A 1,114,182-nucleotide genomic window follows, 5' to 3' on the forward strand; every position below is an offset into this window, starting at 1 on the left:
TACAGTATTGATTTTGCTCATTTGACAAGCAAACAGCATTTCTCAGGTAATCAGTGTTCCTCCTTCATGTCATACTTAGGGTGACAGCCCACCTTTCCACATCTTCCCACTTAGCTGCCCTCCAAAGGTTCACATTAAGCAGCTGTGCAGCTGCTGCATGGCATGGTCAGTCCCCACTGTGGCTCCTACAGCCCAGTGCTGGAAGGCAGGGGTGACTAGTTCATCTTTCTGGCTGGTTTTATGGTCACATAGCTTAACAAATATAAAAAAGCTGTGCTGTTGCTCTTATCCAGCTGCATTTGATTCTGCATCATCTTTTAGCCTCTGCAGCATTGCAACTCTTATATTTTGAAAATGCATGGTGGAGGTGGACTGTAAAGTGGCCTGAACTTCCTGATGGTCATGGAAAGCAAGAAAGGACTGCTTTGTCATAATCAGAGTACCATATTATGGAAAACCTAGTGATGATATCAAGTACTAAGGTCTGAACAACAGGCCTGGAGGAAAAGCTGACCTCTAAGTGAACCTTCCAACCACACATTACATATATACATACATATTCACTCATTAACAAAGTATTGTTATATGTGTTCATTTATTGGCAAAATGTGTATTTACCACTCCATATCTAGAAACCAGATAAGGCTGGTTATTAGGACAGTACAGAATCAATGACAGCTCCCTTGGCTCCTCCTTGAGCCCTGGCCAGGGTTTGCAAGAATGCCAACAGAAGAATAAAATTAGAAATCATGTCAGCTTGTTTGTTTTACAGTATAAAAGCTGGGTTAGTGTCACAGCAAATGGAGGAGGCTTGTGCCCTGCCAGGTGGATGCACCATAGGATTTCCCAGTTACTGGGTTTGTTTCTCCAGTCCTTAGCTGTGACAGCTTCTCCCCCACAGCTGATGTGCAAATTTGGACGATCCTAAAGTATCAGGGCAACTGGTGATGAATCTTTCTTAATCATTACAGGCATTCTTTTGCAGCAGTTACTAAATGCATTGCTTATCTTATCCTTTTGTGATTCTTTGCAATTTTACATTATAGTAAATTATGCTATTCCTTAGGTTGGTGTCTGGGTCTGTGTTTCTGACCCTACCCACTGGCAAAACATGGTATCAGACTCCAGGTCTTAACTTATTAGACAGGGATACATGTTTATATAACCTAAAATTTCCAGAATATCCACAATAAAATAAAATAAAGACCAAAAGAACAACTGGGCTCAGAGAAGAGACTGGCAAGTTTCTGACTGAAAAAATCCACTAACCTTTTCCCTCAGTTTGCTCTCCTTGAGAAATGTTTTGTCTTTTTTTCAGGGACAAGGAGAGACAGACTATTCTGCAAATCCCCAGCAAAGTGCTCCATCAAACCTTCACCTTTGCTGCAGCTAATTATCTCGCTCCAGCAGAGAGTTCTTATCAGAGACTGTGCATTTCTCTGCAAACAGGGAAAATAACATGCTGCTATTCCTCTGTGTCTCCGACAGCTCCAGCTACGTGTATCTCACTGTATTCACAGAGAATATCAGTAGTGATGGAAGTAGGAAGAAAAACCTCCTCAGAGTAAAAAAAAAATCCAAAACGTTTCATCAGCATAACCATGTAGAACTTACACAATAAATATTTTTCACTTTTTTATTGTGCATATTAATTTCTCAGATTAATACTGTACTGTTATGCCATATAAATCTATTACACCATGCTCAGGAAAACCACACTACAGGGCTTCAATATTTCAACACAGCAGTCCCCGAGGAATGCTCAAGAGAAATCACTTCCTTGAAATGATTTTCTTCTTCCAGTATATCTTCAATAATCTTAGCACTCAAACATTTCCAAGCCCTTCCAAATAATATTGTTGAAGATTAATTTTTAATTAGCTTTCTAAAAGACTTCCCTATTACAACACATAAAGTGCTGTAACTTACAAAGAAGCCTTGTAGACAAGCTGTATTTCTTTTTGTGGGTTGCAACTTATGCAGTTAATTAAATACTGCTGAACTCATTCTCCTCATTGTACAGCTCTGTAACCTATTAAAACATTTTTCTCTGGTGCACACACGCTGCACTCAACTGTTCTGCACACCACCAGCTTTTGACTGAAGGATACAAGAACTATTTTTACACTCCTCAGGACTGGGAAGGTGAACAGCATCTGCACACTGAGAGCACAAAAAGGCCACCTCTGATTTCTCACTTCCCTTCCCACAGCGGCAGGGACAGCCCGAAGTGACCCGAAGGGCCGGGGCGGTGGGCAGGGGGCTGCAGGGAGGGGCTGCTGGGCTTGGCATCGCCAGGGGAGCTGCAGGAGGAGCAGGGAGTGACTGATCCCTGCCACAGGAGCATCCCTGCCCAGCCAGCAGGCTGCTGCCAGAGCACCACAGCTCCTGCAGAAACAAGCTTGGACATACTCCCTCCCAAAAGAAAAGGAATTGCTGCAAGTCCAGCGATGGGAAAGCTCTCTTGATGTTTCATTGCTTTGTGTTGGTGTCCAAGTTAAGTCAGATGTGACACATTCCTTAGCCAGGTATCACAGATTCACAGTGAGACCAGGTGGCTGAAGGGATAAGCTTTCCTATGGGATAGGTTTCAGGCTGCTGGCTCCTTCAGCAGAGAATGAAAACACTCAGTGAGAGGCACCTGTGCCAAAGGAAACTGAAAAACAGAGTTACCACACAGCAAAGAACTTCAGAAGATACCTCACAAAGCCAGTTTGGAATTGGGAAATAAAAATGCATGGAAGACATGGGAGAGTGACTGTCTCCAGCATTTGGAAAATCATGGAAGGAAATTAAAATTTTTCCACACTTTGGAGCCACGTGCAGTGAGGACCATCCAGCAAATGCTGTAATTCTGTACAGCAGGAGGCAGCACAGGAGGCAGGGCAGATATCTATGACAGGACCCTGTCTGCAAGAGCTGAAACATCCAAACTAACTCTTTCACAAGAAGCAAATTACATCCAAACATGCCCCTCTTCTAAGAAAAATAGAATTTAGAGACAAAATGAGAAAAAATGAGACTGGATATGAAGGATCCCACTTTCTTTTATGGGGATGATTTGACTTTGAATTCAGAAAACAAAACACAGCTAAAAGTCTGTAAAATCTGGGAGTGAAGAGCTAGATCATATCTATTTTTTAAGGGTGCTTGGTTCTGGATTTCATTTAGAGAATGCATGCAATAAAGGAATAAAAACTCCATACATAAAATTAATTCTCAGATATCTTTAATGGGACAGGCAGATTTTTAGTGTTCCACTGCCCAGCTACCAGAAATACCCATTGTTAATAACTGTACAAATGTTTTTATGGAGTAGTCTACTGATTGAATTAAAGAACAAACTGAATTTGTCAGCTGTAGCAGGGACAAGTGTAGTAAGCAATTAATGTAAATATTAAATTTAATTTCGTTAAATTAAATATTTGGTAATACAATTGCATCCCACTAGCAGGACATTCTAATCATTATGGTTGAAGTTCAATATTTTAAAGTAATTTTTAATGATTCTGGCCTATTTCCCTAAATAAGAAGAGTTCAGTATGCACTTCCAATATGCATCATGGGAGCAAATACTGCTACAGAGTACTCTGTGAGTTAAAATTTCTTCCTGGTACATTTTTTCTCCCTAGAATGTGGTACCACGGCTTCCTAAAACAGCTTCTTAAAGGAATACAGGGCAAAGTATCTTTTGACAGCATCCTGGGAGGACAAGAGCAGATCAGAATGAAAGGCTACAGAAAGGATTCCACAAAAGGGCTCAAGAAACAGAGCCGAAATTAAAGAGATAACTTGAAGGACATCTAAATGAAATCACTAGGAGAAAGACTGAAAACAATAAAACTAACACAGAGGCATCCTGGCACAGTGACCTCTGGAGGAACATCCACACTGGCGCTGTCTCTGCTCATCTCCATGCCCTTATACAGAGAGAAGGAGCTGGAATGTCACCCTAAGAAGGGACTTTCCTGCTTTAAAAGCCTTAAAATTAAGCTATTATCCTTGAATGATGCATTTACACCAAAAGACTGAGCAAGTTTTCTACAAACACCTCAGAAGGCAACGTAAGGCACAGTATGTGTGCAAGAAAATGAGGAACTTTGGGTGTGAGTAACATATGCCCCCAATTCTTGCTGAAATAGTGTTACTGCACACAGGCACATCCAGTGCAGACCAGATCTGGCAAAAACTGGCAGTGACAATTCTGCTGCATAGAGAAGGATTACACCTGGAGAAAACTGGTCTTTTTCAGCTTTAGCTGTATGGTTTGTCTGCTCTGTGCAAACTGCAACATTAGCTGCTGATGGCGGACGTGCTCCTAAGAGCACCTGATTAATCAGCTCTCAAGAACCATTGGAAAAAAACAACATAAGGCATGCAATGTCTGTGTATGAGAATTAACTCATGAGAAATGACATAGAATACATTTATAGAGGCAATAATAAAAGATGAGATAGTTGCAGAAATTAATTAAAACTTGTTTTATTGGGTAGCTGTAGAATATTGGCTATGTTACCAATTCAAATCACCATGGCTTTCTGTAATTACTGGCTTGAAATTTAAGGGTGAGAGAAAAGTGCTGCCAGAGGCACTACAGGCTGACCTGCTTCTAAAAACACAAGAAGGTCACAGAAGGCAAAGCACAAAGGAAAAAATAATATAGTCTACTGCACTAGCCAGTACACTGTTTTCTCTGTCAACCCATGGGAAACTTCAGCACTGAAAAAAATAAAAGGCTAGGATCATGATCTACCTGAAGTGCCTGTGTTGTCATCCTTCTAGAAACAAGGATGCAGAGGAAGAATATTTTTTCAAAAATCATTTCCATGATTTTTGTGGGTAAAGTGGAAAAGAAGTAAAGACCAGCACCTGTTGCTTCAAGAGAAGCTAAATATTAGAAGAAAAACCAGTGATCAAAACCAGTTATACCAGGAGATGAAAGCATTGAAAGAAAGTGAAGAGAGGGTCTGAGCACTGTCCTCCAACAGACCCTTGTTAAGTTTCTTCTCTCCTGTATACTCTATTTCAGTCTCCTCCTTGAACCTTGCTCACAAAGTCACTAAAAGAAGTTGAATTAAATGCACATCTCTTACATTCCAGATGGGGGTTTCAGTGAAATGATACCTTGCTCCTTGACTAAAGAGAAAAACTGTCACCAAAAGAAATTTAGGGAAATTATTTTTTTTTAAGAGGGTAATACTGCAATTTTCATCTCTCTTCTTGGTATTCCAGACAAAAATATTTTTTATTTAATATTCCTGTCCATATTTAAACTGCCTTTATTAAGCCTTAAGCCTAGGACTGCTTCTCTTTAAATCAAAGGGAAGCTAATTGAAAAACCAAGATCATTACATCTCATGGCATCTCCTCAAGTCATTGTTAATATCTGGATCTAAGGCTAAAGGAACTTGTTTAGGAGATGTGAAAAATGCATATTTTATGATTGGTTTTTCACAAATATTAAAATGAATATTATATGTGTTATGTTGGAAAGTTATGCTGTATTAATTTTATTAGGTAGTGTTTTAAATATAGTTTTGGGTTATAACATAATGTTAAAATAGAAACTATGCTATGTAAGATACTTTTTTTAAAGAGAGGATTTGCACCGAGATAGCAGCCACAGGACACCTAAATCTTTCAGAGAAAGAGAATCTATTGCTCCCTTATCAGAAGAAACTAACTTCTTCCCACCTTGCTCAGCCATGAAGACGCTGTTAGGATTCAGAGGAAGAAGCTGATGCTGACCAGACAGAATCCTGTGTTTGAATGGAATTTATGCATCATGTATGAGATGGATGAATACGCAACGGGCCATTGCTTTTAAGAGTTAATCCTCTGTTAACGTGTGTCCTTTTTCGGGCTTATTTTGCCCAGAAAGAGGTACCTGCACTGTCCGTAACTCTTTGTTTTTATTGTCTCACATTGTCCTCATCCTAATTGTCCGAATTTTAATTACTCTAATTATATTACTATTTTTATAACAATTTTATTTCTATTGAATTGTAAAATTTTAAAAACGAGTGATTTTTCCACAGAGGCCTCCCCTGTGTCACCCCCAGCTCTGCTGAGCTGTGACTCTTGCTCCCTGCCCTTGCTCTGTCACCATCAGTGCCCAGCGCACTGCAGCAGTAAAACGCAGCAGCAGCGAAGTGGGTGAACGCTTTACGAATCTGTGCAATCCAGGATGATCAGAAGCGTACAGGAAATCCCACTTTTAATTGGTGAATGTCCCGGGGAAGAATTAGGGGAGAGATACGGGTTGCCGAACCACGCGGCAGAGTCTGACCGGAGAGCACCGCGGGTTGCTTTCCCTCCGTGCAGTGCCACGGGTTTTATCCGCTACCTGCCCACTTGCGGGTGCACACCGAGCCCCCCTGGCGCACACGTTGTCCAGGCAGGTTTTCCAGCCCGGCCGAGTCCCGGTGTGCCCGGGCCGGCGCGCGCTGGGGACACCTGGTGGCACATCCAGGCCGCCGGGCTCCTGAGAGCGGCGTCTGACCGCCCGAATTCTTCAAAAAGAATTTGCCGTCCTTGTCCCGAGCCTGACGACACCAAACACCGCACACTGGAGCAAAACCTCGCAGCGTTAAGCTCCTCCAGAGAGCAAGAGATGCTCCAGCATCAGACTGCAATTCCTTGCTTTCTCGCCTTTTCCGTACCAGGACTCCCTGCTGACAATCTTATAAAAATACAAGCAATCGACTACCTCATAAGCATTCTTAAAATAGAGAAAAATAGTCTGCAACATCGTCAAAAAGTGTTGTTTTTCTGCATGAAGTCATGCTACTTGTAGATACTTCTACCGCTTGCCTACAGGAACAGATTTAAGTTAGCCAAACCTCTTTTGATGAGAAATAGTAAGTGTAAGCCATTGAACTCATCATTTGAATCTGTCCCAGGGGATGTTTTCTGGTTTGGCATTTTCTTTTTTTTTTCCTTTTCTTTTTTAAAATTTTGTTTTATTTTGGCAATTATTTTTACTTAACATCTGAGGAAGGAATCTACACGGTTTACTTGCTCCGCTAGTCCATTGCCTTCCAGTCTCTCCCCACTTGCTTTCTTTCAGAAAGAGAGGACTTCCCAACCAAACTGGCAGACTAAAACAGCCAGATGCTGCAAGGAAAACTGTTTCACTTAGCTTTGACAAGAGACATGGAAGGCTGGTAAATGGTTTGTAATCATTTCTCAGGATCTGAGTCCCAACTTTTTTTACATCTACACAGCTCCAGCAAAACTGCCAAGCTTTTCACCTTAATTATTTGTCTCATATTCCCAGAGCTCAAGCACAGGACTGGAGATTCAAGGAAACTAGAGATTTTTATGCAGCTACAAAAGCCACTAAAAGGTCCTTTAAAAACTTTTTTAGAGCTGTAAATGTAAGGCTACATTTGTAGCAATTCTATACTTATTTCATGAATTTTAATTTTTTTAAAGAAAAAAAATCTTTAATTCTTTGAGATAGAGTTTAAAGATATTTTAAATTAATAACTTCCACACCAGTTAATCCCCAGAAGCATTTATGCAACATGGATTTAGAGTCTGGTATCTTACATTTTGGTGAACTTCTCAAGAAAATTATTTATACAGAGGCAAAACTTAAAAAGGCAATTAAAGCAGTACATCAGGAAAACTGGACCTCTCCTCCTTCCTGGAGCCTTAGACATACTGCTCAAAAATAAGATTAGCAATAATATACATCCACCATGCTGACACAACACAGTTGCCTTAGTCATGATCCAGGGAAAGAGGCTGGATCATGAGCCTTCACCCAGGCTCATGTGCTCATGTGTGACCACTCTTTCCCTCTGCTCCAGAGAGACTCCCATGTCCCTTGAGGCAGCATCACCCCGTGAGCCATCCCTTTCTGTACAGTCAGCATGTGGCCTTCCAGCTTCTGGTCTGGATTGGTAGGGCTTTACCCCCTCATATGGGATCTCCATCCAGTCAACCTTCATTTCTTGCCCAAGCAATTTGTTTGCAGTATCTCCCCACCCTGTATCATTCCAGGGAAGAGACCTTGAATTAATGCTGCAGAACTCTTCTTTGGTCATCCTTCAATTCTCCCCCAAACCACAAGCTTACTAGTTCAGTCAGCTGTGATTGCAGTGAAGGAAGCTCAAACACAAAGCTCCCCAGGTAATCCTATCATACCATACTGAAGAAGCAGGTAGACACCATGGTGTGTTTTAAATGACAAATGAAAAAAACATTTTTTTTTCTCATAGAATTCCAACGAGTTCTCCTATGTTTGTAATGAAATTCTATCCTCCTTAATTATGCCACTTTCAAATGTGAGTTAATTAATAATTCTGCTAGATTGCTGCATACACATCATCATGCTACTAATCACGCTCCATGAAGGAACACTGATTTTCTTTATCTGCTTTTGGTTTTGCTACATCGTTGCATGCAATTCTGAATAGATTACTTTCTTGTCAGGATTTCTACCTGAGAGTCCAACGCTCCAGTTAATTAACTGAAGCATAAGGTTCAGTGTTCTACAGTTCTTACTTTTCCAAATGCTAAGACAACTTTTTTCCTCAGCTGATGTTGCTGTTCCCAACTTCATCACCATAAGCAGCAGAGGAATTTGTCATTGGGCAAATTCCATGGTTACTGGAGGAATAAGGAGTCTAACTGGCTTTGAGAATTGAATGGGTTAAAGTTCAATTTTCCTGTAATCAGCAGGGGCAAACAGGTCTTGAATATTTATATTTTAATAGAAAGCAAATTCTCTTGCTATACTCACTATTGGTATGGGACAGGGGGAAGGCAGAAATTGCTTCTGTTTGTTGCCTTGGGTACCAGAAGATGACTCTTGTTTTTCTTCCCCACAGCAAAACCCCAGCACTTCCTCATCCCAGCAACTGCAGTGTCATAATTTAGTCTCCAAGGTCCTCCAAGTAGAACAGATTAATCTTGATTTCCTTTTTAATCTCCCAGCAAGTTAATCTATTGTATGGAGTACCAGTGGGCAAACTTTGTATCTGTTAGATCTGTTAGTAGCTGGTTTTAAGTTCAAGGCTTTCTCAACCACTCATCACATGACTCAAATTACATCTGAAAGTTCATCACAGTAGGTCTTAAAAAACCCAGCATCTTCATCCACCAAAATGAGCCTATCTAGCATACCAAGGAATAACCAACTGAAACATTAAATACAGGAAATCTTAGGCTTCCAGAACTTCCTCCAAAGGCATTTATGACATTGTTAAAAATCCTATGACAAACACAATGGTGAGGGCACAGAGGAACAACATAACTTATTGCTGAAATGCAATTGGTTGTACCCTGCAGTACAATGGCTCAGCTATCAACTCTCTAAAGTAATTCAGAGAAAAAAGAAGTATCTCTTTCTGTAACCACTACAGAACTAAAAATATGTTGAAGTCTGGCCAGTATGTGAATGCTTGCTTCTAGCCTTAAGAAAAGGGTGAGGTTAAAAAATTGTTTTTCAGCATTCTACCCTAAATATATTTTCTTGAAATAGATTCCTCTTTGGAACTACACCATCCCAGGTGAAAAGACTCAGAGCTTTTGCCATCTATCCATTTTAAGTTTTTGTATGATGAACTTGACTTCAAAATACTCCAAAAATAGGAAAATCACTTTTAATGTAAAAACTCCAAGGAGATAAACAAAACACGGGTAAATACAAGGTGTACCTTTAAGACTTCCCTTCCTATATAAATAGGCTTATAATTTCTCAGTGACAGGAAATTGTTGGGATATCAGAGATGAACCAAGGATAAACTGGCTATCAAACACATACTTTGACAAAAATTTGGGCATTGGCAGTTTTGCTTTTCTTTTGTGAAAAAAGTATTGTGAAAAAGTCCCAACCAGCAATTTAGTCCCTTCTAAATGGAAACAATATATCAATGACACAAAAGGGACTGGCTGTGACTGCCCCACCATTTGTGTACAAACACAGCAGCAGCAGGTTACAGCCCCAGTAACACAGTAGGCTGCATGAACAAAAAACCAAAGGTAAACAAAAGGCTGACTATTAATCAGTATAAACTTTGTAGAAAACACCTCCTCAGCTCCTATAGGTGGGTAGCTTTAAGGGCAGAGAACTGCATGCCTGCTTGTTTAAAGAGCCGAAACTTGGCACAGCAGTGCTACCGCGCTGTTCTTCCTCTTCTGCTCACCTCTGGAATTTGAAGCTGGAGGCTTTAAACCATACATTCTTTCAAGCTCATTGACTTATCTCATATTTATACCCTTAAAGCACAGAGATACCGTGGTGGTGAATGCTGGCAGTAAAAGACTGTCTCCCTCTGCAGTGTAGTACTGCAGGATCTGTACTTTTGGGAGGATACAGCTGCAGGCATTTGACTTCCGCAGCTCAGTTATGAGCCAATGCTTTCTGTACCATTGCCCGAGCTGCCAGAGACTCATTTGGAGCTTGCTCTTCCAGTTCACAGCAGGTACTTATTTCTATATAGCCTAAATCTAGATGATGGAGTAACACTTCTACTCCCTCATCCTTATGCTTCACATTAATTTATTAAATCCCTTCTCCAAGGTAAAGGTGGAGCTGCTCCAAGAGATAATGCTTCAGTGAAAAAGATGAACTTATCCTAACATTTGAGGCAATAAGCTGTAACATCATGCTTCTTTAGAATGTATTTGCACATTTGCTGCCCACTCATAAATGGGGAGCAACCAATTAATACAGCTTGTAAGAGTAGTATTAATCAGCAGTGGTTGAAATAGGATCCCTTCATTCAGACTAGAAAATACCTAGTATCCTAACGAGTTCAGGGTGGGAGAGAACAATGAGACAAAATTTGTTTTATGAACCAGGAAATCAATCCTAAGCTGTAATAGCTTTGAGCAATCATGAGAATCTTGAAAAAAACCCAGCCAAGCCAACCAAAAACAAACACTAAACTTTGTGTAATTATTTCCCTAATGTGGCAGTTACTGGCTAAATCATTGCAACCAGTTGTGACTGGAATTGTTCCTTGCCAAAGTTAAACTTTAACTTGTGAGAAACCTGTGCTGTGAAATAAAAGTATGTACAGCTGTGGTGTATTCAGTTCCCAGGCTGAGTTAGAGCTCCCCTTTGTGCATGAAGTCAAGGCATTTACTGCTGCAGCTGTTGTTTACTGCTGAAATGTGGTGCCTTTGATCACAGCTCTGAAAGTGCTTTACAAAAAAGGACAAAGTCCTTGTGCTCATCTTACAGACCAGCACTACAGTGTAAGCAAAGAGAAATTCAGTGACTTGTCCAAGATCAAAAGCCAAACTTGCCCTGGAACCAGGGTGTGATCTCCAGTTTGTACTGCCTGCAGCTAAAACTTTCCTGCTGAACTCATTGCACTGAAAACTGCAGAAAAGTAAAGCCATTTTAGAAGATGCTGTTCAATGCTGCATTTTCAAGATGAAATACTAAAGCATCACAAAGTAATAAAATAGTATTTACTTCATTCAAGGGTAAGCAAAAGTTTTCCGAAGCTTACATCTAACCAGATTTTAAAGAGTTTGTAGAACTCCTAAAGTACTTGACTTTTACAACCTCAGACATGAACTAAACTGGCTGCATTGATTGAATGCAATTACATGGGCAACCTTTTTAAAATCTTCCTTGAAACACCACTGTTAATTATTGTTGAAAGTGGCATGGGAAAAGTCACTGAACTGATAACACTTAGATATAGTGTTTTTAACTCTTTGATATTGGACACCTCTGAGGACAAGCCAACATAGACAAGCTATTAGACAAAGATTCGATGTAGCAATTGATTTCTTGATCCTAGTGAGGATGATTTTATATAAGGATTGAATGGGGCAGTTGAAAAAGACACACAGGAAAATAATAAGACAACCTGGACATTGGCCTAAAATGAGGACAGATGTATTTACTTATAAATATGTTAATAATAAAGCAATGAGAGAAGAGTGAATTAGACTAGTTTTACATGGTTGTATAAAACCACAGTACAGATGAGGAAGAACCAAAAGTCTTAATACACTGAACAAAATTGTAAGCAAATTATTATAATATAGGAGAAGTACCATGATCAGAATAGAAATCATAAAGGCCAAGGCTTATTATATATGGGGAACTGATGGAAATGTTGCTTTACTTGTCAGAGATTCATATGCTCAGTAGTCCAAAATACAAGAACTACAGGTTTTGAAGAAAACCTGTGAACTTATCTGAAATGGTCACACTCCTCAATCTCCCTTCCCCAAACTAACAAAACGAGATTTCAGTACCTGAAGGACTTCAGTATGGGCTGAGAAATAAATGGGAAAAATAAATTAGAAACTTTGGATCAAAGGTATGACTTCAAACAAATCCAGTGTGAGAGAAATGTGATTCAAGGGCAGGACCCAGCACCTGGTGTTGTGGAACTTCATACAATTGGCCTTGGCCCATTTGTCCAGCCTGTCCAGATCCACCTACAGTCTTCCTACCCTCCCACGATCAACACTCACACCCAAACTGTTGCCATCTCTTACACCGTGCTGAACCAACACTCTTCAATTCAGATCCTTTGACCTCCTTTCCAGTGAGAAAAAGCTAACTGGCTTGCATTACAAGAATTAGATGCTTGTAGTACCTGTATCTCACTGCTTCACATGGTCAGGCCTGAACTGCTATTTTAAACTAGTTTATTTCACATGAAGGCTTTTGTGGACTATAGGATCTCTGGGATTCTTCACTGTTAACAGCAAGATAAACTTAAATTGGGACTACATGGAAAAGGATGAAATAAAGACAAAACTTCCATACTTGGGCTTGTTTCAACTGTAACCCAGCCTCATTCTTTTGTGACTTCCACGTGTATTCAAAAAAATTCATCAGGTACCACAAAAATTATTACTTTTCTAAACAAGTACTACAATCATTGTACACAAAACCTGGAGTAATTTTCTCTTTTTGAAAAGTACTCACTGTATGTATATTCATACTATACTTTTATCATAGAATTAGCTCCAGCAATATCTGTTGGAGCACATATAAGCCAGACCCCCTCTACTTGCCTGACACACAGCATGGCCATTCTTCTTCCTTGCAAACCCTCAAAGTGTTAAAAGGTTTTAAAGTAAAGGGAGAAAAATTGTTCTAGGAGCATATTTACAGCTCTAAGAGTATCTCTCTTTGCTTTCAATATCTACAAGCACATAATATGCAAACACTATGAGTGCCCCTGACTTTCTCTAAGGGATTCAGAACTCTGTTTAAAAATACAAATTGGTGATAGGCACACTTTTCTTCTAAATATACTGTACAGCTGTGGAAAAAGAACCTCATGGTAGTTCTGCAGGCCTGAAGAATATAATTGTTCATTCTGTAGTTTCCCTAACTTAGTAAAGTGATCAAGCTTACGATGTCATAGCATACTATGACACTCTTAATATGCTTTAGATAGTATCTGTTCTTTGCATCCTCTAGCTATAGATGGTGAGAGTACAGGTTTTCTTCATAATAGCCTGTTTCTATAAACCAATAGAATTCCTTACCCAGAGAACCACCACAGTAAAAACCACCCAAACCTGAAAAGGCACCTAAGAGATATGCTTTTGGTGGGTTAAATTTGATGTACAATAAATAAGACAAGGCTACTCCCTTGCTCACAAGTATCTGTCCAACAAGTATTTCTTGTGGGTAAACTCGGATGTTGGTATCTTAGCCCCAAAGCCAGCCATCAAGTAGCTACATCACAAATAATCATGACCTTGGTGATGAGAATTTTGACTATTAAGAGCGGAGCCACCAATGTCAATAACTTCTAGGGTTCTACAGTGAGAAAAATGAGTATTTTGATGAAAGGGTGATAAAGGAGTGATAGAATCACTGTTACTTCTACCTTAAACATTTCAGGTAGCACATGCACTGAAGGAGACATGCTTATGTCCCTAATGACAGAGTCAAAAAGGCATACAACCATGTGAAGGCCACTTCTGGAACAGCAGTGGATTCCCTTTGGGTGAATATCCTGACCCTGGAAATAGCCTGCAAGGCTCTCCAGCACTCCCAGGAGCCATCTGCTCAATACTACTTAAGTGACTGGACAATATGTGTCTAGTATGTGTCTTTCCCTTACCTAGACTGCTGGCAGACACACCTGATGGTTGATTCACTTGCTTCTTAGCACAACTACCTCTGTCAGGCTTGGAAATAAAATTTTGCATTCTCCCAACTACTGATAGCTTTTACCAAACAGAATAAATGGCATCTAGCACAAGGCCCAAATGTTACTTTTGGTCTGGAAGGCAGCAGAGAGTAAGAATGCTTTATAAAATATTGCCTAATTCCCTCTGCCATAAAAGTTTAGAAACTTTTGAATTATGCAAGTCATTTGCAAAACAGTGAGCAGAATGAACAGTCCTATTGTTTATTTTCTCCTTTACCCCAAATGTGCAGACTTCCACCTGCTTTCATAAGGACTGGCAAGCCCTCAGATGAGTAGACTGTTCATGGTGACTACTGCTACACCAAAGATCTTATCTAGGTGCATCTGAAGCTGGCAGGAAGACAACAGCACATGTGCAGATTCTCTGGCATGGGAAGAACTCAGCAGCCACAGCAGGAATGGCTGCCCTGGGCACCTTTCTTTAGAAACTGTTCTGCTTCTGAGGAGTTCACAGCTGTGGCCTCTCCGCCTCCCCTTCAGAGATCAGAGTACTCATCAATGTCTTCAGCAGCTGTAAGAGATTCAAGTTGTCAGATCCTGTAACCGCATACTTTATGTGGTGGGAGGGAAGACTGATGTTCTCAGATGTAACACAAATGTTTTTTAAAAGTCCACTTAGCACTGCTGCAGAGCATGAGACTTGATATTAATGACTGCTCAAAGAAGTAACACCTGACTGAAATTTGACTAGTTTGGTCATCTGGGGTGAATTGATGACTTTGCTTCTAAAGAAAATTGCAAAGATTTTGAACATATTTGAGCTGTTACATCAAGCAGCACTGAACTTAGGCCACCCTGATGCCAAATCTCAACTACTGAAGCAATTCAATAAAGCCTAGATCTGAGAATGGTTCTTAATGTCTTTATTTTTGAAATGGAAAGGAAAAAAAATCCGTTGAAGAATTGCAATTACCAAAATCACTTAGGAAAAATATTTTAGATTGTATGAATAAAATATAAGATGGTTTAAATTATAACTTGCTTAAATGTCAGTGGTGGAGTACCCTAGTGGTTGATACAAGAGCTGATAAGGTTTAACACATCCTTACCAATCCAGATGTTGGGACAGGGTGTATTCTCAGCAACACACAGACAATCTGAAACAGCAGGAGTGGCAGATGCACCAGATAGTTGTGCTGCCATTCAGAGAGACCTTGACAGGCTGGAAAACTGTGCTTAGAGGAATCTCATTAAGCAGAAATGCATTTGGGGAGGAACAAGCCCACATCCCAAACACACTGGGGACTAACCACTTGAGAATCCTGATGGACAGGAAGCTGAACAGAAGCCAGCAATGTGTCCTTACAGCAGCCAGCCAACACTTTTCTGCTTTAGTTATGGTGCCAGCAGACTGATGGAGGTCATCCTACTCAGCACTGTGGGCCACACCTGGAATGCTGGGTCCAGTTCTGGGCTCCCAGTACAATGAAGGTATTGATATATTTGGTAAAACAAATCCAGTGCAGCACCACAAAGACTGGCAAACGACTTGCATCTGTGGAAAGGCTGAGAGGCAGGTCTGGAGGAGAGTCCAGGAGTATCTTATTATCATTGTTTATAAATACCTGATAATGGAGTAAAGAGAGAGGTAAGCTCTTCTCAGCGGTGTCCAGCAATAGGATGACAGGCAATGAGCACAAACAAAAAAACAAAACAGAAAGCAAACAAGCAAAACCAAAAGCAAATAATGAACAAGGAAAAAAAAAAAAACCAAACCAAAACAACACAAAACCAATTAACAGGAAATTTCATCTGAGTATGAGCAAATGTTTTTACTGTTAGGATGGTCAAACACTGGAAGAGACTGCCCAGAGAAGCTGTCTCCATCCGTGGAGATACCCAGACCTTCATTGGACATGGTTTTAGGCAGCCTGCTTTATCAAAGGGACTTAGACTGTTTCATCTCCAGAGGTCTTTTCCAACCTAAATGACCCTGTGGTTCTGTGAAATAAAAAGGAAGTCATCCTACCTGCATAGATCTGTATCGTATTCTCCAACTTACTAGATGGAAAAGCACTTATTTTGGTTAAAGAAACTATTTTATCAGACTATCTATATCAAGCATGTTGGATTTCTGTTAGCATTGTGATAAATGACTCATATTTGGTTTGTTCAGGAAGAATTCCACTACGTCCTGGCAAGGACTCTGGACCTTATTTAGAATACCCAATACTGCAATCTTAAGCACCAACTGCATCAAAAATGTATTAGATAACAGAGTCTCCTTAGCTCCTCACAGTGCATACACCATAGTGATCTGAATAGTTACATTAAAAAAGAAGGTGGTTGGTAACACTGTGATCTTTTCCATTACCTCACACTTGTACACAAATCTCTGTATTACCACTGTAACTCTGTGTATAAAATAAACTGCCTCTGCAGCTTGGCTTCCAATCTGGGCTCCATACTGACACTCACAGGCCACATAAATATTTGTTATGCAGCCAGTCTCACTACAAGCTGAATGCAGGCATGTCTTTATAAGACTGGGCTTGCAAATTTATCCTTATAAATTCAATATACAAATTCAATATATTTCTATTTGAATTTCACTGTATCTTGCCTGTTGTCACTGTGTAAATGGATACTTCCCAAAAAATGCATCCATGACATGATCAAGGAAGAGAGAAGTTCAGTAAAGTTTAAAATAGAAGGAAAATACTGGCTTCATTTGCCTAAAAAACCCCCCACAAACGTAAACAAAAAACCTCAAGGTATACCAAAACCCCCAAAGAACCAATGGACACTCCCAACAAAAACCCCACAACAGAAGGATGTTATTACTTACCTGTATTCTTGATGCTGAGTTTATTTATATCCACTACTCTATCTCCTCTAAGAACTCAGCCAACATTGTAAAAAGCATCAAAAGAATATTATGGTCACATCAAAGGAAAAAACTAGCTTATGCCAAATGTTTCTGCCCACATCAAGTGTAAGATATTACAGGAATGCTCATGTTACTGTACTGGATTCTTAATCTTTGAGTAAGCATTACATTACAATCTTCCAAGAACAGGATGGCCATAGTCTATAGCTCCTGGTTATTCACCAGAGAACTCCTCTGTACATGTTAAGAAAATATTAAAATGCATTTTTCAAGTAAATTCAGGTCACTTTGCAATGCAGTAGCTACAAAACATTTATTTTTTTAAATAAAAACATTTAAATCATCAGGTTTTGTAAAACAGTATATCAAGTGTTTATCTCAATCTTTGTAATGTAAGCACCTTCAGTTTTATGCTAAAACAATCAACATAAATTATTATTTGGTCAGGCTATCAACCTACATTGAAATAAATATCCTTTTAACCAAGACAGGTCACTTAATGCATACCAGATTTCTGTACCTTGACAGAAAATTTCTCTGGTGACACATGAATTACAGACTGAAACCATGACTGAAAGAATTGTTTTTTCTTTTTAATTACAGTGAAGACTGGCCTATAATTTTAAACTATGAAGACAATTATAAAGCACTACAGACTATAGCTTAAAAAAAGCTGCATCACATCAGAGAAATATTTAAGATGGCTTGCCTAAACTGTCTCAGAATAAGAGCTGGACTACAAACTCCTAAATTACTTAGAATGCACTGGGCTGGCCGTATCATATGTCCCAATCTTACGGGAAATTGTTCATTGAACAGGAATAGAAATCTGTTTAATTACAAGAGAGATAAGTCACTAAAAAATGAAAACAATATAGCTCAAAGAGCTTTTTATGCTTATACTATTGATTACAAAACACAGGGTGCAAAATTCAATACTTGAAATTATATAAACCTTAAAAATACAGAACTTAACAGAAGTTTACAAGTCAAAATACTTCAGCACCTGAGATTTTCCTGTAGAAAGCCAAATGGAGATACTTTCTTCAGAAACATATAATACAATCAGTTCCTTTTCTCTCAGTATTACACACAGGAATAATTGATCAAGAAAGAGTTGAAATATACATAATGCTCAAAAATTCTAATTAAGCCTTGAAGGTAAATGTGCTGTTAATCTATACTTAATATTTGATTAATGACTTTATTTTACAAAAACATTTTGTATTAAAACTGGAACAGACAAGCTATTAAAGTGTTCTGATGAAATTAAAGTTGAAACAGAAGCCAAAGAACAGTATGTGACTTGAATCATGTTGACAGAAAACTAGGAACACAGCGACAGAAACAGGTTTGAAGAAAATGAAATAACAATGCTATGCAAGCATTTAGATTTACAGACAACTAGTGGTTCTGTCTTTACTTTTGGTAAACTAATACTTTAAGGAAATTATTTTCTATTTTCACTTTGAGAGGTGGGAAGTTACATTTTCTGGGTTCTGCTCTGTGTCATAAAGACTTCATGATTTCATTTGTATAATTGTATGTCATCTTCAAGGTGGACATTGTAGTGCACATAGTCTTAGAACAGAAACTTTATTTTTTTAATCCCTTGGACCTGAAGCTTTAAGCAACTATGTATTCTATCTGACTTCTCAGACCCCAAAGTAAAGAAGAAAAGATTTAAACACAAGTTTTGTTAAAACAGCATTTGGATGGGAACACAGTATTTTTACTCTAATATTATCTAATTTTATTTATGAAAACTATTTAAATGTCAAATGAGCTGCAAAATTAAGATTTCAAATACTGGAAAATGGGGGATGTTCCTTTAATTCTAAAAAATGCTTTCATCAAGCAAAGTATACTGTACATTTGGTTTTATTTAATCATTCACTTAGTGATACGGTAAAATATTAAACTACCAGTGTTATCAAAGCTAAATGTTCCTCCCCCCACAATTAACTACTTGGAATTTTCTGGAAACTTTCTATCACAGAAAACCAGTCAAGCACATCTGTTTCTGTCCTTTGATTCCTAAATATAAGTAAGCAGGCACTCAGTAGTACCTTAGGAAGAAAAGCTACAGAGATTATACTGAAAAATTTCATATTAAATTATAGAGTTTTAAAATTAAGTGCAACAAAATGCACCATTGGCTCACTTAAAACCAATTATCCTTAAAATCCACCCCAACTTTCTTCAATACAAGGTGCAGCAGAGTTTAAAAAACAAGAAGGGGGACAAACCCCTCCCCCACAAACAAAAAATTCAAGAATATTGCTTTCAGTGCAAACACTGTAGTCTTCAAAAGGTTAAGAGTACAAATATTTACGTTCCAGTGTATCCTTACCTACAAGGAATGTTGTTTCACATTACAAAGTATGTCAAATACCTTTACTCCAATCGCAATACTGAAGTTTACCCTCTCAAATCGATATGGTGGCTGAAACTGAAATGTTTATACAAAGAGTGTAACTTTCTGGAGAAACTAAGAAAGCTCTCACAGTAACCAAGGGCAAAACCTGCAAATTCAGCTCCTGGTTCTTAACCAATTTCAGTATCAAATGCCTGCAAGCAACCACTTCCTTACTGAGGAGAGAACAGAGCCTCCTGTACCTGCATCTTAAGCCCCTTGTCCTTCTCCCCGAATCTACAAGCCACAGAAGCAAGCTGCAGACCACCACTTCTTAGGTGAAACTCTTCTTGACAGAACACAACCTTGCTCTATATGTCATTCATTTTTTTAATGTGTGAAAGTTAAATTTCTAGCAAAACCTCTCAAACCTCAAGAAAACTTCTGTGACACGGCAGAGGGAGATGGGCATTTTATTTTAATCATTCAAAATATACTTATGAAGTTCACCTAGAATACGATTTTGCAGCATTGTGCTTTTAGAGTTACTAGCTGGGATTCCAAGGAACATTTTTAAAAGGCACCTACTACACTTAATTAGCTGCCCATTTTAATAATTTTGGTACTATTTGTCACAGTACATCAGAAAACAGCAGCACAAAGTGTTAGACAGATAAGAATTTTGTATTTGTTCCCCTTTATGAAGCAAACATTTTTAAAATGAAAGGCACTCAGGACAGAAACTCTCTCTCCAGTTCATATATAGATGGCCGACAAGTTTTGCTCTTCATTCTGCATAAAGGCACAGTACAGTCCCTGTTTTGACCTTCCACATCAATGTCAAGTAATGAGGGCATGTGGCAGTTAGTTCTTTCCTCAGTATCTGGCAAGAGGTTAACATCTGGATGTACATTGCCCTCTGAACATTCAGAGTCTTTAGAGTTTGGTTTAATAACACGTGGAATGATCTGCCATGGATCGATTTTACTTCTTAGAGAAGAAGGTCTAGGCCTTGAGATAGTATTGACAGCACTTTGCTTTTCATTTGAAACACCACCGTGATTGCTTCTTTGTTGAAAAGATGGGGAGGGCAGAGTTCCAGGAACTGACAGGTCCGGGAGTCTGGAGACATCATTGGTTGAAGCAACTCCATTAGCTAGGGGAAAGAAAGCCCAAACAAAACAAAAAAACAAAAAAACAAAAAAACAAAAAAAAAAAAAAAAACAAAAAAAAACCAAAAAACAAACAAAAAAAACCAACAAAAAAAAGCAAATTTAAACTATGTAACTTATTGAATTCTTTGCCATTTGTAAAACTGTTGCTATAAACACTAATGGCTTTTCTTCCACCAGAAAAATTAAGAGGTTTGTACATTGTGGGGAATCTCCTAAGACAAGACCAGTGGTGCTCAAATAATGTGTTTGCATCTAGACTCACCGCAGCTGGAAGTCACAATTTACTTTTTATTGCAACAAAAGAGATGTAGACAAAAAGCACTAACCCCTCAATAACTGGATGAATAGTCATACTGGAGTAAAGATCCATAAAGTCCCCATAAACTTCTCCAGTTATTCTGAAAAATCACACATGCATAAAGTATCATGAAGAACATCACATTTAAGCCACCCCAGAATATCAGTACTAAAATTTAGAACTTCTTTTCAAAAACTCATTGATCATGAGTTTATCCATTTAAATGTAAACCAGATTGAGAGACATTATTCTGCGCTTAAATTTTTACCATCAGCTTAACTTAAAGTTTCTTGGAAGTTCTTAATTACCTACCTGTGGTCTGAAAATGGCTCCCATCTGATAAGGTTCGTCTGTGACCCAACATACTTAATTTTGTGGAGGAATCTTTTGGCACATTTTGAGACTCTTGTTTCAGACCAAGACTAATAGGCTGATTTTTTAATTGTATTGAAAGTGTGTTAGGAGCCAGCTGTATCCTTTGTTCTCTCTTACTTTCAGAAGTTTGAGATGAAAAGTTGTCCGTGGAACTACATTGACCACAATCACCAAGCACAGTGCTTACATAAGCATCTTCACTGTCAGGTTGAAGCAGGCATTTTGTGGAAATGGAGGGCATAGAGAGAAGATTCACAGTATCTGAGGCTGGATTTAGGGATGGAATACTTGTTTCCTCTTTCTTGTACTGCAGTCGTGTAGGGCTGGCACTCCTGCGGAATTTTGAAGCTCGCTGAAATATTCCATCACGCTTCTTTCTCTCATCTTTAGGCAAGAGTTCATCTGGACCCTGCGATTTGTTCAGCTCTCTGATATCTAAGCCCAGGGCAACGGATGCAAGGAGGACAGCACACCCATACAGCACTGAATCAGTCTTCTTTTTGTGCAGGGTCCTGCTCAGACTGTTTGTAGGTGTCATTTGAGGAGTACTGTTTGTAGAACTAGCTGAGGTTCCTTCTTCAAAGCTCTCATGTTCTACTGTGTTCTCTCCCTGATCATCTTTCCAAAGAGGTAGATTAATATAGGCCTGATTGGGCAACTTAATTGGCTTTGGTCTTTTACTGTCCAAACCTTCAGGGATAAGTTTCTTATCAGTACAGGCACCTGTAAAACATCACAGTATTCTTTAAGACTGCAATTCAACTGTTTAGCTATTGCATGTCTACATATGTATATCATTATTTCCTTTAAAATGCACAAGTATTAACCTTGAAGGATACTGTACAATCCATTTATATGCTGTCAGAAGCTCAGACTCACATTTTGAGTTTCAGAAACACATCCCACGTCTAAACCTCTTACTACAACACTTTGATAATGCTTTTTAAATAACACAGAAAATATTTCAGTGAATGGATTACAGAGAAGTAATTTACTATATACAAACTGGTTGATAAGATCTAGAATATATTCTTTACAATACTTTAAACTCAACTGAGATCCAAAATCCAGTCAGTCATTAGAAATTTTTCCAATGAATTCATTAGGTCATGGTGGTCTGGAGTAAAAAGTAAATTTGACATCTTACACCTAATGACAAATAAAAAGGAGGCACTATTTGATTTGCATGTGTTACTCTACTATAAACTACTGAATGCTAGAGAATAAACACAGAAGCATTTGAAATTCAAGTATGGTAACTTTGTGTGCAGGGTTATAGTAGAAAGCTAATAAATCTATAAAATTGCTATTTCTGAAGCCTTGATTTATATCCCTACCACTACACATGAAGATTAAAATGCCTTTTTCCAGCAGTGTCGAAGCAGCTTACTATTTTCTCTTCCAGATGGCATGTATCTAGCTGCTGGTATGGACACCAAGTTATATCACAGGCTTTTTTCCTGACACTGGTAACTTAATTTTCCTCAGATAAGAGTATCCACAGTATAGAAAAAGGGTGTGCAAACTGTAAAATTTTTATGAATATTTTATTGTTATGGCCCATTATAGCAATGGTCATAAAAAGCAACATGCAGCTATTATGCTCCTGGATCCTAAAGGGATCAAGTATGTTTTTCCTTGTGATTTTACCTGTAACTGGCATCATGTTGCCAAAAACACTTTAAGATTTGAAATCTACATTTTTGTCTTGAAAATTTAGATAACAGGTCTCATTCAAAAAAACAGGGAACTAATATGTGGGAATATATCAGGGCTTACAGGTTTTTAAAAAAACTATGTATTTTTGCAACAACATCATCAATGATTATTTAAATGTCAAGACAATTACTGATTTAGGTTCTTTTTAAAAGAAACAAAAAAGTAGTGACTGCAGACCTCATATACAGAGTAGCCTGCAACTCAAAAACATGGAAAAAAACTCTATATTGTTCTGTTCACAGATGATGTGTATTTCTTAGTTGCTAATGATGTAAATACAGGATTTTTTTGCAGAGGAAAATGGTTGGCAGCATGATTTTTCCTGTAGCATTCTGTGTAATCCTTTAAGGAATTCAAGCAATACCATTTATAACATTGAATGTGATCTTAATACTATTATATGGCTACTTTCACTTTTTCCAAAACAGCTCTTACCTTGGTCCACAAATAGTGAAGCTAAGGGCACACCCTTCTGATTTTTCATTAAAACAGTTGACCAAGGGTTGCTGCCATCTGAAAGGGGTCTTATTCTGCAATAACAATAGTTACTTTGAGATTACAGATACCATGCTCACATAAACTTTGTGAGAAAATTACTTTCTTTTCAAACTATAAACCTGCAGTACATAACTGGAAAACCTTTCCAAAGGTAAAAAGAAGGTGGACTAGCATTGAATTATACGATTATAAATGTAAACACGCCTTAATGTCAGGCATTCTTTCTATGATAAAAATTTAATGTCTAAAAAGAAAGCAAATAGAAAAATGGGCCTTCACTACCTATTGAACAACCCTGTGTGAAACAATAATTTCATTGTCTCAAAGAAATTATGTGAATGGAAGTTTATTAAACATACTGACTTTTAAACAAGCAAAAATAATATAAAGCCAGTTCCAGCTGATCGTCTAGAACCAACTCCTGACACAGGAAACTGAGTGGATATCCCTACCAAGAAAAATAAAAAAGGCACTATAAATAATTGTATATACTAGAGAAATAAATAAAAGTATTCTTACTATCTCTTGTTTTGAACCACTGGAAAACATAATCTGTAAGTAAAGCTGTCCAGCTGATTTTCATAACCTTTTCACTCTCTGTTTGTCAGCATAAAGGATGCTGCTGGTGTGAACTGTGCCTCACATATGCCAAATCAGTCAGTCTTACTTAATCATGCTGGGAGTACCCAGTGAGGGCCATGCTTGCAATTCCTCAAAATAATGTGAGGAAGGGCAAAAAAGATGGGCCATGAATGTCTGGTATGCACTGGTAGCTCAGCACCCCAGTATGGTCCAAATCTCAAAAAGACAGAGATAAAGGGTAATAGATAAGAATCAATAAAACTTTAATATAAGTAGGTGTTTTTTCCTGAAGATTACGTGGGGGAGCTACTCATGAGTAATGTAATTTCTAAATTAATTAAAAGGCAGGAATTCTTGCTGTAACCAGACACAGCAGAACTTTTTTCACTCACTACCTATGCCATCAGGAATGCTTCAGGATCATCAAAAAACCAAAATGTAGTAGACATACTTGTCCTTACAATCTGCACGATCCTTTGTTTGAACTGAACTTGGTCCCCATGTACAACCTTTCTTTTTAAAATTTCTCTTCACATCTTCAAACTCTTCTTGGTGATATGTTGTACTCCTTCCCCAAGTTCTGTTGCTTTCATCTGAAGTTACTGGAGATTGGATGTAAAAACATAAAACCCACACACATAAATACTATTTCTAAACCCAAAATATTTTGACAGAAGAGAACATCTTCTGCACTGCAAAACTATTTTGACACCATAACACACAGGAGTGGAAAAAAATGACATTTTTTTTTCTTTTACTAAAAGCACCACGTAAACTTCACTGATCCAAAAGATGAGCAAGAAAGAAAAGTAATTTATGAGCTGATGAGAGACCCAGATTAAAGATAAAGCAGCAAAGCAATCACATTTTCCATGCTTCCCTTAACTGAGAACCTTATATTTAGGTAATTCAGACAAGTGAATTAGACTGAGCACTTAAGTTCAATGAATAAAATATATTCAGTGGACAACTGGTATCAAAAGAAACAAATGTTCCAGTTGTGACTATGATTAACATTTCCTTTCTCACTACACCAAAACAAATTATACTTTGAAGTGTCTAGCCTCCATTAAATGCTTAGTCTGTCACTGTCTCAGCTGATAAATTAAACAGAACCAGCACCTTGGAAACATAACAAAATCTTGCCTTTTTTCATAACCACACAGGGAAGTTCATATTCACTTGTGATATCTACATCTTGCTGGTACACATATATACTGTTTCTTCGGCCATTAGCTGTGTGTGTATCTGTTTTTGGAATCACTGAAGAAAAATTAAGAGAATGTAGTAGAGATCTTAGTACAATTGATTTCAGAAACAGAACTGTTTCCCTCATATTTTTATCTTTGGGTCATAAAGCCTGGATCTATAAAGTCATTAAGCATCTTCTAATGATGGGTTATCATGGTAGGGTTTAAAGGATCCTCTTTCTAGGACCTGACCTGGGAGGGTAGACTTTCACATGCCACTGACTAACTGAAGCATCAGCTTGGAATCATGATGGCATGCTAACAGATATGATGGAGAGACCTAGGAGAAAAACAACGTGGCCAGTTGCAACAGCATGATAAATGAGGGGGGTATTTATATGCCCACGGTTCTGCTGTTCCTTCACCGTAGAGATTCTGCTCCTTCCTCACCATACACCTAGCCAGCAAAGCTGTGAAATGGCACTACACTTGCCTACCTTACACTCCCATTTTCAACCACATTCCTATGGAATATGTACCTTAGAGATTTTCCTTCTCCCTCCAAGACTCCTTTCAAAATCAGCAGAATTTCTTTTAATAAGAAATTTACTAGATTTTTATTTTAATTTAACGTTCAGATTTGAAAGCGAGACTTGCTCAAGACAAAGTGAAGCAGTCAAGTAACCAGTTGTTACATATACCTGTTCAAATCACCTGTATTTGAGCAAGTCATCTTGAAACAAAGACACTTTGAAGTTAAATCAAGATAAAACGTTATTGTGGGAAAGGAAATTTATTTTGCACAGGTGCAGATGGGTGTGGAAGCTAAATTGTTTCAGCTAGATACTCCTGAGATATCTGATAAGCTTTTAGGTAAAAACCTAAGGATCCAAACCCAGAAGCAGACGTGTACTTCTTTTAAACGAAAGCCTTTATGTTGTCCTGCATGTCCAAGCCCTATGAATACAAATGCCTGCTCAAATAAAGAAAAAATCCTCAGTGGTACTTGGCGCACATGCAAGGAGTGGCACTGCAGTAGCTTACACAAGGCTGTGCAATTAAAAAAACAAACACAGAAAACTCAAGTTTTCAGAACCATGCCAGTACCTGACATTTGCTTCATTTCCAAGCATTTCCTCACAAAGCAAGAAGAATCAAAGATAAAATGAGATGGTTTATACATAATTACAACATTTTACTAAGAAAAGCCTTTCTTTACCATTCTGCAAAAACCAAAGCCATCCAACCACCCAGAAAAAAACCCAACCACATTTTGAGGACAGGAAACTATTAACAACACAAATACTCCGTCAGCTAACATCTGAAAAAGACTCCAGTTGATTTCCCTTCCATCTCAAATTTTCATTATAAAAAGAAAGACAAGGGTTGTCCACCTCTCTCCTTTATCCACAACATTGCCAACTGCATACACTGCAGCTCAAATACTGAACTGCCAGAGAAGTCATCACTGCTCCCTTTTGGACTTTAGCAATGAAAAGGATTTCATAAGGCACAGGTGTTACAAAGGAGATGAGAGATCTGATTTCTATCCAAACGTAAAGTGTCAGGCTGGTCTAAAATTCAATCAATCTTTACCGACTAGCTACAGAACAGTATGAAAAAAATCCTCATACATTCTGATTTCACCTTCTCCTCATTTATAGCTGGCAAACCCAAATTCTGAAGTCATCTCCCTCACAGATGACTGTGCTTGCAAAAGAAGATAGCCAACATCCATAAGCAATCAGCTGGAACAGGTTCCACTGATTTCATAGAGAGAGAAGCTTAAGGCATTCCTCTCTGAATATGGATAATTAGACAATCTACTTTGCACAATAGATCAGACAGTACAAATGCAAGCAGTGAATCCGGTAAGAACTGTTTCATCTGTATATATCATTCCCAAATATGCTTCTCTGCAATAACATGATTGTATTCCTGGTACCTCCACTACATGAGCATGAACATACCTTCCTTTCTGTCATCAGTATAGATAATAGTAGAACTAGAAATGTATCCACAAAATTTTTTTTGTCTCTTTTTCCTATCTTCAAAAACCTAAAGCAAGATTTCTTCTGGATTTATACCTGTTTAAAGCTTGATTTTCTTTTGACATAAGAAAGTTGAGTTATTGGCTCATTCTTTGATCTTTCCTTCTTACAAGACTTCCTTACTCTCCGAATCCTTCTTTTCCTTTATCAACTCCAATACCTAATAAAAACTTGTTTTCTATCTTACTTGGGTTCTAAATGTGATGCTTTGTCTTTTGTCATAATTTTTGATTTGTCATTGTTTTATCCCAGTTTACAAATTGGTTCCCAAACTAATTAAGTAAAGATACAATTTAAAGCATTCACAATCATTTTGAATTACTGAAAATTATTTAGCATTTTAGCAAGATTATCCCTCCTTTCAAAGAAGTTGCAACTGTTCGAACCAATCAAGGGATGTGGAAATCAGGCAGAATCTGCCAGGAATCTGATACTACTACCAACATTTCAGTATGTATTAGGAACACTCTCTCTTGATCAAATGAGTGGAGACTTACATTGTATAGCTCGAAGACGAGGAATTATTGTGGGGCTACTTGATGGACTAGAGCTGTTACTGTTTAAACTCCTCCTTTTATCCAGATTGGGGGATGCCTGCACTGTTATTTTGTGCTGGAAATCTGTAAGAGAGTGAAACAAATCAGTTTTAATGTTCTGAATAAACTACTTCTCAGAAGAACATGCTACTATACTTCTTAAAGTTATACAGAATTAGACTTCATTATATGTAATTTATTTATACAGGTAAGAGATATACATATTAAAAACATTGAAAAACTTTACACTGTAATATTGTTACAGAAACATTGTTACATTGCCAAATGTAACAATTTAGATTTTGAGTCAAAAAGGCAGGCCTTCACACCTTCATGTCATAGTCTTGCAAGAGCAGGAACACCAACAAGTAGGTCCAAGTGGACGTGATCTGAGACACACCCACACCATAAAGCTGTGATTCAATCTTTTTGGTTGTCACAGGAGGGGCATAAAAGACCCGTCAGTATTTAATCTCAAATTAATCAATATTCATTCCAATGAGATTAGCCTTATTCTTTTTTTAGCATGTAATTCATATACACCATACAAAAGCAGTAACAAAAAGTCACATTTATGTCAGAAAATCATGACAGTAAACAAAATAATTATAAATATTTATAGCAAAGTAGTAAAAAAAGAACAACAAATATTGAGAAGGAAAAAATTTATGAAATTAACCTTAATATGCCACTCTAATACTTATCATCATTGCAATTATATTGTACACTATTCTTAGAATAGAATTGTCTCAAGGACAAGTTCATCTGGATGTTCTTGGTAACAAGGAGCTAACTGCTATTCTGAATGAAAATAATTATCACTGTTTCAATTTCAATACAAGCAGAACTGGAAACAAAGGACCAAATATTCAATTGAAACTTGCAATCCAGCATAAACCTAACTAAAACCCATAAATGTACCATGTTTGTCTGGGTGGCTGTAGGGTGACTTTTATCTTATTTGCTCTTATTTTTAAAGTAAGAAAAAATATTTCACTAGTGCTGAAATAGTACTCTAAATATTCCTGCCCTCTTGGTGTCTTTCCAGCTACCAGATAGCTCCAATTTGGTCAGACTTGTGTTAACACAGGATCAAGTTCTTAATGCGTTTGTAATAAACTGTCAGACTTGACCTGGAAGCCACTGAAAGGAAGACCGCCATCCCAGGATGCTGGTAATGAATTTGAAATAATAATGAAGGCTTTCCAACCATTGGTGAAATCACGAGTTTGTGCAGTGCTATCTGGTGGCAAAATGAAAAAGGCACCTCTAAACCAGACCCTCAGAACAGAAAGACCCTCATTGTTTACAAACATGCCTCCTTTGCAAATGGGGCATTTTAATGTGTTCATAGGTGGAACAAAATGCTCTAACACACAAATTATATCATATTTGTATTCTGAAATCATCTGCTGCTGCTATTCATATGTTTCCTTGCGAAAAATAAGGCACTGAAGATTGTAACTGCTGTGTTGTACTTGCAACTGCAATAAGTGTGCAGTTTGGACCTACTGCACCAGTACATCCCCAGCCCTCTCAAAGCATGTTTTTTCTACTCAGTATTTGCAATTTTAAGGCAAACAGCATTACTATTTGATCATGTTAGAAAGTAGTAAAAAGTACCTGTCTGTACAGAAACAATGATAACAAAAATCTGAACTTTGAATGAGCATTAAATCAGGTGGCTCTCGTGCTAGTGACCTTTCCCTCCAAATGGGATGGACTTCTAGCTGAATCATTCTTTCAGATAAAATGAGGACTACTTCATGAGATTATGGGATGTGAAAGCTTTTCCTTACGGGAAGGGAGCTATACAATTCTTACCAAACCCTTCTGTGCATTACAGTGGAAGAACCTGACAACAAAATGAAATAGTAGCTAACACTGAAAACATGAACCATGGAATTGAAGAATCTGGCATAATTAATTGTTACATATACGGTGAACTTTAAAAAAATTGCTAACCTGAAGGCAAACTAATTCTGTGTCCATCTTTGAGTTTTAACCGGCTTCTTTTAAACTTCCCCTTCCTCTTCTTTACATTGGGTTTCTCTTGGTTTAACTGGAATATCATGATATTCAGCTCGCGCTCCAGTACATCGATCTCGCGTTCCGCTAACTGCTGCTCACGGCGCTTCAGTAATTCTTCTTGAGATTTTTGCTGAAGAGCTGCTCTTGTCAACTCCTCTTCTCGGGATCGAAGCTCCTGAAGACAAGATTCACAAAAATAAAATTTAGTAATAATGTGAAGGCAGTATTAAAGGACATATGAAGTGCACAGTAGGTTGTATTCCCTGATTTCTTTTTATGATGCACTATATACATGCAACAAGCCCAATCTTCTGCCAGTCCTCCATTCTGAAAAAAACAAGATTCTGTATTCAGAATCAAGCATTACACAAACTTCCTTTAAACTAATTAACTTGAGTCACTCCACTTAAAGCAGGTAAGCAGTAGCAATGGGGACAACACATGCAATTAAAGATTATCAGCTAACAGCCCAGCAGAAAATGCGCTTCAAGTATTTCACATGATGAGAAGCTCTTGCACAGCATGAGGGCTGCTATTGGACAGCTCCTACACTTTAACATAAGGCCAATGACCTGACGAATACACAAATTATTGCCTTTATCTTAAATTCTCTAACCTTTCCTGTTTTTCAGCCATGTATTAAGTAGCACTTTTCTATCTAGAAAAGCAATCAGTATTACACTGAACAGGGATTAGTGCAATAGGATAAACTAAGTCATAAGACAGCTGTTTCTTAATTAAATCTAGCAGGTATCTGTAACATCAAACAGCTACTAACCACTGAATTACAGCACACAAACTCCCCAGCCACCAATGTCAGAAGAGTTGTTCTTCTTTTCTTGTTTTTTAATTTTGCAAAAGGAAAAGCTTTAGTAAGGAAGCTAGGTAATTTTTCAGGGTAAATGAATACCCAGGGCTAAATAGCTGTAAACCTAGCATCTTAAAATTATCTTAATCTTCAGTTTCTAAAATCTGTAAAAAAATCTGAAATTTAAGGCCTCCCTAATTTTAGACTTTCCTTCATAGTATGGGGCATATTACACAGGAAACAGACTTAGACAGAACACTTACTGTCTACATTGCTAATAATACTGCACTGAAAGCATAGGAAAAGGAGAACTAGATGTGACTCATACTATATATGTTTCTCATGACTTTATTTCTTCCACATGATTGTGTAAATTCCACTTATTTCAACTCAGAAAACTATCATTTGAAACAATGCTAAAAGTTCAGGATATTTAAGAAATTTATTTCTATTTAAAATTAATTCATTTTTACACTATACAATTTTATAATTGGGGTGTTGCTTAGTTTTGTTTGTTTGTCTTTGTTTTATTTTAACTTCAGAACTAATTCTGCTCATTGGTATCCAGCAATGTTGTATGCCAGAAGAATTCTTTATTTCATTTCATTAAAGCAAAAAATTACTTCCTGAACTGTATTATTTCAGTGTTTTCAAATGAGGGCATGTTCAAATGTTCTTGCCAAAAAGACTATGGATGTCAAGAGACATGAAGGTTGGCACTGAAGCAAACTGGTTCAGTGAGAAGTGTCTGTTGTTCACAAAGATACTTTCTGGGTTTTTTTATATAGCACATATACACTGCTTATCACTTAAAATTTAAGTGCTATGACTGACAAATTTCATATGGTATACTAATTTTGAGTGAGCTTCTTTCAACACAATATTGGAAACCAGATTTTTTGAAGATATTTAATAACTTAATCTAGAGACTCCTGAAAATTCTCACTTTCCTCCTCCTCTGTCCACTCAAAACAGGGCAACCTAAAACAAGGGCTGAAAGCAGAAACTACATTAATCCAGATTTAGAAATGAGATACTTAAAAGTTTAAATAGAGAAGATCTTAATTACTGCATTAGTACAGTAATAAAGGTACATTAGGAGACACTGTTGATTTTCCACCTTTCACAGCCCTCAAATCCATGTTCTATAAAGCTCAGCAACCAGGCAGAAACTGAGGGCATGTACTGAAATGGTAGGCAGTCTATAGAGGAAGTAAAAGTGTTTCCTCAACGAGAAATTAAGTATTTACTCTTTTCCAAATAAACTAATTAAAACCAGACTTACTGCAATTAGTTAGGCAATGTTTCCACATCACTCTACAATTAAAACACCCATTGTAAGGAAGCTTGGAAAGAATTCTGTATTTCAGTTGCTCAAGAACATTTGTCAAAATAAGATTGTGATCTTCTCTTTGAGTAGGCGTTGCCATCACTCATTTGCAGTAAGCCCTTGAGGAAATTCCTCTAGCTACAGAAGTTCCTCTTTTACAGGAGGAATGAGACTCCATGCAGAGGATTTTTGTATTATTATTATTTAAATACTTTATAGACATTACTTTCACTCTAGTAGCACATAGCAAAAATGATAATATGACAAATTAAAAAACCCTGCATATATGAAAATATTGTCTAAGTCAAAGTTTTCAGTCTTAGCGAAGTACACCTCATTAGAGTAGATGCCTCTGGAGATGCACTTATTTAGCATATTAAAAGTAAATTTCATCTTATCTTTTCCCCTACCTAACTGAGCTTAACTCACTTTTGCACCCAAAATATGACTCTTCTTGAAAACCTTTTTACCTGCTTATTTAATCCTAGACTTGATTTAGTCAGATTTTTCTTGGATAGGAAATCTTATACTAGAGTAATGCCTCCAGAAGAACAAAAAATAAACAAAAAACCCGAACAAGAAGGCCTGTTACAATTGCTTCCAGAGTAAAAAGAGGAAAATGGTTGGTTAAGCAGTTGCTGGAGGGGCCAAAAACAGAGTTATGTTCTATGGCAGGTTGAGGCAAGTGAACACAGTAGCTGGTGACCCCACGGCAAGTAAAAAAGGAAGCCTCTACTCTCTGTAGAGGGACTATAACTCAACTGTAAAGGAAGAGACCTGACAGCTCCTGAGGCACACAGCTCAGCTCTAGCACTCTGTATGCCTACTGCAGGCAGAGCACACCACACCACACCACACACTTTACTTACCCACTTCTGGGAACCAAAATGAAGAGGGAAATGCAGAAAGTAGAAGAAACACTAGATAGGAAATAAGTAATAATACTGCAATCTTATGGGTGATCAGTAAATTCTAATACCACTATGCTGATATTACAGTACATATGTAATGTCACACCCAACGCTAGCCAGAAGTCCACACACTGCCATTTGTGACATTTGATGAGAACAAGCGAAGGACAAAGGCTACAAACAGTGACTTGGAAGACAAGAATTTAGTTCTTTCTTTCATCAAACTTGGTGACTACATCTTCTAGAAAGCTTTTTCACAAGTCATTGCACCTCAATTTATTGTCTTCCTTGTCTACTACCACTTCATGAAAAATAACAGCAAATATATACTGGGATATAATTATATCTGCAAAGAAATCTTCCAAAAGCATTTCTAACAGGGACTCGAACACACCTGGCCTACTCCAACTGTTATCTTTATTAAGTTGTCTAAAGGAAGATATAAATCTCAGGGTGGTTAAAACCAAGTTGAAGTGAGAAAAAGAGAAAACAAAGAGAATTGACAGTGAGTACTCATTTAGTACAAACACATTATGATGTGAGAGTATGGAAAGAAGATCAATGAGAGAAATCTGAGTAATAAGCAAAAGAAACTAGATTTGCTGATTCATTTGTGTGTGTTTGACCTTCTTAATATCTGGCAAGAATATGTCCCAAACTGCAACATTCAAAGGCATCCATATGATCAGTCTGTTCAGCAAGAAGCGAGATAAAAGTACAATTCTATTTTGGAAAAGAAGCCATGGGATACAGTCACATAACAGGATGAAAGGCTTTTCATTCTCACAGATGAGGAGAATGTTCAACAGCAGCTGAAAATTTGCAGTCATAAAAGATTAGCTTAAGGGATAAATTCAATTTAACTGATACATGCAAACATACAAGAAAAACATAACACGTTTTAAAAAAGAGCCTAGAGTGCCACATTTACAGATCTACAACCTCTTGTCTTTGGGGAGACAGGTGTGGATATCTTTCTTCTTCAGCTGTCTGTATATTTGTATGAGTACATTGGTAAGCAACAATTCAAAAGTTCAAAACTGCTGTCTCACATAAACATACATACACACATATCCTTCCTCCACTGCCATGCAATTGGAAAAATCAACTTACTTTTTCCTTGGTCCTCAATTCATTAAATATCTGCTGAATTTCCAATTTCCAGTCATCTTGCATGGAGTGGAAAGACTCTTGAGGCATTTCAGTCATAACTGCCCCTTCAATGGCAGTAAGCTGTTCAAGAATTAAGGCAAACGATGGTCGGATATGAGGGTCCTGCTCCCAGCATTCTAGAATTTATCAAAATCCCGTCAGTGTGTAATAGCACATAGAACTTTTTGAAGAACTACATGAATTTTAAGTTACTTGCAACTGCATTTCAACTTCTAATTTGTTCTCTTTAACTGCAAGACATCCCCAGTTCTGTCTCAATTTACAGAGGTGACATCTACCTACCTGTATTCAGAGTATTGTTTTTGTATAAATAGTATTTTTTTCTTTTTTTAGCAATTTAGCAATTTTCTAAATTGCTAATGAGTGAATAATAATTCAATTGCATAATTCAATGCAATAATAGTTTAATTGCTAATGAATGCCAATAATTAAATTAATTAGCAAAACTAGCAATATTGTACAGAATAAATAAATAAATAAAAAGGTAGAAAAATTCACTAAACACAAGGAAATAGCCATTAGCAGGCAATGTTTATTTCACTCTAAAATATTTCAGAAACATTTTTGACACTCATGAAGAAACAATGAAAGAAAAAAGGCATCTGCAATTCTTCCCCTTGGGATTTTAATTTTATTTTGTATTAATCCATAGTAGCATCCCATAATTTATGAAAATTTATGCTATTTCTGGGAAGAAAAAAATCTGTGAAATCAGAGCACAAACTGTACTGTTGTTACTGAAAAACTTCTATGCAACACTGTAACACTGTATGACTCCCTCAGAAACACCCAACTCTCTTTAACGCCAGATTGCTGTGTAAAGAAAAAGAAAATACTTGGTACATAGCACACTACCAAATGAGGTACTTATTTGGCAACCCATGATTATTTCATGCCCCCAAAACATAACTATTTAAAAACATAGGAAGAAACAACGTGGATACCTTTCATTAGTTTTGCAAACGGTTCAGGGCAGGTGGATGGAATGGGCAAAGTGAGTTTATTGACAGCCACTCCATAAGCCACAGCGAGGCCATCAATGCCACGGTAAGGAACTTCTCCTGTAAGCAGTTCCCACAGCAACACTCCGTAACTACAAAAGGTAATTTTTTAAACAGTTATTTTCTGAGAAAGAAACAACAAGAATGCAAGAAAACACAAACAAGCATCTGTCCAACCATGTACTTAAATTCACGAGGATTTCCCACTCAAAGGTGAATTCCTTTAAGTCAGCTCTACTTTTGTCATTGTGCACCTTTCCAGTTATAGTGATTAAGCAAATTGGGTGCAACTTTAAGACTGGCTCACACTCTTATTCAAAATGTAAGCCTGAAGCCACTTCTGTAGAAATGCCAGTTTCACATAAATCTAACTTACAATAGCAAGTCTGAATGACAGGAAAACAAGCAACCTTCTCCCCACAAAAAAAAAACAAAAACAAAAAGACATCCTCAGCAGAGCATTCAGGCCATTTCCCTTTCCAAATATTTCACAGTAATTTACCTAGAGGGACATATTTTTTTCTTTTTTAAATAATGGTAATAAAAATTATAGAAAATTCCCATCTTTATCTGGAAGTTTGAATTTCTAATCCCATTGTGTGTATATGAAGGCCAGTGAACTTGTCACTTCCCACTGAAGATGCAACAAGATTGAGAAATTATTTCATGCACACACACGGAATTTCTCCATACTAGAAAAAATCCCATCCACAAAATCCAAACAAAACAACATTGTTTTCAGTGAAAGGTGGTGGCATGAAGAGACCTTTTCTCAGTGTCAGGTACAGAAATCAAGAATCCTGGGAATTCCTATTACAGTGACAATAACCATAAGAACTTCTGCAATGCTCTCCACTCAAAGAAGAGCTGGGTGTTGCTATTACCTTCTTTGGGTCTGTATGCCCAATGTTCAGCTTGCTCAAATTACTTGAGCCCCTACAAAGGGCAGGGACACCACAATGGCTGCTGTGGCTCTAGAGGTCCTATTCTACCACCACTGAAATGGACAGCTTTCACAGTCATTTTTTTGGAAGTGAAAAATACTCCTTTCAGAATGTTAGCCTAAAGTGGATTTTATGATTGGATTTGGTTTTTGTTCCTCCCTTCATTGCCCATGCCCCCTCCATTTCTCTTCCTACCAAGGAACCAATACCTGTAGAACAAAGGACAACCTATTGCTATTTTTTGAATAGTAAAATGAGCAGGCAAAGAACTACTGCTCTTGCCCCTTCTCTCCAAGTGTGCAAAGAAACCACTTGCAAGTTTTGCAAGACTAGACTGAACTCTCCAACACGAGAAGAAAAGCATTATGCACTGGGGAAGTGAGGGCTATACACTCCTTAGGACTAGAAATGACACCTCAAGGGGAGGTGTCAGATGCGACAGGGACAAGAACACACACCAGTTAAAGTTTTCTATCACTGCCTGCTTAATGAGAAGTCAGTCAGCATTATACAACACCTTGCAAAATCACTTTAATAAATAATAAAACAGAAAACTACACAATATCAGTACAAATAGCAGCAGTACTTTGTTATCTATGGTCTATTTGTCTGAGAATTTTTGCACCTCATAAAATCTTTGCACCTCATAAAATCTTAAAACTAATGAATTTACAGTGCTAACACTTCATCAAAAGCTGAAGAAAACAGTCTGCACCTGCGGCCAGAAGAAAAAGGAATTTTAAAAGTCTTGAGCTTCTTAACAATTTCCTCCTGATTTTTCTGGTCTAATTTCTGCATTTGCTTGTATACTCAAAGAAGGTTAAAATAATGAATTCAACTTTGTTTTAAAGCAGTGGTATTCTGACCATAATGCAACACTTCCTGTGGTACATACACATTTTATGCCTGATGGTGGAATTCTCCTGAACTACAGTAATTTGTGTCTTTGGAGAAAGCATTAAAAAAAAATCTGTCAGCAAGTACAGACTGTTCTAAATTCAAGTAATTCCTTGTTCAGACTATTCCATACCTGTTTCAGTATGAACTCTGAAGATAAGCAAAACATTAAATTTAACTAAAAAGAAGTCACCCTTTATAAAAAGGTTGTCATACCATTAGCTTTAGTTATATCTACAATTCAAGCCTTTAATCTTAAAGGGCTCTCAATAGTGCCAAGAAGGTGGTTGCAAAGTTTTAAACAGACCAACACAGTAACAGCCTTTTAATGAAAAGGCAGTCTTAATGTCAAGTACCAAGAACCAGTGCTATGGAGGAAAAACTGCAAGGAGAAAGCCTAAAGACATTATGGTCTTGATACACTTGAGTTTTTAACTAATTCAGCATAGTAGTTTTTAACTAATACTAGGGAGGTACTAATCTGCTATTATCTAGGAAAACGACTACTTGTTAACTCTCTCAGCTACACAAGTAGCTACTTAGTGTATTAAATTTCACCAGCTCACATACAATTGTCTTATACACACAGCCTGAGCTTCTAAGAAACAGCTTTTTTTAAAAGAGCAAAAGCCATGTCCCTTTCCATCATCAGCAAAAGGCAAAGCCACAACCATGTAATTTTTAAACCACAAAAATGGATACACCTCCAAAAACATGTTAAGTATTTTCATTATTAAAATTATTTTCCTTCAATCAAATGTGATTTAAGCCTTACTACATCTCACTCCAGTGAAAACTTGCTGATTTTACATATTTTAGGAGGTGAAAATCTGAAGGTAAGGTTCTCGAAGTTTATTTTACAATCTACAATCCATGTTCTAGAGCAGAGGGTACTAAGCACTGCCACATAATCACTTCAAATTTATACAAATGTTCCAGGCAAAGGCAACTGCTAATTCTGCTGTACAGTAGATGCTTCCTGGCTTCGCCAAGGGCTTGTAGAACCAGGACACACGTCATTCTAAAGACCATTGCTGAAGCACACCATCAGCACTTGGAAATCTGTGGGCATATTTGCATTTTCAGGCTCCACACAAAACCTGACACACCGCTCAGAAATGCGTGATGATTCATGGAAGGGCAGGGTTGGAAGAGTAGAATTCTTGTTTGGGAATTTGGAAGCATGTGCCAGAGTAAAATAAATACAGTAGTTGAAGCTCTGGTCTGGAAAGCAAAAGGATACACGTGCAGAGCCTGGAAAGCACTAGTTTTGCTACCTAGGATGAAACCCGAGAACATACTGGAAGGCTCTGCATGAAAATACTCCCACAACATTTCCGAGCACTGGCAGATTCTGGAAGACAAGCTGGAAGTGTGAGTTGCCTCAACTTGAGCAGCCTCAATTGCTCTTTTTTTCCCTAATAAGAGGTCTGCAGATTTCATTCAGAGCCTCAGCACTCAGTATGTGCAACTGAGGTTTAGAAATTTGCTGAAACACACTGTGTTCTTGTCTTACAGAGACCCATATACTTAAATTGGTAACCTGAAGGCTTTTTAAAACAAAAACCACTCCCGTAACCAGGATATTCTTTATTTGCTTTTCTTTTAAAGAAAGAGTAAAGATAAGCAACAGAATAGATCAAGGTGCAGTGAGCAGAAAACGTTTAGAAGCTAAGAAGGTCTAAACTATACTGCAAAACACAGCCTTTTCTACTTAAAAACCTCTCCTGTTAGACTTCCATCATTGAACTAAATACTTACATTTTTACAAGAGAGGCGTGCAGAAGAGAAGGCGAAGAAGAGAAATACTGTAGGTTCCAAAAATGTAAACTAATGTTGCAGCAGAATATAAAATAATTGCACCAAAGCATACCCCCTCAGATACCTAAAATCACAGCAACAAGACTGGACAGGACCTGTAATTAAGCATGGAATACAGCTGATTAGGGAAACGCCTACACCCAACCTCCATCCCGCAAAAGAAAAAAAATTAAGAAAAAAGTAAGAAAGAATGGAAAAAAAAGAATGAGGCCACAGATGCTTCCCAACTGGGCATCAACTGAGACTAATGCAAATAGAATTGGTTCTAGAGACAAGACAAACGAGAGTCACAAAACAGCAGTGCAGATACAGAATCATTACGAGAATACCAAAAGTATTACTTCATGCTGTAGAATATCATGCATTTAAGCAAAATAGGACCGTATTTAAGAATTATACAATCCAGAACACGCATAAAGCAGCAGGAGAAAATAGATTCAAGTCCTTCCCTCCTTGGCCAAATAGCTATCTTGGACCCTTCAGAGCAAACATATAAAAAAGAAAGGAAATGCAGACTTTTCAAGGTGGGGCACAGCAGCTTTTAGAGCCTATTGTGCAATCACTGCTTTTCTGCACTCATAAACCAGAACTAAAGTTTAAATTACCTTTCTACACTACATGTATCCCATACTACACCACTCAAAAATAGCATCAGCAGTGAGAGCCATATTATTTCTATTATCCACAATAACATCTTAAATGGGAAATTCAAAAATTTAACACACGGCATTTCCCACCTTTAAAACTAGAGAGCAAGTTAAAACAAATTTGTGCTGAACACACTCTACTTAATCCAGCTACTGGAAGCAAAATCTCTGTAAGTGTAGAAGCTTCAACCTAGTATTAACTTTTACACACAGCCACATTCCAGATTCCTAAAACCAGCATTAATTCAAGTTAATACTTGGCAAAGTTCTGGTTTGCACCTTTTATTATTTATCAGTCATATAAGGCAATAATTGGTTGGTCCCATTTTAAAGCAGATTGAGAGTTTTCAGACATCTAATATAAAATAAACCTACCAAAATGAGATCAATCATACATTAATATATCAAGAGCATACAGTTATTGATATTAAGACTCCAGAGAAACACTTGGCTATATGCACTAACAAATATTTTAACGGCTTCTCTTCATGAGGGCTTGCTTTAAAAAAAACAAATTCTTTGTTTTCCATCTTCCTCCCCCAGTTTGTAAGTAAATGGATAATAAAAGGTATAACAACTGAAGCAAATACTTTAAAATGTGTTTGTTTCTTAGAAGAGCTAAACTAGCCATATGCTGAGGCAATAACCTAGCAAACCACAAAAAAAAAATTTGTCGCAACCTCAACACAGTTCCACTGAACATGGTTTCAGCAGAAAAACTTCTTACCTCCAAATATCACTTCCTTTAGAAAACATGGAGGACTTGATAACTTCTGGAGCCATCCATGCATAAGTTCCTGCTGCACTCATTTTGGTTGTTCTGTGCCACTCTCTAGCCAGGCCAAAGTCTGTAATCTTCAGAGTTTTATTACAAATGTCATCATGCTCCATCTTCTCTAGCAATAAAACTGCAAAAGATTGAGTTTGTAAGTTAATGCAATGGCAATAAAAAATACATTTCTGTTATTAATTTCACATACAACTTGTATGGCACAGATAACTGTATACTTTTAGTGTTGAGAAAATATTACTGCAATTTTTATCTGCATGAGAATGTTTTTTGATAATTTTAAGCTATTCAAGCTATAGAACCAAGAAATACCTACAGAGTCATGAGCTTTTCATGCAACTGTAGGAGCATATATTAAATTAGCACAAGAAATACACTGGAGATGGAAAGTAAATCAGATCATTTAAGAAAGCCCAGAATCCTAATATCCCAGATGATGACAGACTGTCAGAAAATTATCCACTTTCCAGTAAGATTCTGGAATAATAAAACCAGCAGCAGCAGTAAACCAAAAACAAATATTAAGAATTCTTAGAAAAGACTGATAAAACAAAGCAGCATTATGTCACAGTATAAAATGCATTCTTAATAGTGCACTCCATCCTGGTCCCTATTCATCTCTGAAAGACTGTAACAACTGAAAGAGGCGAGGGGAAGGACACAGGAAGGGTACTCAAAACAACATAACCACAGCTACAAGGAATGGTTAATAGACAAGAAGTCTTTTCCTAGCATTCCCCTAGGAAAAGAAACATTTACAAACAAAAATCTATATAACAATGCCTTGTTAATGAAGAAAACTAGAGGTAATAATTGTTCAAAGTTTCTCACTACAAGAAATGGACACCACTGGGTAAAACTAGCAGATGAAAATCAAACACGTGTCAGTTGTTCACATAACACATAGGTGAACTTTGCAACAAGATTCTGAACTTTGGAATTCTTGGCATGGTATGTGAATATTATAATTTAACATAGATTCAAAGAGCATCTCCACAAATTCACAGAATTCAACTTGATATAGGGAATTTATATCAAAAAAAGTTAGTTTATTTTCATTAAATCCCTGGGCCACAGATCAGAACAAAGTTCAGAAACTATATGCCAGGGAAATTAGTTTGCCTTAGGAGTCCCCAGCTGGCAACAGGCCACTGGACTTGGATCCAGTCCCTTTTATATTATACACACCACACCTTCATGAATGTTAAAGAGTAAGTTATCCTTTCTTTGCTGTTGCATCCTACAGTGTCTGACTCCTTCATGAGACAACATTATTGGCAGAGTTATAGCACCTCTTCAGGAAACAGTTACAAGAAGAGAACTGGGTAATTGTGTTAGAACTCACAAAGACTGAGACAATGGATGGAAAGGAATAATTTTAACACACCATAATTGAAATTCCATGTTCAGTTCCTCTGTCACTGTTTGAGAGAGCAACTGTCAGTTTTAACTTTCTGTTAAAATCATCTCCTGGGACAAAGACCAAAAATTAAATTACATGTAAGAAGCATAAATGTGTGGTTTCTATCTGTATGTAGAGTGAAACACAGTACAGGAAATCAATTAACAAAAAAGCAGAGGAAGACCTATCCTCCCTTACAGAAGAAAAACTGATGACCTCACACTTGCAATTGAAAGAAATTATTCTTACTGGTAGAGATTAACTCTTACAAATATTTCAAAAATTACATCAAATCCAGATAAAAGGAAAAGAACCCACATTCCATTTTCAGTAAGCTTCTTAACAGAGCAAAAGAAATGAAGGCCAAAATGGTAGAGACAAACCAAGAGTTCACCAATGAGAACCACCAGAACAGGTTAAATTCATGCAACTTTTTATACTTTTATACTTGAATCAAAGACCTATTGTTTGCTGTTCCATTTCAAACATGTTCAGCAGAATTCCTGACATTCCTTGTCAGTCAATGTGACCGAAACCAAAAACAGTCAGTCTTGCAAAAGGTAATAACTGGCATGTGACCAAGTTTCATCCTACAAAGGGACAACATTTCTTAGCAGTTCAAACTTCCCTTTCCGGCTGGTAGCCAGGCAAACAATACCACACACACATTGCTTAGCAGCTGGGCAGTAAAAATGCTCAGCATAGCTGAGTAGCACTCTGTAAGAGCTTACCTTGGAGTAGCCTAGCAACCTTTACTATAGCATCCTTCTGCTTCTTCCACAGCTTCCTGGCCCTTGCTGGCTGCTAACCTGGGAGAAGCTATTTTATGATCACCAGTTTGCCCTGTTAATTCAGCACCCTCCTTGTTTCTTTTTCCAAACCTTTGTCTTTTCTGGCTCCAATATACATGCTATGTTAAGTTGGGCAAGAGCCAGTTTAACACTTTTGGGTTTACTTCAGTATTTTTCAGCCTGTTCATTTTCCACAAAGAATGAAGTTCATACTTACATTCTAGCTTTGCTCCTGGCAAGCACAGCCCAAAATATTTAGATGTGCAAAGACTATTTGAAATCAAAACCCACCAACACCCACAGATTAGATTAGGTATGCAGAAATGCAGGAAAATCCTATGTGCTTACTTATTTACATGTAAGTAGGACATAGGATAAGGATATTTATGTAACACCTTATTCATTTTTACATAAGCAAAACCAAATACTATGTTTCTGAATGATTCAAAATCAAAGGAGATTAAGTTTGGTCCATATGCAAAACTCTATCTTGGATCCTCACCCAAACATTCCAGCCAGAAATAAAAAAATGACCAAGTAATCTAAGATTGCACATGATTTCTACCAGCAACACCATTTTCAACTAAATTCTGAGTTATTACATCCTTCTTTGTGACGCTACCTTTCAGCAATGAGATCAAGGGGAAAGGAAATTTATTAACATCACAGAGCAAAGGCTTGGGTGACATATAATAGGCACTCCTTGAATATATGAGACAGCACATGCCCAGAAATATTTACAGCAGGGTAACAAAGATATGTTGTTTTCAATAATTCCTGAAATATAAATCGACAAGTTAAAGATAATAGCCAGGTAAGTCAGAGAGAAAAATGAAATGCTATGCAGTTAAACTGGTATTAAAAGTGGTAGATAAGATACTTAGAATCATAAAGGTTGGAAAAAATCTCCAAGATCATCAAGTCCAACCTTTGACCAAACAGCACCATGTCAACTAAACCATAGCATTAAGTATCACATCCATTCATTTCTGGAACATTTGCATAGATGGTGACTCCACCATCCCCCTGGGCAGCAAAGTGAGAAGGTAGTGCCCACTCTAAGGAAAGAACAGACCATCATACTAAAAAAATATGCAAGATTGCATAAGATCAATTCTAACATCTATAGCTATAAGGAAGAGATGAAGGAAGAAGAAATGCCTGGCTGTTCTGGCTAACGGAAAACTAGCAAGCTACATGTAGCTGTGCAAGTAGTTAATTCAATTCTAAAAGTCACTAAAGAAGGTTAGTTCAGTAGAAACAGGGAGGTACCAATAGAATTTTACAAAGCATAATACCTCATATGAAATACTCAATGACTAAACCTGCACATGCATGACCAACAACAGGAACTGAAGCAGATATAGAAAATAAAATAGTTAGGATCTAGTAATGTCTTTTATATAGATAAAATCAGAAGAGCTTGTCCTTTTTGCTAGGCTAAACAAAGGTTTAGAGAAGTTATGAGAACAGAAGTTACCTAACAACAGAATGCAGACCTACAGCACCGGTGCTCTTAACACCAGTGAAAATATTTTCCTAGGTGCTCTGGCTGGTCCATCTTACAGGTACACTTTCTGATAAAACTCAGTTCTAGATGTGGAGTTACCAGGGTAGGGAATTTTATTGCCTCTTTTCTCCCATCCCCATTTTGGACCTCCTCTGCAGTGTAAAGCAGAGTTCACTCCTCAAAAAAGTTGCAAGATCCAACACACATTCCTGTTAAACCTAATGGCCCCTGAAATAGTACTGCCATTAATCTTTCTTGCTTTCTGTACTATCATTGTTACAACTGAAATATTTTTCTACTGATCTTAAGGCACAATGCAAGTATTTCATGGTGTATGCAGTTAAGATGTTTTGCACTTTCAGAAATCAATATCTAACACTTGCCATGGAACCAGCCAGTACTTCCCAAGTCTGTCCCGAGTCTCTAATCAGAACAGACCAAGCAACAATTCTTTGCCACACCACTACTGTTTCCATACAAGGTGTTCTTAGTCAAGAAAAGCACAGAAATTCTGCTTGAAAAGGAGGCATAGGTCCCAGGAAAATCCCCCCTCAAAAGCTCCCGGTTGCCACTCTTTCCTGTGCCATTCTCATTCCATCAGTCCCATCTGCAAACTCTCCACAGAAGCAGTAAAACTCTTTTTGAGGTGAGCAAAAGCTGAGATATACATAAAGTAGCAGACCAAGTCTAGCCAGAGTTGAACAAGTACTGCATTATCTGTTCTTTTGAGCTTGGGTTGAAATTTTACTGGGGAAAAGAAAAAAATAAGCAAGAGCCTACATACACACTCATAAGCCAGAAACAACAGAACAGAGCACATTTAGACAAACCAGATTCTGGGGGTGCACATCTGCCAAACTCAGGTACAGAATGACACCCCCAGTTCTACTTTCAAGACTAAGCTAAGACTAAGAACCAGAAGTATTAATTTAAATTGCAAACACTTTGTTTAAAGCATAATTCCAAATAAAAAGCTTACATTCCTGCCTCAGCTTCTCTCCTTTTTATTTGTTAAAATTAATATAATTTAGAAAACAGTATTTACAGAAAGCCTGAGGGAGGCCTGGACACACATTTTAGGCAGGACATCTAGGAAACCTATACCTAGACCTAAGCTCTTCAATGCTACAGTTTAAATGCAGGTTAGTTCCAACGGTGTTAGTTTTCTTTTTGTTTCTAAGTACATATAGATTGTATTTCTCCAACCTTATCTAGCCGAAGTTCCCATTTAAGACAACACTTCAGCTGAGGTTTTTTTTTTTAAATCTGAAGACTTCATACAGTTAAAGTCAGTTTTACTGCATGAACAATGCATTCTAGTGTTTTCAGGTGACTTTTTTCAGTTACCATACATATAAAATAGTTAAGTAAAAAAGGTATTCTGAGAGAAGCCAAGGCAAAGCATGGAACACCTTTTCAATAGTTTAAATGTACTGAATTCAAACTACCTTCTAATACTTAAGAAAGAATCATCCTGAAATACTGAAGACCATTCTACCCCTCCTATCATCTTGGTACTTTCTATTATACCCCCTTTATATTACCTATTTTGTTAATACTAAAAATAAAACATTAAGCAACCTTATTTTCCCAAGTTAGTCAATTGCTACCAACCATTTCTTGCTACTTTACCTGAAGTTTGCTAAACAGATGACTATCATGGGCTTTGCAAATATAAGCTATTTAATACCACAGGTATTTAAGTTACTATGATTATAGGTAAGAATCCTTCATATCCATTACATTTACCACTACTGATAAAGTTATTCTTAGAGAACACAAGAAAGGAAAAAAAGCTGTTATGCTGTAGAACTCTACTTGCACATAGAGATTGTCCAGACAATGCCGATACTGCCTCTGGTCCCCCTGCACCCAGTCAGTTCCCTCTCCAGCTGTTTGCAAGCAAATCTGGTTCCTACTAGTTCACTAAATCAACATGCAACAAAACCAGCAGGGTGACCCTGCATCTTTATCTGGGGACTAACAGGCAGAAAAAAAACCTTATTAAATGTTGCATATTCAATTAATGAAACACAATACCTTGTCCATATTAAGAGACCCACCTCCATCATTTGGAACTGTTATTTGGCTCCAATTGTAATTGGAAATTAAAATTTCAACATTGCTTATAGAAGCCATATCTAGGTTTTAAACTGTAGATTTACTACCACGGTGAAAAAAATTAGGTGTGCAAACCACAAATTAAATATTTCAGTGAAAACATTAACTGATCAGAAACTCTTCTCTTTATAAAAAAGATTATACTTTTGCCCATGCAGCACCACTCCTTAAATACCTTCCCTTTTCTCCCATGGGCTCACAGGATGGGTTCTGCTATCTCTGTAGCTAGTATCTGTCATATTGTGATTGTCTCACCGGATTAAGTTCAGAGGTCACCATCAGCAAGGGAATTTTATTCTTTAAAAACTGATTACATATGCAGGAGACTTTTTTATTCTATGGATATTTTATTCTGTGGTCCTCTATTATCTATGTCTCTTTACAGCAGGCATATAACCAGTTCTTAATTTTCACACTCAACTGAAAGGAGCAGTTTGTTCTTGAATGCATTTATCTAAAAATGTCCAGCTTAAAAAAGCCCCAAAACAACCAACAACCCAAAAAATGTACCTCAAAGGAGCCAACATATACTTAAAAAAAAACCTGAACAAAGTGTTCCCAATTGGAAAGCCAAAACAAGACAAGACTTGACACAAAAAGTCCTTGACATCATGAATTGACAAATACACATCAACCTCATAAGAAAAGCACAGCCCACAGTAGGATATGTGGCAAAAGAAAAGCAGCAAAGGATGAGAATGACTAGGAGTCACCTGCCTTCTGGAGAAAATGGAGGGAGAAGGAAAGAGAAGAAAAGGGACAAGAGATTTCAAGAGCTCCAACACACCTTGCATCACCATTTTTTGCTTCCCCTTCACTTATTTAATCACTATTATTAAAGCAACTTTGGGCAAATGGAAACTTGAGAGAAAGAAGCAGTTTTAACAAGTCATTGGCACAGACTACAGATGCTGCAAGTTACATTACTGCATGCCATTTGTGCTTCACTTGCTCTTCAGATAGGTCTGTAATGCAAAACAGAAATTTCTATTGTGCTGTAAGAGGAAGTACTAGAGGTAACAAGCATTTATAATTAGACATTCAAATAATCATACTTTAAACACTAGATCAGCGGTAAATTCTGAAAAATGTAGATTTGGATACTACATCAGCAAAAAGTCAAAAGCAGACTGGACACCAAACATTCTCAAGTTCTCTTTGATAAAATATTAAACAACTCTCCTATTTAAAAACTGAATTTAAGAAAAAACAACCACATTAAAGCAATTCCTCCACAATTTCACAATTACATGGAAATCAATCAACACTGAAACTTAGCTTTAAAACTCAAAACACTCAGTTGTGTTCTATCTACCAGAAACTTCCTCATTTATTTGAAACAGCAATTACTTTCTTTGCTTGCTACTTTTAAAAGGCAAATTTGAAGAAAAAACCCCCCCCAAAAATAGAAACAAGAAAACCCAGTGACCAAAACGGAGGCAGATGAGAAGGATACAGTAGGTGGTGAATTCCTGATTACGATAATGTTCTAGTTTCAAACTTGGCAGAATAAAATGGGTGTGAATCCATTCCTTAAAGTACACCACCTTTGTTATGGAAGTGATTTTTTTAAGGAACTTCATCCTAGTCTTACAAAAACCAAAATATAAGGCAAACTAAAGCTATTATGTTCAAACTGTATAAAAAAGTCTTTGTCAGTATATAATATATCAGGTACAGTTTCCTCCAGGAGAAACTTGGAGAAAACATTAATTTCCTGCCTAACCCAAATTTAAGACCTGGCCATTCCCTAAATCAACATATGTCATATAACATACAGAATTTAACAGGCAATGCAGATGAACTTTATAATCTCACAAATGCCATCCAGGGGCAAGAGCTGACAGATGTTACTTTCCTTCAGAACTAACAATTTAAGTTATCTATCATTAATCAAATCACCTTTTCAATATTTCATTTTGAAGCTATGAATATTTCATTCAAATTTGGCTTGGATTTCTAGTTATTTTTTTGAAGTCAGTAGAACATGACTCGATGCAGTTTGATATTTCAAGCTAATCAGAAGAATACACAGCTTCTGAGTACACGGAAGTATTTACATAGTTGGCATACTTTTCCTGATCATAACACATTACACTCTGCAGTTATGAACTTCCTTGTTGCTTTATTTTTTGTGACTTATCTCAAGGTGCATTTGATGTGTTGAAATTAGAATATTTAATAAAAAAAAGAGTCACATCAAAATAAAATAAAGTTTAATGGAAATACATAGATACATACCTAAAAAATTAAAAAGAGATTTTACTTTTAAAGGTAACTTACCAGCAAAGCTGAAGTAAAGAGGTGTAGTCTGATGTCACAACCAAGACAGTAAGAGCCTACTTCCACTGAAATACTTACCTTAACCTTCTCTTCATTTATAGCTCCTCTACAGCTTTTTCCCCCCAGACTAAGTCTAGCAGCTGGGTAGTCTTGGGAGATTCAACCAGCCAGATAGCTCAGCAGAAAATGAAGTCTGCAAATAAATCAGCTTGGAGTAATTTCCTGCTGAATCTCTCCAAAGTTTTAACCTGACCTACTAACCACACAGGCAGAGACTGAGATGTGTAGATTCTGCTGAGAGGTGGGAGCAGGGAGAAGCTGCCTGGAGGTGGGTGGGGAAGGCTCCTCATGCAGCTAGAGCTGCCTGAGAAAGCCATGTGGCACCTGTTGCAACAAGTGGGAAATCAAGCAACAGAAACAGGTCAACCCTTTTATATCCAGTTTTAGTCAGAGATTTAAAGATTGGATTCAGCTTTGCTACATTTTTTTCCATTGTAAAATCACCTTTAACAAAATCTACTATTGGAAAAAATCCATTAAATAAACGGAAAAAAACCCCATCTCCTGGGTCCCTTTGAAGATGCCAACTGCTATGACTACAAATTCTGGTTGTAGATACTTAGGTTTAGTCATTGAGTTCTGTTAGAATCTTATCAGTTAACATGAAACCCTGTTAACACAATTTCTATGAGGAATATCAATAGTTAACACTTTATAAAGAATTTTTAGGTTGTTAGTTTCTTTTATAAAGAGTATTTGAAAGAGTCTTGCTGTTTTAATGAAAAATAAAAAAGCCAAACAACCTGTTACCTACCAAAGCAGAAAAAAAACAGACAATTTTTTACTCCACTTTTTCCTTTTAATACATTTAAATGCATTTTCAAGAACAGCAAAGGGAAAACGCTTTGAAATGAGAACTCTGCAAATTTGACAATGCTGTCCTTCTCTTGAGAAGATGAAATGAAGGGAAAGCTGATTGTTTGCCTCAGTAGTGTAACATTCAGCAATGAGTTAAAAAGAACAATATTTTTCCTTTCTACATAATACAAGAGGAAATAAAAGCAATTAACTTCAGGAAGAACAGGGGCATCTAATCCTAATAGAAAAGAAAATCACAAAACTGCCTGAACATTTATATAACCAGTTCCAAGGGTTAACTTGCCCCATAATGATGCACAGCAATGAAGCATTTACTCCTACATTTCTGAAAGGGAGGGCTGACTTATCAGCTCTGAGTTAATAGTACACCTGCCAAAACACTGATTTTAGTCACTATGAAGAGAACAAAGAATGATTATGTAGCCAACATTGGCATGTCTAGGACTGATTTAACTGGAGTTATGACCCCCACCCCACACAAAAAAAGTTAAAGCTGGAAGCTCCAAGAAGGAAGAATACTTTTGTGGTGACATTATACAAATATGTAATATTTCCAATTTACCATATTTAATTCATGAATTTAACATGCTGTAAGAGGGCTAAAATTTAAACATCCACTTATTTTCAGTGACTGGATTGAGGTAGGCTCTTAGTAACATGGTCAAGCAAGGTAAACATAATGAAATGTAGTTTAAAGCTGTCAATCCAGGAATGTGAGTTACACCAGTTGTTATTTTTGTACTGTTATTTTGTACTGTAAATACAGACAGCCAAGTAATCTGGTATTTATCTGTTTGTATATAAGTATAATCTGTATTTGTGTTTACTTCAATGTCCTAATTCTGCTTCTAATAAACAAAGCAATCCCCCCAAAGCTAAAAAAAAAACCAAAAGAAAAGAAATATCTGCATTTTTAGAAGCATTATTACTGAAAGTCATTGAAACAAATTTCAATGTCTTAAATTTTAAGAAATACTCAGATATAAATTTCAAGGCCAGAAATTACCCTGTGCTGCAACCACTCCTTGCAAATGTTTATCATACAAGGTCAGCTTATTTCAGAACTTGAAACACTGAAGCAAGTTTAGAAGAAAGCTCACACTCAGTAACAAGAAAACTTACGGATTACAAACAAAAAGCCATTCTCTTCTAAGGTCAAAGAAACCACAAAACAGCATTCAACACCCAAATACAGTTCAGTGATGTGTTACTTCTCTATTCTTTTGAGGTTGCAGAACATTTTTGTGGAACTTTTAATATTTGCTAAGAGGGTCCAAAGACATGCCCTGTCCCTGCAGCTCCAATGGGGATGGGGGAATAATCTGTGACTGGAAACTCAGTTATAGCTCAATTCCTTCTAATGCTTGGATAACACCACCAACATCTAAATTTCAACCACACTTTGTAGTCTGTTTATTTAAGTACAATACCTCATTTAAGAAGTCTAATGGTCAGCAGTTAAAATTATTTTTCACAGTTTAGGGGAACGAACAAAATTGTGTAAGTATTTTAACAGCTAATTGGGAGGTGTTTAGCTGTCTGTTTTTCTATTGCCTTTGTTGAAATAGGTTGCTTGCTCAGTACAATTTTCAGAGGCAAACAGGCATATTAGCCTATCTTTAGGGTATCAGCTTAAAAAATAATAAAAATTAGCCAAATAATGCTTGAAGTCTTCTTTAATACACAAATACTAAAAGCATTGTAATCCAAAGTCCTACACTTCAATTTATAATGCTACCCCAAAATAGAACTCTTTATCATCAAAAACAGTGAGCAAACACAACATACAGACTAGAATGTGACTCCCACATTCTCCTTGAAGAGGTCACCAGAAACCCTGGTGCAAATGAAAGTCCTGAAGAAACCTGCTAGGAATGAATATAACACAAAGCAGCAAAAAAACCCCAAACAAACAAAAAAACAAAAAAAAACCCCAAAAACAAAAAACCCCAAAAAACCCCCAACCAAACAAACCAAAACAAAACAAACCACCAAAAAAACAAAACCAAACCAATCTTCCAAAAGTTGTAAACCAGATCACTTGGTGTTTTACAATGACAGAACAAAGACAAAGAGAAGAAAGACGTGAAAAACCAAGTTAGATCCAGAGAAAGATCAAAGTAATATTATTCTGGACTAAATAATCCAACCTGTTAAGAGATGCAGAAGAATAAGAAACAACTCTCTAAACTCTCTACAGCTGTCAGATGGACATAGTTGGGAAAACATTAAAATGAAAATCTGAATTAAAAATGAGTTATAAATAGGGGTATTAAAAGTCCATGAGCTTTTAATTAATCAAATTACATATAGCTAGTGTTTCAGCCTAGAGTCTTGTTTTCAGCATTAAGCACTACATGTAAATATACTTCAGCCTTGTTAAGTTTGAGGGACTTTGTTCTAAATTAGTGAGCAATTTTTTCCACCCGTTAATGTCCAGACTTGAGACACAGAAAAACATCAAACAGAAGCAAATTTTGAAGATGGTAATTGAGGTGAAATAAAAGGCTACTGCATTTAAGTCTTCATCTACAAATAAAATAACTGCTGGATATTATTCCTCCTCTGAAAGCTTAGACAGTACAAATATTGTGTTTCAGAGCAGCAGTTCATAAAATTTCATTTGATGGATATTGCCTTAAAATCATAATGTTTCTGAATATTATTTTTAAATGCTGAAACACACCCTTTAACTGGAAATTAGGCCTCTACAACATTTTAACACTATAGTTATTTCTATGGTGGATTGAGACAATCGCAGCAACCAGTTATTAAAATTGCTCTCTCTTGAATTCCAGTATCTTTCTGAACACAAATTATACAACATATTTATATGTGACAAGCATATATATCAAGTGAATATTAAAACAGGTGCAACACATAGCATTGCCTTTGATGAACTGGAAAAAGATAATACTCTAGCTCAAGGCTGCTAAGCATTTGATGCTCCCACAGAATCCAGCTAACCTTCAGGGCCTGTCAAAAAATAGAATCCCTATCTACATAGTCTGAGCACACATGAAATAATGAAAAAAAATTACTGGGAGCAATGTTTCACGAAACACAGAACTCTTTCATGTGACATAAGGACATTCAAATGAAAAACTTACTGGAATTCAATGCCATGCTAACTTTAAGTAGATCACAACCTTCAAAACAGGTGTTGTTTCCCAAATTAATGAAATTTTGCAATCCTACTGATATTTGCATGAAGGTGGTTTGATTTTCTGTGTTCTTTTTAAAGAATACTTAGCCAACAAGTGCAATAAAAACCAGTGCTCCTTCCTGCATATACACTTCCAGATGCTTCAGGATGTATGACCAGTTCTTAGTGTTGCAATGCAGCAGCATTATTTTTACAGCAAAGCACAAGGCAGGGCTACCGCCTCTCAGAGATGGGATAGGAACCTGGTACACCTGGCGAAACTTCTAACTTTATGTGATTTTTAAGTAATGAAGAACAGTGTAAAGCATTTAAGTACTATGACTTCCTATATGAAGACAGCATGGAAAACTACAGCATAGATTTTAAAATGCTGAATAACTTCTGGCCCACTATTCTACCTGACTGATATTTATCAAAGTGATATCACATTCTCAAAGATGTGGTTCCTTTGGGTTTTATGAAAATTGGTTGCCTTCCAGAGGCAGAGGAACTTCAGTTAGTTCTGCCAGGAAAAACATCCACTCCCCTCCAGACCTCAGAGACACCAGCCACCAGCAGCTTAGCAGCTAGCCAGGCAGTACAAGCAGTGTCAAACCAATTACAGCATATGCAGCCTGCTAGAGGAGGTGCCCAAGTCACCCAGTATTGGGCATAGGCACCTTGGGACAGCCAGGCTTAGCCCACCAGGGACACTGGAGACGTGAACACCAGTATGAGACTAAGTCCTACAAATGGGAGTGCCAACAGGAGACTGAGATGCAGAATACATCAGGCTTTTTAGTTTTGTTACCTCACAGTAGGTGAGCAGTAACTGGCACAGTGCTACTGACAGAAAAAACTCTGTTTCACTGCCATCAGTGGGCATCTTTGAACTTTATTTTCAAAGGAAGTTACATTGAAGCTAAAATCTACTGAAAAGACATTTCTTTCTCTCAAAACTACCAAAGACAATTGTAATAGAATGTAATTTTGAATTCTCTTGGTAACTGTATAAGATTCTGCATTTCAAACATTTAATAACAGCTGTACTTGTGATATGAACAAGTCTTAACCTCTTCAAAAGAGTTAAGACACAAATTATACACCCTAGTGATTTCGGAATAAATAAAATCAGTTCAGAAAATGGCAGATAGGCTTAACTCTAGTTTCTTACTCTTCCTCTCCCTGAACAGCTAGCCTAAAGCTGCTATACAGAGAAGTTTGAGAAAAAGCAGTTTTTATGAATTCTGGAAAACATTTCCATCTTATTTTAAAAGGTGTTTAATAACATAACTTGAGCAATTCTGCTGCAAATAACCTGTAAAAGCAAAGAACCAGAGATAATTTGTTCTTGCTTTTCTCTACCTCCAGGACACCTTGCCTCATCAAAAGCAACTGATCCAACAGTTCTGTCAAAACACAACACACTTCCTTTTAAGGTTTTAAAATCAAATGGTTTCTAGTCTCTAACTACTACTCATTATACTAGTTTGAAGAACATGACATTACAGTGAGTTGCCCTCTGATATGTTTGATTCCTTCAGATCCCAAGCAGTTCTCATTAGCACTGTCACTTCCATGGCCTTATTCAACAAACCTTGAAACTCAAGCTGACCTTGACAATTTGAAAAAGCAATATAAACTCAACGCCCTTCAGAGAGCTGAGGGTTGCAAAGGACCCTGGATTGCTGGAGGGGCTGGTGAAAGCCACAGCAAACCAAACCCCTCTGGCACATCTATCTATGACAAGTGAGTACAGAGCACTTTATCAGTACTGTGTTAGTACACTTAATCTGCACATAACCAACTCTATAATCATGGATATGCCATAAGCAAGACATTCTGAACTGATTGCAATGCTTCCTAAATGTACACAAGGCTGCTGCACTAGAGATAGAGTGCATTTTTGTTAAAGGCAGAAGCAGCACAAAGTCTGAAATCAACCCCAGAATCACAAACCTCTGTTTTCTCTACCCTTGACTTCAGAAAGTGAAAATGTGGCATTCTCTAGCTGAACATATTACTAGCTTTCTTCGGGATAGAATAATCAGGGAAGGCTGTGCTGAGCCCCTACACAACCACAGGTCTTATAACTAATAGAGTGTCCTTGCTCAGAAGCAAGAAATTTCATTCCCTCAGAGAAAAAAAGTTGCCCTTCCAAAGAGTCAGAAAAACAGCTGAAATGTGGTAAAAAGACACACATAAGTATTAGTGTCTAATCTTGTAGATGAATTCCTGTCTTCTATTTCCAGTAAAACCTAATTTTTTTTCATAATCAGCTGGCATGCTAAATCAAGAATAAGCTCCTACCCCGAAGACAAACTTAGGAATACTCAAGTATTTTTACAATTTTTAAGACATCTCCTTTTTGGTTAAAACATCAATGAATTCAGAATTCCTTGACTAACAATGATGGCTTGAAAAAATTAAAATTTTACTCCATTATTTTTATTCAGATTTTAGATTAGGCAAATTTCCCCTCTTAATCTTTTATTTTAGATTGTGTCTTTAATCTATAAAGTATATTGAGGAATGTAAGAACTGGTTATGAGAAGTTACCCTTAAAACAGGCCGTGATATTTGTCAAGTGAAACTTCTCACTCCTTCAGCCACACAAGGTTTTGTAAAGCACTCACAATTGGTAAGGCAACATTAGAGACCATGGTTACTATATTTAATTTAATCACACATATCTAAAGCTAAGTGTTCTTTACACCTTTGTTTTGTCTGCTTTTGAAAAGCCTGTAAATTTAAATTTATTTTATGTGGACTCCAGAACTGAAGAAACTCCTTCTGCTGCTAATAAAACTCATGAGTTGCACTTCAATTCCCTGTCAGCCCCCAAAACCAAGTTTGTTATTTTCCTTTCCAATACAGAAAACATTTGTTTACCTATTAATCTCCCTTACTCTGGCAGAAACACAAACATTTTCCCACCTCCCAAAAAGAGCGCATGAAACAAGAGCATTCAAATCCAGTCACTGCTGTCGATAAAAGCTGGCTGCTCTCACGGCTCTTCTGTTTGTGGTACTTTCTCTCCAGTCCTGTCAATTTGGCATCAGTGAAACCATACCAGATATGCTATAGAGATCCCAGCTCCATAAAATTGCACGGAGAGAAGTAGCATGCTTGCCTTTGAGATGCTTGCTATTGCCTGCCAACCACAAGCCCAGACACATACCTTTTCTGGATCAAATACACTGGAAGAAGGGGCTCCCTTTCCCTGGCTGGAAAAATTAGTTCTTTCCTATTGCTAGGGAAGTAGTTTGAGAAGCATTCCTTACCACACCGTAATAAGGACAGTCATTTTTCTAATTTATTGTCTGAGGAAGAAAAAACATCCTTCTTAACAAAAATAACTAAGTAAGCACAAAACTGATACATTTGGATACTACCTAGAGCTGCTTAAGGGCGAGCACTGAACCACCACCAGGAGCAGTGCCTGGAAAGCAGCAACAAGCAGGTGAGGAATGGGCGCTGCCAGACCCCTGTCTGGAGCTGCAGCCACTGCAGAACTGTTGCTATCCACGCCAAGCAAGTCACTCAGTCAACCCTGGCAGCATTCCACCCCCACTGTGCAAGCCTGCTAAAGACGACAGAAAAAGAATGAAGGGAAATCTTTGATGAATGGATGGGTTACCAGAACAGGGGATACTGCCATGACTTGCAGTCATTTTAAATTCATGTTGTTGAACAGTATATGGTACCACCAGTGCACCATTGTGTTCTAACACTATCATTTAGGTGGACGGTCAAGAGACATAATTCTATTTAGCATATTCAATACTTCTTCAAACTTAGAAGTTTGTTTGAAGTGTCTTGCTAAGATTAAGAAATACAGGTGAGAGATCTAACTAGTTCAAGTTAAGTGCATCTGCAACAGAAGTTAGTAATGGAAGCAGTGAACAGGCACCCAGGCTGAGGTTGTAATCAGAATTATATTTTTGAAATGCTCTGCCATTACCCCTATATGAAAAGATGACAATGGTAATCAGTTCTCAGCAGTGCTCCACTCAGCTCACAGTGTTATGCTAAACCACAGGGTTATGAATTTGTTTCAGACACAAACTTTGTCACGTCACTTAACATGCTGCTAGCATGCAGCAGCCCACTCTAAGGAGAGCCACTAAATACTCAAGGTGCAGCAGCTCATTCCCTACACAACAGCAAACTGAAAGGGCACAAGCTGGCTCAGACCACTTGCTAGAAATAAAGGTGTTGGCCATGACGCTAAACGTCCAAGAGTTCACCGCCTGCGCTACAAACAGAACCACAAACACAGCTGAGCTAGGTTCTTTCTTTATCAAACAAATAGTGAAAGTATTCTCAGAACAGTCAGTCCCATGACTGAGCCTTGTCTCAACAGGCCATGCATGGTGACCTTCACGACACACAGCCTCTTAAACAAACTGCTTCAAACTTGAATGAAGCTTTTTTATTTCTACTGGACTACTTAAGGACTCCTAACCGGAAAAAAAAAAAAAAAAAGACTAACACATTGCTGCACTTTTGAAAAATTCAGAACAAAAGGAAAGAGTTGAGATAGTTTCAGATATTTATGGAAACACACTGATTTCCACTTTCGGGTCATCATTTCTAAACACAACTACGACGGCAAGCCATAAACACTCTATTCTAGTAAGCCAGCTTTCCAAATGCACAGTGGCCAAAATCTTAGATGCTTCGGTTTTGTCAGATGGACCAAGGAGCCATTAAGCACGAATTGAGCAACTCCTTCATTCCTGCAGGTTCATTTGCCCATGCCAAGGGATGAAAGCAAATCTGGCATCTGAACAACAGTTTCTATTGGTTTTAAGGTACTTACCTTTTCCACCTCAATGTTGGCTAAGAGGGTAAATTTTAGCAATGTTAAATGTATGCAGCGAAAACCAGAAACACATATGATTGTTCGACAGTGAAACAGAAGTGATACCCTTATTAAATCTTTTCTTTACAAGGCACTTGGTTCCTCGGGTTAGTTTTAAAGGCCAGGACCACACAACGCATCAGAGTAAATATAGCCTCGTAGATTTGCAATTGTGGTTGCGCACAGAATTTTATCCCGTCCTGAGTGAGCTTCCCTCTGAGGGGGCAGGACTTTTTGTGCGCTGAAGGTACCCCCGGTTCCTCCCGACCTTTCCACGAGTTCGTAGCCAGCTCACAGCCCGGCAAACCAACCTGCCGCTTGCCCAAGCTCCTGGCACTGGGTGCCCGAGTTGCGACACCCATCCCCCTGTGGACACAGGGCTCTCGGACGGAGCCCGTCCAGGCCCGGCCACCCGCCCCCGCGCCGCCCCGCCGGGCTCACGCCGGGACGCCCCCGGGCCCCGCGGCCTAAGGCGGGGACATCCCCTCGCCACCTCCCCCCACGTCCCGCCCGGGACTCACTGTTGCTCGACTTGAGGTCCCGGTGCAGGATGGGGACGATGGCCTCGTCGTGCAGGTAGAGCATGCCGCGGGCGATCTGCACCGCCCAGTTCACCAAGATGTGCGGGGGGATGCGGCGGCCCCCGCGGGCGGTCGCGGCCCCGGGGGCGGCGGCCAGGGCCCTGTTGAGGGATCCGCCGCGGGCGAACTCCATGACGAGGCAGAGGTTGGGCTCCCGCAGGCAGACCCCGTGCAGGGCGATGATGTTGGGGTGCCGCAGCATGGAGAAGAGCTTGGCCTCCTGCCGCACGCTCTCCGCCGTGGCCGTGATGTCCTCGTCGGGGTCCTGCCGCGCCGCCTTCACGGCCACCTCGCGGCCCCGCCAGGTGGCTCGGTACACCTTCCCGAAGCCCCCCACGCCGATGATCTCCTGCAGCTCCAGGTGCTGGAAGTCGATCTCCGTTAGGCTCCCCGCGGGGTCCCCCCGCCCGCCGCCCCCCGCCGCCGCTCCGCCGCGGGGCTGGCGGGTCACGTAGTTGGCCGGGAAGATGCCGAGGCGGTGGCGGATCTTCCCCGCCCACCAGCCGTCGTCGCCGGACACCGCCGCGTCCTGCGACAGCACTTCCACCACGTCCCCTCGCCGCAGGCTCAGCTCGTCCTCGCCGCTCGCCTCGTAGTCGTACAGCGCCGTCCACAGCGGGCACGGACCCCCGCTGCCACCGGCGGCCGCCGCCGCCCCGGCGCCCGGCAGAGCCATGGCAGCGACCTCAGCCCCGGCGGCCACCGGCAGCAGCGCCGCGGAGGCGGGAGCGCCGGGCCAGCCGCATCCTCACCTGCCGCCGCCGCGAGCGGGAGCCGCGGGAGGGAGGGGAGGGAGGGAGGGCGGGGCGCGGCAGGGGCGGGGCCGCCCGGCCCGGTCGCCGCCGCCGCGGGGCTCCGGCGGGGAGAGCGCAGGCGCGCGCGGGAGAGGCGGGGAGGGCAGCGCCGGTGCCCCGCGCCCGCCCGCCCGGGCCCGCCCATTGGCCGCCCGCCGTCACGTGGCGCGGCGGCAGAGCGGTCGGTGCGGCCCCGCGGAGCGGCGGACGGAGCTGCGGCACCCGCGGGGCTGCGGGCCGCGCTGAGCGCTTGTGCCTCCGCCGCAGCTCGCCCTCTCCCTCCTTGTGCGGCACTGGGGCTCGTTTGGAACAAACCCCAGGCGGGTTCTGAAGAAACCGAGCTCCCGCGGTTCGTGCTTGCTCTGCCACTGCCTCCGCTGCTCGTGGGCTCTCGCAGAATAGGTCAGGTTGGAATCTGCTCCAAGCTCCCTGCTCAGGCAGCGTTATCCTAGAGCACATGGCGCAGGATTGAGGCCAAGTGGTTCCTGAACATCTCCAGTGAGGGAGATTCCACGACCTCTCTGGACAATCTGTTCCAGTGTTCAGTCAGCCTCACAGTAAAGCATTTCCTCCTCATATTCAGATGGAATTACCTGTTCATCAGTTTCTGCCTGTTGCCTCTTGTGCTATTGCTCAGCCCCACTGAGAAGAGCCTGGCTCTTGGCACCCTCCCTTGAGATACTGACAGACACTGATGAGGTCCATCTCAGTCGTCTCTTCTCGAGGCTGAACAGGCCCAGCTCCCTCAGCTCCTGGTGAGAGATCCTCCAGGCCCTTAATTATCTTTGTTGCCCTCCTCTGGACCCACTCCAACTGTCCCCTGCCCACCACCCTGTCCATGCACAGGCTGAGAGAGTCCCAGCCCTTTGTGGTGCCATCACACAATCCTTTCAATTAAAAGGTTGCCTGAAAATAGCAAATGCTGTGTATGTACTATTTATGGGTAAAGGTTCTCCTGGTTTTAAGTGGAAAAATCGTATCACTTTCTAAACTACAGTTGTAGTTTCCTTGGAAGTTGGAGGGAAGTGTGTGGGCTGGGGACGCCCTCCCGTCTTGCCAGCGTGGTGGGAAACAGTGGTTAAAAGTGGAAGGAAATGAGTTTTTGTGCCAGGAGCCAATCACTGTGCTGTGGGACCTGTGGTTATGGATGTGGCTGCTGCCAGTAGAGGCCCTGAGGAGGACAGTAAAGGCTCAGGGAAGGTGTAAAACTGCACTGCTGGGTTGAATAACCTGGTGCAATGAACACTCAATGTTTTGCACAAAACCCTACATTCAGAACACTGTACATCTCTATATAAACACAAAATTGGCAGCTGGATACTACAGAACTAAGGTTTGAACATAAAGACAGTAATTAAAAAAAAATTAAAATTACAGTATTCAAGAATCATAAATTTTTGTTTACTTCACTATATAACTATAGTTATACACAAGGCAAAAATACAATTATACTAAAGTGACTTACTGAACCACATTAACCAAAAGGAAAGAATGCAGAACCAGCATGTCTATCAAGTCTTCTCCCATTTCCTTTAATATAACATTGCCTTGCAGCTATTCAGAGAGGTAATTACAAGCCTTTCCCTTATCTGCATATTTGCCTTATTATAAAAGCCATAAAGTATGTTGTAATACAAGCGTTCTGCCACACAAATTCCACCTTGTACTTTGTTATCTAAAAGCATCTGCAGGAACTAATTAAGTGTGGAATGTTTTGGGTCAGACAAGGTATTGGTTGCAGTACAATGAAATGTTTAAATATTTATCTAGAGCTATTATTCCAAAATTTGCTTTCTGAAGTGCCACTATCCACTAGCAATCACGGCACTCAGGTTAGACTTTGCTCAGCGTTTCCTCAGCACCCAGCGCTCCAGGATCTCGGTGTATAGTTGCTGTTCTTAGGGGTTCAAATAATGGAAATATTGTGACCCAAAACAGTGTCAAGTGCCCTTAACTTTCCTGACGGCTCCACCTAGTGGAGTTACCGGTTAAAAGAGCAGCGTACAGACGGCGCAGACCCTCACTGGCATCTCTGTTGAGAAAAGAGGTCCCTTTTTTTCATCTTTGGCACTCCTGCAGCTGTGTAGCTACAATAGTGTGCATCTACGTTGTGTCCAGAACACATATCCTGACCTGGAAATACAGGAGCCCTTCATAACTGCAAGTATCCTTATACAAAAAAATACTTGTTGTCAGCATTATCCAAAGATGAGGAAGAGTTGAAAGATTTGAGTGATCTATGGACAAGTGTCATGGTTTAACCCCAGTCAGCAGCCAAGCCCCACGCAGGCACTCACTCACCCCCCCACCGGTAGGATGGAGGAGAGAATCAGAAGAGTAAAAATGAGAAAACTTGTGGGTTGAGATAAGACAGTTTAATAGGGAAAGGAAAGCCACGCTCACAAGCAAAGCGAAACAATGAATTAATTTACCACTTTCCATGGGCAGGCAGGTGTTCAGCCACCTCCAGGAGATCAGGGCCCCATCACATGTAGTAGTTACTTGGGAAGACAAGTAACTAAGACACCATCACTACAAATGTCCCTCCTCCTCCTTCTTCCCCCCACTTGATATACTGAGCAGGATGGTCTAGAATATCCCTTTGGGCAGTTTCAGTTACCTGCCCTGTCTATGCTCCCTCCCAGTTTTTCTTTTTTGTATCACCTCACTGGCAGGACACGAGACACAAAAAGATTTAAGACAAACATGACATAGCAGCAACTAAAATATCACTGTGTTACTAACAGTATTCTCATATGGAATCCAAAACACAGCACTGTACCAGCTACTGAGAAGAAAGTTGACGCTATCCCAGCCAAAACCAGGAGAAGTCAACCTAATATCAATTGCAGTCTGCATTATTAGGCCTTCCACATTTTAACCTACATGAGTTAGAGGTCTCAAAAAACAGAAGAGAGGAGGTTTTGAAGAAGCTTTCTATTTGTACCTTAGTTTACCCACCTTTCTATTTTGGAGCTGTGCATGTAAACAAAATTTTTTGCTAGTCTTCCTGTGGGAAAATGACTTCAGTAGTTTCTGAAACGTAACATTTTTAGTTATCATACATCAACAACATTATTCATAGCTGCATATTGCACTTGATTCAATCATTACATTTAGTTTAATAAACTGTGTAATCTTTGAAAAGAACCTGCAAAGGATAAAAAAAAAGTTTACAATAAAGCAGAGGTTTGGGCAAGATGTGTTTACAGGAGTAGCACATGAGGCACTGCCAGGACTGTGCCTCCTTCATACAGCTCAGGAAACTTCCCGAGGTCACACTGAGCAAGTATTCAAGCCCCAAGGCTGTAGATCCTCAGGCATCTAATGGTGGCAGTGCTGCTGAGGGAGACGATGCCATTCCTCCCCTGCTCCCGACCTCCTGTTCACAGTGCTGTATCATCCTTCCCACCAGGCCAAAACCAGCATCCAGCATGGCCACATTGCCTGCGACATCAGGAAGAAAGCTGAGATATGTGGTTCATGAGCTCACACTATAATAGCATCTGTGGTCTCTTACCTTTGTAAAAAAAAAAAAAAAAATCCATACAAAGCACAGCAGAATGGCATATTTGGTTTGTGAAACTATAGCCACGGTCAGGAACAACTGAAGTAGAGTAAATTTGGTGATGTGCAAGTTGACACATGCATCCTTCACAAAAATGACTGTAATAAAGGTCCATACACGTGGACAGTCCCTAGAAGGGGCCGGTGAGACATTAAAATTGAATTTCATCACTATTTTCTGATGGTCGGAGATGGGAGGTGGTGAGCACCGTGGGAAGTCAGTCCTGGTGTTCACAACCCACCCTTGTACCCCTTCCTTCGGAGGTGTCCCATAAGAATATACCTGGTATCCTTATGTCTCATTCTTCACCGACTTTAGTCTCCCCTGCCCAAGGCTTCCACTCATCTCCATCACCTTTTCAGCCCCCCTCTCCCCCACTTCACCTGTGCTTCCTCCAACCTGCCCCCACCTCCTCACTCCGCTAGTTTCAGGTCAGCTGCGTGAAACTCTTCAACTCGGGCAGACTGGGCTTTTTCCTAAACCCATTATTGAAAGAAACCGAATTTTTTTTTTTGAGGAATATCCCCACATCCCGCCCAAAACACATCTCAAGTCAACGCAAAACGGGTGTCACTAAAGTTGGGCAGAGCTCGCAGATCGGAAACTCGTGATGTATCGGGCAGGATCCGTGAGATCCCGGCGGTGGGGGAGTGGCCGGCGAGGCGCGCAGCCCAGCTGGCGGCCGCCGGGGCTGCCGCTGCGCCGCGCTTCTTTAGCACCTGTGAGCGCACCTCGCGGTGCCCGGGGCGGGACGCGGCCGTGACGGACACCCCCGCGCCAGAACCGCGCCCCCTCCGCCGCCGCTCGGCCCGGCCCCGCTCCGCCCCGCGGCCTCCGAGCGCCGCCGCCGCCGCTCCCGGCAGCCGGGCGCGGACCCCGGTGGGGCGGCGGCCCCGGCCCCGCGGCGGGGCAGGGCGGGCGCGGCGCCCGGCGGGGGCGGCCCGTGACGGCGCCCTCCCGGCGGCGGCGCCCGGGGTGGGGCGGGCGGGATGCTCGGCGTCGCGGGGCACCATGGGAGAATCCGCGGGCGCCCGGCATGGCGGCGGCGGCGGCGGGCGGCTGAGGGGCGGCGGTGGCGGCGGCGGGGGGCGGCCATGGTGTCGCCGGCGGCGCGGCTGGTGGGGCAGGGCGTGTGGGCGGCGCTGACCGGGGGCTGGTACCACGACCCGGAGCAGGGCGCCTTCACCAACAGCTGCCACCTCTATCTGTGGCTGTTCCTGCTGACGCTGCCCATGGCCCTGCACCTGGTGAGAGGGGCTGGGGGCGGGCGGCAGCGGGGGCCGGGGTGGGAGCTGCGGGCCCCGGCCCGCGGGCGGCAGCGGCCAGGGCGTGTGCGCTCAGCCGGCTGTGAACTGCCCTCCGGGGGGCTGGAATATTGGGCACTCTGGGCTTTACCTGAGGGTTTTGCCTCTAAAGGTTATCGGGGTGAGTCCGCCGGCTGCGCTAGGCGGGGGCCGGACCCTGAGCCCTGCCGGAGGAGTTGGGTAGGGGTGCAGCGCTGGCCTCTGCAAGTGCTGAATGACCGTGGGACGTTTGTTCAAAAATCTCTTTTGGAGACAGGTTGCTTTGGTTTTGTTTTTTTAAAGTTTGATCCAGTCTTACCTGCTGAGAAGGGTAAATAAATGGAAACATCCAGATACCATGTAATTAATACGCCTTGCTGAATGTCACTGGTGAATCACATGGCTTTTTGTGACATGCTTTTGCTTTGTGCTGAAATTCAAGTTTGCAAGTGAATAATGACTACAGTTTGTTTGCTGGACTTTAAAATTTATTTTCCTGAAAAACTTGAAACTTTTGCTCTTGTTTTTGTGTGCTTGCCTACTGTGTGAGAAAAGCTTAAAGCATGCTGGATCATCGAATCTATTTTGGTGTGTCCTTCAGTGATTACAGGGTAATATTGTTTCCGTTAGAAGCAGTTTCCATCCATTTGGTTCCTGGAGTGACTCAACTAAATTCTCAACTTCTAAATAGGTTTCTTCACCCTACGTGGTCAGATATGGGCCTGATTATCAAAAGCAAAGAGCATTTATGAATCCCCTTGCAATACCAGTGGAAAGCAAATCTTGTATTTTTAAGTGTGAATTGGTATTGGAATTTGTGGCATTGTGGATTGCAGTGAATTCCTGTAAGAGTGGTTTACAGGAGCCACTCTTACAGGAGTTAATGAACCAGAATAACAATATGCTTTCTTCTGATTGGTTGCATGTTTCCTATGCAAACCAGTAAGAGTCGTACATTGTAGGATTTGCTGTCCAAGTCATAAGTGTGATTAAAAAGGAAAAAAAAATTGAAGGCTACCTTTTTTATCCCAGTTGATATACATATGTATCTGGAAGGATTCCTTGTGGAAAACTTCTGAACTGAAGAAGGTGTGGGGGTTGACAAAAGAACACTAGATTGTAGGTCAGAGCTAAGGTAGAAGTCATTTTTGAAAGGGGAGAAAATGTAACTTACCTACTGAACTCTCTTGGGCATCATCTTTGCCTGTCTAGATGGACTTGCTTTTTCTGCAGACTGACTGACCTCCTGATGAATCATCTGGTTAAATGCAGGACTTGTGTTCTTGAGCTAACATATTCCTATGGGAACTCTTTGTCCTTGATAAGAATAAAGTGTTTATTATGATGGCTGCCTGACAGTAATTATGTTCTTACACATTTTCTTGTTTCCAAGTGGCTTGTTTCTAAGGCTTGGTAAACTTTATGCAAGACATTTATTCTTGCCACTTAGAAACTTGAACCTGCTTTTTAGAGAAAGGTTTTTTTCTGGTTTATAAGAAATTTTGTTTATATTATTCAGTAATGTTTGGGGTGATATTTATGTTACATACCTGACACCAATATTTTGGATTCAGCTAAAGCAGTCAGTGATGTTTCTTGAAATGGCAAAATGAAAACAGATCAGGGTACAACTTTTTAAATTTTTCATTTGCTTGAGATAATCTTTTGTTGAAGGAAGTCTTCCTGAAACAGTGTGATTTGAATCAAATGGCAAAACTCATCCATCTGTTTTTAGTTTTTTCACAGTGGCTCAGCAGAGGCGTGCTGACGGTAGCATTGAGAAGCTTAAAGTATCAAGTTGTTTCTGTTGTGTGGATCGAGAATTTCTTTCTCTAGCTTATTCAGCATAGCTTACTTTGGTACTAAGGATTCCTTTATTAGCTTTCCCTGCCCCTGAAAATGTAGCTCTGTGTTTCCATTACTTTATTTTCTTTATTATTTAAACATTAAAAATGTACATTGGCTATTTGGAGCATCATTGCTGTTCAAATCAACTTTCAAAATTATAATGAGATGTTCTAACTGTGCCATATCAACTTTCATAATAAGAATTCAAGTTGTCTTATTCCATCAAACAGTTGAGGATCCCTGGGTGTTTTGCACATGAAAATAGTGATAACTCTTTAGTATTCAGCCCCAGTAAAACACCAGAGACCTAGAGCTGCAACTTTGTGAAATACTTGTACTATAGTTTATTTTACAAGCTGCAAGAGAATGTGCATTGTGTTTGGGTGACTCCCCAGAACAATGCACTGAGTGTTTCTTCTGCCTTTTGTTGGACAGGGAACCCTTGAACTTACAGGGTTGTTACTTCTCACGCACTAGATCTTCAAATCATGCTGTGGTAGGAGAAGCGCAGCATGGCAGTATAAGGGTGTGGGCACATAAATTACTCAGAGGTAAATTGTGATAAAACTAGCAGTGTGTCAGCTGCTTCCAGTCCCACTTGGCCGCCTTTTACCCCACTCTATCACTCTGTCAAAGTTAAGGATACGCGTATCTCCGCAGCAGAGATAGGCTACCCTGTTACGTACTATATTTATTTTGTGGTAGGGCACACTTAGAACTCAATGTACACCCCTGGAATTTTATTTGCTACCTGCTTTCCCATATTTTATATTGTGTGATGGATATCTCTTAGTATTGATTCACCTTAATTAACAGATAAACAAGGATCTTTGGCCCCAGTGTCATATCTCCCACGCATATCTCTGATGGTAGTGGCTGACTGAAAATTTGTTTGGTAGTTCCCTCAGCTGTGTTAGAGACAGTGAGGCTCAGGTGCAGCACTGCCTTGCTCTGGATGCCTCAGGGGCTCAAGCAGTGGGTGGGATGCAGCAGGGTCTAAGCACCCTTTATCATTCAGCCCAGTGTACGGGGTGTGGTGTTTTGTTCAAAGGTTACACACCTTTACGTGCATATCTCAGTCACCTCCACCTTTGTGCTACTCAAATGATGCCAGCAGACACGTGATGGAGAATGTGGCTGTTCTTCTGAAAACAATCTCTTGGGGCAGGCAGAAGCCCCAAGCAAAGGTGCTCCTTACGTGGTGATGTCAACCCTGTTGCGTTTGCAGCAGTAAGTTGGGCCACATTTGGGGCACACCAGCCTGCATTTCTGGCTGTGACCCCACGCTGTTCTGGTGCAGGGTACAACAACAGAAGCTACTGGAGAACAAAAAGTACATTATGGTAGAGTTTTTAATGGGATGAAAGAATGAAGAAAACCAGGGCTACAGCTTCCATAGGAACCTGTGGGAAGTCATGAAGCCTACTTTCTAATGAATTTGTATTTGTGGGGTTTTTTTCCATAGCTTTTAATAAGATGTCAACTCAATTGAAGCTTTTCCTGTCACTGGGGTGGCATCAAAAGGTCAGAGAGCTGTGTGGGCTCCTCTCATTAATGGAGGAGGTGTGCTGCTGTGACCTTGCCCAGTGGGGTGTATTCTCTTAAAGTTTGCTGAATAACTTTTTAATCCTTTGGCTACCTTTCAGCTGAGGGGATGGAGGGAGATGATGAATACACAGACACATGGTGTGATTATAAAACCTCATTTTCATAGAAAACCAGGCTAATTATAACTATAGTGCATCAAAAGTGACTCTATCATCTAATTCCTCAGTGGTCTGTAGCTTAGTTCCTCCTTAGCATGGATTTTATAGCTTTCACCTGTCTGTCCCTGGGAACACCAACTGCAGTCATATGACACCAGTACCTTATGCAAGAGGCCTGATTCAGAGAATGGAGGGCTTTCCATTATCATCTTTCTCCTAATTCCTCATGTGGACAGAGAGCAACCTGCTGGTTTGTAGTACTCAGCCTGCCCCAAGATTCAGAGTATCAAAGATGCACCAGATGCCATTGGCCGTCTTGGTGTGGTGAGCGCACTAAAACACAGCGTGTCTTGGGCAGATGGGCACAGAGACCACGGGCTGGCTCAGGGCACAGCTCTGGTAGGTCTGGTCACAAGGCAGGGATGAGCACATGCTGCACTCAGCATTTGCTAAAACTGGCCCTGTTTTCCACTCAAAAATCTAGGAGCTTCCTTTGAGTCTCTCTTGTGGCATGCTCTCTGCATGCATAGGCTGTGCTACTGGAAATCTATTTTTGTTGTGTCCTCTTGACATTATTCATATAATATTTATTAAGCTTTATGAATGTCACCTATAAAGCACTTATTTTCTTAGTGGGCCATTCTGAGTTGTTATTTAATAATGAGTGGTTGATCTGTACCTTTTAGTATATACTTGAAGAGATTCCTTGGAAGGTGAACAAATCCCTCTTAAACAGTCATTACAGATAATTGGCTGTCGCTCTTTGTGAAACCAAGCAATTTCTTACTTGTTTTGTAAAAACATTAGTCATAAACCACAAATTCTTTAACCTCAAGTTCTTCAACCTCATCTACTAAGCCTTATACCCTGAGAACATGACCTTGCAAATGGATCCTACCTCTGGCCCGAGTTCACTAAATAACTGAAGGGTATGCAGGGAGTTGGTATTTACACAGTAAGTACCATGAAGTACTCTTACCAGACTTAAGCCTCAACTTGTAGAAAGTCATGTCTGTGTTATTAGGGATCATTGCTAGTATGTATGTCCTAAATAGCTCCTCCACTATTGTGCAACAGATTCTTTGTATCTGAATCAGAATAGTCATAAAAAAGGATTCGCCTGAAAATTTTCATCTTGATGGTATGAAGTCCCAGTGAGCCAAAAGCAGCATCAGAATTGCATCCCACTTCTTGTCACAACACAGAAATGATTCAACATATTAATTTCAACATCAAGATAAATGTGGTGACTTGTTCTAAAGATGAAATAAGCATGCCTTGTTCCGTCCCATTTATCTATGTGGTCGGTGTGATTTATTTATGAATTTGAAAAAATGATGGATTTAGTCCCAAAGTAAAGACTGTTCTTAAAAATTACCTTCAGCAGGCTTTTAGCAAGTCCTGAGTATTGGAAACCTTTTTTGTTTTTGTGTGTTGCTTGGGATTTTTTTGTTGTTGTTCTTGTGTGAGAATGTAGTAAATCTCTGTTTAAATAAAACCCCTGAAACTTTGATATTAGACTCACTGTGAGACTGCAGCTGTGTAATGAAAATACATAAGCATGTTCCATGACTATAATGGTAAAGACTTTGATACTTCAATTATAAGTACAATGTCCATTGCTATGATTTGACCTGTACTGTAAGGAAGTATTTGTATATAAAAAAGTTGTTAGTCTGTCATGTCTTTGAAAGAACTTTACAGACTATAGTTGAACTGTAATTAATTTTAATGACTAAGAGCTGCAGTGCTCATCACAGATCATCAAACAGATCACAGACAGCTGCAAATTAACAATTAAGTACTTTAGAAAAAGAATTCAAAGAGGTTGTGTCATAGTTTAACCCCAGCTGGCAACTAAGCACCATATAGCCAATCGCTCACTCCTTGAACATCAGCCTGGACAGGATGCCTCTCTAACTGTGTTTTTCTTCATTTGTTTTGACTAGTCCTGACTCATTATTTAAAATTCCTCAGTGGTTAAGGTATTTGGGAACATGTTGTGAGGCATTAGAAAATGGACATTAAATGACAGTGTTCTGCTACTGAGTCATAACTGACGTATAGCGTAAGATGACAGAATTTTTCTAAAGATTTTGTGTTTGTAGATAACTAATGTTTCATTTTGTGTCTGTATTTTTATGAATTCATAGTTAGGAAAGGCTGCAGCTGCATTAACATGGGACTGCAGTACTTTTAAAAGCTTTATAATGTTTGTCAATGGTGAGATTTTGCTGATTTTGATAATAGATAATATCCACAGGTAATAAAAAGAATAGATCTTGTGAAATGGTTTGAAACTTGAAGAAACCCTTAAACCTTTTCTATGAGCAGAACTCAATACATATATTGTATTAAACAGTTTTAGCAGCATTTTTTCAAAGCAAACTGTTATCATTGTGTCCTCATTATTTCTTTCTGTAGGCTTTTCCAGCAAATGCAGTGACAGTTTTTGTGTACTGCAGCTCGGTGACAGTTTTCTTCACGGTAATAAAGGTGATCAGCTACCGTTTACACCTTATGTTTGACAAAGGCGAAGTAATTCAACAAAAGCTTTCAAGAAAAAATGGAAGGCAATGTAAAGATACAGAGGTTCAAAAAGGAGAAGCGGCTGAGTCCTCAAATTGTAGGTAAGGTTTTCCTTGCATTTCTGGCACATTATGTAAAATGGGTGAGTTTGCACCATGGTCTTGCACAGCAGAAATGTCTGTTGAAAGCAAGATTACTCCTTACAGCTGTATAAAGAATGACCCTTTCAAAAACTTGCTTAGTGCCTTTCAGCTGGGTAGCTGAAATGTTCTTGTGGTGCAGCAGGCAGAGCTGCCCCTGGTTCAGAGGTCGGGCAGCAGCTGGGCACTGTGAAGATGGCAGAGATATCCACTGGAGGTGCTAACAGACCCTGAAGAAAATGTGGCAGAAGTTTTCTGGGGAAAACTGCTCCTTCCTCTTCCTACTCTGCTTATCTGCTGGGAAGAGGCAAGGAAGTGGCAGGCACCTGTTGGTAAAGAAAATGCTTTAATATCATGGCTTTGGATGTCAAGGCAACATCATGTTGCCTTTGTGTGCTTTCAGTAACTTCCCTCCCAGATCACACCTACGTGCAGAAGTTGCTTTTCCCCCTTATGTTTTATTGTGATAATTATGATGCTTCTGTGGTCCTGTTCATGAGGAAAGCTAGTACTGCTTTTATTTCTCAGGGGCATTTGGTAGGCAGTTGTAGCTTCTCTACCGAGGAGCCAAGTACAGTTAGTCTTTGCTGCGTGTAATCAATAAGGCTGCTTCTTAGCTGTGATGGTATTGAGGTAAAAACAGTAGTGAGATGAAGACTAGTACTGACATTTTCCAGATTTGTGTATTGGTAGAATGTTCCTGCTGGTTTTTCAAGCTTGAGTCATACAAACAAATGAAGCTGGCAAGTGGCTTTCAGTGATACCAAGTGTTATGACAGATGTGAAAAATGCTGAAATAAGGTACATCTAAAAGTGATAGTATAGAAATGTCCAAAGCAAGCTTAAATTGAGTAGCTTTGTTAAAACCACCAGTCAAGCTTCAACAGAGAGCTCTGTATAAAAGAACTTAGGGTATTTTTTTGGATGCATTTGCAGTTGCTACTGCTAGCTCTGTGCCAGCTAAGTAGCATCAAGATAGCTTGTGTTCCTCTGTGCTATTGCTCTTCTGTGTCTTTACACATGCACATCTGTGCTACACTCCTGGCAGTGATGTTGCTGGGACAGTCAAGGTCGAGACTCTTCCGAAAAATGCCTCTGTGTGTCGCTAACCATATGACATTTTTATTTTAGATGGGGTTATGCCTTTCAGACTATTTTGGCTGAGAAGTAAAGGTAGAATAAGAATAAGTTGCATATTAAGTCATGTAACTGTTCCTCCCAGGTTGATTTGTGTGTAATCCATTAATTAGTACTTGGTCAGAAAATAAAGATCTTAATATTATTTTGACTAGATGGATGACAGAATTTTTTAAACAGACCTTGATAGTTGGCAGGCTGGTTGAACAAGTTTTTGAAGCCAGTTAACTAAAAAAAATATTGTGGAAAGAGACCCCCCCAGATAAATAATTTTATTGCTTATGTAGAATTTTAGAACTTTAAATATAAGTTTTTAGTGAAAAAAAAACCCCATGAACAAATAGAAAAGCCCAACCTCATGCTTTTCAATATTTCACTGTGGTGTTTTTCTGGGTTTTTAAAAATTTTTTTGCTTTTTTTTTGTTAAACTGAATTTTTGTTGTGTTATAGCTGAGAAAGAGAGTATTTGTAGGTTATTGATCGTAAACCTTGTCCAAAAATACCTGCTTATATCCATGGAAAAGCTAGTAGAACATATTTGTAAAAGGATGTAGTGGACAGTTTAGTGTATCCACAAAGGAACTGATCAATAAATTGCCTTAGAATATGTGAAATTAGTAATGGCTGTATATCTGCTTTGCCTAGACCAGAGCAAAAGTTTTATTTTCTGGTCTAATGATTATATTAGTACTCTTTTGTGTTGCATTTCAACGAGGTGCTTTATGGGAGGTTTCCAGATAAACAGGCAGTTAGATAAGGCTTACATACTCAAGGATTTACAAAGCAAAAATTGTGAAAGGAGTAGCTTGTGATTGTCATATGTCTAAGGAAAAGCCCCAAATTGCCTTTTGTGCCAATAAATCTGTTTGTGGAAATAAATCTGTTTGTGTCAGGCAGGCTAAATGGCATTATATAGGCGTAGGGAGGTTGAAAAGATAACATTCTCTTTCTCGTAGTTCTACTTCTGAAGACACCATAATCATTTTATATTGAGAGGTTTTTATTCTTTTGGCTTTATCAAGTTGTCTTGGTGAGGAAGGAAGTACAGAAATGTGTTACAGTATTTTTACAGCCCTGTGCTTTTATCATTGGAGGGGAAAGAAGTCTTGTTACTTCATTGTGCTGTGCTACTTCTTCCCATTGTGTTCTTATTCGTGAGCTACTTCCCAAAGCTCACTGTGCTGCCCTGTGGTGAGAAGCATTGCTTTATCTTTTGTGTGCTTCCCCTTCAGCAATAACTCTGGGGATCACGTCGTCGGTGAGACCAGCCCCAATGGCTCCACGCAGACAATTCCTGACAGTTCCAGAGTGCAGGCCCCGCACTCGCAGGACTCACCTGGAGCCACGGTTAGTATGTGCACTCCTCCAGCAGCATCCTCACCTCCAGCAGTCCACACTCACCACACACTTTTGTGTTGCCAGGTACTCATTGCTTGTAACACAGGCCTGCTCCAAGAGGAAGGGTCATTCCCTTGGAATCCATCTACTGGGTATGCCACTGCTGCCTGTCAGCCTTGTCCTAAAGGTTTGGCTTTGCAGAGCTGAAGCTGTCATACATAATGCTGCACTTCTTAGGAGGGCTCTCTCTGCTCTACAGGCAGCAAGTGGTCTTTGTAAATCTTGCCAAGAGCAGCTAGTTTTTTGGGGCTGCTTTGAGAGGAGAGAGAGGCTAATGCAGTCAGCATTGTTTTGTTGCCTCTGAAGGGATCTGCTCTGATCTGGAGCATTAATAATTTGGTTTTGTGTAACTACATTTGTTCTTATAAAATGAACCAAACCCATCTCTTTAGTATTTAAAGGAAGCATAAAAGCCATTGAAATCTAGGAGATGTCTAGAGGAGGTTAAAATTACCATTATGTGCACTCAATGCCATTGGCTGTGCTTAATAAAACGAAGATATACAAAGTGATTAGGTGATGTATTTAAATGTTATTAAAGAGAAAAAATAGGAAACATTCATGATAAGTTGAAGAAATTTTCAAAAAATCAGGTAACCAAATAACACTGTGTTATCTTTAGCTACTCCCCTTGCATACTGTGATAACATTTTTAATTATGTGATACCATGCTATTTTTTTCTACAGGACTCCTGCCTCAGTCAGTGCAGAGGATGGTTAGTGATTTCTGAATAAGTGGCTATATGATACTTCATTCTGTCTTCATATTCCTCCACACCCACCTTTATCCCTATTTACTACAAAATATTCCAATCCTGATCTGAATCAGAATCGTTTCTTCATTTCCTGGAGTGTTTTTACCTTTTTGTAGCATCTGTGTGATTCAGAGACATTAATAGTTTTTTTTGTTTGGTTTTATTTTTTAATGAGGTAAAATATTTTTCACCTTGTTTCTGTCCTACTCTCCAGTATTCTGGTATTTGTCCATTCTGCAAACCTATGCCTTCCTGGGATCTCATCCTAGTCTTCTACTTCCAAACATGTAGGTTGGTTCTTGTCAAACCAAGTCTCCTGTTCTTGCTGCCAGGATACCACCATGAAATTTTAGAAAGTAATAATTTCCTCTTGGTTTTGGTGCCTGTCAGTCAGAAAAGAGCCAGACATTTTTTTCAATATCTTGTTCCTAATTATGCACTTAGGCTGTTGAATTTAAACTCCTGAAGTCTTCCTCTGGGGTGTTGTGTTTAGTTTTGAGCTCCCCAGTTAGTTCCCATGCACACTGACCCGCTGATGCGAATCCAGCAGAGGCCAGCAAGGTGTGTGAGGACAGGCAGATGCGATGTTTCAGCCTTGGTACAGCTAAACTCTTCTGTAACCATACAAGTAGAGTTTACTGCTGTCTTCAGTTTTTTAATAGTAAGTTACACAGCACCTTGAGCACACTCTTCTCAGATGTGCCCAGTGGCAGGATAAGAAACAGTTCCAGCCATGGAAAGATACAGTTAGATGAATTACGTTTAATGTCTTTTGTGTGAGGTTGTTTTGCTTTTTGGTGGTTTGTGTGTTGGTTTTTTGGTTTTTTGTTTTTTTTTTTCCTACCAAGTGAGTGGTCAAATACTGGAAGAGGTTTTCCAGAGAAGTTGTGAAATCTCCTTCTTTGGAGATTTTCAAAGCTCTATTGGAGATGACCCTGAGCAACCTGCTCAAAATGTATCTCCTTCCAGTGTGTGTGTGTGTGGCAGAGGGGATTTGGACTAAATGACCTTCAAAGCTTCCTTGGAATCTAAGTGATTCTATATTAATTTAATGTCTCTGTCCTCTAGTTTTCCATTGAGAAATACTTACCAGTGCTAGAGGCCAAACTTTTCATTCTAGTGCTTTGGAAACACATTGCTGGATAAGTGGAACAGATGAACACATTCTATTCCTTATTGATTAAAAAAAGGTGTACCTGGATTAGGCACTGCAAATTTTTTTTAAAGAACATTTTGCTTTTCTTTCCCCTCCCCAAACATCACACACAATTTCAGTGATGCAATTTGGAGCATGACTGTTCAATAACCATCTCCCTCACCCACCCCTTGCATTTTGTGCAAGGTACATGTTCAAATTTCAGTGATTTTAAGCAGCTTACCAATGCTGTAATTAACCTTTAATTAGATAGCTGTTGATAGCTACATTGATAGATTTTTTTTTTTTTCCCCAGCAGAATTTAATAAATGACCATGTTAACCTTGTGTGTTTCTTTTCTTTTTTTAGGACCTGCCAACACGGGAAACTATTGAAGATCTTAGAGGTATTTTTAAAGGCTTTATAAATCCCCTAAGCTGTTGTTTAATCATTGCTTGGCACAAAAAGTAATGGCACAGAGGACCCCATGGCAGGTTCTGTTGTGCCCCCATTAGGTTCTGAGTTGAAGGAGCAGAACTAAATTTCAAGGGTATTCTAACAGACTAAGCTTTCTTAACTATCAGCCAAGCTGTTTGGGATGCATCCTTTGAGGGATGTGCAAATAGCTCTCCCCGTTTTGATACAGGGAGATGAAAGAGCTTTGCTCCACCTTTTTGGCAGCTCTGAGCTTCTGTAATGCATTAAATAGGAAGTTGACACTTAGATTGCATCTTAGAGCCCTAGAACATGTGGCTGTTAACTTCTGCTGTGATTGTCAGCATTAGCTCTGTGTTGTATATTCCAGTACATTTACTTTGCCTACGCTTCCATCTCACTTGAGATGTCTTAATATTTTAAATCTTGTTTTGTTTTTGTCAAGGCTGATCACCATATCCTGTGTGACCATTTAGGAATTGCAGAAAGTGATGTAGCGAACCTGCAGCATTGGCTTATTCTTTCTTTCACCTCTCCCTAAGTGGGGATAGTTCTGTAAAACATTTTGATTTTGAAACTAGCTGTTTCTTCAGCTATTTTGACTATTTAAATAGACATGCTGCTACGCTTGTCCTAACTTGGAAGAGTTCTATCTTGCTTTTGTAGTATTTCATATGTAGCCACCAAAAAAAAGCCCTCCTCGCTTTAGAACTGTTTTAATAAGCTGCATCATCTGTGCTTCCTTTGCTCTGATCTGGATCAGGTTTTGTTGGTTAAAGATCATGCTTTAATAATGCTTAGTGTTCATGTGAGACCTAATGCCCAAATGTTTTTTCCTTAGGTGTTATGGTACTAGAAGATCAGGCTACACCACCAGTTTCATCTACCTCACCCTGTATCAAAGCAGATACATTGCCTGTTTCTACAACCTCCAGTTCAGGTGCCATCACATCAGCAATAGCAACAAAACCAGCTGGTATGGAACAATTTCCTGGTGATGGAGTAAAGGAAAAGGGATTGAATGGACAGCCTTGTGGCCACCATGGATCCCAAGATATTCTTGTGGAGAGAGACGTAGCTAAAAACTTCTCCAATATTTCTTCATCACAAGGTGATATTTTAAGGACTGGAGTTTCTTCAGAGCCATGGGACAGTGAAAATTCTGTTATTTCAGACCATTTAAGTAATCCTAGAAGCTACAAAAGAGAGAAATTGCCAGATGGATCACCACAGACAGGCTTTCCCAATTACTGCCCACAGTGCAATGCTATTGCAGCCAAAGAGCACGAGCAGATGGAAAGCTCTTGCAATGCTGATAATAGCCATGAGGACCTTGATTGCTCAGACAGTGAGACTGCTGTTGCAGTTGTGGACAATTCTCTTCCTGGAGACCAGCTGTGTGAGCCCATTAAAATTGTCATCACAATGAGTACTACACCAAACACCACCCTTAGTGACCTACCTGGCTCTGTCCACTTACAGGCCCTGGAAAGTGAGAGAACAAGCTCAGCCCTTGACTCTGGTGTAGTTAGAGCAGGCTGGTCAAGTCAGCAAACTAATGAACAGCTCAGAATTCCTGTTATCACATTTGACTTGTCTGATGACAGTAAAGCCAAGCCTTGCTCAGAAGTTAGTGAAAGTGACAGAACTCCAGAAATGTTGAGGGCAGAGCTGTCATCCAACCAATGCTCTGGCTATGAGTCAGGTGATGCAGTAAAGGAGCTCAGCAACCCAGCTAATACACCTCTAGAAACTAACACTTGTTCAGATCCAAATCAGGAAAATGCTTTGGAAAATGTCCAGACTGTGGATTTAAGTTCTAAGGAAGACTTGCATAACCTAGACCCGCAGTCCTGCAGAACTGCTCATGAAAAGAGGCACATGCGTGTGTTGAGTGTAGACAGTGGGACAGACGTGCTTTTAAGTAAGAATTTTGTGGAGGTATCTGACAAAGAAAAGACCTTACCAACCTCTAAATCAGATCTAGAAGCTAAAGAAGGTCAGATGCCCAACGAATCTAACTTTCTAGAATTTGTCTCCCTCTTGGAATCCATTAATACCTCAAAGATGAAGACATCTAATCAATCCACTGTCAAAATGGAGACAACAAAGGAAAATGGGCTTGTTGGAGGTATTATGCATGGATTACAATTCTTTTGGAATAAAGATGTTGTGAAGAGTTTGATTACTTAGAACAGCTTAGCTGGATATCTGCAGTAAGGCAAATTCCCAGATGAAGACTGGTTTTGCTAATAGGGCCAAGATAAGGCTGGACTTGGTGGGACAAAGTGATTTTACTGAAAGTGTGTGATAGTGTCAGCTGCAGTTTTAAAATATTTTTATGTTCTTGAAGAAAACTGTTTTTCTTCCTCTAGGAAGCTAGTGATAAGCTTAGCAGGTATCCATTATGTGTTTAGTATTCTGTACTAAAATAGTGTGCCTGGATTGTTGGAGCACCAGAAGTATGCAAAAGTGTCCATAGCTGTACATTACACCCGCCCTTGCACATCTTACCAGGTGCATGTTGAGGAGCTGTCTGTGTGCCTTTAAGTATGAAAGCTGGAATTGTCACTGGAGATGGTTGAACTTTCAGCTAACACATTTGTGCACATGTACATATATTTCTAAATTTCCTGAATGGTTGTGGGTTGGATTATAATTTAAAAAAAAAAGGTAAGAGTTCTCAACAGAGAAGAGTTTTGGTTTTCAGTCACTTAAAGTTAAAATATTTGCATTTTAAGGATGAAAGTTTGGTGGCTGTTTTCAGTGAAAGCCTCCAGTGTTTTAATGAAAAATAGCATATTCCCATGCAAGTTTCCATTTAATCAAGAGGGATTTTATTTAAAACAAAATCAGTCAGCTAATTAAAAAACCTAAATGCAGTAAAATTTATGGCTCTTGTATAGAAATTTCTAGTTTTGATCAGCATTGTCATTGCTGTCACTGGACTCTGTGACTGTTTTCTGTTGGGAAGGACTGTTGTTTGTAGTGTGTCTAGCAGCCCTCCAGCAAAATTAGTAGGGCCATGTAATGATGATGTGAGATACAGTGTTGTGAAGGCAGATACAGTCTCGGGGTACTTCCCCAGGTGATCAGTGCAATCAGTTTAGAAGATCTGAGTCAAAGTGAAATAAGGCAACCTGTATCTTTCCCTTCTCCCAAATGTTTGGTTTGCCTTAGATGCTATAACAAGCTCTTTTAAGAAAGCCTGAGAGGATACAGTCTCAATACTTAGTTTGCATGGAAGGTAAGAAACTTCATGGTACCCTGGAAGAACAGCTTGGCGCTGCTATTTGTCGGCTCCCTCCTCTTGTACCATCTTGCTCCTGGAAGAAACTTCCATTACATGGAAATGCCCAACTGACTTAAAAGGTTTCTAAAAACTATTGTGAAATGTGTGCTTTTACTTGTTAAAAAAAAATAGATTTGTCTTCTCAATGTGTCATTTTCTTTAGATTCCATTTATCTTTCACTCTGTCTTTCTCTAAGTCTGTCCTATCCAATGTATTACACCCCCATCTCCTTCCATCTTTCAACTGGGTCCATTTTTTCTTCCACTTTTTCTAGTTCTGTGCCTTTCCTTCCTCAGTCATCCCTTCTCAGTCTAGGCACTCCCCTCATGTGCCACCTCCCTATTTGTCTTCTTCTTCATATTGGTACACTCTCTTCTTTTCTTCTGTTCCTCCTAGCAATACAGACTGTTGCTGGTTTAGGCTTTTCCACTCTGTTGAGCCCACCTAAAGCTGTTGCCTCCCCACAGCTATACATTCACTTCTCCTGCACTTAGCCTCCTCTCAGTTCCTTCTGATGAATTCTGAGGAATTGAAAGAAGGGTAAGTGCAGGAGAAGTGAATTTTACTTTTCCTAGACCTGCCGCCTCTCTTCTGGTGTATCTTTCCCATCTCTCCTGCCTTCTCAGGCTGTTTATTCTTCATTGCAGTTTCTGTCCTTCTCTATCAAGTTTATCAGCCTGCCCTGCTGACTCCAGTCTTTGCTCTGGTTGCCCAAGACAAGTGCTGAGCAAGCCCTGCTTCTCACCTGAGCCTGCTGAGCCCTGCTGGATTCCTGGGGTGCAGAGTCACCTACCTGCACAACAGCACACAGCAGCGTGAGGGGTGCAGCAAGCAGATTGTGATTTTTTTTTTTTTTTCCTGATCCTCAGCCATAAAAAGGAGTGTTTGCCCAATAATTGTACTTCTGAGTGATGTGACTTTGCTTGAAAGGAGAATTTTAGAGGTAAATCTAAATGAAAATTAAAAAAGAGAAAGTGCAGTTAATCTAAAAAGGCCTTTCAGACAAGTGCCATCAGATAATATGAACAGGCAAAGTTGCTGCATGAAAGAAAGCAATGAATGATCAGAATAAATCAGATTCTGATTCCACAGTGAAAACAAAACCCAAACCCCAAAACTTATTATTATGTGTGTAGTTATTTTGCTTTAGATCCGGTGAACAAGATTGTTATACAAGGTAGTGAGGGAACAGAAGAATTCTGCTCTTCCCTCATACCAAGCTCTCATTTAGCAATTTGAACTGAATTTCAAAGAATTCCAGAATGGTTTTGTTTGGAAGAAACTTTAAACATCATCTAGTTCCAAACCCTTGCCATGGACAGTGACACCTTCCACTAGGCCAGGATGCTGAAAGCCCCATCCAACCTGGCCTTGAACACTTCTAGGTACAGGACATTCACAGCTGGTCTGGGCAACCTGTTTTGGTGTCTCACCACCCTCACAGTAAAGAATTTCTTCCTAATATGTATTCTAAATCTTTCTATTTTCTGAAGTCTGTACTTTTGTGAGATAGCGAGGTTGAGCTGCATACATGTGTAATTAAGTGTCTCTGTTTGCAGTGTGGGCTCAGCAGGAGCCATCCAGAAACAGAAGAGGGACTGGAAAGGGGGTGCCCTGCATGAGCAGGGGTGGCACCTGTGAATTCTGCACCTTGAACTGGTGCTGTGGGAAAAAGGAGATTCAATCTGAACTCTGAGCTTGGGAGAGGTAGTTCAAAGGCAGTTATTTTTAAGAGCAAGTAGGCTTTATTTTCCAGCCTAGTCAGAACGTGCTGTTTGTTAAAATAAATTACTGTCATTACTGGCAGCTTCCCCTTTGCAAGACTGAATTTTAGGAATGAGAAAGCCTTTAATTTGTTTACAGCCTTGCAATTGCAAATGTGCTTTAATAATATAGTATCTTGGAACAGATCTGAATAAACATTATTCCCACATTAGAGTGGTTGTTAAGAAAAGTTTGTGTGTGTGGAAATACAGAGTCAAGCTATGCACCAATTGTTTTGAGGGAGGAGGTTGGTTCTGTTTGGTTTTTGTTCTATTAACCTTGTACACTGTCTAATTGGCAAAAGGTAACAATTGGTGTCTGGTCCAAATGAGCATGAAATGCACCCAAAAAGATTTTTATTAGACAATGTGAAAAACTTGGCAAATTGCTGGAAAGCTGGATATTCAGAACTGTGTGAAAGAAAGCTGATATTTAGAATAATTTGTGGAAGGTGGGGAAATGTGCTCATCAGAGATGTCTGGGAAGTGAGTGAATGTCATGGAAGAATCTTTGTTATGGGTGGTCCGTCACAGAACTTGTGTGTTCTGTGAAAGTACAAGAGTTATCATCCTGACCACATAAGCCTATGCCAGTAGACAGCTTGGTACAATGCAGTATGAGAAAATTAAAGCCTTTCTTTACTCTTCTAAGGATGCCAGATTTAACCTGTTAAAATACAGGATATAAAATCTCTAAGAGCTGTTCTATAGCCACTCCACCTCTTCTAGATTGTGAGAAAATTCCACTGACACTGTTGCTAAAACTGACTTTCAGACCAGAGTCCTTTCAGTTTTGAATCACACTTATACCACCTACATGATGAAAGTGCAAGAGCAAATTTTTTCAGTCTTTGAGAAGTGTAAGAAAACCTGGGTTTATTGGCTGCTTTGGGTCCCTCTGACGTGTCTTGAACCAAGTAAGAGCAGTTGTGCATCAGAATTATGCAGGGCAAAACCTCCTGTAGGTCCCTTTGGCACCGCTGGCTTGTAATCTAGGACAGGCAGTATTATCACTGAGGGAGCAAAGCCTGCCATGGGAGTGGTGGGGACTGGCGCAGGAAAAACTAAACTAGGGCTGTATGGCCCCAATTTAGATGTTTTGCAGGCTCTTTTTAGAAAAGGTACTCATCATTCTGGGCAGTGCACACACCACAACCTCGAGTGAGTTGTTCTGGATCCCAAGCAATTACCCTTCTCCTATAAAAAAACCTAAAACATACTCCTGTGGGTATTTTTAGACTCTCTCTCTCTCTCTTTTTTTTTTTCCCCTTGCATGTGGGAAAGAGGACTATCATATGCCATGTAGTCAGGGGGAAGAGGGATCTTGTGCATTGAGTCACCGGTGCAGTTGACAGTCGTGGTGGGAAGTGACAGCAGGTGATCTTGTTGGCAGGTGGGTGGCACCTAGGAAATAAAGCCCTGCCTGGTGCTAGCTCATCTTTTTGGAGCAGCTGTGTATCACCCCTGATTCTCGTGCCAGAGAAGGGCCACATGGCATGTGGTGCACCTCTTTGGGTGTGGAGGAACTGGTGTGCAGAAGTCAATTCTCTGAATCTCACACACAGTGTGTAAGGCTTGACAGGCTAAAATTTTAAAATTTCACTCTTTGTGTTGAAGAGGTAGTAGTATGTATGATGACATGTATAAGAGATGCAAAAAAAAAAAAAAGGTTATTTCAGAGGTTTGTATTCTGATGTAATTAGTAGGTATTGTGATTAGGCTACTAATTCCTAGCTCTGCTGCTGACACAGGAGATTGTTTCAAGCAAGTCACTTCCTGTAGCAGATACAATGCCTATTGCTAGTTTTTCCTGTTGCTTCAGGATTAACATGGCAATCCTCGTTAATGGAAAATGCCATGTGCTGCTTCAGTGTCCATGCTGACCTCTTGTGGCAGTTATTGGACTGTGTGCTATTCCCTGGGCACTCCTGTTGTTTGGTGGATGACCAGCTTAAATGTCATTTTTTTCTTTTAATGTATTTGTGGCATAATAGGCAAATTTGGGTTGAGAAGAAAGTGCATAAGCTAGATGTTTCTGCTAAAGCAGTTGGTGAAGAAAGGATTAGGGATGTTCTTTATAATCCACATATATGAATGGCACAGTTCACAGCTTGTAGAACTTTGGTGTCAAGCTGGTACTAACAAAAGCGTAGAGCGATTTGGAATAATTTCTTTGTGGCTGAACAGGCAGCAAATATATTTTAAAGTGAAAATTTCTATTTTGGAGCATCATGTTGTTGAAGAAAGTGATTCTGTAGCAAAGCAATTAGTGAACAGAAGAGAGGCTTAATTAGCTTAATTTGGCTTGCCCAGTTTTCAAACCAGATGGTGTTTAAAATTATGACAGTAGTGGCATTTTGTTTTACAGGAGTCAGCTATGAAGGTTGGTGTAGGGATATGTAAGTAAAAGATGAGGAAGAAGGTTTGGAAGACTCCAGTAAGGGGCCACAAATAGTAAAAATGTTTTGGAGGAAAGTTAGGGAGTAATAAAATTTAATTCTAATTACCTAATAATAAGGCAACTTTAAGGTTGAGATACACTGATAGTTGTTTGTTGTGATTACAGAATTAAAGAATGGATTAGATTGGAAGGGACCTTAATAAATATCATCTAGTTCAAACACCCCCCCACCCCTCTCCTTGGGCAGGGATGCCTTTCACTAGACCAGGTTGCTCAGAGCCCCATCCTACCTGGCCTTGAACACTTCCAGGAATGAGGCATCTATAACTTCTCAGGGCAAGCTGTACCAGTTCCTCACCACCTTCACAGTGAATTCCTTTCAAATATCCAATCTAAACCTACCCTCTTCCAGTTGAAAGACATTCCTCCTTGTTCTATCATTACACACTCTTATAAAAAAAGTCCCTCTTCAGATTTCTGGTGGTCTCTCTTCAGGTACTGAAAGGCTGCAATTAGGTCTGCCTGGAACTTTGTCTAGGCTGAAATCTCAGCCAACTCTCCCACCCTTTCCTTGCAGGAGAGAGGTTCCATCCCTCTGATCATCTTGGTGGCTCTCCTTTGGACTCGCTGTATTAATATATGTACAAAGGCTGTTTCATTTCAGCTGTAAAATTGTTCACAGCCTCCTTCTAGAGTAGAACAAGGGTTTGTCTATAAAGATGATCTGGGATGCTTAAAATCTGTTCTGCAAGTGAAAAACTTACATGGCAAAAGAAAGTACAGTACTGTAACCATTTAATTTGTCAGCACTGGGATGGTATACTTGTAAGTAATGTTGATAGGCTGTTGAAAGTTGTTAGTGCAGAAAAAATGTTTACTGAAAATATCTTATGTATAGGACCTGTAAGAATTGTTCCTTTTCATAAGTATTTTACCACGGTAACTTAAGCTTGTATCTTGTGCTCTGTCAAAATATGAAAGTGGTGTACACACCAAAACTTGCCTGTTTATGCAGGACTTGTCTGAATCACCCTGCCCCAAGACTGATTTAGCTGTGAGTCCTGATAGCTACACCTCACATGTCTGACTCATGTGGCATATAATTTCCAGATAAATTATGTGGTTGTTGCAGAGCCTAGGTCTGATCTTGATACTACTGTGAGCCCAGCTGTGCATGAGCTGGAGACATGTGGAGCAGCGGATAAGGGTAAAAGGCACAGGGAAAAGTGCAAGTACACTGCCATGTTGTCCTCTTTAGTCTGCTCTTGCACTTGGGAAAGGTTTGTCCTGGTGTTTGAGCTTTGCCAGCACAATTTGCGTGCAGGGAGTGTTTGGTGACGTAGAGCCGATTGCGTACTCTGGCAGGACACTCCTAGTCTAGACACTTCTATCTTCATTTAAATACTGAAGGTGTAAGTCACCTGGAAGAAGAGCTGTAATCTTGAAAACCAGTCACAAAGCCATTGTGGCCCACTGTTGCAGTGCTGGAAGTACTCATCACCATGGTATTGTCTGATTGGCATATAAGGCCTATAAGAAGTAGTATGTTTAGGTTTTTATTATGACTCTTTGCCACAGCAGGAAAAAGAAGTCTGCAAGGCTTGTGGTTTGGAATGGAAAGGAGAGAAGCCTATTCTGAAACCACTAGATAATCAGATTTAAAAAAATCTTTTTAATTGTTCCAGCCCTAAAGCTGGTTTGGGGCACTATGGGACCAATTAGTTTATTTAAACTGCAGTTTCTGATCTCTATCAATTATTCTTACAGCTTGAACAGCCCAAGCCTTTAGGAAGGTCATTTTGATTAGGTATCTGTGGCTCCATCACCGCCCACAGGTATGGTTACATCATTAAGGGGGTGCTGCAATAATGACAGAGTTTCTGCTTAAACTGGAGTTTAAATCTTTAACTAGGAGAGGAAAAAATTGTCTCTTCCCTTAACTGCTTTTTTTTTTTTTCCCCTAGATAGAATAAAATAGATCTGGAAGACCTATTGAATTTTGCCTCCATGCACAAAAAAAGTGTCTTCTATACCAAACTTGTGCTTGCTTCATTGTATTTATAGAACAAGCTTTAGGGTGTGAAGGATGCCCTGTGAATTGAAACTGCTGTAGAGATGTTTTAGCTCAGGAAGGTACGTTTGTTTATAGAAATAATGTGTTGGTAGATCAGCTGATACAGTTCGAGGAAAATAACATAGATGATCTAAAAGGTCTGCATATGCAAAAGCTTTTTTCAGTTTTATCAGCTGACCTTATAGATGGAAAAACATCTCTTTATAAGCCTTCGTTGTCTTTAATCCTTACACCAATTTAGATATGATACCAGTGTTTCTTGACTGGTGATTCTTACAGGTTAGGATGGTAATTATATTGATGAGAAATATGGCTTAAGATGTGGAATTTTCAGTGGGGTGAAATTTCTGTGTTTTTTCCCTTGATCTGAGGTGTTCAAATAGCAGGTATTGCAAGAGGTCTGGGTAAGTATGTTTCAATACATTTTGCTTGGTGCAAAAAGCTACGGGATTTACTGAGGCACCTCCAATGAGCACCCGATTTTTCAATTTAAAACATTTAATTGCACAACTGCACAGGGTACTGATGAAATCATTGTCTTAGTTGCACTTTAAAACCCTAATAGGTAATTGTTTTGGTTTATAAACAAAGGACAGTTGAAAAATGTTTCATTTTTCACAATGTTGTGAATAATGTTGTACACATATATGTATGAAAAAAATTACATGCATGTGTAAAGAGGCAATATAAATAGTGTAGAGAGGCAATACAAATATAATTGTACTCAAAGTAGTAGAAATTGGACAAAAACTTCATGTGCATTTTTAAATCTATAGTTCTGTATTTTCCAAGCATAGGATAATCTGCTGTGAAATTGTTTTGCCAGTTTGTCCTTTGTCCTGCATCAGATGTGTAGCCAGTGGGGAAGAGAGATTAGGCAGCTATTTGCTTTCCTGTCCAAGAGCTCTATTTCCTTTGTAGGTGTTGCTTTCCCCTCTGTAAAAGGGGAATGGGCCAGTGCTTCTGCTTTTCCACTGCCACATACACAGTTTGGGAGCAAATTACAGCCTCCAGGGAACCAGCCTCTCACCAGTCCAGATTAGGAGCAAATTGCTTCCCTCTGAAACAATAGGAGAAGCAAAGCAGAAATTCTCTCTTGTTTGTTCTCTACTTCATACAGTGTTCTCTTGAAACAGCCCATTCATAAGGGTCAGAGTACCTCCTCATTCAGATTTGTGGTTGTATTGTTTTAATTAATGGTAGTGCTTTTCATAAACTAGAAAATACTGCAATGTTTTAGATTTTCATTTTTAGATGCTCTTGTTCAGTAGTTAACGAATGAAACTCTTGAAAGTCATCTGTGGAGAGTGGCTCCACTTCACTGCCCTGTTTTCCAGATAGCCAGACGACGGAGAGAAAAGAAGAATTGGTGGGAACAGAAAAGCACTGTGAGCAACTTCCTAAACAGGAAAGATCAGATGTACAAAGCCAAGATCGTGCTAGTACTAGTCCGGTGCTACCAGAGTCTGCCAAATTTGCAGCACTGTAAGGCCAGTTTACTTTACAATTTTGTACTTCAAAGATATGATGTAAGCTGTTTTGTTTCACTGAGTAGAAATGACATAAACTTTTAATTAACCTCTCTTTCTTTTTGTTTTATTGAGAACAAGAAAAAAGTTCCTCATAGTAGTTTTGAAACATTTTTGTGTCAAGTTACCAGGGCAGCAGGCAAAGGCAGATAATCTACCGGGTAACTTCTCAGCAAGACAGTTCTGTCTTGCAAGTAATAAGTGGACCTGAGGCGTCTGTGCAAGATGAGCTCTCCGTGGATGCCATGCATGTGTTCATAGATGAAAACGGTGAGTTTATCTAGTTGGGATAATTGTAATGCGTGAGGAAATTTCTGAACACTTAGGATGTCCTGGAAGGATATTTCTCTTGTCTGTTACCGGTTGCATGTTTTTCTGTGTGTGTGGAAGAAAAAAGGGCTTGGCAATTTCAAGTCAGATGAGCAATAAATAGAGTTTTCCAAATCCACCAATGACCATCACAGACCTGAGCATTACACAGTGCCTGAAGTTTATCTTCCAAACATCACCTTCAAAAGATGCTGGCTAGCCCAGAAGACAACTTCTGTCCCGTCAGAAGAACCCCTGGTGTTTTCTCCCTGACTAGAAGTTTTGCACTGACCTGGCTGGGCAAAATATGACTAATTTTTACAGTTTTGTTCTTCAGCTGGCTCAGACTGACCTCTTGGTGTGATGGTGGTTGTTGTATTTGGGGTGGTGATCTGCTACTCTTTTCAAGAAAATTAATGAGTGACCTGGTCTTGCCCCATGCATATAGTTGGGATGCCACTGCTCTGAAGCTATTCTTGGATTCTGAAGCTGTAGGATGGGTTTGAGCTCTGCATAGTGCCCTGTGAAGAACTGGCTCATACTTCTGAAAGACAGCTGTCCCAAAAGCCCTATTTCCTTTAAAGTGGTCTTCAAAACCAGCATGGAGTGAGTGCTAATGGTACTGGATCTGTGACCCTGGAGATAATTTGGTTTTCTGCCTGTTCCTCCTGGCCCTGCTGGCAGCCTGCAGGTGTGGTTGTGCTGTGGCCAGAAGGGCAGCAGTGCCAGGGGAGCAGGTGACGCAGCCTCTGGGTCAGCCAGCACCCACCCTTGGCTTTATGCTCCTCTGCAAACAGGGAGGAGCTGTGGCTGCACTTCTAGCAGAACTTTTTGCTGCTTTCTACCTCCTGATCTCACCTTTGTGAATGGAAAGAGGGCAATCTGATTTCACATTTTATGGTGAACTGACATTAATCAATGTGCTTTGTGTTTAATTTACGTGCCTTTGAAATTTTTACTGTGACTTCTGTGTTTTGATTTTTCTCAGGTTTTCAGTTGTTCAAATGAGATTTTGCTTTCTGAAATCTAAAATGAGCCTAATGCACAGACTGAAAAATATATGTTTATAAATATGCCTGATTTAGAATGTGTATTTTATAATTTTTTTGTGTACACAAATGATTGCATCACTGAACCGACATTTTTTCCATCTGTATTTTCTAAAGGGGAAATCAGGTCCTGCTACTTAAAAGCTGGCTGTCAGAAGGAAGGAAATTTTAGACATCAGCTATCAAATTGTGATTGTATGTCAAATGCTCAGTAAGTAAGCCCTTATTTTTAGAAACATTGAAAGTTTTCATTGGTGGAAACTGTGAAACCGTAGCTGTGAAAAATACACATGAAGTGGTGAAAAAATGTGCTAACCTTTTCTAGAGAAGTCAAAGCAGGAAATTTTTTTTGCTTTCTGCTGAAGTACTGATAGCTTTATAAGAATGTAGGAAAGAAAAAGTGAAAATGAAAATCAGAACTATGCACTTGGCTTTATTTATTTTTGGGAATAGCCAAAGTCAAATGTAGCTATTATAAATGAAATTGTAAACAAAGTGGGACTGTTCTATCAACCTCATCTTGTTTGCTTCCCATACCCATTGCATTCTTTACAAACTTTTAGTGCTATGTCTGTATCAGTGATTGAGCTGTGGGTTCTAGCAGCAGAGCCTTTTACCTTGCATTACATCTCTAATGATAATTTGCTCCTCCAATGAGGAGCTGATCAAAAAAATTTGCTTTTTTCAAAAGTTCTTTTTAGAGTGATCCATATAAATCCTGTATTTATTACTATGGTTTCCACACTCTTTCATGTGATCTGTTGTTTGTATATCTGAAAAAAGAATTGTAGCTATTCATAAGTATTTTAATTAAATAATTTTGATTTTCATACTGCTTTGCAGCATTTGCAGAAGTTGAGCGACGGAGTGAGAATGGTCTTTTTTTTAAATAGCAAATATTGTTCTTCAAGTGTTTGTCTCTTAGTGGAGGCTTTTGAAAAACTTGGGACCATGTTAAAAACAGCATTAGCATTTTAGATAGAATTCTATTATGAGAAACGTGAGAATAATGCTTTTATTTGTCAGTGAGCAAAGAGTAAAAAAATAAGAAAAAATGTAATAGTAGAAATGTTCTGTCTTTATCAAAATAGCCCACCCCCACACCCATTCTGATGGAGTTCAGTTTGACCTAAAAAATCAAACATTTTATTTGGGTTCCATTTATTTTTTGCAATTCTCTTTGTTTCACCTTGCACAGAGCACTCTTCCTCTCCCCCTTCCTCTAACTATGAATTTGAATCTGTCCTAAATTCAGAAATAGTTTTCTGGCCCCTGACTTTTTTTTAATCAAAGGAAGGACCATTTTCCGTCTCATGTAAGAAGTCATGCTGAATCTGCCTTTGCTAGATGCTTATGTGACACCTCTGTCTTGGGTTACAGACCTTAAGGGATGAAGTTTATTTTAAGGGGTCCACTCAACCATGTTAACAAAAGCAAGTTCAGGTATTCTTTGCAGGCATTTACAAGCATGTAATTTCTTAAGATGAGCATCTTTGCTGGAAATCTCAGAGTAAAGTGACAGTCCAGACCAGGGAATGGAACAGATCAGCAAAGAGGAGTGGGTTCCCAGGGCTTTCTTTGTGGGAGTCAATGGGAAGCCAGAACACAATTTTTTCCGAGAGCAGCATGAAGGAAAGGGCAAAGAAGGAGTTAATATGAAAAACAAGGAAAGGGGACAAGGAAGCTTGAAGTATGCTTAAGCTGGTTTTTGCAGGGGCACTTTGTAATGTCTAGGCCAGAGAGACTAGTGAGAGCTGTTTGTTCAGTGGGCAGTTTCTACCATCTGTGAGTAGTTTGAAGGGTAGCACAGGAAGGAAGGAGTTTTTGTTTTTTCTTCAGGTGTTCACCATCAGGTAGTTTGTATTTAGACAATATGGAGCACTTACAGCATATGAAAAATGGAAGAGCAAACCTGCTTTAAGTACAGTACAGGAATGATGCATCTTTCCATCTCTTCTGTCCCCACCTGCATGCTTGCTCATCAGTTGTGTCAGGTTACTTTCTTTTTTGATAAAGATAAACCAAATGATCAGTGAAGGAAAGATTATTAGTGAAGAAAAAGCCAAATAGGATAAAATGAAGCATGAGGTGTAATTAATGTGTGCTTCACTTAATCTGTTCTGTGTGTCTGTCTGGAGAGGGTCCTTTACAAAAACTATTCCCTTGGGGGTGGGCTCTCTCTGGTGGAGATGTTCATCGTAAGAGTAGTCCACACCAACAGGAGATGCTGCTGTTATGGAAAGATATTAGAAAAGAGACATGGAAAGCACCTCTGAGATGAACATGACTTATCTACCAGCCCATGAAAAAGTTAACTGAGGAGAAGACAGTGATAATGACATTACAGCTTCCTTGAGTGATTGAAATGGTTTAGAAATAACCAATACCTTTAGGCCTGGTGTCTGAATTCATTAATGAGCCATCCAAATATTTAACAAGTCAGGAGATGCAGGAGAGAATTAATGCCTAGCCAAAAGAGGTGTCCTCCTCCTTTCAGAGGCGAGGGTAGGTTTTTGGTCTTGTGGAGCCCAGATTTCAGAATTTAGAGTAAGCACAGAGAGCAATACAAAGGTTTGCAGTAGATGTGTATGAGCTCTGAAAACACTTATCACCAATCATGCTTGCTTTATGCTGTTAAGATTAAGCTGCTCCTAAGGGAAAAATGTCAAACTGAGTTAAGCAAGTAGAATAACTATGTGGATTTGAATGGACCGTGCCGTGATGTTCTTTATGAGGAGAATTGACCCAGGACAGAAGATGACAAGAGGCCTCTTGCTTTGTGGGTGTTGGGAGAGGCAGCAGACCAGTGGGTCTCTAGGAAAGAGATGTGATGCCTCCGGGATTTTGCAGTTGTGCAAGGGGAAGGAATTTTGACTGGAGAGAGTATGAACTGTGGCTGGTTTGTAAAGAGTAAAGTAATTTCCTTATGAATTTGCCATAGGTAACTGTTTTAACAGTGTTATGTAAAACTGAAGATGATGTTTAAATATTACTCAAAAAAAGTTCTTAAAGAAAATCTTGAGGCAAACTAATTAACGTTTCATGATCTTCAATTCAAATTCTAACTTTCTGTCTATTGAGTCCTAATATTGTCTTCTCCATTTGTAGGCTTAAGCATTTCACATCAGATTATTAGGAATTGAAATTAAAGTAGTTTCCTATAGCCCATTTGATCTTCCTGGCATAGCACCTGAAATGAATTTCTCACAAATAATTTACTGTCACAGAAGTGAGGATATGTTATGATTTTATTTTTCTTCTTTGTTTTTGAGTGCATCCTGCTTTTTATTTGGTTAGAAAGGGCTGGATGGACAACAGTGGATTGCAATGTGCCAGAGAAAGCAGATGTCCAAATCTGAAGTAGTCTGTGATTTCTTCCTTCAGACACTCTTGACATTGCAGGCAATACTGTTAAAGGGAATAGGCTTTGTCTTGTCATGTCTTTCTGGTTCTGCAGTGTTTTGAGATGATCTTGGAGTATTCTCCAGTTTATCAATATTAGTATATATATATCAGTTTCTACTTTTTGTCTTTGTGTGTTTTTGATTTTTTAGCTTAATTGTTGGCTTTTCAACTATAGTAGCTGCTCTTAATATTACCTGTACCTGCCGTCCTTGTCCTGGGAAATATACCATGCTTCTTAAATGTAATATAAACACTTTCTTATTAATAATTCCCAAAATTATATCTTAATTCTATTAAAGGTTACTGAGAATTAGAATTTTTTCAGATTGTTTTTGTACTTGGCTCTTGCCAAATTGTCTCTCACTTGTCTAGCAGTGCAGCTTTTAAAATATTTGAAGACCTAGCCAAGTTAAAACGTGAGGAGGTTTTTATGTTGTAATTATCACCAAAAGTAGGTAATTCCTTTTCCATCATAATCCCCACTTTGGTGGGTGATTCCTGTCACTGAGTTTGGTGAATTATTTAAACATTGGCAAGACTAATCAAGTCCCCACTTACTGTCAGTGTAATTACCCTGACCCCACTTTTGTCTGTTAGCTTGCCAGCAACACCTCTTGCCAGCAGTCCCAGTGGAATGGGTTCCCTGTTGAGCTAATTGCATCTAAATTTGATGCTCCCATTACTCAGCCTAGTTCACCTCTTGCCATAAATTGCTTTGTGACAGGCTTTGACAAAAGTATAAACTCTATTCTCAGCTCATGGATTATGGTAGAAATTAGTACAAAAGGACCATTTGAATCTATTCTGCAGTGAGTCGCCAAGACATGTGATGGAACTTGGCTTTCTTGGAAGTGGCTGAATAGAACACCTGCTTGTCCTGAGTCTTGGTGACATCGGGAGACAAAGACATTACTCTAAACATCCTCCTTTTTTCCTCCTTCACCTAGATTTATATGCTGAGTGCCATGTTGTAGGGAATGTCCCTCTGGTCAGTTGGGGTCAGCTGTCCTGGCTTTGTCTCCTCTCAGCTGCTTCTGCACCCCCAGCCTCCCCACTGATGGGGGCTGTGAGGAGCAAAAAAAAGCCTTTGGGGTTCTGTGCAAGGGCTGCTCAGAAATGGCTAAAACATACCTGTGTTATCAACACCATTTCCAACACAAATCCAAAACAGAGCTCCATACCAGCTACTATTAAGTAACACTGCTCCAACCAAAAGCAGTACAAACAGAAAGAAAGATTACCCAGCTCTTAGCAAAAAGCACCTTTATCTTAGATGCAGATTCTCCTTGCTGTGTGACACTTGAGCTTTCATTTGGAATAAATTATATATAAAATTCAACTTGCTCTATGCCTTTAAAAAATATTCCAGTTTGAGCCTTATCCTGCTTTCTTGGTCATGTATCTTTTAATTTACCTGTAAAATTATTAAAATATCACTTTTTGTAGGATAAAATTATATTCATGTATGTTTTATTACTAGATGTGGTTCAACCATACCAGCACAATCATGCATTTGTATTGCACTTTCCAGACATGTTCTGTCTGAGCAGTTGATCCTCTGAACTCCTCACTTTTTTTAGATTAGGCTCTGACACTGAAACCAGGCTTCTAAAAAGCTATATTATAGCTAAAATGTTTTGCAATACAAATAGACACCTCCATTTATAACAATTGCTTAGATTTTTTTGTTTGTTTGTTTGTTTTGAGAGTAATTTTATTTTTGGTATCATTGGGGCCAAAAGTTAAAAAAAGTATTCGCAGCAAACTAGTGGCTAACAAGTACTAAAAAAATAATTTAAGGTATCTGTCAGTACAGCTGCAGAGTGCCGGTGTTTCTGGCCCTGGACAAAAGAGAGAATGTCAGATCAGTGAGCTAACTTATTTGATTTACATTCTCATCTCAGAATAAACTGCTCAAGTATGTTATACTGTATGAAAGTCTATCTGAATGCCGTAGTGGTACTATACATCTCCTCCATAAATCTACTAATATTTAGTATGTTCACTGCTGGAAAATTCCCTGAACCTTTGAGGTTATTTCTCATAGGGGAAAGTAGATTTTTTTTTTTTTTTGATGTTTCAAAATGTTTTAGAACATGACCAAAAAGTGTGCCATTAAAGCATCTTTGTATTTCTCAGCAAGGTGACCCAAATAAAACAATCCCCCACTGCTCTTGTAATAGGCTGCTGAATCTTAAAGATTTTTTAATGCTGCTTGTCAGGTTGTGCAGTTCTGCAGCTGGGCATGTTTTGAAATGGATGCGACAAATATTACAGAGTCCTCTTTGGGATTCAGTGATTTCAGATAAGCTGCTCCCCTGGGCACAGAGCTGCTTGAACACAGAAATCAGCAGGGGGTGTGCACTGAAAATGGTCATGTTTGTGTTGTAAAGAAGCCATGGATTTTTATGAGAAGTACTCTTTACAAACTTGGTAGCATTTTCCTGATGGCTTGCAAGGGGCAGGAGGAAACCCTTGCGTTAAGCTTGGCCAGTTAAAATCCTTTCCTTTATTTGTGTAGGGGGTTGTTAGTCCTGCTTTCACTGAACACTGGGCAGGGACAAGAGTGTTTTCAACAGAATGAGACTCAGAGATGAGAGGGGACCATGCTGCCACATGATGGCAGCAAAATCCTGCTCAGGACTAGGAGCTTATAGAGTGCTGTAAGTGTTAGGACTGACTGGTTTCTCTGCCATCCCCTGCCCTCCCATAAGGAGAGCAAAAAGGAATGTTTTAAGTATTTTGGAGATAACACAACTTTGGAAGCTATTAATGCACTAATTCAAGTAGGGCTGCATCTTCTCAAAATGCATCCTCTAGTATATTAGCTAACACATACTATTTGTTTTTAAAGTTTTTGGTATATTTATCTTTGTTTTGAAATGTAATAGGCATGCAAATTATCAGTTTACATGCTTATTAGCAACATAAAAGTATCTGAATACTGGAAAGTAAGAGTGTACTGAATGGACCCCATTCTTAACATTTGAGTAAGAAGGCATTCATCACTTCCTGCCTCTATATTGACCACAGTGCCTTTGGGAACGTGCTTTACAAGGTCTTTCTGTCCATCTGCAGTAGCTGACTTAACATGTACTACTGCTTGTTTTGCCATCTATTGCCGCACTACAACAATGATCTGACATCTTTCCTGCCTATTATGTCAGTATATCACTACGTCCAGCTTTTACATTCTGTAAACTCAGATATTCTGCCTTATTGTTGTTAGGGGTGTTATTTTTGCTAGTTAAAACAAATGCTAAAAATTATCCCCAAATCCTGTAGTAAAATGGGTATAAATATACATTTGTACAGCTAGCAAAATATGAACAACATTTAAGAGAGATTTCATCTTTAACTTGAGCTGCCATCAGATGTAATCACTGAAAATAGTTAAGATGCACATTCTGAATTAATTTTAAACTTTATTAAACTGCTAAGTCTTACAAAAAAAAAAGTGAAGAGTGCTTCCTCTTTGAGTTTTTTTCTTTTTCCTTTGATTGGATTTGTGAAATAATCATCCACTGCTAATGCAGCTATCACTGGCGTATTTCAGTCTTCTTACATGCTCTGAGTTGCTTTTTAGTGTGAGTCTTGTTATTTGGGAACGGTAAGCCATCATTTTCTGAAAAGAAGCAACATCCACAACTTTAGTGGCTTTTAGTGTCAGTCTTGAACTGTGCAGTACTCTGGTCAGATTGGTGCTGGCAGCTCTCTAGTGGACACCTAATGAGCAACATCAGTTCAGACAGCTGGATTTGAGCCACAAACTGGCTGTTTTGAAAGAGCACAAGGGTATGGGTGTGTTGAGTTCCTGCTGTGTTGTGAGCACTGGCTGGGTCTTGTACAGCCATGTCACTCAGTTCTCAGTTCAGTGCCCCTCAGACCAGTACTCCAGAAGCAATTGCTTGTAGGATGTGCAGGAGGAGTAATTTCCAACTCTGAGCTGCCTTCTGGCTCTTCACAGCTGTAGTTGCTTACCATCACCTAAGGGCAGTATTTTAGGGAGTATTACATGCAGCTTTTGCCTGTATTATTTATTATCACTATGATATTTATTACATACTGTAAACTCTGTAGAAACCCGACAGCTGTCTTAGGCAGTCTAGTGTGATCTCTCTGGTTTTTAGCATGTGACCTGTCCTTTCTCCAATATGCAGGTTAAAATGAAATTTAACCGAGAGTTGCAAAACAGCTTTATTAACAGGGAATTCTTTGTGGTGTGCCTGTATAATGAACTTATGGGGGGGTGTCAGACCCAAGGCAAGCTAATCCTAAGAAAGGGGATGATTTAGGCTGGGTTATGTTTGAATGGCTCAGGCCAAGTTGTCGATGGTATAAGGCAACAGGCTAAACAGAGAGGGAAAAGGAAGATTTTTTCCAGCACTGCGTGGTTATACTGAAACATTCTATATGTTGTGTTATATGATTGCTCCACTACCTTTTGCTTGCTGAGTATTCTTACAAAACAGGATTATGAGCCAGAGAAGAAATTCCTGGTTTTATACTCAATTATCAGTAGAGGGTGCTATGTTGCTTTTGAATTTGATCTGCGTAGGTTATATGTTTATCAGAGATATTTTTAGTTAATAATTTATTACTCAAAATTTAGTTCAATTATACCTTTGCTTACATTAGCAGTGCAGTTTACTGTGATAGATCTTGATAATATTAATTTGATTCTGCAAATGAACAGATTTTCTATTTAGCAAGATTCCGTGTTATACTGCGATCAGCTCTGTTATAATGATTTTATGATTAGAGAGTGTTTGCTCCTATTTATATATGGTAATAAATTTATAGAATCTAGTTTATAGGCTTACAAAAACACAAACACTGTCATTGCATTTCTTACTGGTGTTTGCTGTCAGTGTGATAGCAATGTCATCAGATGAGATGTACAGTTTCTAAGTAGCTGTGCAAGCAATTCATCTTTGGGGGTAGCAAGTGAATGTCAGAAGGAGGTTGTGTGTAAAATAGGGATAAGGAAGACAAAAGCAGTAGACAGGAGCTGAAGGAAATGGAAGATGAGGAGAGAATAAGAAGGTACAGGGAAATGAGGCTGATGATTGCCAAATGACAGATTCTGATTTTGGAATTGTTGCTTTACTAGCTCTGTCTTCCCAACTTCTCTGCCCTAATTGCTTTTTCAGGCTTATAAAGTTTCTGACTCTTTCCCACAGTCAGTGTCTCCTCTGCCACTTGCTGAGAGGCGGAGCTATGGATTTTTAATGCAAACACAAAACAGACCATGGGCACTCTTAGTTTTTTTGTTAACTTCAAGTCTGATGGGAGATGATCTGATCTCCTAGGTTTATTCTTGGAAGAAACTTTATTGATAAAAGACTTTTTAATTTCTGAGAACTGATAGACTCCTCTGGTATTCTGTTCCATCCATCTGTCCTTCTGCCATTTCCATTTTTGGTGAATGTGGGATTAAAGATGTGGTCCAATTTCAAAATACTTTTGGCTTTTGTAGAAAGACAGCTAAAGATGCAGCAATTTAGTGAAGATTGACTCTTCATTTAGGAAGGCATGAGCAACAACTGTTTTATTCCCCTGCTCTTTTGTTGAGTCACCTTTTGGGCGGGAATTTCCAGGCTAGTGTTCCTGCATAGCCTGGGCTAAATTTGCTGCCTTCTTGCTGTGAACAGGGAGGCTCAGGGTTGCACCCATAATGACAAGGAATGGGACAGCTCATCCTGAGGAAACAAACAAAAAATCCCTTGCCTTCCTTCTGACTGGGCAAGGTTGCTCTGTAGTCCATAGCTGTGGTAATCTTACTTCTGGGAAACATTCCTCAAGGCTTCCTCCACTTTCCTCCTGCTTAAATCTTCTGGTTGTGATCCAGGATCTTGGATGAGTGCCATCCCTTCTGTACTGTTTTGTTAATAACTGCTGACAAAGGAGATGATTCTTACAGAGGGCTGCTTTGTGGCTGGGACATCAAGTGGGTTGTGGTGGACCACGTTCTCATTTGCTGGTACTGTCCAAAGGGAACATGACTGCTTTCCTGATTGTGGAGCAGATCATGCTGCTGTCTGTAGTAGCACGGAGCGTGGAGTGCAGAGGAAGCCGTGAGGGTCAGGAGCATGGGATGCTCTCATTTCTGCTCAGCTGGGAGTTCTGCTGGAATGGCAGATAGTGAATATCAGGTCTGGAATTCAAGCCTGATAGCGATCAAGGCTTTGAAAACATAAACTACCTGGCTCAGAAACCAGAGGCAGGATGGCTTTTCTGCTGACATCCCAAGGCTGATCGTGTTCCTGTCGGTTCAGGCAGAGCTATCAAATCCTGGAGGGAAGGAGAGAGTGTGTGCATTTCAACCTGCTGGTGTGATGCTTCAGCCCTTCTTTTAAGTAATCCAGACACTGAGCTGTGTTCCAGAGCAATGCAGAGCTCTGTAGCTGGAGTTAACAGCCAGTCATGTGCAGGACAGCCACAATTTTAGTGCTTTAACAAGGGCTACGTAGGAGCCTTTGGGAACTGGCAACCAAAATCAAGGCAAGTTGAGTTAACTAAAATTAATAAGGTGCCTTTGGGGCACATGTAGGGTATGCAAGAGGAAGGTTTTAATCTTTGCGCTGCCATAGGCTTCTTGGCTGACTGTAGGCAGATTGCTCTAGTTTCTCTAGTTTCTTCCTTCTTGTCTTTATGCAAGATAAGAACAGCTATTGACTACCTTGCATGAGCACTTAGGTGCTTTCACCTCATGTAGATGCAAAAGTAGTAAGAACCCAAGGCAGGTATCCAGAGCCAGTGGGGCAATGAGCTTGGAGCAGAGCACTTGATGTATAAATCCCATTTGGAAGAGAATTAGAAAGAAGTATTTAAAATAGATCTCTTCCCCAAGTAACAATTATTTCATTTCAATAAAGTTGTCTCTGAAACCCAGTCAGTCATGTCATGGTAACATGATTTCTGCAACCCAGCAGGCACTGCTGCTCTAAGTGCAGATTTTCACAAGTGTTTAGGTGCTGTGCTACAACACAAAACAGTATATGTAAGGAAAAACTATAAATAGTATCTTGCTCAGGGCCCTCCCAGGGTGAGTTTACACTCAGTACATGGGGGATATCTGAATTAGCCTTATGTGAATTAGCTCATGTGCTGTTATCTTGTTGGGGCAGAAGGAAATTCTCGTAGCCTGAATTTTCAGCAGGGTAAATCAGTACTCACTAAATTCAGTGCAGGTGAAACCAGACTAGCTTGGTACCTAAGTGAGCTCATTGGAAGCTATTCTGGGATCTCTGCAGTATCTACTTTGCAGTTTTGCTCTGTAGATGTGCATCCCTAAACTTAAACTGTCAATGGACAGAAAAAGGCGCTTCTGAAGTGTGATTCCTTGAGGGTGTTCATCTCAAAATGAGAAAAGCTGTGATACAGAAGTATCTGTTTCTCTGTGGTGGATGTAGTAAATCAAGTGTGTCTGAATTTGGGTGTTGACTGCTTTGTGGCTCTGTGCTAGATTTCAGATACGAAGGTGGAAGGTTCCCAAGTCCCATGAGCCAACTAGTAGTGTAATTGCAGGCCTTCTCCTGTAATATTTCAGAATTGTTGAGATAATATTGCTGCTTAAAACAGTCTATTTCCTATTCTCTGTGCACAGTGAAATACAGTTCAGCTCCTCCAGCACTACCACTTCAGAGAGCCAAGAGCCATCTTCTGGGGATCAAGCAGCCAGCGCTCTTCAGCAGCAGCTCCTGCTGATGGTGGCCAGAAGGACCCTTTCAGAAAACCCACGGGTACATTGTTATATCTGAGTTTCTAGCATCTTGATGAACTGCTCAATAAACAAATGCTGCAGGCTTGTTCCTGAGACAATTTTGTTGATTTTGCTATAATGTTTTTCCTGGTATTGCTCATGTGGGAGAAGATGTGTTTTATGTTGATGGATGCAACTCAGCTGTTTTCTACTGGCACTCAATAGTGTCCTAGGGGACTATTTAAAGACTCTGTCACTGAAAAAGTTCATCTTCTGTCTTCAACCATATTTCTTTTGGAAGAGGACACAGCTGTTAGGATTTTAGACACACCACCAGATTTTAATAGTATGAAGTGTTTATTCCAGACTCATTGCTGTCATAAAACCTTATGTCTGGTTTCACTTTTCTGAGTTGGGCAACCAGACCTCTGAATGTTTGCTGTGGAATGTTGAAGCCACCTCCTCAATGCAGATAGTAAAAGAAAAAGGCACTCAGACTTCAGTTTGCATGGTCTTATGTGGACATAAACTTCACTGTGTTTGGGGTCTGTGACTTAAGTCTATAATTTGTTTTTACAATTCCTTTTATAATACCTTTGACTTTCTGCCATGGCAAATTCTATTTTGGTGTTTATGAATAACAGTAAAATGACAATTAATTGCCTTTCATCTTAGATTTCACACTGGAATGTTAAGCTAGAAGCAACTTGTATAAAGGAACCATTTTAAACTAAAAATCAGTAAATTGTCCCAAATAATGTCTTTCATATTTGGACAGTGTCTTCCATCTAAAGGCTCTGATGTTTTCCAGACATTTATAGTCTTGTAAACTGCCTGTAAATTAGAGAACAATTGTCATTTCTTCTTTCTCTTTTAGGAAGGCTGCTCCTCAAGGTCACATTAGCAAATTTGTAGCCAGGCCAGGTAGTAATTTCAGAATGCCCTGGTTTCTGAATTTTTTTTCTTAAACATGAAATTCTGAGCCTACATAAGTGAGGAAAAGCATTGTCATTGATTTCTATGAAGCTAGGGCTTCAGGCTGTCACTGACACCATATAAATTTATGAAGTGAATTTTTATAAGCCCTTTTTTGATAGGAGAAGCAGTTAGACTTGAGTGGCTTGCTCAGGGCTAGTCAGAGAGTTTCTCAAAACCAGCTCAAAAATCTCCCACCTAAGCACTACAAGACTCAGAGAGAGGATTTCATCCAAAGGTTACAGCTCCTCTGGAGCCAAAATGTTCACTTATGCACTCAGCTAAAGGCACATTAGGCTGTTCTGGGGAATCAACAATCAGATCCTCAGGTGTTTTTAGTGAAGTCTCCGCCACTGTTTTGAATTTTTTTATCTAGTTATGGTGAGCAATCTACATTAGATTTGTGAAGTTAATGACTGCAGCGGACTGAGTTTTGCTTTAGTTTCTGTTGGGTAATAGGCCCCAAGAGAAACAAAACTGTGCCAGTATTAGCAACTGTAATATTTTAAAACATGTTTTTTTTCTTTAAAAATGCCCTGACCCCATGTTTAAGTTACTTTTTAAAGTAGTAACAAAAATATTAAAATTAAAATTTGGACTATATAAATTATTTTCAGATTTTAAAGTCAGCATAGTGGGAGGATTGCAATTGGTCTCATGGCTTTTAAGTTGCTCAGAATTGTTAATAAAGGAAAGAATGCCAAATAGCTCAGCATCTCCTTGCTCGTCTCAATGCTCAGAAATATGAGTGATTGTCCTGCACTACTAGCAGCTGAGCTCTCTGGCCCTGCGTGGCTGTACACTTTTAGTCAATTGGAGACATGAGATGAAATGCCTAAACTTGAATTTCTTTCTCCAGAGCTTATGCTAGCTTATTTCACCTCATGTTTTCCACGGACTGAGGATATCTGAGTTGTTTCCCAGCTGATGCACAGTAATACATTGTCATGTGTAAACTCTGTGTAAAATTCCTTTTCCTGGAAAGGAAAGATTAGAAATTATACCAGTATACTGAGAAAAAAAAAGTAACAATTCCTTTGTGCAGGTGGACAGATTGTTTCAAAAACTGTGCTTTGCTACAGTTATGATTCTAAAATCAGTTGCTTCACACAGAAATCCCCTGCCCTGACTAGGAATGTTGATCTAACATAGATAACTCTAATGCAGACATTGCCTAGAGTTCCATAATAAGTATATTTGTTGATTAATTATCTTTAAGGAGGGGTGGGTAAAAGGCTGCCTAAGAGGAGGTTGAAAACCACTGGACTTCACAGTAATTTGAAATCTCAAATTCTTCTTCTTGGAAGAAAAATGATTGATTATTCCCCCTCCATAACATCAGTAATGATATACCTTGGAAAAAAAAATCACTGCTTTGCAGAGATTTTCTTCATCTGTTGTCTAGCTTTGTAGGGTTGGCTGATGGCCTGAAGATAGTTGGAGGGGAGTTGTAGAGAAGAGTTGGAAAAAGCCTTAGAATCTGGCAAAAGCAATATTCAAAAGGGTGGATTTATGATTATGATGGTATGATTAGAGACTCTTAAATTAGAACTGTTTATGCCATTTGTGCTTGTTTGCAATTCTTTTTCCTCCTCTTGCTGTTCTTGAGGAGGCACACCTGATGTGGCATTCAAAGCATCTCTGGAGAGATAAACAAAGCTGTGTTCTGGAAGAAAAGTCGATAAGTCATACCTCTAGACTTTAAGGCCTACTTATTTATTTATTTATTTAAAAAGAAGGTTTTGTTCTGTCATGTTTTTGTGTTGTGCTGTAATTAGCGTGATACATGGGAAAAGCTCCTAAAAGAAACTTTATAGATGTACTGGATCTGGACTAAAAAATGATTACTTTTTAAATGAATATTTAGTATTACTTTTTAAAGCATATTATCACTATTGAGCTCCATAATTAATATAGCTTTTGTTCATCTGCAACAATTAAGCTGGTGTGATATTTTTATTTCTAATTTAAAATTAAGAAAATAAATATGCTAATATGCTATTGCTTTTAGTAAAAAATAATAAATTAAAAAAATCTGATACTTTATGTAAATTTGGCCTTTTGGACTCCTGTTTTGCTGGCAGCTGTGTGAGAGAGTTTGTGTATTTCTCATTTGTTTTTATAGCAGCCCAGCCAGGACCCTGAGGATTCTTCATGTTCTTCAGCACAGCGGAAGCTGAACAGGCAGTTTTACAGATTTGTTATATTCCCTGGCAAGTGGATTAAAGTCTGGTATGATCGTCTTACCTTGTTGGCATTGTTGGACAGGTAAGCTTTTTTTTTAATAGCTGCTCTAGGTAGTGTTAAGGTGGGTGGCTCCTCATGTCCAAAAGCAGTGCTGGTCACTAGAGAAGGAGAATTCCGGTTGAGTAAATGTGTTTTTGCTTCAAGTTGATGTTTAGGGTTGGTTTCAGTGGTTCTTGCTGTCCTTTGTCTTCAGGCAGAGACTTTGATTCATGTGAGTGCCAGGCTTGTAGACTAGTTTGTAATTTGACTCAAAGATGTTATAGATCCAGTGATTTCTGATGAGAAAATCAGTAGTAGAAGGGTCCCAGGGTATTGTAAACCAAGTACTCCAATGTTTAAAAAAATAAAATTATTTATAGAATGGTATATTTAATCTGATATTTATACAGTGGTATTCAGGTGAAGATTTTTGAGCTGCTGTATCTGTTCCAGTTCAAGTTTATTTGTGTCTGCTTCTGTTGGGGGTGCTGTGCCATATGGGTTAACATGCAGAAATTTCAGATGGCAGATTTTACCTGATGCAGAAATCAGGCTGCATGTCAGGGAGCTTTAAGTCTAGAGCAGATATTTACTTATCTGTGGTGTCTTATCTCTATGTTTCAATTGCATGGAAATCTTTTCTGCTGATAAACTCTTTTGTTATAGCCTGAATATTGACACTGTTCTTTATCTCAGCTTCCATGTTCTAACAGAATAGATAAAACAAATAAAACATCAGATGACAAATTTGGTCTTTCATCCAGTTCTTTGCTGTCAGATGTATATTTATCATTAATGGAATGCCTTATTTCCTCATTTAGAAGTGTTTGGGTATTTAATTTTGTTTGTAGTTGTTCATGTGTTGGGGTTTTTTTGTTTTGTTTGTTTTTGCTTTTATAAGCATACACTTTTCTACAATCAAATCATCTCCATGCTGGAATTCTAATTGTAAAGTGAGATGGGAAGGAATATTAGACTTCAGTGCATATGGCTTTTTTTCCTATGATGTTTTAGCTGTCATTTTGGGTAAGGTTTTTGGCGTGGGGATGAAATACTGTTGAACATGGAAATGTAGTTATGGGATCCAGTGAATTCTGATGGCTGCAGCACTGACAGCTCATACCAGCTACAAATGCACCTGCCTTGCCCTAGTGAATCTATAAATATTTGTACTTCTCCATCACTTTTATTCACATAGGACAGAAGATATAAAGGAAAATGTGTTTGCTGTCCTTCTAGTAGTTCTTGTTTCCCTTCTTGGGTTCCTGACTCTGAACCAGGGCTTCTGTAAAGACATTTGGGTTCTGCTGTTCTGTCTCGTAATGGCCAGCTGCCAGTATTCTCTCCTCAAGGTAGGACTCAAGTTCATAGCCAATTGCTGAATTCTCTTCTAGCTTCTACAAAGAAAAAATCCTGTGAGCAAACATCTTTTTTTCTGTTTTTTTAGAGTGTTCAGCCTGATCCTGCTTCGCCCATACATGTAAGTCTCAGTCAGTAAAACAAGTCTTTCTCCTCTATTATCACTTGTGTACTGTGAAACAGCTGTCTGTTCAGTGAAACACAGGTATTAGCTGTTTGCTGTTCTAGCTGATTTATGAAGAAGAAAAATACATCTGTGATTTCAAGACTTTGTACTAGGTTTAATTATTTTTAAGCTATTTGAATTTATCACAGCTATTAGAAAAGCTCTTTTTCTTTAAGTTAATATGTGCAGTAAAAAATTAATCTGGACTGTCTTGCTGATGTTTGAGCGTGTGCCATCACACAAACCTTTTCTTGGCTTTCTTTTAGAAACAGGTCGAAAAGAGCAGAAGTTCCAGACTAGCAGCTCAGTCGTTGCTCAATTGGGGTTTTTTTTCTTTGACACTGGGGATTGATCTTTTTATTTTTTAAATCTGCTACTGAGGATTTATTTATTAAAAGTATTATTAGCTCCTCAAATGGCACAGGTGTTTTCCCTTTGTTACAATATGGTCACAGTTTCTGTGCTTGTGTCCTGAAGAAATCACGACATCTTTGGGTGAGTGCAGGATGTAAGGATCCTTGCTGATTGATATGGGTTTTTTTATTGGATGTGTTTAAGAAATTGAACTCTGATGGTGCCAACCACCTTCCAGAGAACCAGTTCTTTACACAAGTCTGTCCTTGTTAAGTCTGACTGTTCTAGAGGCATCATCCTACAAGTTCAACCTTACCACTCCACCTATCATGGTGTCTCAGCATTTTTGATTTGTGGATCTTGGAAGACATTTCAGTGGCTATAATGCCTTTTCCTTTCTTTTACACTGGATGCTAGTTGCTTATGTTTCTTATTTAGCTCTTTGAATCTTCTAGAGGATATCCTCTCTTCCCTCAAGTTTCAAAAATGACATGTTGAAAACTTCAGGTCTGCTGGATCAGTTCCCTTTGGCAGGGAGCAATTATTTTTGTCAGTTTAGAGGCTAGAAGTACAGGCTGAACTTGAAATTGATGTTATTTGTATGTGTATACTGCACACTTCACTAGCTGGATTTCAGAAGATTCTCAGTTTCTTTTCCAAGCCAATTATTTAGGGGTGAAGTTATGGTGGTTTTGGTCATAATGCATTCATAGGAAATACCTGTCTGCATAAAAAGTAGAGAAAGGTAATAAACAGCAACTTACCCATTGTAGGGTAATATTTTCAATACATTAGAGAAATAGTCCAATCTCAGTGAAAAGTTGGAGGATCTTGTGAGTAAAATAATATAATTTGTCAGCTCAACTGGCATCTGTCTAGATATAATAATGTGAACTGTAATCAAGTAGTTTGCACTTAATCAGACATTAATAATGTGTACATTTGTTTAAAGTGGGTGGCCCATAGATTAATCAAAACTTCATTATGTACCTATCCAGCCCATATGTTTTTATAGTATTAAACACAAGGTAGTGTTTAAACAGAACTTTTTTTTGGTGCAGAATCCAGGTCTGAATTTCAGTTTCTTACAATACTATTACAAGCGTTATTTGCTGTATTGTATAAGTCATGCAGCAGTGGAACAAAGTAACAATAGGTGTATTCCGGTCTTCCTTTTCTTTCCTAAAACTTTATTAGGGATACTTTCTTGCAAACTTTTTGGTGCACTATACAAACTCCAATAGAAATAAAATTTAGAAATCTTTTCCACTAAGGGTTTTAAAGATGGAGTTGTTGTCATGCCAAAATAGAAGGTTAGCAATTTCTACATTATAACTTCTTAACACAGCAGGTATTTGTAAAGGCTTGCTTGAGCTAAGCACCTCAGAAATAGAAGAATGAGAAGGCAAGAAGAGAATACTCCATGTACTATTTCATAATTCATGTGATTGCATTAAATTTAAAGACAATAATGTCTCTTGATGTTAATGTAAGGATACAGAACAGCAGAGCGATTGAACAATGATCAGTATCACACCCATGAATGAAAATGCAGATGAGATTTTTTTGAGTGTGAAACAAACCATTATGAGCCTCAGATCTGCATAGTGAGTTAAGTTCTGTTCATGGATCTGTGAGGAGCCACTAATGCCTTATGTTATCCATGGCTACCAAGGAGGTTCCAAACTTCTTCCCTATATCATGTGCAGAGTTTGTTACTATTTAACGTGACTTTGTCATCTCCAGCCTGTAGCATTTTGAAAGACTGCTTTAAAATAGTATCCAGTGAATGCAGAAAACATGGTGCCTAGAGATGCCATAAGCTTTTGTTCCAAACTCCTTCTGAGTGTCAATATATTCACTTGCTGCTGTTGAGGAAAGGGCTGGCATTTATTGTTGCTGCAGGTTTAGTACTGGTGCCTGCTACAAGTTGGGAGTCTAATTTTCCTGTCAGCTGGAGCTTTAGCCTTTCCAGTTCTGGTCAACTGGGAGCTGGTGGTCTTTACGTGCTGTTTACAAAGGGGTACCTGGTTCTGGGATGGTGAAATTTGGGAGCAGCCTCCTCGCTGGAGAGAAGAAAATTGAGTCCATTCCAAAGTGTGTTATATTTTACTGTTAGTGACCTGATACAAGAAACCTGCTGGTGGCTGCAGGGTATTAAAATTCAGAGATCCTAGAGATACTTGTCATGTGCACTCAAAGATTTTAGAAAAACCTTAGGCAAGGTTTTACATTTAGTAAAAGGCTCTATAGAAGGATCAGGAGAGCTTGTCTCTAAGCACCTCATAAGACACCTGTAAAGCTCAGCATCTAGCTTGGGCTTACAAAGGCATTTGAGCTTGAAGGATTGCAGTTGTGCTCTTAACAAGATTTAGGGAATCTCTTGCATAAATTCCTTTTCTCAGTCCTGTTATGTCCCAAAGCAGATAGCTAACTCAGTTGTGTACCTACCATAGGCAGTTTCCTAAATCCCATAAGGCACTTAAAAAGTATTTGTAATTTGTCCCTGTAAGCTTTTCTGTAGAACTGAGCACATGCACATTTCTTTATATAAAAAAACCTTCTGTCTTTCTCCTTTAACATGTATGCACCCACAAACAAAAGAAAACCCATTAGATCTTTCTAAAATTTTCCTATCAAAATGCTTTGCAGTCAAAACTACTGTTATAGTAAATGGAAGTGTTTGTGAAATTATTCTTTGTTGAAAGTCTTAATATTGTTCTAGAAATATGAGATGCATCACTGCTGTGTTGGTAAGATATGAATATGTATCTGAAACATTAATGAGAAACATGGACATGAAAAAAGTGACTTTTTTAGCAGAGTACAGGAAAGGAAAAGCTTTCACTGACATTTTTATTAGTGAAGGAAAGAAAAGGATTGTTTAACAAATGAAGTGTAAAATATAAAAGGAATTTGGCTTCATTATTTAAATTTTTCTAAACAAGAAGGAAGAGTGGAGTAATTTCACCAAGACTAAATCAATTTTGTATGTCAAATTCTGGTGAGCTTGCCTAGTAAAACCAAATGAACCCTTAATATCTAAAATAGCTCTTTACACAAGTTGTGCTGCCACATGGCCATTTTGGTGAAGGGCTGTCTAGCTTTATCTGTCAGTGACAGGTACAGGAGGGCTTTGCTCCTATTTTTCTGTTTGTTTCTTTCTAAAACTTAAAAAAATTAAGTTTAATGTCTATTCCCTGGCTGTGACTTTTGAGAAGTGATCCTCTCTTTCCCAGAAGGTGTCCACTGTTGTCCTCAAACCAGTCCTGTCCCAAATAATACCACTCACATGAAACCTGTAAATGACAGTGAAATACCACATTAATACTTGCAGCAGTTCCTGTTTCTTGTGTTGTGTTGCATGTTCCCCAGATGTGGGGACTGGAGTATTTGCTGTGCTCTAGGAAGCTCATTCAGCTTGAGCACATCCCAAGTAGTGCAGGAGCTGTGCAGGCACTGCCCTTCTGAGTGCATTGCTTTGCTTCTCTTGATAAGATTCTAGAAAGATTTCAAGATTCTGTCTCATTAGGCACCACCACCACCTGAAAAACAGGGAAGGTAGTATTTGCTCTCATTTTGCAGCTTTCAGGAAACCTCTGGAATCTGCTTCCTCAATCTTAAGTGGCATTACTATAGTTAGCATGGTAAGAGTGATTGAATTAGTCTATTCCATTCTAACTGAGATAGAAGTGACCTACAGTGATCATCCAGTGCCACTGCCTGACCATTTCAGGGCTGACCAAAAGTCAAAAAAAGTTGTTAAGAGCATTGTCCAAATGCTTCTTCTAAACACTGACAGGCTTGGGGCATCAACCACCTCTCTAGGAAGCCTGTTCCTGTGTTTGACCACCTTTTCAAAAGAAATACTCGTGCCTGATGCAGCTTAGAGCCATTCCCACCTGTCCTGCCACTGGATGGGACAGGAGACCAGCACCACCTTCTCCACTTCCCCTCCTCAGGGACCCGTAGATTGCAATGAAGCTGCTCCTCAGCCTTGTCCTTTCCAAACTACACAAGCCCAAAATCCTTAACTGCTCCTTATAGGACATTCCTTCCAATGATTTCACCAGCTTTGTTGCTCTCCTCTGGATGCCTTTGGGGACCTTCACATCCTTTTAAATAGTGAGGCCCAAAGTACACAGTGCTCAAGGTGGGGCTGCACCAGTGCAGAGTACAGCAGGATAATCACCTCTTGACCAGCTCATGTTGCTGTGTTTGGTGCACCCCAGGAGCAGTTTTCCCTCTTGGCTGGTGGCACTCACAGCGGACTAACACTGAACCTGCTGGTGAGCAGCCCCCCCAGGTCCTTTTCTGCAGTGCTGCTTACCAGCCACTCATCTCACAATTTACACTCCTGCCCATCCTAGGAGCAGGATATAGCATTGCATCTCATCTCATTAATCACTGCCCAATGTTCCAGTCTATCTTGTTCCCTCTGCAGAGCTGCCTGACCCTTGCTAGAGTCAGCAGCACCTCTGGAGCTGGTGTCTTTGGCAGACTTGCTAAATGGTGCACTCAGTTCCTATGTGCAGATCACTGATAATCTGTTAATCTGTTAGGCTCTGGAACTCAGCCCTGAGGAACTTCACTGCTGATGGGTCCAGCCAGATGTAGCCCCTTTCAGTGCAGCTCTTTGAGCTCTGCCCGCCCTTCAGCCAGCTCTTCACCCAGCACACCATAAAATACTTTAGAAGTAAGAGTTAAATATGCACTGTAATTTTAATTGAGAATGTCATTGTTCTGCATGGAACTGCGAGGTGTGTGGAGTTAAACCTCTGGGCTTGTAGTCATCAACTCTGTCTTACCCAGCTTCCTTCAAATAATCACCATGCAAAGATAAAACTGCCTTCCACAGGTCAAGAGGTAAGACAAGAATGTAACAGAATGTAATCACCATAAATCAGCCTCAAGTGAATGTCAGGATATAAAGCATTAAGCAGTTGTTTAGTTGCATATTTATTGGTCTCTTTTCCTAAGGCACAGCTCACATTTTACATAAATGAACTGAAGTTTAAAAAAGGCCAGAAAGTAATAGTTTGAATTATTTTTCTTTTTTAAAATCATATTTTCATCTTTATAATTCTCCATGGATTGTTTGGTGGACATGTGTCCCATTAAAAAAAATACAGTAATAAAATTGAAATTGATTAAAGAGCAAGGATTTGTGTCCCTGACTTGATTCATATTCCATGGATGTGAGGCAAGATGTAAGCCCACCAGTTCCCTGTAATCTGCCACCTTGTTAACTGATTGATCCCAAAAGAGAGTACAGATCAGTTAATAGCAATCTAACATGCGAGCTTGGCTGGCAGCCAAACAAACTCAGCCACAGTTTCAAGTCAGTAAGTAGACTCAAAAAAAGACATGATCTTTTATTATACTCACTTAAATTACGTTTTTCAAATAAGAACAGTTGCACGGCAGCTTTAAGCAAGGCAAACTTGGATACTTGTCACTTTGCTTCTGGCTTTTCACACTCTAGGAGTCTTTTGACTCATCAGTGTTTAAAATGTCTTAGTTACCCTTAAGCTTGCTGCCAGGAGAGCTATTAAGGCTCTTCTTAAGTGTCTGTTAGGTTCCCTGGCCTGCAGCTCCACAACAGTGTTTTGTAGGATTAGTGGGAATCAATTGTTTGAGAGATTTGTATGAAAGACATCAGATGAGATTCTTTCCACATCCTAATTCCTTTGGATCATAATTTTAAAGTGCTTCATGAGAAGCAGACCAGAAGCTGCTGATGAGTGTCACCCCCTTCAGAAGGCATGCTGATTTGCTGCTAAGTGGTTCAAAGAAATACAAAAATTAAATTGGTGAAGAAAAATCCATCCCCATGCCTCACACTGTACCAGGAATATGCGCTATTATAGTTTTTCTTCCCAGGAGACAATTAAAAATTAAATTAATTTTATATTTCATAAAGTGAAAAAGAAGTCAAGCCCCCTGAAGCAAATGTTCATTGCTATAAAAGAAATATAGAGAAAAAATAATTTTCTATTGAAAAAAAGGATTCAGACAGATTGAGGGTTTTTTCTCCACAGAAAATGATGACTCCTAGAATTAGTAAGTTTTGAAAGGTCCAGAAGGGTAGATTTTCAAAACCATAAATGGTTGCTGGAGTCAGTCTTAACTGCTCACTGTGTCTTTTGAAAGTCTCCTCTGGAGAAGATTAAATGCCTTCTCACATTTTAATTGCTAATTATTATGTACAAGTCATTAAAATATTTTGTCTGACCCCTGACCCTCTCTCCAAGTTAATGCAGTGCATGCAGTAGAAGAATGTATATAAAAAAAATCTAACTTTTCTTGGTTTTTCTTCCAGGGACACAATAAAATCATAATCTACAGCAGACCTGTATATTTTTGTATATTGTGTGGCCTTATTTTGCTGCTAGATGCTGGATCTAAAGACACAAATCCTCCTGTTTATACAATGTATGGCCTGAAGCTCTTCTCACCCAGGTCTCTCCAGTCAGCCAGAGACCATGTAATAGGTGAGTCAATATTTTTCCTAGGACTGCACAAAGGAATTAAGTGTGAGTCTGTGTCTTCCCATGCTGACAATCAAATGCAAGTTATGAGGCACAACCTGAAGTCAAATTGATAGAAACATTTGGAATGACTTAAGATGGGGTGGGGGCAGCTGGCAACCTTCCCTCATGTAAGAGGAGCTCTTAATGAAATGAGGCTCATAGAAATGTCTCCATGGAAAACTAAAAGTCACTGATGTTATTAGCAAAAGTCATCATCTGTGAAATGCAGTTCATCTGTGTAACGGCTTGTCTGTGTGGAGCAGTTACTGCAGAATAGCTTGAGTTTTAAATTTAATGCCTGGAAACCAGTTCCTCAGATGGACATCAATCTTCTGGTCACAAAGAAAGTGCTTTATCTTGGTTTAGTTTAATCATACTGCTCATATGAGCAGTTAGTGTGGAGCAGCCACTCTGCAGTAGCTCTTTCAACCTGTTTCCTTCTAGAATCACATTCTGAGGTTGCTGAGGACATGCAGATATTGTCCCAACACAGGTGTGGTGATCCCTTGGCACTGATTTGGAGTGGCCACAGCTGACATTACCCTGTTCTGTTGGCACACTTCTTCCTGTTGCACACCACGCTTACAGTCTATAATTGTGATGTTGCACCAGCTGAGCCACAGATATCAGTGCTAGACTGGACTCCCATCAATAGTGCAGCACTGTTAAGGTACAAATTAGGAAATGTCAGGTTTACTGTAAAAGTTGTGAAAATTTCCCAGAAAGCTGTGTTGTAGTGTACCAAAGATGGCCTCATGGTTTTTGAATTTAGGACCAGGAGAACCTACTGTAGCAGAAGAAAACCATTTTTATGATATAGACCTTTGAGGTTTTTGTTCACCTGTGACTGTTGTCCTTGCTTTTTGCCATACTCAGGTCAGACTTACTGCCTGAAAGGCATACTAGTTTTAGGAAAGCCTCCTGATCCTTAACAAGGGTACTATGGCTCCCAGTTCTTCTCACCAGAAACAGGGGAATGTGAAGAGCTGCATGTCACTTATTTTGATTAGCTTATTTCATTCCTTTCCTTTGGACTCGTTTAAGTTTCTCCTTACATCTTATTTTCTCTGTCTGTCAAAGGTGAGCAGTATAAATGCTGATAAATAATTCAACAAGAATTCTAGATGACACTTGGGATAGAGATAAATGAAAAACTATAGCAACCAGCATAAGAAAACAAAGTGTGGTTATAAATGTGTTAATTTTGGCTAGTCTCAAAAGAGATGGCAGAGCATGTTCTTGAAGCAGGAGGGGGTGGGCTCATCAGGCTCATCTCCCCAGCTGGCATGTGTTAAATGAGAAGGAGAGAAGAAACTCTTTCCCTTTGCTTGTCCCTGTTCTTGTTTTGCCATGGTGTCTTGATTCAAGTGGTGTTTGGTGCTGTGCTTTGTCTATTCCTTGCTTTGTCTCTATAGGAACCCTAACTTCTGGCTGCTGTGAATCCTTGTGATTGTTCACAGCGCAGTGACCTCTGTAAGCCATGGCAGTCTGGCATCCTGTGGCATCTTGTTGCACTTTTAGTGTAGATTCTCTTAGGTAATGAAGGTATAAAAGCATTTTGTTTGGGCTATAAAATAATGAGGGAAGTTGGTGACTCCGAATACCAATAAAGTCTTAGTACTGTGTTGTAGTTCTGGCTATTTGCTATATTTTTTTAATATCTTTTTACTGGTCTGTCATGATATGGTCACTCTTTAGTTTATATTTTAATCAGAATTTATTATGGTATTCAGAGTTGATATGTTTGGAAATCAAAGAATTTTTGACTCCACATTGTAACTATCAAGGAAAGGAAAAGTCTTTTATTTCAGGTGCTTATTGTAGTAGAAAGCAAAAGCCACGTAAATCATAGAATGTACCAAAGAGCTAGTGTGATGCTGCACATCATACTCTGATAAAAGTCTTGAAGCAAGGTCATAAAAGAAATAATTACAAATTTGTTAGATGTGTGACCTAATTACTTATGAAACATGGTTTTTAACACATTCATTTATTTTCAATCCACTTAGGATCTGATTCTGTTTTATTTTAAATTGGTGATGATTGATTTATATTTCTATTAGTTGGAAGTTCATGACTTTAATTCTGACTGTGGTTTTCATCATTCTTGAATTCCTTATTTCAGTTAACATTTTTGCTAGATTAACATATGAAGTGCAAGTAAGGGTACAGACAACCAACCTCAGTCACTGGGACCTACAGGTGTAGTTAGTGACAAAAGTAGTTGTGCATTTTATATATGATAGTTCTTGTGATGAAACCATTTAAACATTCAACAGGTAAATGAAACTATTTTAGACATCTCAGAAGACTTATGAATCAGGAGGTGGCAAAATTTTTTGATAATGAGTCCTCTGCCTGCTCCTTTTAACAGTGACTGAGCTTCTGTCAAGGGAAGAAGGCCTGTGGATGTTTTGCCCTCCCATGTTCAAGAGTGGGAGAACAAAAAGACCATTTCTCACTGAAATAATGCCGTTTATTTTCCTTGTGAAAAAAACATGTTTTACTACTCAGATATATAATTTTTTTAAATAATCTTTTTTTCTAAATGTCTGAAATGTTTGCAATATGATGTTGCTGTTCTACATTGCTCAAAAGACACACATTTTCCAAAGTAATAATTTGTGTTTCCCTCTCACATTTTATGCGATATGTGCTTGTTTAGAGGAAAACTGCAGTGTTAAATGCAGCGGCTCTCATAATGATCCAGCTTTTAAAGGTGGTGTGGGTCTCTATGAAAATGTGTGATGCTTAAAGAAATTCTTTCTGGTATTCATAATGCAATTTCAAAGGATTTATTTAGTTCCTTTTATTGTCTGCTTTCCACAAGGGGAACTGCTTCTTCTAAGTTCAGTCCTTTTATAGGTGACAACTTTATTTTCCTGTCCGGTGTACTCCTTAGTGCAAGATGAGATAAGCTAAGCTGCCTTAGCTGAAAAAGTTGCTAGGGTTGTTCAAGGTATTAGAGAATGGGTGAGGTGAGGGCAATTTTATAGTCAATTAACTTTTCCCTCCTTGTTTACATTTGTCTCTATATATCTTGGTGTGCTGTCAACTCTTTAATCTCATCCTTCCTTCCATTGCTCTTATTCAACTTTTTTTGAGGTTGTTACAGCAAAGGCAATCATTTGGTCTGTAAGTCTGTAGTCTAAGATAAGTTCTGGCAGTTCTGCAAGTCCTTTGCTCAAGGAACAATATCTCCTGAGAGTTTCAGCAGTTGTTTTTTGGGATAGTTAAAACAGTTTCAGCAGTGGCTTGCTGAGCAGTTTTCTGTCGTGCCATTGCCTGTCTTCAAGAGTGGTCCTTGCTTGGCTTGGCATGACTTGGTGGAATATCTAAAAATGTGCAGAGCAATAGAGGAAGAAGAATTTAATATTGGCATTTTTATGTAAAAGACTGAGAAGAGAGCATTTCCTCATTTTCTTACATATGGATGATTTATGCCAGTAGTGGGAAGTAGTGTTGAAGGTGCATTGTGAATCCAAGCATACTTAAGTGAGTGCTGTCTGTGTTTAACACTTGAGCATGTCTTTTTATCTCCTGTGTTGGGCTTTCTCAGCAAGATTTACAGTATTAGGTAGCAGTATAATACAGTGAAGATAAAAGCTGTCAGATCAAACTTGGTGTGTTGTTTCCTTTTGGTGCAAGATGCCTTGGTAAGATGAGCTGGCAGATGTGAAATTAGCATTCAGCAAAGAACACAAATCCTTTTATTTCCTTCTCAAAAATCTGACCAGGGGAGTGGGGAATAAGTTGTACTAGTGACTTGTTTAATTTGCTTTTTATGAGAATGAATAGGGGGAAACTGCAGTCTTCCTTGGATCTAAAGTAACAAAGACATAATTGTTTACAAGGAAGAGTGGCTGACAGACTCTCTGCCATGCAGAACATTGTGGTACTAGTACAATGAAGCAGTAAGGATATGATTAACAACATGATAAATGTTGATTAATGTGATTCTTGAACTTTTACACTTGGGTCAAGTGTGTGTTTAGATGCTTTCCTAGACAGCCTTGCTTAGCATTTTCTATGGTGGAGCTAAGAGTGAGTTGATGGGGAGGAGGACTGCTGGAAGTAAACAGGACTTAAGACTAGCAGCATGAGTACCTGAATTATGACTCCTGCTTTTCCTTGTCTATGAGGCAGCCATTAAAAGTAGCATTAATATTAGCATTTCTATTCAGAAAGAGAGTATGAAAATCTGTAAGACTGGATTTTACACCTGAGTTTCTTTCCTGTTTTTAATGTTCTTTCACTACTGTGAAGTTAACATCCATTCTGCTGGAAGCAGGTGGAATATTCTGGAGAAGCTTCACTATAGGTTTCTCCCATTTTTAGAGGCTGCTATAAATGTCTGCTCTTGATTGCTGGGAGAGGCAGGATGTTGTGATAGCCAAGATATTTCAGATCTTTTTTTTTTTTGTTTATATTGAATTTTTGTAGCTGTTCTTGAACCATCTCAGATTCAAGGAAGATGTTCCAAAGTCCGCAAATTAAAATTTCTCTACTTTGAAAGGAACAAATATAAGCTTGAAAGTATTTCAGAAGCAGTAAGGATGCAGTGCTATTGCAGTGCAATGCAATGCTATTTTTTCTGCTACTGTTTTTATCCAAAATCAATCTTAAGGTTAACTCTGAGTTTTAGTTTCTTATGTGTAAAATTGTTATTATTTATTTGGAATACATGAGGAGGAAATTGTATTCATTGCTGGTAAGGTTAAGGCATGCTCACTTGAATAATCATCAGAATTTATTGCAACAATTTCTTATTCTGATGTCATGCATATTTCTTTATTTTCCATACATTGGATGTGTGGCTGTATTCTAAAATACTACTTTCTTTTTTTTTTCTTAGTGTTTTTGTATTGCTTTCCTGCAATTTCTCTTCTTGGACTTTTCCCTCAAATCAATACCTTCTGCATATATCTTTTGGAACAAATAGATATGTTGCTTTTTGGTGGTTCTGGTAAGTAGCCATCTTTCTGGGCTTGCAACCTCAAATCAGAATATATTATTGCATGTAACATAGTGCATTTTAAAGCTCAAATAGCTAATACTATTCATCTAACAGTGGGGTGAATACTTATAAGGCCTACTTGATTAGATTTCTTTTTGCTTTTGAAAAGTTGTATACAAGATTTGAATACTATAGGTTGCAAATTATGGTTGATATCAAAGAGCTCTTTCCTGGCATATGTGATGTGAATCTTCACTATATTTATTAAAAAAGAAAACCTCTAACTTTATTTTTCTGTTAACATCTAGGAAAAAAAGTTTGCATTTTTCCACAGAAAAGCATATTGACAAGCTATTTGATGTGTGATAAATTTTCTTGTGTTATTTCAGTCAGATATTAAAGAAGGCCCTTGAGAGATGAAGCATCGAGATTTTTTAGTTGATAGTGGTTTTTTTTTTTTTTTTTCATTATAGCTTAAGTAGCAGGGAAGATTGAGATGCATCTACACTGTCGTCTTAGTTTGGGTCAGAAATAAAGTTCTTCTTTCTTCCCACTTACCACATGTCTCTATTTCAGCTGCTGCTGGGTTTGTGTCTGCATTGTACAGCATTTCCCGAAGCTTTGTTGTTCTGATTGTCCTATATGCCTTCTGCTTCAGTGCAGTGAAGGTAAGCCAGAAACAGCACTGGAACAATTGAAGATTTCAAGCTGGAAATTGATGTAATCTAGGGAGACTAGCATTGTTTGGTCCTACATTGTCGTTGCTTACCAAAATAAGGTTTGCAAGTCATGCTTCAGTTTCTGCATGTTAGTTACACTGAAACAGACCGAAACTGTAGCAGAAGTCCTTAAGTAAATGCGTCTCTAATACCTGTGATTATTTGCCTCTTATATGTATCAGTGTGAAATGATCCACTGAATTTTCTCTGCAAATATAAACAGCAGTCTTGACTTATAAAGCTGCAGTCTCTGTTGACCTGCATAGCCAGGCCAAATTTGCTCATAATTCCTGGTAAGGTTTTTGCTGTTGCTTCATAACAATATGCCTAAGAACTTAAATGTTGAGCAACCAGTGGACCATCTAAGTAAGTAATGTGTCTGCATCCACAGGGAAATGCAATTTAGGAATTTAATGCTAGCCAGATGAGTGGATTTGCCACTTTTTCCCCTAATATCCCACAATTGTTACACTAGGGATGTTGGAGAGTGTGCTTATAATTTGGTGTGTGTGAATTTGTCAAGTCCCATCTGAATGTGCTGGTCCTCTCTGACTCCACAGTTTTGTGCTAGGAAATTCTAGGCCTTCATTGGCTCTGTGCAAAGCAATGCTGTCCTTCATTAATTCTAAGTTGATCTGCTAATTTCACCAGGTCTTCCTGATGCCTAGTATTGTAGGATTTGTGGAAATCCTGGTCTGAATTCTTTTAATCTTCTGCCTTTACAGTTTTGCAGGCATGAGATATATCCCTCTCAGCCAGCTCTTTAAACTGAAGAGTCCCAGCCTTTCTCATGTTCCCCTGTAAAGTAGCTGCTTTCTCAGAGGTGGCTAAGTTAGTCACCTTACTCTGTGCCTTCCCTTGCTCTGCCATTAACTTCACTTGTGGAGAGTCACTTGTGTATGGTGCTCAGGATGTAGATGTGCCTCAGCTTTCTCTGCTGGCATAGGACTGGTTCCCTTACCAGTGATGCCCAGTTTTGGGCAATATTCAATCCAAGATATTTTTAAAACTATTATTATTTTTTTATTTTAATGTGTAGTGCCTATGTCCTCTGCATGGGACACATTAAAAAGGGCAATGAAATTTTGTCTGCCTTCAAGTCAGCTGTAAAATTCCCAGTGAGCACAGCAAGACCAGAATTTTGTGTTAGACTTGTAAGAAAATGTATCCTATAAGTGGGACAGCCTTTTGGCAGCGTTTCATTGAGAGCTGGATGCTGTCAGTGTCCATGCAGGGGTGCAGCAGGATGTGCTGTGGTTGACAGGCTGCCCTTGACATCTTGTGGGCACATGTCAGAGGAAGCTTTGTGGTGGCACATGCACAGCACACACAGAGAGCCCAATATGAGGTTCTGCAGCTGCCAAGGCTGTATCATGTCAGCACCCAGGCTGGCGATTTACACAGATGGGAGGGGCAGTCAGGTGTTCCTTTAAGGGAATTCTTTTAGGAACATCAGATTTCTATAGTGGCTTTCAACACTTTTTCACTTGAAATTTTCAATAGGAGCCTTAAATCAAAGAAGGACAATTATAATGCCTTAATGGTTACCTGTAGATGATCAGAGCTGGCTGTGTGTTCTTAATGACTTCCAACACTAAGGTAAAATGTGTTAAACACATTTGGTAGCTTGAGTCCTTATAGAATAAATTACAGCAACTCAGCTGCTGTGTTAAAGACACTTGAAATTAAATGTCTTTGAACGTGTGGTGTTCTCCCAGGGAACCTCCTGTCACCTGGCTCACCCACTTTGTCAGTATTGGTTAGAGCTGACCCAGCTGTGTGATTGATGCTACAAAGTTTAACTGCTGCTTGTGCAGTTTCCAGCACAAAAGTAGCCAGTCCCCATACTGCTGTGTTCTGGCAGCATTAAGGATTCGGAAACTGGCAGCTGGGATGGAGAAGGAGGCTCTTCTTAAGGATGAACAGAAGGAGAAAAATGAATGGCTGGGATGAGAAACAATGATAAAAATGAAAAGAGCTACATGGAAGGCAGGAGTTAAACTACTATTAAACAGGCTAATACCTGGGGAATTATAATTTCTTTTTTTTTTTCTTTTTCTCTTTTCTTCCTGAGATTAGCAGATGGTGATTCACTAGTTGAGGGTAGGGAAGTTGTGTTATGGAGACTTCAGAAATGTTTTTTTGTAAACAGTAGGGGAAAAAAAGCCACTTAAAATAGTCTACATACTCTTTTTTCAGCATAATACTTTAAATTACAGCACTCAGGTGGCTTTGTAGATAAGCAATCTCCTTGTGGATTAGGCTTCAAACTGCTTAGAAATATGCTTTGAATGCTACCCTGAAGTTGAGTGCTGTGAAAGATTTACAAGATATCTGTTGTAAATTACTAATATTAAGTTCAGACTTTCTGTTCACACAGAAGTTAGAGTTAATTTGAATTTTAATGGCACTGTTCCAGTAAAGGCACTTCTGAGAAGGTTAATTTAAAGCATGTAAAGATGATTCCTCATGCTTCAGTTTATAATCTCAGTCTACTGGGGTGCTTGAAATTTCATACATTTTTTTCTTCTAGAAGTTATGAAATAAGCACTTTTGTTAACCTCCTTGTTCTTCAGTCAGGTCCAGAGATTTTTATTTTGAGCTGATTTCTGTACTGTTGCAAGAGAATGATTATTTGGTTGATGGAGGAAGAGTAGGAATGGGCTTAATCTGACCCTGAGTAGGGCTCACTGTGAAAGGTGCTCTAATACCCCTGTAAGTAACTCAAGCTGTTTTGATAACTAGTAAACAGAAATTTATGATCTTAATCAAGTGAAGAGTTTAACTTTTGGTGTGCTAGAAATTGTAGAGTTTCACTCAAAACTGAGCAAATGCTGTAGTATGTTTCACTGAGGTGTTTGCACAACAGTGCTAACATGGTTTTCTTTAAGCTAGAAGGAACATTTCTTCCATACTTGCACTTTATAGCTGTTATTTTTTATTCTTATTTTGCTCTGTTCATTTTGATCAGTTTGTCAAAACCAACAGAGCAAAATTTTTCAATATTTATGGAGGTCCAAAAAAAAATTAAAAATCACCATAATCAGGATTTTTCAGGGCAGGGAAACATGATAGATTCTATTTGGCAGAGGACTTCTGGGTTGCCAAGCGTGTTGTTTTGGCTGAAATGTAGCATCCTCAAATGTCAACTCTGTTTATTGGCAGAACATCTTATAGCTCAGCAGGTGTAACTACCAGAGTTCTATTTCCTGAAATAAATTGAAGAGGAGAATGGATCTCTAAGTGATTTTGTGCTATTTACTGGTGAACAATTGCTCACATCAAATGCCCAGCCTGAAGAACATTCCAGTGGTATCAGGCTTGGTTCTCTCCTTCCTTAAGTGGTTCTTATGTTCTAGTTATATTCTTGCAGGGTGAAATAGTCTAACCTGCTTTCTCTGTGTATTGAAGAAGTTAATTGGAAGAATAATTAATTTACCCTATTAGTTTCCTTTCTTATTAAAATAAAGCCAATTTTTATTTTATAATTAACCTGTGTTCTTCAGTGAGTTTTTCTTGTTCTTTTTAGAGCATAAGCTATATATACATACAATAGTTTGATTTAGTTGTGCTCAGATTTGAAATTAATTTTGAATAGCAAATTCACAGTGATTAATTGTTTGCTCTAGAACTTCAGTTTTAGAAAATTAGGAAGTAGGAATTGTTTTGGGGTATGTCCACAGAACAATGTAAGTATTCAAGGTACCTTTCAGTGTGTGAATATAAGCTCTGAAAACTGAGACTAACAGCCCTGTACTGAAGTCCTGTGCCTTGTCCAGACTGATTTTGCTGTTGAATTATGTTGTACAAGACCAATTGAGAGCCTGTGCGAAAAAGCAGCTGTGGTGTATATGTATAATTTAACATAAGTTTAAGTTACCAGTTTAACTTAATAATTCTTATGGATTTTCATTCAGATAAGTTACCTGAGGAAAATTTTTATACAGTATTCTCAGTTGAGAGCTCAGGAAATGTTTGGCACGTCCGACAGGTTCATCTGGCCCTGACACTCTTTCTGGGTGACCTTGCAGTGCCTTGGCCATCACATGACCAGAAATATTTCTTTCTCTTGGCTAAAATGCACATAGCACCTAAAAATGGATGGACAGATCTGTAGTCTTGTGTGAATGGTGAGGGTGTGGGTTGGGTCAGGTGTCAGGCTGCTGTCATGTCCCATCACAGGCCTTGATGTTCTAGGGAGCAGCTGCTCATCTGGCAGACCTGAGGTGTTTTTTATATGACCAAAAGCGCCCTTTCACACAACTAAAATAAGGGACAGACTGTCACCAGGGCAGGTACAAACTCTTTGCAAGATGATGATACCTGTGTGTGCGCTTGGACACATGGAGAAGAAAAAGGAACGTGTTCTTCAGAGGTGACTGGGAAACAAACAGGTCCTAGCTGCTGTGGCCAGGGAATGACTCCCTTCCTCACAGTGCTCCTGAGCAGCTTTGCCCTTGCTTGATATTGGTGTGTAGGAGCTGTGGGTCTGCAGCTTGTCAGGACCTCCTCTCGTGGTGCTACTGCTGGGATGATCCATTTTCATTTTCTGTAAAGCTGTCACATAAAAAAGAAGCCCAAAATTGTTCACAGTAGGAAGTACAGAGTAATGCATCTGAAATTAGATCAGATAATTTCTCCATAAAAACCATGAGCACAAAATAGCTGGTCTCTGTCTGTGTATTTGAGGCCTTGAGGACTGATGGGCAGGACACTATTTATCACTGCTGTCAGTGAAAGCAGCCTGTTGTGAGTGGAACAGGTTTACAAGTCTCTGTCTGCCCTGGCTGGTGCAGAATTTGTTCCCTGTGGTGATGATATGAAGTCACATGGATAGATGTCTGTTGTGCTATTCCAGTGATGCAAAGGTGATTTGGTTACAGGTTTGAGGTGCTGTAGAGCATCTCTTCGTAAACCTTACCCCATTACACATTTGTATCATGAGTGGTAGGACACCAGCCTCTTATCCATCCTTGCATGTAACAATACTGTAAACCTGGTTTCAGGTGACTACATAGGTAAATGCCTTAGATTCTGAAGTGCAAAAACCTGAGTTTCTCCTTGCTTTGAAATTTATCTCACAGACCTCTGTTTAGTGATATCATCACACCTTATCCAGTTCTTTCCAGTTGCTCTATGAACTTTCATTTGCTTCTGCTTAATACAGAGCTCTAAATCCTAAGCATGATTTTATCAGCTCTTTTGTTCATTCCTTGGATTCTTACATCCAATAGCAGCAAATTTTCAGCTCATTACTTTTTTTGAAGCTCTTGGGTAACTGAGCTTAGTTTAACATTACCTGAGTTCACTTCAGCCAGGCTTTATTTTTGATCTCCTCTTCAATCCTGTAATCTTGAACAGAAATTGGCAGCTCTAATAGCTACCTAAGCTTTGATATACGAAAGGGTTTTCTCTTTTTCCAGGAGGAGATGTTTTTATTTTTCAGATATTACATCTATCAGATTGGAGACATGGGAATTTCTGTGCCATCTTTTTCGCTTGACTAGAATTTTATGATGTACTGATTTTTGTCTCCTGCTCCATCTGTTTTGTGGTCTGTGCCCAAATATTTAAGATATGTTTTTAAAAAAGTCAGGTATGCCCTGTTACTTTTTTTACAAATATTTAGTCTGGAATTTAGCCATCCTGATATCAGTCTTTAGCATTCCAGTATTCCAGGGTTTTGCCATGGGGCAGAAGAGCACATCCCTGAATGTTTCTGGAATCAGTCAGTCCTTGTCTTCTGCCTTCTGTTCATATCAGTTAGTTTGGATTTGAAATGTATCCAGAACCAGTTAAGTACTTGTCATCCAGATTTTTTTTTTTTATGGAACTTGCAGTTTATCTTAATCAGCTTGGAAAAAACCCCACGGATCTTTGGACTTGGGTCAGAAAAATTAAACTGATGTGAATGTATTCATATGTGGCACACCAGCTTTTTCCAGATCTGTGTAAATGTATATTTTTTGAAATAAAAGTTGCATAGTTTCCATTACTTTATACCTGAGGAAAGTGCTTTCTGGTGGCTTATTTCTTGCTTCAGTGGACACTTAATAAAAATCCTGTGTGAATTTTAAGCTGTTCTCAGCTCACATTGGTGTAGTTTGGTTTGTTTGATGAGTTTGAAACTCATTAATCAGAATAACAGTTCTCCTTGCCTCCTGTCTTCAGTGATGCAGGCTTCATCTGTGTGAAGTTTGAAATATTTGTCTTACGAGTTTATGGTGGGAAAGAGTTGCAAGAATACATCTCCTTCAATCTGCTAATACAGCCCAAATAAATTTCTAGACAGCAGTGAATGGGCTCATGTGTATAGACAGAATTCCTGTATATGTAAGTGACCAAAAATGGAATTATAATAGTATTGGATAGCTTTATTTCTGCTGCTCAGAATACTCTCAGTGCTTTTGGAGGCTTTCTTTTTTTTTTTTTAATTTAGAAACCCCTGAGTTTCAAGCAAGAGCTGTTAGGGGTATTAATTTTGAAGAGTATTCCTAGATACCATGTCTTTCAGTAAGTTAAGTTTGCAGCCGTAGTCAAGTCTTGCACTGTAGACATAACTTCAATAGTTATGGTCTTAGTTTTCTGTGTATAATAACTTATTTTCCAGATAGAAAAAAGGAATTATGCCTGTAGAATCCAACATGGCCCAGGGTTACTCTCACTGTATGTCACTGTACAAGAATGTAGATATCTACATTATTTCTTTAGGATGAACTCGCCATTATGTGAAACATGAGTATCCATGCTTCCTGCCTGAAGCTGCTGCTCATCTTGCTTTTTAGCCAAGGCATTCCAGTCACAGACTGGGATCTGTTGTGTAAGGTGTTGTGCGTAGACACATATGGGCACCCCTGTATCAGTCCAGTCTTTATGGATTTTAAATTTCAGCAATGAAAATACAGTCCAAGATAGCAGCAATTGCAGAGAAAGAGGGCCAATGTTACTTGGAGTGGGCAGTGATACCTGTATTCTGGTAACTTATCACTTGTCATGTTTTTGGAGATCATTTGGGAAAGTAATGCTTTGTTTTCCATGGATGATGGAAAGATAAGGCTGGTGGGCATCTCTTCCTAGAACTTGTCTTAATTCTGTCTAACATGAAGTTCAGTAATTCACACATTTTGGTTGTTAGTGCCTACTGAAAAGGAGTATCCATGGAAATATGGTGTTAAGCTTATAGTTAGCCTTGTAGAGAACAAGTTCTTACTATTTTCTCATATTTTGGGGGTGAAGAAGAGGGTTCCCTTTTATGATCTCTTTCAGAAAGTCAGTGTTTTAGATCTTCAGAAATAGGATGATAGTATTTATTTCCATCTTTACCATCACACATGTGGATGATTGGCAGTCAGCCCTTCCTGCTTCTTGTTTGATGTGTGAGCAATGGCACAGATCCATGATGAAGTAACAGTGTGGGGGTAAGGAGAAAGAGCCAAGAAAGTTTGATTGAATTGCAGGAGGGGCTATGTGACTTTTAAAGGTCCATTCCAACCCAAGCCACTCTGTAAATATGAAAATTTATGAATTCATGAGAGTGGAAAACCGGGTGTGTGAAGACCAACTGGAGTTTGTCTCCAGTTTTAAAAATCCAGCCACTATGCCAGTGCCTTCAATGATGCTGCCACTGCAGCAATCTGCAAAGTCACCATTGAGAGGAGTACTCTGAAATTAAAAAAAAAAAAAAAAAAAAACACAACAGAAAAAGTAACGAGAACTTCTACTTAGCATACTTGATTCTCTGTTCAGAGCACTTTTTGTCTCTGGAGTAGAGCATATGATTTAATTTGAGCATATCTTTGAAAGATAAGTGTGTTACATGTGGGTTTTTTAGGAGAAGAAAGAAGTAAAAAGGATAAATGTGGGACAGAAAACTACTAACACTACTTTTAAAAAATACGTTTGCCTTCCCACATCTAGTACTGCTAAAAGGCTCATAAGTTCAAAGGCACCTTTATCTCCCCTTCTAGTGGATTGTTTTGGGATTAGGCAATTCTGTGGTTGGAATGGAACACCCCACTCCCACCACTGGTCTGTTGTAACTCATGGCTTTCATACCTAACCCTCTAAGTCTGTTTCACTTGTTTTAAAAATGACTACGTGAGTGTCTGCATCGAAGCCAAAACCATATATGAAAGCACTACATATCACCTCAACCCAATGAGGTAAACTGGGAAGTGAAAGTCCCTGTCTCATATGACAGATAATACCAGCTTCCAAGAGTAAAACCTGTCAGTCCTGTTTTCCCACTGAGAAGAATAATTGTTCAATTATCAACTATATTATTTTTTTTTAATTTTCTAAAATTTAAAGCTACCAGGCATCATTTGTGGGGGAGGAAAATGACAAAATGGAAGAGGGTACATCACACTGATACTGGAGAAATGACACCTTTGTTCATTCTCATATTTTCTACAACACTGTGTAGCATTTTTCTAGAGAATCCTGTTCTCTAGACACATAGTGAATATTGATGCCTGTCCTATCTGCTTTCCTGGCTCTGAGTCTGATGTCTGAGTTTTGAGGGAACAATGACAGTTTGGAAAAGGAGCACAGACCAGACAAATGCAGAAACTATGTGTAATATGCAGAAAATATGGAAATAGAGTTCCTGAGACATTAATGTGGCGATTCAGCTGTGTACAGCTTTATGGTAGAAAAAGGGTGGAATGATTTTTAAAACTGGCTTCTGATAAATTTCAGTATCAGGAATATTGTTCAACTCTTGATAGTATTTTGCTTTCAAAAGAAGTTGCAGCACAAAGGGGCAGTCATGCACTAGAAGCTGCTGGGGGGATCTGTACACAGTTGTGTTGCCCTGAAAATGCAGAGGATGTTTGGATAGGCTGTGATTCAGCCATTTTCTTCAGTGTTTTGAAGAATATTAATTGAATGTGACAGCAGACTAAGGATGGGAAAAGCTAACCAAAAATATATTTGGCCCCAAAACTGGGAACAGTGAAATGAAAAGTAGGATTGTATGGTAAAGTTTAAATTGTCAAATAAATGGTGCTGGATTCTTTCAGTAATAGCATGTGAATCTCTCTTTTGTTTGTAATTTTGGGTAGGATTGTTTGATAGAACCAGGCTCTTCTGTCTTTTATCTTTGTGATTTTCAGTAATATGATGAGGGAAAGATGAATCTTGGAATTAGAATTTTACTTTTTTGGTACTACACTTAGGATAACAACGAATTTCAGAGGTAAATTGCAGAATTCCATGCTGCAATGGGTTAGATGTTTGACACTTATAATTAGTTTGTCTTAGGTATTCATTGCACCTGAAAAAAATAGAGCATTTCCTAACATGCTAAGAAATCATGCATAAAACTGGGCAAAATAAGGCTAATAAACTTCATCCTCTGAAAACATTGGTGCTGTACTAGCTTTAAAGTTTTTAAAGCAAGAAATAAGCGTGCAGAACAAGTGTTGTGTGTACTAGACTGAAGTTTCACAGATCCTGCAAGCACTGCTTTTCAAAACCTGCTCAGAAAGTGCTCTGGTGCCAGGATCTGGTGAGTTCACATTTGGTTGATCAGGAAGAAGTTATATGGAGGCAAGGAATATAATTAGTAAGTGAAATGGATTTGTTCCAAGTTTCTTTGTCCTTCACAGACGAAATTTGTGTTCTTCACAAATAGGACTCACAAGTATATCTTAGGATCCCTAATTTGTACCTGAGGATGTCACAGATAATCTTGATAAGTGCTCCCTAAGCTTTATATTCTTTCTCTTACTCTTTCTAGCCAGTTTTAGCTGTTAGAGTCACCTGGAGAGAGTTTCTCATCTCGGTTGTATCCAGAGTGTGCTGGCGGGTGTGCCAATTGTCTCTTGCTTCCCTCCTCGGAGATGTCACACACGGTGGCAAGTGCTCTCCCTCTCTGCTGTGTTAGCACCCAGGCAGGGCCTGGATAGAATGCACAAGGCAGCAGAAAGATGTCTGAAAGAAACCCCAGTGCCTGATCTACCTGATATTGTCATTTGTTACGTGCAGCCTGGCTACAGGTCAAGTAACAGCATATCAATTTAGCATGTAGATAAATGCGCTGCAGTTGATTTCACTCTGATCTCATTTTAATGAGAATTTTCCTCTAATGTTTCATTGGAGAGGAAAGAAAACCTGTCTTTCATGTGGTTTCCTGGCTAATTGCTGATTATAGGGGAGTTGCACAATATGACCACAAAACATGCTTTTAATTGCAAGGTTTTTTCACAGTAATAATCTTTGATATGAAAAAGGATTTTCAGTCTGTGGTAGATGGAATACAAATGTAGATGTTGTGCATGTAACATTGCATGTATGATGTATGGCTTAACCTACTTATCTTGGCTTTTTAAGTTCTGCATTCCTAACTTTGCTTTCTGTCATCCTCTCAGGAACCCTGGGATGCACAGCACATTCCAGCACTGTTCTCTGCTTTCTGTGGTCTGCTAGTTGCACTTTCTTATCACCTCAGCAGACAAAGCAGCGACCCATCTGTGCTGATGTAAGTTGCCTGTAAATGTTTTTTTGCTGATCACTCTTTACAGCGTGCAGCCAGAGTGATGCCTGAGTTTCAGAACCACAGGGGTTGCTTCCTGAAAGTACTGTGGTGAGGTGGAATTCTTCACCATGTCTGCATGGCTGGTAACAGTCCTGTATATGAATGAAGTGCTGCAGTCAGATCACCAGTAGGGCTGGTGTTCTTTAAGCAGCACTATCCAAAATCTCTCAAGCAGATTTTTCCCCTCTGGGAGGTTGTATGCTTGCCAGGTTAGAGGACAGTGATTTAGTTGAGTGGGGTTCTGGCAACTGGAGTTGCAGAATGTGCATTGGTTAGCACTGGGACCAGTAAAAGGAACATTTAACATGCTGGGTAGATGGCTTTATTCCAGCTCTTGCTGAGGATTACTTCAGTAGGCTATGCCTCTCAGTTTGAGGTTCCATCCTTCCTTTTGTTCTCTGACACAGCTGCTAGAGGTAACTGAGGAGAGGAAGTGTATGGTAAGAGCTGACACTGCAAACAAGGGAGATTAAGGAGATAAGTCTCAATATTGTGATCTGCATGTTGAGGTGATGTATGACAGACAGACCCAATAGATTCATAGCTCAGGTGCAGCAAATGTGAATTTCCCAGTGAGGAAGCTGTGATGTATGGCTGTTAGAGGGGCTGTGGGGGTCAGCAAGCAGCTGGGCAATTACATCTATGGCTGTGGGGCTAAGCAAGCAAGTGGGTTTTGTGCCACCAGTATCACCATAGCATTTGGAATTCTGCTTCACAGACAGCTCAGTTTTATCCTAGGAGAGTGCAGAGGGCCTGTAAGAGGTTCTCTCACAGAGAAAAGTTCTCTCTTTTGATTCATGAGGTGAAGGTCAAGGCTCATGATACATGATTCTGCAATGCAGAAGAGAGAAGGGGAAAGTGGAGAGCTTTTTAGGCTGTTCAGAATTCTATTTTAGCAGAGAAAGTTGGAAAAAGCAGAGCAACACTGATGAGGAAGGAAAAGACACAGAGCACTCGTAAGAAATTGTCATCCCAGTAAATCTTACTGGAGAGTTGAGAAATTCTTTATGTCCAAAAAATTCAGGGAATCTGACATTTCTTCATTGCTAGGTTGTGATGTGGCAAAGCAGCAAGAACTGCTTGCATGTCTTGCCGTGAACTTTACCCACAGCCTACTGAGTGTGACACAGATGTCAGGTAGATCTTGATCAAGCTTTATGTGGATGGTGTGTAGTTTTTTGGCCATTGCAGTATGGAAATTATATATGTTAGGAAGTAAAGCTATGTATTAGGGCGAGTTCTTAGCCTTTGCATAAAATATACATAGGTTAATTGCAAATCAGGTGAAATTGTGAGTTCTTTCAATTTTGAAGTAATTTAAATGTATCCTTTTCTCTTACTTCCCAGAAAGGACACACCAGTTCATGAACCTCTTTAATAAAACAGAAACTTTTCTTCCTTGAAATTTTTGTTTTAAGGAAGTAATCTAAAACTATTAAATGCCTTTTAACTTATAAATCTACCTAGCAATTTCATAACATTTGAAATGAAATCTTCAGCAACTGAAATAGTTCCTAAAAATGTAAAAATTAAGAATATATGTACAACAACATCAAATGTTTATTGTGCAATTGTAAAAATTGCATCCTTAAAATCATCCTTAAAAAAAGAGATTTAAGATTTTTTTCTCTAAACAGCTCTGAACTTCTTTTAAATAAGTTAAGGAGATTGGAAAAAGTATTTAAGTCTGGCCTATGGCATAAAATTCAAGATAGATGAGGAGGTAGCACATAAATCTCAAAGAGAGAATTAATGTATAGGTTGTACAGAACTGGCTTCCTTAGCCATTTTAACATGGGTCTAAAGAGCTCTCATATTGGTTTCAGCTTAGCTGAAACAGAACTAAGAGTCATAAATCAACAGTACCCTCTCTGCTCATTCTCTAAATGACTGAGTCGCATTGACTGGGCTGCTGAGACTCCTCAGGATTCTGATGAGGAATTTCTGCTCTGATCACAGGTGGAGCTGGTTTGTGTCAATCTCCAGCTGAACAGAGATAAGAATGCCAATGTATACATGAAGAAGGAAATCCGAGGCTGTTGTTTCTCTTCTGTCCTTCAGGAATATTCATATCTGTTGCACATGTTCTGAAGTATATTAACTAGGAAATTTTTTTTTGAACAGGTCCCTTATTCAGTGTAAATACATCCCTCACTATCTACGCCAGCGATTTGAAGATTCATCAGAAGATCCACTCCCGGAAAAAATGAGAGAATCAGTGGTAAGGCTTTTCCTTTCCTTAATTTCTGTTCAAAGCTCTGTCATCCATTTTGCCCACTGAGGAACCTTGTAAATATTGTAATTGTCATTTAGTAATTTAAAAGATAATCTTTACGGTGAGGCCAGCAGTGAGAACGGGGATACACGCCATTTTCCTTTCTGAAGGACTCCTCTGAAGGGCTCTGCCACATTGATTCTTTAATATAGTCCATGGGAAGTGTACTCTTAGAGTCTGGGGAGTGGTGCATCTCTCATCCTAGTACACAGAGAACTAATGCAGGTTCTGAGCACAGAGTTGCAGTCTGGGAATCTGGTGTGTCCTAGGTAGGCTGGATTGTTCAACAAGCACTCAAAAAGGTGAGCAGTCCTGCCAGACTCTCTGTGTGTGCTGCAGAGGAGCAGGATTTGGTCCACAGAGTTACATGTGTTTAAAGTATCCCTTATTTTTTATTTTTCTATGGCTAGGGCTACCTGTTTTTCAGGAATGCCTTTTCTGTGCCAGGATATACTCTTGACTGTGTGCCGTCCACCCCAGCTGAGCCAAGTGGAGCACACTGCCAGACTTGGCACCTAGAGGTGGAAGAAGCACATGAAACTGGGATAGTATAGGAGAGGGAGGTACATGCCTGGTGCCAAGCATTGCCATCTCATCATCTCTTTTTTGCTTGGCAGGCTGTTTATTTACTACTGTCTGGCAGGAAGCTCTAAGTTTGTGTCAGCTTATTTCTCACTTCAGCATAAACATCATGAAGTGACCCATCTTCCTTTTTGTGTCTTTTTATATTAGAAAAATGTTACCCAGGGGAGGTTGATCTTCTAAGGCATTCATGTGGGAAGATCATCAAGTTTCCAGAAATGCTAAGGGGTGTTTGACATTTGTTAGTCATGTGAGCTGTCCTGTTTCCTGGCTGTTAGACAGCCCTTCCTCCTGACCACATCCCCAGTGCCTGCACATCCGAGCATTTGCAACCTAGGCAGCTGTTCCTAAACTTCTGAATGCTTTCTGAAATCCAGGAGCATTCAGAGTCTCTGGAAGATAGACTGTGTTTTTTGACCCTTAGACATGACCTGGGAGTCTGTAGTTCCTACTGGCCTCCAGATGTCCCTTCAAAGGAATGCATCTCTCATGTACATCTTGAATCATTTCTTAGGCATCTTATAAGGTGTTACACAGCCTACATTCAGCATAAGCATTGATCCCACACTAACAATGTTTTCTACTTTTCTAAGCTTCTGCTAAGATTGTCATTTTTACCATGTATTATATTATTTTAAACTACTTCCTCTAATAGGGTCTACATAAGATTAAGTGATATGGCTATTTCTTGTTGCTTGTATTGAGCTACAGTTTCTTGCAAACTAAACTGTTTGCAGCAGTTGATACTGGAATATATGCGTGCATCTAGAAACAGAGTAAAACAAAGTGAAGTATTTTTGCTAGAATTTTGCTGTATTCTGTGGTATTTGTGGTGTGCAGGTTATTGCTGTGGTTCATTGACATTCTGTTCTTGTACATGGGGACTGTATGGCAGATGTAATGGAAAGCTTCTCATGCTCCTGTAGTTCTCTTTTGCTGATAGTGCCTTTCTTGGAGGAATACAGATTCTGATGTCATCTGTTCTGCAGATGGAGCCTAGCCCGGGGACTGAAGCAGTTACTGCAGCTGTCCACTTAACTGGTTTCATTTCACAGTGCAGAGGGAAACCTTGAGCAAGGCTTTAAAATATTGAAAATAAAAACCAAAAATAGTGGAAAAATCTGCATCTAAGATCCTGGCTGTATTTTTAAAATGAAGCAATTCTGCAGACTCTGACAGTTTTTATATCAGTGACATGGACAGGGATCTGCTGTCTTACACTAATGCTTGGGCCCTTGAGCCAAGGTGGGGGAAGGTGCAGAAGTATAGGGATAACTGCGCTGGGATTTGCCAGACACAGGACTTCAGTTCTTCTCTTCACAATGTTTCATTCCTGTCACACTTTTTCATTTTGTCACACTTTTAGGATTAATTAAGTGGGCTTCCTGGCACCTTTGCTCTCCAGGAAATGCCTGGATTTGGGAATTGGCACTTTTCTGCTCTGTACATTTGATACTCCACGATGCTGCTGCTACGAGGCAGAGGCTGCTTTCCTTCAGTGTTGATGCAGCTTGCTAGTTCTTTGCATTAATTTTTCTTTCCACCTCTGTCTGGGCTTCCTTCCATCTGTATAAAAGTTGTAAGCCAAAGGGTTTGCTTAAAATGTCAATTAGCAGTGTTAATTTGGAAGAATTAGCTGGAGAAAGAGGGCAGTTTCTGATTAATGTGGACTCTTTGTCTAACCCCTGTGTTACCTGGTACCTCTGTCTCAGTTAAACACCAAGGAGACTCCCACTGGTATCTCACCAATGTAGTGCTAACAGGGCAAGTAGGGAAGAGCTGAGGCAGGAGAAAATGCACGTGCATCGAATTTAAGGAGCACAATCAAGACACAGTCCCTGCTGACTTGCTTCAGCAATAGCAGTCATGTTTAGGATGTAGGATTGGCTGACTCTTCAAAGCCAATTTAAAGTAATTTCCAGAAGTTTTGTAAGGGGATCTTCAAACTGTTCAGCAGCTGGGTGAAACAGTATATCAGTATTAGGAAGAGATTTCGTGATGGCAGCTCATTTTTTCTTGAAGTGTTTCCCTGCAAGTAGAGTATTCCTAACCCCTGTCAGAGGCAAGAGATGGCAGGGTGCAACAGAGGCCAACCTTGCCTTGGTGACACGTGGTCTACAAAACAGCATTTAAATAAGATCCATTTTAACCAGAAAGCCAGAGGCATACAGAACCACATCACCTTCTCAAGCAGCTAAAAGCAAACAAGGTTAATATTGAAACTTAATGTGCTGTTTTCTGGATGGTTTTGCATTGGTGTTAGGAGTAATAAATACAGCATCTCTAATGTTTGATTACATGACTTTTACCCTTGTGCTTTCCTTGAATAGCTGTGTAAGAATTGCCAGCTTTGAAAGCCTGAATTATGAAGCAGCTGTGATTGATAATTGACCATTCAACTTTGAGAGTGGAGCTTCCTACCATTATAATTAATTTCTGTAGGCATCCACATGGCTGATTACTAGATTAAGCAGTGGCCTGAGGCTGATAATGTGTTACATTCAAACTCAAGGTTCCTTCCTGGTCTTTAGTGCAAACATTTAGATAGCTAATAAAAAGATTTGTACAAAGCCCCAAAAATCTAATTGAAAATAATGGTTGGACTTGGTGATTTTAAAGATCTTTTCCACATAACTAATTCTATGATTCTGTGATAATAATTAAAACAAAAAAAGTGCCACTCTAATATATTCTGCTTGTGAAATCCCCAAGGCATCGAAGGTAGCAATGTTGGTTTGGGGTTACTTTTATTTTTCCCTTGTGTAAAATGGAGTGTAGAATGGCTTTCAGCCCAAACAGTGACCATCTCTCACTGGAGAGATTTGAACTGTGAATAGGGTTTTAATTTTTAATTTTTACATTTTTGGACCAATTGCAGTGAAGGGCTCAAGCGTCATGCTATAGAGCTATTCAGTACTCAGCTCATAAGTTCCTGGCCTTAGGAATGATATCCAAAATCCTGCTTTAGACAGTTGGGTCTAACGTAGGCACACGGTTTTCAGGAGCTAGCTGCCCTCCACAGGAAGGCCAGGAGCCACGGATCCACCCCCAGCAGGTAGATGCCCAAGGTTTTCTCCTGGAGTTGCCATTTCCTGGGGGACCCTGTTTAGTGACACAGAGCAGAAACAAGCACTACTCAGTTTTGTTTTAGAGGGAAAAAGTCTGAATTTTGTGAGAAGCTTGAAAGCATTGGCCACATCAAGAGGGACCTTCTGTGTGGACCATTGTGCCACACTCCGTGCAGTATATTTACATTTTGAAACAGTTCAGTGCAAGGACAGAAGGACAAGCCTGGGCATATATGGTACTTTAAACACGTTCTATATTGCCAGAAATGGAAAGCAATTGTCAAATTTGGGCTGGAATATCTGAATAATAATAATTTCCTTAAAAACATAGGCCTTTTTCTGTATAGGATTGTCAAAAGTTATGAGAGCACTGTTAAAAGGACAATTGCAAAAGGAAAGATGGGAAGTAAAAGTCCTATGCCATACAATTTGTGTAATATGTTCTCTTCTGAATGCAATGTTTGAAAATATTCTCTTTGGTGATCTGGTCTGGAATGGAAAGTTAGGATGCCACCTCTCCCCAGAATGTGAATTGTTATTATCTCTGCTGATTTTACAGCTAAATTCTTAATATTTTACACAGCTTTTAAAGTGTCAGCTTCTTCAGTCATCTGATTGTGAGAGAAATCAGCCATTTTAATAGTAAGCCTTTTGGGTTGTACAGAAGAGGTTGTGAATGTGATTGGAGTGTGTTTGTTGTTCTTAGAAGCTTATTTTAGATTACTGAGTAGCTGAATTCAGCTGTGCAGAAAATGATATTTGATCAAGACTTTTCATGCTGTGTATTCACAAAAGGGCTGAAATAGTGCCATCTAAATTTGACACTGCTTAATTTTTTCAGATTCTGCTGTTTTACGTAGATTTTGTATGCAACATCTTTAAAATATCTGGAAAGGTTAAAAAGTCATTCCCATTGCATAGATTGGCAATAATTCAGTTATTCATTTTTATTAGACTGTGTTTTTTCAGTACTGCTACTTGCTAGCGAGAGAAAGTTGTGAGAGAACTGAACAAGGACCTGTGGTGACAGGCAGGGAGCCAAGGTTTAGTCAGGGAAGAGAAAGCTTTTCCTGTGAGCTCCCTCATGTTGTGGTTCTTCTGTTGAATGCAGCAGCCAAGGAGCAAGGCTAGCAGGGCTGTGCTTTGAAAAGGTGTTCAGGAAGGGTTCCAAAGACCAAACTCTGCTCCCACACCTTCGCAGCACATGCAACCCATGCAGAGTGCAGGGCTGTCCAGAGAAGGATGGCTGTCAGATGAAGGGAGCACCACTCTTTTGGAGACACGTGCACACTCCTGAGCAGCCCTGCAGGGAGGGCAAAGACTCTGGTGGTTGCTTGAGATTTCAGCTAAGCCGAATTGGAGTTTCCTGGGACAAAGCAAAAGTACTTTCAGAGCCTGAAGGCTTTTTAGTCCTGCTGCATTTCAAAGGGCTGCTGCAGTAAGTGGAAGTGCTGATGCAGGTGACCTTTTACTGAGAAGCATATTTCATAACAGGGAGTGATAGGCAGCCTAAATATAGAGGTTGCTACCAGCTTCCCTGGTAATTCACAGCCCTTCTGTTCTTCACTTGTTCTGCTTGCTTTCTTTTTTATCTCCTTTATTTGTATAGTTTGCCATACTATCATTATTTTAGTTTTCTTTCTTTTTCTCTGATGAGATTCATTAAGCTTAGCTAGATAACCCCACCAGGAAGTCAGATGAACCTCTGGTTCTAACAAAAGTGTTCCTTTTCACATGTTGTTTCTAGCTATCTTTGAATTAAAGCATAAGTCAGCTTCTAAACCAAGAGCTACAAATAGTTTCTCATTTGGTAACTTAGCAGCAGAATTGAGCGCTGAACCTAAATGCCCTTCTCATAAATCTAAGACAAGATTTTCATTTACTCACAAAAGCATTTGGGTGATCTCTGAAGTACAATTCAGAAGACCGCACAGATCACAAGCTATCTTGTTTATTTGTTTACTGAGAATGACATTTTAATCTCAAGAAAAATGTGCTGTAAAGACAGTGATATTTCCAGTTTTTAGAAACAAAGTTAATCCTACCACGGTTACAGATCTTTACATAAAGGCAGATGTGTCCTTTCATTATCATTCAATGACACTGGAAAAAAGGCTTGTCTAAAATCCACAAAATCTTGCTGCAGTTTGACTTCCAATAAAGAAAATCAGGGAATGGGACATGTCACTTTAGAACATAATAAATGTATTAATGTTGTGACTTAGAAGATGTTATGGTAAAGCATGACTTTTTTCAGTAATCCAAGAGAAAGGGGATAAGAAAAACTAGTTCTTGAAAATAGGGAATGGAATCAGAATTTTGATTCCCAAAAATAAGAAGGTCTTAATGGAAAAGAATTATATTCCTCAAGCAGAATCAGATTCAGTATTAAAATGTATTGCTTTAATTTCTCCAATATTATAACTTTGTTATTTAATAATATAATTCAAAATTAGGCATGAAGAATTTAAATTGCATTACTTCAACAGACCTGGAGTGTGGAGAGAGAATTTCCCAAAGCAGAGTGGAGAAAATACTTTTGTAGTAGGGAATGTCGATTAACCTTATTGCAATGCAGAGTATAAGTAATTGAGAACAGGGTAATTACTTTGGTTAAAATAGTGCTGCCTTACTAATTGTGTGTAAAATAATAATTTTCACAGAAAGAAATCTTGAAATCGGATCTCATTGTCTGCACAGCAGCTGCTGTTCTGTCGTTTGCTGTCAGTGCCAGTACTGTGTTTCTGTCACTAAGGGTATGTATCTATCTTTTTTTCCCCCCACTAAGGTATTATGTCTCTTAGGCAAAACCACAGGGTGCTTTAACTGGAAAGAATAGATGCTGTGAGAAGAGAAGTTAGTGAAAATGCACTTGCTGGTCATGATAACACTGTTATATTTGCAAAGCAGTTTCTGGATATTTGTATTAATTTCAGTATTGCTTGTTTGACATCTCTTTCCTTAAACAGCTCTTATGATATGGAGCCCAGAGGACAGAATGAATAAGCCTGACATTTTGCCTTTTTTCCTCCAATCATGGAGTAAAAAATTGGCTAATTGTGTGTGCAAAACACATATGTCAAAATCCATATTCACCTAGCATCAAGAATTTGAACATAGGAATAAAAATCAATTGCAGAAAAATACAATTATGGAAACTGTTAAAAAAATGTTTAAAATAGCTATATATGTTGTATGTAAATTATAACTATGTTTCCTTTTTTTCTGCTTTGGCCCAGCCATTTCTCAGCATTGTGCTGTTTGCTTTAGCGTGGACAGTGGGATTTGTAACACATTACATCCTTCCTCAGCTCCGCAAGCATCACCCCTGGCTGTGGATCTCCCACCCCATACTCAAAAGCAAAGAGCACCAGCAGCGGGAAGTGAGAGGTTTGTAATACAGTCTTTTCTGAAGAGTGGATGCAATGACTTCCAGCTTGCCTTGGTTTGAACAACAAAAAAAATAAAAAAAATCCAGAAGTAACAGATCTGGGAGAATAAATGGCCCTTTTACTTTTGAATAGCACACATATCATTTTAATTTTTCCACTGCACCCGCCAGCAGATCTGTGAACCTGTAGGAAATGTCTTCTCAGGCCACTGCCCAGATGGGCTGAGGCTGGGCAGACACGTCTGGAGATTGTCTAGCCTGATGCCCCTGCTCAGAGCAGGGTCAGCTAGAGCAGGATGCCCAGAGCTGTGTCCAGTTTTTAATATTTTCAAGTGTAGAGACTCTAAAAAACTGGACATAGCATTCAGTCATCCTTACAGTAAGAAAGTTGCTTCAAACTGTGATATTTGGATGGATTTTGGTGGGGGGGTTTTTCTGGTTGTTTTTTGTTGTTGTTTTTTTGTTTTTGTTTTGTTTTGTTTGTTTTCTTTTGTTGTTTTTGGTGGTTTATTTGTTTTTGTACTACTTTTTTCTGGAAATGGGTTTTCAATTTGTGCCCATTTCTTTTGTCCTGTCTCTGGCCACTGCTGAGAGCAGAGTGGCTCCATCAACTTTACTTTCCCCCATCAGGTATTTTTACCCCAAAAATGCTGCCAATCAGGCATTCATAAGATGCCCCCAAGTCTTTTTCTTCTCATAGTTAAGCAATCCCAGCTCTCTGTTTTTCCTCATATGCTGAGTGTTCCCGTCCCTTAATCATTTCACAACCTCTATGTGATCTTTCATGAGCCACTGTCTGATCTGCCTTTTGTTTTACTTTACAGTACTGTTACTTGCTGTATTGCTTGACATGGTATAGTTCATGCCTAATAGATTGGTGTTCTACATAATTAAAAAACTTAAAAGATTGATGAGATTGAGGTATTATTTTTTCTACTTTCTGGCATATCAGCAAATATAGTGTTCTAATTTAAATTGTAACACTTGTAGAGAAACATTACAATTGAAAAGGACTTAAATTTTCTTTAAGATTTGTTCTTGCTGATGTCTGCTGGCTTCAGTGGGTAGTGCCTTGATGCATGTGAATATCAGTCAATATTTTAGTATGTCAAGATCTGATTTCCTTTTCTGGTAGAGTTATTTCTGAAGCAGGCAGTGTGCTTTGAGAAGTAAAGCTTCCCCCCTCCACCCCAGCTCTCTTCTTGGCTTTGCTACCAGCCAAAAGCTTGCTTGTCATTTCTTGATGGATCCCACGCCTTAATAATTCTCAGTATATGTTTCTGAAGTGTTTGAAGACAGTATTTGCAGAACAGTCTGTTGAGGGACTTTAGTCTGTTCTTCAGCTAGTCCACAAAAGTGTTCAGATCACTGTCTGGAACACCATACATTAAGGATTTAAGTATTTTTTACTTAAAAAAAATTATGTGTTTCAAAATTATTACTTTCCAAACAAGGTTGGGTATGAAAAAAGTACCCAAGAGACTTGATTGAAGGTTGCCTTTTAACTTTTACTGCAATATGCCAAGGAAGGTATAATAGAAATATAAATATTATTAACCACCATGCCCAGCTGAAAACAGTGTCCAGGACTTCCTGTCCCTGATAACCAGTAATTCTGATAAATACCCAACTGCATGGTTTGTTTCAGCACTTAATCATAAAAGACCACTGTAGGATTTCTTTGCCTTGTCCTAATTAAGTCTGTCTTCATTTTAAAAAAAAAAATTGTTTTCCTAAATGCAGTGACTCAGCATTTGAAAAGGTTGAAGGTAGAGACTTGCTGCACTGATTTCCACAGATGGGTTTCCTTCTGTTTTGAGATCCAGCTGCATTTCTCATGCTGCCTGCTGTGGGAACAGTCTTTTTTTGCTTCTTTTGCAGTCCTCATTTATATGTGGCATATTCCTGTACTTTGGGGTCTAAGTATTGTTGCAATGTCACTGGTGTTCTGTGTTAGAAAACAAGAGTAAAAAAAAATTGTACATATATATGTGTGGGTATATATATATTTATATATATATTATATATATATATATATATATATATATATATATATATTTCAGTCCCTTAGGCTGCTGCAGAGGTTTTTTATCACGTATGAGATGAGACAGACTGTGGAAAAGTTAATCCCTTTGATAGATATGTCTGATGGGCTGTCTTCTTTCTTTTGTCCTGTAATAAAAATGTAGGAACAAAACTTTAAAATGTTCTCTCTTTGTATAGAAAGAGAAACTTGGAAAAAGGACGGTAGTACCCCACAGCTGTCAGATGCACACAATGAAAGGACAAGTACACAAAATAAGATGTCTGTGAGGAGTTTTTATTGCATAGATTTTAATTTTAATCTATTTTTTTTCTTTGACAAGGGTAGTGCTATTGAAGGACAAATGACTGCTTGCCGTTAGACAAACAACTGGCAGTGACAATTCCACAAGTTTATTCCTGGCTTTGTTGCATAGACTTTGGATGAGCTCCTCAACCTTTAAGGTGTTCCATAGAATAGCAATTATCAGAGCAGTTCTTGTGCTGCCCCTGTGAGATAACTCCGTTTTTACTTGTCATTGTCTTGGCTGGTTGCAGGATGAAAGGCTTAGGTTAAGATGTATGAGCTTATGGTATATCGATGTGTAGAAATTAGTGAAGGAATAAATAAAAAAGAAATCCTGATATAATAGCCTATTTTTTCTTCTCCTTCCTCCCCACTACTGCTTTTAAACCCCACAGGTTTGTGTAAACCATTTTCAAATCATCCACGTCTTTCCCTGGGGCCCCTTCTGAATGTGAGCTCTTTATTCTGTCTCCATTGTCTGAACAGACCTCTCTCTGCCCCTGCACCTACCTTCTGTTTGGTTTGTGTGATGTGCTTATCTCTTGTTTGAAGCCTGAATTCTTGCACGGAGCTCAGCTTTGGGCATGGCTGAAGTTCTTGAGCTCAGGAGGAGGAAAGAGGAATGGGGAAAAACAACTAGGTTCCAAAATGGACATTTTGTTGTGTGTATGAACTTCTGGGTAATGAAGAGGAAATATTTTTATGTTATAGCAAGAAACAGAAGTTATTTATATTTTCTGAAGGGGGATTTTTCCAAGCGCATTACCTTAGCTTAAGGTACTGGCAAAGCATAACATCAACCTAATTTGGAAGGATTGTTTTAGATCTTTGTCTTAGCCTATGCAATATACAACTGTGCCTGTAGAACGTAGAAATCCATTGATTCAGCATGTCTTCTTTGTCTGTCATTGAAAAGGTGTGTTTGGAAGAAGGGGGTCTCTACATATAATTGTTTTCATTTTGCAGGGATAATTATTGGCAATTCAGTAGATGGCATTTTTATTTCTGAGTTGATACCAAGTTCTGCCTTTTTGTGTTCACTGTTTTCCCAATAACCTTGTGTAGCTGAAATTTGAGGAAAAAGGCATTGTTTTTGTCTGTGCACAAGTGTTTCTGCACTCAGTCCACCTAAGTTCTCATAGCAGCTGAATTGCATGGAGCATTCGGTCCTTGTTTAATACTCATATTAAGCACTGTGGTATTGTTAGAAAAGTCTACTGAAAAAAACCAAACCTGGTCCTTAGAGAGGAATGATGCGAGATGCCATCCTGGCAGATACTTCTTACAGTGTCTGTTTAAGTGATTTGGGAAACATCTATGACAGTTTCTATCTCCTGATATTTCTTCAGTCTTTAGATCTCAAAGGGTGTTTCATTTATGAGGTCAATGATAATTTACATTCTAAGGAACAGTGTTTGGCTACTATAAGATGGGAAAGTAGAGGCACAGAGTTCCAATGAGGTTTCCGAGGTGATTCAGCAGGTCAGTGCCAGAGCTGGAGAGGGCCTCTCTGGGTTCATTACATCCACTGAGAGTACTATTTAATACACCAACTAAATAATTGGATGATGTAAAAACCACCATCTAGCATATGCTATCTTTTATTGTTTCTGAATGTGTCTCAGGAGTGCAATTATAGCCAGAAAAACAGATAGTTTCTAAGCTCAGAGAACAAAATTATTTTTCCATTGCCAAAAATTATGAAATCCATTATTTCATAGATTATTTGGTTGACTATATTTATTAATGTGAGCTAATTCATGTCTTTGATGGTACTCCAGTGCAAAAAATGCTGATGATTTGACAACACAATCTGTTATCTGAATTTCCATTTCAGATGCTGCTCATTTGATGTGGTTTGAAAGGCTTTATGTGTGGCTACAGTGCTTTGAGAAATACATTTTATATCCAGCCATAATACTGAATGCACTCACCATTGATGCTTTCTCAATTAGTAAATACAAGAAGCTTGGTACACAGTAAGTAGATTATAACTCAAAGCATGTGATTAGTAGAATATTTGGTTTTAGACTGAAGACTGAGAAATGGAATTTGTTTTTAAATAAGCCTGTAATCTTGTCACAGTTTGCTTTCATGCATATTAGTTCAAAATACAATAATCATTGGCTTTGCTGCAAGAAAAATGCAAAATTACCTTAGCACACTAAAATGCGTCTCGAGTGAGAGAGAGTGAAATTAAAAGATTAAAGAGCTATATATAGATATATATGGAAGGTCTAAATGTCAATTAAAAGCAAGACACACTATATCAGGCTGCAGGTGTTTGATGGGCATAAACTCAGTGGGGTAACTGGAATTAATCAGATGAAAATGAGAAATCTAGGCTGGATATCAGGAAACATTTCCTAACTGAGGATTTTTAACACTATGCCTTAGTCTCCCAAAGGAGTTATCAGAAGCATCACCACACAAGTCTTTTAAGTCTGAATGAAATATTAAACAGTGTAGAAAGGTGGGTAGTCCTGCATTAAGAGTGGTTTGAAAAAGGTGGGGGTAGGGGTTTTGACAAAGTCTTAGATATTAAGCAGGACTGGTGATGCTGATCCGTGGTCTCACAGTGTGATCCTTGCAGACAGCCTTTTATGGTAAGTATTTTAGTCAGTGACTTGACTACTGCAGATATTCAGCAGGCTTAGTGACTGCAGTATCCCCAGCGAGCAGAGTTTCTGCAGTCTTTTTATCAGAATGACAGTGATGCAGATGATAAAACAAAGACACAGCCTTGGAATGCTCCAGTAGCAAGAAAAACTGCTGGGAGGTGGGGCAGAGTTCCTCAATATCCATAAGAATGCACAGTCTTAATTTCAAATATTAGATAAAAGAACTTTGATGTAAGTATTGCATGTTGATTTAATTATTTCTCTCTCTTAAGGAGCAACACAGCTTTAGGAACTACACAACTATAAGGAATAGGCAGCACCTGCTTTTAGGCAGCCCCTTTAGTTTGAAAGTTGAACTAGGCCATTAGTCAAATTATCTGCAGACATTAGTCGAATTATCTCCCAGACAACTACTTTTACAGAGAGACCCTCACCAGTCACTCACTGATAGCCTCTGTAGTTCCCCACTGACCTTTTCCCCTCCCCAGGCACCTGGAAAATGCTACAGCCAAGGTGCTTCAAGAGTTCAGGTGTATTGTCCAGGGTGACACTGAATCCACACTCATCCCTCTATGTAGCTCTGCAAGGCTGGGAGAATTAAAAGTAGTCAGAATGCCATTTGTTACTAGCTAGCAGACGTGACTGAATACATGCACGGAGCAAATATGTAGGGTTAGGAAGGTGCTATTTTTACATAGTCATTCCTCCAAGCTAGATTGCACTTTAAAGTATCACCTCCCTCAAGTGTTCAGAAGAAATGAGTCAGACCCCCAGAAGTCTTGAGATTAAATAAAGTAATTACATTTGTCTGCCTCTGATTGTTTGGCCTGTGGGGGAATACCACAGCAGTCCTTTCCTTCCCCATCCCCCTTGTGTCTGTGTGATCACCTGTGTAAAACCTGCTCTCTCCTTTTCCTTGTAACTGGTCTATCCATGAAATTCCCAGTATGCCTTTTCCTCTGGCTCTGTGCTTTAATAGATTCTCCCTACAGCTGCCATCCAAATGCCACATGCAAAGCATTCAGCTTCTGATTCCACCTCTTTCTGAACTCTGTAAACCCATGGGGCATCCTGGATTCTCCTTGCTGCTTCCCTATACAGTGTTACTGAGGGTTTTAATGCATAAATACCTGTTTTCTGTTGCTGGAACATTCCTTAGTTATTGACCACCCAAGGATCACACCGCATGATGCTGTAAGGAAGGGAAGACACACTCCCGCTCTGTGTCTGAAAGTGTCTGAGGTGGAATTTTGTGTGATTCGATGTCAGAGTTTTCCTCAAATTGAACTTATCTTTTAAAGAAGCTTCACCTTGCTTTGTGATTTAAAGGACTGCAGCAGTTTGCTTCTTGAGGAGGCAGAACAGCTCCTTTATATTCAGGAATTCACTTGAGCTTTCCAGACCCTGTGTGCTGGTTATTAACAGGACCCATGCTGACAGTGCCTGCCCCTGTTACCTGCTGAAGAGGCTCTGGAAATCAGCCCCCCTTCACACGTCCTCTTACATCTTTTCCTGGGAGTTAAGGTCCCAGGAAAAGCACCTTGTGTGGCAGTATTCTTAAAGAAGAAGGAATAATGAGCAAATTAATTTATGTTACCTCTGAATGTATTATTTTGTAAAGTGTCATTTTTTGGTGAAAGTTTCATCATGGTAACAGGCACATTGACTAAAAAGTCTTCCTTTTGCTCTATAATCTGTAAGTTTCCATGTGAACAGTTCTCCATGTTGCAAAAATTTTCTTCTTTCTGAAGAATGAGATATGCAACTGGTTCATATAGAATACACTAAGGATGGCTTCTGTTGGCTTCAGAATCTATTTAGCTTAGTCATTAGGTTTTCTGTTCAGAAATGTGAGGCAAATTGAAAATAACAGCTTTGACAAGGTGGGAAATAAGGTCAGTTTGGTGTTTCATTCCAACAGTAATGCCCTACTGATCCTTTAGAATGACCAGCACTTGAAATAAAGTTGAGCTGTATTATGGGAGATACACAAAAATGAATAAATGCCACATAAAATAAAATCAACTTGAAAAATAGGAATCCTGCTAGGATGGTGGGATCCTGTTGAGAATTTTCTAGCCTGCCAAGTGTCAGTTATGGCAGCAGGTATTCTCTTGCTTAGCAGCAGGATGATTGAGAACCTTCCATGCATTTTGCAAATACCTGGCCTACTTTCTCATTCGTTATGCATTGAAGTCCCCACATTTTGGAAGACATAGGTTCAACACAGGTTCTTTTGATCCGATGAACTACTAAATAGAATATTCAGCTTTCTGATCAAGAACTGTGGTAAGAATTTCATACACTTCACATCTATGTGTAATTCTATCCAGAATTTTGGCAGCACATAATGAAATTACAAGTAAAATTATAAAATCTGTCATCAGGTGAAATTTCTTGTAATACAAAAAAAAAAGAGTTCAAGGGTTTTTTTTTTTTTTTTTCAAATTACAGGAATGTATTAATGAAAGTGCCAAGGTATTTCCTGGGCTGAAATTTTTCTTTAAGAGGGATATAAAAATGTCTGGTCTAGATTCTTGGGTTTTAGTAGTCAGTGCTACTCTTTTTAGTACAGATTTTGTTCTTTTTTACAACTTACAAATATGTCATAATGATAAGGGAAAAATACAAAATTTCACATAAGTAAAATAACTGTGATGATTTCTGATATTACTTCTGTATCCTTTTAATAAATAAGATATGTAGATTTAGATATGCATAGTAATGGAAAATACAACTGGTACAGATATTTGTATTTAAGACCTTCTTAATTTAATGCTTTATGACTTGATTAGGTTTTTCTCTCTGCTTTTCTTACAGCTGTGACATTATCCTGATAACAGTTGCTGGGATGAAACTCCTCCGCTCCTCATTCTGTAATCCTATTAATCAGTTTGTTACTTTGAGCTTTACTGTGATCTTCTTCCGATTTGACTACAGAGATATTTCAGAAAATTTTTTGCTGGATTTTTTCATGATGTCCATTGTGTTTCATAAGGCAAGTTTTAGAGCTCCTATAATTTCTTTGGGAAAAAAATATTTTCAGTGTCACCTGGCTGATCAATATACATTAGCACTTTTTAGAAGTAATGAATGCATACATAGACTCAAATTATTGGTATTATAAAGGAAAAAATCTTTTAAATTGAAAAAAAAAGGCTTTGATTAAGTGGTTATTTTCTGGCTTTGTGCAATATATTTTTCATCTACTTTTTGTTCACGTGTTGCCATATAAAGTTCAGAATTGTTGTTTTCAAGAGAAGAATCCTCAATGAGTTTGAAAGAGCCTCTTGGGTCATTAGTGCAGGACTGCCCTCCAGATCAATCGCCTGGTGTTTTTATCTCAGTTTCCTTTGAATGCCTCTAGTGGTTGACTCAACAACTTCCTTTGGGAAATTATTCCATTATCTAATCACCCTCATGATAATAAATGTTTTCCTAATGTCAGCCTTAACATTTTTATTTTCCTATTTTCAGTCTGCTATCCTTGTGATGCTGCCCTTAACCTTAACCTCAGTGCTCCTTCCTCTCTATTACATTGTTAACTCTTGAAGTGTGCTCCAGTTGAGTTTATTTTAAAACTACCAAACCCTTTCTGCATCAGTCAGGTCAGACCCTGTCTTTATTTGGAATCTAAGCTGTTTCACTGAAATAATTAGGCTTAACTGATACATTGAGAAAACATGAGAAAGTACTGAAGATATGAAAGTATTCATCCAGGGGTAATTCTAGTGAAGTATTTGGTTTTGTTGTTCTTTGTTTTATTTGGTTTTTTTTTGCTTAGGCTCCTTTACTTGGTTTCTTTTTCTAAAATATTCCTACTATGTGTAGGAATATTTTAAAAAAAGAAAGTTAGCATCCCTTAGTTAGCATCCCAGTTAGCTTTTAGTTTGTGAGAGAAGAAAGACATGGTTCCATATTGATTGCTGCATGTGCTGTGGAGATATTTAGCCCTTCTACACAAGGAGCATCAGCTCGTACTGCTGTCTATGCCCACCTGGAAGTTTCAGGCTTCCTATGGAAAGGTGCAGTTAATCGGTGCTATGTTGGGAGTTCCCAGTCATTTAGGGAAAGAGTGAAGGAGAAATTAAATGCTTTTCCTGGTTTATTTCTGTGCTGCTGTAAGGGAAGATGAGAAAGGAGGAATCACAACTTGGTGAGGTAACTTGAGCTCACTTTTTGCTGAACTCTTGGGCCACACTCCAGCAGAAGCTTCACGTGCTTTGAGCCTTCACCCTCAGATCTGTTGTTCTGCTTTATCTCTGCTGGGGTGAGAAAGCAAGGGCTGGGGAGGAAGGGCAGAAGAGGAGGAGTAGAAGAGATGAGACAAAACTCTGCTTTAACAAGATCCCCCTCCACCATACTCTGATCCTAAAACAGGACTAGAGTAATTTTTTAAGCTGATTAAAGATAACCAGTGAAGGCGATGTGGAGTTTGCTCGCATTATGCCAGTTTTCACGATTTGTTTCGTTACCATGTTCCCTAGAGAAAGAGATAAATTTTTGTCTCCAGAGAAGTTTATCACTGCTAGGTCTCATGTCTGAATGATGACTTCCTTAGTCCTAAAGTTCCTTCTCTAAAAACCTCTTTACAGGATCAAAAAATTAGCATGCCAGAATTGGAAGTTCCACTGTTTGTTAATTCTTTTGAAAATGTTGACCTCATGAGCATATCACAAAATACTGCTGTGAATTATTGCGTGCTTTTGTAAGAAAGAGATAGAAAGTCTTTTCAGTAGGATTTTTGCAGAGTTACTTAGGTAGATTGAAGCTACTATTTACAGTAGAAAGACTAGTGTTAGCAATGAGAATGAGATAACAAAGGATGCTTAATAAATTGAGCAGAGATGTTTACTAGAATAACTACTGCTCTACTAGACTGAAGGCTGTACTGCAGACATGTTTTGAAAATGTGGTTTTAGCATTCATCTTCCATCCTCATATCTAATGATATCTGAAATTTTGCAGGTCATTAGTTCAGCAAGTGGAATTGTCCTTGTTCCATTTAAAAATTCTAAGTCAAACGGTTGAATTATTTATATTACAAAAACACATGCACAGTTTCACAATGATCATTAGATCCAATATGAAAAATAGCATTGCAGACGATAGCAATTAAATTCCTTTTAATTTCAAATCATGAAGGGCATAACTTTTCTTTACCCTAATTAAGACTTGAGCTTTAATTGGCTCAGCATTGTGGAACTTCAGTAAAGGATATGATCCTTTGAGGATAAAGATGATGTGTGTTTATTTCATACTATAGCCTCTAAGCAAGCTGCATCTACCTTTGTTCCTAAAAGCTTTATGGGTCTTCACAGATTCTGTCTGTATTTCAGTCATTTTTATGTTTGCACTTATTTTTTACAATGCAAACAAAATCTGAAATACTGTCTATTACTGTCACCTTTAGCTATGCTGAGTTTATTACACAGCCATGACTGATTTCTGTTTGCACGTTGAAAATGCCAGTGTGGCACTCTCTTAATTAAGGAACACTAGAAACACTGGCTTAGTCACAGTACTGGCAATTTTTAAGCAAGCTTATCCCACAAAAAGCTTTGCATGCTTTGAAAACATGGTGGTAATATTTTTTTCTTCTACCAGACACAGGGGAAGAAAGACTCTAAATTCAGCAGACATTCACAACTGCACAAGTCACTCTTGATGCAGATTATATGGAATAAAACTTTGCTAATAATGTTTGGTAGAGTATTTCTAAATAGCTCACTGATTGTGCTTCCCTTGTTTTCCCCATTGTGCTGTTAATTTAATGTAATTTAGTCAAATCAGAAACTCCAAATGAGCATACTGCGCCCTGAGCAAGCTGGGATACGGAAGTCCAAATTGCTGCTCACAGATATTCATCTCTCTTAGCCAAAACACCCACACTGAGGTAACACAAAGAACAAGAGAGTCTACTCAGTTCTATTCCTGAGATTTTTTTTTATTTTTGTCTTTTTAACATCATAAGACTTGCTAATGTGACACAGTTAATTCAATTCTTTTAAAAAAATGATTCGCTGTTTTCATTTTGACAATTCTCAGAATGTGAAAATACTAAATGTTGATTTATGCATATGCAGAGTGTGTTATTTTGTATTTCAAATTGCCTTGGGAAGGCAGCAAGATAAACAATTAGGAAATATTTTCTTTCTTGTTTTTGAGAATGATTGCATCTTTCAATTCAAGTGAAACAGGACTTCTCCATCTTTTTTAAATTAAGACTTTCCATGTAGTGAGACCAGGTTGTGTCCTTGACTACAGCCTGGGAATCTTCTGCCCAAAACTCCTGTTGTCTATAATCTTTCAATCAGAGCTGAATGGCCTTTTAAAAGTTTGTGGTTCCTCATTCAACATGTGTGGGTGTAATGCTCTGATGTATGTCCTGCAGGAAGTCAAACCAGATAATCGAGACACTCTTGGTTTACATGACTCCACATAAACTTTTCAAATGAGCCAGTTGTTCTCCCTGGATGTTTTAGGAGATAATGTCAGTGCAAAGTGTTAATAAGAATGTTCATATTAAGTGAAAATGGAAACCCACAAAAAACTGAGACTGTATTCTTCATAGGCATAGCAAAGATGGAATATATAATAGCACTTAGGAGATTTCTTCCTAGATTTTTAACACTAGGAAAAATTCTGAGACTCCTTCTTGTAACAGAGTAAACAAAAAAAAAAGTGAAAATATTAAATGGTTCAAATAGTTTATTTGGAACTGATGAAAAGATGGGCCTTTCTTCCATTCTTTTTCTGTCTACTGACATAATATTTAACTGAGGAAAAGTTCTAACATACGCAAAAGCTTTCAGAGGAAGAGCATATGGATGGTTAAGTGATATTATGGCTCATCCAGTCCATTTTTCTTCAGTTTGATAAAAACAAACAAAAAGTAAAACAGTAATGTGCCCAGCACTGCCTTCCATGGCAGATGTGTGAGATGCTTTTGAAGGGTGTCTGGAGTGGCTGGTCAGGAATGGACCAGTATTTAAGTGTGAAGTAGAAGTGAATGCAAATAATTCAAACAGCAGGGATATCAGTTTGGAGCTGGCTGAATGTTAACAAGGATGCTCAGGGCAGGACTTGTCCCCAGCTCTTTTGCTGTGCTCAGTTAAAAATGAGGTTTTCTGTTTCATCCAGTGCTACAGGCATCCTCTAAATTTTGCTCATGGAAAGGAGCCATAGTACCTCCCTGAACTGCTTTTGGAACCTGAAGGAGAGCCGATGTTGAGCTGAAGGAGCAAAGGCAGCAAAACCCTCTGTGCTGTGCTGTGGATGCTCCTGGCTGTAGTATGCTCTTGGCTACTACAAAAGCCTAAGTGGGAGGTTCTTGCCAGTCCCTTCACTACTGGGATCATGCTGCTAAACTGGCTCTTACCAGCAACTTTTTCATCTCTACAGCACAACTAAGAAATTTTAATTTTACTTTGGAATATGGACTTTTGACAAATCTGTGCAGCTTCCTTTAAGCCTTAAAGAGTGAGCCACCCCTAGCTTACACACTCATCTACCACACAGATCTGAATGGGAATGATAAGCCCAGGTGCCATTAACCTTCTAATGTACAATTTAGCTCTTTCACTGTCTTGCATGTTACTGTCAGGTAGTTTAATGGCCTCCTAATTTGTGTGTGTGTATGAACTAATTAGCAATACAAAAATATGAAATCACCTTATATTTTCTTATCATCAAGTCTTCTGAGGGTTCTGAATTTGTCTTCATGCATAAGGCAAAATAATCAAAGAAGCAGAGCTTGTTAAATTTGCCTTCATTAACACTGAATTTATTTGCCTAAGTACTCTTATTCCTGCTGAGCTCACTTAAATATACAATTTCCCTGTTTGATATTTTTTTCTTCTTTCCCAGAATACATTTTCCAGCTAAAAAGGAATCCACATTTTTATAAGAATTTTTTCTCTTTCTGTATACTTCTTTCTCATGTAGTATCCTAGACCACATGCTTATGAAAGATGATCTTTGTCAAAGTAGATCCAGCTAATGCAGCCAGTTTGTAGCAACCTGGCAGACCTTTGCTGATCAGGCTTAACTTTCAACATCTGCAACACAATCCCTTGGACAGGAAAGAAATTGTGTGTTAGCTTGTTTTCCTTCATTTTATGAGAAAGTGCTGCCAAGTGCATTGACCTTCCTGGTGCTTTGTTGAAGTCAAGTAATTAACCTATTGGATCTTTTTATTGCCTTTGTGGCAATAAAACTCTTGGTTAGTTGGCATGTCTCATTGATTTAGGAGTGACATATAATTCAAAAGCCTCACTCTTTTTCCTTTCCTATTCTGATTTTTAATCTTTCTCTAAATCTGATGGTTCACTTCAAAGCTTCTGGGTCTAAGTCACTAATTTATATTTGAATCCATTCCTTGCCATTTGTGCATACTGAAATCCAATGTCTTAATTATCTGTACCCTCTTGGCTCACAGCTGTTTCCTCAACTTTTGATATCTGGCATATAAATGCTTTTAAGACACTTTCTGCTGAGTAAAATACCCAAGGCTACATCTGATATTTGACAGGATAATCCCACTGGTATTTTCCATAGACTCCTTAACTCTCTTGGGCGCCTTACAGTTCATGTTTCCTCTTAATATTGGAGGAATGGTTTAATTGATTTTTCATTCAGCCTTCTGTCACTGACCTCTTTGTCAGACTTCATTCATTGCACTATTCCAAATTTACATTTTCTCTCTCTCTCTTTTTTTTTTTTTTGTGTTTTTTAAATTTTCTCTACAATGGGGCAAGTGCATTTGGGGGTTCAGGGAGATGCACACCTACTTCCTGGGTCAGTGTGGCTCAGTATGCACTGCGGTCTATGTTCACGTGCATTTGTGCTGGTGGTTTTTTTTTTTTTGTCTGTTCTGTCTGTGTTGATGCAGACACTGAAAGAAAAATCTGGAGTACTTCAGTGCAAACTTGAAGTATTTTTTCTTCTGTTCATTTTTACCACAGAATGCTAGAATGGCTTGGGATGGAAGGGACTTCAAATCATCGAGTTCCAACTCCCGTGCTATGGGCAGGGACACCTTCACTGGATCAGGTTGCTCGAAGCCCCATCTAACCTGGCCTTGAACATTTCCATGGATCAGCTTCCATCCACAGATTCTTTGGGCATTGTTCCAGTGCCTCACCACCCTCCCAGTGAAGAATTTCTTCTTAATACTTTATCTAAATCTCTTTTAGTTAAAAACCATTCCCCCTTGTCCTATCACTTCAGGCCCCTATTAAAAGCCCCTCTTTCCAGCTCTCTTGTAGGTCTCCTTTTGGTGCTGGAAGGCTGCTTTAATGTCTCCCTGGAGCCTTCTCTTTGCCAGACTGAACAGCCCAACTCTCTCTGCCTTTTCTTCATAGGAGAGGCACTCCATCCTCTGACCATCCTCTGGACCCACTCTAACGGGTTCATGTCTTTCTTGGGCTAGGCACCCCAGAGCTGGATGCGGGGCTCCAGGTGGGATCTCACCAAGCAGTGCAGAGGGGCAGAATCCCCTCCCTGGCCCTGCTGCCCACACTGCTTTGGATGCAGCCCAGGGCACGTTTGGTTTCTGGGCTGGGAGTGCCCATGGCTGGGTCACATCCAGCCTCTCATTCACCAGCCCCCCCAAGTCCTTCTCACAGGGCTGCTCTCTTATCCATTCTCTGAGCAGCCTGTATTTGTGCCTGGGATTGCACCAACACAGATGCAGGACCTTTAACTTGGCTTTGCTCAACTACATGAGGTTTGCCTGGGCCCAGTCCTTTCATAAAGGAAATTTCTGGGAAGATACAGTGTTGGCAGAGTCCATGCCTGTAAAGGCTTTCCTGAAAATGCTTGAATCAGTGTTGCCAATGAGTGCACTCCCAGCTGCACTGATTTATTTTGCTTGTCTGGCCCTCTCCATATTAAACTTATGAGCTCTGATCACCTTTTGCCCACCTTGGATATATGTGAGTCTGTTTTTTTACAATGCCACAGGTTCCTTCCCTGGGCTCTTGCTGTCAGCTGACAATGTATGAAGAATCAGCATCTGCCATGAGCAGATCCAGGGCTCTGTTAGGTTTTATCACCATCTTATTGTCATAATCCTTACCACAATTACATCTGGCTGATGTTTAACTTCAGTTGTAACGTTTTCAAGGCTTGCTGCTCAAACTGCTTAAAACATGCCTGTTTTGTACAGTGTCACTGTTAAGTGATGAATGTTGTGCTTGAGGAATATATTCTTTCCTCTGAGATTTGATGTCAGAGACTTGGCCTGATTATATTTTGATCCTCTTGTATGTATTGCATTAGACAACGATTTTGAAGCCCACAAAATAAAGGCTTCGAGTGTCTGTAAGCGTGTGCAGATAAAGACATCCTAGAAAGTATTTGTTGTAGGTTCAAGCACAGCTGTCCAAATACACCATAGAATGTCACAATGACTGAAGACATAAGCATTAAAAACCTTTAGTATTTCCAGTAAATCTTGTTTTACAGGATTTCATAGGTGAAGTTTGTTAAAATGGTATTAAATAAAAACTCAAAAGTCAATTATTTGCAAAGCAAAGCCATGAACAATCATAAAATTATTCCACCAAGTTTAATTTTATCTCCTTAAACACATACACACAGCTTTTCCCTCTTGATGTATATTCATTTTAATTGACATATCAAAAAAGAAAATAAAAGTACACCAGTAGGTATTAGAATTTAATTCTGAAAGATGACATTTCCACTTGATCAGAATTAGCTTAACATGAAGAAGTAAATACTCCTCTTAGTCTCAGTTCAAATCATCTCAAGGTCACAGAATCTAAAGAGAAATATAAAAAAATACCTGTTCAAACTAAATGATTTCTTTCTGCAATTAACTTTTTTATCTCAATTTGTGTTGCATGTAGAGCATACAGCTATATATATATATGACTATTATTTTTGTTTAAAACCTATGTGTGTATATATATATATGCAGTTTTTTAAAACAGAAAAATTTAAACTTAACAAGAAAATGTTAATGTTTATGCATTATTTAGTCCCAGAGTTGCCAAGAAGTCTGCCCACACAAAATCCCAACAGATGTCAAACACATAAAAGGGCCACCAAAAGCTGAGAGCATTGCATAGTCTCCATCTCACAATGAGTCATTTAAATTCAGGTGTTAACCTCTGCCTAGTTTATTCAAATCTACCAAACTGAGAAAAGGATACACAATTTTAGTGATGTTTTAGACTCCACAAATCTTTAACTTTTCATGTTAACTAATTTCCATTAAATTTGTTTGTAATGGTGCTTACATTTGTTTAAGTAAGAATAACCAGATTTAAAGAAAATCCTGGGAAGATGAGTCTTTGCCTTTGCTTTTTTTAATACTCACTGGTGCACCAGAAGTCTGTAGAGGCTTCAGAACTCATAGAAGACTTAAGGATAATTAAGGTAAAATATGTGTCCACATAAAATACACATGAAAGATGGATGCATACTCTGCACTTTTTCTTGGTGGCACTGGGAATGTGCTGTTTAAATTCACCAAACATGCTGATAATTTAAAGTCTTTATCAAAGACTTTAAAAACAGTTAACTGTGTAAAACTGTCACATGCATAAAGATATCTAGGAATATTAGAACTTTTATGCCCCCTTCATAATATATTATTTTATATTATAAATAATATATCAACATATAATGGTTTCTGCTTATTGTAACTGTAGAAAACACTGAAGGTCTAATAGGGCTTAATAAAAATTTTCTTTTATAAATCATCCTAAACTGGGATGCAGAAGGCTTAAATGAAAATTAATCTTTTATATATATGCTTAAGGAAATGTATAAAAAGAGGGTTAAAATTCACCAGAGACTATTTGTTTTTCCACCTTGACTTTAGATGGAAAGGTTCCTTCATTGTATCTAGCACTGCTACGCCTCTCCCTCCCTCATTCAAACAAAACACTACCGGGGGTAATTTGTGTTTCAAAGAACCACAGAAGGGCTGAGGTGTCCCATCAGGTCCCATGGAAGTGGGTTTTTTTCTAGTTTGGTTTATGTGCTTTTAACTAATCCTTTGCTATGTAGGATTTCTCAATTTCTCCATGCTTCCTCACAGCTCTCAGGGGCCTCTGACTTGAAGGGATACTAGTAAAGCCCAAGCCAAGGAAGGCCATCCCTGTGCCCTCTGTCACCAGGTCCCCTGCCCATCCATCAGCAGATCCATGTGATTTTTTTCCAGTGTGTGTTGCTGTCAATACACCTGTAGAAGTCCTTCCTGTGGCCTTTTACTTTCCTCAACAGATTCAGCTCCAGATGGGCTTTGCCTTTTCTCTCTCTTTCCAATTCGTTGTGTATTGTTTCTGACAATTTAAAAGAGATGAAGGTTTTCGTCTTTTGCTCATGTCTTCAGATTACTGAAGGTTGAAATGCAGCTAGTTGTACTTGAACTAAGAGAATAGCTCAGCCTCGCCTATTTATAAAAGCAGTTTTTAGCAGCTTCAGTTTCTTTCTGTGAGAAAAGATCTGTGAGTTCCCCTATCAGATATAGGAGCAAGCATATTGCAAACTGGTTGAAACTGGTAAGGAGAAACAGTTTCTCAGATTGTTTTAGCAAAATGAAAAAGAGAAAATGTAAAGCCAAGTCCTCCTTTCCTAAAGCGCAGTTGTAGTTGGTAGATGACATCACCTTTAGCAATTATAGTTAGAGATGTAAAATGCTAATGGCATATTACCCTGAAGGGATTTTGCAGAACATGCCCTGGAAGCAGGGATTTAAGAGGTAATAGAGGCACTTGACAACTCTTAATGAAAGCAGTAGCTTGAAAATCACACATTTCCAGGCTTTTAAGTGTAGTGTTGTAAGGATTTCAAAAACCAAGAGAGGTTCACTAAAGCATTCTTGCTTCATGTTCTCGAATGGAAATGAGCTCCTTTGCCTGTCTTGTGGAAGTGTTAGCTGAGAGGAAAGTGTTGGAAGAAACAACAGCAAGTTCCAGCAGTGGGGATGCAGAAGCAGTAGGACTTGTTAGATGCAACAGGGAACCTGGGCTCCACGGGCCAAGTTTTGCAAGGCGTAAATATTACAGAACAACTGAAAACTATATATTGGAACATGGAGCCAGAAGGGTGTCCTCCTGGATTTGGTTTGCTAGAAAATGCAAAACTTGAGTTTTATTTGAGATTTGAAAACCTTTTGATGAATTCTGTGCTTTGAGCACAGCTAGGGTGATTTATGACTCTGTGATGTCAATCTCTAACTGGCAGAGCTTTGCTGGGTTATGCTGCAGTTTTAAATTTTTGAAGTTTCAAATGCAAGTCATTAGCTTTTTCCAGCCCTTCACTTAAACCCTTTTCCAAATAAAATTTTTCTTCCAGCTGTTCATTGTGATTTTTCAGATAAATAAAACTGAAGTGAAACAAAGCAACCCCACAACCTGCTAAATAAGATTCAAATAAATAAATGTCCATTTGAGTTTCAATTCAGTTTTACTTGCCTACTCTAATGCTGCAGTCTGCAAGTCACATTTAGTATTTTTGACAGAAAATAAAGTTAGCAAGATACAAGTTTCTCAAACTAAGTAGGGGTAACCAGGCTTTGCATTGAAAGGATTGTAACAGCTTGATTTTTATCAGAGCTTTGGTGGTTTTAAATAGTATATCTGTGCAAAGTAAGTGTAATCTATACTTTGTGTATTGCTCCTAATTTGAGTCATGCCAAAGCAAAGAAAGTGGGTGAATCACTGCTTGTATCTCACCTGGAAGGTTTATTAGTTGTGACTGGAGCTAGGGTGACACTGGTTATACCAATTTAGCAGCTGCTCTTTGATGGGTTTGTAGCACAAAGACCAAAACAGGTCAATGCTACAAGTGCTTCTTGCTTCCCTCACACTTGATATGCAGTTATTTACTACAGTGGTGGAGAAGCTCAGTGAAACATCCTGTAAGTGTATTGCCACTGCGGATTCCGATGGCCAAGGGGGACTTTGGGAGTGGTGACTTAAGGAGGAGTGAAAGGAGCTGGCCAGAGAAGGTCAGCGCTGACTGCCAGCATGCTCATACACGAAGTGTGCCCAGAGCTGTGCTCTGTCCCGAGGCCAGCTGTCGTGGGGAGCTTGTGTCTGTGCTGATGAGCTCTCCCAGTCTGTGTGCAAGGTGCAGGTATGGAATTGCCACTTAAAATGAACCATTAAGGGTTTTCATTCAAAAGAATTCCTGGAGATTGTTTGGAAGAGTGTTAGCTGGGCCAGATCAGAACCTTCCCAGATACCTTTCTAACAGTTTAAAAATATGCAAAACATCAGTGCTTGAGAACATTCCCTGGAAGCATTTTAATGTACAAGTGTTGATACAGTCTCAATGTCTTTCAGGATGTTGGCAAAGTCTTGTTTTTCACTAACTCAAAGAAAAATTACTCTAAGAAATTCAACATATATTTGCTATATGAGCATGAAATATTGCATGTACTCCTGTTTCACTGTCAGCTTCCGTGTGTGTTGAGCACTAATGTCTATTGATGGCCAAATCTTTCCTGACAGTTTGTCAGAACCCACTTTGCAATAGATGAGACATAAGATCTGTTTTGGCCTGGTGCCAAGACAAATGACAGGGGGAAAAATGTATTCCAGGGAAAAAGTACACATCATTCTTGAATCAGAAACTGTTGAAGCACCAAGCATATTTTACAGGAAGCAAAAGTAAATTCATTGTGGTTTCCAGTTTGCACTGCGTAACAATAAAAGCTCATATTTATGCAATGTTTTTATGATACAGTGGTCTTGAAAATGCAGCTGCAATGCATGATTAATGCCGTGCATATGCTTACATCATAATAACTTCTCCCATCGAGTCAAAAAATGGAATGTTGTGTTCTTGAGAAGTCTGATTTCTATGTGAACAGCCGCATGTCAAACATCGTACTCTCTCTGTTCACTGTATCCAGTTTTGCCTGGATTCTCCTCTTCTGTAACCCTCTGACTTGTGGTCATATAAAGTCAGTGAATATCAGAACCTGTTCTCCCACTTTCTAATTAAAGCAGACATACTTTTGAAAGGTTATCAATGGGAACTACCTAAGTGTGGTGGTAAGGAATGTATCTCATTGCAAGTTTGAATTTTGAGTGAAGAATATACTTTAATGCCTTACTGAAGTAAGGCCTTAATACCTATGAAAGCAATAATACAATATAACTTAGCTCATGTTTATTCCAGGGCACAGTTTTTAAGTGTCTCTTTCAGATACTAGTTTTGAAATTATCTCAGTGCCTAAAAAGTGTCTTTTTCTTTTTTTTTTTTTCCTTTTTTTTCAGCTGTGGGACCTACTGCAGAAGTTGCAGTTCATCATGACATACATTGCTCCCTGGCAAATTGCCTGGGGGTCGTCGTTCCATGTTTTCGCTCAGCTCTTTGCAATACCTCATATCCTTTATAAATTTGTTTTTCTTTATTATTAAGTTCCTCTTCATATATGCAGTTTATTTACAGTGTTTGAATGAGATTTGAAATTCTTAGGTAATTTACTTTAAAATTTGAAGATCTTGGAACATTTTCTGAGAAACACAGTTTTCTGTTCTTTTTTTTCTTTTTTTGGCTGCATAGGATCTGAAACTGGGAAACTGAACTCTGACTCAGCCTGGTATGTTTATTCCCACCCAGCCACATTCTGCAGATTACTTACTTCTCCAGTCCTCAGCACTGAGTTTTGATGCATCCAGAAAGAAGTGTTGTGACAGACATATTGCAGGGCTTATGGCTGACTGAGCTCTGAAATATTAGTTTCTTTCTCACTTGTTTCTAGTTGGTATGTCAGATATAAATTAATTTCAGTGAGCCAATTTCTGCCGCAACTGTCCTGATTTTTTTTTTTCAATTTCAAAAGCAGCTATACTTTTACATTTTAATGTAAATTTTTTCTCATTAGGGTGCTGAGGGATATTTTCCTTTTTAACCTTTCCACTCTGTTTTATGAATAACAGTATGTGTTTGTCAGCACCAAAGCAGTCCTTCAGAAGCAGTCTGTTTGGTGCCTGTTCCAGGACTGTCTCCAGGTTTGTGGATATGGCAAGTAAAACACAGAGTTCAATGACCTCTAAATGACCTGTGTGTAGGGTTAAAAATTCTATATTGAATTTTTAGAACAAAAATTACCCAATTTAAATTGAAATTCAGTTAGAAATTTGATTGAATACAGTAAAAAGAAAAACCCAAAAAACATTTTAACTAAACAAATCTAACTATGTTGACACTTAAGGTGTTACCAGATAGTAACTTTTAATTTCTTTAATTTCTTCCTTCCCTGCTAACCAGTCATGTAAGAAGAGTTGACAAAGTGGTTCTAGTTCAGACCTACTGACGAGTTCACTTTGTACTCTTTTTTAGATAAATGCACTTAAGTATTTGTCCCTTCCATCCCACAGGGTTGGTTTTTTTTCCCTTGAGCGATTTCTTCTGCCTGCTCTTTGCTGTGAAACATAAGCAGTGTTGAGTAACAATGCTTATGTTAGATGGGAAGAATAAATGGAAGCCTCAGAGAGAGGGAAGTGCACACAGAATAACTCCCAGAGGGAAAGTTTTAGATTGTCTCCTTATAGAAGGAAAGCATTATAAAAGCAATGATTTGTCCTAAGAGTTTTAGGTTATCCATAGCAAATCCTTCCAGAATTTCACAATTAAAAAATATTTTTGTTTCTGTTGGGGAAGTGTATATGAATTTATTTAGCAAAACATTTAAGAACTAAGACTGCATTTTAACAAGTTTCCCTGTGGTCACAAATATTTTCTGCAGTGATAACTTTGCTCTTGGTAAAATTACCAATTAAATTTTGCAAAATGGAAAGTAGTTAAACCAGAATTTTGTTTGTTCACAGAGTTATTGCTAAAGTGATCTAGCCTAGCTTTTTGTTATTTATATTTATAGTATTCTTTGTAAATGCAAATCTGTCTTCTAAGGCAGTGCTGCAATTAAGATACTGGTTAAATGCTGAAGTTAATATTCCCTCAACAGCAATAACTCTGCCTCTTTGCACGGTAATTTTATTTGTTGTTATCATAACCCTGCAAACAGTAATGATGAATGCATGTTGCAGTTTACAGAGGTACTAAACCTGCCATTTCTTTTCAGAGTTAATTATTTGTGGCTTTTAATTGCTTCAATCAGTTCTGCAAACAGGATGTAAATTTTTAAATTTCAAAATGCCTGGGTGAACTTTTGCTGCAGAGCTCATTGATATGAGTAGTTCAACATACTTTAATGCCTTTGAGTGCAGCATGAAGGACAACATGTGTGGAGCTTTGCCTGGTGGAGGTTGTGGAGTCTCCACCATTAGAAATCTTCAGGATTTTAAGTGAATGTCTATCAGGAGTCATATAGGTTTAGCTGATTCTGCTTGTGGCTGCTAGATGGAATAGGTGACCCTTCAAAGTCCCTCTTAATCCTAAAAGACCAGGAACAGCAATGGGCTTCAGACTTGAGGATAGATCTGCAACTTCACTTCCTAGCATTTAGGCAAAATGAGGTTATGCATCTCTAAATATCAGCTTGCTGAGAAAGTCAGTGTAGTTTGTGGTTCAAAGGCAGATTTTATCTAAAAAGGGAACACTGAAATTTAAAGGGGCGGAAAAAAAGGAGTTTGTGGTTGAGATTGTCCTCTTTAGGAGAGCTTCTGTTCTGGTTGTTTCAGGGTTACAGCTCTAACATCAGAAAAGAGAGCCCTGTGACAGTCAGTTTTCCCATCCTCTAAGTGATTGTCTGCCTGGAAGGGACTTGTAGTAATTGCATGTAAAAATGTGGGTTTTGAGAAATAGAAGATTTGAGCTGGCCTTACTGCATAGTTTTTTGTTAAAAGAAGGGGATGGAAGATTTTCAAAATGTCAGGTATTCACTTACTTGTTTTGAAGCTGGTTTGAATTTAAACAGATTTTTAAACTGCAAGAATTAACCCTCAAAGGCAATGTTTTATAAGATTTTTTAGCTTTGGGGTTTTTGATCTCAAAATTTGATTTTGGCCATGTTAGAAAGAAAATCCATTATTCACAAAAAAACAAGTTCTGCTTCTAGACAATGTATCCTAACAAAGATGGTATACAGGAAACGTGTCTTGGGTCAGGTTAAAGGTCAGTGAAAGAAAGTATGCCTGTAAGTTTTTGACACTTCTTTTTTACTTTAAATACCAATGTTTTAATTATGTTTAAGTAAATAAATAATGACCTAATACAGGATGTCCTCAAATGAAAATAGCCCTGAGACAGATAATTGCCCACTGCACACGTTAGGCGTAAGAGTCAGATGCTGTCACTTGCTCTCATGACACACCTACAGATGTGAAACAGTTAAAATCACTTTTCACAAATCAAATGGGTCATGTCTTTTACTGTCTATTTAGTAGAGCATTATGTCTTCTGAGAAAAAAACTCCCCGTTGCTACTGATTATGTTTAAGTTCACAGTGAACAAACAGTTCACAGTGGTGTGCGAAATGTCTTAGCTCATGATGGTGGCAATTTTTAAATCAATCATTATATAGGTACTAACTGAAAAAAACTTGGTTTGCTGCCCATATCTGTCCTCTTTGTTCTCTCTTCCTCTCTTCAGCTCCCATGCCTCCTTCCCTTATCTGACACTTGTAAGTACTTGTTCATCTTTCACAGCCAGTGCTTAGTTATGACTAGACTGTAATGTGGCAGTTCAACTTTTTTGATGCACTTGCTTTTTGCTCTGTGCTCTGTGTCACTTTTTTAAACTTTAGACTCTCAGGGCAGCTCATTTTTCAATCTCTCTAATGCACAAAGACACCATTCCAGACCACTCTCTTTTAGTAAGGTTGAGAGATTTGAAACGCATCTTTTGGCAAATATTTTTGTCTAGATTTTGCAAATGGCTTTTAGAGCATGTCTAGCTAGCAGTTTTCTGGAAATTCTGTACCAATGATGATGCTACTTTTGTTAAAGTGGGCTTTTTGTGAAGTCTCAGGGTTTGTGGGACACACGTACAGTATATTGCTGTAAGAGGGTAAGCTAAAACACTGGTTATTGGGCGATTTTACCTTAAATTTAGATTGAGATGTGCTTGATCATTGTCCATTGGTAGTGGTTCCTTTAGTTCATGGCTTCTTTATTTTGCACCTCCCTCCCAAGAGAGGTGTAAGAATGACAGCTGGTCTCTTGTGCCAGTTTGAAATTATTTTCCTTAAATTTCACGGATGTGGTATCAATTAATGAAGAATTTAAGCATAACATTTTATTTGCTTGCATTTATTTATGCTCCTTTAAATTTGCATCTTTTTTAGTATCCTTATCCAATTCCTAACTTGCTTTCCAGCAGCCTGAAATATGACTTTACATTTGAAGTAAGCAATGGATTCAGGCATTCATTATGATGTTTATGTGTGATACTTACTATTTCCCTGTAATAGTAACCTTCTCATTTCTTATATGTTTCAAAAAGTATGAAATGCTGAACATTTTTTAGCTTTTGGCCAGCATGGACTTGTAAATTCTCAGTAAGAATCAATGTGAAAGCATGACATTGAACCAGCAGGTTGGAGTATAGAGGCATAGTTTCTCCACATACCAGGTCATTCCAAAACAAGCAGAAAACCACAAAATGGAACACTGGACACGGTGAAAGCCAGACTCCAGTGTGGAGAACAAATTATTTCCAAGAGATTAGTTTTTTCCTCATGTGTGTGTGTTTTAAACTCTGTGTCAGACTCTGGAAAGGCACTTTTATGTCACAGAAGGTAGCTGAGGTAGCTGGAAAAGGGTGTTTGCTGCACTGCCTGTGCCTAGCATCTCTCCTTGGGCAGAGATTAGACAGGGTCACCCCAATAATAAAACTGTAGCATTGAAGAGCCACTGACTATGTGCTGATAATGGCTGATTTGACACTGCTTGCCTTCCTCCCTTTCCGTGTTACCTTAACTTGCAGTTTTCAGACTCCGCTATGCTTTTTTTTCAAACTCTGGCTGCTTCAGTCTTTTCTACACCACTCAGTCCATTTCTGGGTAGTGTCATCTTCATCGCATCGTACGCACGGCCGATCAAGTTCTGGGAGAAAAACTACAAGTAAGACTATTCACAAATTTCTACCTTTGTTATTTGTAAAGGTTTTGCTTTCGTTAGTTTCATTTCTGGTGGTATTGTTTGTTTCCAAAGGTAATCCTTAAATTAGGGCATGAGAGGTTGATCTTTGAATCTTGTTTCTGGTGTTTCACTTTCCCATGGTATTTGGCTATTTCTGCAAGTGCATTTAAGCAATTATCAGTATGTTACAGATGAGGCGTCATGTTGCATTTGTTGTACAGACACATAGTAACGAAGCTGTGAAAAAGAAAAAAGCAGTAAAAACTCCCAGTTGTCAGCCTTTTTTGTCTTGCTAGCTAGTGCTAGCAAATAAATCTGTGAAGCCTTTGGCACTAGCAGTCAGACTGCATAAATACATTTTATACTAACTAGGCTGACTAAATGCTACCCTCTGGGATGCAGCAGGTAACTCTGCAGCTGCAGAACTGTGATAGAAAGGGAAAATTGCATTGGCCAAGTCTGGGCTTGGCCTCGCCAGGGAGAAGGGCCACACACTAACCACCTCTTGTGTTGGTGATGTTGGTGTACCTTAGTTTGAAGAGTTTTCTTTTGTTGCATTTTGACTTGTGTCAGTGAGTGAATATGTACTCATCTGTAAAGAAATTAGACAGACAAAGCCAAGTTATATAAGGAGGCTTTGCATTCCTTTCTGAATGTGATGAGATTTGTGGAAACCTTTCAAATGGAACTGAGTTTTCTACACTGGGACTAGATCTTAACAAAATTCTCTCTCACACTTTTTTTACTGGGTCAGCACTTTAATTCTTTCGAGGGAGTGAAGTGAAGGGCAGTTATGGACAGGCAGGAAGCTGCCACTAATCCCACAGGCAGCTATACATTTTTGGATGGAAACTGAACAATATTAAGTAGGAAGTGAGGATTTTAACATCTGCTACATTTTACTTCATCAGAGCATTTTGAAGGCATGCAGTTCCCTTTCTAGGTACCAGTTAAGAACCAGCCTCTGTTGAAGGCACATCACTGCCATATAGTTAGGTTAGTGTCAAGCCTTTAGGTTATTGTCAAGGGAAATAGAGGGAGTCATTTATATTTGCTTTTGGTTTGTCTAATATTTTGATTCAGAATGGACAGGAGATATGCACAGGAAGTATCTAAAAATGGTTGATACTCAATACTTTAACAAGGGTGTGTGTGTGACTTGTTTTCATCAGTAGTGACCATCTGTCATTCCCACTAAGGGAATTGAAGAATTTGATGCTAATAGTTTTGCAAAGTAAGGTAATTATTTTATCCATAAACTGTAAAATGTCAAGTGCAGAAAACCAAACCCTTTTAATACTTTAATCCACCACCACTTGTCCTTTCAAAATAAACAGCAACTACAACTTTGTCTTCAACCAGAAGGCCGACGTTATTCTTTGTAAAAAATTGTGCTTTGTTGCTTGTTAGAAATTCTGCTGTATCTTCTATGATCTTAAAGCAAAAACCACAACTTTGCCTCTTGAAAACCACTCAGAAGTAGAAAACAACCTTGTAGAAGGTTCAGATTTGATATTGAAGGGAAATAAGTCTTTGCCTGAACCTGTGGCATCTCAGAATATGTACATGGATTGAATCCTCCTAAATTTGTATTAATTTTGTCTCTAGTACTTCTGATTCTCCTTGTCTTTCTTCCATTTCACATGAGGAACTAACCAGAATGAATGAGAGTTGGACTGAAAAATTCCTGGTTTATTAAAAGGACACTGTGAAAAGACGGAAAAAGGCAATGAGGGGGAGTATTAAGAATAAGGAAATTTTCTATAAAATACTTCAAATAATTGCATGAACTGAATGGACCTTGCCTTATTGCTTTGAATTTTACCCCATCAATGTGTAAAAAATTCAAGGGGTAGCATAATTGCTTTCTTTTTGAGCTGTGGAGTTAGATAGGATCAGGAACTTGAGCTAGAATGGAAAGTTGTTCTGGCTCCTGCACATCTGCCTGTCTTTGGGCTGCAGTTCTTACAGCCAGATGTGCACTGCATTTTAAGGTTATATGAGACAGAACAAACAGATGGGGAAGTTGTTGTACAGATTTCTTTTGTGGAGTGCATTGATGGTTTCCCCAAGTTCATCTCAGGGTATTTGTGGAAAGTCACAGGTTCACTGCAGTGTGTCTGAGATGAGTGCATACAAAAGCAGAAGCTCTTGGAGATCTTTTTTTGGCTGTTTCCATACTCACTGCTTGTTGACAAGAACTTTGCCCAGGGGAAAGCCACCTTCAATGTACTTTATATAGCTTTTTTTACTGCCTGCTTCCCATACTCATTTTCAAACACTTCCTTGCTGTATTGATGACTATGTTAAATTATCACATATTAGCTACAAATAATTCATTTACACTTACGTGAAGTTAGGTATTGTCAGTTCCAAGGTTATTTTTTAAATATAACTTAATCTCTTAATTGGAATAACTGAAAACAACTTTGACAAGCAGTCTAAGTACCAAAATTGTTTTTCTTTCAAGTCATAAATTAGATTGCTTTCTTAGGTTGTCATTTCTGTACTGATTGTAATCAGTATTTGCACACTTCTCTGTTGTCAAGCAAACTTCTTTGCTGTTTCTCTTAAGGAAGAAATTTTTTGCATTTCTTTTGGGCCAACAGCCTGAAATTAGATGAGGAAAAAAAGATCCAGTTTATTTTTGGTAGAGTGAATCCAAAGTTGACACTTTGAACTTTAGCAAGTACAGAGTACCTTGTTTATTAACAGAACAGGGCTACTAGGCCAGTAGTCTGAGTGCTGAGCAACTGATCCATCTGTTCCTTGAAATGTTGGTTTGGTTATCCCTGCCTGGTGTTTTCTGAGTGCACACACATGTATCTTGTGTTTCCAGGTTTCTTTTAGTTCCACTTTTTCTGCTGGCTAAAGAGGAGTTGGAATCCTCAGGTTTGTCTGACTGAGCTTCTTCTCTTCTAGATGATTCAAGCTGGAGCTGAAAGTCTTGGAAATTTAAAATGTTGTTTGTTTTTTCAAGGAGCTGAAGGACTCAAGTGGTTAAAAAAAGAAAAAGGGATTCATTTTGATAGTAAGCAAACTGTGAAATTCCTAACACGCTCTTCAAAATTCAGGACTCATGCTGTGCCTGTTTGGGCTTTTGTGGTGTGTGTGCAGAGCATGGGTGTTCTTCCCTGCAGTCAGCAGATGCTGTTTGTTTTGAGTGTGCCCTTTGGTACTCACTGCAGGCAGAGTCTACTACACCAATACATCACTGAGGTCAGGGATCCTTCAGAGGGGAAAGAAGGATGACAAAGAAGAAGGAAAAATAAGGCATTAAGGAAAGTTAATGAGAAAGAAGATCTCTTGCAATCACAGTTTTGCAGGTTTGCTGCCTTTGTTGTTGAAAAGAGAGGGGTGACAAATGAGAAGCTGGGCCGCTGCTCATGAGCTAGCTACCTTGTGGGAGTTAAACTCTGAGAATTTTTCTTTTCCCTCTCTCTGTTATTTTTGGGTTTTGTTTTTTTACAAAGGGAAGTTTGCTGTGACACTGGTTTTGTCCAGCCATTGGCCTTGGTCCCACTTCCCAGTTTGTAGACGGCTCTTTTAGTCCCTATTTTCACAGCTGTTGGAATGATTAGGCTGTAGATGTCAGAGAGAGAAAAGGAAATAGCAGTAAATCTTGTTTAATGCATAGGTGCTTTAAAGCATAAAGTGTTTGTCCAAACACTATTGTTCCATTCCTCTGCTTTTGCTTTCTTTCTTGAATACTTTGTCATGCTGCAGCCTGACTCTGTCCTCTCCTCCCTTCCTCTTATCTTCCTTTGTATCTTGGATATGACAATGACAGAACAGAGTAGGAAGTTTACTTTTATTACCCAGTGGGTGTAACAGCTGGATCACGTGGACCAGCCTGTTTGTTCTCTGCAGCAGCTATGACTTATCCCCACAAACAGCAAACTGCCCTCAGGAATCTGGAGATTTCACTGTTTACAAGCTGCTTGTCTCTCCTGTACCTTCCTGTTTCTGTTCTTCTAGTTCAGTGCCTATTTTTGGGTAAGGCACAGCTTGCATTTGCTTTGAAGCGCCTTGAATGAATTACATTGCGGCGTAACTGAATTAATTAGGTGTCTCTAAAGAGGCTGTGATTAAATTGCCAGTTATCTCAGACTGGCATTACAGGATGCCTCTCTGTGTTTGGGACTATCTGAGCAAGTCTTTCTTTCCTCCATCTTTTTAAAAAGTGTATCACTGTGTTATTGTTCCAGTCATTGTGGTCTGGAAAAGAACCACCTGTAGGGTTAATACAGCTGGGAATGGAGGGTGAGGGAAACCTGTCCTGCTTCAGATGTAGTGCAGATGGCTTTTTCTTCTTTTTTTTTTCTGCCAGCTCACTTAACCTGCCCATTGCAGACAGCCTGCAGGTGGAATGGGAAGCGTTTTCCCAGTGTACACATAATTCTGGTTGACCCCACATTATGCACATGTGTGGGAAAAGGAGCTGTGAAAAGTACCTGTCTGCTCCCCTGCTTTTTCCCCATAAAATAACAGGCCTTCCACTTCCAAATGCTTATTTTTAACACATGCTGGTGCCTTTGGTTTCCCTGTGAGCCTGCTCATCTGTTACAGCTGTTAAAACCCCTGCTCCAAACACAAAATGCCATTCACCCGTAACTGTCCATGGGCCTTGTTTGGGATCTGCACACTCAGACCTTTCAAGCTGCTCTTTTTAAGACTGGATTTTTTTTTTCTTAGTCTTTTTCTTGCTGTCTTGTTTGATTTTCACATGCTTTTAGACCTCCATAGTAGTGATGTTTACAGAGGAACTACTGCAGCAGATGTTTGTAGCTCAGTAATGGTTTGGATTTTAATTTACAGTGAATACCATAACTTCAGCATTTTTCTCCTTTTTCCCCCCTAATTGACAGGAGATAGTATTTGCCTTATTTCACCAAATATCATCTCATATGTTATGTTCTAACTATGTCACTGCCCTACTTAGGGTTCAAATTTGCTTAGAGTTCAAACTTTCTTGAATATTTCCAGCTACCTGGTCTGAAAGCCACATTGTAGCCTTGAGTTTTACTGTTTTTTGGAATTAGTTTAGTTTCTTCCAAACTGATTTCTCTGCAAATTTTTGTGTTTCTCTCTGGCTGCCGCTATTTCTATCCTGTTTTTATGAACTGACCAGAAAGAAGCACTGTATTTCTGTTTGCTCTAAAATGAACTGAGGTTCTAGTGCCTTTGTTCACAGCTATTACTCACTGACGAGTGCTGGTCCCTTTGGTGACTGTGGTTCTTCTAAGAGAGGCCTTCACTGAGTTGCCTCAGGGCCCCTTCAGGCTTTTATTGAGAGTTAATTTAGAACTCTTCAAAATAGTATAAATAAGTATCAGCGTGCAGATAAACCTGAAATGGGTGCTTATTAGAGCACGGGACTTACAAGTCCAAACAAAAAGGACCAACAAATGAATGGTTTTTTGCCTTAATTTTTGGGTGTGGCCTCCAAATCAGAAGGGCTTACCAATCCTATTTACAAAGCATGTAGAATTTGGTGAATTTGTAGAATTTCCAGTCTTTCTGGAAATTTCAAAGATGCTTTGTTCTGTGAGAGCCCAGCCTGCACTGGTATACTACAGCCTATACTGAGGTTTGCTTAGGCCTGACTTGGTGTCCTTGAGTGTAGCATTGATGCAATTGTAAATGGCAATCCCTGGCTGGCAGCAGTGCAGAAGCTGAAATATTAGCAAGCTGCTGCCAATTTTCCCTCTTTTCTCTTCTCTTAAGGTTGGCAGATTTCCCAATAGAGGTGATTTTTTTTTAAACATGCTCCTCTCTTTAAACAATGAGTATAAACTGGTCTTTGGGAAGTTATGCCCTGTTCTCCAGGGGCATTTGTGGCCATGGTTCTGGCACTGGGGGAGAAAATAGAGAAAACCAAAATGTTTGAAGAACAAAGAACATCTTGGTGTGTACTTCAGGCTTAGTTCTTCATGAGCTCTCTGAAATTACATGTTACTCATTAGGATTATTCATCTGACTGTCTTCTCAAGACCCTTCCCTGTCTGCTCCCTCCTGTAGTGTGTAACCACTCTCTGTCTTGCACACCACCAGTACTGCCCACGGGCCTGTACCTGCAACACTTGCCTGGTTTGGGAGTCTTTAATTCCTTTCAGTGTGGAGCTTTGCAGAGTGACAAAGCCCACAGCACTCAGGTGTGAGGGGTATTGCTTCAGGTACAGCCCCAAGCTAAAAGAAGCCCTGCTAGAAACTCCCTTCCCTTCAGTGTCTTGAGCTGTGATCTCCCCTAGAGCAAGTGACCATGTGTGCCCCTTTGGCTGCCTGCTGTAGCACAGAGCTCTGCACACCTCCTCTCCAACCCAGCCCTCACCTCATCGCTTGACTCCATGTGTGGAGTCACACCGAGCTGGGAAAATGTAGGAAAGGATGGGCAAGGAAACCAGGCACCTTTAATCAAGAAGGTTTGATATTAAAAGAAGTGTTTTCTGACTTGCCGGGAGTTTCACACTCAAGGGAGGCTATACAAAATTCAAAGATGTAGTTTAACTGTTTGGCAGTCTCTCTTTAACTGGTAACATCTCTTTTTCTCAAATTTTTGCCCCTGGCAGTCAATAAAACAAATTGAGGCTAATTGAATAGGAGCCATATGTGTGATAATTAATTGGGAATGTATTCTGATTCAGTGCTCTGTAGTTCCCTGCTGAGTTAAAGATGCAGTCACAACTCCAGTTCACTGAATCATTCTAAGTGGACAAAGTAAAGACAGAAGGGAGACATCAGAAAGGGAATGCATGCTGAGATCAGGGGGAACACAAGTAGAGATCAAAACTGTAAGTGGCATAAATGAAAAGGGAAAAGAGTGGGTGGGCAGAAAGGAAAAGGCATGCAATGAAAAATCTGAGGGGATAACCCAACAGACAAGGGTAAGCAGGAACTCAGACCTACAAAGGAGAAGAAATCATGAACATGATAGAGGAGGGCTTTTAAATATATATTTAGAAAGGAAGGCAGCAACAGGATGTAATAGACAATAATGGACTCCCATCAGAAATAGGGCCCATGTAATGTTTTAAGGGCGTATGTGGATATACAGTGGCACTAAAGATTTATAATGCTGTTCATCTAATCATTAGCTTCCAAATTATGTAAATCTAATGAGATCAAGTTAACTCATGAAATTTCTGTCATGTAAAATATTGGAACCCTCCCTGAAATGGGTTGTCTGAATTTCCATAAGATTAAGTGTTCTCAGCAAGTGTTCATCCATTCATTTGGATAATGTAGATCATGTCCTGTGTTGGATTTAACTGAATCAAACATTTAGGGGCAAGCTGAGGTTCAGAGTACTAAACCTGAGCCTTACATTCAAGGAAATGCTTATTCAAGCCAGTTTTGTCAAAGTGTGAAAAGTGGTAAAGCTGAGATCCAGGTGTTCAGCAAGTGTAACCATTCTAACCGAGGTGAAATGTTGTGCACAGGCAGTGGCAGGGAGCAGTTCATTCTACAGCATGCTTGGGTCTTGGTTGTCTCCTGATACACAAAGGTATGCACTGGGCCCAGGTTGCCTTGGGGCTTATAAGAGCAAAATGTAAACCATCTCTTCTTTCTGAGATAGTGCAAAATGCAGAATTGTGTCACCATTGCCACTGAGAATTGCCTCTGAAACTTTGTGCTAGTTGGGACTAGGTAAATACTAGATGAAAGCTAGTGGGATTTTTTTTTTCTTTTAAAGTCCTTTGACTAGCAGTGTTTGCTCTCAAAATATCAGAGACGTTTTCAGTCTGAAGAGTACTGTGGAGGATACCAAGATGAATGCTGTAAATTATTAACATTCTCAACAGTTCTTGCAGTAAAAAAACCCAGAGGTATTGCAAGTTATTCCTCTTTTAGATTGGATTTTGTACAACTGCACAGTAGCACTAAGATTTTTGTTGTTCTTCAACCTAGTGTCACTGATGCTGCATCTGCACGTTTGTAGCACTGGAGTGGCTTGGTTAGCTTCTGTTTTGCCTCCTTTCATCTTTTGGTGAGAAATATGGATATGGACAACCCTGTAGTGAACTAAACTAGTATTTCTGATACAGGCTTTCTTTGGAAGACCAGTCTTTGTCTAAGTCTTGTATTTCCTCATACTTTCTTGCCATCTCTTCCTTCTAATTTTATTATTAAACAGTCACGTTGAGACTGAAATTGAGAATTAAAATATCTTAAATATATGCTATTTTAATATTGCACACTGAAAAAGCATGAAAACACTTCGTTATCAGCAGTGAAGAATATCAAGAATGAATTCTGAAATACCTTGTTATCCTTTCCTCCTTTTATGATGTTAAAACAATGTTTCTCTCTTTTTGTGAAGTAAAGGAGACAAACATCTTGGCCTCATTTGTGGAAGCAGCTTCCAACATTTGTTTTGGTTTTGTTTGTTTTTCCCCTTGGCTGTTCTCACTCTCTCTGGTGAAAATTTCACCAGGATATTTCTCATCACCTCCTTTCTACTCTCCAGCTCCTTGCAGTTTCTCAGGCTTTTGCTGCTTCACTCATAGGCCCATCAGTGCAAAGCCCAAGTGGATCAGTCCTGTGGAGCTCTTTGCCCAGGGCTGGGCTCAGTGTAGTACCTTTCCTATAATGTTTGTGCTGGCTCATGATGGGAACAACAGAAGAATAACAATCATATGTACTATTTCAGATACCTGTGTTTGTGTAATGTAATTAACACATTTGCTTTTAAATTAAAGGCACTTCTTTCAGCTGCAGACAGCCAGGTCCAGCTGTGGAGCAGAGTCCTGGGCTAAACCCCATCCTTAGAGGAATGTCAGGATCCTGACCTCTTTTACATCCTCAAGAGTGCACACAAAAAAACTCTGCACAGTTGTATAATCTATCCACTTATAAAGCTTCTTCTATTGGGTAGTAAAAAATCATCTGAAGATAGTAATTGAATGTCTTTTAAAAGAACAACCACACATAGACAAGGGGAAAGAAATTAAATAAGACAAAAGCAGGAATATTGATGACATTTTAGCAAAGAATTAGTGAGTATTTTAATGTACACAGATGCTTAAATCACCTGGCTTACAAATAAAAGGTGAATTCCCCAGCTAAACCTTTGAATGTCAGAGCACTAAGGTGGGCTTTTTAACCTATGTTTGGGCACTCAGCTTTTGATTTCAACTTCACACCTCACATTTTCATTCTCCTTGCTGTACAAGAGCAAAAGTACAGAGATTTCCAGACAGGTGTTGGAATATGCCAAATAAACATGTGGAGTCATCTCAACAGATTATTCTGGTTTTAACACCCACTTAAACAACAGCAGCAAAAACCCCAAACTGTCAAAAACATTTAAAAAGCAAACAAAAAACCCAAACAAACCCAAGAAGCCTCAAAATCAGTATAAAAACCTTTTAAAGAAAGTAAAGAAACTCTAAGAACAGAAAGTGTTATTGATAATAAGACCTTTCTATGTTTTAGAAGGGTGCTTCAACAGAGCTGTTTTTAATAACTGGGACTGTTTTATACCTTAGCCCTGCCCCAGTTTCCTAGTGTGCAATCAAAGCCACTTTTTATTGTGTTATATGAAACAATGGCCCACTCAGGGAAGGAGAGGAGGAAGAAAGCATAAAAACGAAAATCAGAGTAAGTGATCAGAAAGGAGAAATTGCTTTTATTTTTAAGAGATCCCTCTTTCTTAATGTGAGTTAAACCCAAGTTGTATCTTCCATGCAGCTGCCCAGAAAACCTGGGCAGGGTCAGACAGGAAGGGGCTGTCAACCTTTGCTGTTAAAACCACATTGAAATAATTCTGTCTATCAGATGAAATTGATTTAAAACTACTTCAGTATCCTTCCCCTTCCAGTTAATACCATTGTTTTTACCTCTGGTGTCCTTCAAATACTGATGGGTGCCTGCTTATTCTGCCATGCCATTCTCCTCCTGCCTCTCCTCCATTGTAGACAACTGCTACTGTGGTTTTAATGCTAAGCCTTTGTTTATAGAGCCAGCAGCACTAGGCATTCACATGAAAACACTGAAGATTTTTTTTCCAGATTCCCATGAATAGTCATAGGGCTGCAGCACATAAAGTTTCTCTCTTTTGAATTTGCCTGTTAGATGTCATCAAAGTGTGGATTAAAATTCATTGGACACAAACAAAGAAAAACTTTGGATCAACCCTAGAAAGGCATCTCTGCTTTTCTTTGTTTTGTTCTCTTTCAAAGTAGAGATCTTCTTTTACGCAGCAGGAATCCTGGAAATCTTGAATTTTTGTTTTGGAGGAAAACTCAGCAGCAGGAGGGCAGATAGAACAGCTGGAATTTCATTTTGATCTTCTGGAAATAATGATTTATTAAGCATCATTGAATCAGCAATGATTTATTTATTTTCCTCAATTTACCTGATTCTCAATATACTCTGTATTTTCCCCAGACTGCCTTGATCTCCCTCAGCCTTTTTTCTATCTTTATAAGGAAATTGGGAAACTAGGTGGGAGAAGAAAATCTTTCTGGGCAGCATGTTTGGGAAAGAGAATAGAGGAAGTGACCTAAATTTTTTGCAAAAGGAAGCAATCATTTTAAGACATGAACAGTTCTACACAAGCCAGTGGGTTATCTTGGTGTCCATGTAAATGGGGAATTGAAAGAGCATGAGATAGATATTTCAGGAACTAAGCAGGATGTTGACTTTGAAATTGCTGAAGACTCAGCTGAAGACAGTCCAACACAATCACTTTTTCTCTAGGGTAATTGCTGGAGGAACTCTGCTCGGTTTGAATAGAATAATGCAATTCAGGAAGAAATTCAATTACTGAGCTAATTATCACATTGGATGAGTGGTAACAACCAAATATAAAGTAAGAGGCCACTGGAGGAAAGCCCAAATCACCTACTAATCCCAAAAGTTCACAGTGAGAGGTCCTGGTTGAGAAGTAAATGTGTTGCTGGTTTGATTGTTAGGTGTAGTGGATTATAGTTTAATCCAATTCAAATTCCCATTGCTTTCAAGAAGATACAAACACAGCTTTGGTTACTAATAATTGTAGAATACTTTTAAAACCTAGAATTGATTATGGGACAGCATTTATTCAACTAAGCTGAATTTCAGCACTGAAGTTTGCTTTATAAACTGTCTATATTACCCTTGGTCTTAAAAAAACGAAATAAAATTATACCTCATAATAGCTGTATAAAGATTTGAGTTCTAGCTGTGTCTGAAAAGGTAAATTCTTGTCTCATGTCCCAGGGCTCATGTTTTAGCTGCTCAAACAAAGCCTTAATGGAGCCTGGTTCTGTTTTATTTTGTTTGGGTTTTTATGTTTGTGAGAGCTGTTCTACTTCCTTCCCTTTTTCCCTGTCAGGCTGCATCATCTGAATTGTAGTGTCCCAAAGCATTTGTGATTTTCCCTGATTGTTTCATGCATCTTTCTGTCAAAAGAAAAAATAAGTGGGGGTGGGGAAAGAAATAGACCCAGAGCTGCATGCTGGGCAAAAGGATTCCTGTTTTTTATGGTTTAGAATTTTCTGAAGTATTGGTCGATATTATGGGTCTCAATAAGCCTCCACAACAGAAATGGTATGAAACTGGGGTAAAGAATAGTATTAACTTTTACCTTAAACTACCACAATGATTTCAGAGGCACTGAAAGTTAATAAAGCATCTCATAATCTTAAAACATATGCATTTGGAATCAGCAGTGCTTCTCTGCTGAGAATAGAAAATTGATTGAATTCCACAACCTAATATTTATGCTTACTCTTGCATATGCAGGTGGATATATATCAGGATGAAAGAATTCTGACAACCTTTTTAAAGTAAAATGGTTCTTTATATTCTGAACTGCTTAGAAGGCACTTCCCCCCAGTGCCATGTTCTGTTGAATAGGAAATGATAATTGCAGTTGCAATGAGCTGAGCCAACCAGAAGCAGGAAGATAAATAATACCTCCAATAAAAAGTTAATCTATGTAGATAATATATTAATTACAAATAATTTTAATTAAGACTCTTATTTTCTTATTTTTGCAAGGTAGAGAATGTGCCTTTTTAAGGAAAACAAACCACTTGCTTTTGGTAGGAAGCAGAAATAAAGCAAATCTGTTCCTCTCTTGTCTCCTATGTGGAAACCCGTGTGTAATTTTTCTATTGGTCGGTTTTCCACAACTTTTTTGGGAAGGCTGTGGGGAGTGGATGAAAAGACTTTGTAACATGTCAGTGGCATCCTTCTCCCTGTTGGATTCAGCATGAACTTACACACAAAATCCTGGAAACCGCTACTGAGTCTCTGCTGTGTTTCAAAGACAACATTATCTTTATACCATCCTTTTCCAGTGTTATTTAAGCTGTTTGAAAACCTCCCTTAGAAGGGACCCCTCTTTGGTGCCATGTTCCTTGGGGCACGTCTGCAGTTTTCACAGTGAGTAGTTAAATTTGGGCTGTGGAGGTTGACTGGCCAATCCCCAGCCTGTTCAAAACCTCCTCTGGGCCCTGTGCTCCCCACACCATGAGCCAGACCCCGGCCAGTGCCACCCAGCCATGCCAGTGTCACTGCAGTTCCACCAAGGACACCATGTGAACTGCAGGGACACACCTGGGTGTCTCCCTTGGATCCCATGCCAGGAAATTGTAGCTCTTTTCCCCTGTGTTTGAAGGCGTTTGTACACAAGGTCCTTGTCACTGTCACACGTGACCTCATGCTGACTGTTGTTTGGGCCTTTTCCTGGTTTTGCTTTAATCTCATTTGCCAAGGAATCAGAGATCATATTTACATAGTTGATAGATAGCTCTTCTGTTAAGGCTAGTGATTGAGGGCAAAACTTTTGAGGCAATATTTTTAATGAAGTGTCCTGAAATCCTTATAATACTCATGCCAGAGCAGTATTTCAGGGAAATTGATGTTTACTATAACATTTTTATTAGCCAGAGTTCCACTTTTATCCCAAGGACCCTTGGGTGCTTGGGAGATGCTTTGGACTTGGTGTTGAATATCCCTACTCACCACAACAATCATTCTCTTCTGTTTAACACATGCTGGCCCACAGTGATTTACTCATTCCTTATTTTCTGACTTTAATAGTGTCTTTTGTTACAGTTAGTAATAAAAGTTCAATCCAATCTACCTTTTTAGTTGCTTTCTCTTTTGTAATCATTTTTCCTGTGTTGTTTATATTCCACTGCTACAGTGAAAATACTGAATAGGAAATGTGCCATTCATAAGGGTGACAGGGTTAGTGCCTGTATGAGCTAAGGCCCTCTAATTTATTCTTTTTCAAGCAATAAGAATGACCAGGGACTCTCCTGGTGCTCCCTAGCTAAATATGAAACTAAGTAAAGTATTTTTCTATTGTTTTTCTGTGGATGGTAAACACCCACAGAAATGTTTTCACCCAAAAAAAACTCCTTGAGTTTCCCTTAAGGCCTAGAAGGAAAGAAAGACTGATAAAATACTCTTTCTATTCACTGTTTTGGTGGCATCTGTCTCTTTCTGGAGCCAGTTCAATTATTGAAGTACATAGTTGTATCATATGCCAAATTATGAACAGACTGTTCCCCACAAGAAGGAAAATGGGCAGAAAGAGTGTGCTGATAAGCTATAATATCAATAGCAGTACTGACCTGAAATAACTATGTATGCCTGATGAATGGATTTGTGTGAACTGCCTAATTATATAAACACAAAATGGAGATGTGTTAAAGGAAAAAAATGTTTATTGTGAGAATAGTTTATTTAAAAAAAAGACTTGTCTGTAAACATGTCTTTATTTCCAGCACCAAAAGGTCAGACCATTCCAACACCAGACTGGCAATTCAGATCGAAAAGGATGCAGGTATGGCTTGGAAGTTTGGGTGTCTTGCTTGATATGCAAAATGTCATATATTTACACTGGTGAGGCTTTGCTGGGAAAGCTGAAGATATGCAAAGGGTTTGAATGGTGTGTGTATAAACCAAAGCACTTTAAATGTAGCAGAGCACCAGTTTGAGTCGTGTGACCTGATGAGTAAATTACTCCTCAGTTATGTGTAGTTGATCAGACAGAGAGCTGCTGGGCTGCCAATTAATTGCCTGGTTAATCATAACATGGTGTTTTTATGGAATATGCAGCAGGCACCCTAGCTAGACTCAGAGGTCAGCTGTGGGTAGCGAATGGTTTTGGGAAAAAAGCAGCAAGTTAGTGGTGCCTCTACCACTGAGCAGTTTGGGCTGACAGGTATCTCCTCTTCCCGGGAGAGAAACCTTTTTGAGAGGGGAAGAAGAGAAGTTGGAAAACTTGCAAGAGGAAGAAGTAGGAGAGCTGATGGGCTGCTCTGCTGAGTATCAGTGCATTAAATGAGCACCAATCCATGGCCATGCAAAGCAACTTCCCAGGCCACACTGAGTAGTTCTTCTGAGATTGGGAAGTGAGAGCAGTTTTGGCGCATCAGTGGACACAGAGGTGTGGTACATCAGCTGGCACTCTTCAGTGCCTGGTGGGACAGAGCACTTTTTGGGGGGAACTGATACCAGTGTCTCATGCCAAAATCTCATCCCAGTGAGAGAGACCAAGGTTTCATGGATGTGTTCTTCCACTTTAGTGTTGTGTGGCAGATTTTATCTTGCCACTGAGACAGCAGAGGTTGTATCGTGAAGTTAGACATTTACATTTTAATTATTGCTGGTTTACCCACCCCCCCCATCCTTTTTGTCCTTATCCATTACATCAGTAACATGAACAAATACATGGTTTTAAGCAGAAATTGAACCAAGGAGTCCATAGTTTGAAGCATGAATGGTGGTTTTTAATTATTTATCATTTAAGGCAGGGAGTTAAGATTTTTCCTAAGGCCATTTTTCCATCTGATAGCAGTGACCTTTAACATTATTACGTACGCTAATAAGTGAATTATATTTTATACCCTGTAGCACAAGAAAAGCATTCATTTTGTGTACTTGCTTAAAAGACTCATTTTATGACTTGCTTAAATTTTGACCAAATACACTCCAGAAGGTGCACAGGTGAGCGTGTCTGCGTGGACATGGGCACACATGGACAAACATACCAAGGCTGGGTGCGTAATGGCCACAGGCACAAAAAGCAGTGTAGTTGCAAGCCCTCTCCTCCTCTGGTGTCAAGGAACAATTTGTAGGAGAAGCTATAGCCTCTGCAAGCCTCATCTTCTGGGCTTTTTTCTCCTCCATGTTAGATCTCCTCCTAAATATGCACAAACATAAAAATGCATGAGTGCCTGTATGTCCATATCCACATACACTCACATGCATACAAATACACCTACAAGAGGTTGGTTTGTACATGTATTTGTGCACCAGCATTTTAAGAGTATTAAAGGTGGGACTCTGATACATTACAGAAGAGAGAAGCAGTTTTCATGTCAAGCATATATTGTGTAAAAGAGTACAAGCAGAGGGCAATACTGTGTTGGATTGTATGGCACCATGATAGCATTTGTGAAGAGTTCAGTCCCTTTCACAAATCACCATCATAAAGTGCTCCTTCTCATCCGGTTAAAGGCCACAGACCTTTAAGAGATTACACTTCTAGACTGTGATGGGGTGTTGTCCACCTGGGCATTTGGTCCAAGCCATGTGTAATTGAACTCCTTTTAAATTGGTAGCAATTCTGGTGATGCATGTTTCATGCTTACCAGGATATACTCAGTAAACTGTTTTAAAATGAGTATCCTCATCTTAAGTAACAACAGGTTCTTCATGGACAAAGCCTTGAAAAATTCCTGGAGGACTAGAAGAAAAAAATCCCAACAAAATTATTGGTATCTGTGTGACCAAAGTATTGAAAATCTCTTAAAAAACATTTAAATTTAACTACATGTACTGAAGTAATAATGATTTTTTGTTTATTTACATTAAGAATAGTATATAGACATTAACTTAGCATTGCAGAGACTTTTAGTGGAGCGAAGAACTTCTTACAGTTGTAAATCATGGAGGTTGTTTGATTGAGTCTGAAATATGTGTTATCACTAATGTGATCTTTTATTTACAATATTGCTCATATTAACCTGATTCTTTGAAGGGCTACCTAAAAAAGTAGATTGTGTAAAGTATCAGGAAGATATCGTCTAGCTAGAGGAAGCAGATTTAAGTAGGAATGAAAAAGAACATAAAATTTAATGCAGAATGGCTTTGTATAATTTTTTTTTAACAAATATGTGCTGCTCTGGTTGTAGGAAATGATGACAATAATCTCAACTCCATTTTTTATGAGCATTTGACAAGATCTCTGCAGGAGTCTCTTTGTGGAGATTTGATCCTGGGCCGCTGGGGAAACTACAACACAGGAGACTGTTTTATTCTGGCATCGGATTATTTAAATGCCTTTGTGCACTTGATCGAAATTGGAAATGGCCTTGTCACCTTTCAGCTCAGAGGGCTTGAATTTCGAGGTAAGGATCCACGATGATTTCAATAGCAACAAAACCAGCAATAAATCCTGTCTGTCTTTTTAATCTATCACAACTCTACAGTAGGACATAGGGTTTGAGGACCTTTCTCTTTCTACAGATGCTTGTCTGTCTGAAAGCTTGGTACTTCTTTGTATTGTTGTATAGATGTTGTTTTGAAATGTAGATGTTAATAAATTTGGAGCCATATTCTGCAGTATCATAAGATACTTTCTTTCAGCAAGAAGGCTTGTTGAGTGGTTTGCTTGGTTCACAGATCTTTTGAGTAATGCTTAGTTATGTTTTCATATTATTTATTTTCCTCCATAACTATGAAAATTGGAGTTGTTCTTAAAATTTTTCAAAATTTTAAGAAAAATTTCAAAAAACCTTGTCTTTGGGAAACAAACAAACAAAAGAACCAAAACCAAAATAAGACTCATTCCATGGAAAATATCCTGTGTCAAACCATATAAGAAGCCAGTGCTGAGATGGTCTCTGTCACACTAGAACAGCAGAGTATAATCAGAGTATAATCAAGGTGACTTTTCAACAAGGTTGAGTGTGAGAAAATAAGTGACAGCCGGGCTCTTTGAATGCTCTTAAGTGTGGGAGGATTAGACTAGGAAATAACATGTGTGGGCTCAAGTCTTGACTCTGTGACAGACTCCATGTAGGATATAGAACAGGTTGTGGTGAATGCTTTATGTTCACTTTCCTTCCTGTGCAGTGGGGATGAAGATAACACTCTTGTGTCCTCAGCAAACTTATGTGGAAAGGAAACAGTAATTGCCTGAAACAGCTTGGTATTGTAGTACCTCATGAGATGCCTATTCAGAACAAATGCAAGTTGTGAGGAAAAACAACTGTAAAGGAAGAAAAATAATTTATCAGCCTTATAATTTCTTGTTGTTTATGATGATTGTTGAGGAATACATGGTCTTGTACATGTGCTTCTTAGGCTTGCTTCAACTTCCAAGAGATCTGTGCAAGTATTCTTGTATTCATCTTCTCCTTCGGTGTCCCCAAGGTGAGCAGTGGTGTGGCTGTGTCAGGGATAGGTACTTGTAGTCTAACTTCCAAAATTTATCGTTGCTGAAAATCTTTTTGTGTTAAAATAGTTCAATGTGGGATTTGAAACAAACAGAAGAAAGGAATCTCCTTCCTACTTAAATTACAGGAGTCTTGTGAGGTGATTTTTCTTCTTGCTTGTGCAGTTGCCCCTTACTGGGGGTCCCTCTCTATCATCACCATCGCCAGGCAGTAGAAGTTAAGTAAATGTTGGAAGCAGATGAAACCATGTGAGAGGATGCTCAAGCCATGTGGGAGCTGGATAAAAAGATCAGGGCCTAGCAGACAGGCATAATGAACTGGATGTTGAATGGGGAACAACTGGATAGTTTTGTTGCAAAGTGGTTTAGGAAGACGTTCTTTGACATTGAGCCAGGATCATTCACAGCCAGCAAGGCGGTTTGGCATTTGCATCTGGGAGCAGAGCTCAAAAATTGCAGTGTGCCACCTGTCGAGGTATCTCTATGTTCCCTAAAATCACAGTTTAAGTAATTAAATGTGTCTGAAAATTGACCTTTCCATGCACTTTGCCTAATGCTGTTCAGTATTAATTAACTGCAGTTAATACTGTTTTACTTTGTGAATAGATCCAGACTGTCTGCCAGCTGCAACAGGTCTTTAAATTCAGCTGGGGCTGAGCCCCACAGCCTCACATGTCTTTCAAAGACTGCTATTGAGAGCCAGCTGAGCTCTCAAGAGGAATATCCTTTTTCCTAGTCTTTTTTCCACTCCTCAGGGAGAGACTGGCATCCTGCAAAGCAGCACCTCTTTCTTACCCGAATCTTGGATGGGCCTGGACCAAGAGAGCAGCAGCAAACTGAACTGGAAAGTAATGCCAGTTACTGGAGGTGGAGAGGGGTGGGGAAATGGTGGTTTCACCTAGATTATCTCATCCTCAGTACAAATCTAGTCCCCTATGCCTCCTCACCCTCAGATTATCACTAGGGGAAGAGACTGCTCAATACTAGAGGAGGAGGTAGTAGGAAGTAGGAGAAAAATGGACTATCTCTCTTCTCTGAACCTACTGGATAATCCTGTTTCAAGAATAAGACAAAATTTGTGGTTTTGTGTCCTCACAGACATGGTATGTAAGGAAGTTTTCTCTGGTCTTCAGAGTGAGTGGTAGAGGAGTTGTTATGGGAACAGAAACTGGGAGTGTGTGTGTTGCTATTCCGTTGTTTGTCCTGGAATAGAGAAGCTGTGTAGGGTTGAATAAAGGAAATTACCTGAGGTAAAACCAGCTCAAACATGTAGCATTTGCTGTGCCCTGTGAGTGCTAAACCCTAGTGGACTGTGTGGAATGAGGGCCGGACAAATCACACAAATTACAAGCCTGCTTAAGGATGGACTTGGAGAAGCAGAGGAGCCCACAGGGGAACCAAGCACAAGCCAGATAAGGATGCCTGGATCTGATGCAAACTACAACAAAAGCTTCATGGACATCAAAGTGAGCAGATAACCTGCTGTGTGCCCAGTGGAGAGTTCCTGGGGTGATGTGCTGCCCCCAGAGGGTTGTTTGTGTCTCCAGGTAACCCATGAGGGCTGGTGTGCTTTAGATAAACTATGCTGCAGAATTCTGCCCTTCCTGTACGTGGTTTGGTCCTTCTGCCAGCAAGGAGCTGGGCTGCTCTGGTGGGGTTGCAGGCCACAGCGGTGCCCAGGCACTCAGGCACTAGTCCGAGTAAAAGGAGCCAGAGGGGCTGACCTGAATGCAGAAGTTCATAAGGGGATGGACCAAGGCTGTTCCAAGGAGGTTGTGTAAAAGCTGAGACTGAAATTCTGCCTTGGAAGGCATTCTTTGCTCCTTCCCTTGAACAGATTGCTGCCTGCAGGGGCAGGAAGGTAGAGCAGGCTTCTGTCAAGCAGCACCAAGAGACATCTCCTGTGTGGACTGGGCACATTGTTCCCCATTTCAAATCTTGCAAAAGGCTGGTAAATACAGCCAGAATACTGAATACAGTAGGAATTTTTTTCTGTAGAAGTGAAAGAGTGTATGGAACGGCCCTGGAAGAAGCTGATGGTTTACAAAGTCAAGTGGCAGTTATTAAGCACCAGACACTGCTTTGGGCATCCTACATTCCTATTTTTAGTTGTCTGGTCATGCACTGTTTTTTTCAGGGGACCCTAATTCCTTTCATTGTACAGAATGGTTTCCCACAAGGGGGAGAAAAGGGCTAGAGGAGGAATTTGTAATCTGTAATTTCTGAGCTTTGGCTGCTTCATTTCAGTTTTAAACAAGTAATTTTAATTGAGGGCCCCAAAAATCTGCTGTTCCTTAAACAGGGAATCTGTGTTTGCTTTGGAAATGGGTGAATCACAACAGTGTTCTCTGTGACTGTTTTATGTTTGTGACTAAACCAAAAGCAATATTTGCATTGTGGAGCTCTGGATTTTCCTACGCGTGCTTCTTGGCTGAAAGGCTGCGCAGGCAGTGCTGGTAGTGCCCTAAGAAGGGGTCACAGAGCCTTCTGAATTTAAATGTAGCAGGAGGTACTTGCTGCCCGCTCAGTTTGCAGTCCATCCTGATTGAGGTTTGGCATTGTGAGTGACTGATCCAGATGCCTTTCTAACTATTTGTAATAGAAGCATTTGTCTCAGCTTTTAAATGAGAAAACAAACCCAACCTAATGCCTGCAGGCAGCCTAAGAAGGTACAGACTGAGCAGACTGAAAGAAGAGAGTCAGCAAATCTGGGATTCCTTTCATCTGTCTTTAGTCCTGTTTTCAATAAATACCTTGGATGAATTAGTTTTTCACTCTCCTATTCTATGGACAGAGAGGGGGTGTGCCTCCATTGTGTCATTCATCCTGAGTAAAAAGCAGAGGGGAGGCTCAAGACCTCCAGACATTGACAGGAAATGCCCAGCTCTTCCTTTGTGGACAGCAAAGAGAAGGTAGAAATGAGCTGAAACTAGGGGAACACTTCCAAAGAGCTGCACAGTGGTGTGGGGGAATTGAGCCCTTCAGTAACTTAACTCTGCTGGGTGTGTTAGACCACAGCAGAATGCTAAAAGCAGCCTGCCAGAAGAAATACATAACATATCATTTAATTTGAAATGAAGAGATGGGAAAAACCCACAGTCAGGGAACAAGCAGAAACAATGTCAAAATACTTCCCTCTCACAAGTTCCCTATAGAACAAGGGAGGTTTAAAATGTTTTCCTGTTTAGTCTGTGTGTCTACAGAGTGTCTTTTGGGGAATATTCATTTAGCATTACATATGTAGAAACTACATACTGATGGTGTTGCTGAAATCTTCAGGACCTGTTTTCTAACTCCTGCACTGTATTCTTCAGTCTTTTAATGAACTTCTAAATCTCTGCTGTGATTTTTTTTTGTTACTGTGTGTTGCACGTGCAATATTCATGCTTCACTTGGAACTTCATTAGATGGATCAAGGCACGAAGCATGGAGCAGACACAGATGTAGTTGTACACAGTGGCAGGCAGCTGTGGCAGCAGGATGGGGTTGCCCATGGGGTTCTCTGTGCTTATTTCCCACACAAAAATGGTGTAGGCAAGCAGCCAGTGCAGGCTGTGTGCTCTAGGCACAGTACTGATGTCTAATAAGGACAGTTGCTCATTTCTGCAGCATGTGTGCATAGTTTTATTACAGTAGCAAGTGCATTACCAGTGTAAAGTATATTTATTTGTGTTTGATTTTTGTTTCTGAATGCTCTGTAGCACTAGGAAGAATAATTCTTTATTTAAAGAGTGGTTGCAACTTTTATGTTTTTACAAATCACTTCTTGCTGTTGGAAAATAAAAGTGCCCATGTTCATGTTTTTTCTGAGACCACACTTGAGGTATATTCAATGTATGTACCAGTACATTAAAAGGTTTTGATAAATTACAGAATTCAGAGAAAAACACCATTTTTTGACGCATCCTTTGGGGGAGAAGGTTAAAAACTAAAAATGCAGTTTGTGGGAAAGAACAAAAACTGAGAGACACAATTCTTGGAAATACTAGGAACGTGGACAGAAAATATGCAAAGGGGTTTCTTTAATCTTGGTGATTTAGTTGGGAAGAATATCATGAAACAGGGAAGAGGATACTTTATGTTAAATGCACAAAATCTGTGATGTATAGGCCTTTCTATGTGTACAATGATGCTCCAACAATGGAAGCTGTCTATAAATTTCAAATAAGCTTAGAAGAGTTTCTGTAGCACATACTAGAATAAATATTTTATGTCTTTTTTCCCTTTTTCTTCCTTTCATAATTTTATGTGCATTTATGGGTGCACTGGAGAAGACTTCTGAAAAGAAGGAAAATGTTAAATATAGTGCAGCCTTTTCATTGGGAAAATATCTTTGCCAAAACCAAAATATTGCCTCTTGCATTGCAGTGCAGAAGATGTGACACAAGAAGTTTTTGTGGTATTTCATAGCTGCAAGTTTAACAACAAACATCTTTGGAGAATGCTACCTCCATGTGGCCTTTCTTAGTGTGCCTCTATGGGCCAAGAAAAGGAAAGGTTTCTGAGGAGAGGGGATGCCTGTAATCGTAGCAACTGATCTGGTTTGAAAACCAGATTGTTTTTCAGACATACAAGCACTTGAAGCAGCTGAAAGCCAAACCACAGTTTTATACCTAACAGCCTTGATGTTCCTTGAGGAATTGATACTGTCTTTTATGTCCTGAAATTTTTCTTTGAAACAAACTGAGACTATCAGAACCTATAAATTACTGTTCTTTATCCCAGTTCCACAAGCAAAAGAACAGGAAGGAGCCAAAAAAGTTGCAAGTTTCCAGAATGTGTCTAACTCTGAGGCTCATGACTTTCCATTTTTGAGCTCAGTTCACTCCTCTTTGAGGTATTTGGGTTTTTGTGTTTCTAGAACCACATCTGATGTGTGTTTCAGTAGAGGATGGCCTTCCAATGGCTGTAATTATGCTCACTGTGGGTTTTTTTGTGTGATAACTTACTGCTTGGTAAACTGCTATCCTGAGCAGAAAAAAAATGCTGGTTGAGAAGGAGCCTTATCCATCAGAATTTGGGAATACTTGGATTTGCAGCATAAGCTTGTTGAAGCAGAGCTACATAATTCTGCTGTAATGCATTTATTGGTAAGACATTCTTGTGCTTGGTTGTGCCAAACAAATGGTGGGCAACCAGCTGTTTTTCTGGAGTCGTCTGTGGGGAGACCTCTGCATGGCTTAGGAAAGGAGTTATTCTGGGCATGAGCCCTTTCTGTGTAGATTTGCACCCTGGTTGCTTCTTTGTCAGCAATCCTCAGTGGTCAAGCTGTTGCTACCTTCAGCCACAATGATTAGTTGCTGTTCTGGGTGTGTTGTAAAACTGAAGTGTTTTATGGAAATGAAAACTGATCCTAGAATACTTCTAGTATGTGGTTGTGTAATGTATTCTTCTTTCTGGCCTCTCAGATCTTGGAAAATGCTTTTCACACCCTGAGTTCTCAAAATTGAGTTCAAAAACATGCTGTGGTTTCAGCCTTTAATTCTAGAAGGCTGGGTGATCATTCAGTTAGGTGTATTTTATCCTTTTCAAGCGAGATTAGTCTTCAGTTTCAGTTTTCTCATTTCCATGTAGGTCAAATCATTCTGGCAGAGCACAAGTCTGTCCTCAAATCCTGATGTGTCAGGAAAATACAAAGAGCTCCATGTACTCACCCTGGCTTTCTCCTAAGCTCCCACAGGCTGATCTTGCTTTGTTCAGCTGGCACATTTTTTTTACCTTGATGGACTTTTGGCAACCCTCCAGTGTTAGATATCTTACAAATGAATTGGTCACATCTATACTAGCAAGGGTCAGAGTGAATGACTAAACTTGAATGAAGTGCATGAGATTATTTTCCTTCTACTGCACAAAAAAAAGTAAAAAAATATTTTTTCCTCAGATTTTGAAAGGACTAATTATTAGTGATAACATTTTCCTGTATTTTAATATTTAATCGTACTACACTTAATTATATTGCAGAAGTGAAGTGCATGTTCTCTTCCCTGTTCTTTGGTTTTATGAATAATTCTCTCAGAGTTGCTTGAACTTGCTAATTTTTTGAGAAGCAATATAAAAATTGTCATTTAAATCATCAGCTTATAGCACATACAAAAAAGTCCAGGGCCAGCCTTCTGTAAAAGACAGACACAAATGCTTGACTTCATTTACTATGTCCTCTCCCTTCTGGTTCGACTGCTGTAAAGCTGAGCACATGCACATAGTCTCTGTGGAACTGATGTCTGGAGTAAGGAACCAAAAAGGATTGATGTATGCACAGGTAAATGAAATTTTACAGTAAAATGCCAATCTGTCATTGAAGTCCAGCCAGTGCACTAAGGACTAAAGCAAGGCTCCATTAAAGATGAGAGGAAATTACTGGCAGGTGTTCTAGAACTGACTGCAAGAATTAGGAAGGAACCAACATGTATTTGAGCATCAAGCCTGAGCATTGTCTTTGTGGACTTGAGTCCTTTTACTAGATGTTTTTTGGAAATTCTAATCAGCAGGAATGAGGAGTTGGTCTTGTGTCAGAGCACTGGCCATGGCTCGGGTTACACCTTTAGACTGAAGAGGGACACTCCAGAGGCTCTGCAAGCAGTGAAGACACCAAATCCCCAAGGTGGTAGTGCCCAAGTCCATCAAGCATCTTTTGTTAATCAAGTGTATGTTTGCCAGATGTTGAAGAGCACACCCCTGATTTCATTCTTTGGAATAAATCCATAAAACGACCACATGAACTCCTTTGGTTGTTTCACATACCTTTTGTAGTAACACAGTTCCTCTTAGAATGACTCTTGCTCCTCGAGTTCAGCATTGATTGCACCCCCTGTAGTATAATTTTAACTCTGGCTGATTAAAATTGCCCAGCAAAGACAACTTGGAGGCATTTTAACCTGTAGAATTAGCTAAGCATGCAAATAATGTTCTGGCATCATCTTCTGTTTGTTATGCATGTGATGACAGTTTCCTTTAAACATTGAGGGTCTCTTGAATTCACCTTTTCTTTGCCTTACCAGCCTCCTTGGCCCTGTATTTTACAAAATATATCCCCTAAGAAAACTCGTAGTTACAGAAACTGCAGTAATAATATTCAGTATTTGTTGAAAGAGGTAGTAGAGAGAGTAAAGCCTTCCACAGAAATAAAATTTGATATTTCCATACCAAAAGATTAAAAAAAAAATACAAATAGTTACATAGACTGGAAAAAGGCATCTTTAAATCCTGTTTTTGTAGAGGGATCGGGAATAATTGTTCATTGTATTTTTCATTCTCCATCACTTGCAAACTTTTGGCAATACTTAATTTTGCACCTGGGATGAAGATGTATCTTCTCTTAAATTCAGTGTAGTACTGAAAGATCTTTAAACTTTTGGAAATAAATGTAACATTAATAGTAACAGCACCAGCATGGAGCATTTGTTTTACTCTTTTCAAGCAATATTTTCCCTCCTTCAGTTTGAGTACAATGTCTTCTGACTTGATTTCACAGAAGCATCTGCTGACCTAGAGCAGTTTTCGTTTTTTTGCTGTCGAGCAGTTAGTGTTAATTCATGTAGAAATCTGTGAAATATGAAGCAGAAGCAGTCCAGTTCATGTCCAGTCCAACTGGAAATGTCAGCCTAATAGGTCATGTTTTGTACTTGGCAGTGTTGAAAGGCAAGATGTTTATATTTGGATGACCTGAAGACTTTTAATTAATTTTCATATTGTATACCCCCAAAGTCTAAGGAGGAATGCATATCAGTGTGTGAGCAACACTGGGTTCACAGTGCAAATTTTCATACGTGGCAAACTGAACAGAAAACACTGGAATATACTGGATCTTTTCCCTCCATCTCTGAGGGCTCTGATCCTGTTTTTTCTCACACATTTTCTTTGGATTTTTCTATTCTTTTTTACTTGTATGTTTTGCTTGCTGCACACATTTTAGCAGATGCACAGGCAAAAAAAGACATGATCACCCATACTTTAGAATATTTTGCTGTGTCTTGAAAGGTTTTTCTTAGTGAGGAGAAAGGGATATTCTAGATGCTATTTCTGTTGATACAAACTGAAGGTCACAGAGAGTTGTGATGGGACTGGAACAGATATTTGAGGGCACAGAATTTGTCATCATGCTCCACAGAAAGGCCTTTGGGATGCTGCCCTGCTCCAGGCTCTCCTGCAGACTGCAGGGAATTGAAGCTGGCACTGTGTTCTTTCCTGGCTGAATGTTCAGGTGATGAACACAGCCAAATTCTTCTCCCATTTACAGTGACACAACAGGTCTGTTGGTCCTGGTGAGGAGGGAGATGTTGAACTGCAGTGCAGTCTCACATCTTCCTCTCCTGTCGAGTCTGTTTAGAAGTTGATGAAGTCAGCAGTCTGTGGGGTGATGCTGAACCTCTGGCAGAAGGCCTGTGCAAGATGTGTAACTTGCATCACAGGAGATGCCCTTGAAAGATGGTTTATGTACAAACTCAGTGGGGAGTAAGTTCTGCAACAGCCTAGGGAGAGTAAATTTTAAAAAGAAGCATAGATCAAGAAAAACTTACTTATTTTGAGAGTACTGGGGGGGGGGGGGGGGACATGGGCATCTGCCTCAGTTTTTATTAGTAGTGCCCTACATAGTATAGAAACTATATTCATGGATTTCAAATCCACAAGGGCTCAGCTTGACCATCTAGTGATCACAGCACAGGCTGAAAATGCAGAGACTGCATTACTGCATCTGCAGCTGCCTCATGACTTTTTTTTGAGGTAATATATCCTTTATAGAAAAATTTGCTCTACTTTGATCTAAAGCCTGTGTAATAGACTAATTAGAAAGCTGTTCTGTTCTTGTGATGTACTGCCACTAGTGCTGTTCATTAGAGATGTTTGATCCAGAGTAGCTTTTACTCCAGTGGGAGAGAGAACAACCCAGTAGATGTTATTTTTGGAACCTGCTTTCCAAGATAGTTTGCTAAAACCCAAATTTTACAAGTGCTCTGACACACTAAAATCTTTCTTTGGGTCCAGTATGTTAGTTGAGTTTGCAGACTGAGACTTGGATCAATTTGCTTAATGTGCCTTATGGAGCAAGACTCTTTAGAATTGCTTTTTGGTGAGTTTTTGTGGAGGCAGAAACTGTGGTCTCTAGTTTAGCTCAGCACAGAACCCATTAGAACTAGGACGCTAGATCAGGCCCTTTTGGCTTTATAGGTGATAGTAGTAAATGAGTAATGTACAGCCCTTTATTTGCTGCTGCACGTGGCTTACATCGAGTTTGTTGCTGTAGCTCATTCTTTCAGATTTTTCTAAGTGCATACAACCTTCAAACATACTTTGGATGTGAACTTGCAAGGCGTCCTTTGTTCCTCCTCTCCCAATAACTGGCAGCACACTCTCTCTTTCTCGCTGCCAAGGGACATACTGCCAGCAGAGAGAGGTGGAAGCTATAACAGAAGGAGATGAAGACAACGAAGGCTGCTGCTGTTGTAAGCCCGGGCACTTGCCTCACCTGCTGTCCTGCAATGCAGCCTTTAACCTGCGCTGGCTGACGTGGGAGATCACGCGCACCCAGTACATCCTGGAGGGATACAGCATCATTGACAACAACGCTGCCACCATGCTGCAAGTGTTCGACCTGCGCAGAATCCTTATCAGATACTATATCAAGGTAAACTCTTTGGTTGAGTGCACTTTGCTCCTAGGCGGGTTTGTCAAACACGATGCTGTTGGTCTATAGAAGAAAGAGCATTTGAAGTTTTTTGCTTTATGTTTATCCATCTGCTCTGTAGTCTGGTAGTCAGACTGACTTGATGTTAGATCACAGAACCATAGAATCATTTGGTTTGATCTTAGGATTATCCAGTTCCCACCCTTCTCCTATGGCAGGGACACCTTCCACTGGAATAGGGATAATTAATTAATGTCTTCCTTTGCTAAATTTAATTCTGATCACTTATACTTACAGTTAGTACAGAAAATGGCAGGCATGCTTCAGTGGACATCAAGAAGGTGAGTTACCATCGTGTAGGAATAAAATCAGACAAAGTATTCTTACTTATGTTCTTACGTTCTTACAACACTTCACTAACAGTTTGTTATTTTTTCTTGCCTTGGCCTTTCCACTGTTTCCTTTTTTTTTCCCCTGGAAAAGAAAAGAAAGGTATTAACAAGCATAAAGTTCTTTGGAAACTTCTGAACAGCTGTTTCTCAAATGTACTTTTTTGGTAGTGCAAACCCCCTTCTTACCTTCTGTTTTACACATATATCACAACACATTTGAAATTGGTTTATTACATTGATTACACATCAGTTCATTTACACCACTTTCATTATTGCATTTTTATTAAGATCACAATAACCACACATATACAAATTTGTCAAAATAATTGAACCTTACAGTCTGGCAAGACATCTTCATCCTCTGCCAAAACAATTCCCAATCCAGAAAATGAAGAATTTGTTGGGTTTTATAGTCTTCTACTGAAACAGCAGGAGCCAAGTGCTGCTTGCTGTGCCACTGGTACTGCCATGAAGCCAGTTGCTAAAGCTCCAAACCATCCCTGACATCTCCTTTTTACTTACATCTCTGCTATTGTAAAAATCTGTCAGCTTCAGAGAGATACCTGTTGTAAATAAGTTAATCACCATTTTTTGCAAATGAACCAATGTAATAAAAACAAGCTCATTGCCTTACAAAGCTGCTTTGATCATGCAGTTGATTACTTCTGAGATTTCGTAAATAATTTTGTAGGCAGTACAGCCTGGTAACCAACCTGCTTTGTTTAATAAACTAATTAGAAATAAAACTGCATGTGAGCATGATTTTTTTCATTTTAGAAGTGGTGTTTGTGGCTATAAATTGTTTTAAAGCAATGTAACTAAGCTAAAAAAACAAAACAAAAAAACAACTCTTCTTTAATGAGTATGTTGCTACAAATGGTTTGCTTTATTTTAAAAGGTAACTTGAATAACTGGAATATAAACTGGTGCAAGCTGGCAAATGACTCAGCTTTTGATGGAAAATGAGATTGAAAAAATCCTAGTCTAAGCTGCAATCAAATCAGCATCTTATTAGTTTAAAGCATTGAGTAATTTTGCTTTTTATACTGGAACTGGTTTTGTGCCTTAAAACGAATCAATATATGGAGGATTTGTGAGAAGTGTGATGTTCACCATATGGCATGTAAAAACTTAACTGAAAGGTAGTTTAGAGCTTCTGGTTCTGGACACACCTGAGAAGCAGCTGACCTAGGTAAGATGGCTTAGACAAACTTCCATCCCAGGTGGTAGAGGCGTGGTTAGCTGATCCTGTTTCGAGTAGAAGGGAGTGGGTTAAATGCTCTCCACGTCTCTGAGATGTGCAGTGGCTCCATCTCCACTCTACGCTGTTCATGTGCATTACTGATGGCTCTGAAAGCATGAAAATCAAGTCTCTTCTTGTTGGATTTAGCTGAGCCAGTATTATTATATTGCACTGACAGAGCTTCATTCTCAGAAGAGTCAGTCTTCATTGTCAGCCTGTCCATCTTTTTAATCTACTTCTCTTTTTAGGGAAGGACAAGCAGAAGATAATAATAACCTGTTGGCACCTTCAGTATTAGCCTGGGCTGGGGCTCCCTTTAGTGAAGGGAGGGTGCACTCAGGAAATCCCTTCTCTAGAATGTCACTTCCCAAAAGAAAGTTACCTTGATATTTTCTTCATGTATTTTTAAAATAATTAGTTTTTTTCCATGAACAGGGGCTTTAAAAAGATTTGGTAAAATCTTTAGTACAGCCTTGGAAAGTGAGAAGATTATAATATGTATTAGATCAGCTTTTGTCCTGTTTACTTAATGCTTGCTTCCAAATAAACAGTATCAGACAGAGAGGTGAGAATTGATTCCTTCCCCAGCTCTTTCTTCTGGGGGAATGTAAATCAAGACCCTGTGCAGTTTCACTGTGAAAATTCTAAAAGTCCTTCACTTTCTTTTTAACAGTATGAAAGTAATTGTAAGAAGAACTATAGGTAAGGCAGTATTCAGGTCACATAAAATACAAACTCAAAAATCACTTAGGCCGGACTTTCTGCAGGAGCTGCACTTCCATTGCATTGAGCATTTGGAGTGTTTCTGGTTTATTCTCTGTAGCTTACAATGTTGTAAATATTTACCATATTGTTTCAGAAATGCCATATAGCTGAGGATGCACTTGTGCATAAAACATATCTTGTAAGAATTACCAAGAGCAGAATTTAATTGGGTGACAGAAGATTTTGTTGTTTCTGTGTCTGATTTCAGGTCTGATTTTTTCCCCAGCTGAATCAGCTTCTTTGTAAACACAGATGAGGATAGTAAAAAAAGCAAACTCTATCTCAAAAATCAACAAAGAGAATGTATTGCTTTGTTTTAGTTCTTCTATCCTTCAAGAATAATTACTGTATTGGTCTTTTAAACAATGAGTTGCACTGAGGATCTTATTCCTAAATCATATTTATTTCATTTGCAGATTCATTGACAGCCTAGATATGCATACATTTCTTATTGTGGAAGGATTTTTATTCCCCACAAATAAAGTGGGTCAGCTCCTGTAGCCCTTCTGCATATATTTTGAAATAATTTCCTGCCCAACTACTGTGATATTTTTCCCTTGTGCCTCTTCCATCTCTTCTCAATATATTCTTATTTAAACATCTTTTAGTATTCAAGAAGTCTGTGTATTCGCTGAGTGCTGTGTTTTCAGCTCCTATTGTTTCTGCATGAATCTTTTTTAAGGAGTGTATTGTTCTCCACATGCCAAGAAATTAAGGGTTCATCCTGTCTATATCTGTCTGACTTGTCTTTTTCCTCTGAAGCTTGATTCTCCTCTTACTTGTGTACAATCTGAAAAATAAACTGTGGAGAACATCTGGGGTTTTTCAAAGGGCTGGTAGTGCTTCTGTCCTCTGTAATCCATCATATATTAATGATATAAATTTATTTGCTTAGTACTATTTCCATTGACTGGGTAAAGCAGAACTACATTATCTTCAGCCGTGTATACTTGCTCCTCGTTTGCTTTGGTATCCAACTCTAAATTAATATTATAAAACATTATAATGGGCCTTTCCTGCTGATAGAACACACTGGAACTTCTTAAGTTTCATATTCTTTTGAAAATATGCTCTAAGTTGTGTTTAGAATTTTTTTATTACTTTTTTTATTTAATTATTATTTTAATATGTCCAGACAGAGCAGTTAGAAAAACTGAGATACGTATGTTGCTATTTTCTAACATTTATATGTTTGGTTAAAGAGCTCCTGCTGTATGCTCCTCCCCCTTCAGTGCTTTAAAAGCAAACTCAGTTACATCAGTTATCAGCTTTTTAACCCAAAATGTAAGAAAATAATCTATTATTCTTTACCTGCTGCACTGACAGATAACAGACTTGTGTCATACACATCTGTCATGTCTCATCTTTGTGGCTAGTAAAGAATTAGGAAAGCATAATCGCCAGAAAGCAATAAGTCTGCTGAGGGAAAAAAGTGCCCTATTTTGAGGATGGGACCATCTACTACTGTTTTTTCAAAACATGCCTAAGCTATTATTGATATCACCTTCTCAGTGATAGACTCTAGAACCCCACTAGTACTGACATGTGTTTGAATGCTGGAACTCCCTATTCCTATCATTGTATGGATTTTCCTGGAAGGCAGAAGGATATTAAAAATATCTTTTTCTGTTGTCTGCTATTCAATATCAATTATTGCCATCTTTTTAACCTGAACACTTTGTGAAGCAATAATGATGCTAAGCAGTAAAATGTAAGAAATAGATATACTATTACAGCTCTTAACGTGGTCCTATTTAGCTTATTCTCTTCTGTGTAAAATATGTCTGTTTTAATCAGAATTCAGACTGACTAACATTTGCACATTTTGTCAACAGAGTATAATATACTTTACAGCAAGTTCTCCCAAAATCCTGGACTGGATAAAAGATGAATCCATCCAAAAGATACTGCAGCCTTATGCAAAGTGGCATTATATTGAGCGTGACCTTGCAATGTTTAACGTTAACATAGATGAAGATTATGTTCCGTGTCTCCAAGGGATAACAAGAGCTAGCTTCTGCAGTGTTTATCTGGACTGGATTCAGTTCTGTGCCAGGAAGAGGGTGGAGGTATGTGTCAGTTTTATTTTTTTTTAGTAGTCTCAGTTTTAGTTCTTGGCATATGAGTGAAATGGTGCATGGCTACTGTTCTACTTGCTCAGGATTCGTAGAATAAAATTTATTTCATATAAGCTTTTAGTTTTAATGTAAAAGGAAAACAGGTTTTGTGGAATGGAAAAATATTTTGGGAACTAACCTTGCGCAAAAACTGGAGTCTTAAGGAGCATCAGTCTTTGAATACATAACCAGTTCTTTACTGTGCAAATTTCCAACAATGTTAATTTTGTCAGCTCTAGAAAGCAGGGATGTATCAAGTGCTCACAGAAGTATTGCCAGAGCAGGCTCCATTCAGAGAATGTCATCAGTGCATTACAGTTCCTTCAGTGTTGACAGTGATTGGTACATTTGCCAAATGTCTGTGATGTCTGTGTATGCTTTTCAGAAATTTGCTTCTATTTGTGTACAGTTGCAGGATGGTAGGGGAGTGCATGGCACACTCCCTGCTGGCACAGGTCACCTCTGACAGCTCGTGACTCAAACATGAACCACACCACAGAAACGTGTGCAACCACTACAGCTCTGGAAGGTCAAGGGCAGATGTGCAGCTGTGCATTTGCATGCTCTGAGCCACTGAGATTACTGATGGTCAGCAGTTGTTTGTCAGAAATGCACTACTGTATTTCCATGGAACACTCAAAATAGCCCAGAGGGAGAGTACAGTTTCAAACAAGCATATTGCCTCCATCTAATTTTCTGATTATTGCTGATAGTAGCAAAAGTGGAGAAGCGTCTCTTTCCTGGCCACAATGTGCTGTATTTGTGCATTTTTCAATCAGGATCACAGAATGCACATCCCATTACTGACCTTAGCTGCTGTAACACCACTGACTCTTTCTTGAAACATCACCAAATATTTCTGCTGCACTTTGGTTCCTTCTCATGTCTCTGATGCTGAGTACCATTCCATCAGTTCCCCTGCATATCATTATATTGATAATGTTTTCACTGAATTGTCTTCTGAGGCATTTCCAAAACACCATCTCCTCCTACTGGGACTACTTCACTTCTTTTATTTCTCGTCTCCATGTCTCAGCTCCCAAGTTCTGACACACAAAGAATTGCACAGTGTGGGGAAAGCCACTGTTAATTGATGCCTTTCCACTTGTTCTCTGCCTTAGATTTTCAAATTCAATTATTGATTTAGGGATGTCAATAGACTTGAAACATGTAAGTTATACTTCAAAAGGCAAATTAATGCCTGCACTGATGCCATACACATTTATCTTTTTGTTACATGTTTTACCTTTGTTTTTTAATTCACTGACTGTAGAAAAGCACAGTTCATGTAGGAGGTGGGATAAAAAAAATGAAGTTCACTGTACACATAAGCCAGAAATCAATATATTTTCTAGAAGGAGCTACATTCTCCGTTATAATTGGCTTCAGTTTTAGAGTCAAAGCTCTAAGAAATCACTCATTGCATGGACTGAAATAATAATATGTATCCTCCTGAAGATTAACATGCATGAGGAACATGTTTGTTCCAGTTTTTTCCTCCTGCTTGGTAGCAAAGTTGTCTTTGTGAAAATTTCATTAGAAAACCTCTCCTGAGCTACTAAACATAAATGCAATATTCTGAGTGCTTGTTAAAATGGGTAGTCAGTGTCATCAACTATTTAGATAGTTATTGTTATTCACTGAAAGTGTGTGCCTCTGAACTTTTCCAAAGATATTGTACTTCTGAAATCTGTGGTAAGGTTTCATAGGACCTGTGGTCCATGAAGAGGGTTTTGGCTGTCTCCAATTGCAGTGTCTCCCAACAACAAGGAACCTCCTCCAGTTTAGAATGTCAGGTCTAGGAGGAGTGGAAACAAACAAAAACCCCACAATAAAACATCACCATCACCAAAGCTCATTTCCCTTGGGATCTCAGTACCTGAGAATGGAATGTTCTGTTTCCAGCCAATGGGCAAAACAAGCTTGCATTTTGCAAAAATCCTCTGATGGTGATAGTCTTCCTTCTTGGTCTGTTTAATTGCAAAGAATGTTTTGGTGTGCAGGTCCAGCTACATGCAAATGTTATGAATGTTACTATTTGTGGTGCTTTTAAATGTGATGTTTGCACTTAAGAGTAACATGCTAATCTTCAAACTTCGTAGCACCTGGACAGCGATGAGGATTCTCCTCTAGTGACACTTTCCTTTGCCTTGTGTATACTGGGTCGGAGAGCTTTGGGAACTGCATCTCACAATATGGCCATCAGGTAATCTTCAGGAATCCCTTTTTCCTCATGTTAAAACAAAGACCTTTGTATTTTTTCACACAATGTAGGATCTCAAGAGAAGATTAGATCAAGGTGAAATCTCATTCCTCCATAAAATGTTTTCTGTCATCCCTGGTCATCTTTTTCTTTGTGGTTGGCTAAATAGCTAATGCCACTCTTTATTTCTGTAGGGCAAAGCAGAATTTTTGATTGAAAGAATGGGTGCCAATGGTTATTGCTTGTGTTTACTCATGCCTGGCTACTGGAATGCTGTCCTTCCTCTGGCATTCCAGTAGAAGCAAGAAATCTACAGAAGAGGAAGAAACTGCTGTCATCTGAGTTGTAGTTAGCTAAATAATAATAAATGTGTAAGGGTTCTCCTCTGTATTCCTCAGGGCTGTATTCCTGTTCATTGTGCCACTTCATTCAGGCACCTAAGGAAGGGAGAACTTCTGATCTCCTGAGGCTGCAGCTTTGTCTGCTCTCAGTCTACCTTGCTCATTTGTTCATTCATTCTAAACACTTCTTCCTAGGAATCTGGTTAATTAAAATATGCTTCATTGAGATGGTTTCTAAATATGCTCTTCATCTTATATTTTCATTAGGGATTCTTCCATTTTCACTGGGAGTTCTGAGTTGTTTGGGTTTTATACAGTATAATTTACACTGTGCTATAGATGAGGCATTTTATTAATGAAATAATGATTATTTTAATTGAGTTTAACTTCCAACATAATTTTAGGCGTTTATTACATTTATTTGAACCCTCTGTGTGCACAGGAGTTTAGTAACAATGGAGAAGCTGAATAAATACAGCTTCTAAGTGACCTTGCTCTGTTGGCACAGAATGGTGAGCAAAGCTACCTAGACCTCTATCAACAGCTCCTTAGAGAGGATTTGTCTTACTAACAAGCAAACAGAGACAGCATATGTGATTTTGAATGCCTTTTGTTAAAACAGTCTTTTTAAATATTCATTCTAGCTTTGTTATCTGTTGGGACATTTATAACATTTTGCTTTATGTCTTCCATGCAAAATGTTTGTGGCTCACGTGGCTTATTTCTTGTTGTGCTGCTGATTTCTGCTTTCTAAAGTGGTTTTTGTCATCTCTTTTCTACCAGTCTTTGCACATTCCCTTCCTATAGTAGTTTTTTTCTAGGCTGCATTTCTTCTCCCTTCATTTCTATTCACTCAAATTAGTGTGATGTTAGGTGAATCATTGGTATTTTTTAAATAGTCCTGGTTTTTTGATGATCAAAATTTTAGAGTTGGGGAGCGTGATGGGAAAGTTTATGTGCATTTATGATATTTGTTTGAGAAAGGATTAAAGTGACTTTTGATCTGTGCCTGCAATAGATAGGTCACAGCGATATTAGGAATTCATCTGAAAATAACATAAAAGCTTCCTAAAACTGTCATCACATTGCATGTGCTTTCCATTGGGTCTTAAAATCATTACAATGCTTTGGCCCTAGTACAGATACAATAACAATGTCCCCTATTTGTACTGGCTTACATGGTTAGCAGCGAATACAAAGGGATAATATTATCAGAGACTTTCCGAAGTTTAACATGGAAAGTATGAATATTGAGGATAATTATTTGTATAGTGTTCTATAAAGATTTTAATAATAATTTCTGGAGTCAGCTATACCATGTCTTTTCAAAATCTGGCAAATAGCAATGAACTGAATTACTTCCTTTCTTTTGATAAGTGGACTCTCCATATTTAAAAATACTTTTCTTGGGGAGCGAAGGGCTGCAGAAAGGCAAAAACTGGGGTAGTCATCTGAGATGCACAGCTCTGTCCCCTTTTTTTATCTGTTCTATATAATCTTCAATTAAGCCCTGGTTTTCTTTTTAAGCCAGTGCTCCAGGGCAGTATCAAATCATTGTATTTTTAAAATGTATTTTGTGACATGAAAGGGACTAAGTGGAAGCTTCTGTTCGTATCTTTTCCAATGCTACTTCACAAAAGCTTTCCCTGGAAAAGTTTCACTGTGGAAAAACTATGTCACTTCCCCACCTGGCTAAATTACCTTTAGTGCATTTCCATTGTCAGACGAATCTGGAGAATTAGAAAGGAATCTGAGTAGCACAGTTGAAGTTATAAATTGCTGCAGCTACAAAACACAACTTTAGCTTGGTAAAATACATTTCCTGTCTTTCAGAACGTACATATCTTAACTGACAAAAACAATTTAGTAGAAATTATTAACTAAGGAGCAAGGTGGATACCCACCTCACATCGACACCTTTATCAACAGAAATATGCCAAAGACATTCACTTGAGCATGAAGGGCACCCTACTTAGAGTGTTTATTGCTTCAGACAGATCTGCACAACTTGTTTAAACACAAATGAGCAGCCAGTCAGTGAGACTCCAATAGGAATACAATTACACACCAAGCATGCCAGGGGAAGGAGACTTTGTCCAAGGTGTGCAATGCTGATGAGGCCAGAAGTAGATGCTCCCGAGAATTGTCTTTAGGCACTCCTCTCTCTGTGGTTGGCAGAGCACAGCAGCTCTCACCAAGGGTGATCTCGAGTGTTCTGCTGGTCCTTGCCTCCAGCTCTCACACTGCTGCAGGTCGGCATTCAGTCACGAGGCAGAGGTACTTGAGGTCGCCAGAAGTGGGAGGAACATTTCCTTGAGTGATGCTTCACAGTCCTTTTCTTTGAAAAGGTGACACGATATTTTGGGAACCTAATGGTGCTGAAGAGGGTTTTCGTTTTCTCAGGAATGGTCAGAGCAGGCAGTCCCTCCGCCAGATGTGTGCATGAGAGGAAGATGTACCACATGTATGAGGTTGGAACTAAATGATCTTTAAGGTCTCTTCTAACCTAGGCCATTCCATGACCCTGGCTGTTGGGGTGTGGCTCATTTTGTCAGAGCTCAGGGCTCCTAACACGTTTTATCACACTCAAACGCTGGATTACAAAAATAGAGATGTAGAGATTTAGATTACTCTGGTAAGCCCTGAGAATTTACCTTGAACATCATCTCAGGACTTTCTATTAACTTTCTCTGTGCAGCATCTTGTGTACAACATTGCTAGAGCAGTTGGGATGAGTTTGAGGTGTAAGGGTCAGGTAGGCATCGTGCTCTTCTCACTGTATGAAGCGTTTCAGGTGTTCAGTGGAAGCAAACCAGCCAGGAATCTGCTGTGCTCTGCAGTTCATGTTTCATTCTCGGAGGTGACTATGCAGATAGAAGGAAACTTCCTCTGGACTAAATCTAGTCCTTGCTGTGTCTTGGAGGAGTGACAGTCATCCAAATGCTGTGCAGTGGAGCAAAGGTAATGTTACCATGGGCTGTGCACTACAGAGTTAAGAGTCAAGTTTACATTGTGTATGCAAACTATCAATTTGCACTCATTTACACATGATTTTGTCTAATCTATTAATCAGCAAATGTCACTGTGTAAACCAAGATTTTAAATGCTTTTATATAATGTATGTAAATAATTATTCACTGTACCTGTTCATGTAAATGTCAGTAGAAACCTAACATTAACACTAGATTACATAATAAATGTGTTCATTAAGGAGGCAGAACATTGCAATGCAAATTACTTGCTCTTTTAAACTGTCATTAGCAGGCATCCTGCACAAAATGCAATTTGAAGAATGACATGACATTACCATTAATTTATTCAAATATGGGTGATATGTTTAGTTGTGTACTTGTTAAAAATTACAGAATAATTCTATTCAGCTACTAAAGCTACTAGTAAAGAAATATTAGGTAAAAATTTCAAATTTGGAAAAATACAAGTGTCTCAATAAAGCGTCTCTCATCAGATACTTCCAACACTACCAAGACTGGCTGCTCAGGTTCTCCAAGCTCAGTTTGGACAAAGGGTCATTCCAAGGAATGCCTTTGCCTGAGGAACTGCTGCTCACTTTGAAACCCAGGGAAGAAGCTGGCCCCACTTGTCTCTTCCCACCTGGTCACCCCACTGCACTGCCCAGCATCTGAGGGAAGGGTAGACACAGAGGGCATGGCCATGGCACCACAGGGTGCTGCACTGCTGGTGCTGCACTGCTGGTGGGTGTCCAAGCAGACAGTGCAACTTGATGTCTGCCAGAGCTGAGCAGGGCAGAAAAGTTTGACTCTTAGCTCACAACCACTGTCATCTAAAATATCCAATTAGAAGGGCTACCACTGAAAATATTTCAGGTGAACTGTGACATTCAGGTCATTACTAGCTCACAGACATGCCTATCCCTTTATTCCTTAAATAAACCTACAGTTAACATTGGAGAAGGTCTGCAAATACACACAGAGATATCCAGCTCATTAGTCTGCATCCATACTGTTTTCAGGCTGGCACTAAATGCTTTTAGTTTCAGCTGTCAGAGCAGCATAAGGATTGCAGTAGGAGGGAGTATTTGCTTTGGCACTGTTGCCCTCCCTCTGGTGTTTGTGGTACTACTTAATCCCCTCTTTTCTGCATCTTCAAGGGGCTGACGGTTCCCACGCACCTACCAGCCTTGTTCTAAAATAGCTTGCAGTTGTGACAGCAGCTTTTCAGGTTGTTAGCTCAGAGGGTTGGAAATGTTGCCAGATAGCGTAGTTATGTCTCTTACAGATTAATGTTGTTTTCTTTGACATGTAATTTTACCTTAACTTGTTTTTAAAATATTTTGAACCAGCCTGTAACTACAGCAGATTACTAATTGAGGTATGTTAAAAGTGGGCCAAGAAAACAGCAACAACCTTGAGTGAGGCCTGAGATCAAAGTGGTTGAGAGTCAGGCCTGAGATCAAAGTGGTTGACTTTTACAGCTTCGTAATAATCTCATTAGTGTCTTCAGGAGAGAGCATAACAATGGGAAGAATAACAAGAGCTGTATCTTATATGGATTAAGGAGGCTGCGTGTTACAGAAGTAATGGCTTGAGATAGTGTCACATTATAGGCAGAATGTACCCAAAAGCCTCATTACAATTGGCAGGAGAATAAAAGATGCCCATGGTTTTGTGAATACAGCAATCTCCTCCAGACCACTCTGGTGGAAAATACAATACATAAAATAATTGACTCTCAGCCTCTCACAACTACTGCCACCACTGATTTGCTCCTTGTAGCAGTCTTGTTTGCTCTTAAAAATCCCCTGAGTTAGAGAACTTATTATGCAGGGGGATGCCAAATGGATGAGCCTCCCCTAAGCCCAGGGAGAGCTGTACACGCTTCTCCTCGCTCCCTCTGCTGATGCTGGACTGCAGTTTGCATGGCTGTCCTAGTCCTGGCCATGCCTTCAGCACATCCTGCTGTTCACAGCAGCCTGTTTGGCTGGTGCTGATGCCTGTAAGGCACTTTGATGTGGATGCAAACTCTCTGTCTGCTCTGGTGTCCAGATTTGACTCAGAGAGCCTCCGTAGATGTAAAAACCCGTTCTCTCTCCTGCCTACTCCTCCCTTTGTCCCAGCCAACTTTTCAGAGCAAATACAGGGGGTGCTATGTGAGGAGAAACTATGCTACAGATCATCATTAGATGCAGCTTTTAACATTTCATCCTGGGAAGAATATTTAGGTAGAGAAGTTGTTTTGTTTGGTTTTTTTTTCCAGGCAAGGATTCAGCTGTGTATGCTGATGTTGTCTGGTGGGTGGGCAAGTGAGAGCAGTCTTCCTGACATGTAGCTTTTTCAAAGGGGGTGACAGTCACATATTTCACCATGCTGGCTGCACTCACCATTCTTCCCCCATCCTCGTTCTAGGGCTTTCCTAGCTATTAAGCAGGGTTTGAGTATATTATCATTCTGTGGAGATGATGGATTGAAGGTCAGTAGGGACCAGGACTCAGTCCTTAAGGACACATATGAACTCCCACTGAAATCAGTGCTTGCATATCCTGAACATCTGAGTGTCTGTCTCACATAGGCATGTTTTAATACATAACTTAGACACTAATAAATGCAAATCAGTTAAAAATTCATAAAAATTTCTCTGTACTCTTTATGTTCCCAGCATGACAGCAGCCCTGCCTTTCTGGCTAGTTTTGGTCCCACTGCTTAGTTGATTTGTATTACATGATGCTTTCATGGAGAAAATCAGTATCGAGTTGTTTCTCTGGTAACAACATATGTATTTCCACTTTAATTTCTAAGACATGCTACCCACCAAGAGCAAAATTAGAATGCCTTTCAGCTGAAGCTGGCCAGGCATTCTCCCAGTCTCTTCTTCATCTGTCTGAGAAGAGGATATATTGAAAAGATTTTTTTTTTCTTTTTTATAAGATAATTAAGAAAGCTCAATTATGTGGAAAAATTATGTGTCCTCTAGAGAAAGGCTGAGCAGTAATGAAAACTACTAACATCTTAATACAGCTTCTCCCCTGAGTCTTTACAATCCAAAAGATCAATTGTAAGAGTGAGTAAAATCTTAGCAGGTAGATGAAACTGTATCCTGTGGGTTTTCAAGATATGCCTGTTTTTAATAGATGGTTGTGTTTTCCTTAATTTTGATATCACTTCTTCAGAGCACCATTGGGATACCAGTCACCTACAAGCATTATACAAGTGACAGTGGCATAGGAGTTTTGTAATTCAGGGTGCAGATCAGAGCTAAAGGGTCATGGTTTCCTTTCACAAAGCTCTTGCACAACCATCTTCTAACAACTACCTGATTTTGTAGCTTTTACCTTGTGTTTATATCTCACAACCGGGTAAACCATCATGCAAGGCCAGGCAGAACTGCCTGCATCTAGTTCCTTATGTTAGAATAAAGAAACCCAGTGTGTATTTGCTTTAGGGCTCATTGTTTGACTAGGAAGCACCTGTTGGTTGATTCCTGCTCTCACCTGGTTTGCTGAACAGCTCTGAAATTTAGTATTCTCAGTATATCTGCTTTAATATTCACATTTAGGTTTGAATGTTGTGAGAAAGGTCTTAGATTTCCTAAAAGTATTTTTTTCTATTATTATTTTTCACCTACAAGGAGAAGTGAAGTGCTAACAGGACTGATCAATAAACTTTCAAATAAGGAGGCAGCTTCTGCTGGCTGCACAGGGAGTGCAGCTGGCACTCTGACCTGGTCTCTTTGGCACAGCTGCAGAGAAGCAGCAGTGCCCTAAGGCACCCTGTGACTTAGTCACCCATCCTGAGGGCATCCTTCATTCCATTCATCTCATAGCCAGTCATTTACAGAGCACACAGAAGGAAAATTGCCTCTCCCAAGGAATGTTTTTTTGTCAGAGAAATGTGATGTGACCCCTGCTTTACACCCACCGCAGGCACTCGCCGTGGGCTGGAGGGTCACCTGTCACTGCATGGGTCAGCACAGGGCTGGTGACTGACAGATCTGGCTTGGAGAGATGGGAATGGCTTCTGGGAGTGACTGCCGCCTTTCTCTTACAGCTTGGATTCCTTCCTTTATGGGCTCCATGCACTGTTTAAAGGAGACTTCCGCATAGCAGCGAAAGACGAGTGGGTCTTTGCAGACATGGATCTGTTGCATAAGGTTGTTGCCCCAGCAATCCGAATGTCTCTGAAGCTACACCAGGTGGGGCATTTATTTATGTATTTATTTTTAACATTTACTATTGTGTCTGTTTTCTTATGAAAATGTGGAATACTTTAGCAACTGTCCAAAGGAGGGGGAAAAAAATAAATGAGGTATTTGCCACCTTATTCTAAGAAACATCCTTCACCAAGATGGAAGAGTTTGGACTTATTTATTTTGCATCACTTGATGTTCTTTTCTGAAGCCTCTGCCTGCCCCGTTTGAAACCACTTTGCAGAGCTTGACCTTACATTTTTCATCAAAAGAAAGCAGAAAATCTTGTCATATTTTACTTGTGTGGATACTATAAAGGTGGTTTCTAAATTGAAGGGAAATCCATTGATTATGCTGATTTCAATGCTAATTTCAGGTCCGACTATGTATAGCTTGGAGTTGATTTTGTTCCTCCTGTGGCACATTATGATTTAGTATCATATACTTTTATCATTAATGATATTTATAATTGTTCTGGATGTTACTGAACTGCTGTGAATTTGTATCTGCTTCTTTGACACAATAATTTTATGATGTTATCGCTGGCCGTGGTGCTGCTGGATGAAATTTCAGTTTTGTGGTATTTGTTGATGGATTCCCAGTCTGTGCTATTGTTTGTGTTGTTTTGTGAATAAAAATCAAAATTTCCACAAGAACTGTGGACTGTCCTAGGTGATATCTGCCGGGGTCGGCTGTTACTTGTCTCTGCCCCAGCACGGGAAAAGGTGGTTCTGGGCAGGCCGCGCTCTCGAAGAAGGAGTCTGGACTCTTGCTTTTTGGTCTTCAGTTGAGTTTATTATTTCTTATCTACAAAGTTTTTCTGTCTGTCCAGCCGAGGTCTGATCAGCAAGACAGCCAAGGGCACTCTCTCCCGCCCACAGGGCGGTTGTCTCTTTTATAGTGAAAACTACGTATTAGATATTTACCTTTAATTCCCAATACTTTCTGCCCTTGTTGGCAAGTGCACTTTCTCTATGAACCAATCCACACGTGCCAACATCATCCTGAACATGGATGCCAAGGAGAAGAAAGAAGAAGGACAGGGCACGCCCAAATTCCTCCATCTTGGGACTCCTGATCCATGCACAGAATTCTAGACCCCCCTGTACAACACATAAAACCCCCCTGTACAGTGCATTATAACTCAAGTTCTAGCAAGTGAATGTCATCCCCTCGCCATTCAAGCCTGAAATTCTCTCATTTCCTCACATTCAAGTGTCATTTCTTTAGAAGGATCAAAGTGAAGCCACCAGGTACTTTTGGCAACATTCCAGGACCTCTGAGCCCCCCAAGGGTTGTCTCGGTAGCTCTGGACATCCAGAATGATGTACTGAGTTCCCACAATATCTCTCTCCAACTTACCCAAAAGCTCTGCCTCCCATAATTTCACACTCCATTAAAAAAAAAAAAAAGAATAAGCTGGTATTCTCCAAGTGTCTTTGTCCAGTGTAGTCATGAGACCAGAACAGGTTACAATAAAACTGAAATTGTACCTTTCTATATCACTGTTAAATGAACCTCCCAAAAGACACTCTTTATCAAGTGTCAAGTCACTTGGAGGGGGCCAGCTGTTTGGAAAGCCAGTATTTTGTTTACTCTCAATATTGTGTTTTCACTAATGTACCTGACCTGTTCAATACTTTTTCCTGTATGACCAGGACCAGTTCACGTGCCCAGATGAGTATGAGGACCCAGCAGTTTTGTACGAAGCCATCCAATCCTTTGAAGAAAAGGTTGTGATTTGTCATGAAGGGGACCCGGCCTGGCGCAGTGCAGTCCTGTCCAACAGGGAGGAGCTGCTGACTCTCAGACATGTGGTAGATGAAGGAGCAGATGAATATAAAGTTATCATGCTCCACAAAAGCTACCTGAGCTTCAAGGTGATCAAGGTACATATGCCATCTTTCTAATGCTGCAGTAATTTAGGGCTGTGGTAACTAATACTATGTCTGAGTAATGTGGCCGAAAGGAGAAGTTAATTGTAGTTTTTAAAGTAGGGACAGGAGGCCAAAAGAGCTCTCTTCAGCTGACCTCCATTTTGCTATCCATGTTTGTGTCTCTGAAATAACATTCCAGGCTTTACCAGGGAGTAGCTGCAAAAGTTCATAAAAAGCTGTTGGTGCAAAGACATCATGATGTGTTTGCACACTCAGCCACTGCCATCCTACTTAGATCCTGTAGTTCTGCATCTCTAGTAACAACTGTTTTTTGCACGATCTGCATGTTTTAACTCACCTGCAGGTCAACAAGGAGTGTGTCAGAGGGCTTTGGGCTGGCCAGCAGCAGGAGCTGATTTTCTTACGCAATCGTAACCCGGAGAGAGGAAGCATCCAGAACAATAAACAGGTGTTGCGGAACTTAATTAATTCTTCATGTGATCAGCCACTGGGATATCCAATGTATGTTTCCCCCTTAACCACCTCGTACCTTGGGACACACAGCCAACTGAGGAACATTTGGGGGGGACCTGTCAGTTTGGACAACATTAAAAAGTGGTTCAAATCCAAGTGGTTAAGGTAGGTGTTAAATTTTGGCTATGCTGATAAGAGACCCTGCAGTCTCAGTTTCCTGTATTTTCTGTTAAAAGAGAATAATTCTGTATTGTTATCTATGAGTAAAAAAATTAATTGCAAGTAACTCAGAATTTAACAAAATAGTGGTGCAAATAGAACAGAAAGAAAATCCATTAACTCATTCATGACAAAGTTTTCTACATGCTCAACAAGAGTCATTCAAGTCACACTGCACTACAGACACTTTCCCATTCCATGGAATTTCACTGTTTATGCCATCTAAATAAGGGTATCTTTTCTGTAACTCTGACCATGAGTAAATGTGCTGGTGGATTTTGGTGAGTTATGCTCCGAAGCTTTGGAAGTTAGATATTCACTCCCAAGTTAGTGTTCTTGACCAAAGCACACCTGAAAATGATCTTGCTGTTCACCAAAACTGCCTGACTTCCCCCAGCTGTGCATGATCAGTACCTGACACTGCATCTCCCAATCCTGCTTGCACTTTTCACACAGCAATTCACACACCCTTTCCCTGCCCTCATTCCCTGCCCTATTGCCACTGTAGCTGAGGAAAGGCAGGGCACCATGGAGACACAGTGGGAGCCAGCTCGCATACCAAGACCTGTGTTAAAATGTCAATATTATATCTAGTGGCTTAACATGCTAGATTCCCACCATGCTGCCCATCCCTCTCAGCTGTCTCCAGCCCATTCCTCTTTGCTACTTGGCAACCTCATGCAGAAGCTAATCTTGGGAGACCACTGTGACATTAGATAAAGAGCCCTAAGGTTATTTCAGGGTTCCAAAGCCAATAAACACAGCGAAGGGTCATATACAATTGGCTTGTGTCCTATACAATTTTGTTCCAAGAAAGCTTGTCACACCATCATCTTTGCCATCTCGTAAAATATCAGAAGACCTGCAGTGGTGTCAGAGAGAACACTCTTTGAGGGCACCTAACACTGGTGACACAAATTTTCATGTGCAACAACCGTCTGACCCTGTGTGTGTTTCTGCAAACAGAATGCGAAAGGACTGCCATGCAGCAGCTCACCATGAGAGAGGCAATGTTGAAGAGGTGGATAGTGCAGGGGGGTCTTCATCTAGCAACAATTCCACAGGGAATTCAAGCCAGAGCAGTAGCTCACAGCCCACCAGGGATGGAACCCCTCAGCTGCAAACTTCATCTCAAGAGGTCCACCAGCGGGCAGGTATTTGCACAATTTACTTGCCTTTCTCTGGAGTCTTCTCCTGGGGGGTCACATGGGCAGATGCCTTTGGGGTGTCCTCAAATGCAGTGGAAAACTAATTTTAGAAAGAGAGTGCAGATTTGTCTCTCCTAATGACCAAGAACGTGTAGGAGATTGCGGCCTGATATTGTTCCAGGTATTTACTGTGAGGGTGTAACACAAATGTGATTCACCAAAGGTTCCACTGTCAAAGTCCATTATGGGAAATTTTTGGCCTAGCAGGTGCCACTAAGAATGCCAGAATGAGAAATGCAGATGGGAGGGAGTGTACACATGCCATGCAGGGAGCCTGTACCACAGTGAACCTCTGTTTATTGTTGGCTGGTAACAGCAGAAAGAAAGCATGCAAAAATCTTAATTATCTTGGAAGGACCATGGCAATTTATTTGAGGAATTGGTTTGGCTGCTCATCAGTGCATGTGGAGAACAAACAAATAGAAAATAGCTTCTTATGTCTATATAGCAGTTACCAAGACAAAATTAAATGTTGCCAATCATTCTGTCAGCTAACAGCTGAGCCCTTCCCAAATTATGGATTCAAAAGTGCTTCAGACATATTTGCAAGGTGGAACTAGTGGCCTTTACACTGGAAATATATGCTAAGTAATAAGGATAAGCACTTGTTCGGACAGTCACATCCAGAGGGTAGTGGTCAATGGTCCAGAGTCCTGATGGACATCAGTGACAAGTGGTGTCCCTCGGGGGTCCATTCTGGGACCACTGTTATTTAATATCATCATTTAATGTCTTCATAGACAAAGGGATTGAGTGCACCCTCAGCAAATTTGCAGATGACACTGAGCTGACTGGTGCAGTTGACACAGCTGAAGGATGGGATGCCATCCAGGTGGACCTGCACAAGCTCAAGCAGTGGGCCCATGGGAATCTCATGCAGTTTAACAAGTGCAAGGCGCTACACTTGGGTCAGGGGAATCTCTGGTATCTGCACAGGCTGGGGATGAACATATGGAGAGCAGCCCTGTGAGAAGGACTTGGGCTTGCTGGTGAGTGAGAGGCTGGATGTGACCCAGCCATGGGCACTCCCAGCCCAGAAACCAAACGTGCCCTGGGCTGCATCCAAAGCAGTGTGGGCAGCAGGGCCAGGGAGGGGATTCTGTCCCTCTGCACTGCTTGGTGAGACCACACCTGCAGTGCTGCCTCCAGCTCTGGGGCACCCAGCACAGGAAGGACATCAACACATTGGAGCAGGTCCAGAGAAGGGGTACTAAGATAATTATGTATGAGGAAAGGCAAAGAGAATTGAGTTTGTACAACCTGGAGAAGAGAAGGCTTTGGGGTGACCTAATTGCAACTTTCCAGAACCTGAAGTGAGTTCATAAGATGGAAAGTGATTTTTTACAAGAACATGGAGTGAACAAGGGGAATGGCTTCAAACTGAAAGAGGGTTTAGGGGTTTAATTGGATATTAGGGGGAAAAAACCTGTACTGTGAGGGCAGTGAGGCACTGGATCATGTTGCCCAGAGAAGTTGTAGATGCCCCATTCCTGCAAGTATTCAAGGCTGGGTTGGATGTGGCTTTGAGCAACCTAATCTAGTAATAGGTATGCCTGTCCACAGCAGGGAGGTTGGAACTAGACAAGCTCTAAGGTCCCTTACAACCCAAACCATTCTAGGATTCTAAGTTTGCCAGTGGGTGACTGAGATCTATCACTGTGGGCTCAGCACTTGTAATGTAAAGCCAATCAATTCTACATTTCAACAAGCTTGTGACATTATTGTATAAAGCAGAGAACTTGAGGGGTTTGACACTTGTTTGCTTCCTGTTAGATCATTTTGACCTATCATTAAAGATAATAGGCAGAACTGGAATAAATCTTGCCCTGAATATAAATCACATTGCAAGAATAAAATAACTGCAGCTTTTAATTGTGTCTAGTGTTAGAAGAATCCCCATGTGCATACTCCTAACTTGACAAAACAGTAATCAGAGTAGCTAACTTAATTGTGATATAACGATCCTGAGCATACCATACAATAAAGTAAGTTAATTGTGAGTTGTTGAAAAGAACATATTGATTGGATGCCCAGAAAAACATAATCAAGAGAGAAAGTCACACTTAGATAAGAAAAGCAACCTGGCTTTTGTTAAGACATGCACAACAAATCCAAGGAAATGGTAGCAAATGGAAATCCATATTCACTCCTAATATATTGTAGAAAATGAAACAAGAAGAATTTTTTGGCTAGGGCCATTAGAGACAAAAAGATGAAAGTGGGGCTTGTGGCTGTTTAGTTTTAAGTAGTATTTAGAAGCAACAGAAGTCCTAGCAGTGGTCTTGATCTGTCACTGTATAGAAAGTCAGAGTTGCCAATATGCAGTATGCAGAAACAAGAAAATAAATGTCTGGTTTATTTTGGGAAAAAACACAGATAATGTATTTCTATGATCTGATCATGAAACAGTTCCTTCCATCCTAACAGCTACAAAGAACATGAAAGTGTGGCTATCAAAGCTATATGCTTAATTGAGCAAAACAAATGACTCATTCAGGAAGGGTTTTAAGAGAGCTGTTTAAAAAACAAGCTCTGTTCGATCTTCAGTAAGTATCAGGACATCAAGGCAATACCACAGCATTGGAAAAGAACTTATCTGTGCCTGTTAAAAATCATAACACTGTTGTCCTGCCACATACAGTCCTAGTGCCCTAATTTAAGGACATTTTTGGTTTGGAAGCACTTCAAAGAAGAGCCAAAAAATGATCAAAATTCTGGGAAATACGTCCTCTATTGAAAGAGAAAATGCTTTCCAGCAATTTGTTTTGTAAGAGATGCCTTGATTGTAGTCTGTAAGTGTTTACCTGGGCAACAAAAGGTGACCAAAGATCATTGGTGTCAGCAGACTTGGACGTAACAAAACTAAACAAATTCAGATTTGAAATCAAGAACACATTTTTAATATTAAGAGAGTAAATAAATAGTGAAAGAAGAGACTAAGGGTTAGTGTGGATTCTCTGTGACTGGAGATATGGGATGCATTTTTTAAAATGACAGTAGCAACTAATGAAACTGTACAGGAATTAATTCTGGGAAATCCTATGTCCCATGCTATACAGGGCAGCAGACTAGATAATCATAGCAATGCCTTCTAGATTCATAATCTGTGCATCAAGTGCATTTAACTTCTTAATATTTCATACTGTGTTTTGCAGCCTGGTACCATTGAGTGCAAAATGCAATGAAAGCCCTATATTAAAGTGCAACCAAAATCAGGAGCACTGGAAACATGTGGGGTTCTCCCCCAAAGTTTCCTTATTTCATTATGCAGTTTACAGAACAGCCTTTGTTTTTCTAAGTGTTTTCAGGGACAGAGTTTTTTAGGCATAGATGTGGGTGGTCTCCTGCCCAAAGCTCCAGCCACCGTGTTTGGGATGAATATAGAATACTTTTGGACAGGGGTCAGCTTCGCGATTTAAATCACAGATGTTTGGCCACGTTAGCCACGGTGCAAAATAACACACCACAGCCCCTCTGTTCTTAATTCCAGTCCTTTCTTTTTATTTAAGAAAGGCAACCTCTTGAAATAACCATCAGATGTAGAAAGCAAAGCACTTAAGCAGAACCCCAGGGTTTGTCGAACCCGAATCCCTGCGGAGGCCAAACGTGCGCACAGCTGTGGACATGGCAGGCAGGCCTGGCACCCCTCACAGCCCATGAAGGACAGAGGACACTGGCAGAGCAGCACACAGGGGCCATGGAATCACAGAATATCCTGAGTTGGAGGGGACCTACAAGGACCATCGAAGTCTAACTCCCGGCTCTGCAAGGACCACCCCAAGAATCACATCCTGTGTCTGAGAGCGTTGTCCAGGAGCTTCCAAGAGCCATGTGTGTCTGTCCCATCATTCTCCAGCAGAGATCTTGAGGCTCTTATTAGTTAGGAAAATTATTTTTTTATTGTTTGGAGTATAAAAGTGGAGCTAAAGATACATTGTAAATGAGGTGTGAAAGTGTCCAACACTTGCCAAACCAACTAGTTTTTAGTGAGCTCCAGTTAGGTAGTAGCCCAACTCTGCTCATCTGACTTTATGCCAAGTTACCTAAATTCTCTGCTTCAGCATTTGAAAAATGGGGATAATGATACCAGCCTCTGAAAAGCAAGTCTGTGGATGTAAAACATCATGTTTCAGCCATATGATGTAAATGGCTTGGATATGAAATTCTGCATTGCTGGAACCTGTATGAATTCAGCAGTCATGTTTTTAGAAGACAGTGTGAGATTTATATTCCTTTATGCCAGCAAAATTTCAGTATTTGGAGGAGTTCAGGTATTGGGGAAAACCAAAGCAAAAAGAGAAAAAATTACCAACAGCCTGGAAATGCCTGCCAGAAAAACTTGTTTCTGTGTTGATGGCTCTCAACAGATTTCCTGGCATCAACTCCCCACCCTACAGCTACAGCTAGGAAACCAAAATGCCAGCTTGTGTTAATGTTTGGAGTTTCCTGGAGAGCAAAAAAACCCAAGCAGGCACTTTTGTGACTGGTTATTTGCTGTGTATGCCTGGGTTATAGCCTGTCTACAGAAACAGTGAACTCTGCTGGGGCCTGTGGCACACACCGACCCATGGCAGAACGCCTGAGTACAAGCTGGCCTCTGGTGAGTTCACTGGCCAGGATTTCATGATTGATTTTTCATTCTATGGCTGTTCAAATACATAAGCATGAGAAATACAGAAATAGTTTGCTTGAATGACAGAAAGTATTGGTATAAATGTTAAATATGGGGATGTACTTGTACAGGAGGGGTATGTCTAGGTATATTTGTCTATGTCAGAATAGCTTATCTAATCTACTTCCTGTGTCCAGTGGTGGCTGCATTGAGATGCTTCCCAGAAAGGTACAAGAGTCTTATGTGGGTCTCATTCAGACCTCTAATAGTGTATCCTACATAAAAGCATTCACATTTTTTCAAGACTGTGGTGTACTGTAAATGTCTCTCCAGGAACTCAGAGTTTACTGTTAGTCTTAAAAACTGTCTTGTGGCTTGAATGCTGTATTCTTCCACTTGGCTGAATTTTCAAATTCTCTCTCCCCATATGCAGGAATAATTCTTTTAAATGTGCCATTGTTTTAGCATAGAGGTTTTTTGTTTTATTGTTGCCTTTAATTGTACCAAGTCATTTAAGGTGGATATTCAACATTCCATTAAGTGTGGTTGTCAAAGGGGAGCAGAGTTACAGCAACACTATGCTCAATCATTCACTGGGCTGATTAAACTGTATGTAGCAGAACAGCTGTGAGCCTGTGATTAGAGTCCTTTGCTTGGGGTCTCTTCTCATTTCTCTGTCTTTTGACTCAGTGCACAACCTCCAGAACTATTTTGACCAAAACTCAGAACACCTGTAGTGGAAAACAGAAAGATTCATAGGTTTAGGAGTTTGTTACTTTTGCTTTTCTTGGAGTTCTTATGCTAATAAAACCAGTGGTACTATGCCAACAGTAATATGTACACATGGGACACTGTCAATAGCATGGAGTTCATCAGAATGCCACCTGCTTTAATATATTAATCTTTCTTTTGAAGGCAGGAGAAAACCCAGGAGTCAGTCTGTCCAGGCACACACTGCTTTAAACCAAAGGCCCCCTGCTTCAAGTCACTCTGGACCAATTGTAGAAAGCCGGCAGCCTTTCATCCAAACGTCTACATCTGCCCACGAAATTGCCCAAAGGCTTTCTAGTAGTCAGCTATCATTCCACAACTCTGCAACATCTGTGTTTTCTCAGTCCCCTGCTGTTCCTGTTGCTGGCCAGCTGACTGTGCAGGACCGAGCTGCAGCAATGCTCAGGTCCAGCCTGGCCTCCTCCACCAGCTCAACTCTCAGCCTGCTGTTCGGCAAGAGAAGTTTCTCAAGTGCTTTAGTGATTTCTGGGCTCTCGGCTGCAGACGGAGGCAACACGAGTGACACACAGTCATCCAGCAGCATGAACATCGCCATGGGGCCGTCTGCCAGAGCAGCAAGCCAGGCAGCTCGGGTAAGGCTGAAGCTAAAACAGCACTACAGAGTGTGAGTCCCACTCTGCTTGCCTGTCTGGCTCTTAGCTGTTCTCAGCACCACTGGCTTTCTTCTTTCTCAGTGGTCAGAGACAGTTTTTTCCAAAACAGTGTTGGGATTTTGGTATTTTTGGTACATCATAATGAGACTCTTTAGTATTAGGGTGTCTGTGAGATAGTTTGTGAGTAACTGATAGGGGGACTGTTATGCACATGCCTGAAATTGCAAACTGGGGCAAAGTTGCTTTTCCTTTCACTCAAACCAGGGACTTCAGTTTCTGCAGCCCAGGTGATGAGTACAATCACTGCAGACTAAATAGCTCCTTCCTAGCCTGCTTTAAGTCCTATGCAGTGGTGCCTTGAGAGGCTGACCTAGAACAGACATTAGACAGCATTAAAAGAATAAAGTAGGTATTTATTAAAAAGCCTTAAAGGATACACCTTGGGCAGTACAAGACCCTGGCCAGGGCTACACCCAAGATGAACCCAAAATGGATGACCAGTCACAAGGTTTCATGCTTTTACAAGTTTTTGGTCCATCTGCATATTGAGGTTAATTGTCCAATTACAGCTTCAGGTTATGAAGTCCCAAGCACTTTTCTGTTACTGTGCTCCTGAACTGTGTATAACTTCCCTAGTTTCCAAAGAGTTCTCCAAACCTCAAGTGTGAAAACCTCCTTGGCCTCTGTGTATTTTGCTCTCAACCCAAAAATACCACGTGTGGTACAGTTCCCTAGAGTTTCACCACGAACTTCAACAGGAGTCAGCTAAATGTTACTCATCTTGGTCCCATCCTGCTTTGACACAGTAACAAGTATTAATATTTCTACACATACAGCTGAATATATCCAATGAGAAGGCACAATTCCAACTCTCAAGGGTTTATGACCTAATTTGCAAGAACTCAGCCACTATGTGGTACTGAGTACTAATGGTAGGATTCACCTGGTCAAGCTTTAAGCTATCTAAAATTTGGGCATGGTGTCTCAGTAGGTTGTTGTTGAGGCTTCTGTTTTCAGTGAAGAGACCTGCATCCACTTCATCCTTGGAGCTATTACGAGGAAATTCTCCCCTGGGAGACTTGTATCTCTGCCAACCATTGGTAGCCTAAATGACACAGCAAGACCACATGGTGAAGTTTAGATGAGGTGAATCCTGACCAAAGTGACTGCTCGGAGTCCAGGTGCCCATTTGATTGAAAGTGGTAAAGAGGAAGCGTTTCATTTCAATGTTCACACAGCAAAGTTCTGGAATGCTTTTATCCTAATGGACTCCTTGCAGTGGGGTGGCACTGTGCTTAACGTTTTCAGACTGATAATTGCATTCCAGTTTTGATGAAAAGGTTTCTTTGTAAGTTGGATTTAAAATCTGGTGTATAAAGCAAGCTCCAGAGCAACCCAATTTAACAACTTCGAAGTCAGCCCTGCTTGAAGCAGCAGTTTGGACTGGATGACCTCCAGAAGTCCTTTTCAATCCAAATTCTTTTACAGTTCTCTATACATGTACATCTGTGGTACTAAACCTCCAGCTCCTGGTTCAGCTTTTCCTTCCAAATTTATGCGTTACACAAAGTGTGACAAGTACCTCTTCAGAACTCCCTTGTGAATAATGCATGTTAAGAATCCCATGGAGTTTCACAGAATGACATCCCTACGTCAATTTTTAAGCTTTTTTCACCCGTCACTTCAAAAAATAGCTGAAGTGTTACTTAGAAATTTCCTAAACTAGTTGACTTTTTCTTTCTTACTTTCCAGCAAGTCACTGAGACCTGTGAGGCAACAGATACTACAGAAACAAGACCCCAGCGGGAGGCGGGTCCGGCCCATGCACTATTCATGAGTCGGAACCTGGAGTGCAGGAGGGCCAGCCAAGAAGACATGGCCCTGGAAGACACCGCTTCTCAGCAGAGCCTGTCTGAGGAGCAGTAAGGAGCATTCCTAGCACAAGGGCCACACGCTTCTTAGCATTAAATACAGAGTTAGGTCAGGAAGATGCACATGGGTTTAGGTTCTTTCCGATGTAATAAGCAACCTTCAAATGTTTATTTTTCTAACTTCCACACAAGAATATTACAGGACAGATGTTCTTCAGCTAATGGCCTTGGAATGGGTAGGGTTGGAAAATATCCTAAAAAACACACAGTGCCACTTCATCTCAGGTTCTTGTAAATCCTAGAACAATGAATACAACCTGTTTAACGTTCCTTCCCCTGGAATGGTTAGAATCACAAACAAATACAGTAGGAAATATTAATACAACTCAGTGAAAAGCACACAAAAAACATCTCTTTCCTGCCATAACTAAACAGCTGATTGCATGCAAACTAATTGAAATTTGGTATATAACATATAGCAAGAGGCAACTAAGAACAGAAGCAATGAATACATAAAAGGACAGTACAGTGTCCTGTAACATTAGAGCTAAATCTGATTTTTTTTTTTTCCAACAGCAAATCTCATTTTTCTTTGATGTATTATGCGGGTGCTAATGCTGAATAGCGACACAGCCTCTCAGACTGATATACTGCATGCAGCCATACTGAAATATTGTGTGAACGAGCCACACTACACCAATTAACAAAAGTGTAAGAAGAGAAAGTATCCAGTGCATGGAAAGTCTTCAGAGCATATGGTGCACCTTATCTGCAAAGCAGCTTTGCATAAATTAGGTATTATCTTGTGCTCCTGTTTGGTTTACAGCAGTGTTTCTCAAATTCTAAGCAACAGTACCCTTAGGAGTCGCAAAAGGGCCATGGGGAATCCTCCTCAAGGACAAAGCAGGCTGTAATTACTGTCTGGAAGTGTTTATGTTAGGAAGGGAACAGCTAAATACCTTTAATTGCTGGACACAGCTCACTGTCCATAAACACTTGTAGCCAGTAATTACAAAGCCTTCTGACTTCCCTCCCCCAGAGAAAACTGAGCTGCTGCCAATAAAGACAGATGATACAAAAAGGGAGGCTATGCCTTCACACGGTTTGAAAAACACCAATTTACAGGAATGCATGACTACTTTGAAACCCAAAAAGCTACAACAAATCCTTCCTCTACTACAGAGTCTAAACAAACACACATGTGGGTTTTTTTCAATTAAAAAAAATTTGCAGCTATCAGTGTCTTGCTGTTCCTCTTTACTGTAACTACCATAGATTGTTTCTAAATCTCAACACAATGATGTGCAGCCAGGCTGTCTTGTCCCAATTAACAAGATTTAACAAGAGATGCTGTAGCTAAGTCTCATTACTCTTAGGCAATACTCAGTTGCATTCTGAGCTTCCTACTGTGCCACACTTCAGATCTGAGTAGAACTAAGACTGAGTGAAAATAAAATGATCCAAGTATTTTGTGTGGCAGCTGTTTCTGGGTCTTCTGTTTGCAATTGTTTTCACTTGCTTTCTGCCTTACTAAATTAAGAAACCCATTCTTTTTTACTTCACTTCAGATCTTGATGAGTGGATTATTAATAAAGCTTAGCACAATCAAGGAAAAATCCTGCTCATGTTCACAAAGACAAAAGCAGAGTATGCACATACAGCCCTCTAGACACATGGTCATCAGTGCACTTCAGGCCCTACTAATGTCTCCTCTAGCATCCAGGTGATATGTGGAAGAGGAAACTGAATTCAGCTGCTCCCTTCTGACTGGCTGATGATAACTCCTATCCCACTGAAATAAATGGGCAGGAGATCTTTCTCCTTTTTAATGCCTTTATTAAGAAAAATCAACTCAGGTGGGGAGAAATCGACGGGTCGCGCCTACGCCGCCACTGCTCCCAGGCGTGGCACGGAGGAGGAGGATGATGCAGCTTTGTCCACTGGTCTGAAGGCAGAGCTGGGGATTCCGTCCTCACGAGAAATTAGGAGATTCCACCTTTTTGTCCAACACCTCGGGTCCTCTTTCTAGTCAACATCTTTCAGGTTAGGGTGAGAAGCAAAAAGGATCCAAGCAGGCACTGGACTACGCTCCCATCCTTAGACATCACCTACGTCTCCTAGTTCTATGTTGGCTTGTTGATTTTAGGGGTGTTCCTGGAAAACTGCAAAATTTAGTGCAATGCATTTCTCATCTGCATACTAGCTCTGATGCCACTCCCATTCTCCTGGTTCCTGCAGGGTCCCGGTGTCCCTCCCTGGCAAGCATCAGGGGGACAATGGTTAATCACCAACCATTAACAGGTAATTGAAGAAGAACTCTTTAACAATGAAGCTTACTTAACAGCAACTGGTCCAACTTGTTTTAACTCTACAACCTTAAAAAAAATAGATAACTTTTTATTCATAACACCACCACACTGTTCATGAAGTGCTTAATTACAAATGAAGGATGGGGGTTATTGAAGTAGGCTCCTACTAACAGCCACCAGCCCTATTTCCACTTTGGGGGCTTTTGCATGGCAGTCCACAGGATAAACCATCACTGCTTTGTCTTCCTGCATGGAGGTAGGGCAAACAGGTGTCTCAAAAGCACTGAAAACTTTCCCACATTCACCTAGCATCACTTAGGCCTGCAATTTTCACATCTTTGATTTTGAACCAATTTCCATCAAAAACAAGTAATTCTAGTAGTCCAAATCAACCTAAATTATTCTGTGTATCCAACTCAAGCATACTAAACCAGATTGGGGAATGACAGCTCAAATTCCTTCAGCACCAACCACTGCTGAAAGTAGTATTTACTTAGCGTGGATTGAGGCCCAGTGACACCACCTTCCTCAAGCACAGCATCTTCTGCAAGACTCCACAACCTCTGGTACTGCATCCTAAAAAAAAATGCAGCTGCCTCACAGTTCCTGACTTCCCACTGTCCCCTGGAGCATAAGTCCTTGGCGACAGCAGTTATGCCATAAAGTCCAGATTCTTGCTGCACAAGGTGGCTGCCAAAAAGGGCAGGTTCTAACACCTCTGTGGAGTCACAGCGAGCAAACACGGCAAAACAGGAGTCAAGGCAAGAGTTAAAAATCCGTTCCTTTTTTGTAGCCACATCTTACATAGTTTTTATTTTGCCTTAAAGTTGCTATTGTAGCATAGTGGGTTGAAAAAACCCAAGAGTGACCACTAACAAGCAAGTGTAACATAGGAATAAAAGAATCAAATTGAGTACAAACTCTCTCACATTATGTTTCTCTGTATTTTTGGAGATAGTCTGCTGTTATAGTAGTAAGATACTGCTATAAGCATCAGTTTTAAATATGAGACAATCCTACAGAATAATCTGACATAATGGTTAGGAATAAAACCTGCAACTAGGCATGAGGTTGTATTGATTAAACGCATCTTAGACTCCCCCATTTTTGCATGAGGTAGACATACACCCAGTGAACTCTGATTGGGACAGAAGGTGCATTCAAGGGCTCTGATGCACACCAAGCTAATAAATAGGAACCTAACCTTTACACAAAGCCTAATTTGAACAATAAACTGCTCCAAACAGCTCTGCATAATACCAAAAGGCACCTGAGTTCTCAATACCAGTGCCTACATACACATGAAGGCTTTGAGTGACACCTCTACTCCTGAAAAACAGCTTGATACCTAACCTTACACACAATGTGCCTCAGAGATGCAAGATGGAAATACACCATTTTTGGAGCAAGTTTCAGCCTTTAAAAGAAAAGCAAATGCAATTTTCATTGCTTTTATGTAATCTGTGATCCTGCTGATGGGTTTCACAATGCTGAACACTGTTAAAACTTGGCCCTAAAGTTGCTCAGGCTTAACAGTTTGCCTACATGTCTGATCTCTTGCTACAGCTGTGATGCAGGAAAGATGCTGCCACCAACATGTAAGGATCTTTTACCAAGAGTTCCACCAGGGTTTTTTGCATCAGGTGATATGCTTGATTTTTCCAGAGCTGCGGAGGCCACTTACCCCACTCAGCCAGTCCAGAATGTTTCTGTTTCTACAACAGGAAAATAGCGACATTCCCATCTTGTTAGCAAGCTGAATGCATCCTTCGAGGAAATCTAGTGCTCAGTCCACAAGACCATTTGTACATGCAGTTCTTTCATAGAAAAGTCAGAAGGGACGAAGAGATGGAGGCCTTTTCTGCCTCCCACCAGCGTAACCTCAGATAACATGACTGCTGAAAACAAACACTAAGAGTGATTTTATTTCACACTGCCTCAGCAACCAGAGAGGGACACGAACAATACAACAGGTTACGGGAGGGATAATGAGTATATGGTAAAACAAACATAAACACAGTACTTCAGCCTTTGCACTGAGCACGGGATACTTACCTTCCTCACATTTTGTTTCCCTAGAATTTCCTTTCCCAAATAGACTCTTGTTTACATCATATAGTAAAAGCCAGTTGCTACACTCATAATGGTGAAAGATGGCCTGAAGATCTGGCAAAAAGACTTTCATTAACTTTTTACTAAAGCTAAGCACAGGGTGATGAACTGCTCACATCCACCAGGAACACTGGCAAGCCCCAGCCTGACCTTCAGCCCAGCTGTTTCCCACCACAGCAAGCAAGTAGGAACCTGTAATGGACGTAGTCTGCCAAGCACATTTCGGTTCATCCAAAAATAAAAACCACAGGTGCTGGCTGTTCCCTCCATTTTGTAGTGTCATGCAACTTGTCTGTGAGGAACTGAAGTTCTTGAAAAGTCTCAACTCATTCCAAATCTTAGTACTCACTTGACTGAAAACAAATCTCAATGAAAGAGACTTACCAGTGTGAATCTTTTTCCCTTGACTTGATGACTAGATAATATCTATGAATGACATTCTGACACTATTAAGTTCTTAGGACACTCTGTGATGTCATTCACAGCTTTTTATAAAAACTGCTTATTAGAATAAGGCAAGAAATGCATTTGCCTCCAGCCCACCAACTGATGGCTCTTCTCTTACTGGAAAATTTAAGTTAAAGATTAGCTGAATTTTGTGCAGCTCATTATAGAAGATTAGAAATACCAGTGAGATTCTCCAGCATGTGATAATCATCTTCTCTTCAATGCATTTTTTAAAAATACCCAATTATTGCCATATTTAGATTACTACCAGGATTAGGAGCTGGTACTTAATTACCATGTTTCACTAGTGCTTGTACATCCTTAAATCTGCAACACAGACATATTACTTATAATTAACTTTGCAGTAGGTCCGGTATCAAAGATTCACCTCTCTCACTCAGTTTTACAAGTCAAAAATTGCCTAATGCATGATAAATAACGTAGGCCCTGTTTATTCCATGCTGTGTGCAATTTTATGCTGGAATTACAAGACTTGTGCCAAAAACATCCTTGATTCTCAGGCTTCAAGACAGTAATTGGTACCTCACATTCACCCCTTTTTTCCACCAATTAAAACCTGCAGGTGCACTAATGGTGTCATCTGGAATCTAGCTGGTACATCAGAGGTGCTTTTCACCAAATGTGTGCTATCAATAAAATCAGCCCATCAGGGGAATTGTGAATGCTTCGTTTGCTGTTACAGTGCTCTCAAGGCCTTCAAAGTATTTTACTAGTGCCAAGACCAGACAATAAAATTTTACCTTTAAAGTAAACACAGGTTGTCATAAAAACTTACATGCAGGTGGAAATACAATTTTCTCACTCACTCTATGTATATTTGAAACAGGAAAATTCTATCTTCAGGACCACCTGAGATTTAAAGGCCAGACATGACTGTTAAGGTCACCTACATTCTCCTGCTGAACACAGATCACAGAAACTCTCTTTATTTTCTCTTGAAAAGCACTATAGCTCAGAGAGAAAACTGGCTTTAAGAAATGACAACAAATTAATGACACTCACCAATCTTGATATAGGTAGCAGAAAATAAGATACACTGATGTCAGTAGCAAAAATATGCATTAGTTTAAAAGGGCTGCTATTTCACTCGGAGTTCCACAGAAGGAAAAATCCATGTGTATGTTCTAGTGACAAGCTAGCCTCAGTACAAAACCATGAGACAATGGACTAAAAGTACCATAGGCACTGGTCAAAAGTTTCCCAAACTTCTTGTTGTAATTGTTTGGGGTTTTTTTCCTTCCCACTGTACTAAATGACAGGACTACAGCAGGCATCATGGCGCTACATGCAGGGCAATATATCTACTTTTATGGGGAATAAACACCACTTTAAGTGATCTCTCAGCAATACTGACTGAACCGGAACTCAGAAGACTGACTCCTAACAGAACTCCCCTCTTCGGCCTCTGCCAGAGAAATGTCAAATCTCTCAATTTTTTATTTAGCTTTAAAGGTCACTCCTCATTTAAGACTCAACAGCAGTCCCACTAAAAATGTGCTAGATTTTGGGTAACTCTTTAATCATTGAAAGAACTATTCTTTTGTAGCATACTTTAAAGCTTAAGAGACTTAACATTGAAGCAGGAGGGCATCCGACACTTAGGTGAAGAGAGGTTTCTGTTCAAAAACCTATGGCACACAACCCTGACAAGGGTACTTTGGTCCCAAGTCCTCCACATCTGAAAAAGTATTTTGTCTGAGTACAATGCCTGAAGTAATTAAGGGATTAGTGTGTCTTTACAGCACAACCTGATTTTGCAAATAGCAGCCATAAACTGCACATTGCCAAGTGGAGACCCTAAGAGGAGTTTTATTTTTCCCCAAATATGGTGAAGACAGTACTACCATCTGAATGGATTTGGGCAGACAGGTAGTCCTAACAAGGCAGTGAGGGAGTGAGCCCACGCCATCATTTAACATGGCATGCACTTCCTACCACCTGTGGAGGTGCAGTGCTTGTACCAGACCCTTGTTCTGCATACAGGAAAGAAAAAGGACATTTTGCAGGGTGTGTATAAAAATACCTGTCCCCATCCAGCCCCATACAACTCTGGGTGTCAGTTTTACAGAAATAAATCAATAAAATTATACTTGAAGATGCCTTTAAATAGTTTGCTCAAATTAACAGTCATTAAACTGAACAGAAAAAGTTAAGAAACAACTGAATTTTTAACAACTTTCCTCAACTAGAGATGACCATAAATTTTACAATGAACAGTGTGTACCTGGGAGGGAATTCTGTTTTCAAACATGCAAAACTGATTAACTGGCAGCAGTTTTGCTGAACACATTTGCATTCCTTGCAGGGAAACACATTGTCTAATACTCTCAAATACTTCTTATTTCACCATTAAGCATGTACAGAATTGAATAAGGCAGAAAAACCCAAACAAACATAAGTATCAATAAACATAACAGATTGTAAAATTAATACAGACAAATGCAGTATTAAGTCAATCATGACTTCAACTCAGCATGAAAAACACAAGATTTTACTAACTTCATGGACTTGAAGATTTTTTTATATATTATTTGTAAGGGGGTGTGGGACAGAATTACCACCAGAAAACTGAAAATTAATACAAAATGCAGTCCTCTTATCAATTAGTAAGAGAGGGTAGATTTGGCTATTTTCCCTCCAAAACCAGAATTCTGTAAATGTCACTTGTGACTACAGGAAGTTTCCTTGAAACTCTGGATAACCCTGATTATACTGCAACTGCAGACAGGGCTGCCTGGGGGTAGGAGGAGAGAGCACAACTGCTTATTCCCTCTACCTGCTGATTTGTCAGCACCCGTGCTAAAACACACCTGAATACACCTAAGCTGGGTCACCAACAGCTACACTCCTGCATAAACCAGGCAGGACTCATCTACATTTTGGACAGGGTTCTGTTCTGTTGCACCAGGGCTACGTTGCAGATATTGAATTCATCTGTAGGCAGATATTGAATTGATCTGAACATGCTCAGAAAGACTAAGATATCAAGCAGATTTTACAGTTAGTTGTTTTCACATGAGGTAACTCGGATCAGAGTTGACCATCTAACTTCCAAACACCCAGATTAAAACTGGATGTTAGCTACACATCTGTTCATGTTTTTTCCAATTCAGTGAACTGAATAAATTACAATCCTGCCATCCCATTTTAGTATTACCAGCTTTACCCTGCTTACGCTGAAGGCACCAGTAAAGCTTTGAGGGGGCAAAAGCAGGAAGGACAGGCTCTAAACCATCCATGAAATGTTGTAATGTTTTGTTGAAATGAAAGCTTTAGTTTTTACAGGACAGAAGAGGTCTTCATTTTCTGCAGGATTCTACAGCTGCCAAGATGTCTTGCAAAATGCTGTTTCTGTTTTCCTTACTAACCTAGAGAAAGAGAAATTAAAACTGATGTAATTTCATGAATAGCTTCTATACAAATGTTTACTTCAAAAACAAATCAAAGCAGAAATTCCAATGCATTTCGTTTTCAGTGCAGGAATGTTGAGTGTCAAACACCTGCCACCGAGAACACAGTATGCTATACCCACAAAAGCCGCAATTGAATATTTAGTGATCTTTTGATTTAATTGCCAGTGGTATTTTGCAGTATTATTCAGGACTTGAGTAACTAACAAGAATCACTCAAATAACCAGCATGTACTTTTGTCATTACTAGAAATCCTTTTCAACTACCAAATTTAACTTTCCTAATATAAAGTGGAGTACTTATGCCTTCATTACTTGAAAGGGATGTATTTATTAAGATGACAGACCTAGTGAAAAACACTTGCAAAGGAAAAAAATTAAAACAGTCTTAGCAGCATAACTCTGTACTCTGAGAAACCTTATTGCTACACGAAAGAAACACCTTGGAAAAGGAATAAAACTATTTGAGAAAGCTGGGCTGTTCTGTAGCGCACTGAGATATGCCTTTGGCTGACCAGCCCATGGGAATGCTGGGCTTTAAGTCCAGCATATGTGAATACAGATGACTGTAAACTGCCAAGCAAGTGCTGGTGCTTGCTAGTCAGCTCAGCTGCCAGGGACACAGAGCTGGGGGCTGTGTGTGTGTAAATTATTCCTTCCTGACAGACTGGGTCCTGATCCAGAGCCCTGTGACCCATAGTGCCATGCATTACTCACTCAAACAAAACCTGGGGAAGTGACTGGGGTTGTAAAGGGGTAACAAGCAACCGTGAAGCATCAGCAAAAGCTTCATTTTAAAAAGTCTAAGAAAGTTTCCCCATTGTTCAGATCCCCGCAGAGAGGACAGGAAGAAATCAGACAAAGACACATGAGCAGAAAAAATAAGTAAGGACACTCATACAAAGTTGTACAGAAGCTGTTTCATGAGTAAAGAGACACAACACCATGCACAGCATAAAACTCTCTACCAGCAAGGTTCCACTACACTCCCTGTATCTGCATTTAGGATGTGAACCCAAGAGTTTGTATCCTTTCCAGTACTACAGTCAATAATGAACAGGAGAAAGTATTACTATTATTATTATTGTTGTTGTTAAATAGGTGACAGTTCTATCTGAGGAATTTGCCCCCAAGGAGCTACCACTATTTCCAGTCACCTGGAAATAGTCCTATCCAAGTACTGTAAACCAACACTATAAAACCTACAGCCAGTGGTTTCACCTACCAATGAATTCAAGACAGCAGATCAACATGGGACTAATGAAAAAGTGAAAAAAAAAAGGGCAAGGCAGGGAGTAACGAAAAGGAAGATCTGTCTGAAAATGTCACTGTTTTTACTGAGAATCAGTCCAAGCTTTATAAGATAAACAGAAAACCCCACAAAAACAAAGAGAGCAAGACAACAAAGAATGCTCTTCAGTAAGGCTATTGGGATCCCGAGGTAAACAATACACAGTATTGATGAGCCTCACTAAATCTCACAGCAAGTGTACTGTTATTCTGACTTTCAAAGGACCTTCTGCACATTTAATAGCTCTTCCCACTCCCTCACAGCCAACAGAAACAATACTACATTTTATCTATCCTTTTTTCCATACCTATATGCCAGAAGTCCAGTGAGAGCAGCAGAGAGAAAGCTCCAAGTGCTAGGAAATTTTCACAACTGTTTTATAAAGGCTGTTTGATAGATATAAGTCTCCTCTTAAGATCTGGAGACATTTAGTGCAGGCAGCTTTCCCGGAGTGAACAAATCTCCCAGTATCTGTACTGAATGTACAAACAGATGGGTATGTTTTTAGAAAGGAGTTGAAGATAACTGTAGATGCTGCTTATATTAAGCATTTATGTAATTTGGAGGAAATTGCCACCTAGACTCCAAGCAGGCAACTACAGAGGACAAAAGCTTTCTTCCTCTAACTGTTAAAAATACCATGAAGGAAACCACTTGCGTACAATCTGTTCAAATGGAACCTTTTCTTCTCCCTATCCATTTAACTACTTTCTTTCTTAATAGGCATATGCAACCATACTTCACTAATGGGTTTCATGCAAGCAAAATTAATAGATGGGAAAATGGGAGAAAATTAGTATCTGCCAGCTGCTAAGGATAACCTGATCCTATTCACGCTACTATTTCTGCAAAACTACACAGACACAGACAGTGCAAAAAGAGCCTCTGCAGTTTCACTGGAAAGTTTAGTTCTCAGCAAAATGGAACTGGGTAACAATACAAACAAATGTGTTAAACATCAGAGCTCCTATCACTAAGTGCCCTAAACATAATAAATTAAACATTTGGGACCAAACATTGAATTGCTTTTAGGGCATCTGGGCCCACTTACACCAACAAAATATGCTTTCAAAACAGAACGGACTGTAAAACACCAAACAGCTGTTCTCTCCCCAGAATTGTCCTTGTGACATTAGGAACAGGATGAAAAAACTGAGATGAGCTATTTGAATGCAGCCTAACTCCATATTAAGTGACAAAGCAGGCAGAATGTTTTTGGAAGTTAGCCACCTACCTCTATACACTTGCAGGCACCATACAAGTTAGTAAGAAATTACTGACTGTGCGCTATTTGGGCACTCCAGGTTTCCCCATGCCACAGCCCTTGAAGAAAACAGCTGGTGACCCACTATCCACTTCAGCTACTAACACCTCTGACTCCCCACGGGCAGGTTCTGGTCCTGCTCATGCACACATTTGAACCAGCTGGGAAAGAGCATGTAGTGTGACACTGGAGCAAGAAAGACAGATGCTCTCCTGTACAAGACTTCAGCTCAGCAGGTCTCTGACACCTGGGAATGACTGCAGTCTGTCACACATTTCACATCCATGCTTTTGTTTAATGGATTCACCAGAGATATCTATTTAACTAAAGAAACCTGCACACCTAATCTCAGCAGTGTGAACAGGATGGGTCATTGTTTCAGTAAAGATCTTTTAGCTAGAGAAAACACTGCTCCATTGAAATTTACAGAAAGACTTTTGCTGGCTGTAGTCAGTACTTGAGAGAAAGATTTATCAGCAGACTGATACAGCTGAAAACCCAGGGCTGAGTAGCCCATGTCCTCTGAATAGCACCTGATAAAAAGAGACAGTAGAAGCCTCAAATCTTCCTTGAAAAGCCAAATGCTGTCTTCTAGCCCTATTTCCTCTCATGAGAGGACCAAATGCATGCACTGTGTCCTGCTATGACTGCAGCCCAAGCATTGAATGGTGACTGGTACTTTCAGCAAGGCTTCTCCATCCCATCTTCCCCAACCCTACCCCTGTAAAGCTACTCATACAAAATTTACATTTATGTGCATTTCTGTTCAACAGCCTGACTACAAACACACATCAGCTCAGTAGCAGAAAAACCTGGGGGTTTATCTCTGAAAGAAGTGAAGAGAGTTGAATGCTTACGCAAAGAAAGGAATAATCTCTCATCTTTGCTCCTACAGTTGCTTTAGTATTTAAATAAATCAGCATTTAAGGTAAAAACAGAAACTGAAGATGACGATGGGACCCTCAATTAAAGTAAAGCTGAGGAACTTTGAACACTGCAAGTTTTTAAGCCAGCTTTGAATAGAAAACAACATAAATCAAAGGAGTGGGAGGTGCCTTTGTTTTTTGTGAAGCATCGAGGACACTTACTGATGCTAAGGAAACCTCACATATGCACTCCTAGAACAGGCTAAGTTTTGCTGTGGTAAGTTTTTGAGAACTGCCCTGTAACTGATCAGAAATCTACTCTGAGGCCCTAATATTATGAAAATTATGCCTGTAAAAGTAACATAATGAATTCCAAAACTGGTTCACTGACTCCAGAGAAAGTACACTCCATTTACAACTGTCTTTCTTCTATAAATCACTCCGCAAACTCCACTGCTGCTTTTTTCATTTTATTTTTTCCTTGAATATGACTACTGGTAATATTTCTGCAAGCCAGTCTGGAAAAAAACCAAAAAAGCTTAAAAATCTGACTGTACTTTAGAAGATTTAACTCTTAGGAATAATGAATACCTATACAGTAATAATACTACAGCAAGGAAACCTTTTAAAATAACTATAGCATTACTTCTGTAGCCCCGCACAAGCAAAGCCAGCTGTGTGAGATGACTACAGTTAGGGCCAAATGGAATTTTTTTTAATAAGGTGAACACCTGCCCATTAAGAATAAAATGGAAACTAAAAAACCTATTTCATGCAAGCTACCCACAGCTATCAATTGGCAGTAACAGTTTTTAAACAGAGCCAAATATAAACTAGTAACCTAGAACAGAAGGCTCTTTAAGGATATTAAATATTACTCACATTGAACACTTTAACATCTTTCCTACTTCTTATTTCTTCAACAAGATCCAGTGGCTTTCCCTTAGGTATTGGAATAGTTCCAAGCACCACGGTTCCTGAGCCAGCCAGCGTTTGACGAACAGCTTGAATAAAAGCCTGGCTGAAGAGCTCCATTTTACCAATCTCATCTATGACACAAATTCTTTTCTCTGTGTCACCACCATGGTTTACCTGTGGAAAAGCGCACCAAGAGACTGTAAACAGCAAAACTTAGAACAAGCAACAGACATAATCTCTATGCTGACAAAAGAAATACCTTCAAAAGAAACAAACTCAACTGTAATCCTGGGGAGAGCAGGAAGTCAAAGCTACTGCTGGTAAATGACAAACCTACAAATCTGTAATTTCTTTTTTAGGACAGATTTTTGGAAGGATGGAAACAACAATACAGTATAAATACAAAGTACAATAGGAAATATACTTAACATGAGATTTCTTTTAAAGCAGTATTCTCACACTAGTCCCATATGAGCTACTTGACAGTTAAGAATTACATTTTGCCTACAAGCAGCTCTCAATCATTCTGAGGGTCCACAATTTTTAAAAACTTTACTCTTCACATTAAATTATGCATGTAGTGATTACATTTAATTATGTGATCAGTAGTCACACAAAACAGGTATCTAAAAAGGAAGACTTCCATTAAATCTAGATTTTGGAGTTTCTCCTCTTGTAGTTGGGATGATGGAGCATTTCACTCAGAGGTACTGGCTGTCTTAAAAGCTGTCTGGATAATAACCAAGCCATTTGCAAACCTCTCTCACATTAGAGCAGATACGTATTGAGATATACCTTATTCTGTAGTCCTAGCCACCATGAGAGAAACAGTTAACCACATTTCAGGCTTCTGGTTTTCCCATAAAGGGAATGCTGTGCCAAGCAGTGCCATGCTGTAGGCGGCTGGAGCAGCAGGGAAGTCCAGGAGAAAACAAGGGTGATTGCTATTGAGGAAAAGGCAGCTCACAAAGCAGAGGAACTCTTCAGCTGCACTGCCTACTCTATTTTGGTAAAAGTGACTGAGAACCGTACTCCATTATTTGTAGAAGTGAGGAGAAAATCAACTCAATTCAAAACCATTACAGATCTATGAATATGTACCAATACAAGCCATATAATACAGAAAAAAAAAAAAAAAAAGAAAATAGATCGAAACATATCCCCTTGCGAAAGCAAAGTATTTGCTTCTGGGAAAGTGAAAGAACTGTATAACATGCATCCTAAAATCCTTTCAAGCTAAGTCCCTACTGAGTAGCTGTTTTATCTAGAAATCCTTTCATAGATCAGTGAGCCAAAAAGCCAATACTAGTCACTAGGTCACATATTGAGGAAGAGAGTTATTTTGCTTTGAAAAAAAAAAACCTGAAAAAACTATCTGCCCTGCCTGATAAAAGTTTGCAGAACTTCCACTGCAAGATCTAGCCCATTCTCACTGGCGTGAAACAAGCCTTAAGAGTTGAATCTGTCCTCAAGCCTAAATGGGCACGTGTCCATTCTGTGCTGCTCTCTCATCAAACCAGAACGTATCTATGATGCTGTTCTTCACTTGTCTCTCCTTGTTTCAGTTCTCTCATCTTCCTCACTCTCCTCTTCCATTTTGGGCCATCTTCATGTGTGACCACATTCCCACGAAACTGATAAACAGTACTTTCTATGAGCATGGGCACATGCTGTGTGACTCTGCTGGCCCCAGTTCTTCTCTTCACTTTCTTGTACTTGCAGAAAGCTATGTAAGTAATGGAAAAATTCAACACTGCTAACACTTTTCTAGGAAGATCTCTCCTGGATTGCAGTGGTAAAAGGATTCCAAGTACAGCACTGGCCTAATGAAGTATTTTTAAATAAACTATCTTCCTATTTACTAACTATCATAACTATTTACCTCCTATCATAAATATATGGTTACACTGAAATTTAACATATAAAAGTTGTCCCATTTTTTTATTACCTCCCTTCTCCCTTGTCCCAACATCCTTGCTTTCCTACTCTCAGACTTCAATGTTCTTTGACAAAAAGAAGAGTCAGATCCTCAATCTGATTTTTGCTCCTTGCACATCTTTGGGCTTTTTGTTTTAAGTTCACCAAAAAATCCCTTCTTCCTTGTCCCCTTGAGCTTTGGCAGTGTAGAAAAATCACAACAGGATTTTTTAGTAGTACAGTTCAGCAGCTGCTGCACACTGTTTATGGTATGTTATCACTGAAATCAAATATGTTCTTGTTTAATTTTGGAGAGGGGAAAGGTTGGAGTGAGAGAGAGGAAGGAGAAGAAAAAAGGTAGTAACAGAATATTAGCAAAAGGATAGCAAAAAGATTGTGTGGGAAGCCTTGTCACAGCCAGAACACTCCTTGTGCAGCAGGCTAAATCCCAAATAATCAGGCTGGTGTTATCAGTCTGCACGTATTTATACAATAGTAATCAAAAATACTCACTGCATTCAAGAAAAAAATGCTTCTACTATCAGAAGATGGGAATCAGAGGAAGAGGGGGGAAAAAAAGTCTGCAAAGAAGAGCAGCAGCAAAAGCCTTTTTCTTAGACCCACTGATTCCATCCAGTTCTCTGTGGTAAGCCACTTGTGCATTTTGTTTGCTTTCCAGCATGAGACAGTGACATAGGAAGAAATTTCCTACCTGCTGTCTCTTCAGGTCAAGGAGGTCCTGCTGACAGGACTGCAATCTCTCCAACACCACAATAATCACAAGAGAACAAGCCAGATTTGCCACTCAAGCTTCCTGACCGTGACTTACTTCAGAACTAGCAATACCCAAGAAACAGGCCATTAATTAGTATCAAAAACTAGCTGTGTAAAAGGGCCTTCCAATAACACTGACTATCACAAAGCATACATTTATCAGCAGCTTTCATAGAATACTCACATTTCTCAGCATAGGTAGAACCAACTGCTCAAATGAAACAAGATCTACAACATATTGTCCTACCCGGTATTCACGTCTTGAAGCAGAAGAATCAGAACTGGGAGAAAAAGAGATACACAATTCCTTCAAATTCTGAGTTTAGTGAGAATTCACTGCAGTCATTTCAAGCAAATTTATAAGAAGTTATCCAAATAAATCAAATCCCCTTAATTCTTCCTAAGAAGGATGGGAAAGAAATTCTAAACCGTGCAGTAAGTCATACTGCAGATAGCTTGCTGTCAGAAAATAAATATTCCATATGCATCCTTCACAACTTGAAGCTCAAATTTCAACAGTGTATAGAAGGAAAATGGCATTTAAAAGTCAGCAGGTATATTTACACTGAAATCAAAACTCATGTCTGCAGTTTAGATCTTTGAATTTTGTTATGTGACACTACAGACAGCATCATAGCAGTATCATCTCAGTATGGACTGCAAAACACTTAATCTGGGAAAAATGCTTTGCATGTGCTCTACCACACTGTGCTAAGTGCACCTCCATTATTAGCAGAGTGAATGAGGTGTAAGGTCACACTGGATATAGACCAAGTTTTGCACTAAGTATGAAAATTTAAGTCTAGTGAATCAGGAAAGAGTGTGAGGCACTCTGGGGCTCTGAAACCTTTTTTTTCCTTAAAATTCAGACGACTTTTGTGGATCAGTCAAATGTTCTTTAAAACAATGCTACATGCAATTTCCCTTTTCATTTTCCACTTCTGTCACCATAAATCAGCTAGTGGAAACATAAGAATCTTTCTCCCTGGCCACAATAAGCTACTTAACTGCATCCCAAAGGGACTTGGCCTCAGTAGTGTTTCCTCTATCTGGTGTAAAATAGCCAGTAAGGGAGAACCCCCCTGCCCAGCACATTTTCAATATTTCACTCTGCAACAGACACTGACTACACATACAATATAGGTATCAGCCAGGAAACAAAAGCCAAGCAAAGAACTTGATCCTGAAAGCCATGTGTGCTGGAAATCACCTTCTGGAGGAGCATTTAACATGCATCCAGTCCAAAGGACAGGAGCAGACACATAAAACAATAAGCTGCTTACAGTTATTAAAACTTCAGTACCTGACTCTAGATAAAGGTCCTCGGTTTCCAGACAGAGTGACAACATCAAATCCTGTTCTCCTTCCACCTTCTCTAACTTCCTGTGTGTAAAATCCATCAATGGGAATGCCAGAGGATTTCAGAGCTTCAGTGACTTTCTGGATCAAAGTAGTCTTTCCAACCCCTAAAAATAAAGAATGGAAAAAAGCACACAGCATTAATCTTCTTCTGCACTAAAAGCCCATTTTTTTAAATGCCACAGTAATGATTCAGTTCAGCAGGAACATTGATTACTTTTGAAGGTTGCAAATTACTTTTTCTACGTGGTAGAACAGAGGTATTTTTTAACATTCATCCTGTACTGATGCTGTAAAGTTTCACAACAGAATGGTACAAATATCCCAGGCTACCAATGAACTTGTTAGCTTAAATGATGCATGAGCAGGCCACAAAACTTACCACAAGGCAGGTGGCACAAAACTGATATCCAAGCTTGCTGGAAGACTGACTGAATTTCCCTTTCTACCACTGATATTCATTACTTTTAAGATCAGAGCTAAGTTCATCCCTTTTTAGATCAAAAGGTCAAAGCTGACTGCTATTATCAGATGCCTAACTGGCATGAAGGACACACTTCTTCCACTGATGTCCAAGAAATCAGAAGCACTCAATGTCCCTGAGATACCAAGTCCTTACAAAGCCCCAACAACAGAAAACTGTTCCTTCTGGTAACTGAATCAAGAGACATTTTGACTAGATACAGAGAAAAGCTTGTTTATAGCGAGGCCAATGAAGCCATGACTGAGATTGCCCAGGGAGGCTGTGCCACCTTCACATACTTTAATGTTTTCAAGAGATGACTGGATAAAACCTGAGGCAACATGGTCTGGCCTGATACCTGATACTCCTTTAAACTTCCTCAAGTCCCTTTTGACGTGAATTATCTTCTGGCCCTATAATTTCAGTTTTTTACCCTAAGACAGGTCCTTAAAACTCCTGCCACCTAATATCTCCTTCCACAGTCTGATGCACCTTTTACAATGTGAACACTGGCCATGTTCCAGAAATCTTTTCACTTTTTCTCCTCTGCCATTGTACAAGTACATCCCTCAATGATCTCCTTTTAAACTCACCTATATTGCCTCTCACAAAATGTAGTGCTATCACTTCATTTTTAACCACTGCTTTAAAAAATTCAGATGATAGAAAATAATCCTGCAGAATAAACCTTCAAATTCCTGGAGATAAGGAACACAGACCAAACATGAGATGCCTAAAGATGATAACAGAAATCATTTCAACATGCACACACAAAATTTCTAAATTAGACTTTGAGCAGATTTAGGAACTGCTTTCCTAACAGTCAATACCAATGACAAAATATTTTGTGGCTTCAAAGGCATGTAGTCAAATGCCTAAGCAAACTCTTCAAATTTGAAGAAGGCGTCTTCCTGACAGGTGAACAACAAAAAAAATGACAAATGTGGCACCCTCGGTTATCTAACATTTTTTCAAGGCCTTGTCTTTTGTAAGTGAATTTATACTAATTTTGCTAAGTGGATTTGCTAGCTCTAGTTTTTTTACATTCATTCAGTCAACTGCCAAACAAGCTAGAGTGATTCAAACTAAGTTTAAGGAAGCTTGAAGTTAGACATTTAGCTAATCAAAACAGTACATCCAGTTTCAAGTAAATGAAGAGAGATAAGACCCAAGCAGCCCTAACCTCTACATCTCCTGAAAGCCTCCTTTATTCAAGAGGTTGGAAAGCCAGTGTGAAATGTGTGGCATGTATTCCTACGTCAGCCCAACAGCAGCATTTTAAATTAATTCCAGTCAAGACAGTCATCTGCAAGATGTTCACAAAAAGAATTAGGCCCACTGCTTTACTCCCACAACACAAAGGAAAGCTCTGCAATCATAATAACTGGTTAATTTCTTCATCAACCGTAGAGATTGACCCTCATACTATGTCCCCACTCAGTCTCCACAATAATCATATTGCATTACCATGACAAACTACTTCACTGCTTCAGTCAAGGCCTGCCCATCCGGGACACCATTATTACCTGCACCTGCACTTCACTGAGGCTGCAAGTGCTAAATCACTACAATTAAGTTACAGGAAAGATGAGCTCTCAGAAATTATTAATCTCTGCAGTTTATATTGAAGCAGGATCAGTTGTGCAGGAGGTGTTTTTTCCCCCACCACTGAACTCCTGGCCAGAAGCCAGGGACAAAGCAGCACCGCCGGAGAATTTGCATGCCTTGGAGGACTGGATGGAGAGGTAAAGCGGCACTTCGTTAGGAACAAACTAATTAGTGCCACAGCTCGGACCTCGACAGGAGGGGGCGGGCGGGGCTCCGGGCCCGCAGCCGCGGAACCTCGGGCGGTGCCGGGCCCAGCTGCAGCTGGAGGCGCTCCCGGGGCATCCTCGGACCCTTGGGCCTGGCAGCAGCCGCCTTCCCCCGGCTCTAAGCGCCTCACAGCCCCGCCGGTGCCGCGGAGGGCCGGGCCAGGTCAGGCCAGGCCGAGCCGAGCCAGGCCAGGCCAGGCCAGTCCGTAGCCTAGGCCATCCCCTCGGCCGCGCCAGCGCCACCGCCACTGCCCGGCTCCTCGGTCTCCTCCCGCCCCATTACCTGGGGGTCCCGTGAGAAACACGTGCTTGGACATGACGCGCTCCCCCCTCCGCCCTCACCCCCGCCCGGCGCTCCGCTCCGCCCCCAGCCCGGCCCCGCTCCGCCCCCAGCCCGGCCCCGCTCCGCCCGGCCCCGCTCCGCCCCCAGCCCGGCCCCGCTCCGCCCGGCCCCGCTCCGCCCCCAGCCCGGCCTCGCTCCGCTCCGCCCCCATCTCGGCCCCGCTCCGTTCCGCTCCGCCCCAGGCGGGCGGTGCCCCCGAGGCCTCGGGCAGGACGGACCCTGCTCGGCCTGAGGCCACCTCAGAGGCGGGGGTTGGCAGAGGGTGCTGCTGGGGTGTTTCGCAGAGGATGGTCTCAATCTAGGGCTAGGGAGGAGGGGAAGAAAGGCAATTAGTTTCCTAGTTGAGGACTAGTGTCTTCTTTTTCCAGTTAGCTTAACCTGTCACATGTGTGAGTATTTTAATGCAACAATAGAATGTTAAGGTGTGGGAATAAACCTTAAAGATCAGTCCCAAGCCTCCCTGCCCACAACTCCCACTAGACCAGGTTGCTCAAGGCCTCATCCACGCCGGCCTTGAACACTGCCAGGGTTGGGGCATCCACAGCCATCCTGGGCAACCTATTGCAGTGCCTCACCACCCTCACAGTGAAAAAAAATCTTTTAAATATCTAACCTAACTTTTCCCTCTCAGTTTTTACTCATTACTCCTTGTCCTATCGCTACCTTCCTGCCAAAGAGTCTGTCTCTGGCATCACTGTTTGCCCCTTCAGATACTGGAAGGTTGCTGTAGGTCTCCACACAACCTTCTCCAAGCTGAACAGACACAACTTTTTCAGCCTGCCTTGACAGAGAAGGTGCTCCAGTCATTTTACCAACTTTGTGGCCTCTTCTGGACTTGCTCCAATAGTTCTATGTTCTTGTGGTGGGGACACCAGAACTGTACCAGTGGAGACCCCTCCAGACTGGGTCTCACAAATGCAGAGATGTAATAATAAACTCTCCCTAGAGTTTTTTACCCGTTTCCAGTAAGCAATGTGCTCCAGGGTGTAGCAAACCATCAAATTAAAAGATGAATGGTTTTGTCTGATACCTCGATGCAGACAGCAAATGTAACTGGGGGGGGGGTGATATACAGCCAGGGGATTGTTACAAAGCTAAGCAAATTGAGAAGGTCTGGCAGGTTTTACAAAGATGCTGATAGACATCTGCATCCCAAAATGCCATATGCATGTAGCCTCCTTATTTGTTTAGGCTTTCCTGGTGGGGAGCAGTAAGGGAGCAGGGAAAAGGATTTTTTGGGGGGAGGAGTGTGGTGCACAGGCTTCTGTCTGGGTGAAGTGATGCCTGGACACCAAGAAATATTGATTCCTGCCTGGCCATAAGCACCAAAGTGATTACCCAAAAATACTGAGCTGTGGAAGGGATACATTCCAATTTCTGTTCTCCTCACTAGAAAGGATCACTTCAGGTTCAGCCCATCATTGTCAGGCTTTCATTTTAAGTAATTTCTCAAGAAGTTAAAGGTTATTCATCATTTTCACCAAGATAATGAATATCCTTGTCAGCCAGATGAAATGTGCACATCAGCAGGTAGAGTGCACCTCACAGTAGATGGGTATTTCCATAAATTGAAAAAAATATTTTTGGCCACTCTTCCTTGTATTCTTTCATATTCTTAGGAGGAATAACTGCATGTGGAACATGTTTCATGCTTAAATAGTTAATTAGAAAAACTTGACAACTCTGGCATGACCCTTTTGAGGTCAGAGGGTCAAGAAGTAACAGAGAGACCTTCCCTTGTCATCAAAAATGAAAACTGCATTTTCATAGTTTACATTCCAGTACTTTGTTCTGGTGGCTTTTTAGAATCAGTGAAATTGTGATGTTAACTTACATCTTCTTGTCTGTCAGGCATCTTTCATCTAAAGAGAGAACTGCAGAGAAGAATTGCATATTTGAATGGACTGTTAGCACAAGAACAACACTTGACAACTGGCTACTTCACCCTTGCCCTGAACTTCCTGTGCAGAGCTTACCATGATTGATTTTACAGGTAGGTTTTCTGTATAATATTAAACTAAATCAGTCTGTTGGCTGGTCTCCCAGGCAGGCCACATGAAAGAGACCCAGACAATGTTGTTTTGTTCAGTGTTGAGTTTTACTAGGTTTTACAAATCAACCCTTTCTTTTTCAGAAGTGCATGTGGAGAATTTTAAGGCTATCACTACTGTTTGACAGAACCCATTTTTTCTGGTATTCTAATAACTCTTTCATCCCATTTTCTAAAACAGGACTCTCAGAGTTATTTCACTGTGTAGTTAAGACCTTTCTCTTGCAAACAGATGTGTAAGCAAAGTAGTTGCAGCACCAGGGCTTAAATTAGTTAGCATTTCACATTGGTTTCCATTGTAATTTCTACTATAAAATGTTTTCTCTTTCTGAATACTCTGTCTAGGTTGAAGTAATTTAAAAGCATGAAAGGCAAAAAGTAGTTATACCTTTTGTGCTTTTGTAGAGTTTTGCTGTTAAGAGGACCTTATGTTTGCTATATTAACTGGAATTTTTATGCATTTTCTGTCAAAGATTTATTGTTTAAGTTTATTCCTTTGATATATTTATTCTATAATCAGTGACTCCCAAGAAGATGCAGGTTGTTCAAGGAGTATGAGTTGCAGGGCACAAGTTATGTTCTCTGTAGCTGTATGCTGGAACCAATAGTGTTTGGAGTCAGCCTGTATGCTTTCCTGATCCTGGGATTTTTGCATTCTTGGATGGAGATGGTTAGCTTAAATAAGTAGAAAGATCACATACCCTAGCAGTATAGATTACTCTAAAAGAATGTAGGTAAGTGGGTTGTATTCCTTCCAGGATGAGAAGAACACAGCTTTTCCTTCTTAATTAGTAGTAATTTATTCCTAAAAAGTTTCCAGTTCATAATATTTTCCTGACCAAATACCAAGTACTCTTTCTTTGCTAGGTAAGGGTGAGTAAAATTCAACCGATGCTGAATTGAATTGTGTGATTGGGCAAGGCCATGAAAGAAATATTTACAAAAAGACCCCTCCGCAGTTCCAGGGGCAGGCTGTGCTTCTGGGTGATCTGTGGAGACCTTGGAAGGAGCTGTCAATCATTTTTATGAACTGTTAGCTAAGCATGGGGAAGCTTGCATTTATTGCTGGATGTTGACTAAAAAAAATTGGATAGAGTCCTAGACCTTTATGTTGAATGGGGTAAAATTAATTAACTGCAAATTTCCAGACCAGTGACTAAGAAAAGAGGCCATTTATGATATTTATGGTATTCCCTAGAGTAGAAGCTGGAAGGAATGAGAGTGTAATCTACCATCTCTGACCTGCCTTAGTAGGCAGGAGTTTACATTTCAGCACTCTGCCTTGGGGTAGGCACATTATCTTGTTCCAGTTTCAGCCCTTGGTTTATCTGGTATTAGGTTTTGGAGTTTTTCCCCTTATGGGAGAGAATGGTCAAGTTGGAACCCTTTTCTTTCTCTCCAATAGAACTTGTCTTCTTGATTCATAGTATCTCAAGTTGGTACAGCATTTTGCTTGCATCGGGATAGGAAAGTATGGTTTTTAAAAAAATAACACTTTATATTAGAGAGTTCCTTATTTTGTCCTTGCTCTCCCCTGGAGAGAATTCTCCTGCTCGCAGATAGTGGGTCTGGCTGTATACTACTGCCCATCTAATCATATTAGTGATTGTATTTCAGAGTTGACTGCCGTTTTTGGCCTGTGGAGCAATCATGGCATCAGCAGGTGTCTGAGAGAAAGCACTGAGCTTCTACAGCCTGACCATCTTTAATCTTAAACTTCCCAGGGAGATAAGCCATTAGCTACATACAGAGCTTCCTCTAGATGAAAACTGTGGTCCTCCTTCTATCAGAGATTTACCTATAGAGCTTTTTTGTGTGGGTCATGCAGTAGAAATCCTTTATGTTCTTTCCATAAATGGTTGTGTCCCCCAAAACAGAAAGAAATCCTGAAAGTATTTCCTGAAAATAGAAATAAATATTAGAAATACATATATCAAATGTTGTAAATAAATATATGGTAGTTGGTGAGTATTTGTGAAATTGAATTTACTATTGTAAGCAACAAAGAGCAACCCACATTCAAAGAACGTAGTCCTCAAATATATCAAATGTTGTAAATAAATATATGATAGTTGGTGAGTATTTGTGAAATTGAATTTACTATTGTAAGCAACAGAGAGCAACCCACACTCAAAGAATGTAGTCCTCTGTCCCTCCCAGTACAGCATGTTGCACCTCCTTGGCAATTGCAGACAGAGGGGAAAAAGTAAAAAAATCTAATAAGTTGCTGTACATTTTTTAAAACATACATGGCTGGATAAAAGAGGAAGACCCTTTTAATGAGTTATGCAGCATAAACAGAATCCTTTTTAGGCAGGAGAGAAGTCATGTAGAGCTCAATCCATAGCACAAATCCATAGGAAAACAGTTTTATTGTTTCCATTCTTAACGAAATATCTTGCTGGTTTGCTGGTCTAGATTCCCACCTCCTACTTCTTGAAAAAGATAAAGTCTCCCTGAAACTGCATGACATTTTGTATGGTATTCTTAACAGTTTTACTAGAAATAGCAAGATGCATTCTTTTTTTAAAAAAATGCAGACTAGTTTGTTATGGGATGATAAAACCAGATTTACTATGATAATCTGTTATTTTGACAGGGATACTGACCTGAAAATTTCAGATTTCAGCTGAATTCTGTCAGATGTCAATGGAATACTCTGTAGTTGAGGAAGAATATTGAAGAGAATAAATTTAATTGTATTGCTAAATTTTTCATTGCTGTTTTTTAAGGTGTTACAATTTTGTCAAGAAAATGTCATTCTTGTGGTTTTTGATTTAAATAGGCAGGAATATAAGTGAATTTCTGTACTACTTTGGGTGACACTTGGCGGAGTACAAACTGCTTTACTAAAAAGCATATTAGGCAGTAGACAGTTCAAGACTTCAAGACAGTTCAGAGAAACCATAGGATGAATTGAATTCAAAAATCACAAGAAAGTGAAGCAAATAATCTCCCATTGGGGCTGAGAGAATACAAGGAAAAGCTAAGCCAGTTTGACAAGCTGTAGACATAAATGTATTTAGAATAATATAATTTTCAGATTTCCACTCCTCAGTGATGCTCCTTTTTTGGGTAACAGCTTTTATACCTAAAGGCTGCAGTGGTGAGCCATGCAGTACATTGACAGACAAGTGTAAGGATGTTTCAGGAAGGCCTTCATGTCTTTGGCACCTACATGGAAGAGGGAATGTATGGAGTGATCATGTAGGCTGTCAGTAGTTCCTGAGTCTGGTAGCTTGTGAGAGGAAGTCTGCTCTAGCTCCATGCTTCCAGATTCAGCCAGCAGTGAGACTGAGCACATATTCCCAGCGCACCTATTAGATACACGAGTGTGCAGATCAGCACAACAGAAAACACAGCATAAACAATAGCAATGGATTCACCCTGTTGCCTCCCTGGCTGATCAGTGTTGAAGCCCTTTAATAGAAAATGTGCATACCTGTATGTATATTGTCGTGGTTTAGGAATGGTACTCCCCAATTCAGTGCTCCCACTGAGGCTCTCCAAACCACACTGCTGCTCTCTCATTCCCCTATGTCTCCCCCACCTTCTTGCTGCAGCAGCATTGGAGGCCAAAAGGTGATTGAGATAAGAACGCTTTACTGGAAACAGCAGTGAGATAAGAAAACAAACAGTAACAGCAACAGTAACAAAAGTATACAGAGAGAATGATTCATATGCAGAAATGTTCACCACAGATCTCGGGACAACCAACAGTACCAGAGAGCTTCTCTGCCACATTTTTCAACAGGAAAGAACCTCCTCTGCCCAGAAGAGCGGGAGAGATCCTTTCTTGTGGCCTGCAATGAGGTGTGGTGGTACAGAATAACATCAGGGTCCTGGCCATGCCATGGCAATTAACCCTGTCCTGCCCCAAACCAGCAATATATATGTATTTATACACACACATGTATATACACACAATATGGATTCATTTAGATCCATTTCATGCAATATGAACAAGACAGCCAGAGGATCAGGCCCATGGGTTATGAAAGGCAGGTCCTACTTGACCAACCTGATCTACTCCTGTGACCAGGTGACCCACTTATTGGATGAGGGAAAGGCTGGGGATGTTGTGTACCTAGACTTTAGTAAAGCCTTTGATACTGTCTTCCACGGCATTCTCATGGAGAAACTGGCTTCCCACTGTGTGCGTGGATGGGTGCACTCTTTGCTGGGTAGAAGATTTGCTGGAAGGCCAGGTGGGAGTGGGTCTCTTCTCCCAGGCAACAAGTGATACAACAGAGGAAATGGCCTCAAGTTGCACTAGGGGAAGTTTAGGTTGGATATTAGGAAAAATTTCTTCACAGAGAGAGTTGTCAAGCATTCAAAGAGACTGCCCAGGGAAGTGGTGGAGTCATCACGTTCGAAAAAAGTGGTTATGGCATTTGAGGAATGTTTTAATGGTGAACATGGTAATGCTAGGTCAGTAGTTGGACTTGATCTTAAAGGTCTGTTCCAACCTTAACAATTCTATGAATCTACAAATTTGCTCTACAGCTTTTCTTCTATTCTGAATAATTTAGCATCAGTTGTAATCTTTGTCACTTTGCTGTCTACTCTTCTCTATATAATTTGTGATGAAGTTGAATAAAATAGCCCTTAGTGTAGATGCAACTGGACATCTGGTGATGAACTTCATCATTATGAAAAATGTCCATTTGCCCCTACATTTTCTTTCTTGTATTTTATGTAATTATTTATCCATAGTAAGATTATTCTGTGGCAGTTTGGCACTTCAAAGGCCTTAGGTGAGTGGTCTTTCAAAGGCCTGGTGGAAACCCAAATGAACTTTTTCATTCAGATTATCTATTTCCATATGCTCTAATAAAATCAAGGAGATCTGTGAAACATGACTGGTTTCTTGCCAGGATCAGACACCACTTCTTGCAGTAAGTCTCCAGACATGTACATGTCAATAGATTAATTCTTGCAGACAATGAGGAAAAGTAAGTTACATGCCTGGTGCATCAACTTCAAGAATTTAATTTCTCAGACACTTAGTATCCCATTTGTTTTTTAAATCAGTTATTACTTGCAAAAGTTATTAAGTCTGAAGAAATAGAGAGACAGCATAACTACAAAATCTAATTTCTCTAAAATAGGAAATTTCCAATTTTTCCTGCCTTATTCACACTGGTGATACCTTGAAATTACTTCAAGTTAGATTTTATTATCCAGTAAAATATTAATCAGCATAAATGAAGCTGTCAGAAAGCTACATAAAAAACTGCCATAAATAGATCTCTTGTTTTTTTGTATATTCAGTTTGGATTAAAGCTTTTGATCATTCAGGGTCAGCAGAGACCATTATGGATATGTACTCATATCTGTGTTATATCAGATGCCAGGAAATAGTACCCATTTATTCTGTGTGAAATCTAATGCATTGTGGTCATTTGAGAGTTCAAGTGGCATGCTGAAGAATCTACCAACACATTTCAATAAAATAGCACAGTAGTTTATTACCTTCATTTAAAATTTGCATTTCTCTTTCTGGTCAGATTTTTCTAGCTTTGCATTTCAGCCAGTGAATCTTGTTATGTCTTTGTCTTTCTAGAAACTGAACACTGTTCTGCTAATCTGGTACTATGTGTACTTAGATTTGTGTCACTGTCAAAAAATGCTTGTACATTTCTTTTGTTGCTTCCTCTTCCTCACTGTGGTGTTAAAAGGGACATCTGTACTCCTACATTTATTACAACATTTTCACAAGAAAACTAACTCTGGTAGTTACTTTTCTGTTTCTTCTCTTTTTACTAAGAGAAGAACAAGGGAAAGAAGTTTGCCTGGTGAATAAATTCCTCCTAGTGCCACTTATGTTTTTCCGTGCCACAAAGAGGAAAGTCACAGAGAGTAAACAGTCTCTCCTGTGCTAAAATCTATACAATCTCTGGCATGGCTGCCAATCATGTATTGCTTGATGTGAAAAACAAAACCCTATTTCAGCATGAGCAGTTAATGGTATTGACATTGCTGAATAGCCAATTCAGCTCAATATTACTGGGAAAAAATGTAATTTGAGCAATCAGATGGATGAAATTAATTTTTTAAATTATAAAGCAATCTTCATGGTTAACATTTTCTTTAGTTACCATTTTTTAATCATGTGTTTTTTAGCGTAGCTGCATTTGTCATGTTGCTGGTAATGAAGTTAAGTTTAATTTCTCCTATAAACCTTTGTGAGGGCTGTGTATAATTCTGTTTGTGTCAGTACGAATTCTGATTCATCAGTTCAGATTGTTGTTCTGAAGTCTTGGTTGCTGGAAACAGTGATTTTCCTCCTTGCCAGGAACTGATTATTTGTTTTCTTCCCAGAAGAAAAGCTTGCTATTTACTTGTTCATAATATGTACTTTGTCTGCCTGACTGATATTTGGAGTCCATTTGTAGCTTAGGTGTTTTTCAAGTAAAAATCTTCCATGAGTGAAGCAAGTGGATCAACACCAAGTGGGTAGATTTAGCAAGGCAATGCATTTAACATTTAAAATGTAATTAAGGGTGGATCTCTGCCTCATGACCTTATTGGCCATCACTCTGCAAGCACTTAGGTTTGTATTCAGCTTTGCCACTGTACGTGTTCATGAACCAGAGATGTCATGGCCTGTTCCTAGGGGTGGTGGAAGCCTCCTTCCTTTTCATTTAATTTGAAAATACCTACTTTTATGCTAGGAAACTTCTCCCCATTTATTATTTTTCCTATTCGCTTGTGAGGGAAATCAGTGTTAACCTTGAATTAAGTCTAAAGTAGCATCTAAAGATCACTTCAGCATTCTGGTGTTGAAAGGAGAGCTGACTGCTCTGACTTGTTGAGTTAATGGGAGATTATGTGACAAAGTACCTTTCTTAATTTGGGAGACCATGAGAGGAAGAAAACATGGACGTGAGGCATCTTTGTAGGTAGGTAGGTAGGTAGGTTGGTTGATTCATTGGTGTGGTGGTGCATAATTTTCATATTACCTTTCTTTTTTTCTTCCTCCTTTTCAGGACTCAGCGGAAGTCCTGACTTTGCTCCTGTTATCTCTATAGGCAGTCCTGTTCTTTTCCACTTTTATGTGAAAAAACAGCTTATATAAGTAAAGATGAAGGGACCAAGACACAAACTGAATTAAAGAGGGTAGTTGAACCTAGTGAGAATTATCCAAATGCATTTAAAATACAAATGTTATTCTATAAATGTTTTTTGTTCATGTTATTTGATTTTAAATCCTTCTTGTTTTACATTAGGTAGCATTAAAAAGCTAGCAGTTACCAACTTTTTAATGTAACTTACCTGGAAACAGCACTGTCAAGTTCAGCTTAATGGTTGCTCATGTTTTAGAGAGCAGCCTGTATGAGTATACATTGAGAGAAACTAAGTTAGAGCCAAAAGGTCCAATGGGGATTTAAAAACAAATTGGAAGACTGATACCATGATACATGTTGGAAGTTACTCTGTTAGTCTCAGCATCCTGACTAGAACATGGTTTTGATTATTTATGTTCTGTTTCTTCAAGTTCCCTACTATGTTTTACTCTTAACTGTTGTAGCATGTGGCATGGCCTGTCCTAATCCATTTCCTTTGGGCTGCAGCAATTCGCATAGCACAACATTTTCCTCCAGAAGTGTAAACAGCTTTTCCCTGTGTAAGTTGGTAGAACAGAGGACACTTATTCCCATGGTATGCACAAAACCCATAAATGAATCTTTCTGGATGAAAGATTCTCCGTAAGTGTAAGATCATTATCACAACTGCTATAAAAACCTGAATGCTGCTTGGAGAGTCTTAAATATACTTCTGACACTCTTTCCTTGCTGTAGTGCTAGTTCTTCAGTGCTTTTCCTGCTCTTTAATCCTAATGTTCTGGAGTTTTATTTAAACTGAGAATCCTGGCTCCCACAACTAACCATTCTTCAGCACAAACCGGTCCCAGCACCTTTTACAGGAGGTGCTATTAGCTGTGAAATACCTGTATCAATCAAAGCAGAATACAAGGAATATATCACTATTTAAAGTAATTTACATCTTAAGTTTGGCATATAATTCCTCAAGGGATGGAATGATATTTAAGCATCATGCTTAGTGAGCAGTGATACTAAATGTTCTCTAAGAATACTAGTCACTAATGTCTCAAATTATCATGACCAATAGTAAGATAAGTTTTTTATCCTGTCCAGTCTCCAGTTACAGTAATTTTTGACCTTTCACAAGTAGAAAATTCAGAGGGGAAAAATGAAAGATAAGAAAAACAAATATAAAGTAAATAGCCTTCTTGTTCCTGCAGTCTATAAGCTGGTGATAGATGAACCTTCAGGGATTTAAAATTCAGTCCAAATGAGCATCTAGCACTTCAGATTGTTATCAGATGAACCAGTCAAGTCTAGAGAGCTCTTACGTAGGTTTACCATTCTGTGCTGTTACAATGAAATAACATGAGGATAAATTTCTTAATTACATCTCACCATTTGTTGTATCAGAACAGAAACTGGAAGCTGTCTGAATCTGGACTGCATGTCAGTTTAGAGAGACAGAGAAAAGCCAGAGATTTCCTGTTTGTTTGAATTATTTTGTTCTTTCCCACTAAATATGTTGGCTTGAACAAAACCCCAAAATTTAAATACCTGACTGTGTTTATATGTGCAGAGATGTGCGTGCTTCTGTCAAATATACATTATTTATCCACACATCTATGTTATAAGAGAACGCTCAGAGACACAACATTAACATTTTCAGTGTATTCTTATTTCCACTTGTGCATAATGATCAGCCAAAGGTTAACATTGCAATCATTTTGCAACTATTTGCAGAACATTAATTATTTCTTCTCACTTTAATGTGTCATTGTAATTAATTCACATTGCAGAATAACATTCAAATTTAATTTACCTAGTTCAATTTAATTCTGAGTCCTTGTTAGAATGTAGCTTAAACAATGACCGCATTTTGTGAAAATGTATAACAAGAAAATAACATCTGCTGCACTATGCTGGCAAACACCAAGGCTAATGAATGGTTGTCAGTATCAAAACAGATGTCTGTTAACAGTTTAAAAAATATTCTCTACCAGTCAAAATAAATCCCAAAATTAATTTAAGTCTTGTTTGCAGTGTGTGGCTCAAGTTGCTTTTCTATGGTGAGGCATGTTGAAAAATATTGGTAGATTGAAAGGTTTCCGTTCCCCTTAAGAAGTCTGCCTTTGGGGTGACATCAGATTTGGCTTGTGGAATCCATAAAAACAGTTTGATTTGATGAGGATTATCTTGTCAGTAGAAGAAGGCTTTCCTAATATGCTGAATATATTTATCTGCATAGGAGTATTACAGTTCAAAATTCTGAAGGGTTTTCCTTGGAGTGGGAAAGGAACATTTAAGGGAAATACAGATAGCTGTATCATGCAATCAAGGGAAATAAAATGGAAACAACTTCAGTGCTCTCCAATCCATATGTCATATTCTTAGCAGTTCTCTGCATGTATACCTTGGATCTTTTTAGATCTACCCCGTTTCCCAATGTAAGCAATGTAAACACCAATACTTAAGGAACAAACTGCACACAATATCCATAGGCCACTCTTCCATTTGTCTCTCCATACTCAAGTCATATTAAATTCAGTTCCTTCTTTTTCCTGGGATGGCAAGTTATTTTAAACCTTTCTTGGTTATCCAGGTCAGTATTAGGAAAGTTCATTTTCTAATGAGGAGTCTTATTTTTTCAGCGGAGACATTTCAGTGTACTGAGTCAGAGGTTTGCAGGTCAGGATGGAGCCACGAGTGCAGATTCTAAATTATTTCCTTGAATGTCTAAAATTTTTTAACCTTGTAACAGTGTCTCCAGCCTGTCAAGTTTCATAGTTCCAAGTACACTTTCATGGAGATGTGAACATTACGCAATATATTTTGATCATTTTTTTCCATAATGGTGACATTAATACTTGAATAACTTCATCATGATGTTATTCTTTTTCCTTGTTACTTTTTTCTCCAAAGCAAACAGCATTTAAGAAGATTAATTGATTTTGGAGGATGAGTCAACAAATTACATGTTGTGTTTTATCTTTATCATTCACAGAAAATTACTGCTACAGTGTGTCAGTAATTCACAATGGCATATAAATAGGACTGAATCCAGCAGAGATCATAGTGTGGCAAACACTGCTCATTATTCAATTTACTTCTATGGACATCAAGAGCAATTAAAAAGGAGTCTGTAGGTGTTACAGAGGCTTTTACTGTTTTGCCAGAGTAATCCCTAAGTATTGCACATACTTAAACAGTTACAGAGGTTATGAGTAGTGCACAAGTACAATGCCACTTAATGTAAGCAGTCTTTCACCACTTGCACTGTTAAAACTTGCTGGATTGCTGTATAATTCTTACTGAAAAGTGCAATATAGTTTTGTACCTGAAGTTTTAGATGTATCTTCCTCCTTGTTGTAGGTATTGACTTGCTCATCATAAAGGCTTCTCAGCAAGATGCAATAAAACCCATGGGAAGAAGTTTTTCCAAATGATTTTCTGTCTCCACAAAGCAACTTTTTATGAACTACTTACTACTTCAAAACTATAGATTTGGGGTTTTTTTTAATCCTCTCATCTTAGTTTCTTGCAAGTGTGAGGCACTGATTATCTTGTAGAAACCACTGAACTCTGACTTCTTACTCCTTTGATGCTTCTAATGTTGAATTGCTTCTCCCAACCAAGAGAAGAAGCAAGGCAAGGAGAGACCAGGGTACAAGGAGAGAGAATTTCCTGTGCTTAGAAATTAAAAAAGCCATGAATTATAGTTGATCCCACAATTACAGTTTATGGTGCACTAGATGTATGTGGAATTCTGGAATAATTATACTGTGTGAAAAGTTGGTTTCTTTGGTTTCTCTTTGTTCTTTTCTCACAGAATCAGTTTTAAAATTGCTTCCTTCTCTTATGCCTGGTAATAGACTATGCATTTACAGCATCACTAAAACCAAAACTAAGAGACAGAATGTGGCCTCTGAGCAGGAAGTTTGGCTGTATTCTGACAGGATGGCAGAAAATCCTCTTCTATTTTTATTTATTTATGTAGAATTGTAAGAACCTCTCTTCTGTATATTTTGTCCTGTGAGATGGAGGGGCAGATTTAAACTGACAGTGGACCTCCAAGATTGTATCCCAACTTCTGTCTCTCTTTTCCATTGCCAGTCTGACACATTTGGCACTTAGGGTCATACCGTAGAGATCATCTCAGCTGCTGTGCTGCTTCTTGCTCTGCATTAAAGCTGCACCAGTGGCGGAGTGTGTTGAACCTGAACATAGATTGGAGTGCCCAGGAAAACTGGAAAGCAGTGAGGAACTACGCCAGGAGCTACAGTGCTGGTGCAATTTTGGAGGATCTTGATGACAGACTGGCTGAGTTGCTAACAAAATGTCTAGAAAAGAGAGTGTTGTCCTTGAGTGTGTAGAAGAATTATTTAAGAGACATGTAAGGAAAATAATTATCTGAAGAAAAGCAGACTTTAGAAATATAATCTGCTTGAAACATGCAAATTGAGGGGAATGCAAATCAGTGAAACTTTTTGTTCAGGGTAATCAGTTTCTTTCATTCTACTCCCCCAGTCTTGTTCATGTGTTGGAAAAAGAGAACTGGTGGCAAGATACACTGAAAATAGTGGCAGACAGACAATAAATTCTATACATTTCTTTGTATTTTCCTATCATAAAAATACAGATGTGGTAGAATATAAATTCTGACTTTCCCGAGGAACTTTCTCTCAAAAGGATTTGCTAAATGGCACTAAAAGAAACAAGAAAAACCCAACCACAACAAAAGCTCATCAGAAATAGTAGCATTCCTCTTTTTGTAAAAGCTTATGTGTTTTTTGAAAAGTCTGTATTTATAAAAAAGCTGGTTTGGGACATAGTTCATAGTAAAGGTGATAGTAATTTTTCTCCTCTTACTTCTTTCCTCAATATCCTAGGGTCCAAGTAAATACCAGAGCATACATAGCTCCAAAATTAAGCTCTTTATAATCAAAATTAACTGTGAATTTTATATGCTTATTGCACATTGTAGCCACCAAATATCACTTTTGGCAGTGTCCTCAGTTAAAGACGAACTGTGAGGCTTGAGTTGTTCCTTTAAAACAAAATAAATTGAAATGAGCTATGAGGGCTAAATGGAGGAATAGCCTTTTGCCTGTGTTTGATATCTTGGTGGAACTATGGCACATCTGTCAATAGCAGCACTGGTGTCCTTTATGCTGCTGGCCATCTTTTGTACAGAAAATCTACCAAGCTTGCTTGCAGTTTTTTAAGATTAAGAAAGATTAAGTAATTCTCTCATCTATAGAATTAGTTTCCCTCTGTAGCATGAAGAAAATATAAGGCATTGCATGGAAGTTTGGAGACCATAAAATTGGTAGGATAAAACAAATGATGAAGGTACTGCATTATAAACTAGGAGCATTTGCACATAAAAAATGAAAGCCTGTGTGTTTCAGAAGCACAAAGATGTTCATCCCACTTGCACAGTGGGAGCTGCATCTTGAGAAAGAAAGCTTCAGAAATAGCAGGGAAGGGCCAGGGGTTGAGGGGTAGTTGGTTGAACACGTACTCCTAGTTTTTATGCTGAGACTGAGTAGCTATCACAGTCCTAGGCAGTGTAGCTGAAGGAATCCAGAGTAGGGATAGAAAACCACATTCTGCCATTACACAGCCTGTTACTGGGTTCCTTATCTGTGCTGGTGTTAATACACTTAGGAAGGAAGAGACGAGAGAAAAGTGGTATAGAAAACTCATTAAGTCCCCCAGAATAAAAGGTAAGCTCTCAAATTTACCCACTGAGGTGACTTGAGGTGACATATCAATCTTAATACACACAGGAAGATTTGTACTATGGCAGTTTTAATGAGCTGTAATAGGGGAATTGGACCAACTCATAGTAGAAATAGAGTGCCAGATTTTCTAATGGGATGGTAATTAGCTCCTGGGTCGTAGCAGTCATGATGGATTTTCCATCACTTCCAAGACCTTAAATCTGATTGTGCACTTCTCCATACAATTAGTTTTGACTGCAGCTTATTAAAGTGGCTTGGGTATTGTTGTGTGAGAGTGTCTGCTCTGGCTAGATGAGTGTTTTCTGTTTTAAACTTACTTGTAGTTGATGTGCATTCCTAGTAACAGAAAATTCCAAGGTTCAATTTTACTGAAAGTAAAAACCATCTTTAAAAGTGCAGATCCCTGGAATACTTCCACTGTGTTGGAAGGAATAGAAACACTCTCCCTCACTGTGGTTCATCTCTCAAGGCAGCATTACTTTTTTTTAGATTGGTCTCTGCTCATCCTGATCACCTATGTCCTCACTGGATCTCCGGTGAGACCTAGCAGATCACCAAGTTCTTGCTACTATTTTTTAGCAACACTAGGGAGTGATTCCCTGGACTGTGTCTTAGTCCTTGTGGAGAGTCCTGCAAATTCCAGTAGTCCATGCTACTTGTAATGTAACAGATTGGAGATTAAATCCAAACCTCTTAAACTGTGTGTATAGCTGTGAAAGAATTTGATGCTGCTAATTTGGGAAAGGTTGTTCAGCATTTCTGGACTACTCAGAGGTTGTTATGATTCTTCTAATTCTTCAGATCTTTGAAGCTGTAGTTTTCAAGCTGGTTTTGTTCAGTGTAAAAGTATATTACTTTCAAAGCTGGCTATAATAAACTGAAAACAAGTGCTGCAGTTGCTTCAGCAACATAACTTGGAGTGATAAGGGGAAGTAACCCCTCTCCTCCACAAGGAGATGGACATCTGTGGGACACATTCTGCTCTGTGATAATGTTGTTACTTACATGGGATTCTACCGGTGTGAGGGGACAATATGGTGTTCTTCCCACAGACAGGCTTGTATTTGATAAGAGTGGCATGTCTCACAGCCAGTATGGTTTCATGAGAGAGGGAAGTCCTGCTTGTCAAGCCTGATTTCCTTGTATGACAGGGTAACCCACCAAACTGATCAAGGGAAACCAATAGATGTAATCTTTTTTTATTTCAGTAAAAATTTTGATACTTTCTCTCACAGGATCCTTCTGGACAAAATGTTTGGCACACAGCTGGATAAACACATAATGAAATGGATGAGCAGCTCGTGCAAAGGGTCGGGCACAAAGGGTTACAGTGAATGGGGTGACATCAGACTGGGGACCTGTCACTGGTAGGATTCCAGAGGGCTCCGTCCTCAGCCTTGTGCTCTTCAACATCTACATAAATGACTTGGATGCAGGACTGGAAGGGATACTGAGCAAGTTAGCAAACAATGCGAAACTGGGAGGAGCTGTTGACTCCGTTGAAGGCTGGGAGGCCCTAAAGAGAGCTGGGTAATCACCAACCATAGGAAGTTCAGCCAGGGAAAGTGCTGGACTCTGCACCTGGGATGGGGCAACCCTGGATATATGGACAGTCTGGGGAATGAGATGTGGAAAGCAGCACCATGGAAAGGGACCTGGAGGTCAGTGACAAGTTGAACATGAGCCAGCTGTGTCCTGGCAGCCAGGAGGGCCAACCCTGGCCTGGGAGGCATCAGGCTCAGCATCATCAGCCAGGCAAGGGAGGGGATTGTCCTGCTCTGCTCTGCACCTGGGTGGCCTCACCTCAAGTACTGGGGGGCAGTTTTGGGTGCCACAATATAAGAAAGACAGTTAGGGAATGCCCAAAGGAGGGCAATGAAGATGGTGAAGAGCCTTGAGGGAAAGGAATTTGAGGAAACATTGAGGTTATTTGGTCTGTTCAGCCTGGAGGGGAGACCTCATTGCAGTCTACAGCTTCTTTGTGAGAGGAAGTGGAAGGGCAGGAACTGATCTCTTCTCTGTGGTGACAGACATCACTTTATCACTTCTCAGTGACAGGACATGAGGGAATGGCCTGAATCTGTTTTGGATATTAGAAAAATGTTCTTTACCAAGAGGGTGGTTGGGCACTGGAACAGGCTCTCCAAGGAAGTGGTTACAGTCCCAAGCCTGATAAAGTTCAGGAAGTGTTTGGAGAGTACTCGTGGTCACGTGGCGTTGCTCTTGGGGCTGTCCTGTGCAGGACCAGGAGGTGGACTCAATGATTCTTATGGGTCCCTTCTAACTCAGAATATTCTGTGATACTGCGTTCTCAGCAATGCACGAGGGAGCTCCAGGAGAACAAAAATCACGTTTAATTTTGCAAGATGGAATGTGTCTCATAGGGGCTACCGCTTTCTTCCCCACTTCTCCTTTCTTCTCTGCCCTCCCTTCTCTCCCACTGCCTTGTTTTGACTTGTACTCTCTGCTTCATTTCTGCCTGCTGTGCTGAAGAGATGCCATCCACAAGAAAGCCTCCAATCAATGCACTGGACATATAAAAAGTTCTGATAGGATCCAGAAGCAGCTTGAACCTGACCTAACAAACAGTCATCTAAAGATACCAAATCATCCATTATTGTAGCAGCTTTAGTTGCATTAATTCCATCTCGTAGAAAAAATACCTCTGAAGGGAATGATTTTATTATCTGTAATTTTAGCTAAACACTTTACTCCCTGTCAGTGTAATCTCTCCTACTTTTATGAGTCACTATTGTAGCATAAATCTTTTAATATTGTTGTTTCTGGACTAACTTGCTGATGGCTCATCACAGCAAGGTTTTTGTTTGTTTGGGTTGTAAAACCAGTGTTTTTTCAATCAGTTTGGTTTGGACAAAATTGATTCTAGTAAAGTCCCCAACATGGGAAAATGTATTAATTCTCAAAGCTGTGTGAGTAGCTTCCCCAGGCTGCCCAGAATTACACAAGGGAGGGGTGCAGTAAAAGTCACTTTTTCCCTTTGAACATTTTGAATGAGTGGGCTCAGAGAAAGAGTCTCAAAGAGACTCCTGTCCTTCTTTTTAATACAGTCTTGTTCAGTGTTGTGTTCAGTTCATATGTTAGTCATGTTTCAAGACTAAGGTGATCGTGCAGACCCCGAGATCACCTCAGTTGATTAGAGCATGGTGCTAATAACGCCAGGTTTGCAGGTTCAATCCCCCTGTGGACCATTCACTTAAGAGCTGGGCTTGATGTTCCTTGTGGGTCACTTCCAGCTCAGAATATTCTGTGATGCGAAGAGGAGAAAATCATCCATTCAGCTTCATGGATGTAGTGATTTATGTTGTAGTTTCTGAGTGACTTATGTCTCTGGCTTCCCTCAGTCCTAGCTGCAGTCGAAGGATGGTGTCTCCTGTACTTGATAGCCCTGCTCTTCTCTCCCCACTGTTCAGTCCTGGGCTGATCCTGTCTGAGAGCTGAGCAGTTCTCAGGGAATGCATCTCTACAATTGCAATAGAGATGCCAAAGCTATAAATGACCCGACTTGCTATTATCTGCTCTAGGTTTGTGTTCAATGTGCAAATTACAGTTCCAGAAGGGAGAAACAGTAGTCTTTGTATTGCAGCAAGGCTCCAAGCTACAGGAAGTGTAACTTATCTTGCAGTGCTGACCTTACTTGCACTGCATGTGGATACAGAGTAAGTGAGGCCTGCCCTTGGCTCCTAATGTGTGTTGTGGACATATGGCCTCACTACCTTGAGCAGTCTGGTTTTGTTATAGAAACCACAAGTTAAAGCAATGGTATTGCTTATGACCTGTCAGGGCTTGTAAACCAAAACATTAGCTCTTCAGAACTTTCCCTCCTCTGTTCTTTTAAGCATCCATAGCTAAATGTTTTGTCTCCAGCCTTTCATCGGTGTTCCACAAAGGCCAGCATCACAGAGTACTACACACAGCCAGCTCTGCTTGGCTGTGAGTTCACTCCCATTATCAGAGACTGACTGTCCTCAAACCAGTATGTGTTATCCACAGAGGCCTACAAAGCTAGTTAAAATAGTCCATGCTTTTTCTTGTGGGGTGAGGATGTGAAAAAAACCCCAACAACTTATCTTCCCTATTCTGGTACAGAGGATTTACATTAACTAGTTTTCACTGTCTTAAGTCTGTGAAGGAAGTGGAATTTTATCTTGCTTTTCTGGTTCTGTAGACAAAAAGTCCTAGCATGTGCAATCAGCTGTCAGAAAGTTCCAACAATACTTTCTGAGTTTTCCACAATTGTGGGGTCTCTGTCATGCAGTACATAATGATGTACTGTATTGGGCTTTAGAGACCTTCTGCAAATTCATTTAATACCAACCATTTAGGGTTCAGTGTTTATTGCAAGCTTTGGAAGAACAGGGTGATGTAGATTGTTAAGGAATATTTCCTGCCCCTTCATTTAGGAAAGATACTATTCAAGTAAAAGCAAAGATGAATGCTTGTACATAGCAGGGAAATGCAGACAGAGAATAGAAATTGCAAGTCCTGCTCCTAACTGAGAAATAACAATTCAGTCCTGCTGTAAAAGTCTATTTGGTTTAGGCTGGGGGTGACTCTGTGAGGTGGTTTGCTGGTTCTGGCTCCTTGCTATCTCACAGCAGCCACAAACACAGCCACAAATCCTGTGGAGGGTGCGGCTGTAGAAATATCTACAGGGGGGTTCTTTATCTGGTGACACAAGTGCTGTGTCATGCTGTTTTCTCAGACTGGATTTTGAAAGTGTTTCTGGCACTGGATTTTTTTTTTTTTTACATCTCTCTCAGTGCAGTGTGAAGGGGTGCAAGAGTATCTTCTACCTCTAGACAGCTGTCTTGTCTTCTTACAGCATTTTTTCCTAAGTCAAGCAGGTTTTTGGGATCATGTCTACTTGGTCCATGAACAACTTTTGAGCTGGACCAATATGTTTAGGCAGATTGGCAGGAAGACATTGATCTCAGGGGTATAATAATCCTACAAGCTTCAGGAAGAAGCCAAGGAGGAGGGAGAGAGACCCCTTGTTTGTGTCTCCACAAGAAAAATAAAAATTGTGGGACAGACTTGAGCCATTTTAGACAGCAGGAGTACACTTAGGAAAAAAACAACTGTATAATGCAACATCTTGGTGGTCTTCTTCACTTACCCAGTAGCATCTGGCATCATTATTTGCTAGCATCTGTGTCACATTTTATTTAAATTGTCCAAGGTTTTGAAAAGATATGTAGAGGAAACATGTAGGATACACATAGCCTGACTCAAATATAAACTAGATGCCTCTTGAAATTGGCAGTGGATAGTTCAAATTCACCATATGTTAACAATTAAAGAATAAAGAGCGAAAGTAGGCAAATAGTCATAAAATATTTCTTCAGAAGAGTGTGGTTTAGAGGGAGGCAGTACTCTCAGCACACAGCAGATGAGACCAGTATAATTTGGTGCCATGTTTTTCATCTTGCTGTTTGATGTGTTACCTCTCTGGGACAGCACTATACTACAATTTCAGCTTGTAGGTTCAACATGATAGAGCTCCTCCCAGAGGTGCTGCTCTCTAGAGCAGGTTGTGTGGTGCTGTGCAGTGTTTGTCTTCCTTGATTTTAACCAGCTTCATTGTATCTCTTCTCTGGGCGTTTTCCTGCAGCCATTTCAAATTGCTACAAAGATAATTCATGGGTATTTGAATAACGTGTATTTGGTGTGGCTTCTTGTAGGAAGTCATGTCTGCTTTCAGTATCTGAAGGGGTTTATTATAAACAGTTCAGACTACTGGAAGGACAATAGGTGTGGTTTGGATTCCAATTTATTATCCAAATAGTGCCATACAGTTCTAGATGGGAAAAAATTTGGAAATGTTAGTTTAAATGTCAGATCTACCAGAAGTTTCTCCACAGCCTGGCACCCTAGTAGGCAATTTCTTCATTCAGTCTCTCTGTTTAGAAGTACTTGTTGCCCTTAACCAGAGGTGTGGAAGCTGCTCATATTGCATCAAACCAACAGCATGTTTGGTATCTATAGAGAATTTTTGGTGACAATGCAGCAAATCAGAATTTTGTAAGAAGAACATTATTTATTACCTGATTAATATAACTGAGGAAGAAAAATGTGAATACTTCTTCTCTAGGAGCTGGCACAGGAAATAGTATTTTCTGATTGTGCATCTAAGGAAAACAAGCTTAGATATGACCTAAACAATTCTTTTTGCAGGTTATAGTTTTTTGGAAATACATTTCCTTTATTATCTGTAGCTCTTGTCTGCCAGCCCAACATACTATAAACTGCTGTTCTGATGACTGTCAGCACTATTGCAAATATAATACTCGATTTGTGGGAGTTCTTACTGAAAGTTTATTTGCAGTTTAATGCCAAAGGGTCAACTTGAAGCACTTTGTGTTGAAAATGCCATTTGTTTCTTAATGTCAGAACAAAATAAGCGCCGAGTATTTATTTTCTTCCAACATAACATTGATATAGGAATACAGTTTCCAAATGCCTCCCATCCAGAGGCATTTTCTGTTAGTTGTTTTTGGGTTTTCTGGATGTGAGGGCTGTGCTTTGGGCTGGGTGTGCTAAAAGGTTCCTTAAGGCTAGCAAGTTCCATTACTTCACACACACATTCCTAATCACTTTGAAAATATGCTAAATATCAGCTCATAAATTAGTTATTTGCACTTGCCTCCTAATATTGCAGTCAGTATGTAAGAAGCCACCTATAGAATATCTTTATTCTTGTCTTGTGTGTGACAAATCTGGACAGATAATCCAAGGTGCTCCAAAGAACTGGTCATGGAATTGCTTATTTTCCTAATGAAAATGCTTGATTTTTATGAAAAGCATACAACCATAAAAAGTCACAAGTCCCAAAACTATGTAGGATTTTTTTTTGAGGTGAAAACCAAAGCTTTTAATGAAAATTTCTGTATTTTTATCTTTTACAATGCAGGTTGGTTTTGTGGATTTTTTTGTTATTGTTGGTTTCTGTAGGTTGGTTGGTTTTTGTTTGCTTGTTTTGGGGTTGATTTTGTTTTTATGACAAGTTCCAGCAATTTCAGTTTCTGGTTTCCTTTTGTTTGAAAAAAAAGGTATCCACATAGATTAAAATTTGTTTATTGAGGTACATTTCATAAGATTATAGTACTGAAGCCTTTTTAACATTAACTGAAGCATTTTTAAACTTAAAAAAAAATCTGAATGCAATTTGAACAAGTCATGCAAGTAAAATACCCTGTCCCTTGATAGAAATGCAATGTGGATGGTTTTAGATCATGATAAAAACACTTTGGAAATGTGTGTTGCACTGTTGTACTTCACCATTTCTAAGGTAGCTAAAAAAGGTACTGTCCAATTTGTTGAGTGGAAATTTCCCAAACAGTACAATAAATTGGAAGGTTTTGTTATGCTATGTTGCGTTCTGTGAGAGTATTTTATTCCTACATGGAAAGAACCCAAGGTTTAAAAAAAACCCCCAAACACAAGAATATGATGTGTTTCGTGGGCACTACCCAAAAATATGCAAATATGTCTAAAAGGCCTGGAGGCAGATGGTGGAAAATATATGACATTAAGATGTTTCTCTACCTTTTACTGTAAAAGTTGGATTTCTTGGTCAAAGAGAAGAGTTAGAGGGAGAGTTCAACAAACTGTAAAATGGGATTAATAAATCCAGTATGTTAACAAAGTATGGAGGTTACTAGGCAGGATGGCTGCCAAGCACACGGGAATAAGTGAAAACCATTGAAGTGAATACATAAAAGGCTTCTGCTTTCCTTTTGCTAGAGGGAGATACCCTTCGAATAAAGGTGAAGGAGGTTCAGCAAAATGGAGAATACATTTGCCCAGGTACACATTAAACTTGTATTTCTCAAACTCAGGGGCTTATAGAAAGGCAGTCTTGAAGAGGTGAATCTATGTTTTAAAAACAATTTTTCACTGCTAGGAAATATTTCTGGAAGACAAGCATTTATTTGCTTTTACTGCCAGCAGCTGCTTACGCTCTAGAGCAGGTGAGTCAGTATTTAGACTTGTAGCCAATATTTGCAGATGCTTTTCACTCTCACAGTCTGGTGGGGCTTAATAGCTGCTCCCAGTGGAGAAGTGCTGGTCAATATGGCAGTGGCATCAAAGGGGGTATTGAGAGCTGATAGCTGTGTAGATGTGGTTTGTATGGTTTCAGACAAAATTTGTTTGAAAGAAAGGAAGGATAATCACATGTAGATGGTAGGCCAAATAGAGAGTCATGTCTGTAAAAAAATTGAGATATGTAACAAATTCAAAGAATACTTGTTTCTAGAGTCCTACCATGAGGCAGGGTTTACTCCATCTTTGTCCTACCCTGCAGGGCTACTCTGAAACGAAAACTTAAAAAATAAACACAGTGTAATGCATACACTCAATAAATGTAAACAGTTTGTTTAGTTCTTTCAGAATGGGGCTCAGTAGTGGGTGTGATAAACAGGAAAGAACGAAACAGTGGTTTTTTGGTGTCTTTTATCCTAGCTAAGTGAGATGGACGCATCAGGACAGCTTGACCTCTGAAGTCTTTCATTCTTTCCAGTCTGTTGATACTAATGAGGCTCTCAGGCAGAGTGATCTCCCCTCTTCTGTCATATCTTCACTTCATCCATTCCTGACACCCTCTCTCTTTGTTCTCCACACGAAAAACTCATTTACTTGTTGTCTTGCTGGCTGTAACTGCTGGGGTTCATTTCCTTTCTGTGCATTTTCTTCAAAAGGCTTGAAATGTCACATAGCTACATGTCCTGCTGAGATGCTCTTGTCTTATTAATGTACCAATGGGTGTTTTTTAATGAGAAAACATGAAAGTACCATGAGCCTCCTCTGCACCTCCCCAGACTGATCATGAGAAATTGATGAATTGTGTGAAGTCTGCAAAGACTTGGGAATTCATTTTAAGTCTGTTTGGCAAATATGCACAAATAAGAGTTTGTTCTTTAGGAAATGGTTTGAAATTGGCTTTTCCAAATAGCATATTTTTATGAGGGCTCAGAGCTCTGAGGCTGAACACAACCTGGCACAGTATCCCCAGAATGATATGACTAATGAATTCTCCTAATGCAATAAAGACAACTTACAAAACAGAGGCTTGCATTAGCTGTTTTTACTGACTTCTGTCTCTCGACTTAGTAATTTGGGGCTCATATATATTCTCTAGCAAGAGCCATTAGATGCTCATGGGGTGGGTTCTTGCTCTTACTGCTGATCTCCTGAGGAAGCAATACAGCACAGACCCCCTGACAGGGACCAGGTTCCTCATCTCAAGACTGGGTTTGTAACTCTGATAGTGAGTTGTAGGCTGAGGCAAAAGTCATCATCCCAACAGTGCTCTTGAAGAGAGCTCTGGTAGGTGTTTTCTTATGAATTTGAGAGCTTCGCTTTCAACTCTCTGACATCAAACTCTTGGTTTAAGTGATGTTTGCTTTGGCTGCACCTTTTGTTCCATGGTGTTCATTGTATAAGAGATAAGAGAAGGCAGGAGAGCAGAAAAAAAAAAAAAAAGATAAGCAGATGTTTAATCTCAGTACTGTGTTTTAAAGAGGCCTGGAGAGAACTGTCTCTCTGTCTACATTTATGCTGTGTGAGGCAGGCCCATTGCAGCTCATGAAGGAATGGTTTGGTGCTTTCCTTAGTGGAGACCTTCTTCTCTTGTTTTTTTCTACCCACCATGTATGGACTGTGCATGATTTTGAATTAAGGGATGTGGCTGGTATCAGTAGGAATGACAGTACATCTAGAACCAGGGCAAAATATCCAGGACCACAGATTTAAAAGCTTCAGCTTTGGGTTAACAATAGGGTAGTTGCTATGGCAAGGGGGTTTTTTTTGTTTGTTTTTTGAGTGTTTTTGAAAGTATGTCAAGCTCAAAATGTGATATCACAAGTTATTTATGCCTGTATTAGTTTCAGGAGAAACTGAGGCACAGGTTCTGGACCTAAGGGGTTTCCGAACAGTCACACTGCTGATCTGAAGAGGTGGTGTACTAGGCTGCAGCTGGGAGTGTGTCTTTGACTGCTGTATGCCTTTCCTGTGCAGCGTCCCATGCCAAGATACTTCCCATGCTGCAATCAATGCATGTCTTTGCTGCTCCAGGGTCTCCACATGCACAGTACTGCATAGTTCCAACCCCAAAGTGAGGACAGGAGGGTTGGAACTAGCTAAACTTTAAAGTCCATTCCAACCCAACCCCAAAGCTAAGGTTCTATGATTCTATGCCAGATGGAGCCACTCAGCACAGCCATGGCCCTTGAGGCTGGCTGGATGTGCTGTAGGGCACTCTGAGCCAGGTGTGTCTCTGCTGCAAGCATGTGAGAAGCTGCACTCTTGGCAAGGAGCAGGTCCTGTGCCCCATTCCTGAGATTTGCTGGGCCTGCACTATATTGTCCACTTTATAGCTGAGAGTAATGTGCTTGCATGAAACAGGAACAAATGGGGCAGAGTCCACCTTCTGTCACCTACAAGCAGTTCCATGTAAGAAAATGCAAAGAGCCACCCAAAGACAGAAGAAAGGTTCATCTGATCACTATCCTGTTACTGGTGATAGCCAGCTGGGGAAGCCTGTAGAGGAATATAAGAGCACAGCAAACCTGTAGTGATCTCTCCACAGAATACTCCCCCAAAATCCAGGGATATATGGCTCAGGTACTCCCTGAAGACAATGGTGGTAACTTTGTATTCAGGAGTCCTTGACAGATTTTCATTGTGAATTTTATAATTTTGTACACATACACACTTTTACACCTATTCCTGCTAAGATGTTTTGCAGCTCAGCCACGTATTGTATCATCAACAATCTCTCATTTGCTTTGAACTACTGGCCACCTGCTAATCTCATTTAATGCTCACAGTGGGAATTATACTTTGACACCAGAAGATCCCTTGCTGAGCATGTGATGTGTGCTGCATGGGCAAATGGGAGTCATAAAACAGGGATGCTTTTGGTCTGTGCTTTGTGAAGGCATATCAGACTACCACTAAAACTCCTTTTCCACTGCAAGAAGTGTTTCCAAAGAGTGACTCACTTTGCACTGTCAGGTAAAAAAAAAATTAAATCCTGAAATCTAGTGAAGCCTAGGGGAGGAGGTGTGGGAAAGGAACGATGAGGAAGTTTCAGATGAGACCTTGTCTTGATACGTGCATTGAATATTGTAACCTAAAATCCATTTATAGTGAGGTCAAAAGTTCAGAAGAAAATAAAGCACTACAGGAAAAGTATGGCAGGGATTTCCCTTACAAAAATACATCTCAAAATGTGAAACCGTCCTTGAGAATAAGAACAGTAAGATGTAACAATAGCGCACAAGACTGGATGGATAAGTTATTGATGGCAGCAGATCTTTAAATTACATAGAGCAGTGGGGAACACCCATTGCTAAAAGATAACACATGCATATCCACATATTAATACATGTTCTTTTTTAAAGTCTGGCCTCCTGTGTTGCTGATTTCATTGGCAGCAGCAAAATAAATTTTGCCTAATCTCTGATTTTCATTCCAGATAGCATCTTCCTTTTCCAGCAGCCAATAGTTCCAAGGATGTAATGCAAGAATAGTAGCTTACTGTTATGAACTGGTGCTTTGGCCTTGCAAATAGTCCTGACTCCTGTGTTGATGAGCTGTGCTGTTTTTTTGTGGGTTCTGCACCTTCAGGTTTCAGGGGATTACCTGCATGAATGATGCTTGTGGAACTGAGATCATTATAAGTGCATTCTGTGGGCTCAAATTAAGTTTTCGTATTATAAAAGCCTGTCATTAATTCTTTCTATTTCATATTTGTGTGTGTTTATCAAAACCTTATTGTGATCATAAAATCAAAAGGGAAACCACTCAGGAGCTTCTAGGATTTAGGTTTTCACAATGCCTAACATCCATACCTTCTTCCACTTACAGCCTCACACATTTTGAAACAAAAAAGCACTATTTTGGTGGGTTCACACCCTGAAGTTTGGGGAGTTTCAGTCATCACAGTAGTATGCAAGAAAATGTAGAAACATCCATTTTAAGGTGTTTTACCCATCACTTTTCTTGAATGTCATCCCTGCCAGCAGAAGTCTGAACCAGACAGTTGCCACTGAAACAACACACTTAACTGTTCTGACCAGATGATTGTCTAATCTCTTCTTAAAAACCTCCACTGATGGAGAGTCCACATTTTCCACACACAGTCTTTGAGTGCTAAACTAACCTTCCCGCTAGAAAACTTTCATTATGTCAAATTCACATCTCCCTTGTGCAATCAAAGCCATTAATTCTGTTCTATTGCAACAGGTGTTAGGAAGAGTTCCCTGCTTTACAGTACCATTTTATGTACAAAAAGCTTATAGTTTTCCCTCTGCCTTCTCTTTTCCAGATTAAATCTCCCCCATTCCTTTGATCCTAACCTGCTGTTCTCTAGATTTCCTCCTTGAAGTGGGCTACCAAAAATGGATGCAGTAATTCAGACCTTGCCTTAACAGCATTTCATGAAGTAGTAGTTTTAGAAATTTCTTTGAATGTATTTCTATAGTTTAGTATCACACTCAGCTTCATCCCTCTAAGGGTAACCTTTGGCTTCTTTGTGACAGAGTGGAACTGTAACAGGAATGGCAAACCTGTGTTGCTGAGTCACGTGTGGTCTGCAAGGGGAGCATATATTGGGCTGTGTAGGGTACTTGGAAGAATTCCCTGTGACTAGAGCCAGAGAAATGGCTCAGACACTAGAATTTCTTCCTCAGACTGAAGTGTGGGAGACTCATTTTCAATTTGGATTGAATCCTGCAGTTCTCCTTAAGAAACTGAGCTTGAAGAACTGGGATGAATGCTGCTGCCAATTGAAGACAGCCAAGTAGTCACTCAAGCTACCACTGTAAGACAGGGCAGTGGTTTTCCTGACCATCCCTACTACAAAGAGTAAAATCTAGCCAAACATTCCTCATTTGTAGTACTTGTATTTAACTACAAAGGCAGCACTATCCAGCCAGAAATGGTCTAAGCTGAAGATATCCAAAGGGACAATTTCTACTGAGTGAAGTGCATTGGTTATCACTGAGATGGAGAAACAGGACTGCTGAGCAAAGAGTCATTGGGATCCAGTTCTGTGATGCATAACACTAAATATAAAACACCTTCTACAGCTAGTGTTAGATACAAAGTACTGAGCTGGTGTGTTAACAATCAGCACCAGTGTTGCACAGCTCCGTGAGAAACCTGGAAGGATCACTTGTCTTCCCAAGCACAGACATGCATTTGCAGCTGTACACAAACCCTTCTCTACTATTCCAGCCTATGAATGAATAAACACTGATAAGAGATGCTTAAATGTTGGGCCTGAACTATGTTTTGACAGCTGTTGCTTGTACTGTCTCCCGCTAGTTCTATCTTTTAATTACATCAGGTTAACTAAATGTTGCATCTGTCACCCTTGGCTGATAGCAGAAAGGGACAAATTTACCCATAGAATGAACAGGTTTAGCTTTTATCACTGCCAGGATGCAGTGCTTGCTGCTCTTCTCTTGAATCACTCACTCCCACAGTCAGTTATCATGGTTAGAAAAAGAAATGGCCTGTCTGAGGGTTGACAGTGGCTCAGGGAATTGGCATGTGCTTAATATGACATTGTGGTCCAGCAGCTAAGGCATTTTTAGCTGAATCTGTGGCATGTGGTCCAATTGTAAATCCCACAGGTTAACTGTATTTTCATCACCTAGAGGTGTCTGAGAACTGACTAGAGAATGAAAAAAAGTAGCCTTAGCTCTTGATCAGTTACTTAAGCTGTGTCTACATCTTTCCATAGCCACTTTAGTGTTGCTGCAAATAGGAATTGCTCAAATATTCCCAGAGAATAAAATGGAGAGCATTCAAAGTTAGTGTTCCCTCTATATGCAGACTTCTAGATGGGGGATGTAGGTAATTACCTGTAATGGCATGTTTATGGGGGCAGGATCAGTCTGCTGGGGAAATTATTCCATATCACACATCTTCAGTGAGTTCTGTACTGTTGCTGGGATCTTGCATGTGAATAACAAGCCGTGGAAATATTCTTTGCAAGTAGGTTGGCTGCTGTAGAACAAAGATTGAAACCAGTTCAAAGAAAAGTATCCGCTAACAGCTTGGAATATATTTTTAAAATGACCCTGGAAAATGAATTTCCTTTGGAAAACTTGTAACTAGGAGGAACTCAGAATAGACTCTTTGCTGACTGCTGCAGAACTGTATTAAGATGGAGCAAAATATAGTAAGGTACAATAAATGTTACAACTTGCATATAGAAGTTCAGAGTATTGCAGTGTTTTCCAAATATAAGAATTCTAAATTTAAGGAAGACTGGTTAGGTTTTCCCTACCTTCTACCATGCAGTAATGTGCACTAACAGAAAGTAATGGGCACACTTAGTAGTTTCTTTGAGATGCATCATTAAGTAAATGAAATTATTCAATAAAACATTCATGATAGTGATAATTCACTGGAGCTGACAATTTGTTATCCTTGTGATCCAGACTTTATTTTACCTTTGTCTCTTCCCAGATTCAGAAAAGGGAAAGGGCTATTTTTTAAATGAAAAAGGAAGAGTAGTTCCACTTTCATGCATTCCACCATTCCATGCATTCAGCTCCAGCCAATTCTGCAAAGGCCACTACAGTGGAGGTCTTCTGTCCGGCTGTCAGCCTGACACCCTTCATGGTCAGCTGGTGACACAGGACAGACTGAGGGGCTGATGTCAAGCAGGGAAATTGCGAAGGACTGTCAGTACTTTGTGTTAGCACAAAATCCTGAGTTTCCAATTTCTCATACAAAATTTCACTATTTTGCTCTTACTTCTTTTCTTTTTTGCATTCTAAGGCTCCTTCTTTGCTTTTGAGAAAGTTCAGACATCACTGAGATAGCAGACAGAACACAGGTAGTTTTTCTCAGAGAAGTAATGACTCTCATGTTTGTCTGATCTGGCAGATTCTCTCTTTTTTGTTGTTGTTTTCTTTTTGTGGGGTTTTGGGTTTTTTTAAACCAATTGTTTCGGTAGCCTGAAATAACTTCCCCTATTCACCATCACTGCTATGACAGGTCTCCTGTTTCCATTCTGGACTGCAATCTCTGTCACAGCGAGGGAGGAAACTGTAGATGACTGAGCATTCTCTATACAGAGAAAAATCACAGTAGCACAGGATATTTGTGGTTGGGAGAGACCCACAAGGAACCTTGAATCCCACTCTTACAGGAATCGAACCCACAATCTTGGCATTATTAGCACCATGCTGACATCACTAAAGGAGATTTGCCCCCCACACCTCTTGCTGGAAGGAGTTGTCTGCAGGTCAGGTGGGTGAGTTGGAATGAATCACAGAGGAGAGTGTGAACAGTCAGTTTGGAGTAATTTCTATTCTACTTCCCTTGTCTCTTTTCTTCCATTTTCTAGTCTTATTGGAGTTTGCTCTTTCAAGATCTTTCCTGAGAGCAAAAGGGGGCAAAGAAAGCACACCTCTCTCATTTTTTCTCTAGCTGTCAGCCAAAAGCTAGTCAGACTTTAGCACCCGTGAAAGTGTGAGGAGTCATTTCTCTGCTTCTGTGCTAGTTCCTGCTCATCTTGGTGAAATGCCTCCTACCTTTCTACTTTTGTAGAAAGGAGAAGCTTTCTGAAATGCTCTGCATACTGACATAAACCCAAAGCACTTTCCTGGAGTGAGAAGAGGTTTGTGATAGCATGAGTGTTATGGAGCCTGTGCAAGCTGCAAACCTGAGACTTGCCAGTAGCAAGAAATGAAAGGCCGGGGCATGCAGAGTGTACTGTAGCTGCTCAGCTGACTTCAGCTTCACTCCCCACAGCCCTGGAGCCTCGCACAAGGGCTCGAGGGCCCTGTTCCAACCAGCAAGCTGTGGCAGTCCATCATGGCAGTGGCACTGGTTTGCTCTTGCTTACTGTTCCAAAGAGTGGTAGCCCTGCTCTTAAAAATCCTGCCTGCCAGAGGTGCTTTGCTACTGCTCTGTGCTGAAGTGGGCAATTGCAGCTACAACTACGTGCTGGTGACATTGCTGCAAGAAGCTTTAACTTTGACTAAAAAATGTTCTGGTTGTTAAAAGTAATTCTTTTTCCAGGGCTGGCTGGCTGCTGGCTGGCTTCTCTGAACAGATTTCAAACTGCAGTGTAAATATGGAAGAAATTCTGCAAACTTACCAGGAATATGGGGCAAAGCTCTTTCCTATCTCATCTGTGCTTTTGTCTTGTTCTTTCTTCCAGTTTGCAGAGCCCTTTGCTCCTTTTCTTGCTGTATAGTAGATAGGAACATTTGGCTTTTGCAATCAAAGCAGCTAGGGGGGTCTCAGTGGGATTATTTTTACATGTAAGCATTGTACAAGTTCAGCTCCAGGAAAAGAGGCCAATATTTTCTTTAACACATGCTGATATAAAATAGGAACAACTCTTCTAAAAACTGAGACACTGAGATGGCCTTGAATTAGATCCAACGGCCTCAAATTAATTACAAAACTAAATCAGAATGAATGTTCTTTTATGGTTCTGCTGCACAATGGTTCCTGGACTTAGTGAACCTGGATGTCAAATATATAGATAAGGATGATCTATATTGAAGCAGAATAAAGGGCACATTTATCTTACTGTGAATTAAGGGCCCATTCTTTGTGAAATTCTGCTGTTACTTTACTGTATTTTAATAAATCTAAGAGCAAAATCAGATCTCTGCTACCGAGGAGAGGATGTTGCAAGGCATATGCAGCTTGTTTCACTCAGTTGTGCTCCTTTGCCAGAAATTCATCTCTTTTCTCCCAAAAATGGTGCTGTAATGTTTCTTGTGCTACAGAAACCTAGAGCAGATGCCACAAAGGTCATCTGTCCTCCTTCTCATTTAAAGGCTGTCAGGGTAGAGCCTCTATTAACATTGTAAGTTTTAACTTGCAGAGCCAGAACCTGAATAAATTGTAAAGAACTCCCATTGCCTTTCACAAAGAGATGAACAGTCCTTTTATGCTTTACGTAACTGCAGCATGCTTTGGAAACAAGGTTACATCTATTTCAGTCCTTGTGACCAAGGCAGCTCAGGCAGCACTAACTGCAGGCAGGTTTCCAAGCAGAGAAAAGAGATGGGGCCTACAGCATTTTGGGAAAGACAGCATTTGGGAATGAAGGAGCCCCAGGATCTACACTTGCCAGGAGCCACACATTCACACAGATGCCTGCTACTCCTTGTAGGTTGATTGGCACTGTCACCTGCCAAAAAGGAAGCATCTCCTGCTGGCTTCCTACCAGCACACAGAGTCTCTAATTTAGGAAAGCAGAGTACAGTCTTGCATGCCAGTCCTGAAAAGCTACCAACCCTGATGTGGAAACAAGGACAGGCAAATCTGTAAATCTCTAGCCAAGAATAAAAGCACACTCATTTCTGAATGGAAACATTTTCAGTGCATGGTGAGATAAAGGGACTTCATTAAGCCTGGAGCAGACTCAGGGAGATCTGCTTGCAGCTAGAAGGGGTGAGGAGATGGAGCCAAGCTCTTCCCAGAGGTGCACAGTGGCAGGCACAGAGTGGCATCTGTCATACACTCCAATGAGAAACACTGGCTTGATACAGGGACAAAAGTATGACAGCTGGGAGGATGCAGCATGGGGACACATTGTCCAGGGAAGGTGAAGGGTCTCCATCCTTGGAGACCAGTCAACCTTGCTTGGCTGGACAAGCATCTGAGCAACATGCTGTCCCTGCAGGGAGTGGAATGCTGCATGAGACAAGCTCCATACCTCAAATTTTTATTTGATTCAGGGTTGCTCCTTATGTTATTTCTAACTGAAGTGACTGTGGAAAGTCACTTCACTCTGTTTCCCTCTGCTTCCTTACCTCCATATTGGAAATAGGGTTTTACTTACATGAAGCTTATGTCTTTCATTTTTATTGACTTTTTTTTGCTCTAGGCTATCCTTGAAGATATAAAAACCCTAAAAAAAATGCCAATCCCTAGGAAGGCAAATACTGAAAAAAAATGGCAGGCCAGTAGTTCAAATACCCTGCCGCTGCTGTAACACCTTAAAAAAAGGAGGTTTCTTGATGATAGGGATTGAAATTTTAAAGTATATTTGTCAATTTTTCCCCTTTTAGTCTCCAGAAACAGTTGTTTGCATCTAGATAAGCATGATTAAGTGGAGCAAAAATAGTGCATCTGGTTATTCTCAATCATGTCCACATGCTAATTTGCTTGAAGTGATGTAGAACTGGTCCAGTCTTAACTTACACAGAGCTTGTGGGCATTTGCAATGTGATGCTGAATTTAAACTATTGTAATAGCCATAGGTGGAAGGTACCACAGGACAGGATATTCTGGTTACAGACATTGAGACATAGTTCAACTTCCTAAAATGTCAGTGTTGTAAAAAAAGAAATTCTACTATGCAGCCACAACCTCCTCCTTTCCCCTTAGACATTCCACCTTTAGAAAAAACCCAAGCTTTTTCCAGTAGTAATGCTGGAAGTACTTCATTGGCCTTCCTGCAGGCCAAGTTTTCTCAATGTATGGATGCATGAGAATGGTCAGATAATGAATGAGCCAATTGGCTGAACATCTGCAGGTACTCTAATGACAACAATTAAGCTATTCACAAGTCATTACCATATTGCATTAACTTGCTACAATACTATTAATTAGAATTCATGTTCTAGAAAGGAAACAGAGCAGCAATTACACTGGTATTTAATGACCTGTAAAAGTAAAATATGGAAATGGTAAATTTCCTCATGTAATTAATTTAAAGCTGGAAGATGGTGGGTCAGACTGCTCCCCAGTGTAACTCCAGCCCCTTCTGTACTGTAGCAACAGGAATGATTCTACTTGTTACCTTTGTCTTGAAAGAAGGATTATTTGCATCTAAACAGAAAGCTCTTCTAAATAGGTGTTCAACAGATATGCCAAAAGCTAGGTATCAGGCAAAGTTCAGTTGTTCTCACTGAGAAATCTGAAATTTGATATGATTTTGGGAAAAGACTCAGTAAGGTTTGTGACCTCAGCAATGTATATTTTACAGACAAGATTTAGCAGGTTTAGATTACTGTGTTGAATAACGTTTAAAGGCTCTCTTTACTTATTTTCTAGCTCCCCAGCCTTTGACAGAAGTAAATATAAGTGGTTTTGAGTTATTATTTGATGTTGAAATTCTCAAATTCTATGACCTGGTGATTTTTTCAGGGTATGTCCTTGAAAAGTGAAACAGATATGTCCTGTCTTGCCCTCAGAGGGGTTACAAAATCAGGTCCTGTCTGTCCTGGGGTGCAGAAGCTTTTGGGAGTTTCATGAAGCAATGGAATTTTCTTTCCTTCTGTGCTTAGCACAGACCTGCTTGGAGCCCTGGAATAGAACTGTTTGACTGAGCCCAGCCAGTTCAGTCAGGAACCCCTGAAACAGCTCTTGCTCATTATTTTGGGCTCCCTTACAAGTGGGAACTCTGGATACCATCCAGTCATGAAACACAGAATTGTGAAACAGAGTAAAGAAAATAACCTGGAGCAAATGGAACACGTGTGGGTTGCTATCTCTAATAGCAATAGAAACTGGGTTAGACAGCTCCTGTCCCTGAGCTGTCATCCAGTATAGACTAAGTCCAGACCAACCCATGGGTGTTGCTTGAGGTCTGAGGGAACTCTGAGCCACAGCTTCTTCCAGCCCTCCTTGATGATGACTGATACAAAAAGGATAGTTGTGATGCACATTCTTCTTCTGTAATACATACATGGCCCTAGATCCTGGCTGCTTGTCCAAACATTTTCTACTGCATGGTTTTTGTGGAAAATGCAGAACCATGGCCCTGGCCATTTACAAAGAATTATCTGGGTGAGAAGCTACTATACTTACTCAGGGATCTTCCATAACAATGCCTATTTTCAAATTGATTTTCTTCCCCTGGTGAGAGAGGAGAAACTGTGGGATTTTAATGATTCATTTTACTGAGAGACCTGAATATTTATTGTTGTTTTAAATATAAAAACGTACGGAGGCTGGAATCTATCCAGAGAAAATAAGGCTATTTCTTTAATTTCCTTACACTGCATGGGGCAGTTGCAGGGGAATATCTCCATCCTTATTACAATAAGCATTTTCCTGAGCAACAGTGGGACACAGAAGTCTGCAAACTTGAAGAAAAACAGGATGACAGTCAAAAGTCAGAAATTAACATTGAGGTGTCTTTTCTTATTTGATATAAGTGTTTGGTTTTCTAATCTATTCTCTATCTATGCAATAACAGTCAAAGCCATTAAAAAGAATATCTTAGCAACTCAGAACTTCAGGTCTTCTTTACGTCTGCTTTTCTAAGGATTGATGCTAGGATTCACTGTATTTATTTTTCATTGCAGTAAGTTATTGTGTGTATGTGTCATGAGCTTATGTGAAACTACAGATGTAACTGACATAACCTGTATGAAATCCCAGGAAGGCAATTTCTTGAGGCATAGTTAAGTCTCAGTTGTTTTAAATCAGGCTTAATCCCTTTTGCCTCTTAACCAGGCTATAGTACCCCATAATTTAAAAAATAGTTTAATATACCTGAGCAGGGAAACATAACCTTGACATGCTGCCCTGGTTGTCCTCCTAAACTTTTGAGGCAAGCTTTCAAACCTTCAGAGCAGGCACAATGGAAAAAAGAAGTCAGAAGGCACGTGACTTTCTTCTTGAATATATATATAAAAGGGCGATGGGATGTTGCAAAAATGGATTTAAGGTTTGTACCCAAAGTTTTGTGATGCTTCAAATTAAACCATCATAAATGTTCTGGTTTGACTTTTTGCTCAGTCTCTCTTGGAACTTTTCCTGTAGACTCTGTTGCAGAAGAACTGTGAGACAGAAGTTCCTTGGTAAGACTGTCATATAGGACTCAATTTCCAAAAGAAATTGTGTTCTGTATTAGTATTATTTTAATTGTTATTTCATTAAAATGGCAATGTGCTTGAACAACTTTTCCTTTTAGTATGGATGCTAGAGGTTCAGAAAATAAAACTGGTTTTCTCACTTTGGGGGCTATTTGTCCAAAGCTCAATATATTTTGAAATGTACATTAATAATTGAATCAGATCTGAATTCCTTGCAAATTTGGCACTGACTACTGTGTCCCTAATTACAGGAAGTTCCTTGTGTTAGGGTGCTCAAGTTTACGGGTGGGGGAAAAGGTGTCTCAGATTCCACCATTTGTTCTGTGGATTTTCACAGGATGCAGACAAATCTCCCAGAACTCTGCATAACACAGTGGTCTCACTGTAAAATCTGCAATGGACTCTTCGTGAATGCATCTTGCCTTGGCAGAATTTTAAATTTGGAAATATTTGGTGATATATTCTCTGAAAGCTTAATATTATGTCCCAGGTGTCTGTCCACCTCTGGGAAAAGCCATGCTCTTTTGTTTTATTTGCTGCTTTTGATGATTAAACAGAGCCATCAATCCATGAGACACAAGTATGGGAAAAAAAATGCTTGAAATAATTTTTTCCTACCACACAAGTGAGAATTTGGTGTAAGGATCTGAGCCCACACAGCATTATGGGTAATAATTTTAGATAGTCACCTTTTTGACGCTTCTCCTAACCTAATTAAGTGTCTGTTTTACCCTTAGGGTTGGCACTTTTAGTAGATGAGATAACAGCTGCATCTCTGTGAGAAGCCTTGTGAAGGGCAAAATATTTGTTAGCAGTTGCTATTTTCAGCCTTGCCAGAATAAACAAAGAATGAGGCACCTGCAGTCATTTCTTTTGAAAAGTCAGCACAATTTGTACATGCTCAGGGGTCAGCAGAGGAAGGTGCAGGGAGGATGGGCAGGCTCGTGCATGAGGCTTTAGGAAGATCCTTCTGGAGGAACTGATGGGCTCTTCAGTTTAGACATATGGGACTTGTAGGTGATTAATAATACTCTTGTAGCAAGGGTGAGGAATACACAGAGGAACAGAGTGCTTTGAAACCATTAATGCATCTCAGGACAGCTCAGTGTGAGATCCACGCTGGCTATAAACAAGACAGCTAGTACAAACACAAATTGGGGGAGTTCAGTCAGAAAGCAAAGCAGAAAACAAGAGATTTTTTGTTTTCTTACTCCTTTTTATAATTAACCACAACAAGACTTTAGAACACATCATTTTAGACCCTGGTTGTCGAAACGATATATCTTCATCTTGAAAACAATTAGGCATTGGGCTTAACATGCCTCAGAGGGTTACATAAACTAGATCCAGGATAACTCCTTACCCAAGAAAAACATTCCTGACTGTGTGGGAGAGCAGATGGCATTTAGGTAAACTGTATTTGCAGGAAACCCCCCGTTCCATGAGATGGCAAATGGCGGCTACTGTCACTGCTGTTCCCTTGCTTAAGTTTGTGGGAAACTATGGAAAAAAAAGAAGAGCTTGATAAAGCATGCCAAATGCTGTGGGGATTAAGCAGAGTGTTAATCTGCAGACAGGTTATTACAAGGGTCAGACCTGTTGTACATTTAGAAGTGCCTGTAGCTGGTGTGCCACATCATCCTCTATCCTGGGGAATGGGGAGAAATTAAGAGGGATTTGAGGAGTCAATGCAGCCACAGGTAGGTTTGGATGGGGAAGAAGTATATACAGCTGTTCCCAGTGCATGACTGAGGGCATCTCTTACTGGGAAGAGCTGTGTGGATTGGGCTAAACACCTAAGACTCTTAAGCAATCTCATTTTGAAAGACAGTAGGAAATCTACACCAAAGTGTGGTTCTGAATTTTACACCAGCTGTTCCTTCAGTAGGAAGATCTATGTTGTACTAGATAAAGGTATGTGGAAGAAGAGTGACATAGCCCTGGACGCACCCACAGGTTTTAATGGCCCCGGTAAGTCTTATCTGGGACCACCCCTGCCCATGAACCACAGCCCCTTTTCAGTCCTTGGAGTTGTCAGTCCCTGCTCCAGTCATGTCGCAGCAGTGCTGGTCTCCATTACCCTGCTGAGGTAAGCCCATGTCCTAGCTTGTCCCCTGGTGACAGTCAGAGTCCAAGGAAGAAGTCACAGCTTTGAGTGAATGTAGAATGATGGAGTGGAGATCAGTGGATGTTTCTGTAGGTTTTAGGCTATTTATTTCTGCATACTGAGAGAACTAGAGGAGGGATTAGGGATTAAGGGAATTAGACTGGACCTGATCTCTCACAGCTACTTGGCTGGGTTGGATTTGGAAAAAAAGTTATTAGTGTCTGGTTTCTGCTGCTCTGCTTACCTGAAGACTAAATTATCTATAAAACTTTTTTCCCAGATATAAGTTAAGAATTAAGAATTAAACCCTGACTCAGCAACCACGTGGGTTGACCAAGAAGTTTATCTCATCAGCCTGGTTTTGGTCCCTCATAGTCTAATGCCTTACCCACAATAATCCTTCAGTCTTGCTTTCTTGCAATTATGCAAGGGTTTGGATTATTTTTGAGACCACTTTAGTGTTTTTACTATTGTTACCTGTAGTATTTTTAGAGGAGGATGGGTATTTGAGGGTGGAGAATATGCATATGAAAATACAGTATTTGATTGTGTTGACATGAGTAAAAAAGCCTGCAAAAAGTCAGATTTTCTAGGTCAATAAATTAATATTTATTCAAAAATCTATTGTGAAGATGAAGAAGTTCAAAACTTGACAGTGATTAATAACTTGTATTGTTTCTGAACTCAGAGATTTCTGAGGGGAAAATAAATGTCTTTTTATAGAAAGGGACTCTCAGGGGATTGAAAGAGACTGGTCGAAACTATATATGCTGCCTAGAATGGTTTAGAACCAGTGCTAAACTACAGAAGATTTTAAAGGGCTAGTCATCTCTTTTCCCCTTCACGTAGTTTTGCAGTGTTTCATAGCCTTTCAAAACTTAATAATAGGTTAGGGCATTGTGGGAAGGTAGGGATGGAGGTGTCTGATCACTGAGCCTTCATGTTGCCAGCAGCCATTCCAAAAGCAGAGCTCTTCCAGCACTCTGTCAGTAACTCCATCTCTTCATTTGCTCGGCTCATCCATATAAATGAGCCCCTCTTGCTTTAAAGAGAGCATGTTCAACTGAGCTTGTGGAGAAGCAACTTTTCCTTTGGCTTGTAGATCATTGCCATTGCCAGTGTAGAGACTTAGGAACAGAATCAGTCATTCAGAAGAATAACATTAACCGAGTACCCAATGCTTTTGGCACCCAAAAGATGGACAGAGTACCATTCTTGATTAGCCCAGAAAGCAGAAAAGGATGCTACTCACAGGCTCCCAATATCTTTGTGTTAATCCAACATTCATCTCAAGACCCAAAGTTCACCACAGTAGTGCTGGAAATAAAGACTGAGTAATGGTTTGTGTCAATTGCTGGGAACAATGACTATAATTTAAAGGAACCTAATTTAAAGTTACAATCCCTCTTAGTTTATCTGGGATATCTCAACCATCAGGTCAGCCTGAAAATATCTCCAGTGCCTCAAATGTAGTTAGCCTGATCTGATTTCTTTTCCAAAAGTAAAACTAAAGTGTGTGTTGTTAATTATCCTTTGCTTTTGCCATCTCTCTTGCAAGAAGGGCTGTGTTTCCACCACAGGCCCTTCAAAAATAAAGACAGTCAGAAGGATCTGAGAGAATCCCATGAGTTCTTTCCCACAGGATAAAAGGATGGAGCAAGGGTGTCTGGGGTGCAGCTGGCTGAAATGATTACTTTAGCTCTGCAGGGATCATCAGCATATTGCCAAGGTTGCGTCACTGGGCCACTGCATCCAGCAAAGGCTGCAAGTACACTGAGGAAGAGCTATTGGACATGTGACCTTTTCTTAGAGTTTTTACTGGACCTTTAGTTATACCCAGTACAGCCTACTTTATAGAGTCCTAGCTAAAACAGCTTCTAAAACTTGGCCTATCATTATTTGACTAAGTGGCAAGTTCCCCGTGGATAGGTCTTTGCAGCTTATCTTTGAAAGACAGGCTAAATTGTGCTCTGGCTCTGTGATAACTTCTCCAGTTTGTCCTCTGCTGAAGGGAAGTCTGTTCCATAATTTACAGTTTCTTACTCTTGAATTTGTCTACTCTGAGGGCTAACACCTTTAAATCTGGTGCATCCAAAGGAAATTAATGTAGGAATAGCTAACTCAAAAAATATGCCTATTAAACACATTAGTGAGATGGCAGATTCTCCATATTGTTGGCAATCTGCATCTCCCCACCTCCTTGCTTGCACTAAGGACGGACTTGCTCCTGGAATTCAAAGTTGCTTCTGTTGTTAAATCTGATAGATTCCAGCTAACAGTCGACATCAAATGAATGTATCTCCACTCTGTAAAAGCAGGCAACCCGTCTCTTTTTGCCTAAGGGAGAGTAACACAGAAGGCAAAGCTCTTGTTGTTGCCAAGAAGCCTCCAGTCCAAGAGATGGAGAAATCTGACTTAGTAAAGAATTTTTTTCTTTTGTTTACAAGTCAAAATTCACTTTTCCTATAGTAGATTCAAGCCTGAATAATTTAATAGGAACTGTATTATAAGCTCTATATCCATGCTTAAAGCAATAGTTACTGAAATCCCAAACCATCTGAGCAAATCTGCTTCAGATTTGGCTCATTGTACTTTACTCTTTTGAGAACAGAAACAAAGTTTAGAGTCAAAAGTTAATTTCTTATGATGTGCCATAGAAAAAAGAGCATATCACACAAATGTATTCTGTGTTAACCCACTCACTATGGAATAGCTTTCTATAGGGAAAGTATTAAGAAAAAACATAAGAAGCTCTTGTATCAGATCTAAGGATTATCCATGAACAGTAAACTCAAACTGAATCACAAAATGCAAACTACATTTACAGGTGGTGCTTTTTGCCTTGTGGAGTTGGAACAGGCTGAAATTGTTGTGGGGCAAATTTAAAGTTAAAAATCGCAGTTCCTATTCCAATCATTACATGTTTAAGTGTGTATTTAAAGGATACATTTTGGATGTTTAAAGCAAAATTAATTCTAAATACAGAAGTTAAGTATCTATTTGACAGATATTTAAAAAAAATCACTATGAATACAAGGCTCAGAATGATTTATTAAGCCCACTAAAACTAGAGTCATGCATAAGCAATGAAGGAAGGCATGCTGTAGCTTTGTTCTAGCTTTGCAAATTCTGCTGCTGGTTTTAAAGTTCCTAACTTTTAAAGCTCTCTTTCTTTACTGAAATGCAAATGTCAGTCCATCTGTTGTTTGCCATATGCTTTTCTTAACAGTATTATTGTTTGAGTGTTCATTTATTAAAAAACCCAAACTTGAAATACTCTCTTCTTGCACTCTAAAGAATCTTATTTTAGTTTTATAGATTACACCAGTGTTTGCTGAGACATAAACCATGATCGAGCTGTCATTCAGCTTTATTCACGCTGGTGCTTAATACATAGTCATTTTTCAGATAACAATAAATTGAAAATGTTCTTTTAAAGAATTATTTTCTAGGCATGAAAATGCCAGCTGAATGAATGGAAAACTCAAAAGTTCTGTAAAGCTATCTGTCTTTTGCATGAAGTGTGTGACATAGTGGTGTCTTGAATCCAAACAGTTTTAAAAATTTAAGAAGGATGTTGCAGCTTTTTATTTGGGGAAAATATAATCTGAGTTCAGATGTGAAAGAGCTTGTACAGTTTTGAAAAAAGAATGCTCAAATGTTGGTAAGAGGGTAAAAGGCAATCAAGGGATACACAGATGAAAATAAATAGCGGAGGGAGGTTCAATTCAATGATTAACTGAATTGGTTCTACTGGATTGAATGAAGAGGAATTCTGGAGGTCTCAGATCCAAAAGAGGTAAAGAGTGGAGACAGTGGGATCTGCAAGCATGAACATTTCTGCTTTGTTTTTGAAGTTCATGTGAAGAGCTGCAATGTCTGCCCTTCCAGCTACATTCAAGACTCTCTATTACGAAAGCTGAGATTTGGAGTGGCCCTGTCCTTTGGGGAGAAAAGATAAATTTGAGATTATGCCCTTCCATAGGGAAAACAGGTTTATACCAATCTCTCTTAGATTGTGGATTGGAACCTGCCATAACAGGAAAATGCAGTTCTTGGATGGAAAAAAAAGGGAGGTGTGCTGCTGTACACAGGCATGCATTAGGATCTGTGGGCAAGGCCTGTAGGGATTTGGGTCCTTTTCCCTGCCCTTTCTACAATGCAAACCATTGGATACCTAGCCTGGCCCTTTGATGTGGTGAGCAGACAGCAAGCTACTTCCAGCCTAAACCAAAAATACAGCATTGAGATGGCACTGAGGGACTGGGTAGATACATGCTCTGAGCTTGTCCCAAATCCTCAGTAGGGTGCTTTACATCACTTTGGGAAGCCTTTTCTGTTTCCAGTCTGGTCTCCAAGGCTACATATCTAATAGTAAACACAGCAGGCTGTATTTACCTTCCAGCCCATTGTCAAGTGGAAGAATTACAATCATTTCAACATCTTTACATTCTTTTTCTTCTAGACGGGGACAGTCTTCTGTGGTCTGTTTCCTGGGAGCTGGCCTCAGCCCATGCTGTCCCCCAGCCCAAGCCTGCACATTTGGGATAGAGCTGTTGGGTGCAACTAAAGTCCAGCTGGTGAGCTGCAAGCGTTAAACAGCATGGCTGCACATGTACCAGGGGACAGGTCTATGCTCTGGACCTGATTCGTTTCTTATTTTTGACATAGCCCAGGTACTATGTCACCATAAGCATTTGAATTCCTTTCTGATTTGAGTTCCTCTGTTGCCAGCAAGAGCTGGTGCTTGATGCTCTTCCTGATTACACCTGGAAGGAAATTTCTTCCTAAAGGTAAGAAATCTGTACTGTAAGTTATTTCCAATCTGCATGGAAATGCCTTTTCTATTTAGTGGAAATGCAACTTTATTTACTTCTCTTTAGAGCCTCTTGAGCTGCATATCTTGTTAGTGTGCAGTTTGATACCAGTTAAGTTATCCTGTCAAAGCAAAGTTTTTCAGGGACTTGAAGACATCTGATCATACTGCTATGGTTTAATATTATCATTATTAAGTTTTTGTGTGTTCTGGTGAGTCTACTTTAACAATGACTAAAAATCAGTAAGAAACATAAAGGATTTCTTTAGTCTCACTTAAAGGTTTTGGGTTAAAGGGTTTTTTTCCATTCAACTGCACTTAGTTCTATTAGCGTTTTGGTTGCTTATAGACATGAGCCACTGAGGTATGTTTTGTTCCCTTACTGATAATTTGTTTTTCTGGACAGTATGTCCTTAGTACCAATTACCTGCATGTTGCCTGTTTCTCTTTTGAAATCCGCGAGGGAAAATTCTGTAACATAAACATTGTATTAGTGCTTGAAAGTTGACAAGGAAACGAATAATAGTGAGCATGGATTTGTCAAGAAGAAATTATATCAGATTGATCTATTTTTTTCTATGACCATATTGACAGGCTGATTTGTTGGGGAGAATCAATAGATGTCACAAGCCCTGACATTAGAATGCACTCACATTCCTGCAGATAAGCTGGGGAAACATGCTGTGGATGTGAAATTTCTCATGTGGCTGGTTTTGTGTTCTTAGTGCATAGTTCTCCATAGGTCACTGATCAAATGGTGGTAAGCAGTAGTGAGGCATTGTAAGGGTCTACTATGACTGTGGGCACACTTGATCTTTTCATTAGAAATTAATTGATAGAAGAGGGAGCATGGCTATTATTCTAGCAGGTAATACTAAACAGGGAGACTGAAATATGTGAGAGGTCCTATGAGGTCCTAAAGAAACTTCCACTGGAGCGTCAGTGCATAGCTTAGGATACTGTATCCCAAGGAATATGTATATGGTGCTTATTGGAAAGCAACAAGAACAACCAGTTGCCTGTGAGGGAAGGCTGAAAGAACTGTGGTTGCTAGGTCCAGAATAAAAACAATAAGAAAGACAAGTCCTAAGTATGCAGAAAGCGCTCTTGGAGAGGAAGGGAAAAAATTGCTCTCTTTGTCTGTGGCATATAAGAGGGAAAATAATTGTATTTATGATCTTAAATTGTATCAGAGGACACTGAGAAAACCTTTTAACATTCAGGATAATTAAGCACAGGAACATGCTGCCTGGGGAAGATGCATAATCTCTCTTACTGATTTTCCTTTTTTTTTTTCCTAAAAAAGAGCCAGACAAAAATCTGTCAGGACTGATATAGTTACAAGCTGATTTTTGCCCTAGGGCAAGGGGATGGGTTAGATGAATTCTTGATTTCTTCAAGCACTATTGCCTATAATTCTATGTCACTGCTGAATTCAGCACTTCCATATTCAGGTCTGAAAGCTGGCTGAATATATACGGAGCCTGAGTTTTCACTCAGACCTCTCCCCCGTGCTTTCCTCTAATCCATAAAATAAAGCCCAGAAGGGGTAGATCTGATCATATTTTAGTTTAGAGGCACAAGTATCAGGGAGGTAAGAGATAAAGAATCTCAGGTGAGAAATGTCTTGCCTTTCCAGTGGTGTCCTGCCAAGTGTACCGAGTTCGGTGTTGTTATGCTCCCAAATGGCCCATCTATGATTGCATTAGCACAAAGTATCGCTGTCTGAGAAGAGTTCACATGCAGAATTCATTGAATTAAAATTTAAGGCAATAAATGAGGGCTTATAATGTATTGGCAACATTATCAGTAGCAAGATTGCCAGCATATTAGTGACTGTGATGGATTGACTACTGGGAAATTCATTAAATTTACGAGTCTCCTCAAATGAATCCACCGGCTAAAATACTAATTGCTGCCCTTGGGAGCACTTTGGCTATTTAGTTTCCAAGCAGAGCTTACTCTGAGAAAAGGATTATGCTACTGATGTTTGCTTGAATTTAGGAGTAGAGTCAATTTATGTTAGGGTTTTTCAACATTGACAGTAGTTTCTGTTTGTACGAAGCTTGCTGCCTTACTAAACATGGGGCCTAAAAGAAATAATTTTATGAGTGAAAAATAGATTATTTAACACAAAATTCCCCAAAAGCATAAATGTAAACACTAACCAATATTATATTTGTGCAATTAAGCTTAATCTAAAGGCTGTGATTGTTTGGTTGTGCAGAGGATGGCAGTGATTTCTGTCTGTGCAGTCACTTTTGCTAAAAGAGAATTGCTGAAGCTTTAAAAATGAATGTATAGAAATCTTCTACTTCTTGAGCTGATGGACACTTCAAGGTTAATGTTGCAAAGTCAAGTGTATCTGCATATTTAGGGAAGTGTACTGGAGAAATTCTCCAAAGAATAAAACTTCAACTCTTCAGCAGTGTGGATCTCTGGAATTTTCTTGGATTAGCCCAAAGTGCAAAGGGTCACAGTCTGGATTGAATTTTCTTATTTGCAAATTCTGATTATGGTTTAGACAACTGGAGATGGTAGAAGCAGATCAGACCTTCTCTGGGTGCTTGTGATTGAATCACAAATTGGTTTATTGCCTGCAAAATTGAGATCTTTTATAACTTTCATGGGTCAGTACCTGCAGAGCCAATGCCTTTAGTGGAACTAGAATTATAACTCAACTGTAATATAGAAAATATGAACCATTTTTGGATGAGGTGACTTTTTTTTGATAGACCCTTAGTGTTCTATACTAAATGTTAAAGATAGCAGTAATAGTTACCCATGGCTGAGAGAAGACAGAAAATTTAGGGCTTGTTCATCTGGTGCTGATGGGCTGCTATTTTGGGACCCTGAGGACCAACACCTGAATGAATCACTGTATGATAGTGAGTGCTGGGGCAGGAGAGAAGTTTTCTTACACTTCTGAGCTTTGTTTCACAGGTCCAGGTAAACCTGAATGCAGGTGCAGTAGTAGCTGGAATGGTCTTATTGTTACAATAGTCTTTCCTTTGGGCTTTTATCTTGCACAAGATGCAATCCTGGCACACCAAACCTGGGGAATGAGTGACTCATCTATTGTATTGCCTTGTTCTCAGTAAATTGCAGTGTGATTCCCAATTTACCTTCCATATGGTTGTTCTTCTTAAAATTCCAACTGCACAAGCAATTTATGCCCAAGAACAGAGGGAAGGAGCACATTACTTACAAAGTATGTAATCAAGCAGTGTGATCCAACCCATTAACTGGGTGACATCCTTCTCTTTATGTGGACAGTTTACTGGCTCTGAGGTTTCAAGTGGGAGCTGTCACTTACACTTTCTGATAATAAAACTTAATTAAAATTTCATTCCTGTACCAGCAAGTGCCAGGTCACCAGATGGTTCCTAATAGTTATGTCCACATATTTTGTGCTGGATTGCAGCAGATGATGTTTGTGCTAATGTTACTGGGACAATTCCTATAGGTACTTTGCAAATGTTTAATACGAATATCTTAGTGTTTAAATAATGTTAAAAGAATCACTTCAGTATTAATCCATGTAAAGTAATAAATTTCCATGAGACCCAAACAGCTTTTTAACTTGAATAAACTTATTAAAAAATCAGAATTTCAGAGATTGTAAAAACTAATCCAGTCAGGGTGGTAATTCAAGTCACACTGTCTCGTCATATCAGTATGTGTAATACAAGTAACAATTATCCTGAGGCAAATGCTTTCCACAATAGGGATAGGGATAGAATACCCAAACTGGGAAGTTAGAGTAGATGCTAACAGGACAAAAAAAAAAAAAAAAAAAGAAGGAAATTGCTGAGTATAGCAGGTTTATGAAAGGTAAGAAAGGATACACACTGAGAGGATGTACATCAATACACTTCACACTTCTGGAACTCTTGCTTAGGACCTGCTGGGCCCAGAAATACACTCACTGTGCTGGGCTTAGAAGTGTGTGTCATGAGCTCCAGGCCTATCCTTGGCTGAAAGGGAGGATGATCACTGGTGAAGTTGCAGGCATGGATTGGACCCTGCTTCCCTGCCTGCCTGTGTCCTTGGAGCTCTTTTCCCTTTTGGTTGTACACATGAAGTGGAAGGTTGGCTTTTTTGCTTGTAGCTGGTTCTATGACTATATGTGGAATAATGAAAGAGGAGAAGATAAAGTGGTTGCAGAAGATTCTTGTAAGAGCAGACATTTAGGCTGCTCTGAGTAAATGGCAAGAGGGAGCTGTCAAGCAGAAATGGACAAAATTATTTTGGTCTCTTCACAAGCAACAAGCATGATACTGAAAGACAGAACCAGCTGCTATTACACCGGAACAAGCTGCCCTCTTAGACATATGAACTGAGGACAATCACAAAGACAGCTTTTGAAAAATAAAGTGTAATAGATGATGTGGTGATTGATGGATTTCCTGACCACTTCCTTGAGTGGGGACAGGAGGTTTCCTAGGTGATACATTTGCTTAAAGAGACATTTTTTGCACTTAACCTCTAAATGTACCTGAAACTCTTGCTGATATTCCCCAATGCTGTCAGGAAAATGATGAAAAAAGAAAGAACAAGGAATCCCTGTCACCACTGGTGACTTTCTAGAAATTTCTAAACTTTGAGTGGCAGGGCTTTCCTTTTTGCTTCTTTGGTTGTTTTTGCTTTACTTTGTTGTCTTAAATTGGGGTATCAAAGGGTATGTGGTCATATGTGTGTTTCTGTGTGTTCTGCTTCTTGTTATGCAGAACAACTTCCAGACTGAAAAGAAAAAAAAAAAGATCAGCAAGTTGTGGTGTGTTGTGCAGGAACAGTCAAAATGGCATTTCTGATATATTAGCAATTTTTATTCCGATTGTCGCAAATGACAAATTTTTCCTTGGACAGTCAGGAAGCTGACTGAGACACCAGTTGAGATGCTTAGTTTAGCCAAGGGAGAAGCAAATGGCTCCATCCAAGAGGCACTCATCCCTATAAAACTTACTTCCTCCTTCCTTTTATTATTTGTCTTCATTTTAATGTTCCATGGGTCAAAATGCAAGGCCTGTGGAGCTGTTCCAGAAACACATAGTTTCTTTGACCTGGAGTGCAGGGATCAAACTCATATTACTATTGCATAAGTACAGCTTTAGTCTGCTTTCTACTGTACATCTGATCCATAACTTTGGTATTTACTCCAGTTGCAGAACTGTTGGCAGGCCTGTGTGAAATGGCTCCAGTAAAAGCAGGACTGCTGAGATCTACACTATTGCTAAACTCAAACCAAAACAAAATGTGTATCTTCACAGTTCTTCCTATTGAGATCAGAAGTACAAATAATAAGTATGGTGAAGGACGCTGTTCTCAAATTATTTGGGATGTTAAGTGGAATAGGAAAGTGGTTGGAAATATTTCTTGAGTGGTTTCTGTAAACATTCCTTGAATAACTTTCCCGTGTCTAGGGTTGATGTGTGTTCAAGAAGATAGGGTCACTTCCTCAAAAATTAGTTTTGTCTTCCCTTTTGTTTATTAGAAATCTCATAGAGGCTGGGGAAACAAAATTTCAGTTCCATGTTAAGACTTCAAAAAAGCAAAGGAAATTTCAGAGGAACATCTGGAACTTACCCCCCAACTTGACACACTTTTCTAAGTTTGGCCATGACACTGTTCTGGACATATATTCTGGACATATAAATGCAATGAGTAGCTGACAAGGGATGCTTCTTTGGCTGACTACTGTGCTGTTATAAGGTATCGGAAAAACAAAAAGCAAATTTCAGTTAAGACTCTGTTGCAATTAGTGTTTTCCTTGATGCAGATCTTGACTGTATCAAGCCATACTAAATTCACATGGCATGTGTGTAACTTAACAAAATTTAATCAAGAGCTGAAAATTTGAAAAAAGGATGCAATTAAAAAGTGGTGTTGTAACAGTGATTAATACCAGGGAAGCATCAGGTTAGCAAATCTGCTGCTGTCATTGAAAATGAACCAAATCCCCTGTTGATAAAAGGTTTTGATAATGGTGAATGTGCTCCAATATTTTGTTATTAAAAATGGGTATGCAGATAATATCCTGAAGTACCTTGAATTTGTGTTTTTGTCTTTTCATTGAGCCCTGTGAAGGCTGTTTTGAAGGTTGTTTTGAAGAAACCCTATACATGTATTCCACTTTACAAATAAAGCCACACGATGTTTGGAGGGCTGTAGAGTAACACCACAGAGGCAGCAGGAGATGAGAGACCTGCAACAATGAAAAGGCTGTTAACAAACAGATTTTCATACATACAGTAATTCTATAGCTGAATCTTATTATGAGTTATGGATAAGAAAATCAAAACTGCATGCCATGGTACATCAGAGCTTCCCTCATACTGTGTTTGATGTTAGCAAGGTTTGACAATACATCCTGAAGTTTCCTTCCCTACATATGCCATTAAATTTTGATCATTACCTTGGTCTCATCCTAGTGTTGACACCAGCTGTCAGGAGTAAGCATACAAAATGTTAAAGACTGCAATGTAGAGAAGATCAGACATGATCTGATGGTTTCTATCCAAACTTTTATGTCTGGCATGTTCCTGTGGACAAGAACTCTAGGCAGTACAGGTACCCACAGAGAGGATGATCAGGGTGATATGAAGGAAGGAACGAAATGCAGATGTACAGCAATTTCCATATTTTACTTTTTTAGATGGATGAAGGTAGAGTTACACAGAAATGGGTACAGAGAAGGAAACAGGTTCATAGAGGCAGGAAGGGGATAAACCATGCAGAGTCCAGCAGACAATGATCAGAACTTTAGTTTGATATCAAAGATGCGCACAAATCAGTGAAAGTGTCTGAGAAGTGTTAGGAGTTTATCTTAATGATAAGTAGGGCAAGATGAATTCTAAAGATGGCATAAAATATGTGATGAGAAACTGGAACAGGAAAGGCATCAAGATGAAAGGCATGATGGGAGAGCAGGGAAGATGTCTCTGAAATAAGGTTCTGGATATCGTGTTGGCATGGAAATTTAGGGAGGAGTCAAAGGTTAAGTACTCTCTACATAAGCATAAGGGACAGGAAACATACTGAATCTGCCAACAGAGACAAGAGAAAAAGGGCTGGAATATCTTTGACGCCGGGGGAGTTTCTTTCAATCATGATACCACTAAACTTTCCAAATGCCTCTGAAAATATTTGTTGAAGCATGACTTATCTTCTTTCAAAAACATTTTTGCATTCCAAGTGATAATACAGTTAGAGTCCTCTGCATGGGTTTCCATTCCACAACTATTTTTGAGGTGACTAATTCTCATGGAATTTTGGGGGATTTGACAATTTAAATACCTTTACTTCCTTTTAAAAAACTGCTACCTTCTGCTAATAGATACATAGAGAACATGAAGGCATGAAATTTTCAGGCTAGTAACCAAAATGTTTGTAAAATGTCTGTGATTAGAATAAAAATATATAATAGACGTGAAATTGTTTTAGTTAACATTTTAGTTTTATAGGGATTTCTTTATCGTTTCAGGAGGGAAGGTGGGTTTGTTTGGCTTTGAGGTTTTTTTATTCTCTGTTGCTATATCAATCTTTAAATGTTCATTAAGTTAGGAGTATTATATATCTCAGATGTTATTTAATCACTTCCTCTACCAAGCCATGTTATTTTAAACAATTGGTAAATGAATCACTTGCAGAGGTCTCTGCAGAACTGAAGATTAATACTGTTTTCTCCAGCATGAGACACTCAAATTTATCCTCTAGAAAACAATCGAGAACACAGAATACACTTCTGGGAATATGCAAGCAATTCTGTAAAGTCAGGGGAGGTTTACATTACGATTGCCATACAAAATTCAGACAAGTGAGGTCATAAAAGCCAAACAAAAGGAAAAACAGTTTAATGCAGGTGAATATCAATGCCAAACAAGAAAAAGACAGTGAAGTTGCAGCTTGTCTGGGTGACTTCAACATAACTGCATGCCTACAAGGGATTAAACATGAGGTATGAACCTCAATGTGAACAAAACTGAAATTAAAATTCAGCAGTATACTGACTGAAAGAGAGGATGGAAAATGCAAGCAGCTATCTGGTAGCAAACATCAGCTATAGCAGATGTGATTGCCATTAGCTCTAAATGCATGTTAAATTAAAGCCAACATCTGTTCTCAAAAAGATCTTGAAAGAAAAGTTAATTTGGAAATCAAAACTTTAGAAAAGGATTAAAAGGCAGGGTTTGGTAGAGGTAGAGAAGCCTGATGTCTGCCATGGCAAATTATAACTATGGGAAAATATTCACAGTCCTAAATGGTCATTCTGCAACTCTGAATGAGTGGAGTTACATAGCAGCTGGTGAAGGCCCTGCATGTAGAAGTCAACAAAACCTTTTAAAGGTCTAAATACAGGATTCAATTATTTGACTTCTTTTTAGACAAAGACAATCAAGTAGTAAATGCTGGTGACAAATGCTGAGAAAAGGAAAGCAAATTTATAAAGATTTCTAAATAATTACTAGCATCTAAATAATGACTGAGCAGCACTTATACAAAGAGAAACAAAATTATTACAATACCAGGCATCACAAAATACTGGGGCCTAGAAAAATTAAAGTAGTAAGAACAAGTCAAATGTTCAATCACGCTGTTACCAAGGCTGGATGGGATTTCAGAGAACTGAGGAAAAGGATTTCCAAAATGATGGAAGGATTACAAGTAGTAAAATACGTGGTAGGAAGTGTCATCAGAGAAATCACAGGGAAGAAACTGTGTCATCTAATCTGAGTGCTGAAGAATAAAAAAAATGAAGTGGAGGAGACCTACCTGGCTGAGATTGCTTAGCATTGTTCTTGCCCATCCAGTAGTATGACTTGTAAGAAGTACTTAGTTACAGGAAAATACTACAATGGAAGGGGAAGAGTGCCAGAAGCTATCAGTATTTGGTATCCTGCTCTTCCCATCGTATTATCAGTAGTGGCTATCTAGATTTACTTTAGTAAACAGTATGTCGAAATAACTGTTTTAAAAAAAACAGTTACAGCAACAATCATAAAATCTGGATTAGTGTGTAGATCTAAGTGTTTATTTCTTGTTTTGGGTCTTTTTGTAAAACATGAAATTCAATTTTATTTGGGCAGATTTAACCACCCTAAACTTAAGCAATGAAACTATGTTTCTGAACACCCATATAACTTGTTTCTAAAATATCATACAGATTTAAAACAATCTTGTTAAAATTACAAGTCTAAAGTAAAAAGTTAGGTGGCTTTGTTTAGTGAGGATCTGTAAATTTAGGTAATTACTTCTCACCTTTTAATTTCACTGTAGTAAAGTTTAACGTTTACAACAACAAAACTTGATGTAACCATAGTTTCCTGTTTAACAGTGTGCAGTGAGGAAATTTTTAGATGTAATGAGTCAATGAGACCATGTATTCTTAAGTATTTATGATACTTCTGGGACAACTGTGCAAGAATTGCAGTGTATGTGCTACTATTATTTGCTTCTCCCAGAATATTGTCATATCCCCTGCACAAACATCATCCATGCAATTCAGCCCTTACAGTTTAGAAATGATGAAGGAATGGTGTAATACCTCCATTAGAGACATCTCTTATTAAACCTCTGATCTTAACTACTTGATAACAGGGGTAGAGGCTGCAAGTTATAATAATAAAACTGGCTAGCTAGTATAATGTAGGTGTAGATTATTAAAGGAACTGTACAAAAGGGAGTATGCCACGGCCATTTTTAAAATATTTTATATTGGTAATAATATCTCTGTTTTGTTCTGTTGTGTTGACATAACATCCTCTTGTCATTAGCAGCTATTTCTTGCTAATATATTGGTTTATGAGTTTTCAATAATAAAGTTCTTCCCCATTTTTGTTGACTGAGAGTTGCTGTTTGAATGTTAAGTAAAAATGAATTTACTCTCACAAGAAGACAGACTATTATCCCTGGGGCCAGAAACTACCTGCTAACCTGCAATAATCACTACGTGGAGTATTTGAAAAGAAAAAAACAAGCTAAGCCATACAAGCATGATGCTGCAATTTTGTTCTAGTGTAATGTCTTCTATTGCCTTCCTAGGATGCATTTTTTGTCATTTTCATTCTTCTCTTACACAGTAAACATTAGAAATGTTATTCCAAATAAAATTAGTTGAAAAGAGGTTAGTTTCATTGTTTAAACAAAAGAAATATTGCTCCTACCATATTTGCTTCTGGAAATTGAAAAGTGAAGATGGAATAGGGGATAGAAAAAAGACTGGAAATTTGCCCTTGAGTTTCAACCTGCTTGGTGCTGAAAATAAACTTTTATTTTTTAAATAAAATTTTCATAAATAATGTTCTTCAAATTGTGGACTTGTAGCATTAGCAACTCATTTAAATAGCCACACTATAAAAATGGTTGGTCAGCATTGTATTTTAATGACAGTTTTGCTCATGAGAAGTGCAAGACATTAGTCCATCAATAAAATCAGAATAATTGCCATATATAAATGACAGCCTGAATCCATGTGTATCAAAGAAGTCCATGGCATTGGAATAAAAAGGGAAAAAAAAAAATTGGTCTAAAATTGTAGCTGATGAAAGACACCCTAAATAAGATTTAGGAATTGCTCTGGCCAGAGATTCCTTTGGTATATAGGTAATTTCAGATGCTTACCTTTAGATTAAAAATATTACTAGTGGTTTTTAGGAAGTCAACACTAGATACTCCAATACTCCTCACAGATGTTCATGCTTTAAATAGGAGAGGTGCTATCATTCCTACAAAATAAAACACATAGTAGGAGGGAAAGGAAAATGCTCCTCCAAGATGTTAAAGTGTAAACACAGGCTCTTGCAATAAAGTACATGGAAAATTAAGTGAGAAATGAAAAAGTTGTGGCAAAAAACAGATTGTAAATTATAAAGAGAAGGGGAGTGGATAAATCTGTCATTTAACACTGAGGATAACTCTCCTAATTAATGAGATAGTTAGCAAGGTAAAGCTGACATAGGAGATGGACTACTCAAAGAGGGGGAAAAGGGGGTACATGAGACTAAAAACTAAGGCAGGAATTCAAGTAAAAAAAAACCTCTAAAATTTAGGATCAGCACATGGACTCTAGAAAAACCTCTGTAGTTAAACAGAAGACATTAAGTTCAATGATCAAACTGGAAGCCATAAAAAGCAAACCTGAAAGCAAAGCAGACATCAGTTCAACTATTTTAATGGCAAAGGAGACATGGCAAATTTCTCATTACCTCACATCTTTACATCATGACATAATATGCTCATTTGTTCCAAGTTTCTGGACTGTGGGTGCTGACCCCACCTCTTTCCCTAGAGTCACAGCATGCAATCAGGGAGTTGTGAAGCATTGAAGATTTACTATGCTCTTCCCTACTCCTTGCATACCCCTAGTCTTCAAGGTCAAGTAACTTCCATCCACCTCTTAAAGCTTGCCCAGATTATACAGATTTACTATCACCAATAATTCTTACACTATTCAATAATAAATTGTGGAAATCTGACTTGAAACTTCAACCTATGAAACTCTAAAAGGGCTCACCCAGTTCTGGTCACTGTATTTAGTGATGGAAAAGGGAAACAAACACATCATTATACTGACTAGCTGACAAAATTCTGTGATGCTACTGGCTGTGACTATATGTTCTAAGTAACAATTTCTAATGAAAAGGAAGCTTGGAAATTTTCAGGAGGAAAAAACCCTTTTGTTTGGTTAGGAATGGATTCTGTACTTGGCTGTTCTGGTAGCATGTTATTACTTCTACCCTGGACTACTTTTGTGGGTACTGGCTGCTTTTGCTGCTTTTGTATTCATTTCTGCTTCTACAGTAAGTTATGTTTCATGTGCTGTTTGGATTACCTTTGTGTTAAGATACTGACACTGAAGTCAGGCTGTAGACACCATTTGTCAGAGATTCAAATAGTAATTTATTAAAAAAGTCTCATAACTAAATTCACTGATGTAATAAGTGTGCATGATAAAATTTAGTACAACCAAATGTAACAGGATTTACGAAGTTCAAATATGGTATCTTAATCCAGACAGTGAAAACTTATAATTACATTGTGTATCCTGGGAGTTTGTTGATTACAAGTTCACTGATGTCTTTGCACTGATTAGGGCCATGTAGTTTTTCCAGGAAATCATCTTCTTTGTCTGACCTACTGTTTTCCAGAACACTAAGTTCAAGATCAGACATGTTAGATGGCAAGTAAGAGCTAACTTGAGTTACTGACTGCTTTTGCCCTGTAGAGGTCTGCCCCTTTCCTGTATTCACATCAGTATCAGATTTAACTTGTTTGCTTCTCAGTGTAGATATTTCTTTAACATGTCGATCACCCCTGTTCTCTTCCTGACTCATCTGTTGGGCTTTCCGCTCTCCATCTAATAATGATGCCTCCATCTCAGCAAGGTTAAGTGAATCAGCAGATTCAGCACTAGTTCCCATGCTGGTTTTAAAGTCACAGCTGCTCCTCAAAGACTGGACTGGAGATGAAGCTGAAGGAACTGGCACAAGATCTGAAGTACTTTGAGCTCTTTGACTTGTCTTTGAAATTCTGGACCTGCTGGATTCTGGCTCTGTATCTGACCTATCTTGCTTTGGTCTTTCAAGCCACAGAGGTTCAGGACTGCTCTCACGAACTTGTGAGTCTCTGCCTGTACACTCAGCATTGGTGAAATCTTCTGAACAAATTGAGTTCTCTGGACTAGGGACAAAGTCATCAGAGTATATGAATTCAGAGTTGTTTTCAACACTCCTGCTGGGGCTTAGTTTATGACCACTTAAAACAGACACATCATCATGCTCCATGGTTTTCTCATGGATTAAGTGTATTGCATTGTTGTAACTTCCTTTTGCATTAGCATCTGATGGGAATGCTGCTGGGAGTTGAGCTTTTGCATACTTTTCCTCATGAGCAGATTTTAACAGAGTTTCCTCTGGTAAGGGGGCTGTAATTATTGAATCATTCCTGGATAGACTTGCAATAGGCTGTTTCTGCAGGCCACGGGATTTATCTCCTGTCACAGAAACTGACTCTGAGAGAGCACTGTTTTCTAATGAAGTCTGAACGATTTTATCCAACTGATTATTCCGCTTTGAACTGCCTCCTGTGCTACAATGCCTGCAAGACACCACATGCTGTTCTTCAGTATTTCTGACCAGTTTTCTCTTGGGTAAGGGGCTTCTCCCTTTCAGCATCTCCATTTGCTTTTTTCTGTACTGCTCCCTCCTTTCATGAATTATCAGCTTATCTGGGTTGGTCTGCTGCAGCCGTAGCCTCAGTGTATTTGTCAGCCCATACATCAATTTCTTTCTGGGAGGTCTGTTCTCCTTAGCTTTGCAGTTCCTTTCACAGGCTGGCTGTCCCTCAGGCTCAGCTTTCTTGGGTCTTCTCCCAACCCCAGAAGACTCTGGGGTGGTGGCCTTTTGACGGCCTTCTTTGAACGGAGGGCTGGTGACTTCACTGCTCCTGCCAGGCCCCACAGGTGTCTCTGCAGGCCTCAGGGCAGCAGAGTGACCGGGGGGCCGTGAGGCTGTGTCCTCCCCACTGCCTGGGGCCTGGTAGAGCCAGGCAAGATGGGGGTGGACAGCAGCAGCAGGCACAGCGCTGCGGGTGAGCACCGACAGCTCGGCCAGCAGGGCACTGAGCAGTGGCAGCTGCACCGGGGCGCTCTGGGGCTCTCGAGGACTGGCAGGGTGCAGCAGCGAGGGCCCAGCACTGCGACGTGGTGGGCTGCGGCCCTTGTCCTTCTGCGGTCTCTGGGGCTCGACATGCTCCCACCGCCCTCTCGTTGCTGGCGGCCGCTGAGGCTCAGCCGGCTCACGGCTGTAATAGAGCAGCGGAGGGCAATAGACGTTGCCTTCCAGCTGCTCACCCTCCTCCTCCTCCTCCTCTTTCTCCTTCTCCTCCTCGTCTGGCGGTTCCGGGGTGGTGGCAGGCGGTGTGGCAGCGCGGGGGCTGGCGGGACTCGCCTCGCCGGCCCCCAGGCTGGTGAGGCGGTAGCGCAGGACCAGCTCCCCGACGGGGCGGCCCGCGGTGTCCCGCAGCGCGAAGCGGCCGCGGCGGCCGCAGGAGGAGGGCGCCCCGGGCCGCTGCAGCAGCTCGGCGGCGGGGGCCAAGGACACGGCGCAGCTGCCCAGCAGGCGGGGAGGTCCCGGGGCGAGCCCGGCGGGCAGCGCCAGGAGCAGGGCGCGGAGCGGGCGGCGGCGGAGCGCGGCGAAAAGCGAGTCCGGGCGCCAGCGGAACAGGCAGCGCTTGCCGCGGCCGAATGGGAAGAGCTGCCCCGCTCGCAGGGGCGGCGCGGCGGCGGCGGGGCGCAGCACGAGGGTGGGGAAGTCCAGGAGGCGCAGCGCCACGGCCGGGTGTTCCGCGGGTGCCGGGTGTTCCGCGGGTGCCCGGAGCTCCGCGGGCCCCGGCTCCGCCACCCGCAGCGCCTCCACCAGCAGCTCCAGCGCGAAGAGCCGCTCCATGCCGGCCCGCGGGCGCCGCTCTCGCGAGAGGCCCGTGTGTGTGCGGGGGCAGGCGCCGCTTTCTCGCGAGAGTCGCGTCCCGCAGCCCGGGGCCCTCAGGGCTGCTCGGCCCCGCGTCCCACCGGCATGGGGTGTGCTCCAGCGGCTCCATGTGCCTCCAGCACCGTGTTGGCCGCCTGCCCTGGGGCTGGGTGGGGGCAGCGGTTGCAGCCCACGGAAACAGGTGCTCCCTGGTGTCTGTCACAAGCGCCTGGTGTGTCGTGGCAGCAGCCGTCGTGCTCCTGCCCTCGGCTCTGAACACCCTGGTCGTGTGTTCCCCACTGTAGTTCTCCAGGGACTGGAGCTCAGGCGGGATGGCCCTGTGCTCCATCAGGCGGCGGGAGTGGTGTTTGTGGAGGGATTGAGGGGCCTTAAACTGTTTCACATTCACAAGCTCACGGAATCACTTGGGTTGGAAAAGACCTCTGAGATCATTAAGTCCAGTCTTTGACCGGACACCACCACATCAACCGGACCATGGCACTCAGTGCCATGTCCAGTCATGCCTTAAACACCTCCCTGGGCAGCCTATCCCAATATCTAATCACACTTTCTGTTAAGGAATTCTTTCTAATGTCCATGTAGACTTCTCTTGGCACAGCTTAAGACTATGTCCTCTTGTCCTATCCATAGCTGCAGCCTGTTCCCACTCCAAGAGAAACATGGGGGTCTGTGTCAAGGGCTGTATACTGAAGAGTCTCTCCACAGTATCTTGGATATGCATTGATAAACTCACATTTTCTCTCCTGTCTGCATGTAAAGTGGGAGTTGACGTGAACACACTTGTGAAGAATTTCATTCCTTAACCTGCTGCCTGGCAAAGAGAGTGCCCTTCCCTCTCTGGCCATCCTTCCATTACACTACAGCCTCCTTGCCACAGGAACAAGGAATACTTGCTGACATAGAAAGAAAATTGTGTTGTTTTCTTCAATTAGTAAGCTGACTCTAAAACAACATCTCCTAAACTGAGGATGTTGGATTAAAATTACAGTACACCCTCGCCACTTACCAGCAGCAAAGTAACTGGAAGAAAAACCAATCCCCACTCTCTTTCTGGTTATTTCCTGCCTTTTTCCCCCCCACTTTCCTTCAGGTGTCAATTCACAATTTTTTAGAATTTTTTTTTTTACTTTTTAGAAAAGTAAAAACCAATAGGAGGTGGTCAAAGAATCCAACTCTTCATTGTTGGTCCGATCCCTTGATTGTTATTTAAAGGACACCTTTCATTAGCTGTTATGTCTGAGAAGAGCGTTAAAGAGTTCCACTTCTGTGTTGTGATCAAGAATTACATAATTGAGTTTTCAGTTGCTCTGCTGCCACTGTTCTAGGCACGTGAGTCAAAGAGCTACATGTCTTCTGCCATCAAGGCTGCCAGTGTTCACATGTGGCCCTGTACTGGCATTGTAGCAGACAAGACAAATGGCCAGTCTGTTTCACTACAGTATTCATGTCCTGCCATCTGTCAGCTGCTTTTCTGTGTTTCCTTTTCCTCCAGCCAGGAGGGCCTGATAGTTTAGTAGACATGCTCCATAAAGGAGAAATGGCAGAAGAAAGACTTCCTGTTACACTGAAATGGACAAGAGATTTCACAGTGGTCAGATGGTCACTCTTGAGGTTGCCTGCAAAGGCAACGGATCAGCATTTTGCCCATTTTATAGGTGGACATTACTGTGACTATGAGGTTTAGTCCACGATTTCTATTCTCTTATATTTGCCATCTTTGGCAAATTTCTATTCTTTTATATTTGCCATCTTACAAACTTGCCATCTTTGTAGAGGAGGATGCATCTTTCTGTGTGGTAACTGCAGTTGGAGTTTGGGGGTGAATTGTGGAGGAACCATATTCTTTTTTTAAGATGATGAATCTCTACATGCAGAAGTTTTCAGTTTCATAGCCCTGAAAATCAGACAATTCCTGTATTTCGTTCTGCACAGATAATATAAATAAAAAGTACGGAATACTTGTGAAAACTATAGGTGTTAATAAGCTGCATAAGATCAGTGTAAGCTAGTGACAAAACAACTATTTAAATAGAAAGGAGTAAGGAGTTTTAAGTTTGTTGCAGTTGGTATGTTTTATTAAGTCAATCCTCCGGTCATGACAGCATATTTCTGTTCAAAATAAATAGAAAACAACATTGTGGTTTTGAATTGCAAGTTAGGGAAAAAAAAGTATTTTTCTTCTTAATAGTCTTAGTTTCTACTAACACCATTTAAAAGAGACTCGTGATAAGACTTCTTTAGATTGCATTTCACTGAAGAGTGATTTAGAAAACAGTCATGCTGCAGAAGTAGGGTTATGGAACCAAGTTTCATTACCTCTACCACTCCAAGGTACATATTCAAATCTACATTAGTTACATTTAGTAATCTTTTTAAAATAGCTCTGCTTCTTCTCAGTTCTCCTTTCTTATAAATAGACTTCAAATTTTCTGGCTTTTTTAAAAAAAGACTGGAAGACTGAGGAATTTTGCTGATTCAGTGAAATCTTTCACTGACCTTGTTTGTATGTTTGAAGTACCAACTTTCTGCCTCAAAAAATTCCAACCCAGACAATTGGTATCATTAACAGCAGCTCAGCAACTTTGGTGCAAATCTATCTTTTGAAGGCTTTGAGATGTCTTTTTTTGCTCTTAATTCCTGTACAATTTCAGATTTATCTATCTCTCTTCACAAAGAGATCTGTCTATACAATTATATATCTGTTTATGGGTTGACACATATGACATTTAAAAAAGTTCTTGAGAAAGCATGGATTTTGCTAGATTCACAACCGAATCTGCCTATTCTGGTGTTGTTCTAAAGACTGCATTTTTTAGAGATCAAATGCTGGCATAAAGAGCCACTGTTTACCTGCATATAAAATTGCTCTTCTCTGTGCAGAATGTACAGGGCAATGCATGGAATTTGTGCAAATATTTGGCCTGGTGGCACTCTGATTCAGAAAGGAGTCAGACAGTCTGCTGGAATATTCAGCTGCAACATAATAGCAGTTCTTAAAATACTCCAGCTTAAAATGCCACCCAGAGAAAACTTATTTAGTCTTTTCTCAGTTGTCTGTTGAGTCAGCCACTTGTGAAGGGGCAATGAACAGGAAGAAATTCAGGAATTAGCATGGCAGTCTTCGATAACTCTCTTCATCAGTTCAGAAAAAATACGAAAATTTATAAAATACATTAGTATTTTATAAAATACTTATACAAAGCATAAGAGGTTTTTGCAATTTATTTAGGTTTCTCTCTTGAAGAATCTAGAAGAAGTTTTGAAAATAAATAAGGTCAAATAAGAAAGCTGAATCTATTCAGAAATTGCTGTTTGCATACGTTTTGGTATATTGTGCAGAGTTTTGCAGGGAAATTTTCTGTGTCCGTATTCTACTTCACGATCCTTAATTTCATGCTGACCCAGATCTAGTGATGTATGGAGCAGTCTAGGAACAGTTGCAATGGTATTATTGGCATAGGCATTTTGTTATCCATCAAAATGAAGGATACTGTGGTTTTGCCCCACCTCTCAGTGTTTACCCTCCTGTACACAAAGTGCCCCATTGTTTGGGTGGTCAGAGCAGCTGGTACAGAACCTACTCAGACATACAGCTCCAAAATTCCTCCCTTGTGTTGCTACCCTAAAGATGCTTGTTAACTCCTCTTACTTCAGTGTGATAGCTCTCACGTTTATTTTCACTCTCTACTATCTTTAGCAGACTTTGGGAGTGCTAAAATAAACATTCTTTGCCTAGTCATGTGGCCCTTCTCCATTTGGCAAACACCCGTCTGTTTGCTGTCTTTTTAATGATTTCATCGCTTTCCTTAGCATTTGACTTTTTCAGAGTGGAGAGAGTTGGGGCTTATGGCAGAGCTACTTCTTCCAAGTCAGCAGGGGTGGTACACAGGATTGGTGGGGGAAATGGTTGGCCTTTGAAATGCATGTGGTTTTCACAGCCAGCTTAGAAATACAACCCGTGCCAGGTTGTCTTCTGATTCCAAATTTCTTCAGGGATTAATGGGACTGCAGCAAAGCACAGCTTCTCCTTCTGTACTGAACAGTCATCATCATCTTTCTTAGATGCAGCAAAACTCGGTCCAAGTAGACATCTAAAGGAAACAAGGAAAAATCTCGCAAGTACTGTGAGAGCCAACAGGAAGCAGGTTGTCACAAATAAAGGAGTTCAGAGAGCTATATTGAACATGACAGTGAGACATATCCACAAGGGTCGTATCTGAGGTGATTTCCTTTATTTGAAAAGAGTTCTTATTAAAGCAAATAGACATTTTTGCTTAAAACAAAACAACAGTGAAGGGTCAACCTCAGGATTCAGCTCATTGAATATTCTTTGTATAATGCCCAGCAACATTCAAAGCCAATTTCCTGAAATATCTGGGTGTTATTAGCACACAGAGGCTTTTCTTTCAGTTTCTTATTTTATATAAACCATCAGAAACTCATTTGGTATTAACAGAAATTCCAGGGGTTCACATGCTGTCATTTATAATTAATTTATGTATCATTGTTTAAACTGTGTTACTTCCCATCCAATAGCTGTGAAGCTCTCAAAAATCCTCAGAAGGATTTGATTTATTTCCTTTGGCTTCATGGTTGCAGCCCATACTTGTCATGCACATATGTAGTGAATGAGGAGAGGATTCCAGGTGCTTAGCCATCCAAAGAGGACAGCTTAGTCACACAACAGAGCAGTTCCTGGATATGTTTCAGAAGCACCGAAAATCTGCAGCAAAAGTTTTTGTCAAGATGTGGGGATCCTTAAAATTCCCATTTTAACTGTATGGCTGGAGAGGTCCTCAGCTCCTCTCAGAGATGTTGTCTTTACAGGCAGTGATTTTTCAGACTCGTCACCTCCTAAAAGGATATGTTTACATCATTTCTCTAGCTCAAGCTGGGAACCATTGGAGACAAATTGCAGTTCAAATATCTGACAGGGCTTCTGACAGCGATAGCTCTTGTGAGCCTCAGGATGGTTCTTAAAATCAATTCAATACTTAGAAGAGATTTCATTAAAACAAAAAAACAGAAATGTCTGCAAATATTTGAGTAGGAAACAGTATTGTGTGCTTTGTACCATTACACTGATGACACTCATTGTTTAATCTGTCATAATTACCACTGTAAAGCATGTTTTTTCAGAGTTTTTTTTTACTTGGTCGCTGCGCATTTTCAACCTCTGATGTTTCCCTTTGTCCCTTTAAAAATAACTTAAAACCAAATTGACTGTTTTGAGAGCTCTCTTTTAGAGAGACAAAAATAAAAAGAGACAGGCATGTTGCTGTGCAGAGCTGGACCAGATCCTCCTCACTGGATGTGCATGAGGCTGAGTTTTATCCAGTTGCCTGTGCCTGGTGGGAAGGGAGTAGAAAAATTCCATCCCACTTAGTGAGTTGGACTTATGAAGCTGCTTGTTGAGGTTGCAGAAAAAAGAGCCAATATGCCCTGTATTTTTCATCTCCCTTCTTGTTTTCCAAGGAGACATGATGGAAATCCCACAGTTCAGTAAGGTGGATTGTGAGAGAGATGGCTCTCTCCTGAATGTTTGTCCCGGGTTTGCCTGACAGTGGGATTTCTAGTCAAAAGGTGAGGTTCTTGTCTGGGCTAACATGTTCCAGGGATCTCAGCAGTGGTGTCCCTCCCTCATATGCTTCATCCCTTCTAGTTTCTGTCCTTGCTGTTGCTCTGCCAGGCAGCAAGTGTAGAGTACTTCCCACTGGTGTCCTGCTAACGTCTGTCACTTGCTGACTCTTTCTTACCATGGTAGTGGCTGTGATGTGAAACTTAAATGTATGGACAGGGAAAAATCAAGTCCCATTACATGGCTTTATTAATTAGAAAGAAAGAATAAATTGTATAAATGTGGGAATCTGTAGATCTAGCTTCAATTCTCTCTTTTGACATAGATCTCCGTGGGAAGATTTTGTTTCTCTGTGCTTGAATTCCTCTTAGAAGATATGACCAGTGTTTCACAGAAGTGCTGAGTGAGTAAGTACCCCCTGGAAGAGAGCACATATCTGATTTGCTGAGAACACAGCATCCCTGCCCACCCTGCAGGCCCTTTTCCCTCGCCAGCAATGGCAAATGTCTATCATCTGGACTGTTTTGTGGCCCCTGAAATGCAGTACCACAGCACAGTGTTGAGGCCACAGCCCTTCACCAGCAGCGAAGAGCAGATGGAAGTGAGCAGTTCCTTACTGCACAACCCGCCCAGCTCTGTCCTGCGTTTCAGAAGTGGCCCTGCAGCACAGCGGGAGCCACTGCGAGGCCGCTGCATGGGTGAGCTTCCCCGTGTTGCCATGCAGGGCTCTTAGGCCCTGAAAATGTGGCAGGCTGCCGGAGCCAATTATTTCCCCAGCTCCTGAGAGGGCTGGTGCGGGCACGGCGCTGTGCTGGCACAGCTGCACTGCTGCCGCTTCCTGCGCTGGCCCCGGCTGGGGATCCAGTGCTGCGCTCCGTGCGGTGTAACTGTGCCTGTAGAGACTTTTTACAGGTAGTCACAATGCTGGAAAAGTATTTAATTCACCGAAATGCAAATAGCCCTGTGGGCTACAGCTAGGGAGGAAAATAGACTTCTTTCTCTCGTGCTACACTGTGTACTCTGTGTGGCGGGATGACAGAGTGCTGTCTGTTGTAAGTCCCTGACACAAGGTCAGACAAAAGCTGTGCCAGTGCAGAGGCCTGGCTGGCCAAACGCCCTCCTTGCTAGCTCCACTGATCATTTGTGAGCTAATTCAGGGATGTCTTTGGCCCAGTAAGTTCAGCTGAAACATCTGTATTGCCCTAACACAAAACTTCCTGGTTTTGCTGATAGGTATTTTAAGCTTATTGCTATTTTGGTGCAGCTTCTTGCATTTCCTTTTTGAACAGTTCCTGTCGGAAGCATGTATTGTTTAGGAAGACATGGCATTAATTACTGTGTGAATTATTTGTCGTGTGGGTACCATGGAAGAAATACATGGGAACTGTTCCAAAGTGTCTTTAATGAGTTCAGTCATCCAAGATCCTGATTTCCATCTCATAAATAATAAACTGTCCTCAATATGCTAATTTAAAATTGCTTTTAAATTGCTTATTTTAATTTTGCAGGGGAAATAATCAAGAAGAAAAAGTTCTGAAAAATGCAGGCCTGCTGTGTTTCTGTACCAGGTCACTCAGGGGTGCAGTAACCTGTCCTCTTCTCCATGCTAAATCCTGAGACAGTCCTGAACATGTGACTAGGCTGGTAATGCTTTCATGTGAAGAGTGAAATTTGAAATGCAGTGAATAAAAATATATATGAAGTCTTTGCTCCATAGAATGTAACCTTGTGAAACAACGTCTTTGCCATCTCCTTTTGGTGGGATCTCCAGTCACAATTTCCACACTGATCGTTTGCTGTTTGGGCCAGTGGAGGCCAGAAGTGTCACTCTGACAATAGACCCAGCCTCTGGCAAGGTAATAGTGTGTGCTCAGCAGTGACCCATCTGCTTCATCAAATGCAACATCAACAGTCTTTTAGATAAGTCTCATCCAGTCTTGCAGTAGTGGGTGAAGGTTTTTCAAAAGGCCTTCTTATATTTGTGGACACTTGTTCAAGGCATGAATATACTGGTAACTGGACTAATGATTTCTCACTGTGCTGACTATAAATAAAAATATTTCTGCTCCAGGCAGGCAGATCATTACACTCAGAGGGTTTAGTACTAATATAACAGTTACCCGTGAGATGTTTCTGAAAACATCCTTTTAATTCTCTTTTTCTTTTTTGACACTCAGCCCTTCAGCTTCAGTAAACACATATGATTTTACATGAATCTGTGTTCTCTAGACTCTGTAAGTTCAGACTAAACAGTGCATAGCATAGCAAAAATACTTCAAGAAAGGAAAAACAAGCGTATTTTGCACATGTACTAGCTGATCATACATCTTCCAGATTTGTTAAAATTCAATACCAGATAAATAGACAGGAATAGGTTTGGATGGTGTCTAGTAAGACACGTATTACTAGAAACACAGTCACCAAAATTTCATTTCAAGAGGCAAACCAGTGAAAAACCCGAAGAGGTTATTCACTTTACTGCCCTGGAAGGAATAGCAGCTTTTTAAAACATTAATATCCTCAATCAGGAATCGCAAATGTTAGTCCTTGGCTCCTTCAAGGGGTAAGAAGAGATAAAAATAGAAGCCATTCTGAGACCTCCCAGAGGGTGACAAATGCGTTCATTCGTTTCCTTATAATGACATATTTCATAAAAGCCTTAACACTGGAAATTCTCAGAGGAAGATTCCTTCCCCCTAATACCTTCTCACTTCTGTTGAAAGCTATCTGTATCATTGCAAGCAGTCAGTGAATAAAACACTTCCTGAAAACTCAGCTGTGTGTCTGTAGGCTGATCTTAAAGAGGAAAAAGGTTCATTCTGCTGAGTGCACCGGGCAGGTGGTGCTGTGACCTGTAATAGTGTGGGAGTGCCTGGCTGTGTGGGACAATGAGAGGGGATGGCTCTGCGTAATTCTTAGCAAGAGGTGAGCAGACCGAAACCCCTGAACCTCTAATCTGTGTGTGGAAAAAACTGCACAAAACAGATGTCAGCTTTGCAGTAGCTTTCATTTCACTCTCTGCTTCTCTCATTTGCATGTCTACCCTGTCAATGTGCTTGGTTTTGCTTTACACTCTGGTTGTGAAAAATACTCTTAAAATCTAGTGCAAGAAAAATAAAGCAACTGACTGCTCTGTTTGTTCATCCCCACTCTAAGGCCTGCATTCATCCTACTTAGTGGAGGCAACCTGGCCACACTGGCCCTCTGCTGAAAGGGATGAGAGGCTCTTCTAGAAGTGTCAGGTCTTCAGGTTAGCAGACTGCCTCTCTAAGTAGTCTTCTGCTGTGTGTTGGTTGTACAGGAACCAAGATGTGTTTAGCTGCCTTGGTTAAATATCTGCAATTTAGTGGAGTGATTTTGAACTCTACACTTTGATCTTTGATGAGGTTGGCAGACAAACAGAGCAGTCAGTTGCTTTATTTTTCTTGCACTAGATTTTAAGAGTATTTTTCACAACCAGAGTGTAAAGCAAAACCAAGCACATTGATGCTGAGAGCTGGAGGTGGAGCCTGAAATGGTACTGTTATTGCAGGTGGAGCTTGCTTGGCCAAATGCTGGCTGAACATAGAGATGAGTAGAGATGAACCCCGAAAAATTCTGTTTGACTTTTTACGCTATAAATAAACCCATAGCCAATAGCTCAGGGGTAGGTCTGTGCATCTAGGATTGCATCCACAGTTCCCTGCAGAGGTCTCTCCATGGCAGTCTTTCCAGAGCAAGGGATCAGCCACAGAGATAAACTGAAGACATAGGACTGAATGGCACCACCCAAGTTGTCCAGTCAGTGCCTGTCCAAATGCAGAAAGGCACACTGCAGATGTGCAGTCATGTGCTCTGTAGCTCATATCACCCCGGGATGCTGTACATTTCCAGGCTTCTCACAACAGACTCCAAGTCTGTGCTAGAAGACAAAATGCCACAATAATTGTGTCACGGGAGGAGAACAGGAGAGATCAAGGGCACTTCTAAGTCCTCCTGACTAGCAGGAGATTTGCTGGGTGACATTTGCAGATGCTTCTGGACCCCGCACTGTGCTGCAGAGAAAGATAAACAAAACCCAGCAGTCCCTGTTGAGCTAATCTGAAAAGGGGTTGCTTCCCGGTTCCAAATCTGGTGATTAGCTCAGCCCTGTGCATGCAAACAAGCACAGACAGCTGATGGATGCTGATACCTCAAGGCACACTGATGAACCTTTTATCTCTCAGTTTCCATGTTTACACACTTAACTGACCCAACATGAAGTAAAATCCTCTGTCTTAAATTTCTGTGGAAAAAAAAGATAAAGGGGGTCAGGAAAAAGTATATTGTTTGAGAAAAATGCCAGCCTTAATATTAAACTATACTGCTCTAATTTTACTCCTATGATTTCCTGTGTACAAAAGATCTTCAGTAGGAGGTTATTTTTTCTTTAATAAACAAAGGCTTTGCTTTGCAATGTACTGCTGATTGGCACAGTCACTGTATAACATACAAAGGCAGATCTGTAAACAATGTGCTGTGATCTTATCTGATCTGCAAGCTGGATTATATATCATCAATATAATTTGTAGCAGGATATTTGTATAGATGTTGTGAGGTGCATTGGAAACTCCTCTGAAATCACACTGGCAAAAAGGAGACAATATTAGCTTAAATAAAAGATGCTATCAACTTAACAGCTCCATGAATATGTGTTATTACTAGAATAGGAAATCACAGTTTGCAGGTACTTAGAGCCAGCTAAGAGAAAACACATTGGCTATCATTTTCTGTCACTAATGTGTTAGATCACACAGGGAACCAGTAATTACCTGCAGAGATTTTCAGCTGTTGTTCACAGGTTTGTGTGTGGCTCTCCAGTTCCATCACTTGTATCTGAAGTCTTTTTTTGGTACCAGAGAAAGAAGGGCTTGAAGGGCTTAGCCCCAGAGAAGGGGGGCTGCTCAAGTCCCAAGTAGTTGAGAGGTGCCATTCTGCAAACAGTTACTTCTATCACAAACAAAATTATTTGGTTCCTCTGCTGGTATTCTTGAAAAGATGAATGGACACTGCCAGCACTGTTCAGGAGACCAAGCTAAATTATCATAATAGACTCTTGTGGCCAAAATTTTTGTGTGTCACTGACAGGTTCTCCTTTTGTGTTAAGGTTCAAGATACCTAATAGTATAATTTAGGTACCAAGAGCTGGTTATGGTGTCAGTGACTCTACTCATACTGTGCATGAAAATATACTTTAGCTTTTACAGCAATAATTTCAGACACTTACACATACTTTGTGTTTGCTTGAAGAAAATAAGCTGTGCTCTACAGTTGATAATAAAGGGCTTCTTTTTCCTGAATAGTACCTAAAATTGTAACCTAGCAAGAATACTAGGGAGGCTGGAAATGTCAACTTTGCCCAGTCAACCAATATTTTTCTTTTTATTGTGCCAGTGGCTGCACCTTCTAGAGCCCTGATGCTGTAATGGGATGCGTGAAGCTAGAGACAGAGTAAAGCTCCAGATCCGGAGCTGAAGCTTCCCCAGTGTGAGAAGTGTTGGTGTTGGTTATGCTTCCTGTCTAGCTGCTTTTCAAGTTGCAAAAAGAGTTTCATGTCTAGTATAACACCCTGTAAAATAAGAGTATGCACTGACTTATCTTGTTAAAATTCCTTTCATTTTCTTAGTTCTTTTTCCTCCCTTTGTTAGTTAGGAATGGTAGAGGTCAGTGGAGCTTTGTAAAGGACCTTTTCATCAAGGGTGAAACATATTAATCATGCTGCAAATCCTGCCTGCTGGCTGATGGGGTGCTTCTTTGTGCTTGTGTACAGGCCAGTCAGAGCCCCAGGAGAGCTGTATGCACATGTGTGCACCTGATGTATGAGCTGATTTGCAGGGATGGAGAACAGCTGAGAGTTGAAAGCGTAAAAAGTAATGAAGTTCTGCCAGATGCAAAAAGTAAATGAGTAGAAGAAAATACAAAACTACACATTTGCTGTATCACTTTCCTTGTTACCTCTTTCCAAAATAGCCACATTTTGGTGGGTTTTTTTTTTCCCTTCTCCTTGACTGTATTTGTATCTTCACATTTATTGTTAGGGTTTGTTGTGTTGTCAGCTTCTAAGAGTGGTACCCAAAATCAGACATTTCTGCTCAAATCAGTAAGTCTCCAAATGAGACAAATGAGTTTGATTTCTTCCCTAAACGTTAAAAATGTAATTTCTTGCTCCTAGGGTCCTCTTTGGACCACTGTTCTGGTTAAATTCAAGGGCTTAGTTCTAGAGTCTTTACTCCATGAGGGAGATCAGGCTTCTTCCTTTGAGAGTTTGCTCCTGACCTGAATAACAAAGGAACTGAAACAAGGGCAGGGTGAGGCTAGGGAAGGTTTGCTCACTGGTGTAGCTCATTAGGGGACTTTGGTGCTTTGCTACTAAACCTTTTGGTTCTGCCAAGTTTCCTGACAAGAGCTGCAGGACTAACAATGGAAAAGTAGGTCAGGAGTAGAACTTGTAAATCTACTCAAAGGGCCAAAAACACAGTTTGTGTAGGAAAAGAAGAAAAGAGAAAGGAAAAAAAAGAAAGATTTTAGGGTGAAGAGAAGGACAGGAAGGCCAGAGGTTGGTAGGACTTCTTAAGTGAACCCTGATGTGTAATTATACATCTGATTACAGATTACTTTGTAATGGGGTCTGAAAAGTTCTTTGGTTTCTTCAGCAGGGCTTTCATTAGCACTTCAGAATCTTTTATTCTGCAGTGGCTGTTAGCAGTAGGACCAGCCTGCCTGCCTGCCTGCTGGGATTTTGTCTCTGCAGTGGATGAGCAATGTGCTGGCCTGCTGCATACATATTCAAGTGTGTAGCTGCACCCCTACTGAGACCCAGGGAAAGCAACAGCAGAAAAACAAGAGTTTTTGCAGGATGGACCCTTTCCTTTGAAATGTGGTAGGTAAGTGGTTTCTTTAAATGGAGGAAGAAAATCGATAGAAGGAGTTTCTACGTTGGAAAAAACACCATTCCCAGTGTTGTCTTGGGAGTGAACTTCAAAACACATCTCAGTCTGGGCAATGTGCACTGGTTATCCAGCACACACACAGCATACACCTTCACTTTTTATTCAGCTGAACTTCTTGCCACACTGGTGAAATTTCCAATATATAGCTGGTGTAATGAGTTTTTTATATTTAGACATAAATTCTTAGGAGGTGTCTGTAACACACAACCCATAACACACTGAACTGTAATCTGATATTAAGCAAAATCTGACAGTGGGTTTTCCACCACATCCATAATTCCAGCTAGCTTCCAGCAAATATTTGATATATTTACGTTGTATATATTGTATATAGTTGATATATTTACATTTCTTCTGCTTTATAATATAACTCTTGTTAACTGTTAGAGTTTTTGCTGTTCTTTTTTTACTGTTTTTAACTTTTTACTTATTTTTTCCTAGCAATTTCCTAGAATACAAGCTTAAAAACCATGCTGGCGTGATACACCATTTCAGCTGAAGTAAAAGCCCTTTAGCATACACATTTACTCAGAGAAGGCAGGAGTGAGAGAGCAGCAGGATTTATTCTTACAAGTGTAATCCTTTCATGTAGAAATTTCACCTTAAAAATAATTTTGCCTTTGGAACAGCTTCCTGTGCATCAGGCACTTTCTGCATTTGGTGTTACCTGCCAGGATGTTTGCCCCTCCTCAGTCAAACTGAGTGCAGTACTGCCTGCTGGTTTTTCCCTATCAATAATTAATACATCATTTGATGGGCAATGAATGTCTTATAGAGGCCATTTTAACAAAACAGAACAATGTCTTCCTTCCATCTATCAATGAGAGACATTTTCATCTGTCTTTACAAATTCTCTCATTTCCCTTCTGAATGTTGGAAGCCTTTTCCCAGAAAGCACAAACAAGAGACACTTCATTATCATCGTAACACGGAGTTTTGAAGGAACACTCTCAACTTAGAAATCTACATTTCTGCCTGAAATGTTTTACCTCCTAGTGTTACAAGGACAGCATGGAACTCACTGAGAGTTTAGGGAGATAGAGTTCTTGTTTTTCACTTTTATTTCCTCCTTCTGACAGCTCTCTCACTGCCTAGCCTCAAGGTTTGCCCCCAGCCCATCACCAAGCTCCCTGTCCTTGTACAATAAGGGCACAGGCCAGTTTTAATTATAGAGGTGTTGAACTCCAGTACATGTGCAGGAATCACAGGTGTACAGCACCAAAGCCGTTTTGAAATTAGGGTTGGGATTTTTTTTTTCTAGTTTATCTGAAAATCTTGGTGGCTACTCTTTAGACAGCTCTTTATTTATCTGGAAAATGGGTTTGATGTGGGCAGGGATAGTTTTCATCCACAAATTCCCTCCTCTTGCAGCTGCACGCTACAGCGTGGTTTGGAGGCCCCTGTAAAGGCACAGACATACCAGGCAAGGATAGGGAAGTCGTACACTGAGGAGCTAGCGATCTGTAGGAGTAGTAGTGATGGATAGGAGCTGTTTATCTTTTGGGCAGTGACCACAGAAGTCCACTATGTAGAGGCCTGAGACCACTGGCTGTACTTGTTTCTGCGCTGCAAGAGTCCCCAGGGAGTAGCATGCTGTGGAGTGACCTCACACATTTGGCAGAACCAACCAGCCTTGTGAAAATCTTCCAACATATTCTCACTCTCCCTACTACAAGTGACAAAATGTACATTTAATCTCCTGACAAAATGTTCTCTGCTCGAATGAAAATTTGAAGCACTGAATTTTTTTGCTTCGCCATCCTCTGAACATGGAGCATTGCCTGAAAGGTGATGTGTGCTCTTTTCAGATGGCCGGAGATGTCTGTCCCACCTGGCAGCTCCACATGCTCTTGGTGTAGGGCTGTTTATGTGTTGTTTGGTCCACTCTCAGCATTCCTGTGTGCAGTGCCAGTATTTGAGTTGAGCCACAGGTTTGTAACAACTATCACTGGCTGAGGATCTGGACCATCATGTGCTGCAGTGTGCTGGCAGAAAGAGTCCAATAAATGAATTGCAGTATATAATCTGTGTTTTGCAACGAAGGGTTTAAGTTATTTATTTCTTGGCATTTTATGCTTGATATTTGCACGCTTTTTGAATAAAATATAACAGTTTCTGGATGACATCAGACTCTTTTCCATTTTTGTTGTGTTTTATGTCTTTTCCTCACACTATGTTTCAGTGGCTGACATTTCCCAAATGTTTTCTATGAGAGCTGTAAAATCTTAGGATTATAATAGGTGTATAAGTGTTGATGCAGTTTTACATAGCTTGCTATTTATACTGTACACTAACTTAATGTTTCTTATGAGTTACAAGATTGTCTTTAATAATTAATTATGTGCCTTACTTAATTAGTTTTCTTTCCATGGAGCTCAATAGCAGGATTTAATTAAAGAAAACTTTGACTGTCCATTGTCTTTCTCCCCCTCTTTTGTAATTATCATTATAATTTCTAAGCTGTTTTCAAACAAAATTATGTGACAGGACAGTGAGGAGTTAAGATTTAAATAAAGCAGAACTGATAAACCAGCTACTATTTTGGGGATAGGCACAGAAATATTTGGCATGTTTTCAAGAAGTTGTTATGCTCTTTTAACACCTCTAAGCTGGGAGTTGCTTGGGTAGCAGGACAAAATTATTTTTCTCCCCATTAGTGGTATGATGCATGTATACAGATTACTTAGAGCTGTATGAGCAGAATAATAATAACCTTACTGTGTTCTCGCTGAAGTATTTCTCAAAGATTTCCTATATACCTGTATTTTGTCCCCCATCCCATTGCTCAGTGTTTTAATTAAATTTTCCCCTGAATTGATTACATCTACATTTTCCCATGGGGCTGTATATGTGAATTTCTTTTCTTCTCCTATCTGTAATGCTTGTTGTTTAAATCTTTTCTCTCAGTCTCATTTTTTAAAAGATTTGCTGATTGCAATTTGATTACCTGTTCACCATTTTACAAATTATGTTACCCTAATTGAGGTCTAGAAATAGAAGTCCAATAAATGGGTCTATTCAGAAATGTTTGATTTTATACCATTCTATTCTGTTGATCTCAAAATTCCATGTTAGAGTAGATGATTATTTTTAAGCCACTGTAGAAAGCACTAAATTAAAAAAACTAAGAAAGAATAGTTGCATTTATGCAGTAGCTGTTCTTAGAGACTGCAAATGGGAACAGATACTGAGTCTATTGTAATTTTCAAGTAAGACAACTGTTACCTTGGTGAAAACCAGGACTTTTAAAGAAAGATTTTCAAAACAACTTCTGAGAAGTTTAGAGGGATGAATTTCATTCAAAGGCAGATTTACACCAGTCAGAGATTCCTCTTACATGGAGGGGGAGGTGGCAGTGGGAAGGACATTATCAGAAGGATAGGCAAATTCACTTTGTTTATGTCTCTGAGTGAATTTTGCTTGTGGCTGTCTAAAACTTGATATTCTTCAGTGACCCAAGCCTGTCCCAAATTCTCATTTAAACATTAACTTATGCATATATACAATTGTCTGGCTGGAAAGGCTTTTCTTCACAGCATGCTTTGCCAGCACAGCAGTCCCAGCAGCAGCATCCCCAGAAGCGTGTGTCCCATGTGTTTCCAACAGAGGCATTTCCATATTAACCAGATGCTGTGGGACACCCTGGAGCTGGCTGTTCCATGGCTGTTCACCTTTCGGATCCATGCTCCTCTGCCTTCTGATGTGCAGTACAGAATTCGTGTACTTTGCTGCAGCTTAACTGAATTACTCTTCTGTCACCCAGGCTCTGTGATGCTATAAAGGCTGGTTAACATATATATGAAAGCCATGGCTCACCACTGCACTTTCTGTGACACATGCTCTTGTCAAAGGCTTTCATCACAAAAAAACATTAAAAAGTCGTGACCGCTACTGAAAAGATCCAGAAACAGGACTAACAAGTAAAGATGTCAAGAAGTGCCCTACCCCCTCCTTCCTTGGGTTTTGAATGGGAAGAGAAATCTCTTGTTTTAGTCGCTTTTTATTTTTTTGCCTCCTCAGCAGTGAATGAATGCCTCACTCGCTTCACATGAAGGCCTCTTGCTGCCAAACACCTGCAATCAGTAGCTCACCATTTGGCTGGGAAGTCAAAGGCAAGACACATGCCATGCCGAAACCGCATCACTCCCTTCCCTGAATGCTGCAAAGCTGCAGGAGGGGCACCTAGCAGTGCCTTAGGGTTTACAGTCAGCTGTAGAGTGTGTGTTGGTGTTAAGTGTGCTTAACAGTTATATACAGAGTCTCTGTGGAATGCATTGCATCCCTCAGGATCAGAGATTGTGTGCTACCTGGACAGGATGGTGACAACAACCTTGCTGAAGCACACAGAAAGCAAATTTGTAATATGTTGCTTGTGTTATTCTCTCAAACAATTATTATAATCCATATGTGTATAAAACATGCTTTCTGTGGTTGTATCATTAACCGTAGCAAGGTCAGTGTGCTCCCCAGATGTGCTTCCATTATCCAGCTCGGCAGGGTTAGAGCACAGGACACATTGCAAAGGGGAAGGAACGTTCACTGCACCAGCTTTGCTGGTGCCTGAGGAGAGCAGCAAGTCCTATGGATGGAGCCTGGCTGTGGAGAGGCACTTGCTTTGCTGCAAAGGGAAACAGGAAGCCACTTAATCTGCTGCTGTGGGGAAAGGAGGATTTTCTGCTAGAGGTGTGAGTCCTTGTAAAAGGCCCATAAGGTCCCATGTCCCCAGGGAGTGATGGTGTCTAAAGGGCAGTGTGGGCAGAGCAGCTGCAGCCGTATGTGGGAGATATTTCTTTCCTCTTGTATTCAGCAGTGTTACTGCCAGTTAGTACCTGTGGAAGTGAGAGAGGAGACAAACCATGTTTTCAGGGTTTTGTCCTTTTCTGAGTGCTGTGAGTGCAAAGAGGCAGTTTTGAGGCTGTTAGCCACTTACACATATAGCAGAAATTTAAAAATGCAAACTTTGGGCTGCAAAGGGTCTGCCTACAGGAGTCTGACTGCATATAGAGTCTTTACAATCATTTAAAATATAACAAAAATATGATTTGTAAACATAATCTTTTCTCTTCTTGCAGCTCACAATGGTTATTTTTTTCACTGAAGTAGGTAAGAGCTTAATACTGATTCTTTTGCCTCCAGATAAGACCCCATCAAAACAGTTTCTGTATAAAGATGGTGACTATTTACTATATTGAAGATGCTCAAGCAGATTTAATATCTTACCTAAGGGGCTGGAGAGCGCTGGGTCTTTAAATGAAATTTATGTGATGCTGAGGGATTTAAGACATTACTGAGCAAACGTCTAAGGCTAATAGAGTAAGAACAGGGATTGAATTAAAATCCAAAGTGCAGCAAGACTGCTTTGCTCTCAGTGTCTAGCTCATGCTGCTAGAAAATAGTGTCCTTTCCTCAGCTATATTCCAACAGCCTTAGTTGAACTGTGCAGAATTTCACACCTCTGGCTTGGGGCTTGTCTGCAAGTGCTTGCTGGGCGATGATGTGGGTACTTGCAGCTGCTTCTCACACCACTGGTGGTAAGGATAATCACTGCATATTTTGGGGCTTCCTTAATTCTTCTATGGCTTTCCTTCCTTACAGCACTGAATTAGACCAGGGAGAATGGATCTCAACCTGTCTCCCTTCCGTCCTGCATTTTGGGGAATGTCTGATCTCACCATGGGGATCTGGACAACGCAGCTCAGAGGAAGATGCCCAGCTTCATTCTCACAATGTGCTTATTTGGCCCTAATGATTAGTGGTAGCTGATGTAGTAGTCACTGACAACCATTTAGGATAGAAATATTGAGGTATTGTGAGTGTCCTGGTTTGGGGCAAATTTGGGAGGAAACCTCCAAAGGAGTCATTCTAGAAAGCAGATTCAAACGGCCCCTCCCCCTACCGGTTCGGGAAAATACTTCCTTGGAGAAAAGTGTAAAAAACCTGTTTATTTAACAAACGAAGTGTTTACAAACATAAAAAATTAATAACATTAAACAATAAAACCCCTCGCTGTTCTGAAGAGATGGCAAATTCAGAAAGTCCTTGTCGTGGGTGTAACTCGACTCGCTCAGTCTCTTATCAGTCCCTCCTGCACTGGAAAATGCCACGTCTTGGGCTCTGGTGGGCCACAGGCCTGAGCTCCTGGTGCTTTTCTGGGTTTTCAGTCCAGAGCAGGGCCAATCCATTCCAAGAAAAAACAACAAACTCAGGATGTGAGATTTGTTCTAAGGCCACTCCATTTCTGACATATGTGCTCTAATGCCCCTGTGTTTGCTTCATCTGAGCTATTACTGTCCCAGTCATTAGCCCCATTCCTCTATCATAGGACATCACCAACAAGTAAGTGGTGGTGAAACAAACCAAGAGATCTGTAGGCGCATCAGGTGCTAGTGTTGGTGTTTCAGTGTGAACTGCCATTCATTGCTGCTTTCCTGTGCAGGGTAGCAGGCCAGGTGCTCATCTACTCAGGGGCTCAGTGCCTACTGCCACTGCCTGGGGTGAGGGGATTTATGGCAAAGGGCAGGGATGGAGCAGTTTGTCCTGGTTTGGGGACAATCTCTAGCCCGGGTGTTGACATTAGCCTCAGTACATTTTCAATCTACTGGTTCACTCTCTTGTACCTAAATACATGTACAAAAATAAATTGAGAAGTTTGGGCCTTTCAGAAGGCTGGTCACTTAGCAGTGTCACCAGGCAGGTGACCATGGATGTGTTTGCCAGTGACCCAAAGGAGGGCAGAGTCATCTTTCTCTCTTGTTTAGCCTCCTGCAGATATAGATGCTTCAGCTTTCCTGCATGGCTGCTGCAGGAAACACACGTGAGTGCAATGATACCTGGGAGCAGGAGGACTCAGGGCCTGGGCAAGCTGGTACATCTGCTTAAACCTGACCTGAGCAGGCACTGGAACAGAGAAGCTGTGGATACCCCCTCCTGGGAAGTGTTTAAGGACAGGATGGATGGAACTCTGAGCAACCTGGTCTAGAGGAAAGGTGTCCCTGCCTACGCAAGAGTGTTGGAGCTAAATTATCTTTAGGGTCATATCCAAGCCATAAAATTGTATGATTTTATGATATTCTTAACCCCATGCTGTGTCTGTTATCAGCAGCAAAGGGATTATTGATGAGATTCTCAAGACTGAGCTGTAGAGCTGAAATCAGTGACAGGTGCACGCCTAAACCTGCTAGCTGGCTTTGAGAATGCCAGCTTCCCTCTGTTGTTTATTGGAGAGCCCTGCTGCAAGAAGTTATAAAGTAGCAGAGGATGCAGTAGTATTTAGCTGCTGCAGAAGTGAAAAAGAATTAGGTGCTCTTTTTTTGCCAGATTCCCCAGCTGTTGTAAACTGGCTGCTCTTTGCCAAAGTCAATAGAGCTACATCAATTTGCTCCAGCTCAGGATTTGACTCTGTGAGGCTGTATCAGAGCATGTGTCACTTCCCTTTGCAGGCAGGTGAAACTGCAATGAATATAGAAAAAAATCTTGCACCTAGGGCAATTGAATAGATAAAAGTATATTAACAAAAAATCAGTGCAGGGTTGTGCTTCTGTCAGCATTTGTTCTGTGTATGTGTATGTGTCTGTCCCACCCCATTCCTTCTTTGCACCTGCATCACTATGGTAACTAATGAATGACTATTTAATTTACCAATCATTTTATGCAGCAGTTCAGTGTTTAAAATATTCCAGCACTGTCTGTCATACACATATGTACAACCACATACAATCTGTCACACAGGAAATATTATAGATGCTTGGCATTCATATTTTAAGCTGAATCTATTTACCTGTCTCTCCAAATAGGACATGAGGCTTTTATCTACTTTGATGATGGCCACAAGCTGAATTCTATGTGCAGGTAATCATAGTTGTATTATTTCATATTTGCTGTCTGTATGTGTCAGCTGTCAGCCAGCACACCTGAAATAAAGGCAGCACCATTTACATACCAGAGAATTTCTGCCCAACTCGCAGGTCTTAGGAGTTATTTAGAAGTTTTCAGAAGAAAAATGGTATTTTGTGTTTCTGGGAGCCAGTCTAAAACTGTTATTTTGGAAGAAAAAAAGGAGAAGGACAACTATCACTAGCTTTTCAAAGGGATGGTGTGTGCCTTCAGACATTTGAAGTCTTCAAGAAAAGGATAAGTAATTGCTGGAGGAATGCTAGGACAGCTGCATGCTCTTCTGTGGAGCTGATGTAGGTGGGCACTGACTGGGAAAGGTAGTTTAGCAACTACTCTCATTTTGTTTTCTCTCAGCTCTCCACCTATTTCAGTGCTGTGATAAGTGGGAGATTTTCAGGAGATCCCTAGATACCTAGGTACATTTTTGCTTGAAGGGGACTTGATTTCATTCTATCCTATAGAATTGTGCAGCTGCAAAGGGAATACATTCCCAGTAGAATATACTCCTGCTACAGGTGAAGCAGAGAGTTTAATATAGTTTTAATAAAGTTGCTGGTTTCTTTTTTTTTTTTTCCTGTCTTGGACTGCTTGAGAAAAGATGTAAAAGGTGTAAAAGAGTGAAGGGAGAGGAGTGACAGTATACATCCAGGCATGAAATGCCCTGAGTGGTTGCAAGAGAAGTGACATTTCCCTCATGGAGATGATGGGACCTGAGACTTGACCACAGGCAACTTTCTCAGGGCCTGTGGTGGGAGAGGTTTGCCTGGGCTTAAGGAGAAGGAGGAGATTTCAGATAATCTGGAAAGAGTTATGAGAAGTTTAATGCTACACAGTCCTCCAGCTCTGCTCTAGAGGGAAACCACAGCAAATTGGACTGCACATATACCTTAGTGCCCTGTGGAAGGTAGCTTGCTTCTTTTGCTCATCTCTTGAGCCATCCTGGGATGCTCACAGGTAAAAATTCCTGGCAGCAGGCAGTTGTTTCCACTTCACTTAGCTGAATGTGCACATATGTATGTATGTAAGCAGACTGTATTTGCAATGCCACAACTCTGAAACAGCTGGTTTGGATACGTGAAGCTTGAATATTCTGGGTAAACACCACTTTGTCCAAATCCTGGCCCTAAGAGCAGCTTTTGACATGGTGGATATGCTTCATTGCAGTTTCATATCTGAAACAGAGGACCAAGGACTCCTAAATCACGTCCTATTATTGATATATAAGTGTGCAGTGATCCAGACAGGTAGTTTTACTGCAGGTTACATGAAACAATAACTGGTTGTATGATGGCCCCCAGTTAACCTGTGGTAAGGTGAAAGCAGGGGCACTGGACTAGAATGAACTGTTACATCCCAAGGTTGATTTAAAGCTAAAATGGGACCTAGATTCACCCCATCTGCAAAACTGTGTTCTTGCTCTACAGCAAGTGTTTCATTTCATTGCCTATATCCAAAGCAGGCTGCCTTAAAAACCTGCCTTCTTCCTGAATCCAGATCCTGGTTGCACATGAAGCAGAAGAGCCCTGGTAAAAAGACTAAGTAAAAACCCTGCAATTCTCAGCTCATACAGCTCTCTCCCTCTATGTCCATATTAAAAGTGTATCTCTCTTCCCAAACTCCTAGTAGCTTCATTTAGTCTGGGCTTGATTTGGAAACCACTCCAGTTCAGGCCACGTCCATTATGTGCTGCACTGCTGCTCACTTGGAAGCTGTTGGGTGTTCCCAAAAGAAAACTATGGCCATCTCACAGGGATGAGTCATCTCTGACAGCTGGGTGAGAGAGGATTTTCTAGTTGTACACAACTCTGAGGTTTAAAAAATCCCCAAGCCCTTTATTTTGTTCCACATGGCGCTGAAACCAAGTTCCTTCTATATGGAAAAAAACGAAGAAAGAAAGATCCTCAGTTAGCACAGCCAACGGTTCATTAGTCAGCTCACATCAGGTGAAAAAGATTAAACATTGCCAGCCTCCTACATTCCAGAAACGTTCTCTGACCACAGAAATATTAAGGATATCCTTCAAAAAAAATTTGGTTTTCTTATTTTTCTTTTTTTTAAATGCTAAATGGAATGGTGCCAACCTGTGAAAGAGGCTGGCTTTGGTAGTTAGTTGATAACTTGGTGATTTATAGTGCCTGGCTAGTACACAGGGGTCCTAAGTTCAGGTCTGTGAGAGCCCAGGACTTTAGGCTATTGTTGATCCCAAGCCTCTCTTGGGTTTTGATCATAAATCACACCCTAGAGATGAAAAATCTTTTCTGATAAAAGTTTTGGTAATGCTGCTGTGTTTGCCTCCAGAATGCACTTGTTTCAGTCACTTGCCATTTTTTCTGATGAAAAAATGGTTAATTGAAAAACTTTATGAACTACATCTAGGTGTTTGACAACATTGGGATTTCAAAGTTTTCAGAAAAATTAAATTAATTTTACTGTATTTTAGACTGAAATCTGCTTTTAGTAGATTTCCAAATATGCTTTTTTTTCCCTAGGGTTGTCCATTTCATATGGCTTGCTAGTATTTGATAAGCATTTTTGATATCTTAACTTTTTAGAGGACTTTGGATTACAAGACCCTGGTGCACTGTGTAGTAAAATTTCTGAAGCATGAGAGATTTACACTTCCCATGTGGATTAAAAATGAGAGGAAATAGCTATTTTCTCCCCTTTTTTAATACAGTGAATTAAGAGAAATCTAACAGAGTATTTGATGCCGTAGAAGCATTTGGGCTGGCTGATTACAAAGGGTAATTTTGTTGTATTTACTGGGATTCATGTGGGTAGATATAAAAATTCTATCAACTGTAAAAGCAGAGGCTGTTCGAGTGTCTGTGATGACCTCTGGCACAGCGTAGACCAGGAATGCTTCAGCTGACCTGGTTGGGAAAGGAGAAAATTGATACCATCTGAAAAAATTGAGCTCTTTTTGCTCCCAAGAAAACTGCCTCACTTGTTTTCTCCCCCAAGAGCTCTCCTCTGCCTTCAGCAGAGGTCTGCTTAGAGGACTCCTTTCTGGGATTTCCCAGCTCTTAAACAAATGAGAAAGGTTGATGAATCTTTAACAAATTCTTCCCTTCAACTCTTTGTCATACTGAGGACATAAATAACACTGGCAGCCCCATCCCAAGTGTTTTTGCTCAAGACAAATCCTATCTCAGTTACTGAGAAGTGGCATTTTTCATTTTGCCCAAGAGACTCACTTAACCCATTTTTGGCTGCTGGCTGCAGCCCATTATCAGGATTTGTGTTCCTGATTTCGATGCAGAGCTGACTGAGGGCTATAAGATGCTGCTTGAGTCTCACTTGTATGAATAAGCCTAGCAGGAGAAAGCTTAAAGAGAATTTAATCTGCCTGTCTGCTTGTGGATACTGTACTAATGGGGGGAAAATCAGTTTAAGTGGAACGGTGAGGATGTAGGCAGGCTGAATCAAGGAGCAATAAAGTGTGGTCTCAGCAGTGCTGACCAGAAGAATATTTCAGAGGGACTGCCTTCATGCAGCAGATTCAAGGGGAGAGCATTTCCTTCTCCCCTCACTAAGGCTGTCTCTGGGCAAGGTGGTGCAGAGATGGCATGGTGCCTCGATCCTGCATCTGGGAGATGTGCACTTGGCTTGTGTCAGAGAGGTGTTTCAGCAGATGCTGTGCTCCCTCTGCTTTTGCTGGCTCTGAAGCTGGCTCAGGCATCTCTGCTCCGTACCTTGGCATTTCCTTGGGGTTGAAAGAAAATCCTTGGGGGACTGCAGCTTGCATTGCTTAGGGGAATTGCCTATATGTGTGTATGGGTGTATGACTATTCCATGTGCAATTAAACTATTTTGTGCCTTGAGATCACACGTGTAGTGTCATTTCTGTGCTGTTGGCTTCTTCTTGGGTTTGAGAAAGAGTGAGCTCATGTAAGCTAGTTTACATGCTTTTGTCTTTACTTAAATATCCTTAAAATAAATCTTTTACTTAGCTATCTTTTCTCAAAACTCTAGTGGTCATGCCTAGAGTCAGCATTTTTAGTTAGTTTTCTACTTAGGAAGTGCTGATACATCATGAACAAGGGCATAAGGGTTCTTTCCCCTTCTGAGTACTAGCTAGCAGAGCTAGGCTTTGTTTGTGAACTTCTGAAGAGGCCAGGGACACAAGAGAGATGAGTACACTTTAATGCTGTTCCTCTCAAGTGTCGCCTTGAGGTGACTTCTTGCTTATGAAACTGCTTGGGGTTCTCTCAAGCTAAGATTGCTCAGAGGTAACATTTTTGATCAGGCATGACAGTGAAATACATCCACCTAGGCAAAATGTTATATGTGTCCTGCACAATAAATAGCAGCTGGATACGGGAACAGTCAATGGCAAATCACTATGGCTATCACACAGCACTGCTGTCTGTCCCATGGGAATCCCACAGCAGTCAGGATGTGCTAGTGGCCAAAATGGATGCAGGTTTCAAAGCCAAAAGGAGCAGTGTCCTGAAATGGGGGTTCCATTTTGCCTGTCTGTCAGATTTATTTCTTAATACTTCAGCAAGAAACAGCTTTGCTTTGCTTTTCCCTGCCCATTGCTGGCTGTCTATTATTGCCTGGTGTGAATATTTTCAGTACTCTTTCCTTCTTCTTGCCAAGTAATAGGGAAGGAGGAACAGGCTTAGGCTGGTAGCAGTCTCTCTGCGCCTCCACTTCTTTGCAAAATAGGGAAATGATGCTTCTTTTTTTTTGCCATCATGTTGAATTGCCACTATGCCGAGAAAAAAACAGATTAATAATTTTCCCTTTGGCTATGGCTGGGCTGTAATACAAAAGTGTAGAAGTCTGAATCTGTTTCCAAGTTGATGTGAAAAGGAATGTCCTGTCCAACCAGGATGTTGTATACTGAGCACAAATAAGGGTCAATTTACCCTTTAAACAGTATATTTAAACATGAGTCTCTGTCTGAACATCAGGAAAGACTTTTAATTTGAGAATGACTAAGCACTGGCATGGGTTGCCCAGGGAGGCAGTGAAGTCTTCATGCTTGAAGCTATTCAAAAGCCATCTGGGCATGGTCCTGGGCAATCAGTTCTAGGTCCTGCCTGAGCAGGGGATTTGAACCAGGTGACCTCCAGAGGTCCCTTCCAACCTCAACCCTTCTATGGTCCTGTGTTTATGGACTTCAGGTTCTTATAGCAATAACTTTTTCAGGTCAGAAGGGAGAAAAGGTTTATGAGTAGAGGAGTTTTATTTTTTATTAGACCAATAATGTTGTTAGAAAAAAAATGGCCAGAGCTTTGAACAGACACTTCCATCACATTCTGTGCACCTAAAATCTTAGGTATTTTTATAAATATGGTAGGTGTTTTAATAAAATATACTGATTTTATTCACACAATTTTTTGGGCATAATATAAACACATATGTACAATGCAAATCCTGATAGCCCTCAGAATTATGGAGAAAGGTGAATTGCTTTATAACTTAGCAAAGTGAGCTGAGCCATGTGCACACAGTCAAGAGTGACGTCTCCCTGATACCAATAGCTCCTTTTTCCAAGGAAAACCTCAATGTTCAGATGTGGAAATGGAAAGCCCTCAGGAAATAAATTAAAAAGGGACACTATTGCAAATCCTATCAGTTTATCAGACAGTTGCTTTGGGTTAATATAGTCCGTTATGATGAGATATAAATGGTCTGAAGGAGTAGGGAAATTTTTAGCAGAATTGTTGGATTAGGCTTTTTGAATCAGCAAAGTAGATCCTAAGGACGTACATGTGACCAGAAAGGTACTCCAGTGAACAACATGAATTACAAACTTGAGGACCTTGCAAGTTCTAAGTGAGAGGCTCAGTCATGGACTCTACAAAATGCAGAGCAAAGCAGGGGCTACACTGTACCTTCCAGATCAGTGCTGCTGGAAATTGCCTCACTACAGCCAGCCAGCGATGGTAGTCTCCTCTTCCTTGGCCTTCCTGTTTAGCCCCATACCCACTCAGTGTGTTTCTGACACATTTCCACAATATTTAAATAGCACCTCCTCTCAAATATGACTAGCTTGCCAGAAAGGGGTGCTTCTCTCCAGGGAAAGCTGTAATTTGGTACTAAAAAAGATTGACTTGAGTGAAATATACTCAGAGATGCAGAAATGTGGGAGACAGGAAAAGAGAAAAGGTAAATAGGCCATTTTGTGACTTGCAGATTGACTTATTTAATGACATTTTCATTAACAGTTTTTGCTGGTAAATGTCATGGGTTTCTCTCTTTAGAGCTGTCTACAGTAATAATGAGTGACTCCACTGGGTAGTGATTTACATAAAACATGCTTCTCTTGTTGCAGACAGGAACTCTGTGCTGGGCTAGAGAGGGAAGAAGAAAGGTAAGTGCACTCTGTAAATGAGGGGCAGTTTTGTAAGTGAGCTGAGTTGTGAGCGCCCGGGAAAAATCACCCTCCTCTCCACTACAGCCTGGCCCGAAATGTCTCCCAGCTGAGTCACCACACCGAGGTGAATGTTTTTACGCAGGTGTGACACAAACTGCCGTGGAGAAAAGGTCAGGATGAGCTGGTGCAGAGGAGCTGTAGACAGAAGCAAAATGAGCTTTCCCTAAAGGGCTTTATCTGCACATTTTGTGTCACTTCTGTGCAAAGCCTCTGATCTCAGCCTTTTGCATTTCTCCAGATTTAAGTGTCAGAGAAATAGATCAGTATTTTGTGGTCTGTCAAGTTCCAGACAGACACCAATGTGAAAACATGACAAATAGAAAACAGAAAATGAAATAAAGATTTTTTTTTTCTGAACTTCATAAAAATTTATTTATTTAGTTTCTTCCTTAGTAGGCCTGAGACTTTACATTATGGCTTTTTCCTGGAGTTGGATATAATGCTGTCTGGACCATTTGTTGCTAAGTCATCCCCCGTGTATTTTTTTTCTTGTGGATAAAATAGTTTGTGTTGACTCATAAATGGAAATATATAGCTTCTTGGCTTCTTCCTCTAAAATTGCAGTAAATTAATAGAAAACATATTGCTGAGACTGTGGTCTCGAAGTGAATTCCACTTAAAGCAGATAACAAGTGACATCTCAGTTAAACTGAGCTTTCTAAGAGTTACTCATATAAGCTGTCCAGTGCATACTTGCCTGGAGGGCAAACTCCAAAATGGCTTAGGTCCTTTGTCTAAGACACCTATTTTAAGATAAAATTTGTTTTCTGAGGGTTCTTATCTCTCTCCATTGACTATGCAGAAAGCTTAGTGACTTAGATCTGAAGAATTTTAAAGACAATTTTGGTAGCTTGAGACATTTTTTTAAGAGATGACAGAATAGTTTTCAAATGGAAGTATAGCTGTATAAAGTATAAAAGTATAAGTATAAAATATAAATTTTATATTTTAATTTTTATGTATATAAATTAATCAACTATATGCAAATGCAATTTATACACTTAGCATGCTTTATTTTTTTTTTTTCCCACAAAATGTCTTTTAAAAGGAAAAAAATATCATCTCATGCCTGTGGTAAATATTTATACCATTGAAATGATGTTGTAGATACAGTCAAACACTTTGATTTCTGAAAAAATTAACATCTTAGACGACTGGAAAGTTACTTACAGGAAAATAAGGCATAATTAAGTAAACACTTCCTGTTTCTCACATCTCCATGGAAATAGGCTTGTTGTTCAGATCATTAGAAATAAACATTTTGCTGGTACTTCGACCAGGAGGGCTAGCCTGACGGTGCTAGTAACAATCAGAGAAGAAGTCAAAGACTGCAAGGTAGGAACTTTTACTTCATGAACCCTTGTTAATTTGATAGTTGGGAGTTAAGGACTGTTAATGAAAACTTACACTGGCACCTGTATTCATCTCACATAAATTGCCAATAAAAATTCCGTTCATGCTTTTTAATGATAGATTTTGTCTGGTAGTAGTTAGGAGGGCAGTCTTGTGTTCCTCATTATGATGTCTTCTATGAAACTTCATGCAGACAAAAATTATTTGTCCTCATAAGTTTATTTGCTATGTTTGGGCTTGTACTGAATCCAAAATATTCTTTCAGCAGAACAAATTAAAAGAGCTGCAATTCAAATATTTTCATATTTTGCCTCCCTTTACCTAATTTTTATGTCAGCTAAGAATGTCAAAATCTAAAAGGTAAAGTATCCCTGATTTTCCTGGGAGATAGTGCTGATCAAAATTTCTGGGAAGTAGACTGAAATGAAATGTAAGCTTTTCATTCCTTAAATGGCCTCATTGAAATGTTCACAGTTTTTCTGTATTGTATCTGTAAAAAAGTGGGGAGATTAAATGTGAGGTTTGTCTTGAGAAAATCATACTGTTGTCTTTTAAATTAGTTCTGCTGTGGGCACAGTGCCTGTAGTCTTCTTAATCTGTTAAACCTTTTTTATAAATTAATATTTTGGAAAATGATGAATATAAATAATTTATATTGACAGCTTTCATGTTGTATGTTCACTGAGGTGGATTTACAAAGGCATCCAGCCAGGATGTAATTCCTGGCTTTATTAGGTTATGAAATAGAATCTAGCCAGAAGATATAATGTCCTTAAGCTGTAACATCAGCAGCAACAGACAGACCTTAATGCTGCTGGACCTAATGGAATTAAATTTCATGTATGCTTAATGAATGCAAATGCCACTTAATTTTTACAGCCTGAGTTTTAATACATTGTGTGTGACACATCTACTCCTGAAAAAGATATTCAAATGTGTGATTCTTGCACCCGGTGTCCAATTTCACCACTGTAAAATGTATCCTCTTAGGGAAGAGGGAGTGGAGAAACATGCCAGCAATATTACTGCATAATTTAAAGCAGCCACCAAAGAGAAATGTTACAATACACACCAGGCAATTACAATTGTTGTATATGTTTTTATTCTCCTTTGTTGCTTTTCAACAAGGAGCAGTAAAAAGATTTAGAGCAAGTGGCAACCATAGCAACAAGGAATTTTTGGTTCAAGCTGGTGCTGTATAACTTCTGACAGAGAAGCACATTTCTGGATACTCTGGCAAGTGTTGATTCTTCCCAAAGATACGTGCAGCACTTCAGTTCTGATTTCAGGCACAAGTCCTATGGACATACCTGAGAGCCAGTTTTGGTGCAAGCCCGAGCTGAAGCAATTACCAGTGGGTTACACCAGAGCTGGTGTGATACTTTTTCAGTGATACCACGGGCTTGTTAGTTATCAATAGAGATAACAATTCCCATTCTGCTCCCCATGAGAGAGAAGGGAAATAGAGGTGATGTGGAAGAATGTTTCTATCCCTTACCAGTCCCCAGCAGCAGCTATGAGAAGTCCCAAGCAGAGCTTTGCCTCTCTGACCTGATCACACCAACTAGCCTGCTCTGAGGGGTGCAAAGGCCCTGCTCAAACACAGCTCCTCAGGAGTGGTAATTCCCAGAGCCACTATGTCCTTAGGCTTTTGCATTTGCTTGCAGACAGCCAGGTGGGCAATGACCTTGAATACAAGTAAGCAAAAATTCAAGGGAGGTGTGGGTGGGATGCAGAATTCAATCATATATGCAGAGGGGCCAGAAAATGTATTCAGTTGATGAAGGTCTGGGAGGTTTTAAAATATAGCCAGTGATCAGTCACTGTGCCCTTTACAAAATAAAGTGGGTGTCATAATATTAAAGATTATGGCAAACATAGTAGTTACAAAGAACTCTAGCTACTGATTACAAACTCAGCTGTGCATGGTCAAAAGGATCTGTGGCTGTCACTTATGTGAAAATCTTGACCTTCACAGCCTTACACCAAAATTAAACATCCATTGCTTCTCATGACAAAGGGTAAATATGCACAGTTAATTCTGGAATGAAAACAGCAGCAAGATGACAGTACAATGAATGGTATGCAATCTGAAAGATGAGATCGATGTTATTCCACAGAATGTGTTAGAAACAACTGTAATTAAATGTCTTTTTTTCCAATTCTTTTGGAGGCAATCCTTCTACTTTACTATATTAGATGGAACTGTTCTACACACTGACTTAGAGTAGGCTGAGGGCTCTTAAGTCTGATTTAATGGCCCAAACACATCCTCCAGTAGATGTACTGAGGTACATAAGCTTCTTTCATTAATAGCCTCGCTTTCCTTAACTTTTTCTCATGGTCACCTTAGGAAGATACTTTGCATGCCCCGTGTCTGCAGATCCCAGGCTGCCAGCCACTACATGATGAGGTGCCCCTTGAAAGCCCCTTAGCCAGACATTAATTTCTGCCATTGAATACATATTACAAGTAAGTTGCCCATTGCTTTCTTTCAGACATGGGGAGTTGGGGATAGATCCCAGAGACCAATGAAGGTAAAGTATGCATCTGACCATTTTACCTAACACTCCTTTGAGGGCTAGTTATCACAAAAAAACTATGATAGCACATAGATCTCCTCCACCTCATTACACCTTAATTTGGGAACCTGAGACTATAAAATAGTTTTGTAAATTATCTGGAAATAACTATGTCTGACTTTGGATCCCAGAGGGGGACACCTATTGCCCTTTGGAAAGACATATGAAGTTACCTATGATCAAGGCAGTACATTTTAAAATACCTTTTCTCTGTATGTGCAATCACTTTATCAAGTTTCAACAGTAGGAATTAGAAGAAAAGTATTGCCACTTAAGAATATACACATTAAGAAAGGAGCGAATTGAAGCAAAAATCCAGGATCTGCTACTTTCATTTTTTTTCAGTTACACCATTTCTTTGACAGCCTGGGTTAAAAAAGAAGGTAGGTGGTATTATTTGAACAAAGTTCCCAGCAGCTGTTGGATATGGATCATCTTTTGTGCAGATTGTTTTCCTCCACACCTTTTGTTTCTTGCATTGGAGCACTTAAAGCGTATCTAGCAGAGTTATAAATCTGCATAAATATTTGATAACTCTAATTGGGCAGCCTGCACCATACTTTCACCCTTGGGCATGTAGTGCAAGTAAAGGTGCATGGCACCCATATATAAAATGTTAAGGTGATCAGGGAGTGTGTGAGACTGCCTGAAGCATCAATTTAAAGCAACAACTCTATTTGGGCTGTTTCAAAATCAAAGAAAAAAATATGTTCTTATTTTATAATGAAAGAGAATTGCTGTTAAAGGATTTTACATTAGTTGTTAAATTAACATGAATATAATCAACTTCTCATTGCCACTTCAATTATAAACACATGTCCTCCAAGAAATTTTCACATGTGAAAGAGTCTTATCTTTAGAAATGTACGCAAGATAAGAAAGGGGTTTGTGGCATAGGATGGTCTAAACACCATTTTGGTTCTTAGCAAAAGCATTGTTAGTCATGGATTTAATTTATTTTGAAAAGAGATTAACTATAATTACAGCTCCTAGAAATATATACTGCAGGATAGCTCTTTTATTTTCCACTAAATCTAATTTTTGATCTAAAAAAAACCCAGTTGGATATTTTTATTTTGAAAAAGTTGCCTCTGAATGTCTATCAGTTGACTCTGTTCTTCCTGAACCATTGACAAACTGAAATACTAATACTGAGAAAGAGCTCCTTTTTTCACTTCCTACCCACATCCATCTTAAATGCAGAAAACCTGAGGTCATTCCTGTGGGCAGGAATAAAACCAGGGTTCTCATCCTGTGAAAAACTCTGATATTTCTAATTTTTCTTCTCTGTGACTTGAAATGAAAAGTTGAAATGGTTTAGGGAAGTCCCGAACTTTCCAGTCCCACATTTAGTTGTATCTCTTGTTTAACTGAAATAAAATGCTTCTTTTAGTCTTTTGTTTTGTGGGTTTTTTTAGCTTCAATGTGTCCAGGAGGCTGAGAATATGAGTCTTGTGGGACTCTTCCTTCCAGCTCCTCTGCTTTCAGTGTTTCTCCCCAGTCTGAGTGTTTTGATTGAATTGAACCTACTTGACCACACCACAGCCATGCACTGCCCATCTGTGTGTAATGTTTCAGCCAAAGGGGCAGCATGAGCAAGTTCCCCCAAGAGAATGCTTATGTTGTGCTGCAGCCTTGTGTGCAGCACTGCAGCAATTCAAGTGGACACAGTTTAGTATTGAGCTGACACTCCACAAATTCATCTGAGACATTTCTATCAAGGCTGACATGATTCAAAGGCATTTCATTTCTGTATCTAATGAAAAACTGAAAAATTACTTGTACCCACAGAAATTTTGACTTTAGGAAGAGCTGTAATTCCAGTAATAAAGACAAAGGCATTTCTCCTGAACAGCATAAATCAAAGTTGTTTTTCTGTTTACAAACATCCCAGCCTAGCCTACAGGATGTCCAGCTGGATTTCAGTGTAACTGCTCACCCATGGCTGTCCTTGTCAGTGTGGTTGAGTGTAATGGAAAAGGATCTACAAATAAAAACTAATGATACACACTTTCTCCTTTTCAAAAAGAAGAAAATGTGTATGAAGAGTTGTGATTCTTTAACATGTCTTAGATAATCTAGGCCGAGCCCTTGGCCTTCTGCTTGTGTATCTTCCCTTTCAATCTGTCACAGCACTTGGGGCTATTACCAAAATGAAGGCAGCAGGCACTCCCAGTGGGAGTGTTCTTGCTGCATGTGAAAGACTACGGTCTCTGTGAGCCAGGCTGATCACCCTGCACACCTGTTATTGCTGAGGGAAGAAATAGTCTCTTTTGTGGCTCTTTGCCAGTTTTTTTGCCCTGTCCTGGCACCCATATCAGGACAGGAACATCGTGCCCTGCTAGTGTTCCTTTGCTCTGCTGTCTGAGCAGAGACTCAGGGCAGCTCTAGTATGGTCTGTGTTTTGTTAAATTAAGGAGCCTGAGATGATACCTCCTAACTCCAGACATAAGGAAGTATGACAAGTATTTTAAAACTGGTAGCAATCCATCATTATAAATGCTTCACTGAAATTGGTTTGTGCGTTGTTACACATTGTTACATTGACATTGTTGCACTCTTAGCAATATACTCTTAGCTTGAGAAATGTTAATTACTGTGAATAAGTGAGTTTCAGATCCAGGAGCCATCATGTTATGAAAGTTAAACATTTGCCCTCAGCTTCAACAGAGCTTTTTTAATAATGAAAATAACTGGATATATGAGGCTACTGCTCAATATACTGAAACACCTTTAAAGAATTTTGGCAAAGGTCTAATTTCTAAGTGGCCTGGCCTATTTTACATTGAGGCATCCGAAACTCATCAGAGCTCTTTCACATGCATCCATAAATTTGAGAAGGTACATTTATAATCAATTATCTATTTGAGGTTGCTAAGATTTTTAATTTTCTTCTGAAGGGAAGAACTCAGTGGCAGCTCAGACCTAAATCATATGAACTGAGGCATTTCCAGGTTTTTGAGCACACAAATGAACTTAGCAGCTAAGGAAATGTTCTTCTGTCCCTAGTGTAAAATTGGCTTTGAAATGAAGCTGAGGGAGAGAGGGCTTGGATATGGAGTCTCCTGGGATAGTTAGCAGAGATTTTTACAGCTAGGAGACTGCCTACTTTTCTTCACTGGAAGAAACAAGATTTGTTAAACAATTCAGCAATTTGCAATCTCTGAGACATTCTAACAGTAGCCTACTTAACCTTCTACCTCATTCTCCACTGAGCAATGGTCTCAGAAGCCCTGCATCAGATGTGGCTTAGATGTCCTAGGAGGTCTCTAATGGTGCTAGATATATACAATCCCTTATATCTCATCCCAACAGAAAAAAAACCAAAGCTCGCTGTTTGAGCCAAAGAAATGGCATTTTGGCACCTTTGGAATGCTCTTTTTAACCATTTGCCTTCCCACCTAATAGCAGTAATTTTTTCTTGCCAAAAAAAAGGCAATAAAAGCAAATGGTGTTTAATTTTTATACATATGATTTCTTAATCAATATTCTGAGTTTACCAAATGTGCATATATGGGGAAATGTTAGGTTTTCTGTGGCAGAAGAAGAGGGCAGACAAATCTTTGAAGTAAAACAAATTTTTAAAGGCTTTTATTCAGTAGCACCATGTTTGCCTCTCTATAAAATTCAACTGTGAGGAGTGCAGATGATAAGTAGGATGTTTCTAAAAGCATTTGCTGAAGTACTGATGTCTAAATTTCTGGAATAGAGTTGCAATTCAGCACTGTGCTGCACCCTGCAGTGTACTTGGGTGGTGTTTGCTGGCCAGGCTGCCTGCTGCTTGCTGGGTGGGGAGGGGGAAGCAGAGGAAGGTGGAGGTCAGTCCTAGCTGCCTCACAGCTGGGCTTGTGATTGGAGTCAGCCATGGTGCACTTAGTGTCAGCTACATAGGAAATATTTGAAAGAAATCAGAAATTTGGGTTATTGAAATGTTTTTAATGAATTGAAACCATTGCTTCCTTGAGCACATACAGCTTAATTGTAGCAAAGCATTCATGGGAACTGTTACTGTAAAAGGTGGAATTGTAGGACATATATTGCAGCAGGAGTTGTGGTACATTCCTGGAATGTAAGTGATCAATCTGTCTGCTATGAGTTAAGACCTGCAGTCTCATATGGAAGTATGATATTAGCCCTAGTAAAGTAATATTTAGGCTGCTTCATATATCTGACACTAAACCTAGTTGTCTCCAAAGGCAGCCATGGTGCAGCCACCCATAAGTGCTTATTAAGGACAGAAACTGCTGCAATACCAGTGAGTTTGTTGCCTTTCATCTCCAGCATTTGGACAGCTTCCTCATATCAGCAGAAGTAAAGGGTAAAGTTATACCAACCTATGGCACCCTGGCACCAAGGGCAGTGCCTGCTGCTCTGGTTAAAGATCTCCAGGGAATCTGGCAGGTTGCAGTGGATGCTTGCCCTGCCAGAGTTCTGTGTGCTGCCTACAGGCAGTGGACTATGGCTTGTTCCCAGGTATGCTTATCCTGGTGCAATAGATAGCAAAGGAAGTGGAGTCATAGAGTGATTATGGCTGGACAAGGCCTGAGGAGGTCATATTTTCCTTGGATATAGAGGTCTTAGTTTTGGAAAGGGGTCTTGGAAAGGGTCTAAGATTTTTACCTAGTTTACATGTGTGTGCCTGTAAGATTTGGATGAGTTTTGGTAGCACCAGTTTAAAAGGAGGAGTCCTGAAACTGGGGCCCAGGACTTTTCCTAACTTGAGCTGTCATTGCGTCTTTATCTGGTTCACCTACATTCCTGCTTTTCCAGTCTTGGGTTTTCCCTCAGGTGTGTTTCAGGTTGATGAATTTATGGTGGCTTAAATGCTGATGAATGACTGATTGCCAACATGAAACTGATGCTATTTGTGATATTATGCTAGAATTGGGCCCTGTTGTTGAGAACAGAATGAATAGATTAAGCCCTTTCATTACTTTTGCCCTCTTGAGAGACAAAATGTCTGCTTTTCTTCTGGGAGACTGGCCAGAATGTGAGATTGCTTGTGACACATTGCTCTGATTTTGCTCACCGCTGCAATCTCACATCACTTTGCAGAGTTTTAGGTACGTGTTGTTCTATGCTGAAAATCTATTTGATTTGGGCAGGCTGCAATAGAGGTTTACCACTGTTCTGTACTTTATTAGATAATCATTCTGGAAGGTTGCCATAGCTGCAGGTGCCACATAATCAGAGTTTTTCGTTTTCCATGAAGACTTCAATTTCTTCGTCAAAAAAAAGGAAAGATTTTTTTTCTGTCATTTACAGCAGTAGTTTACGTCACCATTACTAAAGAGTGTGTAGCAAGAGTGCAGGAAGTGATTCACCAGTGTGCAATACAAGAGATAGAAAGACAGTTAAGAAAACTGTCTAAATTACATAGACCAGTGGAGAGGTCCGATTTTATACTGCCCTATGTTTATTCCCTATTATTTTCAGAAAAACAGTTGTATAAAGATACAAAGCCTTCTATCCTGTTTTCTTTTCGTCATACAGTGTTTTCTCCAGTTCTATGTAGCACTAGTTCAGGTTTCTGAGGCTCATTTTGTTCTATGGACAGTGACAGAGCCATAATGGTAACAGCCTTCTTGAAATCATCACTCTGTCACAGTTGCCTTGAGGGAAACACTTTGAATCAGTGACTAGAGAGAGAGTTTTACCATCACATTAACCAGAAAGTCACAACCAGTTTGAATTTCCACTGATGTGAATCAGAAGTGAATCAGCTTTACACCAGTGTGATTTCAGTGCCAAGCACATTGTTAGTCTATGTTTCTCACATTGACTGCTCTAATAATGCTCACTTATTTTCTTCCTGTAGTAAAATAAGTCCACATTTCTGCAAGAAATCCTATTGTATATACAGTTACCATGCATATTATATTAACTTATAACATTGATAAAATCAACATCTAGTCTTTTGCAGTTTGTTTTCCCTGAGACAGGATGTATTTTTCCAAGTACTTTCAAGATGTGTTAAAGTAAGCATTGTTGAGTAGATATAAGTTGTCTGTGCTTCAAAACAATTCAGGAGATGAGTTTGTAATCCTTGACATGGGGTACTTTATTTAAAAGCAGACATAGAGGTGGGTTTTATGAGGATAGCTTTTGCTAAAGTAAGAAATAATAGAGAAAATAACTATTCAGTGTCTCCAGGGCTTGGAGAAACAGTGGTAGAAATACAGATATTTTATTTTCCTTTGCTCTATTTCACTAGGCAGCTGACTTAGATAAAGTAATCTTTTGTTAATATTTCTGAAATAACATGATCAAGCTAGATGTCCCTTGTAAAGTAAACTTTACTACTTGTGGACCAACAAAACCAACAGAACTTTAGTGTGGTTGGTGATATCATAATCTGGCCCTGCAAAGATAAAACAACCCAAAATAACAAAACCAAAATTCAGGTTCTTATCACAATGAAATAAGGAATAAAAAACCCTCCATGAGCCGAAAGGGAAAATATTTTGCAATAACAAAGCAATTTAATTTTCAAAGTGTTTGTTTTGAATGAGTGTTCTCATTTCTGTTTAGTTATGGGGATTGTATTGATGAGTTTTACCTAAGTATTTTGAGTCCTACAATGTATTTCAAATGGCAAGCTGAGTAATATTATGTTGCTTGTGTCTGAGGTGTGAATTTTCTGCCTTTTTTTGTTTTCTTTTGTTTTTGGTTTTGGTTTTGTTTTTTTGGTTTGGTTGGGGTTTTTTTGTTTTGGTTTTTTTTTTTTTTGTCTTTGTTTGGGGTTTTTGGTGGGTTTTTTTGTTGTTGGGTTTTTTGGTTGTTTTTTTTTTTTGTTTGTTTGTTTGTTTTATTGGTTTTTTTTTTTAATTGGCGAATGTTAAACACTAGCTTAACATAAATGAGTTTCAGACTGGGAAACCAGACCAATCAGTCCCATACTAATCAGGCATTGTCTCTGTGCCCTTGGCTCTCACAGAACCCCAGTGCTGCTTCCCTAGGAGTGGGTGCAGAAGACAAACTGCATGGGCTCTTCACATTCTGTAGGCAGCTGCTCAGAGGCTCCTTCATGGAGGAGCTGAGCCCTGACTTTGGCATGAAATTTATGAGATTTCCCTACTTCTGTAAATCTAGCCCTAGTGGAGCTTTCTGCTTTTCAACTTTGGCTTCACTGTCTTTTTTTCTGGCTCCTCAGGAGTCTTGTATTTTGGCTCAGCCATACTGACTGCTCTTCCAACTGCACTGCTGCTCCTTTGGGACATTCCTTACAGATGGATTACTTCTCAGGCTATCTGATCACCAAGACACTCCTCTCTCACTGCCTAAACTCTGGCCTTCTCAGTGACCTGGCTACAAGTGTCCTGGCCCTTGTTCAGCTGCCATCTCCCTCCAATTTCTGCCTGTGACAACTAAAGCTCCCTTTTTCAGATGACTGAAATGGTACATTTTCTTCACAAACCATTTCATTGGTGCCAAATGCCCCAGTCTGCACACCCTAGTTGTAAGCGCTGCAGGCCTGTCAAGTCTTGCACATCTGAAGCTTTGCACCTTGAGGGCTCTGAAGTGGAAACAATTCTGTTACTAATGGATTCTTCTTTCCCCTCCAGAGCCAATTCTTCTGGATGACCTACTGCAGCATTTCTCTAATCTTCCAGCTCATTTTCATCACTGTTTTTCAGACATATGAGTCCAGTTTGACTGGTACATGTTTGAGAAAATGTGGATATTTCTCATTGAGCCTGGAAAGGAGGCAATGAGCTGCAAGGGTATAGAAGCAGGAATTGGGAAGCAGGAATTGGGAATTAATTACTTATGTTGATTAAAATGAGGCAGGTTGTACTGTATCAATATTGTTGATACGAAATACCTGGTATTGTTCACAGTCTGTGTTATGAGGTACAGAAATTTGCATGACAAATGTCTGCCCTGAGGTCATCAGGTGACAGCCACATCCTGGTGATCCCCTTTTGCTGTATGGATTTGCTGATAAATCCTGCTGGTGAAGGTAAAAATGTAAAGACCTAAATGCAGAGGGGACTGACTGCATAGCAACATGAACAGAGTTTCATAAATCAATCTTTCCTCAGGAAAAAAAACCCCTGCAGACTCCAGACTGCTACAGGGGCAGCATAAATATCTTCTAAATACAGGAAGCAGATCACGTTTCTGGAAGAAGCTTTACTCTCCAGGATTTATATGTTAGAGATCTTCTTTCACATAAGTTAATATAAAGCTGGGCTAAAATTGTTATAAGTGAGATCAGACCCTTTGTCAGAAGCTGAGATATTTATAAACAGCTTTGTCCTCAAACAATGTGGGCCATCCATCATGTGTTTCAGCCTCAGAAAGCAGTGCATGGTTCTGAGGAGAGGGACTGGCATTTCATTTGCTTTGAAGGAGGCAATGTTCAAAGAAAAATGTCTTCTTCACTCAGTGAAATATTTCTGATTTCCATGGTGCCACACCGAGCATGTTCTAAGGGGATTGTTGCTCCCCATCACCCTTAGCCACTGCTGCTGCTTCATCAGCTACATGAGGGCTCTTACTACCTCAAATATATTAAGCTACATATTTCTCCTTGGCAAGCTCAAGTCAGCCAAGAAAACAAAAGGAATTCAATAAGTGAAATTTTGGAAGGAAGAGTGTCATGGCCATAAAAAATAATTCCCTACAGAAATACACTTCCAGCAATGAACTCTGAGTGAGCAGTAGGAATTATTTATTAAATGGACAAAAACCAGTGAAAATTATGTAGTGCCATAAGGCACTTTAGCAAAAATTGGTTAGAAAGTAGAAATTCAAATATTTGAAAACTTACACTCTAAATAGGAATCAAAGTTTTAGAAATATTTAAAAGGAAATCCCTGCTTTAAAAATAATTTGAAAATATTTCATAATCTCAGTCTGGTTATATTGCAATAATTTAATGTCAATTATTAAATGTAATGCTTTATTATTTTAAATAGCCAAAATAATCAGGTAAATGTAAACACTTTAGCATCACAAGAACAGTTTCATCTTAACTGGATGGAGTAGCCAATGTAAATGCTGTGGAAATTTATTTAAGCTTTCACTTATATTAAACTTCTTCCAAATCACTGGATTCCCTTTCATAGTTTAACTTCTGGAGAAGCTTTAAAGGAACATTTGGCCACCAAATATTTATTGACCTACACTAGGGTAATAAGTGTGTCCCACCAGTGGCATGTACTTACCAGCATTCTGGCTGGTCACGATTACTCCGTGAAATGGTGTTTCTTACGAAAGGACAAGTGTTAAGGCACCCTCTCACCAATTTGAGATTCAGCCCCACAGCTGCCCATCCAGAGCAATAAATCTCTGACAAAAATCATTCTATCTTCTGCAGTCTTTTTAGGCCTTCAAAAATGTGCATGCTTGCAATACCTAGATGTCTGGCTTGGCTAGATGCTTTGTGTTAGGGCAAAACACAAGCAAACCAGCTTCCTTTATGTTAGTTAAATTTTACTGTTTCCTAGAAGTGTGACAATTAGCAGCACTCATACAAAGAAATCCTGCAGGTCACTGGGTCTTTAAATAGTAAATGTGATAATCCTCTTATATTTATACTTTTCTTTCTAAAAGGAAATCCTTGAACCTGTGGTACTATTCTCATTTTCCACACAGAAAGTGGAAACAGTCAACTAACCTTAGAAGCCAGGTTCACAGAAATTACCAAAATAGACTTCTGATGAAAGAATGGGGTAAAAACCAGTTTGCAACCCCCTCCTTCTCACACTTTCAAGTAAGAAAACTGAAGCCCTGGGACACATCTCCTCTGTTCTTTTCTTTATGGAAAGAAATCATATGAGATGTGAAATAAGTAGATATAATCCCACTATATGTTCTGTTGAATATTAATACGTATCTTTTTAGATGCATAATTTACTCCAAGATTTTATGGAATATGCTGTCTCTTAGTTTGTTTTCTTTTTTCTTTTTTTTAGCATGCCATAAAAAGTAATTTGAAGAACTTATTGCTTTAATAGATTTTATAGTAGCTTCTATAATAGAAATATTATTTCTTCTGTTGCATCATGCAGTAATGCTTTAGCTTTTTTTTTTCACTTCAGCTTTACTGCCTACAAAATTAAAATAGCAAGTTGCCTCCTATGAAAGCCAGTATACAAGGAGCAGCATAAAAGATCAAGATATTAGTGCTCTTCCTGTTTTTATCCTTTCTGACGCAAGCATTCAGCTAAAGTGTCATGATAGATTGCTCCCATAGCCAGAGAAAATGGTGATGGAATCAAGGGTTTCTTTTAATTTCTTCTTCTCTGTCAAGCCAGAGTCCTGGTTTTCTGATGGCAGAGGGATTCCAGCTGGTTGGAGCCCTTGCCTGTGCTGTTGAGCCCCTTTCCACTCAGCATGTCAGTGCAGAACCTTCTTTGTTTTAGTTTTTTCTAGGACTGTGCACCTTGTGTTGTCCTGACTCTGATCTGGTGTTTATTGGCAGCCTTGTCCCTCAGCTTCTCTATTTCTTTTCATGTCAGTAATTGATATTCAAACCTTTGCAATTAAAGAAAGCATTTGTTTTGGGAGACCTGGGCTTTCTCTTGGGACAGGGGATGCCTTGGACCCACTTGCCGGCTCCATTAGGGCTGTTCCAGAACTCTCTGAACTCTGTGGTAAATGATGGGCAGCAATTACACCCAACATTTACTATATCGTTTTAAGAGGATAATAACTATTGTGGAAAAAAAATATCAGTGACACCACTGCGGCATCTGATCACCTAATTGCATATTTCATCTTCTGCTTATATAAATAGCAGCCATGAAAGAAATATAATTAATATTGCAGTAAGGAAAATGTTCTAGTGGCTGTAATTAGGGCTGGATAAATTGTTAACTGTGGATAAATAATCCAAAGCATTCTTGATCCTTTTGGTTTGTGAATCAATTAGGATGTTCTAATTTCTTTCTTTGCTCCTCTTTCCCTTTCTTGTTCCCCCTAAATGCAGCTCTTACAAACATGGCAGAAAATATCAAATTTCCATGGTGTTCAATTGTCTATTTCATGGGGTAGAATTGCTTAACCAAACTTCATGGAGCTGGTGGTTAGAACTTTCTGAAGAGCATAACAAATCAAAATACATCAGTAATGGGAGAGGACAGATGCAAATCCTGATGAGGTGTGATTTTTGAAGGTAGCTGAAGACATAGTTTCAGATGTCATTGGTGTCTTTGCTAGCATGGAAGAATGAACACTGGTCCATGTTCCCAGGACTTCCCAAGCTTTGAGGTGAATGGACTCTCTTTGAGTAAATAACAATTAATAGCAGAGATGTGTGCAGTCAAGGTGAGCTATGTTTGGAGCTCAGGTGAACAGCCATCACAGCAACTGGTCTGGATTGCTACTGCTCTGTATTTTATGTTGGTATTTCTACCAGCACAGAAGGGATCCTGTATGATGTTAAAAAGTAAGAGAATAATTATCACAAGTTTTCCTTGGTATGAATACCTCTGTAAGGTGTGTGGCACTGAAGAGTTCAGCTTTGCCACAACAACATTTGCTATAGGTCTGGTACACCCAGTGTGCATACAGACACTGACTGCACAGTGCTGGAATTTTAGACTCAGCTTACTCTTTTACTCCAAGAATCAGAATCACAGAATTTCTGAGTTGCAAGGGACCCACAAGGATTATTGTGTCCAACACTTAAGTAAATGGCCTACACAGGGATCGAATTCACAACCTTGGTATTATTATAACCAAGCTTTAACAAACTGAGCTAAGGAAAAATACACAGAAGAGTACTCCAAATTTACTGGAATGTACTGAAAATGTTTCCAAAATTGTTATTGTTTTGCCACAGTGAACCCATCCCTCTGGTGACTGCTCTGAATGGGTGATGAGAACCACTTAAAAGCAGATGTTGCTTTGGAAAAAAAATTAGTCTGAGAATACTTAGTAAGTTATGAGTTCCTCATTTTCCCCAATTTCTCACAAAGGTGAGATTTCAAGCAACCTGTGCACAAATTCGGCAGAAAAATCACAGAAGGCAGTTCACAAGCTGTGGCTGTCAGTTGAAAGGACTGGCTTGTCAGCAGTGAACCTAGAATTTTACTGTTGTTAAGTACCAATTGGTCCAGAAAGATGTGAAAGGCATGCTGAAGCATTCTGTTTGTTGTTGCAATTGCTGATATAAATTGGCTAAACCTCTAATTACCCAAATCTTGGGACTAATAATTTACATACTCTATTTTCCACTCAGTAAAATTTATTTGAGACCCAGAGGAGCACAGATTTTAGCTACTTAAGTGCCAATTTTGAAAGCCAGAGGCGAACTACGGGTGCTTCAACATATGTGCAGGAGTGTCAGAAGCATTAGGGCTCAGCCTTGAGCTGACTACGCTGACTTTGCAATTTAGCCTAGAGCTTATCTCCTGGTTTTCTCAGAAGCAATGAAATTTATGATCTGTCCTGGTGACATTGGAAACAGCCTCATGAACATGTCTCAGTTGTTTTGTTAGCTTTGCAAATTCATGGCTGAAAAGATCAGGTCTCACCTTGAAGAAAGACCTGAGTATATCCCATTTCAAGGTTCTGTAATAATACCAAGAGAGTTATCATACTTATTTCTTTTTATAAGAGACTTTGTGCAAGCTATTCTGCTGAGATAGGTGGGATGTTCTCACGTGGTGGGACAGGTGATGAGAGATGCTAGTTGTATTGATCAAAGATTCTGTGACAGAGAAAACCAATAGAGCAATCTCTTTGCCTGACCTATGTTCCTCCCTCTTTAATCTAAACCACCAGCACTGCTACATTTGGTATTCCGATATGAACATTTATTGACTCTGACGTGATTACAAGCAAGGGAATGGTTTCAGACATGACCTTCGCTACAAAGGCTGCTGGGTAGCTCAGTCTGAGAGATCCATCATGTGTGCTTTTAAGCCTCAGCCACCCTGCAACTCACAGTGAGGCAACTCAATGAAACAAATGAAAACAAAGTCAAGCAAGAGCAGAGGGGATCATTAATATCATCTTGATTAACTTTACATGGTCACAATTAACATTTTTACATAAACATGCATTTGTTGACATATTCTAAATAGTATCTGAGAATTATCTCCTGGGTGGGTGGATAGCTGTACTGTACAGAGAGGTGGCAAAATACCATAGCCACATGTTCATTTGTTCACCGTGTCCTTCTGAGGAATGTTGGCTTTGCCCTTACTTGTTGTAGTGGAATTCTTTCATGTGCCACCCAGCATGGCATTCCTATCAGCAGGGAACAAATTAAAAATCCCACCATGGCTGACAGTTTTTTGTACTGCTATACAAATATATAATGTGCTTTCCTGGGAGATTTGGGAGTGTGATGCCCCATATACATAAGTGGAAGTGTGTTGGACATAAAACTGTGCTGGTAATCTGATGGGATTTTGGTGTCAATGGTTCCTAGACTGCTATAGCAACACAGTCTAGGCTCCTACCTATTCTCTCAGCCCCAAAACCAGACATTTCACGAATCCATCTCATATCTTCCCAGATTAAAATTTCTTGCAGCACTTCGTAAAGAATACATATCAGACAGTACATGTGGTTTTCTGCAGAGGGACTTTGAAATGTTCGCTGATTTTTTTTCTATGATACTGGTTTTCCTGCCTTGCTTCCAGCTTCCAAACTGAACCAAGAGAAAATTTGATATGGTTGAATATTTATGACTTTTCTATATTAAAAAGTTCTTGAGCTGACATGAAAAAAGCACTCCACAGTTATGAACAGGAAGAGGCAATCTGTAAAACTGAAGGTGAAGGAAAGGTCTTTTCCCCACTGTTAAATTCCAGCCTATGCAAATGGTAGCTATATTGGAAATCAATAGCAAAACCCCCCACAGACTTTGACAGGAGAACAATTAGGTCACTGTTGGTTGTCTTTGAATGCCCACACTGGGTGTCTATTGTTTGCTTGGCTGGCATTTTCTTGAGATACCAACTGGCTTTTTTTCCTATGTTTTAGGTTGCCTATATACATTAACCGCAGCAATTCTTATATTAAAGCCTACTTGTAATGGTCAGGAATAGACCAACTTTTAAATTGTATGGGACTTGTTTCCTGGCCCTTTTGTGATTTGAAAGGCAGCCAGCACAGCAAAGTGTTCATGTACCACCTTACACAGAGTTAATAAGCACAATTATTTGAACCTTGCTTTGTATTTCTGTATGATTATAGTGAAAAGAAGAAAGCAGTTTGCCTAGAAAATATAACCCTTCCTTGAGGCACTCCTACCACTATCTGGGTGGCAATTTGCACCCATTTGTGGTATCCTCACAGGTTCCTCAGGTGTGACTAAGAATTGAACCAAGAGTTGGTGGATTTGCTCATCTGCTGCAAAGCAGAGGGTGTGGTGACCGAGGCTGTGCTGTGTCAGCATAAGTACCCATGCACTGTGAATTGAGTTGGGGAGCTAAAGGAGTTGAGAATTTTATTTTATTTTATTTTATTTTATTTTATTTTATTTTATTTTATTTTATTTTATTTTATTTTATTTTATTTTATTTTATTTTATTTTATTCTGGATCTGTCTGTTCCCTTGTTTGCCCTGCAGCCAGATGATCACTAAGGAGAGAGAGGAGGAGGGAGTGGGGTGTTTGTTGCAGTGGGAAGGAAGTTGGGCTCACCCCCTTTCACTTAGCAGTCCTAAAGCTCAAGTAAGTTTTCTCTCAGGGATGTAGGAGCCTGGGCACCTCATGAGAGAGTGCAGGACTCCCCATAGGAGTGGCTCCAGCTGAAGAGAGAGCACTGCTGGGCAGACCAGAGGCTGCACCATGGCTGTGTGGGGTGAGGAGACCCTTGCCTGCTTGGGCTCCTGCCTTGGTGGTGGGTGACAGCTGAGACATGATGTTCTCAGCTGGCCTAACTTGGGCTGAAATCACTAAGTTCAGAGGATTTGCCCTATCTCCTGCTGAAGGAGCTGAAGCTATGCCCCTTTATGGCCGTGTGAGGCCCAGCACTGCTGAGCACCAGGGGGAAGTGTGGGAGGGAGGGGTGGTGTCTGCTCTTGTGTAGGTGGAAGGCACATTTTCACACATGGGGTTCCCTCTTTGTTTAGTGGTCTGATCTTACAGGGTCCTCTAAGCAGGGGGTAAACTGCAACACCTTCATGTTTTGTCAAGGCAAGGCTTTTTGGTTGGCTCTGTGGGTTGCAGTTCCATGGGGATGAGACTGAATGTAACAATGTGGGTAGGCATGCTCTCTAACGGGCATGTAGTTATTGTTTTCCTTTGTGCCTCAGGTTCTTTGTCATGTCCTCTGTGTTTTTTAAAGCTCACACAAAGCCTTGTTCTGGTATTGCCCTGGAATTAGGAAAGAAGATAAGAGAGCTTCCTGTTTGAAGATACAGATGTTGATAAATATGTTGGTGTTTTTTTCTGCACAACATCCTCTTTTTATGTGTGTATTTGGAGAAGCTGTTCTTCACTTCTCCTCTAAAATGCTTCTGTGCAGCATTGCTGGTGCAGAATGGTTGCCAAGTCCCCTGCAGAGGGGACTGATTGATCCCCATATATACACGTATATAATCTGTTGAGTGATTCTTCACAATAAGAGGCACTTTGCAGAGTAAATTATTATTACTATTGTACCATTACTTTACTCCTTTGCAATAAGGCCATTTTCCCCCACAAACTATCAGCATTACCTGCTAGAAAAATAGTAGTGCAGATACTCTCAGTATGAGTCACTGGACTGCAGCTCATCCTCCAATATGAAACATATTACCATTGCAATGTCTCCAGCCACACCTGACTCTGAAACTGGAATCTCAAAGCTGCTTTTGAATCCCCATTGATAGGATTGTCACTACTTTGCCTTAGCTTGCCTGAGATTTTCACTTATCATGATGTCAAAGCAGCACCTGTGTGTCTCTGAATGATTACTCTAACAAATCATCCTAGTGAAAATAATTCCAGGGTAGGTGCTTCCAAAGCTGGGTTCATACAGAGCCACCCTATGGCTAAGATGGCAAGCTGAGAGTCATGCTAAGAAAATTAATCTTGAAAGTCATACTTTTACATCTGGTTATATAAACAAGTGTTTCTCCTGAAGCTGCCAGTCCCAGTAATGGGATGCACTGACAGCAGCTTGGTGTTCTCACCCCCAGATATCCCCCTAAGGAGTTACCTGCAGACTCACAATCTGTTATCCCGTTCTCTCAAGGACAGGCACAACTCAAAACTATTTCTGTGCCTTATTCAAAAGCTTCACTGAAGAAGAATTCAGGATGGTTTGGTGATTTGTTCCTTAAGCAATCCTGTAGCAGTAATGTGTACTTTAATGTATAGTGAGGAATATTTTAGATCTTTGTTTCCTCCCGACTTTCAATGGCTGTTGGTCATTTTCAGGTACTTTTTGTACTTGGGAAGACTGTGTATTGAGCTAAACTGGGAGAGCAAAGATGCTTGTCTGAAGGATACCTGCCTTTTTCATTGTACTGTCTGTAGTCACTGTGGTGTATGGGACAGTGCATTTTGTCCTTTACTGGCAGGAGTCAGTGCAGTTCAGTGTGCTGTGGTGCCTGAGCTGTGGGTGGCAGTCATTGATCTGTGCCCAAAGGCCTTGGCAGACCGTGGTTTGAAGACTGGGTGCTGGTACCTGCATGTTTGCCTCCACTGGGGTATGATAAAGGAGCGTATCTCTACATCCACTTGTACAAGTCTGTAATGGAAATTGCCACCATGTATAGGGCAAGCCTGTTCTGAGGAGTAAGGCATACTGATTCTTGCCAACCAAACAGCAAGAAGGTTTGAAAAAACAGTTAAAACCATATTCAGAAGCCAGTGATAAATATGAAACCTGCTTGCCCTTAGGAATTTGGCTGATTTCACTGCCTTGATTTAGGAATCAGCAATAAAAGAGAAAAGGCCAGACCTGCAAGATGGCACAAGTCAGTGCAATTTCACTGAACTAAATGGAGCTGTGGTGCATCACTGAGTCATACAGTTCAAGGCCTTAAAAGCTTGAAGTTGATGGATATTCCCTCCTGATGGTTGATTATTATTGGTACACTTTGGTACATTGCCTCTGAAGTGCAGTACTCTATCAATCCAGCACATTACATGAGCCTCAGGCTTTCTTCACTTTTGTTCAACTTTTTTTTGGGCACCAGAATTTGCTCTCATTTTACAGTGATGTAAGTTTGGAATAAAGCCACACAGCACTGGCAGCACTCCTTCGTGTATGCCTTTGTGCAAACAAGAAGTATGTTTGTCCCAGTCTGAAAGTCCTTGCTGGCTTGATAATTTGGATGCTTTTCAGGTTATTTTTATTTCTTTCTTTTCTTTTTCTTATTGCTCACTCACTAGAGCAAAAAGGGCCAGCCACGCTTAGAGTACATAGAGATGTACTTGCCTTGGTCTCGGATTCCCTGCAGGCAAATGATGACAAATGTAGAGGAAAAGAAAGATGGCTTTTAGAGAACGACCTTAGGAAACAAAATCTGCAAAAATAGTTGTTGCGCCTTGTGTTTCATATGTGAACATGCAGGGGAATTAATTGAAATGCAAATGGGAAATGCATCCATACCTTTGGGTAGAAGAAATTGAGTATTTTTTGCACAGCAGCTGGTTCTTTGGGGCCAGTCTTCTGGATGTGTTCATGGGTTCCTCCAGTGATATGTGCAGAAACTCTATTATTGCCAAGTTATTGATTATTTCTTATTACCTGTCAGGTCTCCCCTTGACTTCAGAATCAAGTGTCTTTTGAGGTCAGTCTCCATCACACAGCAGTTAGGTTGTTTGTTTTATTAACTATTTTAAATTATTTTTCTTTCTGTGAAATACATTTACAGTGTATTTGGCCTGATTGCCTTTGGCAGTGATTCTGAATGATACGTGACCCAGCAGGGTGGTTGCATCATTGGACACTTATATAAAGAATTTATGTTTTTTCATTAGTTCAACAACCAATGTTGGGATCCTGGAGTAATCCTATTGTTGCCTTTGGGTGTTTCTTCCAGAATCTTTCTATGCATACAATTTCTGACATTCTCCTTGTCAAAAAGGAGATATCAAAAAGTGAAATAGCTACTGACAAAAGCCCAGAAGAACATTCAGTTTGAAATCTCACTTTTCTTTAGGAACACAGTTGTCCAGTGAAGGTTAGCTATGCACACAAGAAGCAGTGAAGGCAGAAACCCTTTCTTGTGCTCCTTTTGATTTCTGGTGTCACCTGAACATTTCTAATTTCTGCAAGTACTGCCATTTTCTGACAGCCATTTCTTGCTGAGGCTGAGGGTATTTGGCAAAAGTACATTTGAACCTTATGTGAATTTCAGCTTTATCAGAAGATGAAGAAGCAGGGCCTGAAAGTCATGTTGGGGGATCTTGAAACTAGGAGAGGGAGAAATAGTAGGCAGTAAAATGAAAGCCTTTTCTGACCTTTTTGTATAGCTTTTTTTTAGTTACTTTGATTGGATTTGCCAGCACTTCCCCTGTATTGGCCAGGGATTAGTCTAGTTTGCCATTGGTCATATAGATTGGATGCTTGTCATCTTTAAATCTACGTCACTTTACATGTGTCTGTAGGAAAGTAAATTCCATCTTCTGGTAAATCAATCTCAACTTGTGGTGGGCTATGAGAAATCAATAGATGTAGTTCATAAATTATGCTAGGATGGAGCTTCTCTGAGTAGGCATCTCTGAGTTAGTAACCTTAACTTCTCTTTAAAGTCAAAGAACTGTTTTCCTTTCATGGATCCAAAACTGCTTGGATGACTCATTCCCTAAAACTATCCATTTCTCTCCAAAGCTTATGAAGAGATCCTAGCTTGGCTTAGCTCAGTTGTAAATGTATGTTGACAGATGCCTTAAGGTCTGGTGAATCCCACTCTTGATAGCTCTAAGAATGCAAAGGGGATCTGAGGATACTTGCAGTTTGTAGGAAGTGCCAGCTCCAGATTTAGAACGAGGGAATAGCTGTTGAAATTAGATACAACTGACAAATCAGCCTTAATTCACCAAATTGCTAGTAACATCACACTCAGCACTAAAAGAACATGATGTTTCCTGCTCTCTGTAGGCTTTTTTAGACATGGGAAAAATTCTGATATAGCACAAAATTGTCACAAAAGACTGCATATGGCTGATGCCTTATATAGTTTTAAAGGAAATTCCCATGACCGCATTTGACCTCTTTTTTTTAAAATACAGTCACCAGCCATAGAGCTGTGCACCTGTGTATTATCATGTATTTTGCACATGATGAAGCTGCTGAGTTATGTTAGAATTGGCAGGATGTAAATTAGTATTCCCACCAAGGCAGGAGAAAAATAAGTTGCCTGTAAAAAAGCCTTTACTTTAACAAAGTTGGTTCAGCTATGGCATAAAACACTTATCAGAGTGCTGAATAGAATGGTAATTTCAGTCAATACAGAAAGAATACCAGAATGTGTTTTTTGAAATACGCATTCTTGATGCAATTCCCTTGCTTAATACTTTTTTCTGGGGAAAAAACCCATTGTTGAACATGGTTCATTTTACTAGCAACTCATCTCATTTATTCACCTGAGTTTCATACAGTCCAGTTTTAATTCTGTGGGAGGAAAATTTATCATATAAAGAATGGGCTCTAAGCTCCTCTTTGACTACACAGCATATCATTCTATACCTTGAATAACAGGGTTTTTTTATTTATTTATTGGTTCTTTAAGTGTAAAGAGTAGATGACATAAATAGTTCTCTTGATTTTAGACTAGGGCCAGAATGCCTAGAACTTTGTAGGGTTAACTGTCTAAGAACCAATCTGACAAGACTCATACCCTAATTAGCATCAGGCATTGTGCACAATCCTATTGACATCTCTGGACACAGATGCCCATCTTACAGTTAAGAAGTCTTTGGCCAGCCAGATTTTTAGCTTCCAGGTTGATAACTATGTATTTTAAAAGTAGCACTGAACCCCACAAAAGCTGGGTTTTGGTTTCCTTTCAGCTCTAGATTAAGCGTTACTTCACCTGGGATGTGACTCACATCTCAGAAGGAAAGTGTGCTGTTTGACCAAATTGAATCTCCAGGGTACAATGTACTCAAAATGCAACAGACATTTCTATAAATGCTTTGAATTTAAGTAGGAATAAGTCACACACAGGAATCAATTTGTCATTTATTTGTTTATTTACTTATTGGCAGGGTTGTATTTTTGCTACTGAAGAATACAGATTCAGACAAGTAATGCTGCACTTCATTGGATTTGACAGACATTTTGTTTCTAAATGTTTTACCAAGTTCTCTTGCAGCTGCAGAATTTCTGACTGAACCCTGAGGACACATCTGGTCTCAGCTGCTGCAGTTTGTAGTGTCACTGTTATAAAAGAAAGCATGGGCAAGTACTCGTTGTCAGTGTCATGCTTACATTTTGGGATCTTTAATGGCATAGGATCAGGAAGGAGGATCCTAATCAGTGGATGACTAGAGGCAAAAGTAGGATCTGAAACTATTTCAAGGAAAATACAAATGTGATTCCAGGCCTTTGTGTAAGAGTTTCCTCCTGGGAGAAAGAGAGGATCTAATCTCACCTAATGTTAGACAGCTGTGGTGTAGGTGGCTGCCTTTGGGATAACCTAATTCGTAAGCGGAGTGAAAGAGGGGCCTAAGGGTCATCACTGATCTTCTCTGTCCTACCATCTGTCTTAGGATGAGACTGTTCAGGGCTGCACTTACAAAAGCCTGTTTATCCATTAGCTGGGAGAGATGCTGGGGGATAGTTGAGGTGTACCTGTCTACACTGCAATCCTCTAAAGGAGGTGAATGTTACCCCTGCACCTCTTGTCTCAAGACCCTTCTTTAACCCTGCAACTGAGTGAGGTGATAATGTTCATCTGCTGTGAACAGAAAATTCCCTAAAATTTTTCCAGTCCTTCTGCTGAATCTTTTCTAGCTAGCAGGTGACAGGAGAAATGCTTTCAAGAGGCCCTAGTTTAAATCAGGTATATAACTTAAAGATAGGCATATATTGAAATTACCTGATGAACCTATGTCTCATTGATTTAGACATGACTTACTCACCTTTAAGCAGACTGTGGAACAAAGCACCCAGACCCCAAACCTACCAAACACTCATATGTATAAAATACTGCATCACAGGTAATTTCAGATTGTTGCCAGCAGTAAGTAGAAGGTAGTTTTATCTACTGTTATGAAGAAACTGTTGAAACAAATTGTGCAAAGCCTTTGTTGTAACCACACTGCGCTACTGTTTTCCCTGAAGGTGATAATGAGGATGCAATAATGCAAATCCATATGAAAATGAAAAATAACACATAAGATCATTGATTTTGTGCCATTTGTTGCAAAGAGTAAGATTAAGTCTTCTTCCTCTTCTCTTCAGTAGCCTGTCTCTTTGCACCCTTGGTTTTATTTTATCCTCAAGTTCATAAATCTCATGCAAGTGGTGAGGATTGTAAAGAGAAGAAAATCACTCTGTCAGGTGAGTTTATGTCATTACTCCTTGTTGCCCTTCTGCTCAATTATTTTTATTCCTAATGGTCTTGTTTTCCCTGTATAGAAATCAAGCTACATATTATGCAAAAATCAGCTGCTTGCTTTATTGTGTCATGAGGCTATACTACAGAGGTATCTGATGATCCTAGAATCCAGGGAAAAGTACCTGAAAAAGAATTACCATTTTGTGCAAGATTTTCTTGATACTGTCTGCACCTTCTAACTTACACCTTTAAAAACAGGGTCAATGTGTACTGGCCTGTATATCAGTGGGTACTTTGACCATGCCAGGGGAAGCTGACAGACAATAGGCCAACTTCCTTAACCTCGGTGTCTCTCATCCAAATACTTGCGTTTTAAAGGTTTCTCATATTTCACACCAGTAAGACTTCCTATCTGGAGCTACAACCATTTTGCTACAGCATTTTTCATAAGAAACTTAATGGATAATTCTAGGGAGAACAAAGACCCTATTTATTTTTTGTCTACACATGAGTTTCCCACTCAATAAGTTGAGTTGGGATGTAAAGTTATGCTTTTTGGGTAAGTGCATATGATTCCTTAAAAGAGCTGGCAAATTTTCCTACTCCATTCCATTTTACCAACTGGAATGGTGTTTCCAACTCAGCATGAAATGTTGGTAAGCTTCCCAGTTTCCTTGTTTGAGCAAGCCCAATGGTGTTGCCTACTCATTTGATTGTAAGCTTTTCCTGACCCATTTCCTTTTCTTGTACATTTAAAAACACTAAAAATAGTAGGATTCTGATTATGGTGGAGGCCCTTGGTCATTGCTGTATGAAAATCATAATAAATATTTGACTGCTGCAATCCTTCAGGCCACAACAGAGTAGATCAAATACTTGAACTGAGGTAAGAAATGTTAAATAACACGTTAATTTGGAAACTATTTGATAGTCTAGAAACAGGACTGCTTTTTAACTGGTATAAGTGATAACTTTTTTGAGGTCAGTGGGTCTCACCCTGATTTAACTATTACTAACCATTTGGAATGGTTTGGAATTAATGGGACAGCTAAAGATTTTTCTTCTGTAGATGATACCTCTTTTACATTACTTGAAAAAAGCCAAAGCTTAGAAGGAAGGAAAGGCAGAGACCATAAAATAGCACGGGCATGAGAAATCAAAGCATGCATCTCAGAGGGAAAAGAGGTGGAGGGCTCAAGATTTATGCCCAGGTTTGGGATAGTCTACTTGGAGGAAGACAAAATGGGGACTGTTCATCTGTGTGGAAATCAGTGGGGTATTTTCTATACAGAAGTCTTGACACCAGCATTCTATGAATAAAAGAATATTTGTTTACTAATGATTTTTAAGAAATTAATGTTTTTTTGCATTGTTAGTGCCTAACTATCATTGCATGCAGTTCTCTTGGGAACCTCACTCAGCTTTGTTGCTCACTGGCTTTGACTTGCTGTCTTTGGTTTGTTTATTTTATTTCTTCAATTTTCCTTCTGCTGGGGTGAACTTCATGCTTGAGCTTCCTAATCTAGGATAGTGATCTTTTATTTATGCACAGAAAGCTGGCCACTGGCCACATAGGTGCAGGCTTGTATGCTCCATCCTGGCACTTTGGTTTTGATCTCCACTTTCCAATTATCTCTGCACCCCATCCTCTTAAGGGGTCATTTGACAGTAACAGGGAGCATCAGTTGTGACAGCAGTTTCTGCATCTTGACCACTTCTCTACTTAGTATTGGATTGACACTACCAGTTTATTTAGGGCAGAGTTTCATGTAGGTGTGCAGCAGTAAAAATACACCAAGTTTCATTGCTTTGGGGCTGTGACACTGGATAAAAGAATCTGTAAGCCCGTGTGGTCATCCATACCATTCTTCTTTGACTGAGAGTTGCTGGTACAGTCAGCACAGGGAGGCTGATTTACACTGTTTTCTTTACACACTTCATTGCTGTGGTGAATATTTACTGGGGTAGCAAAGTTCTGTGGATAAAACACTGGACCAAGATCCAGTGAGTCTCCAGAGAGACAAAGTAGCTTTTTTGCCTTGGCCACAGATGGTCCCTCTGATGTTGAAGTTGTCAGTGTCGCTGTGACTGTATGTAGGAACTCTGCCCTGTCTCACAGGAGTGTTGACAGAGGGTTAACTTGTTCATTGCAATTAGAACCTGCTGAAATCATGCATTGACTGAGGTGCAGCAAACAACAAATGAGAAGGAAGGCAGAAACTGCTGTACGGGATAATCACAATATACAGGCCCATCACTTGGTTTAGTAAAGAAAAATTGATTAATCCCTATGAAGTGCTAAGATATGTAAAATCCATAGACAATCCCAAATATAAATATACTGAATAACAGAATATCTGTTTGCACTCCTATGAAAATCCCTACTACTTGTGGGTTTTTTTCTTATTTTGAAACTGAATTTAGGATTTGCAGCAGGGGTTTTTTTTAATCTTCAGAATTACATAGTGTAATATTCAGGGCTGCCAAAAAATATTAAATTCAAATAAACCTTAGGACTGAATTTTTGGCTATAAGAATGATTGAGCTGAAATTTAATTGCATCCTTGAAAGCTAATCTAGTGGCCATTTGCAGTGTGGGGGCACATTAGGGAGTTTTTTCCATTCACAGCTTTCTTTTCTAATATATATTAAAATATAAGAGCAACTTCTTATTTTGGAAATACATCCAGAAATAAATCCTATTTCACCAGTGCAGTAACAGAGCCAGTTCAGGGGAGTGAGGAGTTACACTTGCAGTTCTCCACTTGCTGCCTTTGAAGGTGTCACCTTCACACAAAGCATCAATCTGTTCCCCACTGCAGAGGCCAGAGTGGCCTTTGCTACCTTCAAAACACACCACACTGCTGCTCATCCCCCATTTCTGCACTAATCAAAGTTCTGTGCACTGATTCCTTTAATTGCAGAGGGGAAATTTGAATTAAAATGGATGTCTCATTAGTTCTAATCCCCCTGAATTAGCCTACCACAATATTCCCTTGATTTTTGAAAGTGCTCAAAGTCTTTTAGACTCTTAAATGAGAGAGCTATTTTTTCACAGGTGATCTTCAACTAGAAAGAACAATGATGGGGTGAGGGTTGTCTGCATTTTTCTGAACATCCAGCCAGAGACATACATGAAAAAAAGTCATCTGCCTGACTAATGAGGAAAGCAACCCCTCTCAGATATTTAGTTTATAATTTTGATAGTGTTTCTGGGAGGTGGTATACATAGAGTGGCACACTAATGACTTGCATCAGTGACTTAGGGGCTTTGCAAATGTGCTGAAGTTTTTGTAAGCCTAAACAGACTTTGTAGGTGGATGCCTGGCTGCAAAGAACTTTTCAAAAGTGCTCTGAAGGCAAGTTCTTCATGCTGGCATACCAGTGTGGCATTCACATTCTCTGAACAGAGAGAGACATAATTCTCTCTCCCAGGATTTTTCCTGAGGAAGGCAGTGAGAACCTCAGAGAAGAAGAGAAAACAATTCTTATCTCTATTCACTGCACCTGTTGTTTTGCACATGTGGAATGTGTTATGGAAATTGTTTACCTAAAGTAATTTGTTAATTGGACATGGGTGAAAGTTGTTTTGAGTGATTAGCAAATCACTCAAAGTTGTGTCCTGGCTGTCTCAGACAGTCATGGGTTTTTCTTTAGTATTCTTTTAGTATAGTATCTCTTTAGTATAATTATAGTATTAATGCCATATAGTATAGTTTTAATAAAGCAGTTGTTCAGCATTCTGAATCATGGAGTCAGAGTTTTTTCCCTGGCTGGGGTATTGTCTGCTTCTACAACATACCAGAAGTCAGTGCTTTTACACTAAGGACTTGGTCTGTAACTGCTATATGTCTTCAGCCTTCATAACTCAAGGAACCAAGGGTGGAATAAAAGGCCATTAAGAAAGAAGCCCTTAGTCACCAGCAGCTGCAGGGGGGAAGCAAAGGCAGGCGTGGGCCATGACCATGTGGATGTTCAACTGATGCCAGGGACTCCCTGATTTCATCATGCTCTACTGTGCTGAGATGCAAATGGCCTCTGTTCAACCTATCTCTCCCACTGTCCACCTTTATTTTCCTGTTTCCCACCCTCTTTCTCCTTATTCTCACAAGTTGCTTCCTCATCTGCTCAAAATCTGCTTGCCTCATCATGACATCTCTTGGCAACTCTGTGTGAACAGCACAATTACCAGACTACAGAGACAAAATTTGCCCTTATGAAGTGCTCCCTGGGCTTGTACTCCATGCCCATGATCTCTTGTAACACTGTGATGGACAGCTTGCCACCCCAGAGAGCAGAACTGAGCAGGCAATGTAAAGTTAATCCCTCTGCTCTCAGCAGCTGTGTTTGCAGAGTTAGAACATGTCCACTTTTTTATCTCTTGCTCACGTATGATGATCCCATCTGCCCCATGATTTATTTCTCTATATTGAAGAAAATTAATTGTTTATGAATTCCAATTTGCAGAGATGAAATCTTTGAATCCAAAAGACTCTCATACAGAAATCAACATTTGCATCAAGGGCCAAGGGAAATGATCAGACAAATCATCTGTCTTAGTCCATCATGTCCATTTTGCCTTGAGAAGGTCAGATAATCACAGATAATTACTTCTGACTTCAAATTAAGCTAAGATCCTAATTTCTGCCTACTTATTTTAGGTAGAGAGTAATCAATTTATTTGCTGTCACACAAAATAAACTAAAAGTTCTTCATTAAAGACCTACTGATGGCAGACTTAAGTCCTAAGCATTCTGGTCAATTCTGATCAGAGAAAATAAGAGCAACAAAGGTTAAAAAAGGAAAATAAACAAACAAAAAAAAGGAAACAATCAAAGAGTATCTCCTTAGAGTTACAGACACCATTTTGATAAAATTGCATTTTTTGCATAGATATGTGAATGTTTCTCTTTTGCAACCACTGATACATTTATTTTACTTTTTTAGTACAAAAAATGTTGGTCTCCAAGTAACTCTGCGTGAAACACTGGAAATATCTCTATTCCATAGTAAGAAAGAGCCTTCCCTCCATTGGAACTGGTGTCTCACAGCCCATGAGTGCCTCTCACCTGGATAAGCCTACTGCACTTCCTTTATTTCTGTCATGTTGATGATGACATGACAATTCCATGCCTTTTTTTTCAGTGAAAAGAGGTCAGTTTTAATTGTTATCTTAAATGTAGTTGCAAATTCCAGCTGAACATCTGAATACCTGTTTTAGACCTTTCTTGTGAGTAAAGAAAATTTCACAGCCCTGATTTCTACTGTTTTGACACTATCTTTTATGGAAGTGTCAGTCTCTGACTTGTAGTGCAATTATTGCAGTGACACTGGCACCTGTACATTGGTGCTATTAACACTTCCATTTCATGTCATCTAGATAAGAGCTGGCTCTTGGAAATCCTTGGGTTATTTGCCTCCGGATGTGCCTGCAATGCCAAGATAAACAGACCATAGGATTTCTGCCTTTTTAAAGCCGAAATTAAAATCTTAGTTGTCTTTATATGTGACACATTCAGTGCACGCTAATTTTCAGTTAAAACTGCATTTGGTATAGGTGTTACTTAATGTCTGGTGTTGATTGAGAGACAAAGAGGACTAGAATAGTTAATATTAAATTCCTGCAGGAAACTCCTTTATAAAATACAGGAATCAGTTCAGATTTTTGCAGTAGGTATAGAATTTGGCACTTTCTGACTGACTAACTTTATGAATTGGTATGTATTATTGTTGCTCAATACAAGTAGCAGTCCTGGAGGGGAGAGGAAGAAATGCCCTTGCCATGGAACTTCCAAAAGCCAGAATTTCTCCATGTCTCTAGAACACTAACAAAACTATAGCCATAAACATTCTCTCAAAAGCTAATTTAAAAAAACAAAAACCAAACAACGCAAAAAGTTTGCATTTTACTAAACATGTTGCTTTAAATGGTTGCTTTAATCCAAAATAAACTGTGCTGCCATTTGTGCTGCCATTTGTGCTGTCATAGGGTCATGTTCCATCTCGTAACCCTCACTAACCACCTGTGCCTGCTGCTGCCTCTTTTGTGGTGACATGAGCATTGATGTGATTTATGATGAGTCAGATGGGAGAACAGATGGAACTGAAAAGTGCCTCACCTGAAAATACTATCTGCTGGGTCACTTGCACATGCTTGCCCAACACTGATGTTGGTACAAGGGAGGCACTGAGAGCAAGGAAACAGATGAAGAAACTGACTGGCTTTGGCCTTGGTTCTGTGCTACAGAAAATAAAGAAAATTGGCAGACTTAAATATAAAAAGAAAATTTGTGACTTCTATCACAAATATTCTCAGAAAGGGTTCGGCTGGTCCTGTTGCAGAGAGCAGTTTGAGTACTGGCTTTGTTTGTCTAGTCAGAAGAGTGGGTGAGGAAGAGTCAAGGATCCTCAAGTCTAAATTCTCATGCCAGTTCATGACTCAGATACACGGAGATGTACCAAGCTCAGCATCAAGCTCAGACTTTCTCATGGTTCTCATCATTATTCCCACTCAGCTCAGTTTGGTCTGAATCAGAAGCAGCTCTTTCATAGTCAGCAGAGTTATGCTGTCATAATACCAGCATGACAGGACAATTAAGCCTTATGTCAATAATTACCCAGTTTCTTCACTTTGAGCATTCCCAACCATTTTAGCAATGCTTTCCACATCTTCCCCTGGTATTGTTATCTGTCTGGCAGACTGGAGTTGCTTGATTTTCCCCTGATGCCGACCATTGGCTTCATCATGATTTTGTGGCTTTGTTTGAGGAGCAGAGGGCTGCCAGTACTGCAAGGTTGGTTGGCATCCCCTCCTTGTGCAGTCTGGGAGAGTGGATGGATGATGCTTTAACCACAAAGCAGATGAGGAATCCTGGTGCTCACTCCTCTGCTCTAAGAGGCACTCCAAAGAAAGTCTTTTAATGTTCTCTCATCTGAGCTGTCATTTTGAACTCCAATTTCACTAGTTTGGAAATGGTTTCTGCATTAATTAGTAGGTCTCTGCTCTTGAAATTTTCAAATCAAACAATTGACGGCACACACACAGAGACACAAATACATCTATGCTTATTCATTGCTATTAATATTTTTTTAAATATTCTGTGTAAACTGTAGTTTATGAACCTGCATAAGGTACCATAAAAATAGGATAAATTAGCAGTCCTAGTATAAATCTCTTTTGCGGTTTGTTGTACATTCCTTCATGCTGAGAGCTGCTGAAATAACAAGTTTTGATAAGCTTGCATCCACAATTTTTTTATACATCTTCCTCTTTCCACAGCACTGGTTCTGAGGCTTATTTAACACAATGTAGCATGTACTCATTATTCTGCACTCCTTACAGCCTCCTGGCAAAAGAAACAATGTTCATCTCAGGAAATTCAGAGGTGCATAATCAGAGTTGCTAAAGGGTTTGAGTCAACTTTTTTTGAGTTAATTGAACAAATATTTTATTTACCTGGAGGAGCTATCAGATGCAACATAGCAGATGGCTAGATATTATTGCTTTGCCTATAAATATTTTAGAGACAAAATACAGTGCATAGCTTTTTCTTAACTTTTCTTTTCCTTTTTTGGGCAGCTTAAGCTACATGAGATTATTGTACCCACCGTGGCTTCCCATTGCTGCCAGATGACTGAAAAAAACTTTAAGCTAAATTTGGGTGTGCTCTCTCTTTTGGAATACATTTAATATGCAGTTCCCTTTTCTTTTTCAATTCAAGCATAACTTCTAAAGCATATCTGTGAATCACTCTTAAAAGCATCAACCACAGCCATTTCAAAGCATTGCTGCTTAACAAATTCAAAGCAGATTGACCTGTTTGCCTATGCTAAGGCAGTTTCACTGACTTGTTAATTTTGTGTGATGTTTCCAGAGAGTAGCTTTCTTCTAGAGCCTGATGGATGTGATTTTGATGCCCCCAAGTCAGTAATAATTTACCCTCCATATAATAACATAACATTAAGTATGAAGAAGTGTGTCACTGTCAAGCCTTACGTAAACTTGTTTCAGGCTCACTCAGTACGCTTAATTCTGTTCACTCCCCATTCTCATTTCTCTATTCCCCTTTGATTTTCTGATAGTCTTGTCTGTTGTTTCAACAGCATATTCTGTCTTCTAGAACAACTCTGTCACTGCTCCTTGCCTTTCCAAATCATTCTATATGTGATCTTACAGTAGTGAGACCTGTTGTCAGGTGTAAAACTTAGGTACTATTAGAGAAGTAAAACATTGGTTTTACATCATCTTGAGGTTCCTCAGTGCTGGCTGATTTTCCAGTGTCCAGAGCCTACAGATGTGATGCTGGCAGAGAATTGTGGGAGGTTGCTCATACAGATGCACTATGATAGAAATAGGAATTGCCAGAGAAACTATTTTAGGTACTGAAAACAACATCGCTAAAAAAAAAAAAAAAAAATAAAAAAAAAATCAAAAAAGCAAGCACAGAGCTGGTCTGCTGCCTGGACACATAGGAACATAGGAAACTTCAGTGCGTAGAGCATCATGGCTCTGCAGCTTTCTGCAGCTTTCTGGGCCCAGCCCTGCCCTCTGTACAGCCCCTGCTGAACCCCAGCACAGCAGCCTTAGAGAGGGAGGAAGCAGAGTGAGGCACTGGAGACCCGCGTTCAGTTCTCAGCTGTGTCAGGGATTTACTGTCACCTTGAATATGTCCTTATCTTCTATTACTATTTCTGTCTATAAAATAGGGAGAACATGTTCCAGAATAATTGTGAAAGTAAATCCAAGAAAACATTCAAATACTATTATAATAGTAATGCTGGTAATACAATTTATGAATGGGGTAGAACTGAAGTTCTTATTTGTATAAAGACAAAACTTATTCCAATTTCCTTTTTATAGTACTCTTTACTTTTCTAGAAGTATTTCTGGTTTCCTAATTAAATAGTTTCGCAAAGAGAACTCTTCTCCTTTGCTAGTGCATTGTAACCCAACTGCAGAGCATTCTCAACACGTGTGAGGCTCCTGGGTATCATCTGTTGGTCATGGATCTCTTGTGCTTCAACTTCAGGCAAGATATGTGTGTAGCCATTTAAAAGAGGACTGTGATATGTAAATAAAATGTTACATTTTGGGGTCATTGAAGATTCAAAACATTACCTCTGTCCTGTGCTTGATCCTGTTCCCACCAGAGGCAATGGGAGCTTTGCTGCTGATTTCACAGGGAATGGGTCTGGGGTGGACTAGCTGTGATATTTAAAGAGAAACATTTCCCGCTAAGTAATAACTTCCAGACCACTGGGGAAGGCAAGCATGTTTTGTATGTTTCTGTCTGAAAACACAAGACTCTGACTAGTCCACACAGCCAGGGTGGATTATCAGATTGCAGAATTAACATCTCCTATGCTGGGGTTTGCTAAACCATTCTGCAAGAAGGCTTCATTCCAATAAAGGTGCTTTTGTCTTCCTCTACACTCCTGTCTCTCCTTCACTAGTGCAAGGCAGATTGGCACCTGAGCTGCCATATTGCATCCAGTGAAAGGAACTGTGCTCATGGAGGTAGCCAGAAATGGCAGAGCTACACCTGGTTTGCCATATTTAGCACTTAACTGGAGTGACCTCAGTTTGCATGAAAAAGATGGATCTGCTCAGGACAGATTTAGGAGTATGCACAGAAGCATTATCTCATGTTACTATGTCTTCATTATTTCAACAGTGGCCTGTTTCAACTGGCTGTAAGACAGCACTTCATGAGGCATTAGGCGTAATTAAAATTAGGTTTTGGCTGCCAAAATAAATAACTGGACTAAAATGCATTTTTCTTTTTTTTTTTCTTTTTTTTTTTTTTTTTGAGTTGTCTTTGTTCCTTTACTGAGTGGTGCTGTTGTCCTTCAGAACTGTTTTCCCAAATCTTCTCAAGTTAGAGTAATCTGAAGCAGAGAGTGGGTGATCACCTGCAGTATCTGGGCTTGGTTCCATCCACAGTAAGAGCAGATGCAAAATGAGGTGGGAGTTCCTGTTTGGGGAAAAGTGAAAAGCACAGTGCAAAAACAAAAGTCAATTTACAGCTTTTCTGTAAGTCACCATGGAGTGATATTGTTTTGACAGGTGGGAGGCAGTACAGCTCACTGTACTGAGGGAGATATTCTGAGTAGCCAGAATATCCCTTTGTAATGTATGTGAAAAGGAAAATAGGCCAGAGGAAGTCTCCTAATACAGTCATTCTTGCTCAACAAAATTTAGAAGATAGTATCTACGAAAATACCAACCTTTCAAAGCAACAATAATTAGGAGATTACCTGAGTATCACTACTTCATTTACCAAGTCTGTGAAAAACTGGAAACTCAATCCACATGACTGCTCATTTTTGGCTATTATGCTGAAAGTATTACATTATCAACCAACCAGTCAAACAGGCAAAAACCCATGGTGAATGCTACCATTACACAGAACTATTTAATGGATGAATGACCTTTTCATTTCATCAGCATTGGACTCGTAAAATGAAGTAAAACCAGAAAAACCATGAAAAAAGGGGATGGAGATGCTTGCTTTGTCCTGAGGCACCATGAAAAGATACGCTTTTGACCAAGTTTGCACTGAGAAATGCATTTGACTAAATACAGCCCTGCATGGATCTTTGTGCCCCGAGAGCACCGCAGCCCTGTGATTGTTGCTCTACCAGACTGCACAGACCTACCCCTCAGGTAGTGCTGTCCTGCACTGCCTGGCTGGCACAGCTCCTGTGCTGGCACTCAGGCAGCCTGCCCAGGTTTACATCAAACCCATGGTGATTGGTAAATGTACCCAAGCTCTGAACCAGTGTGACATTTTTATGCAAAGAGCAAAAGCTGTGAAAGCTGTGTACCTTACCTCTCTTTCCTTTTCTATCTATCAGACTCTTGGTGTAAGACTTCAGTACAAAACGCACTGAGGAAAATGAAAATATTTCTATAACATCAATGATCTTTCAATCACACCAAAAGAGCAAGGTTATGTCCGTCTGTTCCAGTTATCCAATGTCCACAGTGGCAGGCTGTCAAGTCCAGTAATCCACATTAAATAAGCTTCTAGCTAGAAATGGAAAAAGCAAAGGTAACAAATGATAGAACCGAGGGAGAAAAAAAAAAACCAAAAACCCAAACCAGTTGATTTGTTCTTAACTTTCTCAATTACCCAAGTAGTTAATGATCAAGTAGATACAACTGACAATATCAAGACTCACCTAAGGCTTTGTTGTGTCTGTCATAATTTCCCTCTGGTGCCCCAATATTGGGATCAAACAGCCCAGAAAACCTCTTTTCCAGGCCTGGCAGAGGGTGTGTGTCTCCTAGTGGCTGGATCATTTTGCACACTGTGGCCACCTCAGAAGCTGTGGGTAGCAGAGCTGCTCAAACTGACACAGCAAACTGAGCCATAAAGCCTCTGCTGTAATGTTCCCTCTTGGGCTGACTACCCCAGACTTTTGCTGCTCAAGCTTGTTGTTGCCCCTGCAAAGAGAGTTTGCCTGGAACAGACCCATCTGAGCAAAGCTGATGTTGCCCTGGCTCTCCTGGGGTGCCAAGCCTTGCTGCCAGAGTAGTGCAAATAGCTCATTGGTGCAGAAGAAAATCAGGTCTGGATCATTTACAACTTAAATGCAAAGAAACCGGAGGGTAGTTACAAGGTTTCTTCTATGGCCTGTTCATTTTTGAGCAGAGTGCTCAATGAATTCACAAGTTTTAATGCAGTGTCAGAAGAAACATAAAGGTAATGTTATACTACTCCAAGTGCCAGGTGCAGAGTCATAGCAGAAAAACAAACCTCACCAAACTGTTAGATGACTCATGATAGATGAGTCAGAAACTCTTTCTTTCCTGCTACACTGTTACCAATTTAGCAGGCTGCAAAACGAGAAAATGGAGCTGTGGATGACAAAGTAGAGATAATTTGTAAAAAATGCCCGCAGCTTGTGGGGTGGATGAAAGACAGGATACATCAATTAAAAAATACCAGGAGACACACTGTGTGGGTATGGGGTGTGTCCTGGTTCTTCAAGCATTTGAGCAATCAAATCCAAGTTATCATTCTTTCCAGCTGTTTTCTGAAGGTGCCTTCTCCAAAGACCTCTAGTAGGTACCTTAGATGCTAGCAGTGTCTGACACCAAATTAAAAGCAAACATGGATTATCTTGTGATCCTCAGTTTGCATCCTTTGTGAATTTTAGGGGCAGAAAGTGTTTTCTGCTAGAAAACTGTAGAATATAGTGCTATCAATGGATGTCATAGCACTGAACAAAAGTAAAAATTCTGAGGTTATTAGGAGGTCCAGGTTCAAGAATATTCACCTTTGCTTCTCTCATGTGGGCCAGATTAAGCAGTGAAATGTATTTCATGTGTACATGATCCAAGAAAGGCTTCATTCCCTATCTACATAACACCAAAGATAAAAAGTTAAATACAGCTTTGGGCCATGTGAGAACCATCAAAAGTAAGTGAATTTGCATTTTGATTACACTAGAAATAGTTTGGTGAGCTAAACAAATGACTTCTCTGAGATTTGTGATTCCTCCTGTGAATTAAAATATTCCGTATTTCCACTCCAAATGGTGGTCAGAAGAACAATGCTATATAATAGGCCCACAAAATAAGTCATGATTGTTTCCTGTCTTTCTGCTGTTTCAAATTGAATACTTTAAAATGAGAATTGGGAGATGTGAGATGGAATAGGAGCTTAGATTCTAATGGCACAATTTGAAAGTAACAGAAATGGTTCAATAGCAACTTACCAAAGATCCTTGCTTGCAGAAGGCATCTCCCTGGGGTTCTTGACAGTATGGCATCTACATTCTCCTACATTTCAGGAATTTAGAACAAGCTCAGAGGGAAAACAATTCAGAGAAAAACCACGAAACTCATTATGGGAAATGAAAAACAGATCATAGCAGAAAACTCTCGTTGCTGTATCTATTTCCTTTATAAAAGAATGGACTGAGGAGTAACACAGTTACTGTCAGTAAGTTCCAGCACTGAGCACACAGCGTGAATGAACTTTTCAGTATAGTGGACAAAAGTATAACAAGATACATTAACTGAAAGGTAGACAGTTCAAACTAGGAATAAGGCACACATTTTTAACAGTGAAAGTAATTGAAACAATGTACCAAGGACTCCAGTGAATTTTCCTTTAGTGAGAATATGTATATAATGACTAGAAATTTTTCTAGAAGACACGTAATTGAAACAAAAATTAATTCATAGAAGTTCAATGACATGTCATATACAGGAGGTCAGAGTAGATTATCAAAAATGGGCCTTTGGAGCTTTAAATTCTTGGACTTTATGGAACATTGAAAAAGTATTAACTAATTTTCTTCCAGTGGAATGTCCTTAACAAAGATCAATTTCTCTATCTATCAATGGATTTTCCATACTTCTCAGTGCTGTCCTAAGTCTTTCCCAAATAAATTAGATTGGTGTGGTAAGATCAATAGTGATTTCATAGTGCCTTCTCTTCTTCACCCTGCCTCAGTTATTGAAAGAACTATCTAGTCTAAACATATATATATATATATCTTTTATTCTATTTGAGAAACAGCCCACCCAATTATATCTCATTACAGTGTCTTAAAATGAAAATTTAACAAACAAAGTAAAACTGCCAACTAAGAAAAGCCAAAACCTTCAAACTTCTTTAAAAATTTGCTCTGAAAATTTTTCTATTAAGAACTAAGTATGGAAAAAAAAATTGTTTAATTTCTAACTTCAGATTTTTTGGAGCTACATCAAGTGCAAAAGTTTTGCCCAGGCCATGTGGAAAATAATCTTTCCATGCTTTGATTGCTCTGCTGATTTTCTTTCATCTTTCAAAACTTGTAATGTGCTAATACCAAGTCTGGAAAATGTCAGTCCCAGAAGACATGCTTGTCAAATTAATAGTAACCAGGGAAAAAAAAGCCAAAAAACCCCCCAAAAAACAAACAAACAAAAAAGAAAACAAAAAAAACCACACAAAAAACCAAACAAACAACCAAAAACAACCCATAAAAGAAGAGGAGTGGTCATGTTAAGAACTGAACTCAGTGATAATTATAATGGAATTTTAGTGCATATTTTCATTTTGCCTGACCTAAGATGCAGACATTAAGAGAGCTGCCAGCAGAAGTTGCCCCGGAGATGTGCTGAAGCAGCCTGTCTTTTGCTGCCTAGGTTGTCTTTTCTCCCTGGCTGACTTCATTCACACGCCTCATCATGCCAATGTACTCCAGTTTTTTTCCCCTCCCTCCCCAGCAGTTGGATATTGCAACCTATTTACAGTGAGGAGATTCCCTTACTGGGTGAACTTTCTGTTACCTGGCAGGAGAAATTCCTTGGGAATTAATGTGGTCTCAGTATCTGTGAAACAGCTAAGGGATTAGAGATATCTTTTGAAGACATTGAAGGTTTCTGATAAAGACCACAGCAGTATTCTGCCAGAACTGCAGAACAGTACTGATCCCATAAAAAACTGTGGGAGATTTTGCAAGTAGAAAGTGACTGTCCATGTTAGCTATTGGTTAATATTGCTCCAGTCTCAGTGAAAAGTGATGCATACAATGGCTGCAAATGTCACAGGCTTTATGCAGTTCTACTCACACTGCTGCAGAGAGTTTATACATCACCCAGCATGACAAAGCATAAAGAATTTGGACTGGGAATATCCAAGGTAAAATGAGATTAGCATGGTGCAAGAAAAAACCATTGTTTCCTCTGCTGTCTGCCTCTCTTTTTTCTCGTCTGTACTCTTGTATCCATTAAAAGACCCTTAGGGGAAATCTGAGGTAACAATGTATGGAGCCAGGCACACTCTTGTCCCACTGCCACTAAGAGAAGCCCCTTGGCGACTTTCCAATAGCTCCTGAGCAGAGCAGTGCCCACAGCAACCTCTGCAACAGTCTCACTTCCAGGACACCCTGCTTCTGCTTCCTGTTACATGCAGCTAGGGTGAATGTGGATTACTACTGTCTGAAGTGCATTTCAGTGAAAAAAAAAAAAAAGAAATAAAATAAAATGGCCTGTCACAAGTGAAATAGCTCAGGAATAAGTGAAGTACTGTGGACTTATAAGAATGGTTTCTTTCCACAGTGAATGGAAGCCAAAATGGCTGTGAATCTCATTTCAGCATCTAGCAAAAATGCTGTCAGCCTGGTTATAGTAAAGATGATAATATTATGTTGTTTAATCTTATCTGGATATGTCCCCTCCAGTGGTTTCCTGCTGGTAAACCACAGAGAAGAGAGGCAGTAGTAAGTAAACTAGAGGAAGTGAGATGAAATATAGTATGCTCTTTTGGTTAATAGGGGATTCATGTGAAGGATATTGCTAATTAAAACCAATGGTATTTTCTGCCATCTGGGCTTTCAAAACTAGTTTCAGAGGATACAGAGGGTGTTTTGTTTCACTGAATTGCTCGTATCTTAGGGAAGCCACTGGGATGAAATATTAGTATTGTGGTAAACTCTGTTTGCACTTTGACAGCAATGTGTAAAATAAGCACTTCACAGAGTGTGAGTACATGGTTTCACCTGTATAATGTTCAAATGAAAGGGCAGCTTGGGGTTAGAAGAACAAAATCCACTCAGCCTACTCTGAGGTACAAGAGACTGCCAAATCATAGTGGTTACTGGAATAGGAGCTCTTGTGTTCACCAGGCTACACAAGTGTGGCTCCAGGGCTGCTGGGTCTATGGAAACATGGAGTCTGGGGATTTGCCTGCAGTGCTGACCTTTGGACCAGCCTGCAGATGGCCTGGTGATTCACTGGGAGCCTGTGAAGCCAGATCTGCCTTGCTGCTACTGCTCACAGCTTTCCTCTGGTTGACCAGAGGGAGTTAAGGTTGCTCCAAAGACCTAGCCAGAATTCCCAAACAGAGCACCTCACCTCGTTAACTGCATCAGGAAATACTGAGCAACCTCAGCAAAAAGATTTGTGAGTGAGATGACATCTTTATACATCAGTGAAATCTTGTGCTCAGCACACGCTTACTTCATCTAGATTCTAGGCTTATGCCCAAGGCTGAGGAAACAAACCTAAACTTTCTTCAGCTTGCCTATTTCTGTTTACCCTGTGTCAGCAAAACAAGCCTCGTCATGTGGCTGCCGGATGTCTTTTCCACCTCCCATACCACTTCCAGGGATCCCGGTTGGACCTACTTCCCTAAGAATGAAGGAAAATGTCCACTTTTGTTGTTAGAGTTATCTTTATGTCACTGGAAACAAACAGTAGGCGATGTTGGAACAATTCCTTGTGTGTTAACAGTGTCTGAAGACTAGCTTCACATGCAGTTGAGCTGGGTGCTTTGAAGTTAAATATGAACAGGAGGAGTGAAGAAAAGGTACTGCAGGAAAAAGTTGGCACCCATCTTAATTGGAGCTGCCCAACCTGTAGCCTGTGGGATGTCTTCTGTCTGATTTCTGCTTGCATGTTACTTGTGTAGCTGAGCTGTTATAATACCTTCTGGATCCATATTGTCAAAGGCTGAACTGTCCTGCTGTGATTTATCCCAAATCTGCAGCAACTGAGTGTCCTTCACTAGGTAATTAAAATAAATACATGCATCCTGCAAAAATTAGAACCTGAATGGAAAGTCAGTCCTCTTTTTTCCCACCCATTTCAATTGTAGGTTTATCAGTTTTTAGTTTTGGGCAAGAAATTCCTCTTGCCCCATTTGCTCTTGAGGCTTGAACATTCCTTTATTATTGCAAGAAGCTTCTGTTTTCCTCTTTTCACCTGTGTTCTGGTTTCTGGCCCTTGTTCTTCTCTTGTTGACTCCCTGAGGGTACACAGATGGTAGCCTGGAAGCCAAAAGGAATGTTACTGGAGGAGTGAGAGTAGAGTGAGAGAGAAGGAAAAGGAGTCAGAGAGGGGGAAAAAAAGTTAAAAAAAAATTAAGGGGGAAAAAATAGCAAAGCAGTGATCACAGCAAGATTCCAGACTGTCCTAACAGCAAAACCCTAATACGTATCAGTGTGCTGGATCTTGTCAAGACACAGGTAATGATTATTTTTGGGAATGCAACCTAAACACCATTTAGGTGTAAATATTTAGACCTGTTAAGTAAGTCAGTTATCACAGTTCCACCATGAAGTACATACTGGCATCTGAGAAATCCTTTTTTTTTTTTTTAATTCACAGGCATTACCACAATTTGTCTGGTCTTTAAGGGTATACGTCAGCTTCAGAGGCACCCCACAGCAGAACATCTAAGCGTTTCTAACATCTAGATGAAGCCCCTTTAGACAGGACAGCATGCAGAGGGATGAATGCACCCTGTGTGCAGGAAGGAGTTAATCTCACCACTGCAGTCGGTAAGGACCGAGTAGCATTTTTTCAGAGGATAAGGAAATGCCATGACTTACAGATAAGATGTCAGGTTTTTTTAAGCATAGTGCTCTTTAGGATAGTAGGTAAAACACCGAAATATTCTTGGAGGAAGCTGATTTGCATCCAAAGTGCTTTATAAAACGACCCATTAAAAGAAAACAGAGTAAGTATATGCAAATATTGTTCTTAGCGTACAAAATATTGCATTTATTAGTACAGTGCGCAACCGCCTTCCTAAGTTTGCACGTGAAATGTAGCCAAGCTTATGAAAGAACCATTTAGCTGCACTGAGGGTGCAGGCGGGAGAAAATCAGCCGCAGCCGAGGTGGGTCAGGCACCACGGGGGCGAGCCCAGCCCAGCGGAGCGAGAGCGCGGCCCGGGGCGGCCCCGGCGCGGCTGCCAGAGGACACCTGGCGGCGGAGGGAGCTCCGGCCGGGCGGCAATCCCGGAGCCAGCGCGGCCTCACGGGCCTGGGAGCCACGGCGCTGCCCGCCCAGCTTCCCTTCGGCGCCAGAGATGCGGCGTGCGAGAGGAATGACAACAAAGAGGGAAAATCCAGCAGCTGCTGTGGAGTCTGTCCTCGGAGTGAGAGGGACTCATCGGAACAAGCAGCCAGAGCCCTCTAGCACTGAGGACTTGGTTAGCACGGAAATCAGAGACAAGCACTGCCTGCCATACTCTGTGCACACTCACACCTCGCCCTGTTCCCTCTGTTTCCTGTTATATCTTCTGTTATTTTGTCATTTCATTCCGTTATAAAGGAATGAACCTTCCAGGAAAAACACTGCCTATAACAGGCCAAAATGAAAAATACACCATTCCTTTCACTTGTGGTGCATTTTTCTGAGGCTTTTTGTTAGGACAATAATAATATTATTTTTGTGGTTCTGTCAGTACAGAGACAGTCTGCTGCCTAACTGGACTAGTGATTTTGGGTAGAAATGATAACATTCTAAAATAACATTTTAACCAAAACAGTAACACTCAAGCAGGCATCCAAACCCCAGCTAATAAATGTAATTCTTGCCAGCGCTTTTAATCTTGACACCTCAAAGTTTGTTCTAACACGGCTACATGAATCTATGCTTGCATTTATGATTGTGGACTGTGTTTCTTGATGTAAAATGTGCATTAAAGGAACCATTAGATGCAATAACCCAAAATTTGTCCTTTGGATCTTTAGCATACACGTGGCAGATCCTTTCCACTATAGTCTTCTGCTCTGCTTCCAGCAAAAGGTAGGCAATGAGGAGAAGTTTACTAGGCAGGGGAATAGTTGTAAATGTCAACATTCAGCCTGCTTGCCACAGCTGAGTGAACTGGTACAACCAGAAAGTTACTTACCCATGAGAGGTGGGTATGGGCGGAGGGAAAAGAAAGCAAGAGAAGACTGGAAAGACATAAAAGAATCCTGGATTGTTTCTGTAGGGTTCTGTAGGAGTAGACTTTATTCCAATGGTATTGCAGGCCTCATCATTTGGGGCAGTAGATGGGAGCAACCACATCAGTTCTGATAACATCTATTTTGCAACCTCTATGTAGAAGTGGGTCCTATGATTACACATATGTTTTTTTTTTTTTGCAGAACTAGCCTGCAGAGTAGAAATAGGGAAATTCAAATTCTGAAAACAGCCTTTGGTTTGCTTACCAGAACATGTGGGAGAGGTGGAGGAAACGTGGGTATCTAGTCATGGCTTATTTGGCAGGCAAATTAACCTGTTCAGGGCTGCACAAGACAGAGGGAAAGCTCCATGTTCCTGACCCACGTGAAACTTAAGAATGTATACAGGAGACGGAGCACACAGGGCAATTCCGAGAACTCCACTGCCATGTATTTTTTCTCTATAGGTATCCCCGTTTTCAAGACGTGGGTAAGAGCACACACTAAAAGGGTGCGGACACAGCAGCCCCGCCGCAAGCCCGGAGGCTCTCGGACGGGCTTTGGCTGAGGCAACGCACAGCCTGCAGGGTAACACAGAGTCCCCGTCAGCCCGCAGCTCGCCACTCCGGGAGCTCCCGCGGGAAGGAGCCGGGGCTCTCAAGAGCCCGAGGGCGGCAGAGAGGCAAGGGCAGAGGCTGGGAGCGGCCGGGGCGGGCGGCGTTGTCCAGGGTCTTGAAAGCGGAGTGCCAGTGCGGGGCAGGGGCTGGTGCCGGTGCCGGGCCGCTCTGCCTGGGCGCTGCCCCGCCGCGCTCGGCTGGGCACGGCGGCACCCGGGGCCGGGCCGGCTCAGGGACCGGGCGCTCACCGGCTCGCTGCCGGGGAGGCCCTTCCCGGGCCCCCCATGCTCTGCCTCGCTGCGTGCCGCACCCCACCTGTTGCTCGCTTCCGATCCCGAGCTGGCCGCCTGTCCCCGGGGAGTCCCGGGCATCCCTCCCGCGCCCCGCCGCGGCGGGAATGAGGCGGGGGGAGGCGCTGTCAGGCGGGCGCGGGGTTTGGGAAGCGCAGCAGCGCCGGTGCCCGGTGCGGAGCTGTCGGTCCCGCGGGCCCCGGGGCGGGGCGGCGGGCGGGGCTGCGGGGCCGGCGGCGCGGTGCAGTGCCGCTGCTGCCCCCGCCCCGCCGCCGCCGCCGCCCCGCCCTCCCGTCCGGCGGCGGAGCCGCACTCCAGACCCAGCGCCGGGCGGAGCGCGGGGGAGCGCCAGGAAGGGGCGGCGGGGAGCGAGAGGAGGAGCAGCGGCGCTCACGCCAGCCCGCAGCACCCCGCAGCACCCCAGCGGACGGCCCCCGGCTCTGTGCAGGGCTCCGGCGCCCCGCGGGCAGCGGGTCCCCCGGGAGCGGAGCGGAGCGGAGCCCGTGTGCGCGGGGGGCATGGGGGTCCCGCGGCCGGAGCAGCCGGAGCGCGGGCAGCAGCGGCGGCCGCGGCAGCACCAGGTAAGGAGCGGCCCCCGCCACCACGTCCGTGCCCCGCGGGCGTGCGAGTGCCTTCCCTCCCGGGAAGGGCTCGGGAGCACTTCAGGGAAGGGGGTGCTGTGAGGGCAGACCCATCTCTTGTTCCCTCAGGTGCCTTTGGGAGGGAGGCTCGGCTTCTCCGGGCTCCGCGGGAGGGCGGAGGGCTGAGGCGGGTGGGAAAGCGGCGGGGAGACGCGGGCCCCCCGTTCCCTAGCAGCCCCCCGTCCCCAGCGGCACCCGGCCGCAGCCACCCCGCCCCGGCGGGCACCGTGGGGCGGCTCGCTCCCGCACGTCGCCTTTATAAATAGCGATGCCATCCGCCCCGTGGAGAATGGCCGCGGGGGCGGCCGCCGGGCCGCCAGTCACCTGCGGGCGCCTCTGCCGCGAGCCCCCCGCTTCCCTCTCCGCGTCTCGCTCCAAGAATAATGGCAATTGCCGAGTAAGTTTGCCCGGATCGGACATCTCTGGGGAGAGCCGCTGCTCAGAGCGGGGACTGTGCAGCGGGGACCGCCGAGCGCTTGGGGTAGCAGAGGAAAAGCCTCTTCAGCCCCTGCAGTTTCCAGTTTCCTTAAATGATTTAAATCACCCTTTTTTTTTTTTTTTTTTTTTTTGGTTGCTGGATACATGGCACAGGCTGCATCCTTTTACACTCTTTGTTATCTTGTAATACTCCCATAGCTGTTCAGGGGTCCGCTCTCCAAACTTGACGTTCGGTTCGTTCAATAGCAGCCAGCTCGGCTCAACTTTGCCTCAGCTTTTATGCTGGTGGCTTCGCAGCCCTTGTGTGCCGGGCGGCAGCGCTCGGCTGCGCTCTGCGAGCCCCTGCGAATGGGAAGTAGCGTTACACAGGCTTGACAAAGGCAACTCCGAAGCTGACAAATCTCAGATATGGCTGTTAAGGTTCACGAAGTAGGTCAGTAAAATACCTTAGTACTTGGTGCTGCATTATTTTAATACATGGGTGGTTTGAATACTTGCTTTCAGCCTGGCTTTTCTAGAGGAAACGAGTTTTATTTTTTTTATGATGCAAAAGACATGCAAAGTTAGAGAGAATTGCACATGTAAATTTTCCCAAGCTCTTTTGTGCGCAGTTTTCACTTCTGAAAGTTAACACTAGATGGCTTTCTTATATCAGCTATCCTGGAGGGAAGGAAAGCATTTAATCTGTCTCTGCAGCCTGCTATTTCTGTGTTTGTCTATTTTTTTTTTTCTCTTCACGTGAATAGTAAATTATCTTCTGGTCAGTTCTGCACCGATAAGACACGAGCAGGTCTGAAGCTTGCCTACTAGCTGGCAGAATTCGTTGTTTTGATTAGCTCATGTTGCTTCTTTAGACTTTATTTTACATGTGTGTTACTAATATCTAAAGAAAGTTTGTTTAGTTGGAAGGCAACTCTGCATAATATTTACGTTGCTATAAAGGAAGGCAGCTGGATAACGCAGGATGTTTGAAAACGGGGAAAAGCCAGTAATTCAGTCTCAGTTGTTACCCAGTTTGATGGATTTATTTTAAAAGGGACCATAGTGCATTAATATTGTCTGTTCAGCTATTTTCCCCCTAGATTCTGTACCTAGCTACCTTAGACTGAAACGTTTTGGAGCTGGATTCAGAAACAGTGCTTCGCAGCCTGCTGGATATAGAAATGCCTAGGCTTGGTGCCTTATTACTCTATTTCTTGTATTTTTACAAAACTGTGCCTTTTGTCAGTTGGAATGCAATATTTGCCCTCCATTCGCTTCTTCAGTGGTGGCTCTGAAATACTCAAATCTTCAAATTTTATCTTTGAAATATCTTGTATTATTAATGCAAACATGTTTAAATCATCAAGAGCTCTAATGCATTATAGATATTTAAACATCACTTAGGGTCCACAACAGTTGATTTATAATTTATGTAGCATTCATATAAAGCTAGATTTAGAGAGGTCTCTGAATGTATTGTCTTGGTTTTGCATGCCCAGTGGGTTACCTTAGCAGGTCATGCAGCACTTAGATGGAACCAGAAGGAATGCTTGTAAGGATGCCAGACTGTTTCACCAATCCTGTTGGATCAATTAAAGATCATTTCATTCATATATGCCAAGGATAGAATGTGAAGCTTAGAACTTAACAAAACCACAGTTCTTTGAAGCTGGTATTTGCTTACTGTACATATCAGAGTATTTTTACAGGTTTATATTTCATTTTCCTGAAAGAAAGATATTATGCTCTTCTTTTTGTAGGCATTTATGACATGCCATTACTCAAGTGCATTGTGAAATATTCTTGCAAACGAAGAGAATCAAATGAGGAACTAAGCAAAGCAGTGGTGAAACAGACGGCAAAATCATCCTTTTTTTTTTCTGCTTTGGACTTTAGTGACTGATTTGAGGCAGTTCATTTTTTCCCTTCCATCTTCATACTGGACATAAGCATTGCACCTAAGCTCTTTATCTGCAGATCATCTGTTCAAACTGCAGGAGAAAGGAAGTATTTTCTCCTTGCCTTGCCTGGAGTTAGGATTATATTTAGATGGTTGGATGTTAAAATATTTTGGGTAGGTTCCTTCCTTTTACTGCTGAGAGATCTAGTTTGGTAATACAGAGGAAGAAATGCTATGCTATTATGATAATACAAGTTACAGATTGTGGAAAGAGGGTGGGGCACTGGGTTATCTAGTTTCTCACGTTAGTCATCCAAGATTACCAACAGTAGCTGGTTTTACATCTTGAAATGAAATCAGGGTTTGACAAATGCTCTTTTTCCTTGCAATTTTTGCTTTGCAATTTAAAATGCTTTGCAATTTTCAAATGTTTGGGTAAGCTGGGTTGTGGGTCAGTAAAGTGGAGGTGGCTGTTTGTTTTCTGTATGTTGCAATATTGTCCTCAGAGTAGAATTGTTTTTTTGTATTAGGTAACATACTTTATATCTGATTCTTTAAAATGTTGCCTCCTGCAAAGTCAAGACCAACTTCAGTTTGTCTCTTTATTTTCAGCACAATTTTCATCCTTTTATTAATCTGGACGGTTCATGAAGTTTAAGGGGGGGTGTGGGGGGGTGCCCCTCCTAGTCTTTTTCAACCCTGATTTTTCTACCTGAATTTTGAGAGAAGAGTGTGAGGACTGTCTACCAAATCAAATAATCCAATAAGAAGAATTTTTGAGGGAATTTGTATTTAGTAGATGGAAAAGTATGTTTCACAGTTGTTTTTATGCTTGTTTGTTAAACACTAGTTGTTTACATAAATTTCATTAAGGATAACATTAATTCCTGATGACATTCAGTGATGATGTCATGGGACTGGTTAGATTTTTAAGAATTGTCAGGATTTCACATGAATAGCTGTCTTTTTTTTAGTTTGTTGTGAAAGAGCACACTTTATGTTAAACATCTGATTTATCCTGACAGAAGTAAATGGGAGAGAACCTGCCTTCCTTTGTAGTAAAGCACTGACCCTGGATTTGAAGCCACTTTTCTGCAAAATTGAATGAGCAGAAGATTGAAAAGGATTATTATAATTGGTGATACTCTTTTAGTTTTTAGTTGGACAGGACAGCAGTAGGCAGAAATGTCATTGTGATTAGTTTGCACCATAGTTCTTACTAGAAGATATGTAGGCTCTTGTTTGGATCATGAAACTGTAATTACATCAGCAGTTAACTACTCAAGATTTATAAGTGGATTCTTCTGGTTTTCTGGAATTTCTTAAATAATGAGCAGTGCATACATAATTAAAGGGTTTGTTTAAAAAAGTGTCTTGAATCCTTGTGGAGGTAGTGTTCTGAACATGTAGTAAATGTAAGCAGCTGCTGTCCTGCCTTTTTGAATATGCAGACAAACAGCTTTATTTGATTGGATGCTTGTAAGACATTTTAAGAATAGTAGATGTTTGAAATGAAGTAAGCATTTATTTTAGTGCTGTTAACTGGGGATTCTGTGTTCCTTTGGAAAAAGACCTGTAGCTACTTTTTTTTCCTAAGCTGTGACATGTAATGTAGAAAGACACCATAGCTATTTTTTGAAAGTGAGGGAATCTAGAAGGAGGCTAGAGAAGCAGTAGTAAATTGGCTTGTGGTAGCTGGGAGGCTGGAAGGTGGCAGTAGCTGAATTGTCTGGCTGCCCCTCCCCCTCAGCAGCTTAAATAAAATTCTGAGCACAGGACTTGGAGTTTTGCCATAGACTTTGAATATTTTCTTATATAATGTCTTCATTTTTTGTTCTGGATCCTGCGAAGTTGCATACCCGGCTCTGCAGATATTTGTGCCATGCTCCTGTATTGTTTGCTGTTTCTTCTTTCCTCCCCCTCTCCTTGGCTGCCTGAATTCTCACTGGTGTAGTGGCTGTGGGTTGTGATAATGCCTGCCTGCATTTATGCGTATCGTGTGTCCTCTATCATAAATCCCATCCAATTATTTTCATATAACTTACACCTGAAAAGTCATATTGTGGAGTACCTATGCTTGAAAGATTACTTAAAAGATTAAAAAGCCCTCAAAATTCATCAATTTGCCATTCCATTTCCCTTTAGGCTCACCAACTTTTTTTAAACCTGATACAAACTGTGATAGAAGCATTTTACAAATTACAGGAATGACAGTTTAGAATACTTAAAATGTTTTTATTAGGAAAGGTACTCTGAATACATCAGACACTCTGTGGCCGGTTAATTTAAATGGAATAAAATGTGTTTTAATACATCAGTAAAATTTTGCTAGTGATTTGGCATTTTTTTGTGTTTTGTTTTGAATTGCCTTTTCTTTTTAACTCTTGCTTGTTCCATATATATGAGATGGAAAGAGGTTTCTGGGCCACTGTATATTGCATTTTGGATTTTTACACTCCAGTCAAATCTGATAAATTGTGAAAGGATGTGACAATGAAATGGCAATTAAGGTGAGTAAGGGGAGAGTGAAACATTCTAAAGTATGTGTTATAAGTGCACATAGTGTTAAAATATTTTTTTCTTGTTTTTTCCCTTTCATATGGGGGAGTAAAAAGAAGTACTGAAATTAATTCATAGTTAGCAAAATAGTCATTGCAAAGAAGCAGCTCTATTTCCTACATTTTGTGAAGAAAGTATTTGTGAAAGATGGGACATTTCAGTCTGTTAGGGTTTTTTCATGTTTGTTGTTTTGATTTTTTTTTTTTACCTGAGAGTTGCAAGTTATTTAATCATTCGTCTTCTCTGCTTGTTCTCATTTGTGGCTTTCTGTTCAAAACTAATTACTTCCTACTTTTAGATACCTAAAGTACATTCAAGAAAAAGAGCACTCCTCTGTTTCCAGTGTTTTTTGTCTTCTCAGCACTGAAAATGAATACCTGAAATGTTTTAGCTTGAAACCCCATTGTAATACTAGTGTGACTCAAAGTGGAAAAATAAGTGTGGAGGGGAAAAAAGACCAGAAGAGTGTGGCTGTGTCTGTTCATGCATTCTCATGCCTCGTGTGCATATCATCAACAGTGTGTAAGTAAGCATATGTGTTTTGCTGTGCTGGTCTTGCTTATTGCAGTGCCAGCTGCTCTTGAAGAATTAGGAGCAGTTTACAGTGATCAGGTTGTCTGTAGTGTTCTGCTGTAGTAAAGTAAGCCTTGGCTTTATTTTGCGAGGTTGTCAGGACAACAGCTTGTTATTCTTGCTCCTCTTGGTGTTTCCCAAAGCAATGGAGGGAGGTTTTTCAAAGGCAGTGGCTGCCTTGCCTCACTGGGCTGCAGGATTGCCAGCTGTGATTTGGGTTCAGGAGGATGCTCTGGGTTTGTTGTGTAAAAATTCTAATTGGTGATGAATGCAAACCCAGTGTGAGAATAATTTTTCTTCATTGGACTAATGTAAAACAACCCATTGTATTTACAAATCCATGTCCTATTTTCTCCACAGTATTGTCATTAATCTTCTGCTCTCTTCCCTCTGAGGCTCAGAGAAAAATGTTTGAAATTTGACAGTATGGAACTTGTGATAAGAGTTGAGACAAGGTAGGAATTAGTTTAAAGCTATGTTGTGTCAGTGTGCTACAGTCTGACACTGGAGCTAACAAGTGAAATCAGCTGGGGTTTCTGTTAGGTTGAGTTTGTGATGTTTTTGACAAAAACATGAGATAAGTTGGCATTCAGTGATAAGCCACACAGTAATGTTGAGGTGTTGGCATTTTGAAGAGCTACTGTTCTGTTCTTGTTACATGGTAAATTAGAAAAATAATGTATATTTTTAAATACAGCGAGCTAAATAACTACAAAGTCATTCTCTGAGTACGGTCATTTTATGTAAGAGGTTTAAATATTTTCAACTGCAATAACTTTTAGATTGTTGGGATGTTCAGCAGGGAAGATCACATGAAGAAAGCTTTTAAGTAGCTGAGGATTTTAAAATTATTATTTCATAAAATATGCTAAAACATGAGACTTATTTTAGCACTTCTATAGCCTCCTTTTTATTATTATTATAGAGGGATTTTTTAGCTTGATCCATGTTTTTTTGGTCTGAGTTGAACTGTAGTAGTAATTAAGTGATGTCCAGGTACTTAAAATCCTTTTATCAAAACTGTAACCTTTTATTTCAAGTTCCCTTTTCAGACAACTGAAACAACAGTCCATTCTCAGAATCATTTGGCAGAGATACACAGGTATCTGCATTCAGTCCTGGAAGCTGCCTGGCAGAATTAGAGCTTTTGGGATAAACCTGTCAATGTTCAAAACGTTTTCTCCCTTGTCTGGCTACCATATTTTTGAGAGCAGGCAGGTACTCCAGAAGTGGGTATCTTCCTCCTCCACTGCTGTTTCCATCCCCTCACCCCAAAATTTTCTTAGTATTTTTGTACATGTCTTTGAATCACACAATCTTGTTTGCAGAGGAAACCATTTCAAAAGGTTATTTTTACAGTTGTTGAGATGAGATGGAGTAAATACAGTGATTGGTGTTATCCATAACAGTGTGTGAACAGGTTTGCTCATTTCCACTTCTTTAAATGTAGAATTTGAGCAGTTTGTCACAAGAAGGGCTCAAAATAGATGAATTTATCTAAATTGGTCAAGAAATGTACAGGTGGTTGCTCAGAGTGCTACACTGAAAAACATAAACTATAAATTCAACTCCAATATTTTCTATATAGGATGAAGCTTCTACTGGTAGAGCAGAGGGTTTTACTGACATTCTGAGCCAAGCTTAACCTGGACCCTTGGAAATCATTGCCACTGGTGGAGATTTCTGAGTGAAGGGCAAGAACTTTCATTAGTCTGTGCTATTGTCAGATTTGGTAATTTTGCTAATGTCTGCTTCTGTCACACTTGGAATGCTTTGTGCTTTTTCTTTGTGGTTGTTTAATCTTTGAAGTGAAGTTTCTAGGAGCATAACTACCCTTGAAACTTTATCTATCAGATTTTGCTGAGTCAAACACGCTCCAAAATTTTTGAGGCAGAGGGAGGTGTTGCACTGTATGACTACACAAGCCTTGTTTCCTTAGGAAATAAAATTGGTGACCATTCATTCTCTTATACTGATCTCCAGCAAGTAGATAGTACATTTGAAAAGTGTTTTGTTTTTACTTTGTATTTTACTGCTCTATTTTTTTAAGTATTGTTACATATAAAAGGTTACATTATAACTATCAATGTTCAGAATGTACCTCTGCCTGGCAATGGGTGTACAAACTGTGTCTTTGTATGCACAAATTGCTAATTGAGTATGTGCCCTGGCTTTGTGGGGCTGAGTGTGAAAATAGGATATTTACATATATGTATATGTAATATATACATAATTCTAATAATGATAATTCTTTCTTCTGAGGAAAATAGATATGTTTTTCTCTTTCTTATGTGGGCTGTACCCAACAGTATCAATATTCCTATCCACTCATTTTCCAGTGTTCACTATGCCTGTAGGTCAGAGGTGTTGAAAGTTGCAAGTTAGAGATTTTATTTTTTTCTATGTCAGCTGGCTCAATTCCATCTCTCAGTGCAGTTGTATGTATTCTTTATGGCAGCTACAGTAATCACTGCAGGGAAAAGTAATAGTAAGAACTATCCAAAATCCGTTAGGTATTTGTCTCTGTGACTTAACAACCGGTTAGAAGAATGGTTTATATTGTGGAGCTATTTTTTTAATTCTCAGCAAGTGTTGCTTTCTGTGGGTGGACATTTACTCAACTAGAAACCCCCTAAGTAGGGGTCAGTGTGTCTATGGCAGCTGTAGGTATAATATTAATCAATTAAATTGATAAATAACTTTAAACTTCCTTTAAGAAATTATTTGTATGGCTTTGTTTGTTACAGTGTGAAGTCTTTCCTATTTCATGACTTATGTATAAGGTGGATAATGACGTTAGGTTTCCTTGGTTGGGTGATGAAATTAATTTTTCTTTCCATGGACTATATTCATAGATTCTGAAACTTAAACCCATTCATCATGTATGTTTCATACATAAACATATTTTTCTTTAGTCCTATGTTTTCTTCCTTATTAGGAAGGAATCTACTGGAGTTGTTTTTGTGTTCAGCTTTGTTTTCTTTTTTTCCCTTAAGCAGTAATTAAAATAGCCTTGTGTGAAGTTTCTCAGCATCTTTTACACACTTATTTGCACTTGTTAGACCTTTCTGTGTACTACTGAAACTGTGAATGCCATCAGATCAGACTTAATATTGCATATGGCAGTTGGACCATCATTTATTTTCAGTTTATCCAGGCTTTAAGCATGATTGTCAGGCTCAAAACATAGCACTTAATTGTTTGTATTGCACCTGGAGATGAGTTACAAGTGGAGTACTGTATTGGAACCTGTTTTGTTTAGTACCTTGATCAGTGACCTGGAGGAGGAGATGAAGTGTATTCCTATCAAATTTGCATGTGACATCACGTTGTGGGAGTACTTGACACGTTTAGGACAGTGCTCTGCAGAGGCTGGTGGAATGGACCATGATGGACCTCCTGACATTCCACAAGGATAAATGCATCTTCCTACCCCTTGTCACAGGATGGGGTGGGGAGTGACTTCCTGCTGGAAGGGACCTGCATGTTCTGGCACACAAGGCAGCACGTCAGGCTTCACTGACAGTGACAAACAGCAGCACGCTAGGCTGGATGAGCAGAAGCAGGGCCAGTGTGTTGCCAATACTCAGTATTCTTTAGGCCACCACTTTGGATACACCCATCCACTTTTGGTTCCCCAAATACATTGAGTAAGTTGAATCTAATTCAGTGGAAAGCCAGGAAAATGAGGGGCTTAGAGCACGTAAGAAGAGGCTGAGAGAAATGGCTTTGCACAGGCTGGACATCAGAAAGCTCAGAGGATGCTTACCTCACAATAGCTGCCTCACAAGGTGATACCTAGGAGGTCATCAAGAACATGTAGCCAGGCCTTTACAGGGGAACAGGACAGTGGTCACAGCCTGAAACAGGGGAGGTTCTGATTTGGCACCTGCAAACAAAATTCACCCCAAGGACACTGAGGGAGCTGAACTAGGTAGCGCAAGTTGTCAAATCTACATCCTTTACATTTTTTTTAAGACTAAGCTGGGCAAAGTCGTAAGCAAGTCAGTCTGAATACAGTGCTGTTGTGGCTTCCAGTGTGAATTAATGTATGAAATATCACAATATTTTTTGTGGTATCAGCTGCTCTGATAATTGAGAATTTTAGTTGCTATTCCAGCATACTCTGATTCCACTTTATCATATTTCAGAATTTGTACAGAATACTTCTCTATTACAATATTGTGAAGATCTTTTTATAAGACTCCTTATGGTCTTGCATTATAGGCTCATATTGTATCTTCTTTGTTTAAACCAGTAGACAAGAATTCCCAAATAAATTATTGGTAGTTAAATATTTTACAACTATAGAACTTAACAATAAAATAAATGCTTGAAGACAATAGCAGGTCCTCTCAGGTTTGGCTTCAGATACACTTTGCTGACTTTGTCACTGATTAAAACATGTTTAGCAATACTAGAATTTGGATGTGTGAATTTCTATTGAGCAATTCCATTGGATCCCTTCCAAAAGATTGTTTTAATGTTAAGGAGCAGGATGTGAATTTGAAATTGGCTCTCAGCATGTCAAACTTAGATTTGTATGGGGTTCTTTTGCTTTGGCTACTGATTTTAGTATGGTGAAACTTGTGATAACTTATTCTAGAGGTACCCGTGTGGCTGGGGAAAAAAAAAAATCTGTGATTCGTTTGAGTATTTTAAAATACAAATTAAAATGGTTCAGTTCTGAAAACATCTTCTGTTTGCACTTTTTTAATGTTCAGCCTTAACCTCTTAGTTTCATTAGCTATAAACAAGAGTCAGCAGAAGCCCAGAAGCTTGAGATGATTCCTGCTCTTTCTCATCCAGCTTCAGAGTGGTTACACTTTTAAGTATTTCTGTGTTTACCAAAGCATGAACCAGACCTTCAGATCCCTGTTTTGGTTTTTAGAATCCATTTTTAAAGTGTTTAAAATTTCAGGTGTTTGTATAGCATTCAGCTTCAGTATGAAAGAGGTTGCAAATACATGCTGAGATAATCAAAACAAACAGGAAAGGGAATGGAAAGAATTTCCTTTAGGGTAAAATTCCTTGAAGTTGAAATAACCATGATAGATAGTGCTTGTCAATTGGCAAGGAAAGTTGGGACTTGCCTTCCGAAGATTTTATTTTGCTGAAAATGGAAGAACATGGAAAAGCTCAGTCAGATGTCCTTTTTAAACCATACTTTCAGAAAAAAAAATTAAATTAAAACATTAATTCTATTAAACTTATCAATCTCCAAAATTGTTGCATTAAGACTGATGATAGGTACAGATTTGTGTCTTCAGAAACTACAACTTTCAGAACTAAATAACTCATTCAGTGAGTTTAAAAAGTCTGTTCATTGGCATTTTATTTTCAGAGCAGGACTAAGCTTTTGAAATCAATCTCCTGATCTTTCCACTTAACAATATTTTGTTTGCATGATGGAGAAGTTTTAGAGAATTTAAAATATATTTCTGTCATGAAACTAACTCAAATAAAATGTTGACCTTAAGATAAAATGTTTCTAGTTCTGAATGCTATACAGTGTGACAGAGTAATTGAGAAATGGAAGCTAAAAAGAACACTGCTGAAGCTGATGTGCTTTACAAAAATTTAAGGTGAATATTTGAGAAGAAAGCAAATAGCAAGATGAAACAAAGTTTATGGAGTAAACACTTATTTCTCAGTATTCAGGAAGTAAATATTTTCTCTAACTTGTTAAGACTTGGACAGAATTATAAAAATATTGTGTCTTCATTTTGTCAAGCTCACTCAAATTGAGTTGAGAAATCTGAGACACGGTTACTCAATGGGAAGGGTACTTAAATAAAATAAACAGAACCCACCAAACACCCCCCCCCCCACTATTAAGGAAAGTGATTGAGAGCTGTTGTTCTGCAAGTTTAAAAGCATTACATTAGCTGCACCTACTTTGCTCTTTAGGTATTTTTCAGGTTTTTTTCTGTTCAGCTTGAGGTGGAAAAAGTGTGTATTCCTTGGGCTGTCCCTGCTTCTGTCCTTCCTTTTCTCCTCATGAAGACAGTATGGCTGTTACTTAAATTCTTAATGGAAAGATCACGGAGCACTATCTTGTAATGGTGGCTTTTTCAATGTTTAATTTTTATGGCTTTTGCTTGCTCTAGTAGTTTGACTCACAGATTTGATCACATACCAGTGTTTTAGTTACTTGCACCAAAATAAAAACACAACTTGCTATATTTGCTTTGTACTTTTTCTATTTCTGTACTGGTTTTTTTTTGTTTGTTTGTTTAAAGTATCTTTCAACAAAATTGCAACTAATTGCCAGTAGCCCAGCTGATTTATAGCAACAATGTAAAAATTCTCATAGTCAAGCTGACCGCAATAAAACCTTGCAGTTATCAGATATTATGAAACCTAAAATCTGAGCTTTTATATATAAAACATAAAATGTTTATGGCCTTCAACCTTTTTGGCAATAAATTAAAAAACAAGAAATCTGTTTAGAATGCATTTTTTCCTTAAACTGTAATAACATAACTTCTACTCTAACACTTTTCTCCCCCCGCCGCAGTCTTCCATTCTGCAGTAAAAGTTTTCCTGCCCTTCACTTGAGTCCTGTTCTGTCTCCCACACTACTGACTTGCCATTACCCACTTGTGGAACAAAAAGTGGCTTTTCTTTGTTTAGAAAGCGTAGGCCTGTGGTACAGCTGCACAGCTCGCTGAAGCCCTGGGTGGATTACTGTGCCCAAAGGGGCCCAGTGTGTGGTTTATCTCTTTGGAGGCTGGAGGCAGAGCACCCCTCCTGGTGAAAGACAGCTGGCTGCCAGCTCCTGGGCACTTCTGGCTGGGAAGTGTGTGCTCAGATTTGCATCCTGCCCATAAGATTTCCCATTTATTGCTGCCAAGAGAGATTTGCTCTCAGCCCCTGAGTAGTCCAACACCACAGGTTGCCCCTTGACCACTGGCAAATTGGTGAAATTCTTTTTCCAGCCGTGCATTTTAAAATAATGGAGTAGAGGACTAGGTGGAGAGTGTTTTTAGACATAGAGAGTGTGCTGTCCTTTCAAACAACTTGGACTTGAAACAATTTTCTATCTCAGCAGTTAGAGGAAATAAAAACACTGCAGGAGGTTCTGAAGACCAGAAAGTCTGTATATGGTTCATGAAGGTGGTGGTGGAGGAGGGGGCTGGAGAGGGGTTGTTTGTTTAATGGACTTTAAATGCCTAAATACTTTTCAGAATACAAATCTTGCCATTTTTATTTCTCCCCCCTCTTTAATACATATAGGACTAGCACCTTTTATCATACAGCTGAAGTAATAAAATGAATCAACTATGTTGTGTTTGGGTATGGTGGCAATGAAAGCCTCTTGAACCAATATTTTGAATACTTTGACAGAAAGATTTTGTCTCATGTAGAATCACTTTTTTTTTCTTAACATCTTGCCTGTAACATACAGTTAGGATATATACTCTGGAAGTTGTTCATAAATTTAATGCTAACTCTGATATCCTTGACAGAAATAGCTTCACTTCTCTTTTTTCTTCTCTTCTATGTGATTTCTGTAGCCACAGGTATGTTTTAATATTATCTTTGTAATCAAAGATGAACAATTTGTAAAACTTCCACTCTACAAGTACATAGAGAAATTAAGTTAATAAAGATGCCATTATCTTATTAGAAGAGTTGATAACATTGTTTAAGTGGCAATAAGGTGTATGGCAATGTTTTCTGGGAAGTTAATATATTAACAGCAGTTTCTCTCCACAAACTGATGGGCTGCAGAATAAGTGGATATTTTTGCTTTCAAGGTGCTCTTGAGGGAGGGTGAGAAGACCAAGTGAATGAAAACACGTGGGAAATATTAAAATGTTAATAATGAATACCTTAATTTATATAAAATGCTCTCAATTTTTGTTAGATTAAAAGAATTGTTCATCTGAAAGAAAATAAATCACTTCAAGCTTCATTGTTACACATTAAGCACTAGATTAGATGCATTTGGATGGTGGGTTTGGAGTTTTTTTTCTTGTATCAAAAGAATGCCATTCAGTTCTTTCCTGACTGCTCTGTGATAATTACAGATGGGAGTGCAGCTCTGTATTTTATGATCATTGATATTTTGAGTACAATATTTGAGACTTTGGGATTTACACTAAACATACCACAAGCTTGCTTCGCATGTCTTTCCCTATATTTTTTTTCCAAGAATAATTTTTCATTATTATATTCTGAGCAGTTTATAACAAAATGATGGTCTGTTTGTAGAGTAGTCCACAAGTGAGTAACTACTCTGAATGCCTGAACCGTACAGCCTTCACAGAACAAAAAAATGTGTCTGAAACTTAACACTGTCTTTTGTGATAGAGGGATATATGAGAAAAAATGAAAAACTTGCAAAGTGAGTCTCTCTTTGTACAGAACTGTCACTACCCTGCTTGGCTGATAAAGATTCTTTTCAGCTGTCACTTTCCGTACAAAGGGAACAAAGCCTGTGCCTGGACTTACTCCCACTGTCTTAGTCTGATTTTTGTCTAAAGCAGATTCTGGGGCCCACAAGATTATTGACCATTTGTCCCATTAGAGTGACAGGGTCTAGAATTCTGACCTTTCTGTGTTTTCTAAGTTCATGTTCAGTTTTCAAAGTATGTTTGTTTCAATAATTAACACTAGATACTGTCTTTCTCCTGTGGTAGGGAATAAAATATTGTCAAGCAAAAATGTATTCTGCTGTCTTTATAGCCAAAGTATATTAGATGGTCTTTCATGTTCCTTTTGTTTGTTTGTTTCTTTTTGTCTTAAATGTAGGTTAATCTGAAAAGACTTTGGTTTTCTGCAGAGAGCAGTTGTGTACCTGATTTTTCTTTAAAATCTTACAGGTGATAATCATGATTAAAAAAGAAATACTGTCCCTTATTGGGAAAGGGGAAGACATGCTGGGTGATATTTAGGGTATTTGTGATAGAGGAAATGTGTGTATACTGCAATTGAACAGTTGTCTTGAGCATGAAAAGAAATAAAATAACAGTAATGATCTTAGGTTGGGGAGTAGGAAAGTCTTTGCCACGCGTGAGAGGGGTGAGTGGCTTGGCTGTGTATGTTTGGGTGCCTGTGCACACATCTGAAATGTAGAAAGAGAAATAAGACATAACAGTCTTATTTCTCTTGAACACTCACTATGAGTGAGTGTTCCATTGTCTGTTCCAAGTGAGCAGAAGAAGCATAACTCTCAGGTCTGAAACACAGCACAGGTGAGGTTTTTGTTGTTGATCTTGTGTTTATAAAAGTCAGCAGAAGGAGGACAGTTTATCCTTGGTTTGTGATGTTTATGATTTAGAAGGTTTTTTTGATTGCTAGATGTCTATTCCTGGTAAAAATGTTACACTGCTTGGCTGCAGATTTTTATTACTCTTTCATTTTATTGCTGTTTTCAGCATGAAATAGATCATACAACCTTAATGGGCATAAATTGTTATATAAATAAGTAATTTTTATTGAGATAAAACTGTGCAGTGGCAAACACAGTTACAAAATATTTGCAAATCAATATTTTACTCCAGCCTTCTTCCTAGGACCAATTGAACTTCATAATAGAAAGCTTTGTCTTTGTTTAGTTTTGATTCAATGGCTGAGATAAAGGACTTGGTTCTAGAACTTCAACAGCCTTGAAAGTTTGTATCAAGTTAGGCTAAATTCCTCTGATTTACTGAATTTTTTAACAGGACCAAAAGCCTGTGCCCACATCAGCGTGGCAGCCCAGTGTGCTGGGTGAATGAGGGAGACTTGGTTTTGAGGCAGAAGAGGTGGCATGGCCTGGTGCCAAAGCTGTGCTCAGCCTTTACTAGGTGGCAGAATGCACAAAGGTGCAGAGCCTTGCTGTCTTTCTCAAATGAGATATCTGTATACATTTGGGTGTAAAAGACAGCAAGAAACTTGGTGTCTTTTTAGGTCCCAGTCAAGGTACACACCATTCATTATTTTAATTTGCATTATCTTCTATGCATGGACCAGGAGTGCGAACCTTATATGAGAGCTACTGTAACTAATGTTTGGGGAAAAAAATTAAATTTTTTAAAATTTTTGTGGCTTAAAAAACACACATTGAAAGAATGTGTTGTTCTCTTTGTATAAATGTGGTAATTAATTTTATTTTACAAAAAACTTATTTGAATATATTGATATTATCCAAATGTAGGCTCCAAGTTTTATATTTTCATTTATTTTGATTTTCTTAAATAAATAGTTCAAAATCTGCTTACTGTTGGTTTACTTAGATGTAGATTGGGTCGTATGTGAATTGTGTTGAAATCTGTTAAATCTTAACTGGTGGATTTTAAGTTTAAGATTGTAAATGCCTTTTTAAACACTCTTTTTATTGTTTTGATGTGTACTGATATCTAAACTATGTAATTGTGTGTAGAAATATGGGGAAGAGATTTGTCTTCTGGCCAACTTTTTTTTTTGTTCACTGCTGTCATAGGTGGCTATTACTCCAGTTTCTCAAATACTGAATATCTGTACTCCACAGTTAAGTGCATTTGTGTAAGTTCAGAAGCAGATGGCCATTTTAAATACACAAAACCAGGGTTTATCCTACTGAAGGAGAAAAAAATACTCTATGTGGCACATGGAGAAGTGAAGATGTTATCCCTGCTAATTATTCAATAATTTAGATATGTTGTATTTTTTTTATCCCAGGCAGTAAAATCTAAAAAAGTTCCTGAAAAACACTGCTTTCACATATTTCTGTTACAGCAAACAAACCTGGTTCTTAGCAATTTTTTTGCAGGAGGCATGCTATTATCCGTGCCTTTCCTCATCTCTCTTCTTGTGCAATAGTGCCTTTGGGAGGCTTCTGATTTGATTGGCAGGCTGGCATATTTAGGCATGTCTGAAATACAAACTGTGTTTTTTGTTCAGAACAGTTCGAACTGTGCCATATTTGAAATAAGTTACTGAAATCTCATCTACAAGAACAATGACCTTACAAATTTGAACTGCAAAATTTGTACAATCAAAATTCTCTTGTGTTTTTTTATTTTTTTTGTAATAGAAGAGAAAAAGTATCTGTCAAACATAAATGGAAAAGGAATCAAAATGAGGTAATCCTGACCAGAGACTAAGCTAAAGTTTTAACTTAGCTTTGGTTTTGCCATTCAGTAGAGAAAAAAGTTTTGGGAAACAGCAGTAGAGGTGGTAATTGTAATTGCCCACATTTGAAATGCTTTGTGAAGGAGACTTCTCTGGACCAATGTCTGGGAGATGGGGATAGACAGGAAAAGAAACAACAAAACAAAAAACCCCAACCAAAACCAACACCTTCCCCTGCCCCCCAACAGGTTATATCAATTATTTATTTAGTAACAGTTCAGGAACTTTGGATGAGTGAAAGGCTGGTGAATAAATTTTTTTTCTTTTTTTGGTCATGCAAATTGAGTATACCCTACCAGTGTAAGTATATTGGTCTCTAGTTGCAATGGAAATCCCAAATGTAGTGAAAATGTTTCCTTAGTCAAAAGTGATCAAAGAATAATTAATTTATAATTTTTTAGAGCAGGTAAAGATCTATGGTCACATTCCGATTTCCCAAAACCGTTTATTAAAATCAAAGTTGTTACATAAAATTTACACTTTAATGGGCTTCAATTTTATTTTATTTAATATGAAGCAGCTACCATATCCTGAAACATCTGGTGTTACAACCTTCAAAAAAGGTGTTCTTTCCAGTTCACTTAATGGGTAAAGTTAGTTTATAGCAAACTTTCTTCGACTTCTGTGGAAGTAGAAAAAAACATGTACCCAAAAAATCACCAAATTCTGCTCTGTCACCAAATTCTACTCATCTATGGATATAGATGAAAGTTATTTGGGATGCTGAAAGTTTTGGGCTCCTTCCAAATCAGGGGTAATGTTCTTTTACAGCATGTAATAGTGTACATACCAGCTCAGGTCTTGGTACAGCTTGAAAGGAGTCTTTGTTAATTCTTTCTCTTCTGTTGTGTATTTGCCTTGTATATTCCTCTTCATTTTGTGTTGTTTGTGTTTAATCTGGCCATAAACACCATGTAATGAGTGTTGACTATAAAAAGCAATGATAGTAAACAGTAAGACTCATATTCTTGGAATGAATTTGATGACCAATTATGCTGTTTTTGCCTCTGGTGTTCTGAGGGAAATGGGAGACATTCAAATGCAGTTCTGGGCATTGTCAATCTTTGCAGTGTTGTTTCAGAGTTAAGGTTGGAAGAGGACTCCAGAATTCTGAATAGGATTTTCAATCAAATGCATAAGTTCAGCGTGTAAAGAAAACACGATGAGACTATAATTGAATGAAGAATTAATTTCCAAATTCTGCAAACTACTTTGTTTACATTACTGGATATTTCAGTAGGAGAGCTGGATGAAATGTTAGAGAACTTGATTTATGCTAAATATCTAATTTTGGTCCCTGCATTTCAAGAGGGATATTGAAAAACTGGAGAGCAGCAAGGAGGGTAGAAGGCCCTTGCTTGGAGCAGATGAGATGGCAGGAGAAGGTGACAGAGCTAGGCTTGCTCACTCTGACAAAGCAGCAGCTACTGAGTGACCTAAAGGTATCCCATAGCTGCTTGAGGGTACTTCCACAAAAGGATAGAGATTAATTTTTTCCACTGTCACCAGATTGGCACCAAATTCTGGTATGGTGTGCTCGGGTCAGATTTGAGGAAGGATGCTGCCAGGAGGCCAGTACAGGCCCAGAACAGACTGCCTGGGGATGTGGCTGGATTTTCCACCCCTGGAGATCTTGAAGATTCAGAAAGACTTGGCCATGCCTCACCATTTCCAGTGCTGATGAGACTCCTGCTCTGAGTAGAAGATTGCACTGCATGACTTCCAGAAGTGTCTCAGCCACTCCAAAACTTAAACTGATTAAGTTTAAAGTTTAAACTTCATCATTTAGCCCTTTTATTAACTCATTCTAAAATGACTGTGGCTCACATGTGTGTTTGAAAAAGCAAATGACACTGTCAAAAAGCATATCCTACAAACATTAAGGCATTCACAAATGATATTCACTCTACTCTTGTTTTTGACAGAAAATGATGATAAAAAAATTCCTCTCCACTGATTGTATTTGAAAATCATCTTACTTTTCATGCTTGATGAAAACAGAGCTGATAAATGTTTTGGCTTTTTACATAGTAATTAATATCTTGCTTTCTACTCAAAAATGACAAAAAAGTATTTTTTCCACCTCAGACAAATGTCAATGGTAAATAAAATATTAAGCAGACCTATGGAAGCAATATAGATAAGTCTTCATGCTATTTCTATGGATAGCATTCTGTGGATAGCACTGTGATTTAGTTATGGGGGTTTTTCACACCCATTTTATGACTTGTGAGTAACTTTTGTATCTTTCCTGCTTTTAAGCTGTTGCTTAAGTCAGTTGCCATGTTCCACTTATCTTTAATTGAAACAGTCAGGTGCTACCTCATCATCCAGCTGATTTTTTTAATCTGCTTTTCTGTGGATGAAGTCAATAATTTCTGTCTTTAGTAACTTCAGTTCCAGGCTGATAATTCTCCTTTATTGTTAATATTTTCAGCATGCTGATGTTCATGATATTTCTATTTTTTTTGTATTCAGGAGGTATCAAAAGCCTGGCACAGGCTGTCTTACTGCTGTACTCTGAAAATGCAGGGAAGTTAAGAGCCCCTGTCTCTTTCATTGTGAGGTGTGGTACTCAGTATTGCTGTAGTAGACCAGACTACTCCCATTTAAGCCCTTTATCTCTTCTGTGATGAAGTTTGGCATCATAAGTTAAAAATAAAACAAATCAAACAAAAACCCCCAAAACAAACCAAAAAACACCCCCAAAAACCCCCAACCAAGCAAGGAACAAAAGACTATTAGGGCTAAATGTTGAGCTATTTCTGAAAATAGCTATACTATTTAATCTCTCTCATCTATTGTACTTTCTATAATTAGTGGTCCAAACTGATATTTGGTAGTGCCAGAATGGATATTGTTTCATGCTCTCTCTGTGATCTTGCTTATTACATGCTTTTGCTGTGCTGTCAAAATGAGGTATTGCAAAGGAAGAAGAGAATGCCTGGAGCTGAACATTGTTTCATAGGAGAAAAATAAAAGTGGGAAAGAGGATGATCACATTATGTATGTGGATAGCAGTGTGTGGAGTGTCATGTTGAAAATACAAATGATAAAGATCAAGCTCTATGTTTATTACCTTTTATTAAAGACACATTCCGTATTAATTGCAGATTTATTGCAAGTAAAAAGACATCTATGGAAATGATGGCATTGTGGGGTGTTCTGTTCATTTCTGACAAAATAATTTTGATGTAAAGCACAGATCCTTTCCCAGCTGAAAAGTCAGTTCAGAAGGTAAACCTATCTCAAGCTTACCTTTCCTGTTTTCATAATAAGGAATGTTCTTTACTTGGGGTTATATTCTAAATGTGATAGAACACTTTCAGGTCAGAGCAGGGTTAGGTGATTTTTTGTCATATTCAGGATAAAGCTTTAGATGCATTTAAGTGTATGTAAGAAAATTCTGATGGCCTAAGGATAGATCTATTTATGCTGCTACTTATATTAGAGTGTGTCAGTAGTGTACGTTTGCTGTTCACTTACGTGTTTCTTAGCAAGTGCTCTTTGTTGTCTTTCTCAGAGAAAGGATCATCCAAAATTGCAGGTTCTATAAATAATTCTTCTCAGCAGTCAATCTGAGACTTAAGCAGACAAAAGATGAATGGAGACTGCTTTTCAAATTAATGCTGCTGTGTAATTAATTGTGCTTAATTGGCAAATCTTTCTTTAAGTATCCACAGTGCAGTGATGTAATTTGTTTTCCCAGGTAACTGATCACAAAGTATGGAAAGCTGCTTTTAACAAACTCCAAGTAATTACATGTCACTGGAAGTGCTTTGATTGAAACAGTGGTGATTTATCTGATGACCCTCAGTCTGTCTTGGGCCCCTCCAATCCTTCCAGCTGGCTTACTGTTGCTTTGAGATAGGAGATGGGTGTTTGGGCAGTGTGCTCCCTGATAAATTAATGTTGTTCCCTGTGCAGCTCAGCTACAACAGTTTGGAAGTGCATCCACTGGGAAGGCATCCCTCCTTTGCTGCCTGCACAGGGACTGGTATGCAGAACTAGGAACAGCATTTACTGTGATGGGGAGAGATCTGTAATCTGACCTGTAGCTGGTAAGGTTCAGCCAGCCTGGATTAAGTAAGGTATCCCTTCTACAGAGAGGCAAATACAACCTTGTGGTAATATTTTTATATTTTATATAATTTTATATTGTGACAGCATCTGTGATAGGTGTGCTGTGATATTATGTAATAAAGTTGTCTATTTCCTTTCAAACTGGGTGATATGTGTGGCCTGTAAGATGATTAGTGCCCTCACATGCTTGACTTTTAGAATTTGAATTTTCTACACACCAGTGGGCAAAAGAGAATCACAGCTTTTAGAGAGATGAATGTAATTCTTACTATGATGGATATTGGTATTTCTGAGACTGAAAAACAAGTGTACAAATGGAGATGCCATGCATCTTGAACACAAGTTATTTTTCTCTGTGCTTGTCGCCTTGGTTTAGAATATATAGTTCAAGAAGGATCTGTTACTATGGAATTCCATTTTGGGTTTTAAATGGACTTTGTAGCATTGTGGGCAGCATTGGTATTAAAATCAACTGCCTTGTCAGATAAGGGAGGAGTTTGGTATAGTTGTTTTTTGTGTTATTTTGGAGTTTGATTTTTTTGTTTTGGTCAAAGGTATCTGGCACATTGATCTCTAAACATTTAATCTAGGCAGCAAAAATTAAGAAAGAACATATGAATTTAGAAGGGAAACCCAGTTTGCAAATCAACATGTAAAATAATTGTGGTGCCCAAAGCCAGGGATTTCACAAGTTTTATGGCAATGGTTATTGTATATCTTTGTTTTGTTTCACAGTAAAGCATGCTACTACTTCCTTAACCTTATTGTTTTCTGTTTCTCAGTCTATATTTCAAAAAGAAGCAGCATGTTTTCTCCCGGAAATTAAGAATTCAAATAGATTTCTTGTATGAAACACCTGCATAGTAGGAAGCGAAACAGAACTTTTTAGCTCTCACTGTTTTATGGCAAGATTTTTGTTTCCTTTCCTTCCTGTAAACAACAGGAGTCACTTAGAGAGTGGGAAGTAAGCTATTTACAGGATATTTTCTGTATGAAAGGAAGGAAAAGGCCTTTACAGATATCAGTCTATTGTGCTGGGAATATGGAAAGTTATATGGAGTTAAATTGAGTTTAGTACTTGGAGAGGAAATACAGGGCAAAATACATGCAATCACTTCAGTCTTGCCCCTTTAAAGTGCTAGATGCCCCTATTAGTTGCTGAAATCAAAGCAGGAGGTAGAAGATGGAATGCTGTGGTTTGATCCCGAATCCTTTGTGTAACCTGTGATCATTGTCAGAACTAGATCAGAGAGAGACTACACTAAGAGCTTCTGAAGTATGGCTTTTATTTATAAACAAACAGTTTTGATACTTGTACTTTTAGATAGATGTTCAAGTTACTTTTGCACATCTGTCTCTTTGAAATATGGTTGTCTTTGCTGGACAAGTGTCATAATTGGATTTTTTATGGAAGTAGTGGTTTCCAATGTACTTGTAGAGTGTATATATTTTCAAAGTTCTGCTTCACATACAAAATATATTCACTAAATTCTGGTTTGAACCTGGCAATTTTATAAAAGATTGCCTGGCCTACGTTATAAAATTAATTTCTGTGAATAGCTATTTGATTTTCATTTACCTTCTGTAGCACCAGCAAGAGTCTTTATCACCAGTAAGAATTGTGGATGAGGTATTTAACTCTAAACTCTGCCGAAGTATTATGGAATAATATAGCTTTCTTGAAACCTTGGGTGTATGAGATGATAGGACCGAAAATAGCTTTGCCAACAAAATTGAGCAGGTAGAGAAAAATCTTGTCATTGTGTCACTTTTATCTGCAGTTCTTGTACTTAAGTCATACTTGAAAATGGAAGTTTTATTTTACCAGTTTTTGTAATTTCTTTTGCTCCATATATTAAGTTCAAGATTCTTAGTAGTTGAATATCATGAAAAGGTAGTGGTAAGTATGGGAAAGAAGAGAGTAAAGAATCGTGTTTGCTTAATAGATACTGAACTTCATTTTTTCAAAAGGGGTACTTAAACACAAAAAGCTTTAGTAGCAGTATTAGCTGTTAAAGAAATAATGTATTTTTTCTTGTGTGATGGGTCCAGTTCCTCACACAGAAATCCTAATGTCTGGGTATTTCAGCCTAGGTTCAGCATTATGTGCATCTGTGTTTGTGAAGGGCAGCTGAGAGAGGTGTATCTTCTGGCATGTCTTGGTGAATGTGCCCTGTCTTTGTCCCAGCAAAAGAAAAAGAATCCTTTGCTGCCTGTATTTGGATTTCTGTTCTTCTGGGCCAGAATTGTCAGTCTGCTTGTTTGCTTTCTCTGTGTAGTTTTCTAATTCTTTGTTCAAGGCAGGGGCTTGAACAAACAAAACCTCTTATTACCAAAAGGGCTACTGCAGTCATGAATGAGACTTGTCTGGGTGTAGAAGAAAGTGTAAAGTTTCTTCTTGAAAGTTTGGAGTGCTGAAGACACCAATGTTGGTATATCCCACAATGGAGAGCAAGTGACTTGACAAGGCATTAGCTAGCCTTTGTGGTCCTTCATGGAATTTATTTTTTTCCTTGGATATGCCATCAAAAAACAGCTCCTACAATGTAAATCGAGTGTGTCCAGGGTACACTGGACTTGCTGGGTAGATTGACTGTGGCAGGTTGATATTCTGGACTTGCTGTGGAGCTTATCTCAGCACTGACCATCTGTACAATGTTTTGGAGCACTAAGAAGCTGCTTGGAACTAGGCTTTCCTGATGAGGATCCTGCCTCTTTGCCCATTCTTTCTGCAAACAATTCCTCTAAATAGACAAAATTTTTTGGTAGAGAAATAAACTTTTCCCAGGGAAAATTATAGAGCTTGTACTGATATTATTCTGTTTTTCTGCTTTTCCTTCAACAACAAATTAGGAATAGAAAATATTAAAAGATTGTGACATAATACTATATATTTGTGCAGAAAAAAATACTTTTTTGTAGTTGAAAATGAGGTACAGTATATGGCACACCACAGTTATGAATGTCTGACTTTTTGCCAAACAGGGCTGCTAACAAGGATTGACTTTCCTATGCAGGAATTATTTCTACCTGCATTTCAGGTATCTTTCAATGGGAACTCTTTGTCTTCTCTTTGGTCAACTTGACTTCCTTGGTGACAATTGTTGTAGAAACAAGGTACTGGTTTTCAATTCCAGTGGACATTCAGATAAAGATTAAGAAACCAACAAATGAAATCCATTATTGCGTCCTGGAGAGTAAAGCAACCCAGATATAACTCCATGAGCAGTAAAATATGAGATGTCCAGGACAAACAGATCTGTGGTAATCACCTTAAGCACAACAGTTTTATGATATCCAATACTACAAATAAGTTTTGAAGTACATGAAAGAAAATAGGTATCATTATTTCCGATTTGTAATTTGTTACTTTTTGTGAGTTTAAAGAAATATAAATTACTTGAAATTTTGAGGTTTTTTTTCATTTATAGAACTTTGTGACTGTAAGGGCAAGATGGTATAAAGAAAACTTTTGAATACTGGCAAAATAATAAGTTATTTTTGGAATATATAACATTATTTTTCTTCTCAATTCTTAAATTATTTTCCTGATTCAGTATTCTGTATAAGAACTTTGGATTAAAGAAAAAAATTAGTATGTGGACAAGGCCTAGTGTTTTCCCATTTGACTCTCTCACAAAAGAGCAACATAATCCTCTAAATCCTACTTTACTCTGAGGATCAATTGATTCCACTTTCTCCTTCCATAAACAGACAATTTAAAAATTGTCTTTGAAGTTGCTTTTCCAGTGATTTGAATATATGATTACTTTTTTTTGGTGAAAAAGACAATGCTAATAATTATAATAGTCTCATAACCTTATTTAAAGAAAACTGGTAACAGTTTCTGTTGGAAAATGGACCAGATTCAGTAGCCATTCTAAAAAAAATTGTTTTTCATTTTTGCAGTTTCTTTCTTCTCATGTTTTTACTTTTGACTTTCAATATTTACTATTGCTTTAGTTTCAGATTTTACTAGACTGAGGTTTATCAGAAAAGTTTGTCTTCATCAAATGTAATTTTTAGGTTAGGAATGAGAAATTTCTGTTTAATATCTCGGGAGTTTTTAATTCTGTCTTCTATTCGTTACCTGATGATGCTGGTCAACACTACTACTGATAGAGTTTAAGGCTTTTTTTTAGCTTTCCTAAGAGAATTGCACTGGCCAAGGGTTTGCTCAAGTTTTAGGTTATAACTATACCAGGAGTTGGGGTTTTTTTTGGTAGTGTGAACATATTGGTGAAAGTAGACTTAAGTGGTTTCCTAGTTTTGAGTAGAATGAGGATAACAGCAAACTGTCCTAAAATTCCATTTATATAGGCTTTTTGTTTGTTTATGTTACCAGTGTCTATAATACCTAGATATGCAGCTGACGTAGGATTTTGAGGCTTTGTGTTCTTTTCCATTGTATGCACTATTCTGCAAAATACCTATTAGAATTATTTTTGTCCCTATGGTGGTGATTTAGTACAGGAAATAACATCTGTTCCTGCTCTGTGTGTGTGTTCTTTTTCCTTTCTTTCAGTATGAATATAACATTGTGTATTTTCAAGCCACATTTCACTGTCTGAGATCATGGTAAAACGAACGCCTTTTGAAACTTTGTTAGCTCTGATATAAAATAGCCAAATTCCCTTGCTGGTAGTTTTGTGATTTATCTTTCTCTAACGTTGATCAGACAGACCTAGCTAAAATATTTTTATTTTACATATGCTCTAATTTACCTTTGTTCAGAAGCAAGTATAAAATTTTCAAACATAAATTTTGCATTGTTAGATAATTTCTTGGCTGTAAGTTGTCCCACAGAATCTCAGAACATGTTTCTAAACCTTTTGGATCAACTCCCTACTCTTTTCTCTCAAAACATTTTATGGAACTTCATGACTTTTTTTTCATCCTTGTAATTTAAAATATTATTAGGCTACTTTTTACAATACAGTTCTAGGAATAGCTGTGGATCCTTTATCGTAACCTTTGAAGCAGAGCCATAATGAAACAGTCTGTTAGTTCAGCACCTACTGGCTCATGACCCTTTGCCCTAGCAACGGGTTTTTTCCAGTTATTGCCAGGAACTTGCACAGATATCACCTTTAAATTCTTTGTTGCAACACATACATATGAAACTATGCTGATTTTTAAAGCCAGCAAGTTGCTCTTGATATTTTACTTGCATGTAGAAATGAGTAGATTTTCATTTTATGCTAGTGGGTTTTTTTTGTTGTTTTTATTTTTTTTACTTAACCCATAATATCATAAGGGGACATGTTCACCCAAAAGCAATAAATCTTTCTCATTTGACTTGCAGGTATCTGCATTTTGTTGATATCAGAAAAAAAGTGACTGAAGTTGGCATCCTTTGTGAACCCTTCTAGCCAAAGGTGAGCACAATTTCTAGGTGATGGCAAATATGTTTTTACTATGTTTGTAGTACTTTTAAATAAAAAGGCAGCTGTGCTGCTTTCTTGATGTTTGACATCTCACAGATGGTATTTCCTTGAGATACCTAAAGCACCCTAAAAAATCCTAAGATAATAATTTATGTGGCTGGATATGCAAGTGAATAAAGAATCACAGAATTCTTTGAGTTGGAAGGGACCTTTAAGATCATCTCATTCCAACCTCCCTGTCATGGGGAGGACGCTTTCCACTAGCTCCATTCAACTTGGTCTTTCACAGCTTCTCAGGATGACCCGTTTCAGTGTTTCACCACCCTCACAGTAAATAATTTCTTCTTAATATCCAATCTAAACCCACCCTCTTTCAGTTTGAAGCCATTCCCCTGTGTCTTATCACTGCATGCCCTTGTATAAAGTCCCTCTCTGGCGCTCTTGTAACCCCCTTTGCCTACTGGAAGGCTGCTGTAAGCTGTCCCCTGTCTGCTGTCCCTTGTATTCAGGCTGAACAAAACCTGTCTCCGGAGAAAGTTCAGCCTTTTTTTGAAATCAGTAACTTGGCAGATTGCCTCATTAATATTGAAGGGTAGGGTTCAATCAATACCATACAGCTGTTACTATGCAGAAGGATTATTGTGTTCTGCAATGCATCAGAGAAGCCAAATTCCTATCTCTACAAACTCATTGATCTAGCTCAACTGGATTGGTTTTAGTTCTAGGGTATGGCTCAGACTTAGAAATACTTCATGTTGGCTGAACACAATCTATTATCTGAAGGCATTCAGTGTAGTAGGTTTCTGTTTCTATCATATTTCTGACACTAGTAAAGCTTTTAAATTTCATTTCCAACTACATATTGTTTCAGGGAGGAAATAAATTCTGAAACAAGAATTTTAAACAGTTTTATCTTAAATTCATTATACGCTCAGAGGTTTGTATGAAGTAAGATAATTTTTTTTTTGTCAACCTATTCAAAGAATCATAGATTTAGGAGAGTCTGAATAATTGATCCTCCTTTCTATGTTTGCCACATGCTTTGATGCAGGAGAAAAGATTGAACTTTGTGTTCAGCCACCTGAGCCCCTCAGCCCTCCATGTGCTTCAGCAGTTAAACTAGGTGGATGCTCAATATCTGTGTTGTTGTTTATCAGATTTTAAGTGGCTCCCTTTGCTCACATCAAGTTAATAGTTTTTTTTCCTCTTCTCATCTGAGACTCCATTTTTTCAATAAATGGTCAGTTCTGTAATACAAAATGATATCACAAGACTCCTGTGTTACTGAGCCTGATGAAACTCTACTTTATTAATGGCAGAATAGAACATATCTCTGAACATTTTGCCTACTACTTTTCATATAAACAATGCATTTTACTTTGGAAATAGACTGAGAGGACAATATTGTAACATATTTTGCACTGTGTATTGTCATGAATATCTTCATTTGAATAATGCTAATGTAGTAAAAGAGAATTTGACACTAGTATTTCTAGTCTAAGAATTGTGTGCTAACCACTTCTAGCATTGCATTTGCTTTATCTTTTGGCACAGTTGACCAATGTATAGTAGATGTTTAAAGAAATCTGGAAGAAGCCGAAAAATTTAATTTGTATATTTTTGCCCTCTTTTTGTGGTTTAAAGTAGTAGTAGTAGGTCTAATATACTAATCTGAAAAAAAGAATGATGGTTACAGATGTCTAATAGCGTGCATTGCTTTTCTTTCATAATTTGAAAAGTATTTAACACAAGGAATATTGCTGTTTAAGCTGGGAGAAGAAACTTGTGGTTTTCTGACTCCTGAACTAAATACACATTGATTTTTTAAAAAATTTTGGTTGGTTTGTTTGTTTTGGGTTTTGCTCCATATAATCCTGACAAAACCTTCATGCCAAAATAATTCTTTTGATGTAGTTTGCAATTATGGTAGCAGTGGTACTGATTAGCAGGTTTGATAATCCGGACTTTGAAATATGTAATTTTGTAGACCGTAAAAATTTATTTGTTCTTTCTTATCATGAGCACAGGCATAAGAAGATAGATGGGAAATTATTTAGTTGTAGAAAACTGATAGTGGTTTTATATCCCAGGTTAAATAGTTAATAATTTATTAACAAATGGTAACACTAAAAAGTAAAACATGTTTGATGTTTCTCTTTAAGAGGCATTCTAAAATTGGTTACACAAAACTAAATGTTTGAAAAGTGTTCACAATTTCAGTTATTTTAAAAGGAATCTGAATTACTTACATGAGGTTGTTCAGCTGTTGCAACTGCACAGCTGCCTACATTACACTGTAGATGTACTTTTAAGACAGAGGAACAGATAATAAAATTGAAGGGTGTACATCAATGTAGAATATACATGTCAGATTCAAGTGATAAACTTATCACATTTGCCTAGGTCATCATCAGCTTCATGAGTGATGTTTTCATTGGGAAGATGTGTCCAAATATATGACATAGATATAGAATCAGTAAACCTAAATGCAGCATTTAGTCTTAGTTTTGCATCCAGTACCATGTTTACTTTTCACAATAATAAATAAATGTAAAACTAAACCCATTCCTTTTTGCCTCCAGTTACTGACAGACTGAACTCTACTAGCTACTGAGGCACTATTTCTGTAATAATTTTGATAGTTATTTCATAGGGACATGTGTACATGGGACAACCAATTCAATCCTATAGTTTGATAGTTTTGAAGTATTTTTGTGATCTGGAAATGAACTGGCATCTTATGTATTTATATGAGTCAATGAAAACATCATCTATTGACAGTTTGTGTATGTTGGTAGTTGTGATATGGGCATAGATAGAACAATGTAGTTTGGGCATTAACGTACCATATATTTAGAAACTAATGCAAACAAAAATGTGTAGCAGTAAATTTGACCGGATAATATATGTATGGCATGATATAATTCACAGAAAACATGGCGTGCATTTGGTGCAAAGAAAATTGTTTTCAGAAGATAAACTATATTAGACAAATCAGAGAATTGCTGAAATGTAGAGACATCACTTGAGATCACATAGTTAACCATCCCTGCTTACAGGTCAAGGCCAGCAGGATTTTAAATATCTTCAAGTGTGGAAACTCCACAACCTGTCTGAGCAACCTGTACTGTTGTCTGACTCTCACAGTCAAAGGGCATTTTCCTATGTTTAGGTGGAATTTCATGGTTTCCTGTCTTATTTCCCTTTATCCTGGCATTGAACACCCATGAGAGTCTGGCTTCCTTTCATGCCTTCAGTTAGGCATTGGGGAGATGCTTTCTGAGCTTTGTCTTCTTCAGGATGAGCAGCCCCAGCCCCCTCAGCCATTCCTCATGTGAAAGATGCTTCAATCCCTCAAACATTTTAGTGGCACTTCTTTGGATTTGTCCCTACAGTTCCCTGTCATTCTTGTACTGGGGGAATACAGAACACACTGCTCCAGATGTGATGAGGGACTGATGATGGAATTTTAGCTCTAACCAGTAAGTGAAAAATAACTAACTAGGAATGCTGATAGGCACGTGCCATTTTTGTCAACAGAAATGTAATATATTCAGTAATTCTGTGTGGTGTTGGATGTCTCAAACACACGTTTTCAATCTCCAAATTGTTATCCTTTATTTCTTTCATAAGAAGAATAGGTATAAATAAAATATCAAGCTGATTTATCTTACAAGGTATGTGCTCTTCAGTTTTGGAATGGCTCATAGTCTGCCACCTGAGTGGAAAGGTTGTAGGGTAAATGAAGCAACGTTTTGCTTAAAAGTTTTGGATCACATACTACAAGATACTAGTACATCTGTGGGTTGTTTGTTTGTGTTGGTAAAATAATACCAATCTGCAGAGTTGGTCTTCCCAGTCTGGTTCCCTTCTGACTGCCACAAATCTGGCAGGACTGAATTCAAGGAAAGGGCTGTTTTGGTTTCTAAAGTCAGTGAGCCAAAAAAATATTTATGCTATGTTATGTCTCTCTGCCCTGTGCTACACAAAGTCTGTGGTTCTGGAAAGATTTGTTAGTTTGTTTGGATCTTTTGATTTAGTTTACTGGAGCTTGGAAAAAAGTAGGACTCTCACATCTTCAAATGCTATATCACACTAAATGACAAAGAGATAACTAATAAAAAGCATTAGTGAGGTCCTTCAAAATAGACGTCAAGGTAAAATAACATGCATGCTAATAAAATGGAAGAGCTTACTAACGTGCATTTTGAGTTCGCTGTTTTGGAGAGGGAATAAGAGGAAAAGAGGGAAAATTGGCAGGTTGGGTAGGAGAGTTAGCATCAAGAACTGAAGAGTGATGAGTCTTAGAAGGGAAAGAGACGGCTAAATTTAAAAAAATTGGGAGAAGCTAGTGTTAAACTTTCTTCCCCTAGCCCTCAGCAAAAGTAGTATTCATTTTTCCTTTGAGGAAGAGGTTGATGTGCCACTAGTGCTAACTAAACAGATGTAAAAAACCCCAAAAAATGCCTCAATAAACAAATAAAAAGAATTGAAAGGATGTTGTTGGGAGGGAGGGGAGGGATGCAAACCACCCCGACTCCTTAATGAATGTAATGTAATTTATTTAAGTAAAATGCTTTGTGTATTATTGTTTTATACAAAGTGAAAGATTAACAGTAAATTATCTTAATTGAAATCCTTTGTTTCTGGCTCATGCAGAAAAAGGCTTCTAATAAAATATTTGAAATAATTAAGAATTAATGCAAATACTTTTGAAGATAAACCGCAGAATGGGTCAAAAACATGAGCTTGTTTTTGGTTACTACTAGAACTGTGAAGGATGAGTGAGAAAGTTGAAAAAAGAGTTATGTGTATGTGAAGGAGACACTTCTCAGAAAATTGGAGAAACAGAACATGGAACAACATGATAAAAATTCAGGCATTTGAAAATGCTCTCAAGTAGAGCCAAAACCATTCCATTTTTGGAATTAAAGTTGATGAAGTATGTGAAGGGCAACGAAAGACCTGTTGCAAGTGCATAAGGAGTAGAAGGATGCTAGGGAAAATGTGAGCTCATTGGTACTGGAGTAGGGGATCTGGTGACAGCAGACACAGAAAAGGCTGAACTGTTCAACACAGTTTCCACTTCAGTCTTCCCTGGTAAGACCAGCCTTCCAAAACCTCAGAAAGCGTAGAGAAAGAAGGACTTACCCTCAGTGGAGGGTGATTAAATTAAGGGATGTTTAAACAAACTGAGCATAAAGAAGTCCATGGGACTTGGTAGAATGCACCTATGGATACTGATGGAGCTGACTGATGTCAGTGTGAGAGCACTCTTGATTTCTTCAAAAGGTCATGCAATTTGGAGAGGACTGGAGAAAAGTCTATGTCCAAGGAGAGTCTGGGAAGTACAGATAAATAAGCCTTGCTTGTCCCTGTGAAGGTGGTAGAGCTAGTGGTCCTGGAAGGTATTTCCAGATGCATGAAGGATGAGAATAGGACTGGGAGTAGTGAGCATGGATTGAAGCATGGAAAATCCTACTTAACCCACCTGATACCCTTTTATGATGAAATGACTGGTTTGGTGGACAAGGGGAGATGCCCTTGATAGATGAGCAGTGAAGTAGACTGAAAGCTGGCTGGACTGTCAGATTTAGAGGGTTGTGATCAGCAGCACTAGCTCCAGTGGGAGGTCAGTGTACCCTAGGGACTGATACTGGGTTCAACACTGTGTAATGTCTTTGTTCAGTGACCCTGTTGCTGGGACTGGGCACACCCTCAGCAAGTTTCCTGATGATACAAAACCAGGAGGAGTGTTTGATATCCCAGGTTGTTGGGTTGCCATCCAGAGGGACCTCAACAAGACAGAATGGGCAGAGAAGAGCATTCCTAATTCAAAAAAGGTCAATGCCAATTCCTGCAGCTGGGGAGAAATGACTCCAACAGCCAGCACGTACTGGAGGTCAGCCACCTGCAAACAGCTCTGCAGAAAAGGACCTGGAGGTCTGGGAGGACAAAGAGCAGAGCATGAGCCAGAAAAAGTGTCCTTGTGGCAGCACTGGTGAGGCCACACCTGGAATACTGTGTGCAGTTCTGGGATTCCTGGTACAAGAAAGATAAGGACATATTGGAGAGCACCCAGTGCAGGCCACAGAGAAGGTTAAAGGACTGGAGCGTTTTTCATACAGTGAGATGCTGAGTGAGCTGGAACTGTTTGGATTAGAGAGGCTCAGGGGGATCTCATCAGTGTATAAATTCTTGGAGGAGAGTGAAAAGAGGGTGAAGCCAGGCTCTTTGCAGTGGCCCCCAGTGACAGAATGAGTGTAACTTGAAATACATGAAATTCCATCTGAACATAAGAAAAGACTTCTACTATGAGGGTGGTTGGGCTCTGGAACTGTTTTACAGGAGAGATTGTGTCTCCATCCTTGAAGATATTTAAAACCTGACTGGATGTGGCCATGAACAGCTAATCTATCTGGCCCAGTCTGAGCAGGGGGTTGGGGTAGAAAATTTCCAATGGTCCCTCCCTACCTTTAAGACTGTGTGATTCTGGGAACACGGGTGAAGGGAAGAAGGTGATGTATACTTTGCAAGGAGAAAAAATGCTAGAACACGTTGATAAATTCCATTAATTAAAAGATGAAGTCAAGGTCACCTGCAGCTCTTTCTTAATCAAGTTGTAGGGAAAATGCTCAGGTCGTTCATTCCTTGGTTAGTGAGATTAGGTAGCAGGGCAATAGACATCAGAATATTTTTCAGTCTCAGTTAATTAAGAGGGGAGAAGATTTAATGAGGTTTTAGAAGCGTTTTTCAGGGTCAAAATTGATTGTCTAAGAAATCTATGAGAGCTTTGAATTTTGTGAAACTGACTGTGCTGTAATATTTTTTACCCTGTCTATGCAAGGTCTAAGTTTTCAGTAAAGTTTAGTCTTAAAATATTGATAATATGATACAGATGACCTCTTGTTATATTTGATCTTCTCTTGAGTAGCCTGTCACATCCACTTCTATTTAAAAAAATGCAGACAGCTTAAAATAATCTCTTGCAGGCTGACCTGGTCTGGTTATTAACCAGCACACTCTGAGCCCTGTCTGTTTGCAAAGCTGAGGGGGGAGGAGAGGGCAAGAGGCGAGGAAGCATCTAGTTTCAAAAATAGAAACCCCACAAGTACTCTTAATTATCTTTTATGGTCCTCTAAAAAGCTATTCGTTTGCTGTGAATATCATTCAAATACGTCATAGTTCTTAGCTGTTAGGCTTTTTTTTTAAAATTTTTTTTTCTTTTGTTTTGCCATCTCATTTCTGTGATTTAGCCTAGTAACCTGATTTGCTGCCTTGTCAAATTCTTCCCTGTGAATGGAGTGTGTACTTTGTCTTGCAAGGCAGCCTGTGGGGAGAGGGAAGGAGGAATACAAACTTTTCCCATGTCCTCCACTTCATCTAGTGTCTGCTTGTATACAATTTCTTTGTTTTCTCTTACTGCAAATAGGAGAAAGTGAAATGGATGGAAAGAAACCATACTTTAAAAATAAATTAAAAAATAAAAATATTATTCCTGAAATTTCTTAAGGTTTTTTGGTCATACTTAAAACTCAGTGACATTAACTGCTTTGGACAGCTTCAGGAAGGGCAGGGCTACATGCCATCAAATGCTGAAGATCAAAGTCTGCTGCAGCAAAATTTTCTCAAAAATATAAACTAAATTTATAAACACTTTTTGAAGTGGTTATTTCTGAGGAGGATGGGAACACATACTTCCATTTCATGTACTGTTTGTTAAGCATATATTTTAACTTAGAAGAAAAGAGAAGTTGAGACATTTCTGTATGTTGCATCCTTCCTGTTATTATTTGTCTCTTGGAAATTATAGAAAAGCGATCTTTGTTATTGTTAATGATGATAACAGTTAATTATGTTTGGGTGAATGACAGATTAGACAGACTATTTCTACTTTGCTTTTCTTTATATTTCAGTTGTCTCCAAATCACCATTCATGGATAGTTACTTAACTTCTCTTACTTAGGGATTGATGTTATTGCTGTATTACATTTAGAAACCAGACACAAAGAATGTGACTTTGATTTTTGGCTCTATTTTCATCTGTCCTTAAAGTAGGAATTTTATTTTAGTTTTTTTAAGAGGAGAATGTTAGAAATTTCTTCCTGCTTGTTTTTGGAATTTAGAATACACCTGTAAATAGATTTCTTTGGGGTTTTTTTTGCCTGTTTTGTTCTCTTTGGCAAGCTTTCTTTTTAGAGCTTTGAAGGTTGGAGTGGGCTGCAGTTTAATTCAAAACTATTTTCTGAGGACAGATGAACTGAGGGCATAGTCCAGCCCTTTTGCTTTACATATGCAAATTATTAAATAACATTTGGCAGTCTGTGGCTTTGTCTGAGCAGGAGGAAGAGTGTGGATTATATGGCAGCTGAATGTGTTTCAGCTCACTCTGTCTCCAGGGCAGCCAGAATTTACATTACCTACTTTTAGATGTAGTAAGGTAAACTTAGGTTCTCCCCTACTTTGCATTTCATATAGTTTGACTTAGAAACACTGTTCCTAAACTAGAAATAAGAAATTTAAATACTTTGTTTTTCTCAAATGGGTTAGTGTTTGTAACCATGATAGATTTCAAGTTGATGTAATATGGTATTAATGGATAAAATAGGAAGGAAATTTGCTCTATCACAGGATTATTACGACTAGAAGGAGTTGTTGTTGACTCTTTCTGTAGCTGGAGAGTTAAAATGAAGGGTATTTTTAAAGTGATTTTTTTGTGTGTGTTAGCAGAGTGTCTCTTTAAAGAAGTAATTGTGAAAATATAAAAATTGACAAACTGTATACTGAATTTATGTTGTAGTTGACAAGTGTATTTAATTAGGATTACTTTTGCCTTGAACCTCCATGTTTGTATTTCTGTTGCCCTTGTATTTTTTGTTATTAAGTTCATACAGGAAACTAAAATAGAGTTCGCTATTGTTTTAGGTGCGTGTGTACTATGAGGTTGTGTGCATAGCTTCTAGAACTGTGTACTAAGGCAATTATTTCATTGTTGGAAGCTTTGGGTTTCCTGGTCTCTCATCTCTTTTCTTTGTGAATATCAAGGTGAAGTGGATGATGTAGTATTAATGCTTTACTCCTCTGGTTGATTTGAAATTATTTTGGGATTTTTCTTCTTTTCTATCTTTTACTGTAGTGCTGAGTGAAAAAATCTTAACTAGACTTGGTTGGGTTATTTATTTATTTATTTGTTCAGCTTTCTTTTGCAAGCAGAAACCACTTTCTCATACTAACCCCTCAGTGCTGACCATAAGATCAATGGATAGGTGATGAGGGGGACAAAAGGCTTTCCCCACCTTCTTCCAGCTCTCTGCCTCAAATGTTAACATACCGATTAGGTTTTCTAACAGATTTAGATTTTTAAATTACTCTTACTGACTTCTGAGTGTTGGCTTGGACTAGAATATACTTCCTGTCTCTTTTCAACCCTTGATAGCCATGCTGATTTGCATGCAGACTGCAACCCCCATTTCTTAGACTCAGTTGTTACCACCTTGTCCTTTTGACATGGTGTATTTCCTTGAAGTGTTCAGGCCAGAAACTTCTCAGCTATGTTGGGTATACTGCTCAGTGAAGATTCTACTAAAATCCTTTTTCACTCATCTTCTCTAGGTAGCAGAAGCAGAACTTAGCCCAGTGTCAACAGATGTTTCTCTATGTTTAAATTACAGAATATTGTCAAATTACCTTGTTTCATAGCACTGGAAAGACAGACGCTCTGGAAAAAGGCCTTAGTGGTATCCCATACCCTCTGTGAAGGCTAACTGTATGATAGATTGGGGGAAAGTTATTGGGTTTTTTTAAGCACTTCTAGTTTGCATCACCCTATTAAAAATGTCTTTACAAAAGCAGAACAGAAAAGTCTGCATGTGTTCTGTGGATGAGTCTTTGTAGTATATCATTCATACTTGCTTTATTCTGTAACGTGGTACTTTCTTTATTCAATTGTTATGAAATCTGCTTATTAATTGAATCAGAAGACATCTGGTTTTGATACTGATTCATGTTTAAAGAAAATCTTTTGGTTGACCACATATGTGGTCTGTCAAGTAGTATTCATTCCTCCTCTGGAAGCAAACATTTCCAGTAAAGTGCCTCCTACATGTCCATTGCCCAGACTCAGGATCTGCTTCTGCTGTCTTGTCTATAGTTTTTAGATGCTGATTATAGCTAGAGCTGTGAAGATTTTTTTAGTTTTTCTATTATGTGAACAATTTAGTTTCTAAGTGTTTCTGTATTTGGTGAGGGTGGAGGAGGCAAACTTTCCTCTAGATGCCTTCCCACTTCATAGTAGCCAGTTGCTTGGTAGTTTCAGTATTTCACTGGCACACTGATGGCTGAGGTTCCATTTTGTAAATCCACTAAGACTTAATTTCCTTTCTGGTGTTACATAGAAATTTGAGAGCTTATTTCTTACTGGGATCTAAATGATATTGCAACGAAACAGGAACGCATAGCTTAAAATATTGCTTAGAAGGCAAGCTGTATTCTGAACAGACTGTACTCATTTTCTAATTAATAAAATAGCCTTTTTTATAAAACCAAAAATCAAACAGCCCTCCCCCCTAAAAAGAAAACCAACCAACCCACAAACAAAAAGACCCAACACAAACCCCAACCCTAACAAGACCAAAACAAATCAAAATCAAATTTATATCCTTCTCTGAGTATTTCAGGGTAGGAGGATGTTTGCTGTGTTATACTGTATAGCACTATTAGATAATTAATTCTGTATTTGTAGTTTGGTTCTACGGTTTCCACAAAGCTGCTTTTCTCCAGTGGACTCAGAATTTTTATGTTAATGTGTGCTCCTTCCGAAGTTACTTCACACTGTCACTGGGGTTCTGTAGAGTTCAGTGGAAATAATGCTTGTCTTGTTTAGCTTAAGCACAATTTGCTACTATAGTAGTTTCACCCAACTTTTTTTTATGTGCAGAGCAGTTTGCATTATGCATTGAATCCTGTCTCATTCAAAAGTAGAGTCATTGTGTGTGTAGGAACAATTAATTGTATATCAGTAAATTGAATTCAATTTTTGTTTGTTTAATAATGTGCTTTTTTTCTAACTCAGTTACAAATGTTGCTGATACCTGCTTGAAAAACTGTGTTTATTAAAATTTATTTAAAAATAAGAGATTTGGCAAATACTCCTTAGACTTATAACTTGTTTGAAAACCAAATGAAAAAAGAGCTCTTACATTAAGGCTCTTTCTCCAGCCTTTGTTGGGGAAAATGTAATGACAAAGGATGAGGAAAAAGCTGAAGTACTAAATGCTTTCTTTGCCTCAGTCTTTAATAGCAAGACCAGCTGTTCTTTGGGTGCCCTGAAGAACAGAGTGAATCTTGAAGACATAAATGGGGAACAGAATGAAGCTCCAGTAATCCAAGGGAAAATGGTTACACAGTTTTGCTGGAAGATGTGGTGAAATAATCTGGCATTTTCATTTTAGCTTCCAGATGAGTTCTGGAATTCATGGAACACTTTGATCAAGAGCAGGAATTTGTTATCCTGGACACAAGTGTTTTTGGGTTTTTTCCCTCATACTTGTTCCGTTTGTTTATTTCATGGCTTTGATATGTGTCTTTGAAGTTTTTAAGTAGCAACCTGTGTTTAAACTCAAATATTAATTTAACACTTTGAAGCAGCTTTAAGGAATTTATGAAGGTTTTTAAGGATTGAAGGATTTTTTTAAAGCAAAGGCTATATATTTATTGTTCCTCTAAAAACAATAGCTGAAAAATGAAAAATATTACTAAAAATAATTCTAGTTTTAAAAAGTATTATATAGGACCACAAAGGCTACTATGTATTCTGTTTCCTTTTTATGGTTTTGTCTTAGTTTATCTATACTAAAAATACATTCTTTTTGATCTTTAGAACCTTATTTGTTTACTTATTTTTTGTAATTGACAGTGTTGATGACAGAGTATTCTCTGAAGGGCTTTGTTCGTTGGAATCTTCTTTAGGCCATTGTTTGAACAAGATAATTTGCTGACTGTAAGAACATATTGAAGTACATATTTGTTTTCCCTTGGTTTTGACAGGAGGTGGAGGAATGGATTATCACCTAAGAGTAACACATGGTATTAACTGTTGAGTGTAGGTACAGACCCTTCTTATTCAGAGGAAAAGAAGCATTTAAATTGTCATACAGCATAGTGAACATTTAAAAAGAAATCCCATAGCTTTCCTAGTCTCCTAGGAAGATAAAGGAAGTTGAGGTAACTGATACAAGTACTCTTGTACACTGTCTCAACTGACTGACTTGGATACAGAAAGATGTGTCTTGGGAGAAAAGAAAGGATTTACGAAACTTTAGAAGGATACTAAGGAGAAGAACAAATACTGAAATAAAGGAAGTGACTGTAGAGGAGTAATAGTGACATCAGAGAGGACAAAACATTCAGAGAGGGAATAAATAATAAAATGGCAGAATTAAATATAACCCAAAGTGAGTATTTCTAGATAAGGCTACAGCAAAGACATGCTTTTAGATTCAGATGAACTTAAATGCTGTGTTGGAAAGCTGGACTTTAGTCAGACTAGTAAACTGTGGAAAGGACAAGGAAAAGGATATTTATAAAAGAGGAAGAAATGGGCTTGGATTAAGACAATGATATAGGATGTTTCTTTTCCTTTCATGATGGTTTAGGAGTCTGGACTTGCCAGGACCAAGCAGATCACTCTTGATAAGAGACTATTTTGAACTAGGGTTTGGATTCGGGATGGTTTTAGCAGTCAGTGAGCAGAAACCAATTGTTTTTGGATGGAAAACAGAAAGAAGATGGAGTGGAGCTTTTGACTGGTGATTAGCAAAGCTGCTGGATTTTGCGATCTCTGTAAGTGCCTACAAATTAAATAAATGGTTGATGAAAAACATTACCCTCCCAACTTTGCCTAGCATCATGGTTTACCCATTGGCCTGTTTTCCTTCTGCCTAGCTGTGCCTGAGTAAGGGTTATCTGTGAGCATTCCCATTCCAGACGAAAGGGTGTCATGAGCCTAACACATATTCACTTGTCCAGTTTGTGCTCCTTGAGTGGAGTATGATAGAAATATGGGTTGAGATGGAAAATGTTGCATGAATTGGGTATGATTTGGTGAATACATGGTGCCAGGTGTATGGAAATAGAGACAAGAGGAAGCGAAGAAGCACACTGGAATAAATATGGATGGGAACCACATCATGAGAGGCAAAGAATTCCTGGTGTTATGCACCAAACATGGCATGCAGGTGGACACTGTCCTTGAATGGAAAGAAAGCTATACCCATGCTATCTGCTTTTGAAATATAAATATGCATTAAAAAAACTCTTCCCAGTGAAATGGGGACAGCCTGGGTAATAATGCTATGTGCTGAAATAGCCATTCATGAGATGTTAGCATTGGGGTTTTTTTCTCAAGACGTGGCTTTTTATTTTATTTTATTTTTAATCTTCATGTACATTTATTGAGTTTAGAAAAACTAGCTAGGCAGATTCTGGAATAATATTTAAAATCAGTCACATTATAAACTGCCCTAGGTAAGGATATTTTTCTTAAGGATCATACCTAATGTTGCCATGAATAGCTGAGACTCTTTGTAAGCAATTCATAATTTGTTGACAAATATTCAGTCAGTTATAAAGGCTATTTAGGTTATAAAGAAAATAATATTTATTTGATAATGATCTATATTATGGAGAAAAATAATCTATGGATTTTATTGGTAAGTAATTGAGTGTGTATGGGGATGGAGAGAATGTTAGTAGTAGTTTATATGTCAAATGTGTAGGGGTTTTTTGTAATGTAATATGGGCTTTCTAACAGTCAGAAACATGGCAATTGTGATTGTTCCTTTCTAAATTTGGATTTTGAAATAGATCTGTAGTTTCTAAAATGCAAATATGCTTCAAAAATGAGGGAGATATGCACTGACAGCAAGAAAACACACAGTTCCAGAAATGTGTGGTCTGTATAAATGATATACAGTTTGTTGGCTGACCCGAAACTTTGTGCTAAGTCAAAGCCAATAATGAAATTCAGAGGCAGATTTTTTACAATGCCTACACTGCATTACTATGCCTGTGTGTGAACACTTTGGATCAGTTAATTATACCCTCCTATTTGAATGCTTTCATTTACATAAGGAGCAGAACTTGATAAATCAAATATAAAATTCAGTGTCTGATTTATTGGATGGGGTGTTATGTAATCAGAATTTTAAAAGCAAAAGTTAAAACAAAATTGGCCCTATAAAAGCAAACCATTCCAGATGAATATGAATTTAAAACTAACATTCTCCATGCTTCCCAAAAGTGGACCACAGTTTTGTTTTTCATGGTTCCAAATAGTGCTATTTCTTAGTGTGCTCAGAGATCTGTTTAAAGATAAATTACTGACTGTTGAACATGTCAGTAGGTCATCTTAAAACAAGACTTCATGTTCAAATATGTTTGCCTTTTAGCTCTTTATCATAAAGCAGTAAAACTAGGAAGATGTCAGCATGCTTATGGTGGCTTGCAGCTAAGAATCAAGAAAGGCTTATAGATATTTTATTTAATGTATCTCTAACGTAAAGGATTGCAACTGTGAATCTGCATTCCTTAGCCCTAGTTATGATGATGACTTTGTCTGGAAAATACATATATACAACAAGGTGTCTTCTTTCCAATCTAGAAAAAATGAGATCTTGCCTCTCTGACTCAGAATATTTGAAAGATGTGTTTCCACATCATATTTATGAAGACAGTTTGGGGTTTTTTTCGTGTTTAAAGTGAAAATATATAGCATATTTTCTCAGCAGGGCAACTCCAGAAAGTTCTCCAGAAAGTGCTTTAACTTAGTAAACTGAAGCAAATCTGTAGAGCAATGATAATGCCATCTTATTGTTTGGGGTGGGTTTGGTTATTTTTGTGTTTTGTTGTTTGTTGTTTTTTTTTTAATTTGAGGGGGAATCAGAAGGAAGTGTTCCCTAAAGCTGATATAAAGCTTTGACAAAATTATTTTCAATTATAGCCCTCTTTAGTCTCATTGAGAACAAGTTTTTTAGCTTAACAGCAATTTGTTTCTAGGTGGATATCAAATGATCACTGAACAGATGGGAGTGACATTTTACTGCTATCAAGTTGTGCCAAATTTGAGTGGACTGATGAAAAATGAAGAACAATATTCTGCTAACAACCCCCTCACTCCAGCTACTGTTCTTCTGTTTATATCTGGGATTATGTAAAAAGATTCTGTTCATTGGGAAAAGAGCTGTTACTGTACCAAGCTGTGGAACCAACCAGCCTAGAGGGTGGCTGTCTTAGAGAGGCACTTGTTTGCCCAAGCTGAATTGTTCAGTGCCAGGTGGTCCAGGTCCAATTGCATGTGCTTGGAAATGTCATGCGAACACAAGTTACCAAGTTATTTGGTAACTGCCAAAATATTTAATGTATATTAAATATTTTGGCAGTTAATATTATTAAGTCTGCTTTCTGAATTTGCAATGTAAAATTAAGAACAAAATTGTTTTTATATAGTAAGACTGTATGAATCAAGTGTGTTACGGCCACCGTAGATTTCAGGGTGTTTTCTTTCTATAGGGAGCTCCTGCTCTTTTGTTTCTTAGAGGAAGGATAGAAAAAAGTGAAACCTCTGTTCCCAAAACATAAGTTTAAAAAAAAGGTCTTGATGCACAATGATGTGAAGAGACAGTTTAGAATTCTACAGTGATGCAGAAGTACCAGAGAAATTACATGCTGACAATTGAAGCTGCAGGTCCTCAGTCAGCTTGAAGCTAAGGTTCCAAAAACTGGCCAGTAATATTATCAACTTGTACTATCTCATAATTCCTGCTAGTTGATAAAGAATCAAGGTCAAACTAAGCCAGTTTCCATAAGAAACAATGTCTCATGCTCACGTTTCCTTTTTTTAAAAACTTATTTTACTTTAATCAACCACTTCCTTCATTAATACTAAAAATAATTCAGAACTGTGGTATCAGAGCTACTCTACTGCCAAATTACATGACAGAAAACCTACTTCCTGTTTTACATTCTTGAAAACATAAGTGAAATCTTAGCTTTGTTTCTCTTTTTTCCTTAGAATGTGCTTCTGTACTTCTTAATGGACAGTTAAGACCTCTTTGCTAGAACATTAGAATGTTTTGAGTTGTCACAAGCAGTGTTTCTCTGCTGTTGTAGACAGTGAGTGTTTCTCTGTTGTCATAGACAGTGGTTTTGGGTGCTTGTCATTGCTGTCAACTTCTGCCATGGGAGAGATTATTCAAATTCTCCTTTGCTTTAGAAGTGAAGTGGATTCAAACACTTTTTTCCCTCTAGAAATGAACTAATTTGAACTTCTAAAACTGTATTTATCCACTTTCTGATTTCCTCTTATCTAAGATGTTGCAATGTGTTAGACCAGTGTTAGCTGGTTGTGATCCTTTCTGATAGAAAGGCTCCAGTAGGATTTTAGGTCCTTTGGTAGACAAACTCAGGTATCATGGTTAGAGTTACTACAGGAAAACTCAAGAAGAACATGGACATATCTTTAATATTGGGGGTGAAATATGAGGACATATATAACCAAAATGTGTGTTTAGCAAAGTTCCTCAAATCTTATTTTAATCACTGCAGTTTTTGCTCAAATTTCTATGTACAACAGGAAATTGGATAAAATAGTATAAGTAGCAAAATATTGTAATTTTCTAGGAACTGAGTATAAGTATCATATCCATATATTGCCTGGTACCAAAAGTTTTATACAGTTAATGGACATTTGAAAAGTTATTTGTAATATATATGTTTTTTACATATGGTTTAAATGAAAAAATTGGTTATTTTGAGCCAGCAATGTCTGCTGTGTGTATATATGGAAACCTGCTTGATGACATACATATTTCTCATGAACATGAGGAAAACAGCAGTTTAACCTTTTATCACTTATCATTTAGAGTCCTTTCATTTGATTCCCTTTTGGAATGCTGGCTCCCATTGGGTAATAGAAGTCTTACTGGTGGTAGTGTGTCAAAGCAGAAGATTTTTGGAATGAAATAGTGAGTTTTCATGCTGTTCTGTAGCCGTGACTAAAATCCATGCACTGTCTTTGACTGTCTCATTCATCGACGGATGTACTGAGTGTGTCCTTGCTTTAGGGAGGCTCTTCCTTTCTGTTTCAAAAAATTAGATTCCTTTAAAAGCTGCACCCATTGGAGTATTTCTGGTAGAAGTAGCATTAATGTTGTAAGTGGTTTGCTGTTTGGAGGAGTTTGGTGTTCTCTGGAGGTAAGCCCAGTGTTTGGGTCTGTAAGGTCATACCATGGAATCCAAGCGAGTGCTTACGTCTCACATCACCGATGTGAGCGCGGCAGGGTTGATCAGTGCTCCTGCCTGAACAGCATTTTTACTGTGAAACGCAGTTACGATGGCAATATGTAAAAGAACTTTCTTGTTCTGGCTAAAAATGGCTTTGTACATTTCAAAAGCTTTCTTGAGTAGTGTCAGCATCTGAAACCTCCTTCGTGGAATAGGCGGTCTCAGCTGTTTAATAGATGCATTGTTTTATCTTTTCACTGAGTGGATAAAAATGTTTTATTTTAGGCCTCGCTGTACTAGACTTATGAAAAGTGGAATTGCCTCACAAATTTTTGTGACATACTGACTCTGAAAAGCCAAAGCTTGCAATCTTGTTCTCTCTTTCTGAACAATATCTCCTTTTGCAGTACTAGACTCCTTGTTCAACTTCAGTGCAGCTTCTGAATCTGATTCCAAATTTCTACCTCGGAATGTGAAACAACAGTCAAAATGTTAGCACATCTTTACTTTCCCATCAACTTCTAATTAAAACCCATTTCTTCAGATAGCTAAAGAGGTGCCAACTCCAGAATTCCTATTTTTTTCAGAATAATCAAAAGCAATTGTATGCACTATGTGGGACCTGACATACATATCCCAAAAGTTGTAGAAAAAAAATCGTAGAAAATACAGTGCTAGTGCATTGTCAGAAATTTGAGCATATTTTTCAGTTAGAAATCTGTCTCCATTCATGAAGTCTTAAATTTTGAAGACTGATAACTCAGATAATGATGTTATTAAACTACTTCTAATTTTTTCAATCCCATCATTCCATCTGTAGCAATTTGTCCTTATATATTGTAAGGACAAAAATTTTTACAGTGTGACTTTTTTGTGAAATGGACATTTCTTAATATTAAATGGGTTGTTGCTTGTGGGTTTTTTCATCTAGTTTTCTCTATGCCTACTCTTAGGCAGAGTGCTTTTCAAGTGGAATTTCAATTCTGTACACTGTGCTAGAATTAGAAAAAATTATTTCTGATGTGACTAATTATGGGAAAAGGTAGAATATGTTCTTTTCTTTGTTTTAAAATAATGCAGTGCTCTTGCAATATGTTGGTGATTTGCTTTTTGTTTCTGCCAGTATTCTATAAGAACTACGTAAAAGACAGCATTTGTAGTACTTGTGAATGTTTCTTAACTCGAAGGTAAAAAATTTGTTTTGAAATGGAGCACGTGTATGCTTCTTTCTCAACATACAATAGGAATATGTTCCTTTCTGTAGACTCTTCTGAGAGTTGATTTACGGGCGCTGTATTCCTCTTTTGGTGTTGTTATCCAGGTGCACATACAATTGGTTGTCCTTTTCTTTGTCTCTGAATAATGCAGACAGGCTGCATGAGTCCTGTCTTTATCTGTCTAAGCTTTGCCTCTCACAGTGACTTGGTCCACTTGTTGTTTACCACGTGGGTTATCATGGTGTTTGGCATCCCACACAGTGGACAAAGGAATGGTCCCTGCCTTGTGGATTATACAGTTACAATGAGAATGCATACATTCATGCAGGAAGGGCCAATTCAACAATCTTCTGACAATCTCTGAGCCTGTAGACAGTTCTGTTTCCACTGAAGTTTCAGATGCTGTCCAGCTTGTTTGAGAAGACTACTTTTTTGTTGCTTTTTGAGTGGAACTTGCTTCAATGCAGTGTTTCTGTATTATTACTGAAAATGAGTCATCCTTACCCTTTCAGAATAATTCATGTTTTGTCTAATGTGAACTCCCTTACTGAATCAGATCTAAGGCTGAGGAAAAGAACATGTAATGCAAACAGATTTTTGCTTCCTTCTTTCTGCGATCTTGAACTACACTGAACATATAAAGTATTACGCAAAATTTATTTGTATTCATCTGCTGACTGCTGTTTTTTGTGTGAATCTTGTTTATGACATATCTGTATCATTGTGTGTTGAAGACTCTTCAATTTTAAATATGAAACTAGAATTAGAATTCTGCTTTACTAGTATTTTAAGGATAAATGTCTTTATGAGGAAATTGTAATTATTGTGAATTGTTGGAGGAACAGGCATAAGTATCTCTAAATTCTTTTAAAGTAGGGAAGTGTCTTAGTATGTCAGACTGGATGATTCTACGTAAATTAATTTCTAGATGTCTTTTTAGTCTCTCTGTAGAAACCAGATTATTTAATACACAATAGGTTACTTTCTTTTTTGTTATTCCTGCCCTTCGACATCTAGGTTCTTGAACAGAAAGAATGAAAGGAAACAGAGAGTTTAGAATACATGAGATTTTAAAAATTTTTCACTGATACCAGAATTTGACTGATAGGTCAAATAACTTCTATTTGCATTTATTAAAGACTGTCAAAAATAGTATCGGTTATTAATAATGATCTATGAGGAGTTTGGTGCATGTCCCCTCCCCCTGGAATAGTAGGTGGTCAATTACATATATATAAAAGATTTATGTATATATTTTCAGCCTTTTCCTGGAAAAATTCTTTGGTCTAAGACTTCCTGTTAAAATGTTTCCTTTTGTAGGCTTTACTGTATTTTAAGTTTCATAATTTCAGTTAAAAATAACTGAACTGAATTGGAAGAATGCAAATGAAATATTCTGTGTGTTTTTCAGTGGCAGTTTTGCTATAGTTTAAACTCTGCTACTTTACATGGTTCAACCTGAATAAGATTCAGCTTCAGTTCCAGTTTTGTAGTTGAGCTCTGCATAAGAGCTCTAAGAATAGGAGGATATCCAGCTGGTTCTGGAAATCAAATTAGCCTTAATGCATCTCTGTCAAATCTTGCATTAATGGAACAACAGAATATTGGTACTAATATTCTAAGAAAATGCAGTGCTGAAACAGTCACAAATTTATTTACAAAAAAAGTTTTCAGTAACAGAAGGTGATCTCTAACAAGGTTTAAAATAAATGACAGTAAGGCTGTGGTCAGTAACAGCTCAGTATAAAACACTGATGTTCAGTGAGAGGTAACCTAGGTTGCTTGATGAAAAACTTAAGCTGTGCTTTTTAACTAAACAAAGCATGACTTGAGATAAAATATGTAGGACCACATATTCAGGAAAAGTAATAAAAGAGAAGCTAAAGGGAAGCTGCTGGAACTTTGTGATAGATATTCTTTGGTATAATGAGTTACACCGAAGAAAGTGCATCTTCTGTAATGGCCTTATTTGTTTTTTTTTTCACTGAATGGATGCACTATATTTAAAAATAACCAAACTGATGCATAGTATTGAGCTTTGTATTTAGCAGTTGGAAGGTGAGATTTATTAACATATTTTCTCTGGAAATGCCAAGATGACAGATGGGGGATCTTGACCATAGGATGAACAAGTTCAGTGTTTTAAATTGTCTACATGCTATTACATCTTACACAATTATTTTTATGGATGGTCGTGAGATTTTTCTCAGACTGTTGGTGAAAGAGAACTGTTGTCACTGGAGAGGTCTCTCCCTTAAAAGTAAAATACGTTTCACTGAGCAGCACCAAACAGATGTGGAATTCAAAGTTCTGTTGCATCTCTTTCTCAGAATTTATGTTCATCTGCCATTTTCTTTGTTGGAGGAGGGAACTATGTTTGAAGAACAGAGTATGGTTTTTTATTTTTATTCATTTTTTACCCAAAATCTTGTACCAGTCCAAAATTAGTGCAATTCCACTGTTTTGCTAAGAAAAGTGAGGGCCTTACACCAACACTGAGAATCATGTAGGCTGTTGTCGCTCTTAGCTATAGCTCCTTCCCTCCTTCCCACTCCCTGTGATTGTTTGTGAATACATTTTTGTAACTATGTTATTTCAATGAAAGTTTTTTTCAGTTTTCTACTCTGAAATTTCACTCACAGAGGCTACAAATGTAAAGAAATGCAGCATAGCTAAGGAAGTGTGCAAGAAATATTTGCTACAGAGCAGCTCATCTATATTTCCATTTGTCAGATGAAGGTCTTCCCATCTTTCTTCTGCCTCTTTTCCATGTCTGCATATTAATCAAGTATCTGAAATATGCATAGCTGAAATAACCATTTATACTGTAGTAGTTATAGCTTTAGTTGTAAATTTGATGTACAATAATTTGAACCATTTTTTTTCATGAGCTCTGCTCATAATTTGATCATTGTATTATTTCCAATCCATTTTCCACAGCTGCAATCTGAATAAGTGGCTCAATTATAGTTTAGTGTTATTCTTTAATATTCACTGAGCCCTATGGAAAACTTTGAAAGAAATATTCTATTTAAGGACAATTATGCTTAAATATCATCGTTTTCTAAAGGCATTTGCATGAAAAAAAGGCAAAACCATGAAGAACTAATTTTTCTTTTTCATACTACTATCTGCAGTAATGAGTCTCCTGTGTGACATCATAATCAACTGTCATGTGATATGATATCACAGTTCAGTGTGAGCTGAATTCTCTGAATTGAACACACAGCTACCATTGCTTGAAAACCAGACAAAGCTGTCGCTTTGCTTCTGAAAATTGGAGAGTTCTTTTAGGAACTATTAAGAATATTAAGGAAATAATTAAGAAATAGGTGCTGTTAACAGATATATTAAAATACATAAATCTAAGAATACTTGCTAACGTAGTCTGTTTAAAAAAAAATTGGAACTTGAATTTTAAAAGTATCTTCTACTATTTTGTAATTTTTCAAAAATTACTTATTTTTTTCAGTGGTGATCTTAGTTTTGTGACAGATTTGTTCAGTGAGTTATCTCTTCTAGAACTTGTGAAAATACAAGCAGCTTAGAAGCCATGTTCATTTGTCCCTTGCACTCTTCTTTTTCACTGCACTTGAAAGCATGTGTGGAATTTTCTTGCAAACTTCAGATTCCCATGAATTGGGAATTGTGTAGCTGCTGCTCTGCTGTACTGGCCAAATACTTAACACTACTGCACCACTCTGTTCTTCTCTGAAGACTGGAAACTAACTGGAGGGAGACACAGAAAATGCTGTGTAGAACCAATTGAATGCAAATTAAATGCCAGGTCTTCAGCTTTTGGCATATTATTACTGCCTTTTCTCCTGTTTTATCAAATTGCACTTCCCATTTTTTTAAAGATTAGTAGAGCTTGAGAGTCATGGTGTATAGAATTGTCATCTTGATAAATAGTAGAGATTAATGCTTTCATCCAAATTATGCATTCTTTTTTAGGATGATAGCATTACATAATAATAGGGGCAGATTTCCAAAGTCTTGATCAACAAAATGATCACAGAAAGACTTCCTAAATAATTCATTTCCATCTATCAAGGCTGACATGAGGCAGCGTTACCAAACAACCTCCTTTTGACAGGATAGTCCAATAGCACAGTTCTCATTCATTGCTCCTACTGGCACAGGAACACTTGTGGGCACGTATCCAGGTCCCCAGGAAACTTGGAATCGTTCCATGTTAAAGAACTGTAACTGTAGCTAACAAACCAGCTGCTGTATTGAGCTCAGAAGGAAGTCTTTGTAGCTGTGTGGAAGGAACTTAAGTTATTTGCATAACATCCAGCAGTCTTAGTGGGAAGGGTTGGCAGGAGCACAACAGCAGGGAAGGCATCCAGCTTTTCTTTTTTGACCTTATCTGTCACTGATTCCATTCCTCAGTGCTAGGGTGAGATGAAAAGAGAGGGAAGTGAAGAACTTGAGCAAAAGAGCTGTACAGGTCTGAAGAGAAGAGTACTCATGATCACATTGATATGGTTCTTTGTGGAAGTAATAGTTTATTAAATTCAACAACAACAAAAAAATAGGTTTACAATAAATAGTATCAACATCAGTGCGATATTTACGAGTTTGTAAATTCTTACTCTGGAGAGAGAAAATCCTTAACAACAGATAACATCAGACTATAGTGCTATCCATCAGCGTAAGTCAGCTGTCACCCAGAACATGCTGCTGTACTGAGTTACAGAAATTTATGGCCGGGGTCAGTCATGTTAAAACTGGCAGACTTTTTTTTCAATTAGGCCCATTTCAGATTAAGAAAAAAAAAAATTAACAATATATCTTAAATATATTGCATCACTTCTTCAAACATTACTATTTCCAATAAAATATCAATCTGCATTTCCAAAAAGGCATTTCTTTAGTCTTCTGTCACACCAGCTTTGCACTGTAAAGAAAATGAATTCTCTGTAAAACTACTGTCTTTTGCAATGTAACTCTGTTAAAATACTCAGGCCATACTTCAAGTATTTAAGATACCACCACCACCAGAGAAAAAAACCAAAAAAAGTCCTGCTTTCCTGTGGCCTTCAGGCTCTCTGCTGCCTTTCACAAATGCAAATGTTTGTGAGGCCAAACAGTAAATCATATTGTGGATTTGGATTGAAAATAAGTGGGCTGGTAGTGTCCATCTATTGCTCTTTCCTTCTCATCCCCACCACCTCAGCTCCAGTTTCAATGCAATTCAACCTTCATTATGCTCCTGGTCCAGTTCACTACTTTTGCAAATGCTTATGATAGAAAATGCTACAAATGCTTATGATAAAAAAATGCTACACTGCAAATGCTTATGATAGAAAAAAGCTAACACAAGAGAAGAAAATAATGGAATTTTTGCAATATAGCCTTTTCTTACCTTATATTATTTTTTCCTATTTTTCAGAGACTTTTTTAAAAATTTTAAAATGCTTAAACTAATGACTTCTATGAATGGTTTCTATGTAGAAAAGGGCAGGGAGGCTAGAAGATGTAATTCACCATAATTTCAAAGAAAATTGTATTAATCTTTAATAAGAAGTTAAATATCTTTCCCAGTATGTGAAATTAAACTTACTGTGTCTTCTCACTCTTCTATATTCTGGCAGAAACAGAAAATATGATTCTGGAATAGTTTAGTTTTCCTTTAGATTTTTTATTTAGCAAAGGTTTCTTCCACTTCTATGATGGTATAAAGAACAGTCTAAGAAATTTTTAAAAAGCTGTCAGCTGTTCATGTTAATTTGTAAGGAACTTTCTTCTATTTTAACTTTACAGTATTACTTGTGCTCCAAAAGTGTTGAGCGTATTAACATATCTGAGAGCAGTCCTGCAAAGAACTCTTTGGGTTATTGGTGAAGGAAAAGCTGGGCATGACCCAGCAGTGTGCTCTTGCAGCTCAGGAAGCCAAACACATCCTGGACTTATCCAAAGCAGCTTGGGCAGCACATGAAGGAGGGGATTCTGCCCCTCTTCTCTGCTCTGGTGAGACCCCACCTGGAACCCTGCATCCAGCTCTGGGGTACCCAGCACAGGAAGGACATCGACCTGTTGGAGTGAGTCCAGAGGAGGCCATGAAGATTATCAGGGGAGTGGAACATCTCTTTTGAGGAAAGGCTGTGAGGGAGTTCGGGCTGTTCAGCCTGGAGAAGAGATGGCTCCAAGGAAGCCTAATTCTGGCTTTCTAGGACCTAAAAAGCGCCTGGAAAGGGACTTCTACAGGGCATGTAGTGACTAGACGAGGAGTAACTGTCTTAAACTGAAAGATCAGATATTAGGAAGAAATTCTTCATTATGAGGGTGGTGAGGCACTGCAACAGCTTGTCCAGAATGGGATCACCTATCGCTGGAAGTGTTCAAGGCCAGGTTGGATTGGGCTCTGAGCAACCTGGTCTAGTGGAAAGTGTCCCTGTACATGCCAGGGGAGCTGGGACTAGATGGTCTTTAACTTCCCTTGTAACCCAAACCATTCTATGATTCTTTGACCAATATTTATCTTTTGGTATAGTATTTTCATAAGTCATGTTTAAAAATCCTACTTGCCACTTTTCAAGCACTATTTATCTGAATATGTCAGTTTTTTAAATAATCTTTTGGACTTCTGTAAGGAACCCATTTAATTGTCTTTATTGACCAGCAAGGAATTTCTTTGGAGTTAAAGTAAGCTGCAGAGATACATTGTTATGGAAATTGTTGGCAATTTTTACTACTGGTCCCATAGAAACCATAGCCATTATGAGAGTGCTGGAGTCTAACTTGTGTTTGTTACCTCATTACTGCAGAAGTCTTCTAAAGTTTACTGTATCAAACACAATTTCAGTTTATTTCTGACAAGAAGAAAAAATAAAGTGTCACATTTTGATTTATATTATTCCCTCGTCCCTCATGTCATCCTTCCTCCCCATCCTCAAGAAATGTTTATCATGTTAAATATAGGAAAAAAGCACTCATCTTCTGAACTCCTCTTACTGTCTCATCTTGAAATTGAAATCAAGGGAGAATTCATATTCCAAGCTAATTTAACCTGACTTCTTTTTACTTTCTGGTAAATGCACAGTGTCCTTATTTGTAGCATGTTAAAAGATTGTTATGTTGGCATTTTTGTTCAAGGAATAAAATATGAAGAAGTACACAGCATTCTGTCTTGTCTCTTGTTTTAATCTGCTTTTATGCAATGGATTAATGGACAGACTCAGCCTGCAAATGAATCTTCGCAGCATGAGTCATGGTCACTTAAAACTAGTGAAGAGTATTTTTATATCCTAACAGTTCAAATTTTGCAATCAAACTGAGGCTTATCAATAGGGCTACTATCTTTTCTTATTTACAGAAGGAAACAGCCATGTTCTTTATCACAATAACAGAGTTAACAGTCTGAGTTTCCAACCAGAGGAATATAATATAACAGAAACAACTGTAACTGTTTTACACAGCTAAATAATAGTTTGCACTCCAAAGAAAGGAATGTAAGTAAACCTCCCTTTGGGAAGAGAGAAGAGGAAGGAAACAAAATACATTAATTCACTGAATTAATAATAGTGGAACAATTGCTTATCTTTAAATGTTCTTTTAAATGGGGCAAAACACATTTCTCTCTATAAGGTATTTTACTTACATTTTCTACCAGTCTTGCCCCATCACTCCTGTGTGCATTAACCATTTTCCAGAAAGCTTGGAAAAGAGTGTCTTAGATGTTATGTAAACAACCCCAGTGATTAGACAGAGAGTAGGCATCTGAGTTGCTGTCAGCATTGCAGGGAATGCAGAGAGAATTGTCTGTGGCTATTCTGCTTGTGCAGGTACTGGGGAGCCCATGAGATATGCAGGTTCAAGCTGCTCACATCCTGTGGAATCACATGAAAAACTGGAATTGTTAAATTTGCTGGGTTTTAAGGAGTCCAAGGATATAAAATTATACAAAGCAAGTCACTTTAGGTCCATCCAGTTTCATGAGGTGTGTAATTACAAGCAACAGTGAAAACTTACTATTATTGAATATAAACATTTTAACACTCTTTTTTTTTTATTCTTTTCCTTATGAACAGATTTAAGAAATTTGTCTGGATTAATACTGAACTGAATGCATCTGAACTGAAGGAAATGTTTTGAGATTGCTCTCCTGATAGAAATTGTACAAAAATGGTACACTGACGTCTCTGCCTGCACCTGTGGGAAGACTGTAACAATATTTTTATATCACAGTTTATTGGCCCATAAAAGAGGATGTAATAACAAATGTAACAGTAAATTTATGCAATAGTAGTGGTTCCCCTCCCACTGACTGGACATGAGTGATCAAAGGTCTTTGCAAGAAGATAAGCACAAGGTTAGCAGAACTTCCTCCAAGTTCAGAGAGTCTTCAAGAAGCATGCAATCTGATGATTATTTCGCTAGAAAACTTAAAGCCTTGAACGGTAGCATGGGTCCTCCTGTTTCTTCAAATGCCTCCAGCAAAGCTGAAAATAATCAAACAAATGGTACACCAGCCGTGCCTAAAATGGGTGTTCGAGCAAGGGTATCTGAATGGCCTCCTAAAAAGGATTGCTCTAAGGAGCTGAGTAAAGCTTCTTGGGAAAACAGACCTCCAGCCAGTTATGAAGGTGTTGGCTCAGTACTTCCAAATGGACAAAATGACCAAAGTGATGAACAGCAAGAAGAGCTAGAACTGGAATTTACAGAGGGAAAATATTCAATTGGAGATCTTTTTGTTCATTCACCTCAAAGGGGTCTTCATCCCATAAGGCAAAGAAGCAACAGTGATGTGACAATAAGTGATATTGATGCTGAAGATGTGTTAGACCAAAATGCTGTTAACCCAAATACTGGAGCAGCTCTTCACAGAGAATATGGCAGTACTTCTTCAATTGATAGACAAGGCTTGTCTGGAGAAAATTTTTTTGCAATGCTGAGAGGGTACAGAGTGGAAAATTTTGAACATAAAACCCTTGCTCCTTTTGGATTTTCTGAGTTTTTCCACTGTGATCCAACGGTTTCTCCAAGTCTACATGCTGCTGCACAGATTTCCAGGGGAGAATTTGTCAGGATTTCTGGGTTGGATTATATGGATAGTGCCCTACTTATTGGTCGAGAAAGGGAGAAATCTTTCAAGAGGAGACTTAAATCAGAAGCAGTAGAAACATCTCTGTTTAGAAAATTGCGAACAGTTAAAAGTGAGCATGAAACTTTTAAGTTTTCATCGGACCTGGATGATAGACTTGACAGAAATGTTCGTTCTTGGAACTGTCAGAAATGTTTTGCACATTATGATGTTCAGAGCGTTTTGTTTAACATAAATGAAGCAATGGCTACCAGATTAAATGTAGGAAAAAGAAAAAATATCACCACTGGGGCCTCAGCTGCGTCACAAACTCAGATGCCATCAGGCCAGACTGGAAACTGTGAATCTCCTTTGGGAAGCAAAGAGGACCTCAATTCGAAAGAGAATTTAGATGCTGATGAGGGCGATGGCAAAAGCAATGATTTAGTATTGAGTTGCCCTTACTTCAGGAATGAAACTGGTGGGGAAGGAGATAGACGGATTGCGCTTTCTAGGGCAAATTCAGCATCTTTTTCTTCAGGTGAAAGTTGTTCTTTTGAGTCCTCACTGAGTTCCCATTGCACAAATGCTGGTGTTTCAGTTCTGGAAGTGCCAAGAGAAAACCAATCCATTCACAGAGAGAAAGTGAAGCGTTACATTATAGAACACATTGATCTTGGAGCATATTATTACCGCAAGTTCTTCTATGGAAAAGGTAAATTTTTGTAATGCAACTGTTCAGATTTAAATTTAGTAAAGATTATAATTTGTTTTCCTTCTTCTCTATATTCCGAGAATCCTGAATCTCTTTATTGAAATTAAGCCTATTATTTTTGCTTCAAAGGGCAAAGCAGTGGTTTATGTAAGGTTATGCAATAACTGTGTGAGTTCATTAAGTGATTTAATGAAAGGTTATATAAAATAACATGTAAGTTAATTTTTCCAGCCCAAACTTTCTTGATAAGTAGGATGAAAAGATGTCATTTATATCCAGTAAATGCATTGGAAATACTGATACTCAGAGTGGAAATAATTATTTCCTAAAAGGTGACTCGAAAAGAGAAAGTTTTATTATTGAGGCTTCTGATGCTCTTCTAAATTCAACTGTCTTCACATGTGTCTTGGGGCCGTTCATACTGTATGCACATGTACATACTCTTTAAATAGAGAGCTTCTGTTGTTATTTCAGAAATACCTTCAAAATACCTGTGTCCTGTCTGTATTATGAATTACAGCTAGATCTTTTTGCTTTTATTAAAAGAAAAAGTCTGCTTCTGTTTTTAAAAAAACTGTTACGGCCTGATTCTTCTTGTTCTTCTTGAAATCATACTTCCTCTACTTTGTAACTATATTTGAACATCAGAAAATCAGCACTGTACTGTTACTCCTTCCCCTTGTAACTCTTTAAAAGGGACTCAAAAGAGGATCCAGTACAGTGCTGGTCACAATACAATAGAAACTGAAAACATATTCGATGCAACAAACTATTTAAAAGGCAAGGAAGAGAAGAATCTGGACCTGTGATGGAAGAGAAGGAAGGAGACCCACAGCTAAGCAAGGAATGGGCAGTAAATTCCCAGGTTCACAATGGATTCGAAGCTAGACAGTTTGTAAATTATATAAAAAGTGTTGAGGGAGTCAGAGTGCAAGAGAATGAAATGAAACTTTTGACAAAAGGGTCATTTTTTGAGGGAGAAGAAAAGATTGGCATTCACAAAAATGAAAGGAAGACTGTCAGCAGAAAAAGGTGGTGGCAGGATGGGCAGGGGGAAGGGGAGACAAGAATTAAGCCAGATGAAAGAGGACTTGTTTGTGAAGTGCTTTTATCTTTGTTGAGTTACAAGTGCTGAAGTGCGGAACACTTCTGTGACGAAAAATCTTGTCAGAGAAATTATAAAAAGAAAATGCAGGTGCATACTCAAAGCCACTTTAAAAACTATATTATAAACAAACCTAATGACCTTTCTGGAAAATTGATGTGAACGTAATTAGTTTTTATTAACTTCTGTTTTGAAATAGTAGCAGAGTTTCTCAGAATTTTGTCCCACACGGTATAACACTTGGAAACTTTAATTGTTACTAATTGTTTTCTAGGCAGAGTTCTTCAAAAGTAAATACGGTATGATTCATTTAATATCCAGTAATGAATTGTTACCTTCTCACCTTTACAGTGATATGAAAGCCATGGCCTGTTGTGCATTATCTTTTTATAGAGCTGTAACAGAGGCTAAATGAGAGAAATCTGTATTGAATGGCTTTTACGATGCAACAAGTCAGGGTGAACAAGCTGATGAAACTAAAATCTTAATGTTTAGAGTCTACTGTCTTAAGGGATCAAGCACGTAGGGAATTGCCACATTAATTTCAATTGAATACAGTTCTCACCCAAGCAAAACTTACTGTGGACAGAGGAAATAATCCACATATTTTGCATTGGACACCAAGATGTCTTGCTGCTGGCCTGAACTTCCATATTGAAAAGAAAAATTGACATTTATGTTCATACTGGGTCTACGTGATGCTCTTCCATGACATTGAGTTCTCCTAGCTAATTTTTAGATTTAGTTGTGCAGTTTAATTTTATCAAAGGCATTGTGGTAGGATGAAATAACAATTGAGCAAACAATAGTTACTTTTACTTACTATCACTGATTTCTGTTGCTTTGAGGAAAAAATATATGAAAAAGAAGTAGCTTTCGGAACATTTCATTTTGTTAACAGTTTTATAATTGGCACTTGTCAGCATACCAGTTTTATTTCTGTTTTAAGATGCATGGAAGAAACACACTGGCATGTGTAGCACTAATTATTCCATTCCCTTTCAAGAAATTTGAGATTTGGGATTCAGTGTTTTCTGAAATGATTTGTGGTTTTATACTGCATATTTATAAGCTTTGTAACTATTGTTAAAATCAAATCCATTGCAACTGATATAAAATATGTTATATTTATTGAATATGTCTTCTCAGTTTTCAGTTGAGAATTGTAAAAGCTAGAATATATTATCTCATTGTTTTGATTATCATTGATTTGTCCATTTCCCCTTGTGCAATTATCCTCATAATTCCTCAAGACTTGTTTATTATTACAGTGCTTTTTATTTGAGGGATTTGCAACCATTTAATGTTACTGACACTATCTGCTGATATGGGATTGAAAAAATGTCCTGAAACAGGCTTAGCAAGGTATTGCTATTAACTCAGTTTTGTACAATTAAGACTTTTGTGTTAGGAGAAAAATTGGCAACTATTCCTCAAAGTGAAAAAGTAAAAAATGACAAATATTTTAGCATCTCTCTAGATCTCAGCTAGAAAATAGCACTTATTTTATTCTTTTCTCCCAGCTGGTTCTTTTAAGCCAACACAAACACATTTTAAATGAGTTTAATGAGTTTGTACTTTTTGAAATTAAAAAAAGAAGATGCCTTGAATTAAGAATGTTTTCCCCAAATCCCAGAGTATCAGTAGCCATGCTATTGAATTTACTTCAGCTTTCTTACTTTTCTAGTTTATCTGTTTTATTTTAATGCATATAAATAGTGTGTTTGGGTTTGTGTCTTTTATGTTGTACAAGAAATTCATAGGTATCTGCACATACTTGTATTTTTCTGCTCAGTAATACTGCAGCCAAGAAATCTAGCAACTTTTCTAGATTTACATCAAAACGGAAAGCTCTAGACTTCTAACTGAGGAGTTTACCTTATGTCAAAGCCTGAATTATGCAGCTGTGGGGAGCTTTTATATTATTGGAAGTGTTTGATGTCTGAACTTCTCTTTTTCTCTCCCTCACTCTGTGTTCTCTGTAAAGTGCTGTTCCATTTAACAAAATTGCCCATTTAAACTCAAAGTTTTAATTTAACACTGGGAAGTCCATAAGGTACATTATTTATCCATGCAGGTAGAATTCTCAGACTGGGAAAGGAATTATCTGCTCATGCTCTCCAATGTCGTTAGAGAGCATGAGCAGATAATTTAATGCTTGCGCCTCTTTGATTCCAGGTGTTCCTTCCAAAAAAAGTTGTAATGTGCTGATGCTCATTTTCCTTCCACTAGGAGATGGATTGCAACCACCTACATACTTACAGATAGATTTTTGAAAGACTGCTGGAAACCTAATTTAAACTTTATTTGAGAAATACGTCTGTCCTTTATGTAGAGATGATTTCACTGTTTGCATTAATTCTGAGAGTATGGATAACTTCTTAGTGAAAGACATTTTGGAAAAAAACTTCTTTACACATTTCTGTAAATACATTATTTTTTAAAAAAGTACCAAACTAGCTAAAAAATGCTAGCAAAATGTTTTGCTTTTTTTTTGTCCTTTTTTTTTGTTTGTTGTTTTTTTTGTTTGTTTTTTTTTTGTTTTTTGTTTTGTTTTTTTAATCCAGACAATCTTTAAGGAGAAATTATTCAATTAATTGTTATTTAAAATAAGGTATTATAGCATAAATTGGATTGGAAGACATTTCTGCAGGCCATCCAGTCTAATTCCCTCTTTAAACTCTTATTCGCTTTAAATGTAGGTTCTGAATAAGTTGCTCAAAACCTGTTTCCCTTGAACTGTGGCTTTTTTGCAGTATCTAAGGATGGAGACTTCACAATCTCTCTTGGAGACCTGTTTGTGTTGTTCCCCCCACTCAAAGGCTGCATGTTGTGATGGTTGCATCTTGTTCTTTTACTTTGTACCTTGTACAGGAGCCTGTTTCTCCTTTCTCTACAACCTCCCATCAGTTTGTGGCATCCAGCAGTTATTTCCCCTGTTAATCTGCTCTTCTTCAGCTGCACAAGCCCATTTCTTTTAGCCTTTCCTCCTCTAATTCTAATTTCCAGCCCTCTAATTGTCTTTATAGCTCTCTGTTGGCCTTGTTCCACTCTGTGCAAAACTGGACACTGCTTCTCAAGTGCCCTCAAAAGTGCCAAAAAGAAAGGCATAATGCTCTCCTGAGCTGCTGCAATGCTCTTGCCCAGAGTGTGGTTGCTCTCCATCTCTGGTCTAGCTGGCTGCTGCAGCCTGTGCTCACATGGTCCCTCTTGCACAGTGAGGCTCCTGAGGCAGTGGGTTCCCAGCATGTTGGATGAGCTTGTTCTGTTCTACATGCATTTCTGTGTTGGTCTTCATAAGGCTTTTTCAGTCCATTTTCTTGGATTGTCAAAATGAGAGTTTGTTTTAAAGTGTCAGGTTGAAAACGTTAAGTGGTTTAAGAGTTGGTTCACATGTAGCTCAGCTGTCACAGCTCAGCAATAGCTGCCTCCAGGGGAAGAGGAGAGTGAGAAGTGAAGCACAGACACCCTACAGCTGTAGGACTCTACCTGTGCAGCTCTGCCTTTGGCTGGTTTTGTTAGAACTGCAAGGATTATGCATTTCCATGTCTGCTCTGTGCACATAATCCTGATTTGTTAAAAGCCTGCTGGTTATTCCCCTTCATCTGTTGCACCCATTTGCAGTCCTAACCCCCAGTACATGAACTCTTGTTTTAGAGCTTGGTCAGGGACAGCAACTTTTTGAGGATGAACTCCATTCCATAATTTAGATAATATCGAACCCTATTAAACAGTAACACTTCCACCACCTAATTCTGATAAACATTTTAGTAACTGGCCACTAATTGCAATTTGTATTACTGATTGTAGTTCTTTAAGGTCAACTGTCCAGCTGGTTTCTGCCCACCTTGTAATTTGCATGTCCAAACCGTGTCTTTTCAGTTCAGCTACACAGATACACTGTGGGAGACTGTGTGAAAAGCATTGCTAAAGCACAAGTGGGTGACATTCATTGCTCCTTCCTCATCCATAAAGCCAGTCACATCACTGCAGAAAACAACTGGATTGGTCATGCATGATTTGCATTCTTTAAATCTATGCAGGCTGTTTCCAAGTATCTTTTTGTCCTTCATGTGCCTGGAAAAGTCTTCCATGAGAATTTGTTCCTTAATCTCCCTGGGAACTAAAATTTATCGTGGCTGTTCCATGGCTTCCCAAACCCTCTTGCCCTTTTTTAAAGGTGGCTGTAACTACTCACTATTACCTTTCAAAGGTGATGAGGAGGAGCCTCAGCACAGGTCCTGATTGGTGACATGGATTTGAGTGTGTCTGGTCTCCTTAAATGGTCTCTAATGTGATCTTTCTCTTCAGCTCATAGTGCTTTACTCTCCCAGACTGGACCAGTTGCCTCAAGGATGAATTTAACTATTCATCAAACACTGAAGAGTTAGTAGACTCAGTTTTCCCTTGTTGAGAATGAGTTGCTGCTTGAAATGTAAAGTTGTAAATAAGAATAAGTCTTATTTGTTTGAAGACTTAGCTTTTATTCAAGATTATATGTAGATATAGTTTCTCCAAACTAGTTTCCTGCAGCATGAAATAAAAAGATTAATTTTATAGCAAAAAGGGAAAAAATATTTCATAGTAGCAGCAGTTGCAGTAATTTATGTGATATGAGTGACCATTTTGCTCATCAAAATTAGCATTTGTGATTTATGTACTTATTGTACAGTTCAGAAGATCACTCAGATATTGACAGACCTCATAGTCAATTAAAAATTATCTCTTTTTCTTGCTGCAGAATTTTTTTTTGAGTTATGATGAAAATTTTCTAGGGGATTCATACTTTACTCTTATCTCTTCATTCATTCCTGTGTAAAAGAGCATCAGAACTACTTTGGAATAGATGAAAATCTTGGACCTGTAGCAGTCAGCATCCGGAGGGAGAAGGTTGAAGATGCTAAGGAGAAAGAAGGATCTCAGTTCAACTATCGTATAGTTTTCAGGACAAGTGAGGTAATGTTCACTCCATAATTGTGCAAAGCAATGGAAAAGTTGACTTGAAGCTTAGGATACTAGTTGTGTGTCTGAGGGTGCATTGCTAACTTTGAAAGTAAATCTCTTAGTGGGAAAGGATGTTTCCTGTGCCATTAGTAAATGTAGTTGCTGCTGAACAAAGGTTTCCTTCTCTGTACGGCATACAATTTTTGTCTTTTGAGTTTTGAGTGAGCACCCAAAAGGAGGTAAGTTGGCTGAAAAGAGCTGCAAGGTGCAAGCAAGGGAACAGATGTTAACACAGCTAAAGATAAGTGTGGATCTGGCTGCTTGATGTTATGTTTCTAATGATAGAAAAGAAAGGGTAAGAAATGTAGGGATAAAAGGAGCTGTAAAATAGCAAAACTAGTACAATGACTTATTTGCAATTTTTTATTTTGTTTGAAAAGACTTTCTTAGAAGCTTTTTTGTGACATGTTTCTATGTACTCTATATGGATGATTTACAGAAGAAGTATTAATATATTTATAAAATAATGGTCTTATTTGAAAGAAGAATTTGCTTGCAGTTGTTGGGTATGAAGTCTCATAACTTTTATTTCAAGCAATTTAACATCTCTTGCAAAAAAATTTCTTTATCACCTTAGATTTGTATGAAAACACACAATGTTATTATTGTAGCAAACAACTGTAAATTTTTGGAATCCTTAGGACTACTGATTTTTATTTTGACTAAGAATATAGAGAAGTGTTAGCCAGACCTCCTGATATCACTGGGCTCTTGTGCTTTTCCAAACAGATGTAAAAACAAATATAGATGCAGATATAATTTTTGTTTTCAGTTTCGTTTTTTTATAGACAGAAAAGGAGTTCCAAAAATGGAAACCCAGTTGTAAGAAATTACTCTTTGTCAAGTCCAATGGAGATAGAGCAGCATAGATAAAATAATAGGTGAATGGGTTAAGTAAAGTTGTGATTGGCTGTAGCTTAGCTCACGTGTTCAGCCTGTGTTTGCTAGGGTTGTATGGCAGAATTCAGAATTAACTCTTTTAGTTTACTGGCATCTTTAATACTTTCCCATCTCCCAGAGAAGGAATATTCTTAGTAATTGTAATAAGTTGTTAACATACTTTATTAATTTCTTTAAGCAAAAAATGTGTTTGTCACTTAGAAATTGAAAGCTTGTCTGTTCTTTTAAAGTTGTTTACTAACTTTTTTTACTGGTTAAAAAAATAAAGTGAGGATGTTTTTCTTTCTATTTCTTTTTTCTATGCTTTTGCTAAACCCTGAACTTTTTATATCTAGGGTTTAGATTATTAGAGCTAAAAATGTTTTGTGTGTTTTACCTTTACTGCAGCTTACTACACTTAGAGGAGCAATTTTAGAAGATGCTATACCATCCACTGCTCGTCATGGCACAGCAAGAGGTCTGCCTCTCAAAGAGGTGCTGGAGTATGTAATACCAGAGCTGAGCATCCAGTGCCTGAGACAGGCTTCCAGCTCACCCAAAGTACCTGAGCAGCTGCTTAAACTGGATGAACAAGGGGTATGTAGCACATGGCCTTCTTCTTAAAGATTATTCCTTGGATAAATAGAAGAAAAAAGTTATTAAATATTTTGCAGACAGAGTTAATTAACATGGATCTGTAATGAAAGCCATCCCGTTTCTTTGTTTTAGAGAAACTTGCCTATTTTTCCACTGACAAAATTAGGTTTGCTTTTCTAAGCAAATACTTCTTAAAATACATTTCAGCTGAAGGAAATAAGTATTGGTCTATGGAGATTGTCTTTCAATGGCTGAGTGAAAGATTATTAAGTTTTAACATCAGTAAGAAGGGATTTTCACAATCTGTATTTGTACTTAAATATGTACAAATGTTGAATGCAAATGAAAATACATCTAACATTATTAGTATTGTGTGTGGGTAAGGAGGCAAAGCATGTTGTGTCTTAAGTCTCTGCATCTAAAATTTATGGGTTTTTTTGCAATACCATTTTATGATATGTATTTGTATTTTATCAATTTGGTGTATTCTCACTAGGATAGAATACTTCTGTATTCATAGAACTGAAATTGTGATTGAGACTACTGAATTAACTGCATGGTAATAAAATATTCGAATGGCTTAAATTTTGAGAGAAAATGGTAAGGTCTATTAGGTTCAATAAAAGTGAATCTGCTTCATTCAAAGCTAGTAGTTAAATGTATGGTTTCTGAATATTTTGTGAAGGACACACTTGTGATGGTTTTTAAAAAATGTTCATTTAAACTGAAGATTTTACTTTCTATGTGAAAGTCAGTATCTATCTGTTGAAGTCCAATCTGATGATTGAATCAGTTGACTATGATGGTGCTGTAGTTAATTTTTTTATTGCTGACTCAGTTTTGAGTGTAGTGATGGCATCTAACATCAGTGGTGTCTATCAGAATTCCATGAGCCTGTAACAATTGCTTGAAACAAAGCACGTGGAGTCAGAGGAACAGAATTGGTATTTTTTGGATGGATTGTTAAGCTATCTTTTATATGTTAATTTTAGTACTTTTGTTCACATTGTTGTTTGAGGATGGTGTTGATTTTCCTAAATGTTGTTGTTTTCTGCTGTGTTTGTCAGTTTTTCTAGTAAAACAATACAGGGAAATCAGAGGCACTGAATTCTGAACCCAAGAGTTCCAAGAGTTCTGAACCCAAGAGTTCCTGATGTGCTCTCGCTCTCTGCTGTTTGAGCTTCAGAGTTAGGTTTATCTAGTAAATAATATTCACTTCAGAGGGGCAATATGTTCAAGGCAGTATTGAGTATGACTGCGTTTGATCTGATCTGAATATTTCTCAAACTCACTAACAGTATTTCCCAAAAACTGGAAATTGAGATTGTCCATTGAACTGACCAAAGAGGTTCTTTAATCATCTCCTCATTTGGAGAAACAGCAGTATATAGCACTTCCTTTTATTTTGTGTGATCAGTTTTGAAATTCAGTCTTATTATTAAATGGGCTGTCAGCTGACAAAATGTAATATTAATATATCTTACGTACCACTTACTACAAGGTAATTACTTGAACATAGACAGAAAGCTGTGCAAAGAACTGCCATGAAATCCATTTTTGGTTTTAATCCTCTTAGGTACTTAATGCATTCAGTTTATTAATCAAGTAAATACAAAAAGAGTTATGCTTGGCAAGTGAAGGTGATGACTGGTGGAAATATCATGAATTTAAAAAGATGAATTATGATCTGGAAGATTAGTACTGTCACCAGAGTGATATGAATTTTGTCTAATGGAGTATTAAATGTTTGCATATTTCCATAGCCAACTGAAGACTACTTTGATGTTTTGATTTAATTCTCTACCTAGTTGATAATTTTTCTGTGAAATCTAATATGGATTATGAAGGAAATATGTGGCTAAATTTTGTCTCTAAAAATGGCAGTAGAAACCAGTTCTAAAACCTAATTTGAATACCTTAAGAAATTGCCTTTTTCCCAATTTATTCTGCCATATGATGCTCATTATTAAATTCAGCTGTATATTTGCAAGAAAATTCAACATTTTATCTGCTACTGTTGTTTTTTTAAGCTTTCTCCAACTTCCCCTTAGTTTCCCTTTCAAATTTCTGTTAATGGTTGATTATTGTATATGCTTTTTAGTTCCCCTCACATCTCTCTAGATATGCTCACTTCTCTCTAAGCTATAGGATAAAATTTAAAAAAAGACCAAAGAAATTACAATTGGTTGCAGTGACATTTAGTGGCAATTGTGTGTCTAATCTCTTTATGTTCCTTGATAGTAAAGACTCTAAAATCTTTACATAATGAACGTCAACAAGTTGTTGTTACATGATAAATAATTTGTGCAAAAATTTGACAGGATACCAAGTTTCAGTAGTGAGTGATTCTGACAAGAACAGAATCATTTTGAGTGAGGAAGGACTGCTATGCATCTTCAATACATATTACCCAATTAGCTAAATGGGTTTAGCAGGTTTTTTTGTGCTGTCATGTTATTAAATTGTTCTCAGTGTGAAATATAACTAAATGAAAAATTTCTGAATTGGAAATAGTGAAATTGGAACCACATCTGCAATCATTTACTTTAAAAGACTTGAATAAGCATGTGGTAGCATTTCAAAACTGGCAAACTTTATCAGTTTTAAATATTCTGATACTTCTTCATGCCAGTTAAATGCATGACATAAGAAGATCCTGCCAAAGCTCTTTGAGTTATTTCTCTTTTAGGCACTGACATTCTAAACCTTGATCTCTGCTTCTGCACAGCTACCATGATCTTGGCTGGGAGTTCTTTTACTCTGATCTTCTAATGTCATGGTTGTAAAGGGTTAGCACAGGGGAAGGAGGTTCAGATTACTGCAAATTAGCTTGCAGCTTGTTTAGCAATAGTGTTTTTTTATAGTATTGACTTTGTTCAGAATTGTATAGCGTCCACAGTGCTTGTCAGTCCACAAAGTCAAATCCCAGGATTAGTTCATGTCTTGGGCTGGTTTGTCTCAGATCCTCATTTTAAATGTGTCTTATCTCAATGTTTAAACTGTGAGATGCTGGATTGTTCTTTAAGATAGGTGTGTACTTCACTCCTGTTTGGAATACTATTGATATTCATGAACAAATGCAGGAATGACTGGCATCTGTAGAATGGAGAAGTGTGACTAGGCCAAATATTTTGCCCAGGTGCCTCCTTACTCTTAGTTCTTGTCCCTATTTTTGGTGGCTCCATTTAGCATTTAACTTCTCTACTTGTCAATTCTAGTGTGAAGTCAAGGAAATCGACCTAAATTCCCTGTGCTTTAAGTTAAACTGTTGGACACAGGGCTGGTATAGAGGTGACAGTGTGGTCACCATCATTTAAAGTCCTCTGGGATGTGTCAAGTAACAGCACTGCTTCCTGATAGCTAATGTTTGTTTGACCATTTATTTTGCAGTTTCCTTCATGAATTGTTCATGCTAGCTTTCTGCTGAATAAAATAGTCACCAGTAATCTGGAACCTTTTGTTAAATACCTAACTCTCTTTGAAATGGGGATCAAAGAAGCACTCTGGATGGGGATAGCACTTAATGCCAGTCAAAAGGAAATTTCAGGAGTGAACTAGTAGCTCCAGATTTCACTGGTCTGACTTGGGCAGCTCCTACAGTGCATCCATATCCCAGAATCCCCTTTTATCTCAGATGGTCATCTATCCTGTGCCATATCAAACTTACATCTTCTGTGTTCTAGGCTGGCCAGGTGAAACCTTATTCCTTATTCTGATCCTTCTCTCCTAACTGCTCTCTGATCAATGGCATTCTTCCAGGGCAGGTTCCACAGGAGCTCACCCCCACACAAAGCCTTTATCTCCTTAGGACTAAGGGGAGGCAGGCTGTCTTGTCACCTTTGCTCTAACAGAAACACATCCAGCCTTTGCATAACAGGCATTCTGGACACTAATCCTGAAGTTTGATTAAGAGAGGTCTACAGCTGGAGAGTTGATTTGAGTCATGAATATAGATAAGTGTCTGAAGGGAATCGGGTGTGACTGATGGTCTCTGTCAGTTTGTGAAGTGCTGGAGGGTGTTGGTTAAGAATAATAGGACTGATCCATCCACATGGAGGTTTCCTCTTTGTCAGCTTAAGTGTGCATAAAAGCTAAGAGGAAAACTATCTGCTCAAGAGTAATGATCTCTCTTTATACCTAATGTCTTAAAGTTTTTGTACTTTATCTTGAATAGATATGATTTGTGTTCCATAATTGAGAATCTCTTTAGTAAAACTATTTGACTGCAATCTAATTTCTTGTTTTAAGTATACTTTTAAAAATGGCAAATAGTTTTTAACAGTGCGTGTTTTTATGAAGATTACATAATAGGAATGACTGCTCAAAGGGGCTGTTTTAACTGAACTAGAGTGAGCTTTAAAGGATAAAAATGAGGGACAATAAACTCACCTTCTTTTAAATCCGAGAAAAAAAGACAAATATACAAATATTTCCAATTAAATTTTTCATACCGTAGCATGAAGTAGAGTGTGCTTCTATAGATAACAAAGTGAAAAGTCTTTGTACTGCTTTTATCTGTGTTTGAATAGTGCCAATCCAGTTTTCTTTCAAGAATTGGAGGGTGTCTTTTGTGGATTTTTTCTTTTTTGTTTTCGTCCTATGGTGACTCAATTTCCCAAATCAGAACACTTATTTTTTAATTTTCAGATGTCTTCTGTCAGGGGTTATAAGAGTGTTATATTTTAATTGTTAATATTTATTCTACTATTGACTTTCATTTGCTTCTGTAAATTTTCCTTTTTTATTTAATTTTTAATTTCAGCTGAGTTTTCAACATAAGATTGGTATCCTTTACTGCAAAGCAGGCCAAAGCACAGAAGAAGAAATGTATAACAACGAGATGGCAGGACCAGCTTTTGAAGAGTTCCTTGATCTACTGGGCCAGAGAGTACGGCTAAAAGGATTCAGTAAATACAGGGCTCAGCTAGATAATAAAAGTAAGTTATGTTTCAAGCTGTGGGAGAAAGGGTACTGATCCAGTTGATCTTCTGCAAATTATGTTGTCTTTTCCTGCTCTTGACTTTGGGTTTTGAATAGTAGGATTATATGGTAATTGAGGAAGATGAAGCATACGGTAAGAACATGTATCAAACCTTTTCTGAAAGATCATTTACTTTTTCTGTGGCATTAGTAGAACTGAAAATCAAAGCAATTTATTTCGTTTGTTTTCATTTAGTTAAAATCATACTACATGAGTAATATTTCCCCAGGCACACTTTAACGTCTTATTCTTTCAAAGGCAATAAAAATATATGTATTTCAAAATATAGAGCAATTTATCTTATTTCAGCTAAACATACATGCTTACTTTTACCCAACACACACAAGCAGTCGTTTCCTGGTTTCTCACACATGCACAGCAAGCATATCCCCATTTGTCAGCTGATAATTTTTAATCTGCCTCAGTGCTGTAGTCAGTACTGCCTTTTCCTTGGGTCTTTTCAGTTGCCTAAGTGCAGTAGTATAAAAATTTAATTGTGCAAATTGGTTGGATTTTGTAGCAAAATAGGAACTGAAGTATTGCTGTTTAAAAAAGTCAATGATAAGTTAAGACACTTCTTTATTAGTACTGTTTTTACTGCCCTTAAATTTAACTTAAATTAATTCTTAATGATGTTTTAACAGGATTTTGACAGCTGATCATATGAGCTGTGATCTAAGGATACCTAGTTATTAATCTACTTCATTTTAACATAGTGTCAACCTAGTATAAGCACCATATTTATTTCCAATAATGTTATTGCCTTTTTGCTTAAATCCGTGCTAGTTTCCCTTTAATAATTTGAGCTTTTTAGAGACTATTTCAGTACCGAATAATAACAAATAATTTTTCAAATTATTTTTTAGAAATACATATTAACATGCTGGGGATGTCAGACTTGTGAAGTGAATTGATAAATAGGGCTGAAAAATCGAAAGGAGTAAGGGGTGTTCGGGTTTTCTTTTTTTTCCCCAATCAGAGCATGACTGAATGTCACCTAGTAAATTGTATATATGACAATAAATGCTGGTCTGTCAGCAAATTCAGTTTCTGTAATCGCTGTGCTTCAGTATGAGCTTACATTGCTGATCAGCATTGTGTAGCTATCAGTCAGTAACGTGATTTCAATGTTTTACACAGGCTGTGTGCCATTAACTATATTGTCCTGTCAGAGTGTATCCTCATAGTTTGCAACAGGCAAAATGGAATTAAGAATTCAAAAAGATACAGTCTTTAATATTATATTAAATGTAAAGTACTGGCTTAAGTATCACATTTTTATTATACTTGTTTTTAAATATAACGATGTATTACTGTGTGTTGTATTTAGACTTTGATTATACATTGTTCTGACTGCCTGCAGGTTCAGAGAAGTGTAATAATGTAGTGTCTGAGAGCTATATTTTTTGTAGACACAGTATTTCAGTAAAAAATCTTGCTTAGTTCTTATAGGAGTAAAATTTATTAAGTTTTTATATTCTCAAATGCTTGACTAGCTGTGAAGTTTTTCTCTAAAAATTTCTCTTTTTAGAATTTGTTTGTTTTAAAAAATTGTTTATTTAGTATTTGGGTAAGTGATTGGTCCATTTCTTATGTAAGAGAGAAAGTAGAATGACTTAATGGGTTGCCCTGTCTGGCAAATAAGCCCCTACCTCTTGTGTCCTCACTGACCCTGCAGTTTGTGAGTCGAGATTAAGGGAGTTCAGTGAGTGAAGGGAAGAAAGGAAGAATAACACCCCCAAAAAAACCTCCCAAACAAACAAAAACTCCAAAACAAACAACAAAAAACCCACCAATCAATAATGAAAGCACAACCCACCACTACATCAATCAGGCATTAATACAACTGATGCAAAGGCAATCACTCTGTACCTGCCATGAGCTGACTGATGCCCAGCCCTTCTCTGAGCAACAACTACCGTGAAAGAACTCTCCCTGCTCCAATTTTCCTGCAGAGCATGACTTTATAGGGCATGGGGTATGTTTTTGATCCTTTTGATTGGCTGTCTCCTCCCAAGCCCGTGGCCAGCCCAGCACAATTCCTGGGATGGGAGACAGTGTGGGGCAGAGCGGTGCTGGTGCTGTGCGGGCACTGTTGAGCCACAGCTGAACCATCGGTGTGCTACCAGCACTGCTTTGGTCACACAGGCAGCACGCAGCACCACGTGGGCTGCTATGAGGAATTATAGCTGCATCCAAGCCAGACCCAGTGCAAATGTTCAGAACATACGGAATGTATTAACTATAAATTCTCTTCTGCCCTTCTTTACTGCAGTTTTAGTGGCATGCAGTTCCAAACTGCGAGATAAAGAAATAAGAAAATTAAATGAAACTGTACCAATTCAATACTATATAGTTTGTTCAGTAGATGTTTTAAAACATATCAGTCTACTGGAAACGAGATAAAATGTTTTATTGTGGGAACATATTTTCTTTTTCTATCTCTTCAAAACTGTCTTTCTAAAATGCCACTGAAAAGTTATAGTGGAATTCTATTTTCTGCTAAGATTTTGAAATAGAAGAGTGCAATAAGGTTTCCTTCTTTTAGCAACATTCAAGTAACAGACTTCAGTTGAAATTATGCTTTTTTATTTCTTATGCAACTACAATACCGTAATCTGTGTTTAATAAATTAAGTTAATTTAATTATCATACAGGCATAACTGATACACCTAGCACAATCACATATGAATGTGCTCCTAATTGTATACACACAAATATTTTTAGATTTAGGGCTGCAGATAAAGATGTGTATGTTTATATAAATTTATATACTTTTAACAGGAGAACTAACATGGCAAATTGATTTCTTTTTGGAATATAATTACTATTCAAAAGAGATCAAAACTCCAAAACCTTAAACAGTGTGTTAAAGAGTGTACTGGAGAATATTTATTGCTGTAGATAACATAAAATTATATTAAAAATAAGTGAACTTGAAAAAAGAGAAGAAAAATTGGCATTTTCTTGACTCAATAGAGTGTTCAATAGAGTGAAAGCTTAAACTTTCTTAAAAGTTCAATTGAAACTCATTTACATGAGTAAATGATGTAAACATCACAAAATGCTAACTATTAATAAACTTTCTAAATAAAAGAAATTGTTAATTCATATAATAAATTTATTTAAATAATTTTAAAAATATATATATTATGCACATGTTTTATGTTTAAAAAATGTCTGATCTGCAACATGTGTTTTGATGTTAGGTTTGAAATAGCCAGTTCACTTTTGGTAAAGTATGGGTTTAGTCAATTGTCCTTATTATTGTTGAAATCAAAGAAATACATGTTCTATAAAGCTACACTGAAGTAGTGTAGTGTTTTGTTTTTATTGTGATATACCAATATATTTAAAATTAGTTTATTTAGGTCTCAGAGACAGCAAACTCTTTGGGTTTTTTTCTGCAGGACCCCTCTATGTCCATAATACAAAAATAAAGACTAGGTTTTTGGCTGATGGAAACTGGTTTTGTTCAATTGTAAAAAATACATAAGTTGTTTAAATAGATTTAAATCACAGCATGCAGAATGGTGTCCTGAAAAGTAGTGTGAATGTTTTAATTTACTGACCTTGTGATTAAATTAATTTTCAGCTGATTCAACAGGAACTCATTCCCTCTATACTACCTATAAAGATTATGAATTAATGTTTCATGTATCAACAATGCTTCCATACATGCCCAGTAACAGGCAACAGGTATGTCTTTTTAGCTTTTCATTGTAATTTTATAATATAAATGTCTGACATTGAGTGTTGGTGTTTTTTAATAGTATTGCTTGAAATTGGAATTGTTTTAAAAGAAGTATGACTCAATTATATTTATTTTCTTGAAATATTGTAATAAGTTAGAAGTCTTATAAGATTTTTATTATATATAATTCAGGAACTTATCCCATGTACCCTATTTCATTGTATTATTGAAAGGCAGTATTGCCTCTGGTGAATATGTTTTTTCAGTTTGGACTGAATTCACATCTTATGTATGTTTTAAACATTGAATGGAATGAATCTTGAAAATAGTCTTCTGGTTAAAGTATGCATGAAAAAAAAAATTAAAACTATTCCACTTAATAATTATATTACACATCTTGAAATGTTTATTAATGTGTGAGGTTAGTAATAGTTTTTAACTATATCCTTCAAGGTGTCTGTGAAAACAGAAAATTGCAGTATATTTTTCTTATTTCTAGATAATTCCCTTTGTTTATATAATAATTCAGAGTGTCTTCAAAGCATTAAGGATGGCTAAAAAACAGCACAGCATCCAAAGTGTGCAGTGCACCAGTAAGGTTACTCTGTCTTGCCTGTCTAAGATATTTCTTGTGACTTAATTAAACGTACAAGCACATTTGGTATAATATATCAGATTTAAGGCTTAAAAGGAAAGCGCAAGAATTGCTCATAGATCAGACTGATGGTAGTTTGTAACTTTCTGTGCTGTTACTCTGTGTTCTTTCAGAAGTAAGTGTTGATTTATGTAGTTAGTTTTGGAACATTCTGGCCTTGCCATGCAAGTTACAATCATCTCAGCCATTGTGGAAGGTTGTCATGAAATAAGGATGATATCTCACTTTGGTTTTGAACAGCTCACAAAAGATGCTTACTACTTGATTGTTGAACCATATGGGAGTTGTATCTTTCATGTCTATCCTATCAATAGGTCTTTTGTGATCAGGAAGGGATGTGTCAAGGCAGCAAGAAAAAGATAAAATAAAAGTACTGAATTTTTTCAGAAGGGATAAATAAAAATAACAATATTTTACTGTTACAACAAGAAAGTATAGTATGTTATGTGTTTTAAATAATCAGTGCATAGAGCTCTGAACAGTTTGAAAAGCTGTTTCAAGTGAACAGTTAAGACATTACACTTAGTATTTAGATGTGGTTAAAAAAAAAACTAAATTAGGAATCAAAAGACAAACTTTTCATCATATGAATAACATAAAGTTTAGATGACTCACTTCCTAAAATGTGTGGCTTTCTGGAGACAGAATGTTCATCACACACTCAACCGTGACATAGCTAGTAATCAAGGGATTGGATCTTCATCGCTGATTTCAGATTGTTCTGCTTCTCTAAACTTTCAGTTGCATCTAATTACAAAACAGGTTAATTTAGTAAATGCACTAGGAGTTGTTCTCTCTGTATTCAGTCTAACAATCTTAGACTGGAAAGGTATGTAAATAGGGAAAACTGTACCTTATTAAGATGATATAGTACACTGAATGAGCTTGCCTTAAAAGAATAAAATTAATATTTTCATAGCAAATCACAGGCACTGACAGTAAATATGGCCTTACTTGGAGTTTATTACTTTTGTTGTCTTTCGTGAATTTTCCTTGTTCGTGAGAACAGGATATCCTCTTGCCATGATCCACTTATTTTCATAGTTTTTTGCTGTTTGTCTGTGAGCTTCACTGCTGTGTTGCCCAGCCACCCCCTTTACTGTCCTTTCACTTCTTCCTGTGCCTTCCTTTCATTCTTATGATCTCCTTATGTGTCTTTATAGTCAGGTGCTGATTCTTGTGTACAGCAAAATCTTTCAATTTTAACTCCATGGTCTTCCTAGCAACAAGCTCCCCTTTCCACAGTGTTTTAGTAAGCTCTCATCATTGTCCCTTTAAAAGGTTCAATATTTAGCAGGAGCACTGTGTTGTTATTCGTGGCTTCCTTGGGATCAAAATAATGTGGCAGTTTTCCAAGTTCAAGCAGTATGCCTATCTGAAGACCCACCACATTATTTTTCAGGTGATGAGATCTATCAGTGTTTGCACAGCATGTACACTGTCTTAATGAAATGTGACAAGTGCACCCAAATTACTAGAATTTAGCCAGCCTTAATGTGCAAAACGGATTTATAATAACTGTTTATTTTTTTTCTCTTACTGTTTAGCTCCAAAATACATAATGAAGTCTCTTCAGGGTTTGGCTCACTGCATACCCAAGTAAGGGGAAGTTAGAGACCACGGTAAATTTCCTGTTAGGTTATGTTAGGGATGAAGGCCCCCATTCAATAGTTATTTTCTACTAGCTTATTATGTATGTACTGGCTGAGCTTGTTGCATCCTTTCCCCATGTCCCTTCTTTGGTAATGACTGGGCAAGGTATTCAGTCCCTCCTAATCCACAATGGTGACCTTCAGTGAGCAAGCACTGAGCCTTGCTTGTGTTCCAAATACCTGTGAGCCAAAAATAGGGCGCACCAGAACTGTTTGTTGCTTCTTCCAGGATATAACTACGCCCTGCTTGGTCCCTGATCAGGACATCCCTCTAGTTTTAGAACCAGCAGGAGATCCAAAGAGCAAGGTAATTTTTATTTTGGCTGCAACATAGGCTGGGAACTTTCAAGTCAGCTGCTCCATCCCTAGGATGGAGAAGACAACCAGCCCTGGTATGGCCAGTTCCTTTTCCTTTACTGGCCTTTTCTTCAAAGCAGTTCAAGGCTTTCCCCTTTAAACTTTACCTTTGCAATGTCCCTTTGTCCCCCAAATCATTCCCTTGCAAGTTTCCCACTCACACATTTGCAGTCTGCTTGTGTTCAAGTGATCAGACCCAATTAATCCAAATCTGTTCAAATAATCAGTTTTCACCTGGTTTTATAAAAACTTGAAAATGAAACAGATATGCAATAACAAAATAAGCTTGTAGCATTTACCTACTGTTAAAATAATTGGGTAACAAGACCTAAGGTTATACCAGACTCAGTTTACCATTCATTTCTGATTTTGGTACTGGCTAACAAACCAAATTGAATATAAAACTTTTGAAATCACTTATTTTAGAAATGTACTAAAATAAGTTTGGAGATTTTCTTATTTGACTCTTAAACTTCATAATTTAATAGGATGAAAAGTATATTTCACTGCTATTTCAACAAGAATTCCTTGTTGTTTTGCAGTTTGACAAAGCAATAAATCCTACTGAAATGGGTAGTTTTTTAAGGCTGAGCACAAGCTGTTAATATGCTAAGTTTTAAGACAGTTTTTTCCTTCAGAGATGCATATCTGAAAATTAAGAATTGAGTCACTAAAATATGAGAATAAATATAATAGCTATCTTATAGTGCAAATCGTTTTGATCTAATGGATTCTGCTTTTCTAACATATTTTCCTAACTGGATTCTCCTTTGTGTGTCTTGTATTCTTACATAACACTTCACTGATTTCCTTTTGGCTGCCTATCATACTTGATTAGGTTTATTTTCAAATTCTAACATGACAATGATTCCTCCTTACTGCAAGTAATTCTCTGTAATCTCTGCACCCAGTTGAGAGTTCCTGTCAACATCAATGCTCAACACTGGCATGAGATTCTTTAGAGTATGTTAGAAAGGCAGATTAAAAAAAAATAATTTTACAACATCCAAAAGCCCCCAAACCTGAGCAGACCTCAAAATGGGAGAGGAAGGGGAAACTGAGAACGTGAAAGGAACACCCAAATAAACTAGGAGGTAAAAGCTGAGAGAAAAATCTAGGCTAAAAATGGAAACTAGAAAAGGGTTTCTTATAGATTATTTTGCTGAGTTCCAGTTTCCTTCAATTCCTTTTTCATTTTCAGTATGCTATCCTTATCTCCCATTTCCCAGAGAGGTATGTGTTCCCTCCTTCTTCTCCATTCAATACTTTATTCTTTTCCTGTTCCTTTATCCTATCCAGAGCACTTCTTTCCGTGTTCCAGATCACCCCAGTTTAATTCTCCCCCCTTTAGAGGTTCTTTGCATTGTGATTCTCTGTGCACAGCCACAACGGTGCTTTGCCTTTTGCATTGTGTTGAAGTTGACTGACCACTTATGCATGATAACTATTTATAAGTGTTACACTGGTTTTATTTTAAACTGAAGGAGTCACTAAGATCTCTACAGTCTTGGTAAGGTTCTTAAAAATAATGACCTGTCTTCCTATTTCGTTTTTTGTGCCTTGTAGAGGTTTCCACCCTTGAAAAATATCCTAGGGGTAGGATATGGGAACTGCCATACTTTTAAAAAGTCTTAGCTAGTAAAATTTCAAACATTTCTAAAACTTACCTTCAATTAAGTGAATGCTGTTCTTGTTTATGCTATGTATGATGGCAGGCAGAGCATCCTAAAGTGGTCTACAAAAGCAGAAAATATTTTTGAAAGCAGTGATTATTTTGAAAAATAAATATACCTTTAAAGAGGATTGTATTCTCATTTTTATAATTTACTCTATGGAAATGTATAGGCATGAACCACTGTAGCAAGAACAAGTAATTGGGCACTTAGTGGTACAACACGGGCAGAAATTAATCACCTTGTACCTCATAATTGGAAGGTTGCTTGCAAATGTAACTGAGTTGTAAATTCCAACCTGTGAGATAGTAATAACTTCTAAACATTAACTTGTGCTGCCCTATTATGATCTAATTGTATGGCTCACTAGATGAACAAATTAAAGTATATCTGACACAGTTCTGTGATCAGTTCCTCAAAGTGTGGTTCTGTAGGCAACAGTGTGCATCTTAAATGGCTCAAATAACCAGTTGCTTTCATTTTAGTCTTAGAAACCTGAGAACTTGACTGAGCCACACAACTTACCAAATACTTTTTTCTGTTCCTATGTCTGTTTTCAAGTTTCGTAAGAAGTCTTATTTCTTTATCCATGTTTGGGATTTTGATTATGTTTAAAATAATATAGATGTCCTTAGTGCTTTAAAATTGTGGCTTTGGCCCTTCTGATTACCTTCAGAATATCATCCTTTATGTTTTTTTTAGAGTTATAATGAAACAGACATCGGTTCTAGGCTTTCGCATGTGCAACTTTACTTTTTGTTGTTGGGAGCTGAAATACTAACTTTTAGTAGAACTGGGAAAATGCAACAAAATACTCTTATTAGAAAGATTATTTTCTGTGATATCACTTTCATAGAGAAATTTTTACTTGCTCTGTCATTAAGTTTCCAAGTAAATTTATTCTTAAATCCTTTTTGGTTACGTATGAACTAAGGTACAGCTCTCAGTGTCTTTATGCTATTAGTTGACAATGCAAGATCTTTGGCAGACTTTGGGTAAATATTTTAAATGTAGCACCTAGCAGACTGCTTTTTTTGTCTGTTAATATACAAAATTTGAAAGTTAGAATATTCTTTCATTAAGAAAGTGAGCATCATTTTACTGTGTTATTTTGTTGGGTTTTTTGGGAAGAAAGAGTAGCAGTCCCTCATTGGGGATATGTTTTTTAATTTTTACTAAATTTTAGCCTATAACAATGATTTAGTATTTTAAATTAGCCCTTAAATATATTTTGATGATAAAAGCTACCAATTACAAGAACAAATTTTTAATTTAAGTGTTCCTAATAGCAGTTGTTTCTCCATGAGTCTTGGTTCTGTTCCTCAAATATGCACTTGTTAATATTTGTGATGGATGTTCATGATAATATTTTGTTCTAAATTAAGATCATAATATTAAGGACAATATTTAATAGAGTTGCAACATGGAAAAGAAAGTTTTACTGAGACATAAAAGCAATAGTATATTTTTAATGTAGAGACAAATATTACACTATAAAGATGGAATGTATGTACAGTTTTCTGGATAATGAGAAATGTCAAGTGATGCAACACTTTTCTATTACTGAAGTGATGCACTAGTAAGAATAAGAGAAATATATTTTTTTTTGTAGAGTAAAATATAAATGAGCAGAAACTATGGAGAACTAGTGTGAAGATGTGAGAAAATTCACTAGTACTTTTGTGAACTTAGCCTAATTTCCTTTCCCTATATGTTTGCAGTTCTGATATCCTTTACATGTTGTTCTCCATGATGCAATAAAAGTTATTTCTGAAAAATTATGCTTTATTTGTATTGGTTCAGCTTGTTTGGGGTTTTTTTTCCTGAGATGATGAATTTATTATTTTATTTATTTACTTTTTAACAACTAATTTTTCAATGCATGTTTCTTGTCTAGCTGCTAAGGAAAAGGCATATAGGAAATGACATAGTTACCATTGTCTTCCAAGAGCCAGGAGCACTTCCTTTTACTCCAAAAAATATTCGTTCCCACTTTCAACATGTATTTGTCATTGTCAAAGTGCATAATCCATGCACTGAAAATGTGTGTTATAGGTGAGTAGAGCCTTATAATTATATAAGTTTGTTACTAAGACTACAATGCAACCGTGTTTTCTAGATATTCTGTATTTCTTATAGATATTATGTGCTCGATTTTAAAATTTCTGCAGCACTTCCTGTGAATCTGAAACCCCAGTGTCTCCCTTGCACACATCTAGAGTTATGGAGCACGGTTTGTAGACTCAAAGGGGTACGTGCAGAACTCCATGTTGCTGATTTATGGCCACAAAATGGGGATATAACAAGTTAGTGAAAATAAGATTTGCAGACAAGCAATAGAAATTAATTTAGAATTTTTATTGCATGTTTCCTCTTTTTAAAGAAAGTGATTTAAAGTATTTTGGAAGGTCCTTTAACCTGTATGAATCCCTGAATATGACAATATGATGAGTCATAGCCTTTAAACACATAAATGAAGACTTTTGGAGAATGGAAAAAAATCATAGATTTCAGATGATTTTAACTCTCACATTTAAGTCACTTCATAATGAATTTTAACAGAGTAACAAAGGTGGAAACACATTTGTGAATTGATTGGTAATTGTGCAAATAGTGATAAAGACATGAAGCATAATTACAGAGGTTTATTTATAAATGTCATTTATTCATTGTTTAGAATGAAATTAAAATACATTGTGAGGGTGGGTCATATTACTGTCTTTTAGTAGTCTACTAGAACTTAAACTATCTTTTAGGACTTGATTTCGTTTCAGTAAATGTTTTGTGTTGATTAATACATGACATTTCCTAAGTTATATTTTCCTTTCTATTAAACTTTATCTGTCATCCCAAATTTGACTGTATTTCAGCCAAATAAATAATATTTATACCTACTGTGTACTGTAGTTTGAAATTATTTTTCAGTTGAAATATATTACGTATGTATCAATCAATTAGAGGTATAATTGTATCAATTAGGAAATATTCCTATTTTTCTTACATTTGGCTGTGAACTGTCTAGATCAAGAATTGTGTTTTCCAATTTTATGAGCATAGAGTAGGCAGATTATACAGGTGGAGAATGCTCAATTATAGTCACATTTGGCACCAATATTTTTCATTGAGTTCACACTTCATTGTAGTAGAAAATTTGAGGATAAAAATTTCTGGTTTTATATTTCTTTTTTTTCTTTATATTTCTTAGTTTTAAGATGATGCAACTGAGTGACAGCTGAAAATTATTTACATAAGATTTACATAAAAATAATTTTAAAAAATACTTCTCTCATTTATTTCTCACAATTAATTTTAATATTTATTACATTCAGGAAAGGAGGCGTTGACACCCTTAGAAGTTATCTTTGATAGTTTTTGTTTTAGCAAGATACCTTCATAATGTCCTTTATATATTTAAAAGAAGAAAGCCATTCTAAAACAGACAATCAGTTTTCTTTGATGTGTCTGAAATGTCTGCAAATTGGCATGTCAAAGCTGTACTTAATTGTGTAAATGGATTGCAGAGATCACAGTTCTGCTTATCATCTGATTTTTATTTGTTTTTAGGGAATTAATCATTTTGTTGGTTGTTTTTTTTTCTTTGCTATTTCCAGTGTTGGTGTTTCACGATCAAAAGATGTTCCCTCATTTGGTCCACCCATTCCCAAAGGAGTAACTTTCCCCAAGTCTGCAGTCTTTAGGGACTTCCTTTTAGCCAAAGTTATTAATGCTGAAAATGCAGCGCATAAGTCGGAAAAATTTCGAGCCATGGCCACAAGGACACGTCAAGAATACTTGAAAGATCTGGCGGAAAACTTTGTTACCACAGCTACAGTGGATACTTCAGCCAAGTTCAGCTTTATTACTTTAGGGGCAAAAAAGAAGGAAAAGGTGAAGCCAAGGAAAGATGCACATCTATTCAGTGTTGGAGCGATTATGTGGAATGTGATTGCCCGAGATTTCGGCCAGTCTGCTGACATTGAATGTCTCCTCGGAATCTCCAATGAGTTTATCATGTTGATTGAAAAGGAATCAAAAAATGTTGTGTTTAACTGCTCCTGCAGAGATGTTATTGGATGGACATCTGGATTAATGAGCATCAAAATATTTTATGAAAGAGGAGAATGTATTCTTCTGTCTGCAGTAGATAATTGTGCTGAAGACATCAGAGAAATTGTTCAAAGACTTGAAGTAAGTGCAGTTTCTAAACTGGAATTCCAGTTTTTTAATGAACAGTTTTTCTACATCTCCTCTGAGATATAATTAAAAATGTTCTGTGTTTATAGGAGTGGTTTTGGTCTTCAGAGAGCATTACAAACAGTAATCTTCATAACAGCATATGAGATAAATGTAATCAACCTGTTTTTCAGGGGTAAGGTTTCAGATACCATTAATCTGACTACTTGCCCAAGGCCATGGATGGTTCCAGTGTTGAAATCAGGACTGAAAAGCTTTTGACTTTTTTGAAAAGCTATACCTCTTGCTGTAGCCTGTTCTCAAACCACAGCCTTATAGGTAGAAATATAATAAATTTAAAAATAAATGAAATCTTAATATGAAAAATATTTTTTTTCATAATAATCCATGAGAATATTAGCAGAAAATTTTATGTAAGTGCTTGTGCTGATTTGTTCCTCTGTACTGTGAAAGTGCAGGAAGTAAAGAAAACTACACTAACTAATGCCACTTTTAACAGCTGAAAGTTTTTCAGACATTTGATGGCCATGTCAGTACTGCTGTGCCAGTCCTGTAACTATTTCAGTCAGTCCAAAGGAAATGACAGTAACTCCAAGGTAAACGTGCTGATGCATCTAGTGGTGACACTTCACTCTTAGATCTTAATTTAAGTGATTTAGATGGTGTTAGGGGTTTCTTTTGTTGGAAGGCTCAGCACTGAAAAGAAAGAAATCTATCTGCTTACAGTTTTCACACTGGAACAGTTGGATTGCAGCTGGTGATTTAGGGCCTCTCTAGTACTGCAGTCTCATATAGCATTGCCCAATATCATATTCTAAATAATAACTTATTTCCAAAGTACAATTGCTATTTCACTCTTCTTGCCATTGTTATATTATCCTTTTCTACTGAGGTCTTCAGTTTCACTTTCCTTAGGCAGATATTTCCCTTCTAGAAAACAGTGCTCCCATTAGGTCTTGTTAACCAAGCAATATAAATTTCTTTACACAAATGAAAAACAAGACTTTGACGTTCTAGTGAAAACTTCTGCTGTCATCAGTGACAATTTTTTTTATTTTGCTATTTTTCACTTACTTGGTTTTACAAAGCCTGGAAATAATCCATGTTGCTGAAGAGAGATTTTTAAGATTTGGTAATTAAAAACACAAAATGAAATGTTTATCTATGTTTACTACTTCCTCTTTGTTACAGCCAGATTTAAATAATGTCAAATTGGTTTTAAGCCTCAAATTTAGCATCAGTTCTTACTAAGGTTACCTGAATATTAACTTCAAGTATGAATTTCAATGAGCTCTGCCTGCCTTATCTTTCCCTGCTACCTATCCAACTTTCATACTAACTAAAAGAGTTAACTATCATTACTTGTTTTAAGGCATTTTTTGGCCCTGTTTCTTGCCTAATCTTTTTCTCATTTTCCCCTGATTCTTCCTCTCTTTTGAAAGCTGTATATTGATGTTATTTCCTGGTTGTTTTATAACATTAAATGCTTTCTACAGTCCTTAAATACATTTGGTATAGAACCATTAGAACCACTAAAAAGTATTTAAATCTCTCATGCCACACTTTATGTGCAAACTTTAAAAACCTTTCAAGTGACTCAGAACACAGCTGAGGTTAACAGCCATATGTGCCAGCAGATGCTAAACATGAAAGCTCAAATTGTGATGTAATATCAATCTTCAATGACCAGATGATTAACCCTTTTCAGTCATGATTTAAAGCATTTCTTAGAACTAATGAGTAGAACATTGCAATTGCTAAATGAGATTGCCAAATAAATAACTAGACTTTATTGCCTGTATTTAAATAATGCAGGTAAAAATGACACCTATCTGAATATCCAGATTAAGAAAAGGTGTAAAAAGCTGGCTGAGACCATGATTTTAGTTTGATCTCAAACAATTGGTCTAGGAGTGAAAAAAGAGCTGTGACTCGTCAGTCTAGACAAATTTGTATTTATGGGGGAGAGTATCTAGTTACAGAGAGTAGAAAAAGCAGCAAACTATAGATTGACTTGGAAGGTTGTGTTGGAAGGCAGGAAAAGCAGTGGTTTTGAGCTTTAGGATAACAGAGAATGGCAGGGTGATAAAAGATTAAATGCAAACACTGAATGGTTCTTTAGATAAGAATCTGAGTGGACAACATTTCCTTAGTATCCTGTATATTAAAGAAAACTCTCTTCATCTTCTTCATGGCACTTACAGGATCTCTGTCTTTTAACTTTATCTGTTTTAAGTGCTTTCAGAGAAGCCAGCTCTTAGTTCATTTGTGGCCACAAGATCTGTGAAGCTTCAGCCAAGTCAGCAGAATGCTGTGTTTTGAAGTGGAGCAGCACTATGTTTAATGTGACATTACTATGTAATACGCAGTGTTACCTTTTAGGGAATATACACTTGGGGAGGACTAGATCTCCTGGAATACTTTCTGTTGGGAATAGAAAAGTCTTTGGCAGGAATCTTTCTTATCTTTTAACTTTTGAATATTTAACTAACTTGAGGAGGAGATTTTGAGTGCTCTGCATTGGGGAAATCCATATACTTTGGCTGGTGCATTCATTTTGCAGTAGTCTATAATTGTGGCATAATGATAAAGCCATGCCAATCCCCAAAAATGAACATTATGTAGCTTAATAAGAATAAAATTCCATCCCTCAGCTGGGCTCCTGACTGTAATAGCATGTTCTTCTTTTCACTGCATGACTAAATGTATATTTTAAAAACCTGTGATGGAAGTGTAGCTGACAAAGAGCTGAAAATTTCCTTTTCACTTATCTAGTTCACAAATTATGGATTTTTTTTTTCTTACTGAAATTTAGTTGTAAGAGAGCTAGGTTAACAGTATGTTAAAGTTTCCAGTATGCTATGTAGTTCTAATACTATATACAGAGTTATAAGCACAATATATACAGAGTTATAAGCACAATAGAAAATTTCATTTTAAAAAGAAAGTTTCTAAACTACACTAAAACCTCAGAGCTCAGAAAAATTACAAAGGAAATAGCTGTTTTGTTTTTATTATGAAAACTCAGAACTTGACTGTGTAAACAAAGCCTCCTGAGTACATTTTAGACATCTCAATAATGACTTTCACATTTTAACTTTGAAACCTGCATCTTCAGAAGTAATTGGAAAGATTATGAATCAAAATGTCTGAGCAATAATTCTCAGAATATCTGATCCTTGCAACATCTCCCATATTTCACAGTTCCCAGAAGATTATCCCTTCATGAATGAGGGCTAATTGTATTTATTTACCTCACAGGTTAAAATCATAAGCATACACCAGATCAGCAAAGTTAAAATAACTCATAGGTTTGTCGCACTTTGTTCTCATGTGTGCAAATTCTGATTTTTTTCTGCTGAGTGACAGATATCCATGTAGAAATATTCCATAAAGAAAATAGTGCTTTAACACTTACTAAGGTACCAAATCTCATGAGCTGTAAAGTCCCACTCCCTTCTCATGCACCCCTGAATCAGGTTAGGCCATTCTGCTGTGGCAAGCACACAATAAACTAGTAAGCTAGCCTGCCTGGATTCTGGCTCAAGCAGGCAATGGAGAGCAAGAGTGACTTTTCCAAAATAGCCTCCTGAATTAAATTCAAGCCATAAAACAACCTTTGCAGAGATCTGTCCTGTACAGCTGATAGTAAACCTTAGCCTCCTATCTATTTTAGTGATGCACACTGAATCCAGCCATAAACAGCATGAGGAACTGCACTTAACGTAGCACAGCCTTGGGAAGATCCCTGGATCTGTATTGTAATATATGCATCTCTAAAAGGCAGGTATTTGCCTTGGTGGAGTGTTTATGGGAGATTTTTGATCATGTTTCATAGTGGTAAAGGTTTTTTTCTAATTGAGCTAATGAAGCTAAATACATACTGGTTTTCTGACACTGACAAAAGTCAAGGCTGGGGTAACTCAAACTTCCTTGTAATGCAGGCTAGAACTTTGTGTTCTGAGTGTGGTGCAGTATCCCAGCTTACAGGCTGTTGTATGATTATGATTTACATGGCAAAACTGTTGAGAACTTGTTTCACAGCATATAGAAATGAACCTGCTTAGCAAAATCTGAATTTGAAGGATTTTGGCTGATCTGTATAATGACAGTTACTTTTCATTGAATATGCGGAAAGTAATTTTTTTTACTTCTTGGTTTCCCAGTGGCATGGAAACTCTCATCCCATTTTAGTGATATCCTCATCTGGAGATGACGTTAGTTAGGAATCTGCCTATGAAGAAAAATAAATTAATATTTTCTTCATTGCTATTTTCTCGAGGAAAACAAGCTGCTAGAACTGAGGCGCTTCACTCAATTTGGCTCGTATTCTATCTTGGGTTTAATACTGTTTAACGCTGAATAAAAAAAGCCTGCACACCTGCAGTCAGCCAAAAAACTATGAAGTAATTGGCAGGGAAACATTTTTCTTGCTTTGTGTTTTGAAACTAAACCAGCTGTAAAGTTTTCAGTAAGATATAAATGGCATTGTGTTAACATTGGGCAAGGGGGAAGAATTTAACATGGATCAGGCTGCCTGCCCTGGAAATGGAAGATTTTAGCATAGTGAAATGTGTTTTATTTTGTTTTATGCAGAAACCTTCATTCAAACATAATGTTGGGATAATTTAATGTTTGTATATTAAAGATAGGTAAATATGAAGCCATACACGACTTTATGATGTTTGCATGCCCTGACAATGGCGTAACAATCTGGTGCTTCCTCAGATAGTGACCAGAGGATGCGAAACCACGGAAATGACCCTGCGGAGAAACGGGCTGGGCCAGCTCGGATTCCACGTGAACTTTGAAGGGATAGTGGCGGACGTGGAGCCCTTTGGATTTGCATGGAAAGCAGGCCTAAGGCAGGGGAGCCGCCTGGTCGAGATCTGTAAAGTGGCTGTGGCAACTCTGACCCACGAGCAAATGATCGACCTCTTGCGCACATCGGTGACAGTAAAAGTGGTCATTATTCAACCACACGAGGATGGAGCACCCAGAAGGTAACAGTTCTCAGAGCTGCAGTTCTCAGTATAATATCTGTATCTGTCTGGCCTATTTTTCTCTCTGCTCCTGCTTAAACGATGACTCTTCTATTGAAGGCCTTCAGTAAATGGATATTGTCCACCATGTTGCGTATTAATACTGTTGAGGCTATTAAAGCAATCTTTTCCCAAAAACCCATATTGACTTGTTATAGAAGACAAAATAAGATCCTTCAAGAAATTTACTTTATATGACTTAAAAAAGGCAGGAAGTAAATTTTAGTGTATCATGACTGAGCTGTCCTGAAAGCTGATGTTACTTACTTTCTTCCAGATGAGAGTTTTAATGCTGAATTTAAAAATGTGAAAACCTTTTCATGAAATTTCACCTTGTCTACCTTTGAGATTTCTCCAACTCCTGACTATTGGATAGATTTGGGCTTCTTTTTTCCCTCTTATGTTGAAATGTAATGAAAATAGTGAATTACTGGGTTCTGGACATACATGGTACTAAGTCTAAGACTTCTACTCACTTTCTAAAGCTATCTAATTTATTCACAATAAATGGTGAATTGCATCATTGAGTTTGTAATTTAAAGGAGAGAAATCTTATTGCAATGTGAAATATATGCTCATGTCCAGGGAAAGTCTGTAATAACAATCATTACAGTCACTGTACCAGTGTTTTCAGGGATTAAATGCATTTTTCTGTCATCAGTATTCCTTTTTTGGTGATAAAAGGCACATTTATAATTTCTCTTTTTTTTAATATCATGAGGCAGAGAAGTAGGAATAAATTGAAACTTTGTAACAGTGTGATTTAATTTCTCACACACCTTGTCTAGTCAGTGTTAATTCGGCTCATTCTAAATGAGAACTGTACCAGAGTAAATTTAATTACTTGTCTTCTTTTAGCAGGCCAACTTTAAATCTCTTGTTGATTTTTAATTCAACAGAAAAAACATTAGATGTGTTGCTTTTGGCAAGAGAGCAAGCAATAAAATTTTACGTAGCGTGCAGCGCTGTGAAGTTGATGCCAGCCGTATGCGAATGCTGCTTAATTGGTGGCAATTCTCCAAGTAGTCATTGGCCTGATGTATGACACACAAGGGCTGTCCCCTGCCTCAACCTGCATCGAGATGCCTCCCTTTCTGAACAAAATGCCTGTGAATGTAGAATACCACCGTTTTGCTTAGTTGGGTAGAAATTTGCAATTAAGCCTCTCTTTGCTTAGCTTTGCTATTCTCACCATCTGCTTCTGGGTATGAATTTTCACTGACTTGTTTGGTATACATTTCCAAGCTGTTTACAGAATATGAGCCTAATGAGCTGATCCTTTTCTATTGAAGGTAAAAAACGTGTATTTTATAGGCCCTGATAGAAAAATACATACTGTATGAACTGTTTATATTGTCTTTGATATAAATCTTCTTCTAGAGATAAAATGTTTAAATCCCAGATCAGTGTGGTACATAGCACCCAAGTGTATGTGTAGGAGGTATTTTAACTGAATGTTACCACACTGAGAAAAATCTGCAAAAGCTGCTTCTCTTTATAATTTTTAGCATCTTTAAAATTGTGACTAATTACTAAGAGAATGAATTTTTTAAAACTATGTGTCTATTTTAAAAATTTTTAAAAGCATGTTTAAGTTCTTTTTAGCTTCACCTTTGTAGTGTATATATATATATATAAATATATATTTAAGAAACGTATCTTTCTCTCAAATATCAATTTCCCACAGAAAACTGCTCATTTTCACTTGTATATCCCTAAAGATAGGATTAGTGATTTTTACTGTCCAGTCTCTGGAGGGTTTTGAGCTTGCCTTTTTGCAATGTTTGTAATCTAATCAGAGCAGACAGAAAACAGTTGTAGATATTGCATGACAAGTCTGAGAATTTCGGTTGACAAGTATGATCTTTGACTTTGTAAAATATATTAATGAATGAGGGAAAAGAGGAGAGGACAGAAAGGGACAGATTATCAGAATTTTGGGGAATAAAGATAGCCTATTACTGCTGCTTACCATTTAAAACTTGTGCAAATCCATCTCCCTGTCTATTGCTCAGTTGCTTCTCTTAGCCTTCTGCAGGTTCTTGTCACAGACACAGAGAATAGCTGGGGTTGGAAAGGACCTCTGCAGGTTGTTGAGTCCAACACCATTGCTCAAAGCAAGCTCAGCCAGAGCAGATTGCTCTGGACAGGTCCACTGGGTTTTTTCTATCTGCAAGGAAGGAGATTTAAAAATTCAGTATTTCAATTTTGATATGCCATCATCCTTTCAGTAAGAAAAGTTTTTATGCATACTTAAATTTAAATTCCTGTACTTCAGTTTTGCACCCTGCCTTCTGTGTTTTCACTGGGTACAATTCTTAGTTTGTTATCTTTTTTGGCTAATCACCACATTAGATATTTTGTATGCACTGATAAAATCCCTCCTGAGCCTTCTCTTTCCCTGGCTGAATGATACCAGCACTCTCAGTCTCTCCTTGTGTTTCAGATGCTCTTATCCCTTAATCATCTTTGATCCTTTGATGGATCTGCTCCATATGTTCATGTTTCTCTTGTGCTCTGCTACCAGGTTTACTCGGAAATTTACAGGTAGTAGTTTTGGAAGTAAAACAGGAGTATCTGGCTAAAATCCATTTCACCTTTGCTTGACAAGAAATGTCCCTGTCCTTGGGGAGTCCATGCTTGGCTAAGCGGGATAGAATCAAGTCTCTGTGAGTGATTGCAAACACATACCTGTGATAAACATTTAAGGCAGGTGTGACGGCTTGTCAGGAGGGAACTTTTTTGTATCAAGTACCTGTAATAATTATCAAATAACACTCAAAGCAGACATACAGATATCTTTGTCATATTTGGGGGTCCATCCATCCTTGACCCACACATTAAAAGTGTCTAGGAGAATGATGGTTAAAAAGCACAAGGCTTTACATCTATGTTCCAGTACTTACTGCTTTTGCTCACAGACAGTTTTAGAGGTTTTCTGCTAGGAAATAATGCATCAGACTGTCAGACATATGTAGGAAAGTACAGTTGGAGGCTGAAATAAGTCCCTTGAAAGTTTGACTTATCCTACAAAGTATATTATCTTCTGGCAGTTGGGTAGGCTTTTCTTCTCTGTATATCAACCTGGTTTCTCAGAGTACATACTGGTGGTTTGTTCTTTTGGTTTTGGTGGTTTTTTGTTTGTTTGTTTGTTTGTTTTTTTAATTTTTTTTTTTTTTTTTAATTTTATTTAAATGCCATAATCTAGGGTTTCAAGTTCGGCCACTAAGATTTTTGCCCACCGTGCATAGATATAAAAATACATTCATCTTTGTTTCTAAAAGGATTAGTTGCATTAAAAATTTACACACATTTACAAGAAAATAAATATAACTTTGGCCAAAAAAAATCCAGAGTTTTGTGAAAAAATTCAAACGTATAATTTTATTAATGCCTGTCTTTCGTTTTCTGAGCTAGCCAGCTATTTCTACTTCTTGAAAGACTAGTTTCTGCTTAGCTTTGTGTGCTGGATTTTATGAATACAAAGCAATGAGGAATTTCTCTTTGGGTTGCTTACTACCACTCGTTCCTTGCTGGGATCAAATTCTGAAGTGAGTTTACACAGATTGGACATGAGTGCCATGGAGTGTCTTGGGAATTGTATCCTTCAAATGAAAATGAGTTTCAAGTGTGCAGGGGTGTTTCCAAAGCAGTCCCTTGAAAAAACATCAGTCAAAGTGGAGATCTTTAATCAAGTTCTTGACTTGATTTTTTTTGTCTGTTAGCTTACCCACAAATAATCTTCAATCCATCATTTTAAAAGAAAACCAACAAAATGTAAGTGTGCACCCACTGAGAAGAAACTATTAGCAATAAACTATTAACAAAGATTTTTTTTTTCTGCAAACTGGCTTGCATTCATTTATTTCAGCATGAAAATAAACTGTTTGAATGTTGAAGGTGCTTACAAAGGAATGTTACAGGGTGATTAGGAAATTACAGAGGAAAATTCTGCTCGATAAATGTCTTCCATTACTTAATGTAGGTCCTTCTACTGAAATCTTGACAGTACTATATGCAAAAGCAATCATGGAATAAGGCCTTTCATTTACTATCCTGTAAAATTAATGAACTTGAGACAAAGCTCCTGCTGTTTTCAGTTTGCTCCGGCAATTAAATAATCATGCACAAATTGATGCAGAAATCAAAATTATTTGTGTGGCATCAAGCTGATATTTAGATAGAAAGAAGAAATTGCTATTTAAAACATAAATTCTTTAAATGACAAAGCAGTATTAGAACAAATTTGTTGGTCATTGTTTTCAGATCTGAATAAATATTCTTGTGTCATATTTGTTTCTGTGCTAGGTCTGTCTCTTCAGAATTGTTGATTTGGGACTGTGTGCATTTGAACAGGAGAATAACAATGCTCATTCTGATTTGCTTTCGCTGGTGGCGTTATGGTAGTGTTCAAGGACACTATATCCTTAATCAGCCAAATCCAATCAAGAAATTCAAGCTTTTCTAAATCTATTTTAAACTGTAGATTTTGCTAGATTATTTTTTATTACATTTTACCTATGTGTTTGTCTTAGTTCAACTACCATTTTATATAAAAAAGAAACTGTTTGAGAGCTGATTAAGAAACAATTTCTAGGAAATTTAGAAAGCAAACAAAACTTCAAGCAAAATTTCCAGGGCTGGCTATAAACAGAAGCTGGAGAGCTGTAGGAGCAGTAGTTTTCAGTTTTAGTCTGAACAAGTGAGAGACTCTTTTTCTGCTGTTGTAGGTAGTTTTGAAAATGGAAATACTTTAGTAACTATGACTGAAACTGCCTGTGGGCCATTTTTAAGTACTACTGCAATTCTTCTGAGGTTGTTTTATTCTTTTGAACATTGCAAACTCCTTCTTACAAATGAAATAGATGTAATGACTTTTTTTCCAGTCCTGGTGCTTGCTCCCCTTAAATGGTTATGATTTCTTTAAAATAATTGTCTTTCTGGGGCTTTTTAAAAGTAACAGATAACCAGCAGAATATAGAATGTTTGGAAACTGCTTTTAGGGAGGGGAAGAGGCTACTGTGTGGTGGAATTCAGTTATTGTCACAGGGGTGGTTGCCATAAGCTGGTGGGATAGTTCATGTACTTATTTAGTAAATTAAGCCACCTGAGCTAGAAAGAAGCCAAGTCTAACATGACCTCAGGCAGGTTGAAGCAGCAAAACATGAAACTGAATGTTTGGCTGTAAAAGTAGAATTTGGATGTACCAAACCTTTAAGTAACTACCCCTGCTACTAATATGAGAAGGTTGCAAAAACCTGAAGTGTCTAGATTCTGATGTTCTATAGAAGTAAATTAAAGAACTATCACTAAGAAAATGTAATTATACTAATTGGAAGCGGTACTCCTTACAAAAGTTAATCCTCTCTACCAAAAACACCTCCCCCCGCAAAAAAAAAAACCAAAACAAAAACCACAATAAAAAACCCACAAAAAAACCCCAAACAAACAAACAAAAAAAACCCCCAAAACCAAAAATGTTTAACTGTGTTTCTCATACAAATAAAGTCTTTGATTTTTTTCTTACTGACTTATGAATGAACTTATAGGAGGGATTATAATTGCTGAAGTTAATTATGTGTACAATTGTAACAGTCAAGCAGAAATAAAATCCCTTCATGCCTGGCAAAGCACTGTTTGTCTCTATGGAGAGATGCAAAGAAGAGTTCCAGAGTCTTTTTTTCCCCTTTTTTCTTCTTTCTTCTCTCTACTCATGGAATCATATTAGAATCATAGAATGTTGTGGGTTGGAAAGAGCCTTAAAGATCATCTAGTTGCTGTCTATATTTCTCATTTTCATTTAACAGTACAGAAAAGACTGGAGGCTCTTTAGGAGGCTTCTGAATTGCATGCCAGCTCACCAACACAAAGGTTCTTTTTAAACCTGAATAGTAATAAAGATCAGAAGGACAATGGGTTTATCTTCAGGAAGGAGGAATTGTCAGCTTCAACTCTTTAGCTCCATGGAGGGATTGTCAGAGTCATCACTTCCCTTAAACCAAAGTGGTGGAGTAGGCAGCAGCCCTATCTGAGGTTGCTGTCAGCAATTTCATACATCTATTGTGGTATGAAATTATTAAAATATAAAATTTATTTAGTTTTTAACGATTTTTTGAATTATGTATGACTACTGTTAATAGGTTTCTGAGATGTCAGAACTTGGATTTTTTTGTCTTGACTTTTTGATTAAAATTGTCTTAGACCATTTCAGTATTATGCAGTGTCTTGGACTTGTGCTGTGACTGATACAGCACATGTATGTCTTCACTAACTACATTCTGAGTCTCATCAAAACTAAGCTACTAAATTCTGCTTTTCAGTTAAATCTCAATTATATGAAATGAATTTGTGTTTTATTATGTGGATTTAATATATTGCACAATGAGTCCTCAGGCTCGTTGTGTCACTTTGGGCACTACAGAACAAACATGCACTCTGACAGAAGTGATTGTTTTCAAAAACAAAGTTTGAGTTAGCAGAGTGCAGTTATTGTACTGCTGGATAAAGGCTCTTTCTAGAGCATGATCAGATGTTTGGTATTGAAATGGTGATAGAAAGGGATAACTCATTAGTGTAATAAACTGATGCACACCGATGATTCCTTCTCTATCCCTACATCTCCTTGCAATTCATTGAACTGGAAGTTAAATCGTACCAGGTATTCTGGTTATGTTGGTACCCTAACAAATTCTTTATGCTTGAAATCTGAAGATACCTGGGGTCCAAATACTGAAGTTGTACCCAGTAGCTGATAGTTCTAGGATTTTGGAGAAAATAAGCCTTTTGGGTAGCTATCAAGGTGACAGGGTGATGATCATGGTTTGTGGAAGCTTCTGTCTTTTCCGTGGAGATGGATTATTTATTACTTAACTAGACTCCCTGCCTAATGTAGGCCCTTCACAGAGCCTATTACAGAACCTTTATGGAAGCTGAAACTAATATTGAAAGGTTTGGCTAATATAATTTTAAAAATTTAATGGGCTGCTTGATAATTCTTTCAGAACATAATGCTCCTTGCAGGAACATTTGAATATTGCCGATTTTATAGTGGACTCTTAAATTTTATTATGTTGTTGTGACCTGCTAGTTGTATCATACAGTCATGCTCTTTTTAATTGCAGAGTAGGTTTTATTAACCAAATTTTTTATAGGATAATATGGCTCTTGAACCAAAGGTATTAGTAGAAGTCTGTACTTTATGTTGAAGCATTGATTTAATTAATACCAAACTATGGTGAAGGGCAGAAAGTGCTATAATTTCTGATGTGTGGTTAAGATATGGTCACATTTGCTTGTTAAATGTTGTGAGTCTGTTTTTCAAATGTTATATTGGATATAATTGTGAAAGACATTTGATATCGTATACTTCTTGAACATGAATTTAAGTATCTTTTTAAAACTATAAAATAGAGATATGTCTTTATGTATCCTTTAAAATGAATTAGAAAGAAATATATGAAATTTAAATTGAAAAGCTCTCATTCAATACCAGTGCCATTGTATATTCTTGCACTGGTGGAATAAGTAATAAAATCATAAGTAAAAGTTAGATAAAGGTCAAATTACATATTTAAGAGGGAATTGCTCTTATTTTTGTGGGGTTTTTTTCATGCAAGATAACTTACAGTTTGCTCCATGGCAGGGAGTGGAGGTGGGGATTGCAGGCATGAAGTAATTCCTTCTCTGTCTTCCTGATATAGGAAGCAGCTACAATTACAATTTTACCTATCTCACTATACTGCAGTATCTGTTCTTTAGGCAGTGCTTATGAAGCAGTGAAGCATATTTTTTCATATAAATGTTGGAGTGATTGGTTTGATACTTTTAAATTAAGGTTTAAAAGCTTTATGTGGATAAAAGAAGCTATCTGAAACCGTGGAAATTCTTTTTTGAGCCAGTTAAAACAAGCATTCCAGGTCTCTGTTTTGAATCCATAAGCAACACTGTTGAATTTTTATACTGATTTGAAACAAGATTGTTTTATAAGCCTTTTTCTGCAGAAACTGTGTCTTCAATATTTTTTTTTTAATTTGTAGGAAGAATATGTTTTCCTGATGCAAACAAACACAAAATTTTACAAAATTTTCAGTTCTTACTCATCATGGGAAAGCTTATTGTTTACTATTATTATAACATGCTTTTGTTAATTAGTCAGCAAGCTAAGTCAAACTAAACAGAAGTAACAGTCCCTTTTGCTTTTAAAACCCGTGACTATTTTTACAGCATTTAGAGTACTTTATGGGGAGTATCTAATGAAGGATACAATCACAATTACGTGTTATAACCTCCTCAATTACCAAGATGAACTATAAAATTGATATCTTATTAACAAAAGTTGTGGAGGGGGTGTTTTTTTTCTAATGCCTAAAGTCTGTAGGAATGAAGAAGGGAGTGAAACAATACTAAGAAATTAGCAGAAGGGACATTGAAATTTTAGTCTACATAATTGTTCAACTTAATCAAATAATGGAAAACTGTGTATATTTGGTCACATGAAAAGTTGTGCAGTGCACCAAACTAATATTAACCTTGCTGTGTCATTTCTGCCTTCTTTGATCTGTTAGTTTTGTATGTAAAACTTCTTACTTAGTTAAAAACTAACAAAAAACATTAAAAAAAAAGAAAAAAAAAGAAAAAAAGGATCATGGTTGCATTGCTGGAGGCTGTTGTCTCCTACTCCTTGTTTGTTGCAGGCAGTGAATGAGGATGAAGGGAAGCATGATCTTGGAACGTAACAGTTCCAAATTACACTGGAGAAATATATAATCTGTGTATGCTTCAGCAGTAGAAGAGTTTGCACAATTCTGCGCAATTTGCTTAACTTGACCTTTTTTCATGGTGTTCCTCAGTCTAAGAGCCTGATGTGATTCTCAGAAGTGTGAAAAAAGTTTTAAAAATCAATGCATGGACTGAGGCAGTTTGAAGTGGTGTTCTGAATAGCTGTGGCATTTCAGGGTGGGGGAAGGCTAGAGAGATACCAAATTGGCCCTCTGAAATGATGTGATAGTTTTATAACAGTGATTTCTCTGTAGCAACATTCCATGTCTGTGAGAAGAGATTATTAAGGTGGTTTTACCTCCTTAGGGAAGCTCAAACCAGAAAATCATGATTGCAAAATTGTGTGATGCCTCCAGTGTGTCCAACTATGATTTGTCAGCAGAGGTTGGACATGTCAGATTTTATTGATGCATCTTACAATGATGTTTCTGATAAAAGAGTAACACTGAAAAACCAGGAATTCTGAGTTCTGCTTTGGAACACTCTAGCTCTTCAGCTCATCTTCATCAAGGTGTCTTCCACCCTATATTGGCTATTGATCTCCATTCCCAATACTTCCATCACCTATATTTTTAAGTTCATTAACTTTTTCATGTGTTTGAGTGCCACCAGGGACAGAGATTTAGTGCTACAGGATAAACTTGCCTATTTGCTGCTAAAAAATTCTGAGTGAAACATTTGGCTGGATCAGACTTTGCATATACAGAGTGTGTAGAATAGAATTGCTACAGTTGCTCATGGGTCTTCCTTCAACAACCTTGAATAAGGCAGTTTGCTTTTTGTCTAATATTTTTTCTTCTAATCTGTACCAGAACACAGATAACAAAAATATTCTTTGGGAGGGTTGATTCAGAAGCTTTAGTGCACAGTGATTTAATGTGTGAGAATTTATACAATTTACTTGTACTGTACATTTCTGTTAAGTCATTTATGCCACAATATTTTCGGGATTAAAACTGTAAACTCTTTACACTCTATTGCACTTTCTCTAGGTGATTTGAATCTAGTTGTAAATGCTAAATGTTGGGTTTTTAAAAAAAGCAAAGTTTGATCAATACTCAGCTAAGAAATGGAGCAGAATTGTAGTTGAGACAGAGGAGCAAATTTTCACTATTTCTTACTTAAACTTAATGTATTGCTTTGGAAGTATTTAGAGTGTTCTCTTCATAGATATTTAGCACACACTGCCTATCAGAAAAATAATGGAGATGGAATGTTGAGATTATAAGAAAATCTCCAGTGATAATCAGTGTTGACTTTAAAGGGTGTGTGAAGCTTCTATTAACCAATTTCTGAAACAGTAACACTTCATTATTGAGTGCAGTCTGAGTCTACAGCAAATATCCCATAGGCACACTGATCTTTTGTGGAACACTATCCATACTTTTACCTGGGTTTACACTGTCTGTGAATACTGTTAGTATTTAACCACACTGTAAACTTCAGGCAGAGGTGGTAAGGCAGACTGTTTCTGATCTGTCTCTTCCTTCCACTTCCCCATTTATCATCCAGGCTTACAAATCCCTGGGAAATGAGACATTAGAAAGTACACTTTGAAAACACAGGAGAAAATATTTAGGTGCTAGTTAATAATTTGCATTGTAGTCTGTGCACTCTGTCATTTGGCGGGAACTTGGTGGGATTCTAAAGGAGAGATTGCAACCCAACCAAGAAATGTTTAATTTGCTGCAAACAGTACACCTGTTTCTGAAATTTAAACAAATCAATTCTGTTGTAGAAAAACTTGATGCTTTATGATTTCTAAATGCCTTGTCTCTAAAAGTTTTTATTATGTAAAATTCAAGCTGCAGACTAATTTATAAAAGTTTAATTATGTTCCCCGTTTTGAAGGGCGAAGAGGCAGTTCAAAGATATTTGAGCACGTGACAGCAAATCTCTCATTTCAAAATGTTTTCTACCTGCTTGGCGTGACAGTTTTGAAGTGCTCAAGGTGCAATGCTGCATGAACACCTTTGGGCACTTGAAATCAAAATATGTATATACTTCTGACCGTGAATGTAAGATTTCTCTCTCTGTTCCCTCCTGTCAGACTGATGAGCATTTTTATTTGTCCCACAGGGGTTGTTCAGAACTTTGTCGTATACCCATGGTGGAATACAAACTTGACAGCGAAGGCACCCCATGTGAGTATAAAACCCCTTTCAGAAGGAATACCACTTGGCATCGGGTGCCGACTCCCGCTGGGCAGCCTCTCTCTCGTGCCTCTCCAATCCTAGGAACATCTGACAGACTGCAGTGCCAGCAGCTTCTCCAGCAGGCTCAGACAGCCATTCCTCGTAGCACTTCCTTTGATAGAAAGCTGCCAGATGGTGCAAGGTAATGCTCTCTCTGATTAGTGCCTGTCACCTTCCTAATGTGTATTACTGTTGAAATCGCAGCTTTCTAGAACTTTGGTGTCTTGTTTTTTAAACCTTATTTTATTGATTTTTGACAGTATCTTTAATTATGAGATGGCTTTTAGTAGCACTTACGGGACCAGTCTGCTTGAAACAAGTGACTTGGTGGAAGTGGGCTGTACCCAGGATCCCACTGCTGAGGACAGCTGATCTTTCCCTTTAGTCGCAAATCAGTGAAGTGGGAAACTGCCTTATAACTTTTGGATCTTAATAATGTCCTGTTCCCCACCTTTTGGAAGACTATTTAAACAAATAATGAGTGTAAATAAAATGAACTCATTCCTTTAAAAATTAATTATTTAGTCTTGTTACCAAGATATTGGCATATTTTCAAAGGGTTCTGTAACTCATTACCAGCCCTTATGCTTTGCTTTGCTTTTAATTAAACAAAGCAGAGCTTGTGATTTGAATATGTAACACCTCATAGATGATGGTGTTCTTAAATGTTAGCTCTGTTCTAATTTAATCATAATTCTTCGTAAGACGAAACTTTTTTTAAAGATAAAAATTTGCAAATACATTTGACCTTTGAATTATTTAGGAAGACCATATGTCTTGAGCAAAACTGTGTCCTTTATTGTTTATAATTATTTCAGCTTATGCCGTTATGGGGTGATGTAGTTCTAATTTCCAAGGAAATAATTATTGCATGTTGAAAATATCTGAGTGATACAAAAATCTGAAATACTGTTCTTAAATGGGTTTAAAACAATTCTAGATGAAATTGTTAAATGCCACTATTGCTACATTGACTACCTTATTTAGTAGAAAAGAATTAATGGCTTTTTACATTGAACTGTACACAAGTAATAGTAGTATGATTTGAAAATAAGTCTCATTGATTGCCTTGGGAAGGAAGGCTCCCAGTTATGACTGTTTCATAATTTGTGTTCTCCTTCTCCCATACCTCATCTCTATCCCTTGAAAAATTGAGAGGTGCATTTCTGTAAGCATTTAAATACCATTATAGAACTTAATCTTTGCCTAATATCTTATTAATTAAATTCTCAATAACATCTAACATAAGGAGACAATGTATCAAATGTCTAGAAATACTTCATCATTTATAAAACTTTATTAAACATACTGTATATTGATACAGAAAAGAAATGAAAGCTTTCTGACATGCTACTCAATTCCAAAAAGACTGCATAAACATAAGCTGCACTTCTCATAACACTCAGAAAAGCATGTGGAAAAATGCTTAGACTGAGTCTATTCTTATCATGAAGAAATTTCTGTATAATTTAAGCAAAACATGAGCAGTACAGAATTGCTGTTCTGGGAAAGACATGATACAGAGTATAAATAATGAAAAGAGAGGAAAATTATGAATTCTGGCATGTGGGTCTTGAAACAGATAAAGAAAGGTACCTAATTGGCAAGGTCTTTCCACGTGGGAAGAGGCATAGTTGATGATTTGGCAGAGAGATGAGCTTAAAACTGCAGAGTTTGAAGTAAGGTGCACTAGTACTTATAAGTAGTCTTGCAAGGGTGAAAGTGTATACTCAGGCTAGGAAAATGATGAAGAGATTTCATAGGGTCAAGGACCCAGTATCGGTTCAAGAGTGCAAGCAGGGAGAAGCAGGTTGATAAAACAGGGAAGATTTAACAGCAGATCTGAAAATGAGCTAAGTCTGAAGTCAGCAATAAAATTGGTTTCAAAATTAAAAAAAAAGAAGCAGAAGAAATGTGGGCTAGATATAGTTAGAGACTTAAGCAAAAAATCAACTATTGTGACATATAATATTTAGGTGCCCAGTCCCTGGAGGGAAATTAGAGACTGAGAGCTGAACACTTATGCTTCTAATACAATTGCTGAGAATGAAGTGCTTTGAGAAGGCAGTCCAAGTATTTTGGTGTTGTTCAAGGAGTTTCCTCTACTTAGTCACTTAGAAATACGAGGTTATCCTTAAGCTCTACTCCTGTTTTCACAAAGTGGCTAATTCTGTGACAGCTACTCATAACATGTGCCTAAGTGAAGTTTTAGGCAGACTCACTCTTCTGATTTCTGCACCAAGAAGCTTCTGTGTGCTTTAGTCCCTGAGTCACACTTGTTGGCAATGCATCCTTTCACCTGGAGGCTGGAATCCTTCCTGAGATCAGATGGTTGAAATTTTTGTGTGCAGGAACTGTGTGAGGCAGTCATTGATAAGATTTCTGTGGCTCTCCTTTTGTGGCCACTCGTTTACTAGGCTAAGGGCTTCACACTTGTCCAGCAAATGGGAGGTAGACATGTTTCGTTCAGCCTTGGAACAGCACAAAGCAATATCCTAGCTTTGAGGACAAAGTCTTGAACACCAGCCTGAAAGGTGGAAACATATGGTATCATAATTTATCCATTCCTTAATGCTGGGTCACTTAATCTGTGCACGAAATGCATAATTCTTGGCCGTAACTGCAAGTTCATGGAACTGAATTAAGCTGGAGCCTATTGAGTACTTCACTTAATTGAGAGAGGTTCCGTCCTGTCAATACTTCTCAGAGAAAGATATGCTGAAAAATAAGGTACTACACTATTTATTGTACATTGGCTATTAGACAAAATGTAACAGCTAATGTCTTTAAAAAACAAAATATAATAGCTACTGTCTTTAAAATTTTCAAGCTGAGTGGTAATGTTGCTTATTAAAAGGTCATGTTCTTGGAAAGTGTTTTGCATACAGAAAAAAACACCTCTTCATTTCCTCCCTCAGTACATGCATTCATTTCTACATGAAAAAGATAAGGGGGGACAGAAAAGAAAAGAAAAAAAAAAGATAAACACAGGGAATTAAAGTCAAGATAATGTCAAGATAATTGAAGGAAATTGTGTTGTAGTTATGGAATGATGTGCACAGAAGTGAAGGAAAGGATGTGATCAAATCCAAATTTAAGCATTAAATTTCAGCCATCTGGAAATCTAGCAAAACTGCTTAGAGACATTGTTAAGATAGGAGGCTTAAAAGTTTAAATAATTAAGTACAACATAATACCCTTCATGAATTTTTTTTATTGCTTTTCTATGTCAAAGGATTAATAAAATAAAAATTTTAAAAGTATTAGAATTGCCTCTTCCAATTTTACTAACTTTAAAATTGAAATAAGTGCCAAGGAACTAGCAATCATTTCTGATCCACTATGAGAGCTTCCCACACATGAATTTAGAGACCTAATCCAGCTGCTCTGACTCCTGAGTAATCCCACTTACTCAGAACTAAAGCCAGATCTAGGGAAAATAGGATTTGGCGCTTAGTCTTTCTCTTGTTATGACTTTTTATATATTCAGTTTGAAATATTTTATTTGTGAATAAATACTATATTTTAAAAATTCTTGTTAAAGTTTTATGAAACTGAGGTAAGCCTTTTAAATTCCCCAGATGGATGTATCTAATTGTTCATACTGCATCTGTATTATTTATGAAAATGAATGTATTTGATAAAAAAGCAAAGCCCAGTTCAAATCTGAAGTGCCACAAATATCTCGGTGCACTGTTAATGACTCTAAAATCAACATTACAGAAGTTCTCCAAGCAACCAGTCCTCATCCAGTGACCCAGGACCCAGCGGGAGCAGCCACTGGCGACAGCAAGTGGGATATGACGGGTATTGGTGATTTTTAAAAGCTTTTATTTAAATCTTGCAAGAGCTCCCATGCATGTTCTTTCTTAAGCAAAGTTTGTATGGGCCTTCTGGATTTATTTTTTTTTCAAACACTGTTAGTATCTTTTAAGACAGGTTTACTGATCTTTGATGTAATATGCATGTGACTGCAATTTTAATGTCATCCTAATTTAACTCTTTAGGATCATATTTTTAAATTCAGGTAAATGAGAACTGGTTCTTAGGTTTATTTTCCCTGTAAAAGATCAAAAATCAGATAGTAACTCAGAACTAGAATAAAATAATAATACTTCCTCCTCCTGCTTCAGGAGGAAGGTGTTTGACTGAAAAAAAATCTTTATGGTCTTCAAAGGTTTTGTTTCCTGCTGTGCTGGTGTCGGTCACACCCATTCCCTAGCATATGTCCTGAAAAAAGTAGGAATTTCAGAGGTCTCTTCTTCCTATAAAACTGTGCATAGATGGTCCTTTTGCATCCCTGTTAATCCCTTGGTACTGAAATTTCAGAAGTTAGCTGTCTGTATATAAAAGACCACCCCAAAATAACTAAACTTATAGGAATATTATGTGAGACATCTGTTCTAAACTACTTCAAATTTATGACTTTGTTGTATATATACAGCTACTGAAAACACTCCTGTTAAAAAATGTTGAGCTATGGCAGTATCTACAATAGAGTAATATAAAAGCATTTCAGACTTGCCAAGTGGCTTTCAGAAGCTACTTTTCAGAGAAAAAAAAAGTGAATATTGAGAGCATCAGCTTGACTCCTTGAAACGTATTAATGCTTTGGCATGATTGATTGTGGATAAGATATTCCATGTAGCAGATATATATGCAGTATCTTGTAGACTCTTCAAGGAATTTCACATAACTCAGTGAAATCTCTGGCAGCTAAATAGATGGTAATAATTCAAATAAAACTGTAGCTATTTTTTTTTGACAGTCAACTCATCAAAATGCATCCTGTGTCATTTTTTCCCAGCACAGTTATTTCTAATAGCAATCTAGGTTTTAGTTTGTTGCTTTGTGAAATGTTTAAACTTTTGCGGTGTAATACAAAGCAGTGGATTTGGTACTATCCTTGCAAAACTATGATTACTTTCTTTGGGGCTTAGATCACAAAGAGGTTAAGCATATTTTACCATGGTTCTTCACTGCAAAAGCCTTTGAGTTTAGAGCCCCAAGAACACATTTCTTCTTAAAGTTCAGTGTCTTCTTGGCATGTTCACACTTCAGATATAACAGTGTGCTGTTGAAAAAATTGCATACAAATATTTCTATGCAGTGTTTGAAAATGTTTGGGAATTAAGATTATTTTTAAAAGTCACAAAATACTTGTTCTTAAGAGCAAAAAGTGGTGTAGTTCATCATGTAGCTAATCTTACAAACCTTAACAGCTTAATTTTCTGCTTACATTGAAAGGTGCCAGTCCCCTTTGCTCCACGAACATCACCAAGGTTCAGGCTCACTGGAGTGTGAAGGAGGCAGAGAACGAGAGGAAACTTTGGAAGGAACTAGACATTCTGGTAATAAAACCCACTGTATCTTTCAAGTACGTGTTCTTTGCAATGCGGTGCCTGTTGAAATGCAGCCACCTCCCCATGTGGAGGTTTGACTCACAGGGAGCATGTGATGTGACACTGAAAGCAGGGACTGCTATGACATTCTGCAAAGATACCTGTGTCTGATTGCAGAGTGTACAGGTTTGAAACCTGGTGCTGAGTCGTGTGCCTTTCTCCATTATTTTTGGCAGAAGCCAAGTGGCATGCACCATCAACCAAAGTCCTGAGCTCCTACAAAGAGCGAGCTTTACAGAAGGAAGGCAGTGGCAAGGAGTCACCAAACAAGCTTTCGCATGTAAGTCTTTCCCTTGGATGTCATTCAGAACTCTAAAAACAAACAAACCCCAAAATAGCAACAACAAAAAACTACTCTGGACTTACAGAAATAAATATTAAAAATACATTTTAGTAATTTTTAAAGACCATTGTGTGTTTTGGGAGGCAAAAATTATGCTTGCCCAGATGTGGGTTGAATCAAATATGCTTAATCTTTGTTTACAAACTCAGAATTCCAAGAGAGCTTGGATCTGGGGCATTGAGGAGATAAAACTAGTATAGTCTCCACTCAGCTGTGAATTTATGACTTCATTTATACTGGCTTGTTTAATATGTGGAGTATTTAATTACCCTCTAAAAGAAAATAAAATTATATTTACCATACCGCTTTTCATTTTACGTGAAAAACCCATGGAGTGTAATTATCAATAAGCACTATAAAAATGTAACTTGTGTGCTGGGAATGCTGAACAGATTTTCTAGTCTACTTTGTTTAGTAGCTTGTCTTCAGTAATGGCATAATCCTCAACAGCCTAGTGATGGAAAGTACATAATGTTTGTTACCTGGAAAATCTGCTATATGTAGTAGGAGTCTGTACACTGTAAGCTTACATTTTATGTGTGAGCAACACATCTCCTAGCATCTGCTAGGGGAGGGATCTCATGAAAAAGTTAGTCACCCTTCCCATTTATATTCTACCTAAAAGAAGTCCATTTACCCTAGCAGAAGTACATCTGCTTTATTCTGGCTACTGTCACAGACATAAGTTAATCCAATTCTCTATAAAATTTATTTTAAAAGGTAAATAACAAAACCCCTGGACATTATTGGCACAAAAGTCTGACGTAATTATTCCACTTCAATAGCCATGCTTAGTTTAGGGCTTTATGACTTGAGTTACTTTCATCTGGTACACATACATCACAATTGGCTTCAATTTAACTAGCCACACATCTCATTGGATTTGATCCAATGAGCTGCATATTTCAGCCACACTGAGAAAAAGCCAACAATAATTCAGTCTTTGGTGATTTTCAGATTTGCAGTAGAGCTTGTTTAAACAAATAATTACCAAGGCTTCTAGCTTTAACAAATGCTTATTTTAACTGTTCAGAAATGCAATTTTATGGATGTTAAGCAGGTCCTATAATCAGAAAATTCAATTCTGATTTTAAGATTTGTGATAGAAGATGGAACTAGAGCCTTTTTATTTGCAGTGACATCGACCTTTAATGTGTCTAGCCAGCTGTGCAATTCATTTCACAGAAACTGGTGGTATAATTGGCTCTTTTCATACTTTGCAGTTATATGATAGCACACTGTAAAAAAAAATAAAATGGTCTTTGAATGGCACAAATGCAGTAATTTATATGAAAATAGATCTCTTACTATTTAATTTGAGGGGGGTGTCTTTTGGTTTGTTTTTTTGTTGTTAAGATTGGGGACAAAAGCTGTTCAAGCCACTCCAGCAGCAACACCTTATCCAGCAATACATCCAGCAACAGCGATGAGAAGCACTTTGGCTCTGGAGACCTGATGGATCCCGAGCTGCTCGGATTAACGTACATAAAGGGAGCTTCCACGGACAGCGGGATTGACACGGCTCCCTGCATGCCGGCCCCTCTGCTGGCCCCGCTGCACCTGGGCGGCAGCAGGTCCGCAGGGCACTGCCACACGGAGCAGTGGCCGGAGCCCTCGGAGCCTGCCGGGCCAGACGATGATGCTGCCAAGATCTACGCTGTTCATGGCTACGCCGCTGCCATCTCCAGCAGCCACACGGCCGAGGGCAGCATGGGAGACCTGAGCGAAATCTCCTCTCATTCCAGGTATGCGTTTCTTACGAACTAGGGGTTATGGATGATTGGTTAGCATACAGGTAACTCTTCCATGTTGTTTTGATTCTGTTTAGCCTTCTTTGAAACTGAACTTAAAAGATGTTGATGTTTTTGTTGTATTCAAATGCCTGTATGAGCAGTTTTCAAGTAATTTTTGATGAGTCTGCCTGGACAGCATAGCCAGATCTCCCAGATCTGAGGAGGCCTTATACATGACCCTTGCAAACTGCTTAGATTTTCAAAATTGGGAAACATCCCCGAGTAAAAGAGACGTTTGCACCTAGAACTTATTTAACATACTTTTTCTTTGCTGAAGGAAATCAGAAAAATTTGGACAATTTTTATATACAAAGAAACTGCATTGCATCTCTCCAAATTTACATTTTTCTGATGTATGCTTTACAGTTTTGCTTCTTAAACAGCATTTATGATTGATTTTCAGCTTTTCTTTTTATTACCAATGAAACGTGTGCATGGTACATCTGTTGTAAAGCTTGTTGAAAGTACACTTTTATAGCTGGTTGCCTTTATCTTCTAGTTCCCATTTTATGGTGACTTTGAAATTGAAGCTTTGGTCTATGTGTTAAGGTTTTTATGCTGTGAAGGATAGAAGGAAATTGTTTGTTCTTCTTTCCCTCTGATTTTCCTGTTTTCAGTGTCAATGAGTACAGGAAAATAATCAAATAATACCTTGTATACTGATTTTCTTATGTGCTTGATGTGACTGAATTTGTCTTGTATGGTTATTCTGAAGAAATTTATTCTTCAAGGAAGTGTTTGTTTTAGTTTATTTGAAATAGGTTTTAGAGCCTTCACTAAAAGTATGTCTTAGTGCCTACTAGTGCTATTATTCATAACAAAAAAGACTGTTAAAATTATCCAGAGGATTGTCTTGTTAAACTGAAATTTACTTCTGTTAAATTTGCTGGTAATTTAATATTAGTGTGTCTGATTGAAAGGCACAGCCTAATCTTGCATCAGCTGGCAAAATTATTGTGAAATGGAAAAGCACACAGGTTTTATGATTAGGGAGATATTTGAGTAATTCCCTATGTAGTTCTTTATGTAAATGTGTGTGTACAAATTTACTTAAAATTCCACACACAAATTGAACATATATATATATGTAATTTAGGCTTTTAGTTTTGATTCACATCGGTTTGCATTGGCATTTCAGCAGGCTGAATTCCACGCATTGTTTGTTCCAGAAACTCATCACAATTCTGTTCTCAAAGACCTTTAATGTGTACACAGTTGGTGTGTAGAAAATTATTGTGCCAATTTTGCTTCATTGATTTTAACCTTCAGAAAAACTTAACAGTGGGAATTATTGCCGCATGCCAGGCAAAGCATTTCTGATTTGTTGTTGCATAGCATATTTAATTTTTCTCTTTGTGTGTTTCGTTCACTTTTCCAGTGGGTCACATCATTCAGGAAGCCCATCAACACACTGCTCTAAAAAGAGTGGCTCCCTAGATACCTCCAAAGTTTACATAGTGTCGCAGAATAGCAGTCAACAGATGTCTGGGTCGATTTCAAAACCCTACCACAGACAAGGAGCAGTGAGTAAATATGTCATTGGATGGAAGAAATCAGAAGGAAGTCCTACACCTGAAGAATCTGAAGTGTCAGAATGTCATGAGTAAGCACTCTGTTTTACTTCCTTGGGGGAAGAAGGGTAGTGAAAATCAATTTTAAAATAGGATGGAAAAAAATTACAAATTTTGTTTTGCCTTTAAATGTTCAGGTTTTTTCTGTACTTTTGTGTATCTAATGAAGCTTAACATTGGAATAGTCCATGAGAAATATGTTGTTCTTTGGTGGAAGAAAAGGGCTTGGACTCAAAGGAAAACATGCAGTACCTCCAATATAGAGAGATAATACTTTCACAATGGTGCATCCATAATAAGTAATGTTTGAATCTTCTGTTTAAAGCTAACCTTGAAATTCCTGCTGGCTTCAAAATCATGTTTGTGGCTAATGTCCTTGCTTTCTTTTTTGGTGCTGTTTCACAATAAACCATAGCCAGCCACTGTCAATCTCAATAAATTGGCAAGATGACATGCATTAATGTATGTAACAATTGTAATTGATGCAATGTAACATTTTCAAATGTTTAATTGGGATTATTCTTTGTTTAATGGGAATGGGTTATTTTTATCTAATACCTAATTTTGCATATGTGTGCATATTTATGTCAAGAGTAATATTTAAAAATATATGCTATAATATATATGCTATGAAATACGAATCTGAAGTTAGGCTCTTAAATTAGTAATTTTTAAAGGAGAAGACATTACTACCCTCCTGTTCTGGTTATATGTGTTCCTTTGTGTTAACAGAGAGTTGATTTTGTTTCTCTCCCACAATGTTTTAATTACATGAATTGTTTGGTCATAGTAGTATTTAAATTATAGTGGGCTAACTTCCCACAAATTTTTGGATTTTGAAATCAATGAACTACTGAAAAAATGTCTCCTTATTTTGAATGGTAGCTTCACAATAAAATGGCATAATGAATTGGGGTATTTAGACTAAAACAATGGCAATTTGAAAAATTGTCTTCAAGGGATAGTTCTGTTCAAGAACAATTAATTGAATATGACAATACTTCCTATATCAAATAATATTTTCAGATTTTTCCATGGCATACAGTATTGCCTCACCTCTTTCTTTCTAGGAAAGCTTTCTATATCACAGAGAGGAAATATCTCTCTGAGGATAATTATGTTGAAATAAAATAGCATCTCTAATTAGCAGTGATGATGAATATCAGGTCAATTGCTGAATGTTGTGCCACTGTAGGTTATAATTCACTGAGAATTACACTTTACCATAGCAAAGCTTGTTTTCTCTCTACTGATGAGGCTGCACTTGGCAGAGAGTGATGGCTTCCAGTCTGTGTTCTCTGTGAGTCGCAACCTCCAGTTCCTTCCATTACATTCAGCCTGTTAAAGTCCTGTCTCTCCTTTCTCACTGGAAGGAGCTGAAGGTTAACAATTCAGTTTGACAGTCTTTTGTTGACTGTCACTAGATTTTTATGTGTTGATAATTAACGAAGACACCTGTTTAATTTATCTAAATAGTTTTATGAAATTGCTGATAATAAAATGTACTTGCAATTGTATTGGCAATTGATTGCCCATACACTTCAAACATTGCAGTGATAACCGTAATAATTTTGCCAGATGGTGAAGCTGGATGCAATATTATAATATAAAATACAATTTTTTTATGTGCTGTGGAAGTAAAAGTTAAAGTGTTTAGTGATGAACCTTTGGAAATGTTAAAATAAATATAACTTTTGTATTGATAGAGAAGTGTGGTGTGTAAAAAAAGAGAGAGGCAAGCTAGGAGAAACAAGGATTGTGCTTGTTCTAAATTGTTCTTTAGAATTCCTAAATTCTGTTTCTCAGTGGTTTAAGAATTTCATTTTGTACCCACAAACAGTTTCATAAAGGTTAAGTGACCAAAAAAATTTTCTAAACAGTGTGCTGTGTCAGGACATAATTCTAACAGTTTTCACTTTGACAGAAAATGATTGCAGTCTTTCAAATCCAATTTCTTGCTAAAAACACCCATTTTCTCAACAGAGTGTATGATGATATTGATGCTGTGTCTGCATCGAGTCCACTCCAAACTTCTGTCAGGAGTGCTATTGTTGAAAGCCAGCAAGTCTTGTCCAAAGAAGATTTTCTGAAGCTGATGCTGCCAGACAGCCTCTCTATGGAGGAAGGGAGAAGAAAGGTTGGCTGCTTTCTTTGGCTCTATGTGTTTCAGTCTTTCAGTAACCTTAGAAATGGGTTTCTGGTATGCCCAAAATTGCTATACAGAATGCAATGTTGTTTTGTACAAGCTAAGTTTATTCTATGGGGATGACCGTAAGTCCCAAAATATCATTTCTCACAAGGATGGGAAATGTTTGTTGGATGATTACTTATAAAATCCAGCATTTAAGTATGTCTTTGCTTAGCTTGACCAGTGCAGGTTGAGCAACTTCATTATAATTGGAAAGGTTAAACTGACATTTTCAAGGAAGGCGGCCTAAATTTGTACATTTTGTATGATATTAAAACACATGAATAAAAGTAGCCCACTTTCCTCTGCCCTGTAATAGTACCAACAATTTGCTGGAAATCCAAATCAGTTTCATGTAGGTATCAGTGGCAGCTGCTCAGAAGGCATAATTGTCAGTGCTGTTGGAGAGCCTGGATCTAATCTTTATAGTATGAAGACGGTTGGTCATGTTTAATAGTTCACAATAAGTGGATAGTGATCTTAAAATTTGCTGCTTCCCAAAGTAAATGGTTCTGAATTCTGTGCTTAATATGGAATAAAGAACAAAGCGATTAAATTACTTGAGATAATTGTCAGACTTCCATATTAAGTCAATGCTCTCTTAACCCTCTGTGTTTATACAATATGCTGAATAGCATAATCATCATGTCTGAACAAAAGTAACATATGGGAATATTCTAAGTGCAGAGTTGAATCTAAAATTCAGATCACATATATTTTATAATATGATGTATGTAAAGTGTGCATTATATATGCTTGAATTTTTGTGAGTCATGTCCTAGAGGTTTTCATGATTTATGATTGATACAATAATTGGAGGGGTTTTTTGTGAAGATTCCAAGAACTGCTAGTGGTTTTGGCTGCCTAAATAAGAATAAACAAAGAGGTGGTGTGGCTGAGATAAATGACTGCTATCCCTTCCTCTCCAAGGCACCTAAACAAAAGTTAACTAAGTGAGACCATGGGCCCTGACTCCCAAGGAGCCCCAGCCACAGGAGTTGGCAGCGTAAAGTCTGTGGCTGTACCTTCATAGAGGATAATATTCTTGATATTGCTGATCCAGTTACCTTTGACAGTGAAGTCAGAAATGAATATGTCAGATTCGACACTACATTCAGTGTTTGCAAAAGCTATTCCTCTTGAGCATTTGTTCTGCATAGAGAACATGGAACACACAGTTAATCACAAAGGGAACATGTAATTGTCGTATGAAGGACAAACCAGCAAAATTATTAAACATTAATTATTGTGCTTTGTAGATGTAAAGCAAACTGTGTTTGCAGTGCTGAGAAATTACTTACAAAGTGGAATGGTCCAGCTTTACAGTACAGTAGCATCTTGTTTTACTGTAGATATTTGGATTGTGGTCTAAGTAACTTTTTGAAATGCATGAGCAGTTTTCACTGAACCCTGTTACCCTCTTGTCTAAGCCTGATATGTGATATCCAGATAGATGCAGTGTTTCAAGTAATTTTTATCATCCAATGAATTATGTGGCAGCATATATCAGTTCAGAATGCTTAACAGTAAAGCATGGTCATTTCAAATTAAAATCAAACAGTTCTGTGTATAGTCTTGCACACATGCTGCCAGAATTGGTAACCTTATATACATTTCTGTAAAACATTGCTGTCATAAGGCTCTGAAGTTTTCTGTAACTTTTCATGATTACTAAAACAGCACAGTATCTGATGAATTCATGGTGATATATTCCAAAATATTGAGAGGAAGTCTGAATATCCGATTCAGTAACTCTTTTGAGGCCCCAGCAGATCTGATATGGCAGAAGAAATCCCTGATCTTCTGTATTAGTTCAAGAATTCCAGAGTGCCTGTCCAGAAAAACACTCCCAAGAGCTGATGATGGGGATATGATTGTACGAATCACTTCAACCAGCAATACTGTTCTTATTTTTATCTTTAGTTTTCATTTTATGGAAACCTCTCCCCACGGAGGACGCTTTACCGCACCCTCTCTGATGAAAGCATATGTAGCAATCGCAGGGGATCTTCCTATGCCAGCTCTCGAAGCTCAATGATTGACCAGGCCTTGCCAAATGACATCTTGTTCAGCACTACTCCACCATATCACAGCACACTGCCTCCCAGAATGAGCCTGACTCCTGGAATGGGAAATCTGAGAAGTAAGTCATTGTCGCTCTCATTGCTGAGTTTGGAATATCTGGAGTAAACTCAAACCAATCACCAGGTATTAAGTGAGATTTTACTTTTAAGGTGAAATTGAGAAATGTCAATTCACTGTTCTAGTTATCCTAGTAAAAACATATTTGGTCAGAGGTACATGCTTCTGCTTGCCATTGTTTCAATTCATATTTATCATATTTGGAGACAATATTCACTTTACTTCCCAAAGAATTTTCATGAGACCACCGATAGGCAAAAAACTTAGTCTGAAGATATTTCTAGTTATCATTTTATCTTCCAGTGGTGACCTATTTAAGACAAGCTGGTCTGTTTTTTGTTTTTTTGGGGTTTTTTTTTGGGTTTTTTTTTTAATTTTATGTGTGTTTGAATTATTGAAATATTCACAAATATATTTGAAATAATAGCCAAATGGAACATGTTTAGATGATCCTTTCAGTAGCATCTTAAAAGGAAATGTGCAATAAATGTTGACTTTGACTTCTATTTCCAAATTGAATTTGCTGGTACTATTTTTAATATACTAGTAAAAGCTTTACAAATGTCATTTCATTTTTAATGGGAGCAGAAGAGTAGTCTGAGGTGTTAAGTTAAAACTATTTTATGAACGTGGTTTTTTACTTGTGAAGTTTTCGTATGTGAGACCTTTATTATCTGCTTAGCTTGCAATAATTCCAGGATGATCTATTAAGTTTGTAGTAATTAAAAACAAAATCGAAGGAAAAGCTCAAATCTACACAGAGATGTATATTTAGGTTAAATATATTTGTTTAGTTCATAAGAGTGAATTGTTTTTTCAAAAATGTTGAATGTACATGCTTTTCAGTTAGTTTAGGCTGACGTATAGTGGACACCTGGAGTTGACATGCAATCTGGAAAAAAAAAACCTCTTTTCTTTAGCTACTTTAATTTTGCATCATAGCTGACTGCAATTTTAAAAATGGACTCTGAAGTCCATAGTTAAGAAGCCGTGGGTGAATTTCTCGAAGCATTAAGGACATTTTAGGCCCATGTCCAGGGAGAATGCAGCCAGATGATTTAAAAGAAGTAGCAATAAAAAGGACTCTGTCATTTGTCCTGTCCTTCAGGAACTAGCAGTCATCTCCTAACATTGTGAAATGAGCTTTATGTACAAAACACTTTTCTAATTAGAATGGCCTCAGCCATGAGACCAAGTTTTGGTCACTGACTACTAGTTAATTTTAAATTGTTATCTCAGATGGGAATGCATGCTTGGTGTACCTTTTGCCATTCTAAAAATATTCTTCTATCAGAGTGAAACTCTTCACTATAAATTTAAACTGAGGAGATCCTATTCCTGCATGAATAGCAAATGGAGATCCATTTTGTTTCACAGGAGATTAATTCAGTGGATTCTTGTAGTCTTTGAAGGAGCTGTATGGTACACAGGCATCCTGATTGTATTTTTGTTTTTCTCTGTGTTAGGCCCTGTTTTTTAGAGCCATTTCTTGTGCATGTAAACATGCAATGAGATCAAACCTTCAGCTTGCTTTTCTTCAGGAGATTGGCACAAAGCAATCCAAGCTTTATGCTGCTCCTCCAACAGTGATATTTTAGTGGATTTTGTATTAGTTCTGTCTTAGACACCTAATATTTAATTCTTGCTGCTTCTTAGATACAGAAAGTTATACATACACATATATATAGCTGGAAAAAAACCCCCACTAAATCAGTATCCTGTCAGTCAAAAATTGATCCAAGGAAATTCATGCTGTTTTCATATGCAACTTCTATTTTCTGCTTCTGGTTCTGTGTTTTAAAAGTGCTTATCAATGCCTGCTATATAGAATATTTTGTGGTGTTTGTTTCAAGGATGATATAATTGGTTATCTGTAATTACTCTGAAAAAAAACACATCATGGCTTTCCCACCTATGTTTCAAAGATAACGTTAGTCAGTATCTCCATATGAGAAACTAACTTTGGCTCTTTTTAGGAAGGTTTTATGTAGTCAGGGCCTAGTAGGTATTTACATTCTACAGCAGTAATGTGAGAGCTTTCTTTTTCATTTATAATTTTAATGTAAAGTTGTAGTTTCAGATATCAAGATTCATATCCTGTCATAGTAATGTCTTTTGTGTGTGGTCTCAAAGCATTTTAATTTTACTGATATTTAATGTTTATAGATATCAGTGGAAAGAGCATGGTTTTGGCTGAAATCAGTTTTAAAAATGTATATTCTTGCACATTATTATCCAGCATTAACTACTGTGGCAGTACCTAATCTCATGAGACCCTCTCAAGGAAAAGAGTGTAATTAATAGGTAAGCAAGGCAGCACCAAAACCAAAGAGTAATAGGTGACCCTGAAGGCTTTCAGTTTACTGGAGATCAGAATTATGAGACAGAATGACCACACAAATAAAGAAACAGAAACTTTGTCTGTGTGTGACGTTGACTATAAGAAAGTGATGGGAAAAGTGAAGATATAGGACTTTTAAATTATTGTTTTATTACTGGGGAAGTGGCATGAAAAAAAAGTTGCTTTTAGTCAAGCCTGAATTGCAAAGTCTGACAATGCAGTGCTGTTGACTGCAAACAGTACACAAATGTAGAAATATTTATTTCATTTTATCTTATTTTTAACTTAAATCAAAAGGGAGAGTTTGTGTAGGTAAGAACTCTGGAATTTTACCTTGGGGACATTAAGGATCCCCTGAATGAGACAGTGCTGTTCCTATTGAGTGATTCTAACATGCAGTTGCAGGTACAAATCTATGCCCTTCTTGCAATGTCATGGCAGGTAAATGAGCAGGGAAAGAATTAAAACAGTGAGAATCACTGATACTGAACTGGTGTAATAGCAGAAGTGGGGAACCCAGGGAGACACATGGAGACAATCTGAGTTACATATCAGGCATCGTGGTCCACTCTATCATGAAGCACAAAAAGAAAGAGGAAAGAAAATGCCCTAAGTGATAAATTGGCAGGATTAGGATGTTCCTGTGCTGTGAGGAAAGGAGCAAGGCACAGGATAGTTGCAGTGAAGAGGGTCATAAGGAAGGAAATATTTTACAGTGATATATGACAAATTCTGAAAGTTCTCAGATTATACATGGCATAGGGAAAAGCCTGCCAGAAGTGCAGGAACTGTCTCTGCAACTAGATGTTCATAGATGAGTCTTATCTTCAAACTGCTTTACTACTCAGGTTAGCTTCAATCCAAAACTAAACTTGTTGATAAGAAGCAGTATTAAAATGAGAGAGCATCACTGTCTATCAGTGATGTGCAGTGGCAGGAGTTTGGAAATCAGTTTGTCAGCAAGCAGATGAAGGCTGTTGATTAATTCACACAACTGAAGGAGAACATGTTTGCTATTACCTGTTCTCACACAGTGAGGTTCACCTTATTAGAACATGAGGCTATCTTCAGTAAGAGAAGGGAAAGAAAAAATGGTTATCAGAAGCACATCTGCATGAGAGCCTGTGAGCAGGTTGGCATCCTTGAAGCAGGGCAACCCTAGGCAATACTAAAGAAGGGAAGCTTCAGCGGGCAGATATTTTTGCTTAAGAGGACTATAGAGATATAATTACTGATTGCAGGAAAGAAAAACAGACATCCCACAGAGTGTGGGATTTACATTTGTGTGAGATTTGATATATTTCTGCACCTGCAGCTGCTTTGGAGAGAATTTACTTGTTAAATGACATGTCTAGTTTAAAGCAAAGAGTTCTTGGCAGATAGTTTTTTCATGATCTACAATCTCTTCTTAAAAGTAGCAGCTCCAACTGAAGCAGTATAATTGTCTTATAAAGTAAAGTAGGTTAAGTAAAATAGGTTAAGTCAGGTGAATCTTTCTGCATAACGAGTTACATTTTGACTATGGATGTATGTGGGATGTATAACCACTGATTGCAGGAGCTTTGTTGGAAACTGAACTGACCACATAATTTTGGTGAAAATAGGGACTCTTGATATTGCTTTATACTTTTATGCATCAGCAATAAAAATAAATAAAATTCCTAAGTGTAGGAAGTAACACAACTGAAAAGACCGGAAACTACAAGGTCAATAATTTTATGCCAAAAGGAGTACAGCAAATAAAATAATCTTTAAAACTGAAGATAACACTGAAAATGTTTCCTCAAAGGAAATTGTGTTGTTTCAAAAGTCAGTCTTGTGTACAGTAAAGTAGTGGCCTACTAGATTAGGCATATCCTCCTGGACACACAGGGGTGGGCATGCTTAACCATCACTTGCCACCTTTGCACAAATCAAAAAGGGAAAGAGGCAACAGCTGCTGATGTGGCAGTCCTACATAGACAGAGTAAGGCAACAGCAAGGTAAGAGGAGCAGGGAAGAAATGCAAATACAGGAGGCTAGAAATAATTTATCTCACCCAGAGCATTCCTGGAATGCAAACAATATTCTCTGAAATTCAAAGGCACTGAGGCCTATGTTATTAGAGCTCATGTTTGGCATTTTTATTCTTTTTCTTCTTCCCCCTTTTTTTGCTTCCCCATTGCAGAAGAACACAATTTAAGTCTTGAAAATTAATTATTCTATGGTGGCATACTCATGCCTGTTCAGTTATTCTGCTTAGAATTTCAGGCATCAGTATGAGCACTTGCATTTTCAGAGCTATCAATATTCAAATCTCCACTCTGGCAGGCTTTCTGCAGTTGAGTGGCTCTGTCAGGGCTTATGCAGGACTGAATAGGATCCACCCTAAGGTGAACTGAGGTTCTCACAGAGACAATGCATAATGAAGGATGACTACTGGTGAATATATCACTCCTACACTTTAATTTGGAGTGCTGGCAGCATTGCACTGGGAGCAGGCTTCTTCCTGACAGGTTTCACAATCAGCCTCTCAAGGCTGATCACACAAAAGCAAGGGCTGTCCCTTAGGGCCTGCCTGCTGGTCTAGAACCAAAAGATGGCTTGCCAGTCTTTCAAATAAGGCATTCTGTCTATTTTCCACAACAGGGATGTATGAAACATTTGTACTTGCACAAATAAGATTCTTACCATTCCCAAGTCATATACAGAATCTCAGAGACTGCTCTGACTTTCAGCTTTCAATGTATTTGCACAAAAGTAGCCTTGGGTAAGGCTTTATGTATGTTTATACAGAACTGAAAATAAAATCTTAGTACGGATATATGAGTAGAATATATGTCTATATTATATTTTCCATTTCATATAGCATCCACTTTTACATACTGAGAGTAGGTATTGAGAAGAACATTTCTACAGAGTTTTGTCAAGCCACTTCCAGGTGTAATGTAACAATATTGCATATTTCATAAAAGTGCAGAACAAGATAAAGTTCAGTAAAGAGAATTTCTACCTCTTCTGCAGGAACTCCTAATTTTTGGCAGAGGATTTTAGACCTCCTTCACTTTCTTTATCCTTATATTTTCTATTATTTTTAAGCAAGGTTTCTGCAAAGAATAGAGCATATAATATACTTCAATCATTGCTCTATGCAGTGGAATGCTTTGTAACAGCCTACTCTCTTTGGATTTTTAGGTGAGAATCTTTAAGTCAAATGGACATTAATATCAGGACAATGACAGCATGCCATTTCCTTAAATGATAATGTATCTTCCACTTGTATGAATGCATTTCTTCCTTCATTGTTTTTTGTGTTTGGTCTTTTCCTGGGAAAAAAATACTCATCTGGGGTATTATAGTTTAAACACTGGAATGACTACATGGAAATTTCCTCCTGAAATATTTGAGGAAAAATTACTATTTTGACCTTTTTGTTTCAATGGAGTGGATACTTTTGAAGCAAAAATTCTCTTTGCCATAGTATAGTCATACTATGTGATGAAAATATTATATTCCCTTGCTGGCTTTATGGTTAAGATGAAATGTGATTGCAAATAATAGTTTTGGTTTATGATCAGTTTTAAGAAACTGTGTGTCTGTTGAGTATTCTTTTTAACATATTCACATTGATCAGAGTCAGGATTGCTATGGACAAATTAGGAACATGTAAAGATATTCAAGAAAATTATGAAAATTAGCATCTCCTACTAAAATGTATATTTGTAGTACATTCTAGAATGTGCATAGCTGAAAGGTTTGTTTGAACAGTTTATAGTGTATACATTTCATTTAATATGTGATCTGTGTACCTTTTACAGTGTGTTATGGCTTACTCTGAAATCTCACCCAAGTCTTACATCCTCAGAGATACAGCTACAGATGTTAAACTAATAGGGTAGTATTTTCAATGTGGAAGGGAAAATTTGATATAGGCTAGAATTTACAAATGCATTAAAATAAAAGCAAGTGTTTTTTTTTAATTGCTTCTGGAACAGGAATATTTTCAGTTTCAGAGTAAAACTCTGCATGTAAATATTTTTCATGTTGCTTCACAAATATGACTTGGTGTATCTAGCAATATTTCTGCTCAGTGCTCAGGTTAAAAATGCTATGCTTTAGAATGGATGTTGCCTACTCACACAGTGTTCATATGAAAATGTGAGAGACATACTGTGTGCAGTGGCACCAAAAATACCCATTAAAACTTTGTTATCTCACTTTGCCAACATTTAGAAATTGTTCCACCCCTACTGAGTATTGAACAGGAAAAGACAAACACAATAGAAATGAAGATAAGCACTTTCTGCTTATACATTTTTTACAGATCATTATAGTAGCTTCAAAATTAATTGTACGTAATTGTTACAGGAAGACTAATTATTGTGTTTATTGTTTAGATGAATTCTGGTTCTCAGATGGGTCCTTATCTGATAAAGCCAAATTCAATGATCCTGGCCTGATGCCCCTGCCAGACACTGCCACAGGGCTAGACTGGTCTCACCTGGTAGATGCTGCACGAGCGTTTGAAGGTAACAGGAAAATTTCAATAAAGATCAATGTTCAGTATACAAACTTTTTTTTTTTAAATATATATTGTTTAGCCACATTTTGAATTACAAAAATCCAGTGTTTGCCTCTGTAGCCCTTTAGTTCTTTTGGCAGTATCAATTCTCAGTGTGGAAGATTGTCACTGAAAATTTGGGGTCTTCATGATACTCTCTATATCTATTATAGATGCAATTCCTCCAGTTTAGTGCCTAAGGTTCTTTTGTAATCAATTGCAAGATCAGATCTTTGAAGGAGACATTCAAAACATTTATGTTAGATGTTTAAAATGAAACTGGGAGTAATGCTGAGTTTGTTGTGTTGTGTTTATAAACTGGAATGTGTAGTCCAAATGATATTGTGGTCCCTCTCAGTTTTCACAAGCCCTTGAAGACCAGGAGAATTGCACAGTATATTTTCCAGCAGGACTTGGGGTGCAGGATATAGACCAGGTTTGCTTTATTAAATTATGGAACCAGATTAACCAAGAAAAAAATCTCATCCACCTCTGGGAGCTAAACCTACACTTGCTGTCTAAACAGAGAAAATGTTGGTTTGAGGGTTTGTATGAATGCACACATTTGAGTGTCTGTGTTTTGTTGTTTGAGAGGTGTTTTATTTTGTGCTGTCCTAAAATTGTCTGATATTTATTAACTGGTGTTGCTTGCGTTACTGAATGTAATCTCTGAATAAGGATGACGTTACCACAGTCATCGCTGTATAAGATACAGGTCTTAACTTTGTGAAAACTGTCAGTGAAGTTAGCGCTTTGGATATTTTTTAACTTTTTTAAACATGGAAATCAGTTTTCTGGTTCATTTACAAAGTATGAAGTGATTAGAATTCACTTTGACCAAAAGCTCTTCAGAACTGCTTGTTGCACTAATTTAAATGGCATTGTGAAAACCCAAACCAGCAGCAATGATTAGGAATTTGAAGAACTGTATTATTTCTTGACCTGATGTGCATTCATTACTATTCAATGCTACTCCAACATGGCTGTGGTAGCTGGCAGGAAATATGTGACACTGAGAATCTTGACAGCTCTTCCCATGCATTCCTATGTTCAACTGCTCAGGGAACACCCTGCTATTTGTTACTGACATCTTAAACTACTGAAAAAAGGTTTGCATCAGTAAATGACAAGCTCTGTAACTTTGTACTTGAAGAATATTTTTAGATGTTAATAAAAATGTTGAGTTCAGCTGAGTGAAAGCTCATTCTGTACCAGCTATGCTCCTCTATTTTTAGCTTTCTTTGAAAACGAATAGATTTTCATTCTTTTTACTACCTAGTATCATTATTAAAATAATTTCACTTTGGTAAGTGTTATGTAAGTGTAATTACATTTGAATTTGAGAATGAGAGGTAGAACAATACAGCTAACCCACGATACTGTTCGTTGGGAGTAAGGGTATTAACTTGTTGGGTTTTCATTGCAAATAACTTAGATATATCTGTAGATAATGCTGAAGAACTGATGGTCTGAGTTGTAAGATAGAAGCTATTTATTAGATGTTTTTTAAATTATTGTAAGAATTTGAGTAGCAAATAATAATCTATTTTTGTATGAAGGAATATCATTCTTTTCTGTTTAGGACTCTACAGTAGAGGCATCTTTGTATATGTTAGATGATTTATACAATGTTTTGACTAAATTCATAGTGCTGCAACTAGAAACTTTTGCAAGGAATGTAATTTTTAAACCCTCATTCAACTTCATCCTATGTCTTGCAATTTGAAAGTCTTTTTAAAAAGAATAACTGATAGGCATGTCATAAAAGATCGCTGGAAAGGAATGTGTTGCACTTGAATTAACAGTGCAGTTTCTGTGTGTATTTTAATGTTGTTTGCTTAGAAGTTGCTTCAACTTTCTATTTAAAAATAGCTTGGAACTACTGTTCTGCATTCCATCAATGTGCAAAAGAGAGTGGATGATTCTAAAGTTTGTCCACTTCTGAATATAAAACTGCTTTGATATTTCTCTTTTTTTTTCTTTCTTTTTTTTTTTTTTTAACTGGGTGCAAGTAGCATCACATTTCATATGGGAGCATATTAAAAACCCCAAAAACAATAAGAATTTTTAAATACTGAATCTGTGAAATTAGGGTTTTTCTTTAGTTTGGCTTTGCCAGCCTGATATTTTGAAATTGTGTTCTCTTCTAGAACCTAGATACTAGTCTTAATTTTAATTTTTTCTTTGTACAATGTCTTTTCCTACTGTCAGTTTACCAGGATTACCAATCTGATTGGAAGAGCAGAGTTTTTCTCTTGTGATCTCTCCAGATTATGTACTGACCATTTATATTATTTGATCAGTTCAACATCCCTAATGTGGTCCTCATGATCTTTCATCTCTGTCTTAAGAAGCAATTGTATCTTGATTAATGTTAGTGTAGACTTTTTAGGCGCTTATATTGTTGCTACCAATTGGATTAAGAATTAAATTAATAGCAAGCTTTTTGCTACTATCATCCCTACTCAGAGTTTACTTATGGGTGTAACAAGAGCAGTAGTCTCATTTTTCACTTTCTTCCTCTTCTCAGATGAAGAGTGGACAAGGTTGTTTATTAGTATTAGCTTTTATTCAGCTGAAGCCTTGGTCCTGTGTAGAACAGCAGTTTTTAAACTGTGGTCCATGAGGTTGGAAGAAGCTATTACTTTTCTTTTGGTTTGCTTTTAATTGAAAGTATGGTGATAATGCTTTTCTCTTTGTGAGAATTTAATTTTCACTGCATTTGCTTCACAAGAACCTTTGTGCAAAGCTGAGTATTTACTTCAAACTTTTTCAGAAATCTTCTGTTATTCTAAGACAGGTCTTCACAGTGTAATGGAGAGCTGTGCATGCATTAAATTCACAAGCTCCAGAAGCTGCATCAGGGAAGGTATTTTGCTTGAGCTGCCTCTATGGAGGGTCAGTGCCCATAAGCTGGAGCACAGTGGATCATTATTTTAACCCTCTGCACTCCTTCCTTTGCAATACATGGTTTTGACTCTGATATTTCTCCAGAGATGATACTTTGCATGCATGCTAACATCAGTCCAGTCAGTAGCAAGGGGAATCCTCCCATTTCTGTCATACATGGATAGGCTACTTCCACTTCCCGTCTCTTATTTTGCTGGGAAGTGCAGAGAGACATAACCAGGGAACAGTTCACATGATGGAAGTACTCTGTGGTAATGTTTCTGTATCCATCCCTGAAGCAAAGAATAAAAAATAGATAGGACTGTATGTGACTGTACAGCAAAAGAGGGAGGGTAGTTGGGGTGAAAAATAAGTTAAAGAACCAAAAAGAAAGAACGCATGCTCAGCTGAGTAAAGATAAAGATATGGAGGTTTCTAGAATAAATTGGAAAACCCAATTTGAAAAAAGGGAAATCCCAGAAAAGACTAAGGGAAAATTAGAGATTTAAATTTTTAGTTCTTGTTTTTGTTTTATCCTTCCAATAGATCTTCAAGTTAGGGAAGAAGGACTGGCTTTCAACATGTGTTGATGACTTTTTACATCTTTTCCATGTTTTGGGGACAAAAAAGAGAAGCATTTTTGGATAGCCATACCTGCTACTGCAATTATAAAAGGCAACTGACACAAATACAAATATTGCATATTGTTATTAGCAGAACTTTGTACTATTTGTTCTACTTCAAACTGGGTATATTATGCTTTAAAAAAGCTGTTTAGTGTTTGATAAGTTATATTGTGAGCATTAAAAGCTTAAGATAGTTCTTCTGACATCCATGTTCATTAAAATTGGTGGTTTCAACTCCTGATTTTTTCCAGGTGATTTTTATGAATGTCTACTACTGCCAATCAAAATGCAGTGTTTCTTAATGCAAATTTATCTTTGCAGAAACATCTGTGCTATTATAATTAATGTTATTTTAATACTTTGATTTAAAATCTTCATAGCTAAATGTAATGCTACACACAATATAATGAGAAAGAAGTGGATCATTTAGCATGACAGATAATTATTTAAACCAAAGTAGTGTGTTAAACTGCTAGAAAAAAGAAAAAATGACAATATTTAGTTAACATTTGGTGATTTGTAGGGCATGCATGTGTAACTCTTTTTGCTTCAATGCATATGTCAGTATATGTTTGTGGGTAGACTTTACCTTAACAATGAGAGAGTGGCTTCATGCACTATACTCATTTTAGCCTTTTCTGCTTCCAGTACATCAGAATTGCCTGGAGTTTTTTCTGGTCTCTGTTAGTGGTCTGGAACAATGAAAATAGAGATTCAAGCTCTTAGTGGTTTCAGTTGTATGACTCTTTTACTATAAATTTAAACATGAATTTTTGTCTCATCTTTGGTCTTGCTAAGTCACTTGTTTAAACTTCTGATATAAAGACCAATATATTATCTGTAAATAGTTTTCTTTGGATGGATTCTTTGGAGTTTGGCAGGGACGTCTCATTTAAAAGTAACAGCTCTGTGATTTACATGTATTTTCTTCTGCTTAGTATGTATGTTTTGCTTCAATTGAATAGAAGGGGTCCCTGTTTTTTGGAGGAAGCAGAATCTAGGTCTACAGCATCATACCCAGAAATACACTTAATTTTTCTTTATAAAAACTAGTTGTTGTAATGAAAATGTTAATACTATGAAGGTGAGATTAATTATCTGTGTACTTCAGACTAATGGTTTATACTGTCTTGTTCCTGGGATACATACTGTGTTTGATCTGCAAAACTAAGTTTTATTTACTTGTACAATGTAAATCTATTTATCTTAGTAGATTTCAAATCTGCAAATTATGTCATTGATTATGTGCTTAAAATTATATTCTTACCTTATTGTCAGCACATATGAAATAGTCACGTTCATATTTGCTGAGATGCATCAGTAGTCAGAAATAAGGCTAAAAGCAGGGGAAATGTGCTGCAGTCTTTGAAATTGGACAAAATCAGACAAAAATTGGACAGAAGTTGCATAACTTTTGTTCATTGTATTATAGAATGAATTGGCAATCTATGCTATGCTGAAAGGTTTTTTTTAAACCAACAAAGAGCATTTTAGTGATTTCCTATTTTTGTTTGGTAGAACTTGTCCTTCCCATTTGAAGAGATCTGGCCTATATTCACTGTTCGTGTCCTTAAGTGTTTGAAGGATTGTCCTCTTATGTAGCCTGCCAAGTTGCCAGGCTGTGCCACAATCCTGGGTGCTGCTATTAGAAACGTGGGGCGTGGCACCTTGTGCTTACTGTAATGTTGGTGTTGTGTAGAAATGGCCTGGCAAGGCTGGGAGTGAGTGCCAGCAGGAATTGCACAGGGAACATCCCACTGCGTGCGCTGCCGCAAGGGCCACAGCTGCTCCAGTGGAGATGGACTGTCTTGTTTATAGGAACATTCTAAATCTTATTCCAGGTTTTGACTCAGATGAAGAATTTGGGCCGTTCTGTCATCAGACGCCGTTTCTAGGTGATGGTCTGGGATTGATGACTTTTGCCTTTTGTAAACTTTTTTTGATACTTCCTATGTTTGCACGTTTGCATGATAATGCAAGCTTTGGGCCTGGTGGGGTGGTAGAGCAACGGGAGAAAGGGTAAGGCAGGCATGTTGTCGCCAGAATTCATACAAGCCCACAGACATGGATTTTGTTTGGCAGAAATAAGCTAAATCAATCTCCACAGAATATGGATTTTGGTTGTTTTGGTTTTTTTTATTTTAAAGAAGACAAATTAAATCCCAATGAATGCATCATTTACTCCTGTTCTGTGCAATGATGATGTGCATGGCATACTTCTATTATGTGGTGACTGATGTATTTTGGCAACCACACTGTATATCCATAGGTAATTGCATCTGTGCTTGTTAGATTATGTTCTAGTGAAATTCAATGCAGATAATAGAGTGCTTTAGTAATACGTAGAATAAAACTCAATTGATAAAAATAGTGTGAATTTATTGGTTTTCAAGTATGCAGATTACCATTAGCTTCTGCAAATGCTTGAGACAGTAAAGCAGTACAAAATGAAAAGTGAAGACTTCTGAGGAATCTGAGGGCTTTAAGTCCATGGAAAAAATGCAAACCTTTTTGCTGAATTATTACTGTCATTTGTTGTGGACCTGAATTCTGTAATGGTTTTCTGCATATTTCATCAAAACCAATTTACTGTTCATATCAGCATTAAGTGGTCCAGACCAAAACTGTCATACTGCTGGCAGACATTAAAAAATTGCTTTGGGGTTGCCTTTGGATGCAGGTGTGGGGAAGCCAACTAGTTGATGCATAATCTGCTGATTATCTTCAAAGCTGAGATGTAGAAGCCTACATCCGTTTTCACTAACTGAACCAGGATAATGGCTGTAATATAGCCTTTTATTTTGTCCAGTTTTAGAGGTATCCTTATGTTACTTTTTTACAGATCAGAGAGTAGCATCCTTTTGCACCTTGAATGATATGCAGCAAGCTCAGGGCTTGGAAGGAGCACAGGAGTTACCTTTGGATGAGAGTCCCCCAGATGGAAAAGATTTTCTTGAGGATGCGGGGTATGTCAGAATTGAAGCATATTTCTTTCAAAATGAATGATTTATTTAAATTTTCTTATTTTAAGGAAAGATTTTCTCTTAATGATGCATGTCAAATTGCCTGTATGCATGTTTCATGGCTGTTTGATGGCAGACTTGTTGCCTTGACTTATAATTTCTTTAATTTTGAAAACTTTTGTTTCTCCAAGTCAACTTCTCTCTCACTGCAATAGGTCTGTAATGGAGATCAAGATTAGATGCAGAGTTTCAGATAATCAAATTTCTCACTGTATTCCTCCTTTACAATAATAATTTTTGTTACATTTATTTCTGTTTTCGTTTTAATAGAACTAATAACAGGAGCTCAACTCTGTAGGATACAATAACCTGATCGGCAGCAAATGTCTCAAACCTTGGAACAGGGTCTATTCTATCTTTGCAACTATTTGCTATTTGCAAACCTGTTATTTTTCTTTTATACGGAGGTCAATTAATCAAGAGAATCTGTAACAGAGGACTGCAGAATTTATGCCAAACTACCCAATTCTTCAAATTCTTCCCAGTGCTGTGAGAGAAATTATTCCTGTTTCCCGCCCCCCCCCCCGACTCTTCACCTATCCTGCTCTAAGGAGTATACTTGTTAATTTAAAGATCATTCTTGTTATAGATTCAGCAGTACAGTCTGCACACCACTACACTTTAAAAGAAAAACACATCTTTGATTACTTTTGCTCTTCAATTGTAGGAATGGAAGAATGAGAAATAGAGGGAAAAGTCTTCTTGCTTGTTAGACTATCACATTTTAATTTGAACCAATTTTACACAAATTAGCTTGCTTACATGGTAAAGCACATTTATTGTAATGACTTTTAAGTCCATATCTTTCCCGAGGCTAATGATCAGTAAGGATTGCAAAAGACTGTTAAAGATGTTCCCCTTTTAGCCATGGCAAACCTGTCAGATTTGTGCAATTGCATGAAGCAGCTGATTCAGCTTTGAATGTAAATCCTCTCTCTTCACCTGCTCTCTTTTAGACTCAATTACTCACACGACGGCTAATTGCATCTATAATGTACACGGGACTGTCTCCCACAGTGCTCATTGTCATTCAGAAAACAGAAGCTATCTCAGTATTTTCCCTCAGTCATGCATTTGATTAACCTGTGGCAATATTTTATGTTTTGACCTTTAAACAAAATATTTGTCTCCATTAAGCCATAGGTTTATGCTTTACTGAAAATGACACTGCTGCACAGCAGACAAAAGAACTTTTTACAGCTCTTTTGGTCTACTGCACAGCAGACAAAAGAACTTTTCACAGCTCTTTTGATTTGCAGTAATTGCTGCTGCATCTTGCTTGAGATTAGTACAATCCTTATCAGAAAGCAGTTTAACCAATGTGCCTGCACACCATGGAGCAGTGAGTGTGGCACTGTGGGGGTATGTGCAAGTCATTCCTAAAACATTGCTTCTTAAAATCATTGTGACTTCTGCCTGATTTGCATGAGAAGCAGTGTTGAATTTCAGATATTGCAGGACTGGATTTATGTTCTAGTAATAGTCTTTTACTGATGCTAGTTTTGTCTCTATTTTCCTAACTATGGTTGGTTTCCTTTGCTATTACTAAAAGTGTAACTCTGCTAAAACTGGAAAGAAGATGTTTTTCACTAACTCAGAGTGAAGGTAGTGGTTTACTTTGCAGGGAACATGCTCCAAGTACTCTGACTGGAAAAGTAAACCAGCTGGAAGTCATCCTCCGGCAGCTACAAACTGACCTGAGAAAGGTAAGAGACCACTAGCACCATAACTGTTCCCCAGTTTTAGCAGTTTCACTTTTACACAGAGATCATCAAGGGCTTGAAAGAAGTACATCAGTTAAACTACACAGGAGGACTCAGTGGTTGCTCAGAGCACCGAGGTGCAGAAGGTCCTGTGGGAATGGTTATGTGAGGAAATTGGCCCAAGGCTAAGTAGTTTATGGGTCTTTACTACAGAGCAACAGTCCTACAAATAGTCATACCCCAGAAAGAAGGAAACACTTCATCTTTATTTATGGTACTATGGATGTATATAGGATAAGGATATGGACAGGGCACCATTGCTAAGTAGTTAGCACCCCAGTTTTGTCATCCTTGTTGCCTTTTGCTACTTTGGTCATGTAGCAATGACTTGATTTGTGCCTCATATGCTGTCAAAATTCAGAGCTGGAGATATTGCCAGGATAATAGAAATGAGGCTGCTCTTGGTAAGGAAATAATCATGTAAGGAAAAATATTGAAATTAGGTATTGTTCTTCCATGTTTGAAATCAATTACTTACAACTTGGACTCTCACATACCATTTATTATAGCTAAAAGCTTCTTATACTTTTAATGCTTTTTTGTTGTCGTTAAATGGTGTAAATGCCTTTAATTTTTCTATTTAACTAATATCTAGTTTTCTTTTTAGCTTGTAGTATTTTCTTGGAATGAATGAGGTAGTTGGAGCATATTTGGGGAATATGTTGTCAGAATGAATTAGGGAGCTCAGCTGTTACGACTTGCATAGAAATATTAACAACAAAAATAAATGTTGTCATCACTACTTACTTTGCTCAACTTGTATCTTTGTTAACCAGGAAAAACAGGACAAGGCAGTTCTCCAAGCAGAGGTGCAGCACCTGAGACAAGATAACATGAGGCTTCAGGAAGAGTCTCAAACAGCAGCTGCTCAACTGAGGAAATTTACAGAATGGTTTTTTAATACGATAGACAAAAAATCCTAATGGGGCCCTGCAAAACACTTATTTGAACAACGTAACAGCTGTATCTTTGAATTAGCGGGGTAATAATTTCACTGTGTTCACAATCCATTTTAGGTGTTTCTGCTACATTTTCTGTCCAGCTTTATTCATCTGAAAAGGAGAGAGAACTGTGGCAACCCGTTTTTAAATTCGTATGAAGAAAGCAGAGAATAGCAGATACTTGTTTGTGTGCAGATGAATGTAAAAAATCCTTAGTGTCATTTTAGACATTTTTAGAAATTGCTCTGGCTGGGGCTTGCCTGAAGAGGAATATTTGGGGTTTTAGTTCCTGCATTTCAGGTGTGCTGGTGAAGATGTTAAAGCAATTTAAATTAGCTTGGGCTTCAGTATTGTAAGATAAAAAGAATAACCAGACATATACTTTAATGTTTAAAAGGTGCTCTATTTTTTTGTATGTACAGTAGTTTTATTTCCACAGTCCACATTGTCATAGCAATAAGAATGGAGGTATAGTGAATAGTCACAGAGCTGTGTTTATAAAATGTTAGCACTGACGTGTTTAACACTAGTTTGGATGCAGATACATTAGAGATTATTTATTTGCAGGAACAAATGGTGCCTGAATATAAACAGTGTTCTGATTTTCTAAAAATACACATGCCTTGTAAATGGCTCACTGGGGTTAGCCCACTCCCAACTTCAGTTACTTTTGTATAGTTGATGTTCAGCTAAACATCTACACTGCTTAACTATTGAAATCATCTATGGTGTGAGCCAGCCAATCAGTTGTACAATGCCAAATTTGTTTATCTTTGTACAGAAGCTTTGATCAAGTGTCTTGTATTTAACACCTTTATTTAAGCTTATTTAACCTTAAATTGTTGTTTTTATAAAGTTTGTTTTATCTGCACTATGGTGAGGTCAGTTGGTTGCAAGTTGTAATATTTTGAGCTTGCCAAGACTGTACTGAGGAGTTCTAGAAAATTCTAACAATTGGATGCTGCTAGTACACAATTGATTTGTTTGTATGCTTTAACATTTTTAACTGTTTAATTTGAAATGAACATACATCCTGCTTTTTTAATAAATGTTAAAATCTAAACCTGAAATATTTTATCTTGTACTATCTGTAGTCATTGTTACCAGTAAAAACTCAGGTTTCTGTTCTGTTCAGCTCAGTCCCTGGGCTCTCCATCCAGAGGCAGTTCAACCCATCAGAGCTGTCAGGATCCCTTGTTACTGAGGAGGGGTACCCACCATGATCACAGTTAATTTCTTTGGTGCATCCTGTCCTGGAAGCCAGGAGTTGGCTTCCCCAGTCTGAACAAAAGCTGTTTGGACTGTTTATAGGCATTGATTAGTGGCCTAGGGATAAAAAAAATCCTGCTTTACTGACAAAAACATCCTGGAGAAAATGAGGTTTAGTTTCTTCATATTTCCTTATATGTTAGTTGTAGCAGGAAATAACTTGCCATCTTCTTGTGCCAGCAACTGAGGATTTGATTGCAGTGTTAGCATATGTGAGATGCTTTGTGTACAGTACTGAGCTTAAAGTCCACACCAAAAAAGGGACACCTTTGCAAAATGAAATTGAGCTAATGAGCACATTTGAGTTACCCTGAGGAAAAAAAAAGTTCAAGACCATTGTTTTGTTCCAGTTTCCTCTTGGTTGCTGAATGCATTCAGGCAAACCTATGCAAAATTATTGAGTAATTAAAAATATATTAAACTCATGGAACTAAAATTCTATGTCTATTGTTAGTGCACATGGGCTGAGAAGTGTTTTATAAATTGAACAAATGTCTGTCACTGCTGTAACAATTGTTCTGAGAGACTCTTCTTAGCAAAGGCTGTATATGGGCAAATAATCAAGCCTTTGGTATCCTACCAAATTTAAAATTTAAAAGACCATTTTGTATTGTATTTTTCATCAAAAACTCTGACTTTTACATACCAAACAATATCCACTAAGCTGTATTAGCAGGGTAATTAAACATGGCAGTCATGAGTTACAGTACCTTCTGATTTAAGCACCTTACAGAAGTCATTAGCAAACCCATCTGGCTGGAGACCTTGCCAAATAACAGTGCTGAACAACGTGGGCAATTTGTCTGTGAACACGTTTCTGTGAGGATTGGTCTGTTCCCTTCGAAAAGCTGTGCTAACGGAAATGAACTCGAGGGTAAGCTGGCTCTGAAGGGACACAGGTTTGGATAAGAGTTTATAGTCCAATATTCATTTTAGTCCTTTATCTCAGTTATTGAAAACCAGCAGTTATAACTACATACACAAAAAGGACTTTCAGTAGTTATTTCTTCCATTTTTCCCATCCAACTGAAAACGTTTGATTTCCAAAAGTGACAGAAAGCTTTGTCTATAGAGCTCCTAGTTATTTTGCTGACAAAAGCAGTTGTGTTGGGGGCACATGGTTCTTCCTTAATTAATCTTCACCACGGGGAAAAGTTTTTTGTCTGGCTTTTAGTGTTTTAATGACATGGGAATATTTATCAGAGACCATAATACAGTTTTGGCATAGGTAAAGGATGTTTAATTGGACATTTTAATTAACTGGAGTTTTTAAGAATAATCCTCTTGGAAGCCTTGTGCTCACAAAAAATGCCTGGTTTAGACACATGAAGGCAAAGACTATGTTTACATGAGCAGCAAGTGTGGAGCACTAAGAAAATTCAGGGTGTTGCTAACCCAGTTTTTGGAGATCTTTCAGGCTCTTCCTTGTCCACTTCCATGACTGGATGCCTTTTAGTGGGTGAAATCATGTTAGGTTGGCTCTGTCTGGAGGCTCTGTACTCTTAAGACCATTCCATATGATCTGAAGCCAAGTAAGTGGAGGTGATTGGGAAATTGACTTCAAAGATGTGTTTGTGATCTGAATTCAAACAGTAATATGGAAATATTTAAAACATCAACAAAGTCCTCCCGGCACAGCAAGCCATGCTGTGCAGTACTGAGGGGCCAAAATCAAATATGAGTTGATGCAGATGTTTACTTCTGTAAGAGGGAAAAACACCAATCATGGCAAAATTACAAAATGTTCTGTTTCTGCCCTAGAAGTGACATATCAAAATTTATATGCACATCTTTATTGAAGGGATCCTTATTGAGACATTTATCACAATGTGGACTGTATTTTATTAGGTACAGTTTTTTCTGAGGCCACTATTACAAACATAAGCGATAATTTCAATTATTTTTTTGTTGTTCCTGAGAGGGTAGTCTATTTGGTTTAGGCATGTGAAAGCTTTATACAGAAGCTATTTAAGTCCTCTGTGTGTTATTCAATATAAATTCTCAAAATAGTTCATCATTTTTGTGCCTAAAATCCAGTAATGTGGGACAATGTTTAGAATATTTGTAATGCAAACTAGCTAATTGTAGAGCAGTCGTTTGGGAAAACAGTTTTCAGTATGGAAAAGAGAATTGCTGTGTACATTATGTTGTTGCAGCACTTCTTGAGCTCTGTGCTGACTGGTTCTAATATAGAAAAAAGTCAGTGAAACTCGGGAATTTGTGTTGGACTATTTTGAAGCCATCAGAGCCATTAATTATTGCCAAAACAAGTTATTCTTCATCCCATCTTCCTTCTTCTCCAGCGAAGACTATAATTCAATTCAAAAGCAAAACTTGATATCATCTCTTTTCTCCATGCACACAGCAATTTTTCCTTCGATTCTTTGCACTTCCTTCATTTCTCTCTTTCACCATGTTGCCTTTATTCTCTCTCATGGAGAATCCAATGGCAGAAGGAAAAGTTCTGTAATAGGTGCTTGGTCTGGCCAGCCATAGAGTGGCAGGGCTGAAGCATTTTGTTGTGTTAGCTCCACACTGGCCACAGAACAGAAAGCAAGGCTGGTACAATTACATCCAGTCTTGCCAAGGTAGATCTTTGCTGTTTTGCAGACTCTGAAGTCAATTGCTGTCTTGCACAGTGGTAGCTCTCTGGAGACATTTTTGACTCATGGGTAAAACAACCAATCCACATATTTCCATAATAACTGTATCTAGCAGACTTCCAAAACCTTCACCATGGAAGAAATTAAAAATAAAAAGGGGGTGGAGGTGCGGGATAGAGGGGAATTTTTTTTTAGGTTTTATTTTGATTCTCCTTTCAGACAGACAACCAATATCTCTGGCTGTTGTACTGTCTTAAAAGGCTGTAGCAGGACCAGGGAATGGAATGAAGAGACCAAATTGCTCATAGCTTCCTAGTTCAGAAATCACAGGAAGGCTTCAAATCTATTAGTGTTAGAATTCCATTTATTTTATTGACTTCTCAAGGGAAATTGTATTATGTCCTTTGTTTCATATTTTTTTGTCCTCCTCTTACCATAGGTATTTAAAGGCTTCTTTCTATACAGCATCACAGAATTACTCTAGTAGAGGTCATTGTTAAGGAAACATCCCAGTCTACTCATTCATGAGATTCCCTGGCAGTTACACTCCCAAGAGTGTGCAGTTTCACTGCTGGCACCAAAGCCTCTTCCAAAGGGTGACTCCAGGAAGCTGACAGGTGCCCTGCTTGGCTCCTACACATCCCCCTCATGCAGCCAGACCAGATTTCCTTCCCAGTTCAACTCCAGCTTTCCCCAGGTAGAGTCCCAGATGTCTTGTTCCTTGAAGCCATTTAATCACAGTGCACTAACAGAGACACAGCTTGAGCTGCTGCCAAAAAGCAGCAGATGAGCATTTTCTGAACAAAGTCATTAAAAATGTTTAAAAAATTAAAAGTTACTGAATATGCTGTTGATACCAATTCAGGTGCCCATGTGTCTAGACATCAGCTGGAGATGTTTAAAATAATTCTGAGTGATCATGGGAAAGTAAAGAGAGAAAACCATGCTATGTGAAAAAGTGGGATATGTGATGTGCAGCAGTATTAATCATGGGCAATATATTACTGATGATTCTATAGCCAAAGACCAGAACTTTAAAAGAATAGGATATTTTCACAACCTGTTTTATGTTTTTTAAATCCACTGTTTGGAACCCAGAAAACAATTGTGAGCTTACCTTGAGAAAACCCTGACCAGAAACCTGGGAGAAGGTCTGCAAAACCCAGATAGTTGTGACTGAATTTAAGCTGTGGGGCTTGGTTATGCTGAACACAAATTTAAAGTATTAAAACTCATTCCTTTTTTCTTTGATTCCTATTTTGGTACACATGAAAATGTATGATTATTTGAGTAACAAGTGCTGTTAGTAATAGAAAAAATAAATGACCCAGGGCTGTCTAGTAGCAAATAGTAGTCTGGTCATCTGAGATTCTTGTTACCACTAAATTGTAGTCTTGCTTTCAGCTCAGGCATAGATCGATAATATTTTCTGAAGGATTTTTTTAATGGAAATCTGAGGTATCTGCATTTTTGCCAGTGCTGTGTTTCTGCCTCTGCATAGACTTTCTATTCAAGATGATGGATATTCCTTGCCCAAATCCAAGACACAATGTTTCTTTCCAATGAGCAATGTTTCTCTTGTGTGTGAGACCAGAACTCCAGGAAGTATATTCTAGCAGTACTGCAATTTTTAGCTGTTTGTGCTGAAGGCGGACTGTCTCCTGCCACACAGCTTCTGGATTCTTGGTCTTCCTTTTGTTTGCTAAAAACTGAGTTTCTCAGTAGGGGGTTCAGTAAAAACAAGCACAAAACAAAAAGCTCCTTCAGACTGGCAATGTCTCCATTTTTTAGGAAATGTATGGGGTTTTGTAAAGGTACAAACATCCTTTGATGTTCCTTTCTGTGTCTTTTCCTGTCAGCAAGCTTAGCAAGGAACTTCAGGGTGGCTCAATTCTTGAACAATTCAAAGTCTGTTTGAAATACTGAAATACTTGTGTATGGGTAGGGGATCTTCCACACAAACTCTAATTAATATGCAAATATGTTCAGTGTGCTTTCAGACTGTATGCAGACCAGAGGCAACTCTACTTCCAGTGGGGGAAATGATGCTATTCCATCAGCTGCAGTCTACACAGCCTGGACAGTGAGGAATTAGCCAATTTTGTTATCTGCCACTCAAGGGAGAAAGAAAACAATGGGCTCATTCCTACATATTTTTATGTCACATAGCAAACAGAAGCTGTAAAACATGTAGCCAGAAAAGCCAGAAAATGGCACCATTAAATTGAGCTGTGCTTAAACTGGGTGGCCGATTTCCTTTAAAAATATCAGAAAATGTATTCACTTCCTCTGGTGTAAATCAGACTTAATATAATAGAAATTACTGAAGAGAGTAAAATTGGGAAAAGAATCAGTCTCTTTATGAGGAATGGTGAATTACATCCAGACCATATTTTAAAATGAGGTCAAGTGATTAGACCAAAAACAGGATATGAAAATAAAATTGAAGTTGTTCTTTATTAACCGTGACCTCAGCAGTCCACAGTGGTTTGGCTTATTGATTTCTAATGTTAATGTGGTTTAAACTTCTTGCTAAGCTCTGAAGAATGTTCTTTCACCAGAACCATATCTATTAAATGAGTCATTTGCTCTTTAAAACTAGATAGCTTTACAGCACAGCATGCCATAAGCTTCCTAACGTCTCGCCAATTGTCCAGCAGGATTGTTGATGTATACAGAGAAACTTTAAAGGGATGCTGACAGGAGAGTTTCATCATCTGTAAATAGCCTTATTAAGGCTCAGGCATAAAATCCTCTTGGGTTTTTTAAGTGTGAATTCTTGCTATGACTGTGTGTCAGTACCTTCTTTTCCAGTTTGTCCTAGTTTGTTATTGCAGAACATCCTAGCGTTGTTCAGCTGCTGATTATTTTTAGTTGGTTTTGTTTATTTTGTTTTGTTTTTTTTTTTAAATAAATCAAACATGAACTAGAAGAGAGTCTGAAAGAAACCTAAGGAGAGAGAGTGAAATCAATCTGCAGAGTAACACAAAGGAGCATCCTTTTAAAATGTTTTTATAATGTCACAGAGATGCTTTCATAATCCTCTTAGAGTGAAGGAGAGAAAAATGACTAGGCTTGCATATGTAACAGGCTAGTCTATAATTCCTGAACACACCACAGTTTCTCTGTCACACCATGTGTACAGCAAACCCCATTGCAGTGAATGGGTACAATATGGTAACAATGATTTGTCCACATTTTACAAAAAACGCTACAAATTCCCTCCAAAAAATCACTGGTTTTCATCTCTAGGAAGCTTCTCAGAAATACCCAAGCTTCACTTCTTAGAGTGATATGGAAATATTCAGTTACTGTTGATGGCATGAATCCATTAGTTGGTGTTGTGAATGAGAGTGAGCATACTAAGCTCATTCTAAGCTGTGCTGGCACTAAATGCAGATGCTCAGAGGCATCAGAGTTGCAGATACACCTGCACCTTCTCCTTGAAGGGAATATGCCAGAAATATCAAAAGGCTGTCTAGTATCTAATACTTGATTTAATCAGAATACAGATGAGAGCAATGTATTTGCTGGCAGAGATACTTTGGTCTTTTGATGGAGACAGGTTTTTTTTACCCAATATTCACAATCAAATCTTTCCTCCCCACTCATGAGGACTGGTTTTTTCCTTCTGCTTTGAGCAGCTTCCTAAATTACATGGTCCCATCTGGCACCTGAGGAAAGTGTCATTTTCCCTAGCATCTTGCAGATTATTTTATGAGTCCTTTTGTTACAGACTAGTCTCCCATTCCTTTTATGAGTGCCCAGCTGGCTTGCAGGCTCCCTGCTCTCTTTTGCTCCCTTTCATCCACTGGCTTCATCTGCCCCACGTGCTGCAGCTGCTTACTTGCATGCTGGAGTAAAGCAGGAAGCCCCTGTGCTGTCCTCCTTTAGCCTTTCAAACTGTCCACTCTCAACACTGGGTGCCACATCCAGACCATGGTTTTGCCAAGAAAGGTTGGACCAGATGATCCTTGAGGTCACTTCCAACCTGGTATTCTGTGAAATATAGGAGATTATGTCCTTCCCACTTACCTGAGTATTTCTGAAACATTTGCTTGTGGTCATTTAATGGTAACTCTAAACAATCTGATGTTACCAGTGCTGAGCACAAACTGTGGATCACAGTTGTGCTGGAAATGCAGGAAATCAAGTGGGTTTGAAAAAATGCAAGCAGCTTTGTCTCATTAAAGTCATCTAAAGGGAAAAGTGGCACAAGAAACTTCACATACTTTGAGGAAAGGCTTATTTCTAGGCCACATGATCTTCCCTGGCTAAACATGACTTTTTTGTTTCTTTTCTTTTAATATATGGTTTTAGTTTCAAACAAACTTCCACAGAAGCCATGAGATGATTCAAACTTTTTATAGAACTTTTTCTAGTGGCAGACAAATAAATTCACGGTTCCTAGGTTATTTTGGAGGTAACCATAGGAGCTATATCTATATTTAAAGCGCATGAAGTATCTTTTCTAATGTCCAAAGCAGTGGCCTGTACAGCTGAATAGTTATGCCTTTGAAAGTATATTTAACTCCCAATATGTATTAAGTATTGTACTGTCTAAAAATGCCCTTCTCTATGAACCTTTTACAACTGGGGCTTTATGTTCTAACTCTGAGCAGGAAGTATAGAGAATTCTGGTTTTTAATGAGGCTGCTTTTTGTTCTCTTAAAATAATCTGATGACCTTAAACTTGTTAAGACAACATTTCCAGAAAAGTAAATTCTCTCTTTGAACTCTAAGTGCATTTGCATCATTTGGTCTGTATGGATTCAGAAGGTTGAAAGTCCATTTTTCATACAGGCAGAGATATTTTTTCTCCCCTGTGAGGAACCACATTTCCTTTTGAAGCTGTTGCACTTACTGTCAACTTAACAGGACTTAAAATTTGTGACAGAAATTTTGTCTGGAAGGAATGTCTGGAGGTCATCAGGTCCAACCTCCTGAAGCAGCACTGCCATTTTACCACTTTAGGTATGGCTTTTTCCAGATAAGTCTTACAAACCTCCAAGGACAGAGGTTCCACAACCTCTCTGAGTACCCTGTATTATCCCGCACTAAAGCTGGAAGATTCTTCCAGCATCCATCCCAGCCACAATCTGTGGATGTTCCCCCTTGCTGGCAATACCAGAATTTTGGCTTGTTTCATTGTGTAAAAACCCCCAAAATAGTTGTAGACTATTATTGAATCATCCCTTAGTCTCTTCTTTATCAGATTAAACAAGATTAAAAAATTCAATTCTCTCAACTGCCACTTTTTGCCTTAAGGCTCCTGAGCATTTTAGCAGTTCTCTGCTGCTCTCTCTTCAGTTTTTTATCATCCATCTCATACTGGGAGACCAAAAAAGAACACAATATTCCAGTTGAAGCTTTACCAGACAGCTATTTAACCCAATTTTCCAGGGACATGCAGCATAACTGTAGTTTCTGCCCTGTTCCTTCTCTTTCCTACCAACCTCAATGCTCTCTGGACATATAATTTTTTTTTTCCTTTTGTTATCTCTGAGAATTTGTCCGGCTATGGTTTGGGGAAAGCAGATGTTTTGATGCTTTGCTATTGATGTAATCTGTGGAGGTGGCCACAAAGTCACCTCTGCAGAGGCACACATACTCTTGATAGACACAGTAAAAAATGTTAGTGGTGGGGGCAGAAGTTGAAATAAAAAAACACATATGTACACATTCTGTGAGATGCACATTCACTGAAACTCCCCAGAGGAGTGTGGTTACTGAAAGAAAAATAAACTTCTTTGGTTCAAGGTTGTTTCCAAACATGCTGTTGCTATTGCAAATCCAAGAAGGGTGCTTGGTAGCAATCCTTTCACTTGTGTTTCTGCTACAGATTCTCAAAGAAGATCTGTCTGGATCTGTCCTATATCTGGACTCACCATGTACATTTTCTTAATAGCTGGAGAAGGAAAACAAGGGTTTGCAGAAGGTGCTTCAGCTGGACGATATCCCAGAGCTCCTCTGAAGTGACTCACCCACTCACAGTTCCTTTCTCTCTCCCTTCAGTACAAGAGGAGCACTAGAAAAGGAGCACAGGTGTGGAGTTCAGCACCATAGTACGCTTTCTGGAGTTCTTAATTTTTCATTGCTTTTGTTGCCTTTGATGTTTAAATTAATGTTATGAAGATCTCGAACAAAATGCAAAACACCCTGACCTGCTTTAGCTACAAGCTAGATCAGTGTTTGGATTATTTGAAGTCAGCCTGTTTTGTGTTTGACACAAGGTATTATCCCTTGAAGGTGATTTTTCACTTTGAGTAAATGAAAACAGGAGACGTGAGATGCACTCACCCAATTTATCTTAGCTGAAACGAGTTTGAAGCATTGTTGGATGCCTCAGTAAATTATATACGATCATCTGGAAACAGGCTTCTACAAACCAGGTTTTCTATCTTTTTTGGACACATTGTTCTGAGGAGCAGAGTTCAGCTGGATTCAACCTGATACTAAAGTAAGATCTAGTGGAGGCCCTAACAGAGTATCTAATAAACAAAGTGACTTTGAGCCTGACCTATTAGTGTGTTATTCTAGTTTGCCTCTAGAGTAATTCACTTCACTTAACCTTACTATCCTTTATATTAGCTTCAAACTAGCTTCAAACTACAGCTACTCATTGTTGAATCAAGTCCTGTGTTTTGATCAAGATACAGAGAACTGTATTTTTAAAAGTGCTGAGTCTTTGTTTGTTTTGGAAGATGTTAAAACATGTTAAAGAAAATTAGTTCTAGGCTGAATATTTGTATGACAAGTTCTGCCTACAGCAAATCTCTATGACTGAACTGCAGATCTCTCAAAAGAAGATTTAAAATTGGAATTTTTATGCAAGTCTTAACACTTGTTATACCAGAAGATGTTGCCATAACAATAAGTGGAATAACAGAGTGTTGTCACAGGGCATTGCATTTCTGACCTCTGTTTCATTTTGTGAGACAAATTGATCCTCAAACATTAAGGCCATAAAGGATTATCTGAGGAAAAGTGTTTTCTAGATACTTGTAATGCAACTCAATATGCTACATGATTCAAGTAAATTAATTCATTGTTGTGACCGGTTTGTAAATGACAGAGCAAAAGCAAAATGCAAAGCAGAAAGCACCACCAAACAAAAAAACAGGCAATACTAGGGATTTTTTACCTTTGCCTTTGTTTTACACTCCACAGATAAAACTTTCCAAAGAGCAAGAATATACAAAACTTAACAACTCTGTGTTCAGTTGAAATTAAATCCTCTGGTTATTTCTAATGCACAATAATGTGAAGCAATGGACCACTTCTGGGTTTTCCCTCTCCAAAGGAAGCCATCAGCAGCCAAATACAGCAGCTAAACGCAGGTGGGTTGTGCTGTCTTTATTACTGCAAGGCAGGCTGGTGCTCAGAGTCTCTCTGGCTGTGCAGGACATGGAGAGAAGGGGAACTACTGAGATACACCATTACATTTGTGCCTCCATAACACCGACATACTGAATCCCCTCTGCATCTTTTTCATACTCGGTTGATCATGGTACTGAAGTTGTTTGGATCATTCTTCAAGGTAATGGGAATTATGTTGGGGAACAGAGCCAGGATCAAATGAGCCAGAGTAGCTGAAAGAGCAACAGGTCTACCTGCCTCCCCCTCTTCATGCCCTGGGTTTCCTTGCTGCAGCCTGGGACATGTGCCAGGGATTGGAATCCCAGCAGGCTGGAGTGACTCATCCACCAACATGTTGAGAGGTTAAAGCTCACCCTCCCTCCCATTTATACCGACGGAAGATTTTGGCCGGGAATGTAGTTATTTTGACTCACTAAAATGAGGCTGTGCTTGGGGCAGGCCAGGCTGCTGCAGTTTAGTCTCCTTTCATCAGAGCCTGGAGAGATCTACATGAATTCCCTAAATAGAAGCAGGCGTCAAAAAGCAGTTCAATCTGGCCGGAAACTCCCTCCATGCCTTTGATGTAAACTGGTGCTGGGGCAGGAAAACTTGCCCAGCTCTGTGGAGCCTGAGTTCTGTCACTCCCTCCAGAAAACAGAGGGCAGAGCACCTTTGTTTTTGCTGATAGAGCCCATTATTCCACAGGTGAGTGTACTGCTGCCAGGCACAAATGATCCATAATCCAACAGCAATTATGGAAACAACATGTATGAAATCCCCTGTGAAGACACCATATTTGTTTCTCAAAAATTATTTCCTTTGTGCCGTGCTACTTTTAGCCTATAAAATATTTATTCTTTTATGAGTATTTCTCCAGTAGCAGAGCTGGGTTTATCAGGGCATGCATCAATTTATATGTCAAACCTCACAGGAGAATCTCCTTTTGGCACTATCCTGTATTTCATATGATTTCACCTTCCTCTCATGTTCTCCACCATTTCAGAGATGAACTTACACATCTCAGTGCCTAGATCTGATAACCAGCATAGGGAAGGTAACCTAGTATTAGGTGAATGTCTTAAGGGAAAACTTACATCATTTTAAGCAACTGCAACTCGGTGAGCTGCTAAAAGAACCAGGGGTTCTGTTGCTCTTGGTTTTATCCAAAAATGTACAGAGCAGAGATGAGAGTTTCAAAACTAGAGGAGTCTTTCTTTGCTCTTTCTGCTCACCACTTCATGGAAAAAAATTCACCTTTTGTCCTTACCCCTCTAATGAAATCCCAGCACTCTTGGTCAGGTGATCTACTTTGATTCACTTGCAAAATGCAATCGATAATCTCATTTAAAAGACTTGCTGAAGGCAGGGAATCTCCCTCATATTGGACATGCTATCAGAGAAGAATCTTCCATTCTGGATGCAACCTGACCTCCAGCCTGTAAGGATAACTAGCCTGAGAGAGCATGAGGGATTTAGTGGCAAAATCAAATGTGTGAAGAGATTTTGATAAGAGCTCCGTGCTGTTACCGAAGAGTTATTAGGATTATACCACATTTTAGCTTTTCGGTCACACAATTTTTCCACAGATTTTCTAAATAATTGTGTTTGAGCCAATATACACAGGGTGATGTAAGGTACAGATGGGTGAATGTGTTGACACACTGAAAGCATAAGTAGCAAAAGACATGGTGTTTCTCTTGCTTGCCTCATTGCACACAGATGACAGCTACAGTCACAGTGTTTCTGGGAAATCATGAGTTTCTTTGATTATTACTGAGAAAACGCCCATTTCCCATTTTCAGAAAGCTGTTTCAGGCACTGCTTCAGGAGAAAACCAAACCAGCTGAAGCCTGAATGTAATATTTTGGGTTCCTAGTGCAGAAGCCTGCGCCATTCTCCCCCACCCCCACCCATTTTGTTGTTAAGTACAAATACACACAGCAAGTCATGGTAGAGGAGACCTGTTTTGAGAATGGGGAGTCACACTGTACCTGACTTCTAAACTATATCAGGTTCCAATCTTTTAGAGAAGGAATGCAAGAGTCTTCCAAGGCTAGATTTGGGACCAGACATGTATATTTTGTAATAATCCCTAGCAATATATCAAATGTCCTTTTAGATTTAGACAGTGTAGGATTTCACAGAGTGACTACATCTCCTGAGGCCTCAAGAAGAGCTCATTGACAGTCTAGGAGTAAGCAGCACCACTACTGAGGGAAATATGACACTCAAAGATAAAGGAGAGTGCAAGTAAGGAGAAAAAAACCAAAAAACTCTGCTCTGTGAATCTGTAAATTATCATATTTACTGAGATGCCATCTCCACCTCTCCAGTTACTATCTTGTTAGAGGGTGCAGCGTCCCATGCAGTCCCCATGCTGCATTTGCAGCCACACAGTCCAAGTGGTCCCAGGCAGGTAACTCCTTCACATTTGTCAGCTAACAGATCTCAGGAGCCCCGTGCTGATCCTGAAGCCTCATTGCACCTGATACAGCAAGAGCATTTGAACTCTGCGCCCCTCCTTATCTAGCCCGACTGACTGTAGTAGAGCTGGGTACTTCCCTGTTTGCTGTGCCTTTGAGGCCCTTCATAAATAACATCAGTTCCTTAGACAGGGGGTCAAGCTGGCAGCTGATATAAAACCCATCGAGCCACTGCTGGGCAATGAAAGCAGATTCCTCAGCTCAGACTCACAGTTACCTGTTCTCTGGATGTTCTGCAGTGTCAGACACTCTGCCTCCATTTTGCCTGTTTGTAGGGTGTTCATCTGGGTTTTTACTGAGCTGATGTTGACTTCATCGTTTAAGGCACTAGCAAGAGTTGTGCACACATGGGAAGGTCAGAGGGGATTCAAAGGCAGTTGACTGTGAATGTCTAGAATTTTTTTTTAAAATAGAAGGTTAAGGCTAGGGGAATGCAAGTACAGCTACACAACAGGGAGGCAATGGAGAGTATGGGATTGACAGGGTCAGTTTTTCCTCCTGGAGGCCTGATGTGTTTATACACAACAACCTCCCTGTTGGGGATCCCATGTGGCTTCCCATCGCAGATGGTTCAGGCTGTGGCACCTCCCAGGAGCGCCCAAAATGCAGATTGCCTTAGCCAGATGTGACACAAGCACCATCACTGTGCATAAAGGCATACCAAATTTGTCTTAAGAATGAAAAAGCAGTGACACAACTCACTAATACCAGACATCCAGCTTGTTCCCTGAGCTATACCTCTTTCTTCAACAGTTGATTTCTGCTGCTTGAAGCTGCAGACAGCTGAGTGATGGACTTTAAATGAGTGCTGTCTCAGTGTTTTCTCTGCCTGTGCCAGAGCCCTGGACAGCCAGACCTGGGAGGGGAAATTGTATTAAACTGAGCAGCAGGTGGAGAGACGATCCAGGCAGGCCAGAGCCACTGCCATCCCCATCATATATTCTGTTGACAGCCTGCTCCAAGCCTGAGCTTTAGGGTACTCTCTTGAGCCTGGAGAAGCCCTAGGTCAGATTTGGATGCTTCCATTGGACTGTCATTGAACCTCAACCCATTAACAGGTTCAATGCACTTTGATATGAATTGGAGCCAAGGAAAATTTATATGGAAATCAGTTTGTTTTTTTTTTTCTCATGATGATAGGAGATGAACAATGCATAAAGCTTTGTTCCCTCTCTAGTGCAGGAGGTGAACAATAAACTCAATTTCACCTGAGATCAGCCAAGAAGAAGAAGAAGCTGATTTTTGCCTTTGAAGCCTAAACATTGATCATTAAATAAAAAATGCTATTACTTTCTTCAGGTGCATGAAAGGAGTCTTTGCAGCCACAATATAAGAGATGTCCTATTGTTTCTTGGTTATTTCATGTTGTACAAAGCAACTACTCCTATTTATATTGTGTGAAATGTTATAGCCACTGGAGTTTTCTGCCTGGCTGATTCTGCATTAATTTACAATGAGCATTAGTCTTGTGATTTATGGACTGCCAGAATCCCTGAGCGGAATAACTTCCTTGAAGAAAGCTTCTCACCCACAGCATGGCTCAGACAGAGAGTTTCACTTGTCTCTGCCAGCTTCAGCATGGGATCTTGAAAGAAGAAAAGGGCAGGCAGGATGTGGCAGGTGAAACAGCAATTTTGGTGCTACAGGCAGCATTTGCTTTGGGTGAAAAGTCTAACATGGGCTCAGCCTTCTCTTTTGTTACTTTCAGGTGTCTCCTTTGGACACATGGGATCTGTCCAGCCCCAAAGGGAAGCTACAGGTCTGTATTTATAAATTCTGAAACTTTTGTGTGGGATAATTCATCAAATGGCTTGCACTTTTATAGCTCAATGGTTTGTGCCTGTTCTTCTTAAGAGCTGAGGTGGAATGTCTCCACTTGGGAGCTCGGATCTAAGGTCACACAGGCATTATTGTTGATTTGCACAGGGATGCAAAAGCAGAGTCAGATTTCACAACCTGCAAATCCTTGGGAACTAGTTCTCTTATTTGGTTACTTGGTGTGGTGTCAGCACTGTGCTTTGAGGAGACAATAGCTTCAGAGAAGCATCACCCAAAGGAACTCCCTTTTCAGTGAACAATTTGGCATGCACAACACCTTTGATGACTTAATATTGTGCTCAGAAAGACAGTAACTACTCCTGGCTTGAGAATAAAGGACAGGGAAAGAGGAGGATTTCAAGGAGTTTGGTTGTACCTTAGGTTCTTAGAGCAACAGTCCTGCCTCCTCCTCCTCCCTGCCCCACTCCAGGGCTCCTCCCTGAGCTGCAGGGAACAAAGAAAGCAGCAGGGGTTTTGGTAGCCTAGATATGGTGAGGCAATATGTTTTCATGCTCCAACTAGGTACTAGAAATGCCTCTACCAGGTATCAGTATCACAACTCATGCTAGTGGGCACTTCTGTTGTCAGTCTTGAAAGAGAGGCTAAAAGCCTTATGGGCAGGCTTATAGACAGGATGCAACCCAAACATGCTTGGACACAACCCAAATGTTCTTGTCCAATTCACACATGAGATGTGATCATTGCACAGAGTGAGAGAATGCCTACTTTGTCTGCTCAAGCTCCACATGTCCTGAGTGACCATGTGCAGTGCTGCTGTGCCAGGGCTGGCACTGGGGAGGCTCTCACAAGCTCTGGGTCCATGTCAGTAAAACAAAACTAACGTGAAGGTTGCTGGTGAGTTTACCAGCCTGAGTTCACATAGCAGTGAGAACTGGAGGTTCTGATAAGATGCTTATAGTAGTTAATTGTAAGTGCATGTAGAGAGCTGAAAATCACATGTGGCAAGAGAGATTATCTGGAGTAGCTTCTCTTATTAATCCTGCTGGATGCAATCAGCTCATTAAAGCAAAGCAAATTCCAAAGCAAATTGCCAGGGCTCACAGGATTACTTTGTGGATGAAAAGAGCTTGCCATTTAAACACTTCAGGAAATGATCTCACTTCCTCCTAAAAATTTTCAAAGACTGAAGAGCAGTTGTATGTTTTTGGCCTCATACAACTCCTCCATTTCCAGGTGTTTGAACATCACAGAGGACTCAGCTGTATGGCTCCTTAGGAAAAAATTGTTCATGATGGTCTTTTGCCAGGTTCTTAAAACTTGAGGTCTGAGAAAACATGGTTATAGATCTGGATGCTGATGGGGAAGAGGCTGAAATGGAAGGACACCAAAATAGGAGGCAGAGAACCTGAGAATATTCTTACTGTTGTGTTATTCAAATCAGGCAAAAAATGCTGTGAATCTTGGAGGAAACTTTATTTACAGTTTCTACTTATTTATTTTTTTATTTACTTTTTCTAAACCAAGGTGTTGGCATAGCTTGAAAGAATTTAGTGACCAAATTCCTAGTCCCATCTAGGAATTATACCCATTGCTTTAACTTGTTCTTTAACTGTACTTTCATTGTCAGGTCAAGTTTTCATATCCCAGAAACTAGGACTTATTTGAGTAACTGACTCACCCATATGAATCATCTCTTGTCCATGGATTTGGCTTTGATAAACATAATGAATACTATTTTATAGGAGAAGCCCAAAGATACTTCTCCCATTGCCTATTGCTAGGATCTTTTTTTTTTTTACCCAAGTGCCAATTATGAATTTATTTTCATTAATGTAAGAATGTCTTGGTTAAAAAAACAGTTTTCATACTGGGCTATTCTCCTGGCTGAGGTAGCACCAAATGAACAGGTCTGTGCAAAGTGCCCTTTTTTAAGTCCATTTATAGAAAGTATTCAGAGGTTTGAAACAAAGCAATCAGTCACACACATAAGACTGTTCTGGTGGACTTCAGCCAGGCCATTAACATAACAAAGAAAATATGTGCTTATTCAGATTCTATTTATTATCCATATTTCATAACTTCTAAAGAGGGAATTGCTTGAATAATGGCAGCATTAATATATTAGTAAAGGTGCTTGTTTTAATCTTCAGTATGATCTGACAACAAAAAAATACTGCCCAGTGTCCTAAAGTGTGTGTTTGTAACTGTTGGGGGGGATATGAAGAAAGATCTATCTGCCCCAAATGTCATAGGACCCCTTATTAAAAATACTGTGGAGTGCTCAGTGATGTAGAGTTCACAAGAATATTTTCCTTTTTTTTTTTCTTTTGTTTCTTTTTTCTTTTTTTGGCCTTCTTCACTGACAGCCTGAAGAACTCCCCTACAGTTTTCTAGTTCAGCACTGTGGTCTCTGGCCTCAGACATCTCTGCAACAGTGAAAGCCCTGTAGAACACTCGAGAGTTTTGCCAGCACCTGCATAGGAGTGCTGCCTGTATAGGGTTTGTGTGGACTGCTGCCCAGCAGTTAATGCACAGGCATTCAGATAACTCAAAAATGGCTATTGAGAAAAGCCAGTGGGCTGCAGTAAGAAAGATTCAAATCTACATGGCAATGCCTTGGAATAATGTTTGTATGCCAGCAAAGACAACACCTTCACTAGCTTGACTTGAATTTCTTCAAAAAGAAATATCCAACTAACTTTTTACTGACAGGTTTTTATATCATTCTTCTTCTGGTACTGGAAAAAACTGGAACTCAAATAAAGCAAGAATTCTGTGTGGTGTTTTTCTCTTAATTTCCCAAGTTTTCTAAAATAGTAGAGTTTGGGGATTGCTGATACTTTTCCTATAGAACATATTATTTTTTTAAGGATTTTTTCCTGTAATAGCCCATAGCAGATGGTTAGAATTTGGCATCTGGAGAGATGTTGATCTACAGATATACCTTGTCTTCACCCACAACAATCTGTTCTAGAATTAGCTCACTTATAAACTGCTACAGATGTTATTTTCCTTCATTAACCTTCTCCAAAGTTGGCAGCAACACAAAAAATCAGGGAACATGACCATTTCTAGGTGCAGGTTTCAGCACCTGCAGGTGCTAGGGGTGGTGAAGGATGGAGAGAGACCTAAACCCTGCCCACACCTCTCAAACTTTCCAGGCAGCTGGGTTGTGGTTTGGGCATCTGGGCTGGCTTCCAGAGGCAGCAGCCATTGCTGCAGAGGAGCATTGCTGTCTGTGGGCTGGTCTGGAGAGCACCACTCTGCCTCTGACCACAGGAGCCCCACAGAGGCAAACGGGGCTGTGGCAGGGAAGGCTCACTGCTGTCTAGTGGAAAAAAAAGTTTCAACACTCTTCTGCTTGAAAATATTGGTTCTGCCTTGTTGAAAATGGGGGTACATTGCAGTCTGGTCACACATGGTTTGTCCCAGGACCTTTGCTTCCTGCAGTAGAGGCTGGCCAGATAAAAGTGCAGAAATAATGTAGCTAAGGACAGGCTCTGTATTTTTATTTGATTTTTAATGACTTTGTGGTGCAACACAAACAGTTGTCTTCAAAATGACTAGACAGCATGCAGTATGGTAAAGTGGATGAAACTAGCAGGATAACTTCAGAAATAATAATCTCTCAAGTAACTTCCTATGCAATACCTGAAGAGATGGCAGTGGAGTAATAGCAATAATCAATGTGATTACAGGTACAATTTATCATGCACTTTAATAAATTTAAAGGCCTTCTTTCTGTTCTCTCGCTGATTCAGAACATTGTTTTCTTTATCTGTGGGGAATTATTCACCTTCTCACCTTGTGCTTCTTCTCAGACTGGTCAGGATCCGAGGACTAGGTCTTTTGCTGTACCAGGAATGCCTCACCAGGAAACTCATTAAGTTTTAGCTTGTACTGGATTTTCTCAATTGTCCCTTTGTAAAAGAGGGAAGGGCACAGTGTAGGATTTGTGGTGGTGTTTGAAACAGGGGTCCAACTAGGGGTTATCAAGTATTAAGGTTCAGTCTAATTTAAAACCACCACCTTAGAACCTTAATCACCCCAAAATAAAAAGCAAGAGCCTGTTTTCAGGGCACTGGTGGCCATGCTGCTTTGCACCTAGTGTAATGGACACACAAAATTTGGCATGTGAGAAAAAATGTGCCTCGGTAAGAGATCTTTCCTTTATTTTCAGGAGGGAAGTGGTGAACACAAACTAAACAGGTACAAGATCAGCAGTGCATTGGCTCTGATTCAATCTTACCCTGGATTGCAGAGGCAGACAACACTGTAGATATAGATGTACTATAAGGTCTGGTATTTCTCTTTTAGAGCATCCAGACAACAACCTCTAAGGGCTTTCCGTACAGTACAGCACTTGCACCATCTCCATGAGGACATTTGTATTCTCAGCAGGAGTGAATCATCTCTTATGAGTCACTTGTGCTGCTCTTCCTTTGCAGGTTGACCAGGTCTGGCTCTCCGTAGGGAGAGAGAGCTGATTCATAAATGGTCAGACTCAAATGGAGCCCAGCAGCTGCCACATTTGACCTCTGGTGTCAAACAGGGCTAAAGATTTTCTCCTGCCTTGGGTCCAGCGAGTTGTGGTCATTTTAAGCCTCTGCTGTGCTTACAGGCACAGATGAAATGGCCATGTCTTTTCCAAATTTGTAGTGGCATCTTCAATTTCTGAATGTAGTAGGACAAAGCATTCTGATGCATGATGAGGCTTGCAAAGTGGGCAGAAGTGCTCCAAGCACGATGCTTGAAGGCATGCTCCATCCACAGCAATTACTTAATTACTAGGTACATGTGTCCCAAGTCTGTGTAATACACACTGAAAACTGTCTGGATTTGAGCCATAAATAATATGCTCAAGTCCATTTGATGAGACAGAAACAAAGTAATGGAAAAAAAATTGAGTCATATATTAAAAATGCTACCTCGGGTGTAATAAATTAATCAGAAAACACAGAGTGCAGATGATAACCATTGCTGCTCTGGAAAGACCAACAAATTCCTGCTCACTCAGGGTATTGATAAAAGGAATTCAAAACTCATAAGGCCATGTTCTGGGCTGGATATTGTGCAGCAAGACAAGAATTTCTTTTTGGTCCTACATGAATTTAATGAAGAACCTGTTCAGAAACATAATTTAGGTTACCTTTCCAAAACATAGTTTGTATTAGGGTTATACACTGCTGCTATTTTTCAGTTCTCTGAATATTGCAGTTGAGTGAGCACATTAGAGCATGAGAAGTATTGCATTCCAGGACCATGTTGTTCCTATCCAAATTAAAATGGATTATGGAATATTACAACATTCTTCAAGGCAAAGATAATGGGAAGTATTAAAAGGTTTATTTACTGCAGCCTCAGTTGTGAGGTACCAGGACACAAGAGTAATCAGTTTTTTCTATCCTCTAGGAAGTTCCTAGGGTCATCAGCTATGGAGCTGACACTCCTGTGCAGGTGGGAAAGGGAGCACTTGGCAAGTGGGTGATCAACTCCACTTGGCCAAACTTCTGCTGATGGAAAATGAAGAAGTTCTGGAATCCCTTTGTCAACATCATGAGAAATAAAGGGCTAGGTCCAACTTTTCCAGAAGGAAAATGGTATCCAGTTTGCATAAGAAAAACAGACCTATGTCTCAACCAAGTATCTGCTCAAAGCAAAGGTTTGGATTGGTTCAACCATTCCTAAAAGGTGGAACAGCTGGTCACACAGGTATGCAGCAGTCCCTAAACCTGATCTCTGCTGAGGTCAGCCTAAACCTGATCTCTGCTGAGTTCACCCCCAACAGGGTGGGGTCAAGGCTTTCTGGTGGTATCTTTCTAGTGGTATTGGGTAAATATATCTCCACATGATGACTGGTGACCAAAACACAATAATGAAGTGTATATTTTTTGACTAATTAATTAATTACATGTCTCTCACTCAGAGGAGCTCTCAGGCTGAGTATGAGAGCAGGCTGGCATGTGCATTTGAGCTGGCTGAGGTTTGCATTGTGGCAGCTGCAGCAGCATGCTGATGCTTTCATTACTTTCCTCACATCCCTGCATGTACCTTCTCCTGATCCAAGTACTTTGATATTCCAGTGTGCTGCCTCAAAGCCAGCCAAGCAGACACCATTGATGAGATGGTTGTGTTTGACCCCACTGGCTGCAAAATTTGCACCACCCCGGCATGGGGAGGCTTTCATTCCCATACTCCTGCATTCCTCCTTGCACACCCAGGGTGAGGGCCTGGCATAAGAGCCTTTGCCCAATCAAAACTGATTCAGAGCACAATGTGGACTTAAAATGAATTCCTTGAAGTCTCTGATTTCAGCCCAATATAAATCAGGTGTACTTTTTAGAAGAAGAAGATTATAGAAATAACAAAATATTTGTGCTTGGTACCCGCGTGCTTTGCACTTCATAAACAAAGACATGGTAAGTGTATATGGCAAAGAGCTGCCATACACAAATGGTGTTTTATCTCTCTGTTAACCCTCTGGATTTACCAAGATGCTGTCCTTGTCACTTTTTGCTGACAGAAGGGGTCAGAGGTATAGTATCAGATCCATCAGCTCAGGCTGTGGCTGTACATCTGACAGCAGACAGCTCAGATTGCCGTCAGCCCCATCAGTGCACCCGACAAGAGACGTGTTGTGTGAACGGGTAAAATGAGTCAAATTTTTAAACACGCAAGCAGGAATGGAGCCCTAGTCCCTGTAGTGGTGGGCTTGTACCTCACCTAGCATTAATTGGCACTTTTCATCTTCCACTATCTCTCCTCAATCTGCCCTGCATCACCATGATAGTGAAGCACTGATTAATGACCATGGAAGTGTGGGACACTCTGTCATGTGAAACTGAATGCTTTAGGGACCCCCTGGGTTTTGGAGCTGAAGCAATGCTGAAGGTGGTTTTCTGCTGCCCTTGGACCCATGATAAACAAAAATGTTCTTCCTTGAGTCTCTTGAGTGGGACGTCTGTGCATCTATATGCAAATAAGTTGATAAGAACTAATAATCAGCCACGTTTTGGCTTTAGCATGAGAGGAGAGTATGTGCATTGCATGTTAGGTTGGTACCTGCTGAGACAACTGTCTTGGTTTTTGTATTTCTTAGGAATTTTTGATGTCTCCTGCTGATAGTGTTAATAAATCAGAAGGGAATTGCACAGGCAGTGCTGCCAGACATACAAATGGAGATGCTACTTTGCAGGAAAATGTGTGATGCTGGGATACATTTGCACATTCTGTCAGTCATTTTGTCCATCTTCACATGCAAGTAAAAGACTACACATGGAGGAAAATACAAATTGGAAGAGATGTGAATGACAGCAAATTATGTTGGTGGGGAGAGATCGCCTGCTTGGACTTTAGGACTGTCATTCAGAGGGACTTCAACTATCAAAGAAAATGGGCTGATAAAAGCCTTGTGAAGACCAACACAGAAATGGATGTAGAACAGAACAGGCTGGGGCCCAGCTGCCTCAGGAGCCTCCCTGTGGAAGAGGGCTAGGAACCCTGTGAGCCAGCAGGACCTCCCAGCAGAGATGGAGGGCAGCCACACTCTGGGCAAGAGCATTGCAGCAGCTCAGGAGATCATTATGCCTTTCTGTTTGGCACTTTTGAGGGCACATAAGAAGCAGTGTTCAGTTTTGGACAGAGTGGGACAAGGCCAGAAGATTACTATGACAACAGATAAGGGGCTGGAGAGCATAACAAATGAAGAGAGGCTAAAAGAGATGGGCAATGGGGTTGTGCAGCCTGGATAAGAGCAGTTAAGATGGAGAAATAACTACAGGATCCCATGAGCTGATGGGAAGTTATGGAGAGAGAAGACCCAGACTCTTCTACAAGGTACAGAAAGGACAGGATGCAACCATCACAAGATGCAACAAGGGATATTTGGGTTAAGTGTCATGAAAAAAAAATTGCAGTGACAGTATTTGGTTACTGCAACATGTTGCCCCTTGAGGAGGCTGGACCTCCTTCTCTGGTAGAATTCATAAAATGGCTTGGGCTGGAAGAGACCATTGTGATCATCTTTATGGCCCTCCTCTGAACCCCCTCCAACACTGAACCCCCACTCTTTTTTGTGCTGAAAACCCCATAACTGGATGCAGCACTTCAGGTGGGGTCTCACCAGAGCAGAGAAGAGGATCAGAATTCCCTACCTCAACCTGCTGTCCGTGCTGTTTTTGTTTCAGTCCAGGATGGACTGTGAGTGCACATTCTTGGCTCATGTTCAGCTTTTAATCCACAAAAGCCCTCAAGTCCTTCTCTACAGGGCTGCCCCCAATGGGTTCTTCTCCCCCTCTGTACTCACGTTTGGGGCTGTGTCTACCCAAGTATGGTACCTTGCACTTGGACTGGTGGAGCCTCATTAGGCTCATGTGGACCCACTTTTCAAGCCTGTCCAGGTCCCCCTGGATGGCATCCCTTCCTTCTGTTGTGCCAGCTGCCACATTGAACTGAGCTGTTCAGAGATCAGCTTGTCAAGGCTCTAAGCAACCTGGTCTTACTTTGAAGTTTGGCCTCTTTGAGAGGCAGGTGAACTCCAGAGGCTCCTTCCACAACAAATTACTCCATGGCTATGTTGTTTGGACTATCACTTCCCATTCCACTTGCAGCCTGCATAACTCAGTCTTTTCTCCTTCCTCTAGCTCGCCCTTCATGTACCAGGAGTATCTTCTTGTGTGCCTTGGCCTTGGATGAAAAATTCTGTTTAGTCTTCAGTCAGGTCTGCATCTTCACAATACTGCACATCTGGCCAGACGTTTGTGTGGAGAGGTCATATGGTTCTATCCATTTGCCACTATTACTGCAAGGATAACTTGAACTGAGAAGCTGTTTCTGGCAGCTGGATTGCATCCATTCATGGAAACCTGGTACTAGCAGGGTAGCTGGATCTTCAAGTTTCTTACAGAAACTGCTGTGAGTCATAAAATATGATTGATTTCAATCACTTCAGCCCTCAGAAAGTGTCTGTGGCTGTTCTCAAAGCCCAGGTTTTCATTTCAAGTAGATTAATACAATTTTCTGTCATTTTTGAGATAATATCAATAAATCAGGACTTGGCCACTCTGGCAGAAAAGATAACAAATATTCCTGCTGTCTTTTCAAACAGAATGTCAGCTACTGTTAAAATTGTTATTGTTTTTCTTCAAAATTACTATTGCCCATCCTTCTTCAGTCTAACAGTGCTTTCTTCTCTCTCAGCATCTGCATAAATCCTAACCTCTCTTGAGATGCCAAATGCATCTCAATGATACCCACTATGGGATGAAGATACACATAAAAATACATTAAAAAGCATGCACAAATAGGGGAATATTATCCCCTGACTCCAGCTGCTGGCAAGTCTTGACCCTCAACCGAGCCACAAAACTGCTGGGTTCTGGGAGAAGAAAGCAGTGATACTTACAGCAGCATTGAGTTTGTCCCAGGCCCCTCTGAACAAGCTTTGAGTCTCTCCTAAGGAAAGGAGGGGTATCAGTGTTGGAGGGTCCGGGATGGCAAACCTGAAATCTGCCCCTCTGCTCTGTCATGGTGACACCACACAGGTGCTGCCATTTCCTCCAGTCCAACCCACCCCAAGAAGCCAACACAGCTTCACTCACCACTGTCCTCAGGAGTGCACACAGCCCACTCCTAAAAGTGCTTGTTCAGCTGTAGGAGAAAGCTTCAATAATCAAGAGCATGAAGCTCATTAACAGAAGACAAAGATGTTAACGTTAGTAGAGGCCTGAATATTTTAAATGCAGTGCTACAGAGACACCAAACACCATTTAAACACAGTGTGAGAAAATGTCAGCTTTCCCCAAGCTCTTCTCAGGCTCTTCTCCTCTCTCCTTCCCACCTATCCAGCCCCTGCAGAGGTGCCAGGCACCTTCTGGGTCAGTGCTTCTGCTCTCCACTTGGTCTTTTCTCAGCTATTTCTTTGAAGTGAGACCCAGAGGGACCTCCCTCCTCAGGCCTGATGGCTGGGCTGTCACTCACAGCTTTGCTTTCTTGTCTGCCTCTCCTCTGTGAAACAGGACTCTTGTCCCCTGAGAGCTTTCAGGCACAGCTTGTTGCTTTCCCCTGGAAAGCACAGCAGCTGTTTGTGCTCATAAGGAAACAGCACTTTTAAATGCAGCAAAGATTGTCCTCGGGAAAGGGATGAGGCAGAGTGCTAATTCAGCAGAGTCTGGGGACATGGCAGGCTCTCTGCTTTAACACCTGCACCAGGGGCAAGGAGTGGGTGAGCAGGACTGGGGCTCTTCAGGGGATCCTTGAAACATTTGAGGGAACTGCCATCATCCAGAGCTGGAGGTACAGGCAGAGTCCTTGGGCAAAGCTAACACCACCACAGCAAGTCAGGCTCTGGCTCTGTGATCGTGGATGTCCTGGAAGCAGCAAAAAAATGGTAAAACTTTCCCCAATTACTTAATTTGAAATAATCTTTAACAGACTGCTCCACCCAAGAAGCTGTTTACTCAGTTTTCCTACTCATCCTAGGCACAAGGAAGTCCTGCTGGGAGTCGGAGGCTGCTCACAGCTGCAGCCTGCCTGCACCTTCCTGCGTGGGGAGAGTGGGGAAACACTGCACCTGTCCTCTGGAATGCTGCCCCTGCCCTGCCATCCTCCCCTCCAGGGACATTCCCACAGCCAGCACTTACCCCAAGCTCTGTTGTGGTGAGCTCACCTTCAATTTATGGTATTAAAAGCTTTCTAAATCTGGGTGGGTTCTTTTTCCTTGCAGTTTCCCCCAAGGTAAACACCTCAATTTCAATCTGAGTCATATCTCCTTGCACCACCTGCTCTGACACGCGGTGGTAAATGGTGTGTAGTACCTGTCTCTGGCTGGATGCTGCAGCCCAGCATCCCACAGGTGTGAGACCCATAAAAGTGATATAATAGCTCAGGAGCTAGAGATATCCAGTACTTTTAAGACTGAGATGCAGACAGCAGCTCATCATTAGAGAAGAAAAGGCTCTGGGGAGAACTTACTGCAGCCTTTTACAAAGAAAGATGGAGACAAACTTTTTGGCAGGGCCTGTTGTGGTAGGAAAGGTGTAATGGTTTTAAATTGAAGGAAGGTTGATTGAAATTTGATTTAAAGAGGAAGGTTTTCACAGTGAGAGTGGTAAAACATTGGAGCAGGTTGCTCAGAGAAGTTGTGGATGCCCCATCCCTGGAAACATTCAAAGATGAGGTTCTAAGCAGTATAATCTAGTTGAAGATGTCCCTGTTCATTGCAGTGGGATTGGACTAGATGACTTTTGAATGTACCTTTCAAACCAAACTATTTTATGATTAGCATTTCAGTGATGGAGAAATGTTGCAGTAGCTTCCATAGTGCCACAGAGCAAGGACAGGTCTCTCCCTGCTCTTTTTTTTTTTAGTAATATCTGCTGTAGCTGCTTTATGGAAACTCCCAGTGAGAGCAAAGCAAAGTGGAGAGAAGGCTGTGTCACCACCAGGAACAGTAGTTAGCCTTTTGTATGTAGATGTCTACACTCAGTGATGGTCCAGTGAGAGAAAAACTTGGTATAACTGAACTGTGCTATAAAAAGAATATTAGGAGTTCAAAGTCAGAGAGGAATGTTAAGGAGAATATTTTTCTGCCTTGCCACCTTCTAGGTGACAAGAATTTACTTCATCTCTGAACTCAAAACCTTGATTTTCTCATCTCCAATTCTGGAGCCAGCTCTTCCCAGGAGCAGCACCTTGGTGGTGAGCAGACCCGGAGCTGGTCCACTCTCTGCCTTGTTATAATCTGGGCTCACATCAGCTGTTTCCAGTGCCATGCAGAGCCATCTCTGGCTACAGGCTCAGGAACACCAATAGCATTACATTAGATCAGTATCACAGAGATTAACTCTGTTCCAAAGTTATTATTTAGAGAAGGACTGAGAGCTTGGCTTGTATTTCTCATGGCTGGTCCCTCACAGCCTGGTATTTCTCTTGATTCCTTTGCTTTCCTTGTGCAGCTGCCAGGTTTTCTGAGCTACCTCAGAAGCTAATTGGCCTGGATTTTGCCTTTCTTCCCTTAAGTAGAATTACTGATGACTTTTTTCCCTGTACATGCCAGTGTCACTGCAGTGGCAATGCTAAGCTCCCACATGTTGCTCTTGTAAGTTTGTCTGCTGTGTGATGCCATTTTCCCAAGGCAAATAGAGAACATTTTGGCCTGTCACTAATGCAACAGGTATCCCTGAGGTTTCTAGTGAGCAGAACAAATGGAAACCTCTTCTTTTTCCTTGATATTTATTGATTTTTTTTCAGTCATTTAATTGCTCCTCCTTAATTTAGAGGAAGTGAAGAAGGCAGTCCAATATAGAGAGCTCATTTTGTAACTGCAGACTCATATTCCCATGATACTGCTGGTGGCCAGTGACAAACTGAAGGTCTGAAAAATATAGTTCATGTTTGATCTTCTTTTATCTATAGATGTCCTTTAGCTTCTTGGATCTATTTTCTGAAGCTTATCCTCTCACCAGCCCATCAGGGTTATCTTCATTAAATAGCTTGTCTAAATAGGTGACATTTATTGACTTTTACAAGTCATTGTCTGTTGTTGTCCCACAACTTTTAAGGGCACCCATGCGGACTGAACCTTAAATCCCTAAAAGGATAGAGGTTAAATCCAACCTCTAGTGCTGACACCTGAATGTTACTCCTGGCCCAAGGAGAGGTGGCTGTGCTACCACCAAGGCACTGGTGGGAATACAGAACCAGGCAGAGGTTCTGGTGGCGTTCTGATGTTTACCCCCCTCTAACCCTTTTGTCCCCATTTGGTGACCCTATCAGTCCTTCCTTTGCTGTACTACTGAATATGTAACCTCAGGGGAGCTGTAGCTTAGAAGCTGGACGCTTGGAAACCTTTCAGCCCAAGTAGCCTGCTTTCCTGTCAGGAGTCACATGGCAGAAATCCTAAATAACTCCTAATTAAAGGGGCTATGGGCTGCAATACTGTGTCCTTCCAGCCTTCCAGCAATCTTGGATCTTTTAGTAGCTGGGCACTGGAAGAACTAGACAATAATTTGATTCTGTGAGACTTCAGCGGTGTTGTGTCTGAGACACAAGGAAGAGCACCATTATCCAAACAGCAGGTTTACAGCCTGGGTATTGAATTATGCACGCCAGATACTTGCTGAGCCACTATTTTGCTTATTAAACACTTGGCTTTGGGCTTGTCCTGGGCCACAGTTTGACTCAGTTCCCACACCTCCAGCAGGAAACTTGGTGGTCCTGTGGAATGCTTGGTGGACACCTGTATGTCCCAGGAGCTCTGTGCAAGTGTGGGGCCATGGAGGCTGGTTGTGGCTGCTGGGTCTGATCCCTGCAGCAGGAAGGCACTGCTGGAGCCACACAGCAGGTGTAAAATAAAAACAAAACCTGGATAGTGAAAAATAAATAAGGAAAAATGAAAAAAAGATCTCATCCTAAGGAGGTGTCCTCACAGCAGTGATTTCACTTGTAATTTTTTCTCTTACACTTTTCTATGTAATAGTTCAGTTCCTTTCCTTTACATGCCAGGACTGGAAGAGATGCATTTTCCATGCAGTGGCTTCCATGGGAATTGGAAACATACCCTGTTTCTCTGCTCCCACCCTGCCTTTCACTACTTCCCATGATCCTGTACCATACGGTGCATCTGGGATGAAAGACAGGGTCCCTTCCCGAGTAGGAACACTGTGTACCTTTAATGAGACAGAAGTAGCACTTGCTAGGAATAGCCTTGTGACTCAGATTTCTGGTGTGTGTTTGGTTCACATTTGCTACAATGGTTTAATAGATATTGCTGCACACCCTGGTTCCTTGAGGGTCTCTGTGACGGCTGTATTACAGACCATGGTGTAAGCATACTGCAGTCTGCATCCTACCATTTCCCTAGCAAAACAAGCAAAACTGAAAAGGAAAAGAGAAGAGGTGCAGAATCTCATTACATTGCGCTGTGCAGGGACAATCTTCTGGCAAAGACACGAAAGCAAAACACCTTTTTCTCCCTTCACTCTGCTGTTAAAGGATCTCACTTGCCCTGACTTCCATGCCTGCCTGTCTCTCTGTTGGCTTAAAGGCATGTAGTTTTCCTGGTTAAAAACCTTGCTTCAATATACCTCTTGGAGGATCAGCAAACACATCTGGATCCTGCCAGTGTTTTATGCACAGGCAAATATACACATGCACACACATATTTGCCTGGCTGTGTTTGGGAATGTGGTCTCCTCTTGAGAGTTTTTTTGCCATGTAATCCTTCTCACCACCCTCTCACATGAGACATGTGACACATGAGAGGACCACCACTTAATTACATCTTGAAAACCCCCTCATATCAGCTCCCCTTCTGCTGTTTTAACTCAAAAACTCCTATAATGCTTAGTCGGGCAAAGGGGAGAAGTGATGTTGTTTTTGTATGAGACACATATATTTCAGTTTGTGACTAAAAGAGCAATCACATGTGGCATTTGCACATGACCTAATCCAGAGTTTCTCTATGTTGCCAAAACAGGCTTTGTTGTGACTGATGTTCTCAGCTGCTGTTTTGTTTCCTTAAAAATCTCAGCTCGGGCAATTCATTTCAGTACATTTGGGAGCTGCCAAGGGTCAGTTTGAGAAATGTGTGGAAGCTAGTTGGGGTAGCAGGGGGAGGGGGGATATTGAGGATGTTGCTTAAACATCTCTGGGCCAATATTTCCAAAAGCAGTTAGAAAGCTAAGGGTTTAGAGCAGGTAGATGCCTAGTGGATTTTCAAGAAAACCTGTGCTGCTTATCTGCAAATTGCAATATTTAAGTATTTCTGTATTTCTGAAAATCGATCCTTAAGTCATGAGCTGGGTGAAAGCAGCACCATTTATGTGAGGCATGTCAGAGCTTTGGTGATGCCTGGGTGCAGCACTGGGATGAATGCCAGCCAAATTTTTTCCCTGTGGAGTCGCACAGCTGACTGTGCTTTGGCTTGCCAGGACAAAACACCACACCAAGGCAGGCAGAGAGTGAGGAACTGCAAGGGAAGGGCTTTTTGTTGATAGTCTCTGGGTCAGGTCAGAGCTGTTGTGTTCTTTGACATCAGGCTGCATGGGAAGGGCAAGTGTGTATTTTTAAAGATAAACAGCTATGTCACCAATTAAGCTGGTGCCTCAGCAGAGCGAGCACAGCTGTCTGTAGGTGGCTGCTTGAGAGCACTGAGATCCCTGCAAGGGGAGGGAGAACCCTGCCTCCCACTGCTATTTTCCTGGTCTCTCTGTAGAGGGAAGGCAGGTCTCTCTCTGCCTCTCATTCCTCCCAAATTTGCAATAGGTCACTGTATGCAACCCAAAAATTATGGCAGCCTCTCTCATTGCTGGATTCATGCATTCTTACTGGGTGTGGCGCTTGGCAGGCTCTCTCCCCTTCTGCTTAGTACCCTTGCCTGTGTTGCAATATTCCCAAATCCCACCCCACCTGCTGTGTCCCACAAAGGTGTAGCTCCTGGTGGTGTCTTTCATTTCTGTTTCCTGTGGGAAGGGCCAGCAGCTCTTTGTGTATCCCAGCTTACTCTCCTCTTCGGTGCAATAGCTGTCACACATTGAACCTCTGGGAACTGCAGACAAAATGTAGCTCCCACTCAAAAGTATGTTCAGGCTCATGAAAATCCTCCCCGGCTGTTTCTCTGGGACTTTGGAGAGGATGAGGATGGAAGAAAATAAAGGCCTCAGATGTTACATGAGGAGCCCTGAGCTGGGCTGCACACTCAGGATGTACTACACAAAATGGAAAAATATTTAGGTATCATTATTCTTGACAATGCCAAAATCCTGGACTCGCCCTCTACTCACCTCTCCACAAGCTGGAGCGGGGTTGCAAAGTACTTTTTGCCCTGGATCTTTCTGGCATGATTATGCTCCCATTTTGTGTGTTCTGTGGGCTGGACAAGGGGAGGGAGCCACCCTTCACAGCCCGAGTTCTGCGAGAGGGCAGGCGGGCTGCAGGAAACCGGGGAAACAATGAGGTTCTGCTCGGCTGGGGCCGCAGCTTGAGTGGTGGAGAGGAAACGCTTCCATGACAAGGGCACGGTGAGCCAGAGGCCGGAGGGCACGTTTGTTATGCTGTGAGGCCGTTTTGGTGTCAGCACTGCTCCTGCATATTAAAGCTCAGCACAGGGCAGTGCTTGGAAGGGGGGTCAGTGCCCCTCATTTTGAGGGGAACCAGTAGGGTTCTCAGTTTGAGAACCGGGGAAGACTGAAGGGAAAAAAAAAGTCTTAGAAGTTGTCCCTGAGAAGGGACGAGCTGTCTCTGTGAGAGGTGGCGGTGCTGCCTCCTTGTGCAAATCTGATCTGGAGACAAATAGTCCCAGAAGTATCTTCTAGCAGAGGAAAGGAGGCACTGCCGAAGCCCTGCTGCAGGTCTGCAGCTGCATTCAGTGCCCATCTCAAAATCTGACTCTTGATGAAGCTCTTCAGAGGAACTAAATTATTTAGAAACTCTAGCAACCAATTACAGCTCCTTCATCTGTGTCCTTACTGAGCCTTTGGCTTTCTCACCCTGCTCAGGGTAGTATTATGATGGTGTAATGGTTGATATTTATGAAGTGTTTTGAAGATAAAAAGTGATGTTAAATTTTACTAGGCCAAGATCTGAGGCTCTCATTTAATCTTTCTCAAGATATCAGACTCAAATCTCACTCCAGGGGTTTCCTGCATGCTGCCTGTAAGCAGCACATGGAACTGGCCCTGCTCCCATGCCCACCCTGCCCTGCTGCAGCCTCATGCCCTGCCATCTATCTCTCCCATCACAACTCTTTCCCTGTCTGGCTGTAAGCCAGAGTGCTAAGATGATCCAAGTTATAACATTGAAGGCTCACTGAAACAAAGGGGGAAAACAGGAGACAAAGAGGAAACTACACATAAGAGAGAAGATTGGCATGAGGTTTGTGTACATGTTTATATTATCCCAGTAATTTGAGATATGCATAGAATCATAGAATCATAGACTATTCTGAGTTGGAAAGAACCCCCAAGGACCACTAAAGTCCAGTTTCTGGCCCTACACAGGACAGACCCATGAATCACACCAGAAGTAGTCTTTGAAACTTGTTTTTAGCTGGGGCTCCCATTGGGCTCAGAGCCATCCCCTGCCCCAAAGTGGTAGACAAGGCAAACGATGGATCTGAATATGAGAGGGAGGGGAAGAAGAGGAAAGCTTGGCAAGCAAGCCAGGATCGTAGAGAACCAGTCTCCTTATTGTTGTCAAATTTCCTGCAGGCATTGCAAGGAAGAGAAATTTTAAATTGCTTTTACACCCCCCTGCCTGGTTGAGTGCAGAGAAAAGATAGGAGTGGTCTCAGAAGGAAGACTGCTATTTTGTGCAGTACATGGCCCAGTGCCTTGTTTGCAGTTTGCTGTGTAAGCACTGTTGTCAAATGAGAGCTATTTGCTTCCTCCAGGCTTTTCCATGAGACTCATCAGTATGACATGGGAAGACTTCAGACATCAATTAAATTCTTTCCAGAATAGCTCTGTGAGACTGAGGAACAGGAAACAAAAGGAAATCTTTGTGTCTCTGAAGGCCCATCTCTGCTGCAAACAAGGCCCAAATTTCAAGTTAGGCATATTGAAAACAAGGAAGTATGATGACCTTTGCTTTGTGTGGGAACCTTGTGGCAAAGGCAGTGTTGACATCTGGTGCTCCTAGGCAATATTCAGAGCAGTTAACCACCATGAAATTACTCCTTCTTCTCTTGCAGTGCCTTCCCTCCCTCATTCCCCACACAACTTCTTCACCAAAGGAGATTCCCGCTGTATCTGGCTGTGAAGCATCCACAAGATGTCCATATACTGTGTGCTACAGGGGCCAAATCAATGCCTCTATAGATTGTATGCTACGAATGAGTGCACAGAACCAAAAAACTGGGTTCCTATGGGTGTCTGCTAGTCTCTGAGTATCTGCAATTTGTACTCTGAATCCCCTTGAATCCCCTTTTCTGCACTGAGGAATGTATGTGGGTGTACGGTGGGGAACAGGTGTGGTGAATTGTTCAGCCTTTCTCATTTTCCTGCCTTTCCTGCCTTTCCAAAGTAACTCTCCTTGTCCATTTTGCCTGGAGCTGGGCAGCACCCTCACGTTGCCTACACTCAGTAGTGGCACCACTGAAGTTTCAGCTGTGCAGCCTGGAGCCACTGCCCCATGCCTGAGGCTGAGATGCAGCACAGCTTGCACTGCCCACCAAAGGTTTTCCTACTGCCACTGGAAGGTTTGAAAGGGTTGGCTGCCACAGCCCAGCCATCTGCTTTCCCTCTCAGCACCGAGGATGTATTCAGGTCTGCAAGGCACCACAGGCTCTTGCATGCTCTTCCAGAGTCTCAGAGGCGCAGAGGTTCTGTGCCAAAACCTGCTGTGCAGGACCTCTGCCCCATCAGCCCCTCTGAGGCCACATGGAGGGGGCAGGGGACTCGGCATGGGGCACGGCACTGGTGTAAGGCAGCCAGATGTTCTGGGGGAGGGCAGGGCTGTGCCGCTGCCACAGCTGCTGTGAGCACAGAACAGCCACAGCGGGGACGGCACACTCTCCCTGGGCCAGACTCTCCCACAGCTAACCAAGTCCCAGAAGTCTTTAATAAGCTTCATCAAACTGATCTTATGGTCAAATTGAGGTAGCTTTAGATGGGAATGGTAAAATGAAAATTGTTCCTCACAAAAGGCAGCCCATGATGCAGGTTTCAGGCTTTGATGTGAACTAGGATGCTATGGGTTCTTTAAACCAAACCCCAAATAGGTAATTTTTTAGAGGAAGGTATTTGCTTGGCTATGCTCTTTCTGGTTTTTGAGGTTTTTTTAAAAAAAACAGAGAAGACTTTTTTGCTGAATCTCTCCTTCACTGTGGCAAGGACACTGGAGCATGGAAAATTTCATGACCTGAAGCATTTATCAAAGTTTTAAGCAGCAGACAGAAAGGGCTTATACCATGAAGCATAAGTGATCTCAACAATAAATAATTCTACCGGTTCAGCTTAAAATACATCTAAAATATATATTTTTAAGGCCTCATATACTCTACTTACAGGCTAGACTTAAGGAGGAAGTTTTTCACAGAAAGAGTGGTTAAATACTGGAATCATCTGCCCAGGGTGGAGTCACCATCCCTGGATGTGTTTAAAAAAAGACCGGATGTGGCACTTGGTGCCATGATCTAGTTGAGGTGCTAGAACATGGGTTGGACTCAATGATCTTAAAGGTCTCTTCCAACCTAGAAATTCTGTGATTCTGTGACTCTACTAGATTAAGTTGCTATAGTACTAATGTACTTTACCTCTCAGAGAAGTGTGTGGGCTTCTGGCAGCAGAGGAAGCAAGAGTTAGCAGGAGAGGACATGAAAGAAAAACTCAACTCCTTCTTGCTTTTCAGTCAGCCAAATCTCCATGGTCCCTACAGCTGCCAAAAACTTTTGTATGACAATAGCAATAGCACAAAACCTGTTAAATATAGATTCAACTGAGTTTAAATTGAGGAGAAGCATCTATAGTAATCAAGGTTTACTGGATGTGTCTTGAATATGGAGTTATTCTTAATTATTGAGCTCTGCACATTGGCTGCAAATACATTAAAAAAAAAAAAAAGTTTTCCAGCCTGCTGCTGCTCTCTGAGTGAAATGAAGGCATGCCAGCGTGGTTTTGCCTTTGAAAACTCAAGACAGTGAAATTTAACCAGTTCTGTCGCTAGCCTTTTAGTTTCCAAGTGCATGTGTCTCCAGTATATTCCAAGACTCTTGCATTTTGTCTTTTAAAAACCTTTATGAGGAAGGGCACCACAGCTTATCAAGATTCTCATGAGCTGTGACCACATGGGCTGAAAACCAGAGCTGAACAGGTCCGAGGACAGCCAGACATTTTGTGTGCTTTGGCAAACAGTAACTACAGACAACACTGCTGGCAGGGCTGTGTCCATGCTTGAAAATCTTTCCTGGGGCTTTTCAAAGACCCCCACAATGTGCAGAAGAGTTGTAGTGGTGTTGGGTCTCCACACAAGGGGCAGCTCCTGGATGTTCTGGAAGAGGGAGGGATGGAGATCTGCATTATGGTGTGTCTCTTCCACTTGTCTGACCATTGCATCATAAGCTCTTCCTTCCCTCAGGGAGGGGAAAGGTGACCACACCTAGCCACCATGGCCACATCTACTAGAGATAACCTTGCTCTCACCTTTGATATCAGGAGTCTGGTGTGGGGATGCTCCTAGTGCACTCCTGCAATACCTGGCTGGGGCAGGCAGCACAGTTTAGAGTGCAATTCCTGAGCCAGGACTGGTTTAAGCAGCTTATAGCAGTGGTAATTGTGTAGATACAGCAGCACAGTACTTGGTGCTGGTCAGATCAGACTGTAAGGACATCTGCTGCATGCCAGCAACGCAGATGCACTCTTCAGGAGTAATCCATAAATACATTTCAGGGGAAAAAAAAACCACCAGAAGTAAAATATGCTAAAAAGCAATGGTTTATAGCAAAGTGTTTTCTCCAGGAGGTCTCTGAAACAGCTCAAGGTAGCATGATAGGAGTATGGACTTGTCCTTCCTTCCATTGCTAGAGTTACTGTAAAAAATACATAATAAAAATGGAGCAATGCTGTAAGTAAAAATCTGTTTTGAGAATACCCAGGCCTGAAGCCACATTTGAATGCATGACTTGTTTCACTGGATGGTGATGGGCATGGAAAGGATTGGCTTTTCTTCTCCCCACCTTTATTTTTGTTTCTTTTTTTTTTCTTTTCCATCTTTGTGGCTGACAGTAACTACGTTGTCTGAGTATTTAAAGAAGCATATACATACCTCAGTACACAGACACTTCCCTTCGGAAATAGCTCCCTTGCTGCAATGGGAGTTTGCAGAACTTTCCTAATGGGTGAATCTGGTTTCAGCTACCATACAAACTTCCAGGAACCAGGATTACTTCTGTAGCTCCATCACATGAGGAGGGGACAGGGGCATGAGTTTCTACCATGCTGCCACAAAGGAAAAGGTCCTGGAGGGTGACTGTGCTGAACATGCCTGCCTTTCTGATTTCTGGCTCCTGAGCCTCGCACACAGGTGGGTCAGGGAGCAGTGGGGAGGGGGTGGAGAAGTCAGGAATAATGTGTTGACACTGTCTACAGCAGTCAGCATTGCTGAGCTTGGTAGCAGTGCTGAGCAGAGGAGAAAGCCCTCACCACCTGGCCAAGGACAGCTGCAGAATGGGTCCTCCAGGGATCAGAGACAGCCAGGGAGTAGACTGTGCCCTGAGGCACTTCCTCGTTTAATAGCACCTTATTTGTCCCGCAGCCCAGGGGGAATCAGAAGTGATGCCTGTGCCTCACAGCAGGGAGGAAGAATGGGCAAGAGCAATGCCATCAGTGACTGCTTTCAGCCCAGCCTCTTATTTCTATTTTGTCCATGCAGCAGACTTTTCACCTGTGATTGCCTCTTTTATTTCCATCTGTATGCCAGATCATTTTTCATTTTATATCCATATGGGCAATGCAAAGATGCAATAACTGCATACAAATATGTCAGAGTGGCAGCATGAGGAACTGCAAAGGTCTCTGCTTCGCCAAGTGAGGAATGGGTACAGCAGGACAATTTGGCAATTCCAGGTTATTTACAGGTAGTGCTGAAAGCTTGTACTGGGCTGTGTTGTTAACCTGTTTGGGTGCACTAATGGAGGAGAAATATGAAGCCAGAGGCTGACACAGCTATCCTTTTTCTGATTTCTGTGTGTGGCTCCTGGAAACGGGAACTGAAGTTTGTGCTTTTGAGTCTCCAGTTTATGTTACCTGTGCACCTCCAGTGCTGCAAAGCTTCATATATTTACTTTCATCATGGACACTGAAGGGCAATGAAGTGTGCAATGTATAGACTTTTCCACAAGTTAACAGGAAAGTTGGTGACCTCCCTGTTCTTCTTTAGATTATCCTGTTCTCTGAGTCCCATAGGAAGACACTGCGTGGAAGAAGGAATTATTTGCAGTTGCCAAACTGAACACAAAGGGAAGCTCTCAAAGACAGTGGACCAGACAAAAGTCACCCAAGACAGAATTCCATTGCGAATACCAGAGGCAGACTGAACACTCAGCTTTTGTTTCTCACCTTGAAGTCAGCAATAAAGCTATCTGAAGGGAGTTCTCAGGCTGGCTCTCAGCTTCAGATCCTCTGAAGCCCGAACCATTGAATGATATAATCAAACTTGTCCATTTCAGAGCAGGCCAAATGCTGGAAAAGGTGTGGCAGGTTCAGATCCTTTATGAGCTATGACCCCTTGGTGCTTTCCTTGTCCTCCATCCTGCTGTTCTTTCCTCTGCATCCACCCACACTTCCTGCAGGGCAGCAGAAGGGGTGGAGGGTAGTGTCACTTCTCTTGAAACCTGGCTACCAAAGGCCATGATTATTCCATAGCCCTGTCCTAGTGGAACATTTGACATTGTTGCTTATTAACAGCATGTCATGCAAGGCATAAAATCCTGTCTCCTAGAACCAAGCTCCTATGCCTGAAAAAGAGTGTGGGATATATAAAACTGCCTATAAAAGACAGTGAGGGAATCTCTCCTGTAGGAGTGTGACTTAGCTGACCTATGGATATTTCTCACATGTAGGTGGATGTCAAGCCAGCCAAATGAGAGTTACCATCCTGTTGTTTTGCTTCATTTCAGAGAAGAAAGATTTGCAAAGACGTACAAAGAACTTGAAGCTGTTGTTACACTGGCATTTTAATCCATGAAGTGACACAAAATGAAAGGCCCCTCCCTAGTGCCAGGCTTTTAAAAATCTTGGGATTAGAAATTTATGTGACTCCTAACCCCTCATGTTGTTAAATTCTGTGACCTCAGATAGTTTAATAAGATTTTGAATAGTGGCTCCCCTCTCCACTACATCAGAAATCTGCTCAAGGAAGATGGGGAGGCAGGATTCAATCCCAGGCCTCGTATTTGCTGCCAACAGCAGTGGCAGGCAGCTGTGGCCACTGCTCTCAGGCTGCCAGGGATGTAGTGCTCAGCTCTGCTCAGCTCTTACCTGTCTCCCAGCTCAGCTCTGGCCAGCACATCTACCAGTGCTCTTGAAACTGTGCCTGGCAGTGGAGGAGCCTCTGGGGAGTTTGCTTCTGCCCTCACAGTGACTCCACAACTGCTGGGAGCTCTCTGCTTTTGGCTCAGGGGATGCAGCTGGACCATGCTGGGCATCAACAGAGGCTTCACCCACTGTGGGCTCCCTGAGCTGGGGCAGGCAGTGCTGCCCTCAGCATGTGTGGGCTGCTAAGTGAGCTGGCAGCCCACAGCCAACCCAGCCCTTACAGAGGTTATGTGGGTTTGGCATCCTCCAATGGAACCTTGCTTTACAGGACCATCCTGGGCCAATATTAGTTTAGCATCTTTTTTTGTGGTGATAAGCAATTGTTGAAGTCTATCAAGCTTTTCAAAGTTATCTTTAGAGGGAAGAGGACTAGAAATGTACTGTTATTTGTCTCATGTATATATTTTGGTGGGAGTCAGATGCATTTATTTCCTAGCATTTGATATTAAACACATTTACAAGGTGTTGCCTTTCTCTGTCCCCACATGGTGCTCCTTGCAGCACATCCCTTATGCCCTCCTGCCAGCTCACAGTCTGACAGCAGTCACCCAACAACACCACCCAAATGGCACAGGAGGAAAAAATGGACTGTTAACCATGGCTGTGTTTCTCATTTCAAAGCCTGGGACTTTAGTATTACTCTTCCTTTTCTCCACTCCTGGCACAACCATCTCCCTCCCTCCTCAGCTTCAACACAAACTTGTGTTGCCTCCCATGGTGCAAATCACCCTCACTTAAATCACAGCCACCTTGCACAGCCATCCCAAGGCACAATTGTGAGTTGTGGGGAATCATGGCTGATCTCTGCAGGAAGAAAAGGTCTGAGTGTATTGCTGTGGCAGAAGAACACCAAATGCAATGATTTAAGGAGAAAAGATGAGTTCTGACAGGTGATCTGAACTCAGGCAGTGAGTCAGACTCTCCTGTCATTATGGAGACTCAGCACCATATGACCAAAATCAATGATCTGGATTTTGTGATATAGTTACTGGGATTATTAAGATGACTCTATTTGCCCATTGGAGTGTACAGTATGAAACATATGGTACTAAACAAGCCAGCAAAGCAGTCAAGGGGCTGCTACATGAAGGGATTTGTACATAAACATAACGGGGCAAGGCAAAAGCCATGCTCCTGTAAGTTAATTTAGCTGCGTTTGCTGTAATGACAATGTAATTATAGGAGTGTAATTCAGGAGATTTATCTTTTTAATTAGCAAACTCCCATGTCCTTCAAAAATCTCCTCTCACAGCTACAGAGCCACCTGCGTCAAAGGGCAGCGGGGAGCCCTTGCTTACTCACGGCTCCTGTGCTCCCGCTCGCCCCACGCTGCAGAACTGCCGCAGCTCCGAGCAGATGGTCCCGCATCAAACGTCTCCTTCCCATGCCACTTACCATTAATAAACTGGATCATTGTTAGTGTGCATTGTAATTTCCCTGGACATCTTCCTCGTGGCAGTATATTTGCTTTTGGTGGTACCTTAAATTTGCATACATATAAACCTATATGGCCTGGCAGCAGAAGTTTCCCAATGGTAATTTCAGCTGAAAAGATTTTTTCCCTTGGAAAGATCTCAGTGCACTAGCAGTGCTCCCCAGAGCAAGCCAAACTCTAAGAGCTTTGCCAAGATCCAGAGCCCCCTCCTACAAAAGGCAAATTGTGCCCAAGCAGTGCATATCTACTCTCACAGAGAAGTGAATTCTCTCAGACCAGCACTGTCACACACATACAGGGGAAGCGAAGAGAAATATGTATGAACCCTATCCTGGCCATTTTTTTGAGACCCTGTATGTGCTTTCTTGTTTCCCTGATGTCAGTTTAACTACCTTATGTGGAACCTCCTGGAAGCAAGGACTAACAAAGCCCTCAGAAGTAGAATAATATTAATATTTCATTTTCAAATATTTGTTATAAATGTTTCTTATCTTGGAGGTGCAAAAGAGTAAAGGTTTGTGACTGCATCCTTGCTGTGTTTCCGGTAGCACCCATACACAGGGCAGCAGCCAGAGCTTCAGTGAAGCCAGTGCTGAGCGTGTGCATGCACTGGAGGGTCCAGCTCAGTGGCTCTGTCATAAGAACCAACAACAGGGATGACAGTAAAACTTGATACCAAGGCAGAATCACCTCAGTTAAAAACATGATGCTGTTATTTTTCTTCTTTTTAAATGCTGGGAAGGGGAAAGGAACTCCATCATTCACCAAGGCCCAAGGAAACTCTGTGAACAGTTTGTGCTGGGGCAAAGCATTGGTCACCTGCCCTTGGGGAGCAAGGGACCTGGACAGTTTGCACAAGTTGTTCTCATGCTCAGCCCCCTTGGGAGAACTCAGGTTCAGGTTTGGATTTGGCATGTCACACCTGGCAGCTGTAGAGTCTCTCAGAATGCAGGCAATCACTGGCATCCCACATCTTCCAGTGTGGCCACTCAAGCCCCATTTCCCATATTGGAAAACACCTGGACTGGGAGGTAGGGAAAGGTGTGTGAGCTGGAGTGAGTGAAGCAGGTGCTTTGCCTGGCTTCACCAGTTGCCAGTGTGCCCCTACCACCAACCACAGCCAAAAAAGTAACATGAAAATGCTTCCTGACAATAACTTTCTCTGGGGCATTGCTGGAGCTGTCCTACCACTGCCAATGTGCTGACAGCACCGGGCCCTCGGAGGCTGTCAGAACAAAAGCATTGCTGAGGTGCTGCTGCCACTCAGGCAGTCCCTGGGCTGGCAGTGGGAGAGCACAACAAGTCGTAAAGATTAAGACAGAGCAGGAAAAAGGACACTCCTCAGACCAAATCAGCTTCCAGGGAAAACCTCTACACCTCAACACACACAGACTGCAACACTAAAAATGGAAATTATAGATCAGTCCAGAGAGCTCTTTTGTTTTGGATGGTTTTTGGTTTTTTTTTCTAGCAATGATTTTACTTACAGCTGAGATCTCAAAGCAAGCAGAAGTGATAACATGAACACTTATGAGGAATGAGTATATTAGAGTATGCCAAAAGAGAAACATTACTTTTCAAGCAGTGCAAGATTTTCAGTCCTGCTGAGTTTAGCACTGGTTTGAGCACAGTATTTCCTCTTAAACTTGATCACACACAGCCACATCATAACAAAGGGTGGGTGAGCTAAAATGACCTTACATATATCTGCTAATTTCCTACTCTTCAGGAATCTCAAAGCCATTTACAAGAGGAGTGGATGAATTAAGTCTTCTGAAACCTTTGGGAGATGGAGACAGGCAACAGTATTTTTTCATTTTGAAGGTGGCAATAAAAGCAGTAGCCTGTCACCAATGGTTTATTTCAAAGGTGTCAATGTCCAGAACCAGTGGAAGCTTACTAACCTAACATGGATTCTTCTCTCCCTGGGCTGTAAAGCAAGTTAAGGGCAACTGACTCAGATGTATCCAACTGCAGCAATGTTTTGGTTGATTTTGTATCATGACCCAAAACGGCAGCAAGATGAGAAATGGCTGATTTCATAAATGCCTCTTCCAGTTTTGATAAAGAAAATGCACTTCCAGGCCTGACTGGGTGGTAACAGCTATGCACGAAGTGACCATGGGTTCTTGGTGCCTGTAATTGAATAGATCTGCTCCTTGGGGGCCACCAGCTTACCAGCCAGGTGGGAGCTGTGGGCCCAAGCATGTCTGTGGTTCACCTTGGTGCTTGTAGGTCTCCAACAGTGTCTTGCACCTCTGGCTCGTGTACCATCAGCACCAGCATAAGGTCTCTGTGAATCACACAAGCTGAAGGTAGAGAGGCAAGACCCCCCCAGCACCTTCATCATCTTCTGGGACATGGTATTAAAGGGGCTGGTATCCCAGGTTTCTTCTTGGAGTCAAGCCCCAGATCTGCGTTGGAGGAGGCAAATGATGGAAAACCAGAGACAGCCCAGGGTCACATTTCCTAATCGGCAACCTTTTTGGTTTGCTTGTGCTATAAGCAGTTGCTGCTTTCCTCTTCCCCAATGCTCCCAGCTCTTACCAGAACATGGATATACCTTTCATCAGAAACGCGGCCAATCTCAATGTTAGGCCTGAATTAGATATAAGAATCTCTGTTTGACCGCCATCTATTTGAAATTATATATGAGCTATAATATATGTTTACTGCATATTTTTTAAAATACCTTCAAATCAAATAATGTTTAAATTTAGTCTGTTTTTGATCTGGACAGGAATCCAAATTTTATCTCCCTTTTTTTGTATCTATGTAAATTGGACTTGTAGTTACAAAATTCTGCTTTGGGGTAGTACCTTGCTTTATGGCTAGCTCAAAGCAAGATTCAGTGAGCAAATATTTATTTTAAATGTGAAAATCCTGAGGTCTGTGCACCTTTACTAGCTAGAATGAATTGCAGTATACTGGATCACTGCATGACACTAAGGAAGACCTTATTCATTGCTTCCAAAAAGCTATTAAAAATATCCCATAAGAAGATAAGTTGCTTAGAAGGTGTCTGTGTAGCAGAAGATTAAACCTACCTCAGTCAGACAATGTTTCATGGTTAGACCACCATGCTCTTCTCTTCATAAACCCTATTCCACTATATCATTTCTTCTTTAATGTACTCTACCTGGCTTCCTGCTGAGGATGATCTACATGCTTTATGGAAGCAGAAACTAGTATTATTCTGGAGTAGGGAATAGGAAATAGAACTTAAGCTGATTATTTAATTTTCGTCCAGGAAATTTTGACTACTGAACAGCTTTTTTCTTTTTTTTTTTTTTTTTCCCTGAAGAAATTGTGGCTTTTTCTCTTTACTTTCGCTGAGAACATGATAAACATGTATTTTCTAAGCAACATTTTGCATAAGGGGATATATCAAAGGATAAAACCCAATGAACCAAATTTGCTTCTGGGAAGGCCTTGTGTAACTCCAGGAAAGTATGTGGAGATAAAACACACCTGTGGTTAAATTATCTGTGGAGAGGATTGAAGTGCTCACTGGAATCAATGGAGCAGCCTTTTACAGCAGGAGTGGCTGTGGTCTGCAGGCTGCTGAGTGAATCATACAGCTGTTTGAGAGAGGAGAAGCAGAGGAGCTCCACTGCCAGGGTATCGTGGTTGCTTTTACTTTGGCAACTCCCTGGGTAAGAAATGTGGTGGTCACTCTGTCCTCTGGGGCTTGCACCATTCTCTCCTTTCCTGGAAGCAGATGGAATCCAGTAAAAGAGGAGTAAGGAGAGGCACTGGGAGTATTCCAGGGACTTGGCCAAGGTGACAGTGGGGAGCAGTGGCATCAGCCCCAGAAGCACAAGCCAGCAACCACTGGCAGTTTTCTGCAGCTCAGGGCAGGCAGATTATAGGACTGAGGTTCAGGCCTGCAGACATCCCTACAGGGAGTTAAATTTCTCAGTGGTTTTAATTGCATAAAGTCAGAAGTGCCTACCTCTTGCCTCAGTCTTTTTTAACCACGTTATTTTAAAAACAAACAAAAACAAAACCAAACAAACAAACACCCCCCCATACCCCGTGCCCCAAAGCAAACATTAAATCCCATATAATGAAAATAAACCTTTTCTCTAAAAAGAATTTCAGCATGTGGGAAAGAAGAATGAGATTTGAAAGAGTAAATGTTCACAGTGTTTTAATTTATTTGTCAAGGCTAGAGACCTGTTCCTAGATTCTGTCTATGGTCAGAGAGATGAGAGGATTTCCTCAAAAATGAGATCCAAATCACTTAAGCTAGCTGCCTGCAGCTAGAGTGTGTGATCATCCTGAAGCAGGTCAGTACCAGGTCCATGGGCCACATCGATGGCACCTCCCCTTCCCCTTCCCCTTCCCCTTCCCCTTCCCCTTCCCCTTCCCCTTCCCCTTCCCCTTCCCCTTCCCCTTCCCCTTCCCCAGCATGTAGAGCACTCTTTGGGGGTTTAGGGATCTGGGTTTAGTTAAGACACATCAGAGCTCTCTGATCTATCAGTCATTGTCATTCCCGTGTATCACCAAAATAATAGTTTTTTCCAGCCCACCTGTGCCCTTACCATGCTATAAAGAAAATCACCACTGTTTTGGCCACTGTGATTGCAGCACCCATGTGAGCAAAGGGACAGATTTTTTTCCAGTCTTCCCAGTCCTGCATGGAGTAGCCCTGCTGCACATCTATTGGACTTTTACACACTCTCCATTTTAGGTGCTGTCTAGCTCATCTCCCCTTCATGGATGTGGGGCAAGCAGGTCTCATTTATAACAAGTATTTCCACCCAGGGTCAGAAAGTTATCACACCAAGATTATTTTTCAACAGAAAATTGATTTCTTCTTTTTTGGGGGAAGGAGGGTAAGGAGTGAGGAAAAAGAGAAGGCACCAAAGAGACAGAGAATGATGGGCAGCTGGTAGATAAGGGAAGCACTGAAGTGGAAATGAAAGCTTCCATATCATTGCAAAAGGATAAATTCATGCACTGCACTAGGATGTCACATGCTGTAATCATAAAAAGAATCAAAAATACATAATAGCACCATTACTGGAAAATATGAGAAAGACTTGAAAGATATGGTATCATCAAAACTCTCTTACACTGAATATTTTGCCTCTGTTTTGTGCAAAAATAAGCAGAGAAATTGTTCTTTCTGCCCCCTATTACAGGCAAGTTATTACCCTTTCTCAGCATATCCTCCAGTTTAAAGCAAAAATAAAGGCAGCACCTAAGAAAAAGCTACATGACAAATGAAGCCATAAAACACCATACCAAAAGTCCAATATTAGAAGAACATTTAGGTTTAAATGGCTGCAAAGCCTGCTGCAGGGAAATGACTGTGACAGAGTTGCCCTTGGAGTTTTTATACAGTAACCCTGTGCATGCGTGTGCATGTGCGTGTACCCAATACAAGCACAGATTTTCATTTCACCCTCACATAATTGCTTTGTCAGAAGCTCTACCTCTTCCTTTGGAAGGACAGACAATGTGCAGCTGTGCAAAGAACAGTGTACCTGTTCTGATTTTCTTTCTAGCCTTATCAGAAAATACATAGCCTGGTGCCTCATGCAGAGCCAGATGAAACGCCTGCATCAGTCATCAGGAACTTCTGTGTAACCTTGAACATGTCCCAGGTCATGTCCTCTATTTTTAGCCTGGGAGTTTCCATCCCCCTTCCAGCACCTGAGATACCTTGAAGAGGATATGTAGGTCTGTTCTTCCCATTTTCCAGCCACAGAACTAAAAAGAGAGATATAACAACTTGCTCAGATCTGCTACAATTCAGCCAGAAAGTTTAACAACTGAGAAAGATTTCAGGATTTCAGCAAGTAATATATATATATATATATTTTTTTTTTATTATTTTTTTTTTCCCATGGAGATGCCTGGGCAGCACATTTAGCAATGTGGAAAACTGTACATGTAGGTACGCATTTACGTGCAACTCTCTGTGTATAGATGTCTCCCTGTAATTACACATATACTACAAAATTCTGGCAAATGGGAAGAGAGACTTCTGGAATACAGGACAGTTAACAAACAATATAAACTGGCAGCAAAAGTAGCAGATTATCCATGTCCATAATCCTCCCACATTTAGCAAAATACATGCTTGCACTGAGTGGATCTACTTTTCCACAGCAATAAAGCTTTTCTGTATTGACAGATTTAGTGAATGAGGCTTTAGCTGAGAGTTATTAAAACAACTCTGACAGATTTACTGACTCCTGGGCTTCTTGTGGATGGACAGAAATGCTGAACAGGAATGAATCTTTCACTTTTGCTTCATTCCTTTCCAAAATCCAGATCTTTAAAGTAACTTTGGTCTCTGAATAAAAATTTTCTCTCTGATGGGCTAATTTGTAACCCTCAGCAAAGATCTGTGGTATTCTTGGGGTCACAAGAAGCTGAAATCATAAATGCTTGGCCAGTAGCCCCTTCCTTTCCTCACCAGTGATCCAGGGTCACTTCCTGACTTTAAAGACTCCTCTGTGAAACAGTGCTAACAACCTGATGGAGAAGCCAGATGGCTGGCTGTGTCACTCCAGCATTTTCCAATTAAGGTAAGGATGAACCATGTCCTTGACTCTTCTTGCAGCTCGAGGTCTGCGTTTCCTCCCTGAAGGGATGGAGTCAAGAGGAGAAAGAAGCAGGATGGCTCCTATGGACCATCTGCAGTCAAGTCCTTGAGGCAGAAGCTCCAGCAGAGCTGGTGTGGAGTTGAAGGTCAGTGGCTTAGGCAGCAAACAGGGTCATAACTCCCAGGCATGGGAAAGGGCATTTCCACTTCAGGCTTTCACTGCTTTGTGACTTCCCAGAGATATGAAACCAAGCAACATAGCCTGTGTTCCAGACATACCCTCAAGGCTCCACGTTGGTTTCTGTGAAATGCTGGTGTAAAAGATGAATGTTTCGCCACAGCAAAAATCCTGTAACAGATGAATAGTGAGGAAATAGTTAACAGTGTAGAGAACCAAAACTAGTGTTTTAGAAACTGGAGGTTAAATGACAGGTAAGGAGATGTTTGATTTCTACTTTCTAGATTACAAACATGTAATCTAGAATTGTGGCTCACGACTCACATCATGAAAAGTAGTGTGGGTTTGGCAGTGGGTAGTTATAATTTCAGAAATCTCAGCTCTCTATTCATACTCAAAGACTTCCAACAAGAATAAGGTCTGGAATAATGTCTCTGGCTGATGTATTGCAAGGTATTCTGATGACAGTCCCTTGCGTGCCATTAAAGGGAATGTGATTAATAAAATGTGCTGCACACTGCTGTGGGTTGGGTGCATCTCCTTCATTATGCTTCTCATGAGGACATGCCACAAACAAGCAGGTGCCAGTGGGAAATAATCATGATGATTCATGCTGAAGTACTAAACCAATAAGCCCAGGGGCAACAGGAATCCCTGTGTGGCTGGTGCAGCAGTTTGTCAGTGGAGCTGCAGGGCAGTGGTGTGGGAAGCACCATTCTGGTACTCTGGCACACATTGTAGCAGTGAAACTCTTTGTCATGGAGACCCAATTGCATTCTCCAAAGATCTCACTGTAAAATACTTAAGATTGCTTCTGTGCTCCTGCTACCCATCTCGATTTCCTGCCCTTCTCCCTGCCTGGAGGTTAGGTAAAAGGTTAGCCAAATGCATCCTAGAGAGAGAACTGCTGTGGATTTTCAGTGAGGTGACATTAAATAGTTAGAGCTACCCCCAATAAGAGAGCATGAGAAGTACCAATCATTGCTATTTCAATTTCTACGGAGGCACCAAAAGGTGCCTTATTTGTGCTAACCTGAACTGCCCTGTAAGATAGCACATGCAGCCACAGTAGGAAAATCTGTAAATCCATGTCCTCATTCACTCTTCTGTTTCTCCCTGGGCTTGACCTTTGGGATAAAATTCTTAAGTGGATTTTTTTTTTCACTGAGAAAAGAAAGCAAGCTGCAGTGTCTCCCAGAAAAAAACTGTCATTCCACAGGATGCATGGGGACTGTATGGCCCAAGTGAACAGGAGCAGAGTTGGCTGCATTGCCATAGTGATTTGAGTCCTCCATGGAGATGCAGCAAACAAGAGAACCTGTACCATGCTGGAAAGCAGTGGAGCAATCGTATCTAGGACTTCTCTTTCCGCCTTAATGCTGGTGTTTGCAGCTTTTATGATCCTCCCCATTATATCAGGCAATTTGGGCTTTGCTGTATAGCTATATATTATAATACTCTGTTCAGAACTCCTCTACTTACTGCAAATGAAACTCTATCTGGAAAAAAAAAAAGTGTTAAAGAGGGTTTGGTCAGAGAGAGAGAGAGATTCTGAATTACAATTATGTATCCCCCTAACTGCAACCCACTCATAGTAAGACCTAAAGTGATGCCTTTGAAAGCAACTGCCTTCAATTTTTTATCACTTCTTAAACTAAAAGACCTTGCACACATGGTAAGAACAGCCAGCATCTCTGCACTGAAGGTTATGTCACCAGCACTGGTGTTATAAAGCCTCGTTTTCCCCATGAGTCTCCAGCTCAGCTGTGAAATTTCCTCCAGGCTCAAGCTTTCTTTTAAAGTTCTAGCTAGGAAGTGATTTTATTTTCATTGATTTTGGCTATTTTTACAATGTAAACAAGAAGGTGAGAGTATGTAAATTATACTAGAAGGTAAAAAAGAAAGACACGTTCTTATTCAATTCACTTGTTTTCTTCTCTTTCTCACACTCAGAAGTTCATCACATGTAAAGAGGTCTTGTCTTTAATCTCCTGGTGGAAAAAAAGATTAAAAAATTGAAAGGCTGGGTCTAATTCTGATCTCATAGACCTGACTTAAAATATTTGACTTAGCAGGAGTTCTCTTGGTAAATGAAATCAAACCAGTTTTCTGTCTTGCAGAAAACACTGGCTCTCTTTTACGTAACATATTTAACCTGCAGCCCTTAATTGGTCTAATGATTAAGTACCACATTATTTTTCAGACACCCAAGCTCTTACAGATAAATCTCAAAGAGGCGTTATTTGATTTAAAATCAGTATTAGTGATGCTTAATGACTTGCTGTTAAGTTCCACTGGCACCGAGACAATACAACCTACCTCAGTAACAAAGCATCAAATGTGAGTGTCTCATAGACCTTTAATTATGATTATCAATCTTCTTTTCTATTTCATTTTTTTTCTCTCAAGTCCACATGTTAAACTGTGTGTTGCTCTCTAAATAACTGGACAAAATCAGGTCTCGTCCTAAGGAAGCTGCTGTAATTTTCCACAAGGTGAAGGTCTCAGAAATCCTGCAAAGCAAAATATCTTCTGGTGAGTTCTGGTGATTAAAAGACAAGATGCAAAGTAGGATATTTTCTAAGTGTTTTGTGGGTTTCTTCTGTTCTCTTTACCCTTCATTCTTTTCTTCTGGCCAGTTACTTTCTCTCCCAGTTGCATTCATTGGTACTTTTCATAGAGAGAGAATAACTACAGTTGTTAAAAATTCATTGCTAAAACATATGTGCCTCAGAATAGCATTAATTTGCAGTTAACCAGTAGATGCTGCAAATTAGGAAGTGACTAAATGCAGTATAGGAGCAAAAATCATGCATTATAAAACATGCTCTTTTCATTTATTTGGACAGTTGTAGTTCAGTTTTTAATTATTAATGGTAATTCTCCTCAATGTGCCAGTAAATGTGCTGGTTTATATTTAGTAAAAAATGAAGTCTTAGTAAAACATGAAGTCATTACAGCACTCAGCTGTTAATTATTGCTTAGGGATAGAGGGGAGATTACAAATTTTGTTCAGGTTAATGAAGCATGAATCAGCTGCCTCCTACTGCAAGGAAGAGCTGAATATCTTACGTGCTACTGCAGGCACACTCAATCTACAGTCTCTTTGTTTTTACACTGAAAATGTAAAAACACCTGAAATTAAGGTACCTGAAATTAAGCCTTCAGAGAAGCATTTCAGACCTGTGAAAGGCTGTTGATAGCAGCGAAATGTCTGAACGGATCCAGCTTCCACAAAACTCAATGAGACTTCGTTGGAGATTTTGCAGTGCCCAGGACACTGTAAGTGTCACTGACATCACTTGTGCTCTTTGGAGAAGTAAGAAGTGTGGATTGTCTGCATTGAATCCTGTCAGTTCTACCAGGACAACTGCTGAAGAAGTATGCAGCTGCCTCCTCCACGTTTGTGTGCAGTTGTGGGGGAGTGTGGCCAACCATCAGGAGCTCAGTGAGGCAAAGCAGCAATTTTGAATCCCCTCTGCTGACCCATTCATTCTTCAGGTAGCAGGCAGAAAGGTTGGAGGGACGCTCACTTTGCAATGATATCTCAAGCTACCACATAAGATTTTGAGTGCACACCTAACTCGGCCCCCTGCTTGGACTGGTTCTGCACACAGCCTCTTTGACAGTATTTCCTCTACCATACAACATGCCACATTTTGTTTAGTTGGCAAGAGAGAGTCTTTGGTTAATACAACTAACAAGTATTCAAAAATGCCTGTAAAAATAAAAGCTGCTGACTCACATGGCTGGTGCCTCTAGTCCCTTTTATTACCTTTTACAGGCATGAATAGATTCTGACTTGCAGAATTACTGTAGAAACCAAGCATCATAAATACCAGCAGTCAAAAAAAGCCATGCCCACATAACACTCCTGGGTCTAGTTTTAAAAAACCTCTAAAATTCATGGTACATTTACTCAACAATTTTAAATGGGAGAGAATGCAAGTCATAGTTGCAATTCCTTGATTGTCCCAACCAAAGAAGAGCTTGAATGGCAGCTTTGGTCACAGCTTGCACAGCAAAAGACTCCTAATGCTCAGAGCCATTAACTCTAAAACAAACCCTGAAGTAATGTAAACACCTGTAAGAAAGCACATGCTTGAAAAGTCACTTCCTCTTTATGGAAACTTCATGAATGGGAACAAAAAGTTGCATTCATTGTATAGATTAGTAACAGCAAACAATTCAAGGTGCTCTAGTCCTGACAGCCCATGTTAGAGGGATTGAATTCTGACCCTGCAGGAAGCCACCCCAGAATCTTAACCAGCAGCCTGGGTCTGGAGGCAAAAAGGAGGTGAGAGCCCTCTCCTGCCCTGGAGTAAAGAGGTAGGTTAGGGTGGGTAGAAGGACCACCCTTGTGGAAGGTTTGGTGGGCATAGCTGTGTGCTACCTCCATGCAGTAGGGTTCTCTGCTGCTAACAGGCACCTTTCAGCTATTTGGTATTCTATCAAACCAGGCTGTTCATTGAACATTAAATATTTATTTGTGTAGTCAGCTGGCACAGAAAGAAAGCTTGGCACAGGAAGTTTTGCCACAGGAAGGTTTATCCCTTGTTTATCCCATGGTGTCTCTACTGGAACAAGTTCATTTGATCTCTTCAGCTCAGTTACTCGTTTGTGCAGGTTTGTGTAGGTTTGTGCAGAAAGACAAACTGCTTTTCGTTATTGACATTGTTAAGTGGCAATATCACCACTAGCTCTCAGTCTGAATAGAAATCAAATAATTTTTTCCAAATTTTCTGCATTTTTTCATGTAGAATTTAAGAAGTTTAAGGGGGGCAGTCCCTCAGAATAGAGGGTATCATGTGAAATCAAACAGCAGTTGTTAAATACAGTAATTCTCATATCAGCTGGCATTTTCCTAGTATTTTCCTGCTCTGTGAAAGTGGTATAAATGACATTTCCTATAGACTGAGGGATGCTATGAGAAAACCTGAATGGCAGTGACTGAGGCCCTTCAGGCCAGCCTGGACCTGTAGCTGGGCCATGCCCCTCACGCATGGCAGGACTCTGACATGCTGGCAGCACCCTTGTCCCATCACCTGAGCATCCCCTGGCCACTGAGGAGAGATGTAGCCCCCGAGGGCTGCATCAGCCCTGGCAGCAATTCACATTGTGATTTCTGTAAAGGGTTTTTTTGGGATTTGTGTGCTGCAAAGACTCAGCTCCTGTCAGGATGGAAGCAACCTGGCTTCCCTCTTCTCCCTGCTTTTCTGCTTTTGGGTATGCAGGAAACCAGCCCTCGTGATCTGGGACACGGCATAGAAAATGACCATGGTGTGAGTAAAAACGAGCTGTTCCTGAGGTTCTGTATTAAATCTGGCCTCTCCAGGAGCACTGCCTCTTGTGTGCCATGTGTCTGCCTTCTTCTGAGGATCAAGGGGTCGTGTTAGACAAAAACATGTTAAAATGGTACCTTTTTCTGCCCTCTCCCAAGCAGCCATCTGGCAGCCATCAGTCACGGAGATGCGACACATCTGGAACATGCTCTTGAGTAATCATCTAGGGTCACATTGCAAAGCTTTCCACAGGTTTGACAACATCCATCACCAGATAAAAGTCTGGCATCTCTCTCTAAAAGAAAAGCAAAGTAAAACCTGAGTAAGAGCACCTCTGTTGGATATGATTGTGATTATCAACCAAACTACTTCTGAATTCTTTGTGCCACATGAAGATACTTAACAAAAAAGTGAGACAGACTATGAGAAAAAAAAGACACTACTGGTCTTATGCTATTTATGTACCCAAAGTGTGACAAAGTATGGTTAGGACTTGCAGGATCCTAAAGATGGAAGCTAGCAGCAAATTTGCTGTGGGAGTCGTTGCAGAGACTGCCTTCACAAATGAGAAAAGGTAGGGAAACATTTGTCTGGAATGCGTTCAGGAAGAGACACAATGACAAAACAAGGTTTCTTCCCCCATCATTACCTCTGCCTCAGCTGAGTAGGCAGGGTGTTGTCTGTGCCGCCTGCCACTGGTGAGCAGAATCTAATTCATCAGCCTTGCTGCAGATGGTGCCATCCCCTGGGACCTCTGCCGGCTCATGATCCATGCCAGCATCCTCACAGGGAGAGGGGAGGGAAGCAGAGAGGCTGGGAGAAAGGAGCCTCTGGGAGTCTGGGGACGCCACATCCTCCTGCCACTGTACCTCTGTGCCTTTTCTCCACACAGCTGAAAAGGGAAAAGGCAATGATGCCATTCCCAAAGACTGTGAGGGCAGCTGGGCTTTAAAATTAAAGTGAACTTTTAGACAGCTGTTGCCCTGCCTTCCTCAGAGCAAGAAGGTGCTCTGGTGAGGGAACAGGAAGCATAGGTGCTGTATCCACTTCTCATTTGCTAAAATTTTTGTCCTCTCCGGCAGCCCAGGCAGTGACAGCAACAGCACCTGGATATGGGAGAGCAAATAATTCCACTCCAGTGAGCACTGGCCTGTAGGATCTAGGACACCAGTGGTCATGCTGATAGCTGACGGTCTGGGCATGCATGTTGAGGCAGACATTTCCATTTTTTGTTTACTCTGTATGGAGAAAAGGCTTATTTTATTGCCCCTTACAATCAGGACTGTGAGTCAATAGATGTATTAGAAATAAATACAGATATACACAATGAAAGAAGACAGTGGAGCCTGTTAGGCAGATTTCTGCAGGCCTAATGCCACTGGCAGATTTCTGGGTGTTGCAGAAGGCTGCAGGCATTGTGGGGAATCAGTTCTTACCAAGGCTCTCCTGTCTTGTCCAGAGAACACTCTTCCTCAGAATACACACCGTTCATATTGTACACAAAATTGAAATATGTATGAGCAAAGAAGTAGTCCCAAGTTTGCTTCTGTTATAATTTCCCATGGGGAAAAAACACTGTGAAAAGAAAAGGAAGAAAGTTTCAAATAAGTTATTATATTTATGGGGAAAAAAGGGCATGTCTTATCCTTTTAAAGAAATATTTCCTCTACCCCTTCCTTGCCTTTGAAAGGAATCAAATAGCTTTTAAAAAGTACCTTCCTTTTAAAAAGGACAATGAACATTTTGATTAAAAGGAGCTTTTAAGTATTTATATGATTACCTCTTTTGTCCTCCTGGCAGCATCTGTCTTGTTGACTGCTCGGCATCTGGCATGTGCTGCCTCATGTCAAGAAGGCCCTGATTTCTCATTCAGACAGGGGGTGGGTGAGAGAACAGACACATGTATATATGGAGAGGCTTTTGCCAAAAGAATAAGGCCATTTCCCTTGCTGCTGCTGGTTGTTTGGCCACGGTACTGCTGGAACACAGCACCCCTTTCTTCCCACTGCAGCACGCTGTGTGTACCAGATGGCTGGCTCGCCAGGGTCAGCTCTCCATCAGTGCTTCTGTGGGCAGTGGGGCCAGGCAGGGCATTTTAGGTCAGTATTCCCAAAATTTCATCTGCTTATGGAGGAGATGCACTTTTCCTCTTCCAGGCTTCCTTGTTTTTCCACAGGTCATGGCAGGACATCCAAAGCACTCAGCTTTGTCTTGGCAGTCCATGTTTTCCCTCTCAGGGCAGCAGGCTGGAGCAGGCTATCATGGGGCGCTTGGGAAAATCCCAGCACTTTGTTTGATGTACTCACATCCACCCTACACATGGCAGGAGATCTTTGAAATTTGCAGGATCAGACTTATTTTGTGCATATTCATTTCTCCAAAACTATCTTTGGTAGCACCATCGATGACTCACACAAACATTAGTCATACTTTGCGCTGCTTATAATTCCTTGCCTTGCAGAATTTCAAAGAGTGTTTCAAAAATGATTTAAAATATTCACAATCCATGGAAGATGAAGTGGAATAGGTCTATTTCAAATGTGGCTACTTAATGAAGGTTGAGAGAGCAGTGATTTGCCCAGGTAAGACAGAAGTCAGCTGCCAGGGTTTGAGTCCTGAATCTCCAACTGCTTGTGATATAAACACTCCTTTTGCATTCAATCCTTTCCTAATTTCATTTTAAGATACATGTACCAGCAACCCTACTTAGAAAAATAGTAACAGAAAGCTCTTTGACTCCTACTCCATCATCCCCATGCTTATGCAGCATTGCTTCCAAATTGAGAACTGCACTTCTGTTTTTCCTCTGCTAAATCCCCAAGTGAAGAAGCTGCTCATGGTGGGGCTGGTTGTTCATTCTTGAATCACCCTTCAATATCTAGAGTATATTCTTTCATTAATTCTCTTTATTAAAGGCTTGTTTCTATTGTCTTCCTCAAGATTTGGAAAGAGCCCTGCTACATGCTGAAATACAGCAGATTTTCTTGTTCTGGGTGGGACAAAGGCTTTGACCTGTAGCTAACTGTAGGAGCCCTGTGGCCTGAAGGAATGGACAGCTAATGAGATAACAAGTCGAAGTAGAAGCATTTTGTCTGACCCACTACTGTGTGAGTCTTCCACGTGACTGGGGACCCGTGAAACCCCGGTTGCATCTGCTGCAGCTCAGCCTTTTTGAACTCTCTTCTACTTTCACAAAACAGCCCAATTAACAAGCAACAGACAGAGATGGTCTCTGAGCTTTGCATGTGGCCCCTGTGTGTGAAAGAAAATAGAAGGAATCTCTTGGAGGGTCCAGCTGGTGAAGGAACAGGTGACAAAGCTAATGTCTTTGGTGTTTTTCACTGGCTGTTCTGTAGTGGATACTCCAGCTGGAGACTGTTGGGGTTTTTAATTCTAAGTTTGCAACAAAGTTTAGGGTTCGTTCTGTTTTATTATAGAGAATTATATATTGAAAGTAGAAAGAAGACAATCTTGGGTTGGACTTGAAAAACAGGTTAAAATGGGGGAGAGTTGTTATTTTTAGTATATCCTTGTTACTTTTTACTTGTTTAAAACTTTTTTCTTTGTATAGCATAATCAGATAATGCTTTTTCATTCTTGTTTTCTGCATGACTAGAAGCATAAAATTCTGATTTATATTAAAGAGAAAGAAGGTGGTATTCTCACTTGCTTTCAATGCCTAAGGCTTCAGGAAACAACATGCTGCCAGATGTCAGCAGAAGATACAAGCACTTGGCAATATTGTATCAATGATTTAGATGTGTCCTCTCATTTTACCTGCTATATTAGAGAGCAGTGATCCACCCATTAGAACAAATAGCACAGCTTGAAAACAAGTAACAAAGTGATTTTGTTTTACTGAGGCGAGGAACAGCCTCTCTCTTCAAATAATATACAGTCATTAGCCTTCCCCATTAGAGTGCAACTCAAGGAGGGATTATTTAACCTCGCTTTACTCATTTAGAAATTAAGCGTCTCACCTAAATTGGTTGCCTAATTCTTTCTGCAGTCAATGGAGGTGGTGCCAGACAATGATTCATCCCACCTACCCATGTACCTGGAATACAAAGGGATGAATCAACTAGAGCTGCCTCCCTCCATTGCCTCTGGCTACAGAGGCAGTACAGACACCAGTTCAGCTGAGAGACTTTACTTCTGGCCAGGTAAATTTGGGTGAGGTGAAGCCCTCTGTGCTGGCTGAGGGGCCAGACTCCCCCTGGCTCGTGGGAACACCTTCCTGGGATCCTTTAGCCTGGGTGTCTCCCCTGACTAAAGCAGAAGCAGAGGGAGCTGAGCCAACCCGTTTGTTCACCTAATGTGCAGGCTGATGTGTCGCCCTGTGAAACACTGGGCCAATTCCCTACATGTCTGGGAAACAGAGCTGGATCCTGAAAGAAAAATAGGCTTGAGTGTATTTCCCAGGGGAAGCATAAGCCACCTGAGAGCAGCCACATGAGGCTGGAGACAGAGGAGTACAGCACTGATGATTAATACAGGCAAGCAATCCCCACACCATCCAAGCCTGGAGGTCCTCAGTCACAAAGGATACCATCATCTTTATCCTCTGGCATTCAGGCACAATGGGGACAGGTCTCCAAATTTTAGTAACTTTGAGTGGTTTTGTTGTCCATATACACATCTATAATATTTTTCTTTAAAAATCGAGGTATAATGTGACTAGATGTCTATCAGGTTATGTGCATATTGCACAACAGTGCTTTCTTCAGCAGCTTCAGATGTCCTGTGCATCCCATATCCTGGAAAGCTAAAGAGAAACACCTTGATTGCATTCTGGTTATGCTTAGTTATTAGCTAAATGATATTCCTACCAGATCTGTACCCTGATGATCAGATTTACCAGTATCTCATTTGAGCAACTGCAATGAAACATCTATGAAAACAGGTATTTTCTGGAACAAGGACATGTAACAGTATTGGTACTACCTCTTTGCTCCTCTGTGTAGCAACCTGTACCTCAATTTTACATTCTGGTCGTCAATGCACCTTGCTATCTTCTTCCTTCCTGGGATTTCAGAGCGTTTCAAGTTAACAGTCAAGTTTGCTCCATTTTACTAATACAGCTACTAACTGCACCTCTGGAGACTTCTTAGCCAAATACAAGGTAGATTCTTTTAAATTTCCATCACTCTTTAGACTCCAAGCTAGTTATTTATTGAAGAGAACAACAGCAGGTAGGAAACACAATGTAAAACAGAACTTCAAAAATATGCAGAGGATATAATGAGAAGTCAAACAAAGTGGTTCCAGAGGTCAAGAGCTGTGAATCCAAGAATAGGATTTGAGTTCTGGAAGAGAGAAGTGCTGCAGAAGCACTCGACAGAGCAGATGCATTACATGTCAGCAATCTATGGAACATCCAGGAAAAAAACCAAACATATGAACATATGTCAAAATGATAATGGTTATATGGACACATATGCATGCATACGTACATAGATAAGAAGCTCAGCTTATAAAGAAAAAAGTTGTAAGTACAAATGAAGGGCAATACCACCATGCACCCTGCTTGACGACAAGGCTCTAGGAAGAAGAAAGCAGGAAAAACCTCTTTAGTTGGGGATAAACTTCAGTCTAGGCAGTACTGTTTGTAATTACATCTCAGAAAGAAGTCTATTACCAGAAATTAACTGTAAAGATATCCAGAACAGGCTAAAACAAAGCAAATTTTGGAAGGGGGTTATTAGTTTAAAAGGAAACAGTTTTGGTGATTACCCAGTTTGACCCTTACTAAGGGGAATACAAATGAGTGACTGACTTGCTTTTGGGACAGTGTCACCTCCAGAAAGACATTAGATAACTGGCTGGATTGTAGCATTGGATTCCCATTGGTGACTGTTACTCTGCTGCTGACATTCAGCTAATGAAGAGGAGGTTTTTATTGCATTTTTATGGCTATTTTAATTCATGTTCATCATAATTTCCAGTGTGATTCACGTACTGGCACAGAGCAGCAAGTTTTGCCTGTCTCAAGCTGGGGCAGAAAGGACTGGAGCTCAGATAGCAGGGAACAGCTGGCCTTCCACTTGCATAATGCCAGAGCAGAGATGAGGCAGAGGAGTGGATGGTACTGTTTGGAATGGATTTCCATTTAAAAGAATAAATCCACATAACGGAAAATGACTTTTTGAAGGGAAAGAGACATAAAGGGTCTCAGGTTTCCATGTACTGAAGGGAAAGAACAGCAGAGAAAAGAGCAAAGCACCCACCCACAGCTGCTGGCCACAGCCCAGCTGAAGTGACCACATCCTTGGAGTGAGCACAAGGCAGCCTAAGTGGTAATAAAGGGAAATGCTAGCAGTGGGTTCTAACAAGCTAATTCACTCTGAAACTTGATTATCCACAACTTAGAAACAAGTGCAGCTAAGAAATCATGAACAAATCGTTCCCTGAGAGGACGTTTTCCTACTTTTCTTTCAATTCTGTTTTACTGTAATCTTCTGGCTTCCAATCCTGTGATAATTGAAATGTAAATACTTGCAAAGGCTACAAGTTTCAAAGCTCCTAATTGTGCTCTCACTAGAGGCTGGTACACATGACAGGAGTTTTGCCAACTCATTAGCTCCCTCAACCAAGGGTGTTGCTTTCCCATCTCTCCTCACTATGCTGCCAAAAGCTAATGCAGACACAAGTCCTCCAGCAAAAACACTTTTGACATGTTAAGACTAAATTCTGGGAACTGATTTAAGCTATACCTGAGAGGGACTGTTTGTACCTGAGTGTGTGGGTGCACGCAGGAGAGGGGCATGAATTAGGTTTTCTGCTGAGTTTGTCAGTTCATCAAGACATGCTGTTCCACAACAGAGAGCCAGTCCAGGCCTGTGTCCAGATGCTCTTCAGCTTCACAGAGTTGCAGACTAAATACAGAACTACCTTTTGGGACTGTCTGCAATCTGTATTCACACCTGCTCTTCCTAAAGCAGAACCCAATTCTGCAGTCCCTCCTTGGGAAGCAGAAGAATATCCATGATGGTAAGTGCATGGATATTTTATGATAGCATGAGTAAAGAGGGGCAGAAAATGCTTGTAGTGATAGCTCAACCACCTGAGTCCTTTACCCCAAAAAATAAGCATTTAACACTGAAGTCCTAATGCTGAGCCTGGAGTGAAAATGGGGAATGAAAAGGCACACATCTGTAAGCTGACACTTTAGTCTATGAAAAATATCTTCCACACTTTTTAAGTCTTGCTTTGCCTCTTCAGAAAAGACTGAATATGGCAGTGGGTAAGTCTTATCAAAAAAGTAAAATGAGAAACATTCTTCACTGCCCTGGTAACCATACAAGCTTTGTAAAAACCATCATGAGAATAGGTGACCTCCTGTCACTCCTTAGCCACAAGTTAAATTCAAAAAATAACAGGGCATCCCAAAAGGATGGGATAGGAGGCAGAGAGACTTTCTGTATTCTGCCCTGGTTTTGCCCTTTCTTCACTTTTTCTCCTTTGTGTTTACATGAAGAGGATATCGATTCCAGAAGTGACAGAGGCAAGGTAAGTCAAAGCTCCTCTTTGTTTTTCTGTAGGGACGAGGTCAGCCTTGTTCCAAACCTACTGCTCCTGGCAGGCTCTCCTCCTCCTCCTAATGCTGCCTGGGAAGGCTCAGAGAGCTGCTGGTTGCATTTACACTAATGACTGTTTTTCTCCCTCTGCCTCCCCCTCCAAGCTTACTAAGCTTTTTCTTTCAGCATGACCAATAAAGCATGAATGCAAATAGGCCTGAAGTTTTTTTCCCCTCCTTTCATTATTTTGCCACTTTTAGAAGTAACTGAAGAAAACAGTGTCATTCTGTTCCAGAAGAGCTTTTATACCAAGCTGACACTGTACATTTAAATATGTATTGCTTCCTCTATCATTTGCATTTTAATGTTCCAAACCAATAATCACAAAGTCTTGTGTGAAAATGTGAAATAATAAGGATGGAGAGAAGCTTGGATCTGATTCTAAACCTTGCTGAATTACACCTAGAGTTGGCAATTCTGTGAGAGACCCCTCTAAGAAATGTATTTAGATAAATGCAGATGTTCTGCAAGAGACTGTGCTGAATTGCCCTGAGTGTTTGTGTGAAGACCCTAGCTTTTAGCTACTAAGTCTGCACAGCCTAGCAGGCTTTTTTCTGGGGCAGCTGGTGCTCTGGTAAGGTGTCTTCACTCTGCTTTGAAGAAGCTGCCCTCCAGGTATGCTGAAGAGCAGACTCCTTTATTGTTTTGCCAATTGTTACTGATACCATTAATCTGGTGACATTTCACAAGCACGATGCCTACCCGAGGTTGGTCTGTAAACAGCACATGTGGTTCTCGTTACAAAAAAAAGTCCCTACTAAAGGTCACAATATTTTTGTGTTCTGCTTCATTATTGCCATCATTGAGCTCCACAGTACAGAACACAAGGGCAGAATATCCTATTCAGAATTTACGCTGTGGATGTAAGAATTTTGTCTTATGTGCAAAGTAATCCATTTGTAAGAAATTGTTACATTGTGTAATGTAAGAAAAGGTTTTTTCTGTGCTTCTTTAGTATAGTGTCTGTATGTGAGGGGTCAGCTTGGAAGAAATAACTACTGGTGGCACAGTTCTAGAAAAACATTTTTGTCTGCAATTTATTCTGCTTTTTTAGTTTTCTTTTGCTTTCAAGAGAAAAATAAATCCAGCTATAAAAGCAAAATACATTTCTTGTATCACAGCTGTCATGAATTTAAATTCCCTCTTGGATCCTTACCACACAGTGTATCTCCACTGCAGTATTTTGCTTCTTCTATAAATATGAACCACAGAAGAACAAGATATTGAATATTTGAGGTATAAATCTGACAGAAGAGTGTTCCTCTCAGTCTTAGGATGGAACCAGAAACAACCCCTTGAATAGCATAAGAACCAGTATGGATATTTATTTAGAGCTGTAATGATGTTCAAGATATTTTTCTTACACCTTTAATTAAACTGCTTTACTGCTTCTTTGCCTGCTTTGCCTGTTTTGCTTCCAGGTTTTACTCCAGGCCACAGATTAACACTTTCATTATGAACAACTTTGCTACAAAGCTAAACACAGGTCATGAGGAATCTATCTCTTCCTCACCATTTCCCCCCTTCTCTCCCTTTCATTTTCATAATGGTGCAATCACTTTCAAGAGAAGATGAAGGTGAGAAAAACAAGTAATGGGAAGAATGAACAGAGTTAGAGTAAGAAAAATGTGGATACCTAGAATTTCCCCTGCTTTATACCTACAGATTTACTTTTTCTATCTTTTGTATTGTATTTAATTTCCTGTAAGGTTTCCCAGACATTTTGAAAAGCTGCTACATTATAATTTAATTAAGTCTTTGTATTTGCTGCTAACAAGATGTTATCTTCATCATTCTTGGAAGCTTGTCTTGGGTTGTGGGTTGATGTGGATTTGCCATCGGCACAGAAACATTTCCTGCACAAACACAAACTGTTAAAGCTCCCCCATTTCCTGGCTCAGTGTGACACACTGCTCAGCTCCTTGTGTTTGGGTAATAGGATTAAATGCAGGGATCACTCATATGGGCTGTGTGTTGGCTGATACTGATCTCGGCAGAAAGCAGGATTTAGTTTGAGCAGGTGGTTGGGCTCTATGCTGTAACCTCAGGTGCCCTTCTGGAATTCAGTGCTGGGATGTGGAGACCTGGCAAGAGTTGGGCGCTGAGCTTCATCCACCCCTGCAGCTCTCTCTGGGGTTACCTCTCACCCTGTCTGCTGCACAGTGCTGTGGCTGGCTCCTGCCCTGTGCCCAAGGAACAGCCTCTTGCACTGGAATGAGAGGACTGAACTCATGGAAATAGCTGAACTCATGGAAGAGCTGTGAATAGGATTTGTGAATGCCAGCAGGCTGATCAGACCTACCTAAAAGAGATGGTAGGAAATAAAATGCTGAGGAAAGGGGGTGGATCTGGCATGAAGCTTGTTTGTGAACTCAGCCCTTGAGCTAGATTCGCCCTTTTATGCAGAAAGTTGTGGTTCTTTTCTCCCTGTGAAGTACTATTTCCAGGAACAAATACCTATTTCCAAAGCCCCCAGCACCACGCGTCTCGCCTTTCCCAGGTAATTCTTGTCTGACCTCACCACTCACAAGGGACAGACCTTTTCAGGATCTCTCCCTCCTTTAATTTTACTGGTCTGCTCAGGGTTTCATGCACCCATGGCACCAGGTGTTGACTGTCCTGTGTTCCTGTGGATTCCCTGATCAGGTGGATGGGGGAAAGAGGCATTAGATCTTCACCACCATGTATCTCAGGGAACTGTGCAAAGCTGTGGGCATGCATTGCTCAGGAAGGGAAGATGCATTTGTCCAAAACTCTGATCCTGTGTACCCAAAGAAAACAACCATGTACAAGGTATTTTTCATCATTCCAGAACTTTGACTTCCCAAGGGTGTGTTTATCAGCCCCATCTGTGCCAAAAAAATTGGGAGAGGATATTAGCTTGGAAAAAAACAGGACTGAGAAATTGGGCAGGTTTTGAGACTCTGGCTTTGGGATGCAGATGTTGGAAACATCAGCGTGACACCTGAATCATTGTCATTTGCAGCATAGGCTCAAACTTGTGGAAGCACGCCTGAATGTTGCACCCTCACATAACCCTCTTGTTGGACACAGAGTTCCTTATTTGCTTTCTGGTGGCTTTCAGGGACATTCTCAGACTTTCCAGAGTTTCTGTGAAGGGCTCTATAAGATGTTTGTTATTTATGGTGCACTTTTGTTCCAGATGTTGATTTACATTGAACTCAAACCTCTCTGAAGAAAATGGAGGCCACAGCATATTCCTAAACAGGAAAGTTAAAATTTTTCTGCTGTGGTTCTTTGGGTTTCAATCTGGACTTTCAAGAGAGCAGGTCAGAAATTGCATACCCAAATTCCTGACTGCACTAGCAAATCCAGCAGTAGACACATGTGCACACTTCCTTATCTGTCACAAACAGGTAGTTATTCTGTGAACCCAGGAATATGAATTTCTTTATTCACATGCCTGTGAATGCTTCTGTCTACATGTTTTTGACCACAGTCAGCATGAGACTGAAATTGTCTAATGTGCTTGAAGACTTAAGGGATCTGCTAAAAAGAAGTCCTGAGATAAACCACAAATATCTGTGACTCAGCTGTGAACCAAGACAGGAAAAGAGGTGAAGAAAAAGGGTAGTGAATATGGGAAGTATGTTTAGGCTTTAAGGATGTTGCCTTATTTTGGAGGGTTGAAGTGTGTGAGCACTGACGCTGCACAGGGCCAGTGGCGTCTCAGCAGTTTCTGACTGCCTGTGCTGTTAGCTGCCATGAAGAAAACAGGACTTGAGCAATACTATTCTGCATGATTCCTGTGTCTGTTGTGCCTGTTCCTGGTTTTGTTGTGTGTGGAAGGGATAGCAAAAGGAAAAACAGATGCTGTTTGTATGATCCCCAGGCTGCTGACTCTAAACTAGTTTTTCTGTCCCCTTTCATGCCTTTTTTCACTGAATTTGAAGACGGTTCAAGCAGCATTACTCTGTTTCAACACTGTGGCTACACCTAGGCATGACCACTGTGATGGCTTCTGATCCCCCAGCTCATGGTCCTTGCACTGACTGTCTTGGAGAGGGAGAAAATAGGTGAACAAGAGTATTGCTGTTGCTGTCTGGTGGATAGAGTTACAGGGATAAAAAATGAGCAAATTGTTAAGACAGTAATTTATGGACTTGTTTCTGACACCCTTTCCTACATAAAGGAGCACAAAAGGTCTCAGGAAGAATTTCTGTGGAAAAAGGTGCTTCTCAGAGACAAGGAACTAAGGACGGCAGATCTTCCTGTGCAAATTATATTTATCTTTGAAAGTACAAGTATAGGATCAAACTCTGGTCCTAGGGGAAATCCATCTGGTAAAAGAACACACATCACTCTGTAGTAATGCAATTGTAAAGTTATAATGAAGGTCTAAACCGATACAAAGAGAGTAATTTAGAAAACTTCTATTTCAATTTTAGCCATTTTATCTTCACCTCTTCCCTAAATTATGTTTACGTTTTCCAGCTAGGTCTCAGTTTGAATGGGGAACAAAGGAGAATATCTTATCCAAGAATGAAAGAATCCTATACCTCATATTCCAATAGTTTGAAGTCTTTCCATCCCCAAATATTTTATCATGTGGCAATAGACAGAGCATAACAGACCCTAATTAACAAGCTGGAAATTCAGGGAATCAGTCTTTCAAGTGAGAAGTATTTAATTTTGAACTAAATTTATTTAAAATTTATTTTTAAATTTTAAATTTATTTTTATTTATTAACAAATACAGTGATTAATAAGCTAGAAGAATGCAAGTGCTTAAGGATGACATTGAGAACATAAGGTTTTTTGTCCATTGCAATTCCTATGTCATGTGACAAAAAAATTTATATGATACAAAATTTGGCTAGTCTTTTTCTGTGGTTAATGTATAGGTCTAGTTATTCTGTAATTATTATAATATACAATAATGAAACAATAATTTCATTCCTTCTACGTAATGTGCTCTACCAGCTTTAATTAAACCTAACAACCTCATTAGTGAATATCATTATACTGGCTTTAGGGAGGCAATTCCATCTCGTGAATACAGGATTATTAAATGACTGGAGATCTGCTGTACCAGATGTGCCACTGCACTGCTGTTTGACCTTGGGCAATTGGTTTGAAGTCTCTGGGCCTCTTTTAGCCCCATGTCAAGTGAGAACCATCATGTTCCATGTCCTTTGTGAAGCACTCTGCTTCACATGAATTGCAAACAACCCGTTTGAGCACTGTATGTTTGCTAACAGAGACATGGACAAGTCCTGCCCAAGATTCACAAGACAAGATGTTGTCAGTTCCTGGAATGGGGATCCCCGGATGCTCAGTAACTTCCCTAATTAATTTTAAGTGAATTAAAAGAACATTCATTCTGCACTGTCTTTCTTACTTTGTGCTGGTTTGGAGCAGGCTGCACACCCTGAGCAGACACCCAGAGCACTTCTGGTGCTCAGGAGCCTACCTGGGAGCATGGCCTGGGTTCAAACGCACCCTCACCAGCCACTGCCCCACCGCTTCACACATTTGCAGAAGAGATTGCATTGAGCTTTGTCTCCCAAGCAACTGAATTTACTTTGTGACCCTATGTGGCCCAGGCTGCACTAGGGGGCTTTGTCTGGGTTGCTGGATGCTCGTGTTGGACAACATGAAAGCCTCCAGAAACTGAAGAGGTTTGACCTAAAGATGTTACGACTTCAGAACTGAAATTGGAGCCACCTCCCTGATGTGAGCAGTTCCTAGGTGGTTCTTTCCCAAAGGAAACAAGCCATGTTTTTTAAGAGGAAAGGTAAAGAGGGCAGGAGATGTTCACATCAGGCTGCCAGCAGGTACTGGGACTGAAGGATAAAACATCAAGGCACCAGCAGGTGAAAAGACCTGAAGGAGGGCAGCAGCAGGTAGATACAACAGCAGGGATCAATGACACTTGAGCAATGGAAGTCATTTTTCCTCAAATATTATGTATTTTGAGTCGCTACCAGCAGCAGGGAGCCTGGTTCAACAGAACTGATTTTTCCAGTTGCATTTTTATTTCACCTCCCTCCCTGCTGACAATCTATCTGGTGATGCTTGGGTACTGCAGGGAGCCCCAGTTTTCCTATACTCTCTCTGAGACAGAAGATGCTTCAAATCCATGTTTGTGGGACGCAAAACAGCAGGTTTCACTGATCATGGCTCCAGGTGAAGTAGCTGTAGAGACAGATGGGACAGGGCTTCTGAAGGTCAAATTGCTGACCAGGGTGCATTATGAGCAAAACACACACCCTGCCATTTCTGGCAGCCTTAAAGTGAGGTGAAGAGCTAGCTGGAGAACAAGGAATATTGGTATCCTTGGTTCTTGGAAGGAAGATGATACCTGGATAGAGGTTGCAGAAAACTGGTAATTCATTACTCTTAACTGGTTGAAATGACATTAGAACAGCAAAGAAGTGTAGACTTGTCAGAAATGCAGAGACATAACTTCAGGTTATGAAGAAATTCCTGTCATGTGAATTGGTTCATGGAAAAAATAACCTAAATGTTTATCCATTACTATGCTTAAGATGGTGTGTGTCTGCCTTTCTCTTATTTATAGTAGCTTAAGTCTCAAGTATACATTGAAGTTAAATTCATAACACCAGTTTGAAATTGTACTGAGTTTAAGGTCTGTGCCTTTGGTCTCAGGGAGGTTAGCACTGGAAAAGTGTGGATGATTGCAACTTGAAATATAAAAGTGAAATATTTTCAGGTTTACCCTCTAGCATTTTTAAGTGGTTCATTGGTCATGTTGGCTCAGTCTCTGGTTTCTTCTAAAGGAAGAACATGCCAAAAGAGAGGGTCATGTGAACATCTGTCTACTTTTGAACATTGACTGCCACAAATTTCCAGTAAGTTGCAACCTTAATCCAGTTTTCAGTTTGTTAACCAAGCTATCTGTGCTCCCAACTGAACTTATGAAATGCAGATGGTGACATCATTATTCTTGTTATTAAATTTTAATAATACTCATGTTTTATGTAAAGTAACTGCGACCCATCAGCGTAGCCAAAGATGCTGAACTGAGACAAATTGCCACTAAGCAATTCTGGTGTCCAAACTTCCAGTTTTTGCCCTTGCTGGACTTCATATAAATTGGTGTATACCACAAAGTGTAGAACTAGCAGGCTGAATGTCAGGAAGCACATCTCTATGACTATTATTTACTGTCCAAAAAGTTAGCCTTTTTTCAGCTACCTTAGGTGAAACTTTAGAGGTAGCTTTTAGATACTGAAATGGGATAAATTCCCAACTGTTTTGTGAAAGTCAGTGGGAGAATACAGAAGCAAGGTGAATAAAGGCCCACTGGCATCATACATCTGTAACTGGGTCTCCCATTCCCTCCCGAGGAGCAGCCATCGTCTGGCCCAGCACACACCTGCTGGCCCTGCAGCAATGGCATCAGCAGCACCAGTGCCACCACCCAGCCCAGAGCGCTAGCTAGGAGGAGGGCAGCACTGGGAAGAGTGGAAGAACAGGGAACTGTAGAAAAAAGAGAATGGGATTTAAGGAAAAGTAGGACGAAAAACCCCAAGGAAATAGGGAGAAGAGCCTTCTCTTGTTCCTTTGTGCAGAAGGAAATCTGATATTTCGCTTCAATTGGGATTGAAGGATTAACTGAACCAGCCCTTTAGATAGTGAGCTGTATTTGTCTCACGGTTTCTGAAATCCAGAAAGCTTTTCCTGGTAATGCTTTCATTGCCAGTACAAAGATTGTAATTGTATTTCTATGCACAAGATGTTCAGATATATTATATATAATCAACAGTGAATTTAATGATTTGTCTTCCTAAAACATAAGCTTTGCATGTCCCTAAGATGCAAGATTGATGCACAGATGCCTCATAAAGCTGTACAGTTCCAAAAAATGCAAACACATTCATAGGCATTCCAGACTGGGAATTGTCATGAGCAGGCTACCAGCAAATTATACAATTATATGTAGGCATTTTCATTCAAGGAATCCTGGGGCAGGAGACAGTGTGTAGGTGCTGAGAGAACCAAAAGCACTGGAAACATTAATGTAATCATGCTCAGAACACATCTGCATTATTATCCCTTTTCTTTGTTTTTTTGGGAGAATACTGAGGCACGAGAAGAAGAAAATTTGAGCAAGACAGCATTTAGCAAAATTGGGTGAAGAAACTTGTGAAGATCCTACAGTTTACCTTTAATTCTGAGATCACCCTTCCATGATGCAGGAACTTTTTCCTCACAGATATATGGGGGATGAGAAAGAAACAGTGCAATGCTAAGATTTCAGCTGTGGCTGCAGCCTGAATTGGCCACAACTTCTCGTGCTAGAGGTCATTAATTTGACAGGCTGCTGCTGTACAAATCCCACAGCAGTACAGAAGCAAAAACCAGATGATTTCCATCAACTTCTCATAATTGTAAACAAAAGACAATGAGAAACATCAGGGAGTCACATTTCATTGGAGCATAGAGACAGTGGGGGGCATAATTAGCATTGGAATCATATCTGCATCAAATTCAAAATTAGTAAAAATAAAGAAAATTCCTCACTTCTCAGATGAAAAGCAGCAATTCTTCTGTGCATTGCCTTTTTTATTAAAGTTGCTTTTCTTGCTACTTGCAAGATTTAAATAAAAGATCTGCAAAACCAGACAATTTATTTTTCCAGCCATCTGAGTGGGTATGTTCCCCACATGTGCTACTCACGATTTTAACAAAGAAGGGTGGAGAGATACCTAATTGTTTCTGGATTGTCATCTTTCAGCAGCAGCCAGATCAGCTTTTTTGCTCTTTTCTATTAGAATATTATCCATTCTTGAAAAATGACACAGACAAAAGTCACACCTCAGAGAGATATGACGGAAAGTGGGAATTTGCAGATGCTCTGTTTTCCTTCTGTCTGCCTAGACAGGATGAACGAAGCTTGGATGTCTGCATTTACTAGGTTTTGGGGGAAGATGTGCTCTCATGCAGAGAACACCACCTTGAGTTTCAGAGAGCTGGGAACATTTCTACTTCTGCCACTGGCTCATAGGTGACCTTGGGGGAAAACTCACTTGAGGCCCAAACCTTGTTTTCCCACAACTGTAAGATGAGGTCAGTGATGCCAAAGTCTTATCTGAGCATTATGGATGAAAAGGTGTCATAAGAGCTACCTATGCATTACCATTTCTGAGATAATGGGCTCCAGCTTCCTTTCTCTAGGGTGCTGTGAGACCTTGAGGTGCAGAGTGCCTGCCTTGAAACAACCATCATAGGCATGGAAACACTTAATTAATTTACTGTCATCTCTGTTGTAAGACTCTCAAGATAACTGGCTGTGTCCTGCCCTTGATATCTTAAGTTTTAGCCTACATATTATCCAGATTCTGTACTGCATTAGTATATAACTCTGAACTTCACAGGTTAGCAAGTGTTAGCAAGTTCTCCTCACAGTTTAGTTAGACAAAACAATCCCTCTCCAACCTGAGAACCAAGTACACTGTTGCAGCTTCAGGCCCAAAAAGTATAAACAACAGTGAATTGAGGAGAGCAAATTGTAAAGTAAGATTTCATAACCTGAAACTGTAATTGGACAATGAACCCCCACATGTAAATGGACCGAAATTTATAAAAGTGTGAAAACGTGTGACCCTTCATCCATCTTGGGTGTAGCCCTGGCCAGGCTCTACCCAAGGTGCATCCCTTGAAGGCCTTTTAGTAAATACCGACTTTACGCCTGTAACACTGCCTAGCCTCTGTTCTAGGTAGCCTCTCAAGGCACCAGCACGGCTCTCCCTAAAGCAACTTGGCAAGAATACAAGGCTCAGGGACATCCTCAAGAACCTCTGCCATGTCCAGCCTGGATACCTGATTTAAGCCAGTGGTTTTTTTCCTCAATACATCAGCATGGGGAGCGGAGAACACTGCCCTATGCCCAGGGACTGAGCTATGTGGAGCTTCAATGTGAATTGTAATTTAAAGCCTTTATCTAAATACTCTTTGCTAGCATAGATCAAACAGTGGAAGCCGAGCTGACAGGTTAATCCCATTGTCAGATTTCAGTATTTCCAAAGCAGGTTTTGTCTGGATTTGGAGTGAAACCCCCAAGGCTGCTGCTCATCTGGGAGAGAGCAGGATCCCTGTGGGCAGAAGAGATGGTGGAAAATGGGGCAGGGTTCAGCCAAATCCAAGCTCTGCCAGAACTATTTCTATAACTAGCAAATTATAGAACATTTGACCTTGTTTGCTGGATTTTCCAACAGCAAAAACAATCAATTTTTTTTTCTATTTCCTGAGCAGCCCTAATCTGATAATACATGATACACATTTGTCCAAAAAGACAGCAGCAAACCACAAAGCTTGCAGATTTACCTTCAAAAACTCAAAAGCTTCATAACCTCTTTGAATACTTGGACCCTTTTATTCAGCTGATATTCTGAAAATGGAAAAAGAAGCTACATGAGAACAGCTGTTCTGAAAAGAGTTGTCAGCGCAGATGAGATAATCTTAACATAGTATTTGAGCACCCGTTCTGCACACCTCCCTGTGACTCTAGGTCTGATCTATACCCACATAAGCGTAAGGCCAGCTTCTGGCTAGAGCTTCGAGTGCTGTCGCGGTGTGGAGCTTATGTGCCCCCGGCCCGGCGATAGCAGGGGCGCGACAGATCCCCTGGCAGACCCCGCAGAATTCCAGCTGCCAGCGGAGGTTTGGCGCAGATGAACAAAGAGGCAGCAGCACGGGTCTTGGGGTCGGAACATGGGTAGCTTTACTTGGCCACTAAACCGCCCAGATCCAAGATCCCAAGACACTGAGCCAAGGCCAGGCACTAACTTAAGAACAGGGGCGGTCTTAGGGGAGGATACAATTGTTAACCAATTGGGAAGACTGAGGGTGGAACACAAGGGGGGGAAATACAATCTGTAAACCAACAGAGGATCTTAAGGGAGGGGAAAGGCTTAAGTAAACCAATGGGGTTTCAAAGGATACAAAACTGACACGGAAGGTTCTGGGCAGGCTTAGGGAAGGATTGACATGTGAGGAAGGGAGGAGTAGGGAAGGTTTGGGGGAAAAAGGGTAGGGACAAGAGGAATTGACAATTTGGCAGGGAGTGGCCAGGCAACAAACAAGAACTGACAGTTATCCGAGGCGAATAACAATGAGGGAGCAAGACTAAATTTAGCAACATAAGATACAAAATGGGGCACCTGTGCCACTCCAAAGGCGGGGAGAAAAACACCGAGGGATTGAAAAAACACAAATCAAGCAGTAAAATATACCAAATAAAGAAAATTAAAGCACACCACAACAGAGAACCACTGAAAACCCACAAGAAATAATTGCTCTTCCTGGAAAGAACTTGTCCCAGTGAGTGCAAATAATTTCATAATGGTCTGTAAGATTATAGTTCTTCAGTCTCCAAGCCACAGTGATACAATAAGATAATAAATCTCACTGAAGAGTGAAGTGTGATGTAGTTGATGGGAATATGTAGACAGAAAATGTAAATCTCAAAGTACATCTGGAGCATCTGAACAGGTGATATGTGCACAGTGAAGATCGCAGAACTGGGCATTTTACACTTGGCATCATTAACATTTGTTTGCCAAGCTTAATTATAAGTGTGAATTCTGATCTTGGTTTTCCATACTTCATTTGAAGTCACGGTCTGATAATTCCAGTGGTATTGCTGATGATCTGTGTGGCTGAAAAATAACATTAGGTTACAGTCCTGCTTTCTCAATTTGGTGCAAACATGAACAGCTTCTCTAGATCACAACTCTCCAGAAACCATTTATATGTGACATTGCAAAAAGTCTGTGTTGTCCCTGTTACTCATTTACAGGCATGCCCAGGCTTGGGGGTCGCTTCAAAAATTTCCACTTGGTCAGCTGAAAAAAAATGTGAACTCCTTCATGGACAGCAATACAGTGAGGGATTTTTTTAAAAAAAACATTTGAAAACTGATTGAATAAAGTAACAAAACTCCATTTGTAATCAGTGTTGAGTTATAGTTTAAAAATGCAGAACTTGAAGAGATTAGCAAGGAAATAAATCATTACAAGAGATATCTAGGCTTGCCATTGTAAAAAATGTTCTAAATTTTCTGGGTATTGAAAAGTAATGTGCATTTTGACCTATTTTCTTGTTTGAGAGCATAAAATTAATTATTTCTTACAAAAACACTACATTAAAAAAAGCCATTGTATCTGTAAATGAATGGCAAATCACTGCTTAAATGAGATGGAAAAGAAACCCGCTGTCTGTGAGTCTTTCTCTAAATATTACTTTTTGATTTTATAAAAGGAAATCTGCATCCAATAGAAGCTAATTAGATTGATTTACATATTGTTGCATGACAGAAAGAAAACAATCTAATTTCTTTTGGTGGAAAGAACAACTGGAGGTTGAGTTCCTTAGAGACACCAATCCTGCCCCTCTTCTGCTTTCCGTCTTCAGGTGTTTTCTCTTCTTTAGAATATTCTACTTGCCCTTTCAGACTCATCCTGCCCTGACCTGAAGGTTGAATTTGATTCAGAAGGAAAGAGAGACTGCTGATTTGTGATAATGCTTAAGAGGCTGGGGCACATGGGCCCAAGGAAATGTCACTGATTTGTGCTTCTTTTCTTCCCTGGCTAATTCAGAAAATTCTTGATCAGTCATGCATAGTCCTGTGAACACTGGAACTTTCACACAGTAGAGCTTTAAAACACTGCACTTCACCTTCCAGTCTTAGTAGCGAGAGTTGGCAATTTATCCACAGATGTCTCATGGTTTGAAGAAGTAGGGGTTAAGATCTTTGAGCCTTTGGCTTAATGATCTCCTGTGAAGCCTCTTCTATGGCAGATTCTGAGGGGAATCATGATTTTTCTCTCTGTGGATGCACGCTGCTTTTTCTTCCTTGAAGCTGCATGCTGGACAAACACATCATCACCAATAGTGTTTGCAGCTCCAGATTCAGCCCGCAGTCCAACAGCAAGGCTTGAAAATAATAAATCATATTACGATAAAATAATTACTTAATCCCTTTAAAATTAAAGAAAAAATTACACATGCTGTGTTTGCAAGAGGAAAAGACATCATCAATCACAGCACATAATCTGGTTTTGATGCACTAAGTGCTCTTTGAAGGGAAATATTTTATTATGCCTTCAAAACACTATTAGAGTTTACAGTTTATCACAAATGTGCAAATCAAGTTTCTATCCATGCATCCTTTGGTTCCACAGCTTACTTCCCTTCCCTTTAAACTTACTTGCATTCAAAGAGTCTCTATTGCAACATCAAGCTCTGGGAAATGAGTTTACAAATTGAGGTTGGTTTTCAAGGAGTGCTTACATGGTTAGTGTTTGTGTTGATGTTTTCCAGAGTTTTTTTTGTTTTGGTTTTTTTTAAATCTATAAAGGGGCCATGCAATTGGGATAAAATAACAAATTATCAGATATTCAGTGTTTCAGCTGCTGGAGGAGGGAATTCTGGCAGAACACTCTATCTCTCTTGAATGGCACAGAGGACTTTATGTACAGTAACACAAAGGAAAATGAAAGGGAAAGGAAGGGAAGTTACTGTACATAAACAAGCATGAGTACTCAGTTCCTGGGCTCCAGCAGCACTGGAATGCTCAGCCCCACTGCCTGTAGCACTGATGGTCAACTTCATACATACACAGTGATTTATGGAGGGAAAGTTTCTATCAACAGACAAGCAACCTTATGTATTGATTTATGTCTTAACTTGGAAGAAAGGAAATAAGTGGAAAGAACAAAATTAGTCTCAATATGAGAAAGCACAGCACGTCTCCACCACACGAACGCTTCAGCAGCTCTGAGGACAAAACAGGTGATCTGTTGTGTGGCACGGTCATGATCTTAACAATGCAAGTACACAATAAACAAAAGACATCACAATTTGAAGTTACAACTCCTCTGAATCACAGGAAAGACTTCTCACCTGGTATACATCTGATTGGAGGCACAACACTGCATCTAATTAGATGTGTCAGAAAAGCAAAGCTTGCAAAAATCATTTCACAACAGTTCTGTTTGTTGAGGAGGAAAAAAATTACTCCTTCAAATGTGTTACAGGCCTTCTAAGAATGTGCATGCAAATGCACACAAAATTCCCTGACTGGGGATTTCGAAGCTTCAGTGTTTTGATTTCTCCTTTACATTATTTTTCTGTGGGTGCAGCTGAACAGAGTGAAATAAAGACAAACTCTAACACTGGAAAGTCAAGCAAAAAGGAACTGTTGACCTTCTAGCCAGTTAATAAATAGAACTTGCCCTGGGCATGGCAGGCAAGTGCCTCCTCCACCCAGACTTTGGTTCTTCAAGGACATTAATGTGATTTTTCATGCAGTAACAGTTTGCTCTTGCCAGTGCATGTCTAACAGCTTACCCTGTGGCTCTGATGTATTAGCAGTGATGAATTCCAGTCAAGGGAAACAAGTTAAGCTGCAGTATCTCTTGAACTTTAAAACATGACAGAGCATTAATGAGGACCATCACTGGCTTATCTCCATAGAGTGGTGCCTCATATTTCCTTTGTTTCTGTGTCCCCTACCAGCAGTGATTTGTAGGAATTTCTCTAGAATTCAAACTCTCCTTTTCCCAGTGTTGCTCACTGGTTACAACAGCCCCTGTATGCTTCTGGGAACTACTGTTTTTTTGGCTGCACTGTAGTAGTAACCACCAAAAGAAGAAGAATGTAGAATACAGAGAGGGCATCCTACCAGGATTGGTCATTTATTCAGTAGGATGGGCTGGTTTAACTGCTGAAGGCTGTGCTCTTCACAGTGTCATAGCAATGAGCTGCACTGGATCACTTGCTTTCTGCTTGGAGTGCTTTATCCCCTGCTTCCATTCCCAGTCCTTTAGAGGAATGTTTGGATAGGTTTTCTGGTTGTAGGGTGATCTGCAGATTACATATGTGCCTGAAGAGCTAGGCAAGGAACAAAGACACGCTGAAAACATATTAGAATAAAAAAACTCTAGGATACTCAACATAAAAGCCAGCAGCAAAGGTTTAAACCTACCACAAAGGCTGAGAAACTGCAAGTTAAGGCACAGCACACTCTGCTTAACCCACATCACCCTGCCTTGGGGCTGTGCTGTGCAGTGCACCAGAGAGCTGCAGCCTGCCTGTGGGAGTGAACCAGCACCGCTAACAGGATCTTCAGGTCCTATTTGGTGAGTGGCTCAAGGGTTCAGGTTTTCTCCCATGCTTCTCATCTCCCTGGAGAAGCTCCCTGTAAACACCTGCAAAGCCACTTCATTTGTCCTCATTCCAGTCTGCCCTCATGCCCCTCCTTGGGCACAGGAGGGGCTGGAGGTGAGCTTGGCATTCCACCCAGCAGGCAGCAGCAATCTGTCCTCATGGGATTGGCACAGCTCTAGCTTCTTGCCTGGCAGTTTGTTTGCCTGTTGGGGCTGCCTTTTGTTCTGTTTGTGCAGTAGCTGGCACAATGGGGTCCTGGCACTGCATTTTTAAATACTGGCATCATGCAAATGGGAAGATGCATCCTCATTTTCTTTCCAACAGAGCAGCTGGTTTGGAGCCACCTCTCCAGTAAAATGGAGTGAATCTTCACATTTTTCATATTGAGGCATGTGCTACTTGCTAACCAACTGGGCACTCCTGTGCAGCTGTCACGTCTTCAGGAGTGCTGCACCACCTTTGTCCAGGGCAGAAGAACTCACACCGAGTTGCCAGGTTGTGCTATTCCTCTGCTTCTCTTGCTTATGCCCAGGGAAGTGGATCTGTCACACCAGACTTATTCAAGGTGGATGAACCAACACAACAGGAGATGTCAAGGCCATTGCTCAGAGCTCTGGTGTTGTCATCTGCAACATTAAAAGCATTCAGCTTTAACTTTTTACCAATTTTTTTTTTTACCATTTCTCTTTAACTTTCTACCTTTTTGCTTTTCTGTTTTTCATCAAACAAAAATTGCTGGAGAAATGCTTGCTACTAGGATCATCAGATCAGCTTCTGTGGAGTGTAGAATATGCTTGCTCTATCCATGGGCAGTAGTAGGAGAGGAGCCTTTTGTGGTGAGTCTGATGCAATGACAGGTTTAGCTCTCAGCACAATGGCATCTCTGGTAGGAAGAACTAATTTCTGGTGGGCATCCCCTTGGCTCCCAAGGCAGCTACAAACCACTTAAAAAAAATCCTACACTTAGATCAAAACTCAGATCTTACTGCCATGGACAGAAATTAGCCATGTGCTTTGCTTATGTTTTAACCACCTCTGAGTGCAAGGGCCTCAGGCTTGCTAAGCCCTCACGCTGACTGATCCTTCTCCCAGATGCTTTGTTCCACACACAGCAGAAGTCAGCAGTGCAAAAAATTAGATGTCCTCTTCTCCATGACACAGGGCCAGGATTATTCCTCTCTGGAAGATATGCATTTGGCCCCTCAAAGACCAAAGATTCTAGTAATGTTACTTCTGCAGCTCCCTGATCAAGCATTCAAAAATTTAATAGATCTCACCATTACTGTATTTTCACTGATGCCTCCCCTGCATTCTTTGCATGCCAGGAGCTTACTTGTTTTTCTATGCCTAGTTTTTAGCACTATCATTTGACAATAACTGTTTATAATGGGCATCGTGAGCAATGTGAAGCTCTGAAAGCCCTTGCAGTGGAAGAAATGCAATAGCTGTTTCCTCTACCCAGGCCAAAGCCTCAATTGCCATAAAACAGCATGGTTTCACTGCCAAGCATAAAGTTTGCATTCATTTGCATCAGCAAGAATACCTCCTTAAGAATTTCAGTCCCCTGTATAACAAGGTTAAATTTTTCCCACTTCTTGTTTCTGAAACCATGCTGAATTTTACGCTTTCTTAAATCCACTCCAGTAATTCTCATTCCTTTGAGTCTGAATTATTGACAACCAAATTTATCTATAATGAACAAGAAGTGAGCTTGAAGAAAGGTTTTCACTTTGGATTTTTTTGTGTGTGTGTCCTTTTAGTGTCCTTCTTCAGTCCTAACTCCCTCCTTCCCTTACCTGAAATCCTTCATGCCAATGCCCCTGGAAAACAGAGTATGTTCATTTGGTTTTGGTATTTTTCTTTCCCGAGCCTTATTATCTAGCACTGTATACATCATCATAATTGTGGTAAGATGCTGTCAGCATCCCTGCCTGGTTTCACAGATTGCTCTGACTGCTTTCCAAGCATCCCTAAGAATAGCTCAAGACAGTGATGTATGATGGTGAGTAGAGAGCTGTCATTATAATGGCTCCTCTCTTCCCATGGACCTCTATCAGGAATCACAAATGTGTTATACTGGAGAATCTTCCTTGAAAGTCTGGGGTGGAAGAGGTGGGCAAGAAGCAGCTGAGATGCATGCACTGTGTCCTTATATCCTCTGACTCTGAGCAACACTGAACAACGATATCATCTAAAGCCAGTTATCAGTGCATTGTTTGTTCATTCTGAGCAGGCAGATTATTTGTAATTGTTAATCTGCATTGTTGCACTACCTGAAAATCAGTGCAGAGGGCACTTGCTGGAGTAATGACTTTGTAAAGAAAGGCAGGACCTCAAAGTTGCTGCTTATTGTGAAAGGTTCAAAAATGGGTATTTCATACAATATTTTTGTCTTGCACTTCTTACAGAGGCAGATGCAGCAATAAGCACTGCCTGGCTAAGAACAAAACATACAAATGTGCACATTCTTAAAGGTCATCTGCCAACAAACTCAAGTTTTAGAGTCACGGACAGTTCTTGAAAAGTGTGCAAAAAGCTTGCTTGGTGTTCCCTTTGTTTGACTTTTATGCCTATTAGTAGGAACACAGATAATTAACTGCAGACTAGCTGTTCTACTGCTGAAATTTGCAAACCTGCCACATTGACATAATGAAGATAATGCCCTTGGGGACAAGAAAAGTATATATTTTTTTTCCCCACAAACATCTTTTGTAAAAGCAAGCAGACAAAGGCCATCACTCTACTGATGTTTTTAAACATTTACCGATCTGTACAAAACTTGTCTTTAGGTCATCAGGCAGAAGAATTCATGCCTTTAGGAAAACAGGTTGAAGAATTCATGATAGAGTTCAGAGAACTTTTTTTTTCTTTCTCTTTCCTTTTATTTTCCCTGTCAGAAAGGTACCCAGTCAGTGTCCCAATGCTTTGCTGAGTGGAGCAGAATGGCAAGGACAGGCTGGGACTGGCACACATGGTGGTCTGTCTTTGTGGTCCATCTTATGGAGATGTCCCTGGTAAACACAGTGTCCATGGAGGTTTATGTCTTGAACAGATATAAGGGAAGGCTACTGAATGATATCTTGTCCTAGGTGAGGATGGTCTGGGCTCTGTTCCCAGTTCTGCCATGCTGTCCTTCTGGCACATATTTTGCTGTGCATCATTTTCATCAGAAACAGAGAATGAGAAAGAGTTCAGCTGAACCTCAGGGCTGGCCACGGGTGTGGTGCCTCCAGTGCTCAGCCCCACTGCAGGAAGACCCCAGAACATCAGAGATAATGTCCAGAAGTGAATGTCCTCTCCACAGCAGTGGGTGACTCTGGAGCAGGCTGAGCTTTCCTTAGTAACTGGTATGTGTCTTCTGGTTTTGTTTCATCCCAAAGAACCCCAGCCCATGTACTTGGAGGCTCCCCTGCCACAGAGATGACAAGCCTATGGGAGACCCAAGATCTAAGGCAGGAGCATGGATCTGCACTGGCCTGTGCAAAGCAGCCCTGGCTATAATTTCTTTTCCTGCAATCTGGCTCTGGGCAAGTTTTACTTGACCAAGCACAATGCTTTGATTCCAGGAGAGTCCCCTCCTTGCAGATTAAATGAATGTTGTTAATTGCTACATTTCTGGATCTGCCAGAGCTGAGCTGGGATTCCCATCATAGAGCTGCACAAGGAGGATGGGGATGGTTGCCTCTGCTAACTAAAACCATGTCTGTAATGCTGTGTGTGACCCCTGTGTCATTCCAACTCCTGCCACTTGGGAACCTCTGGAAGGGGCTCTGGAGGTTCCTGCACACTGCCTCCAGCCAGGTACTGAGGCACAGCCTGTCATTTTGGAAGGCTCCTAGCCCACACATCCTGCAATAAGGAGGCCTATCTCCACCTGGTGCCTGGAGGCACTTGCAGTCTACTGCTTCTCTGGAAGGAAACTTGCAATTTTCCCCAGTAAGTGGTCCCAGTTGTAGCAACAGTTCTAAGTCACGTCATGTTTTCCTAGCTTTGCATGCCTTGTGTACCAAATTGCTATCAAAAGCATGCAAGTGTCTTGATTCAAAGTTATTCAAGATGTGGAGCCTCCAGATTTTATCAATGAAAAGGGTTTCATTCACCTACAAAACTTTTTTTTAAAAATGCATTTCTTAAAATTCATGTAGAAAGGTACAGAGATGCTGAGATATGCTGATTGGTTTAAATGACTGCAGTTCTAAAAATGCTGAACTCCACTGTCTTCAGAACTAGCTTTTCTCTCTATGAAATCTGCAAGCAACCCAAAATCCAATCAAGCTTAAAACATCTGGCCCCAGCCATAGCCAATTTATGTGCCTATGATTTTTGGTTGTAACCCGTGTGAGGGTTGACTGCTTCCTCCTCTGCCCCAGATGGGCAGGGCTCAAGGGCAGCCTGGGCTGGTTTGGTTTAGGGTCGCTAAACTGAAATGCATTTAAAAGGAAAAGCTCCCTCCCAAAATAGCTTTTCTGATAAAATTGTGTTTGCCTGAAAAGTGCAAGAATGGCTTGATGGATCCTATGGGCCTCCACTAATGCTGCTGGAGTCCAACCCCACCTTCTCCACATGCAGGTGTCATTATGGAGCCCTGGACTGTGGCTTCAAGAAGGCATTGCTGAAGGGAGCATGAGAAAATGTAGCTGACCTAGCCAGTGCCTTCCTGGGCTGCCCAGGGCAGCAGCTGCCAGGGATCAGGGCTGCCATGTGTGTAAAGATGCCCTCTGTGAGGGACCACCCATGGTGGGTGGCACGGCTGGGCTGTGACTTCAAGGAGGCTGCAGCAATGCAGCTCAGTCCAGCTTAGCCATTGATGTGGCTCTTGGCACCACATCTGAGGAGACTGCTGCACAGCAATTATTCCACCTCAGGCATTTTACACTTGAAACAGCCAAAATTTCAGCTGGTGTTGAACTAAAAATATCCTGGTTGTGTGCAACTGTAGACCCTCTCTGGCATCCATTTACCTCAGAGCAGCAATGGTAAAGCACCCAGAGGGAAGTAGTATTTGGAGTCTAGGAGCATGCAGTGATGAGCTTTGCATCCTGGGAACATCCTTTATTTGTCTAACTCATCTAAGATAGACCTGTAGATCTGATGGAAGAATATACCCCTAAGAAATGAAGCCAATTGAACCGAAGTGAAGTGAAGGTTTATTCCATACTGTATAACTGGAGACCTGTGTGCAAAAATGTACTTTTGACAGAATTCCTTTTTTCCTCTCTGCCCTATTTATACTTTGGAAAATTTCATATGTCCTGTCCAAGCTTATGGTATTTTTAAGAAATAAGCACATCATTTTATCTAGTCTGCAGTAAAGGGTATGGAAGGGAGAACAGTCAATAATTTTAACTCAATCTCACTAAAATGAATCAATTTTATTCTTAATGATAACAATGTATTTAATATCCTATACAATGAGGCATTTTGTATATGACCATCAGAAGTTAATAGGAAACAGAAGCTTATGCCTGAGGCTGTGACTGTGTAAAAGTCTTTCTCCCATCCAGTTCCTCAATCATACTCTGAAATTTTGTCCCAATCTTCACCCCACAACTTCCACCACTTTTATTTTTCTATGGACACACACCGCTCTGGGCACAAGGTGTTAGGTGTTTGGGGTACCAAGGAGCCCATGCAACCTCCCAAGCTGTTTGAAAAAAAAACCAAAGACCCTGGTCCTGCAGGCCCCTCCTCTTGCTGTTTGGGCATGCAGAGAGGTTTCAGAGAAAAGGTGGGTGGGCTCATTCCCTGGTCCTTGGGCTTGGCCTTTGGAAAAACACTTGTGGGCTGATTGCAAATGCCCATCCTTAGATCAGAGGAAGGCCATCTACCAATGCAGAGCAATGACTCCTACCTGCACACAGCTAGCAGCAAATGCATGGACCCAGCCTGATTTGGTTGTTCTTGGTGCCCTGGAGTACACAAGACACCATCTGAGGTGTTGGATTGTACAGACCCACATGGTAAAAGGATGGCTTTGAATGGAGCACAATAAATTGTCAAAGAGGAAGAGGAAAGAGTAAAAGCTGGGATGTCTGAAATTATTCCACGCTAATAAGTGTGCAATTGGTGAACGGCATAGAAGAAATACCATTCTTGCTTTTGCCATGCAGTTGTTCTCCAAAGGCTTCCAAATCAACAAGTTTGTGCCCTTTCATCCCTTACACAGTCTGGAAAATAAGTGGAAATATCAGTCATTCAAATAACCAATGTCAAATGCACAGAACAGCATATCTATAGCTTTTTTGGATTGAGTCTTTCTCCACACCCTGAGTATGCACCCCATCTAATATGGACTCAGGTTCACAGGTGCCTTTCATTTTTCAGATTTCAGGGAAAGGATATAATTATCTGAAAGACTTACATTATCCCTAAAGCTCTGGTACAAAGCAGTGATCTGTGATCTGTTCCTCCAGCTGTTATTGGAACTTCCTACAATCCACTCTTGTGGGATGTGGACTTCTCAGGAGTTAGCCCAAAATTGGGGTAAGAATCTTCCCTGAAAAATTAAGACTCTCAGCCCTCATTCCTTGATGTGGTTACAGGCAAGGCACTTCCTTTACTGTTTCTTTCATTCATATCAATGCAAGGTGAAGTGTGTGTGATTATACATATGTATATATACATATAAAAGTACATCTACATATAGAAGTATGCACACACATACATGTACATACACAAATATCTATACATCAATGCATACACAGAGTTAAAGAATCCCAAGAGCAAACACTGTGCTGTGCACACATCTTTCTATGTGGAGATGATGAGAGAGCAAGCACACAACAGCTGTTGGTTGTACGGCTTAATGAACCACCCCGAATGAAGCATTACGCTGCTTAGTGCGGTACAACCAGCACAAAATAAACTGCAATCAAAGAGGCAGGACTGGGTGCTGAGGTGGAAAAGAGGAACCTGGGGAGAAAGACAGCTGCGGAGGGTCTGGGTGTTGGCTGGGGAGAAAAACAGGTGTGCAAAATAGTGTGTCACAACAGCTGGAGTGGGGCTTGGGAGTGCTCAAGGATGGTAAGTAGGTTGGGTAGGAAGATAAGGCAGTAGGGAAGTGGGATGCAGTATTCAAGAGATAAGGTGGAGGCGGAATATTTTGAAGAGGTGATTTGAAATAAGTAATTTAGTCAAAAAGATTTTATGTGTAAATAAGGTATGGTGGAGGAAGGGAAGTTTTGCATTTACTGTGAAATTTATGTCAGATCGTATTTAAAACTGTCTCCTTTGCATCACTAACCTGTAATCTCATAGCAGCATTGCCCAAATGTCTTGGAGACTGACAGGGGGTCTCTACTGTAGGTAAGAAACATCCTGTGTGACTGCACTGAGAGGAGAGCACCAGAAACTCAAAAAAAGCCTGCCATTCTTCACCACCACTTGCTCTGTACTCTTGCTCCAGGCTCAGTCATGAAATGTGAGAATGTTTCCTACAAACTATTTTAGACAGAAGCAAAGGAATCGCTGGTTATAAATGGAACAGCATGTCTTTTTTCATCTGTGTATTCACAGTGCTGGAAACAAGCAAGAGCTGAAGATGTAGTTATTGAAGCAGATGAATAGACATCATCATTTGAGTTCTGCACATGAATATGGAGGAGGAATTAAATCATGGGCAATGTGTGATATTTTAACCCAAAACTACAAGTTGTGCAGAACATTTTCTTACAAATTTGTGCTCAAAGTGGTTCCTAAACCACCATTAATCAGACTATTTGGATTTCTGCTTCAAGAAAGCCAGAATAACAACATGAACTTAAAAAATCAGATGAGAATAGCCTTCTTAATGTTGTTTTCAGTCACACCATGGCCTGCTGCATAATGTGAGTTTCATTTTAGTAGCAGTCTATTTTGCTATCCATCACTGAGCATGATGGAGTTACTTCCTAAAAGGAGTCCTGGTCATTTTATAAGCATCATGCACAGCAATCAACTATCTCTTGTAAGAATTAACTGTTATAGGTAGCAGCCTACTTTTATTTCCAATCAACATGATTTGCAGGCATGTACACCAAAGTAGAGAGTTTTTATTTCCGGCTTCATACGTGGCTAGACAAGTGACAATGTCCCACAAAGACAATACACAGAGAGACTACAGACTAATCAGGTGAGGTCCTGAGATGGCACTGTTGGGGTGATAAGACACACTCAGTGTGACTTGCTGTGTGTGACATTAATTACATCAAAAGGCAGAGAGACAGAAAAACTGGCTATAGAAAAATGACGCCCTGGCATTCCATACTGCTGCACTCACATGCTCTGATTTTCAGATGAAACCCAATGGCAAACTAACAATTTCATTTATCACTGCTAGTCCTGCAAACTGAAATAGGGATATGTTACCCAGAGGCCCAGGGAGCTTTATCACTGACTTCATTAGAAACAGAATTTCCCCAAAGCTTTCTGGAAATGTAGACGTTTGGCAAAGCAGGGAGTTTGTATCAAAGTCTCAAACTCAGCCTTCTCTGTCCCCCTCACCTGACGCAGAAGCCCACGCCCTGCATCTCAGGGCTGACAGTAGGTTACACCAACCAGGTCTGCACCCAGCTGGTGCTGCTGTTTGTTATCGCCCTAGGGGTGATAGGGGATCCCCTGAAAACACAAGCCTCACATTTCAGGAACTGATCACACAAGTGAGCTTGAAATTCCAGGTGGACAAGCTAATACCAGCACTGTGGTAGCAGGGGAGGCAGATTAGAGGTCAGCCCATAGCAGAGGTGAGGCTCACACCGCAGAGCCCGCCTGCAGGCTGCCTCTCTCCCTGGAGAGGAGCTGTGGTCCAGCGAGAGACAGCAGAGCTCGCTGGTGCAGTGCATCCCCAGGCATTCTCTGAGTATAGCTATAATTCAAACTGATAGGATTTTTGAAAAATGTTTTACCACCTCATCTATCTAGGTCTGATTTGATTTCATCAACAAAGTGGCTGCGTTTTCTCCTTTTTTTTTTCCCCCAACATGAGTGCAAACTCTGTTAGTTGCAGGTGCTAGGAAATCTTAAAATAATGTTGTGATGGGATGGGAAGGAAATTATATAGTTCCTTGGCTCCTACATATTTAAAAATAATAAAAAGACACCACAAGGCAGAGCAGATAATACTGATTTACTGCAACCCTATTTGCATGTATACATGAATATACATTTTTATTTGGACTTTATGATTTATTCATTATATACATAAAGAGATAATGAACAACACATCTGCATGCTATGAAGCCAGGTTTCATTGAGGCTTGTAATTTACAAAATAGAGACGAAATCCCTGAGGATGAACCTTCTGCTCTTTTCCAGTGTACTGTATTTGGGATGTCAGGAGTCTTTAAAGTTAGTATTTTATTTAAAATAAATACGCAGACATCATGAGAGCAAGCATATTATCACACAGAGAGACAGCCAGACTATATCTTCAATTTAAGAAAACACATTTTTTTACATGAATTATGCATTTGTTTTGTTTTTTCCTGTTACTGGGAAAATCAGACAAAACAGGAATTTGCTCATTAAAAGTGACTGAAGCTGTAGTTTTGTGAATGTCTCTGCATGACAATGACTTAGCACAGTGGAAAAAACCCAGCAGTTCAACAGCTCAAAACCTTCTCACAGAAGGTAGGGATGATATATAACTGTTGGACATGATAATTTTCACAACAATGTTTAGTTGTATTTTTTTTAAGTAATTTTTTTGTACCAACAAAATATTATGGGTTTTTCATCAACCAAAAACTGGAAAGCCTGAAAAGAACCCCAACCAACAAAGCAAAAAAACCCTTCCCCCCAATGTATTTGCTTTCTGAAATGTGAAATTGTGAAAACCAGTTACCTTCATTTCTTTTCAGTAAAACTTACCATATCAAACCCAGGTGTAGAAGCAGTACTCCCAGAGAAATATATACAAGCCATTCTATTATAACCCAGGTGTGTGAAAATTTTTTCCCATCTCATGAAAATTTAAAGCTTTACAGACATTTCAGCACAACTTTGAACTCTCATGAATGTAACACCTGATTGCCTAAGACTTTCACCTCTGGCAGGTTATTAACTGTGATGCCTATACCAGTAGATGCTAAAATTTCCATGAACCCGCTGAGTGTGATGCAGAAGGTGTAGCACTCAAAAACCTGCTTTCTCAGGTTTTAAGATCCACTAAATGCAAAATCAGCAAAAGCTCCCATGATTTCAATGAATCTGTTTATCCTATACCTATTCACTGTAGTTTGATAGGTAAAAATCATGCATTCCCTGCTAAATTTTGTAATTCGGCCACAGATTCTACATCAAAAAGTCGTAAATGTGCAGCATATTTTGCATATTTATATGGAAATATGAACACAGCTCCTGATACCTTGTAGTGCTCACGGTTGAAGCAGCCTGTGCTCCATCTTTTGTGGAAGGTGGAGCAAATGACCTCCAGAGAACACTTCCAACCTCAGCCATTCTGTTTTCAGTGTATTTATGCAAAATAAGCTCTCAGTGTGTAAAACTTAGTCCCATGCCAGCTGCAGTCTGTTAAAAGGGGGAGCAAATAAAGCCGCTGGAGTGCAGAAAAGATATCTGTTATCCCAGCAGGTCTGCATCAGCCCCTGTGCTTTTATTGTGGCCCTGGATACTGAGAAAATAAAATGTGAAGGGCACCCAGTTTTGGGGAAGTATTAGGAACTTTGAAATATATATTATTATTTATAGGTGTATAAATCGTTCTTCAAAATTGCCTAGGACTGAAAAAGACCCACTTCACTGGGAAGGATTCATTCTAGGTCTGTCTTGGCTGGTGATGTGATCTCACTAGCAGGTCAGGTTCGCATGTCACACGGTGCTGCAGGTGGCTGAGAAATCTGAAAACCTCCAGGAAAGCCTTTGCTTGTTCAGACATAAATGGATGGGGATCACAGAAGAGCTCGGGATACCCAGGCTACCTCTGCTGCCTCTGTCTGTTTTTCTCTAAAAACTTGCCTTCAGCTTCCCAGTGCCCAGGAGCTTTCACAACTTGGGCTGTCTGAACTGGCTCCACTTGTTATCTATATTGTTTTTCTTGTATTTAATCACCAACAGTTTCTGCTTTCAGAAGAATATATCAACCCCAAAAAACATGTTCAGACAAGAAGGGAGAGCACAGGCTCTTGTACAGTGTTTCTTTTAATCTCTGGCCCCTCCTGTTCCTTCAGGGACAGCGATCCCATGGATTGCAGGGGGGAAAATAAAAAAATACTCTAAAACATCTTGAGCCTCTCATCTGCTTTCTCTCCTTGCAACCTTTTCCTTTTCCAGTGCCATGGTAATTTTCATGCAAGGGGATCAGGGTGAAGGAACAGATGCTGCTCCTATTTCCTCCCTGTTATCATCCCACTCCCAGTGATGCTCCCTGTAATTGTTCCATTGTACAGCTGCCTTTCCTATAAAGCTGAACAATGAATAATGGATGCAAAAACTAAGTGGCGTTTCAGGTTCATTAGTATGCATATTGTTATAAATTCATTTCACTAGGTGCTGTGAAGCCACTCTCCTCTCTTTTGTATTTTGAGGTGTCACTGCTTCAGGCTCTGCTAATGTTCATTTTGTATTCATTCATTTGTGTCTGTAGTTTTACCTGAATTGTAGGCTATTGTTCTTATTTGCAAAGCTTGGGTTTAATTTCCTGTAGGAAGCTTTTCTTTTGTCTCTAGGGCTCACTCTCCTATTACCATCCACCTTGAGAGTACTAAGGCACTGTCCTGCTGGTAAAATATAATTTGTTTTCTAATGTTTTAATGAAAATGTTACCACTTATATCCAAAAAAAAATAAAGAAGAAAAAGATAAAAGAAAATAAAAGATCAAGATTTTCTTATTTTAGCTCTTCGTATCCAGGGCTTCCCTTCAGTTCATTCCTATTCCTGAATGTTAAATAGCTCACAAGCCCCAAGCCACAGACCTGCAAATCCTTGTTACCTTTGACCCATGTCCAGCTGCCAGCAGAGGCTTTGCTGGTAATGCTGGTGTCCTGAAAAAAATTTCTGTCAGCCATGCAGAAAGCAACTCATGTATCAGCATTTTCTCGTAAAGTGGAACAGAAGCTACTTCCTGCTCCATTTCAGACCCCCGGCCATTTGCAATTATTCCCTTTATTTATATGACATACATATTTTATTCATTCTCATTAGGATCTTCAATAGCAACCCATTATCTTTCAACAGATTCATAGCAGATAGAACATTCATCTTATTGCCCCTGTTTTTGTTTCTGTTTTATGATATTCTCCCTCACACATTCAGAATCATTCTTCATTACAACAGCATATCATCAGGCCTTGCCTTCAGCTATTGTTAACAGTGAACTGATAAAATACAGTAGGATGCTACAGAAAGTAGAGCTGATCCCAAGCCTTTTTTCCTCCCTGCCCTGCCCTGTCTCTGTTGGACCAATAGTGGTGCAGAGCTATCAGCTCAAGAAAGTACAAAATGAACTCCAACTACAAAGGAAGAAAGAGACAATAGTGAGCTATAGCTGTGCTCTCCCAGGACATTTTGCACAAAGGAACAATCGCCCACAGCGGTCTCACTGAAACAGAATTTGCAGTGGATAATATTCAGCACATGCACAGTGCACATAAAGTAATACAGTAGTTGCTGATAGCAGTTACTCTGTACAAGGAGAGCATCTCTTACTGAAACTGTGTCTCATCTTTGATGGTTTATGCAAAGCCTTCTTAACATTACAAGCAGCACTGAGTGTTAAGGAAAAACTATTCAGACCAGGCTGACAAAGACAGGTGTTGAAGCTTGAGTACTGAAATGAATTGTCCTATATTCAGTACCAGGAACCAGTAGCCACATGTTGAAAACACTGGTATAAGTGACTCTCTGAAGATGAAAAGCAGAGCCTGTGGCAAAGAAAAGCACAAGTCCTCTCTGCCTGGATCATACATCACCTTTGTTCTCCTCTTTTCTTCCCACAGCAGTAAAAAACTTCAGCTCTCCAGCTCTTTAGTCATATGAAGCTGAAGATGAAAAGAGATTAAGTATTACTAGTAAAGGCTACAAAACCAGGTGTGTCAGACTCTTAAGGTGCTTTATTGGGAAACTTATAATCTCAACCATGTCCAGGATGCCTGTTTTACCCGTGGAGTCAGCATACGTGCTCCCACTGCGGCCCCTTGCTACGAGAGCTGAGGCGCACATCCCTGGGCAGAGCATCCACATGGCAGATCTGAGAGGTACAGGAGTGTGGCACCACATGAGGAGAAAGAGATCAGTCATAAGAAACTCATTTCCACTTTTATTATGGTAAATCAAACAGATTTCTGAAGTCTGAAATATGGAAAAGTTAAGTCTTAAATCTTATTACAAAATATTCTCACTATGCAGAGATTATCATGACCACAGGGACAGATATCTTCATAAGTATCTCAGTGTCCCACATTGTGTGTATGTGTTTATATTTGGATGTATTCAAATACACTGAAATTCACACATATACACTGCAGTATTGTTGATATATAAATATATACTCATATCACCCTCTCTATAACATTAGTCTCCCCATATGTATGTAAAAACAAGTCCAAAATCATATGTATGCAGATACCCTATCAGTTATACGTATTTAACATAGTCTTTTTAAAACATGTTTGCTCTTATTTATGTAAATATCCTCTCTTGCATTCATACACTGTACTCAGTGTCTTTTTGTTGGCCAGGGCACTGAACTCTGTTGGCCAGGGACATTGATGAGGACACTTCCTGTTAGCCTGTTCCCTTTAACTTCTCTGAACATATTTTTACTCCATATTTCTTTGGGAACATGACTGTGTGCGATAAACTACATAACCTCTGTTGAAATAAGTGGTGTGTGGACTGATTAAAATCAGGATTCAGTTTATCTGTTTTTGTCCTACTGCACTAGCATTTGGGCACCCCAGCACCTCAGTAGAGGCAAAACTGAATAACTGAGAGCAGAATTTGTCCCAAATGCTAGAATGATCACATCTCAAATAATATTTAGCATGTCTAGTAGACCACAAACCCACAAATTCCTGATCTGATGGTACTTATTGCTGTTTTATCTGTAGCTTGGTGCTGTAGCACCCACATGATTCCCTTTCATGCCACTTGTTTTGTATCATTCCATCACACCAATGGAGGTCTGGAGCTGAAAATCTCCAGGAGACACGTTCTTTACCTGCATCTAATGAGCAAAAGGTGCATATTTTCCTGATAGGGTTGCCTGGAGTCAGTGTTACAGCTGGAGCCTGCTGAGGTGAGGGTCCTGCTGTGTGTACACCTGATGCAAAGAGAGCTGTGAGGCAAAGCAGCTCCTAAAAGTGAGGATGGAAGTCCAGCTGTAGATGCAGGAAGAAGGTGCAGCTCCCTAAAGTTGCAGCCTGATTCTGTCTGCCAAGAACAGCTTGTGAAGGAGAACTGCAGACACAACTGAAATCCTTGCAGGAGAGGAAGCTTGACAGCTCATTTTCTTGTCCTGCTCCCAAAATGGCAGTGCCTGCAAATGAGCAGTGTGTTTGTGCTAAGGGGCAGGAAAGGGCCAGTTGGACTGGGCTCCTTCCCATCCCTTCCAACTCCTTCCCACCCAGCCCCTTGCACGCTGTGTCCCCACTGGGCCCAGCAGGGATGAAGTGCCTGGACACACTTGTGCCTCTGAGCTGTCACTCTCTGCCCATGAAAGGCATTAAGAGAACTTCTCTGGTCTCACAAAAGTGCTGTGGGGATGAGTAAGCTTCAGATTGCATGTACTCAGATATTACTGCAATACAGGCCAGGAAACAGGCAACATACTCAGCTTTCAGAAATACAGCTCCAGCTTGTAAAGCTGGAAATGTACATAGTTGTTAATGTGTTCCCTTTTCTTTCTCCCTTGGCAACTTGTTCTTTGTTCTTGTAGTCTACTTGATTTTAGGGATGTTTTATTCCACTGCAAGATTTGGTTTTTCTTTTTAATACGTAACCTGGCACTGAGCACCTGCTGCAATTAAAGCACTGGTATTTGGCTCCTGTGAGGTCTATTCTATTATGAAGCTTTATCCATTGATTGTAGGCTAATGAACCCATCAATTCATCACAGCACTTCTATTACCCTACTGCTGTTGTGGGAGGTTGTATTGCTGAGCTTGGGTAACAGCACTGACTCTCTTGCCACTGCCCCAACTGTTGTTAAGGATGTAAAAGAGGTAAAGTAATCAGAATTTTGATAGAGTTCAACTTTGTGGCCCTTCTGTGGCATGTTGGTTCCACCTATAGTAGGACTTTCTCATTTAAAACAAATCAGTTTCAGCAATACTTGCTATTCAGAAAGAGTGGCACTAGAATGGGATGGAAAAGGGGAACAGTTCTGATATTTTTCTGGGGAACACTGTGGGGACATAAGAAATGGTAATTTTTTTTCATTCATAGAAATTGTCTGGTATGTGGCATTAGAAAAACCAAAGTAAATTAGGAACAGCAAGAAATGTTTTCAGCAGCAAATACAACAGCAGCAATATGTTTTTTCTCTCTGTGTGTCAGATACTGGTAATGCTTTTTTTTTTTTTTTTTTTTTTTAAAGCCTGGTCTCAGATTATATGTGGCAGATTTATTTATCACTCCACAGATAGTTATCTGGCTTTTTTTAGATTGTCTGGCATTACATTATTTCAGCACAGATATGCAGAAATGCGCAAAAGTAATTGGCAAGAAAATAAACCCAGGACCACAAGAGGAATTGCCTTTAAGGTATCACTTTAAAGTTTGAGAGTTAAGAACCAAATAGGGTAATTCTGGCAGTCTTGATATCTTTATTGAGAAAATGTTTTGGTATTGAGTTCAGAGGGTGAACAGTAATAAAGGAACATGCTGAAAAATAAAAGAAATGAGACTGGTCTCTGTAATTGTGTCAGAGAAATCACATCTTCATAAGCATGTGAACAGAAGGCCTACAAACACAAACAAGGGGAGTGTAGATGTCTGAAAAAACAATATGCCAATAAAGAAATGTGGTTAACAGATAGGAATGAGTACAACCTTTTTAAATTGTAGTTCTTCCTAAAAGCAGTTATAATTCCTATTAGTAGTATGTCAACTGAAAAAAAAAAACCCAAAAAAGAATTGTTTAAATTTAGGCAACACAAGTCTGTGGAAAACAAGGTTTGTAAATTCCAAAAAGCCAAACCCCTTTCCATCCAGCACAACCCTTATCTGAATTTAGCCAGCAACTCATTCACTTGTTTTTCAAGGCAGCTGTTACAACACACATAGTCCTCTCATTATCCAGGCATTTCAGTTCTAGGATCAGATTGTTTTTCTGAAGCATGTAATGTGATGCCACAGTACAGACAAGGGATTTGGGCAGAATGGGCATTTTAATGCCATGTCCTGCTGCACATGTCCTGACATAGGTTCTTCTGGATGTGGGAGATGGAACATCCAGAGCAGACGGAAATTCCAACACTCAGCTAGTAAACAGTGGTGTTGCAAGTCTTATTAATTAATGTTTGCAAAATGTTCTGAGATTCCCCAGATAGAACAACACGTTACAGAAGTGCAAAATATTACCAGTAATCTTTAGTGATGTATTAATAACACCGGTGGTAGGAATGCAGGCTTGTTATAACTAAAGCCATGTGACAGGCTTCTCTTTCAGCAGGTTTGCTAACAGAAGGAACAGACTGCAAGGCAAATACAAATCTCCACTCCAAGATGTGGTGCTTCATGAAGGCAGCAAAGCTTGTCCACATCAGCAGTTTTTGTTGCTTAAAACCCACACAGGCATCAGGTACTTCATCCACTTTCAGGTCCTGAAGTTCTGTGAGCCTTTGGCCTCATTCAGTCTCTCTCCTCAGTGTCCACTTGGAAATCTCATCATTGCTCTGCTACTTCAACACACAAACCCACAAAACAAGCAAGTGACTTACTAAATAACAGAAATGTTTCAGCAGATGAAACATCTGGATTGGACTATGAGTCCTTCATTGCAGAGTACAGCAAGGGCAGCAGTAGATCCCTTGGCTTCACTGTGAGCATGGCTGATAGGATTACCATTCCCCTACTGGTGTCTTTTGGGATCATGTTCTGGGCTCTTCAGTGATCCAGCATGAAAGGTTTGTGCAAGGAACGACCATCCAGATACTCCCCCTCTCACCTAATTCAGCCCTGAACTTTGGCACCAGGGGGAAGAGAATAGGAGTGCATTCTACAAGGGTCCTTTCTCCATCTGAGAGTCCAAGGCATGCTGGAGGAGATTTTGAGGGCTGACACAGTCCCAGAGTGGTGAAAAAATGGTGTTTTCAGGAATGCATTGCAGAGCACAGGAGGAAGATGGTGCCTCTGCAGAATGATTTCTTGGCTGCTGCATACCAAGTGCACCAAGAAAGCAAATAAATTGGCAGTGACTAGGAAATGACTGATCCATGCCAAAGCTGTGAAACAGTTGCCCTCACTCCTGGGTTCTTCAAAGCTGCTCAGGAGCTTGAGATGTTGAGATCCTCCTGTCTCCTCCCTTGCTTGCTTCTGCCAATTTGAATTGTGGGGATCCCTTTGCTGTGCTGATTAGGAAGCAGCTGATGCCTTCCTAGCTGAGCAGTTGGACCACATGTAGGGACTCCCCAGCCAAGCAAAGCTCCAGCAAGGCTATCCCTCCTTACACTGACACTTATTACTCATTATTCAGAAATAACCAGCTTTTTCAGTAGAAAAATAAACAAGGAGTGACAAATAAAGCTGGCTCAGAAAGGGCATGCAGAAAGGGAGGAGGAGTCCTATGTCAGATCAGGGGCACGGGTAGAGATGTGGGCATCCCTTAGCTCAGAACAGGGGAAGAGAAGTGTACAGGACAGGCAGCCTCATTTCATGCTACTATTACAAAGCAGAACATTGGTAAAGGAAGCAGTGATGGGGTCTTCATGTGCAAACCCATTCACAGGAGCTGCAAGCACATCAGCGTGGAAAGGCTGGATTAATTCTCCAGGCTGCTTTGCTTGCAGAGATATGCAATGAAATGACATCTTGTCACAGCAGAGTCCTGGGTGGCTGCAGCACACTCTGTGTGTTCACCTCTAAGAGCACACCTGCAAGCAGGCGCTGCTGCTCCTGCATGGCATGTTTGATTGCCTCGTTATTGCGGTTGCCAATGGAATGAATGAAGAGACACACCCCGTTTCTTCCTGAGATCTTCTGTTCACATACACTCATGCAAGTGTAATGAAGGTTTGTGGGAAAGGGCAGGCACCCATGAATAGCATTGATTCACACTGAATGCAGGACGTGCAGTTCTTTATACTTGCTCTCCAGCCTCTTTGCCTGTGTCTACAGTAGTTGGATTTTGCAGCAAGTCCCTTGCAATTTCCAGAGAGATCAATGAGGCTGAGCAATTGCAGAGGCAGCATGGAAGGTCAATGCACAAGCTCCTTTCCCCTCCAGCACGAGGCAATAGGGTGTAAGTGATTTATAAACTGAAGTCTGAGGTGATTAAAGAACTCAGGACTTAATTACACAATTCCATTCCCCTGTCACATGTCAAGCGTCTAACACGGACCTGGCAAAATACACCATGTGTACTCAAAATATCATATCCTTGTTCACTGCCATGGAAGATGAGAATTAAAATCTTTAATTAAGTCCTGCAAGCTGTAAAGTTATGGACACTGACTGTAAAACATGAAAAGGAGAGAGAGGGTGAGAAATACTCTTCCTTGGATGATCTCTGAAGCTTGTGGGACAGCTTGTGGGAAAGCTCATGTTGTGTTCTTGCAAATCCCAGCTTTTCTCCTCAAGCCATCATCCAGCTACAAATCTCATACCTCCCTCCAAATCCCATACCTCCCTACCAGGGCTTTCTACTACCTTAAACCTTCACATCCTTCCTCCTCAGCTTTTACTGTCACAGATGAGGAGCTGTCATTCTGAGGGACATTATTGTTCCCTTCCATTATTCCATTCTCCGTGTTTACTTCAGAAGCATAGTCCAAAAGGCCTATCTTCTTCCCTTATGCACTCTCTTTCGGTCATCTCTGCCTTTAGGAAATTAAACCTCAGAGTGACATTTGTCCTTGCCCTGCCTCTTACCCCTCCTTAGTTTCAGCAGGGCTATCACCTCTTTACAAAAGCACAACAAACCCCTGCTTGTTCACAGTGGCAAATCTGTTACCTGAAAAACTCCCAGACTAATTTTTGATTTAATTTCTCCCATGATTGCATACATGGGCTTTTCTGCCATCTTTATGAGGCACTGCTTTTCTACTGCATTTCCATGGGCAGTCAAATCCATCATCACCAGAAATGAGAGACATTCTGCGCCTGGACTTGGCTCCACTTCCACACAGCATTTCCTTTCCCTCACCCTTACTTCTCATCCCTGTTTTACGCAGGGAACTGGAGAGCACTGAGCTGCTTTTGGGCTTTGCAGTCAGTTTTTGGGTGGAGCAGTGGATGAGCTCATTGGGGCTGCACTGGCCCCAGTATCATACGGCCTTCCTTCATTCAGAGGGAACAGCTGAGACCCTTTACCCTTTGTTGGCATTTAGAGGCAGATGAGTGCTGGGCCACTTTGAATACAATGTGTAATTAAACTAATTGTTCTGTTCAAAAATAGTGTTGTAAGGTCTACAGAAGTAATTAGAATTGCCACACCATTACTGTTAAGAAGCAATAATGTCTCTTACATAGACATTAATCTGAAAACTGTCTTCATTTACAGAGATCGTGTATCAATGTATTTGGGGTTTGGTTTTTTTACCTCTTCAGCGCACAGAAAGTCCAGAAGTGGGGCTACAAACCACAGGAGGTTCCTTTTATGGGGATTTTGAAGCTCATAATTCTTTTGGAAAGGTGAAGTTTTCCTTGCTCTTTCTGTACCAAAATATCTCTCTCTCTGTGTCTCTCTTTCTCTCTCTAGTATAGATATGCATATGCATATATATATATATTAAAAAAAAAACATACATACACATATATATACATACACATACCTTTACATACGTGTATATATATATATATGTACATATGTGACTTGAACTCTCTGAGAAGCTGCTAGGCTCATAAGGACAGAAAACTTCAGTTGCATTCCCTGCCCACTGTTAGCTGCCTCCTTGTAATGGACAGAAAAGGGTAGATTTGCAGAATCCACACTTTCAGCTTCCAGCTTCCAGCTAATTCCTCCAGATCAGGTATTAAAACACTCTGAGGTTATAATTTTTGAAAGATTCTTAATGTGCATTGTAACACTTGAAAAGTGACCAACCTTTCTGACATGTAAAGATCAAAGACCAGCCCAGTATCCTAAAGCTTGTATAAGCTACACAAGAAAATGAGGATGGGAATAAATATGCTTGAAATGGAGTCTGGTAGAGTGTTAATAGCTAGTTACCTTTCTGCAGATGAAGTCAGCAAATGTAGGTGTGCCTGAAAATATTATACCCAGTTATATTGGTCTTGGAAAACTCTCAGGTCAGTGAATTTCCACAAAATGAAATTAACAACTGCTGTTCAAGTAAAGAGTCAATGATCAATTCATGACTCTATTGTGTGAGGTGTATCACAGTTGAGAATGGATGCAGGAAAGAGAGATGTTGTATGTGAATGTTGACAAAGAGATTAATGATCGAAATTGCATAGTCTACACCATAACCACATCTTCATACAAAATTTAAAAAACCTACAAAAACCCAGACTTTAGGTATTGTGACCTTGAAGGCAATGTTAAGTAATTTTGACCAAAGAACTTTCTTGCTCCTTTAGAAATAGAAATTTAGGAAAGAGTTGACAGATAACTTCCTAGAGCAGACATTTTATGTTTTAAAAAAACTTACCTTTTCTTCTTTGCTTTTATGCTGTGCTATCACACACTGCTAAAGCTGGCTGTGATATAATTTTGTGTGCTTACGAATCTTTCTGAAAACATGCAGTTATTGGAAAAAAGGATCTTTACGAAGACTGAAATTTCTGATTTTTGTGCATAAACTTTTTCAGAAGAGGCATTTTTTCTCAGAAAATATCTCTCCTGATTTATGTTGGTTTTTTCCTCCCTCTGTAGCCACACCCTCACAGCCTTGCTGAAGTGGAGTTCCCACTGTTCCTGATTGTGCAGCTCCAGGCTTTGCAGCACTAAAACTTCCACAGAGAAATAATAAAAAATTCCCCAAGACCTACATTGTCTCTTATGTTCTCTCCATCCAAGATCTTGCATTGAGAACATAAATACATACCTGCAAACTGTGATCTTGGATTTCTAGGTTGATGGTATTAATGAACACTAGTCAAAATCTAATAATTGAAACTGAAATTTTTTTTTTCCCCTTAGTTTGGTTGTATGGTCCTCGGTCCTCTATGGAGCACAGAAGTGGTGGAGAGGCTGAGGCTTGCAGAGGGATGGGCCTTGGGGAATAGGTCATGTTGTTTTTCTGTGTTGAGCTGGATGCAGCTGCAGCTTAAGAAAAACAGATCAGAAAAGCCCCAGTGGTTTGCACAAGACTTCCACCCAAGGTGAGGGAATCCATATGAGACCGTCTGGGTTTTCTGTTGTTTGGTACATTTTTCAACTGAATTCCTGACTCACCCATTTTTATGTGACCTAAAAATCTGACTGATGCTGTTTACTAGAGACAAACAGCTTGATAATTCAAATCTCAACAAAGCTAGTAATTAAAACCAGTTTCTCTGAAGTCTTTTTTTTGATACAGCCTGTGTGAAGTGAGTTTGTAATTTTCACCCAACCCTTAAACTCTGGCGTAACTGGATTAAGGCTAATTTGAAAAAGATTCCAGACAGGAATAAATCTTTACTGGAAGAAAGGGCAGGGAAGTGTAACACATATTATCCAGAGAAAAATACAAAGACTTCAAAAGCCTGCCTTGGTTAGCCCATCAAAATGGAAGGTGAAAGGGGAAGGCTGCTTTCTATGCTGGGCTGTGAAACACCAGTAAGGGAAGGCTATGTGAAAAAAATAGGTCAACACCTGCTGCTGGTCATAAATTTGGCAAGGAAATAAGAGAGAAGTTGATGACAGCTAAAGTAATAGAGCAGCTTTATAGGAATGAAAAATCCTGAGTAGTTTTCAGACAGTATCAGGTCTATCTCTAGAGAGTCTGTGATGTGTCTGTCTCTAGCACATGCTGCATTCCCAGTGAAGCAGGTATGATTAGTTGGAAGTCACTCTCATCCTCAATTTGGAAGTAGTCACAGATGAGCACTTCTCATCTTCTCTAAAATAAAGAGCTACCAGTTACAGAACATACCAGTGTTCTTTCTAAAGGAAATTAATATCATCACAGACAGTATTTTTTTCTACTCTGATCACAGGTATTTAATACTGATAGAGCATGAGGGAAATAGACTACAGAAAGTGGCCAGCTTCACATGTACCATCAGATTGGCATCTCCCAGTGCCACCACCATAAACAGTGTGCTGGGCAAGAGGATCTGTTACTCTGACCTTCCCAGCATTTTTTAATTTATTTAATGTTCTTATTCTCATCTATAAAACTGGGTCCTCAAAATTACTTTTGCAATCATGTTTGTGGAGCAGTATCAGGAAGTCAGATTCTCTGGGTTGGGTGTTCCGTACACAGCAGCTTTTCCAAACTACTTCCCATGCTTCAGACAAGGGTTCACCATCAAAATAAGGGTAAGGAATCCCAAAAACAGACTGGCAAGCAAGCGATGAAGATAGAGAGGAATATGAACTAAATCACAGGAATGCACAGTTATGGTCAAAGTATGGGAGATTTTTGGGGATAATGAGGATCCTGTACAGGCCAACAGATGCAAGCTTGTTTTTTGAAAGGGTTAGTCAAACAATAAGGAACAGTCTAAGGAAGTCTGGGTGCCCTCCCAGCTCTATTTTCCACAACTCAGTGATTTCTGTGACTGTGGTTTTGAAAGGGTAGCTGATGTCAGACAAGTTAGACTGCAGGGGAGCAGAGGAATATGGATACTATTCATACTATTCCCAAGAATAGAAGGCAAAAGCACAATCACTCTCAGACTCTGGGGTCTGCGGTTGCTGAGGTTTCTGTGCAGATGGAAGCAAACAGATTGAATTTGGTGTGACTGGAACAGAAAGGCAGCACAAGGGATAGAAAGGCAAAGAAATGTCAAGAGCAGGAGTACCCGTAGAAGGCTATTAGACATGGCTGTTGTCTTTAAACAGAGCTGTGAGGTGACTAGTTGTGGCATACTACAGTACACAGACTGAAGCAAGCAAGCACAGTAACTCATCCAACCATTCCCATGACCCACAAACACTTAGCCAGTGAATGTGATAGACAGGAGCAACGGGAAGATGCTGCAGTCACTTCTGTGTCCCTGTTCAGGCAGCAACGTGTCTGCAATGGGTGCAGTCCAGTCACGAACTCAGAAGCATGTTTGTACCCGCACTCATTTATTCATCATCAACAGCATGTTGCAAACAATCATAAGAATGCCAGTTACTTGCCAAGACACAGAGATTTCTCCTGTCTGACACTTGAGCTGGGCACGGTGATAACAGTACCAGGTTCCAGCTGGGTGCTGCATACAGCTCAGTCTGAGTTTCACATCACAGAAGCATTTGTCATGGTCACATTCAGCTGAGCACGGCAAATACATGAGCAGCACATCAAGTCCTGGTGTGGCTCACCCTGGAGTGGTATCAGGCAGACTGGTGGCAAACAGCCTTGCTGCCCCCATCACAACGTGGCACCTAAGGATGAGTGCAAGCACTGAAAAGCACTAATTGGCATCAATGCTAAAGACCTAGAAGAAGCTGTGATACAATCATGATGTGTGTTGTCAGCCATATGCATTCATACAGTTTATAGGAAACCCTAAAATCAGTTCCTCCTGCTGTGCTTTTTGTTATTCATTTGTAGCACAGCAACACTGCCACCCACAAAAAAGGCCAGGATTTCACTGTGCTAAGAGATGTACAAACAGAAACCAAAAAAAGGTGGCTTCTATCCACACATACTTCTCATCTAACTGCTTGGTGAAATGTCACCATCCATATACAGCCATTTGCTGAGCAAGTCATCTGGCATCTCCCCAGTCTTCTAGGCAGCATGACCATCAGCTTTGCAACGCCAAAGAGCTTGCACTGTTAAAGAGAGTGTTCAGCCAACTTCTCTCATGTAAATGCTGCTCTCTGCCAACCCTGCGTGGCTCTAGATTATCAAGTTTTTTATATATTAATGTTTTCATATGACACTGTGTGTTAAAATTAATATTTCACTGAAGTAGCAGCTGCAAATGTTTTTGCAGAACAAACCCTACAAGTGGTTTCTCTGTTTCCAGCCAGTAAAAACTGACTCACAAACTCGTATTATCTGGTACCCCTGAGAAGGAGTGGAAGTCTCAGGTTGTGTTGGAAGAATGGAGCAGTATGGTGTCTAAACTGTGTCCATGCCAGGCCTCACAACCTGCCTCTTCTGCAGCTCTCAGTTTAGCTACTAATTTTCTCACCCAAAACTTCCAGCTGGTGGGTTGTTCCTCCTCATCATCCATCTTTCTTCCCTTTTCTCTTTCCCTTCCTTCTCATAGACCAGAAGAGTTTAAGGACTTTTGTAGGAAGTGCTAAAGGCAAGTTCCAAGGCAGGGTGTAGGAGCACCTGGGGATATTTCAAGATCTCAGCAGCAGACCCAGGCCCAAAAGAAGGGACCAGGAGCTATGGCTGTGTTCCTCCATGCAGGGGTAAAGAGGGAACCTGAGAAAAAGCACTCCTGGCCATCTGTTAGAAGTCTTGAGACAGTCAAGTACTTAGCAGAGGAAGGAGAGAGAGGAAGATGAAGTGCAGAAAGGAACTTGGCAAGGCATCAAAGGTTGAAGAGCCTGGCTCACTTTGTCACAGCCCTCCCCAACATGACTGGCTATTGATCTAGAGCTTCACTGATGAGACAGCAGAAGCTCAAAAAATGAGGAAGGAGGAGCTGGGCTGGGAGGTGCCCTTTGGAGTAGAAAGGCAGGAACAGCAAGAACAACTTGAGGGCAAGTTCTCACCGGAGGCCTGGGGTGACAAACACTCTGGAAAAGAAAGGCTGGATGCAAAACACATGTGAATATGTATTGTGTGAGATCAAGCAGAAGGAAGAGGAAGATACATTCAGAGAAAAATCCACCAAGGGTGGGATACTTCCCCACCCATTCCCACCCTCAGCCATCACCAGCATGGCTCTGACAATGCTGCTATATTTTTTCCAACTCTGAACAGATTTCTTACTGTTTCAAGCAACTGCAGCAAAACCAGCTTAGGGAATTTAATTAGAATTGAGCACGCTTAATAGTGCTGTGGCAGGAAAGAGACTCAGCAGGGAGAGGTGATGCTCTGAGGTTTGCATGGAGGTCTCTAACCCTCCATACATTCAGTATAGGACTAACTGTTGCTACCCTTATTCATGTGACATGGTTTACTACAGAACAGCCTTACTGCAGCCAGCAATCCAGAGATGCAACACTTTTATCCCAAGCACTGCAAAAAACAGCCAGCAAGAATGATATTGCTTGTCAATGCAAATGCAGAAAACACCACTTCTGAAGTGAATGGTGCTATACTCCTGTGTGTTTCTATAATGAAGCCAGACTGCTGTTTAAAATACAAACTTGCCCTGGGGCTCTTTTAGCTGCTCATCCCTAGAATATGAATCCAGACATTTCCTGGACAGTGTAGCCCAGCGGCAGTAGCAGGGGCCAGCAAATGCACTTGATGAAGCCATGGAAGAGCTGAATCAAACACATTCAAATCTGTGTAATAAAAATGTTCCATCTCACTTTTTCTCATGCTGAAAAATCTGCAATTACCTTTTTAAATAATTTTTCATACCTTCAATAAAAATAGCCATTAAATAAAATAGCAAACCTGGAGAATTGCTTTGGAAAACACCTTAATTGGTATTCAGAAGTCAATTTTCATAGTTTATTTTCAAAACTGGTATGAAGGAATTATCTTCTGTGGTCAGTCAGGGACTGGCTGGTTTTCATATTATTTATTCGTTTCAAAAAGATACAGTTTTGAACTTGAATTCAGTGTAGTACTTCAGACAATTGTTGGATCAGATAGTCATTCCATCCAATAAACCTGCAGAAATTGTAATTGGTATTTTATAATTAAAGTCCAAACTGAGAAGGAATAATAATAATTAGTGGAGAAAGTACATAATAAAATCGAAATTACATTATAACTGAGAGATTTCCTTTAGGCAAAGGAAACATATTACCCTCAAGATTTCTTAAAACAAAATCACTATTTTGCTTTTTTGGGAATGATTTTTGTGGTGTTTTTTTCTTTTGAAGCACACTTCAGATTCCAGTAACCACAAAAGGGATGATGCATTTGTCTGAGGAAGAGTTAATAGTCTCATTTGTACCATCTTATTCCCAAATGTCCCAAATAGGAGCTAGTCATTCTCACTTCTAAGTGTTGTGCAAATATAAAGCAGGAGAGAACATCTGTCCCTCTGGGCTTCCCAGAGAACCTGATATCTCAAAACGCAGAGCAGACTGTGAGTGCTAATAAAAATTTTTCATCTTCTACCATTAAAGATTTTGCTCTCCTCCCTTTCCCTCATAAAAACCCCTGGCCAACATCAGACACAGATGATGACCAGGGAGGATCTGTTTCATGGACTGTAATGCCTGCCTGGCACTGGGGCAGTACAGCATTCTCAAGCCAGTGGATGCCTGGGCAGATATATTCTGGGCTTGGACATTTTGGTGTCCCCCCAGCTCATCTCACATATCTGGAGTTCTTGCAAACCTGTTTCTGCGAAGGTCTCCATGAACCATGAGGAAATACATAATGTCAAACTGTTTTCACCACCAGCCCTTGACATCCTTCTGCTGTGGGGAGGAGTTCCAGGGAGAAGATACTCCTCACTTCCATCTGTTGTGTCTCTGAGCCTTCATACTACATGATGGATCCAGGGAGAGATACAAAAAGACTTACACTGTCAGCTATGTATTGCCTTGAGAAAATGTCATTTCCATTTTTCAGGGTTCCTCACCTCCACTTGCTGGTGCCATTTATTTGTTCTTATTCCCTGTTATCTGGTACAGCAAATGGAAAACATGGCTTAAGAGCTCTCTCAAGAACACTTCACAGCAATGGTCTCCTTTCATTCTTCTATTCATTCTTCTATTCTTTTTTATTTAACTTAAGGCATGCAGAGTGGTAACAAAGACATTAAAAGTTGAGAAGAATGTAATACAAGAAAACTATTTTATTAAAGCATTAAAAAATTGCTTCTTAGCTCTAACATTTTCAAAGGCTGTTTTGTCATCTTTCTCCTTTTCCTCCCACCCTGCAATTCTCCTTGAGAAACTCTTTCAGGCGGGTTTCTTTGCATCACTGGAGATTTAAGGTCCAAATAAATTTTTGTTCTGTTGATTGAGGAAATTCTATGCTTTCCTGGCACTCATGACTTTGGGCTCACCACCAATCCAATGCAAATCCAATCCACTTTGCCATTTACTTCCCTTAATTTATCAAAGTTTGCCATTTTGAAATAATAACAGTAATGTATTTAGAAAACTTCTTGGAGGCTTTTTTTCTTTAGCCTATCCACTTACAGACTGTGATTAAATGTAATCAAATTATGAGCAACATTACCAGCTAATGCAACAATAATTTTCATATTATCCAGGAACAACGTAGGATTATGAGTCACACACTGTCTAAGGCCAAACTGTAAAAAATGTTGTCATCCTGCTACACTGTACTATACCACTGCAGTATTTCTTCACTAATTATACTGAAATCTCTGTACTTTTCTAAAAGTAAGAAATTGTCAGACACATAGCAACATTCTGCTAAAATCTTTTCAGTTGTCCTTTTCTGAACTGAGTTTGACTTAAACAGATTCCTCTTCCCCCATATTTTCTCTTCATTTCTTTCAGTCATATTTCTTGCATTTTTACAGTACTCCTCCATGACATTTTTCTTCATTTCTGCTGCTCCTCAGCAGTGTATACTTTTCGATATCTGTGTTACAATTTGGCTGACAAGTGGGACACATCTCTATTATCTTTACACTTTCTAGATTCATATCCTACACTTTTGAGCCTTTCTCTTAATTCCTGGGTGTTCTGCCCGCCAGTGCTGTTCTATAGCTTAATTTAGGCTACAGATTTCTTATTTCTTTAGACAAAGATTCCCCTGTCACATATACCCACTTCTAGATTCTGCATTTCCCAGGTTCTCTCTCCTCTTCTCACCCTTCTGATTTCTGCCTGCAGGTCACATTCCAATTATTTTTCAATTTAAGTAGACATGTGAGTAGTCAGAATCTGCCCATTCATTGTCCACGCAGGCACATATAGGCAATAAGGGAGGGATTTCACAACCATGTTCACAGGCACCTGCATATGCTCTATTGTTACAGCCAGTGGTACTTAAGCCAAAACAATCACCAGATCATGGGGAATTATTTAGTTTGTTCTAAAATAGTCATCTAAATGTTTATTCAGTTGATTCAGAATAGAATATATAGGTCATCATTTTAGATGCTCTGTCACTCTCAATATAGCACCTAGGGTCTGTCCCAGAAGGCTGTGCATCCCCCAGGGCTCCTGCACCTCCTGTGCCTCAATGTCTTGTGTGCAACTGGGCTGGATCCCAACATTTATTGAGCAGAATTTTGTCCTTAGTAGCTGGAATGCTGAGCCACCTGCTGGCATCACTGTCCGTGAGGATGAGAGCTCAGCTGCCCATGCTTTGCAACCTGTGCCACTTTAGGTGTTTCTGTTCAACTCACATTTACAAGAAAATCTGCAGATCATGTCTCATACATGGAGGTCTGAGATGCCTTTCAGTAACCCAGATGTTTATGTTCAGCTCTCTGAACCTCTGCCACTGCTTCCCTCAGACTCCAGCACAGTGACAGTGCTCACCAGAGAGGTCTATCCCATGGTCCCCATGTCAGCAGAGGCATCTGCTGCACCCCATCCCTTCAGCCCCCTGGGTTAGTCACCCCAGGCCCCTTGGTAATCACAATCATCCTCATCAGATCGAAAAGTGGATCAACCGCACAAAGCAGATTAACTATGTACCAACATCTCTGTGCAAAGTGTTTCAGACTTCACATGATTCGAATATTCTGCAGTAAAAACAGAAAGATAATTTAATATAAAAGTGGTTAATAAGAATGTTCTTGTGCCAGAGCTGAAATTTATCAAGAAAGCTTCACAGATGCATGCTAATTATTATGGATCCCTATCTGACTTATTTTAATTTCTGATTCAAATAATACAATCATCTAATTAGGGAGAAGAAATAATGCTAGGTGATCATGGCACACTAAAAATAACAAGTAATTTGTGGTCTAATAGAAGCATTCAAAAAATGCTCTTCACTGAATTAAACACATGTAAACTATCAAGAATATTTAGAAGTAAAGAAATATTTTTAGATGTAAATTCTGTACTGAAGTATTGGGGACTGACTTTATCTGATAATTCATTCACAGTGAATAATCCCACTGCCTCTACTGACTGAACATCTCTGCATGGTAAACAAGGACAGACAAAAGGCAAAAGCAAAGGAAACACAAGTTCATTCAAATATCAGCTAAGAAAAAAATGCTAAGATGCTGAGTTTTCCTTGAAAATACGAAACAAATGTTCAAAGATGCCCAGTATCAGTGAGAGAAAATACAAGTACATGCAGTGATTGATACTTCATAGTTTAAGAAACTTAACAAAAATGAAAGTATATTTGTGAGGCCAGGCAAGGGTCAAACCCCATTTTGTTAACACTTGCATCAGCAGGTTAGAAATTATATGACATGAATATACTTTTATCTTTGAAATGCCCAGGCACTGAATGCTACTCAGGTCACAGTAACATGTAACTGACAGCAGGATAAATTCCTCCGTCAAATTTTAATCTGATTTAAATTGATATTTCAGAGACCAGGTACCTAAATCCCTATTTTTAAAAATGCCCTTAAAGCTTTAATCCTTCCCTCAATTACAGCATTTTAAACTGGCTTCAGAGTGGTTATTTTGGATTTACATTAGCATAAGTGAGATTAGAATCAGAGCCAGAGGCAGTTCACATTCCATGCAGTTCTCAACAGCAGAAAGACAAGGGTTGAAGCACACTTATTGAGGGAAATAACTTGGATTTTCATTTTACGTATAATAAATTATAAGACATTTTGAAAGTATGTCCCTTTTTGTTTTTTCACCTAATCAAATAAAAACACTAGTTGCCATCCAGAGCATATTATTTATTTTTCACTCTTAGTTTAAAAATCCCAGCAACAACAAGAAATAAAATCCACTGAAATAGCTTTAATTACTTGACAGCTTGATCTAAGGTGTTTCTTTATGTTATTTATAGATATTACTGTCTGGTACTTTAAAAGGAGAAGAAACCAATTGAAAGTAGGAAAGAAAAATGAACACAATGGTTTGTGTAGAGGTCATAGGACAAAGAAATTTTAAGGTTATGAAGAATGTCATGGCATATTGAGGGCTCTCATGGGAATTAATCAAGTAAGAGAAAGTCTGTAAAATGCCATTGAATCTTTCTTCCCAGTTCATGGTGGGATCAATTATTTCTTTGTGCTCTCTGCTAGGTGTTTCTCTCATCTGTTCTTCTAAACCTCTCCCATGTCAAGTTTTCTAGAGGTGCTTTCTCTTTCAGAGTATATTTCTGTTTGCCTATGACATTTGTCCTTTGAGATTTCCTAATCCCACCACAGCATTCACTTAAAGGTTTAGTTAGCAGTACACTTGGCACTTCATATACTAGCTGAACCATCTGTCTCCAGAGAATTATAAAATTAAAATAAACCCTATTACCTGTTTTCTGTCTCAATTAATCTGAATTAAGTGGTTTAATTCAGGATTGGAAAACTGCCTAGGTTACCAAGATTGTCTTTCCTAGATTATCCACCACAAAAATCCAAGGGTTCTCCCAGGTGTTTCATATAGTTTCCCACAGGCTCCTCCCAGATAAACTGATACATTAGGGTAGAGACAAGGGATCTGTGAAGTGGATGAGCTCTGACTGCCTGGCTGCACCCAGAGGTGGGTGATAAATCCTTTTAAACTGGACACTGTCACAAGTGGGGTCCCCAGGGATTCATATTGGGCCCAAGGGTGTCCAATATCCTCATGAGTGATCTGGGTGATGGGATCAATCCATCCTGATGGAGTTTACCAATGATACTGAACTAAGTGGGGAAGTGGGTACTTGGGAAAGGAGAGCCACCCTGCAGGAAGACCTGGATAGGCTGTAAGGTGGGCTAACAAGAGCTTTATGAAGTTCAGCAAGGACAAATGTAATGTCTGTACATGGGAAAATAGAATCCAGGAGTGCAGCACAGACTGGGATCTGCCTGGCTGGAGAGCTGGGGTCGCAATGGACAGCAAGCTCAGCATTGAGTGAACGTGTGCTGATGTGGCAAGGAAAGCCATTGGGATACTGGGCTGCATTCACAGGGACATCCTCAATAGGGATAAAAAACCTTTATCCCACTCTATTCAGCGCTTGTCAGGCCACACCTGGAAAACTGTGTTCAGTTGTGATCCCTGCTATGTAGAAAAGTTGTGGATAGACTGGGGAAGGTCCAGAGAAGTGCCACAACAATTATCAAAGGACTGGGAAGATTTCAGTGGAAGGAGATTAGGAAAAAACTGTGCTTCTTCATCCACGGGGCTTAGGGGAGACCTTATCAGTGTTTAAATACTGCTCCTATATTTAAAATTGGCTGGAAAGAGATTGGATACTCCCTTTTTTCAAGGAGGCACATGGAAACACAAAGGGTAATGAGTACAAGTTATTCCTGGGGAGATTCTGACTGGACACAGGAAAATATTTCACAATGCGAATAATCAGCTGTTGGAATAAGCACCTCAGGGACATGGTGAACACAGTTAAGATTTCTCTGGATGGGATGCTGTCCTATATTGTCTTGACTGTCCATCTGCAAAGAAAGGTTGTACCAGATGCTCCTTGAGGTCCTCTCCAACCTGGCATTCTATAACTCCATGGTTCTATGAAAATCATCGTGCTAGCCAATCCTATTATTTCACAAACAAGGCTCGCTCTTGCAATATGAAGAATCAGAGTCTCATATATTCCAGCTATCAGAATTAGGGCTCTGAACCAGTCCATATTCAACTGAAAGTGATAGAAAACTCCTGACATAACTCAGCCTTCCTGAAACCTGAGGCAGCAGGATGACTGCCATCTGTCCACTATATGGGAGGATTGTTTTCCCATCATATTTTAGACAGAGTGTACCCATTAAACATATGTGGCATGCAGAACACCTCAGGCACCCTGCCAGGCCTCCAACACTGCCACAGAGTGTGCAGCTCTCCCAGACTCTCTTCTATGCAATGTCTGTCTGGTCAAGAAAAGTGTCTCAGGTATCCCAGGACATTTTGAAGGAGAAATCTGTGTTTCAGTGCTGGAATGACTCATTAAATGTTTAGATACCTAAGCATTGTTCTGGAATCCCTGTTGAATCAAGTCTCCAGTTAGTCTTGGATGGCTTGAGGCTGCCAGAGCGTGGTGGGGAAAGCTGGACTGTGCTGTCTGAGAACTCAAGGAGAGTGTCAACACACACCAGTCTGCCATTGTCAGCAAAATGCAATGAGTCTTGCACTGTATCCTTTTTCCAGATGCTAAGTTTGCTGCTTTTATTTCTTTGTAATATCATGTCTCTCCATTTCCTTTTAAATAATCATTGTCTTAGACTGGAGCATCCTGACACTTTCCTGAATTGACTGGCAGCATTTCTCTGCCAAGCCTTTGAATGGTGCACAGCAGAGAGGGCAGTGTTGAGTGAGACTCTTCATGTAAATGTGATCATGGTGTTTCTAAAGTATCAGCCTCTAAACTCAGTAGAAGAATTGAGTCTCTCTGTGCTCTTCAACTCACTGCTTTCACTGGGGTTTGGGTCAGGCGCAAATATTGCACCTCCTGCTTAGTCTTCCTGCTCATTACCAGGCAGGGTGACCTGACTGCTCTGTATCTATTCTATAAATGCTTGCTGTATTTATTGTATGGTTCCTTGCCTTCCTTTTATCGTATTGAGTATTTGTGGAAGTAACACGTGTTCTGGGAAGAATCAGATCTTAAATTATTATTTCCTTGAGGCAGAAAAGCAATCTGGAAAGACATTAAATGACTAAGAAAAAACACTAAAAAAAATATTGATTGTGTCAGTCTTAGTCTCTTGACTCACCGACATGTTGCTCTGGGGTTTATGCTTGTAGAAATATTTTGGGTTTGACAGAGGTATTCTGTAAAATAAGAGTAATGCAGTGATGAATAGGCCCTTGACTTACCAGTTATTCAGGCTAAATCTCACTGTTCAGAATTTACCATTCTATGTATGTCTTGCTAAATGGAAAATTTACTATCATGATGATGTTCAAGGAGTAGTCTGCTTTCTCCATTAATTGGCTATGCTAGAGTATTGGCAGTTGTTCCAGAGACTGCATAGAACATGTACCATAAAACAGAGTGCATAGAACATGTACCATAAAGTTTGCCTGGTATAAATATAAAGGTCATGACTCTTTTCCCTGTTGCTTGTCTGTATGTTCTGCATTTCCGTGCTCAATATTGTGCTGTTCTTTGTTTTCAGTAGTGGTATTTTTGCTAGTAGCAGTAAAGGGTAATTTAGAAAGCTACTGAAAGTATTTCAGAACATCTAGCTGAAAAAGGAAAGTATCCTGAAAAGACCCATGGAACCAAACAAAATGTCATTTATTCACACATTTTGCGTAAAATAAACTGTCAATGAAATATAGTGGAGATTTTCATTTGAAAATGCAGGAATATTTATGTTCCAGAAAAGAGAAATTGCTTTAGTTTCAGAGTGGCAAAAGGAACTGCTTCAGATTGAATCATCCTGTCTTATCAGTGACCTTCAGCTTCGTCTTTACTGAACTGCCTAAGCTAGTGAAAATGCCAAAGAAACATCAGGGTAATTCCTATGCTCCTGGAGCTTAGTTTTTTTTGTTAATTGAGATGCATTCCCATAAGCTCATTGGGTTACTTCTAGAAAAGACATCTCAGCTAAATATTTGTGCAGAGTAGTTACTCAACTAAACCTGAAACTCAGTGGTTCATGCAGACATACCCTGTTTAGCCTACTAGATACTGGGAATCCTCTTTTAGGACACATAGCAATCCCTACACATGGTGCAGGGTTGATACCTGCTACCAATTTCCTATAGAGTGGCTATTGCCTTTGAAACTCTGATCTGCACACAGCATAAAGGAAATTACCTTTTCTGTGGAAGCAGAAAAGTTTTTGTCCGATTTCTCTTGGAAACAGAATTTTTCTTCCATCAATCAAGAAAAAAGTTGCACACTATGAACATTACATAGATGAAGTAAGCCTTATTAAGTATGTACATCTTACATATAATTTCTTTAGGCATAGCTGTCTCTTTCATCCTGCTGAGTAATTAACGTTACAGTCTTAAAGATCTTTTCCAACTTAATGATTCTGTGATTCCATGAGCCTGAAGTGAATCTGAATAAACTACTACATTACCAAAGCCCAGAATCAGGATGCTTGATATTCATTCAGAAAAGGAGCAGCCTTACGATCCCAGCTCATGTAATTGACACTGCCTGCCTTTTTTAACCTCTTTCATGTCCTCTTTCTGAATACCTTGTGAGAATAATTTCCATTCCTGGCTGGTACGGATCTACCTTTCTCCTCATTCTGCTGTGCCTTGGACTGAGATTTCCCAGGAGCAGATTGGAAGACATGACTTCACCATGACACAGAAATCCCAGCTTGAAATTGCTCCCTCATTTACTCCAGATGGTCATTCTGAAACACAGGGTGTGCTGTTCTGTGCTGCCTTCTCCATCTTTTCTCTGTTGCTCCGGTGGTAAGAGGAAATAAGACTCTATTTCCTTTCTTCATCTTCTAAATCCTACTTTCATACTGCAGTCCCCAGCTGGCAGTGTCCTTCACCATCCCAGAGCTGGTGCTGTGACACACGACTCTGGGGAGCAGACTAAAGGCATGTGTGAAGCAGGGAGATGAATCTACAAACCAAATCAATTCAAAACCACCTACCTACAACCTTACAACCAGGTTAAAGACTGTCAGTCAACTGAGAAGGGAGCAGTTTGGGTCTTTATTAAACAGGGATTTTAAAAGTCTGGGGAGAGTGAGCAATGTCAAGCCTTACACATAAACCTTGCCCTGAAGCTTTTGCTGCTTCCGCCACAAAAGATTATGTTCCATTCAAAATAAATTAGACAAATTTTGCATCAAATTTGGACATATTTTTCTACATATTTAATTAATAAGTACCAGACAAAAGGAAAACTCAGTATTTCACACAGTGCTGACCTGGTGTACCTTCTTTCTCTATGTATGCTATTTGAACCCATCCTCTATTGTCATGTGAGCTCTTGATGATTACATCTAAAATGTTATCTTTTAAACACAGCATGAAACTAATTGCTGTCACCCATATCTCTAGGCACCTTGGCTGCAGCCCTGATTATTCTTAGCTCTAGATCAAGAAAACCCACTGACCACTTATTTTATAAATTCTTCATTTATAGATTTTCTCTGCACCGTCTGTACTTCAGACACCTCTTTTAGACAAGAAAATACAGTCAAGGACAGTTCTTTGACCTGGCCTCCATTTCCAGCTATCCCAAAATTCTTTGTAACCAAACTTGCATAGAAATTTTGTCCTCAAAGCAGCTATATCAGAAACAATGCCAGTGACCTCAAAAAATTACATGAGAACATATCTGATGTCAGTAAAGAAAGGGTCTTCTGTCTCCTTTTTGGAGATTCATTTTTGCTGCCAGATTAAGGCTTCAGCCTTCCTTTTTGGCAACTTCAACTTATTATTTATTTGATGTCCTAAGCCCTTTAAATCCTATGTAGTTAAATCTGAGATATTAAAATCTTATGAAGAATATGAGAAGTACCAGAAAGTCATTCAAAAGGTAAATACTGCAACTTTTTTGAAAGGGGTAGGGCCAAGATGATCTCAGGGGCGACATAGCTGGCAGTTCAGCTACAACTACTCATCAGCTACTAGTTCTCTGTGCCCTTGTAAGAAAGAAAAGAAAAAGAAAAAAGAAAATCAGAACAGCAACAATAACAACAAAACACCCACAACAACAAAGTCCACAAATACAAAAAACAACAAAAAAACACCAACCAATCAAAAAAAAAAAAACCCAAAAAAACGCAAACCAAAACAAAAAAAAAATATACAAAAAAACCCCAACCCAAACAGAAATCAAAACAAAACAGAAACCAAACAAACAAAAAAAGGAGAGAGAAAAAATAGGTGTATAACTGGTGTAGTTTTGTCCAGGGGAAATTGTGTTAAACCAATTTAATTTCCTGCTGAAATAGAGTTTCAGGCTTTGCAGATAAAAGTGAGGCATTGTTGACTTACATCTCAGCTTAGAAAAGTTTTTGCCATACCTTACACAGATTCTCATAAGGAAATTGGGGGGAAATCATATTAGGGGAGTGAAAAGAAGATTGGGAAACCTTCCATTGAGCCAGAAATGAACAAACAAACCAAAGAAGGTAGGGAAAGTTTACCAACAAGCAAACTTTAGGAGGCTCCCTCCTCCTCCTTTCATTTTCTCTTTTTGTTTTATTTTTCTTTCTGTTTTTTTTTTTTTTTTTTCTATCCCATCTTGCAGGATGTGATGGCAGCTTGAGTTCTCTCCCAGCTCAGTGACAGTATACCAGCCCAGAGGTGCTGAAGATAACTATTACTTTCAAGAGCTGAAGGACGTGAGAGAGATTTGAGTGCAAGTTACGGCTACATCTGACAGGTATTGTCACCCTGAGGGGATTAACAAAAGACATTTAATTTTCACTTACCAACATCAGCCTTACCCTACAGGGAAACATGTGAGCCCACCTCAAAACCCACTGTTTAATTGCTTTGAGTTATCTATGCACTGTTGCCTTTCACCTCCAGTCTCTGAGGATGTTCCTGCCTCACACATGCATTCTGGGTCCCAAATGTTATGTACAGCAGCAAAGTACAATGCCAGGGTGACCTGTCTTCTGGTCAGAAGGGGCCATGGGACTCTCTGGCTTCCCTTTTTTCCCACTGCAGTGATCTCCACTGCTTCTTGGCTGTGTTCAAAACACCCAGGCAGAGACCCCTACCCAGTGCAGGGACAAGTTTGGAGGAGCACAGCACTGCCACCCCTCTGTAGCTCATGGATCACCCAAGAACCCCTTGCCACCTCCCCTCCACCACAGCCTGGAAGCACAGGACCTGAGGGCATGCCCTGCCCTTCTGCATGTCAGGACGGAGGGGAGGTTTGGCCCATCTGAAAGTGTTTCTTTTTTTACAAATGTTCTGCTTTGGAAATGGATTTTTTCTCCTTAGGGACAGCCACCAGAACCACAGCAGAGCAAGAACAACTGGCGGAAAAGACAAACAGAGCCACCCTGTGTTTCCAGCAATGCCCTGCTGTGACTTGTTTCTACGGGACCCTAGGAAGCTGCAGTACCACCCTGACTCGAGCTGCATTCATGTTATTCCATAGGATACTGTTTGTACTTTTTCTGACAAAATATTTAGTATTCCCATTCTCCCGAGTCTCTGCACAGGAAACTGGTCATAAATTTGCTTCTAATTCTCTAGAGAAGGCATGAGCCACATAACTAAAATGCATTTTACACCACACTGTAAAAAATAACAACAAAACTCCAAATCAAAACAAAGAAAAACCAACACAAAACTTGCCAAAGCATATTTAAATCTGGCTTTATTTTTCATCTTTGCTATTTTCTAGGGATGAAATAATGCTTTTAATGCTCTGGTTGCAGATGGCTCTGAAGGGTGTGAGTCCAAGAGGTGCTCAGGGAGCAAACTTCATTGCATGAACATGTCAAGTCCAAGAACCCTCTAGAATAAGTGAGCCCAAGGACCCTCTAGAGTAAGTGGCCAGGCCACAGGTTTGATTCATTGATTTGTTACAGGTCAAAGAGAAGCTAATTGTGTGACACTGTGCAGGATGTATCATCATTACCATTATTCATGTTTAGTGTGCCAGTGTCTAAAGACCAGCCATGGATGAATCCCTGTACAAGATTGTCTGACAGCCCCAGAATCACAGAAGTTATGGTTCAGTAGCCAGAGAAAGGACTGGGAAAAACTTCTAACACACAACACATTCATGCATAGTAATCTCAGAGTGCTTTATTTTATTTCTGTCTTTCTGTGTGTAGATTAAATAAACATGGGTGGGATAAATGGAAAAGTGAATGCGGAATAGATGAGAAAGAGTAGATGAGACAAGAATAAAAAGGACAAAATACACATTTTAAGGATCTGACTTCCTCTTTAGCCTTGAGACCCTGTGTTTTCACCAAGCCTAGAATCCAGGCCACATGTTCCCACACACATTCTCCAGTCACAGCCCAATCCACCTGGGCAGGGCTTGAGGAAATTGCTGCATGAGAGATACAGGTTGTCTGTCAGTTTGCAGGTTTATAAATTGTTCTGCCTGTTTAGATCTTTCACCAGATATGGGAACACTGCTCCCAGTTTGATTTCTGTTACTGGCAAGTATCCATCCTCTAGTCCCATCTGGTATGCTTAGCCTGCCTGATACACTCAGCAGACTCAGTCCTGAGGGCAGGCTGACAAGGGGCTGGTGCATGCTTGCATTTCCTATCAGTGACTGAAATGTATATACCAGCATTTTCTGGGGATTGGATATGCGAGAGTACCCAAATGTCATGAAGAGCTGTGACGTCAATATTTCTAAAAGTCAATACACCACAGACAAGATAGCAACACCATTTGGACCTTTTTTTTTGTAGTTCTACTCTTAATTCCTGCCTCCAAAACAGGTCTCCTCTCATCATGTTTAGGAACTGTTGGGGTATTTCCAAATTCTCTTTTCTGCCATACGGGAATGTTCAGTGAGTTTCCTCCTTTCTACTTTTTGGGTGCAAATTGCATGAGAGAAATGCACTGGAGTATTCATCAAGTTTGAGTTTCACCAGTTTTCATCTTCCACCTTCTTGGACAATTCATTGTCATGACCCGTACTTTTGCATCAACTACCGGTACTATTTACCTGACAATTTGTTCATGTTGAAGATTTATTTCTGATGCTCAGATTGTTTGTGAAGAGGTCTCATCCTGTCTTTAACCATTGCACAAGCCACTGTGTCTTTAAGTGCTGAAAGTGATCTGGAGAAGTCATCCCAGTTTGTGGAAGCACTTCTACTGAGACCTGAGAAATGAGACATTTAACTCTTGCAGTAGTATAAGGGCAGTATTAGAAAGTCTAAAAAAACAATTGATAATAGACCAACAAGCAGAAAAATTACATCTTTCTTCAACTGAGTTCTGAACAAGATACTGAAAGTATAGTGTGAAGGAAACTGAATGGCTGAGGCAATAAACAAATATAATATCCAGTGATATGACACTAAATGAATAAAGGTACTGTTAGTGATTGTAACATTTTTATGTACTAAATGTGTGGATATTTATCCAATTGAAACAATGTAAAGTAGGTGTGTGATAGAAGATTGTGATGAAGGAGAACACATTATGCACTGTAAAGAAGATGAAACATGCATATTTGCACAGACACATGAAGGAAAGTCTTCTTTGAACATTTGTTGCTGGACAGCCAGCCCCCACCTTGTGCTGCTTGATCACTGGCACAAAGTACACCTGGAGCTTTTCCTCATTTTGTGCTGGTATGGAGACCTACCCAATGAACATGGTGTGCAGCTGAACTCTGCAGTTTTTGGTGGTCAGGCACTAGCTTAAGATTAGGGTCTGAAATATCTAACTGTGACAAGGATGGAACATTTCCAGAGCAAGTGTTGACCAAGGGGAGCTGTATGCTGCCAACCTGCTCCCAACCCTCACACTCTAGAAAAGGCTGCCCAGAGCCCAAAAGTTGCCAGACCTGTGAGCCAAAGCCTTTCAAGAACTCCCAGCTTTCGTTTTCACCCTTGTTACTGTGTGCATGGTCAGCTCCATAGATCTGCTGTGTTGTTCACCCTCACAAGGAAACTCTGACCTTCTTTCATTAAAAGAAAACACTATGCCAGCAGAGCAGAGCAGCAGACCTGCACGCAGTGTTTTGTAAGGCTGCAGCTAAATGACACCGTATAGCCATGTAGCAGGTTTTGCCTCCCACACTTACTGTAATCCAGGGGTTTTTTTTTAAGTACTGAGCTACCATAAAGATACCAGTCTAGGTAAAGTAATGTACAAAAATCAAGAAATTTTCCTAGTAGGATTTGGTATCCAATAGCAGCTCTGAACAGCGCAGCTCCCCTCTGTGGCTGACTAGCAGGGCAGTATCCCCAGGTTCCACAAAAAATTTGCACCACTCATTGTATTAATCAGTTTTCTGCAGGTTATGGCTTCTTCCACACTTTCTCATTTGTCACACAGGAAGACATATGGCTCTTGCTCATTACTGCTTTGTCTTCCAAACTCATGCATGGATCCCATTGCAAGCTGTTGTTTATTACAGCAGTGGGACACAGGTGTTTCTTCTGTCTTTGTGCCAGCATAGGCCAGGGAACCATGCAGAGATGGAGCCCATCTCATGCTCCACTGCATTTTTGCTCATAAGCTCTTTGGATTTTGTGTGCCTTCCATGGACACTTGCAAACAAGTTTGCTGATTAGAGGAAGAATTCCCCCTTCTGAGTGAGTTCTGCCAGGTAATTGGAGCAGGTCAGAGGCACATTAAAAATGTCCTGTGGTTCTGCATTTCTGTAGAGAGTGGCTGGTGGAAAATCACAGAGGAAGGAGTCAATGACTCCAAGTCTTCTGAAGGTATTGTGCCTCCAGAAAATCTGTCAAACGAGTAACAACGAAAGAACAAGACATCCACAGAAACTCCAGCCAGAAGCACCCATATAACTCTGTCCCCTCCACCCTTTGCAGATAATTTTATTCACTAAGTTTTCAAGGTTAGAGCTCTTCTCTTCTTTGTCAGGAGGGTATCTCCTCCTTGCTGAGGGAAATATGCAACAGTGGTTCAGGATGACGTCTGTGGGATTTAATATGCTTTGTCTTTCTCATGGGCTCCCTAAATCTCAAACCAGTAATTGTCTTGAGAAAACAATCAGGATCTGCGGTACTGCATCAAAAATGCCAATTAAATAGGGTAGTGAGAAGGAAGAGAGAACATGATGGAGAAAAGGAATATTGAGAAGGATGCAAGATGAAATGGATTACCTTGGTGCCAGACTTCAGCAGTTTCAGCCCAAATTTACATTTTATCCATTCTCAACAGGATATGCTACAGGGGAGGAAATCCAGCTCTAATGGCTGATAGATATTTTCTATGGTTTCACAAGGTATTTTGCCTCTGTTGGTCTGGATTTTATACAACAGCCTGTATAATGAAGTAGTTCTGCAGTCCTTTCCAACAGTTTTGAAGTACAGCATGTGTTGATTATCTCAGTTGAATGGATCTGAGTTCATTTATAAGTTGCTTTGTTTTGCCTTTTTTTTCATTTCTTTGTTCCTCCCTTCACTGTCTAAAGCACACAAATTGTTTGTAGAGGGAAAAACATATAAACAGTGTGATTCAGTACAATAAAGAACAGCTTGTTAAAAATGTGCTTTTGGTGTATGTGGAACACAAGCTTTTGCTCTTTCTATCATGCCGTGGTACAGAAAGCATTAGCTGAGGTTGCTCTGGGAGTTCCATTTTTAAACCTTTTTTTTCTTTTCTTGTTCCATTCAAAGCCTGAAAAAAATCTTCTTTTCAGTTGAAATTATGTGTGTTTTCCTTTAAGCCAAAGAAAATGTTTGACAAAAATTTGAATCAAACTCACACACTTTTTAGTTTTATGGAACTTATCAAACTTATCAGAAACAAATCTTTCTGAAATGATTACCCATGGCACAGAAAATCTCTATTCTTTTTTCATGCCTTCTTTTTATCCAGCTCAAAGGAAGACAATGAGATCTTTTCTATCTTTCCACTGAAACACAATCAAATCCCATTCCTTCAGCTGAAAAATTGCATATGACTCACTCTTGTGAGCCAGGCCAACCTGTGGTTACCATTAAAGTGGACTTTAACTCATGAAGACTTGAAGCAACTGAGCATCTGTTTAGTACACACAGTCATAAGCATTCACTGAGCATCAACCTATATATCTGGAGCTGCACACTGACATAAATACATCCAATGAATGTTAATTATGAGGCAGGGTTTCATTCTGGAGATCTATCAGTGCATAAGCTTCCTTAAAAGAGTACAACTCTCTTAGCATCGAGACTGATGTGTTTGAGCCTGCTCCTATGGCCTCACTTGCCCAGGCAAGCTGCAGAGGCAAGAATGCTTTGAATAAAAAATTCAAAGCTAACATGCTTTGAATAACAAATGCATAATGGCATGCAGGTAGGGATGCAGTCCTGACTAGGAATCACCCAGCCACTGGGAATGGTTTGCATGAAGGGGAGAGGCACAGCACTGAGGCCGAGGGCAGATCTTGGAGCTAGGGAGGGGGACGTGAGCCCTGGAGCCCCCTCCAGCCCTTGTGGCTCCCATCTCCATGTGCCCCAGGTGTTCTTGCTTCCCAGGCAGCAGGACTTGCCTTGAGTCACATGGACAGGGTGTGCAGAGTGAGGGTGGATGGACAGAGGTGATGGGGTGGTGGATGGAGTGACTGTGGGCCAGAGGCTGTGCTGTGGCACAGGAGTGGCACTACCTGTGCACATGGGTGTGCTGCTGCCTCCTCGCCATGCCCATGCCCTCTGCCCCTGCAGGGGCTGCATCTGTCACACAGGTAGGGCTGGGGACACGGCCCATGGGGAGCTGCACTTCAGTGAAGACAGACATTTTGTCTGGACCCCCAACAGTAGGAGCCAGCAGGGCTGGTGGCTGCAGCTGGAGAGAGCGGGGCTGCAGTCGGGATCTGGCCAGGCACTTGGGCTGGGCTGGGGAGAAGGAAGAGGGGAGCAAGGCTGCCTTTGCTGAGGAGTGGGGATCATAGGTTTTCCTTGAGAGGAAGAAGACAGGTTACATGTCAGATCTGGAGAAGGTGGCTAGCGGCTGGGATATAGAGCATCCAGGTAGGCCAGAGCAGGCAGCAGATGCCAGGAGCAGAGGAAGGGCTGGATGCATAGAGAGAAGAAAGGGGAAGAGGAACTAAAAATATTACAAACCACTGGTAGAGAGAAAGTATTTTAGGGCCTTCAGTTCTTTCTTTTTATAGTGAAAAGGAAAAGGGGACAGACTCTGGAAATAACAGCCCACACATTTTCTGACAAAGGAACCCATTTCTGGCCACAGGCTAATGAAATGTATGGAGGTACTGGTGCAGGAGCTCCTAAAAGTCAGGGATACCTTAGAATTTGAACTGTATTTTGGCACACTAGTCAAGGTGGTTAATGGAAAACTTCTGGCCTGGTAAGAAGCAGACCTTTCAGAGATTTCAGGGAAAATCTTACTCGCATGAGATTTTCATCTAAATTTGGAGATGTAAGAGGCTGAGGTGGTTTATAGGTACATCTTGAAGGAACATCTGATGTTTTCATGGTTATGTATATGTAGCATCATCCAGCTGGGTCTTCGCTCTTCACCGGCAGAATCACTGGGATGAGGAACAGCTTTCGCTGCTGCGTAGACTGGAGGAAAGCAAACGCGATCAGAGTCATCAAGCTGTTCCCTTAGCACGGCATGAACTTTAGCTCTAACGTTTCTGAGAAGAGAATTGATCAGCCAAGTCTCTTGAAGATAGAAACCCTTAGGTAATTAGGAAGAAGGCATTATTCAGAAGCCTTTGCTTTTAGTAGCCTTTGCGGAACAGTTGGGTCTGGGTAATTATAATCCCTGGGGGATAAGTTTCAGTGACTGACAGTCTCCAGTGATGCTTTGGCCTTCATTCTTCCAGCTGCACAGAGAAGTGAAACTGCACACAGAAGCAGTTTTTGTTTGAATTTGCAGCAGCAGGCATTTGTGTGTATGTGTGTGTGTGCATGTGTGTATGCCTGTGGGTTTATTTAGTTTTATCAGTTTTAAATATAAGACATAGGTTGTGTGTACATTTCCCTTATGTCAGCACCAATGCCATTTTTGGAGTCTATGAGTAATTAATATACAATGATTTTTTAAACTAATTTCTTGCTGATAAGCTTCTCTGAAATCTCACCAAGTCAAGTGAAAAATCCACTAACCTATATGTACCATAAGTACAGAATACAAACCAAAGAGTAGTCTTTTATTCACCTGTTTAATGGAAAGAAAAATATTTGCCTAAATTAATGGTCATATGAAATGATGCAACACTCCTGTATATGAGAAAATCTTTATTTAGTAATTATGTCTTTCTCAATGCATCACGTATAGTTAGAAATAAGTACTAGTGGATGCTGCTGCTCTGCAGTTTAATACAAAGAATTTTCTTTTTGGGCAGAACCAGTCACATGCTTGTTCTAACTAGTCCAAGGTATTTCTGTATTTCTGGAATTTTCATCATTCTTTTTCTGTGAAAAACCTTTGAGTTTTCACATATTATCTGTTGAGTTATTTGGTGTTCTTTTCTTTTTAATTCAAAGTGAATTTTGAACTTCCTGGGTTAAAATATCTTTCTGATATATTACCCATCAGGCTACTGATGTGAATATCTAACCTGAACAGCAAATTAAGTGAGAGGATTGTTTGGATTAGGAGCTTTTCATCAGCCTTTATTTTCTCATGTTAAATTAACATCTGTGAGTTTTTTATTTAAGATTTTATAATAACCTAAACCATACAGGGTAATTTTTTACCATGAAGACATTTTGGATGGACAGATTGCAACTAAATGTGAGCTGCCTAAGGAGCCATTTTGAGACTCTTTATTTTAGGCTGAACTATCTGATTATACAGTCATCAAAGTGAGCAAGAAGGACTTGGACTCATAAAACAAAAGCCAAAAATGCATCAGAAATTACGTCTGTGGAGAGGTGGAAATTTGCTTCTGTAGGTGCCTTTTGTTATGTGTGGAGTTGGCATGGGGGTGCATCAGCTCTGATCAAACAAACCCCCAGAAAAATCCAGCCACATGAGCAAATTGCATTACCTTAGCAAAGCAACTGGCTGTGAGGGCAGTATGGCATTGTGTGAATGCTCCCCAAATATGCACCCCATGACAGCATGGAGACAGGGAAGGTGAGGTTTGACATTTTAAGGGAATGGAAAATTCGATCTGAAGATGAATAGGTAAGGTAAATACTCCTTCCTCAATGAGAGTAAAAGGCAGCAGCCACACATCCAGCCTTTCACAGGGACAAGCATTTCAGTCCATACACAGGGATGTATTTACATTTCTCTCTCTGCATGATCTCTATACTTCATAAGGCCGTCTTTCCTTCACTGCTCTGTGGAACACAAACTTCACATCCAAGACCATTTTGTGAGACTAACAACCATCAATACTGCCCAGTCAAATACCTCATGTCTCCCTGCAGCACCTTCTGATCATGCAGCATAGGAATGATGTATTATCCCAGGGACTTGCATATGCTGAGAGCTCAGCTTCCCACAATACCATTTTCTCTGCAACCATTTATCCCTTAATTGGTGTGATGCCACATGAAAGCCCATGCTCTCCCACATTTTCTCTCCTCATTCAAGATGTTCCCAGTGTATTTATGTCCTTCTTACAAACACAGCACAGAAATGCTTTTTTTTTATTTTCTCTCTATGAATCACGAACAAGGGGTGCTGGTTTGACACCAGGGCAACAGAGGAGCAGGAATAGATGCTGTAGACTTTGGGCTCACAAACATGTTCTCAGTAGCCTCTAGGATCACAAATTTGGCAGTTATTTGAACCCAATGTTTTCTGACTTTCTGAGGCCATCAACTCTAGGTTCATATTATGATTAAGGTCTAGCTAAAGCATTTTGTAAGCATATGAAAATTCTACATGATGTTGTGTGTGATGATGCATATTTTGGTGCTCAGGGGACATTATTCCAGTCCTTAGAACCTCCAGAAAACACAAATGACATCAGGAAAGGGGCAAAACATGTTAACAGAAGGCACTGTGTGGGTAGAAACATAGAGGATAGAAGCATAGAATCATTGTTGTTGAAAAAGACCCATAAGATCAAGTTCAGCTGTTATTCAAGAATTGCCAAGACAGCTACTAAATCATGTCCCTAAGCACAACATCTACACATCTTTTAAATACCTCCAGGGATGGTGACTCCATCACTTCCCTGGGCATTCTGTTCCAATGCTTGACAATCATTTCAGTGAATAAAGTGTTCCTAATACCCAGCTTAAACATCATCTGGGACACCCTGAGCCGTTTCCTCACTTGTTACCTGGGAGAAGACATTGACCTCCACCTTGCTTCTCTGGATGGAGCACCTCGTTGTTGTCTCACAGTGAGGGACACAAAGTTGAACACAGGATTTCAGGTGTTACCTCACCAGTGGCTGGAGAATGCTCACTCTCCTGGTCCTGCTGGCCTCACAATTGCTTATACATGTCGGGATGGCTTTAGCAGAGAATATCACATCCACCTCCATGGCAGTACTCTGTAGGTCAGGAGAAAAGATGAATTATTTCTTCAGCTGCCAGGCCCTGTCTGAGTTTGTTAGTTGCTCTGATTGGTGTGAGGCACAAAGGCAAGTGCTCAGACCTGTTCCTCTTCCAAAGAATCTTCCACTGCTGAGAAGACCCACACCTACACAATTGCATAAGCTTTGAGGAAGCCCAGTGGATCTCCTTGATGACTAATATTGTTGATTTGCTTGTACAGATGCTAGCAAACACCTTAAAACCTCACTGAGGGATTTCTTGTTGCCTCACTGTCTGGTTTAAAAGGCTTCCCACTTGCACATGAATTTAGTTGTTTGTTTTTGGTTTTCTGTAACCATCCTTTCAGCTCATTACATGTCTACAACCAACAACCAGCACTAGACCAGTGAAAGTTAACCTCTTAATTATTTTGTGAATCTTTTGGGAATGCAACTCCCTGAAGGAATTTGACATTCCATTTTAGAACACTGATGCTGAAACGTGGGAATTCTCCTCTGACTCCTGTTGACAGTGTCTTTGATCTAACCCACCAAAAAAAATGTTATTTATCCCACTGAATAGACATGGTTTTTATTGCCTATGTGAAAAGACTTAGCAGTGCTGGTCAAAACTGAAGCAGCTGCCTTAGCTTTTGCTCATGGCTCAGTCACTACAGGTGGAAGAAGACCATTTAGGTGCACCCTCAGATAAAACAGCCACATTGCACAAAAAGCAGAGGTTTAGTTTGTACAGGCATCCAGCAGAACAAGCAGGACCAAACACTCTCCACCCAAAGTGGGCAATCCTGTTTTACGTGCCAAAAGATGGACCAAATATTTATCCTATGACACTGATTCTACTATTGAATTGTGGTGACTACATCCACTAGTGAGAAGATCAATAAATATTGTGATTTCAAGTGACCTGGAAACTGGGATAGTGTTGAAAGATTTTTGAAGGACAAAAAACTACATATTGAAACAAATATATGGAAAAGAAAAATTAAGTAGTTTAGTGTTACTAAATGGACTCTAAGCGTTGCTGCTATCTTTGCAGTAAATGACAGGAACCATGAAACTAATTTAAAAGACAATATTTTCCCTGTCTGGTTAAAGCTGTCCTATGTCTGTCAGTTCCCCTCATCATCTTTTTGAGAAGCAGGGACATCCCTGCTAATCAAACCCTTGAGGGGTAAGTTGCCAAGAACTACATACACAATTATCTTAAGCATATTGTAGTGCACATCCTAGCCCCCAGTAAACTCATCTGTATATCTAAAAGCCATTTTCTGTCCCTCCTGAATAAAACCAGTCCTGGCCAGACAGAATAAGAGAGGAAGGGTGCTATTAAAGTGACTTCTCTGAGCCCACCCAGGAGGGAAAAACTGCTGGCATGGGTGCTGGAGGAGGGGAGAAAACAGTGAGGCTGGCCTTCAAGCCACAGAAGGAATTTGATTTTGTAGATGGTGATCTGGGCATTTGTGCTACTCTTTGGCCATGGTTCTGGAGCTCTTTGAGGACGCATGAGGAGCAGCTGGAATACCACAGTTTTGTCAAGATACATGCAGGGACCAGTGCAGGCTGGAGGCATGGGGAAGGAACAAAGCTGTGGTCCAGCACTAGCAATGCCAGCAGTTCTTCAGGGCACAGCAAGGAAGCAGGCAACAGCCCCTGGAGAGCCACCACAGGACCCAGTGTTTCTTCAGTGGTTCTGCTTTGAGCCATCAGGATGAAGGGGATCCCAATTGCATTGCCACACACTGGAGGCAATTCCAACAGCCATGCACAGCACCACACAGTTAAACTCCAGCTGTCCTAACCCCTCTTTTCTAGAAACTCAGTGCTGTAGGTGCTTTCCTATTGTGGTCCCTCTCATGCCTCACCTGGATGTTGTTTGCACAGTGCCCTGCATTCTGCTGGAGAATCCTGTCAGTTTATGCCCCCTCCCATGTGTGCTGCTGGCTCTCCTACAGCCAGCCTTGCTTTCACCTCCTCAAGCCCATCTCCTGCCACCACCAGCCCCCAGGTGAATCTATTAGAGCCAAGGGCTATGCCTTTGGAGGGCCCATAATGACTATAGGAGCAGTGGCTCCCTTGTGTGCTTCATGCCTCACAAATGCTGTTCTTTTTCTCTTTAAAAAAAAAAGGAGTATTTTTTTTCTCTTTCTTCATTCTTTTTGCTACTATTTGTTCACTTACTCTGTGAACTGTGAGTTGTTCACTTACTGTGTTTGGAGGGGAACACAGCAGAGGAATATGACTGCATTTGAAAAGCTGTGCAATGCTATGAACTAGAGAAAGGCCCTCTTCACTTCCCATAATTTCATGAAACCTCCATCAATTCTTATTTAGATATTTTATTAGGTTTTTAAGTACTTCTGAGTCTTTTAGCCTGGTACAAAGATCTTTAGTACTGTTTAACCAGAAAAAGAGTGAATCAGTCTCTGTGGAAACCATCTTTCTCTGCCTAGTTTCTCCTATCTCTTGGAGTTTTTATACAATAGAATAATCTCCCTTGCTATGCTTAAGGTTCCACACACCAAACCACCGCCATCATGTTCCAGACAGAGGAAAAGACTCTGAATTGTAAGTTTTAAATTTAAATACTCTATGAAGCACAAGTAAAGTTGTTATTGTTTTTTGCTGTATGGAATTGTAAGTAAATGTGCTTGTGTACATACATTTTCAGTATTGTTGTTATGCAAAGCTTTATCTGAAAAGTTTTGCTTTTCTTTTTGTCAATTTTCAAGTCTATTCTAGCATCTAAATGGATTAAAACCCTAATTTGATTAAAATAAGATGGACTCAACTTCGAATCAAAATTGTTAACATCTCTTCAGGGACCAGGTTTTCATTTACATTTGCATCAGTCCAGTCTAAGGAAGAAAGGCTTTTTAAAAGTTCATCTTACTGATTCTCTCTGTTCTGGATCTTGTTATTCTCGTGGTCCAAACTTTAGGAAAGCACAAAGTTCCTTCACCTTTTCCAGTGCTGTCAGTCACTCATCATTACTACTTTTCACACAGGCTGCTACAGATCCTGGACTTTGCTGTAAAGGTACCTTATTAGGTGTTGTGCACATAAGGCATTGCACACAGCAGCAGTGAGTCCATCAGCAGACACATCTGACCATTAACTTGATAAAATCCTCCAAGAGAACAATGCATAGTATTAAAATGAAACTGTGTTGCAATAGAGTAGTTTCAGCAAGAGAGGGCTGTCATTTGGCCTTGCATCTGTCTGAGCCTGTACACTCCGCCAGCTCTGCCTGCTGAAGTGAGTAGTGATAAAAGATTTATTTTGAGACAGTACATTACCTTGAATAGCATCACAGTCCTGGGCACCAGTGACAAATGAATAATGGAAGTGTTTTTTCTGCCAACAGCCTGTATATTTGTCTATTGCATCTCCTGCCAACAAATTTCTGAACTAGTGTTTGTGAACCTAGGGTGTGAATTTACATAGAGTATGAATAGATATTATTTACTATAGCTTGTTTTGAAGATGCAATACATTTTTATACTTTTATTTCTTAAACCATATTTCTCAGAAACCAAAAAGCAAGCAAGGAGTCTTTCATTTGATTTTTAAACTGAGCAATGAAAAGTGACAAAGCTGATCAGTCTTAAACTCCACAGTAAATCTGCTTTTGACTTTAGAACTTAATATCCTTACATAAGAGGTATGTGCCTTTGGTATGCAAACTGGCAGCTAACTTGCACACAGGAATTACTGCTTCACAAAGGTGACATTTTCTGATTTGTGCCAGAAAACTTTTGTTTTGATTCTTTATCACCCAACCTCTGCCTTGAAGGAAGATCAAAAGCTAAGGGATGGTTTAATTGAAGACCAGACATAGTTACTCTGGGGGGCTGTAGGAGTTTAACCCCAGCACTGCTATTGACCAGTGTTTGTGCAGAATCTGCACCATCTGCCACACAGCCACGATATGGCTGCATGATGCAAACTGGGGTACATCCCTTCTCGAGACCTGGATCGTGAGGTGGAGGCAGAAGGGAAAAGATTAAGACCAACTGAACCTTGGCCTGTTTCCCATCTCTTTCTGAAGAGACTTAGGCCTTGGAGAAAAGAAGGGAAAATGGTTCTTACTTGAGGGGACAGGCCTTGGCAAGCCAAGCACTCCCATTTGGGAAGGCACTGTGTGCCCATGCCCCATCCTGTGCAGTCTGCCCAAGAGCTGCCTGTGCTTCAGGCCTTGATAATTGAGACAGACGGAGACAGGATTTTTAGAAATGAGTCTGACATATCCCATTCCTTTGGCAATGGCCAGTGCCAAGTCACATTGACTTCTGATGTTCCCCTCCCAGTCTGGACCTTATTCCAAGGTTGTCTCAAGGGGAAGGGACCATGCTCCTCACTGCTCCTACCCTGAAGAGCTGGTCTCTGTTTATGCTTGTTTGTGAAATTACTTTCTCCCTAATTATTGCTGTCCTCTTGGAAGGATGATATATTTATCTCAGTTGAAAATTACTTGTTGAAGTAATTTGAAATCCCCATATTGTTTGAGTTCCTGCACATATTGCTGGCTATCAGTTTGTGTTATACATCCCTTGATGACTTCAACTCTGACTTCCAAACCTGCAATACTGTCTTTCTGTTCCTTTCCCTTGCCTATCAGTATCTAGTTTCTGGTTCATGCACCTTCTGTGCCTTTCCTAAACTCCACTCTGAGGGCCCATCGTTTTCACTCCTCCAGCCTAATTCCCCAGCAGGCCAGAGGCAGATCCACAGGAGAGAGACCACATGGGTGGAGTAAGGAAGTGGCTGTCACTGAGTAAAAATCTTACCCCGCATGGTCAGGCAGTGCTGTTGTCTGATGAGGAGAAGGTGCACGAAATATTTTTTTAAATCTTGTCCTAACCAAGGCCGCCCTCAGCACACAAGTCTTGTCTCCCCTCAAAAGCTTTCATCACACATGGAGAGCTACTGGGTCAAGGATCATGAGATAACTGATTTATTTGACTAAATCTGCATAGCTTTCAAGGATTCTGTGCAGCTGTATTGTGTCACTCGTGTCCCTTGGGTTTTTTCTGTATGAATTTTGATTACACATACATCAGTACAGTATTTGAAGGAAAAATTGTGATTAAAAATATCCAAAAAAACAGAGCATCAGTGAATCTGACTGCACTGCCATTGATTTCAAAATCAAATTTTACAGGACAGCAGATTTGTACAAGTCTCTCACTCCAATTAGACTTCCAGTTTCACTAAGTACTGTCAGATGAAAATAAATATGCTAGAAGTTCAGCAAATACTGAACCACAGTGGATGGTGGTATGCCATTCCTAACCTGTGTTATTCCAATTCCAATAAATTGGCTGCTGAATTTTCCCTATAGTGATAGGTGACATAGTACCCTAACATAAAGACACAACTGAAACAAAGTCGAACTGAGAAGAACAGAGATTTTAGTTAAGTGTTAGGTTTAAGGAGGGATTTATAAAACTGCTGCAGCAAACTAGTGCACAGTCTTCATTCAATCATTGCGCACAGAGAAGATCATGTCACCAAATTCAGCAATGCCTCAGACTCCACAGCCGTGCCTGGTGGCAGAGGATAACACAGTCTTCAGGCCAGTGCTATGGATTTGTCTCCAGGTGCCTTTATATTTGGGCTATACATCTATGCTCCATATTGAAGAGCAAATGAGAGGAACAGTTCTTCTTCAGACCATGTTCCTTAGGTCTCTGATCTAAACTAACCCCACTCACTGGCAACAGAAGAAAGTTAATGTTTGATTTCTCTATTTGCCCTGGGTAAACGATGAGACAATGTGCTTTTCCTTTTCTGGAGACACTGCTTCTGTCAGAGGAGCTCTGGCAGCACAACCTGGCCTATCCCTGCTCCTGAAGGAGAATGAGATGCCTGCACCATCTGCCCTAGAGAGGCTGGCTCTCTTAGGCACAGGGGGCCAAGGACTGCTGCAGCCCAGCTCACACCATATAAGCCCAGTCACGTCCTAAACTACACTTTAAACCAGCTCATCCTCTGGTCTTCCTGTTTATGAGAGCTCACCACAGAATTTAACTGCTCTGATTCCATAAAAACCTTCTTGTCACCCACCTAAATATGCTTCTGACTGGGAAATACTTGATGTGATCTGTAGATGATGGCCAAGCTCATGTGGTTCCCCTGCCCACTGCTTCCATTTACCCTGCCAGACGTAGAGTTCTGGGCTAGGGGCAGCTTGTGCAAAATGCCAGGAATTACTGGGAGAGAGCTGATAACAAAGCTATGATGCCCTACAACAGGACTTCCCCCCTCTGGAGAAAGGATTTTTTTTTTTTGCTAGAACTAAGCTGGTGATGGGGAGCTCCCTGGCTTTCCCTGCCCAGCCCGGCCATGAGGTACTGCAGGGCAGGGAGCTAGCAGGAACACCCTGTGGGCTGGGACAGCCTGTGACACATTCTGGAGAGGACAAGGGAAAGCTCTTTGCACCCTTATGATCTTTGCACATTTGTTCAGGGATCTGGCTATAAAGACACAGATCTGTGTTACCTGTTAACACATCTGGAGAGAAGAAAAAGATACATTAAATTCCCATTAAACTGACAAAACAGCAGACAGTCTGCGTCTGCTGAGAGTCTGAAACAAAACCTGAAGCCACTCTAACCTCTATGCAAACTGTAAAACCATGGGCAGGATCCTGATCACCCCTCCCCGTTTTACCCAGGACTGCCACTGAGAAGCTCAGTTGTGCTGCTGGTTTACTTGAAGGCAATGGAGGTCTGCATGAGATCCAGAGTATTTTTAAAGGCTTAAAATAGGCCACAGCTTGGCCAGAAATCTAAATTAAAAATCTGTTTCCAAGGTTTTTGCCAGCAGCTCCAGCCATCACAACGGCAGGCTGGAAAGCCGGGCACACAGCTGTGCACGGCTTCCCACGCCTGGGACTGGAACATTTTAACTGGGGAAGTGTGGGGGAAACTACAGGGCCAAGAACCCATTAAGAAAGAAGAAGGCTTGAGAATTCTGAGAGTCTGGAGGTTTGCTTTAACAAAAGCAAAGCAGTGGGCTGCAGAGCCATTCTGGCCCTGTTGTTAATCAAGGGAAGCATCCAAGAAAACAACCCCACAGAAAAAGACGCTGTAGAACTATTTTGTTTGCCACAGGGATGTCCCCTTTAAAACATAAATAGAGTGAATGATGTGCAATGGCTGCCTAAGTTATACACTTTGGTTTTTTCGTCTCCTTCCTAGTGCTGTACCCATAACTGAGCTCACTGTTGGCAGCAATTAAGCTTTTCCCGTTTCCCAGAGCAGTGAATTTGGTCTGTTTATTGCTCTTGTCCTCTCCCAGATGCCTCCCTTAAGCCGTCTACTTCAGACAAATGTTTCAGGCTTCAGTACCATGCTGTCTGACTTCAGCTAGAGGGAATGACTGAAAGCATCGTCATGAAGATGGAGCTCTGTGCATGGAGGGACCAAATTCAAAGTAATTTGTTTTGGTTTGCTGTTAGCTCTGGCTAGCTGCTATGTTTCAGACCTAGCAAAGGTGCTATGTGCTAAAAACCCTGCATAATCTTTCCCAGCTATGCCATTTGGTCTAAGAAAAGACAGCTTGTGGGGTAAAGTCTCAGAATTACAGATAGTTGCAAGCTACCCAACTCCCACCACTTCTAAATGTGTCTTTGCTCTGCAAGAAGGCATGAGGGCACAAAACAGAGGTGCATTTTTGTGAAGGCAGCTCTAAACAAATGCCCTGTCTTACCCATGTCCTTGTACTACCATGGTTATAGCAAGGCTCTTGTTGATATATTTCAATCATGTCATCCATTTGCAATTATTTGGGTGTAAAAGGAGAGGACTCATATTCCCACTGCATGGCTGCACCATGTGGAATTAGAAATAGGTGCATGCATAACTGTGGAAATTTCCAAGGGCAATACACAAAGTGTTTCCTCTTCTCTTTCATAACAAACATATCTCTGGCAGCTCCCAGCCACAAAGATCAGTGTGAGAATCAAAACAGTCAATTTTTCACTATTAAATGCTTTTCTTTTAATATTCTCAATAAAGGCAAAAAAGAATAATAAAAAATCTTCAGTAGGATGTCAGCAATCCTCGTAGCATAAGAGAAGACACATTTAAAAGTGCAGAACTGTTACAATTTATCTGCTTGGACAGGAAGAATCCTTGAAAAGCAATAAAAGTCTGTAAAGTGAGCTCTAGTGTTGAAAAGTATATCAGTTCAAAACCTATGATTTATTTCCTGGAGAATTTAATCTGTATTGGTCCAAATATTCAGAGGCATGCACATGCACACACACACAAATATCTAAAGGCTTTTGTTAATATAATATTTTTATGACTTACTGTTTTTCAACAGAAATACTCTGGACTGCTCTGCCAAAAAGTTCTTTTCTAATCAAAGGAAATTGCGGAGATCCCCAACAGTATGAAAAGTGTTTGCAACAATCCTTTATTATTAACTCCTGATGGTGCATCTGTTTCATCCTATTCAATAAACTCCTTTATAGATTTTGATTCTTGTCTCTTGCCGCTGCCTAATGCTTCTTGCTGTAGGCTTTGGATGTGCACCCTTTTGTTTCCATGTCCTTCTATATGCTGTTGCTGCTTCTATCTAGCGGTTGCTCTTGTTCCAGGTACTTTGGTGAAGATCAAACAACCTATCAATTTTTTTCTTAACTCTGCTCTTGACTTTGTTTGTGCCCTTAGAAAAATCTCTAGTAGCTCACTTTACACAACAGCCCATTTTCATAAAACCTGTGAAGACCAGTGGGGTTTACAGCAGTCCCACCTCACACCTCAGGCGTATACCTGATTGCCTTCCATCTTTTCTTTAACATGACACTTCTTCTCAGCCTTCCACCACTTCACACCACCTATTTCCTACTCTGTTCTCACATTATTACCTGTTCACTTGTTTTCAGAACTTCTCAGGAACCATTAAAATAATTCTTACCAGCTATGTAACACCTTTGAAGGCCTCTATGTTACCATGTTTGAAAAGAACTTCAGCCCCATCGCTGAAAAATCTGAAACATCTAAGGCTCTGCCCTTACCAGTGGGTGTGCCTCCAGGAGGGCAAACTTCCTGCAGAAAATCCTATGCTTTCTGCTTCACTCCTGAAGTTATGAACCTGTTACTTTGGGAGAAAAATGTGGCCACAATAAATGTGTAAGGCAGATCTTGCTGATATGGAATGGTTCCCACTCAATCCATCCCTTTTTAATATTGTGAGACAGTCTTTTGAACAGGGCAGATGTGTCTAAACCTCACACATATCTAAATAGGAGTATTTGTCCTGAACTATCTTATTGTGCCATCTGGTTGGTCACTAATTCTGGGGAGCTGACTGGGTCTCTTAGCCAGACCAACTATACTTTTCCTTTCCTCACCTGGGCTACGTCCAGGCATCCTATGCAGGCTTTTGGCACAGACACAGACATGCTGAGCAATCAATTTTCAACATAAACATGAATCCTAACCATAATTGAAGGGGCCATTCCTACCATGAAATGAAGGAAGGGCTGTGGCCTCCAGAATGATAAGCTCATATTTACCCAGTCCACAGACAGCTACATCACTTCAATGATGTTCAGTATCTCCACTGAAGAAGGTTATGTGCAAATCAAAGAAGCCATTTACAAAGCGTTTATAAAACCGTTCCAAGAGATTGTTATAAATCTCATGTCTCTTGCTTAGACAGAGCTCTGCTGGAGATGATTCAGGCCAATTTGACAGAAATGTCTATCAAGATCACAGCCAAAGAGGCTGTTAAAAACCACTTTTGGCAAACTCCATTCCCTGCTACTGAACTCCAGTCTCCCAGAGGCACTGCTGCCACCCTTTGCCAGAAAAACTGCTTCTTCCTAGGTCACCACTAAATCTCTGGTCTGGAAGTATCTAGGTCAACTGCATCAAGGGAGTGGGAAATTGTTTTGTCAGGTTGCTGTGCTGTGGCCCCTCTCCTGAATCCATCCTAGTCCTGCCAGGTGCCCTTGGCCCCAGGAAGGGCTGGTCACCTTTTAGTGACCTGGATGCAAAAGTACCTTTTGCATCCAGGTGAGAATTGAAATCACTCCTTCCAGCACCATGGAAAAAGTAGCCAGGCTACTTTTATTTTTTTTTTCCTGTTTTTAAAATTTTATTTTACACATTATAAAAACCAAAAAATATGTATCTTTCAGTGTTGACAAAACTGGTATCAAGTTTTGTGGCAACTTATAACTTCTTCTCTTTGGTCTTTTTTTTTTTTTTTTTTTGCCTTTGTTTGATCATGTGTCATATTCCCTGAACCCCACATTGCCTCAAGAAACTTTTCCTCAGTAATTCTTTTGAGAGTCCTCACTGTCATTCACAAGTGACCTTCCAGATGTCAGAAACAAGCCTTGGATATAGTCATTGATTGTTTCATCATGAGTCCAGTAATTCATGGTTTAATTCTTCCTCAATTCCCTTCATTCCTTCCTCAGTGCTCCAGAGCAATGTTAAAATCCAATTGTGTTGTATGTGCAGTGCACAAACATGCTGCCAAAAACTTGTGACTTGGATCTTGGGGAAGATGGGGACCACAGGCCCACAGGATGTGCCATCACCAGAGGGGCTGGCTTGGAGGCCAAGCACTTATGACAATGTAAGAAATGTCTGAGGCTGTCAAGCAATGTAATTGTCTGTGCTGAGGAACTGTGTAGACATGGATGAAAAATGAACTGCACAATTGGTCTTCTGTATATCTCTAGGAGCACTCCTGTCTTTCTGCAGCATTAGAAGCCATCCCTCCAAGTTCAGACAGAGGGAACCAAGGGCAGGATGTTTCTGGGGGTGTAATCACAGACCCTCACATAACCTGCATTTTATATTTGTTGTGACTGCTCTAAAATACATTTGTTTTTGAAGTACATTCCATTCAAGCAGCTTTCTGAAAACTAAAATGTGTACACAGAGGTTTCAGCTCACCTTAGCAAACTCCCCTCGTGGAGAGGTAGCAGCTCTGTGTCTGTGCATGTCCATCTATGCCTCTCCTTTGTAAAGGTCCATCCAGCCCTGACCCCCAGCAGCAGCACCAAGCAGTCTTTTCTGGGCAGTTTCACAAAGAAGCAGTGCTTAAATATATCTGTGAGCAGCTGGTGAATCTGGGGGTATTGCATGGTAAAGACATTTGTGTTTTATGACAGCACAAAGAAGCCTTAAGGAATATGCTTGGAGGAATTTTTGCTGATGTAGTTTTTTTTATTGCTTCCTAATTGGAAGGAGGCCTTGTTATCAGCATTTATGTCCAGTTGCACAGATTGCTCACCTACTGTGAGGGAGCTACAGTTCTTTATATTCTAAGTCGGACCTGCTAATACTATTATTTTTTGAGGACAGCCAATACAAATACCAAAGCTGCCTGATGTTAATATGATATCACCTTCCCTCAGCTTTGGCCTCCAGCTATAAGAAGCTTTGTGGTTACTCAGGGAAAACCTCCCAGTTCTTGGGAATTTAAACTCTAGTCTAAGTGGATGTGAAAGGAATGGATTTACACCACTAAGGGTTATTTCAAGAACAATGATGGTTTCAAGAGCAAAGTTCCGTTTTCATTTCCCAAACCCTTCTGAGAATCTCTGCTTAAACCCCAGGTGACTAACTGAGATGCAGTTGTGAAAGACTTTGAAGACACTAGCCAGTACACACCAATATTAGTAAATGAGACTGACAAAAACATTATTCTATTTCCTGCATTTTCAGCAGGATCCCATGAGACCAGGATGCCTTCCACCTGAGGTTGGGTGGAAGACAGTCAAAAGAATAAATCCTGCCCTGGAGGACAGGTTGATCTCTGATCACAAGGCAACAAGGAATGAGAATCAGTGATTCATCGCATTTCTTTGTAACTACTCAGCTTTATTAGGAATGACCTATTATAAGGAATGAGAGAAGATATTTTTTGATATGGAAAGGCTAAGAACAAGGAAGCTGATACTCCCAGAAATTGCAACTAAGAGAAACCACAAACTATTGTTTAAATGGTATCTTCTCAGAAACCTTTGTTTAATTTAACATTAGTGCATTAATCAGCCTCTTTTTTCAATGGACTGTCCTCAGTAAATTTATCATCTTTTCCCTGAAGCATCCAGTAACATGCTGTATTTACATATTCAATGCTCATACATAGAATGGGAAATATGTGTTTACCAACCCATTACATTCCACTTGCAGAGGGAAAGTAATTTTTTTCCTCAGTTATCAGGTTCATTGCAGATTTTTTAGCTTAATTGAGTGCATGTGTGCTGTCCACATGTGGGATGGCAGAGCCCCCAAATAGAATGGGAAATAGGCAAGTGTCTGGAATTCACCGAAGATCACCTCCTATTTGCATGCTTCTGTCTGAAACAGGTGTATCTGGAGGGAGTTATTTTGAGCTTCAGTTAATGCTGACCTCAGCTGAAATAATTTGCCCTCTTGCTCTTCCTCTGATACGGAGTCAAGAGGGAGTTGTCTGACTGCTGAGTGTGATTGTACACATCTGTCAACAGAATTGGAGATACGAATGCAAAATGTAGCACTCGGGAGCGCCGTGTGGGTTTCCAACACTCCCTGAAGGACACAGGGACCATAAACCAGTGAATAGATTACAATAAGGCATAAATAGAGCATTTTTATCTGTGACAGATGTAATCCTGCTCCAGCAATGCTTATGCTATTTAAAGGAACATGGTCTTTATTTCAGACCAGCTCTCTGAATTCTAAGGGAAGAAAGACGTAAGCTTTCTTTCCATGCTAATAATTGTGAGGCTCCTTTGGAAGTGGTTTGGCAGCTTTGTTTTGAAGGGGGCTGGCCATTACCTCTTTCAGGGCATGCCCTCCCCAGGAGCACAGTGTCACAGAAGGGACCACATGTTTTCATGTATATTGCCTCTCCAAGCAAGGGAAGCCCTGCTTTGGTGCCCTGCTTCTCCACTTGAAACCTGCAGCACCACAAGCCAGCCAGGCAGTAAGAGAGTTAGGAGAAATAATATCCCAAAGCCAAAAGCCGGTGTGAGACACACTTCTCACTTGCACAGACATATGCTACAAAATATTGCAACCTTTCCTGCATAATATCTTAATGTATAGTCATTAGGCAGGACAGAGTGGAGAGTGCACATATGGAAAACGTCTCTGATTTGGAGACAGGAGCAAGTACTTTCCCTTCTATGCTGGCACATACAAGGAAATACTGATATGCCAACTCCAAACTGCCAATCACAACCTAATAAAGAGACAATCTTGAAGAAGGCAGAAATTTTAGCAGGTGTTAGGTTAAAAACAATTTTTAATTAATTTTTCCCAAAAAGTGTCACAGCTGGATTCTGCATGACTGCGTCTGGATTTCAATGCACTGGTAAGTCTTACAGGGGAAATAAACTGAAAGAGGAAGACTAGATGTTAAGGCTGTGCAACAGGTAACAAAAGTATTTGGCATTGGGGTAGCTCACTCCTTTGGATAGCCTCCAATGTACCCACAGCTTTTGAGTCAGGATGAAAATGTGCATGTTAAATAGCTGGGCAAGCGTATGTAGCTGAGTGAAATATTCGTACAAATAAATGGCCATATTCTAACATTTTTGTAGTGTTGGATTATTTTAACTTTCACTAAAAATAGATCCTGAATAACTCCAATGAGATATAAGATCTTCAAGACTCTTTAGTCAGCCAAGAGGCAGTCAGGCACTGACTTGCCATGCAAACAAAATCACAGAGCAGCTTATGCCTGGGGTTAAAGGAACCTTGCATTGTATGACCAGGAAAAACTGGTAGAATCCAGGCAGGACAAAATAATTCTATCACTGAAAAGACTAATTGAAAGAACCATATTTATAAAGGTTATCTGTAGATTTTTGAGAGATTCAGGCATTGAGTGAGATTCAGAATGATGCATGTATTAGTATTGAAGTGAAATTAATAAGTTTAAAATTTTGACTGATTTAAAAAAAAAATGCCATGAGCATTTTCAATATGATCTGTGAAGTAACTTTTCATGGGAAGTTTCATTTCTTGGGACATTGAAAAACTAGACAAAAAATTGTGGCAGAAAATGGACCTACATCTTCATAGAGATAAATTAGATAAACTGCATGGAACAACAATTATTCCACCTCTGCCTCCATTCATCTTTAGCTACAGAAACATATACTGGTGTAACAATCCAGTGATTTTGTAGGCTTGATCTTTTGACACAGACACATAAATATACCTCCACAGATTCCTCTCTTTCTCTTTGCCATTCTAGCTTAAATTTTTATACAGGTCACAGCATGTGCTGCTGTTCTCCTTCCAGCTGGGGAGATGATGGGTGACTTCCAGGTCAAATAAATTCAACGGGGTCCGGCAGCAAAAATAATGTACTGACGCAAATCCCTGCACATTTATTCAGCTGCCATTGAGCCCATGCTCAGGCTCAGTCCCGTTGCTTGTAGTGCCCTTCCAGATATGTGCCTGCCAGGACAAGACATGGGTACTGGAGCAGCACAGCCTCCAGATGTCACATTTCTCCCCCTTTTCTTAGCCTTTCACTTCCACTGCTCAGAGCCCAGCAGTGAATTCTTGTGCTTTCCTTCAGTGAGAAGCAGAGAAGATATTACCAAGGAACCACATAGCTCTTTCACTCTCCAAGGGAGCCAGTGGAGCCAGAGCTATATGGTTCCTTCCCTTTGCACATTGCAAAGTAAGGATAACTTGCAAAACAGGAGGTTTTCCTCATGTCTGTTTATTAAAGATTAGGTTTTTGCAACATGAGCTATAATTTATGCATTTTCATGGTGGCATTACTTTTACTGACTGCAAAGCTTTGACACAATGAAATAGGTAAACTTTGCCATACTCATCATCTTCGTGAGCTGATTCCCAGTGTATCTTTAGCAAGTGACACCTTATTGGCTCATAGGACAAGGAATTTGTGGATGATGCTTCAAGGGCAGTTTCCAGGTAGGCAGTAAAGAAAGGCATGGCACATACTGGTTGCAAAGAAGAGTCTCCCTCTCCCCTGCCACCCATCCAGAGCAAAGCACACTCCTGCATCTGCTCGTACAAGCCAGCCCATACCTTGTTTTCTCTACTGTGAGTGCCAATGCACTGAAGTCATCCCATAACTCGCTGTTGTTTATAGCAGTGGTGCATCTTTCTAGTTCATGCCAGGGAAAGAAGGCACACTGAACTTGCCACAGTTTCATAATGGCACAAAGTGTTTGATTTGTTCCAAGCACAAGGGCATATTCAGTACAGCCAAGACAAGCTGCAAAATTCTTCTGGTTTTTTCCATGACCTGTCATCACCTGCCTTCTAGCCAAGACGTGGTTTGGAAGAATCAGTGGGTAAACAGCATGTGGAACAAATTATATTGAGAAAGAGCAGAAATCTAAAGCAGTGCTGCACGCCATGCTGGCTCTTGTGGAGGGATCTTCTTGCTGGTCTCTGTGAGCAGTTGGGGAACAAGAAATATTTATTTTATTAACATTATTCTGTGCTCTTCTATTTTATCTCTAAACTGTACCTGCTAATAAGAAGTGAGGATTTTAACACACGTGACATGAAATCAGATTTTTCAGGGGGGAATAAAAATTCACCCCTCAGAATTCCAAGCCCATATCCAGCCTCCTTTAGTTTGTTTTCTGTTTGTTGCCATGTGCTTATATGCAACCTGGGTATGTAGCAAAATTGCATGTATCGCAGTAGGGGTCAAACTGTCACAGACAAGCTTTTAAAATAAAATCTTTTTCCTTTTCAATGATTAAATGTTTGGATTTTATTTGATGAGTGTTGAGAGTGCTTTTTTAAGCTTGGACAGTTAAGACAGAGTTGTTTTCTTGCCTTCTTTTCTAGTTTCTCTATGCCAGGGAAAAGAGCTGAGTTTGATTTCAAACAATGTATAACATTTTGGTCCAGAATTAGAGCAACATAGTTTAAACTAACAGTTTTGTTAAATGCTATACATTAAGATCATAACATAGTGTGTAAAATCCACTTCAAAACTCACTTTAGCTAGTTAAACTGTGTGTCAGTTAAACTCATCAGTGTCAGTATGACAGGAAAGAGGAAAAGAATAAAATCACTTGTGCCTGATTTCCCTTGCTCCTGTGTAGGGAATCAAAACCATCAAGTCTCCTATCACCACCTCACTATCAGGTGACACTTCTTTCTCCCCGCCAGACACATCACAGCAGGGAAAGGGTCCCAGCATTCCCCCTGTGCCCCATGCCACAGCAGGGAGGGAACACGGCTGAGGTAGGTCATCAGGGATCACGTTGATGCCAGAGTGGGTGGGAAGGATGGGATGGAGAACCAGTGTAGGCCAGGATGGGGGTCTTGGAGAGAGGTGCCCAGCTCCATGCAACATGTCACTCAATGTCACTCAGGAGAACAGGATGTGTGGTTCTAACCACATACCCAAAGGGCTGCATGTGGAGATCAAGGGAAAAACACCTGAAGCAAAAGGAAGGAAAGGGAATGAAAAGAGAGCTCCTCCCTGCTGTTGCTCAGGTGCTGTGCTTCCTGATTCTTATTTTCTGCATGACTGTTGGGGCCAAATCCTGAGTGTTTTTCTGCAGACAACAGATGGGAGCTTTCTGTGCTTCGCTGTCATTTTAGCCTGCCCTGAGCATTCATGGTCTTCAATGTGTGCTCATGTACACAGGAAGCCAATGAAATTGCTCAGGAAGGGTGAGTATGCTCAGCTGAGATGAAGTGCTGATCTTTCTGGAGATTCAGCTTCTTCCTCACCTGGTTAGAATCGCAGTGGGAGAGTGACTTTCTCAGCCACACTCAGTGATATGTCTGCAATTGTTTCTTAACCTCTCTACCTCCAGGACCATGGGACCAACTAATATTGGATCCCCGGGGAGGGCTTGCTCTGTGCAGCTGTCCTTTTAACCTTTTAATGCTCTTCCAGTTTAAGCAGTTTGTGGCAAGACCCAGACTTAAATTGCAGAACGCAGATGTCACAAATTGCTTTTCAATATGCTCTGGTGATGCCTGGAGCTGCTGACAAGACCTGAAAGGGTGAGTTTTAAAAGAAGGTTTTAGTTTGGACAAGCTTTAAACTGCTTTCCCCTAGTTCAGCATCTGGTCTCACATGAGTGATGAGCTGACGAGTAGAAAGAAAAAAGGAAAGTGCTTTCCTAAAGAATAGGTTCATGGCCTGTGAAACTCTTTGCCAAAAGATAAAAGCAAATGTTATAAATAAAAGCAAATGTTATAAAGATACAGACAAATCTGAAGAAGACAGGAAGCCTCATTCTATGACAATTTTCAAAGAGAAGTTAAGAGAATATGGGAAGCAGGGTAGTTGGCAGATGCAGATTAGTGCTGTATCCCTCCTAAATAGTCCACGGAGGCAACTGCCAGATTTGGGTATCTGGGTAAGACAAATGCTCCCTGCAGTTGGTTGTGACAATTCCTGTCTCCTGAGGGACCTTTGATGGCTCAGCCAGGAGAGGAGGAGCCTTCAGAACACCATCTGGAAAAGGCAATGCTCCTGCAGCACGACCATCACCAAAAACAAAAAACCAAGAACAAATGTAGGAAACAATGTGCCTTCTCTGCCAACAGCAGAGTGGCAGGGAAAGCAATGGAAAAATCCTTCCTCCTGTACTGCCTTGCAAGAGTTGCCACAAAAGTTTTCCATCAAATTCTCTGGGCTTTAATGCAAGGAAGAAGTGTGCCAAAATTGCTTGGAGGCAATTACATCTGTTTTGCTTATTATTTTCTTTATAAACGTGTTCATCTCGGTGTTAATGTCTGTGATTTGTCATTCAGGTTGTATTCCTCTCTTAATGATGGGAATGTCTTTTCTATGCTTCTTTTTCTTACTCCCCCAATTCTCCTCTTTCCACCCAAATTTCTGGAGATTCGTGGGGTTACTGGTCTGTATTTAGTGACTGGAAGGTTCTACTGTGCTTATTAAATTTGAAATTTGGTTTTTATATCTATATTGATATTTTATATAAATTTGGTAGGCAGGATCCTAGGGCAGATGTCTAGTTATTTGCCTTTTTTTCCTGAAATGCACAACTCTCATTGATTTCCACACCATCACTTGCAGACCAGTCCAGGCCAGGGGCACCTTGCTGACAGGTCTGTATGTGAAGGCATAAGTTTATCCCTGCCAGCTGCTGCTGGTTCACTGAAGCTGTGTTTGTGCCACCAGACCCCAGCTTGTCCTAAACACAATGGAGAAGCGAGGATGGGGGACACAGCTACCAGCCTGCCACCTCCTGGTGTTGCTAAGGCCTCTGCCACTTTGGGAGAAACAGCATCACAATATGTGTGACTCAGGAATGTGGGGCCTGATGAAGGGATTATACTTAACAATTTTGGATCATGCAGATCTAGGACTCAGAGAAGGACACAAAGTAATACATCTGTCCATGACCAGCAGAAACAGGCAAACCCTCTCCACAGACACACATTCCCCCAGTCTCCAGAGGGAAGACTTGGCTGTCTGTGTTTATGTAAGGGGACCCAGCTCACACTGTACTTTCCCACATGAGCCCCTAAGGCAGGAGGAGGACACCCCAACACCTGCACCCTGCACAGCAGCTGGGGCCAGAAAGCACTGCAAACTTGAAAGCACACAGCTCAGATGTGGGGTTCAGAGCAGAGGGAAAGTTGGGGATGAAAGGAGATGAACTGAGAATAGCTCCACATTTGGGTAGGCTACCAAGCAGGGGAAGGGAACTGCAGGCTAGAAAATGGATATAGGCAACAAAGTGCATAAATGCATTGGCACAAGCAAGCCAGGTCTCCTTATTCCTTACAAAACTAGACCTCTGTCCTGGTGGGACACAGCTCTGTACCTTCTTCCTGACTCATGCTCAGAGGCTGTGTGTTTATTTATTTTTTCAATTCATAATCTCTAGGATAAACACCAGGTAGCACACAACACTGTGTTTTATCACCGCTTCTCCTGCGAGCAGATTTCTTAATTGTCTCGAGTGATGACTGTATATTGCACTAACACTCCTGATCCCCACGAGACCTCACGCTTGCCTGGCTTTCCTGCAGGGGTTTGCTCAGAGCAGATGGTTTTGGTCCCAAAGGCTGCTTTTTTTTCTAGCAGGAGGAACAGTTATGGCCCAGCAGCTGAGCAGTCCCCAAGGCAGGTGTGGGACTGTTTCTGAGCCTTCTGGCAGGAGTGGGAATGGATCATAGCTGGGGCTGCTGCCTAGCAAGACAGCAGAGGCCCACAAGACAGGAACAAAGCACAGCAGGCTGAGCACAACCCATTCCCACAATAGCACATCTGAACCCTCGGCTTATTTTAAGTAATGTTTTGTGATAACAAAAAAAACCTTGATGAGTTCTCACTCCATCCAAGCACTTCACCTTCTTATCCTTCAGAGCAGCACTAGCTAATCAGGCAATTTTTATGTATAACAATGAACAACCCTTTCCCGGAACGATTTTCTGTGCTTCTGGTGCACTTTGCTTTGTTATATTGGACAGCCCTCAGAGAGACAATTATACACACTCTGCAAATGAGGAAGATGAGATACTAAAAGTTTTGTGACCAGGTCAAGACACAACCACATTCACAGAGAAAATCCTGACAGCTGTGTAAGGTCGCTTGTTCTTTTCTCTTGACACCAACAGTAGCTCATTCCCAAGCGCATTGAATGAGGTAGGGATATATATCACTGATATAGCTTGTTTTCTGTACTTATTTCTTATAAAATGGGCACTAACAGAGACACACCACTCTTGAGAAGGCACTGGGTAAATAATTATTTAACCTATTATCAATGGTTATAGTCATATGGGCACATACATATTTGTATATCTGACATGAACTCTGCATGTGGAAACCACTTTCTGAACACACAAAGCAGCTGCTTTTGAAGTGTCATATTTTAAGTCATTTTTTAAAAGCAAATGTCAAAGGAATGCCTCCTCAAGCCCCTAAAATTTCAAGGGTACATATTTTGACTAATCTCTTGCCAAAGTTTGTTTTTAATTGGCTTTTTTTACATTTAATTACCATATATAAGTGCAGAAATACAAGTCAAACCACAAAAATTCCCCTATTTTACTTCACACTCATAATAAGTTACAGTAAAACTGTCAAATGCGTGTATTTCTTAACATTTTGGAAGCCCTCTGTCTTGAGCAGGGGTAGTTACATTTTTGCATTGAGACCACTCTGCAATAAAGCTATTTCTCCCAAAACCTCCTATTCTTAGACTAGGGGAAAAACTGTGGGACTCTCTTTCTTAAAAATAGTAACAATATGTACTCAGTAAAGCAGCAGGGGTGACCACAATGGTTTCCAACAAAAATATCTGACTTGTATGTGGCAAAGTATTTCTACCAACATTTTGGAGACCAAGTTTTGGGAATGAGTTTGACCTCTGAATTACGCAAACTCTGAACTTGAAATGTCTTTGGATACTTACCATTATGATGTTCCTGAGACTCATTTCAGGAATACCATCATCCTTGTTGGCACCGTGGGAATTAGGGATGCTTTCTGAACGTTGGGTTGGCAACATCTCAAAATTCAGTTGCTTGCTAATAGGTTGCCACATCTGATCAATTGACCCTGAATTTTTAAAGTCCTTTCAATTATGAAGCTGTTGCCCACCTGGTCCTGTGGACCTATAACACGCCCTATGACTAACTTTAATGGCCTTTGGAGTGACCCAAGGGAGGGGGTTCTGGACCTTAATACAAGCCCACCCTCAAAGATAGAAAGGATGGAGAGGCACAGCCTGTCTGTGAGAACATTAGAGATTTAACACTTTGGTGGCCTGAAGGCAAAGCTTGCTGTGGAGGACTCTAACCCATGGCTCTGTTGTAAAGTACCAAGAAAGTACAAAATGGTGAGAAAGGGGCTTTAAAGAGCAGTGATACATGCTAACCTAAATCTACCCGGTCAAAAGCCACCAAAAAAGCTGTGAAGTGGCTCATCTCTGACTCCTCTATAGCCCTGCATTCTTTCTGTTCAGTAGTCACAGTGAAAGCCTTACACAAGCATGGGCTTTAAACTGGTTGTGACGAGCAGTGCTCAGCAGCCACATGCAGCTGTCCTGGCAGGAAGAGGGAAACCCCTCAGTTAGAGGTAGCAGTGGGCACCATGGCTGTGAGTGAGTGGAGTGTGCCACATGCAGCTGGGAAAGGAGTGGCCTTGGTGGCATTCTAGCCTTGGAGTGGTGGCTTAGTCTCCTGCCTGACACATGGATATAAAACTAGGCAGCCTTTCTTCAGGGCCTCATTAGCAGTGGACTAAAACCTTTCCCTTAGCTTTAAATGTTTGTTATTTGTCATGTTATGCTCTGTAAGAAGTGTAGTCCTCTAGCAATAGGACAAAGATAAGCAAGATTGCCTGCTCCATGCTCCACATCCTTTCTGGACAGACGAGTTAGTTTCTAAACCTATCTAATTCTTACCATGCATGCAGTAGTCTGTGGGAAAAAAAAAAATTATCTTCTTGCTCTGTAGTGTCCTCACTGAAGTTAGTGGAAATGAGTTTGAGCCACAGGGTCTGACAAAGGTCCTTTCCATTACTTCCAAGGTACAGATTTCCAGAGCGTAACACAGCCCTGTGAATGGTGAGCAGAACCTCCTTGGGGTGGGAGTCCTCAGAGGAATTACTTGCAGCCATGCTGTCCAGGTGTTCTCTGCCAGCTGTGAATTAATGTGAAATTTCACCATTTCCAGCTCTTATCTTTCATCCACAGTCTTGTGATCGGTGAGAAATTAATAAGAGTATAGCTGTGGAAATAAAAGGTGACCAGTTGAGGGCCACTTTCTCATTGTTTCTTTTTTTTTTTTTTAACATATTTCTGATTTTCACAAGAAAACAAATGAACAAACAAACCCCAATCCAAAATGACATTTGAAAAGAATGCAACCCTTTTTTGATTCCTCACCCTTTATCTGGTTTTGTGGATTTTGAAGCCTGTCTGATTGTTTGGAGGAGAGAATGGCAGTTGCAGGATCAAGAGAAATGCAACTAAGCAGAAAAAACACTCAGACTTTCTGGGAGAACTTCAGGGATTTTGAGAAATAAGTCCATTTCACATTAACTGCCCTCGCACATTGGTTTTATTTAATGCTACAGCTATGTTTGTTAATCCAGGGCTATCTTGTCTGGCTAACTGCTTAATCTCAACCTAGCAAATGTGGATTTGTGGACTAATAGCAGCAGATGGACACCATTGTTTCAGTAAATCTTTCTTACAGTGTTTGTTTATAGTGTGAAGGAAGGGATGTTGAAAGGATCCAGAAAACTGGAGATTTTAAGGACTTTGCAGATTACTCATGTAAATAGATGCAGTACAAATCTGACTGAAGCTGGTGGGTTACCCACCGTAGCCACTGCAGTGGCCTACTGCAGAAGTGCCTCACAGGCATATGTTCGTGCTGCTGGACATCTGTGCTGCATCAGGAGGGATGAAGAAGAAGTGGTGCGGAGCAGACAGGTTGCCCAGGCAATCTGGTCTGTTTAATTGAGACCTTTGACATTAGATCAAAACCAGTTTATTTAGATGTGATTTTTCTAACGAGAGTCTAGCTGGAGGTATTTATTCATTGCCTCGCATCCACCATATATTTCTTAAAGATCTATGCAAAAAAAGCATCAATGAATAGATAAAAATATATAGATAGACAATTGAGAACTGATTATAATTGCTTTAGTATAGTTTTCCACTCTTCTGACATTTGAAAAAAAGGATTTTGAAAAAACAAGAGAAATAAATCAAGCTGTGAAGGGGAAATGAAATCTCATAGTGAAAGCTAACATCGTCAGCCTTAGCTCAAACAAAATGAACCATAACAATGGCCAGAGAGTCAGAAAGGACAAGAGGTCGAATGCTTCCCTCTTTGCACCCAAGTTCATTCCAGATCCAAGACTCCAGCTCCTTGGTAACTGGTGCAGTGGACCCCTAGGACCATCAGTACAAGAGATAGCATAATTTTGTACAACAAAAATCTTGTGGCTTGGAAACCTCATTTCCAGAAGGACAAAGACAATTCTGTGTAGGGTGTGTATGATCCTAATTCCAGTTTAGAGATGTATGGGGTATCAAATTTTCTATTTCAATAGAAAAGCTGCAGTAATCATGACTAAGGCTAAAGCACTGATATCCTCACTATGAGGCAGTCATGGTCTGTAGACTCACTGAGATATCTCCAGCTAAACCCATGTAGATTGGCACATCCATGAAGCAGACAGCTACAAGGCTGGATCCCAAAAGCAGGATAAGCTGTTGGATCTCCCCTGGTCAACGGAGTCATGAGTACCTTCATGGCACATGGGCCCCCACTCTGAATGTGCCGTAGTTCAGCATGTCCCAGCCACACACAGGGAAGGGCAAAAGCTCCTTGTAGTTGCACAGGCTACACCTGCCATGTGTGATGGACTGGTGGAAGGCGATTTCAAAACAACAGAAGTTGTTTAGAGGCCAAAACCTGTTTCTAAGTCAGTTTTCTGCTTATAAGCAGGTCACACAGATTCCACCTCAGCATGCCCTGCCTCCAAGAACCTGGGAGGCTCATTTCAGAGAGATTGATGTTGGCTCTTACAAGTGGCTGAACTTGCCTCATGATGTTCTCGAGCTGGCCATGACCCTTTATTTTGTTGGAACTGAAGCAGGTTCCTTGCTCCACCTGTCCTTGCTGAGAACAAGCTCGAGGTGTCCAACAGTACCACAGCTGGGCTGTGTTCGTCATTCCCTAATGCAGCTGACACTGTGATACATTTTCTGTCAGGCAAAATTTAGAGGCACATTAACCTGCTTGACGGGAACAGTGAGTCACAAACAGCTCCTGAAGAGAAATGCCCTCACTGTGAAAATGGTTTCAGGATATCTTTTAGGCTACAGTTTGTTATACCTACTGGTTATATGCACAGTCTCACAGATATTCCCCCCCTCACTCAGCCCTGCAAAAAACCATAAAAATACATAACCTTCCTAGAATCACAAGTTATTTTGTTGCCTGAATTTTCTAGACATTTCTGTCTTCTTTAAATAACCAAAAGCAAAACCAGGCTTGAGACACTCTCTTCATGCCCACTATTCTGCAAGTAATTTCAGAATTGTTTGGTCTACATCATGAGGAGTGATAGTGGCCAGTGCATCTGCTCCAAAGTAAAATTTCTCTTAAGTCAAATCAAGACTTAAGAAGAAATTACCTTTATCTGGCTGTTCTTGCATATGTCTGTGTGTTCTGCAGAGTTTCCAGAGCTGCTGGCACCGGACTTGGATATGCTGCCACCCATACTGTGGAGGGGCCTGGCTTGGCAGCTTTGGTCTTTGTGGCTTGGCAGGGCAAGGGGGCAGAGGACATGGTACCCTGGGGTCCGGGCTGTGGCACAGTGCAAGGACTCCTGCCAAGGACTGGCTCTTTCCCAGCTGCTGCACTAGTGAGACATCACCATTCTTCTGATTTCTGACAGGCTTCCCTGGAGACAGACCACCTTCATCAAGTCCTGGGAGGAGCCTGGCAGTGATTTGAGCATACCAGGCAGCTTGGGAAGAGCAATGGGTACTGGTTATCTCTAGGTTATTTGCTTTAGAGGAGTCATTCCTAGCTGGTGGTGATGGCTATTGTCAGAGATGTTTGAAATCACAATCCATAGAGCCAGTGGTATCTTTAACTTGAAAGTAACTGTAGTTGGAAAGCAATCTTTCTCCAAAATCTCACATTTCCTGGTTCAGTTTCATCTTCTCTCCAGTAGTGTAGCCAAGCTGCATTAATCACTGCTTTCCTTCTCTCACTCTCTCTCATTCTATGTACTTGTATGGCTTTTGTCACACTCATATCTAAATGCCTTTCCCTCAAAGGAATTTAAGAGTAAAAATAACTATCTCCTTTCCCAGGCTGGGGAATGCCTCCAGTTTATAGCTCCCTAAAAGAGTGCTGGACATACTTTATCCCTAAAGAGCTCTATTCTTTGACATGTGTATGTGATGGGAAAGTTACATCAAACAACAAGTGAAGGTAAAGAGAATAGGGAGAAATCATAGGACCTGGTTCTGGTCCTAGACACAGAACAGGAATGTGATCTCTGTTATGTTTGTGTAATCTTTAATTACACCACAAATTATGCTAAGAAAATAAATATGTACCTGCAGTCATGCATCTATTTAATTCAAGTACAGGATGTTTTGGGACGCAGTAGTTAATGCTGTAGGCCACTATGAAGATGTAAAATGTCTGTGCTAAATAGTAATAATAGTAGTAGTAGTAGCATAGTATTAAAGTCGAGTTGAATAATATAAGAAGATTCTGCAGAACATTTAAAATAAACAAATTCCTTCTAGTTGTTTGGGAGAACAAGCACAGAATGATTAATGCCTCCTATAAAGAATTAGCAAACCGTTAACTGCTGTAGGGAGGTAAGTATGTATTTCTTGGCAAAAAAAACCTTTTATAGATAGACCCATGCATTAGATACTGCCAAAAAAATTGAACATGTTTCTTTTTACAGATTCTTTCTGCCTGTTACTGATGCTAACAATTTCTATGGAAAGAATTGTCAATTCTAAGTACTTGAAAGTAGGGCCACTATAAAGGAAGATATTTGTCTATAAAGCCTGTTAAAGTCTTGAACAGAAGGATCAGGAGATATTTGCAACTACACTTACAATGTAAAAAAAGTGTACTTTGATCAATTTATACCACCACTTTTCTATCTTTACAGTCAGTTCTGCCTTATGATGTTCACCCTGGCTTCTTGAGAAGTAATACAGGACTTGGTGATGATCCCGTGTATGATCCCATGTATCCCAAAGGAAAAGCTTCCACAGGCACCAGATGTATATACGGGGTGGGGATGGGGTAAGGAAGGCGAACACAAGACGCAAAGAAAGTTTAGTCTGTGTAGCCAGTATTTCATACTAGCAATGACACATTCTTCAGAGGAAGGTGCAAAGGACTGTACAGTGGGTGTCTAAAATAGAGTGGCTGAAGAGACAGGCCTCTAGCTTGGATTTTTAGATGTTCCTTGGTGCATAATTCCACTGAGTGCAGCAAGTGATGAGAATTTAACAGCACAATTAAGAAATGCTTTTGATCACCCATGTATAAAAAGACCCAAAAAACCTTAGAGTACTTCTTTAGAGTAAAACATAGGTGGACTATTATACACTATTTTATCTATAAAGGAAATCCTGTTTAGATAAACGTGCTTTTGTGTATATCACCATTTGCTAAGAGAAAGCATACAGCATATAGAATAAGAATTTTCCTTAGGTTCTTCTGATATGTAGATGCCTGCTTAGTGGCAACATACACTGTTTCTAAGGTGGCCATATCCCCAGGTGATTCAAATTTGAAGGATGCAATTGAGCTGACTGATGTGTGTAAGAGTGCATCTGAGATCAAAGAGCTCATCCTGAAGAACTTTGCCAAGTATTCCTTTCAGGGAAGGCAGGGAGGAACCCGCATTATTCTCTGGGAGTGCACAGCAAGCTCTCCAAAATTGAATTAAACCTCTGAAAGCCATCTTTAGACTGTTATAACTAAGTGGCTGAACTTTGTGTGAGGTTACATAGAGAAAGAAATTATTTTGCATTAGCAAAGCAGATCAGATTTTCATATTTTATTCTTTATAGTGACCTGGGGTATGCATAAAAGGACAGCAGGTGAGAACTCATTGTTCTTAGGGAGAAACGAAAGGATGTGTGTGATAGAACTCTTGAATCTGCCATTATGTTGGAGAAGACACTCACAACCCACACTCCTCCGTTCCTGCACATTATGGCTGTGGGCTAAAGCTCTTTTAATGCCTTCCTTAGCTTAGATCACTTTTAAAATCAAAACAGCTCAAGATATTTTCGGAGCAAACTTGAGCCTTAGTTAATATTGGTTCAGGGTCCTTGATAAAATGAGGTCTTGTTATTTGCTACTGAACTGGCTTGATGAAACAAATAGCAGGACTTTTTCCTAGAATAGGTTATAGTCTGTAAACTCTCCTCAGGACTTGTCTACATTAGAGTGCTGGCATTTCAGTCTCAGGAGGTGGATCTGCAGTCCTTCATGGAGCTGTTGACCTGAAGAAGTCAGGATAAAGCAGAGCAGCCCCAAAGTACAAGGACAGATAGAGTGGCATGGAATTATTAGTACACCTATTCCTCAGTGTGGGAATCCTTAAAATCAGAGGGTTTTGGGAAAGCTGCAAAAGGCAGGCCTCAGAAACAGCAGAACTGTGGTTGGAGCTAAGCAATAGCTGTAAGATTTGTCAGCAGAAAAAATGTATAAGTAGAAAAGTAAGGACAAATAGAAAAATGGTCTGTGTATTAATGCTTGTCTAGAACAACTCCCTAAGCTACAACAAATTCTATCTAGCAAGATATTAGAAAGTTCTACACTTAATAATGGAGTTTTGTGTATTGTGTTTTAAGGTTTATAAGTATTGTATTTAAAATAAGTAAGTATTGTTTTAATAAAAAGTATTTGTGTTTATAGTGGTTGGATGAATTTACTGTTAATATGTTTTTGTTTTGTGTGATTGGTTAAAAATTTTTTTAAATGAGTTGTGACATTGAGTTCTTTGTCTGCTGCCGGGGACGTGAGCTGCTGGCATCTTCCCATTGTCATACCCATGTAATGGAAAATATAACAGCTTGAGATGCGTTCCCCAGCAGTCCCCTCCCGTTTGTGATTTGTACATAGACCCCTGGCTGGCAATACCTCAGCATCAGCATTCACTAAGGCTCTTATTACCAAATTTCTCCCAGAGAATTTTGCCCCTCTGCCAGATCCAGCCATTCCCTGCATAACTCAGGCCTGCTAAGAGGTCCCTGGCAGCCAGTTCAGGCACCAGGTCTTGTGGTGGGACTTCACTCCATTTTGAACCACTGGCAATTGTTTATTTTTGTGTGTCTTCATGTCACAAGTATCCCATGCATCTGATCTTGTACCAGTAATTAAGCCAAACTTGTCACTGAGAGCAGAAATCATTTTGCTTCAGCACGGACATGTTTAGTATTTCTATGTAAAAGTATTCCTTAAATGCATTCTTACTTGGCTCCATAAAATTAAGCTTAGTTAATAAAAAATGACTGCCCCAACCCTTATACTTCCTTGATGTCCTGTTGTCTTTAAGCGATGGGGGGCTTGGCTGACATCCAGTATCTCACATACTGGGCTTTTATAAAACACACTGTATAAACTGAAGTTGACTGAGCTGCAAAAAAAAAAAAAAAAAAAAGGGAAAGAAAAGGCACCACAAACAAATCACTTTCTTTTCCCCAAAGAAGTAAATTCATACTAGGACTTGTTCCAGAAAAACTAAATCAGTTTGAATTCATACCTTTGTTTATGCCACTGTAAATTTTCCATGTAGACAAGCCCATATAGGGAAGTTACATTTTACATTATAATGAGGTTGAAATGTGCTAATCCCCTTGGACTGAAGCAATTATCACCTGACTGCTAGGTGTTAAATGCTGCATTACAAGGGGATTATTTTCTCTTTTGTTCTGACTGAGGCCTGGTCTATCCACAAATTCACACTGGTTAAACTGATTCAGGAGGGAGTTTGCATTTTGCTGCATCTGAATCAGTTATGTATTACATTAATAAAACTGGACTCAATGACAATTCCCTTGATATGCTGTAATTCAATGTGGTAAAATGATTATTTCTCTGTTACCTGGCCATTTACTATTATTCTCTGGGGTCTCTTATTTGATTTGATTCACAGCACCTTTCATTTTGTAGTTGGACATTTACTCTTCCACAGCCTAATTTCAAAACATGCATTGTAACACAACTAAATAGTATAAATAAGGGGGTTTGGGGAATTTTCAGTCCCTGAAATGACACATAGCAAGTGTTGGTGCCACAAAAAGTAGGTCAACGATTGGCTTTTTTTTTTCTCCTTTATCACTCAGTGCAATCAAATAGTGCCAGGGGACAGCTAGCTGTCAAAGGTGCAGTCTTTTTTAGCCAGCTACAAATATCTAGGTCCCATGTCAATCTTCACAGCAGAAATGAAAGGTTGTTGCCTTGAGTGTCCTGGGTGAGTTCCAGTTATGTTATTACAGTTTACGTGTCAGGTTCCTTTTAACTTACTTGTATGAAGCACTGATCACAAACTTTCTGAGCAGACATGCATCCAGTTTAGAGGCATCCCTCTACCACTTCAGAGCAGGTTGTGGTTTAGTGATGGCGAGTGAGCTGTACCTGTGCACACACAGCACACCAACACGCCACTCCTCCCCTGCAGTCTCACTGAGCACAGAGGAGGAGAGAAACACCCACTCCAGTGTGTGCTTCAGATCTTGTATCCTGAGCTGGCCCTTTGCTTTCACTTCAAAGCTGAAAGATCTGTCTTGGCATGAGCCTTTGCTCCCCATTGTGCTGGGTGTGTTCATAATGCTGCTGGGCACAGCCCAGACCCACTGCTCTTAATGCATCTCCTCCTACCTTTCTCTCCACACTTCCTCAGGGCTGCATGACAGACATTCTTTCTGTAGCCAGGCAATTCATGGCTATATTCAGTTGTACTGGACTTGCCCAACATTTTGGGAACATAATCTTATTTGGATAAAAGACACCATGTACCACCAATGTTCTCATCATTTGTTAGTTGTAATGTATCCAAAGACTCCTTGAAGGCCAATTATACTGTGGCTATTGTTCCAAGGACTTGGAAAAATTTATGTGAAATATCTCAAATAAAAATAGAATTTTTGTGGCTGTGCAAATGCTCTTCATGAGTCTAAGTCCTGCAGGCACTGTCAAAAAGAATACCAGAAATTGTGGTAAAAAACCATCTTGAAACCCGCTTCTTTTTCTTCTGGTAAGCTTAGACACATGCTTAGTGCAATCAGTGTGAGACCAGCATTATAAAAACAATACCTGACTCCAAATTAGTCAGTAATAATAAGTCAGTGTTTACCTGATGGGTTCCTACTGGTTTCCTGGTGTTTACAACCCAGGGATGCTACAAGTGCTGTTTTTTCCTGTTGGATAACCAAAATAGCAAGATTCACCAAGACGTCCTGATAGCGCTGTTTTATGTGGTAGCACAAATCAAAGCCCAGCAGATTTAGGCAGCAGATTAAGAAGTATTTGCGGCTGTTTTGTACCATAGAAGTACAGCAAGCTTCTGGCTCTGGTTTGTCTATCATCCTGAGCCATGGCACTACAAAATCAGGCATATGTGATCCCTGAAATAAATGGGCAGGACATCTTTCTCCTTTTTAATGCTTTTATTAAAATGAATCAGCTCAAGTGGGGAGAAATCGACGGGTCGCGCCCACGCTGCCGCTGCTCCCAGGCATGTCACGGAGGAGGAGGGTGATGCAGCTGTGTCCTCTGGTCTGCAGGCAGAGCTGGGGATTCCGTCCTCACGAGAGATTAGGAGATTCCGCCTTTTTGGTCCAACACCCCAGGTCGTCTTTCTAGTCAACATCTTTTAGGTTAGGGTGAGAAGCAAAAACGATCCAAGCAGGCACTGGACTACACTCCCATCCTTAGACATCACCTAGGTCCCCTAGTTCTATGTTGGCTCATTGTTTTTAGGGGTTTTTCTGGAAAACTGCAAAATTTGGTGCAATGCATAGCTAGCATACTAGCTCTGATGCCACTCCCATTCTCCTGGTACCTGCAGGGTCCCTGGCAAGCATCAGGGGGACAATGGTTAATCACCAACCATTAACAGGTAATTGAAGAAGAACTCTTAGCAAGGAAGCTAACTTAACAGCACTGGACTAACTTGTTTTACTCTGCAACCTTAAAAAAATTGATAACTTTTTATTCATAACAATCCCCAAAGGAGCCCCAATATGTCACAGTAAGTGTTTATCTGTGATAGGTGTCTGTGAGCATGCAGCAGCAAGATGGCCTTGGCCACTGGCAGAGTCCCCTGCTGCTGCTTCTGTGGAGAAGGGAAGGAGGGAAGGAGGGAAGGAGGGAGGGAAGGAGGGAGGGAAGGAGGGAGGGAAGGAGGGAAGGAAGGAGGGAAGGAAGGAGGGAAGGAGGGAAGGAGGGAAGGAAGGAGGGAAGGAAGGAAGGAAGGAAGGAAGGAAGGAAGGAAGGAAGGAAGGAAGGAAGGAAGGAAGGAAGGAAGGAAGGAAGGAAGGAAGGAAGGAAGGAAGGAAGGAAGGAAGGAAGGAAGGAAGGAAGGAAGGAAGGAAGGAAGGAAGGAAGGAAGGAAGGAAGGAAGGAAGGAAGGAAGGAAGGAAGGAAGGAAGGAAGGAAGGAAGGAAGGAAGGAAGGAAGGAAGGAAGGAAGGAAGGAAGGAAGGAAGGAAGGAAGGAAGGAAGGAAGGAAGGAAGGAAGGAAGGAAGGAAGGAAGGAAGGAAGGAAGGAAGGAAGGAAGGAAGGAAGGAAGGAAGGAAGGAAGTTGACAGCACTGAAAAGAAAACGGTTGCTCAGTTGTTATCTTTGTAAGTCCCCCCTTCCAATTCTTGTGATAGAAGTCCTTCAGTCTCTTCTTTAGAGGACACTAGTTTTCCATATTTTGTCCTTAGGGAGATGCCTGAGCTACCTCTGGCACAGGGAGAAGAGCAAAGGGAAACAGCCAGTCTGAAGTAGCTGAAGTCAGTGAAGGCTCATGGCAACATAAAACCAAAATTATCAATCCATCTGGATATTTTCTTCACCATCACATTTCACTACCACTATTATTTAATTAGAAGCTCACCCTCTGCAGGTTTCTCACTTACAAAATAATAGACTATTAAAATTTTTTCCTCAAATATCCTGTTACTTGAGGTTCATCTGGTCTAAATCTAGTAGAAAACCAAAACTGGAATTGTCAGCACTGCTGAAAGATTTTTTCATCTGCTGGTTAATGAGGACAAACAAACCCTGATGAGGTCCCTGTCTTTCATCTCACAATAAATCCCAAAGTCCTATACATCATGTGGATTCCCTGAATTACTGCCCACTTGTGCCACTGTAATGAGAATTGCTTTAGTGATGGTCATCTTTGGCAACCAAGCACTTACCAAAATTCTTTACTACAACAGATAGGAAAGAAGGAAGAGGATGGAGTAGGAAAGTCATGGAACCAGCTGTGATGGAGGCAGGAGGGAGCAGCATCTCTAAGTGATTCATACCCCACTAGTTCAGGTCTCTCCTGGTTTCCCTTCTGGCTGCTCTGCCTGTGCCACCAACCTGGGAAGCCAGGCTGCTGCTGGTGCTCCTGACAGGTGGAGAAAGTAAGAGTGTATGAGGCAGTGACTATTGTTGGGGCAGGACTTTTAACAATGGCAGTCATTGTCCTCATCATCCTCATTCTGCCTATTTCTCCAGTGGCAGAAGGAGTAACAAGACTGGTTTTGTAGATGCTTACTTGTCTGGAAAACCTTTGGCCAGACTTTGCTCCCTCCCTATGTTCCCTGCTTCCCTCATATCTTAAAGCTGCTCTTCCACTGATGGTGAACATTTGCAGAGCCATTTCTGCTGACTGTGGCCTATAACAAAGTGCTTTTTCCCCTGGTTAAGAGCAAGACAGATCATTAACATACTCCTTAGCTAGCAGTCCTTTCATCTGGCTAGAATTCCCTCTCAAACATTGATAAATTCGTGACAGTTTGTACGTGATCCTTTTCAAAATGTTTTTTTTTTTATGTCTGGAATGTGGTACTCATGCTCTGATTTGCAAGGATAGTCTTTTAACTTCAGTCCTTGTAAACTTCATGCACTTGTGAGCCTCTGACACTACTCAGAGACAGGTCATTGTGCCTGAATTTGGGATTGAACAGCTGACAGCACCCCAAAGGAAGGAATAGACATTCATGGAAGTGTGACTCTAAGTGTGCCATGAGATTTACTTCAGGCATGGGAGAGCATTGCTGTAGAAATCCTTGAATCCACAGGTTCTGTTTGTGCTATGGAGCCTCAGAAACTGAAGAGTAGGAGTAGGAGTTGATCATCAGTTCATACTGAAAGGTATTTGAACCTCCTGAGTTCATTTATTGCTCAGGGAAACCTTGTCTTTGCCCTTTTTCCTTCAAAACTTGTAACTATTAAGTGTTCTGTGACTGTGAACTTTCATGTTTCCAGGGTCATACACTCCCTGTGCTGTTACAACGTTATTGAAAGACGCAGTTTTCCTTGCTCATATCACCTCTTTTGCACTTAGGTCTGGGTGAGGTTGCTTATAGTTGGACAGCAAAGTAAATGATACGGCACTGAAATGAGATCACATTTAGCCACTGAGGTAGAAAATGGTCAGTTTTCAGACTGACAATGGTTTTTTCCCTTCAATATTAACTGTTACAGAACAAGGCATGCTGTGGGAGAAACCATAATTGCAATTCATATAAATGTCTCATCATAATGATGACATTTCCTTTGGTCAGATAGCAAAGAAGGAAGAAATCCTTGGCTGCAGGTACCCCAAATATAAGTTGAATGAGCAGCTGGTTTGCATTAAATTTCAAAGGCCTATCACATTGCCTGAATAGTAGGCCTGAATTCAGATCTTTTTTCTCATTATTATTCCTCCTGAAGTATCATCCAGATGCCTACACCTAGAGCCCTTTTGCATAGGACAGCTGCCAGTCAGAAGGATATAGATATTCTCTAAGTATCCCATTTCTCAGGTATATCAACTCTTCTACAGCTCTCACAAGAGCCCCTGACTTCCCAGAGGAACTGGGAGCTCTGTTGTGGCAACCAGTCCTTATCTTAGGCTCTGGTTCAATAGTGCCTGTTCTGCACCACTGGACAGCCAGTGGATCTGCTCTAAATTAAAAGCAGAGAAGCCCAGAGAATGAATGGGAAAATGAAAAGTGTTATGGCATTGTTATCACCTCCTCTGGAACCCAGAGGGCTCAGCTGTGCTCTCCTTCAGACATGTCTGTAGATTTTCTTTTGTGCCTGTTTCCCAAGAGGTCTTTCTTCCCGGGTAAGCCCTGAGAAAGCAACTCCTGGGTGGGGGCAGTACAGCTTCTATGATCCTAATCTGCCTTGTCTTCTAGAAAAGATTGTGTTGGGAAGCAGGATACCTGTACCAGGACCCTTGCTCTTTAGGTCATAAAACTTTGGTTGAGGAACATATGTCACATGTCACTTGATTCTGGGTAAATTCAACTATCAGATGAAATTTAAGGGAAAAATATTTGCAACAATGCAATAGAACATAAACAGATAAAGTAATAAAAATCCTGTTGTTTAAATAACATTTACAGCTAAAAATCCTTTGTGGACCTCATCCATTTTTCATTTTAATTTTTTCTTATTTTAGGTGCCAGCATCTCCTTTTACTGACATAAGGTGGAGTTTCTTTGTCAGAGAGCTGTCACCACCCTGTTCACCCAAGAGAAGGAAGGGTAGAGGGCAAAAGCTAAAACTGTTTTGCTATCCAGCCCAAGCTCAGACACCCCAGTTTTCACACAGCTTACTTATGCAGACTGTCTTCTAAACATCTGTAATTAGTTTCTGCACTGTATATATGGCATCATATAAAATGAGTTACCTGACCCCTGTCTTGTCTCTTTCTCAAGATACTTCCATTAATATTTTTGATCTACACCTTAATTAACAAAATCTTAGCTCTGCAATACTTGACTTTGTCGCTGTCTTCTGCGGACAAACAAACCACTGTGCCTGTGTAATTCTTCTCACTAGACTTATAGCAGTTGTTTTTTTGATGACTATCTTATAAAAAAATGCAGATCATGTTGAGCAACACCAAACACTACTCTTTACATTTTTCAGAGACGTTTTGATCGATGCTTTTGCATAGATACTCCATGAAAAGCCATCTCAACTTACACCACATGCTGGAAAAAAGCAGACAACTCATTGTCTGCAAATGGATTTTTAAACAAGATGTTACATCTGATATTGCATTAATGCAAGAACTGATTAATATGTGAATAAGAGTTACCAACAAAATGGCAGAAATTAAAATCTATTCATAGTTTTGAAAGAGTGAGTTGCGTAGGCACTGCACTCCTCCATTCTGTGCTCTGACACCTTCTCTCTTTCTCTTGAATAATCTAATAATAGCTGAAATTTCCACTCCAAAAAGCCCTCTGCATTAATCATTTGGTCTGTCAAGATCTCAGCTCAATAATTGTCAGTCTGCATTTCTGCAATTAGGAAATTACATTAAAAGTTACTTCGAAGTGATGTCAGAGTGCAGGAGTTGAATAGAGAAGAGGAAGCTGGGCTTCACTGTGCCTCAGCAAAGCATCCTCTCCAGGACAGTGCTGAGCTGGGATGAAGTACTCTTTCCAAGGGAAAAAAAATAATAATGCAATCAATTTGCTTCACGTTTTGCCTTGTCTCAAAAATTATTGAGTCATTAATCTTAGCAATGTCATGGTGCTGTCATTCACTGAATTCAATTAACCAGGGGCACACTGTTAGAAATCTGTGTATTCTTCACATGAAGTAATGGCCTTCTTGACCGTAATGAGTCAAGAGCTCCCTGTGTTGAATTAGGGGGAATTTAAAGGAAAGGAGCTAATGAAGATGAATAGGGTAAACTCCTTCAGAATACTGCATCTTGTACACACATAACCTTGACAATACTAGGGCAGATTCTTCTTATATAAGCAGAGGCATTAAATGGAAATACAAGTTCCTAAGCTTTCTTTCAGGGCCCCTAGCTCTTGTGCTCTTCCGTTCTCTAACTCCTTTTCTGGACCACGAATTCAGGGGCTTTCATGTCCCAGGGTATCCTGCTGCCTTCCTCAGAAAGCTGTGCTGTGACATGACTTTGTGCCCTGGTGGCACATCAACTACTGCTGAAACAGCACAGTGTTGCAATGCAGAGAAGTGTTCACCAAAGGAGCTGAGCATTGATGCTCTGAAGGAAAACCAGCAAGTCTGAGGAGAAATTGGAAAAAACAACATATGTCAAGAGGTTAATTGAGCTGAAGCTAATTTACACTGCATGAGCAAGCAGAAGTTTCTGTGATGCCAGACAAGAGTCAGATTAACATGGGAATATCAATAAAACTGCAGTACATTAGATCAATAGATCAGGGCGGGGAAAAAATCTGATCATGTCTAAGGGAACTGCCAGAACAGTAAGAAGGAATAGGAAACTTGGTTTTGTCCAGCAGGTTGAAATTATGCCACTGGGAATACTACAAAAGGTGGCACAAAGACTCTGATGAAGGGAAAGCACTGCTGACCACCATTAGGGAATGCTCGGGGGCGATCTTGGGGTTATCTCTATTTCACACAAGAGCAGGGTCCAGAAATCCCATTGATGGATCCTGGGCCAACTTGTGACATGGGCTGCAGGTTATTAGTGATAACAAATGTTACTTTGACTCCCTAAGGATGTACAGGTGGAAGATAACAGGGCTGTATGTGCAGTAATTAGTCTTGCCTGTCAGCAGAACTAATCAGCTACAGCAATGGTGATAACATAATGACAATAAGGCTTCTGGCTTTGGTGCTGGCAGAGATTGGTGTCTGTGATCTCCCTGTCATTCTGCAGCACTTGTGCTGTCTCATGCACCAAACTCAGCCTTAAATTCACCCCTTCGGCTTGGATGTGCTCTATGTGTCCTGGCTACCACATGAGGCACTTTCTCAGTGTCAGTGTCTCAGCTGCTTCCTAAAGTTACTAGTGTGAACCAGGATCACCACATGTATTGGCTGCACTTCTGTAGGGCTGTGTAGAGTCACTGGTAGGTAGTGTAGATGCCCATGCTGAAAGAGGGTTCTGACATTGAAGACTTTCCTTCAAAAGAAACAGAAGTGGAGGACGAGATGAAGTGCACAGAGACACACAGAGCATACCACCAGCATGTATACATGGGATAGTCAATTACTGCAAAGCCATTCAACTCAAGCTGTGATGTTAATGCATCTAAACTACAGGTTGTTAAATCCTCAGGTGAGTAGACTCTTCTAGATGTGTGTTATGTTTTCAGTGCAGCATCCTATTTAGGGAATGACTATATTCCCAGAGGAGGACATCTGCATAGGAGCTGAATGCAGAAGTTCAAGTGCTTATTAACTTCTGCTTATTAACTTTGTACCATTAGCTGACTTGTTTTCTCTCTCCTGTGAAGGACCAAAGGTTGTATCACAGCACCTCTAATCTTCACAAATAAGACCCACCTGTCTTTGATGTTGTGGTGATGCCTTGAGTTTTTAGCTTTTATATTTTTCAGATCCTGTATTGCATTAGTGTATAACTCTGAACTCTATACAGAGTGTTGGTAAGCTCTCTTTACATTTTGGTCAGACAAAACAATCCTTCCAGGCCTGAGACCCAAGGTCATCCTCACAGCCTCAGGCCCCAAAAAGTATAAACAAAAGTGAAATGGAGAGGAGCAAACTGGGGGAATATTATTTCATTACCTGAAACTGTAACTGGACAATTAATCCCTGATTTGCAAACAGACCAAACTTATACCTGTCTGAGAAACTCATGACCATCATCCATCTCGGGTGTAGCCTCTGCGAGGCTTTTGCCCTTGCACAAGGTCTATCTGTTGAAGCCCTTTAATAAATACTCACTTTATTCTCTAACTCTGTCTAGCCTCTGTTCTAGGTAGCCATTCTAAGGCATCAATGGTTCAAAGAGATGAGGGCAAGTTATTACTCACTTGTGAGCAGGAGGCATGACTTCAGAGTTGCACAGGCAGTGGTGATGTTGTCACTGAAGCTGCCCCAGTCCTGTGTTGGAAGAGGAACAGAAAGACTTATGCAGCTTTGCTGTATCCCTGGTCAGGTGTAATCACTGCAGGGGTACTCAGGAATCAAAGTATGCATCTTCATCTCAGGTAATTTCCTGACCTCCCAGGCCAGACACAGCTTCTTTCAGAGAGCCAATCCAGAGATTAGGTTCTGGTCTAGCCCAGTGCAGTAACTCAGTTCATACTTTACGTATTCATAATGTTTCAACAGGTTTTTAATGACTTTGGGCACTGATTATTGTTCATATAGTAAACAGCTGAAGTGAGTTAACACCTTACAATTCCCCATCATTTGAATAATGATTATAATGACCCTTTTTTAAAGATAATTCCTTCATCAGAAGAGAATAACTCACAATAGAAGGTAATAATTTACAATACAAAATGTAGGGACATTAAAAGAATAGGTGATGACAATCTGGTAAGGATAAAAATGGTCTTTATTCACATAGTTGTGTCATAATTTTGAGTAGATTTTTCAAGTATTTGGGAATGCTAAGCCTGTGAATTGACGGTTTTATCACTTACACAGTTTTTCTGCATTCTGCTTTTGTTCTGTCATTGATAAAATGACTCTGACTAAAAGAATTAGAAGAAAAGAAAGAAATGGACATATCTTAAAAATGAACATTTTTAGTTTACATATTTGCACCTTCCCTTGTGCTTCGGAGAGGTTCTCAGTTTGCAGCACATTTTTACTATTTTGTAAAATTTCTGACAGTGTTTGCTATTATTGAAGTAGCCTTTGAGTTGTCACAGTGTACAGCAGGAAAGAGCTTCTATCTGTGTGCATGTAACCATTTTTGTTCATTAGTTAGTGTAATTTGACTGTTAAGGTGTTTAATTTGACTATCAAGGTGTCAATAGCAGTGAGGAGCTGCCTCTGTCCACCATAGGCCCCCTGTGATCTTTCAGATGAGGAAACCTCTGTTCCAAGCAGAGGGTGTCATCCCAGCCCTGTGTGCCACAACCAGGCTCATCCCTCACTGCCTTTGTCACGGGAGGTGGCTGGTGTGATGCCTGCTGCCACCATCTCCCTGCAGGCTCCCATCTGAGGTAGGGAGAAGAGAGATGGAGTGGGCAAGCTGTGGTGGGGAGGAGGTGGAAGGGAAAGCTAGCACCAAGCAGAGAGGGCCCTGGCAAGGAGAACTGGAGAACAGCAGGAAAGGGGAGGCATGGTCTTGAAGATGAGGTGCACTGTGAGTGCCACTGAGAGTGGGGGCACTGGGAAGGATAGAGATTTGTCAGGAGATAGGAGGGGAGACTGGGACTGTAGAAAAGGAGTAGCCTGGGCAAAGGCACCAGCATAGGAGAAACCCAGGGAGAAGGAATTGGTATGAATGGGATGGGATGGGAGGGAAAGTGGATTTGGTAGCGGTGGCAAGACTGGGGAAGAGAAAGAAGCCTCATCTGCTGCAGAAATCAGAAGTTACAGGGTGAACTAGGCGTCAAACCAGAAATTAAGAGCTTATCACAAGGTAAAAGCAACTGATCATTGTTCTAAAAGATCAAATTCTGTCCTTACAATCATCAAAGAGATCCTGTGCCATGTTTGATATGCTACTTAAATCAAACCTAGTATTAGTGAATTACTGATCCTGTATTTTTTTTCCTATTTTTTGCTGCCTGACTTGAGGCGCTGTAGCTCTCCCAGCTGCAGAGGCTGACAATGGACAATGCTAGTGGGTGTGTTTCATGCTTCAAATTGTCAAATATGCCCAAATCATCACACCCTCATTGCTTCTACAAGGTGCTGAAATCAGTGCTACCTTTTGACCTTATCCTTTCTATGCCTCAGCTGGGAAAAGGGATCAGGCAGCTTCCACCCCTTGTAGCACGGCTGTGGTGCAGAGTCACGCACAAATCCAGGTGTGAATGAGCCTGCAGGGAGGCCAGTGGCCCGTGGGACACACCACAGAGCTGGCTGGAAGCAGTGTCAGAGGATGCTGCATTGTCTTAGCCATGGAGCAAAGGAAGAGGGATGTTACAGGGCTCACCAGGAAAGCTGTAATGGGAAAAGCAGCTTGGGATTGTTGGACTAACATTCAAGAAGGGTTCAGACTGAAGTGCTTAGTGCTTATCTGGCAGACAGTCAGACCAGAAACACACAGCTCTCTGAGAGGGTTTTGTATCTTGAGCAGAAAAGTAGATTTCATTTGCAGAAGGCTTCACTAGAAACAGAAGCTATTAAATATCTGCCCATCAAGGGAGTACAATCTGCTATGTACAGCCACTGCAATGGGCTCTCAGATAAGAAAAGAGATGTGGGCAAGGTGGTCTCAGACATGATCCATTACCAATTACCTAAATTTTGAGCATATCATTTGATAATCCTAATATCACTTTTCAGTGCTGCTTTTCCCTATAAAGACTGGCATCCGGGAAATTTTTAGCACCTGACTAAGACAAAAGCAGAATATATTCAGCCTCACTCTACAGGACTCTTGAATACAAAGACTTCAAGCAAATAATGCCTGTATTTAACTCAATTAGTTATTCATCACCCTTGGGATTGAATGAGATTAAAAGTACCACTATTGCTGAATTCCATGTTAAATGATCTAATCTAAAGGAATTCTTCTTATTAATGACACTGCAACAGGCTTTAAGGTGAAAAGAGTGCTGATGGAAAATGAAGCCTAAAGCTGACATCCTGGAGACAAAGCAAACACCAACCTGAAGCACTATCTTACAAAAAAGCAGATCAAAAAAGATCCTTTTCTCCTGAGACGTTTGATATCTGGTACAAGAGATGAAATTTCTTCAGAAAGTTGCAAGTCTATCACAGTAGAAAGAAAGAGATGGTTAAGTGGAAAACTGCTGCTATGTGATTAAGGTAACACTGTAAATCAGGATAATTTCAGAGAAAAAAAGAATGTGATTAGGTCAAAAGAATTTGGGATCTTTGTCTCTGTATCACAGGATGGCCAGCTAACTTGTCTTTGTGGCGTCTGTATGTATGGTTACTACTAAGTGCAGAAAAAGGAAAAGAGAAGACTAGTCAATGTGGCAGCACTATGACTGTCTTTCAGCATTTTTATTATAGGCAACAACAAAGACTGAAAACCCACCATTAAAAAAGTCAAGTTAAAGAAAAATTGCCCTGTGTGCTCAGGTCACATGCTAAAGTGATGACATTACAATCAGAAAGTAAACAAAAAAAAAGTCTGGAAGTGAGGTAAAGAAGCCAGTCATTCTATCCTGGTCTGTGGACAGGGAGAGAAAAACAGTCTGCCACTGTACATTCTGTAAAAGGGGTGCTGCCCCTCCACCAAGTATCTTCCCAGGAGCTGAGGGGAACACGGCAAGGGATGTATAAAACACCCCCAGATTTGTAGGTGAGCGGGGTTATTTCTGATGGCCTCTCTGGAACATGTAGCTGCTGCAGTTGGGCATTTGCCACCACACTTTTTTCCTCCCATTCTACAGGCTTCAGTTTCAGCCAGTCATAAAAGAAGAGCAATCCAGCATCACTTTTTTTTTTTTGGGCACCATTGTCCTGGGTTCAGCTGAGATAATTTTCTTCCTAGTAGCTGGTACAGTGCTGTATTTTGTATTCAGTATGAGAATAAGGTTGATAACACATGGATGATTTAGTTGTAGCTCAGCAGTGCTTACCCTGAGTTACGGACTTTTCAGTTTCCCATGCTCTGCCAGGCAGCAGGTGCACAAGGAGCTGGGAGGAAGCATAGCCAGGAGAACTGACCCAAACTGGCCAAAGGGGTACTCCATATCACAGAACATCATGCCCAGTAAATAAACTGTGTGGGAGCTGGCCAGGAGGAGCCCATCACTGCTTTGGGGTCAGGCTGGTCATCAGTCTGTTGGTGGTGAGCAATTGTATTGGACATCATTTGCCTGTCTTGGGTTTCACTCCTCTCTTTTTTTTTTGTCTACCTCAATTGTTACATTATTATTATCATCATCATCATTATCATTATTCTTAATCTAATTTAACTTCATTTGATTTCCTTCGATTTCAATTATTAAACTGTTCCTATCTCATTGATTCTTTTTTTTCTGATTCTTCCCCCCATCCCACCAGGGTGGGGGTATGGGAGTGAGCAGATAGCTGAATGGTACTTAGTTGACTGCTGGGGTCAAATCACATAGTTTATCTTTTTTGAATAACAGGGAACACCAGGGATGCCACCACGTAAAACAAAGCAGTCAAAACACTCTGCTCATCCTTCCAATTTTGGAAAAAAGATAAATATAATGGCATTTAGCGAAGAGGCAACACAGTCACCATATTGAAGTACCTCTTTTTTAAGGCAGTCATTGAAAATAGCCAGGTCACAAGTGAAATAGGCAGGACCAAACACATTAGGCACACAAACCTAGTAATGCTAATTAAGCTTATGTTCCTAGGAGGAAGAATGTGACTAACAGATGACAAGAAATTTTTTTCAAGCAACAGTAAATTGGTAAAACACCTCTACGTGGAGTAATACAACACACGAGTGTTCCCATCTTTTATTTATTTCCTGGCAAACTGAATTAAGTTTAATAGATACAAAAGGCTGCAAGCAGATACATGATCTTCCTCTATGGTTATGTAAGTAGATTTTGACTTTACAGTAACCTGTGCACTTTGGCAAGGAGTAAGCAAAACTTAGCTCTGATTCCAGTTGCAAAAAAAGGGGAAAAAAAGTAAATTTTATGAGGAATTATAGAATGGTTTTGGTTGGAAAAGACTTAAAGGTGTCTAGTTCCAAGCTCCCTGCAATGGGCAGGGACACCTTTCACTAGACCAGGTTGCTCAGAGACCTATCCAGCCTGGTCTTGGACACTTCCAGGGATGGGGCATCCACACTTTCTCTGGGTAGCCTGTTCCTATGCCTCATCAACCTCACAGTAAATGATTTCTTACTAATATCCAATTTAAACTTTCTCTCTTTCAATTTAAAACCATTCCTCTTGTCCTGCCACTACATGCCTTTGTAAAAAGTCCCTCTCCATCCTTCTTGTAAGCCCAGTTGAGGTACTCTGAGGCCACAGTAAGGTCACCCCAGACACTTCTCTTCTTCAGGCTGAACAACCCCCAACCCACAACTGGAGAGGTGCTCCAGCCCTCTGATCCTCTTCCTGGCCCTCCTCTGGTGTGACTCCAATAGGTCAATGTCCTTTTTGTTGGGGGAATCAGAGCTGGACACAGTACTCCAAGTGGGATCCCACAAGAGCAGAGCAGAGAGGGAAAATCACCTCCTCTGATCTGCTGGTCATGCTGCTTTTGATGCAGCTTAGCCTTCTGGGCCACAAGTGTGATTTTGTTGCGTTGTGTTGAGCTTTTCATCTATCAACATCCCCAGGTTGTTATCATGAGGGCTGCTCTCTATCCATTCTCTGTCCAGCCTGTATTTGTGCTTGGGATTGCCCTGGCCCAAGCACAGAACCTTGTACTTGGCCTTGTTAAACTTTTATGAGGTTTTCACAGGCCCACATCTCAAGCCTGTCATGGTCCCTCTGGATGGATCCCTTCCCTCCACCATGTTGACCCCATCACACAACCTGGTGTCATCAGCAAACTTCTGAAGGAGCACTCTATCCCATCTGCTCCATGACTTTGCCAGGCACAGAGGTGAGACTGACCTGCCTGTAGTTCCCTGGGTTTTCCTTTTTTTCCCTTTTTAAATGGGTTATATTTCTCCTTTTCCAGGGGAAATATTTTTCTTATTAGCCCCCTTTGAAACACAGGAGCCTGGGGCCAGATGCTGCCAAAGAAGACGGCTCCAGCTCCCTGGCTCTAGCTGAACTCTCAGTTTTCTAAAGGCTGCAGATCTGGCTGGGAATTTTGCAGCCCACATATTCCTTCCAAACTGTCCTTGAAGCTCCAAATAAAAGCAGAAGCAGCAGCTTTATGGCTCTTCCTCAGCCTTTGTATGTGCTCCTCTATTAGTATGTGCAAAGTACAAATAGCAGAAATCAAAGAAATTAATTTATTGTTTAAAAAGTGGAAATCTGTTGGTGGCCCCTGTGAGGTCTCAAGTCCAGAAGTTTCACTGTCTCCATAGCTGGGGCACAGGGGATTATTTTCTTTTTGAGGGGAATATTTTAGTGAGGCTGAGTCAGAATGTGACCTGCTCCAGAAAAAAAATGAGAAGTTAAAATGGAACAATGCTCCTGTATTAGTTGCAAACACATTTGGTTTCCCTGTTAAAGACATATGACTGCTCAGACTGGCACTTGCATATGAACAGTACCTGCAAGGTTCACCCAGGAGCAGAAGTTGGCCTTCTGGAGATTAGGCCATCATCAGTGTCCCAGTTTCCCACCACCTTTCAGTAAACTGCCAGAAAAGCTCTGTGTATCCTGAGGGTAAATTTTCCCCCTGCAGATTCTTCAGGAAAACTTCTCCTGTTAATGCTGTCATTCAAAGGCATCAAGCTAGAAAGATCTAGGCTTCCTCCATAAATTATCAGCACAATTTAAATTTCTTTCTTAGGGAAACAAAACCAAGAGTCTGTTTCAATCTTAAGTGCTTCTGACTCTCATAATCTGCATTCAGTGCACTGGCTCTGAACTTGTAAACAGCTGTTCCACAGAGTCATATCAGAGAGAGATTTGAATGTTTCCATTTTTTTTCCCCTCAGCTAACTTCTAATAAAATGTCCTAAAGTCACGGGCCATAGAACTTCTGATTAATATGTACAGAATAGGTTGCCTTAGTGCCATAAAGAAACCAAAATCAATTACTGAGCAACTAAATTAACACTTTAGCTCTTAGATAAATATGTAAATGCAATTCTTGATTAAAACAGGAACTTCAGCATTTTTCCCCAATGGCCATTATAATCCCCAGCACCTGCAATGCCACTGTGTCTCGCTTCTGTAGTGACCATCTGTGACCTGGCTGGGGCAAGAAAGAAGCAGAAAGAAGTCACAACTGACAAATAAACAAAGGCTTTCTCCCTCCTTAACAGCCTTGGAGAGGAGAAGGGAAGCTGGTGACAGGCTTGCTGCTGTCATGAGTGAGCATAATGTAAATACCTTGACAGGCAGAATCTGAGATTTTGACAGATGTAATACAACTGCAAAGCCAGTAATAACTGAGTGTTAAACCCCTGTAGAGAGGGCACAGCCCATCTCTGCTGGCATTCTCCTTATCCTCTCTCCCCCACCCTGCCTTTGTAAGATCTCCTTTGTGGTTTTCAGCTTATTCTTCCACCTCCTTTCCCCTTTCTTCCTTTTGTGCTTTCCCCCCATCCCCCTCTCCCTCTTGGGAGCCGGCAGTTTGGGCCCTGCAGTTCCTCATGGTTCATTGGGTCTGCTTTGCAAGGCTTCATTCCTCCACATCAAACAAAGATTGCGAGGAGGAGAGCAGAGGCTATAGAAAGGAGGTTACACCAGGCATGTTGTAGACAGCACCAAAATGCGTTTGTAACATTGCCAGATGGATGGACAGCCCCTGCACAGCAGGGACTCAAAAGCAGATTCAAATTCATACATACCAGAGGGTGGGGAGGGGGACAGAGGGCGGGATGTCAAATTTCCATATATTTCCATGAGCTTGCTGTCATTTCTGCCTAGCATGTCACTAGCAGCACGTTTCCTGCAACAGTCCTGCCTATTAAGAGAATATCCTGACCCAGTTGCTTCATTCCACACCCCCACATCCCCCCCCCCGCCCCGAAATCAAACACACACTGTAGAAAGATTGTAGATGATGCCTGGAGCTGATGAGAAGCACTCCCTGTCATATGGTTTGCTTGTCTGTGCTTGTTGCAGTTGCTGTTTTAGGCCATGCAAAACAATTAAACAACTACAAACAGGGATATCTCTGTCACTCTTTGAGCTTACTGAGGGCTTGATTCAACACCATCCAGATACAGAGGAATATGTTGTAAACAGGCAGCTGCTTGTCACACTGGCAAGTTGTACAGATCCTCAAGTCCAGATTGCTTCAGTGCCTGTGGCCACAGCCCTGGATGGATACACAGGGCCAAACACTGTCAAGAGGTCCATGAGGAAGAGTGTGGACCGGGAAGCTCCCATTGTAAGCACATCTGAACAATGACATCATTACAAATAACAAATAAGAGCATTCAGCATTGGTTATAAAAGGGACTTTCAGCAATGGCCAGTCCTCGGTACTTCTCTTCTGTCAGAGCTCCAGGGAAAAAGCAGCTTCACAGATACCACCTCCCGTATTTGGTCTGTCGACATGGTGAGCAACACAAGCCCAGCCCTCCATCCCACCTCCTCCACACCACCACCATCAGCTTTGCTCTGTTGGAAATCAAAGGGATACTTCTGCCCAGGGAGCCTTGAGGATAGGGGTTTCAAAGTAGGGTTTACACTAAGCATGCATTTTTCAGTGTTTCAAAGTGTGCAGTAGGGACTGAGTCCCGAATGGACAGATGGACTACTTTGCAGTCTGCACTGAAGGGCTGAGCAGTGCCCTGCCCACCCCAGCAGCTGAGGTTTGTAAGGGACAATCAGAAATCTCCCCTCCCTTCTGCTGATTCCATGATACCAACCCCCATGGAGGAGACTGCTCTCCTCTGCCCTGAGAAGCCAAAGTCAGCAACACTTCTTCACACCATGGCAGCTCACAGCTCCTTCACCGGCCTTTCAGGATGATGGTTAGGGAAGAAGCTTTTCTAATTCACATTTCCCAGAAAAATGTAAGGTGTGTCCTAAATCATCTGCCAGCCTTGGGCTCTACAAGTTCTTGTGTCAACTGAGCCTTCCTGAGTTGTGATGCCAAGAGGGAGATGGTTTAGCTGGTTAGCTGAAGTGCTCCCAGTACTCAGAAAAGCTCAGACAGATTTTCAGCCACTAAATGCTGCCCTTAACTGGAGAAGTACATTAGGAGAATTCATTTTCTCAATGTTTGTGCCCAAGAAGGGTAAGACATTTTTTGAGGAATTCCTGTCTTTACCAGTTTTTTAGTACCCAAAACCAGTATAATATTATGTTTATCTAGTATTCACTTTAAAATCAAGCCTAGTTCAATGTACTTAATTTATTTACTCACAAAAGTGTGCTGGTTTCAGCTCAGTTAGAGTTAATTTTCTACTCAGTGGCAAATCGGGGCTCTGTTTTGGATTTGTGCTGAGCACAGGCCTGATATTACAGTGATATTTTTGTTATTGTTGAGCAGGACTTACAGAGAACCAAGGCCTTTTCTGCTTTTTGTACTGCCACATTGGTGAGGAAGTTTGGGGTGCATGGGAGTCTGGGAGGGGACACAGTCAGGACAGGTGACCCAAAATGACCAAAGAGATGGTCCAGACCATATGATATCATGCTCAGTGTATAAAGTGGGGGAAGAATGAGAAAGGAGTGGACATTTGGAGTGATGGTGTTTGTCTCCCCAAGTAACCATTACATATGATGAGGCCCAGCTCTCCTGGAGATGGCTGTACTATGTACAATCCCTGCTTATGGGATGCAGTAAATTCTTTCCTTGTTTTACTTTCCTTATGTGCATGGCTTTTGCTTTTCCTATTAAGCTGTCTTTATCTCAACCCATGAGTATTTTTTTCTTTTACCCTTTCTGTTCTCTCCCTTATCTCACTGGTCGAGAAGTGAGCAAGAGGCTGTGTGGGGCTTGATGGCTGGCTGGGGTTAAGCCACAACAAAAAGCTAACCTACTTTTGAAATAACTTTTCCTGTATTTTGTCTTATGCCAGTGACAGCTATTAGTGCATGTGTGTGTTTGAGTTTAGCCAAAGTCAGCCAATTCTTTAGTGGGAAAAAATAATCTTGTTCCTTCTTATTCCACTGTCTACCTTCCTGCTCCTACTGCCACTTCCTGCTCCAGCAGCTGAGGGTCATAAAATTTTCACAGAATCCTCAAAAATTTACAAGATGGGCCTGAAGACAACAGATCTTGTGGCCTGAGAGGGGTCAGCTGGGCCTCTGCCCAGTTTTCTGCAGCACAGACTCCCACATGCTCTGGCACATAGCAAACTGCTTAGCTGCTGCTGCACCACTTCAAGAAGCTTAAAATAGGACCTTCCCTCAGAAGCAAAGGCAGGGCTGAGAATGAGCAACAGCATCAGAATGAGCCTGGTTTTGCTTTTACACACAGTGGCTTTCTATTGCTTTTCTAAAGGCATTTCTTTTCTCTGTGGCCCTCTTAAAACAAGGAGTATCAGGCCCCTCAAGTGACTTCAGATGCTGCTGAAACATTTGTCACCGAATGTTAAAGCTGTTGTTTAATCACTTTACTCACAGCCAGATTCCTCTTTTTGCTTATAGAATTTCTGCAGTCTGGTATGTGTTTTCAGGCAAGATCAAGCTGTTTTCCAGCAAAAAGGTCTTTTCAAATCTGCAGTCATGTCTTACTTGAACTCCAGCTGGGCTCCTTTCTGAGTGCAACTTGTCATGGTCTGCAACACGTTTCTTTCTGTAGTTGTTGTTTCACAATTCTCATTTGAAGCTGACTCTGAACTCCTCCCATTCTGTGCCCACATCACCTCCTGGTAGGAAGTGCTGGGAAATGGGGGCCACCAGCATGCCGTGCTTGGTTTGTTGTAAAGCAGAGAATGCATCAGGGTGCCCTGTTACATTACATTGTGCTGTGTTATGCTCTGCTCTGCTGTGTTGTGTTACGTTGTGTTACAAGCAGAACGCTGCAGCCATCTGTGCAGAGCTACAGCCAGAAATTGTATGATACATGCACGATAGACAGCTGGTTTGCCCAAATATCTGGTGAATACTTGACAGTCTGCTATGACTAGTTACTGTCTAACCACTGTTTTCTACAATCATTCACTGGTTAAATGCCAGTAATAAATCAAGCTAACATTTCTGAGAATTACAATTTTTGAGAATTTTTTATTTCACAGCTCCACATCATCTGATTTTGCAAGCTAAATGACCTGTCCAGGATCTCTCTTAACCTGCTGTCATGCATGTGACATGCCTAATCTTTATTTTCTGGGTTGTATGTAGGTTTGAATTTTGTTGTGGTTTTTAGTGGGTTTTTTTTTTTTGGTTGGTTTATTTTTTCCCTTGTCACTTAAAACAAGAAAATTCAATGAAAAAATATGCCTAGTAAAGGTTAAGAATCCCCATTGATTGTTTAAATAATCTTTTTTCTTCTTCTTATCTTCTAAATTGTTAAAAAAAACCTTCTCCTTTTCCCAGTGGGTATGAAGTGTAGAAGTAAATTTTCATTGATGCTTACAATAAATGCTTTCTAGGAAATGTCAGTTCTTTCTGACTAGGAAATGACAGTTCTTCCCAGGATGTCTTCAGAGTGTTCAGAGTAAGCAAAAGTAGACAGGAAAGCCCAGATACATTCCAAAATTTAAAGCAGAATTGCCAACAATCTAGTGTTTGGAGGCTGTGTGCGGCCCATTTTCACTGCATGCAGACATAGTTTGCAGAAAACTATTTGGCCATTTATCTGCTATTGCATTTTTTTACTGTATTCACAGAGGGGAATAAAACAGAAAAAAAAATCTGCCACACTGATGCAGCAACAGGATGTGTAAGATGACTGCTAACAGTAGGTAATTTCAGAGCTCACAGATAGAATTATTTGATAATTTACATATGGCTACTACCCAGCAGTAGTGGTAAGTGTGGATGGATAGAAAAAAGTATGAAAGAAAAAAAAATCTGTGAAGTTTACATTAAATTTGATTGTGCCAGCCAACCAAAGGGACCCAGCAGAGCAAGTCACAGTTAGGTCAGGCAGCAGAAGGGGCTGCCCAGCACCAGCCACTGCTATCTGCCACTGCCTGCACTGGTCTCTTCAGCCAGGGAAAAACATTTCTTTCCATCCACTAGCAGATCCACACCTCATAGGAGACCTTTCCCCTCCCCCACCAAATTTCAGTTAATCCTGCTTGAAAAAAAATAATGGAGTCTACCATTTTATTCTGATTAGTTATGTGTACAGACAAACCAGTCATGGGAGAGGGAATGATAGACAGATCATATATGGGTTCCAAAGCCCTAGATTTGGAAGATCTCAGCTCCTGCTGAAATCACTGGGATTTAGACACCTATTTCTTCTTGGAGGTGATGAACTAAAGCATGTCCTGCATCTCCCACAGTTAAAAGAATTCCAAAACAGGAATAGGGCTGTAAAGCTTAATTTCTAAATGCAGCAGTGTACCCTGTCAAAAAACTCGTGTTGTATTTCATTTGGTGGCTGCTCCAGAAATACTCTCAGCAGCTGTTGCAGCATCTTGGTTGGGATTCCTCTCACCTAACTTTAGTCTTCCCAAGTGAGGCCTCCAATCTGAATTTGATCCCTTGGCCTCCCCCACAGCCAGGCAGCTCCTCCAGATGGTGACTCAGAACTCAAAAAATTTGGTGAGGGGAATTTCTGTGGCTTCATAGTTGAATTTGATTCAAACAACTGGTTTATAAACTCCTGCTTTGAGGAAACACCCTTTACCTCATTAAATATCACTGCATTTTTTTACATGGAGCATGACACACACAGAAACCTTGATATAAAAGAAAACAATTGTATCTGCTATTTGAGATTTCAACTGCTAAGAAGCAGTGAACCAGCCGGGAGCTGGCTGGGGATGGCTCCTAAGAGCAGGGTGCTAAGCTCCTAGGGATTCCCAGGGACCGAAGAACAGAGAATAACTACTGCTGTGGCCTCATTTCTGTCTCCAAGAATTAAGAGGAACAGGACAGGATGCTTTTATTTCAACAGCATTATTATTTTAAAATTGAGAGTAACAAAACCTGTAGTATCACACTAGCTGGAGATGGAATTACTACCGTAAAAGGGCCTTTCCTGGGCACAGGGGAGAAAAGGAGGAGGAAGGGAATTGCTCCCTGGAGCCCATGGCACCCTTCCAGCATTGCAGAAACCTATCTGGGGCAGCCCATCAGGGCTAAGACATCTCCCAGGGAGACTAAAGAAATGCAGCCACTTCCTCAAGGAGCACTGGTGAAGTCCTCCATGCTATAGCTTTGTCACATTAGCAAGCTCTGCTTAAAAGCAGCTTATCCCTCCAGGTAAAATATAGACCTCCCAAAACATTGAGCTCCTTCAACTCTGGGTAAAAAAATGTGTCTAGAACATGAAAAATTGAGTTCTTTATTGTGCAGAGACATTGGGGAAAAATATTTAGACAAGAATCAAGACTTTTAGTAGTGTTCTAGGCTGAGCTATTAACCTGGGTTGCTGCTGTTGTAAATGTGTATGAGGATGGGATATTTCTGCTCATTCAGGCCACCCGAAAGAGGTCATTCAATTTACCAGTGTGGTAGTCAAAGCTGTAATTAATCCTCTGCCTTGCAACTGTAGTGAATGCTTGTCAGCAGTCTCTAGTGATAAGGTGCTTCTGCAGGGGGCTAAGGAATAAGGTCGGTCCTGCTGGGAAGTGAGGTGGGTCTTGACTGACTTTGGGTGCTTGCTGTAGCTGCTGAGAGGTGCAAGTGCAGTTTTCTTGATTCAGCTACATAGATCTCTGCAAATAATTACTGGTGAGTGTTTATTTCTACCTGCTAAATGCTTGTGCAGCAGTTTGGCTGCAATTGCAGAACAAAGCATGGTAAAAGTTGGCTGCTGAAAGTGTTTGTGTCCTTTCTAATTGTATCTGAGCATTTCTTTAGCGCTTGATTAGTAAAGTCCTTTGAAAAGTGTTATTTTCAGAAGAGGCAATTGTATTTTTGCATGTTGAAACCCTGGTGCTCTGATACTTAAGTTTGCAGTAGAGTTAAATTTGAGAGTAGTCTTTTCTAGTCAGACTTTTCTTGACTAGTGAGGTCTGGGCACCTATCCCTTTTGCTTGGAGGGACTGGTCCTAGCTATGCTGAAATAAGTCTGCTGGAAGAGGTGTTCTTGCTCTGGCCTGAGGTGACTTCTCATTTCCCCTCTGAAAAGGGAATTGCTCCTTTTGAACTCTTTTTTAATTTCAGCTTTTAGATCTCTTCCATGTGAAAAGGCTGTGTCCTCCTGGGACATGGTATTTCCCTTTCCTCAAACCCCATCTCCTACAACCTCTCCAGATGGTGCTACCTCCAGAAACCACCTCTGTGGGTGAAGATGGGTATCAATCTGTTTCTCAGTGAAAATTCCTCCTCATTTTTGTGGGTCTGCCTGTGTAAATGGTGTGAGCCCCTGTGCATTGGCCCAGGGCCACGCAACAGAGGCATTTCCAAAAAGACTTTAAACCGGGGAAGGAGAGGCAGAGAGCTGCTGGGGTGTGACCACTATCGCAGCTGTGCTATGCATATCTCAGCTTTGTGCTATGACTTCTACTCTGTTGGCAATTGAATTGAAATCAAAACATAACTGTATTGCTCTGATGCTCTGGCTGCTAAATAGCAGCATTGTGAATAAATCAGTGTTATTTCACAGAATCGCTTTAATGTGGCAGAATTGCAGCAATCAGGGTTTAAAGTTAGATTTAAGAGTATCTGGTAAAGAACCTGATTGGTATTCAAAGGAAAACTGCTTTTGTTCACTCTTTCTGCAAGAAGTGGCAAGCACCATCCAGAGGAATTAGCAGAGCTTGATGGCCAGGGTAACTCCTCATTCCTGCTCTGCCCCGATTTTCACCCTGTAGTCTTTATCGAGACAATTTTACTTCATGCCTTCTTTTTTTTTTTTTTTTAGTTTTAAGAACGCTTATTTCTTTGGTTCTCTAGTTCTGTGTGAGTGTGCTCATTTGACAGTATAAAGAGCTACATGGGCAATAAAGCACCTTACCCTACTGAATACCAAACTAGTCATGTTGAAGGAAAGGAGGTGGAATTGCTCCATAGCCAAAACTGCAGGGTGCTAGTTGAAAGGATGCAGTGGGATTTAAACAGTCCCTCAAGGTAACCATATCTTGTCTTTTACAATGATAAATGATGTTCCATTTGGTATTGCTGCTATTGATGGCTGCTCTGTGTTGATCCTGGGTGCATCCCATCCTATCTGTGTTTGTTACTGTTCCCATAAGGCATCTTCACCATCTGCTCCAGCCTTTAACAAGACCATGCTCTACAAGCCTTGTACAAAAGAATTAGCCTACCCCCCTTTACCAGAGATGGGGTAAGAAGAGAAAGAGATTGGTCTAGAGACGTCTATCTTAAAAATAAAAACCCCTCAAGAAGTTGTTGCTGGTTGGCATGTGAGGGAAATGTGAACTCCAGATGTGGCAGGTTGGGGTGGGCAGGGAGGGATGCTGACTCTCCTGGCTTATTGAAGTAATAATGGTCAACAGGTGAGCACTTGCTGATAAAGCCTGATCCTCAAGCAGCTGCATAGCAAAATTTCTGGCTTCAAACTACCCCAGCAATGCAAATGGTGACCAGGAAGGTTGATCAGAGGGCTACCTGAATTTGGTTAAATTAAATACCAGGTTATCTTCCAGATATTCTGTTTAAAACATTTGTTTTTCAAGAAAGTTTAGTGTCTGGGATATTAAGGTAATTGAATTTTTCAGGTTTTGGAACCTCTGGAAACATTCACCATATGGCCGTGGATCCAGGACTTTTTTTCCCCCTTCCCTTTGTTAGACCCATTTTTTTTTTTCTTTTTCTCTCCACAGTTTGAAATGGGTACAGAGACTTTCCATGTAGAAGCAACTGGCAGAGTGAAAGGAGTCAAGGGTCAGTCATGTTATTGTGGGCATTCACATTTTAATGAACTCTGGTAATGGCCCTGTGTACAAATAACAAAAATAGAATTTGTTTTTTCAACCTCTTTAAAGATGGTAGGAAAAAAAACCAAACAAAAAAAAAACAATCTCAATTTGCCCATTTGAAAATGTTTTTTCTCTGCTGAGCATATGCTAATTAGGATTTTGCAGATTCTATCAAGAGTTATTCCAGTTTTATGCAGAACTGCCTTTAACTTCTCTAAAGTTACATTAGTATTGCCAGTCAAAAATAAGGTGTGAGACTAGATATGCCCCCTCAAAAATCATACAATGTAACATTTTTATTGTCTTAAGGTAGAGTTAATAGATATCTGTGACAACTTGATTTATGCATTCATTAACAGACATGAATGAACTAACGCTTGGTTTAATTTTTGGGGTTTCTTAGTTGCACTATAGAAGTTGTATAAAAGAACCTTTTTGTGTCAGCATGTGTGAATTTATTTTGGTTTTTGTAATGGAAAGGATAGTCTGTAGTCTGAGATCTTGCTGTGGTATTTTGACACTAATCTTCTTCAATCTAGATCAGGCAAAATGAATTTCTTTTTTCTGATCCTTAGGACAAATCTGTTGCCAGTTATAACTGCCTGTATGACAACTTCAGGGGAATAGGCTTTTATGCTTCACAGCCTGGTTAAAGACACTGAGAATAGATTTTTTTGGGTCTTTTTTCCATTCTTGAACTAAGGAATTATTCTGTTCTTGGGATCTGGCTATCCATAACACTTAGGTATTTCTTCCTCTGCCCAAAGTTAACTTGTTTGTACTGGAGCATTGCATGCTTTGAAATATGCACTGTTATCTTCAGTGCTATTCCCAAGAAAAAAAAAGAAAGAAAAAAAGAAAGTGTACGGCAAAAGTGGCAATTACTGGAGTGTTATACTGGACCATGTGCAGAATTTCTTGCACCAGATATTCCTGACATTCCCCTCATGTGAGTAAAGAAGGGGGGTGGAGAGAGCACACAGGGAAGTAAAGTTCTGCCTTATCAGACTTCCTGTACAACTTCAAAGCGGTATGACAAATAGTTTCCAGAGATCTTCTAGGTCAGCAGTTTTGGAAGTCTTTCTGAAATACCTTGCCTGTAATAGCTGTACAACTTGGGTGTCTGCCTTTGCTGGTTCAAAAGCTCCTATCAGTACAGCATTTCCCTATGCAAAGCTGCCAAACTGGTTTTGTCCTGCCTGCAGAGTTCACCTATCCCAGCTTACAAGGCCAGGCATGAGCTGGAAGAACCCCTGAATTTGTATGGTGTGAAACTCCCTTTCAGGTTTCATAAGCAAGACGAACACATTTGACTGAAATACAGTGGGAATAACAGGTTGGGCCGCTTTTCTTACCTGACTCTGGTAAGTTTTTCCTCAGAAGTTGCAATGTATTTTGCATATGTCTAGTGATGTCTCACACTTTGCTTGTAAACAGTGTCCTGGATAACAATCTGGAGCTGTCTGTCAACACCATCGAAAGATCTTTTGGTTTTGTTTTGGCAGTTTCCATGGCTCTGAGTTACTTGCAAGAAGTACTCTGTGAACTTTCCTATCCCAACTCCACAGCAGAGGTCAGGCTCCAGGCAGGTTGCCATCCTGCAAAGAATTTAATTCATCCAAAACTCCTGAAAATATCATTACTGACGCATCAGCAGCCTGGAGATCCATGCTATTATTAGGGATGCAAAACTAGATTAAAGGCTCTCTAACCTGGGGAGAGAGAACTTGGTCTCCAAGCAAGGTGTGACACTTGGGATGGTCCTGTGCAGGACAAGGAGTCGAACACAGTGATCTTCTTGGGTCCCTTCCAACTCTGCATATTCTGTGCAGTTGCTTGCCCACTAGCTATGGTGAAACACACAGGTGGTTTCTTAATTGATGGAGTTTTTTGTTACTTTGTTTTGCTTTCCTTTCCTTGTGTAAGAAGACTAACAAAGCATGATTTCGTCACAAGGGGTACAGAAGGAAGGTTTCTTTTAATAGGATAGGAAGTATAGTTCCTGCTCAGCTCTAATGACAATATTCTTTAAGTTCTGACAGTCTTTCAGGTAAGGAGTGTCTCTGGGAAGACGGGGAACTTCCAGGAAAAAAATATCCCCCTAAAAACATCTGTTTCCAGTATTTTCTGGCTCATGTTCAAGCACAGAATTAGTCAAAGATGGCCCCACATTTACATCCACCCTCTGCTTTTGCATGATCCAAGGGGAGGCAGAAGGTGCACAGGAAGGGAAGGCTTTGTCGTTCATATTTGTGGTTAGTCAGGCTTGAAAGGCAGCTCAGCCTTGATCCAAGCTGAACTTTGTTTTGGCTGATGGCTCTCATTCTGTCAACAGCAATTCCCCCATCCAAGTTCATCAAAGCCATTTGTAGGAGCCTGCACCTAGGTGCTTTTGTCAGTGGGAAAGGAGAATGCCATCAGCTTCCTCAAACCTAAGAATTTTGCTCTCTCTGCTGGGTGAGAGCAGTGAGTACCAGCAGGGCAGAAAGCTTTATGGAAGGGCAGTGAGTAACAGGGAGCAGCAGGGCTGACTTGGCACTTAGAGCATGTCCCTGCCAGTGTCCTGACCTCTCCTGTAGCATCTCAACACGCTGTTTGTGTGCTGCTTACTGCTCCTGCACTTCCTGGGAGCAGCTGGCAGCAGCACAGGCTGGGGCAGGGTGTGATCTGGCTCCTGCTGAATTTCTGCAGTCAGGAAAGGAACAGTCCTGGAAAAGTCTGTGCATACAGGTTGGTTACAGCAGACACTGACATTCAATAAACCTGCAACCAGATCCTGCAGTGCAGCCTCAGTGCTTAGCTACTTCATAGAAAGCCCTGTTGCTTACAGCATTACTCCAAGGAAATGGTGAGTTTGGCTTTTTCCCTCACTTGGAGCTTTGCTAGCTATCCCCCACATAGCAATTCCTAGTGAATAGCAAAGACACACATTGTACAGAACACAACATTTGTCAATTTGTTTGTTGTAGCCTTTGCTGAACAAGCTGAAGATTTAAATAACAGGTAAAGGTCATTAAAGCTTGGCCAATTCATATCTGTATTACCAGTGAAATTCAAAATGCTATCTGCTGCCTCTTTGTACAAATTCTCAGATGCACACACCTTGTAAATGGCAGTACTACAGGTGATGTACCTTTTAATCTTGATTCTTAGTTGTTGTATATTTATCCTTGCTCACCATGAGCTGCTCTGCAGTCATAAGAGCACAAACATCTGCACAAGATCACCTCTTGGCCTGCTAGTTCTGTCAAAGGAGTATTAAGCCTCTCTTCTTACCGCTCAGAGTTTTCTGCCTTTTCCTACTATGAAGTACTGGGTGAGAATGAAACCCAGAGTTGTGTTAGGTTGTGCTGGAGAAACAGCCAGGAAAAGCAAGTGTGTAGAGGAAGCATTTAGAGAGCAGAGAAGTTTTTAACTGTGGGAATTGAGACAATTCACGTGCTAACGGGGCAGTACAATTCTCTATATATAACAGAGGGATTCTATGTATATAATAGAGGAAAACCCATGAGAGCTCTCCCAGACCCTTTGCTTAATGTTTGGGATTTCCTGTCCAGGATTGTTCATTTATTTCAGGCTTAAGTAAATGAAAAAAGCATAAGCTGTACTGGGGTCCTGTAACCACAGCCTTGAGTAAATTTTGGTGCTCAGCAATTCCTGTTGGTGAAAACTGAACCTTGGACAAAAGCAGAGGGAAGAGCATGTTCTGCCTCAGCAGCCAGGGTGGCATACTGAGAATGGGACCACAACAAAGGGATGCTAGCAGGTAGGTTATCAAGCTGACCTAGTGTAATTCCCCAAGCATCAGCTGGTTCAGTGTGAGGTTGGGTTTTGGAGGCAACTCTTCCTGCCCATGGGTTTGGCCTCATAGCTCTGGTCTCCAGACGGCTGCTGCATGCCACCACAGACTTTTGGCAAGTGAGCACTCCAGTTTTAGTTTTTTGCTCCCTTTCCCCCACCCTTCAGTAGTTACTTTCCTGCCTTCGAGGTTCCTCAGCCACCTCCCAGCAATGATGGCACATTGATCCACAGAAGAGTGTCCCCCATCCTGGAAAGAGAAATCTGTTCTCTCTGGTACACAGTGCTAGATGAGTTAATTCCCAGCTGAAGTATTTTTGCAGGGTGTGCTTGGGTGTTCCTGGTGGCAAAGGAAACTGAACAGGAGGTGCTAACAAAGGAGGAAGGGCCTGTCTGCAGCAGGAAGCTTTGAGAAGTAGGAATTTAAGGGATGAAAAGTTGTTGACTCTCTGTAGCTCACGTCAGTCTGGCAGTTCTGTGTTTATAGACCTTGCATCCTCTTCCTGTTTACATCACGGTCTTCTGAGCTTTGCACCTTGCATGAAAAAGGGTGTCAACTTCTGAAGATCCTTTCTGAAATAGATGCTTCAAGCTATGAATTCTTTTAAGAAAAAAAATTCCTTACACAATACTACTCTTGATGGGTTTCTGGTGAACAGTTTCAAAACAATTGTTCCTTCATAACTTAGAGCTGCTGCTCTGTGGCAGTAAAAATGTGTAGTACAATGAAATTGATTACACGCCACCTTGGGTTTGGAATGGTAGGGAAAAGTATAAATGTTCAAAATAACAGCATTCCAAAGTAGGGACTTACCCATCCAATCTCCTTTGGAAGGTGTAAAGTTATGGCTTTTGAAAGGACATGGGTCCTTTCAAGTTCTGTACCTAGTTTTCCTTGTAGGAAGAGTCAAGTTCAATTTCTCATCTGGACAGTGTATGAAATTTAACATAGAGGTCTTGTGTCAGCCTTGGGATTGAAGATCCATCTTGTACACAGTTGTGAAAGACTTTGAAAGCCTGCAGTCATAGGTGCTGTGACAACTGGCTGAAAGTACACCATGAACCCGTGAGGAAAGGCAGCAGATGCTGAACACACGGTCTGTGTGCAGCAAGGGGGCTGCAACACACCAAGGGAAATGAATTTGTTGCAGATGTTCTGTGACTGAGCCAAAACAAAGGAGGGCCAAGAGGGCCATATTGCCTCTGACCTGTATGCTACAAATGCTCGTTTTTTTCCCCCCTCACCAGCTGCATTTATGGTGTATGCTTGGGACAGATGAGAGCTCTCACTTGAAACCTACTACTGTTCTGTATGGTAAAGAATTGGGTATCCCCTGCATCCTTTCTGTTCTCCCTTGTCTATCTGCTCCTGATGTCTGTAAGAGTAAGACAGAGTGTGCAGTGTTAGAGAGCTGAATATAGCAGCTAAGTAAGAAAGAAGCTTGCTGGAGTCCTTAAAACTGTATAGCAAGCATGTACTTTGCTAATCTTAGATGGGCTTTTATGTCAGCGTTTCAAAAATAACTCTGAAAGATTCCTTTTCGCCATAACTACAATAAAAGAGAAAATACAGGAGACGACTCTTGAGCTGTCTTTTGAGAAGCAACAAAAGTCTGTAATTGAAGTTCTTCTCCAGGCACTTCAAGGAAGTGCAACAATACTTGCGAAATCAAACTGAAAGGACTCAAAGTCAGATTAAAAGGTTGAAGACACTTGCAGGATTTTGTCATCGCTAATTCATTGAGTATCTTCTATGAAATGGTTCTTAAAAATGAAGTTGTTTCCAGTGTAACACTGGATGGTCAAAAGCACAGCCTTGCACTACTCTTGACTCTGTTTGTTCCCAGGCCTTCTGGGGCATGGCTCTTCCTGGGACTGCCAAGCCTTTTTCTGCTTTGCAGTCATTTTTTTCAACCCTTCATAGCTGACCTCCTGAGCCTTAATCTGAGCTGTTGCTAAATAGAACAAACTTGACTCAAATTATGCCTGTAAGCACCTGACCCGAAGGACCCTCATCCTCACAGGTTGTAGCACCTGCATCTTCCTTAGAAACCTGTGAGAAGCTTGGGCACTCCTCTCCTTGGAAAACCAGTAGACTCTTCAGCCCCTGTAAGACAAACAGAAGGAGATAATATAGTAGAAACATGGCTACTGTATTCCAGTTGGGAATCTCAAATGCTAGTGAGATGCAGCTCCTCAGAGAAGTCTAATCACAGGGTTTTACTGCTGTTTGGGAGGGGAACAGTGTTTTTTCTATTCTGTTTTATCTGTGGAGTCCCACAAATAAAAGATAAACTAAGTCTTTGCTCTTTTGCCCTGGTTATGCTGTTACATTTGACAGCCAAGCGTGCAGACAGTAAGGAGCTGTCATAGAGGACAAAGACAGTCCAGTTTATTAATTTTAAGTACTGAGTAAGTAAAAACCTGAGTAAGTTCTGATCTGTGGGTTTCTGTTGTTCTGTAAATGCTACCTGCTTCACTGGGCTGTCAGGCAGAAATGTTAAGCCCATTAGCATGGAAAACTACACTCTTTTGGCTTAAACTGAGCTATATGGTAGTCCTAACCTAGCCACTTGAAGAAAGCAAACATTTTCAGGTGTTGGGTAGAAGACAGCAAATGGAGGCGAGCCTTGAATTTGGAAAGGATCAACTCTTCTGAGACCATGAGCATTTTCTGTTCATTTTGCTCTAAATGGCCAGAGGAGAGATAACTAATGAGCCAGTACTCAGATATGGTCCTTGCTGATAATGCAGCATCAGCTGTTTGGGACCTGGCTGTTCAGTAAGTCAGGCAGGCTGTTTGGTTTCTGTCCCAAATGCTCATGTTCTCATCAGGAAGAAAAATCAGAACTGATACTAATTGGCATGGCAGAGGCCACCTGCATGTGAGGGGAGGGTTGAACAGGCCCTGAGCACATGGGCTGGGAGAGGACTGGCCCAGAGCAGAGAATGCTGTCTCTGTTGTTGACTGGGCTGAAAGCAGAGGACAAGCCAGGCTGGCACTAATTTTGCTTTAATGGCCATTGAGGCTTGCTGGGAGATATGATTCATCATGTGAGAGGTGAAGCTCTGACTCCAGACTGAGGATGCTAATACAGACTGGGAAGGGATAAGTTCTGACCAGCTGGGATCATATCACAGAATCATGAAATACCCTGAATTGGAAGGGACCCACAAATACAACTCTTAGTCTGGACATGACAACCATGACATGATTGTTGAAGTTAAGACCCTTCTGCCTGCAGAAAATGTTATCTGTTCAGAAATGTTTTATTCTTCTCCAGCATGCTTTGGGCCCTGTTCTTAGCTGAGGTTTTAGGGCTACTGGCATCTGTGCAACAGAGCAGTTGCTCTGGTTCAGATGCCAGTGCAGCTCTCCCACCTCTGAGCTGTGAGTCTGTGCTAAAGAAACACACTGCATCTGGTACCCTGGTAGATAATAAGGCCAGGTTTTTTCTGGGTCCCTACTTGCTTTTCACATGAAGTGCACTGGAAGTGGGGCCTCCATTACCTGGAGAGGAAGGTGAGAATGATACCTGCATTTACATCTGTTGGAGTATGGGAAGAGCTTTAAAGCTGAGCAGTTTACCCATGACCAGTGAATGGCATGGCATTTCTTCCACATGGCAGCCTGTGCCTCTTCTCTTAAAATACACCTGGGAAAATAAGTGAATCATTTCTGATCAAGCTACAAGAATTTTGAAACTCCTCTCCAGGGTTCCTTCTGCACTCTGCTGTGTGCATCTTAATTTCCTGTAACAGTCCTAATCTCCTTCCCATAGATACCCAAGGGAGCCTTGTTATCGATCTCAACTGGAAAAAGAATTGTTTCTCTCCCTCATTACAGCTGCTATTAACTGGCATAGTTCTTGTCTGTCTCCATCGCAGGGGCCATTAATGTGATAGTTCAGAGAAAGTGAGCTCTGCCTCTGCCCCTCAGAGGTGTCCCAGCAGTGTGGGGATGGAGCATGTTGTCTAAGAGGGAGCTGCTCTAGCTGCCCACCCACTGTGGTGTGCTCACACCTGGGGCTGTCACAAAGGGCATCCTTTGCTGGCATTCACACCCCCACAAGATGTCTGGGAGAGTGATACGGGTGACAGGCTGCCCTGACGGCTGCTTTTAATTGCCTGTTCCTGGAGCAGCCCCTGGGCTGCACTGGCACTCGATATCTTGTTACCTGCGTGGCCTCCATGGGCTTCCTGCAGAGCTGCTGGGTAAGAGAGATGCTCTTGCCTTCCTCTTCTGCATTCGCAGAGCAACTGGCCACCAAAGCTGGAGTGAGCTGCCAATTTAATCAGTGCTCTTCCCCCTGCAGTAGCATCACAGAGCACTGTGATCTTCCTCTTCAGCGCTGGGAATATCCAAATACAGGGCCAGGTCTCAAGTGGAGGAAGTGGAAGCAGATTTACTGGAGAGAATACAAGGATAGTGGACCCCATGAGTGTTCTAGGGCAGGTCACAAGTCTGACAAGAAAGATTCTGGGTTAGCTGTGGCACCTAAAACTCTGCCTAAATTTTAGCTACTGAACTAGTTGCATGAAAGGCCAGAGGGAGGTGTAGAACAGGCTTGTCCTCGTCTAGGGCTGGCCACTGGAATGTGTCTCAGATCACAATGCCTTCTGGGGAGATCCCTTCCTTCTTGAAAAGCAGCCCCTTTTCTTCCCTGACTGCAGAAGAGAAGGGTGATGCTCATTCCTCTGTGTTTGTGCCCCCATGCTTGCAGTGCCTTGGGCCAGCCCTTGCAAAAGGCATTTGAGACAGGAGGGTAGGGCAAAGAGTTGGTCCTTCTGCCCTGCACAGCCTGCTGGCACAGGCCAAACACCCTGTTACAGCAGTCCCAATGTCCAGGTCTTGCCAGGTATGTCCACACATGGCACTCAGCCTGAGACCAGCACAGTGTCTGTGCTAACTCTGTTCTCTGCAGTTAAAATCTGACTGATGTCACAGATCTCATTGCCTGATGTCTGTCCTGAATGTTTTCTTGTGCCCATACAGACTAAAAGGGATATGGAGGAAGAGATAAGAAAAATAAGCTTCTGTGATAGGCAACAGAGTTTTCAATCCTGAGAGATCAAAAGCATCAAACTTCAGCCTGGAAAAAAGGAGACTTGGTGATGTGCTTTTGAGGAGGAAAGAAAATCAGAAAATGAGATTAAAGGAGTACTCATAGTTCTGTGCTCAACCAGTATACAGAGCTTGCTAAGAGCCATAGAGATCTGTAATTACATTTGTATGGATTATACTAATCCCTGAATTTGTAACCCATGGGACCTGGCCATTTTGGGCTAGAGAAATACAGAATTATCAGGTAGTGCTTCATGATGTGCTAGTACATGTCTTGTGGCTTTTTTTCTTAACCCCAGGAGGACCTTTCTAGTAAGGTGCTGCTGCCCTTCCACAGTCTGTGTTCTGGTTGACAGTGATAATTTGTCTTTTAGGGAGTGGAGCTCTAATTGTACATTTAGGAGGCAGGAAAACTTTACCACTCTTTGAACTTGCTTTAAGGCACAGCATAATCAGGGATTTATTTAAGTATAGTCCAGGAACTTACATGTTCTTATTTTCTTACTGTGGTGTTAGTCATGCAAATGCAAGAAATCTTAACAAAAATCACTGATCATACTTTACATTGTTCACCTTTGGGATTAAACTCAGTCCAGCTTCATCTGTTTGACTTCTAACATTCCTGATTCTCTGTCTTAACACTGTGATTTCAGGGTCTCAGTCCCCACATGGGAAGATGGCTCAGCTCAGGCTGTTCACTGGCATTTCACTGCTTGAATCCCAACTCTCCCTCTTGACTTTGGTAATTGTTCGGCTATCTCTGACAGTAACAATTTATTTGAGGTTTTTTTTTTAACTTGCTAATATCTCTTCTGGGACAGAGGAAGAGTAATATTCTCTAAAGAAGCAGTTGAGGGGTGTGACTACTTATATATCCACCTGCAACAAGAGGTTGTGGCTAAGTTGTAACACTTTACACATTATTAAATGGACTGAAAGATAAATTTGAAAATCGTCAACATCAAAGGATCATGACATGGGTTAAAGTAACTGACCCTTTCACTAAGATATTGAGCACCCTTCACGCCTCCTGAAACTGAGGATGCTGAAGGGGTTTATGGAGTGACCATCTAACACATTTGGTACTGAACACTTCTCCCGTTGCTGGAGAGCAGCAACGGGACAACTTCAGCTGATAACACCAGCTCAGTATTTGACTGGACTCTGTTTTGTGTTACAGAGTTTGCATTACTAATGTTGTAATGGCAGCCCACTAGTGAAGGTCACACTTCTGTGGGCTCTGCAACCATTATTTGTTGGACCCTGGATCTAGTCAAAGTGTTTTCTTTAAAAATGTACAAAACCAGGCAAGGCAGATGAGTTGTGCCAGGGAGTAACCCTGAAGAGTCTTTCTCAACAATCATGTGTTTCTAGGCATTCACACTGGGGGAAAACCACATAAAATGCATCTTCCATTTACTGGGGGCAGGGAAATAGCAATATAGTAACGGAGGGGCAGGAGGGCTCACAAGTGCCATTTGGGAAGATTTAAAACAGCAGCAAATGAATTTCTGAACTTCAGTGTGCTTGTGAACTGCTAACCTGATGTGACTGCTTCCTGGCATATAAAGCACTTTAAAAAATGCTGCAGCATGTGATGCTGCCATCTGCTATGAGATGGTGGCATCTTCATAATGGCCTATAACAACAGGCCAGACTCTCAGCAGACTTCATGTGTTCCTCTGTGAAACACATGGATGATTTCAGTACCCCTCTCAGAACCCTGCCCAGACTCTTATTTCAGACCAAAATCCAGGAGCTGATCCAGAGCATGGCCAGCCTTTGTCCTAGACAGTAGTGGCTATAAATTGCCATTAGTTTTGGTGGCCCTGGAATTAAGTACCTACAGTGAGGGGTATGGGAGGAGGGAAGAGACAGATGTACCTAGACTGGTTCACCTGTCACACACCCAGCAGAGGGGTGCAGACAGACAGCTCTGCCCTTTTTGACTTAACCACAGCTGGACCTAGTTCAGAGGGTGTGGACTGATGGGTGTTAGAGAGGGACAGCTGTCTTTGGCTTGCTCCAAGAAAGTCAGTGTTCCTTATCCTGACAAAGTTTAGAAATAAGAATAAATAGAATATTCTTTGTCTCAGTCACATAGTGCATCTGCTTTGGGCTGAAGATACTGTTTGTTCCTCAATATTACTCATCTGCTGCTCATGAGAGAGTCAAGAGAGTTACTAAAGCTTCATTAGAAGTCTCCAAGAGGGAAATAGAGTGAAGGGAAATATGGCCCTCAGGGTGGAGAATGGAGGGGGAAGGTGAGGAGAAATATTGTGTTGTGTAGAGCATTTGAGATTTAAAAGTCAGTCACATTTGCAGCGTAAGCTGATATGTGTGGTTCAAAATGGCATGTGAAATGCTGCTTTGCCAGCACTCCTGGGGATGTGCATCCTGTTGCCTTGTTCAGTGGGGCTCAATAGAGCTGTTATTCCTTCTCTGCAGACTATTTGGCACCACCTGCTGTGACATGGCTGTGGTCAAAACGGGCTCCTAGAATCACAGAGGTACTTTAAAACTGGCTAAGCATCCTGTGACACAGATATGGATGGGCCAGAGCGTTCATACAAAACATGTCTGATGTGTTGAAGCAGGACTTGGCTCAACAAGATATTAGAGATTCACTGGTGGAACGAGTTCTGAGGCAGGTGTGGACTTTTCCCTAGTCCTACTGTGTCCCTTTGCTTCTGGTGATGCAGAGCATCCTGTCACTTTGTACACAGCCAGTCTTTGGCATCATGGAGCAGTGCAGCCATTGAGGCTGCCCAGCCACACTCAGAAGCTTCCCTGGCACACAATGAGAACTACAGCAATTATGTTAAGTAAGAAAATGTAGACCTACTTTTACCAGCTAATTACTGTGTCGGAATCAGTTAATTAGCCCATGTTATGATGAAAACAGGGTCTTTTGTATGCAGATAGGAATTAGTAGTATCAAAGGGCTGCAAGGTAGGGAAGGAGGAAATGGCCCTGTGGATTGGATATTGTGCCCTACAAAGAGGGAATTGCAGTCTGCCAACCAGACCTGATTATCTTGCCCTTATCTGACAATCTCTTCCCTGGCTGCTGCATGAAATGTGGTACATCTGCCAATGAACTGAGGTTCACTGATCACTGCATTCACTTCTCTTGGTTTTGGTGGGTCATTGGTGAGACAGTCCCTCCCTCTCTGTCTCAGAGTGAAGTTAATGAGACACACTGGTGGGAATGGCAAACTCCTTACTCCTGCCCCTGAGTGGGTGGCATGGAGGGTTTCTCTGCTGCCTTGGACTGGGCTGCCTCTTGGCAGGTGTATGCTACTCATTTTATCAACTAGTAGAGACGATAAGAAGGCAGTGAAAAATGGGCCTCCAATGAGGGGTGCAGAACAGAAATGAGCAGTAGTAGGTGGAAGAAACTGGATGTGGAAACTGCCCTGTGCAGAGCAGGCAAATGGTGGGGAGTCATTGTTTTTTGGATTCTCTTCACGCTTGGACACAGATTTTTATCTTGGTCAATGAACCTGAGAGGTTTCATCTGGGGGGAAAATGTTCACAACATTGTTTTGGATTAAATATTAAATTTAAAAAAAAACCAAAAACCTAAGGTAGAATTATTTTTGTGAATCCAATTATGTCACTGCTGCTACCTTGAAGTACTGAAGTCCCTGAGCAGAAGGATCCAGGCTTTTCCTTTACTGCTGCAATGCCTTCCTTCTGGTGCAGAGTTTCTCTTTCAAGTGTCGTCATTCCTGTTATTTTATGAGCACCAAGGAGATGAACTCAGAGAGGACCATCATATACCAGCTTCAAAGGGTAAAAGCACAAGAGAATCCTAAGCATAGCTCAGATGCTGTAGGGATGTGGTTGCAGACACTAGAATTCTATCTTCTTGTTGCCCTAGGTCAAGCTTCCCTTAAGCAGCTCAGCTGTTACTCCAAAAGTAAATTGTAAATTCTTATTTGGGCTTAAACCTTATATTTGGGTCAGTGCCACTCATAAAGATGCAATTCAGAAGTGAAATGCACTTACTGGCTGCTGTTACAAGAAACCTGTGTCAGTGTCTGTCTAATCTCAGATTTCTCTAGCATTTTAATAGCAGAACGTTGGAGCCATGTCAGTGGTGTGCCTCTTGCCTGCATTTTTTTCCTGGTATCACTTTGTGACTCTCCTTGGAGAACTCCACATGATCCTGCACACTTTAATGCTCCCTCAAGCAAAACCTCTTAAAGGATTACTTTGACTTGTGATTAGAAGTGGCAGGGAACACTTGGCAGATCTGAAACTCAACAAAGCAGTGTGGTTTGCTTTGTGGGATCCCCCCTCCCCCCTTACCACAGAATGGTTGTGGTTGAAAGGGACCTCTGGAGATCTTCTAGTCATCTCCCTCCTCCCACTTCCTCAGATTCAGCTATTGAGAATGTTTCAAAGTTGTCAGATTGCAAATGATGCCTGGAAGGGGAGGTGGGGTTTGGTTCAAGACCCAGTGTTTAGCCTAGAGATGGAGGGAATGCTTATTTTTAAGTGCAGGAGAAGCTCTCCTTTTGACAACTGTTCATCTAAGTTCTTATACTTTGTTCTTTGCTAGACAAGGTCTTATATCTGCAAGGGAAAACCTGAAGAAGGAGTCTGTCTTCAGAGGGCATCAGAAGGTAGAAAGAGCAGCTAAAAATCAGTATCAGGCCCTTGGGGGAGTAATTGAGTCTGGGGGAAGAGGATGTTTGCTGGATGTATCCATGTTAGGGGCTCCTGTTGAAACTCATTCCCTTCCAGATGCAGATCAACACAGTTCTTCCATGTGGAGCATAGTAAAAGTTGTCAAGTCCTACTTTTACCCCCACATTGCACAGGATAAGTTTTTTTCACCTCTTGGTGACTCCTGATATAACTTCTAGGCCACTGGTTGGGAGTTGCTGGGGCAACTTATTCAATCTGGGGGAGAATTAAGCAGCACTCAGCGGTCCACAGATATTTACAAGGGCATATGGTTGAAATCCTGTCACAAGGGTAGGCTTGTCTTCTAGTGGGTGTTGACTCTTACAGTCTGTGTAGCCACGCAGATTGTGCCATTTCCTATGCCAAATGCTTTCTGGAGGATGTCTCACAACTTTTATTTTCTCTACATCAATCCAAGGTTATGCAAAGCCCTGCCTAACTTCAGGGCCTTTAATGATGTCTTTTTAATTACCCCCAGCCTCACAGCCAGTGAAGCAGTGTAGGTGTTTTCAAAATCAACCTGGTGTCCAAAGTCAGAGACATACATGAAAGAAAGGGTCTGAACATCCTGTGCCTGATGCCTGCATCCTTGCCTAGAGGGTCCCCACAGACTGGTCAAGAGACCTCACTCTTGACTGGTGAGTGGTGGGTTCACAAAAATTAGAGAGGCACATAGGTTTCATCCTAGCATTAGTGAAGCAAGGATCACCAGAAAGTTCACCTTGCACAGCCTTGACAGCATACAATGTTTTTATTTTAAGGGCATTGGTAGAATTTACTGGAGACTCAGACACTCTCAAAATCACTGATGTGCTTAAAAGCCCTAAGGGACCATGACCTCTGCCCTTTCATCTACCTTCAGCCCTGGCCAGCACTTCTAATTGCTAATTTGGGGACAGTTTGGAGTCACCTATAAGGCATGAGAGGTTCATCCCTCCTCTTTCTCTAAAGCCTTTAATGATCACTAACAGACTGCACAGTAATCACCCAGGACTGATGTGTTAACTCCAGCTGAGGCTGGTACAGCGCTGAAAGCCCGTGCTCACACAGCCCAGCTTTAGTAGGGTCAGATGGAGATCCAGGCTATCCTTGACTTTTGAATTTGCTTTTGCGGTATCTCCAGGCAGATGAGTTTGCTTTCCCCCTGCAAAAATGGGAAGGAAGGTGTGTGAATGTACTGCTGTAGCTGATAATCCCCTGTGAGATCCTGGGTTCCCTAGTTCAGGCATGTATGCTGCTGACAGGGTCTTGTAGCTCTTTCTGTGATTCTGTGATGAGATTAACTCCTCTGGAGAAGCTGCTGGGGCAAGCCCCTGCCTGCCCAAACATACCTTTTGCCTCCTACTTCTACAGGTGGAACTAAACTTTCTTGCCTGTCTGGTGGTGTTCTGCCAGTGCTTTTTGCAGTGATAGGGAGAAGATTAGTAAACACTTTAGGTGTGGGGGTAGGGACAAATGGCTCTGCTCTCTGCCTGGCTGGTCTCAACCTCTCAAGAAGCAGATGTGTGCGAGGCTTGGATGAAAACAACTCTCTTTGACCCGAGCCCTGGGGATCCTCACTCCCTGACGAGCATGCCTGCCTCCCCTGAGCATCAGGCTTTTGGCAGGCTTTGACCCAACGGAGCGAGGGTAATGCATCTGGGCTCTGTTTATCCTCTGGCATGGAGGATGCGTGCGAGGAGGGGGTGCGCCCGTGCACATGTGCCGAGTGCAGGGGTGAGCGCTGCCACCACCACCCGTGGCCAGAGCTGATGTGCCAGCCCATGGAAGAGGCAGGATGCTGTGCAGGGAGATCAAAGAGGAAAGCTGAAATGAAAAGATGACTACCAGCAGTGGGGAAAAAGCCTTGAATTCCAGCATGAAGTTTGCTCCTTTCTTTCCAATCAGTGCTCCACTAAGGACATGCATAAACCATATGTTAAAGGTGTTAGAGGAATGAATGTGGAGCACATGTGTTTGCCTGAGCCTCTACCTCAGAGTGGACTGACTGGAGAGAAGTTAAGCACTCTGGGAGCTCCTGACCATAAGATATCAGACACTTTGGTTAGTTTGGTCAATTTAGATTGTCTGTGCACAGGAATTAGGAATATTTTCTTCTACTGATTGAACCGCTAGAGCTAAATAATTTGCCCATAACCCAGTGACCACTAAGTTTGATGCAAAACTTGAAGCTTACTAATATGTCTTGCAAAATATAAGCAGGCTCTGTTACCAGTGTATGGGGGAAGTGAATAGAAAAAAATCCCTAAATTATTGTTCTGACCTCAATATATCTTGTGGGAAGAACTTCCTAAAGCCCAAGAACTAAGCCTGCAGAACAGGAGACATTAACCAGGTGATTTACTTCTCCAGAACACAACATTGCTCATGGGGTTTTTGTTTGGTTTTATTTCCCCCTTTTTCCCCACTACAGCAAACCAAACCAATATTACATTTCTAGCTCAGGATAATAAAAAACTCTACACATAGGAGGAAATAAGGCTGGTCATGCCTTATTGTTCCCGTGTCATAACCAGGGAGTATTACTGTGCTGGAAGAGCTGCTCTGTGTTGCTGCCTAAGACTAGAGAGAAGTTCCAAGGGCAGTTGGGTGTTTGGTACAGTTATAGCATATATTCATTGAAGGAATTTGGGGTACTTGATGAGAAGACAGAGAAGAAACCTTTCCCATCAAGACTAATGGAGAGAGACTGGTTTCACTTGTTACAGTTCATTAGAGAAAATCAGCAATGACAAATCAAGTATGGCTGTGAGAGGTAGGGTGCTCTTTTCACCTTTTCTTTCTCATTTAACAAAACCAAGGAGCACTACATTGATCAGCACAAACAGCCAAGACAAGCAGTGCCTGATGGCTTACTGTTGGTTGGATCTCTTTGGGTTTTCCTCTGTTGCAGAGGATGATGAGCAATGCTGCAATGGCTATGCTGCCTCTCAGGCTGGAGTGCTGTCCAAGTGCTGTGGCACTGTCTCTGCTCCTGGGCCACCATGTCTGGTGGCCTGTCCTCCCTGGTACTGCACCATGGCATGTGTCCCTATCTCCTGAGCCCATTTAACCTGACTGCAAGTGGGAGGGAAGAAGTTTGGCTCATAAGCCTAGGCTTCTCCCTAGCTGGGCTGTGAAGCATTTTGTAATAGCTTCAGTCTTTGCTTCCTGTGGAAGATTTACAGGAAGGCCTTCCCTAGCATTTGGTTTCACTTGCCCTTTTGAGGTAAGGTCAAGATCAGAGAATGGGTAAATAGACTTTCCCAACTTGCTGACATTCAGTTGCTCTGTTCTCCAACTCTGCTCTGAGCTAAGCACCATTTCATGAAAGCATTTCTTTCTCTGTGCCTCTATTATTATTTTTTAAGCTAGTAAGGAAAATACATTTATTTAAGGTAAAGCCCTGTGACTATTTTTCAGTTCTACAGGTATCATACAGGCTGTATAGAACTGAATTGTGGTGTTTTCTGTGTCAAGTGCATTGCATCTGGGATGCAGAAGAGCTTTATTCACAGTTTCTGGGGAAAAAAACCCCAAACCCTCCCCCCAAAAAAAAGAAAAAAAAAACAAAAAGAAACAAAAAAACGCCCAGTGGATAATTACTCTCCCTGCTAAAAATATCTCTTTTTTCTTTTTTTCTTTTTTTGTTTTGTGATTTCTGCTAGATGAAACAACAGTAGGCAAATCTTTCTCTATGTAGATACTAAAGGTCATGAGTGGGTCACATTTTGGGCTTTAGTTGGCAAGCTATCTGTGCTGAATTTTGCTGGTCTTACAACTTACATTAGTTTGCCCTAATCTCCAAAGAGGTTCTTGTACTTCTTTTTCTGAAACCTCACTTGCTTTTACTTTATGGGGGCACAGCAGAGTTGTCAGTGCTTGTCTGTACTGTGTGCAGATGCAATGCCATGTTCTTGCTCTTCAGAGTTGCCCATCTAAGTGAAGAAAATAGCTGGGTCAACCAGTCAGCTGCTGCTCCAGGAAGTTATGTTTTTGAAATTAAAGGAGTAAACTGTGATACAGCCCTGAAGTTCTACCTGTAGAGCTGTGCCTGGCTCCCTGCTGCTGCGCCTGAACCTTGCCCTGGAGCTGCTACTCATACAGGGAAACATGAGAGTGGGCACAGAACTCTAGGTTTTGGGATTGAGCTGATAGACAAAATCTTAAACCTACTTTGACAAGAAAACAGAGATGTCTTTCCTTTGGAGTTTCAAAGTCTTAGTGTGAAAGAAGTAATAAATTCAAGGTCATTTTCTTCTTGTAAATTGGATCGTCACTGTGAAAAGGTCTCTCAATTCTCCATTTCTCCAGTGAGATCTATCATGTGTCTCCTACCTATGCCTGACTAGTTTAATATTCTCTCTCTCTTGCCACTTAGTATTCCTGTATGGCTGGTTTAATTTTAAACAATTTATTCAACTTTGCAGGTGATTACAAGAACAAATAGTCCAGTGTTGTATTGACATTATGTGTCTTTGACAACGCCTCAACAACCCCTTGCCAAAGACACTGCTCTTCCAGATAGGGAAACAGAGAAACTGTGACTGAATACCATCCATGTGCAGAATTCAAACATTTCCTTACTCACTCAACCCCAGATGTTCTTTTCCCAGGCCTCATATCCAAGTCTTCATTAGAAATTTGAGAGAAATGCTTTACTGTGGCTGCTGGCTTGGCTGCTTTTCAGGTTCAGGCAGAATGTCCTTTATTCACAGGCCCTTTCTTCTTAATATTTTTAATGCTTCTCCAGAAACCTGTATTATCATCTTTAGCAGTGCAGAAAAATATTCAATATTTTAGAGCTTCTTTGTAGCATGGTAATCTCTGAGACGAAAAAAAAAAATCTCTTCGTCCCAGCCTCATTTTTAATAGGATAGCAAACTAAGAGGATACATGAGGATTATTCTAATCTCACCCTGGAGCTCTCTCAAGCACTACTGCCTATCTGGGACCCATTACTGAACTGCCTTCTCCAATGCTCTAGAAAACAGGCACTTATCTTGATTTAACAAGTAATGATAGCAAAAGCCTGAGCTGTCATGCTTTAGAAATAATGGATTAGCTAATTGATTGTGAAAAGCAATATTAGGCTGGAGCTGAACACACTATGGAGTGCTCTCTTCTACTTGCTTCAGTCTTCAGTCCCTTGAGAGCTTATTTGTACAGTGAGAGGGGGTATATTCAACAAAATCAACTACTTTTCCCACAAAGCACATGAAAGGGACTGCTAAAGGTGAGCTACTTTTCCTCATCTTGCAGCTCTCTTGGAGCAGTCCATTGTGTGTGCTCTGGAAGAGCAAGGGAGCTGGTGAAGGGTCTGGAGCACAAATTTGATGAGAAGCAGCAGAGGGAGCTGGGGTGTTCAGCCTGGAGAAAAGGAGGCTCAGGGGGGACCATATCACTCTCTACAACTCCCTGGAGGCTGTAGCCAGCTGGGGGTTGGCCTCTTCTCCCAGGTAACAAGTAACAGGATCAAGAGGAAATGCCCTCAAGATGCACTCTAAGTGTGACGGGAGGTTAATGTTAGGTATCAAGAAAAAAATTCTTCACTGAAAAGGCTTTTCAAGCAGTGGATCAGGCTGCTCAGGGAGGTGATAGTGTCACCAGTGCTGGAGGTATTTAAAAGATATGTTGATGTGGCACTTATTGATGTGTTTTAGTGGTGCACTTGTTTGGCAATGTTGGGTGAATGGTTGGGCTCAGACTTAAGGTCTTAATCTAAATTATTTTATTTTTCTGTTGCTGTGGCAGAGGAAAAAACACAAAGCCCTATTTGCCTGTGTAGTCTTTAAACCTTTTGGGTCTGGGCTTTAAACCTCTTGGGTCTAGGGACAGCACATGACCTGGGCAGGAAAGGAACTTCTTTCTGGAGATTTTCAGTGTTTGCAGGTGGTGGGAGACCAGTCTGCCCAGAAGTGAGAATTCTAGCAACAATGCATGAAAGTGGTCCTTGGGACACCATGCACACTCTCCTACCTCTCATCATGGCAATGAATGTGTGTAAGAGCATAACTTTGACCTCAGATATTGCTGTAGCCAAGGCACAGTCACAGTGCTCTTCCTTCAGTCCTTATCCAGGGGTGAGGAACTGAGGGAGGGCCGGCAGAACTCAGTCGCAGAGCAAGGCTGAGTCAAGCTGGGACCCAAGTGCAGGTTTTACCTGTCTGTACAGTTCACTGTGTGATACTTATTTCTCCCTCTCATACTGAAAAGAACTACATGATGCTGTCAGGCTTTAGTCTTGAATATATCTTTAGACTGTTTTCAAAAGACATAACAGGCTAGCCCAAGCAGATGAATTACTGCTGTCAGCAGCACAATAATAGTCAAACACATGGTTTCTTTCTCCTTTTCTCTCCTCCACTCCCCGTGATGAAACTTCTAAAATGCTGAACACTGCACAGAATGCAAACAGACATTGGGTTAGTTAAAAACATACTTCTCTTTATTTGAAAGTTTTCTATTCACAGATAAAAAGCAGCCGATACATTGCATAGTATACCTTTTTTTAAAAGTATGTTTATTATCAAATGTGTCTGAGAAAAGGGATGGTTACTGGCTCTAACTTCCCACAACAAACAATGAAGTTAATGGAACAATAAATTAAAAGAGTAGTAGTAGTCCACATTACATATGAAATAGTTGTTAACAGATACAAACATAACATCAGTGATGACTGATTCAGTTTCCCTTCTCCTTAGAAATTCAGTATCTTATTAGAGTGGTTGCCTAAAATGAGTTTTTATTAAGATGAAGTAGTGCTCTGAAGCTTTGAAACACAAAAGCCATACAGGTTTTTTTAATTGAATGGGAATGTCTTCAATAAACCTTGCTAGTGGGAATGAGAATGCTGTTCTCCTGCCCCTGTGATGGTCAGATCCTATTCCTGTTGTTGAACCCTTGCTGCTGCAAGGAGGCACACCTGATGGTTCAGCTGTAGCTGATCCTGGCTCTAAGGCACTTCTGGGGCCTAACAATTGTTTACATTGCAGGCACTAAGTATTCAAAGGACAAAACTCTGCAGGGTGGGAGAGTGAGGTGTCATGAAACCTTAGTTTAGTGTACTGGCCATCATCTCTGGGACTGGTGTCACGGTCCTATATAAATGCTCCTTGCTGGGAATGCAGTACCTGGGCCCTCTATGGTATTGAACCCCAGGGAGCTTCTATGGGTGTTAAATAAACAGTTTTAAGAGCTGTATCAGAGTGCTCTCTTTCCTCTTTACCTGAACTCATGTGGGTTTCCATGAGTTCTTTCTGGCAGGCAGGTTTTGCCTTGGAGCTGGTCCTGTGCATGGGCTGAATGTCAGGATGCCTCTTGCACTTGTCTCCTGCCCTGAGCTGGAGGCAAACACCTTGTTCATCTGTTCAGAGGAGCTTCAGAAAGTGCAGAGCTTTGGTGGGGAGGTAGGTATTGAACAGGGACATGGAGAGACAAACTTGTCAAGCAGAACAGCAAGAGATCTCCATTAGGGAACTGAGTAGCAGAGTCCATGCAAGCTGGAGCTCCAAGAGTCTTTACCACAACGTGGATGCTGGCTCATGTATTACTCAATGAGAAGAGTCAACCATGTTCTGAATTACAGGGCTGTAATGCAACCCTGAGGATCTGATGACTAGAAACCACCTGAGCTCTGCTGCCCTGGTTTGACAGCCATATGCTCCTGGAGGCAATTATAATCCTGTTGTATGTCTCAGCTGCCTGGCACTTTTTTTCCTCCCTCCTTCCATACTTAACACTGAGGTAGAAGTTTCGACTAGTATTAAAACACACAAAAAATGAACAGGATCTTAGTGGGAAAGCAGTCCAATGACCTTCAAAATTTGCAAAAACACAATGTGGCTATAAAATGTAACTGAAGTGGAAGAGTAATTCTAAAAATCTCAGAAAAACATTATCAAAAAAGTACAGTACTCGGTTGCAAGACAATTTCTATTGCATTTTTAAAAATTAAGATTTTTTAAAAATTCTCCTTCTGCAACAGAATTTTTATGGTATCAGAGATATACTGGTATCAAAGTAGAAGTACACATGAATTTTTGAAGACATTAACTCTTTTGAACAATCATCCAGTTGGTTTCAGTTTAGTATTGCTTTTATTTCCTATAAAAACACATGTTTAACTATGCATGTGTATATATTTACACATGTGTCTTGCAAAAAAATCTGCATTCCTTCTGAAGCTTACAAGGAAGATCAAAGTAACAGTAGTAATCTTTACTACAAGACTTAAATGACTTATTGCTCATACAATATTTAAATATAAGCAACACAAATCACCAATGTAGGATTTTTTTTTTTTTTTGCTTTACAACCCCTGTGATACTAAAGAAAGTTTATATTAATACCTAAATAAATTGAGTTAAACTACTCCTATAGGGGCTGCTGTTAGTTACCTCCACTGTACTTAATACCACAGAGCAAATGAGATCCAAATTTCAGTTGAAAGAACACTGTTAGCTTGAATTTCACCCTATTGGTTTAACTATTGGCAGGAATGTGAAAATACATTCAGTGTAACAAAGCTGTTAAAGCCAAAGCAGGGGGGGGGGGGGAGTTCTTATTATTCTTAGAGCTATTTTCCAAGAAATATTAGATGTTCCAGCTTTAATGCTGCGTTTTTAAATCAGGGGAAAAATCCATGAGTAGAGGAAGACAGCATTTATGAGCCTTCAAGGAGAACACTTCACTGACATTAAAGGCAACTTTGCAGACTCACTTGAAATGTATCAATTTGTAATCTACACATTTACAGGAGCTGCTCTGCTCTGAAAGCTGTTTCCCAATCTGTGCCAAAACATATGAGCCTGCGTAGCGTACTTCTGATGATAGACCTCCAGGCTCTGTTTCTCCATAATTGATTTAGTTATTAGTTATGCAGGGGAGAGAAGAGATCCCTGAGGCTTAGTAAAACAGTATTCAGTTACTAAAAGCAGCCCTTTGTGAATTAATGTCATCCTACCAGCTCTTTCTGCTCATTATTCCTTCAAGTCTTGTTTTCCTGGACACCAGCTGTCACAGAGGAAGTCTCCAGCCTTTTCTTCTCCTGCCTCCTTGGCTGACTGAAGTTGCACCAGCACGGTCTGGAGTGTCTCCTTCACCACCTGGATCTCCCTCTGCAGAGACTGTGCAAGCTTTATTAAGGAATATTGTATAGGTGATTGGCAGTCCCTTTTCTCTTTCCAAGTTATTAAGTACATTCTTGTTCTCCTGTTCACAACAGATGGCCATGGCTATCTAATTGTAGCTTCAACTTCTTCCAAATTGTTTGGATTAAATATTAATACATTTCTCACACTTGCTAGAAAAAGAAAAATGCAGGCAAACTCAATTTCTCAAGTAGCATTATTTAGCAGTTTAAAAAAGGGAGGGGATGGGGGATACTGCTTGGACACTCTTCTCATGGGAAGAAAGGAAGGAAAGAGACAAAAAATATTGTGTACCATGGCAGCAGCAGCAGTAGGTGTGAGTTCCCTGATGGATGGAGAGTGGACTTTTATGCCAGAGACACAGACCAGGTGAAGGCAACAGGAGTAGTCTGAAACAAATGCCAAGTGACCACAGCTTGTGTGGCATTAGTGAACTCAACAACATGTGCTATGCAAGGTGGGGTGGGAATCTAGGTAAGGAACAAAATTAGCTTACAGCAGAGAAAGTGTTTCTGCTACACTTACCTCCAGAAACCTTTCATGTTAGGTGAATTATCATTATAATTATAGTGCAGAACACACAAACATAAAGCTGTGCAAGACTCCACAGGGAATGCTTTGAACAAGTTGAAAAGCAAAGAGGGCAGTAATGAGGTTGTACTGTCATGCATTAAAAGGAAGAAGGCCACCTGAAAAGCAAGAATTAGTATAAAATGCTTCATTTGGTTAAGAAAGAGTTTTCCACATTTTATTTTCCTCCATCTAGTTCAGGGTTCCTGTAATGAATTCAGGAAGAAGCTGATGGTTAATGACTTAGCCTCTGAAAGAGACCTTCCACTTCCCTCTTTCCCATCTCCACAATGACGAGACAGAGGGTGTCATGTGGTGGCAACCAGGGGTGCAGCAGGGAACAGACTGGCAGATGAAGGCAGGACATTCACAGAGACAGTAGCAACTACTTACATGTGCACAAGCCTCTACATGGCTAGACTTCCTTGGCAGTACAGCTTTTTGTGCTATGACTGGGAATAAGTTTGTACTACCGATTATACTGGGCTTTCTGCTGATAATCTTAAATCAGCAACACGATCCATTGCTGGAAGAAGTCCAAGCTCATGAGACAACCAATTTTATCCTCTCTTCTATAGCTCCTCCTTTATGTGGAGAAGAAAGCAAGCAGAGACAAGTCAGAGCCTGCTGAAATGGTAAACCAATGACCAAGTCTATGAACAAACCCTAGGGTCCATCCCATCCCACTGAGGCCTCCTGAACAGGTATGGATGAAAGGCAAAGGCACCAAAAGACAGAAATTGGTCTAGCAATAGACCAATTTAGCAGTATGTTATCAAATTATGCCAGAATCTCACTTCAAGGGAAGTGAAACAGGATGACACTGAAACAACTCAGTTTCAAAAGTACAACACACAGAAATAATAATGCACAAGGACAGTCTGTCCTTTGCAGAACTCATACATTAGGAAATGCTGTTTTACTTGACCCCAATGTTAATGAAATGTCAAGAAAAAAAGATGGCCTCAGGTTATGTGACTGTAAATACTAAGCTGCTACTTTTGAAAAATTGTGACTGGACCATGGTAAAACTACACTAACCACAGCTCTTTCAGGCAACCATTATTATGTCTTTGGAAAGTCTTGGCTGCTTTTGATTCTTTTATAAATTCCCCAAAACTTCATCTTTGCGTATTTACATGCATTTGCTATGATGTTTTGCTCTTAATATATTCATGCATAATTCTAATTTCTGGACAGCTCTGTTAATCTAAAGGACTTCTGTCTCTGATTATGTGTAGTAGCAGTACACACAAAGCTTCTCCTATCCCAGGATCAAAAAGCACTGTACAAGGACAAATTAATTATGCTTTGTATCTCCTCTGAAGTAAGAAATATTATTATCCTCTTCTAAGTCCTGGATTCTCCACCCCTCTGCAACTTAATCATGAGGCTCTGCTGAAAACCTAACTGCTAAACTGTTAATCCTGCAGTCCATGAACACAATAAACCTTTTGAAGTTTAATTCTGATGTATAGTCTCTGACTACATGCTGTTACTTGTAATATCCCAGGCAACTACAAAAATCTTTTCAGGAAGAGAGAAAAAGCAAAATTGAAATGTTTCAGTGACAGTGGATGAGAAATCTTAAAGGATGGAAGAAAATGAGGAAGACAGGAAAAAACCTGTCAACCAACAGAAGGATGGCGCAACAAAAAAACATGACTGCATAGTCTAAGTACAGCAAGTACCAATAACCTCATAAATAACACCACAATTATATGTAGACAAGTAACTGTCAAACGTGCCTTTATGGCTAAGACAAATATATGGTATATGGCTGAGCATGGCATCTCTACCCACACACAGGTTATATCTGGAGAAACAGCTTCACTCATTTTAAAAATGCATATAAACGTTTTTGCATGGGTCCACATGCATATGTGTCCTTCATGCTCAAATTCTCTATCCAGTGCTGCAAATATTGAGCCAGTATCCAAGGCAGGAGTTAAAACAAGTTCCAGCTAGGAATATTTTAATATTTTCTGGTTCTGCTTCAGTCTTTTTTCAGTCTTCCTCTGAAAACTGAAAAAAACTCCACAATGTCAAATAAGCAGTAAATTAAATTTACTTGTGAACAAGTACAACCCATATTCAACAATGCTGCAGGTCCAATGCTGCACTGTCTTGCTTTAAGCTTTTCACCTATTTAACTTTGTCTCTTTGAAAAACTTGAGCATCATCTCAGAGCCCATGATTTGCAAGCAGATAAATGCAGATCAAATTACTGTAGAGACTTATTTAAGTTTTAGAAAAAATAGGATCATTTTGCTCAAATGCAGCTTCTGATCTCTCAGCCCAGATGTTCAGGGAAAAGAGACAAAAAGTAGATGTTATTGATCAGTTGCCTTCTTATAGGAAAGGTTAGAAACTGAGAGTACATATTATAAGATAAAAGACATTGAAAGGACAATGAAGGACTGCTACTTCTCTGAGATTAGGGCCAACGGGATTTTGGAAAGTAACTGCATTTTTTTGACATCTGAAGAAGAAATTAGTTATTAAAGAACAGAAATAATCAAAAAGAGGCTTTTGGTTGGGTCTTTTCTTGTTTCTAACCTGGTTAACTATTCTGCTTGTTTCCAAAAGCCAAACTGTACAGTGCCTGCAGACAGAAGCTCACCTCAATATGTCACTGCCTAACTGCAAGTGTCACACCTAACCCCAGGCACCAGCACCCACGGAGGGGCTAAGCCAGATGGAAAACATCTCTGTAGAAAAGGACTTTGAGGTCATGGTGGACAATAAACTGTACATCAGCAATGTGTCATGAGGCAAATGTGCACAACAGCCTCACAGGCTGGATTAACAAAAACACAGCCAGCAGGCAGAGGGAGATGATCCTTCCACCCTAATCAGCACTGCTAAGGTCCCATCTAGATGTTGTGGGTTCCACAATGAGAGAGAAGGACTTACTGGAATGACTCCAGCATGGGACCAGTTTAATGGACTTGAGTATCTATCACATGAGAAGATGCTGAGAGAGCTGTGACTCTTCAACCTGAAGAAAAGAAGGCTCACAGTATACTACCACTGTGTATAGCTGAAAGGCAGGAATGAAGGAGAGGGAGCCAGACTCTTCTGACTTTTTTGTCCACTGACAGAACAAGAAGCAACAGGGAGAAATTCCAAAATAGAAAATTGAATCTGAATACATTAAGACATTTTTTTGTTTGAAGGTGGTCAAACACCGGACTGTGTTGCACAGTCAGGTTGTGGAGTGTTCATCCTTGGAGATATTCAAAATCTGACTGGACAACATCCTGGGCAACCTCCTCTAGGTGACCCTGCTTGAGCAGGGAGTTGGACCAGATGATTTCAAAAGGTCACTTCCAACTAAACAATTCTTTGATTGTGTGTGTTACATGCCAAAGGACCAGTGAAGAGCCAAGACAATTCAGTAAGTCTTTTGAATGACTGGGGTTTTGGCCTTTTTGAAGAGCATTCTTGGGAGCAAGGGAATGATACTAAGCAAGTCCCTGCTGTTTCTGTGTGGTGTCACAGAAAGAGAGTAAAGTAGCCTTTGGAAATCCATCACTTCTCCTTACAAAATTCAGGGGTATTTGCAGTAGTGCAACCAATTAGAATTTTCTCAATTACCTCCTTGATTACTGTTGCCCTCTTTCACACCCATGAATATTGTTTCTATAAACTAAGATAATACCCCTCCCATGCAAAACCCAAAATACTCCCCCAAAAACTACTAAACAAAAAACTGCAACAGAATGACTGCTACATATTGAAAAATTGAACCCTTCAGTGCTCTGAATATCATTTACTTTCAAATTTCCAACAGAAAATGGAAGGCAAATAAATTGCAGCACCTGGGTGGAAATACACTGACCTACCTCTAGAGCATAAACTATACAAGTGGAACTGTGTTCTCTGTGTGACACAGTGGGAAGAGCTCACCCTCCTGTCATCTAAAATAAAATCAAAGAGGGTGCCATTGCCACCTCTGACTCTTGGAGAATCCCAAAATCTCTTACAGGTTCACCTGGAGTGAGATTCCTCACTGAGCTACAGACAGGGCTAAATTTTTACGTGATTCTGTTGAAAACCTGCTCTGGTGTAAAGTTAGACTTGTATGGGAGCCTGCTGCAGGATAAAGGTGAAAGGTTAGCAAAGTGACATTTAATCAATATTTAGGCACAAAATCCTGCTTTCAGAATAACTGATTAAAATGCCCATATTAGGGCAAGGAAAGAAGATTGTTTTTGTAATAATACTATAGCCAGGTTTTCTTCCAACAAAGCATTTCCACCAGAGGAACTATTACATGCATTCAAATTGTCTATCAAAATGTAACTACTCATTAAGAACAAAAAATGACTGTGAAATTGCAATATAGGCTCCATTTAATTTTAGTGGGAATTCCAGGCCTTTACTGTCAGGAAAGTAACACCTCTCATCAGCTCTGCAGACACCATAATGAGTCACCTCTCATCCTTTGGTTTTTCCAATTAATGATGTGGACTGTTTTCATACACTCATTAATGATCAACCATAACTGAATATTTTGTAGGTTTATTTGGTTATACCACATAGAATTTAGCAAATATGTTGTAGTGCTCCAAAGAACTTTAACATCCAGTCCCATGCCCCTACTGTTTGATGCTTTTTGTATAGAAGGGCAGTTTAGTGGTTTTTATGACAGATTTAAACAATAAATTAGAATTGCAAGTGGGTCTGTGCCTATACCCAGGGCCAAGAAATATCACTGGATTTCTCCTTTCTTCAGGTCGTGCTGGCACTTATGATGAGCAGCATGGTTGATTTAAGTGTGCTATGCCATCAAAACATAGAATGAAAAACAATGACATCTGCATTTTTTCTTCCAATACAAACTTAATTATTAATCAAAGCTATGACACACACTAAACATTGGAAAATTACTCAAGAGCATCGGGAGTTTATTTTTCTCAGTGGAATCTTTGGAAGTCTTTTAATAATCAGACCACAGGAGTAATTTACATCTGTGCAGCTCCCAGTTAGATTTTTGACCTAATACATTTTATAACATTTATGTGTAAGGCAGTTTTTTTGGGAGAAATATGGGAAGAGTGAAAATAACCAATGAATGGACTTGGAAAAATTTATCTTATTTTCATTACTATTTCAGGTCTTTAAGCTCCTGCTCTCAGAGTTCTATAGATTTTAATGAAAACTACATGATTATCCAGTATCTGTGATAGGGAATCTAAAATCAAAGAGATTACTATGCAAACAACAGATTCTACTGAGGCTAATTGTTGTCTCTTAGCTTAGTGCTAGTTCCTGCAATGCAGCCAAGTTATCAATGAGTGAAAGCTAATTTTATAGGCACTGAGAAGTCTTTATATAAAAAAAAAAAAAACAAACAACCTATCTACAGGTCTGTAGCACTATGGTAGCTATTTTTCTCATTCCTTTTTGAAGTACAGCACAGTGATTATATGTACCAGATGGGAACATTTTATGCACATTGACCTGGACTACCCCTGAAATAGCAACTTGATGTTAATGAGGGGTAGCTGAATTGCTGAACTGTTTCTTTGTACATCTCTGTTTTAAACATGGTTTCTTATTTTGTGACTCATGGTCTTACTAGGACAAGGATATCACAAACTGTGCATTTCTGTATTTAGGTAACATAAGCTGAATTTCACTGATAGAGGAAGTCAGATCTCTATCAGAAAACTGTGGCTTAAAATGAGACTAATCTACAACTCTCCTGAAATTTACAATTACTAATTTCACTTTTTAACTAACTCTTGCAGTGTCAAGAGCTGTGAAGAAATAGGCACACTCCATAGAATATAAGAAACACTACTATTAAACGTATATGTAGTGTAGTATCTTCTGGAACCAAAAGTGCAGTTTTCTAGCTTATTTCACCTTACCTAGTAAAGTTTAACTATGATCAGATGTGACTGTTCAGTCTGAATATTAACTTAAGTCCCCTGCAAAGCACCTATAACTCCAACCCTCAGTGTTCTCCTGTAAGGGCCACTGAGAAGGCTCATTTGAGAGTAGATACACACAAGGGAGAAAGGAATTGGATGCTCTGCACTCACACACAAGACACACCCATACAGCTCTGAGAAGAATGCACTGGGGAAACACAACTGCAAACAAGAGTGAACACTGCAAGTATAATGAAAAGAATGTTGAATAATCTGTCTGTATATTGTGTATATATGGAAATGCTTAGAAAAAAAACATTTATAGCGACAAACTACTGACTGGATTTCTGTCCTCCAACCCAAATCCCCTTCCCCCAGCACCATTCTTCCTTTCCTCTGCCCCTTGCACTTTATCCTTCTGCTACCTTTAAAGAAACCAAGTTTATAGAATAGGAATTCTGCAACGACTTGCAATAGATGCCCAACTGCTTAAAACAGAATGGTATTTCCACACACTATTTATTCTCCTTTCCCTAAACTATCCTCTGTAGGACTGTCAACCTTCTCTTAGCAGGAAGTGAATCCTTTCTAGCACCATCATCACCCCTACTTACATTCAGATGTCTCCAAGAGCTCCTCTGCTAATCTCTGCAGCTTGAACGTATCTCTCTCTCTTCGTTATCCTCTCACCTGCCACCTCTTCTCTACTAAAACCTAACCAGCTCAGTACTCTCATCTTCCTCAGCTTCACTGTTTTTTACTTTCTTTGCCCTTTCTTAGAAGAACAAAATCCCTTTTATGAAAGTTTTTCCTACGAAACTTGCAAATGAAACAAAACTTCATGTTCTTAAATTTTGAAAAAATGGGAAAGGAATTCCTCCTAAAGATTAAGCAATCTTCAGAAAAACTGACAGATAAAGCACAGAAAGAGATAAGAGGGCGTAAGACAATATATCATCTGGTTACTTACATTGGTGTTAGAGGCAGATGTGTAGAATGCCACATGATGCATCTGTTGCCCATTTTTTTTAAAAAAAGAAAAAACCTCAAACTACAGATGACAATATACACAGTCTGAGTCAATGTTGGGAAATGCAGGTGCATGGACATTCATATCCATGCAGTCTTTGGTGTGCTACATATTTAATTATATGAGCATTAAAAACAAAGGGATTTTAACAGTAAAATAAAGGCTTTTTAGTGCCCATTCTTAATTTACAAAGAACGAACTTCTGTTTAAATCAATTAAAGCTGGATCAGACCACAGTGAAAATACACTACAGGAAAACTTACTACACAAAAATGCCCATTTCAGCAAGACAAAAATTTCTCCCACCCTTAATGCATCTAACCTACACTAAGAACTAGCATTCCATGCCAATCTGACAGGCAAGTATCTCATGTGCATACTTACAGAGATTGATACATATCTATAGCTATAGCGAAAAGGATATGAATAACTCCTTCATCAACTCTGCAGGCAGAACTTTGCAATTGATCTTCCAGATGCACCAATTTCTCACTTATTGCTTCACATTTTTCTCCCAACTCTGCAGAAAATATGAAGAACTCCTACAGAAAGTTGAAAAATAAAAGAAAGCATGTTTGCTGCTGGCTGCAGTTTTCTACATCAAATTTGCATCAAATTAAAGGGAGAATAAAATATTAGTAAGGGAATATAATACTTTGCAGTGCAAAGACATTGCTTAAAAGCAAATTCCCATTAGAGAGACAAAAAGTTGTTTCTATATAATAAACTGGTGATTAATACGAAATGGAATGAGATTGTGGTCTCAGACTTCTTCCCAGCAGAAAAAAAAGTCACAACCTCACTTTCAGCAGATGATTAGGGGTGTGAAGACAGCTACTCTGCTCTCTTTCTCCCCCGTTGTCTCATCACAGCCAGAGGAGGGAAGTCTCATTCTTACCACTCATTAAGGTACCCAAATTTCAAGTTGTTCATGTAAATATGATTTACACTTTTAGGTCATGTAAATATTTCAAGAAACAACATTTTGGTAACACTTATACACATAAAATGTACTTATATTTTTGAAGAAAAATCTGGCTAGAGTACTTGGGGGCTTTGCTGAAGCAGTACAAGAAAATGCATCAAAGTCTTTGAAATTACAAGACGAAACTGTACTTTTTTATACAGTTATCATTACGCAAGACTAAATTTTCAAAAATAATACTTCTCGACTTAGAACTTACACAGGCAAATACTTTTTCTATTTTAAACTGGGTATTTTATACCAGTTTCAAACTCCTTCTCATAAGTTTTTTCAGATACATTGCACAAGGGTAATTGCTATTTTTTATATTTTGCATTGAGTAGTACTTTGAGAAATGACCCAAATAAGCAGCAAATATGAAAAGAGGGGAAAAAAAATCAATCCATTTGCGCAGCTCTGATACAAGCCTTTCCTCTCCCTCCCATGGCACCATAGTGCTGTCTACAGTAATGACAGGGGTTATTTGTAAAAAAATATTATGGTGCCAAGATGAACTTCTGCTAGAACCATGTAAAAAAAAAATGAGTAATTCATCAGCTGGAATCCAGAAAACCATATTGTCGCTAGACCTAGTCTGAGCACTCATTAATAAAGCCAGCTTCTAATGGGGCCATATACCATCTGCAGAAAATTTTTCTCCTCAAAGAAAAAAGTACTTGGGGCCCTTTGCACTTATCAGTTGCTATAAGACATCAGTGGTTGTTTAAGAGCAATCAAACCTTCAGTCAAAGGCCTTCCAAAGAAATCGTGCTAAAACTTTTTGGATTGCTGCCCCGTGTGAAACAATTTGAGATTTGGTGAACACATTTACCAGATCTCAGCTGTGTGCTCTCCTTTCACTTTGCATCTCACAGTACATTGCATACACGGAGTCAAATGCCAGAAGAGCTCTTCTTGCTGGCACATCCTCTGTTATGGCACCGAGCTTTACCCTTCTGCTTTCCTTGGGCCTTTCCCAGACATGGCTATGCAGCAGATCCCACTGGGACCAGCTGCAGCTCAGGCCCTGGACAGGTAGGTTGGTTGAGAGGTTATGTTGCAAACCCCTGCAGCTCAGACACAGAGAAGCACAGAGTCCCTGGCTCCGTGCACAGGACCAGAGCCACCACTTCCAGGCATTACCAAACCTGAGAACCTACAGCAGCACCCCACAGAATGTATGGATGTCCAAACCCCATTGTTTTTAAACTGAGAGCATGGGAGGGGAAAATAAACATTCTCCTTGAAGCAACTAGGAACGTCTTTTCCTGAAGACTGGCAACAAAAGATGAAGAAAAGGTTTTCCATCCAGCAACTAAATTATTATTCAGCATACCAGCAGGACTCTGTGTGCTGTTACAGATCAGGACAACACAGGCCATTTGTATCAGTAGGAAGCTCTTAGGAAATTATTCTGGGACGTGCATGCAAGAACAGATGACTGTTGTCCAAGAGAACTTAGGGCTCAGGCTAAACGAATCAGTAAATTGAAAAAACCCAAGTTAAGTACTCTGAAAGCGCATCTAAAATTATGACCACATAGAGAAAGCTCTGCGTACGAAAAAATGCAGGGTATTTTTCCTGATCATATTTTGGGTACGTAAGGCATTGCCTAAAAATGTAACAAAATCTCACTTACTTTGAAAATTAAGGTAAAAGAACAATAAATGTTAGGCAAATGTAACCAGTTGTAACAACAATATGGGAAGGCAGGGAAATCTGAGAGCGTAAAAGTCAAATCAAACTTGGTTAGCTTTTTAAACACTTGAAATTTAATCGTAACTAAATGGCTATGGTTGCACTTCAGAGCAACCAAAATAGCTCTGTAAGATTGAGGTTATATTTAATTAGTATTTAAATCCTAATAATGCAGCTTAATTTCTCTTTATTACAGCCATAATAGTGTATGAATTAAGCATTTCTGTACCTACATAACCCAGCTGCCTTTTTAGTTGAAATGAGAAGTTTCTCCAATGCCTTAGACAAGCATCAACTCCGAGGAATTTACTTGCAGGTATCATGTGAAAAATGCATGAGAACCATCATATAAATTATGATTTTCCAGAATTGATATAAATAAATGAATAAATATGAAAACAGAAATGGAAGAAACATACAGTGTTCTCAAAAATACACAATAATTCCAAATATTCAACAAATTCCATAGCTTCTGCTTCCAGGCCCTCATTTTAAAAAGGTTTGATAGTCCAGAGAAATAGATAGATTTCTCTTCTTTTCATGCCTGGTAACATCATTGGTAATATTTTTATTTGACATTTGTCCATGTAGGCAGGAAAACCCCTGTCAGTGTTACACAAACTATTCAGAACAGCTCATGGTTTTAAAGTGGCACTCTACACTGATCAACAATATCTCAGAGAGGAAAGTGGACGCTGCCTCAAGCTCAACTTGAACTTATTCATAAAATACACTCATCCAAGCTTGTAGGTTATGTCAATAATACAAGATGCTGTAAGTCTGCAGACTTTGGTTATTTTTGCTCTAACAGCATTTTTAAGAAGCAGCTGGGAGAGATTGCAGGAGGCAGGAGAGAGCTGCAATGCAATATTGTTTTATGGATTTTTCTCTGTACAGGGAATGTAGCTGGCTCAGTATTTCTCTTCCCTCCAAATCTTTAAGCAGGTAAAAACAGCACAAATATGGGTGTGATTTACTTTTTAAGGTGAAATTCTTCTGGCTTCTCAGATAAAGTAGAAATTCTCATTCTTTCCCAAAGACGTGAAAGTCTGATGCAAGAAATGGTAAAAAAAGACAACATTCCAGCTGATGCACTGCTGGAACATCAGCATATTCCATCAAGGGCAGAGGCAATGGTTTCCAGTTTCATCTTCTCTGTTTTGTTTTACCCTTTTACAAGAAATTACAGCCACTTATGAATAACAGCTCCTTGACAACATTACTTGAGGAAAATGTTTGATCAGCTTTTCCAGTGCAAACACCTCCTATGCTGTTTCATCTAGTTTAGCAATTTTATATACAAGAATTGACATTGTAGTAGCTAGATTAATTTAATTCTATTTGGGATTAGAGATTATATTAGAGTCTTTGGTGGTTGTGCTGAGAAGGAGAATTCCCAGATTTACCCTTAAAATTCATTCTTCCTACAGAGGAGCTTTTGTAAAAGGGCATTGCCTTACTTTCAAGCAGCAGCATCATAATCCAAATAAAATAGAAGCTTTAGAACACCTTCTGCAGAGTCAAAGCCAGATTTCTTTCACCTGCACTAATATAATAGTTAAAATAACTCAAAGTAACATAAATAACAACTACAAAAAGTTGTCCTTGCAGGCAGATACTTCCCATTTTGGCACAAGGTTTAGAACAGTGATCTACAGCTGACAGAAGTGCTGCATGTTTTCCCTTGACCCCTGCAGAAGTTAATGGCAATTGTCAGCACTTGAAACTCCAGAATGTTAGGTCATGACGTATCTTAAATAATTACTAGAAACAAAATTTATATTTGTCCTGCTTGAGCAGATGCTTCAGCCTCATGCAGGCTAAGTGCACATGCCCTGACATAAATGAGCTGCATGGACATGAGGTGACCACAGTGCAGGGGAGGAACAAACAAAAGAATTTGTTCCTCCCCTGCATCCCAGTTTTATTGACCCATACGCATTGTCCTGGGCAGCTGTTGTAGATGAGGAAGGCTACTGAGGAAAATGCATGTTATTCATGGCCAACACCAGCATGGCAAGGCTGTCCACGAAGCAGCCAGGGACCAGCAGAGCCCGCTCTGTGACTTGCAGTGTGACCAAGCCTGCTGTGAATGTCCTCAGCTGGTGTCTGCATGCATGGGTCTTAGCAGCTGACATGGGATCTGGTGGTTCTGGTTGTAGGCTACAGACTGCTCCAGAGCTAAAGTTCCCTTGCAGTGAGCAGGTTTTCTTCCTGCTACAACCAAAATGGTTACATTCCATTTTACCCTTACATAGCACACAACAATAATTAATAGTTCTCCTATATATCATTTTGTTTTATGAGGTTGAAGACTTTGACTTTCAACCAGACTAAGATTTCTAAACCTTTTATTTGTATTCCTTTCCTTCTTTTCTTCACCATGTTCCTGTCTTCTATAGAGGGAGGTGAGGTGTCCAGACTAGAGCGATAGTCCTCTGGAGGCTTTGGCATTCTCAGCTAAGCACAGTAATTATTTCTGTCTTACAACTGACATTCCCAGTAATGAGGCTGCAAGTGACATTTGCCCTTTCTTCCAACACAATGAAGGTAATGAATCCCACTATATTTGCAGTCCACTATAAATCTAGATTCTTTTTCTGCAGTATTGTCAATTTAGCTGCTATTTACCACCTGTATACATAAATCCAACTCTTTTTCTCCCTCAAATGTAATTTGCACCTGTCTTTCAATATATCCCTTCTTATTGATTTCAGACTATTCTTTCAATCTATCAAGACCATTTGGAACTCTAATCCTAATTGAAATTATGTTGACTGGCATATAAACTGCTGGCCTACCTCCTTTTTAAAGGCAAACACAAAGTCTGCCTTTACTCATCCCTTGGGACTTCAAGCTTCCTCTAGGAGTTTTCAAAGGAGCTTGTTAATGGTTTGGAGATTGTTTTTCTTGGCTCCTATGTGCTCAGGAGAAATTTTATCAGTCTAGCCTGACTTGAGTACATCTCATTTGCCTTTGGATCTTTTACTCTTGCTAGTAGTGAATACTAGGAGAACTACATAATTGCATATAGCTTATAATCTTTAGAAAGACTAAAAGCACAGAGAATAAGGAAGAAAAAAATTCTGATCTCATTTATTTTCTCTTTCATCTTTCCTTAGAAAGGTGCTTCACCTTTCACCTTTTATGCTTTCTTTCACCTTTCCCTTGGATCCAACTTGTCCCTGAACTCCCCTGCCATTTCACATGTCTTCTGTTTGATGTAGCTTAGTGTGCTCAGGGGTCTTGCTGCTTCACACTTACACTGAGCAGTATCCTTCTAGGCTCATTCTTACAAACACTTTTGTCCTTCCCTTGTCAAAACTTTTGAGCCACTGAAAAACTGCTGACGTAGTCTGTGACTGTGTTTGTACTTTTCTGCACCAAAAGAAGATGGTGCTGGTCTATAAACCTGATGTCTTCTGGACAGTACCAAAGAATATCTGCTGATTCCTCCTTCTACAGAGTTCATCCCACAGAAACTCTCCTGTTGCTTCCCTGATTTTGTTTAGATGAGCTTTTCTTTCACAGAAGTAGCTATATAACTTCTCTCAGAAGAGGGATCAAGGTTGTTTCCCAATTACTTTTGCTCTTATCACCTTCCACTTACAGACTGCTCCCTTGTTCCATCAGTGTGGTTATATATATTTAGGAGACTTCAGCACTACAACACACTCCCCACTTTCTCATATGCAACAATTTAGCCATAAAGCCTTCCAGCCAGCTGTGATTTACCTTTTCCCACCATAACATGCTTTTCCCACACTCCCTTTGCTTGCACTGATCCCTAACCCTTCTCCACATGGGAGTGTTAAATGACTCATCAGAATTACAGTCCGACGTTGGCAATTCTTCCCTTTGTGTATCTCCCATTACAGCTACACAGGAGTGTCCCTGGAAAAGCATCTCTGCAGGAATAGAGTTTTTCACTTCCTTCCAGCACCCTGCTGTGGCCTGACAGCAGTCTTCCTATTCTCATCCCTGCTAGACTGAAGATATTCTCTAATTGCAGACTTTCTAAAATGAGAGCACACTACTGTACTGGCTCATTTAATTACACTGGGACAATTCCAGCTCCTGCTGTGGGAGGATGAGGCTATTTACTGACTAAGCAATAAAAATTCACAGTGGGTCCGGACTTGGAAAAAGAAACAAAAGTACCAAACTGATTTCCTATGTCCACACCCTGCTGTGCAAGGAGTCAGTAGAGCTGGGTTTCATTTATGGGTGGTTCCTAGTGTTGTTCATTCCCATCTCTGCTCCCAAGTCACTAAGATGCAACAATCAGGAATGACTAACTGGGTGCTCTCCTGCAGGGAGCGGGGAGACTAACCAGAGCAAATTAGGGGACCAGAGCACCAAAGGTACATTTAGGTAAAACCTTGACATGGTACAGGTTGCTGACACTTTCACAGAGCTTTATGGAGAGCTCTCTACAAGTCACCATCAGTCCACCTGTGGCAGTGTGATAGAGTTTGGCTTTCCAGCATATTTCCTTTTCTTGTGTTTCTATCATTGCTTTATATTCTCTTTATGCACTTTTGTTCCCCTCTGCAAAACTTCAAAAGTCTCTCTGCTTCTGAGGACTTTAAGATATTAAGCTCTTGGTGCACAATTCTGCAGTGGCAGCCCTGTACACCTGTGAACTCTGATGCCCTCAGTATTTTACCCTGATGGCAGCAGGGCTTAGTGCTGCCTTTATCCCATGGGCTTACCTGTCCCTATTTCATGTCATGCGTGGATACAAGCAGTCACACAGTTTATCTATAATTCACAGCAAAATTCACTGATCAGAAAGGCCATTTGCATTTTCTGCAAGTTCACCTTCATTCTCAAGGCTTCCTGTTTTTATTTATGCTGAACTCCCCCACAGCCAAGCAGTCCATCCTAGGCATGCCCTCATGTCACAGTCTCCTTGAACACAAAGTCAACAATCTGAGCTTGATGTTGCAATTAGATTATCTTTCCTGGATCATTCCAGCTGCTCCAGAGTCTTTGGATTCACCAGTGGGAATCTGAAGAAATGCCTCATCTGAATAGTTATCCTAAATTTAATATTTATTTACTTAATATTTGCCTGGTTTGGAGCATTTGTCAGTTGTACTTGACAGGAGGTATGTATGCTGTTATGGAAGGTGAACTGGGGGTTACTTGTCCATGTAATTTATTTGCTGGCTGGACACAATGCTTGGGTACTGAATTTCCTTACTACGTAAGTTGCAACCCAAGGCATACTGATATACAAATGGACCAGACTGGAACAGACTCTTAGACCCAGGGTAACCCTCCTTACACATGCATTACTTAAACTCTTAGTTTGTAGGTAGACAGATTTTTGTATGTTGGCAGGTTTTTCTCATAGGCCATGCATCTCATGTTACTCAATTATCCTAGCTTTCTTAAATACATGCACTAGGTTCAGAGATCTTGTTCTTTATGAAAATGGTGTGAAATTACAAATTCCAGTATTTTCATTTAGATGAAACTCCTATTACTGTGTATTCTGCTGCAGTGTGCTTGTATACTTCAAAAATAAATTCAAAGGTATTTTTAGTGGCACACAAGAAAGCAGGTTAAGCATTATGATTTTGTTCCATTCCTAAGCATCATGATAGTGCTACAGCGGCGCTGGCTAAATATTACTCGTTCTTCTTTTCCCCAGTATGTTCATCCTGCTGTTGGCATGTGTTAAAAATATTAGCCCAGGTTTTAACTATAAGCTCCCTGAAATACTCAGCAATTATGCCATTATCTTCAATGGAAAAAAAAAAAAAAGGAATGGGCCCACTCTGGTTGTGGTTGCGCTGCTTTTCCAAGTGCTCACACAAGTGCAATTTCTATGCAAAGGTAACACTGTAAAAACAAGTGTCATTTATTCTAATTGAGACAAAGAAAATGCTGTACAATATCACCACTTTATACTGCCCAGGAAACACTTACCTCAGATAAATGACCCTCTGTTCCAAATGAAATGTCTTCCATAACCTGTTCGAGATAAATTATTAAGTATATAGTAAATACATGCTATATAAACAGTATGATTTTAATGGAACTTATGAAAAACATATAGCACAATAAAAAGTTATGTAAGCTGAAAAATTGCATCTATTTTCTTCACATGCATGAAAAACTTAAATTGCATTTATAATGGGGCAGTGGCAGCTACCCAATATTTAAAACTCTATTTGAGTACATTTTATTAAGGCCTGCTTTGGCTTCTCACTTAAAACCCACAAGGAATACAGTCTCTAAAACTGAAGGACTAACTATGGATTGAAACAAACTTTTCTATCAAGCCCTTGCAGATCTGTACACCATTCAAGAGTCTACAGGCTTTTGGGGTTTTTTTTGGTACAAACCCTGTAAACCTTCTCGGGCAGGCAAATGAGAAATCAATGTTTCCTATTGGTAACAAATGCTATAGTTAGTTCTTCCTTCACAATTTCCTTCATCTGTGAAGTCTATAAGAAATTAGCCAATGTTTCATTGACTGGCTGAGAAGCAAAGAAATTTGATGACTGGAAGGATCATCATCATTGGGAAATCATTAATACTAAGCACACATAACAGTGTTGTTGATAATAAACTGAGCTAGGGATACTGCTTTGGTATGCACACACACACGCATACATACATAGATATACATAATAAAAGTGCAAAATCTGCCATAAAATCACAATTGTTACTGGATACTATTCTCAGCAATCAATCTGAAAAAAGGTTTAAATTTCTCTTGCCTGTAATATCAAGTTTCTGATGGTATTTTTACTGGTAAATCACACGTAAGCATTAAGCTTACTGAGGTGCTACAATCCCTAGCTAAAGAGCCAGCATTTTTAGCAGCAGAACTTCACCCCAGGCTCAGATGCAGCTGAGGAGTTCTGTGCTGCACAGCTCCACATGTGGCTGTGCACTGAGCATCTGATCATTGTCTACAAGCCAGCTGCCTCCTGCCACTGACATCCTTTTTTAGCTTGGATCAATACAAGAAATACACAAATGCTGACATTCACTAATGCTTCGTGTTGACATTTTAAAATAAGATTAAATTTTAAATTTCCAAATTATTTTCTAAGCTCCACAAACACAGTGTTTAATTAAAGCTCAAATGAATGCACAGTTTATTTAGCTTTCAAAAGGCTTTGTCCTTTACACATTACACATTTGCCTCCTGGACCACAGGCTATCCCAATGCACAGTAATCAGTTACAGTCTTTCTTGGTGCTTGCTAACACTAAATTCTGAAAAATGTTGTATCACATTCTGTGATAACTTCTTTTTAATGGCAGACACCACATTAAATATTATTTTTTGTGATGGTCCATTTGGTATCACTTAGACCTCAGTAACTTTAAAAAATTTAATCACATGAAGGCTTTACAATTATAGAACATTTTCCAAACACCAGAGTGATCTTCAACCAACCCCAAAATATCATCCCAGATGGCCAAACTGAAGTATGCAGAGAAGAGGAAAAAGACAGCTGGCCTTATCCTTATCCCTGTTCTTTACTTCCTTTGTGAAGAAAAAGTGAGAAATTAACTACAAACAATTCTGATGGGACAACTACCAAAAATGCTGACTTAGAGAACGTAAAACTACTGAATTTTGGATTTTACCTTGTAACTTTAATCACCTCAATTTTCTTGAAATCTAGTAGGTGTTTCTTTCCTTCATACTGATTAAGAGGGAGCACTGCACAGCATGCCAGAGAGCAGAAGAAGAAAAAAGGATAGGTCAGGAACTCAAGCCTGCAGGTGCACACATAGCCATGTTCATTAGGTTACTTGCTGTTAGGGAGGTTCCAGCACACACAAATCTCTCAGTTTATTAGTGATCACTGGTGATTTTGCTGTTTTTAAAAGCTTTTTATGAAAGTGTTTGCTTACACATATATTATCAAGAAGCAAAAAAATAAAGCAAGGTATTATAAGGAGTGGAAGAAGCAGGCATTAATGTCTGAAGAGAAATGAAATTGTGTTGTATATTTTAGAAATCATCCAGATTGTATCTAACCATGCAGTAATGATCCACCTCACTCAGTTTAAAAGCATGGAATGTATGTGAGATGAAAACTAAAACCCACCTAAATTCCTCAGAGACTTAGAAGAAAATCAAGCCAAATAGTCACAAAAAGTCAAACTACAACTGAAAAGATGGGACAATTTCATCAACACAGCAACCAGCTGGAAAGTACACATTTATATGAGAATTCAAGAATCTACATCAAATACATTAGACAAGCTGACTTCCACGTGACTGAGGGTAGCAATATTGTCTGCAACTTTGCTCCAGTGTTTTTCTAATGCTATAGCCTAATGAATTATCTTCAATTAAGAGAGGCACATCTTATTTAAGTAGCTCAGAGTGGCTCACAGGATGATTTCTGCTGGCCCCACTTTATTTAGTTTTCACCGAAACATCATTAAGGATGTTTCAACAAGCTGAGCTGACAATGCATTTGATTTTCATCCCTAGTTAACAGTCAGTGTTATAAAGGACGCCTGATTTACTGAATTATTTTGGGATGCCAGTCTACCACATAAAAACTGTAGGAAAAAAATCAGCAGTGTCTTAAAAAACACAGTTATGAAAACTATAAAATAACTGTTAATAAACCTGTGCTCACATGATAGTAAAATAATAAACTTTCAAAGAATTTATGCCTTACATATTTTCTATGCCAGAACATGTCATATTTTATGATTTAGTGAGGATATTGAATTAAAAATGATAAATGGCCCCTCTGCAAAGCAGTATCTGAGGATCTATGAAAAGGGCTCTTTCATCTATTTTGCTTTTATTATTATTGTTATGTTTCTTACTTAGTTCTTCTTGCTTTCAAAGTAAACCTATATAGTAAGATACAGTTATTTGCAAGAAAACTATTTATAGTACACATCAACAAAACCAATATTCACCTGGCACTAGTGCTTAGCTCTATATGACACAATAAATAACTGGAGAGCTTCATTTATAGCATTCTACTGTAAAGTAAATCAATCACCTGGGGGTGTAATGTACTTTCCAAGGCATATATGCACATATGTTATTATCAGCCTTTTGTATACTGTCTTGAATTAATTAATTCAGTAACCTCTAAGTACAAAGAACACCACTCTTTCTTTCTGCTTCAGTGGCCAATGGTTCTCTCTAGAAACTCCCTGAGGGGGAACAGAGGTTGTGACACAGTTGAACAGAATAGTCATTCCAGAAATGTGGCAAGCACAGCAAGCTACACCTCTCACAGGGGCACCACAGCCTTGTTAAATAATATGAAACCACATATTTTGACAAATGCATGCTTTTCTATTAGGTGTCCTTGCTTGCTGATAAATGGCTATGGAAAGGTTCCCTGCTAATGGCAAAAAATAAGTTTTTCCACAGGAGTCATAAATGGCTAAATTGAGAGACTAAGCACCACATCACTTTTTTTTTGCCACAAATATTGAATTATTTTTAAATAAAAAAGTCACTACCATATAACAGAGCATTTAAATGCTTCAGAAATTGTTTGTTTTTCAAGCCCATTTACAAATCAAGACAAATTTTTTCTTGCACTTCAACATGTTCAAAACCAGAAGTTAGCATGATTTGTGTCAGGTTTTTTTGCTTGCTTTTATATTCCGCCTTGTGATGAACTACTAAGAGATGTCAGGAAATAATCTGTTATGGCTCTTCTCTAAAAGTTTAGACACTGCCTGTCACTGCAAATACAGTTTCCTCTTCCATTCAAGATATGGGGAACCATACCTCAAGGCCCACACATCTCTCCACAATCAGAAGTCATCTCACTTCAGCTGCCCAGCTGCCATTCTTGGATAGCAAGTTTGATTTCCAAGGAAAGAATCTGGGCTTGCAGGGGTGAAAGAGGTGATAAGCTATAGCACAAATATCAGGACTGCTACAGAGACAATCACAAAATCTCAAACACTCCAGAGCCTCTAAGCACTTTTGAAAGAGGAGCACAGCTTTCCATAACCGACAGAACTCCTCATATAATTTCAGCAGACTCATAAAAAATATGGTAAGGCAGTGATGAGGGTGAAATCAAAGCCAAGCTGACCATTTCTAATAAAAATGTTATTTATGGCTATGTGAAGCCAGTCTGTAAACCATTTGCCCTGGAAAAAGACTGCAAGAACTACTGAAGCCCAATACAAAACCAGAATTTTACTAACAAGAGGATATTTTACTGTCAGGTATGGGTCTGCTTTTCACTAAAACTCAGCCAATATAAATGCAAAATCAGGCATCAGATTTCAGAGCAATGCACAGTTTAATGGCTCTTACTATCAGATGCAATTAAGCATAATTTAAATTTTTTCAACTTAATTCCATGGTAATAAAACTAACAACTGCTGTTGGAGGGTCTTTTTGTCACAGTGGTGCTGTTGGGTGATGAAGCTTTTTTAACAGCTTGTTGACATAGGCAGTACAGTTAAAAGACTATTAGATAATGGTTGGTTTTTCAAGCAGGGATAGCATTCCAGATCAAAACATGAAAACATAAAAGAAATTTGTCAAACCTTCTAAGCTTTATGATTTTTTTCCTCCTAATTGTTTAATAACTGTTGGATGCTGTAAGCCTATTAGCATCTATTAGCTCAGAAGTCTTTGACCATTTCACTAAGGGAGGAAAAGTAACTCTCTCTCCATGTCAGCTAACAACGATTCAGGCTAACAAGTCAGCAGAACAGCTCAGAATGAAACTCGTCAGTGAGATGAGGAACAATTGACAATTTTGGTCAAATACTTAATAGTTTTTCCTTTAAATCCTGGTGTACATTGTGTATTCATTGCCTGAATAATTTCTGCATTTTAAAAAGACTGATGGTAAAAGGGAAAAGGGTTGAGGGACTTCTGAGAAGCTAATAAGCTATTTTATTCATGTCCCAGATTGAAAGCCAGATGTTAAGTTCATACTTAACCTGCCCTGCTGACCCATCACAAAGATTCAACTCCTCCTCTCAACAGGAAAACCAGCAGTATCCCTTAAATGCAGCTGCAGACTATTTCAGATACCTCTTTCAGCTCCCTGTGTTTGGGGCAGGAAACAGCACCCCACTCTGTGCCCTTTAGAAAGTGATCTTCTTTTCTTTTTTCAGAATCAGATGGGGCATCAGCAGTCATCTCCATCTCATCCATTTGGTTCTCTTCTTCCTCAGAAACACAGCAACTGCTTTCTTTCAGCTGAAACCCTCGGATCAACAGCTGACAGGCCTCCAAGTCAGCTTCCCACACTCTTTGGAGCAGCTGGCTCCCACAGCTGAAATAAAAGCCAAAAGAAAATAAAACTGCAGTTCGGGGAGAATAGTTGCTATTTCAAGTAACACTTGCAGTAACTGCTTATTATAGACAGAAAAGTAAAAACAACCAAAAAACCTAACAGGACCTCAAATACTCCCACAGAGATAACATTGCTGTATCAAACTGAAAAGCAGAAAAATTATTGCCCTATTACAAAGTGGATGATAGAAAAAACCTCCTTGGGTTAAGATGTTGCTTCCAGCTGTATGGCAAACACTGCCTACGTGAGACTTCGTTCTGCTCTTCAGACACAGGTTCAGGGGCTTTGCCATCATAGCCAGGCCTTCCTTTACAATATCATATACACAGCCTGTCATCCCACACCCATGTGGCTTCCCTGAGTTTGACACAGAAGATCATGTGTCATGTTCATTAAATCAGGTCTCATTTTGGAAAATAGGTACACTAAATTTCTTATTAGACTATTTCAGCACTGGTGAAACAGGTTAGACTAAACCAAAATGGTCTCCCTTTTTTGGGTTTTATACTTTTGAGAGTTGTCATTATCTCTTACTAATGTGCTTTGGTTTCCTTCTACTTTGTTATGGCACCAAAACAAAAACAGAATTCAAAATACAAAGCCTCTATAAACTTTTCATCCATTAATCATCTCTCAAATATGTACATTACAAATAATGCTCCTGAGATCCATCCAAAAGTTATTTCCACCTCAAAAAAATTGGGAATTTTAACTGCAGATAGATTCTGAGAACTGAATACTAACATCACACTGTCTGTAAGTGATGTGGTCACATCTCCATTTAATACATGTTGTCTCTAAGGAACCAAATGAGTAGGTTGCTTGCTAAAATATAGTAGATCAGTGGTATAGCCTGGGATGGGACTGAGAAGTCCTATGGCAATACACTATACACTTCCAGACAGATTTCAATGCTAGTTTGAATTTCAATTCAAACTGCAATATTTTTTTCACTGTTCTTTTTCAGATTATATAATTTACTATATAGTGAGAAATTATAAGTGACTTAAAAGAAGAAAAATAACCATTTGATTTTAACTTTTCCAACTAAACTAAATATCAGCTTATCTTCTATCCCAAACAAAGGAAAAAGAATCTGCACTTCTCACAATGAGTTCATTAAACTAACACAAGTATGTTTTTAACTCCACAAATTCTACAAGATGCCAAGCTGTAAAAATCACACAGCAATATACTGAGACTGAGAGCAAAATCAGGCTTCAGAAGCTGAGCTATTTGATTTGTGCTTAAGAGTCGGTATATATGTTTATTGAAGGCATAATGCAGCAAGGGGTCCACAAATTGGTCTCCCCCAAGGAGTTCAAAGTATCACTAATTAGAAAGGGAAAAATGCTTCACTGGATTACATGTCTGTGTTCTATCCAGGTAGCATTTCACTTACCAAGCCAGAAAAAGAAAATAACCCCTGCTGTTTCCCTACTTGTCAATCATATTATCATAGTTACACAGTCAAAACATTTTCCTGCAGACATACATAAGCCCATTTACTTGCTTTTTGCAAATGTTTGTTTGCATCTATATATAGCTTATTATTAAAGGCAAAAAAAAAAAAAACACCTTAGAGAGCTAAATTAGAATTTCTAGAGGATAAATTGTTTCGGCTATTTAATTTAACGAAGGGCTTTATTGTCAAAATTAGGGCAGAGAGGTGATGCATGCAGGATGTCACAGTGGGGAAGATGAACAGCATGTGTAACAGTACAGCATAATGGTGCCTGGGCTGCTGTTATTTGGCCCTGACTCAGCACATTGGTCAATGTGTCTGTGTCTAAGTTTTAAATGCATTTTAGTAATCAGCAGTTACTGAATCTACAACTAACAGATGGCTTTTATTTGAGGCCCTGATTGTTTTATCATGGTATTTGTAAAACTCTGATACATCTTGAACTAAGATGCTAAGATGTTATGCTGCATTTTTCAACCAAAATCAGTGAATGCAGGTACACTTAAACACTCTGAACAGATCTAAGCCAAACATATCAAGGCTCCACCTTTTAGTCTGTATGTTGGAATTCAGTGCCTTGAAGCATTTTTCAAACACACTTTTGGAATGAAAATTACTTTAAAGCTGCAAATAGCTAACACAGAAACACATTCCAAATTATTATTATGTTGTCCTCAGCATGTAAAAAACTTTAGCTTTTACATCAGGTGTTAAAAATTAAACTAAATTGAATTACAGAGTTTGTTTTATTCATTTTCAATCCACACTAAAAGTGCATTTGCAGTCTCCATGAAGCCTCCATGGCTGGCTGTACAGAACACAGTGAGATTTTTCAGGTATGAAACATTTCAAAATGATGGATCGAGTCTGGATGAGATTTTACATTATTCCTATACTTATAAATATTTCATGATGTATCAACACCTCTAGGTGTTATATGCCTGCCTGTATATTACTATCAAAGTGGCATATGTGGCAAGTTCAGTGGAGGTGTCTGGAACAATCTGCTGGAATCCACAACAAATCACAATCCATCAACCATTTACATAGACCCAGCGACACAAAGCATACCTTAATCACCTGCTGATTCTGAACTGCCAAGAGTCAGAGTGCCAGGCTTTGTACAAACACCAAACACATTAGAATGGTGGCCTTTTCCTCAAAGCAACTTTTCTCTTTCAAACAATCAGCAAGAGCTAGGATACAGATGAGCAGGTTCAAAGAAACACAGTGGACTGGACATGGCATGTTAGTTACAGTACTGCAGTTTCATTAGTTACTCGAGTAACTAATTAATCTAAGTGCTGCCAAGAACAATGAGGCATCACAGTGAACAAGCATTTCAAGGATTTGTGGGAGGATAATGAAACATGCCATTAGATACCCAAGATCTCCATCCCTTCCCAAAGGAATCATGTAAGGTAAGAGATGCTAGTATAAGAATACAAAGGACAAGTGATTGACACCAATGTGGTTTAACATCTACAGAGGAAAGTCTGTCTTCTCATATTAAAAAAAAAATACTGAGTAGGGAGTTAAAGACTCTGAGTAGCCCTGACACTGGAAGATAGTGTTAGTGTTGATGAGACAGAACAGGCCTCAATGGAGAAAAACAAAGTGAAATGGAAAAAAAGACAGAAGTGCTCATTTTGAATGAATGAGAGTAGGACAAGACTGCTTTTGTCAAGTCACAGCCAGGGAAATTGATGGTGAAGTAAGTGAGATGCAAGTCTCTACATGAGTAATTTTTTAGCTGCATGAATAGCTTGGACAGGTTTTACCTCAAGGATACTGTGCAGAAAGAATCTACAAGGGCAAGCCTAAGCTGACTTGAAGAATGGCTGAGACACCCACAGCAACACAAAAGGACGCAGAAGACAGAATTCTGCATCAGGTTAAGTTGATGATGATGAAAGAGCTGTCAGAGAAACAGGGCTGTTCATGGGCAGGAGGAAATGGATGTGGAACACAGAGGCTTATCCTTGAGTTCTCTTCATAAAGTGGCAATTGACACTGTAATTGCAGTTGCCTTTACTAAGGCTCAAGCAGTCTTATAGAAAACATGACCAGGGTAAAAGGGTAAAAGTAAACTAGAGGATAACTCCCCTCTACTTGTGATGTTGGCTGAAATTCATGTCAAGAGACATAACCAGCAAGGGTTCTCTCTCTTTTGAGCTCCAAAGAACATTGCTCTTCTGCCTTCTTACGAGATTCTGGGAGGTATCTCTGGGGGCTCTCTATGGCTCTCAGCACAACATTATTCTAAAGCTATTTATAGTGCTAACTGGAACTACAAGAACATGACTTTTCTTTATTGAGGGCTCTGCATACATACAAAAGGCACATTCAGTTCCTGAACATTGTAGTCTAAATGAAAACATGCTTGTGTAAAAATAGTAAAAAGATTTTATATTAAACTCTATTAAAAAAAAGAAAAAACCACAAAACTAAAACAAAACAAAGTTCTGCAAAACCTCCTCAAAAGTATATTGGAATCAACACAGGAAGATGCCACTGATTCTAAATCTCATCATCTATATTTTTCAGGAATGCCCCTTGGTGAGTGAATTGTTACAAGTAGTTTATAACACCCTGAGGCCAATATGGTCCTGTTGCTTATTTCAAGGGAAATCCCTGTAAGATTGAAGGTCAAGAGAGTGAAACTGAAGCTAAAAGGTTACACAGCAAGACAATTACTGAGAAATGGCATAATCTAAATGTAATTTAGGAGGTGAGATCAACCATCACTGAGATCTTCTAGATTACTTCCTTTTAATAACTGAGACACATTAAGGTGCATTTTCAGGAAACCATGTACTTAACTTCTCCCAGTACCTGGCACATATTTTAACTTTGCATTCACTGATCCTAAAAGCAGTTTTCTCTGACAAAAAAAGTAAACAAAATGCAACAAAAATAGTCTGGCAGAAACAACAGGGATTTTCATTCTGACAATTAAAATTATTGAGGATTTCATAAAATGGCACTGTGAATCAAAAGACTTTGTTCAATATTCCCATTCTTTATTGAACTATTGTACAAACTAGGGAAAGTTTTTCTATATTTTTTGGTCACTTGCTTCTATTTATATTTTGCACCACAGGGGAGGAATGAGCTCTTCTCACTCAACATTTAGCTATGACTTTTCTTCTTTTTCTGAAGGCAATAGCCATGCAGTGAACAAAGGAGGTAAGCAAAAGCAAGTATCTTCTAATGATACTTAGAGGACAAAAGGCAATGGTATTGTTTCTCTCTTAACAGAGCCTCACCTTTTTATTTGATTAATTATATTTATTCACAGTCATGCATTAACAATTCTTCTTATATTTAACAAGTATTTACTGTTCCAGAAATATGCTTTACTTCTCTTTTTCTTTAAAAAAAAATTTAAAAATAACTTTCCAGCCTGATCAGTTATTGTTCTTTAACCTTGGCTGTTACATTTTAAGATGCTGACAGCCAACCTGTGGAACAAACCAAGGACTACAATGTGCCAGTCAGTGACTCACATGAGGCTCCAGGGGGAAGGAGGCACATAATCCTATTTCCCCACCTGACTGGTGTGCAACAGCACACTGATAACGGAGAAACTACAAAGAAAATGTGGACTCAGTCCAAACGGCAAAACTTTTGTTTCCCCTTGGCCTGCACACTAGAAAGTCACCTTCCCTAAACATCTGAAATCAAAACTCTTTTATCCTCCCCTTCTTGCAAGTCTCCCTAATCCTATAAATGCCTTCAACATAACCTCAATTTCACAATTCAATTCCTTGCATTGTGTCTCTCTTCCCCATTCTCCTCAGGAGCCAAAAATCTCATGAAATAACTTCATATGGTTCCAATCATGTGGTTGTCTTCCAGTGTGGGGGACATCTTTTCTACTCCCTTATTTTAAAGTTCACTGATAACACCTGTTCGCTGCTCAGCACCATTGTCACATTTTTCCATGTGAAAATAAGACTCACTCCCAGAAGGAGACTCCACATAGTCCCTTGTCAGATAACAACCTTCTCTACCTTGGAAACTAGCTAAAACTCCCAAACAAAGTCTGAAGCTGGTAGTGCTTTTCCCTGGCACAAGCATCAGCAACTTGCTTCTCTGACCTTGCTCTCTCCTTTATAAAAAATAAAATAATATCTACAAAACAGCAATTAGCTCTCCCTCTTTAAATGTGATACTTCAGTCACTAGACAATATTCTGGACCAGAACCACAGAAGCCCAATAAAGCAATCCTCACAATCCCCATCTAACTTCTAGACTTATACATCTTCAACACCTGAAAAATTTGCTCTGGGCTGACACTTCTAATATCTACACTTTATAGCCACAGTCAAGTTCTCTGCACATCAGTCCTACTCAAAAGACATCCAGTGCACCCAGACAGAACATGACAATGCAGCACAGAGGTGTGGACATCACTTTCATGGAGCTGAAGAATGGGTGCTGTCAGTGGCTCTACTTTCTACAGCATCCCAGGAGCCAGGCAAATATGCAGGAAGAGACAGATTTGAGGGAAAAGGTGAGCAGAGCCTCCAAACCAGCCCTTAATGGGGTGGCTACGGCACCCATGTCTCCTCAGGACAGAGTAAATCTGGAGCTGCAGTAGACAGAGCACCTGGAGCCAGATGCCAGATATCCTGTGTCCTGTTGAGTGATCTAACCTCTACAATACAGCCCATCACAGTCTTAAATTGTGTTGGGATTAGGAGCTCTCACTTCTTGGCTTGGTGAGCAAAAAGAAGAGCAACAGTTCAATTCCCTCCTTGTTCACAAATTTCAGACAAGTCCTAGTGGAGAACGCCAAATACATTTAGACACCTTTTCATCTGAGATTTTTGACTCTGGAGATGCCCCATGCCACATATAAAAAACACTTAGAGAATGGAACTGAAATGTAACATTACATTGGAAGGAAAAATGCCATGCTGGAAGGCAACCATTCAAATACTGCACAGCCTTCTTCAGACAGCTACCGCCTGTAGCATGCTCCTTGCTTCCTTCACATCTCTGCTTGTCCATATCTGAACTTGCACTCCAGGAACAGTGTATTTCTGTGGGTCTGAGAGCAGGGACAACAGGTTTTATACTCCTTTCAGTTAAAAAACTTAACCCTGCTCTTCACTGCCTCTATTTTCTCCCTCTCTCTGTCCTGTTACCTAGAAGGTAACACTGCCGTTCTATTACTTGGGGTAGCTCCAGGTAGTGCCTTTAGGCAAAGACATTTTGTATATATTCATAATGAGGCTATACCATCAATTCGATAAATTGCATAATTAAGGAAAAAAGGTAAATATTTTGATGGATTCTAAGATTTCTGAGGAATCTTCTCAGACCTCACAAAGCTATAAACTTGAACTGCCTTCAAATTGCTTTAAAAATTCCTTTCCATGCAGAATTTTTCATATAAAGAAGCTAACAGCAACAAATAAGAAATAATATTAATGTAAAAATACATGGCCCCTCACAGTGTTCTCAGTAAACAAAACAAAAAATAAAAAGAATAAATTAATATCTGCCAATGTTCTCTGCCAAATGTGTTTAAAAAAATCAGGCTTATCAACTACACTCATTATCCACAATTTTTTCCACTCAGTAAAACTACTGCATCGAGGATACCAAAAGATTAACACTGAAATCTAAAACCAGTCTGCTAAAAATTGAGATATTTTCTAAAACCCCCTAGCCTGATAAGGCAACCGCAGGATAGAACTACCACCTTGCATTTCATGTGAAATGTACATACTGTGTGTCTGTTTTTTCTTTCCCAATAGGCCTGTTAAAAACAATAAAGCTAGTGCTTAAAAGCAACAGACATTTGATTAGTGTTATTAAAAAACAAGATACCACACAATATCAAACAATACTTCAATCATTTTGTCTTCAATCCTCCAGCCATTTATTTTACCTGGTGCAGAACTTTAATCACGGGCTGTCATCTTTTTACCAATATTCAATGTCACTGTGTTATACTTAAATTATCTCCACTGGAAACACAAAATGATAGACTGCTGCAGCTGATGGTTTTCCCATTGATTCTTAATACAGGATGGATTCAGGAATGGGACCAACACCCTGAATGCAGGAAATTCAGTAATTTACAAGGAAAGAAGGAAGGCATCTTGTTGAGAGCATTTATAATTCAATTGTGTCCCTAAATTTACTTTGCAGTTTATTTTTTACTATAATACCCAATCTATAATGTAAAAAATTTACTACCTGCTTTCAGGGCTATCTATTTCTTATTAAAAAAATAAATGTTCCTCTGCCTTTACCTCCACTGAAACATCTCTTACAAATAACCTATTCTAAGACTATAAAACTTAACTTTGATAGATGAGGAAAAAGCTACCAGGGAATTCTTCTTATTCAGCAGTTCACATCAAGTCAGCCTCTCAACCCTAGTTTATCATTCACCTTATTAATAATCTGGTAAAACACCCTGGAGTTTGGTAGTAACTTTGATAATTCAGTCTATATCCTGCTTGCCTTTGGCTCTTGCAATAACCGCAAAGCCCCACAATGTCGTTAATTTTGGCTGGATAGGAATTGCTGGAATGAGATATTTTTTCTGCACTATTTAATATTTGATCCCAAATTAGATTTAAAGGAGAGGCATGAATTAGGCCCCAATTTTGAAAAAAATGCATCTCAGTATCTACATGTCCATCTAAGCTCTTTTCAGCTCAGCTCCTACAAAGGCCTCAATACTTTCTTGAGCTTGAACCCAACAAAGCATTCAACTTCTACTGACCTCCTCTAGAACGGAAGTCATTCAGTGGCTTTCAAAGTCACAACCAGTTCTAATCCAAGGAAATACATTTGTTTCTAAAAGTATGCCACAGGAAGAAAGCACAGCATTTGCATTGAAGCCACATTCTCAGCTGCCACAAATCCACACTGCCACAATAGCAACAATGGCTATTTATACCAAGAGAAGAATGTATTCTTATTTCAAAGCAATTAGAATAATGAGCCTGATCTCTTATTGCTTATTACATTCTCTGACCACAGTGCTAAGAAGCACATAGAAGGAATTCACAATTCTCTGACTATCATTTTAATTCACCTCTGTTCTCTGATATAAAAGAGTTTAAAATATACTTCTCCCTCTGAAAGCATGAGAGATTTAGACTTTCATTGTCAAGAGTATTTGGGGATGTGAATCATCCCCTGTATCACTGACCAAATAGGAATTAAGCATACATAATGATCAAAAACAGGGCAAAGAAATAACCTTTTAGAAGAGGTACAATTGGGAGAGATTATATATTGTCATCACATAGGAATGTACCTTGAAATTCAGCTTTTGTAACCAGGAAGACACACCTGGAAAAACTAGAGTGTTGGCCAAATACCGATCTCAACGGCCATGTGCTTACGGAGTTCCTCTCAAACATCCAAGGGCACCACATGACCTGCTGTGGTTGCAGTCATATAGGCTCAGGAGCCAAATCCTGTTCTGGATCAAAAAGAGCAAGAGACAAAAGGGCAAGGTCTGCAGATCCTCCCTGGCTGGACCCTGCTAGATACAAAAACCCTGCACTGCTGCTGACAGAACACTTAGAATTGCTGGGCTATGTGCTGTCTCCTCAGACTAGCACAGTACACTCCCAGTAGCAAGTGCATTAATTAATGAAAACTTCTAAATGCTAGTCGGAAAGACTGTCCCAGCTGCACGCAAAATAGAGGTATCCTACGTCTTCATACTTCTGCTATGAAGACAGCAATACTTTATCTTCTACTTATTTAATTATCATTGTTTCTATCTGACTGGCCAGCGAGGGCTATGTGCAAAATATCATCCAAAGACAGAACAGGAGGATTTAGCAGCACTGCTGGACCGCAGGCAGATGGTGCCAGGCATCCATCCTCATCTTCCTTGACTGTTCCACACCTATTACTTCTCCTGATGACAATCCCACTCAAGACAGATGACAAAGCCTCTGTAATTGCACAAAGTGCTTTCAAATCTTGTCTTCAGGAATGCATTGGAAAATAGTAGCAGTAGGAAAATGCACATCCACCTCCCAACACTTTTCTTGCCAAGTTCAGAAGGGAGCGACTCTTTTCACATGTATTCACTTATGTGCAGCCACCAAGAGCACCTGGTAAGAGAGCAAAAGCTTAATGCCACGGACCCAGAGGTGACAAACAGCCTTGCTATCCCTCCCTCCCCTCACAGTCATAACTTCACAGCTAAGATGGGTTGAGGTTTGCGTGAAATCAGCTCACAGAGAAGCCAACAGCAGGGCAGAGCTGGGCAAAGCACAGGTGATGCTGAAGGGCAAAGAGAAGCACTTTGAAGAGTTTACAGATAGTTTTCTCAGTAAGACTGGGAAAAATCCCATAAAATTACTGGAAACAGTCCTCTGTGTAAAGAGATATTTTTTGTCAATTTTTCAAACTCAGTCTCTAGTTTTCAGACTGCCTCTCACCTAACACTACTATATTCTGCTGCATGTTCCCTTGTTATTTGAAGAGAATGAAGAAACTAATGTCCTTTAGGTTGACAAAGCGTCCAAATTTAACTCCTCAGCAGCCACAGCACACTGCAAATACATCCTCATATAGCTGATCTTGGATCTCATTTTCAAACTCCCTCTGAAAATTCTAGGATGAGGTCAGTGGCTGAACAATCTTTGTGAAGCACAGTGGAGCTGTTATAAAAAATATGATGTCATAGCCAAAGCATTTTTGCATGGGAAATGAAAAACTATTAAAAACAAACCACCAAAGCTCATTGTATCAATCTTCCCTTTATTAATGCAAACACACATTAGCACCAATATCTTCAAGAGAAATTGTATAGGCTTCCAGGTCAAAAAGCCAAGAACCTACTGTTGGGGAAGAGGAAGGATCTACAACTGCTGTCAGTCACGGCAGACATTCGCCACTCATAAAATTGCATCCTCTCCACATTAAAAAGTATCACAAATTAACAAACACACAAAAAAATTTTAATGTGAATATTAAACTCTTCATAAAATTCATATAGTTCAAGCAAGAAGAGCACAGGAGATTAGGGAAAAAGATGAGAAAAAAACTTACTTTTGCTCCAAAACAGAGAAATCTCAGCACACCAAAGCAGCAAAATAATAAGAATTACTTACTCTTAATGAGACAAGAGTTTGCAACAGAGAGGACAACTGTGTGTGCTGGTTTTAGCTGAAGTAATTTTCTTCACAGTGGCCAGTATGGGGCAGTGTTTTGGATTTGTGCTGAACACAGGGTTGATAATACAGAGATGTTTTAGTTATTGCTGAGCAGGGCTTACACAGAGCCAAACCCTTTTCTGCTTTTGATAATGCCACACTGGCAAGGAAGCTAGGCGTGCAGGGAAGGTGGGAGAAGACTCAGCTGGGACAAGTGGCCAAGCTGACAAAAGGAATATTCCAGACCATATAACATCATGCTGTATATGCAAACGGGGGAAGAAGGAGGAAGTGGGCCATGTTTGGATTGGTGGTATTTCTCTTCCCAAGTAACTGCTCTGTGTGAGGGGGCCCTGCTCTCCTGGGAGTGGCTGAACACCTGCCTGCCCTTGGGAAATGGTGAATTAATTCCTTGTTTTGCTTTACTTGTGGGTGTGGCCTTCACTTTCTCCATTAAACTGTCTTTATGTCAACCCATGAGCTTTCTCACTTCTACCTTTCCTGTTCCTGCCCTGATCCCGCTGCAGGGGGAGTGAGCGAGGGGTCGGTTGGGCTTGGCTGCTGCCTGGGGTTAAACTCAGAGACTCTGACAGTAATGAATTTCAGCAAAGTGGTGAGCTGCAGCTTTGCAGGCACCACTGACCAGCACCAGAACAATGCAGCATAAGAAAAGGGCATACAGAACAAAAGAAATCCTAACAAAATGCACAATTGTGAACCAGAGAGAGGCTGTGAACTGTCATCATATTTCCTTTTCAAGCAAGGGCAATACTTTCTGTTTTTAGAAGGGGAGATGCCTTGCCCTCTGACAATTTTTGCTATGCTAAGAATAAAATGAATGGAAGACAAAGAGCCTAGAGGAAAAAAGGGTAAGATTTTCCATGAACAAGCAGCAAAATCCCCTGTCATCTTGTCTTTGACAATGTTGCACACTAACTACTGATGTTAATTCAGTAACTTGGAAAAAGCCCTGGACGAAACCTGAATTAATATGGACAGGGAGTTAGTAAAGGCTGTTCAACCATGTGCTTTGTTTTTTTCCTAAAGCTCTGAGGCACTGGAAACTGGCCTCAAATCTGACCTTTTCTTTTTTTTCTTTTTTTTTTTTTTCCTAAAAAGATCTAGTTTCAATGCTGAAAATAGCTAAAAAGAACAGAACTTTCTGCTACTTCTTATCAAACAGTATGGTCACGTGCCACAGTTCCCTCACCTCCCAATAAAAAATCAGTATTTGTGACCCAGCATCTCTGAACAGGCAAAATACAAAGAAAAAGGACAATAACAATTTCTGGGTTCTTAATTCTTGTGCCCTTCTTTACATCTTATCATGTCATATAGAAGCCAGTCTTTAAAACATGTTATATGTAACACATATACATTGGTGCAATAATTGTCTACTAGGACTTAAAGAGAAAAGGCAAGTTTTGTGCTACGTCCCCTTCCCTCAGAGTACTGTGGGGTCCAAAAGCCTACCTATCTCAAAAATCTCCCTCCACACCTTAAACCAGCAGATGTTCCTTAGGATATAAAACAACATTCTCCTGCTCTTGTAGCAAAAAATTAATTTTATCACTGCAAATTCAGAAGATTCCTGCTACTGACACAAAAGGCATGGTGGGTTCCATCAATGCAATTATCTCCTATCTTGCAGTTGCCACAGACAGAAATGGTACTGGGGGTGGTTTTCAGTTTGGCTTTTGCTTTGTTTGGGGTTTTTTTAAAACATCTTTTCTCACTTGGTGCAGGAAGCAGATTTCAGTCTTTGCCCTCCATTTTTACTGCTTGTGCAACGTGCATTTCATCTGTGGATAGGTATTAGTTCTGCCAGGGCTGAGAGACAAGTTCAAGGCTGGGAACAGAGAGTTCCACCCTGGCACAGACATGAGTTTATCAAAGGATCACCACTAGCACATGGCACCAGATAACATTGATGATAAAACACACATTGTGCTGCAGAAACATGATTAGAAACTCTTATCTGTTGCACTTCTATAGAAACGATTTTCTTTTCCATGCCCTGTAGGCATTAGCTACACTTTTCACAAGCAGAAATGAAAAACATAGTGAAGATTCCCCCCTTTCCTCCAGACCCAGTTAATCTAGGCTAATCCACTTCTGTGAAGCAATACCATCAAATTTCTTCTGACATTATTTAAATTTACTAAGAGCTTCCAAGATGCTATACTTTGTCAGGAAACTGCAAACATTTTCAAATATATTGCAAGTGATTGTGACGAGAATAAGCATATTTGGTGAGAACCTGCACTGTGGTCATGCAGAATACGACAGCTTGAAAAGTAATCTAATGTGTTTTAAAGGTGAAAACAGGGTTTCTGTGAAGAAAGTGCTTTATTATATTCCCACTATCCAACTTCCCCCTGCTCTACGAAACACAAAAGAGATAGGCAAAAATAGGTGTCCTAAGGGATAAAGTTGGAAATAAAACAAAGGGAAGAATAAAATACACAAAGTGGAAATGAGACAAGTCCAAGGAAGGAAGACAGAGGAGCCACAATAAAGGGAAGAGCAGGGGGAGAATCAGAAAGTCCCCTTTCTAAGATTGTTAACAACAAGACAGAGCAATTAAACAAAAGCAAAAAAGAAAGTGCACGATGTTTAAAGCAGAGGAGAAAACAGAACAAGAAAGAATACTTAAATTTTTCTTCTTTGTTAATTGGATTCACCACTGTGAAACTTTCCTAAACTATTAAAAAAAGAGGATGCATCTCCCAAATAAGACTGGGCAATATAACAACCAAAAATCACCTGCAAATTATTAACTAATACACTTAGCAATTGCCTTTTCAAGATTCACAGCTCCTTTTATTTGGGCAAGTAAACTTCCCTCACTACAGTAGTACCAAGCAATCAGTGAGATCTTGCCAAATTTCCCCTCCCTTATAGAAACATCTTTAAAATGTTACTTTTATTCACAACTTCCTATTTTCTTCTTACCAGTCACAGGGCTAAAAGTCATAATCCTTTGATTTGTAATGTCATAACATTTCCCCAGCAAAGTAAGTAGTACGACAAGAGCTGATGTTTTCAGGCTGGGAAAAAGTATCAAGAAAACATGAGCCTTTAAGAAACAATAGTCCTGTTTTCATGACAGCCTCTATTATGTAGACAGAAAAATAAGGTAACTGAAACAAAGCAGCTGCATTGTTCACAACAAGGAGAAGGGATTGTCCAAAGTAAAGTGTTTGATTGTTCCCATGAGGGTTTGGTGACACTGCAGTGTGTTCTTCACATTACTGAAACATGAGAAATTATTTGGTAGTGGTTGAAGGCTTTTTGTGTACCCACCAGTATGATAAAACTATACAGTGTGGTTGAGAGAAAACTATTTTACTCTAAAGAACAGCAAGCCACGATTAGGCAGAATACCTTCAAATGTCACTGGAAAGTGCAGAGAATCCTTCCAAATTTATGAATCTGACAATTTATGTACATATTCACTTAATGCAGCATCAATTTCTAAATATGTTCCAAATTTTCAGTACTTAATCACACCAAGCCTAGTCCTGCAGTCCTTTGTGGCAACAGAAGGCAACACAAGTGATTCCACTGCCATCCAAGGGCATTTTTTCATGAAGAAAAGGACCTCTCATAAACAACAGCCTGAAGTCATAAGCAAACAACACAGCTGGGAAAACTATCCCTATATAATCAATGTTAAATTAAACCACAAAATATTCCATACGTACAGGAACAACAGAGAAAGAGAGCTACAAATCTGCAAGGATACAGAGTCCTTTTGATGGGCTCTGAGACCACCTTTAAGACCATCAGCAGTGTGAAACACTGTCCTTTTAGTGTGCTGTGCCATTCAGAGCATTCATACCCAACTCTGCTCCCAAAACCATTTCTGAAACTTAGTATTTTATAAAGGAGACCTGAGGCATGTGGTATGTAGGGTAACAGTGAATAATAAGGAAAGACAGTAATTTCTAAGACTGTTCATTTTCATGTAAACAAGAAGGTGATGTGGTGGCATTTAATCCTGACCTGTCCTCTTATGGTATGGGACCCTCAGAACATCTTATGTCTTGCCTGAAGGGGCAGGATCTCAGTGAAGATGACATCCTCAAATGCATTAAAAGCACTGTCTGCATGCAAAACCCTTGTTTCTGATAGAGAATACGTGCATGTCCTAGCAGTCTGAGCAATCAGGCTGCAGCCACATTTGTTCTGAACTAGGCAAATGACATTTGATTGAAACCCCTAAAATAAAAACCACACATGAGATCAGGTAAAACAGACCTTGGGCTCGATTTCTGCTGCTTCAATAAATGCAAGGTGCCTTTATCACACCAACTATCTTAACATCTCAGTGAACGAGGAGCCATGCAGATGAGCACACGTTACATCAGAGTAAGACTCCATGACATTTTCCCTACTGTGTATCCATGAGTAAAAATAAAGGCACCATTAATATGAAAACAAACATTGTTGAACAGAAAATAAACCCAAGACAAACAGCAAAACAGAGTCAGTTAAAGAAAGGTTTTGCATACATTTGCAAAGTTACCTGGTGCTGTATCATTCAACAATGACAAAGTACAGTCACTGCAGTATTGCATCTTATTATATTTATGCATTTTCCCTTTCTTGCAGGATAGCACAGAAAACAGCTCAATAAAAACCCTTTGTGTAATTGTCACCAGCTATTCTTGAACAATATTATTCCCCAAAAGTAATTTCATGATTCCTATCTGGGAATTAGGAAAAGCCCCTTAAAAGCCCTGGTTTTGTGATGAATGGAAGTCACAGCATAATCTTTTGAGGTTTGGAGAACAGTACAATCACATTAAATTCCCTCAGCTCAAGAAATGTCATCTTTACATCAGCTGGTACAAAAAAATTGTTTCCAGCCTGAGGCAGCAACGATAAGCGATTTAGAAGTCATCACCATGTGGGCCAAGAGATATAAAGGAATGCATCACCACATATAAAGTGTCTGCTTCTCAGAATTTTGGAGCTAATGTTCTCACAGCTGTGTATGACTTAGACCAGCTGGGAAGAAGAAAGGAACTAAATTAGTCATTAGAAGGATCTAATATTTTGTCTAACCTGCATTTTAACACTCCAGCAGCAGAACTGTTGGTAAGCAAAATAAGATCAGATCATTATCCAGCAAGGGATGGGGCTGTGAAGTCTCTTGGAAGCACAGCAGAAAACACACAGTCCTGGAGGCAGGCAGGCAAAGATGACATTTCAGTCCTATCTGTGCACTGCTATGATACTACCAGCAGCTGGAACAGCCCTCAGCACAAGTGAGGGGGGTCACGGGTTACACAAAATTACCACAGACCATCTGGCACTCCCAAGCATGCCTGTTCTGCTCCACAGACAAGAGGGAAAACCTTTTGGAAAGACTTACTCAGTAGCCTTAGCACAGTAGTTTCCCTATAGCAGACATCAGAGTTTCTGTAACATGAGACACAGGCACTAACAGCCCAAGATGAAATCTTTAATGGCTTTACAGCACTCTCGACTAGGATCAGTTTGTGACCCTCCCCCATTTACATGATTAAAGCTCACTTATGGCAGAACTTGGTAGTTTTTAAGAGTTGGATGGTTGAAGTCCACTTTATTAATGGTAATGATAGAAAGTGCTAGCAAAGCCTTCACTTGGTGTAGAAATAAGTGAAATGAAAAAAACCTCACTTTCTATGGCAGAACCAGAGTCCCATGAGAAGATGCTCATCTGAATTTCAATGAGCTAGAGCAATTACTGTAAACTTCTCCTGTACAATTCCTTCTAAATGGTTCAAGTGATGAGCTGAAGTTACCAACACAAAACTTCTTGTACTTCAGATATTCACACAGACAGAGGTCTCTGCTGAACTCACTTTTATTATCCTAACTCTCACCACTTTTGCACATCTCCTGTTTCCTAACAGAAGGTAAGCAATGGTATTTACAGTCTCAAGAGAGCAGCCAATGATTTAATGTATAAACTTGAAGAATGTCTTGATGTATGCTGTGGTGACTAGGAAAGAGACAGCCAGCAGCATTATCAAACATGCTATTTGTTCATTCTTTTATTTGGGGATACTGTCTTCAGTGACTGTCAGTCCATTATCAGAATATAACCTATATTTTAAATCAGGAAGAAACAATGTCAAGTAATCTGTATGCTTAGTAGGTGCTTTGCCTTCCTTGGTGTGAAACTACCAGCTACTGAACATATTTCCATTTTTTGTCAATGCATGTTTTCCCATTTTTTCTTTAGATACAAGGCTATCAAAAGAGTAGCATTCGTACCATAACATATTCTATTAAGCTACCCAACAATGGATGCATCTTTTAGATCACAGTGAAAAGTATTGCATTTGTTTTAAAAACCAACCAACCAAAAAAAAAAAAACCAAACCCCCACCTCCCCAACAAGTATTCCAGCAAATAAGCTAGGTTCCCCTCCCCTCTCTACATTAAAAAAAAAAAAAAAGGACAAGAGGAATATATTCCAAACTTTTCTTAAGAAAATAAAAGGGAAGGGGGGAGGGAAATTAACTGACAAAATTGATTTTTTGGAACTTGAATATTCATTAAACCTGTTTTGTTAAGAGATTTCTTCATTAACTTCCTTTTCCTTCTGTTACAAAGTGGTCGAACATGACATTTCTAAGAGTTCTGCTTTACTTTGAAACTGTATCTTAAATTGAAGGGTTCTCAATCTAGGCTGTTTTTATTCGAAACATTACCTGGCAAAATTATAGGTTTCATCTGGAGAAAAGCTTTAGAGGCTTATTTGAATTCATGCTACCCAGACTTGATCCTCTTTTGGTTTCAAGAGCCTCCCCAAAAGTGCATCCATGAGCCAGATGCAAATTCTATCTCTGTCTAAAATGCAGTCTTAAAACTTACTCTTTAAACTTTCCTTAGAGACTCTTTCTTTAGCTTATGATATATACAAATGAGTAATCTGAACATCTATATGAAAACCAAAAAAGAGAAACTCTCTCAAGTTACTGCTCTAAGCAGGGGCAGGGTTTGGAGAAGCCTCGGGGGCTCTTGCTTGCTTTTCTATTTTATTGCTCAAGCTGTAATTCAGGTGTAGCTAACTACTTGAAGAAACTAAAAAGAACCTATAAAAAAACCCAAATATCTGTAATGACCTAAAATAAAAATGGCATAAAAAGAAAATATTTTTCAAGACATAGTGTCTTGGAAACTTCTTTCTCATAAAAGCATTAAAGATTTTCTCTTTCCATCAGTATTCAAACAAATTCTTAGCTCTTAATTACTTGAACTATTTTTAGACTAATACCATTTGCACATATTGGAAAACAAGTTCAGGATTGAATCTTCACCATCTGGGACCTGCAAATTCTATGTGATAAACCTCTGGAAGGAGAAACAAACATACAGCTTCTCTAAGTATTTAACACTTAAAGAGAAATTTACATCCTTTTGTAAATTTCTGATATGTCAATTAAATCCATACACTCTAAAGCAACAAAATATGTCGCTATACTTTATTTTTTAATAAAGAGTATGGTTTTCAAAAACACAGCACACAAAGTCCTTATGACTTGTCTTAAACTTATAGACCGAAGTATATAAATAATAAAATATTATTATGGAATAAATATGTTAAGAAAGGGTTAAGCAGCACACAGAAACAAAGCTTGATCTTTGGGTCTGCTTCCATCATTTTTCATTCAGATCAGAATATCTTTTAAATTTACGAGTTGAATAAAATAAATATTTCTATATTCAAAAGTATGAATGAGCAAAACTAAATATATAGAACCCTCTCTTTATCAATACAACAAAAAATAGCTAGGGCAACAATTTATTAACTACATCTGCTCAGTAATGGAAATAGAAGTGGTGCTTATTTGGTGGATTACATTTTATTAAGGCACAAACTCCAATTAGAACCCATGAAACCCTTTTTCAATACAAATATACTCATTCAGGGCAAAGTTCACTCACTAGAAGATTCCATTACAACAGCACTGTAATATTTGCTATCCATATTTCAAGGAGAATCCTAAAGTCAGAGGGGTCACCCAGAGCCCTCTTCATACAGCAAGAGAAGGAAGTAGAAATGTTAGCATTTGTTTCAAAAAAACAAAGGCATAAAAATCTGTAAATTCTGCTTTAGGATTCAGTTCTTAAAATATCTCTATTGTTGTCTTGGTTTGTATTTGCTCTCTGGAATACCCTAAACTGGCATTTTTTCAAAACTGTTATATGGACTGTCATTACTTGCTAAAGATGCCCAAAACTCTGCTACGGGATTCCTTGGCCCTGCTCAGTATTGGCTTTTGCATAGCAGCAGAAGGGTGATTTTTCACCCAGCTGTCATATCCCAAATACTTCAGGCTGGACCACTGCTGCTCAAGAGCAGCCCTTTGCACTGGAGAACACAGCGATTCTTTCTTTTACCTGCACCCATTGCCAGGCTGCTGAATGCAGCCATGAACAGAGCTCTTAACACAAATAGCATTTCCTACTTTGAACTATTTTTGGTATTATTCTAATGCCAGTTCCTTAACACTTTTATGCATATCAGTGCTGCGTGTACAAGCATTTTAAAGATTTTAAAGGTTTTCATGATGCCATCCTTACCTATGCAGTTTATCCTCCAGAATCTCCATGTACTTCTCAGCATTTTCTTTTACAGTGGTCACTGCAAAATAAAGGCCAAAATTAGTTAATGATATATCTGTACAGTTCCATGGGGATTTTCCTTTTTTAAACCAAGTCATCTCTTACCCACATACTTTACACATGTCAGTTAGGAATAAGAATTTCATTAATCTTTTTCACATTCAAATTGCAGTGTGGGTGTCTTCTCCCTCTTTTCTTCAAAGTCTTTTGTATCTATATTATAATAATAGATCCATGACATATGCATTAACCTTTTTGTTGGGCCAGAAAACACTAACAAACACACAGTATGTAGAAGCTTCCTCTTGACAAAACAAAACACAGACAAGGACAGCTAACGGAAATCATCCCCACAAAAAAAGAAATATTACTCATGCAGTATCCATTACTCCTCTTTATCTTTAGGAGAAGTAAGCCAGCCAACAAATGCATCAGTCCATGCACAACAGTCCTGTAAATTGTTATCAATCTTGTATCAAACTTCTCTGATAAAACCAAAACACTGTAGAATGAAAAGAAATACCACTCAAGATTGTTAAGAAATTTATGTTGAGGTTTTTTGTGGTTTGGTGTTTGAGGGGAATGTTGTGTGTGTGTTTGTTTGCTTTTAAAGTTCAGACCTAGACATTCTCTGAGTCCCTACAACTTCATCCAGAAGGCATTCCAAAAGACCGCTTATCATAACACACAACAACAAAGCTGTTCTTTTGAATGACCACTGCTACTCCATCAATGGTAGAAAGTAAACTTCTTCCAGGAAAATAGAGGCTTTTAGATAATAACCATTTCCATAATATTACAACTTTTCTTCCCTCCTCCCTAACAGCTGCTTGCAAAGTCAAAGTCCAGTAGGACTGTAAATCACTTGGTCTCTTTTAAAGTCTTAATTCATTGTACATCAAACATATTTTATATGAAGAGGCATCCTACAGAGCATCATTGTTTTTATGGGGAAAACATGCTACATTGGTCAGGTACCCTGTGAGTTTACCCACTCATCTCCCCCACCTTCCTTACAATACGACAGCTCCAAGCACAGCTTACACACAAGTGCTTTCCCCTTCTATGTTTGTTGGATTTTTTCCCTCACAAACTCGAATGTCCCCCACTAAAGCCTGGCCTGAAAACTCGGCATTAGCCAAATCAGCTGTGCTAAAGTTCACACACAGAGGAGTTCACTGAGGTAATACCATTAGCAGCAAGCATCAGGGTCTGTGTAACATCGACTGTCTGCAGAAGGCGGTGTTCACCAGGTTACACAGCAGTCACACATCACTGAAACTGTCTGCAATGCAATGGCAAGTATAGAACACATTTTGCAAGGCTGATGTACTTTTTCATTGTTTGTTTTGTTTTGCTTGATATACAAGTTTATTAGATCAGCAAACAAACAAACCAACCAAACAACAAAAAAACCTGAAACAATCAAAAAAACCGAACCCACCACAGCTCCAACAGTCTGGAAGCAGGATTCTGCAATATTGTATTGTGCACAGATGACTGCATTAGTTTATACATTCACAGGCCCAATTACTCATTAGAGGAGTGCTGATGGACATTATGCAAAAGGGTTTATAAGGATTTCTGCAATGGCACTGGAGACTAAATAACTTTCCCTAGCTTGCAGCAGTTCTGTAACAACTACAGCACTTAGTAAAAGCTCACAGTTTCCTTACCATGCTTTTATTCCTACACTTCCTGTAGAACTGTGGAAAGCCTGCAAGATGGCAAGTCTTTCTTTAATGACACACTACAGCTTTATAAAAACGGCCACCACTTCTTGCAAACTCCCTATCCATCAACCCCCAAATGTGCTGACCTGAGGCTCAGTGCACGCTTTGATAGCAAATAGCTTCAAGGTGTTCGGGTGCTGTACTTCCCTTCTCTTGCCATTGTCACAGTGTCCTTCAACATGAGCTGTTACAACTCAGAGGCTTATTCTTTCGGATAATAAAGTCAGCAGATATTATTAATTTTTGGAGAGGGATGAGAAGAGGTGGAGAATCTGTTTCACACTCACTTTGTTTCTAACCGATATAGTGACTTCTTACGTTACATGAAAGATAAACCTTGCTTTCAATTTCTCCTGCTGTGCTTGGCACTTTTTAATTGGGTTTGATCTGATAGAGTAATTCGCACTTTCACAGTTCAGTCCTGCCCCTACATGCAATTTTACAATGCCCTTGAAGCACACAGCTTAATATATCAGCATTATTCAATGACAAAAAGTAATGGGCAAGAATACACCACTAGTCAAAAGTAGGTCAGCAAAAAGCTAACACTCATTTGGAAATCACCTCACATCACTAAACCCTACTCTCTCCTGTCAAACATTTTAACTACATTAAAAGAAATGCAAACTTTGCTGCTGAAAGAGAAAGCTCCCCAGACTAGCTTTGTCTCCTTGCCTTCTTCTCCATGTAATTGGAAAAGCTGTGACCTGGAGATTTTGCTGGAAGGAAAACATATCTTAAAAATCTGATTAAGCTTACTTCCCTTGCAACAAACTGTAGACAGCACTGCAACAAATACTTTCAGCCTTTTAGATCATCCATTGAAATAGAAGACAAGCAACAGATTAGCAGATTTTTTGTTCTAATTTAATCAATCTATTCACCATCACTTCAAAGCAAAAAAATGCAAACAGAAAACTGTATGCGCTTTCAATCTGGCCAAGAAAGTACTAGATGACAGAGAAAGAAAAGAAATAATAATTTATGAGATTCTTCTCTGCATGCCAAATGGTTCATTTTAACATTTAAGTGAATGGGGTTGCCTTTTTCCATCAGTTCTCTGGGGATTTACATGCTTGGCTTATATTGGCCTTGAGGGGAGTTATTAAAATAAAGAAGTATAAATTCTCTATTAAAATAAAGAAGTATAAATACTCACAGAAGATCAGAACACCAGGTTATTTGCTACAACTAAAAATAAACTTCTCTTGTGAAGTCTTAATTGAAGAAAAGTGAGTCAGCATTTCTTTCCCTTATTTTATCTTAATTTTTCCTTTCTTCTTACTGCAGCAAAGTCCAGTCTTGGAATCAGTTCTGGTCAGACAGGACTGAGAAGCAGCAGTGAGCTCCTGTGTGGCCTTTTAATTGCTACAGAATGCAAATCTGCCATTTTAGAAGCTGCATAGATACCATTTAATAATTAACCTACATAGCATTCCTTTAAAATATCATTGCATGTCATTTCTCATCTGAACAGAGCCCCAGTGGGGTAATGCTATTTCTATTACTTACAGAGATTGTTCAAGCCTGCACACGAAAGCGTGTCATTACTTTTATTCTTCAGTCTCTTATTCTTTGGTCCTCAAAACTGAACTTAAAAAGACCTATGGACTATGAGATTTGGATTCTATGATCAATATTTTCTAAAACTTTATAAAACCTGAGTATTTGACTGGAGATACCTCAAACCCAGTGTTCATATGGATGCTCCAGATGTAAATGGTTGGCAACTCAGAAGAATAAATCTTTAAAATTGAATAAGGGTCTTAAAAAATAGTAGTCAATATCACAGCAGTTTTCACAGATCAGTAGTTCTGTACCAGACAAGTCATTCACCGAGTCCAAGAGATACAAAGTCTGAAGTAAAGTTTTTGCCTTCCATCCTAGAAGGTATCATTTCTTCTTTTTTTCTTTTTCTTGTTATTTTTTTTTTTATGGATAGACAGTGTGGATGAATAATGACACATAGTTTTACACAAAATTAAAGGTTGGAGGAGATGCAATAGCTCCTACATCAACACGCAACATAAAGAGAACTGCCAGACATTACCTGCCTGCATGACAAGCCTGATACCTACAAAATTAGCCTTTCCAATCCACAAGCATAATGTTCCTTCTCAAATATTATATTAGGTAGAGTAAAATTCCCACTGGCTTCAATGACATTTTTGCCTGACTTAAGGATCTAGGAATAAAAATTTTAAAAACTGCATAGACACACATTGATCTGAGGACAGAATTAGGTGTGAACAAGGCTGACATGTTGCTTCTTCTGTCACTATCCTTTTTTTTAATGTAAAAATTGTTATTAATACTAAGACAAAATGAAAGCAGAAAATGATTCTATGCAAATCATCCAGATCTTTCCTGTCATGAAAGATGTACTACATTAATGTGTGAAGTTGGGGTCTGAAAAACTGAAGAATGGCTTTGATATATTTAAAGGTTCACTTGAAAAGAGTGACACTTGAGATGGCATCTTAGCTGCCCAACTACATGTCAAGATGATTTATCAAGTCCCAGTAACAAGATTTTGGATTACAGAATGGTAAGAAATTTTGCATCCTGCAGACAGACAGGAGAAAACCTCAAAGAACAAGCTCTGTGAAGAACAGTGACCACTCAAGGAACTCAAGTAGAATGAAAAGAAAAGGTCAGGATTAAAGGCACAAAAATAAGTGGTTCATTTAAAAAGTGTAAATACTTTAAAAAGGCAAATGAAATTCTATGCTGGTTCCCTGTCACCCAGTAATGAAGTAAATACTGAGATACGTAGTTATTACCTGTCTTTTCCATTAATTGTGGTTTGTTCTAAGAAATGTGCTAATCCTCTGAATAACATTGCAGAACAGCACAAAATAACTGAGGAAACTACTGCCACCAGAGACGAGGTGACCAAAATTTGGGAATCCAAATGGACTGGCTATTCTGCAATTAGAAACACTACATAAAGGTGAACTGGAAACACAAACATCTGTACTGAACAACTAAGAAATTAAAGCCAAATGTTTAAAGACACAACCCAATCTTACTTGATGGAGTTGAAAATACTCTCTGCCTAATTGGAGATGATTCCATAACTCAATCACTCTCTTCAACTTCCTGAAGGGTGGCTGTGGTGAGCTGGGGGTCGGTCTCTTTCTCCGGGCAACAACAGACAGAAGAAGAGGACACAGTCTCATGCTCCGCCAAGGGAGATACAAGCTAGACTTAAGGAGGAAGTTTTTCACAGAAAGAGTGGTCAAATACTGGAATCATCTGCCCAGGGAGGTGGTGGAGTCACCATCCCTGGATGTGTTTAAAAAAAGACCGGATGTGGCACTTGGTGCCATGATCTAGTTGAGGTGTTAGAACATGGGTTGGACTCGATGATCTTAAAGGTCCCTTCCAACCTAGAAATTCTGTGATTCTGTGATTCAATCACAAGGTTTTTCCCTGCTTCAGTAAGCAGCTGGCCTGGAGCATAGGATACTGTCCTGGTACAGAAATGGAAAACTGTGCTTTGCAGTGGCATAGCACTGGCAGGCACTCAGAAGCAGCAGTTCTGTTGGGACTGAGGTCTGTGAATGCAGCAGGGCTTACCAAGCAGGGCTGCCAGACTGTCGCAGTCCCTCTGGACAGGAAAGGGTCTGCAACAACAGCTGGGTGATTCAGTAATGTTGATCTTATCATAACCCCATCCCACAGGAGATGAGGGGGCTTTCAGGGATCCGCTGTCAAATGACACTCCACTGCTTTCAGAGCTCTCAGAGGGACGAATCCATGTGAAGATTGTCATCAGCATCACTTTCCTCTCCAGCAAGATACAACCAACTGCTCTGATACCATAGGGCAGCACTTCTGACATATAGAAGCAAACAACTAGAAATTCCATCTGGAGCATCACTGTCTTAAAATATTTTGCTCACTCTCACATTTAAAATTTGGTAGAATATTTCCACTTTATACCCTCTAACTCTGTAAAAATATGGGAAGTAATAAAAATCTATGACAAGTAATAGAGAAATATAAAATTAGCAGAACACAGGACAGCACAGCATTTTGGCCCTAATACTGCCCTGAAACAGGAAAAGACCGAAACAGTGTGAACAACTCGCCTTCCTCAGGAAGTTCCCCTTGGAGCTGTAAGGATACAGAGTGTCTACTGTTCAATTTCTCCCCAGCACGTTGGTACATCCTGAACAGGAGGAAGCCTAGTCTAACCTCCAGACATGCTGGGAATGGGTGGACACTTCAAGTCCAGAGGAAACAGCTTCCTCTCTTTAGGAGATCACATAAAGGCCAAGTTTGACCAAGTTTTTCCAGGTCATTTGGAAAGATGGTAGTATTTTACACATAGCAGAAGTAGTCAAAGAAAATGCTCCTTCTGCTTGTGTCAAAGTTCTCAGCATATTTAGAGATGGCTTAATTTGTAGACCTCAGTGCAACAATGATTTTGAGCATGCAATAAGGCAAGTGGCGCCTTACCTTTGATGCAAAGAATTACAACTAAACATAGATCACATACAGGAGATACTGATTTTAACAGAGAAGCCACATTCTGCTCTCAAGTTAGAAGTCAAGGCAAATATAAGTTATGGAAAATCTCAGAATGAACAGAAGTTTAACAAAGAAATAAAAACCAGAAAATAGATCTTACAAAGAGAAATGACAGGAGATGCCAGCAGCTCTGCCTATAACAACTGACAATTCTGTCTTTGAGCAAGGCATAAAAGGTTTGCAGAGGTGACAAGGAGCAGGGGAAAACCACCCTGCATAAAAAGGAACATTTGAGAAACAGACATTCCCAGAATCTGTCTCCTGAACCTTCTTTGTTGCATGCAGTACTTTTCATCCAAAGAGACAGGTGACCCTTCAAGTTCTGTGATGATTAAATTGCCTACATTCAAGAGAATTACCATACTTTCACATGGTTTCTGAGTTTCTTTCAAATTTCTGCAAAATCTGTCAAACCTGACACAGGGATTCCTTCCATGCTACATGTGGGAGACAGCAGGCAGAAAAAGACAAATTACTTTCAGTAAATAATTTACCTTAAGAAAAAAAAAAACAGCTGAAATTTTACGCATTTTTTTATTACACAGTATCAAAGCAAGCATACTGATTTTAAACTGAAGGGGCAGTAGGCCCAGCAGTCACCAGAGCTCATAACAACATGAAAAAAGATTTGCCTTGATACTTTAAGAGACTATATAAAGAGTAGGGAGAGTCACAAAGCAAACAGCACCAGACCACCCACCTGTGCAGCCCCTGGTCTGGAAGCAGCCTCCTGGCCTTCCAATTTCTCCCCTGCATGTACCACCTCTGTAGTAACCACAGGCTAGGTGCACATCCCATATCACAGGTTCGGTTACTTTTTCACAAATGATTCAAAAGCTACAAATGATTGGAGCGCACTAAGTGGAATTTTAAATTGGCTACAGAAAACCAGGGAGAAAACCATTCCTACTTCATGTGTTTGGTACTGGATGACAACATTCTCACTTCAGGGAAATCAGCTCAACCCCAATTCTCCTTTACACTGCTAACATAAATAAGCCAACTTGCCCCAGAAAGGCTTTCTTCATTGCAGACAGGTTTAACTTTATTTAAAGGACATGGATTCATGCACAATTTCTAGCTCCAGAGTGACTCTATAGTAGCACTTCTGGAAAAACGTTGGAGATCTTCACTGATGACATCGTCAGGGGATGAAGTCTCCTGAACTCTCCTAAGGGAAAGTGAAGGTTGAGCTTTCCTCTCCCATTCCATCACATGGATAGGACCATCATGTTTTCCTTGCTTCTCTGCAGCTGCCAGAATCTAAATCTCTGAAGCTGCCAGTTGTTTACACTTTGTTACACAACTTAGTAACGTATTGAAAGTATCACCTATTTTCCAAAACCCATGAGAAAAGTTTCTTTTCACTTTCTATTCTTATTTCTCTTGCATTCTTTACTAAGCAACTGGAGAGGAATGAAGGGGAAGGCAGAGGTATCAGAGAGCAATCTGCTTACATTTTCTCCTACCTGGTTCTCCTCTCTGCCTGTTTGCCACCTATTACTTCAATCCTCTGCTGACCATCTGTTCAGCCTCCCTGCTCCAACAACAAAAAAAAATTTCCTTTTTTCCTTTCTCCTCACAAAGCAAAGCCTGAACATCAAGGAGAGCCATGTGTCCAGCTTGTCCTCTGTAGATTGTCAGCAGTCACAAGACATCATCTGGAAATCATTACTCACCCGAACAAGGCAGACTCAACATGTGCAAAGGCACCAGAAGAGTTCAAACTCGTTACTTGAATTGCCACAAGTTTTTCCTGGAAGTAAGATTTATTTTAACACTGTTAGATAAGATAAAAAGACCCAGAATGAGCCCTTTATACAGATATCCAAGACAAACAACAGAGAACAATTAAGGCTTTGTGCATAGGCTAAGCTCCATGACAATTACTGACAACACCTAATGCCTGTGTTATGAAAGGCAGGAACAGGTCAAACATTTTTGTCTGACAGACAAACTATAAAACAAGTGAAATCACAATTCAATTTTTGGCTTAAGAGGATACTTTACAGCTAATATGGATGATCCACAGACCACGGGACATGTCACAGCCATTCAACAACATCAAGGCTTCTAAAAGACACAGGAACTGGTTTCAGGCGGCTGTTCTGCTGAACTTCCACGTATGCAGTCTTACACCTAGTGCTTTAGTACCTAAATTGCAACTAAAAAATCATATTCAATTACTAACCCACTTTGGCTTTTCAATTTAAGGTCACAAAGGAAAGATGAACAAAGATTTTTCTCACTCTAACCTCTCCAGAATTTTTTTTTCTAAAAGGACTCTGCAAAATTTCATGCTAGTCTTAAATGCTGCTGATTATTCTTTTCCTATCTCAACATGCTTGCTTGTCAGGCCATACAAATTAGCAAGAACCCAGGTTCCTACAGAGAGGCACAACCCTAAATCAGAGGATAAAATATATTTGTACTTCAACAAATACAATTAATTATTGCAGAAACTGTCTTCAAAACTTCTTTGTAGAAGAAAACCGCATCATTGCAACACAGAAAAAAACTTAGAAAAATGGAATTTGCCACAAAACACTGCTGCATAATCTTACTGGTTACTAAAAGAGATTAAAGGGAGAGCAGCATACAAGCATAAGAGCTTTGAAAAGCAACAAAAAAGTGGGAGGAAAGTGTTTAAAAAGCCAGTGCTATCACTGACAAAGGAAAATCACAAACACCTTCATAGCTGAACAAATTGCTACTAAGACATCAGTCCTTCAGATAATTTTAGACAGCAAAGTGGAGCTTAAAGGCATGTACTGAAGGTTAGAAGTAGTACAAATTGCAACAGTGATGAGAAAGAATATTCAGAATTCCAAACTATTTTTTAACAACCTTGAAATGACATCAAATAAAGCAGAGACTTCCTGTACCAAGGCTTACAAATGATACCTGCAAATAGCACTAGCTTACATTTTTTGTGCTGCTGTTCCCTCCAAGGATCTAGAACAGGTCTTGAAACTTCAGAGAAGCAGCAATTTCTTTTTTAGAAAATAGCTGACAATGAGACCATGATACAGAGAAGCAGTGTCCTACATACACGGAACTTTTCAGAAACTCTTTGTAAACTATTTGACCACTGTTGGCTGTACTAGCCATCCTTTCTGCAATGCAATTACAGGGCTTCCAAACAAGAAAAAATGCTCAGCAGAGAGGTTGAGCAGAGCCTGGTCTGCAGTCATTTCAGAGACAAGAGAGCTTTAATATATCACTTTCCTTAATCCCTAATAATCTTTGCCCTAGCTGCTTCCTCCTGACATTATGCAACCTGCACATAACGGCATATGAGTTTCATTAAACGCACAAGTAATATTTGGCTATGCCTGACATAGCAATGTAAACATGATGCTTTTGACCATGAACATGCAGTGATGCCTTAAAAGCCTCTCTGCTCCTTACACACAAAGCTGGGGCAGAGATTTACACAATGTAAGTGGGAGAATTACTGCAGCTGAGCAAAACAGATGTACCTACAAGAACGTACGTGCGCTAAGTGCTTCTACTAATCCTGAGCACCCAAAAGGGCAGAGTCACAGACAGAAGGGCACACTGTTGAGTGGACAGATGTTTTTTTGAACTGCTTTCAAGACAGGATCATTAATTTAATTGGCTGACTTCAAAATGTTGTTTACACTGTAAATTCTTTGCTAGTTTTCTTATTAACTTCCTAGTGCAAAACTCTACTGCAGTAGAGCTCTTGAAAACAACAGCTTTAATATCTCTAAGCTAAGGTGGTCACAAACGAAGGCACAAGATTTCACACAGGGTGATAAAGTGCACTTTATAAATTAGTTGTACACACCTCTTTACACTGCATAGTAAAAAAGGGATTCCAATGACATTCCAATGGAAGACAAACACCAGCATATTTCAGATTACCATGTAATCTTCACTGATGTTACCATGCTTTCTTTTTTTCTTCAATACACTCTGGTCACCAGAGCCAGGCATAAATCTACGCCTTCCCCTTATCTGGATAAACTATAAAATATTTGAGCTCCCTGTAGCCTTTTGTTTTTGTTTTTTAAGAGAGAATTCATATTTAGCTTAGAAAGATGATGAAAAAAGCAGCCTTATTACTATTCAAAATCTCTTTCTAGATTGAAGCAGACAGTTTCAGCATTAATAGAAAATATTTTGTTTGAATTAAACCCTAAGACCTCTGTTTCTGTAATGTCCATAAAGGAAAGAAATTAAAGGTCTTGCCCTTCATATTGAGTCTCTGCATTGCTATATTGTAAGTAGGATGAATGAACTCATTCTTCAAAGCAGCAGAATGCTCTAATGCAGTGGCCCTTTAAAAAAATTCCCTGAAAATAGAAATTTCTCTTGAAACTGACACTCTTTCTTGACTTTAGACTATGAGTTTCTTTCTCATACATTTTATTTGCCATATGACCCAAGCTGTCTTCCTCTCTGACTCCTAAGTCTATGCTGTTTGTGTCATTTTCTCCTCCATTCGTTTTGGTTTCTACTCTGCCTTTCAAATTCCTCTTTTTCAGATTTTGTCAACTTTGCTCTTTCACTTAAGCTGTAAATCATTCAATACCTTGGGGAATTTTACTTCTGGTTTTGCTCTCTGTACCAAACTTGCAGTGTTTAAGCCACTTCTAGAAAAGAAAACTTTTAAGTACAAGTAAGTACTAATAAGGATTCCTGAGACAGCAGTTTGTGAACACTTTACTGGTCATTCTGGTGATGTTGAAACAACTTCCCAATAGCTGATGTAGACTCTTCTATAATAGCTTAATTGAACATTTTCTAATAGCAAATGTTCTTTAGGTATGATTTCACATGCTTAGATGATGTAATCTTTATGACCTAAATTATTTTTCAATTATTTTGCTTGAAAAGGAAATTTTAATTTCCTAAGTTTTGAATACATGGGGCAGAAATCCAACTCTGGCAAAAATCAAGGTCCATATCTTCAGAACATCCCAAAACTTGCAGCAAGAACAGCATTATGAGGCTATTCCAAAATGTCCAACTTTAGGATTAGAACTGCACCTCCTCTCTTAACCTTCTCACTAAGCTGCAAGTGCAGCAGTAACTTCTTCTGGACACTCTCAGGACAAACTATTCAGCTCTACAGACAACACCCACCTATTTCTCACCACTCCTTCATGGAAAAGGTGGACAGGCAGATGGAATTGTCCACTGGCTGGACCACAACAAACCTGGGCTGTGACACCAAATGAATGAAATTTTCTGTGAGTCTCACAGCTGAAAATAGAGAAGACGACTCAGGTTTCCTGCTCAGATATCCAGTCTAATTATTGGACAGTTAAGAACTTAAGAGAGACAGTCTGCCCAGAAACCACTGGAGAAAAGAGAAGTGGAGGGAGTCAAATCGGGAAAAAAGTCATGATGAAGAGCAGGTTGAAAGGTGCTGCTGAAGAACTGAGCCCAAGGGAAACTCCAGTGGTCTGCAGCAGATGAGCAGATTGCAGCCAATTTCCTAGGGCACTCTGTTCAAGTGTGAGTAGAGCTGAGTGGTACAGTTCACCACACTGGAGAATAATTTTTCAATAGAGCTGCTGCCTCCTGCCTGGCTGACTGACTAATATGTCAGTTGAACAATTAGATTGGTTTTTCCATCCTCTTCCCTCACAATTCAATTTTAAATGTTGGGACAAATTGCCCACCATCTAATAGAAGTAGACTTGTTTAGGCAAAGTTGAGGAACATTCAACATTTTCCCAACTTTAAGGTCCCCCATAGATTTTGCTGCTAACACCAGGTCAAGTTGTAGAAATGAGAAATGCTCACACAGCAAATGCTTCCACAGTGTTGGATTGCAAGAGGCTTTTTCAAAGTGCTGTTTGTGCATTTTAGCTGTGAAACTTCCAGGGATATCAGCAGGAGTCACACAGCTAAATCCCCAAGCAACACTTTTGGAAGATGACTTATATTTAAAGGAGGATTAGAAGAAAATACTTCTTAAGCCATTTTCCGTGTAACATTATCAGTCTAAAATTTGGAGAAATACAGAATCATTTGGGGGAAATACATTATTCACTGGGTATCAATTTTTCCATCCAATTAGGCTGGGCAGCTACGCTGAGTATTTAACACACACCCTTGCTTTCCCCTTCCTTTCCACAGAGTGTATATATTAAACACAAGTTAAGACTTCTGGGTTTTCAACTTTGTTGATTTTACATTCCTTCTGGGATTTAAAGTACTACTTTGTTTAATTATTTTTCCTCTACTCATCCACACTATTGAATGACAGTAATAATGAACTCAGAATCATTGTACAAATCCCAGTAGGAACCATTCACAGTTTGCTAATAGGACATTATATTTGCATTACCAAGTTCAGTTCAAAGCACATTGTGTAAATTAGCTCTGAGGGTTACTACCATGAATCTAAAACCAGAACATCAGGTCAATTAGCACAGCTCCAAAGTACAGTATTTTGGGTGAAAACAGAAGGGGTATGATTAAAATTCTAGGAAATCCTCTTTTCAGCTAAGTGCCTCTGAAAAGATGTCTGGTTTCACTTCTGGGAGAAACCAGAATGCCTCAGCTCACAGCAGTGTAGCCTGATGCCAGTGACCCTGATGCCTGATAAGTTCTATTGACCTGTTCTAAAGAGGGGGCAAAATTAACTCCCAGGAGGTGTGGAAATCCTCAGAACCCCACAGAGACATTTTCCCATCCAAATTAAAAGAGGAGGTAAGTATGAGGAAGATTTGGAGGATGTGTGAATTTAACATAGAATATATTGCTTAGATAAAAATGCAACTAACCCACAAAAGATACTCAGTTTCCCCCAAGAAAACGAACCCAGCATGTACCAACCCACAGCCAGAGACTACAAAATCACAGTTTAATAATGAAAGGTGGCCCTCAACACATTAAGGCAAGCATTCCCAGCAGCAACTTGTAGGGCTATTTACTTTTAGGGCAGACAAACATACATGTACGCACACACAGACAAATATGGAAGCAGTTAATGAACTTAATGAACTTTAGAGGCTACATCTTTGGACAAGTTGCTGGAACAGGAACATGCAGACATGACAGGAAAAGAGGTACCCTAATGAAGCTATACCTCATGAGACAGATGAAGCCAGAAGGTGCCACCCAAAAAATGAATGGAAGGGCCAATGGATATTATTCTGGTCAAGTCTGTTAATTGTTCTAGATCCTACAGTCAGTTCAGGTCAGTCTTATCAAGCCACCAAATCAGTACAGTATATACCTCTGCCTGATAATACCTCTGCCTGGCTAAAGATGATCTTAAGATTCATTCCTTAAAACATTTTGTGGTTAAGCTTCTAAAATTTTAGTGTAACTGCCTTGAAAGGCTGCTTATTCTGTAAATGCTAAAACAAAATACATTATTATTCTCTGCAGAAAGATACTTGAAATAACAATTAGGCAACTTCAAAATTATTTTACCTCCAAATAAATAATGGGATTTCTGATTACACAACAGAAGTCATTCAGTGGACAAGCTTTATGGTCAACTGTATAAAAATGGTCATTCCTCACACAAGAAGATTTCTAGACCTGGGACACAGAGGGGTATTTAATCATTAATATTTATAATTCTTCAATTTATTAGGCTGCAGCCTAATGGATCTATAGGGGCTGAATGAACTAAGCAAAACTTCTCACAAGGCCTGAAAGAAATTGCTGGGTTATGTACAGGACCAGGTAGAAAGGTATAAATAAAGAGATACGGGGGAACAAATTTGGATGTTTTGAGTTGAGTACCTCCACAAAATACTTTTGGGTCCATGTGCATGACCAGCTAAATAGCTGTAACCTCCTGGTGGAAGTGGTGAGAATGAAAGGATTTGCCTAAGTGAGAAAACAGCAAACAAATACATACCAGATTCCACCCTAGCTGCAATGCAAACTGATGTGTGAAAGAGAAAATGGGCTTTTAGTGAATTATAAATAGCTGGCAAGGACTGAATACTCAGCTGGGCGAAAAATGCTTTGTATGGAAGACAGTAACACATGAAAGATCAGAAAGCATACATAAATTGAAATAAAATGAATATGTTGTCAGAATACAAACAAATGAAAGATGTATTTTGGAGAGTAAGCACTATAAGATGCTTACTATTGCATGACAAGTCAGCAACAAAGAGAGATGAGCTAGAGTGCCCAGAAAAGTAAAAGATATTTGGTATAATAAGTGCTTCTGAAACCAGGTAGAATAACACAAATAAATTGACTGCTTATTGTATACCTACTCAGTAGCACAGGAAAGCTCAGATTAACCTTAGGAGTCTTAGATTACAAGCACAAATGAATTTGCAGAGGCAGTGAAGCAATGTGTTACTGCAAGATTCAATAGCATCTACTGTGAAAAAAATTCTCCCTTTTAAAAGACTATTCAGCTGAATTTGAATTCTCCAATTTTTTTCAAATCACCTTATGAGTTGTTTTCTTTCCTTATTTCAATTACAACTGTTTTTTTCAATTTGCTGTTCTTTTCTGTTAGGCTCTTCATAGCTAATGTTTGTTTCATCACTTTTTAAAACCATTAAAGAGGCAGAGAAACTCTCAAATATTTTCTCCTGAAGAAGAAAAAAAACCCACAATATTTTCTGTCATCCTGCCCTTCTATATCCACACTGAAATATCAACTACAAGTTTCCTTTTAACATACGCAGATGCACAAATGTACCTGAATTTTGTCAGACTTCTAGGTGTATCCACAAAGGGTCAGGGCAAACAAGTGTGGGGAAATAAAGCTTATCTCTGCTTCCTCTGTGTTTAACATGATTCTGTCAGTCTATCATTTCCCTAATGAGTGGTGCAACTTTTATTCTTAATTGTGCATTATTCCCATTTTCAGCATTTTAAAAACTAAATTATCTAAAGAAAAAAGATGTCCAAAGGGGAATCATACCCTAAGAAAATGCATTTGAGTAACAGCAATTAAATACTCACTTTCCAAAAAGTTGAGAGGCGCAAGTGCTTAATAATGATTCATTTCAAATGAACCCAGAGAAATGAAGATTTTTAATAACTTCATTCTCCTTGGTCTTCCCCAGAAGATATTTAAACAGGGCACATGACTGCAATCAGCAGCGGGAAGTGAGTGTTGCTTCAGTAAAGCAAAATGGAGCATGTCAGCATAGGAAAATACAGCTACTTTGATTTCTGGCATTGCATCTTTGGTCAAAGTATATTTTTTGTGGGAAGTTTCATGACATTTGGATAGCTACAATTCTTCGAAAAGGATTAGCATATTTATGTTTTCATTATTATTTTTTATCAGAGTTTTGAGCACTTGTTCTCCCACCAAATCAAACAATCTGTAAGAGGTATTGGCCAGCTGAACTGGTCAAATTGACTACTGGGGCCAAGTATGGTCATTTCACAGGACTCTGACACACAACTCCTGCCACATGAGGATGTCACCTCTCCTGCTGGGCTTCTTCACAATTTCTGTGCTTTAAGGAGCTCTCCTCAACTTTTTCTGTCATGCTTTCCTTGAAAAACAGGAATCTCTGGTTCACGGAGGTTCTGGACCAGAAGCACACTGGAGTCCAGCAGAGAGTGAACAGTGCCACCTCCTGCCCCGCTGCCCCGAGCTCATGGGCCATGCCAGCCCTGCCAGCCAGGCATGGAATGGCTTACCAGGTTCAGATGGCACAACAGACCTGCCGAGCTTGCACAGTGCAAGGAGCAGTGGAGAGACACAAAAGTGAAGGTGAATTAAAAGAAAGCCTCATGTCACAGCTTCTGTCATCCTGCCATAAAAATCACCTTTAGTTACTTAGCCTAACAAGAATTACCTTTGATTACCTTAATCTTAAAGGTAATCTTAAAGGTAATCTTAAAAGATTAATTACTTTAATCTTTTATCTTCCACCCTCCTTAGTTAAGGAATTAGCAAAAAAAGCATTAAATGACACTGGATTTCCTTTATTTGATATGCACTGTCTTAAGACTTGATCAGTTCTGAGAGGTGTTAGTGTAATCTGCTTTCTACTGGGCATGGGCAAGGCCACACAGATAAACCACATCCCACTTCTAACAAAAATAAAAGTAATTATCCTGCTTTGCCAATTATTTGAAGAATATTTGTTCTTTTGCCCTGAACTGCCCAAGAAACAGACTCTGCAGCTTCACTATTTACCTGTAGTGCTTCTCATATTTACAGTGATTTCTAGGAAAATAATGCTACTCTCAAGTACATTTTGGTGATGGATTTTAATTTTCCCTGGGGGCAATTTCACTCTTACAAATGACACAATACTGCAAACATTCTTTAGATAGAGAAAAAATATACAGGCACCCTAATAAGCTATAAATCCTTTCCACAAGTTTCTGCTGTCTTTTTAAGACTTAAATTATCTTTGTTGCTGTGGATTGGGTAATCATAGCATTCCAGATGTGGATGAAGGGACCAGATGGACAACAGAGAAAATAAAATCCTTCACTGTCCAAAAAGTCTATTTCAGGAAAAAACTTGTTACAAAAAGCACAGAGGCAACAATGTACTTGGGGTACCCTGATGGGAATTCAAGCTGGGAACCACAACTATTTCAGATCAAGCAGCTTCAGACCAAAGTGACAGCTTGTATGGCTGAACTGTATTTAAGGGCAAATCTCAGCCTCTTGTAAGTGTACTTTGTTCACTGCAATGGCTGAAATGAAATGAGGATTCTCATTTTCTCCTAAAACACTGAGATTAAATTTCCCCTGGACTTGCCAGGACAGTTAATAGAAGACCCTTTTGGGAATCATCTTTTGGCAAAAAGAGAGCAGCTCGCAGGCTACTTGGGCTTCTGCCCAAGATCAGACGTTCTGTACCCAGCAGCTGCATGCAACCTCCCCCATGAGGAAGCAGAGTGGGTCCCTCAGGGGTCACTGCTGGGGCTGGCACTGTTCAGCATTTCTGTCAGTGATGCTGATTGGTGGGATGGAGTGCTCCCTCACCAAGTTCACTGAAGACACCAAGCCTTGTGGTGCAGTCAAGGCACTGGAGGGCTGGGATGGCATCCAGAGGGACCTGGACAGGCTGGAGAGATGAGCCCATGCAAACCTATGAAGTTCAACCAAGCACAGTGCAAGCTCCCACATGTGGGTTGGGGCAATCCCAGGCACATCTACAGGCTGGGCAGAGAAGAAACTGAGAGCAGCCCTTCCAGCAAAGATTTTGGGGTGATGGTTGATGAACAACTCAATGTGAGCTGGCAATGTGCACTCGCAGCCCAGAAAATCAAGGAAATCCTGGTCTGCATCCAAAGGAATGTGGCCAGCAGGTCAAGGAAGGTGATCCCACCACTGTACTCTACACTAGTGAGACCCTGGAGTCCTGCATCTGTCAGTGGTGTCCCCAACATAAGAGGACATGGAACTGTTGGAGGAAGTCCAGAGGAGGCCACAATATTGCTAAGAGGACTGGAGCACCTCCCCTGTGAACACAGGCTGAGAGAGTTTTGTCTCTTCAGCCTGGAGAAGAAAAGTTTGTACAAAGACCTCATTGCAACCTTCAAGTACCCAAAGGGGGATTCAGGGAAGCCAGAGAGGGAATCTTTCTCAGGAATGCAGTGATAGAACAAGGGGGAATGGGTACAAACTGAAAGAGGGTAGGTGTAGATTACATATTAGGAAGAAATTCTTTACTATGAGGGTGGTGAGACATTGGAACAGGTTGCCCAGAGAGGTTGTGGATGTCACAACCCTGGCAGTGTTCAAGGCTGGGTTGGGTAAGGCCTCGAGCAGCCGGTCTAGTGGGAGGTGTCCCTGCCCATCCCAGGGAGGCTTGGGACTGCATGATCTTTAAAGTCCCTTCCAACCCTTAACATTCTGCAGTTCTATAAACCACTCATCACCCTACCTTTAAACGAGTACCATTTGCTGCTAGATCCCAAAAACTAAGTGATGCTCTTCACAGAGAGAGGAACTGTTCCACCATTTCAGTTACATGAACAGAGACTCAGAAATACATGGATACTGTGTCAACACCAGCTGAGAGTACAGGGATCAGAGACAGGAGCTGAATCCAACTGCTCAGTTTGTTGCTCCAAACTGCACACTGCTTCAACAGACCCAGAGCCTGAGACTACCAAACACAACCAAAGTCAAGGCTACTTCTAAAAGCACTGAAAGCAAGGTGCAAGCAAGTTCCATCCTCAGGTATGAAAGAGGATACCCTGCATACTGCCAATGCATGTTTCACACCAGGTGAAGGGCTGGATTGTTGTGGGAAGGATTCTTCATCACCTGAAGGAACAGAAAGCTTCAAAAGTTCGCTGGGGATATCCCTGCCATCAGAAATAGCCACTGTTCAGGGAGATTGGTTTCCAGCCTCCAGCACTGGGATGTCCCACCCCTCATACCAAAGGACAGCTGGGACATGCCAACAGTTTGTGGAGGGCAAGGCTCCCCAGAGGACAGATTTTATTACTTATTGTGATTAACAATGCCGCAAGGGAGCCTTCAAACTCTTCTCAAAGGGAGACTGTAACTTGCAAAAGTCAAAGCAAAAAGTTAATCAGCTGGTACATATCACAGAAACAAACTCTAACTCCTTTCATCCTTGCAGTGAGGCTCTGCGTTTGACCTGCTTTTTTCCTCTTTTTTTTTTTTTTCCTGCTTCCATTTACCCTTCTTCAAAAAGACTATCAACAAAGGTATTTCATCTATCTGCAGGCACAGCTTCAGTATCTGCACAAACTGCCTCTGCTGCTATAGAGCCAGTGTCAGCATGCAGCTTAACCCCAAAACCACATGCAGAACATTTGCAGCTCAGGTGGCCTGGTGGGGAAGGCAGCCTTTGGGAAAGTGGACACGTCGAGGCCTATCATAAGCACAGGAATTCCTGCAGGGAGAGGGATTAGAGGGTACCACAGTGCTTCATTCTGAATCCAATAGGTTCAAAGGATGGGAGGAGAGTGGGGAAGACACTAAAACAGAAATGGAAAGATCCCATGCCACAAAACAATTTCCCTCTGTTCGGCATGGGCATTTAGGTCTCTGCATCTTTGAAAGACTGACTGACAAAAGTGATGTCAGCAAAATCCTGTTTTAGCTGCATTACTATGCTTCCAGCTCAGCACTACCATCCCCTGACAGACTGAAATGGCCAACACACACAAAGACCGACCTCAGTGTGAGCAGCTGTCACTAGTGCTGCATCAGCACAAACCATCACAGGCAAGTGACTTGCCACAGGGAACACCCAGTCCAAGCACAAGTAAAATGGTATTTCAATTCAATGATTTTGATTAGCTTCCTTCCTACTGTTATAATTTTTTCACATTTCCCTTCATAATTTTGATAAAAATTTGTCTGCCTACAAGCCAAATACTTTCAGACTTTCCAGGAAAAACACAAAAAAATATTGAGAGATCCCTCAAAAAGCCCCTTGAAAAACTTACCTCTGTTCTGAGCAGCTTCAGCTAAATTGAAATATTTATAAATGAAACAGAAGAACGAAAAGAAAACCGGAACATCCTCAAGAATCAACACAACACAAAACACAAGGAGCAAGAAGAACCCACATTAGCAGAAACATCTTCACAACTGACACCTTCAAACAACCAAAATCCTCCAAAAATTCACAAACCAAGCTCAATATACAAGCTCCAAGCATTTCTGTGCCATCTAAGTGGGATATTCCTCATCTCATAAGAGACAGAAAGTGCCCTCCTACCAGAGAAAACATGTAAAAAATTGGAAAAATTAAAAGAAAATCACTTATCCTATTACTCACCATGATGTTCATTTTTAGTAAGTTCACTTACTAAATCTCTCATTGACAGCTTTGTATCCTTTTTCCTGGTCATCTTCTGAGATCAGCACCTCTAAGTAGTTCTGGTTCTTGGGGAACAAAACTACAACTCTGAGACCTTCCTTTAATTGCTCTTCCTGAGCAAATAAACTTTTTATCTATAAATAATGGATTTTGAGTTCAACCTCCCACAGCATTCAGTGATGTTACTAAAACTCTGCTTCAAAACAGCCCCAAATCATCAGCATATTGCACAAAAAATAATGATAATTGAAGACAGCATCATTTTAAACTGAGGTCAGGAGCAAGGAGTAAAACTCTGAATCTATAAAGAAACAAAAAAAAAAATTCATTCCAGGATTTATAAGGATTCTCTTATCTTTTCCATGAAGATTGTATCAGATTTGACCGAGAATGACAGAACAAATTATTGATGGGGTGAGGCATTGCAGATTGAATCAAACAGTTCAAATAGACAGTGCTCACAGTACTGCCACTGGAAAAAAGGAAGTGAAAATCTCTTTGCCTCAATCACAGCTCCTTTGTCCACCTGCACAAAACTCCCAGACAGAGTCTGGAAGCCTACTGCTTCAAGTCCTGATGAGCATTCATGGTTCACAGTAGGAAACTGGCACAAGAAGATGTAACAAGGATAGAGCAAGGGGTCATAGGACTGAGCTCCTCTAATGACAGCCTGTGTGGATGGGGAAGTCAAACACAAAATGTGGAGTTGTTCTGGGGCTCACCTGGGATACACAGAATTGGCTCAAATGAGATAGCAAGAAGTTTTTTTGTGTAACATCTTTCATGCTACTCTAATACAAGTAGTCACAGATGGATTTATGTTTACAATAACTTTAGAAAGTAGCAAGTCTTCATTTCCTTTACTAACTCATTTCTGATGATACTTAAAGATGTATGAGTCTCAGTAGCACTAAATTTAGTTTAAAAAAGCAGTACTATTTTATTAATAGTCCCTTTACTTATTACAGATTTGTCTTAAATTAAACAATAAAACACAAACCAGGAAGATAAAATTGTGCCAGTGTGGTTCAAATATAAATTATATTTTGATTTAAATGTTTTAGAAGTATCCAGAAAATGCACAAAGCAAAGAAAAAATTTCAGGTCAAGTGAGGATAACTTTATTCTTCTTGCTGATAAACAAGCCTTTTCACATTTGCCTCAGAATGTATTTTATCTTGTTAACACAAACAGCTTTGATATGAGAATTAAGGACAAAAATCATTGCTTTCTAATCTCTTGATTGTTTTCAACTGAGATAAATTAAAAACTGTGACGGGCATTTTCAAACACTACCATTTCCTTGTAGAAAACATATCAATTTCAAATCTCAAAATGTTCCTAAAGTTACATTGAAGCAAGGAATATTTGATCAAGCTTGCTAGAGACCACATTTTGAAGAGAGAAATTGTTTTGGAGTACAGTCACACGCACAAATAATGTCATGGTAATGACTCAAAAGCAAGGCTACTTCAAAGAAGCCAAATTATTCTTCAAGAAAATACGAAATGTATCAATCAGATTTTCTCTTCCTAATCAAGTTGTTTTCTGTTCTTGACACCATTAACAGATCAATTTAGTTCAGCAGCAGAGCTAAATAAATCTGAATTAAATATTTTTGTGAGCTCTAATCACCTTGAATGCTTGTTCTACTCCAGACTTGGAACATGGCAAAGAGTTTAAAATAAAAACTTCATTGGTGTCAAGAAAGCATCAAGGGTTTCAGGTTTTAAGGAATGACGGCTCCCTCTGCTCCATCTCCAAGAGCCATAGGAGTGGCACAAGTGTGATGCTAACCACATACATTCTGACACCACATGTCATGTTGACCTGTTACAACCTCAAGGCTTCTGGCTGAAGATGGGGGTCAGGAAATGAGAATTTCTTTGTAACAGCCTGCCCATGATAAGAAGACAGTGTGAAGCCCAGCTTCCATGTCTCATTGAGAGGAACCAGTTCATCAGGCTGCAGCTGGAGACGGGTGAGCTGGTCGCTGTTGCTGACCTCAGACACACAAACTGCTCTGAGAGCCATCAGCAGCTGCTGTGCTCCATCCATCATCAGTGGGGCCACCATGGCACATTCACATCCAGGGCACAGGAAAAAGAAAAGGAGAGGCCTGCCTTGCCTCTGGAAGGCAAAGAATGCAAATGAATTGTCATGATACCTACTACACCTGGTAAGGAACCACTTGACTTTGCAAAAGCATTTGTAACATGTTTTGTCCCCACACTCTTGAGCCATACCCACCATCCAAAGAGCTGAATTTCTCTGGACTTTTTCCAGAAGCTGACTGTACTATCAGAGCAACTCACATCCAACAACATCAGACAGGGTTAGACCATAAAAATGCAGATAAGTGGTGCAACATCAGGAGGCAGAGAGCAGCTGAAATTGCTCTAGGGAGCACTTTCTGAAGAAATATGTGATCAGTGAAACCATAGAAAACAAAAGCAGAAAGGATCCTGGCAGAAAGAGAACCAGCCTGGCTCTGAGGAGAGGCCAAGCAGCACAAACTGACCACCTGATGGAACAGAAAGAAACCCAAAGAGAGGAATAGCAAGAGCTTTATTTTTTCAGTCACATCATGTGGACATGAGATGGCATTCATTTTAATGCTGCCCTTTGATACCAATAAGAAAATTCAACAATTCCAGAAAGTGAAAAATGGTTCCTGACAGAAAAAAATTATTGAATTAACCAAGACAGGCAGCATATAGATGAAGTAATTTTATTGTAGAACATCGTCTGCCTGGAAAACTGTGCAACTAGAATTTTTAATTATAAATTCAATGTCAATATAGAAAATAATAAAAATCAGAATTTCCAGTTCACTGTTTTAGACCACTCACAATCTTCTAGTTTTAGTCAACATAGAAAGTGCTAGCTCTTTCTTGCTGTGTTACAGGAAATCAATGAATGCAGTTTTGAACCCTTTACTGTATACTGTGAGAACCTAAGTAGAAAGTAAAACTAAACAGAAAAAAAGTCAAATAAGTAACCACACCAGTGGTAGCCTGCAACAACTCTGGGCTAAGGAAAGATCTTCTTCCTGCAATGGAAATTAAATAATACTTTTCCTTTTTTAGTAATCCTCTTATTAAAAAAGAATTGTCTCCATTTATAAGTGAGTAAGGATGCTGGGATGCTTTACCTATTTTTTTACCTACACACTATATTTCTCAGCTATTCACTTCTGAATCCTAATATTGGCTGAAGAAGACTCAATTAGTATATAATTCAAATTTATTTCTTTGTAATTACACAGGCTATAAAATTCATTGTTTTCAGGCACACTTTTTACATATGCACAAGTGAAGTGCCATCACTGCATTTTCCTTACATTTTTTTTCCTTAGTTACAGTTGGGGTATTGCTGGATAAGCTACAAAAGCTGAATTTTTCACTAAATTGTGCAACAATTCTCATTTCTTCTGAAAAAAAAAAAAAAAAAAACCCTCTATAGTTTTAGTGCAGCTATAACAAGTATTATGCAAATCCCTCAACTCTGCATGGTTACCCAGCCCTAGAACTCATTACAGATTCATTAGAAGCACAGTTGCTCCATCTTCTCTTTAGATACTTTGAAATTTAATCATTACCATGAACTGGGGGATAATGCTCCAATATGAACATTATATTCATCACAAAGTATTTGTACTGATGCACATGATTCTTTCATGCTTAATTTGTTATTAATCATAGTTTAGATTACAGTCACTGTTGTGGGCAGCTTTTAAAATTAAAAAAAAAATAAAAAAATCCTTACATGGAAAAACAGCCTGAATCATCTTCAAACTAATTCCCACTGTCCTCCCAGATTTTACCAAAAGTATTAAGAGAGACAAACAGAAGTTAACTATTCTTCACAGAGACTGGAGTGTCAGACTATTTTTTAGTGGGACAAGGAAAAGTTCAGAAGAGAGCAAGGCAACTGAGATAAAGGACAAGAGGGCAAGGAACTTGAAAGAGAAGCAGCTGTAGCAGTTGCTTCTCTCAAGGGCCCAGATGTTAGAGGGAGGGAAACAACCAGGATGCAGGACTGACAGGATGAAATGCAATACTGGAATATCATGTCTTGATTTAAAGAGGCAAGAAGTATGTACCAGTCTAAACAAAAAAGAAGTAACTCCAAGATTTTTCAGCACAAAAGTAAACTGCAAAGACATCTAAAAGTATAAAAGCTTGTGATTTGAGTGCTTTGATGCTGTTTACACCTGGAGAAGTTCCAGGTTTCATTATTTTTTAGGTTATTACTGACTATTACATTATTGCACGCAGCAATAATTAAAGGTAAATAAGGAGTGAGAGATACAAACAAATGTTCACAGTAAAATTTGTGACTTGAGAAAGTCTTTAAAAATTGAGAGAACTTTAACTAGCCAGAATTTGCAGTGATGAACAAAAAATATGAACAACAGGTTACTGCTATGGACATGACTTCTGCTGAACTAATCAATAAAATCAAATGCACATAAAGTCTTCATATTGTAGCTGCAAAACTAAACAAAACAAACAAACAAACAAAAAGTTAAAAAAGGAGCATGTTACTATTCTTGTCTTCACTGTTACCCTAAAGATAAACACAATGATGGACTTCACCTACTACACAGTTGAAATCTTCATAACATCTTCATCTGTTATTGCCCCTTTTGTTGTTCCAGATAAATGAAGATGATATCACAACAGGTACCAAAAACCACTATCTTAGGAAACTGAGGAAGAATAAAGCAACCAATGCATGTTCACTGCAGAACACTGACAACAACCCAAGCTAGGGATTTCTATAATGAACTTCTGCAAAACTTCACAGCAAGGCTGGTTTTCAGGTAACACAAATATGCTGAAGTCTGGGAGGAAAAGGAAGAGGGAGGAAAGAAGGATAATTCATTCAATACTTTTTGGGAGAAAGAAGTGGTCTGCACTTGCTCACTGGAGGATAACTCAAAACACATATGCACTAAGCTGTGCAATGAGGGGGGTGAATGTAAAAAAAAAAAAAAAAAAACAAAACCAAACTTTAGCACTTCAAGAGTGACACAATTTAGGCTGAAAATAAGTTATTCAGGAAGAATGCTGATTTATAGATACACAAACAGACAGTACTCTTTTTGCTTTAGCAGAGAAAATGTGGGTGGTCTGCAAAAAATTGCTTGATATATGATCAATACATTCATATCCATACATGCTGCAGCAAGAAGCATCTCAAAAGCAGTTCTCTCAGCAACTCAGTGAAGCATGTTTTTGTATTAACAATTCCATTCTAATCTCCTCCTCCTCTAATTTCGCCTGAGAGATTCAATAAAGAGACTTCATTGGAAATACACCATCCAGAACAATGACTAAAAAGGGTACAGTAAAAACAAACTAAAATTGCAGTGCAGAGGCTGATCTGACCATTAAATGTACAGCACAAGAAGATAATTGACACATCCATTTTGAAGTGATAGCAAAGCAGTCACCAGCATATTTAGAAGCCACTTGATTGCCTGCCTACTATAAAAATTAAAGACCTATCAGATGTGAAACAAACATTTCATTGAGCTTTCCCTGACATTCTCTTCAGAAGTGATTGATCTGAACAGAGTTCCCTAAGCCATACACTGAGTAGCTGAAACTAGTGGCACAAGCCTTCAAGTGATAGTTAGGGGGTAAAACCATGGCAGGAAAAAAAAATCAAGTGTGAATTCCTCTTCTGTAAACACTTAAATCTAATGTTAAATGTTAAAAGGAAGCTTGATCTGTTTAGAAACAGACTCCTGCAGATCATTACAGTAACTTTATAGGATGTGATTTTGCAAGTCCTGACTTTTAATTTCTTACACAATAACTGCAATTGGTCATTTGCTTTCTAAAGTCACCATTCTTCACTTATAATGGTATTGATATTTCCACCACGCCATTCTTCACTCTTCACAGACTGGAATTCACCAAGGGAATAAGTGGTAGGAACCTGTAAACTACAATAGAATCATAAGGTCCAGTTTGCCACAGATCTCATTTAAGTCCTCAAAAAGAAAAGAATTTAACACTTTGCCTCTTCTGGAACAATACAAATTCATTATGTGACATTTAGAATGGTACAATAATAAGGAAAAAGGGTAAAAACCAATTAGATGCTGATTTCTAATACAATGCTAACAAACTTTCCAACTTGGAAAGTTCCTGAAATACCAGTTCCCATTATCCAGAGAAGTGATTATAACTGTAATTATTCTGGTAATTTTTTGGCTGTCTTAATATGCCACTGAATATGCCTCTGAGTTCACTAATCTTCAAGTTCCACCACCAGCAAAAGCCTCATGAGTTTAATAGCCCTGCTTTGGCAAGAACACAATGCTCAACATCTGTCTCAGGTATCAGTGTAGCTAATGTATTTCCTTTCTCATTAGGGAGGAAGATGAGATCACCAGGAAATACTATTCTGTATCCTCTTGGTTAGAGACAAAGAGGACTGGCAGTAAACCTAGCCTCTCTTTCTTTCCCTGGCAGTCTGGATATTCTCCAACAAAGTGAAATTTGTCAGTTTCTATCCCTCCAGGTGATAAAAGAAATTAAATACTGCCTATACTTTGTCTTCTCTTCAGGAGAGGACAACAGTCCATGAACTCAAATGGAAAGAAGCATTTCCCTGAAGGTCTGAGCAAAATACCTAAGCTCTGTAGAAACTCCAGGCTGAGGACTCCTCTCTCTCCTTAGCCTTTCTGATGGCTAGCTCTAAGCAGTGGCTGCAGATCCCAGCCAAGGCACTAATTCCCACACAGCTCTGTACAGGACACCCACACACACGACACTGTGCTGTACCATGCACAGCAAGGTTTAGCACCTGGGAGCCAGACACCTGCCTTGCAGCACCCAGTTCTTTCAGTTCAAGACCTCAATAACTTACTGAGGACCAGTAGGAAAAGTCACATTAGGTTGTCTGTGAGAGACATTAAGAAAGCATTTGCCTGGCACACACAGAGGGCAAAGTCAGACTAAATAATGTAACAGTCTCTCCTGGCCTCAACCCTGTGTAAAAGGAGCTTTATCTCAGAGGGGCTGGGAGACTAATTAATTTGTGCTTTTAAAAGCCCTTCAGAAACTTGGAGGAAAAATACTGGTCTGCTTGCAAAGTATTCATTCTTCTTCAGTTAATTTAATTCCAATTCCTTTTCCCTTAGCATGTATCAGTGAATCCCCTAGTAAAATACACTGAATAAAGTCCACAAGGTGCTTTGCAGTTCAAGGCTGATGTTTGTATCTGTTGCCTCAACACAGTGCTTTCGCATTCAGTATGTGTAAGGCTGACTGAAAAATTAAGGAATAAATTAAAAAATTAGAATGTAATGAAGCAAGTGAGTTTGCCCTTTGCTCCCCTCTGTTATCCTCAGCATACCAAAAGGTTAGGAACAATATGTGCCTACTCTCTGGTTATCACCTACAAGAAAAAGTAGAACTAGCTACATCTGGGAGGGTTAATTCCCTTTTGTATTATCAAGATGTCAGGCTTGCTCTAAATTATGGTAAAATAAAACAATGGGACCATCATACCATGCCTCCTGCACAAAATGAGGGTCTGCCTCCTACTAGGTGGCTGGGGGAGAGGAGTAAACACTGAAGAAGGCCATCCTGGACACTGGGATGCTAACCCAGACACTGGGAACAAATTTCCCAAAGCACTGCTAGCAAGAACCACAGTTTGCCAGTTCAGGGAACATGCAGATGCTCTCCACCAACACTGATCTGCTGAAGTGAACGGTACAAGGAAAATTGATCCTGAAATAACTGTAAGCCTTGCACAGGAATGCAAGATACAAAAGTGGGGAGAACGCAAAGTTGCCATTTTGTTCTCTGGAAGAGTACTGTATTTTAAACACAGCTGAGCTTAAACCACTCTTAATCCACAATTCTACTTTTGCGCTAACCTTCAGAAGATGTGTTTCTCTTTGTACAGCAATCATCAAAACAGGTTCATCCACAACCAAATGATGCTGTATGTCAGAATATGTATGTTCTAAGAGTACAACAAAGAAATGCTATTTAAATAGTTATAACCTACTAGAGCTGTACTTTTGTATTACCTTCATACTTGTTTTATTAAAAAATAGTAAGCTGTGTTCCTATATTGTGATTTTAATATATTTACACTGAGCTCAGCTTGAATGACAGTGGGATCTTTTAAAAGGCACACAAAGAACACTAAAAAATAGTATCAAATTCACTAAGTTATTTTTTCATGACTTGTGTACATATTAAGAAAGTTAAGTTTATTCAAAATTGCATTTGAAATTGATCAAAAGGAAATATTGCCTCAAAGGAAAGACACACAATTAGTTCTAGGTCCCAAATTACTCCAAGATTATAATCATGACAGATGTATTTGTTGAAACACAGCTTTCATTTGCAGATTGGAAGAAGAGAAACAGACATTCCTCTCAGTATTTTAACTCAGTTTTTCAGTGCTCAACAAACCAGTCACTAAACTGAATCAGAAAATGGCCTCACAACTCCTGCAGCAGAGACAAGAATGACACCATGATGTCAAAACCTCAGTTTCAAACTGGGATCCCAGTTGCTTGGAGTCCAAGCAACTGGGATCCCTTCAGATCAGTGGCTGCAATTTCCTGTTAAAATTTTACCTGCACATAGCACCATTCTTTACACAGAGAAGATGTGAAGATGAAAAATGTATATAACAACATCACAACAAGCTTAGTTCTTTGCTGTTTCATAATAGTATCAAAGCCAGCTTCAGAGCATTTGGTTCTAAACCCATGCCAATGTGTTTGCTGAGGGTCTGTATCTGGACACTGGGATCTGCAGATGGATGTGGTGCTGTGCTGCATGGGACACTGGCCCTGAGCACATCACCAGGACAGGCTGCACTTCTCTGGCTTCTTCTCCCTGCCCCCATCACTCTTCGGTCGTGCATCTTCTGCTACACAGAGGATATGAATCACAGCTGAAATTCCCTCAGTGCACCTCGAAATAATGAGGGTTTACTGCAGGAGCACTCCTCCTTTATCATTCACATTGTAATTCCGGCCCCCTTCCCTTCCCAGAGTAAGGATTTATTTTTGAATCACAGGCAAATAAAGCACATCTACAGAGTGCTACAGCTTCTAGCTGCTCCTCAGGGACACCTACACTGCCAATATATTCAATTTGGTGTTAATAAACCATAATGAGTCAGCAGAAATCACTTCTATCCCAACCATACTCCCCTGAGGGTGCCAGCAGATGTTCAAAGGAGAGATCAGCAGCAGGGCACTGCCAATTGCCTCTGCGTTATTTTAACCTCACTTGTCTGTTCTGCTTTTAATTGCCTATGTTATAAAGAGGGGATAAAAGAAACAAATCTTTTTGATTAATATAGTTCACTCCTGCAGAGATAAAAATGTAGAAATTCCCATTCACACCTGCATGGAAAGACACACATAATATTGTTTTATCATCTGGAATGATACAAAGCCATTGTTATTTGAATCAATTGGTCTCCTGTTTGCTACATGACATAGCACAATAAAGCCCAAGGGGTTTTGTCCACATTTGCAGCCCCACATGGTTTAGTGGTGGCCTTACCAGTGCTAAGCTGTTGGCTTAATCCTAAAGTCCTTTCTAACCTAAACAGTGACTTCCTGCAGCAGAGAGCTGCAAGTCCCCCACGGCAGAACTCTTGCAGAAGCACGTACGGAATATTACATTCAGCTCCGGACACCTCATTACCAGAAAGATAACACATTAGACAGAGTTATTAGAGAAGCAACAAAAATGATAAGTGAAGATTGAAGAGCGTTATTACATCAAGACATTAAAAGTTAACTGCATAAAGGTTGACTAGGGAACAGCTTTCTAGGGGACACAGTTACAACCTGTAAATATTTGAAGGAAGGATATGAAGGATATGTACAGCAATAAGGAAAATTAATTACTGAAGATGGAAAAACAGCCACAATTATGAATAAAAAAAGATGAAATTAAGAAACATCTGACTCTCAAGAAAAAAAGAAGGGTAATAGAAGGCAGGCTTTGAGAAGTCTATTGCTTGGATGACTTAATAGGTCTTTTATATCTCTACCTCCTGTAACTCCATGATAATAAGGATGGAGCAAAAGAAAGGACTCAAAGTATGAAATCCAATTAATTCTTTGCCAGTAGGCAAACCATTTTTATCAGATATGTTGGCTTAGCAATAAGCTTAAGCTTGGCATGATAGATCCTACCTGTCAGTTATTCAGATGTAGCTTTTTGTAAAGTCTTCAGGGAAGACAAGAGTATTTTTATACTTTCATTAAAACACAGACTCCATCCATCAAAGGAGGAAGTTATATTAAAAAGATCTGTGGCATTTTCAGACTAATCTGTGCATCTGACCGGTGCCATATTTAGCATTATCTAATCTGTTTCGTGCATTTAACAGACTGCAAACCCTTTGGGGCAGAAATCCCTTCCTCCTCTTCCTTTTTATCACACAACATCGAGTGCGTTGACAGCGCTCAACAAATAATAGCCACTTCCAAGGGAGGGAAGAAGTCAGAGCTAGCACACAGTGTGTAGTATTATTTTCAAGGGATGAACCCTTACATTAGTAACAGGAGTCTTCATGTACATTCCAGCAGTATAACTCCTACTTCTCTCAGGAAAAATAACTTTACAAACACAGAAAATGCCTCAGAACACCCAGGGGGAAAAAATTATTTGAACAAGTACAGAAAATGGCAGGAAGAACTGACAAAGAGAACAAAAATTATTGAGAGTGGAAGAAAATGGATACTGAGACTAAAATTTAGTCTAAAGTTCAGACTAAAATGAGGAGCATTTTAAAGACATACACAATCTGTATATGTGATACCATCTTTAAAAGGATAATCAGACATCACTTCTCAAATAACAATTCGTCACTAGGGGTATATTTAAAAGAACCCATATCAGTCTTCTTCTCTGTTTCCATGCAAATGTTTCATCCACAGCTCCTACTATTTATTGACACTATTTTGGCTCATACAAAACTCTCCTAGAAGCCCATGTGAGGAGCCAACAAGTCTGCTCACCATTTTAGTATCTGCCAATGTTAATTTTTGAAAGAGCATACAGGGACATACATGATTATATAATGACACGCTGCCCTTTAAGGTGTTCTGAATTAAAACAAGCCACAGATTATTTATAAGATCAGTGGGAGAATGTTACTGCTGGCAGCCTGCGTGGCACACCTGGACTCTCCTCTGACAAACTCCTCCTTTTAATATCTGATATTTCACACACATACTAAGATATTACAGACTCATTATAATAAACTCTGACTTGGAATCACGTACCCCTAACAACTTTACCTCCAGACCATCTTCAATGTTTGCTTTTATGCAGAGATGCTGCCTGTGTGGCTCTCAGATGAACTTTCTTCTAAGAAGTAATGCCAGCACTGAATGAAATACTGATATCCATGGATGAGACAGGTTTTACAGAGACGCTTTGTTTTACAAATGCTCTCAGTTAAGTATATGAAGCATCTGTTGTGTATTGCTCCCTGTACACAAAATGGATATTTAGGAAAGTAATGTACATTAAGTAGTACAGCGAGGGAGATGAACACTCCCACTTCATTTGCCAAAGCCTTCAAATGCTGTGCACATTTACAGAGTTGCTAGTTTAGAAACAGTTGCAGTGCAGCTTCTCTTTCCGAGGATAAGTTAGTTAGAATATTTTAAAATACATGTTCAGAAAACTAATTTCTCTGGCTCACTTTTCCAATCTTTAATAATAAAATCAAATTACTCCCAGGTTTAGATAAATAACTTAGGATAAATGCTTTTTCTGTTCCTAGAAATTTATTTTTCCAGACAAATTTTTATGCAGTAAGAGAAGTACACTTTTTAAGAAAAAAATATTGCAGGGCTTTACTGAGATACAAAAATGTTATTTTACTCATGCTTCATTAAACAATTAATGATCCAATTTTTTTTTTTTTAAACTGTCCAGAAAGATATAGTTATTATGTCATTAAACATCCTAAATTCCAGTCAAAGTCAATAGGACTTGAGCACTTACTCCACAGGAAAAGCTAAGTGAAGAGAGACTCTCAAGACACACAGCTGTACCCCAAGTTAGGCTGCTTTGAGCTTTACCCCCTCAGCTGTCAAGTAGCACTTGCAGGCAGATATGTTTTTTGCTACTCCTAAAACTTAGGGGCAAAACCAAACGCAATGACAGATTTTGTAAGAGTGGTGAGAAAAAAGCTCTAAATAAAGAGGGACACCTTTTATCATTTCAAGTGAGTTTGTGTTTGTCCACACCACTTCCACCAATTGCTACTACAGCAACAAGCAAGGACGTAGCTCAACAAACCTCAAACTAATCCAAAATTTGGATTACATTGGAAAGCCTGTCTTTTTAAAGACCTTTTTTTTTTTTGTTGTTTCTTTCTTGCCCGTGGATGTATTCTGTGATGATTTCATGATGATGTAAGCTTCCCAGTAGCCACACATGATAACACAAATTTGGCTTCACACTCCTTCCCTTGTCCAGTCTCGGTGTAAGCTGGAGACACTGAGGCAAAGCAGGGCAGGCCTTTTTGCATTAACTATGTGCCTGCATGCACAAACAAGCACACCTAGAGTGGCTTTTTATGAAAAAACGCTTAAATTAATTTCTTCCCACCCAAACAGCTTTTCTAGATGGAAGACAAAAATGTGTCTGAGCAAACATAAACCAGATAAACTGTACTGAGCAAAACAGAGCTCTGCTCAAAACGCAACAGGAAAAATGCTTTATGAGAAGTTCTAACTCATGACATGTCACACAAACCCACAGGAAGAGAAACTGCTGACTGCAAGGCTTTGAGATCTAGAGCACACAGGGTCTAGATCCTGCCCTTCATTTTAAAATTCTCTTACACAATAAGTTGGATGATGATGACCTGACTTTTGTGAATGATTCTTATTCTTTCCTTAGTTGTCACTTTAATTGTGCATAAACCTGTGTTTATTAAAATTGCCCACTTTTAATCTTATACCAGGTGTTCTCCAAAGAAAAGCAAGAGAGAAGTCCAGAGAGCAATGCAATCCAACTGTAAATCCAACAGCAGATTTTTCCATCTTCCATACAATCGAACTAGTAAAGTGAACTCACAAAAACACTAAAAAAAAGTAAAAAGAACACTTCAGTATGGTTCATTATGAAAAAAAATGGCTCAACACCAGCACTGAAAGGAAAATTGCTACATATCTCAATATAACAAATCATATTCTGAAAGAATAATTCACCTGTAACATTTGTATTGATTTTTACAGATAATAATATCTCCCCCTAAGACATATTTCACATTGTCTTCACTCCATTGATCAGAGGCATTATATAAATGTTTCGATCATTCTGATAAAATTTTCATTTACACAAGCATATCCTGCAACTTTGTTGAGCTCCAAAACTTGCAGGTAGTGCACGCTAGGTAAAAAGAATCTGGACTTTTGTTATGGGCTGTTTCCTTCTATATATGCACTACCTTGCTAAGATCACACTACACTGGATTTACCAGCAACCATCAGCTGTTTATATTTTCTACAAGAAAGTAACTGCATCAAAAAGAAGGTTTTATCTAAGACATTTTTTATGTTTGGCAAATTACTGATATTCTTAGGTTCTCTGCTGATACAGACCCAGTTTTTTTTGCTCATCCTAGCACACTCCCACTGAGTTCTAGTTCAAACTGGTGAATAATAGATTAACTCTTACTAACACAGTAAGTCTGACATTATATCAGCATGGCATGTTGATATTGTATCAGATACAGGTGAACAATAACATTAATGAAAACAGAAATTGCATTTATAATACAGTTGCTAAAATGAAAAACTTGTATTAAGGTAAGTAGTCAAGAGACAGACGCTTGAGGGGCTATTAAAATCATTAACAACATACATCACCTTAATGGATTATAAAAATGTTATACATGACTCTAAATTTAGTCAGCATACATATATACATACATACATACATAACAGCATGCCCCCAATTCCATTTCATTATTCCAATGAACCTAAATCCTGGGTTTCATGGAACAAGCCTAAGGGACAATCCAAGTGCCATGCTTATAATGCAGAGCTCATTCTCATGTGCAATTCCCACCGATGTATAAAATACCTCTGTGGGTTGAGCTGCAGGAAAGGAGAGTAACCACCATTCATTTTACCTCAACTACCAATAACTCTGAAATCTGACATAAGCAAATCCATCCTGAATATGTGAATCAAGACACAGAAAGGCCTGCCTTCCATTAGTGATTACTTGAAGCATTTGACTGTCGTTCTGAAACTAAGCACAGTCTTTATGAACCAAATAAAGGCTCCTAGCTCAAACCTCACAAGCAACAAAGGAAAATGGTACTTCCACCTCTGTCAATAAAAATTTTCACAAAAGAAGACTAATTCTATGCACACAGTGGCTACACTGAAACAAATCTACAGCAGTGTCAATGCACCCACTTTTATTCCCAGTGTACTGACATTTGAGGAAATGTGTTCTCTATTAAAAAGCATTTTATGCAGCTCAATCACTCATTACTCTGCAGACATTTCAAGATTTGGCTTCATTACACATTGCAGCACCACCAGCAGTGATCAAGGATAATAATTCAGTGTCAAAGCAGCATTCTGATATTTTGAACTTAAGTCAGACAATACCCAGACTTGTCTGGTCACTACCTCAAGAAACATTAGTCCTCTCAAATTGTCTATTTACAAGTGAAAAGGTGAATTCACCCATCCCAGGAAATCTGGTGCTAGTACAAGGAGCACTAGAGGCCCAGTGTGACCTCTCTACTTCTCTACCACTTCATTCTGAACAAACCAATGTCCAATACCACCCTGAATCAAGCCAGGCATGGACTTGCACATGGATACCCAGTTTCCCAGACCACTGTATTTACTACCTGTTTTGCATCCTTTGCTTAAGAAAGTTTTAGTCAGAAGTCCCAGCAAAACGTGCCCTCTAATTCTGTGTGCTCTTGCTCTGTGATGCTCTAAAAAATTCAAAGACTTGGCAAAATGTCTTACAGGAGTCTTCTCACCAATTCTACTTACTGAACAGTCTGCTTGTTTGCAACACTTCCCCACCCCATTATATAAGCTGGTCCTCTTTCAGAATGAACTCTTAGCCTGTAAATGCAACTCAAATTAAATTTTGTGTTTGTGAAGCTTCCTCCTCCTCCATCAAATGCAATAGCTCCAGCTCTTCCATACTGCACTACTGCTTGAAAAAATTACCATCAGTAAAGGTGTCAACAAAATATCCTAATTTAAATTGTTATTTTTCCCCTTGTAAAATCCTCAAGTGTTTTGAATACTGCACCAGGGTATAATAGAATGTGAATAAGTAATGAAAGATAAAGATGTGGATTTAAATAAAATATCCCCCATTACCATCCTTAATGCTTATCTATTGTTAAGACGACAGCCATCTGGAACATTACAGCAAGGTGTGCACTCAAGAAGAACCCAGACAGAACAAAGTGCAATTCAAACCCCTCAATAACAGCCCTACATCAAGTTTCAAGAGGACACCTGGCCGCCAAGAAATACCGCAGCACGCTCATTCCAAGCGTGCATTTTGCCGCGGGACGCGAGGCCGGCGGTGCGAAGGCAGCTGCGGGGTGGATGGGGCGGGCTGCAGCTGCGGGGTGTGCGGGACCTTGAGGGGCTGGCTGTCCCTGGCTGTGTCCCCGGCTCTGTCCCGGGCTCTGTCCCCGGCTCTGTCCCCGGGATCTGTCCCCGGCTCTGTTCCCGGCTCTGTCCCCGGCTCTGTCCCCGGCTCTGTCCCCGGGATCTGTCCCCGGCTCTGTTCCCGGGCTCTGTCCCCGGCTCTGTCCCCGGCTCTGTCCCCGGCTCTGTCCCCGGCTCTGTCCCCGGCTCTGTTCCCGGCTCTCTCCCGGGCTCTGTTCCCGGCTCTCCCGCGGCAATGCCGCCCCCTCGCGCCGCCCGCCCGCCAGAGGCGCCCCCGGCTCCCAAAGGCCGCCGCCGCCGCCGCTTTAATTGCTGATTAATTACAGCCTTTCACCAAGGTCAAAGGGAACATTCCGAGGCTGTATAAATGCCATCATGTGGAAAATACATCATATTAAAAAAGCTTTTTGGTTTTTTTAAGTAAAATCTGATATTTGCTGCCCTAATGTGCGCAGAGCTTGCCTCTCACAGTGCAAACCCTGCAGCAAGGCACCTCTCTTGGGTATGAAAACAGTGACACAACCCACGCACCAAACAAAACTTAGCAAACATCAGGGTTTTCTCCAAATTAAATCATTCAAGAATATATTTTCTCTTGAAATTAATGATTTCCAAAACAAGACTGGCCAATAATACCTGTAATTATTGCAATACCTGTAATTATATTGAAGTGATATTTGTAAAAACATCAAACTTTTAAATTGATCCAATTCAGGAATAATGGAAACAGCAGTGCAGAGTGGCTGTTGAGTGCAAGCAATAAATCATACAAATTGTATAATTATAACTTCCATGACTCCAGAGACAGTTTGCACTAGGAAAGGCAATGCATGAAAAAACAGGATGAGTTTTATAACCCCTGAAAGGAGAATGCTCCAGTATAGTAGTCAGGACACAGAGGCAATAGCCCATTGTCTCCTCAAGAGCACGTTTGCCTACTGGGGACCCATCACCCCCTTCAGTGGGTCAGAGGTGCTGGAGAGGTGGCTTTAAATCCTACACACAGAAAAAAGCCAATCCTGATATTGCACACTGTCAATAGTGCTGGGCCACTGATCTCCTATTTGTTTTTTAAGGGGAGAGGCAGGGGAAGAAGAAATTCAATTAACCTGATTCCAGAGGTTTGCAAGGGAAGGAGACTTAAGATTCGCTTTTGGCTGCAGGAAATATTTTATACATTACCAAATCCAAAGCTTTTTTCAATCTTCAACACCTTTTCTTCAAATACATCCTTGGGTTTTGTGCCTCCTTCCTGCCACCATTTAAGTTCTTCCATTCAAGTTTTTGGGGCTTTTTCACTCTCTCTCCCAATTCTGCAGTTCATTAGATGAAATAAAAATAAATTATTTGCAGTATCCAAATCACAGCTGCTCCCTCAGGCCACGTAAGGAACAGTCCCTTTCCTTATTTTTTCTTCATTGCAGCTGATTTACTACCAGTCACAAGTGGGCTGAGCCAGTGCCATACCCTGCCAGGCAGGGTGTTCTCCAATAATGACAGCACAAAGTGGCAAAAATGACCTGGCATAAGGCTTCTCATAGTCCTTAGTTAAGCTGTTTGAGCTGATGGTACAAGACTTCAGTGAATGTTTCAACAGTTTAACTTAATCTTACTTTCTCACTCTAGCAAATTGCTCCCATTTTCCAACCAATTTACAGCCTACATTCCTACTCTGCTGTTATAACTGTTTACAGTAAATCAGATTTGCCTGTGATTGTTGAAGCAATAACTCTCAACAAAGAGGGCAGCAGGAACATATTTCAGTCTAATAAAATAAATGATGGCAGATTAAGTTCTCTTTTAAAGAATGTCTTATCAAAAGCTACAGAGAGATTGTCATTTCACAGAGGCAAGGGGATGGCTGCCAAAGCTGGGAAGAGTTAAAGATCCTGCTGTCACTCACACATAGTGTGCCAAAATAACAAAAATAATGTGTGAAGAAAGCAATCACCTACAGCAGGAACAGAGAACAAAAGCTAAATGAGTATTTCCTGTGCTAGTGCCCTTGGACTGCAAGACAGTCAGGTAACTTTTCCTACCTAATCTCTTATTACAGAGTTACTCTTGGGCCACAACTCTTCTATTACTATGCCTCTTACCTATTTTATAACTTTGAAGGCGTACAGTACTTAGTCTCAAACTATTCACTGAAGTATTCCCTTTGTACTGAAGGAGAATTCTTCATCAAACAATCATTTCAGGTAGGCTATTTCCAGAAATACATCTTTTTGCCTTTTTAAACTTTACAGCTTATGTAATTTCTAGACACATCTTAGTTATACAAGTTTATCACCAGCCCTACTGTTCAGCAGCAAAATACCATGGAAGAAACAAAGACAGAGATAATTCCAATGCCAAGTCATCTTGAGCTCTCTGCTGCTTAATACAGGAAAAATACTCCTCTGTGGGCTCATCATACTCTGCCTTGAGAGCTTAGTACTTCATCACAGCTTAACATGGACCTCTTTCCTAATAGGGAACTGAAAGAACAGATGGGTGCCTGGAAAACACTGCTGAAGGAAACACACATTTGCAACGTGTGATGGCACAAAAAAGCCAGGATTACCCTACCACAAACCCTTTAAGCACCACATTGAACAGGCATAATAGGCAGGGTAAGAAAATTATTGGGTTTGTGATAAGGAAACTGTCCCACAGTGCAGGTCCACCTGTGGTCTAGTGCACAGAGTGTTTTTTCCAGCCTCGTTACTATTAATGCAGACAGACCACCTCATAGCAAGAGTCAGCAGGATTTTGATTGAAGGCACTTCTCACAGCATCTGCATGTTCTGGGACAGGAAAAGGACCTGGCACTGTAGAGCACTTCACAGAGATGGGTCTCCTGCTTGAGAATTTCAGATACATTGCCTCCGGGTCTGTGAAGTGAAACACCTTCTATTTACAGTGCACAAATACAAAATAAAGCCTAAACACATTTCTTGGGACAGTGAGAAGATATATACACAGAAGAAAGAAGCATAAATGGTTGCCCATTTGGGTTATTCTCTTGCACTAACCATGTAGGCTGGGAAAAAACCTACTTGTCAGCGAGTGTTGGCAATTTTTAGAGCAACCATATATAACTACCAAGTCACAAATCATGCAAGTGGAAAGGAAAATCCGTAACTCAGGTTTGCTATACATGGGTTGAAAGAAGGAAGAGAGTCCATATTTTTTTTAAACAAGTAACATTAAGCATCAAATTTGAAAAGCTCAGTTAAACTGGGAAAAAACAAAGGTAATAAAAATAACTTAGAAAACAGAAAATTGAATTAACAGTGAAGTGGGCCCCATGCAAGTTACTTCAGGAACCTTTTGCATTAGAGAAACTATCAGAAATAAGAGAACTGGATAATAAACTAAATGAAATTACTTTACATATACACAGATACAAATAAAAATACAAAAAATTCAAAAGGTTTGAACAGAGACGAGGAAAGATATAAGAGAAATAAAGGAAAACATCAATGGGACTTAAGAAAGTTGAAGGCTTACAATGAAAGTGAACTATAATGAGTGAAAATAGGGGAAAGAAAAAGAAATGTTGTCAACAAATTAATGCTCAGAATTTAGAGGTTAAAACTTTTTTTTTTTACTGCAGACATGCCTGGCATTTATCAGAGATGGAGAAATATTAAAATACAAGCCTTGCAGAATGCCTAATGGTAGAAAGAGGGCATAAAATAAACACAGAGATAAACCTAGAGAATAACAAAGATGGTGGACTCTGGGCATTCAGAACCCTTAAAACAATTCCCCAAACCCCAGAGAATTTTAGAAGATAGAGGTTTTCTTACTTCTTTATATTTCTTTGAAAGGAGTAAGAGGATGCCTGGTACACAAGGGGATGCTACAGAAGCAGAACTAAACTAATAAATGCGTATCCTGATGGTTCTGAGATGCAGTTCAGCATTTTAGCCCTGTGACAAAGTATTCTAACATAGGAAAAGATCCTGCTGCCCTGGTATTTTATTCTGCAAAATTGTGAATATGTCTTCCACTTAGACCAGTGAATATTGGTTTTCAAGGTCAGGCATACAGCTTGTAAAATGCTCTATGCTTTTAGACTTCTGTGTTTTCCTGTGGTCTCCATTTCCCCAATCAATCCATTCTTATGCCACATAAGTAACCTCAGCAGGGGTCACCATGAGAGGCAAAATGCAAGCAGCATAAGAATGAGGAAACACCTACATACTGGGCCTTGGAGGAATGGAATCAGAGAAGGCTTCTGTATGGCATCTTCCTTTAAGAATAAATAAATCAGGTAGAGAGTGTGGTCTTGGTTAACTGTACACTCTCCTGGAAAAGGTGTGAAATTGTGCTCCATATGATTAGGAGCTCAGACAAGCAGGACTTCAAGGAATGACTGAATTGCAAGAAAACAATTTCACATAGCATAAGATGGAGACGAAAATAAACCATGCAGAGATTGAAAAGCATTGTGAGTTAGTAAATAAAATATAGGAAAAAAGTGGGAAGGAAGAGAACCAGCCACTACTGCACAACCCAATTAATTTTAACACTAAGAGAAAATGTTGCCATTTTGCATTGGTGAATAAAAAATTGGTGAATGCCATTTTGAATTTTTAGGTGAATAAAAAAATTGCCATTTTTTATTCATCTAAAAAATTACCAAAACAGGAATAGCTTTTCAGTTATCATTCTATTTATAAAAAAACAGATCCAGAGCACAAGTCTAAAAGAGGTTATTGCTTTTGATGATCCTGTTCATCTGCAAAACACAGAAAGGTCTCTGAACTGATTCCAGCTGCAGCTACATAACAAAAAACCCAGTTACTGGGCATTTCCAATAAAATTTTTGCTGAACTCTGGCTAAAGACAATTACAATTTGTCCTGTCAGGACAAATTAAATTAATTAAAAGGCTTTTTTTTTTGCTTTTTTGGTTTTTGTTTTTTTTTAATCCAAGGTGTAAGCTGCAATTATTAGCCATTAGAAATGATCACTTCTGCTCTTCTGTCTATCACTATAAATATGTTTTCCACTATCAAGTTCTGGTCTCTGAGCAGGTAATTGCAGGCTGTAACCAAAGGATCTCAGACTTCTGTTCTTTAAACTGAACAAAGATGGTTCATATCTACAACTGGTTTTAACCAGCCTCATTGGCAAAAACTGTTAGGACACATGGGCTTTATTTATCATTTTCCTCAGGTCTATAATCCATACCACAGACAGGTTGCAGGCAAAATCTTTTTGAGTACTGGCCAATTTTCTCTTGAAGCATCCTTGGACTACGATACTGACACACCATCCATGCTTTTTTGGGCTAGCAAAAGACTAAGCCAAGTACTTGCCAAAAACTGTCAAAACTCAGTTCAGCAAAGCTGAAGGAATTGTACAAAGCTGGAAGAATTTATGTGCCCCTGTCCAGAATTTTGTTATTTTCCTGTTTTTCCCAGATTGTCATTACTTACCATACAAGAAGAAAGGATATGGAGAAAAAAAGAGCTAATCTAATAAACTAATCTATCCAGATCTATGCTTTCCCATTGGAATCTAAGGTACTTTCTGAAAAGGACAACAGCATTTTAGCTGCTTCAGCCAGTGTCTACAGCTTATTTAGAGGGCATCTCTCCCACTGGAATTATACCCTTCCACCTTAGGATGTGGCTGACCACTCCATAAGCTAATGACCTGTGAATGATATGCTACAGCAGTACTCATACAGTTTTTTTTCAGGGGTACTGAATAGAAGTGAATAGACTTCACACTTCTAACATTTTTCTGCTGGCACAAGAAAATTTTTATTTTGATCAAGGAACATTTAGACAAATTAAGAACTAGATCAAGAACATATATATACCTAGAAGACTGCACACTGGAAACCTGAAAATACAAGAGCAATGCATTTCATTTGGGTCATTTTTTGCTGCAGTAACAAGAACAAATGCTGGTAACAAGAACTGGTGATTCTGTTGGAAATTTCACATTGCATATGCTCTGACTAGTAAAAAAAAAAAAAAAAAATTTCTCCTAACTACAGCGAAACAATATCCTAAAATAATAATTTAATTGTAAAAGTCAAAGGGCTGTTAAATTCATGGAACTAAAATCAACAGCTATTAGCTTTCAGCTTAAACATTCAAAATAAAACACCTGATTCTGCTTTGGTAGACGAGGATTACCAACCTCAAAATTTGCCATTTTGTCATAAAGCTGAAGGATTTCCTAGTTAATAGAATTTCTGACCAAGTCGTGCTCTTTCTTATGTGGACTGCACTTTCATCAAAGTAAGATGATCTGCATCCAAGCAGTTCAGCACAGAAACAGATGCTGCAGCTTCAATGCAGAGAATGCCAGAGGTGAAACCCTGAACTCTGCTGAAACTGGAGGCAAAATTCTAACTGGTATCAATGGATCAGAATTCCTGCCTCCACGTATATTCAAAATTCTCTCTCCAACAAAACATTCAAAATGAAAATTATGAAAAATCTAAAATAACTGCTGTTTTTTGCAGGATTTAACATCTTCCAAAGGTTCTTAAAGTCAATCCTACAAGGAGATGTGGCTGGTGCCTATTTGCTCTTCTCTGACACAGAGCACAGATTATTTTCTCTGAACAATGTTTTAGAACACAGGAAGTGGGAAAAACTAGTAGATAAAATGTTTCTATGACTTCTGATCCAGATACAGGATTGTTTATCTGCACAAAAATACACATAGCTTCACCCTGTCATTTCCAGCTCACATTGTTAATTATATTTCAATGCACCTCACTAGATAAGAGGTATAATCCTGCCAAAAGCATATAAAGGTTGTAGTCCAAATTATGCAAGGTGTCTTGCAGCTGATAATTCCAACAGGTAATGAACTGTTTAATCTTATGCAGCTTGGCAAATATGCCTGTTTATCTTTATCCAAGCCTTCAACATGCACATCAAACCAAAGATATCATCCACAAATTTGATGAGTGAATCTCCTTTTCAGTTAGCATCAAAGTTTTAATTATATTCTACTACAATATTTCTGCATAAAGAAAGAAACCAGGTTCAAACACAACAACAAAAAAAGCAGTGTTTCAAATATGCAGTTCTGTGAATTTCTTACACGATCTCAGCCTATCAGCAGAATCTGTCAGGCCATCAGAGGTACTGATCACAAGCACCTGCTGCACATGGGCCACAGATTCTTTGCAATTATAAATGACAAAATCCCTGGGCCTTATACTATCACCTGCTGCTATCATGTCCCGTGCCCAAATACTGAGTGTGTGGAGCTCACACCTCTGAACAGGATTGTAACAGAAGCAGTAGTTGCCATCCCACCTTGTACAAGGAAACCATGGCCCAAATCAAGTAAAACATCAGCAAACTGCCTCTGTTCCTGCTCAAGAAAGAACAGAAATCCAACTGAAGGACACAGAGTTCCAGCTCCTAACAGCAGGCATTAGCGATCCCTCGGTTTTCTGCCTTCCACTCCAGTTTACATCTCCAAGGACGGAGAAAGAAAATTCTTGGGTGAAAGCTTTCAGTTCCTGAACTGGAGATGGGAGGTACTTAACTCTGCTCTAAATAATAAGATTTCCATTGCCTCAGGATAATCAGTTCGGATTTAATGTAAGTACAGAAAAAGACTAAAAGCTTAGAGAAGATGTAAATACATTTTCTTTCGGGAATCAAAGCCAGAAAAAAAAATCTCTTCCATTTAAATTCTCTGTATTTCTACTTGTCTATCTTGGTAAAAGGTGTAAATTGGAAGGGGTTTTCTATTGTAAAGCCTTCTTTACCATAATACATGTAGTAGCATTAAAATAATTTTAGAGAAAAAAAAATAGCTGTTCTAGAAAGAATTAGAATTTCAGTAGTTTTTTTTCTGGATTTATCATCAGGTATTATATCTCCCCCACCTTTTGATAAACATTATCCATTACTTCAGATTTAGTTATACTTCTGCATATCTGTGGGCATTAAGCCTGCAAGCATGCATGGAACCCTGTGGTGACTGAAAGAACAAACCATACCACAAACAGTGGTATACTATAAAATAAATATACATTTACTTTAAATAGTTAATTAGGTGAAAACTCAATCAAGGCTGGTAATGCCCCTATTTTACAAAATCTTTTCTAGAAACTTTCATTTAGGTTGTATCTTTACTACTGTATTTGCAAACATCTCAAAGAAAACCTTAAACCAAAAAAAAAAAAAAATGAAGAAAGAATGAGGCAGAAATTATATCTGACACATCTGACAATCAGAAGGAACAAAAACTGGAGAAAAAAACCTCTGTATTTCATGAGGGACACCTCGTTTTCCAAAATGAATTGTATCCCAGGGGCTTCTTTTGCTTAGATGTACATAATTTTAGATACTGTATCTGAATATTGCCAGTCAATATCAAAGCAAAGATGAAAGGCAATGTCTGAGAAAAATAAATATCTGACTTCAGTCAGTAAGGTGGACTTACCACCAATGCAAGGAGGTGTAATTCTTTACAAATTGCATGTATTTATGCAAGGATAGAATTAGATTTGTACACTGTAACTCAAGAACACTGTCAAAACTCTTGAATGAAAACTTTTGTGTCAAAATGTACTAAAGTGATAAAATTTTGAATAAAAATACATACATCTGAAAAATATCTGCAATGAAAGGGTTAAACAGTATCTTTACTCTGCTTCTGCTGCAGTATACTCTTCTTCTAGCACAATTCAATTTATGTCAATGATCCCAGATGACCCAAACCAACATTTTCTTGCTTACAGCTAAAAAATTAAATAAAATCCAAAAGATTAACTGAATATAAAATGCTGTACTATTTTTATCTTCAATTTGAAGAAAGTCTGAATATTTGAAAGGCTAACAGCCTGAGATTGGTTTTACTGAAGTACTACTTGAAAACAAATTAACACTATTTCTTAAATATTCTACCCATCTCTATACTTATCCTCAAGAGAAACTAAATGAGGCAAAGTATCCTAATGAGCCCTTTGCACATTTCTGGGACCTGAAAATATCATGCCATGTTGATATAACTTGAACATTAAAGGGGAAAAAAAAAAACAAAAAAAACCCACCAAACCAAAACAACAATAACATAAAAAAAACTCTAATAAAAAAAAAAAAGCAAAACCATGCGGTATGACACAGAAAACAAAAACCAAAATGAACATAACTTAAACCTGTGAATCATAGATGAACTGTTCATTGACATTTCCAATAAAACTTGAGGTTTTTAAGTTTTCGTACTTCCAATCTATTAATGGTTTGGGATCAAGTTGTTAAATAGATGCTGTAATTCCATCCAAAAGGCCAAATATATACAGGCAGTACTTGTATGTAATGGCAAAATGAACAGAAACACAAAATCAATTCCCCAAGTGCCTCCCTGTAAGACAAGGAAAGCAGTATTTACCTTTCCTTGAAAAATAATTTGATCCTATCTGCTAAGTGTCACTCCATGTCACCACTTTTCTTGGTCCTCTTCTGAGCACCCCACCACCAGGCCCACAGACCTTTCTGCCTGCCTCTGAGCAGCTCATAAGACACAACATCTTTCTGACAAAACTGGAATTCTTTTACTATAACATACAGGAACAGCAGCTATACACTATCAGGAAGAGAGTTACAAATTTCCTAGTATGATATATTTGAACTCCAGAAGTGGCAAACTAAAGAATGTTTGTTGGTTGTCATGAGGGCTAAAGGAGTTTGAATTACATTTGGGAACCTGCTCTATCTGGCCAATGAACAGAAGACACTAATTTTTCTCTCTTTTTTAATTCTAGCTTTCTGGCATCTTAGCACCTCATTCTTTTTCAAACCAGCTATAGCCATTACAAAAAAAAAAAACAACGTGAATTTTCAATTTCAGTCCAGCACTCAGAAGATGCAGCTGCAGAACCAGAATGGAATGAAGAATGATTAAAATTGGTGGTATGCATTTCCACATTTATTCCAAATTTCACTCATCTGTGTTGCTTCTTCCTACTTATTCTGTTGTATCGCTGTCAGCTGAAGAAGCTGAACTAAAAAGCAGAGCAGTGCAGAAACCTGGAGCAGAGACAGCAAACCAGAATCATTTGATACAATGCCCACTCCAGAAGTTTAATGCACTGTGTATATAGCTGGCAGCAGCATTTCAGATGTGAAGGAGTAAGTTGCCTAAAATCCTATCAGAACTTTTCTGTTTGCTTGTTTGCCTGTACACCAGCACAATAAAGTGTCCACACTGCATTACAGGAGGGAGGTTGCACATCTGCCATTGCAATAGGAAGCTGTTCAGTGACATTATTCACCACTAGACTGCACTTCATGATTACAACAGAACCAGTCTGTATTTCTGTGGCCTTAAACTTAAAAAACTTTGATGTCTTTATGCTTATCCTAGTTAAAGATGACATCATATTCGCTGAAGAGACCCAGCATAAAATTTCTGACCAAGCTTTATTCCTTGCCCCTGGTAGATAACCACCTCTATGACTGTAGCATCAGTATTGGGTCATTTCAGGAGCTACTATTCTGTGTGTAATTACCTCATACTGCTGTCTAAAAAGTATTACACAGGTACATAAAACATTTCAGTAAGGTTATTGCCATCAGATCTTGGAAGAAAGAGATAGAAGAGAATCTCACCTTTGAGCATCAACAGAAAAATGTCCTGATCAAAAGATCTCTACAGATATTGGCAGGCTTTGAACCAAGCTGCTTTCTCAGTTCAAGTTGCCTGAATATTACATATTTTCTGCATTACACAGATTTGCATCTAATTATACAGAAAGGCCAGATTAAATTTAATACCTCCATTGCATTTATACAGACTAAACCTCTATGCTCCAAGTGAAAATCAAAGTATTTTACATATTTAAATGAACAACACCAGACAAGATGACCTTTAAAATCACCATTATAAGAAACACAATTACAAGTGACTCAAGACATATGGCAAACTTAATTATGCTTAAACATACTGGCTTCCAATCTTTTCAATCATGACAAAAACTGTCTAAAATTAAAATGTATTTGAGATTTTAGTTACAGGAGATGCCTAGCAGAATTTACTCTTTATGTTACTAAATTCTTTTGACAGTGTTTATCTAAAAAATGCAATTCTGTAACACAAAAAAGCCTTTAACTACTTATAGTTAAATATTACTTAACAAAGATGATGAGGATGATTTTGTGGAAGCACGACATGGAATGAAAATCATTAGTCTGAATTTGATCCTCAAAGCTTGGTAACACTTGATACACAGTTACTCCTACTACAGAATTCTAAGAACAAAATATGTATATGTGTATACTTTAATTGTAAAATCCCAGGTGCTTTAAAATGAGCCAAGAAAATGAGACCAATGCTCACAATCAGCGAAACACAAATAAGCCCAGAGTAAGCATAAGAATGCAAGTCCATGCAGATCAGGAACACCAATTTTTCAAATGAAACAGCAGAGAGAATATTAATGAGCAGAGAGGGCAACTAATGCTGTATTTGCCCAAGACAACACAAAAAGAGCTCTGCAAGGCTGAGCTTCTTGGAGGTTTTGTTCTTGCTGTTGTTTTATCCTTTTGGTTTTCTATGTGGACTTTCTATGTGACTTTTCCATGCTGCCCAACAGAAGGCTGCCAAGTGCTACTCTGGAGCATCAGCTCAGAGTAAAGGATGCTACCAGCTGCACTGCCAGTCCATCCCTGCATCACCATCAAGGGTTTTACACCTCCTGTGAAAGCTAAACAGAGGGACTACTGGCTAAATTCTGCAGGATCACTGTCTGAGTAGAGATGGCCACAGACATAAGCAATAAGCCATTCAATTGCACCACTCACTTTAATGACAACAAGCATTTCATAAAGGTGTGACAAGCAGAACTTAACGACCTCGTCCAGATTAGAAGTAGAGACACAAAGAGACTCAGAGCAGCTTCTTCTTCCTCATGGAAACCCATCTGTCACACACTATGTGGGTTTTCCTTTAATGATTTATTTAAACAGAAGCAATCAAAAGGTTCAGCTCTTCAGTTTAGAATCAGATAATCGCTCACATAGATGATAAACTATAGAAACAATATGGAAAGCCTATTTGGTGAAGAAAAACTAGCACTGAGGAAGTACATTAAAACCACCACCTGAAAAATCAGTCAACAAAACATGGAATCATTCTGGTTAGGCACATGGGTTTATGTTAAACTTAGTTGGTTTTTTTTGCAACAATTTAAAATGGTGTAAAATTATTAATAATCATTAGACATCTTCAAATATTATTGCAAAGACCAGTTACAGAGAAAAATAGAGAAGCATTCATATTACAGCTATCATTAAAAACAAATATTTAAACAAAACCAGGCTGGTTTCCCAGTGCAAAGTACACTGCATGTGTTTGTATTGTAAGACTTTCTGTGTTGCATCTATCAGAATAAAAATGTCTTAGAAATAGAATAAAACTGCTTTGTACCAAATGGTCATTAACACTGTGATAAATCACATCCTATACAATTGTATATGAAGCACAGAACCTTCTTTTCATAAATATTTCAGTATACAATAGCTAGTATTACATTAAGCAGCACCACGAGTGGTTCTTGCTGTCCACACCATATTTTTAGACTAATTAATTGCATCCTTCACAACAGTCAAATGTTCAGCTTTTGGAACAATGAAATAGCAGAATTTTTATTATTCTTTGACGTACACTCTCAACACATTTATTCCTAATTAGAATTCTAAAGCCAAAACATTGGGGTTTATTTTATTTTTAAAAAAGCAGATTTAAAAAAAAATTAACTCCAATAGGTTTTTCTTCTCTTAAAAGGACAAAACACTGCAAGATATTCTGTTCAATACACACACTCAAGCATGCAGAGTGTGTGTATTGAACAAAAGAAAGTAAAACTGAGTGTGATAGAAATTTCCAGCTTCCCAAGAAACCCCCCCTGCTACATCTAGTTTGTTGTTTAATAAATGTATCTGTTCAATTCCAGAAAGCTTTACTGTATAAGCAGACTGCTATTTAGGACTTACACTAGCAATTTCTAAGACAATAAAAGTCATGGATGGAAACAAGAGTTGAGCAGAGAGTATGAAATATCAGCCTTCTAACAGTAGTTTGGGCTTTGGTGTTTTTTAAAAGGGTTAAAAAGCTATTTTCATGTGCATGAAAGCCTTTATTTTATATTTCCTCTAGAAATTAATGCAGTATAGAAATTCCACTTACCATGACTTGGCAAGCACAACCTAGCAATTAGCTTGGGAAGCACGGTGTCCCCTAGCTGTGTGTGTACACACATTACTTACAGGAGGTGCCTTCCCAAAAGTGTAATAGGGGCAGAAAAAGGCTGAGAGCAGCCAGAACTCAGCAGACGAGACAGGAAAACTTGCCCATCAGAAATGGTGATGAGGAAACCACAACAAGAGGGCAAATTTCATTTTCAGCCCTGGTTTACAAATGCCAATCAACCCAAGCTGAAATTTATAAGCACAATCCAACAGTTTGGCAGGCAGGCAAGTAATTAAGCTTCACTTGTCTGGAACACAAGTTTGGTTGTTTTGGGCTGTAAAAGCAGTTCTCTTCTTTGCCATAACAGAACCTTTTGACTTTATAAGACAGGTCTGCTCAGTGATCAAGCACAAGGACCTTCAGCGATTTTCCCAGAACCGTCACATCTTCAGCTGTGGTCCAGAAGAATACAAAGCTCACGCAGAATCAACAGCACCACATGGTTTCACATGTTTATTGTAAGAGATTGAATCAATCAGGATTGATGTTAGACCATCAGCTAGGAAACTGTTTCACCACCTTTTCAGGTAAAATTACATGACCTCTAAGTCTCTGGATTTCCTATCTGTAAAATGGCAATAAAAGTTGATCGCTTCTATAGCAGTGTTTTGATGGCCTCAGAAGAAAGTCAGTGTCTAAAGGGCAAGTTAGTCTATTCATCCTAAAATGCTAATACGTAGCGTTACGTGTCAATGCTTCTATTATCCAACATGAAAAGAATATTTTTTAGCATCTCTAAAAATACGAAAGGATTTTTTGTCAAATTTCCTTCATAGAGAGCACTGACAGCTCTTAGTGCTGTAAGCCAAGCCCGATTTTTGCACTACATCTGCAATATCTTTTATACTTGGGCAGCTGGCACAGAGTGAGAAAATTCATTAACATGCTAATGATGTGTCCTATTTAAAATTCCAGCTCTGATTATTGTGTGATTAAGTCTCTTCCCTTGACGTCTGCTTCCTTATATCTGCATTACTGTGAGAAATCAACAGTTATTAATGAAATAAAAAATGGGTGACCAATTTATACACAAGATAAAGACAAACACACACACATTTTAGCATTTAATTTTTTTGTCTAATATTTTCTACACAAAAGAGTATTATGTTCAGTAAAAAAAAAATAATCTAAGTTTTCAAGAAGCTCACAGGCACAAAACAACAATTCAAGTGCCAGATGACACAGAAATAGACATGTATAGGACCTAACCCTAACCTAGTGCATGGGTTGGGCAGGAACACAGAAGAAAAGGCAGAACTACCTTTCTCTGCAGCAACACAGATTTTATTGGCATAAATAAAAGACCAGGCCTAAGGGTGTGATGTAAGTCAGGTCAGCTACCCTAACTCAAATCACACCTTTCACAGTGCAGACAAAGCCAACACAATTATCTCCATTTTTTTCAAACAGCAAAACCAAACAGCAACAAAATTGCATTCCAATTCTTTATGCTTTACTCTCTAAACATACAAGTGCTGTGCAAAATAACACTGTTCCATAAAGGTAGCCTCTTTTCCTCAAGACACCATCTGCATACTGTTTTCCAGAGAGTATCTGGAAGCTTACATTCAATTAAATGTGTTGGTATCAAACTCATGCCAGTGTTCTCAAATATTTTCATTCTTTAAAGGAGAAAATAGGGTTGATCACATGTAAAGGAGGCAGGGAGGACAAAAAGGGAAGATGTCAGGTTTCAATTCCTGTATCTCTGACTAGCATCTGCTTGACGGTATTTTAACACAACGATAAATTTATCCTTATGCCTACAGAATTGCAGTAAATTAAAAGAAAATCTACAGAGTACTTTGAATACTTTTGAAGTATTCAAAATATTTTGAATCTACCCAGTATTTTGAAATTTATTGTCGCAAATTGTGGTGTGGTGCACCAGTTTAGCTGTTCTCTTGCACTGGGTGATTGGGAATTTGCACAGAATAGTTTTGTATTACACTGTATAGCTTATGTTATATTATGTGGTTTGTTACCCCATTTCCCCATCACAAGGTCTTTCCCTCACCTGTCCCGGTACCCACTGGTGGTCTCTCCCCTGGGTTACCCCTCCTCTAGCCACTCCTCGCTGGTATCTCAATGGCTGTGGACCTCTCCCTCTGTCTCCATCCCGGGGGGTATAAAAGCTCCCTGCTGCCAGGGAACGCTCTCTTTCTCCCACGGGTTTGTCTGCCTGATGTACGTCTTGGAATAAAGGACAACGTTTCCCATGTGGAGGAGAGCGCTTGTCAATCTTTTACCTTTGTCTATGAAGTATCATGTGGGCAAGGGTCTACAGCTAGCCGGAGTGGACCCCAGCCCAGGAAACACAATTCTTCATTGTGGGACACTAGAGGTCAGGTAAAGAAGGTATCTCCTTTCAGGCGTATAAATGCAAAAGGGAAGAAAAGAATCTATGAACTTATAACATTTCTTTTGCTTCAGCAAGCATCTTGCACAGACTTGATTTAAAACCCTGCTAAACTGAAACACAAATGAAAATGTACATGTATATTATAGGAAGTTTATTGTCCTAAAATAAAAGAGAAAAAAAATGGGCTGATTAGAAGGTCAGAATCTTTTCAACTCTCTTGAAAATCCAAGGAAAGAAGATGCATTGCCTGATGTGCATTTCTGGGTTTGTATCACAATGCACTAAATTTGAGGAACCATTTTTTTAATTTTATCTATATTCTAGAAAAGCAAGTCCTTATCTAGAAGTGTGTGTATATATATATTATTCTTTGCATTTTTAAAACATTGTCTTAGATGTATCCAGCTGCCTACAAATCTTTTTGTTTCTAAGATAGCTCTGCTTATCCACTTGCCTATGAAGAAAATTCATATGCTTCTAAAACAAAGGCACCTTCCTGTCTCCACCCAACCTACTGCTCGTAAGATCCTGAAAAAGGAAAGCCATTTCAAAATCCTAAAGTTTTAAAGTAGCTCTCAGGATTGTATTTAGTTCAGAGATAATTACAGTAACTGTACATTTGTAGACAATCAAATATCACTGAGCCTTTTCATTTAAGCAAGCAGCAAGGCCATTTTATCTGCTTCAACTTCAGGCATGAGTACAGCAGGCAAGAGAGTAAGTCGAGTCTAGGAAGGACTTTGCTGTTTGATAATTTGTCAGTAGCTTTCCCAGTAATTGCAGACAGCCTCCCCAGTTCCACCATGACACTACAACCCAAGCACACTGCTCATAGTTGTGTGAGAGCAGCACTTGGCAAGTTGTTTAAACTCCCCCTCAAACACAAATTTACTATGAAAACTCTTGCTTTCAGAATCAGGAATCTCTTGCACCTTATACATTCAGACCCACCACCAAATGTGTTATATATGTATGCACTAAACATTTGGTTTTTTATACTAAAAATGTTCCTATTGTCACAACCAGACACATCCACTGCTTCTGTATAAGGACTACATGTTCCTCTGTATGGGAACACAAGCACAGCACCATCAAATCTGTAATAAAAACGGGCTTAGAAAAGAAAGGTTTTGAGAACTGGGCTAAGACAGCTTTCATAAAGAGGTGTATTGCTGGGGCACCCCTTGTACCTCACGGCCTACCCCAATGCCAGGGGGAGGATGAGAGGATATTTAACATACTGCTTCTCTAGGTCATTGCCAGACTTTCCTCAGAGCAACCAGTATGCTTTGTGAAATGCAGAATGATTCATCAAACCCAGCACATCTCCAGATCAGGTCTGAGCAAAAAGCTGTAACAATCTGTAAACTACTCACCAAAGGCAGTCTCTCCTTGTTCAAGTTCTTGTTTCAGTCTGGTGTAATCATCTTTAATTCTCTCTAATTTTCGTGTATTTCTGGCACTCAGAACCAACAGTTCATTGAGAAGTCCTTCTAGTCCCTCTTTCTCAGATGTTAATGATCTTATTTCTTCTGCAAGATCCTTTGCAGTGCCAAAATTACTTCCTGCATGTTTTGTGGGGTCAGGGGAAGAAAGAGGAAAAAGACAATGAGGCAGACACTTGCAACATCAGTAGCTTACACAGCAATCCTGGGAAATTAGGCAATTATACTCAAAGGGGGAAAAAAGAAAAACTGCTTTGCAAGCATCCATATCATTAATATTACAAGAATTATAATTGTAGCTGATTTAACCTTACACACACAGAAATGGTAGTCTCTTTAATTATTGGTACAATTTAGATTTTTTTCAGGAAACCTGTTCCAAAGGGTTTGCACTTCAAATAATGTCACAATGTAATTCAATGATCGTTGCAGTGTGATCTATCAGACCATTTTCTTTTTTTGCAGGACCCCTCAATGCACAGTACATTTGAAATAAAGGCTGTCCACCTGCTGGACCCTGAAGTCTTCCCTCCCTGAACAAAGCAGCCCTGTGCTGGTTTTCATTACAAGCACCAGAAGGTTGTTTATGAATGACACATTGCATTTCTTAAACAGCCTGCACCTCAAGCAAAGACCATGGGGAGATGTTCTTCTCAGATAACACATTCAGAAGTCACAACCCTCCACTTCGGGCTCTCCCTGAAGCATGAAACGTCACAGACAGGCAGAACATCTTGGCAGCACCAGCTCACACTGTTATGGATTTTTTTTTAATGTCTGCTTCCTTTGGACAGGGATGCAGAGTAAAAAGTTCAACTCCCAAGTGGTTTAGAGGGCAGCCTAGTAAAATTTATCCACTTAACTGTTCTGAAAACCACTTCTATAAGCAGCTGGAGAGGAATGTTTCCTTACTTTGCAAAGAAGTCTTTTGTAATAAATAGAAAAGGACAGTGAGATATTCAGCCATTAAATGACTTTAAATAGCAGTACAGTAACAATGCTACCTTTACATAACTGTACTAGAATAATTTTAATGATTGGGATACTTGGCTGGGGGGAAAAACCAAACCAAAATATACACAGAAAAAAGCCAAACCCCACCACCACACTTCAATCTAAAGAATTCTTGATAAAAATAATTTCCATATAGAATTGCCTGATAAAAGCAAGGAGATCTTTAGCAAAAAGGCTTAAGCTGTGATATTCTCTTAAATTAGCCAAAAAAATGGTGATATTATCTAATAAGTAAAGGTATTTAGTAAGTAAAGGCACTTAGAAGATTTAGCCTTGAAGCAAATATAAAACAAATCCAGTCACACAAATATCTCATCAGCTTCTGAGGTATGTGTAATGACTTTAGACTCCAGAAATCACTTTATAATACCACCAGCATTATTCAGATGTAAAGGTTTCTTTTCGTTTTTGTTTGCACAATATGATACACTGTTGCTTAGACACAACAGATCAATTGAAAAGTTTATTTTCAAATATTAACATACAATCCAAACAATCAAATCCACATCAGAATATCCTGAATTGTGGCATTACATCTTTTTGACCTGGACTCAAAGTGTTGGTCACAAAGCCTTAAAAGGAAACAGTTTGGCTGCTGTTCAGTTTCCTTAAGGCAAGGAAGCAAGAACAGGATGCAAGTGTTCTCACTGGTCAGAAGATGGCAAACCACCACCAGCAGCTGCCAGGAGAGGTTCCATTCCTCCAGAACACCAGAGAGAACAGGAGCACTTCCACCAAACACCTACAGCCACTGTCCTGGAGCAAAGGCACTGTTGCAAACTCAAGTGGCTCCACAAGGGCAGGTGTGCCAAAGGGAGCCTTGCACTTACCAAAATTTTGGAAAATACTTCATCAAATAAGTCAGGTTTGAAGACTGAACATTGCTAAGCATGGTAGTCTTGCTTTGCATTTGGTTTTTTGGTGGTTTCTTTAGTCCCAAGGCTATGATAGTTTCATTAAACCTCTTCCTCATTTAAAGGTGACATTTTCTTGTTTCTTTTTAGCAGGCCAAAAGTCCTTCATTTCTAATTCGCAATTAAAACCCTATTTGCCACTTCTGTCTTGCAATTACAATTAAATAACTATATGCTTTACAAATTGTAGGATCATATGGCTTACCAGAGCTTTACTGGGAAACAACAGCACAAATGTTATTACCCATGTTTCCAAATGGACAAAAAAAAGCAGCAAAATAAGCAAGACAAAATCACTGAAAAAATGGTAAATATTCAGATGCTTCTAAGGTAACAAGACTTGAGTCCACCTTTATTCACCTGAACTCATCCCAAGCATCAAAGCACAGGAGCCTTAATAAAACATGAAGGTGAGCAATCTTCATTAGAATCTGGAGCCTGCTGTTACATTTCAGAGGACAGCAAGGAAAAAGGTATGATATTACATATGCAAGTTTTATATATACTGAATGGATCTGAATTCCCAGAGGAGAAGTTTATATCGAAACTGAGGCTATAAGGAAATGGCACCAGATACAAACCCAAAAGCAAAAGACACCCTACCCACTGCAGCTTCCCATGACAACAAAAATGTCTCTAAGTCTGCAGTGAAAATTCAGAAGAGCATATAAAAACTCAGGCATCACAAGAACCATTATCAGTGAGCTCTGACCTTAGTCTCAAGTAACCAAAGTAACTGCTTTCTACACGCCATAAGGTTGATTTAAAAATTAATATATAATTCATAGCTGCTAGCACTGAAAAACATGCCCTCCTGGGCTGGTTTTTTGTTGTGGTTTGGTTTTTTTGTTGTCGAGATGTCACATTGGGTGCCATACAAACCTTCTGAAGACATATGTCAAGATATTTTATTCTGCTAATGCTCTCAAAATATTAAAAATCCTCTTTTTGATTATTTAATAATTAGTTTGCCTAAGTGAACACAGTGACTGTTACTATGTTAACCACTGGGAGCTATGTTTTACACAGCCATACCAGTGAGAGGCTTCTGGTTGGCTGATGTTAGTTAAGTCAGTCTAACCCTTCCCAGGAAACTCAAAAACTGTGCAGCCAATAGGACTGCTTGCTCAGAAAATACATGCAGAGAAAACAAAGCTAAGGAATTAACAGTCTTAAGACCAAAGCTGAGATTCTGGTCTAAACCAGGACACAGGACAGAGATTCTGTGAAGGTGACTGAAGAGCAAGATGCCACTTTTCCCATCTTTCTTTCTGTTTCATAGTGATGCTTGCTACAGATGTGCAATTTTAGCCACTGCATCCATGTCCATATAAACACACTGGGTGAAAACTGAGGCAGGAAACTTGCAGTACCCAGAGCTCTGAACAGGTACTGTGCTTGCAGTGCACTATCATAAGGAACTGAGTATGTACACTTCACTTTGAGGCACCATTATCTCAAAAGACAGCAACAAAAAAAGTTAAATCTTCCTCTTTAATCTTGCCCTCTGGGGGTTTCTCCTCCCATGCATCCTTCATCCTCTACAGAAAGTGACATCAGGTAAGCTCCAGCAGCTTGATGTGAATGCCAAAAATACCAGCCAAATCGAACACAACAACCCACACAGGAAAAATAGTAATTTTTTTTTTAAATCTCCAGGCCGAATGTAGCTATAGAATTGCTTTTACTTAGTGTAAACATTAGTATGTTTCCCTTATTTCCTCTATTCTTAAAATTTTACTTGTATGGTTACAGCTAAATAGTACTCTGTACATCAGATATATTTTCTAGAGATTTAGCCACAAACTCATGCCCATTATAACACCTCATTGTGAGATTTTACTGTATTGGGCAGATTGTTGCCCATTTAGAAGTCTTGAAGTAAAATATTACCATTTTGATACCCTTTGCCAGCAAAAAACTGATTAAAAATACGGCTTGAAATCTATGTGATTTTAACAAAAAAACAAAAAATATGTTATTGATTAAACTTTATTAAATATTTCCCCCTTCAAAATATAAGACAACGTTAAGAGTCCACAGATTTTTTACTCACACTTTTTCTCAAATTTATGGCAGAAGTTATATACATTCATAGTCACCATTATTTATACTTGAAGCAGAGAGAGAAGTCTAAGTCCCACTGAAAATATATTCATTGTAGAACAAACAAAGGAGTAATTTTTTTCATTAATAATAAAGCATATCTATTTGACACTAGCCTAAATGTAACAAGGAATAGACTGGTCATTCTTTATCATTATCTATAAATTAATTCTTCATATACTTACAGCACTACCTTTAATAATGAATAAGTGAAAATTTGCATTTTAGCTTAAGGCATTCACCACCACAGTATTTATCAATGGTACTGTAATTCAAGGCTGAAAATCTTCCACCCTGTGATTAATGAGGATACAAAGTGATTTCAACACCACAAAAGAAATTGAAGAAAATAAATATCATTTGCCTACACACAAAGGAAAGGGAAAAAGCTAAGGACATGACAGAAATGTAAGATTCTGGAAGGACTGCCAGTGTGTTTGCACCTCTGAAAAAATAAACTGCAAATGAGGGACAGTCTACCATCTCCTGAAACATTTTACAGAAATCCAGCACATTTGAATTGCAATTATTGTTTTTAAGCAATAACACATGTCAATGCTTTTATGAAGCATAACACAGCTACATGATTGATATGATTCTGAAAGGTAAATATCAGCTAAAAGAAGGTGAGAGACCCCACAGACATACATTTGGATGAGCAATTCTCAGTCACAGAGTGCCTCTTGTACCTGGACTGAATCAGTCACCATGGAACAACTCAGGAATAATTTTTTAAAAAATGAGGGGGCGGTGGGGTGCACAAATAAATACACCCCAAAGTAATCATATTTCAAATCAGCAGTAACAATGGAGAGAGACATCACTGTCCCCTTCCATAAGTATTTTCTCTCATGCACTCCAGACCACAGCACAACCTCTCTACAGGGTGATAGCACCTTCTCTTCACAGTTCTCCCATCCAACATGACTCCTTTGAGCACAAAACCACAGAAAATAAGCTGCCAAAGAGATAACTTGACCTTCTCTCCTGCTCCAGGTACAGCTGCTTAGGTAAGAGGAGTAAAAGAGAGTAAATTTTTTCATGACTGACTTCTCCAACAGAAGAAAATATTTTCTGCTGTCTGGTCGCATATCATGCTGGAACTTCAGCTACAATGAATTACCCTCAAAGTGCACTGAAAGCCAGTAACATCCAGCAGACTGACTTGAAAATAAGATCAAAAAGACAAAAAGCATAATGTCCAGTTTCAGCTGGGATGGAGTTAATTTTTTTCTTAGTGGCTGGTACAGTGCTGTGTTTTGGATTTAGGCAGAGAATAGCGTTGATAACACATTGATGTTTTTAGTGGTTGTTGAGTGGTCATTAGCCTAAAATCAAGAACATCTCAGTTTCCCATTCTCTGCGAGCAAGTACACCAGGAGCTGGGAGGGAGCACGGCCAGAACAACTGATCCAAACTGGACAAAGGGATATTCCATACCAGAGAACATCATACTCAGCAAATCAGCTGTGGGGAATTGGCTGGGAAGGACCAATAGCTGCCTGGAAATGGCTGGGCACTGGTCTGTGGGTGGTAAGCATCACTTTATAGGTATTGTGCATCACTTGCCTTTCTTGGGCTTTATGTCTCTCTCACTCTCCTTTTCATTACCATTATTATTGTTATTTTTATCTTTAGTATTATTATATTTTATTTTGCTTCAGTTATTAAACTGTTCTTATCTCACCCGCAAGTTTTACTTTTTTTTTCTAATTCTCCTCCCCCACTGTGAGCAGAGAGAACGTCCCCACAGTACTTTACTTCTGGCTGGGGACAAACCACAACACAGAGCTGTCTGAAGTCTGAGGGACCACGTGAGAGTTGGTTTGGGGGACTCACTAGCACTGTTTTCCAAATGAGTTAACAGGCGTGCCAAAAAGTACACCAATACATGGTAGCAAATTTTATTTCATGGAGTATAAAGTCAGTGTTGTGGAAAGACATGACCATACACAGCATCAAATGATGGAACCAGGCACCACAGTCATGAAGTAGAATTAATCTGAATATGCCTCTAATCCATCAACCCAGGCTGCTGCTGCAATCAGGAATAGGAAAGTGTGGAACCAGCTATATCATCTGACAAGATGCAGCCCTCTTTTGGACTCCAATTCATCAAAAAACTGTGCCTTCATAAAAAGGCACAAAGAAGCATTGCTATTTTTGCCTCTAAGACTAGGTGAGTTCTGCAACCATTACCTCAACCATTACCTCAGTTCTCAGAAACAGAAAAGCTGAAGAAACTGGGAATACCAGTACCTTCCAGTGAAAGACAAATTAAGAGCTGCATGTGGCACATCTGGGGAAGAACTCAACATCACACCAAGAACTATGTGTCCCCTCATATTTCTGAATGAAATGACAGACGACAGCAGGAGCAGGAAAACGAGGCATCCACATTAACATAAACCACAGATGGATGGCTGAAAATGTCCTTCTGCCTGCACTGGCACCTTCCAGCCTGATGGCTCTGTCCCCTCTCTAACACACTCATTCCCAACAGGAATGCTTAGCACCAAATCTGGAAAGCTGGAGGCTCTTTTTGTTGCAGTTGGATCCATGCAGCATTTGCCCCAAATGAGCACCAAACAGCAGCCAAAGAGGCAACAGCCCTAAAATTAAGCTTTGTGAAATATGCTATCTTGTATTTATGTCATGTTATTTATGAAAATATGCCTTTACATACGGGACATAAGGGAAAACGCCCTTATTGTACTGCTGGAAATCATCCCACAACATCATTCCCAAGCAGCTCCCACTTGCCACTACTTAATGAAATAGAGGTAATGATATTTATAGGACCATGACGCATGGTCTCTTACTGGTATAGATAATTTAAAGATTTTCAGTCTTCAAGTCACCTTACTCTAACTTCTGTGTTTGGGTCTGTGTTTTCAAAAACAGCAAGTTAACGACATGCATCTCATGGATAATTATATAATAAACACTATTTCATTAATGCCTCCTTACCTTCCCATTAATTCACTTTCTGGCTATCTAGACCCATGCCAATATGCCTTCTTAAGAGGGAAAAAGTTCTCAAAGAGTCCATGAAAACATTGTAAAATGCACCTCCATAAACCTCTTTTATGCAAATATAGGGAAGAGATGAAACAGGGCTAAAAATTCATTTTAGTTTGCATCTTCCCTCTTATTCCCAAATTATTTTCTCACTAAGGAAACAACAGAAACACACCATTTCTTATTATTTCCTCTTGTATAAAACAGCTCAAAGTATGAAAATAAGTTTCAAGAATATTTCTACAGTTATGTTCACATTTGCTTAAACATCATCTCATTTGAATTTTCTTACCAGCTTCAAATTATTTAATCTGAAATTTATTCCCTAGAAAAGTTTTGTGCTAAAGAGTAACATGATACTGAGAGAAAGAACAGAGCATCAGGTACTGTCACGTTCTTCCTATAACTGACTACAAAATTTTATGAGCATGTTAAGACCCACTGTAAGAAGCAGCTGCTGGAAAAATCACATGCAGGTTTTCTAAGCACTGACATTAAAGTGGCTTTTTAATAATTAAAGAAATATCTACTAGATGCTAAACTATAATAGTTCATGGATGAGAATTTACAAATGTGCACATCAACAGTAACATTTCATGACATCAGGAGTACTTGTTACTTATCATTACCTAAAGCTACTGACTTAATAAGTGGAACAATATAGGATCCTTCTAATTACCTCTGGAGGAAAATTCTGGACTAGCATCTCCAGAGCATTAACCATTAGTTATTTGTCCCAACAGGCCAATCAGATGTAAGTGAGCTGTTGATATAAAGGTTCTGAATTGTAACTGTTGATAGAAATACCTCTTGAACATGTAAGTATAGGCTACTTTTCTTTTTCCCATAAGAAAGCTCACTGAAATTTAATTTATTTTATGGCCTTCAGTAATCCAAATATTCACAAACTTTCTTTTTTCTCTTGCAAATTTAATTTTATACTTCTTCCCAGGATGAAATAATAGGAGGGAGAAGCATTTATATGCATAGTATTGTCTCTTATGTCTTTACAGTATCATTTATTATATATCCTTAAATTCCATGGTGTTGCATTGATAAGACTAATAGAACTTCTGCTTGCTTTGCATTTATCATGGTGCTTTCTTCCAAAAACAATATCAACTATATTCTTACATTTTTGGTGCAAATACATCAACACTTTAAATCAATGTATTTGTATTAGAAAGTACAGTCTGTGTAGCAAACAAATGTTGTCTGAAGCTGTCAAGATAGCCATTAAAGGCTGAGGTATATATCATGCTTTCCAAGTCATCACATCATTAAGCCACCACATATAAGCTCTGAAAGCTAATTTTCACTTAATAACTCTATTCTTTAGCTCATCTAATCAAACTTTTGGGATAAAGTCACCTTTTTGCTTTGACACTGTTCCAAAGTCACTTAACTGTTACTGCTTCCTCAAGAAAAATGCTACTTTAATCAAAAATGATGTGACAACTGTATAGAGGAAAACGGTTGTTCTCAGTATCCATTAGAATTCCACTGAAGAAACTGTCTGGATGAATTACCTAACTGCTACATAAGAAGAAGTAACAGACATTTAACCCTGCCTGATGTCCCCAGACTAAATGAAAATATGTAAATACGACCACTAAACTATATTATTACTGCATATGCACACTATACATATGCACACTATAATTCTTTCTGAACTTCATGCTGGTCCAAGACTGTCCTTAAATAATTGCGTATTACCCAACTGAACATTCTTCCAACTCCTAAAAATTGAGTATACCCAGGCTGTTTATTAATATTGTTGGCTGAGAGACCAGGGAATATGCACATAAAGTACCTTGCTTAAATCTTAGCCAGTATTTAGAAGGTTGAGACCTGCTTCTTAACTATGCCTTCCTTAAGGGGTGTCATTCATTTACTCCTACCACAGGAATATACAGAAACTAAAGCAATTTATGCCTCTCCATTATCCACTATCCACTGGTTTTGCCTTACAAAGTTAAAATAAAAAAAAACAAAACAAAACAAAAGACAACACAACCTCCGCTATCTTTATCTCTTCTTTCCTCTTTCTTCTGCATTTATCAAATCTTTTCTTCCTGATTTGCTTCTGTGCTAGCTAGCTGCAACTCACTCTGTATCTTGCTTTTTATGATTTTATTCACCTCATGCTCTAAGACTATTTCTGGTGTTCTCAAATGTTTTTCTTTTTCACTTTCAGGTCTTCAGAGAAATAATTTTCTTTGTATTCTTGTATCTCTCCTGTGTCCTCTGTGTACAACTCTGCATTTTACATAAACAAGTACCACCACATTGATTTGTATCTTACTTGTATACATTTACATCTTACAATGAGGTAAAGAAATTACAGTATCCACTGTCACCAAATTATCCTTCATCCTTGATTTTTAACCATGACACACAGAATTTTGCCTTAGCAACAAATTAGGATTGTACCATTTGCAGTCATTAAAATTCCCTGAAGCAAGAATAAAAAAAGAAACAGTGCTTTTATCAGTAAAAAGAAATTGCACTGATAGTTCTTAAAAAGCATAGAAAGGCAGTCAAACAATTGTAAAAAATAGTTTATAGAAGGAGCAGCATTAAATTGACTTTGGAATTCATTCCTGAAACAACCAACCTCTTTTAAGAGCTAACAAGTATAAAATGCTGTTATGAATGTTTTGGAAATGATCCTCAAGCTGTCAGTCACTCTCTCCAAGTGTCAGACTTAGATACAGCTTTTCTGGCCAACTGCTTCCTACATGTAGTCTGTAGTTGCTACTGCATGTCCAGTTTATAGGCTGTTTTGTTCCCAAGCCATAAAACCTCTCTTCTGAAAGTGAAAAAGTCACCTACATTTAAACAGTGTAAGGGTAGAGAAGGACGATTGCCTGGTTTACCTCTTACAGGCTGAGAGAAAAATAAAGAGGATTTCCATTTTAAAAAGGTATTATGAGAAGAAAGGAAATTGAGCATGCTCAGCAACAATACAGGATCTGGGCTTTAATTTCCTTTAAGTCTTTGCTCAAGCCTGACATTATCCATTTCTGGCGAACAATACATGTGACACTGCCCAAGGTTTCATTTTAAAATCATTTGTGTGTGCAATAAAGATTCTTGTACATAATTGAAAAGATAAATCACATATGGAGAGCTACATCTCATCTTGACATGTATCAAAAACCCTTTTAGCCTTTCTTTACTTGGTGTAACACTGGACACTTGCACTCAAGTCCACATTCCCTTCTACTCAGCTTCCTCTCTGAGGCAGGTGTTTAGAAGAGAGACACCTACTGAAACATTTGCTGAATTAGAAAACCCACCTCTTCCAACTTAAAAGAAAGGGCTGTGATTTGCCTGTTTTCCTTGGTGAACAGTGCAGCCATCCCAAGCAAGTGGCATGTGAGGCAGTTATGTATCACACTCTGTAATCACATTTCAGTGGTTTACTGGTTGTAAACAATATGCATGAGTGCTCCAAGGATGAAAGTGCTCTTTTGCTGCCAACATTAGTTGTTTAATGATCTGAACAGCAGAAGCTGCCAATTATTGTATTCCATTGTAAAGTGTCATTTAAAGCCAGATTTGCAATTATGATACCTTAGCTATACATTTACAACTTAGCTAGAGAGCACCAAGAATGTAACTTGAGGAGTCCTGGAACAGCTACTGATGATTATACATCAATTTCACCTATGGAAAAATACCACGTGTTTTGCATGTTAATGGTACACCTCACAGTATCAGCTTTGCCAGTAGTTCCAAATTGTTGAGAAGGACCTGAAGTACCTTACACAAGGCATGGCATAGCCATAGTTTAGTTCTGTAGGCTGGTCATGACTTCAAGGGATCCACTCAAGCACATGAAAAACTTTCCCTAACAAGTTTGTTATGAAGAGGTCAATGATTGCTCTAATACACTACTTAACACTGTTAATCCTTCTCATTACTTAAAACTTACCTGAAACAGCCAGCATTTTGGCTTCAAGTAGAGCTGGTAGTTGAGTCTCAATATCATTCACTTTCCTCCTCAAAGTACTGCAGAGTTTCTGACTCGTGCAAACCTAAATTGAGGCAGACAGCCATGATATAGAATTCATTCATGTAAAAGTATAAGGCAGTTGAAATGGGGCTTCAAATGTTCTTGGTTAACAGACATGACATAACATCCTGCAGCAAGGTAAAAAAGCTTAATAAAAAGTGATGTTTTTACAGAAAGACCCAACATTGAACCAAAATGTCCAGGCTGTGCTGCACATTATTATTAAAACAGGGAATGGTATTAGCATTAGAGAGGACATGTTCCACTAGTACATACTGAGGCTGCACACAGAAGAATGGCCATCTTACAAATTCTGCACTATTTCAGTATTAATAATCATGCTTGAAGTGGAGCACAAGTAAACCAGTATTTGGAGATTAAAATTCCATAACATACCATATGCACTGATTTTTATACAAAATATACCATGCTCTGCATTTTAACTGAAAAAAAAGACAAAGCAGCCTTATTTTTCACACAGGCAACAAATAAGGCTATGTCAGCTTGATACTGTACTTCAACATCAGGACACACAGATGACGAGGGTTCAGGTTTCTGACTTTCCCTTGCTCTCTTTTTTATATTTTTAACTGGAGGTCCTTCAACAATCAATACGGTTTGGTATTGAAAACATGGAGAGAGAAAAAATAGAGAAAAAATAAAAAGGAAATTCAGCTGTTTCTGTACTTTTCATTTCAGTGTACGTTGCCACCTCAGAAGGAGCTTATGCAGCGTGCAAAATTTACAGAAGTCCCACATATTCAAAAATGTTGGAGTTTGCTCCATATTGCATCATTTTGGAAGAAAGTAAAATGAACAAACAAAAACCTTTTACTGAACTAAGGCAAATCCCTTGTTCTGGAGGCAGATGCCAAACACTTGCTTAAAATAGTAGCTGACACTTAAGAAAACGTTGTATTCATTGGAACCAAAACTGAAGCAATAGTCGAGAGAGGCACAGGCCACTTCTGAAATGATGTCATATGAAAGGAAATCTCCAGAGAGAAGTTGCCCTGCCTTCCTTCACTTTTATTTTTCCTTCCTCAAAAACAAGTGCCATGCTTATTAACAGAGGCACAGTCATCGTTTCACTTTTTAAAGAGCAAGACTTGATAATTCTAATGGTTTATCTGTTTGTACAATTAAATTATAATAATTCATACATAAGACTAGCTTTAAATCCTTTTAAATTAATAACACCCTCTTGCTTTACTGAGATTATCTGTTAACTATAAATGTGTCTTTTTTTTGAGTCAACAGACCAATCCTCCAAGCAGTAACTGTTACTTGTAAAGACTTCAGAGTCATCCTATTAATTTAAAACATATATGGCTTCTGCACCTACTATAATTTTTTAATTCCCAGATATTTCAATTTGTTTGAGCACCCCCTTCTAAGTGACTCACCAGCTAATTCAGTTAAAATGTTTTTAAAACCCCAAACCTGTCAGAGGTGAATAAATGTGCCTAAAAGACCCAAAGGCCATTTCTGTCTCCCATCTCCAAAATAAATCTCAAAGTTTTTAATGACTTCTTTCCAAGCAGTACTCTCTCTTTAGGGGCATTGAATGGCTCAGTGAATTGCAATTAGATGGGGAATCTTTCAGCTCCAGGAAAACTGCATGAATATATCCCATGCTGGTAATAAGTTAAAAGTCATTATCACTAGACAGCTGTTTGGCAATTATGCAAAATAAGGTGGGATGTTTAATCAGTTTCTAGTGAGCACTGTCCACTTTGTAAGCCCCACTGTCAGAACAAAGCTTGCTGGCACTCTTTATTAATGGACCAAAATGCAGGGAGCAGAGGCAGAAAGGCAGCCCCTCCAACTTGCAGATGATTCTTCTGGAACACGAGATAAGTAGGTTGCTGGGCCCCTGCTTGTATCTATGTCACATGTATTCTGCAGATAAATGAACAACATTAATCTTCAGACCTATCATATGGCATAGTTCAACAAAACTAAATGAGCAAGTGGGAAAGACAAAGCAATATCCCCTGAACTAATGGCACTGCCTCTGTGTTATATCAGGTCTACTCCATAAGCTCCAATTCTTTTCATTTTTTATAATTATTGTATCTTCATAACAGATCCCATTATTCATTACAGTAGCTTATTCAGCCACTAAGGAAAGGTTATTTCTTAGCTAACAAAGATGCAAAGATGGTGAACATTCACAAAGCCAGTGTCCTGGGCTTCCAGGGAACTCCATCCTTCTCTAACCAGCCTGACTGCAGGGGCCTGTGGACCCAGCATTGCCCTTTCCCTGCTCTCAGTGATCAGCTCTGCTGTGACCCACAGACCAGCAAGCTCAAAGTCTAAAAAACTCTCTTTCAGTTTCAGCAAAGTGTTTTTGCAGACAAGTATTACTGTATTTATATTTAAATCCTCTTCAGTGATTTCTGAAGCTTCTTTAAAGCAGACTTTTTTTTTTTTAAGGGCTCTTGTTTAGGAATATACCTTACAAATCTGCATTCAGATTGAAATGTTACTCAAAAAAGCAGTCTATCTGAAACCAGTAGGAAGCTGGTTAGCAAAGATATGCAGTATCAAGATGAAAAAGAGCACAATATCAAAGGCAAATTTGCCCATTGTCATCCTCTTCCATCTTTCCAGCTTATGATGTTAATCTAAAGCAGCAAAAACAGGGACAAGGACAGCAAGTAAAGCACTGAAATTGACTCTCCAATCATCTCAAGAGAAAAGGAGTTTTAAGTAACCTTCATATTTCTTTAAAACAGCACTTTGGAAAAGATAAACAAATTCTGCTAACACTGCCTAAAGGAAGGAACAGTCTACCTGGTCTCCCACACAGCACAATTTTGTCATTAGTGAAAGCAGATATTAATTTCTGAAGGAAGGTGGTGAATAAGGGGCAGCACTACCTTCATTAGCAGGCAGAAGTTTGCTTTTGCAGCCACGGCTGAGAACAAGAGAGATGAGGCAGCAAAGGCCATAGAAATGCCAGTGGCACAGGGGAAAAGGATAGACCTTGGACAAAAGAATGTTTTCCCCATAGAATACAAAGGTTTAAAAGACCAGCTCTATTTATTTTGAGATTCAAATAATAGGATGAGATTATACGAATAAACTAAATAGGAAATTATTTGGAGAGGTCTCACTCCATGATTCCTATTTATCTTCTATAACAAATAAAAGTCATCACATAGGAATGGAATAAAATTAAAATAGTATTTTATCTATTGACAATATAAAGAAAGAAAACCCAGGCTGTGAAATTCTACCTCAGACTTCTCTGAGGTTACCCAATGCTTCAGCTGTTATTGACAAAGTCTCTAGATACTATGGTGATAAAATAAAACCTCACGAGACATTTTATGGGGAAAAGGCAAATTCCATACCGTATGTTTTAGCTTGCAAATAGCTTGAAACAACACTTGAAACAACACTTTGAGCAACTGAATGTCTCATTCAGTTTAGTAGATGAGCTGTAGGTCAGTTACAATAATTTCCTTGACACTTTATTCATAATAACTTAAAAATACAGGGAGAATCATTGTTATAGTCGGTATTAATTTTCCTAAGATAAGCAAGGAATAGAGAAAATGAGATCAAAATAAAGTGGAAGAGAAGGAAGGAGTGGTTATGAGATGTATTCTTCAAATTATCTTTTTAACAGTGCACAAAGTGTTGGTCAAAATGGTTAGGAACAACAGATGATGAAGGATAAAATTTTTACTGATTTAGGTGACTGCTATTAGAGAAAATGTGAAAAACAAGTTTATTTCAGAGTATAAATTCATTGTTAATCAAAACCCAGAAATATTTTTCACTTCTTGTTTCATATGGATCTATGTGAATTGCCTGGAATAAATGGATTTTTTTTTTCCTAGAGCATTCATGGAGCAACTGGGCCATTTGGAAATAAAACTTTAGTGTTCTACTTCTTGAAAGGAGTCCATGAAATAAGAAGATAAAGGAAAAGAATTAACATTTCTAGTTAGAAACAAAAATTATGCTAAATATTCTATATAATTTTTCTTTTATTTTTAAAGGGTATGAAAATGAGATTGCTAGATAGAATATTAATGAAATGGTAAGGAAAATAGGTACTTCATTTATGCTCTTCCCTTCACATCAACAAAACCAGTTAGAGAAGAAAGTAAGACATTCTGTATTAAGAGCAAAACACTCAGCTATGACCATGCTTTCATGAAGCTGAGGAGTGTGTTCCTGAATAGAGTCATGAGCAAGAGTAAAAAAAAATCATAGTAAAAAAGATGAGAAAGAAGAGATTACTCTATCTGCTTCCTGAAGTATTATAATCCCTGTGGCCTGTTCAAACAAAAAGTTGGGGAGGGCTTTTCAGTGTATGTTTAAAAATATTTATGTGCAAAATCTTCTTAGAAGGAGCACCACAAAACCAACTTCCTAAAACAAAGACAATATGCATGCTACGATCTGCTTCTGTAAATATTCTGAAGAATTAAAAACATTTACTTACTTTGGCAGTAGTTTCTTTAATGGACATGCTGAACAACTGTTCTTTCTCCTGAAGGCTAGAAGGAATTAAAATAAAATAAATAAATAAAATTTAAAAGTTAACCTCTGCTCAACATGGCCTGCTACACAAGACACATTTTCATATGGAAATCAAGTGTTAAGCTGACTCATATAAACACAACAGACTCAATATCAAGACAAAAACTATGCTTAGTTTCAGGGCTGCTAATCACTAACCAAAATCACCTTTACAGTTCTTTATTAACAAGTATACAGATTTTGCCTACCCTTTGAAACAATTGTGATTATTTGTGTAATCATAATACCTAAAGCAAACTTAGAAGTTCCCAGCAATGTCCAGGATTGGTGTTTTGCTAGACTATCATCCAAAAACCTAACACAAAGGCATTTCTGACACAAAGAACTGGCAGTTTACTATCCTCTTACAACCCCGTTTTCAACTCTACCAGAAAAGGTTCAACTACAGTCACTTGTTCTCACAGTAACTTTATGATAAATACCAGTACTCAGTTTATTTAGATCCATAAAAACCTTCCAAATATTTGTACCAAATTGATGCAAGAGTGGGCTGAAATTGAGGCATTACCCATGCTTATATGAACAAAATTCAAGGTTTTCTTCCACATACTATAAGCACGTAGGTTTCCTACTTTTCTATTACCAAATGTAAAGTAAACCTGTGCTTTTGGCTCTTGTAAATAAATCCACCATTTACATTTTTAACGTGAAGTTCAAAACTCCAAGCAAATCAAACATCAGGAGTTAGGAGAGGGGTTATTTTTGCAAATTTAATACTCCCCCCCCCCCTCTGACTTAGGAGGTGTACACTTTTTATACAGTGTTCAATTACTTTATCACACACTATTTTCTTTTCTGTCAAACACCTCAGTTCTGTATACGTGACAGGCAGTACACTCCATTAGCAGCATCTCAATTTTTCCTCCTGTCTGTGTTTTAAAAACTCTCTTTCAGGACCTACTGTTACTATTTTTCCCAATTAAGTACTAATTATATATTTCTGAGCTTTTCTCCAGTGTTAGGCATTGAAATATCCAAACATATCAGAGACACCTCTGGATTTATTTCAGTGATACTCCTGCATGCCAAGGCAGTGTTGTATTAATTTTACAGGTGGAAGAAACAAAAGCCAGGGTTATTCAGAAGGCACACGATGACTGAGCCCCTGTTTTGAGATGCACGCAGCTCCTGCTGCCCATGCATTCCTCTCCTCTATGCATTTCAGTTTTCTTTTGAGAACCGTCCCTTATTTTCCAAGCACAGCACTTACTGAGCCCTAGTTCAAGAGTCAGCATTTCCATGAGCACGAATCCCAAAGCATGTGAAGTTGGAGTTGCAAGCAGCTATTGATCACCTACAGAAAGGCTGGTTGGACCATCCTGGCCAACTGCACACAGGAGTGAAACAGCCTCAGAGTTAGAATTCAGAGTATCATTTAATCACATTAATGAGGCACCTCTTTGCATTGCTGTCCCTAATACCCTGCCTTCAAGGAGCACACATCTTTCCCATCTACAGCCCAGCCAGGCCTGTCACCTCATTACCACCCCAGTGCCTGTGCAATGAAACAAACAGAAATGCAGCTGCCTACCTATGTAAAAGTGTTTAATGACATTTCTCACAGAGTCTCAAATTTCTCCCTTTTCTACAGCAATATATGTGCAAACCACAAAGTATTGCTGGTGTAATGATGCCATTATCAGCTCCCCGCTTGCCTCTGGGCATGCCAGACAGAATGAACTACTTAGCCACTTCTTTTTTTATGCTTTGGAGCTCCCAGTGACTTTCAGCATCTCCCACAACTGGCATCTGAGCTGGTTAGGTTATGTAAAATAAAGATGGGCTTTGTGTACAGATGTCAAGGGGCAGCAGCAAGGCTGCAGTGTGTAATTGAATGAATACTGGGTGACTGACCCAATTGTACCAAAAATGTCTCATAAAATTCAACTCTAAAGACCCAGACCATAATAAAATGTAAAGTGCAGTTTTAGCCAGAAGAACAACAGTATATAGATAGCAACTCTAACAAATATCTTCCGTGTGCTCTTCCTCTCATCTGTTTCCTTTCCCCACAGAAAGCCCCCCCCCCCAGGTTCATATATTTCACTGCTCTGCATAATTCACACAGCTAACAGGAAGAGAGATCAATTTTTAACCTCTTTTGAAGCAATGCATCCAAAACAGCATGGCCAACTAGGACGACGTTGTCAAATATGCACTGCTAACAAGGATGTACAAACCCATGCAGACTTTCAGGACCAGGTGCTGAGTGGGAAAAAACATTCTCTCTACACCCAGATTTCTTTTTCATGAGTCTCTAACAAGTCACTGAAAAATAAATAAGGAATTAAATGCTGCCACTTCAATGACAGCAAAACTACAGTTTTAAGATAATTTTGTGGAACTATACTTTTAATGGAATTTTGTATTAATCTGACCTATATCAATAAAGGATATCATTAGTAAGCAATTAATTTGACCCCAGCTAATGATAGCAGGATTAACCAGAGACTCAAATCTAAAGATCCTTCTGTTACAGATACAGCATTCACACAGACTCTTACAAGTTTTTGTTTTATTTATGGCATGAATTTCACAGTAATATTCTGTTTAAAATCTTTGTTAGCCTTCAGAGTGATACCAGAGGAATGCCTTACCCCTTGCAGAGATTAGCCCATCATACAACACACACAGAGCAATCAAAACCATGTACAAACCAGCCATGATTACCAACTACAAACTGCTTTTAACTACATTTATTCCCAGGTTGTTTTCTTCTACCACAAAACACTGTCACAGAGAAGCCACTCACAAGCTTTCCAATTAACTGACAAGGTAATGACCCACAAGAGTAGCCAGGCAGTCAATACTGATTCATTCTACCAACAAAGAGCTTTAACCGCCATGATCTATTACATGTGACTTGAACCAGAAACAGCATTTTCTTTTACAACCACCCTGGAGCATCATATTTCATTTTAAGAGGGGTATTCTGTCTGCTTAAAAGCTGCTTTAGGTATTACTACAAGGGTAAACGGCTTTAGAAAGAGCTCTTCAGAATAACACAAAATTCTTGCCTGGGAAGGCGTCCATAGTTTTGACTCGTTGCTATTCTTCTCTGACAGAACAGCTAATCAAGAGTTTGACAGCTTCTCCTCACAATCTTAGCAATCCATTATGAGGACTTCTCAAATTCAATATAATCTAACCCTATCACAGAGAAAGCAAAATTCCAGCTGATGAAAGGACTAGAGCAAGATAGGAATTCAATTAACACAAATTTAACTGATTAAATATGAAGGACGGGAAAGGTTTTTAACACTTGCAGAATCCACAGCAATCTATACATCATGTGCAGTATATATTCATTCATGTAGATGGCCACAAAGGCCTTTCATTTAAATGACATGCCATGGACTTATAGACATTGTGAACCATTAGGAGGAAAGAAGGACAGGAATGTACACGTTCTGTGTCCCAGAGTATCACTGCGTACAGGCTACACTAGAATAGGAAAGCAGAAGCTGAGGAATTATGCAATTTCTGGATGACACATGAAGCAATACTTTGGCAATGTACAGACTGGCTGGAGAGCTGCAGGAGGGTGTGGGAAAGCATTCCCACATGTTCAGAAAATAAAGTTGATCTGGCACATAACAGCAGAATATGGGAAAAATTTTAAGATCCAAACACTTCAGGCAGTACCCTTTAAGTACCTCATTTTATTGAAATTAAAGAGTAGCTACTAAGTATATTTAATTGCAATAACACACTTGGAACCTGCTGAGATGATGATGCTCATAACTGGGAATGGTGTCCAGGCAAAATAAAGGAAGACATTTCAGTGCAATATTGGACAGAGGGAAGAATAGGAATCAAGTGGTTTCCACATACCTCACTCTATCACAGCTTCCCACATTACCACAGAGGACATTAAGTGTCACGATATAACAGATAATGTTATATCCTTGTTTAAAATACCTTTTAAAGGTACATTTAAAATACCTTTTAATAATGTTTAAAATACCTTTTAAAGAATCTTCTGAGAAATTTAAATATGCATGCAGGAATTACAGATACTGTGGAAGTGTCTTTGTTCAAAGGAAGGCTAACTAGCACAATACTGGGAAGAATGGCTTTCTCCAAAAGGAAGGCATGTTTCTGAATGTCTTCCTTCCACTATGCTAGTATACTTCCCTTTGCATACCAAACTATTATGTATTTATATTTTGCTTCCTAAGAAAAAATTCAAAGAATGCAAATGGGCAAAAGGCAATTCATGCTGTTCTCCACATTCAATATATATAAATATGCACACTTCTTAAACAGAAACTGTTCCTGTATTAATAATAAAATTTTTATACAGCAACAAAAAGTGCAGTCAGAATTTAGTTTTGAATCAACACAGCAGAACATACCACACACAGAATACCACTATAAAACAAATAAATCCTGCATTAAAAATTCTTATTTTTCATAGAGAAACTAAGCTGCCATCTCTGATCCCTGCCTGAAAACACTGAATGACAAGTAAAAAGTCTTTAACAGCAAGTATTCTCCTTTACATTACTGTCACCTGAAAAATTATTATAGATCTTGTCATTACACTCCCAATCTCCACACCACAATACAGTGCTTAAGCAAAAGGCATTTTAATTTCTTTAAAACTAAGCACAAGTCAGAACAATTTAAAATTACCCATATTTGAATTTCTAATTCAAGAACAACAGCCTAGAAGCCCACGCTCAGATTGTATGCAGAAAGCATGATGGGCTGAACCCTCAATTCATATGAATATGTATTTCCTTCTAGATAAAAATCAGCAAATTTAAACCCTTTACAGTTTGAATTTGGCCCAGAGTAATGAGACTGCCTGCAAACAATAAGGTTATTGTGATCATTGTCATGCTCACAACCTGCAAAGACCATGGCTTTTACAGCTTTATGTCTTCTAACATTCTATTCTTCCTCCAATTCTGAAGTCATAAGAAGCTACACTCTTAGAAGATCAAAATATATAAACCAAGCCCTACACTTGTAATCTTGCTTTTAGCAACAAACAGAAGCTGACCTTCAAACAAAGCTTTTGTCCAGTCCCTTGCAAAAAAAACAATCACAAGTGCTACTTGGGGAACCTTTGGTGTAAATGTCTGCTACAGTCTACATCAAGGCAAAAATCCACCAGAAGTCTTCAGTATATGGACTTCACCGTGCCTTTAGGGAATAAATCCACAGTATAAAATGAATTCAATCAATAACTTCCTTGTATTTTTATAATTCTCTTAATGGGCATATCTCAGAAAGTTTTGAAAACAACACATAAAAAAGAGCTTTGAACAAAACTATATTTAAAAAGAGTCATCTTTAAGCTTGACATGTACAACTGGGACTAAAGAAAAAATAATGAGAAAACATACTTGTTTCCACAGTTTTTTTGAGGAAAACCGTCAGATTATTGTTTACAGATACCATGGGCAGATTTTACCAGGACAAGACCTACAGGGCGTTGCTGGCCCTACACTTCTGCTCAATTAGGGACATTCAGGGCTAGAATACATTAAATGCACAAAGGTAAACCATCACTTTTTGTTCTCTTTTCAAACTCTCTACCACAAAGTTTGATTCTATCTAATCAAGCAAGAAATGGGATAACAAGATTTTCATTCTATGTGATTGTCTCATAAGCCTGTCTGGGCTACACACCTGAGTATTACCACACAAAGAAAGTAATTTTTCAGTCAAGAACATAAATTCCTTTTCATCTTTGTGCAATGATCCATGGGACTTAAAACAATGGTATTTTCATAGCAACATATCTTTTTAATGGGAAGTAAAACCACCCTTTAAATCCAAGTCAGGGTTTTCCAAATAAACTCTGATTTTTTTTTCTATGATAATGCAGCCCACAGAAAACTTCTATATGATGACAGAGCTAGTTAAAAATTATAAAAATACAAAAATTTCTGCTCAGCTGATGTTGTAAAAATCAAGTTTCTCTATCTAAACCTGAAAGTGCTCTTGAGGAAAGGACTTGGACATTAAATTCAAGGAGAGAAAAGTTGTGTTTAACTCATAATAAAAATGAAATTTCTGGCAGTTGCAATGACTAGTCACCTGAATTAGAAGTAAAATGCAAAGTCTCACCTTGGAAAATTTCCATCCTCAAAAATTAATCTGATCTGAGACAACAACTATCAAGAGATGTACTTTAAGGCACAGGACAATCGCACCTTCTGCACATTTCAATCTACAAAGTTCTCGAAGGAATATGAAAGAGAACCTGAAATTATGCACCTACCTCTGAGTGATCAGAGAGCTGGTTTTTCTCCAGCAATTTGCACTTCTTCAAGCTATCATTTGCAGAGCAGTATTTCTTCACTGTTGCTATACATCAAGGATTGCTTCAACGCATGTGCTTCCCCACTCAGAAGTTTTCAAGAGTCAGAACTGGAAATACACTTTCTCAATGTTTGTATAACCAATAGAGTTTCTCACTGACTCATGGGTTGCTCAGTGACTGTACTTGTCTTTGTCAACTCTTAAAGCCTTACACCTACAGGAAGTGTACTTTAAAAACTCATCATCCTGCCCAGCTCTTGCACACATAAAAACTCTAAAGAGTCAACTCGTATTTGTTGAGTGCTGCCAGAGAGTAGCCCCAGTTAGGAGACCTGAAGAAAAATCAGGGCATTGGATGGCACTTCACAATTTTTTATAAGAACACTTAAAAAAGTGGTTTCTTAAATACCAGTAATACAAGGACAGAGGCAGAATCTCATTATGGTTCTGGGATTTTTACATAAAATCACTCCAACAGAAACAATCAGTTCACAGACATCTGAAGATGCTGCTAGCATCTTTAATCATCACAACAAGCTCAATTTTTATTACCATGTATTGAGAAATCTCCTGGTCCTATGAATCACCATTCAGACAGCCAAACCAGCTGGCTGTTTCAACCAACCAAACCATTCATATGGTGATGGGTTTCCCACCACTCTTCTACCAGCTGATGCTGCAGGGCAGTTGAAGCAGTTGTTGCTTCAGCTGCTATCAGTAACAGGAGCATCAGAATGAGAACAAAGGGACAATCAAACAGCTATCTGCAGGAGCAGTTCATCACATCCTAACTAATACTTTCCCCAGATTTTCTGACGTATCAATAGATCCCCATTCTTCTTCTACATCTGTCTGGAGTGCACAAAAACTAGAGTTTGCCCACAGCAGCTGCAATTATTCTCCTAAGAATAACATCCATTTTACTTCACTAACTGAAAGGTCTGTCCCTGGGTACTGTTGCTAGCTGCTTCTCTTCATTATATACAAACTAATTTAGTATCACACATTGATTGAGACAGCTGGTCATTTTTCCCTGAAGAGAAGTAAATCTTATTGTGCACATACCCAGAGGAATCAGCACATATGTGGCTGGGCTGTATAGTGCTACATCCTACTGGATGCTGTTCAAGCAAGCAGGAGAAACCAGATGCTCAGCAGGGAAAACCAGATTACTCATTACACCATACATGTGAGCACCCAAGCAAGTACTACTTATCCTTTTGCTGCAACTTTTTCCTTCTATAACACTGCTTGGAAGGAGAAAAAACTGCCTTTAAGATTGCACCAAAACAATTCAGGTTGACAGCAATGGCTCTGTGCTCCATGTTGAAGGACTGGCTCTTTCCTTTCCCTGCTCTGTTTTTAATTCCCCCTGTTCTTCCCAAGGAAGGCCAGTGCCTCTGGTGTGGGAGTAGACTTTGTAGAAGCCCTTTTTTCTCCCTGCAGTGGGGGTCCCCTTTCCTCCTCCAGTGGGATCAGAGTCATTATGAACTTCTGAGCCATGTTTGCCCCTTCACAGAAAGCAAATTAATTTCATTTGCCCAAGCACAGAAAATTTATGGCATGCCAGGCTTTCATTACATAGTTCCTCCTAGCGATGCTGCCACAAACAAGGAAACAAAGCCACTTACCCATGAACTCTACCCTTCTATCCTAGGCAAAGAACAAAGGAATGAAATTAATCCTGGGCAGACAAAATTGAGAGGAAAACAAGAAAGATGAACCTTCTAATTCTATCTACAAGAAAGATGAACCTCCTAATCAGTCAGCTCACAAAAGATGAGACAGAGCTCTTCTTTCACGTATGACTTGTCTTAGACTCTCACAAAAGACTGTAGCCAAATACTTTGAGAAAGCTGAGATGATGGCCTTGTCAAAGACAAACCTAGTATGGGACTAGCTGAAAATGAGACAATCTTATTATTAAGGCTCAAGCTGGATTATGACATTTGATAAGAAATTGTGAGTTCCTCCAGAACGGCTATTACAAAGACCCAAAGGGACTCAGGTGGGCATTTGGGATAGTGGCTTTCGAGGCAGAGGACATTAAGTAATTGAACACCTTGCCTGGACTATCAGAAAACCCATCTGCAGTAGGACTCCTGAGGGTGGAAGAGCAACGAGTGCTGATTGCCACCTCAACGGTGCACCGCCGGCAGCATTGGATGAATTGAGATGCCGTGATCCCCATCCACAGAATGATCCATGAGCTGGAGAGCCAAGGGGTGATCAGCAAAACCCACTCACCCTTCAACAGTCCCATCTGGCCTGTGCGCAAGTCTGAAAGAGAATGGAGACTGACTGTGGACTATCGTGCCTTGAATGAAGTGACTCCACTGCTGAGCGCTGCTGTGCCAGACATACTGGAACTCCAGCACGAGCTTGAGTCCAAGGCAGCGAAGTGGTATGCCACTATTGACATTGCCAGTGCATTTTTCTCCATTCCTCTGGCAGCAGAATGCAGGCCTCAGTTTGCTTTCACCTGGAGGGACATGCAGGACACCTGGAACCTACTGCCCCAGGGGTGGAAGCACAGTCCTACCATCTGCCATGGACTGATTGAGGCTGCACTGGAAAAGGGTGAAGCTCCAGAACAGCTGCAGTGCATCGATGGCATCATTGTGTGTGAGAACACAGCGATGGAAGTATTTGAGAAAGGGGAGAGGATCATCCAGATTCTGCTGGAAGCCAGCTTCACCATCAAGAAGAGCAAAATCAAAGGACCTGCCCAAGAGATCCAGTTGCTTGGAGTAAAGTGGCAAGACAGTGACAGATTCCCACTGAGGTCATCAACAAGATCACCGTGATGTCTCCACCAACCAGCAAAAAAGAAACACAAGGTTTCCTAAGCACCATAGGTTTTGCAGAAAGCACATTCCCAAGTACAGCCAGATTATGAGTGCTCTCTACCTAGTTACCCACAAAAAGAACGCTTTCCAGTGGGGCCCTGAACAGCAGCAAGCAGTCTCTCCCAATGACAAAACACGACAGCCCATTCTAAATCCTACTTTCTTAAGTTAGTATGTGAAACTATGTCAAAGTAGTTTTTTTCCAACTTTACTGAAGTAAACAAAGTTCTCTAAAAAAAACCCAGCTCTTTTGCCTTTATCAGGCTTTGTCCTCAACTGAAGTTGCTGAATACTTTGCATATACCCCAACAATAGGATTTACACCCCCTTGAGTACTTGTATTTAATTTCAAATTGATCTTTCTCAAATGAACTCCACGCATCACAAAAGCAGAGTGAACTGGCTGCATAAATGTTCACATTCAGTTCCTTGCACCACTGGCAACTTCTAATAACTGATACACATAACAGAGAATTTCCTTATCTTCAGATGGTCCCACAAAACCACCATAGGAAAAACACCTACTCATCAAAAACTGTTCCATGTGAAGAAGAGGTGGAGCATTCAAATATTTTGAAAGGTGTATAATTGAATTTCTTTCAACCAGCAATCAGTGCCCAGACAATAGTCCAGATGGAACTGTGCAATTTATTTTAAGAATGGCATGCTGTAAGAACACATGCGTCTGTAGATATGAATAAAACAAAGAAATTGCAAAATAAAATTAAAAGTGAACTAAAGTAGTTTCCCTAGTTTATGTTATGAAATGGAAAGAAACAAATAAAGGAATTAACTGATATTGAAGTGACTAGGTCAAATAATTAATATGGTCTAATTTTATAATGAGAAAACGCAAGTTACGCTAGTTAAAAACACATATTTCTGAAATGGTGTCCAGTAGCGAACATGAAAATTATATATTTAGATACCTTTTGCTATCTCCAGACGAAAGTACTTCATGCTGAAACACCAAGACTCATTTTCGTCTGATTTCAGTGTGTTGTCTTCAGTTAAAACACTGCCATGTGTCAGAGTGCACACAACACCAGCTGCTCCCACCTTTTAAATGCATCTCCATGCAACATCATACCAGTGAACTGAGCTTGTGGCCTGCAATTTCCCCATTTTAAAATAATTATTATACCCTTTAGGTTACCAAGAGCAATCAAGCCTGTCTGGATGAGCAAAACAAACACATTCTGCAGTCTCAGCCTCAGTGAGAATTCCCTGTCAAAACATTTTTTTTGCCCATTAACCAGCAGGTTTTAACCATGTCTTCCAACAGCCCTCAAGTAAGGTCCCAAGGTAATGTGCCTAACATTTCTAAATTCTACCATGCTTTAGGTATTGACAAAGGCTCTTGGTATTTAAAAAGTTCAGCACATACCAAAGATAAACAAGGCATAACAACAAACACTCCTGAAAAAATTACAACACTCAACAAGAAAAATCAGCTTAGAACCAATGCTCATCCCAGTGTTGTATTTGACATGCTCTTTTCCTCCTTCACATACAAGGGCAAGTACTTGGCATGTATTATTTGTTTAATATTCCTCTCATGTTCCTGGAAGTTTGCTTCAATATATTGAATATTTTTTTATCTTTTAGTGAACTGCAAGCCATCAAATACAATGCATTACAGAACAGATTGTCTTAAGAGATGCTTCACACTAGCCCTGCCTGTGTTACTCCAGTGCTGAATGCAATTCATGTAGTCAACAAATAATTATGCAAAAGCACATTATAGCAGTACTTTACTGACAAGCACAATGTTGGTAGAATAAAGACAGAGTATCTTGCAGCCCAACAGTGAGGAGTTTGTAATTTACTGTCCATTGATATTGACCTTTCTACATAATCACTGATCTCTAGCACATGTGCATGAATAACAGCTTTATTTCTCACACAGATAGCTCTAAATTTAGAAAACTCTTTTTCTCCTCTGCAACTACTCAGAAAATCAAATGCACATTTCCAGAAAAATCTCTTTCAGATTAACTATGCCAAGACTATGGAATTTAAAACTAATATGTTAAACTAACATCAACCAAGTATTTAAACCTGTTACCCAATAAACAATACTTCTTCCACAAGAAGTACTGATCTAAAACAAGCCAATGCAAGTTGCAACCATGGAAATTCTGGCAAGACAAAGGAAAAAGAGTTTACAGAAAGCGTGGTGAAAAGCAGGATGCCCAGCAAGGCTGCAAAATCTCCATCTTTGGAGATATACAAAACTCAGAGAGATACAGCCCTGAGCGACCTGATCTCACTTGGAAATTGTAGCCTCACTTTGAGCAGAAGTTTAAGCAAGGTCATCTCCTACACTGTTGTTTAACTGTATGACAATCTGGGGGATGCCCATAGGCACACAGGAATTATACCCACACCACATGTCTTACCATGTGCGTGATGTGTTTTCATTTTAAAAAAGATTCAGACATAAAATCTCTGTACCTGAGGTATGATAAACTGCACAGCTCAAAAAACAAGCCACCCATCAGTTAAGCTCGCTGTTAATCTGAATAAACCCTCGCTGTTAAATAACTGCATTTACATGTTCTGTATTTGGTTTAGCTGAGATGGAGTTAACTTTCCCCACAGCAGCCCCCACAGTGCTGTGCTTTGGATTGGGGGCTGGAAAGGTGTTGGTAACACACCAGTGTGCACTGGTACAGCATCAGCACCCTCTCTCCAACACTGTGCCCTCTCACACCTGCAGTAGGCTGGGGGTAGGCAAAATCCTGGGAAAGGACGTACCCAGGACATCTGACTCCCACTGACCAAAGGGATATTCCATACTACAGGATGTTTGGGATGTCTGCTGATGTAAAAGCTAACAAAAGGAAGAGGAAGCAGGGGCATTCATTATTTATAGTGTTCATCTGGACATCACCTGATGATGGAAAGGAGAGAATAAAACCTCTGTTTGCATGCGTGCAACATTTTGCTTTTGCTTTAGTAAACTGCCTTATCTCAACCCACAGATTGTTTTCCATCTTATTTTCTCTCCCCAGGCTATTTGAGAAAAAGAAGAGATAGAGTGGCTTGGTGAGCACCTGGTGTGCAGCCAAGGTCAACACACCAGAGTCCAAAAGCAGAACTCCAGCTATGGGAATGAGAGCAGAAGCACCTGACCACAAAGTAAACAATAACAACAAGAAAAGTTTCATTCATTGCATCTTTCAAAAATTAACAGAAAGGAAAAATTATTTTAAAATTTTCATTCCACTTATGAACTTATTTTGAATAAAGAATGCCTGTTTTCTCTCAAGCGACTGTGTTATTCATGGTGCTAGTAAACAAACAAGTCTGAGAAAATTCCTCCTGAATCCATACTATTTAACTCACTTTTAAATAACTTTCCAGCAAGGTAAGTGCAACAGCAGCAATAAGAAAAAAAATAATCTGAATATTCTTTCATAAGCAAATCTAAAACTAAGAAAACTCAAATCAGTTTCTTAGACAGACTGCTTAAGATCTTTTATTCCTCAATCTCAGAAACACAGGCATAAGATATTAAAACAAGCTAAACTTAATGCAAGAAACTATTTCTCATAACCTAATTTGAACTTATAAACACATGTCAAAAGAGAAGAATACATCCTCTATAAAATGTTCTGCTGACTTAAAAAAAAATCTGTATAAATTAGCACACATGAGCAGCAATTTCTCATGAATGTTAATACAACCAAACTAAATCCAATAAATATGATGGGAGATAAAAAAATGCAAGCAACATAGTTATTGCTTATCTGGAAGAAAAGTACATTAGGATAAACAGGAATTTTATTTTCTCTTGGTGACACAGCAGCAGTACCACTTTCAAAGTCCCATCACCAATGTCCAGTACTTCAATTGCTTTTTTAACTTAAGATGAGGTTATTTCCAAAATACTGCCAAGAGTAGCTACTTTTCCATTTAAAGCATGCATCTACTGCTCATTTAACTGTGAGAGTCCCAAAATTATTCATGCTGCATCCTCTTCCCCACTGCCTCAATCCAGCACTCCTCATCACATCGGACTTTATTGTAATTACAAATTCATGGAAGCAAGAAGCATCTCTAATATTTACTTGAATGGTGCCTAGTACGCACTTTCAGGCTGTGAGAAGTATGTTTGAATTACTGCATTACCCAAGTGGGGAAAGAATTCCACCAGCTAACAAGAAATAGTGTAAGCTGATGATAGGAATTAACAGTTGATGGACACACATGCTTTCTGTAGGTGAGTCTTCACCATAAGAGAACATTAAGTGCAAGACATTCAAACAACTACAAACTCCTCCAAGGAAGTACATCAATATTAAAACTCCAACATCTCTTCTCAGAAAGTTTTAAAGTGTTTAAATCCAGATAATTAGCTGGCACAATGATGAAGAAAACAACTGACACCCAACTCAGCAGAACATACAGGAAGATACAAGATTCTACATCTAAATTGGAATTTAAATACCTCTTTATTGCTCCTGGAAGATCTAAACTGAATGGAATACGATAGGAGGATGCTAAAGTGTCGTCCACAGCCTTGCTTATTTCCTGCAACTCTCTCAAAGAAATGCACCCAAGTAAAGCAGCCAGTTCACAGTCCTGTGACTGAATAAGCCTATCTTGTTCTTCAATTTCTCTTCTCAGCTGTTGATCTTTTCCTTCTAATATGGCCAGTCTTGTTCGAAGTCCTTCAATTTCTTTCTGCATAGAACAGAAACCAAAGTTTACAATGAATCTTATGAAAGAAAGCCATTTGCCCCTAAGAAAAAACAGTACAAGTGTCAGAAGTAGCATGAATTAAATTTGTCCAATTTAGCAAACATTAAATGAGACATCCTCCTGCTGAACACAAAAATTCTTATGTCAGTTGTACTCAGAAACTCAACACCTCCACTTCAACACCACACTTCATGTTCCTCTTGAAACACCTACTGTCAGGCCTCTTTCACCTTTAAAATACATAGGTATTTCACACGTTCACCAGCTAAAAACTTGCACCAAAAAAACAAATGACAGATCACCCAGGGCAACAGACTCTTGCTCTACAGACTGGCAGCTAAACTGATCAAACATCTATCCTGAAGAATATCCCTACAATGGTTTGTCTGATGGTTCCAATTCAACATGAAGCACAGGATGCAAGCAGAGAATCACTTACTATCTAATCAGTCCTTCTGATAATTAACATTTCATTTTAACTAAAAGCACAAAATCCTTCCCTTGACTTAAAATGCACAGAACATCAGTTGCATTAATTTTTCTAGAAGTGAAAATTATGTGCATTACGATATTGATGCTTCCTGCAAGAGCAAAATACAATTTTTAGACTCATAGAATTGTAGAATCATTAATGCTGAAAAAGACCTCCAAGATCATCGTGTCCAACCTTTGATGGAACAGCACTTTGTCAACTAAACCAGAGCACTAAGTGCTACGTCAAGCTGTTTCTTGACCATTTCCAGGGATGGCAAATCTACCACCTCCCTCGGCAGCCTACTCCAAAGCCTGACCATCCTTTCAGAGAAGAAATTCTTCCTCATGTCCAATCTTATTCTCCCCTGGTACAGCTTGAGGCCATTTCCTCATTTCCTGTCACTTGTTACTTGGGAGAAGAGACCAACCTGGCTACAACCTCCTTTCAGGTAGAGAGTGATAAGGTCCCCACTCCTTTTCTCCAGGCTAAACACTCCCAGCTCCCTCAGCTCCTCCTCCTCAGACTTGTGCTCCAGACCCTTCACCGGCTTCACTGCCCTTTTCTGGATGTGCTCAAGCACTTTATATCCTTCCTGAAGTGAGAGGCCGAAAGTTTAAAAAAAAAATCTTCATTAATTTGTATATCATCCTTGCACAGGTTTTTCCTTGAAAACCCATCCAAGGAAGCAGCACTTGTTGAAGGAAACTGGATTGCTGAGTTAAAGTTGTTATCAAACTAGCTGAACACCATACTGGAGAATATGATTCTATTCCTATGCTTCTTACTGTCTCTGTGAAACTTTGCAAGCCATTTAAAATATTATGTCCACACATAGCCACAGATTGTATGTTCACAATTTTCTATACAACCTGCAAGAGATCTCTGACATGCTATCTATAGGCTCTCAACAGAAATCAAAGGTCAATTTCAAATTCTGATCACATTCAGTCCAACTAAAAATAAAAATTAAAAAAAAACAAATGTTTTTAAACATTTTTAAAGTAAAAAACTAGGCATTACAAAACTGACATTAGAAACAACCATATGGCTTTTTATGGCAATTTACTTCTCCATTCTGCATCTGAGCAAATGGCAGTAACACCCAAAATGGTGTTGCAGAGATAAAATTAAGTGGGTTTTAATCACTAAGATGCCATGTTGATTAATACTATCAAAGGAGCCCACTCACAAATTAATAAACTTCTATTCAAAAGAAGGTTTGACTGGAACACACTAAAAAGGTTCTGGGGTCAAACACTGAGTAATGAAGATAAAATAGTATTCTGAATATCTGAACAGACACTTCAGTTATGTATGAGGCAGGGATCTAGGGGGGGGAAAAGGCATACTTCAATATTACAGACTCTTATAAAACATATGTACTACACACAGATAACAGACTTTGGCATTTCTTTGCTTTTTAGAGTTTCACTTGATAACTTTAACATTATTTTAATGTTTTCAATGCAATTTACATGAAGTTTAGTTCACAAATTTTGTTAACATACTTTCAGGTTTGCTGCACTGTAACCAGCTTTCTCAAGTATCACTTAAAACATGAAATGGTCCTTGTATATTCAAAGGTTGACTAGCTCCAAAATTTCAACTTATAGCAGACCTGCACACTAGGTTCCTCAATTATTTTCCTCCTTCTTTGGTTTTAGACATAGCAAGAAGTGATTGGTGTAGCCCATGTTTCAACCCACAGGCATTTGTCAAGGACAGAAAGGTCAGCAGACCAAAAACATCAGTTTTGTTTCTTTCAGTCTCAAATTGGGCTTTTAGGGTACACAAAGGACAATTCTGTCTCTGTTTTACTAGCTTGGGAATACTGCCAAAATCTTAATAGGCCCTACTTAATACAGAGACCTCCATACTCTGTGAAAACATAGTAATTGCAATCACTGCAATAAGCAACCTACATGGGAACAGAAAGCAAGATGCATGGGATCTGGTTTTACAATCACACTTTTAGTACTGAAACGTACAACATACATAGATACTTGAAGCACACAATCTGCATTCACAGAAAGAAAGCTGCTCTGCTCAGGAATAGTTCACAGGCATTCTTGGGAGCATGGAAATTTTTATCAGTTAACTGGAATATTCCCACATTCTTTTCCAGAAATGCAAAGAAGCCTTTAGCATGCTCTTGGTCAGCCTCCAGAGACAGATTAAAAGGGCCTAAAGTCTCAACATGGAGCAGCAGATGATATTCATCTCACTAAAATAAGCTGGAGTTCTAGTTTGCAGATTTAAGTTTAAACTGGGATTTTCAACAGAATAGCTAATAAGTACTGACCGTACCTCTCCAGCCTCTCTTATGGACTGATTGTCTCCATGAACTAGAGATTACAATAGAAATATTAATACATAAATTGTAGATACTGCCACAGGTTTTCAAATCCCTGAAGACAAATGCAGAACCAACAGAAAAGAGCAGAAGAAAAGGTAAAGTGGGGCTGATGAAAATTTAAAAAAAAAATAATTACTTCTGATCATGCAAGATTTTGGGCAGGAGCAATCACCACAGATCAGCCTTGCCCAGAACCTTGAATTCTGAGTAATTTTGATAAAATGCTAATAAATAGCATGTCTGTATAATGGTGTGGTTAATTTTTCCCTAGTACAACTACAGAAGAATAAAGATTCAGCTTGAACAAGTGTAAAAATTAGCTGTTGTGGAGTCTTAAGTGTAGCAGTTTTCAGTTCAATATCTTGAGGTGGCCCTTGGATGCCTAGATTAAAAAAATTTTCTGCATACTGATAATGCTGAACTGCACTATGTCTCCTCTTACTTGTTGATGAAATGAGCCTAAAAAATATAAAGGTAATGAATACAATAAAAAAAGAAGACATTTCTTCACCTAAGTACAATTTTGCAATGACCACATGCTCTTCTCTGTTTCTTTGCAGGTTTTTTATATATATAAATGTATATGTGTACACAAACAGAAATCACTGTACTATTGGATCCACCAAATGAATGAAAATATCACAAAAAAATATTTCAAGACAAGACCACAGAAAAAAAGGAAAACTAGATCTACTAGCTCTCTGAGGTGTCACATCGCTGAGTGTGATCACCAAGGTTTAAAAGACACATAACTAGACAGTACATTGATATTCGTGAAGGATGGTGGAAAGAAAAAGCTACATTTTGCTTAAAAGGCTTGCAGACTTAAAATTGGACTAAAGCCATCTTGAAACATTCCCTTTGCCAAACTATCATGCTGTGACATCACATGTCATTGTAAAGCTATTGTTAGCAAATGCTAACTGCTCCGTGATGATTCCTTCATCCTTATGAAAAGCATCAATCATCTTTCAGGAATAAAAGCTGGTAAATCATGTATTTATAGTAAATTCTAACCAGAAACGGATGAAAACTTTTTGTCTTCAAATAAAAACTTCGGAAGATCAGTGTAATATTAAAACATCAAATTATAACAAAGAGCATGCTTAAAAAGATAATGAGGAAAGTTTAAGCATGCACACAAGCCACCAAATCTTCCAGCTCTGCGTTTCTGTAATGAGATTAACACAACTCCTGTGGCTGCCATCTCCAGTCATCACTTAGATTATCGACTGGACTCCAGCCAAGGCTCTAATTACTACACAGAAGAAAGTCGCTATTACAATAAATTTATTTAATTCTGTGTGACAGCTTACAAGGTTTTCCCCCCGCAGCACTGGTTCCTATGCACAACTTTCCAGTCCTGTTACCTGTAATCGCTTCTTTTCTTGAAAAAGATGGTTTCGTTTTGTGGCCGAAACCTGCGTCCTCTCCTGGGAAGTTGATCTCAAAAGTCTGAGCTCTTTTTCATGACAAAGACCATTTTCTTCATGTCTAACCCTTTGGAAAAAAAAAAAAAAAAGACAAAAGCTAAAAATTAGTAGTTTTCATGAGTTTCAGTGTCTCAAGGATTAAACAGATCAGACTGCTATATGTTACCTTTAAAGTCATAACACTCCACCACCAGAATGATTACATTTCAAACAGATACAGTTATAGAACAAGAGATTTTTTTCCCTTGGCATATCTTCCTTTATTATCTCAAACATTTGCACTGTTTTTACAACATGATGAAGAAAGAAAATTGTAAGCTTGTATAGCTTCAGGCTTCCCCCAGCTTTATCATATTTGAGAAATTTATCCATCACTGCCTCGAAAGAGACAAAACTAAGGCATGTAGTTTCTATCAATACAGAGAAAAATCTCTTAGACAGAAGTTTAGAAACTTGCCAAAGCCATTTTTACAGCTTCTGTCAGCTTTTGGAGACTACATTAGAGATCATCTGGAGTGTTTGCTCCACAATGCCAAATTTTACTTCTCTCTTGCACAGCGAGTTCTTTCAAAATCACAATCAGTGGTCTTCCTCCCAGTCATCAGTTGTAAATCTTTGCAAGACTGGACTCCATGGTAATCAACACATTATGTTAAGTATCAATTCCATAATCTGCCTCTCAAAATGCACCTGCAAACAATGCAAACCCATTTTCATTTCCGTTCTCTCCTAAGGGCACGTGCACTCGCAAAGGGCAATTGTGTTTCTGTGTCTATCTTTAGAGACAAGTGCATGCATCTCCACATAAAGAGTACAGATTCATTTCAGTGTTTTCTTTAAAAAATACTGTGTCTCAAACAAAGTGTTTTGAGGCATGATTTCCCCCTATAATCTTGCAAAGCAAATCCATCCATGCCCCATATAAAACATGCATCATAAATCTGGTGTAAGCATGATTAACCACACAATTATGATCTCCATGCACAGGTGTTTGACAAGTGTGTAAAACAAGAGGTTTTCCTCTATTCTGCAGGGCCATCAAAAGACACACTTGCTTTACTCCCTCTCTGTGGGTTGCAGAATGTACTGAAAAAGCAAAATAAAACTTCATCACTAACATAGGTAAGATTAAGCAAGATAGACATAATGAGAGTGTAACTGCATTTCTGTATTAACAGCATGCACCAAAGAGACACCGCTGTTATGAGGAGCTAGGCCATCACTGTGCCTTACAGACATTACAGGTTCCTGTGGCTCTGACCAGACACGCTTCCCAGCAGCTCTGAAGCCACCTTCTTCAAGCTGGAGCTGCATCATTCCTAGAGATGTACATAACAAATTTCCAAGTGGCTGGTCAAAATTTAGAAAAAATTCCATTATAAACATATTTTATTTTCAGAACCTTCTTGGAAATTCCATGTGCATCTGTCTACTTGGTACTGTTGGAAGATAAACAATATCTCTCTGATGTCACCAAACTTGAGTGATTGCACAACCACAGCATTTGCTGTTCCCAAGCTAAACATAACCAAATCTGGCTCCCACCACATGCCCCCAATATTCTCTGTCAATATCAAATGCATTCACTTAAAAACTAATTTCATAATTTAATCAAGTAAAACAAAACTGAGGCATGAATTTCAGCTTCATATCTTAAATAAGCTGCCATACACATTTTTCTTGCGAGAAGATAAGATTGCATTTACTACAGTCAAATTGCAGTGATCTAGTCTTCTGAGGCTAGTCTGATCATTTGTTAATTTTCCAAGGGGAAAAAAAAAAGTTTTCTTGGGTATACTGGTTTTGTTCCAATTAAAAATGAAAACAAAAACTGAAGCCTACAAATTTTCCTTGAGAAAGAAGTTATGTTTTCCATTGTACTATCTAAAAATATTGTTGTAACAGAAAGGATTTAAAGCCCTGTACAGAAGGCAAAGGGTACTCTTGCTGTATCAATGACTCAGGGCACAGAAAAAGCAAAGTAAAAGGCTACAAGAATCAAGCAAGCAAATAAAAGGGTGTCACAATAACAGTAGTTGAACTTAAGATCAAAGAAAGGAGTGTGCTCAAGACAAAAAAGGGAAGAGAATATTCATCTGACCCTGAAGAATGGCATTGCTCAGACTTGTGCAAAGAGAAGAGTTACAGACGTAATCATCCAAAAAGCAGAAAAACTTTCATAAATACATTAAAACATCTATTTTATATCTAAAAGCATTACATATATATATTATACCACTTAAAAATAAGCAAACTGTATCTGAGGGATGCTTTAGTGACTAAATTTCCATGACAAAGAAGACAACACTACCCATAATGTCAAAATCATTATTACTCATTAATGCATAGACCAAACATATCTTAATGAAAAAATAGAGGATGACGTATCCTAATCTTTAAGGAATGGTAAAACAGCCTCTTAGAGCCTCAGAAGTTAGAAGGAAACAGCTCTGAAGGAATGCAGCTTATTATAAACCTCCCTTGTTACTAGATGCTATAAATAGAGACTAAAAATTTCCTTCAGATTCTCCAATTTCACCCAAAAAAATCATATTATCTGTACTGATTTTATCTCATTTCCATGTCTATCAAAAATTACACACAAAGGTATTGACTAGCACACTGCAGCCTTCGTATTAACAAGCTGCCAGAAAACAAAAGACTTCTCTTCTTTCATTTGTGTGATTGCATTTGAGAATAGCTTTCAATTCCAATGAAGTATCCTCTTCTAACAACAGTAACTAGGAGCACAGATTAAGACAGACTAAGAAATAGAGAATATTTTTTCCCCTAAACTATCCCTCTTGGGCCATCTGACACATTTCGCTTTCCTCCCATCTTTGAAGTTCTCCCTTCAAGACGAGGTTTAGAATTTATTTTTGTGACTTTGTACAATGCTGAGCTCAATACTCTTATCTAAGAAGTGTCACACAAAAGGAAGCTCCCAAAGATTTATTCATATCAAAAAATAATCTGGTTTTTACTTTGTATTTAAATATCCTTTCATTGCCTGAAAGGGAGCATCAGAATTAACTCCACAGGGAAGCATTGCTCAAGCTGCGTTGCTGTTCTATGCTCAAGCTGCCGTGTCAAGGATTCAATCCCATTCCCACTCAACATCAATGAGAAACATTCCATTTAATTTGCCTGTTCATCATGATCAATGTTTTTGGGGGGAATTCTGAAAGAACTGTAGAAAGTAAAAAAAAAAAAGGGGGGGCAGGGTGGGATTTTCATAAACAAGCTCCATATGGACACATTAGATGGTCATTAAAACTCTTTATTATAATTATTCATAAGTGTATTCTGCATTTTGAGAAAAACAGAAGCACCATTTTACACAATAATGAATCAACAAACTTACCAATTATCAGCAGCCCAGTGCAATGTTGCCTGAACTTGGGTCATGAACCTATCCAAAAAACTGCTAACAGAGGGATGCCTTGAAGGAAGCTGAAATTTTAAAGAATTTTTCTCCTTCTCCAGTTCTTCCAGTTTCCGTCTAAATTTATCAGCTAGAAATCAAAGTTTAAAAAAAATGTTAAACAATGAGGACAGTGATGAAAGGGTGCTGTTTTACCTGGGGAGGAAAATAGTCTCTCAACAAAAAGTAAAATCCACCTCTCTGATTGTTCTTCTTCCTCTTTTCATAAAATAAATTGGTCTGTTCTGCTCAAGGACAAATTAACAAGACTATAATGTAAAACATCAGATAACCAAGATGCCAAGCTACTTTTTTCTATGACAAGGACAAAACTGCAGGCTTTACAGCACTTTAATTTCATAGAGCTCCAAAGAATTGGCTTGAAGTTATCATCCATGCCCTTCTTAGAGTAACAGCTGAGAATTAAATTCTAGGAAAAGTGCTGCTTTTCGCTGCACACTGCAGTTTGTCTTAAAACTTAGCAGTTAGATATTTTAATTTTGAAAAAATTAAAAATTTTATTAAAAATTTGTATTGTTATTAGGTCAAGAACTGAAGAATCACATATGATATAGCAGTGTACTTCAGCAGAAAATGCACGTGCAATTATAGCAATTAATCAATTATCACATTCCAGGCTCTCCTGAATTATGCTCAGTTTATCATCCAAAAAAAAATTACCTCCAACATTAAATAAAAATAACAATAGTCCCCAAGAAACTGCTTTGATTGTATACATTTCTTAGTGTGGCCACCTCTCTTATTTGTTTTCTGTCTCTGTAGAAAACAAAGGAACATCATTCTAACTACTAATTCTTAATGCAGTACATGTATCTTCTATTGTGCCACTATACCAACAAAATCACATACATGACAGATAACAAGCCTATCATCCAAGACAGAACACCTTTGATGATACATTAGTCAAATTAGAGAGTTTAGAGTAACCCACAAATGGAAAACCTTTACAGCTCAGTACTCTGCTTGTGACCTCACTGCATACAATTTTGTGCGATTAGCAATCCTTTTAACATTTTCAATATGTTACTATCAGAATAGCATCCATCTGTGCATGCTTTTTATTGCTTATTTTCTTTCTTTATCCTCTGAGGGGATTTAACATGAGAAGTTGCTTACATTTGCTGGTTTAGAGAAATGATGCATTTTTACAAGAATCTATCATTAGTATTGATCTCCATTCTGCTTCTGTGCCAACAGGGTAGAATAAAGACAGAGACCTTACTAATAAGACTAGATCTTTCCCCTGTCCCAGCACTGTTCTCCAGGGTGAACTGACTTTTGTGTTGTCACCCACATGTAAAATGTCAGAAGGCCTTGCTGAAATGAACACTCTACCCCTCATGTACCCATGTGCATACTATCCCTGCAAAGCAGTGGAGGTGAACCACACCTGTGATGCATTTCTCAGGGGCCACAGCTAAGCAGATTCACCCTATCCCTATCGCCCCACTGAAATTAAAATTTGAGCTGAGATCAGACTCTCAACCCTATATTTTGACCAGAAAAACATATCAGCACTTGCATGCTAATATGCCACTTGGCATTTCAAACTCAGCCATCAAAAACACCACTGTTACAAAGAGAACAGTGAGGGCTGAAAGGGTTGGCTAGTGACCAATGACCACTGAAGGCCAAAACACGTGGAAACACTTCCTTTTACTCACACCATTCGCCACTGGGATCCTGGGAGTTGTGGCAACCCTCTATAGCCATTTAACAACGTCATCATTGTTCTTCGACATAATTATGCTTAACTGTGTTTGTGTGTCCAGTTGTTTCATTATTCTACTCCTACCCCTCCCGGCCCTAGAAACACGCTATTTTGGGAAGGAAAACAGATGAGGGAATCCAAATGCCAATTCTTTCTCTCTCTCTCATTAAGTCTTGGCTGCATCCTGCTTCATATATTCCAATCTACACAGTATTCAATTAGTTTCTACTAACAGACGTTTCTAAATAATTTGTTCCACTGGCATCTTATACGTAATATGGCTGCTCATATCCACTTATCTCTCTGCACTAAATGATTTTTTTATCCTTTCATTTTTTCAGCATCACACTTAAGGATTATGACTTAAGAGACTCCAGCACTAGTGAGCTGAACACTGCAGCATTCAGCTTTTAGAATCCTCTCCTGGAAAAGAGATCTGTGCCATTTGACCTGGCTGATATCTTTAGTGCATGGAGAGACAGACCCAAGAGCCTCAGTGCCAGCTGCAGAGCAGGGAACCATGCAAATAAGGTTCATCTCAATCCAGCTTTTAGTGCTGTGGCTCAAAAAAAATCTGGATCAAGCACAAGTAATGGAAATTATCAGAAGTCTAGCCAAGGATGTGGCTAGAGGGAATGTGAAAGGATGTGAAAGAGGGAAATAAGCAGGGTTCCTCAGACTAGCAGAGATACAGATTGAGGTAACTTCCAGTACTACTACAAGCCAGCAAGCTACAAAGAAAGCAGTAATAGAATGTTCTCTTAGAACTTGAATCCTCAGTTACAAACCTGAGTTGCAGCAAATGATAAGTGAAAAAAACATTGGGTATAGTGAAGCACGAAATCTAACTGCCAAGGTTAGACAGGAAATCTCCAGTGTTGGTTTTCAGGTCAGACAAACATCTCTCAGGAATACCTCTGGCAGAGTTTAAGGGTTGAGGCCAGAAAAACCAAGTGCATTCCCTTGTTTGAACACGGAAAAGTGCTGGACTCTGCACCTGGGATGGGGCAACCCTGGGTGTATGGACAGACTGGGGAATGAGACACTAGAAGGCAGCACCATGGAAAGGGACCTGGGGGTTCTGGTCGATGGCAAGTTGAACATGAGCCAGCAGTGCCCTGCAGCCAGGAGGGCCAGCCCTGGCCTGGGGGGCATCAGGGACAGCATCCTCAGCCAGGCAAGGGAAGGGATTGTCCTGCTCTGCTCTGCACTGGGGCAGCCTCACCTCGAGTGCTGGGGGCAGTTTTGGGAGCCACAATAAAAGAAAGACATTGAGCTGTTAGGGAGTGCACAAAGGAGGGCAATGAAGATGGTGAAGGGCCTTGAGGGGAAGGAATTTGAGGAGCAGCTGAGGTCACTTGGTCTGTTCAGCCTGGAGGAGACTGAGGGGAGATCTCACTGCAGTTACAGCTTCCTCACGAGGAGAAGAGGAGGGGCAGGCACTGATCTCTTCTCTGTGGTGACCAGGGACGGGACATGAGGGAATGGCCTGAAGCTGCACCAGGGGAGGTTTAGGCTGAATATTAGGAGAAAGTTCTTCACTCAGCTGGTGGTTTGGGCTCACCAGGGAAGCAGTCATGGCACCAAGACTGACAAAGTTCAAAAAGTGTTTGGACAATGCTCTCAGGCACATCATGTGATTCTTCGGGCTGTCCTCTGCAGGGCCAGCAGTTGGACTTTAATGATCCTTATTCCAGCTCAGAATATTCTGTGTGATCTCTTCCACCATATTTTCTAGGATTTTTCAGCCAAGAAGCAGACACAGAAGGCCTTTGCTATTGCTAAGTCATTAGACTCACGGACACAACTTTTGTTTACTTTCATTTTAGTGTTTTAACAATTTATTCCAACAGAGAAAAGAACTCACTGATAGACTGAGACACCAAAAGCAACTACATGCACTTAGGTATCTTCATTACAAAGAAAGCCTTAATACTTTCTCTATACCATTCCTCACTTCAAAATAAGTTACTTAATGGACAGCTTACATGCCAAAAGCAAACTCCCCCGCAGTGTGATGAAATTCTTAAATGAACAAACTTTCAGGTAATCAATACATACTGTTTTACAGAAGCATTTAAAATGAGGCCTAATTGTCTTTATCAGACTTTTATTTCACTACATTCTGGTGCAAGCTTGCTACCTTGAAGAGTCCTATGGATACCCTAGACAAAGCTCCTACTTCAGACCAAAGAGTAAAAGTTAACTCTTAAATTACCCTCTACTGCAAGCCATTACTCTGGCATTCACTACTGCCAGTGCACCTCAGATATCCCACTCACTTTAAAGCCAACCATAGTACAGACCTGGAAGATGCTGACTAACTGCTGTTCTCAATTAAACAAGCAGCAGTCTGAAAACAGTAGTGTCTCCAAAGATCATGCTTTGTAATAGCTTTGAGTAAAGGAAGCAATTTCCATAACTTCTAATTGACCATGTGAGAACATCTGGCTACCTCTCTACTTTTTAAGTGCTCTAACATTGGTTTTATTCCTCCAAAGAAAAGGTTCACTTTATCAGAACTATTTATCATCATTTAAAAAACATTTAAGAAAATCATCTCAGTAAGGACAGAACCTAATTTGCTATATACTGCATATATTTATGTTTATTTTTGTCTGCGCTAATAAGTGGGAAGATAATCAATCATGCTATTCCACGAATTGCTGGACATTAAAAAAGTGTTCCTTCAGCCAGTTCAATTAGGGAAGGTCATTTGATCTTGCACCACAATTCAGCAAATAACCTCTTCCGCTTTGCCCTTGCATCCCCACAAAAGCTGAAAGCCCTAAAACAGGATTTAGGTAGGATTTATAACCATAACTCACACACTGCAGCTCTAAAATATTTTTTCTTGCCTGCTAGATACTTCTGGAAACACATAATCTCCCCACCATTCACTTTCTTAAAAACTGTATGGGTCCAACATGATGATGGAAGTGTCTTGTATGCTCAGCACCAAAGATAGTTAAGTATTTTGTAAGAACCAAAGAAGTCCCAGGTTTAGAACCAAAGACCCCTCTTGCAGCCTGTATCCAAAACCACAAACAGTAACATGACTTCAGAGAGGAGACTAAGAACCAGGGTGCAAAGTGCCCCTTGTTGTTCCCAAATCTCTGATGTCTGTCAGATAAAAGACTTCCCTTCTATCCACCAGAAGCTTCTCTCTTCTCAGGTGATCTATGCTTTTGGTCTCCAAAATACATTATAACAGAACACAAAAATTGAATCATTATTTAAACACATACCCCATATGGTAACTTGAGGACTTTAATGTTGAGTTTGAATATGTGAGTGAAACACATCTGGAGAGCAGACTAGTAAGCAAGGTGTCTACAGCCCAGCTACTAGCATTGGCCTCCTGTGAAATAACTAGCAGGAGAAAACGCAGATCAATTCATATCCAAATATGACGCATAAAGACATTTACTGTGATAAGAACTGAAGGCATTACAAGCACCTGGAATACCTATCTGCTCTTAAGGATAAAATAATTAACCATTTAACAGTACCAAACATATACAATATCAAAAGTAAAGACACTTGATATCTATAAAATGCAGCTCAGATTACTCTTGGATAGTCGAACAGCTAGCCCTTACCATGTGCTGTCTGGTCACCAGTATAGAGCAAACCTTTTCTACCTTCCATTCAGCTCTGCATGTGGAAAACAGCAAAATAAAGCCATTGCAAAGTCAAACCGCACACCTGGGCAAGGCTGACTCCAAGAAGTCACGGGGCTGGGGACAGACACCACTGAAGCAACAGGAGAAGCAGAGTTATGCCTGTGACTGTGGGGATCAAAAGAACATCTGCAGAGCAAAACAGTTCAGTATATAGGCCCCACCATCTGCATTTTGGAAGGTCCTACTTCAAACTAGGTTTAGTGTAAAGCCATGGATTAAAGAACAGATAGTTGAATTCCTCTGGAAGTTCTACAGCCCATCTTCAGACTTTGTCTCACTTGAAAGAAAACCAACCCACTGTACTACAAGACTGCTCTACAGTGCAAAGCAAAGCATAGCAAATGGGACAATTGGGAGATTCCTTCCAAAGGCTCACGCACCTAATCTGAACTAAAATTATATTTGGGCTGGGGTCCATTAAATACATCCAGCAGCCAGTGGAAAAAGCAGTTCCTGGAAAGGCCAGTAAGCAGAGACTAAAGCTTTCCAGACAAGGCTATAACCCCCTGGGTACCACAGCCAAACATTCATGTTCAGCTCATAAAAAGGTAGAGCAAAATGCAAATGTAATTATCCCCCTTACCCACCACTTAACTTTTTCCATTCCAGTCAAAAGGACATCTTTGTGCAATTTCACACTCCAGCTCTGCTCCTGAACTATCAAGACTACCTTGAGGAACAGCAGAACAAGCCAAACTCCTGGCTGCTGAACTCCCTTTGGAGTCAGAAGCTACTGCCACAAAATTCACCCTAAAGCAAGAGGGCCAAAATCTGCAGGAGCTACAGCTCCATAATTCCTTGGTTTGTGTGTATTCCTCAGTTATTTCTCAGTCTTAGTACAGATGACAAAACCTTGTAATGCCTGCTGAGATGCTTGATTGATGGCTAGTTACCTCCAATGATGGTGCTGTTGAAAGTTAAAAGACTAGCAACCAGAAGTGTACAAGCAAATAAGTCTCCTGCATTCCCTGACTGACCTAAGGTACCAGAGCAACCAAAACACCCAGCAATGACCTGATGTAGCATTTGATGCCACAAGTTCCCCCTGCTGCAGTCAGCATCAGCTGCTTATCCTCAGATCCCTTCTCCTTTCCTAGCAATGAGACACCACTATACATAAATCAGGTGGGGGAGGAACAAGAAGGAAACCTGGTACTCAAAATAGTCCCTTCAAGAGAAGCAATGGAGAACACTGTCTACAAGATTTCTTAAGAGGGAGGACAGCTCAAGCATGCTCTCTGCCTCCCTGCAAGCTCTGCATTTTCCACCCATCAGTTCACACCAATTACAACCCAGGAAATTGCTGCCTCCTTAAAATATATAACATTTCAGAATTTAGTGTACTGAACATCTGTGTTGCAGCAGAGTTGGGAAGTCTGAAAGCTTTAAAATATACATGAACAGACACTTTTTAGCTGTTATTACAAAAGGAAGCATGACACATTGGCAGATATTTCCCTCCTCTTATTTATATTAAATTTAAGAGCATTCACTTAGCATTGAACAAAAAGCTACATTCTTAGATGTTTTAACAGATGCTTCCTCCAAAGCACACCACCAAGATTTCCACCTACAGTTTACACCTCCAGTTAACACTGGAAAATCTATATCCCCAGAAAGAAACTTCTCCCCAGAAAGTCACTAGTGCAAACTTGGGGCAGACTTTTATCACAAATTTTGACCAGTGCTCCACAGCAGCAGTGTGACTGACAGACTGTCAGTCAGATCTGTGATGTATTTCCTGGCTCTCAATAACAACACTTAACAGGATTTAGGGGCACAAGCCACAGAACTCCACGAGTTTTGTGAGAGTGTAGGTGCAGTTACTTTCAAAATCAGCAGGAACATAAGCAAGAAGCCACTAAGACAGAAGGGCTTTGTCCAGCACACCTTTGGGAAATCTGGGGATTGAGAGGAAAATATCCAAGTCCTGACTTGGACAATTAATCTCTCTAGTTACTTGGCCAACATTAGAAAAATTTTGCTTTCTCATACTACTTTCTCCTCACCTGGCAATGATGTAGGGTAAACTATCCTCACAGCTGTTATTTCTGGGCTGAGTTTAAGGACATCAGAACTATTTGGATAAACTTAGAATTTCCTGTAACATGACTATCCTGAAAGGAAAGGAGTTATTATTGCCACTAGCATCTCACAGAGGAGCCTCCAATGCAGGTTCCAACTGTACTAGGCTCAGACAAGGAGGGGTAGGGGGAAAGAAACCCTACTCCAAAAAATTTACAATCCACAAAATAAATAACAGCCAAAGGGATAAATGGAGAGAGAACAGTGCATCAGACCCACACACTTGGTGAAAATTAGGGGCAATAATTTCAGCACACTAGAAGCAGCTTAATCTCCATTGCTCTTTATCTGAAATTTCTGAAAAACAGTGAGGTTTTATAGTATCTTTAATAGCAACATTTTTAATATTAGGGCCTTCATAAATATTTCACATTAGAGCATAAACTAACTACTTCCATAACTTTCTAAATGCAGGAGTAATCACATTTTTTAATGTGCCTGACATGCATAACAGTTAGTGAAATAGTGAGCAGTTTTCTGTACATGACAACCTTAGTAATTAATCTTTGTAACTGCATGAAAAGTACCATTTCATACAGTTTTTATCCCCTACAGTCCTCCTCTTCAGATTTGCTGCATTTGTAAATCCCTTCAAACACCACAAGAGTTCACAGATAGGTGAACACATGGGAGTTCATAGATGTGAACGTTGGAGACATCATTTCTCCTTTAGCCAGTTCACAATACAAATTAAACAGTGCCCCACTGACTGTTTGCTTTTCACAGTCTTTCACAAAGTTTCCAATGAAACCACCATGATCCTTACATTTCCAATATGACTTTACAATAAAAATAACTTACAGTAACATCAAAAGATACACTAAAAGGGGAAAAAAGCTGATTGCTTGTGCACTTTATTTGATAGCAACATTCTTCTGCAAGCAGTGCTGACAGTACTGTCACTACATATGAGATTTTAGAGAAATGAAGAAAACACGTATCGCTGACTCTGGGTCAAATCTGTATCTTCAAAAACATCAGACTATGCAGCACAACGACACAGACAACTACTGTGAATAAAATTGTACTCTGAAAGAGATCTCACGAGACAAGGAAGCTCACAGGAATCCATGCAAAGCTCCTTGTCTGGCAATACAGCTTATTCTTTTATTGGAAATGGTAGAAGGAAAGGCTTGGTGGATGTTTCAAATCAGCACAGCTCATATACAAGAACTGTCAGCTGTATATCCATGTCATCTGCAGGCGATTCAATCCCAGTTCACCATGTTCCTTTCCTTGCTCCAGGAAGCTCTAAGCCAACACCCACCTATCTTCACAGCCTCTGAATAAATGCCATGGATTGATTAGAAAACAGGTGACTCAATTCACAGTAAACCATGCAGTGGTCTACAACTAATTGCACTATATTGTGAGATACCTGTCATTTTTTTAACGTTCTAAATACTCCAGAAATAAATTTTGATATGGGATTGTCTATATCTGGGCTTTTATATTAAGGATTTTGTAACTGGAGACAGTCAGATTTTGTTGGGACGTTTTTAAGCAGGTTCTATTTAAGCACATATTATGAATCTAAAGTGCTTTGATCCAGCTGTCAAACAAAGAAAAGGATCCTTTATTATTGCCTAACCTGAATATATTCAGAACACCATTCTAAAGCATACTGTTTAAAAGATTAGGTTTGTGGTTTTTTTGTGAGAGAAGCCACAAAGTAGCAGAGATAACATAAGCAGTGTTCCACAAAGGTTTATCTTCATACTTTTAAAAGCCATGTTGCAAAAATGCAGAACAAAGCAGCAAGAAGTCTAGGCTAAGGAACACCAGTGAGTAGATGCAGAGTGGATTTCAGTTGAAGTTTGAAGAAAACAGCACAGATTTTGAAGTGGTGTATATTAAATTATGCTGTTTCCCAAGGACTACAATAGGGGAAAGAAATCAGCTTGCAGTTCTGCTTAAGCCACCAACTACAGATCAACACCATCAAAACAAAGTGCAATTAGGCAACATTATCTCCCGTCTGTGGCAAGGCATGCTGATGTAAAGGTATAAAATACTATTTGTTATTGATTGAATATTACACACAGAGAACTATAGAGAATATAAATGTGTGCATGCAGCCCCAAAGCAATTGCTCTGAAAACTGCAGTGGGGAACTCTACAAGGAAATTTGAAGCTTCTAGAAACAAAAAGGGAGAGAGAAAATAAAGTAAGTCTTTGTGGTAACAGAGCTGAAAACAGTACATCCATTCATTATGGATGAGTACCTGGATGCCAGAATTTTACTTTAGGTTAAAGCAATCTTTTTTCTTCCTCTCTTGTTCCCTGCATTCTCCTTCTTGAGCTCCCACAATACTGCTTAATGTTTGCTTCTATTCCAGGTCCCCACTCTCACATTTAATAGTCTACATCATCTCAAATATATAAATCTAATTTCATTGTTTCTTCCTTATTCTCAGTGCTCTTCAAGAACTAAAACTTCACTATCAAATTGAGCTGATAGCCTTCCCCAAGCACTCTGCACCAGTCGATGGAAAAGCAAAAACTGTTTTAAAACTTTATTTCAAAAAATAAAGGCAAATTTAAAATTAGCAAATAAAAGGTGCTAACTTAGTTTGGCCTAGTCACTTTTCCAGTTTCTACCATCCATCACTGTTCTAGCACACAGCAGTTACACTGTCCTGCTATATGCAGTAAAGGCCATATCCCAAGAAATCAAGCAATAAGAGAGAATGGTTGACAACATTTGTCATTTGTTCTCAGACTATTCTGACTATCGAAACAAAAAACTGGTTATTAAGGTCATCTAGTCCAACCCAACTGCAATAACCAGGGATATCTTCAACTAGTTCAGGGTGCTCAGAGCCCCATCCAGCTTGACTTTCAGTGTTGCCAGAGATGGGGCATAAATCCATCCATCACCACCCTGCACAACCCATTCCAGTGTTTCAAGCACACTCAAAAAAAAAAAAATTCTGCTTTGTATCTAGTCAGATCCAACAATTTCCACCAGGAAATTATTGCTCCAGGAATCAGAATCAAATTGCAAGGAAAATAATTTAAACACAGAATAGCTGCTGACTGTTAATACTTGGTGACTGGTTTCCTGCCCTTGCATTTGAACTTGGCCCTATTAATCAATTCCCTCTCAGCAGTTCACAGGTACCCTTACACCCCAGTTTCTCTCATTGTTTCTGTCCCTTGATCTTCCCTTCCCACATCTTCCAGCTAGCATCTGCTGCTCTAGGCTTTTCCAAAAAGAGGAAAAAAAATACAATTTTTTTGCTATCTGACTTGCACCTACAGTTTATTTAGCTTACATATACAAGTACCAAGCTCTTGTCTATTTCCTACCTACCATCTTCAACATTGCTTTCCCAAGTCTGTTTGTGGTATCAAAGCATAAACACAAAACAATTTAAATAATTTGGGGCAGTGGAACTCTTGTTGGATCCTGCAACTTCCTTTGGAAGGAAAAAAAAAATATAAAATGTAAAAGATGCATAACCTTTTCTGGTTTTTTCCCTCTGGAAATTAATCTCAAGCACACTTTGTCCTATTGATCCTGAATTTCAAAACATCCTGAATTTCAAAACATCCTGCATTCCTGGCATTCCCATCATTCCCAAAATATCACCAAATTCTGCAAAAAAACACAGAAAGCTTGTGGGGCTCAAAGCACTGCACAAAGTGAACTTCTCTGAAGAAAGAGTCCCCAGCTGAACTGGATCAAAGCCACATCTCATTGCAAGAACCTCAGAGGAGGCATTTCCTCAGCTATCAAGCCCTACTTCACGTTGGCAGCTTCTTACTAGAGTTTGAGCAGGTTCTTACTGTAAAAATTGCTCGTGTTGAGCTGATGGCTCAGACACACGACCTCCCTGAAACAGATCTCTACCAACACATCGTGGCACTGGGACAGTCAATGCCACCACCACGTTCAGCCTGTTACAGAGGTTTCCAGAAACAACAAAGGCAGCAATTTTGCCAAGGTTTGGAGCTGCCCAAATTCCACCACCAGGGAAAAAGTATAGAACAACTAAATACAAGGCAGGCAACCAACCACACTATGTGAGGTAGGGTCAGAAGATGATGAAAGGCTTAGATGTTTTGCTTAAGAAATCCAATATTCTACAAACAAAGAAGTGTAGGAATATATCAAAATTCTCTATTTACCCATGCTCATCCATCCACCAGTACTTTTTCAGAATTCTTTTGTGGAATTATCAACAGCTCAGGAGTATCACAGGAAGCAAAACAACAATTAGGAGTTATTTGATTTCCCTATGGGTAGCTGACAAAACAATGTGTCTGCTCTGCAGTGAAAAGATTTGCATGAACACACGAAAGGAATTAACATACAAAACTTCAGCAACATAGGTTATTGCTGGTTCCAATAAGCCTCACAATAGCCTTGGATGCTAACGAAAATATCACAGGAACCTGCAAATTACAAAAAAAAAAGAAAAAAAAGGAAAACCCAGGAGTAGCTACAGGCATAATGAAGACAGCCCATCTAGAAATAGTAATTTTTCTTAGTCCACAGTTTCTTTTTATGCATACCTACACATACCTACATTTTAATGCAAAGAGAAAACATTTGGGATATACCATAGGCAAGGTTTGATGAAATGGGTTGGTTCTGCCATGCCTGTGCCAGATGGCTTCAAGTCACAGTGGGTATTCTCCCGTGAACACCAATTCTACAGTGCTGCATTACCAATAACCTTATTTTCCTTCAGCTTCTAGGTCCTCTGTCTGTAAAAACAGAGATAGCAACAACTGCTCCATAGGGGCCTCATTAGGCTTAATTAACACCTGTGTGAGATGTTCAGACAAAAGGATAGGTGTAATTACACAACCTGAACTGTTCCTTGCAAGAGAAACCTTGTATTAACCCTTTCATAATTTGAGCTTTGCAGACTGTTCCATATAAAAGACTTTCACCCACTGGAGTCACCTCTTAATCTTCTCATTTCAAGAGCAGATGAAGCCCATCATCTTTCCTGTTTTAACAAATGGAATCCTGGTGGGTTTTTTTGGTTTTTTTAAATCATTATTCCCCACATTCCTTCTTTTCTCATATGCACTTCAACTTTTTACGTTTACAATATTCCTTTCATCCTGGCTCTGAGCTCCTGGAAGTGTTTTAGATGTAAGAACCACTCCTCAAGCATGCTGGACAGAGGGTAGAGCTGCACAGGAGGAGGTCAGCCGGGGGAAGAACAAACGCTCTCTAAGGAAGTTCCACAGCTCTTAAACTGTATTTTGGTGCCCTTCAGCAAAGCAGTTATGAATGAGACAACAGCAGTGACCACCCAATGACAGCCACTGCAAGAAGCCCAACCTCCTCCAGCATTCAGATCCTCAGAAGAGCCACTCAAATGCCCAACCTGAGTGGAATGCAGCAGTGCCAAGGTACCATCACTGGTCCTCACACTTCAAGCTACAAGACTTGACAATTTTACATACAGGCTCACTGCCTTACGCAGCCTGAAGCCCATGAAGTGTCACTGCCCCCAGCAGCATCTCCCACTGCTCAGCAGAGCCTCCAGGACTGGAAATGAAAGCTGCCAGACCACTGTCTGTGTTGACAGAGGCAGGTGGGAAGGGGAAAGAGGAGCAAAGTGGGAGTCTGATGGATGCACAGCTAGAAATGGAGCTTGGGGAGAAGGATTTGGATATTGCCATCTCTCCAAAAGGGGCACAGAAAAGCAGGTGCACCAGAAAGGATGAGAGATCTCTAATTTTTATAGGAATCCACATACAAAATACAGAACATATTTCAAGTGTGATCCTGTTGTAGACCCCAGAACTGCAGCTCTGCTGCAGGTTCTGCCCCTGCAGAACATCTCCTGCAGCACATAAAGTAAATGCATTGAAACCTGCTATCTTTTGTGGCATGCATTAACTACAAATTATAGCTCCATATTAACTAATCTCTACTTTCTTTGTGAATTACAATCAAAAAGCATTGCTATACTAGTGAATCTTGCTGCGAATTTCACTCTGTGCCAGTACACCCACACAATCTGTTTTTACCACAGCAAAATAAACATTTCTATCCAGCCTTCCACCTTGACTCTGTCCAGGAGCATCCCCTGCTATTGAAATTGTTTGAAAATATTGTCTTTGAAGTAACAAATAATATGTTAATGTGTCTGTTGTTAACAGCAACCTCTAATTTTTTCCCCCCTTCCAAATATCTCCTGCAAATCCAACAAAAGAGACCTGAGCTGCTTTCCCCTCCCACACCCATTGAGCTCCTTTTCACTTTACCTCAACAGACAGCTTAAGAACTGTGGTAAAATTTGTAGATCAGACAGATGGCATTTGTTGTTCTTTTCTCAGTCCTGCTGCTCAATGGTTTTAAAAAGCCACAATAATTCATTACTTAGGTAGTCTCAGGTAGATTCTGAGCTCCACTACAACTTTTTCTTATCCATTTTGGAGGTGGAATTATTTTATTTATGGGGAGTATAAGAGCCTTCCACCAGAGCAGAAAGAGATACTGGATTAAAACCAGACACCTGAATTAACTGACTTGGAGTCTTTGCTTTTAAGTTTCTCCTCAACAGACACAATCTTCTCCCTACTTTATTTTAACAGATGAGAAGAGCAGCTGTCTTCTGCACTTCCTAGCTGCAGCAGTGGGGCAGGATGGTTTGGTTCTCCTTTTATGGTTCTCTTTATGCTCTCTACCACCCTCACCCTAGAGTGTGTTTGTAGCTCCCCACTCCTCTCCACAACCAGAACTTCTCTCTTCCCAAATAATATCTGGCCACTATTTCTGTAATATATTAATAAATAACCCAGAAAGCTATTATACACACACATACGTGTGGCCACCCTCTTCAAAGACTTGCTTTCTTTGTTATACACTGAAAACTGTTTATCTTTTATTCCTCTTTTCTTTTTATAAAGCAAGTAGCAGGATTAAAATACAGAAAACCATTGTTATTTGGTTACAAAGCAATGCAGAAATAAAAAATAAGCCAACAGATTTTACTCTGAAATATCACTGTTTGATAAGGTTTACTGGAATCTCAGTTAACCAGCATTCAAGTTGCAATTTAGGCAGCAGTCATTTCTAAGCAAGTGGTTTCTCAGTGATAAAAGACATGCAAATGACTTTTATCACCTTATTTACTAGTGGCATCACATTTCCACACATAACTGCTTCCAAACAATAAGCTCCCATCAAGTTAGTGCTCCATCAAATCCGTCAATTGCAACTCATTTGGTGCTACAGGAAAAGCTGACACATTGCATAAAGGTCAAGTGGAAAAATGTCCCTTCCACTACATCAGTGTCTAGATTGGAAAAGGTCACTCCATCCAATAATTGCTACTACAGAAAATAACTTTGTTGTAATCTACATCATAGAGGGGAAAAAAAAAGTTCAAGTACTTCTTTTTTTCCTATGACATGACAAACTAACATTACTGTCATTTCATGACTGGAGGTCAGTGGGATTTGGAGTATTTAATTAGAACTCAAAGGACTGTAGTATGGCAAGTGATGATACGCCCATTTTACGGACAGCTCACCTGAAGCAGACTGAAATACCTTGCCTAAAGTTAAAATAGCAAAAAGCAAATAAGATTATGTAGACTACAACAAAACAAATCAAAAAAGGAAATTTGTTATGAGTTTGGGGTTTTTCTTTATTTTAGTTCCATAGTCATGTCTTATCAAAACCTTTTTCTTCTTAAAAAAGCAGCACTTAATCATTTGTAACATCACAGTATGTTGTAAAACATAAAATTAACATATACAAATACATAAATTAGCATCAAGCCATTTTAATGCTGGAGCTGAAATCCTAAGGCTAAGTGATCAAAAACCCAGCCTACACAGACACCTGACCCTGGTCACCCAGGGAAACCTGGAGTAGTACTGTGCAATGATGGAAGAGAAGGGAAATGAAGATGTCCAGGTTCTCCTCAACTCACTACATCCCTCCCCCACTCAATTCATACACAACTCAGTTTATTCTCAGCTTCCATTACTAACAAAAGATTAAAAATTCAGCACTATTGCTTAAGATTCAGATCATGTATCATCAAGACAAGTTTGGAAGAAATTTGGCAGTTACTGGGAAGAGTGGTAGAAATATTTTAGAGTTAACTCTAAAACAAGCAAAAATAAAATAATCATGCAATCAATACTGTGATTGTTAAGCACAGGCTTTCCAGATTTACTGCAAAGCAGGTTAGGTCTTATTAGACTTTCCAGATACTAGTTGAATAGAACTAAAAATTGCCTGCATGCTAAGCAAGCTTTAGATTAAAACAAAAAGAAACAACATTCTGTTGAAGAAAAAGGAAGTTAACCAGAGACAGCTGCAACTCTCTCCCTAAGACACAGAATAAACATTAACTACCTGAATGTTTCCAGAATGAGAAGAGAAATTAAATCTCCAGGAAGAACAGAATCAGGCCATCCTGTCAGTAAGTACTTTAAGGGATACAGTAACAGGTATCTGAAGCCACATATCCCTTGTACAAACCATTATTATCTCTTCATTGAAAAGAAAATGTCCAGTATAGCACAGTAACATGTACCTCCTTTCATAGGTTTTCACTTCCACAGGGAAGAGAAGGCTGGAAGCTGGCAAAGGGACAGGGTGGCATTCTTCAAACCTCTTCACTGCCACTTCAGCTGCCACATGCAAGAATAGGAGTGATGTTTGTTTTACCCTCTGGCAGGTTTCCTAACTGTGTCAAATTCAAGTAGTTATTCAAATATACTCAATAACAACACTATCAAGACCTTAGAAAGCCACAATGATTTCTTCAGTGACAAGCACAATGAATGCTGGCAGCATCAGAATGTTAGGCTGCAATAAAGCAGCTGCAGTAAAGAAAACCCAAAAGAAAACAGCTTCTCAGTAAGAGACAGAAAATATAATTTTTAAGTTTTTTATGCTAATGAAGCACAATTTGATTAATGTCCCTCAATGTGTAGATGTAACTGCATTGACACAAAACAATATTCTGGAGAATACCACCCAGCACCCCCATTCTGAAAGAAATTATTTGTTTAGTCAGAGGTTTCATCAAATAGATGCATACTGTGTAAATAAAATTTGCACCAGGCCAGGTGTCTGCAATCCAAAGAGGTGAAAGCCTATAGATCCAGAACCTAAAGAAACTGATATCCACTGAAGCCAGTGGGATTCTCAGATGCACAGGCTGAAGTGGTTACATGAGCTTAAGTTGCAGGAAAAAAAATTATTTTGCTTTACAAAAGACTAAAAAGAAAAGTTTACAGATGCTACCTTATACCTTTGCCAGCACAATAAGTACATTCAACAAAACATGGGTATATTACACCAGCAGAAGAAACCAAGAAACAAATTCTTGAAGTGACAAGAATTGCCAAACTAGATCAGACCAGGGTCCATCCAGCACAGGATCCTGCCTGCAGCAGTGACAACTGGATGTTTCAACACTTCAAAGGATGGAGAGAAAAGCCTACAGGGCAGCCCGCCAGCCTCTGCAATACTGCATCCACCTCTGGTGCTGGGAAATCCTGCAGAACTCTTTCAGCAAGATCCAGGAATTACCAGGATGCTGTGTCTTATATTTAATGCAATTATCCAATGATGAACATTTAGAAATAAACCCTCAGACAAAATCCCTTCATGCCAACTTTCAAAAAAAACTTTCCAGAAATAACTTTTTTAAACCCATTTAGGCAGAAGGTAAAATCAGGTTCAATAGGCAATGTGTCAAATACACAAAAGAATATAATAAAAAATGCAACAAAGCATTTGCATAAAGTTTCAAAGAAAGTAAAATTCCAGTGTTATTCTTTTGAAAAACTCCTCTATTGAATACTTCCCTCTGTACATCTGCCTTATCTCCTACATTATATCCTGGTTACTGAGCTTCACCAATGATCAAAAGCCTTTGTTTCTAAATCAAAAATTCTACAGAAGTTCTCCCTGATGCCACATGATTTGCACAGTCATCATATTCACCTTCTTCTTCCACTGTTATTAAACAAGAGAATTAGCATAAATATTTTAAAAAGTCAGAAATAAATTCTGTTATAAGAAGCAAAGTATCTCTTGTTCAGTTCAGGCATTCCTGGTGCCTCCACCAGTTTCCCAAATTTTCCTTTGGAAATTAAACAAGCCATTATTTGTTCTTGTACTTAACATGACTCTTTAAATTGCTTATCGTCTAAACAAAGGGTTAAGATACTCAGATATTAAGACATCTTCTAGCTCTGTGACTTCTTCTCCCTTCTTAGTTTGGCTTTATTTCTAAAACAGCATCTGCTGGGGCTGAATTTGCACAGTAGGAGCCCTGGCAACTCCTCACGGCCAAGGTTAAGGCAGTAAGCAAATGCACAGCCCTTTTGCCAGGAAGGGACCCCAAGCAGAGTATTTCTAAATGAACAAGTACAAAACACCAGAGGACAAAATCCATCCAGAGACAGCAGTTCTGACAGATCCACATTTCCCACTGGTGTCACTGCAATCCGTGGGGATGACCATAGAGAACAAGGAAGTACTAATTACTTCCTTGTCCTCTATGGTCATCCCCACGGATTGCAGTAACAAGCAGCTGCTTATGCTTGGAAGCAGCTGAGCAATAAAGAAAGAGCCATTTAAATACTGATCAAAAACCAAGCATGGCAAGAACACCACCTGCACAAAGACTATGCACAGGCAGTTCAGCACTCACCACATCATAATGCTGCTAAACATACCCCAGATCTACTGGATGTTTCTCTAACAGATATTTGAGGCCAAATTAGGCTCCTCACCAAAAGAAGGGAGCAGAATCAGTGATAGAATACCTGGTTGGAAAGTACCTCAGGGATCACCTGATCCAACCTCTCTCAGAGATGCACAGTCTAGACAAGGCAGCCCAGGACCCTACCCAGCTGAACCTTAAAGGTATGCAACCCTGGGAAATGCCCCACTTCCCTAAGGAGATTATTCCAATGACTGGTTTCATTGTGAAAAATTTTCCTTGTGTCCAACTGCTATCAATCTAGGAGTAATTAGTGCCCGTTACCCCTTGTCTTTTCATGTGATTCCTTGCAAAAAGGGACTCTCCATCTTCTTTGTAGCCATCTTTTAAATATGGGGACATGGTGACAATGTCTCCCCCTAAGCCTTTTTTTCTAAAGGCTGAACAAATCCAGTTTTCTTAGCCTTTCCTTGCCTTGAAGGCTCCCGGTCCTCTGGTCATCTTTACGGTCCTTATTTGGACCCTCTCCAGCCTGTCCACATCTTTTTTTTTGTGTAGGAGGGACCAAAACTGAACACAGTATTCCAGGTGTGGCCTGACAAGTCCTGAGTAAAGTGGGAAAAAGCAGTAAAGCAGGACAGTCATGAACTTCACGAGAGTTGGCAGTGATGAAACATTCATTCAACTTTTTGACCTTACCCCAAGCTCCCAAGAACATTCCTTGACTGGAAATAAGTATAGCACCAGCTTCATCCTAACTTTCAAAGGAAGTCTGCAGCAGTTAGTTAATCTTGGCTGAGCAGAATATTAACATCAAGGAAGTCTCTATCTCTCTATTGCAAGTAGGTTTGGGCTGTTACTTTAAGCCTTTTTGCATAGAAGGGATGACTGGTACTTTTTGTGACTTTTAACTGACCCCAGTATCATTTGTCTACTTGCTTGGAAGCCAAGATGATAGATTCGTGCAATACACGTCACTTCAAAAAAGACCTCCAACTGTCAAGAGTCAATTGGCCTGCAGATGAGAACTGAGGAAAAAAAATCTAGTATTTCACACTGTTTTCTTCATTTTTTCAAAGGTTATCCAGTCTACTTTGGTAAAGGGAGCCTTTTTGGTTGCCTAACAGGGCTGCAAAAAAGCTTTCTTTGCTTTCCCAAGGGTGCTTAAAAAGCTCTGCAGCCCAGGTAACATTCGGCAATATTTCTTTTAAGTAGGCATTGGAGATATCAGGAATACTGTGTGCTGTTGCATTACAAGACAGATTAATCTTGGATATTAAAAAGGGACTTTGACAATTCTGGGCAGATATGAAGTATAATTCTGTAATGGATAGGGGAGAAGAAATTAAGATTGTGCAAAAAAAGCATGAGAAAGAAGACACTCCTCAGGTGTAATAGGCACCAACTATACATACTTGACCAACCAACCATCCAAACTCCTTAGATCTTCCTACAGACAAAGAAATGTGAACCCTAAAGGCATCTGCCTTACATGAAAAAAATTCAAAAACCCCTCATGACTCTCGGCTAAGAGCACAATGGCTTCTAGAATCCTGTTCCAGGAGTGGGGAAGGCAGACAAGCCACTGACCTACCCACTTCTGTTACAGAAAGAATGGATTAGGGGAAGTGTAGAGAAGGGCAGGCGGCACAGGACTCCAGAGCAGGGAAGTGGGAGCACAGAAGTTCCCTTTTCTAATGCAAATAGAGGAAAGGTTACCTCTTAGGAAAGGGAGAGCCAGGAGTGTTTTGAATCAAGAAGGGCACACTTCCCTGAAGAACTAATTTTCCATCCCTTCTAACTTCAGAAATCAAAACTGGTTTTGTAAGCAATCATTCAGTTCACTATTAGTTGCTGTTATCAGCATTCCCTCTGAGCAATAATAGACATTGGCAAGGAGGTTTCTATTAAAGAATTGTACATTATAAAATAAAAGCGGGCAAAAAAAGGGCTTCTAAACAAATTAACAACATGCAAGGCAAACTTGGCCGCTAACTTCAGAAAGACAGAAGAAAAAATGCTGTTTGCTTGCACCCAAGGGAGGCCAGGAAATGTGGCAAACATCACTAATGGCACAGTCCCAGCTACAGGAGCATGCATGGAGGTACAAGAAACCTCTCAGAAGAGGCCTGTGAAAGTCAAATATCAAGTTTGACAAGCTTCCTTCAAGCCCAGAAGATGCCTGTCCATCAGAACCAGCTACATTATCCCCCTGATGGATTCTAGCCCTCACATGACCTCTTGCACTCAGCACAGAGCTCAGCACTGGCTTAAACAGGAAATAATTCATTGTTTTTTCCTCATCTGAGCAAAAGCAGCATTTTTCAGGACACTTTAACCAGCCAAAAAAGCTTTGTTTCAGTTTTTTTGACATAATGATTTTTTTCCTACACTCAACAAACAAGTGTGTCACAAGTAAAGAAAGTAAGTCAAACACAGCTCAGCTGCTTTGCTGCCCACACTGTTCCCAAGTAAATCCCATCTGTTTGCACTGGTGAGGCATTAGCCATTCACACACAGACAGGCAGCCTCGCCTTCTCCTTTCCTGACTGAGAAGGAAAGGAATTCTTGTCTTTTTTTTTTGTCCCTCTGAGAGGAGCAATAACAATAAAATAATTTTAGCATGTAAGGCTGCCCCTATATATGCAGCCTGAGTGGGTCAGTCAGTACAACACTTATAGGTAGAAAAAGCCTAAATATTTTGAAAGCAGGAGCAGGGCAGAGAGAAACACCTCTTGTATAAAGTAAAGGGTAAGTTCACTCAACAAGCAAAGTGGCAAGACTGCATGATATAGGGAGTAAAGATTGTTTCTCTGCCAGATTTCTCTCCTCCTTCTTACCTGGAATGTCATGATTGTTTTCAAAACTGTTCCAAAAAAAATGAAATAACAGATAACAGCATCCTATGTATTCCTCATAGTAAGTCCTGGGAGTTACAGGTGGGGAAACAAGCACCTGAGACAGGAAATATAAAACTGCACAACACTCAGACTTCTCTACAAGCAGATATGAGATTTGTGATGGCAGAATAATTATATCAGAAAACCAATCTAGTAGCAGTGCTTCCGCAGGCACATTGCTCTGAAACAGAATTAAATTTTAATTCTGAAGTAATTCTACTTTGGATTTTTTTTCCCCAAATAATTCTTGTTTTTATCCTCCTTAGTATCTTCAGAAGATCTTGTCATTTTACACAACATTATTAATTGTTTTGGGTTCTTTACACACATGTTGAGTCTTCTTACCCTAGGTTCTGCAAGGCAAGCAAAAGAGCCTGACCAGAATCTCTCTGTTCAGAACTCCTCACTATTTTCATTATTATTAGACAGCACCAGAATAACAAGCTGTTAAAGCCTACCTGTGAACGGGGCTATTTCAGTTCTTGCTCAAAAGTGTTTTCTCCACCACATAAAGGTAGTAATTAAAATATTTCAAACCAACAGCCCTGCACTTCAATATTAATTTGAGTTTGATTTTAATTACAGCTATGTACTTAAAAGAGCTGAGCTGTTTGATTTATTCCTTTTGTTTGTTCTTGGAAAGGCCAGGACAGCAGATTCTCTGTGAACATGAGCAACAAAGCATGGCATTTGGCCTGTGAATACAGAACAGCAGATAACTGCCTGTACACATGTGAAGGAGGTCAGAGTCAGTGTAGCTTCCTTAAGTCACCAGGGCCACTTTCTCAAACCTGTAAACACAAGAACTAATGGGCTATTGAGCTTTCTTCCTCCAGTTCACCAGTTTGATTCTTGCTCAGATGAAGGATTGAGAAATCAGTTCCCCTTGAGTGGTACTTGACAGATGAGGACTTTTCAGCAATAACCCTACTAGTAGGCTTTGCCCTGTGTTATGGCGTACAGGACCAACCTTTTCTCTCTATATTCCTATGTGCTCATGATTAAGAAAACTATTTACTTTCAGATTACTCCCATTGAGAAAGTTCTTGCTGTTACTCAGTATTCAGACTGAAAAGAGCCCAGCTTCAGCCCAGTGCAGAAGTGCAGCCAAAAGTTATCCCATTACATCATATCCTTTATTTACTAAAAATGAAAAATACATGAGGGCATTTCATGCTCATTTGATAACACAAGCAAAATTCACTTACAGGTTGTATTGCTTGAGGGAGTTTTAAACATACATTTCACTTTAAAATTATAAAGCTCTTAGGACTAAAAATAATTTGCTTCAAAAACAGATAGAGTAGAATTAAGTTCCAGAATTGGACTGATAGTCACAATCCCATTTATATGTCCTTTTTTTATGCCATTATTAATTTCAAATTATCCACCACTCTAAAAGCAATAGATCATGACTGCATAGCTGATCTTCACCTCTATAAGGAAAACCAAAGCTGAAAAAAAAATTACCCCATTTAGTGACACCAGCTTTTCCACCTGAACTTTCAGAAGACTTTTTATTAGCCAAGTTCCTCCAGAAGTTTCTAAAAATACTTTTTATTCCAGGAACATTTGTTTTACTGCTATTTGTATGCACAATGGAAAATTCCAAACTACTTGCTTTTGAATTTCCAATTTTCTAATAAGTGATCAGTATTTGTTTTTCATAAAAAGAAATCCTTCCTAGATAGTGATTTTAGTTATCTATATGTTCTCTTGGTTATTCAGATTTAATGAAGCAAGTGTAAAACTGTATGTACTTAACATTATCAATTACCAGCTACTACAAAATACCAAACTGGCAGTTTTAGAGAAGCAAATGTCATATTTTCACTGTGAAGTTTCAAAGGCAAGCATGGAGTCTACTGATTTGTAAAGCAAAGCTACAACTGTCTTTTCCCCTCACACACACCACAGCACCATGCTATTGCCTATCACACATTTATCCTAGCACCACAAAGCAGGCAGCACAAGGCTTGTCCTGCTAGCTAGTCAGCCAGGACACCTAGTTAAGTTAGAACAGTAATACAAACTTTCAGGCATGACAACTCTTCCAAAAGCTTATCTAATTATGGTCAGACTGCTAAAGATATTTCCCCATGACAAACTTTGTCTGGAATTCATGGCCCTGCAAAATCCTACACTGAGAATGAGTATTTAACTCCAGAAGGCCAACATCTGCACCCATAGCTAAAAACTGATCTCATCTGCCTCACAACACAAAAGGAAGAAAACAAAGAAAAATTTCCCACATATTTTGCACAACTGAAATCCTAGAGTTAGACACAAGTCTTACAAACACATCTGCTGAAGAGTGTTTAAGTAGTGAAGTGATATTGTTACTCCTGTCCAATTTGAGATGTCTCCCGCGTGTTCTCACTCAGTATAACTCAAGTACACAAGCTTTGCAGAACTCATCAGTTGGTACCTCTTTGCACCACGCCCCTTGAAAGTTTCTTCAGGCAAGAGGAAGAAGTTGAAATGTCTGAAATTTAGATATTGCAAGTCCTGATCTTAGAACAACCTATTCCAAGTTTAGGGTTGGGTATTAGGACAACATAGAAACATTGAAAAAAATAAATCAGATAAAAACCCACTCATTTCTAAGTAGGTCTTATTTTTGAGACCAATATCCCAAATGCCAATATTTAACACACTCCCTGGCACCGGTACAAGGCACAGCACACAGCACATATAAACCCAAATGGGTCCTGTTCTGTACTTCCCGTGAGTTTCTCAAGAAGCTGAATGACTTCTGGACAGCTTCTAGCAAGTCCAGGGCTAAAGCCTTTTCTCCAAGATGTTATTTCTCCAGGGAGTCATTAACAGGGAGGCATACAGGGAAACAGGACAGTGCCAGAGGCACACCCAAATGAATACCCAAAAATAAATCAGATAAATAGCACACTCTGCTGTGATCTAAGCAAAAAATGCTGTACATCTTCATTTGTATGTGGTTCCAACATCATGTTGGAATTATAACTCCAAATAACAGCATCCCACCTTGTTTTGTTTCCAACTTTGCCAAACATTGAACCAATTCAACTTATGAATTTCATCTACTTTTTTCACACTTTAAAAAAATCTCAGTGAGCACAAAGATGTCCCAGTCACAGGAATCCTGACTGGTATTAAATGGGTAAGCAAGTCTAAAACTCACATTACCCGACATCAGTTAGGATGGTCCCACAGTCAGCACTTCCTATGGCCTCACTGTCTTTGTCCAACAATGCTATTGTATAAGAACGCTAGGAATTTGAAGTTTCCACACTTGGCTGTTTTCATTAACGCTTACCTCCACAAACTTATCGCTGTCCTAAGAGCACTAAAGATCTCCATGAAACACCACATTGGCTACTTTTACCTTCCACATGCTAATGATAAGAAAGAAACTCACGGAAGCTTGCATATGCCAAAGGCAGTGAAGCATCAGAGGGCACAGGCACATCTGCAGAACAAAGAACACACCCCAGCATGGCCTGCTTGACCTGGACAGATGGACATGGAGGAGAGGAGGGAAATCTGAAGATAAAGCAGAGGCTAATTGACTTGAGGCAATCCCACTTTGCAGGGGAGTTTCGAAAGCAATAGAAGGGCTGCAGAGATCTCCAAAAAAAATCCTATTAAGGAATTTGACCAGACACTATTCAAGAATCAGTAAAGAGCATTATCATTTCCCCACAGAAGTCTCACACTGAAAGATTTTCATGTTTGCTTTCAAATGGTAGTCACGTTCATTCAGCATCCTTTTAATCCAAATTCACAAAGAAATTGCATTATCATGACATCTACAATTTTCTGCCCATGTTTAGTCATTTATTAAGCAGATAACAATTGAAAGAGCAGGTGTCCCCCTTCCTTTAGAATTTTTATATCCAAAGTGTAAGACAAGGGCAACAAAATCAGTGTCTAGTTGTTGGTTGAATTTACAGCCATGCTGTCTCCAGTGGTCATATTGCAAATGAAACACAGTTTTCTTATCTGGAGCTAATACCTCTAAATAGCTGGGGAAAGATAAGTCTGTCCTGAATATAAAATTTGTTTTTAAGTGCAAAGTAAGCAGATGGGCTGGCTGGGTATCAGGAGAGCCATGTCATTCATTCAGTGGGTACTGTCCAGATAGCACATCAACACTTCTCCCAAGCTACACCCATCAGAGCCCAATGCTTCAAACAGCAATTCAGCAAGATCTTTAATTACCCATAATTGCTTATTTTGTTCGTATTTTTGTCATTGCTTGTTTGTTTGTGAAAGACTAGCCAGGCTGTCTGGGAACAGCTTGGCTGCATCATGGACTGAGAAACAGAGCCCTGCTGCCCTAGGAGGGTGGCCGGCAGTGCCGGTTTTAGACAGCAGATGGCCAGGAGCAGAGAAAGCTTCCAAGCACTCTGGATGCCAGAACTCCAGCAATTTCCCTCTCATCAAGCAGCTTCAGAAACACAAGACGTAGCTGAACCTCTTCACTCTGGCTAAGATTAAAATACAAGAGCATAGCAGAATCCCATAAAATATTACCACTTCCTCAAAATATTTAGGCTGCACAGTTTAAGCACGATACTGCACAACTACAGCAGTTTCTGCTACAATATTGGCTAAGGAATTAGAGATACAAAAAACAAACTGCATTTTCAATGTGGAGAATAACTAGATCAACAGCAAGAGTTGGTTCTACCTCCAAGACACTCATTGATGTGAAACAGAACAACTGGTCTAAAATAAGGATTCACATGAAAAGAATTTCAAGAACCTGCTGAAGATGCATGTGTTTCTCATGCAATGACTAAAAACAAGAAGTCAAATACCCAGAAATGCATTGCACACCTCCCTCTCATAAGCATTGGTCACTACTATTTAGTATCAAAAAAGGTTTTCCCAGTTGTCTACCTGACAGCAAGATAAGGAAATTCATACCTTCAAATTGTGACTCCTGCTCAGTTTTGCAATTAAATAAAACAAAACCAAGCACAATAGAAATGGGATAGGCCTAGCACAGATTGCACAAAAATAATCAGTAATGTTGTTACTGCTGCTTGTGGACAGAAGCCAAGATGAAGCATTTGAACAACAGCATTTCAGTCCACAGTTTCAACTGGCAACCAAATAAAAAATGGATATGTACAAAAAGAATCCTGTTTTTCATTTCAGTCCGTTGGTAGAGGTGCAAGACTCTGTTTTGTTGCAAGGTAATTTAAGTCTAGTGTATACTTCACATAAGCACTTACTATCCTCAACCTTCCAAACTCTTTTGGGGATGTTATTTGAATTTATCAGAATAAGACAAGATAAACAAGATCCATGTAACAAAGATTTGGGTTTGAGAATTTATACAAGCTCTTTTTTCCCCTGTCCTCTTAATAGCTTTACAGCAAAGTTATAAAAATGAAAAATGAAACTTAGAAGACTTACCCATAGATTTGAGGAAGCTTCTACAAGCTTGGAATGAAACAAGGCTCTCACAGTGTGGCACTACAGAAAGCCCTATTTGTTCCATCCACCCCAAACCCACTGACAAGTCAGTGGCCTGCAAGTGCAAGTTACAAGCTTGCAGTAAGTCTCCTGTGTCACAGCAGCTCTGCTCCTCCAGCATTCACCACTTTTCATTTAGTCAGCAGCCTCAGCTTCACTAAACATACAGCTGGGTTTGAAGATTCAATTTCCAAAGGTACATGCCACACTGAAACAAGTCCAGTCCAAAGTAATGTGTTCTTCGAGAGTTATTTCCAGATATATCTTCTCTCAAATTCCCTGTCCTTCCTCAGAAAGAAGCCAAGCTGCCTTCATTTCTGTGTCCTGTTATAGCAGCCATCTGTCAAGCAAGGAGTTTTGTTCAAAATAATAGAAGCACAGTAAAGCAGGGATTCTATCCAACCCTCATCTACAAACAGCTCTTCCAAGAAAAAAAGACATTAAAAAACAAACAAACAAAAAAGACAACAAAAAGAACAACACACCACCCACCTGCTTGATTATCAAATTAGTTCACATGTTTAAGAGCTATGATTAGAAATAGTACTTCAAATTGGGAAAAATACTGCTCCAATTTAAACTGCAAAAAGAAACTCATAAATACCAAACAGCTACACATCTGGCCAGGTGTTCAGAGTTTTTGCAAAGTTCAGTATTTGCAAGTACCAGTGTAAGAAGTGGCAAAGGCCTTCCTCTGAGCGCCACTTAACATTTTCAACCCAGGCATTACTGAACATGATTCTCCCTCATTTACTCTCTCTGCAGTTGACTTAAAACAAATAGTTGCTTCAAGTGAGCAACAGCACCTCTTATAGTGTAAACCTCCAGGAGACTAACAGCTACAAAGTCTTTCCTTTCCCTTCCTATTCTTGTGATTAAGGGAAAATATGCAAAATGAGACTCAAACTCCTACACACACCATAGGGTGTTCTTGATGCCCTGCAGATCCTGAGATATGGAAAAGACAATTGGTATTAAGAGTTCTTAAAGAACACAAGCAAAGAACAAAAAATAAAGAAAAATCATGCAAACACTGTTTTTCTGCAGAGCACACAGTGCACAAGTCCATGGCAGTTCACTAATTGACACAGCTCATCCTTTGAGAGCTCACCTAAAATAACTGAAGGCTTACATGACATTAAATGTATCTACAACTTGAATCCTTATTGCTGAGATAGGATAGATTTTGCCACCACAGGCATAAACATTTGTGTTCTGTCATGTTGGACTGATGAGGAGCTGCTCTGATCTGCTCAATGACCTTCACTGAAGAACCCCAACTCTGAATTGCATGGGGGAATTAGCATTCCTCACCAGTTGTAAGGAATGCATCTGCAAAGAAAAAATTTCTTTAAAAAATAATTACCATAATTCAAAAGAATCAGTAGTTCTGCAGAAACTTTTTGCTCAGAAACAAGATGGCACGTGAGCCAGTAGGGGAATTCAGCAGCAAGACTCAGTCCTGACAGTTAACAATCCACTTGCCTCTTGCACCAGGCAAGGTAGAGAAGCACAAGCAGCAAAGAAGAGGAAAAAGATTCTCAAATGTTTGGGCAATAGATTTGTACCAAGCAAAATGCACTTGCTCCCACTGCAAGCACAACTCCCACAGACACAAAATACACAGTCTTTTTTTTTTCCTCCTCCTGTATTCAGCAGTGTGTTTAACCTTGGAGCTGTCAAGCTCCATCATGAATAATGAGCCATGACAACACTCCAAGTGATCCTTGGAGAACAGACCAATTTTTCCTATATGCTATGCAAGGAAAAATGCTTATATTCCCATGGTACAGTACCTGCTTTGAAAATATACAGTAATGTGGCCATCAAGAGGAGACCACAAGTAAATACAGAAAAAAAAAATCTTTTATTTCCCAATATTTCAGCACCTAAAAAAAGAGATTTATTTCCCAATATTTCAGCACCTAAAAAGAAGCAAGAGCAATAAAACACAACATCCCAAGGGTTCCTCTTTAAAATTGTACTGGGACTGAGGGTATTTGTCTCACTGAATATGCATTTCACACAACCATTTCACAGCTGAGGAATATCTGAATTTGAAAAAACCCATGACAGCTACAGCATAAAGAGAGAACACCCTGCAGGTTTCACAGCACTGTGACCTCTAGAAAATGAGCACCAACGAGGGACACGGGGGTGGCCTCCACCCCGAGCAGCCCCAAATGCTCCCAGAACAAACAACACACTCAGCACTGCCAGAAAGTGTAGGAAAAATGCACTTATCTGAATGCCTGATTGAAGCTCCTCTACACTAACACCCTAACCATGCCAAGGCAGGTCTTCCAGAAGCACAGCACAGGCAACCAAGCAATAGCAAGAGTCATTTCTGCTGCGCAGCTCTCAAGCTCAAGGGGAGGAGGAAGACAAAGATTTATCTAAATCTTTAGATTTACCTAAAGAAATGAAAAACTAGGAAGAAACAAGCTGAAGACCTAAACAGGCATTCCCTTGTCTCTTAAACAATGATGGAGGGTTGTGGTTGCCCTTAAAACATCTTCCCTCATCCCAGAAATAAATGCATTAACATTAACATGAACCTGGAAGACACCATGTTCTCTAACAGCTCAAGCAGCATGCATTTCGCCTATGTTTCTGCAAGGTGGAAAAACAAATGTATCCTTATTCCTGAGCTGCTTGCAATAAGGTATTTGTCCATGGCTTTGTAGGGGGATAAGCTTGAGTCACTTCCTAGCTTGTTGCCACAACTGAAAACACAGTGCATCCCTTTTTCCTCCCTGTATGGACCCTGCTTTACTTATAATTCAGTTTCAATGATTACCTTAAACTACAGGAGCTTTCAAAAAGCTCTGTAGAGCAGGAAAGCAACAATGTCAAACCTGTGATGCTTGTCTTTCCTTAGGCTGTGAAGTTGGCAGTCTCAGACAGCAGAAAATAGTTGAGAGCACGTAGAGGAGTTTTAAGTGCTAACACATCTCCCTCCCACCAAAAGGCCTTCTCTCAAGACAAGATGACTCTGAAAGAGCTGGAGTCAGAAAATCTCTGGAGCTAAGATCTTGACTATGGCTGAAGCTGGAGAGAAGATTCTAACACCAAAGCAGTAGTTACACATGATAATGTATTTATTGGAAATTTAACTTCTCCCTGGGGAGTCTAGCCACACATACCCCTCCTCCACCTGCTCTCCCTCTCCTCTACTCACCTTTTCCATGTCCAGGGCATTTCATAGCTATTCCCATCACACTAGGTCTATCCTTCCCCTGAAGCAATTCCAAATGAGCAAGACCTGTGTTGGCACCACACACAACACTGCCACTATCTCTGATTCAAAACAGGTCTACTCTTAGCAGAGGACTCGCTCTATACTCAGAATCACTCCTCAAATTACAGGATCAGTAGTTTTCTCTCTAGCATCACAGCTGAAATGTCCACACCCTCCCCATGCCCCAGGTTCACTTCTCCCACTCCCTGATAATACACCACCATTTATGCCCCACATCACAGCTCTGCACATTCAGCATTTCCATTCCCTGCTAGTAATATTTGGCAATAAAATCCCTTTAAAGAAGGCTAATTACATATTTCACTTGAACAGAAATTGATACTAGGCCAATCTGTAAGCTATTTAACAAGCTCTCAAACTTCACGTCAGGGAAGCCTTTGCTCTCCACCAGGAGCAGCAACATAGCTCTAAAAGCAAAGGTGGAAAACTTTGCCACTGCAAGGTGAGGAAGGAAGGCCACAGATTTGATTCTCCTTGCAGCACTACACTTTCTCCATGCAAGTCTTATCTTGAAGATACACTGCCTGTGTTTCACAAAAGGAAAACTAAGGGAGCCACTTCAGCTTCCATGAAAATAATGAAAAGTAGTCACAAAAAAAATTTTAAAAACCCACACACACCAGTTGATAGTTGTATCAGAAATAGAACAAAGAGCAGTATGACAGAAAACAGGTCAAGGACTCAAAACTCAAAAGCTAGGAGTTGGTAAAATTCAGGATGCCTGGTTGCATGCATGCATGAAGCATGTCTGTCATTTTCTGAGAGCAACAGTATCTAGTTTCCAAATGGATGGAAGAACTCAAGTTAAAGTCTCTCAAGCACCTCAGCATCCAGTCCCATACCAGAACAAATGTTTTCTGCCTGTTTATGTCAGAATTACCACACAAAACAGAATCCACAGAATCTGTGGATTCTCCTTATCACTTTTTCTCTGTGCCCACAACACCTGGTGAAATAACATTTCAGACAGACCACTTATCTGAGGGGAATTAATGCAACATTCTGCATACCACCCTCTGTGCTAATGAGGTGTGCTAACCCTGCTTGATAACCAGGGTGGAACTGAAAAGGGTAAAAGGAGCAAGTGATGGACAACAGAAAACTAGTCCTGTTTTAAGGATGAAAGACCAGTGCCCAGGAAAACTACACTTTCTGTGTGAGACTCAACACAAGTCATCATTTTTCCCTGTGGCCAACAACTATATGGCATCACATGGAGATGTCACACCTGATACACTGAAACACTGCTGTCAGACTGGCTGACTGCCTAGAGAATCCCAGCTGGAATCTGCGGTAACCAGGCACACCGAGTACACAGCTGTTGGGAAGTCTCCAACTGTGAGCTCAACCCACAGGCACTTAAAAAAGGAAGAGTTATGAGTGTTACACATGTAAAGCACACACATTAATAATGTCTATTTGACAGAGACTAAACCCATAAATATCTACTACATCCTCAGATTTTAACACACCTAAAACTTTTCCCTGTTAGGGGATGCCACGCTAAAAAGAATTACTTGTGGCAGTAAGAGACTCTTCTCCTACACACAGGCAGGCCTTTAAGAGGCCAACAGAACCACTCTTGCAGAAATGTCACACATCTACCCCATAGACACTAGATTTTCATCTTGGGGACATCTTTGGGGGCAAGAAAACAGAGTCACGGCACAACTGCAAAGCATCACACAGTAATTTGGAGAGGCAAACCACAAGTCTGACTGCTGCCCAATTCCTAAAAGCCGAGAGCATAAAAGTGGGAGGAAAGGAGCTGTCTTTTTCCACACTGATTATCTGAAGTAACCATGCAGATTTCACTGAAATGCTTTCAGTCTCTTCCAACGTAAGACAGACCTAGAAGGAAGAATTTACCCTAGAACCTCAAGATTATCAAAGTATGACTACGTGAACACAGACTACCACAACAGGGAACAATAAGAAACCCAACATGTGTTAATGGATGCTCTAATTATTAATGTGCATACACGCAAAACTTATCAGAAGTGCCAAGGCATTTCAAAGATAGATATTTGCCAGCAGTTTTATCACCACCACATTGTCTAGCTGAATTTGATTGAACTCAGTGGACACCAACTTAATCCCACAGGACAGTATCATTCACTTCTGCAATATCCACTGACCTTGTTTCTGTGAGCCCTGTTGTAGTGTCATGACTAAATGTGGCAAGCAGCAAATCTCACTCTGTCAGCAGCCAGTGCCTGTCCTTTCTCCTTTTGAAGCTTCCACTCATTTCTGCATTTTTTTTCAGTCATGCTGCTTCAAAACAGCTGATCCAGATGGTGGGTATTTGGATTTCAACCTTGCCACATGGTGATGTGGCTCAAGAAAATAAAAACTGTTGCTACCTGCTGCTGACCTACTTTAATTTGTTTCCTGCCATATGACAGAATAAACAATAGAGTTCATTGAACTTGTTTTCACACCTAGCCACTGCTATGTAGAAAATATAAAATAAAACTAATAGAGGAAGAAGGAAAGAGGGAAAAAAAGGAGCATGAACCAGTGGGGAGTAGGGAGGAGCAATTCTCACCTCTATCATAGTCATCTTCCTCTATTGCTTTTTCCTGAAGCCTCTGAAGCCGTAAGATCAAGGATTTTAACTATGCAAAGAAAAAAAGTTAGTTAAGAAGAAGCTGCATTTAAAAATATATAACTATAAACTTCTATGCAATATAAATTTAATGGATTACTACATCACTACAATGGCCAAATTATGATGGTTAATCCCAGTATTTATTAAGTAGACAGACCTATTTGGAAGTCAGCTGAACTGCAGCTACTTGAGCCAAGCATGGCTTTAGTCCAAACACACACAGAGAATAACAAATTATATTTCATGAAAAGCAAAGGTGATTGTGCGATTATAGGATATTTTTCACCCTTTGAATAAATGAAAGTATGATTATTAGAGAATTCTGTCAGCACTATATCAACTTCTGATCACATTGTACTCAACAGTCTGTTCCCAAGCTCCTTCTGACGATTTTGTACCTGAGTTTTGCAGAGAACAAATATAAAATTTCCATATGCAAACCACATTTTATTCTGTAAACAGAAATGCAGTATGAGTACTTTGGAACAGGTATGTTGATGTTTTGGGTCAGAAAAGAATGTTAATTTGCAGCCAAAAAAAGTTTCCTTAAAACACAATTTAGGCTCATCTACATAACATCAATATTTGCATTTTCACAATGCAAATGCTAGATGAGGAAAAAAAGCAGAACACCAAGAATACCCAAACCACATACAAAGTACTCTCTCACATTCCAAAAGAAACTTACCACAAAGTTTTATTTCAAAAGGTAATGATTCTCTTTGTTAAATTTAGTAAAATTTTGTAAGGCCTTTACAAGTTTTTACTGTTAAAAGAAATTGGTTAGAAGGTAGGTTTAGTCCTCTCCTCACTGCCATGACAGCCACAGCCTAACACAGCTGCATTTACAAGACTGGAATATGGTTCTTATTAAATTTATGCATGAACTGTACCAAACAAGCCACTATCAGCCCTGAAAAAGGTGAGCCTGGAGAAAGAAGCAGTGTATATTCTCAAAGTCCAAAGCCTGAAAGTGCTTGGAAGAGCACTAAAATCCATACGTTAGACATCCTTAAGAAATCTTAAAAAAATATTTCCCTCGTCCCTCAAGCTCTTTCATATTTAATCCTCATATTTAAACTCTAAGTTGCATACAGAAAAACAGGTACAGCCAGTCAACAAGTTAATAGAAGCACTCAGTTATTATGACTACACATCAGCACACAAATTAGACAATCAACACACAAGCCTTTAAATTCAGGATTTCCCTCTAAATATGGTATGTGAAAGTAGAAAGTAAGAAAAGAACTAAAAAAATAAAGTCAGGAAAGTATCCAAAAATGTTTGATTAATAATAGGCTATAGGATGCTCCAGAAGAAAAACAAACACAAAACACTGTATACATTCCTATTTCTTCTGTGCTTTACTTTATTTTGGTTTTCATTTCCTGGAACTCCAATCTTTTTTCTCTGAGGCTAGTGAGGAATGCAAATGGTATTGAAGGGAAGAGCTCTGAACCCCCAGCATAAATTATTTTCTGTGTTTTATGCCTGACTTTTTATAAAGTTTTAAAGAGGCTTGCAGTAGGAATGATTCAAGTGACACTTTTTTCATATACATGATGTACAGTAACCACCTATGCTGAGAGTTCAGCTTTGCTGCTGCTGGCAGTGTTTATTCCATCATGTCCTACAGTGGCAGGTCATTTAAAGCCTGCCTGGGTACCAGAGCCCAGGCACGCCCACGGCAAACTGACTGATGCTGCTCTGTAAAGTGCTGGCAGGCTGGGAGACACTTGGAGCTCAGCAAATCAATGACCTGCCTGTGCTTCAGCATGGCAAGTCCTAGATGTGCACCAGATGAAGATCACTTTTTAAGTACGGAGAAAGCATAATTGTAACAACTTTGGTTTTGTCTCCTTTTCTTGACTACCTTTGCCTTTGTTCCTTTCTGAGGAAACTTTGAGACTCTACTCATTATCATTACAACAGGAAGGTGCTTCAAATTCAACATACACCACTGGCTAACCAAGGGCAAAGACATCTAAGGGCACAAATCCCCAGTTCTCCATTCAATGTATTAATGAATACAGAAATTAAAGATAGCAATGTTTCTTTTGTGCCTATCAAATAAGCAATACCAAAAAGAAAGAAAAATAATTTCCTATTTTGATTGCGTTATGCATTCCCAAATTTGCAGTGAATTAATTTCCCAAACCATCTCAGACAATGGGCACATTGCAATTCCAGGCATGAAAACAAAGAAACTGTTCCATGTAAATGTGTGTGAAGTCTGTAAATAAGAGAACCTAGTTTGAGTTCTACACATATTATCTATGAAAATAAAGTATTACAGAGCACTGCAAGCCCAGGTCAGATGCCATGGTAAGCAAAGAAAGAATAAACCTTTCTCAGCCTTCTGTTTTACCCAGACAGGAGGTCTGTGCAAAGTCTCCCCAGAGCAGGTTGTTTCATTAGGCCTAAAGGCCATACAGCACATCTCACCAGGTATGTGTTTGAGCTGAGAAGTTACAAAGAGCTGAGCTTCTGAAAGGCAACGAAGAAACGCGGCCACTAGTGAGACAATTAAAATTAAATTTAAAAAAAAAACCAACAACCTAACAAAACAAAAAACAACCCAGACACCTAAAAAAAAACCCCCCAAAAAAAATCCCAAAAAAAACCCCAAAATTCCATTACCATTTGTTCAGTACACCTTGAACAAATTAGTGCAATCCATTGTGTCCATATTAATTTCTAGATTAATGTTTCCTGTGTGCACAATAAAGCCAATACTTGGCTCCTTTGATAGGGTAAGCTCAGAATGCCCACCCTACCACCATAAAAATATAACACAGATGATCCTTCCTAAAGCTTCCCCACCCCTCTCCTATAAAAGCACAGAGAGCACAGTGAAATGACACTGCCTGTGTACACTGTAGGTACAAATGCAGGAACATACATATATGCAAAAAGACTCCTGACTCACCAGCCCCACTACTCCTCTAGGGTGGAAGGGGAAAAGAAAAAAAGGTTCAGTTCCCAGCTGGAGACAGAAAGGGACTTGATTCCCCTTTGTCTTCACATGGGGAGAGCACGTATTAGATTACACACTACTTTCACAAAGTTGCCCAATTCTTAGAAGTCTTTGGCTCAACTTCAACATTTCCAATTAAAAAGTTCAGTGTTGCTAAATCATGACACTTCAACAAAAGAGTTCTTACCACCTCCTAATTTTATACTACGTATGACCCAAACTGCAGACAAAACAGCCACCTGTGAAAAGAAGTGGTACTTACTGAAGTCAGAAACTGATGTGTGATGTTGGAAATGAGAGGATTAAAGTTTCAGTAGAACATAGAATAGGGTACTGCAAAAATATCACCTATTTTTCAAGAACCAAACAAATCCTGTTATCTCATTTTTGTCATGCAGAGGTCTACTGTAAAACTCTGAACAAAGACCACAAAAGCCAGTAGTATCTAAACTCCTATGAAAACTTTGATTTTGGCATTACAAATAAAATGTTTTGAGGAAAAGGTATCAAAAACAAAGTGAGATTACTGACCTTTAAAGTACTGCGGTTGCCGAGCAAGCAATCCTGTAGCACTGGTTCATATTTTTTCATCAAAGTATCCCAGTTATGGTCACTGACAGTAAAGCTACTTTCGTAGCCTGAGGTGACAGAAGAGCCAGCAGATGCTGCATCCGAGGAATCTGTAGAATATGAAAATGTTGCATCTATATCCAAGAGAGAGACAGTCTCACAATCCTGTAATTTATCATTTACTGGGCTCTCATGTTCATGCTGCCAATCTTCACTGGATCTGGAGGAGCAACACAAATCTCCCAAGTGCTCATGAGTTTGTGCCATCTCTTCTGGCTTCTGCAGATTGCCTGTGGTTTTGGGATGCAGAGCAATCTCATCTTCCTCAATAGATTTGCCTTCCACATCATTTACTCCAGAGGCCGAGTTCAGAGAGAGCTGTATGAAACTGAAACTTGATCTAAAGCTATCCTGTGCACCAGCAGAATGAGAAATACTACCTCTGTTTCGATATTCACAGTTGTTATTCACTTCTGTCTGATCCAAAGCACACATGTTTGGGGGCTTGCTCACTTTGCTGCTGCGGCAGCACACAGCAGAAGCATCTCCTTTGCCTGTTGTGGCAGCAGGGCAGACCCCTGTCCCTATGCTTTCTGACTGTGGACCATTACAATAAGAAAGATTTTCACAGCATCCTGGAGCATTTCCAGTAGCGGCCAAGGCTGTCACCCCATGAGCAGGAGCTACAGCACTACAGCGCAGGAATTCCAAGTCATTTTGGCACTGTCTGTGCAGAGCACAGCCCTCGGTGCCTCCACAGTGCTGCTGGAGCTCTGCTGGGCTGCACCCCGCACAGGAACCCGGGGACTGGAACTCCATCTGTCGCTGAGCTTCTGGCCTCATGTATCCAGGTCTTCTTGCCAGCTTCTTTTTACGAAGAGAGCCCACCGGCATCAATTGCTGGTGATCACCTGGGAGGGGAGAAAAAGTCAGTAAGTGTTTCTGCAGTTTTCCAGGCTTAACATACTGTAGTGTCTGAAAATAGCTGTTTCTGAAATTTCAAGCAGTGTATTGTTTTCCACTTCAACAAGACACAGACACTGACCATACTGCAGATAGAGAACACTGTGTGTATTCATTCGCCTTCTAAAGAGTTCCCACTTGTTTTTAAGCGAGCTCACTAACAAGCTCCTCCATCCGGACACAAACCTGGGTACAATGTATCGCATCATCCTCCCTATTCACAATATCACTCTGCTCTTCCATTCTCAACTTGCTTAACAGCACGCTGAAGCAGAAACTTGGTTTAAGTTTCTCTGAGGCAAACTGATTTCAGACTTACAAGCACATCTAAGATAGGACTGAATCTGCACCCGAAATGTGAGAACCACGATCACAAAGAGGTTTTGTTCAGTTTCTTGTGTTCATACCCATGTTTTAACACCATGAGTAGCAAATGGCTCAGGCTCTGCTGCCATAACAGATACAACTGTAACACCCTGTGGTTGCAGATGTTGGTCTAATGAGATACTACACAAGTTGTCATTTAGATTTATGATACTACCTATTGTCCAAAATGTAAAGTTGAAGGAAAAGCTTTGCATGAAGAATCACCAATCCTAGAAAATTATTATTTTTTAGCATTACTAAAGTATTAATGTCATTAAGAAGGAGCCTCTGCTCAGTAACTTGATTTCCTTACACATACCTCACTTACACAGATGAAAAGATAAATTTGTTATTTGCTGAGATAGGAAAACAAACAAAAAACCCCACCCAAACAAGATAAAAATTCCACAGTAAACAGTAAAATTGGGAGATGAGAATTTAATGTCTGTGTTTTCTGTATATTTTTATATATGCATTATTGATAAAAGATTACATGATGACTACTTTCTCTCATGTGTTTACTGCTGGTTAAATGGTATTCCATTTTTCTGTCCTGCACAATGGGAATCAATGGGAATACAAGGCCTGCACTATCATCCATTTTGTAACACAAAAAGATATTGACTGCACATTTTTGCCAGAATCACTCTTCAAGGGGATCTGATGTCTAGCTGAATTATGCCTCTATTAGCTGCCCTCTACTCACAGAAACAGAACCAACTGGGTGTTGGATATATTCATATCACCCACACAGAGCCCTTACAAAAACACAAGTTTCTGATATTTTTTCTTTACATTTAACATTCCTCTCTAATCACAAGCCTTTGTCAGTTTTTACATTGATGGATATGCACATAATCTAAATTCTTCAGCAGCTCCTAACACAGGCCTCACACACACCTCACTATGATGACATCTTATACAAGAATTTAAGCATTTGAACCGAAACTTCCCAGGAGAATTTTCCCAACATTCATTACATTCTCTCCAAATAACCTCCAACAAAAGCAATTTATACATTTTCCGTATACTAGAATAGTGGCACATCTCACCATGGGACTGCAGTTAAGCCCCTGTATTCTGCCTCCTATCACCATAAATTAGAATATCCCAGCAGTCTCTTATATTCTCTTTTGTCTGAGGAAAAAAAGCATCACAGAAATCAGAAGTAAAAAAGGTCATGGAGTCCATCAGCCTGTCTACTATAAAAAGACAGCGAAATGCTGTTCTGGGAGTAATTTAATAGAAGTCTTAACAAACAGGAATCACTCTCAGAGCAAGGGAACGAAAACTGAACAGAATGTTCTTTAAAATTTAATTCTTTTGGTTTATATACAAAACAATAGGCTAAATTTGACTTCAGCAGAAGAAATCAGTCATGCATAAGAGTCATTCTAAGGCTGCATATAGTCCATGGCCATTTAAAAAGGTCTCATCTGTAAAAACACAAAAGGTCCTCTGGTTTAATTAAAATCAGTTTAAAATTGATCTCACTAAGTCACTATGAATTTCTAAAGTAGACAGATAATTAGAGCTCTTTAAACACCAAATTTAAACTAAGCTAATGTAAATAAGGTTTAAATTGGCCAAAGCATTAGATATTCACACCAAGTGAACTGGATGCAATTCTAAAAATTATTGGAGCCAAAGGGGTCCAATTGCAGTGTCCTGAATGAGATCTCACACAGCCCACACATCTCTGTGCCCCTCACAAGGTTCACAGACAGCCTCTAGACAGGTTTGGCACTCTGCTCCTGCATGCACTCCAGGTCCCTCTCCTGGTGAGTCCATCCAGCAGCACAAAGCATTCACCTGGATACCGGAGCAGAGTTACACTGCCCCAGTGATACCCAGGATGAGAATCAGGCCAAGCCACGAGGCATCCAGAGGATGCTACAGGGAGAGAGCTGCAGTCCTTTGCCCGAACGTGGCTGCCCCTGAGAGCCAGGCAGAGCTGGGACTGACTTGAACATGGACACTCTCACCTTTCCCAAAGGATAAGGGGAAGCCCAATCTCCAGGTCCAGCTAGAGAGCACTCACAGAGCCCTCAGCCATCACAAAACCCCGCCAGGAGGGTTCTATTGCCTTGATGTACTGTCTGGGCACTGTTTACCCTTGTGCCATGCCCCTGTTCTCAAGACTAGAATAATTTCAGTTGTTTATTATTACATATCTGAGATACAGCTCTATAAACTTTCTCTGCATAACCTTCCAACCATAGCTTGCCTTGTCTGCCTGTCAGAGAAATTACACTGAACCAATTCAGCTGGCTTGTTACAAAATAAAAAGACAGGCCTTAAATTCTTCTCATCTCAGTTTGAAGAACATCAAATAACTGTTGGCAATTAACTACAAAATTATCCAAATGAAAACAACCAAAGGCAATTTTAAAGCCCTACCCTACAGGGTGTCATGCATTGTATGAGACACACATTTAGAAATCTACAAATGGAAGAGCCTTTCAATAGTAATATTAAAAGTCAAATTTTTAAAATATATATTTTACAATCTTAGAAGACAATGTAACATATATTTAATGGCAGATATGTGCAAATTACTTCAAATTCAAATTATGAAAGCTCAGAAATATTCTTAACAGCTCTTTTACCATAGCAATCTTTCCTGATGATCAACATTTCATGTACAATAGCAGTTCAGATCCAGAGCAGAGGGAAAAAGAAAATAGTCTCTTGCTGTAAAGCAACATCTTAGTTGCACCAAGTGAGGTGAAAGAGGGAGAGGTGAAGCCTAAGAGCATTTCCTGATGGAAAGAGCACATTCTCTTGTGTCCAACCTGACACCAAAGGACAGCAAAACAGTAATCTAATTTATTTTAGATCATCAGTCTTTGTTCTCAGCCACAAAAGTAGCAGCTCAGGACCAAATGTTCTAACAGCATCTGTGGATGAAAAGGTGTAAATATCTTCAATTTTTGTTATTCTGGTAGAATTGTACAGATCAGTACAGAAACTCTGAGGCGATCATCTTCTCACTCCTGCTATAAGCATGTGATGCAGAATGCTTGCAAGATCATACTCTCCCTGAAAATGAGAAATTATAGACGCAGTTTTAAAGCTAGCCCAACTATCTGAATACACCTATATTATACACAGTTCATTTTCATTAGAATAACAAATTCATCCTCAGAGCACTTGTGGGTGGTAACTGTGATGTGGAAGAAAAGGTATTTGGTCATATTCAAAGCCAGCTATCAAAGCACTGCTCACAGCAATTTCTGTAGTGTTGCTTCTCTTAAAGAAGCCCCAAACACCTGCATCAAACTATACACAAAGTAAGTGAGTTCCACAACATATTTATTATTTACAAACATACACGCATAAATGTTTAACCTATCAGAAACAAAAATGAACCACTCTTGGCGATAAATCTGACATGACATTAACCATTACTCTTCAGCTCCTATGTCGCAGAAATATGTAAAATGCTGCAAGTTCCTAATCAGTTACAGTTTGACTCATTTACTGAATTTCAAAGACGCCACTAAATATGCCAAATAAGATGGCACTGATCTCAATACAGCCTACATGGAAACAAACAAGTACCACCTCTTTGCACAAATAAGCTTTCAAAGAAAGTCACTTCCGAATAAAGGCTTTAGTAACTTCTAAAATGAAAAGCCTCACCTACTGAGTGTTAACTGTAACTGTGGTTTATCTAAAGTTTTATAAAGGGTATCTACACAGGGAAGCATTGCTGAGTTACATTGTACTGGATATAATGATACAAATTATTTCCTCAAAGAGGCTCCCTGTGATTTCTAAGGTAACAGACGCGGTACAGTTACTCAGCTGTTAGATTTCCAAAATGTCGTAAATAACATATCCTCTGAGGTCATTAAATGCATGTCAGTTTCCATTCTCCACTAAAAAGCACTTCAAAGAGTTGAGCATTATAAAAGCCAGAATGCTCTTCTTTAGCCAGGGTTTAAATAATTGTGTTGTTATTGACACACTCCCATAATGCATGTCATTGAGTTGTCACAATCAAGCCACTTACCTCCTAAATGCAACAACTCATTTTAAGCCATTTGATGAAATTACAACACCTCTCTCTAGAATTAGAATCACATCAGCTGATATTAATACACCCATCACATTTTTCAGACCTCAAGAAATAAAAAAGAAATTTAAAAAAAAAAAAAAAAAACAAAACAGTTTAAACCTGGTCTAGCCTTAACACTAAGAAAGAAAAAAAAGTCTACCAAAAAGTCAGTTGGTAAATAACAACACTTCCCATGTCAGTAACAATCATCCCTTCCTTAATTACATATTTGTTACTGGAACTCACTTTCCAAATTAATCTCTGGTTGATCAGCCTCAACCCAATCATTCTCCAAACCTCCTGACACAATTCACGGATGTATTTCACCCAACACACTGACAACTGCCTTGGCCAGCCAGAACTGCCAAACTCACACCACCAGCTGCCTAAGAGAACAGCTCCCAGGCTCCCCACTAACCCCACACCCAGCTCAGGGATCCATCCTGTCAGCCCATCTGATGAACAACAAAACCTCCCAAGGATGAACACAACCAGGTCTGGAAAAGTAAGCCAGCATCAGCACTGGGTACCTTCAGCATAGTGAATAAGAGAAGACACTTCCCCAAAAATAGCCAGCCCAATTTTTTTCCAAAACTGTGGGCAAATTTCTTTTTAACTCATAGTTAAGTTACTGAGAATAATTTACCCACTTTCCAAAGAGGCAGATGGACACACAAGTTGCAAGCCTACAGAAAATATTCACAGAGCTTATTGCAGGAGGTGGGGTGTGGGTGTAAGTTTTGTTGTTCTTCACAGGGAAAAATTCTTTTGTTCCCAGTTTCAATAAAAAGTCTCTAGAGGCAGTCCATGCAAATGTCTTACATGGAGAGAACTCTCTGATTCTTTTCAGTCGAGAACTGACAACAGCTTTAAATATTACACAGAAATAGGGGAGGAAGGATGTTGCATAGTAACTCTGTAGTTTCCTTAGGTCATAAATTAATTTGCAAACAACACTTAATGGGTTTGCAGTCATATCCCATAAAATCATTCCACCAAACACTCGTGAAACTATGAAATCAGTACACAGCAGTCCTTTTCAAAAACTGGTCTACTTAACACACCACACTTCTCTTTCATCACTCTGTCTACAGAGTGACAGTGTGGATTCCCACTACTTCTGCTCAGTCAGATCATCTACAGCAAGATTCTAATATAAAACGCATCAGGGGGGAGGGGAAGAAGGAATCTTTTAAAAAGTGAAGTGTGAGAGCACATTGACAGCAGTCAATTTCTAATTCAAGCACAGTTTGAATGCTCCAGCTTGGAGATTTGAATTTTTAATTTCACGAAGAGAGTGGGTTCCAAATTAAGCATCTGATGCACAGTCAGTCTGAAACCAGAATTGAGTTTACTGAAATAGAAAGTAATTTTCTCTTAACAGCTCAGTAGTGATCACATATAATGAAAATAAAACAACATGGCAGCTCCTATATTGCTAAGGGTGAGGAGTCAGAAGGCTTTTAGCTTTATAATTTAATATCAAAGTCCCAGGACAACTGCTCCTCCTTTGCCTGCTGAAGAAGTTCACCTTGTAGCCCCAGTCAGGCTGTCAGATGCATAGTCCATGCTGCCTAGGCAAGAAGAGACATGGAATGGAGCTCCAGACATCAGGAAAGCTGAGCATCAAATTCCCACAGAAAGCACAGCATCTCAGGATGCAGATTAAATACACAACACTGCAAAAGCCAGGCACGAACACAAACTGCAATTACAGCAATGCACAGGACATGAGGCCAACCTGCAGCTAGGAGAAAGGCAAAGAAGTGGTGCTGCTCCCTCTCCCTGCTCCCCTGAAAACAAAGTCTCTGGGCTTTACATGAAGCCCTGCAGCTCTTTAATCTCCAACAGAATTTCTGCACTTGGGTATTCTTTGCTCTTTGCAGCAGCATGTGTGTGAGCTGTACTTTTGCAGCTGACAATAAACTGCTGCTCCAAGTGGCAAGATGAAGATCCTCCAGTGGCCCCACGAGGCACAGCCTGCAGCACCACCCTGCTGTCCTCACGCCTGCACAAGCAGCTCCAGTGCAAGTCCTTGCCAAATGCCAGCAGATTGCTCAGCATCATCAGCCTGCAGGTGTTACTGAGGAGGAAACCTGGGAGGGCTGAACCTCTGCTCCAGCAAGAGAGTGCAGCTCCCTCAGAGACCTTCACTGGCAAGTGGGAAAGACACACATGATATCCCTTTTGAGATCTTCATTGAGAATATGGCTTGACCTTTACAACCCTTACCCAAAGCTGTAGACAGACAAAACAGAAGCTGGAAGTTTGTTTTACTGGGCCCCAGAACACAAAAGTGAAGACGCCAGCTATATCCTTTTCCTCTAGCATAGAGGAGAAAAGTAGGTTGTTCAGATGAAATTCTGAGATTATCTATAAACAGGCTATGGAAGAAATACTATAGCAGAGATTGCTGAAACAACAGCAGAACACTAACCACACTTCTAGCAGAAATCACAGCTCCCTCTAAATACAGTGGGTCAGTAATCACTAGAGCAAGTCAGATATCTTTTAAACAATTTTTTAGAAAATTAACATTCCAGGAAGGAATAGAGCTTCTCTCTAGAAAGTAATTGCACTGAACTACAGAATTTAGCAGATGTGGCAGCACAGAGGGACAACAGCTATCAACACAGAGGTCGAGAAGGCCTCAATATACAGCTGGAGAGCACTCAAAGGAGGCATCCACCAGCACTAAACGTCTAACTCCCCATAATCAATGTAGGAGTCCTGCCATTAGAGGCCAAACTTGCTATTTCCAACCCACATCACCAGGTATGGCAGAAACACAGAGATCTGCCTGCTCAGCTTCAGGTGGGAGCTGAGAGTAACCCCATGCACCTCACACAAGGACTGCAGACCAAAGAGTAAATGGGACCAAAGGCCATTCACACACCTTCAAAAGCCATGGCCACCAGAAGCAGACAAGGATCAAAGAATACAGTCAGTAAACCCTAGGCTGAGGGAGGACATCACAAATCTACTTTGTCATTCACTCATTTTTTTCTCCATCCTAATTCTGCTAATACCAACACTGCGCATGCTTTCCACCACTGACATCAAACCCTGCCTGCTTTTACACCCACTTTCACTGCATTTCAACCATCCAGTTACTTCTTCCAAACCAAGGGCTCATTTCTTTTCAAGTGAGAGTTGATCCAGAATATTTCCAATTGCTGCTCTGGAGCTTTGACAAAAACTCTGGACAGGCCACACTTCACAGCCTAGAATGATAACCATCCACAAAGCTCCTGAATAGTGTTCCAAGCCAAAGAGAGATACTCTCTTTCCCAATACCAATTTCTGCAATACAGACTCTCTGGTCCTTTTCCAATCTTTCCTTTTGGTCACGACACAAACATGCACAAGCCTCCCTCCAGTTCCCCTAACAGCATTTCTCTCACAACAGCAAACAAGCATGTCTCAACTTACCCCCAAAAATCCTCCTCATATGAGCTTCCAGGCCCTCCACCTCCTCAGCCCACTCCATTCCTTCCTAGGTGGAGAGCCTTCCTGCTTCACACTGCCTCCATCAGCAGGGCTCAAAATTTTCTGGGCTTCCCCAGGTGCATTTAAAAGAAGCAGAGCCCCACTTCAGCTGTGTTCATTGATTTCATTGCTTCCCTCCAATTGCTCAGCCTTTTGGCTGAGGGTTTCTTTTATGTCTTTCACAGCACACAGAGCTTGTATGACAACCTAAACCAAACCTCCCTCTAAAGGCACACTGACTCCATTCATCCCCTTAGAGATCATCCCAACGAAAACACTCTTGTGAGAGCTTCTTTCCCCTGACTGTAAATCACTGCTATTCATGCCTAGGAAATCAAGACAATTACCTGTCACAATTTACTCTGACATTCTCCCTGGGCTAACACACATTAGCCAATAACACAGGCTACTCTTACTAACACATGTCTATGCTGCTCAACAAAAGCACAGACTTCTGCCAGAAGTTTAACATGTGACATTTCTGTCACATGCTGTTTGTGATTCAATTAAGTGCCACTACCTAAGTACAAACACACAGTATCTGCCACCTTTCACTGAACCTCACCCACTACTTTTATGACCAAAGTAAATGAAAGCACAGCATTCATCCTCAAAGAAATTGTACCCCTATATGACATAGCTTGTTTCTTGGGTGCCAGGGACTTTGCAGGATATTGCACTGAAACAAAGTCTTCAGCAAAATACTTCAAGCTAAATAAATAAATAAATAAGTCAACACAAAAATCAAACCTCTCAAAAATATTTTCTGTATTAAAAGAAGAAGCCAGTGAACAGTTTTTCAGGTCAATATATTCCAGATCCATCTTAGCATTTTAAGTGGATAAAGAAGGTGCAGAGCATACCATATGGCGTTAAACACACACACCTGAACAGATCTGCTTCAGCAACAAAAAGCTTGGCAGAGAAAAACTTTGAGTGTCATTCAGATAGTTTTCCAGAATAAATAGAGATTGTTAACTCATTACTTCCAATTCTAAAGCAATATTATTTGCTTTAGAAAACCTGAATTCATAATCCAGGATATGTGTGAGGTAGCTCATATTTGCATATCCTTTCAGGTATATGGGATAGGTCCCTGTGTAATTAGGAATTTCTTCTGCTACTTTCAGGTTTACACACAATACTCCCGACAAGTATTATTATTAAGAAGTAGCAGGCAGAACTCCTGTAGCTTCCTTTCAAGGAAAGCAATGAATTTCAGAGACATTTGATCTCATGAGTTCTGAGGTACAGCAGTAATCTGATGCATTTGCTTTGTGGTTGAAGCAGACCATGTGAGAAACTACACAACTTTATCCCAGCCACAAAGCATGCCCAAGACAGAACAAAGGACTAACACGGGACTCCTGAAAGACAGCTAACTATTTTCACTATCAGAATACACCTAAAGCTTTGTACCTTTAGAACTCCTGTCTTCATGGAAAAGGTTGGAGATTTAAAAGAAGCACTCAGAATTTTATATTATCTAAGCTATCAAACCTTAAGAGTTGCAGGTCCCCTTGAGGCAGATCCTGCAATAATGCTATTCTGTCTGGTGAGTTTTTATTGGAAACCTCAGGTTAACTTACATTTTCCACCAGAAACATGAAGCAAATACAAACATCATATTTAGAGGACTCTGTCTATAACAACTTGCACCTGTCTACATTTTTGGACTCCAAATCTAAACAAATCTGAGATCTGAGACTGGAAAATAGATTTCTAAAATATCTGTGTCAAGCAAATCCACTAAGACAGTCTATAGACATAAATAGTTAATTGACAGGCTCCTTTAACTACTGAGTGAAACAGTGCTACCTTTTTATGTTGGAAACCTTTTGAATTTCCTCCTGATTAGGCAGAAAGGAAAACTCACAGTATTTTGAATGTACTTGCCATAGTTGCTCAACCTAGAAAGCATCCTCTCTCTCAGCCCTCTGTGGGCAGGAACCCCTCGCATGACTAGCCTTACAAAAACAAAGAGGTGACAACAAAACCATGAGAGATACTGAGAAGACTGAGATTTTCATTTCTGAGCAATAAAAGTGTCATAGTGCTTCACTGAACAAAAACATATGAAATGTCTTAAATTACCTTAAAGTCTGGGTCATAAGCAAGGACTGTAGCAGAGAAAGCCAGCAAGGCAGAACTAAGAACATCTTTAAGGTTAGAATGCCCTCTTTGGGTATGAAGACATATTTGCAGCAACAGTAAATTTCAGGAAGTACAGTGCTATCTTATGCTGTAGGAAGGAAAGCAGATCAAAGAATGCAAGTGTGCTACTCCAAGACTTCTAAGATGTTAGAAATTACTTGAATTACCCTCTTCTAGTAGCAATGCTCTGAAGAAGCCACATAACAATAGTGAGGATGACAGCAATCCATACACAGCAGTGCAGAGGGGCAGGACAAGAAAGAGATGGACATAATTAAAAATGGGAAACTGGATACAAAGAAAAACTTTTTCACCCTGTAGGCAGCTAAGAAGTGAAGAAGGCTACCCAGAGAGGCTGTATTATCTTTGGAGGTTTTCAAGGCCCAACAAGATAAAAGCTCCGAGCAACCTGACACAACCCCAGAGTCAGTCCTGCTTTCAGCAGGGAATTGGACCAGAAATCACCTGAGGTTCCCTTCCTTGAACCCAAACTATCCTAACATACTTCTAAGATTTAAATACATGTCTCAGGATTTGCACTATTTCACTATTAACTATACCCACAACAAAAGTTCAAGAGTTTAATCTGTGGAGATGCATCCAACCTTGCAAGAAAGCAACTTCTCCGATTTTTAACTCCACAAAGGAGTCACGGGAAGTCAGCAAACAATAGTTCCATCACATCCTGGAAGCTGAAAACAGCTCACTTTCTAGAAAGAAAATCAGAATAAAGTTCAATACTAGAAATAAATAAGTTCTCAAACAGCACTTAAGCATCCATCATTCACACAGAGAGAGAGAAATTACAAGCTTTGGTGATGGTCAGGGCCTTAAGCAAGACAGATACACTAAAGCAGAACACAGGAACTGCAATTGTTCCACAGCAGCAGGCCTTTAGCAGTTAGCTGGAGATTAAATGATGCTCGTGAGCATCACTTAAATGTCACTTTGATCTATCGCAGTTATTTCACAAAATCTTTATTACTGAGGCTTTTTATTGGCTGTACAAACATTGGCAAGCATTTCTCTTTGCTGTATTAAAAATTATTTTGATACTTATTCCCAGGCTGCTTGCCAACTGGAAGACAAGATGGAGCCATCTGTGAGACTACAACTCTCTGAAGACACTTGCCTTTCAAAAACATAATCCCTTAAATGGTGCCAAGGGCATTACACACAAAAAAACTAACACCACGTCTGAACAGCTGCAGCAAAACCTGCCTGTCTCACAAATTTCCCAGCAAAGGAAGGGGGAAGACCACTTCTGCCCAGGGAATACTGCCTCTACCCTATCCAGTCCATGAAGTCTGATTATGACATGAGCATGTGAAAAGTCACGCCTGAATACTCTGCCACACAGACGTATCAGCCAAAACTGTGCCAGAGATCTATACCTTATCTGTAACTGAATTAAGTAGCAAACACAGCTATTTCTAGATCTTCTCCTTCTTAGTTTGGTAGAAATTTGAGGGGGCTGGTCTCTTTCTTCTTCCACTTTTTAGCAATGTTGGTGCTCAAAATATGTACACAGGCTGCTACCCAGAATTCCTTATATCCTTAGCATTGTCTTCACCTGGTCTGCTTGATTTTGATTATTATTACTCCTGGTATTATTCCTTACTTGCCCCCTGCCTTGTAATCCTCCTTTTAAAAACTCCTCTCATATTTTATATCATAATTTCCAAGCCATTAGAGACCACCTTTAGCCAACTAACCCCTAAAACAATTACTCCTAAGAGACCGGCAGGAAAGACAGCAACCCCATGTACTTCTCATAGCTTGCACTGCAGAGTTATACTGGCCTCCCAGCATTAAAACCACAGCCAATTTAAACTTACCAGGGTCACACTTAATGCCCAGGCTTCCATCTCCCAACTGTGCTATGCCTAGGCAAAGCACACAAAGTTTCACTAGGGTATGGCAGCACACGGAGCAGTAACACAAGAAGTGCGTGTGCATCCAGATCCAGGAGAAAAGTCTGGGCTCTCACATCAAGAAATTCAGTGCCATGCCAAACTCAGCAGAAACACAGCAAAACAGCTGCTACACACCATGCTCACAACTCATAACAAAGATAAATTTAAAAATAATATGAAATTAACTCAGAAGGTAAATGACATGAATATACGCTGCCTACTTAACCAAAAGATGGAAAACCTTACTAACCTCACTCTAAAAGATAAACACAAGGCCTTGTACAAAAGGGCAAGCCAGTTGGTTTCACAAAGGGCAATCAGAAGCCTTATGGATTATTCTTCCCAAAACAGCAATGCTGGTTTTTACCTCTCAGTCCTTCCTCACAAAGGAAAAGACAGTAACAAATCTACTCCTGAAAATCTACATCATAGCTATACTCAAGGTGGGCTTAGCTAACATGAAATAGATTCTAACTTGACCCTGGAACAGATGATCCCATGGAAAATTCTGTCATTGGCAAAAGCTGGCACCATAGTAGGAAAATTCTCAATTAGCTAAAAGAACAAGTACCCTACTGCTAGTGTTCGCTGCATACAAAAAAAAAAAAAAAGAAGTTGAAGTTGATCTTTTCTTAGCTTACAGCAACTTGAGACCCCCTGGCAAAACTGGATTTTCCCCCAGTCTTCATTCTCACAGGAAGCAGACATCCAGTTGTGATGGACTGCTCAGAGGAAACCATAAACTGGAGCAGCTCTTCTCCCCCAGCCAAGTCTGTACAAGTGCCCAGCAGGCCACAAGTGTGGGAACACTACAGCAGCTCTCTCACCATGACCATGTCCAGGCTCTCCAGGGGAAAGGGAAACACAATACCTGTTGATTATTAACTACTTTGGGAGCAAAACCACACAGAGGATCAGCTGCTCTGGTTCTGCACCCCAGGCAACAGTAATCAGATCCTTCTTACACAAATTCTGTGAGGGTCTCCTCAAGATTTTCACTGCTCTCAAATTAAGCAAATTAAAATGTCCCGCTCTCCTAAACAAGGATTCTGGCAGGACAGTAGCAAAGTTTCAGCATGGTGCCCTGCTAAAACACTGCTGTCCCACTGCAGTGGCAGCACAGCCTGGGACCATCCAAGGCATCCAAGAGCACCCACCACTGCTGAAGGACAGTTATCAGCACCCTATGCACATTGCTCCCACCATAGACACGGAACCAAAAGATGTTAACAGCAAGGAAATGTTACTACAGCAATGCAAAATATCACCCAGCTCAGCAGCTGCATGTCACACCCTCCTGGGACTGGTGTGCCTATGGCTCCTCAGGAGCAGAGCTGGGAATGCAACACAGGCAGCCTGAGCTATTAATGCAAATATGACGGGTTAATGCACTACTCATTCAATGGGAAAAGCCAAGCCCCAGCAAACAGCTGTGCTGCCCATTCCCTTCCATCTCCACGATCTCCACGGACCATTAGCAACAGGAAGCACCTGAAACTTAGACCAGCACCATGAAATTCAATCTCATTCCTGCCTCAGTAACCATCTTTGTCCAAAATCCTAACGGAGAATGGAAAGCTCTTGTCCCCAAAGACATACTCTCTAACAAAGGGAGAAATTAAGTTTATATAATCAGCCTAGCTCTTGAAACAAAAAGTCAGATATTTTATGGAGCTGAGGCTACCTCAATTTGCCACCCTGAACAGGCTCAGGGATGTTCCTTTCTTTGAACCTCGTGGTGTTTCCTTGAAGTAGAACATTTATGTGTGGAGGAAGGAGAACAAGCAACCACAAGAATTAGATAGCCACAACATAAAGGAAAAACCTGTGGCTATAAGCATTTGGCCTTGCAAGTAATCTCCCCCAGCACCACTCCAAGTGCCTGCATATCTGCAGTAATGATAACCCGTAAGACTAAGCTGCTATGTCAGTGGGAAGAATGCTTACCACCATAACAGAAACAAAATACTTAAAGTATCCCACTAAAACAGCAAGAAAGCAGTTTACTATAATGAAAAAACTATTCTTCCCCTTCCCACGCTCTCTAGAGAGTTGATGGCTTCCCAAAAGCAAAACAAAAAGATGTTAAAAGTTGTTTCTTTTATTGCTTAAAGCATATTTTTCAGACCAATCTGATGATTTTCACCATCATGAGACTGGTGATTTAAACTCAAGTTGCTGTCAGATAAGCTGAACTAGGGACTGTGGTGCTCACCCCTTTAATCAATAAAGTTGTGAAGCCACTGACAGACTTCATTATCTACAGACACATTCAAAACATCACTACTATCTGACTCTAATTTTCCATTAGTATTATTATTATTCACCATTAAGCAAGGTCTTGAAAAGCTACACCAGTGCCACATCCCTCATCTTACACAGATCTGGAGACTTGCAAAACAATTCAGAAAATGGTATCAACTCCCAGTTCCTGCCTCTCTCACAGATACTAACCCTTTCATTTTATTTAGTTTTACACAAAGTCTCCCTACTAAGAGATATTCCTCTGGTCTCCTGTCCCACTGACCTCTCAGCCCAGCAAAGGAAAACTTTCAACAAGAGCACATTAAACCCCTCCAAACAACCAACTCTTCAGCCATTGCAGAGAACAGAGAAAGGTCACATATGCCACATCCATTCTGCTCTTAATTTCAAGGAGCCACTTTTCCCACACAGCTCTTTCCCAAAGAGATTTTATAATCTAAGAACATACAGAGTGTTTAACAAATTTTTATTCAACTATAGTTCTGACTTGGCTGCTCTTTCATTCAATCCATAAACACAGGTAGTGCATACAACTTCAAAGGAGCTAACTAAGCAGTACTAAGAAAACATATTTTCCATTTTCCATCCCTTATTCCGAGTACACAGCTGTTTATGTAGTAAATATTTAGTATTCAAGGTAAAGTCTAATTTAGTTGGGTTTTTTTTTACATTTATCATTGTTATGAATAAACAGAGTGAAAGAGGGCAAAAAGAGCAGAGTAAGAAGACAAATTACCCTGACACCGGTGTGGCACGACTGAGACCTATCCATAAGGCAGCAAGAGGGGAAGGGAGGATGTGGTGAGAAAAATCAGAAAGCACCATTGATCATACTCATTAGACAGCTGGGTCCCAATTAGAAATGTATCACACAGAGATAACAAGAGGTGTTCTGGAAGGAAGCTTGGCTGTGAGATGAAGGAGGGTCTGAAACACAGCAAGCAGTATTTTACAGTATGTACAAAGGGGAGGCAGAATCCAAATTCTTCAAGTCCCAAAGGAATCACACCGAACAAAGAAACCCTACTTGAGGAAAACACATGATCACACCCCTCTGCCTGCAGACTTCAGATCACTCATTAAGCCACTTCACATTCTCAGCATCAATAAATAGGGAAGTAACTCCATGTCAACAGCTAATTCAATTTCCATACAGAAAACTTATGTTTAGCAAACAAAGTACATCCATAGTGGATCCTGGCTTTCACAGCATCAGTAGCTTGTAGGCTTGATATTTCTCCCTGAAAGCATTTTTCAGGTGAGCTCTGAATGGAATCCACACCTATATGGTAAAGGAGAAGAAAAAAGGAAATTACATGGTGTGTTAAATAGTTAACACTACACAGAAATAAGGAAACACCTTCAAAAAAGGATACTACCACACTTAAAATAGGAACAGCAGCCTTTGTTCAGTGCCAGAGGGCCAAGTTTTTTCCTCATGTGACTGCTGGTTTACAAAGGCCGCATTCATTCCGAATACATAAGGGTTTTGCAGCAGTTTTCCTTCAAGAATATTGAATAGTATTACAACATACCCTAGGTTCAATCCTAATCTAAGTGACGCAGCATGAAAGGGCTGCTTTCTGGAAAGATACACAAGATGCTAAGGATGAACTTGGAAATCACTATGGCAACTCTGCAGGTCCCTTCCTGTTCACCTTGGAGGCCAATGCTCCAAAGGAATCATTAATATGCAATTTCCACAGGAATCATTAATATGCAATATGGCCAAAACCAGAAAAGGTCACAGCCTGTCTCTGCTCAATTAGAAAGAGGGGTTCACTCAAAGAAACACAAGGCTAAAATGGGAAAAGAAAATATCATAACTCCCGAGGAGCGCCCGTGGGGCGTCACACACGCGAGTAAATCACACTTGAAAGGTCAGCTGGTTCAGTCGCTGTCAAAGGCCCAAGCTAGGCGAGCAAAAAAAGCCTAACCAAGTGTGCCTAATTTGTGAACAAAGTCAGAATTAACCTCTAGGGTTTTCGCTTTTGTCACTACAAAACATTGTTTGCAGTGCTTTCTGTCCTCCTGTTCAGCACAATTAATTTATCCTGGTGCTAATAAATCCGCTTTTCTTACACAAACCCACTACAATTCCACCAGAAGCAGCTTAGGCCCAAAGTTTTGACTTCACTTTACTGATGAGAACAAAAGATGATTTATCTAAATTTAAAGAGGGAGGAAGCCAGTGGCAATACAATACTTGCCTCTGACTGTTTTTCAGAGTGCTGCTGCACTGTAATCTTCAATGTCATGTATGAGAAATGCCATTTTTGGTGCCCAATCTCAAAGAGAGCTATAAAGAAAATTGATAACTCTGATAGTATCCAGCACTGGGAAGAAAAAAAGACATATTGGATACAATCCTCACCTCAAGTACACAAAACACTGCACATAAACATTTGGTGGTTCATGTACATTTCCTTCAACTTGCCATGATCCCAATATTTTAAGTAACCACAAATATCTAAAGTCAGGCTTTTTTTCTTTTAAATCAAATATTTATTTTAAACACCCCTACTTTGCAGTTTCATCAGGGCCTGGAAGCCCTATGAATAGGGCTTCAACTGGAAAACCACTGTCAATGCCTTCCCAGAATGAGCCACAACAATTTCAACTTCAGCAATGAGATGGGGGAACATACAACATCATTAAAGGGACTTTAGTATTCAACCACTAAGAAAAATTTTAATAAGTAGAACTTTTCCCATTTTCAGGAGTTACTGTAAGGCCAAAAGCAAATTAGCGAGTAAATGAACCAATAGGAAAGGACAAAACAAGAGATAATGCATCCCAGGGGACTTCACCCATTTCTTTGAAAACCATCATTACTTCTATCTAGCAGCATATATATATATATATACACCTTCTGCAGCATATTTTGTGAAAGCCTTTACTATAAAAGCACTTCACTGCAGAACTCTTAAAATGCTAGCATAATTAATTCAAAAGCATAGCAAGAAGTTACTCAGGCACATGTACACAAAGATTAATGTAGATTACCAAAACAGGAATGAGCTGTTTCCTATTAAACTGTTGGCAGGGATGACTGAAGTGTTTGCAGAAAGTCTTGGTGGACTCATGAAACTGGGAGAACCACGTATCCCAAACAACCCAAAAGACAGCAGACACACCTAGTGAGAAGTACACCTTCCTTTCCCAGTTGTCCTGGGAAAGGTGAAGTGTTTTTTTCCAGAATTTCCCCGTGGCTCCAGCCTTTTGCCAACACCACATGTTGATTAGCAGGCCTAGCTTGGGCCAGCTGATTGTTGCTGCTCTGAGAGAAAAGGAGAGCAGTTCATCCACATTAGAGGTCATGGTCTTGTACGATTCATTTATTTATAAAAGCATAGACACACAGAGTGTCCGCTGAGAAGGCAGTTTTCTTTTTCCTCCTTAAAGCAGGACGGGAGAGCTAACGTAGGTGACTTTTCTAAGAGCACCATTACTTCCCTCTTTGCAGTTGGTTATTTAAAAAATAAACAAATAAACCATTAATGTCTTTGTATCACTATAACTGCGCCCACACGGGCTGAAGTGAAATCAAAGCATCTTATTTTTTGAGTTAAAAAATGATAGCTACGTTATCTCAAAGTCGTAAGACGCTTTCTTAGACTGCATTAAATGAAATAAATGCCAATACACCAGGGGCTTAAAAAAAATTAAAAGAAAGAAAAAAAAACCCAAACAAGTATAAAAAAATCCTTAAACTTTCAGACTGTAAAATGAAAGATCCGGGTGGGGTTTTTCTTCACTGAAAAGGAAAAAAAAAAAAAAAAAAAGAAAATAAGAAAAAAAAAAGTACATGCTCTCCATACTCAAAGCGACTCCCAGGGGCTGCCGCTGCTCCCAGCCCGAGGGCAGCATCCAGCCCGGCCCCTGCCACGGGGAGCAGCGCTGCCGGCCCGGCCCCGCCAGGGGTGCCGCACGCCCCCTGCGCGTTCCGGGGCTCCTGCCGAGCTCTCCGAGGGCCGGGCACCCTCCGCCTCCTCCCCGAGCGCCGCGGTGCCCCGGCCCCGCTCACCTGGGCCCGCCGCGTCCCCGCCGCGCCGCCCGTGGGTCCCGCCCGGCCGGGGCTGCGGCCGCCACATCCCGCCCGACCCCGGCCCGCACCCGGCGGAAAGCGGCCCCGGCCCGGCCACTCCCCGCCGGGGGCGGGCTCCAGCAGCTCCGCCGCCCCGGGGAAGGAGAGGGCGGCGGGCGGGACCGGCTCCGGCTGCGGAGGGCGGTGCGGTGCGGTGCGGCCCCAGGGAACCCCGGTCCTCCGGGCTCCCGCCCGCGCAGTGGTGGCAGGCTGTGCGGACTCTGTTCCCGCAGCGTTAAGTTGGGCGGGAGAGGAAAGAGGGAATCACAGAATCGGTCATGCTGGAAGGGACCGCAGCGACCCAAACTCTGTGCTCAAGCAGGGTCATGGTAGAACGCATGGCATGGAATCGTGTCCAGGTGGCTCTCGAGTATCTCCAGTGAGGGAGACTCCGCGTCTTTGCACAATCTGTCCCCATGCTCGCAGAGTAAAGTTCTTCCTCATATTCAGGTGGAATTTCCTGTGCGTTGGTTTCTGCCCATGGCCTCTTGTCCTATTGCTCAGCATCACTAAGAAGAGCCTGGTTCCGTCCTCTTGACACCCTCCCTTCAGATACTTAAAAACATGGATAATGTCCCCTCTCAGTTGTCTCTCTGGCGGCTGAACAGGTCCAGCTCCCTCAGCCTCTCCTCACAGGGGAGATGTTCTAGTCCCTTGATCATCTCTGTATCCCTCTATTGGACTCGCTCCAGGAGGTCCATGTTTCTCTTGTACTGAGGAGCCCAGAACTGCACCCAGCACTCCAGATGTGCCTCACCAGGGCTCCTTAGAGGGGCAGGATACCCTCCCTTGACCTGCTGGCAGTGCTCCTCCTAATGCATCCCAGGATTGCATCAGTCTTCTTGTCCACTTGGGTGTGGGCATGGCTCATGGACAGCTTGTTGTCCACCAGGACCTTCAGGTCCTTCTCCACAGAACTGCATCCCATCAGCTCAGCCCCTAACCCATATTGTGGGTTGTTCATCCCTGGTGAAGGACACAACCTATGCTATACATACAGATATATGGCTTCCATCTCACAGGTCCCAGCATAACAACAAATATATACCAAACATACTCTTGGAAAACAATTTTTTTTTTCAGGTTTAGCCATATGGGGCATTGCTTGGTCTCAGAGCCATCATGTGACTGTGAGCCCTACTCTGGCACTGTTTTGCATGTCAGATACTCACTGAATTTAGCAAGACATGTGTACAGCTATTAATACCATACCATTGGCTTCAAGTAGCCATAAACATCTTGGAAGCAGGACTTAAAGGGATACTTAGAAAGTCTGCAGATGATACAAAATTGGGAGGAGCTATTAACTCCCTTGAAGACCAGGAAGCCTTGCAGAGAGACCTCGACAAATGACAAATCAGAGGGCTGGGCAATCATCAACCCTATGAAATTCAACCAGGGGAAGTCCTGGACTCTGCACCTGGGATGGGGCAACCCTGGATATATGGACAGACTGGGGAATGAGACACTAGAAAGCAGCACCATGGAAAGGGACCTGGTGGTCCTGGTTGATGACAAGTTGAACATGAGCCAGCAGTGCCCTGAAGCCAGGAGAGCCAGCCCTGTCCTGGGGAACATCAAGCTCAGCATCACCAGCCAGGCAAGGGAAGGGATTGTCCTGCTCTGCTCTGCACTGGGACAGCCTAACCTTGAGTCTTGTGTGAGTGCTGGGCACCACAATAAAAGAATGATATAAAGTGCTTAGAGAGTGCCCAGTGAGAGCAACAAAGATGATGAAGGTCCTTCAGGGGAAGCCATACGAGGAGTTGCTGAGGACACTGTTCAGCCTGGAGGAGACTGAGGAGAGACCTCATTGCAGTTATACCTTCCTTGTGAGGGGAAGAGGAGGGGCAGATCAGTACATTGATCTGTTGTCTACTGTGACCAGTGACAGGACCCATGGAAATGGCCTGAATCTGTGTCAGGGAAGGTTTAGGCTGAATATTAGGAAAAGGTTCTTCACCGAGAGGGTGGTTGGGCACTGGAACAGGCTTCACAGGGAAGTGGTCACAGCACAAGCCTGACAGAGCTCAAGGAGCATTTGGACAACACTCTGAGGCACATAGTGTGATTCTCAGGACTGCAGGGCAGGGCCAGCAGCTGGACTTGATCATCCTTGTTGGTCCCTTCCAACTCAGAATATTCTCTGGTACTGTGAATTCTATGTATGTATTTTCATTGCTTTTGTATGGCTCCACATATCTTTACGTCACAGAGTTTTTAATTTTGTTAAAAGATGCTATCATTTACATATATGTATGGGGTTTTGTTGGTATAAAGGCAATTTTCTTCATAGTAGCTTATTTAGGACTCTGTTTTGGGTTTGTGACCAGAATTAGGGATATTTTAGCTGGGCAGTGCTTACACTGCTTTTTGAACTACCCTGCCAGTGAGCAGGCTGGGGTATACAAGAAGCTGGGAAGGGACACAGCTGGGACAGCCTGACCTAAACAACCCAAGGGATATTCCAAACCATATGTCCACATGATGTCATGCCCAACAGTAACAGCTGGGGGAAGGAGGAGGAAGAGAGGATGTTCAAATTTATGGCATTTTTCTTCCAAATTCACTCTTATGCATGATGGAGCCTTGCTTTCGTGGGGGTGACTGAATGCCTGCCTGCCCAGGGGAAGTGGTGAACAAATTCCTTGTTACATCTCATTGGAACGACATTAATTTCTGCTAAAATCCCCTTTCCTGTTTTATAATTTAGGTAATTTTAGTCCTCCACCATTTCCAGTGTATCTTCTCCTCCCTCGTTAACACATACATCATTTTTGCTATCGCTAGTATTTCTCTAGTGAGAGTATTATTTCTATTGTTATTCATAATTACAAGTTTCATATAAGCTTATGAGTGCCCACTGACTACAGCTTTTATAAACTTTGCTAAAGTTAAACCTGCTTCACTCGTCGATACTATATTAATCCTGTACATGAAATCAGAGTTTTCCAGATGGCCTCCATCCATCCTAGTCTTCAAGAATGCTCCTTCCTTCTCAGATGCAGGAAATGCAATTGTAAGTTGAATACACCATCCAGTGCACAAGGAAAGTTTCACAACATTCAGAAAAGTTGCTAAAAAAAGCTCAGATTTATCTAACAACTGTCATATTACTGATTTTCTCTGGTTTCAGTCCATTTACTAAGAAATACAGGACATGCTAAGAGATTTTTGACCTCCTGCTCCAGTCTGTGCCCTTCCTGACTTGAGAGAGAAGACAGCAAGCAGCTGGCCTCACATGCCAAAAATAGCCACACATCCTTCTTCCTTCAGCCTTGCTGCAGTGCATCTGATTCAAGTGATGTCAGTGCTGGCTCCCATCATTCAGAAAGAAATTGGTCATAAAAGGGCAGCTCTGTGGGTGCAGACAAATGGCCCATCTAGCACAGCCTTGCCCCCAGCTCAAAGCCAGGGCAGCTCTCTCAGCGAGAGCAGGAACAAGGCAGCATCCACAAAACTTCCCCTTTGGCCTGTGCCACCCCCTCTGACCACTGTGTGCTCAGGGCTCCTCAGCTCAGTGAGGTTTGTTGAGTCAGTATCCTGCCGTGGTTCTCAGCTCTCCAAGGGCTTGCCCAGCCCCACCTTGAGCCTGCTTCAGCCTTTGGCCCACACAGCACCCACGGGTGAGGGGCTGCCCAGGTCTCACCTGCTGCACAAGGCACCAGCTCTTGCTCTGAGCTTGGCTATGGCTCCCTGCCTTTGTGAGCTCCTGGATTTTTGTGCTTGAAAAAATATTTTTTTTCCCAATGTGTCTGCGCCTCTGATGATTTCCTGTGTTAACTCATAATGTAGTCCATTTTCCAAACTGTGCAGTGCCAAACTAATCAGACTGACCTAATACACAGCCCCTCTCTAACTTTTTTTCTGTTTCTGCTTTCTGGGATGAGGGGACTAAGTAAATGTTCAGGTTTGCTATGGATTCCTGCAGTGGCATCTTCATGTTTCCTGTTCTGTTCTGTGTGCCTTCATAAATGGTCTGTAACATTTGACTGAGTGCAGCCACACACTTAACTGATGTTTTCTGATATGTAACTCATGCCACAGTTTCTTTCTCAGTGGCTGTGATCATGTCAGAGCTTTTCATCTTATATGAAAAGAGAAGAAGCTAGGAATTTTTTTTCCTGGTAGGTGCTGGTTCAATTCACACAGCGAATTTCATCTGAGATTTGATTGCCCACTTATTCAACCTCACAAGGTCTTTCAGCAATTCTTTGCAGCCAGCTCTCGTTCATGCTACCTCAAGAAACTCAGCATCAGCAGCAGACTTGTTTCAGCTGCTGATATGGTGAACAGGAGAGTTTCAGGAGACACTGATCAATACAAAGCTACCAAAAAGGACATATTTTGAAAAAACAAATATTTTGAAGAAGCAGGGCATGAGATGCACTCGGGGAAAAAACCCCTGCTAGTGAGCTCTTTGCATTTGTTCTGAATCTACTGGGAGAGTTAAAGTTTATCCCAAACCTCACCACTTCTGCCTCAGGTGAGCTTGCCTTACCTTGTGTGCACTTAACATCAGAGTGTATATTTAACAAAAAAGTCCCACCACAATAGAATATTCAGCAGACTGTAATTTATTACCTAAAATGATAATCAGGAGTATGTGTGAGTGTGTACACAGAACATGACATTCTCTTTCTTTATCCAGAAAGGAGCTACTTTTTGACAGCCATTATCATTCAATTGCCAGACCATTGGAAAGGAGTTGCAGGGGGATGGCAGAGAGTTTTTACTGAAGACTTTAAGCATAACTGGAGAAAAAGGTGCAGATACCCTTCTGAAGCAAATGCTAGTAGAGAAGAATAGTATACTTGGGTTTTAATGCTGTTTTAATTGAGCCCTAAACTAATTACAACCATTACCCTAAGCCTAATTCAAATGACATAGTGAGACATCCAGAGATGTAGAGAAATCTACCCTGCTCCAGTTTGCCCTAATGCACTTTAGGGCAGTTGTTAAGTATTTAGATTGAGATGGTTGGTGTAAGAAGTGACACAGAAGAGCATACCTAACAGTGGATACTATGATGCTGTCTTCTAGTTTTGATTAGCTAGGAGGGAGCTGGAGAATTTTGCTACTTCTTAGTTTCCATTTTTCATTATAATGGCACATACAGGCACAGCCGCCAAAAGAAATTGTCCTGCCTGCTCCCTCCACTACTACTCCAGTTGTGCCTGCCTTCCCTTTCCCCATGCTACTGCCTGCTTTGTGCTGGCAGGAGAGTTTCACTGGCTCTTCAATGAACTAGGAACTTTTTTTTTTCCCCATTAAAAACTTTTCTCCACTTAAAAGCGACTGTGAAGCTACAGCATTACATGCTGCATCAGAAATCACACCAAATTTTAACAAACCCTCTCTGTACTGAAGGCAGTGCTGCTGCCTCTTTCCTACTCAAACAGCTTCCTGAGCCCTCGTGCAAGCTCCAAATTGACCCGTTTTCCACTGCTTGTCTTGGCCTCCCAGCTTCTCATTATCTACACATAGCTGCTGCTTTGTGTGGTACCTTCACTTCCAATTGACATCAGGGTATGGGAGCTCCCCCCTGCACCTGCTGCCATAAAGAGCAGATTTCCTGTAGCTCTGTCCCTTGTGACCTCTGGTTCGTCTCACAGCTCAGCTGCAAAATCTGCCTTTCTTCTTCTTCTTCTTCTTCTTGCATTCATCTTTGTTTTTCCTCTCTGCCCCATCACTGCTTCACCAGAGATCTTTCCTGTTTCAGTAGTAAATAACATATTCATCAAAACATGCTGCTGAAGGGAAGCCAGCTCTACTTGCAAATTCAAATCAAATTAAATTTTAAAAAAAGGTTTTGCATGGCATAAAAATTAGGAAATCCCAGATATTTTTATCTCTTTAGCATCAAGACATCTTGATCTTTTTAAGCTAGGCTCACATGCGGCACTGTGGCATCTATCATAGATCAGAAGAGTAAAAACCATCATGCTCATGTTCTAATACGGATTTTTTTTCCCAGCTATTCTTCTCATCCTCTCTCCTTCCCTTTAAGAACCATTTTCAGGGCTTCTTGTGAAGGATGGCTGTGGCATGGACTGGGACAGGTGCAGTGAGGTGGGAGGGTGGGAAGGAGTGGTCGGTGCAGAGCAGCAGCAAGGGCTGGCAGAGCGCAGTGAGGCAAAGCACCCAACTGTCCAAAACCAGAACTCATTTCACTTTCAATGACGAAGTTCATCACCAAATGATTTTTTTCTGTCAAAAACCAGTAAAAGTATCATGGGTGAATATGCAAAGAACTTTTAAATATATGTATTTTTAGGTCATCCACAGAACTGAAGCAAAAAGTTTTTTTGCATATCTTTAATCAGTACTTTGTTTAGATGTACCATCATACCCTATCCAAAATGAGTTGTTCTAAATTTGTGGTTTAGTTAACTCTGTGGGTACTTACAATACCTTTGGAATATGCTTTGTGATGTGATTAGCATAAAGGTAATCTTTCTAATAGATGGAAAAATAAAATAAATACAGGTGACTAATGTGAAAGGTAAAAGTCCTAGACTCAGTTACTAAACCACAGAACTCCTAGAAACTTCAGCCAAGCCAGGATTTTGTTAAAAAAAAATCCAACAGCTTTTTAAAACAAACTCATCTGAAAGAAAACGATGAGGCTTTATTGTGATTCTTGTTACAGCTGAATACATTTCACTTTCCAGAATCTTTTGTTTCATTATTCATATACAACTGTGAAAGAGCAGTTCTTTGGTTTTCCTGGCATCATTTTTGATCCTGTTCCAAAGACAGTGATTCAACAGGCTTCAAAATAAGAGTAAAGCTGATAGCTCATTATCACTCAATTAAAAATATTTATGGAATTAATAATCACATATTATGGATAACTCAAAAATTTTGAAGTCCTAATCCAGTGGTATACAATTCAAAAGAGTTAAGCCTTTCAATGTTTATTTTGACTGAATGACTTCCCATAAATTTTAATTATTCAAAGAAAAGAACTAAGTTTCCCTAGAGGTACCTGTTCATTAGCAAATGAGATAAGGATTCATACTGCTATTCTGCAGGCTTTAAAAATGGATTTCACTCACAGTAGTGTGAACCAGCCATAATTATATCAGTAGATCAACTAAGAACAAAACTGTGAGAAACAAAATCAGGAACACTAGTGATTTAAAAAGCAATATAAACATATTTTCTCATCAAGTGTCCTTTTTACTGAATTAATCACCCCAAATCTCAAATTTCCTCAAATTTATTTCTCACACTGTTCAGTATCTACTGCTTGTCACAAACTGGGGTTTAAACACTACACTACAGCTGCTAAGTAAACAAACATTCCTGCATTAATTTTTTTTTTACATCTGGATATGAATTACTTTCTGTTGAGCTGTCATTATTATAGTGGGAGTTTTTTCACAGCACGTGTATTTGGATTTGAAGTGGTCATTATTTGGCTGCACCATTCATTTAAATAAACCTCACTTCCTTAACATGTCATCTTAGAATGGCCATTGTATACATCCATTCTCATGTGTGGATTGAGTGGGTCCCAATGAGGGGAAGGCCATTTTCTCCCATTTTCATACTAACATGCCTTGTAAGTGAAGGATCACTTAAATAATGTATTAAACAGAAATTCACAGCATTGAAAGTTCTGATTTGTAAAACATGTTCCCTTCCATGCCAGAAATCCAAGGGGTACTAAAGCAGGATTGCCATCTGGGGATTGAAAGCCCACATCCTCACTTCTGTAGGGTTTGCCTGAGAATGTGCAGATGGGCAATGTAGCAGGCATCCAGGCATTTCTGAGGAAACGGCAAAAAACCTGCTCTCTTCTGTGACCTTCACACGCCTTGCCTGTTCACAGGTATTTTCCTGACTGCTAAGCCAGGAGCCAGTCCTGGCTGGTGGTACTGTTGTCTCTGCCTGATCAGAATTATAAAAGGAAATAGTTCTCTGGTTGGTGATACAAACCACACATAACAATTCTAGGAAATTCTGGCTGTCTACTTTTTAAGAAGTAAACTATACGAATTAAAAGTCATCCCCATTTTATTCTCCATTTCAGGAAATGCCATGAGGTGTCACAAATGTTTCAATTATTAATGCCTGAAAAGAGGAAAGCTGATTCCATTTCAGACACCATCAGATAATACTTTTGCCAGAGGATGTTATTACAATTTTAGGCTAAATAATATAAATAACCTGTCTTCTGCTATAGAAAATATCACTACTGGCTGGAAACAATTATTGTGAGATAATACAGGGAAGTTTGCCAGCTGGGCTTGTTACATTTTCTAGTTCCACATTTATTATTTACATTAGTGCACAGCACTATCTCTGAGCACAGCCAAGGCTCTGCTGCTCTATTTATGAACCCACTTTACGTATCAGTGGCAAAATTATAAGGCTGAAGTAAACCATGCAGTGAAGTAATCTAAAACAAATCCTTAGAAGATATTAATTTCCATTCAGGATATAAGCACCGCCTTTAAATGGACCACATTCAATATGAGTGAATTATTCCAGTTATTCAGCCAGCTTTACAACTTGCCTGTGGCTCAATGCCAGCATTTTGCTTGGCAGACTAATGAAAATTTGATTATCAAAGGCACCAGGTCAGCTGTACACTCAGGGGGCAGGTAATGAGCTGCAGCAGCCACCTTGGTAAGACACAAGGCCAAGGAATTGTCCATCACCTCATTTTATTATGCCAGTAATAAAAATAAGCAAAGCATGCTCCAAACAGCTATCTGGACCTAAGAACAGGTGGGTGTGGACCCAGTTTTCCCTGCCCCAGTGATCTGTGGAGAAGGAGTGTCCTGCTGAGCTTGCCCTGGGACAAGGGATATTCATGAAGGAAGCAGTCATCCCTCCTGGGCCCACAGGTATTTATAAGGGAAGGCAGGACAGAGATGCACAGGGAAGGGAGGGAGAAAACCACTTCAACAATTTTTTTTCATTCTTGCATCAACAGGTTGCAATTGCACTGGAGGTGAAATCCTAGTGAAGCCAGTGACAAAATCTCACAGGCAGATCATAGGACTAGACTTCTACAGACAAAACCAACCCTTATCATGTAACAGCTGGTCAGCAAACTCAGAATACAACAGAGCATGCTCTGGGAGAGTTGTTATAATGTCACTCGTATTTTCTTGGTCTCATCACAGGAAACTGGAAAATTCTCTTTGAGAACAAATATCTGGAGGAGATAAGGCTGCATTTGCAGTTCATGGCTCCTGTGTCATTTGCTGTGGAAAAGGCTAAATGTGTCTCCATTCAAAATGTTGAAGTTAGCTCCTGGGAAACACTGTCCCGGTGAAATGAAAGTCATGGAAACTGTGCAGATGCCTGCTTTTAAATGGCTGTGTGAGAATGAAACTTTTGTTTCCCCTTTCACTTTTATTTCCTTATTCCTTGCATGATACTTATTCTAGAGCAAAAAAAAGGAACAGGAGCAAAAGTGCTTGCTTGGCTTTTTGAAGTTGGATCAAATGCTTTGTCTATAGCAGACATGGGACTCTGGGGTGGGGGCAGGTTGTTGCCAGGCTCTGTCAGCTGCTGTGCTGCAGATGCCGCTTCTAACTGCCAGGCTGTGGGCAGGAGTCTGGCACCTGGGAGGGCAATGCTGGTTAGAGGGAAGATCCCCTGATTTGTGCTTCTCATCCATCTGACACATGCCAAAACTCTGCAAAAGCAGGATTTGTACTAAATAAAATTGGGTCCCCAATTCAAAGCCTGTAAGTTATGATATTCATCTGCCTTACTGGTGGCTCATGAGAGGACATCAGTCCTCACAAGGTCTTATGAAAGCCTCAAAACCTGAGTCACCTTCTGCAGGTTCCCATGTCTTCCAGCTGACTGCAGAGGGAACCAAGGAAGGTCACCTTCCTCAGGAACCAAGGAAGGTCACCTTCCTCAGCTTAGCACCCCACACTCTAGGAGATGACTCTGGGCTATACAAATGGCCACTCAAACAGAACTGCTGTGATTCAGCCCCTGGGAAAAGTAACCAGAAAAGGAGAGAGCGGTGCATATGGTTTGGCAGAAAGCAAGAGGGAAAAGTAAGAAGAATAGGAAAGGCAAAATAGAAAAAGGGGAAGAAATAGAAAGGAATGAACATGAGCTGTAAGATGGAAAGCAACTGCCAAAGGGAAATAGCAGAGGCTACAGGGCTAAAAGCGTCTGAGAGGTCAAGCAGAGGAAAGTCAAAAGCACATGAGTGACGAGCCTAAGCATGCCGTGAAGAAGCTCATCCCTGTGCCTTGGAAGAGGAGCAGCAACTGCCCAAGGCCACCAGAGTGACTGGCTCAGCCACCCCCAGGGCCGGGAGGGAGCCCTGCATGAAGGACACTGCAGTTTGCTCTGCCAGGGTCACTCTGTGACGGCCCCTTCTGCCACTCCTGGTAACAGCAGAAATGTAGCACTTGGTAGTCAGGAGCCAGAGAACACAATTGTCTTTTCCTCATGACAAACATACAGCACTGTTCAGCAGACACAGGGCAGGGTTTCTGACGTGTGGTACCAGCAGGAGGAATTTTTCAGCTTTCTGTTTTCAATTCTCTTTTAGATGTGAAATAGTTGCAAATTATTCAGTACTTTTTCCTTGCTCTGCTTTCCAAAGTATCTCAGCACGACCAAGGTAACATAAGCACAGAGAAGCCTTCAAATATATTCAGTGTGTACTGGAAATCTCTGGTTTAATTGTTAAATGTCTTTCATACTTAAAATGTAGTTGGAAAGTTACACAAATCTGCATGTTATACAAATCCAGTGATTAAAAGTCACTTACTGGTTCATAACAGTAAATGTACTGCTGAATGTCAAAGTATGGTTCATAGAAAAGAATGTGGGAGACATTAGCCAGTGTAATTGCTTTGATAGAGTCCATTATCCTCAATGGAGTTTTTACAATTGTGCACACATGTGTACCTGCTGTGAAGACACCAAATTACAAATTAAACTCTGGTAGAGCCAAGCCACAACTTAATTATTTAGGCCATGGATAATAGGATCACCCTTGCAGCTGGATTAAGTACCATAAAACACAGTGAGATGTGTTTTCTCTTTGAGAAACCTTCCTGTTCACCATTTGGTGGGGTGAGGAAGCGTTCCTGAGGGGGAGCTGCACATCTGGGAAGCAAGCATCCAGGCTCCAATCTGCCCAGAGCTGCAGCAAGAGGTCCAGGGAGGCACAGAGGAAATTCTCACAACTGCCTGTTTCCCCGCCACGAATTAAGTGACTGAGTGATCAGAGGCAACAACTGAATTACAAGAGTGAGTCACAAAGTTCAAAACAAGAGCATCCACTAATTGTTTCATGGAAGAGGCTCAGGGAAGTCTGAAGAAGGATTTTGTAGGATTTTCTTTTACTCATTGTGAGCTTTGTAGTCTTTTGTAGCAAAGCCAGCCGTTGTGATCTCAGAGTTTATTTTACGACTCATAGCCCAGGGAGGGCAGTGTTCCAGGGCTGGGCATTCATCCCTCATGGGCAGCTTTTTCTGCTGTGAGCCTGGAACAGCTTTGGAGCTGTCTTCTCGAGCTCTCAGACACCACCAGATGGCAAATGGGAGGAGGGGATAAATAGCTTTCTTCTCAGTCTAGCTGTCCCATCAGCTGTGCAAATGTTTGGGTCAGTTTGATTAAGATTTGTTTACCTATATTTCAGGTGCTCAAGGCAGGAAGATGACCTGTAATTTTTATTTGACAAATAACTCTACCCCCAAGCCTCTAGCCTTGGATAAGATGTCTCAATGATCATCCCCCGAGTCTTGCTCAGTGGGGCTTAGAGCCACATACAAAGGACATTAATCCACTGGCAGATTGCTCTGGTGAGGTGGTCACTGAGGATGAAGATGGCTTCCACAGTGCTTATTACCACAGCTTACAAGCACACTGCAAGTTTATGGCTTGGGCTAGTGGTATAGAAACATCTGCCAAAAATGTCTTAGTGCATGTTTGGTTTCCATGCACCCATTTCTCAGGATAATTCAGATTTATGATCTCCAGCTGCCGCTCCTCTCATTTCTTCTTCCACATACCTGCCTAAGACAGGAAAGGTTCACAGCCTACCTGTTGGACTGTTGTTTTCTGAGCTAAGGCTTATTCAGTATTTCAGAACTCTTTACTTCCTTCCAGATCAAAGCTAACCAAGGCTCAGTGACTCATTTGTCTGGAGTCGTGTTCTTTTCTAATTTCAGTCCCAACCTGAAGATTAAAAATCAACAGAGGAAGCAGATGAATCAAAATGGGATTTTCAGTTTGGTGGAGAAAAGATCTGTGGAGGCAGATTCACTTGGCAGAAGCTTAGCTGGGGCAGGGGGGGTCAGAGGCAGGCAGGAAAGACTTCATGCAAATACAGTGATTTCTTTCCATTGAGATTATATGGACACAAAACACATAATGCCCAAGAGACCAAGAGATAAGGTCTCTTCCAACCCAAACCCCTTTATGATTTTATTATGGTCTCACCCTTGTATTTTTCTGAGTGCAGAAACTGAACAGTGTCTGCTTCTGGACTAAGGGCTCTCTTGTGGAGAAAGGTCCCTGCTGTTGGCACGAGCTAGGCTCCTTTGCATCTTTTTTCTACCTGAATTTTTATGAAAAAAGAGGACAAACTTTTTTCCATTGACAAAAAAAAAAAAGGGCAAAAATAAGCAGGCTTGGAAAGTGAGCAGAAATTAGAAAGTTTTACCAAAAATTGGAAATTTTCCATATTTTGCACTTGGATTTAATGCAAAGTCCATTTGGAATAAAGGTACTTGCCAAATTATTATCAGGAAAGTGAGAGTTAGCAAAGGTATCAGCCAGGATTAAGAAGGAGCCTAAGTTAGTGGAAAACTATCACATTTGGGGTCCATTTACCAGAATACTAACACTTATGGTCTTGTATTTAAAACAACAGCTTGGTCTCAGCTGTCTAAAAAAACCATCGCATTACTGCCAAGTCATTAGCTTACAAAGCTCCAGGCCCTGTCTACACACAAGCCTGCCATCAGTTTAACTAAAATCACTATTTAATCTATTTAGAGCAATCAGCACAACCCTTTTTTTTTTGGGTAACCAAATTAACCTAAATCAATACAAGCCTGTTGCAGAGACAAACAATTTAAGGACATTGACATCAAAACCTGCATTAACTCAGGCGGTGTAAGTTTTGTGGCAAGGCAGGAGCTCAGGTCAAGCCAGGGAGATGCTGCCATGGTTCTTTTTACACCATAGAGCTGTGCCAGAAGCACATTCAGCAGCAGCTTTGAGTTGAGTTGCCCATGTTACATGCATGGTCTGGATCCCCACTGCTTCTCTGGGCTATGCCCTGCTGTGTCCACGAGCTGCCTCCTCTTCCCAGCCCTGAACCCTGCATGACAAACCCAACCTGTCTCCTGGGGGAGCTTTAGGGGAGAGGTTTAAGACATGGCTTGCTCCTGTAGAAATCATTCAGCTTCAATGGCCCAGGAAACCTTGTTTAAACTCTATTCTCTAGTGCTGAAAAACATGAGAGTGTAAGTACAGAAACAGCCCTTTCTGACAACAGCCTGCTCCCCAGTGTTTGCAGCTGCCTGGGCAGGAGACCAGGTCTCCTCTCCAGAGACCTGTTGCACCCTTCTGCTGGGAGACAAGGAGGAAAACGCCAGCAGTAGCAGCTGGCCAGGGTACAGGCTGTTCCCCCGGAGTCTTGGGGTCTTGGTTGCAGTGCTCAGCCCCTGCAGGGGCTGTCCAGCACTCACTCATGCTGAGGGAGCGGGCAAAGCTCTCAGCAGGGCCACCCTACAGCCAAACACAGCACTCACCTGCAAGGAACCTGAGCCAAAGGGTCTCAGGGGGTTCCTCAGCTCAGTTTGGTTTGTTGAGTCAGCAGCCTGCAGTGGCTCTCAATCTCCAAGGACTTGCCCAGCCCCACTTTGTGACCGCTCCAGTTTTTGGCCCACACAGCAGCCACATCTGAAGGGTTCCCCAGGTCTCCATCCACTGTGCAAGGCACAGCTCCTGGTGCTTGCTCTGAGTCAGGCTATGGCCAGCTCCAGTTGATGGTGTCTCATTCTTCTTTTGGCAGAGACAGTGAGTGGTTGCTCCATATCCATCTTTATGGCACATGTAACTCTGTAGGCCTCTATTAAACCCTCCCTATCCAGCCCGCTGGACTTGCAATTTCCTTTCACAGAGAAACTATTCCCTGTGTTTAGTCATCCGTTGCGTCTTTCTCTAGGTATTTTCCAGTTCTGCCATATCCTTTTTGAGATAAAGGATCACAGTCACACTCAAAAGCAGGTGACCCAGGGATTCATAGTTACATTTATACAGCATATCCTTGCTTTTATTCCTAGTCCTCAATATTCCTAACATAAGACTGGGGTTATTTTTGCTTATTGACAATCATTGAATTGATATTTTCTTGGGAAAAAAAATCCCAGTATTTTGAAGGGGGTACATGGGGATTATTTTTCCTTGTGTATTGCTTCACATCTACCTATACTCAGTCTGTTTCCCCATCGTGTCACTCTGCAGGTTCATATTGCTCTTCTGCACATTTTCTATCACCTGTTGTCTTTATTACAGTGGATATCTCACCACGAGCAAACTTTTTCACCTTGCAGCTCACCTTCTTTTCCATGTTTCTATGTGTATACACCATACAGGGCAGCATATGGTGTATACACATAGAAACATGGAAGGGAGGGAAGTGCACAGGAAATAAGGCAAAAATCCAAGTACGTACTCATTTATCAGTTATCCCATTTTCAGGTGGTAACGCCCTACAGCAAAATCTGACTTCCAAAAGCTAAAGAGACCAGAATCAGAAAATCAGGGCCACAGACAGGCCAGGGAAGGGCTGCCAAGTTTCAGAGACACCTTCATAGCTGCCTGTCTCTGAGTTTTCCTGCTGCCCAGAGGGAGCATCAAGCTCAGCTCCAAGAGCTCTTGATGACCTCGGGGAGGGCTTTGAGCTTTGACCTGAGGGAAAGCTGCAGGATGTAGCTGCTGAGTTTCAGCAACTCAGGGATGTCACTACCTTCCCTGCTGAAGCTGGGGATTTCAAACTCTTTACTAAGACACCAGCTGGAATCTCACTGGAGTTTATCATAAAAACTGAGAGGACTCAAACTGTCTCTGACCTTTATACATGGGTCCCGAGCATTCAGAGTTTCACAAACGAAATCTGTCTGTGTTAAACTGTGGCAGAAAAAGACGGAAATCCCTCTGAAACCTGTGATCTTCCAGAGGCAAAGGAACTGCTCTAAAACAAACCAGCATCTCCTTCCTCCCATGGCTGTAATCCAGAAAGCAGTTTACATTAATGAGGTATCTGGCTCCCAGCTAAGCTACAAAAAGCTAAAGATGCTCAGATATGACTGTGACATTATAACATAAAACAGGGCTGATTTTGTACTGCAGAATGCCTGGGTAGCAACAGATGTCTACAGCCATGTGTCCAGACACACCAGCCTCACCTGATCTTTTCCAGTGTGCCAGCCCTCCACCCTGGAGCTGGGTACAGGACAGGCAGGAACTGTGGGTGTAAGAACAGATCTATGCCGTTCTCTGGCTTTCAGTCCCAGAGTAGATATCGTGTGGAGATCATACCCTGTAGGAGAAGGACCTAAAATTACCCTTGAATGACCTTTAGAAGAAGAATTTCCAGGGTGACAGTGCCACCATTTCTAAGTCTATTGATGCAATTTTGTGATTGTTATTAATGCCTTTCCACTGGGGCAATCCAAGTGATGACTATGGCTGTATTATGCCCTTTAAAAGCCTAATGCTTCATCATCCCTCTGCTGTGGTGCATGCCAGGTGTCTCCTGGCCTGGGAACACCCCTGAGCAACACAGTGCAAGGGAGACACAAAGGCCCAGGACAACACAAGGGACCAAACCACCTTTAGCATAAACTGGGCAATGTCTCAGAACTTAAGCACTAACCCCAGCCCCCTTCTGTTCGGGGAGCAGCACAGCCACTTCTTTTATACTGCAGAACACAATGGGTTTGGAGCCTCCTGTGTTTCTACCTGAGAGGTTTCTGTGGCAACAACAGTCAGGGCAGGGAAGCACACAGGCACATTCACACATGCAGGAGCATTTGATTTTATAGCAGGAGTTTGACAGCTAAAAAAGGCTTGGATTTTCTTGTATAGGTAGCATGATTAGAACATAAATTAAGGAATTTAGGACTCTGGTCAATAAATCCTCATAGTCTCCTTCAAAGTACTACTTCAAATAAGAACATTTGTATGATTCACAAATCTGCAAGAACACACCTGGTCAAAGTTTCTCATGGCTTTTTGTTTATCTTTCTTCAAAACAACATATGCACATATGATGAGATATAAAAATATGCTATTCTCTGGTATTCCTCCGATTTCCAAATAGTAGAGTATGCAGAAAGTAAAAATTATTACTATCAGAGACCTACCTCAGTCAAAAAATGAAATTTACACCACATCACTTATTATGTTTATAAGCACTTAAAGAGAAAACAATAAATAACTTGTTACTCACAGCCAAAAGCTTGAGCACTCCAGAGGCTGGACACTAGGTGGCAGAAAAATGATACGTTCTCCAGTAACTGACAAATACTCATCCTTCTAGTAAGAAGGCAAGCCCAGGGAGTTATAGGATGTATCTCAAATAAATTGAAGGTTTATAGCTGTCCTGCTTTTCCTAATCAGTTCAAATGAGCACCGATCCTGTTAAGGTTGTTGGGCTTTTTTGCTCCTGCAAAGCAACATTTCTCCAACAGCCCATCAACCAGGAGCCATCACAGGCAGAGGCTATGCTGAAAAAGCTAGAAAAAAGGCTTGGGAAGGAGGCAAGAAAACCGTGCTCTGCCCTCCTCTTCATGCCCTCGAGAAAAGATATACAAACCACAAATAAAATAATTAGTAAATATAAAATAACAGGCATCAGGACTTTATGAAGGCAAAGCAGGAGGTTCTACATTAGTGTTTCCAATATTATCCCCTGCTCACTGGGCACATGTAAATGCAGGCCTGTGGCAGGTCACAGCCATGCCCATGCCAGTGACTGTGGCATTTTGGTGGTGCAGCTTCTGGCCTTGGCTGGCTCTCAGGAGCAGAAGGAGCTCAGGCTTGCACTGGTGGGAGCAGGGCTGGAGGTTATATAGTCACATCTTATTGCAGGCTCCTGGCTGATTTACTGATTTATGGCTTCATCTTACTCATCTTCTCTCAGCCCTGGCATCTGCTGCCTGTCACTTTTACTTCCAGGTACGAGGTGCAGAGCAAAACACACCTGCCAACTGCCCCTGCTGCAAGGAGAGAAACAACCCCCACTCCCTACTAAAAGGAGACTCCTGGGACATAATGTTCCCATGACATCCAAACTCCCAGAACTAACTATTCAAGCACATCCTTCGCCACCCTGAGGCCTGTCCCTGAGCACAAAAAAGATTAATTTTAACAAAAACCTGGGCAATTTCCAGACCAGTATTTTCAGCTTCTCTTGCTGGGGTCATCTGAGGAGAGGACCTTAAGGAAGAATTTAATGGAACCAGTAGGACCCTTCTGGATTACAAGGGACTTGCAAGCCTGCAGAAAAGCTCAGGGCTATGGGAGAAGTGCCCAAAGCTGTACCCCAAGATGTATCCCAAAATCTGTACTGCATCTGTAGCCAAGTAACAGTTTATGATGGGTTCAAGAAGTCATCTGACCTTTTGCGGCAGCGCAGGAGTAGAGCACACACAATAGAGTCTTTCTTTAGGAGGAATGAACATCTGCATGACATGAAAACAACAACACTAGGGGGGACAAAAAAAAAAAGAGGATGAACCCACATGTCACTGGTCTGCAAGATCCAATAGTGCAGGCTCAGAATTCAGCCCCCCCGGATGGCTGAAGGGACACCAGAGCCAGCCTGCCTGGCCTGTGGGAGGAGCTGAGAAAGGAACCATCACATCACTCTTGGCCAGCGTTCAGGGAGGCACCAACTGGCTCCAGAAGAAGTCATGAGCAAGTCTCTTCTGCTACATTCTGCAAATAGGCCTTTCAAAGGGATGATGGGTGAGGTAAAAAGAGGTAGAATTTGTGGAAAATCATACTCCTCAAAGACAACCTTCCTCAGAACTGGAGAAGAACCTTCTTTCATGTTTGTAGGCAATTTTCCTTGGCTCGTGATGATTGCAAACCTCAGAATAACCGAGGTTTGCTCACCTGCAAAAGCAGCATGAGATCTGCCCGCCCACCCACCCATCCTGACACATGGCACCATGGCTGCCATAGGACATACGAACCAGGCCTTATCCGAATGCAGGAATACCAGACCTCTCCCCTCAGAGTCAGAGCACTACTCCCAAATTTGGAGGTGCGAGCAGACAACCCTACCTAAGAAACCGATCGATTCCTCTTCCTGCACGGACACATTTTACCCCAGGATTCCAGCTAAACATGGAAAGGACTGAACCATGGGTTGGACATGGGCCATGGCTCAAAAGAACAGTACAGCCTGAGAAAGGATAAGTAAAGAAGGGAAGAAACAGAGAGGGGTTTGAAGCAGCAATGCCAGCGAAATGGACACGCAAACAGCACACAAGGGGAAACTGTGGTCACCGTAAGCATTCCTTTATGTTAAAAACTGTATCTAACCATGTCTCTAACAGCTGCAGATGATGGCAATTCAAACATCAAGGTTTGTGGCTACCAGTGTGGGAGTGAAGGTAATGTGAATGGCAAGTTGGGTCATATGGGAACTGAGAGCCTGTTGATTAGTGACTGCATGACTGGAAGCCTGCAAACCCTGCTCAGTCCAGGACCTGCAGGTTCTCAGCTGCAAAGGAAATCAAGTGCCCCCTAGCCCAAGGCTAGATCAATGCATTGGGGACCTTGTGGTAATTTTAAATTCAGTTCCTTTGGTCAACTCCAAGTCTCTCTTATAGCTGAGTCACTTGGTTTCAAAGTGTTGTTTCCAACTCCTTGCAGGGCTGTCTTCCTGTCCCACGTCCTCTCCAGTCCCACCCTCCTTGCATGTGCACCCGCTGTCCTGTGCCTCAGCCTGCTCTTCCTCCATGCTGTCCCACTCCTTGCCACTCTTCCCCCCTTTGTCTCTACCTCACTTCCTTCCATTTTGCCTCTCCACTGCCTTCACCCTTCTCAACTAACCCTTTACTGTCACACTGCAGACTTCCGTAAGTTTGGACAAGCTTCTTTTCCAAAATGGGAAGTGGTAAACCACCCTACTACTACAGACAGACCGTCTTCTGGTAAAAATCCTGTTACTTTATCCCCTCCCCTTTCTACCATCTTGCTTTTGTTTGTCTTGGCTGACCTTTTGCCTACTCTTAAACTGCAAACTGTTTGAGGGCAGTGCCAGAATCTGGTCTGGATTCTATAAAGCACCTAATATGCTAAATATTACAAAAGGTGCAGTTTATTTTCTTTCTTTTTCTTTTGATTTTCAATAAACTCACTGAACATCCAAGTAAGCAGGAGTTTAAGTAGACAGACATATGTGTCTTATCAACAGGAAGTTTCTCTTGCATAACTTCTCTGGCAGTTCTGGAAAGCTAAATGCGGGTGCATTTTTCCTTACTGAAAATTAACACTCAGGAAAAAAAGTGAATCCATAAAGAAAAATCATTTCTGAGAAAGGAGATTCCAGAAAGAGAGATGATTTTTAGCACGCAGAGCTGTCCTTGTGAAACATCTGCTATGACGTAGTCCTGTTCTGGCTGCAGACCAAGCGTATCAATAGCTCCACAGAGTAATGGGATAAGAAATGGGAAAATTGCCATTGCTTGTTTAGCAGCTTGTTTTGCTGATAAATGTCTGTCACTTTTCAAATAGCTACAGTGCAATTGTTTTTTGGGGAAAATATTTCCTTGAGCAGGAGGTTTTCAGGCCATTAGCTACTTCCCATCTGTGCTGGTGTTTTAATACATGTTTTAATACACCGCACATACACTTTGCTCCTTATTAGAAATTCACAGCTTTTGATTATGACCAGGCAGCCTGAAGTTTAGAAATCGTCTGCCATTAAAAAAATTTCTCTTGCCTTACTGAAAATTTAAATCTCAAAATCATTAGAACCAGTATGTACTAGTTGAAAGAGCATCTACTTCTAAACATTGCCAGGGGGAAAAAAGTACTCTTTCTAGACATCTGTAGTTTTAAAATAATGAACGACTGTATAAAAGCAGGAGCTGACTAAAGTGGTGGCCACTGTGTGCTCATTCCATGGCTAGAAGCAGAATGTCAGCCAAGCAGTGCAATGTGCTGAAATTCATCTCATCCATTTCAAACTGTGCCATAAACATTTTTTAATTCCCCCTGATAGCTGCTAGGACAGACAAGAGACAGACCTCTGTTTAATATCACACACTACGTCTAACAGTATCTGCTTTCACTTCACACACTTACACTAAACAGGCAATGACTTGCAGTAAATTAAGTGTGCCAAAAGAGGCACAACTGCACTGTAGCTGCATCAACTGAAATGCTAGATGTATGCATCTCAGTGAGAGGGTGACACCCCAAAACGATTCCTTTTAGGCAACTAGCCTCCTTTTTTCCCTTCCTCTCATCAGGATTAAAAAAAAAAAAAAAAAAAAAAAAAAAAAAAAAAAAAAAAACACCCAGAAAACAAAGTTGAGACGTAGAAACATGGATGGTACTATTGCAGATTTGTTCCAGGGATATACCTGCTTTGTCACCTGAATCCTTTGCATTTTTTCCACTCAAAAGATTCACATGAAGTTTCTATACTAACTAGTTTTTAGACACCACAGAATAAACTTAAGGGAGAAAAAAAAATTCAGCATTAGAAAGTGCCCATGAAAGTATGAATACAGGAATGGATCCAAGCTTCCAAGTGAAGTCCTTCACGGTGGGAAACTTGCACCATAATTTACCACTTGGACTACACAGGCAAAAGGACCAACACAGAGCAGTGACTACTTTTCAAAATTTATTGTAAAAAATAGTATTAAACAATAGGAAAAATACCCTTTTTCAATCCACCCCATACTACTTTATGTGGAAACAATGGAAAAATTTGACAGAAATGTATTTACCCATTCCTATCCATATATCGGATGATTCCAGCTACTCAGGATATGCTCATGGGAAAAGTATTGGCAGTATCACAGCATATGGAAGTGGAAATAAAAAACATGCAGTATTTTCAATTGCAGTTGGGAGGCCTATTTCCTGGAGTCTAGAGATCATGTTGTTTTATCTGTTTTCCTTTAGCATTATGTACATTATCAGACTTTCATAACCTCAGACACCAGCATAAAGCCCTGATTTTTTGCCAACAGTGACATACCCCCCTCAAAGATAAATGTGGAAACCAGAATGACTGCCTTACTTCTGTTTGCAATTTCCTTTCCACAGGAACATGCACATGATATAGTTCCTGCTAACACATATTTAAAGCTTGGCTAGCCCTTTTCCACTTATACCAGTTCAAGCCCACTGGAGGTCCTCAGGGCAGCACAAACAATGGAGAACAAACTTCCAGCATTGCAACACATTTGTTCTGGCCAAAAACTGCTTGTCCTAACACCAAATTACATACTTTGTATGACAACTTCTTTTGTCTACAAACAGAAATATGTCAGATTTTGCATTAAACTGTATTACAAAAAATGTAAAACAATACGTTCCACAATTATTTTCTGTGGATTTCCTAGCTCATCTCAAAACTGTGAAGAACCAGTGTTAGCTCAAATGGAGCTCAGTTTTAACAGAGACCCAAAATGGCAGGTGACAGTAGTATTTACCTGGTGCAATTAGCTTCATTATCAATTGGCAAAAAGTTGACTTAAGTTTCATAGTTTAAAGCACAAATCAGAGAAAACTTGAATTACATGGCACTGTTGAGACCACCCCAGTCTCAAGTCAAGGGGTGCACTTACACAGGTGCATTGTTGTAGGTGTGACATGAGTACAGAACCCAAATACTCAGAAAATAGGTCAGCAGAAACCTATGGATAATGATAAAAAACAGCACCCAACCATTTTTTTTCTACTGCTCTGCTTGATGAAAACTTGCACCAACAACTGTTTGCGTTGGGTCACACAAATGACAGTCACTGTCATTAGTAGAGTAGTAGTAGAGTGCAGTGGAAATTTTGGTCATTCTGAAAGAAGATACAATGGAGCAATACAGGAAATTCCATACCAAGAGGCCAAAGTCAAACATTTCTTCTCTTGCACATCATAAAAGGTATTTTTGGTTACAAATTACCACTGCAAACAGCCTTCTCATAGATAAAACTAAAAATGTCTCTACCTAAAAAGCTTTGAGAGGGTCAAAACCCCACAAACCGTAACTAGAGAGCTTTCTCTAGGTCCTCTTCTCTTCTGAGTAGCAAGAGCTTCCCAATTTTAGGGAATCCCCTCCTCTTGGTCAATCAATTCCGTTTTGGTGGAGAACACATCAGCCAACATGTGCTTTGGGATTTCGGATCCCCGTACTTTTAATGTGTAGCAGGCATTCTCTACTTTTGCCAGACTCTGTTTCAAGGTATAGAGCTTCTTTGAGACTTCGTAAGGTCCGGTGTTGCCAATGAAAGTGAACCCATCGTAAATCTGACGCAAGAACTGGCTCAGTTCGAAGGGCGTGTCTATGTCCCCGTTCCCAACGCTGCTGATGCACAGCCGCATCAGCTCTCCCGTCAGATCAGCCACTCCCAGCAGGTAATCCACAGGGGTTACCTTCAGGCTCCACGTATGGGGCTGTTTGTCATGGGAATTGGAGGTCTGGGGACAGAATGGAACAAAGTCCAGTACAGAAAAGTGTGAGAATGCCATCTGTAATGGTTCAACACGCTAACTCATCTAACATAACTAGAAATTTAAAACATTTTGGAAAATTAAATTGCATGGCACTTCCACATGGTCTGATTTCAGAAGTACTAATCTCCTTCCAGTACTAATCTCTTTCCATATAAGAAGGTAATTTCTACTTGAGATGTCATTTTCATTCTAGCAAGTATGATAAACATTCCCTAACTCTACCATCTATATTTGCAAGCAGAATTACCACATCTTTGTAGCAACATTTATTTGCAGTTGTTTGGGGTTTTCTTTCATTTGACAGATCTCAGCCTGATAGATTTTTTTCCTAAATAGTCGGTCCAAAGTTAGCAAATCAGTCAAAAATAGTCTGCATTATGAAAACAAATAATATAATTTCATAATGGTGTCTTGAATTTCAAAATATATTCTCTACAAGTAGCCATAGTATTCTCAGATCTGTTTTATATCAACTGAGCTTATTAAATAACAAACAAAAATCTTCATGAAGCAAACCCATTGCAAAGCTACAAGTTTGCTCCAATATCCAAGTTTCCAATACTTTTTATTGCCGGAATATTGGTAATGTGGGAGACAATGCAGGTTTCTTTCTGTTCACTTGTTCCCACAATATGCTATCTACTCAAATATGCTATCTTTGACAGATCTGGTCAGAGGCATGCACGCTGGGGTTAATAACTTCATAGTTGGTACCTCTGGTGAAATAAGCTAAAAATAAGGCTTCTCTGCAAATATCATACCAAGAGAATAAAGAAAGAATGAGAAGTGCTTTACAGCAGAATCTCTTCAGCAGAAGCAAACTCAGGAATTAATTTAAAGCAGCATTACTGTATACTGCACCTCAACTGCTTGTGCACTTCTGTAGATTGCTACTAAATCACTGCTGTCCTCTGTCAACAATCAAACTGCACCCAGGTTACTGTGTTTGGTGACAGTAGTTTATCCTTATGAGCCATTTAGGGCAGGCTAGGAGTACAGACAAGTCAAGTCAAGCAGATACTGCATTAGGGCTAAGGTATGATGGGACACCAGTCTGTCCTCTGAAAGGAATCAGCTCCAGGGGAGTTACAAATGATGCAGCTAAGGCATATACACAAGTCAAATACAGTGCCTCCAGTGACGAGTTCAATAAGATTTCAGTCATGGAGTTCATCCCGCCTTGGACTTGTTTGTGTCCTCCAACTTCTGCAACATCACTATACACCAGAAGGTCTTAGAGACAGCCCCAGGCACTAAAAATCTCTCTGCTACATTTGTTAGCCAGCATTTCACTGTCCTGGATCTTTTGCCATATCAGAAAGAGTTCAGTTTGCCCTGAATAAAAACGATGTGAAATTTATAAACTTGTATCCCACAGATTTAGTTTACTACTTATCAGAATAAAAGGCATGTTTTGAACATGTCTATCTAATCCATTCCACTAACTGGTCTTATTTAATCAGATGCCAAAAATGTGACTAAGCCTTCTCACTGCATTTCTATCCCAGAAAGATGTTTGTCAATTGAGAAAAGAAAAACTTTTACCATGTTTGTTGTTTCTTCTCTGTCTTCTGCTGTAAATATTAGTTGTTTGTTGATCTCTTCAACACTGATCAAAGATCGTGTTTTGATAAAATACTGAAACGAAACTGCCTCAACATATTCTTGAAGTCCTGCAAAAACAGCAGAAACAAGCTCATGCTTCCAACTTTCCAGCAATAATCCATGCTTACAATTATTTCGTTTTTAGGAAACCTTTTAAGTGAGACTATTTGAAGGCTACCAGCAAAAAGTGAAAATTAACATAACCCAAAAATAACACTGAAACACAATCTAACATAGCACGTTTCTGAAGCATTAAAGTCAGACCAAGCATACAGACAAACATGTTCAAGTTTTCACTCCATCTGCATTTTTCATGCAGAACCTTCTGTAATTTCTATATAAAGCATCATGGTATTCTCAGAACCATACTGAAGATCAGCTCCCCACAATGTTTCTAAGGGCTCACACTTGGACCAGTATAGTTTAATATCTACATTAATGTCACAGAGAGTGGGATCAAAAGCACCCTCAGCAAATTTGCAGATGACAATGAGCCGAGTGGTGCAGTTGATGCACCTGAAGGATGGGATGCCACCCAGAGGGACTAGGACAAGCTTGAGAAGTTGGGTCCATGGGAATCCCATGAAGTTTAATATGACCAAGTGCAAGATGCTGCACTGGGGTCAGGGGATCCCCAGTATCAGCACAGGCTGGGGGATGAACAGATCGAGAGCAACCCTGTCCAGGAGGACTTGGAGTAGATACTTGTTTAAAACTGAGCTTCCCACTTCTCCATTGTGTGAGAATCAGACTCCTTAAAATATGCAGGTTTGGTGAAATTCACATTCAAGACAAAGCATATGTAGTTACAAATCTCTCCAGACCAAATAAATAAATAAATAAGCAAATAAACAAACCAGACAGGATTGTGATGTCCAATAAGAAGACTAACAGGTGATCCTGCTTTGGCAGAAGGGTTGGACTAGGTCATCTCTAGAGGTCCCTTCCAACCCTAACTGTTCTGTGATTCTATGAATACATGAATAACTGCTCTATCCAAAAGAACTTACACTCTGAAATTAAGGTGTGCAGGGAGACAAAAGGAGTTGGTGTGTTGGAAAGGGAATAAAAGATGGAATAACAAATGTCGTTTATACCAGATTGTTATGCCATCTACAGCTACCTGCCACAATTCTCTCTAACAACCTACTTATAGTAGATGGTGGTTTTATTATGCATTACTGTGAATGTGACAGCCTGGAGAAAGAGAAAGCTAGATAAGTTTTCCCAGAATTGGCCTGGGAAGCTTTAGGGAGCTGGAGATAAACAGTGACAGCCAAATATTAAAACAACCTGCAGGTGGTGTTTTTCTAATAATCCGGTTTTCAATAGGATTGCTTAACAAGACACAAATGGGTATCTTTTTAATTAACTAATCATGTGAAATGTATTGATTAAATGACCAATCAGGTCCACCTGTAGCAAACTGAGCTATAGAAGAAGAGAGGATGAACTAAACAAGGCTTTTGCCACTTTACCTTCTGATCATGTATCATCTCTGACTCAACAGTGACATTACAACAAAGGTGAGATCTAAAAAAAAAGTTTGACTGTTCAGAGATTTCACAGGTTGTCAGTTTATGTGCAGAGAGCAGATTTGGGGGAAGCACGTGAGAAAAGTTCATAGCAGAAAGCTGAAGCTGGCACCGTTGGTGGAAAAAAAGGCAGAAACAAAGCTGGAACAAAAAGCCACAGCAGTACTAAGCTAAAAAAAGTTGTAGAGACAAACTCAATGCTGTGTATATCTGACCCCTGAACAGAGAATGCCCAAAGAGGACATTAAAGGAGCAGACACATGACAGAGATGGTTCTAGCACAGCTATTCAGAGCCATTTTAAGGGGATGACCTCACCTCAAGAGACGCTAATAGGTATCATGCTGCAAGAGGGCCAGGATTAGACAATAGTTTTGTCAGTGAGAAAATGAGGTTGTAACCACGGGTAACCAAGAAGTAGAAGCCTGCTTCCATTAGAATAATTTTAATACCCTCAACTGACCTGTACAGTGTCAGGACTTCAGCTTATAGAAGTATGCAGAAAGAAGCAAATTTAGACTTCACCTGGATCAAAGAAATAGTCTAAATCAAAAAGAAGAGAAGATAGATTTGAATAACAGATGAGTGTGGAAATATCCCAAAAAATCAGGGGGTAGGAGGCTTTCCATGTTACTACCACAAAAACATGATATGTGACCTATTTTTTTTTTCCTTTTAAATATGTATTTGAGCAGAAGCAACTCAGAATGGCAATTCCTTTCTAGTACTCTACAGCAGCACTGGGAAAAGCAGAACAAATATGCAGCAACCAAACTCACACTCAACACTGCGGTTCACAAACCAGAACACAAACACAGAGCTGGCAAGGCAATTAAACACCATAATTTAATCAACAGAATTCAGGTAAAGCATTCTGGGCACGAGCAATAGAAAAACACTAGATAAAAGCTACTCAGGATCTCTTAAGATAAATAACTTCACAGGCTGCAGAGAAGTAGATTTCATCACTCACTCTTTCCCTGACTTACCTTCTGATGTAACAGGACCAGTAACCTATTATGAAATTTTGGCTTTTTCTGTGGATAAGCTGTAAGCTACCACAGAAAAAGCCATACAGCAGCACTCAACATGACAACATCTGTGAGAATCTCCCTCTGATATCTCTGGAGAAGACTATCACATATGAAGAATCAACTTGGCATTTTCCACAGCTCTGAGAGAGATCAAATCAGCCCTCAAACTTTTTGGTAAACAGTCTCCTCAATCAGTCAGATCTCCCACTTTCAACTCACTCCACATTACTACTTCATACATGTTTTGTCCTTTTCCATTGTTTGGCTCCTCTGTTCTTTTATCTTTCTGTACTTTTTAATGTGGGCATATTTATACGTATGTACACACACAGACCTTTGCTTCCTCCTGCCATCCCATTCTAGCTGGCAAGTTCCAGCCTTGCGCTCCTTCCCTTTGTTTAACACCACCATGTGAGTGTTGCACACAGTCTATTTGCCATTTACTGTCACCTTCTCAAAATTAGGGAATCTATCTCCCCTATTTAGTAAGCCTTACAAACCTCAATTGAAGTTACCATCACAAATAGACTGCTAACAAATCCTGTTCATGACTATTTTGCAAAAAAATTAGTATTTTACTTTTTCTTCTTTTTAATTTTTTTTAAATAAGTTCTTCTTCCAGAAGTAGCTACAATATGATATTTCAATGAGCCAAGACCTTGAAATAAGGTATTTCCATGTGCAGGTAGAAGGATGTTTAAACATGTTATGTTTTAGCTTAATGGTAGGACATCCGCTATTTTCAGCAAATAATTCCCAAGGTGAAAAACCCCATCCCATTTCACTACACCATCCAACAATACCTTTCCCCTTATGCTCTTGTTTTGGATTTATTCCAAAATTAGCTTATTTATGGATTGAGCTGCCAGTAATAGAATAGTTTGTAAGACTGCCTTTTATGGGTTTGGGTTTTTTTGTAGTACATGGACAAAAATACCAATTAAAAACACTGTATTATTTTTACGAATACCTCTTAAAATCACAGATGCAAGGTAAAAAATTACCTGCTTAAGTATTATGATATTTTATTACATTTATTCTATAGAACTGGCTTATAAGTGACAGTGACCCAGTGTAGCAGCTCCCTTCTGTTTTAAAAAACTTACTTTCTGCACAAGAACTACATAGCTACACTGAGATATCTTCTGAGTATGCATTTACAAATAAAGATTTTTCTGCCTGAAAATTTGAGCACTTTTTGCCAGCTGATATTCAAGACCTTTTTCTTTAGCTACATATGCAAGATCTGAGAAAGAAGAAAAAGCAGTCACCCTAAGAAACTTAACAAGAAATTTGGTTTCTTAAATGAAAAGATAATTTTAAAAAAAGTAATTGGAGCTCTCAGTCCAAGAGTCAAATGAATGTATAAGACAGAGGAAAAGCTAGTTCTATGTAAAGAATGAGTAAATAATTGAAATTACTTAATTGCAGGAGTCATATTAGGGTAAACAGAATCTAATTCCACCTGAGATATGCATGCATCCATGCATGCATGGAAGCTTCCACCCAGAATGACAGATCAAATAAGAGGTGAAAGTTTCCTTCTGAAATTTTGCTACTTCATTTCCTCCTTTAAATCTCAGTTCAACAGCTCCAAAACAGGTTCAAAAGGATTTCATGCTTCTAAGTTGTTAAGGTTAGCAATGCCAGTGCCACCTGCCATCTTCTCAAATAAGCTGCTTCTCACCCTATTTCTTCCCAAATTCATTTTCTTTTATCCTTTGTCCTGTTTCTGTCTTTTTGTTTAGAGAGGAACCTGTGCTGATGGTGTGGACACAAGCAGATAGACAAAAGCCTGTGCTCTCTCACCCAGCTCCTCCCCTAAGCCATGCAGCAGGAATCACAGGCAAGAGCAGCCACTAGAAAGATGGTAGGAAGATAGAGCCAGCAAGCTTCTTCCAGGATCACTGCATGAAAGGTGGGGCACATTATTTACAGGCCAAGTCATGTGAAACTACCTGCTTGCTGATTCATTATAAAACCAAAACAGCACCAACAAGGTTCTATCTTATTATCATGTTTGCAAGTTACATTGTCATTAAAAAACTCCAAACACAGGAAAAAAAACTTCCCTTTTTTCTCCTCCCCCTCCAAAAAACAAAGCAAGCAATAACAAAAACAAAAAAAACCCCACCACCAAAACACAGAAATCCCTGCCATAATCCAGGGGGGAAAAAAAAAAAAGTTATAGTCTTGTGGAAATCCCAAACAGAGAAATAATTATGCAGAATATGGGGAGCATGGTAAACTTAACTTGTTTCTAGAAGCATATGGATGAATAAAGGGGAGAACAAGTGAAATAAGCAAACAAGTAACCATCAGTTGAAACTATTAATACAAAAACCAAAGCCAGTGTCCTATTAAGATGAAACTGGTAATTCACACCTTAATCTACTCCTTTAAAGTTCTCTGCATACTTGACAACAATTCCTAAGATTCAGAGGTCTTTTTCTTGGCAAAGGGGGTAAAAACTTTAGTAATTAAACTTAAACTGAGGCTATGAAACAATCAAAGCATTTTGCTGATTGTGAGCATGAAGTCAAAAGTTAATTTTATAACATACACTGACAGAGGATAAAGCCAGCTCTCCTCACAGACAGGAATGCTCCGGATACCCTGTTGTGAAAATGGCTTAAAAGAGTAATTCCAGTCAGGGATGGATTTTATAAAATAGTACTAACTAAAAAATACAAATAAAAGTACTAGAACAAAAGTCTATATGAGCTCACATATTTGGAAAAATACATTTTTCTATTCACTCAGTAATAATTCAAAAGCTGAGTCAGTTTACTATTATATCAATATTTAAAATAATGTAAATTTCTTCTGTAAAGCCCTGAATGCTTTGTTCATTAGTCAGCTGCTACTTGACACATCCACAACCACCAAAAAGTTCTATTCTTTTCTAGTTGTATGTGTTGAAGCGATGTATTGCAGATACTGAAGTGTTAATATTGTTTGCACTTTATTTAAAGTTGAATACACACTTCAGGGGAAAAGGCAATACCAAGATTAGTCAGTTCCCCCAAAAACTACAGAAACAAATATAAGTTCCCTATCAGACAGGTGCCTGTGAGAGTTAAATTATTTCTCCAAACAGGCATAAAAACCCTTCAAAGAAATGCAAACAATATTTTAATTTCTCATTGCAGAGAGCAGGGAATCAAGCCTTTTTTATATTATAATTAAAAACAAATGGACTTATGACAAATGATAGGACTTTTTGCAGATGAATAATTGTGCATGAGAAATTCACAAACTTTTATTTTGCTTCTACTAGGAGACCTGAAGGATGTTCCATGCTTACTTTTGTAATCAAGGTTTTTGTTCTGAAGTTTGGGATTTCATTCCAACTCACAGGCCCCAAATGTAGTAATTATGAAGAGCACCCAATGTTTTACATAAGTTCTTAAAAAAACTATTCCTGTGACAAGTAGTCTTCCTGACCTCTCTGACTACCCCCAATTGCCTTCATAATTAATACAGAATTTTAAAAGTCATTCAGTCAGACAGCAAATTTTACACTGCTGGAAGTCTTGAGGGTAAGTGTTCAAGATACCAAAGAAAGGAAGCTCTGACTCAGCCAGGATGTTTAATGATCAAAGAAGAAAGAGCACCTAACACAACACAGCTTCTGCAGTTCAAAACACAGTGAAAGTTCTTCTTGAGGTGATGTTGTTTCTATGCAACAGACTCAACTCATAAGTACATCAGAAGAACCAATAGTGGCCATTTGTCCTCATAAACACAGATCTGTGAGATGGCACAAAGGTACTTCACCACTTGCCAACCTCTATTTCTCCCCACACGACTGCAAAACAAAAACCAAACCATGATGCGCTATCCCCGTCTCTTCTTGGAATGGAGTCCCTCTATGACACATTCTCCTGTGTGATTTTAAATAAGCAAACAAAAAAGCTTCATAGATTGTTTTTTTAACTTCTCTTATGTTCAAGCTGCACTTGGTTCCTGCAAAGGCTGGAGAGATCTGGTCTGTGAATCACTAATGTCAATAACTGCAGGGTTGAAAAAAATTCCTGAGCCAGACAACAAGGTGTCCTCCATTTGCCAGCTATGAAACTGAATTAGAAGACAAACAACGTCACTAGTTTCGGGCTGTCATGTGAGTAACCACAGTATTTGTCATAATAGTACAGCAGGACTTTAGAACAGTTAGATCTTAAGTGAGAAGCAGGAAGAGAATCTTTGTGATCATGCTGACCCATGGCATGCATCTTTAAAAGACTCTACACAGCTTCTCTCATGGACCTCTGCTGCTCTGAACTGCTCCTGCTGAATTTACATCTCATTCAGGGATGAGCTGATAATCAATTCTCACATAGTGCATGCCCAGTTTGCTCATGTCAGAATTTGCATTCATGTTTGTAGGTTTGTTTTAATTTTTGTGTATGGACATACAAAAAACTGCAGCAGAAAATACAAAGTGAGAGGCTTTGCAGTCGCTGTTTTTTCCTTTTCCTTAGAAGAACTTAGGAAAAATAATAAAAGGGCAGCAAAATGCAACTAACTGAAGGTATCAAATTTCAAATGGGCAACTTGCAGAATGAAAAAAAAAATCAAACCAGTTTGACCAAGGAGGGATATGAGTCAGAGAAACAGAAAATAACAAAACAGAAAGAAAGAAATTAACAAAATTGTATCTGATAACCATAACCTTATTCACTGAAAATTCTGTTAATTTTCCAGTATAATCAGGAAACTTTGTTTCCATTTCTGGCATTTTACCCCTCACCTACAACAGCAAGAGATTAATTCTTCAGTCACATCCTGTTCCTGTGTTACTGTGTTTTCCCACCATCTTGCATAAACCTGATTGCTTCCTTCATGGTCAGCTTTCCTTTCAAGTTTTAGGTGTATTTAGGTCTCATCCTGGGTGAGACGTTTACAATTCATGATACCTTCTTCCTGCAGTACAAAGCTTTTCCTTTCTACAACCAACTTAAAATTAAATATGCCATCTATTTTAATTACAGTTTTTAAGCTTTCTCAAGAAAAAAAAAAAAAAAACAGGTGTTCTACTTATACTGTTCCTGATATGGAGAACAGTACATTGATATTATATCCTTGATATTGTGTACCTTGATATTATTTCAGAAATACATGTGTGTTCACAAAGGTAGAACAATCTGAGTATGTTATTTCCATATTTTGAGTTAAAAAGCTAAGGAAAAAAAAAAGCTAAAGCCAAGTAAACACTGAATTCATTACAAAGATAGTTCCTTTAGCTTGCATTCTAATTAAAATCCTTCATACAATACCCAAAAAATGTTGTTACTTAAATCATCAGTAATCTAAAGCTGGCCTGCTTGGACAGACCCCACTCATCTCCACAGCATTTCTTACAGCATCCTGTCTGGTTGTCCAACATACTGCAGTTAGAAATTGGCATTCTAGCACAATTGAAGTATTTCCTTTTCATCCACACAGACTTAACTGGCCTGGTCCAGTTGAGCAATGCAGTTTGTTGCAATATCTTAGATGCCTCAAGTGACTCTAAATGGCACAAGGCAGGAGACAGAAATAAGCTCCATTATATCAATCTCAGAATACAAATAGTGTCTGCACAAGACAAATGATGTGTTAGACTGCGTCAGTGCTGAACTTTTACACAGAATTTCCTGCATCATCAGCAGCAGAAGCAGTCACAGAGCAATAGTTTTGACAAGGTGCTGACATTTTACAGCCCTGTCATCTAATCCTATTGAGAGCAAGTGCAGACATGATAAACAGCTAATGAGCTTCCCTGTGCGCAGCACTCCACTCACCACTGCTGCAAGCACAGGCACACAGCAAAGGTCAGCCAACAGTGCTCCACTTCCATCTACCATCATCACCCCACATCACTCCACTTAAGAAACTCCACAAGAATTATAGGCTCCCCATTCAATATTTCGTCTTAAGGGCCAAAAAACTGAGTAAAGTCCCCAAATAGCTAGAGATTTCATTTAACAAAGTCATGTTAAAAATCCCACACAGTGCCAACTTATTGAGCAGTCCTTAATTTTCCCTCTGCAGTACACAAGTTTTGCATTTATGCAGAGACGATTCAGAACATACTTTGAATAATTACATACATCCTAACATAGAATCATAGAATTTTTCAGGTTGGAAAAGACTTTTAGGATCAACTGAATCCAACCACTAACCCAACACTGCCAAGGCCACCACTAAACCATGCCTCTAAGCGCCACATCTATATGTCTTTTAAATACCTCCAGGGATGGTGACTGCATCACTCTCCTGGGCAGCCTGTTCCAGTGCTTGACAACCCTTCCCATGATTAAATTTTTCTTAATATAGTATATAAACCTCCCCTAGAGTGACTTGAGGCCATTTCCTCATAGCCTATTTCTTGTTACATTGGAGAAGAGAGCACACCAACCTGGTTACACTTGCCTTTCAGGCAGTTGTAAAGTGCAACGAGGTCCTTCCTGAGTCTACTCTTCTCCAGGCTAAATCTCTAGCTCTGTCAGCCACTCCTCAGCAGATCTGTGCTCCAAACCCTTCACTTCTTCCATCGCCCCTCTCTGGACACGTTCCAGAACCTCAGTGTCCAAAGTTCTAGTGATGGGTCCAAAACTGGACACAGAACTTGAGGTGCAGCCAGTGCTGAATACAGCAAATACAACAAACACTGCTCTGATCCTGTTGGTCACACTGTTGGTGATAGAGGCCAGAATGCCACTGGCTTTCTTGGTCACCTGGGCAGGTACTGGAGAATAATGTTCAGCTGCTGCAGACCAGAAACCCCAGGTCCTTTTCCAGCAGGCAGTTTTCCAGTTGCCCTTCCCCCAGCCTGCAGCACTGCGTGGGGTTGGTGTAGCAGAAGTGTAGGACCCCACGCATGTTGCAGAGCACTTCTTTCTTGTCATGACGTTCCATACAGAACTTTTTTGTATACTGTTGATATTTCCCTCAGTAGCTGAGAGTTAAACACATATATAAAAATACTTAAACACATATGTATATACAAATAAAAAAAATCCAGAAAATGTTCTTCCTTCCTTCCTTTCAAAAATCCATACAATCTTATTCAGTCCTTTTTTTGCATAGTGTCTCTCAACAATTTTAAAGAAAGAGTACATATTTCCTCACAGGATATATAAGGTATACACTGCAAAGCAGGCCAAAGGAGCAGGAATTCTATATTACAAAAAGTAAAGCTTTAAAAACATCAACAAAGCAGAACATTCTAACATAACAAATGAAGAGCTCTGCATTAAAAAAAGACTTCATTATTTCAGTATCTCTTTGTTTGCTTGTTTAATCATCCCCTGGGACAATCTGTACTGTTAAGAAACGTGTAGAAAACAGTCATCAGTTTTTGTTGTTGTTCAATTAGTGCTATACTCAGTGTTTGAGCTCATGCAAGTGTCCTTTGGGGAAACGTCCTGCGTGCCATTAGCACTATTCTTAATGAGGGAAAGCACGAAACTCCTTTAGTGCTCTGCCAGAATTGTTTTATCTTCAAGTCAAAAGAACAACTGCTTGGAGTAACCCCAAAAAAAGCATTTAACAATTACAAGTGGCAAACAATATTCCCAAGCATAATATTCATAGCATTCTTCTATTTATAGGATAACAGATATTACACTGAATAAAATATGTATTAGGCAGCTTTATTATGCAGACAATCATGATTCCCCAGTTAAGGCTGCTACAGTGGTTTCTATTATAAGCTCAATTTTGAACCCTTTTACTCCTTCTGTTCGAGGTAGGGTGGGGAACAGGAGGATGTTTCATGTTTGGTTTCAAGACAAAGGAGAATATTTTTAGGAAGTTTGAGGTTAATTAGACATGCTGCTTTTGAGATATGGGACATAAGTGTTTCTTTATTCTTTTTGGAAGAAAAAAGCCGTTTAATGGCAATGTTTTTGTTCATAAAAAGATTTTTAACTAGTTCTCCAGAATTTCTTTAAAGTACAAAATCAGAGTTGAAAACTAGGTTAAAGGAAGCTCAAGACTTACAGCCCTAGGAAATACATAAAGACCAAGACCTAGCCCTTTTCTTAGTTACTTTTATTTTCAACAAGACATGCAAGCTTTTTCCACTGGAAAAAAGCAAACCAACAATTAAAGAACACCTGACTTAAAACCAAAACTAAAAGTAACATTCTTAACTCCTATCACTTTTCAACCCCCAATTACATTTCTTCATGAACAGTGGTGGGCAAGTGGAATAAAGCATTCCCTCTCCCAGCTGCTCTTCATCTAACTGTCCATTCATTCTTCCTGTTTCTAGGTTTTCTATCTCAGCTTCATGATCCTGACATCAAGCATCTTCACATCTCTGACACCTCCTTGATCCCAGCTTCAGCACAATCAAGATCTACATGTCTTGAAGCCTGCATGTTCCTTTTTTTTGTCATCCCAATGACTAACTGGAGAGCAGAGGATTTAGCGAAGGTAAGAGTAAAAAGTAAAGGTCTGGCTGAAAGTTAGCATTTTATACTTGTTTTATGCACACAAGCTCATTTACACAATGCCTAAAAGCAATCCCTGTCTTCCCAGTGACACACAGGTATATTCTAACACTCCCTTACTAAGCATGCACTACGGGCAACAGCTGGCACAAACTTTCCTTGCAGAGGAGCTAGAACATAAGCAGATCATGTGGATGATGTACCAAAATAGAATAAAGGCAACTTATTTCAGTTGGATTTTATAAACAGTCTTCTTAATGAGGCACAAATACCTAATTACAGAAACAACAGGAAGATCTTAGGGCCAAGTATTATACAACTGATGGGAGTGCGCAGACTCACCATTTACCTCATCTGAAGAGAGGGAAAAAGTAAAAGTACAGTTATTTCCAGTTCTAACTTCAGAAATGCACTGGGGGGTTGTGTATTTGTACCCCTTAGTTCTGTCCAAAAAAACTGCGAAGTTCAGGTATTTGAGAGATTCCACACCTGACTGCTGGAAAGATAGCAGAGTCTACTTTTTCTCTCCCTTATTTAGCACACTAATACCTTCTTACCCTCCTTTCTTTTTACCTTGAGATGTCAATAAGATTCATTCTCTTAATTATTCTTAAGAATGTAGTATGAAAATTCTTTCATTCTATGACAATCTCACCCCAAGTTCCATGTAAGCACTAAGGATGTGCTACCATACATGCCACTGTGTGCAGTTCTGGGTGTCACTATTTAAAAAGGATGTGAAGGTCCCCGAAGGCATCCAGAGGAGAGCGACAAAGCTGGTGAAATCGTTGGAAGGAATGTCCTATAAGGAGCAGTTAAGGATTTTGGGCTTATGTAGTTTGGAAAGGACAAGGCTGAGGAGCAGCTTCATTGCAATCTACGGGTTCCTGAGGAGGGGAAGTGGAGAAGGTGGTGCTGGTCTCCTGTCCCATCCAGTGGCAGGACAGGTGGGAATGGCTCTAAGCTGCATCAGGCACGAATATTTCTTTTGAAAAGGTGGTCAAATACAGGAACAGGCTTCCTAGAGAGGTGGTTGATGCCCCAAGCCTATCAGTGTTTAGAAGAAGCATTTGGACAATGCTCTTAACAACTTTTTTTGACTTTTGGTCAACCCTGAAGTGGTCAGGCAGTGGCACTGGATGGTTTTTTCACTGGAGGTGAAAAACACTGTAGGTTCTTTCCATCTGAATTTGCCTGTTCTGTTCTAAAAGTTTTGCAACTGTGAAGGCACTGAGTCATCATACACACACATCAGGTCTCTAACTTCCTCTGCTAACTACTTCCACTACTACTAACCTCCCCTAGAGTAACTCATCCCGCTCTAAAACGGACAAATACATCTTAGTCATTTTAGGAGGCTGAGATTTACAACACAGGAAAAAACAATTAAAAATTCTGAATTATTCCTGACACAATACTTGCTGTTGTTTTCTAAACAGTTTATTCAGGTCTATTCTGGTATTAATGACTACCTTTACACAAGTCAGAAATAAATTACGCAGGAAAATCAGTAGCTGACGGTGTGTATTTACCAAATACAGAAAGCAAAGCTGAACAGGACTTTTTTTCATTAACTTCTTTATTTTCAGATTGCTACGGCTAGCTTAAGTTTAGGTATCTTTCACGAAAAAAAGAAATTTAGCTTTTGATATCTGAAAATATTTTTTTTTTAAGAAACAAAAACAGTAATTTTTTTTACTAAGAGGAGAGAATCTGGATATAGAAAACCAGCATCAGGTTTGCTTACTTGTTTTATAAGAAGATGGATACACACAGAAGTTATTGTGCAGTAACTTTCCATATGTCTGCTCCATATGTATACCTATATATAGGTATACTCTCTTATGTGTGAGATGAGTGAATCTAATTCCAGGCCAATTGCTCCTCAGCAGAACTAGAGGCAGGTAAGCCTCTTTGAATTTACTGCCACAAAGACACATATCAAACAAAACACAGTCAGTTCAGGTGAGGCAGCTGATGCAGAGTAAGTGGTTACCCTGTGAGAATCTGACTCACGTGGCATGGCTGATGGCTTGCACCACAGAGTCTCACAAAGATCCATGAGGTAGCAGAGCTCAAACACTGCTGTTCTATACATAGCATTATATGACTCACACGGGACTACAAACTTCAGGGGTTATTCAAACAAACTTTACAGGTCACAGTGAAGCTTTCAAAAACTTTTGTTCATAAAACTGAATTGCAAGAATTCTCAGCTTTTATAAGCAGTACTTAAAATGAAAATCAAAAGACAGTTTTAATGTGTTAAGATACTCATAATATACTTTGAATAGTATTGTTCACAGTTTAAGTTCATCTGTAGTGTCAGCATTTTGAATTATCTCTTTTCATTGTGTCACTACAGTACTTGGCTATAAACAGCAGCAAAACACATCAAATGGTACTAAGAGAAACTATTTACATCTAATTTGAGCAACCCAATGCATCACAGGTAAGAGGACAGTGGAATTGATCAGAGCCATTGAGGACTATCAGAGCATGCTCCTTCCCATTCCAAATTGCTGAATTGAGACTCAAGACCTGTGTCACTCTTACACCAAATTTTGTGTAAGAGATGAGTACAAGTTACCTTAAGCATTTTTTGTCTTGTAAAGTACAGACACGTATTTGCTGCTGGTTAATCAAATCAATCTTATGGACATTTTTAAACAATTAAATAATTCAGGACAAATCTTCAGCTCTCATCAGCCGAAAAAGTCTTGCTCAAACAAGGAAAGATATACACAATTCCTAATTGTTTAAAATGAGACTGATAAACACCAGACACTTTTATACCATGACTAAGATGTCAAAGAAGCAGTTACATATTTTACTCATGTGTTGCTAGAACCAAGGCATAACAATTTCAGGTAATATTCAGATTGTCAGCAAGGAGTCAGCAAAGAAATACAGTTTGGCAGCAAGAGTCATGAACGAACTGGGATTTAATATCTCAAGAATGCTAGCAAAGACTGCTGTTTACAGAGAGGAGCAGAAAAAGATGTGACTGAAACACACAAACTGATTTAATGCTTGTAACAGAGAGACAGAAGCACATTTTGAGCCTAGAAGAAAGAAAATGCTAAACTAAGGATTTAAATTCATTAACTTTATCAAATTGAAACCACTTTATCACTCAAAATGGATAATTTCACAAGACAGTTGGTCCCGCTCTCCTCTTTGAAATTGCAACCCTTCAGGGGGGCAAATGAGTGTGCTACATATATTCCTCTCAATCAGAGAACAATAGCCAGTACATTTGTGAGAAATGCTCCCAGCTTCAGTTTAGGGCAGGGTCCAAACTGTTCCAGCTGTAGACTCTCATTTACATCTTCCTTTAAACTGCAATGAAACTGTAGGACAATAGTTTCTCTAATAGCAGAGCTATCTTTGCTAGTAACAAAGATTAACCTGAGTCCTGATTTATAACCACAGAAATGTAACAAATTCAGACCTGCAGTATGAAGAGGAAGTATTGCTACATAAACAGAAAATAAGCTTAGTTCAAAACTGCACACTTTTCCTCATTTTAAATGATTTACCTGGAGATATAGCTCTGTGGAACTGATACATGTCTTCTCCAATCAGTTCTTGTGCTACCTGCTTGATCTTCTGTCGGACAGCATCCAGCTTGACTTCAGATTCACTTAGTATTTCTTCCCCATTGGGAGCACTGCAATCATAAAACAGAAACTGAAAGAGCAGTTTCCAGCATGAACAAACAGTAAAAAAAAAAAAATACACTTTTTCTTTTACTAATCAATAAATTTTTACTGGTTCAAGAAAAAGCAAAACTGATATTAGAATGAGAAACAGTTTAACTTTTACAGATACCTATTGCAGATTCTGAAATTCTGTCAATTCTTACCAAGAAAATAATCAACTAGTCAGGGTTCTGGTAATATGAGGCTTATTCCAGATTGCAGTCATGATTATTATTTGAGTAAGAAAAAGGAGAAACACATACAAAGGCTTCAAAAAATATTCCAGAAAACTAGCAGTATTTACAGAAGTCCTTCAACTTCTTTAAAAAAATTAATATTTTGCAATACTTGACAGTATTGCAAAATACAATACATCATGTACTTCTACATGTGTTGTTTTTTATTTAAGAAAGTAGTTATGGACTATGCTGTTTAGAAACAGCTGAAATATCTGATTCATAATCACAACATATACTTGGCATTTAAAATTTAGTTTATCTAATTTCCTTTAAACTCTAATTTCCTTTAAATTTCTCCTCCCTTGAGCCTAAATAATCCACATGGTATATTAGTTTACAGTCTCTTTAAGGAACTACTGATTAATTGGTCTCAAGAAAATATTTAAAAGCAAACAGTAAAATTTACTGAAATTAAAGCCACAATAATTGTGAAAAGCAATGAAGAAGGAAATACAAAATACAGCATGGAAAACTTCCACTCACAAAACCAGGAATGCCTTATAAAATAGGAATTTAAATTCAGAGTAATGAGCAGTTCTTTGTTGTTGTTCTTTCCTCCACAAGTTCCCAGCTACCTAGCCCCTGCAGTGGGAGTAGTTACTTACAGCAAGGCTGTAGAGGTTACTGGAACTATCACAGTACCTCTTTGCAGAAGAAAGCCAAGTAAAAGAGCAGACAACTTCATAATCTCCATTTATAACTGCAACTATGGATAGTTACAACTTCAACATAAATATATTGATAGGTAACAAAATGCAAATTAATATAAATGAAATTACAAAGAAAAGTAACAGGGAGAGCTGTTATAACATGCAAGACTAGTGCTTGTCACATACAGCAAACACTTTATACAGCAGGCTAAGCAAAGCTTCAAATTTTCCTGTTACTTTTCTAGCTTGTCTCTGGCTCCCAAAGGTTGCTTGAAGGCTTATGAGAACACAAAACATATGGAGGCTCAAAACTTCACACAGAAGCCTATCCAGCTGTACTATTTACATAAACAGACCCCAGGTCACCTCCTATTTGCATTGATGACCTCGGGTAGGGGTGCAACAACTAAAATGGTGACAGAACTGCCCGGGCAAGTAACCTGAAGGAAGGGTGCATAACTCCTCTCTCATAGCTTGCTGAAAGCTGGAGGGCTCTCACCTGCTGCTCACTCTACTGCTTTACACTGGTTTAATAAACCAATAAAACCAACTCAGAAACCTGAACCAGCACCAGCATCTTCTAATTCTCTAACTGGAGTGTGCATTCATTAGCTCACATCCACCTTAAAGGATGTTTATGGCAAGTTAATTAAATTCCTCTCAACAGAACATTGCAGCTGTTACTCACAGACAACACTGCAAGGCAGACTGTATGTTTCCATGAACATTTTCACACTCAGTGTGACTCACCTGATGAACCTGTGGAGCAGGAATATCGTTCTTTTGCTTTCGATCGTTATATCCCGGCTGAGCTTCACGAGCCGTTCGTATTTATCGTGCCTGGTGTCAAGCTCCAGCTGGAACGCTGTGGAGTCAATCATTACAGCAAACCCAATTGTCACATGAACACAGGGCAGGGCAAGAGAAAAGCACCTGTGCTGCACTAACTCCTTGCAGAGCCCACCAGCCTTGCCCCTGGGCACCTTTCCCCAAGGTGGGCTGTCCCTGTGTGGGGCACGGCTGCAGACACCATCACTGCCAGAGCTGCAAAATTCATCATTAATGCCACCTTTGGTTAATAACTCGGGTTAAGTAGATATCAATCCTGATGATGCCTTAAAGCAGCCTAAACAATTTTTAAGGTAAAATATTTGGTTTTGCTAATAAAATCTATTCCACAATACTGCTGCTCTGGAAACAGACTGCAAATTCCACCCCAATTCAGAGAACAAATAAGAAAAAAAAACCCCTACAATCATTTGTTAGTAAGATTCACCAGTGCCTAAACCAACCAAATAAAAAGCATCTGGCTAAGGCACATATACTGTTCAAAATGCACCATTTAGTTATAAGAAAGGTTGCCTTTCACATCCCAGCTAGACTTGGCCAGAAGTTGAGTATTTTAATATCCCTAAGGACTAGAAGTACTAAAGAAAAGTGAGATCAATTACTTGAAATAAAATTTCTGACTTGCTGATATTAGTTCTCTCTAACTACAATAAATACAGAGAAGAGAGGAAGTGGATCCGGTGTTGAAGTCAAATATTATGAATGTTTACTAAGAGTGGATCTTTAAAAAACTTTGAAGAAACCATGTCCCTTAAATTGTTTCTGAAATTAACCAAACACGGATGAATGGATGTCATGAGAAGGGACGGAAAGAACTGTTTTGAATTGGAAGTAGTAACAACTTTATGACTAACTGATATTCACAACAGTGAAAAATTAAACTTGAAAGTACAGTTGCTCTACTCAATTCAAGAGCAAGTGTACATACAATAGTCAATATAAATGATGGAGTGGTTTGGTTGAAAGAAGCCTTAAAGACCACCTAGTCCAAAAGGACACTTTCCACTAGATCAGGTTGCTCAAAGCCCCCTCCAACCCGGCCTTGAACACTTCCAGAGATGGGGCAGCCACAGCTTCTCTAGGCAAAGTTCAGGGGTCATGGTTAATCATCTGCCAAGCTGATTTACACAGAAAAATATAAACACCCATTTTTTAAAAAGCCAGGAAGTTATATGACATTGAAGTACACATTAACCATCTAAAGCAGCCAGCCAGCTTATATTTTACCCTTCTTAGCTTCATAAAAAATATGTGGCATAGGGAAATTTTACAACAAGAATTAATCTGTTCCCTTTCTCAAATCTCCTTCCTTCTTCAGTCAAGGCTTCTCATCTCTGAAGGTCAGCTTTGCTTTGTTAGGGGTTATCTAATAAGAAATTTAAATTTACTGGAGTTTAAATCTGGTTTGGTCAAAAATCCTCTAAAAACAATTTGGCTGAAGGGAAGTTTACACCTGCCTTTTTAAATAACTTCAAATATATGTTAATGCTTAAAAGGCATTCAAAGTTAATAAAGTGACTACATGAAGGTCTATATTAGTTAAAGTCTTTTTTTTTTTAAGTGCAGGTATAAACAACTACCAACTCTTGAAACAATGCATCCAGATTTACATTTCAGTAGCTTAGTCATTTGTGAATTACAGCCAAGGTCAGAGCCTCCTCAGTTTCCCAAAGGTCACCATCTCCTGCTGTTGCCCCTGTGGCTCAGATTTTTTATTACACCTCTGCAGATCCTACAGTTTTCTGTCACCAAAGGGCCCAGTCACCTTTGGCCTGGATGAACACTTGTGCAATTTGCTCAGCATCAGGCTCAGCACAAGTGAGGAGGGCAGGGGGAACAGCATTCCCTGGGATGCTGAGGGGATGGAAACAGGAGCAAGTCGTGAACCAGGCAGAGCTCTGCAAAATCCCACTCCCAGGACTTCACTGCACAAAATGCAGAACACTAAGCTCTAAAGGTATGGAGTATGAGTCGAATTAGTTTCAAGTCTCTTCCTCAGAGAGAGCTGGTTTATTTCACTAATAACTTCCTAGCAATTTCTACACCACATTTTTAAAATCTGATCTTCAAAATGCTTACTTACATTTAAAAGACTTCATCAAAGCTGAAGGTGGATTAACATTCTCTTTTTCTTCTCCTCTTCTTTGACCATGTGGAAAATTATCATGCTTCCGTTTTCTGAACCCACCTGATCCTATTAAATAGTAGACACCAAAAAAAAAAATTAAAAAATAATTTTGCCAGAGCATAAGGAGCACCAGAATGCTGTCTTCAGAGCATTCCTGGCAGCAATCATATTCTACAGGACAGAATAAGGTAACTGGATGAACCTTATTATCAACCGACACCAGCTTCATATTATCATGTTACTTCTTCTACCACATTGCTAGTGAAAATTAGGAAAAAAAATCCATTTCAATGGATGAGCATGGCAGGAACCTAAGCCTTTTCTTTGTAAGGTCTTTGGGTCTTCACACCCTTTTATGTTTTCTTGCTGTAAGCGAATGGTGGCATGAAGTCTGTGATTTATGTCACGGGTCTTCTCTAACGCAAAGAAGAAGTAAGGCACAATTTAAGCAGACTACCCCTATTCAGGTACACAGGTTTAACTCCTGCAGTGCAGCTTAGGCCCTTACACTCTGCCCATTAACCAGGTTCTTCTCTGAATGTAGCTGCTCACTTCTGCTGCTTCATGTGCCTCTTCCTTACCCCTTCTTTTCAGACCCACACCCAGAACTCACCCCTTTTGGACTACGTTTTACTCCCGATTTACACCTTGTATTGTTTCTTCCTTTTATCCTTCCTTCACCTTGGACTAACTCAGTGTGTCACCCATGTGTCAACCATTCCTCTCTCCCTCCTTTTGATAACAGCTGGACACTGCTCCTAACAGAGCCAAAAATTTGGTAAACTTGGATACAGGCATACCTTTTGAATACGTGGAGTTCTCTCAATTTCCTTAAAAGAAGAACCGAGGGAACACTGGATTTTAAAATGTTTCCGCTTAATTGTTTATTATCCCAAACCAAAACAAGAAGTGGGCGTAGCTACTTTCTTAAAGAGGAAACTGCAAATATTTTTTTCTTTTCTGTTGGACATGAGTTCAGGACTTTGTTTTTCCTATAGCAGTTTAAAGCATTAAATGCACCCCCTGAAAGAGCGCTGAAGGGAGGTCTGTGTGATTCTCGGTGGTGCCAGGCAATAGAACAAGAGGCAACAGGCAGAAACCAATGCACAGGAAATTCCATTCTTCCTGACTATGAGGGAGAACTTTACTGTGCAAGTGACGGAGCACTGGAGCAGATTGTCCTGAGAGGCTGTGGAGTCTCTCTCACTGGAGATGTTCAGGAACCACCTGGACACAACCCTGGGCCAGGTGCTCTGGGATCACCCTGCAGATGATCCCGTGTGGTCCCTTCCAGCCTGAGCTGCTCTGTGACTCTGATTCTGTCACTGCTAGGGCTAAACCAACACACAGGCAGCAGAGCAAGCTGTGAAAATATATATTTCACATATATATATTGCTACATACATAATATTTTATACACATATATACACACACACTATACTGAGCAGCCAGCACAAGTGCTTTACAGGCCTCACACACTCAGCTCCCCTCTGTGGCATCTGCTTCTCCATCCCCAGGGATACAGACCCCGACAGGCACCCAGCGGGAAGGCGGGGCACCCAGGCAGGCAAGGGCAGTGACACCCGTGGAGGAGCGGCCCCTCCCAGGGCCATTTTCACGGCACAGTCCAAGGGCACCGCTGGGCACGGCAGAGGCCCCGCACCCCCGTCCCCTTCGAGCCGCGGGGCCTCCCCCTGTTTCCGCCAGCCCCAGCTCCACAGGCCTCGGTCTGCTGAGGGAGGGGAGGGGAGGGGAGGGGACATCACCTTCCTTGCCGCTCATCGCGGAGCCGCCGCCGCCGCGTCCCCCCGGCAACCCCCAGCCGCCCCGCGCGCCGCCAGGACCCCGCCGCGCCGCCCGCCGCCCCGCCCTGCCGCCGTCATGGAGGGGCGCCCGCGGCTGCCTGACGGCGAAACGCCACACAGGCGGCAGGAGCCCGGCCCGCCGCCCGCGGCGCGGGAGGCGCGGTGCGGAGCAGTGGCGGCGCGGAGCGTGATTCGGGCGTTGCTGCCCGCGAAATCGGGGCAGAGCCGAGGCCGGGCCGTGACTCCGAGAAGGCGACTCTGTGGGCAGCTAGTGCGCGACCCGGTCGTGGGGCCTCAGCGCCCGCGGCATGACGGGACATGTAGTGCCGGGCGGGGCGGCGGCGCGGAGCCCTGGGGTTGCGTGCTCGATGTCCCGCGGGTGGCCGGCGTGTCCCGCCACCGGGACAACGGTGCTCCTGGCTTGGACCCGCAGAAATCCAGCGCCATTCCTCAGCCCAGACGCGCACAAGCGGCTGTCATGTCGCCTTCCCCTCTCCCCCCGACTCCTTACTGCCCCTTTCTTCCCCGGCGTATCAGGACTGCGGTGCTTCCAGAGAATCACAGAATCAGTTGGGTTAAAAAAGACCTGTGACATCTCCGAGTCCAGCCTATGGCTGAACACCACCATGTCCACTGAGTGCCACCTCCAGGGACACTGAAAACGCTTCAGCACTTCCAGGGATGGTGACTCCACCACCTTCCCGGGGAGCCCATCCCAGTGTCCAACTGTGACATTCTTTCCGTGAAGAAATTCCTCCTCCTCACGTCCAACCCAGACCTTCCCTGGCACAGCTTTTGAGGCTGTCTGTGCACCCCTGTCCCCTTAGTGCCCCTTTCCTCCCCGGCACTAAGGATGCAGGGGCTCTCCTTCCAGGCAAGGTGACTGGGAGCAGCCCCCACTGCAGCACCAGCCTCAGTGCCCATCCACGTGGAGTGCCAGGGGAAGGAGGCCAGGGAGGATGGCAAACTGACACTGAGACAGGGTCTGGAAACTGGAGACACTAAATGTACACTGAAAAGATCTGATAGTGAAGCCACCTGATACCAGGGAAAGAAATCTGAGAAGCAGCAGAGGTAGCTGCTGATGCAGAGAAGACAAATTCCCAAACTCAGGTTATTTGCATCCTACGTTTATTCAGGCCTGGTAAAAATTATGTTTCCTCTATTGGAGACGTAGTGTGAGTGTTCTCAGGACACGCTGCAAGACTGAGCACAAAGGATATGGATGCACTCTGTAAATATTTCCCAGCACAGAGGGCACCCGATGATGCTTCACTTCTTATGATGATAAGCTACAAAAAGTCTGCTTGCCCACTAGATTTGTACTTCCCTACACATGCATCCTGATGGATTCCTCCGACGTGTTTAAAATAGGGATGGGTCGTGCAAATCCCCAAATCAAAAGGTTTGCAAATAATCAGTCTTGCTGCTCTGCTGCTAGATCTCGTTTCTTGTCACAGCTGTTGCCTGTTTTAGTAGCTGATTCCCAAGGAAACAAAGCTCATATGAGCACAAAGGCGGAGTGCTTGCAGCCTTTGTGTGTGGGTGTGCGTGTGTGCCTGTCCTTCCTCCCCACCCTTAATAATTTTTTAATCTGTTGGTCAACTGGTCGATCTGATTTGACAGAGGGAAAGAGCCTCCAGGAGTGATTATAAACATCCTGAGTAAGGAAAAAATTTTGGGTGGAACTTGCACCTTACTAGAAATCAGATAAGCCCAGCTGTGAAATGCAAATGCTTCAGAGTGGAAAGTTAGCAGAGCCCAGCCTGTGGGAGTTCTGGAAGAGTAGGGACACCAGCCCAGTATCAGGTCTTTTGCATTTAACAAACAAACAAAAACAGCTTTTGACAAACTTGAATATCAGGTGAATCCAACGGATTCAGGAGAACAGTAAATCACCTCACTCAGATAGCAGAGGAGTAAAACTTTTACAGTGAGCTTTAAAGTCTCCAGGCAGCCAAGCAGGAGTTGCTCAAACCTTGTGTTTTCAGCTGTTGAGAACATGTGACTGTCATGCAGTGTTCCAAATTATTCAGAAGTGCAACATAAGACCTCTCTCCAATTTCCTAATCTGAGAAAACAGATTTCAATCACACTTGAAAAACAGAGGACAAAGAGGATCCCAGCAGAACTTCCTCAGGCCTGATCTGCATATTGAGTTGTGCAACAGCTTGATTGCTGCCCTACCAGCTGCACAGGAGATTTCTGCTTTCTATGGGGCAAAATCAGGACACGAAATGATTTGCGTCGGTGTTATCGCTGCACACATTCAGGCACAGCCTTTTGTTTTAGAAGATGTACAAAACTGCTTTTGGAAACACATACCTTTTTTTTTTTTTTTTTTAACTGTGCTATTTCCCTGTTCTTGGCAGCTCTGGACAAAAAGCAGAGTTGTTTTGGTTATATCAATGTTGCAGGAGAGTGGAAAGAGTGCCTGCTCTTGAATGCTTCCCAGCAGTGGAGAATTTTCAGCCAATTGTAGGGAGTGAAGGTCAAGTCTTCAGCTGATTTTTGTTGGATTTAGTGACACTTTGCATGTGCACTGAGACACTCAACTTGCTTGACTTCAATTGGATGCTGTTGTGAAAAAGAACTGGTTGGGGCTTTTCTTCTGAAACAATCCACTTAAATGTGGCAGTGTTAAACCACTTTGGTAACAGGTTAGTTGCAGTATTTTTTATTTTCTTCTATCTGGTATTTAAACCGTTTCCCTTCCCCTTACAGTTTTGTGTTCTTTATGCCTGAAGAGAATGCCACCTGCACCTCCGCAAGTGTGAAGGTGGAATAGCAACATTTTGAAGTGGGAATTGGTAGGAGAAAGGAGTTGTGAGGATTTAGAGTAGGGCAAAACCCTAAATCCCAAAACCCAAACAAGCTAACAACAAACCAACAAGGTTTTCTCAGAGAGTTAAGGTCACACTAAGATGTTGTATATGGGTTGCACACGGCTGTGCTCCAGATCATAAGACAAGGTTGGTAGCTCAGCTTTCACATGGGAAAGAAGTGTTTTCCAAGACTCAGGGCTGTGAGGACAGTGCATGAGCGCATAGACCAGACAGGATCTGTGCCATTCTGAGTGGGGAAACCAACTGAAAACAACCACTGCAGGGGGCTGGAACTTCTGCATTCATTTTATCCCTGAAGGCTGCTGCTTTGAGCCATGACCTGCTTCAGCAATACACAATGTCCTTCAGTGAGGCTTCTGGTCCTCTGCAGTACTGTCAGCAGAGACCACCTCGACATGGCACTCAAGGGAGCAGGAAAGGAATCCTTCCTTTCCTGTAAAAGCCTGAGTTTAACACTGACTCAGCTGAACTCTGTGAAGGGCAGACAGAGGAGTGTGGTGGGTCCAGCTCAAGAACCACACTAGTGAGGCTGCTTCAAATACTGGAGCTGCACAGAGGTAGAACCCAGGTGATTTGTCAGACACATGAAATTACCATTTCTTTCTGCCCTCTGTCATTTTGACATACCTCTGTGGAAACTATTTAAGATCCCTGGGATCCCTGGCAGAGCTCATGGTGTAGCTCTTCATGCCCCTGTATGGCTTGTATAACTTCAGAGACAAATGCTATCTTTGTGGTGCCCTCCCATGTTTAAATAACCAGCCTGGGAATGTCTCCTAAACCTTCTGCTAAAGCAGAATAGTGCTATGGATAGTTAGAGCTGGAATTATCCCGGCGTATCCTTTTGGGTTTCATTTTATCTCATGACATGGTGCAGTGCTCTTAGAGCAAGATTGTGAGGTTGCCTTGGAGATAGAGGGCTTAGCCACAGGGCAAGCTGTCACACCGAAATGTTCCCATTAGCCAGGGTAACTGTGAAAGCTTTCCACAAACAATTGAGTGAAGTGAAGTGACAAAAAGCTTATGAAACAGTCACAGGGGAATTGCATAAACGGGAGTCAGATGTTCAATTTGAGACTGTTCCATGACCGAGGAGTTTCGCAGCTGGTTGACGAAGGGAAGAGGGAGGTCAGCTGGTCTCTGGCTGTTAAAACAACCTGTTATGTTTCTCAGGCAACAGAGATGCCCATAGCAGTGGCAGGATGGATCAGGAGGATGATTTCCTCATTTCCTGGAATAAGGTTTGAAAGTTGTGAATATTTTACTGCTGGTAGAATTTGAGATTTCAGGATGCAAGTGTTAATACACCATGGTGCAGCCTTTGAGTGGATCAGCAGGAAGACTTTAGGAATGCACCATCGATTTAGCTGACTTGTAAACAAGTGAGTGGAAAAAAGGACAGAGAGAACCCACAGATTTGCTGCAACATCCATCTGGGAAAAAAAAAAAAAAAAAAAAAAAAGAGAGAGAGACCAGAGAGAGACCAAACTATGCATCGTCTTTACTCCTAATGTTTAGTTTATATCTTCCAAGGGAAAACTGGCAAGTGACCGGCTGTGAATAATGTACCCATGGGGAAAGTTTGTTTCTAAACATGAACAGTTAGTGCCTGGCTTATGTCTGGGTGGGTGTGCTGGCTATTTAATAAAGATTTCATTCTACTGAGGCAACCACATAAAAGAATTGCTTTGGAGGAATTCAAGGTGAGAATATCTTTATTTTGCATCAACACCAACACCCTTAATGCAGTAGAAATGAAATGCAGAAATTAACCTTTCTTCTTCATCTCTCCCATGCTCTGCTCTGTGTCTGAGCCCCTTGCAAAGTCTAACTGAAATGATATAATCCTCTGTATTTCTAGCTGCTCCAGATTGTTAAATGTGGGCTTTTCTGCCACAGCATGGAGGCAGGACAGAGAAAATGTAAGAGCTAAAGTTATAATGTGTTGTAGTTTTGAAAAAGATGCTGGTGGAGTAAGAGCTGCAAACAAAGAAAACCTAAAATGTTTCCTTCAGCTTTGGGAGTCAGAAAAGTGAGGGAACCCAAGGATATGGCTCTCATCAGAAAAGGTAAATCCAATTACATAACAGCAGAATTTGCTTGGGGTTTGGGTTTTTTTGTGGTTTTTTTTTGTTTGTTTGTGGGGTTTTTTTGGTGTTTTTTTTTTTTTGTTTGTTTTTGTTTTTTTGGGGTTTTTTTTTGGGGGGGGAGGTTTTGTTTGTTTGTTTTGTTGGTTTTGGTATGCATGCCTAGGTCTCTCATCTGAACCATATGAACCTTAAAGAATCTCAGATGCTTTTTAGTTCCTACAGCCCTCAGGAACTAAAGGGCTGCCCCTTCTGCCCCTGCACTGCAGTGCCAACTACATATTCTCCTTCAGCCTCTTGGTCCTCTCCAGTGCTGCAGCTTGGAAGTATGGCTCTTGGCAAAGGAGATAATCTGATTCATCTGCACTTAACTCTCTATGAGAAGGAATCTGAGAATGGCCTTTGTGTCTACATCTAAGAGAGGCAATATATTATATTATATATGGAAAGCCCTTATTCACGCCTATGTAAATCAGGAATAATTACCTTTAAATTGGGTGCCATTGAGATGACTATCAAGTCTTGAGAATTCCCAATGTACAGAATATTTTATGTTGCGGTATAGGTAGGGCCAAAAAAACACTGCAAGGCTCAGGTAGTTAGAGAAATGCTTTCCTAACAATTCCCACCAAAACGTTCTGTTAAAAAAGCAGTTAAGGTTGCTCCAGGGCAAAACACACCCACACAAGAAATGACAGGTTAGGGGAACCTTCACTGCATAAGCTATCCTGCACACCTCACATTAACCACTCCCAGTGACAGACTCCAAACTCCAACAAGAAGCTCCCCTTGTTCTGCAGGATAAGGAATTAAACTAAACATCTCCTACATGCTCCAGTGCAAAACCCTTCAGCTTTTGTAATGCTACCATTAGCAGCTGGTGCCTTTGGAGAGTCTATGGTGTTTGTAGGGGGAAATGGAGATTAAGTGCCCCTGAGCATAGGCTCTCTTGGTACTGCTGGTCTCAGGGACCTTCTGTGACTTCATCAGACTGCTTTTCTTTTATGTGTTGGCCACTCCACTTAGCAGACCCTTCCACAATGCAGAGCTGAAGAGCTATCTGTTGCTTTTTATTATACTGGAGAATGAGCTATTTGATATACTTACACCAGAATAAATCTTCTGCCTTGCTGAAAAAATAGCTACATCTGCACCAGGTATTTGTATGCAGCTTCTTCCCAGCTGGGCCAGAAAAGATTTTACATGAAAGCTGTTTTGTCACCCAAAAAAACACCTACCCCACACTATGAGGAGGAAGGATGATGACAAAAAGTTGTAATTAGAATTAAAGCTTTAGTTTCTTAAATAGAATTTTATGACTGGCATAGCATACAATTCTGTGACCAGAATAGAACATGATTTTTGTAATTAGAATCAGCATATCATAATTTTCTAGGTAGCTTAGCACAAAATTTGTATCACAGGTTGGCTTACAGTTCCTAATCACCTGGATGCTCTGCAGCATGGGTTAAATCTTAATACTTGGCTTGAGGTATCAATATAATAATCATAATATAGAATAAAAACTTGTGGAAAAATATGAATCACTCAGAACTTATGGGAAGCAGATGATGGTGGGAGTATCCCTGACCACTAGCAGGTCATGGGGTTTGCTGTCCATTGGCAATTGTGGTCCAAGTCCCACTTTGGTCTCATAACTGCTTGACTTTATAGACAGTGCTCTGTGTTCTGCCACACCTCCCTGTTTTGTGATGGTGTCATCACAGCCTGGGTGCCTAGGACCTTCAGGGCTGGTAAGGAAGGGAGCCCAGGGACCTTGAGGCTGATAGGGAATGGGGAGAAGAATTCTGTCTGGTGCATGGGACCTTCCAGACCTGATGAGGAAGGGAAAGGAGACTGAAATATGACCAGTTTGGTCACAAAGAATGACCATTTGCCTTTTGAACTGGCACTGGTTAAGCTAGCCATATTATGAGGGGTCAAGAACAGGGGGTGCCAGTTACAGACTTGTATTGAAAAAGACTTTGCTTCAGTTTGGTGGTTTTCCATCTACTTTCCTACATAGCTTTTTACCTTCCCACACCTAGTGGCTGCTTTCATCCAAGTCTCTTCTGCTCAAGTGGTCACAGTGACCAGTACTGACAGGTTTCACCTGGCTGTTTAAATGCTAACACAGAGTTAATTCTGCCAAAATACCTGGGTACTTTGGAATAATGTTTTGGAATCATACTAATAGGTTTGTCTGCTGCCCCTGTGCCACAGGGGGCTTGTGAGTCTTCTTATACTCTGTAGAAAGGTAAATCTGTGTTGGTCCAGGCACAGAAACCAGAATTTTTATGCTTGGTCTCAGGGGAGGGTTTTGACACAGCTGCATCAAAACAAAGAATTCCAGATGAGTAGAGGAAGTACACTTGTGTTACAGACCTTTGTCCATTCAAAATGAGCTGGAGAAGAGGTAGTCTAACAATGTCATTTTGTGGCATGGTTGATGACCTTGAAGACACTGAGGGCTGAAAATCTCACAGAAACTTTCATACATATGCCAAAGCTGTGACTTGGTCACAGGCTTTTACTTGTGCTGGTGTCTCCAAAATTCAGGCCCAGCTATTCCTGAGTGCTATGCTGTACGATCAGATCTGACCTGGAAAACTGAAATTACAGTAAAACTGTGCTCATTACAGACTGAACATTTTATAGTTCTGTCACAGTGTGAAGGCCACTGAGTGCAAATCAATAAAGGTTTTATTTGCATTTATATTTTAAAAATCACTTTTAAAAAATCAGCATGAAGTTTTGTTTTCTGTCCTCCAGGAAAATCCACCTATTCCAACAAATCCCAGAGAATCAATATTTGTTTAGAAAACTGTCATAACTTAAACATTAATCCTAATAACTTTTAAATGCCTGTATTAGTGGTTTCTAAGTTTATCACAGGCTATGTAAGGGTAATGAACAAATTAGGGTAAGCTTGGAGCACAGGTCTTATGAAGATACCTATAGATGACATGCATATCTCTACTCACTGCTCCAAGAATATGATATCAAAATGGGTGAAATACTTTGTTCCCATGACAAGAATACATCCCATATGGAAGTCATCAGTATGAATTCTAAGCCTCCCTGTAAGCCCTTTTGAGCCACTCTTATTAAATATACATTACACATACACCTGTACAAGCTGAAGTCTTGGAAGAACATGTCTACTCCCCAGAAATCAAAGTGCTTCAACACGGATGCCTGCGGGGGGACAGTGATCATAAAGCAGCCAGAGAGCCAAAGGAATGCTGAGATTTCAGAGCCTGCATGATTACCCACAGCTGTACAAACAGTACAGTGGAGAAAACAGACTGACCTTGGCCATGTTTTGAGAGTGCCTGATAACCAGGTCCTTCAACAAGCTCTGTTTCAACATGAAGAGGAAAGAAGAGACGGTGACCCTGAGGAATAGGAGGAAACCCAGTAATGACTAAAGCAGCAACATGGCAAGTCAGCAGCTTGAACATCTTCTGGGGACTGCTCTGGGACAAAACTGGTTGGTGATGACAGACATCTGCCTTATGTACCCAGCAGCATGAGAAGTAGATTAAACCAGATATATCACAGAAATATCTCAAGTACAAGTAGACAGCACACCTCCAAACAAGAATTACTGTGCCTTGACCATCGCAGAAATATCCATGGCAGAGAAATTGTAGTCTGTTTGCAAGAATTTTGAAACAGAATTTAAAAAGCAGAGAGTGTTTCAGTGTATTTCTAAATCCACAGGGTTGTGGCTATCTTTTTCCAGCTTATTAGTGCCTATGTCCTGCTGTATAGAGAGAACATTGAGGAGGCCCATACTAGCAAATAATTGTAATGCTCATCTCACTGACCTCCCTTTCACCCTTGCAAACAGATATTTTCTTTGCTGTTTCTTCACATGTCTGGGGAACACACCCTCCAACACTTACAAAAACAAACACTATCACTGGGCTGGCCATCAGAGTTCCCTCTAACTCTTATCTTGGGCTGTGTCCCTCTAAGGTTGTTAAGTTACACTATTAACCTCAAGGAATCTCTGTCCCCTCCCTGTGGTGGACAAAACACAGTGAATCACCTTACTCACTGAGATGTTTGGCCCATAAATGACAGAGGCTAGATTCAGGATCAAAGCTAAAAACTAACTTCTTCTAGAATATCCCACACCTCAGAATAGGCTATGGGGATGATCCTCAGAATGGTTGTAGGAAACAGCTTGAGGTTTGAAGGAAACCTTATCTTTGTTGAGCTGGAAAACTGAACATTACACAATACTTGTTTTTCTCACCTTTTGAATTCTGCCCTTGCAATGTGCAAATCCGTAGGCATCACTGTTCACTGCCATCCAGCATCTTGGTAAGAAAATTTTAAAAATAAAAAACAAACCTCAAAACACAACAAAGGCAGTGAGAAGATGGAAGAAGATCAGAAGGTGAAGGTCACTATTCTGTCACTTAGTCATTCATGGAGAACTCCCCTCCTAGCACAGGCAGTATGAAAGTGTCTCCCTGTTAAGGCTTCATCTATAGCTGCTGCCAGCTTGGCAGGGAAAGCAACTCTCTGATGAAAACAAATTCCCGTGTTCCCATGACATTGAGTTGCTCCTGCAACACTGCAGCTGTCAAAAAACTTGAGTGACTCCAAGGAGAAACTGCATTTACCCTGGCTGTTTTGCTCTCCCTTTTCAAACACTAATTTTACATTCTACAGTCAGCCAAGCAACTCTTTACAAATTTTACAACCCATTCTCCCAAGAGCCTGAAGGCACAAAGCATTCACACAGTGCACAACCTGAGAACAAAAGCATAAAATGCAAGAAAACACATGAAGCCTGTATGGACAGTCCCAAATAAGGTCAGGGAATCTGCCTACACCTTCATGAGCAAGCACTCACCTGACTAATAAGAGTTAAAACCAGACGATGTTAAAAGTTGATGAAAGCACAAGTAGATACAACTTATTAAATCTGTCACACAATAATCCAGCATCTGATTTACAAGAAAGTGCATAAAGCATGTCCTCACCAGATTATCCACCAGCTGCACATCAAGAGCTTTAGAACAAATTTAGAGAATGAATAACTACAAATTGTATATAATGAGTAGCTGGGAAACAGGATAAGGCGCAAGATGAGTCTTTTAAAACTACATCATGCCAAACTATGCACTTACCTTTCTGAGATGTGATTAACTTAATTCCTCTTTAGGCAGAGGTACCATAGTCTGTCTCAACTACTGGACTTCAGCAAAGCATTTGATTCAGTGCCACAACTTTGGTGATTAAAAGGCAAACTGAAGATGAAGATTAGTCAGCAAACTGTAAAGCAGCGAGGAACAGCCTTAAGGGAAGAATACAAGTTGTGTTGGACAGGTGCTATGCTGGGACGAGGGGGTTCCACAAGTACCAGTCTTAGGACTTTCAATATTTTTTTAGTGACAGTTCAGATATTTTTTAAAAACCAAACAACAACAACAACCAAACAAACAAAAAAAAATCTAGGGGTGTTGTGAAACATGACTGATCTGTGATGAAATCTGTCAACAGTAGACAGCTGGAGGGTGTTGCTGGTACTCAAAAAGTTATGGATATCACAGGCAGAAATCTCTCAGAGATGAACTTATACAAATAGAGTCAAATGATATAGTAAAAATCAGACAGAAAAGCAGTAAAAATTATTCTAATAGCATTGTGGAAAAGACACTAGAGAAACTTCATCTGGAATATTGTATACTATTCCAGTTAGATCTATTTTCAGAAAGCTCTCAAACTGGAACAGGTGCTGTGAAGACATATCCAGGAACATTACAGAGAATAAACAGCCTGTTCTATAAGACATTGGATGAACTTCAGCAAAGCAAAGGATGAGAGAGCTTATGATTTCTCACTATAAACAGTGTGGGGGAACAGGAAGGAAAATGTAAAACTGTTCAACCTGAAGGACAATCTGACTCAAAAATATTTGACTGTAAGCTGGTCATCAACAGACCAGGTGAGAGCAAAGTTCCTAGTTACCAGAGGCATGACCAAAAAGGCTACCCACAGAGGAAGACAGCAGCAAATGTTGCTGCTTTCATTATGAGATCTCTTTAGTTTCCAAAGAATCTCTACTACATGGCTGCCTGCAGTGACCTAGGCAGTACTCCAAGAAATCCATCTCTGTTCCTGCTCCTGTCCTCACAGCAGTTGCTGGTGGTGTCCCAGGAAGGTGTTCCTCAACTCTGGTCTTACACAAGCAGGCGTTTCACTGGTTGCACAGACTTGAGAGGCAAATCTTTGAACCTCTGTCTCCCAGCCCTCAGGGAAGGTCACTCCCTTTTCTCACAGTGCTGTTCAAAATAAAAAATCCTCTTCTATTTCTCCAGCTGCCAGTTTTCCAGAGGCGTTCTTCATTTTTATCTTTGGCAGCAGTTAAACAGCTCATTTCTCCAGCCCAGGTGCTTCCTCCAACACAGCGACAGGAAACGAGCAGGCTCTGAGGCAGGCAGGTTACCGAGCCCCTGTGCAGTGCTTCTGCCCCTGCCCCAGCACTGCAGCGTGCCCTGCTCTTGGCTGTGGCACCACAAGTGTCTGTGGGGACCTGCCTGAGCCAGCACCTGCTCTGTCCAAAACACACACTACTGCAGTTGAAAGAGAGGGGCACACAGGCTCCTGGGGAGAGAAGGAAGGGGAGGCACGCAGCTGCTGTTGATCATCCATGTTATAGCTACAGATCCATAGGGACTGTAGCTATAACATAGACATAGGGACATAGAAATGTGTATTTTGAAAGGTTTAATGTTATCTTTTCTGGACCAAACTACTTTAAAAACAGCATGTTAACTATGGCGGGCAGTCAGGTGCTAAAGAACAACACAGAAGTGCTGTTTCATGTTTTTGGACTTCAAAACCTCCTTCTTGGAAGAAGGGGCAGAGGAGAGTGAGGGTCAGGCAATAGGACTGTAAGCTCCGTCAACTGGAGGACCTTAGACCCCCCCCCCGCCAAAGCCATTGATCATCTCTTGGGGACTGGCTTTCCGTGTGATCATAGCAATGCACACTTTCACCACCTGCTCTGACATGCAGCTGCACCTGCCCCTCCTTCCCAACATTGAGGCTGACCACAAGGAAAATGCCCTTTGTCACTTTGTCATTGCTGGCCATGCCAGGTTTACTAAACCACCCACCTTTTTTATTCAGCATTGTACTGGCCTTGTAAGAACTGGAACTTTTCCAAATACTGCTTGAAGCCACTCCACCTCTGCTCTCCCCCCTTGCTGGCAGGGGCTTTCTGCAGCCAAATGAAGTAGTGGATACCTGCAGGGTGTCCCCTGCACCCCAGGAAAGCAGGGTGTGCTGGGAAGGTTAACGCTGATGTTTCCTTTGCACATGCTGGCATCAAGAAAGTGCACAGAACTTGCCCATAATTCCAGCTCATGTGACTTTCAGCTCTACCTAGGGGTCCTCTGGGTTTTGAGAAGGGGATTGTGCCAGTTTTCACAGAAAGCATTAACAGGGAACACACTGTGAGCAAGCTTGTGGAAGGCACAGAATATGGGACATGTTTGTTTTAAATTTCTGTTACTACAGTACAGTACAATCCTGGTCTGGGCCCAAGGCTTCTCCAAACTGCCCAGTACCTACTCTAATGATGATAGCATTCAGAGGTACACCTGTTCCTATGCAGATGGGACAGACAAAAGTCACAATAAATGGTTCAGCAGTCTATCTTAGAGCAGAGCTCCCACACATAGACAGAAAAGTGGCTATTTCGCCCACTCCTTTGTATGTTGGCCCTGATGTCCCAGTCTGGCCAACCTTTCATTAGTGTGAAACCTCTGAGGGCTATTTTCATCCTACTGTAAATCAGCAGAGCTTCAGAGTTGGCATCACAGGAGGTTCTTACCTCATGGGGACTGTCCCAGCACAACCTTCCTCTGAGTACACCTTCGGGCAGGAGATAAGAGGATCTGCTGTACATGCTGACTACTGCTGGCTGTGGCTGTCCACCTGCCAGAGGAATCCTGAGCCAATCATTTAGCATTTCCCTCTTCCCTTCCTTAAGAGAGGCCCCAAACAAATACCAGTATCTTCCCTTTAGGCAAGTGAAGTGGGGAGGTGGTGAGGAGTGAGGAGCTGAGCAGAGCAGTTCTCTGTGGTCTTCTGTGGTCAAGAAAGAAGGAGGTGCCTGCAGAAAGCAATTTACCCCTCCATGTCTCTCTTTGAGGAAGTGCCCAGGACAACTTTGCTCCTGACATTGGTACTTCATATAGACACCTAAAATGAGGTGTGGACAAATCCACACCCTTCTGCTTCTCGCATGATGTTTCACAAGCAGAAGTGTTGTAATTCTCCTGCTTGCTGCTCTCAGCCACTAATGTTAGATAGGATGTTAGATAAAGTACACCCACCCACGTTCTGGAAGAGCCCTTTCCCCCAAGTGACATAAATGATAATTTTCATCTTGCTTCACTAGATATTCAACATTGCGTAGTGCAAAGCATGCATATTCTCATGTGATCAATAACACAGTTCCTATCTCCGGTAACAACAGCCCAAAACACCAAGGGTTGGATCCTCTTGGGGGTTGTCAAAATGGCAGTGTTTTGTAATCAATAGCCTGAGAGTCTTTCTCAGGAAGATTTGCATTGCAGGATCAACAGCAACAGTAGTCCAAGCCAAGCTGATGAAAGAGACAGTTAATCCCAAAGAGCCAAGTCCCTGGAATGTGCCCTGCTCTGAGGGGGCATCATTCAGCTACGTGCATATAGCTGGGTATGTCTGGTGTAGCTGAAGCTGGTAATTAGCCAGAGGTCAGGGCTTGGTTGATGGTTGGGGGGTTTTTTGCCTTTTTTTCTTTTCTTTTTTTTTTTTTTAAGTAAGAAAAACATTCACAGTTGTTCCACAGGAAAAGAACAAGTAATCTACCCACACGGAATATATGCAGTTGTCCTTGTTTCCTTCTTGCTTACTTTCACCTTCTGCTAGTGTAATTTGAATGACAAGATTTTTCCAAATACCAAATTAGGATGACTGCAGTTGCATGCAACAGATGAAGGAGAATAACCGGCAGGCTTTTAAGAAACCAGGAATATATGAACAGGGCAGATACTGAAATGCACAAACTTTGCACCGTTTTACAAAACCAGCCAAAGGCAGAGCTGCACAGGTAAAGTCCTACGGCTGTAGGGTGTCTGTGCTTCACTTCCCACTCTCCCCTTCCCCTCGAGGCAGCTACTGCTGAGCTGTGACAGCTGAGCTGCATGTGAAGCAACTCTTAAACCATTTAGTTTTCAACCTGATGTGTTAAAGCAAACTAACCTTACCCAAGCAGAGGAGTGAAAGGAAGTCCAAGGCATGATTCTTCAGGGTGACACATCCCCTGGTGCCTGAGGAGGGCCATTTGCACATCTGAATGGCCAGGAAACCCCAGGACACAGTGGTTTGCACCTGCTTAGCCCAGATGCACATGCCTACACCCTGCCCAGTGCAGTGAGGGACACACTCTGAGTCACATTCAGAGCCAAGTCAGGTCTGAGCTGACCGCATGTGAACACCTGCTAGAAGCCAGCCTGTGAAACAGGCTTTCCTCACCATTGATCCTATGGAGCTACACACACCCTGGTAATGAAGTACCATCTCTAAAAAGCATCCCAAACATAAGCAGAAACAGTCAAAGCTAGAACCGCATGAAACTGCATAGGCAGGCCATATCACCTATGGTGTCTGAGCATCACTTGGCTGCATGCAAAACTGCTGACTGAGCAGTGCAAAGGCCTGAATTAAATGAGTTTTAAGATGAGGTCCAGTCACTAACTATCTGCACTTTCCTAGACTGCTGCAATATAAAATGAAACAGGTCTGTGTTGATCATAAGTGAAGGTACCAAAACATGGGTACCAAAACAGGGTACCAACCCCTTGTATGGTGCTTGGTAGAGCAGACCCAGGGAATGTTGCACTTCAGGGCACCTGGTTGGGTCTGACTGGCCAAAGCCATTTCTCTTGGCTCCCCAGCTGAACTGGCGAAGTTGACTTTTGCCAAGGACAAAAGGTCAGGTGGGACTGGCTCTTACCCCTCAAGAGAACAGAGAAATGGTCAAGCTATTACAGGGAGATGACAGAAGATCTTGGAGAGCTGGGTATGCTGTCATAACAACATCACAGGAGGAGGAAATAGCAAAGGTGGGAGCCAGGCAGTACTTTGTATCCTCACATTCCAGCTTCCCAAGCTCTGCTCTAAAATACCTAGGAAAGCCACCACCATTCCACCTTATTGGCTTATTTTGCCACCAGTGACAGCCAACTTAAGTGATCATTCCTCATGTCTTGCTGCCTCAAAGCCCAGAAACAGCTTCATTTCACCTGGTGGAGGCAAGATGGTGCTTTTATTTCTGTCAGGCTTAGAGAAGCCAAAACATAGCAGAGCAGATAGGAGAGCCTAGATAAAGGAGAGCACAGGCTGAGTATGGGGCCAGGTGCCCAAGCCATCCATTTGCAGGTAACCCATCATGCCCAGCACAAGGCACCTGAGCACTGGGTGGAAACTAAAATGTGGGGCTGGGAAATCATGTAGCTGAGAGGGATTTACATGGCTGTGCAGGGGGTGCTGAAAGCTCCCCCTGCTTATGTGCTGGGAGGGACAGAATTCCTCCTGCCTGGCGCAGAGCTGCCTCGGCCCCGGGCTGCGTGCTGCCCAGCGTGCACCTTGGTTCCACTTGGATTCACACACGCCACACAATGCCTTCACACAGATATATTTATCAAGCTAAAAAAAGTTCTGGTTAGCTGTTGTGTTGGCTGTGAGGCTGAGTTGCGCTATCTAGGAGGGAAAAAGAGGCCACCTGGAGCTGTAAAAATCTCACAAGCTGGCAAAATAAGGAGAGCAGTATCTTGCTGCTGGTGGGAGGTTGGATATTTACTGGAGTGGAAGAATTCCAATACAGAAATGATTCATCTTCACAGCACGCTCCCTCCCCTCACCATAAAAAAAAATTTGCTTTTACATCTTTCCTGGAATATGTGATTGTACTAGAAGAGCATTTTATGCCGCTGTTACGAAAGGGAATCCAGTCCAGTGGGAGAAAGTAATTCTTGGAATAACTTTCAGTGAAATCAAGAGTTACAATTGGATTGAGTTCAGTGTAACAAGTCCTTGGGATAGTGGTGGCTGCTGCAGTCATGTTTTTGTAGGCAGTCTGGATCTACAAGTTTTCCTAGTATAATAATTGCAGTAAGAACTCTGGGGTTTTGTAACCAAACTCGTTTATGCTGGCAAAATCCCTTCCTTGTATGATAGAGAGGTGACTTATACCACTTAATTTCTTCCAGTTTTTACTTGGGAGTTGCTGTTCTATTATGTCTTTAGCTGTCTGCACAATAGGTGTGAATGATTACTTCTGCATTGTTGTAACAGTACCCTTTTCTAGCATAGACAAGCTAAAATGTCTAAACTATTTTATTTTGTATAATGCAAATATTAGGATATGGTTGGGGAAGAAAGAAACTACTATCTTAAAACAAAAATGATTGATGACCTACAATAGCCTGCAAGATAAATTCTGTGTGATAGTAAGAGAACAGAATTCATCAAAAGAATCAAGATTATTTTCTTTCATTATTTATATCAAGGTTGGGATCTTTATTTCCTAAGCAATCTCTATAAACATCTGCATGAACTTATAGCCTGTATATGTCTATTTTCATTTCTAAGATCCAAGTTAATCTTGTTTGCAGCAAACAAAGAACTTGAGCAGGATGTGAAACCACTTTATGTCATCCCCACTTATGTGCAGTAGCTGCCTGGCCAGCCCAAGGGGCAGTGGGACACCCACAGATTTGCCATTGCCAGTTTAACTGCAGCTCATCTAAGGAACTTCTGGGAAGCAGATGTTCCTTGGGGTATCTCCTGGAAGTGAAAGGGAGCATGAGAAAGAGAGCAAAGTTGCAGAGGTAAAAATCTAAACATGGGGAAATACAGCATCACCTTAAAGGTGGGATTTTACCTTGTATTTTGTCCTGGAAAGAATGGAGATAGGCTTGGAAGGTTCTTAAATATAAGCAGGTGTGTTTGATGGTTTAAAATCAGTGAAACTCAATCTGTGCTTGTAGAGAGCAGCTTTACAATATTTCCCCATGTATGGCACACAGAGCAAAGTCACTCCACCCACTGTGCATAGCAAAGAAGCCCATCTGCACGTACAGAGAAACACCATCAGCCACAATATAAACGGACTTGTATAAGTTGGGTTGAATTCTTCTCTTACTGAGGTAAGGAAATCAGTGGGAAAGGGTGACAAAACAGCAAGCAAAACAACTTTTGTAGCAGCCCTGTGAATGTGTATGCAGCTGCAGGGTCGATGAGTGTGTGTCTCACAACCAGAGAAAGGATGTTGCAGCAATCAGGGTATAAAAGAAGGAGAGTCTGGCACAGTTTGGGCTACCAGGCTGGCTAAAAAAAAGACTCTATCTTGCAGCTATTACCCAAAAATAGTCTGCAAGACTAAAAATAGCATGGATATACCAAGATCTAAAAAGAGATCAAAAATGAAGCCCATAAAGATTGTAAGTCATGAGATGCAGAACTTTAGAGCTTATAAAAGACAGTGATGAAAATTAAATTATACTAATTCACACTACCTAGTTTCAACCTCCAATCACCAGAGCCAAAACAAGCAGTCAGCTTTATTTACTATTTTTTCATTTTTTCTGGGATGTACAAACTGAAGGTGCTGTATGCCAGACCTCCCATGCTTCTCATATACAGACCATGTTTCCTGCTTGCACAGGCTTCTCTCTTCTGCCAGCACTCGAACATGTGCTTTGGTGGCTACCTCAAAAAGTGCCTGGAGGACTGAAAAGGCGAGAAGCAAGAAACTGTCTGTGTCTGGAGGAACAGGCTCTGTGAATCCACTCTGCAGGTCAGACATCTGTCTCAGGTTTGCAGGGTTTTGCAAAGTATTTCGTGTGCCACCTTCTCTTGTCCATGGGTTATAATGCTCACCAAACAAAGTTGGTGTCCTGGTCTTGAACAGAGAGCAGCAGATAGGACTGAACAGGGACCAGCAGCTCACACAGGCAGCTGCTTAGCAAGTCTTGGCACCACCAGGGGTGTAGCCAGCTGCCTGGGAGCATTTTAGACTTTAGTTACACACCCAGGACCCTTATTTAAGCATATATCCTGCTAAGATACTCTAATCTTTCATCTGATTTAACCCTCCATCCCTGCTCAGGGGTATTAAGGGTTTAGTTCAGCATTTGCAACAGGACCCAGATAGATGAAGAGCTTAAGGTGAAAGGACAAGCTAAGCAGAGGGGGTGCAGCAGAGGCTGATCCTTGTCCCATCTGGGGAACAGCACAGTCCTGTCGTTTGTGCTGTGTGCTGCTGCAAGCACTGGACACGAACCGGCTCAGCATGAGCAGGCCCTGCATGAGCACACCAGGCTCAGGTGTGACAAGGAGAGATAAGGAGAGCCACAGGAGGGGCAGGCAGGCTGCTGGGGCAGCTGCAGCAGCCCCTGGGGCAGCATAGGAAAAGGAAGGGAGGGAATAGCTCTACTCAAGTCCTGCTTGTGCAGTCATAGCCTGTCTGCAACCACAGCCTTTAAGCAGCCATAAGGACTCAGCCAGGCTGAAGACTCAAGTCTTCTTCCAGCTGTTGTTGAAATGTCAGTACCCCTGTCCAATCCCACCCTGGCTGTTGCCATTCTCCTCCAAACCACCGCTACCCTTCCAGATTTGTCAGCAAAACTGTTTGTATGCTTCAGCTGGTCCTCTGGAATCAAAGTGAGCCATGCTAGCTCAAGCAGCTGAAACACAAGGTCTGCCTGTATCTAGTTCAATGCTAGTAAATAGGTCAAGGAAAGCTGGCGGGGTGTGTGTGTGTGTGCCCGAGAGCTGAGTGAGTGGTAATCTCCTCAGCCAGCAGACCTGGAGTTTACACACTGACAGGCACCTCCGTGCTGGTCCACCCCATGCACCCGGGAGCTGACTTTGGCTTGTGTTCAGTGCAAGCTACATCAAGAGGGTGAGTCTGGTCAGAGGAACTCCAGATGTGCCCAACACTTTTTCATCCCTATGTGCTCCTTGACAGCCTCTTCCCCCCCACTGGCAGTCAAGGAGAAGGTTCCACTAAGGTCCAGCTGGGATCAAGCAGAGCCACATCACACTGCGCACGCTGCCAGGGGCACAGTCCCTCCCTCCTGGAACAACAGGGTGTGAAGGAAGGGGGTGTGGATGGTCCTGGCCATGCAGAGTGCATTCCCTCTGCCTCAGCACACAAGAGCATGATGCCGCTGAGCTGCCTTTTCACACCAGCAGTTTTCATGCCCCTAGTTGCTTGCAGCTAGTGAGACATGGTTTTGGTGATACTTTAAATGCTCAGATCTTGACTACTGGGGCCTAGCAATGCTGTCCTCCTAGGTGTAATACACGTCCTGTGGTGCAAATGGGTTTGGGGTTGAGCTTATGAGAGCACAGAATTTGCAAGTTCTCACCTCTTCCTTCCTTCCTTCTCAAGCACTTTCAAATCAAGATGCCACAAACAAACCACTTTCTTGCAAGTGCCTGTACTACTGTTTTATGTAATTCAGAACTGCAAAATCACTTTCTCCGGTAACTTAGCAGACATCAGTGTGAGATTCTCTGACGAGGAATCCAGGGAGACCTGGTGTTGCCTTCTCTGTACAACAAGAACCTTACTCTCTAAGTCAGATAATTATCAAGAGGGTGTTTGTGCCAATTCTTGTTTTTGGGGACTCTCTCTTTGCCGCCATGACTCATAAAACTCATTAAGCCAGAGTATGCCTAGCAGAACATTTAATTACACAGCAGTTGCAGGGTAGTGATGGAATCTATGTTTAACAGGCTGACAGCAAGATGGCTTTATCTACAAAGCTGTTTAGATGTCAGTACAGCCAGTGCCATCCATAAAGCTGGGCAAGCCATACCAGGCACCACACCAGCAAGGAGGAAAGTAAAATTTGTGCCAGGAGTAGGCTCAAGACACTAGAGATTTGCATAAACAGTCTGAAAACCTGCCTGTCATCACCATGTCTGGGGCAATGTGTGGAAATATTATCTGGTAAATCAACAGCCTTGCACTGCACAGTGACCTAGATAGGAAACACGATGCAAGAAGGGAGAAGGTGAGACTGTGCACAGTTGTAACACAAAGGTTATTTACTGCTGCATTTATTCTAGCTATGAGTTTAATAGTCAATAAACCACTTGACAACAAGTTCTAGCCTCTCCCTTCTTTCTCAGACACTCTCACAGCAATACAGTATGCAGCCAGACCAATTTATGAACAATGTATTTCAGTAGTTAGCAAAATGTTAACAAAATATTCTTAAAACCACTGTACACATCTCAGCTATGGGTGCACAACTTCAAGAGTACAGCCTTAGGGTGTCTGAGAAGTTGCTCAGAGAGATTATACCAACATTGGAGTGACTACTTCTCTCTCTTGTGTGTGTGAACAGGCTTGTTTACATGAAGAAACTCCTTCCATTGTGGCCTTTGAGACTGCAGTAGACAATTCAGTTGCAGCAGACTAGGGTATGTGAGGATGACTTTGCTCAGTGGAATAAAAATGTAAAGGGAAGTTTTTGGGAGCTAATGTATGACACTGTTATAAATCCCCTCCCATTTGTACATTTTGTCCCGATTACTTAGTATGACCAAGTGATTTGTCATCAGTTTTGGTTTTGTGAGGTTTTTCTGCTTGTAATTTACCTTGCAATTAGCACTTTGTATCCTACATTCTAGCCCATCTAAGGGCTGGTCTTAAAATTCCACTATAAAACCTCAGCACACCGAAAGAAGTAAACACTGCTCTGGCACAGAAAACACATCTCCCTCACCTTTAAAGAGATGAAGAAATTGTAAGCCTTTTTAAAGAAACTGTAGCTGGATGATACTTTCAGAAAGGCAGAGGAACGACAGCCTTGTAGGGCAGTAGCTCAGTTTTCCTATATTATTATTATTTCCATATTGATTTTACATCAACAAAATAAAGGTTTCTCTTAACTCTGAAACTCTGCTGGCAGGAAGAAAAACATTTAAAGATTGCATTTCAAAGGTCTTTGAGATCAAACAATAACTTATCTATAGACCAGCGTTCAATATGCAGTCTGTAAGCAGGAAAATAGTTTACTTTCATTTTTTCATTCTTCTATAGACAGAATATTGCCTCCAAAATCAGCCTTGTTCACTCTAAATTATTTAGCTTAGCCAAAATTAAGCCTCTTTTTTATATTTTCAGATTTTTTTCCCCTCAAAAGTAACCAAACAAGTAATGGAGTATGCCTTTTTCAAATGTACAGTATACAAGACTTTGACATTGCCATGAGGTTGAGCTGTCAGAAGTCAGAGCGAAATTTTCCTTTTTCAATCCCATTTTTAAAAGTTATTTATTTTGAAAATAATATATGAAACTTTAACCAAACACAACTCTCCCCATATTTAAATTGTAGCTAAATCCTGGAAAATACAGTGTAGCTAAATTTTAGAAGACAGTGCTTTTTAATCTGCCATCACAATCAAGGGACCTACATTAATGAAAAGGGAGAGTGTCAGGTCAGACACTTCTGGTTTCTGTAACAGTCACCTGGTTTCCTTCTATATTTACATCGTTTTCAGAAAGAAAATTCCAAGTGTTTTGCCCCTGGGACTTAGTCCAGAATTATGTTTGTGATTACTCTGTCATATATTACCATACTCATGACAGTCCATCAGAAAAATTGAATAATTTCTACGTGCTAAAGAACATAATTTCTTACAGCATGTATTGCTGTATTCACTGGTCCCAGTGAAACCATTTCTCCATTTGTGGTGGGGAGGGAAAGATCCCCTCTTCAGGAGTGTTTCTTGACTGATTGAGGCAGGTATCTTTTTTTGTCATTTGCAGCTGACAGTCACTGTGGCTTCATTTTCCACATTGCTGACAGTAGTTTCTGTATAGCATCTAAGAGAATTTCTCCCTCCACACATTTTTGGGAAGAGCCTTATATCTTAATTATTCTTCTCTCGACCTGTCCTCACACCTCATCTCACAATGAAGGAGATCCTGTTCCCCTTCCTGGTTCCACCACACTGCTCCACAACTCTGCTACCTCTGCCTCCATCAGAGCTCAGCACTCCCCCACACGACATCGCAAAACCTCCTCAGGGATGAAGACCTCCTCTATTTATAGAGCACTGAGGCTAGATGAAAGTTTCCAGAGTGTTTTATGGAAGAGCTCACATCTAGCTGCTCTAAAGGCTTACAAAGGGAAACAAGCTTCCACCTTGCTTTAGAGCTTTGCCCAGCATGCAACAATCACTAAACCTTTACAGTACAGTAGGTAGTGCACCAGGCATGTGCTTGTTCATACATTACTGGAATGTACGAACTTCTGAAAACTTTTCTTCCTGACATGCTTGGGGCAGATTCTCTACCATGGACCCCTATTCTCAATTTATTTTTGTCCTAGGTCTGTGATTCACAGCTATCTTAAGATAACAGAAGAAAAACTGTTTTTAGCTTTGTGCTGTGGTTTTTCATTAAAAGATTGAGGCTGATATTTTTAAATCAAAAATAATGTTCCATTAACAAATTCACTGCTGTGTGTTGCTCCACAAAGATATGATTCAACATTTATTTTACTCATGTCACAAGTTAAATACAGAATATGCTTTAAAATAGTGGCTAAATGGCTGTAGCTGTAGCTAAAATAAGGTAGGAGTCAGGCTGGGTTCACAGGGAGGCAAATCCACAAACACAGTCTGTGCACATATATGAGCTAGCCATGTTCAGCCTCTGAAATGGATAAGTTGCTGTTTATGAAAAAATAGAAAAAGGCAGCAAGTCTTTGACTACTTCTGCCCACAGCACATGGCTTTTATTGGAGGATGTGTTTGCACAAAGGGAGGAGTGTTGCCTCCTACCCAAATTTTAACAACCATTTGAACAATTTGGTAAATAGATGAGGACAGAATATTCATCGACTTTCTGCTCATCCCCTCCAGTCAGAAGTCAATCACACAGGGAGGAAGCTCTAAACTAAAGGAGAAATACTTTTTAGGAATCTGCTTTTTAATGAAAATTCCTAACCATGGTCCCGGCATTACCAACAATCTGAGGGTAGACACATACACCCCGATACAAACAAATGAACAAACAACAATATACACCAAAACAACAACAAAAAAGAGAGTAATTCCAGGGAGAAAATATAATCCTAATGCAACAGGAAAGGAAAAAAAGTGAAATCCACCTCCTGACAAGATAAACGTTATCATCTTCCCTTGCACTGTAAGTGGATGAAGAAGGAGGAAGTTGCTTCTTGGCCTGTTTTTGCTTCTGCATGAAAATGAAAGGCCATTTCTTTTAATACCAATAAAATGCCACCTTTTCACCAAGTCACTAATTAGCTGACTGGATGAGCAAGGAACAGGTTCAGGTGACTCAAACAGTGACAAGCTGATGCAGAATGATAGCAAAACTCAATCACAACCCAGCACTAATTACAGCTCTGTAGCACATACTATTACTCTGAACACAAAACAAGGATGTCAATAATACAAATTTAGCTGTGCACTTGCACAAAATCCTTGTAAGCTTAATTTTCCAGGACTTAATATTTCACCACTGCTTTGTAAAAGCCCTCAAATGTACAATTCCAACATTATGTTTCAGTGGATTCATGAACAGCATTGTGCCATCTGAATGCCCACTGAAAGAAATAAAATGAATAGTGTCAGTTTAAAACAATTTTCGTAATATGGGAATTTAAATTATTGTATATCCACTACTAGCATTCCTGGTTTAGTAAGTATGTCCTTGGTATAAGTTGCTTGGGATCATAAGTTGCTTGTGCTTTAAAATATTATGAAATACCTCACTCTGGTATTAGTCAAAGAGCATTTGCACAGAGGGTTGTGCTTGCTAGCACAGCAAGAATAAGACAGAGAACACCATCATAATGAGTGTCCATCAATATCACAAATTTTAATACCGTATCAGTTCAGTTCTAAAATATCAATAACTATTATCAGCAACAGCCAGAACCTTTCAACTACTAAAACTTGAAAATAAAAACAAAGAAACAAACAAAAACTTACAAAATTGGAGTCCCTGGTATGCTGTTTGCACCATCAATAGCCTGAAACACCTCTCCTTGCATCCTCAGATAGCAGTATCAGGTGATGCTAGCCATTATCCTGTCTTGGTACAAAATACCCTGCACTTTGGATCTGCTGATTCCCTCAACAGTTTCAAAATGGAAAGTTTCTCTTCAATCAGAGAAAAGAGAAAGTAGAAATGGGTCGACTTACATAATGTGAAGTAAATAAGAGTGAAGTTACGTGACATGACCGAGTCAGTTTACTGTTCTGACTTGGGTGGTCCTGCTTTTCCCTCCCAGACTCCTGGCCCTGCTGGTCCACACCCTCTCTTACACCACATCAAACCACTTGGTAAGCTGATCCAACTTGTTAATCCAACAGAAAACTACTCTCTTGAACTGACTCACCAAAGGGCTTGACAAGAGTGATGCCAAGGAGAAAGGCTCTGGAGGGAGCAGAACCACCCCTTCTGGTGGCAGCAACTCAACACCGTGTCTTACGTGAACCACAACTGCAGAAAGCGTTGAAGAAGGACACAAGAGGAGCACTGAAAGCAATCAGAAAGGCACAGAGTAAGGGCACTGTGTCTTTGAGAAGAATGGAAATGCAAGAACAGACATCACAAAACCCTTGGGATGGGACAGACACTGAAGGATGCAATGGCAGGAGAGCAACAGGACACTGGATTGTGTTATGCATCAGAGGGGGGCATGGGAACACAGGCACTGTCCTGGCAGTAGGAAGAATGGCTAGTGACAGAAAACACAGTACTAAGCCACCTGGATTGCAGTGGCTCTTTGGGCTTCAGGCTCACTGTGCTTTTGTCTGTGTGCATCTGTAGCCAGGCCTGGCAAAGGTGATCTCTTTGAGCCAGATGTGCCACTTTGACAGTTTTAACAAAATATGAGCTATAATATTGTAACCCCATTGTTCAAGAAAAGAGGGAGGGCACCATTGTTCACTTGAAAAACAAACAAAATGAAGCTTGTCCCCATTCTTCTCAAGAAACTGCCTCATCAAAAAAAGAAAGAACAAAAATCAAACCGCTAAGTGTTATTGAGGAATACCACCTAGTCATTCTTATCAGCTCTAAACTTCACTATTATCATTTCCTTCCTCTCTTAAATTACTAAGACAGGTCTCTCCTTTCATAGCAGCAGATCTTTTAAGTTCACCATTTTCTTGGAATCTCCCTACTTGTACAACTGCCTCCATAAGAGAAAGAGTTTAGGGGCATCAGAAATTGTGCTAGTCATCTGGAGAAAAGGGAAAACTGCATCTTCACCCAAAGATAAAATGTCCAGGTTTTTAACAAATTTGTCTTCATAGTTTTAAGGAACACTTCTTGAGTTCCTCTCTTGAGCTCTGGGTAACTGTTCATAGGTAATCAGAAAAATAAAAAAAAAAGGTGGAGACTTTGTAACTCATTAAATAGCACAAGGCATGAGCTGAGGTATTCTCAAGTTTCCCAAACCAAGGGGCAGAGGGCAAACTGTCCTTGCCTACACCCCAGGGCATCCCTGTTCTCTTTTCCAAGTACAAGACCAGGCACTGGCAGAAGTATGAACTACGTGCCTGGCAGCTGAAAGACAAGGAAAGAGAAAATATGATGTGCAATAAATCAGGTACACACAAAATAATCGCAGCAGGTCACATCATCCTAACACTGCTCGGCATTGTTTCCACCTTAATGATCTTTCAGCATGTCACCATGCTGAATCATGATGACAGAGAGGCAGGAAGCACATATCAGATGCAGAATGAACAGGTCTTTTTGTGATTGTGGTGCTGTGAAGCACTGGGCTTTCTTCATGTCCTCTGTTATCACTCTGAAAGACTTGTCTGCAGAAAAATCAAGAAAAAATTCTGGAGGAGTTCAGATAAATCTGACCTACATACAGATAAAACAGGAATATCTCTTTCTTTTTTTTTTTTTTGCCCCCAAAACTGCTTATTGCTGTATCAGTGAGTGAATTTCAAATGGGTTTAAAAAATGTTCTTTTAAAGTAATTTTCTGTTCATAACTGGAGTTTAAGTACCCTGAGGGCCTGCTGGCTTGCTTAAGTTAGAGGCCAAAAATGTACATAATTGTCAATCTTTAGCAAGACAGGGAGTTCTTTTCTAAGCAGAGCCAGAAATACTCCCTCTGGAGAAATCTCACAAACAATGTGAAAAAAAGCTTTTGAACTTTCCTTGGTACAAAGTTTAAAATGAGGACAAAACTGGACTGAGTTGGTCTTGAGGCTTTTCTAAGCTATGCTGCATTTCCATAGCTTTACAGATACAGACATCTGGAAGCAGAATTTTCAGCTAAAAAATAAAAAAACACCCATTGTTTTGTATTTCACTAGCATAATTAATTTTCCTAAAACATGAATAACATTATTACAGCAGACAAAAATTTTAATATGTATAAATCTCTCTGGATCAACCCTAACCATATTTTTGATGTAATAAAAATAGGCTATATTCCCAGATATGAAACTGCATATTATTTCAGACAGATTCAGGGACAGCAAAACCAATTTTAGTTAAACAGCCTGGAGTAATCTCATAATATTAAAGACAGTATTAAACACAAGTTTACATAAAGTAATTGAGAATACTCCTTATAATTTAGTCCAACATTTATAAACTCAGATTATAATGACAGGTTTTTTTTCTTTAAAACATTATACATTATATATTCATATATTCAGTGATAAACAACCAACTTTTTCTATTGCTTTAATTTCAGCAAAAACTTTTAGAGAAACTCTACAATGACATCAACAAGCACTAAGCAGAATTAAAGATGGTACAGGGTACTGTAGATTATTTTCAGAGCTCTAAACCAAATTCTCTGTTGTCCCCAGCACCCTATGCCACCAAAAAACCACCAAGTTCCTGGCATATCAAAGCCTGGATCTTGAAAAGTTCTGCGGCCCCTTCAGTTATGCTGCCCAAGTGATTTGAGGGGACCCTGTGTCTGGTCATGTGCTCCTCCGTAATGGCTGGCACTAGTCCTGCCAGGCAGTAACTCCACACCTTTCAGATCACGTCTACTGGGTGAGCCTTTCCTTGCTTTGCAGAAACAGGGGCCAGGGGAGGTATTTGGGAGATGAATAAAGCATGCTAACCCTTTGAGTACCTCGGGAAAAGAGGGTGCATTCAACAAAGGAGCACTTGCATAGCCTTGTGGATGTACTCTGTACTCTTTGTCCTGATTAGAAAGGAAGTGAGTTTAACAGAGAATCCAACTCAGACAAACAGTTCTCTCCTTTAATTTGGAAAATCTGCAAACCTGTTACAGTTCACTTGCTAGTATGAAAAGCAAGCTTGAAAAATGGCACTGTTGAGACCAGTGAATAGTGGTTTAAGTGGAATAGCAGCAGTCAGGCTGAAGAACATGGTGGAGTGGTCTGGGTGGAGGAGAGCAAATGCTACAAGCTCCCAAGTTCTGACTTTTAATTATGACACTGTTGTGGACATGCACACTGCTTCACTGATGCCTGGCACTACCACCCACCTCAGGAGCACATGTAGCTTCCAAGAGGCCTTCTGGCAGCAACAAAAAACTTAGCCTGGAGTCCAAGCACTTTTTTCCCATTCACAGTGAAACTATTTCAACATGAGATTACTTTTCATTTAAACTTTATTTCTGAACTGACTTTGTAACCTTCTATAATCTTGTTACTCTGTATTCCCCTTCTCCCTGGGCTTCAAAGATTCTTTCTTGGTTGCTTATATAATCTCAGCGCTGCAGTACGCAAGCTATCTAAAGCATGGTATAAATGCAGCTATTATTACTACTTAATAAAAACAGAGAAGTTATTCATTGACCAACCTTTTATTTTTTCCCCTTTCTAATAAACATAGCAGATCCATATCTAAGTGGTGATAAAAAACTATGACCTTGCACTAAGTTTATCCCATAACATCCTCATCAAGCCTGGTATTTTATTTTAAAGATTTTTCATTGCATTCTCTGCAAAGCAGTATGTCTCATCATTACCTAGTCACCAGCAAAGCTCTTTTCCAACATTCACTGACACAGACAAGAAATTAGCTATTTTAGAAAGGCCACTTTAGGGAGCAAGTGAAGAGCAACCAGCTTAAAAAAAAAAAAGAGAGAGAAGGAAGTCCCTTCCTCCTCTGTTCCGGCAACCATCACATGGATCATTTTACTTAGTATACCATATGTTGCTTTTTGCTGTGCTTTGTCCTTACACTGTCTTTTAAGGCACAGGCTCTTTGGCAATGAATAGAATCTTCTATGCTTGGAAAACATTTCTAGCATGTTGCAGACACTACTGTAATATAAATACTCATTGTCCTCCTGAGTTCCCTTACCACCACTGCTCACAGCTTTGTCACTGTAAAACAACCTTCATTAAGTTTTGTGTCACTGGTGTAGTGCTGCAGTAATAACACAAATGCTTCATACACCCAAAGATGGATTTTGTTGAATTTGGTATTTCTGTTGACCATGCTGTGAAACAGCATGATGTCAAGACAACCTCAAGTAGCTTAGCACATTAGCAAATGTAAAAACTAAGACCTTTAATTGCATCCCAAAAGACATGTGGGAAAGAGAGGGAAAGAACAGAAGACTTTTGAAGCCAAATTAGCCTGTAAATTAATAACTATCATTAGATTTTAGCCAGGCACCATATTTGTGCCTTGGTCTTTTTCCTAGTTGTTTCATGGTTGGATGATTGAGTTTCAAGTCTGTGACTTTCATCTCCACTGTTTGCTGAAGGAGTACACAACAAATACAAAAGATCTTTAACTCTTCAGTTTCTATCTGGCAGAATACCATTGTTTGCATTTCTCAAGTTTTTGAAAATAATAGCCTTGGCTCTCTTCTCATTTAGCCCAGTTTAACAATGCTGCAAGTCCAAGGAAATCAGCTGAATTAATCTCATCTTAAAGCATGCTAGAGGAATGCCTAAACCTATTATTTTTTACATACCTCATATACCTATAGTTGAAGGAAAAACTCTCATTACACATACGTTAAAAATCTGTTCACTTCATGCACTGGATTTAAAACTTGACTTTAATCCACTTTCCTCTGCCCTTACCACAAAGAAATTACTAATTTGGAATTTTGTTTTTAGTTTCCATCTTTTCCGGTTCATTTGCCACCTTCTTCTTTTTTCCTTTGGTGGTTGCTGTTGTATTTCATTTTCCCTTGGAGCTCACTAGTCATATTCACCTTGAAATTTTATCCACTGGGCTTTCATGACCTTGTCCTCTCAGTACTCCTTTTGCCTTTCTAATAATTCACCCTGGTTTTCCCTCTCATTTTTCATGTATGTACCACAAGGCACTTATAGCCTTGGTACACTTTGTGTCTCCTGCATTCTTCATATAGTACATTCAGTGCCTAACAAGTCCTATTACTATGCCAATCAATCCTAAATCCAGGTCTATATGAGAGATAAGAACTAAACCAATTTAATTGCATACATAAAGTCATGTCACTATAATACAGGTATATTGTTGCTAAAGCTCACAAAAGCCTGTGAGAAGCAAAAGCATTAGTATTCCTCTTCTACAGTAGCAGAGAAAAAAATCACTTATCCAATGTCATGTGAAGTCCCATGGCAGCCTCTGGGCTCATTTTACCTTTCTACCTCAAGATCTGTATATTGGGTCATGTATTTTACACTTCTTGGGCCTTAGAATGGATTTGCTTAACTTACAGGCAGTGCAGACCAGCGGAATGCATCGTGTCTCACCAGCCCAGCCCATGGAGCAGCTATTTGCTGTCTGTTCACCAAACAGTTCTCTGAGAAGACAGGCAGGAGAGCATCCAACCCAGGAGGAATCACTGCCCTGCCTCAACACACGGCTCTGAAGCACCGACCACCGTATTGGGCTGTGCTGCAGGAAACTCCACAAGCAAGCAAAGCCACAGTTAATTGGATCAGTGGAAGCTTAAACATCACCTCAGAGGAGTCCATGTGGCTTTTGACAACAGACGTGACTGAGCTGAGACCTTTGTCCCTCCACCAGCACTGCTCTGCCAAACGAGCTTCCTTTTGCCTGTCAGGGACTTTGCCACGTTCATCTCTGCACAGGCCCCAACTGCTGGCATCGCCAAGTTTTGGCAGCTGCATCAACTGGCTCCTTCTTCCTGCTTTTGCTTTTTCATTTCTTAATCAGCCTGGCTCCAGCCTTCACTACCACTCCGTTAGGCGGGACACAAGCCACGTGTTATTTATGAAGGAGACAGCACATACCTCTCCCGCTCTACCGGCTATCCGGCGGGAGTATTTTGGGACCTACAGGAGTGACAAAACCTGGCCCTGCACTGTAGCCAGGTGCCGCCGCCGCCGCCCTGCCTGTCCTTCAAGCCACAGTGCCCAGCTTCCACGTCCCCGCCGCTCCTCGGTGCCCCCGCCTCACCTGCGGCAGGCCCACACCCCACGGGGCAGCGGGGCAGGTCGCTACCGGGGTCACGGCCACCCTCACATTAGCGACCTGCCCAGCGACGACGGGAGGTCCCGGCAGCCCAGACACCTCCCAGCAATTTCCCCGCTGTCCCTGCCGGGAAGGCCGCACTCGTCACTGCGGGGGAAGGACGCCATCCCCACGAGAGCGCCGCGGCCGCCCCGCTCCGGGCCGCGGCCCGTCCGTGCGCCCACGACCGTAGCGGAGCCTCTCAGCCCCTCGCGCAGCGGCGCGGAGGACGCAGCCGGCTCCGAGCCGGCCCCGCCCGCCCGGCCCCGCCCTCCTGACGCGCCGGCGGCGCTGGCGGGCTGGAAGTGGCGTACGTGCACGGCGGGCCTCTGGTGTGGCGCCTCCTCCTCCTCGCCCCGGCGGAGGCGCGGTGGGTAGAGGCGGCGGCCGCGCCGGCCCGTGCTGCACCGGGCAGAGAGGCCGGCGGGGAGCGGAAGGCAGCCCCGCACCGCGCCATTCCGCTCCCCCTCGGCCGTTCCGCCGCCGGTGGGGCGGCGATGAGGCGGCGCTAAAGCAGCGTTAGCGGCGCCGGGAGGGCGGCGCGGGCCCCCGCGCGCCGGAGGAGGCCGCGGGCCGGCGGAGGCGGAGGGCGGCGGGGGCCGCGGCGGAGCCGGAGCCGGGCGGCCATGATGCAGTAAGCGCTCCCTCCCCGCGCGGCCGGGCGGGGGCCCGCGTTAGCGCCGCTCCCGCCCGCCTCCTTACATAACACGACCCGGCGGAGCGGGGCTGCGGCGGCACCACCAGCGCCATGGCGAATGACAGCGGCGGAGGCGCCGGTCAGGGCGGCCAGGGCGAGAGCGGCAGCAGCAGCAACAACAACAACAGCAGCAGCAGCAGCGAGCGGGACCGGCAGTACTGCGAGCTGTGCGGGAAGATGGAGAACCTGCTGCGGTGCGGGCGCTGCCGCAGCTCCTTCTACTGCAGCAAGGAGCACCAGCGCCAGGACTGGAAGAAGCACAAGCTGATCTGCCGCGGCGGCGGCGCTGCGGCAGCTGGCGCGGCAGGGGGCGCTACCGAGCCCCACGGCGGGCATCCCCCGCCGCCCCGCGCCCACGGCGGGGCCGCGGCGGGCAGCGGCAGCCGGGCGGGGGTCGGCAAGGGCGCGGCGCCGCCGTCCCCGGAGGCCCCCGCCGAGGCCGCCCCGCTGACCAACAATCACGTCGCCGCCGCCGCTGCCGGCGGTGAGGCGGAGGCCTCGGCCGCGGCCCAGTCCCCGTCGCCCTCCGGGGAGGCGGTGCTGCTGTACCGGGACAAGTCGAACCTGTACCCGGGCGGAGTGCAGGCGGGACCCGGTGGGGCCGCGCTGCGCCCCAACGGGCAGACCAAGTCGCTGGTGCCGCAGCGGCTGGCGCTGGAGTACATCGTGCCCTGCATGAACAAGCACGGCATCTGCGTGGTGGACGACTTCCTCGGCAAGGAGCTGGGCGGGCTGGTCGCCGAAGAGGTGCGAGCCCTCCACCACACCGGCCGCTTCACCGACGGGCAGCTCGTCAGCCAGAAGAGCGACTCCTCCAAGGACATTCGCGGCGACAAGATCACCTGGGTGGAGGGCAAGGAGCCGGGCTGCCAGACCATTCGGCTCCTCATGAATAGCATGGACGATCTCATCCGACACTGTAATGGAAAGCTGGGAAACTACAAAATCAACGGCAGGACGAAAGTGAGTGAGAAGGGAGCTGGGACCCCCGGTGCCCGGCCTCCCCCTGCTCCTGCTGCCGGGGGGGTTGGGGCGGGAGCGGGGCCGCGGAGCCGGCGCTTCCCCGGTGCGGGCGTGTGTGCGCGCACGTGTGCGGCTGTCTGCGGGGCTGCGTGCGTGTGCGCACGTCCGTCCGGCTGTCTGTGTGTCTGTCCGTGCGGGTGCCTGTGCGGGGCTGTGCTCTGCATGTGCGCCCGCTGCCGCTCCCGGAGCCAACTCATACTTGGAGTCGTGTCCAGTTCTGGGCTCCTCAGTATGAGAAAGAAGCTCCGGACTTTCTCTAGAGGGTCACAAAAATGGTTAGGGGTTTGGAGCATGTCTGTCATGAAGAGAGATTGCGGGAGCTGAGCCCTTTTAGTCTAGTGAAAAGAGGATAGAAGGGATCTCATTAATGTATGTAAATATCTTAGAGGTAGATGTTAAAAAGACGGTGCCGGACTCTTCAGTGTTACTCAGTGACAGGACAAGTAGCAGTGGCCATAAACTAAAGCACAAGAAGTTCCACCTCAACAAGAGGAAAAACTTGCTTACATTGAGGGTGGCAGAGCACTGGAACAGGCTGCCCAGGGAAGTCGTGAAGTTTCTATCTGGAAGCATTCAAAACCCACCTGGACGCCTTCCTGTGTCACCTGCTGGAGGTGACCCTGCCTGGGCAGGGAGGTTGGACTGGATGATCTCCAGAGGTCGTTTCCAGCCCTCACAATTCTGTGACTGCCTGGGCCGCAGCCTGGACGGGCGGGTTGTTGTCCAGCGGGCAGCCTGGAGATTGCTCTCTGCCGAGAAGGTGCAAAAGGGTTTGTTTGCAGGTAAAAAAGGTGATCTTGTTTATATGCTTGCGTTTTATTAAAAACCCCTTGACCTGGAAGCTTATCAGCTAGGTGATGAGCACTGAAATGGGAGTTCTTTCGTGGTCTCCCAAAAAACGATGTAACAGTGCTCTGAGGGGCTGCGGGAAGCAGGGGGCTGGCTGCGAGGTGTCCCGGCAGCGGCGCTGGCTGAAGAGCGTGGAACCACTTGTGCATAGCGTTTGTAGGCTCGCATGAATATGCCGGATTTTGGTAAACCTTGGCTCAGGATGTGGCCTGCCAGGTGCAGGACTTAACAGTGTGATCAGGGGACCCGCATCAGTGCGTGAGTACCCCGGTGGCACAATAAATCCGTGAGTTACAGTAAGGCACTCTGGCAAATGGTTTTGTGGCAGGCAGTGGAATGACAGCCATGGAGCAGGGCGGCTTTGGGCAGAGTTTTTATTTTACTCTCATTAGGTCACTTTTCCGCAAAAATCTTACTCTTTAGCTCTATTTCGAGACCAGAGAACTGAGTCAAAATCTCTCATTGTATTAGCCTAATTTGCGATTCCCTTCCAGTCCTTTCAATGAAATTCATGCCCTTGGTAGAGAACTAGTAATGAATATTCATCAGTATCTTTTCAGTTTAATAAAAAAAAAGAAGAGGGGTGAAACCCCTTCAGACTTTGCTACCTCTGTTAAAGCATAAGGAAGCCAATGAAGTGGTAGGAGTCATCCTGCCGAGGTGGTTGCACTGTCACAGATGGACTGTTGTTGCTGCAGCTGCAGAATCTCAGCTGGTAGGAAGCTGCGGGAGGGAGGGAGGAAGGGAGAAACTGGACAGCAAAAAACAGCCCTGGATTTGTTCAGGGCACGGGAAACTCCCGTGATAAAGAAAAGAGGGTGTGATTTTTTTTTTCTTGTAATGCTGTCTTTGCATTTCTTCAGTTGAACCAGTACTGTGCTAAAACATTTCAATGGGAACATGGTGTAGAGTCTTCACAGATTCTTACAGGACTTTTCTAAGCCAAGAAATCTCTATCTTTCAGGCAGTCTTAAAGCTCTTTAAGGCTCCAAATTTGCACTCTAAAAATATAAGTGGTTTTGCTGGATTTCAGTTTTATGCAGCAAAACAGAATACTGCTTCTGTTTTTATATGCAGTGGTACACTTATGTAAAGAATAGGTGCCAAGGCTTTTGGAGTTGTAATCCTGAATCACACCTGTAATTCCTGGACCACTGTATTTTATGTTCCTACTTGGTTTTTGAAATCCCTCTGTTTGGGGAATCAGAACAGGTGCAGGGATCAGATCAGTAAAAGCACAATACTTTACTCCTTGGTGGCACAGAAATGCATTCTTTGTCTTCTCACTTTCCCTTGCTTATTTCCCTGCAAAAGTCAGCGCTTTTAGTGTGCAGGGAAGCTCAGTTCTCTAAAATGCCAGCAAAAGCAGAATGAAAACTGTCATTCACTCTCAAAGATTTACCTCAGAGATGAATAAACAGAAGCAGATGATACCAGAGTATCACTTCAAACAACTTGTATTGTAACCATATAACTTGTAACTCATTGGTGGTGTTGGCATTGAACTTTCCACCGCTTCTGTGGCAAGTGTCTGTTGAAATGCACTTCAGCTGTCTAGAAGCTGTGTATGAAAAAGCAAGAAGAAATTGATCTGAGGTGTATATACCCTGAATCTCTTGGCTTGTAAATCTGTCTGTGAGGGAAAAAGCTATGTTGTGTTAATAGGATCTCATTTAAACATTTACATTCACCAGGGCCAGTCCACTAAGGCAAAGAACATGAAATAAGGTAAAATGTTGATTGTGACCTGAGATTTTATATTTTAAAGTCTCTGATAAGTGTTTTCTCTAGGTTACCTGGGCCACCTAGAACTGATCTACTTAAACTGATGTGGTTCTACCTAGTCCTGAGTGTCAGCAAATTACTCTCCAGCCTGTAACATACCTGTACAGCACTAGTTATAAACTAGTCAAGTACCTTTGAGGTGTGTGGAGACAGCAGCAAGTATAAGAGAGTGGCTAACTATTTACTGATCTTGGAAGTCCTGACTTACTGCATTCTTTGCTTTTGTTCTCTTTCTTTCCAGACTCTGCTTCCTTCTTTTCTTTAGCAGACAGTGGCACATACTTGCATATTTGAGCTCTGGTGTCTTTCTCCTACTTCCTGTTATTTTCTAGTTTTTACTTATTTCATATTTTCATAAATTCTCTTTTTTTTTTCCTTTGTCTTATCAGTTGCCACATTTGCACATGCATGTGTTTCTGTTTCTTGCCTGTCCTGTTCTTATGTGACTAGTGGAGGTAAAAGCCTGCTCATCAAAATCAGGAAAAGAAATCATTCTGAATCTCACCCAGATGAGATGGTTTTTCCTCCTTCCCTATATGGAGCATGAAGAAGGGGTTAAGGGTGGCAGGAGGTTTATGATTTTTTTGCTAGCTTTCTCCTTCCCATATTGTGGACTCTGAAGCTTACATCATTTACTGGTCCTGGAGTAATACTGTGACTTCCCAGTTATGGACTGGGTTCCTAATAATCACCATATAACCAGACATCTGATCCATCAGCTATTCCTCTTTCTGCTCACCATGTCAGCCATTTCCTAAATCCTACCGTCCACCTTTTGTTGGAAGGACATTAAAATAGACAGTTTGACAGGCCCTCTTGCATCCCTTTAGTTTTTCCTTAATTCCTACTTCTAGAAACCTGTCAGGAGACCAATCCTGACAAATTGCTGTATTTTAATATTCTCCTCTCTGCTAGTATGCTAGTGACATCCACTGCTTCTCAGCTACCTGTAGCTTTAAAAATTGATTTGTTACATATTGTGTAAACTTGCTTTTCTGCTTTTTCTGGCAATTGCTTATCTCTTACTCTGGAGATCCTGGAGTTTTCTGAAGACCTAGAGGACTCTGGATTCAGACTAGTTTATTGTGCCTTATTAAATTAGATTCTTTCAAAGTTAGTAATGCTTCTTTAAAAAATAATTCTCCAAGAGTGAGTGGATTTCTTGTACACTGCTGTTAGCCTTTTTATAAACTTGACAGAAGAGGCTCTCTGTTCTTGCCACTCATTTATGTTGCAGCTTTTCTACAAACATGTTGGATTAATGTTACCAAGGAAAAGTAAGATTTATAGGAGTTCTTTCCACTATATATTGTACAAAATATAAATGTAAGCATGTGTGGCAGTAAGAAGACAAATGAAAAATAAGAAGGAATAAGAACTTGGCAACCAAGCAGGTACTGGAAAATGATGATGATGCCAAAACTGTGGTAGAAGAACGGAAAGTGATCACAGGGGCAGGTGTGCAGCTTGGGTAAGTCCTGCTCTGGTTGAAGGACCCAAGAACTGTGACTGGAGATGTGGACTTAGGAATGTCTGTAAGGTGGGGGGCTTTCCTTCAATTTGCTTGTGGCATGTGTGATTACATTGATCATCCTGTATCACTCTGGAGATCGTTTCACTATCACACCTTGAATTTATTTCTTGGTGGAAAACTTACTGATCTAATTGGTTCCTTGTGAATGACCTCATGTATGGCTTTGAATTTGCCACTGAGTTGTGGGAAAGTGTGGATAGGTCTCTCTCAGTCTCCCAGTACTCACTTGTGTTGCTTGACCTTGATACAGAATATGACCAATGCTTGTCCTTGGTTGTTTCCCTGACAGCAGCACTTCTGTTGGTGATGTTGTTTTCTTGTAGATGAGTGTGGTGGTCCATGGATCCACAGCAGCCCACACACCATTCTTAAATCCCTGTTGGAGTAGAGCCGTGACATGTGATGACTATAGTTTTCATTTTTTGTTCCATATGGCCTTTTGGGTCCCAGGTGAAGGATCAGAAGAGTGACTGGGATTTCTCCTGCAAATGATCTTTTAATGGAGAAGCTCAGCAACATCCAGAAAATACTTTTGCTTACAGCCAACTTTAGCATTGCTGAGATTCTGATGGGTTCTCCTACTAGAGAAAATTAGAGATGTGCTGGTTTCTGAGGGGCAGGTGTGTGGTGATGACAACTTTGAAGTGTGGTATAAGTATAGTGTGTCCAAGGGTGGGGAGCACCACCTGTGACTGCTAAAACTTCTCCACACCCTTATGTATTAGGCTGTAGTTCAATGAACATTTTGGGCTGGCAGCTCTGGACAAGTAGTCACTCGTCTTTGCCAGCAGAAGTATTTACATGGCCATCCTGTGAACTGGTTTGGGGAACTGATCCATCTGAAAAATAAACTGGCAAAAGAAGTGCTCCTGGTTCAGTGTTCGGATGTTTGTGCTGGCACAGGGGACTGGCAGATGGTGAGACTTTCTTTCAGCAGCAATGCAAATTTATGCCAGTTTAAAGTGTTTGCCAAACTACAGCCTTAGTTTAGCACTTGAGTCTGATTCTCCCAAAATTTGCCCTTGAAAATTCAAGCATAGTTTAAGAAATTTTTGCTAGCTATGTATTTGTTTTCCTTAACTTTTATCTTTTTGCTCTTTTGTGTTCAGTGTGAGACTTGGTTCTTGTCATCAGAAGCACATACTTCTGTCCTCCAAGAATCTTTCTTACAACAATTTTATACAGAAACTTTGCTCGTCTACCCACCAGGTGATCCCATATTACATGTACAGTGGAAACATGTATTTTCTCCAAATTAAAACTGATTTTCCCCACACTCCCAGCTTCAAAAACAACCTGCTCTTAAGCTGATTGGCTGTTCCTATCCCTTTTCTAGAGTTTTATTAGCATCAAATATGTTCTTGACCTCTGTTTCAAGAGAGAGCTGGATTGGTGTTGTCTGCCATGAACAGTGTGCTGCAGCTTGCTTCTGTTTGCTGCTGCTAAGGAAGGTTCCTGCTCAGCCTGATCCCCTTGTGCCAGCTCCAGCGCTTGTTCTTCTTGTTTTTCCAAGCCATTTTTGACTGTAACTAGAGTTCATGTATTTTAGTTGTTACTGTTCTGGGGATAAGGAACCTGTGGCATTGTAGTTTGTGCTCATCAGTGATTTTGGTACCCTGTGGAAAATTAATTTTTTCCTGTAAGTGATAGCAAAGATTTTTTGACCATGTTGCTACTTTGATGTTCTATGCTGTCTCTTCTGCACAGAATGGTTTCATTTAATACTGCCTAAGAATCAAGTGGGATGCTTCTCATCATAGCTGTACAGCTTGAGAGGAAGAGCTGTCTTCCCTTCCCTGTGGCCTCTTGGACTGAAATTCTTTGCAAGTGGTGTCCTGCCAAGTCATAGGACTGTCTGAACGGCAGTTCTCAGATCTCTGGGTTAGTTGTATCAGTAACCTTGACTGGTTGGTTGAGAGATGTTTTCCTTTTTTTTCTAAATGGTGCTTAATTTCTGAATAGGATGCTAGTTATTTCCTGAAAAAAATAACTTGGCAGCCTGTTATTCTCTTCTGTGGTATTGACCATGTTCATTAGATTTGTAATTAATATCTGATGGCTCTTGGCTTGAACAGGTTAGGTTGCTATTGGAATTTTACAGGATGCTGCCTTCTAGTTGCTTCTGTATTGTTCTGTACTGGGTGCAAGTATATGTGTTTGTGCCTCTAGGTATGTACATAATGTACTTGGAATTTAAATGAAGGCTTTCTCCTGCAGCAGAAAGGAAACTTGTTGTAAAAGGGAAACGGATACTCTATATAAAGCAAAAATTTCTTCTTGCCTATCCGGAGACTAAATAGTTTCTCTTTAGGCTCCTTAGAGAGCTGTTGTACAAAGACAGCACTTTTTTCAGTTCAAAAATTAATTTTGGGACTGTTGTGAGTGAGTTGGTTAGTGAATTCTTCAGTAGGACACTCGTGGGGCTCCCTGGCTCTTATGCAGCTGTATTTTGTTACTTTTCAGTGGAGGAGTCACTGCAGACAATGCAAGGACTGTACAGTGTTTTTTGGAAATCGGCATACTCAGATTATATCAATTCAAGTTCTTTATTCATTGGCATGTTTTTTACGCTCCACTAAGAAAAGAGTATTTTGAAAGCAGTATTTTAGTGAATAGAACAGTAGAGTTATTTGAATTTGCATTTACTACTGAGTAAAATAATCGTTATTTATGATACCCTTTTTGTCTTCTGCATTTGTGACTGACTTAGACCCTTCAGAAGGAGGACTAATGCTAGTCTTTGAGGCCTTTTGGGAAAGTGATTTGGTGCTGATGAAATCCTTGTAAACTCCTTTGAGGTTCTGAAGGTTGTTGGTTAAGATGGGTGGTCAGGCATATTTCCAGTGCAGGCTTGTGCCAGAATTAGCTGGTAAGTGGCAGTCATAAGCTTCAGGTCAAAATCCACTCACTGTTCCAGGGCAGGGTCTGGCAAAAATAGAGCAATGCTTTTATGCACGTAACAGCTGCTTACACTTGAAGACTTTCTTGTTCTTTGGTATTTAACTTAAAACTGCTTGAGAGTATTTTTGTTAGCACATGATGTTTTAAATAGGAATTGGGTAGAAGTGTGCGTGCCTGCACGTCTGGGCAGAGGTTGTGTGTGGAGCTAGGGTGGTTATCAATATGTGTATGTGTAGTGCTCTGACAAAGAGGTGAAGTCCATACCTGTAGGGTAACTAATGGGGCCTAAAGAAAAAGGTTATTTAATACCCAAGGATTAAATTTGCGAATTAATATAGGCTTAGAGCACATAGTTTGATCATGAAGGCATTCTGCGTTGTAGAAATTATGTACATCTTTGAGGAGATGCTGCTGTGTCACCTCAGTGTGCTGCGGTGAGAGCAGAGCCCGAGACTGCCTTGCTTTGTTTCAGCAAAAACAAGCATGGTGTTGAAAATGATACAAAGGTGAATGCATGAGGGAATTGTGGTTTTTGGGTTTTTTTGGTCCTAGCAGGGTAGAGAAATTGTTGCCTTGACCGTCAAGTTTAAAAATGCACTAAAGGCTGAAGACATTAGAGATTTATATGTATTTACTTGGTTTGGTTTATTTTTCCTGGGTTTTGTTTGTTTTGTTTGATTTGTCTTTTTTGTATGAAGATATTTTAAATCCGTTTCCAGGAAGAGCTTGTATTATCAATTCACATCAATTTGTTCCGTTGATAGCTTTGATAGAAATTCTTGGTGAGTTGGCAGAGGCTATAGGATTCTCTGCTGGGCATAGTCTTGCTGTGGTTTGCTGCCCTTCTGGTATGCCAAGGTGTGCTATCTTCCTGCTTGAGTAGGTCAGATGGCTGCAGTTACATAGTTTATAACAGAAGTTACTAGTCAAATGAAACAAAAAAGTTTCAATAGTAGTTTAGCCTGATAGTTGTGATAACGTGGAATTTAAATTGCTATAGATTAAAAACTTGTCCCAACACTGAGGCAGCAATCCTCATATGTTTAAGCTCACTGTACTGTGAAAAAGTCCAGGGATGCAACATGTGTAAGGTTTCCAAAGTAGTTTATCATTGGTTAATAACATAACTTTCTTGTTGCTGCTCTCTGTCCTGTTCAAGCATCTGTTCAAGCAGCTAAACCTTGCCATGGGTGCCAAGATCCCTCAACAGCTTCTGCTGTATTCGAACAGTGTGTGGTCTGTTCTCTACTGAAGGCGTTGGGCCCTTCCAGTTTCAGTGGTTGCTGCATTGTTGTTCGGGCAGCTGGCATGCAGCCTTACTGCTGTGAGAAAGGAGACTGTGGCCAGTTGATAAGGGCATCTTAAACTGACTCCTTTTCAGCTGGCACACTGGATGATGCCCAGTGAAATAGATGCTGGTTGAATTGTACCTCTGTTTGGCTTAACCTTATTTGTGTGTGTTTTAGCCCCTCTATGGCAGCGCTTCAGCCAGGCATTAGTGCTGTTCATATTAGTGGATTTGGTCTTTCAGGTCATACAGGGAGATGCTGAGAGAGCTGGGACTATTTATGTGGCAGAGGAGAAGGTGTGAGGGGACTATACCAGTGTGTATGGATACTTGACAGGAGGAGTGAAGGAGAGGGAGCCAGGCTTTTGGCAGCTGTGCTCAGTTGCAAGGCAGTGGGTGTACTGAGATGCAAGAAATTCCATTGAAATGAAATAAATGCTTTTTCCATTGTGATGAACCAAGAAGCAGGTTGCTACAGAGTTTGTGGAGTCTCCATCCTTGGAAATACTCAAAACCTGATCACTGGTCACCCAGCTTGCTCTGGGTGACCCTCCTCTGAGCAGTGGGCTGGACCACACAATCTCCACAGGTGACTGCCAACCTCAGCACTCCCATGGAAAAAAGTACTGCAGTTTGAAATGGAAAAGATGCAAAACAAGCCAGATTTTGCAATCTGTTAAAATATTTTTTCCAGCAATGGCAGTGTCAGTATAAGTCCTGCTTATTGCATTTCTGAAGGAAATTATCAGGAGTCTGTCTTCCTGCTAGTGTCATTTGCTCCCTAAAGAGTCATTGTGGTCGAATATGCCAGTAATGTAAATGTTTGAAATATTCCTGCCTTGGATCCCTTTTGGTCATCCAGGTGGTCACTTTTACTAAACCTGTGCTGCTGCCTCTTTCCTCTCTTCTCCCAAGTTGCCTGTTTTGCCGTTCATGTGTGCATATGCTCATAGCACAGTTCTTTCCTAGCAAAGCTTGCTAATACAAAGCATCCGTACACTCTACAAGACTGATTTAAGCAAATGTTTAAGAAATTAAAGTAAATTACCTGGAGGGGATTAATACTTTCTCTCCAAAATTATTTTGAATTTATATATGATCTTGAGTCCACTACTGTACTGAGAGGGCATAGTGCAGCAGGCATAGTTATCCTTTTCTTCCAAGACAGACAGAAAAATGAAATAATGCTGTTTCAAAGCCACAAACTACCAAAAAGTACTTTTACTTTTAATATTTCACATATTTTAACTTTTTTTAAAATTTGTAACAAACATCTGGCCAAATATTACTTTTTTGTACATTTCAGTTTTATTTTACTTAGGAAAAATTCCATCCACTCCATATTAAAAAAGGGAAGTGTGGGGAGGGAACATTTGAACTGGTAAGAGTCAGGCTTATGTATTTTGCCAGGCTGTTGAATAAATAAAAAACCTGCAGCTCTCAAGTTAAGATCCTTACCTCTTCCATCTAGGTTCTAGTAATTTTCTTTCATCTGTATTCCCCACACAAACTTGCTGCTCCTGCTTGCTTCCATCCTGCCTGTGCTCCCCTGGGGACCTTGTTCTGCAGTGGTGTGTTCCTTTCCTGTTGTGGTGGAGGGGGAGGGAGGAGGAGCAGGTGCTGAGGGAGCCTGGCTGCCCCAGCAGGGTGCAGAGGAGGAGGCTTGCCTCAGTTGCTGCTCCCTGCCAGGTACAGCAGTTGCAGGCACCCTGTCAATGGCCTGTCCCCAAAAGGACTGCGTTAGAGAGATAAGAGCCATGTGCCTCTCCCGAGGTGTCAGCTTGGCCATCCCTACCATATATCTAGTGGTAAATTGAAGCCAGATGGAGTTGTGTTCATCTGAAGTGACCTTCTGTATGAACTAGATGCTAGGCCATGAATTGCAGGTTAAAGCTAAGCATTTTTGAGGACTACCCAGTCTTAATATTAAAAATCCCTAACATTTAAAGCCATTTGTTCTTATTGTTCAGATGCTGAAGACCCACCCTGCTCAAAGCTTACACTTTTTGCATTCTGGCTAATTTGGTTTAGGTTCTAGCAGGTTGCCTTCTTGTGTTTGCTCAGTGGGAGTTCTCCCTTATCAAATGTCTGTTTCACACAAGTATTTGCCATCTATGTTTATACTATTATGTAGTTGTTGCAAATAATCAATAATTGTTCTGTATTTAAAGCTTCAAAGTGTATATAAAATTAAGTTCTCATCTACCACTTACCTCTGGCAATTGAGGAGCTCTGAGACAGAGTTTGTATCTAGACCACTGCCTGTAATACGTGCAGATAGATGGACACATTTGCCATTAATTTTTGTAATCTTGTTTTAAAAGCCATTTGTACTTTTGGCCTCTGCAACATCCTGTAACAGTGAGTCCTGCAGTTTGATTAGATGGAAAAGGAACTTCCTTTTGTTTAAAACCCACTGATGGTGATTTCAGTGTCTCCTAGACTGTATTGTGAAAACTCACTTCCCAGTAGTTTTACTTGTCATATTTTTAAAAAAGAAGTCTGGCATTTGCTTGCATGCATGTTTTTCAATGGACATGCTTTCCCTCCTAAATTGGAGAATTGTAGTCTTTTTTGTGTTTATCCAATGGGTACTGTTTCATAATTCTAGTTATTCCTGCTACACTTCTGTGCAGCTTTTCTGGTGATGCTGATCAAGGTAAGGCAAGCAGAAACACAGTATTTAATGTACAAATATATCTTGATTTTTGTATGCTGGCAGGGTGATGTATTCTGTGTTGTCTATCCTTATTTAGTGATTTATGACACTTCAGTTGCTTAGTTGCTTCCTCTGCTGAGACGTCACTGTATAGGAAAGCTTTTTTTTTTTTTTTCTTTCCCCAAGGACTATTTCTTTGCCCTGACGCTTTCCTGAATTTCACCTCCTATTTTGTTGTTTAGACAGTTTGTATTGTTTTACACCTCTCCATGTGCCTTTCTGCAGCCAGGGCTGGGAGGGACTGCAGCATATTTAGGTATTGCAGGTAAGCACCATCCCTCTGCTCCTTCACCCCTGTTTCCCAGGTCATACAGAAATAGTACAGGCCCTCTGTGAATCCTTTTGGTAACACCACATTTTTCACTAAAAGGAAGTTAGTTTGCTGTAGTGAAATTGTAACTGGAATTTACTATTTTATTGGTCTTTCCTTTGCCTGTTTCAGTATTGCAAAATGCCTTGGAAGCAAGATCCATGGTTCAAGTGCTTTATATTTAAAAATGTTCAATGTTTGCATTAAAATTAATGGGTTGAGTAAATTTGCTTTAAATCTCTGCTATAGCTTGGACAAAATGACATGTAATGACTCTTGAAGGCCTCCTAACACCTGGCACAGACTCAAGAACAACACAGGAGTTCCTATACTGGAGTCCTGACTTTGTCATTTTCCTTAGTGAAAATAGAAAATGGGAGTTGGCTCGCTCATGAGCCAAGGCTATGCCAAAATTATATTGTAAAAGTAATAAGATAAACATACATTATTTTTACCTGTTTAATCCTATAGCTTTATAAAGGGCCTTTTAAACATGGAAAATAATATTCCACTGCAGGACATTAAATGTAGCTGAAGATACTATCAACTAGCTTTATTTTCAGTTTAATTCTCATATAGCAACTTGAATTTTGCAGATTTCTGGTTTTTACTGTGTCTTTTACACTCACATCCTGCTACTTTGAAGGAACACACCCACTGAAAGACAAAGCTAGTAATAAATGATGCTTCCTCACCATTGAGACTTAGAGTTCTGCAATTCAACTTAGAATAGCTCCATATTAAAACCCCAGAGAAAACTTGCCTTTGAAGAGCAAAAATTCCAATGCATCCCCCCCCGCTTTCCTCCCCACCCCCCACCCCTTCCCTTTGGGAACAGCTTTCTGGAGAGAGTGATGGAATTCTTCAGGGACTCAGTAGGGAACAAAATTTGCTAGTGATAGGAAGATGGAGTCCCTTAGAGAATTTTTTTCCTTTGAAAAATCTTTTACACTTTTTTTTCATCATCTAGCCTTCGTTTTTAAGGAATGGTTATCTTGGTTTGGGAACCCTTAATTAAGGGTTGTCTTTGTAGAGGAAGTAAATTCTTGTTTTCTGGAGTAACTCTCAGTTGTCTTCATGGTAGCTATATCATATAGCTTGTATTGATCCTGGAAATAAAATACATCTTTTTACTGATTTTTGTGTGCTCCAAGTGGGGGGATAAATTGGTCAATTGGCTTGCGGGCAGAGCAGGCATTCAGAGAGGTAAGTAGCTTTTTGTAAGGCCACTCCATGCAAACATTTTCCCTGGAGTACAGATGATGTGAGCAGCCTTCTGCACACAGTGGATGGATATGAGTACAGTGTTGTGCGTGGAGCAGCAGCTTTTTTCTTATCTTTGATTGCAAATCTGTGTGCTGAGAGTAACCTTCGATGTCCAAGATGTTTTGTGCTGTGCTTCATTAAGGGGCTGGAAGACACCCAAAAACAATTACAGCTCAGGCCTGCTGAGGTATCTCACTCATTAGTGCTTGCAGCTTGATTTCATGGGGTTAGTAGCAGGGCAATCACAATTAAAACCTGTGCTGTGGGGCTTGCTCCCTTTGTTGCTGCAGCACAGGGTTGGCAAGTGCATCCACTGTCCACAGGTCCTTGCCCACACCTCCCCTTCCTCTGTTCTTCCCTACAGCCTTTCTCTGGCTTCAGAATCACCTTTCCTCTTCTTGGCTGCCCGTCTCCAAACAAGTGTGACTTTGAGAGAATACAAAATTTTTTTGGATCTGTAGTATCTTCAGTATAAAGACAAAGGGCCCTTTACTACACATCATAGAAATTAGTAAATCAGTTGGCTGCCCGCAGATAATTTCATGAAGTGCAGTCTCCTATTTAGAAACTGCTATCCAGTGTTAGTGTGCAATACTAGATACGAGTTTTAGGACATGTGTTGTTTATTTTCAACAATTATGTAGAAAATTTATTTCAAAATACAGTCTCTGCCTGAAAGACTATTTCTGCTAATCCTGAAATCTGAAGTCATTGCTTGCTGACTTGAAGGGGAAGTTGACTGTATAGAAATCTGGAATCTACGATTTTTAGAATTGGCTGCTGTTCTGTTTCTTCCTTCTTGTGATGCCTGGTGTTACTTTCCCCCTTTCAATAATGCAGACTTTTGTCTGTGTCCTTCTGGTGTCTGCTTTCTTCATCTTCCTTTCATGTCACTGTACATTGTCCATCAGTAATTTCCACTGCTGTTGCTTGAATTATGATGAGTTCATACCTTGGGTATGAGTTCTTTCAGGTCATTTGCAGACTGAGGCAAACACTTTGTCGAACGTTATGCTTATGCCTCTTTTTGTTCTTCTTTTCTTTAATTGGTACAGTGTTAATCTGGGCACAGGCTTTATTTAAGCTCTTCAGATCTTGCATGTAGGTTGCATAAATATGTGCTGTGGAACAGTCCTCTTGTTCTGACGTGACACCTCTGATCTAGGCTACTATTGCTAATCCCTGCAATCTCTCCCCAGTGAGTACTGTAGATTGCAAAGCCCTAGCTGTCCTTTGGTTTACCAGGAAGGTTTCTGCTGATTGGATTTTAAAGGACATACAGATAAATATCTTTCTGCAGAAACACAAACAAAAAGGGGGTGTACATGTCCTGTCTTGAAATCCTTTTTTTCTAGATGGGGTGTTGAATAGTGTATTTCTCTTTCTTACTGAATACAGTGCTTTTAAGAAGGTTTAAGAGTATGTAAGTGCTGGCTGCATGCTAACACGGCTGATGTTGAGATTTTTTACTTCCCGTGTGAGCATTTGAGGGGAGAGGTCCTGATTCTGTGTTCTTCTGAATGTCTTGGAAGAGGTGGGAGGCGGGGGGGTGGTGGTGAAAGTCTCAGTGACAAGTTGTTAAAGAGGAGCTTTCTTGTTCCTGTCAGGTTTTGTACACCGTGGCTTTTTTGCTTACCACAACTTTGTGTGGAGTTTGGATTCTGTCACTTTCCGATTTTTAGAGTAGGAAATTTGGAGTTCGAGGTTAGCAGGTGACTTCTAATCACAATACTTGTTGAGTTACAGGCAGCCATAACCAATGTGATTGACAGGAGCCTTGCCACTTAACATTAACAGGCTTTTTAGTTGTTCACAGGAAAGGACTAATCTATGGAGAAGCCTACTTGCCTTTTAGGAAGGGTGAATAATTATATATATATATATATAAATACTAATAAATACTATTTTTGTTGTTGAAATAGTGGCAAAGGTGAAGAGATTTTGTGATTGGATTAGTTTTCTTCATAGCAACTTCCTAATGCCAAGTATAAACAGACTTGGAACAAACCAGATGGGTCTGTTTTAACCAATTTATAGTTGATAATGCAGCATGTTCTATTTTTTCCAAGGCATGAGAGTGATGTGTTTTTCCATCACGCTGGTCTCCTGGGCCAGTGGTTATGATTGATGGGGAGACTGGGAAAAAAACCTCTTGAAGCAGCACCAAGGAGCTCTGCAGGAGGTCCTAACCTAGAGATGATCATGTTGCTGTCATGAACATAAACTCACTGTATGGTCAGTTGAATTGGCATTTCAGAAGACAGTGGGGCTTTTGTATCAGCCAGACAAGCACAGACAGTTTCCTCAGGTGTTTTTTCCTCCCTGGAGTCAGTTTTGAGTACATTCAGATCTTTCTCATGCTCACAAGGCTGCATGCTCTTAGAGCAAATACATTGCAGTCCTGAGCCACTCTCCTCCAGGAGTTCCACTGAGCCAGTGCAGCAGAATGCCTCCTTAACCTGAAATGACACGTCTGGCTCTGCTGGGACATACAGAGAAGGGGTGGGTTTGGGAGTCACTTTTCCTACTTGGCATGCCAACATCAGCAGTCCTGCTCCTGGTGTTTATGTTCAGCCTGTAGTGCTGCATGGCCTCAGCTGTTCCCCAAGGCTTTGCCCAAGGACTGGTGGGAACTGAGACAGCTGGAATACCAGTAGATTTGTTTAATGCCTGCGTGCATTTGAACTGGATACACTGGGTGATCTGGTTAAAACAACAAAACCTCTAAGTGTTGTTTATGCCAGCTGGGAAACAGACCCTAATTACTGGACTGTGGTGGGATTGTAAAGAAAAGCTTGGATGGAGATGGTTTATGTGTGAAAGCCCATAAAAAGTAGCATGGGCAGAGTCAGCACTTCTTGCATTTAAATTGTAGGTGGCCTGAAAGCATATTAGAGGCTGCTTGTTGCTGTTTGGCTTTAAATCTTAGTCAGACTTCTGTGCAGTGCTAATATAAATTAAATCTGTCCATAAGTAAATGTCTAATTGCTATTCAGTGCATAGTTGGTTCTTTTTCTGTAATACATAAATAATTTCAAAGGGTTATCTGGACACTCGGTAGGAGGAATGGTATAGCATATAATGTGAGGTTTGGGCATGCTGAATGTCCCCTTGAAAATAGCCTTAAAATCTGTTCTAAAATCATTCTCCTCGGTGTATTGTTTATGACAGTAAATCTTCCTGTGGTTAAAATCCAGAGGTGGTAGCTGAGGCCTAGATTTGGACATTTTAGTGCAACTACATTAACATTTGCTAAACTTAAGGAACTTGCAGTGCACAAGTATTTCCAAGTATTTGGCTAAACATAGTGCTAAAGACACAATCCTGTTCCCATGCAGTTGTGCAACATTCAAATTTATATAAAGATACCTTTCCTACAAGCTAAATTTCAGTGATGTGGCTATTTTGTTCCCTAAAACAGAAACAAAATTGCAGTTTTAAGTAAGAAGTGAATCTTCTCTCCTAGCAGTTAGCAAAATGATTGTGTATGGTTTATCTTCTAGTGGAAAGAAGTTCTAGGCTTCTCAGGATGTATAGTTTTGAGGGGAGAAAGGCAGAGATAATCAGTGACATTCTTTAAATGGCAGATTTCTCAGCCATTTACTTTCACAGATAATACAGTAAGGTTTGATTTTAAAAGAAAAAAACAGAAAGCAACCATCTCTTGCCCACTGTTAATCCTTAGTGTTTCTTCTGTCCCAGCCTCTCCTGGTGCTAAGAAGTCCCTAGGCTTGATGTTTGGGCTAATGTGTGTATTTTTATGGTAGTGTGTCACAGAATCATTAATGTTGAAAAAGACCCTTTCAAGTTGAGTCCAGTTGTTGTTTACCCAGTAGATCGCACGCAACTGAAAAAAATTCACTGATCAGACATAATAATCTAAAATAGGTAACCATGCTTTTTTGTGTGTTGTGCATTGGTGTGCCTGCTAATGTCATGTACTTGGCTCTGGAAATCTGGTGTGCACAAAGTGCTGTCAGAATATATTTTAAGTTATGTAGCTGAATGAGACTTAACTTCATACTGTTTTAGTGCACTGTTGTAATTTGCTTTAGTGTTATGTTATTTTTAGTTCCTAAAGATGTTGCTGCTCTGTGCCCTTCTTGAATGGGCAGTGATGAAACTAGGAAGTTGAGTAGTCTTACATGAGCGCAGAAAGCTCTGCCCCATCTTGGGGAAAAAAGTTTCAAAGTACTTATTTTCTAAATGGTTTTATTAATTTCAAAGCAATTATGGTGTTAAACTAAAAACAGACTCTTAAAATCTGTGTTGACTGACTTACTTCTCTGTCAAATTTTTATACAGTGCCAAAACAGTGAGTCATGAGTCTGTTTCTCTTGAAGGGAATAGGGAGTTAGCCATGGAGGCCTGCCAATTCTACAGACATATTTAATATTATTCAGCAGTGGTTTGAATCTGAAATGTATTGGTCAACTGATTTAATCATACTGTAGACAGATTTAGACTGACACAAATCAAAGTATGCTTTAGCCCCTTCCTAGCTGCAAAGCCAAGTGTTGTGTTTGCTCCTCAGCTTTTAAGAGAGAACTTTCTACCTCTGGTGATGGTGCTTTTCATCTACTTTATTTGGAAAGCCTCAATTAAGTATATCTGGGGGATTTTTTTGTGTGGTCTGTGTTGTTAACCTTTTTTTCTTTTTTTGAGTTTGCAATAGACTTTGATATCAAAATATCAGATTGTGTTATATTGAACCTTAGGGGAGGGACCTATTGCTACTTTGAAGCACTGACATATTTTGGATGTGCTTATATAAATGATTTTTTTTTCTTTTTTCATTTAGGGAATGCAGGTGGTTTAGACTTGAAGACATTGTCTGTATTCAGAGATATGTTAGATAAACTTTTTTTTTTAATTATTACTCTTTTAGAGTCAGTGCACAGCTCTCTGTGTACATTTTTAGATTGTAACTCCAGTTTATTTTCCTGATAAGCAGTTAGATTAAGTTAATAGAAACTAGGGCTTCATAAGATTGAAGGACTGCAGGTGTATTTGCAGTGCCTTCACTGACTCAATTTTAAAACAGCACCTTTTTTGTTAAACTGGCACAATTTTGAGAATAGGCACGTCCCACCTAACCGGGCTAGCAGCCTGGAAAATGCCACTGTGTTGTTTTACAGAAGATACAATCTTTCTTTTTCCTTGCCGATTGTTGGCTGACTCAGCCTTCTCTTTGCCTTCGGAGATTTGAGACTTGCAGCTTTACAAGCTGAGGTATAGGATAGCAGAAAAGCTCATTAATGTTTAAACACTTTTATTTTAGTTTAGTAGCAGTGAGAGCTGCAGAACTTCATCTGGGAAGTGCTTTAGATCTTCCTGTTATGTCTGTCTTTAGCACTGGTTTCAGTTGCTCATGGGTTCACCTTTGGAGATGTTTCCCCATTTGCCGTGCTCTCCTCAGGGCTCAGTCAAAGCCTCCATGCAAGGAACATGCCTTCTGCTGTCCCCATGCTGAGAATCAATACTATTTCTCCCTCGCTAATGCCTCTTGCTTGATAGTTTCATAGGAGCTTCTGTATCCTATTTCTTATTTGTTAGATGTATTCATCAAAGCCTAAGCACATCCCACGTGCACAGTCATTTCCTGAATATGAGACTTAAGCAACTGCAGTTCTGTGGTTTTTCCTGTGCCATGTGTAAGAACTGATGAATCATCTAGACTTATATGCACATCTCTTCAGCAATTCAAGAGGTGAAGAGCATTTCTTGGAGCCTGTGGGCATGCATGGATTAAAGGAATGATACTTGAAAATGAACTTTGTGTGGTCCTAATGTTGAGCAAAATTAGAATTAAATAGTAAAGGGAGACTACCAAACTAAATGTTGCTACAGGTAAAAATACCTGAGCTATTTTTTTCTCAGTGGCACCATGGTTACATTCAAGCTGTTTGGATCCAAACTTCATGTGGCTCTCCTGGCCCTAGAGAGCTCAGCTGGATGTGGCCACTGAACCAGCATGAAAACTGCTGCCTTCTGGCTTGTGTCTCTTTATTAGGATATTTGAAGAGAATGTCGTGAGCAGGTAAAAGTCACATAAAAATGAAGACAGGAATAAGGCCATGACTTGAAGAGGAATTAACTGCTGGTTGGCAAGGCTTTTTCTGAAATTTGGTCTGAGAAATCAGCATCTGATTGGCAAGTTAGAAATAAGCAATGTATAAAGGTATTAGTATGTTGTGCCAAACTTTTTATGGTATGGTATGTTATATTGCTTGATTTTGTATGCTTATCAAATGTGGCTCTATCCAAAGCAAGTAGAAATCTTGTATTGGCCATTGCATTGAAAAGCCAGGGAAGGAGGGAGGTAGGTCAGGTTACTGAACTCCCTAGAAGGTCATGGAAGATGTAATCCATGTACAAAGCTGTGTGCTGATTCTATTAATAGTGTAAGCAGCTATGTCAACGCTCAGTTTTTCCTCTCTCCCTTCCTGTCTAAGTTCATTTTTCATCTCCGTTCTTAGTTCAGTTTGCCTTCACTTTGCCAAGCTTTCCAACTTTGCTGTTAAAACTTGGCAAGATACGAGAGAGGGTGACCTGTGTTTGTCATCCTTGCCTTCAGTTGTTTGGGTTTTTTCCTGAAAGAGCAGATTACTCTGTTCTTACAGGAAGATGGCACAAACAGCAGGTGTATGCTATAGTCAGGGTTTATTAGTTTGAGTGGTTGTTGGTTTCTGTTGCAGTATTTGGGGTGTTTATCATATCTGCAGAGAAAAATGCAAAAGAAAATAATGGTTCCGAACTCCTTTGCTAATGGGCAAATGGAATGGCTGTAGTGGTAATTTAATATTAGGAGAGAGGGCTTAAAGATTACTGATTCAAAGCTGTTGCAACATGTAATTTTTTTTCTTTATTTTCATTTCTAACTTAGAGATTCCTTTCTGCTCTTGAGGCTGTGTAATACTTTGATTAATTTTTAAGCTGCTAAATACCACTTTACTTTTCCCTTGCATGTTCTCCACTTGATGGTGACTGCAAGGCATGAATTTTTAATAAGAAATCTTTGCAGGGCCTGATATTTCTCTCTAGCTTTTCTAGTTTCACATTGTTGACGTGTGTGAAAACTTGATTCTCTAGCCTTGCTTACTAAACCATGGAGGATAACAGCAGGAAATTTTACTCAGATGGAAGTTAGTATAGAAGTACTTAGATTAACCGTGTCTCAGATTTACTTTACCCTTTTTTAGATTGCGCTGTTTTGGGTAAGGCTGACAGGAGTTTTTCCCTGCTAGCATTTTCATTCTGTTGCAAGTTTCTGTCTGTGCTTGTGAAGGATTCTCTCCCAAATTTGCCCTAAACCAGGACACTTAGGAATCCAAGCCAAGTTGTACCATGCTAGCATGTGTAAGTCAGTAATCTTGATTCTGCTCACAGAAGGTGATGCTAAACCAGTCTTTTGTTCCTTTGGTTTGACTGTTACTTTGTTCAACTTCTGAAAAATCATAGCCTGATGTGTGCTTAAAATGAAAATATTTCCTCAGAACTCTTGTTTGTCAGGGATGAATAAATTTTTGAAATAGAAATAAATCACAAACCAAACAGGGTTGAGTAATTTTTAAATTTAATTTTATCTTTCTTTGGTTCTTCATTGTAGTGGTGTGTGAAGTTTTTTTTCTTTGAATAATCTGTCAGATGTTCACTGCCAAGGATTTCCACTGAAGTCTTTGTGAGCACATCTGATAAATTTTGGTAGGAAGTCATCGGTCTTGCATTTAGACATCTTGTTTGGCTCACTGAGATTTGCAGTTCCTTCAGCAAACAGCAAAAGTGACATCTCCTTGACTGATGCAGCTTTAATCTGAGATTAACAATAAAGTTTAAATATTAATATATTTAATATATTTATTTAATAAATTAATAGATCATACATCCTCTCCATTATGTGTTTGTGGTTTTGGGGGTTTTCCCCCGCTTAGAGAATTTTGTGTTCTCATGTTACTGGTATTCTCCTCTCTTTCCTAAGAGTTTGCTTTGATGTTTCCTTTTTTTTTTTTAAGGAGCGATACCTAAGCTTTCAGGCATCCAGCAGTGAGAGAATGGAGAGGATAGAAAATAAAGCTTCAGTTTGTTTACCTTCAAGTCTTCCTTCTTTATAGATGGGAAAGGCTGTCATACTTTTGTGTGAAAGGAGGCTGAGATTAGTCCCAATTGAAACAATGTTTTCAGTTGCACTGTTGTGCTGTGCCTCCCAGAGCTGAGTCTTAGCTGATGTCTTTACATAGTAAAAAAACTGTATAGGCGATGGTTTATTCCCTCTAATGCTGGCTTTGTGCATTTTATTGTTAATTAGAGTAATGCCTGACACACTAAGGATGCCTATTCTTAGCAAAAAATCTGTGGTTTCAATTAGTTCTTGTGTTAACAACTTAGTGTTGCTTTTGGAGCTGATGGCCTTATTTTCCAGACCTAAAACATTTGCACACAGAACATCTGTATAGGAGTAGGGATCAGCAGGAGCTTTGGCGTGTGAGTAGTTCAGACTTGATAGACACAAGCTGGGCAGATATCAGTGTGGGGAGGTCACTTTCATGCTTTCTTGATTACTCATGAATTCCAGGGGGTATCTTAGGACAGCGCTCATGTGCTAGACACGAGTGCTCAGCCTAAAATGGAATGCTCTTGGGTTAAAGAAGGTTAATATTAAAAATGTTGGCACAGGAATCCTGTGAGTGAACAAATCCAGTGTGACTTAAATACATTTTTTGTAGAAAGTAAGTTTACTGAATGCTTAAAAATAGTAATGCCCAAGAAGGACGAAAGAGGAGGCTCCTTTTCTCTTAAGAAAATGCAAGTAATACCTTGAGTTGAATTACCTGATTGCTTCTATGGGACAACTGACGAGCCACCCAACTGGGTGGCTCTTTGTTTTGGAAAGCTAGGAGCTTTATTGTTCATAGCCCAAAATCTTAGGGAATCTTGGGCCTTTAGATCTCAAATGCCTAGCTGTACTGACTGCCACTAACATTGGTAGAACAAAAATTGCCACAGACACAAATTTTTCTCGGTTCTTGATATTCATGTCTTTGCTTTCTTATTTATACTATAAAATGTTAACAAAGGTTTTGTTATTTATGTGGATCACTTCTTTGTCCTGTCCACGTGAGTAATCCTGTACTACCTGACAGTTTGGCATGAACTCCCTTCATACTGTTGCACAAAGCAATATATTTCCCATGTCTGATAAATTGTTACATTTTGTACCTTTCCTTATCACGGGTTAACTGGGGACACGCAGAGGCAATGTATATTATGCTACAGCAGCTGAGTTACAAATTTATTTGCTTTCCAATTTGCTGCTAAGAGCTGAATCATTCTCATTGTTGTAACAAATACATATTAGATAAGTTATCTCAGCAAAACTGTTTCTCGTCACTTGGAGTTGATGACAGGAGACGTTTCAGTCTCTGAAGTAAAAACAAGAGATCTTTTTGAAGACTGAAAGTATTTTAGACTCAAATGGTTGTATGAAATGAATATGGCTGCTCTTTATGTGAAATTGGTGACAACTGGTATTTCCTCAGACATTCCAAAAAGTGTTGTTGGTCCTCTTTTTCTTCAGCAGTGTGATGTGAAATATTGTTTTGTTGCCTTGGAGTCTTAACTCCTCATGATTAAAGTTAGAATTTACATTGCTCTAGCTGCTTGATCTGAAAGTTCACCTCATTCTGAGAGATTCTTAGTAGCTGTTTTCAAACAGGGAGTGAGCAACAGTTAGTGTCAGGGTTTAATTTGTATGATATGTCTCAGCAAAGCCCCTTAAATTAAAACTTTGCTGCTATTAGTAATACTGTTCCAGAGTTGGACCAGAGTCTGCTTTCAGCACTGTTCATGCTCCATGAGAGCTTGGTACAATTTATGTGGTAAATGGCACTTTTTTGTCAAGAGTGTTGGCTTTCAGTGGAAACCAAATATCTTCCTCTTCCATCCCAGCTTTGCTTTTGTTTTCTTCCTTTTTTTTTTTTTTTCTTCTTCCTAAGAAAGGAAATTACAGAACCCTATTACATTCTTTGGTATCTTTAACTCACTGTTTTGATTTCTGTGGGTTTATCTTCCTGAGGCAAAACTGATAAGTCATGACTTCGCCAAATATTAGATCACCTTCTTGATATGTGTAACATTTTTCATAACATGAGGCCTGTAATCATAAAAGCATTATGATTACAGTAAAGAGGCTAGGAAGCTGAAGTGCCTAATGAAAATTAGAAGTATGTTTGGATTTTTTTATTTTTAAGTACTTGTTATGCAGTTTAGTCACTTCCAAATGATGTGAATGAAGTTTGGCTTTATTTTTAGGATTCTTTAAAGTCACGGGCTTACAACTTGGCAAGTACTGTGTTCTGATTTCTGCCTAGACATAGCTACTAAAAGCTGCTGTTTCCATTAGTAGAGTATATATAGAAATAAAGATTTTTACAAGGTTGCTGCTATAGCAGAATCCATTCTACTTACATGTGATATGCAAATAGTTTATGGATTGAACTGCAAGAACTTTATTTCTCAGTTTGCACAGAGCACAACAGCTACCTGCACTGAATGTATTCCTCATCTCATGCAAGTAATACAAACTCTGAAAAGCTTTGTTTGTGGTGGGGGTGGGGGAATGAAAATTACTAGTATAAAGTGAAAAAATCACTTTATTGGGGAAATATTTTTTGTGTATTACATTAGAGATGAAAGAGGTCTGACTTAGAGTTCTAACTTAACCAGACTACATCTAACAGGAATGCTTGTTTATATAAGTTTTTTCTACTTTTTTTCATATGGCAGGCAGTCATTGAGATTAGCAGTATGTTGGTTTGTTGGTAGAAAGTCACCTTTTGGTTGATTTTTGTTTGGTTTTTTGTTTTTGTTTTTTTTTTTTGTTTGTTTTTTTGGTTTTTTGGTGTTTTTTTTTTTTTTGTTTTTAATTCATGCTGCTGAATTCATTCATTCAATTCTTGCAGGTAGGATATTGTGACACCAGACACCTGAGTGCTGTGGTGACAATAGGTGACTTGACTTGGAACACTTTATTCTAAACTCTTTCAAAAACATGAAATAATTGTTATTTCTAGCAAAGGCATAAAGATACAGGGATGTGCTGTGCAACAAACCAGCCACGTGCTCTGATAGCTAATCAAGCTAATCACGCCATCGGGGAGCAAGGGCCAGTTTGTTTCACACGCACATCCGTATGTCTGAAGACTCAGAAATCGCCTGCCAGGGGTCTTTCAAGTCAGCTGAGCAAAGTGCAGCATGGGAAGTTTCATACACTGCTATACTGGGAGTCGTTTGATGTCAGAAGGTTATTGCAGATTACTGCTCGGTGTCTGTTTTCTATTTCTCACTTCTTGTCTAAAAAGGATGTTTTTGTTGTACGTGTAGGTTTGTTTCAACAAAGGTTCAAAGACCTCCTATGTACAGGACGAAACACGAGCCCAAGAATGCTCTTGGAGTGAGCGAGTAACATGGGCTACTGGTTTTGTCTAAAAGTCTAAAAATAGAAATTTGCAACATTTTTTGAGAAGGAATTCCTTGCATTGGAAACACAGGGGGAAAAAAAAGAAGATAAAAAGATAGCTGTCTGAACTTGAGTCTGGAAGATTTCTTATCACAAGGAGAAGCTATTAAATTACACACAATACATTCTTCCTCTTTTCCATGTCATTCAGGACAGGGAAGTCTGAATGATTAGTCACAACATGAGAGTAGCCCCACCTTCCATGCCTTAATTAAGTGTTCCTCTCACTGTTTGTCATGCCTTTGTTGCTGTTTGTGTTCTAAACCAGTTTTTAACTAGAAAGAAAGCACAGCTAAAAAATTTCTTTGCACGTTATTTCTGGTTTAATTTTTCTATCGCTTAAGTATTAATTGCTTAAGAATTAATGTAGAGAAAATGTAGATTTTTTCCACACACAGAGATAAATGTAATTCTTGTATTTGATTCTTTGACTCCAGGCTATGGTGGCTTGTTATCCAGGCAATGGAACAGGATATGTGCTCCACGTTGATAATCCAAATGGAGATGGAAGATGTGTTACATGTATATACTATCTTAATAAGGACTGGGATGCTAAGGTATGCAATAATTTCTTTCTAAAATGTTTTTTACGTCCATATATATGTGTGAATGTATATACACCTGTTACTGCACCTTTGCTTGAGGTTTTTGTTCATGTCTTTATTTCTGTGCCTTAGTTGTGATTTTACGTTGTGTTAGCTGTGGTTGTCCTTTGCCTCCCTAATTCTGTTGTTAATGAGAGCAGATAGAGATGAAGCATTTATTTTCAAGGTTTTGCAGGATTGTCAGCAGGACTTTCTTGACAGTAAGATTGGAGGAAAGTGGTAAATGCCTCCCTATACACAAAGAGAAATTAAAGGCAATTTCATATGTTCTTAATTTCATTTTTGCTTATATTCCTGTTGAATTTGAGTTTGCTCTTTGTGGAACTAGGTTGCTTATTTGAGTATGCTTATAAAAAGAAAGATGCTTTAGCTTGGGAGCATTTTCAAATAAGCCAAGTGTTACAGTCATTGCTACATCAGTATAGTTCAAAGCAGCACAAGTCTTGTATCACTGAACAGATATATACCACAGTTCAAGTAGTTTAAGAATTTGCTACTAGTGACTATGATAAAGTGAGGTTTTTGTAAGGATTTTCCTGGTGATTCAATGGGACTAGGTAGATTTGAAGAACAGATGTAGCTAAATGGCAGTATTGAGACCATGAAAGAGTAATGCAAAGACAGTTTTGCAGATTCTTTGATTTCTCTGCCATTAATGATGGAGAAGTATATTCTCATAGTGTATGGGGAAAAAAACAAGATAAAACTACTGGTGCTTCATCATGCTAAGAGAGTAGCATGTGGAAGAGTCCATAGGAGCAGTCAGATTCTGTGCATAGTGTGCACCAGATATGGATAACGCAAATTGCAGATGAGAGTTATTTTTCTTTTTTCCCTAATAACATACTTGCATAAAACTGGTAGATCAGAAAGCTGAGTCAGATGGATGCACTTCAAGCTTTCTGTTTCTGATGTGCTCTTTGACATGTCAAATTGAATCCTACAAGTAGAAAATAATTTCTTTTTGCACAGCAAAAAAGAAATAGCATCTTTACATGTAAATAGACTGATTGTATTAAACATCTTAAAGTGCAGCTTTGAGGCATTTTTAGTTGATTTATGGTTTCTCTCTTGCCAAAAAGAAAGGATACATACCACAGTGTAGAAGTCAAGAAAATGGCATTTTCACAATAATTGTGAAAAATTTACTAGCTAGATCTTTAATTTGTGAACAAAGGCATTTATTTCCTACAAAATCTATTTTAAATTACAAATCAATATACTACCAAGTATATTGTTTATTGAAAAAAGAATCTCAAACTTTCTTTAGGAGAAGAAATGGTTCTAAATTGTCACTTGTTTGCTGACTTAGATCACAGATGCCCCATCATTTATATCAAATTGCCTTGTTAGTACTTGCATCGTTATGTCTGTTATGACATGAAGGTCTATGGTAGCCATCTATAGTTAGATTTAACAACATCACCATCAGTAGGAAGAAGTAAGTGTAGCTTAAATATAATTAACCCCACCTACTTTTGCTTATTTCTAGACATACACGGGTAGGTTCAGCTGTTTTCAAAACCTGGAAGAGAATCTAAATTGACCATGAGTACAGATTCAGACTTTAGTTTGAAGTTTCCTACTCTTTCCTTATTTTAATTACACATAAACTTGTGCTGCAATTAAATTAAATAATCTCTTTATGAGGAAAGGTGAAACTCAGATATTAATCTTCTCCCATCTATATAAGGGTGTTTTTAGCCACCTGTGTAATATCAGTCAGTCATGTTCATTTTTGCTTTGCTAATAGTAATGCATCAACCCCCCCATCTAACTCACAGCTATTACTTAAACATAATTGCATGTAGCATTCTGAAATCACTCAGTGAAAAATGTGTTAAACATTTTGTTAAATGAAATGTATTGACAGAAAAGCCATAGATTCATAATTTCTATAGCACCTGATGAAGGCTTTTGTTTCAGTTCCAAGTATCTGAAATATTTTCAAATGTGATATTCAGAATTTTTAAGTACAACGAGACATGGCTCTCAGGCATTGTTTGCAAATATTTCATTTGTAGGTAAGTGGAGGCATCCTTCGGATATTTCCAGAAGGTAAAGCCCAATTTGCTGATATTGAACCCAAATTTGATAGACTGCTATTCTTCTGGTCTGATCGCCGCAACCCTCATGAAGTACAGCCAGCATTTGCTACAAGGTAGGAGTGATGGACTCTCTACTACATGGTGCCTATCTTAACAAGAAATGAGAAATTAGTGACACTGTGAATTATAACCTGACAAAAAGGAGAGTGGTTTCTGCTAATGGATGATTAGGCTTCCACTGTGTTGCCGAGTTTGTAGTGTTGCCTGATCTCTTATTTTGGAGAAAACCTCCTGAGTGTGTAGGTGGGAAGTTTCTGAACGTGTGCTTGGCAGAACTCTGTGGGAGCACACAGAGCCATAAGCAGGCCCCAGCTTAGCCAAAGGGTGCCATCTTCATTATTTCTCTGAAGTGGCTTTTCACACTTCTGACTTGCCTTTGTCCTTACCACCCTACTGTGTTACTGGAAGATTGACTGGGTACTTCAGTTGAATGTTCCCTCTTGTTGGGAACAAGTAATTTTCAAGCTAAGCTACCATATTCTAATTTGTGAATTAGGTGAGGGTTGGGGAACAAAAACAACCATCAATACACAAATATTTTTATGGAGTATTAGAGGTGCTACTCCCAGCCTGAAGCACAGGGGGAACTTGAAGTCTCTTTTGTCCTTCCGTGCATGGCACTGGTTGATGCTGAAGGTACCCACATTGACTGCCTCCCCCATGATAAGTGACATTTCCAGATAGTGGCAATTTGATCCAGACTTCCTGTTGCCCATGTTTTAACATGTTTGGATGGCCAGAGCACTGAACATTGACTGGAACTGTGAGGTAACACAGCTACGTTTGCAAGAAGTAACTTGAAACTGCCTTTAGCATATCCTCTTGCAGTTTTTCCAGAAGCTTTCCCCTCCCCCTTTCTGCTCCCAGAGGAGTCATGGTAAAATGCCATGTACTAAAGCTCCTTAAAGTCTTTTCTTAATAGCTGGCATTTTGTATTTAAATCCTCTACAGGCAGTGGAAAACCAGAGGAGCCATGTAAGAAGGGGTAGTTAATTGTCCCTTGTGGCAAATATCCAAAGATGATACTGCAGTGTGACTCAGTGATGAACTTGACCTAGTAAAAAGATGAGGTCACAGGGCAAGGTGATGTGGGCAGCGACTTTATTCTGGACAAGAATCATAAATAGCAACTGACTGGAGAAAAGAGCGTAAACTTAGAGCGTCAGTGTCACCCTTTCAGTGACTTTTCAGTAGGACAGAAACCCCAAACCCACTGCTTGCTTTATAAAAACTTTCCTCTGTCAGACTGTGGAAGTATCATTTAATTTAGGTTGTGTTTCATGTGAAGTGTTTCACTTTATTTTGCTTTATAATTCAAGAGTTTTTTCTTCTGTTTCCTTAGGTACGCAATAACAGTGTGGTATTTTGATGCAGATGAAAGAGCACGAGCTAAAGTGAAATATCTAACAGGTAAGCTCTTCTTAATATCACTGTTATTTTTTTGTGGAAGAGTAGGTAAGTCTAGCCTCATCTCATTGGCCCACCCTCTGCACAAAAAGATAAAGTGGCATAACTCAAGTTAGGTTTTCCAGGGAAGGTGACCCAGGGATTGAACTCCAGGGCTGTGATTCATGAAATCCAGGTCAATGCCCGTCCTGCTTATACTTTCTCTGAGGCTGCTCAGTATTTTTATGAGGGGGATACAGTTTCTCCCTACTCTTGGCTCCCTAATATATGTGGAGGATAAATACACCAGAGACTGTAAGGCACTGCAGAACTGAGAGGTCTGGAAATAGTTTTGATCGAATATAGGGATTCAACAAGTGAATACAATTTGACTAGAACTTTTATATTGGAAAAACAGAAGCCTAAAATTAAAATCTGTAATCAAAGACTTACTTCCTTAATTTCCAATTTCACCTATCTAGCATCTGTTTTCCTTTTCTGGCTTCTCCCCCAAGAGGAAGTTGATCTAATTTTCCTGTTCAAATTAGCATTATGAGGAGAAATGGCCTAGGACTTCTGTCATGCTTGTAATTGCCATCACAATTTTGTGTTTGTTACAATAGTTTAAAAATAAACCAAAATCAGGTGTACGGCAAGTGCACACACACACAAACACGGCTTTGTGAAGGGCTCTGAAACCCATGATGTTGAAAACGTGTGCCAGTCATTTCCAGCTGAGACTTCCATTCATTGCTGTCTGGAGCTCCTAAGCAGCCCCAGAGCGGTGTGCAGTTCAGCCCAGTCCCTCTTGGTGCTCTCAGTGACCATGCATTTTGGAAGTGGCAAGAGCAGTGCAGCTCCTGCCTGGCTTTCAAAGGGAGCCCCTCAGCTCCAGCTGGGCAGGCTGTCCCACTGCTTGGTAGCACATGCCTGGCAAGGCACAGTTGATTTCGCAGGCAGTCAGCCTGCCTGGCCTCCACAGGCAGCCTGTCTGTCTCTAAGCCAGCCTTCCTGCCACAAGTGTGCAACTCTGCAGAGCTGTTTGTAGCCTCTGCACAGCTTCAGCTGCTGCCCTTTCAAAGGGAGTGCAGAGAAATGGTTTGGGGGGGGGTTCAAGCCTGAAGGGAAGGTGCTCCCCCTTCTGCCCTCCTCCCTTCCCAGGGTCCCCCTAAACTGCAGGCACTTAAGGAAGGAAGGCTGGGTTGTTTAAGTTTTGCAGAATCACAGAACCGCTTAAGTTGGAAAGGACCTCTGATGTCATCAAATCCAACCTAGGACTGAGCACCACACTGTCAACTAGACAGTGGCACTGAGATGGTGCTCCCATAGAGATGGTGACTCCACCACCTCCCTGTGCAGCTCATTCCAATGTTTAATCACCCTTTCTGTGAAGACATTCTTCCTCCTTCAGTATTGCTTTTCTGTGTAACGGGTTTAAATTACCATCTTGTTGTGGTTTCGGTGTCCATTTGCAATTAAAATTGCACTCTTTGCTCTGTATCTGCAGCAAGAATTGTGCAACATTCAAATTATTTTCTACTGACAATAATACATGAAATTATAGTATGAAATGTCATAAAATAGAAACCTATTCATTTTTTTTAATAAGTGTCTGTCTAAAGCCATGCAGAATGTGTGTGAGTTTTTCTTGCTTATGGGATATTGTGTTTTGATAGTAAAACTTTATTCTGGAAAGTGATGCAGACTATTAGACTGTACTTCGATAAATGCTGAAAAATACCATTTTCCTTTTCATATTTCTGCAGGTGAAAAAGGTGTGAGGGTTGAACTTAATAAACCTTCTGACTCAGTTGGGAAAGATGTTTTATAAGCCTTTGATTTAGCAACTCCCCTTGCTGTTCGCCCTGATAAATCTTGATGCTATCTATCAACTTTTGAATGTGAATAACAAGATAAAGGAAAATCACCAACAAGCCAACATCTTAAAACGGAAGCAAACAGTGTTTCAATGTTGCATCAAAAAGAAGGTTCTTTGACTGCTGAAGCATTGTACTATGTGATTGTGACTCCAGGCCTGTGACTGCTTATGTGAAGAAGATAAGCAATCAGTAAGAAACACCATATGCATCTGGACATAAATAAGTGCCCTACATAGAATTTGTCCATCCTTATATTTTGTCATCCAGCTGAATCCATTTCATCTCTCCCTTTTTTTATATGGTAAAAGTTTGAATTTTGGGTAATTTTTGTATGACCAGGTACAGTTTATCAAAATTGAGTCTTAAAAAAAAGAAAAACTGATAAAAAGGAAAAAAATTACAGTATTCTCCAATATAACATGGATCTATTTTTGTAAAACTGTTCATGCTGTTCTCCTCTGCCATGAAAGACCTAATTCAATGTAAGGGTTGCCAGTAACTGATAATCACTTTAATTTTTTTTACAACTTAATTCAGAAAAGGAGCACTTTAATTACCAGCTAAAAATCTGATTGTTTTATAGCATATCTCACACTAATCTTAACTTTTAAAGATTGCTGCTGTATTGGTTTGTTTTGTTTTTTTTTTTGACTATGTTCTCTTGAACCTTATTAACAAAAGCAAATCAGTATCTTGCTATTAGTAACCTTCAGTTTGTGGTTTTGTATGTTGAATCGATGGAGGGGAAGTTTCTGTCTCTCTTCTTTTTCCTTTGGTTTCTTTTTTTTTTATTTTTGGAGGGGGGATGTTTGGTTGGTTTTTTTTTATTTTTTAAGTGACTGGCACTAAGTGAACGTGACACTATCAGTTGCTGTCATTGGCTTTGGGGACCTAGTAAATACCATCAAGTTACAAAAATATACAAGGGCTTTCCTAGGCTATTAGAGGTACCCAGAACCTCCTTACTTACTTGACAGAAATTTTTGAGCTTTCTCCATTTTCTAAAAGATACTTGCCACCCCCCTTTCCTTTGTATATAAGTTAATAGAATATCTAAAATTCACTTTTTTAAATTTCCCTTTTCAAATGTTGGTATCCCATGCAGTCTGTAAGTTGACACCTTGATCTATTATATAGTATCAAGGAAGTGGTCAGCACACTGAAGCTGAAGTGCATCACTCTGTAGGCTCCTTGTGCAATAATACATCTTTAAATTTTCACTGTTGCTGAAGGATTTCCCCAAAAAGGCACTGCCTTTTGATCAATACTGAGGTATATATTTAGTAAGAAAACATTTGCTTTCTTTTACATTGTTTTTATTTTATCCAGAAGATGGGATATCACAGAATAAAAGTGAGATGTGCAGAAACCGTGATATTCTTATTTTTAAGAAATGGATGTTTTGGACACAGATTATTTTTTTTTCTTCTTCTTTCCTTTTTTCTTTTTCCCTGAGCTTTAAAAGCTTGAGAAAACAAAAACAAACTTATCAAAGACAGCATTCATATTTACAGGAGTTTGGGGGTTGTTCACCTTACCCACTGCAGTTTTCTATCTGTCCCTTATTTCCTTACTTAGCCAAAACAATGTGAGTGTACAGAAATATTTCTGTATATATTACAACTTGTGACAATTTTAGCATCTGTATAGTTTGTATTCAATTAAAGACCCTTTCTATGGAAAGCTCAGTAATTTTTTATTAAAAACATTACTATTGTTCATGTAAAACATGAAAAAGCTAATTGTTTAGTAACAAACTGACAGAAGGGGAGAAAAATTCAGTATTGGTATATCATTTAGGAGAACCAACAGAAATCCCAGCTTTGTTTTGATTTCACTTTTCCTTTTTTTAGTAAGTTCTTGCCCTGTACAGTTCTCTTCCTCTTTCCTCTTTTCTTCCCAGAGAAACAGACAGGATACCTTTACTGTAAGTGCCTCTGCCAACCTGGCCAAGGAGTGCAAATCTTCATTACTGTCTGGTCTGCAGTGCTTTTAGGCTACCAGTGAAACAAGCAAAAAAGTCACCTCTTCTACTTCATCTTCATTAGTACTCCTTTAACAGAAGTCTGGTTTTGTTTTAGAAATGTAAGCATAAGCCTTTAAACTCATTTCAGTCCTTCTGTAATTCAGACTGCTGCAGTTAAACAGCGTATCAAATTCTAATCACACTGTAGGTTTGTGCTTGCCAGACAGGTTTAAAAAGTGCTTAATTTTTCACTCCATGTAAGTCATTACAACAGGGTCAACAAATCAGGTCAGCCATTTCTTCCATGTCCTTTAGAAACTGTTCATTTCATGTCGGTTTGAATATTCAGTCTTGAGCATCACCAAGCAGGTCCTTGTTTTAAAACTATTTTTTAAACTGTCTTATGATCTGTATGTGTCTAGTCCTGGTTAAAAATAAAGCTTCATAATGCTATTTTTATTCATGATGTTAGCTGGCTGTGAAATATGAGACCTTTATCTATAGCAGGCAAAGAAATTCAGGATTCATTTACAGGTTGCCTATAAAGTTGTGTAATTTCAAAAGCAGTGTTCATTATGAAACATCTCCTCAAGTTGCTTGTAAAGCTAATCTAATTAAAAAAGATGATGTATAAAGGTTCTTGAAAACTATGTGGTTATTTGTAATCTTTGTAACTTTTAAAACTACTCTGTAGCAACTAAGTTATGAATGCCTCCTGATAAAGGGGGTATGTGGAATTTTGGTTGTTTTGTTGTGGGTGTTTGGTTGGGATTTTTGTTTGCATTTGGGGTCCTTTGTTGTTGTTGTGTTTTTAGCGGGGGTTTTTTTTGGTGTTGTGGTTTGGTGGGTTTTTTTGTTTGGTTTTTTTTGGGGGTTTTTCTTATTTAATCAGAGCTGTTTCTGCTCTGGAGAAGGATCTGGGACTTTTTTCCTTGGACTGCCTACAGTTACCTGGGTGTGGTTACCATTTTCCTGATGATTTCCTCCCTCAAAAACAGAACCCTTTTTAAGCTTTCTGAAGAGTGATTGTGGTATAGAGTCAGCTCTAGTTTTTTCACCACTTTTGACAGGTATGGGAGGTACAGAATGAGTCACATTCAAACAGGATTTGTAAGGTTTAATGGGATGTCCTCAAGTTTTACATGGCTTCCAATGAATTATGGGCCCTTGAGAGAGGACAGAAGAATGGTAGAGGCTGCAGGTGCAAAACTGTATGAGAGCACACACTATTCCTCATTTTTTGAAGAGCTTTGTATTGGCTGGATGGTTGTCAAGGCAACAGCTGTCTGGCTGTGCTTCTGACATCACTCTGGCTTTTGTGAAGCCCCCTGCATGTGCTTGTCTGTCTTCAGCTGGTTCAGAAAGAGTTGCCTGGATCTTCAGGTGAGTCTCCAGCATTAGTGCACCTATCATGGCACTTGGGTGCCAGTTGTGCACATTTCTTCTCTAAGGTGATGGTTCCTGGCATGTATAGCAGCACTGAGTTAATGGCAAAATGCTTTGAAGCTTTTCCCATGTTCAGTGCTGCATAACTTCTTACAGGTTCTCTTGAAAGTACCTCTTCTCCATCCTAGTTTTACATTGAACAAGGAAGAAGCCTTTCTTGCAACCATCCTGTGTAGATCTGGTTTGGCTTTTGTTTTGTTTTTTAAACTATCACATGGTTGAGCACAATATGCAGAGGGATTGTTTTGCATAGTAAATTTAAACACTGCACTGGGGAGAAGAAAGTGTTTTTCTTGATTGTTTCTCAGAAAAGACATTTGCAGATTTGAGAGCTGACAGCCTGTATCATATGTAAAACATCTGGCTTTGCTGACCACTTCAAGGTCAGGAGTGGAAAAATCACATCTCCATCATACTGGTAAGTACAGCCAGACTGAAAAGTGCCATTTCTGTGCATGCTGAATGCTTTGAAGAAGAGGGGAGAATGCCAAGTGATGAGAGCAAACTCAAAGTCACAAAATTCCTGGAGTCTCACATTTGTGCCTTGCCTGCAGGCATGCAAATAGCAGCATGCTCTTGCAAATACTAAGTAGGAATTTATGAGTATTCAGAAGCAAAGACTTTGAAGAAATTCATGGGTCTTAGCTGGATTTGGATCTCACCTGCTGTTGGGAGGGGATGGGGGTCAAAGGATGGATCTCTGGGTCTCCCATTGTCAGCTTTTTTTTTTGTTTGTTTTTTTCACATTCAAAGCTTGAATGTAAGTAATTACTGCACATGTACTGAAGTTTGTACAGGAGCTGTGTTCACTCTGGAACATCTGCTGCATCAGAGTTGCTTGATCCTGTCTGTTAGGGGTGGATAGCAGCTGACAGAAGCAGGTTTCAATGTCCTCTCTCCTACCAGACAAAACCAGTTCCAGAGAATTTGCTCTGTTGACTTTTACTACTGTTTACTGAGTTTCATTAAGCTTTTCCTGATGGCTTTGAAGTTGAGTGAATTTACAGAACATTTATCCCTTTCCTGAAATAGAAAAAAAGAACCTTAAACTCATAGCTCCCAAATGAGTTGGCTCTGAAAGTAGAAGGGACAGATGAGATATAACTTGCCAACCCCAAAGTTGGGGATAGGCTCAAGTCTTTAGCAGGAGAGGGAGGAGGTAACAAGTTGAATAGAAATGGTAAGGTAGGATGTGAAGAGACTGGCCCGTGAGACCAAGATACAACATGCTGGGTGGGTATGAAGAATATGGGACAGTCCAATTAAAAATATACTATAGGTGTCTGCTCTGAGAGGAACATGAAGGGTGGGGGAAAAGAATGCACAAAATGTTTGTCTGGGAAAAGACAGTTGATGCATCCCATCCGTCCTTTTCTTCATGCATGTGTGTTGCAAACAAGCATATTTTTATCTCTGAAGATGAGATGTTCATAACTTTACTTGAACTAGGAGTGGTTTCCTTGTCTGTATTCCAAAAGTAAGTTGTAGGACTTTTCCCTTATTAAATAAGTAGCTTAGGATTCAATTTCTAATGCTGATGGTTTATGGGGTCTTATGGAGAAATTTTTGTAACTACCTTTGTAACATGGCGATAAATGCTGGAAGTGGTGAGTGGCTCGTTCAGCTTCTAAGCCCAGTACCGTCCTTTCCATATGGCTAAAAGTGTGCAGGGCATGCCTCACATCAGAGTGAGAGGGATGTAAAACACAGAGATGGGCTAACAACTTACCAGGATCACACACAGGCAAGCTGTGATAAAAGGCACATGCTTGAGGGCAGTGTCTGAACTGAAACCCATTATTTCTTTAAAATACTCTTGGAGACGGGAAGTAAAATTTCATCTCTGAATATTCTGAATATCCAGTGCTCCTTGTGGGCTTGTCTGTCTCTGTCAGTGTGATTTGCCAGGGTGGAACCAGTTCCTCTCCTGGGTTTGTTTCAAGGGCTGATGTGGTTCTGTTTTATTTTATTTAAAAGCAAAAAGATGACATCATAACTAAAGTGTAGAGATTTGACTCTTACAAATGAAAAGCCTGAATATCATATTGGGTTGTGAATTGTATTTTGCTACCTAAAGAAAGCAAGGGTCAACCAAAAAAACAAGAATAAAAACCTCTCAAAACTACCTGAAGGCAAGTCTCTGTTTGTAAATGTGTCTTACATTACTGCATGTAAGCAAGCTTTATAAAGTATTAAAAATATTGCATTATAGCAGAAGACATGATGGCAGCTCTAAGGAACAGAAGGAAACTGGAATTTTGGGGCTGGATTAATGGCTGTTGGAATCCTGAGAATTAGTTTCATGCAGTAAAGAGTGAATCAATCAGCCACTACAGAAGCAAACTAAATGTCACCACCCCTAGATCTGAAAAGTAAAATTTTGGTGAGTGCTGTACTGTGAGTTACCAGAGCCAAAAGATACTTCAGAACTGTTTTTATAGGATCACTTGAGAACTTCTTTGGACGTCAAAGAGAATATTTCCTCAGGGAAAATGTGATTGTGGACAGCACTGATGTTTGCCAGAGGGCCGTGGGTAATAACAATCTGTTTTCTGAGATTTGAGTCCAGTTGATGGTGTCCTCGATAGCAAAGAGCTGTCACATTAGGCATATTTATTTTCACTTTGCTTCCCCTTCCGCAGCCACAACATAATAGTGAGTAATGTGGTGCTGGACACGTGTTCTGCACAGTCATATTTTAATGAACAACCAGAAACTGTGCAAAGTTAACTCTCTTCAATCCTAAATATATCTTGTATCTAGAAGAACTCCTGTAGGTAGCAATTTTGAAACTTTTTTGACTACTTTTATTTTTTCCCACCTGCACTTTAAGAACAGTATAGCTGTTTGATTTGTTTTTTGGGTTTTCTGAACCCTTTATTTAAAATAGCTCTTTAGGAAATGACTGTATCTAGCTGAGAGTTGCTGTAGCTCTGCAACCATGGAACATTATGCAATGAGATGAGGAGGGAGGGCACGTACTTCATGATAAAACCAAGGCTTGTGCAAATCCAGGAGGGCAGGTGGGGAGCAGGGGCCCAGCTGTGGCTGGGACACCAGGAGCGGGATGCAGAAATGCTTCAGCCTCATGAGGCTGGAGAGGGAGCAGGTGGTGTCCTGCTGTGTCACAGCCAGGATAAGGCCTCATCCCAAAGCAGAAAACACGTTCTTTGTGTCCCAGAGGTGACAGAGGCACACTGCTCTCTTATAGGGGGAGGGTGCTGTTTGAAACAAAAATCAATGGGGCAGGAATGGAGGAGTGGGGAAAGTGGGATGGGGATGGTTACACATCCAGTGTTTACAGTAGGTTTTAAAATTTGCTCGTTTCCTCCTGTGAGAGTGCCTGGAGAGCAACTGCTCTGCTTCCAACCTGCCCTTGCCATTTCTGCTCCCGCATGTGCCTGGGCGCCTCTCCGGCCCCTTGCTACCCCAGTGCTTTTGCATCCTTCCAGGGCTCCCTGAGCACTGTCCCACCTGCTGTCAAATGAGCTGCAGGCCTTTCTCTCCTGCTGTGTCCTTTGAGTGGGGGTTGGATTAAATTGTAACGTGCTTGGCTGAGGAAAACATTTGGGTGGGGTTTTTTTGTGAGGTGGCAGCTGGTCACAGGCTGGTGGCTGCCTTTCCAGGTGGTCAGGTGCTACCCAAGCTCTGGCTGCACAAAATGCCTTGGGAATAGTGGCTGCCAAGTCGTGGCTGGCAGCACAGGCTCTGGCTATTGCTGCTGCCTGACAAAAGCTCTGCGTGCTAAGCTGCTGTCTCTGGGAGGTCAACTGACCTTGAATTGCTCCTTGTCCTTCGCAGAGGTGGTCAGGATATACATGACACAGCTGAGCCAGGACAGTTCATGGGACATAGCCTTCACCTGGCACTGCATTAGAGTCCCTTAACCATGCAACGACCACCCAGCAACAGCTTCACACCAGGCTTGGGTAGTCTTTCTGATGAAGAGAGGCAGAGAGAAGGAGACTGAAAACTGCTGCAGGTTTCATGGACAGGACGTCTACTTGTCAGTCTCCTAAAAATGGTGTCACTTCAGCACACACCCATATCCACATGTGAAAACATGCTGAGGGCTGGGCTCAACCCATCCTGTAACAATTCATAGCTGGGTGAGGAGGCTTGCCCAACAGCAGAAGCCTCTGTCTCCTCTTCCTGAAGAATTTAAGGCAGTGTTTCCCTCTATATCTGCTTCAGGGTGTGCTCGGACTGGCTGTGGCCTCTGAATGGTTCAGTGTGTGCACAGCTGAGGATGCGAGGCATTGGTTTGGGGTGGGAGTACTGCGGAATTGTTTTGGAGAAGATAACATTCCTGGGGCCTGTGCAGGGATTAAAAGGAAGGTGGCATTAAGGCAACAACTTTTCAGTGTTTTCATTCAAACTGAGGGCCCCCCCATTCCTTCAGGGGATGCTTGTGTTTAACACCTTGCAAACAGCTCCAAAGTCATGGCATTGCTTACCACTTCAGCAACATTGCATTTCATGGCCCAGGCCTAAGCCCAAATGTCAGCAGTGAGACCTCTTGCAAGAGTTATCTTAACTCTGCCATATTGCCTGGGAAATGCTGCCTGATAGCTTGGATAGACTTAGGCTTTTGCAGTGCACAAAATACCTCCTATTTCCTCTCATGGGATGCTTTTCTGGCATTCTAAATCTCTTCTAGGTACATTCAAAGTTAATTAAGTCTGAGTTTTCATCCGTGCTGTTTGCAGGGCTGATAATCCTCCCCCCCCCCCCACAGTGTGGCTTGGAGAGGATTCTGCAATCAGCCTGGGCAGGGCAGAGCTTCCTTGTACCTGTCCCTGTGTCATGGCACCTGCCCAGCTCCTGCCTGAAGTCCCCCACGCTGTGATGCCTGTGACAGGAGACTTATCCCCCATCTCCACGGTCTGCATGGTGGCAGTGATGAGAACTGCCCACGCCAAACCTTGCAGGGAGAGGAAGAAATGCCCAGCTGGAAGTCAGCTGATGGTCGGAGATGGTGTGAGCACCTCTGGGATATACCAGGCAAGGGCGAGCAGGTGGACCTTAATTGCCTTCAGCTGTAATCTCAATTTGGCCTGAAGTGCTCCTGGGGTTGTTAGGTGGAAACCCAGGGCTGTTTATGTGGGAAGGGGTTCCTGAAGGTGGTCTGGTCCAGCTCTCCTGCCCTTTAACAAGGTCACCCAAATCTGGTTCCCTAAGACCATGTCCAGTTGGGATTTGAGTATCTTCAAGGATGGACCCTCCACAATCTCTGCAGAAAACAGCTTCCCTTGTTCAGCCACCCTAGCTGAATGAAAATTTTTTCTCTTCTTTAAATTAAATTTCCCATGTAGGTACTGCTAAATGTAAATCAAAGGAACGACCCAAAGGATTCTTAGCAGCATAGCCTGGGCAACACAGCAGATTTAAGACTGGAGTCCCTCACTTGCAGCTATCCATAATCCTGGCACCTGATACAGGTGCCATCCTCTCTGAAGCCCCTGGGGTGGTGGCTTATCCTCAGGATGGCTCTTCCCCTTGGTTATGTTTCTATTTGCCAGCAGCCAGAGGAGCCCAGATCTGTGCCGTGTCCTTCCAGAGCCGTGGTACCCGGAGCAGCCTGTGCCCAGCCCTGTGGCACACCAGGGAGCTTTTCCTGCTGTTGGTGCTGCAGCCAGGCCCTGTGCCACCCTGCAGAGGCTGCACTGGCATCTGCAGGAGGGCACCTTCCTAGTGAGTCACTTGCACTTCAGTTTTGTGCCTGCCTGCAAACACCACACCTTCCCAGCAAATCAAAAACTGCCTATGGATCAGTGGCAGCACACCCACTTAGGGGATTCTTTGGGAAGAAAGCAGATCATTACTGGGATGCACCAGGGAAGAGACCAGTGTCAGTGAGAAAACAAAGGCAGGGCAGCAAAACAGTGGGGAGAAAGCGGGGTAAGAGCAGAGAGGCCCTATGACCATTCCTGCCATTGTAAATTGCTTACTGAAGCCACAAGAAGAATTAAAACCTCCAAAACTAAACCATAATATAGCTCATTTCCTGAACCAGGCCTTCACTGAGCTGTAGCCCACATCTTGCCCCAGACTTTTTATGCCACTAGTGACAGCTCTCTGAAGAGAAGGTACTTGCAATAAATACAAAAACTATGATCCAAAGATTGACATCAGTTAAAGAAAAATAAAGCAATCTCTGCTTTTAAGCAATGGTGAAGCCAAATACTGGCTTGTTGGGTTTTGCCCCTTCAAAAATTCTTATACAGTTTAGGAAATGTCACATCCAAGACATACTAAAGCAAAAATGCAGGTGAAATTATGTAAATGAAAGGTGATGGATGGAACAGAGATAGGGTGAGCTATCGAGGCCAAGCTGCTGCACCTGCTTAGAAATTTAATCTAGTCTTAAAGCAGCCTGGCCTGGCAGAAGCTAAAAGGAAACAGGAATTAAGGCCATGACCACATCCCATTTAAGCTTTCTCACCTGTAGTATACTACCCTTCCCTGGGCCTGTTACACCCCTCTGGCTCCCTGGCTTAGCCGAGGCACAGGAGTTTTGTGTTTTATAAACCCCTCTGACTTCCTAAAACTCTGTCCTCCGTGCCTTGCAGAGCTGTGTTGATGCCAAATGGTGACAGAAAATGAGCTTTGTCACTGCAACAGATGCAAGCAGTGCGGTATGTGGAACCCACAGAAGGATGCCTTTGGGCTTACTCCTGAGCCCTGGAGTGGAAAAACAAGCCACTCTCTCATCTTCCCAGTCCTTCTTGCAACAGCATTAAAGAATCACTCACAGAACCTAGTTGGCTGTGAATTTACTTTTCGTTTCCCAGCAAGTTGCAGCCATTTCCCCCCAGCAGCACCATTCCTCCTGCTTTAGCTTGTCTGTGGTCCAGTCAGGGTTGCTGCTGGGCCACGTTCAGTCTGGAGTTCAGGGTAGGCGAAATACCAGCCTGCAGTCCTGCACTCTCTTCTCTCCCCGCACACGTTAAAGACGAAATAAGAATTCCTTACATGCAAGGAGTGCCACCTAACGGCCTCATGAAGGATCCAAAGCTCCACACAAAGCTCCTGGGGTCGTAACTTTTTTTTCCATACGCATTAGTCTATGAAATCACACACACGTATTTTCACATATACTGAAATGCAAGTCTCTTTCATGGCCTGTCTGCCCACAAACCACACTTCAAGGGTAATTTTTATGCAGAGTCTTTATATTCGTATTTTAAAAAATAGTTTCTTAAATCCCAAGGTTTCAAGACAGCAGTAGTAATCCAGATGCAAGTAAGAACTTGGGTATTTCAGTTTGGAGTGTAAAACTGATGAACGCTGGCTCTGTCGGGGAGCTGCTGCTGGAGACCAGCAGTTGCACTGCTGCCATCACCAGGCTGCACCAAACGTGCTCACAGGGGCATGTGGGCCAGCTGCGACCTCACGAGGTCACCCCGTCCAACCTTTTAGTGGCCTTTCAGTTTAAGGTGACAGGATTCAACAAAAGGCACAGATGTGGTGTTCTAGGATGGCCAGACCCAGCAGTGCTGAGGCAAACTGCTCTGGTGGCAGTTTGTTAACATTCTCCAGCCAGAGTAGTCCGCATCATGCCACCATCACCATGCACTGCTCCACCCCCTTGGAAGAGATGTCCATCGGTCTTTTTCTTCAGAAACTTGTTGTTGATTCCTTCTTGCTATTAACCCTTCAGAAAAGTGCGTCTTGCTTTACTTGAAGAGATGCTATGTGTATGGAAAATGCAGGAGAACTGAGGGGCTCCAGAACACATGAGGAAGAAAATCCTCACAAGCCATTTAGTCTATTGCATGTCCTCCTGCCGCACCAAGGGAATTTGGAAACTTGAACAGCTACTTTGCACCTCTGGAATTAATTATTCATTTCTTGTCCAGTTATGTCTAAGCCCTCTCTAGCCTTTAATTTTGTACTAGATTATTACTTGATGACCTTCATTACGTTGGCCCAGAGGCAGGTAGCACAGCCTGTCCCAAATGAGCAATATTCCTCTGGTTGTTCGCTTGGAAAATGCTCCTAGAAAGGGGGCTCAGGTAAGGGGTTCCTGACTCAACACTGTGAACAGCAGGGCCTGCCCTGCCTGAGGGACCTGCTTCCACCCAGATGTAAATAGCCTCCTCATCAGCTTACACACAGGCATTAGGGTTGAAGTGGCTGTAAGAATACACTTCTCCCATCTGACCCAGATATGCCAGGTGAAAACAAACAGAGGTTGGACTAAAGGAGACATGAAGGCACACTATTGCTGCTAAAATATTTTCTAAACCAGACTATTTATATTCTTGCAAGATACTAATACATTTTAGTAGCCCTGAGGAAAAGTTCTCCCCGCTGCCTCATCAAAACTCAAGTATTATGAAAACTTCCTAGGTAACATTTCCATAAAGTAAAAAAAATACTTGCTAATATTCAACCTTCAAGATTTCTTGCCTGATAACCAGTTTCAAGGCAACTGAAGAGCAGCCTCTTCTGATAATAATGAAAGGGCCAAGTAACCCCCACTTAGGCAGTTTTAACCTCTGGAACTCCTCTCTGAATTATCCAGAGCAATCCTAGAAGGTCACCACAAAATGAGATGGCTTTTTCCTTTAGTTTGCAGAACTTTCAATTGGCAAAAGGCACACACACGTTTGACCCTCCTTCGCAGCTGCTTTGCCTCAGGAATCGAGCCTATTAACTTGTTTCTCAAGTTTCCATTCAGGCAACTTAGGCTGCATTTCAGTGAAGTGGGTTTGTTCAAGGCTCAGCAGTGACAGCGTGTGTTGTTCCAGGCAGTATCTAAACTCACTCAAGGACAAAGACAGCTGATAGAGAGGATGGAATTTCTCATCTTTGACCCAAACTGAGCAGCATATTTAAAAACATACTGGCAGTCATTGTTATCCTTGTGGGCAGGACGCTGTATTCAAGCACAACATTTTACAGAAACAGCATTTGTAGTAACATACTCAAAATGAAGGTGGCCATGACCCATTAATAACAGCCTGCAATCCATAGTAACTGCAAAGCCTTCCTCTCTGGATAAAAGAGATCCTAGTCTTAGAATACTTCCTTGTGAAAACACATGACAGACGTGCTATTTTTCCATAGCTAATCCAGAATTGCTCAATTGTTTGGACAATATATCTATTTTAGGATGTGTATATGAGGGACAGACTTGCCTACAGCCTAAGCTCCCACCTCCCTCAACAGTCTACACTATTCACTAAATTCTTTATTTGTTTTCTGTCATTCAAATTCAGAAGTAAAAGAAGACATCAGGAAAAATCCACACATTTAGCAATACCCACAATCCTCCTCCTTTACTCACATCTGTCACAATAGGAAACTCAAATGAGGAAACTGCAGAGAGCAATTTTAATGGAAATATCTCTCAAAAATGCTTCATAATGTGTGAGATGCTTTGTGGTGCAACTCTCACCCTCATCCTAAAAACATAAGATAATACAAATATTTCTTGGTAGTCCTGTCCTTGAAAATGTCAAGTATCACTGGAAACACTGATAGATGGCTGTGCTTTAAGAAGGAAGTATGGAAAATTAACACGGCAGTTTTACTATCAGTATTCATAAAATTTTTCACAGAAGTGCAACACTAGTGAAACTGTTTTGAAAACAGGATGGAGAAAGTAGCAGTTGATGCAATCTGTAGTCAATAGCACCTGTTTTTACAGGTAAATTTAGGAAGGAAAAATGTTAATACAGAAAGGCTCTAATAAACAAGACTGTTATATACAAGTGAACCCATTGGTAAGTGACACAAAATGACCAGGCTTAGTGGAAATTTAAACTTCAGTAACAATTTATTCAGAGTATGCAAGAACAAAGTAATTTACATTAAACTTCTGTAGTGTCAATATTTTTTAAAATATGAAGCATTTAAAATGAGTTAAGAGAGCAGCAGTAACACTGTAAACATGTACAGCCATTTAAAATTACAGTAACAAGATATAAAACTATTTTGTTTAAAAGCTATTAATATAAAACAATTTTTATGTTTAAGCAAACATACAATCAGTTTTAGTGATTGTAAGGAATTACTGTTTAATGCTTAACCCATTAAATACCTTAGTGCACCAAGAGAACTTTTCAGGCAGCTCACATAAGAGACACATGTGCCTGCCTGGCTTTCAGGCTTCTCCTAACTTTTCATGGCACAACGGCTTTAGTACTCAACTGACTGGCCTGCTAACCATGAACCTGGCTGGCTTCCAGAAGAAGCAAAATAAAGACTGGCAGGTAATGTCACTTTAATCCTAATTTGTCCTGTATAACACTTGAAGGAAGTTTAACTGGGAAATCATGAAAGCTTTTATGACATGTCCAGGAACAGCCTTTGCCAGTATTCCTAGCAGCATTCCACACAATTTTTACTTATTACTGTGAGGATATGGAGGTCAGCTAAATTTTAAATTCCATTTCAGAACAGGCACATGGAGTTTAACCACAGCTAAGCAAACCCTGAGCAAAAATTACCTTTCAAACAATGTTTCCAGCCCTGGTCTATCTTTTTAAGAAACTTTCTGCTGTTCTATGAAAGACAAGAATCAAGATGCTCATTTATTTCAGATTCCAAAACATCAGTCTCACAGACAGGACAACTGACTCTTCCTTCCTGTCTCACAGGATTGCTAGGACTTGTCGAGGACTGTGTAAATTCAACTCTGGTTTTTGTGGTTGTAGTAACATCAGTACCCCCCTTTTTGCTGAAATACTTTTCAAAGGCAGTTTTGTCTTCCTTTTTTGGCCATTGCTGCAGTGTATTAACACATTCTAAGCTTTTTTTCTCAGGTGCACCCTGAGCTCTTGGGGTCTGCTCCAAACAAATTCGTTTTGGTGACCAGCTAGAAGATGGCATAGCCCTCTTGCCAACTGGTGAGCCTTGGCTTGATGTTTCTCCAGCAACACGAGCCATCCTAGCAGGCAATCCACACTCGTTCTCATCATCTTCTGTACCAGCAGCAGAGAGCTTCGGAAACTCACGCTTTAAAGCTAAGTTGCTCTTCCCACTGGCACCATTGGTATGAAGCGGAAAGATGCTGCCATGGGGTAATTTGCCCAGTTTTGTCTCATTTTTAGGGGTTGGTATTGTCCTTACTGCTGAAATATGAAGTGAGCCATGTGCTTCGCTGTTTGCAGTGGAGCTGCTGGCATTTGTGTTTTTCTCTGAAAGCACACCGTCTCCTCCTCCAAGCCGATATCCCATCCCGCTAAAAGGAGCCAGCTCTTTGCAATTACCATGCATTTGTGTCTTGCCTGCAAAATCAGATTAAAAAATAAGTTAATATTTTTTTAATTAAAAAATCATGGGCTTATTTTTGAGTTGCTTCACACAAAAAAATTTGCTGCTTGAAAATAATGCATCAAACTAAACTTTTTGCAGACAATTCAGTTGAGGGGCAGCCTAGAAGTGCACAAACAAATAGGCCCTGTTCTTTGGCTGTGTAACAGTAACACCTAAACCAAGATTATGTAGTGTATGGTCCATATTCGCTCAAGAAAACATCTGGACAAAAATCAGTTTGGAAAAGAAAAAAAAAATCATAAAATACCTTTGTTAGTTGACTTGAAATGTGGAGGTTTTGCTGTCTGAGTTTTCTGCTTGGACTTCTCTGAGGATTTGTCTGGCTCCTTCACTTTTGTGAATGTGCCCCCACATGTCCTTTGATGCTCATCCCACCAGAAGTCATGTGCAGAGGGTGCTCTGTTCATGGAGCGCTTCACATATCCAAAGTAAGGTGCTCTGCTTTGGCAGGGGCCATTGCATCGCCACCAGTGCTGGCGGTACAAATTAATCTCATCATAAAAATTGTGATAGATCTATGTTTAAAAAAACAAACAAGAAAAAAAAAACCACAAAAAAACCAGTCATTCAGGAAGTTACAAATTTTATATCACTAGCTCTATAATATTTTTTTAATAATCTATTTCCATTCAATTCCTTCCACTACTGCTGTGATTTTTATATTAGCAGTAAAAAGAGCTGGACCTGAGTAAAATTTGACCAACATTTAGCTACCATTAAAACAAAGCTTTAAAAAAAAAAGATAGGATTGTAGGAATATGTCCTGGTTATCTTGTTGGAACTGCAATAAAATCACTTTGGAAATCTATCTACAATTTCACCTAGAATATGAACTGTTTAGCATGCATTGCAAACAATACCAGTATTGTATTCTCCTTTCAGCTATTGCCTTAACTGATCTTATTAGACACATCATTTTTAAATATTGACATAAATATCATTACCCTCTATTGACATAAATCTTCACTGCTCTTCACAGGGAGCACTTCTGTCCCTGCTACCTTTTAAGCTCTTTCTAGTTTACCACAAAAGCTTAAAGAAAATTTCTTACAGAGAACATACCTGAAAATTACATCACTAATAGCTCACCACAGCTTCCCCAACCTGTTCCCACCACCATCCCCAACAAATAACTAGGGAAGTGGCACACACCTGGATGCAAATTTGTATTGTCCTTGTGGACAATACTGTGGAGTGTCTAATAAGAACATTACTTATTCTGCACCAGTCAGCTAAAACAGCAAACCAGGAAGAAAGCTCTGTTAAATCAGGCAAAGAGGATTATTCTTACTGTGACATTGGCTCCAGTCAAGAGATTGATGCGACGCATGTGCTTGCAGAACTCCGGTCCGTGAGACTCACGATCTTTGTTGTTATGAGTAACAAAGAGCAGGGCATGGATCATTTCGTGCAACAGTGTCTGAAATTAAGCAACCATTAGACAGTCACTGAAAAGCATTGCATTTTCAGTTTCATGATTAAGCCGCAAGTATTTTACTCTTCTACACAGATTGTGGTTACTGATCTTATCTTTGATTATATTCACATATTTGGTATGGGTCATAAAACCCATAAAAACAAGTTATCCCTATTTCTTGAATATCACTAAAACATGCTGCATAGTATCACTCCAATAAACAGTATTCCAAAAAGAAGAAACAATCTTCAAACTTAAATCGCATCTTTAAAGACATCATCCCCTATACACCCCCAAAAAAGAGTCAATTTTGAGCAAGCTGAAAGCCTACAGCACTTCTGTTCTTAGGCAAATTTGAATGTTCAGCTGGCTCAAAGCAGCAGCTCTGGCAGAGGCCAAGGAGCAACAAAATGTCATGTTAAGTCATATCTTATATCCTTATTTTCTGCTGTTGGCCCTTTAGAAACTACAGTCCACGTTTGCTTTGAATATTAAAAGTAATTTAGGAGTTAAAAACTTGAGGTGTTTTTTCTCTACATAAAGTCAATAAAATAAATTACTGACTTTAGACTTCCACTTGCAGTTGCCCACTTATAAGCATAAAACTAAAGATTACCAAGGTACTGCAACACAAGCCACATGAACGTAACAGTAAAGCCACCACTATTTCATGACCTATAAGTTACTGCATAAAAGAATCCCACTATGAAATCTAAAATGTTTGTATGAAGTGGAGGGTGGGCACAATACACTTTGTGTGTGGATTCGTAAGCCATGTTGAAATACCTCCACAAGATCCTTCCTTGGCCGTAACTTCAGAAGTGGCTCACTGAGACGAATGGAACACAACCCACTTCTTTCATGATATGAACAGATACCAGCAGAGCTGAAAGGAAAAGGAGAAAGAAAATATGAAAATCTATTTGTTTCTGCAGCACTTGAAGAAAACGGAGAATTGAAGTTAAAATGCCATCCCCTGTAAACACATGCTAGGTCACACAGAACATGGAATAAAATCACTTTGAGTAGTTACTTGAAACACTCAGCATCATTAAGCAAAGAAAAAAAACCCCACAAGTTCCTTAAAGTAGAAAAATCTGTTTTGAAGGCAGAAGAACATTTCCTGTAGAACTTGCAGGACTGAAATACACTACACGGAGGCTGGAGATTCATGGCAGCAAACGCTGACTTAATTGCTGGTGGTTTCAATTTCTCTCCCCACCCTTCTTCAACTTTTGGCTCATAGCAAACTTACATATACCTCCACTTCTGTGCACTAATCCAGCAAACACCATGGTTTTTGCCTGTGTTAGTCCTGCTGAGGTAGTGCAATATGCAATTATTTCCAAATGCCTGAAGAACACCGCAGCCAGCAGAGGCAGTGGGACTCCAGCCACCAGCAACTGCATCTGCTGCACAACTGCAGACTTCAGAACTGCACTCCAAAGATCCCTGGGTTTGTTTAACCTCAGATCTCTTCTATATTCCCCTTCCTAGCCCGTTCTACATTTTTCTAATATACTATTATTGGTTCATATTTGCCCATCTGCCGTGCAGTAAAACTATCATAAAGACTGAGAACCAGAGCAGCAACACGAGTACGTGAGGTTTCCACACACACCATCTAAGACAAAGTAATTTTTTTCCATTTTAACATCCCTCCGGCTTGCCCGCACCCCGGGGAAAGCCACTGACGGCTGCCAGGGAGGAGAGATGCAAGGCAAGCGAGACAACGACAGCGACCAACTCATGTCCCGCCGTACGGGCCCTGCCAGAGATGGGAACATCCAAGTGCCCGGGAAGAGAAGCCACGGCACCAGCTAGCGGGGCACCGCGAGGAGCAGCACAGCGACAAGTGACAGCTCCTCCCGACACTCCACGGGTGCCGGCCCTTCCCGCCGCCCGGCACGGCGCGATGCTCCCGGACACACGGGGACCGGGCTGCCCCCGGACACACGGGGACCGGGCTGCCCCCGGACACACGGGGACCGGGCTGCCCCCGGACACACGGGGACCGGGCTGCTCCCGGACACACGGGGACCGGGCTGCCCGCGGACACACGGGGACCGGGCTGCTCCCGGACACACGGGGATCGGCTGCTCCCGGACACACGGGGACCGGGCTGCCCCCGGACACACGGGGACCGGGCTGCCCCCGGACACACGGGGACCGGGCTGCTCCCGGACACACGGGGACCGGGCTGCCCCCGGACACACGGGGACCGGGCTGCCCCCGGACACACGGGGACCGGGCTGCCCCCGGACACGCGGGGACCGGCTGCCCCCGGACACGCGGGGATCGGCTGCCCCCGGACACACGGGGACCGGGCTGCCCCCGGACACACGGGGATCGGGCAGCTCCCGGACACACGGGGACCGGGCTGCCCCCGGACACACGGGGACCGGCTGCCCCCGGACACACGGGGACCGGGCTGCCCCCGGACACACGGGGATCGGGCAGCTCCCGGACACACGGGGACCGGGCTGCCCCCGGACACACGGGGACCGGGCTGCCCCCGGACACACGGGGACCGGCTGCCCGCCGCCTGCCCGCCCTTGCGACCGCCCCGCGCCCCCCGGGAGCTCGGCCCCACACCGCCGGTGCCGCACCTGGTCATGCGGGGGCTCCAGGACACCGTGACAGCCTCCAGCTTGCCCCAGAAGAGCGTCTGGTTGAAGTGCACGAACAGGCCATGAACGTCGGGGCTGGGGTCCAGCAGCTCCCACGCCTCGTCCACCACCGACAGCGGGCGGAGGGACGAGCGGCACGGAGAGACATCAGGGCGCTTTGCTGCTGCTGCTGCTGCCGCCGCCTTGTCCTGCTCTTCCCATTCCCTCTGCAGCCTGAGGGCCAACAAGAAATCCTCGTCCTCCATCCCGAGCGCGGCGCCCCTCGGCCGGCACAGCCGCAACCGGAAGCCGCAGCCGCCGCGGCGCACGCGCAGCACCGACCCGCGGGCTGCCGCCGCCGCGTCCTCTCCGCCCCTTCCCTTCCTCCCGTCCTTCCCTTCCCTTCCGTCCCTCCGCCCTCGCCCGCCCGGCGCGCCCCATCGCGTCACCGCGGGCAGCCGCTCCCGCCGCCGCGCCGCGGGGCGCAGGCGCGGTGCCGCGTCTCCGGTGGCGGCGGGGCGGGTGCCGGGCGGCGGCTGCGGCGCGGACATGGCGCTGTCGCTGGGCGAGGGCGGCGGCGGGAGCCGGCTGCGGCGGCAGCTGGAGTCGGGCGGCTTCGCGGCGGGCGAGTACGTGAAGCAGCTGTCGCAGCAGTCGGACGGGGACCGGGACTTGCAGGAGCACCGGCAGCGCATCCAGGCGCTGAGCGAGGAGACGGCGCAGAGCCTGAAGCGCAACGTCTACCAAAACTACCGGCAGTTCATCGAGACGGCGCGGGAGATCAGCTACCTGGAGAGCGAGATGTACCAGCTCAGCCACATCCTCACCGAGCAGAAGGGCATCATGGAGGCCGTCACCCAGGCCCTGCTCCTCCAGGCCGACCGCGACGACCCCGCGCTGGGCGCCCGCCGCGCCGCCGCCGCCGCCGACCCCTTCCTGCCGCTGTCGGGCAAGGATGCGGCGGCCAACGAGGAGGGGCGGCAGCGCACTCTCACCACCCTCCTGGAGAAGGTGGAGGGCTGCCGCGACCTCCTGCCCGAGAGCCCTGGCAAGTACCTGGTCTACAACGGCGACCTGGTGGAGTACGACGCGGACCACATGGCGCAGATCCAGCGGGTGCACGCCTTCCTCATGAACGACTGCCTGCTCGTGGCCACCGCGCTGCCCAACCGCCGCGGCGCCTACCGCTACGACGCCCTGTACCCCCTCGACGGGCTGGCCGTGGTCAACGTCAAGGACAACCCGCCTATGAAGGACATGTTCAAGCTGCTCATGTTCCCCGAGAGCCGCATCTTCCAGGCTGAGAACGCCAAGATCAAGAAGGAGTGGCTGGAGGTGCTGGAGGAGACCAAGCGCAGCCGTGCCCTCAGCGAGAAGCGGCGCCTGGAGCAGGAGGCCCTGCCCCGGCCCGCCCCCGCGCCCCCCGAATCCACCAACCCCTTCGACGAGGATGAGGACGAGGAGGAGGAGGATGAGCCTTCCGCTGAGGAGGAGGTCGTTGACCTGTCACTTGAGTGGATCCAGGAGCTGCCCGAGGACCTGGACGTCTGCATTGCCCAGCGGGACTTCGAGGGGGCGGTGGACCTCTTGGATAAACTGAACGAGTACCTGGCGGACAAGCCCGTGAGCCAGCCCGTGAAGGAGCTGCGGGCCAAGGTGGACGAGCGCGTCCGGCAGCTCACGGACGTGCTGGTGTTCGAGCTGTCTCCAGACCGCTCGCTGCGAGGAGGGCCGCGGGCCACCCGCCGAGCCGTGTCCCAGCTCATTCGCCTGGGCCAGTCCACCAAGGCCTGCGAGCTGTTCCTGAAGAACCGGGCAGCCGCGGTGCAGACCGCCATCCGGCAGCTGCGCATCGAGGGCGCCACGCTGCTCTACATCCACAAGCTCTGCCATGTCTTCTTCACCAGCCTCCTGGAGACCGCCAGGGAGTTTGAGACGGACTTCGCCGGCAACAACGGCTGCTACTCGGCCTTTGTTGTCTGGGCCCGCTCGTCCATGAGGATGTTTGTAGATGCCTTCAGTAAGCAAGTATTTGATAGCAAAGAGAGTTTGTCAACTGCGGCAGAGTGTGTCAAGGTAAGAGAGTCCAAACACGGGGGTGGTGGGGCACAGCAGCTGAAACAAAGGCTTCAAAGCTTTAAAGTCTCTTTTCTAACTCTAGTTTAGTTGTTGACTCGTGTATGGGTCTCCAGAGAGGTTTTCTGCGTTGAAAGATTAATATTCATTTGAGGTTTGTTTCGTTTTTTTCAGTTTAACAGAGGAAAGCCTTAAGGTTATAATACGTGTCAAGGAAAACCCTGCCTTTATCGGGAATGCAAAATGCGTTGATTCTTAATTTGCCTTTAACTAGTAGGAGGAGGTCCTAAAATTTACATGAGCTACACCTGAATTACAAGTACTTCAAAACTTTCTCTTTGTTTTCCAAGGCTGTCCTTAGCTACATTTTCGTACTTTTTTTGCAAGACTAACTTTCTCAGGTTATGCTTTGTTTCAGTTGCTAATTGGGAGGAGGGGAAAAAAAGCTTATGTGTGTGGGTTATAATTGTGTAATTGTTGAGAGTATTTTTGACAGCCAGGGTGTATCTTTCAGTTACTAGTTTCTCATTAATGAGATTCTTAAAGCACAAGAAATAAGTAGGAGTTTTCTCTCAGTTTTCTGAGATAAATTTGATGAATGTGTAAAATGTAAAGGGAGCCTGCACAGTAATAACATCCTTTGCTTTTCTTTGTTGTTCCAGGTGGCTAAAGAGCACTGCAAGCAGCTGAGCGAGATTGGACTGGATCTCACCTTCATCATTCATGCCCTCCTCGTAAAGGATATCAAAGGTGCTTTGCAGAGCTACAAGGATATCATCATCGAGGCCACCAAGCACCGCAACTCTGAGGAGATGTGGAGAAAGATGAACCTGATGACTCCGGAGGCGCTGGGGAAGCTCAGGGAGGAGATGAGGAGCTGTGGGGTGGGCAATTTTGACCAATACACAGGTGATGACTGCTGGGTCAATCTCAGTTACACTGTAGTAGCTTTCACTAAGCAGACTATGGCTTTCTTGGAGGAAGCATTAAAGCTTTACTTTCCAGAGCTGCATATGGTTCTCCTGGAGAGCCTTGTGGAAATCATCCTGGTGGCTGTCCAGCATGTCGATTACAGTTTACGGTGTGAACAGGACCCTGAGAAAAAAGCATTCATTAGGCAAAACGCCTCTTTCCTGTATGAAACCGTCCTTCCTGTTGTGGAAAAAAGGTTTGAGGAAGGAGTTGGAAAGCCAGCCAAGCAGCTACAGGATCTGAGAAATGCCTCAAGATTGATGCGTGTAAATCCGGAAAGTACCACCTCTGTGGTGTGAAGTGACCCTAACTGTTCCCGGGAACAAGGTGGCAGCACTTACTGAAGATGTTGTACATTGAACAGATGAACTAAACGGGGTTTTTTGAGTCCCTGAAAGATGCAGAACTCTTGTCTGCTGCATTCCAGAACCTGAAGACTTTGAATCAATCCCTGCAAGCATGTAATGCTTGACTTGGTGGATGGGGTGTAGGGAAGTGAGAAGGTGGAGGTCACGTGTCCTTGGACAGCATATCCTGTACAAAGGGCTTGTGTAGTCTTTGTGACTTGGGAAATAAATGTAATACACAAATTTTGGCCAATTGTTTGTGCAAGTCTTACATTCATGTACAGCAGATGGCAGGAAAAGATCAGTCTCATCATGTCACTGTAGCAGTTCTTTTTTAAGGCAGTGTTCTGGTAGGAGGGGAAATGCTGAAGCATTCCCAGGGTGTGGTATTCAGCAAGGCACATCCACCATCCAGATGTGACTCAGCACTGTAGTTAAATGACATGGATTTGCACAATGTGATTTCTGTGGTAGCAATGCAGACTTTTCTTTAACATTGAGATTATCTTCATTCATTTCAGAGGCAGATTGAAATAAAAATGGTTCTGGTATTTGGGTGAAGGGGCTTCTTCTGTTAAATGAGCTGGCCTGTCAGCCTAAATTATAACTGTCTGAAAACAAAATTGCTGTCAAAACCATTTGTTCACTTCAAGAGCAGTGAGAATAAATTGCTTCCCTTCCTCTTTGTGTTCCTCTTCCATGTTTTCTCATGGATCTAATTGGGGTCATGTCCATTTAGTGAAGTGTGCACTGTTGCTTTAGGTGTTCTCAGAAATGCATTATGGGCTGTTGTCTCCGGGTTGGAACCATAGTGCAGAGGCATAAATGCTCTTGGAGACATGCAGGGCAGGGAGAGGGACTGAAGGGACTGTTTAATTTGGAAGAAATGGAATGCTGGTTTTGCTGTACAGAACCAACACCCAGTGAAGAGACTGTGAGGCTTTTTGTAAGAGATGTGAACTTCAAAATATACACTGTCTCCTGAAAGAACTAGCATCATTTCCTGTAATACAGCAATAAGCAAGAAGAACTATCTTTTTGCAGAAATCACAAGGATTTGGTTGGTGATTTTAATGTTGATGGGGAAAGTTTATACAAATGCTCTTATGTTTGGATTGAATGGTGTTGGCTGTCTCATGCAGTGTATGCCTGTGAAAATAAAGTAAGCCAAGTCTTGTGTCAAGGCTGGCTTTGGAAAGCTGTCAGCTTCAACTTTTAAATTGTGCAAACTTCTGCTTCTGTGCAAACTTAGTTGTGAGAAAACCATGTTACAAGGGACCTTGTGATGAGTCCCTCAGGAAGCGTCCTTCACTGGAATAATTAAATATCCTATTCCTGTAGTGCTTTCAAATTAAAACTCTTGCAGTTTGTACCATGGTACTGAATGCCTTGGCAAACAAAAGGTATCACTAGTAAAACATTCTGTGTAACTGTTATACCGAAGCTTCTTAATTTCTCCTCATTTTCATAGTGCTAGTTCAATGCAGTTTCCACTTGAGTGGCTGGGTTTTGTTCTCTTGTTCTTTGGGTGCCTTTTGAACTGTCGGATTTTGCAAAGCATCCTATTGTCTCTGCTCACTTGCTTTTCAGTGTTTGGGCCTTTTGCTAGAAACTCACAAAAAAGTCATACAGAATGTTTTTAAAGGGTAACTTGTTGCTCCCAGCTTGCATGGATTGAAAACTAGTGAAATAGCTCTACGTTTATTTTAAGGGACAGGGACAGTGAGTTAAAACTTGTGTAACATGTTCTGTCAAAGAGAGAGAGAGTCCTATTGGTGTTATTTCAGTAGTGAACAGTTTTTGATATCAAAACCTAGTGAAATATAGCAAAGTAATACAATCTCTGTCATCTGTTTAAAGTGGGAATCCTAATCTGAGAAACACTTTCAAGTGAATTATAAGAGAGCTCTCTGTAGTGATGGGTATTTTGGAGGAGAGGGAGAAGAGATGGCTTTTTTTCTGTGAACATGGATATATTTCTTTTTATTTAACAGCAGAAGAAAGCAGAATAAATACAGATGAGCCTTATCTTTGTGTGTGTGTGTGTTTGCAAGCAAAGGGTTAGATCTGGAGCTCTAGACTGATTATTGTGATGCTTGGGGATTTAATGCAAGAAGCTGAATGGTAGTTTCCCAATTCCCAAGCATTAACATGAGGCTGAAAAGAAGGAGAGCCCTCTTCATGCTTCTGTTGTGAGCTGGTATAGCATAGCTTACCCTCAGCAGAGGATGAAATGTAGAATGTAATTTTGCCATATGCTCTGTCATGCCTCTATCACTGAGCCCTTCATCAATCTATTTATGGCACACTGAGCCTGCTGATTTTGTCTCTGCTGTCATCCATGGAGCAGTGGGCTTATGCTGATGTTTGTTTTAGTGCATCAGGGAATCTTTTCATTTGAGTCATCAAACGTCATGTTCTTGTGCATGTCACAATTCTAACAGGTGTGGATTGTATGAACTGCTAAAAGTGGCATTGATAACTTGTGACTAATTAATCACAAAAGAAAAACTAACATAAAGAAAATGATGTGGAATTAAACTAAACACCCTTTTATGTTAACTTGGTTAACAGAGAAAAATCAGTGCTGAGTCATAGTTTAATAAATTTCAGTTTTGGAATGGCACTTTCCTTTTCCTGAGCTGTACACTTGTGGCAATAGTGTTGTTCAAGTTGGGATTTGCAGTAACTACTGAATGATATTTGCCGTAACTACTGAATGAACTACAGTTCTGCTAATTTGACAAGGCACTAATATTGGTTTTTTTGAGACAACTGTATATAAAATCTGTTTTCCTTTGGTGCTGTGGCAAAATTGTGTACAATTATTTTTTAAAATTCAGGTAAATTTATGTATTAGAATTTAATGCAATAACTTTTCTGAACAGTAAGGACCATGTATTAAAACTTTTGGACCTACAGCACTAGTGGTGTATTTGTTTTGATCATAAGAAAGAGGAGGTTGGTTTGAAGTTGGAGTTCCAGTGAAGTCAGAGAGTTTCAGGTCAGTCGTGAGGGAGAGGTGAGCAGCAGCCAGCTGATGAGAGCCAAGTGATGTCACTTCAGTTACATTCTTACAAATCACTTCAGCAAGGTGGTGCTGGAAGAAAGTATTTCTGAACATAGAGAGGCTGTACTCTCGTCTGAAGGGACTTTGTGTGTGTGTGTGTGATGGATTATCAACACCGAGGCAGCATAATGCTAAAGGGTTTGTTATCTTCCAGACTTTTTTTTGTGCCGAGTCCGTCCAGACTTACCTTGGGTGCTGAATGTGTAGTACAGCCTGTCCCCTCACTAGGTGGAGCTTTGTGCCCTGAAACCTCGGCAGGCTGCGAGCAGACACAGGCATGGAAGCTGTGCTGCCCTGCAGTGTGGCTTGGCAGGTTTGGGGTAGCATGCTGAGGGAAGAAGATGCTGCAGAAAATGATCCAGATGTTATGGTCAGGTCTTTTTCATTCCTTAGTAGTGGTTGTATTCTGCATTTTGTAATTCTTGTACTGTTTGTTTTTTAGTTTTTCCTCTTTTCCTGAGGTGTTTCTGTACCGTTGGCAGGTGCCCTCTAGAGTATCTCACCTTTCTGTTTTTCTTTAAAGTGGGTATCAACATGTGACTTGTGTTCTGCCTGAAAAACACTGCTACACTTCAAGCCCCTGCAGAGATGTGAGAAGTTGCTTGTTCCCAGCTACAATTTTATGTCTCCTGTAAAATGTTCAGATTAGTGACTTCTCAATTTTGTGGGACCTCTGGTCATCTTACTTCAATGTTGGGCTGAAATTTCTGTGTAACTCCATGCTCACAGAGCAGATTTGCACTCCAGCACAGTAACAGAGAAGGTCCCCACCCCCTGTCGTTACAACTTACACACTCTTTGTGTAAGAGTAAGGGGTGGGAACACTCCCTTTGTGTAAGGGAGTTACACTCCCTTTGCTGCCCAGCCATTTAAATTGAACTGGGTTACCTTTTACTTAAAATTATTAGTAGTTTTACAGACTCTTCAGTGTATTTTCTCCAATGAAAATCAAATCTGGCATGGGGCTTATCTGTCAAGAAACTCTGTGACCACAGATGTCTTTTTGCTCACAGGTTCAGGAGTTCTGATACGCCTTCAATCCCAACTAAGTCTGAGGGATAGTGGAGAAACACCTCAAACTGTGGTGAAAATGGATTTATGTCATTTACCACTTCAAAGGATGTTGACCATCAGATCAGAATTTGATTGAGCCACCTTGGACACGGGGTTGTTGCCTCTTGTGTATTTAGGAAACTTTGCTTATACAGCTTCAGCTGCCTCAACATGCCCTGTAATACAGTTCTCAATTTCAGGGTTACAAACTGAACTAGATTATCTGCTAGAGATGTGCTCAGTTTGACACAGCAGAGATAAAGTACTGGCAAGGGACCTGGCCTGTGCTGACCACTGAGCAGCAGTACCCTCCCTGGGGCTTTACGTGGCTGATCAAGACAGTTTTAAGGCAATTTTAGATCACCCATCTGAGGCCCTGTAGTATTTATTCTCTCTCCTGCCCCATGCAGTAGCCACATTCCTTTCGATGGGCAGAGCATCTCACTTCCCACCCAAGCGGGAGATACTGTGGGAGGATGGAGAGGAGCTGCTCCCCAAATTTCTTGAAGTGAGCTGCAGTGGTGCAGGGCCACCAGCGGGGGTCCCGCGGGAGCCGTGCATTGGGGAGCATCTCCTGGTGCAGGGAATGCAGCACCCCCTGCAAGCAGACACGACTGCATTCCATCTGTTCTCACCATCCACTGCAAGAGCAAAGCTGGTACAAAAGCTGAGAGATTGATCTCTTCGTGTCAAGCAGCTACCCTGAGGCACTGTCTTAGATTGCCCAAAATACAATGTGGCTCTCCAGCTGTTAGGAATCTTGTTCAGATGTGTTAATAATATCTTGGCCATGTGATTAGTGAATGCAATGCACCAGGAAGGTGGACCAGGAAGAAGAGCGGGTAGTGTTAACTTCACAGCTGCTTGGCAAAACCTTGGAGATGCTTGGATTGATGATGTTTTCAAGTTATTTTGAAAAAATAAAATAAAAGCATACAGCTCTTCATCTAATTGCACCAAGACATACAGTTCTTCCTCTGAAGCTTTCCTCCCAGAAACTGATCCAAACAAAATCAAGAGTCTCATGAAGGTAAGAGAGACTTAGTCTAATCCATTGTAATACAAGGCATGTGAATCTAAACACTGCAAACTTCAGCAAAATTAAGATCTGAACTTCAGACATTCTCCAAACTGACTGGGATGAGGGAAGGCTTTGCCTTAGACTCTTCCAGACTTCTGGACTTTGAGTTCTCTGGGCTTTCAGTCATTCCTATGGTTACTAAAGTCACAATTCACAGACAACAATCTGTGCCAGTCTGACTTAATGTATTTTGTTTTGTTTTAATGATAGCTTTACAGCACTGCTGCAGTCTGGGGACTATAGGAAGGAGCCCAGCTCCTAGCCCCAGCTCCTGCATGATGAGATTGTCAGGAGAGTACTTGAAGCTCTGCAGAGAATCCTTCCTTCCTCAGGATTCAGTGAATTTTTCTCTCAAAATATAGATCTCTGATAAGCAGCTTCTGCTCTGCTTTATTTCCCCCTCACTAACAACTGGCAGGATTGTTTTCCCATTCCACAATATAACCTCCCCAGCAAAGGTGCCAGACTCTCTTTGTGGAGGAAGAATGTCAAACTGAATGTTGAGTTAGTCTGTACATCTGTCCTAGCGCAATTCAGGCTATATAACTGCCTGCCTGCTCTTGCCCTTGACAGAGTTGATGGGGAGGGCAGGGATTGGGAGGCTTGCAAGGAAAGATCTGTAATCTTTGTCCCTCTGACTTTCACCCAGCTTAAATACACACTGAAGATGTCCCCCTCTATTTGGGAAGCCCACTCCCATAGTCAGAGGCAATTAGATCCTAAAGTGCTTTTCACAGGTGTAGGATCAGTAAATTTCTTTTGAAATTTGCAAAAACAATTGGCAAAGAAAGGATGGGAGAGCAGCACCAGAGCAACAGCACCACATAAGCAAACAAAATATGTGTTTCTGGGACATCTCAGCTCTAATGTGACAAATGGTGGTCCCAAACAAAGCCTGCCCTTTCTTAGGTGGGAGCAGTAGGCTCCATAAATCATCAGCGCTGCAACTTTCCAGGAGGCAACAGTGTTGGACGTGCTAAAGTCACATCATCTGACCAGCTGTAATAGGTGACACCACATCAGGGTGGATAAAATGCCCTCGGGAAAACGATGACACTTAGGAAGTGTCCACATGGAGGCTGGATCACCTGCTGTTCTGAGATGTGGCTCCACCTGAGCCTGACACCAGTGCTGGCTGGCATTGTCCCAGCCTCCTGACACACAGCACCCTCCCTCATTTTGCCCAACCCCAGAACCTCCCGTGGCGAGCATTTTCCTCCTGCTGTCCGCTGGCCTGAAATAGGTCTCCTCCCTGCCGGCAGGATTAACCCCATCCTGTTTGCTTGGTGACAAGAGATATGTGCAGGGAACAGAAGGCCCTGGTGCCGCAGCCCCGCAGCTTCACACCAGATAACCCCCTCCTGGTGTGCCTCTAATCAGTCACTAGTTTTTGTCATCCACTGAAGTTTATTACCATTTAAATAGCCTTTCAGCCTGAGACGTCCTGTGGGGTTTCTGCCTCTGCTGCCTCATGCCCTGTGAAATTAATTCCTGTAAGAGCATGTCCTCATAGGAGAATGGTAAGAGCTCAACTAAGCTGGTTTAGAAGCGGTTTTAAATCCCCACAAGTCCTTCTATGGCCCTTTAGTTTCGACTGGGGCACTTTCTACTCGGCTCAGGGTAAAATATGCTTAGACTGGAAAGTCTGTATTTCCAACCAAAATTACTGCACTGAATCCTGCTGTGTGGGGCAATGTTTTTGAGTACTGTGAGCAAATTCCATATTTAACTCAGCATGTGTTTTTAGGCCTTGAAGATTTAAGGGCCAGACTCCAAATGCCTTTAATCAGGAAGCCATTAATTGCACAGATTTCCTCCTTGCAGCCAGTGCAGCACTCGACCAGGTAATACTCCCTGTCAGGCAGTGGCTCATGTCTGCACACTACTATTATTTCTGTGCATCTCTGCTAATTAGTGTGGTATGCCAGGTTGCTACAGGGGCTTCAGATAAAAGGTATGATCACTTAGATGATGTAAAGATAGCTTTAAGAAGAAAAATCAAATGGTTTGCATTCCTGATGAGCTTTTAAAAAAATTATTATTATTATTATTATTTTTCCTGAATAAAACTTGCAAGAAGGATTGATACTTTTGATGGAAGTCAAGGACTTGGTTTCAACTTCAAGGGCTGTTCCAAGTAATTTGTAATCAAGCAGACTCAACTGGAGCTTCTTTCAGGGCACCGTGATGCTCATCCAAGACCAACCCCAAGCAGAAAACACCTGGTTCGCATCTCTTGCGCTCACCTTCATGCAAAGGATCACAGTCCTGGTTCTCCACCAGAAATGATGCTCAGTTTCACTTGGAGAGAAGAGTATGGGGAGCTGGGGGACATGTTTAGCCCTCACTGACAGTCCCTGAGGCAGAACACACGCAATGTCTCACAAAACAGGAGGGTAAGGCTTAGCTGCCCCTCTGCCCCACATTCAGGCCAGGGCCATTGCTCCACCTGCTCATCCTGACACCAACCTTCTTCACTCTCTCAAACACAAGCCTCACATCCTTCCTGTCCTACATGCTGGCTAAAAGAACAAATTCCCTCATTATGCAATTATTATAATTTACTAGCAGAAACCTTCCTCTCTGCACACACAACTCTTCATGTTTGACTACTATAATTGCATTTTCAAAGTTATAAATAACACGTTAGCCTGGTTTATGTGTTCATGCAAGTCAGGCTATAAACTGGCAGATGAATGAAATTAACTGTCTCCAGAATTCACATTCCTGTTACTTATTCAATTATTTGATCAACGTAATTGCTCAGAGCAAGAGCTAATTGGAAAATGACATGCATTTACCCTCTCCATAGAGGAAAAGACGCTTATCAGGTATTTTACTGCAGGCACTTTCATTACTTCCAATATTGAGGAAGAAACAAGGGTTTTAAATGAGCCAGGCCCAAACACACAAGGCTTCTTTTTTTTTTAGCCAGATACTTCCACATCCTTAAAATAGCTCCAGTATTTTGCAGTGCAAGGGTTTGAACACGCCTATACTGCAGCACACACAGGTATCTTGGCATGCGTGTATGTGAGCTGCAAGCCAAGCTTGCCTCCAGGGTCCGCAGCACAAAATGTGTTCCTGCTCTCTGTATCTGTATTCATGCTGGTGCTGCAGCTATATGTGTTTGGTTCTTTCCACGACAGACTCCCATCCCTGGGTGCTGATGCGGAGAATATCGGTTGGCTGAGGCTTGGCTGTCAGGAGCAGGAAAAGCAGAAAGTGATTTTTTCTGTGCTGCTGGTGTAGAAAAGACTGTAAATCCCCACCTTGCCAGCTCAAATCCTACATCAAGATTACAGCTTGGAACACCTTTCAAATGATTTTTCTGTCTGTCACCTCGCCCAGATATCCTGGTTAACATTCTGATTTTGTTATTAAATTTTCTTGTTTAATTAAAATCTAACAAAGGGGTGCTAGAACAGAGAGGGGAGGGATAGAAAGAATCAGGAGGTAAGAGACTCAAATCCTAAACTGCTCCCTCTTTCTATTATTAGCTCTAGCATTGTCTGGAGTTGGAATATTTCATTTGTTTAAATAAGAGACAGGCGAGCAATTTTCCAAGCTGTATGGAAGGGGAAGAAGCTCATCTATCAATGCCAACAGTTTGCAGCCTATTGTCTGCAGGCCCTGAGGGTTATCTGTTGGGGAAAGGGAGCTAAGAAAATCAACCCTGTTGCTAGTCGCCTTAAATTTGTGACAGATGGTCTGCACCTCTGTTGGAAAATATTGGGGTCTGCAAATTAAAAATTGGGTAAAAAAACCCAGTGTATTTTCCTCCTGCTCCCCATGAGCAGTTCAAGCATCAAGGTTGTGCATGCTTGTGGAGAAAGTTCCAGAAGTGGTCCATGGAGCACGTGAGTGAGACACACTGTGCCAGGTCTCATTCCCTGAGGTGTAGCAGTGTTGCTAACACTGCACAAGTGGTACAGGACAGCGCTGGGAAGCTCGCTGTGCTGTGTGCCGTGTCCGAAGGGCTGAAGGGCTGGCACTGCCTACATTTGATGAGTAGTGAACCAGGTGGGCAATTATTTAGTTCATCCAAGAGGAGATGATGAAATGAGTGCAGCACAGCCTATTCGTACTTGCAGCGGTACATGCCTGACGTTGGAGGTTTTTTAGAGTAGGAAGCAAACGTATCCAATAAAGAAATAAAAAATACCCCCACCATGCAGTGCTTGTGTATGTGTCCCAGTAGTCCCTGGGAGGAGAGTTAGATTCATGAAGTACCTGTAAGCAGAATTTTGTTGTGGTGCTCAGTAGGATTGCTGCGCAGTTTAGACAAGAGGGATGCCGAAAGCATCAAGGTGCCATTCCTGCTCACAGCTCTGCGACACACACGGCCACAGCAAGCTGCAAACAAGGACGATGCCAAGGTTTGGTGTCCTGTCAGCGACTCCAGGCAGTGGAAAACCGGCCAGAGAGCAAACCTGTTATCTCTAAGCTGTGGCTAAGGGAACAAATCAGTAACCCGATGGCGCCACAGACCATCGCACATGGGGCATGCAGGCTCCTGTTGCCAGTTCGAGGCACAAAGGGGAAAATCTCCCACCAAGCTGTTGTGGTTATCTCTGTGAACTCTAAAGCCGGGCCGGGAAGGGGCCGCTGCAGGGCGCCAAAGCAGCAGGGCCAGCAGAGGGAGCCCGCCGCTGCCGCAGGCCCGCATCGCCCTGAGCCCGGCCCGGCCCGGCCCGGCCCGGCCCGGCCCGGCCCAGCCCCGCCCCGCGCCTTCCCAGCCCCGCAGAGCCCCTGCGCGCCGCTCCGCAGTCCTTCAGCCTCTCCACTCACAGCCCTTGGGTCCCGCAGCCCTCCCGCCCAACACTTCCCTGTGCCCAGCGCCCAGAAGCCTCATGCCTCCCCAGCTCGGGGTCCTGGCAGTCCCACAACCAAGCACAGCGGCAGACCTGCATTCGTTTCTGTAGCCCTGCAGATCCGCAGCCCAGCACCAAGCCCCAAATTGCCAACTGCCCGAATTTCAGCATCCCCACATCCCAGCAGCCCTGCAGTGCCTACGCCCGTGCCCAGAGCCCATCATCCAGCACAATACCCAAGCTGTAAAGCAGCCCCAGAGCCGCAGCTCCATGTGCTGGCAGCCCCGGAGCCCACAGCTCGGCCCCAGCAACTCAGCATGGCAGCCCAAGGCACACAGCAAGGCAGCCGGCACAGAGCTCCTGGGCCTGGGCTTCATTGTGGCTTCTGCCCTCAGGCTCAGTGACAACTGTGACTGGAGGTGGCTGCAGTTATGTACTGGGGTTTTTGCCAGAGGCCCTGCTATGAACTATATTGACAGAGGTGCTATGTCTTTCCTGGGAGCGGGATAAATATTTCTAATATCATCTTGCCACAGCCTGAGCCTGAGGAGGCAGCTTTACATATGTGTGGATGCAGCCAGCACTACTGATGCACTCCTGGTCCCACCGCTCTGCAGGGCTGGAGGCAGGCAGGCAACATGGGAAAGGCAGACAGCAGCTGCCTCTGCAACTTCTTGGCTCCACTACTACAGCTGGTACTTCACTGTGAGCTTTGCTCCACCAGGAACAGTTCCTCCCTATGCACAGGAACAGATTTTCAGCAGGATTTTAGCACTGGAAATGAACACTGGAAAACCTGTTGTTTTTGTTACACTGGGACATTCATCCTGCCAACTGTGAATTAACATGATTGCACTTCTGCAATGGAACAATTCAATAAATGTACGCAGAAAAATTATTCTCCCCCAGTTTTTGTCTAGCCCTGTCCACTTTGTGGTCCTGCTGAACCTCCTGCTAGCAGCTCCATACAGGAGGGTGGTAGCATGATTAATCTGGTGGAGTGCTCCTCACCTGGCTGACTTACAGCAAAGCCTTGCTATTATAGCCAAAGCTATAGCACAGGTGTGCTGCTCCTCTCTGAACGTATTCCAGAGGGACATGTGGGCTGCCTTAGCTGGGATTTCATCCTATTTTTTATTCAGGCACAAAATATCTGGTTACCATTTTCAGCCGAGAGAAGGTGCTTGAAATGGAAAAAGTCAAGTCACAAAATGGGATAAAAAACAAAGCTGTGGAAATATTTGCAGGCAACAATAAAAATGCAGTTTGAGTCAATGGTAATATTAAATTTCAGTGCTTTCAAGATTTTTTTATCATTATTACTTAAAAGTAAAAATATTTAAATTGTAGAAGACATTTGAATAAAGAAAACATTATTCTAAATGTCAACAATGGAAAAAGGGATGCTTTGATATTCATAATTTTTTCCTTTTGTTTGAGAGATGTATTGGGCATGTTTTCTTTTGTAGGTCTCATAAGAAAAACAATAGTTTTAGGGAAACAGAATTTTTCAATTAGACAACACTTTGCTGAAAACTCCTATCTGGAAGAAAGCTGGAAATAGTTAGTGTGAAATTCTAGCAGGAATCTTTTAGTTCCAGATGTGTTATTCTGCTTCCCCTGGTATGACAGAGGTACTTAAAATTTAAGTTAAAAGATGCAGCACCGGTGTAACTAACTACATATTTCCTGACGTTTGTGCCTGTCAGCACAGGAGTGGTTAGACTGCTATTTATAAAGCTGAGCTTAATTCATTCTCATACCACAGGGGGCAATCAAGACCCCAGTGATTCCCAGGGAGAAATCAGGACCAGTGTACAAGAGGCTTTTTCCTAATTTATTTCTGTCTGTGTCATGTTTGGAAGAAAGATACACACCGCAAACACAGTCCAATCCCAGCCCTTCTCTGCTGAGTCAGAGTCAGCTTCTTAGGTCTTATGGATCTCAAGTCAGGAAGGCAGGATGGTCTTGTGGCTTAGGATATGGACTGTGAGTCAGAATAGTTTATTAATGAAAAAAATTGTTCATTTATTAGCAGATCATTCTCTAACCAGCAAAACTGCCTTTAGAAAATTTGAACTGTAGGCATTTTAAAGACAAAAGGGCTAAAAAATGAAGTCCAATTGACATTTGATCATTTCTGCATCAACATTATATTTATCTTTAACCAGCTGTTCTGGAAGGAAAACGACAAGTACCAGGGTAAACACCAGAAATATCCTGATTTGCATTTTAGTCTTGCCAAACTCCCATTGATTAAGCTGGGAATGTTGATTAAGGACCTCAGGCTGTGACCCTCAACAATTCAGTCAGGTTACTCCTGCTGCTTAGCAAGGCTGGAGTTAAATTGGAAAGCAGGATAGTGTCAGTGAGTTTATCAGCTCTGAGCAGTGTGTTTCTATGCAGATAACCTGCAATACCTCCCTGCTCAGCCCAAATCTTACAGGGAATTCAATAGTTTGTCTGTCTGCTGGTAGGAGATATTAAAGTCCTTCAGGGAAAAAAAAACCACCTAAAAACCAATCCTTCTTTGGACTGATCCTCTGGAAATCAGTCATTCAGTCAGTAGAGTTAATGATCAGTTGGAGGGTTAATAGCCAAACCTGAAGTCAAAGATGATTAAGGCTTAAAAAAAATTAACCACTCAGTGACTGTAGTCAAAGACAGTACTCAGTTATTTTTGATGGTTCTTTCTCTGTCTAGGCTCCCACAGAGGCTGACAAGAGATATTTTAACTTGTCAAGGCAATAGCACCATAGCGACAAAACCCTAAGGAGCCCATCATTTTGCTGCACAGGACCTGTTTTGCATACCAGGCCTTTGATCTTTAAGTGTATTTAGCATTGCCATTTTTTAATGAGTGTGGTGAGGAGGTGAAATAGGTCCCTTGCTTAAGTAGGACAATTTGTTATTGTCACTTAGCTTGTGAAGGACAAGCCATGCAGAAGAGCTCCAGTCAGGGCAGAGAGGTCTTGAACGCAAGAATATTTACGCTTCGGTTAACAGGGAAGCAAGATGCATAGGGGTTTGCAGAATCCAGTTCCCACTGCTTTGGGGAAAAAAAAAATTGTGTTTTTATTTATTCATCTTCAATTCATGCTTCCTCAGTTTACTGACAAAAGAAATTTTAATAATTTACTCACAAAGATAGGGCTTTCCCCTTCTGCTTCATGCTATGGCAATAAGGTTGTTGGGTTAATGTTGACTGAATAATCCATGGTGCCACTAGCTGCTGTGCAAAGTCAAAGGAATTTACACCAATTTTGAGGGTACCTGCTGAGCCTGTCAATCCAGAAGGGAATGAAAGAGGAACCACTGCAAAACAAATTGAGATTTTTCCAGTGAGAGTATAGAGAGATGGTGTGATACAGGTAAATTATATAACATAGCTGAGAACAACTTCTTCTTTCAAATGCAAGACTGGAAGAAACAAGTGTCATTTCTTGTTTCTGTGATACCCTAGGCTTTGTCTGGTTTTCTTTCTGTTGTCAGTGAAATTCACCATGGAACCATAGCACCTGACAGTCTTTGGATTGTTTTACAAAGGTATGGTTGGAAGAGCGATTGTCAGGAAACACCACTGCATCCCAGCTACCTAGAAACAAAATGAGCTGTCCCTAACCATTCCTGACAGCCCTGGGTGTTTCACCTTGCTGGAGATGCCTCAGTCTCTGGAGGCAACTGCAATATACAATTGCCCACACCTCTGGAAAGGATCTTCTACCATCTGTATTGAGCTTTCCATGCTGCAGTTTGAGCTCATTACTTGCTTCACATACTGTAGAGAATGGATTTCCTTTCCCTTTGCTGTGGCAAAAGTGAAGAGTGTTCAGCTCCCTGTTGTTCATAAGGCCCTATTGCAAGGACAGCCCTTACCTCCCTTACCTCAGTGCTGGCTAGTGAGCCAACAACAACCAGTGTACCCCAGAGCAGCCCAGGAGCAGCACTCTCCACAGCTTTCCTCTTCTGTTGCATTGCTTTTATTCAGCGCTGTCTTCCCAACCCTGAACACCTGCTGGATTTGCCTCTGGTTTTGAGTTTTGAGTGCTTTTCCAGGGCTAATTCCTACCTCTAGCTGTATTTCCCTAGAAGCAGCCAAAGCACACTCCTGTATCCTCTGAGCCCACTTTGCTCTTTTTTTGCCCTTCAGGAGGGCTTCCCTTTCTTTGCAAAAGGCAGCTTTCAAACCCATGGGGACTGCACCCCACACACACACACACGTACCCACATACATGCATCCAGCTCTACGTTAACCAAAACCCAAGACTACCCAAAGCATGGAAACAACAAAAAAACAGAGCTCTGTATGGTAGTCAGTACCTGGAGCTAAACAGATATTCTATCCCTCATATGTTTTTTTTTGTTAATTGTTGCTCTGGACATTTTTGTTTTATCAGATGGGGAAGGACACTCGAGACCCAGCTAATTTGTGTCTCTTGTCAATGGCTCTTTGTTTTCTTTTAGCTTTTTTTCCCCCTTATTTTTTTCCTGGCCCTATAATAATTTCTTTGTTCTCTTTGGTAAGCTGGCCACTCAGAGCATTACATCCCTGTCTTAAACCTGGCTGCAGTACTGTTCATAACAGCAGCAGCAGCGTCTGCTGGGGTGGCAGTGATGTGTGGCCACCAAGGCTCCCTCTGGCAGGCACTGCACAAAAAAATCACACTACCTGCATCAACCAAACCCAGCTCTGCAGTGACCAAAGAGACTGAACTGCAGCGGAGAATGCACCTTTTTCTTACAATGCTTTGAACTTTCCCCTCACAGGCACTTTATTGTCCTTGTTCATGGCAAGCTCTCTGTCTGTACAAGTGTAGGCTAGCAGCAAGGTACTAATAAATTGATAAAGAGGAGACAGGGCACAGGCCCAGGCAATTGCCTATACAGTTAAATGGCTGGCATTGTCCTTGGCAGGAGTTTGTCCCAGACCAAGCAAACACTCCTGCAGCCACCGCCCAGGCATGTTTCAGGAGCCAGGGTGGTTCTCAGCAGGTGGTTTGGGCACAGCTCTCCTGCTCTGGGGGACAGGAGCTTGTCTCCCTGGGCATGGCTGGGAATGCCAGTGGGTCTTGGGAGTGGAAAAGACTCCCTGGCCTGTTTTATTATTTTATGTGGCTTTAGGCGTGGTGTCACGGCAGTGAGCAGCTTTTAATGGATTGACTCACCCTGGCATCCCTGCGGAGCAGGGAAGCACTGTTAAGCCCCTGGGTCTGAGGGCAGAAGCAGACTCACAGAAACACTAAAAGGGGTGCATGACTCCAGACAAGCCTTCAAGTCCCACAGCCCTGTTATTTCTTAAGCTCCTGCCCCAGCCCCAGGGCTTGAAGCTGGTGAGGGTGAGCCAGCCATGGAGATGTGCCCCTGGTCTGGTGGGGATGCTGAGCTGCACAGGACCTCATGGAGCAATACAGGGGCCACCTCTTTTTGAGCTCTGCAGCTGAGATGAAACCCAGCCTGCTGAGGCTGGGCAGATTAAAGCGTGCACCAGGCAAGCCTGGTTCAGAGAACAGGATCAGGCTTGCACTTAACTTGACCCTGAGGGACTTGCAGAAGCTTAGGCAGGGACATGGCTTCTCTAGCCCATACGTTTTGACTTAGTGAGACATATGAGGCCTCAGGGCCCCACAGAGGCCACACGTCAAATCCATATGGATAGTTTGTGCAGAGGAAATTGGTGGGGTCAGGAAGAGTGGAAGCTGCTCAGTGCTTTACAGACACATTGCCTGAAGTTCCTCTCCTGAGAAAAACAGAAAGCAGTTCAGCACCATGGATTTTCCATTTTCTCCATTCCATTTTTTTCATTCATTTTCCCCATGCGTATGTTAAGAGGGAGATGCTCAGTCACTCAACTACTGTGTCACCTGTATCTGTTCTTTAATCTTGTCCATCACTATGGTGTTGGGGACTGCAAATACAGAGAATCTGTGTTCATTAATTACAGCATTATACGAAAATACACTGCTTTACCAACAATCCTGTTTTGAGATTATTTTTATGAGTGATATCATTACTTTGATACCTGAACTCTGTCTTTTTGACAGAGCACCTTCGTTTCCAGAACCAGCTCCCAGGCACTCAGCTAAAGTCCCTGCAGAGCCCTGTGCACCTGGAGAGGGGATTTGCAGCTCCCCACCGGTGTGCAGTGGGTGGCCCTGCCCTAAGACACCCAGGTGCAGTGAGCCCAGCCCTGCCCATAACCCAGCAATGAGCTTTGCTCCAGCCAGCAGCCAGCCCGGGGCTCTGCAGGGCAGGGCATGGAACCAGGGGCCATATGGACCCAGCTTGTGAGGCTTCAGCTGTATTTATCCCAGCCTGCTTCTTCTCCCAGCTCACCTTCCACTGACACCTGCACACCTGTGTGGAGGGAATATTTGTGCCTTTCCCTGCTCCAGGGCACTGACAGCAGAGTTGCAGTCAGGGCCCATTACCCACTCAGGGTGGGGCTGCAAAACTGAGGGAGGAGGAGGCAAAACCTATTCATGGCTTTACCTTAATTGTTACTCTCCTTGCTGAGCCTTCTTCTTTCTCAGTATTGCCTCTGGTAGGAAACATTATTTTCTACATAAAATTGCTTAAAAGCAAAAGGAAAACTCAGCAAAATGAAAAGTACCACCACAACCACCACCAAAAAAAAAAAAATCATCCACACAAGAAGTCTGGGACTTATCCACTCTTCTGTTAATTAGCCGTAACAAAAACAATAAAACCAGAAAGCAAAGAAAATTAAGGTAATTGGGCTAGGCTGCTGTAAAAGCAGAAGCTGTGGGAAACAGGGACATGGCTGCAGACAACATCACCTTGTAGAAAACCCAGACTTCTGAGGCCTGCCTCTTCCCTGAGTCCTATTTTGTGGCAAATCATAGTAGATGGTGTAATTATCACAGCTGTGCTTTAGACTGGTTAAGAGGTTGTACTTTCCTGACCGCCTTTGGAGCACAACAGCAGTGGCAGGCAGATTCCTGCCAGCACAGCTCAGCTAAATCCACCAAAACAAGCAAACAAGTCTTCTGGAAGAACTTGCTGGATGCTTGTTTTCAATGACAAGTTTCTGAGGAAAACAGTAGCATTTTAAAACCTACGTGTACAGCCAAGAAAGTCTGTGGACTTTTCCCTCCTCCTCTCCAGCCAATACTTTGCTGCCTCTTTTACAATGCCATTTCTATTGACGTAAAGCGAAGATAAGGAATGTTTGCCCATGCTGCCTTGCTCAGTTTTCCATGTGTGGCTGCTGGCTGATTTGCCATGTGTCCCTGCTGAGGTCTCAGTCCATTTTCGACTGAAAGAGTCTGGGTTCTTGCTTGGCTTATCATGCCGACACAGCTGGCAACCCATTAATCTCCTGTTCCCGATGCCTTTACTTCAGTGGGAAAGTTCTGGTGCTTTTCAGTGGTTTGTCTTTACAGCTAACAGAGGATGGGAGAGCCAGCCTCTGTGCTCAAAGCCCCTAAGTCACTTCTCCACAACTACCAGAGCTGGGAGAGGTTCAGCATTTTTATCCTTCTTGCTCTAACTCTTTCTGTCAAAGATATGGAGACCCGTAAAGAAAGCAGCAGAAGAAACAGGTTTGAAGCTAGGATCACATTGTCTACCAGTAATGCCCTCATTCATATCTTTAGTCTGATGACTTCAAGACATCTACAAAGTACTTTCTCAAACACTGACAAACTGAGGCTCAGTTTGCACTCAACAGAAGTTTTCCTCTAGAGCTTAGGGTTTTGGCACATGAATTCTGTCTGCTCCCTCCCCAGCTAAAAAAGGACACTTATCTGTCAAGGTTATACAGCAAAAGGAGTCCTTGGAATTTTATTCTGTTCAGAAAACTGTTTTAAACTAGACTGGTGAAAACACTACTTTGTGAAAGTAAACCATTATGGAAGGGTTTGCCTTGTAGAGACATGCTGAGAAGTACTGTTTTAGCAACTCCTTGTTTCAAAATCCAGCTCCAATGGACTAGACTTGCAATTTCTTGGGCCCAGCATTGTATGCTAGTGAGGGAGTTCCAAGAAGATATGGGATGCTTGAAAGGGAAATGCTTGAAAAACCTTATACTGTGTCTGGCTTCTATGTCTGATTATGTATACCTATTATGGTTGAAAAGTGCTGTCCTGCAGATTTGGGAACTGGAAGTTTTCATTCTGTCCCTGAAAAGAGAAATATAATGCCTGTGTAACTGCTTTCCAGTATACCAAAGCTGCTCACAGTTCTCTCCCAAAGCAGATTGTGGGGTGGAGCATGGTGCGTTGAGAAGTGCCTGCCCCTCCCCAGCTGTGGCTGCCAGCAGCAGGGATGTGGGATCGACATAGCTGGCTCTCTAAGCCAGAGAACTATGGGAGCCTCCACATACACCTGAGCCAGGACAGTGGTGTTGTGGATGGCAAGGTTTGCTCCACACCAAGTGAATCCTGTTCTTTGCTTTCCTGCCTTTGTTTATCACGAAGCACAAAAAAAGGCATGACTTTCCTCCTCTGCTAAGCTGCCCTGGAGCTGTGGATGCTTTCCTGCAATTCCTTCCCTTAAAGACAGGCAGCTATCAGGGAAGAACATCCTGCTCACTTTCAGTAAAACTAACACTTGCATTGGCTTGTTCCAAGCCTTTCAATCCCCACCAAGGACATCCTAGCACCATTTTGAAAAAGATCTTTAAATGTGGAAAGGGAAAAGGCTTTTCAGCAGTGGCTATGGGGTTCTTCCAAGTTTGATACCAAGAGGAAGTGGCTGGCTCCAAAAGAGATAACACTAAGACCAGTTGATGTTTTCAGACTTTCAGTTACCATCTAAAAATGCATGGGACAAACCCTCTGCAGAGGCAGATCAGCACAGAATTATTGGCTGGGCCAAGCTTTCAGGGGTGGGAGGGTACAGAAGCAAGCATGGGAGCATCCCTGCAGAGCAGACAGATCTCTCTGCTCTCCTCACATCCCAGTATTGTTAACAAAAGTGAAGGGTCCCATTAGGAAGCTGGTTTGACCCCTCATACAAGGATGTGTACGGCCCAGTGAGAGGTGTTATTCACTAGTAGGCTCTAACAGGGAAGGGAATGCATAGGAGAAAGGAAAGTTTTCCCTGCTGCTGGAAAGAACCCTTAAAGAACAGAAGCATGGCAGACTAGGATTTTGACAGCTGTATTGGGAGTCCACCTGGGGAACTAGTGGGGTTGTGCCAGCTGAGGAAAACTAATAAGGGGATTCACCTGCTGGCTGACAGCCAGTCTGGCAAAAAGTATCTGTGCTGCAGATACCACACCCATTTCCAGTGCAGGCAGCTCTGCTCTGGCTCCTCAGAGATGTGTCCAAACTGAGCTGCCTTTTCTCTGCTCAGCTGTCTTCCTCCATCTCTCCTACCAGTGTGCAGCACATTATCCAAGTATGTTTTCTTCTCCTCCAGTTTAGCTCTTGGACTTCCTCCCTCTCCAGATTATCTCTGAAAAAAGGGGCTCCTGTGGCAGAAACAGAAGAATAGTTATAAATCCCAGTGAGCAGAAGAGAAGTGAAATGCAATATACTCCAGGGCAGGGGCAGTTCCATCAGTCAGATGTTTGGCAAAGCTGGTATCTTTGTTATTTTTCTTACCAAGACATTTATCTGCCACCACCCAGGTCTTATCCAGTGTGTCCCCAGCAGTGCCCAGGTGACTTGCTGGGTCCACTGCTTGAATGGAAAGGGTTCCCAGCTCTGGTGAACCCACAGGGGTGTGGGGCAGCCCTAAGGCAGTGAGGGGCTTACACAACAAACTGGCAAATTGGTGACTGTCACACAAAATCAGGACATGCAGTGCTTTTCAGCAACTGTGACCCCAGATCAGCTGAAAAGGATTTTGAAAGTGAGATAAAGGGCTCACCTCCCACCGTGGTTCTCCTGCAGAGGGACTGCAGATAGGAGGCCAGGGTTAATTTGTTTTCTGAATAAACTCGGAATTTGGGAGTCTTGAAGCAATTGTGCTTTGTTTTTGTTTTGTGAGGGTTTTTTCCAGGTTTATCTCAACAATGGGTTTTGTCTGTGAGTTTTTGGAACCCTGTCCTAAATTCAATCGGCACTTAGCTGGCAGGGTGGTGAGAGTTTATTGTGTTAATAATGTGTGCTACTTATTGATACCATTCCCCAGCTAGTGAAAACTACCCTGAAATACATACATAGGCCATGAAAATGTTACTAAAAAAACCTCTGGCAAATACATTTTTTTAAACTACAAATCAAATGTAAAAGTAGCAGTATTCTGTACTTCTTTAGCCCTTTCCCCTCACAGCTCTCACAGAACAGCCTCAAAGGCACTTCTTTAGAGTCAGAGCAGGTCAGAGCAGTCCTTTATAAAAGCTGCCTTTTCTTTCCTGGGTTTCTGTCCTTTTCTTGCTCTCTCCCTCCCTTCCTATTCTTCCCCTTTCTTTTCTCACCAATCTGCCTGCCAATGATCGGCTCAGTTGAGTCACAGGGATCCAACTCTTTGAAAAATGGATGGAGTCATCACAGATGGATATTTTTCCAGAACTTGGGGTTGCTCTTCTTGGTAAAGATCAATATCTTGGTGACAGTCCTGCACAGCAGGCCATATCCTTCCCCTGAACAAGCCGCAGTCCAGCACGTCATGTTCAGAGCGTGCTGCCTCACTCCCTCATCTGTCTCCTTGTCAAGCTTTTCAAGTTTCTGCAATAAAAGAAAAAGAAAATTTAAAAAATAAAGCTTTCATTCTCCAAGGCCAGCATCCAGTTAATATTTTTTGTATCATAGGGAAAATGATAAGCCAGGGTATAACAATGACCTACTTCACGTCCTGATAAAATAATTTTTTCTCTCTGTCATTTTTCTTGAAGAATAACATTTGACTAACACAAGCATGTAGGATAGAGCAAAAGCTTTCCTGTGAACTGGCTGATAATGTGTCAGATTCATTCCTGAGACAGACAACTGCCACCCTGTTGACCTGTGGGGAGTTAAGCCTGTTTATCCCCCAGCTTAGAGCTCTGAAAACAATTGGGTTCAAACCTGTAAGATGTGTGCCTGTGATAGGATTGAGGCCAAAAGCTCGGAAACAGGGGCTATCTGTTATAGCATCCCTCCATCAATGCCCCCTCAGCCCCTGCCACCACGGCTGCCCGGGAGCTGCTCTGACTTGCTGCTGTGGTGCAAAAGGGCCCCCCCTCTACAAAACAACTGGTTAGCTCATCCTCTTACACAAAAGGCTACTGTACTGAGCAGGGTACATTACAGTATAGGGCAACCATGCAGCTCTGAATCCACTCACGCCCCCCTCTCTGAGCACAGAAACAATGCAGACTCTTATAGCTATCCCACTGCAGCCTACTTGGCTCAATGCATCAGCTGTACTTGTCTGCTGAAGGTGTTTAAAAATGTACAAGTGGCATTTTTTTGCTTGCAGCGTTGCATGAGGAGATTTCTCACGTCATCTTTCGGTGCCGTTCAAATGAGTCCTCACCCAGTGCATATTGCTCGCCCTCTCATCTCCCACCTACAGGAGTTTTCCTTGTGGTTATGCATCTTTTGTCTTAGTGAGTTCTTGTCACAGCATTGATCCAGGACATAAATTTGCCACTTGCCATTGCCAGTAAGGGGTGACATGGCTTGCACATCCTTGTGCCCTCGGCTGGGCTACATCCTGGCATGGTGTCACAGATTGCAGTACATCTGCTCACCTCTTCTTTGCCAAAACTGGACAAAATGGATATAAATTCATCTGCTGTCATGACTTCATCATGTCAGGACACACTGCCCAAGATGGCCAAAGCCAACCAGCTTACAGTCTTTACTGCATTTACTGTCAGCATACTTACTGCATGTTGACTTCCAACATCATATGCTGTTCCACAGTACTATCAAGATACCTGATTTATGGGATGCTGCTGAGAGTAAAAGGTAGTTAAAATATAATTATAGTGCTCTTTTTATTTCTTTCCTTGCATAAATGTGGTATGAAGCTAGTCTGGTCTATTGACTTTTCTCCAATTTCTTGTTCCCTGAGGTGGAAAATTCCTCTGGATTTCAGGAGATGGAAAACTACCAGCTGCTGGGCTCTGGCAGAAGGGTAACACAAATCTTGGCTTGGAGATGGAGACTCCTCTTGACAGCTCCGCTCCTCAGGCACAATGGGCTTTTCTATCAAAGCTCATGTGTGCAGGAGACAACTTTCTTGGGTGCTGCTCAGAGCTTGAAGAATGAACTCTGAGGGAACTAGATCCTGAAAAGCTGTACCTCATCCCAATGTGCATGCCTCTTGCCAGCAATGCCTTGTCTGGTGCAGAGACACAGCTAGGCATGCACTGGAAAGAGACACTGGGCTGCAAATGTGGCTCTGCCCCCTGCACAGAGCAGTAGGGAGGAAATGCACCAGAAATAACAGTATCCAGTCTCCATACTCCATGCAGTTCACCAGAAATAACTAAAGATATTCCTTATTTTAAGCAGATCCTGACTATCTTCACAGTTTCACTGAAAGGTGACTTGTTTTCAATTCAGAAGAAGGGACACAAGCCTCTGTGCAATTAATCAATTTTCCTTGTGTCTCCCTTTAAGGAAAAGGAGAACCTGTGGCAATTTTGGTTGCTGGGGTTGGTACCTGACTTTGATCAGGGATGTGATTTGTCACCTGCATTACTCTAATACTGAGCTAATACTGTTGAAACAGCATCACCATTCAAGATGTTACCACACCACAGATAGCTCTGAGCTCCCTCACCATTACAGCACAGCAGCCACACAGTAATCTCAGGCTTTTCAGTGGGACACCTGCTGGGCTGCAGGCACCTAATACTGAATGAAATGCTGTGATTTTGCAGCCAGGTGGCTGTGGAGCACACTTGCTCTATGGCTCTGTTATGGAGGCAGCAAACCCAAGATCAAGTGTGGCAACAAGCTGCCATGGCAGTAACCTTTCAACCAGCTGCAGCTGTTTGCAAAGAGCCTGCAGTGCACATAAATGTTTTTCCCCTTTCCCACAAAAATAAGGCAAATCAACATTATCCCGGCACAACTGCATCCATACTCTAGGGAATTAGCTGCAGTAGTATTACTAAAGCAATTCAGCTCTTCTAGATAGACAGGCTATAATTACACTAAATTAAAATAGAATGCTTTTGTTCTAACTTTGGCTTCCCCACGAGGAGTTGTACCAAAATAATCAAAGGTATGAATTAAGCCATTTCAGTTATTTTAGTATAAGCCTGAGTGCGGGCAGGTTCCTGCTCCAGTCCTTCTACCTTGGCAGAGCTCAGCTGTCTGGGTGATCTCTCACAAGCTTCATCACAGAGGCATAAAAGCACCCAGTGGGAAGCCGGGTGTCGTTGCAGCTGGGTGCCCTGTGATGGCTCTCCCTGGGGCTAATGCCACATGTGACAGCACCATCTTAGTTCATTTAAGGGAATGTCATTCTGCAGGACTGCAATGTCCCACAGGAGGGTCAATGGCCCCTATGGGTCTTGAGCATGAGGGTGGCACTGAGCCTCTATGCTCTGCTGGTTGCTGTGCTCCACCCCTGCCTGGCTGTGCTCCCTGCAGGGAGTGGGTGCTGCTGAGCTGGCATGGGGCTCCAGGGAGATGGTTTTTTTCCTACACCTTCAATTGTACACGCCTTCAAATGTATCCAACCTGGCGTTTTTGCAGCTGCTTTCAGCCAGGCAGGACCTTGGCTTTGGCCTTGCTTCGGAATGTCCAAAATGCCTGTGTGCAAAAGAGCCATGGCCCTATGGAGAGCCACAGTACCACTTCCCATGGAAGAGGCCAGAGCACATAGGAAAAGATCAGCTGTACAGAGTGCTTTTTTCCATGAGACGTGAGCCTTTGCAGGGCCTTTGGAGGTTAGGCCACGCCGCTCCAGGGTTTAAAGGATCAGGAAGGTGTCAGCTCCAGTGACCACGGGAAGCACAGACGGGGCACGATGGGCAGCTGCAGCACACGCTGCCTCACGTGGGTTTCCACTTCGCTGAGGGAAGTGGGGAAGCAGCACTTCAGGACTCACTGGCAACTCAGTGATGCTAAAAAATGGTAAGCTGAAATCTCAGCTCTGCCACAGACTTCTCAACACTGATTCGGTAAGTTCAGTAAGTTCAGACATATGCACTTGCTGCCTGTCAAATGAGGCACCCCAGATTCTCCAGGTGGCGTGGTTCGTATTTTTGTGGCGCCTTTAAGGTTCTTGTAAGAAATGTGTTAATAACATTTCCAATTGAGAACAGAGCCAGGCTACTCATCAGCCTTTCAATTTCAGTGTTTTATTGCAAAAAATTTCCGTGGTCAACTTATTGCAAACGTGCTAAAGATGAGGTGCCCCCTTTCCTACGGCACACGGCACAGTTTACTCCTCCCCAAGCGTGCAGGTGGAAGCTCACTCAGCGGCTTCCAAGGCAAACCCGCCGAGAGCACCCGTGGAAAAGCCAGGGCTCTCCTGCCCTGCTAAGCACGACGCGCTCCCCTCAGCGGGCCGAGCGCTGCCCGGCCGGCCCCTCACGCCGCCGCCGCGGGCAATGCCGGCCGCGAGCCCCGACGGGCCGGGTGGCACCACCCCCTCCGTCGAACCCAGCCAATGGCGCTGCGCGGCGGGGCGAGCGGACCAATGAGAGGCGCGCCCGCGCGGCAGGGCCCGCCCCCTCTGCCTGCCCGCAACCGTCGGTGAGCGCGGAGGGCGGCGCCGCCTGGCGGCCGTGCTGCGCGGTGCCGTGCCGCGCCGGCTCCTCCCCGCGCCGGCGATGTCACGCGGCGGCGCGGGGCCGGCGGCCGGGACTCTGGCGCGCGGGGCGCGGCGGTAGCAGAGCCGCCGGGAGCTGGGAGCCGCCGGGAGCCGGGAGCCGCCGGGAGCCGCCGCCGCGCCCGGGAGCCGCCAGCGCCGCTGGGGCTGGCTTCGCGGCGGTCGCGCCGCTCCTGCCGGCCCGCCGGGGCCCCGCACCGCTCGCCCGCCGCCGCCGCACCCCGCCGCCCCCCGGTCGGCGGCCCCGGGCAGCGCGCCGCCCCCCGGGCCGCGGGGCTCTGCGTGGCCGCGCGGATGCCGCCGCAGCAGGAGGGCGAGGCGGGATACATCAGCAAGCCGGTGCCGCCGGGCGGCTGCGAGGTGCCGCCGGTGCCCCCGCGCAGGGTGCGCAGCGGGCGGGCGGCGGCGGCGCTGGGAGCGGCGCTGGGCGGCCGCTGCCGGGCGGCGGGGGCCGGGGCCGTGGCCGGAGCCGGGGCCGCAGTGGGGTCCGAGCCGCGGCGCAGCATCAAGTGCGTGCTGGTGGGGGACGGCGCGGTGGGGAAGACCAGCCTGGTGGTGAGCTACACCACGAACGGGTACCCCACCGAGTACATCCCCACCGCCTTCGACAACTTCTCCGGTAAGTGACCGGGGCGGCCGCGGGCACCGGGGCGGCGGGCGAGGGGTTGTGCTGTCCTGGGGCGCGACGCGTCCTGCCGGTCCGGCCATGGCTGGCGGCACGGAGGGGGCGCGATGTCCAGGGTCGGTGATTTCATGATGTGTTTGTGGGGAGCAGGGCTCCAGGAGCAGGACCGAGCTTGTCAGGCTGCCATCGCAGCCAGCAGCACCGGCCGGTCTCCGGTGTGACGGAGCCAGGCTGGCAGCGGGTGTCATGCCCGGCCGCGCGGCCAGAGCCGGGATTTAATTGGGAACCCTCCGGTGGAGAGCTTAACGCTGTCGGGGACAGCGGAAGCGCCTAAAGAGCAGGTTTAAATACTCGCCTTGTCTCGCCCTTACAAAGGGGGAAGTCCAGGGGTTTCTCTGCGGTTCAGCGGGGCTTTTCATGTCCCGGGCGTGCTGAATGTGTGCGAGGAAGTAAAGCTAAACCCCTCTAGCCGGAGAGTATCCCAGACTGCCGGGCTCGCTCTCCGCGCTGCCTGCGGAGGACTTGTGCCGTCACTGCCTAACTCATCTCTTGTAGTAAAATGAATTGGAAAGCCCTGAAGGGCTTGCTTGTGTTAGTCCCTTCCAGCTCTGCTAAGTTGTTAAATCTAAAAGAATTGAAGAAAAGGCTATTAGAGCTGAGGGATGGTAAATCATACTTTTAAAATTTTTTTCTTTAACGGAAAACATGTGAAGTTGAATTCACCATAGTTTCCCCCCCTCCCTCCTTTCTTTCCAAAAGCTGTTGTGTCTGTCGATGGGAAGCCGGTGAGACTTCAGCTCTGTGACACAGCTGGTCAGGTCAGTGCAGCCACTTACTTGATTTAAGTGACAGCGGGAGGGGAGAAGTTGTTGCTGTTGCGCAAAGTAGTCCTGCAAATGACTTCATGGATTTGAAAGTATTCCCAGTGTTTGATCATGTTATTATCTGCTGTCATTTTCACTGCTGCTTAACTCACTGCTTTGCCTGTCTGTTCAAGGGTGGGGGATGTACTGTTTCTCCATATAGGGGCTGGGCACAGGCTGCTGCTCTGCTGGCTCAAGCTGTAGCTCTGTTTAGCCTGACTAGAAAGGCTGAACATATTGGGGATTCAACAGCCACCTGGTTTTCTCTTTGAGCGGTTGTCACTGTCTTTATTTTTGCTAAATAACTGCGGGTTTAAGAATTAGGGTGTTCTGCATATTGCATGCAAAGCAACTACAGCTGTAGGTGTCCAGAGATAGAGGCTGTGTTTTTTGAAGGGACAGAAGCTGGAGGGAGAAAAAAGTACTTTGGGTGTTGTCTGTGGAGGCTTCATATTTGCCATTCCCACTGGTTTAGAAAGTGCTTCTGCTGCAAAGCTGAGGTTTCCTGTAATCTGCAACCTGAAGAGATGAGGGCGGCTGATGCCTCTCATCTCCTACTTTGCCTGATACATAAAAAAGCCCATGTCTTACCACCTCAGATTTTCTAGAAGACCCATGTTTGTACCACCCTGAGCAGTGTGCAACACTGCTTGCCAGGGGTCAAGGCTGGATAACCAAAAGCAGCCAAAAATATTTTGCTACCTCACTGCAGCGTTTGAAGGCAGTGGGAGTTAGGGTCCTGTGCAGCTTTGTGGATGTAGGTCTATGCCTTCACCAAAACATGCTGAAAAATCTCAGTGGTCTTAACATACAAACCTATTTAGATTAGTAGTAACTGGGTGCCCTACTTAGGAATGGGGTTTTAAGGGCTGTGCAGTAGTAGACAGCAGTGTGTCCTACAAAGCCTTGTCTCCTACAAACAGCCTTCTGCAGTTAGGGATATGAAGTCAAACAGCAGAACTGTCCCATGATTTTGTCTCCTCCTGAAGAGATGGGGTGGTACTGCAACAGTCTTGGCTGTGCATGCTCATATGCAGAGCATGGCAGGTGAAACTGGCATCAGGTGACAGCCTGTGGACATGCAGTGCCTGTGGAAAGGCAGCTGCAAGCTGCAGAAGGGATGAACAGGTCCTGTCACCCCTTGCCTTCCCTGCCCTTAATGGTTAAGGTGTTTGCTCTGGTGGCCCAAGTGCAGCTGGATTGAGTAAAGTTACTGTCTTTAAAATGAAGGGGTTATCTAAACTGACAGAAATTGTCCTGAGTAAAAGATTCCTGAAAAGGAACATACTTCAAGATACTTTGATAAAACTGCTGCTCGGAGATGGCTGCTGAAATCTGGAGCTAAAAAAAGCTCTCCAGGCAGTGGGAAATTCTGTTTCAGCATCACTAGCCCGAAGAGGTGTAGAATCCCTGCAGCCATGTACCTACCATTGAAATGGCAGAAGTGTACTTAGGATATAAAGGGAACTGTTTCATCTTAGTAAAAACCCTTCAGGTCTAGGGTTTGCTTCCGAACCCATTGAATTGAGCCCTGTTGAGGTTTCACATGTAGCAAGAAGAGGCAATTGCATGGCAAGGCGCCTTTCTGCAAACAGCCCTGTTGTTCAGAGCAGCATCTCTCAGTAAATGTGGGTTTTTCTTGAGCCACGTGGTGAGAGCCTGTCTTCTCTGTGGCTTAATCTGAGAATCAAGAAAGCTAATAACTCTTACTTTTTTGACATTTTTATAAATGTCTCTCAGAGATGCTGCTGCAAAAAATTCATGCGAGCAGAACAAGATTTCTGAGGCTTCCAGGGGGCTTTAAACTGTGTATTCCGGGCCTCCAGAGACTTTAAAGCAAAATTTCACATCTCAAAAATTAACATGCAACTCGCAATTCATCAGTAAACTGTGAGATATGTTCAGCTTTATGTTTCTGTGCCTTTTCAATTCCAAGCATTTGAGAACATGGTCCATTTTAATTAAATGTCACTGCTGCTGAGGCAAATCCTTCCTGTTCAGGCTGCTACCCTGGTTTTATCCTGTTGTCAGCATAAAAGCAGCCTGCCTGGAGTAACCCTTGCTTCTAGCTACATTCTTCTGTGAGGATCAACACACTTTTGTTATCATGAGGTGTTTGACTTTCTTGTGGCTGCGTCCTGAAGCTGAAAAAGGGCCTTGCTTTGCTGGAGTTTGCACTAAAAGAAAAAAAAAAAAAACACAAAACAGAAGGGTAGTGCTGGGAGGCCCATGTGCAGTTTGTTTGATGTGGCATGGGTGGGAGGGAAAGGTAAAGCTCTTACTCTATGCCATTGGCATGTTAAGCCTGCACATTGTAAGTCATTATTGCTCTCATCAGATTTAAATCCCTGGGCACAATGGCAGGGAAATTATTCCCATATCCTGTAGGATGTTGCTAAGTAGTAACCAGTTTAAAAGCTGACTCCAGGAAAGGTACCCAGAAGGTACACATGCTGCTGCCTATCTGCTTTGCCCCTGTCGAGGTCTGTCAGCAGAACAGCTTTGATGTACAGGTGCTCCTCCTCAGATCTACTCACTGACTCACCCTGGAAGAGGTGGGTCTGGGGAAAGTGCTCTCTCCCTCTTCAGTTTGCAGCTTTCTGTGCCATAACCGCTTCCCGCAGCTTTGCTTCTTTGCTGAAGTAGGGGCAGAGGGCCTGTGTACAAAGAGCAGAGGAAATATTTAAGCACTTGAAATAACCTGCAGCATTAGTTGGAAAATCTCAGGTACATAGGGAAGCCTCCACCTTTGTCCTATGTGCCTGATGGTGGCAGGGTGCCCGCTGGCTGGCAGCCACAAGACCTCAGGCTGGGTACAGGTGGCTTCTGCTCCTGTCACACCTTGCTGAGTGGTCTGGGTGCTCATTTTGGTGTGCCTGTCAAGATGGCAGTGGCAGGTGGTCCTCAGCTTCACCAAGGCTCGGGGCGGGCTAGAGCTGCTCTTTCTGTGGAGTGCTAACACAGTTTTGTTCTGTGCAGGATGAATTCGACAAGCTCAGGCCTCTGTGCTACACCAACACGGACATCTTCCTGCTGTGCTTCAGCGTGGTGAGCCCTTCGTCCTTCCAGAACGTGAGTGAGAAGTGGGTTCCTGAAATTCGCTGCCACTGCCCCAAGGCACCTATTATCCTGGTTGGGACACAGTCAGACCTCCGGGAGGATGTCAAAGTCCTCATCGAGCTGGACAAGTGCAAAGAAAAGCCAGTCTCGGAGGAGGCTGCAAAGCTGTGTGCTGAGGAAATAAAAGCCGCGTCCTACATCGAATGCTCCGCTTTGACTCAGAAAAACCTCAAGGAGGTCTTTGATGCAGCCATTGTGGCTGGTATTCAGTACTCAGATACCCAGCAGCAACCAAAGAAATCCAAATGTAGGACTCCAGACAAGATGAAAAACCTCTCCAAATCCTGGTGGAAAAAATATTGCTGTTTTGTATAGGGGCTGCAAGGACCTGAGTGCTGCTCTGAGGAAATCAATAGAGGCTATATTAGCTGAAATCTCAATTTGTGTCGTCTTGAGTGTATAGCGTAGATCTGTATGTATGTGTATATGTTGCTACTGGATGACTCAGTTACCCTCTTGAGGATTGCAGAAGGATTCTTAGTTAAATAATTGCTATATATCAGGTCTGGCACCCAGTTTTGTGACCACAACTTCTCATTAAGGAAAAAAAAGCACCATGTGTCTGTGAGCATAGAAGGATTTGTCCAAAGGATTCAACTTCTTCTGTTGTAAGGTGTATGTGATGGGGCGGAGCACAACAGAGGCCTTCACTGCCAGGGCATGCAGGAGGAACGCACAAGCAACAGTGGAAATGTAAAGCTCTGTACATGGACGATCAAAGGGAAAAATAACACTGTGCCTCCTAACTGACATTTGTAGCTTTAAAACCCCACTCCTGCTCTCTTTGTGTCTTCCCAAGCCAGTGCTCTTAGGGATCACTTTTAAAAGGGTATGCAAGAGGTGTAATCTATACGCAAATGCCATGGTTAAAAAGGTCATGGGTATACCTTCAGCTTGTGGTGAGGGAACCTAATCCCTTTTGGAGCTGACATCTCATTTGTTACCTCCTGACTTTCGGAAAGTCCTTTCTGTCCTCCTTTCCTTGCCTTTCCCAGGAAGCCGACTGGAAGCCCAAAAACACGACCAAGCTTTTAACTTGCTGCCTTGAACAGTGGTGATTTCCTCGGTGTTTTTGCAGACATGACGACAGTTCATCTATTTCAGCTCAAAGGAATGTAAATACTGTTGTGTTGGGGTTTTAATTTTTTTTTTTTAAGCAATGTAACAAATACCTGTGCAGCACCATATAAACTACATCTGGTTTAAAATTTTCAGCCAAGAATTTCAGGATGCCCCTTTACCTTTTAAGGCTGCTAAACAAATAACAAATCAGGCAGATTGAGATTTATAACAAACTGGACTCTAGAAACTGAGGCTGCTGCGTCCTCTTCGTGATGCTGTTTCCAACCAAGTTAATGTTTCCCTTCTAAAGGCAACAGTCACTTGTGGTTGAATCTTGTCCAAGCTCATAGTTGTGAAATTGTCTCATCCCATTGGAGGCCATCCCCAAAATGTAACTGATAATTCTTTTTTTTTCCAGATCAGTCCAACAGATTAATTGAAATGTGCCTAAAATGTAGCTGAGGGATCAACATAGAGCTGAGTGTGACCTGTTCTCTGGCTGAATCTGGGTCCTACTGAGCTCTAAGCCTAATTGCAGTTCTAGTTAGTTCAAGAGACCCAAATGATAATGTGACTTTCTGCAAGGATCACTATTTAAACCTATTCTGCAGAGGACATTTCTTTTGTGTCTGTCTTTTTATGGCCACAATTCCTTGTCTTTTTATGGCCACAATTCCTTTTTTTCCCTTCCCTAGATAGTTCAAGATCAAATTCTACTTCTTTTTTTTTCCCTTTGGCCCTAGCCTTGAAGTGACCTTTTCCTTATTCTTAAACTAAACTGTAGTGACAGAAGGCCAGAACCTTTTTTCATCAGAAATGAATCAATGTCTGATACAAAGAACTGTGGAGGCCATTTGAGTTGACCACAGTTTACCTCCTGGCCCATAAAGGAAAATGACACTATGTAAATGGATTCTGGGCTATTGGCATAGGCTCCACAGAGAGTATTTTTTCCTTCTCTGCAGAAGAATGAGTTCAGAGTGGGTAATGTTCCATCACTGAAAACTTGAAAATGGGATGGAAATCTTTACCTAGGGCCTAATTCAATAAAAATATGTTGGCTTCTGCACTGGAAGAGCCTGGAAAAACAGTTTCCATAGCACAGAAGCTGGATGCATTTGACTTGGTTGCATCTGGTTGGTAATTACTGGTCCTGAAGTTAACATCTGAGCCTTTATATTTCTTACTCAAATGCTTTGACAGGATTGCAGATAGGCAGTCACGCCAACATCTTGGAGAAAAACAAAGCTAGATTTCTCCTTGGTGCTTTGCTTCCCTGTAAAAAATGGTCTTGGTCGCTCAAAAATGTGTGTTTGAGGAGGAGACAGGCTTGAATCTGAGCAGCTTCCATTTACAAGAATAACAGAATTTCCTCTGCAAGATCATACTGCTTGGTATCATGCTGAACTGGAAGCAGTAGGTTATACTTTATAAGCAGCCTGTTCCATAGTCTGGAGTAGCATTACTTTTGAATGTAGCCAGCTGTGACTGTTTCTGAAGATGTGATTTATATACAACTTGTTATAGCCCTTTACTAGGTGTGTGTAAACTGAGGTCTAATAACTCTATGAATATTGCTCTACGTGGGGCTACACAGGGTCTAGGTTTTAGAAATCTTACTTTTTAAATTACCAGTATTTTACAAGCATAAATGAGGGGGAGATGCCTCTATGTAGTCTATAATCTGATGTGCCTTATAAAAAAAACCCTCTCTTCTGTTTTCTAAGTGTAGGCTATATTCCAAAAGAAATATTTCATGTGAGAATGATATAAATGAGGTATTTGGAAATAAATTCTGACCTGTGTACGTGTCTGCCTGTGCTGCCTGCTCGAGGAGGTTGGAGGGCAGTCCCTTGGCTGTGCACTGTGCCAATACCCAGCAAAATACTGGGACTGCGCTCCCAGTGCCCCAGCAAAAGGCCTCTGCCCAGAAAATACAGCCTTTTCCCTGCACTGCCCCATCCCCAGGGGGCTGGGCTGGGTGGGAAGGGTACAATGGCCAGCTTTCTGTCTCCCTGCCAGCACAGCATCTTGCTGTGGCCCTGTGAGGTGTGGACAAGCTCATTGTGCCTGGCCCTGAAAGTGGGGCAAGTGGCAGGGAGCACAGCACAACTGGGGTGTTTTGCCTGATGCATGTTGTGCCATATGTCCTGGGGGAGCTAGAGGGCATTTTTGGAAAAATAGAGCCTTCTCCATTTTTGCACCATAGGTTTTGTCACTCCTTTCTGGGTCCTGTCCCTCATGCCAGGGCCAAGGCGAGTGAGGGTTGAGATTGTTTGTGCCCAGGAGCTGGATGGCTGTGGCACAGAAGCCTTCCCCCTTCGATGCCATTGTGTTAGCCGAGTGGGGAACAGCATCTAGACCTCCAGGCATTCCCACGGATCAATGTCCTGCTCCAAAACTGCTCCAGAGAGGGAGCTTTGCTCTGGACCAGCCGAGGTTTGTAAACTGTCCCCATTGTGTTTGTTTGTCTGGGAGCTGAGAGGCGCAGGCATGCTGGGGATGGCACACCAGGTTACCCTCCCATGCCACCTCTCTCTTGGGTTATAAGGCCAAGGCATTTTCAACCATGGGAATGCACACAACCTGCACAAAGTAGAGGAATGAGGTCAATGCACAGTTCCTCTTTGTCATGGTTGACTCCTTACTGGAACAAAGCCTCGGCTTCTTCTCCTCTGTTAAGTGCCAGGCTGGGCACTGCTGCGAGGCTGGTTCACCTCGTGGTGCCTGCAGCACAGTGGCCCTGCCCAAGAGCCCAGCCTGCCAGCAGGCTCCTTTCTGGTGATACCTGGTGTTGGGTCACCAATGCCCTTGCTGGTGCCTTTGGAGAATCGCTTCCATGGGGCTCCTGTGCTGCAGGGAGTAGAGTCAGGGTGTACTGGCTGGAGACCAAGTCACCCCACCTTTGTATGCTGACTTTGCAGGAAAAGGGGCTGTGCTAGCTTAGAGTCTAGAACCTGCTGTTGCCAAATCCTGGCACAAAAATCCCTCTGTGGGATCATTGGGGCATTGATTTTCTGCTGAGGTGGGCTGCTGTCTTGTGCATCCCGGCATCTGGACAAGGCTGAGGCAGTTGGGGTCATCCTTTACCCCACTGTGACTTTGTGCCTGGGTGTGCTGCTGTGATCAAAGGGCTCCCTCAGCTGCCCTGCTTCAGATACTGGATGGGCTGGCAGCTGAGGCTGATAAGGGCATACTGAAGTAAGCCCACTGTACTTAAGGTTTCCCAGAAATACTGAAATAACTGATGGTTTGTGAAGAATTTAGTTATTAGTTTGGATAGAAGTTCCCAAGAGAGGACTTTGTTTTCTTTCATACAAAATTAAACTGCTAGGAAAAATACAATTTTTTTTTTGTTAATGGAGAAAAAGTCACTTTTACCATTTCTGCCCGTGTTTAGTGGATTGGAGATACTTCTAGGGTAGGATTGAAGGTTGACTAGAGCTGAGACATTGATAAATGTGACAGTAAGGTCACTTCACCATACTCTTAATTTGCTTTTGATTTTCTTTCTGGACATCATTTTCTTGCTGACCACAGAGAGGGGGGTACTGCTGCAGGAGACAGGTTTTATGTATGACCGCAGGGAGCTGACCTGATGTTGTCATATGTTGTCATGCTGAAGCATGTAAGTGCCACTACAACTGAGCAACCTTTCTGAGCTCTGGTAATTGATGTGCTCAGGGGTTTGTACAGAAGAGATCTTAACTTCTGCCTTTAGTATTACCCTGGCATGCAGCAAGGTGAGGAGAGAGGAAAAGCAACTGCTCAGGAAAGAGTGAGACATTATAAACCTCAGGAGAGATGGCAAAGGGACTCCGGGGCAAGGGGGAGTGATAGACACTACTTTTACCTACTTTAGTCATAAGCAGATTAAAAGTGCAATTAGAGTAATGCATGAGGAAATGAACAGCCCCAAGGAGGGCTGTTAGGTATTAAAATACAGCCTTTTCTTTGGGAAGTCTCAAAGCTGTGGATAGCTGTAAGCTGGGAGGAAAAATCACTGTACACAATAGGGAAAAATCACTCAACATTTGCTTGGTTCTTACATTCCCTCCTTAAGCATCTGTGCTACCTAGAGACAGGATGTGGGATGAGGGGGACCTCTTGCATCAATCAGCCTGACTGTCCCAGTCTATTTAATGTTTTCGAAATAGCAGGATGGGTTTCAGGCCAGCAGCAGGGCCCCAAGATCCAATAAGACCTTCTGAACCCTTAGCTTCCACATTGCTGGCAGCCAGCAGGAAAATATAATGGTTAGGCTTGTTCATTACCCAGTTAGTGCAGTCCTTTGTGCATAACCTAGGGAGCAAGCAGTTGTGTAATCCAATGAATTTTACCATCTGAGGCAGAGTATTCTTCAGCACTGATGATTTGTTTCTCCACAGTTTTAACAGGATTGATAGATCAGTGATGTGTATGAAAAAAGGCATAAAGCCTCAGCTTGGAGCAGCTTTTTATTCAGCAAGGGAAATGTGTGTAGAGAAGGAAGTGTGAGGAGTAGCCCTGCTGATCTGCATGGGACTGTGCCAATCTGAGGAGCTCTCCTGGCTGAAGGAGACCTGTGTTAGACACTGATTCAGACTCTAGTGTTGAAGAGTGTCCCTAGGTATCCCTTGTTCCCTAGGTCTGTGCATTTCAGTTGGATCCTGATATTATTTGGAGGCAAAGGAGGAATAATTTCACCCAGGTCAGCAGAGCTGCAGACCTGTAAAACTTTACGTAGCCTGAAAAAAACTCAAGCAGGGATCCTTGTTGAGCTTCTGGCACTGCAGGTACACTTGTAACGACATTGCCTCTCTGTGGTGCTTTCCCCCTGGCTACACTAGGAGGGAGGAATATTGATCCTGTCTGCTGCTCAGACTTTTGCTGGTCTCTGTGCTCCCCTGGGATGAATCTCCCACATACCTATCTGATGTTTCTCACTCCTGGTCTACAACTCATTCAACTAACTCCAATTTTCTAAAGCCCTTCTCTCTGGGAGGGTAACACAAGCAGCAGTGGCTGATTTTGGTTAATATACATGGGATAAATATGACATGGGATAAAGCATGGTCCTTGTCTGTCATTGTGTTTGAGGGTCCCCAGGATGAGGGAAGAGATGGGAATCTTGACTCCATGTTTCAGAAGGCTGATTTATTATATTATGGTATTATACTAAAATGCTATACTAAAACTATACTAAAAAGAACAGAGAGAAAGGATCCATCAGAAAGCTAGAAAGAAATGGAATGAATAATAAAAACCAGTGACTCTCAGAAAGTCCGACACAGTTGGACCATGACTGGTTATAAAGTAGAAACAGCTCGCATGGACCAATCAAAGATGCACCTGTTGCATTCCACAGCAGCAGATAATAATTATTGTTTTTCTTTTCCTGTGAGGCTTCTCAGCTTCTCAGGAGAAAACATCCTGGCAAAGAGATTTTCATAAAATATCATGGTGACACTTGTCCTGACAGCTGCTACTTTTCCTATCATGATGGAACATCCCTGGTCATGTGTGTGCCCTGGGCTCTCTGTGGCCACCTGGCCTGTGTGCTTGGTCATAGAATCACTTAGACTGGAAAAGACCTTTAAGATCAAGTCTAACCATTAACCCAGCACTGCCGCATCTACCACAAAGCCATGTCCCTAAGTGCCACATCTGTACGTCTTTTACATTACTCCAGGGCTGGTGACTCCACTACTTCCCTGAGAGGCCTCTTCCAGTGATGCCAGCCCCTGAGAAGCTTGTTAACAGTAGCAGAAAACAAGTTCAAAGCAAAAGTCTGACTTTTATATTTGACATTTCCATTTTCAAGTTGCCGATGGGGTGAGAACTGCGTGCATGGTGTTCTGCCATTTGTCCTGGCAGGCACTTGATCCTCTGTGGTTCAGCAGGGATAATAGCACCATAAAACAGCTGTACTGTTTTCCTCTGCCTCACTACACTTCATAGTCTTACAGTAGAGGAACACTGAACAAGATTTATCTGAGGGCAGTGCTTGGACTATAGCCCCTGCTTCATCATGCTCTTTCCACAGCCACCTTGCATTCCCCTAGGCAATTTTCTTATTTATTCAATTCAAATTCAAAACGTCATGTCACCCAAAGCCTAGTGCTCAGCATTTTTCTGCTGCCTGTGTTACATTCTTCCATCTTTTGAGGTCTGTCATGGCCTTTCCACATTTTAATTACAAGCTCAGCAGTCTTCAGGCTTCCCTCTTCCTCAGGGCTGAGAAAAAACATTCCTTTTATTTTCTGCTTGTTTTCACATAATCTTCTACAACCAACCCGGGTGAATCTGGGGAGATGACTGGCAGCGTGTTACAGAGCAAAGACTGAAGAAGATTGGGTTGTGATAGTGAAGGGTAAAGTCCCTAAGTCTCCCCTGCTGCTCGCTGTTGTGGTGGTGATAAGGCTGCTCCGAATGCAGGGGCGGCTGTTGACTTCTCGGGGTGAGGGCGCCTGTATCTGCTGGGATACAGGCAGAGCCCTGGCCATTTTCAAATGGCTTTGAAGTACCCTCTGACAATCTCCTCTGGGAGATAAGAGATTGCAGGGAGAGGAAGGCGTTCCTGGAAACAGCTTTAACAGCACGTATGTTTATCTAGGCTGGGTAACCCAGAAGGAGGCCAAAACCTAGGCTGCAGACACCTGAGAAGATAAGCAGGGATTTAGGCAGAAAATGCAAAGTGATGCCAAACCTCAGGGTTCCAAAGTTTAAATCAATCAGTTTTCTAGCATCTGACTCAAGCCTGCAATTGAACAAGGTATTAGTGGGTACATCACTCCCTCTCTCATCCTTTCAGTATCTGCATGGAGCTGTTACTCCTGGATTTGCCTTCTCCGTCACAGACGTGGCTCTTGCTGCTCGTGTGGTTGCCCAGGACAGCCAGGCCCAGAGGTCCTACACCTCTGGGTGTAGAGAAGTATTATGTAAAAACATATTTGCTTTTATTTGTTTCAAACAGAGCTCCCATTCATTCCATCACATCATCTCTAGCTCCAGCATTGCAGGAGGTGGTGAAGGGCAGTTCACAGGTAAACAGCTGGCCAGATAACCAGGAAAATGGCACAGTGACTCGACTGACTGCCTTCTCTGTTTTGTAAACCACTATTGTGTTTGCTTTTTTCCTCCTCAGCTGAAGAGTCACAGCTTTTGTATAACGTGTCCTGACAGAAGGGTTTCTCCATCCTCTCAGTCGTTTTGTGTGCTGTCCCTTTGGGTCTTCCCTAGCCCTGCCATTCCAGTCCTGAAGGGCAGAGAGCAGAGCTGCAAGTCTATAATCCTATGTTTTGCTTTTCTGCACTCTTCCTGGTACTGCCCAGTATTTTACTGGTGGTGTTTCAACAAGTTTTGGCATTGAACCTTATCCAAAATTTTCTGGAAATAAAACCTTCCTGTCCCTGAGACCTCCCTTATCCCCAAAAATGCCTTTACCCCATAGAACAGCAGCAGCTTTCCAGCAGCATTTCCCTTCGGAGAAGACAGACTGACACTTTCCCAACAGACCATATTGTCCATGTGGTCCATTATGCTACTCTTTATTGTAGTATCTACTCTCTGTGTGAACATATGGGACAGATCTGTTGTGAGAGTGCTAGTAGCAAGGAGAAACTGCCCAGGAGTGCTTTCTGATCCACCATTTTAATGGATCTATGATCTTGACAAATATGAAAGTCAAATGACTGCTTTCTGAATCATCCCTTCCATCAGGAAGACACAGAGAGTGAACATTTCCTACTGCACCACTGTGCTATGAGGCTCCAGTACCCTCGGCCAAGACTTTCAGGTGTGACAAAATTCTTTGCCACTTTGGTGGGTAGCTCACCAGGGATTGTTCAATAGTTTCACTGATCACTGACCCTGTGGAAATCAAGTCCCTTTATCATTATTCCAAGTCTGATTGCATTAATCTCTTGTTGCATTTTGCCTTTAAGAGGCCACAAATTTTTTGTGGTGCCTGAGGTGGGAGGCAGAGCAGCAGTACAAAATAATGTTCTCCTGCTGAAATTCTTTGAGAAAGAGGTCTTCATGTCCTTCTTCAAAGTATAACTTAAACTTATTTTGACTCATTGGACAAACATTTTGTGCAGGACATGCCATTTGCCAGTTAGAATGGATACTCATTAAATTTTGTAAAAATGTTGAAAGTGTTCCCATCATAAATTTGGCACTTGTGCGAATATGATACTTATGCTGGCAACCCAGAGAGCAGATTTGGCATAGTAATTTCAAAATATTCCTTATTTTCTGGGAGATTGTGATCCTGAATTTTCAGCAATATATAACTGCTGTTGCTTGACTTTAGGCAATGGGACATTTGATATACTATTGCTCTAGGCCAGGAAACAATGGAGAATGATATCCTTATAGCTGCTGCCTTTAGCAGGAAAATGCAAAAGCAGCAAGTTGGGTTCTAACCTGATTTTTAAAGAGGTGGAACTTCCCCTTTTTGCATTGGAAGCTTACTGTCAGGATGCAGACAGCAGCTAGGGATGTGATCAGGCATTTTACCTTTGTGAATCCAGAGAAGCAACTGTTACATTAATCACTTTTGGGAGCAAAACCATCAAAATACTGATGAGAAACAATGGACAGGAGGCAGTAAGCAAGCCTGAGGATGGAAGGATAAGCACCATTATTGTTAGGGATCCAGGCCAGCTTTTTGTAGTTCTTCATCTGAAGGGTCAGCTAAAGCAGTCACTAAACCCCTTTAAAGTGCCACAAATCCATCCTAATTGAAACCAGGTGGTTCTGACTGGAGGCTGCAGTTGCCAGTAAAGTTTTGTGGTGTGAGCGAGGACTGGCTGACCAGGAAGCAGCCCCAGATCCTCATCGATCTGCCACAGTTCAAAGTGAATCCACTTGTCCCAGCAGCTTTCTTATGGGTCCTTTGAGTCACTTTTCTGTACAGCTGGGGTCTTAACATTTATGAGGCTTGAGATGTTGACCTATGCTTTGGATGCAGAACACCACAGAGGAGAGAGTGGTGGAAGAAATGGAAGTGGCACTGCGCAGGGCCTGGCCTGCAACCAAGCAGTGCCCTGGGACTGCTGGGGCTTTTCACAGTCCTGATGTAGTAATTTCTGTAATGAACAGGATAAAAAGGTGTTTGAGGCTAGGAAGTGCTAGATTCTAGGGCCCTGGTTTAACACAAGCCCCCATTTGCTCTGTAGTCCAACCTATCAGCATCAGAGACGTGCTTCCACTGGAGGACAGCAGTTGCTGCACAGGTTCCTATTCATTTTCCTCTAACACTCTGTATTTCTCACCCAGGCATTTCTGTTTCTGATGATTAGGAATAGAGGTGACAAAAATATAGCACATTCTGGTGTTTACAAATAGCTTTGTCTCCCTGAGTTGACCAGAGTGGAGGTTCTCAGGACATATTGTTGATAAAATCCCCATAATGGAAGGGCTTGGCATTGCTCTTTTTTTCCCCATTTCTCTTTTCTTATTCTGGATGGTGGTTTCATTACCAAGAGCAATAATCCAGATTGATAATTTCCCTGGATGCTGCAACTAGGCTGGAACTTCTGTTTCAAAGACTGTTCCATTGCCTCCCTCAGGTCTCCACAGCTGAAACATGTCACCTCTCAAAAGTGAACACTTGAGTGGGAAAATGTGTAATAAATGGAATGGTGGCATTGATGGTGCTCATTTGGAAAAGGAGACAATCTCCTTTGTTTGCACTACCACATGTTAACGGGTGAAGCATCTGCGAATTGGGCATTTGCTCAATAAAGCTGGTGCTGGATTTGTCCCATTGCCTAGAAAATCCTCTTTAATCTTGTGAAATGCTATCTCTGTAATAAGACGTATATCATGACCTCCATCCTTTGCTTTTCCCCCTCTATTGTCTTGATCTGATGTGGTGCCAATTTGCAAATATTTAGCAGGATTAAAGCATTAGGTTTGTGTGAGGGGGAGTAGCATCATGTAATGTGAAGAGAAAAAGAAGAGACAGAATTTATTGACTAAATATGCTTCCAGACACTTTTTACTCAACACTTAAAGTCTTTTGGTTTTACTTCTCCTCCAGCAAGCTTTGCACACAGGCAATTCATGCCTCCACTTTTTTTATAGCTGCTAATAAAAATTAGATGTTGTTCGATCCTTTTGGGCTGCATTTTGACACAAATAAAGACCTGATTTATCGGTGATCCATTTGTCAGTGCTTAGAGGTGGAATTTCTAAGCTCTTTCTGGATAGCTTAGAAAGGCCTTAGGTTTGTGTGCTTTTCTAAGCAGGCAGATGGGGCTGCTTATGTGAAGAGAAGGAGAGTTTAGGTGAAATGAAGAGGGAGAGAGGCGGGATTTTCCCTTTGCAGTCTAGTGCTTTAGCCTGCAGACTCAGGTCCCAGATCTGCTCCCGGTTACACATTGTGTAACTCTAAAATAACTTGATTTACAACAGCCCGCTCTGGATTTAACTTGGTGTAATTGATGGCAGAGTCTGGTCCTTATTCATTCTGCACCCAGCCAGTTTAAAGGGTCAGGGAAAATATCTGAGGAACAGAACTGCCTTTGATCTTTGGTTTAATATTTCTGCTATGTTTTACATACACAAGGAGTTATCATGGCCTTTTGCTAAGAATTGTTCAGCAAAGAGGGATGTGAAGTAGTCCCTGTGGTGTTGAGGAAGCTCTGGAGTGAGTAAAGTGTAAAGCAGAAATGGGTGAAAGAAGAAGATGTATTTCTCCTGCTGTTATTCCCACTAATAAGGCTATATACAAGTAAAGAAAAATGGTTAGTGAACACACGGCCTCTTTTTTAGGTCTTTTAATTTGAAATTGTTGGTCTGCAGTGACACAGAAAATGACATTGTGAACACCAAAACTGTCACTGTAATACATAATGGGGTGGTTGCACCCAAGAATTCACATTTGCCAGCATATACCTATGCCTGCAATGTGCAGTCATTATTCTAAGTACAGGGGAGGGGCGAGTGGGGGGGTGGGGTGGTGTAAAAAGACATTTCAGTTTCCTGTTTGTACTTGCTAACTTTTGTGACATCGGGGGTGATATTTAATTTCCTCGCTGTCCCATAATATTCACCAGGGCCCAGCTAATAAGTTGTATTTGATGCTATCTGAGCATAAAACTTGCTTTTCTTCTTTGCTTTGCAACTCACCTGTAGCAAAACAATGGATGGAGACTTGAGAGGTGTTTCTCAACACCTTACGAGAAGCTATGCAGCGTGGCTTTCCCAGCGTGCCAGCAGCTCGGCTTTTCCTTGGATCCTCTTCAAATCATCAGCCATGCAGAGCAACCAGTGGTCAGAGAGAGGGTCAAGATTAACCCTTAGGGACTGATTTAACAGGCATCAAGGTATTCCCTTTATCCAGCAAGTCTCCAGGCCAGGCAGACTCTGGTGGCCACTATGTGTTTTGAAGCATCAAAGAGGACTGAAAATCTCAGTTAGGATTTCATTCTCTAACTCTGTTAAAGTCGCAGACTGTGCAAATAATTTTGTAATGGTCCAGGAGTCAGCAAGATGGGAGCAAACATGAGGTGGGAAGGAAAACGGCACACGAGCACAGAGTCTGCTATAGGGAGAGAAAGCCTCAGGCAGTGAAAGGGGTGGGCTTGGGCTTCAGGAGTGTTTTACTTTTAAATCCATATTCCTGGTTAGAGAAAACTCATTACCACTTCATGTTGATATATCTGTGAGGGACCTGCCTGCAAAATTATGATGTCTAGGGAAAAAATGACATGAGCATACATTTTTGATTAATTCTTTGTATTGATCAGAAAAGGAGGTTGTCTTTAAAGGCTGTTCCACTCTTTCAGCTGAACACATACCAGGAATGAAGAGCTCTTCAGGTGTGTATTGACATTTTTATCCATATAAAGCACTGCTGCCCCATAAAAATTCTGTGTGTCTGGTGTGTACGTGCAAATTTTGTCTGCTTCTTTTGCATATTATTTCCATGACTTGTTGATATTCAAGCTGGTGCTGTGGAAAATTGGCTATTTTCCCCTTTACACGGGGAATTAATTATACTTTTGCCATTCTGGCTTTCAGAATTCATGCCAGATAATTTTTGTGTAAGATTAGGGGACTAAGCAAACCTATGAAAAGCCAAACAGCCCCACACCCCCGCGCCCATGCTGAGGGACAGGCAATCAGAGGACAATTAATGTCCTCAGGAAGGTTTATGCATTTTGGCTTGCATCCAAGCACAAATATGATAATGGCTGGAAAAAACCACATTTGTCCACAGCCTGTGCCAACTTTTAGCTTGAAGTCCATGAATTGTTCCATATGTGACAGACTGATAGGACAACCCCATGGACAGACCTGTTGGTCTCTGCTCACGGAGTGCTGGGTGAGCTGCAGCAGTCCCTCTGGGGGAGTGAGATGCCTGCAGCCCTGCTTGTTCATGTGTCCTGCAGAAAGACCCCCATCCTGCTCCATCCTGTTCAGGAGAGGCTATCAGCAGCACGTGCCAAGCCCAAAATTGCCTGGATCCCTGACTTACAGCTGCACAGAGGACACCTACCAGTTCTAAGCTCCCTGCTCCAGGTGCTGCCCCAGCTACACCCAGTCCCTGCAGCACTAAGTGGTCCAGGAATCCCCCAGGGTGTGCTGCACACACCCTGCCCACTCAGGCCAGGAGAAAAGGAGGGCATTGCCTCACCTGGAAATACCTGAAATTCCTGTAGACCACAGGTGCTCCCTCACTACAGGCTTACCCAGCACCCCCAGGGACCCTCCTTCCCTATATTCCATCTTTTCCTCTCTGCCTCCTCACTCCTGGTCCTGCCTAACCTTGGCAGGGCAAGGGTTCACCCTGTCCTTCCCTCCCAGGAATGCACATCCTCTCTTGGACCGTGCAAGGGTTTGGGTTTGGATTGAAACTTTGCCTTGTGGGGCCATTCCTACAGTTTTGGAGTGGGTTTTCCTTTCCAAGAATCTGCTCTCCAGTACAAGCACAGTGAAGAAATTTCCTCTTGTAACTAGTCCTTGAGCTTTATAAAAAAACACAGCTTTTCTTTGAAAAAGGCTGGTTTCATTTGATAAGTTTTTAGTTTCAAACACAAAGGCCAGTGTGGGTTTTATGTCAGCTCTAAGCAATCTTCATTTACCGTTTAAAGGAATTTCATTTACCTTCTAAAAACCTGCCCTACAGTTGAACCTGGAGGACTGAGCAGGATTCTTCTCTCAGAATTTCAGAAAACATTCTTCCATATTTTTCACTAGGATTTTGAACACCCCCAAAGAAGGATCACAGGCTCCAATAAATGCATTGTATAGGATATCGTGCCCTGAGACTCTGCCCACAATGCAGACCTGGCCTGTAGTCCCCAAAGTTTCCATTTCTCTCTGTGTAATATCAGTGTCTGCCTGCTTGGGGCATACCAGTTTCCTGGCTAGCAATGACACTTGGTCAGACTGTGAGCTTGGAGATTTTACAGCAATTTTTTCTTTGCAGCTGTGTCTGTGTGCTCATCCATTCCTTCCATCACCTGCAGAGCATTCACAGTCCTTGCAGAGCCAAGCACACAAACATCAAGCAGACATCCCCAGGCGCTGGGATCTTTATTTCACCCAGCCTGAGCACACATGGATGAGCACACAGGAGTCACAAGTGAGTGAGCTGTGCAGGAAAGCCTCTCCCAGGCCTCGGGGACAGAAGTGGCTGTCAGTGATTTAAAGCTGCTGTCAGCAGAAAACAAGGGGATGCTGGCTCCACTGCTCTGCACACAGCAGGGAGCAAGGGAGCAGATATCAGGCTCAAGCAGGCCTTGCTTTGTGTCAGCAATAACTGCAGGGTCACAGGAGGATTCTGTTATTAAAGAAAATAAATTTGGGTAAGTTGGGCAGTTATCCTCCAGCGAGATGTTTGAGACTGATTGATTGGCCCACAACTGGTACCAGGAACATGAGGGGTCTCTGACCAACTGCTGCTTTTACAGCCCTACTTCTCCCTCTCCCTCATCCCCACTTTGTTTTCTTTAATAGATGGGCAGAATAAAATGCAGGTGAACTCTGTGAACTGCAAACAATGGGAGCTCAAAGCTTCTTGAATTGAGACATTCAGGGGCAGCACAGTATGTACTTTGTGCTGGGGCAGGGCTGTGGTGCCTCTGGAGGAAAGTAAGCCACTTGTTTGGAGCATGCACAGCATTAAAGAGAATAAATTATAGCATTTGAGAGAAGGAAAGGGAAGAGGGGAGGGGAAAAAGGGGAAAGGAAATGCAAAGGAATGGTAAAGGAAAGGGAAAGGGAAAGGGAAAGGGAAAGGGAAAGGGAAAGGGAAAGGGAAAGGGAAAGGGAAAGGGAAAGGGAAAGGGAAAGGGAAAGGGAAAGGGAAAGGGTGAGCTCTGGCCCATGATCATGGAAGGGAGATCAGCCCCTCCAGACTCTGCTCAGTAACTGCAGCATGGCACAGCTTGGAAGGAGACAGCAGCTGAGGACTTGAGAGGAGGCAGGCATGAGAATGCTGAGAAAAGAATTAGTACGTGAATGCACAAAAAGGAAAATCAAGGTGATCTAAGGGAGGTTTCTTCAAGAACTTGTGTAGAGGAAGGGATGTGATTAAGAGGACAAAAGAGAGGAAGACCTCTAGAGGAAGTAAACACGTTTTCTAGGCCTCTCAGTGTAAACAAGAGCAAAAAACATGCCAATGTCGAAGTGGGTAACTGAGAACTATTGGGTTTCTGGCGATAGACCACAGTTTAATATAATTTAAAAAGAATCTCAGTCGTGTATGTGAATGGGGAGGTAGACTATACTACCCATGAAATAGCTTGGAGGGTCTGGAGAGACTGAGAGATGTAGCAGCAAAACACTGCATCAGGAAAAAAAGGAGTAAAATGAAGCATGGTACTTAGGAATTTGCGTCCTACCCGACTGAGAGAGCAAGAGGGATACAAAACAATCAGGGACAAATGCAGGTGGGAGAGAGGAGATTAAAGGCACTTCTGTCATACAGGATGCCTCCTCCTGATCAGTGTGAGCCTGGCCTGGGGCATAAGGGCAAACATTTAACAGGATAGAGCCGGTATTAATAGCTGGGACTGTTTGGACTCCAGTGCCCAGGCACAAACCACAGCAATCCAGTGTGAAGAGCAGCCTGCATGCCACCTGCTGAGGACTGAGAAGAGAATGCCTGTGACAAAACATCAAGGATGAAAAGGAAATATCTGTTGGGGTTTTTTTTTACATAGGAATGGTATTTTTATGGAACTGGACATTGCCTGGAGTCTGTAGAAACTTGGGGAAAGTCATTATCACTTCCATCTCCTCTGGACAAGGGGGGACTTTGTCGCTGGGAAGGATCTGCCCTCCCCGGGCATGGAGCTGCAGAGGGAATTGATTGCCACAGCACAGGCCCCTTAATATCAGCAGTAAAGAGGCAGAGAGTATGATCTCTGAGTGGGTAAAAACCTATTTTATCATTGCATTCCCCAGAATGCATTTCAGGGAAAGCCTTAGGTATTTCCTGCTGCCTTGGGTATCAAGAGGGGTCATTTTGTTGATGTGCAGGGAGTGTTTCTCCATGCTGCTGCATGGGCTGCTCTCCAGAAAACAGGGAGGCTGCCTGGGTTGTGTTCAGCAAGAAACATTTGTCAACTTCTATGGGAATGGTGGTGTGGTGAACAACCAGTGTTCAGCAGAAATATGATAGTGAGGTGGAAGAAAAAGTGTCCTCAGTCACACAGCTGTCACTGCAAAGTCACACTGTTTATGACTTGAGTGAAAGACAAAGTAAGAGAACAACAATTAATTTTAGGCGAACAAGGTGGAACCAATACTGGTAAAATCTAGTGGTGCTCATCACCTAGGAAAGAGTTAATTCCTGTATGAGTTTCTCCTAGCACAGGAGCTGGGAAGACTGACATCTCCCTCAGGCAATGATCAGCCATTGAGATTTTTTCCTGATGATGTAACAGTTGTAACGTGACATCTTGCACACCTTTCCTGCTTGGGGTGGTTATCTGCAGAACAGGAATGATACCCCTACACATTGCTCTGGCAGTTGCCATGATGCCACGAAACTCAGATGATTTATTTTCTTTACAATAAAGTAATTTTTTCTTTTTAATAAAATAAATTATTATTTTATTAATCATTTGTTGTGTAGCACTGTGGGCCACATTCTTGCATTTCAGCTATTCCAGCACAGACCAATTAGATCAACATTTCAGATATAAACGAGGGGATGCAATGGAGGGAAATTAACCCAGTACTCCAAAAGTAGTGACCCTCATTGCGTTGGTAACAGGACAGTGAATCCTTTCCCTGGTGTTCAGGGAGGGCATTTGTCTCCTACAGGCTCCCACATATATATATTATACTGGCCTGCCTGTGTAAATGTCTAAAGTAAGGCGGAGCAGCTCAAAAAGCACCAGGCAACCAAATCCTCCAACACAAGTCAAGGGCTGGGCTGCTTTTCCAGAATAAATTTATAGTTTGTGGAGGGAAGCAATAACTTTGTGATTGCTGTGGGCTATTTCAGGTATCTACCACAGGAGAAGATGAATTGTTTCCTGTAAATGCCTGTTTATCTCTTTGAACTGAGCCCAGGGTGTCTGGCTCACATGTAGATGTCACTCACACACGAAGACATTTCAGACGATTCTACTGCAAAGTCTGGGAAGAGACCGCAGGCAAATTTCCCAAGAGAACTCAAGCCCCATTTAACAAAGAGCTAAATGAACAGGTTCTTAAGTGCCAAGGAAACAACAGAAAACATGGCTCCTATTGTTCCTGAAATGCTTCTTCTGTGTTAACTACATGGTTGTGGAAGTCTTTTTTTCCATCCTCCCTTCAGAAATGAAGTGCTGGTAGCTGAGCTCCAAGGCAGTGCTGGCAGCACAAGCACTTCAGCAGCACAGCCCCAGCCTGTCTGTGGGGCATCTGCTCTGGAGCTTCACAGGCTGCTTCACACAGAATCACAGAATATGCTGAGCTGAAAAAGACCCACAGGAGAATCAAGTCCAGTTTCCAGCCCTGCACAGAACCATCCTCACAAGTCACACCGTGTGCCCGAGAGCATTGCCCAAATGCTCCTTGAGCTCTGTCAGGCTGGTGGTGTGACCACTTCCCTGGGGAGCCTGTTCCAGTGCCCATCCCCTCTCTGGGTGCCCAAAGGCAGAAAGGCCAGAACACTTAGGCAGTTAAATGCTAAGTATTTGACAAAATTTCTGAAAGAGGGCCTAGTGTAGAAAAGTACAGGTTAGCAAGGTGCAGCACCTGCCTTGGGGCAGCTGCTTTTGGAGTAGGTGTGCAGCTCTGAATGCTACAGAAAGGAGCCAAGTTGAGTAGAAAAACTCCACCAGAACGTAGCCAGAGTGCTGCAGGGGATGCAGGAAAGGCAGGAAGTTTAGAAATCCTGGATTTGTACTCTCAGAGGAAATAAGGAGATGGGATAAAGAGTGCTTTGCTTTTTTCTTGCACTTTCCAGCTAAGGGCATGATATGTTCACATCCTCATGTCACTGTGGGGTTGCTACTTGTTTCCACCTGTTTCAGGGGAAAGCAGAGAGAAGGACTGTTGTAAGTGAGCCCACACAAAGCCAGGCAATAGCAACCCTGGGAAGAGGGCTATGGCTTCCAAGCCCTTGTCCTCTACTTCACTGGCATGTGGTACCACATATACTGGAAGACTGAGGCTCTCAGACAACCTGTACAGCATCATGCACAGCAACACAGATACTACTTGAGGAACAGAAAGGGTCAGAAAATTGAAAGAAATATTTTAAAACTTTGCTTGCCTAGGGCAGCAGGAATTTGCTGAGGTGATCAATGATTATGAAGACAAGTGGGGTGTGCAGCAGGATTTGTGGTCACAATTTGAAAGTGTCCTTTTGAACAAGGATCCCTGTTCAATTTCAAGTAAGATAGGGCAAGGGCCACCCACAGTACAGATCAGACTAGACAGAATCATCCTGAGTCTTGCAATGATCCATTGACTTTGACTTTTTTTACTTCCTCAATGAAAGCCATTTTATGATACCTGAGTGTGCCTCAATTTCCATTCTAGGGTGGAGAGATCAGTACTCCCTACCTGGGAAAGTGAGGGGAGGAAAAAGATGTCTCTGACATAGCTGCCCTTTTAGTTTCTGATGCTGAGGTAGAAAATGCCCAGAGTACACAGCCCAGTAACTGTTGCTGGTATGGAGCTGAATAGAGCCCTTCAAGAAGTTAAGAAGGGCATCTCTGGGCCAAGATCATGGAATCACAGAATAATTCTAGTTGGAAGGGTCACCTCTGGATTCTTTAGACCAAGCCCTGCTCAAGGCCAGGCCAGCTTTGGTCAGGGCTTAGTCCAGCTGGGACTTGAAAGCCTCCAGGAATGGAGACAGCACAGCCTCTGCTGGCTGAGTTGACTGGTAGGTGAACATGGAGGCAAGAGAGACAGACCTGCCGGATGCGGTTCCCTTTCAGGAAGATATTAATGAGCCATAAGGCTGAAGGATTTCCTGTAGTCAAAATTCCATGCCTGCTTCTCAGTTTTGCTGCAAGACCCATGGTGTGCACTGGTGTGACTGTCTTGGTGCAGAGCAGTGGCTGGAATATATTCCCAGCAGATGTTGCAGGCTATCCTGACCTCACACTATTAGACCTTAGTTTTATTAGCCTACTATTAAAGTCTGGGTGTGTTAAATGTATTAGATCAAAAGTAAGGCTGGTATTTGTGCTGCGCAAATCAGCATGGTGACATGCAGACATGTTTTTAGAAAGAAAGTAGGTAAATATTTAGAGAAGATATATCCCTGGCTTCTGAGAGAAAATAAATTATATGTAGTGGTATATGATGAAAGCAATGAAATCAGATATTCCTTTTGGCTTCTTCTCTACTTAGACCTTTTTTTCCTCTTCCTAAATGAAAGCTCAAAATATTAAGGATTTATTCTGTAGTAGACTGACATTCTCTTCCTAAAGCCCTGAAGGCTTAAAAAAGTTCACACACAGACATTTGTCAAATGAAATGTTACATTCAGTTTGAAACTCAGCTTAAGCGCTGTCTGTGTTATCCCGTTACTGAGGCTTCCCTAAATCCCATTTGCACATCAGAGCTGCATATTGCCTTTCAGATTATTATGGTTACTTGCAGTGGCCTCTGACAACACTCCTACTTTAACAGTGCAAAATGGATGCTTTCAGACAGGATTGAGGGAAGGAAAAAGAAGACTAGGAGTAGCAGCACATTTTGGGCACATCTTCTATCTCTTTGGCAGAGACAACACCTTCATTTGGGGCCAAAAGTAAGCCTGAAGACTGTCATCCACAGCAGCTGTCCCACAGTGCCAGAATTCCACTGCCCAACCCCTGCCAGTTCCTGCCTTCTCCACTATGATTTCTCATCTCTCCCTAGCTGTGACCTTAAATTGTCTACTAGGTACAGATTTGATCCTCTGAGCTCTGTCCAAAGAGTCGCAGGCTTTTGAAGTGTTGGTCTCCAGGAAGACAGAAATTCACCTTTGCAGCTTGCTGCCTGCTCTCCATAGAAAGCCAGGATGAGGCCACCTTGCATGCTCCCAGCATGTCCCAGAGCCAGCAGAGCAAGCAATCTCCAGTCACAGCTTGATTCTGTAAGTGCAGCATAGTTTTGGACATGTGCAGTTCCACATGTGATGCTTCCAGTGATGGGAAAAGAGAGGAACTCCTTTCCTCTCTTTTATGTTATGTAGTTAACATAGGAGAGTTCCTCTCTTTTCCCATCACTCGAAGTAGCTTGGCAGGGGATACGGGGAGGACCTCCCTGTCCCTGGTAACGATGATGAGGAGCATAACAAAGGTTCTGACTCTCTGACCAACGTGGAGTTTTAGAGCATTTGCAGTTGCAGACAGCTTACCAGGGTGGGGTTTTCACTGCCCTGATATTTTCCTGTCATATTCAGATTGTCACTGTTCAGCCCCATCCCCCAGGGGATGGAATAGACCTCAGCAGACATTTAATAATCTTCAGGGTTTTGAGGAGGGAAGGTAGAAAGGAGGAAAGGCTTCAAACTTGTCTTTTTGGCTCAGGCAGCCTTTTTTCCATTTTGTCTTTGCACCTGGAAGGCGCTGGTCTAGTCTCTTCACAGTATGCACATCCACATCCACCTAGTTATTCCCTGTAGCAAACCCACCAACGTGTGCACACAGGCTTTCCTAAAGCTCACCTTCTTTGTGAAGTCAAAGCAATGACCTTTTCAAAGTCCTTCAAGGTCCTCATTGACCACCAAGGCAATTATACCAAATACTTGTATATTTACTTGTCAATGTACTTCAAAATTTCCACACAGTGGATCTCCATTACAATTGTCTTTCTTGGATGTGCACTGCAATAATAACCACAGAAAAAATGTGCATCTTGGATCAGTCCTTGGTTAAGGTGGGAGTAGAGAGTGGAGGCATCATGTTCTTCATGAGCTGTAATACCTCTAGACTCACACTGAGAATGAAAGCAGAGTTTGGTCTAAGGGTCCAGATCTCTGGCTGAGAAATTCTGACCCACTGTTCCTCCTGGCTGAGCATATAAGTAGTAGCATTTAGGATCATACTTCATGTCTAACTTTGTCTCTCCACTGGATAGATGCTCAAAGGAGAACCAGGGGACTGTCAGAGGGACCAGGGCAGGAAATGGTTTCACGAGCCAAAGAGAAATTGGAGAAGGTTAAAAATTAGCTGTGTGAATTCTCTGCTGATATCAGTTGACCTAACATAATGAAGCTGCATTAATTTACTCTAGGAAACCATCTGACACTATTCTTTGTGCAGGACTGTGTTGACAGAGTAGCAGCCTCTCAGGGAGAGACAGGGAAGGTGTCTGTGCCCTGTTTTGGCACCAACCCTTTGGTGTGGACTTTGCAGGGATATTTATTCCTCCACAACCTCCCCAGCAAGAGACAGTGAATTTTGCATATGTGAAAAATAATGAATCTGGATGCAGAAAAGCCTTTGGAAGCCCTAAATCACACCGAGTTTTCTCTAAGTCTCCTCTAAATCTGGACCAGTAGTCCTCGGTAACTTGTTCTGTAGATTTAGGGTGTTTGCTGAGAAGAGTTTGTATGAAGCCTGAGCAGCTGAAATGGAGTCTGAGAATATCCCCAGCTTGCAGTGCTGTCATTAAACATTAACAGTGAGCAGCTGGGCCTTCCATGGGCTGCACAGACATGTGTTCCTGTCACTGCTAGTGGAAGCAAACTTCATAAGGAGAAGGAAGAAAGCACACCCTGGCATGCACAGCCCAAACCTGAGTCAGAGGAATGGAAGAGCAATGGTTTTACACAGGGACTACCTATCTTTGCCTTTGAGAATGAAGTGGGAGGCATGTGTCCTTAAGATGAGAGGCTGGATTAAGCAGGGATGAAGCTGTCTCGGGCAGCCATTCATATTGCTTTGGGGTTCACATCGGTTTCCATCCAGCTCAGCACTGCAGCATGGTTAGACAGAGAGGACATTTCACAGGGGCTCAGATCCAACATCAGACAACAGAAAGAAAAGTAAAAAAAGGGGATTTTCATTGATAACATTTGAGATCGGAACCTTGTGGTGTCCCTGTGCTGTGCTAGCTGCTCCCAGCAGATTTGAGATGGTGCAGATGCCTTCCCATGGCAGGGCCAACACAGGAGCTGGCCACTGCTAGTCTGGGCACCTTCCAGGCTACAGTTCACAGCAGGCAACATTGATTTTTGCCCTGTAGACCTCATTGCTCTGCTGCAGACAGGTGATGGCATTTGGTCCTACTCATACAGGACTGAGAGTGTCTCTCCTGCCACCACTCTAGATCCAGTTCAGCAGACAGCTGTGCTAACTCCCTGCAAATCCTTCAGAAGAGACTTAGTGGGGAAAGGACATGAAGATAGACAAAAGCTTAGGGGCTCAGAACATGAGTGTCCCAAGCTGGACTTGCCATCTTGTGCATTGTTCTGAGATGAATGCCCATGGGCATCCATTTGCTGTTAGGGCAAGTAGCTCAGCCAGCTAAGGAGTCTCCCACCACCTGTGCCATGATCTAACCCACGAGCGCAGCAGGTACTGCAGCTACCCATGGCACTGTGCCCATGGCTTTCACCTTCCCTTGGCTGCACAGCCAGACCTCTGGGCTGGCCTTGAAGGTCCCTTTGCAATCACCTCAGGGATGGAAATAAGGGGTAGTTACCCTGCAGAGCACACTAACCTGTCCAGAGCCCTGGCCAAATGCTCCTTCTGGCTTCCGCATTGCGGCTCCGCACAAGCACGGGTTGTACAGGCTGGGGCTGAGGGCTGGTGGCTGCAAAGCATGTGTTAGCACCCGTGTTGGTTATGGTGGGGACCTTGCCCCAGCACTCAAAAAGACACACACCCGCCCAGTGAGGCCACGTGCACTTAGGTAACCAGTCTGAATATCTCCTGATGATCATATGTTCAATAACTCTCTTAAATGAGGTGGAGATTGTTGATCCTGTAAAGACTGCCTGATGACTGATTTTTTATGGCTCAGTCAAAGAAAAGGAACTCTTGGGTCTGGATTAGTAGATTGATTTAGCCTGGACTCTTCTCTCCAAGCGAGAGCTGCTAGTTACTGGTGTCACATCCTTATTCACATAAAATATGCACAATTTGCCATGTATACATGCAGGAGTCACTTGGGGTAGTACCACTCAACTCCACCAATTCAAAATGAGCTGGGCTCAGGATGAGTGAGCTTTGTATCCATCCCAACCCCTGTCTACACAGGAACTTGACTCTGCTTCCAAAAGAGAGCAAAATCCACTCTCTTTTTGGAGTACATTTTCAGAATGTGATGCCACAGCTGCATAGGTGGACAGATAATTTCAGCAGAAGTTAGTGAGAGACATGAAACTAAGAACTGCCAACCCCACAACTCAGAAAACTAAGGTTTTGAAAATGTGTCACTTATAATTTTATTTTCTTTTTTTTCTCTCTTTTTTTTTTTTTAAGTTACTGGAGGTTTCTTGGAATGGTGACACATTTTTATTGACTAATATGTGCTTCATGGATAGTAGAGGTGGTCTTTTTCCAGCCTAGACTCAATTCACATTAGAGCTCAGGGGAAGACAATACACAGGAAGTCTTTAAAATACAGGACAAGAGCACGTGAGTTGATGAAATAATAATTGGAAGCTCTATTCATCATGGTATTTGAGCATCTGACTGATTCTGACTGGACCGAGTTCTACTCACTTCACTGGCATTAATCATGAGACTACAAATAAATACTTTAAAGTATCCTGCAGAATCATGGCCTGAGCAAACCAAGTTCATTAATTTGATTTTTTTTTTTCACATGTACGTGTTTCAGGATCTGCACTTTTCTTGCTGGAGACTCTTGCAAGAGGTTGTTTTACTGGCAAACCTGGAGTACCTTTTAAAATCCCGTGTGAGGAGTCATGGAAAACAGATTTTAAATGCCCATCCTTGAGCAGCTGTGCCAGGAGATCTGGTGCCAGCAGGAGAAGAGCCCCAGGGTCATGTGATTTACTTGTTTGAACAATGTAGCTTAGATTTCATGAATTTGCAATCCAATATTTAATGGAATAAATACCCAAACTGAGTTCTGTTTTAGATACCTGATACATATTAGATGCTTAGATAATTAGTAAATCTGAAGAAATCCCAGTATTATACAGGCTATTCCACCCACGGGGAAAAAGAAGTGAAATGTCTCCCTATCCTGAGAGCCACTCACTAAATCACAGTAATAATACTTCAGTTTTCCAAATGCATCTTCCATTTCAAAGCACTTTTCAAATGCTAATGAGCTCTGACCATAACCTTGCCAGAAAGGGAAATATTATCCCATACTAGACAGGTGAGGAAGACAAAGACCTAAAGAAGTTCCTTGCCCCAAATCTCACAGGAATCAGTGGTGGACAGAGCTGGGGAGCTGTTTTTCCCTTTTGATTTTTTCAGTGTCTGGTCTTGTGCTTTAGCCGTTTGCCTAATCTGTGTCTAGACACTGCTTCCTTGTCAGAGCAGGGCCACAGTGGGGGCTGCTTGCCTGCCCCTGAGTGAGGGTGAGCACTGGGAGGTGTGCACCTCCCCAGCACCAGGCCACGCCGAGGTCACCCCTGGGTGCAGGAAAGAGGCACTGACTGCAAGGCCTTCAGCCCCTGCTCGGTGGGAGATGGCACAGGGGGATGCTGTCCACAGGAGTGCAGACCCACTGTTGGCACCTCCAGCATGGCACATGTATGTCCCTTAAGCACTCTGCCCCCCTTGGCCCAGGGCATCGGGGCAGCAGCTCCTGGGTTGGCTCCTCTCCCCCAGAAGGAGGTGAGGAACAACTGAGCACTCACTCTTTGGGTCTCCAAGCCCCACTGGGAAGGGAGCTAAGCCTGGATGGGCATAGCTGGCAGGACTGCAGCAAGTCAGGCTGACAGCAAAGGCTGCATGATCTCTAAGCCTCCCTGAAGAGCACCACTCGGAGAACAGAGCATTAAGTACTTGCCAGGACACAGTAAAAAGGTGAACAAACTGTCTACTGTAGAAGGGAAAGTCTTTAACCTCAAACTGGGTGCTTGGTGTTTGAAACAGTTCACAACCCCTTTTTTCCCTCATCCTTCTCCTTGCAGCATAGCCTTACACATGAGAAGGGAAAGGATATATGTTATTCACTTTAACAGTGTGAGAGCCAGGAGTTTTAGAGCTTGTCTGTGGTGAAAAAGACTGGCTGGTCTATCCCAGTGAATATACAGCTCTATTCTAAGCAAATAAAATCCAGATTGTCCTTCTAATATAGTACAAAACTGTTCCTTGATGGAGAAAAACTGTGTCAGCAGCACCACATGGTTTCCTGTGTAGCTACACTAACTCTAGGAAAAGCATAGGTTAGGGAGAAAAAAGATTTTTCATTTACTTCCATAACTGATGTAGCTGTACCAAACTATTTTTAATTACAGTGCTAGCACTGCTCTACGGCAGTAAACCTTGCATTTTCCCGTTATACATTATATTTTCCCATTTCTCTGCCCAGCAGGTTGTAAGCCACTTCAGCTGTGGTTAAAGCATCTCTGGGCTTTTTTGCTGATGTTATAATGAAAGGCATTGAGTTGTCAGAAGACCTTGGTGACACTTAAATCCCCACAGACGGGCTCCCCAGCCCTGAGGCCTGTGCTGACCCTCAGCACACTGTGAGCTTGCCCAGGGGAAGGGCTCCAGGAGGATGCTCCTGGCAGGGACTGCCCCTGTTTCACAGATAAGCAAACCAAAACCCAGCAAGATTAAGGAGTCCTATTCCCTGCAGCCACCATCGTGTGATGGTTACTCCGCTGTGATTAAAAGCATGGACTGAGCTATTGGGAATTATGCTGGGGGAAGGAGTCCTCTCTCCATCACATGACAAGGAGAGCTATGCCAGGGGATGAGCTGTTAGAGGCAGACCTCTGCCTCCTGACAACCCTACGTCACTGGACCCAAATACTCACACAGTCCAGTGTACAGCTCCAGGGAAGTGAGGCACCAGGGTACAGCCATTAGAGCAGGACTTTCACAGGGAGATGTGAAGTGGGCACATGGGAACCTTGTTGGGATGGGGTCGCTGGCATTGCAAAGAGATGGGAGCCATCCCATGGGCTGTTGGCAGCCCCCTCACTGTTCTTTCTCCTTGCAGGAGTGCATGAGAAGTGTGTCTGTGTGTGGGGCTGGGGGACGCTGGGCTGAGCCACTCATGCTGACAGTCCTACCACGGAGTGTAAGGCAAATCCAGTGTAACTCACAGAACAAAGTGTGTGGGAGCCATAATGAGAGTTAAAAGTGGGCAAATTAGAGCATGGCAGTCTGTTTTAACTCCTATTTGTGTGATAAGAAGAAACATTGAAAAAAAGAGCATGTGTGTGACAGAAACATACATTTTTATATTCTCTTAATTCATGCTTTACGTAACTAAATAAATGTTAATGAATTTGTTGGAGAGGGTGGAGATGACAGTCTGTGCTCACCACAGAGAGAGAAAGAAAATTTGCTGGATCCACCCATAAAATGAGGAACTTCCTGATTTTTTTTCCCCTTGGTATTTACAGAAGGTTTGTTCTCACTAGAAAACTCCAGAATTATCTGGCAGGTGTGTCTTAAAATGTTTATGAGCACACTCACAACTGCACATCTGTGAAACATTGTCTGTGCTGGAGCCTGAGGGATAGCTGCAAGCATCTTTCCTGGCCATTCCTCTACGGTCCTCTCAGCAGATTTTGGCACCTCTAGTTTTTATGTGAAAAAGCAGATGGGAGAGAGAGCACTTCTGAGAGGGCCTAACACCTTCTTAGCCCAGAGATATTTTAAGCATAATTCTGCTAGAAGACCTCAGGAGGTTTTAGGCTCCAAATTCTCCCAAGCAACAGACTCAGTTCTGGTGTCCCATGCTGTGCAAATGCAGAAATGGTCATGAAGGAGGTCCAGAGGCAGTGGAACCACTCCATCCATAGCAGAGTTGCACCAAATGGCACCAGTGTGAAAATTTAGCGAGCAGAGGGGGAGAGCCAAATCCTCCACGCCAGAAAAAGTATCAAGTTGTCTTGAATTTATAACAAATTTTTCAGTACAAAAGTGGCCAGATAAGCCTCTGAAGCTAGCCTGAATGAAGGTCAGGAAAAGTAATCACAGGGTAACACCAGGGTTTTGGAGCTGGACGCCTGTCTCTGCCATTGCAGAGCTTTGTTTCCGTGCCGGCGGGAGCACAGTGACCCCGGTGCAGGAGGGCAGTGTGCCAAGAAGTCATCATGGAACAGCAAGGACCTGCCACCCAGACCTCAGGACAGGCTGTACCTGTGCTCCTGATTTGTTCCCGCTGGGCAGAGAAGGTTCTTCGACTTAGTCCACGTTGACGAGAAAATTATTTGTTGAGGGAGGAAATACACGAGGAGCTGTTGCTTAAATGAAGCAGGGGCTATGGTTTTACCATTGATTGGAAAGCAGTTTTGTACAAGGTATTTTCAAATCCACCACACTGCTCACCTCTCCTTCCCTATTAATAATTACAGTCACAGTCTTGCTGGTGTAGAGTTGCTATAGAAGTGCTGACTAAGCTTCCTTGCAAGCTGTTTAATAAATAGAAAAAGATCTTTCCCAAGATTTCCCAAGCTTTTTCTTTACACAATCAGCTGCAGAACAGCCCGACTCCTCACTGCCTCCCTGCTCCCTGACCCAACAGGCCCCTCAGCTCAGCACCCTGGTCCACTCCAGATAACTTGTCCCAACTGCAGTGCCAGTAAACCTGTTTTCCATAACAAAGTCCCTGCTGACTGCTGTTTAACCCAAGTGCCTCTTCTGGTGGAGGAGGTGAGATGCTGCCTGGCTGGTGCCAATCTGTTGCCCTTTAAGGCTGGCACAGTTTACTAATGTGTCCCTATGGGTTCTCTCCCTGTGAATCTCCTGTGCAATGATGGGGCTTATGCCTCACCATACTGATATCACTTCATAGACCAAAAGCTTAAACTGGCAAAGCAGCAACTCTTTCAAGGGGAGGTTGTTTTTAAGCTTCATGTATCTCCCCAGTCCACTACACAGTGCTCTCTCCTCTCTGTCTTCAGGCTTCAGCCTAGCCCTGACTGAGTTGCAAACAGCAGTATCCCAGAACGACTGCTGTTTCCTATTCCCATCTCTGGCTGTAATTAATGGCTGCTAAAGGAAGATCGGGACTGCCTTTCCCTTTTATATACATTTACACACCCAGCACTCCCTCAAGCTTTGTGTTATTCCACTGGAGCCTCGCTGATTTATTAGAGTTCAGGCAGGCCTGTAGTCATAACAGGCTGGGGAATATTTTCTCTAAAGGTTCAGGATTAGCACAGGAGTTCAGATCTTAGGGAAGGGATTACAGTGTGGGTAAGTGGACTCCTGGTATATATATCTAATGAGCCCAAAGAGCAGGGACTGAGGAGATGACAGAAGACATGGCACAGTGCCCAGGCCATAGGGTCAGTGATGCCTGAGCTTCAAGCTGTTCTCTGGGTATGCAGCATTCCATGTCATGGCACAGGCATGGGCACTGCTGCCACCCTCACAGGCTCACCTCTCTCCCTTGACTTTTTTATCGTCTGCCAAAGACACAAACCATTATTCTGCCCATTCAGGAGGCAGAAGATGAGGTGTAACATTTCACATGGGCATTTTCTGCCCTGTAGAAGGGCACATCCACTTGCCCCTGTAATCACTGGACACATTCATGCCATGAATTATTCCAGTCAAGCCTATTTTTTCCAAGGAGAAAGCTGTCATTCAGGAGGGATGGTTCATGGTTTGCTGTCTTGGATACTTACTGCAAACTATCTTCCCAAGGCCAGCACTCTGTGCTGAGTTACATCATATCCTAGTGTAATGCCTTTAAATCATTAATCTCTCTTACTTCTGGACTAGCACCAGAAAAACCAATGAAGGCCAGGCTGAGTTCAGATCAAACCAGAGGACGTTGTGGTTACATTTATGGTTTTTTAGAGGATCTCTCACCTGCAACCACAAATCTGCCTTTATTTGGCTTGAGCATGATCCAAAATTACCTCAGAGGTCAACAGTGCACGTCTTGCGGATTAGTGCAAACTACTGACTAACCTAACGTAATGCATTATGACTGTTATTATTCCGGGAAATAAGGGTGGCTGTAGTCTGTTGTGTTGTAATAAAATCTAACATTAATTTTTCCCTATTGCAAAAATATCCAGAAAAAAGGCCAGAAAAAAATAAGGCATGGGAGTGTTCCGCTCTCTTCATCTTGCTAAATGCCACAGCTCTTGCTGCAAAGAATTCATTGTAGGCAGCACTCTAAATCCACTTTACAAATGGGAATTAATGAAACTTCCCAGCCCCTCCACAAGGTAAGTCAGAGGTGCTGAAGTCAGTGTCCAGAGAGGAACCAGGACTCGGGTCATTGGTGGTTGCTGAGGTAGGAGGGTGGCACTCCCTGGGATGCCCGGTGATGCAGCCCCAGAGCTCAGCTCCTACCCACCACCAGGCTGGCGCTGGCTGTTTGCTCCAGCTGCTCACTCCAGCTGCTCCTGTTCAAAGTTCCCCAGAACCAGAGGTAAAAGCACCACTGACTTTCCCAAGATTGAGATTAAGTCACCTTTGACCTACTTGTGTGCTTGTAAAATGGGAGTAATATTTCCCTGCTGCCCTCTGGCTGGCAAGGATCTGTCATTGTTCCTGTGGCTGAGAAGGGTGCACAAAAGGGAAAGGAGAATAAATATTTACCCAGAATCTGATATAGGTATATCCATCTGTGGATTGTCCCCTCCTCCAACAAACTTCCCTTCCTACGGGAAACTCTAGCCTCTATTTGGTTAAATCATTTACGTACATTAACGAACAATTAGGGAGGGAAGAGGGGAAAACCAGCCAAGAAAGCCTTCCACAAAGGAGCTGCCCTCGGTTTGGCTTGCTTGATTTAGGATAGGAGGGAAGTAACCTGACTGTAATAGATGGGGACTCTGTCACAACAAGGCCAGAAAAAAATACAGTCTGTAAAACCAAGTCTGGGTGGAAGATTTAAGACAAAGGGCCAGACACGGTGTTGGTTCAAACTATTGTAGCTTCTCTGGAGTTGCTGGAGCATTGAGAGTTATATTGGGAGGTTCTGGTCCCATGGGTGCTGAAAGAGAAGAGGATTGTGGCAGCCCCACACTCTTGGCAGAGTTCTGTCACTGTCAAAAGAGTTGTGAGCTTTGCTCTTGGTCATTTAATTAATGCAGCTCAGGCTTGTGATGGTCCCTGGGGCCCAGCTGCTATTGAGAGCTTTCAGCTTTTCACATGAGATCTATCAGATGTGACAAGGTACACATGGGTCACATGCTGCTCTCTAAGTAAGCCACATTTGAGTGCAGCATCACCATAAAAACAGAAAAAACCCCAACCCCATCCTTTTCACCCCAGTGCAAACTGCCCCCCATTAGGTTTGGGTTTTTTTTTATGGACTCTTTTCCATCAGGATTCCCTGCTGAAAGCTGTACTAGAGACCCCTCCAGTAAACCTCTGCACGTCCTGGGGCTCTCTCCATACAAGCAGTAAAGAGCTGGTGAGCTGGAGTGCTCTCCTAGTACAAATTGGCCAGAAGAGACTAAAGCCTGGAAGGCATGTCCCTGTTTTTATGATCATTTGGGCTGAGAAAAGAGATATCTGTGAGCTGGAGCTTTGGTTGCTGATTCTGACTGAAGCTATCAAAGCTAGAGAGATGGAGTGCAGAAAGTGGAATAAGCTAGATTGGCTTTGTGCTGAAGCCAAGAAATGTAGATCAAACAAATGCAAATTCAGGGACAAACATTGTACACCTATAAATTTTTGTATAAAAACATCTCTTTTTTTCCCTCAAAAAACAGTGAGAAAAAAAAATAGAGTACTGCCATCCCAAAGTCCTTTCTGCTCTGAGCAACACTGCCTAGCCCTTTGCAGACTTCCCCATGCAGCTTTGCTAATTCCTTCCTTGGAGGATGCATCTGAACTGTTATTTCAACCTACCTTCTCAGACCAGAGAAACCCAATACTTTAGAAATAGGGCACTGAAGCAGAACCTCCAGGGCCCCTAGCTCATTCCCAGCATTGCTGGATCTGCCCCTTTCTCCCATGTTGGAGACAATTCACTGTCACATTTTCTGTCACAGCAGCCCTTGGACAATCTCCGGGGATTTGGGACAGGACTGTGAGGTCACCAGGTACACACTGCCCTCTACAAGCCAGGTGGGGATGGCTAGAGAGACTGGCAGCCTGGCTGGAGTCTGCTTAGCTGTGTAGAAATCCTTTGACGTGGCAAACGGCCATAACAGATCAGAGCAGACTCAAATCCCAGCGGGTGTTTGAAGTTAAATCTCCAGATGTTCAAATATTAGCCTACTCCATCACCTGTCCATCAAACATTAACTCACTCCACCAAGAGTACACTTACCCAGTCCCCCAGCTCACTGCTTCCCATACTGGTATTTTTTCTTGAGGCAAATGTACACCACTGCATCCTGGATGCTGCTGCTCTTGCAGAAGGAGATAAGCTCCAGCCCAGTTAAGAAAGAACATTAAGTACCATCATTAAGTACCATAGATTCACAGCTGGGAATTTATATCTGCATAGGGACTGAGGTCAAGATAAAGAAAAATAGTTTCAGTGCATCTGTGAATCAATTTGTACATTAAATCTGCCTTCATCTCAATAATTAAAGTTGGACTGCCAATGCCATGTGTTTAAAACAACATAAGTCACTCCTAAACTGTCACAAGACCAGCTTGAAAAACACACAGCAAGGTGTCCTTTCAATTGCCTTTCTGGTCTTGGAGGTATCATGAATGTGTGATTTCCATGCTTCTTATTTTTTAGGGTGAGTTAGATCTGTGCTGCTGTTTCTACAAGTGAGGAGAGACTTGGATAACCCACTCCCTGGGAAAAACAGACCTTCGAGGAAAATGGGCTACAACTTATGATGAAAGTGCAGTGGAAGCACTGCACTGGCAATACAATCTGCCCTGTCTTCTTTGCCTTCACACATTAGCTGAAATCTTCAGAGAGCCAGAAAGTCTCAAAGGAGCTTGGGCCATCCAGCTTTCTAGGGCTGCTCTCTCTTGCCCCAGCACTGCCCACCCTTGCTGGGTCAGGCAGGCATGGAAGAACAGGGGAGCAACAGTCAGTGGGAGGTGGCTTCCAGGTAAAAAGCAGATTTTTAAAAAAACAGGTAAAAAGCACTGTCTCTCTCTCTCTCTGCCTGAAAGGCGATATAAGTAGCAAATTTCCCCTCATTTTTCTTAGGTGCTTATGCAGCTACAGTTCCATTGCTTTGGAGAGGTGGGAAACAGTGGGGTTGTAGAAGGCAGCCTCCCATTTGTTCTAATGTTGGATCTTTGCTCAGCAGTGAATAAGATTGTTTCTACCTGTATTATCATGATTGTGTATTATATTCACAAAATGTCATTTTAAACCTCTATATATGGAGTTCTCCAAACTCATTAATGATTAACTGAGAGAGTGTATTTCTGGTCCTGCTTCTCAGCTGTGTTAGGAAGCTTAATTGAGGTGCTTTGAAATTCCAGGATAGAAAGTTCTGCCAAAGTGCCAGGTATTGTAATTATTACCTATATAGGAGACAAGCCATGACCATACAGTAATCTGATCAAAGAACAGAGATTTCACTTGCTATTTCCTCAGTCACAGACATTCTCAAAGAGCAGAGATTGCAGTATGAGATTGCACTGTAAATGTGTAAAGCTGGGCTGGTGGTCACACTTTCATCATCTCAGTGAAGGAATGTGTTTCACTGTGCCAGGATTCAGCATCCAGAGCTTCCATTTTTCAGGAGTTTAAACTCTGCCAGCAATGTTATAATGCTCTGATATTTGAAATGGTTTTACATAAGGACTGCACATGACAGCTTGAGCTGTGGTGATCAGCTGTGGTGATCGAGGCAAAGTCGCCTGGCTGCCAGCCAGGGAGAACAGGCTCCTTTCTCAGGCAAATTGCTCAGTGGTATTTTTAGCTACAAATGCACTGTCTGATGCAGTTAGTATTCGACTTGCAGGGCTGCAGGACACATCCCTGCAGCTCCTGCTAGGAAATGTGACAGACTTGTAGAGCGCTTGCCAAGTGTGAGCGCCCTGCTTGGGTGGCTGGCTGGGAGCCGAAGAGGAGCCCAGCATTGCCGGGAATGCTGGTTTCAGTTCCGGGAGCAGAGAGCCAGGCCAGGCGAGCTGGCAGCACTTCTCCCCATGCTGGAGCTGGTTATGTGCGTTACAGGACAAGTCATTAGTCCCCTTGCTAGTAATAACTTAATCATGACAATTATGTCAGCTGCTGTTAATTGCAGAACCAACTTTTCCAACCCCAAACCAAACACTGAAGGGGGTTGGGCTCCTGACAGAGCTGAGCTGTTCCAGCCTTTCCTTGCAGGCAAAGGTGGCTGTGATGTACAGTTCATACCCTTCCCACTGGGTTATCCAGGCTAACACTCTGACCTCAGCTAGCGTGAGGGCGGTATGGGCTCTCCACCCAGCGATGCGTGGTCACTGGGTGTGTCACCATGGAGGTTCCCACTCAGTGAGGGAGTGGAAAATGGTCACCTGCCTTGGGATGTACCAGGTTATCTGCAGCTCACATCAGGGAAAGATGCAAAGTCATTTGCTCCCCCCCTCTCATACCAAACCCAGCATTTCTGAAGGGACATGCTCTGATCTCAGTGAGTCAAAGTCAATGACAGTGACTTTCCCTGAAACAGGTTTTCCAGAGGACTATCTCCAAACTGATAATCACCCCTTCTCATGCACATGGCAATGGGCTGGAGCCGCAGTCAGGTGGGAGTTTAGAGAACCTCAGGAATCCCTCCTATAGGGGTCTGGTGAGAAGGGGACACCTTTCTAATGAGGCATTTATGGGTAACAATTATTTCTTGCATTCAGCATTTGGGCAGAATGTAGCTTCCCTTCCAGCAGGAATTAACTCATTGCAGAAGGTGACAAAATGCATGAACATGACTTTAAATACATTTCAAGTAGATCAAGTAGTGGTGTTTCTTGCACCTCTAACACAGCAGGCAGCCAGAAAGCAGATGCTGATCCACCATGTGATAAAAGGCCCACACCTGAATTATTTCTCATGGTGTTTCTGGTACATTATAGCATTAGACTTCAGATCTAACAGGCCAGGAGAGACTATCACAATGACATAGTCAGTCCATTTCTGTAAAACAGGATTTTCACTTCAGTTTTTCTCCACCAGCTTGAGCTATGTGTGGCTGAATTTTAGGGGTGATTTAGATCTACAGACCTGAATTTTACAGGTGGCAGTTTTACAGCATCCTTTCAGCAATCATTTACCCTGGCTGATAAAAACTTGCACCTCACTTGTTCATACTTTGCTATTTCACCCTACAACTTCTGGCTTACAAAGCACTCTGTAATATGCTGGGGAAGTAAAAGTGACAGAGAAGACCCAAATGCTTTTCTCTGGCTGATCCAGCAGCCCCTGGGAGCCCCAACAGCTGCAGCTGGCCCAGGGATGGAGCTGGGATGCAGCCTTGCAGAGAGCTGCCATGCTGGCTGTGGTGGGTTCTGCAGCAGCGCCCTGCTGTGAACAGTTTCCCACTCCTTATCATGGCTTTTTTTGGTGGGGTCGGTACCAGTAAGTCTTCTGCAGTAAAACAAAGTTGATTTAGTTGGACCAGCCTAATAAAGATTTCCACAATCCTCAGCAAATATTTTAGAGGTGAGGTGGCGGATTCCTTCTTACTCCTGTGCACATACCTACATATATGAATATATATATTTATATGAGACGTAGTCTTTCTGCCACTCCTTTAAAAGAATTAAAAATATTTTCCCCAGGGCATGTGTGGAATCTGTCATATTTCCAACATGTTGCAAATCTGCATTTCCTATTGATCTTATCTACTCTTCTGTGCTACAGCAGTCTCTGTTTCGCATTGTAGCTCCGGGGATTCCATCCTCATTAGAAATCCTTTCCCAGGAGACTGGAGATGCACCAGCTGATCACAGATCACAGCAGTAACAGCCAGTGACTAAACTCTCTGAACCCCCAAAATAAAAGTAAGAAACAGTACGTGGGGAAAAAAAAAAAAGTGACTCTCTCCCAAGCAGGTTCCCTAAACCCCAGGTCCTGTTTGGCAGCCACAACAGTCACCTGCCCTCTCAAGCACTTTGCAGGCATTTCTGCTGAAGTAAACAGCATGTGCTTATCACTGAAAAGAGCAGCTGAAACTTTTCTCTTTTTTTTTTTTTTTTGAGCATTAGGGAGTGTTCCCTCCTCTCTTAGCTCAAACAACGGAGTTATCCCACTTCTTTTTATTTCTCACAGTCCCTGTGAGCAAACCCCACTGTCCCTGCAGCACAACCTTCACAGCCCCTAAACCCCAAAGCCCACGGGGCAGTGAGCATGCAAATGGCCCGAGTTCATGAGAGCAGGTGGTTTCTGAAGTTACAGCAGCAAAAGATGGTTTTAATAATTTAAGAGCTCTGACCTGGCTCTTTTAGCACATCTTTGCCCCAGAGCTCTTGTCAGGCACTGCCTGAAGTTACTGCTTTTCTTTGACATGACATCTTCTGAAAATATCATGGAAAACAGTTCCTGGACTGCGCCAGACTATGTCTCCTTTCCGTTGGGCCAAGCCTCATGTGTAAGGCTTTCCCAGCTACAAATCATAACAGAGCTCCTTAGCAGGGCATCAAAACCCATGCTGAAATCAAAGTGGTATCCTTCATTCATTCCTCCTGTGGTCACAATAAGCTCTTGAGCCCTGCCTTGTACTGTGACTAACACAACAGGACCCTGGCTGAAAACTGGAGATCTGCTGAGTCCAATAAAAATAATACATAAAAATTTCACTTCATATCAGGAACAAGAAAACACCAAACTCATATCCTTTGTAATATACAACACATGTGAAAATCAGCTACAAGAGCAGAAAAAAGCTTTCCTGACTTGTGCTTTTCAAGTTGGAGTTGCTGCCTACCCCTCTTCTCACAGCAGGCAGGGTAACCTCAAAGGAGCAGGTGTTTTTCACGGGTGAGACAAGCCCCTGGTCAGTGCTTGTCATCCGCCTGAAACACGCCACTAATCTTCAGTGGGGTCTCTACTCAGCTGTGCAAACATGGGGGCTTTGGAGGATTAGGTTCAAATTCACATGAAGTTTTGTGGTTGTGTTTTAAAAAGAAAGATGAATCCAAAAAAACAATAGCATGGATTACTTTCTGTTTGGAGAAGCAGATTGCAAGCTTTCCCCAGTCTAGGGCTGGACTGACCTCAAAGTTATACATCCCCAGCAGCTTCCATCTGTAGATTTCATGGCTCTTTATTAGAAGGAACATGGTAAAACATTGCAGCTTCCATGGGTTAGAGATGAGCTTAAAGGACTTCTTAAGGCTGTAGAGAAAGTACTGGGCACAACCAGGATCTGAACTGATTCCTAGCTTTAGGAGGTCTGCTTATGAGGGAAGCTGTCTGTCTCCCCATACGCATAAAAACAGAGTGAGAAGAGCTGGCAAGAAGCTTGTTAGAGAAACTATCTTATATTTTCTAGTGACCATCTAGTTAGCCCCACAAGGGGTGTAGAAGAAGCAAAGTGTGAGCACAAGCTGTATAAAAAGGAGAGGAGGAAACAAACCTGATATCAGGGTGAGTTCTGAGCAAAGATTCAGGTTGCTCTCTTGTTCACCCCCTTCCACTGAAACCCAGTCACTCTGAATGGATTGGCTTGAATCCCCTCCATGGAACGTTTTCACACTGGTGTTTTCTCCTTGCAGGACAGTGGGGCTGTGACTGGCACCACAGGGAGTAAGTGGCTGGAAGACTAACAATGCGACACGCTGATGCTTCCATTTTTACTACACCCAATTAAGCAATAAATTATTCTGGTGGGAGTGGGGAGCACACACATTATTATGCAAATCGGGTAACTGTGCTACCAGAGGGCTCTGGCATTGCCCAAATTAGCACTGGAGGATATTAGTGCAAATGTCACCTTTCTCCTCTGTTAGTTATTGCCTCCCATCTCACCCATCATGCAGCCTCCCTGAGGTCAGAGCCATGATGTCTCACAGACTTGGGAGTGCAAATGGATTTTAAAGAGGATTTTTAGCAAAGTTTTTGTCACCTTGCATGAATATTCCAACACATCCAGAGCTGGTGGCCTGAGAGCCTGCTGCACGGGCAAAGTTACTTGAAGAATTCACCTTCAGCCAAGCTACAAATTGGTTCAGGGACATGCTCCAAGCTAGAAGAGGTGCCTGCTTTTTGGGAGGTGGAGGACAGAGCTGCCTAAAAGCAATAAGCTGAGGGCTCTAGTGGGAATCAGGTTTTCCCACCAGTCAACTTACACCATTAAAAGGTAGAATGAGGGAGCAACCCTGAGCATTTTGAATCACTTTATCTCCCAAGTTATTTTGTACTTGCCTTAAAAGGATCTCTTTTGCTCTGTGTTCCTCAAATGAAAGTGAGACAAGAAGCCGAGCTGCTTGCCCCATCACAAGCTGTTGTTAGCAGACAAAGGCTATTGTTTGCTGCCACCAGTTGTTGTTGCTGTGGTGGCAGCAGCCCCCAGCACCAGCCCTCAGCTCTGGGCCCTTTTTGTACTCGGCATGGCACAAACAATTGTACAGTCCCTTTCTGTAGATGGTTGCAATTTAAAGAGAGAAATACATTTCTCTGCATCTTCCCACAGGCCCCAGGGACACAGAAATCCACAGGCTGGCTGGAGCCACCCTAAAGCTGGGGGGCAGAAAGGAAGAAATCATCACCATCATTATAGCATGTGGCCAGACCAAGCACACCGTGGTCCCTCAGGTGGAAAAGGTATCACTCCATCGGATGCACTTGGGTAATCTGTCCCTCAGTTGCCAGATCCAAAACCTCAGAACTCAGTTCAGAGGGGTTTCTGCAAAGTCCCCATCCCTGTCCCTGGTGCAAAACTAAACTGAACTGAATCCATCCAGGTACTGCAAAAGGAATGTACCTGTCCATGTCAGTGATGCTAAGACCTGACCTCTCTACACAAGGCTGATAGAAAAGATGAATGCGAGCAAACCCAGCCACATAAAATTTGTGAAGGACCCTGCTAACAAGGAGATCTGGGTTATTCAGTGGCTTCTTTGAACATTCACACGACAAGTTCAAGATGCCTGATGAAACCCGATCAAATTGTATGGATTTCTTTAAATTTGTCATGGAATTTTTGAGAGTTTACTGAAAGATGTGACTTGGGAGACAGTGAATATGGTCTGAAACAGCCAGGAGGGCTACAGGTCTCAGGCAATCAAAGGTCCTGATATCTCTGTGAATAAATGATCTTCACAACCATAAATGAATCTTACTGGTTTAGCCTTTGATCCTGCTTTGCTTTGCACCAGACTAACTGCAAAACTGCATAACCCACCTCAGAATAAAATAACAAAGGAGAGAAAGAGATTGAGATAGTTATTTTCCCTGCTACAGTCAGCAAAGCAGAATTCAATATTTTCTTCCTTTGCTTAACTTGGAAAGAAAGGGCTATTTTTCTTTTCAGATTGCAAATTGAATTGATTCTTGCTTGCTCCTTTGGGAGGAGTGACTTTTTAAAATATCAGAAGACTAGTACAGATGGGCAAATCCCTTTGTCACTAGGCCATGATGCAGAGCTAAGGAATGTCGTGCAATCCTACAGTCCTACAATCTCTAATTCACTGTGATTGCACCAGGATTTTGAGATAGGAGAAATAGCAGGAGAGAAATACCCAGGCTTTAGAGGTTCCTTGCTGCTCTGACAAATGGTTTATCAAAGAGCAGCAAAGCAGTTTCGGGGCTTCCTTTGCCTTCTCCTGCCCAGCAGGCAGGAGCGCAGTCCTCAGGCCTCAGGCACTCTGTGGCATAAAACAACAAGGGGTTTTTCTGAGGGCTGTGTTTAAACACAACTTATGCCGGGAAGGTTCCATCAAGGAGGTTCCTGTCCATGTCCCACTGGATCTTCTGTTCCAGGTGTCCATGGTGAGAACACAACAGGCACAGCCTGGCTGTGCAACACCCAGTGGGGGACACATCCCCACGGTGGCTGGGGGCTCAGGCACAGGCATTGCCCCCTCCCACGCCTCCTGGCTCTGCCCCTCCTGCTCCACTCTGCATCCTCCCAGGCTGTGGCTGATCACTGCCATCACACCACTGCCAGCAGCTGGGGCTGTGCCCGGCAGGGACCTGAGAGCTTCCTGGCCTTTGCAGATTAAGCTTTATGGTCCCATGTTCCTCTTGTCTCTGGCCAGCCACAGCAAAACGGGGGGCTGCAAGTTGCGCCCTGCAGTGCTTAGGGGTCATTTGCTGAAATGTAGAGAGCTGGCTGGGGATACAGCACTTCTGCACAGCAAGAGTTTCCCCATGGCACTGGTCACCCAGAGAAGCAGGGAATTCAAGATCCATCTCATAACAGAGCACATGTTGATGGCTTAGATGTTGCCTCATTTAGATTGTAACAGACCCAAGCTCAAAGGGTACCTTCTGGTCATATGGAAAGGCAGGCTGGGGCTGTAAAAAAAAAATATTGTATTTACACTGTGTACATTAAAATTATTATTATTTATTTAGTTATATGCTTATTTTAATACCTTGATTCTCCAGAAGTACCATTTTACATCCCAAATAAGTCAGCGTCCAGCACAGGTACAAAATCAGATTTATTTAAGTTGGCCTCACAGCGGAGGCTTCTCCCCTCCCCAGGGACAGGTAAAAATCCTCACTAAGCTGATATCCTGGAAAGCTCTCAACCAAGGAGGAGCAGAGAGAAAATGTACTGAACAGCTAGAGGCTAACTTGCTTATTGCAAGTTTATTTGTTGAATTTTTCCAAGTTTCACTATTCATAATCCTGCATGCCTTTCCTTCTTCTTCCACATTACCTCCCAGGTTTCACCAGACAGGCACAACAGTGATGGCCTGATCACTCTTTGTTTTTTGAAACAGTACTATAAAAAGAAAAAAACAGAAAATTCTGGTGACCAGGGAGAGGACCTTAGACAATAAGATGATGGTGTATCAGGAGAGGGTTTAGGCTGGATATCAGGGAAAGGTTATTCTGTCAGAGTGCAGCTGGGCACTAGAAAAGGTTCTCCAGAGAAGTGGTCACAGCACCAGCCTGACAGAGTTCAAAAACAATTTGGGCAATACTCTCAAGCATTTGGTGTGACTCTTGGGGATGATGCTGTGCAGAGCCAGGGGTTGGACTAAGTGATCCTTATGCATCCCTGCCAACTCAGGACATTCTATGATCCTTCAATACAAATCCCCATTAAACAAAACAGAAGAACCTCTTGATAGTGTTTCTAGTAGCACTTTTACATCACCAATAGTGAAAAACTGTAAAGCATCTCAAATGCTTTTCATATTTGTATTTTTTTTTTATCTTCTCTTGATTTTCCCATCTCTCAGTCTGGTCAGTGTCACTGCCAGGCATTTTCACATTTGTTTGGGGTCCCATTATCCCGTGGATGTGACCATGTCCCTGGTGGTACCAGCCTGTGCCCAATACAGCCACCAACCCTGAGGTCTTGACTGCACCTCTGGCTTGGCAAGGGTAATTCCCTGTTTTCTCTCACTCTGCTGGTGAAAGGGTGGGGCCAATGAGACCACGACTCTGACACCCTACACTGTCTGTGAGCAGCTTTTTGACCATCCCTGGCTGCCATGCTGCTGGCTGGCTCAGTGATCAGGGTGGAAAATCTTGGTCTTCTAGCGACAGACCCAACTGCACCCAACCAGATAAGCCAGTCTGAGGTAGAGCCCACTGGGCCAGACCTTCCCCAGCTGGAGATATGGGCTGGCTTGAGGACATGGGCACAGCCTCCACTGCTTGCCAGTCCTCCAGGACACAAACTGGGTTTGGTGAAGGGCAGGGCTTTGTGAGGTTTCCAGCTCTTCACTCAGTTCTTGCTGGTATTTACCATCTGGGCCCAGTGACACACAATACTGAGTATATTAATTTGCTTCAGCATCTCCTCTTTCAACACCTCAGGATCTTCTGGTGCATTATTTTTTATTAGCTGAGTGCAGCTAGCATCTGCAGCCCCCTCTCTGGAAAAGACCAGCATTTAAAGGGATCAAATACCTATTCTGCTGTAAGATTACTGCTTTGTTGAATTGCTCTGCTTCCTAATGACCCAGTGGGCAGATTTATTTTCTCATGTATTTCAAGGAATAGGTAAATTTGCTCCTCCAATTAGCCTTTCTAATTTACTTTTCATATTTAAATCACAGTTGGTTGTTTGGGTTTTTTACAGAATTAAGAAAAAACAAATTATTTTCTAAAAAATCTAATTGTACTTTTTAAATCTAAGAAACCTAACTTCTTTCCATTTTGCAGGAGCTTAATGCTAAATTAAAAACTGCTTGGAGCAGTATACCCCTTGTATTTCCCTGAGCAATAAACCTTCCTTGCCTAGTGATTCTTCCATCCAGTACCTGCCTTCCTCAAGGACTCCCAAAACTGTGACCACTCTTCTGACTGCCCAGGCAGGGCCCCAGGCCAGCCTGTGTGATCCCAGTGCAAATTTTTATGGTCATTTGTAGCAAACTTCTTCATCCATACGTGTGTGTCTGTGTGTGTGTGTGTATATTTATGCATGTTAAATCCAATCAACACACCAACTGGTTAATTATTTGCGTGGAGTGACTTAAAAGAACCAGGGGTCAAACTGAAGCCAGCTGTCAACCCTCAGTCAATTCCAAATTAATAATACTGCATGAGCTGGCCCTCTAAAGGTTTTTTAATGTGTTTATATATTGGCTTGATAAACACAGTTGAGAAAGACAAGATGGAAGAGGCAGAAAACTTAGCAGGGTTATTTTTCCTTAAAAAACAACTTGTGAAAACATCTGTGCAGCTCGCAACTACCCAGATGTTCTCTTTAACAGAGCACTTAAATTGTTTATATTTTGCCTAACACTGGAATCATGGCAGATTATTTTTGTTGCAGGGTCTTTGCAACATTTTGTAGGTGGTCTCGTAAAAGAGAGCAGATATTTAACCCCACCACCACCTCCTTCTCCTTTGCCCTGGTTGTTTACACAGCAGAGCCTGGTACCAGTTCCCTCCGATAGTGTGTGCGTGGGGGGCCTGGGGGCTTGGCCATCGCTCTGCTTTTGCACCAGAGTCACTCTGATGGCTCTGCTCTGGAGGCTGGAGGCTGACAACAGTGAAAATGTGAGATGAGACAATTCAGACATTTCAATTCAGCCTAGGATGCCTGAAAGCTGGCCTCAAAATGTTATTTGCTGCCTGTGACTCGTTCACACCAGCATCGATGGGGCACTATCTCAAACCTGCACGACTTGGCCCTCTGAAGTCTGTGTGGTGTGTAAAAAAATGTTCCCACGCATAAAGGATCTGGTGATCAGGGTCTGTACATGCAGTGAATCTCAGTGGATTTTCTATTTGCATGGGTTGAAGAACCATGTATATGTATATTTTACTGTGTACAGGTGCAGCTTTCAATTAGGAGTGTTTTCCTTAATGGTTATTTTGCCATATTTTCAGGAGATGTATGAAGCACCTGTGATCTCATCAGGTCCAAAGCTCATTGGGGTCTGAAGAGCTTTACCAACTCCCCAAAAAAATCCGACATCACAATTCCATGTCATATGGCACAGTTACATCTCCACAGGCTTTCAGATGGGCCTGTGTTTTCTGCTTCTAGACAAATTTCTCTGCTTCAGCAAGTTTGGGCTGATTCGTGATTAGATCCGTTTGTGGATGGCACATTCTCAAAGGAAAACCCAGGAGCTGGAGGAAATGGTTTGAGCTGCTTTTTACGCTCAGCTTGTAGCTCTGACTGGAGCTGATGCTCTTCTTATCCTGCCCTAGAGGGCTATTTCTAGCAGCAGGAACACATTTATGAAAAGCTGTTAGAGCGTGGCCCAAAGCGATGGGCAAAGCAAGGCTGGATGTGTCTCCTGGGAAGGGCTCGCACAGCAGGAGCTGGGAGCTGAGAGCTGGAAGCTGGGTACATTGCCCCCAGAAAGGTCAAACAGGATTTACCAGAGATGTCTTATTGACATTTCTGTCTTATAAAATCTTTTTGAACATGTCTATATGATTGACATAGTTAGATCACACAGGCTGAGGACTTAGAAATCTTATATGACTTTAATTCATTTTTTTTCTGTTTGTTTGTTTGTTTGTTTGTTTGTTTTTAATACAGCTTCAAATGCATTAATCCTTACTGCATTGGGTGGATTGAAATGAAAGGTATACTGGGTGAATTTAAATGAAAGATGCTGTATAAATACTCTTTGTTTCCCAGTAACGATATTTGCAAGCTGTGCTGACAATATTCCATATTTCTGACAAAACACAGACAGTTATAAAAAGCCATTTCTCCAGAGTCCTCTGTGGTTTAAGTGCCTGAATGCTGGAGTAGAAGCTGACAACAGTATGTGGCTAGGATACAACTTCGCATATCATCTGATGTACTCCTAATTTGTGCTTTAAATTCACAGTGCACACTGAAGAGCGTGCACTCCACACTGGTGTGCCCAATGTTAGCCAAGTCTACTTACTCTCTTTGTGGGATGGTTGTTCAGAGCAGTTTGCTCGGATTTGTTGGTGTTTTGTTCTTTCTTTTTTCCTTTTATAGGCTCTCCATTTGGTTTTCCCATGTGTGGGGAAAACATTGACTTTCAGCGCGAGAAGCCGCTCTGCAGGGAACGGTGGGGAACGCGCCATATGGCGCAGGCGAAACATCTGCGAATCTCTGACGCTGCAGTTCTGCTTCACGGGCCCTGGGTGCATTTCCCACATGTGCTAAGGAGAAATGAATATGACACAAGGACTTTCCAAGCCTTGACGTATGAGAAACAGAATGAACTTCCCTAATGGAACTGTGTTGCCCATATTTGCTCCCTTTCCTGTTGAATTGCAGTGCCTATTTTCCGTTGTTGTCGTGCAGCACTGAAAATAAATCTCATGGCGAACAGAGATGGCTCATCTTACAACTTGCAGAAAGGTTAATTAAATGTGCGTGGTGCTGGCACTTGTTCACAGCAGCCTGAACCCGGGGATGACAGATTGCCGGGGGCGTGTGAGCAGCTTCTTCCCTCAGCCTCACACAGCCCACACCTTGCAGAGCCGCACAGGACGCTGTGTTTGGAGAATGTGTCCGCTCGGCAACTGCTGGGCTTCTACAGGTAAAGTTATTCACAGGCACAGGAGCCTCTGCAAAAGGGACTTCAGCGCCTGTGTGTTTCAGACAACATTTCTGTGGCATTTTCCCAACTTTTCAGAAGGCTCATTGGTCTGCTTACAAGAGCCTCTTTTTCTTTTGGAGTTTACACAAAGACCTTTTGCTTGCAATGATCCTGCTGTTGTGCAGTGGTAATGATGTGGATAAGCACTTGAGTGGAGGCTGATGCACAGTTTGAGCACAATCTCTCTTCTTGGTTTTGCCCCCATAGCAGGGCACAGCTCTGTGCTCAGAACCACTGGTAACATCAAGCACCCAGACATTCCTAGGGACTGGCAATGCTAAGGATGAACTAACGTTAAATGCACTTCACAGGGACTGCTGAGACTCAGTTCAGCTGGTAGCTCTGTAGAAAATCCAGTAATTTCTTAGCTAAAAAATACAATCATAATCTTTATCTATGAGAATAGGAAATACAGGAGCAGAAAAAGTCATTGCTGCTACTTAGGATTGTAGTCCAAGTCCAAGAGCCTGAAGTGCCTTGCTGAGCCTCCTGCATTTGTGGCTTCCTTGCCCCTTCATGTTTGCTCTGCTTAGCCCTGAAAAACAGAATGTGGGAGTGTATTGCTGTCATTAAGGAGATTTAGGAGTAAAATTCTAGTCAAGTCTGTGAGAAAAACTCTGCTAAGTGGCACCAGCCAAAGACCCCACTCCCACATATACACATGAGCAACCTCACCCACAGGAATAATCACCCTGGAACCTGGTAGGATCAAGGACAGATTCCTGTGTCAGCATCATCATCAGTGAGCATCTCAGTATGAAACTTGGTGCATGGCTTTTCTCAGTGTATCTCCCACAGCGAGCTGAATCGCTGTCACAGAGACTTTGATCAGGATACACTTCAGTGGGATTTGAATGTTGCATGGGCCTTGACCTGCAGAGAGAGGAATTTTACCCTTCCATAAATATGCTGTGGCATGGCAGGTCCTGCTCTCTGGGGCTGGCTGGAGCTTGGGAAAAACTATCCATCCACATCATATCTAATGTGGGGACGTGGGGTTTGCTCATGCCTGGCTTGCTGGTGCACATGGGCTGCCCTGCTCATACACTCTCCAATGATTTCCAAAGAGGCAGCAAATCAAAAAGCATTGCAGGCATTTCCTGAGCCTCCACCCAGGGCTGTTACCTTCACTGGTCCAGCCTCAACTGCAAGCAGAAATGGTGCCAGGAATGAGGATGGCTGTACAGTGAATACCTGCTGTGCATGATGAGACTGAGACCATGGACTGCTTTAACAGAGTTCATCCTGTGATGATTTCCAGTCCCCTGTGGATGCCAGTGTGAGAGGCACCAAGTCATGCCCTCCTGGGCACTGCTCATGTGCAGCATGAGCCACTGTGCAGCTGGCATGAGCTCTCCTTTCCCCTGGAGAAGAGGCTGAACCATGTATCAAGGATGCTGACAGCCCAGGGCTGTAGATCTTCCAGCACACGGTCGGTCTGTATTTTCTGGAGTAGGGATACAGAGTGTGTTTACCTTGACTAATGATGAGCACATTTAGAAGTTTCCATCATGGAAGACTGAGGAGACTGATAAAACAAAGGTCTGGTTCCTCCTGGACTGTAATACAAATGTTTCCTTTGGCATTCTCTTTTACTGGCTCCGTTCACGGTGGTCTCTGAGGAGCCCATCAGAGGCCTCTGTGCTCATTGTGTTCGGAGCATGGTTTCTACAGACAATTGCCTGCAGCTTGCAAAAACAGATTTGCCAAACCACATAATAAATCAAAACACAATTTCCAAGTGCTAGAACAAGGAAAAACTATGTCTTATTACAATGCACTCTTTCCAGGGCAATTTCTCAGCCTTGCTTTTTCAGGAATATATAATGAGAGGTACAAAACCAGGTGGGTAGTAGAGAAACAAGATGGCACAGATAGGCTTCTTGTTGCCTTTACCTGGTTACTCTCAAAAGCAATCATTTTGCAACTGTAAGAGTTCCAGTCTTTGGGAGCTGCTTCATATTCCCATGTTCTAAGAACTCCCACAAGCAGAAAAGCAAGTTCAGTTACAATTCTCCATCATCCTTCAGAAATAAACTTCCTTCAGAAACAGCTGTCTTCTTTCTAGATATAAACAATCCTCCAAAAATGTCAAAGATAAGGCTGTACATAATTTTAGCAAAGTAATAATAATACTGCTTTCCTATTTCCCTGATATTAATAGTTTCTTTTTATATGAAAACAAAGCTTTTTGTATGTTGCAAATTGGTTTGGCACCATCCTAATGTTTTTAACATCAAATTGCATTGTGTCTGTGTCAGAACATACTCAATTAAAAGATCCGAAAGCAAAAAACCTATGGGTGTGTTTAAAATAAGCACAAACCTAAAAGCTGGGCCTGTTTAATGAAGGTCCTAGCACAAGTGTCTGTTTCTTACTTCAAGTCCTCTTTTTCAACTGGCATCTGAAACTAGCTTTAGTTTCTGCTTCAGTCAGAGATTTCAACAAGATGCTTCTTGGCAGCTCTTGCTTGTCACTGCCTGTAACCCTCTGCAGGGTTAATGTTTTCAACACTGGATCCAAATGTATACCATCCTGCAGGATTAATTCTTAAAGCTTTATTGTGTGGGATCTTTCTGACAGTTCTACAGCCAGACTTTTTGCTTGCATCTCACAGTTGTCCCTTTCCAGAGGTAAGAAGCCTATTTCTAGGCTTTTAGAAATCTGTGTAACACGTTCAGTTATGATCCACTAAGCACAGCTCTGGCAGGTGATTTGTAGAGGAATGCATGTGAACCAGAAGGTGCCCTGAACTACTACTGAAAGTGCACCTAATGAATGAAAGATGGTTACCATCTTTCATTCAATAAATGTTAATGAGGTAAAATTGGCTCTTCTCTCCCTCTGTTGTTAGAGACAAGGTTTGTAATTCAGACCTGAGGTTTGTTTCATGGAAGACCCACAGTCAAACCCCTGTCATGAGCCTGCCATGAGCATCCCTTCAGCTTACATCCTTGGAAATCATCATCACCTGAATTTTGCAGCTTGCATTTCCCAGTCCCAAATCCTGCTGCAGTATCACCCTTCTTTCTTTTGGGAGGCCCACACACATATCAAAGTTAAGTACACATGCGGGGGAGGAATATTCCTCCCTTATTTTCTGCAGTGGTTTTCAGAGGTTCTCACACTCCTGGTGGGAATAAAGCATACAGCTAAGTCCCTTTAACTTTGGACTTTTAACTTACCCTTTAGCTAAAGTTTAATTAATTTTGTGGAATCCATGCTAATTACATGCCACATATCTCATGACCATTATTTTTCTGCATCCCTTAAAACATTTCGTATTCTTGAAGATGGCAAATCATAGAATAGAATCATGAAATGATTTGGGTTGGAAGGGCCCTAGAAGATCATCTAGTTCAAGCCCTTCTGCCAGGGCAGGGCCTCCTTCCACAAGCCCAGGCTGCTCAAAGCCCCATCCAAGCCGACCTTGTACACTGCCAGGGAGGGGGCACCCACAGCTTCCCTGGGCAACCTGTGCCAGTGCCTCACCACCCTCACAGTAAAGAGTTCTTTGCTGTATATCTGACCTAAATTTACACTCTTCAGTTTGAACCCTTACTCCTTGTCTTATTAGTACTGTTCCTGATGAAATCTCCTGCTGGGGCTATGGTAATGCGGATAGCACCTGCAAATGGGTCCATAAAAAGGGGCAAGTTCCCATTGACTGAAGTGAGAGACAGAAGGATGCTCCTGTACCTGCACCCTCCTCCACAGCACACCTTCAGGCATATTCCTCTGCAGGGCTTTGGTGTGACTGATTCAAATGGCAGAGGAGATGGGGGTTACCTTCTGCAGGTGGAGTGAGTACTGGAGCATTTCCATGTGAAAGTGCCCTCCTTTGTTCAGAATTTGCAGCAAAGTCAGGGGAGGGGGGGAAGAACAGTTTTGAGTAACGTGACAAGAACTAAAGATAAATTGGGCTGTGATCTCTGCCTCAGACAAGAATTAGCGTGCAAATAAAACAAGGAGACAGAAAGATTTAACAGCACAGCAGAGCTGTCAGGAAATGGTCCCTCAATCTGTGCCTCTCCTTTCCTAGCTGAGGGAAGCTGAGAGGGGATTTCCAGATCCTGTCAAATAGCCCTGCTGGGAAATCTCCATCTCTCCCAGGCTTATTGTGTTTTCTTTCTCTTTCTCTCTTGAGCCTTTTCCCCATCACAGGAGTATCCAACATCTTCCATTTAAAATAATTAACAATAATGAGGTCCCTCGTGAACTTCATAGAATGACTGTAATTTCTGTCTTTTCCAAGAGAAATTCTGCCTTGGGCTGGGTGATCTGCCTCCCCACAGGGATGATGAAACCCTCCTTGTATCCTTGAAACCATTGACCAGGGAAGAGATGAATCTAAATTCCTTTAATAGCCTGTGAGCTGGGAATACTGCATGGTGAGGGGGATGCAAGCCAGGAAATACTTCCTCTGTCCCAAAAAATATGTCTTTTATTATTTTCAAAAAGCCACGATTTCCAGAACTGGACATGAGGATGCCCAGTTTTAAAGAACACCCTTTTCAAAGGACACAAGAACACCCAATTTTGGCAGAATAGCCTGAAACAATAAAGTCATGAGCCTCAGCCTCTCCTCTTTTCCCCTTCATCCTCTAAAAGGCAAGGCAAGGCAGGAGACTGGGCAAGAGCTCCACATCTGGGGTTTATGGAGCTCTCACATCCCAGACAATGCCAGTGCAGACACCTGACCAGGAATGCCCTCACCAGCATGGGACGCTCAAGCCCTAGACCTGCAGGGCTCCTAATCATGCACTGCTCCCCCTGAGTCCTGCCCCAAGGGCAACCTGTGGGTCAGAAGGGGAGGAGGAGAATTGGGGAAGTTGGCTGGGCACTCCTTTTTCAGATTTTATTTTGGGGTGTCAGAGGGGCAGTTTCCCTCTGCCTGCCCCAGTCCTGCTCTAGGTCTAATCCAGAATTATGTGGTGGCGACTGACATGGTCCATGTACTCCAAAGTTCCAGGGTAGTTACCACAGCTTTTGGCCCCTGTGGCAGGCTTCCTCTCCAAGGCTAATTGCTAGCATCTGTTGGTACAACCATTTTAGCCACTTGCAAAATCCAGGGTGGGGATCTTTAGGCTTTCCATAAGAAACCACTGTCTTTCAGGATGGGATTATACATTTCCTGGAGCCATGAGAAAGAACATGCAGATCTAGCAGGGCCAGGCAGCCCTACAGTCACCAGGGCAAGGGGAAACTACCCTCTTATTTATTACATGAAGCAGGAGTCTGTGTTTCCACTCCCTCCTTGTGTTCACACACAAGATTCCCAGGCAGCAGAAGCAGGAGCATTGCCCACTTCCACCAGTGCTCTCTAGAAGTGTTTTCTGGGCTGAGGACACAGTCAAACCTCTGCCCCCAGATATTAAACGAGAAAGTCCCATTCCTACTGCTGCTTTTTGCAGCAGTGTTACAGAACTGGGGTTTGGAGGCAGTGACAAAACTTTCCCTGCTGTAGTCCTTCACTGGTGCCTCCTGAGGCCCACAGTCATGGAAACAGCGTTATTGCTGCCTCTGCAGGCAGGGGCAGGCAGGCACAGAGGGATGGGCAGCTGCCGACAGTGAATGCAGGAACGGGATTCCTTTGCCCTGGCCCTCAGTCTGGAGTGGGCTCCCCTTCCCTTCCCTTCCCACTCATCTCCATCAAGCCATAAGACTGGGAAGGTAATAGAAGGGACACCTCCTGTTACCTTCCCAGTTATTGTTTTCCTTGCTCCAGAGGTTTGCAGAGCTCCATGGACAGCAGAGTGTTGTGAAAGGGAAAGATGCTTCACCTCACCTGGAGTTCAGGACTTCAGCATTTCCATTTGTTCCAGGTAGGAATGACAGGTAAAAAAAAAACCAAACCAAAAAAATTCTCCACAGTTCTCCATGAAAGATGTTAAAAACCATTTTAGTTTGACTGAAGCATTTTGTGTCAATTTTTGCCTTTTAGTTAATGACATGTTACAGTGGAGATAATAACCCTTAAAAAGCAGTCACATTAAAATGCTGTTCCTGAGAAATCAAAACATTTAACTCTGTGACAATATTGAAACCTTCCTCTTCCCTGCTTTCAATCTTCCTCATTGCTCCCTTTTTCCACAAAACACAGTTGACGTGGCTGCCTCTGACTGCATACTCATGAAATTAAACAGTAAGATTTAAAGGCTCATGTGATGTGATGGACTGGATAGCTCATCTGGCTTAAAACTCTGCTCCATCCTGACTCCTGTCTCCTAAAGACTTCCCACCTTTTTGGTTTCTAGTGTGTCAGAACTGCCTCTGTATTTGTGTCTGTATCTGTATCCATGTGTGTACCCATATCCATAGCTCTGTGCTCCATATGCCCATCGCTTTCTGAACTGCATCACATCACAAACACTCCCAGGTGACCCCTTCTGCCAGAGCAGCACTGTGCTGCACCTTCAGCCTTCCCTGGTTACTCTCAGAGCAGAGGACATCTCCTCCACCCCCTGCACCTCAGCTGTGAGATGGACCTGTGCAACACCTATGCAAAAGTCTGCCACAAGCAGAAGTACAGCTGAACTCCAAGGCAGGCAAGAACTGGGTCTGAACTTTACGGCTTCTCAGTTAGTCCTTAGCCACTCACTAGAAAGCAAAAAATACTGCTAATCAGAGCAAGTTAGCATATTTTGAGATTTCAGCCTGGACTTTATGTAGCTGTAAATGCAGAATTCAAAACTGTAAATCAAATATTGGGAGTTGGGTTTGGATGCCAGGCTACTGCTGCTGGATTTAAAGGGTCACTTCTCTTCCCGCTGCCCAATATATATGAGCTACAAAACAGTGGGTTAGAAGTGATTTCTTTGATCACCAGTAGATTACCTCTGGGATGGGTGTGCCCCCTCCTGAAGAGCCCAGAACTGTGATGCTCTGTGGGTTACACCACACAGCGCAGTGCTTTCCATCACGCCTCCTGCTCGGTTCCTGCTGAAAAGCCAACATGTGCCATGGGTTGGAAGCTCTGACAAATGGAGCAGCAGTGCAGCCTGCCAGCAGCCTGGCTCAGTCAGTGCCCCCAGGCACCCTGCTGGATGCAATTCCAGCAGCAGAGCTGAGGAGCCCGGGTTGCAGCTGTTCCACTGTCCAGTGCAGGTGCCTTGGCCTGACAACGAGCTGCTCTGTGGTTAGGCTGCTTTTCCTCAGGCCTAACCAGGAGGCTCCACACCAGGACATAAAATACCTGAACTAATGCTAAACAGAAGACAGGTTTGTAAAAAATAAGTGGAGAATTTTCTAATTTATCTATGGCTGATAACTAATCTACAATGGGATTCTCTCCTAAGCAGGTTGTGGCATTGGATAAAAGGCATGTAGGTAAAATGTTGGTGCCAGCCACATGATTAAGGAACTTTTAAAATGAAAAATGGCCAGATCAAACTTTGAAAGGTAAACCTCTTCCTCCTGCTCTTGGCAGGATTTATGATGTTAGCAGCCATTGGCTCCTTTGTAAAATTCACTATAAAATTTCGTTCTACCAAAACCCTGAAGCCTGTTTGTGCACAGTTTGTACCAGGTCTCCTCCATTCTGAAGTGTTGTGGACTTGTCAGTTGGTTTTACAGGGCTTCTTTGCAAAGAGCTGTGGGGGGTCTGGTCCAGAAGGACGTTCTGGGCTGTCCTAAGCACAGAAATATTGCAAGGCTTCAGAAACGGTGGGAAAGAGAGTCTTGCTAGGCTTTAATCTTCCCTCGGCATGTGGCTGACATGTTCACCATTGCACATGACTTTCCTTCTGAAAGGATTACTTTATCGGAGAGCTCTTTTCCTCATTAAATTAAAAAATCAAACCAAACTAACCAAGACCATAGTTTATTTTATTTCATGCTATGGGTTTATTTTAAATGTATTAGATTTCCTTCTTAAAAAAAAATGCAATAACTGATAACGAGTGCATATGGATCTTTTCAGTTTAATGCTTTGTTTACACTGAACACTGGTTTGCTGTAAAGTGTGTGTTTTAAATTACTCTGCTTTTTTTTTTTTAAACCAAATATTAACCTCTCTGTGCATGTGTGAGAAAGAGAAGGAGAAAGGGAGATGAGAGGGAGCTGGATGATGAGGACCACGTTGTGTGCTGCGTTGTTGGGGGATGCCTCCTCCCCTCCTGCTCTTGTGTCATTCCCACTGCTCCTCTCCACCACCCTCAACATAAGAGTCTGAATGTGTAGCAATGTAATATAAGGTTTGTGACACAAAACAAAGGGGAGACAACAAAGAACCTCCTTTTTTTGTCCAGCCCAGAGGGGCTAGTGGGGTGTAAGTGGCCCTGAGTGCCATTTGCCCAGCGGTGCAAGAGCTCTGCTGCAAGGCCCCATCTCTGCTGGTGACCTGAAGGATGGTGGTGTCATCAGGCAGAGGGAAGCATGGGAAGCTCCTTGTGGTCCCTCGTTCCAGTCCAGGAATGTGGCAGCTGTGCCAAGGGCCTTTCCTGCTGTGGAGGAGCTCAACTGAAAAGACCACCAGGACAAGTTAAAAGCACCTCTGCAGCCCCATGCCGGCAGGCTGGCTTTGCCATGAGTCCCAGTGTCCCTTGTCCAGCAGAGCCCCATGGCTTGTGTCCCCACCAGCCATGTGGTGCCAGGGCTTGGATCAGCAGTGAGAGGAGCAAATGTCTGTGCAGCGATGAAGCATCAGGCATGTGGGCATGGTGCTCCACCTAGGCTGTTATCTGTCACCAATTTGGCACTCCTGCTGTGAACGTGCTGTTCACACCTGCAGAGGGAACAGGTAAAATGGTCTTTTCCCCCTTGGGGCAGCAGGAGGGTAAGGAGGAGAAGCAATGCTGCAAGTCTCACTCCAGGAATACTTTACAAGGATTGCCAGACCCTGTTGAACTGATTCTCCATCAGAAGGCAAGTCCAAATTTTTCCTACAGTTACAGAAGTGTACGTGCTTGGTTAGGAGCTTTTTGGAGCCAAAGCCTGCCTGCAGCAGCCTGTCACTTTGAGGAAGAGCTATTCCTGGGCTTCCCTTAAGCTCATGACAGTAATACAAAGCCCTGAAATAGTTTTACAGATTGCATTCAAAGTTTTTTGGCTCTAGTTGATTCAACTTCAAAAGCAGGCAAATCCGCAGAATTTTTAAATCCTCTCAGTCTGTTTCTAAACACAGACCTGACATGTTACAGGGTGCTTCCTGTTTGCTGGACACATACCCCCAGTATCAAGTGAGCACTAATATCACAAATTGAATCCCCTGGAATATCTCCAGACTGCCTAGAAAACATGACCCAGACTTGAATTAAATCCTTTAAAACCAGAAACAAGGCTTCTTGCAAGCACAAATCATGTGGCTTTTAGTGCCTTCCAAAATGAACCTCAGCTCTAGGTTGAAGCTGGCCTCACACATCCTTCCCAGTCCACAGCCCAAATTCTTCTGGTTGTCACTGCCTCACTACTTGGCTGTAAATTCATCCTTATGAAAGTGTATGCTGTCCATCTGTAGAAACTCTCAGAAGCTGAATGACTTCTGAAGGGAAGGACAGGAGCAGACCCCACATGTACAGGTCTGGGCAGACCTTGGTATGAAATAGCCCCTTTTTTCCCCCTGATACTACACACAGACCCTGTCTTAGTCCCATTTTTCTTCTGTTTGTCATGTTTGTGTCAAGTTAATTTAGCATCACTATATTCTCTATTATTGTCGTAACATCCAGTCCCAACTGCAGCTCCATTGTGCCAAGCACAGCCTTGGAAGATTGTCTCTGCCCCAGGGAGCCTCGTTACTCAAAATGTGAGACAAGCCACAGCAGAGCCCCTGGCCAGGTGGACATGAGCAAACACTGGCTAGTGGTCTCTTCACACCAGACACAACATTTTCTATCCCGTGGTCTGGTAGTGATGCTCTGTTTAAACTTTCCACAGCAGTGGGTGAGAATACACTACATTTCCAGTTTTTAGTGACAGAAAACACAGGGGAGTGTGCTAGAAGGGAAAGACGGAGCACAGTATTTTGTGTTCTCTTTTTCCGTCAAGTCTATTAGGCCAGTGCTGAGGTGCCCTCGTTCCCACCACTGTCCCAGCACTGCTACTGAGACAGTGCCTGTGTGCCTTCAGATGCTCTTGTCCTGCAAAGGGGGCAGAGGCAAGAGAAGGAATAAAAGCCCTGAAGAGGAAGGAAACTGAGTTATGTCTTTGCTGGGGCACTGAGCAGAGCTGTGGGAAGAAATGGGTCTGCAGGTCCCTGTATTTGGCATCGTTCTGTGGGGTTTTTTTCCTCTGTATGGTGAACAGGTTTCCTCTGGTGCGTGGAGGGCCAGGGCTTCCACTGCTCTCCCTGTGGAATGACCATGACTAGCAGGCAAGTACTCCAAATGAAAAATGAATCTCTCCAAGACTTCAGAGCAAACCAAACCTTGCAATTCCTTAAAGTGTCCCCATACCACTTTATATTCCCACAGACCCTGCATCACAACAGAGAGCACGGTGAGGTGCTGTGCCCCCGGGCTGTTTTGCACTGCTCAGCCAGGGTGTTTCAGGGGAGCTCCACTCCCTGTACAGGGTGAACCCTCCAGAGTTCTCATCTCAGTGGCTTCTCGGATGCTGCCTCTAGCCAGTTTTTTAGGCAGCGTGGGTGCTTTTTTGAACACCTAGCCACTGTTTTTGGGCCTGTGGTGGGAAGAGATGAATTTTTTCCTAATAATTTCTTGTAGAGGCAAGTCATAAGGGAAGATATTCATAGCAGTTCAGGGAGTAATCACAGTTGTCTGCCTCACAGTCTCTTTCATCCTTTCCATTCCATCCTTCCTAGCACAGTTATCTGATGTCTATTAGAGCTCAGTTTTTCAGCCTTTCATCTGGGGAAACACTGGCAGGACTTTTTTCCATTGCTTCATAGTTAATTTTCATAACCTGGAAGAAAAATGACAGCTTTTAAAACTCCACTGTCCTGTCAAAATGGTTGGCCAATGAGTTGAAAAGCTATTGGCAGTAGATAGTGGCAGATGAACTCACAAAACCTGGTCCTATAAACCTTGTTTACTTAGGGAAACAGGCTAAAACCAGCTGTACTGTGGAGATCATAGTATTTCCACTCAGGACAAGCCTTTCACCTAACACTCAAAGTAGCATTTCCTACTCCATCTGCAGCAATTAGGAGGCAAGATGTGTTCAAGCAGTTTTCAGGGCAGTTTCAAAGCTGCTGAAGTGGACCCCACACCAATAACCACATCTCTCACCACCCTGCAGCCTGCCATGCAAGCAGCAGCAACAGATGCTTGCAGGGCTCTGCTGGGGGGATCTGCCTGGAAGGGCAGGCACGTTTTCTGGGGAGATGGAAAAAGAAATGGGCTGGATGATCTGGAAGAGGGGAGGCTTCCTTTGTTAGGGAGAGTGGCTACAGGTGCAGAGGTGCCATGTGCTTTTGAGTTAAGAACCAGTGTACATTATTATTTATGATTAAATGTCCATCTGTCAAATTAAAATGCCTTCTTTTAAGTTGCGCATCACAGAAGAATAAGAGTGAAGCCACAGACATCTCTGTACAATGTTTTTTGTCCATCATTCTCTGAAGCCTATTGAAGCAGAAAACACATTTGCATTACAAAGGATGCAGTGTCTTTGTGTCTCGATGCAGTGTCTCAAACCTGAGCAACCTTCCTTTCTAATGATGGTCAAGTGAAAAAACTGATCCAAACTAATCTGTGGTGTGACTCCTGTTAGTTCAAAGGAGTTACAGCAAGAATAAAGGCTCCCCACTAATCTCTTTTTCCAGGCAGTGTTCTTCCCTTTCAGTGCAGCCTGTTGCACCAACTCAGCTACAGAGGAGACACCAGAAAATAGTCCCCAAGAAGCTGGTTCTTCTTGTCCCCCTCATGGTGCACACCAGGCTTGACAAGAATCATCTGAATTAACACAGTGTAAAACCTGTGGTGAAAGAACGGCAAAACCATGGAGCTTCTACTCATCAAGTCCACCTCCAGTACAGTGACTTGGAGGCTCGAGCATGTTCAACTGCTGTCCCAATATTCAAGAACCAAAGAAACATGACAACTTCAGCCCAGCTGTTTCTAAAGAAAAAGTTTTCAAGGGATCAGTTGTTTTCCAAACCTTTATGTGACCCCTCCAAAGGCCTGGATTTGTAACATGGGTTTGCTTTTCTTGCCTTCACACTCACTCTCTAAGGCCATGTAGCAAGGGCCCTGCCCTGCTTGCTCTTGTTCTGCTGATGGGATCTTGCCTCTTTCCCATTAAGAAGTCTCTTTCACCCCTACCTCCTGCAGCACAGACCTTGGTGAAAAGCCCTCCCTGCAAGGGGAGGACAAAGATAAAAGGGTCTGCATGCCACCAAGGGAGTGAGCAATTTAAGTGCTCCTTGCCAGAAAAGAGCTGTTGCAGACGGCTGCTGACTGTGGACCCGGTTTCTGACAGCAGCAGCTGATGCACAATGCTCCCATTCAGCTGCTGACAGGTCCTCGGTGCTCAGAGGACAGGCTGGCCCTTGGCTTAATTCAGTATGTAATGGATAAATCACATAAAGGCTTTGCTCCCTGCACTCACCCCAGCCGGGAAGTGCAGCACTGGGGGAGCCTCAGCAGCCTTTGCCTTGTTTTCAACCCCAGGATTTGAAGGAGAGTATTTCACTGGCCATGGTTTGTGACTGTCTTTCTGTGAAGTCAAGTCTCTTTCCCACTGGTTTTATCAGGTTTCCTTGTTCTCAGTTGCATCCTGTGCACATTTCTGGGTGGCTCCTGATGGCTGCAGCTCCTGCTTTTGTGCTATGCAGACCCTTCCCTTGCTGTGGTATCAGTGCTGCTGATCCTCAGTGGTACCCGAGCATCACTGCCAGAACTGTACAGCATGGTGGGAAGCAGGAATAGTCTCTCTCTGCCACTTCACCCCACAAAGTGACCTGGGGGCTGGGGAACTAATCAGGTGCAATTTCTTTTTGGAAGATAAGTGGTGGAAAGGCAGGTCAGGCAATGAAAGTGAGGGATTATGCTTTAGGCAGACATAGAACGGGACTCACAGTGAGAGTTTTGAGGCAGACAGAATAGAAAATATCACAGTAATTGCTACATGCTTCTTCTTGCTTCTTCCAACATTTTCTAAGCCAATTTCATCAGGAATTCACCTAGAAAATCCCATTGTGTTTCTGTTCCTATGCTGCACTTCAACCTCAGCAAAGAAAATCATAACCACACTGAACACTGCAGGCAAAGCTCTGGCAGGCTGGGCACAGAAGGGGCATGTATAAGCTCCAGCTTAAGCTGTATGAACCTGTGAGTATTGGCCAAGCCAGCATGTTCTGTCCCCCAGAGAGGACTTGTGTAGTGCACGTGATGCTGTGTGAGCCTCGTGCAAGCAAGTGCCATCCCTGTGCTCTCTGTTTCCCCTGGGAAAGAAGCCTTTGCATCATGGGATTCAACCTGCAGCTGATGAAGCTGCTCAAAGCAGGGCCAATGAGACAAGGTTGCCTAGGGTAGTGTCCAGTCGAATTTCAAATATTTCTGAAAATGCAGATTGCTTATTCACCCTAGAAGCCCACTTCTGTGCTTAGCCAAAAGCATAGGGATGTTCCTAATATTCAGTGACTCAGAGAATAATTCAGGTCATGATGATTTACATTATCTTATGACAAGACGACATATTTTCTTTCCTTGGTGTGCACGACCTTGTACTTGCAGCAATTTTGGCTTAACTATTGTGAGGGCATAAGGGGGAAAGGGGGGCTCCCAGAATGTGAAGAAAGGCTGTCTGAAAAATTCAGTCAAAGAAGGCTCCAAATAAAAACCATGCTCCAAAAGCTCTTAAAATGCCTAGTAGCTCAAGCTTGGCTCAAGAATTTTGAAATCTCATCAATGAGCAAGGCTTAGTTTATGGCTTTAGATAGAAATCAAATAAATGTGTAGAGTTCTGGCTAAAAAACATGTTTGGAATTAATGGCTTGTAGGATTTAAAAATAGCTGTATCATTTAAATTAATCTGGGAGTCCTTTGGTGGTCCTGCATCGTGAAAGCTGCCAGGAACAACTACAAGCAGCAGGACATATTAATGTATTTTTCATAGAGGACTATGTGGAATCCAGTTCTGCCTATGAGGTCTCTTGCTACCAGTCAGTTGAGCAGGAGCAAATAGCCCTCTGAGGAGAGGTATGTGCCTGCTTACAGGGTCCATCTCTGTTTGGATTTTGTTGCTCTGATGCTGCCACCTCAAGTCCTGCCATTTGGTGGCTGTGGGGAGGCTGGTAATTTGAAGGGACAGCTGAAACAGCTGTAGCTCTACCCCGTGCCTGGGGCAGCCCATGGCACCATCAGGCGAGAGGTGCAACTCCCTGGACAGCGTTATCAGTGAGGGATATGGGCTGTGGTGGCAAAGGAAGAGAGAGGGCTGTGTGCTTTGGAGAGGCAGAGGTGGGGCTGGACCCTGTGGTCAGCCCAGTCCAGGACCCTGCAGCAGTGTCCCAGCGAGGTGGGACCCAGTCAGTGACTTCTGGCAAGGTGTGAGAGCTGAGAGCTCCACATCAGACACTCCAGCCCAGCAGGTCCTGGGTGCGGGTCTGGTTCAGGCTTTGCAGTGACCATCTTTTCCTGTGTGACTGTGATTGTGATTTCAATTGATCCTTCACCATTCAACCAGGCACCAAAGAAACAGCTATGGCTGATTCTCAGAGCTGAGGGCAAGCCTATATCAGAAACTGCTCTCCTTTTTCTGTGGGGTACAGATTTCTGTATTCTCCTGCTCAGTGAAAAAGCCTGCAGATCTGGAAATTAATTTCCTACAATCTCTACTGATCATGCCTAACCCCCAGCATTTCAGCAGTTAAATCAGATCCTCCCCCATCCTGCCTTGCCCAAGAAAGCATGAAGTCAGGAAATGCTGCTGTAAGGCCCTCTCCACTAGCATACCCAGAACAACTTCACCAGTGCTGCTGCGGGTCTTTTTTTTCTGCTGAGCCTCATTACTGAGACTCTGCTTAGTGGCACAGGTCACCCTGGCTCTCTGTGCAGCAGTGTTGCACAATTCATGTGTAAATGTCAAGTTTTAGCAGATCCCAGCCTTGGCCCTGGCCCTCATGCCACAAAAAAAAAAAAAAAAAAAGCATGAGTAGGCTGCAGTGGGGCAGTGGGGAGGGAACAATAGCTGCTGCATATGGGATAGGTCAATGGGCTGCCATATGCTGGCTCCCTCAGCGCTTTGCTGCTTAATCCCCACTTTCAATACCATTATCAGTGCTGGATGCTCACTGCCTCTGCAGAAAGGCAGTTTATACTCTGCCTTTTAATGTATTCTTGGTTTTAAGTCTAAGAGTGCTTCTGCTTTGTTGTACCCTTATTAAGATGGAGAACAGATTAACAGGGAAAGGTTAGCTCTCTGACAGCCCCACGAATAAGTCCACAGCCAGCCTAGGAAAAGCATGAAATCCATCTTTTAGCAAAAGGCTTCAGTCATGAAGTTTAGTTTGTGGCATTCACCCTGTGAAGCAGCAGGGCTGTTGGGCAGGAGTACAGAAAGGGCTTTGTTCAAGCTTCCTTGCCTTGATTTATGTGATGAAGGGGCTCTTGCACCACATAATATTTCATCTGTGGTACCGATGGAGCATGAAACTCCCCAGTGATCAGAAATGAGGTCTCCACGCAGCAACTACTTATTCTGCATCCTCCTCGGGACCTCATTCTGCATCTATGCCCAGCAGCACGCTGTGTCTGGCATCCCCCAGGTGGTGAAGTAGGCAGGGGGTGGCTGCATGGGCCCTGATGGCTCCTCATGCTTCATTCAGTGTGACACTGGTGAACATATGTCTGTGTGATTATAAATGAGCAGTGAGGCTAAACAGCTCTCCTTCGGACAGCAGGCTGTGCTTGCTGCAGGGTTTCAGGACTCCTATGCAAAGGCACCGGCTGGGGCACCTTGATCTCCGCGGGGCATCCCGATCCCAAACCACTCAGGATGGGGATGTCCTTAATAGGACAGCCTGTCTGGCAGCGGCTGCACAGGACAACGGGCTTGTTGTGGCAGCAGAGAGGGAACCTGCCTGGAGGAGGGCTGGGAGCCCACAGGTTAGCACTGGCTCAGCTGGGAGGCCACACTGGACTCCAGCTGCTGTGGGGGTATTTGCTGCTCCAGCCCAACATCCGCATTGGCAGGACTGGAGGGTTTCCTCAGCATCACAGATGGCACAGCACAGCAATGGTAGGCTCCTGGATTTCCCTTGCTGATTGATCCCAGAATGTCTCTGCAGCCATCCCTGCTGCTCTTCTCACTACTGTCCCCTGCAGAAAGGCAAGAAGGGTTCTCCTCCTGCCCCTCCTGACAACTCTCATTCCTCTCCACAGCACCATTCTTCCCCTCAAGCTCTCCCAGAACCTCCCTGGCAGCCCTACCATCTTCTCTGGTGCAAGGTGCTACAGACCTGCATTGCTGCAGCACTCCTCAGCTGCTTTCCTACAGACAGCTGTGCTGTGGGTGTCTTGGGGGTAGTTTTATTGTCCCCAGTTTTGGCTCCTGAGTTGAACAGAGATGGTGCTGATTGTTCATCTTCTTGCCTTCTGTACAGAAAGGCAGACAGGGACAGGGATTTAATGCAATCAAACTACCCAAACCTTTAGCTCTGAAGACAATTTTGGGAATATAGCTGAGGTTACTGGTTCATATATTCCCACTAAAGATGTTGTGTTGGTGGGCCTGAAAAATCTTTTGTCAGGTTGGATTGATCCTTAGGGAGGAATATAAAAAAGGCAGAAAAACTGGCAGCCCTTTTCTGGAAGCAAGGCTGCAAGTGAGAGGTCTGTGGTAGATTAATTGATAGGTGATAGCTGGGAATCTGATGAGCTGCTGCCCAAAATTACAGCCTCCCTCTCTGCTGATGGGATAGCTGAGCAACGCTTCAAGAAAACTAGTGTGCCTGGGTGTCTTAAATTGTCAAATAGATTTTATACCAGAGAACAAGGCTCCACTAGAACCCTGGATGTATATTTCTTTCAGACAGGAACACACAACCCATGCAGCTACAGATCCTCCCAAATTTAACAGTGAGGGTGTGCAGCCAGATACTGCAGTTGTCAGAACCCAAGGCACACAGAGCTGACCAAGAAGAGAGAAAGATTTGAACTGCAGGTTTAAAATGGGGTTTGAGCTTAAATTTGTTGACTTCTGAGGTACACTTCTCATGTTGAGGCCCAGCTTGGTTGAGGCCCAGGAAAAAAAAGTTTAATAAAATCAATTTTCTACAGTTTTTTTTTTTTTTTTCATTCAAAATAAGCACCTGTGTGCTCCAATGATGAGGTCTGTCAGAGGTGCCATGGGGAGAGGAAGATTACCACTTGTCAGCAAAGGACCTATTACTGTTTAAGTGCCAAGTGGGTAGGTGGGAGGATGTTGCTGTAGGAGCCTTCCTATCAATTTCTTAAGCTGGAATGATAAAAATCTCGGGTCAATACAGAGGAATCAATACAGAGATTTTCTTAAACAGTCAGGGCAATGTCATATATATTCTCATGCTTATCTTCTGTGAATAAAAACTGTCATTAAAGAACTTTGGAAAGTGGCTACAGTGTGCAGCAGCCACAGCACTGGCCTTTTAAAATATTTACTTGAAACCTTACAGGCTTGCTTATTCTGATCCTTATTATTTATTAAATTAAAAAATTACCCAAGTGGGTAAGTGATTGAAAAGTCACTGTGGGGTGATGTAAGAGAAGAGTGAAAGGCTTATTCTATTTTCTCAGGTGGAAAAGACAAGCCCAGAGATGTTGATGTGACTCATTAGGACTAGTCTGTCCCCTGTAAGCTTAATGCATCTGACACAGTCACTGGCAAAACTCATCTGGTGGGTGTTTGCCCACTGGCTAGAGAAGTATTTTGACTGAATTTGTTAAATTTTAGCCTCAAATAATGTGAGACAAAAGGAAAAAGGATGCTTTTAGCCATGAAAATTGCATCTGTACTAAAATAGCCAGAGGTTTCTTGTTCCATAATCAGAAATCTTATTTTATTAGTAAATTAATACTGTCAATTATCTCCCTCTTTTTCTAGCTCCCAGATAAATACTTCTATTCGTATCTCTTCTTCCTATTTTCCTAATTGTTTGTTTTCTTAAATTTTTCTTGCTTTGCTTTCTTTTTTCCTTTTCAGTTTATTAAATTTACAAAAAACTTAATATAAAGAAGACTTACATTATGCTATTTTTAGCACCATTAGGAAAGAACTCAAATCATATGAAAAGTGTGTGCTGCAAGCAATCAGAATGATCATTCTTCAGCAAAAACTGTCCTCCTCTTTTGTGTTTGTAGAGCTGGCTGTCTACATTCACGGGTCAGACTATGGTTTTGCTTGGTTCTACTGCCAGGATTGGTGAGGCTGCAGCCAGCTTCCTGCTGTTTCTCTTGACTAGAAAAGAGAGTTTGTTGTTATGGGGCCAGCCTGGAAGAGCAGGACTCCAAAGCCTGCAAAACTAGCAGAGTGCCTTTGTAACTGATTAAGGAGAGCTTGTATTTTTCTTGACAACATTCAAGCAAAAATTTTTCTTTGTTGTTTTGATTTGAATCAGAAACTTCAAGTGACAAGTAAGAAAGTCACTACTGATATGACCCAATTTCAAAGGGAAATTTCCATCAGAAGCCCTGGAAATGAAGACAAGTAAGTCTCTCAGAGCATTACAGACCTGAGAGCAAGGGTAAAATGATGACAAATTCAGTTAATACTGTTCTTCCTCTTTTAATCTACTATGACAGAAAATACCTTCATAAGCTGAATGAAATGTCTCCAAATAAAAGTGGAATAAAAGTAAATTGAAATATCCCTTCTCCATGAAGAATTTCACAGAAACCATTACCTTGAAAAAATGAAGAAGAAAATGTCAATACCCACAACATTACTTCAAACATTTGTTAGGATTTTTTTTAAAGAAGAAAATACTACTAATCAAAAGACAACCAAAAAGCAGTATTGAACCAGTGTATTTTTAAATGAATGAGAGGTGAACCTTCATTCATTGTGCAGGTGGAACAGAGAAGCAACTCCCCAGTTACGTCTCTGGGTGATTGGAGGGACCAAATCAACCATCAGTAGTAATGTCTGGGTTCAGGCACTTTACTTCATGCCTGATTTGCACGAGATGGCTGCAGCCACACTACTCCATGCTGTTCTATTAGCTGGGAAATCAGGAGGCATTATTTGCAGGTTTGCTCATGCTCCAGGCTGGAGAGTGGTTTCAAATGCCCATGGCAGGGTGCCAGCTTGTTGTCAGTGAGGCCTATTAGATCATTATCCAGCATCATAGCATACCACAGAGCCAAGCAGTGCTCCTAAAGTGATAAAATCCTGGTTCCCTGGAGAATTTCAGAGAGATGTTTATAGTGGCACTTGTTAAAGTTAAATGTCTATTAATGGTCTGACTAAATTCTCTCTATTTTGCAGAAAGCACACAGTATTCAGTCATTTAAACTCTCTCTGAAAAGAAAGGTGGGTTGTGGGAAAAGCCTGAATATTTGTAGTTATTGATTTCTTTACTTCAAAATAAAATGCTTTGTAGTTATATACATTCTTTTTCCAAAAGAAGTGGGCACAGGAAAACCCACAAGGATTAATTTTTAATATGTGCTTTATGTTCTTTTAAAAGTCTGTGTTTGGGAAGCATTTCCATGCCCTGCAAACAATGGATTTATTTATACAAAATCACAATCAATACACACAGATCACTGGGAAAACATGTCTTACTCAGATTTTGTTTGAGTGGAGGAGGGATTCAAAAAGGTGTTGCAACACCCTGCTAGAGCCCATTGCACAGGAGGGGTTAAATGCAGGTAGAGCATTGTTTCTGTCTTACCACTCAGATATTTACTATTATTGGTACCTTTTAATGTGCAAGTTACATGGAAACAAACTACAGTTTATCACTGAAACTGTTGGGCAAGAATTTCACTGTTCTTATTCAACTGATTCAAGACGGAGGCTGAACTCTTCCTCAGAGACCTGTAAGAAGCTGCTGTAGGAAGCGGCTGCAAGGCTGATAAATATTTCTGCCTCATCTCCCACTTTAAACTGATGCAGAGGTTCCCTGGTGTGCACAGACCAGCAGATATGTGCTGGAGCCCCAGCATGGCAGAAGCTCATGAGCTGCACTCAGGTATCCCTTGCCCAAGGTCCTGCCAATCCATCTCAATTTGCAAAGTGTTCTTGGACAGGACGGTGGTGCCAGGTCAGGCAGGTGCCCCACCCAGATCCTTTCCCTGTTGTTCCCAAGGGCTTTCTAACACCAACATCAAGATCTTTTCCAGCTGTTGCCCATCTCTATTTTTCTGTTACTAGACAGAGGCAGGGGAGAGAGGAGCCCTGCTCTGTAGAAACACCCGGCTGTCACAGGCTGCCTCTTTACCAAGGTGTCTCAGGTTTAGCTGGGTGTGTATTCAATTACCTTCTGTTAGAGATGGGGCAGTTATCCTCTGTTAATTGGGTAGTTTACTTTATCTCTTCCACAACCAGTCCTCCCTCCAGAGAGATATCTTCAGTTAGTGGGCCATTGAGTATCACTGAATGACTCATAAAATTACATCCTCCCATTGGGAGATGCCCCACCCAGAGGGAGGAGCCAAGCATTCCTAACTGGATATAATCTGAGATTTGGAACACAGAGACAGCCTTTTCCCACTGGGGTCCCAGAGGAAGACCAGGCCCATCTACACCACCGCTGGATCTTCAGAAGAAGACTACACCCTTCTACAGGATCACTGCTTTAACAGAACCACACCTGACACCCCAGGAGGACTGCAGCCACCATTCAATCAGACTGCTACCACCACCCTGACCCACAGGGCGTCAGGTCATATTCTGACTCTGTCAGTGTTCTTTTGTTGTTGTTGTTGTTTGTTTGTACTATTGCATTTCTATATTAATCTTCCTAGTAAAGAACTGTTATTCCCATATCTTTGCCTGAGAGCCTCTCAGTTCAACATCATAATAATTCAGAGGGAGGGGGTTTACATTTTTCCATTTCACAGGAGGCTCCTGCTTTCCTTAGCAGACACCTGTCTTTTCAAACCAAGACACAAGGTCACTCACCTCAGTGGGAATTCCCTCCCCAGGAGCACGTGCCTGCAGCAGCACAGGGACTCTGCTGCCCCTTGTTTGCCATTGCTGCTCTTGCTTGTTTGAGGGCAACTCACTGGAATTTCTGCACTCACAAAGTGCTCTAGGTGCAGACCTAATCTGTGACCAGGTCAGCCCTTTTGGACTCTTCCACCAGCCTGGAAACACCGGCAGGACTGACTGAACACAGATGTGGCTTCTCTTTACTGCCTGTGTTGTGGCTCAGCTTTACTTGGGTGGCTGCTGGGCTTTTGCTTAAGCCTAAACCTTCCTTGGTTTTCCCCAGGCAGGTGCAGCCCTTGCTGGGTCCTGCAAGAGAGCTGACTTCCACTGGAGGCAGCTGGTGTTGGACCTGGCCCCTAGGAAGGATCCTTGCTGCTCCAGCTCACCTTCAAGGTCAGGTAGTTACTGCTGAGTCATGAACACTTGCAAACCCAGGCTGCTGGCAGAGAGAGAAGCAGAACATAAGTCTGAGCAGTGTGAGCTGTGAGGCAGCAGCTCCAGCTATACAAATTACCATTTGCAAAATGAGCCCCTGAAGCCCAGAAGAAACAGAGACCAAACAGATTATTATTATTATTATCCTTATTACCTCACCCTCTGTCTGCAAGGACTGCCATGTTTTATTAATTGAAAACACAGATGATTGTTTTTCTGGTCTTGTCTCTGTGTGTGCCTCTTCCCCTGCTTTTCTGAGTAGTTCTCTCTTGTGAGGGTCTGGCATGCTGGCTGGCTTTGCCAGTGTGAGAGCTGCTTCCCTTCTTCCCTCTTGCAGGTTTTTCAGCCAGCTTCTCTGCACTGCTGTGTCCCATCCCGTGAGAAAAGCAGACAGGCAATTTGGGATTGCCAAACAGGGTCTGTCTTCTGTTGTCACAACCTGCTGAGAGGGAGTGTCAGGCCTCAGAGTTGGGGGCAGCAATGGGCTTTTTACTGTCTTGAGACATCAGATCTGGATTTGCCCTTCATAAGTCCAAATCTGGAGAAACTCCACTGCTATCTGAAAGGTCATGCAAGAATAATGCTTCAGGCAAGCTGGTTGCCCTTCAGAACAGACCAAATTTTCTTGCACCAAATGCTGGACCAGACATTAAACGCAACAAAGACATCATTTGTCCTTGGAACTATGAGATCCTGAAGTGTTTGGCTTCAGTCAAGGGTGATCACTGTTGTTCCTCATAACAGTGAGAGCCAAGGTACACAGTTTGCTGAGCTCCCTCCCATAGGCTGGATCTATGACCTGCTCAAATCCGGGGAATCTTCTCCTGTCCCCCAATAAACTTTGCAGCTCACCCTCTGTGTTGCACTCTGCTAATTCAGCAGCAACTGAGCTTAATCCAGGTGAAGGTCCATGGAAAGCAAATTTCAAAACCCATGGTGGCATCCCTGTATGAAAGCCCTTTGAGTACCTCAGAAGAGGAAGAACCTGTGCCAGGAGTGACTCTGCTGTCACCTGGCCTGGGGACAGTGGATCATGAACAGCACCACGCTTTGAGCTCTGGACGATTACATTTAAGATACATAACACCAAAATTCAAGCCCTGTGAGCAGGGCAGTGAGGAGGTTTGCAGCAGTAATGCAAAGCAGCAGCAGTAAGAGCCCATGGGAGCAATAGAGCATGGGATTTTGGAGCATCAGTCTTGGCCTCTCTGGAGCCATGGCAAACAGAGTGCAGGTCTGTAATCACAGCTTGTGGATACGACACAGGGCAGGGCTTTTCTCTTGCCTGAAGAAGGGGAGTCACCATGAGCCCTTGTCCGATGTGATGGGTTCAGTGTGCTACTCACCAGTTATTTCTTTCCTACTGGAAACAAATTGGATATGTACCACTTTTGTCATCTTTGAAATGTTAAGTGGTTTATGTCCAACAGAGCTGAGCTCTTAACTTTAGGGGGTTCCACTTGGCTTGCTGCCCAGCCTGACAAATCCCCAGGGAAGATGTTTAAAGGCTGTCTGAAAGAAAACAGCTTTAATGATACAATAAATAAGTACACCCACCTCCTGAGGAAATGGCAGTGCTCTTGGAAAGGTGGCATCTATAAGGAGCTCACCAGCTGGATTATTTCCAGGGATGACCTCTTCAGACTTCTACCAGTTGCTGATGGTTTAAAAACACTTGAGGTATTAAATATTTTATTTCAGTTTCTCTCCTCCTACTTCAAGGATGTGGTGAATATGACATGGAAGGAAAAAAACCCCAAAGGCTAGAAGGAAAGGAAGAAAAGAAAGGCAACAAGAAAGTGCATAAAAGGCAATTTTTAAAATTAGAAAGCAAGACTTTTTCATGTAGTCAAAATCATCTTCAAGAAGATCCCAGCCAGCTGGAAAGCAGCACCCTAAAATGTGGAGTCTGCAATCAGCATAGGGGTCTCTTACCCTGAGTCTCTGAAACCATTTTTTCTTTGAGCCTATCTCTCCACCAGGCTGGTTGACCAAAGTAGGAGAAGACCTTCAGCTGAACAAGGCTTTCTAGCCCTGGTGCCAGAGAGGCTCTCAAAGAAAAATGGACTTTGCTGGTTACAGCTGATGTGATCTGTGTCTTTTCTCTTCCCATCAATTCCCTCCCAAACGTTTAAGGAAGGAGTTATTCTTTTTCAGTGTTGCCACCAGCCACAGAAAGAGATGTTCAGGGCAAACATCCTCAGCTGCAGGAGCCAACAGTGGAGCACTCAAACTGACAGTCTGTTTTTCATCATTGCTGGGTATATCTCCTTTAGAACACACACACCAGAGCCAAATTTTCCCCAGCTTTGTAAATAAAGTCAGATTTAACGTTGTTACTTACATCACTTTAAGAACTTCAGCTGAGAGGTGAAGCAGAAGAACCAGACCCACCACAGTGATGTAGAGCCCTAGTCACCCAGATTTTGAATCTGTGCTGTGGGGGTGTGACTGCCTGAATCACTTCTGCAAATGGAATGACAAGCCTCAGGTACTGCACTTCTGCACCCTTTTACCTGGAAGAGGAGAGCTGGAGCAATAAAGCTGTCCACACTGCACATGAAAGCCCAGTCACTTTCATGTTAAAGCAGAGGTAAGGTCTCATTAGCCCCAGAGAGGCATTTTGTACACCCATTCCAGCTGTGTGCCAGTTCCTGCAAGTGTATACAAATACCCTGGAGAACATTTTTGCTTCATGCTCAGACTTTTTTAGATAACAGCTGCTCCTTTTTATTATTTATAGAGACAAGCTCTATTCTCAAGTGTTATGGATTGGTTTTGCCTCTTACAAGCTTGCCAAATGCTTTCCATTCCAGGAGCCTGATTTGAGGAATTTATCAGTGTTTCCAACACTTCACCTTGTGGGTTGAAAGCTTGCATTCCTGGGGATTGCCCCAGACTGAATTTTTAATTAAATAGGTTAGCCATATCTGAGAAGGCTGAAGACTCATGGCTGTAGTGAAAAAAATCTAATGGCATTACTTGTACAAGTCCAAGTGTTCTTCTGATTTGAAGCAAGGACTTAAAAGCACTCAAAAAATGAGGAAGAAAAGCAGTGACTGCCTGCAAAACATTTGGACAGAGTGATGTGTTTAACATGTCCAAGGTGAGCAGGAAGAACTCCATTATCCAGGGCAGCACTCAGTCACTCAGAGCCATGACCTCGCTTCTCTTTGCTAGATCCCCTCCTGCCTCCATCCTTACTCAACATGCTCAGTAACTTGGGTTAAAAAACACTGGCTTAGGAGTTGTGAAGGGTAAAAGAGGTTCCAAGAGAGTGTCACGCAAGCATTGCTGTTTGCCCAAGCTGGAAGAATGTTTTGTTTGGAGCAAAGCCAGCATAAGTCCTTCTTTCCCAGTCCTCACTCTCATCCTCACTCCTGTACCACCCCTCCAGGCTTTGCACAGAAGTGGTCTGGGCTAGGAAAAACCATTAGCTCCTGCTGAGGTATTTTTCATCCACCAGCTCCTGCACCCCACTGGTCATCCAGCACTGTGCTCCCACAGCTGCAGGGTACACAGGAGGGACAAGAGAGATACCTCAGACACGTTCAGCCAGCCCTGTGTTCAACTCCTCATGGGAGCAGCAGGGAGTTGCTGAGGGCACCCAGAAAACGTGCCCCTGGGTTCTCCCACTCACAGCAAACACACTGCACAGAAACCACAGCAGCTGCCGAGGGAAGGATTTGCATTAAAGTACAGAGGCAATAGAAATTCTATTGTTTCCTAACTTTTGAGTACTTGGCCCTTCAACTTTAAAATTGTGTCTGGGCATAATTATAATTTGGATGGTAATCCTGTGAAAGTCCCACTTTGAGCACTGCTTAGACATTTTAAAAGACAGTTCAAAGTGGTTAGAGGACAAACAGAGAATACAGACAGAAAACGCAAGGCATGGGCTGTACAGGGCAGACTACTAGTTACATCTCCTAGTGGCTGTGCGCCCAGGGCTAGGACTGATGACCCTGATGAGTTCAAGCCATCCTGCTCAAAGCAGGGGCTCACACAGACTCTGTGGGAACCCTGTTGGACTTCTGTGACAAGAAGTTTTTCCTGTGTGTTTAGGGCAATCTCAGCACCTTGGCAGGCTCCATGCAACCCAAGAGACTCAAGGAAGGTTCTCAGAAACCCAAACACCCTTCCACCCTTAGCTTCATAAAGAAGCCACCTGTGCACACCTGTGCTGAGTTCTGCACGTTGTAGAGGAACTGTGTCAGGCTTAGAGAAGTGAGGCCATGAGAGAGTGGAGGAAAGCTCACAGATGGGTCCCTGCCTGGCTTCACCATGACCAACATCTACAGGATACAAGGACAGCATTTTTTCATAAAGCAAACCCCACCAATGGCTCTTTCCGCATTGGGTTTGCTGTTTTTCTCCCCTTTGTTTGCTGCAGAACTGTGAGGAAATCTGGAAGTGGTGCCCCTTTTGTTGTTGGCTTCCACAAGTAAGGGTGCTCCCCCTGGCTTGTCCACACAGGTTTCTTCTGCTCTGGTTTTCTTATGGAAAGGAAAATACAAAAAAGTGTATTTGAATGCTTGTTTTGAGAACAAACACAGAGAGTTACGCAGGCTTTGCAAGCAGAGCTGACAGAACAGGTAGGTCCTGAGAGGAAAGTCTGTAAACCACAGTGGCATTCGCTGGAGCAGGCTTTTGTTTGGCCCAGAAACAAACAAACCCAGCACATATCTGTTTTAAACACTGCCCAGCTGAGGACAAAGGCTTTGACATGAAGCAGACTGAGAGCCCAGGCTGCCACCCACTGCAGGAGCTGCACCATTAACAAAGGCAATGTAAGAGAAGGCTGCACCTCCAGCTCACAGACCTCAGCGTGGACCCCTCAGCATCAGCAAAGTGAGGGTGGTGCTGGCTGCTGAGGGCCCATCTTGCTGTGGCCTGAGGTCACTGTGGATGGCTCCATCCATGCAGTGTGAGCAGTGCTGATCCACTTATACCAGCTGTCCTTCCGCTCTGCTGCCTCCTTTCCCTGCCCACATGCTGCCATTGCCATTAAAGAGAGAGCTGCTGTCTCGGGTGGATGTGAAGTCACAGGGCACTCCAGTGAACCCACCATCATTTTAGATTGATTGGAAATGGTCCTTGGGGGCAGGGGGTTTGCAAGCAGTGCTGTCTGCTAAGCACTCCTCTCTAGCTCAGCAGTGTGTGCTATACAGGCATGCACACCTACAAGAGACAGCTGTATTGATGGAAGCAGTCATGTTCAGGACATGCATCCCTTGCTTCCTTCTTATTCCCAGCTGCCTTCTGGTTTTTGGGGTTTTTTTTGTTTTTTTCTGGGCAACAGCTAACCACTCATCTGAATAATATAGATTATCCCAATGACTGCATGGCCGTGTCAAAAGGTTGCCTTATCTCCGACGTGAACTTCGCATTTACAGCATCCTCCTTGGAAAGGAAAATGGGGTTTTAGAGCACAGGAATCATAAGAATACAAAAGCTGATGCAGTTTCCTGCTGAATTCACCCAGCTCAGCATGCCATTTCTACCAATGGGCAGCAGCAGGTACCTAGAAAAATAAAAGTAAAGACAAATGAAGAAGAATCCTCCCCTTGGCCTGACTATTTTGTTTCAGGCTTGCATCCATAGAATCTCAGAAAGTCTGGGCTGGGTCCCTGCTCTTGGAGACCATCTGGTCTATGTAAAGCAGAGCCTAGGCTGAGCTATCCAGGGCCCTGTCATATCCAGTCATGAATATTTCCAGAAAATGAGAGTCCAATTCTCCATGCTTCCCTAGCTGGCCCAACCTTCCAGCCTGCCCAGGGCTCTGTGTGTACTGATTCTTCCTTTTGACCATCTGTCCTATCCTCTTTAACCACTGCTCATGAGCCAGTCCTTCACAACTTCAGCAGGCATTTTTTGCTGAGCCTGCTTAAGCATTTGCCTTTGCAGTTTGTTTGGTAGTGAGTTCCATGGTTTAAACTAAACGTTGGGCAAAAGAAGTACCTCATTTAGTTCAAATCCTGGTACCCAGTCTTTTATCAGGGAATAATTTGAGAACTCCTGTGTGCTAGGTTTTAACAGTTCTAATGCCTGCACATAATCCAGTATAAAGATTTATCAATTTACTATTATAGCCCAAAGACCGGATGTCTTCATAACTCAACCTGCCATCTCAGTGGAACTGAGGTTTGCAATACCTCTGTATTTTCATTCTTGAGGCTCATATTCAATCCATTTGAGGCCTCAAATGCTTGATGCCAGCATTCTTGTCTACAAGCAGTTAAAACAAAGCAAGAAAAAGAAAGATTAGGAGGGATGAGGAAGAGGAGATATGTCATACAAACACACAATGTCCTTTTAGGCATGAAAAACGTCCTCAACTCCACAAGCTCCTCAATGCAGAATGGAGAAAGAGCAGATCTCATTGGTTTTATAAGGAAGTAGATGGCAGCTGGGATCCTATTTCTAGCAGTTCCTCCCTGTTATCTGGTGGGGTTTGTTTCTTATTTTAATCTTGCTTTTCCAGAGGTTGCTTAGTGATAGGAGAGTAATAATGGCACATGAGTAAAACCAAAGGAAAGGAATTCACAAAGAATCTATTGAATTACCAATTCTTACATGATTTTGCTAAAACAGCAGCACTTCCTCACTATTTCTTTCATCTGTTTTTCCTGCTTAACCAGCATGGAAAGGAAATAATCAGATGGCTTATTGAAGACTTCAGCCCTAACAGCTGAGGTGACCCCTTGTGTCCTTCTTTTTCCTCCCAGCACGTAAGAAAAGGCATTTCCACAGGAGCACCATAGGTAAGGTCCCGCTCCCATTCAACATGAGTCAAATGCTTTCTGCAGGCAAGAGCAAGCCTGTGAGATTAGTGTCTGTGAAGGTGAGCACAGCTGAGTGCTCTATCTTTTCTTCAAACCTCCTCCAGCTCAGCTGGCCATCTCTGTCTCACTGTGTGACAATGAACCTCCATCCTGGAGCACAGTGACCTTTATTCATTTAGCCCCGAGCTAGGGCTGCAGCCTGGGCTTTCTCATGAGCCCTGTCAGAGGGCTAAACAAAGATGTAGAAGGCAAGGACTAAGCCTGTCTTTTCTGGGTTGCAGGCTGGTTTTGATCCCTGTTGATGATGAATATGAATAGGAGGGGTTGATTTTGCAAGGAAGAGAACCTGGTCATAAAACCATAGCTGAGTGCTCTGTGTGGGATGAAAGTCTAAAAATGAGAAAGAGATTGGGATGCATAAATCCTATTGATTTCAGAGGAGACAGATGTCTAGCTCTTTTCATTTTTAAACCGAATTTCCTCCCTTGGAGGATATGAATTGTATTTGGCATTCTCCTCCAAGCAGCAGAACATTCAGGCTACATATGAAGTACACAGAGAATAAACTCCTTCTTAACTTTTCTTTTTTCTAGACAAGTCTTACTATAGACAAGCAGTATCTTTACCACATGTGGCCCTTCCTGCCTCACCCATGGCCCGCACCTCTGCTGTGGGAAGCTTTGCAAACACCACTGCACATCTCCCTCAGGTTCATAGTAGTCAGCCTCTCACTGGGCTTCAGACAGATGCTTTAGAAGAAAGTGTGACCATGAAATCCCGGCTCATATCCTACATATGTCTATGTGCTGCCTAACATTAGCTTTGAGCGTCAAAGCCAGTCTCTGTTCATATAGATTCACTAAGAATTATCATTTTGCAGGTATCAGCTCCACGGTGTTATAGTATCAGCAGACATGTATAAAAGCTCTGGAGAAACTAATTGGTCCTATTAGCTTAGATTCCTTCCCTAAGTTTCAAAGCACAGAAAATTTACATGGATCAACATGGATGTTTGCCTCCTCCTGTTTTTTCTCGACATGCACTCTGAATGCTGAATTCCAAAGTCCCTTAGGTTTTACCCAGTCACCAATGCAAACAGCAGCAAAGGTGAGCAAAAGATGCCTAGCATTTCCACTGGACAAGAGTTTGAGGCCATCCTGGGAGATGTCATCATGTGTAACACAGGGTATGGAGCTTCACGCAGCTGCCTCAGCACTGAACCCAATAAACAGGGTGTGATCACCCAGCTCAGCACAACAGTCAGGATTCCCATGCTTTTCATCCCTCCATCCTCCTACTCTCCAGCATAATAGGACTCCATTACCACCACCCCACAGATGGACCCCAGATGAGCAAGCACAACAGTGGGATTGTGAGGGGGAGTGATGACATTTCAGCGTGCATATTGCATCCATGCCGATGAGGAAGGGAAAAGTTAAATTAGCCATGTGGGGTGGGGGAGGAAAGTCACATCAGAGGAGCAGGGTCTTACCACAGAAAGAAATTATATGGCCAAGGAAAGAATGGAGGCTCCACTGCTTGAGCTTTCTGAGAGGATATTAGATGGGACGTATAGACAAATACATCTGAAGGGCTCCTTCCTGATTGAAAAGAGTAGATGGGTCTTTTAGTTCAGAGGTTGTTTTCAAGAGTTTTACTGCTACTGCAGTTAAGCAGGTGAACATCTGTCGTCCACCTGACCCACTATAAAACTGCAACTGTCAGGACCAGGAGGCACTGTGCTGTGATCAAGGGACAAAGTCTGCTTATTGTGAAGCATGTAGACTTTCATTTGCATCTCTCCATCCTGTTAACAAGCAGCTGAGCATCTATTAAGAACAGACTCCCCCCAGCCAAACAGCATGTGAGCTGCCTGCCAGAACAACTGGCGTTTATTCTTGGACATATATGGGATAAATTATACTTTTTGTTATTATTAAGTAGCTGCACTGAGTTCTCACTTAGGGGCATGGATCTGACATAGCTTTTGGTAGGTTTGTATGGAGTCCCGATGACAAGGGAAGTGTGAAGAGTTGGACTCTCCTTTGTTGTCTAACTGTGAGCAAAGCATGTTTCTTCATTGCACTTCAGCTTTTTCAGCCCTTAAATGGCAATAACAATGTTCCTTTTTCTTTGTAAAGAGCTCAGAGCACCACGGTGGAAAAGCAACCCATTATTATAACTAAAGAACACTAGTACAGAGTAGCACTGCATATTTCGGCTCTCCCGTTCTGGAGTTAATGATTAGACATCACTTGGGAGCTTCTCTACAGGATACAGGATTGCTCTTAAAGGTGTAAACAATTAAGAAACCAAGATGTGATGTTGGTTACGACAGTGTGAGCCAGAGGAACCATTAAATGCTGACTCCCCTTTAACAGGAAGTAATAGGTGATTATAAAAGTGGTAGTGTGATCTTATCTAGTGATACTCATGGTGAAGCATGCCTCCACCACCCTGCTATTAGCATCTAATATTTGTTGCAATGGTGCCAAAAAATGTTGACTTAGGCAGGGCCTGCTGTGCTGGGCACTGCACAAATGTGTGGCAAATGGTTGGTTTTTTTCCTTAAAGAACATCCCTGTAGCAAAGAGGTGATGCACTGGTGAAAGGGAAAAAAAAGCGTGGAATGGGGGAAGAAGATACAAGGAGCAGGGTGTTGCAGTTCCTAGTATACCTTGAAAGGAAACAGGGCATAGAAAACAGAGCATCCTGGACTGTTCAGAGGGAGGCCAGGGATGTCATGTCACCATTGGATAAAGGTTGGTGGCAGCTTCTGAGCTGTAACAACGTAGTGCTGAGTGCTGGATCACTAAGGACTGAAGCACACAATGGAAAATAAAATTCCCTCACTGCTTCCAATTAACTAGCAACTTCAGTCAATTTCCTGAAAACAGTCATCTCTAGTTAAAAACATAAATCCATGCACGTGAAGCAATCTTGGCTCTGGTAGCATACAGCCTAGTAAGGATTCTTTCTCCCACTCACCAGGGCTTGCTAGGAGTGCTGGTGGGCAGCATCTGCCCCATGTCCATGAGACCTAGGTGAGGTTTGTTCACTGATGGCTCCTGAGATTATATTCCTGGGGAGGGTTCCTGGCTGAGCCCCAAGCACAGCCTTCCCTCTTTCCATGTGGTTTTTAGGCAGATGCCAAAAGCTGAGGCAAAAGCTCATAACATGCCAATTACCCTGGCCTCAAAACCACAAATGATTGTATACAGCTGTTGGCAGATGAAACCTTGTTCCAAACACTTAGTACCTAATTGAATAAACTTGCAGAGCCCTGCTCTGGGTTCGCCTGTTCTCCTGCCCTCGTGTCATCGTGCCAGCCCACTGCCAGACCCAGTGAGAGGGGCGAGAGGCTTGCCTCGTGGCTTTGCGTCATTCATTAAAAAAATGGAGAAGATTCCACCACAGCAGAAGTTTCAGATCTATCAGTTTTCTGTCAGAGAACTAAGAGGGTTAATTAGAAAGCCCATTTCCCCTGTCTTCCCTGCACCAGTTTTCAGTTAATGGAGAAATAAACCTATTCATAGTGGCTTTTGGTTCTCCAGTAGAGATGCAACAAGCACTTCATTTAGATGTGGTGAATGGTAATTTTGTTTGATGGGAAAAGTGGGCAATTTTTCCTTTCTTTGTCAAATGCCTTGGATAAATTGTTTTTGTGACATTATCTAGAGCACAAAGGTCTAGTCACCACTTAAAATTATAAGGTAATTCATGAAATACTCTCCTGGATGAGGCAAAGTGACCAAACATGACCTTGCCAACAATAACTTACACTGCAGAGAAGGGTCAAAAAAGGTTAGCATTGTCTTTTTTAGAATAACAATATCCTAAATTAAAGGTACCGTGTTTAATTTTAAAAAATCCAGAAATTATGTGGTTTACTTCTAAAGAAACAGTATCGTTCTGAAACATATGTAATGTTTCAAAGCTTATGAGAAACAGGTGCCACTACCCCATCTTTTTTGAATGACATCTAAAGCTACATGCAATTTTCTCCAAATTGCCTTTTAACATCTGATTGCCTCAAACCCAACTAACTGAGTTGCACTGTGCAATACACAAATGAGAAGCCTATAGTCTCAATCAACACTTCCCAGGAAGGAAAATATTCCTGATCTAGCAAACAATTTTGACCCATCAGTAGCAAACTGTGCTGCAAGATCTTGCCCTCATCTTCAAAATCTCTTCAAAGTCTGCTCTAGGTTCCTAGTGTTACTAAAATAACTTTAAAGGATTTTCTAGCTTTAGGGAAAAAAAAAAAAAAAAAAAAGAGGTCGTGTTAAGTGTCCCAAAGGGAATTTATTTTTTTCAGTGCTACCCTGATCTTTCTAGTCACAAAGTTAGTACTCTCACAAAAAGTTTTTCAGATTATAATCCAAATAACAGATCCCAAGAGAGACTTTCGCTCTTTAGTGAAGATATCAAGGAAAAAAAAAAAAAAAAAAAAAGAAGTACTGCTTTTTATCACCATCCAGACTTGCTTTCTCCTTCTCCAGTGGAATTGTTGCCTAACAGACAGCTCTGTTAACACTCCATATATAAACCCCATTGCAAAGACATTAAAGACTTTGTACTCAATGTAAAAATCTACAATTCAAATAGTGATGCTGATTCTTGGACTAATTGAAAAGAATTCATTATCCACTCCAAAAAAAAAAAATAAAAAGGGTGCTCTCCTGTTCTTTCAATGCCTTCACATCCAGGATACTGACACATTCAGGGGGGTGCCTGGATGTAGCAAGCACCAAGATTTTGATGGGTTTCTGCTCTAATTCTAAAGCAACATGAGGAATTCATCCAAAGACCTGCTCAGTGAGGCTCAGTGCACAGCATATCAACCTCCAAAACCCACCAAATCCCTCAGCAAACTGTACCTCATTTGTTCCCTTTTCCCCCTTGCATGGGTGCCCTGGGACAGAGAGGAGTGGGTTCACTTGGTCATGCAGCCCGGTCGTGGCTCCTACTCTCGGGGTGTGTGGCACCTTGAAGGGGGCTATTGTCAGGGCACTCAGACAACTGGGCTGCACAAAGGCCCTTTACTCAACCAGCTCGGGGTGGAGACCAGCCAGGAGCCCCAGATGCCCTCAGCCCACCAACCCTGGGGCAGCCAACGCTGCCAATGCCATGTGCTGGGCAGGGGCATGGAGCAAAGCCAGGCTTCCCCTCTCCAGCACAGGGAGGTGTGAAGGTGGCAGGTCAGCCAGGCTACAGAGGGGTGGCTGCTAGGGCAGGTGTGAGAGGAGCCTGGGTTCATGTGCAGGTGAGGACACGGGCCTGAACACAACAGCAGCGTTTGGGACAGTCATTTTGGGAGTGAAAAGGAATTAATGCTTGAGCTCCTGTTCTGGGAAGGCCAAAAACTCCTGGGGTCCTTAACACCCCAGTTACTCCACTGATTTTAGGGGGACTGGTCAAATGTTAAGGAAATGCACATTTTTAAGTACTTAGCCTGAATTAAAGGGTTAACTTAGTGCTGTCGAGAAGGAAAGGGACAATATGGAGCTCTACTATTTAGGTAAATACACAGAGCAGGATGGAGAGGTTGTACCTTGGAAGGAAATCAAGAATGGTCTGGGAAGGGCTCTTCACCCTGAAAAACCCTAAAGAACTCCTAGGAAGTAAAATGGGGGATGTGGGCAAAATCAGGAGGTGGGATGCTGAGGAAGGGGAGGAGAGGAAACAAAAAAGAACATAACTACACAACTGTGGAAATGGGGAGTGGAAAGATGATGGAAAGTTTGAAAGGAAAAGCTGAAGAAACAGTTTGCAGTCCTCCCCTCTGGGGGTTATAGTCAGTGATGTGGGCTTTTTATAAGTCTGTGTTAGGATAACTCTCTCTTCCCTTCTTGTTTATTCCCCCTTTTAAGATCTATACCATGTTTGCATTTCTCCCCCTCCTCTCCCTTGCCATGGCTGTTCAAATCTAATTACCAGAGGTTCACTATATTCATTAGCTTCATTCCCTCAAAACCCTGGGCTGCATGTCATCTGGATCTGATTATGTATGGTGCATTTCATTTCCCCAGCTATTCCCTTACCTGCTTTTAATCAGCACGAGATTTTTCATTTAAATGTCATTAGACTTTTGAATAAATACATAAAGAACATTACAAATAAATACAAAAGCTTCATGTAAGTCAGGCCCAAGAAAGCCATGCCCAAGACCACCCACTGCAGTGTTTTTCTCTGAGAAGGGTGTACCAGACATGCCCAGAGGTGCAAACACAGCCTTCCCCGTTCTGTTAGAAGAGCATTTTGCTAAGATGGGGACTTTTCCTCGTGCCTTGAACACTCACTCCTGTGAGGCTGGATGTGAGGTATGGCTGAAGCTCAGCACTTGGCAATGCACTTGTGCCTTTCATTTCTGTGGGAGTTCAGGGACATGCTCACAAGTGATTTGCTCTGTAGCCTGCAAAGCAGCTCCCCAGGCACGCTCACCTGATGATGTCTGTCAGCTCGTGCCCTTCAGCACCTTCCCATGCAAGCAAGAATTTATTATGCATGGAGGGGGGATCTAATTAACAGAAATAATTGCTCTATACTCATTGTAGGGAAGTTAAGCATTGTTACATGCCTAATTCTCCATCCTTGCCTTGCTCAGCTCTGCTTGTCTCTGAAAGGCTGAATATTAGCTGAGTCCTCCACAGAGTGAAGGTCTCACCATAGGAGTCTAATGGGCCAGAAGTACAAGTAAAACACACACAGCCTTTGGGATGGGTTAAAAAGAGGATTCAACAACTTTAAAAGAGCATACTCAGACACAGGTTTGACAAAGTCTCCGAACTTGTACTTCCTGACTTCCTGGCCCTTTAAAGAAGCAGATCACTGTTTTGGTCACATTTTATTCTCCTAAAACTTCCTTCTTCACTGTTTCTTCTAGGTACTTTTGTTTTCCCAGCATCTGTAAAGTCTGATCTTATTTTCCTTAACCCTTTTTTCCTGTCTTCTGCAGGGTGCCTGATGTTCCCAGTGCTTCTCTGAACAAATGTAGCACACAGTTACTTTGCCATTAGACCCCAGTTTGAGGTTTATATCTCTTAGCTTAATTTGCACTTCTCTCTTTCATGCTGAAGCATCTCTCTTTTCTCTGTGCAGGTTTTCTAACCTTCCATGCCTGAAGTCCTCACAGAGTAACCCCTGCTTGGATTTGGCTACTCCTTCTCTTTGTACTGCAGCAGAGCTGAGAGAAGGCACATGTTTGAGTGAACAGTTAAGCAAGCTCAACTGCTTATTGTATTGACACACACTACACCGGGCTTGGCAATTCCCTAGAAAGATGCTGAGTACCAGGCAGAGCTCATAGCTTTCTCCTTTCCCACGTGGCACTGAGGCTATGCCTGTGTTTAAAGGCAGATCTAACCTTGGAATTCATTTGTGGCACTCAACTATAAATATGCTACAGTTCTACAGTTAGTCTAATTACTAGCAGAAGGAAAAAAATATCCCAAAAGTGCATTTTAGGAACCCTTTAAGAAGCATTAAAAAAAAAAAAAAGGTTACATCTCTGTTAAAATGGGTTCAGACACCACTTCTCTGGTATGGCACACATTGCAGTCACTGGATCAAGGAACAGCAATGCACAATCTTAGTTACATGTTTCTTTGAGTGTCATTTCATTTCAGTGACTTATTTTGAATATAGGTTTGGTTTAGCTGCTCAAATTACTTAGCAAGCCATCTCAGCTAGCCAATTCATTTAAAAAAGATTGCAATCTGTTTGAGGACAGTTTATGATGTAAAATTAATAGAGCATAAACAGGAAAAATGCTTGTCTTTCTTGGCCAGTTGACTCTCATCCCTGTGCACTTGCACTCTCCAACCCCTTTGTGATATTGTGCACTCCCAGAACTGTCCTATATGGACTCAGTTCAAGAAAGCTGTGGTCGACATTACAGACCCAACTGTCTTCATTAAAAAATTAGGTTTTTTCCCCCCTCTGTATTATTTGATCTAGAATAATGTCCTCCCTTTTTTTATTATTTATTACACAATAAAATGGTCCTGTCTGGAATAAAAGAATGATTTTGGTTTAGAATTGAGGAACATCATACCCAGCAGATGTATGGATAATTAAAGTCCCCAGGAGCTCCTGAGCTCCTGTATAAATGGTTCAGTAATGTTTCCTTCTTCCTTTTTCTGAGATGGGTAACAGATGCCCTAGCAGTGATCCTTTCGTCTTTCATGTCATGACTCCTTACCCAAAGCATCTGTCTGCTGGCTTCCTGACAGTCAAGCTCTGTTAGCAGCTGTTTTTCACAGGTAGGAAGCTTCACTCAGAAATTCAGAGCCATTATCCATCAGCTTCTACACAGAGACTGATTCCTCAGGAAGAGGATGTGGGAAATCAGATCAATGGCACAATGGTATTAATTCTTGGCTTGCAAGTGGATTAGGTATCTCCTAGGCTCTCTCTCTCTCTCTCTTTTTATTTTTAGGGGTTTTTTGGGGGGGGGGACGAGGTGGGGATCAAAATGTGAGCAAAATTGGGTTTTACTTGTGAAAATTCTGTCCAGTTTATGCTTAAATGCTTGCTGAATCAGGAACAGGGGCAGACAGTTTGAAAGACCCATTACAAAGCTTATAAGCAAAGAGAGCAAACTCCTCAAGTATCTGTGTTTGCTGTTACTTTGTAAAAGAGAAACAAATTTGGTACAGATTAATCAGTTGTGAGTCAATGGAATTCACCAGCCAGGTGTCCAACCATCTTATATCATCCCAAAATTTTTGTGTTAAATATAAAATCCATTCAGATGAATGCCACCTTCTCTACTACTTAATTTGTGTTCAGTTCCTCCACATTTCACAACTTCCTCTTTGCAATTGATATGACAGAGCCCCATCTAGATCTGAATCCTGATTTTCTGACAGAAAATTCAGACTCAGATCCAAACCCTGACCCAAACTGAGGTAACTCATGTGTATCCTCAGTGCTTCACATCAAAGCAGAAAGATAAGGACTGTCCTGACCTTACCATGACACAATGCAGGACTATCAGTGTCAATGGTCACTGGCCATCCAGGCCTGCTTTTAATCTCTATGACACTGACATAGATTGGGGACCAGCCCACAGAGTCAGTGAAAACCATGTCCACATGGTTCACTGAAATATCTTTGATTTTACCACAAGTAGATGACTGACAAGAAAATCCAGCCCACTATTTTCAGAAGGAAGGAAGCTGCAAAAATTAAAACACTCGTCTCCACAGAAAATCGTGCAGTGATGGAGAAGCCAAAACATGTGGGTTTACTGTGCTATGGGTAAGCATAGCCCGTGAAGTGGAAATGGAGAGGAAGGAGTTATTGATTTTGAAAATTATACCCAGGATAGAGGAGCATAGTAGAGAATTTAACACCTGGGAGGAACCAAGCGGGTCAGACCCAGACTTGAGGAGTTCAGACCCAGGTTCCTTGTGCTGTCTCCTCTGGTTGTAAAGATGCAAGATGAATTAGCAAGGAGTCTCCTTTGTGGAGGAAAGGCAGCAAAACACTTTGCAAGGAAAGCTGAAACTGAAGCTGACACCTTTTCCTTGTAATGAGAAGCTATAATTCAAGGCAAGGTTCCCAAGGCACAGATATGTGTGTGTGCTCATGAAGACTCACTGCAGTAAAGAGGAAAATGGGAGCACAAAAAAATGATTTTCCTTGCCTTAATGAGGCTAATGGCCCTTTACTCTCCATGGAGCGCTGAAGGATGCCACCATTAACTTTTTATTTGCAATTTGTATGCACCTTGCTGTATTTGCTTTTTTTTTATAGTAGCAATCTCAGTGCAATATCTAGAATAAAAGGAAAAGCAGCATGGAGAGTTCCTGTGGTGGGTAGTGATGAACTGCCTGGCCTATCTGCCAAGCCACAGAAGTCACATGCCATGGTCAGGCAGCTTGGGCACATGATGAGTGCCAGTAGTGCACACTTGGGATAGAAATACATGAGGTGAGCCCTCAGCTCCTGTTAGAAATGCCCTTGAAAGCAGTGGCTGGGCAGCATGTCTTGGCAGTAGTGCAAGGAGCACCCCGTTGGCTTGAGCTGCTTCTTTTAAAGCAGCTGTAGCAGATGATACTGAGAGGAAGGAAAAGAAAATGTAGGGAAAAAAGGATGCAGAACATCCTGTTGCTGCAAGGAAGGAGAACTATAAAATCAGCATAAATATATGACATTTCAGCATGTGCAAAAAACATATGGCTTTGGCTAATGTAACTAAGGCTTTGCAGTGAGTGACAAGACATAATTACTACTATAAAGCTATCCTGTGTGTATGGAAATACATACACACACACACACACACACACACACATATATATATATATGTAGGTGTGTGGGATGGGAGAGAGTGTCAAACAAGTCTGTCTCCTTGGGCACTGCTGGGTTTTCATTGGTGGTAGATCTCAACACAATTACTACCATGCTTCTGACAGATGCAGCTCTGGAAGTCAGTAACAGCTGTGGGATAGCTTAATTGGAGACTGGGGGTCATGCAGAGCTCCCTGTTGCTTTTGAAAGAATGAAAAAGGTCTTTGGAGTTGTGGTGTGAGAAGAATGCATTCTTCTCACACCAGAAGGCCAGACTCAGCTGGGAAACCCCAGCCTATATTACACTCAGCCATAAGGGGAATTGCTGTTTGCCTGGATGTCTCTTGCTAATAGAGCTGATGTTGGTAATAGCCAGAAAATCAGCTAGAGCCATTATAGGAGCAGGTGAACACCAAGACCCTGCTCTGGATGCAGAGCTGGCAGCAGCCCTTGTGTTGGAGACAGCTGGGCAGGAGGGATGAGATCACTAGTGATACTCAGGGGTGGGATATGGAAGACCTGAATCCTCATCCCAGATATACCAAAGTTTCCAGAGGAGCTTCACTGCCAGCAGCCACAGATTTCCTTTTCTGTGACCCTGGGCAGGTCATACTTGCCACCTGCCAAGGATAATCCAATAGGCTCTGAAGGAGACCCTGAGATGCTTAGTTCAAATGCAGTAATGAAGTTTTGGACCCAGACAATGGTTGATTTTTTTCCAGCAGCTGAAGGGAAAATCAAAACACCGAGAAGATCCTACTGATTCTAGAAAAACAATTTTTCTTGGTGGATTAAAAAAACTGGAAAAAAATTGCATTATGCTTGAACAAAATATTTAATGTGTCTCTGGCCACAAAGAAACAAGAAAACAAAAGGCACCCCATGCTCTCTGTTGACCTGAGAGCCTGATCTTCTGACAGGGTGAGGACTCACTCTGCATGGCTTGTACACAGACATCTGGAACTGTGATAGAGATGGGAACAAGATGAAATTTTCCTGGGTCTTCGGTCTCTCTGCCAAAAGGCTTGCCAGACATCATCTCCTGATTTTCCTCTGGTGTTTTCTTGAAGTGTCATGCATATCTCCTGTTTGAGCTTGAGCTATTTATAGCACAGCAGCAAGCAGGGACCAGAGTATAGCTAAGGCTACGGACCCACTGGCATTTGTCACTAAACCAATGTCTCGTGGCTTTTGCAGGAGCAGTGTGGTCATAAACTCATTTAAAAAAAAGGATGTAATATAATATATCTTGACTCCTTCCTCCCTAAGACAGCCTTATCAATTTTAATGCTAAATTAATAAATAATAACAAGACACTTAAGGTGTTAATGGAGCATTAATTATTGCTGAGGTTTCTGTGAAAGGGCATGTGACATCCACATTAATACCGAATGACTTTCTTTGTGACTAACATAATTACAGAGAATATTAAATGAAGTAAAAAGTGATGGGGCTCTTAGCAGTAATTGTCACAATTGTTCATACAGAACCCGATTTCCGATACTGTATTTACCTAAATTGGCTAGGAAAAGCACAGGAGGCATGTAAAGCTCAATGAATCACTCCAGTTTACATCTCTAGCTTGAGAAACTGCTTCCTCATTGCCCACAGGAGAATAACAAGCATGGCCATCAGGGTCTGGTTTAAACCTGAGACTGTGGCAAAACATGTCAGAAAAACAAGAGTGCTGCTTTCTATTTATGTTTGGAAAGTTGATTTTTCTTTTCTTATCAGAAGTAATAGCAGACATGATTTTATGAATAAAAGCGAGGAGGGCAACTGAAGTTCACCTGGCCATTCACACATGGCTGTGAAGTCAGAGTTTTACAGACAGGGAGGGCTCTGGGGAAGCTTTGGGACTTTGCTTATATTTATATGGAAAGTGAGGGCTTGAGCATGTGAAAGGCCATGTTACAGTTATTGAAGCACTTGGAAAATATTGGGAATTAAGAGATTTTGTCTGAGAAAAGTGTCTAGCCCTGAAGACAACTCCAGTATCCACCAGAGCTGACAGAAAGAGTACACTTGTGTTTACCTTTGAAGCAGGAAAGGGCTTTAATTCCTAGGAAAACACACAGGGCTCAGCCCTGAGTGAGAGAGCTGTAGATTGGGGCTGTCCCGCGCCGCCTCCTTGACAAAGGAGGGCTGAAAGCCCTGGAGGCAAAGGGGTCCCAGATTGCAGAAATGCTCAAAGTAGGGTGGCAGCTCTGGGGTTTTGAATTGAATGCAGGTGGGAGGCTGGGGGAGACACAAGCTCTGGCAGCCATGCAGAGCTCCTGGGGTATTTTCCAGGGTGTGCCCTGTTGTACAGTCCCTCAGCCTCGCACTGGGCTTAATTACCCAAGGCAAAAAACTGACCTGGGAGCATGGAGGCAGAGTAAAGAGGCTTACTGCTACCTGTGAGAAAATATCCCCACTTGTGAACTTTGAATTTACGTGAAACTGAAACTTGATCCTGGATTTCAGCATCAGGATTGCCTGCTGAGTGTTCAGAGTACCCTTTGACGAGCTGCCGTGCAGAGCTGGAGCTCGCTGGCTTTTCTGCATGGCTGATCTCCTAACTCCCACAGCATTACTTCAAGTGCATGACTGACTGCCTCAGAAACTGGCCCCCCTCTGCCCAAAAAGTGACTTGAGCTAACTTGCCAACATGGTTTGACTTTTGGATTAAACAAGTTCTAGATGTGCCTGAAATGTTCCCACACATAGAAATCCCTTTGTGAAAGGGCATGTGAAAGGTGAGTGAGATTTGGGAGAACTTTGTGCTTCATTCATACTTTCTTCTTTAATTAGAAATGTGAGTTGGTTGTTGTGTCCCTTTATTTGACTTCTTCAGGCTCTTTGGAAGCTCTGTTGAATCTGTGTGCCTGTTAATTTCCTCAACAGACTAATTCAGCTTGCTCTGCTGACATGCAGTTAATTATATTTCAGTTAACTCATTTTCCTGGATGATGCTCAACTGCTGTCAGTAAATGAAATGGCTGTCTGGCTAATCAAAAGTTTCTAAAGTTTCTCTCCACCCTGGGCACATGCCCATGCTGGGCTGGCATTCTGCTCCAGGTCCTGGCTGCAGCTTGGGAGGAAAGACATGTGTGAGTGAAATGTAAGGAGGAAGGAAATAAATGGATCCTGAGTCTTCTGAAACATCAAACCCTCTCTGCAAATAAGCTAATTAAGTGTCTATGCCTGGGAAGATTTGATCAGAAATTGTTACCCTTTGGC

The 1,114,182-nt window shown here is 40.7% G+C and overlaps 10 protein-coding genes and 6 long non-coding RNA genes across 49 annotated transcripts; 8 read left to right on the forward strand and 8 right to left on the reverse strand.

The window, feature by feature from the left end:
• Positions 1-17,793: 17,793 nt before the first annotated feature.
• MAP3K21 (mitogen-activated protein kinase kinase kinase 21) lies at positions 17,794-62,386 on the reverse strand. 5 transcript variants are annotated; one of them, XM_064413840.1, is made up of 11 exons: positions 62,346-62,386; positions 40,060-40,240; positions 34,967-35,115; positions 33,963-34,138; positions 29,735-29,975; positions 27,731-27,853; positions 25,115-25,255; positions 24,444-24,594; positions 23,348-23,442; positions 21,131-21,916; positions 17,794-20,501 (listed from the first exon to the last, which is right to left on the reverse strand). In XM_064413840.1, exons 2-11 carry the CDS (start codon positions 40,221-40,223, stop codon positions 20,077-20,079), a joined length of 2,451 nt encoding a protein of 816 aa, XP_064269910.1. In that variant the 5' UTR covers positions 40,224-40,240; positions 62,346-62,386; the 3' UTR covers positions 17,794-20,076. The 5 variants fall into 5 exon arrangements, with proteins under 5 accessions (XP_064269910.1, XP_064269909.1, XP_064269907.1 ...); XM_064413839.1 differs by lacking the exon at positions 62,346-62,386 and adding an exon at positions 61,457-61,531; XM_064413837.1 differs by lacking the exon at positions 62,346-62,386 and adding an exon at positions 57,642-58,503 and having other exon boundaries at positions 25,139-25,255.
• A 667-nt stretch (positions 62,387-63,053) lies between these two features.
• On the forward strand, positions 63,054-214,446 carry PCNX2 (pecanex 2). 6 transcript variants are annotated; one of them, XM_064413825.1, is made up of 34 exons: positions 63,055-63,310; positions 69,325-69,530; positions 71,939-72,053; positions 74,364-74,400; positions 75,271-76,560; positions 85,298-85,445; positions 85,614-85,759; positions 86,965-87,058; positions 97,862-97,997; positions 101,058-101,200; positions 102,357-102,510; positions 102,606-102,638; positions 109,360-109,531; positions 114,426-114,536; positions 115,104-115,195; positions 125,620-125,729; positions 127,911-128,007; positions 134,375-134,467; positions 134,951-135,101; positions 139,269-139,410; positions 142,873-143,050; positions 155,316-155,424; positions 159,938-160,067; positions 173,810-173,868; positions 176,225-176,440; positions 186,858-187,111; positions 191,347-191,580; positions 193,731-193,834; positions 201,195-201,339; positions 202,992-203,222; positions 203,575-203,849; positions 204,870-205,057; positions 210,639-211,087; positions 212,861-214,446. In XM_064413825.1, the coding sequence occupies exons 1-34, from the start codon at positions 63,158-63,160 to the stop codon at positions 213,032-213,034; spliced, it is 6,369 nt and encodes a 2,122-aa protein (XP_064269895.1). In that variant the 5' UTR covers positions 63,055-63,157; the 3' UTR covers positions 213,035-214,446. The 6 variants fall into 6 exon arrangements, 5 of the variants coding, with proteins under 5 accessions (XP_064269895.1, XP_064269896.1, XP_064269897.1 ...); XM_064413827.1 differs by lacking the exon at positions 63,055-63,310 and adding an exon at positions 65,829-68,885; XM_064413828.1 differs by lacking the exon at positions 63,055-63,310 and adding an exon at positions 68,946-68,968.
• A 5,891-nt stretch (positions 214,447-220,337) lies between these two features.
• On the reverse strand, positions 220,338-232,326 carry NTPCR (nucleoside-triphosphatase, cancer-related). Of its 3 annotated transcripts, XR_010358916.1 has the most exons (6): positions 232,228-232,326; positions 229,612-229,774; positions 228,493-228,589; positions 225,582-225,791; positions 222,877-223,045; positions 220,338-221,236 (listed from the first exon to the last, which is right to left on the reverse strand). XR_010358916.1 is itself a non-coding variant. In XM_064413841.1 (5 exons), the coding sequence occupies exons 1-5, from the start codon at positions 232,259-232,261 to the stop codon at positions 221,168-221,170; spliced, it is 573 nt and encodes a 190-aa protein (XP_064269911.1). In that variant the 5' UTR covers positions 232,262-232,326; the 3' UTR covers positions 220,338-221,167. The 3 variants fall into 3 exon arrangements, 2 of the variants coding, with proteins under 2 accessions (XP_064269911.1, XP_064269912.1); XM_064413841.1 differs by lacking the exon at positions 222,877-223,045; XM_064413842.1 differs by lacking the exons at positions 222,877-223,045; positions 225,582-225,791.
• Positions 232,327-232,548: 222 nt separating this feature from the next.
• SIPA1L2 (signal induced proliferation associated 1 like 2) lies at positions 232,549-487,485 on the forward strand. 6 transcript variants are annotated; one of them, XM_064413831.1, is made up of 26 exons: positions 232,549-233,081; positions 234,139-234,280; positions 316,108-316,146; positions 317,439-317,544; positions 387,726-387,798; positions 414,341-416,047; positions 421,975-422,108; positions 423,444-423,632; positions 428,395-428,569; positions 432,209-432,312; positions 438,542-438,699; positions 440,256-440,832; positions 445,567-445,841; positions 456,738-456,995; positions 460,577-460,660; positions 462,101-462,204; positions 462,432-462,535; positions 463,955-464,343; positions 465,770-465,994; positions 467,946-468,099; positions 470,074-470,293; positions 477,010-477,141; positions 482,530-482,583; positions 483,531-483,654; positions 485,336-485,417; positions 486,251-487,485. In XM_064413831.1, the coding sequence occupies exons 6-26, from the start codon at positions 414,583-414,585 to the stop codon at positions 486,395-486,397; spliced, it is 5,154 nt and encodes a 1,717-aa protein (XP_064269901.1). In that variant the 5' UTR covers positions 232,549-233,081; positions 234,139-234,280; positions 316,108-316,146; positions 317,439-317,544; positions 387,726-387,798; positions 414,341-414,582; the 3' UTR covers positions 486,398-487,485. The 6 variants fall into 6 exon arrangements, with proteins under 6 accessions (XP_064269901.1, XP_064269904.1, XP_064269900.1 ...); XM_064413830.1 differs by lacking the exons at positions 232,549-233,081; positions 234,139-234,280; positions 316,108-316,146; positions 317,439-317,544 and adding an exon at positions 361,414-361,722; XM_064413834.1 differs by lacking the exons at positions 232,549-233,081; positions 234,139-234,280; positions 316,108-316,146; positions 317,439-317,544; positions 477,010-477,141 and adding an exon at positions 361,413-361,722.
• On the reverse strand, positions 286,048-289,349 carry MAP10 (microtubule associated protein 10). The gene has a single exon (XM_064413824.1). It carries the CDS (start codon positions 289,335-289,337, stop codon positions 286,923-286,925), a length of 2,415 nt encoding a protein of 804 aa, XP_064269894.1. The 5' UTR covers positions 289,338-289,349; the 3' UTR covers positions 286,048-286,922.
• A 43,449-nt stretch (positions 487,486-530,934) lies between the features above and the next one.
• On the reverse strand, positions 530,935-543,590 carry LOC135296900 (uncharacterized). Its single transcript, XR_010358917.1, has 5 exons — positions 540,176-543,590; positions 539,832-539,970; positions 538,533-538,690; positions 535,433-535,626; positions 530,935-533,284 (listed from the first exon to the last, which is right to left on the reverse strand). It is a non-coding gene; the product is annotated as an uncharacterized LOC135296900 (long non-coding RNA).
• Positions 543,591-660,355: 116,765 nt separating this feature from the next.
• Positions 660,356-662,074, forward strand: LOC135298148 (uncharacterized). Its single transcript, XR_010360139.1, has 3 exons — positions 660,356-660,498; positions 660,621-660,681; positions 661,922-662,074. It is a non-coding gene; the product is annotated as an uncharacterized LOC135298148 (long non-coding RNA).
• A 29,074-nt stretch (positions 662,075-691,148) lies between these two features.
• On the reverse strand, positions 691,149-884,827 carry DISC1 (DISC1 scaffold protein). 14 transcript variants are annotated; one of them, XM_064413846.1, is made up of 15 exons: positions 884,701-884,827; positions 881,324-881,458; positions 874,785-874,991; positions 849,937-850,886; positions 846,366-846,435; positions 813,957-814,107; positions 810,530-810,659; positions 806,075-806,310; positions 792,393-792,447; positions 787,847-787,949; positions 776,783-776,971; positions 724,049-724,109; positions 704,580-704,823; positions 699,495-699,539; positions 691,150-691,434 (listed from the first exon to the last, which is right to left on the reverse strand). In XM_064413846.1, exons 3-15 carry the CDS (start codon positions 874,837-874,839, stop codon positions 691,273-691,275), a joined length of 2,451 nt encoding a protein of 816 aa, XP_064269916.1. In that variant the 5' UTR covers positions 874,840-874,991; positions 881,324-881,458; positions 884,701-884,827; the 3' UTR covers positions 691,150-691,272. The 14 variants fall into 14 exon arrangements, 11 of the variants coding, with proteins under 11 accessions (XP_064269913.1, XP_064269916.1, XP_064269915.1 ...); XM_064413845.1 differs by lacking the exon at positions 884,701-884,827 and adding an exon at positions 881,723-881,858; XM_064413847.1 differs by lacking the exons at positions 874,785-874,991; positions 881,324-881,458; positions 884,701-884,827 and adding exons at positions 866,242-866,473; positions 869,219-869,341 and having other exon boundaries at positions 691,158-691,434.
• Positions 884,828-887,625: 2,798 nt separating this feature from the next.
• LOC135296904 (uncharacterized) lies at positions 887,626-909,755 on the forward strand. Its single transcript, XR_010358921.1, has 6 exons — positions 887,626-887,813; positions 897,922-898,091; positions 899,454-900,296; positions 904,437-904,600; positions 906,983-907,069; positions 909,456-909,755. It is a non-coding gene; the product is annotated as an uncharacterized LOC135296904 (long non-coding RNA).
• TSNAX (translin associated factor X) lies at positions 890,153-914,035 on the reverse strand. 2 transcript variants are annotated; one of them, XM_064413855.1, is made up of 6 exons: positions 913,954-914,035; positions 912,143-912,253; positions 909,961-910,075; positions 908,160-908,290; positions 893,546-893,673; positions 890,153-891,964 (listed from the first exon to the last, which is right to left on the reverse strand). In XM_064413855.1, the coding sequence occupies exons 1-6, from the start codon at positions 913,967-913,969 to the stop codon at positions 891,590-891,592; spliced, it is 876 nt and encodes a 291-aa protein (XP_064269925.1). In that variant the 5' UTR covers positions 913,970-914,035; the 3' UTR covers positions 890,153-891,589. The 2 variants fall into 2 exon arrangements, with proteins under 2 accessions (XP_064269925.1, XP_064269926.1); XM_064413856.1 differs by lacking the exon at positions 913,954-914,035 and adding an exon at positions 912,988-913,547.
• A 112-nt stretch (positions 914,036-914,147) lies between these two features.
• LOC135296905 (uncharacterized) lies at positions 914,148-918,956 on the forward strand. Its single transcript, XR_010358922.1, has 3 exons — positions 914,148-916,652; positions 918,700-918,760; positions 918,854-918,956. It is a non-coding gene; the product is annotated as an uncharacterized LOC135296905 (long non-coding RNA).
• A 25,838-nt stretch (positions 918,957-944,794) lies between these two features.
• On the forward strand, positions 944,795-978,919 carry EGLN1 (egl-9 family hypoxia inducible factor 1). Its single transcript, XM_064413854.1, has 5 exons — positions 944,795-946,097; positions 970,762-970,881; positions 972,954-973,090; positions 974,380-974,447; positions 976,190-978,919. Exons 1-5 carry the CDS (start codon positions 945,186-945,188, stop codon positions 976,252-976,254), a joined length of 1,302 nt encoding a protein of 433 aa, XP_064269924.1. The 5' UTR covers positions 944,795-945,185; the 3' UTR covers positions 976,255-978,919.
• Positions 978,920-995,473: 16,554 nt separating this feature from the next.
• On the forward strand, positions 995,474-999,108 carry EXOC8 (exocyst complex component 8). The gene is made up of 2 exons (XM_064413857.1): positions 995,474-997,106; positions 997,769-999,108. The coding sequence occupies exons 1-2, from the start codon at positions 995,580-995,582 to the stop codon at positions 998,375-998,377; spliced, it is 2,136 nt and encodes a 711-aa protein (XP_064269927.1). The 5' UTR covers positions 995,474-995,579; the 3' UTR covers positions 998,378-999,108.
• A 17,432-nt stretch (positions 999,109-1,016,540) lies between these two features.
• Positions 1,016,541-1,022,871, reverse strand: LOC135296907 (uncharacterized). Of its 4 annotated transcripts, XR_010358925.1 has the most exons (4): positions 1,021,648-1,022,871; positions 1,018,831-1,019,080; positions 1,017,634-1,017,879; positions 1,016,541-1,016,584 (listed from the first exon to the last, which is right to left on the reverse strand). It is a non-coding gene; the product is annotated as an uncharacterized LOC135296907 (long non-coding RNA). The 4 variants fall into 4 exon arrangements; XR_010358926.1 differs by having other exon boundaries at positions 1,016,541-1,017,879; positions 1,022,036-1,022,871; XR_010358923.1 differs by having other exon boundaries at positions 1,016,541-1,017,879.
• A 368-nt stretch (positions 1,022,872-1,023,239) lies between these two features.
• RHOU (ras homolog family member U) lies at positions 1,023,240-1,030,609 on the forward strand. Its single transcript, XM_064413858.1, has 3 exons — positions 1,023,240-1,023,750; positions 1,024,516-1,024,574; positions 1,027,599-1,030,609. Exons 1-3 carry the CDS (start codon positions 1,023,426-1,023,428, stop codon positions 1,028,052-1,028,054), a joined length of 840 nt encoding a protein of 279 aa, XP_064269928.1. The 5' UTR covers positions 1,023,240-1,023,425; the 3' UTR covers positions 1,028,055-1,030,609.
• On the reverse strand, positions 1,026,490-1,027,280 carry LOC135296909 (uncharacterized). The gene is made up of 2 exons (XR_010358927.1): positions 1,027,165-1,027,280; positions 1,026,490-1,026,796 (listed from the first exon to the last, which is right to left on the reverse strand). It is a non-coding gene; the product is annotated as an uncharacterized LOC135296909 (long non-coding RNA).
• Positions 1,030,610-1,114,182: the final 83,573 nt, after the last annotated feature.

The sequence above is a fragment of the Passer domesticus genome, chromosome 3 (assembly GCF_036417665.1).
Source record: "Passer domesticus isolate bPasDom1 chromosome 3, bPasDom1.hap1, whole genome shotgun sequence".
NCBI lineage: Eukaryota > Metazoa > Chordata > Aves > Passeriformes > Passeridae > Passer > Passer domesticus.

What these genes read in the sequence shown, in the direction of transcription:
- MAP10 (XM_064413824.1), bottom strand. Translation starts at nt 289,337, where the DNA reads ATGGAGCGGCTCTTCGCGCTGGAGCTGCTGGTGGAGGCGCTGCGGGTG.
- EXOC8 (XM_064413857.1), top strand. Translation starts at nt 995,580, where the DNA reads ATGGCGCTGTCGCTGGGCGAGGGCGGCGGCGGGAGCCGGCTGCGGCGG. An exon ending in CTGCGGCAGAGTGTGTCAAG is followed by an intron (nt 997,107 to 997,768) that starts GTAAGAGAGTCC and finishes TTGTTGTTCCAG; the next exon opens with GTGGCTAAAGAGCACTGCAA.
- RHOU (XM_064413858.1), top strand. Translation starts at nt 1,023,426, where the DNA reads ATGCCGCCGCAGCAGGAGGGCGAGGCGGGATACATCAGCAAGCCGGTG. An exon ending in CGCCTTCGACAACTTCTCCG is followed by an intron (nt 1,023,751 to 1,024,515) that starts GTAAGTGACCGG and finishes TCTTTCCAAAAG; the next exon opens with CTGTTGTGTCTGTCGATGGG. An exon ending in TCTGTGACACAGCTGGTCAG is followed by an intron (nt 1,024,575 to 1,027,598) that starts GTCAGTGCAGCC and finishes TGTTCTGTGCAG; the next exon opens with GATGAATTCGACAAGCTCAG.
- DISC1 (XM_064413843.1), bottom strand. Translation starts at nt 869,285, where the DNA reads ATGTGGCGGCCGCAGCCCCGGCCGGGCGGGACCCACGGGCGGCGCGGC. An exon ending in CACTGGGCTGCTGATAATTG is followed by an intron (nt 810,660 to 813,956) that starts GTAAGTTTGTTG and finishes TTTTTTCCAAAG; the next exon opens with GGTTAGACATGAAGAAAATG. An exon ending in AACACAGGGAGCTGAAAGAG is followed by an intron (nt 699,540 to 704,579) that starts GTATCTGAAATA and finishes TATCTCGAACAG; the next exon opens with GTTATGGAAGACATTTCATT.
- EGLN1 (XM_064413854.1), top strand. Translation starts at nt 945,186, where the DNA reads ATGGCGAATGACAGCGGCGGAGGCGCCGGTCAGGGCGGCCAGGGCGAG. An exon ending in CAGCCAGCATTTGCTACAAG is followed by an intron (nt 973,091 to 974,379) that starts GTAGGAGTGATG and finishes CTGTTTCCTTAG; the next exon opens with GTACGCAATAACAGTGTGGT. An exon ending in TAAAGTGAAATATCTAACAG is followed by an intron (nt 974,448 to 976,189) that starts GTAAGCTCTTCT and finishes ATATTTCTGCAG; the next exon opens with GTGAAAAAGGTGTGAGGGTT.
- TSNAX (XM_064413855.1), bottom strand. An exon ending in CCACAGAGCTATATCTCCAG is followed by an intron (nt 893,674 to 908,159) that starts GTAAATCATTTA and finishes CTGTTTTTGCAG; the next exon opens with GACTTCAAGAATATGTTGAG. An exon ending in GAGAAGAAACAACAAACATG is followed by an intron (nt 891,965 to 893,545) that starts GTAAAAGTTTTT and finishes TTCTGTCCCCAG; the next exon opens with ACCTCCAATTCCCATGACAA.
- MAP3K21 (XM_064413836.1), bottom strand. Translation starts at nt 58,377, where the DNA reads ATGGCTCTGCCGGGCGCCGGGGCGGCGGCGGCCGCCGGTGGCAGCGGG. An exon ending in AAAGGAAGTGATATTTGGAG is followed by an intron (nt 35,116 to 40,059) that starts GTAAGAAGTTTT and finishes TACCTTTTGTAG; the next exon opens with TTACGGAGTGTTGCTGTGGG. An exon ending in CGTGCAGATTGTAAGGACAA is followed by an intron (nt 23,443 to 24,443) that starts GTATGTCTACTA and finishes TTGTTATTGCAG; the next exon opens with AATAAGACCCCTTTCAGATG.
- NTPCR (XM_064413841.1), bottom strand. Translation starts at nt 232,261, where the DNA reads ATGTCCAAGCACGTGTTTCTCACGGGACCCCCAG. An exon ending in GTTTCTCACGGGACCCCCAG is followed by an intron (nt 229,775 to 232,227) that starts GTAATGGGGCGG and finishes CTTTATTTTTAG; the next exon opens with GGGTTGGAAAGACTACTTTG. An exon ending in AAGATGTTAAAGTGTTCAAT is followed by an intron (nt 221,237 to 225,581) that starts GTGAGTAATATT and finishes CTCTTTCTCTAG; the next exon opens with GTTAGTAAGGAAAACAGAAA.
- PCNX2 (XM_064413825.1), top strand. Translation starts at nt 63,158, where the DNA reads ATGGTGTCGCCGGCGGCGCGGCTGGTGGGGCAGGGCGTGTGGGCGGCG. An exon ending in AGCCAGAGACCATGTAATAG is followed by an intron (nt 109,532 to 114,425) that starts GTGAGTCAATAT and finishes TTTTTTTCTTAG; the next exon opens with TGTTTTTGTATTGCTTTCCT. An exon ending in AGAGGTCCACCAGCGGGCAG is followed by an intron (nt 205,058 to 210,638) that starts GTATTTGCACAA and finishes TTTCTTTTGAAG; the next exon opens with GCAGGAGAAAACCCAGGAGT.
- SIPA1L2 (XM_064413831.1), top strand. Translation starts at nt 414,583, where the DNA reads ATGAGTGATCAAAGGTCTTTGCAAGAAGATAAGCACAAGGTTAGCAGA. An exon ending in GGCTCAGCTAGATAATAAAA is followed by an intron (nt 428,570 to 432,208) that starts GTAAGTTATGTT and finishes ATTAATTTTCAG; the next exon opens with CTGATTCAACAGGAACTCAT. An exon ending in TCATCAGACGCCGTTTCTAG is followed by an intron (nt 482,584 to 483,530) that starts GTGATGGTCTGG and finishes ACTTTTTTACAG; the next exon opens with ATCAGAGAGTAGCATCCTTT.